Source organism: Lissotriton vulgaris, chromosome 3_1, assembly GCF_964263255.1.
Source record: "Lissotriton vulgaris chromosome 3_1, aLisVul1.2, whole genome shotgun sequence".
In the NCBI taxonomy this organism is placed as follows: Eukaryota; Metazoa; Chordata; class Amphibia; order Caudata; family Salamandridae; genus Lissotriton; species Lissotriton vulgaris.
This window is the reverse complement of record NC_141689.1, coordinates 1,248,392,336-1,249,545,768: the sequence shown is the minus strand read 5'-3', so window position 1 is coordinate 1,249,545,768 and position 1,153,433 is coordinate 1,248,392,336. Positions and strand designations below refer to the sequence as shown.

At 46.2% G+C, this 1,153,433-nt stretch overlaps 5 protein-coding genes across 8 annotated transcripts in view; all 5 read right to left on the bottom strand.

The window, feature by feature from the left end:
• Nucleotides 1–71,949, bottom strand: part of ERI1 (exoribonuclease 1) — a 228,207-nt gene extending 156,258 nt beyond the window's left edge. The window contains exon 1 of the mRNA XM_086961755.1: nt 71,768–71,949. Within this exon, the coding sequence (XP_086817881.1) occupies nt 71,768–71,833 (66 nt within the window). The 5' untranslated portion in view covers nt 71,834–71,949. The remainder of the gene's footprint in view (nt 1–71,767) is intronic.
• Nucleotides 71,950–207,566: 135,617 nt separating this feature from the next.
• Nucleotides 207,567–700,614, bottom strand: LOC147727746 (uncharacterized). Of its 4 annotated transcripts, none has more exons than XM_086961752.1 (10): nt 700,532–700,614; nt 475,860–475,914; nt 463,741–463,803; nt 450,441–450,503; nt 409,953–410,031; nt 284,632–284,697; nt 270,428–270,490; nt 220,426–220,494; nt 218,921–218,983; nt 207,567–208,426 (listed from the first exon to the last, which is right to left on the bottom strand). In XM_086961752.1, exons 1-10 carry the CDS (start codon nt 700,549–700,551, stop codon nt 208,251–208,253), a joined length of 717 nt encoding a protein of 238 aa, XP_086817878.1. In that variant the 5' UTR covers nt 700,552–700,614; the 3' UTR covers nt 207,567–208,250. The 4 variants fall into 4 exon arrangements, with proteins under 4 accessions (XP_086817878.1, XP_086817875.1, XP_086817879.1 ...); XM_086961749.1 differs by lacking the exon at nt 700,532–700,614 and adding an exon at nt 563,353–563,590; XM_086961753.1 differs by lacking the exon at nt 700,532–700,614 and adding an exon at nt 557,581–557,843.
• LOC147727747 (uncharacterized) lies at nt 338,760–342,461 on the bottom strand. Its single transcript, XM_086961754.1, has 2 exons — nt 341,480–342,461; nt 338,760–339,690 (listed from the first exon to the last, which is right to left on the bottom strand). Exons 1-2 carry the CDS (start codon nt 341,613–341,615, stop codon nt 339,293–339,295), a joined length of 534 nt encoding a protein of 177 aa, XP_086817880.1. The 5' UTR covers nt 341,616–342,461; the 3' UTR covers nt 338,760–339,292.
• A 29,119-nt stretch (nt 700,615–729,733) lies between the features above and the next one.
• LOC147727745 (uncharacterized) lies at nt 729,734–759,229 on the bottom strand. The gene is made up of 6 exons (XM_086963677.1): nt 759,167–759,229; nt 747,188–747,508; nt 745,333–745,549; nt 732,678–732,767; nt 731,030–731,170; nt 729,734–730,098 (listed from the first exon to the last, which is right to left on the bottom strand). The coding sequence occupies exons 1-6, from the start codon at nt 759,227–759,229 to the stop codon at nt 729,734–729,736; spliced, it is 1,197 nt and encodes a 398-aa protein (XP_086819803.1).
• Nucleotides 759,230–877,800: 118,571 nt separating this feature from the next.
• Nucleotides 877,801–1,105,448, bottom strand: MFHAS1 (multifunctional ROCO family signaling regulator 1). The gene is made up of 2 exons (XM_086961748.1): nt 1,101,970–1,105,448; nt 877,801–878,335 (listed from the first exon to the last, which is right to left on the bottom strand). The coding sequence occupies exons 1-2, from the start codon at nt 1,104,821–1,104,823 to the stop codon at nt 878,205–878,207; spliced, it is 2,985 nt and encodes a 994-aa protein (XP_086817874.1). The 5' UTR covers nt 1,104,824–1,105,448; the 3' UTR covers nt 877,801–878,204.
• Between the last annotated feature and the right edge of the window lie 47,985 nt (nt 1,105,449–1,153,433).

Below are 1,153,433 nucleotides of genomic sequence, written 5' to 3'. Positions count from 1 at the left end.
CTATTCCCTTGGCATTATGCAATTCCTTTTTTCAAAAATTAGACGGGGTATTCAGTAGTTTCATTTGGGGATATCGCAAAGCCCGCAGATCGATGACACTATTAAAAGGCGCTATCGATATGGGAGGGTTGAACTTCCCGGACTTTAAGTTGTACTTCTGGGCAGCATTCGTTGGACGCTTACGATACTTAATTAACTCTGAAGGTACAGAAAATCAACCTTATTTCCTTACATTTATGTTTGATCTAGATGCAAAAATGTTCTTATGGAGAATTAATGACCCCAACTATTACAAAAGAGTTCGTTTTAAGATAGCGAGGGATCTAGTTAAAATTTGGCGTAATATCCAGGCCTTCTGTAACGTGAATTTTTTCCATCCTAATTTGATTTTGTGGGGAAACCCCGGCTTACCGGGAATATTCAACGATGGATTAACTAACATACGGGGAACACATGGAATAAAAAAGTTAGGGGATCTGTACGGAGCACAAGGGCTCCTAAGTTTTCAAACACTTAAAATACTATATAATATCCCTGACTCTACGAAGTTCAAGTACCTGCAGCTATTCGACTTTTTTTCTCGAAAAATGAAACTAAAGAATATTTCTGATTCAAGCATATGGGATAATTTCTATTCACAGGAAACTAAATCATTAATTAGTGGTTGTTATAAATCTCTCAACACTTATAGAAACAGACTGCAATATAATATCAGAGAAGTGGAGCAGGATGTTAGGGACCAATATTACTCCGGCTGTAACAGGTTCATCTCTACGTAATATTAATAAGTTGGTCTCATCGTCAAGTTTAAGATTGCTGCAATTTAAAATAACCTGTATGCTTTACCATACCCCAGAAAGAATAACCAAATGGGCCTCGAATAGCATATATAGTGAACGAACTAAGTGCCCCAAATGTGCGTTGGTTGCAGCAGATTTGGTGCACATATTTTACACCTGCCCTAAACTTTCAGAATTTTGGACATCTTTTCAGACTATAATAACACTGAAATTAGGGAATATACCCCCCTTAGATTCTGCATTAGTTATGTTAGACACTAAAGGTAGGAATATCCAACACAAATCCTTATTTACTATTATGGTAACTTGTGCTAAACTTATAATTGCTCGCGCTTGGATCTCTCCAAACCCCCACGTATAATGGAATGGTGGTATTTCCTTAATGAAATTCATAGTATGGAATTAGCGCTGGCTAGGCTTAGGGGTACTAAATCTCTAGCTAAATTCAATAAGATCTGGAGGTCTCTCATATTTTACTTTAAAAAATCATGTTTAATCTAGATCATTACTGTCTTCTGTTTTATATGTGTCAAGATACATGTAAATATTTTGTTTGGATCTAACAAGAAATTTGTCAAATGATCTAATGCCAACCTAACGTTAACCTTGTAGACGTCTAGATTATTTCTTTTAATTTGACTCATTTTTGTATACTGTTGGTTCTTGTGTTGGTTGCTAATAAAATATATATATATATATATCTCTGGGCGGAGCCTAACCACACATCTGATCTGATTGGCTGTCAGCACTTCATCCAAGAAGTGTTGGAAGCCATCTTGGGACCAATATACATGATAGCACCTCATTAAAAAGCATTGTAGTTAATAGAGGGTTTTAGGACTTTAGTTACATTATAAATCATTTGTTGATGGTACCATACTCATTTTAGAAATTGTGGTGTGTTCTAAGGTGATTTTACCATGTGAAAAAGCCTTCTGCTGTGATATCATGAATCATGTTTGAAAGAAAACTAAAATCTCATGATTTTCCCACAGTGGTTTGGAAGGGGATCTATAAGCTAAACTGAAAGCATATTTTCTGTAAATTCACATTATCTATCTCAGTCATGTGAGAATGAAGTCTGACATTCTCAGTAAAACATGTACATCCAACAAGGACAGAGACTGTCAGTTGATTCCTTTGTGTTCTACTGCAGCCTCCTAGAGTGTTCTAAAGAACAACTAGAGCGCTACCAGTCCTACTTATTACAAAGGTATAGCACACCTGAAGCCATCGTGTGGGGAATAAAGTGGTAACTCTTAAAACGTTTAATTTAAAAAGGAACAAAATGAGGGGGTATATTATGCCATAGAAAGTATTATTAGTGCTGCAGAAAGAAAAATTAGGGCACATTTTGAGTGACTTCTCAAATCCTCTTCTATTTCATTAAAACATGCTGACATGCAGTCTCCCAAGATGGCCACCAGAGACAAAAGAGCCCAAATGTAGCCCAAATATCACCCAGATGTAGCCCAAGTATAGCCCAATGACAGAATGTCTCAGAGTGTTCTAAAGAACAACTAGAGCGCTAACAGTCCTACTTATTACAAAGGTATGGCACACCTGAAGCCATCTTGATTGGAATAAAGTGGTAACTCTTAAAACATTTAATTTAAAAAGAACAAAATGAGGGGGTATATTTTGCCATAGAACGTATGATTAGTGCTGCAGAAAGAAAAATTAGGGCACATTTTGAGTGACTTCTCAAATCCTCTTCAATTTCATTAAAACATTCTGACATGCAGACTGAAACATGCACTTTGAATACCAGCAGCAGACTTCCCTGGTGAGCAGTAGCTTTACTACAGTTACCTAATGAGCAACTAGAGTGCTAACATTCAGAATATATGGCAAATGTGTGACACATCTGAATGCCTTCTTGATGGAACCAAAGTAAACAAGCATTGAAAATGCAATAGATCTCGCCCTCGTTTAAGTTAAAGCCATTCTGTTTGTAATGAGGTGGCTTTTTAGCTTTGCTTTTATTAGTGTTTTTTAAACTTTCGTGTAAATAACATGCATCTGTATGCATATATGTATATGTATGTATGCATTTATATTTATATAGATTATATATGTTTATATATGTATGTATATATATATATATATATACATATATATACATACACATATATAAATGCATATGCATATATATGCATGTATATATGTGTATATGTGTGCGTGTAGAGAGAGGTAGAGAGGTAGAGGTAGAGATAGAGGTGTAGCGGTAGAGAGGTAGAGACTAGTAGAGAGAGGTAGAGAGTGAGTAATAGAGTAGAGAGTGAGTAGTAGAGAGTAGTAGAGAGCAGTAGAGAGTAGCAGAGAGTGAGTAGTAAAGTGATTAGTAGAGTGAGTAGTAGAGAGTAAGTAGTAGAGTGAGTAGTAGAGAGCAGTAGAGAGCGAGTAGTAGAGAGTAGTAAACAGTGAGTAGTAGAGAGTGAGTAGTAGAGAGTGAGTAGTAGAGAGTGAGTAGTAGAGAGTGAGTAGTAGAGAGTGAGTAGTAGAGACTAGTAGAGAGAGTAGTAGAGTGAGTAGTAGAGAGTGAGTAGTAGAGAGTGAGTAGTAGAGAGAGTAGTAGAGAGTGAGTAGTAGAGAGTGAGTAGTAAAGAGTGAGTAGTAGAGAGAGAGTAGTAGAGAGTGAGTAGTAGAAAGAGAGTAGTAGAGAGTGAGTAGTAGAGAGTGAGTAGTAGAGAGTAGTAGATAGTGAGTAGTAGGGAGTGAGTAGTAGAGAGTAGTAGAGTAGTAGAGAATGAGTAGTAGAGAGTGAGTATTTGAGAGTAGTGGAGTAGGAGCGAGTAAGTAGTAGAGAGTAGTGGAGAATATTCCAAAGTTTGGCACAGCACCACTTGCACAATAAGTCCAATCAAATCATATCACTTAGAGTCCTTATTGAAGCGCTGAATCTTGGTGTATATTCAAATGCTTTTATTTTCCTTACGTTTATGTAACACAGCCAGCCGAAATGTTTCGTTCTGTACAACAGAACTTCTTCAGGGCATTCTTATTTCCTTCAAGTTATGTCGGTATCCTGTTGTCATATAACTAGATATTTCTTCCAAATGTTAGACGAGACGCAAGTACATTCTTATCCAAAGTGACTAGGTATCAATTTTACCCGCACAATTCGGGCAGACTGGAGTAATTTATAGCATCCTCAAAGTCAGTCTTTCAAAAATTCCAAAGTATAGGACTTGATAATCCAAATCCGAATGTTTCTCAAGAAAAGTCATTTTCAATCGTTCGGAATATCGGTGTTTGGGCAGATATGACCCAGGGACCCCCAGTATGCAAGGGGAATTAGTCCCCACTCTGCAAACGCGCCAGTGGCCTGCGTTGCAGAGAGGTGTAAAAAGGGGCATAGCCTCATTACACCTTTGTGCAATGCAGCCCCCTGGCGCATACTGGAGGTTCCAGGTGGGCTAGTTGGCCCCGAAGGACCCCTAGTATGCAAGGTGAATTAGTTCCCCCTCTTCAAACATGCACGGGGGCTGCGTTGCAGAGAGGTGTAAAAAGGGGCGTGGTGAATCAGTTTAATACTTTGCTCTCCATAGCAAATTGTCCTTCCACAAAATTTGCAAACAATTTTGAAATCTCCAAACTGGGTTTGGATGTTTGGGACCATCTCACTTGTCTCTGGACCCGATGGAGTGGGTTGCTTACTTTGGGAGGTGCTGGGTGAAGATTGGGGAGGGTTTCTGGTCAGTTCTCTGACCTCTGCCGCAGCATAGTTGTTTGGGTGCCGGCGTTGCATGTGGCGAATCATGGTGTTGTTGACAAAAGAATACTTTTTGGCAGGGTTCCCCCTGGAAAGTACAGTGCCACAGATCAGACAAGTAACCTTTGGCACATTAACTTTCTTGAGGCCCCTTGGGATTTTAAAAAACTCTCAGACAATGTGCTCCTTTGGCTTATAGGTGGTAGTATCTTCAGGCAGGTACCGCCGCCTCTCCTCCTCCTCCTCCTCCTCCTCCTCCTCCTCCTCTTCTTCTTCTTCTTCTTCTTCTCCACCACTGTGGTGTTGTGGTGGTGGTGGTGGTGGTGGTTGAGATGCTCCTTCTGCTGCTGCTACTGTAGCCATTTCTCAGTACAAATAGGTCTGCAAACAGGTATTCCTCAGTCAAAGTAAAAAGTGAAAATGAAGAAAAAAGGTGGGGGCTTTCATCTTTTGGAAAACAAAACTGCCCTGAACCAATGACAAGTTTTATTTTCAGGTCACATGACACTGGCTTTATCATTTGGAAACCAAAACTGTCCTGAACCAATGAAAAGTGTTATTTTCAGGTCACATGACCCGACGCGCTTACGCTACGCGCCCCGGGGCGCTTACGTAGCGCGATCGTATGCGCTCGAGTGCTTCCGGGTGCACTTACGTCATGCGTATCACGCGGACGCAGCTACGAGATAAGTCACGATGATGTTTTCGTTCGCGGCAATAGCGCTAACGGGACGCTCACCGTTATGCGCACCGGGGGGCGCCGCATGACTGCGCTTACCGGAAGCGCTCCAGGGCAAAAAAAAAAAAAAAAACATGAACAATATACATAAAAACAATAGTATTACATAAATATACAATATAGGATTCATTATAAAAAATATTACATTTCATAGCTATAGAAATTTGCTATTAAAAAAAGCTTTGAAATTCACTGAAAAAAACAGAGGTTTCACACCAGTTATAGTTAGGAATTAGCATTTAAAAAACCTATGAAATTCACTGAAAAAACAGAGGTTTCACACCAGTTATAGTTAGGAATTAGCATTTAAAAAACCTATTAAATTCACTGAAAAAAAACATAGGTTTGACACCAGTTATAGTTAGCTGGAAATTTTACTGACATAAAACCATTGAAACTGACACGTTATAGTTAGTGGGACTCACTATAACTTGCGCGCCTGCAATGCACTGCTGATGACGTCACATATTACATCACTCATGACATGGTCAGTGACATCACTCGGGACCTTTCGCCAACAAGATTACACAGTTTACTTTTCGAACCCGGACAACGTCGGGACGGGCTGCTAGTATCATATATCTTAGGAGCATATAAAGGAGATAAGAGAACAAAACGATTAGCATCATTGGACATGTGGAGGATATTCAGTCAGGTTTCCCATGTAGAAACCACAGCACCACACCAACATATTCTGAGATAAATAAAGGGCCTTTATGCCATCAGGGTATGTATCCATCATTGTCAGTGGAAGATAAGGAATCGACTACCTCAATAGACTCGGTGGACACTTATGTTCCAGCTTTAGGCTATAAAGATCCAACATTAATTCCTTTGACTGACAAACAAAGTTACACCAAAGGTTGATGACTTATTAAAAATTGGGGAGGTTGATCTTGCTCAAACAATTAATAAAGACCCTCTTAAACCTGAAAAAGTATTTGAGGGAACAGTGTCCTTAACAGGAGACATTTCAGTAAAATTAAGACAAAACAACAATGGAAAATTGCTGGAACAAAAGTCAAAAGATATATTAGAATAGGCTAGCAAGATTCCTCAAAACTCAAGTGAGGGAAATGGATATTATCCTAGCACCCCACAGGTGAAGTTTGATTTAGGGGCACAATCAAAAATAGATCAGGAAGAGGATAAGGGTTATCGTGCCATGACCACCACTGTAAAGGGAATAAAGAATACAATTAAGAGATTAAGCCTTATTGCTGATGACTGTTCAAATATATGTAATTCCATATTATTTAACCCAGATGCAAAGCCAGTTGTAAGGAACATAGGATATGATCTAAAAATCAAGAATATGACAGAAGAGGATGAGAAAGATGAGAAGAAATAAACTCATGGAATTGTGGCAAGAGGGTGAGAACAGAAATGCTGAAATAAATAGAAGAAGATTAGAGGAACAAAGTGCTTGCTTTTAGAGAACAATTAAGAGGAGAGCAGGTGTTTCCCAGTAGAACAACATGGTCTGGGTGTCCATTTCGTGCAGAGGGTATGATAGAGTTAGGACAAAGTTTCCCTCCAGCTGAAGTAAGATCCCTTTATGTACTAAACATTCAGGGAATGACAAGTTTTATACAGCAAAAGGAAAGGCAACAGACTTGACACCCAATTAAATAGTAGCATAGGGAGAAAATAGTTGGTATAATGTCCCATTTACTAATAACCTTGCAGGATGGAAAGCAGGCATGGTGCCACAGATGAAAGTGTGGCCAAGAGCAGACTCATTTGCTCCTGAATTGATAAATATGGCTGATTTATGTATTTTTCAAGATTATGGGGATCCAGAGTGGGATTATGATTGCATGCAACAAAGGGGGGCGTGGCCAAGAGCGCGATGCAAGAAGACGTGCCCGGGTAGAGCTCCGAGCGAAGCTCCCCTTCCACGGGCGATTTCTCCTCCAATTCCTGTGCATCCGGGCCCAAACTCGGACCGAGTGCACCCGGGGACCTGCCCAGCCATCCCTAGAAATTTCAGGAGGATCGGAGTACCGGACCCTCCGACCGTCAGCTGTCGCTGCACCTGCCCGCCCAGGGCTCACTTCCGGTCGGCGGCCCCATCTACCCAAGACCGGGGATCCGGCCCAACGAGGTAGACCGCAACACGTGTGCACTCCCCGGCGCGATCCGGAGGGGAAGGAGACCGCGCCGCAACGCCGGCCGCCCACCAGCGCTCCAGCCGTGCAGGGGCCCCAGATTCCACTGCAAGGCATACAACCCTGGCCCACGACAGGCGGTGAAATCGGCCCGCCCTGCCGACCGACCCTGGAGGCATCCTGCCAGGCCCTGTGAGCACCGGAGAGGGGGAACACTCGGACACCTGGGGGTCCATTTGGTCGGCGTTGCCCCTGGCTCCCGGCAGGCCACAGCGAGAACTGACCCGCTCTGCCCCCTGGACCCTCACACTCGCCCGCCGCCTTGTCACTGGCCCAGCAAGGGGGACGAGACAGTACCGCAGCGCCCGGTACCCCCGGTGAACCCACGGCGCGGGGACCCCAGAGGCTACAAGCAGGCACGCCACACTGACCCGCGGCGCCCTGCACTGCTGACCCGCCCTGCCTACCGGCGCTGGGAACTTCCCGCCAAAACTAGCGGGAGCCGGAGGACGATCGCACTCCACTGCTTGGAGACCCGCACTATCGACGTCGCCCCTGGGCCTGAATGATCGGCGACGGTAGCTGGGTGGCCCCACCTCCTGGACACCAGAACCCACCCGCTGTACAGATACAGCCCGGCCCGCGCGACACACGGACCGTGGCCAAGTCGAGACAGCCCATCTAACAACCGGCCTTACACCAGGGGACCTGCCCAGGCCCACGCGGGTGAGAACCCAGAACAGCTCCGCATTCTCCACCTCAGCCAATCCGGCACTGAGCTCCACGGTGCCCCACGCAACGTCAGGTGGCATCCAGGATCCTGCACACCGCCCGGCACGGGCTGAGCTGACGGCCTGACCAGGAGAGGCTAGTACGCACAGTAAGCATGGGCGAATTTTGCGAATCTCGCGTTCGCGAATTTTGCGGATTTGCAAACTCGCAATCCGCAAAATCCGCGAATTTGCGGATTTTTTTTGTGTGTGTTCGCGCGGGTTTCTGCCAGTTCGCGAAAGTTTTGTACAATTTCGCAAAACGCGAACTTACCTGTCGGGTCGCAAGTTTCGCGAACTTGTTGTTTCTACGTGTCCAGCCTGTTTGGGACACTCTTCTTCATCACTGCCACTCTCTGTCACCACTGCCACTCTCTGACTACTCATGCCACCCTCTGGCCCACCCATGCCACCCTCTGTTTCATCACAGCACCCTCTGGTTGTCCAGTCAGTTTACATTATTGTGGCAACGCAAGCACACCTTCCCTGCCTCAAGTGACCTGAATTAATTTGGGGCTGATTAATGTGTCACAGAATATTTTTTTAGCTGGCACCGGCTTCCTTAGTGCTTCCTGATTAGTGATCTTTTGCACTTGCTAAGTGCTTTCATTGTTGCAAAATTAGTTACAACACCTGCCCTGCCCCAACTGACAATAATGAATTAGGGGCTGATTAATGGATTTGAACTTCCAGCCTGGCTCCTGCTTGTCTCCCTTAGCTGTAATTCAGGACCTTTGTGGCATATGTGTAACTATTCCGAGGTTCAGAGCAGGGTCACATAATAGTTGCAACTGGCAACTGAACTCTGGAGGGGCCCCTCAGGAAGCACTACAGGAAATGGCTACTAATGATGAGCCTGAACTTTTGAACCTGGTAAGTAGTTTCAGTTTTGCTAAAATCGTATTTCTGCAATTTAGCGCTTATTCGCGGGGCGCGAAGTTGTACTGGGAAGCCGCGAGCAGTGCGAGCAAAATCCGCTGCTCGCGGATTTGGCGGGAGATTCGCGAATCTCGCGGATTGCGAATTTACCGAAAATCCGCAAAATCCGCGAGCGAAACGGATTTTCCGCCCATGCTTAACGCACAGGCCCCAACAGTGTTCACCGTGAAAGCCTGCCTGACCGGCTGCCTACCCGTGACGACCACCCACATGTCAGGGGGGACCAGAGCAAAGACCGGCACCGGTGGGACACTGAGCAAAGGAAAGATGGTGAAGAACACAGAGGCTGACCAAACCGCCTCCAAACTGGACACTATGCTGGGTATGTAACACTTACAACGCAACTTTTACGTCGTAATGCTGTTACAACGCAGCTATTACAACGCAGGATCCATTACATCGGATGCCATTACAACGCATGGCATTACATAGCAGATGCTATTACAACGCATACCATTACATCGTAAGTATTGGTAAGTATATACATTTTTTTTATTTTATTTAATATTATATAATTGATTTAATTATTATTAATTAAAAAAAAAAATTTATGTTTTTAAATATTATAAATTAAATATATTAATTTAAGTAATTTTTTAAATAAGTATGAGAATAGGAGTATATGTTTTGGGGTACTGAGGTATATGTTTTGGGTACAGGGGTGTTTTTAGGTTTAAGGGCAGCGTTTGGGTTTTGGGGTACAGGGGTGTTTTTAGGTTTTAGGGCAGGGTTTGGGTTTTGGGGTACAGGGGTGTTTTTAGGTTTTAGGGCAGGGTTTGGGTTTTGGGGTACAGGGGTGTTTTTAGGTTTTAGGGCAGGGTTTGGGTTTTGGGGTACAGGGGTGTTTTTAGGTTTAAGGGCAGGTTTTGGGGTACAGGGGTGTTTTTAGGTTTTAGGGCAGGGTTTGGGTTTTGGGGTACAGGGGTGTTTTTAGGTTTTAGGGCAGGGTTTGGGTTTTGGGGTACAGGGGTGTTTTTAGGTTTTAGGGCAGGGTTTGGGTTTTGGGGTACAGGGGTGTTTTTAGGTTTTAGGGCAGGGTTTGGGGGTACAGGGGTATTTTTAGGTTTTAGGGCAGGGTTTGGGTTTTGGGGTACAGGGGTGTTTTTAGGTTCAGGGGTAGGTTTGTGTTTAGGGTTAATTAAATTATATTTACCATTTTTAAATTAATTAAATTATATTTATTAAATTAAATTAATTATTTTACATTAATTACATTTTTAAATTAAATTAATTAAATAAAATAAATTATTAATATTAATTTAATTTCAATTTTAGAAATATGTACATTAAACTAATTTCATTATTTTTAATTAAATTAATTACAATTTTTATTAAAATTACATTTATTAAATAGATATTATTTTATTAAATTAAATTAATGACTATTTTAAAATGTATTTTAATTAAATTATTTAAATAAAATTAATTAAATTAACTTAACATTTTTTTAAAAAGGTATACTTACCTATACTTGCAATGTAATGCCATGCGTTGTAATAGCATCTGCTATGTAATGCCATGCGTTGTAATGGCATCCGATGTAATGGATCCTGCGCTGTAAAATCTGCGTTGTAACGGAATGCGACGTAAAATAACGCGTTGTACTGACACCAATCCCTATGCTGGCGGCCATGGAACGCCTGGAGGAATCCATGCAGCTCACCCGTACGTCACTGGAGAACAAGATCGATAAAGTGGCTGTGGACTTAACGCTCCTTCGAGCGGACCACAAGAAACTGTCCGACCGCACCACGGCCTTGGAGCAAACGATGGCGGAGACCATACCCAGGCTGACGCAGACAGATAAGCACCTCCGTGACCTACTCAACCGGGTGGAGTTCCTCGAGGATAGAGCGGAGGATGCTGAAGGACGGGCCAGAAGAAACAATGTACGCATAGTGGGCCTGCCGGAACGATGGGAACGGAGGGAGACTGCGGAACATATGGAGATTTGGCTCAGAGAGCTCCTACCAGAAGGCACACTGTCACCACATTTTGTGGTGGAAAGAGCGCACAGAGTACCATCCCGTCCACCCCCGGAGGGCTCCAGCCCGAGGCCAATGCTCATGCGGGTGCTGAACTACCGTGACCGGGACGCCATTCTCCGCGAAACGCGGAAACTGTCGGACATACAGGTGGACAACGCCAAGGTGATGTTCTTCCCTGATTACACCATTCAGATCCAGCGCCGGCGTCAATCGTTCCTCGAGGTGAAACAACGGCTCAGGCGCCTGGCTCTCAAGTACTCCTTGCTGTTCCCAGCACGTCTCAGAGTGGTGGCGCAGGACAAAACCCACTTCTTCGATACTCCAGAGGCGGCGGCGGCCTGGCTGGATTCAGGAGTGGATGCGAACTACGTACCTGCGCCGAAATCGAGGTACCCGCAGGCGGAGACAACGACACGCCTCGAGGCCCGGGTCGCCGACCACAGACGCAGAAATCGGACCCACCCCAGAGCAAATACTGATTGAACATCGAGAGGCCATCCGGAGAACGGCTGAGATCAGTGGATCACAATCGCCCATTCTGATCTCCAACGCAAGCCCAAGATCACGCGGGAGCGAGGACGACGATTTCATGTACGGACTGCCAGACGACTCGAACACTGAGGGCTTACCGGATGTCACACCCCAAACATCGGATCTGATAGCATAAACGACCCTCCTCAACCTAGCCCAGGCCTGGGCATTGCGATTGGCATCCTGGGACAGTTTGGTCACTTTCAAGGCTGACCTGTCTGGAAGTCATCCTTAGCAGCCCGGAAAAAAGAAGTGAAGGCAAGCATCTGGGAATCTCTGAGTGACCCAGCAATTCTGGGTAATAGCTCCAAGTTCTGGAACATTATAAACCAGCCCTTGTTCGACGACCCCAGTAATTCTGTGATTGGGTCAAACATACCCGAGGATGAGTGGTTAACTCATTTTAGAACAATTTTTCAAAGTGACGATGCACAAGCGGACAATGATTTTAATACCCCTGATGAAGAACTGTTGTGCTTTACAGTGAGGGAGGTAGTAAAGGGGATTCAGGGCCTGACCAGCAATAAAGCTCCGGGTCCCGATGGTCTTCCCCCCGACCTCTTTAAATCAGACATTCAACTATGGGCACCAGTCCTTACCGCAGTAATAAATGCCGGGATCTCTAAAGGTTGTCCGAAATCATGGGGGTCTTCGACCATAGTGCCTGTATTTAAGAAAGGGGATCGTAGAAGTGTAACATGTTACAGGCCAATATCACTGATCAACTCAATTGCCAAGGTGGTGGGGGGCATTATTCTAAATAGGCTAGTACTTTGGGCCAAGGAAAAAAACATTCTGTCACCCATCCAATACGGGTTCAGACCAGGTCATTCCACGATAGCTCAATGTCTGAACCTGTATCTAATAAATGGCAAATACACCATGGCCAGAAAAGGGTCCATCCATATGGCCTTTATGGATTTATCATGCGCTTTCGACTGCGTTGACAGAGGTAGGCTTTGGGAGGTCATGCAAAAAATGGGTGTGGAGCAAAATCTAATTAACTTTTTAGCAGATCTACACTCGGACACCAGAGAAAATGTTCGCTTTACACAGGACATGAAAGTAACTAGGGACTTCAGGATAAACCGGGGGGTTAGACAAGGGTGCATCCTAGCCCCGTTTCTTTTTAATCTTTATATTAATGATTTGGAGGAACACCTACTAAAAACCGGTGCAGATTACCCATACATAGGGAGGAAGGGTGTGCCCGTCTTGCTATATGCGGACGACGCCGTCCTAATCTCTAGAACGGCGATCGGCCTTCAAACCCTGCTTGATTCTTTTTTTGTATTTATGAATTCCCGTGGACTGAGCATCAATAACTCGAAATCTTTCATCATGATGACCGGCTCAGGTCCAAAAAAAAGATATCCCCACTCTGTAAACAACGAAAAAATACCGACAACTAGGACCTTCTCGTATCTTGGTGTCCTTTTTGACCACAAACTAACCTGGGCACCTGCAATACAAAAGAAAAAGGGTGAGGTAGTGCGCGTAAACGCAGGTATAATGGACTTTGCAAAGAAAATGGGTAATAGCCCAGTGGCCGCTGTTCTAAAGTTATATCAAGCTAAAAGCATTGCAGTTGCATGCTATGGGAGTGAATTATGGGGATCTGAACCCTCAGACACCCTTGAGACCACTGAAAACAACTTTTTAAAGCAAGTCCTAAGGCTCCCCAGGGGTTCAGCAAACTTTTCTGTCCACACAGAATTAGGTATGTCCCATCTAAGCGACAGGATTGCTGTTAACCCCCTGCTATGCTGGCTAAACAGCTGGCTAAATCCAGACATACCCCTCACTAGAAACATCCTGCAAGAGGCATTAGAGTGGGAAGGGAAGTACAAGATCCCGTGGTTAAAATATATTAGTAGATGTCTCTCCGAACTAGGCCGGCCTGATCTTTTTCTAGCCCCTGCGAAAATAACTAAGTCTGACGTTATTTACGTAAAGAACACCTTCATGACAACTAGGTACTTAGCAAGGGAGGAGAGAGAGTATGAGAAAAAAAGTGTGAGATTGCATGCTCTCACCAAAACGATCCTCCACATAGAACCCTACCTTGTCTGGCCCTTCTCGGGTTATGAACGATTTCTGCTTACAAGGTTCCGATTTGATATGTTTCACCTTTTGCTAGCCGTACCAAGCGGGGCACACAGGGGTCAAGTGTTGCCAGCTTGTGGCTGCGACAATAAGTCTCCACAAGATCTGGCACACTTTTTATTCTTCTGCTCATATTATACAGTCCCCCGCAAATTGTTTTTAAAACCTTTACTAAAACGGCTCCACTTTGCACAATATAGACCAGCACTTTATTATCTTCAAATGCTAAATAGCGACAGCACTCTGTTTTTATGTAGCTTTTTAAAATTTGCACTTAAATACAGGAAAAGCATGGAAGGCTAACTAGCTTTGTTCCTGATATGTATCTCTTTTTTAACATTGTATTTTTACCGCTTTTAAATTACAAACTTGTTTTGCTTGTGCTCGTGTTTATGTGGTAACATACTTTGTTTTTTTTGCATAAACTGTACTTTGTGATAAATGTTTTTGATATGTACTTTTATGATTGTTACATGTAAACAATCGAATAAAGAGATTTTACTTACTTACTGTCCGGAAGTCCACAACAGCACTTCCGAGACCCACGGCAGCTGCATACAGCCCCATCTCCGTGATCTGAGCTCCACTCCTGATCCCCCCGCCTACCGGCCTGGCACGGCCCGCCGTGACACCGAGAGAGGGGTTGGAGCGGTCCCATTGGCACGTCACTGGGAGCAAGCATCTGGTGGGGTGGACGGACCCCTAGAGGTGAATGGCCCCCCCTGAGGAAGTAGCAGATGGGATCCCCCCTCCAGGGGTGGACTATCCGAGACCAGAGACATTGGGAACCCTGACCTGTCTGCGGACACTGCCACTGACATTTGGTGCCCCTAGACACGCTGCCCGTGGTGGGGAGCCGCCACGGCTCTCTTGGCGACTTGAACTAACTTGCTTTACTCACGTGCTGAACTTCGTCATCCCCCCATTGAACTCACGGATTGATTAAGCTCGATAGAGCGTTTGGGCGGCGACTCGTTCTGTTTTTGCCCTTTTGGTATTATGTTTCTGTTAAAGTTCTTCCTTTTGAGACTAGTGTGGACATTGCAATGCTACAACGTGCATCCCTGGGACTGTGGGAGTGGGCGAGGGGTAACAATAGCCACTGTCCGCGGCCGCTGTGTGTGTGTGGGTGGGGTGGGCTGGGGGTTGGGGGGGGGGCCGGGTGCTTGAGCGCGATGCATACTGTGATGGCTACGGTTAAATTTTGTACCTGGAATGTCAGGGGCATGCACACACCCTCACGTAGATACCAGGTGTACTCATACCTTAGGCGACATCAGGTCCAGATTGCACTACTACAGGAGACACACCTAGTCGCCGCTGAGGTGGCCGCACTTCGCCGTAGGTGGAGGGGGCAGATATACGCCACGACCTTTTCAGCGTTCGCGCGGGGGACCCTGATCTGGGTCAGACCTGGGGTTCCATTCGCACTAACACACAGCAATATCGACACCGAGGGACGCTACGTCTTCATACAGGGCAGACTAGACGGGCAGCAAATTGTCATAGCCTCCATATACGCACCCAATGTGGAACAGGGGAAATTCTTCACGCGCTTGTCGGCAGTAATTGCGCCCTGGCCAGACGTACCCTTGATGGTGGGTGGGGATTACAACTGCGTACTAGATGTTTCCCTTGACCGCTCGTCCCCCCCAGCAGCAATCGCCCCAGCGCAAGCGACTTCCAGGGCCCTGACCGATTGGGCGACGCAATGGAACCTGCACGATGCCTGGCGAGTCAGGAATCCCACCGCCCGGGTGTATTCCTATTACTCGGGAGCCCATTCTCTGCATGTTAGGTTGGACCGATACATGCTGTCCCGCGACCTGATTTCCTCCGTGACTGACGCTGACTATCTGGGACGGACGCACTCTGACCATAACCCGCACACACTGGTCTATGGATGGCGGCGCCCACGTCCGCCCGTACCCACATGGCGCTTACAGCCGGACCTCCTACTCGACCCGCCATTCCGGGAGGAGATGTCCAGGAGAATCATACAATATTTTGAAGACAACACCGACTCGACCTCCTCCCCGAGAATCGAGTGGGACGCCTTCAAGGCAGTCACCCGGGGAGGCTGCCTTAGTGTGCAGGCGGGCCTACGAGGCCAGGTGGAGAGGGATCTGATAAGGGCGGAGGAGGCGCTACTGGATAAAGAACGGGAGGCGACGGGAGGCGATGATTCCCAGCTGATCTCGGCCAGGGCAGATCACGCCGCGTTGATGGAGCGCCTAAAGAACATTAACTTCGCGGCCCACTCCGCGCGCACTCACAACGCGGGGGACAAACCTGGCAGACTGCTATCGTGGCTGATACGGCAAGACACGCAGTCTGCGCCGGTCCTGTCGATCCGTACGACCCAAGGCGTCGAGGTCTACACCCAGACACAGATCCACGAGGCGTTCACGTCACATTACAAGTCCCTGTATAGCACACGGCTGCAGGCCACCGTGGTGGAGATCGTGGACTATCTAACGACCCTACAGCTCCCAACAGCTACTGCTGCCCACCAGGCGGAGTTGGGTGCTGCAATTACCGGTGAGGAATTACGGGACGTGATTTTCTCCCTTTCCAATAGCAAAGCGCCGGGCCCTGACGGGCTCCCGGCAGAGTTCTATAAAGCCTACTCACTGGTGCTAATACCAGAACTGCTGAGAATGTATAAGGCGGCATTGGAAGATGCTGAGCTCCCGGCGTCCCTAAACGAAGCTAACGTGGTCTCTCTGCTGAAACCTGGTAGGGAGGCGACCGAACTTGGCTCATACAGACCATTGGCACTCCTCAACACCGATTACAAAATATTGGCCGCGACGCTCGCCCGGAGACTTGCACCGCTGGTCCCCACGCTGGTGCACGCTGATCAAAATGGCTTTGTGCCCACCCGGAGAACGTCCTACAACCTACGCCGGTTTTTTAAGATCCAACGGTATGCAACCCCTACCTGGCCGCGTTCAGGGTGCATCGTGCTCGATCTGGAAAAAGCGTTTGACTCGGTGGAATGGCCGTATCTCCTCCGAGTCCTTGAGAAATACAAACTAGGCGAAGCCTATATCCAGATGGTGGGGCTCCTCTATCAGGCGCCCGAAGTGCGTGTCCGGACTGGGCGGTTGTTTTCCGACAGGATCCGCATTGGGCGGGGTACCAGACAGGGCTGCCCCCTCTCCCCTATGATATTCGCCCTGGCGATGGAGCCATTGGCGGAGCTGCTCCGCACCTCCGGCGCCGCATGGGGCATCCCACTAGCGGACGGCATACACTCTGTGTCTCTATATGCCGATGATCTACTACTGTATGTCAGAGATCTCACATGCATACCTGAGGCAATCGTGGACATCTTCCGTACATTCGGAGATATGTCGGGGCTCCGCGTTAACTGGGCCAAATCGGGAACCTACGCATTCAGTAGCGAGATGCCGCAATGTGAGGTGCGCATGATGGGGGAGACGCTCCGATGGCACCCGACGGTATTCAGGTACCTAGGGATCTTGATATATCGAGACCCCGTGGATCTCCTGGAGGGTAACCTGGTGAGAGCTATATCCTCACTCACGGCCCAGGTCACGTTCTGGAACTCCCTCCCGCTGAATGTGCCGGCAGGAGTGGCACTGACCAAAATGATAATGCTCCCCCGGCTCCTCTATTATTATGCTAACCTGCCAGTGTATGTGCCAACGCGCATATTCAGAGGGCTGGAAACTCTCACCAGGCGCCTTATTTGGAACAAAGGGAGACCCCGGGTAGCGTTAAAGACTCTATATGCGGCCACGGACGCTGGAGGCTTAGCCGTCCCCAACCAGGTCAAGTCAAGTCAAGTCAGAGAATTTATATAGCGCACTACATACCCAGAGGGTCTCAAGGCGCTTAGGGAGGGGAAGAGGATTATTTGTCAAATATCCACGTTTTAAGTTGCTTTCTGAATGCTAGGTGGTTCTGGGTGAGGCGAAGGTAAGTGGGGAGTGAGTTCCATGTTTTAGCAGCCAGGTATGAGAAGGATCTGCCTCCCATGGTTGTCTTGTTGATGCGAGGTACAGTGGCGAGGGCTTGGTTGGAAGAACGCAGTTGGCGGGAGGGGGTGTAGAAGGACAGTCGTGAGTTGAGGCATTCTGGTCCGATGTCGTAGAGTGATTTGTGTGCGTGGGTTAGCAGTCGGAAAGTGATCCTCTTATTGACGGGTAGCCAGTGGAGGTCTCTCAGGTGACCAGAGATGTGTTCGTTACGCGGGATGTCTAATATGATCCTAGCTGAGGCGTTTTGGATTCGTTGGAGTTTCTTCTGGAGTTTAGCGGTAGTTCCTGCGTAGAGGGTGTTTCCGTAGTCCAGTCGGCTCGTGACCAGAGCATGGGTGACTGTTTTTCTGGTCTCGGTGGGGATCCAACGAAATGTTTTTTTGAGCATGCGAAGAATGTTGAAGCAGGATGAGGATACGGCGCTGACTTGTCTGTTCATTGAAAGTGAAGAATCCAGGATAACGCCTAGGTTCCGTGCGTGGTCTGTCGGGATGGGTGCTTTTCCAAGGGCTTCCGGCCACCAAGAGTCGTCCCATGCAGAAGGGGATGTACCTAAGATGAGGACTTCAGTTTTATCTGAGTTCAGTTTCAGACGGCTGTGTTTCATCCATTCGGCAACTTCTTTCATTCCTTCGTGTAGGTTAGTTTTGGCGGTGTTGGGGTCATTGGTGAGAGAAAGGATCAGTTGAGTGTCATCCGCGTAAGAGATGATGTTGAGGTTGTGTTGGCGTGCGATGGCCGCGAGGGGGCTCATGTATACGTTGAAGAGGGTGGGACTGAGTGAGGATCCTTGTGGTACTCCACAGATGACTTCAGAGGCCTCGGACTCGAATGGTGGAAGGCAGACTTTCTGGGTTCTTCCGGTGAGGAACGAGGTGATCCATTCAAGTGCTTTTCCTTGTATTCCGATGTTTCTGAGGCGTTGTAGAAGGGTGCTATGGCAGACTGTGTCGAAGGCTGCGGAGAGGTCGAGGAGGATGAGAGCGACTGCGTCTCCATTGTCCAGTAGAGTTTGAATGTCGTCTGTTGCTGCGATGAGGGCGGTCTCAGTGCTGTGTTTTGCTCGGAAGCCAGATTGTGAGGAGTCGAGGGATTTGTTGGCTTCGAGGAAAGCGGCGAGCTGGTTGTTGACGGCTTTCTCGATGACTTTGGCCGGGAAAGGGAGGAGTGATATGGGGCGGTAATTTTTGAGTTCGGTGGGGTCCGCTGTGGGTTTTTTCAGAAGGGCGGTGAGTTCGGCGTGTTTCCAGCTTTCCGGGAAGGTGGCGGAGTTGAGGGAGCAGTTGATGACGTCTCGGAGGTGTGGTGCTATGATGGAGTCTGCTTTGTTGAAGATGTGGTGAGGACATGGGTCTGTGGGGGATCCTGAGTGGATGGAGTTCATCAGGCGGATGGTGTCCTCAGTGGAGATTGGGTTCCAGTCGTTAAGGGTGTTCAAGGGGGGAGAATGTTCATCATATGGTTGGGTGGGTTGGTCTCCGGGTTGGTTGTCGAAGCTGTTGTGGATGTCTGCAATTTTGTTGTGGAAGAATGAGGCTAGGGAGTCGCAGAGGGCTTGAGAGGGGGTGATGTCGTTGGAGTTGGCTGAGGGATTGGTAAATTCCTTGACGATGTTGAAAAGTTCCTTGCTGTTGTGGGCGTTGTTGTCTAGTCGATCCTTGAATGCTGTTTTCTTGGGCTTTCGGATTAGTTGGTGGTGTATGCGGGTGGCGTTTTTGAAGGCGTCCTTGGTGCTGGTGGTTGGGTCTTTTTTCCAGGCCTTTTCAAGGGAGCGGCAGAGTTTCTTGGACTTCTTAAGATCATCGTTGAACCATGAGGCCTTCTTGCTGTCAGGTTTGCTTTGACGTTTTTTCAGTGGTGCTAAGGTGTCGGCGGTGTTGGATAACCATAGGGTGAAGTTGGCGGCGGCTTGGTCTGGGTTAGAAGAGTGGGCAGGGGTGTTTAGAAGGAGCGATGAGGAGATCTGGTCGCTGGTGATTTTGTTCCAGTTTCTTTGCAGAGTTGGTTGGAGGTGGTTGATGGGTTTCGGCTTGTTGTAGGTGAAGTGAACGCAGCTGTGGTCAGTCCAGAGGAGATCCGTAGTGTGGCTGAAGGAGACATGTTTGCTGGAGGAGAAGATGGGGTCAAGTGTGTGGCCTGCGATGTGGGTGGGGGAAGTGACCAGTTGTTTAAGTCCGAGGTTGGCGAGGTTGTCCAAGAGGGTGGTGGTGTTGCGGTCGTTGTTCTTTTCAAGGTGAAAGTTGAGGTCTCCCAGAAGGATGTACTCTTTGGAGGGGAGCGCGTGTGGAGTGATGAAGTCCGTGATGTCTTCACTGAATTTTGCGCGGGGTCCTGGTGGTCTGTAGAGGAGGGTGCCTCTGAGTGTGGTCTTGGGGTCGATGTGAATCTGGAAGTGAAGGTGTTCGGAGTTGGCGAGGTTGGCGTCGGAGCTGGTTGAGATGCGGATAGATTTTTTATGGACGATAGCGATTCCTCCTCCTGTGTGGCCGGTACGGTCCTTGCGTGTGATCTTATAGTCTTCTGGGATGGCAATGGTGATGTCTGGGGCGGAGGAAGCGTTCATCCATGTTTCTGTTAGGAAGGCGACGTCTGGAGAGATGGTGTCTAGTAGATTCCATAGGTCAATGGCGTGCCTGTGGACCGATCGGGTGTTGAGAAGGATGCATTGTAGGTGGTTGGGGTCGGGAATCTGTGGTGTGGTCGTAGCGGAGATGTTGTCGGTGCCGATGAATTTGCAGGAGTAGCAAGAGAAAGGTCCATGGGTGTGTCCAGGAGCGGCTTGGACGCAGTTGGGGGCGCGACCGGGGTTAAGGGCTAGGAGGGTGGCAGCATCGTAGGTAATGCGGGAGGGCTGGGCAGCGCGAGGGGCAGGGGGTCTGGCGCTGGGCGCAGTCCAGGCGCGGACGGGCGTAGACGGGCTTACCTTTGGCGCGGATTGGGCGCGGTCGCTGCGCGTGAACGCTGCGCGCGGGAACTACTGTCATATATGGAGAGTGGAGGGGGAGGGGCGAGGGCGTCTCAGCTGGGAGGCGGGGCGGGCTCCAGAGGGCGACCACAACAATCAAAATGGAGGCGGATGGGTCAGCAGAGCGGAGCGCTTGTGGAGAAACGCGCAATACCAGTCAAATAAGCAATAGCGCTTTAATAATGCTAAACGAGTCAAGCGGCAAGCAGGGCAGACTGCAGGAAACAATTATGAGGCAGTGAATAAAGTAAATGAGGAGCAACGATACCACACAGCGGAGCGCTTGTGGAGAAACGCGCAATACCAGTCAAATAAGCAATAGCGCTTTAATAATGCTAAACGAGTCAAGCGGCAAGCAGGGCAGACTGCAGGAAACAATTATGAGGCAGTGAATAAAGTAAATGAGGAGCAACGATACCACAAGTCACCAGCGAAGCAGGGGAGCGACCACTCAGCTCGAGAGCAAAGCGAGTCACTGCGCGTTCAGGTAACGGAGCGCTGTTTGTGCTTAGTGGGAGGGCGTCTCAGCTGGGAGGCGGGGCGGGCTCCAGAGGGCGACCACAACAATCAAAATGGAGGCGGAGGGGTCAGCAGAGCGGAGCGCTTGTGGAGAAACGCGCAATACCAGTCAAATAAGCAATAGCGCTTTAAAAATGCTAAACGAGTCAAGCGGCAAGCAGGGCAGACTGCAGGAAACAATTATGAGGCAGTGAATAAAGTAAATGAGGAGCAACGATACCACACAGCGGAGCGCTTGTGGAGAAACGCGCAATACCAGTCAAATAAGCAATAGCGCTTTAATAATGCTAAACGAGTCAAGCGGCAAGCAGGGCAGACTGCAGGAAACAATTATGAGGCAGTGAATAAAGTAAATGAGGAGCAACGATACCACACAGCGGAGCGCTTGTGGAGAAACGCGCAATACCAGTCAAATAAGCAATAGCGCTTTAATAATGCTAAACGAGTCAAGCGGCAAGCAGGGCAGACTGCAGGAAACAATTATGAGGCAGTGAATAAAGTAAATGAGGAGCAACGATACCACACAGCGGAGCGCTTGTGGAGAAACGCGCAATACCAGTCAAATAAGCAATAGCGCTTTAATAATGCTAAACGAGTCAAGCGGCAAGCAGGGCAGACTGCAGGAAACAATTATGAGGCAGTGAATAAAGTAAATGAGGAGCAACGATACCACAAGTCACCAGCGAAGCAGGGGAGCGACCACTCAGCTATATTACTTAGCAGCCCAGCTACAATGGGTCGCTTACTGGCTGAGCGGCAAGAACCTGATAGACACGGCCACGGCTGATACCACTCTGTCCCCCGTGCAGGTGCTCACACTCTTCCACCCCCTAACGCAGGGGCGACACCCCACACAAGTCCATGTGGCGATCGCGAAGCGGTGCTTTGCGCGGGCCCTCAGACTTACCAAAGGTACAGTGCCCTACGCTCCGAACCTACCACTACTGGGAACTCCCTTGGGCACTAGCATACTGTCCTCGACTGCGCTACGCAGCTGGACGGCGGCAGACCTGGACGACCTGAGCGGCCTATATAGCGACGGAGTGCTGCTGCCCTTCGAGACCCTGACCACGGACACCGAGCTGCCAGTGGGTCAATTCCTGGCACACGCCGGACTCCTACATGAACTAACGAAGGCATGGGGTGACATGAGCCAAGAACCGCCCACTCATCTTCTCATCCAGTACCTGCACGTGATGGGCAATGGGTCTCATATAGTGCACTGGCTAGCACAGGCACTACACACCCTTACTCAATTCTCCTCCCAAAGGCTGAGGGGGAAGTGGACGACCGACCGGGGCTCCGACTGGACGGACAAACAATGGACCGCAATATTAGCGGGCGCTAGAAATGTTCCCCGCAACGCGCGATTCAAAACCATCCAATATTATATCATTCATCGAGCATATTTGTCTCCTGACAAACTGAATCGCTATTTCGGACTCACTTCGTCGGCATGTCCCAGATGCGGCCTCCTAGACTCAGACTTCCTGCACGCACTCTGGAACTGCGCCCACCTCGCCTCGTACTGGTCAGCGGTCACTGATACGCTGACGGCGGCCTCGGGCGAAACTCTCCCCAAGACGTGGGAAGTATGCCTACTGGGGCTCTACAGGAGAACCAAGCAGACCAAGCTGCGGGCACGCTTTTGGGACTTAGGCCTCATTACGGCTAAACGCCTCATTACGAAACGGTAGAAAAACGCCAACCCACCGCGCCCTGTAGACTGGCGTCGCTCTTTTGGCAACTGGGCCAGTGCGGAGAGTGTGTCACTACACAGAGAGGAGACCACTGGCCTACGGAAATACCCGATCGCCCAAGACTGGGACACCACCCTGATCGCGTACCACAGGGCATGCGCCCGGGCCGGTATAGAATGCCAACCTGACGCGGAATAGAAGGGGCCCTGTCACTTGCTGTCCATATAGGACACGGTATTTGCCCCCCCCCGCTGCTGCGTCCCCCCCCCACTGCCGCGCCCCCCCTTCCCCCCCGCCGCCAGCCCCGACTACCGAGATCTTGCACAACGAGCGATGTCCCCTGCCGCTCCCCGCCGCTGCCCTTCCCCCCCCCCCGCTGCCTCCTCCCCCCCCCCCCCCGCCTCCGCCCAGCGGCCGCGGCGACACCACATCCTCGATCACCCCCACCCCTGCGCAGCCCATACAGGGTGCACCACACACAGCTAGGATTCAAGACACACTACCACACGCACATACACTAGTCCAGCAGTTGTTGAAATGTTTCTCCCTCCCCCTCCTCTTTTAATTCCCAGTTATACCTTTTGGTTAACGCAGAGACTGTTGATTTTGTACACGCGCTAATGCTCGACCCCCCCCTCCCTGTTTCCGTATCATACAATGGCAACTGGGTGTTTTCATGTACAGGCAGCGGAAGCCCAGCGATCCATGTGACGACGGGGGATATGATCCTGCTCCAGCTCGCTACTGTACTGAACAGGGAACATAACTTAATGCAATGACTGTCGGATTTCTTACAGCACTCTGGCCCTAGCGCAGTGCTATGGGCCGCAAGCGCTGCGGCACGAGACATTTCCTAGCACCGCTACTTGTGAACTAATGCATTACCACTGGCTACTGTTTATTTTCACTCGTATTTAATTGACATGTCATTATGTACTGATAGCCGAGTACCGCTTGTAGTAGTGGTTTATTGTTATGATACTGTGTGACTGCTGTTTAACTCATCTGTGAAACTAAATAAAGTTTGGGACCATTGGTCTTCAAAAAAAAAAAAAATGATTGCATGCAACAAAGTCTGTGTGTGTGGGAAAAATATGCTTTAAGGTCTGACACACCTTATGAGGGACATGGCGACAGAAATACCGCTGTAATGCAGATGGCACTGGTGTACAAGACACAGGGAGCACAGTCTGTCTATGTCCATGGCAACACATGGATAAAGAAAATCTAAAAAAAGGCTGGCCTCCATTACATGAAGTAGCAGGGAAATGCATAAAAGCATTTGAAAATGCAACAGCTTGGATATCTTTAGCTCTTGGGGATGTAAAGAGCATTTTGAGCTCCATAGTAGGGAATGAGGTGGATAGTATAATGAGAAGTGCAGGGATCCAAGGAGTAACTATTACTAAAGGAAAACATGATGGGTCTTGGAGTAGTGCGCTCTAGAGTGTGGACTGAATTAAGGAATAGGTACCCAGACCGACCAGATACTGGGGCATTGATGACACAAACTATGTCTCCAGGACAATCCTGTGCAGACTAAATAACAATGGTGAAGAAAAAGTGGGAAGCAGATGTAAGACCTGTAGACGTGGGAGGTAGTTGTAGATTATTCTACAATGTTTTTAAAAAAGAGGCTACCAGGAGATATACAAGACCATTTAGATCAGGTTGTGGCTTTGGATGTAAATCCCTGGGTAGAAATACAAGCGCATGTTATAAATTTTTGTAGAAAAATGGAAAAAAAGGAGAGGAGGAATAAAGACCAAAGTGACAGGGCCCAAGCTAGCTGAGGACACAAAAAATACAGAAAAATGAAAAGGAAAAGACAGGAAAAGAAATTACTGAGCAGGTTCCTGTTGCAAACAAGGAGGAAGGAAGGTATTAAAGAGAAGACAGACAGATGCAAGGAAGAAGAAATTTTAAATGCCATCACTGCTGCAATATTGGACATTTTATTGCTGAATGCCGCTTGAAGAAGAGTGATGAAGCGCAGGGAGTGATAGAAGTAGGCAGAGGAAAGGGAAGGTGAAGACAAAATGTGAACACGTCAGGGCCAGCGCCTCAATATGGTCCTTATCAGTATGCCCCCTATCCTCAACAAATAACTCCACTACCACAGGTTTATATGCCACAACAGCAATGTACCTATTCAAGGGGCACCAGCACCTGTTTTGCAAGCAGGAGGCCAGTATCAGGTGCAGACTACTGCACTGGTGAGCACAGGAAGTCAAAGACAATGGGCAGTGATTGTTCAAGGTGGAAACCCGTTTTATCATACAGGCTGATGGGATGCACCAGGGAATCCCAATAGTACGGTGGTATCTAGGACTATAGACCCAGAGGAAGAACCAATGGTAGAAATGATTATAATGGGAAGGAGGTATGCTTTTTTGGGGGATACAGGGGCAACAAAATCTTGCCTCTCAGAAGGAAATGTTCCATTGTCCTCTGCCACCATGGATACGCAGGCTTCTCTGGTGAAGTACAGCGCATTCCATACATAACACATGTGCCCATAGAGGTGGCAGGAGAGTGAACTCAGGAGCGCCTCCTTTATTCTCCAAATTCACCAGCAAATTTATTAGGAAGGGATATCATGTCTAAATTAAACATGACAATAAGATTTTCCCCTGATGGGTCCATGACATATGAAATACCAGGGCAAGCGAAATGTGGGATACATTTACTAAGAATACCAGAGGGAAATGTGGTTAGAAGGGCAGAGCAAGTGCATTATAAACTGCTAGCAAATGCAGTACTTACGGTTCTGAAGACAGAGGAAATACTTTTAGGGAGATGGATAGAAATACCACCAAGACGAATTTTCAGGAGACAAGCTGGTGGTGATAAACTAGGACAGGTGAATACCCTTTATCTTGATTGAATGGAAATATCCAGAAGGTGGGGCGCTCTTTTGGCATCAGATAATGATGGAGGACGTTGGAAGGTCCTGATTTTTCTTATGCCTGGTCTGAGACCGCAGGACATTTCTGATTCAGAACTCTTTTCAGACGATCCCACCAGGACTGAGATCATTTATACACACACTGCACCCTTGTTAGTACATGTTTACCGTACACGGATCAGGGAGTCCTGTATTCCTGTCCATCGCCTTGTAATACAGCAATTTATCCTGTAAAAAAATCTACAGGTAATACTTCGAGGATGGTTCAGGATTTTCGCCCCCTTAATGCCATAGTATTAGCAGAGTACCCCATAGTGCCCAGCCCATCTGTGATATGGACTAATATACCAAGAGACAGCAAATGGTTTTCTGTGGTGGATTTAAAGAATGCTTTTTTTTAGCATACCTTTACATTCTGACAGTCATTATTTGACAGCCTTCAGTTTTGATGGTGAACAAATCCAGTACTCTAGACTCCCACAAGGCTATTGTGAGTCTCCATCTGCGTTTAATAGAGTATTGAGAGGTGATTGGTTACATTTCCCGTCAAACAGTACAGTTTTGCAATATTAGATGATTTATTAGTATTCAGTAAAACAGAATCTGAATGCGTTTTGGACACTGTCAATCTCCTAACACTGCTTGCTACTAAGGGATACAAAGTGGACAGGAAAAAATTACAGTTTGTGCAAAAAGAAGTGCTGTAATTGGGCCAAGTGTTGTCTGCAGATGGCAAAAAGATAGCACGTTATAGAATAGAAACTATACATGATCAGCCTCAGCCCAAGACAGTAAAAGACATGCAGACATTTCTAGGCCTTTGTAATTTTGTTTGTACGTCAGTGGGCATTTGATTATGCTACCATCATACAACCACTGTTATATGCAATGAAGCAAGTTAAAACTGACACCACGGGCATACAGTGGAGTGATGACAGTGTAAGTGCATTTCAGACATTGAAAGTAGCAAGTGCTTCAGCCCCAGTGCTAGCAAATCCAGACTATACAAAGAGATTGTTTCTGTTTTCTGCTACCACAGAGGATTCCATGATATCAGTCTTACTCAAAAATACCCAATGGGTGACAAACCCGTGGACTATTAGATCCAGTAAAGAAAGGTCACTTTCCTTGTGAGCGAGCGCTTGCAGCAGCACCTTTTGCAGTAGAAAAGAGTAGTACTATTACAGCAGGATGCCCTGTAACATTGTATTTTGAGAACTCTCCATTTGCTATGCTGCAGAAAAGTAAAAGTACACCGATCACTCAAAGAGCAACAGTTTATGAAGTAATACTGTCAAACCCTTCTATCTGCATTGAGCGAGTTCACTCAGTCAACCCTGCAACTTTTTTAGTGCACCCACTAGAGCCCACTGATCATGACTGTAGTGCAACATTGGAGGACGATCACCTGGCACACGAGGACCCCTTTTCTGATGGCCGACAATTGTTTATTGATGGTTCCTCATTGATAGACCAGAAGACAGGTAAAAGACATACAGGTGCAGCTGTTGTTGAGGCTATTTGTACACCTACTGATTATACCTTACACGCATTGCACCTCTTATCCTTGCCATCCCAAGACTCAGCCCAAGTGGCTGAATTAAAAGCAATGATAACAGCCCTGCGGGCTTGTCAGGGACAGCCAGTAACAATATACACCGATTCAGCATATGTAGCTTCCGCAGTGCACTCCGGGCTGAAGAGAAGGGAAAGGCGAGGATTTCTTACATCAGATGGGACACCAGTAGCGCACAAACATCTTTTAGCTGACCTTATTGCAGCATTGCAAATACCATGTCAAGTAGCAGTGGTTAAGTGCCAGGCACATACAAAGGGAACAGATTTGGTGTCGAAGGGAAATGAAGCTGCTGATACAGCAGCAAAGGAAGCTAGTTTATATGCAATGAAAACATGCAGTATGCACACTTTAGATGCAGATGAGGAGGTTGAGATACAACACTGAGAATATTTCTACAGAGGCATTATTAGACATTCAAAATGCAGCGCTACAACATGAGAAAGATCTGTGGATATCAAGGGGGGGGGGGGGGTAGTGACTGGATTTCCAGATCTTTATAGATCAGCAACTTCAAGTTATAATGCCTCAGTCATTACTTATAACAGCCCTTCAACAACTTCATTTACCAACACACATTTCTAAAAGAGTAATGATGGATGAATTAAATAAAAGCTGGTTTATCCCTAATCTAGGACCATTAGTTGATGTATTTTTAGCTTCATGTAATGTGTGTTATCAGTAGTCTAATAAGAGGTCACCAAAAATGCCTTCATCCTCCATTCCAAGATCAATAGGTCCTTTCATACAGTTACACACAGATTTTGTAGAGAAGAAACAAAAATGTAATGTATTGGTTAGTAGTGGTGTGTCCATTTTCGGTATGGATTGAAGCAGGACCCTGCTCCAGGTGTGACACTGACCAGGCAACCAAATTCCTGGTGAGAGAGGTCATACCTAGGTGGAGGGTTCCGGCGGTGATACGCAGCTATAATTGGAAACACTTTGCTAACACAGTATTTCGATACAAAAATGGATGATGGACGGAGCGTTTGAGCAAATCAAACACTCACCCCCAGTCAACTGATCTGGGTTTAATCCATCACCATTCTTTAGCTCACTCTGCCACCCCAGTTCAGACATGGCCATGTGCAAATCAGTCTGACCCTGTGCCTCATGGGAACAGTCCAGCCCGAACTGCCAAGCCATGTCTTCCCTGGACCGCAAACAAGCATCCTGGGACCGGTTTCATAATCCTCATCAGCCAGGCTATCTTGTACTTCAGCAAATTACTACACTATTAGGAGTGGAACACCAGCTTACCTCAGTTTACCACCCCGAGAGTAATGGAATTGTTGAGAGGATGATTGGCTTATTGAAAAGAAGTGTCAAAAATGTGTGAGGCACTGAAAAATAATTGACTTTACTGCCTTTCCCTTGCTCTGTATGCATTGAGAAATGCCCATTCAAAAGATCATCATTTGACCCCCTCACCAAGTCATAACAGGTAGGCATTCTAATTTTTATTTTAAACAAATCAAATGATTCGTTCTGATACTAAGTCTGCCTTAGAAAGTGTTTGGCAAGAAATTAATGCATACATGTCTGCCTTAACAAAAGCTGTACAGGTTGATTCTAAACAGGTTCAGCTGCACCAGGCCAACAGTACTGCACCACCCCTGCCCTTATCTACAGCCATCAGCATTGGTTCCTGGGTCTTCGTGCGCAACTTTGTGAGAACATGGAAGAATCCAAAGTTTCTAGGCCCCTACCAAGTAACACAGAGCACACCAACAGCAGCAAAAGTGGAGGGGATGCGAAATTGGATGCACGTAACTGACATTATTCCATTTTTGGCCTCACTCCCACAAGGAGTGGAGGAAGCAATGGTCCAAAAACAAATTATACAATGAAGAGACAGTTAAATGATATTTTTCATAGTACAATAATGAGTTCAGTGGTTATGATTACTCTGATAATTTGCTACTGTATTATGGGTTATGTAGATGTAAAAGATCCCACCCATAGGGAAGAAGGATTACGCTTTCGTAGAGCTGTTTTCAATGAAACAGATATACATCCTCTGCATGATTCTCTACTTGATAATTTGTGGTACAAAAGCATGCATGATATAGGTACCAATACACAAAATGATAGTTATGTATGGTCTCTTATTCCCCATGCCATAGAAACACCACCTTTAGTGTATCCTAAAGAAGTGCCTGTTAATATGACAAAGTGTTTATTGCATCTTTTCTTGTGTAGGACAAAAGCATAGTTACAGCCAACGCATGTTAGTTCTATGACAGCCAGAGTTAATACAACCAGATTTGATACAACCCATGAAATTTTGCACATTTTGACAGATAAAACAGAGATAATGAAAGAGATATCTAGAATGAAAGGAGCAGTGAAGAAATATAGTTATGTAATTGGGAGGAAGCCATATTGGAACAAGGTATTCTAGAGAGATCTAATCCACCATCCACCTGTAATAATTATTCTGCTAAACCACTGCCCCCAGATTGCGCAGCCAGGCCCGTATTAAGTATTGAAGCATCAGCAATTGCCAATAACAAATGGTTTACTGGAGTTAGGTTTTCATGTAGGGCCATATCGTTATCATGTCAGCAAGTATGTGATGAAAACATACAGAGATATACATGGACTGGAACTAAACGTCATTCTCAACTGGCTGTGAAACTAATGAGATTTTCTCTTTGCTAAATGGGATTGTTAAAGTGGGACAGAATCTCAATTGCAGTTCAACTATTTACAATGCCGATATGCAGGGCAGTACCTCCACCCTTATTGATTTGTACTGGCAGTGTGGAGCTCGAATATGCACTCAATTACCCCCCGACTGGAGCGGAATCTGCCCTCTGGTGACTTTCAATACTGCATCTATGGTAATACCAGCAAAATAAATAAAACATTTGCATTACATGAGTAAAGCATCAACTTTGCTGTATCATCACAGAAGAAAAATGATGGCAGAGTACTTTGGAACATCAGGTTGGCAGGATATGCCCAAAGAGTATAGGTTTTTCAATGACACCCAAACATTTTTTGGAAGTCTGATACCTATGTTTCAAGCAAAAGCAACTGCTCGCTGGGTTCAGATCACCCGGTGGGAGCTAATGAAATCCATAAATACTATTGAAGATGGCTTTAATGCAATTAAAGAAGAGCTGCGTTCAATCAGATTTATGGTGATGGAAAACCGATATGTTTTGGACTTAATGACCCCTTCGTTGAGGTTCCCCCTGTTGCCTGCATTCTCGCTGTGGCCCCCAGAACCAGGAGAGGGCCGCTGCTGCATCGAGGAGGCCCGCGCCGGGCCTAGTGAAGCCGAGGAGGGCGGTGTCACGTGGCTGGGGCGCCGGCCAAGTCACCGGCTGCGCCCTGCACCCTCCCGCCACGCATGGATTGGGCATTGCCGTCGCGCCCACTGGAGGCCGCACCATGATTGGCGGCTGACGCCGCGCCTGCCCAGGAACCACGCCCCAATTGGTTCCTGGGCTGTGAAGAGACCCGGCAGGCCCAGAGCCCTCCTGGATCTGTGGGGAGGCCAAGGGAAGAACGCTGGAGCCGCGTGGGCCTCCCCTGAGCGGCCCACCTGACAAAAGGGAAGGGAACGCCACCAAGGGATAGCCGGGCCGCCGTGGAGCCCCCAGAACCCAGAGAGGCAGCTCAGTGACCGCTCCTCCCCCGCCGGAGATTGCAGCTGGGCCTTGTTGGCCCTGATTAACCCACAAGCGCTGAGGTGAGAGGGGAAAGTTCCAAAGGTCCCCGGAACTGGGCATTAGCCCCACTGGTTGACTTATTTTGGTGATAAAGTTAACCCCTGGCTAGGGGAGTGTTCTCTGAAGCCTGTCATTAAGCAGGAAACTTGGTTGATGTTATTGACGTGCTATGCAGTAGGGTTTCTTGTGTTTAATGACCTATGAAATGCTGTTTTACTGATTCTGCTGAGGCCCCATGTTATTTAGGTCTACCTAATGAAATGTTGATTTAGTTCTCAAGGAATTACGTACCTATACTTCTACAATGAAATGTTGCCTGAGGAATGTATGCTTGGTTATCATAATGAATTACTTACCTGCAATGAGACAAATCTAGATAAAAGCATCCCGTTTTAAAACAACTAGCTGGTGTGGTGTCACATTATTGTGTGTGCTGCACTGCTACTTTACACTTAGCTTTCGGCTGCCTTCCCACTCGCGCCAAGCTACTGCAGTGGAATTGGTGTCCCCAGTTCTTACATTGGTGGCAGCGGCGGGATAAGGACCTGTGGTTGTGCAGCACCCTCCAGTGATTCAGTATGCGCCACAATTGGACACCTGTTGCATGCAAGCTTAGCAAATTGACCTCCACTGTCTAACTGATTGCGCAGATTCCTGTTTTAACCTGTTACCTACGTCCTAGTGTTCTTTCCCTTAAATTGTCTGGGTCCCCACCTGTCAAGATGGAGTTTGAGCTGGTCAATCTAGAAGTGTACACGGTGGCACAGAGGAGGGACATGTCAGGGGATGGGGGTGTCTGTCGGGCGAAGCAACAAGGAGGGGCTTCGGAAAGCCTTGAGGGCAGGGGTAATGGCCCACTCCAGCAATTCTGCCATTGCTGGAGATTAAAGCTACAGCCAGTAGCCGAGCCTACCTTCTCAAGATGATGGAAAATCACCTGTTTATTCTCCACAGATTTAAATAATCTATACCAATTGCCTGCCGTCTTAATTTTTGTTTCAAAGTGTGCCTTCCCAAGGAGTGTGCCTTCATTCTCTTCTGCGATGGCTAAACCAAAGCAAAACCGCTTAATCTGTGCATAGCTGAACATCAGGAGGTTATTTATATTGCTCTTGCAGTTTAAAATGTAATGCCAAGATAAGAACTTCTAATTTTTATAGCAGTCTTCTAATATATGAAATCCCAGCGTTGCTCACTGGTCGCAGTTCTGGCCAGATCACTGAAGCCCCAAGGAAATGCATTCTTCTACTTTCATCTGGGGATGAAGCTACGGAATTCTGTATATTTCCGACATTTTTTTAAAAATCGAAGTGATCACCCTAGGGTCTTATACGAGAGTTTTTGGGGAGTTTAGGTATGCGTAACAAAGGAACAAGACAAGAGCATGTCCCCTGAACAGTTACAGTTCAATGAATTAATAATTGAGGCATGATAGCAGAGCCATAAATCCGGTAGGGCAGGGCCTCCATCTTCCACTTCAAATTGCGGCACTTGTAATTTTATTCTCGGTTTTTGTGCAGCCCAAATAAAATGTCGAAATACTGACTAAATGGAGTCGCAAAAAGATTTTGGAACTTTAATCATTAGGTTAGAAAATAACGGAAGAATATTAAGTTTAATGAGAGCTACGCGTCCCATAATTGAAATAGGGAGATTGTCCCATTGTTTAAACAGATTACACATGTTATTTAAAGTGGTGATAACATTTAGCGGATTAAAATCCTCGAGTTCAATGGTCACAAAAATCCCCAAATACCTTATTGACTTAGTTATTGAGTAGTGTTCCGGCATTGCGAGGGGTAAAATATCTGAGGCGCAATTAAAGAAGTAGCACCTCAGATTTAGAGTGGTTTATTTTGTATCCTCAAATATTTGTAAACTCCCTAATTCTATCAAGAGCTCTCACTAGATTATCTCGATGTGCTGCTAGATAGAGAGCCATGTCATCAGCAAATAGTTTAAGTTTAGCAGATCCTGGTAAAGGAGCGGCGATTGCATAATCACTGAATAGCACAAGCCAGAGGCTCAATAAAAAGAGAAAATAGCACAGGTGATAGGAGGCAGCCTTGACGCGTCCCCCGGCTAATAGAAAGTAGGCCGGCCATGCTCCCCATTGATAATTATAGAAGCTTTAGCATTGTGGTTTATATTTTTTACCGCATGGCAGAGTTCAGCCGGGATCGCAAATAGAACGTTCCACTCTACTCTGTCAAATGCTTTTTCAGCATCTAACATTATTATTGTTGCTTTGGTTTTATTAGTGTTGAAGTAATCAATCGCCTGGATCAAATTATAAGTATTCAAAGCCAAAAGTCTATTTTTAAGGAAATCATTTTGATTGTGATGGATAAGGGAAGGAGCAACTTGCAAAAGCCTATTCGCAAGATTTTTGGCAAAAAATGTGTAGGGAGTGTTTAGTAGACTAATAGGTCTATATGAATTGCCCTTGACTTCCAGTTTCCCTTTTTTAATAAAGCTTACCACTGCAGCTTGGGTAAAGGTTTCGGGAACTATGTCCCCTTTAAGAATCCCATTGAATAATCCTCCTAAGAAAACAGATAGTTGGAAGGAGAAAGTCTTATAGACCCCGGTGGGAATTCTATCTGTCCCGCAGGCTTTAGCAGCCGGGGACAGATCACTGCCTGATTAACTTCTTCAAGAGAGATAGCTGAACACAAGAACTTTCGCTTCACAGATGATAATGTGGGGATATTTATCCTGTCTGACCAGATTCGAGCAGCCTCAGGGATGGTGTTGTGAGTCTCGGAATAGAGCTCTTTATAGCGACTAAGAAAGACCTCTGAAATCTCAGAGGGGTGAGAAGTAGAGCACAAAGTGACTGGGTCTAGTATTTCTTTGATGCAATTAGCATTTGATCTCCTTTTTGCAGACCAAGCCAGGTACCTGCCTTTGTGATCGCTTTCTTATCTTTTTTGCATTATTGAGTTGTGGTTCAGGATTTATTTGGATACAAAGAAATCCTGTAAATGCAGCTTAGCGCTGGAGAGTTTAGCTTTACCTTCTGAGGTTGGTAGAGCAAGGTATCCTACTGTTGCATTACATAACTCTTTCTCTAGCTGGAGTCTTTGGGTCGTTCTCGTTCTTTATCCTAAAGGCACAGTATGTAACTACTTCCCCTCTGAAGAAAGATTTTAAAGCATTCCATACCGAAAACATTGAAGTAGTATTAATATTCAATTTTAGAAATTCCTCTAATGCAAAGCACATATGCAAAACCCACTGTTTATCAGTAAAAAGGGATTTATCTAATACCTTGGGAGAAATCTTAGTTTGAGTTTTTATTTTGAACTTTACTGAAATTACGGCATGGTCTGAAAAAGGATTTTCGTGAATCTCAGACTTGGTTTTTAAGAGAGTATGGGAAATCAGGAAGAAATCAATCAGAGGAGGAGGAGTGAAATCTTCCTGAATAACATGTATATTGTCTTTTGTCTGGATGTTGATCTCTCCAGTAGTCAACCAGAGCAGAAATTGCTTATAAAATCTTGGTATAGCCTTCTTGACTTGGGTTTAGGCTGTATTTTATTAGCCTGGGAGCAGTCTATAGTTGGGTTAATCAATAAATAAAATCACTCCCCAACACAAAATGCCCTGACTGAGCGGTTGTGAAATCGTACTGGGACTGTAATGTCGTAGGAGAATCCTCGATCAGGCCATAGTAGCCACTTTAATCTGCACTCAGAGCCACCTGGCACTATGATCTCTATGTACCAGCAAGATTTCACATTGGAGTTTTTTAGTAACGAATATAGCCACCCCCTTGATGGCTGCTTTTGAGGAAGCATAGAATTCAGGTTGGATATAGCCAGGACCCTTATCCAAAGGGGAACCTTCCTTTTAGTGTGTCTCTTGGAGAAAAATTATATTAGCTTGTATGGATTTGAACCAAGCCAGCATGGAATGTCTGTTCACGTTATGGTTAAAACCATTAACATTGCAAGACACTACCTTCAGCAATTTAACAAAATAAAAAAAAAATGTAAATAAATAATTCTTGGCGACAGGAACAAATTTCTTGGGCCTTTGGGCTGCCATATGTTTGCTACATTTTATCCCTCCCCCGACCAAGTGATCCTGCCTCCCCTCCCCCCACAACCCTCCCGTGACCCCTAACCCCACAGGCCCCCTTGGCCCCAGAAGCCCTGCCCGTCTTGGGGCCCCTGGGTGGCCCCCATTGCAAGTGATGACCTTCTTCCCGCTCCCTTCTCCCTACTTTGGGGTGCTGTGACATGGTACACAAGGCAGTGAGCCGGTGGCTGCCGCTTCCTGGTGAGAGGAAGAAAAAAAAGGAAAAAAAGGGACAGAAGAAGAAAAAAAAAAAAAAACTGCACACGTCCTCCCTCATTCTTGGCCTGGAGTTTTATTTAAGGTGCAAAGCTAGCCCTTATTTCCACCCTCAGAATGCTGCAGGGACTGTAGAAACTCCTGTGCTGTTTCAGAGTGAAAAATCATAGCGCGCCTGCTTTGCAAAACCTTCAATTTGGACTGCTGAATAATACACGTGAAGGCCCCTAGCTGGTGGTAAGAAATAATCATGCCTTTCAACTTGTTTCTCCTCTGTGGCGAAGAGGCAGACATGTCTGAAAAATGTTTAAATGAAAAATTAATGGAAGTCTGGTATACTTTATCCTGGATGGCAAGTGCCAAGATCTTATCCTTAATTCTAAAGTCCCCAAAGTTTGCAATAATAGTGCTTGGGTATTTGGCATTGGGATGCAATTACGCAATGGACTGCAGGGACGCGATGGACCCGTGAGATAGTATGATCAGTCTTCTGTGTTGCAGTTTCTGGGCATACATGCTTTGAAATTAGGTCGGAAATGACTTCCACTACTGATCGACCGTTCTCCCTGCCTTCAAGAACCCTGTTATGCGAAGGTTACCTCTTTGAAATCGATTTTCTGCGTCATCCACCTTAATTTGGAGGCTGATGAGCTCAAGTTGTAATTTTGTGATTTGGTTCGTTTGCAGAGGCATCTTATCTTCGAGGTCTGATACGCACTGTTCTGTTTCCGTAATGTGTGATGAAAGTTTCTGGATATAAGACTGGATGGAGCCCAGCTGAGATTCGGTTTTCTTTTGTGCTTCTCCCTGGGACAGTTTCATGCTTTTGAGGTCCACCAAAATTTGTTGTAAAAGAATGTGCGAGGTATCTTCCACCCCCACCATGGTCTCTGGAGTCCTGGGTAGTGTGGCAGACGGGCTGAGAGGAGCGGTCGTAGGTAGAGTTTCATTCCGGACCTCTGTAGCTGTGGTAAACAAAAAAATATAGTGAAAAAGGCTGGTCATATCCTCCTCAAAGGAACAGGCTTCCTGATTATCGAGACGTGTAATTGGCTTCGGTGTGTTAGGTTGCCTATTTTTTTGTTGAGTCTGTGTTAAGACCTGAGAATAATGAGTAGGTGCCCTGTTGCACATCTCATGGGAGCAATTTAGCTGTAGGTGTGGCATTTGAAGCAAACGGGCTAGCTTCCAGTCCCAGGTGAGAGGCCTGACTTGATGCATGTAGAGGGTTGCCTATAGAATCGTGAACACCATTGGCGGATGTCAACTTATTCCCTTAGGGAATGGCCAATTTGTGGGCCTCTTGTCCACCCGATTTTTTAAGAGACAGATCTTCATGCGGGGGGAGGGTGGTTATTCTTAGGTTCCCCACTGAGTAGCCTAAATGCCTAAATTCCATCTCTTTAGAAGAGGGGATCAGATTATGATTTTTACGAAGCCCGTGTGGAATTAGCTACTAGCCGGGTTTTAGCAGTACTGTCCCATGAGATTATTTCCATGACTTTTTCAGCGAGCAAACGGGAGAAGACCTAAAAGGAGGGTCGCAAACTGCACCTAAACCTAGCTAGACCGCTTCTGCGCCAACTCTCCTGGCCCACTACGGTACCATTTTCCAAAGGCAGCAACAGTCCAGGAGATTAAGATAATAGCACAGATAAATAAAAAGGTAAAGTTAATGTCTATGACCTGAAGGAAGATAGGCAGAGAACTTGAACATCCGTAGAGCCACAAAAGCTTTCTGCACCAGTGGTAAGGAAGCTGCCTGGTGCTCCGAGTAATGCAAAAAACTGCGGAGTAGACACACCAGCCGCCAATGGCCGGAGCCGACCCCTATATAGAGTCAGTCTCTACCTCCAAGATAATTTTGGAAGTCTGCTCAAAATCACCTCCAGAGACAGCACCTCTGCGGCAGGAATCCTCAGCAGTGTCTCATCCTGCACCTCAGCGGCCAAGATTTTGAAAGTTGCTCTCTCCTCTCCTGCGACCGTGACCGGATCAGATGCGGAGAAGGAATGCCAGCAGCCTGCACAAGCCTCCCAAAAACCTGCGCTGAGCCCAGAGCCTACGTTGGACGCCCCCGTTAGAAGATTTCATGAACGCAGTCTAAAGCAGGACTCCTCCTCCTCTAGACTGCTCGAAACAGACCAGTCAGCCAGCCACCCAGCCTGCCTCGCCTTCATTCGCGGAGCATGACGGGAGCTCCGGCAACTCTCTGTTTAACAGCTACTGTTGGAAGCTTGATAGTAAAATAATGCGGTTGGCATCACTGAAAATGGGGCCAAAGAATAAGTATGTTCCGCCTTTTTTGTTGTTGTTGTAAACAGGCTTAACTAGCTTCACTTACTTACTGATTAGCATTTACTACCTCTGATGAGGCGCTGAAGCACTTTACTTACAGGTAGCACGCTCCTCCTTGGGAGCCTAACGTTAAGGATAGAACATATGTGAAGTCTGTATCAGAAGGATAATAGACACTCATGCCACTTCGAGTTTTTCACTGCTATTTTTGCGGTAGAGATTTATTTTATATTGAAATGAGGTGTAATTTGGTTCCAACAGTCTGCTTTTATTCCCCATAACCCACGCACCCCATCTGTTTTTTCGGCAACCGTTAATTTTTTCTCCCTCCACCCACCCGCATCTATTTCTTCTCCCCATGCGCTCAGGGTCACCACCCCCACCCACCCGACCGGTCATACAATTGAGGCGGGCGTACTAAGTGTTTTTGTGCAATTCGGCATCTTAAAGTAAAAGAAAAAAGTGCTATAATGCAGTCAGCATTGACTGCGCCATAGAGCTTTTTTCTTTACTTTAAGCCATATTGCACAGCAGCTTGTGCTGCTGTGCAACACGCAAAAAAAATACCTATTGACAAAGCCAGTAGATCTCTCACAGGCGAAACGTATTGGCTATGCCATTGCTTGATTTCTTATAATAATAGAGTCGCTTTTGAGGGCCTTCAAAAAAAGACCACCAGGTTGAAGGAATCTGGATTGGAAATAACTCCTACAGAATGGAAGCATATGCAAATGATGTCATTGTCGTAGATGTGCACAACAATCTAACAAATAATACACGCTTGTAATGAGGATAGAACTTTTTTTTTTTTTTTTTACAAACCTAGTGTGTTGTAGTCAACTCTGCATGATAATGGTACCCTTTCATGCTGTTTTGTCATTAACTGTAGGCATTGCAAAACTTGCACGGCTTTGCACCATCGTAACAACATTTCTTTATTATCTAAATAAAACTGATTAAAAATGTTTTAAAAATGTGTAATCAGCTTCTTTGCTCTATTAATCGCTTTTCTGCCTAGCAAGCCAACAAATAAGGCAAGCAAAACACTGTACATACTCTCTCAGAAGGAAAGTCATGGCAAATCCCAGTTTTCCAGATGCCCAAGATTAAGCATGAGTAACTCAAAAAGCCCTGCTTTCTCATTTTTGTATTCTAGGAATATAGGATTAGCTCTCACTCCCACTTTAAACATGGAGCACTTTCATTACCTCCTCGTCCTGTCTTCCTCGCCACAGTAATTACCTATGAGCCTCCGGCTCCACACAGAACTCCAAGTATAAAAAAACGCTCTAGTCTCCCTCTCCCTCCTCCAAGATGGCCCCCAGTGGCTCCAGCCAATCCTATAAAGGGATACAGATACAGCCAATCGACCTGTTCTTTTTTTCTGCACTTCTCCAAGTGCTGTGTTCCCTGCTGGTCAGGTGAGTGGGGCTGGGGTCCTGCTTGTGCAGCCCCTTATGTCCTTGGGTATCAAGTTGGGGGAAGTAGTTTTAGTAGTGTTTGTGTTGTTACTTGATGTTTTTCATTAGCGTCTTTCTTTATGTTTAAATAAAATGTTCCCCCTTCTTCTGCCTACACGCCTCTTGTCCTGCTTCAGCGGACTTTCGTGGCGTCTATTTGCGGCTGGGGTAGTTTTTCGACTCGTTGTGCTGGGCGCATGGGATCCTGCTCTCCCGTTTGTGTGTGGAGCCGGCGGCTTTTTTTAGTCCGGCCGCGCGTCCAGCTGAGCGGACGTATCGCGGCCGGGTGCGCTTGATCCGGGGGCCGGAGGCTCCTGGTTGCGTTTCTTACCTACTGCCACGGACGGGTGAGCTTGCTGTGGGGGCCGGAGGCTCCCGGTCGCATTGCTTGCATGCTGCCGATTCTCTGCGTGCTGCGGTGGGAACGCCTTAGGGTCTCCATTGTTCCTGCCACACGCGAAGTTCTGTGGCTGTCCTTGCGCGCGTCTTTCATATTCCATTTATGTGGTTTTGTGTCGGACGGTGTGGTTTGTAGGGTTGCCTAGCAACCTCAGGTCCTTTTTATACAGGACATGGTTTCCTGTTCATTGCCTGAGTTTTTCCACTCGTCCACTCGTGTGTGGCTGAGATGGAGCGTGGTTCTTCGGATTTTCCTGATCCTGGTTCCTTGGATGTGGCTTCTAATTAAGAGGTGACTATTCCTTCAATGGAATTGTTGCAACAGATTATTATTTCTGCTGTGGCTGCGGCGTTGCAAGGTCAGGTTCCTGTCCCTCCTGCTAAGAAGGCGAAGGTTGATGGCGTTGCTGCTGCTGGATCTGAGAATGAAGAGGAGGTTGATGTCAGGGGTCGCTTTGTGCAAGGTACCGACCTGAAGGAGGTGCTGGGTCACATTCGCGAAAACTTGGTGTTCCCTGCTTCCGTTGTACCTCTGGAGGACGATCTGTTTTCACAATATCAACGTCCTGAGCCTGATTCTTTGCCTCTGCATTCTTCTGTATTGATGGTTTTTGGGCATGGGCTCTTTTTCGCGTTTTTTTTGTAGACGCTATCCTCTGTTGGACTTTGCTGATTTTTTCACATCCTCGGTTGGGGCGGATTCATTGTTGGCCTGTTTGTCCTCTCAGGGGGCTGTTGTTTCTGAGGGTTCCTCTCCTGCGGATCCTGTGGTTCGTATGGTGGATGGGGCGATTTGTTGCACTTTTGCAGCTGCTGGATTTTATATCCGGGCTGCGGCCTATTCCTCTTGCGCACTCCTTTCCTTGATTATGGGTTTTCAGTCTTTGGCTGAATTGTTGGGCCAGGGGGGACGATGTCTCTTCTACTCTGGCTATGTTGGGGCTGCAGGATCGCCTAATTTCTGATGTCTCTTTGATTACTTGGAGGTGGCGGCTTTTGCGGAGGGGTCTTCTGTCGCTGCGAGGCGTCAGTTGTGGCTTCGCTCCTGGAAGGCGGATGCTGCGCTGCAGTGTCTCCTGATGACGATCCCTTTTTCTGAGGTTTGGCTTTTTGGTTCACCTTTGGAGATGGTGATGATGACGGCGGAGGACCGTGTAGTCCTTGCTCCTGAATGGGCAGGTCGATTACGTTCCGTTTGTTCTCAGAGGGCTTTTGGTCCTTCCGGGTGGGGTCGTGCTGGTCAGCCCTTTTGTGGGAGGGGAAGTGTCCGGGGTGCACCTTCTTTTGGTTGCTCCCGGTTCTCGGGTGCTTCCTCATCCTCCGCTCCCAAGTCCTGACTGGTTCTCTACTGGTGTGGGTCCGGTTAGGGGTCGCGTCACTTTCTTCGTGGTATCTTGCCGCTGGTCTGTGTCGGATCAGTGGGTGCTACAGGTGGTGTCAGGAGGTGTTCATCTTGGATTTTCCCTGGCTCTCCCAGACGGTTTCATGTCCACTCCTTGTTCCAGAGACGCTTTGATGCGAGTGGCTCTTTTGGGAGGTGTCGAGTCCCTTGTTCTGTAGGGGGCCGTCGTTACCGTGCCTGACGATCAATTGGGGTTGGGGGGTTTGTTCCATCCTCTTTCTGGTGTCAGGACGCACATGGGATCTCAGACCTGTGATGGATTTGTAATGGGTGCATTCTCTCGTTCGTCGTTCGACATTCGTTTTGGTTTCCCTCCAGGTGATCCTCCCTCTGATATCTCATGGGGCTTTCCTGGCCTCCAGGGCCTTGACGGACGCTTATCTGCATGTGCCTCTTCACCCGGATTCTCAGAGGTTTCTCTGTTTCTGCATCCTGGGTCGTCGCTTTCGGTTCCGGGTACCTTCGCCCAGGATTTTTACTATGGTTCTGGCTCCTCTTATTGGCCCTTTGCAAGGGCAGGGCATTGGTGTTTTTCCCTTTATCGCTGATATTTCGATCTCTGCTTATCTTCGGAGGTAGGTGTGCCTTGGACTGGTGCCTCACGGGTTCCAATATCCTCCCTGGTTCCGGCGCTGGTGTCGACCTTCGTTGGGGCTCTGTTCGGGTCTCGGTTGGGGATGTGTTCCTGACCCCTGCTCGGGTTCTGTCCCTGGTGTCTGCTGTGCGGTACCTGTTGTCGAGGCCTTCTCCTCCTGTGAGCCTGTGTTTGCGGGTTCGGGGTCTGATGTCTGCATCTTTGTTGACCGTGCCATGGGCTCGCCTTCACATATATCTGTGGGTGTCCCGCACTTTTGTTGTATTTGGAACCCCTGTTCCATAGTTGTGAGTGTTTTGTTCCCTGTGTCCCCGGGGGTTCGGGTGGTCCTGCTGTGGTGGTTGGCCGAATGTGGTCTGTCCAGGGGCCGCCAGTTTCTGGTTGTTCCCTCGCGGGTTATCACTGCCGTTTCTGGCCTGCCTACTGAGGTAGGGTACTTCTCTGGGGGTTTCTATGAATCGGGGGTTTGGCCTCAGGCGGTGTTGTCTTGTTCTTCGAACTACGAGAGGCTGGGTCCTTCCTGTTGGGTCTGTTGACCTTTTTGGATCTCCGCGGGGTCACCGTGTGTTGGTCCGGACGGACTGTCACGTTCCCTCGGTTGCCTCGGCCGTCGGTTTGTTGTTGGGCGGAGATGTGCCTGGCGGCCCTGTCTGAGCTTTTCCTGACTGGTCGGGTGTGCTTTGTGACGGATTGTCTGAGCCGTGTGTTTCCGTCCATGGGGTCTTTGTCCCTGCCACCCTTGATGTTCAGATGGTTGCGGTGGATGTTTGGGTCTCCGATTGTAGACCTCTTTGCTTCCCGGACCTCTGCCGCATTCCGCTGTTTTTACACGTTTATGCCTTGTCTGGATGGTTGGAGTGTGGTCGCTCTGTTGTTCCTTTGACCGAGGGGCCTGTTGTATGCCTTTCCTCCTGTTCCCCTGATTACGAAGGTGTTGCGGGAGATCAAGAGGGAGGGGTCGTTTGTCCTTCTGGTTGCTCCAGGGTGCTGCCGTCGTCCTTGGTATCCCCTATTGCTGCAATTGGCTGTGTCTCTGGGCTGGACGTTACCGTTCGTGCCTTATCCTCTATTGGGTCCTCTTCTGCCTCTGCCTGTGTTCCGGTCCCTGAGGCTGCGGGCCTGGCTCTTGTGAGGGCATCGCTGTTGCGTGCAGGTTGTTCTTTACGGTTGCTGGCGTCATTCAGCAATCTCGGAGGCCTTCTACTCTTATGTCCTACGCTAAGCATTGGAATGGCTTTGCCTCTTGATGTGTGTGTCACAGGCTGTCGTTGGCTTCTTTGGACCCTGCTCGGATTCTGGATTTTTTACTTGATGGTTTCCTTTTGGGCTTGGCCATTTCCACTCTCAGGGCTCTATGGGCCGCCATTTGGGCATTTCATGTCCTGCCTTTGGTTAAGTTTTCTCCTTTGGTGGCTCGGCTTTTTAAGTCACTCTCTTTGCCACGCCCCCGTCCTATCTTCGGTTCTCCTCCTTGGGACCTTACTCTGGTATTGCGTTCCTTGCAGTCGGCTCCTTTCGGGCCTTTGGAGTTGGTGGGCCTGAAGTACTTGACACCCAAAGTGGTGTTTCTTGTGGCCATTGCATCTGCCAGGCGTATTGGTGAGCTGGGTGCCTTCCTGCGGTCTGCTCCATTTTGGTCTTTTTGTCTGATCGTGTAGTCTTGCGCCCTCATCCTACGTTTATTCCTGGGGTGGATTCTTGATTTCACCGTTCTGCTGAAGTGGTTCTTCTGATTCTTTGTCCTGATCCTTCCTCGGCTGGGGATTGCCTTCTCCACCTGTTGGATGTGCGTCGTGCATTGTTGGTTTATTCATCACGCACTTCTTCCTTTTGTAAGGTTGACAATTTGTTTGTCAATTTTGGTTTATCTCGTCAGGGCCTGAAGCCCTCCCTGTCCACTGTCAGTCGTTGGATTAAGGAGGCCATACTGTTGGCTTATGGTTCTGTTTCTGGCCTTCCCCCTCTTACTGTTCAGGGTCGGTCCCCCGGATCTGTTTCTGTATCGTGGGCCGCTTTTAAGGGGGGTGTCCATGGAGGATGTTTGCCGGGCTGCCACTTGGTCATCCCCGCATTTTTTTCAGGTCCCATTATCGCCTTCGGATTGGGGGTGGGAGTTCTGTTTCCTTTGCCTCTTCTGTACTGTCGTCTGGGATTCCTTGAGGTGTATGTTTCTGTGGAATATTTGTACCTCTTGTGATTGAATTATGTTTCTCTGCATGCTTCTGTGGAGTGTTTTCCTTGCATGAAGCGGATTGCTTTGGTATCGGCTCATGGGTAATTACTGTGGCGAGGAAGACAGGACGAGGAGGTAATGCCCCGGTTACTTACCGGTAATCTTCATTACTCCGAGTCCATGTCTTCCTCGCCACAGTATAGTTTCCCTTTCCTCCCGGCCCTGGTGGTGGCTTCATGTCTGCGGCTTGGTTTTTTCAGGTCGATTGGCTGTATCTGTATCCCTTTATAGTATTAGCTGGAGCCACTGGGGGCCATCTTGGAGGAGGGAGAGGGAAACTAGAGCGTTTTTTTATACTTGGAGTTCTGTGTGGAGCCGGAGGCTCATGGGTAATTACTGTGGCCAGGAAGACATGGACTCGGAGGAATGAAGATTACCGGTAAGTAACCGAGGCATTAACAGAAAGCAAAGAAACGACCAAAGAAACTTCCTCAAGTCTGACAAGAAAGAACCTAAGCTCTCTTGATTATGTTTTAGGTCAATAAAGAATGCAGGGGAGAGAGTTACACCGAGCCCAAGTCTAGGAGCGTTGAGGTCAATGATCGGTGGGGTAATTATGAACACAAACTTGATAGTATTGAGCATGTGCCTGGTGAAGGGTTGACTTCATATAAAAAAAAAAAAATCCTGAATGCATGTCTTTAGTTTTTCAGAATAGTCAGTGGTGGGACAGGAACTTCCCCTGCATGATATAGAGGGTGTGTACCCTTGCCATGGCTGCCTGACACCTGAAATTGGTATCCAGAATTTTTTTGCTGGCCCGTGCCACCATGCACACTTAGCGTGTGTGCAGAGCACCAACCCTGTCCAAGGAAGTGCAACGTCTAGAATCTGTTTTGTGACTTGAAGGGGAGCACCAAGCGGGTCCATATCAGACATGGAACTACTACCCATGTCCTGGATTGATCATATGATGAGGTGGTGACAGCATATCATGTTTTGTGAATTATTAGCCTTGACCAGACCTTTTTGCTATAGTAAAGGAGTGTGATATCCAGTGACCCCACCTGTGTATACCTCAATTGTAGTATAAACTTCAAGGTTCTTGCACTGACAATCTAGGTGAGACTCAAGTGTGTGCCTTCGGGATAGATTTGTAGTAAGGCTATACTAGTAAGAGTCCATGTCTGGTGAGAATCTGTGTTCTGGGGCCAGTGGGGTCCATTTTGGATGATGCCCTTATGTAGCAAGGCACAAGACTGAAGGTGGATACAGATTCGCAAGACACTGGTATTCCTGTGGCTGAAGGGTGGATATCTTGCAACTTAAGTGTGGGAGGATACAGACAGGACACTTCCATGAAGTTCTGGTTAGCAAAGGGCTGCTGATCAGTTCTTCCGGGGACTGCTATTTATCAGATGATAGGAGTGAGAAGGTGAATATACCACTGCGTATATAGTTGTGTCATAGGAAGAGTGATTTTTTGTTTTACTAATGCCTATGGCATTATTGGATGAATCTTTAGGAAAGTTTACAAAACAAAAAAAGACAACCAAAAAAAAAAAACAGTCTTCTACCTCAGCTTCCTCCTGGGAAGTTTCAGGGTGATCAGTCAAGCAGGGACGAGAAGATAAGGGGGGTCCCAAATGGTGCTTTCCCATTTTAATTCACATTAGATAATTTGGAATCCAATACACATTTTTTTTAAAAGAGCAAACTGATTGGTCGACAGACTTTTTGTCCCCATCATCGGTTGTTTTGGAGGCACGGAACCGAGTGCTCTGACTGGCTGACTGCAACATCAAAGAAAAACTGGCAGCCGTCATTACAGGACCCACCCTTGTGGGGCCAGGCATCATGGGGGCTGGGCACAGAGGCTGTGATCAGTGAAGTCATCAATAAGGTCATCAATGATGTAATTTAACATGTCCTAAATTATGTAATATGTGAGTGTAGGAAAGAAGGATCTACGTCTTATGGTCACCCCCCCTTTTCGCTTGATGTGATGCTGTTTTTGACTAGCCTGACTGGGATCCTGCAGATCAGGTCGCCAGTCTACCTGCTTTCTCCCTAAATTGTTGTGTTCAGTACGTAGGTACATCCTAGATTGGATACTGGGGTACCCTGGTCAGTCTTTAGTACATGGTACCCATGTACCCAGGGCATGGGTACCCCAGAGGTCTCCCTTGGGCTGAAGCATGCATTATGCCACCCATGAGAGACCATTCAAAATGAAACTACAGGCCTGCCATTGCAGCCTGTGTAAGTTGGTGCATGCACCACTTACTAATGATATAGGTTTACTATATCTGAGCGTTACTGCATTAAAATCTATAAGTCACCCCTATAGCAGTCCTTTGCAATCCTGAAGGCAGGGTGCTTGGTTCTAAGTGAGAGGGTGCCCCTGCATGAGTAGGACACCCCTGCAGCCTACGGAGTCCATTCTCCCGGGTTGTCACTGAAGCTGCTATATACGAGGAGCATTGCGTAATTATGCGATGACCATCTCGAAACCGGCTGTAACGAACCCCATCATGTTTGGTATCAAACATTTTGCAGAGCCCTCCGTTAAGCTCTCAGTGTTCCGGGTGCCAACCTTCTAGTCCCGGACAGCACATAATGGTTGCTGCCAACCAGAGACACATTCCTGCCCTCCTGCTGCTGAGCTAGAGGAAGGTGAAACAATAGGCATCCTGTCACAGTGAGGTGTGACCACCTCAAAGACAGGATTTAGTGTATTGGGACTGGGTGGGTGCACTTGTCAGCACCTGAAAGTGCATGAGGGGCACATTTGGTGACCCTGTGCATAGTCCAGCTCAAATCAGTTCTGGGAGCAGTTGGCTTCTGCTCTGGTGCAAAACTGGACAAAGGACATGGGAATAACCTCCCCCCCTGTCCAGACACTCCACTGGGAGGGTCACCTGAATCTTCGGAACACTTTCCCTAGGGCATTTAAGGGCTAAACAGGTGTAGGTCCCTAGATTCATCGTGGGATAAGATTCAGAACTGAAACCACTGCACGTCTACCGTCTGGGCACTCTGGACTTTGTTTGAGCCTGTCTTCGTCTCCCTTTCAGTCTGCTGCATCGTCTGTGCACCATACAGGATCAGTGCAGGAACTGTGGAGCATCTAAGACACTTGAAGGAATCTCCCTTGAAGTGAAGGAGTCACTTACCTGCATTCGCAGGGACCTCAAAACTGCTGACCGGTCTGCTGATCCCAAGCACCTATGGACTCCGAAGGGTTCAACAACACAGGTGGTGGTTTTCTACGTCCCTCTGGGCCGGAGCTGTCCTCTCACCGAGTTTAAGGTCAGAATCTCTTGTGGTGGCTGCATTACCCGAACCCCTGTGCACTTTTTCAAGTGCTTGTGGCAACTTTGTGACAAGTGCATTTGGCTCAAGGTAGCCCCAACCTCCGGCAACTTCTTCCACCAAAATCTTCAGCCACACTGTCTCATGGGCACCGTGGCCTGCTCCTTTTGGTGAGCTGCTAGAGGTCTTCTCCCGACTCCTGTGCCTCCGGCCTGTGGGTCCATTTGAGGGTCACCTTTGTTTTCCTGAAGCTCCCCTGATTGCTCGGGCCTGCCCTGACTCCCCTACTTGTGGTGAGTCTCCTGGACCTTGCTAGTCCCAACCGTGCACCTTCTTAACTTCCTGCTTGGGTTACATTTACCAAGGCTTGTTGGTGCTCCCGCCGGACACTGACCCCATAGCACTCGACATCCGTTGTGGGACAGCTCGTATCTGGGTCCTGATCTTCCTCAGCGTCGCCTGGTCCACACAGCTGCAGAGTCAAGGTCATTGTCATCATTCCTGAAGCACCCGACATCAGAGGGCATACGTCTTCCAGGTTTCTTGGTCACACTCGAGTGACAGAGTCTGTCCCCTCTGCTTTCAGGTACTCTACTTCAAGAATCCACGCTTGGATTCCCACAGACACTTTCTAATCTTACAGCAGCTGCACTTTCCTGAAGCTCTCCACTGGGTTTGACGGCAGATTCTGACACCACTTCACATATATGCACCTGGCTTCCCTGGTGTAGGTAACGTCGGTACTAGGTTATCCACAGGTGGGGTGGCTTTCCAACCTTCTGTCTTCCACAGGGTTTCTTCAATGTCACTGGGAAGGGTCATTAATCTTTAAAAATCCAACCAGGACTTGCACATAGACTTGTATGGAGCACACAGTCGTGTTCCCACACTGCAAAAGCTCTCCATGGAGTCCCTATCTACTCACCTTAGGTGGTTTTCTTGCTTTCCCAGCAATTCTACTCCCTGTCAACACTGTCTTGACTCGAGTTGTAGTTCTTATACCACTTTCCTAGTATATGGTTTGGCCCCCCTGGGGTCCACTGTGTATTTCGTGCTATTTACTGTGTTTCTTTGCTGAAGTACTGAGTGCATTGTGTTTATTTATTTATATCATTTGTAGAGCGCCTGAATCACCCCACATGGGGTATCTCCGCGCTATGGACGCAGTAGTAAAAGCAGTGGGGGAATATTAGCTGAAGAGTGAGGTTTTTAGTTTTTTTCTGAAGCTAAGGTAGTTAGTACAGAGACGAATGTCCAATGGGAGCCGATTCCAGAATTGGGGCGCCAGATGGGAGAATGATTTGCCTCCCAATCTGTTTTATTCGTGGGATGGAGAGAAGGCCTTTCCCCTGCGAGCGGAGAGTGCGCGAAGGTGAGTGTCTGGTCAGTTTGTTGGTCAAGTATAAGGGACCAAGCTGCTATAGGCCCTTAAACGCAAGGCAACAGATTTTGAATTTGATTCTCATGCGAATAGGTAGCCAGTGGAGTTTACGGAGCAGGGGCAGTGAGGGGGTGCGGTACGGTGAGCTGGTTACTAGGCGGGCCGCAGTGTTCTGCACCACCTGAAGGGCAGATTCTTTGGCAGCGATGAGCAGGGCGTTACTAAAGTCTAGACGGCTGAGAACCAGGGCATGCACCAGAGTTTTTCGGGTGGACGTGGGGAGAAAGTGAAAAAGTTTGCGGAGAAGGCTGAGTGCGTGAAAGCAGGCTTGTTTTGTGGTGGCTATATGTTAATCGAAGTTGAGTTTGCTGTCGATTAGAACTCCAAGGTTTTTAACAACTAGCTTGGGTGATGGTGCCTGGCCCATTTCTTCCGGCCACCAACTGGGGGACCAAGTAGAGACTGCTTCGCTGAAGAGCATTATCTCGGTCTTGCCTGCATTTAGTTGCAGGAAGTTTCTGCTCATCCAGGTTGCTATTGTCCTCATTCCTTCGAGGAAAGTGTTTTTAATGTTTGGGGTGTCTTTATCGAAGGTCAGGAGGAGCTGCGTGTCATCTGCATACGTGATTGGGATGAACCCGCTTTTCCTGAGGAGTGCGGCAAGAGGGGCTACATAAATATTGAAAAGCGAGGGGCTGAGGCAGGAGCCTTGTGGTACTCCTTTGGTCACTGAGGTGGTTTCTGAGCTGTAAGGTCCGAGATGAACAGTTTGTGTTCTGCCACTAAGGAAGTCCCTTATCCAGTCTAGTGCCGTGTACTGGATCCCAACTGCTTCTAATCTACCAAGCAAGATCTGATGTGAGACGGTATCAAATGCGGCGGAGAGGTCGAGCAGTATAAGAATTACCGCTCGACCAGCGTCCGCCTGCATACGAATGTCATCGATCACATTGACCAGGGCGGACTGGTGCTGTATTTAGGACGGAATCCTGATTGTGTGGGGTCCAGACAGTTGGAGGATCCGAAAAAGTTGGAAAGGTGGGTGTTGATGTGTTTTTCCAATAGCTTACTGTAGAGGGGGAGAAGTGAGATTGGCCGGTAATTGGTAATGATATCAGGAGAGAGTTTGTTGTTTTTCCTGATGGGCATAATCTGGGCTGCTTTCCACTCATCCGGCAGCTTGCCTTCTTTGATGGAGCTATTCAGGACTGCACATAATGGTCCGGCCAGTTCGGCTGCAAGTTTTTTGGCCATTTTGGCTGAGGAAAGAAGGGATTCGGTTTCGGGAATAGTCAGCAGGGGAAATTTGTCCAGGGTGATGAGACTTAGTGGTCTGTGGGCAGGATCAGTGACTGAGTTGTAGCTGAGATTGGCATTAGAAGCAGATATTTTATTGTAGATATCATTGATTTTTGTGGAGAAATGACTGGCTATTTCATCGCACAGAGATTGAGTGGGTTCTTCAGCCGGACTGCAGGCAGTGGGATTAATGAGGCTGTTAAGGACCTGGAAGAGGATTTTAGGAACGTTGTCTGCTTGCTCCAGTTGGGTGGCTATGTGCATTTTCCGGGCCGCCTTTAGGTTCTTATGGTAGGTACCAAGGGCAGTCTTAAATTGCTCCTGGTCATAAGCATCCTTAGTGCGGCGCCAGAGGCGCTCGAACTTTTTACATGTACTTTTTTCTTCTCTAAGTACGGATGAGTACCAGGGGGTCTGGGTGCGCTTGGGGGCGTGAGAGGTTTGTTTAAGGGGAAGGAGGATGTCAATGGTAGATTTAACTGCGTCCTGAAGGGCCTTAAGACGTTTGTCCACAGTGTCTAAGGTTGGATCATCAGGGGGAGTAAAATTATCGTGAAAAAGGACAGGTGATAGTGTGTGCCATTGTCTGTGGGCCTGGGTGGGTTTATCTTAGCGGCGCGTTCGTAGGGGCCTTTAAGATTGAAATCAATTATAGAGTGGTCTGACCATGAAAGGGGTCAGGTGGAGTAATAAGTTGTCTCTGGGGAGTTGGAAAAGATCAGATCTAGTGTGTGCCCTGCAGTATGTGTAGGTGCATCATGGATTTTGGTCAACCTAATGCAGTCATTTCTGACAGGAGGGACGCGACTTATGGATCTGTAGGGATCTCGCTATGTACATTAAAGTCTCCGAGTAGGAGGAATTTGTTGGAGGATATCACGTGAGGAGCGATCATATTTACTAGATGAGGCAGAGAAGGAGAGAGCGGGCCTGGCGGGCAATAGACCAAAGCTCCTTTCCAGCTCAACTGAGAGTGGATGTCTATTCTAAATATAAGGATTTCTATGGTGTCATTGCAGATTTGGTCTAACACGTAGGCCTTCATATGATCCTTACATATGATAGCAATGCCTCCGCCTTTTTTCCGTGGCCTGTCTGCTTTTAAGATGCGATAGCCATCAGGAAGTGCGATGGCGATGGCCGGGGTAGAGGCCGGTTTGATCCATGTTTCAGTAAGAAAGCCGATGTCTGGGCCAGAAGAGGATATAAGGTCCCAGATATTAGTAGCATGCTTGGGGAGGGAACGCACGTTGGCTAGAAAGCAATTCCAGCTTGCTTTGGTGGCGTCCGAGATAGCAGGCAGAATTATAGTGTAGGGGTTGTTTGAAGACAGGGGTGGTACGGTCTGGAACTTGCAATGTATGCATGCAAGGGGGCCTTCCACTACAACAGGGAATTTGTGCCTGCAGAGAGGAGTAGTTGTGCGTGTGTCAGACGTGGGGAGTGGGTACCTGAGGGCAATTAGCTCCTGTCTGGTATATTTAAGGTTTATTCTGGGATCAATGGGCTCTTTAGTCGTAAATATGGCAGAGGTATTGGCTCCTGGCGGCAGACTGGCGCGGACGGGCTTGCCTTGGGCGGGCCGCTGACGCGCCTGCTGCGCGTAGCCGCCAGGCTACGTTTTATAGTGTGCCTCCAACCTCTAGCCCGGAAGTGCCGCCTGCCGTGCACTCCCTCCACAACAATCGGGGAAACCCTGTGGTGGACCGAGGAGCGCGAGGCGGAAGGGGCGTCAGTGGAAGAAAGTAAGAAGGATGTGCAAAATACAATGAAGGTACAATTTTTTAAAGGGTTTTTAAAGATTTACCCCAGCATTAAAACATCATCGCCTTTCCCTGTGTTCGTCTGCTGTGCGTGGCTGTCAGGCTGCATTTTATACTCTGCCTCCTCCAACCTCTAGCCCAGAAGTGCTGCCTGCCGTGCGCTCCCTCCACAACAATCGGGGAAACCCCGTGGTGGACTGAGGAGCGCGAGGCGAAAGGGGCGTCAGAGGAAGAAAGTAGGAAGGATGTGCAAAATACAATTAAGGTACAGTTTTTAAAAGGGTTTTAAAGATTTACCCCAGCATTAAAACATCATCGCCTTTCCCGACGTGCGTCTGCTGCACGTAGCTGTCAGGCTGTGTTTTATACTCTGCCTCCTCCAACCTCTAGCCCGGAAGTGCTGCCTGCTGTGCGCTCCCTCCACAACAATCGGGGAAACCCCGTGGTGGACTGAGGTGAAAGGGGCATCAGAGGAAGAAAGTAGGAATGATGTGCAAAATACAATGAAGGTACAGTTTTTAAAAGTGTTTTAAAGATTTACCCCAGTGTTGGACCCGGCCCTTTGGGCAGGTTCACCCCGAGACTTTTTGCTTTTTCCTAGCCTGTTTCTGGAACCTGGTGGTGGTGATTTTAGGCCTCTGCCCACTTTTTCGCTGTGGTACAGTGTAAAGTGCTTGAGCTCTCTGTATGTGTGGTGAGTGACCTGCCCTCCCATAGTAATGAATGGGGAATATGTATGCCCATGGTAGTTCCTGATGTGTGGGGATTGCACGGGCGAGTTTGGTATGAGAGAACTCGTGAGACTGAATGCTGCGAAATGGTATATGCAGCATGAGTGTGTCTAGTCTAGAAGTGCCACTTTTAGAAGTTGGCATATTTGTGTAATTTGTGTCTGGCGTGTGATTGGCTGGTGAGCCTGGGTCAGGAGTGCCTGGGCCTGCTTGTGGATTGACTGTCTGGTTTGAGGGTGACAGGGGCTGGAGAGCCCAGGAGGTTGTATGAGTCAGCCCATGGATGAAAGGCAGCATCTGCTGCCAGGGAAGTCAGAGGAGATGGCACCTGATAGTGAAGGGCTGTGCCTGCCAAACCACAATGCTGGCTCCACCCCCCGCTGGGCGACTGTCACCTCTGTCCCTGATACTGACAGGACTTCCCTATAACCAGTTCTAGCTGGTTCTCACACTGCCTACACAAAGACTTCAAAGACTTTTCTGTGTATAAGAAGGGGCTGTGTCCCCTTCCAATTTGTTCTGGTTTCTGACTTGAATCTACCAGGGGCGGGCGCTGCCCAGCCCCTGGATGCCTGGAGGACTTCTGGGGGACCCCTCTGCCCTGCCTGGGCTGATGGGGGGACTTGGCTTTGCCTTGGATTCCTGCTGTTCTCCTGGACTCTGGAGACCCTTTTGCTGGGTCCCCTTTGCTTCACCTTCCTAAAGGACTAAATGGAGGACTTTTGGGGCCCTGGCGCCTAAGGAGCGCTTGGATTGCGCTTTTTGCTGGACTGGTGACCTTTGGTGGCCTTTTAGCGCTAGGAGCGCTTTATTTTTCTGTTGTAGCGCTTGACTTGCTATTCTAGCGCTTTGGAGCGCTGTATTGCCCCCCAAACGCTTGAGAGCGCTTTATGTGTGCTTACAGCGCTAGGAGCGCTGTACTTTGCCCCACGCGCTTAATAAGCGCTTTTATTTTTATTTATCTCGAGGGAGCCTACCCCTCAGATAATGACTCCCCGCCTGCCTGCCTAAGCGGGGCCGCTGCGCTGCCCGCAGCGACCCGGAAGTGGTTGGCCGGCCGGCCAATCCCAGCGCGACCGGCTGGAAAGCCCGCCCCGCAGCCCGGGAAGAGAGGAGCAAGGCGCCCGGGAGATGGCGGCCGGTGCGGGCTGTCACGGGGCTCCCCTGTGCTGAGGGAGCCCCGGAGGAACTGAGGAGTAGCGGAGGGGGCACGGGGCACATTGCCGGTGCCCGCCTCCACCGCACGTCGAGGAGACCGGAGAGGCTGGCCGCGTCACAAAGGAAGAAGGCTGGTGGTGCTTGCGGGGCTCCCGTGTGCTGAGGGAGCCCCGAGAACGAAGGAGAGTCGCCGCCCCGCAGAGAGGCCGCCGCCCGAAGGAGCCCCGCCCAGGAGACAGCCCGGTGAGTCGGAAGGGCTGGGGGGGGGGGGTACTCGGTGCGGCTGCTGTTGGTGCCGGAGAGTGGCACATGGGGCGAGAGCAGAGGTAGGGCGGCCCCAGCTGGCAGTGGGCCGCCCCAACGTTTCAGCGGAGCCTGAGGCTCCAATGCCCACATCAGTGTACATGAGGCCTGAAAGGGCTCCGGGGGCATTTCTGAGTTCATGGGTCCAAGAGGGACTCCAGCGTACGGGGCCATATCTGTTTTAAGAGCCTGAGATGCTCGTGGCACCATCATAGTTCGAGTCCCCAGAGACGGGGAATCCACCGGAGGAGCATCCTATATTGTGGTGCAATCAGGGCGGCCCCAGTTGGCAGCGGGTCGCCCCAACGCAGTCCAGAGCCCCACGAGGCTCCCCAAGGGCATTTGCAATTTAGAGCCCTGTGAGGCTCCAACGTTTGGGGACATGTGCGATGTAGAGCCTGTGTGGCTCCAGCAGTAGGCGCAGTTTGCGCCTAAGGGTCAGTGAGGACCCTGTCGCAGTTTTCTCTCAGCTGCCCAGCAATTAGTGGGCAGCTGCACCGTTTAGGCGCAATTTAAGGAGAGAGTCCATGTGTGGGACAGAGAGGGCACAGTGGTGCCAGGCCTTCACAGCTGCGCAGCACTTAGTGCCAGCTGCTACGTTTAGGCTTTCTTTTCTTGGACTGGCGCTGCATGGCAGCGCGCCCTGACATTGGACACAGGGCGTCTGAGCCCCAACAAGGCCAGTTGGCCTAGGGACTGCCACAGGTGGTGGCTTATGTAAGTTGTGCGCAATGTGTTTATCTGCTATGTCTAGGATGGTAACTGCCTACTGTGTGTTTTTGCGCTATTGTATTGTTCTGGCACCTCTGAATGTTTTTGGGCATCATGTGTCTTCCTTTTCCCTGAGCTGCACCTCTGAATGTTTTAGGCATCATGTGTCTTCTTGCGCTGCACCCCTGAATGTATTTTATTGCATCATGTGCTTTATTCTTTACACCTCTGAATGTTTTTAGGCATCATGTGTTTTTCTCTTTACTACTCCTCTGAATGTATATTTATGCATCATGGGTAATATGTTCTTTCTTAGACCCCTTAACGCTGTGTGATACTTAGGTGGTTGTCCTTACTACTCCTCTGAATGTATATTTATGCATCATGGGTAATGTGTTCCTTCTTAGACCCCTAAATGTATTTTATTCTTAGGTGGTTGTTCTTTTTAGTACAGGTGGTCCTAGTAAGGTCCTGGTTCCTGTTACCAGTGGATACTGGTTGTGATCTTTTGATTACCATTTATGTTTATTCTTCTTTATTCTAGAAGTGCTATATCTGATTCCGACAGTGGCCCATGTGGCCCTGTCTTGTAAATAATCCCTTGTGAATATTGCCCGTACCAGTTGGCACAATGTACATGTGTGATACTATCTGATGTGTTTTTACAATACAAAAGTTATTTTATAAATAACCTTGTGTGAAGTTCCTTTTGTGGTGTGCCTAGTATGTTGTTGCTGTTGTGTGCTGGCGCAAATGCTTTACACATTGCCTCAGAGTTTAGCCTTACTGCTTGTGCCAAGCTACCAAGGGGGTGAGCAGGGGTTATCTTGTCGTGTGACTTCCTTGCCCTGACTAGAATGGTGGTTTCTGCCTGGCTTTGGCGTCAGCCTTAGCCTACCAGAAATAGCCAGTTCTAACACTCAGCATTAATACATCATCGCCTTTCCCGGTGTGCGTCTGCTGCTGCACGTAGCTGTCAGGCTGCGTTTTATACTCTGCCTCCTCCAACCACTAGCCCGGAAGTGCTGCCTGCCGTGCGCTCCCTCCACAACAATCGGGGAAACCCCGTGGTGGACCGAGGAGCGCGAGGCGAAAGGGGCGTCAGAAGAAGAAAGTAGGAAGGATGTGCAAAATACAATGAAGGTACCGTTTTTAAAAGGGTTTTAAAGATTTACCCCAGCATTAAAACATCATCGCCTTTCCCAGCGTGCGTCTGCTGCGCGTGGCTGTCAGGCTGCGTTTTATACTCTGCCTCTTTAAATCTCCAGCCCGGAAGTGCTGCCTGCCGTGCGCTCCCTCCACAACAATCAGTATCTCCGTGTTGGAGATACTTTTTTTTTTTTTTGTGAAAACCTTTATTGAGGCAGTTGTCAGGTACACAGCTGTAAACGCCTACATCCTGCGGGCGCAGGCCGGCAGCAATCCCAGAGTCCAGCATGTAGTGTAAATGAAGAGGATAACTTCTGACACAGCAAGCCGCCTACAACCCCTCAGGGCCGGCCGCGTTTAAAACTAGAAGGAGCTGTGTGTGGCAGCATTCAAGAAGAACGGAGATGTGAACAGATAAGAAACAGTGAATGCCTGAGGTTTTCTTTTTCATTGGTTTTTCTCCCCCCCTCCCCCAAACAACAACAGTCAACAACAGCGCAATTGTGTGGTTCTACGATCTGGTGTGGCCGATGAAGCCAGTCTTAGCATTCGTCTCCCGCCGCCCCCCACCCCGCCAGGAATTGTTGGAAAGAGGCAAAGAGGCGGACATCCAGCTCCCCATGGCCAGTCTGTACAGTACTAATGGTCCCCCTAACGCGCCATCCAAGGTCAAGGAGGGGGTTGTATGATACTGGGGGGGGGGGGGGGGGGAGGGGGAGGGGAACGGGAGGCAGACAGTACCAAAGGCGAGAGGGTCAACAAGTGGAGTAAGGTCATGAAGTTCTAATCAGGCCAACATTAAGAAAGTGGGGGAGTGGGTGGCGGAGCTTGCAACCTTAACCACCCTAGGAACCCAGAGTGTGGTGTGGCGGTGAAAGATTAGGTGTGAGGCCCAAGTTGGGGCAGCCCAGAAGCCTCCCCACTGCCTGGAGTGTCAGAGTCTCTGGTCGTGAGAGCCTGGAGACGCAGAAGGTACGCAGTCAGTGGGCCCCATATGTCTTTAGGCCTTGACTTGAGGGGTAGTAGTTCGGCGTAATCATGCTGTTGGTCTTGCCAGGTAGTCATAGTCGCGAGCCATTCCTTGAATTTGGGCGCGCGACCACGCCCCCAGCGGCACGCCACATGACGTTTCGCTATGAGGAAGCTCAGAGCAAAGAATTTACGATGGGCTTGCAAAGGGAGGTCAGTCCGCCCCAGCAATGCTATCCTAGGGCAGGGAGACACAGATACGCCAATCATGTCCGATAAGGCCGCGAATACCTCCTCCCAGTAGGCAGTCACCCTGTGACATGACCATGCGAGATGGAAAAAATCTGCATCCTCCGCCCCACAACGGGCGCATCTGTCATCCTCTCGGAGCCGGAAGCGATGTAGTTTAGCAGGGGTATAGTAGAGTCTGTGTAAAAATTTGTAGTGTATGAGGCGGAGGCGAGCATTGCCTGTTACGGCTACAGCATGGGCGCAGCTCTCCGTCCATTGGTCATCCGTCATTTGGGTCTGCAGATCAGCGTCCCAATCCCGTCTAGCTCGTAATGCAGGTGGGGAACCGGCTGCCTGAGTGTGTTTATATAACGACGAGACAACATGCTTTGGAGAGTCGGTGTGGAGGAGGGTATGAAGGGGCTGTACCGTCTCTGGTTCATCCGGGAAGTTTGGGGTGACCGCCTTCACATTCTGACGTAAGCGTACATACAGGAAGGTATCCATAACGGACGGGGAAACATCCCCAAAGAACTGTGCTGACATTCTGAAGATACCCTGAAGGTACAGGTCCCCCCATGTGTGCAGCGCCAAGCGCGTGAGCATCTTGCGTCCTATTTCCTCGCAGGCGACACGAAGTCTAGGGTCATGAGAAAGTGGCATCAGAGGCGAGTATAGAAAGGGTGTGCCTAATGCTGCAGCCAGGCGTCTCCAGGCAAGGACAGTGCAGTCCACCGTACTGGGGTCACGCTCCGAGATTTTGGTCTCAGTATACAGATAGCCCGACGGTGGAGTCGGCCTCATGTAGCCGTCTTCGACTGCCAAATGGGCCATAAATGGAGGGGGGTGAAGCCAGTATGCAGCAAAGTGAGCCTGTGCACAGTCGTAATATCTACGAAAATTTGGTACATCGAAGCCCCCCTGGTTGTAAGGAAGCATTAATGTGCGCATGCTAATTCGAGGCTGCTTACCACCCCAGATCAGCCTGGACATTTGGGAAGTGAGGGAGCGAAAGAAGTGGGGGCCGGGATTATATGGGATGTTGGTGAACAAGTATAATAATTTGGGCAGCACGACCATTTTGATCAACGAGATACGGCCAGCCATTGATAGCGGAAGGTGAATCCACCTGGTGACCTTATCAGTCAACGCGTCCAGGGCCGTACCATAGTTGGCTCTGATAGTAGTGTTGCGACCCCTCGTCACGTTTATACCCAAATATTTGATTTCATCCGCCTCCCAGACTATGGGGTAATCGAGGGGGAACTGTGTTGTTATGTCAGTTAGTGGAAATAGAGCTGACTTCGACCAATTAATTTGAATGCCCGAGAAGCCACCGAATTTAGTGATTTCACGGAGAACGGGGTTAAGGTTTTCCTTGGGTTTATGGACATAGAGGGTCAGGTCATCAGCATAGAGGGCAATGAGCAATTGCCTATCCGGGTATATAAGGGAACGGTGATTGTGGTGCTGTCGCAGCTTGGCCGCTAAGGGTTCTATAGCGAGCGCAAACAGAACCGGGGATAGTGGACACCCCTGTCTAGTGCCACGGTGGATTTCTAAGGGATCAGACCGTGATCCGTTCAGCAGCACCGAGGCCATCGGTTGGCGGTAAAGTAGTCGTATCCAATCAAGGAAGCTAAAAGGGAACCCCATTCGCTCCAACAGGGCCAATAGATAGTCCCATTCCAAGGAGTCAAACGCCTTGGTGGCGTCTAAGAACACGACTGCAGCCTCACACTTTGGGGTGATGTCTTGGATGACAGCCTGGAGGGTGCGCAGGTTGTGGGAGGTGGCGCGGTTGGGGACAAAACCTGCCTGGTCAGGTAAAACCAGCCGCTCCATCAACAAATTAAGACGGGATGCAAGCACTTTCGCTAGAATTTTCACGTCCGAATTCAGGAGGGATAGGGGTCTATACGAGTCACAGGACTCGGGCGGCTTGCCCGGCTTTAGCAAGGACGCTATAAGAGCTTCCCGCATAGTAGTCGGCAGGATACCCTCCTCCAGCGCTGCATAGTAAACCTGTTGTAGGATTGGAACAAGAATATGTATGAAGGCCTTATAAAAATCAATCGGCAACCCGTCCGAGCCTGGCGATTTTCCGGACTTCATAGACATGATCGCATCCGTGATCTCTTCCAGTTCGAGTATGCGATGAAGGAATTTTTGTTGGGATGGACCCAGCCACGCTAGTGCAGTGTCGTCCAGATAAGTGTTCAGGGGGGTGGGGTTGGACCGCTGGGAAGTGTAGAGTTTGGAGTAGTGGTGAGAAAGGACACGAAGTTGTTCCGGAAGCGATCGCTGGGGCACATTGTGTTCATCCAGCAGAGTCGTTATATAGCTTTGGTATCGGGGGGGATTGACCGCGAAGGCCAGCGCCTTACCAGGTCTGTCACCTTCACCAAAGATGCGCGCCACATACGGCTTACCCAGGAATTTGCATTCCTTGTCAGCCAGATCTGCGTATTCATTCAGTTTCTCACGTTGTGTCGCTCTAGTTGTGTAGTTGATTGGGTCACCTTCCACCTCCCTCTCTAGTTGCTTCAGCTCACGTTCAAGTTTCCGCAACTCGTCTCTAAGAGACCTAAGGACCCCTCCACCTTTGGCAATACACCATCCCCTGACTGTGACTTTAAAAGCTTCCCAAACCGTGGTGATGCTTGAAACTGAGTTAATGTTACGGTCAAAGAAGTCCTGAATATCTTGCTCGAGCTCTGCCTTGAAGGCGGAGTCGGTGAGATGCGCCGGATTAAACGCCAATTCAGATAGGGAGACGCATCTTGCGGGATACGCAATGAAACATAAACCGGGGCGTGATCAGAGAGGGTGCGAGCAAGGTGGGATGCTGAAACTAACCAAGAGGAGAGCCCTGCAGAGCAAAAAATGTAGTCCAGGCGCGCCCAGGTGGAGTGTACTGCAGAGTAATGTGTGCCTTGCAGCTGTGTTGGGTGTAGGTGCCTCCAGACGTCAAGCAGACGGCATTCCTCAACTATATTCAACAGAGCGCGCTGGGAATGCGTGTAATGTAGGGACTGAGGGTGGGATCTGTCTACATTAGGGTGAAGCGCCGTATTAAAGTCCCCACCCAGGATTATGTGTGGAATCCCCATAGATTGGATCTTACCCCACAGCGTGAGGAGGGAGGACGGGTCATCCACATTGGGTCCGTAATAACAGGCGAAGAGAACCATATGTGAGTATAGCCTACCCCATGCCATGCAGAATCTGCCCGTTGAGTCAGCCTCAGAGCCCTCCAGAACAAAACGCACACCACGTTTCACCAAAATTGTCACCCCTCTAGCATAATTGGAGTATGAGGAAAACACTCTGTTGGAGGCCCATCGGGCCGCGAATAGAGGAGACGTTCCTGACATCAAGTGTGTTTCCTGCAGCAGTGCGACAGAGACATCATGCCTTACCAGATATCCCAATACCAATCTCTTCTTCCGTGGGTCATTAAGCCCCCGGATATTCCATGACATCAATTTAACTTGCCGAATGAGTTGTGTCCCCTCTATCTCACCCATGACAAGAGACATAAATAGGCGTGCCTATATCGCGGAGACTCAGTTCCTGTGCAAAATGCCACGCCATGTAAACAGATAGTAAGCATCAATCCCACCCAGATCAACCCAACCAGAATGCGCGTCAAGTAACAGTGAGTACGACTGCAAGAAATCAAATCCCCGACCCACCCACACCGGCCACCCCAACCCGCCGGGCATAGAACCCCTCCCACCCCGCCCAACAACCCAAAGAAACAAAGCATGATATACCAACAGTTCAAAGCCACTCTTTCCCCTGAAGGGAGTAGGTAATTTCGGGGATCACCCATTGGGGAAGCTTTGCCAGGGGCGCCCGACCAGCCCCCTACCTCACAAGTCACACCCAAAAGGCGCCAGCCGACAGCCGGATCGCCTATCTTGGGATGGAGGTAGGTTGTCGAACCAAGTCTAGGATTCAAACCGGCATTAAGAAAGTCAGTAAAGAGTACCTCACCGGGAATGAAGGACCTGGAGCTGCAGCTAGGGAGTATATGCGGCCTGCATATTACTGGTCATCTCAGGACATAGTCAATCCTGCTGCTCCAGCGGCGAGCGTGAGCGCGATCTGCTTCCCTCTGTGTTTCTCCCAGCTCGGTCGCTGCTTCGCTGCTTCAGAAAATCTTCGGCCTGTTGCGGAGTTGTTAAGACGTGCTGCTTGCCGCGGTAGGAGATCTTCAGTTTAGCAGGGTAGAGCATGGCATAGGAGATGTCCTGGGATTGCAATTTCTTCTTGATCGGTGCGAATTTCCGCCGGGCTACTTGCACAGCCGGAGTAAAATCCGGAAAGAAGGACAATGTGGTGTTGCCATAGGTCACGGTGCCGATTTCCCGGGCACGGCGGAGCACTGTATCGCGATCTCTGTAATTAAGGAATCGGGCAATGATGGGCCTGGGGGTAGCACCCGGGGGTGGCTTGGCCGCTAAGGACCTGTGCGCCCGTTCCACTATTAGATGTGGGGAAAAGGAGTCCTTCCCAAATAGTTCCACCACTAAGGCCTCCACAAAGGGCTCCATTTTTCCAGTATTGGTGGATTCCGCCGGGCCTAGGATGCGGACGTTGTTCCTTCGGGACCTGGCTTCTAAGTCCTCATTCTTTTCAGCTATAACTTTGAGGAGTCTGTCCATCTGGGAAACCTGGCGGCGCGTGGCGGCGGCTTCATCTTCCAGCCCAGAGACTCTGTCCTCCGCCTCCTTAAGACGCGCATCGTGTTGGTCTAGTTTCATCACAACGCCATCAATGCGAGAGTTCATGCTATCGATTTTGGCATCAATACTGGTTAGGCTCTGCCTCATGCCCAGGAGCAGGGACTTCCAGTCCTCGTCTGGCGGCGTGGTGGCAGTAGGGCTGTCGCCCGGCCCGGGCGTCATCTTGTTCGCCTTCCGAGTTTCAAATGGGATCTTCGACTGTTTGGCGTCGCCACGGCCCATGGCGCGCCCTTGAGATCCTGATGTCGCTATCGCTAGACCGTTGGGGGCTAGGGTGACCAGCAGTGCCTGTACAGTGGGGAGATGGCAGAGGGTATTGCAGAGGCAGGGTATGTGATGGTGCACGAGCCTGGGCCCACCAAGATGGCGGATGTTGGGCAAGGGAGCGGAGCCCCCACTCAGTCTTCCCCTGCAGGGACCCCCGCGGCAGTAGTGCGGCCGGGGAGGGGCCCCCAAAGCGTCTCAGGAGGCAGTGTGGGTCTCCCCAGGGTTCCCGATGTCACAGCTGTTGCACAGAGCTGGGCCGTTGAGGGAGCAGCTGTCAGGGCGCCCTTCGCGCCAAAAGGAGAGAAAAGGAGAGTGGAGATCTCTCCTGCGGCAAGCCGTGTGAGGCGGATGCGGGGGTGTCTCCCGGCACAGACAGGCAGCGGCGACCGGGGCATGCAGGGTGAGCAGCCGAGCTCGCGAAGGGCAGGAGAGGGCTGCGGCCGCAAGCGGGAAGGCGCGCTCGGCCTCGTCTCTGCGCAGGGGGATGCGGCGGATGCAGGAGCAGTGTACGGGAGGGTTACTCCACGGGGGGGGGGGAGAATGATCTCTCACCGCCGTACGGGCCCTCACAGTCGAGCCTTCAGGGCCGCCCGCCCCCGGACCTCCGATGGTGCACCGGCCGCCGGGCCCAGAGTCCCCGGTGTTGCGTGGACTTCCGCTGCTGGAGAGCAGGCACACAAGTGAGCGCGGAGACTCGCCTGCCAATTCCGCTGCAGTCAGCTCCCGCCTCGGAGGCCTCCCAGAGGGTTTCCTGGTGTCGGTGCGTACAGCCCGAGGTGAAGAAGATGCTCCCGGTGTTGTAAGAGCATTCAGAGCCGGTTAGGATAAGTTGTCGGATTGAAAGCGGCTCAACTAGGCGAGAGCCCCACTACAGTGCGGCCATGTCGGTCCAGCGCCACCTAGCGCCCCCCTCCGTGTTGGAGATACTTGAACATTCTAGAGAGTATTATATAATAAATACATATTTTTATAAATACTCGTGTGGTTCTTTTCACTCAATCTTTACTATAAGATTGCATTCTGGTAAACCAAGCTGTTTTACACTCCTTCTGGAAAAAGCCTGAAAGCTGCTCTTCACAGCTACCACTTAGGAGAGCTTTTTAAGGTTGTCGAAGACCTCTTTAATCACCATAAGGGTTGTCTGGACTGATGCAAGGTGCCCACTTACATTAGTGGACATCATATGCCAGGCCAGCCTCTCACAGTGAGGGTATAAGTTAGAAATTGTGGGGGCCTAATTTACAACCTTGCACCATAAGGTCTTTGAAACAAACACATTTTCTCCTTTCTGTTCCGTAACTGTGGCATAGGACAGGCTGTGCAAGAGAAAATAGCTCCAAGGGTTGTGTGAAACTAATGGGGCTGGGGGTAGTGGAGAAGCATATTGCCTCTGGGTCGCAAGGAACCTCCTTGTCTGGTGGCCAGACGCTATGTGCCCCAAGTGAGCTAGAGAATGTAAACCCACAGCCTACTCCCACTGTAGGCACTTTACCCCAGTCACCCCCTATCGCCCAAATTGAGAAACTAATGAAATCCTTGATACTCCTGGTACTTGAAAGAGTGAAAGTCTTGACGGAGAGGCTGGATAGATTAGAGGAAGCCACTCTCGACAATTTCTTTTCACTCAAGTCCTTAATCAAATTACATTCTAAAAATCGGGAGGGTGGGTCAGAGGTGGAAAAAATTTCCCAGGTGGTTCCCTCACCCGTAGAGGTGAGTGTACCTAAAGTGCCAGGGGCAGTTCTTGGGGCCAAAGTGTGTGCGAGGACTGCTGTCGAAGGTGGCCTTGTACAAACCAATGCCCCAATAAGCCACCAACCGCAATTCGAACTTGAATAGAGGGACTCAAGGTCCCTGCCAAAGTCTCCCTGCCCATAGCAATACCTTCAATAACAGCGTGGGAGGTAGAGGGGGCCAGAATTGTAATCCACCTGCTCCACCAAAAATGCCCGTTCTGGCGGAGAAGGGAGCGACTAACCCTCCCCACATTAATCTACCCCCCGATTGTCAGCCTTATGTAGTGGTGCTTACCGGGGTCCCACAGCAGAAGGCAGGCAAATATGAATCGTATGACGAACTTAAAAACAAAACTATGTTTTGGCTAAGGGAAAACAGACCTCTGCCTAGTTCTTTTGATGGGCAAGTTCTTCATGTCAGACGTGTCAGTTGGGTAGGAAATAGGATTAAGGACACGACGGGTGATAGCATTCTGGTCAATTTTAGGGATGACAGGGTAGCAAGGTTTATTTGTAACCATCAATCTAGCCAAGGTACTATAGGAATTAGCACTCACGATGTTAGCTATTTCCATCCTTAACCAGCAATTCCCCAGAATGCTAGTTATACCTAGGGGGGAGGGACAAAGGGTTTCACCCCCATGACATCCATTCCCTGAGGTCCAACATGCCAAATACAGGCCTAGGAGCCTTCAGGTTGGGGCTTGGCTGTTGACTTGGCGCTGACCCTCCTGACGAGAGGCTACCTGTTGTAGCCGACACGTCTGGGTGTTGTAAGGTGTCCGAGTGTGGTGTACCACATGGGCCTCCTCATCCACCCCCCCCCCCCCCCCCACCCAAGTCCCCTCCCTCACCTATTCCCAGCCCCGCGAACAAGTCTGTGCTTGTTTGTTTCCAACCTGAGAGTAACTGTAGGCCGGTTGAGCCTGAGGGTATACTACTGGAGTCACGATTTGGGCCTAGCTTGTTCACAACACAGTCTCCAGTAGGGCAAGTTATAGCATACAGCGACGTGAGGATCGTCAGCTGGAACATAGCGGGTATTAGCAGAAAATTAGATCTCCCAGACTGGAACATCTTCATTGAGTCTTTTGGGATATGTATCTTCCAAGAGACCTGGTGTTTGGAGCCTTGTTACAAGGTTGGTTATACCACGTATTTTGTTCCAGCAATCTCCCCCCCCTACAAGGAGAGGTCGCCCTTCAGGAGGCCTCCTCATATGGGTCAGCATTTCTCTGGGCTGTCACATCAGGCACAGAGAAATTAATTCTCCTGACTTATTAAGACTATCTGTTAGGGGGCCCCAGAGAGGGCGTACTTTGGAGATATTCAACATTTATGCTAGGGGTACCAAAGGTGGCTCACCATCCCCAACCTTATCTGGGCTAGAAGACGAACTTAGCCAGTGTAAAAATTACACTTATGTCCTGGTCGCACGGGGACTTCAATTGCACTTTTGAACCCCTTGCGGCAGAGGACATTTTGGGTATTTCAGATGAGGATGCCAGGAGGGGTATTCCATCCCTAACAATATCGCCCATAAAGAGATGGTCCCAACGGGTCATCCAGCTTAATACCCTAACTCTGGAAAATGGTTTAAGGGCAGCAAATGACAGATCAACGTCTGACCCTTGTGGAGCACACACGTTAAACAGGGGAGACCATTCATCGAGGATAGATTACATCCTACTCGATTTTAAGCTCTGGGGCTTTATGCGTGATAAGGAAGTTCTGTCCACTATGGACAGTGACCACAATCCATTATCTATGATCTTGCACCCCATGTGGTCGCCTACAATTGGCCTGCAGGAACCCGCTGTTAAGTCGTCAATTGGAGAAGTTCGTCCCTCAAATTGTGGAAGGCGCCTTAAATGGCGTAAGGTTGCCCTGGATGAGGGGAAGGTTCAGAATATAGGGGCACTCTTGGCAGCGGCCCTGTCCAGGCTGGAAACTACCGCCTTGGATCCCCCAGAGGTATCCTTACTTTTTTGTGACACTATCAATGCCCTGGGAAAGCTATTCTTAACACACAATCAGGCCCCCCCGAAAGGGAGTGCCGGAGACCCAAGGGTAATCCGGGGTGGTACTCTAAGAATTGTCGGGAGACGAAAAGGGCACTACTGAAAGCCGTCAAACTTGGGGGACCTGAGTTGATTCGTGTTGCTAGGAAGGAGTAAAAGAACTCTATTAGTGATGCGAAGAAAGAGTGGGAGGACCAGTTCTGGCGCGACCTGAAGGAAGCTAGTGCAGGGAGGGACTCTAGGGGCTTCTGGGATCTAGTAAGGGCTAGGAACAAGCCTGCTGATACCCTCATAACATGTAACATCTCTGAGGAGACATGGTTTAATCACTTCTCTCTCCTTTACACTACCAATCTGGTTGTAAGGCAGGGGCCGATTAATTTACCATCATTGGGCCCCTTCGGGATGAGCGAAGATCTTTCCTTTACAGCTAAGGAGGTGGAGAATGTGATAAAATCCCTAGTTCCAAACAAAGCAGCAGGTCCAGATGGGCTACCGGGGGATTTGCTCCGCCTCAATCTAAAAGAATGGGGGAGGCTCATTTCATCTTTGCTTAATGCTTCCTACCACGGTGCGGCAATCCCAGACTCTTGGAGGGGAGCTGAGGTCGTCCCGATCTTCAAAAAGGGGGGGGGGGGTCGGGACGACCCAGCTAACTATCGTCCCATAAGCTTAATCGACTCTACCCAGAAGGTTGCAGGAAAGGTGGTTCTTGGGAGAGTGCTTCAGTGGGCCGATGACAATAAAATCCTCTCTGACTTTCAAGCAGGCTTTAGGTCAGGCACCGAGACTATTGAGCAGTCATTTAGATTGCTGCTCATTTATTGGAAGGTGGTCGTATTAGGCAAAAGGCAGTCTTTCTCTCACTTTTATCGCCCTAAAGACTGCCTTTGACCTGGTGCCCTGGGATCACCTGTGGGAGGTACTGTCTGACTTGGGGATGCCCGCATATATATTGTCTTTACTGGTGAAGCTCCATACAGGAAACTTTGCGCAGGTGAGGTGGGGTAAGCAGGGTCAGAAGACTGCTAGAATGCCAGTAAATAGGGGCGTCCGCCAGGGATGTGTCCTTGCCCCCACTCTGTTCTCATTGTATGTGAACGGAGTGGTGGAGTACCTTTTAAAAACCCATCTGATGCACCATCCCTGGCGGGCAAGAGAATACCAACTCTCCTATTCGCTGACGACACCCTGCTGATCTCTAAATCCCCCATGAGTTTACAGAGCCTCCTGGATAGTTTCCAGTCTTTCTGCACAAGTAGGGGGCTTAAAATTAACACTAAGACAACATATTTGGTACTAAACCCCCCTAAAAAGCTTGGACGGCCTCCTGTACTAAATCAGGTGCCCCTGGAAAGGGTCAAGGAATTTGATTATTTAGGCATCCGTCTAACTGACACTATGCGGTGGAACTCTCATCTTCAGAAGATGTTGCTAAGCCACAAAAGGGTTGTGGGGGCTCTCCTTAAAGAACAGCGCTCGTCCTCTTTCAAACCCGTTGCCCCTGTGATAGATATATATAAGGCGAGAGGTGTTAGTGCAGCGCTATATGGGGCGGAACTCTGGGTTACCCATAATATTGATCAGCTATCTTGTTCCGAGAATAAATTCTTGAAGAACCTGATGGCTCTCCCTCCGAGTACCCAGTCGTTACCCCTGCAACTCGATATGGGATGCCGCTCAATTAGAGACCAGGCAAAGCTTCGTCCCTTACTACTCTGGGCCCGTTTGTGTGAGTGTTCTCGAACTTGCCAGTTATGCAGAAGGTTTGTTGGAAGTACTGTTGATGCCGGGTTGGTCCAAAATTAGGTGGCTTAGGGGTGTTAAATTCCTGCTTGGGGAGTTGGGGCTGGGGAAGCTTGGCTTACTAGATCTGCCACCCCTAAATCTGTCCTTAAGAATATCTATTGGAGCTGGGTATCGGATAAGAGTAGCACCGACCCCAAACAATGTAGAGCAACCACTGAGTTCCTTAGGTTCAAGGACGTGGCCTTCCGAGAACCCTACCTTGACATAATTTTAAAATCTATAGATAGGGCTTTGTATTTTAAGTTCAGAGTAGGCATGCTCCCAGTGGGTGTATTGACTGCACGCTGGAAAATCCCGTCCCAAACCTCACCTTTTTGCCTATTTTGCACGTCTAGGGTCAAGTCTTTTGTCCACTTCCTATTTGAATGCCCCGCCTATAAATCGCCGAGATCTAGGTGGCTAAAACCATTGTGTAAGGAGTTGGGCACCAGACACCGCATAGTCGCACTGCGAATTTTGACGTCGGACACCCGGCCTGTTTGTGTGCGGTATGTCAAATTTTTTAAGATGGGCTTGGTCGATCAGATCTAAAAGGCTTAATGAAATTGTTTAATTATGGTCAGTTTAGCTAGACCTTCTTAAGTATTTTACTGATGTCATGTGCACTATTTTATCTAACTTGCGGATGCATTTTATATGTTCTGGTTTTTAATTTGTTGTGCTATGTAATGCTTTTAAAGATATGTTTTATCGAAATAAAGCCTATTGACTGACTGACATTGGATAGTGACTTATCCAAAGAAAAAACAATGAAATGACTACATAAATGCCAACCATCAAGAATTCAGGCAAAGCTTTTAGATATTATTTAAGCACACTGTTATGTACAGTACAAGCACAGTTTTACAATTGGACATTTACTTGCGAGTTCAGCAATTTTCCTCGACATTAATGGACCTACATATACACACACACACAAACTTTTCAAAACAATCACTAAACAAGACATTCACTACGTTTTTAAATATTTTCTTATTTCTCAGTGTACAACTCTTTATCTTGCAGTGATACATTCCTGTTTTCAAGATCTGATCCACCGGGTGGTAGTCGAACAGCTAGCAAAGCATTGTAATAAGAGCCAGTCTACGTGGAACTTTATGCCTAGTTCAAGGGCAATCCAAACAGTTGTTTAGTTCATAGACACCTCCACTGAATAGGATCAACGCGTGAAGGCCTCTTCACGACCTCAGAAAGACAAATATGTTGTCTTGGTCACTCAAATGATGAATATATAGAGTGCTTGAAATGAATATGTTGATTGGCTCTTGAAAGCTCAAATTTAAATCCAAAAACGGACTTCTTACATCGTATGTGGCACTCCACAACCTTACAGTGCACCCCGGCTCCTTGTAGCCCTCAACTGTGTCATGGGAGTTTGTGTCTGTGTGTCAAGTGAAGCCACTTTGAAGTGAATGTCCCTCACGTGGCACACCGATGTGAAATGTCAAGACATAGCATTCTACATAAATTACACCATACAAACACACTTGCGTGGTCTTGCATCAACAAAACCACTTCAGCAAGAGCAGGTATGCAGAGTGCACTCACAAGTATCACTGGAACCGTATTGTTACTGAGCAGGTCAAACTGGGCCAAGCTGTGAAAAAGACAAAGACTGCCTTAAGAACTTTAAACTTTGCCCCAGTGAATTTGTGGTAGGGCGAACTGATCTATGCATTAGTCACCTGGGTCTCCAGAGTGAACAGCACCTGTGCCTAATCAAAGGCTATGCCCATATTACTTAAATTAGACTGTAAACATTAGAACTCTTAGATGAGAAAAATTACACCCTAAGAGGTGTCTCATAACTGTGATTCGTAAATGAGATAGCTTCCCTAAAATTCTGTCCTTACTTGAGCTGTGTATTCTCTCTTTTTGCTCTGATTAAAGTACTTTATTAGATAAACACTAGGCTGGACAATACCCAATAGTGTCTGTTGGGATCTCAGCCCTACATAATCTCCCTAAGAAGCCTTTTGATTTTTGGCCTAGCTACGAGAGTCAAGTGTGGAAGGGGAGCACTTGGCCCAGTTTGCAAAGTCATAGAAGGACAGACCCGAGGATGTCAGTGGCAAATGATTGCAACAAACACAGTTGTGGCCCAGAGGTCCCTGTCTGCCCTGAATAGGGTCCGACAGTGAGTTACTGAACATTTTATAAAATGTTTAATACCAACTCTATATTTGTCCTGCTATGCTGGATAAGGTTATCAGATAACTAAATCAGAGTTTGCTTTATTTAGGTCACGTTATTAAAAGTACTTAACAGCAAACATTTTAATACCCAATGAAAATCAATACTAAACTAATCTGTATCAGATGGACATAGGGCGGAGTCAACCCTACAACTTCGCGGCAGAAAATGTTTACCTTGCTGAACTACCCAATACGGTTTTGATTTTGCATTATTACCCTCTGTTGATCATGGACTTACCTAATTTTACTGGAGTCAACGCCTGTGATGTCATGGATATTAAAGGTTATCTGGCATCTGATCTCTCCCTGTGGCTTGTTGGGCTAAAAATTGTGTGATGTCATTCCAAGCAATGTTAATTATATTATCTAGGTACTTAGCAAAGCAGTGGGCTCGAGAGTTTGTGTTTGAGCATTAAAATACTTCTCCTTCACTTTTGACAAATTCCCAGTTTCCACCACGTTAAATTTTCCTTGCACGTGGAGCAAAATTCAACAGTTACAGAGATCTTTGCTGCTGCAAAGTGACAAAATATCCAGCATCTGAGGACAGTTTTGGGAAATCTGTCAGTACATGTTGTCCAGACCACATATGTGTATCCAGTTATAATAGAGGTGAGCTACACATTGGAACAGTTGCTCATGCTCAGGGCATGAGTTGGGGGTACACGCGGGTGGATGGCGTTCACCCACTATTTTCAAAGGGTGAACGCCGTCCATCCTGCCAAGAATTTGGGCCCCTCTGAATAATGTGCTTAAGTCATACCGGTGTAATTGCCAAACACAGGGACACTTTCAGCAGCACCTGCACGTTGTCTGCTTTCCATCTGCAACAAGCAACAATGTGCAGGCGGGGACGGGCTTTCTTCTTTAAGACTCCTGCTGGGCCCATAACAAAGGCCGAATTTGAGGGGTCATTAGGCCTCCTTTTGTTCAAGTCTCTTGGCTGGGAACAGCCAGGAGCCTCACACCTGATGCAAACGAAGCAGAGGGGAAACAAAGGCTCACACCTTCTTAGCAGTTCTCACATACTTAAGAGAGACAGCTTTTTACTTTGTTCAGTCCTTGTTTAGGAGATATGCATGCACTGTAAGAATATCAGATGTGATGGTCTTTCCCAGTATTTACATTAAGCAAATTTCATTTATATAGAACTTACTACACCCGAGGAGGCATTGAAATAATTTAAGTACCTCTATTTTTTCTTATATACCCCTACTCATCCCAGCGCTTTACATCAACACTTGCAAATTACATGTACAATAAATTATATACGTTTGTAAATTAATGTACATCCTGGGGGATTGCAAGGTGTACAAGTCCTATATTATCTTCCACAGCTCACTGTGCGGTTATACTCCAAATGCGCTCAAACGTACACGATAGACCCGCTAGAGATATACATGAGAGCTTTAGATCTAATGTCACTTCTTGCGATGCCACTTCCTGTGAAGTTGTGGCTTGTGATGCCACTTCCTATTATGCCAATTCCTGTGATGCCATGTGTGATGTCATGCGCCGTGTTGGCGCGTGCCTTGATGTCACTTGCATACTGCCTAACTAGGTTAATCCACCCACTTCTTTTTTTTAGGACTTGTGCCCTGCTCATGCTCACACTTCAGTCAGCACTTTGATTTTGACAGCACAGCAGGAAAACAGGTACCTCAAGCACAGGTGCTGAATTTTCTCACGTCACTATCACTCAGAGAGAAAAACAACATCCGAGCTTGACTATCAGTTAACTTTTTTTCGCCAGTCAGACGAGGGTTTCATGTCACATAACTAAAAGGGATTTGCCGTGCCCCAAAAGTTAGGCATCCTATCATAGAATGACTGACGTGGCAAATCCCTTTTAGTTTTGTGACATGAAACCCTCGCCTGACTGGAAAAAAAGATAATAGGTATTCATACAGACTCAAGGCATCAAGATATGCTGACCCCTAATCACTCTCCTAACTCTGCCTTTTCTCACCTAGCAGTTGCCATGTGTTTCAAAATAGACCACAAAAAGTGTTTATTAAAAAATGCCCGTTAACCCTTGTTACTAATCCATACACGTCAACATGCCGTTTCGTTAGTGCAGCCGCTGTCAAGCTAGAGCTCTAATTCGTTATCAGTGGATTGCCCTAGTTTTACAAATCTTATCACCTCAACAGGCCGGTAAACTATAAACTATGTCGACCTATAGAGACCTCTAGTGATCAAACCACAACAACTGCGCCCCCTTTTGACGACAACAACCAAATTCCCTCGCTCAACCGATCTCCTCGGCTCTGCTCTCACCGGCGAAGGGCTACCAGGCTGCTCGCCTTCCTCTTCCTGGGGCTGGTTCTCTTTCTGCTCTTCCATCTCGCCGTAGGGACCCCGGTGCTCCCGCCAGCCTTCTTCCACCTCAGACCCCCCAACCGAGTTAGCAATTCTAGACTCGCGCGCGAAATGTTAAGCGTCACTTCCGCAAGGATTCCAAAAGCCAGCTGATGGAGCCCTAGATACAAAGGAAGGACACATGGACTGGAAATAAAGAGTGGCGTATTTAGAATGGTTGGGGGAAGAATAAGCTCCCAACAAAAATGCTCTATTAACTTTACCCAAAATATGTAAAAAGTTCTACGCCATAAAACAAGTAAAATTATTTTATGTTCAACGCCAGGTGCCCAGGAGTTTAGTTAAAACGTAATTCTAGGTGATTATTTCACTGTGCTTCTGTATAGTGCCGCTAGGTGGCGGTGATGTATTGATGGACATTTTGAATGCAGACACATTAAATCTGTTACACATTTCCACTTGCCAGGCAAACGGTGATACGTCCAAGATGATGTAATAAACGTGTCTCTTGTTTCTTTGTACGTTTCTGACAAGCACGTGAACTCCTAGCTAAGCAGTCGCATAAGGCAACAGCTACATTTTCAGCCAATAAGACAAGGGAGATGCTTCTCATGTGTTAATGTTGTCATTTTCTGATAATTTGTTTCATGATCCATTACCGATGATGTTATTTAACTGTTTCACTGCTCGATATTGCTTGGTTAACCGGAAGCTATGCTTATATATAAACGCTGTGGAACAAATAAGAGAGCGGTATAGAAAATAAAATATGTGGAATTGTCCCCTTTAACTTGAATTTAAATCGAAAATGTTTTAATAGTGAGAAATAATTCATTTTCGCTTAAAACTCAGGACCCCTCTAAATCGGGGTGTTGGTACCAGGGACGTAACACAGGATCCATATCCCCCATGGTGAAAAGGCCCATGGGCTATTGGTTGTGAGACACCCTAGTGTGGTGTTGCGCTCTAGTCTTTGCCGTGACATCCTGCTCGCACGGAAGCGATAGCAGGAGCGCTTCCGGGGCAGAGGCGAGGAGCGCAACGCTAGGAGAGTGTGCTCCGCACTCCGTAGGGTTAATATATAAAATAAATAAGTTACCTCAGCAAACTGTCTCCGCGTCCTTTATATGCAAAGCGGAAGACCTTAGAATGGCGACGAGGGTTCGTTGACGGACCGCGCGTCACCTACAATTTCACCGGCACGACGCGAGGCCCTATTCCTACGGAGCGCGACAGCACACGCGCTGCTTGGGTAGAAGATCACTGCTAGAGGAGTCCATGGAAACGAAGATGCACCTATCCGGCCAGTGAGCGCCCACGCGACCCAGCTTACCCACGCTTTGAGGAGGAGCTTCAAGCCAAGGGTACACGCTGACCCAGACAGGACACACCATATAGAGTGGACACTGCAAAGCATGCCCACAGGGAAGATAAGAGGGGCAAGGGTCACCTGAAAGCTCCGGACACCACGTGGGCAAGAACCAGCAAAAAGGACAGCGCAAGGGGAGCCAGAGAGCACTACCCCACCTAGCCAACCTCAGACCAGACACAGAAGAGCTAGCCGGCCAACACGAGACTCGGGGCAAATCCACGGACAGTGAGGGGCCGCCATTACCACGACACTGGAGTCCCAGAGAACAAGTGAGGCAGGCGAAGGCAACGTGACCCCTACACAGCTCACAGACGACGAAGATACCAACGAGCACAGGGGGGTCCCGAGTGACGATACCCAGGCCCAGAGGCAGGCTCCCGCCAGAAGCAAGATGTGCGCCCAAACATTCTCATTGACCAACCCGGTGCCCTTCTTGGCAAAGCCAGGTCAGCCAGAAATGCAGTAGGAAGACTGGAGAGAGTATTTCAAAAACTACATCTCTGCATTGGAAGAAGTAGTAGGTGAAGCCTTTTCCAGTGCCAGGAAGAAGAAAATACTCCTGCACAACCTCAGACCTGCAGGCCAAAGGATATACCTCAATCTCGTGAAGGCGGAGAGACCAGCCACAGACACGGATGTGTTCCAACATGCCTTGGAAGATCTTGACGCAGACTATCGCCCAGTGGTTTGCACGGCAATTGACAGGTTCAATTTCTATCAACGCAAGCAAGCCAAGGGAGAATCGGTGGATGAATATGTAGCGGCCCTACAACAACTGGCAATCACGTTCAAGTTCGGAGTGCTACAAGAAGATCTAATAAGAGACCAAATCATAATGCATACCGTCAACACATCCATTCAAGAAAAACTGTGGGTGAACGGAGATGCCCCGCTCAAGGAAGTTGTAGCGTTAGTCAAAAAGGCGGAACTGTCCAAGAAATGTGTGGAAGCCGCACGCCATGAGAGCAAACCAGAACCAGCAGTGTGCAAGATCTCAAACCGTGACAATGCAAACGCAAGACAACAAGGACAACAACTGGGGGCCAGGAACAAGCAAAGATATCAGACCAAACCATCCAGGTTTGCCTGGCAACGCACAGATGGGAAGAATGCATGCTACAGGTGTGGAAGTCAAACACACGCTGCCCATGACAAGAGTTGTCCAGCATTTAGAGCAAAGTGTTCTTACTGCGGCATAATGGGGCACTTTGAAAAAGTATGCGGACAGAAGTCACAGAAAGCAGAAGTAAAGTTCGTGGAGAAAGGCGAAGATGGAGAAGACGGCAGCACGGATGAAGGAAGTGAAGATGGTGTCCTGTGCATAGAAGAGCAAGTGCTGGACATAGGAAGCCCCACACACAAGAAACCAGCGTGCGTCATGACCATTGGAGGAGTACCGATAACCATGATAGCGGACTCCGGTCGCCCTACACTATTGTTCAAATGAAAGTATGGGAGAGAGACTTTGAGCCAGTAGTAGCGAGTCATTTGATGCCCACGGACAAACACCTGGTCACATTTACGGGAGAACCCATCCCCATGGTGGGATTCCGCCCCTTAAGGTTAAAGATCAAGGAGCCTTAAAGATCAAACTCAATCCAGGAAGTGGCACACAAGTATTGATGACCGAAGATAACCCGATCCCGGAGAAGAACACATGGAGGGAACAATTCCCTGGAGTATTCCAAGAAACCATAGGATGGATATCCAAGTTTACGCACAGAATCTGCCTAAAAGAAGGGGTGAAGCCTGTAAGCCACAAGGTCCGTAACATCCCCTTTAGGAGCAGAAGAACGGTACAGGAAGAACTGCAAAGGCTTGAGGAAAACGGGATCATCGAAGCCATTGAAAGCGCAGAATGGTTGGCGCCCCTGGTGGTGGCACAAAAAACGAACTGCAAAGTACGACTCTATGTGGACCTCCGAGAACTTAGCAAGAACATCATAGTGGACAAGTTCCCACTTCCCAAGATAAATGAAATGCTTGCAGAAACCAAGGGAGTGAAATGGTTCTCCACAGTGGACCTTACAGCCGCCTACCACCAGATAGCTTTACACCGTTCTTGCAATCACTTGACGTCCTTCATAACCCCATTTGGATGTTACAAGTTCCTGCGGAAGCCGTTCGGGCTGGCCTCAGCTGCAGCGGTTTTCCAAAAATTAATGTATCAGCTGTTCAGAAAAAAGGAAGGCATCCAGTTCTTTCAAGACAACATTCTTGTAATGGGAAAGTCCAAGGCAGACCACGATGAGAAGCTGAGAGCAGTGTTAACCATCCTAGCGAGAACGGACTAACTGCTCAATGGGACAAGTGCAAATTTGGGAGAAGGTCTGTAACGTATTTTGGTCACGAGATACACGAGAGAGGCGTTGAACCCAAACAGTCTAATGTGATGGCCATTGCGGATGCACCCACTCCCATGTCCAGAGAAGACGTCAGATCCTTTTTAAGAATGGCAGAATTTTATAGTAAATTCGTACCCCACTTTGCGACAAAGACCCACCATTTAAGACAGCTCCTGAAGGAAAAGAACAAGTTCCAGTGGACAGAGGCCGAGCAAGGGGAATTCGAAGCGCTTAGACAAGACATAAGTGCGGCCATACCTTTACAAGGATTTGACCAGGACGCATTGTCGATCCTGACTACAGATGCCAGCGACAGAGGACTGGGAGCTGTCCTAAGCCAAAGGAGTCCCCAAGGAGACGTCACCACCATAGGGTTCGCCTCAAGGTCCCTAGCACCCAACGAAGAGAAGTTTAGCGTAGTGGAAAAAGAGATGTTGGCGGCAGTATGGGCGATGGAGCGCTTCAGACAATTCTTGTGGGGTGCTAAGTTTCTTTTGTGCACGGACCACAAACCTTTGGTGAAATTCCTCACCTCGAGCGATCATGCACATGCGACCCCCCACATAGCCAAAATGACATTGAGGCTCCTGGACTATGTGTAAGAAGTGGAGTATTTGCCAGGCCAGAAGAATAAGGTGGCGGATTACTTAAGCAGAGTGGCTGCGAAAGAAAAGACAGAGGACCAGAGACCTAATGAATGGGAAGAATATGCCATAGCCATCATGGAAGACCAGGAGACGGCCATCAGTGCCCGTGAGTGGGAGACAGGGTACGAGGCGGACGACATGATCCAAGCCGTGAAGGGATACTTAATAAGTGGGTGGCCGGACAAAATACTACTGGACAGCAAGTTGAGAAGCTACTGGGAAGTTAGAGAGGAACTTTCCATAGGAGAAAACCCAAGTTTTCTACTTAGAGGAGCCCGGGTAGTACCCCCTCAAGCCTTGCTGGAGAGAGTCCTGGCAATTGTACATGAGGGACATTTGGGAATCGTCAAGACCAAACGGAGGACTAAGGAAGCCTACTGGTGGCCCGGCATGGACAATCACATTGAAAGACATGTCAGGGAGTGTCTCCTACGCCGACGACACCCAGCTGATCCTCTCCCTGACCAACGACCCCGCCGCCGCCAGAGCCAACCTGCACGAAGGGATGAGAGAGGTAGCCGAGTGGATGACGACCAGCCGCCTGAAACTGAACTCTGACAAGACGGAGGTCCTCATCCTGGGCTCCTCACCCTCCGCCTGGGACGACTCCTGGTGGCCTCCCGCCCTGGGCACCGCACCCAAACCGACAGACCATGCACGAAACCTGGGCTTCATCCTGGACCCCTCCCTCTCCATGACCAGGCAAGTCAACAGCGTCTCCTCGGCGTGCTTCAACATCCTACGCATGCTACGAAAGATCTTCTGGTGGATCCCCACAGAGACCAGGAAGACCGTCACCCAGGCCCTCGTCACCAGCCGACTGGACTACGGCAACGCCCTCTACGCCGGGACCACCGCCAAGCTCCAGAAGAGACTCCAGCGGATCCAAAACGCCTCAGCCAGACTCATCCTCGACATCCCACGATCCAGCCACATCTCCAGACATCTGAGAGACCTTCACTGGCTCCCCATCAACAAGAGAATCACCTTCCGCCTCCTCACCCACGCACACAAAGCCCTACACGACCAAGGCCCGAGCTACCTCAACAGCCGAGTCAACTTCTACGCTCCCAAACGCCACCTCCGATCAGCCAACCACGCCCTCGCCGCCGTCCCCCGCATCCGAAGAGCGACCACAGGAGGAAGGTCCTTCTCCTACCTGGCCGCCAAGACCTGGAACTCCCTCCCGTCCGACCTGCGCCTGACCCAAGACCACCTCTCCTTCAGGAAGAAGCTGAAGACCTGGCTGTTCGAGCAGTAGCGGCACCCCCCCCCCCCCAAGCGCCTTGAGACCCTACGGGTATGTAGCGCGCTTTACAAGTTTCACTGATTGATTGATTGATTGATTGATCAATGTAGCATGGCAGACAAAACTCAGGTGCTGCTTCGACCCCCTCTGGGGAAGTATGACTGTCCAACAGGCCCGTGGGAAGAAGTGTCCATCAATATCTTGGGCCCCGTCCAAGATGCCCAAGGGGTGCCTAAATATGTGACTGTAACTATAGACCGGTACTCCAAATGGCCGGAAGTAGTGGTCAACGAAATGGTGGATACAGACACGGTACTATCATTCTTAACGGACCGGTTCTTAAGAGAAGGTATCCCCAAAGGGATAACGTGTGACAATGGGCCACAATTCAAGTCGGACAAGTGGACAGCATTTATGGAGAGAAATGGCATCACAGTGAGACATACACCCATATACCACCCAGCAGGCAACGGCCTTGTCCAACGTTTCAACAGGGTGATAATGGGGTCAATCCAGGCAGCGATAAGCTCAGGAAAAAACTGGGAGAAAGAACTCAAGCGTTTGGTGTGGGCGTACCGAATCACCCCTGCGAGTACTGGATATAGTCCGTTCCGGATTCTACGTGGGCGGGAACCCTTCACGAAAGATAACCTGGCATGGAAACATCTCATAGTGAAGAGCCAATGGTCCCCGACAGTGGTCCGCAAGAACCTAGACAAGGCACAAGCTATATATACTGAACAATACAACAAGGACCATCACGTCAAAGAGACCACTCGGGAAAGGGGGGAGTGGGTGAGAGTCAAACAATCCACACTGAAAAAGAAGGGAGAAAGCAAATACAGCCCCCCGTTGCAAGTGATGGAACCTTACAAGCGCTCAGCTTTGCTTAGAAAAGAATTGGTCACAGGATAGGATGGCGAAATGCAACCGAAGTGTGAACAGGGAAGGCTCCAACAGATCGCACTGTCAAGTACCCAACGAGGGAGCCACCAGGAGAGAGAGAGTATCGGAGAACCAAGAGGAAATGGAAGCAAGAAGATTGGTCCAAGAGGAAAGGAGTCAGGAGTCTGACCCATGGGATCGCAGCGGAAGCCAAGGATGTGAGGAGAGGGTGCCTGAAACCACCCAGGCACAGAGACAGTTAGAGTGTTCCCCACCCCGGGGAGTGGACACTAAGGTTTCCAGAACGCGTTGAGGTAGAGAAGTCAGACTCCCGAAGAAGTTCGAAGACTTCGAGATGGAACACAAGTAAGACTGTTGCCTTTACTATGTTATCGTTGTGCGAAAGGAGGGAGATGTGGTGTTGCGCTCTAGTCTTTGCCGTGACATCCTGCTCGCACGGAAGCGATAGCAGGAGCGCTTCCGGGGCAGAGGCGAGGAGTGCAACGCTAGGAGAGTGTGCTCCGTGCTGCGTAGGGTTATTATATAAAATAAATAAGTTACCTCAGCAAACTGTCTCTGCTTCCTTTATATGCAAAGCGGAAGACCTTACACCTAGCTGTCATCTTTACCCCATACTGGATGCATACATTTTAAAAGCCTTCTGAGACAAACTTTAAAAAAAAATGTTGTTATGAAAGTATGTGTTGTTGTGAGACACTCAACAACCTACCTCAAAGTCTCTGCTCCCTTGGGCTTCATTACTCCCATGGTGGTGTAGGAAATCTTTGTGCATTTATAAAATTTTGCAATATTAAATGAGCAGAATGTGGGAAAATGTATGTGGGTTTAAAAAATATGCATTATTAAATGTGCAGAATATTTTTATACACATGACTTTATATGTATATACTGATATAATGTGATTGAATGAATGAATGATTTTTCTATTGCATAAGTACTTAAAATCATTGCAAATTGCGACACAGTATCAAAAAGTAACAATTAAAACATGTCTTGCACCTTTTTATAAAATAAAGCTTTACCCTAAAATACGTGGGTAAAAATTGCAGTTAAAAATTGGCTTAAAAAATTGTCAGAGTACTGTATATAATCATTGATTGTGGGCAAAGAGTCTGTTTGATGCATTACAGTGTGTCATGGGCCCCTCGTATTCCAACTTCTGGAGGGAGGCCTCATTGTATGTACCCTTCTATACTGACAGGATTCCCCACAGTTTGTGTCTATATTATTTTCAATTAAGACCCTTCGAGCCATGTTCATAAATTTGCCAAATTTAGCCTGATCCGAGGGCACTGTGGAGGACAAGAGCAAGGCAACCACACCAACGCATTTTCAGATCCCATGCCTTAGAAACATTGGTTTTAGCATTTTGCATTGGTACTGGAGTAGAGCGGGGCAGCAGTACATTAGGTGTGCCAGTGATTCTGCAGTGTGGTTAGATTGACTGCATCTCGTTATGTTCTTTAGGGATTTCCTGCCAGGATTCAGTTCCTTAATTGGTAGTGGCACTAAGCGCTCCCATTGAATTTATTTTCAGCACTTTCTTCCTAAGGCGCTGTTCATGTATTGCTGGGTGTTTTTGTCTCATATGAGTTCATTAGGCCTGCCAACTCTCCGATGTCCTTGACTCTTGCTGTGCCATCCCTCTTTGATAACTGGATGATTTGGTTGTTTAGAACCTTTTTAATTGCTGAGCCTCAAGACAGAACCTCTGCCATGAGTTCGGTCCACCTTCGAATATTGTTTTCAGTACCTCCTTAAAGGATCTTTTCTGGGCTTTTAGTGTCTCAAACCAGAATTTTACCTGGGTGCACCTACATTCGTATTTTTGTTGTACCAGGTGAAACTCTAAATCGATCAAGGCGTTTTATGTGTATCTGGGAAGCCCAAAAAGCCTTTTATAGCACTAGCACTGGGATTTTTCCATGATCTTTTCCATCTTCATTGGAGTGCATGTAATGCATACCCCGCAAATGCGAGCAATTTAGATTTTGTCACTCTCCTTATAGGTTCCATGGTTGGGCTGCGTAATTTGCTCTGTAGCTTGAACAGTGCATAGATTGTGGCTTGTATATTGGCTTGTGTCTTAGACAGCTCCGTGGTTGCAGTCCTGCCAAGTACTACGCATCACAGGTTAGACTAATGCATTTCAGTGGAGTGGTCCGCATCACCGCACTGACGGCCGGGAGAGCGCTGGCTGTAATTAATAGCTCCATTTTGCTGGAGTCGAGTGGCAGGCAGCGCCTGGTGCATGTGTGGCAGGGGGGCTGGTTGAGCTCATTATGCTTGTAACAGTGTAATAAAACAATGTGGAGTCGTCCGTCCCAGTGCTGCCCGGACCATAGTGCGTCTATTGGGACGTAGGGGCGTAGCCCCACTAAGCCCTGGACGCACCGTGGCACTGCAGCAAAGCTTTATAAACATAACGGCATGGATTCTTCAAATTAGCGCAGCGCGGGAGGGACAGGCGATCAGATGATCATGTCGATGCCTGTAAATGGTGCGGTCCGGAGTGCGCAGGGTGTGGGGGTGGGCGGGCGGGTCTGCTGGTCTGCTGCAGCTGCGCATGAGGATTCCGGGCTGAGACTTGCCCGCGCATGCGCCTTTGCGCGAAAAACACTTTTTCCATAGAGAAGGGGCTGGGGGTGCAGCTTCAGCCGGGCCGGGTGTACAAGGCTGCCCAGGGCGAGTGCACAGTGTGCCCCCCTAGCCAATCCTGGTCCTGCATGCAGCGCCAGGATTGGCTGGTCCACCGCGCATCCAATAATGGATGTTGCGCGGTGGACCAGCCAATCATGGCACTGCATGCAGCACCAGGACTGGCTAGGGGGGCGCGGCGTGGGTGGGGGCAGAGTGGCGCGACCCCACGCAGGAGGAGAAGCATACGGCGGTAAGAGCCCCTCATGTGCCATCGCCGGGAGGCGTGATGCTGCGGGTGAGCGGGTGATAAGGTAAGGCAGACTCATCTGTCTATAATTAAGTAGAACTTACTCTCTTGTCTAGGCTTCTGATAATTCCAGAACAACAGCCTTCTGGGAAGTCTCCTACTTTTTCCCATTTGGCCAGTCAGTCTGTAGACTTGCATGATGGAGGCTTGGTGGAACTTTGCTGGGTGTCTTTAATATCAATTCTTCTGCAGTTTCTGCCTAGTACGGGCACGAGCTGAATGCCAAGCCACAATTGTACTTGTTGGCAGAGGCTCATTTGCTGCAACTGAAGCCCTAAAATATCCCGGCCTAATCACCTAAATGCAAGTAAAGTTCCTTGTTCCTTGATGAAGTTTCCTACTAGCAGAGACATCCTTAACTGTTTTCTTTGAAGTAGGGATTAGCAACCAGCTCGTGACGGGCCGTAGGACTATGATAACAAGTTGGCAACAGACACGGTGGGGAAAAAAAAGGGCGGTTGAGTAGCCGTCCACTTATCTAGTTTTTATTTGCCAATGCCGGAGTGGGTCCTGCGGGGAATCAGAAAGCAGATGCTGCGCTTGGTCTATGGCAAGCAGGCAAGCGCATGTTGCCATAGAGACCGGATGCCCGTTTTTAAGGTGGCTACAACAAGTCTTTCAATTGTGAAAATGCAAGCCTGAGAGAATTGCAGAGTTTGAATGTGGCAGCCTGAAATTCCTCGAGGTCACGATCCACTGCTCAGCCTGACAAACTGCCTTCTCATCTTCTCTGTGACTGCATGAGTTCTGCATTTTACTGTCAGTCCTGCGTTATGAGCATGTTCTTGCTGCACCTGCTGCAGCCTCGGTGTGCGTGAGACTATAACATGAATATAATCTTACTTCAGCCTCCTTTGAGCATATAATAGACAAGATGATGACAAGAAATTACATAAAAATCTGAAAAAACAGGTGTGAGAAGTGAAAGACAACTTTAAGGGAATGTAACATTGCCTGAACCACAACAATGCAGTAGCAAAATACACACTACACTTGTTTTTCTCCTGACTTCCAGTAGCTGAGCTGTTTTTTTTGCTGTCTGTGGACTTCTGTCAGTACTATTCCAGTTTTGGTTTTGATTTGGCCTAGTTTTAAACTTTCCTTTATTATCTCTGTTAGGGGCGCCCTTCCAGTGTTTTTACCCAGGGAAAGTGAGTGTGAAGAAGTGGCCATGGTCCTTGTGAGTGCAAAAATAGGATTATTACACGTGGAGCTGGTCAATAACGCTAGTATTGGGCTACACCCCACTTATGGGCTCAGATCTTTATCAAGGGCTCATAAATTGGGTAAGGGACAATAAATATCGGTATTGACCAACTCAGAAGTCATTGATGCTATTGCTACAGCAATGTGATAACAGTGCCTGACACACTGCTTTCCCTACCCCATGTCCAGGCCTTCAACCTCTGCTCTTTGACAGATCTTAAAATGAACCGTGGAAGGAGAGATCCCAAATCAGCCCAATGATAGCAGTTATTGACTGATTTCAGAAAAATCTGATTGGCTGGCTTGATCTCAACATTGATTCCCCTGCTAGCATAGGTTTTTCTAGTCTTGTGCGCTTTATACTTTTAACTGGGCTTCTCTCTACTGCTCAAGATCACAGCACTGTGGCTTCAGGTTTTATCCCTGGCTGCAGCACACTGTGTATGTTTTGTTTTATGAATGCCTGTGATATTTTTTTTCTGCAGCCTTTGCTTTCGCTCTTTGAAACTTGCTCGGCAGGTTGTGTTTGCTCGAATGTCATCACTGCTGGCTATATTTGAAGCTACGAAATTCAAGGTCTACCACTGAGCGGACATTCCGACACTCTAGCTACTGGTCTTCACGAGGAAGAGGGGAGGGGAGTGGGCATTTGGATGCCTTTGAGGTTGGGTGTGCTGTGCTGTTCCTAGGAGCTGGAATCTGTTACCCAAAATGCGAGCTGGGCCTAACAAGGATGGAACAGTGAACAGGAGGAAGAGGGAAGGGGAGTTGGCATGGGGATGCCGTTGAGGTTGGCTGTGGCTGTGGTTGTGCATGTAGTGTGAGTACATGACAAACGCCTGTACGTAAACTATGTTTCCCAACTGCTGTGCAACTTCTTCTACTCTTAAAGCTGAGATTTCCATGAAAGTCTTATAGTCTGAATTCAGCACCTGAGCATAATAGGACAGAATGTATGAAGCTCTGTGGTTATACTGAATAAGCAGCTACCTATGTTATGCCATCTATTAATTTAATAGCTTCACTTTCACAATTGCTTTATTAACCTTCCTGCTTTCTCAAATTTTCTTGAAAATGCATGATTTTTCTTCTCTTTTTTCAAAATTTTCTGGGGGGGGTCCCCCCAAACCCCCCTTTTAGGGTCCGGGATCGCTCGGTGCGCTCGCTCGCTACGGTGCTGTATGGAAATCACTTTGTGCCCCACCACTTTCAAATGTCACCCATCGCCCCTGCTGTAGTGCACATGCACGCAGGCCCACTGGAATTCAGATTTTAGTGTCTGCTGCCCGCAATGAGTTTTCGGCGTAATTAAATCAATTCCGCGACTGGATCGATATGTGTTGTTGCTATTCTGTTTTTTTCAGCCACACGGGCCTGCTTCCTCCTGCAAAAATCTAAAGCAGAAGGAAGTGTAATATTTAAGAGCCCCCTTTTAAAGGCCTTTTCAGATGAATCAGAGATGGCTGCAGCAGACAGTTATGCGGTTTCCTCTCGGAATGTGAAGCACAGGATGGCTAGAAACTGAAATGATGCTGAAATGCGGGGCCCGATTCTCTTCTGGGAGAAGTATTTTGACCAACTGAAGCAGACCTACAGGTGTGCCAAAGATCCCGAAAATGGCTAAAAACAATTTGAATTGGCAGGGCAGCACCACCTTAAAGAGGAAATTAAAATCACAAACATGATGTTTCAATACAGGTAAGGAAATTTAAATAATTAATTTTTTTACAAGTACTGGGTCTGCGTCTGTACGATGCTGAATAGAATATATGAGAGAGAGTGGGCTTTTTTTTGTTTGTGACACAGGCATCATTTAAGTCTGATACCCGTGCACCTTGGAATGAGTGTGTGTGTGGGAGGGCTCAATTCACAAGCTCAGCGCTTTTTGCAGAGACTTTTTTAAAAGTGGAAGCTTAGTGTCGAAATGGTGGCGGTTTTCCCGGGCTTTGGCCCCGCCTGACGAAGCGCTTAAGTTCTCATGGAGTCAAAACCGGAGGGGGAGGATGGGGTGCGGGTGCTTGTGCTGTCACCAACTAAATTATCTTCCAAAAATCAGAAGGTGCAGCAGCAAGGGAACTCAACACTGCCTGAGGAATAGGGCTGGATCACATTGGGACCTGCGAGCAGAGTGATTGCATGATCCCACTGTAACGGCACCTCCCGCAGGCCCAGACCCCCAGGAATTGCAGCTGCTGCCCAATTATGTTAAATGATATGTGGACAAGACGTCATTCCTGCCTAACCTTCTAGCCATGTGCTCCCCTGTTGTGTGTATGGCGGTATGGGGCCTGTGTGCTGTCATGGTGAGAGCAGGCACGGAGTGCCTTCAACAGGCGCATGGGTCTCCTGCATGGTGCCACGCCATGAGCTCTCACCACAACTTCAATCTAGGCAGTACTGTACTGTAAAGTCTGCAGAGGGGAGCATCACCTCTGACACTGTGTCAGCCTGCCCTCTTCAAATCGACAACTGACTCCTGTCTCCACATGACAGCGACACTGTCTGAGCAGCTGTCCGCAGCCAGTTACTGTGACTCCACATACAGCTCAGCTACAGTGGCAGTCCAAAACAGCAGGCAGTATTTTCCCATTACTGTGAAACTTGGTAAGACAAAGATAGGGATTAATATTGCTGCTGATGAAAGGTCGGAGTTTTCATCTTCTGGTAGTTTTGACTCTCTTTTTATTTTATTTTATTTTTTTATTTTTAGGTTTCGGCCTGGCCGTAGCACTGCAAAGCAATGCTCCACCCAGGGCGAAAACTTATGTCCTACAGTATGGGGCTTCGTCCCGCCTCTGTCTTCCATTGGCTAGCTCCATAAATGGAGGCTAGCCATTGGAAGACATCGTTGTCAATCACTTTTTCCCGGTCAGAATGCAAATCGTGGGCGTTTCTGATTCTTTTTTGTTAAGTTATGTTATGTTATGTTATCTGTGTCTTTTATAGCGCTCGGCTACTCCTATGAGTGTCCCGGCACTTTTATTTTTAACCTGTAACAGAGAACACAACAGGGCAAGTGAGAAAGGAGACTGGTAATAAAAGAAAGAACAAATCTAAAGAGCAAAAAGCCAACTTTTAAGGCCCTTCCTACAAGCTAACAAGTTGAGTGTTCCATAGCTGTGGTGCCAACAGCCTGAAAGACCGGCCCCCAATGCGTGCCCTTTTTACCCGAGGAACCACGGCGAGGAACAAAGACTCGGATCTCAGGGAGCGGGTAGGATGGTAAAAAGCTAGCCTCTTTTGAAGATATTTCGCTCCAGAAGCATAGAGAGCCTTATGAGCCAAGGTCAAGGCCTTAAACACTATCCGCTTCCGGATAGGTAGCCAATGGAGTGACTGCAGGAGGCCAGAGGTACTGGCACACCCGCGGAGGCCAAAAATGGCCCGTGCTGCTGAGTTCTGGACCACCTGCAGCCGTTGCAGAAGATACTCCGGCAGGCCGAGATAAAGGACATTGGAATAGTCCAATCTCGAGCAAATTAAGGCCTGAACCGTAATCTTCCTGTGATTTTCCGGGAGCAGAGGAAGAAACTTACGGAGCATCCTGAGGAGGCCAAAACATGTACCCGTTAAGCCCAGAATCTGGGATCTCAACGTCAGGCCGTTATCGATCTTCACCCCCAGATTCTTGGCTAGCTATGAAGAACCTGCTGGAGGGAACATATTAACAGGCCACCATTCCTGCCAATCTGGATCAGACCGACAAACGAAGAAGAGTACCTCAGATTTATCTGAGTTGCACTTGAGGCTGTTAAGCTAGAACCAATTAAAAACAGCCCCAAGGTACCCACGGATACTCTCGCCTTCAAAATCTGCTCCCTTCCCACACGTAAAGAGGAGTTGGGTATCATCGGCATAGGATACGACCTGGGCCCCAAAAGATTCCGCCAGTGCCGCCAAAGGGGTCATAAAGAAGTTGAAAAGAGTCGGGCTCAACACTGAGCACTGCGGGACTCCGACCTCCAGTGGCGGCACCACGGCAGAGCAAGGGGGGGCCCAGACCGTTTGTCGGCGGCCAGCCAAAAAAGATCTAAACCAGCTGAGCACCGTCCCCCTCAGACCGATCTCATAAAGTCTGGCGAGGAGACCCTCATGGGGGACGGTGTCAAATGCCACCGACAGATCAAGCATCACAAGCATCGCTTTGCCTCCTGAATCCAGTACCTCCTTAATTGCCTCCGAAACTTCCAATATTGCCGTTTCGGTGCTTAAGTTGGTACGGAAGCCGGATTGGGTGGAATGAAGCAAATTGTGGGATTCTAGAAAATTGGAGAGCACAGTGTGCACATGCTTCTCCAAGATCTTAACAAAAGCAGGCAGGAGAGAGATGGGCCTGTAGGCAAGAACCTCAGGATCTAAGCCCGGGTTCTTGAGTAGAGGAATGATCATCGCCTGCTTCCAAGCATGCGGGACCACCCCCTCACCCAAGGAAAGATTCAAAAGGGGATTCACCAATGGATTAATGACCTCCGCCACTTTCGTCAAAAATTTGGCAGGGCACGGGTCAAGAGGCGATCCGGATTTTAGTTTGGCCAGAAGATCCAAGGACGTGGAGACTGAAAGTGGTGGGAATTCTGCCAAAACCGGATCCGAACTAGCTATTAAAACTGACCCACCCTCAGTGCTGGGAGGTATTCCGGCCGTACTCAGGGGAAAAGAGTCCTGGATCAATTTTATCTTGGTGGTAAAAAAATTAGCTAGTGCACTTACCCACGGCTCCGAAGGAGCTGCCTGGGATGAATTCATGCGTGGGGCCGTAAATTCCCTTACGATAGTAAAAATCTCTTTACACGAGTTGGCGGCAGTCACAATTCTCTTTGCAAAATAACCTTTCTTTTCCAGGAGGATGTCACGATGGTACACTTTGATAGACGTCCTGTAGGCAAGCTTGGCCGCGGAATCATACTGTGAGCGCCAGGCCCTCTCTGCCACCTTGCACTGCTGTCGCGATGCCGCCAGTGCTTCAGTGTACCAAGGGGCCGAGACCCGTTTAGCTGTTTTTCAGGGGGCCATCACAGGGGCAAGGTCGTCCAGCCTATCCATCAGCCATGCTTGCAGAGACTCTAAATCCCTTTCCAAGTCGCCTGACATAGGACAGGGATGATCCAGGCATGCCTGTGCTAGCATTTCCGGGGTCACCTGATGTTACGCCCTCGGTGCTTGACACGGCTGCCGGAGAGCAACACTAGAAGGTTTTTTTTGCACCCAGCACATGAAATTTGACCAGCCGGTGATACGACCAGAGCACCGGCAAAGGTGCCAACATCTCAACAGGGGTAGCGGAAAAGACCTGATCCAGGGTGTGGCCCTTTTCATGCGTCGGCCCAAAGAGATAAGGAGAGAGGCCTAAAGGAACCGTAACATCGATCATTTTAATCGTGTCCGCATCCAGCCCATCATCCATATGCAAATTAAAGTCTCCCGCCAATACGCAATGCTCGGATCTCAACACCAGTGCTGAGACTACCGACTGGAGCTCTTCAAAAAAAGAGCCCACCGATCCAGGGGGCCTGCAGACTAGGAGCCCTTTAAAAGATTGGTGAGGCGATAATGCTATGGAGAAGGCCAAAGATTCACATCCAGTAATTACATCCATAGGAATAATAGAGCATGCAACCAGTTTATTCACCACAAGTGCCACACCGCCGCCCCTCCTCTTCAATCTATCCTGCCTGAAGATATTATAGTCAGGGGGAATTGCTGTGGCAATGTCCGGGTTAGAAGACTCCCCTAACCATGTCTCTGTCAGCATCAGGCATAAAGGCTTTTCCGTGACCAGGAGATCGTAAATATCCAGAGCATGTCTGCTCAATGATCTTGTATTTAGGAGCAGACATAGATGCTTCACTCTGCCAGCCCCACTGTCAGATATAGTGGCCGGGACATTGCCTGTCAACCACCCACAGCCAGGACACCGCCTCTTACCCTTATACCGACCCGGAAAGACCTTATGACAGGAGCACGCTCCCTTATGAAGGGACAAAAGCTCTGCCGCCGTATACCGAAGCATGATATCGACTGGAGAAGATATCAAAATAGCCCAGCCCCACCCGTCGCTCCGTCCGCCTCCGGGACGCTGACGGGCGCAGACGGGCTGGACTCTGGCGTGACTCCGGCGTCACAACGGCGAGAACGCTGCGCGTAGAAAGGTCGCTTTATATGCAGGCCAGCGTGTCCTTGTGACAGCTGGTCTGCTAGCCCAAACGGCGCCGCCAGGCGTCCGAGAAAACTTCCCCCAATAAGGTGGCCAAAGTCAAGGAAGGAACCGGGGAATCTGGAGACCCTCCAAAGCGCGGTGCAAATACAATTATGGTGCAAGTAAGAGGACGACGCAAGCTAAAAACAAGGTACAATGCAGAAATAAATTAATATAAAATACAAAACGGGGATATTTAAAAAACGCAGTTGCGTGATTCGCTGCTATGCCCTATAGCGCTGATGGTCTCAGGTCCCCTTGTTGCCGTGTGTCCCGGGCCGCGCTGTGATTGGCTGCCGGCCCGGGACACCCCCGTGACGTCATTCCGGGACCTGACTTGTCTTTTTTTTAAAACACAAACGTCCCAGATGCGGAGGCTTGCAGACGCGCCACTTGCCCCTGGCGAGTCTTTCACCGACACTCTGTCCTTTATTAAATAAACTCTTGCAAAGTCGAGGTCCTTGATAATGCCTGTAGGTGTGGAGTCCTGGATAAACCGCTCCAAGAAATGCTGCTGGGGATGACCCGCTTTGGGCGCAGCTGAGGCGTCTCTTTAACCCTGGCAGACTTGTGGTTCCCCTCAGCTTGGACTGGGTTCTGTGACTGACAGTCTAGAATGGTTCCGTACAAGATAAACCTCTGCGTTTCCCCAGAATCCGTGCCCCAGAGAGCGCTGCCCCCTCTGTAGCAGAAAAGAAGGCGCTGCGCAGTTTGCGCCGGTCCAAAAACTGCCCATTCCGAAAGTATCTGGGGCTCAGAAGCCCGGGTCTGCCAGGAGGTGCTGGCCCGGGGGCTGGCGGCGGCGCCTGGTGCTGCTGCTCGGCTCAGGCCCTGCAGTGCCCAGGCTCTCTCCTGCTGGTGGTCGCTGCTGTGCTCCTGCCGGTGGCCTGCCCTGGCTGCTCTCTGCCTCTCTCAGCGTAAGTGGATGACGGCCAGCCCTCCTCGTCCCTCCTCTTGTCTCTACGCGCTCCCCCTCCCTCCAGTGTCAGCCCTCTCCTCATCTGTCCGGCGTTAAATATGGGAGGGGGTTCGCCACCGGCCGGTCCCCTTTCTGCAAGATGTGTAATGAGAAGTCCATTTTTGGGGGCACTGAGAGGGTGGACGTTGGGGCTTATTACCGACGGCCCCCACACTCGCAGCTCCAGTGAGACTGATTGATAATAATCGACAGATAAACGCGGGCAAACCCGGTCATTACAGCCACACGTGCATATAAAATGCAGCAGCGAGCCCAAACACAGACTTGTGGTGGAGGGGGGCCCATAGCTGGCAAATGTGGAGGCTACCCCGGGCAGTAATCTCATTATGGGGCTAAATCAGTGGCTACCTGCGCGGGGCATATGAGATTACAGGAGCAGGCACCCACAGACCAGAAACACAACTCCAGCCAGCGACTGCACTGCACCTTTATCTACATAATCACAGCCAGGAAGCACCGCCACACGGGTGATAGTACAGAGAGTGGCTGTTTATCCAGCACATGACGTCAAGTACATTGCCTTTTGACACTGTAGTAATTGGCGTTATTAACCCCCCGCCCAGTTGAGCTAGGGATGTAGATATTTCTACACCCTCTCCGTCACTGATATGTCCCTCACTCAAATGCCCCTCCTGGGCTTTCACTGAGGTCTGTCTGCTCTGAATATACAGTAACAGTGTCATCTGTCTTTGGAGCACCTGGAAGCAGGAGTGATGATGCATAAGGCGTTCTAAAAAAATAAAACGCTTATCAGTAAGAACCACACTTTCTGTTCGTTTCATAACTATCTTACGTCCTTGGAAATGGGACACACAAATACTGGGGAACAGTAATTGCTCCATATTGTGTACATGAATTTTTAACTGATGCAGCACTGAAATCAATCAACAGCTGCTGTGACACCGTGCCTTTGGACACCACAATTTCTTACGTCTCACAGAGAATTAAAGGTGGTACTGACCTTCCCCGACAGACAAGAAAAGGCCTAGAGCTCCCAGGTGATTCTACTAATGTACAAAGCCAGCGAGGTGGGAAATGTCAACCCTAATGTGATATTGAGTGAATGGGCCAGGGTTACGTGGCCTACACGCTATTCCATACTCGAAGATCGAGATTTAAGCGTAGTATTAACTCCCACCCCTAAAATTTTCAGTTTATGTGGTACCATGTAGAAGACTGCCAATCTAGGCGCTATATAAAGGCATGATGTGATGTGAAGTGACAGCATGACAGAAGCACCCGGAAAGAGCTTCAAAGAAGCAAATGTTAAACACTGCGGACAAGAGTTTGGTGGTACCTGTATATATGGGGAAAACCTGTAAAAAGTGGCACATCAATTAGTAAAATGTGGTGAAAGAGCAGACAGAAGAAAGGTCGAGGTTGGATGATTGATGAAACCGTTTTGGAAGGCAGTGCCCTCTACTTCTCCCTCTCCTTTATATTTGTGCACTCTCTCCATAAAGTAAAAAAATTAAATATTTATTTACTGCCAGTCGATTCTTTTACTGGAGTGTTAGCGTCATGGTCATGCCATTATCTCTGCTCCAGAGCCCTGCATACTCTGCAGTTAAAATTCATAGTAGAATATAACTCAAGTTCTGGTTCACCACTGATCTTAAACCAGCAGCACTATCACGTGAGAAGGTTGAGTTGGAACCTGAGCCCTCCCCTTTCGTCGCTTGCACCGTCCAATCATTGGTGTCTGCCCCTCCCCCATTGCCACCACCCCACCTGGAAAAAAAGCGCTGTGCTACGACCAGTGCTGGCTCGTTCATAGCCATGCTGTCTGCTGAGCTCGTCCCTAGGGTACAATAGGTCTCACATTTGCAAGAGATTAAGCTAATGGCAATGTAAATGACAATGCCATTTATTTATCTGTTTTCAAAACCAACACATAAATACAAATTTTGTCATTTACAATGCCAATAGCTCTAACTTTTCCAAAGGCGAAACCATTGCATTGTAAATGCTTGTTTTATTGAAGTCCTTAATGCCATTACAAATTTATAAATAATATACAATCCATCGTCATGTCTTAAGGTAGTTTTGACTCTCACCATAAAGTATCGTCAATGGTTAATATGCCTTTTGCAAAGAACGTGTACCAGCATATCACAGAACTGCATTTTATGTGGATAGCTCAGTGGGTTGCTGCTTTTGTCACAGAGATCCCTTTGTTACTTGTGGTCCAGCCACACCTGTGGCTGAGGGGAGGGGTTGGAGGGTGCTGTGTATTTATAAATAATAGGATTAAAAGAAGCACCTGTAACATAGTTTCTTAGAGTTTCTCGTTGCTCAAATGGGAGTAATTTCCGATTTTTGTCTGTTTCCAGGGACTTAAATGCATGATTTAATTACGAAAAAGTGTCACTCATAGTCATTGAATGTCACTCATAATTACACTAAAATGTTGAAAATGTCAAGCATAAGCAATCTAAAACCCTGGCAGCTATGTGGTTGCCTTTCCTTTGTCATTTAGCCACGCTCCTAGGTAGTGGTATGCTCTTTCTGTTGCTATGTTGTTACTGCCCAGCCTCCACTTTAAACAAACTTTTTGGGGATTGTCCAAAGACCACGACTTTAGTTATGCAGGGGCTAGCCACAAGCTTGTTTGCCTTGTTACAGATGTTTAGTGTGTTCAAACATCTTTGCAAGCGTACTCAGGTGTTATCGAGAATCACCAGATCATCAGCATACTGTAGCACATGTAAAAGTTGCTGTCCGATTTTCGGGGTTAACAAGGTTGTGCCTTGTGGGGCTTTCCCCAGGTCTGCCGTGGACAGATTGAACAGTGTTGGTGCGAAGACACAACCCTGCTTTAGACCACTAGTCTGTGGGCAGTTTGTGTTTGACAGTGTCCCCTGCCAGTTTGATTCTCACCCAGGTGTTGATTGCCTTTGGAACAATTTTGCTATGACGTGTTAAAGTCCCTTTTCCTGGCTTATGCTAACTGGGCCTCAGTTAGGCCTCAACACCATTGTGTTTAAAAGGGATGCCTCTCCCTGCATGCTCACTGTTTATTATTTCTGCATCACACAGTCAAGTAAAGTCATATTTTTTCCCCGTTGACATGGTTGTCTAAGAAACTTTTATAACATGAGCTAATTAATGTTTCAACTGATCAAGGTCTCTTACGTCTGCTTGCTGAAGTTAATTCATTCACAATAGTTCACTGTTATTTCATGACTACGATGTTGTCCTGCTATTTCCAGGTGACATTAGCATAGAAGGACTGAATCAATTTTCATCTAATGGGATAGCACTTAGATGCTAAGGCAATATGATGTTTAATAGTTATGTGCTCTGATTTGTCAAAATTGTATTTCTTTTGCTCACATCGAGATGGATTGTCATGTTTTAGTTATGTCCTTTCAGAAGATATCCTACATAAACTGTAAATTTAGCAGGTAGCCCAGAGACCTTTCCGATGCTACTAGAAATGATAACCAATTTCTTACAATTTTGCTGCTCATTTTGGGACATATAATATGTTTTATTTTACCTACTATTCTGTCCTGCTGATTTTATCCTGTCTAGGTTGAGGCAAGATTTATTTTATTTATTTCTCTTGCTCAGTGAGTAAACGGTTGTACATTGTTCTCCCATTCAGATGCCCTGTGATTGGCTGACTGACCTGAGTAATCACACTGAGATTGGTGAGACATCACTACAGTCACACTGTCATTGGTTGGTTGCTATCAAAGTCATGCTGTGATTGGTTGATCTATGGCACAGCCGCAATGGGATCAGTTGTGTTCCCTTGTTTGTTTTTGTGCAGTTTTTTGAATATTTTGAACAGGAATAATGAGCGCTGTGTTGCAAAAGGCTAAAGCTCCTAGTGTACTGTCTATGAATGGGCAGATTATCCCTCCAGAGGGATCACATGCAACAAATGTTGACAGATGTTGAGCTATATATTTGTACCTGGATTTGTGATTGGCATAATTATACTTCGGGTGACAAGGACTTGCAGTGTCTTTTCTAGGGAACTTTTAATATTAGAAATATGGATTTCCTGAATCAGACAATGAATGAGAGAAAGGCATTATGTAGGCCCCCACAGTTATAGGCATAAAATAGATGGGTTCATATGGCAACAGATACACGGAGAAAGAAAACGAAGAAGCAGTATTTGAGTTTATTGAAGCAGTGGTTTGAAAAAAAGTGGGATATTCAGGAGAGAAGATGGAGAGAGGATATGGTAGAGAGAGTGAGAGGTTTTCCTACAATAGTAAAAGGAACAACAGACAAGTAGAAGGCTAAAGAGAGTGACAGAGAGAAAGAACCAAGACAAAGAACAAGATTCAGATGAGTAGGGTAACTTTTTAGATTATCTTTTGAATTCCAGCTGAATATTGCAGTGACTGTTTTGACGTGAAGCGTAAAAAGTAGTTGATGATTGCACAGACAACTCGAGACCAGGACGGGGTCCCACACTCGCTCACTTCAGGTAATGGGGTTAGATTAAATCCTAGAGGGATTCTTGGCTTTACACCTACTCACATGCTAGGTACATCTAGATAGGCATCGTAGTAGTACTTGCTTTCTTTTTATCATGCATTTTATATTCATGCATGTATCCATGATCATTGCAAGATGGTAGAACTGCACTATCTTTTCTATTCACTGTACTGCTAATCATATATATCTGCTACTGTCTAACGGTTGTTGCAGCACATCTATTTTACACTAGAAGACTAACTGTGAAATAAATTCTTATTGTAACAGGCCCAACTGTTTTTTCAGTGTGACCGAATAAGTAAGCACAAGTGTAGGAGGGTGGATACCTGACTATGGTTACTCCAGATTTTTTGCCTAGTGTTTAGCTGGTTTTTGACTTAGTTGGCCTGGGACCCTGCTAATCAGGGCCCCAGGTTATCTGCTCTCTCTTTAAAATGGACTCCATGCACCCCAGGTGCATAACCAAATTGGTACTGGACACCTTGTCAGCCCCTATACAGTGCTCTATAGGTGCCTAGGGCATTGGTGCATCCAAGGCCTACCAGGGGCTGCAGCATATCTTTTGCCACCCCTGGCTGGTCCTTAAATTGACACAACTGGCTGATCACTCAGCTGGGGAAAGGTGGTGTAATCACCCCTTGCTTAGATATAGTATACCTATATCTAAACCTATATCTGGACACATATATACCTATAAGTCACTCCTATGTCATGCCGTATCAATCCTGGAGGCAGAGTGCTTGGTTTTACGTGAGATGGTGCTCTAGCATGAGCTGAGCCTGTCTGCAGCTGTTGGGACCAACTCCCTTAGCTGTTCGGGGATATTGCCATACCATGTACTCTTAAGTGCATTATAATCCATCGCGGTTATGTGCTAACTTTGGTTTGGCTTTATCAAAACATATCGTGTAAGGTGTCATACGATTTGGAATACTACCCCCTCGCCAGTCCTGGCGACGGGGGTAGCATTCCACCCTTCTAGAGGGAGACGACATGTTACTTTACTAAAACGCGGTTAATACTAACCAGAGCCTCAGCATCACAAAAGGGATGCTGCTGCCACCGACACGAGTCTGACCTCCTGCTGCTGACCGAAAATTGCCAGAGGCGGCCTGGACAAAGGGTTTCCTGTCGCAGGGAGGTGCTACACCTACCCAGACAGGAGATAGTGTATTGGGGCAGGGAGGGCTGAATGAAGCTAGACACTGCCTGGGGAGCACAAGGCTTCCCCTTGCATAATCCAGTCAAACCGGTTCTGGGGCTCTCCAGCCCCAGTCTCAGTGCGACCCTGGACAAAGGGAAAAGGGGTGTAACCACCCCTTCCTGGGTCCCACCCATAGGAGGGACCTAGCAGGTAATCCAGCCCACTAGTTTGGAATAAATGTGGGAGCAGTGCCAACGCACATCAGATTATCCTGACTGAAACTTATGAAATGAAACTCTGGACCCTTCGACATCCTACTCGACGTAGAAGACTGAAGAATCTCCCTTATAGTCAAGGAGTGACCACCCTGTGCAAGCAGGCACCATCCAGCGCCTCACCGTTTGCTTTGTTGCAGTTCCCGCCAGAACTCGAGCAACAGAGATCAACAAGACCCAGCTATCCTGCCTTCCAACAGTCCGATCCACAGTCCCAGCGAATCTGAGACCCGTGGAGGCGACCAGAAGCGTGGGGCCGGCCATCTTGGAAAAACCACAAAGTGCTGACCGTGCAGCTCCTGAGGCTTCCTCGATGCTGTACATGGGGTTTGAGAAGCCCCAGCCTTGAGCAGCTTTTGCACCAAGGATTCCCCCTCCACACTCTCCGAGTGCTGCGTGGGGCCCTTCTGCATTTTTCTGCTCAATGCGCTGGTCCGGTGGCTTTCCCATTGGCTAGCGGCCCCAGTACCGACGAACCTTTGAATTTGCTCCACCAGTCTGGTTGCTCTGGACTGGCCCTCGCTCCCCTGAAAAGGAGCACCTGCTCTGATCTTCCTGGTCCGAGTAAGAAGCGATCTTCGAATCCTGCGCGGGTTGCGTTGCCAAGGTTTGTTTGCTCCAATCCGGAAGCCAACACCGCCAACAGCGAGAACTTTTGTGGGACAGCTCGTGGTCCACTCCTGGACATCCTCAGTGCCCCAGAGTCCACATGGCAGCGGAGACAAGCTTCTCGACAACCACCTGATTGCGCCCGACATTGCCTGGTTCCTTCCTGGTTCCACCCTGGTCACTGCTGAGTGACCCAGACTCTGTCCCCTCTGCTTTCAGGTACCCTTCAGCTTTGATCCACCCTTGAATCGCACCGGACACTTCTCTTCTGGCCGCCTGCAGCATCATCATCTACAGGCTCCATAGATCTACACGGTGAAAGCCGACACGACTTTGCACCTGTGCACCCGCTTCCTGTGGGTGAGGTAACTCTTGAACGCTGGTGCTCCTGTAATGGTATACACCTCTAGTGTCTAAGTCTAAAGTTTTGTCCTTCTAGGTCAGTCGGAAGACTCTTAAAACAGTAACTCGATAACTTTTACGCACCATTGACTTTGCATTGGTGCATGTGTGTGCTTTCAGCGCTGCACCCGATTCCAGCGGGCTTTTCCCGACTTCAGCATTGCTAGTCCCGATTGGTCCCAGTGATTCCCCAGGCCCTAGGCCTGACCACTGTTCGATGAGTGATACTTATACCACTTTTTTAGTACATGGTTTGAGTGGCCCCTGGGCCTCATCCATAATTGTGCAACTTTCATATGTTTTACTGTGCTTTTGTTTAAACGCTTGTGCTTCTAGACTCATAAAGAGTATAGGGGATTATTCTAGTAATAAATACATATATTTTTATAATATATAACTTGTGTGGTGTCCTTTCATTTGATATTACAGGATTGTGATTGGTAAAACAGCTGGCTTCACATGCCCTCTTGAGTTAAGCCTTTAAGGCTGCTTAGTCCATGCTACCGTTAGGATAGCTTGTCTATAAGGTTGACTTACAACCAACACCATAAGGGATTGTTTGGACTGATACAAGGTGCCCCCAGAATTGGAGACATCATATATCAGGCCAACTTCTCACAACAAGTGACTGACGAAAAGGTAGTACATTGTTTCCACGATTCTTAGGGATCAGGGTTGTCATGTTCTAAGGTTGCCAGAAACTATTCTCCCCCCAATAAGAGGAGATTATAGTGGCACTGTGAGCTAGATAATGCAAACAGGTTAACATTCTCGGTGGGGGTGCTCGGAACCAGTCTACCACCAAACCCACAGTTTATGTTATCCAAACGTGTAGATTCTGAATAGGATATATAGGAACTACTCAATATGGCGCCACCAACGTTGGTTAGGTACTTATTTAACAGTAGAATCAGAGTAGTTCAGTTTTGCTATTATCAGAGACCCCCACTTACAAAACGCCAGAGACGTCTGGAGTGGGTAGACACAAACTCCGGCACAGCTGAGTAGGCGAAGCATTCTATTTATTAGCTGCTGGATAATCAAACTTGAAGGACACGTTGTTCCTAAATTATGCAAAATACCTTATTTTAATTTCCTTGGAAAGTTATTCCATGTTCTAAACACAATGACTAACCAAGAAGGAGATTTAGACCCTCTGACACAAGTACTTCCTCACTCAGACGAGGAGGAAGATCCCAATGGAATAACATTTCATCCAAATATTAGACATGTACTCACCCTTAAACTACTTAAACACGGTTTAACAGCCAAAGGTGGCATAGTAGTATTTGTGATAGAGGCACATGAAGAATTTCAAACAGAGGTATTTTATTCCAGCAGCAAATGCAACAGCAAAAATGTTCCAATATTACACACATGATGACATACCAGTGGTGACCGCTCAGCCCTCCACAGGGCTTGGCCGCCCCACTCGCTGCTGCCGCTCCTGCCTGCCTTGCCGCTGCTCCTGGGACTTCCCGCTGACTGCTGATCTTGGATTTCCCGCCGCTGCCTCCCTGCGGTCTCGCCCCCTGCGATTCCATTCGCCACCCCGCTCCCGCCATCCAGCTGCTCCTCCCTACCGGCTCCTTACTTATGACGCCCCCAGAGCGACCGCGCAACGGACGCGCGCAGCGGGAGCACCGAATGAGCGCCGAAGGTGCGCCAAAGGTAAGCTCGTCTGCGCCCGTCCGCGCCTAGACCGCACCCAGCGCCAGGACCCCTGGTCCCAATCGCCGATGCAAGACCACACGACGGACCTACGACGCCGCCACCCTCAACGCACTCAATGCCGGGCGGAACCCTGCCTGCTACCGAGCCACCTCGAGACGCACCAACGGACCATTCGCCTGCCAAGCCTGCAGTTTCTCCTGCTACCGGACATGCACCGCCCCCGCCAAGCTCAGCACCAGCTGCAACCACCTGAAGTGCATCCTGCTCAACACCCGCTCCATCCACAGGCACCCCATGGAACTCTGGGACCTGCTCGACACGACAGCACCGGACGTTGCCTTCCTCACTGAAACCTGGATGAACGCCTCCTCAGCGGCCGACATCGCCTTAGCCATCCCGGACGGTTACAAGATCACCCGGAAGGACAGCGTCAACCAGACTGGAGGAGGCATCGCCATCGTACACACGAACACCATCCGCATCTCAACTAACTCCGACGAAACCTTCGCCGCCGCCGAACACCTGCACTTCCAGATATGCACTGACCCCAAGACCACCCTCTGCGGCACCCTCATCTACAGACCACCGGGACCACGCACACAATTCAGCGAAGACATCGCAGACTTCATCAGTCCGCACGCCCTTCCCTCCGCCGACTACATCCTCCTAGGAGACCTCAACTTTCACCTGGAGAACAACAGCGACAGAAACACCACCGCCCTGCTGGACAACCTCGCCAACCTCGGACTCAAGCAACTGGTGAACACCCCCACCCACTACGCCGGCCACACGCTTGATCCCGTCTTCTCATCCAGCAAGCACAACTCCTTCAGCCACGCCACCGGACTCCACTGGACCGACCACAGCTGCGTCCACTTCAGCTTCAAAAGAACTACGACCCACCACCACCCGCAACAGGTCCCCCGCCGAAGCTGGAGCAAGATCACCGCCGAGCAGCTCACCGCCTCCCTCAGCCAGAACACTCCCACCAGCTCAACGGACCCCAACGAAGCAGCCAGCAACCTCACCAAGTGGCTGACCGCCTGCGCCGACGACCTCGCACCACTAAAGAACCCTCCCAGCAGACCCAGCAGCAAGAAAACCCCCTGGTTTACCGACGAACTCAAGGAATCCAAGAAGAACTGCCGCAACCTCGAGAAAGCCTGGCGGCTCGATCACACCACAGACAACAGGACCGCCCTCAAGCACACCATCCGCAAACACCATCAGCTGATCCGCGCCACCAAGAAGACGGCACTCAAAGAACGACTGGACAACAACACCCACGACAGCAAGGAACTCTTCAGCATCGTCAAAGAGTTCTCCAACCCCAGCGCCGGAAACAACGACATCACTCCCTCGCAAGACCTCTGCAACTCACTTGCCTCGTTCTTCCTCCGCAAGATCGCCGACATACACAACAGCTTCGACGCACAGACCACGCACCCTACCACCGAACCAACACCCGCCACCGCCACCCTCTGCAACTGGACCCCGATCAGCACCGAAGACACCACCCGCACGATGTACTCCATCCACTCCGGATCACCAACCGACCCGTGCCTACACCACGTCTTCAACAAAGCCGACGCCACCATCGCACCCCATCTCCGAGACACCATCAACTCCTCCTTCCACACCGCCACCTTCCCGGAGAGCTGGAAGCACGCCGAGCTGACCGCCCTCCTGAAGAAACCAACGGCGGCCCCCACTGACCTCAAGAACTACCGTCCCATCTCGCTCCTTCCTTTTCCGGCCAAAGTCATTCAGAAGACTGTCAACAAACAGCTGGCGGTCTTCCTCGAGACGAACGGATCCCTCGACCCCTCGCAGTCCGGGATTCGGGCCAACCACAGCACCGAGACCGCTATGATCGCAGCCACCGACGACATCAGAACCCTAATCGACAACGGGGAAACAGCAGCCCTCATCCTCCTGGACCTCTCTGCGGCATTCGACACCGTCTGCCACCACACCCTAGTGAAGCGCCTCAGCAACATCGGAATCCGAGAGAAAGCGCTGGAGTGGATCATCTCGTTCCTCACCGGAAGAACCCAGAGAGTCCGCCTCCCTCCGTTCAGATCCGAGGCCACCAAAGTCACCTGCGGGCGTACCACAAGGATCTTCACTCAGCCCAACCCTCTTCAACGTCTACATGAACCCCCTCGCAGCCATCGCACGCCAGCACAACCTCAACATCATCTCCTACGCCGATGACACCCAGCTCATCCTCTCCCTCACCAACGACCCCACCACTGCCAGAGCCAACCTACACGAAGGGATGGAAGACATCGCCGACTGGATGAGGAACAGCCGCCTTAAACTGAACTCAGACAAGACGGAAGTCCTCATCCTGGGATCATCACCCTCCGCCTGGGACGACTCCTGGTGGCCCACGGCCCTGGGCACCACCCCCAAACCAACGGACCACGCACGCAACTTGGGCTTCATCCTGGACTCCTCCCTATCTATGACCAGACAAGTCAACGCCGTCTCATCCTCGTGCTTCAACACCCTGCGCATGCTCCGCAAGATCTTCAGATGGATCCCCACCGAAACCAGGAAGACCGACACCCAGGCACTCGTCACCAGGCGACTGGACTACGGGAACACCCTCTACGCCGGAACCACAGCCAAACTTCAAAAAAGACTCCACCGCATCCAGAATGCCTCCGCACGACTCATCCTTGACATCCCCCGACACAGCCACATCACCGGACACCTGAGAGACCTACACTGGCTCCCCGTCAGCAAGAGAATCACGTTCAGACTCCTCACCCACGCACACAAGGCTCTCCACGACCTGGGCCCCAAGTACCTCAACGACCGCATGACCTTCTACACGCCCACCCGCCAGCTACGATCGACCAGCCACGCACTCTCCACCGTACCATGCATCCGCAGAGCCACCGCCGGAGGAAGATCCTTCTCCTACCTGGCAGCCAAGACTTGGAACTCCCTCCCCACCCACCTTCGGCGAACCCAAGACCATCTCTCCTTCAGGAAGCAGCTCAAGACCTGGCTGTTCGAGCAGTAACTTACCCCTCCCCCAGCGCCTTGAGACCCTCCCGAGTGAGTAGTGCGCTATACAAATGCCGTGAATGATTGATTGATTATGAAGACATTGAAGTTCTACTAACGTACCATGAACATGAATACAGTTATAAATGCTCCCTCCCCCATACAAGAAGAAGAGTAAGGCTTGGTCCGTTAGGAAGACCAGGAACAACATAGCCGATATTAGCAGCCTACACACCACATCCTGACATCGATACAATGCCACAAGATGAATTACTAGAACAACACAAGGAGTTGATAAAACTTTACAGAAACATAACACTATTTTTCATGAGGACACTTACAGTCCAACCAGCAGTAGTTACAACTGATACAGCTCCTACACAAAGTACAGCAACTAAAATTACTCCACAAACATTACACGCAGTAATGGGCAAAATGCCCACGAAACGTGAACAGATACCATTCTGCATAGCTCAGAAAATAACACAGTTAAAGCAGTATTCCCGAATACTAGCCAATATGAAAAACACAGAATGCTGACAATATGCTTGCCCATGGGGATTACACCACAAGTAGAGGATTGTACCTCTTGGGGTACAATCTTCACAGCCATCTATACCAGAACTCATGCTATACCATCCTTAGTTGTAATACCAGATGTATTAAGACAAATACAAAATGAGTACGGGGCAGAAACTGCTCTGAACTTAGCAATAAAATTACTAGGTAATTACGCCCAGGTATCAGCAATAGTATTAGTAAATATTAAAGGAGAGGCAGCATCAGTGGTAATCCGCCAACGCCTACAGGAGTTTGGTCCTTTACAATAGGAACATGAATTACCCAAAATTATAGAAACTGCATACACAGAATTAGGCAGAGACAGTTCAAGTGGGAAATCTCTAAAACCACATTAGTGGGCAGTCCTGATAAGGATAATTCCAAACAGACACCTGCTTCTCCCAAAAAGAAGTGGGATAGTATTAATAAAAAACAAAATAACAGAGAAAAGAGATCTCAATCCAGAGGTGGATCTCCTCCACAGGAGCCCTCCCAAAGGAGGTACAACCTCAGGAATAAGGATAATATTAGGAAACCTGACAGGTATCAGGATACTGATAAACGTTCATCTCATAAAAAGTCCAGAGACAAGCAGCCCGCTCAAGACTGTACTTCCAAAAAAGGAGAAAAGCCAAAATCAAAACCTCAGTTTAAAAGAAAAAAGTTGCAGGCCTGAAGATCAGACATGCCTAGAATTCTGAGTACACAAAGTCTGAATGGGGATTGGGCTCAGTCGATGCTAGACAGTGTGGCAGAGGGAACAATAGCTCGCCAGAACGTTTTGGAATTTCTGGTGACAGCAGACTTGAATGATTACATCACGGTGGAAACACCAGATATAAGGGTAAGCATCCCACATAGGTTACATGAAATAACACTCCAAATGAAGGGGGAAAAGCCCGGGAAAGTTAAAGGTCTCTTTTGGGAGGACCTATCATCTGGTTAGGACATCCTATTAGCTGAACAAGATTGGTCGCCAGAATTCACTATGGAGTGCCCTAGGGGAGAAAATATAATTTTTCCAGCTTTCTCCATTTTAATTCCCATTCATCTTAAACACACATATGCACGGGAGTGGGCAGTTGCCCTAGCTCCAAAATTATACAAAAATCATGCCGGTGGGATGAGGATTCAACTCACCACGTGATCCCGTTAAAAGTCTCAACAAAAACGCACAGGGACAATATTCAATAAAGCAAGAAGCTAAAAAACAGGTCAGGGGTATCTTAGATCAACTTGAATATCAAGGGGTCATTGAAACATGCACCTCACCAATGAACAATCCTTTGATTCCCGTAATGCAACAGGACAATTCATATCGTCTAGTTATAGATTACAGACATTTAAACACATGCACAGAGACATTCGCTGTCCAAAATGCACACAGTGCCGCATTAATGAATAACATTGTGCGGAAGATGTACAAAACTACACTTGATATCTCAAATTGATTTTTCTGCCAAAATATAGTGCCTGTAAGCAGAAATGTAACCGCATTCTCAGCATTGGGGTCCCAGTGACAATTTTGTCATCTCCCTCAAGGGTATAAGAACAGCCCGGGGGTATTTTCAGCAAGAGTAACTGAGTTATTCCACAATTCTGATGAGGAAGCGTTGTCCTATGTGGATGATATTTATCTGACGGACAACGACTTAGAAAGGCACTTGACCAGGGTGAACACCATCATTATGGAATTCGCCTCTAAGGGCTACAAGTTCAATTGTAAAAAATCTAAAATCGCCCACCTCAATGTCCTGTTTTTAGGGTTTGAGTTGTCAAGTGAAGGGAAAATATTTTACACAAAGTGAGGGCTCCTGACTCTACTACCCCAGACCCCCACGTAAATTCAAATGTATACACAAAAAGGGGTGTAGAGTACACAAAGGCCACAAGACAAATGCAGGAAAATCCTTAAATTGGAAAACACAATAATAAATTCCACACAAAACTTGTAGTGTTGTGTGGAATTTATTATTATTTTTTCCCCTCCCTTATGCTCCGCCCTGAGTGTTCGTACACCAGGGCGTATTGTAAGTAGGCCCAATGATGAAGCATGTCACATACTTTGGTATGTGAGTGAGGGCAGTTTTTTCCAATTTATGGATTTTCCTGCGTTTGTCTTGTGGCCTTTGTTAGTGTACTCTACACCCCTTTTTGTGTATACAAGTGAAGGGAAAAGTCTGGCAGCCAACTTTTTAGAAAAGTGTGCGCTGCTCCAACCTTCAAAATCTTTAAAAAATCTACAATCAATACAGGGATTCCTAAATTTCTGCAGAACATACATTTTGGATTACGCATAAAGAGTAAAACCTTTCTACAACTTAATTAAACCTGACTTTTCAGTTAGACAATAGACACAGGAACACACAAACATCCCACGTTCACTACAAGAAGACATGATAGTTCTAAACACTTACAGACGTGGGTAAATGTACACAATTTAGTGATCCGTGGAATAGCGGGTCAATGTGCGTACACCTACGTAACCTTCAATGAAGGCGAAACTACCAATTGCTCGCAAATTACACCTGTACACAAACGCAGAATACGTTTCACTTCAACTGAGAAAATACTGACAGTAGTTCAGACCGGTGTAGCAAGAGAAAGGGCACTGGCGCAAGGAAAATTCATGATTGTTGTAACCCCGGTACCAGTTTCATAAGCTGTTACAAAAGCTAGCATTCCGAATGCAAAAGCCCTACATCCGAATTGGATACAATGGGCTAATTCTCTTACTGCAACAGTTGTTGAATACAGATTTGATCCAAGTCTAAAAACACAAGCATTCCTGCAATACGAACAAGAATACCCTCTACCGAATTAAATCTTGCCTCTAGATCAGTATGACTATATAATTTACACTGACGGATCTGCTCAGCTGGCCATAGTGAGTAAGCAGAAATACAGTGCGGGATGCGCAATCATTAAAGGTCGCATGCAGGATGGAAAGTTCTATCCAAGTTGCATGAAAACACAGTCTCTAGGGGACAGTACGGCACAGCTGGCAGAAATAAAAGCATTGATAATTGCACTGGTGAATACAGATCACGAATTCCCCACACTGATAGTGTGTGATTTTTTTTACTGTGTGCAATGAACATTTACATCATTGGGAACAGAACGGGTTCAAAGACACAAAAGGTGGCACAATTAAGCATAAAATGCTATGGGAACAGGTAGTTGAGTTGAGAAACAAACTACCACGGGCTGACATGATTCATACACTGAGTCATCAACATGATTGCATTCACGTTGAAGGGAATTCATTGGCCGATGAAGCCGCAAAGGGGGCTGTACACGCAGCTTCCATAGCTGCAATCACTCGTTCAAAAACGAGGATAGATGGTGAGATTATGGTTGCTGTCATGCTTAACGCAAAGGCAGCTCATCAATACCAAAGACATTTCCACTCAAGTACTCCTTCAAGTTAGATACAAATAACATTCCATATGGTCAGATTCCTGGAGTGGGGGATAGAGTATTACCAAATATGGATCGTAGACAAGGTTTGATTGTTGCCGCACATGAGGGTTTGGACTCTACGCCTACAGGTGTTAGAGCGACTATTTCGTCATTGAAACAGCGCTATTGGTGGCCAGGTCTAACAAAGCAAACTAAAGACTATGCTTTGAAATGTGACATCTACCAGCAGATGAAAGGCTCTACCATAATACGCCCGGCAAAGACACCACTATTAAAATCAGACAAACCTCTCGCTTGTGTGTATCTAGACCACTGCGGCCCCTTACAATCTGATGGGGCTTTCAAGTATATCTTGGTGGCACTGGATTCATGTTCAAGATTCCTATGGGTTTGGCCTCAGCGCTCGGCTCATGCTCAAACTGTTATCAAAGATTTGCGAGTCTTTATAGGGACATACGCAGTTGGCACGTTACATTCTGACCGTGGCCTGGCGTTTAGCTCTCTGACTTACAAAGAGGACATGGAAAGTGTGGGCATAGCATTGCGGTACTCCTCTCTGTACCATCCTGAGGGAAATTCGGTTGTGGAAATGAAAAACCGGGACCTAAAGCAATCTTTAACAGCTAGGGTATTAGGAAAGGGTGGTAATTACGTCAATCATCTATATTGGGTACAGAGAGCCCTCAACAACCAGCCAAGAAGTTCCCTAGGAGGTCCTATTTGGGACAGGAATTTGGGTACCTGATCTTAATTGTGAATGCACAGTGGCAGATGAAAACATTTTTGACATCCATAATCGTTTGGTTATCTTACAGGAATTCAATGAAGCAAGAGCCTTGCACAGTAATGTGGAGGTGAAACGAACAGCCACTGGGGAAATCAAGGCAGTCACAGCAAGACCTGTCTAGGTCTCAAACGTTGGGGATTTGGTCAGAGAGAAAATAGCAGAAAAAAAGAATTAGGACCATCATACAGAAAGCCTGTACCAGTCCTACCAATTCAAGGAACTTGATGCTTTTGCCGCCTCTTGCCGGGAAAAAGGAGAAAAGGTTTGTCTCAATTGACCTAATCAAACCACACTATGTGGCCAATACTGAGCAGTAGGCCATGTGGACTCCAAAGTAGCAGACGCCCTCTTCTCGCTACAATTCAAGAAGTTCAAGCGGAAAGACTCTTCACGTTCGAAGATTCACCTATACGGAATGAAGGACTATGCAACAATGCTATGGCACTCGTTCCCCTTGAACCAGAAGTTCAACTTTAAAATGAAACTCAAAATAACAAACAAGTTGCAATTAGACCTAATACAGATGTTTACGTCAACATGCCTCGACAAAAGAAAAAGAAAATTTCAACAAATCCTGATACAATTCCAACAATTGATCGGATCCAAGTGAACCAGACAAACATGCAAACAACAAGTCAAAGACTTTTTGAACTGTCTCAAAAAGACTTACCTGGGTAGAACTCTGGGTAATTACTTAGATACTGTTCTTTCTTATTTGGCTAGGCTTAGTTATAACTTTTAGCATGCTTATTAATGGACAATACCTTCAACATAGCTCTACAGCCCAAAAAGTTAATTTTATTCTGAAGCCACATCGATCTTTTCTTCATGAACAAAGAGACTTGTCATCAGTGAACATTACAGCAGCTCCTATACTAGACGGTATAGTTTAGGACAAGGTTGATTTCGAGCATATTCGGTCCTACTGAACTTTTAAAAATTTCTCAAGTATTTAAAGTTTCATTTAGTGATATCATTACCCCCAGTACGCTTTCTGATGATTGGGAGTCTGAAACTGTTAATAATATGTTGTTTGATTTAGAGAAAACTGCCGCATTTCTGAACACTGAAGTGCTAGAAGGTACCTATGACACTTTGTACTGTTACCAACATTATGGTCATCATTTCTTGTACAAATCTATAACACCTAGAAATGTTTTTGAGTACCATCAGTGGGAACATTGCCCAACACCACCAAAAAGCAGTTCACAAACATTTGAACAGAAATTTTCATATTTTTCAGGGTTTAACACTTCTGACCCGGCGTCATTTTATTATAACACCAAATAGATTTACTCTGCTTCCTGTATTGCCCAATTGTCTGAACAGGGTTTTGACCAATTGAATGACACCCTAGACTTAAAATCAGTCTGGGGTTCTAGGGACTGGCAAGTCCAGGGAACAGAACCGCTATTTAGAGCATGCCTCATTCCACAGCAGATGATATTTCTAAATGACTCTGTGCAACAGACATCTTTTGTCTTGGACTAGCCAAGAACAAGGACCTGAACACACCTCAGTTTCCAACAGCACCACAGATGGAGGGGTAGTGAAATTCAATTTCACAGGAAGAGGCAAAAGTAGATGACATTTAAAAGTACAATAGATCAGACCCTAATTGGAAGGAATGGTTGGCTTGGCCATTATACACGAACAGATGTCAGAAAAGATTCTGGAGTATCACCGAAGGGTTCAGTATCCATAGTCCAGACGCACACTATGTACAAAGAGAACACCCAGGGGTAGTGACATCCTACAGTGTTGGGAAGTTGTGCCTTGACTGGCTAGAAACCACAACACTCACAAAAGTGAAAAGGCACTTATCCTTCCTCACACAAGACATAGATCTTAGGGATTTTTTAGTAGGTCCCAGGAAACCCCATTAGAAACATTTCATATATGCCTGCATTTATGCTGCCTATAATGACATTTGGAAAATATCCCAACAAGAGGCCGCAGAGAGAATACGGGAAATAGACCGTATTAACTTAAAGGCATTAGCTGTAGTGGACAATAGGTTAACAACTTTAACATCCAGGATATATTCCTTAGGCAACATTGTATCTTCTGCAATAGACATACTGGAACAAGATTTGACCACATTACAACATGGGCAATCTCTGTTACGTTCTAATATGTTGTTAAGCTGGACGCTGCAATCTTTGCATACAGGCTATGTGCCTTGGCGTTTTATCAACACTACGTCTCTGTTTTCTGCATACAATCTAACAGATAAACAGGTAGGAATAGCACAAAGGGGAGCAAAATATACAATGCTGGGTATTGAAAAACTGGATAGATTACCATTTACAGTGGCAGAATCACCATCAACGGAATGGCTAATCCATGGCCACATAACTCTACCGGTCACTACAGTTTCAATATTGCCTTGAGCAAAAACAGGCAGGCAAATATGAAAAATGGGAAAGAAGTACATTAAGGAGTCTTGGGAATTGCCATACAAATTTCGATGCTGGAGTGGGGATCGAGAAGTGTTTGTAAGCGGTACAAACTGCAAGAACGCTTTAAGCGGTTCTCTCATGTGCCAGGATATTTTACTGCATGGAGCTTGTAATGGTTCAGTAGTGAACTTGTCCTGCTACATGAAAGGGACTCCAGCAGCCATGATTACTCCGGTATTCAAGCTGCTCTTGAATGGGAGTTACTTGATGCTGAACGATCAAGGTTGCTGTGGGTTGCTTCCGGGCATTGCCTATCTGGTCACTGTGAACTCCAGGGTTACTTGATGTATGCAAGTATTGTTTCCCCCAATTAATACAGTCAGGGAGGCGCTTTTATGGCATTCGTTGAACTTTTCCTTTATACAGTTTGATACTTTGAGCAGACTGAAAGCCATGTTTTTACAGCAAACCGTACCCTTAACCTCCACCCGAGAGACCTTTGATCTTCAAATCGCAAGGACCTCGACTGAGATACAGGCACTTATATGTACAAACTGCCTCTTTCATTTTGCAGAAATGGTGGGTCATATCTTTAATATGTCTGATACAAGGGATATTGTACACCTATTGAAGACCATAGGGTCAGGATTTCTAAGCACCTTTCAGACAGTCATCGGAGTTATTCCAAATTTTATACACTCCGTATTGGGAAATATTTTTGGAGGTCTACCGCTTATCCTGCTCTTAATAGCAGGAATACTGATTGTCATTTTTCTGCTACGCAATGGACAGCCCAATCACCAACAAGATGGCAAAAGCACTCCTGGAGCGCACATACCATGAGCACATGGTACAACATCTGGGCACACCTCAACTACAGGCGGGAACTGAGCACCTCTTGGTTCCTATGCTTTAGACCAGTCTGGATGGACTACATCGATCTTACCTGTTCTTCAATGCCTGTTTTTGCAGAGAAGAATGTGTGCTGGATTTCTGTCTTACACTTGCATCGGACAAGCCCACAGACTTGAATACCAGGCTGGAATCCATGAGGTCCCATGCTCGGCGATGTCCCCAACGTATTCCTATTTTGATGGCTGCATTCCTCGAGAACCCACAGGTGCCTTTTGTTACAACTGGGCTGAGCATCAGCTCTAGCACTCAGGTATCAACTACACCACCAGCTGCCACTGCACCAGCTATTGGCAGTTCTGAGTATCATCTGTGCTCCATTGACGTACTCTGCGAGGTGTTACAAGGAATGCCCTCTGCAGCTGCGAACAAAAACGATGTTGCGTCTCCTAGCCAGGACACTTAATCTATAATGGGCTCATCTTGTGCTGGGAAAAAAATCAGCTTTTTCCTTTGTGTTTCAAAACGCAACAAAATTTGGTGCACTTCTTGAAATTGACACTTTCGCTGGAAAAGCATGGCCTTCTGACCCTTGTAGTGGTTCGACTTATATAAACAAACTCATCTAGGACTTTGGCTTAAGTAAACAGTTCCAAAAACATTTTTTTTCCTCTCTTAGGCTATTTATAAGTGATTTTAAAGACAATGTTTTTACAAGGCTCACTGATAGTTTTATGCACTGATACCTAGTACAGAGAGTAGTTCACTAGCATTTTATTATTGTTGACAATTCGGAAGAGGAGTGGGTATTATGTTCCATATAGGTTCCCTAATATAGGCCCAGGTAATATCATACACCTACATTACCTCCCCTACACTACACAGCAACAAACCTTTTAGGGATTAAACCTTTACCTAGTTCTAGTCCTGGGCGCCGAAGGAGGGTTTTTCCCTGAACAATAGCGTCCTATAACTTCATCAATAGACTCACACGGGGGCGTGGTCAGATGCCGATGGAGACGGAAGCCTGAATCAGATCTCCCACAGGTGATCCCTCATTCGGTGACATCCTGCCCGATATAGAGGGGCCCCCAGACACAGCTGCCGCCTCCCCCAATGTCAGGAACATGGGGGGTATTGTGATGCCGGGGCGCAAGACGGTGAGTGCCGAAAAACGCCTAGAAAATTAACCTGACTCCGGGACCACAAATTCAAACTAAATGGTGACCGCGGCCTAACTGACAGGGCTGGAGTGAGCCGCTAAGGCCGCCGACCTGGGAGAGCATCGCAGGCACCCGCTGTGCGTCCACAGACAGCAGGGCACCCGTTCTCCTGAAAGCCACACAGCCTGGAGCCTAGAGGGGAAGCAGTGCGGGCGAAGCTCGGCCTGAGAAGACCACATGGCTGCGGTGGCGGCCTAGTGCTATGGCATGGAGAGTGCCTAGCAGTGCCTAGAGTGGACCCCGGAGGGAGAACGGGGACTGAGGAGACCTGAGCTTTGCTCTCCCTGATCCTGGGCAAGATGCGGCACAATGCTGTGAGTACCTAAGAGGAGAGAAAAGGCAGGATGAACGACGACATCTGCGGCCGAGATCGCAGTGTAACGGGAGACTGAAACAGTGCAGAATTCATGGACCCGCAGGTACGAGCATTTGGGACGCACGAGCGGCAGCTGGGGCACAGCGGGCCCTCATCACAGCTGCGGTGGGGGCCATAGACAGTTAGCGAGCTGCAGACTGTGGCAGGGACAGCTGGAGTTCGGGGCCTGGGCTGCAGCGGGCCGGAGAGACTGGGAGGCCTCATTTGGGAACCTGCAGCATTGAGACTCACTGGATGGGCCCTGGACACAGGGTGCGCCTTGCCCGGTCCCCAGCAAGTAAGCGGTGAGGAGTAGTGGAGCTGGAGCTGAGGTCAGGGGCTGGGCTGCGCGCCCTGCAGTACCGCTCTGATTCTAAAGGGCTGCCCATGCCGGCCTCGCGGCACTGGGGTGTACACCAGACTGGGGGCACTTTTGATCTCCTCAAGGGGCCAGGAGTAATCCTGATCATTTCGTAGGAGTCTTGTCAGCATTGGGAGGCATGTGCAGTGTAGCAAAGAGACTTGTGCACAGTACAGAGGGCCCACGGCCACAGGGGACCGGGGCTCCATTCATGGGAGCACAGCGACTGCACTTGGAGGCGGGAGGCGGCAGTGGCCACAAAGCGCTGACAGGGAGGCCCACGTGACGAGGGAGCATCAAGGCGGGCTGGACACAGAGCGGACGGTAACCCCATAAGAGCAATATTATACAGGTACAGCGGTAGGCCCACAAGGCTTGTGATTGAGGTTTTTTGAGTTACAGAGGAGAGGGGCACAACAAGAGCCACCAGGCCTGCGCTACGAGAGAGGCACATGGGAGGTTGCCTGTAGAGAGGGCGCAACGCTAGTCAAACCCCAGATAGAGAAGGCCCTAGGCACCACACAATGCAGGAAGAATAGCAAGGTCTTGCGAGTAGGGCCTACCAGGCACCACTGGGGAGAGAAGACTGCCACCATGTGAAAGGTATCCAAACGGCGTGACATGAAACAACAACAGGAACCGGCAGGAGAGGCCTCGGGGGACGCTCGCCCCAGAACAGGCACAAGCATGGATCAAAAGGAGGCACTAGCGTACCCGTCCCTCTATGATATATTGCAGGCATTAGAGTTATCGAGAGCAGCAGGGGAAAACAAAATTGACACACTAAGGGAAGATCTGGGCTTGCTCAGAGCAGATCATCAGAAGCTGGCAGAATTAGTTACGGCAACGGAGGGGGAGCTCACCGACTTGAAGCCACAGGCGACCACGGCTGCTCAGAGACTTACTGAGATAGAAAAGCGAGTACAGGTCCTGGAACTCAGAGCAGAAGACCCAGAAAATAGTGCACGCCACATCAACCTGTGAATCATAGGCCCGCGAGAGACAATTGAGGGGAATAACATGGTCGCCTACCTGGAATACTGGATCCGAACTAAGGTGGCGGAAGAGGGGCTGTCCACCTACTTTGCCCTGGAACAAGCGCATAGAGTCCCTGCTAGAGCACTTCTGCCTGGACTGCCTCCAAGACAAGTAGTGGCCCAACTCCTATTTTACAAGGACAGAGACCACGTGCTGAGCCGCGCTTGGGTTAAGGGCCTCTTCCGAATTGACAACAGCACAGTGAGAATTTTCCCAGACTGCTCCAGGGACGTGCAGAAGCAGCGAGCATGTTAAACTGCAGTAAAATGGAAACTCGGGCAGATGAGAATCCAGTACTCCCTGGTGTTCACGGCCAAGCTTTGATTGGTCGCGGAGGGGGAAATCAAATTCTTTGATACTCCACAAGACATGTGGGACTGGCTCAACAAGCACACACCAGAAAAGAGGCGAGACGGGAACAGCTCGGGCACCTCTGCATGACCTGCGGACAATGGAGGGAATTCCAGGAGCTTACCCACAGCAGAGGAGACACGGCGGGCCAGAGAGAGAGCGGTAGCAGCAGTGGCTTCACTCAGCACATAAGCAACGCGGGATACCGCCTCTATGTCCAGGGAGGGCCCGAGGGCGTCGGCCTCGGACATAAGCACTAGCACACTGGGGTAGTGCAGCCAGACTCTCCCCGAAATGACTCCTAGACTGGCAGACAACATTGTTTGAAGACTACAAGGGCATGCAAGTATCAATGGAATATTGATAGAGGGCGGCCAACTATATACTGAAACTGTGGCATTAAGAGGTGGAGGGGCCCCTCGAAATGGGAGATACTTGAGAAATGTAACATGCATTGGGGGGGAACCCAGCAGGGGGTACAAGGATCTCCTCCAAGTGGTCACTGGCCTAGCCACTACCTGAACTTTGGGCAATAGTTGCACTGGCACATGAGTGCGTTGTTTGGATGGGGGAGATTTTCTCACTTGTCCTGGGGAGGGGGAGTTGGGATGTTATAGCAGTTTTATGTTGGAATGCTCTGGGATGCTCATTGGCGGCCTGGTCCATGGAGAGCAGGGGTAGAGGGGAACAATAACTAATAAAGATAAAACGGTCAACATATAGCATAATATCCTGGAATGTCAGGGGTATGCACTCCATGCACAATAGATATAAAATATTCTCATACTTGAATCAGCGAGGGGTGCATATAGCCATGCTCCAAGAGACCCACACACAGGCCTCCGAGGGTGCTGCACTACAACACAGATGGAGAGGGCAAGCATATTATACATTGTACTCGGCGTTTGCGAGGGGGATCTGGGTACAGGAAGGGGGTCTCCTTCCAGCACGTTGACCACAAAGTAGACCCGGAGGATCGCTACGTGGTAGTAGTAGGGCGTCTGTACGGACAAGACTTGACGTTAATCAACATATATGTCCGAATTTTAACCAGGCTGGCTTCCTGGAGCGGCTGTCTGGAGCCTTGGTGCCCTACTTGACTGGCTCTGTCATTATGGGGGGGCGATATCACTTTTATTGTGAATCCTGACCCAGACAGGTCGAACACCCCGGTCTGAGAATCCCCAATTCAGAACATAGCCAGAACCTTTAGGGAATGGCAGACCCTATGGAGTATAATAGACACATGGCGATGCATGCACCCACTTGATAGAGAGTACTTTCACCTCTCACATGTCCATGACCTACAAGTCAGACTAGATACCTTCCTATGCTCACCTGACAGCCATGCACTGCTCTAGGGGGCGGAATATCGGACTAGAACTGTCTCGGTCTCGAATCACAACCCGCTACTGGTCAGATTACAGTGGGGCTCACAACCACAGCCTATTCCTTCCTGGCACCTCAAGACAGAGGCATTAGAGGACCAGGTGTTTTTGCAGAAGATTAGGGGCCACATCATAACATATTTTGCTGATAATGCTCTTTCCACTGATTCCAGGGAAACAGAGTGGGAGGACTTTAACGCTATCATTAGAGGATGGTGTATGGCAGCATCCATTGGGGTACGGAGGACATTGGTCACAGACGTGAAGAGGGCGGACTAAGCACTAAAAGAAGTAGAGTTGAGGCAGCCCGAACACCCTGAGTTGCAACAAGAACTCTTAGAGGCTAAAGAAGAGGTAGCTGTGCAGGAGGAGCGACTGCAGTCCCTTGCCATTAGGGCCTTCACCGATAGGACCCATGCATTGAGAGAAAAATCAGGTCAACTCTTGGCATGGCTCGCCAACCTGACCCGTCCGGGAAACAACATACTAGAAATTGCAGACCAGGCGGGGAGACCAGCACATAGACAGGAAGAAATAAATAATCGATTCTGTGACTACTATGAGCGCTTTTACAGGAGCTCTGGACCCAGGGGGCGGGAGCAATAGCTGCGTACCTGACAGGTCTCCCCTTGCACACGCTCTCAGAGGAAGTTGCAGAACAGCTAGGGACGGAAATCTCTGAACATGAAGTTAGGGTGGTCATAAAGGCGCTAGCACAAGGTAAGACCCTTGTGACAGATGGACTTCCTAAGGAATTTTATGCTACCTACGTAGAAGAGTTAGCCCCCAGGTTGGTAGAATTTTATACAGAGGCTGGGGAAAGAGAAGTACTACTGCAGACTACTTGGGAAGGGGTGGTGATCCCGCTACTCAAGCCGGATAAGCCGCCTCTAGAGTGCACGGCAGACAGACCCCTGTCCATGTTAAATCTAGATTTTAAAATCCTAAGCAAATTGTTGGCAACTAGATGACTACCACACATGACCTCTCTGGTCCATCAGGATCAGGCAGGTTTCATACCAAGCAGGAACACAACTCTTAATATAAGATGCCTGCTTGCCATTCTAGAATTGAGCAAAGAGGAGGTACCCAGTGAAGCTGTCTTCACTATTGACATAGAGAAAACATTTAACAGCCTAGAGTGGGAACTCTGTACGCTGTGCTGGCACGAATGAGGACTGGGCAGGGATTTATCAGATGGGTGAAACTGCTCTACGAGGGCCTGGTAGCTAGGGTCCACAAAGGCTGCACGATCTCAGCGCAGTACCGGGTGGAGCGGGCCCCCTGTTCCCCCTCTTATTCGCCCTGGCTGTAGAGCCACTGGCATGCAGTGCGAGGGCCGGGAACGCATACGAGGGGATGCAGCTAGGTGGACAAACACATCATACAGCGCTGTACACTGATGACCCGCCTTCTAAAAGATACAGACCAAGACTTGAAGGGAGCTAAGAGCATGATGGTAGTGCTTGGTGCACTTTCGGGACTCCATGTGAATTGGCAGAAATTTCAGCTGTTCCCGGTGACGACGGACACTCCACCCCCTGAAGAGATGGGAGAGCTGCAGCGGGAGCCTCGATGCTTCCGATACCTAGGAGTGAAGATTTTCACTCCATATCAGATGTGCCGGAGGGGAATGTGGGGGGAGCCTTAAGATCATTTCGGGGCAACATGGAATTTTGGGGGGCCTACCTCTGTGGCAGGGAGGATTTCCCTGATGAAGATGGTGGCCCTCCCCAGTCTGCTATATTTCTTTACCACACTACCGGTGTGGATACAGGGAGCATGGTTCAGAGAGTTGGACTCTAGTATCACAGCTTTTATATGGGGAGCAAGCAGAAGGAGGGTGGCACTATTCACGTTGATGAGGGTGCAACTCGAGGGGGGCCCCAGAGATGGAGGCATACTACCTGGTGGGACTACGGCAGAGGTTCACAGAGTGGGTGGTGGGAAGTCTAGACCTGAAACTAAGGAGACCTCCCTTCACCCTGAGAGGGCAGTAGTACTAGGCACCCTGATGGGTACACTTAAACAGCAGCATGTCAGTACAAATGAACATAAGGTGATACAGCGATGCTGGGGCAGATGCCTGCAAAAGACAAGGACAAATGCCCATACTCACAGGAGATGTCAGTCGCACTACTTGAGGCACTCCCACATGGGGGACAATGGAGGAGGATAGAGGAATGGGGACAAGCAGGGGTTACCAATATTGGAGACCTCTACAGAGATGGGGAATTACTCACTTTTGAGGCATTCCACACAGACTGAGATATCCTGCTGGGGCATTTCCTGCTCTACGGGGTGGTCACGGGGGCAATACGCAGACACTATTAGATAGGCCAATTTTTAAAAGACATTGGCACAAGCTTAAACTTGAAGAGTTCTATAGGCTACTGGAGCAGAAACCCCTGAGCGCTTTTCTGAATGTGGATCATGGTTACCAGCTGTTTTGCACATGGATTTCAGACGCTCTTGACTCCCTTATACCCATGCGCTGGTCGAAAGGTCATTCGAAGGTACCCAGCCCGTGGTATAATGATTCCCTTGCCGAGCTTAAAAAAACTTGCCTTAAAGCGGAGAGGGACTGGAGAAGATCTTATGATCCCGCCCTGAAAACCCTGTACTTTGCCAAACTTAAGTTCTATCATAGGGCAATCTGCAGAACACGGGCCGCATTCTATGCTCAGGAATTTCTAGCCAGCACTAACCCATCTAAATTAATATTCAAGGTCTTGAAAGACCTTATGAATAAAAGAGCTACCTCGGCAGAGATCTGCACTGACTCCCATTGCGAGAATTTGGCAACTTTCTTTCTGGAGAAAGTGCAGAAAATATACCGAGGATTTGACCCGTGTCGGCCGGATCCAGAGTTAGTTGACCCTAATTTCCTGGGGTATGAGACTTTGACCTTCTTACCTGATCTGTCTACTGAGGCTTTTGACAAACTTAGCCTCAGCGTTAAATCAGGCTCTCCTCTGGACCCGCTGAAGCCAGCTCTTATTAGTACACTTTCCCCGCTGTGTCGAGCTCCTATACTAATTTTAATCAACATGTCGTTGTCAACTGGGACGGTTCCTTCTTCGTGGAAGCAGGCGGTAGTTACCCCAATATTAAAAAAAACAAATTCCGACCCCCTTTTGCCTGAGAACTACCGCCCCATATCTCTTTTGCCTTGGATGGCTAAAGTTACCGAAGCCCATGTTAACTCAATCCTGTCTGATCACCTGGCCCGTAATCAGATATTGGACTCCAGCCAGAATGGCTTCCGGCCAGGACACAGTACCGAGACCGCTTTGCTCTATATTATCGAGCATCTACGCCTGGTGCTTGACTCCGGACGTACGGCAGCGCTCATGCTATTAGATCTGAGCGCTGCTTTCGATACTGTGTCCCACCATATACTGATCCGACGCTTAGAGGAAGCTGGAGTAGCAGGCACCGCTCTTCAGTGGTTTCGATCCTTTCTTTCAGATCTAACCTTTAAAGTGACAATACCACCCTGCCAATCCACTATTCATCCCTTGGACCTGGGGGTCCCATAGGGCTCCTCGTTGAGCCCCACCTTGTTCAACCTCTATGTGAAACCGCTAGCTGCAGTCGTCAAACAGTGGGGTCTGACGATGACCTCATATGCTGACGAAACGCAGCTGGCGGTGACACTAAGTGGAGACCCTGAAGTGGAGGCCCCCAGATTCGGAGCTGGACTTGTGGCAGTAGCGAGCTGGCTTCGTACCAATTGCTTACAGTAGAATGCCTCCAAAACTGAAGTGCTGGTCTTGGGGAAACATGTTGAGCTATGGGGAGACCAGTGGTGGCCTCCAGAGCTGGGCATTATTCCTATCCCAGCCTCCGAAGTGAAAAACCTAGGAATTTGGCTGGATCCCGCGCTCACCTTCACAGGCCACACGAAGAAGGTTGCAGCCACGTGTTACGGTATCTTGCGTGGCATAAGGCCGGTTTTGAAATATTTTGACCCGGCAGCTCGTGGTCCAGGCCTCGATTCTATCCCGGCTGGACTACGGAAGTGCGCTGATGTTAGGGGTAAACCAGGCTGAGGCATCCAGGCTCCAAAAGGTTCAAAATGCCGCGGCGCGGGCCATTGTGGGTCTTCCCAGACATTGTTCTGCTTCGGGTACCATCTCGGCCCTACATTGGTTACTGGTCAGACAGCGGATCAAGTTTAAGGCGCTCTGTCTGGCCTTTAAAATCATGAAACTTTCTTCGACGCCGGCTCTTGCCAACTTGCTCATTCCCTACATCCCTTCGAGATCTCTAAGATCAGAGGCTCTTCATCTGGCAGTCTGCCCCCGTTTCAAACTTAGCAGAATGGGTGGCCGCTCCTACCGGGTGCTTGCTGCGGGGCTGTGGAACTCGCTCCCGGTGCACATCCGAGCTCTGAATGATTTGTCCACCTTCAGGCGTGCTTTTAAAACCTTCTTGTTCCCCGCTTCCGAGTAGCCGCCCCATCCTTCTTTTTCCTTTTGTGTGTTATGTTATAGTACCTGTCTAAGCGCCAGGACGCCCCTTGGCTGGGGCAGCTGCGCGCTATAAAAATAATATTAACATAACATAACATAACATAACATAACACTGGGGGGTAGGGACGACAGAACCACCGACTCACTCTACCTGTGAATACATAAGCCTGGCTGGGAGCATAATAAAAGTTGTCACATGCTAAAGGAAACGGCAAGAGTTACGGGGTGAATAGTGCCATGCACGCCAGAACATGTATTACTTAATGTGTTTCCTCACTCAGCTAAGACTAAGATAACAGCTACATTTCAAGACCTAGCCTTTATATTGGCGAAGAGGGAAATAACTAGCAAGTGGAAAGCTCCAACTGGCCCCAGCATCCTTAGATGGAAATGTGAGCTGGAGAAATGGGCAAGCTGCAAGGGCAGAATACTGCTCAGGAACGCAAGAAGGGGCATAGGTAGAATTGAGAGGGCACAAGCTTGGGAGGCACTGGTAGAGGACTTGAAAAACGCTGACCTGGGATCTGAACCCAATACCCCCATGGGACCATCCAGACACAGGAGCCCTTGGAATCGGGACCAGGGTGAGAGACTGGAAAGAGCACCAAGAGAGGGAAGTGCCTAAAAACTAAGAAGCACATGAATGGTTGGGCAGTCACACAACGCCACCGATAATCCAGCTATCTGCTCATAGCAAAACTCAGAGGAAGGGAGAGTAATACCCTAGTTGACACCAGCGCAAGGGGGTGGGGGTATAGTTTGGGAAGTTAGGGGGGGATGGGGGGATACTCATCTGTATAGAGAATGCTTGTAGCATTTTGTGCTAAAAGGTGCTGAATTCTTAGTAATGATTTGCAGACAGAACGGGTGTAAGCTACGATAAGCGCACATATATGAAGAAGTATGTCGTAATGATGAATGCACATGTATAAGAATGAATACAAACGGCAATAAAATATGTTTTAAAAAAATCAATAGACTCACACAGTATGAATGAATATTCATAAGGGTTCTTGGAAAATAGACAGGGGCTAAACCACCTCCATAATATCTACGTCCAAGGTTCATCCATATGTCATACTGAAATCCAACTATGGCTAATACATGAAACAAGGGACAAAGCTACCCTAGATACTTTCTGAATAAATACAGTACATGTTACTAGTGTTAGCTAGAGGAGACCGAGACTGCCCAGCCGACACACTGACCAGAGACGCTGAGGCTCCTGCATGCAGACCCTCTAGCTGACAGTGGTCTGACACATCCCTCGCGGGGTGTCCAACTCGAGACCAGGATTGGGTCCCACACTCTCTCACTTCAGGTAATGGGGTTAGACTAAATCCTAGAGGGATTCTTGGCTTTACACCTACTCACATGCTAGGTACACTTAGGTACATCTAAATAGGCATCGTAAGAGTATGCTCTTTCTTTTTATCATGAATTTTATATTCATGTATGTATTCATGATCATTGCAAGATGGTAGAACTGTACTAACCTTTTATATTCACTGTACTGCTAATCATATATATCTGCTACTGTCTAACGGTGTTGCAGCACATCTATTTTACACTAGAAGACTAAGACTAGATGTAGGTAGCCAAATTAATAGCCAATTCCGGTCGGTAACGGCCGAAATTCTGTATTTTCGGCCATTACCGACCGGAATTGGCTATTTGAGATGTAGGAGGCAAAATGTTACCGAATCAGTAAATACGAGTCGGTATTTCACCGACTCAGTAGTTACCTAATTCTTATTTACCGAATTCTAATTTTCCGAATCGGTAAATAAGAAATGGTAAAAAATGACATTGAGATTTAGGAAACCTCAAAAATACAGAATTTCATTAAATTCGGTATTTAAGAGTCGTTATTTACCATGGAGTGAAAGCAGGTGGTAACCAGGTGCAGGCTGTAAAAAAGGCCACAAAATGCAGCAGTGTGACCAGAATGGCGGCATTCTACATCATTGCAAGGTGGCTACGCTACAGGCAGCAGGAGAGAGGGTCTGGAAAAGGGAGGAGTAAGTCTATAGGCAGAGGATTACGCTTTTCCAAATCACTGAGCCAGAGATATTGCAAAGGTACAGGCTACACCCCCAAACACTCCTGGACTTGATTAGGGACCTGCACCCACTCCTGGAGCACCCAACACCAAGGGCGCACGCCATCCCACCCCATGTGCAGGTGCTGTGTAGCCTTCACCTGCTTGCATCTGGGAGTTACTAGAGTGTGACTGCTGCGGTAGGTGGGGTGTCCCAGAGCTGCCTGTCCCGTTTCTTCAGGAAGTTCCTGGAGGCCACGATGCAGAGAATGCATCATTACATTAGCTTCCCTGAGATACAAAATTGATTTCTATCAACTGTCACACTTCCCTCACGTTATAGGCTGTATAGCTGGCACCCACATCCCATTCTGTCCACCTGCAGCCACAGAATACATATACAGGAACCGGAAGTCAACACACTCAATCAATGTACAGGTGATAAGCAACGCTAGCAACATCATAACAGACATTGTGGCCAAATTTCCTGGGAGCACCGACAACTCTTGCATATTCCAGAACAGTGGGATCTACGCACGCCTTGCCGCTGGGGATTTTGGTGATGGATACCTGCTAGGTAAATTACTGTGACACACCCTGATAGTTATTGCAGATGAATGTATAATGAGTATGTAAGTAATGGCTCTCTCTTTTCCACCTAGGCGATAGAGCTTATGCTGTGCGGTCCTTTGTGCTCTCCCCCTACCTGAATCCATCTACCAGGAGTGAGAGGCGTTTCAATGTGGCACACAGAGCAACACGCAGCATTGTAGAACGCACATTTGGACTTCTAAAAAGCAGGTTCCACTGCCTCCACAAGAGAGGAGGTGCACAGCAGTACACTCCAATAATCTGCTGCAAGATCATTGCAACCTGTGCCATGCTGCACAACCTTGCCACCAAGAAAGGCATAGAAGTGGAAATGACATATCATGAGGACATAGATGATGGAAGTGAACAGCCAGAGCCCTATGCAGGTGGAGCAGCGCCAGCCACAGATGAGAGACTGAGACGAGCAGAGATGACACGCAGCTATTTCTAAGTAAGTAACAAGACACAGCCAGGCTTTAAGATTAGCACACCATGCTACCTCAATGTCAGAATACCTCACTGGGTGCTCACAGGTTACTTCACCCTGACATGTCCTGTGGGTTGTGGGCAGCATTACTGTTTGCGCCCACGCACAACAGTGCGGGTTGCCCGAGGCTGGGTGGCAACGGTGGCAGTGGAGCTAGGGTCAGCAGATTGGCGTCTGCTGCTTTGCCGAATGTCAGGTATGGGAGTGCTACAGCTGCTCCTGCTGGTGGAGTCCTCAGTGTCCCCCACACCTGTGTCCCCAGCATTGGCTGACTGGTTTGTCAGAAGTATTTCCATGGCCGAGGTTACTCTCCCCATCCCCCTAGACAAATCCGTGTAGCAGTGCACAATGCCATCTTGCATGGCGACAGAACGCCGACATAGCAGGGAGGTGGCCGTAGGAAGGCAGTTCACGGCCTTGGTTTGTTGGTGCATACACTGCCGATCTGCTGATCCCGGCGCCTCTCAGTGTGGTCTGAATCGAGTTTGTCACAGAGAGCCATTATGCACTGCGACATGTCCCTCATCCCGTCTGCCATGTCTTTCATGCTCTCAGCCATGGAGCCAATCCCCCGGTCAATGTTGCCCATCTTTGTATTCAAGTGACGCACCTGTCACTGCACAGCTAATATTCCCTTTGCTCTCAGGCGCTGCACTTTGACCGTAGTGGCCTCCAGACCACAGAAGACCCCTCTCCATCTGACCAGCACTTCTCTCCCGTACCCTTCGGCGTCTGGCACCGCTACGCACACCAACAGATGTAGACTGCTGCCCAGCGTGGTCTGCCTCCAGTGGATATGGTTGTGTGTCACCCTCACCATCATCCTCATCGGACGTTTCGAAGCGCCTGAGAGGGGGCACATCATGCCTCCTTGGCCTTACCACTTCTGATGAGACTGAAGTTGGTGTTGGGGAGTGTGGTTGTAGGTCCTGCTGTGTCGAGTCGTACAGCAGAGATGACAAAGGCTGTGCTGTGGTGGGTCGCTCAGATGTTGATGGTGCCTGTGCTTTGGGTGTGGGTGGTGGATCTGTGCTTGCCCTGCACTTGTGCCAGCGTCATCACTCCTCTCCGTTGGTGGTGCCCTCTCCTCCCTTTTCTGCGCTGTCCTGCGCGATGACTCTCCTGTGGAGAGACATGAACATTGGGTCAGTGGTGATGTACACCCGTGTGTCATTATTAAATCACTTTGCAGTCACACAATTGCCTAGTCCTCAACTGCTTCTGGATATAGTGTGTGGCATGCCTTGCTGTATTCTGTGATAAATGTATTGATGTATGTTTCTCTGACTACGTCTCCCATGATGAATTGCAGGAAAAACCTAAAACCTGTACTGGAGTGTGATACACTCAACCACATTGGGGAAGGGGGACTGGGAAGGGGGTGAGGATTGATGTCCATCCAACTTACCTTCTTTCTTGCAGCTCTGGCTGAGCTGTTATCATCACCAATCCCAAGGACACTATCTGGCTCCAGGGTGGACTCCATCAGCCGCTCCAGGTCTGTTAATGCAGGTGCCCGGTTCCTTCCTCCACCTGTGGCACTGGCTTCTTTTCTCTGTGCTGCCAGCTTTTTTATGGTTATGATTTTAAGATCATACCACTGTTTTTTTAAGTCATCTATTTCTCTGGTTGTGACCTCGATGGCATTCACCTTGGACTGGATCCTCAGCAAGGTGTTTCTTTTAACAGACTCTGCAACAGGCAGAGACTGCTTTCCAAAGAGCTGGGTGTGGTGTCTCACTACTTCCTCCACCAGCACCTGCAGTTCAGCTTGGCTGAATTTTAGTTTCCTTTTTCAATCTGCTCCATCCCTCTGGGACTCCTGGGACTCCATTGTGCAGCTCTGCTCAACTCAGGACAGCCTGTTCCTCAGTCTCTCACAGCTCTCCTGTTTGTTCAGTTGCTACGCACCTGCATGGGTGTGGCCACTTCCTGGTAGTGGGGTGGGGTTGATGCATTTGATTGGTTCATTCCTCTGTTGCTTTGTTGTGGGGTGGGGTGGGTGATCCTGATTGGTTGACAGGCTCAATTGGGTGTATTTTGTATTAGCGATTCGGTATTTACCGATTCGGTATTTACCGATTCGGTAAATACCGAATTGGTAATTCCCATTCATTCCTATGGGCCTGGAGGCCCATAGGGTTGAATGGGTATTACCGATTCTGTATTTTCCAATTCGGTATTTACCGAATCGGTAAATACCGATTTAGGAAATCCGAATGTTACCATTTCGGTATTTTTTACCGAAAAATTACCTACATCCCGTTTTCCGATTCTGAAATACTGATTCGGTATGATTCGGTATTTTAGAGTCGGTAAATTGGAATTACCTACATCTGGCCCTAACTGTTAAATTAATTCTTATTGTAACACACCCAACTGTTTCTTCTGTGCAACTCTCTGAGACCGAATAAGTAAGCACGAGTCACTGAGCGAAAGGTAGTACATTGTTTCCACGATTCTGAGGGATCAGGGTTGTCATGTTCTAAGGTTGCCAGAAACTATTCTCTCCCGATAAGAGGAGATTCTAGTGGCACTGTGAGCTAGTTAATGCAAACAAGTTAACATTCTGGTGGGGGTGCTTGGAACCAGTCTGCCACCAAACCCACAGCTCATGTTATCCGAACATGCAGATTCTGTATAGGATATATAGGAACTGCACAACAATCTAGAGTGAAGGGTAAATGTTGAACCACACACAGGCATTAAAGACACGGTCTACTTCAAGGAGACTAGGTTTAAGACTCTACAGGTTTATTATCAAGTCATGGTGTCACCCAGTATAATCAATATACGCTATTGTTTTAAATCCGAATCGCCCATTATCCGTGCATGAAAGTGCGCTCAGCTGCTGGGGGCAGCTGGAAATGCATATGTTAAGGCAACTTTTTTTGAAGATGATACTATGCTTTCTTTTGAGGCACTAACACAGCAGTTCTCACTTCCATGTCAGAGCTTTTTCAGATTTCTTCAGCTTCAACCTTTTCTGCTGGCACTAGAATTGGGAGGGATTTATTGTGCACAGAATGACTTTCTTGAATTCCTCATGGGGATGCTCCTGTCTTTGTTTGCCACATTGTTTGGTGCTGGCTTGTGTTGGGCTCTGCTGGGGGGCTCACCTTCACTATTAACAGGGACCATAGTCCCAGGAATCATCCCTTCAGGTTATGCCGCTTTTCCTTCTGGCTAGCATCACCCTAGTGGGAACAACATGTCCCAGGGTGCAACGCATGAGCAGCCAGGTGCCTGAGGCACTTCATCATCTCAGGGCATAAAGCGCTGCCTCTCCCCCCACTGCACGGGACGCACCCGGGCGAAGCCCAGGCCTAGGACGGGCCCGTATTAGCCCGTCCGAGTCCGGAGGAGGCTCGGCTGGGCCCTCTTTTTTGGCTTGTGGACCCGGAAACGCTGAACACCTGCCAAACTGGAGCACACTGTGAAAGCTATGAAAGACTCTGCTTTCCTGGAACTTTAAGTAAGGTCTTTTTGTTGTAAACATCGCGAAGATCAAAGGGTATGATTATTATTGACATCAACAAGTTGTGGATCTATTTGAGCTGAAAGTCTAAGTACGTAAATTTGTAGTACTGTATCGTTTTACCAGTGACCCTCAGGGTAACAAAGGTGTCTTTCTTGAACTATAACTTCTGGGTGATTTTATTTAGTTAAGGATGGGCAAGAGAAAGATTACTGTTAGTCATTTACCCAAGCCCTTTAGTAAGACCCAGGGAGCAGGTTTAACTTTGCTCAATTATCTTACTGGGCCGTTGGCGCCATTGAGAAACAAATCTCTACGATGGAAGAAACACTGAATCTGAACACTCTAGGGTCAAAAAGTAAAGATTAAGGTCACAGCATTGAATATAAGGTGGCGGGTGCAGCCTATACCAATGGGACAAGGGATGATGGGTTTACCCAAAATGTATGCATTCAGTTTGTTTCAGATGACATATCAAGTAGTGATCTGGAGTCGGAAACTTTGCCCCCTCCCAAAAGAGCATGTAATTCTGTAAAAGCTGCAAGCCCAGAGATTGTTACAAGTGTAACTCAAACTAAATCTATAGAATCTAAGCCCCCCAAAAATAGCACGAAAAATCAGCAGGCAAAAAAAGTGAAAATTCTGATCCAAACTAACATGGAGCATACTTCCTGTGCAAAGAAAATTCATCATGTATCCTCTAGCGACCTTGAGAGTGTAACTACCTTATTATCTGATCTAACAAATTACGTAAAACAGACCGACAGACAGGCTGATTAAGATCAAGGCCAGTCTGGAGAAAGTGCGGTTGTATGTCAGTACAACGCATGCTTTTACCCCGCATGCCTTTACAACGCAGGGATTACAACGCAAGTCGTTACAACGACTTGCGTTGGTGGGCTGGATAGTGGAATAGTTTAATTTTCTATTCCAACTCCAGTCCCCGTGGATGGTAGGGAAGGTGTTGGATAGAAAATGAAACTATTCCTTATCCAACATCGCCCTCCAGCGAAAATCGTTGTAACGACTTTCGTTGTAATCCCCGGGTTGTAATGGTAGTGCGGGGTAATAGTTGCGTCGTAAAGGATGTTCCCCCTAAACCCCACAGTACGTGTCCTGATGGTGCCACTTCTAAAACTATGTTAACACTCAGTAAAGGGCCAGGGGAGTGGGCCGCATTTAAAAACATCAGTGAGTCTGTTAAACAGCTCACAACCTAGGGAAGCGCTTAGCAGGAAAGCGAGGATGGGAGGGAAGAGCACCGGTTTGGGAGAGGGACGCCCCATTGATCTACCCATTAGAGCCACCCTTAACGCCTCTCCTCATGTAGAATCCCCAATAAGTCCATTCAACTTAAGTTTACCCCCTGCTGCTACAGCATACACTGTAATCTTGGCTAAGGTTCCACATCTCTGCCCGGGGAAAATGAAACTTGGGTCTCGCTACGGAACAAGGCCATTCATTGGTTGGGGAGTAAGAAAGAGTTGGCCAATGCACATTTAAGAATTTAAGATGGCCAGGAGAATTAGGTGAGTTGGAAACAACAAGAGAGTATTCAAAGAAGATTGTGTCGCCCTCACATTTAGAACCCTACAGCTAGTGAGGGAAATTTTCTGAGAAGGCAGGGATAAAAACATCTCTCATACCTGTATCAACGTTCTCCCACTGGGCTTTTTTTATCAGCCTGCACACTGTATGGGGCAAACTAGGTATCGATCTACCGGGTAGGGTTTTGACCAATCCTCCTATAATTTATAAGCTTCTAATAGATATGCGCCCCTTCGAACACTAGAGGAGATTGATTGACTGACTATCCAACGAGAGCACATGGGCCCAATAGGAGGTTTAGTTACCCAGATTATTGTAGAACCTTGCTCAAACATACAGGCTACCTCCCTAAATAAAGAATGGGGGTTACTTCACTGCAGTGGTAATCTGGACTGAGGGGCAATAAGTACACCTAGTAGTACACTTACATCATTTAGGATGAGAAATCACGTTAGTGATACACAGGCAGTACTGGAATCTTCATGTTTAACCGAACCACCCCCAGGCTTAGCTCATTCTAAGGACGTCAATCTTGATGTACGTTTTTGGAATATTGCAGGCCTTCGAAATAGAGTGAACAATCCTCTCTGGATTGTGATTATTGGGAAATTTGATATATTGTGTTTATAAGAAACATGGGCAGTAGGTGAAATCCGTATAAATGGTTTTAAGACCTATCACACTCCAGCAGTCCACTCAGCACATGGAGAGCCAAATGTGGAATTTGTACTTATGTTTCCAACCTGATTAGGGTCTCCAAGATTAAAATGTTACAATCAGAAATACATTAATAGTGACTACGTCCTATAATTCTATTTTAACATGTTTGGAGGTGTCCACTTCTCATGACATTATACTAAAAGCATATTCCCAAATAACATTAGCAATACAAAATCAACTTAGGGTGGAGAGTAAAGGAACAAATGCTCGCAGTCAGGGATGGTTTGATTCAAATTGTACAAAAGCGTATACCAAACTAAAGATGGCTCTTCACAATTCAGTGCGGTATGGTGCGGAAATCCAAGAGTGTAGGAAGGAATATAGCCTGGCATTGCGATTACGAAAAAAGGAGTTAAAGGCGATTGCATGGAACAGCCTTTATGAAGCCTCGCAGAGTAAAGATAGTGCCTCTTTTTGGCGGGTGGTGAATGCTCCGTTCTTTACCACTCCCAATAAACCATCAATTGAGGTGGAAATCGATGAAAAGCAATGGGTTGATTTCTTTTCCAAGGTCTATAATTCCCAGGTAGATACAGACGAGGAAAGGATCCAGTGTACCCTGCGGGGAGAACAGTCCGACGAATTCCATTCTATAGATCTTCATTTTACAGATGAGGAGGTCATTGGAGCGACAATTGAAAGTAAGAGTGGAAAGGCCCCAGGCCCAGACGGTTTTCCAATTGATGTGTTTAAATCGAATCTTCCCCTTTGGACTCCTCAATTAACTCGGGTATTGCAAGCATGCTGTTCAAAGGGTTTTAATAAAACCTGGTCTTAATCAATAATTGTACCTATATTTAAGAAAAGAGACCGGCAAAATTCAGCCTACTATCATCCAATATCCTTATTAGATTTTTTGATTAAGGCAGCAGGGTGGATAGTTTTAAACCGACTTCAAGCATGGGCAGAGGAAACAAATATTTTAACAGGCGTGGAATATGGTTTTAGGGAGGGTTTGGCTACAACGGAGCAAGTTCTTAATCTTAGCATTTTAATTGGGAAATATACCCAGGCCAAAGAAGTGAAATTTTATTTAGCTTTTGTATACCTTACAGTCGCTTTTGACTGTGTTATACACAGTAAATTATGGAACATCTTAGTGGATCTGAGGATGGACCCGTCATTGGTCTAGTTTCTGAGACAGTTATACAGCGGGGCGACCGCCAAGGTACGACATGGTGCCAAGAGAGAATGCACTGTGTCGTTCTGAGTAGAAAGGGGGGTTAGACAGGGATTTTTCCTGGCACCATTCTTGTTTACTCTTTATACAAATGCTTTGGAACAAGCTATGGTGGATAAGGCAAACAACCCACCCTATATCAACAAACGCCCGATAGCCTCCCTTCTCTACGCGAACGACACAGTGCTGATGGCCCGCACTCAATTAGGTTTGCAACAAGCCCTCACTACCTATACCACTTTCAAGGACAACTTAGGCTTAAAACTGAATGCCAAGAAAACATATGTCATGATATGTGGGAAGGGGAGACAGAAATGCGGGAGTCTACCAGTAGGGGAAAGTATGGTAGCATCCCTGAAGATGTTTATGTACTTAGGTATTTTACTTGACCATACTGGTTCTTGGTGCCAGGCTGCCAAAAGTAGGAGTCTCCTTTTCATGAAGTCGACTGCTGCCGTGGTCAATTTAGCAAAAGAATTGGGTAGAAGGTCTCCAGAGATTCTCCTTAAGATTTACCAGACTAAATGTGTGAGCATTGCTATTTATGGTGCGGGTGTGTGGGGCTCTCAAGACCCTCTACCCATTCAGCTTGTTGAAAATGCCTTTTTAAAGTTTATTTTAGCTGTACCAGCTAGTACTTCTGTTTATAACTGTCACAACGAGTTTGGCGTTCCTTATATTGCTCACACTATTAAAGCCCAGCTAGCATTACTCTAGACAAGAGATGAGTTTGGAAGACAGCCTGAGAAGGACACATGAAAGAAGAATTGATCCAAACCTGTTGAGAAAGTGCAGAAAGTATATAAACATCCCCTGTCAGCCATTCCTGTATACAAATGTGAGCTGTTGATCCAAGTGTTGCTCTAGTTCCAAGCTCTCTGTGACCAAATCAGGGTGTTACACTGAGTACCCAGAGGACTACTGTGCAACCAGAGCTGTTGTCTGCCTGACAGCTGGTTTCCCAGGGGCAGGGAATATCACCTGGAGTCTGATCTGAAGGAAGAGTTGTTTCCCAGTACTGGAATGCCTGGAAAATCCTGTCTGCAAGAAGGGGGAAGGAGTGATCTCTCCCTCCAGAAGAAGATGAGTACTCATGTGCCCGAGAAGAGTTGACCCAGTGCTTTGCGTCCTTCCAACAAACATTTGTGAAGAGTGTCAGTGGCGTGGTTCTGGCTCAGAGCCAGTCACTATCTTGTGTGCCCAAGCGGACTGCTGCATTGACCCTGCTATAACAACCACTGCAATTGCCTGAGAATGCCTGAGCATTCTGCGCTGCTGAGGAAGACACATATCAAGCCATGGCAGTGCGCCAGAATGGATTGATGATGTGATTAGCTCCAGCACTCGCCAAACGTGCCCCATACTGACTATGCCACTGGCAGAAAAGCTGACACTTTGTGGCACTTGGCAATGTGTGCAGAGCAGCCGAGTGGCAGCCCATAGTGCTATTGCAAAAGCCTGATCAAGCCTAGCAGCCACAACCCCAGATTGCCTTGAAGCAACCTGGCGGTCGACCCCCAGACCTGTGCCTGTATGAGGACGACTTCTTCTGCGCTTCAGTCAAGGAAGGCCTAGCAGCTGAATAATAAGACTCACCCAGTTCAGAGGAGGTAAACCCAACTGTGACCTTAGGGTTCCCTGGATGGTCATGCCCCTAGAAGAGGGCCGCTGCATGAAGACAGCCGTCCTCCACCTCCAGATCTCCACTGTGCCGCCCACATTTGCTTGACAGGAGCAGAGCAGCCGCTTGGCACAAGTCATCAACCATCGAGGAAGGTGCACCAACTGATGTGGAGGAGGCCAAAAGGAAGCTTACAGTGGAACCAAACCGAGAGTGAGAGACTGAGTGCTTGCTATTTCCACATAGGACTACAAACCCAATGGGTTAACTAAAGTACCTACTAACCCAAAGATGAGTGCGTTGCACCTGCACTGACACTCATGCCTCAGGTACATACTACTTTCGATGATAGTTTGTAGTATTGAGTTTTACTATGCAATAAAGTGCATTTCTTTTTAAAAGAGAACTACTAGGCTGGACAATCATGTTATGACTCTGATGGGTGTCTGTTGAGTGTTGAGCCTGTCGTACTCTCTCACTAACCAGCCCAATAACCTGAGTCATAGAATTCTTTATTTCGGGCAATTACGACTGTGAGAAGTTGGCCTGATATGCGATGTCCACTATTCTAGTGGGCACCCTGTTTCAGTCCAAACAACCCTTATGGTGATGGTTGTAAAGTCAACCTTATAGACCAGCTATCCTAGTGGTAGCATGGAGAAAGCAGTCTTAAGCTACACTCAAGAGGGCACGTGAAGCCAGCTGTTTTACCATATGTAACCTCTTTAATACCAAATTAAAGGACACCACACAGGTTATATATAATATATATATATATTTATTACTAACACAACCCCTCTGAACTCTTTATGAGATCAGAGGCACAAGCACATAACAAGATACTTAATTATCATACAATAAGTAGCATAATATACTGTAGTGCCCTAGGGGTACGTCAAACCATATACTAAAATAGTGGTATAAGAACCAGGTCACGAACAAAGGTTAGGCCTGGGGGGGGACGTGGCTAGCAGCCGGAGGAAATGGCCGCTCTCTAACGCGGCTCCCGGCCCTCGCCTGTCTATCCGCCCAATTTATCCACTATTAGACCTGGGACCCCTCTAAACTCGAGAGGTCCCAAACAGCAACCTTTGGTGCACACCACAGACTTAGCCTCGACCTTCAGGGAGCCGCGAAGAAGGAGATTGCAGCGCTCGAAATATGCTCCCCGCCGAGCGCAAGATGGCGCCCACTCCGCCGCTCAGACGCTAGAGGGCTCGGTCCACCAGTGCCTGTGTCGGACCCGATAAACGGAGTTCAACGAGCACCGAACCACTGACCGGAGAGAGACAGAAATCCTCCGCGACCGGCGACAACCGCAGGGGCGCTGCAGATATCGCAGAGACCGATCTACTAGGACGCCTTGCAGTCGCCCACAGCCCCGAAGCACCACCTACGCAACGCCCCGGCTTTCGGGCCTAGGCGATCCGGAGGCGCCGGACCCGGCTCCCTGCCCTAAACACTCGGCAAATGCGCCTATCAACAGAAGGGGAAATCGACTCATTGGGACAAGTTGGATCTAGCCCTCGATGTGGTAGGCCGACTGCACCTGGCTTGGCTTCTCACCGCGCAGACACGCTCCAGAGCTCTTCAAGTGGGAGCACCCAGCGGGCGAATTTGTGAGTACTGGACCCCCCCCATCAGATAGACTTGCACTTGGCTCGAGGAGTAACGGCTGCCTCCCATACCACCGTATATAGCACCGGGGGCCTAGACGACCTGCCTGGTCAAGATGGGCTTTCATACCCACGCGCTTCTATAGTTCTATAGCCCAGAGGCGCTGCGAGGCCTCCGGGTAGTTTACGCGCTATACAAATATAATTTTTCATTTCATTTCATTTCATAGTGCCGGAATCTAGTAATTCGCTTTTGCTTAAGCCCAGGTGAGCCAAAGTGACACTTACTAGTGGTTGCACTGACGGGCCACCCTTTTGGATCTACAATACTTGCTCCCATCGCAATCAGTCGCGCACTACTCTAGTTACCGACGCTGGGACCCCAAAATGGCGTCAGGCAAAGGGACTAGGAATACACATCAGAGACAAATAACCAAACTTTCCTGGGGATCCAAAAACGACAGCAAGGACGCGACCCCACGTGGTGACCCGAAACCCACGTCCCCTTCAACGGGAGGTAAATCACTCACATTAGAAGATGTCATGGAGGCGATTGCGGGGGTCCGGTCCTCCCTTGAGACTCGTATTGACTCTGTTCATATAGAGGTGACCCTTCTGAGAGCAGATCTTCGCAAAATGGACTCAAAAGTCAAAGATGTGGAGATCAAAACCTCAGCCCTCATGAGTGATACTTCTACCCTCCAGCAACAAGTCGCCCAACTTCAGAAACAGCAGAAACAGATGGGGGACCTTCTGGATGATTACGAAGGGAGGGCGAGACGAAATAACATCCGTATCCTTGGGGTTCCGGAGAGAATGGAGTTGCCAGCACCGGACCTCTTTGTTGAAGACTTAGTTAAGAAACACATCCAGCCGAAAAATCTTTCCAACTACTTTTCAATTGAACGGGCACACCGAGTTCCAGGAGGGAGGCCAAAACCAGGAGCCCTCCCCCGCCCCATTGTCGCAAGGGTCCTCAACTTCAGAGACCGGGACACTATTCTCCAAACGGCTCGCTAGGGGCCTCCTCTGCTCCTAGACAATGCACGTATTTCGATCTTCCCGGACTTCACGATGAGGGTGCAAGCACAACGACGCAGCTTTCTGAAAGTTAAGAAGGCCCTCCGGGACCGACAAATTAAATACTCAATGCTCTTTCCTGCAAAACTGCTCGTGGAGAGGAACGGCAAGGCCTGGTTCTTTCTGTCGCCGGACGAGGTATGGGAATGGTTGGAGGGCTGGGGTCGAGTTGGAAGATCTCCGAAGCAACGCGACTCCCCGGAGGATCGTCCAAATGACAACATTCCGCCAGAGAGCCAAGAACTATTCACTGGAACCAACGATGGAGGGGAATGACGATCCTCTCCTGCAGAGGATCTAGAGATACTCCTGGTTTGGACTTCACATGTCTGAACTACATCCATTCAGCGGGACCTTATTGAGGCTTCGCGTCATGGATCCCTGTTTTCTTCTTCCCCCAGAGGGCTTACGGCCCTGAATGATAGGCTCTGGACTAATGGACCGCACAGGGCTGTGTATACCATGAAAAAATGAAGCACCATGCTAGGTTTTTTTGATATAACCTTTGTTATGCCAGATTTTGATGTGACTTTTATCAGGCGAGAGGCTCCACCGGCTCACCAGGTACCCCTGATATGGTTGGGAGGGCGACAGGCACTATGCCTAGTTGGGGTGTGGATAGTTTTAAATCTGCGGGCAGGGAAGCAGGGATGGGGGCAGGAAATCGGGGAGGGGGGACACTGTTCTATTATGTTGTTTTGTTATGGGTTATTATTCATGCTTACAGCAAGGTCTCTCCTAATCACTAAGCATCTGTGCAGCTGGGTCCAAATGCGAAATGTCAGCTTCTTCGGGGGTTACCCGTCCCTCGGGACGTCCGGGTGCCCCCCGATATCTCGCCTCAATAAAAAACAAAAAACAAAAGGATAGGCCTAGGGCCTAGGGAATTGCTGGGTCTATGCTGTACTACTAAAGGATAGGAAGAAGGATGCCCACGGGAGGCGTGTGCAGTGTCTTTACACACACGCGAGTTACCATAGAGTTAGAATGGGAACGAAAGAAATGGAAACTAGTTCTTTTAGGTCACTTCCGGATGGACTAGGAGAAAGCTACTGAAAACTAGGACACTAGGATAGTTAATACCCACAGGAGCACCGGAGTACTCGCGTTACCTCACCCACAGGAAGCGGGTGCATAGGTGTCTGTTCTGACCGACTTTTTTGGCCCTCTTTTGAGAGAGGATGATTGGAAGTGACTCCAGTCTATTATCATTCTAGTGCAAGGAGTAGAACCATAGACAGGGCCTATTCATAGGGCACAGTAATGCACTTTCATACCCTTTTCCTTAGATCAGGGCTTATAAACTTATGTTAGGGGATAGATTCATTAGTATTAGTGATAATCCGTCCTTTTGCAAGAGTGTTAGTATACCTTCTATGGAGTTATGCTTATTTCGGGCCTTGTAGGCCTCAAACGGGAGAGACTCCATCTTGCTTTCTGCCCCGGCAGCTTGAGAGGCTTCTAGGTCAAGTGTAATGTTTTAGTTTCGAAGTGTTGTTCGCTTGGAGAGAACCGGCTCAGGCTGGCCCTTATCGAAAGACTGTATTTTTCTCCACTCCGAAGACACAACATCAGGCCGGCCGGCTGGGAATGTGTCCTTGGTACGGGGAGGTACAAGAATTTGGTGGGCGGCAGGTTACTGGCCGTAACTTTCCATGAAAGGACAAGCTTCCATATTAGCGAAGGCATGAGGCAGTGAGTTAGTCAGTCTGTAGGCGGCAGCTAGCCGTTAGCATCGATGCCATTAATTATTTCCAGGCAGACAGTCGCCATTTTGAAGTCCGAGGAAGATCAAGAAGCTGATACTCTCTTAGCAAGATTGAAGTTATTTTAGTTGGAGCAGCTGGCGAGCTTTGACCTATACGATCAGAGCATTCCGAATGAAGCAGTTAGTCAGAAGAACGAATACCAGAGTGGCTGAAACTAAGTTATAAGATCGAAGCCGAGAAGTGGAGATGGTCCGTGATTGAGAGGAGAGAGGAGTAGCGCAGAACAGCCAGAGAGAAAGCAGCTAATGAAAGAAAGGTTCCAGTGACTTGGAGGGAAGCAGAGAAGACAGAGCATAGAGGTGCAGACGTGTACCCGTGACTGCCGAAGTGTGACTTTAAGACGAGCCAAGGCACAGACGAGAAGGGAACCTAGATGACTGCCGAATCCAGACTTCACATTACTCAGGTGACGTCGACCAATTTTCCCATAGTGTGCACATTCTAACCTTTCACTTTTCTTTGCTGGATATATGTTATAGTATAGTATTGTATTTTTATGATCATTGTAATAAAGTACCCCAGTTCTTAGTGAACCAGCATGTGCCTCGTATTCTTGTTCAATCAGGGTAACCTGTTCTTCTAGTCAGGCATTGTTTTCATGAACGGATGTAATTCCCGATCAGGTAAGAAGTGACTGAGCAATGAGGGAGAGAGGGACCCCTCGATATAAAGAATAGATTGCACATCCTCTAATTTGGTAAGTTGTGGTATAATTCCTAATATTGTAGTATCATTTCCCGAGTAGCCAATGAAAGATTCCTTCCGGAGGTATTCATAGGAAAGTGATCGTCATTGGTAAGCGGCGTTAATGAGAACACCAGGCGGGATACTGGTGCGTAGATCCGCCGGATTGCGGATCGGGCTGTGAGTGAGAGAACACCAGGGAGGACACTGGTGTGTAGATCCGCCGGATTGTGGATCGGGCTGTGAGTGAGAGAACACCAGGGAGGACACTGGTGCGTAGGCACGCAGGATCGCGACTTGCCGAGCGAGCACTGACTGTGGTCAGTGTGTAATGGTAACTAATCAGAACTGCCCTAGGGTAGACTAGTCTGGGCCTAAGTCGCCGCGAGACTAACTAGTATGAGTGGGATAATGTAGAAAACCTATGCATGTATATTGCTAATTCCCCATCCTTAGGTACAAAGCATATACATACCTATTGTAAATACGTCCTAAGGAGGGAGGTTATTACGTTCCGGCTGGGTTGGAGGTGCTCTGAGGAGCTGATCCTATCTGGTCCGAGAATCCGGCCGTTACAGTGTCAAAGTGTGTCAGGTTTCGTCGCTGAATCCTATGGAGCCTTGAAGAAAGATGCTGCAGGCGACCAGGAGAGAAGAGTCCGGGTGGATCCAAGGGCGGATCGCGGATGAAGAGTACCTGAAAGCAGAGGGGACAGAGTCTTGGTCACTAGCCAGTGACCAGGAAGGGACCAGGCGATGTCGCGAAGCAATTAGGTGATGTTGTGAAGCCTGTCTCTGCAGCCACGTGGACCAGGAGGTGTCAACGACAACCAGGAGCTGGGCACGGACTGTCCCACAAAGGATCTCGCTGTCGGCAGTGTCGGCTTCCAGATTGGAGTCAACAAGCCTTGGCAAAGGCAACCCACATAGGAATCAAAGATGGCTTTTTGATCAGACCAGCACGGTCTGATGGGCTTCTCCTTTTCAGGGAAGCAGGGGCCAGCCTGGAGAAACCAGGCCAGTGGTGTAAATTCAAAGGTTCATCACCACAGAGGTCACTAGCCAACGGGCAAGTGACCGGACAGACGCGTCGAGCAGGAAAATGCAGAAGGGCCCCACGCAGCACTCGTGGAGTGTGGAGGGCTGATCTTCTGTGCAGATAATGCTCGGGGCTGGGGATTCTCAAACCCCAATGCACAACTTCGAGTGTGCCTCAGAAGTTGCACGGGAAGCATATTGTAGGCTTTCCAGGATGGCCGGTCCCACGTCTCTCGTCGCCTCCATGGGTCTCAGCTTTGCTGTGGCTGTAGATTGGGCTGAAGGAAGTCTGGAAGTCTGGGTCTTGTCAGGCTCTGTGCACAAGCTCCGGCAGGAGCGTTGACAAAGCAAACCGTTGATCGCTTGATGGTGCCTGCTTACACAGGGTGGTCACTCCTTGACCACAAGGGAGATTCTTCAGTCTTCTATCTTCAAGTAGAACGTCGAAGGTCCAGAGTTTTGTTTCAAGTTTCAGTTCAGGATAAACCTAAAGTCTCTTACCTCTGCTCCTACCTATATACTAATCTGAGGGGCTGAATTACCTGCTAGGTCCCTCCTATGGGTGGGACCAGGGAAGGGGGTGGCTACACCCCTTTCCCTTTGTCCAGTTTCGCGCCAGAGCTGGGGCTGGAGTGCCCCAGCAACTGGTTTCAACCGGACTATGCATGGGACACCTTGTGTGCCCCAGGCAGTGTCTCATTTCATTCAGCCCTCCCTGCCCCAATACACTATGGCCTGTCTGGGGTGGTGCAAGTACCTCCCAAGACAGGAAACCTATTGTCCAAGCCTCCCTCGCTGGAAGGACTCCTAGCAGCAGGAGGTCAGACTTGTGTCTGTGGCAGCAGCATCCATTTTGTGATTCTGAGGCTCTGGTTAACTTTAACTGGGTTTACTAGGAACAACATGTCTTCTCCCTCTAGAAGGGTGGAATTCTACCCCCTTCACCAGAACTGGCGAGGGGGTAGTATTCCAAAGCGTATGACTCCTTACACAACATGTTTTGATAAAGCCTAACCAAAGTTAGCATTCAACCGCGAGGATTATAATGCACTTAAGAGTATATGGTATGGCTAAATCATAGAACAGCTATAAGGACATGGTTTCGAAAGCTGCAGACAGGCTCAGCTCATGCTAGAGCCTAATCTCACATAAAACCAAGCACTCTGACTCCAGGATTGTTAAGGCCTGCCATAGGAGTGTCTTATAGGTATATATGTGTCTATATGTAATGGTAGGTATAGGGATACTATACCTAAGCAAGGGGTGCTTACACGACCTTGCCCCAGCTGAGTGATCAGCCAGTTGAGTCAATGTGAATGGCCAGCCAGGGGTGGCATAATACATGCTGCAGCCCCTGGTAGGCCTTGGATGCACCTATGCCCTGGGTACCTAAGGTACACTATACAGGGGCTCATAAGGTGACCCAATATCCAATTGGAGATGTACCTAAAGAACATGGAGTCCATTTTACAGTGAGAGCAAATAGCCTGGGCCCTGATTAGCAGGATCCCAGGCCAACTAGGTCGAAAACCAGCTAAACACTAGGCAAAAAAATCTGGGGTAACCATAGTCAGGAATCCACCTTCCTACAACAACCATAAAAGAACACGTAAACACATTGATAAAATTAATTACGTACATACTGAAGCGATACAAAGTGCAATGTGCACAGTGAAAGTTATGATGCAAAGGATGATTTTCACCACTGATATAGGGACGAAAAAGATAATTGCTATCAGGTGGACATGCACAACACAAGAATGTCAACAAAACCTCAAATGTGGGTCTGCAGGGGTGTTTGGATCCACCTTATGGGCCATCATATACTTCATCATTGGAAATAAGTTAATTTTCGGGATATTTGTATGTACTGTTTCAGATGATCTACCATTATCCATTGGTGTCCAATTCATACAAAATTATCATAAACACATGTGTATGGGCTCGTGCAATTGGCAATTAAAAGATACAATGAAAATTACTTAATCCTACTAAGATGCATTGCGGTTGTACCTTAATTACATACTGTTCGAAATGAGATTTCTGGATGGCTAAGGCTTGCGCCAAAGCCAGGCAGAAACCACCACTCTAGTTAGGGCAAGCGAGTTACACGCCAAGATAACCCCTGCTCACCCCCTTGGCAACATGACACGAGCAGTAAGGCATATCCCGGAGGCAATGTGTAAAGCATTTGCGCACGCACCCACCAGCAACAACATCCCAGGCCCCTCCACAAAAGGAACTCCACACAAGGTTATATCAAAAATAGCCTTTGTATTCTCCAAACACATCAGATAGTAATCACACCATATACATTGTGCCAACTGGCCTGGGCAATATTTACAAGGGATTATGTACACCTGACAGGGCCCCATGGACCACTGTCAGCATCAGCACTTGGAAAAAATAGATAACTTGGTCAAGGTGAGCTAAATGAAAAACATACAAGTAAAAATAGGTCATAGAATGTACAGCCAGTAAACACTGATAATAACTGCACTTGCAACAGTCAGTGCCATGAAATCCATCATGCACAGTATCCTACCAGTCTAACTACATTAGACCCTCACCACCTAAGTAAACATTACACTATGGGCGTAAATCACACAGGGAAGTATAATCTCCCTAACATAAACCTAAACAGGTAAAACAACCACCCATGCATAAATCATATCTAGAGGCATCAAACACAGGGTGTGCAAAACATAGTATACACAGTACATTTCCTAACACCCAGAAGTATTAGCACATAAATCACAACTAGCACATAAATCACAGTAGGGCCTGCACCCTATAAATGTAACAACCCCCCTGGCCAACTGGCCATCTAGGAAGGGGCTCAAATGCCCTATGTCCACAGAGTCAGGGCTGCTGCCTAAGCAGCGAAAGTCCAGGTTGCGCCACTGCGCCAAGCCTAAACGTTGCAGCTGCCCACTACTTGCTGGGCAGCTGAGAACAATGAACTGGGGCCTAAACGCTGCAGCTGGCACTAAGTGCTACGCAGCTGTGGAATGCCAAAGTAGGGGGGGAAGGAGTGCGACACACTCCTGCGTCCAGCAGTACACATGTCCCTAGAAAGAAAGAACCTAAACGGTGTAGCTGCCCACTACTTGCTGGGCAGCTGTAAACTGTAAACTGTGGCATGGGCCCTCACTGGCCCTTTGAACAAACTGCGCCAATCGGTGGAGCCCTCTGGCTCTGGAGAACCATGCGCAAAACGGTGGAGCCCTCTAGGCTCTGAGCACTCTGGCTCCTTAAATACGTAATGCCCCCAAAGGATGGAGACTGAATTTGCCTGGGGCAATAAAGCATGGGCCCCTCGGGCCGGTTAAACATGGGAGCCCCACGGGGCTTTAAACAAAAAATGGCCCCCGGGGGGGCCCGCACAGGCTATGGGCACATCTTGAGCCCTAACACCGATGTCCACCACATTGGAGCGCCCTGGCTCAGGGAATCAATTTGGCGCTGTTCGAGTCATCTGGCTCTTGAAGCTAGACCACTGCCCTGTTTGGTGGAGCGACCCCCTATCAGGCAGGGGCCGCTCAAGAATGGCCAAGGTACTGTGCCTCACAAGGCACTACAACATGCCCGGAGCTCCACCAGCCCGTTTACACTCACTGGGCTGTCCTCGTGGCGGGAACTCCTCTGGCACTCACGGTGGGGGCAGGCACCGGCAATGTGCCTCGCGCACCCTCTGGCGTCCCTGGTGCCGGCTGGCGCCTGCAGATTTCTCCCTTGGCAATGGGAGCCATGCACGGGCAGGCGCCAGCATCCTCTCCCGGGCTTTCCTCAGGCGGCAGCGTGCGCGGGACTTCCTCCGGCAAACCGGAAGTCCTGCCTGCCGCCAGGCGAAAGGCTGCCTGACTTCCGCTTTCGGCACGAGGGCCACAGCGGTGATTCTACATTGGATAATGAGGGGTGGGCACCCTCGGTATGCAAACAAAATGTAGAAGCGGGGTGGGCATCCGCTAAGGCTCCTATAAACGGGGTGGGCACCCGCAATAAAAATAATGAAATAAGCGGGGAGGGCACCCGCAGTGGTGCCATTTCGGGGGGATCTCCATGCCGGGGATTCCCCCAAAACAACAGTGCAGCACCGCGCTGCCAAGCCCACGCACTCCTCCTCAGCTGGGCAAGTTTAAGAAGCAGAATAGAGCGCTTCTCAGGCGTTGGAAGGCTGTAGCAAGTCTAGGCAAAATGAAAAGTAACCTAAAAGGTCCCAGCAGTCCTGGAGGCATAAGGTGGAGCACAACAGCTCCCAGTAAAGGAAATTCCTCCAGCATCAAGGGGCTGGCCAGGGCCCAGGAAGGCAAGCCTTCCCCTGGGGCCCAGCAGCAGCACGCCCCTGGTAGATTCAAGTCAAGAAACAAGAACATTTACTTGGGGTCACAGCCCCTCTTTTATACACAAAAATCCTTTGTTGTCAAAGGTGCAGGCAAGGGGCGAACCAGAAGCAACTGGTTCTTGAGCACTTTGTTTTGCTCAGCCCCTCTGCCTATTCACAGGGTGGGTCAGGGACATCAGACACACCACAGGGGGTGGAGCCAGCATTGTGGTTTTTTTTAATAAATTTTTTTATTATTGAAGTTCTTGTATCATAATTTCAGTATATAGAAAGAAAATAACATGCATTGGCAACCAAAAAGTACAAAATCATAGTTTACAGAATACAAAAGTCCAATATTACTCAAAATACGATTTCCAAATTTTGTCAAATTTCCTTGTCCCACCAATTCGCTGTGCATATCGAAATTCGCTTGTTCTAACATTTCTCATTTTCTGAAGCCAGGTATTAAACGAAGGAGCTTGTATTAATTTCCAATTCTGAAGCACCAGGGGCCTTGCTACTGCCATTACAATAAATAATAGTTTAACCATCTGTTCTAACAATCCAAGATCAGAATCATATCCATACAGTATTAATTTAACGTTGTAAACAATCTGGATCCCACAATACTTTTGTAAATATTCGAAAATCTTGTTCCAAAAAGGCATAATTTTAACACAGTGAGCTATAGTGTGAGACCAATTAGCAGGAGTATATTGCTGACATCTAAAACAAATGGCACTGGTGTTAACATACATTTTAGAGATGGCGGCAGGAGTACGATATAGGAGCCATTTACTGAAAAAAAACATTCTCCTCCAATTAGATCCTCGAAGAACACTAAAATTCAACTTATTTATACTTTCCAGGTATTCATAGTAAGAACATGATTCTCCTGTTCTTGCCATTTTTTGATGGCTTTCGTACTAAGATCTAACTCAATATGTTGAGCTAGACAACATTTCCATGCCTCTGGATTCCTCATCTGGGGGATCAAAAACAAATCATCCCACAACTGGCAAGGAGAACCAATAATTCTTGGCTCAACTTGTTCCAGTGTTTTGAAAATCGAAACAGAGGAACCTAATAGCATAAAATTCCCTGAAATTAATTGCTGCATCTCCCCTGGTAACAACCAAACCCCTTCTCTTAAAAATCTGATAAGGTAAAAAACCCAGCCCGTTCCCATTGAAAAGCAGTATCCGCTCCAATTTTCATTCCCATGAAAATGAGAGCATTCCTTAGGGGAGTTCTAGAATTAAACTGCGGGAGAGAATACCTTTTAAGAAAAACGTCACAACGTTTAAAAAACCAATGCATCATCTTATACCGGCTGAGTTTTGGTGATTTAGGGATGTGCAAAGGAACTGGGGTTTGAGCCTCTTGGCAAATTTGATCCAAAAAAAAATTAATAAATACTTTTGGACTCTGCATTCCGGATTTAAATCGTTCTAAATATTGGGAGAAGTATGCACTATAATAATCTCTAAGGTTAGGTACGGATAAGCCTCCCAATTCGGTATCTGCATAAAGTGTCTTCATTGCTATCCTAGGGCGTTTTTTTGACCCATATAAACCCTGAGAATAATGATTCTACTTTTGAAAAAAAGCTACTAGGCAAAAAACACGGAATAGCTGAGAATAAAAAATTAAATAGTGGAAGTATAGACATCTTTATAAGTGCCACCCGTTCCATAATAGTAAATGGCAATGAATCCCATCTAGTAAACAAAGATTGTACCTTCCGTAAAAGTGGATCAAAATTCAACTTAACTAAATCGAAAATCAAAGTGGAAAACATGACCCCTAAATATCGTTTCGGTCTTGAATTAATGCAGCCAACTAAATCATCATGTAAATCCACCTCCCCCCCACCGCAAACTAGTATTTCCGTCTTTTTTTTATTAATTCGGTAACCTCCCAAGGCCTCGAATTCTTCAAAAGCTGTAAAGCAGCAGTCTGGGATTGGATATCCGTCTTAATTATCAGAATAATATCATCGGCATAAAGTTTAATTTTTGCCATAGAAACAATCGGTGGAGGGATATTTACAGATTTACGAATTGCTGTGGCTAACGGTTCAATAAAAAAAGCAAAAAGAATAGGGGATAAGGGGCAACCCTGCCTGGTGCCCCGTTGGACCAACACTGTGCCCACCATAACAGAATTAATAATTATGTTGGCTCTAGCACCCGTGTATAAATTTTGAATTAAACTAATAATTTGTGAAGGGATTCCGAAATGTTTTAAAATAGCAAATAAAGTTGTCCATACCACCAAATCAAAAGCTTTCTCTGCGTCTAATAATAAAATTAAAGCCGGGATTTTTTTATCTGAAAATAATCTAAAGCCTCTGTGAGAAAATGAGTATTGGTAACTAACTGCCGGCCTGCCACAAAACAGTTCTGATCTGAATGAATAAGATCCATTGCAATGGAATTAAAACGTATTGATAGTAATTTAGTGAGGATCTTATAATCAGTATTAAGTAATGTGATAGGCCTCTATGAGTTAGGGTCTTTTGAATCTTTACCTTTCTTCGGTGGAGAAGTGTGGCTCAGGGGTTAGAGGCAGCAGACCCGGAAGCTGAGATCGGCCCTGGACCAGGGTTCAATTCCCCGCCTCGGCGGGTCTTGGGCTAAAAATTCCACGGACTCGATAATTCTCGCTCCGGTGCCTTCTCGACTCACGGGTTCACACTCTGCGACTCTGGGCAATAGCTTGCTTAATCTCCACAACGGCGCCTCGCGGCAGGATGCCTGGCTTTCACCTTGTGGATACCCTGCCGGGGTTATCTCACAGGGAAATACCAGGACGGGTTCCCTAAGCAAGCGCCGGGAAACCCACTGCGGGTAGCTGTGCGCTATATAAGCTCAAATACATTTACATTCGGAAAACTAACAACTGTCCCCTCCCCAAAAGAGTCTGAAACTTGGCCACCCATTAACATATAATTAAATAATTGTAGTAATAAATCAGAAAAAGCACTAAAGAAAATCTTAAAAAATTCAGCTGGAAGGCCGTCCGGACCACAAGCTTTACCAATTGGTAAATTCTTAACCACTAATTCTAATTCTGATTTAGAAAATAAGCGCATCATTGAATCACTATCTACCTGAGATAAAGAGGGCAAATCATATCTGGATAAAAAATTTGAGAGCCTAGAATGATCTATTTTTTGCTGTTGGCTATAAATCTGTTTATAATGGGACAACATAATAGTGCCAATAGCATCCGCCTGTGATACTTTTACTTGAGTGACAGGGCACTTTAAAGAATGGATCAAATTTGCGGCAACTTGCTCTTTTGCCTGACATTCGAGGAGTTTACCAGAGAAATTACTCTCCTCGTAAATCCTCTGAGATTTTATAAAAAATTGCTGTTCACTCTGTGTAAAAAAAAACGTATTAAGTTCACGTTTGGCCTCAATACATTTTTTTTGTACATCACTAGAAGGATTAGATTGTCGAAGCAGAGTAAGTGAATGGATTTTTTGATAAAGTAAAGTCTTAGTTTGTTTAATAGTACGCCATTCTTCTGCGTCTTCACTAATTACGATACAGCGAATAAAGGCTTTTAATGAGTCCCAAACAATATGCAGTGGGGCCGTATCTAAATTGGTAGCAATGAACTCAGCAATTTCGATTTTTAAAAAAGAGATCCAATTACTATCCTGCAGATACATTTTATTAAATATCCATCTTTTAGAAGACTTAATTTCTTCCCCTACTTCAAATTCAATTAGCAACATTGCGTGGTCTGAGAAACCATTGTGAAAACATTTTTGATAAGAAAATTTTAATAACCTAGATGCCAGAAATAAATCTAAACGAGACAAGGATCTATGTCTCCCTGACCAACAAGTAAATTATTTTTTCCGTGGAAATTTAGATCGCCATGGGTCACAGAGATCTAATAAAGATATATTCTGCATAATGGACCTTCTTGATTTTGGTTTAGATTATTTCTTCGAGGCACCAGTGGAGTCTAATTTTATATCCAAAAGGATATTAAAATCACCACCTATCACTATGTCCCCCCTAACTAACAGCAAAGATTGAAATAACTCGTCATAGATTGTGGCACGGTCTTCCACTGGGGCATAAAAGCGGACAAAAGTGATTGGTCTCTTCCTATCTTTTATTAAACACGTGGCCCAACACCACCGCCCTGCCCCTCCGTCTTCAAACTGAATAATTTCTGCATCTAAATTCTGATTTAAAAAAATAGCGACCCCCCTTTTAGATTCTTGAGCGCCTGAAAACGCTCGATATAACGACCAGGTTTTAAACATGGAAAAGGAATTAATTTTAGCAGCAGAAATATGGGTTTCTTGCAACATTACAACAGCTGGTCGCTCTGACTTAATCCATAGCTCAATAGCTCGCATTTTTTCTGATTATTCAGCCCATTAACGTTGAAGGAAATCACTCTAAGCCCCCCATTAGACATCTATATAAATCTTTGATAAATCATTGAAACAAACTTCATGCCAACTTAGTTTTCCATCGAAATCCAACAAGAACTTCAGTTTTTTCATTCCCCCCCCCCCCATCCCACACCCCACCTCAGGTGCTCCCCTCCAGCACCGAGCCCTGTGGCCCTGTACTACACCTTCACCTCCTCCCCACGCTGGCCACCTGACACTAAACCCTCTCATGGAGACGCCTTGTTGTTGCGCCCCTGGCCCCATGACCCCCTTGTTCCTCACCTACCCCCGTCCCCCCACAATCATATCTAGTTACATCTAATATCTAATTTGGGCCTAACTCTGCGCCAGCTGGTTAAGCATCTCGCGTGCCTCATCAACATCAGTGAACAAGTAGAATTTGCCTTTGATCAATACTTTTAACTTTGCCTGCTGTGCCATCGAGGCTTGCACACCCTTGTCGTTAAATAATTGCAAAATCTTTACAAAGTCTTTTCTCCGTCTGGCAGCGGCAGCCGACATATCGGAGAAAATTCGACATTTAGTAGTTGGATTGGCATGAAATTGTCTTTGCTTAAAGGCCTGTGATAGGATTGTTTCTTTGACACGGACATCAGCGAAGTTAACAATAATTGTCCGGGGAAACAGAGAATTAGGAAATGGACGAGCTGGAACTCGATGCGCACGTGTGATTGTTAAGTCTCCCTTGAACTCAGGGATTACCTCTCGAGAAAAGAAAGAAGTAATCCATTGCATCATATCCGAGCCTTCAATATTCTCTGGCACGCCCACTACTCGAAGGTTTGACCTTCTATTATAATTTTCTAACTCATCCAATTTAATTTCAAAGGCTTTCGAACATTTGGATACAGTAGACACCTCTTTCTGTACAATAGTCATATTGTCCTCCAACCCTGAAATTCTGGTCTCAGATTCTTGAAATCGAATTGAAAAAGAAGCCATTTAATCTTCAATTTTATCCAGACGCTTACCAATTACTGCCAATTCCCCCTTTTGAAATTGCTTCATCTCTCTTATTTACCCCAAAATCCGATTTAGCATATCTTTCACTGAGATTTGAAAGTCCCCAGTAGTCTTAGTGTCCATCTCCAAAATTGGACTCTGTGCCATTGTATGTGCCATAGCATCGCCATTAGAATCTAATTTAGATTGTGGCAGGGTAATAGAGACGGATGAGGGAACAACCGTAGAAGTACTAGTAGAAAAAGTGGGGACTTCATTATCACTCAAGAAAGCAGTTTTTATGTCTAAAGACGGAGGGTCTATTGAGTTAACTAAGTCGCTAGTTGACGTCGTTAAGTCTGGACTTCCAAGATCTTTCAAGGGAGGGATAGCTGTTGGAGGAATTAAAGAGGTTGGGGCCCCTGGTAAAATTGCCCGAGTCCCGGCTGCATTAGCAGTAATATGCACTGCACCCTTTCGCTCAAATAGCGGAAATTGTTTAGAGACCTTAGGAGTGCAGACTGTCAGGACGTCTTTAGATACCTGTGAATCCTGTGCGGCTGCTGGATTCTCACCTTGAACCAATTCCGGTGATTTTACTGCTGAGCCCGACAAAGCCATATCCATTCCACCCACAGGCAACTTTAATACCTCCTTCCCCTCGCTAGTAATAGAATTACCAGGGCCCTGTTGGTAAACCTGTATCACGTTGTCACTCGGGAGGTTGTCCTCACCCTCTCCAGAACTCTCCAAATTTTCGACAGAAGAGTTTTCTTTCTCCGTAGCAGATCCTGCCCGTTTAACTTTCTCTGATTTATCTTTCAGTTGTTGACGTCGTATTATCCCCCTGGCCCTGGCCGTCAATTGCTTGCCCATAATCAGAGCCAATTCCCGCTGCGCCAAAAATAAATACAGCAAGTATAACAAGGCGATGTATTCTCACCTCGGGATCTCTGACCTTCAGTCCTCAGCCAGAAACAGAATTGGTCCAGTAAACACCAAGAAGAGCCAGGTCGTCGAGAATGCTGGAACTTGTAGTTTTACCCACACAGCGGCTTCAACGCTCCACTATATGGCTGAAGCGGCGGGGCAGAGCGATTTCAATCGTAGTCTTACCCACACAGCGGCTTCAACGCTAAACTATATGGCGGAAGCGGCGGGGCAGAACGATTTCAATCAGAATTAGTCCAGTAAACCACAAGACAAGCCAAATCGTCGAGAATGCTGGGACTTGTAGTTTTACCCACACAGCGGCATCAACGCTCCACTATATGGCTGAAGCAGCTGGGTCGAGCGATTTCAATCACCGGCAGGACCCCCAGTTATTCGTAGTCACCACAGCCGAGTTGGTCAGTCGTCAAATCTGAGATCCGAGCCTTTCAATCGGCTCCTAGGTGCTTGTTACTCCACTCCGGATTTGTGGTCTTTCCAAAACGAATCCTCAAGGAAAGTTTAATGCCTAAAAGTTAAGCAAAGCAATGCTATGAAAAATAGCCAACTCACTGCAGTGCTGTGATGCGTTTATTCGGAATAACAGTCAGCACCCAATGAGGCCCTCGAGGTACCCAGCTGGCCTTAAGGGACTGATTAATTGTCGTGTCCTGGCGCGACTAAAAATGAATTCAATGTTCGTTTGTTACACACGCTACTGACTATTGCGTTTGCTTCCTGGATTCTATAGTGGTGAGAAGCGCGGAATGCACCTCAGGCTTGCCGCGGCTGCAGTAGATGACGGCGCCTTCGAGCGCTTCTAAAATTTCAGGGTCTATTTTAGAGCAATGTCACTCTCAGATGAAAGCACGGCATGCACTTTCCAACAAAAGGCTTTTCCTTCGGAAGAATATCTCCAGGCAGAAGCGTTTCCTTCGTGGCTTCACTGCATCTGAACTAAGCATGGGCGGAAAATCCGTTACGCTCGCGGATTTTGCGGATTTTCGGTAAATTCGCAATCCGCGAGATTTGCGAATTTCCCGCAAAATCCGCAAATTCGCACGCAGCGGATTTTTTTTTCTCTTGGTGATACAATTTTGCGACGCGCGGCGTTTACTTCCCGTCATTCATCGTTTGCCGAGTTATTTTTCTTGATATTTTGCGAGTGCTGCGCCATTTTGGATCTTGCTGCGGGATCCAGCGGGAATTTGGCAAGCGCGATTATGTAATTGCGGCTTGCCAACTTTTACAGCAAGAGTTTGTCAACGCGAGTACGCCGTGATCACGTATCGCGGTACTTCGCAATTGCGAGCTTGGAGATGCGGCGAGCAGCAACAATCTCGCACTCGCGAAAATATAAAATTTGCAATTCTGCACAAGAAATCCACCAGCAAGCAGCATAAACCTTCTGGAAATGATGATTTTTATCTGAATAACTCCTCAGGTTGACATTTGCCTGTACTTTTTTTGCGAGGAGTCCATTTTGGGGAGGGGGGGGTGGGAGGAAGGAAGTGCCCCACAGTCTTCAACTTCCTGTTCCTGTCCAGCAGGCTCCTCCCAGTGCTTTGTCCATCTCCTGGTCACTTTTCATTTGGATCTGGAGCTGGAAGGATTACTTTTTGTGGATGCTGCTGGATATTTGGATTTGAGGCCTTTTTGACTTTCTTTGGATCACTTTTGGATTAGAAATTTCACAAGTAAGTTTGTTTGGGGCATTACAGTTGCTGCAACTACAATTTTGGAATTTTCGATTTTTGGGCTGTTTTGGGGCCTTTTGCCCAGGGGTACTCAGTGGTGGGTGCACTGAGTCTTTCTGTGGGGTGTTTTGAATTTAAACATCATGGAGGGGCTGGATGGCTTGGGATTGTGCTGATTTTTCTGTGATTTTCGTTTTTTTGGCCTGTTGTGGCCTTTTCACCCGGGGTAGTGAGTGGTGCATGGGCCTAGTCTTTCTGTGGGTTGTCTTGAATTTAAACATCATGGAGGGGCTGGATGGCTTGGGATTGTGCTGATTTTTCTGTGATTTTCGTTTTTTTGGCCTGTTGTGGACAGGCCATGTGGTTGGGGGCCATTTTGAGTGCTGCACCAGGCCCTGGCCATGTGCTGTGATGGAGGGGGCCATTTTGAATGCAGGCAGTGTTCTCAGGCCTGCACCCATTTTGCCTAGCTTTCATCCATTATGCCCAGGGGTAGTGAGTGGTGCATGCGCCTAGTCTTTCTGTGGGTTGTCTTGAATTTAAACATCATGGAGGGGCTGGATGGCTTGGGATTGTGCTGATTTTTCTGTGATTTTCGTTTTTTTGGCCTGTTGTGGCCTTTTCACTAGGGGGTAGTGAGTGGTGCATGTGCCTAGTCTTTCTGTGGGTTGTCGTGAATTTAAACATCATGGAGGGGCTGGATGGCTTGGGATTGTGCAGATTTTTCTGTGATTTTCGTTTTTTTGGCCTGTTGTGGACAGGCCATGTGGTTGGGGGCCATTTTGAGTGCTGCTACAGGCCCTGGTCATGTGCTGTGATGGAGGGGGCCATTTTGAATGCAGGCAGTGTTCTCAGGCCTGCACCCATTTTGCCTAGCTTTCATCCATTATGCCCAGGGGTAGTGAGTGGTGCATGGGCCTAGTCTTTCTGTGGGTTGTCTTGAATTTAAACATCATGGAGGGGCTGGATGGCTTGGGATTGTGCTGATTTTCCTGTGATTTTCGTTTTTTGGGCCTGTTGTGGACAGGCCATGTGGTTGGGGGCCATTTTGAGTGCTGCTACAGGCCCTGACCATGTGCTGTGATGGAGGGGGCCATTTTGAATGCAGGCAGTGTTCTCAGGCCTGCACCCATTTTGCCTAGCTTTCATCCATTATGCCCAGGGATAGTGAGTGGTGCATGTGTCTAGTCTTTCTGTGGGTTGTCTTGAATTTAAACATCATGGAGGGGCTGGATGGCTTGGGATTGTGCTGATTTTCCTGTGATTTTCGTTTTTTGGGCCTGTTGTGGACAGGCCATGTGGTTGGGGGCCATTTTGAGTGCTGCTACAGGCCCTGACCATGTGCTGTGATGGAGGGGGCCATTTTGAATGCAGGCAGTGTTCTCAGGCCTGCACTCATTTTGCCTAGCTTTCATCCATTATGCCCAGGGGTAGTGAGTGGTGCATGTGTCTAGTCTTTCTGTGGGTTGTCTTGAATTTAAACATCATGGACGGGCTGGATGGCTTGGGATTGTGCTGATTTTTCTGTGATTTTCGTTTTTTTGGCCTGTTGTGGACAGGCCATGTGGTTGGGGGCCATTTTGAGTGCAGCTACAGGCCCTGGCCATGTGCTGTGATGGAGGGGGCCATTTTGAATGCAGGCAGTGTTCTCAGGCCTGCACCCATTTTGCCTAGCTTTCATCCATTATGCCCAGGGGTAGTGAGTGGTGCATGGGCCTAGTCTTTCTGTGGGTTGTCTTGAATTTAAACATCATGGAGGGGCTGGATGGCTTGGGATTGTGCTGATTTTTCTGTGATTTTCGTTTTTTTGGCCTGTTGTGGACAGGCCATGTGGTTGGGGGCCATTTTGAGTGCTGCTACAGGCCCTGGCCATGTGCTGTGATGGGGGGGGGCATTTTGAATGCAGGCAGTGTTCTCAGGCCTGCACCCATTTTGCCTAGCTTTCATCCATTATGCCCAGGGGTAGTGAGTGGTGCATGTGCCTAGTCTTTCTGTGGGTTGTCTTGAATTTAAACATCATGGAGGGGCTGGATGGCTTGGGATTGTGCTGATTTTTCTGTGATTTTCGTTTTTTGGGCCTGTTGTGGACAGGCCATGTGGTTGGGGGCCATTTTGAGTGCAGCTACAGGCCCTGGCCATGTGCTGTGATGGAGGGGGCCATTTTGAATGCAGGCAGTGTTCTCAGGCCTGCACCCATTTTGCCTAGCTTTCATCCATTATGCCCAGGGGTAGTGAGTGGTGCATGTGCCTAGTCTTTCTGTGGGTTGTCTTGAATTTTAAACATCATGGAGGGGCTGGATGGCTTGGGATTGTGCTGATTTTTCTGCGATTTTCGTTTTTTTGGCCTGTTGTGGCCTTTTCACTAGGGGGTAGTGAGTGGTGCATGTGCCTAGTCTTTCTGTGGGTTGTCTTGAACTTTAAACATCATGGAGGGGCTGGATGGCTTGGGATTGTGCTGATTTTTCTGTGATTTTCGTTTTTTTGGCCTGTTGTGGACAGGCCATGTGGTTGGGGGCCATTTTGAGTACTGCTACAGGCCCTGGCCATGTGCTGTGATGGAGGGGGCTATTTTGAATGCAGGCAGTGTTCTCAGGCCTGCACCCATTTTGACTAGCTTTCATCCATTATGCCCAGGGGTAGTGAGTGGTGCATGGGCCTAGTCTTTCTGTGGGTTGTCTTGAATTTAAACATCATGGAGGGGCTGGATGGCTTGGGATTGTGCTGATTTTTCTGTTTTCTTTCGATTTTTTGGGGGTGTATAACTGAACTGATGTTCCTCTGTCTTCCATTGCTTTTAGGTGCACAAGACTCAAGAGAACCACCAGTGCCAGGAAGAAGTCCTGCAGCGGTGTGTGTGTGCAGCATAACGTCACGCGACGTCACGTCTGGCCTCAGACAACTCTGCAATTCGAGCAACTGCGGCCTGCTGTCTGACCTGCTCTGAAGAAGATGGCCCCAAAAAAAGGTCTCCGTAGCTCCTCTAGCAAGAAAGTTGCTAGTAAGGAGCAGAAGAAGCAAGTTACCAAGGAGGCTGGTGTGCCGGCCGCCGCGTTTTTTGGGAGCAAAAAAAAAGTACGCCTGCAGCAGCAGCGGGATCTGCTGGGGACCAAGCTGGGAGCAGCACCCCCGCTCCATTGCGTTCAGTGCCTCCACCACCACGCCAACTTAAGTCAAAGCCCTTGAGTGCTTCAGAGGCAGTCAGTGTACTTCTTCAATCACCATCGACCAGTGATGTTGGCTCATCGCAAGAAAGTAGCAGCAATGTCCCTGAATCAACACAGGTTTTTGTAACTCATCTGACAAGTGTTGAACAACCACAGCCGCAACAACAACACCATGTGCAAGTACAAGCCCAAGTGCATGTGGAAGGAGAGGCAGCGCAAGGAGATGCGCAAGCAGAGGTGCATGGAGGGTCACAAGTGCCCACAATAGTTGTTCCTCCCGAAGTAGGGGCACATCAGGAAATTGACAATCAAACCGAGGTATCATTTGAGGAAGCCACTCCTCCTGATGATCATTCATTGTCTTCCACATCCCTAGCAAGGAAAAGATCAAGGGGGGTGTCTACATCTTCTTCAAGCCCACCTCATTCTGATGATCTGGATGAAGATTGGGAACCATCATCACGGCAGTCTGAGAGTGAGGCACACCATGATCTGACAAAGATACCTAAGCGTAAAAGGAAGGTCGTCGAAAAACTCATAGCTATGGAGTGTGATGAGGCTCAACAAGAAGTGACGGATACTGCTGCTGATGAAGCCTCTCACGACGACGAGCCAGTCATCATAAAGGTCACTGCAGCCACAGCGGGCATGCAGCAAAGAGACATTTTGACCCTATCCAGAGAAGCTGCTGAGCGTGATGATGATGTCGACGAGGAGGCAATGGAAACACAACAATCATTGGATTTGTAGTTAACTAGTACACCAACACCTACCGCTTCCATATTTCTTCCTCGCAAGAAGGGACCTCCATCCACCTCGACCTCAATTAGTGGTGGTGAAAGTGCAAAACGTACTGAAGTTTGGCAATCCACATCCTCCACTTCATCTGGCATTAGCAGCAGGACCACCACCACCAGTATCGCCGCCTCCTCCGGCCCCCAAAGACATTTCAAGTCTCCAGTTTGGGACTTCTTTAGTGTTTGCCCAAAAAACGAAAACGTAGCCATTTGTAGCATTTGTAAGCTTTGAGTTAGTTGTGGTAAGTTTGGTACCAACTATGGTACCGGAGGCCAGAGAGGTCATCTTAGGAGAACGCACGCTGTCCAATGGTTTGCGCACCTAGAGGCGATCAAGGAAGCCCGAATTGCACGTAATGAAAACGTTGATTTTTCATCTGATGATGACGAGGAGGAAGAAGACGTGTCAAACACTTCACTTACACCCAGTACCCCTGTCAGCAGCACACCCCATGTGAGCCACACTAAGAGTGTGGGAGAGAGTGAGACACCAATGCGAAAAAGTTCATCAGCGAGCGTAACTGGGTCGAAGATATCATCATCATCATCCCGTAAATCCTTGGTCCAGGGCAACATTAAAAAGATGTTGTTTACAGAAGTGCAATATGAATGCAACCACCCACTGACGCGTCTGTATAACACTAAGCTGGCTAAAATGCTAGCTCTGGACCTTCTCCCTTTTTCTTTTGTAGAAGGGGTTGGTTTTCTAGAATTAGTGGCAGCGCTCTGCCCTAAATGGAAGGTTCCTAGCCGGTTCTATTTTGCCCGAGTTGCGGTTTCAGCATTACATGAAGATGTTCTGGAGGTGATTGGGGCAGCTTTGCAGAAGAGTGCTGTTCACACTATACATCTGACAACAGACATGTGGACCAGTGGCGCAGGCACTGATTACATGTGCATCACTGCACACTGGGTCTCTTTTTCAGGGGTTAAAGCAAAGCTAAACGCAGGTGTTGACCCGGACAAAGTTTTTAAAGCTGCTCGAAAACATGCAACACTAGCCATGTTTGGTTTGGAGAAACGTCACACAGCACAAAACATTTTGGATGTGTTTAACACAAAGGTCCTTGACTGGCTGTCCCCAAAAAAACGCCAGGTTGGTTATGTTTCCACGGATAATGGCGCCAATATAGTTAAGGCCATGCAGCTGGGTGACTATTTCAGAGTGCCGTGTTTGGCGCACTGTATAAACCTGGTTGTCAAAAAATTCTTGAGTGATAAAGACAGTGCAGCGTACAGGGTAGTGGACACCTGCCGAAAAATGTGCAAACATTTCAGCCATTCTTTTAAGGCCCGGAAGCATCTGAGGAGCCTGCTATATGAACGTCACATGCCAGTGAAAGCACTCATCCAGGAGGTGGCAACACGTTGGAACTCAACCTTCTACATGCTTCAGCGTCTGTATGAGCAGTATACGGTACTCGATCACTATTTCTTAACACAGGGTACAGCTCAGAAGGAGGACCTGAGGATGGGTGCGGCACAATGGGACATAGTTAAAAGCCTGACAAGCATGCTTCGTCCTTTTGAGTTCTTCACGCGTGCAGTCAGCAAGGAGGACTGTAATTTGGGAAAAGCTATCCCATTGTTGTACATGCTGGAGCACCAACTGAAGGAGGTGTGTTCTGTGTTTGAAAAAGATGAAGAAAACCAAGACTCTTTTGTTCTGGCGGGGAAATTATTAGAGCACCTACAAGGTGATGAACGTCTTAAAATGATCCACTCAAACCAGCATTACATTTGTGCTACTATTCTGGATCCACGCTACAAAAAGGCGCTGGCAGGCCAAGCATTCTTTCCTTTTGCTGATGAAGATGTTACAAAGTACAAACAGTGGCTAGCCTCCTCAGCCAAGAGGTTTGAAAGAGAACGGCAGGAAATTGAAGGAAAAGGCAGTACATCAGCATCAGCAGGCCATCCCCAGTCACAACAATCCACTTCTGCACCTGTGGCTGCGGCACAAGTGACCTCTCAGCCGTTAAAGAGACCGGCAACCGGATCATCTGCACCACCAGACACAACAGTAACATTGGAGGCTGAAGAGGATTGGCTAGCTCGGCTTGGGTTTGGTTCTCAAAAGGTCACAGCAACAGCTAAGCAAAGTGGAGGAACCTTGGAGGAGAACATTGAGTCGATGGTGAAGGGCTATCTGAATGACTCAACAGAGGTCTATGTTAATGCTGACCCATTGGCGTATTGGCATGGGAAAAAAGAATTGTGGCCACAGCTCTCCAACCTGGCTTTAAACTACTTGTCTTGCCCACTCGCAAGCGTGTCTTCTGAACGTGTTTTCAGTGCTGCTGGTGGCATTGTAACTTCCAAACTGAGCCGCCTCTCGCCCAAAAATGTGGAGAGGTTAACAATGATCAAGATGAATCAGCACCTCATACCACCAGATTACAGAGTACGAGAAAGCGCGCCGGATGAAGACGAGGTGGACAGCAACATAGATGAGGGAATTTCTTCTCTGTCAGGTGACACTGAGCTCACCCTGCCTGAATTCGCAGAGTATGATGACGAAGCCTTATTCTTATTTATGGACCGTGATACCGAGCCCTGAAAATGAGACAACGAATCAATAACTTTCTTTTTCGTCCTTATTCACTTTTATTCCTGTGTGTCTGTCTTTCTTTGTTGTGCACAGTTAATATAATTCAAACTTTAATCACATAATCACCAAAACAAGCCCATCAGCAGAACTGTCTTCACTTGTTTGCTAATTGATTTGAAGGTGCCGCAGTCTGCATTCCTCAGGTTCACAAGTTCAGAAGAACATGCTCCTCTATCCTCCTCCTCCAGACTCCTATTTCCATCAGTGCAGAGGGCTGGTGTACGCCCAATGAAGAAAGACTCAGCACTTGTGGGGGTGCTGTTCTACCTCTTTGCGGGTGAGTTGACGGCTCTGGGGCCATTGCTGGGAAGCTCTAATACCGAATAAAAGTGGTTTGGCCCAAATCCGAGGCGGAAATTTTGTGGTGTTTTTGCTGACTTGCTTGCCTTTGAGGTGCTCTTTGGGGGGGTTCCGGCTGTTTGTGGGTGAGTTTCGGGGTCTGGGAGCACTCCTGGGACACTCTAATCTTGATTGCATTTGCTTTTCAGGAAATCCGTGGTGGTAAATCGGACTTATGGCCTAGCTACACAGCGCGTTTGGACCGAAGGCCGAGAAATATTGTAAGTAGGAGATTTTGCTTTTGGCCTGTTTGGGGGTGTTATGCTTTTTGGCGGGTGGGTTGGCCGGTCTTAGGGCATTCCTGGGAAGGTCTAATACCGGGTAGAAGTGGTTGGGACAAAATCCACGCCGATTTTTTTGTGTGCTATTTCTGACATTTTGCTCAATGTAGCCTTTTCGGGGGCCTGTTTGGGGGGCTTCCTGGTGTTTGTGGGTGAGTTTCGGGGTCTGGGAGCACTGTTGGGACACTCTAATCTTGATTGCATTTGCTTTTCAGGAAATCCGTGGTGGTAAACCGGACTTATGGCCTAGCTACACAGCGCGTTTGGACCGAAGGCCGAGAAATATTGTAAGTAGGAGATTTTGCTTTTGGCCTGTTTGGGGGTGTTATGCTTTTTGGCGGGTGGGTTGGCGGGTCTTAGGGCATTCCTGGGAAGGTCTAATACCGGGTAGAAGTGGTTGGCACAAAATCCACGCCGATTTTTTTGTTGTTGCTATTTCTGACATTTTGCTCAATGTAGCGTTTTCGGGGGCCTGTTTGGGGGGCTTCCTGGTGTTTGTGGGTGGGTTTCGGGGTCAGGGAGCACTGCTGGCTATGGATACTTTACTTTGCAAGAGGTTTGAAGCAAATCCATGGTGGCAGAGGGGAGTTAGGGCCTAGCTGCAGAGCGCGCGCTGAGTGATTTGGGAAATTTGCAAAAAAATGACTAAGTCCCCATTTTTGTACTTTTGCTCTTTGGCTGTTTGGGGGTCTTCTACTCGTTTTCTCCTGGGTTGACGGCTCTGGGGCCATTGCTGGGAAGTTCTAATACCGGATAAAAGTGGTTTGGACCAAATCCGAGGCGGAAATTTTTTGGTGTTTTTGCTGACTTGCTTGCCTTTGAGGTGCTCTTTGGGGGGCTTCCTGGTGTTTGTGGGTGAGTTTTGGGGTCTGGGAGCACTGCTGGGACACTCTAATCTTGATTGCATTTGCTTTTCAGGAAATCCGTGGTGGTAAACCGGACTTATGGCCTAGCTACACAGCGCGTTTGGACCGAAGGCCGAGAAATATTGTAAGTAGGAGATTTTGCTTTTGGCCTGTTTGGGGGTGTTATGCTTTTTGGCGGGTGGGTTGGCGGGTCTTAGGGCATTCCTGGGAAGGTCTAATACCGGGTAGAAGTGGTTGGGACAAAATCCACGCCGATTTTTTGTTGTTGCTATTTCTGACATTTTGCTCAATGTAGCGTTTTCGGGGGCCTGTTTGGGGGGCTTCCTGGTGTTTGTGGGTGAGTTTCGGGGTCTGGGAGCACTGCTGGGACACTCTAATCTTGATTGCATTTGCTTTTCAGGAAATCCGTGGTGGTAAACCAACTTATGGCCTAGCTACACAGCGCGTTTGGACCGAAGGCCGAGAAATATTGTAAGTAGGAGATTTTGCTTTTGGCCTGTTTGGGGTGTTATGCTTTTTGGCGGGTGGGTTGGCGGGTCTTCGGGCATTCCTGGGAAGGTCTAATACCGGGTAGAAGTGGTTGGGACAAAATCCACGCGGAAAAGCCTTTTGGCACTTTTTGTAACTTAGGGTTCGTTAGGGTTAGACCTAGCAGCAGGATTGCATGTGTTTCGGGGTGTTCTAGATTTTTTTCAACTGAGTTCTGGGGTCTTAGAGCACTCGTGAGAATGTGTAATTTTGGTTGCAAGTCATTTGAAGAAAATCCATGGTGGGAAAGGGGGGATTTGGCATAGTTAAAGAAAGCCTTTGCCACTATTCTTAACTTAGGGTTCGTTAGGGTTAGCAGTATTTCTATTGCATGTGTTTGGGTGGGGGGGTTTTCGAGTCTTGGAGCGATGCTGGCTATGGATACTTTTGCTTGGTTGCTTGCGAGTGGTTTGAATACAATCCACGGTGGGTAAGGGGGTATTTGGGCCTACTTTTACTTTCAAAGTACGTTTTGTCACCAGTTTTCTGCTAGGCCTCGTTTTTTGAGATTTGATTGGGGGTCTTCTACATTTTTGCGACTTGCTTTACTAAGGGTCTGGGTGGGAGCACTGCTGGGAAGATCTAATTTTGTTCTAAAACACAGTTTACAGTACACCTAGCTTGAGGGGAAAGATCCGCTACATTAATTTGCCCATACTTATTTATCCTTCAAAAGGTGACTCAGACAGAGTACGCACTTTCAAAAATATTGTACTGTCTACTAGGAAAATCAAAGTGTGACTTTTTGCACTCCACAGCCTACATACCTTATATTTATTTATCAGTGGTGTTGTAATATTATATCACTTCCTGTTTTTCTTTGAATAATTACAGGCCGGGTTTCAGTCTGTGCAATGGGGAAAAAAGGATGGAGTCAGGCTTCACATTAGCGAGCCGCAATTCAGCATCCGCCAGGCAGGCAGTGGACAGGGTGTCTTCTGGTCACCAACATTTCTTCCACAGTTGTCGAAAGTACTACTTACTTTTCACTGATGTGCATGCACTTTCAAAGATTGATGGATAGGTTTGTACCCAAAGATTTGTTTATGTTCAATTGTTTGTCCATGCTGTGCTTTTTTTACAGGGTGTCTTCTGGTGACCAACATTGATGGACGAAGCGTCAGCTGCAATGGAGGAGTGCCGCTAATAAGAGGAATTTTTTTCTGCATGCAACTTACTTACCAATTTCAACAGGACAACTACAACAACATACAGATACAGTATCCATTGTTTCTTTCTATGACTGTGACTGCATTTCTTGGATCTCTCTCTGCTTCTAAATTGATCCCTTAACACATCACTTAGTCCACTCCACTATCACATCTGCACCACACATAGTCATTTGTAAGTGCTCCGACGTAATTCGCAAGTCGCAGCACGCCCCAGCCCGTAGAGGACTGGGATGGCCCCAATGATGAAGCATGTCACCAAGGGGCAACCCTGGTGAGTGAGGGGAGACCTAGAAAAAGAGCAATTTCTCCTTTTCGATCTACTATACCTTCCAGACCAACCCCATTGAGTGTTGTGAATGGATTTATAGTGACCAGCAAGGCTCTCAGGTATCTGGCAACAGAGACCTTATGTTGAATATAGTTATCAATATTTCCACACACGCCCTGTACCGTCGCATTCTTTCTTCCACAGTTGTCGAAAGTACTACTTACTTTTCACTGACATGCATGCAGTAGTGCATGCACTTTCAAAGATTGATGGACAGGTTTGTACCTAAAGATTTGTTTATGTTCACAATTGTTTGTCCATGCTGTGCTATTTTTTCTTGTCTCCCAAAACCTTTCCCAAAAACCCCCGTACCCATCCATTTTTCAAACCCTAACCCTCTTCCCCCGGGCTGTGTGGTTTTGATTGATGTGTGACTAAATTACAGCAATAAATCCACACACTTGCTGGGGAGGATAAGGTGATAGCAACAGGCTGGTGAAGAAATCCGAGGATATATTCTTACTCTGCTTGACAAAGACCCATGGCTAATGTCAAAGAACTTCAACCGAATTAGTAGTTATACTTTACCATTTGTTAGGCTACAATCTGGCACTGTTCTAGTGTACTGTCACCTGCTATATTCTCTATTGGACCGTTGTATTGCTCAGGAGGACAAACCAGATTTAATTTTCTTTTTTTTCATAGGCATGCAACTGCCACTGTGTCACACCACTAGTACCACCGCTACGAGGAAATTTTATCCGCCCAGGATTGCCAACCTTATTCGCTGTTTCCCGTGGAGCCAGCCCTGGATCTAGCCCTACTTTCAAACACAAATTACAGGTAAGATAAGCGTTTGGTGGGAGGGAGTATAATGGAGTATTAGGAGAGACGAGAGACTGACGGTAGTACTACTAAAGTCCTAGGACTCTTGAATTCACTTCACTTACTCTATGAGAGGCACTTAGTGTTGAAAACATTTAGGCATTTACACTTAAAGGAAGAAAACGGAACTAAACTTTCAGGAAAACAAAGTTACTGTTAAACCCCCACCCACCAGGCAAGCAGTAAAAAACAGGTATGCTCAGATAAAGTTTGAAAAAGTATATTTATATCCCAAACAAAATAATCTCCCGCAAGACCCTCCCTAACCCCAACGGTTGTCCTTTAAAAGTCCCAAACCCAACTCCCGATTCCCACCCCCCAAAAGTCTCTAAAAAAGGGGCAAGGGACACTATGGGTGGATGCTGTTTACTTTTTGGGCCAGGGCATCATACTCCTGGCGGAGCAAGGCGTGCTCTACGCGAAGCCCCTCCAACACGTTTGTAAAGTGGTGGAGCTCCTGCTGAAGGCGGGACACCCTCAGGGTACTGCGGCGCAGGCGTGCCTTGCAGTTACAATGGCTGTGAGAGGCAGCTGTTGTCCTTGCTGCTCGGCGTTGGCGTTTGGCTTTGGCAGCCCGGCTCAGTCTGGCTGGAGCACTGTGCTGGGTGGCAGCCCGTGGGGGCACGGAGGCCGATGCAGACGACGTTGTTGTTGTGGTCGACTGCACACTTTCGTCGTCCTCCAGGGCCACCAGCCGCCGATATTCTGCAACAGTGGCATCGATCCTCCGTTGCCGGGCCGCTCTAGCCAGCTCCTTCCTCCTTGTTTGTTTGGAAGGAGCATCTATATGAAGAAAGAAAGACATAGTCTGTAACCAATGCTCTTTAAGATTAACTCAATCATTCAGCAGAAGTTTGTGTTGCAGTACAACTAGCAACTTGCAAGCGCATTACATAACTATTGAGGCCAGTATCTATCTAACCTCCCACTTCTTCATCCTTGCTCTAACATTAGTGGGAGTTTAAGGAACAAATTCTACGAGCACTATGGACTTCCATTGGAGTCGACTATGAAAGTACACCAGTCTTATTCTTCTTCTTGTCTCTTGTTTAGGAAAATTGGTACGTTATCTTCTGCAAGCCGGCATAATGCCAGCGCAGTGAACTTGCACCCGAGAAAAAAAGACGCACGCCATGATGAGTGACCTAGACTTGCGTTAATGTACCGGTCCAGTACATGCAGGTGGTGAAGCTCTTACTTTTCTATTACGGGTGGCACTGAGAATACTCTGTTACAAGGGCTACTGCTTAATTAATTTAACTTTTCACCCTACAGTGCAAATGAGTACTAGAAATGGAAAAATGAAGAAGATAAATAATCTGATTATCTATCACTTCACATGGGATGTTTTTGCTTACATATGAGATGACTTTAGGTGCTTTGCTTTTTATTGAGTGACCAGTGATACATCCACACATGAATGACTGAGTACTACTAAACTTATTAAGAGAGGTAGGGAGTGGCCACCGTAATAACCGGATCTATGCTGTGCTTGCAATACAAACTACTTCTACTATTGATGGTAGTATTTGGACAAAATTACAACTTCTTTTCCTTGCCTTTCCTACACTGGAACGGACGTGCGGGTGCAGTGTTACATGCTCTTCAAAGTTACACTTAGTTCATCCACTGACCGTCTACTCTCTCTAGATCATGGGTACTCACAAACTTTCTCTCAGGGGCTAAATTTACAGTGTAGTTTGTGGCCGAGGGCCGCACTGGTGGGGGCGGAGTCAGAGGTGGCGGGGCTAAAGCAAAACGAAAACTTGTGACCATGAGGTTGCACACAGGTCCCTGCAGCAGATGCCTTCATCCACTGAGCCACCAGACCCAGCATTTACATACATCTCTCTCCCTCCTGCTCTCCCTCCTGCCCTCCCTCTCCCTCCCCCTCTGTCATCTCACTGTGTGTGTGTCTGTCTGTGTCAGCCTTCAGCCCGGGCTGAGACAGCTTCCTCAACGCGCACACACAGACAGCCACACCAAAGTACTTAACAGGTCTTTAAAAGACCATTAACATATTATTGAGGCTTTGTTTGTTGTAGCGCCCCTGCATCTCCACCCTGACAATCACTGCTTGCCCGGCCCCACAGAGCAGAGGCTTTGTTCTATTTCACCTCTTTGTGGCCCTGCATCTCCACTCTGCTCTGTGGGGGCCGGGGGAGTAGTGATTGTCAGAGTGGAGATGCAGGGGCGCTAACAGGTGAAATACAACAAAGCCTCTGCTCTGTGGGGGCCGGGGGAGCAGTGATTGTCTGCAAGGTCTGCGCACCACCAAGGAAGGCTTGCCGGGCCGCCACCGGCCCGCGGGCCGTACTATGAGTACCCCTGCTCTAGATACACATATGCTATCTAAGAGTCAGATAGTAGCATGATCCAGGTATATTATGGACACATACAGTTTCTGTGTCACCCACCCAGACTGTTGTCCTTCCGCCAATCATTGCTTCATCATTCACCCAGCCATGCATCTCATATTCTTTCCTTCCCAGCCACGTCTTCAATCTCAATAAGTAAGGAATATATAAGAGCTTACCTCTGCCCGCCAACACCACCGTCTCAACTCTCACAGCCGGCACTGGAGCCGCCGCCTCCTCCCCTGAAGAATTGCCCTCCGCCTCCGTGTCGAGCACCACCACCTCCACGCTGGCCCCGCCACCAGATGTTCCAACTACAAAGTACATTTAAGAATGTTAGAATAAACCACTCACTAGTATTTGGTCTAGTAATGAAGACATGTGAAAACAATGTAATTTGTGACTGTCTACTCGAAAGTAAAAAAAAATGTCCCTTTTTCCAGGGAAGGGTGTTGTCTTGCTGCACTTTTTGGCACAACTGATGAAGGCTGGCTTTTTAACACGCACCATTTTTCTCCACACAGACAGAAGATGGACTTCTAACAACAAGATCAAGTTGAAACCAGGTGAGAGCTCGGCCCCACCACAAGAAATGTCTCCAATTAATCGTCAGCACTAACCACTTTTCCATTCTCAGTTAAACGTTTAGTTTTTTTATTATGACTTCATTCTAATAAATGTGTTTACTTTTAATAAAGCTTTTAAACTTAAATAGACTCTGTGTTTTTTGGTCCAGACTAGAGTGACTGAGCGAAAGATTTTGCAATTTTTGCAAGCATGAGTCCGTGCCTCTGACACTTCTTGACTCTGACTCCGAGTCTGTACTCTTGAGCTACGTTGGATAATCATGATTGGGGATCAATCATCGATGAATTCGAGAGGTAAATGACTGTGCCACACTATGTAGTCAGTCAGTAAGGACATTGGGGGTTCAAAGTCTGTTATCACAGAGGTATGTGGAAACTCTAACAGCGCCTATTATAATTGATAAGCAATGCACTATTTATTGTCCATAGTTCTGTTTCTGCAGAAGAATTGTCCCCTCAACAGTAGTGGTATGGATTTTCCTCCTATCCAAACCAAAAGGTAGTATCTTATTCTTTCTTGGTGGTCATTCACATTTTATAGTTGGGAATTTTCAAAGCAGATAGAACACTTCAAAAGACATTATGGACAATCCCAGAGGACTGCACTGCACTAAGTTGATAGAGCTATTGCTGACTAGAATGGGAGTTTTGACAACCGTGCAATCTTAGTTAGCTACACAGACAGACTAATAAGAATAATCTAGTAATACCACAGGGAGTCATAGCAGAGGCAGGATAAGAATTTAGATACAGTCTACAAGAAGATCAAAGACGATTTTGAAAAAAATCAAATGAGGAACGCTAGGAAAAATAGGTACTAGTCTAAAATGAAAACTTACTGGGGCCAGCAAAGGAGCCCTCGCTTGCCTGATCCTGGCCCTGTTCAACAGCATCCGCCGCCTGCTGCTCCTGTGTCCCCTCGCCCCTGGGGGGAGCTGACGTACAACATGAAAGAAAGAACAGAAAACATGGATGATTGTTGCTTGTCAATGTCAACCAAATCAAACATTTCAAAACAACAATAACAAAATATTTCCGCGAAATTATATTGATTAGGGTTAGTTTTCATTTATTTGCGGACCTGCGACTTCGAAAGTCACGTAACTCACTAAACAAAGTACTGAAAGGTTCACCTAGGACTGGCAGGCAGCAGTCCGCAGGCAAGACGCAAAGTGACAGACAAACTCCATTGTGATTTCAGTCAGATCAGTGACAACACTAACAGTTGCCTGCTACATAACCAGTCATTTAAATAGTCAAACTATCAATCCACCGCCACTATTTTTCTTATTGTCAGGGGTACAAAGGAAGGGGCAGATTTAAGCCACTTGCGGCTCTTTTGCTCCGTTCTTGCGTGACTTTTGTGACGCAGCAGCTAAACAAAAGAGGCGCCATGGTGCGGCGTATAATATTATAACAACGTGACGCATTTGGGAGATGCATCCCGTTATAAAGCCCTGCGCCATCAGGGGGCGTTCCGGCGCAAGGGAGGGCATTCCTGCGCTGGAACACATCCTAAAAGTGTCTGAGGGAAATCTACAAAATTTCAATCAGTCACCTTTAGGACAATGATGCGTCACACAAACCCTGCACCTGCTTGAAGCAGACGTACGGCTTGACCCAGCATTGGGGAGATAGGGTACCCCAGAGCATTGCTGGAGCTGCGCCATCGTTGCGACGCAACTCCAGCAGTGAAGCTTCGGTGACGTTTTGGGCCCATGGTGCGCCGCATTGCAAATACGGCGCACCATGTTTGGTGGAGGTAGCGGGGCGCACAATTACTGGCGCATCCCTGCTACTTTGCAGGGATGCGACGGTAATTGCAATTCTGCCCCTTAGGGGCATACTTACTTACGCGTTCTGGCGCATCTCCAGAGATGCGCCAGATCAAATGCGTCACGCAAAACTACCCTTGCGACACGGCAGATGCGCCTCATTTACAATGCGGCGCGCCCTGGCGCAAGGGTAGGCACTTGCGTGACGCATCTCGCTGGAGTCACGTCGCCAATGCAATGCAACTCCAGTAATGCTCAGGGCCACCCAATACTTAACATGCTGTGTCAGTCCTTACGCCTGCTTCAAGCAGGCATAAGGAATTGAATTGACGTAGCAGCGTCGCAGAAGTGCCTGCGTTAAATCTTGTAGATTTCACGCAGGCACTTTTGCGAGGCGCACAGTCGCAGGACCGCCCACCCTGCGTACTAGGAACACACCCATTGTGGCGCAGGCCCCTGGCTTTATAACGTGACGCATCTCCCTAGATGCGTCACGCTGTAAATGACTCGCAGGGATGCGCCACGTTTACGCCGCTGTTGCGTCACGCAAGGCAACGTAAACGTGGCGCAAGGGGCTTGTGAATGTAATCTGCCCCCTAGTGTCTAGCATTACGCAGTTCTGTAAAGTACACTCATACATAATTGTTACTCAGGCCACTGAGACCACAAAATAGAAAACAAATAAGCATAGTAGCAACGCCACTGAGAAGGAGAGCAGTGCACCTGAAATGCACAGAAGATTTTGAAATATAATTTAACTACAATGTAATCGTCAGCAGCATTATTGGCTTGCTCCATGTAAAAAACAAATATTTGCAATACAACAACACAGAGCAGGAGAAAACATAGTAGTGAGTGATGAAATAGCTACTACTACTCACCAAGCCTGGGGATCTCCAAGCTGAGCTGGTCCAGCAGGTCGCGCTCCCTGTCCAGGACGTCCGTCTAGCGGTGGGTGACCTGGCTGTAGGTGCGCTGGACCCCGGAGAGTTGGGACATGGCCCAGCACACCTTCTGCCACCGCTTCCGGCGCTCCTGGATGTTGTAGCCGGCCGCGATCCTGCTGCCGGCCGCGATCCTGCTGCCTCCCGCGATGGTCCTGGGCAGGCGGCGCTGGACGAAGTAGACCAGCGCGCCCACTTCCTCCGGGCTGAAGATCTCCCGTCGTGTCACCTGCTCCCCCCTCAATCGCCCGCATGCTGTCCTGGCACGGGGTCCAGGACTCCTCCTCCCCGCCGCCGCTGCGTCCCTCAAGTGCCTGGGCAGCTTCACGGCGCCTGGCTTCACCATGGTCTGGGCAGGTAAGGTAGGAAGTAGAAAATTAAGAAGGAATAGGATAGGGAAGAAGAAAAGAAAAGAGTTTAAAAAGTAGTTTAAAAGTAAACAAAAATAGCAGAAAAGACAAAAATATACAGCTAGGAAAAGAGAGGGATAGATAAGAAGCAAAATCGTTGGAAAAAAACCTCAAAACAAGCAAAGGATGGCAAAGATAGCAAGAGGATAAACACCATGCCCAGACACAGGAAATGAATGAAAAACAAGATGGCCGCCCGTTCACGAGCGCGAAAGTAAGTTCGCACGCAATTTTCCTCGCGATCTCGTGCAAACTTGTACTTGCAATGCGCTTACCTCGCAAGATTATACATAGCAGGCGGAAACGGAAATACGTCACGCAAACAAAATGGCCGCGCCCGTACTCGACCTTGGGGTAAATTCGCGTGTTGCGCTGCAAGCGGCTCGCGAATACTGCAAAAAAACTCGCGAAATAACACGCTGCAAAAAAATATAAAGCTCATTCGCACAAATTGGCGGCTTCCGCGGTCGGTTTCGCACGACGCCGAGCCTCGCAAATAGCGCGAAATTACCGAAAAACGATTTTTGCAAAAGCAAAACAAATGAGCAGGTGCAAAAGGTCAATCTCATGATTTGTAACGATTCCCTGTTGTGCTTCCTGAGGGGGCCCTCCAGGATTCGGTTGCCTGCTTGCAACTATTGTGTGACCCTGCTCTGACCTTAACTGTATGCCACAAAGGTCCTGATTTACAGCTAAGGGAGCAGACAAGCAGGTGCCAGGCTGGAACTTCAAATTCAGTGACACATTAATTAGCCCCTAATTCCTTATTGTCAGTTGGGGCAGGGCAGGTGTTGTTAATAAACTAACCCCAAATTAATTCATGTCAGTTGAAGCAGGGCAGGTGTGCTTGCTTTTTCCCCCCATCTTCTACAGTGATGATGAACCAGAGGGTGGCATTGATGTAACAGAGGGTGGCATGGGTCAAAGAGAGGGTGGCAGTGGTGAAACAGAGGGTGCTGGGAGGCTTGATGATGAACCAGACGTAGAAACAACATAGTCGCGACCGTTGCGAGCCGACAAGTAAGTTCGCAATTGCGAACTACTACCAAATCCTCGCGAACTGGCAGAAACACTTGCGAACACACAAAAAAAAAAATCCGCAAATTCGCGGGAATTCGCGGATTTTGCTAAATTCGCTAACGCCAGATTCGCAAAATTCGCCCATGCTGAATCTGAACTCCGATATCAGGTGACGTCAAATCACTACAGCCTTGGCTAGTTGGAACATCCAGTCATTACAGCGCTCCACAGCGCGTCTCACATGCATCGCATATCCTCGCTACACCGCGATCAGTGTAAACACCGCGGGCACATCAGATGTGATTTCCAACATTAGGATTCATCAGCACGGATTCCTAGATAATCAAAATCCTCCACTTTGTGGAGCACCACTACCCGCATTGTGAAACCTCCCTTAAAGGATTTGTGAGAGCTGAATATCATGTAGTGGGCCTTATTTGTATTAACGTCAAATCCCCTTAGGTCTCAGAAGTTTGCAAACTTTGTTCAAAAAGATTCTGCAAAGCCATTGGAGTCCTCCACAATCGGAGAGTTTCGTCTGCAAATAGGAGGGAGATTATTGCCCTAAGAGTCAGCTACATTTTCACCCATTGGATTGCAGATCTATGTATAGGCCCCATATATTGACTTCTGATCATAAGGAAAGCTCCAGGACCAGACAAGGTCCCTGGAGACCTCCTAATTGGAGGGATTTTAGATTCTCTGTAGTTTCCTCCAATGAGAAGAAACCCACGTCAACTTCCACAAAGCCATCGCTTGGCCGGGAATGTGAGGGATTACAGGTAGAATTAGGGAGGTGAGGGTACTATGTTTTAAATCTGTAAAGTGTGTTACCCACTCACTAGGCAGCACAACACGTTCCAAGGGGCTGATAACTAAAGAACTGTATTGGTGCATTATCCATCAATACCCTATTGTGTGCTTCCTCTTTGTGGCCTTGAGTAGGTCTAGTCAATATGACAGTTTTGTTTACTTGACCTTAATAATCTTTTACAGGTATACCTAGCATCCTTAATTGTCTCAAGCAGTGTGATTTTATAGCTGCTATGAATAACCTTTTGGAGTTCTCGAGAACTTTGGTTTTTAATTTATCAATAATGATCTATAGCCTTTGGTGCATATGGTGCCTAGCTCTTAAAACAAATTCTTATGCAGGTCCCCAATTGGTATCTCACCTTTGTTAGAGTTTCAATATGGGCCTAGTATGTCATTAAATCTTCTGTAGACAGAGATCAGCCATTTCTGGTTAGCTACAAGTGTTTTTGTCACTTCATGCATCTCCTATTATTGCCTATTTAGAGACATTCCTTTAATATTTTTGGGTCAGTTACTAGGTCCCACAGCATTGTGTTCCGTAGCGTTAGGTGGAGAGCATCAAGAACACTTTCTGTTCTTTCGGTTACTCTAAAGTCCTCTATAAAGTGCCATAGGTCGACATCCAGCATGATATAATCAATCCTACTTTTAATTAAGCTTTTAGAGAAAGTAAATACTTGCTGCATCTCAGATTTTGAATGACCATTGCATGCCCGTAGGCCGTACTGGAGGGTTATTGAAAATAGTTGTATGGTTGCTACTGGGCATCTCCTTACCTGTTTACCTTTAATCTTAGTATGGCCATAGCCTCATCCTCGCCGCCAGTTATTGATTCCATGTAGGATCTAGGCTCATATCTGTCATGATAAAATCTCGCTAGTATTATTTTTCAGACATACCTGTCTATGGAGAAATGGCATTGCAATATGTGTAAAGTGTATTGGGAACAGACCTGTTGTAAATATTGTATATATTTACTGCAAGACCTTTACTGCTCTTAATAGTTAGAACGAGACATCCTTGCTGTCTACTGAATGCCGCTTTATGTGGCAATGAAGTGTAATTCTATTCAAAATTCATAGGCCGCCTGATGGGCGGCCTGCCTTAAATGGTGTAACCTCGCTACTGAAGGTCCAAGATCCTCCTCTGAAATGTGGTTCACGTTTCTTGCAGTAATACAAAAAGTAGTCAATGTAGTTTCCCCATTCTGATTCATCCAGTTTGGGTCATATGCCTGCTATGATCCATGACAGGAGGTGTAAGCTAGCACTGTCTTTTGTTGGGTATACACTTGGCTTGGTCTTGCCTACCAGTTTTTTATCTTTGGTTGTTCTGTCATGGGGCCGGCTCTCAGACTCAGGCTTATGTTCATATGGCAACACTAAGTATTGTATTGTTTCTCTCTAATGCTTAGCTGCTTCCGCAATTTTGCACACAATCTATAATGACCAGGCGGAGTTTCCTGAACCAGTGACCTATTTTAGGGAAACCTGTCTAAAGCTGTTACAATCAAGGGGTCGTTCAGAATGGGGTTAGAATTGATCGTCTCTATGGTCTGATCTGTCGAAGCGTGCCTAAGACTGTTGCAATCAGGGGTGTTGTTTGAAGCCAGATTAGGGATGATTGATTTTACCTCAGAAGTCAATATGGCATGACTCAGATGTTCCTTTCTACATCCACTAGGTCCGAGCAGCCCGCCATCATGAGCCTAACATGTCCTCACGCCCACCGCTCTCCCAGAGTAGCTAGCCCTGAAATACACACCTCTAACAATCTCATATTCACCCCTTCCTTACCTCTGACCTATCAAAATACTATCATTGACTCTATCAATGGGCCCAAAACCCTCATTTTAGGCTCATTCTCCTCACAGTCTGGTACAGAATTTCCAACCCCTTATATCAGACAGACACCTCACACTCAAGTCCTCATGTAGTCACTTAATGTGCCCTCTTCCATTGCCCGTCAAAACTCGCTCCACTCATAACCTTTCCTCGCCTCAGATGGCTCTCACTGGCCAACCTCATTCCAGGACTATCCCCTTGAACACCCCCTCCCTCATATCTTCCAGCCTCAAGTCTCTGATCCCCACTCCAACTTCTCACTCGGCTCCAAGCTGGAGGAGATCACCCTGGCCATTCAACAACTCAAGTCTGATGTTAAAAGCATTCTTCTCTGAACTGGTGAAAAAGGGGCATCCAATCATCTCTTTTGGTTCAAACATTCATAACCACGCCTTTCCCACATACCTCGACTCCAGGCCTCCAGCACATCATCCTCTCTCAATGCTCTCCACAAATCTCAACCCCCCTCACTTCAAATGGAAAAACTTTCCCCTCAACAACGACCCTACCTGACCCATAAGATTAATTCATCGTCTAACTGACAATGATATTCTCTCGCTCCTACACTCCTACGACCCAACACATGCGGACAATACAAATCATCACTGTCAAATCAAGGCAATTCAAGCTGACCCGCATAGACCCCAGGACTAATCCCAGAGCCTTAAATAACAACAACCACACACTAGTCTCAATCCTCACACAAATCTCCGGTCAACACCAATTCAAAGCTCAAATGCATCCTGCTCCATTGTAGATCTGCTGTAAAACGCACTGCAGATATTGCTGCCCTCATTCTCAACTAAGAGCTAGATCTCTTAATGCTGACCGAAACCTGGGTAAATATCTTCTCTGCTCCTATCCTTGACCTACTTGTCCCGCCTAGCTATGACACTATTAGGTTAGACAGATCCTGCAGGCAAGGGGTGGGGGGGGGGTATTGACTGCCTCAAACATAGCAATCTTGTGGTTACACAACTTCACTCTGCTGTTCTCCCTCTCTCCCTGTGTATAAATACCTATGCATCGAGGTCGCAAGCAAAACCAGACAAGTCTGAAAATTCCACTTGTTCTATCATCCCCCTAGAGATGATCTTTCCTTTATTGAACAGATTATTGAAATTATCTCCACCAACGCAGATCATCACGGCACTCAGATCTTCCATAGAGATTTTAACCGCCACTGGAATGACTCGAATGGCCTTTTGGTAGATGGTCTCAAATCTTTCCTTAGTGAATTCGATCAAATCCAGATATGTGACAGCCCTACGCACATCAAAGGAGCTACCCTAGACCTAATCATTGGCAATCTGAAATCCGTTCAAGTTGATTCTATTGCCCCTTGCGACTGGACTGATCACCACTGCCTCACCTTCCTCATCTCAGAATTTGTTAGCACGAGCAAAACTCAAACAAAAAAAAAACATTGGCAAAGATCACTTTGAAACATTAACCTTGATGCCTTGACAACACTCAGTAATAACATACTATCCCCCCTGATGTTATGCCCGACGGCCATGATCTCACTGAACACTACAATGGGTCCATGATAAACATTCTAGATACGGTCGCCCCTTTACTGTTAAAAAGAATCCCTTCCAAAGTCTCCAAATCCTGGTACAACAGCAGTCTAAACGCTGAAAGAAGGAACCTGAGACAAGTGGAAAGACTGTGGTGATCCTCGCCATACCACAATCATCTCAAACATCTGAGATCACTTAGGAACATCTATAACAAACTCATAAGACTATGCAAAGCTAACTTTTTCACACACCAACTGAACCCAGCAAAAACTCGACCAAAAAAGCTGTTTGAAATTGTTAAATCTCAATCGAACAGCAATATCAACATCCCCCGGATCGGATCAAGTCCATTGCCGAATTGTGAAGATTTCTCCTCTTTCTTCATCGGAAAGACAACTAAGATGGAACTTGAGTTGCAGACTGTTTTGGAGCTCTTGCCAAACTCACCTCCTATCAGCTCACACCCCCGTCAAGGTTTGGCACAGTCGCTCACTCCAGGTCTTACCCTCAAGAACAGTGCATCGTGGAGTGCATTCGATATATTGGACGATAACATCATTTTCCAAACACTCTCAGCCCTGAAACCATCCAACTACTTCAATGACCCAATACTATCGAATTTCTTCAAGGAGATCAAATTATCCCTACTCCCATTTGGGCCATGATGATAGTCAATGCATCACTGATTCAAGGTTCTATCCCCGATTGTCTTAAAGCTGGATAGGTTACCCCAATCTTAAAAAAGCGATGGCAGATGAAGCCGACCATAATAACGCCCAATCTTCAACATTTCGACCTTCGCCAAGCTTATTGAGAAATGTGTTCACTTTCAGCTTTGCAATCACATAGAATGCTTCAAACTACTAGACCAATTCCAATCTGGCTTCGGCCACGGTCATAGTACAGAATCCGTCATCACCCACATTGTTGATGACGCGCTCAAAATGCTGGATCAGAACGATTCTTGCCTTCTGATCCTCCTCAACCTATTGTCATCTTTCGATACAGTCAAACATGACTGCTTACTCGACCTACTAGAACATAGGATGGGGTTTTCAGGGCCCGTCCTTAATTGGTTTGCATCTTTTCTCCACAATAGAACTCAAAGATTCAAGGTACAATCAATCTCTTTCTAACCCTTCCTCAGTCAATCTCGGGGTTCGGCAAAGGTCCACACTCTCCCAAACTCTCTTCAACCTGTTCACGGAGACTCTTACTGAAATCCTAAAACTATCCAATATCTACTATCATATGTTTGCCAAAAATACCCAACTGTACCTGAAAGTCTCCTCCCTTGATGACATCAGCGCCCTTAACACCACCCTACTGAAAGCCCAAAACTGGTTGACTCTAAATTATCTCAAACTAAATGATCTGAAAACAGAATTCCTTTTAATCGCCCCACCTAACCATTCTCCAGTCATCTGTGAATGGATGAATCAGCTAACAGCTCTTAATTGCATACCACACATCATTGACTCCTCGAGTTCCTTGAGCATAATGCTCGCCAAGACCCTGAATATGAAGAAGCATATTGCGGCCCTCACCAAGGGAACCAACTTCCAAATGAGCATCCTAAGGAAAATTAAACCTTTTGTCCCCCCCAACGACTTAAAATCTGCTGTGCATTCTCTGGTGATCTCCAAGTTGGACTACGGTAGTGCAACCCTCCGTGGACTCCCGAGATCGAAGATGGTGCCACTCAGGACCTCTCTTAACTCTGCTGCACGACTCATCACAGGCTCAACAAGATACCACCATATTACACCAGAGCTTAAATCCCTAAATTGGCTCCCTTATGAATCAAGGATACAACTAAAAATTGCTTGCATGGCTTATAAAGCTTACACTATGACACCCCACTATACCTTGCACAAAAACGTGTACTATCTGATGGCTCTAGGTCCTCCAGAAGTACCAGCACCCTTCTGCTGAAACCGCAGAAATTCTGTAAATCGAAAACATATGATCAAGCCTTCTCAGGTATCACCCCGAGAATATGGTACTCCCTGCCTCTGGAAATCAGGGTGATCCCTTCTACTATTAATTTCAAAAAGGAAGTTAAAGCGCTTCTGATGAACACATTTCTGCCCTAGAATCCCCTTGCCTTATACGCACTCAAAGACTTGTCTCCTCTATGTTGTACCTGTCTATCATTGTATGTGATTAGATGCACTTTTGTACTCATTTTTATTCTCAGTTTTCCCCCAGCTACTCCTTTTTGACCTTGTAACATGTTTTGTTTATTCTTGTTCCTTTATTCTCCATGCCTTTGACTGATTATGATTATGTATGCCATGCCGACAGTTTCCCTGCCCTGGCACCCCTGACCACGCTGTTTGATTTGTTACATCTCCTCTCTCTTTCGCTCCCCTGTAAAGAGCTCTGATACCCTCATGGGTCTTATCCACGCTATATAAAACTTTTTAAATAAAATAAATAAATACTAGCTCCTGTAAAATAATTTGTTAACTGTTGTTTGAACTGTATATTTGAGCCTGCCAAGAGCTATTGTAAGTGCATCCTGAGATATTAAGCCATCAACTAGTTTAGGATATTTCAAGATCAATTTGATTGTGTCAAAAAATACGCAATTGTGTTCCTGTCTCTGTGCAAATGTGATGTCGGAGTGTATCAACCAATAGCATCTGCGGTTGTTGCGTATCCAGTGCATGACCTTGTTAGTGACTGTATTTTCTCACTGTCCAGCCCTAAGCGTGGGGACTTTGATCATAAATACGGTTGTTTTGTTTGACCTGTTTCTGCTGTCGGGGACCTGGGATTAACATAGGTTGTAGGAATAGAATTTATTTTGCCACTCCCCCCATTGACAGCGCGTTGGAGTACATTCACCGAGCCCTCATACCTTACAGTGTGGTTTTAATGCATGGCCAACCATTGCGGTCTTTGGGATGTGCGATTGGATAATTGCGCTGCTGTTTGACCTAAAGATTGGGTGGAGCCACCATGGTTATTGTGTCCTCCTTTGTAGTTATCGTTGAATTCAGTTGTCCCCATCATATTTATACATCTCTGGCAACCTGCCATTGGCTGATGATTTTCTGCCTTCTTACATTTTTTGTGAGTAGAGGAGTTTTTTATTTATTTCCAATACTTCAGCCAGGATTTTGAGGATGGCTAACTTTACTTCATTTAGGTCTCTGCTGATGAAATTTAGTAATGGGTGTATGTTTAGTTCTCCAGACCCAGATTCGATTTGCATTGGCTGGAGGGTGGGGGGAGGGGTGGATCTGAGTGCCACTCATGGATTCTGCCAATTGTACATAGCGGTTGGTGCAATATATGGTCGGTTCATAAACCTTGCTATCTGTTTTCGGGAATGAACATGGGTTCCCTGCTGGTTGGGTCATTGGTCTAAAGGTTATCGTTTGTACTTGGGACAAATCTAAGTTAGGCAGTGACTTATTGATGCCTGAAGCACTGAGCCTACCAAGATCCACTCCCAAATCCAGCAGTTTGTTTCGGGCCAGTGTTGAGCATAGATTCTATTTCTGCTATCAACACATCTACATCTTGTAGGGTGCAGTTTTCTGGCAGACTTTGATTTCTTCTTTGCTCCTCTGGGGCTTCTAGTGATTTCCATTTCCCCATTGCACTGGAACCTAGTCAAGACGTTTTATGCAGTTTTCCCTTTTTAGGTTTCGCCTGCACATCGTTTGCTCTGAAATCTCTTTTGTTTAATATATCTTAAAAGGGCGCTCTTATCAGTTCCCATCACTGAATTACTGTGTTCATTTGTTTTGTGTGGAACTTTTCTTTTTTTTTTAAACTTCCCCTGGCTGCACACATTTAGTATACTTCTATTAAAGCTGTTCACACTGTTTAAGCCCCATTCACTATCAAGAAAATATCTCTTCTCTCAAGATAAGATTCCCTCTCATGGAAAAGGCAGACAGCTTCAAACAGTATGCTGGGATGTTTGCTTTTTATTACTTAGTTGTGTAAAGCAGATGCTTCAGCTTTTGAATGTTTGTGGCATTTCCTATTCATGCTTCTGTACCTTTCTTTGCACTATGTAAGCATTCTCGGATTGATTTTTGCTCAACTTAATCAATTTGGTTATTATGATAAAATTCTAAATGCTGTAATAAACATTGCACATTAAAAATAAAGTTTGTAAAAAAAAGAGCTATGCTATATTTTACTACTAAGCAGGCAGCCACAAGTTCAGTTACCTTGCAGACAACAGGGTCATTATATAAATAGTGCAGCAGGTGTAGTGGCACCAGGACCAAAAGCTCTAGGGACCCCACTTAAACCAGATATTGCTATAATGTCAAACTAAACAGGCAGTCACAAGTGCAGTTACCTTGCAGACAACAGAGTCACGATTTCAATGGTGCAGCAGGTGCAGTGACACCAGGACCAAAAGCTCTAGGCACCCCTCTAAATATCCAAAATTGCTATATTTTACCACTATGCATGCAGTCACAATGCTGTCATAACTCCACTAAACTCCAAATATTGCTACATTTCACTACTAAACAGGCAGCCACAAATGCAGTTATATTGCAGTGAAAAGGGACTTGATTTGAATGGTGCAGGAGGTGCCATAGCACTGGGGCCAAAAGCCCTAGGGACTCCATTAAACCGAGATTATTGCGAAATTTTACTACTAAACAGTCACAAGAGCATTTATCTAGCAGGCAATAGGGTCATGATTTGAATGGTGTAGCAGGTGCTGTAGCACCAGGACCAAAAGCTCCAGACACCCAACTTAACAACTACTATTTTTTTTTTTTTTTTTAAGTTTAACAAAAATCTTTATTGTCACACAGTTGCCAAAATGAACACAGCCAATGGCCTACAACCCTGGGGCCGGCCGCATTTAGTAAATACACAGGATTGTCCACCACACAGCCCTTTAGCCGGCAACCCGGGGGTCCGGCGGCATATCTGAAACAGTGAGATGGCCTTATACCATGTAGTACAGTCGCAATTGTCCATGTTGTGTATGTATGACTTCAAGTTTTTCAATTTGAACGAAAACATATGGAACAGTAAACCTAAGAACACCAGGACAATACTGCACTCTGTCGCCACCTGTGCGTTTCATGACTAAGTACGTTTTAGTTAGGTCTGATTCGTCTTGTTGTGTTGAGTGTGGTCAATTTGTGCGGTATCATAGTCGACCGCTTTCGTCAACAACCCTTTATTCAGCAGCCTCTTCCTCCTCAGTACTCAGTAAGTAGTCCGACAAATAGCACCAGTAGTCTTTGGGGCGTGACCTGTTGGGTAATTCTTCTTCGTATGTGAGCAATTTGTCTCTGCAATATGTCATGTCATTGAGCCACGCCTTGAGTGTCGGTACATTTTTCCCCTCCCAGCACCTGGATATCTGCCTCTTAGCTATTAACAGCGCTACTGAACAGAACTTCCGTCTCCCCACCTTGACATTTGATAACAGACCCAGTAGGCATATTTTCATGGTACATACTATGTCAATTCCCACCATCTTACCCAACATGGCTGTGACTGCCCCCCAATAGGCATGTATCTTTGGGCAATGCCAAGCTAGGTGCACAAAATCCGCTACATTATGACCACACCGTTTACACCTGGCATCTTCGCGTAATCCATATTTATGCAGTCTTAGTGGTGTGTGGTACGTTTGATGTAAGTATTTCAGATGCGTGATCCGTAGGTTCCCATTTGGGGTGAGCAGTTTAAGGAGTGTGCAGGCAGCGGACCATTCCCTCTCCGTTAGTGATTCTGGTAGGGAAGCGTTCCACCGCTGTATTGCCTTATCAGAATCATATGGGATTTCGCTTTGAGCTACCTTGTATAGTCTAGAGACCAGATGGGATGTGTTAGATGACGTGATAATTAGTTGCAGCGTTTGCAGAGTTGGCGGTTCCGCTGGATAGTCTGTATATAATTCTCGGATTGCCCTCTGTAGCCCATAATATGTAAATCGGAAGAGTAGCGTGGGGTTGCTTATATAAGACAGGTCCTCCTCCCTGCAAAAGGTTCCTGCATGGTACAGATCACCAAATGTGACTATGCCTATGTGTTTCAGTATGTCCATGCCCACTTGTTCGTTAGTCACTGAAAGAGCAGGGTGGGTTCGTATATAGCAGTATCACCCAGGTTATGAACCTCACCGGAAACCCCATTCTCTGCAATATCGTGTGTATATAGGACCACTCAATGGAGTCAAAGGATTTGGCCGCGTCAAGGTTCACTGCTACCGCTTTAGTCTAAGGAGTTAAATAGTGAGACAGTGCAAATAACGTTTTTGTATTGTGTGACGTGTTTCTCGTAGGGATGAATCCTGCCTGATCTGGTAGTACCAGATTCGTCATCAGAGGTTGTAAGCGCTCAGCTAATAATTTGGCCAGGATCTTTGAGTCTACATTTAAAAGGGATAGCGGACGATATGAATTGCAGAGCTCCGGTTGTTTACCTGGTTTTAGGAGGGTGAAGAGCATCGCCTCCCGTAATGAAGGGGGTAATGTCGCCTGATCAAAGGCAGCGCCATACATTTCAACCATACGAGGGGCCAGCAGGTCTACAAATTTTTTATAAAATTCACATGTGTACCCGTCGGGTCCTGGTGCTTTCCCATTGGGGAGCGCAAGTATTATTGCGGTCACCTCCTCCACTGTTATGGGTTGCGCCAAGTATTCTCATTGGTGATCTGACAGCCATGCTATTGCTATGTCCTGTAGATAACTAAGTGTTTCCTGCGATGGAGCCGGTTTCTGAGAAGTGTATAGTTCAGCGTAGTTACGAACAAAACTACCAAGTATTCCCTCAGGTTGTGTGTGCCATTCACCGTCTTTGTCACAAATTTGTGTAAATGTCTGTACCCCCCTCCCTGCACATATTTTCCTCGCTAATACTCTTCCAGGTCGTCCCCCCTCCCCAAACTGTCTAGCTTGTGGACGTTTGGCGACATATTTCAGTTCATCATCCGCGTATTGCTGATGTTCAGTGAGTGTCAGTTTAATCTCGCCCAGCAATTCCACTCGTACTGTGCGTGCATATTCCTGTTCTAGGCCTGACAGTTGTGTTCAAGTCTGGTTATCCGCGTTCTAATGTCTTTCAGTATCCCTGTGGATGTACTGATGCATACCCCCCGTAGTGTCGCCTTAAATGCTTACCAAATGATACAGGGGTCCTCAACCGTGCCAACGTTTTAATGGAAGTACTCCTTAATGGCTGCTGTCACAGTAGTGACATATATGGGGTCTAATAGTGCTTGTGCGTTAAAGCGCCAACTGAAAGGAGGGGGTGTGTGGTGAGGCACTTGTAGTGCGAGCGCCATGGGATTGTGGTCAGACAGTGTGCGGGGGAGCGTTATAATCTTTGTAGCCCATAAAACTGCTGTATCTGTCCCCAGCCAAAAATCTATCCTCGACCAACTGCTGTGTGCCATGTTAACGTGTGTTGCTCCCGGTGTAGTTGGATGCTTCACTCTCCAAATGTCTCTGAGTGTCATTTTGTCCATAATGTCCCACAGTTTCTCCCTGGCTTTCTCGTGAGGTTCCGTGGATGTTGCGGATCGATCTTCAGTGGTACGCAACGTTACATTGAAATCACCCCCCCACACTAGAGTCGTATCACTGAACTCCAGCAAATGATCCCAGAGTTCTTGGAAAAACTCCGGGGAGTCAGTATTCGGCCCATATACATTCACTATCGTTATCCTTTGCCCTCTCAGCTTCCTCGACACAATGACATATCTACCATTTTAATCTACTATTGTGCGTACAATCCTGTAATCAGTGCCTTTCTTAACCAATGTCATGACCCCCATAGAATATGAGGAATAGGCCGCCGAGGCGCACGATTGCGCCCAGCGTGTACCAATAGTTCTGCGCATTTTAGGGTCTAGGTGGGTTTCCTGTAGTAGCGCTATATCAATATGGTGTCTGTCGAGACAGGCAAATATTTGTTGAACTTTCTTAGGGTTGGTTAGGCCTCTTACATTCCACGTTAATAGATTCAGATTATCTTTGTTCATGATGTCTGCTCTACTATCTTTATACAATTTTAGCACATTTTGACCCTTCTTATCTCAGCACATCATAGTGTAACATTATGACATTTGATTCCGACCAGTTAACATACATCCCCAAGCGGCGTTCAGCAGTGAATCTCAATCGTCCTGGCTGTTCAAAAAACAATAAACCCCAACTAACCCACATCCCACCCACTCCAGCAACTCAAATCTGCCAAGCCATTTTACCCTGAGAACATCAATCATCAACATAACTGTTCGGGGACCGCCACTGTAGAGGTCAACTTAACAACTACTATTGCTATATTTTACTACTAAACAAGCAGTCACAAGTGCAGCTACCTTGCAGACAACAAGTCAAGTCAAGTCAAAATTTATATAGCGCGCTACATACCCAGAGGGTCTCAAGGCGCTAGGAGAGGGGTGGGGAATTACTTGTCGAATATCCACGTTTTAAGTTGCTTTCTGAATGCTAGGTGGTTCTGAGTAAGGCGAAGGTGAGTGGGAAGTGAGTTCCAGGTTTTAGCTGCCAGGTAGGAGAAGGATCTACCTCCCATGGTGATTTTGTTGATGCGAGGTACAGTGGCAAGGGCTTGGTTGGCGGATCGTAGCTGGCGGGCGGGGGTGTAGAAGGACAGTCTTGTGTTGAGGCATTCGGGTCCGATTTCGAAGAGTGCTTTGTGTGCGTGGGTTAGGAGCCGGAAAGTAATCCTCTTATTGACGGGGAGCCAGTGGAGGTTTTTCAGGTGGCCAGAGATGTGATCTTTACGCTGGATGTCTAATATGAGCCTGGCTGAAGCGTTCTGGATGCGTTGGAGTTTTTTCTGGAGTTTTGCGGTGGTACCGGCGTAGAGGGTGTTTCCGTAGTCCAGACGGCTCGTGACCAGAGCGTGGGTGACTGTTTTTCTAGTTTCGGTGGGGATCCAGCGAAATGTTTTTTTGAGCATGCGAAGAATGTTGAAGCAGGATGAAGAAACGGCGTTGACTTGTCTGTTCATCGAGAGTGAGGAATCCAGGATGACGCCCAGGTTCCGTGCGTGGTCCGTCGGGATGGGTACTTTTCCAAGGGCCTCTGGCCACCAAGAGTCGTCCCAGGCGGAGGGGGAGGTGCCTAGGAAGAGGACTTCTGTTTTGTCTGAGTTCAGTTTCAGACGGCTGTGCTTCATCCATTCGGCTACTTCTTTCATTCCTTCATGCAGGTTGGTTTTGGCAGTGTTAGGGTCTCTGGTGAGTGATAGGATTAGTTGAGTGTCGTCGGCGTAGGAGATGATGTTGAGGTTGTGTTGGCGTGCGATGACCGCGAGGGGGCTCATGTATACGTTGAAGAGGGTGGGGCTGAGTGAAGATCCTTGTGGTACGCCGCAGATGACTTCAGTGGCCTCTGAGTGGAAGGGTGGGAGGCGGACTCTCTGGGTTCTTCCGGTAAGGAACGAGGTGATCCATTCCAGTGCTTTTCCTTGGATTCCGATGTTTCTGAGACGTTGTAAAAGGGTGCTATGACAGACCGTGTCGAAGGCTGCGGAGAGGTCGAGGAGGATGAGGGCGACTGTGTCTCCATTGTCCAGTAGAGTTCGAATGTCGTTTGTTGCAGCGATGAGGGCGGTTTCAGTGCTGTGCTTGGCTCGGAAGCCGGATTGTGAGGAGTCGAGGGATTTGTTGGTTTCGAGAAATGCGGCGAGCTGGTTGTTGACCGCTTTCTCAATGACTTTGGCCGGGAATGGAAGGAGTGAGATAGGGCGGTAGTTTTTGAGTTCGGTGGGGTCAGCTGTGGGTTTCTTCAGGAGGGCGCTGAGTTCGGCATGTTTCCAGCTTTCCGGGAAGGTTGCGGAGTTGAGGGAGCAATTGATGACGTCTCGGAGGTGCGGTGCTATGATGGAGTCTGCTTTGTTGAAGATGTGGTGAGGGCATGGGTCTGTGGGGGATCCTGAGTGGATAGAGTTCATCAGACGGATGGTGTCCTCAGTGGAGATTGGCTTCCAGTCATTGAGGATGTTCAGGGGGGTTGGGGGTCCTGCAGGGGGTTGGGTGGGTTGGTCTTCGGGTTGGTTGTCGAAGCTGTTGTGGATGTCTGCAATTTTGTTGTGGAAGAATGAGGCTAGGGAGTCGCAGAGGGCTTGAGAGGGGGTGATGTCGTTGGAGTTGGCTGAGGGGTTGGTGAATTCCTTGACGATGTTGAATAATTCCTTGCTGTTGTGGGCGTTGTTATCTAGTCGGTCCTTGAAGGCGGCTTTCTTGGCATTCCGGATCAGTCGGTGGTGTATGCGGGTGGCGTTTTTGAAGGCGTCCTTGGTGCTGGTGGTTGGGTCTTTTTTCCAGGCCTTCTCAAGGGAGCGACAGAGTTTCTTGGATTTCTTAAGATCATCGTTGAACCAGGAGGCCTTCTTGCTGCCTAGTTTGATTTGTCGTTTTTTCAGTGGTGCTAGGATGTCGGCGCTGTTGGATAGCCATTGGGTGAGGTTGGTGGCTGCTTGGTCTGGGTTTGAGGAGTGGGCTGGGGGGTTTTGAAGAAGCGATGAGGAGATCTGGTCGATGGTGATTTTGTTCCAGTTTCTTTGCAGAGTGGGTTGGGGGTGGTTGTTGGGTGTGGGCTTGTTGTAGGTAAAGTGAATGCAGCTATGGTCCGTCCAAAGGAGAGCTGTGGTGTGGCTGAAGGAGACATGTTTGCTGGAGGTGAAGATAGGGTCGAGTGTGTGACCTGCGATGTGGGTGGGGGTAGTGACAAGTTGTTTAAGTCCGAGGTTGGCGAGGTTGTCCAAAAGGGTGGTGGTGTTGCGGTCGTTGTTCTTTTCAAGGTGAAAGTTGAAGGGTCAAGTCAAGTCAAAACAGCTTTATTGGGTGACAACAAGGCAAACACCATAAAAGCATACTAACACACATATATCAAAGAGAAAAAATAAAAATACATTCTGAATATATCTTGTATATGGAAATTGATTATAGTAAAATATGTGCAAATTTAGAGTACATGGAAATGACACAATGAAGTATTAAAATCCATTTTCAAAAGACTCCTAAAAGTACGATCTACCACTAATTCATCCAATAAAGTGCAAATGCGTTCAGTGCGAAGGGATGCAGTCAAGTAAAAAGTCGTATTACTCATCAAATTTTTCATACAACAGAGCATCCAAAAGAGCATATTCTTTTCTTTTCCTGATTGATTTTTGTATGTAACAGGTTACAGAGCTTATAATTTTCATTGTATCCAAGCTGCATAAAAAATTAAACGCATCCTTATAATTAAAAAGCATATTTTTTTAAAATAGTGGTTTTAATACAGTTTTTCGAATACCCATATAAAAAGGGCAAAAAAGAATAAAGTGCAAAGTAGACTGGGCAGTTTTGCCATCACATGGACAAGGGGGCAGGGTTCTGTGCCATTTCTATGTTATTGGGAAAGCAATTAAATAATGTAAGGTGCCCAACCTTAGCCTAGTCAAGTAAAAACGATGCTGGACATTCCGTACCAAGATAAGATATAAATGGGTACCGCTCATACATGGGCGTTTACAATAAGCTGCTACTGTTTGTTTTTGCTTAATCATCCTATCCCTATCACGTTCTATAACTGTAAGATATCTCAATTTCAGGTCACTTTTGCTGTATTCTTGTATGCTTATGGGATCGTCTATGCATATTTCACATTTAATCAAAAGTTTAGAAATGTGCCCCAACCATGGTATTTTCATACACTGATCTAGTGCTAGACAGTCAACGATTAAATCCTTTGAAAATTTAGTTTCTTTCTTTGTCCATAAGCCATGCCACAATGTGAGTGCAGCTATATTGAGAATATCACCTAAATATGGGACGGACAGTTCTTTGTGAACGATCATGTTTGCGGTCGCACTGGGGACTGCCAGCAGTCTTTTTAGGAACATGTTTTCATTAGTTTGAAGGATTGTCGTGTTTGCTCTCCCCCATATGGCAGCTCCATAATTAACTGCTGTAACACATTTACTTTTTTGTACAGAATAAAAATTTCTCGTAGGGGTTTATTCCCAAGTTTTTCTGCAAACCTGAGAATTCCCTCGGTCGCTTTAAAAAACTTCATTTTACATAATTCAATGTGCAAATTCCAAGTACCGTTATTACAAAATAATAACCCCAAATATGAAAATGTCGGAGCTCTCCTTTTGGAATCCCGCCCACGTGGTGCTGTCTGCACTTTTGTCTCTTTCCCCCACATGACATTACGATTTTTTTTTAATTCAACTGTAGGTCTATATTAGTCATGTATTGGGAGAAGTGTTCTATTAAGCATTGTAAGCCATTTGCAGTTCTAGACATAAGGACAGTGTCATCCGCATATAATATCACAGGGGTGGGACGTGTTCCAACTTTTGGGGCATCTGCAGCCCTTTCTTGTAAAAACGGATCCACATTGTTTATGTATAAAGAAATTAAGAGGGGGGCCAGTACACATCCATGTCTAATGCCACGCTTTACTGCAAAGTTGTGCGTGCATTCCCCAGATTTTCCATACCGTACCCTTGTTGTTAAATAGGTGTAGATTTGGGATAAAAAAAAGAATTATTTCTAGGGGAGCACCAAACCCTCTTAAAGTTTGCCATAATTTTTGGTGATTAACTAAATCGAAGGCGCTAGTCAAATCTACAAAACATAGATGAAGAGTACTTTCCTTGGCTAACGTGTACTTCCCTATTAACAAATCTAAATTTAAACATTGCTCCACCATCCCAATTCCCCTTCTGAAGCCATACTGTGCCGCTGTTAAGATGTCGTTTTCACTGGCCCAGTCTTCTAGCCTCTCTAACATGATTCAACCCATGATCTTAGAGGAGGAATCAAGAAGGGATATTGGGCGGTAGCAATTTGCCTATTCCCTGTCCCCTTTTTTAAATATGGGTACGATTATGCTTTGAACCCATGTAGTTGGCAAGGCTCCTCCCAGGGCGGCATTAAAAACTATCACTAGTATCGGTGTCCAAAAATCCAAATCATGCTTAAAAACATCTATCGGCACGCCTTCGGGGCTTGCTGCTTTCCCACTTGCACTTTTCTGAAGAGCGAGTTTCACTTCCTCTAATGTAACTAACAGGGTATTAATTGGGTTGACCTTGAAGCATTTTGTATTTTTTCAATCTAGGAAGTTTATATCGCCTGGGTTAAAAATGCTCTTAAAATGTGACACCCAATCTTCTGGTGGCATAACGTTATCAATCCTAACTGTGTTATTGTCTTTGAAATATGGGGGATTAACTATCTTCCAAAAGGAAGTTGGGTCTTTCAGCTCTGCTGCCCGGTTTAAACTTTTCCAGGCCTCATCGCGGATTTCCCTTTTTCTTATTTCTAGTGTCTTTTTATAGTCTCTCCTGGTGGCACTTATATTTTGTGGATCTCTAGATATTTGTTTAAGCGCCAGTTTCAATTCCCCATTTGTTCTTGTACTCTCATGGTAAACCATCTTTGTATTGGACTATGTGTTTTTTTCCATTCTTTTAATCTTTAAATCACCTGCTATTACTCCAGTAATGTTAGAAAAAGCGTTAATAACTGCAGTATTTATAGATGAGCCGTCCAAACAGATTTCTAATTCTTTTAGTATTTTCCCTTTAAGGGTTTCCATAAAAGTGGAGGGTATAACACCTGTCCATTTTATGGAGACACCGTTGTTCCCATGGGTGTCAATATCTATGTTTCCATCCTTACCCCTTTTTTTAGATGGCAAATTTATTTTTAAAATCAAACTTAGGGAGTGATGGTCACTAAACAAACTAATGTTTAACACAACTTCCTGGACCAGTTTTTCGCCATTAGACAATATTATAATATGATCTATATTTGAAGATGACCTTGTTCCCACAAAGGTATGCAGGTTTTCTTCGCCCTCTAAGTTAGTTGACTCTAAAATTGATAGATCATATTTATGTATTACGTTATTAATGGCTTCCACAGTATCTATCATGTTTAAAGTGTACGATCTTTTCACCAGTGTGGTCACAATACCCACATACCTCACCAGCTTCTATATCACATGTGACATGATTAAAATCCCCAGCCCAAATTAAAACATAAGACCCTTAAATTTCCTTTATAAAGCAATCTAAGTCCCTTTCTAATGAATCAATTACAGTGCTCCTTGAGTTGTCAAAGACGTTATTATAATCATTTATAATAACAAAAGTATTTTTTTCATTGGAGGTTAAATATTAATAACTGATAATAAATTATATTGTGAGTCAATAAAAAATTTCCCTACAGTCAAGGGAGGATGTGACTGGAATTAAAATTGCCAAGCCTCCTTTTGCCCTTCCCTTTCTAGATGGTATTGCACTTGTACAAATGCTTTGATACCCATTCATACAGAATGTTTCAGTGCACCAGGTTTCTTGTAATAAAACTACCCCCAGTCCCTCCAGTGTGTTTTGCCAATTGGCATTATTTATATTATTTTTGATTCCAGCTATATTCCATGTCGTGATTTTTAAGATGTTACTCAAACATAGTTCATGGTCTGCTATCGTGTGGTTAACAGTTCGGGCGCTATAATCTTGCTCAGGTGCGTCCTCTATCTCTTTTCCGCTATAATCAAGCTCAGATGCTTCCTCTATCTCTCTTTCACAGGTATCTATGAAAACAGCCTTTTTCACTTTTAATTTAGGGTTGCCATTTCCCGTGTTGGTATTTCTGATACGGTGATTATTACCAAGGATCAGCGCCCTACTGCCCCCATCTGTAGCACTAATATAAGATTTATCAGACATTTAATTATTTGCTTCTGGGTGTATCTTTGTACGACTTGCGTCTTGCTTTGAAGCTATAGTTCTTGCATTTAGGTCACTTTGTGTGATGGTTTTTGGAAGAGTAAAGACCCCCAAGTTATGGCTGTTATGATTTGAGATCAGCTCTCCCTTGTCCCCTGTGACTGAGTGTGCGAGAGTAAGATGTCTGGGTTCCGAGCCCAGTCAATCATTCTGCTCCAGTGTACTCAGTGCCTCATATCTGTTGCGAATAGGAACTTCGCTGATATTAGGGCCCAACGACCAACCCTGGTTCCTTTGTGTTCCTTCTTTACGTAATACATTAGCTTGATAAAAGAACCCCAGAGGGAGGACATTAAGGACATCACTCCGTATTGAAAAGGGAGCTGCCCTTTCCAAAATACATCTAACCAAGTTTGGTGACCTAAAACCTAGAACCACGTTGTCCCCGGCCAAACCTTTTTCAGGGTTTCCTACCCCGGCAACCCTTCTGACCATCATGAAGTTGTTAAATAAATGATTTCCAAGTCCCGTTTTTATGTTCAAGTAATGAAGGGCCTTGTTTTTTAATGACGACCAATGCTCCTTCTCTTGTGGTTTCAGTCTCAGGACATTGGCCAATATTATAGTGTGCGTTCCTCAACGACAAAATAATTTTTAGTACCCGGGCTCACGCCTGGATGACTATTAAATCGTACACAAGGCCAGCGCCAGCCCCTTATCTAGACACGGCATTCTGGTTGAACTTTAAACGTAAATTCCTCCATTTAAGGCTGGGCATTTTACCCACACGATTAGACCAACCTAGATGGAGACCACAAGTAACAACGGAATGTGATCTCTGCGGTGCAGGTAACCAAGACTTAATACACATAGTCTGTATCTGCCCAGCTATGTACCATGGACGGCGGCACTGGCTTAAGGACAAACTCAACGAGCTAGGAGTCCGTACCTGCCGGTCCGCGATAGTCCAGGCCTTATGCCCAGCGGACGCCCAACTGATTTGTAGATTAGTAAAATTCCTGGACAGCTTTGCGGAGAAAACAAGGCACGCTGCCGCTCGCCGGGCCCCCATTGAGACTTAAGACCATTGTTGACAGATAAATCTGTATCGCAGCAAATCCTGCTATGACTGGTCGGACTCCTTGTATCACAAACCTTTCTTGTAACGCAAACCTTCTTTTAATTCCTTTCCTTTTCTTTTTTCCTATTTATTTCCTTGCTAATATTTTAAGAATTCTGTTTTAAATGCTGTAGTATGCCACACATTGTAATGGTTTTAATTAACCGAACAATAAAGAATTTACTTACTTACTTACTTACTTTAGTGTGCGGTGTAGCATCTGGTGGGAGATCAAGAAAAACCCCATTCAGTCTGTCCCCTTCCCTTATTCTCACCGGGCCATTTGATGCTTGCTTACATGTATGCAAAGCATTGGGCACTGATATTACTGGCACAGGCTCGATCAGTGGACGCACTAGGGTGGGGGATGATAGATGCATGTGTATTTCTGCCTGATGTTGTGGCCTAGGGGTATTTTCTTCCCTATTGGGCTCCATTATTATAGTTGGGCATGTCCCAATGCGAATTGCTGGATCAATCGCCAGAAGGTCCTTTATTTTGGCTAATCTCTGATCTATCGCAGTTAGTCTTGACATAAGGGGATCAATTAAAGCCATGAATTTTACTTCCATCTAATTAAGGATCACATAATTGACCTCCAAGTACCCCGAATTTCGCACACTAGTCTGATCTCTATCAGGACCCTCTAAACCCACCCTATCTTGTTTCTTCTCAACTGGCGTGACTGAAGTCCCTCCCCTCTCTGTGGCCACGCTCTTGTTCTTAGCTCCTTGAGCGACCTGTAAACTGGTTTTTGGGGCCCCTCACGCTTTCCTTTTCTTGGTCCGACCATTATTTTGTAGTGTAGTTCCTATATTCCCAATAGGCTCTGCGCATTGGAATAACATAAACAGCAGTGTAGACGTAGGACTGAGGTCATCTAGGTCTCTACTGACTATGTTAGACTTAATTAGTTTTGCCAGCTAGCTCAGAGGTCACTAGAAACGTTCTCGAATGAATAGGGAGGGGTTAACTTCCCTGATTTGGACAAGAAGGGATTAGCTTCTGACAACCATATAACATGACAACTTTGCTCCCCCAGAATAAGGAGTAAATCTCCAGAGTCGTGTGAAAACAATAGACCGCTATTTCACTCAGTCAATCGTGCATGCTTAATTTCACCAGGGTGCAGAGAAATAGAGAGACGGGCGTTTTCAATTAAAGGTGTTGTTTTATTGAGCAGTCTTCTTTCTCATGCAAGAGAAATTAATTGCCACAATTGCAATACTTATCATGAAGTAAAGTACGTACAGTAAAAGGAGTATTATGAAATAATACTGTAAAAGCATTGATATGGTTTCTTAGCCATATGATACTTTAAAACGGATAAAATATTTACATACATAAAACATTGAGTAACAAACTCAACTGGTGCTTCTAAGATACGCCTACCCTGGTGTACATGACCTAAGCCTAATACGTGGGAAGGAGTAAGTAAGTTGCAGTTATGAGTTAAGTTGTTTTTTTTGCCAAGAATCTGAATCAAGAATTCTCTTTAAGGTTTGAATCAGCTCTGTACCTTGGTTATAGAATGAAGGAGGTCTTGTATCTCGTTCTCTGGACTCGATCTCCCAGTAACCCGCAAGGGTGACTGGAAACACCAGAGCTGGATTTCTCGGCGTGAGAAAAGACAGCTTCTTTTCTCGATGTGTCAAAGGGAGGGACGGCTTCCTTCGGCTTTCGCATCAGCTGGGCTTCGGATAAGTAGATAGCCGCTCTGCTCCACACCACTGTGTGTTGCTTAAGGCAAATGTTGGTATATTTATACCTGGAAGGTGCCGTGTTTGACGTAAGGTTGGACATAAGGCGTCAATAAAAGATGTCACTAAGAACGGGCCGTTCTTTTAGTGATCGCAGGAGTTCTATGACAAATCAAAAAAAAGGCATGGGGAATTCCCAGGTTGCTTGAGGTTTGGTTTGCTGAAAGAACTCGTTGTGCTCTCTAGGAGTCTAAGGAAGTAGCCTTGCCGTATTTGGGCTGCATGGGGTATGACTAAATATGGGTATGACTCTTATGCCTTTATAAGGACATGATTTATTATAACCATATAAGGGCATAAATCTGGAATATTTAATTAGGGTCCTAGATACATTCACAACACCCACTCCACGTATAATGTCCATCATTACTAAATACTGAGCAATATAGAAACATATAGGTATGCATGTGTTTTCCAGCCCACCCCAAAATACAATGTATGCATTTGAAATGGTATAGATACACGAAAATGAGTATTTACTGTACGCTTTCAAGTAGAGTTATCATTCAGGAAATGCAAATATAAATAGTGGCTGAATGAATTGCGAAAATTAGATTTATGAAATGGCTCTGAATACAGAAAAAAGGTTGAGACCATTTCATCACATAGTTATACAAGATTGTACATATGCTAGAGGCTGATTCAAAATATTGTCCCTAGAGTCTCTAAAAATAGAAGTTCTGTTCTCTAAGAATAGTTCTACTTTAAGCAGAGTACCATGTGCCAAAAAAATGGTAAATACTTTGGAAATATGGGAAAAATAATTTCGTTCTCGGGAAGGGAGAAAAAAAATAGTTCCACTGTTTTCTGGGAGTTCTGTTTATCAAAACTGAAGGCCGAATTCAGAGTTCAGAGAACGCTGTGAGCTCGCTTTTTCAAATATTATTCCCGTTGCTAGGGGAGAACATTACTTCTGATAGGCTGGCAAGAAATGTGTCTACAACAGTAGGTGACAGTTGGGCCAACTCCGTAAAGGTGGAAATAGTGCATATGTGCGATGCATTGCCATCATCGATGTCAGGATCAACAATGTTCACAGAAGGTTGTACCTGTGTGGTGCCGCTTTTATCTTGTACCTCACCGCCACCTAATCGTAATGGTGAAGTCTCAACGAATGCGGTCATCAGAATAGGTAGCCGCTGGGACAACACGTTGCATGAGTCGTTACAGGACAAAGCAAAGCATCGATATCCATTGCTACTGCTGATGGTAGTGTAAGACAAACGTCCAACACGCATTCTTCTCCGCATAGCAGACATTGAAGCACAGGTAAGATGCAATTTTGCAAAATTGGTCTGAATGAAAGAAACCAGGTAGTATTCAGATCTCTTAGCCGGGCCAATCCGAGGACTTTAGTGATACGTTCTCGGTATCGTATTGCTAGGATCGTTTCTTCCATCGTAGCCAGAGTTTTGTCTGTGACTTGGCTTGCCATATCGGAGCAGAAGGAACAAAAATAAAATTCCTGCTACGAGTCCGAGAATAAGAGGCAGACCATCAAAGAGCGAATGCACAAAATTCGGGAAGATGCCAAGAGCTGCTTCGAAGGGTGTTAGCAGTCCCGAAAAAATTGTCTTAAATACATGTGCGATGCCAATGGTATCTGGCATGTGTAAGATTTGACTTAACATTTCAACGAAATGCACGGGGAAATTTGTTGATAATAGGGTATGTATCTCTGCCGCTGTCCTTACAACTTGCAGGTCATACGTTTCTTTGGACGAGGTTAAAGGCACAGTTGTCTGTAACAGAATAGACTTCATTCTGCTTAAAGTATCAATTCGAATAGAAGAGATATTCACATAAGGCCATATTGCCGCCTCCATGTCTCGATTGCTGTTTGGATACAATACTTGCATACAGCAAATGACCCTGGACGTCACAGTTACGAGATAGGCTTTTTCTGGCACCATGCCACAGCAGCTGTGGTCACTTATTAGAACATAGCTACCGTTGGATAGTTGTCTGAAAAATGGCTCTATCTGTGTAGTAGGGGTGCCCTGCAGATGACATGAAAGACTGTTTGATGGACCTTCGCAGGCCCCATGCAAGTTAATACCTTGACACAGGAGAGTACCGCTCAGTGATTTTTTACAATTATTACCACTAAGAAATACCTCTTTTTTCCCTTCACTGTAACATTTGTGTGTATAAGGTAAATTCCAGGTTGATTTGATGTATCCTTTACCCAACCTTTCATACAGGCCTGCTGGTATATATTTTTGGCAGTATTGAAACTGAAAAGTTGTTATCTGGATTGTAATGGTGCCATGTATTATCCATTCAATTACAGGTCTTTCTGACATTGTCAATGGTAATCTCTCAAGTTTTTCAATGCTCAGTATCGTATAGTCGGCTCCTTTTTGTGCCAAACGGATTTGGTTATCAGTAAGGTTAAAGATAGAAAATAATGACGTTGTGTTGATTAAACGCCATGGCACATAGCCTGAAAGCAGGTTTTGCAATGCCCAGCCTAGTTGTACAATAGAACGTAATTGGGACTGGCCATGTTGTAACATTAGCATGTCCTGCTCTATTATATCAATAGCAGATGATACGATGCTGTCCAGTGAATAGATTCTGGAGGACAGAGTCGTTAACCCATTGTCCACTACAGAAAGTGATTTCTCCAAATTAATACGATCAATTTCTCGTATTTTTTCTGCAGTTTCAATTTGTTTTAATTTCCAAGCTTCATTGTAAGCTGCGTATATACCGGCGTATATGAAACGTTTTTGACGCTGTTTGCGAGGTCCCATTATGAAATCTCGCAAGTCAGCACCTTCTTTAAGTAAAGTTAAGTGTTGCTTAATATCGGAAAGTGTGGATTTCTGTAGCCAGTCAAGGCATAGTTTTCCTACACTATATGTTGTAACTATCCCTGGATGTTGTCTCTGGTAATATCTAGGATCTGGCCTGTTCTGTTTGAACCCCTGTATTTTGTTCAGGAATCTATTTTGACAGTTATTTGTGTCTATGGGCCAGATCAACCATTTTTTCCAATCAGGAATTGTTCTGGTTTGTTTTAAAATATAGGACACGTCTAACCCCTCATCTGTAGTAGTGTTTCTAATAGGCATAGGCTTTGGTATAGACGGGTTATTTAAATCTTTTATCTTGGCTAAACCCAGACATGTTGTTTGTTGAATGGTATCTTTCAGGAATAGTATTTGTTCTGGGATCATGCAGGCTCTGAATAATGCTTCTAGACCTTGTACCTGCCATTCTTTTGTACCCCAGATGGTTTTTGTTTCAATGTTGTTTTTCCAAAACTCAAAACCAAATGTAGACATTTTATCATAACATTTTTCAGAATAAATAAATTTAGTATTTGTCAACATGTTTTTCATTCCTGTCTTATTTAACATTTGGAAATAAAATGTTTCTGGATCAGTGTAATTAAACCCTGAAAAGTATGGGAATTTTTCATAAAATGTTTTTGAACTGCCTATTGGCAGAGTTGGACAATGTTCCCATTGATTATAAGTAAAAACATTTCTAGGATTTGCAGACTTATGCAGAGAATGATGACCATAGTGGTTATAACAATACATTTCTTCATAATTCGATGAACCCTGTAAATAATCATGTTCTGTAAATTTTGCTGACATTTCTAAATCTGACATCATATTATTAATATTTTCAAAGTCCCAATCATCAGAGAAAGAACTTGGTGTCACAAAGTCACTTAATGAAATCTTGAATTGGTGTGGATATTTCAAGAGCTCTACTGGGCCATAGATTTCATAGTCAGTTCTGTCCCATGCTATACCACCAGGTATAGGCTTTGCTGGGATGTTCACTGATGATAATTCTCTTTTCTCTATTTGAGAGGATCTGTGTGGTTTCAGGACCAAGTTGATGTTCTGACTTGCTGTGTCCATTGTACTATATTTTCCATCAATAAATGTTCCCAACCATAGAACCATGATTAGCCAAAGTAGTAGGAAAAGTACACCTAACACAATCCATAGTTCAATCCAAGGGGAAATCAGATATGTTTCTTTGAGTTGATGAAAGAGCTCTGTAATTTTCTTTTTCAAAGTTTTTGTTGCTGGCTTGTCTCCATGTTCACTCGGATCATCGGAGAAGTCATCAAAGTTGATAAAGTAGCCAGATGCAGTTCTGTCAATTGGTGGGATTGCTTCAGGATTTCCATTGATCTTTGCATTTTCTTTTCTTACATTTGTATAGTCCGAGGCTACATCGTTGTAGACTGGTGTTTCTTCATGAACTGTTGCAATTTGGGTTTCAAGAGGCACAAGTTCCATGGCTTTGTTGCATAGTCCTTTTTTATTCACTGAAGGTTTATCGAAAGTGATTAGTCTCTCAGTTTGAACTTCTTGGATTGTAGCAAGATTTGGTCTTCTGCTACTTCTTGGGAGTCCACTGGGCCTACTGTTTATTATTGGCCACATGATTGTGGTTTCACCAGGTCAATGGATACAACTCTGTTCTCCTTTTTACCAGCAAGTGGCGGTAGGACTACTGATCTTGTTCCGCTGACAGCTAAGACAGGTACTGCTTTTCTGTAAGAAGGCCCAAATTCCTTCTTCACCGCGATCTTTTCTCTGACCAGGTCCCCAATCTTTGGAATCCAGACAGGTCTTGCTGGGACAGGTGGTTCTTCAGTGGTTGTTGGCTTAGACTTTATGTTACTTAGAATTTTTCTTGTTTCATTCAAGTCCTGTAAAACAGCCAAATGATCTTTGATATCAAAGGTTTTTATCTTCCACCACTGAAGTTTGACAATCTAAATCCTGGATTTTCATTCTAGTGCCGAACAATAGTTCGTATGGAGTGAAACCCTTTAGAGAATTTGTTGGCAGATTGTTAAGACTACGTTGGACACTTGTTAGATGTTTGACCCACCCATCACCCGAACCTAATACCCTCGCTGTTATAGATTGCTTTATGTCACGTTTTTTTCTTTCCACAACCGCATTTCCCTCAGGATGGAAGGGAGAAGAGTACCGCAATGCAATGCCCATGCTGGTCATGGCCTCTTTGTAAGCTCGAGAGCTAAACGCAGGACCCTGGTCAGAATGTAGCATGCCAATTGCGTATGTGCCGATAAAGACTAGCAAATCTTTTATAACAGTTCTGGCGTTAGCCGAGTGCTGGGGCCACATCCAAATGAATCTAGTCTTAAAAATTATGGGACCGCATTCTTCCGTGTGGATGTCTGCGTATAGATAGTCTAATGCTGTCTAATAGAGGTGTCTGGGCAGGTGTCTGGTCCGGTTCACCACTGCAATCTCTGTTGCAGTCCTGACAATTCATTGCAAAGTTATAAACTTCCGTGCTCATTCCCGGCCACCAGTACTGTGATTGTAATTCTATTAGAGATGTCAGGATCTCTTGGTGCCTAAGACCCAATCCCATGTGTGCTTCTTGTATCAAGAAGATTCTCCGGTTCGTGTTTGGAATTGCTCTATCCCCCACTCCAGGGATTTGAGCAAACGGAACGGAGTTCGCATCAATTATGTATGTATAATTGAGTGGATAGTTTAGAGGTAATGCTGCATAGTCGCCTGTTAATGAGGCTTTTACTGCCAGCATGGTTTCTCCATCTATTTGTTTTTTCTGAACGCTTTTTAGTGGCTACGAAAGCCGGTTGACTAGCTGCCGCTGTGGCTCTATCAGCCAATGAATTCCCTGCAACGTGAACGCCATCACGTTGATGACTCAGTGTATGTATCACGTGAGTCTTTTGTAGTTCTTTCTGCAAAAGAACTACTTGTTCCCATAGCTTTTTATGCTTTATTGTGGCACCTGTGTCATCCTTGTAACCGTTTTGAATCCAAGTCTGCATGCTCTTATTGTAAGACTGGACGCAGTAATGTGAATGGCACACTATCAGTGTGGGGAATTCGCGATCAGCATTTTCAAGCGCCATTTTTAGAGATCTTATTTCAGCTCGCTGAGCTGTACAGTTTCTGAATGATTCGGTTTTAGTGATCATTGGTCTGAATTTACCTAAGCGCCACCGACCTTTAACAATCGCGCACGCATTATTGTAAATTTTCTTTTCCACAACGAAATGTTGTGCAAATCTGTCTATGTAGATTACACAGGTGTACTGTTCGAGAGGCAGAATTTCGGTTGGCAGAGGATATTCATATTCGTATTCTAGATTTTCTAGTTTTTTCATTTTCGGGTCAAAAGCGTGTTTCACGTCTTCTACAGCAAGAGAATTTTCCTATTGTATCCATTTTGGATCTAATACCACATCATTTGCAATGCGTGGTCTTGTTACTGCCTCAAGTGCTGTTACTGCTGTTAAAACAGATATGCTCTTGCCTTGGGCTAGGGCTCTTTCTTTTGCTACAGCAGTTTAAACCGCTGTCAGGATTTTTTCTGTAGAACTGAATTTCATTTCAGCTTGTGTGTACAAATGTGATTTGTAAGCTATTGGTACTGTTTCTCCCTCATTAGAGGTCAGGTATGTGAATCCACATCTTCCTGGGATGACTCGGATTACAAGGTTGCGTTCGTTTGCGGGTGTTTGTAGTTTTGTTTTAGTTAACATGCCTGTCTGTAATGATCTCAAAGTTTCTGTGTGTTTTTGAGTCCAATTAATTGGTTTGAAATCAGGTTTTATGAATTAGTAGAGAGGTTTAACCCTCTCTGCATAATTTAGAATGTATGTTCTTCCGAAATTCAGGAAACCTAGTATTGATTGTAAATTCTTCAGCGTTTTAAGTGCTTGGAGTACTGCACATTTCTCTAAGAAATTGTCTGCTAGGCTTTTGCCTTCACTTGATAATTCGTATCCTAAAAATAGGACAGTTACATGGGCTATTCTTGACCTTTTAAAGTTGAATTTGTAACCTTCTGATGCGAACCCAAGTATTATGGTGTTCACTCTTTTCAAGTGCGTCTCCAGGTCATCGTCTGTAAGATAGATGTCATCGACATAGGATAATGCCTCATCATCATACATTTGTAGTAATTCTGTTACCCTTGCTGAGAATAATCCAGGACTATTCTTGAATCCCTGTGGGAGTCGACATAATTGTTTTTGCGACCCCATTATTGATAAAGCGGTCAAATACCTGCTTTCAGGCGCAATGTTTTGACAGAAGAATCCATTAGAGATATCTAATGTCGTTTTATATTTTTTGCGCACATTGTTATTCATTAGTGCTGCACTGTGTGAGTTTGTACTGCAAAAGTTTTACAGCAGGAGTTTAGATATCTGTAGTCCAAAACTAGACGATATGAATCGTCTGGCTTGGAGACAGGAAACAAAGGATTGTTCATTTGTGAGGTGCATGTTTTAATCACCCCTTTATATTCAAGTTGATCCAAGATCTCCCTGACTTGCTTTTTAGCTTCTTGTTTAACTGGGTACTGCCTTTGTTCAGTAGGTTGATGTTTTAACTGGATTTTGTGGGGAGGAGAATCCTCATCCCATCCTACATGATTTTTATATAAAGCAGGGGCTTGGGCCATAGTTCAATCCAAGGGGAAATCAGATATGTTTCTTTGAGTTGATGAAAGAGCTCTGTAATTTTCTTTTTCAAAGTTTTTGTTGCTGGCTTGTCTCCATGTTCACTCGGATCATCGGAGAAGTCATCAAAGTTGATAAAGTAGCCAGATGCAGTTCTGTCAATTGGTGGGATTGCTTCAGGATTTCCATTGATCTTTGCATTTTCTTTTCTTACATTTGTATAGTCCGAGGCTACATCGTTGTAGACTGGTGTTTCTTCATGAACTGTTGCAATTTGGGTTTCAAGAGGCACAAGTTCCATGGCTTTGTTGCATAGTCCTTTTTTATTCACTGAAGGTTTATCGAAAGTGATTAGTCTCTCAGTTTGAACTTCTTGGATTGTAGCAAGATTTGGTCTTCTGCTACTTCTTGGGAGTCCACTGGGCCTACTGTTTATTATTGGCCACATGATTGTGGTTTCACCAGGTCAATGGATACAACTCTGTTCTCCTTTTTACCAGCAAGTGGCGGTAGGACTACTGATCTTGTTCCGCTGACAGCTAAGACAGGTACTGCTTTTCTGTAAGAAGGCCCAAATTCCTTCTTCACCGCGATCTTTTCTCTGACCAGGTCCCCAATCTTTGGAATCCAGACAGGTCTTGCTGGGACAGGTGGTTCTTCAGTGGTTGTTGGCTTAGACTTTATGTTACTTAGAATTTTTCTTGTTTCATTCAAGTCCTGTAAAACAGCCAAATGATCTTTGATATCAAAGGTTTTTATCTTCCACCACTGAAGTTTGACAATCTAAATCCTGGATTTTCATTCTAGTGCCGAACAATAGTTCGTATGGAGTGAAACCCTTTAGAGAATTTGTTGGCAGATTGTTAAGACTACGTTGGACACTTGTTAGATGTTTGACCCACCCATCACCCGAACCTAATACCCTCGCTGTTATAGATTGCTTTATGTCACGTTTTTTTCTTTCCACAACCGCATTTCCCTCAGGATGGAAGGGAGAAGAGTACCGCAATGCAATGCCCATGCTGGTCATGGCCTCTTTGTAAGCTCGAGAGCTAAACGCAGGACCCTGGTCAGAATGTAGCATGCCAATTGCGTATGTGCCGATAAAGACTAGCAAATCTTTTATAACAGTTCTGGCGTTAGCCGAGTGCTGGGGCCACATCCAAATGAATCTAGTCTTAAAAATTATGGGACCGCATTCTTCCGTGTGGATGTCTGCGTATAGATAGTCTAATGCTGTCTAATAGAGGTGTCTGGGCAGGTGTCTGGTCCGGTTCACCACTGCAATCTCTGTTGCAGTCCTGACAATTCATTGCAAAGTTATAAACTTCCGTGCTCATTCCCGGCCACCAGTACTGTGATTGTAATTCTATTAGAGATGTCAGGATCTCTTGGTGCCTAAGACCCAATCCCATGTGTGCTTCTTGTATCAAGAAGATTCTCCGGTTCGTGTTTGGAATTGCTCTATCCCCCACTCCAGGGATTTGAGCAAACGGAACGGAGTTCGCATCAATTATGTATGTATAATTGAGTGGATAGTTTAGAGGTAATGCTGCATAGTCGCCTGTTAATGAGGCTTTTACTGCCAGCATGGTTTCTCCATCTATTTGTTTTTTCTGAACGCTTTTTAGTGGCTACGAAAGCCGGTTGACTAGCTGCCGCTGTGGCTCTATCAGCCAATGAATTCCCTGCAACGTGAACGCCATCACGTTGATGACTCAGTGTATGTATCACGTGAGTCTTTTGTAGTTCTTTCTGCAAAAGAACTACTTGTTCCCATAGCTTTTTATGCTTTATTGTGGCACCTGTGTCATCCTTGTAACCGTTTTGAATCCAAGTCTGCATGCTCTTATTGTAAGACTGGACGCAGTAATGTGAATGGCACACTATCAGTGTGGGGAATTCGCGATCAGCATTTTCAAGCGCCATTTTTAGAGATCTTATTTCAGCTCGCTGAGCTGTACAGTTTCTGAATGATTCGGTTTTAGTGATCATTGGTCTGAATTTACCTAAGCGCCACCGACCTTTAACAATCGCGCACGCATTATTGTAAATTTTCTTTTCCACAACGAAATGTTGTGCAAATCTGTCTATGTAGATTACACAGGTGTACTGTTCGAGAGGCAGAATTTCGGTTGGCAGAGGATATTCATATTCGTATTCTAGATTTTCTAGTTTTTTCATTTTCGGGTCAAAAGCGTGTTTCACGTCTTCTACAGCAAGAGAATTTTCCTATTGTATCCATTTTGGATCTAATACCACATCATTTGCAATGCGTGGTCTTGTTACTGCCTCAAGTGCTGTTACTGCTGTTAAAACAGATATGCTCTTGCCTTGGGCTAGGGCTCTTTCTTTTGCTACAGCAGTTTAAACCGCTGTCAGGATTTTTTCTGTAGAACTGAATTTCATTTCAGCTTGTGTGTACAAATGTGATTTGTAAGCTATTGGTACTGTTTCTCCCTCATTAGAGGTCAGGTATGTGAATCCACATCTTCCTGGGATGACTCGGATTACAAGGTTGCGTTCGTTTGCGGGTGTTTGTAGTTTTGTTTTAGTTAACATGCCTGTCTGTAATGATCTCAAAGTTTCTGTGTGTTTTTGAGTCCAATTAATTGGTTTGAAATCAGGTTTTATGAATTAGTAGAGAGGTTTAACCCTCTCTGCATAATTTAGAATGTATGTTCTTCCGAAATTCAGGAAACCTAGTATTGATTGTAAATTCTTCAGCGTTTTAAGTGCTTGGAGTACTGCACATTTCTCTAAGAAATTGTCTGCTAGGCTTTTGCCTTCACTTGATAATTCGTATCCTAAAAATAGGACAGTTACATGGGCTATTCTTGACCTTTTAAAGTTGAATTTGTAACCTTCTGATGCGAACCCAAGTATTATGGTGTTCACTCTTTTCAAGTGCGTCTCCAGGTCATCGTCTGTAAGATAGATGTCATCGACATAGGATAATGCCTCATCATCATACATTTGTAGTAATTCTGTTACCCTTGCTGAGAATAATCCAGGACTATTCTTGAATCCCTGTGGGAGTCGACATAATTGTTTTTGCGACCCCATTATTGATAAAGCGGTCAAATACCTGCTTTCAGGCGCAATGTTTTGACAGAAGAATCCATTAGAGATATCTAATGTCGTTTTATATTTTTTGCGCACATTGTTATTCATTAGTGCTGCACTGTGTGAGTTTGTACTGCAAAAGTTTTACAGCAGGAGTTTAGATATCTGTAGTCCAAAACTAGACGATATGAATCGTCTGGCTTGGAGACAGGAAACAAAGGATTGTTCATTTGTGAGGTGCATGTTTTAATCACCCCTTTATATTCAAGTTGATCCAAGATCTCCCTGACTTGCTTTTTAGCTTCTTGTTTAACTAGGTACTGCCTTTGTTCAGTAGGTTGATGTTTTAACTGGATTTTGTGGGGAGGAGAATCCTCATCCCATCCTACATGATTTTTATATAAAGCAGGGGCTTGGGCCACTGCCCATTTTCTTGCAAATGTGTATTTTTTATGAATTGGGATATGATTTGAGAAGGCAGGCATAATCATTTCTTCGCCATGTGGGCACTCCCTGACAAACTCTGGTGGCCAGTCTTTCTCTGCTAGAAGGATATCTTAGGCTTAAGATAGATTCTCCCAAAAGAGACCTTTTATTTTCCTAGTTTTATCTCCCTCTATACGTAATGTTATTTCTAGTTTATGGGGCACGCTAACTCACGTGTCTGCAGTTTCCACTTTAATGTATTCATTCGTGTCCATTGTCTCCAGAAGATTCATCAGGATCTTGCGAGCTATGGTCACTTCTGCTGCGCTGTCTAGCATTGTCTGGGCCCACTCCCCGTTTTTTAGTTGTGTCCTCAGGATTCTCGGTATGTTTAATTTTAATACTTGCTACCTTCTTTCTGGGAAATTGTAATTTTTTACTTTGATGAGCAGGTTCTTTGTCTTTGGACTTGACGTGCTCTTCCTTGTGTTCTGACCATCCTCTTCTTTCCGATTTCTGTGAGGAAGTCTGAAAATATTGAGAGGGACGTGTATCAATATCTTGATATCTGTCAGGTTTTCTTAATTTATCCCTATTTCTAAGGTTGTATCTTTTTTCAGAGGGCTCCCTTTGGGGAGACTTGCCCCCCTCTTCTGGAAATCTATTTCTCCGTTGGGGAGACCTTCCTCTGGACTGAAATTGTTTTTCTCTGGGAGTGGTTTGTTTATTACCCTCCCACTTCTTCTTTTGAGAATTGAGATTGCTTTTAATAAAGGTTTTTTCAGGATTTTCAATTAGTTGGGGTTTTACTGGTTTACCACCCAAACTATCTCTGCCTAATTCTTCATAGGATTTTTCAATTATTTTAGCAAGCTCAAAAGGTTGGTCTGTTATATCTGTCTCCTTCAATTTTTGGCGGATTGCCACAAATGATGCTTCTCCTTTTATGTTGGCTAATAATATAGCCGAGACCTGCTTGAAGTCCTTCAGTAATTTCATACCCAGAGTTAAAGCAGGTTCTGGACCGTATTCATTTTGAATTTATCTTAGTACATCTGGTATAACCGCCATAGACGGAACACCATGTGTTTTTGTGTAGATAGAAGCAAAGACAGTGCCCCAAGTGTCACAGTTCTCCACATGTGGTGCGAACCCCATTGGGAGACAGATAGTCAGAATTCTGTGTTTTTCGTGAGGGGTAGTATCAGGAAATACTGCCTCTATCTGAGTGATTTTTTGAGCTAACCAGAATGGAATTTGTTCCCGTTTTGCGGGTGTTTTACCAAGACATGATTGTATATTCTGTGGTGTAATTTTATTTGTGTTCCCCTGATGAGGAGTGTTTTGTGGAACTTTAGTTGTAGGTTAGACTGTTGAAGTCCGCATGACATATTGGGCCAATTGTCTATGAATTTTAATTAGTTGTTTTAGCTGAACCAAAAGTTCTCTGTCTGACATTGTTTCAATGTCTGGTTGCGGTGTGTAGCTGGCTAGAACTGGCCATGTGGCTCCTGGTCTACCTAGTGGACCGAGCCTGGTAATGTGATTTTGATGTTTTAGGGCGCCATTAAATAAGAGCAGGTGCTCTTGGTATGTTAGTGGAATTTCAACTTCCTCAAAAGGATTCCTCTGGAGATTCCGCTATTTTATAGTAGTGGAACTCACGTGTCACAGCATGTGCTGCTGGAAAAGTTATCCAGGAATAGAATACCTCTGTCTGCCGATATTCATGAGCCTCTACCACAAATACAACTGTACCACCTCTCGATGATACCCCATTTTCTATAAGTTTTATAGTTATGGTTTTTCTTATATTGACCGGGATGAGTATTGCATTCGGGTCGTCATTTTGGATAACTGTGTCATCCGCTAAGAGTTGAGCTGCTAGTGTAGCTCTCTCCCTCTCGCCCTCACTGTCTGACATTTTTTCTGACAGAAAGTTTTTTGTTACAGATCAAGTTTCAAGGAAACAAAGATTAGGTGCACAATATTTTGGAACACTGTATCCTTCAACGTTGACTATACCGTAAACTAATACATAGGATTCTCATCCTACTAAGTTCTGGCGGATATTTAACCTTTCACCCACTCCAGACGTCTATTGGGTTTTTATGGGAAAAAGGGTCTGTGTGAAAAAGCACGACTGAGTTACTCTAGTATCTAGCGTTAGATTATCGCCTTGCCCCACAATGGGCGCCATGTAGTGTAGTTCCTATATTCCCAATAGGCTCTGCGCATTGGAATAACATAAACAGCAGTGTAGACGTAGGACTGAGGTCATCTAGGTCTCTACTGACTATGTTAGACTTAATTAGTTTTGCCAGCTAGCTCAGAGGTCGCTAGAAACGTTCTCGAATGAATAGGGAGGGGTTAACTTCCCCGATTTAGACAAGAAGGGATTAGCTTCTGACAACAATATAACATGACAACTTTGCTCCCCCAGAATAAGGAGTAAATCTCCAGAGTCGTGTGAAAACAATAGACAGCTATTTCACTCAGTCAATCATGCATGCTTAATTTCACCAGTGTGCAGAGAAATAGAGAGACAGGCGTTTTCAATAAAAGGTGTTATTTTATTGAGCAGTCTTCTTTCTCATGCAAGAGAAATGAATTGCCACAATTGCAATACTTATCATGAAGTAAAGTGCGTACAGTAAAAGGAGTATTATGAAATAATACTGTAAAAGCATTGATATGGTTTCTTAGCCATATGATACTATAAAACGGATAAAATATTTACATACATAAAACATTGACTAACGAACTCAACTGGTGCTTCTAAGATACCCCTACCCCGGTGTACCTGACCTAAGCCTAATACGTGGGAAGGAGTAAGTAAGTTGCAGTTTTAAGTTAAGTTGGGTTTTTTGCCAAGAATCTGAATCAAGAATTCTCTTTAAGGTTTGAATCAGCTCTGTGCCTTGGTTATAGAATGAAGGAGGTCTTGTATCTCGTTCTCAGGACTCGATCTCTCAGTGTCAGAGCCCCACAAGTCTTACCTCTGCTTGTGAAGCGATTCCGCAGAGACGGCAGGAGCCCCCGTCCCTGTACCCACCTGACCCGCACGGACAGTACCACCCTGAAGTAAGCTAGAAAGGAACAGAATGGCCCGGCCTGTGTGGAGCTTGGGTAGGGTCTTGGCGCCAACTGGAAGATAAAGAAGACTACATCCGGGAAAGAACACCCCACCCGCTTCCATTGCAGACATCTAAACACATACAGAAAGCCTGTTCACCCCCAGACTCACCAGCGCAGTTCAGACCATCGTACCCAGGAATACAAGGATGCTCCAAGGTCAGGTAACCAAAGAATAGCACTCCTGCGCTTTTAGTACACAGTCTCACTATACAGCGCTCCTGCGCGTTAAAACATAGTCAATGGGCGAACACAAGGAAGTGGCGTTCCATCTCAGACCTAAAGGAAAATAAACAGCACTCCTGCGCGATTACTGGTCAAATAGCAAAAAAATGGTGAAAGTACTTTAGTGCGCTCCAGCGCGTAAAACAGGAAGGAATCATACAACGCCTTTCAGCCCTAAAAACGTTGATGAAAGGCAACAGCGCTCCTGCGCGGCTGCCGTCAGGGAACCAATTAGCGCTCCAGTGCGGTTACTGGTCAAAGGGCAAAAATGTTGAAAGTACTCTAATGCGCTCCAGCGCGGAAAACAGGAAGAAATCATACAATGCCTTTAGCCCTACAAACGTTGATGTAAGGCAACAGCGATCCTGCGCGGCTGCCGTCAGGGAAACAAGTAGCGCTCCAGCGCGGCTGAGGAAAATAACAAGACAAGCGCCCCTGCGCTTTGCTGCATACGCTTGATACTGCAAACCGAGTCTGGCGTCCGAGGATTCAACTCAAATCCAAAGCGCAGACCCGGCGGGTAAACGCGGAGATAAGATTTTTCCCCCGGAAGTGCCTGGTCATGGACAGTGTAGACAAAAGACTAGACCGGGTCTCTACATCCGCCGGAAGTGAGTATCCCGGTCTCCTGTATGTGTTTAGTGGCCCCCAAGGGAACGGCAATTGCCGCAACACGACACCCAGTAACCCGCAAGGGTGACTGGAAACACAGGAGCTGGATTTCTCGGCATGAGAAAAGGCAGCTTCTTTTCCCGATGTGTCAAAGGGAGGGACGGCTTCCTTCGGCTCTCGCATCAGCTGGGCTTCGGATAAGTAGATAGTCGCTCTGCTCCACATCACCGTGTGTTGCTTAAGGCAAGTGTTGGTGTATGTATACCTGGAAGGTGCAGTGTTTGACGTAAGGTTGGACATAAGACGTCAATAAAAGATGTCACTAAGAACGGGCCATTCTTTTAGTGATCGCAGGAGTTCTATGACAAATCAAAACAAAGGCATGGGGAATTCCCAGGTTGCTGGAGGTTTGGTTTGTTGAAAGAACTCGTTGTGCTCTCTAGGAGTCTAAGGAAGTAGCCTTGCCGTATTTGGGCCGCATGGGCTATGACTAAATATGGGTATGATTATTATGCCTTTATAAGGACATGATTTATTATAACCATATAAGGGCATAAATCTGGAATATTTGATTAGGGTCCAAGATACATTCACAACAATTTCCTGGAGCAACTGTTGATTTTTTCTGTCTAGTACAAACATTTATAGTATTAACAACAGGGTTGAAGGATTTACTAGCTTCATTATCCACGTCTGAGGCACCTGACTGGGGACTATCTATAATGATTTGGGATGAGACTTAAGGTATAGTTGGGACAGTCTGGCTGTTTATAGGGGCGGTTAGTCCTATGAGTGGATTAAGGGGGTCCAAGGAGAGTCGCCTTTCCGTTAACTCTATTTCGTACATAAGCACAGATTCTGCTCGACTGAGAAAGGCATCTAGAGTCCCAGCCACTCCCGCCCCCCTTTGCGTGTGTTTTTACCCATACCCAATCAGAAGTTATTACAGTACAGTATAGGGTAGCTATTATGCCAAGCATCAGTATTATTTAGCAAGTTACACAAATTAACGCACCCCCCTCAGTCCAGGCAAGATTAGGTACTCGCTTACTCAGAGTCCCGAGGTAGGTGTTAGAGGGGGGGCCCAGCCCTGCCTCTTCCTGGCGGAGCCCTGCTCAAATCTCCCAGTGCCTCCTGGCGCTGGGAGATGACGCCCAAACTAGGCGCCACTCAGGGACTCTGGGTATTGTAGTCCCCCACTGTTGAGCAATCGATGCAGCCCCCACGGGCTGTTCAGGAGCGAGATAAGAGTCAGTACAGCTGTATATGGTAAAAGAAGATCGCGTGATGCCGAGGGCAAACCAGTACTGTTGAGGGATCCCACTGGTCACTGCGTTCGAGCGCACCGTTGTAGCCTTGCACTCAATACTCCTCCCGGGACAGTTCCCTGATCAGTGGGTCGTCGGTCTTGTTGTGCTCTCTGTCCGCCGACCGCTGTGAATCCCAGGCGCAGCACAGCCCCTACGGCAGAGTTGGGAGCCGGGAGGCTAACAGCTGGAAGCCATGAGGCGCAGCACAGCCCCTCCGGCAGAGTTGGGAGCCAGGTTCATGATTTCAATGGTGCAGCAGGTGCAGTGGCACTGGGCCCATAATTTGTCATGACCTCCTCGAAACACCTATTATTGCTAAATTTTACTACTATATAGGCAGACACAATTGAAGTTATCTTGCCATTAAAAGGGGCTTGATTGAAAGGTGCTGCAGGTGGAGTGGCAAGGGGCCAAAAGATCTAGGGTCCCTGCTAAACGCAGAATGTTGCTAAATTTTACCACTAAACAGGCAGTCACAAGTGCAGTTATCTAGCCGGGACAAGGGCCACAATTTCAATGGTGCTGCAGGTGCAGTGACACCAGGGTCAAAAGTTGTCAGAACTCCTCTAAGTACTAAATATTGCTATAGTTAACTCAAAATAAGCAATTACAAGTGTAGTTACCTTGCAGGCACTAGGGTCATGATTTTAATGGTGCAGCAGGTGAGGTTACACCAGGGCCCAAAGTTCTAAGAGTCCCTCCGAACACTAGATATTGCAATATTTTACTACTGAACAGGCAGTCACAGTTACCTTACAGGTAGGGTCATGATTTGAATGGTGCAGCAGGTGCACTGGTACAGGGCCCAAAAGTTGTCAGAACTTCTCTAAACACATAGGGGAAGATTACGATACAGCCTGTAAAGGCTCCGACCTTCAGTCAGGACCCAATGGGCCGGCGGTTTCCTTTCAGACTGCCTCCTCATTTTGATAGAGGCGGTCGTAAAGGAAGCCGTCCGGTCATTTTGGCTGGCTTTCGGTGGGCTCGGAGAGCCCATCCACCAGTCGGAATGCTGTCTGTATTCTCAAGGGCGGCTCTTTCCGCTCTTGAAATTTCATTGCATGCTTTCCGACACGGTTTCCATGCAGGTCTGTCAGACATGGAAACCATGTCAGAAAGCGTGTTAGGGGGCCCCAGCAGGGCCTCCTTTGGTGCATGGCCTCTGGTATGAGGCCGCTGGGGCATCTATGGTGCCCCCCCCCCATTGATCCCTGCACCTTGTGGCAGACACCCTGAGTTGACTTCCACGGGGTGCAGGGATGAACTGCATCTCCCATTTCACTCTGGGGTTTTGCATTATGGCCGGTTTATGGACGTAATGCATGCTCCCATAGTGAAGTATAGGCATGCGACCGAACAGTGTTCAGCCGCATCCTAATGGGGTGGCAGGGACCACCGACCAGGTGTCGGTAGTTCCCATGACTGAGTCGGTGTCGGGCGGAAGTGATTCCACCCAACATTATAATGAGCCCCAAATATATTGCTATTACATCAACTAATTATATTTTTTTCCTCTTTCATTTCTCAAAATGTTGCTATTACTTACTTGATCTGTACCACTAGTAACAGCACTATCTAATGCCTTTTTGTACATAAACAAGTGATAACACTTTACCAGACTTTCTGTAACTTACCTGATATTCTCCTTTTTTAATGCAGGTTTTGCGGGACTCTATCTGAATTAATGCCTTCTTCAGCCTCTTTCCCCTTCCCCGCCACATCTTTGTAGACCGTTTTCCTGCTTTTATTTTTACCACTGCATTACTATTGTCCTTTATATATTAACCACCACTGGCTAATCATTTGCTGTTTTCTTGTATTTCACCCTTTCCTATTGATTTTTTGTACGCATATATAACTATTGCAACTTTTTTCCACCTCTATGTAAAGAGCTCTGATACCTCCTGGTCTAGCCAGCGCTATATAAAACCCTGCAAATAAATAAATAAATAAATATTGTACAACTACTGAGCAATCTACAACTTACAAACAAAAAACAGCTTAATATTAATCACATAGGTGAAATCTAATGCATTTACCAATGGTTGTGTTTCCCCTTGCAATCGGATGGAGATTAATGCACAAAACAACTTAGTATGTATACCATTAAACACAACTTAAAATGTGTCAATCCTGCTTAAATCCAAACATTTCAGTGTCCCCGGTTAACACCATACACCTCTCGCACTTGTACAACACGTGGTATGCAGCAATAGCACAATATGTGGTATTTAATGATAGTGCAATAGGTTTTTACAGTAAGTGGAAAGTACTCACAAAGACACACGGTTACTTTAGGGTTGCTGAAGACCCAGAATGGTGAACAAAAGGGACAGGGCCCTGCCCTGCCTCTTCCTGACGCGCGTCCTCGCTTCAGTAAAGCTTGGCTCGCGTTGTAGCATAGATGCATGGGGCATAGCTTTCCTCCTGTGCCCCTGCTTGAAGAAGTGGTGGAGATTGGGGCTTGTAGTTCACCTGTCGCCTTCTCCTGTGAGCCTGAGTCAAGTGCTGAAGGAGCTGTACCATGCCCAGTTTCCTATCATAGTTGGACAGACCACGGGACATCCGACACACCTGAATAGGCTCTGACACCATCACCGTCCATCATCTGGGAACACATGGCCATCACTGTGATAGGAATATTTTGTAATGCATTTCCGAAATGCATGAAATCATTATTATCAGGAAAATGAATCACATTAATTACAAATCCAGCAGGTTAATAAAGTTCACACAGAATCCTCAGGAATATAGACACTCTTCTCCAATTACAGCCAGTCAAAAAGTCATCCAATCTCATACTGTTGATCACTATACTTCCAGCCACTCATTTAAAAAAATAACATAATGCAATGGATGATGTGCTGTTAGCCACAAAGCTTAAAGTAAATAGTCGAAAGTTTGAAACTTTATTTTTGGAGAATTAAATTAGTTATTTCACACTCTTCTTAAAGAAGAGTCTTCATAAAAAACATATTGATCATGAAATTAAATATTAATTTCTCAGTAGTTTAACAGCAAAATATAATAACTTAATATTTTCAGCCAAGCAAGCTACAACATCGCAAACACTATTTTGCCGTCATTGTTAATCTTACAATTGGGAGTGGGTTTCACTTTATCAGATATCCGGAAGTCACCCAGTTTTTATAGCGCTGCCAGTCCCTGTAACGAAGGTGATACTTGAAAGCAACATTGATCTCAAATCCAATCCAGGTACTAACTGCATTGATTGTGTCATAAATCAATGTTCCCGACTCTGTGCTCCTTTTCCACCTTTGGCTCTTGACACCCAAGATGAAATAAATGATGAAATAGAGCCATCCACGATCTTTCCCACCTACATAAAACACCACCAGTCTGCAGTTCTAACTGAATCATCTGTCTACTCTGTCTTTGTCGCGTATTTTTTCCCGCCACTTCTTTTCTACTTCCTAACCGCTCGTCCACCTGATTCTCACACCGAGACGGGACATTGCTATGCAGCATCACCGAGAGAGCGAGTATCTGATGGTCAGGAACAAGTTCTACTTTTGGTGTAACACTTTGAGTCATTCCACGGTTGGGAAGTAGGTTCTGTCACAACACGGTGCACGTGGACGATTTGGCGCCATTCTTGGATCCTTTGCCTTTGGTGGACCCGCCATCTTTGGCTGCTGACGTGGAATCCGCGGGGGTTGTGCTGCTGGCCTGGGCTTCCGGTTGTGCCTCTCTGTACTGTGCTTCTTCATTATTTCCTTGGTAAGCTTCATGTTCTGCAACAAAGAATACATTATTGAGAATGGTGTCTATCTGTGCTGAATATGTGAACTGAGGGCGACGTCATGGGGCACTTAAAGCAGACTTTCCAAATCACAATATCATTATCAAAGCGGTGCCTTTTTCTGAACCGTAGAATAATGATTTTCACTGCCACCATGAATTCAGTGCAAATAGTAGAACTAGTTTAACAACTGCAAAAAAAGTTGGTAAAAAAAGCTCACATCCCCTGCAATTTGTCACCGGTCGCTGTAGTGGACAGTCCTTCTCCTACCTCGCCGCCAAATCATGGAACAAACTTCCTATCCACCTGCATACCTCCCCCTCACTAGAAGGCTTCAAGAAGAAGCTCAAGAGAGGATGTGATGATGTAGCCGAATGGCTAGGGTAGTTGACCTCGTCGCTGAGGAACTGGGTTTGAGTCTCGTCATCCTGTGATTCTGGGCAAATCACTTAATCTCCCTGTGCCTAACCAAAAATTGAATGTGTCGGTCTGAAATGCAACGGGTGCCCTGATACCTTCAGGTCCAGTTTGCGCTATATCCATCTCAAAATAAAAAAAATGGCTTTTCAAACAAAGCTTGCAGAACTCCAGCGCCTGGAGACCTCCACCGCCCCCCTACCCGGGGTGATAAGCCTCGCTATACTAGATGGACTGATTTGTTGATTTGATCTAGAAGAAGGGATATTAAGCTAAATGCTTTTGATTCAGCACATCATATCCCAGAGCTGCATAATGGAGTATAGAAAGAAGGTAAACATTCTACAAATGGTGAATTAGCTGTTAATCCGGATAATCTGACCCTGCCCTATGCTAGTCATTTGAAGGGCTACCAAGGAGGATGGATTAGCACAAGACTATTGGAAAATGTCAATGAGATTCCAAGAACAGATCCCGGGCACCGGGAGAGCTCTATACCTACCAGTGAGAGCCCCTTCACTAAAGCACTTGGTTAGAGGACGTTAGAGTGCTGGCCCACTGACTGTGTTTATAGAGTGAAGCTGTCACTGTTCATTCTGGCTAGTGTTGCTTACCCTCTATACTGACTCAGAAGTCCAGTTTAATTTTGTTACTAATGTCACTTTAAAAACAAACCCTGAATGGCTTCACCAATGAGGATTTTGTAGGTATTTGAGGGGTTCTACTTCCCACAAAAGCAGGGTGGAGGTACTGAAATCAAATACATTTTAATACTTACACTATTAAGAACACCAGGCCCATTGAAGCCTATTTCAGTGAAATAACAAGAGCCAACAACCTAGACCAATTCTAATGTTGATGCACAGTTGTTTTGTATGCAGATTTTGTTTGCCGCCACAAACTCAATGCTAATGAAGCCCCCCTCCCCCACGGCCACTCATCGCATTCTTGTCTCCCTACCATGTCGGCACACACCTTCCAGAGGCAGTGAGGGAGGAGGAGGAAGGTGATGTGTGCAGGGAACCACTGTTTACAAAGGGCGCAATGGGGTATGGAGTCTTCTCATAACACTGTATTGATAAATATATTTGTATTTAAAAAGAGTTGTTGGAGAGGCCCTCTACAGAAGAACATTTCAGCTTCCTTTCCGAGTCGGTGCTCGCCTCCATACACCCTGGGTGAGTCACTTGCTGCTCTTCACAAAGGAAACAGAACATTCCAGGGAGTGGTGCTATGTTGAAAAGATAAGTATGCAAAAGGGATATAAGTAGGAGGGTCCCTTTATAATAAAAATAAAAAAACACGTTATAGAATTTCAGCAGCAAGCCGCTGCCTCAATGAGTTACAAGCAGTAAGAAGTTCTAAAACTACACATTTCATGTACATAAACATCTAAGTTCGTCATCGAGATCTTATACCTCTCAGGTCTTAGTAAGGATTTTTGATTCCAATGAAACATCTTGGGAATTTAGAGCTTGAATTAGTGCTGCCGTCGGCCAACGGTCGTCGCGAGCACTACCTTGCCAGTGCTGCACACGTCCGTTGGCTGACGCGGCCGCACCAGTTTCTTCGAACATTCAGCACTGGCGTAGAACGTTCGAAGCAACAAACGGGTTAAGCAAGTGTTTTGCACTTCTAAAGCCTGCGATTTGCCAATTCAGGGGCTTTGCAAGGACCTTTGAGAGTGAGAATTGTCATTCATCAGTGTGGATCTAATAAATACAATTGGTAGGGTTTCTAGAAGCTTTTTTTAGGCCACAATGAGAAGTTCTGCCATTTTATCTAACCTTATAATATATGTCAAAATTAATTATACAAATCTCTATGTATAACAATAGAAATTATTGTTAAAGGGTCAACTATAACAACAAATCTCCTCTGGACCAGACAGGGACTGTCTCTCATTCCCATTTCTGATTTTCTTGCATTTTGATCCTTTGGCATTTGGTTTGTCATTGAGAATGGGAACTTAAAGGATTTCCATGTAAAACATTTGTGTTCAAACATCTATGCAAAGATGTGTATTTTTACAATTTGGGAAGGGACTGACTTGGAAAACAATAACTTACTTTGTCTGTGTATCAAGATATACATTAGATGCAGATGAAACTAGAATTAGAATATTATTATTTGGATTAGCCAGAAAATGAATGTAGAAAATATAAACACTTTTGGGTATTTTGCTATTCAAGTCTCATCAGACTGTGAAGCAATGGTTCCGACTAAAATATTATAAGCCCTTGACCAGTTAAACAGACTGTCTGGTGAGACAAACTGAAATTCTCCGTAATTAGTCATACATTTAGTAAAATGGTGGCCTTCCTGAGACTGCTGTTCCTATTGGAAGATTTGCCATTAGAATCCATCTTCAAATATTTTTCAAGTACAGTTATTTTCACATATTTTATTCAGGCCTGAAAGATTGCAATAATAACTTTGCACCAACTGATGAAATCTAGCGTGGGTGGCAGAGTTGAGTTCTTATCTTAAATTCTATCATTGGTTGTTGGTTAAAAAAAACTTGGAATTTTTATTATTTCTGGGTTTCAGCACTAGCACTCCTAGCAAAAGCATATAATTTATCAAAATAGATATATGATAATGTTCTGGAACCCCATGATAACAGTTCCAAATAGGTAAAAACTCAAAAGAATCTGTAAACATTTTGCTAATTCTGAAATAAAATATCCAATTGTTGTATGGGGCAACCCAAATGTATGTTATCCTTTCTGGAAACAATGTGGAAGTAATCAAATATAAGATCAGAAAGAATTTTCTGCTACCTATTTTGGACTTTGAGAATCTAGTCTCCCTGTCTGAATAGGGATTTACTTTTATGATAAAAAAGGGGACTCTTAATAAAAACGAACTTTGTGGATAGTTGTGTATATAAAAATTGTTGTGGACGATGGGGGAAGGTCTGCGCAATCTAACTTGCTCTGGCCGACACCCAGAAAAAGTATCAACTATTGACTTTCAATGGGACATCAGGCTTGTCTTCTGAGCTCATGATTCACATTCTAGAAGCAAATTTGTTTCTTACAAGAGTAGAAACCACCACAACCTAAGAACTCTTGATGGAGGTCATATTGTATAATTAAGGCTGCAGAATTAATAAAGGCTGACTGCCTCATCCAAGAAGCAGTTAAAAACTGCCAGTGAAAGAGGTCAAGATTTGTACCAACAGCCCAATGCCAGAATAATGTAAGGCAGGTCAGTAAAGAAGCCTGTGTGAGAGAAGCCGTCAAAGAGGCCCTTCTCTCCAATTAAGAATGGGGACATAAGGGGACGGAAGAATCTTTGGGGGCCTGACTCTAAGTTTGGTATGCCATATCTAATAAGATGGCTCACTTGGTTAACAATCACTTCAGTGACCTGAAGTTCAAAACCCAACATGAATGACTCAGTCCTCCATCCTTCTGAGATCAGTAAACTATGTACCATAAATTGCATAATATTAACGTCTGATTTATTACAGTACTTAGGAACAGCATATGTGCTTTTTGAAGTGCCAAATAACAATAATATGAAGAATTTCAAACATGTGCTCTTTAGTTAGGAATTATCCTAAATTATTCTTTTTTTAAACTCTTCTATTATGAACCACCAAACTATGGGAAATATAGGATTGGCAAATTGATTAATAGATTGATGTAATGCTAGTTAATCTATGCACACAATTACCTAAATATCTTAAGAATGACTGTGTCTTTTAATCTGCCTTATATGGGAAGTATGCTGATTATTTTTCTTTAAATTGATTGTAGACATTGCTTAGATTTTGGGCCCATTCAAACTTCAATAAAGTAGTTTTGATGATTAAAACATAAAAATAAAAATAAAAAGAAGATACTAATCTCTTGATAGGTGTTTGGACTCACTCCTGTACAGCCCATAACAGTATTTTCCATTTGTGATTGGTTTGTTTGACAACAGTGAGCTGCTATTTTTGTGCCGCTGCCCTTGTGTTTACCCTCCTTCTGGGTACTGGTGCTTGCCTCCTTCCTGAGTGCCCGCCTACCTCGCCGCCCTCCGCTCTCCCTCCCCGCTCCCGCTTCCCGCCAACGCCGTTAGCCCCGCCCCTTTTCTCTTCTGTGCCCTCCCCGCTCCCGCCTCCCAGCTGCTCCGCCCACCCGCGCACTTGGCCTTAAATGGCGACCGTGCGACGCAGGTGAGTGTGACCCACTTGTGGGACACCCCCGCGCCGCACGGCCACCAGCTGCTGCGTGCCCCTGTGCCTGCTTTCTGACTGAGCGCCGGCCTCGCTGCCGCCTGAGCGCTCCCCCTGGTTTTGCCGGTTTTCTGACAGACATTTGTGCTTGTTTGCTGTGTGATCGCTGTTATTGTTTTTTTCCCCGTTTTTTACCTGCATTTGTGCCTGTGTATTTTTGTGCCGCTGCCCTTGTGTTTACCCTCCTTCTGGGTACTGGTGCTTGCCTCCTTCCTGAGTGCCCGCCTACCTCGCCGCCCTCCGCTCTCCCTCCCCGCTCCCGCTTCCCGCCAACGCCGTTAGCCCCGCCCCTTTTCTCTTCTGTGCCCTCCCCGCTCAGCCCTCCCAGCTGCTCCGCCCACCCGCGCACTTCGCCTTAAATGGCGACCGTGCGAACGCGCAGCGGTCACGCGCAGCGGTCACGCGCAGCGGGCGCGCCGATTGTGCGCCGAAGGCGCGCCAAAGGTAAGCCCGTCTACGCCCGTCCGCGCCTGGACCGCGCCCAGTGCCAGGACCCCTGGCCCACGAAGACCCCGACCGACCCGCCTGACGTACTCAGCCGCCACCCTCAGCGCTCTCAACACCGGCCGACACCCAGAATGCCATCAAGCCACTCCTAGACGTACCAACGGACCTTTCAGCTGCCACGCCTGCAAGTTCTCATGCATCCGGTCCTGCCCCGCACCCACCAAGCCGAACACCAGCAGCACCCACCTCAAGTGCATCCTGCTCAACACCCGCTCCGTCCACAGACACGCCATCGAACTCTGGAACCTCCTAGACGCCACAGCCCCTGACGTTGCCTTCCTCACGGAGACCTGGATGAACGCCTCTTCAGCTCCCGACATCGCCATCGCTATCCCAGAGGGCTACAAGATCGTCCGGAGGGACCGCAACGCCAACCAGATGGGAGGAGGCATCGCCATCATCCACAAGAACACCATCCGTCTCACGACCAGCACCGACAACACCCTGACCAGCGCCGAACACCTGCATTTCCAGATCCACACCAACCCAAACACCACCCTCAGAGGCACCCTGATCTACCGACCCCCGGGACCACGCACACAATTCAGCGAGGACATCGCCGACTTCGTCAGCCCGCTTGCCCTCCCCTCCGCTGACTACATCCTCCTGGGAGACCTCAACTTCCACCTGGAGAACAACAACGACCACAACACCAACACCCTGCTCGACAACCTCGCCAACCTGGGACTCAAGCAACTGGTGTCCACCCCCACCCACCTTGCCGGACACACACTCGACGCCGTCTTCTCATCCAGCACAGACATCGACTTCAGCCACGCCACAGAGCTTCAATGGACGGACCACAGCTGCGTCCACTTCACCTTCAAGAGAACGACGACCCACCATCACCAGCAACAGGCCGCCCGCAGAGGCTGGAACAAGATCACAGCAGACCAGCTCGCCACCTCCCTGAGCCAGCACCCTCCTGCCAGCTCAGCGAACCCCAGCCAGGCCGCCGACAACCTCACGAAGTGGATCAGCAACTGCGCGGACGAACTCGCCCCACTGAGGACCCCGCCCAGCAGACCCGGCAGCAAGAAGGCCCCATGGTTCAACGACGAACTCAAGAGCTCCAAGAAGAACTGCCGAGCCCTCGAGAAAGTCTGGAAAAGGGAACCGACACCGGACAACAGGACCTCCCTCAAGCTTGCCACCCGGAAGCACCACCAGCTGATCCGCGCCGCCAAGAAAACAGCATTCAAGGACCGGTTGGACAACAACGCACACAACTGCAAGGAACTCTTCAACATCGTGAAAGAGCTTTCCAACCCCAGCGCAGGAAACAACGACATCACCCCATCGCAAGACCTCTGCAACTCCCTCGCTTCATACTTCCACAACAAGATCACAGACATACACAGCAGCTTCGACAACCAACCAACGCACTCCATGACCGAACAACCACCCCTCACCACCACCCTCCACGCCTGGACCCCGATCAGCACCGAAGACACCATCCGCACGATGAACTCCATCCACTCCGGATCACCGACCGACCCCTGCCCTCACCACGTCTTCAACAAGGCCGACGCTGTCATCGCACCCCACCTGCGAGACATCATCAACACATCCTTCAACACCGCCACCTTCCCGGAGAGCTGGAAGCACGCCGAACTCAGCGCTCTACTCAAGAAACCAACAGCGGACCCCACCGACCTCAAGAATTACCGCCCCATCTCGCTTCTCCCGTTTCCAGCCAAAGTCATCGAGAAGACCGTCAACAAGCAGATGGCCGCCTTCCTCGAGACGAACGGATCCCTCGACCCCTCACAGTCCGGCTTCCGAGCCAATCACAGCACCGAGACCGCCCTCATCGCCGCCACCGATGACATCCGGGCCCTGATGGACAATGGAGAAACAGCGGCCCTCATCCTCCTAGACCTCTCCGCGGCATTCAACACGGTCTGCCACCGCACCCTAGTACGGCGCCTCAGCAACGTCGGAATCCAGGACAAGGCGCTGGAATGGATCATCTCCTTCCTCGACGGAAGAACACAGAGAGTCCGCCTACCACCATACAAGTCAGAGGCCTCCGAAGTCATCTGCGGCGTCCCCCAAGGATCTTCTCTGAGCCCCACCCTCTTCAACGTCTACATGAGCCCCCTCGCGGCCATCGTACGCAAACACAACCTCAGCATAATCTCCTACGCCGACGACACCCAGCTGATCCTCTCCCTGACCAACGACCCCGCCGCCGCCAGAGCCAACCTACACGAAGGGATGAAAGAGGTAGCCGAGTGGATGACGACCAGCCACCTGAAGCTGAACTCGGACAAGACGGAGGTCCTCATCCTGGGCTCCTCACCCTCCGCCTGGGACGACTCCTGGTGGCCTCCCGCCCTGGGCACCGCACCCAAACCGACAGACCATGCACGCAACCTGGGCTTCATCCTGGACTCCTCCCTCTCCATGTCCAGGCAAGTCAACGCCGTCTCCTCGTCGTGCTTCAACATCCTACGCATGCTACGGAAGATCTTCTGGTGGATCCCCACAGAGACCAGGAAGACCGTCACCCAGGCCCTCGTCACCAGCCGACTGGACTACGGCAACGCCCTCTACGCCGGCACCACCGCCAAGCTCCAGAAGAGACTCCAGCGGATCCAAAACGCCTCAGCCAGACTCATCCTCGACATCCCACGAACCAGCCACATCTCCGGACATCTGAGAGACCTCCACTGGCTCCCCGTCAGCAAGAGAGTCACCTTCCGCCTCCTCACCCACGCACACAAAGCCCTACACGACCAAGGCCCGAGCTACCTCAACAGCCGAGTCAACTTCTACGCTCCCAAACGCCACCTCCGATCAGCCAACCACGCCCTCGCCGCCGTCCCCCGCATCCGAAGAGCGACTACAGGAGGAAGGTCCTTCTCCTACCTGGCCGCCAAGACCTGGAACTCCCTCCCGACCGACCTGCGCCTGACCCAAGACCACCTCTCCTTCAGGAAGAAGCTGAAGACCTGGCTGTTCGAGCAGTAGCGGCACCCCCCCCCCCCCCCCCCCCCCCCAGCGCCTTGAGACCCTACGGGTATGTAGCGCGCTCTATAAATGTCACTGATTGATTGATTGAAATAAAATAGTTAGACAATAAATAACCTGACTTACCTATCAGGTATGATGAAGTTGACACAAATTATAGTACTTTTTTGCTGTTTTGACTGACACTGTTGCTGCAGCACACAACATATATACTTATTATAGTACTAAAGACTCTAGGGAATTTAGGAGGTAAGAAAAGTAGTCTTCATGCTCTCGATTTTCATGTGACTTATCATGGCCATTTCATGCTAGTCTTGTCTATAATCGACCATGCCTAAAAGAGGGCAACCTGTTAGCTCACAATCTCTGCTTCCCCCATTGTGTCAAATGTCCTTTCTCCTGCCACTCGTCTGAATAATCCCCTTTCCACAGCAAGACTGGCTAATACTTGTTTGCTTCCTGCTACCCTATACAATCACCTTCCTTGTATAACAACAGTATCTCTCCATTTTGCTGCCCCTTATCTTCAACTTCTGTCTTTAGCTCCTATGAAAAGTAGTCTATTAAATTGAAATATGTGAAGACGCTCATGTTACCGCAAGTATCAGAATTCTCTGAGCTCTTTCCTTACTGCAACCTCATAATTTTCTCCCAGTACATTTCTGCATGTCAAATATGCCGAATTTTCATGGGGAAAAATACACTGGAAATACAAATTCTTTTTTTTAACCATTTTATTAGATTTTTTGTTTCATGTTATTTGTTACATTGTCATCACATAACATTTTACAACATAGATTATATTCTTATTTCCGATAGGTGGGTTTGTGTGCCTGTCTGAGTGTTGTTTCTTTGTTATGCATTGGCAATTAGTGTAGCGATGATCGTTTTCTCGCCCCATGTGGGATTGTCTTTCCTGTCTCACGTCTGGTTTGTAGAACTATCAGGAAATTCAGTTGGTTACTAACTTTGGGTTCAAACTGGGTAGAAGTGGTTAGGAAGGGGAGGGTGTGTTTGGGCGGTCGGCTTTTGTCTTTGCTGGCTTTGGCTTGGGGCTAAAAGGGTTCATTTCCGTTTATGGTGGTTCTAGCCTTATTCAGCTGTTGAGGGGGCTCTGTTTGTTCATTGTGTGCAAGGAGACTCTGCGGTGGGGCTGTGCTGGGAGGGGCCTGGCTTGGTTCCCCTATGGGTGTCGGTGAGTCTGGGCATGGTGGAGTGTCTGTCACATTGTGTCGGAACCGTTGAAGGAGTGCAGCCCAAGCAGAGGCTTGGCAGGAGGAGCTGAGAAGTTTGCAACATAGGTTGGGGGAAGGGAATGTAATGCCAGAAACCGGTCCCCGGGAGCTTGTTTCCTTCCCAGTGTAAGAATTGGCTTTTGTAGTTTGGTTTGCCCTGTTCCCATCATGCACTGGGACAGGAACAGACTAATTTGCATACAGCCAGGTTCTGAAACTGGGATGGTGCAGTGAGCTAAAAAACAGTGTTGGATCTAGCCCTGATCTCTTGACTGGGTGAGAGCTTTCTGCTTAATTCAGAGACTCTGTCCCTCACCACCCCTTGTTGTAAATAACAACGGATGGTGGGCGGGAGGGGCTTGGGCAACAAGCTGACAATAGATGGCGGGTGGAAGAGGATGGTGGAGCACACGGACAATGGGGGGTGGGCAGAAAGGGCTGGGGAAGCAAATTGAGACCTGATGGTAGATGGAGAAGATGGGGGAGCAGGCTGACAACAGAGGGTGGGTGAAAGGAGCAGGGTCAGTGCATAGTCAACTGAGGGGTGGGAGGGCGGGGAACAGCGGAGCACATGGACGAGGGTGGGCTGGAAGGGATTGGGGATTTGTATTTACATTTATATTATTGCTTGACTGTCCTTAAATTGGCCTTTTGTCCTGAATCTTGACCCTTTGTCTTATATTTTTACAGTATGTTCCCATAATTTCCCTCTGTGGCAGGTGGGTTAAACTACTCATAACTAGTGCCTTTGTCTTCTTCCTGCAGTATTTTTTCTCTCCTTGCTGTCTTCCTTCTCCTACCTGCCCCCCTGGACATGTGTAATTGTTCTCTTTCACTTCACATTACCACGTTGCTTCCAGCCCTCCCACCTGTATCTCTACGTCACTTCTCATGCTAACTCAACATCTCGGGCAGTCATTCAGCTCTCCCGCTTGCACTGACGGTCTACAGGGCTCATCACCTACAATACATCAAACATAGTCTTTGCCTCTCAAGATGATGAGCATGGGTGTGTTAAACAACTTTCATACACCTGAGGCTGTTACAAAAAGTGACTTTAAACCTAAGAAATATGAATATTCTTGCCAGTGTTTTCTTGCAGTCATGCCCTTTTTCTTACCTGATTTTCCGGTGCTGGTTAGATCGTCCGGTTGGTCGTTTTTCAGCTTTTGGGTTTTGACATCTGGCCCAAAACAAAACAAAATTATATTAGTTCATTCATTTTTGAAATGTTAACTGATTTTAATTTTCTTTCCGACCAGTGATATATATCAGCTCTAAAAGAGAACTTTGTTTCTGGTGTAAACTGTGTGTTTTATAAAACAGAAAGTGCAACATCCCGACAATAGCCTCATCACGGAGAATGCATCCTTCCTTATTCTGAATAATCTTTTTACTATGAAGAGATCTGATAATCTGGTAGATATCCAGACAATGAATAAACCATAGAAAGGCTATGAATGCCTACAAGTCTTTGGCAGGCCACTGCTTAAGTCCTTACCTGATTTAATCTGGACAGGGAGAGAAACTCTTCAGCTTGACGGACTCTTCAATGCCTGGAGCCCCAACCCCACCAGACCCATGCTCCAGAAATGCAAGATAAGCAGAACTAGAAGCTATTCTTTGCCCCCCATAATCAGACGGACTCCAACCCTCCTGCCAATTGAAGGGAGATTAAACCTGGCCTCTTGAAGAAGCATGTTGTGGCTTCTTGCTATCTTATGCATTCTCCCCACAGTCTTGATTTTCTCTGCTGCTCAGCCTGTGAGTGAGGTAGTTGGATGGTTGGAATATAGGGAGTGTTTGTGCTTGGATGAGGGGACAGATGTATTGAGAAGGGCTGAGCAGCAGGATGCTTCTCCTGGTGGGGCTTTACCTAATTTGCCTGTAACCTGATCTGAACCTAATAAACCTAATCTTTTATAACTGACATACATCCTTCATTGTAACAAAGCACATCTACCAAACCTTATATAACTGCTACTCCACAACTAAACTCAACGCCTGCTTACAAGGGACCCTTCCCTGATAGCTTGTTCTCTGTTGGCCATCATGTATCTCCGGCCTAGCTCTGTACCTGCTGTACGTCCTTCTTCCCCTATCATTGTATGTGCTAACTGCCTCTGCTAACTGTAATTCAACTCCTACAGCACTTCATTCACTTCCCACAGCTACCTTTGCAGTCAATAAATATCCATAATAAAATCAGTAAGTAAAAATGAATTAAGGGGCAAATAAAATCCATGTCATACTCCAGACATTAATTGAAAAATCTTTTTGCGGCCCTTAGACAAGAAAACATAGGAGCACCTCTCTGGTCACTCACTCGTGACAGCAAAATGCTTCCAACACTGGAACACAAGAGATACAACCTGCTGCATATTGTGCTTTGGTAGCCCACATCAGGATATGAAGCGCTATATAAATGATGCACCATTACTCTACAATGATATTGTTAGCAATAAGGTTACTGCACAACAAAGCATTACACATCTCCTTCACCAGACGCTACTAAACCTTAGAGATGACATATGCTGTTATGGAATGTAGCTTGACACCTAATAACCACAAACAGGTAATATTATAGATATGATTAAAATATAACAAAGTCATCTGGAGTGCTACCTGATTTCCTCGGACTTGCTAGATCTTGATGCTGTTCAATTTTCCGCTTTGGGGTTTTGCTGTCTGTTCCTAAACAAAAATAAGTTGTTTGTTTTTTACAAGCCCTCACATAATTGTTATCACTGGTATAATTTATTATTTTTTGTCCTTTTACTGATGGCTATAAATGACCGCCTTTAAAGAACAAAGCAATTTCCCGGCTTTAAAGCAGAATTTAACAAGCTAGATTCTGTCAGCAAGACTGTTATAAAAGGGTTGCACTCTGGTTCACTGTCAACATTCAAGATCCCATGTGGTAATGTTTGGACGTAGTGATTCTTAGACCTGGCATCATTGGCGTGGGTTTTCTCTGTCATTTTTTCCTTTGACTCCTGTTATTTTGCTGTGTGTTGGACTTCGTTTTTGCTGGTCTAGATGCTTGGAGCACTTTGCCACTGCTGTTCAGTGCCAAAGTGCAAGTGCTCCCTGTAAATTGTTGTTAAGGATTAGTGATTCCATGATTGGCATATTTGATTTACTAGTCAGTCCCTAGTACAGTGCACTGTGTGTGCTCAGGGCCTGTAAATCAAATACTACTAGTGAGCATGCAGCACTCATTGTGCCACCTACATAAGCAGCCTGTTAATATAACTAAGACCTGCCACTGCAGAGTCTGTGTGCAGTTTGGTACTGCCATGTCAACTTGGCAAGTGCACCCACTGCCAGGCCCTACCCTTCCCTTTTCGTACATGTTAGTAAACCCTAAGGGCCTGATTCACAGAATGAACTTAAGACTCAATCCTAAACTTACTACTGTTTTGGTATTCACAGATTGCACTTACTACTTTTGGTATTCACAGAATGAACTTACTACTTTTGGCATTCACAGAATGCACTTACTACTTTTGGTATTCACAGAATGAACTTACTCATTTCGGTATTCACAGAAGTTAGGACTCCTAACTTTAGGACTCCTAAATGCCTTCTGTGAATACCGAAAGGCCTAAAATTACAATTTTTCTCAAGTTAATAGTAGTAAAGTTAGGACTCCTAACTTTAGGACTCCTAAATGCCTTCTGTGAATACAGAAAGGCCTAAAATTACAATTTTTCTCAATTTAGTAGTAGTAAAGTTAGGACTACTAACTTTAGGACGCCTAAATGCCTTCTGTGAATACCGAAAGTCTTAAAATTAGGATTTTTCTCAATTTAGTAGTAGTAAAGTTAGTAGTCCTAACTTTACTACTACTAAATTGAGAAAAATCGTAATTTTAAGACTTTCGGTATTCACAGAAGGCATTTAGGAGTCCTAAAGTTAGGAGTCCTAACTTCTATGAATTCCGAAATGAGTAAGTTCATTCTGTGAATACCAAAAGTAGTCAGTGCATTCTGTGAATGCCAAAAGTAGTAAATTCATTCTGTGAATACCAAAAGTAGTAAGTGCAATCTGTGAATGCCAAAACAGTAGTAAGTTTAGGATTGAGTCTTAAGTTCATTCTGTGAATCGGGCCCTCAGTTAGGCTCAAGGTACCCCTGTGGGCAGGGTGCAGTGTCTGTGAAAGGTAGGACATGCCCAGGTGTGTCTGGCATGTCCTGATAGTGAAATACTGCCAAATTCGTTTTTCACTATTGTAAGGCTCTCTGTCCCCATAGGATAGAATGGGGAGTTTGTTTATCCTATAAGTATAACTACCACTGGGGACAAGGTAGGAAAAGAAAGTTTAGTATGCCTGAACTCAGAATGTGAAGATGCATCTTTTATTAAGTGTGATTTTTACATTCTGTGTTTGAAAATACCACTTTTAGAAAGTAGGTATTTTCTTGCTTAGCCATCCAGTGTGCCTCTGCTAGGTTGTGTATTGACTGTTTGCCCTTTGGAGTGACAGGCAAGGGATGTGCATTCTGTTCAGACAGCCACTTGGGGGGATTGTGTGTGTCCTGCCTTTCCAGGGTGAATCAGGGCTGGGCTGAATACACCTGGGCTGCATTTCGAGAAGGGGGAGGAGATTTTCTTTAACCTGAATGGGCCTGGTCTGCCTTACACAAAGCTGTCTCCGCCTCCTGCCAGGAAGCTGCACCAGAGAGGACAGAACTGGTTTTGACTGGGCACAGGGCTTATCTGCCACCGGAGAACAAAGGATTTTGCTGTATAAATATTGGGGCCCAGACCCCAGAACTTTAGATCACTTTTGGACTTCAATCGGAACCCTAGTCATTCCCCAGAACTGAATACTATTTAAGGCGAATGAGAAATATGACCTGATATTGATGAATAAAAGATTTTTTAGGTCCTAATCATCAGAGGATTCTAAGAGGAGATTCTTGAAGCTCATATTCACCAATATAACACAGAAGGAAATCCACACAAACAACTGAGTAAAAATCAATTAACCATTTTTAACAAGGTTTAGGTAGGAATATTTGTATTTACCATAATGGTTTAAAAGTCTGTACAAATTGCTTACACTTTTGCATCTGAAACAAATCCTCAGAACTTCAACTCATCCACTGAGAGATTACTTTGAGCCTAGCAGTTGAATTTAGACTGCTAAGATAACAAATTGAAAGGGCATAGAAAATGTAAAGAATGAATGTCGGGTGTGTTTTTTAAAACAAAACTAATATCATAATATTTTTTAAATGATACAATCAGAGAAAACACGTAACAGAGGTACTGTCTAATCTGGCTTGTAATTTAATTAAAATAACAATGGTGGTACATGTATACTTGAGGGTTTAATGTCATATATACCATATTTACCAATTTCTTTTATTTAATTTTATTTGACTTTGAGTCCATTTAAGAAGGAATTTTCAAGAATTTGGGGTTCCAACGAGTTCCCTGTCTAATACAGTTAATTTAATTGTATTCATTGAAAGCGTTGCACAAAACAATTATTTACGAAAATAGGCATATTATTAGTTATTCATTTTAGTGATTTGCATTCCTACCCAATTCTAAATTAGGATCTTTATTTTTTTGCACGTGTCTCAATTCTAACAATGCAACCTTTCCATTAAGTGATATTGATCTTATTTACATAAATCTATAGCACAATGGCGCAGTCAAACAATATATTCTGCAGCTTCCCCATCGAATCATAAAGTTATCAGCATGTTGCATTTTAGTTTGTAAGTGCCTTTGTGGGATGAAGATACAAAACGATCGATACCAGATGAGGAATGTAAGCATGATGAGCTAATCTCAGTACAAAGTTAAATGTGGTATAACCCACGTTAAACAAACGTATAGGTGTCTCACAACTTAGATTACGGAAAATATTGCATTATGGCAACACGTAGATAGGCAAGTAGAAAGTGAAGTGAGCATTACTGCAGGCTGGTGAATGTAGCAGCCCGAAATTCATGTAAGCTCAATACGAACCTTCATCTGATACTGGTACTATAGTTGCAGCAACCATGTTTTTGAGTTAGAAAGCAAGCTGGAGTGACTGTACACAGAGCACGCATTGCCAGTGAAACATGTCTTTGGACAATAAAGCTTTAAGGGAGTTCACAAAGAAACAAGCAGATTAACTAATTGGGCCCAATTCACAAAGGGAATTTTACATCTGCACTAGTATAAGCACTTGTGCCCAAAGGCGCAGATTTTTTTTTTTTACTCACCTGACTCAGCAGTGCTGCACTTAGAAAGTCGCACCAGACACAGCTTTCTTGCTGTATTACTGAGTGAGTCGTGATTTAAAACAAGCATTGGAAATGCAATAGGTCTCGCATTAGGAAAGTTTGAGCTATTGGTCTTATAAATTACATTTTTTTTGTGTATGTGTTGTTTTTTAAAATAGCTAAATTAATAGCTTTGTCATTTACAATGACAATAGTTATAACTTTTGCAAATGTGACATCTATAGCATTTGTAATGCAACATGTTTTGTATTTACGGGACTTAGATGTATTGATATTACAAACAACAATGGCTTTTAGTTTTTTTTAAATTAATACTTAAATAATTTATTTAATTTGTAATGACAATAGCTTAAACTTTTGTAAATAACTTTTGTGAAGATTATGTTCAGTGTTTTTTATTGTGACGAAAATCCAAGAACAGAAGTGAAATATTAACATCTTTTTGTGATTTGTAATAAAGCTTGAAAGCTTGAAAACAGCTTGAAACATTGAAAGAACATATTTGAACCAGTGATGCTGTGGTGGTGCTGAGTGATGCTGTGGTTGCGCTGAGTGATGCAGTGGTGTTGCTGAGTGATGCAGTGGTGTTGCTGAGTGATGCTGTGGTAGTGCTGAGTGGTGCTGTGGTGGTGCTGTGGTGGTTCTGTGGTGGCGCTGTTAATGTGGTGGTGCTGAGTGATGCTGGGGTAGCGCTGAGTGATGATGTGGCGATTGATGCTGAGTGGTGCTGTGGTGGTGCTGAGTGATGCTGAGTGATGATGTGGTGATGGTGAGTGGTGCTGAGTGATGCTGGGGTGGTGCTGAGTGATGCTGTGGTGTTGCCGAGTGATGCTGTGGTGGTACTGAAGGGTGCTGTGGTGGTGCTGTGGCGGTTCTGTGGTGGCGTTGAGTGGTGCTGTGGTGGTGCTGAGTGGTGCTGTGGTGGTGCTGAGTGATGCTGTGGTGGTGCTGAGTGATGCTGTGGTGGTGCTGAGTGGTGATGTGGTGCTGCTTAGTGATAATGTGGTGGTGCTGAGTGCTAATGTGGTGGTGCTGAGTGATGCTGTGGTGGTGCTGAAAAAATGCGTCCAGCACCTGAGCTTAATGTCGTGTCTGCCGTCTTTAGTTATTTCAAAAATATTCGCTATTAAAATGGCATCATGATCATAGGCGGTGCAGTTCCAATGTTTATAAACATAAAACAATATCCTGTGTTGGACAACTGTAGGGTTAGCAGCGTCGTGCCAGAGGACAGAAATAATTACCCACAGTCAAAGTATAACAGATGAACAGTTGGCAAAGGTCCATCAGAGCTCACATAACTGTAGCATGACTCGAAGCTCCCAGGGCCGCCAAGGAATGAGTTGGTAGGACCAGCAAGTGAGAAAGGGTTTCGCAGGCTTTACTACACGGGGAGGCTGCACCACACCAGCATGAAATGAACAGGGAAAATTTTTTTCCAGAACAGCAAAAAATAAGTGTTGGACACATTATTTTAGCTCGGTGGAAAAACTGAAATTACATATGATACTGTATGCAGTGCAAGATAATAGGAGCGAGCGTTTGTGCCACACAACATTTTAACTATATAGTCAAAAATAAGTCTAAAAGTGTATAACAATTCCAAATCGGAAACAACCTGGTCAAACTCGCTTCCTACATATGTACAGGCCGGTCCATATTTAGCTTACATGGAGTACAGCCAACAGACACCAACCACGTGTGGCAGAGAATGAAGGCGAGAATGTGCTAGCATAACATGCTCTTGGCATTGCTGTGGAGAGGGGGAGGGGAAATGCGAGACACGGCCGCCAAGACAGGATGTGGCATAACGGCTAGAGCGGTCGCTTTTGAAGCTGGGAAACAGAGTTTGAGTCTCGGCGGGAGGGTCAAGATCCTGTGAATCTGGGAAAATCACTTAATCTCTCCATGCATAACAAGTTGGGCGGCACAACAGGGGCAGAAAAAAAAAGCGACCGCGAAATGAAAGTAAAAAACGCGGCCGCGAACAAACGGAAAGTGTCATTATTGAGTGATACTGTGGGTCAGCCAAACATAAGATAAAGTAAGCATGCGTGGCTTACCAAGGTCCATTAGATGAGGTAAATGCAACTAGAAAAAAAAAGAGAAAGGTAGGCGATTGTCAGAAGAAAGATGGGAGGAGAAGAGGCACAAAGAGAAACGGGGACTGGAGTCAGGTAGCGACCTTAGAAGCGACATATAACAGCAGAAACTGGCCGAAGTCTAAGGGTATGAGCGTATATGAGCGTGACCGTAAGCTTGTAAGCCAAAGGGCTAGGGCTATAGCTGGTGAGCTAATTCTGACAAAGGCACAAGGAGAGTGGCGGGCGGGCGCAGAAAAAAAAAAATGTAAACGCTCGACAGGAAAGGCTTTATACACTTATAATCGGGGATGAAAATGTAAGGTCAAGGTACGACTTACTTATGCTAGACAAGTTGGGCGGCACAATAGGGGCAGTAAAAAAAAAGCGGCCGCGAAATGAAAGTAAAAAACGCGGCCGCAAAAGGAAAGCCTTTGATGCAGCAGGGGGCAGAGCGGATACCTTTGAAGAGCTTTGAGACCTTTGAAGAGCTGCTGGAGGCACCAAACTAGGGAACAGATGGCTGGCTTTGATGTGCACTCGCTTTTTAGGTCAATGCGCTTGCGCATTGAGCTTGCTTTTCACAGGCACAGCATGAAATCGCCCGATGGTTAAGCTCTCGTTAAGCCCCTATATTCTCGCAAGCTCAATGCGCTTGCAATGCGCAAGCGCATTGACAGGCGAGACCTAAAAAATAATGCTGCTTCCCCAACGAAGAAGGGGGAGAAGGTCCTGTGGACCAGAAGCTGGTCGGTGGTGCCACGCAAGAAGGTAGGCACTCGCAGGGGTGGATGGAGTTGGTGAAAGGGTCAAGTCCTGTTCTAGGAGTTTGTGTTAGGGTTTGGTTGTTCTCTTGGACTTTTTGGACCTGGTGGGAGGCCTTCTAAAGGTCTGGTGGATGAGGCAGCCCAGTCCGGCTTCTGAGCTGCTGTTCCTTTTTCCTTTCTTTTTGAAGCAGTGCCTTCTCTTTAGAGGTACTTTTCGGATCGAACACAGAGCCTAGAATCTTAAGGTACCCTAGAGTGAAGTGGGCTCTTGTTCAGATTCATATGTTTGTTGAAAAAGTCACCAAGACATACCATCCTTTTCGGTATGTTCACAAGGGAGTTAAAAGGCACTTGCGCCCACTACGTGGATTGAGAAAGGGTCATGGTCAGGATCCGGATCAATGTATATAGTGCCTTGGGGATTGTCCCCCAACCTTTCTATACACCCTAAGGAAGCAAATGGTTCTCCTCTGTCTACCACTCTGTAATTTTGCCGCAAAACATTTTAAAATTTCAAATACTTTGAATATTCAGAACACCTTGAATTTTCCTAAGAGCTTGGAAATGAGACTGTAAATGGTTCTAGTACTTAACCAAGAGTTTACCATACGGGTACTTGCTTGCTAGCCTCTTCCACTAAGCACAGTTGAAATTATTAGCAGAGAAAGCCTCTGCCTCAGCTGTGTTAATAACAAATGTTGATTTGAACCCTGCTCACTCCGCAGTTTCTGAGTTAATTCAACAGAGTCAATGCAGCCTAGAACTAATTGATAGTATAGAACGCAGGGGAATGATTCGATTTATGGGAACCAGAGGCCGGAATCAATCTATACTAATATAATAAAGAGAGAGCCCAAACCTTTGAGGCGGGTAATCTCAGGAACCACAGCACCAATCAAAACACCCAATACATCGTTGGAAAGGACAGTTGCAGCAGAAGGACATAGGCTATGCAGATATATATTAATGTCCCCCAAAACCCAAACCTACCCCTGAACCCTAAAATACCCCTGTACCCCAAAACCCAAACCTAGCCCTGAACCCTTAAAATACCCCTGTACCCCAAAACCTAAACCTACCCCTGAACCCTAAAAATACCCCTGTACCCCAAAAACCCAAACCTAGCCCTGAACCCTAAAAATAACCCTGTACCCCAAAACCCAAACCTATCCCTGAACCCTAAAATACCCCCGTACCCCAAAACCCAAACCTAGCCCTGAACCCTAAAAATACCCCTGTACCCCAAAACCCAAACCAAGCTCTGAACCCTTAAAATACCCCTGTACTCCAAAACCTAAACCTACCCCTGAACCCTAAAAATACCCCTGTACCCCAAAACCCAAACCTAGCCCTGAACCCTAAAAATAACCCTGTACCCCAAAACCCAAAACTACCCCTGAACCCTAAAATACCCCCGTACAAAGCATTTAGTGTGTAATGTTTAAATGCGTATGATTTGTTTTGTGTATAATCGTTTCAAATTTCATCGAGAAATGATTCAAATGTGTATATGTTGTACAGATTAATGTTTTGTATATAATTGTGTTTTGTACAGATATGAACTTAGGAGAGATGTAAAAATATGGTATGGAGATTCTCAATTTGCAAAAATATTGAATGAAAAACACAAAATCATGTGTTAATGCCCAAAGTCAATAAAAAAGACTATTGTGGCACTAAGAAATAGTGTGATCTCTGGTGTCAGAGACATTTCAGTTTATAAACATATTAGAACTAATTGATAGCCCTTGATCCCAGCCAGATTTAGACTTTGAAATCAAGAGAACTCCTCGATTATCCTCCTCCCTTTGCTAAAGATCAAATAAAGGTCCTGTTCTATGGTGGATGGAAGTTTGAATCTGCCAGTAGCATATTCATCTCCCACAATTCATGAATCGATGTTTTCAAAAGGTACACAAGCTGGAACCTCACTTTTTGATCTTTAGAGGTTGGAGCAGCTTCGGAACTATTGATGCTCAATATGTTCTCGCTAATGTAAATAATGTTTCAGGAAATGTTGACAGATCTTTTTTGGTGAATACCCAGCAAGCAAAACAGATTGTAGGGTTGGCTTCGAGAGCAAGGGAGGATCCCAAGACATCCATGGCATCCAAGGCAAATCAAACCTATCCCAATAGTATAGATGTTATTCCACCTGTTGATATCTCTACAAAGAATAGTGAGCTTTTTATTTCTTGCTTCCTCTCTCAAACTTATAAACCTGTGAAAGGTTATTGGAAAAATAGTTTGCTGATGAGATTTCATTTTTTGGTTCGAAGATGTAACAGGAGTGGGTTCAAGGATCAGTCAAAGGGAAAGATAGCATCAGACTCACAAAAAGATCCTCTAAGGGTGATGTAGCAATTCATGAAATGTGAACATTTTCTTTGTAGATCCTTTGAGAAGTAATGGCAGTGCCCAGGCCCAACTCTGTTGTAGCAAGCCACCTCCTCTTCGGTCCCCTCTTTGACCCAAGATCGCAAAATCATGCGAGAGAAAGGAAATGACAGGCGAAACTAGGGAGGACAAAATCTAAGGCATGTAGAATGTATTGAACATGTGGAAAATTTGAATCTAAGTATCCACCGAAAGTGAAAAGTAAGGATGTAATTTACTTCAAACCTCAAACGAAGGGGCAGCGGAAATCTAAAATCGACCCTTTAAGTTGCTCCAAACTCTAAGCTGTGAGCCAAGAAATTCCATAATTAAAAGAAATACATTCTTCAGGCTTGCTTTTGGTAGGGTTTTGCTAGATGAAAAGGTGTGAAATAACAGAAGTCCAGTTTGCCTCAAAACTAATTGCATTTGCAATACAGGAAGCAAAATAAACATTTATATCAATGCATAGAGTTTTCGGAGTATCCTGCAAGAATAAAACCTGAAATACTATCTGATCCTCATGATGTTCCCAAATTTGTAACAAAACATTTCAGTTTGGTTCCTTCACAACTAGAACAACCTCACTTTTCCTATAATGCCAAATGGAGGTGCTAATTCTACTGAAAGAAAAATAACTATATCTGTGCAAAGCAATTTATTGAATCATGTCAAACTTAGGTGGAAGGGCATCTCACTAATTTAAGGGTTCTGATTTGGAATATTCATGGTTATATGGCCCTTTTTAGTTTGAATTTATATAAATCTATTCTTGAGAAATATTCCAGTCTAGTTTTTCCGCAAGCTTGGTGCAGGATAGCCCTTTTGTTCGACAATTATGTTGTCTGTGCAAAAAAGTGCCTAATCATCAACTCAAGGTCATTCGTTTGTTGGCCAGCTCATTTTGATTTCTGTTCTTTGTGAGAAGATAGTTTCAATGATAGAGACATCATGTAATTGGTTGTTTGCATGTTTCATACTGATGAACAATCTGTTTAGTGATAGCTGCTACTTAGTTTGTTTGAATGTTTATATTTCACCAAATGCATTAACCTTTGATGAAGAATTAATTAAAAATCATGATCTGGCAGACCTACATTGTCGTTTTCCAACATCAATATTCATGTTGACAGGCGCGGTTAATAAAAAGTTTCACTTTGCCTTTTGGATGCATTCTTACAAGAGCAACTTCATTTGTTTGAAATACTGAATATGGTATCAGCAGAGGTGAATAGGATGGATAGATCTAATCAGGTGCTGACAATTCTAGTTTAACATGACCTAATCAATATCAATGGTTGTTTTATAAGCGTTGTCCCAGGAACTGCAACCTTTCAATACTGCAAGAGCAAAGCATGTATAGACTATTCACTTGTTTCTATTGAGCATTTTAATTTAATTAACTTCATTAAGGTGGTTGATTTGGAAGCTAGTGATCCTTTGCTATCTACAGCAGTAACTGTGAAGGAGCATTATGCAAAAGAGAAAAACTCCACACTTGAGTTGAGCAGGGTTTATACCCATATAATTTAGGTAGCCAATATCAAAGATAATTTGGATAGTTTAGGATTAAAATTGAAAAGTCATTGCTAAGCCCTATTGGCTCTTGTGATATCAAGTGATGTAACTGACTCATCGAAATGGTGTTGAACTGTTTGAAAGTGGAGTATAAATTTAGGCCCAACAAAAGCAACGGAATAGTATCCATTGTGGAATAAAGCATGTTAATAAATAAGAATTTAATGTTCTGAAAAAGAAATAAAACTCATTGCTATCAATAAAAAAAGAGTTTTATGAGTTTAACTGGTGTGAAACGCAGGAAGCTATAGTGCAGTATAACACAAAAAAGCTTTGGCGGCTGGTCAATAATGAGCTAATTATTTCCTCCTGAAATTTGGAGGCCCGAGATGATGAGACACAATTGGTCATTTATATTTCCGAATTATATAAAAGCTCAAATGTTAATGCCCCTGCTTGGCACAATAGTGAGATTTTCATGAAACTTCACTTAATGTTGCAGCAGGAAGTTGGAATAATTTTTTTAATAACTGAGGATATGAAGTCATCACAGACAATAGTCCTGGAGAGTCTAACTGCAGCAATTTTTATAGCTGAACCCCTTGGGGGGTGGGGGGCGGGGATACTCAGTCTTTTCTTGACTTGAGTCACGCTTACTGGGAAGATAACATATTTCTTGGTGAAGCCTAATTATTACGTTGATCAGTAAGAAAAGTAGTTGGATATACCTAGAAAATTGTAGGCTGATTTCTTTGCTTAACCCTACATCTAAGCAAAAACTCTTTTGGACCATCTTGCAAGTTTGGCCTTTGGTACACAAGTTATCCCAAGGGAACAGGGTTGATTCATTGCGTGGTACTAGGTCTAAGAATTAGATTGGAACCTAATCAAATTATACTGCTGTTTTGTGGATTTCCAGTTCAAAACATTCTACGCCTGGGGAATGCGTTCTGCCACTATTTAGTCTCTTTATTTCCGACCTCGACAGTTTTCTTCAGAAGACAAATTCTTTTTCCCCAAAACTTGGTGCTGCACACATACCATTCCTTATGTATACCAAGGTTCTAATTCGTATGCCATACCCCAGTAGGTTTACAACATAAACTTCCAGCACTCAGTGAACTGCAGTTCTAATATATTAATTGTCACTGTGAAGAAGTCTGAAATGCTGATCTTTTCAAAACAGGAGAAACAAGTTTGCTTGGTTTCCTAAAGGTTCCACTTGAACAGGTCAGTGTATAAAAGTATTTAGGTCTCCATTTTGCAGACAATTTGAAATGGGACAAACATCTGACAGTCTTTAAAACATCTTTACTTTCTACAATTAAATTACCATAAAAGGTTTGACACTCTAGTGGTACCTCATAGAACCAGTAAAGATTCTTTAAATAGAAAATTAATACCACAAGGCCATTATAGAGCTGAATGTCTTGGAAGAAAAGAGTGAGCTGTGTGTATCTCGAAAGCGAGTGGCTAAGAAGACTGCTGTCTTTCCAGCAAATTCAATGATCCATGCCCAAGGATAGAGCTAGATTGCATTCATGTTTTTTTTTTCTTTAAGGTTGTAATACTTTCTAAAACAAAATTGAGGATAATGATAAACATTCTGTAATTGCGCTGAGGAACATATTGAACAAATCAGCTTAACATGTTTGTAACATCTTACCCCTTACTGAGAAGTCTGAATTAAGGTTAGATATATTCGAACTAGAACGTTACCAGTCTTTGAATACAACTAAAAGACTACCCAGGCAAAGGGTAACTCAGATTAGTCAAATCAAATGATACAAATTTTCTGTTAACTAATTAATCAGCTATACAATCTTTGGAGACTCGAGGAGATGAGGGGATCTTTCCTAAACTGTCCCTAATTCCTGACAAATGTGCTTTGATGTAAATTTTACAAATTCATATTGAATTTGATCTAGCTTGGAGAATTCCAGGTCTCAGAAGTAGAATAAGTGTGAATAATGGCTGCTTCATAAGTGAAAGGAGAATCCAGAATAATTAATCTTCTTTTAGATTTTTATTTTTAGATCAGAGAAAAAAAACATAAAACCGATTTCTAGGAAATATCAAGTCTTGACTTGAAGCAATGCACGAGTCACTTGTTTGGAATTAAATGTCTTGATAGAGGAATGGCAAATGCAAAATATATTCAGTTAATTCAGAAAGGCCATAGCCTAGTGATAGGATATAGAAAACAGCACTTTCTTTATATTGGAGTTTATGGCGAAATGTACGGAACAATGCATGAGCATATATTATTGGGCATGCTTGATGTAATCACTGCTCTACAAAATATCATGGTATTTATGATATTTGTGTAAATCGTTTTAAATAAAATATATGTATATTGTATCAGAGTCTTAACCTTTTTATATTTCTAAAAGATATGTTCTTGGAAATTCATGTTTTATTATTCTTACTGTGTAATTGTCGTTTGTACAAGCTGTGCAGCCCTGAGACAAGACAAGATAAGAGCACCTTTCTGGTCTCTCACACATGATACCAAAACTCTTCCCATATAACAGTACTAAAATTATTTATTCCTGCTAGCTATCCTTCTTTACAGATGATACCTGTCAGGCATATATGGAGTATTTTTCAGAAGTACTGTATGCACAAAGTGTATGTGCTGTACTCACTTTCTGGGCGTGCAAGTGGGGCAGGCAAATGTGCAGCACATTCAATCCCAGCTTTCGCTCTGTTGATTATGAAGGAGCAATGCATACATTGATTCCGTGTCTTTGTTCACTCATTCTGACAGAATAAGGTAGTGGGGCCCCCAAGTGACTTCAGGCCATTGTCTTTGGATCATAAATCAGAAATTCCTAGGACTGGCCATAAAGAGTCATCCTCAGCATTTCTTTGCAGGACCCTTACTGAATGTTAGTCCTTTGAACAAGGGCATGACATTGGATACAAGTGTCAGAAGGGACCCCTGTGTGATGTGTGCACCCAATGCAGTTCACAAGTACCTTATTTGAAGCTTATTAACTGTGACAAATTTAAGGATAAAATGGCTTGCTAGGTATTCTAATAGTAGCATGTGAAAACACAGACTCGAAAAACAGTTTGTAATGAACTAGTAGACCCCAAAACATAAATTAGCCACATTTCATTCCCACATTGATATATGCCTGCAGAAATGTCAACATGCACCTAATTGTGCTATGAAACACTTGCCCCAAGCATGCTAGGACTGGAATTAGAAAAGTAGCCACTCCTGAAATACGTGGATAGTGAGATTTGAATTCTATGTCAGGACTGGAGGTGAGGATTAGGTTTTACCTTCCTTTGCTTTAATAGCATATCTTTAAATGGCAGCCATTTTAAGATTTTCAAAAACTCCTTTTCCCATGAACATCAGGGAAAACAAACAAACAGTTCATGAGTCCTTCTTTAATGTCCAAAGCATGGAACCCCATATAGTCCTTCATCAAAGCCTGGTTCTCCTCTTTCTTTGCTGCTCAGCAGCCAGTTAAGTTTTCTTCCTGTTCTCTCGGGGGCTTTCCTCATATACTTCTATATGTTTTTAGGTTGAGAACTTGTCGCACTGCTGTAAGCAGTGTGGGCAGAGCCCGAAGATTTAATGTTTCTTAGAGAGAGGGGACTTGGAACCCGCCCCTCTTCTCCATTGGCTGGCTTCCTAAACGGAGGCCAGCCATTGGAGGAGAGGGGTGTCACTCGGTTCAAGCCCCGTCTTTTTCGGATTCGGGGGCGTTTTTTTAAGCTTCTTTCTATTTACTTTCTCTCCTCTTCCCATTGGCTGGAATTTTACCTTCCAGCCAATGGGAAGAGGAGAGAAAGTAAACCACGCCCCGAATCTGAAAAAGACTGTGCTTTCTCCGAGGCATTTCTGCCTCACCCCTCGAAAAAACATGGTGGCTTTTAAGCCTTCCGTGGCTTCTTTTTTTGTTTATTTAATTGTTTATTTAAATATTCAGCCGCGCATTCACATCAGCGTTTCTAACGCCGTATTGGGAAGTCTGAGAGCTGAATGGTGTGCAGAGGTGTCTTAAATGAAGGCCGGCCCGTGATCAAAGTGAAGCCCCGCGGGCCAGTATTGTATCGTCACCGGCCCTCGATCTCCAGAAGTGCTGCAGGCATGCTTTAAATTTACCGCCGACTGCCCGAGGCCAGGTTCGCTGTAAAGAGGAGCCGCGTTAGGCTGCACCCGGGGCTGGGCGATGCCGGCCCCTGCTCCGGATTCCTCCTGCTCCGGTTGTTGTGCCCCACGGCTTCCCTTGTGGCAGGTTCTCTAATCCGCCTCTTGCCTGCTGTGCGTGCTTTCAGTTGCACAGTCCACTCCACTCGTTGCCTGTCCCAGCCTGCTCTGTTCTCAGCTGAGTTCTGGAACACAAGTCTGAGCTGCTGATAGTCTGGTGTCTGCGTCCGCCCACACAGGATCTCAGCATTGGGGAGGGGAGGGGGGGGCGCTAGACTGGAGTGTGGGTAGCAGCTGGTATCGGGCGCTCTGCCAACATACATTGCCCCCTGCCTACCTCCTCCACTCCTGGCTCAGCTCCCCCTCGCTGCCGGGCTCCCATGCGGTCCACAGACAGCACTAAGCCTGTAATACTATCTTCAGCAGGCGTTAAGTGAAGTCGGAACCTGAGCCTGAGACCATTGCGGAGGGGAGCGCTGCCGTCGGGCCATGTCCTGCTGATTTGGGAGCTGGGTTGGCCGGCTCACATGCACGCCATTACAGGCGTCTGGTACCGGAGCCAGCTTACAGGGGGCATTTGGCAAATCTTACTTCCTCACCTCGTGTACCGAGCTGAGGTGCTAAGGGGAGCTGTGTAACGTCTTTTTTTTTTTTTGCATTAAATGCCACACACACACACACGGAGCTAGTCTAGGGATTTACGGAGCCCGGGCCTGCTGCTGACTGACTCTCTTTGTCCCTCAGTAATGGTCCCTGCGTGCGCTGTTTGTGCGCGCTGAATCCGCACTCGGCCGGGGCACCCCTGCCCGTCTGTGGTGGCACATTTACTGCTCATCTTGAGTGAGGCTTAAACGCATGATCCGTGCTGCCCCCCCGCTGCTCTCCCCCGCTGCTCACCCTCCCCCAGCTGCTCCCCCCAGCTGCTCCCCCCTGCTCCACTGTGCCCTTAAACGCGCCTCCTCCGCTTCACTCTCCTTCATCTTTCATTTGAGTGTCGTGTTTGCACCGCCTAGTTCCTTCCATGCCCCCCCTCCCATTACCCTCCTTGTTTCCAATAGGTTTTGGTAATATATTTACATATTAATCTTTCGTGTACTAGTGTGGGTTTATGGTCCAGGTTTGCCCAGTCTTCAATGTTTTTCTCTTCGAAATCTACTTCTCTCTTCATGTGACTGTTGTGGTGTCCTGGCCTAGGGCTGGCCTGGGGCCTAGAAAACAGAGACTGCAGGACACACGTGCTACTTTTAGTGGCTAGTAGCTAACTGACCACGCCCAGGGCCCTGGGCTCTTTATTAACAGGGGGACGTATTACGTGTACGTAAGGGCTCTACCAAAGCCCCTTCACGCCTGAGGGGCGAAGCATGCAGAGACAGTGTGAGGGGGCGTGTGCTGCAGTGGTACACCCCACTGGCAGCAACACTACATTCCTCCTTTACCTAGGGATGAAAAAGAAACTGGAAACAAGCACACAAATACTCAATAGTCTTTCAGGTCAGCAAACATGCTGTGAGGGTTGGTTGCAGAAAGCAAACAAAGTTCACCAACTGTCTCTGGCTCAGTCTCTGCTCAACTGGTGGCAAGTATAACATTTCGAATATCAAAAACAGAACAGTCTCACTTTAGTCTCGGCGGGGTCAGCCATCTTGATCAGCTCAACGCCAGCACTGTGCCACAAAGTCGCGATACCTCTGGGACGGCTTTGGACACGGACGCAGGCTATATCTTGTTTGGCTTCGGCCTTCTCCTGTGGCTGGGGGTGGCTCATCTGTGTTCTTGGTGTCGTCGCCGTTGGACTCGTCCTCAGTGCTCTCCGTGGTGTGGACGCTCGGGGTGGTGTCTTCAGCTCGACCTGTTGCGGCGCCAGTTTCCTCCGGTCCTGATGGTTGCATCTGGGTGGTCGGTTGCCACTCGTCCTGGTCAGGGTCAGGGTCTGGTACTTGCTTGAAAAACGAGATATTTCTTGTAACAGACTCCCCACTCCTGACAGCGGTGACCATGGTTCCGTTGATTTCTGTCACAGTCCATGGGTTTAGTTCGAAGGGCAGACGGAACTTTCCTCCGGGGTGGCGATCTTTCACTAGAACTCTGTCTCCGACTTGTATCGGGCTGTCCGATGCTCTTCTCCGCCGGGACGCTTCTTGGTTGGTTCTGGTGCGTTGCTCCATGGACCGGTTTCTCGGGTTTGGGGCGAGCTCCTATGCCGGGTGGTGCGGGATGGTGTCTGCCATGACTCGGTTGAATGAGAGTCGGCTTGGGGAGATTCCTGTAGTGCAATGTGGGGTCAGGCGGTATTCTCGGAGGAACTGGTAGATAGCTAGCTCTAGGCACTGGCCGTCAGCAATTGCAATTTGTATTGTTTTGTTCAATGTTCTCATTAGTCTCTCGACCTCTCCATTGGCCTGAGGCCACCTTGGCGTGATCCGTCTGTGTTTAATGCTCTGGAGATATTCCGTGAATTCGTTGCCGTTGAATGGGGGTCCATTGTCAGTACAGACTTCCTGCATGAGCCCATGGGTGGCAATTATCTTTTCGAACTTTGGTATCACTTCTGAGGCTGCTGTTGACGATACAATTTCTACTTCCGGGTAGCGGGAGAAATCGTCCACCACCACGAGCATGTATTTTCCCCTGGGGAGGCTGCCGAAGTCTGCACTCACCCGCACCCACGGGGATGTGGGGCCTTCTTCGGTTACCACGGGCGCTGGAGGGTTTGGAAGGCTTGTCGCAAGACACACCGGGCACCTATGGATTACTTCTTCAACTGTTCTGTCGAGCCCGGGGAACCACACCTTGCTCCGGAGTCTGCTTTTGGATTTGACGATTCCTTGGTGTGATCCGTGTGCCAGCAAGGCGGCTTGTTGGGTCAGGCTGCTGGGTAGTACTAGGCGGGGGCCTCTCAGGAGACATCCTTCCGCGGAGACTGACAGTTCGTGTCGGATCAGGTACAGGGCTTTTAAGATGGTTTGGGCATCAGAGGTGCGAAAGGATGCAGGGCTCTGGAGCGCCTTCCAGTCCCCACTTTCCACGGCACGGATCGCGATCTGGAGGCAGTCATCGTCCTTGGTGGCTCTTGAAACTTCTTCTAGGGACATGGGACGTGGCCTTGACCTCTCGACGATTAGCCGAACGTATTCCTCTGTGGCTGCTGCCTCGGCGGCTTCCGCATCGGTGACAGGTCGGGCGTGTCTGGACAGGTAGTCTGCAGGATTGCGTGTGCCGGGCCGGTATTCCACAGAGAATTGGAACTCTTGCAGCTGCAGCACCCACTTCTCTATCCTCGGGGGTGGGCGGGAGGAAGAGCCTTGGAAGAGTGGAATGAGGGGTTTGTGGTCGGTAATTACTGAAAAGGGGTGGCCATAGAGGTAGATGTGGAAATGGCGGCACCCCCACAGAATGGAAATGGCCTCCCGCTCAATTTGGGAGTAGCGTTGTTCGGTAGGTGTGAGGGTACGGCTGGCGTACGCTACGGGGGCCCATTCTCCGCATGACTGCCGTTGTGACAGGACGGCTCCCAGACCGGTGGGACTGGCATCCACCAGCAGTTGTGACTCGTTCTGTGGGTTGAAATACGCCAATGTCGTGTCAGCTGACAGGGCTGCTTTCGTGTTCATGAAGGATTCTTGTTGCTCCGGGCCCCATTTCCAGGTGGCGTTCGACTTCGTGAGGTCGCGGAGTGGTCCAGTTAGGTCGGACAAGTCTTTTATGAAACGTCCACAGTATGTTACCATGCCCAAGAAACTGCGGACTGCTGTTACAGAGGTAGGCGCCGGCGCGTTGTGGATGTCTCTTACTTTTTCTGGGTCGGGTCCCACTCCTTGATCGGAGAACTTGTATCCGAAGAAGCTTATGTCTTTGCGCAGAAATTCGCATTTGTCTTTGTGGAGCGTTAGTCCTCTCTCTTTTAGACGGTTGAATACGGCCTAGAGGCGTCTGATGTGTTCTTCCAGAGTTGGGGCATGCACCAGGATATCGTCGCTCACATTCAGTACTCCGTCGAGGCCTTGGAGGACGTTGTGGATGATATTTTGAAACACCTCGGCGGCGCTTGAGATGCCGAAGTTGAGCCTCGTGTACCTCCACAGGCCGGCATGCGTGGAGAATGTTGTGATTTGGCGCGAGTCCGGGTGAAGCAGGATTTGATGGTACCCTGATCTCAGGTCCATCTTGGAGAACCACTTGGATCCTGCGAGTTCCCCGATGATGTCATCAATGGTTGGCGTCAGATGACGTTCTCTTTTGATGGCCAGGTTGGGGAGGCGCATATCAACACATATTCTCACCGCTTCCGGTTGCTTCAGCTTCTTGGCCACGACAATGGGGGACACCCATGGGGTGGGTCCAGTCACTCGTTCGATGATCCCGGCTTGCTCCAACATCTTTAGTTCAGCTTCCACTTTGGGACGGAGGTGGAATGCAATCCGCCTGTGTCGGAGGGCTACTGGAGCCACTGACTGGTCAATGTGGAGTTTGACGGGAGGGCCTCGTAGACATCCAATGCCTTCGAACAGTGAGGAGTGTTCTGCGACCAGGTGGTCTAGACCTTGAGCTTGCACAGTTAGGGCAAAGTGGATGAGTCCAAGTTCACGTGCGGTCTTACAGCCGAGGAGGAATCCTGATCCTTCTTGGGATACATAGATTTTAGTCTGCAGCTGCGTGGAGTTGTGAGATACGGTAGTTCGGAATACACCGCACAGGCGCAAAGGGCGCCGGGTCCCGTAGGCGAACACTTGCACTCTGGTGGGGTGAAGCGTGGGGGCATCCTCTAGGCACTGGTACACACTGGCGGCCATGAGATTTATCGTCGCGCCGGTGTCGATTAGGGCTCTTACTGCTTGGCTGTGGACATGGACCGTGCACATTGGTTCATTAGATGACGTGGCCGCCAGGGTGTTGAGCATGCGTACCACGTGGAGTGACGCGGTGTCCTCCTCGTCCATATCGCTGCTGTTGGACGTGTTTGGTAGTGGCGCTACCTGTCGCGCTTTCCTGGGCGGGCCGCTTTGCTTCTTCCGCTGTGATGACAAACAGACGCTCGCAAAGTGGTTGGCCTTCCCACACGCGCTGCAGATTTTACCTTGGGCTGGGCAGGCGCCTTTGTGTGGGGCCGCACCACCGCACCAAATGCATGATCTATCGCGGGTGGACTGGGGCTGATGTGGCTGGTCTTTCCTTTGAGGCCTCATCCGGTTGTCTGGACGTTGTGACTTAACTGCGCACACCGGCTCTGTCTTGACTTTGACCGCTGGACCTGGCTCCATGTGGGCTGCTCGAGCCTTGGAGAGTTCTTTAGAGCGTCCTAATGCGAGGATGTCGCGCATGGGCATGGCGTCCGTTTCTAGCACTCTCTCTCGCAGTTTCAGAGAGGAACACCCTTGTATGAACTGGGCGCGGATTTCGTCGTCTGCGTCCGGGAGCCTGCACGTGCTGGCTAGTTTCTTGAGACGCGCGTAGAACACATCAACTGACTCCTCAGGGAGCTGGCGAGCTTGTCGGAGCAAAAAGCGTTCGTAATCCGCGCTAGTGAAAGGCTCGAAATATCTTGTAATGGCGTCTCGCAGGGTGGCGTAGGTGTGAGGTGGGTCTCCCTCCGTGATGTCCTTGGAGATGTCATGAATAGCTTCTTCTCCTAGATGTAGTAGCATGGCGCGACGCCGCGCCACCGTGATGTCAGCCGCGATAAAGTAGTTTTCCAAACGTTCAACCCACTTGCACCACCGTGTTGCTTGCGAGGGGGGCGTTCCTGTGATGGAGAAGGGCTCCAGGGGCGGCACATTGGCCATGGCGGCTGAAACAGGAGTCTGCGGGACGTCCGGGCGCTCCTGGCAGGCAGGGGAAGGCTGTGTGGCTTCCACAACACCGTGGAAAGGAGTTCAGGACGCTGCGGGACGTCTGGGCGCTTCTTGCATGCAGGGGAAAGACTGTGTGGCCTCCACAACACCGTGGGGCGAGGTAGGCAACGTAGGGATGCACCCTGGCGTCGATCCGCTGGAAGCGTAGGTGTGAGCAGGGCCCGCGGGGCCGAGGACACGCGAGATGCGTGAGAAAACGCTGGGCCGCCGGGAACGTGTTGCCGGGTGCACTCAGCGCATGCGCGGAACCACCAGGGAGGTCGCGCTGGGCCGGCGTCTCCAGGGGGGCGAAGGCCTTGGCGCAGGGGTCGCTGGAGCGTACGGGCACACCGCTGCAGGTACCTGGGGGTGACACGCCGGTCACGATGACGAGGAAGGCTGCTGGACGGCTCCGGACGCAGGCGGGAGCCAAGCGGGAAAACCTGGAGGGCAGCGCAGGCCGCTGCAAGCACACCGGCGGGCCGCTTCCGCTACAGGGCGGGCTGGGTAAGTCCTGGATAGCGCGGCCGGGGCAGGTGATCCCGGGTGCCGGGCAGGGCGCTGGGAGCAGCGCCGCACGTAGATGGGCTGCAGGGCAGCGGGGGGCGCCAGCGGAGCAGCGCCGCACGTTGATGTGCTGCAGGGCAGCGGGGGGCGCCAACGACAGGGCGCGCTGGTGTAGGGCACGCGGTGGGGGGCAGGTGACCACCGCCTCGTCGCCAATGTGGTGTCCTGGCCTAGGGCTGGCCTGGGGCCTAGAAAACAGAGACTGCAGGACACACGTGCTACTTTTAGTGGCTAGTAGCTAACTGACCACGCCCGGGGCCCTGGGCTCTTTATTAACAGGGGGACGTATTACGTGTACGTAAGGGCTCTACCAAAGCCCCTTCACGCCTGAGGGGCGAAGCATGCAGAGACAGTGTGAGGGGGCATGTGCTGCAGTGGTACACCCCACTGGCAGCAACACTACAACTGTGTAAGGCTTTGTATCAGTTTTCTCTTCTGCAGAATGCCTTTCTGTACCTGAGCTATTTAACATAAGTGATGAAAGTACTGTCCGAACACCTGTTCCTAACCTTGTGTCCCGAGAGACTTGGGTTACGGCTTGCTCATGGTTCTTGGAGACTGTAAATGGTTCTAGTACTTAACCAAGAGTTTACCATACGGGTACTTGCTTGCTAGCCTCTTCCACTAAGCACAGTTGAAATTATTAGCAGAGAAAGCCTCTGCCTCAGCTGTGTTAATAACAAATGTTGATTTGAACCCTGCTCACTCCGCAGTTTCTGAGTTAATTCAACAGAGTCAATGCAGCCTAGAACTAATTGATAGTATAGAACGCAGGGGAATGATTCGATTTATGGGAACCAGAGGCCGGAATCAATCTATACTAATATAATAAAGAGAGAGCCCAAACCTTTGAGGCGGGTAATCTCAGGAACCACAGCACCAATCACAACACCCAATACATCGTTGGAAAGGACAGTTGCAGCAGAAGGACATAGGCTATGCAGATATATATTAATGTACCCCAAAACCCAAACCTACCCCTGAACCCTAAAATACCCCTGTACCCCAAAACCCAAACCTAGCCCTGAACCCTTAAAATACCCCTGTACCCCAAAACCTAAACCTACCCCTGAACCCTAAAAATACCCCTGTACCCCAAAAACCCAAACCTAGCCCTGAACCCTAAAAATAACCCTGTACCCCAAAACCCAAACCTATCCCTGAACCCTAAAATACCCCCGTACCCCAAAACCCAAACCTAGCCCTGAACCCTAAAAATACCCCTGTACCCCAAAACCCAAACCAAGCTCTGAACCCTTAAAATACCCCTGTACTCCAAAACCTAAACCTACCCCTGAACCCTAAAAATACCCCTGTACCCCAAAACCCAAACCTAGCCCTGAACCCTAAAAATAACCCTGTACCCCAAAACCCAAAACTACCCCTGAACCCTAAAATACCCCCGTACAAAGCATTTAGTGTGTAATGTTTAAATGCGTATGATTTGTTTTGTGTATAATCGTTTCAAATTTCATCGAGAAATGATTCAAATGTGTATATGTTGTACAGATTAATGTTTTGTATATAATTGTGTTTTGTACAGATATGAACTTAGGAGAGATGTAAAAATATGGTATGGAGATTCTCAATTTGCAAAAATATTGAATGAAAAACACAAAATCATGTGTTAATGCCCAAAGTCAATAAAAAAGACTATTGTGGCACTAAGAAATAGTGTGATCTCTGGTGTCAGAGACATTTCAGTTTATAAACATATTAGAACTAATTGATAGCCCTTGATCCCAGCCAGATTTAGACTTTGAAATCAAGAGAACTCCTCGATTATCCTCCTCCCTTTGCTAAAGATCAAATAAAGGTCCTGTTCTATGGTGGATGGAAGTTTGAATCTGCCAGTAGCATATTCATCTCCCACAATTCATGAATCAATGTTTTCAAAAGGTACATAAGCTGGAACCTCACTTTTTGATCTTTAGAGGTTGGAGCAGCTTCGGAACTATTGATGCTCAATATGTTCTCGCTAATGTAAATAATGTTTCAGGAAATGTTGACAGATCTTTTTTGGTGAATACCCAGCAAGCAAAACAGATTGTAGGGTTGGCTTCGAGAGCAAGGGAGGATCCCAAGACATCCATGGCATCCAAGGCAAATCAAACCTATCCCAATAGTATAGATGTTATTCCACCTGTTGATATCTCTACAAAGAATAGTGAGCTTTTTATTTCTTGCTTCCTCTCTCAAACTTATAAACCTGTGAAAGGTTATTGGAAAAATAGTTTGCTGATGAGATTTCATTTTTTGGTTCGAAGATGTAACAGGAGTGGGTTCAAGGATCAGTCAAAGGGAAAGATAGCATCAGACTCACAAAAAGATCCTCTAAGGGTGATGTAGCAATTCATGAAATGTGAACATTTTCTTTGTAGATCCTTTGAGAAGTAATGGCAGTGCCCAGGCCCAACTCTGTTGTAGCAAGCCACCTCCTCTTCGGTCCCCTCTTTGACCCAAGATCGCAAAATCATGCGAGAGAAAGGAAATGACAGGCGAAACTAGGGAGGACAAAATCTAAGGCATGTAGAATGTGTTGAACATGTGGAAAATTTGAATCTAAGTATCCACCGAAAGTGAAAAGTAAGGATGTAATTTACTTCAAACCTCAAACGAAGGGGCAGCGGAAATCTAAAATCCACCCTTTAAGTTGCTCCAAACTCTAAGCTGTGAGCCAAGAAATTCCATAATTAAAAGAAATACATTCTTCAGGCTTGCTTTTGGTAGGGTTTTGCTAGATGAAAAGGTGTGAAATAACAGAAGTCCAGTTTGCCTCAAAACTAATTGCATTTGCAATACAGGAAGCAAAATAAACATTTATATCAATGCATAGAGTTTTCGGAGTATCCTGCAAGAATAAAACCTGAAATACTATCTGATCCTCATGATGTTCCCAAATTTGTAACAAAACATTTCAGTTTGGTTCCTTCACAACTAGAACAACCTCACTTTTCCTATAATGCCAAATGGAGGTGCTAATTCTACTGAAAGAAAAATAACTATATCTGTGCAAAGCAATTTATTGAATCATGTCAAACTTAGGTGGAAGGGCATCTCACTAATTTAAGGGTTCTGATTTGGAATATTCATGGTTATATGGCCCTTTTTAGTTTGAATTTATATAAATCTATTCTTGAGAAATATTCCAGTCTAGTTTTTCCGCAAGCTTGGTGCAGGATAGCCCTTTTGTTCGACAATTATGTTGTCTGTGCAAAAAAGTGCCTAATCATCAACTCAAGGTCATTCGTTTGTTGGCCAGCTCATTTTGATTTCTGTTCTTTGTGAGAAGATAGTTTCAATGATAGAGACATCATGTAATTGGTTGTTTGCATGTTTCATACTGATGAACAATCTGTTTAGTGATAGCTGCTACTTAGTTTGTTTGAATGTTTATATTTCACCAAATGCATTAACCTTTGATGAAGAATTAATTAAAAATCATGATCTGGCAGACCTACATTGTCGTTTTCCAACATCAATATTCATGTTGACAGGCGCGGTTAATAAAAAGTTTCACTTTGCCTTTTGGATGCATTCTTACAAGAGCAACTTCATTTGTTTGAAATACTGAATATGGTATCAGCAGAGGTGAATAGGATGGATAGATCTAATCAGGTGCTGACAATTCTAGTTTAACATGACCTAATCAATATCAATGGTTGTTTTATAAGCGTTGTCCCAGGAACTGCAACCTTTCAATACTGCAAGAGCAAAGCATGTATAGACTATTCACTTGTTTCTATTGAGCATTTTAATTTAATTAACTTCATTAAGGTGGTTGATTTGGAAGCTAGTGATCCTTTGCTATCTACAGCAGTAACTGTGAAGGAGCATTATGCAAAAGAGAAAAACTCCACACTTGAGTTGAGCAGGGTTTATACCCATATAATTTAGGTAGCCAATATCAAAGATAATTTGGATAGTTTAGGATTAAAATTGAAAAGTCATTGCTAAGCCCTATTGGCTCTTGTGATATCAAGTGATGTAACTGACTCATCGAAATGGTGTTGAACTGTTTGAAAGTGGAGTATAAATTTAGGCCCAACAAAAGCAACGGAATAGTATCCATTGTGGAATAAAGCATGTTAATAAATAAGAATTTAATGTTCTGAAAAAGAAATAAAACTCATTGCTATCAATAAAAAAAGAGTTTTATGAGTTTAACTGGTGTGAAACGCAGGAAGCTATAGTGCAGTATAACACAAAAAAGCTTTGGCGGCTGGTCAATAATGAGCTAATTATTTCCTCCTGAAATTTGGAGGCCCGAGATGATGAGACACAATTGGTCATTTATATTTCCGAATTATATAAAAGCTCAAATGTTAATGCCCCTGCTTGGCACAATAGTGAGATTTTCATGAAACTTCACTTAATGTTGCAGCAGGAAGTTGGAATAATTTTTTTAATAACTGAGGATATGAAGTCATCACAGACAATAGTCCTGGAGAGTCTAACTGCAGCAATTTTTATAGCTGAACCCCTTGGGGGGTGGGGGGCGGGGATACTCAGTCTTTTCTTGACTTGAGTCACGCTTACTGGGAAGATAACATATTTCTTGGTGAAGCCTAATTATTACGTTGATCAGTAAGAAAAGTAGTTGGATATACCTAGAAAATTGTAGGCTGATTTCTTTGCTTAACCCTACATCTAAGCAAAAACTCTTTTGGACCATCTTGCAAGTTTGGCCTTTGGTACACAAGTTATCCCAAGGGAACAGGGTTGATTCATTGCGTGGTACTAGGTCTAAGAATTAGATTGGAACCTAATCAAATTATACTGCTGTTTTGTGGATTTCCAGTTCAAAACATTCTACGCCTGGGGAATGCGTTCTGCCACTATTTAGTCTCTTTATTTCCGACCTCGACAGTTTTCTTCAGAAGACAAATTCTTTTTCCCCAAAACTTGGTGCTGCACACATACCATTCCTTATGTATACCAAGGTTCTAATTCGTATGCCATACCCCAGTAGGTTTACAACATAAACTTCCAGCACTCAGTGAACTGCAGTTCTAATATATTAATTGTCACTGTGAAGAAGTCTGAAATGCTGATCTTTTCAAAACAGGAGAAACAAGTTTGCTTGGTTTCCTAAAGGTTCCACTTGAACAGGTCAGTGTATAAAAGTATTTAGGTCTCCATTTTGCAGACAATTTGAAATGGGACAAACATCTGACAGTCTTTAAAACATCTTTACTTTCTACAATTAAATTACCATAAAAGGTTTGACACTCTAGTGGTACCTCATAGAACCAGTAAAGATTCTTTAAATAGAAAATTAATACCACAAGGCCATTATAGAGCTGAATGTCTTGGAAGAAAAGAGTGAGCTGTGTGTATCTCGAAAGCGAGTGGCTAAGAAGACTGCTGTCTTTCCAGCAAATTCAATGATCCATGCCCAAGGATAGAGCTAGATTGCATTCATGTTTTTTTTTTCTTTAAGGTTGTAATACTTTCTAAAACAAAATTGAGGATAATGATAAACATTCTGTAATTGCGCTGAGGAACATATTGAACAAATCAGCTTAACATGTTTGTAACATCTTACCCCTTACTGAGAAGTCTGAATTAAGGTTAGATATATTCGAACTAGAACGTTACCAGTCTTTGAATACAACTAAAAGACTACCCAGGCAAAGGGTAACTCAGATTAGTCAAATCAAATGATACAAATTTTCTGTTAACTAATTAATCAGCTATACAATCTTTGGAGACTCGAGGAGATGAGGGGATCTTTCCTAAACTGTCCCTAATTCCTGACAAATGTGCTTTGATGTAAATTTTACAAATTCATATTGAATTTGATCTAGCTTGGAGAATTCCAGGTCTCAGAAGTAGAATAAGTGTGAATAATGGCTGCTTCATAAGTGAAAGGAGAATCCAGAATAATTAATCTTCTTTTAGATTTTTATTTTTAGATCAGAGAAAAAAAACATAAAACCGATTTCTAGGAAATATCAAGTCTTGACTTGAAGCAATGCACGAGTCACTTGTTTGGAATTAAATGTCTTGATAGAGGAATGGCAAATGCAAAATATATTCAGTTAATTCAGAAAGGCCATAGCCTAGTGATAGGATATAGAAAACAGCACTTTCTTTATATTGGAGTTTATGGCGAAATGTACGGAACAATGCATGAGCATATATTATTGGGCATGCTTGATGTAATCACTGCTCTACAAAATATCATGGTATTTATGATATTTGTGTAAATCGTTTTAAATAAAATATATGTATATTGTATCAGAGTCTTAACCTTTTTATATTTCTAAAAGATATGTTCTTGGAAATTCATGTTTTATTATTCTTACTGTGTAATTGTCGTTTGTACAAGCTGTGCAGCCCTGAGACAAGACAAGATAAGAGCACCTTTCTGGTCTCTCACACATGATACCAAAACTCTTCCCATATAACAGTACTAAAATTATTTATTCCTGCTAGCTATCCTTCTTTACAGATGATACCTGTCAGGCATATATGGAGTATTTTTCAGAAGTACTGTATGCACAAAGTGTATGTGCTGTACTCACTTTCTGGGCGTGCAAGTGGGGCAGGCAAATGTGCAGCACATTCAATCCCAGCTTTCGCTCTGTTGATTATGAAGGAGCAATGCATACATTGATTCCGTGTCTTTGTTCACTCATTCTGACAGAATAAGGTAGTGGGGCCCCCAAGTGACTTCAGGCCATTGTCTTTGGATCATAAATCAGAAATTCCTAGGACTGGCCATAAAGAGTCATCCTCAGCATTTCTTTGCAGGACCCTTACTGAATGTTAGTCCTTTGAACAAGGGCATGACATTGGATACAAGTGTCAGAAGGGACCCCTGTGTGATGTGTGCACCCAATGCAGTTCACAAGTACCTTATTTGAAGCGTATTAACTGTGACAAATTTAAGGATAAAATGGCTTGCTAGGTATTCTAATAGTAGCATGTGAAAACACAGACTCGAAAAACAGTTTGTAATGAACTAGTAGACCCCAAAACATAAATTAGCCACATTTCATTCCCACATTGATATATGCCTGCAGAAATGTCAACATGCACCTAATTGTGCTATGAAACACTTGCCCCAAGCATGCTAGGACTGGAATTAGAAAAGTAGCCACTCCTGAAATACGTGGATAGTGAGATTTGAATTCTATGTCAGGACTGGAGGTGAGGATTAGGTTTTACCTTCCTTTGCTTTAATAGCATATCTTTAAATGGCAGCCATTTTAAGATTTTCAAAAACTCCTTTTCCCATGAACATCAGGGAAAACAAACAAACAGTTCATGAGTCCTTCTTTAATGTCCAAAGCATGGAACCCCATATAGTCCTTCATCAAAGCCTGGTTCTCCTCTTTCTTTGCTGCTCAGCAGCCAGTTAAGTTTTCTTCCTGTTCTCTCGGGGGCTTTCCTCATATACTTCTATATGTTTTTAGGTTGAGAACTTGTCGCACTGCTGTAAGCAGTGTGGGCAGAGCCCGAAGATTTAATGTTTCTTAGAGAGAGGGGACTTGGAACCCGCCCCTCTTCTCCATTGGCTGGCTTCCTAAACGGAGGCCAGCCATTGGAGGAGAGGGGTGTCACTCGGTTCAAGCCCCGTCTTTTTCGGATTCGGGGGCGTTTTTTTAAGCTTCTTTCTATTTACTTTCTCTCCTCTTCCCATTGGCTGGAATTTTACCTTCCAGCCAATGGGAAGAGGAGAGAAAGTAAACCACGCCCCGAATCTGAAAAAGACTGTGCTTTCTCCGAGGCATTTCTGCCTCGCCTCGAAAAAACATGGTGGCTTTTAAGCCTTCCGTGGCTTCTTTTTTTGTTTATTTAATTGTTTATTTAAATATTCAGCCGCGCATTCACATCAGCGTTTCTAACGCCGTATTGGGAAGTCTGAGAGCTGAATGGTGTGCAGAGGTGTCTTAAATGAAGGCCGGCCCGTGATCAAAGTGAAGCCCCGCGGGCCAGTATTGTATCGTCACCGGCCCTCGATCTCCAGAAGTGCTGCAGGCATGCTTTAAATTTACCGCCGACTGCCCGAGGCCAGGTTCGCTGTAAAGAGGAGCCGCGTTAGGCTGCACCCGGGGCTGGGCGATGCCGGCCCCTGCTCCGGATTCCTCCTGCTCCGGTTGTTGTGCCCCACGGCTTCCCTTGTGGCAGGTTCTCTAATCCGCCTCTTGCCTGCTGTGCGTGCTTTCAGTTGCACAGTCCACTCCACTCGTTGCCTGTCCCAGCCTGCTCTGTTCTCAGCTGAGTTCTGGAACACAAGTCTGAGCTGCTGATAGTCTGGTGTCTGCGTCCGCCCACACAGGATCTCAGCATTGGGGAGGGGAGGGGGGGGCGCTAGACTGGAGTGTGGGTAGCAGCTGGTATCGGGCGCTCTGCCAACATACATTGCCCCCTGCCTACCTCCTCCACTCCTGGCTCAGCTCCCCCTCGCTGCCGGGCTCCCATGCGGTCCACAGACAGCACTAAGCCTGTAATACTATCTTCAGCAGGCGTTAAGTGAAGTCGGAACCTGAGCCTGAGACCATTGCGGAGGGGAGCGCTGCCGTCGGGCCATGTCCTGCTGATTTGGGAGCTGGGTTGGCCGGCTCACATGCACGCCATTACAGGCGTCTGGTACCGGAGCCAGCTTACAGGGGGCATTTGGCAAATCTTACTTCCTCACCTCGTGTACCGAGCTGAGGTGCTAAGGGGAGCTGTGTAGCGTCTTTTTTTTTTTTTGCATTAAATGCCACACACACACACACGGAGCTAGTCTAGGGATTTACGGAGCCCGGGCCTGCTGCTGACTGACTCTCTTTGTCCCTCAGTAATGGTCCCTGCGTGCGCTGTTTGTGCGCGCTGAATCCGCACTCGGCCGGGGCACCCCTGCCCGTCTGTGGTGGCACATTTACTGCTCATCTTGAGTGAGGCTTAAACGCATGATCCGTGCTGCCCCCCCGCTGCTCTCCCCCGCTGCTCACCCTCCCCCAGCTGCTCCCCCCAGCTGCTCCCCCCTGCTCCACTGTGCCCTTAAACGCGCCTCCTCCGCTTCACTCTCCTTCATCTTTCATTTGAGTGTCGTGTTTGCACCGCCTAGTTCCTTCCATGCCCCCCCTCCCATTACCCTCCTTGTTTCCAATAGGTTTTGGTAATATATTTACATATTAATCTTTCGTGTACTAGTGTGGGTTTATGGTCCAGGTTTGCCCAGTCTTCAATGTTTTTCTCTTCGAAATCTACTTCTCTCTTCATGTGACTGTTGTGGTGTCCTGGCCTAGGGCTGGCCTGGGGCCTAGAAAACAGAGACTGCAGGACACACGTGCTACTTTTAGTGGCTAGTAGCTAACTGACCACGCCCAGGGCCCTGGGCTCTTTATTAACAGGGGGACGTATTACGTGTACGTAAGGGCTCTACCAAAGCCCCTTCACGCCTGAGGGGCGAAGCATGCAGAGACAGTGTGAGGGGGCGTGTGCTGCAGTGGTACACCCCACTGGCAGCAACACTACATTCCTCCTTTACCTAGGGATGAAAAAGAAACTGGAAACAAGCACACAAATACTCAATAGTCTTTCAGGTCAGCAAACATGCTGTGAGGGTTGGTTGCAGAAAGCAAACAAAGTTCACCAACTGTCTCTGGCTCAGTCTCTGCTCAACTGGTGGCAAGTATAACATTTCGAATATCAAAAACAGAACAGTCTTACTTTAGTCTCGGCGGGGTCAGCCATCTTTATCAGCTCAACGCCAGCACTGTGCCACAAAGTCGCGATACCTCTGGGACGGCTTTGGACACGGACGCAGGCTATATCTTGTTTGGCTTCGGCCTTCTCCTGTGGCTGGGGGTGGCTCATCTGTGTTCTTGGTGTCGTCGCCGTTGGACTCGTCCTCAGTGCTCTCCGTGGTGTGGACGCTCGGGGTGGTGTCTTCAGCTCGACCTGTTGCGGCGCCAGTTTCCTCCGGTCCTGATGGTTGCATCTGGGTGGTCGGTTGCCACTCGTCCTGGTCAGGGTCAGGGTCTGGTACTTGCTTGAAAAACAAGATATTTCTTGTAACAGACTCCCCACTCCTGACAGCGGTGACCATGGTTCCGTTGATTTCTGTCACAGTCCATGGGTTTAGTTCGAAGGGCAGACGGAACTTTCCTCCGGGGTGGCGATCTTTCACTAGAACTCTGTCTCCGACTTGTATCGGGCTGTCCGATGCTCTTCTCCGCCGGGACGCTTCTTGGTTGGTTCTGGTGCGTTGCTCCATGGACCGGTTTCTCGGGTTTGGGGCGAGCTCCTATGCCGGGTGGTGCGGGATGGTGTCTGCCATGACTCGGTTGAATGAGAGTCGGCTTGGGGAGATTCCTGTAGTGCAATGTGGGGTCAGGCGGTATTCTCGGAGGAACTGGTAGATAGCTAGCTCTAGGCACTGGCCGTCAGCAATTGCAATTTGTATTGTTTTGTTCAATGTTCTCATTAGTCTCTCGACCTCTCCATTGGCCTGAGGCCACCTTGGCGTGATCCGTCTGTGTTTAATGCTCTGGCTCTGGAGATATTCCGTGAATTCGTTGCCGTTGAATGGGGGTCCATTGTCAGTACAGACTTCCTGCATGAGCCCATGGGTGGCAATTATCTTTTCGAACTTTGGTATCACTTCTGAGGCTGCTGTTGACGATACAATTTCTACTTCCGGGTAGCGGGAGAAATCGTCCACCACCACGAGCATGTATTTTCCCCTGGGGAGGCTGCCGAAGTCTGCACTCACCCGCACCCACGGGGATGTGGGGCCTTCTTCGGTTACCACGGGCGCTGGAGGGTTTGGAAGGCTTGTCGCAAGACACACCGGGCACCTATGGATTACTTCTTCAACTGTTCTGTCGAGCCCGGGGAACCACACCTTGCTCCGGAGTCTGCTTTTGGATTTGACGATTCCTTGGTGTGATCCGTGTGCCAGCAAGGCGGCTTGTTGGGTCAGGCTGCTGGGTAGTACTAGGCGGGGGCCTCTCAGGAGACATCCTTCCGCGGAGACTGACAGTTCGTGTCGGATCAGGTACAGGGCCTTTAAGATGGTTTGGGCATCAGAGGTGCGAAAGGATGCAGGGCTCTGGAGCGCCTTCCAGTCCCCACTTTCCACGGCACGGATCGCGATCTGGAGGCAGTCATCGTCCTTGGTGGCTCTTGAAACTTCTTCTAGGGACATGGGACGTGGCCTTGACCTCTCGACGATTAGCCGAACGTATTCCTCTGTGGCTGCTGCCTCGGCGGCTTCCGCATCGGTGACAGGTCGGGCGTGTCTGGACAGGTAGTCTGCAGGATTGCGTGTGCCGGGCCGGTATTCCACAGAGAATTGGAACTCTTGCAGCTGCAGCACCCACTTCTCTATCCTCGGGGGTGGGCGGGAGGAAGAGCCTTGGAAGAGTGGAATGAGGGGTTTGTGGTCGGTAATTACTGAAAAGGGGTGGCCATAGAGGTAGATGTGGAAATGGCGGCACCCCCACAGAATGGAAATGGCCTCCCGCTCAATTTGGGAGTAGCGTTGTTCGGTAGGTGTGAGGGTACGGCTGGCGTACGCTACGGGGGCCCATTCTCCGCATGACTGCCGTTGTGACAGGACGGCTCCCAGACCGGTGGGACTGGCATCCACCAGCAGTTGTGACTCGTTCTGTGGGTTGAAATACGCCAGTGTCGTGTCAGCTGACAGGGCTGCTTTCGTGTTCATGAAGGATTCTTGTTGCTCCGGGCCCCATTTCCAGGTGGCGTTCGACTTCGTGAGGTCGCGGAGTGGTCCAGTTAGGTCGGACAAGTCTTTTATGAAACGTCCACAGTATGTTACCATGCCCAAGAAACTGCGGACTGCTGCTACAGAGGTAGGCGCCGGCGCGTTGTAGATGTCTCTTACTTTTTCTGGGTCGGGTCCCACTCCTTGATCGGAGAACTTGTATCCGAAGAAGCTTATGTCTTTGCGCAGAAATTCGCATTTGTCTTTGTGGAGCGTTAGTCCTCTCTCTTTTAGACGGTTGAATACGGCCTAGAGGCGTCTGATGTGTTCTTCCAGAGTTGGGGCATGCACCAGGATATCGTCGCTCACATTCAGTACTCCGTCGAGGCCTTGGAGGACGTTGTGGATGATATTTTGAAACACCTCGGCGGCGCTTGAGATGCCGAAGTTGAGCCTCGTGTACCTCCACAGGCCGGCATGCGTGGAGAATGTTGTGATTTGGCGCGAGTCCGGGTGAAGCAGGATTTGATGGTACCCTGATCTCAGGTCCATCTTGGAGAACCACTTGGATCCTGCGAGTTCCCCGATGATGTCATCAATGGTTGGCGTCAGATGACGTTCTCTTTTGATGGCCAGGTTGGGGAGGCGCATATCAACACATATTCTCACCGCTTCCGGTTGCTTCGGCTTCTTGGCCACGACAATGGGGGACACCCATGGGGTGGGTCCAGTCACTCGTTCGATGATCCCGGCTTGCTCCAACATCTTTAGTTCAGCTTCCACTTTGGGCCGGAGGTGGAATGCAATCCGCCTGTGTCGGAGGGCTACTGGAGCCACTGACTGGTCAATGTGGAGTTTGACGGGAGGGCCTCGTAGACATCCAATGCCTTCGAACAGTGAGGAGTGTTCTGCGACCAGGTGGTCTAGACCTTGAGCTTGCACAGTTAGGGCAAAGTGGATGAGTCCAAGTTCACGTGCGGTCTTACAGCCGAGGAGGAATCCTGATCCTTCTTGGGATACATAGATTTTAGTCTGCAGCTGCGTGGAGTTGTGAGATACGGTAGTTCGGAATACACCGCACAGGCGCAAAGAGCGCCGGGTCCCGTATGCGAACACTTGCACTCTGGTGGGGTGAAGCGTGGGGGCATCCTCTAGGCACTGGTACACACTGGCGGCCATGAGATTTATCGTCGCGCCGGTGTCGATTAGGGCTCTTACTGCTTGGCTGTGGACATGGACCGTGCACATTGGTTCATTAGATGACGTGGCCGCCAGGGTGTTGAGCATGCGTACCACGTGGACTGACGCGGTGTCCTCCTCGTCCATATCGCTGCTGTTGGACGTGTTTGGTAGTGGCGCTACCTGTCGCGCTTTCCTGGGCGGGCCGCTTTGCTTCTTCCGCTGTGATGACAAACAGACGCTCGCAAAGTGGTTGGCCTTCCCACACGCGCTGCAGATTTTACCTTGGGCTGGGCAGGCGCCTTTGTGTGGGGCCGCACCACCGCACCAAATGCATGATCTATCGCGGGTGGACTGGGGCTGATGTGGCTGGTCTTTCCTTTGAGGCCTCATCCGGTTGTCTGGACGTTGTGACTTAACTGCGCACACCGGCTCTGTCTTGACTTTGACCGCTGGACCTGGCTCCATGTGGGCTGCTCGAGCCTTGGAGAGTTCTTTAGAGCGTCCTAATGCGAGGATGTCGCGCATGGGCATGGCGTCCGTTTCTAGCACTCTCTCTCGCAGTTTCAGAGAGGAACACCCTTGTATGAACTGGGCGCGGATTTCGTCGTCTGCGTCCGGGAGCCTGCACGTGCTGGCTAGTTTCTTGAGACGCGCGTAGAACACATCAACTGACTCCTCAGGGAGCTGGCGAGCTTGTCGGAGCAAAAAGCGTTCGTAATCCGCGCTAGTGAAAGGCTCGAAATATCTTGTAATGGCGTCTCGCAGGGTGGCGTAGGTGTGAGGTGGGTCTCCCTCCGTGATGTCCTTGGAGATGTCATGAATAGCTTCTCCCCCTAGATGTAGTAGCATGGCGCGACGCCGCGCCACCGTGATGTCAGCCGCGATAAAGTAGTTTTCCAAACGTTCAACCCACTTGCACCACCGTGTTGCTTGCGAGGGGGGCGTTCCTGTGATGGAGAAGGGCTCCAGGGGCGGCACATTGGCCATGGCGGCTGAAACAGGAGTCTGCGGGACGTCCGGGCGCTCCTGGCAGGCAGGGGAAGGCTGTGTGGCTTCCACAACACCGTGGAAAGGAGTTCAGGACGCTGCGGGACGTCTGGGCGCTTCTTGCATGCAGGGGAAAGACTGTGTGGCCTCCACAACACCGTGGGGCGAGGTAGGCAACGTAGGGATGCACCCTGGCGTCGATCCGCTGGAAGCGTAGGTGTGAGCAGGGCCCGCGGGGCCGAGGACACGCGAGATGCGTGAGAAAACGCTGGGCCGCCGGGAACGTGTTGCCGGGTGCACTCAGCGCATGCGCGGAACCACCAGGGAGGTCGCGCTGGGCCGGCGTCTCCAGGGGGGCGAAGGCCTTGGCGCAGGGGTCGCTGGAGCGTACGGGCACACCGCTGCAGGTACCTGGGGGTGACACGCCGGTCACGATGACGAGGAAGGCTGCTGGACGGCTCCGGACGCAGGCGGGAGCCAAGCGGGAAAACCTGGAGGGCAGCGCAGGCCGCTGCAAGCACACCGGCGGGCCGCTTCCGCTACAGGGCGGGCTGGGTAAGTCCTGGATGGCGCGGCCGGGGCAGGTGATCCCGGGTGCCGGGCAGGGCGCTGGGAGCAGCGCCACACGTAGATGGGCTGCAGGGCAGCGGGGGGCGCCAGCGGAGCAGCGCCGCACGTTGATGTGCTGCAGGGCAGCGGGGGGCGCCAACGACAGGGCGCGCTGGTGTAGGGCACGCGGTGGGGGGCAGGTGACCACCGCCTCGTCGCCAATGTGGTGTCCTGGCCTAGGGCTGGCCTGGGGCCTAGAAAACAGAGACTGCAGGACACACGTGCTACTTTTAGTGGCTAGTAGCTAACTGACCACGCCCGGGGCCCTGGGCTCTTTATTAACAGGGGGACGTATTACGTGTACGTAAGGGCTCTACCAAAGCCCCTTCACGCCTGAGGGGCGAAGCATGCAGAGACAGTGTGAGGGGGCATGTGCTGCAGTGGTACACCCCACTGGCAGCAACACTACAACTGTGTAAGGCTTTGTATCAGTTTTCTCTTCTGCAGAATGCCTTTCTGTACCTGAGCTATTTAACATAAGTGATGAAAGTACTGTCTGAACACCTGTTCCTAACCTTGTGTCCCGAGAGACTTGGGTTACGGCTTGCTCATGGTTCGTGGTATTGTCCCCCCCGAGTCCCGCAGTGTGTATTGAAGGCACGACTCCCAGCTGCTCTAGAAGTGCTCTGTATGACTTTCATAGGAAACCGTTCTACTTGAATGAGATTCGTAGCCCTGTATTCTCTTTGCAGTGCATCACATCAGTAAAAACCAAAACCTGGCTTCGGTACCTGTGTCTGTCCTTCACTTCCTGTGTCTGTGCCTCACTTCGGAGCGTATCCGTAGGTACGGGGGGAGTCTGGGAGTGACAGGGCGCGCTATAATTTTGTATGACTCACTCAGATGGCCGAATTAGACCGACATACATTCAACATTGTGCCCAGAGCACAGAGTGAGCGGCTGCTGTTGTACGTGTGATGCAAGAAATATAAACAGGTCCTGCTGTAACTGCTGCTTCCTCCTTTTGTCTTCTTTTCCCCATCCCATCTCCTGCATTACTCTGCTAGGTTCCCCAATTCCCTCCACTCTTCCTTTTCTCTGTGGCTTTCCTCATTCTTTGTCCTGCTTTTTCACCCTACTTACTTTCTTCTCTCTCTTTCCTTCTTTCTCTGTTTGTTTCGTGCACACCAGCTCTCTTAGTTAGTTAACTGGCTCTCAGGTTCCATGAGCACGTTTCTTTTTTCTCACACTTTAGTTCAATGTTTTGTGAATAACATGACAAACATTACTAATGTGCCGACCCGGTGCGCACTCAAGAAATAAGTCCTAATAGCATAAATGCATAAGGAGAGTAAAAGATGAGCCTCAGTTGTTGGGTGTGTGAGTGTGGGGGGGGGATCTCGAGCTCCATTTGTACAATTGAGGAAAAGGAGAAACTAGGCATAGGAAATAGGAGTAATAATCTATTAATGTTTCTTAGTTAGGGGGCTTGAACCCGCCCCTATTGGCATTGTAAATGACAATGCCATTTATTTAACGATTAAGCAATTGGCAATGTAAATGACAATGCCATTTATTTATGATTTTAAAAAATTAAATAAATAAAAAAAATGTCGTGAGCAATGCCAATAGCTCTACCTTTAATAATGCCGAGACCATTGCATTGTAAATGCTTGTTTGTAAGGGTTAATGCTTTTTGGGGTACTTTGCCACTGATTAGAGGTGCAGAGTATGGGCGGTATTGTATTTATGTTTCAGATCCCTGGCTCTGTTGTGGGCCGCTTTTACTCTACTCACACATTTGAGCCCATTATTATTAATATTATTATTATTGACTAGCACAGTGCGGCTCTCGCCCGCTAGAGGTTAATGCTGTGGTGTGCCGCGCTGGCTCCGCGCAGTGTGTCTCGCTCTCCCATTCACATGAGGTGAGAGCGCATTGACAGATTCTGAGAGCTGCCGAGCCTTGTTCCTGCTGTTCAGGGTTATGCCACAGTCTTCAGGTCTTCTGTGGGACACATCCCGGACCAAGTAATTGTAAGGGTGTGCACGTGTCCCCAGAACTGCTGCATCCGGATTGTGAGCCTTTTAAACCCAATTGCCTAAGGGCAGGGTGTCCATGGCCTACCCTAGAGGGAAAAGTAGCCCTCACCACTGATATAGATTTGAAAATGGCCACCTTCTTAGCGAAGTACATGAAGGACCATAAGAAAGGGATAGATAGGAAGTGGCACACATGCCAGGACATGTTTTTAGATGCCATAGGTCCTATGACCAGGATTCTGAACATGGCAGAAGAGGCCACAGTGTCAGGCTCCCTCATTTCCCCTGAGGGTCCTTTTGAATTGGGTGAAGCGTGCAATAATTCTTATGGGCAACGCCAACTGTGCCCTCTCGACAGAGTGGCACCGCTCTTTGCTTAACAAACTTGACCCCAAGCTGGGGCACGTTACCTCCTCCAAGATGGGGGCAGAGGCATTAGAGAGGACAGTTCAGTGACCCCTTTCATAAATACATTTAAAATTCTTACTGACTTTCACTTCATTGGCTAAAGCTCAGTCCAACATCAAGCACATATTTACCCAACAGGTTTTCCAGGGGGCCTGTCAAGCCGGTGGCCACTCAACCGGCCGTCCCTCCTACTAAATCCCTCACATGGGACAAGGATCCAGGTACAGTCAGTACCAGAATAACAAGCGCTTCACAATTTCTACCCAACAAGACGTCAATTTTTTCGTGGTCAAGGTGGATACAGAGAGCAGAACGGGGACGCAAATGCGAATGTCAAGGTATCCTTCCCTCTGCTCAGATCAAGATGGCAGGGGGTTGACAGAGTTCCTCTCGGCCTGGGCTTCCATTACCTCAGACGCTGAGGAGTTGCTGACCATACAGGGTTTCCACATAGAGTTTTATTGTTACCCTTCCCAGGTTACCCACCCAAGGCCCATATGTTTCTCAACCCGAGACGCAGCACTTATAGATGAAGAAGTAAGGGCTCTCCTTCACAAAGGTGCTATCTGTCATTCAGACCTGCATCCCAAAACTTTTTTAAGCAACATCTTTCTAGTCGACAAGTTCGAGGGTGGTCGAAGGTCAGTTATCAACTTCTGAGACTTCAACAAGTGGCTGGTGTTACTCGACTTAAATATGGAAGGCATCCATCTACTTAGAGGTGCCTTGCTGCTGTCAGACTGGATAGTACGTCTGGACCTGAAGCACACTTACCTGTCCATCCCGGCTTTTCCCCCATATAGCAGACTTCTCCAATTCCAATCTCAGGTTTACAAGTTAACCATGATCCCCCTTTGGCCTCTCATCAGCGACTTAGTGTTTAACCACGGTCTTCAAACCGGCGATAGAGTTCCTCAGAGAACAGGGCATCTGGTTAATTGTTTACCTGGATGACATGTTGCTCATGGCTCAATGCCCACAGAAACTGATTTCATAGTTCCAGATAGCGATAGATCTTTTTCAGGGCCTGGGGATTTTGATCAATGAGAAGAAGTCGCTTCTCACCCCTACACAAAGAGCGACCTTCTTGGGCTTCATTGTGGACTCCACATCAGCGTCCCTGAGCCTCGCCTATTGGAAGATGGCAAAAATAAGACATGAACTCTGCCATGCCCTAACCAGGTCTTGCACATCACTCCAACAGATTGCCCGCCTGGTAGGCCTCCTCTCATTCTTCATACAGGCAACCTTCCCGGGTCCACTCCATTATCGAGCCCTCCAGTGCCTGAAGGCACATCAATTGAGAAGGGGATTGACATATGCCTAATTGGTGCCCTTGACGGACAAAGCCAAAGAGGAAATGGAATGGTGGCTTACCCATATGGATGCATGGAATGGGAGAGCAATCTTCTGTTCCACTCTTGCCCTGCTCACTGAGTCGGATGCTAGCAGGTCCGGTCGGGGTGCCCATTGTGGGAACAGAGCTTAAACTGACTAGAGCTCCTGGCGGGATAAATGGCAGTCCGGTGTTGGACCAAAGATCAATTCCATTCCTGCGTCTTGTTGAAGGTGGACAACGTCTCTGCAGTGAGACATATCAATCACCTGGGGGGCATTAGATCCTGGCTCCCAGCAGACATGTCAAAGGATTTCTGGAACATTTGTCTGGGGCATCACATCTCTGTCAAGGCGGAGTACCTTCCGGGCCAGACCAACCAGGTGGTGGACAGGCACTCCAGACATCTTCACGACTCCAGTTTATGGAAGCTCGATCATCAGGTATTCCAGCAGGTTGCCGACTCCAGGGGCCCTTTCTCAGTCAATCTCTGTGCATTCCATCTCAATCACCAGCTGCCCCGGTTCATCAGTTGAAGGTGCAGCGATGACTCACGCGTTTCTCCAAGATTTGAGTCAGGAGTGGGGCTATGCCTTTCCACCATTCTCGTTGATTACTTGGTCATTGGCGCAGGCCCGCCACTAAGTGGCGGAGGTAGACCTCATTAGCCCCATTTGGAGGTCACAAGTATGGTTTCCGGTTCTTCTGGAACTCCCCCTGTTTCCACACATTCTGGTTCATCTGAAGCAGATGCAGCATCGGCTGGTATCAAAGTACCTCCTGTCCAAGGCATGGGCTGACAGTACTACAACCATATACGGTGGTATCTTCCCCTACAATAGCCGGATGGGTCAGTTGGGTAATGCAAGAAGTGGGTATAGATACCAAAGTGTTTGAAACACACCCCACAAGAGGAGCAATGGCCTCCAAGGCATTCTGTCTGGAGGCACGTCCGGAGGACTTTATGTGCGCAGAGGACTGGTCCTCAGACTCAACCTTCCAGAGCTTTTACTTTAAGGCGGTGGTGGAAGTGACCCTATTGGTAGTTAGTACTCATTGAACTAGCATAATCCTTGCTTCTGCTCCTGACATAGAATCGATTTAGAAAAGGGGGTGGTGATGAACAGAGTGTCTGAATTAAGCAGACCACTCTTACCCAGTCCAAAGATCAGGGCTTGATCCATCACCGTTATTTATCTCACTGCCCCATCCCAGCTCAGAACCTGGCTATGTGCAAATCAGTCTGTCCCTGGCCCAGTGCATCATGGGAACAGGGCAGACTAAACTACCAAGCCAATTCTTCACCAGAAAGGAGACAAGCTACCGGGGACCGGTTTCTGGCATTTCAGCCGTCTTCGGCCCGGCTTGCTTGAATCCTGATGGAGCAGTGAGAAAGGGACTCATGTCTGAGTATACCCTGCCACACCTATAGTGGCCAAAAACGATTTAGAAAAGGGGGTGGTGATGAACAGAGTGTCTGAATTAAGCAGACCACTCTTACCCAGTCCAAAGATCAGGGCTTGATCCATCACCGTTATTTATCTCACTGCCCCATCCCAGCTCAGAACCTGGCTATGTGCAAATCAGTCTGTCCCTGGCCCAGTGCATCATGGGAACAGGGCAGACTAAACTACCAAGCCAATTCTTCACCAGAAAGGAGACAAGCTACCGGGGACCGGTTTCTGGCATTTCAGCCGTCTTCGGCCCGGCTTGCTTGAATCCTGATGGCGCAGTGAGAAAGGGACTCATGTCTGAGTATACCCTGCCACACCTATAGTGGCCAAAAATGATTTAGAAAAGGGGGTGGTGATGAACAGAGTGTCTGAATTAAGCAGACCACTCTTACCCAGTCCAAAGATCAGGGCTTGATCCATCACCGTTATTTATCTCACTGCCCCATCCCAGCTCAGAACCTGGCTATGTGCAAATCAGTCTGTCCCTGGCCCAGTGCATCATGGGAACAGGGCAGACTAAACTACCAAGCCAATTCTTCACCAGAAAGGAGACAAGCTACCGGGGACCGGTTTCCGGCATTTCAGCCGTCTTCGGCCCGGCTTGCTTGAATCCTGATGGAGCAGTGAGAAAGGGACTCATGTCTGAGTATACCCTGCCACACCTATAGTGGCCAAAAACGATTTAGAAAAGGGGGTGGTGATGAACAGAGTGTCTGAATTAAGCAGACCACTCTTACCCAGTCCAAAGATCAGGGCTTGATCCATCACCGTTATTTATCTCACTGCCCCATCCCAGCTCAGAACCTGGCTATGTGCAAATCAGTCTGTCCCTGGCCCAGTGCATCATGGGAACAGGGCAGACTAAACTACCAAGCCAATTCTTCACCAGAAAGGAGACAAGCTACCAGGGACCGGTTTCTGGCATTTCAGCCGTCTTCGGCCCGGCTTGCTTGAATCCTGATGGAGCAGTGAGAAAGGGACTCATGTCTGAGTATACCCTGCCACACCTATAGTGGCCAAAAACGATTTAGAAAAGGGGGTGGTGATGAACAGAGTGTCTGAATTAAGCAGACCACTCTTACCCAGTCCAAAGATCAGGGCTTGATCCATCACCGTTATTTATCTCACTGCCCCATCCCAGCTCAGAACCTGGCTATGTGCAAATCAGTCTGTCCCTGGCCCAGTGCATCATGGGAACAGGGCAGACTAAACTACCAAGCCAATTCTTCACCAGAAAGGAGACAAGCTACCGGGGACCGGTTTCTGGCATTTCAGCCGTCTTCGGCCCGGCTTGCTTGAATCCTGATGGAGCAGTGAGAAAGGGACTCATGTCGGAGTATACCCTGCCACACCTATAGTGGCCAAAAACGATTTAGAAAAGGGGGTGGTGATGAACAGAGTGTCTGAATTAAGCAGACCACTCTTACCCAGTCCAAAGATCAGGGCTTGATCCATCACCGTTATTTATCTCACTGCCCCATCCCAGCTCAGAACCTGGCTATGTGCAAATCAGTCTGTCCCTGGCCCAGTGCATCATGGGAACAGGGCAGACTAAACTACCAAGCCAATTCTTCACCAGAAAGGAGACAAGCTACCGGGGACCGGTTTCTGGCATTTCAGCCGTCTTCGGCCCGGCTTGCTTGAATCCTGATGGAGCAGTGAGAAAGGGACTCATGTCTGAGTATACCCTGCCACACCTATAGTGGCCAAAAACGATTTAGAAAAGGGGGTGGTGATGAACAGAGTGTCTGAATTAAGCAGACCACTCTTACCCAGTCCAAAGATCAGGGCTTGATCCATCACCGTTATTTATCTCACTGCCCCATCCCAGCTCAGAACCTGGCTATGTGCAAATCAGTCTGTCCCTGGCCCAGTGCATCATGGGAACAGGGCAGACTAAACTACCAAGCCAATTCTTCACCAGAAAGGAGACAAGCTACCAGGGACCGGTTTCTGGCATTTCAGCCGTCTTCGGCCCGGCTTGCTTGAATCCTGATGGAGCAGTGAGAAAGGGACTCATGTCTGAGTATACCCTGCCACACCTATAGTGGCCAAAAACGATTTAGAAAAGGGGGTGGTGATGAACAGAGTGTCTGAATTAAGCAGACCACTCTTACCCAGTCCAAAGATCAGGGCTTGATCCATCACCGTTATTTATCTCACTGCCCCATCCCAGCTCAGAACCTGGCTATGTGCAAATCAGTCTGTCCCTGGCCCAGTGCATCATGGGAACAGGGCAGACTAAACTACCAAGCCAATTCTTCACCAGAAAGGAGACAAGCTACCGGGGACCGGTTTCTGGCATTTCAGCCGTCTTCGGCCCGGCTTGCTTGAATCCTGATGGAGCAGTGAGAAAGGGACTCATGTCTGAGTATACCCTGCCACACCTATAGTGGCCAAAAACGATTTAGAAAAGGGGGTGGTGATGAACAGAGTGTCTGAATTAAGCAGACCACTCTTACCCAGTCCAAAGATCAGGGCTTGATCCATCACCGTTATTTATCTCACTGCCCCATCCCAGCTCAGAACCTGGCTATGTGCAAATCAGTCTGTCCCTGGCCCAGTGCATCATGGGAACAGGGCAGACTAAACTACCAAGCCAATTCTTCACCAGAAAGGAGACAAGCTACCGGGGACCGGTTTCTGGCATTTCAGCCGTCTTCGGCCCGGCTTGCTTGAATCCTGATGGAGCAGTGAGAAAGGGACTCATGTCGGAGTATACCCTGCCACACCTATAGTGGCCAAAAACGATTTAGAAAAGGGGGTGGTGATGAACAGAGTGTCTGAATTAAGCAGACCACTCTTACCCAGTCCAAAGATCAGGGCTTGATCCATCACCGTTATTTATCTCACTGCCCCATCCCAGCTCAGAACCTGGCTATGTGCAAATCAGTCTGTCCCTGGCCCAGTGCATCATGGGAACAGGGCAGACTAAACTACCAAGCCAATTCTTCACCAGAAAGGAGACAAGCTACCGGGGACCGGTTTCTGGCATTTCAGCCGTCTTCGGCCCGGCTTGCTTGAATCCTGATGGAGCAGTGAGAAAGGGACTCATGTCTGAGTATACCCTGCCACACCTATAGTGGCCAAAAACGATTTAGAAAAGTGGGTGGTGATGAACAGAGTGTCTGAATTAAGCAGACCACTCTTACCCAGTCCAAAGATCAGGGCTTGATCCATCACCGTTATTTATCTCACTGCCCCATCCCAGCTCAGAACCTGGCTATGTGCAAATCAGTCTGTCCCTGGCCCAGTGCATCATGGGAACAGGGCAGACTAAACTACCAAGCCAATTCTTCACCAGAAAGGAGACAAGCTACCGGGGACCGGTTTCTGGCATTTCAGCCGTCTTCGGCCCGGCTTGCTTGAATCCTGATGGAGCAGTGAGAAAGGGACTCATGTCTGAGTATACCCTGCCACACCTATAGTGGCCAAAAACGATTTAGAAAAGGGGGTGGTGATGAACAGAGTGTCTGAATTAAGCAGACCACTCTTACCCAGTCCAAAGATCAGGGCTTGATCCATCACCGTTATTTATCTCACTGCCCCATCCCAGCTCAGAACCTGGCTATGTGCAAATCAGTCTGTCCCTGGCCCAGTGCATCATGGGAACAGGGCAGACTAAACTACCAAGCCAATTCTTCACCAGAAAGGAGACAAGCTACCGGGGACCGGTTTCTGGCATTTCAGCCGTCTTCGGCCCGGCTTGCTTGAATCCTGATGGAGCAGTGAGAAAGGGACTCATGTCTGAGTATACCCTGCCACACCTATAGTGGCCAAAAACGATTTAGAAAAGGGGGTGGTGATGAACAGAGTGTCTGAATTAAGCAGACCACTCTTACCCAGTCGAAAGATCAGGGCTTGATCCATCACCGTTATTTATCTTACTGCCCCATCCCAGCTCAGAACCTGGCTATGTGCAAATCAGTCTGTCCCTGGCCCAGTGCATCATGGGAACAGGGCAGACTAAACTATCAAGCCAATTCTTCACCAGAAAGGAGACAAGCTACCGGGGACCGGTTTCTGGCATTTCAGCCGTCTTCGGCCCGGCTTGCTTGAATCCTGATGGAGCAGTGAGAAAGGGACTCATGTCTGAGTATACCCTGCCACACCTATAGTGGCCAAAAACGATTTAGAAAAGGGGGTGGTGATGAACAGAGTGTCTGAATTAAGCAGACCACTCTTACCCAGTCCAAAGATCAGGGCTTGATCCATCACCGTTATTTATCTCACTGCCCCATCCCAGCTCAGAACCTGGCTATGTGCAAATCAGTCTGTCCCTGGCCCAGTGCATCATGGGAACAGGGCAGACTAAACTACCAAGCCAATTCTTCACCAGAAAGGAGACAAGCTACCGGGGACCGGTTTCCGGCATTTCAGCCGTCTTCGGCCCGGCTTGCTTGAATCCTGATGGAGCAGTGAGAAAGGGACTCATGTCTGAGTATACCCTGCCACACCTATAGTGGCCAAAAACGATTTAGAAAAGGGGGTGGTGATGAACAGAGTGTCTGAATAAAGCAGACCACTCTTACCCAGTCCAAAGATCAGGGCTTGATCCATCACCGTTATTTATCTTACTGCCCCATCCCAGCTCAGAACCTGGCTATGTGCAAATCAGTCTGTCCCTGGCCCAGTGCATCATGGGAACAGGGCAGACTAAACTACCAAGCCAATTCTTCACCAGAAAGGAGACAAGCTACCGGGGACCGGTTTCTGGCATTTCAGCCGTCTTCGGCCCGGCTTGCTTGAATCCTGATGGCGCAGTGAGAAAGGGACTCATGTCTGAGTATACCCTGCCACACCTATAGTGGCCAAAAACGATTTAGAAAAGGGGGTGGTGATGAACAGAGTGTCTGAATAAAGCAGACCACTCTTACCCAGTCCAAAGATCAGGGCTTGATCCATCACCTTTATTTATCTCACTGCCCCATCCCAGCTCAGAACCTGGCTATGTGCAAATCAGTCTGTCCCTGGCCCAGTGCATCATGGGAACAGGGCAGACTAAACTACCAAGCCAATTCTTCACCAGAAAGGAGACAAGCTACCGGGGACCGGTTTCCGGCATTTCAGCCGTCTTCGGCCCGGCTTGCTTGAATCCTGATGGAGCAGTGAGAAAGGGACTCATGTCTGAGTATACCCTGCCACACCTATAGTGGCCAAAAACGATTTAGAAAAGGGGGTGGTGATGAACAGAGTGTCTGAATTAAGCAGACCACTCTTACCCAGTCCAAAGATCAGGGCTTGATCCATCACCGTTATTTATCTCACTGCCCCATCCCAGCTCAGAACCTGGCTATGTGCAAATCAGTCTGTCCCTGGCCCAGTGCATCATGGGAACAGGGCAGACTAAACTACCAAGCCAATTCTTCACCAGAAAGGAGACAAGCTACCGGGGACCGGTTTCTGGCATTTCAGCCGTCTTCGGCCCGGCTTGCTTGAATCCTGATGGAGCAGTGAGAAAGGGACTCATGTCGGAGTATACCCTGCCACACCTATAGTGGCCAAAAACGATTTAGAAAAGGGGGTGGTGATGAACAGAGTGTCTGAATTAAGCAGACCACTCTTACCCAGTCCAAAGATCAGGGCTTGATCCATCACCGTTATTTATCTCACTGCCCCATCCCAGCTCAGAACCTGGCTATGTGCAAATCAGTCTGTCCCTGGCCCAGTGCATCATGGGAACAGGGCAGACTAAACTACCAAGCCAATTCTTCACCAGAAAGGAGACAAGCTACCGGGGACCGGTTTCTGGCATTTCAGCCGTCTTCGGCCCGGCTTGCTTGAATCCTGATGGAGCAGTGAGAAAGGGACTCATGTCTGAGTATACCCTGCCACACCTATAGTGGCCAAAAACGATTTAGAAAAGGGGGTGGTGATGAACAGAGTGTCTGAATTAAGCAGACCACTCTTACCCAGTCCAAAGATCAGGGCTTGATCCATCACCGTTATTTATCTCACTGCCCCATCCCAGCTCAGAACCTGGCTATGTGCAAATCAGTCTGTCCCTGGCCCAGTGCATCATGGGAACAGGGCAGACTAAACTACCAAGCCAATTCTTCACCAGAAAGGAGACAAGCTACCGGGGACCGGTTTCTGGCATTTCAGCCGTCTTCGGCCCGGCTTGCTTGAATCCTGATGGAGCAGTGAGAAAGGGACTCATGTCTGAGTATACCCTGCCACACCTATAGTGGCCAAAAACGATTTAGAAAAGGGGGTGGTGATGAACAGAGTGTCTGAATTAAGCAGACCACTCTTACCCAGTCCAAAGATCAGGGCTTGATCCATCACCGTTATTTATCTCACTGCCCCATCCCAGCTCAGAACCTGGCTATGTGCAAATCAGTCTGTCCCTGGCCCAGTGCATCATGGGAACAGGGCAGACTAAACTACCAAGCCAATTCTTCACCAGAAAGGAGACAAGCTACCGGGGACCGGTTTCTGGCATTTCAGCCGTCTTCGGCCCGGCTTGCTTGAATCCTGATGGAGCAGTGAGAAAGGGACTCATGTCTGAGTATACCCTGCCACACCTATAGTGGCCAAAAACGATTTAGAAAAGGGGGTGGTGATGAACAGAGTGTCTGAATTAAGCAGACCACTCTTACCCAGTCCAAAGATCAGGGCTTGATCCATCACCGTTATTTATCTCACTGCCCCATCCCAGCTCAGAACCTGGCTATGTGCAAATCAGTCTGTCCCTGGCCCAGTGCATCATGGGAACAGGGCAGACTAAACTACCAAGCCAATTCTTCACCAGAAAGGAGACAAGCTACTGGGGACCGGTTTCTGGCATTTCAGCCGTCTTCGGCCCGGCTTGCTTGAATCCTGATGGAGCAGTGAGAAAGGGACTCATGTCTGAGTATACCCTGCCACACCTATAGTGGCCAAAAACGATTTAGAAAAGGGGGTGGTGATGAACAGAGTGTCTGAATTAAGCAGACCACTCTTACCCAGTCCAAAGATCAGGGCTTGATCCATCACCGTTATTTATCTCACTGCCCCATCCCAGCTCAGAACCTGGCTATGTGCAAATCAGTCTGTCCCTGGCCCAGTGCATCATGGGAACAGGGCAGACTAAACTACCAAGCCAATTCTTCACCAGAAAGGAGACAAGCTACCGGGGACTGGTTTCTGGCATTTCAGCCGTCTTCGGCCCGGCTTGCTTGAATCCTGATGGAGCAGTGAGAAAGGGACTCATGTCTGAGTATACCCTGCCACACCTATAGTGGCCAAAAACGATTTAGAAAAGGGGGTGGTGATGAACAGAGTGTCTGAATTAAGCAGACCACTCTTACCCAGTCCAAAGATCAGGGCTTGATCCATCACCGTTATTTATCTCACTGCCCCATCCCAGCTCAGAACCTGGCTATGTGCAAATCAGTCTGTCCCTGGCCCAGTGCATCATGGGAACAGGGCAGACTAAACTACCAAGCCAATTCTTCACCAGAAAGGAGACAAGCTACCGGGGACCGGTTTCTGGCATTTCAGCCGTCTTCGGCCCGGCTTGCTTGAATCCTGATGGAGCAGTGAGAAAGGGACTCATGTCTGAGTATACCCTGCCACACCTATAGTGGCCAAAAACGATTTAGAAAAGGGGGTGGTGATGAACAGAGTGTCTGAATTAAGCAGACCACTCTTACCCAGTCCAAAGATCAGGGCTTGATCCATCACCGTTATTTATCTCACTGCCCCATCCCAGCTCAGAACCTGGCTATGTGCAAATCAGTCTGTCCCTGGCCCAGTGCATCATGGGAACAGGGCAGACTAAACTACCAAGCCAATTCTTCACCAGAAAGGAGACAAGCTACTGGGGACCGGTTTCTGGCATTTCAGCCGTCTTCGGCCCGGCTTGCTTGAATCCTGATGGAGCAGTGAGAAAGGGACTCATGTCTGAGTATACCCTGCCACACCTATAGTGGCCAAAAACGATTTAGAAAAGGGGGTGGTGATGAACAGAGTGTCTGAATTAAGCAGACCACTCTTACCCAGTCCAAAGATCAGGGCTTGATCCATCACCGTTATTTATCTCACTGCCCCATCCCAGCTCAGAACCTGGCTATGTGCAAATCAGTCTGTCCCTGGCCCAGTGCATCATGGGAACAGGGCAGACTAAACTACCAAGCCAATTCTTCACCAGAAAGGAGACAAGCTACCGGGGACCGGTTTCTGGCATTTCAGCCATCTTCGGCCCGGCTTGCTTGAATCCTGATGGAGCAGTGAGAAAGGGACTCATTGGCGCAGGCCCGCCACTAAGTGGCGGAGGTAGACCTCATTAGCCCCATTTGGAGGTCACAAGTATGGTTTCCGGTTCTTCTGGAACTCCCCCTGTTTCCACACATTCTGGTTCATCTGAAGCAGATGCAGCATCGGCTGGTATCAAAGTACCTCCTGTCCAAGGCATGGGCTGACAGTACTACAACCATATACGGTGGTATCTTCCCCTACAATAGCCGGATGGGTCAGTTGGGTAATGCAAGAAGTGGGTATAGATACCAAAGTGTTTGAAACACACCCCACAAGAGGAGCAATGGCCTCCAAGGCATTCTGTCTGGAGGCACGTCCGGAGGACTTTATGTGCGCAGAGGACTGGTCCTCAGACTCAACCTTCCAGAGCTTTTACTTTAAGGCGGTGGTGGAAGTGACCCTATTGGTAGTTAGTACTCATTGAACTAGCATAATCCTTGCTTCTGCTCCTGACATAGAATCAACATTTTCCTAACAAAGTGAAGGTAAGCTTCAATTCTATTAAGGACACAGAAGCGAGGATTATCCCACCCGCAATCATTAAGATGCAGACCCTCCCGGTACAGTAGCAAGTACATTTGTTTGTCTTGGGAACATTTCAGTTGACCCTTTTGGTTGTTAATCTTTTGAACTTTCTTTGTCTTTGTACGAAACAAATGTTTGAGATGTGACCTGTTGAAACAAAATATGGTCAGAAATTATTACTGACACAGCGTGTCTTTGCAGGAAATGATGGATCAAAACAGGACTCGTGAAAATGAACTGATGGCGTGATTCGTGTGAAGGAAGAGGGGTCCAGACAGTGATGAAGGACTAAATGGGGTTCATGTTTTGGACATTAAAGATGGACTCCTGAACTGTTTGTTGCTTTCCCTGGTGATCATGGAAAAAGGTGTTTTTGAAAATTTTAAAATGGTGCTATTTGAAGATATGTTATTAAAGCGAAGGTAGATAAAGCATAATCCTCACCTCCGTGTCCTTAATAGAACTGAAACTTACCTTCACTTTGTTAGGCACATTTTCAGTCACCACAAGAAAATGCTTTTGTTGAGAGATATGTATGCAAAATTAAAATTTTGGCAGTCTAAAATTAAGAGTCTCTTTTTACAAAAGATATATTTACAGGTTTATTTTTCACATTGAAGAACCATTCCTACATTTCATTTGCAAGTATTTCACACACTCAACTCTAGTAAGTACCTGGTTCTCTCTGTTTTCCCTGATGTTCCTGTTGTTGATTTTTGTGTTTTGAGGTTTTCACATCTGCTCATAAAAAACATTGACATCTTACTTATATACACATTCTTAGTAAATTATTTACCATGCTACAGAATGCAAGCAATCCATAAACCATGAATCACATTTTACAATGTATCACAAAGCAAAAAGTAATTAAAGGCATATGGGAGCATGGCTGTTTGCTGGGCTGTTTTAAGGAGCTGCTGGCGCAGAGCTTTTAACGCCATGGCCAGTGTTCTGTCAGTACAGGACTATGGTGCACAGACAAATTTACTATTGTGCGAGAAGGAGGCTACCACGTGATGTGAGGGGAGTGAGAGCTGGGCTCCGAGGCCTACGAAGCAGCTGCTCACGGTTATTGTAAGCAACTAAAGTTTTATAGCAAGCAACTTCACTGGGCCCAGGCTGGTTTCCATAGCAACAAGTCTCTCTTCCTTGACCTGGACGCGACTTGCTCTTCTGCCTAGTGCAGTACATCAAGCATGCTGTTGGGGAGGTCATTTGCCAGAGCTGCAGCGCCTCCTCACACATGAGCTGCAGCGCCTCCTCACACATGGACGGGTTCTCACTAGTTATGCGTGACCTTAGCATTTTAATGCGGTGATGCGGACACAAGCACTTAAATGTGGTAATCTAACCCATGATGCGTGGTACTAGGGAGGGCTGGAGCAAGGGGAACAGAATTTGCTTCACAGAGTAGGGCGATGATGCATATCAAAATGGTGGAAACTGTCCTTTGTCTTCCTGCCCAAAAAATGAAAAGTGATGCTACATGATTTGCAAAACTGCGAATAAAGGACCACAAAACATCAAACATGATCACTAGCTCACTTAGTTCATGACAAGCTTGCAAACTAGTTCACGAGTTTCATGTATGTTATAAGAGGGCACTGATGGCAGAGGGACCGGGCAAGGCTACATATTGAGCTGTAGGGGAAGTGGAACTGGGCACAGCGTGTACCCAAAGGCCATGCCCAGTGTCAGGAGCCCCCAATGCACAAGTGAAGGGCGTGCCCTGTGGACACTGGATAAATGGGCTCTAAATGTAGGGCATGGGCAAAGGCCATGAGCTTTGCCTAATGATAACTGTGCATGGCAGATGCTATGCCCTGTGGGATCTTTGAGTGTATGGACTAGGTTCAGGGCATTCATATCATAAATTTAATTAGCAATACCTTTGCTGGCAAAATAACATATCACATTAGCATTGAAATCATCAATGTATGTATGTATTGCGTATTTGTATAGCGCGAACTGTCACCCATAGGGTATCCTGGCGCTTTGACTTATCCAGACCAACGCAAAACACAGCCCTACACTGCCCTGGGGAATAGATGGGACTTCAAGCCTTTCTTAAATGAGAAAAGTTCCCCCGTGCTCCTTAGAGTCACTGGCAGAGAATTCCAAAGTTTGGCCGCAGTGTATCCAAAGGAACGGCCTCCCATCCGTATCCTCCGGATCTTAGGGACTGTGACCAGATATGCCGATGAAGATCGCAGGGGTCTGGAGGTCGAATACCAGGAAAAAAGTTCTTGTAGCGGGACAGGTCCCTGATCATGGAGGGCCCAAAACACTATACACAACGCTTTAAAACAAATGCGCTGGTGGCGGGTAACCAGTGGAGGTCCTTAAGCGCAAGGGATGAAAAACCGAACGCAGTCGAGAAAGGGCCAGTTTAGCAGCCATGTTCTGGATGCGTTGCAATTTTCTGATCAAAATACCAGGGGCACCCAGAAGCAGTGCGTTGCAGTAGTCGAGTCTACTGAGAATAATACTACTCACTACTTCTGGTCTAGCTTGAGCCAGAAGCATAGGGAGAATCTTACGTAGGATGCGGAGCAGCATCATACATGTAGCGACACTTTTGTTTACAAAAACATTCAGCTGCAAATTTGGTCCAAACATAACGCCCAAATTACGAGCGGAATCTGCTGCCGCAGCTGTACCCTGGAAGGCTGTGGGCCAAAAATCCTCCGGCAAAGGCCGAGGAATGCGATCCATAGAGCACTGCAACACCTCCATTTTTGAGCCATTAAAATGAAGAGAGTTAATACGCAACCAGTTCGCAGTGGCTGTCATGCAACGGTGAAAGGTCTCCTGGGACACAGCCTCTCTACCTTCCAAGGAAAAAATAAGCTGCGTATCATCGGCATAGTTGATGACCGAGATACCGAATGATTTAATCAGCTTAACTAAGGGGCGGAGGTAGAGATTAAATAAAATGGGACTGATGGCCGACCCCTGAGGTACCCCTTGCCCCACTATTTTTGTGCCAGATCTAAAAGGCGGTAGAGCTACTACTTGATGTCGATCCTGAAGATAGGAAACCAGCCAGTCTCTCGCCAGACCAGCCACCCCGGCTTCCTACAATCTGCTAATGAGAATGGCGTTGCTGACCGTGTCGAAGTAGGCCGACATATCAAGCAGCACTAAAAAGGCTGCATGACCTGAGTCGACACGCGAACGAAGATCATCCAGGACAACCACTAGTGCAGATTCGGTGCCGTGGGCAGGCCTGAAACCGAACTGGGCCATGTCCAGTCAGGTGTTAAGTTTCCAAAAAACTGGACAGATGTTTAGTGACCCACCTTTCCAGAATCTTAATAGGAAATGGAAGCAGCGAGATTGGCCAGTAGTTCCCCAAACACGCGGGGTCCAATGTTGCCTTCTTCAGGAGGGGAGAGACCACGGCAAGTTTCCAGCTATCCGGAACCGTAGCAGTGCCGAGGGATAGGCAGCAGATGGAAAACAGAGGCAAAAAGAGTTCCTCTTGAAACACCTTCCACAGTCTATGGGGCAGCGGGTCCATAGGAGATCCCAAGGACACACCATTTGCCAATTGGCAGAACTCCTCATAGAGGGGGAGGGGAAAACTGTCAAGCCGTGCCTGTTCCATCACAACCTCGGGGGTCCCAGAGATGGACAAAGGGGCCATACCCATCTGGAACTGGGGGCAGGGGGAAGCTAAATCAGAAAGCCCACTCAAAATGGTGGCAATCTTGTCCTTGAAGGCCGCTGCCAAGGAGTCGCATAAGGACTGAGAGGTCGGAATGCAATTAGCCACACTGGCCGGATGGGAAAAGTCCTTGACAATTTTAAACAGAGTGTGGGACTTATTTACTGCCTGTGTCAGCGTATCCTCGAGAAAGTTGGCTTTGGCACATTTAATTTGCGCTTTATAGCATAGGAGGGCCTGTTTATAACAGGCTTTGTCAAGCTCTAGGTAGCGCTTCCGCCAGGCTCTCTCCGCCTGCTTACACCACAGCTTCTGTTGGAGAAGGTCTTTAGAGTACCAAGGCATGGCAGGCTTGGGCCTATCCTTTGCTTTCCGTAAGGGTACCACTTTATCCAAGGAATCGGTAATGTGCTGGGTGAGATGCATATAGCTCTCATCCACGTTTCCTCCCAAGATAAAGCCACCAGATAGCAGGGTGGGGAGACTAGACTGTTTCAGCAGTCTGGACCATTGCCTAGTAAGATTGGTCACTCCCATCTTGTCACGCCTCTGTGTGATGGCGGGGAGAAATAGAGAAAAATGAACCAAGGCATGATCAGTCCAACATTGGGAGACAATGTTCCTAATAGTGACCTGATTCTCATCCGCAAAGACTAAGTCAAGAACATGGCCCTTAAGATGTGTCTGGGAGAGCACCAGCTGTTGTAAGTGTATGTTATCACAAGCCTGGCACAGATCTCTAAACGCTGAGTCCAAAGGCCCAGTGGGCCAGAGGTTAAAGTCCCCCAGAATTAGTAATCTAGCGTGAGTATTAGACAGATCATAAATAAGGTCTACCAGTTCAGGTAGTGCTGACAGGGCATTTCCAGGGGGCCTATAACACAGCAACCCGGAGTGCAGGGCACCCCCTTGCCCTTTCAGAGAGAAGCCCAAGAGTTCAAAACCCAACACTGCCTTAATCTCCAACAGCGAAAGGTCCAAGGTGTCCCTAAAAATAAAACCAACACCCCTCCCTCGGCTCCCTACTCGGGTGTTATGTCTAATTTTATAGCCCGATGGACAGGCCAATCCCAATTCCACCTCACTATCGGCCCTGGTCCATGTCTCCGTCATAAAGAGAACAACTAGCTCATATGTCTCTATGAGGAGAGATATTTCCACATGGTGCTTGCTAAGAGATCTAACATTAAGCAAGCCGCAGGACAGCGTCCCCATGCAGCTGGTAGCTAACCTACCATTCAGGATCGACCGCTGATCTAATCGCATAAGCTCCTCCCTAGAGTATACTAAGCGGGAAGGGTCAGGAGGGGCAGCGTGCCCGGCGCTGGTCGCGTCCTGTGCGCAAACGGGCGCAAACGGGCTTACCTCTGGCGCACCTCCGGTGCGCCAATGGCGCGTCCGCTGCGCGCCGACGCTGCACGCTTGACGGATGGGCATTTTATATAGCCGTACACGCAGGAGTCCTACGATGGAAGCACTAGCCGCTCAACCAAGATGGCGCCCGCTAATCGGCACTCACCTGGTTTCCCTCAACCAAGATGGCAGCCTATGTCGCCGCGACGCGATGTAACCACGAGCCCTAGAACGCCCTGAAGCGCCCTAAATCCCGCAAAATGCGGGGTGAAACACAATTATGGTGCGAGGTAAGGATCTTGTCTAAATATTACCCCCCAAAAAAACAGAAGAGGAAAATAGCGCCTGAAGCCAGAGGTCAGCAGCGCGATAGCGCGATAGTACAGGTAATTTAAAAGTATTTAAAAACGAGCAGTACAGCAAGTATGTCAACCCGCTGCGGTCAGTAAAGTCATATGACATAATTGATGCTGCAAATGACTGCTCTTTTACACATCTTTTAATTGTCAATACAGCCTTGGATTTATTTGCATACTTTGATATGCAGAATTGTAAAGGCCATGGCCAAGGCAATAGCCAAAGGCCATGTACAGTAGGTTATGAGGCACAGGTACAAAGTGCAGGGCTGGTCACTATGATATTTTATAGCTTCACTATTCCAACACGCAATCTTAGCAGTGCATTCAAACCAGTTTCCATGATATTGATCATATTAAACATAAGGATACATATAATTTGCCTATTCATTTTGCAAGTGCATGTGTGAGATAGAAACACACAACCATCAACCTATACCAGACAAGGAATATAAACCTTTTTTACTATTGTTCATTACAATTGTAGACCTTTCTGAAGCACAACATATGTTAAACATTCTTAAGTGCCTCTAGGTGACTTCAGATCTTTGTCCGTGCAGCAGCTGCCTGACCTCGGACGACAGACTGTAAAAAGCACTTCCCCTCTACAGGCACCAACCTGCATTTTATTTCTTTGCCCAGGGGTGTGGCATGTGTCACAGGTTTCAGAATTGATCACCGAGAGACTTACACTTCACTTGTGTCCAATGAATCACAGGTCTCTTGGAGATAAAGCTTCCTACCTGCTCAATAGACAAAATGTTAACAGAACCTCTTAAGGTTTTCTGACATTAGGTTTGCAAGTATTTCAAAGACTCATACCGAGTCCTTTCAGATTTGCCACATATTCCTGTTGTTGATTTTTATGCATTCAGGTTTTTCCAGCTAGCCATAAAAATGTAACTAAGTACAATTTACTAATTCATTATTGTAGCCTTATAGCCTGCCATAGTGGGCTATGCCGGCCTTTAAAGGCACAAGCTGAAGGTGAGGGCCTTTAACAAGGGAGTGGGACTTTAATGCCGGTAAAGCCCAGCTACAGAGGGCTGTAAGGCTATTAGAACATTCCGCCACTAGGGGCAGAATGTTCTAAAAAGTAAAACAAAGGCCTCACAGAGCCTGAGGAGATTGAAATCCCCTCAGGCTCCGTGAGGCCTTTGTTCACAGCAACAGCTTTGAATGACAATATTGAAATGTTGGAGCTCCAGGGTTCTGCTGGCCATTTGAAGCCCGGAGCACTCCATTGTTTTCAATGGAGCTCCCAACATTCCAATGTTCTAATAATGATTGGTTTCTCCTTTCTCTGAAAGCCATATGCACTTTTCCTAGAAGGGCATAATAAATTTTGGTAGTCAGGGTTCTACTCACTAGGAGTGTTTGTCTGCATCACCATGTCAAAGTCCCATCCTGGCTTTCTACCACTGCCCATCAACCGGTTGCCTCTCTGCATGGTTTTGAGGCACGCACCAACAGTATCCAGCAGTTTGGAAAATTCCAACTCATCATCATATATAACTTTATTCGATATTTGTACAATCATACAAGTTTACATAAAAGCCCAGAGTGCAAGAAGAATACAAAACTGAACAGTAGCAGTGTTATAAAACTTTTTCATCAGTAAATAGAAAAGAAGAAGCAGCATCATGTACAAATCATCTGTAGACAAATGTCGCTAAATATGATGACTCTAAGGGAGAATCCTTAAAAACAGATGGCATGGGAATAGCAGCATCATACAAGGAATACACATCAAAATAAGTTAATATCTAGAATTAAAAACTCCAGCCAGAAACCAGGACACATAAAACAAATTGTGGGTGTGAATAAAAGCTGTAAATATAAAAAGGCAGGTCTAAACAGTCTCAAGTCAGTGGTTGATAGGAGGGGCTTAATTATTTTACAGCGAAGGGTACTAAATCTTGGACGCAAATGAACAATGTGCAAAGTATCTGAGGTCGAAACCTCATTGCAGATTCATACTGAGAGATCAGTTGTTTTGAACCAGGTACCTTTTGCCAATAAAACTGATGGAATATGCCCAGTCTGAAGTGCGTCAGGAGACACCAATGATGACTGGGCATCTCTAAGAGGAGTTCTATACCTTCAACAGTTTTTACCAAACAATATAGGCCCATCAACTGTTTGACTAAGGCAGGGGCCTCCTTATCGGCTGCCATTCAACGGGAGAAGGCCTGCTTCAACCAAACAATATCAGCTTTGATAATGCCCTTAGGGTTAGTAAATAGCTCTGTCCTCCCTAGAGCTTGGAAATGTAATTTTATGTAGTGGTGCCAGGGCATATAGGGCATATTGTCCAAGGTAATGCAATCTCACATGATTAGCCTATTTACCCTTAACTCCTCCTTAACCCAAATGGAACACCGCAATAAGAGAGGGTGAAGGCACATAAAATCAGTGATATAGCCCACTTTTTTAGGCCTTATCCGCCACGCGCTATGGTTATCCCTGAATATCACTATGGATCCTCTATCAATATACTTTAATCTAATTTTTGTTAAGTAAGTATTTTGGGTTATTAATAAGTATAAATATCATCCCAGAAGCCTCATTATTGTTTATAATTTGAGGATTTTGCCTTATTTCCAGAACCTCATGCTTGCCGCGATTAATAAGTGGCTGTGAAAAGGTGTTATAAGTGGAGGACACCATTACAACTCGACTCCACAAGATAGATTGTATCATCTTGATCGATACCAAATCTGCCCAAAAGAAAGGTATGGTCCTTCTTTGGGTGTTGTCTATATATTTTTATAAGAGCATTCCCGTGGAGGTGAGTCCAGCGTTTATAAGTACGTCAATGAAAAATCGGGAGAATTGAACCTATGATTATTTGTTTCTTAGATGTTTGAATAAAATATTTAGATATGTTTTATAAATGTAAAGTGATTATGAGAATGTAAACACATTATGAGTTAAATGCAGAACAATTCTCCTATGTAAAGTTACCCAGATGCAACTGCTTTTAAATCTTTTAATTGTATTAATAATTGAAAACTGTTTCTTTAATAGATTGGTATGAGGAGTTATTAAACATAGAAGTAGTTAATGTAGGAAGTCCTTTTAGATTGTGCCACAGCAAATAAAAAGTCAATAGATAATCTTTCTGTTGATTCTAGAGTGATCATAATTGAATAAATCAATAATGGCCTGAAGAAGGTCATGATAATTTGATAGTTTCACCGAAACGCTGCATTGAGAGATACATTCAATTGAGCATATTATGCACAAAGGAACATTATTCCCATTGATTCTTTCATTTTTTGGTCTTTTTAGATGATCATGAGAATTTTATGAATGTATTACCTGTGTTTTTCTATGATTGTGGATACCTTTTTATGAATAAAAGTGTAAATCGGTGTATCCATTGTTTTTACTATTTGCAAAATGGAATAATAAACAATTTCTTTAATAAAAAATTAATGTCTAAAGTTGATAACAGATCTAAATGTTACCGCGCCAACAAGACTTGCTGCTGCCCACCCACCAGATTATAAGTGTTTTTCATGTCTGGCGGGCTTTTTTTGGCAGTCCCATTGCGGTGCCTCTGAAAATGGGCACTGCAATGTGAACACCAAAAAAAGTTCCTGCACGGCATGGACTGTAAAGTCCATGCTGTGCAGGAACTGGAGGTTCACGTAGACAGGGGCAATTGTTGTGTCCCCCTGCATGCATCCCTATGCACATGGGCAACAGGAGGCCATGTAGGGCCCCCTTTGTTTCGGGACCAACAGTTTTTCATGGAGTAAAGACCTCCATGACACAGCTGGCGGTCCTAAAAACTCGTAATATGCATGGCGGTGCCGCAGCGGCACCACCACCATATTTTCTGAGGCCCTGACCACCGTTTCCTGGTGGCTGCGGCGGTGCAATGGTGGTCAGAAAGCCCAGCTCATAATGGGGCAGTCAGACGGCATGTGCGGCGGTGGCTGGACCACCACCACAGTGCCCCCACGAGTCAGGCAACTCATACTTAGCCCCTAAAAGTTTGCTCATGGCTGCCGTCTTTTAGGTGACAGCGCACCAAGCATTTTTGTTTTTTGGAAACAATCTCTCAAAGCAGTTTTGTTTCTGGAAAACAAAAAACAAATAACTCCTCACTCCCTGTGAGATTTCTACCAGGGTGTGTGTGTCATTATTTTTTTCTGCTCCTGAGCGCCAGGTTTGACCGGGTGGTGACAAAATGAAAAAAAAAAGCATATTAGAGGTCCACTCTAAATAGAAGGGGTTGGGCAGCCGATGCTCTTAACCCGGAGTTGAGAAACTGATGGTTCACCTGACTCAAATAAGAGCATGTGGACCAGGGGTTTAGTAGGCAACTCCATCCCATCTGTAATGGAGTACCCGGTCCACCAATCTCTGCACTTTTTTGGGGGGGAAAAGACACGAAGGGAGACAGCAAGACAGAGATAAGGAGGCAGGAAGTGTCTGGTGAAGGGTGAAAGAGGCCTGAGACTGAATCAAGACTACAGAGCCTTGGCACGCAGAACTCCCATCATTTGATTGCGCTGGCTGCAGGATTTTGAGAATATTTTGGGCCCCAACTCTCATTCCTTTACAAATTAAACATTGGTATCCCCTTATAGGTAGATTCAGGTGGAAGAAGAAAGTTGGGGTTGATCATCAGCAATAGACAGCCACTCCTATCGGTAGCAGCCCCAAGCTTTACTTCCAATACGGACTAGTATCTAGTTTTCGAAAAGCATCTGAAAACCTGGCTCTTCACATCTTAAGTGGCTGTAGATGAGCTTTGTCTATGCTTCCTTGCCTTGTCTTGTCATTGTGTGTTCAGCGCCTTGACACCCTCCGGTATTAGTGTGCTCTATAAATATTATCCTATCCTATTCTATCAAATAAAACAGAATGTCACCTAGCAGAGGGTTAGCGAGAATGTCAGTTCTATTTGCAGGTTTTGCGTTGTCTGCTGTCTCATATGAAATGTTCCCTCCCATTGACAATATTGGAGTTCTTGGGAAATCATCATTGATAGGTCTAATGAAGGTTTATGCCATGGTGTAGGCTGAGGTAGAATCTGTGGAGGTCCACGGGTTGACCGTGTTTTTGACTGAGATATGTTGAAAGGCTGAGAGAGATGGATGCTTCACAATTTCTTGTCCCAAGGTAACTTTTGTTTTGTTGCAGTTTAATATAGCGCAAATCGACCGGAAGGTATCAGAGTACTTTACATGAGCACCAGTTGCATTACAGACGGACAGATTTCCAGATCCTTTCTGATATGTTTCATGGGGATTGTTATCTACTTGATGTATATGTTTTGATGAAAGAGTCTGAAAATTACATGAAACACGTCTAGATGGTCATATCACATTAGATACACATGTCTACAGTGATGACATCACATATTACATCCTCTCCACTCCTCTCTAATAAATGGGCCACAGGAGAGACTTCTCCATGACCTCGCCCTGGTTCAAGTACAAGTAATTGTGCCCTTCTCCTTGCAGTACAATAGGAAACACTACAGCAACACAAGATGGCTGCAGAGCCCGCACTGCACTTCACTTTACTCAATGGAATGGCGTAGAAGTATAGAATGTTTCATGTGTGCGCCCCACTTCAGCGGGCTAGGAATGGCTGTACTGGCAGAGAAATGGTATGAGTGGCCTCTATTAACTTTCCTGTGTGATTGAACTGCCAGTAGTGAGGCAGCACTGCAAATGATTTCCAACCTACACCCACGTACATATTGTTTCCCTACTGCACTTTAACATCAGAAGCACTCTACAGACAGTTAGAACTGTGGCTTGGTGCTTGAATGAAAGTAGAAGGCAGGTCAGGATTGGTCGGCTATATGTGCTGCGCCATGTAAGGACCGACAGACTGAAATCATACAAACTGTGACATCAAAACCCAGTACCATTTCAAAATGGCTTTTTCACTAAACGTGCAAGTAGTTGATGCTATCATTTGTGATGTGAAAAGCATTGACATCAGTGAGGACATTGAAGGAGCCTTGCCCCACTGATGCTACCCAGCAGAGGCAACAGTGAAAAAGAAAATGATAATAAAATAATGTTATTATCATTTTATTTTTCATTGTTGTCTCTGCTGGGTAGCCGAGTTGGAGGGCGGGTCCGGGCCATCCTCCTGAGCTTCCGGAGGAGGAGTTGTGGGCCCTACTAAGTGCTGATGGAGCAAGGAAGTGGCAAAAAATGTTGTGTACCCCTTGTGAAATCAAGCTCTCATAACTATTACGAACAATAACAGTGTGATGCATGAAAATGAATCAATTTAGACATTTTACATTACACATGGGAAACTAATCGCTTTTTGCAAAAATAGCATACTAATAATTGTGAACGAGTCATATTTATATAGTGCTATAATGATATATTTTAAGCGAACAAGCATGTGTGTTATGCTTTAGAAAAAATGTAAGTCGTGGCAAAATAAACAAAATGCACTTCGTAAGTAAAAGAATGCTACTTATTTTGCTTATGCTAGGTAATAACTAACTGGGAATATTAGAATGGTGGGAGGTAAACAGAAGGGCTATAATTCAAAATCTAATTTTCTGTTTGTTTTCGCATTAGTTCTCATTGAGGCCTATGTGGCCTGTTACTGAAAATGGCTGTTGACTGAAACGGCCTCCACGCATGCGTGCTCGTGTTTGAGCTTCTGCTTGGAAAATTCAGAGTAAATGGAATGGCCGGTACGCGAGTGATGTCAAGGTCAGCTCGGCCTAGGACAAGGAAGTATGCCAAAGGATGCTTGCATCTAAACCCGTGAAAACTGAACTATGATTCTGAGAATTATAACAAATTGTGTAACAAAAGGAGAAGGACAAACACATCGGAAGATGAATGCCATAAGAAAATTTTAATGATGACTTAGCTAGATTCGAAATTGTATGAACGAAGATTGAATGAGGTGACCATCACCACCCCTCGAATGGACTAAGGTTTCAATTTTGAACTAAATAGTTAGAGAAAAGGGAATAAAAGAGTGTAGTTGAAAGGGGTGAAAAAGCTTGCTCCACCGATTTTTTGCACCATGGCATGCTGTCAGTCGGGACAATTTTATGGTGCTTGAGACTTTGAAATTTTTTGACTTTACTTTTTATGTAGCAAAGAAGAATGATCGAATGAGGAGATTTATTTTTTAAGAGAGGCATTGAGGAGACTAGAGAGACAGCTTGGTAATATATTTCAATTTTCTCTAACATGTACTAAATAAATGCTTACTTTCGCTTGTCTAAATAAATCTTTAATTTTCCGTTTTCTTAAATGAAGTAGATAAAATCAATTTAAATCTAAACTCGAGTCTTGTTTTACTTTTATGAAATGTCATGACAGAATAAAATTGCTAAAGTTATAGGATTACTATGATTGAGCTGGTCTTACTCTCCATCAACTAACTTCTACTAAATTATCCATTGACCAAATAGTGTAGTACCTTGATGTAAAACTTTCCAGGTAACAGGTTAGCATAAGCAGAGAACTATAAGATGTATATAAATGTAGAAAGTATAAAACTTAGGTACCCCGCTAACCAGCAGCTCACCTTCTTTGTCACTGATTCAGGAGTAATGGTATGAGTGTATGTGTGACTCGCGGTGCTATGGGCCTGTGAGAAGGACCTGGGGAGTGAAGAAAGACTCACCGGACTAGCGCCGGGCAGAGAGACACAAGCATGGGTTCCGTCTCAGCAACGGTGCAATGGACTTCCGCAACCATACTCCTCTACTATTTCACGGAAGAAACGAAGAACGGAGAGAAGACGCGGGACCCGATACACCGGACGAGAGAACGCCGGGAAACCAGGAGTACGGAGAGGAAAGCTGGTGCGAGGACTGGTGGTGTCCGGAGGAGGCTGGGGAGCGGCCGCAACTCTGGAAAGGTGCGGCGGAGACTGTGAGTAAAACCGTTTCAAAGGTGTTAAACAGGGAGGAAGCGGGGGGAGTGCAGGGTGGGATTAGTCAGGAAGAACGTTGTTAAATATCTTCGTGGTCCACCCTATTGAAGCTACACGGCAGTCGGGTTTTCATGTAAATGCTCGAGCCTTTTATAGCCTGATTCTTTGATTAAGTTTTTGCTAGCCTGATTCTTTATTTGAGTTTTGATAGCCTGATTCTTTGATAGTGTCACCATCTTCACAACGTATACCTATCGAGCACGCTTGTACCTTTCCCTGAGCACGGTTACTACTAAACCCCCCTTTTTCCTTTCCCTGTTCCTACAACTCGACCTGGGCTTCGCGGTCCTTACCCCTGTTCCTTCTGGCACAACTCAAACCTAGATCACAACGGTGTGGTGAAGGAATGGATAACCCAGCATCATTAAGAGCCTTATACTTACGGTTCCCTTATTTGTTTTTGTCATCCTCCTATGAGCCTCCGGGAAGAACACTGTGGTGACAAAGAGAGCAAGACCACCCCTCAACCTGTGTCCACCCCCTCCAGCTCATCACCGGAGCCATCCGAAGAGGAGGAACCCAAAGAACAATCAAGCCCACGAATCACAACCCCTTCTATTCCTAATAAACCATCTACTTTTAAACCACTTATTCAGCCTCCTCGCTTGTATATCAAACCTGCCCTCCCACAGGGCCCCACCGATGAGTAAGGATCAATTGTTCCTGGGTTTAGTGAGATGAGTATTGAGGGTTGTTGGAGAGCCACACTAGATCAGTGCGCATGATGGTTTGGCCAGATGTTTTAGGCCGGCCAAACCAAAATGTCCACTTAGCATTTCTCCAACCAGCTATGTTCTGCAGCTGGGTGGAGAAAAGCCACAGGCTCCCAGGCACTGTCTGAGTGGCAAACCAAGCCGCTAAGACCATTCCCAGCGATTTTCTCATGCTGGGAATAGCATTCCCAGCATGAAAGCAGTGCTAGAATTGGCATCTGGGAGCCAGCGCAGTGTGCCCCAGTCGAGGGTCGGGAGAGGAGGAAGACGGAGTGAACTATCATCATTTTTTGTATAATTTTTATGTATTTATGACCCCCTTGCCGCCCTACCTAGATGCATCATGAGCAGAAGCCACTAAGTTGGGGTAATTCGTGTTTTTTGATGCCATATGTGATGTCTGCAACAATGCTCATTCAGAACCTGGGAGTAGTTGACTATTCAGGATTCATGTAGCAGCTTTGCGACATTCCTGTCCTTCATGTCACCACATTCTCCGGTAGGGGGACAAACCCTCAGAAGGGGTTTTGATTATGTCTCCAAGTATACTACTTGGGAGGCACCACCTTAAAACAACGTAATGAGAGACAGCAGCTAGACGTTTCCCACAGAAGGACGAAAATGAGAAGCCATTAACATAATTCTCTACAATTTGAAGGGCACCTGTAGAAAGAAAATCACAAACTCTTTTAGCCAAGGCGCCCAATCTCTTGGAACTATAAACAGGATTAACATATTTTTTTTAAGCTCTCCTGGAAAGTTTCATCACATATACTAACCAATCGCAGCTTACACTGTTAAGGGCATTGTAAGATGCCACATTGGGGTTCACACCTGATATCCTTGGACTTCCTGCTCCTTCCTCCTGTTGGATTTTCCGCTTCGGGGTTTTGCCATCTCCTGAGAAAAAAAATAGAGTTATCTTTTGATTCTTGAATCCAGTATTGCAGAGATTGCTTAATATGTGGGAGTGGCTGCATGTGGTGGGCACAAGTGCTTATTTTTTGGGTCCGGGGCTCATTGTTCATCATCAGACTTTGAAACAGAGCAAGAAAGAGAAAGACAGAAAAGAGAGAAATAAGGAGGCAAACAGAGATAGGAAAACAGTGACAAAGGAGGAATGCAGAGATGAAAATGGGGCTGCAAGTCTGAAATACAGAGATATAGAGATGGGGGGTGGACGTAAGAGGTATGAGGTGGAAGCAAAACTAGGCAGCTCTAATATTTGGCAAAAGTGGCATTCCAGTGGCATTCTCCCGATGAAGCCTTTAGACTCCTGCACTTACTTTACAGATTGGGAACTGTGTACAAAATGATTAGCCATATTATGGATTGAACTACCCTCCTGTTTAGATCTTTGAGATGAGTATGATTTTAAGAACTAACTGAAGATAGAAGGTTGGAAAAGACCCAACACACTGCAACATTGGAAGCACTCTTTCTTATTGTGGATATTAGCAGCATCGGGAAATCAGACTTGCGTCCTAGACACAGAAAGAACAGGAGCATGTGAAGCTCTCTGGCCTGAAAGCACCCTTCATTAAACCAATCTCACGGCAAATCACACCACGCATGCCTTAAATAAAACCCGACTGGTTGGCAGCATCAGCTTGAAGAGGTTTCAATGTACATCAAGATAGAGATCATAGCAATATGGAAAATATTGTGCTTTTGAAATATGGTGTCATCTGTATGTTCTACATCTCATTCGCTTGTGGATGAATGGAAATTGCCTTATCTTGAATCTGTATGGATAGAGTTTCTGCTCATTCATAGCAAGGTCCATATCTGTAGTGTGCGGCCCAGTGCCAGAGACAACTGTTCTCATTGATTCATATTTGATTCTCACTAATCGAATGTCTACAGTGAGAAAATAAAACATTCTTTTGAAGCCATTTCAAATTGTATTCCCTTTTCAGACTTTACACAGAAGATCCTGGTAGCTAAAGCATTGATTCAGTCTCGTGTGGATTTTTTAAATCAATTTTTGGCCATCCCTGCAAATCTTTGAGTAGATGGCAACACACTCAAAGAGCAGAAGCTCGAATCCTTTTTGGACTGATTACTTATGAGTACTCTCAGCATAGATTCCTAAATGCTTTTAAATCTTCTTCCACGAAGCCGATATGTTTAAGTGTATTTGTGTGATGCACAGAATCTTTTGCACTGCACAACCACTCTCACTAAATTAATGGCTCAGTATCATCTTAAGACATTATGTGATTAGCGTTTCGTCATCTGTTTGCTGTCCCAAGATTCAGCTGTGGAAAATTGGGCAGAGGATCTTTTAGAGTCCAAGGTGTTAAAGTCTGGAATTCCCTGCCCATTCAAATTAAATTGATAGCCAACCATTTGTCATTTAGAATACAAAATAAAACATGGCTGTTAGACCAACCAATCTAGTCTAGTAAATCTCTGCAAGATCCTCTAGGCAGTTTGAATTTTCAACAGCACCAAGAGACCATAATCAGAAGATAGATAGATAGATAGATAGATAGATAGATAGATAGATAGATAGATAGATAGATAGATAGATAGATAGATAGATAGATAGATAGAGTGAGGGTGATAGACAGACAGACAGACAGACAGACAGACAGACAGACAGACAGCTAGATAGATAGATAGATAGATAGATAGAGTGAGGGTGATAGATAGATAGATAGATAGATAGATAGATAGATAGATAGATAGATAGATAGATAGATAGATAGATAGAGGGTGATAGACAGACAGACAGACAGACAGACAGACAGATAGATAGATAGATAGATAGATAGATAGATAGATAGATAGATAGATAGATAGATAGATAGAGTGAGGGTGATAGATAGATAGATAGATAGATAGATAGATAGATAGATAGATAGATAGATAGATAGATAGATAGATAGATAGATAGATAGATAGATAGATAGAGTGAGGGTGATAGACAGACAGACAGACAGACAGACAGACAGACAGACAGACAGACAGATAGATAGATAGATAGATAGATAGATAGATAGATAGATAGATAGATAGATAGATAGATAGATAGAGTGAGGGTGATAGATAGATAGATAGATAGATAGATAGATAGATAGATAGATAGTGATAGACAGACAGACAGACAGACAGACAGACAGACAGACAGACAGATAGATAGATAGATAGATAGATAGATAGAGTGAGGGTGATAGATAGATAGATAGATAGATAGATAGATAGATAGATAGATAGATAGAGTGAGGGTGATAGACAGACAGACAGACAGACAGACAGACAGACAGACAGACAGACAGATAGATAGATAGATAGATAGATAGAGTGAGGGTGATAGATAGATAGATAGATAGATAGATAGATAGATAGATAGATAGATAGATAGATAGATAGATAGATAGATAGAGGGTGATAGACAGACAGACAGACAGACAGACAGACAGACAGACAGATAGATAGATAGATAGATAGATAGATAGATAGATAGATAGATAGATAGAGTGAGGGTGATAGATAGATAGATAGATAGATAGATAGATAGATAGATAGATAGATAGCTAGATAGATAGATAGATAGATAGACAGATAAATGCATCTTTACTTCTGCAACATTGTATTATATTTACTTTCGAAGTACAGTTACCGTGGCTATCAAATGTAAAATGATCCAGAACTTTTAATTTGCACACAGAAAACGTGCCGGTGCTTGACATTTTACTTTGGAGCACGCTGCCCATGCTTCCAAATGCCGAATTTACCGAATAGCAAGGAAGGTTAGTGTTGATTCCACCCGATAACTCTTTCTCCCACCATCCTACAGCTCATCCCTCATTTTGTCTCCCTTGCACGTTCATATAATCCCCGCCTTCTCACTTTGTCTTATTTTCCAGTTATTCTCTTTACAGACCTTTCAGTAATTTCAGTAAGGGTTCTAACATCAGGGCTGTAGAGGAGATGCTTCAATTCTCAGGTGCACTGCAAGCTGCAGTTTTTTGTAAATTGCATCTATGCTTTGTGAGCTGCTGCTGTGATGTGTGAGTTGCTGTGTCCTGAAAGAGAAGAGTAAGTCAAGGGCCACTCAGAGGCGTTTCATTATTTTTAATAAAGGGTATTCGGGTCTGGCATTATGCACCCATCATCCCAGTGGTGCTGGCACAGTTTTCAGAGTGGGGGTGCTGCCATCAATGTTACATCACTCAAGTCATAGGCATTCTGAAAACGCCAAGCATCACACAACTAACAAGTGACTCAAATGGACCAAGCCCATTAAGCAAGAGCGTGGTAAGGATGTATTTTAGAGCACCCTCTCACAAATATATTACTAAAGCATGGTGTGGAAGTGCACAGTCGTTTACAGACAGCAGATTTTCCACTGGAATAATCACTAAATCTGCACAGATGTACAGTTTTGCTGATAAAACTGTTTAATGCACAAACCATGGGGTCATTATGATGGCGGATGGACGCCCCAGAGGTGGAGGGACCGTCCGCTGGGGCAGCAGTGGTCCCTCCGTGCGAATTAGGATGTGACCGCCACCCTGGTCAAAGCAGCACCCGTCCCAATGTTAAAACTGCATGTGCATAAAACAATATGTGCAAGCAAATGCAGGGGGGTACCATAGGTACCCCCCATGTGCACCCCCACCCCCCCTTCAACCTGGGGGCCCGCAACGGGCCCTCAAAGAAAAGACCGTATGCCTTTTCATGGCGGCATTGCCGCCGCGGAAAGGCATGTCCCAGGGATAATCTTAATATGGCTGGCGGTGTCGGACAGACACCGTCACCATATAAGAGCGGGACCGCGGCGGGAAAGCTGCGGACGGTCTTCCCGACCCCCCTGCCATCCTAATCTGGCGGGGGGTCTTTTCTGACACCGCAACGGTGAATCCGCATCCTCCGGGCCGGCGGTGGCTTCAGCTGGCCCGGAGGATGCGGAATCACCGCATTACTAATCGGCCCCAATGTGCGGAAATTAAGTTTCAGAGAATATTTGTCATTTGCACGTCTCTAATTAAGTGTCTTGATTACTTTTGATCCCTTTGAAGTCTGTTTCCATCACACTTCAGAATTACAAAGAAGTGCTTAATTTGGGTTTTCCCAACTGCTTACTTTTTTGGAAATATTTGTACATTTTGTTTATAGGTATTTGATTTTGTTGAGTGAAACAATGGCATTCTACAATCCCTCTTTTCACACCAGCAAGGCTGTCATAGTTCACTTTACAGAATCCTCTCAGTTTGTGGTAAAAGAAAGAAAAGTTAACACCAATCTCCATGTAAAAAGAATGCGCAGCAATTTGTGAGCAGACAAGCTGGACGTTTGACTTCTGTCTCAGAACACACATAGCAATCTGACAAGGTAAAAACCAAAGTTAAAGTCATCTTTAATGCTCATTCTCCTTCGGAACTCCAGCATTGTTATTTTGGGGGTTCTGCAGCACCCCTACTTCTAGCTCATATGAACCAACCTGAATCTACCTAGATCATTATGCTTTTATAGTGGCTATTTACAGTTTTTGTGCCCTTCTCTATAGGATTTAATGCACTTGTAATATGGCAGACGGGATATCCGTCACGTTTGTGGCAGAGTATCCCATCCTCCAAGATTGAAATTAGTTCCTTAGTGTTTTCTCTCGCTTGGCGGGAGTTTTGATATTGCTCCCGCCAAGCGGGAGAAAATAAAAGTTTCCCTGCCCGCGCCAGAGTGGGCAGGCAAACGGCTATGTCCCAGGGGGTGGGCACCCTGGGGCACAGCAGGAGTCTGTCCTGGGGGTTGGGGTCCCCAGGCCATTAATGGCATGGTGGGGCATGCAGTTCCCCTCCCCATGTTACTGCGGCTGGGTTCCGGGGGTTGGGGTCCCTGGGGCTGAAATCAGGGGGCTGTGCAGCCCACCTCCCCTTCTCAATATCAGTGAAACCCTAGAAGATGGGGTACCCAGGGCCAAAATCGGTCTGGGAAGGGGGGCTGCTCCCCCTTCCTCATTTTAATATAAACAATTCCCCTGAGACATGGCCCATTTGGGGGATAAAAAAACAAGCAGGAGAGACTGTGCTATTGTTTTTTTATTTCACCATGGATTCTCCGCAGATTTGCAGCACAGTTTTCTAAAAAAAATAGTTTGGGCCCCAGTGGGACCCCACCGCCAGACTTATGGGTCAGGGTATTCCTAAACCTGCCCGTTGTAGTTTTTCTTGTGTTTTTTTGTGTTTTTCTTGGGACTCAGGCCGAGTCCTGATTGAAGTGGTGGCAGCCAATCAGTTCTCACCCTGAGATCCGTCGGATGCGTGGACCCACTGCATCCCTAGATATATGTAAAAATTTTTTAATTACTTTAAACCTACTGAATGGGTTAAAACCAAATTACAAAATGAGAATTTTTTGAACCAAGATCAAGCTTTCTGACAAATTTGGTATAATTCCAGTCAGCGGTTCGGGCTGTAGTCGTGTCCAAAATCCCAATGGGAAATTGCATGGGGAAAACATGTTTTGGGACTCCCCTTTTTCTAGGTCCCTGGTCTAAGAATCATCCTGACACTTTCCAGACAGCAGCTGAAGTGAGTAGCAAACTAGTTTTAAAAAGTTTGTGAACATTTGTCAAACAAAAAACGCTTTGGCTATGAAAACTTGGTCCTAAATATAACTACCTACTGGCGACTGCCGGAAGGTAATAAATGAAAAGGTTGTTAAAATAACAAAACCACTAAAATCACCAGTTATAGTTATCTCAGTCAACATATATAAAGCAGACATATTGGCTTTGTCAAACCTTCAACCTCGGAAGCGATGAGATCAGTCACCAGCTTCAACACCATTCTCAAAGCCTCCATCACCACAGCCACCTTTCCCGATACATGGAAACACACAGATGTCAGACCCCTCCTCAAGACTCCCTCAGCAACCCCCAGCGTTCCACGGAACTACCGCCCCATCTTACTACTCTCATTTCTGGCTAAAGTCCTGTAGAAGGCCATCAACCTCCAACTCATCAAACACTTGGAGAGAAACAACCTACTAAACCCCTCCCAATCCAGTTTCAGAACCAACCATAGCACAGAGACAGCCCTGATCGCCGCAACTGACTACATTCGCACACTGCTGGACAGAGGAGAATCTGCCACCCTAATCCTTTGGGACCTCTCAGCAGCCTTTGACACTGTCTCCCACAACAAACTCATCGGCCAACTACATCAGATTGGAATCAAAGACGACGCTCTCAGATGGGTGGCATCCTTCCTCACTGGACACACACAGAGTATCCACCTCCCACCTTTCACCTCACAAACGCACTTATCTGTAGTATCCATCAAAGTTCATCCATCAGTCTTACTCTCTTCAACATCTACATGATGCTGATAGCAGACCTCATCAAAGCCCACAGCAGCAACATCATCTCCTATGTCAATGACACCCAGCTCGTCCTCTCTCTCTCAGCAGCAACCACCACCACAAAAAACAACTTCCTCAGCTGCATGAAGAATGTTTCAGTCTGGATGAAGGGCAATGCCTGAAGCTCAACATAGACAAAACCGAAATTCTGATCTTCGGCAGATACACTGCCCTCTGGAATGATTCCTGGTGGCCAGCGGAACTCGGACCTACCCCCACTTTGAAAGACCATGCCCGCCACCATGGCATCATATAGGACATCAGATTCTCGATGAAATGGCAGGTTAATGCCGTCAACTCAGCCTGCTTCTTCACACTTCACATGCTCCACAGAATCTTCAAATGGCTACCCAGCAACACCAGGAAAACAGTAACACATGCCCTCATCACCAGCCAGCTCAACTACGGCAACACACTCTATGCTGGCACCACCAGCGAACTCATGAGAAGACTCCAGATGGTCCAGAACACAGCAGCCAGATTGATGCTCAACATGCCCTAAAGGAGCCACATCACCCAGCACCTGAAAGACCTCCACTGGATCCCTATCCAGAAGAGACGCCACTTCAAGCTCATGACCCATACCTACAAGGTCCCTCGCGACCAAGAACCTGCATACATGAACCACTGTCTGAACTTCCACCAACCAGCCAGAAAGCTTCGCTCTTCCCACCTCACCCAGACACTGCACATTTGTCATTGCCACACTGGAGGATATTCCTTCACCCACCTCGCCGCCAAATCCAGGAATGCTCCCCCCTTCACCTCCGAACAACACCATTACTGACAGACTTCAGGAAGGGACTCGCAACCTGGCTCTTTGACTGAACTCTGCAGCACAGTGTCTGGATACCCTCACAGGTGACAAGTTGCGCTCTGCAAGAACTGATTGATTGTGAACCACAACGGGTCTCTTCACTCTAGTTGAAGAGCATACAACTTGGAGTGCTTTGAAAATAATGGTAAACTCTCCTGGGGTCATGGATTCATCGACCCAGGAGAATTAATGCATTTTTTTAAATGTTGATAGGGGTGGAGCTGTGGTTTCTTCAGCCCCCACAGCATTAAAAGGAACTGCTTGATGTTGCCACTGCTCCTTCAAGAGGCACAATGAGCATAAGAAATATATTTTTTAAAGCTCTTGAAGGGCTTTATGGGGTGATACCCAGCTTCAGGAGTGAATGCGAAATGTGCGGCTACTCCAATTATTTCACAATCTTGCTTTCTTCATTTACATTTTTTTATTTGGGGACAGAGTATGTGCCCCCCCCCCCCCATTCCAAGCATTTGGAAGGTCCTAAGAAGCCATCACTGGAGCCAATATCTTTGTAATGTAGCAGCAGTGTGTGCCCCTGAGCCTTTTCAACGCCTCAATCCTTGTAGCGGGTATATTTTTTAATGCACAGCGGGCCATGTAGTCCCCCTCTCTGAGCCTTTTTTTTAGGCATCCAGGACCCCGATCCCCATCTTCACAAAACTTTTCAAAAAAAAGTTCCATCCACCTCAGCTCCTTCCTGGAAACTCTTGATATGATCTGTTAAATGGGAGCCAGAAAAAGGGGGGGGGGAGGCCAAAGCAGGTTTCTCCCTTTCAATTTTCCATAGGCAAAATTAGCACAGCTGCAGCCAAATCGGCTAAACAGAATGACGCCAAATTTGGCAGAAAGCTAGATCTTTTTTACCAGACAGCATACTTTTTTATGATTGGGTGTAAATGAGTTCAGTAGTTACAATTTAAAAATTATGTATACATAGGGACGTAGAAGATCTGTGGATTCAACAGATCAAAAAATAATATCCGAGTGATTGCCATCACATTCATAAAGATGTAATGGCAGCTATTTTAGGACTTGGGGACTCAGTCCCTGGTACGGCAAAAATATTTAAATAAGCATTTGCAATGCAATAGGTCTCTCATTTACGAGAGTTTAAGATGTTGGCATTGAAAATTACAATGCCTTTTATTAATCTGTTTTGATAATTAACACATAAATAAAAGGCATTGTCATTTATAATGCCAATAGCTCAAACTCTTGTAAATGCGAGACCTAGGCTGCTTGGAAAGTGAAAGTGCACCTGGTGCGCTGAATATTGCAGGAAAGCATTTCATGCCTCCAGTAGGAGAAACTCTTTAAAGAAAATAGAGCTTCAAGGCTAAATAAGACATACCGTGTAACAACAGAAGTAAAAGAGCCAGTCCTAATCGGAGGTTGCAAATGACAAGCCGGTACTAAGGATGGACTAACAAGCCTATTAATGAATCAGAAGCGAATTATGAATGTACCTTGTGTATCTTTTATGGTGATAATTTTACCGAAATAAATATTTATGAAATGAAAATGAATCAGAAGCCAACATTTACAAAGGACAATGACACAAGCCAATGAAAAATATGGGCAGAGAGTGGACAGAGCTTCTCGTATACAGCATGCCTCGCAGAGGAGGGACTAACAAGCCTGTTAATGCCAAACTACATAAAAGGGATACCAACAAGGATATACAGGCAGGTGGCTTTGGGAAAATAAGACTATAAATAGGACACTACCCAAGAAGGGAGTAAATGTCACCTGCCTACGGTATAGGATGAGTGTGTGGCATCTCTCTATAAGCTTTGCAGTAGGTTTGGTAAAGAGAGACACGGAAAGGTGTTGATTCTCATGCTCAATGTAAATATCTAGGAATTTAACCCTATCGCTGCTTTTCTTAGGAGTGAATCTGACATTATTATCGCAAGTCTTATTTTCCCGAAGCCACCTGCCTGTATATCCTTGGCAGGATCACTTTGATGTAGTTTGTAGTTTGGTACCCCAGCACTTTTGCTGTTAGGGATATTTGTATTGTTTGTGGCTCTCTCTCAAGTGGAGAGTACCTCTCCAGTGCACTGTTCCTTCACTCGGTTTCCAGCCTGTTCACCTAACCTTCATCCGATTTCTCTATAGAATCTTTCCACTTTAGATTCCCCATAGCTTTGTGGCCCTCTTTGGACCTTCTGAGATACAGGCTATTGTTCTCGTAGGCTTCATTGTGTCATTCGTGTATTTCCCTACTTCACTTCTTGAAACATTCACATGCGCACATTTCCGAGCACAATACCTTCACTTCCCCTTGGAGAACCTTTGTGCAATTGTATATGTTGCTTGCATTATGCCAATGCTAATATAAATATACTTGAATCTGAGATCTATTTGAATAACATGTTTATTTTGAGTGATGTGATTAGCAGAACAAGTTACTTACCTTTGGTAACAATATATCTGTAAGAGACATATATTAGTTATGGATTCCTTACCTTAAAATTACCCCCATGCGTCAGACTGGATCCAGAGAATTTTTCTTCAGCAGTACCCCTGCGTGGCGGTAGGTGGCGTTGGTTGACTCTATGTTCGTCATTGGCGTCGTGATCACCGCAATGACGTCGCAGTTTCTACTTAGACACCACCCCTGCACACGGACGTCAGTTCTTTACACGGCATTTGTGAGAAGTTGGCCTGGTATATGATGATCTCTAATTCTAGTTAGCACCTTGCACCAGTCCAAACGACCCTTATGGTGATTGGTTGTAAGTCAACCTTATAGACCAGCTATCCTAGGGGTAGCATGGACAAAAGCAGTCTTAGGCTAAACTCAAGAGGGCATGTGAAGCCAGCTGTTTTACCATATGCAATCCTTTTAATATCGAATGAAAGGACACCACACAAGGTATATATTATAAAATATATGTATTTATTTCTAGAATAATCCCCTATACTCTTTATGAGCACCGAAGCACAAGCGTTAAACAAAGAACTTAATATAACATACAATAAGCTGCACAATTATGGATAGGCCGGGTGGCCACTCAAACCATATATTAAAAAAGTGGTATAAGTACCACGTCACAAACAATGGTAAGGCCTAGGGCCTTGAGAATCGCTGGGCCTACACTGGACTAACGAAGGTTAGGACATAGGAGACCCACAGGATGCGGGTGCAGTGTCTATAGGCAACCGTGTTTACCATATAAGTCAATGGTGCGTAAAAATCAGAAAGTTATAGGTTTGGGAGGCTTCCGACTGGACTAGAACTTAGCCACTTGAAACTAGGACACTAGGGATGTAAATCACTACAGGGGCACCGGAGTACCCTCGTTATCTCACCCACAGGAAGCGGGTGCATAGGTGCTAAAGTGCGTTGGGTTTCTTTGTGGAGTTCTATGGAGCCTGGAGGAAAAGATGCTGCAGGCGACCAGGAGAGAAGAGTCCGGTTGGATCCAAGGGTGGATCGAAGATGTGGAGTACCTAAAAGCAGAGGGGACAGAGTCTAGGTCACTAGCCAGTGACCAGGATGGAACCAGGACGGAACCAGGCAATGTCGGCTTGCGATCAGGTGCTGTCGAGTAGTTTGTCTCCGCTGCCACGTGGACCAGAAAGTATCGAGGACAACCAGGAGTTGAACACGGGCTGTCCCACAAAGACTCTTGCTGTCGGCGGTGTCGGTTCTCGAATCAGAGTCAACAGGCCTTGGCAAATACAACCCATGCAGGACTCGAAGATGGCTTCTGGATCGGACCAGCAAGGTCAGATCGTGGCTCCTTTTCAGGGGAGCTAGGGCCAGTCTGGAGCACCTAGACCAGCAATTCAAAGTCGAAGGTTCATCGTCTCAGAGGCCACTAGCCTCCTATGGGTGGGACCCAGGAAGGGGGTGGTTACACCCCTTTCCCTTTGTCCAGTTTCGCGCCAGAGCTGGGGCTGGAGTGCCCCAGCACCGGTTTGAACTGGACTTTGCATGGGACACCTTGTGTGCCCAGGCAGTGTCTAGTTTCATTAAGCCCTCCCTGCCCCAATCCACTTTCTCTTGTCTGGGGTGGTGTAACACCTCCCTGTGACAGGAAACCTTTTGTCCAGGCCTCCCCTGCCGGAGTTTTGGTCAGCAGCAGGAGGCCAGACTTGTGTCTGTGGCAGCAACATCCATTTTGTGATGCTGAGGCTCTGGTTAGATTTAACCGTGTTAAAGGAAAGTAACATGTCTTCTCCCTCTAGAAGGGTGGAATGCTACCCCCGTCGCCAGGACTGGCGAGGGGGTAGTATTCCAAAGTGTATGATACCTTACATGACATGTTTTGATAAAACCAAACTATAGTTAGCATTTAACCGCGAGGTTCATAATGCACTTAAGAGTATATGGTATGGCAATATCCCAGAACAGCTATAAGGACATGGTTCCGAAAGCTGCAGACAGGCTCAGCTCATGCCAGAGCACCATCTCACATAAAACCACACACTCTGCCTCCAGGATTGTTAAGGCCTGCCATAGGAGTGACTTATAGGTGTATATGTGTTCATATATAGGTTTAGATATAGGTATACTATATCTAAGCAAGGGGTGATTACACCACCTTGCCCCAGCAGAGTAATCAGCCAGTTGTGTCAGTTTGGATGGCCAGCCAGGGGTGGCAAAAGATATGCTGCAGCCCCTAGTAGGCCTTGGATGCACCTATGCCCTGGGTACCTATAGTACACTGTACAGGGGCTAATAAGGTGACTCAATACCCAATTGGTAATTTACCATGGTTGTGAATTTAGAGAGAAAATATCAGGGCTGTGGGTCTGATTAGCAGGCCCACGGCCACATTAAGTCGAAAACCAGTGAAGCAAAAAGCAAAAAGTGGGGTGACCATAGGAAAGCAGACCCTACTCTCCTACATAACCCCCCCCCCCCCCCAACGCAGGGACATTAAACTTAACCTTGACCAGATAAGTCTTCATGTTCTAAGTGGAAATACCTGGAGAGACCATCTGCATTGCCATGGTCAGTCCCTGGTCTGTGCTCCACTGTAAAGTCCATCCCCTGTAGGAAAATGGACCACCTGAGCAGTTTGGGATTTTCACCCTTCATCTGATTTAGCCACAAGAGGGGCTTATGGTCTGTCTGAATTCTGAAGTGAGTGACAAACAAGTATGGTCTCAACTTCTTCAGGGCCCAAACCACAGCAAAGGCCTCCCTCTCAATGGCTGACCAACGTTTCTCTCTAGGGGTCAGCCTTCTGATAATAACAGCAATGGGCTGCTCTTGACCATCTACATTAAGTTGTGAAAGCACAGCTCCCACCCCCAACTCAGAAGCATCTGTTTGGACAATGAACTCTTTGGAGTAGTCAAGCCTCTTCAAGATAGGTGCAGAGCACATGGCCTTCTTCAGGTCGTCAAATGCCTTTGACAGCTAACTGTCCACTGAACCTTTTTTGGCATCTTCTTGGATGTCAGATCATTTAATGGTGTCACAATGGACCCATCATTCTTTACAAATTTTCTGTAGTACCCAGACAGGCCCAAGAAAGCTCTGACCTGCGTCTGGGTGGTTGGAGGAGCCCTGACCTGTATGGTCTGGATCTTACTCTCCAGTGGTTGAACCTGACCCCCACCTACAAGGTGGCCCAGGTACACAACCTTACTCTGTCCTATCTGGCACTTTGTTGCCTTGATAGTTAGGCCTGCCTTTTGCAGGGCCTCCAAAACCTTTTTTAGGTGGATCAGGTGATCCTCCCAGGTGGAGCTGAAAACAGCAATATCATCCAGATAAGCTGCGCAAAAGTCATCCAACCCAGAAAGGATTTGGTTAACCAACCTTTGGAAAGTGGCAGGTGCATTCTTCAAACCAAAGGGCATCACCACAAATTGATAATGACCTCCAGGGGTTGAGAAAGCTGTTTTGGCCTTGGACTCCTCAGCTAACCTGATTTGCCAATAACCAGCTGTCAAATCAAATGTGCTCAGAAACTTGGCAGAAGCCAATCTATCAATGAGCTCATCTGCTCTTGGAATGGGGTGAGCATCTGTCCTAGTGACAACATTGAGACCTCTATAGTCCACACAGAACCTTATCTCTCTCTTACCCTCTTGGGTGTGAGGTTTTGGTACAAGGACTACTGGGCTGGCCCTGGGGCTCTCCGATGGCTCAATTACTCCAAGCTCAAGCATTTTCTGCACCTCAGTCTTTATACAATCCCTGACATGGTCAGGTTGCCTGTAGATCTTACTCTTCACAAGCAGACTGTCACCAGTGTCCACCTCATGGGTGCACACCAGTTAGTCTGACTAGGTTTCAGTGAAAACATATGTCTGAAAGACTGTAGAACCAGTCTGTAGTCCTGTTGCCGATGGTCAGTGAGGCTGCCAGCAAAGGCCACACCATCAACTGAGCCATCATCAGGGTTATGGGATAACAGGTCTGGGAGAGGGTCACTCTCTTCCTCCTGCTCCCCATCTGTAGCCATGAGCAAGCCCATGTCTGCCTTGTCCACATATGCCTTCAGTCTGTTTACATGGAGCACTCTGTGGGGGCTCCCCGTGGTGCCAAGGTCCACCAAGTAGATGACCTCTCCCTTTTTCTCAATTATGGTGTGGGGTCCAGACCATTTGTCTTGGAGAGCTGCTGGGGCCACCTGTTCCAATACCCACACCTTCTGCCCTGGCTTGTACTCAGACAGCCTTTTGGTCATGCCAAGCTTTTTGGAGTTCTTGGCTGGCCTCAAGGTTTTTGGAAGCTTTCTCCATGTATTCAGCCATCCTGGAGTGGAGACCAAGTACATAGTCCACTATGTCAAGTTTAGGCTTTTTGAGATGTAACTCCCATCCTTCCTTCACAAGACACAAGGGACCGCTTACAGGATGCCCAAACAAAAGCTCAAAAGGGCTGTAGCCAACCCCCTTTTGTAGGACCTCTCTGTAAGCAAAGAGAAGGCAGGGTAAAAGGATGTCCCATCTTCGCCTAAGCTTTTCAGGTAACCCTTTTATCATCCCTTTTAGGGTCTTGTTAAATCTTTCAACAAGCCCATTGCACTGTGGATGGGTGTAGTGAACTTATAGTTAACACCACACTCTTTCCACATGGCTTTTAGATATCCAGACATGAAGTTGGTACCTCTGTCTGAAAGTACCTCCTTTCTGAAAGCCCACTCTGGAGAAAACTCCAAGTAGGGCCCTTGCCACAACAGGAGCTGCTGTGGTCCTCAGGGGAATTGCCTCTGGATACCTGGTGGCATGGTCCACTACCACCAGTATAAATCTGTGCCCAGATGCTGTTTGGGGGTCCATTGGTCCAACAATGTCTATCCCCACTCTCTCAAAGGGTACCCCCACCACAGGTAGTGGTATGAGGGGGCCTTTGTGGTGCCACCTGATTTGCCACTGGCTTGGCAAGTAGCACAGGAGCGACAAAACTCCTTTGTATCTTCTGACAAGTGAGGCCAGTGAAAGTGAGGGTCAAGCCTGTCCCAAGTCTTTTTCTGGCCTAAGTGTCCTGCTAGAGGAATGTCATGGGCCAAGGTTAGAAGAAAGCCCCTAAATTGCAGAGGTATGACCAACCTCCTGGAAGCACCAGGCTTGGGGTCTCTAGCCTCTGAATAAAGGAGCCCATCATCCCAATATACTTTATGGGTACCTTGAGCATTCCCAGCAGCCTCAGCAGCAGCCTGCTGTCTGAGGGGTTCAAGAGAAGGACAAGTTAACTGAGCCTGCCCCAGATCTGCCCTTGAGGGTCCCCCTGTCCCCAAAAACTCAACCTGATCAGGTTCAAGCTCTTCCAGGACAGTCTCCTCTTGGATCACAGAATCAGCCTCCTGAGAGGGCTGATCCTCAACCTGGGGCAAGTGGGAAGGCACTGCCTTTACCTTCTTGCTCTTTCTCTTGGGTTGTGTCTGGTCTATTGTTTCAAGATCCAGCACAGGTTCAGGTAAGCACTTTTTGGCCTGTGACCTGGTCACAGCAAGGACATGTGCTGAAATACCTAGCATCTCTGCATGAGTCCTGTACTCCACTTCTGACCATACTGAGTCCTCTAGATCATTGTCCAAAGGACATTCAACTGGGAGGTCTGCACTCACCACAACTCTCTTGAGGCCAGTTACCTCTCTCCAGGAGAAGTTAACAATTGCCACACTATGGGGAGTAGTGACATTGCTAGCATTGGTCACTAGGTAATTATCACCTAGTACAAGTTGTCCAGGGTCCACAAAGTTAGGTGTCACCATGGTGACACTGGCACATGTGTCCCTATAGGCCTGAGCCACTTTACCATTAATCAAAGGTGTCTGCCTGTACTGTACTTGCCCAACGTATTGGGGCTCCAGTAGTGGCCATTGGCATGTCCACATCACAGATCAAGACTGCCTGAGTAGGAACTCTGACTAGGCCAGACTCCATATCAGTACCCATGGTTAACCCCACTATAGCTTTAGTGTGGGGGCTGCCACTGCTGACTGTACTAGGGGGTGCAGTTGCCATAGGGGCTGCAGTGGCAGGGGCTCCACCTTTCTTAGTGCACTCACTAAACCAGTGAGAAACTGACTTACAGTAATTACACCAAGGTTTCTTTGGGCCATCATTCTTCTTTCCAGTTTGGGACCCCCCTCAATATTAGTATTTTGGGGGCCTGAAGAAGACTTCTGGTCTTTTTGTTTCTGATATCCACCCTTCTGGTCTGCCTTTTTCTAATCACCTCCTTGGTTCTGGGATTTCTGCTTAACCCTGGTTCTGACCCATTTGTCTGCCTTCTTTCCCAATTCTTGGGGAGAGGTCAGATCTGAGTCAATCAGGTGTTGGTGCAACAACTGGTTCTGACAGTTATTAAGGATTTGTTCTCTCATGATCAAATTATATAATCCTGTATATTTTTTAACTTTACTACCAATCAGCCACCCTTCCAGAGACTTAGTGGCACAATCAACAAAATCTGTCCAGTCCTGAGTCTGAGCTTTTTGGGTGTCTCTGAACAACAACCTGTATTGTTCAGTGGTTAGGCCAAAACCCTCAATAGGAGCACTCTTCAGGACAGTGTAGTATTTAGCATCATCAGGTCTAACAGTGAGGAGCTTGTCTCTCCCTTTTTTTCTGAAAAGGAGAGCCACAAGATTGCTAGCCACTGATCTTGAGGAACCTGCTGTACCATGCAGGCTCTCTCAAGAGCAGTTATCCATTTGTGGATGTCATCCCCATCTCTGTAGGGGGGCACAATCTTACTCAGGTTTCTATGATCATAGGACCTGTCTTTATCCTTAGGGATACTGCTGCCACCAGTGGAATCTAATACACTTAATGTTTGCTCCCTTGCTAAAGCAAGGTTAGCTTGGGACAGGGCTATCTCTTCTTTCTCAATCTGAAGTTGGACAGCTCTGATCCTAGCCTCATGTTCTCTTCTCTGGGGGGGAAGTCATTCCCGTTTAAGATCCCCTTGAGGCATTAGACCGGTTAGACTCTCTGGAAGGAGATATATTCCTTCTATTGCCAGGGAGAAGTCTACTATTAGGTCTGGGAAGGGATATTACCTCTCCATCCCCATTTAGGCTTACATTGGCCCTGCTAAGTCTTCTGACCTGAACTTGGCCTTCCCCCTGATCATCTGACTCATCCCAATCTACCTCCTCATCTGCTGGATTGATGGTGTCATCTTCTCTGGGGTCCCCTTCTCCTGTATTAACTGGGAGGACTTCTTCAGCCTTCCCAATATCAGCTGTCTCCAGGATATGTATCAGGATGGGGATTGTGGAGTTATGACCCCTTCTCAGTCCTCTTGAGACGCACAAGGCACTCAATTCTCTGAAGCGGAGTTTTTCATATCTGGATGGTGCCTTGGGAGGGTCACTCACAGGTAGAGAACTGGATGGTTAACCTGTGCCAGCCATGACTAGTGAGGTGAAGGTGGTGCACCTACCTACACTATGTGTTTACCTACTTGAACCTCTCTAGAGGTTGTAGTCAGGATGTACTAAGCCCTTTGGTCTACAACCACTAAGTTCAGTAGAACTTAAGTATGTAAAGCTTTGTTTATATGTACCTAAGGTACTTGGTGTGATGTTTCAAATGATATTGTCAAAGATTACAATTGGTAAAACAAACAGCAAGCTCAAATCCCAACCGCTGCACACCAATGTGAGAAGTTGGCCTGGTATATGATGATCACTAATTCTAGTGAGCACCTTGCACCAGTCCAAACAACCCTTATGGTGATTGGTTGTAAGTCAACCTTATAGACCAGCTATCCTAGGGGTAGCATGGACAAAAGCAGTCTTAGGCTAAACTCAAGAGGGCATGTGAAGCCAGCTGTTTTACCATATGCAATCCTTTTAATATCAAATGAAAAGACACCACACAAGTTATATATTATAAAATATATGTATTTATTTATAGAATAATCCCCTATACTCTTTATGAGCACAGAAGCACAAGCGTTAAACAAAGAACTTAATATAACATACAATAAGCTGCACAATAATGGATAGGCCGGGTGGCCACTCAAACCATATATTAACCCCTTCGATGCTGATGACGGAGCAGTTCCGTCATCAGCATCGGTTGGGCTGTGCTGATGACGGAACCGCTCCGTCATCAGTACAGCCCTGGGGGGGAGCGCTGGCGCTCCCCCCCTGGGGCATCGATCTTGGTCCTGTATGCAGGGTTGGCAGCGGAAGACTTTCCGCTGCCACCCCCTGGCCCCCCCACGCTTCCTGGTGACGTCAGCGCGCACAGCGCGCGCCGACGTCATCAGGAAGCGCTGGACGCGCTGGAAGCCATTTCTTTCCAGCGCGTCCAGCATTTAGGTAAGTTTGTTGTGCTCCGGTGGGGCGGGGGGGCCGGTTTTCGGTGCCTTGAGGCATCGGGGGTGGGGGGGAGGAAACTGTGTTTCCTCTCCCCTGATGTCCCAATGCATGGCATTCCTGGTGCACGATCGCGCATAGCGTCGCGATCGTGCACCAGGAATGCCCCACTAGACACCAGGGATTGTGTTGTGTTGTGTGATTTTGTGCTGGAAGCGACCCCTTGGGCAAGGGTCGCTTCCATTTGGGGGAAAATAACATTTCAGACTTTTCTGCCCCCCCCCCCTGGGGCAGATCGACCGTTTTTTTGGCCGATCTGCACCCAGGGGGGCAGAAAAGCCCACTAGTCACCAGGGATTTCTGTATCTTTGAAAAGGAAGCGACCCCTTGGGGAAGGGTCGCTTCCTAGTGGCCCCAAATTTGAATTAGACTTTTCTGCCCCCCCCCCCCCGGGGGCAGATCGGCCGTTTTTTGCGCCGCATCTGGACCCAGGGGGGTCAGAAAAGCCCACTAGACACCAGGGATTGCTTTTTATTTATAAAGGAAGCGACCCCTTGGGCAAGGGTCGCTTCCTCTGGGGGATAAAATATTTTCCAGACTTTTCTGCCCCCCCTGGGGCAGATCAGCCGTTTTTTCGGCCGATCTGCACCCAGGGGGAGCAGAAAAGCCCACTAGTCACCAGGGATTTGTTTTTATTTGAAAAGGAAGCGGCCCCTTGGGGAAGGGTCGCTTCCTAGTGGCCCTAATTTTTATAGACTTTTCTGCCCCCCCCTGGGGGCAGATCGGCTGTTTTTTTTTACCGTTTCTGGACCCAGGGGGGGGGGGAATAAAAAAGCCCACTAGACTCCAGGGTCTTTTTTTTTTATAGGGAGCGGCCCCTTGGCCAAGGGTTGCTTCCTTGGGCTCATTTGTTTTCAAAAGTATGTTCTGCCGTTTCTTTATTTGGCCTCTCTTCCCTCCGTAGGGTTGCTTCCAGGGGGCCCACGTTTATAATGATTTATAATCTCCCCCCCCTTGGGGGCAGACACCCCATTTGTGACATACCCTGTGACATAGCCTGTTGTAATGTGTGTTGTTTTTGTTTCTTCTAATGTGTATTGTTTTTTTTTCTCTTTAGATTGTTGCAGTGTGCGGTTCCGTTACTGGTGGTTCTGTTCTTCTGCTGTGTCTGTAGTTGTATGTGTTTGGTAAGAGACCTCTTTTTTGTTCAATTGTACTGTAATTGTATTTTTTTGCAAAGTGTGTAGTAATACGAGTATGTTTGGTTTCTGTTTGTTGTGATTGTAAAATATGTTTTGCATTTGTTTTTGATGTGTCCTTCTGTAGATGTAAGTTTTTTTTCTTCTTCTTTCTAGTGGGATATCGTTGCCTCTTTGCTGTGTCTTTGCAGAGTAGGTGCTGGTGAGTGTAGTTGCGTCTTGTAAGTGAATTGTATATATTTTCTAAATTAGTTTTTTTTAAAAAAGGCTTACATTTTTTATCTTACATTGCGCAGTGTTGGGGTTGTTGAGTTGTTTGTGCAGACTCCTTTATTTGTAAGGGTAATGGCTAGCCGCCGGATTACTGCTCAGCAAGTTGTTGGATTGCTTTTTGATTCTTCCTCTGACCATGGTCCAGAGTCTGACTCTGATTCTGATCCAGAGTTGGGAGGTGAAGATTCAGGTAGTGAGTTTTCTCTACACATGGCTTGATCTGATGATGAAGACACTCTGAGTGCTGATGAAGCTACTTTTGGTGTGGATGATGTGCCTGTGGTTGCGGAGGACTTTGCTGCGCCTGTGGTTGTGGAGGACATTGTTGTGCCTGTGGTTGTGGAGGACATTCCTGTGCCAATAGTGCGGAAAGAGACATCTGGGCTGCAGCCTGGGGCTGCTAGACTTCCAGTTGGTGCAGTGAGACGAGAGGCAGCTGGGCGGCAGCCTGCGGCTGCAAGACTTGACGTTGAAAGTTCTGACCTCTGTGTTGCCCAGGCATGGTGCAGCCGGCATTGCCTGAATTTACTGGTGTTCCAGGGTGTAGGGTGAACACTGAAAACTTTTTGCCTATTGATTTTTTCAAGTTGTTTATGGATGATGTGTTTTTGGCAGAGATTGTAGAGCAGACTAATTTGTATGCTGCAATTTTTTTGAGGGTGAACAGTGCCAGCCTTAAGCCCCACGCTAGAGCTACCCGGTGGACTCCCACAAATTTGGAGGAGATGAAAAAGTTTTTGGGTTTAACTTTTTTGATGGGCTTGCTTAGGAAACCATCAATGGCTTCATATTCATCTACTAGTCCCTTGATGGCAACAGCTATATTTCCGACAGTCATGAGTCGTGATAGGTATTTGCTTCTGCTTCGGATGATGCATTTTGTTGACAATAGTCTTGCTTTGCCACGAGATCACCCTGATTGTGACCGTCTTTTCAAGATTCGGCCTGTCATTGATCATTTCGTTGATCGATTTTCTGAGATCTTTTATCCTGGGAAAGAAACTGCAGTGGACGAGTCTTTGCTGTTGTTCAAAGGCCGCTTGGTATTTCGGCAATACATTCCTAGTAAGAGGGCACGCTATGGAATCAAACTGTATATGCTGTGTGACAGTGAGACTGGATATGTCTCTAATTTCAGGGTGTACACTGGTAAGGAATCCAGGATTAACCCCCCTGGTTGTCCGTCGACTTTTGGAGTGACTGAGAAAATTGTGTGGGAACTTGGTCATGGATTTTTTAACAAAGGCCATCATTTGTATGTCGATAACTTCTACACTGGTGTGCGGTTGTTCAGGGAATTGGGCAAAGTGGACACTGTTGCTTGTGGCACAATCCGCTCAAACCGTAAAGGTTTCCCAAAAGAACTTGTTTGTCGGAAGCTTGCTCGGGGATAGTGCAGTGCATTGCGTTGTGAGGAGCTTCTAGCTGTGAAGTTTTCAGACAGGAGAGATGTCTACATGTTGACTACAATACATGATGAAAGCACTGAACCGGTGACTGTTTGGGGTCAGGTTGCAGAAGTGCGCAAACCTGTGTGCATAATGCACTACAATAAGTACATGGGTGGTGTTGACAGAGTAGATCAGAGGTTGGAACCGTACGCCGCTCTTCGTAAGGCTTACATTTGGTACAAGAAGTTGGCTATCCATCTTTTCCACTTGGCAACCTTTAATGCTTTTGTTGTGTTCCAGAAATCTTGTCCCCAGTCAAAGTTGTCTTTTGAAAAGTTTCAGGAGTCTGTAACAGGCAGCCTTGTTTTAGTGGAACAGGCAAGTGTTCCTAGAGTTGGAGTGGTGGAGGATATTGCCAGATTAAAAGATCGCCACTTTCCTGATACAATTCCTCCTACAACCTCAAAAGACTTTCCCAGTCGGAGATGTAGAGTCTGTTGGCGAAGAGGTTTGCGGAAGGAGGTTTGTATGTACTGCCCTGACTGCCCTTCAACCCCGGGCTGTGTGTACCTGCTTGTTTTAGATTATACCACACGCAAAATAATTTTTGGGAGTATCAATGAGTGGTAAAGTGAACTGGTTGGTCTTATTGTTCAGTTTCAAAGTTTGCATTTGTGTAGTCTTTTTAGTTTAGTTGTTGAGTTAGTAGATTTGTATCAATTTGCAATTTGTTTTTGTTTTTCTTTTATTTTCAAAAAAAACTAAAGTATGATGTTGGTTTGCATGTAGTGTCCATTGTCTGACGGTGTGCATGGTTTGGCGCTTGGCTGCCGGTGTCTGTGGACTGGTGCTTGTCTGGCGGTGTCTAGGACTGGTGCTTGGCTGGCGGTGTGCGCGGTCTGGTGTTTTGTTGGCCGTGTGCGTGCTCTTGCGCTTGCCTGGTGTTGTGTTTGGATTTGTCCTTGGCTGGTGGTGTGCGTGGAGTGGCGCTTGGCCGGTGGTGTGTGTGGAGTGGCGCTTGGCTGGTGGTGTGCGTGGAGTGATACTTGGCTGTATGTGCACGAAGTGGTGCTTGGCTGGCGGTGTGTGTGGAGTTGCGCTTGGCTGGTGGTATGTGTGGAGTGGCGCTTGGCTGGTGGAGTGCTACTTGGCTGTCTGTGCACGGAGTGGTGCTTGCCTTGCGGTGTTTGTGGAGTGGCGCTTGGCTTGCGGTGTGCGTGGAGTGGTGCTTGGCTGGTGGTTTGTGTGGAGTGGTACTTGGCTGTCGGTGTGCGCTGAGTGGTGTTTGGCTGGTGGTGTGCATGGTCCGGTGCTTGGATGGTGGTGCGTGTGGAGTGGCGCTTGGCTGGCGGTGTGTGTGGAGTGGTACTTGGCTGTCTGTGCACGGAGTGGTGCTTGGCTGGCGTTGTGTGTGGAGTGCCGCTTGGCTTGCAGTGTGCGTGGAGTGTTGCTTGGCTGGTGGTGTGTGTGTGTGGAGTGGTACTTGGCTGTCGGTGTGCGCTGAGTGGTGTTTGGCTAGTGGTGTGCATGGTCTGGTGCTTGGATGGTGGTGTCGGTGGACTGGCGCTCGGCTGGCGGTGTGTGAGTACTAACTTTCTGTTGGTCACTACACACACTGCTAGGTGAGTGACACTCCACGCAGTCCATCATTTTGTGTTGTTGCAATGTCAGAAATGTGGGCGTGTGAAAGTGATGGGCCCTTGAATGGCGCTGACTGCTGGTGTGAGTGTTGAAATGTGATGGGTCCGCGGCTGGCGGTGTGAATGTTTTGTATGTGTCACTGGTACGAAAGATGTATGAATGGCCTGTAAAGAGGTTGGTGCCTTGACGTGGCTTTACAGCTCCCGAGCTGTGAGTCAGTGGTTCAGTTTATCATACTTTCAATTATACGCAGTGTATTTCATTTTTGTGAAATTACTTGCGAATACAATTGTATGTACTGAATCATCACTCACCCTCGTCCCAAATCCAACCAGAATGTGTGTGTGCTTGCGGATTAGATGGCTATGCAGTAATGATTGTCTTTTATCTCTTTCTGAAGTAGGGTGTACCTTGTCCCTTATTGTGATTGTTGTAATGTGTTGCTGTTCTTTCCGGATGGTGTCAATGGTCTGGTTTGTATCAGGTATGAAAGGTGCGTGAATGGCCTGTAAAACGGTTGGTGCCTTGTCGTGGCTTTACAGCTCACGAGTTGCGAGTCACTGGTTCGGTTTTTATGCATTTATTTATTGACAGAGCATTTCATTTTTTGAAATATCTTGTTAATAAAATTTTATGTACTGAACCATCACTCGCCCTCGTGCCAAATCCAACCTGTATGTGTGTGTCTTTGAGGAATAGTTAGCCGTGCCTTTTGAGTAACTCTGTTACGGTGTAAATTATAGCTATAAATAACTTACTAAATTTAGTTATTATTGTTAAACCATGGAAGTATATGGTCATGTCTTTCTGGTGAATGCTATTGTTGATTTTTATCCAGAATCTCCTGCAAACTTGAAATTGTCTGTCACAATTTCCTTGAATCACACGCTCTCAAATTGAAAACTTAATTCTCCACCGTACGATTTGGACCGTTTCCTGTTGCAGCCACTATGCCTACCCACGCAAGTGAGGTACCATTTTTATTGGGAGACCTGGGGGAACGCTGGGTGGGAGGAAATTTGTGTGAGCCCAGTGACGCCACGCTTTCCCACACAAAAAAAGTGTGAAAAAACGGATTTTTTCAGCAAAAATTGATGTTTGCAAGGGATTCTGGGTAAAGGAACGTTGGAGGATCCACGCAAGCCCGGGTGTCTACTTTTCAGAACTGTTTCGGTTTGGTACTTTCCAAAGAATACCACCGAGCCCCGGGCCAAAAACTCAGGTGCCCCCCCCCCCCAAAATCAAGGTTGTTTTGCAATTGGGTGTTGTAAATTCACCACCGTACGATTTGAACCGTTTCCTGTTGCAGCCACTATGCCTACCCACGCAAGTGAGGTACCATTTTTTTCGGGAGACCTGGGGGAACGTTGGGTGGGTGGAAATTTGTTGATCCACACAGATTCCAGAACTTTCCACCACAGAAATATCAGGAAAATGTGTTTTTTTTGTCAAAATCTTAGCTTTGCAAGGGATTCTGGGTACCAAAACCTAGGGGTAGGCAGACGAGTTACCCCATCCTGAATTCCCCTGGGTGTCTATTTTTCAAAAATGTATAGGTTTGCTAGGTTTCCCTAGGTGCTGTCAGAGCTAGGGCGCAAAAACAAAAGGTAGTCTTTTTGTCCAAAAAGTGCAAGATTTCACCGGGAAATTGAGGTGCGACCATGTTGCGTTTTGCGCTGTTTCATGTCGCAGCCACTATTCCTACCCACGCAAGTGAGGTACCATTTTTTGGGGGAGACCTGGGGGAAAGCTGGGTGGGTGGAAATTTGTTGATCCACGCAGATTCCAGAACTTTCCACCACAGAAATATCAGGAAAATGTGTTTTTTTTGTCAAAATCTTAGCTTTGCAAGGGATTCTGGGTAACAAAACCTGGAGGTAGGCAGACGAGTTGCCCCATCCTGAATTCCCCTGGGTATCTAGTTTTAAAAAATGTATAGGTTTGCTAGGTTTCCCTAGGTGCTGGCAGAGCTAGAGCGCAAAAACAAAAGGTAGTCTTTTTGTCCAAAAAGTGCAAGATTTCACTGGGAAATTGAGGTGAGACCATGTTGCGTTTTGCGCTGTTTTATGTCGCAGCCACTATTCCTACCCACGCAAGTGAGGTACCATTTTTTTTGGGAGACCTGGGGGAACGCTGGGTGGGTGGAAATTTGTTGATCCACGCAGATTCCAGAACTTTCCACCACAGAAATATCAGGAAAATGTGTTTTTTTTGTCAAAATCTTAGCTTTGCAAGGGATTGTGGGTAACAAAACCTGGAGGTAGGCAGACAAGTCACCCCATCCTGAATTTCCCTGGGTGTCTAGTTTTCAAAAATGTATAGGTTTGCTAGGTTTCCCTAGGTGCTTGCAGAGCTAGGGCGCAAAAAAAAGGTAGTCTTTTTGTCCAAAAAGTGCAAGATTTCACTGGGAAATTGAGGTGCGACCATGTTGCGTTTTGCGCTGTTTCATGTCGCAGCCACTATGCCTACCCACGCAAGTGAGGTACCATTTTTTTGGGGAGACCTGGGGAAAAGCTGGGTGGGTGGAAATTTGTTGATCCACGCAGATTCCAGAACTTTCCACCACAGAAATATCAGGAAAATGTGTTTTGTTTGTCAAAATCTTAGCTTTGCAGGGGATTCTGGGTAACAAAACCTGGAGGTAGGCAGACGAGTCACCCCATCCTAAATTCCCCTGGGTGTCTAGTTTTTAAAAATGTATAGGTTTGCTAGTTTTCCCTAGGTGCTGGCAGAGCTAGGGCGCAAAAACAAAAGGTAGTCTTTTTGTCCAAAAAGTGCAAGATTTCACTGGGAAATTTAGATGCGACCATGTTGCGTTGTGCGCTGTTTCATGTCGCAGCCACTATGCCTACCCACGCAAGTGAGGTACCATTTTTTTCGGGAGACCTGGGGGAACGCTGGGTGGGTGGAAATTTGTTGATCCACGCAGATTCCAGAACTTTCCACCACAGAAATGTGAGGAAAATTTGTTTTTTTTGTCAAAATCTTAGCTTTGCAAGGAAATCTGGGTACCAAAACCTGGGGGTAGGCATACGAGTCACCCCATCCTGAATTCCCCTGGGTGTCTAGTTTTCAAAAATGTATAGGTTTGCTAGGTTTCCCTAGGTTCTGGCAGAGCTAGGGCGCAAAAACAAAAGGTAGTCTTTTTGTCCAAAAAGTGCAAGATTTCTCTGGGAAATTGAGGTGCGACCATGTTGCGTTTTGCGCTGTTTCATGTCGCAGCCACTATGCCTACCCATGCAAGTGAGGTACCATGTTTTTTGGGAGACCTGGGGGAACACTGGGTGGATGGAAATTTGTTGATCCACGCAGATTCCAGAACTTTCCACCACAGAAATGTCAGGAAAATTTGTTTTTTTTGTCAAAATCTTAGCTTTGCAAGGGATTCTGGGTAACAAAACCTGGTGGTAGGCAGTCGAGCCACCCCATCCTGAATTCCCCTGGGTGTCTACTTTTCAAGAATATATAGGTTTGCTAGGTTTCCCTAGGTGCTGGCAGGGCTAGAACTCAAAAACAAAGGTAGTCTCTTTGTCCAAAGAGCGCAAGATTTCACTGGGAAATTGAGGTGCGACCACATTGCGTTTTGCGCTGTTTCGTGTCGCAGCCACTATGCCTACCAACGCAAGTGAGGTACCATTTTTTTCGGGAGACCTGGGGGAACACTGGGTGGGTGGAAATTTGTTGATCCACGCAGATTCCAGAACTTTCCTCCACAGAAATGTGAGGAAAATATGTTTGTTTTGTCAATTTCTTAGCTTTGCAAGGGATTCTGGGTAACAAAACCTGGTGGTAAGCAGTCGAGTCACCCCATCCTAAATTCCCCTGGGTGTCTACTTTTCAAAAATGTATAGGTTTGCTAGGTTTCCGTAGGTGCCCGCAGAGCTAGGGTGCAAAAACTACAGGTAGGCACTTTGCCAAAAAAGGGTCAATTTGTAACTGCAAAATTTAGGTGTGACCACGTTGCATTTTGCGCCGTTTCCTGTCGCAGGCACAAGGCCGACCCACACAAGTGAGGTACCGTTTTTATCGGGAGACTTGGGCTAATTCAGATTTGTAAATCAACTGTTATTACCAAATCAGCTTTCATGCATTTCTCCCTTTCAATGAAAGACATGGTGTTAAAAAAATTTTTTTTTTGAAAAATGACCAATAATTCTCATGTTAGTATGAGTATTCCCAAGTTTGAAAATTAGCAATTATATACTGTTTCTGAACTCTATAATTTGTACCCAATTCAGAAATACATAGGTGTCTTTCATACAGATTTTTCCATGTATACATTTTCCAAGACAAAGTGCTCTATACCCAGTAAATGAAAAAATACCATTGCAAGTTGCTGCTCAGTTTTTGGATCTGGGTTCGTCGGGTTCTTAGTGAAACTACAAGTCCTATATATCCCCACAACCAGGAAGGTCTAACTGATGTAACGGTATATTGCTTTTCAAGAGCTGTCAAAATTAGAAAAAGTTATAGGTGAAAACGTTGAGACAAAAGGCTGTTTTTTTCAACAAATTTTCAAATATTCCAATATTTAACTGTTTCTATAAGGAAACCTTCATGGATTTAGACAAATGACCCCTTTCTGAATTCAGAATTTTGTCTACTGTTCGAAAATGTACAGCTTTCCAGGATCCATTATTGCTTTCAAACTCATTTCTACCATTAACTGGAAGGAGGTGGAAAGCTCTAAAAATAGCAAAAATAGGCTATGTCCCAGAAAAATGCCAAAACTGTTGGTTCCCTGACAAAAGACTGTCATTCCCTAAAAGCTGAGAAAATGGAGATTTCAGCCCCACAAACCCTTTTTTGATAAATTTTTCAGGGAAAAACCCAGAGGCTTTCATTTGCAGCCCATTTTTCCAATTTTTCTTAAAAAAACAAAAAAAAAACCACTATATTTTGGTTAATTTCTGGGACCCCTCCAAGGGAATCCACAAACCCTGGGCGCCTTTAGAATCCACATGATGTTGGAAGAAAAGGACGCAAATTTGGCGTGGATACCAAAACGTTACAAGGGCCTAAGCGCGCACTACCCCAAATCGCCAAAAAAAGGCTTAGCACAGGAGGGGAAAAGGCCTAGCAGCGAAGGGGTTAAAAAAGTGGTATAAGTACCACGTCACAAACAATGGTAAGGCCTAGGGCCTTGAGAATTGCTGGGCCTACACTGGACTAACAAAGGTTAGGACACAGGAGGCCCACAGGATGCGGGTGCAGTGTCTATAGGCAACCACGTTTACCATACAAGTCAATGGTGCGTAAAAATCAGAAAGTTATAGGTTTGGGAGTCTTCCGACTGGACTAGAACTTAGCCACTTGAAACTAGGACACTAGGGATGTAAATGACTACAGGGGCACCGGAGTACCCTCGTTACCTCACCCACAGGAAGCGGGTGCATAGGTGCCAAAGTGCGTCGGGTTTCTTCGTGGAGTTCTATGGAGCCTGGAGGAAAAGATGCTGCAGGCGACCAGGAAAGAAGAGTCCGGTTGGATCCAAGGGTGGATCAAAGATGTAGAGTACCTGAAAGCAGAGGGGACAGAGTCTAGGTCATTAGTCAGTGACCAGGATGGAACCAGGACGGAACTAGACAATGTCGGGTTGCGATCAGGTGCTGTTGAGTAGTTTGACGTAGACCAGGAAGTATTGAGGACAACCAGGAGTTGAACACGGGCTGTCCCACAAAGGCTCTTGCTGTCGGCGGTGTCGGTTCTCGAATCTGAGTCAACAGGCCTTGGCAAATGCAACCCACGCAGGACTCGAAGATGGCTTCTGGATCGGACCAGCAAGGTCAGATCGGTGGCTCCTTTTCAGGAGAGCTAGGCCAGTCTATAGCAAGCAGACCAGCAGTTTAAAGTCGAAGGTTCGTCATCTCAGAGGCCACTAGCCAACGGGCAAGTGACCGGACAACGCGTTGAGCAGGAAAAGTGCAAAAGGGCCACACGCAGCACTCAGTGAGTGTGGAGAGGTGATCTTCGGTGCACAGGCTGCTCGGAACTGGGGCTTCTTAATCCCCAAAGCACAGCCTCGAGGGGGCCTCGGGAGCTGCACAGGAAGCACTTTGCTGGCTTTTCAAGATGCCCGGTCCCACGTCTCACGTCGCCTCCACGGGTCTCAGCTTTGCTAGGACTGTGGATCGGGCTGTTGAAAGTCTGGGAGTCCAGGTCTTGTCGGTCTCTGTCGTTCGAGCTCCGGTGGAAGCAACAGCAAAGAAAACCTTTGCACGCTGATGGTGCCTGCTTGCACAGGGTGGCCACTCCTTGACCATAGGGAGATTCTTCAGTCTTCTACGTCGAGTAGGATGTCGAAGGGACCAGAGTTTTGTATCAAAGTTTCAGTCAGGATGATCTGATGTGCCATGACACAGCTCCTACCTTTATTCCAAATCAAGGGGCTGGATCACCTGCTAGGTCCCTCCTATGAGTGGGACCCAGGAAGGGGGTGGTTACACCCCTTTCCCTTTGTCCAGTTTTGCGCCAGAGCTGGGGCTGGAGTGCCCCAGCACCGGTTTGAACTGGACTTTGCATGGGACACCTTGTGTGCCCCAGGCAGTGTCTAGTTTAATTCAGCCCTCCCTGCCCCAATCCACTATATCCTGTCTGGGGTGGTGTAACACCTCCCTGTGACAGGAAACCTTTTGTCCAGGCCCCCCCTGCCGGAGTTTCGGTCAGCAGCAGGAGGCCAGACTTGTGTCTGTGGCAGCAGCATCCATTTTGTGATGCTGAGGCTCTGGTTAAATTTAACCTTGTTTAAGGAGAGTAACATGTCTTCTCCCTCTAGATGGGTGGAATGCTACCCCCGTCGCCAGGACTGGCGAGGGGGTAGTATTCCAAAGTGTATGACACCTTACACGACATGTATTGATAAAGCCAAACCATAGTTAGCATTTAACCGCGAGGTTCATAATGCACTTAAGAGTATATGGTATGGCAATATCCCATAACAGCTATAAGGACATGCTTCCGAAAGCTGCAGACAAGCTCAGCTCATGCCAGAGCACCATCTCACATAAAATCATGCACTCTGCCTCCAGGATTGTTAAGACCTGCCATATGAGTGACTTATAGGTGTATATGTGTCCAGATATAGGTTTTGATATAGGTATACTATATCTAAGCAAGGGGTGATTACACCACCTTGCCCCAGCTGAGTGATCAGCCAGTTGTGTCGGTTTGGATGGCCAGCCAGGGGTGGCAAAAGATATGCTGCAACCCCTGGTAGGCCTTGGATGCACCTATGCCCTGGGTACCTACAGTACACTGTACAGGGGCTGATAATTTGACCCAATACCCAATTGGTAATGTACCTAAAGTACATGGTTGTGAATTTAGAGAGAGAACAGCAGGGCTGTGGGTCTGATTGACAGGCCCACAGCCACATTAAGTCGAAAACCAGTGAAGCAAAAAGCAAAAAGTGGGGTGACCATAGGAAAGCAGACCCTACTCTCCTACATAATTCCACGCCAGAAGCGCAGAGCCATGCAAAACACTGACCACTGGTGCATAAAACTATGGCTCTGAAAGGAAGTCCCTTACTCTAGAAGTCGGTTCGCAGAACGGGGAGGATGGGTGGGGTGGTAAGGAATTCATAACTAATATATGTCTCTTACAGATATATCATTACCGAAGGTAAGTAATTAGCTCATCTGAAAGAGACTATTATTTATTGATTCCTTACCTTAGAATAGATACCCCAGCAATACCAACTCCGGAGGTGGGTCTGCAAACCAGGTTCACACCAAGAAGTACTGTAGAACAGAGCAGCCAAAGAAGCCATCTCTCCGGACTTGGCTGTCCAGGAAGTAATGCTTAGAGAATGTGTGCAATGAAGACCATGTGGCTGCCTGGTAGATGTCATGAAGGGGGACTCCACGTCCCAAAGCAGTAGTGCCTGCCATCGCCCTGGTGGAAAGGGCACACAACCCGACTGGAGGTTCCTTTTACGCCAAGCAATAACAAATTTGAATGCAAAGAATGACCCATCGAGAGATGGTTTGTTTTTGAACAGCCTGACCTTTCTTGGCGCCAACAAAGATCTGATCATCCACCCGGAATTGTTTTGTGCGATCCAGATAAAATGAAAGCGCACATTTTGGATTCAGATGGTGAAGCCTCTGCTCCTCTTTAGAAGGATGCAGGGTGGGAAGAAGGTGGGCAAAGTGATGGTCTGTCCTATGTGGAAAGTAGCAACCATTTTGGGAAGAAAAGAAGGTAGAGTTAGAAGGACAACCTTGTCCGGATGAACAGCAAGGTAAGGAGGCTTAGAAGAAAGAGCCTATAGTTCGCTCATCCTGAGCAGAGGTGATGGCAACCAGAAAAGCAGTCTTCAAGGTCAAGAGTCTGAGAGGACAATTATGTAGTGGCTCGAAGGGAGTGCACATAAGGCAAATCAGAACGAGGTTCAAGTCCCACTGAGGCATTACGAAAGGAATAGGAGGAAAAAGGTGAGTAATGCCCTTAAGAAAATTATTTACAATAGAGGACTTGAAAAGAGAAGGCTGATCAGGAAGGTGAAGAAAGGCCGAAATGGCCAAAAGATAGCCTTTAAGAGTGCCCAGAGCAGAGTCCTGCTGGGCCAAAGAAAGAATGAAGAGAAGACCCTCTGAAAGAGGGGCAGAAAGGGGATCCACAGCCTTTGCTGTGCACCATGCCACAAATTACGTAAATAACGTTACAGACTTCAGGAGGAAGGTTGAAAGCTGCGAACTATTGCCGCTCAATTTCCACGCAGGGTGGTGGAGGCTGGACGCGTTCGGTGGAGGACCGTCTCCTGCTGCCGTGACAGAAGATCCTCCCAAAGGAACAATCTGATCGGAGGATCAGTGGCCATGCTCAAGAGCTCAGGATACCAGACTCTTCATGCCCAGTCTGGAGCCACAAGAATTACTTGGGCCCAGTCGCCCTTCATCTTTTTTAGCACTCTGGGTATAAGTGGTATAGGCAAAGAGAAGACCGCAACTCAACTCACGACGAAAAGCGTCGCCTAGCGAGTGGCACCTTGGAAATTCCAACATGCAGAACTGCTGACATTAAGCGTTCTCTTCGGTGGCGAATAGATCTAACCAAGGCTCTCCTCACTGCTGAAAGAGACCTTGCACCACCTCTGAATGAAGATGCCACTCGTGATCCATCATGCACCGGCGGCTGAATTTGTCCGCCCTGGCGTTCAGGGAATCTGCCAAGTGTTAAACCACCAGGGAAATGCCCTGACGTTCCAGCCATGTCCAAAGGCGAAGAGCCTCTTGACATAGGGTCCACGACCCCACCCCACCCTGTTTGTTGCAGTACCACATGGCGGTGGTGCTGTCCGTGAACACCTGCACTACTCTTCCTTTGACAGAGGCAAGGAATGCCTTTAGTGCAAGATGAATGGCCTGGAGCAGCCTCTCATCTCTGCTTCCCCCATGTGGCCGCCCCACCCCAGAAGTGATGCATCTGTCACCACTTTGAACTCTGGTTGGTGAAGGGTAAGGTATCTGAAGTTGACCCAATCCTGGTTCGTTAGCCACCACTGTAATTGGTGTGCAGTGCCCTCCGAGATCTAGACGCAATCGGAAAGATTCCCCTGATGCTATGTTCACTGCAACTTCAGGTACCACTGCAGAGCCCGCAAATGCCACCTGGCATGATCCACCAGCAGGATGCAGGAGGCCATGAGACACAGCAGCCTCAGGGTCATGCCAACCGAAATCCGTGACAGAGGCTGAAAGATCAGAATCATAGCCTGAATATCCCGGACTCGCTGTTTGGGAGGATTGGCCTTAAACTGCGCTGTGTCCAGAACCGCCCTGATGTAAAGGAGCTTCTGAGAGGGAATCAGGTGTGACTTCGGCACGTTGATAGTGAACCCCAGCGAATGCAGGAGGTCTGTCATAGTCTGGAGAAGGGAGACGACAGCCTGGAGTGAACTCGCCTTCAACAACCAGTCATCGAGATGGGGTAAGACTGGAACCCCTGATCTACGCAGGTGAGCTGCGACCACCGCCACCACTTTCGTGAACACCAGAGAGGTGCTGGTAAGGCCAAAGGGGAGCACAGTGAACTGAAAATGCTTGTGGCCTACCGTGAACTGTAGGTAACGCTGGTGGGCAGGCAGGACGGGGATGTGAAAAAAGGCATCCTGCAAGTACAAAGCTACCATACAGTCACCTGGGCAGCCAGAACCTGAGCCAATGTCAAACATTTTTTACTTCTCCTTCTAGAGGAAGCGGTTGACGTCCCTGAGATCCAAGATAGGGCACAGGTCTTTGTCCTTCTTGGGTACCAGGAAGTAGTGGGAATAACAACCATGACTTGGGGGGCGGAGCTAGCCGGCGTCAATGGCGGACGCGTAAGAGCGGAGCTCCGAGCTAGCGTCGCCAAATATCCGACAAAGATCCTCTTTCAAGCGGCGAACACCGAGCGATTTCGGCGGGGGCTGACTCCCCTACCCCTGACTGACCTCCGACCGCAATTTGGGAAAGAAGCGAGCACGGGAGACCTCCATTGCACGACCTATCGGAGCTGGACGGACCAGGCCAAGATCCCCGGCCCTTCCTGTACCGCACTGCCGAGCTGCGTCACCAGACGTGCGGCCGCCCGAGGCGAACATCCCGGAGCTACACGGGACCTGAGGTCGGCGCCCCCCACAGCTCTCCCACACCCTCCCATCACCTCTGTGGGCCCCCTGGGCATAATTTGGGGGCTTCGAGACAGCGGAGGAGAAGAAAAAGAGGCGATTGCTCAACGAGGTAACCAGCGGGGGACCACGTGGCGCCGGCGAAAAAACCCCGCGAAGGCACGAGCCCCTCTGCTCTCTGCCTAATAGCTCTCTCTGGTAAATTGGGGGTGTTGGGCAAGAATTGGGGAGAGAAAGTCTGCAGCAGTGAGGGCCCCCACCACAAGAGCAACGCACCAAAGAGGCCCGGGGGTATTCTAGAGCGACGCGAGAAGGAACTATAGGCCGAGCCCGTCCGGGCGCACGATCGGAGCGGCCTGGCTGACGGTCCCCCATTATCACCCTGCGGACGGAGAGGGGTCGCACGCAGACTGTTTGGGACATCCTTAATACTCTCCCTCTCGTGCCACCCCGCCTCCCCTGCTACCGGCCCGATGGGCAAGGGGGACAGGACACAGACGAAACTCACGTTCGAACAGCGGAGACAGAAGGGACCAGAACAACCAGTCGCCCAGTCTCCGGGTGCTACCTGTGACCCGGGAGCCTCACTATGTGCGGAAATAAAAGGAATGCTGACCACAATGGAGAAAGGCCTGCAGGAGGGTATGTCGGCCATCTGCACCAAGATTGACGCCCTGGCGTACCGGATGGACCGGATGACGGAAAGAGTGGACAAGCATGCGGAGCGGCTGGATATGGCGGAGCGCAGGTTGACGGAGGCGGAGGAGGCGCAAACTGAATGGGACGCTGACCGCAAACAATTTGGACGGCTGCTGCAGGTAATCCAGGAGAAGTCGGAGGACTTGGAGGCACGCTCCAGGCGTTCCAACATCCGAGTCACGGGAGTAGCGGAGTCGACCCAAACGGGTAAAATGGAACTCTTCGTTGAGAAGCTTCTAAAGACGCTGTTGGGAGACGACACATTTTCCCCAATGTTTATTGTGGAGCGCGCCCATCGCACTCTGGGTCCACGTCCTCCCCCAGGCGCGAATCCTAGGCCGATCATAGCGAAGCTGCTCAATTACAGGGACAGGGACGCTGCCCTCCGTGCTGCTCGAGAGAAGGGGAAGCTACAGTACGAGGGAATGGACATATCTTTATACCCTGATTTTACCTCCAAAGTCCAGGAGGAGAGGCGACGATTCGTCCCGTACAAACAACAACTCAGAGACTTGGGCCTGGACTACGCCATGTTGTACCCGGCGCGGCTGCGCATCAACAGGCAAGGACATTCGCACTTTTTTACCGATCCCAAGGAACTACAAAAATCGTTGAAGCAGTGGATCAAAGAGAACCGGGGTAGCCTGTCGGCAAGAGCAGAGGAACGTACCGGAGAGGAGGACCTGGAGGAGCAGGACTGATGAGAGGTGGTGTGCAGAGACACGCTCCGGGGGCACGGTTGCTCCGGTGACCGAGACGCCCCCCCACTTTGCCGGCCTGGAGGCGCCCGCTCGGGGCGATACACTGAGACTGCTGGACTGCAGTGTGTGAAAGTCTGGGTGAGATCTGCACAGATTGTACTAGTTCCAATGGGGGGCTGTCCTATCTATTTTACAGTTGTTCTAAGCTGGGGTGATCTCGAAAGGGGCACCGACGCAAGGAATGTGCAGGGAGGTTGGAGTTGGGGGGGGGCTGTTACAGCTAGTAATATGAGTAATTAGCAATGCATTGCCGCACTAGCATACGGGGGCGCGGGCGAGGGGCAGCTTATGAACATTGCACGGTAGTCCCGAAAGGACTGAGCGCGACGAAAAAGACTGTGTAGGCTACCTCTGCCCTAGCGCTTACAGAGCTTATGGCTCGTATTGAGCCTGTTTGGTGAAGTGTTGTATGGGTTTGATGATGGATGGGGGGAGGAATGCAGGGGTCTCGGTCACACCAGGTTGGGGTTGGTTGACTGTGGGAGGTGGGGGGAATTGGGGGTTCTGAGTTCGGGGTTGTTTGGGGGGGGGTCCAAAATGTGCTCTGAAATGTTATGTTCCGCATGGCGGGTGGGCAACTGCTACTTCCGGAGGGGGGTGGTACTCGTCACTACATTGCAATTGATGTCCTCTTTCACTGTCTATGGCTAACACGACGCACGCAGACTTACTGACCGATACGGAGACCCTTAAGGCGGTTACATGGAATGTGAGGGGATTAAATGATTATCGGAAACTCCGCAAGGTGCTACACTATCTGCAACGACACCACATAGACCTGGCGCTACTGCAGGAAACTCACCTGCCCAACACCAGCAAGATGCTCGCGCACAGGGGGCTTCAGGGACACTCCACTTACGCAGGCTTCACCACACACGCCAGAGGGGTCCTCACGTGGGTCAACCCGAAATCTAAGTTATCCCTTACACTGATGAAGGCGGACCCGGAGGGGAGATTTGTGTTGAGCAGGTGCACAGGCAAGGGACACAACTTACTGGTCATGAACGTCTATGGCCCGAACTACGACTCACCTGACTTCTATGCAGCAGTGGCGGAACACTGTGCAGAATGGTCCGCTGATAGCATGCTCTGGGGGGGAGACTTCAACTTCACTTTCAGCCCTGATCTAGATAGATCGACGGGCCCACCCCGGCGGCGGCTGCGCAACGCATGCAGGCAGAAATGTTGAGACTGGGTCTGGTGGATGTTTGGAGAGAAAGACATAGCGCCAAGGGGGGGTACACGCACTACTCAGCGTACCACAACATCCACACCAGGATTGACTACTGGCTGGCCACACATGCCCTACTCTCCACCGTCAGGGGCTGCAGTGTGCTTCCCCGAACCCTGTCGGACCACTCCCCGGTTTTGCTGGTACTGAACACTCCCAAGCAGAGAATCCCCCCGTTCACGTGGCGTTTCCCACCTTATTCTTTGCTGGATGAGTCATTCAGGGCTGACCAGGGAGAGGACATAGACAACTTCTTCGTCACTAATTTAGGCTCAGTGGACAGCTTCGGGACGCTTTGGGAGACATTTAAAGTGTACGTAAGGGGGGTGGTCATGGCGAAGCACTCCAGTGTCCTGAAGGCAATCAGGAACAGGCTGAAGTATCTGGAGGGGCAGATAGCAGACTATGAACGCCGCCAGTTGCTCGACCCGAATCCGCTAGGGGGTGAGTCCTTGCAAGAACTACTGAAAGAGTTCCACGAGGAGGCGGACAGGGAGGTCAGACATTTAGGAAAATATGCGACAGCGCGCACTTATGGGGAGGGTGACCGCCCGGGTGCGCTACTAGCCAGGATCATGAAGGGCACCAGACGTAGGCAGACAATCACGGAAATGCGAAACTCAGGGGGGGAGACGCTAACGGCGGAGGAGGACATACTAGCGGAGTTTCGGAGGTTCTACGAGGAATTATACACCACTAAAATTTCAGGGGTGGAGAACCAAATTGACGATTACCTCGGCTATATCAGGATGCCGTTCCTCGAGAACTGGCAGAGGGAATTCCTGATGACCCCTATACTCCGTGAGGAGATATCAGACGCGCTGGACGGCATGAGTTCGGAAAGTGCCCCCGAGATCGATGGTCTGACTGTGGCCTTTTACAAGGCGTACAAAGACAAACTGTTGCCCCACCTCTCCACCCTTTTTGACGAAATTTGTGAGTACGGCGTTATGCCTCCCTCTATGAGAGAGGCGCTCATTGTCACTATACTGAAACCTGGTAAGCCCAACGACCTTCCAGGTTCGTTCCGCCCATTATCCCTTCTCAATGTGGACGCTAAGCTCTATGCGAAGGTGCTGGCGACCAGGCTGGCACTTGTGGCGCCTGAGTTGGTAGCCCCGGAGCAAGCAGGGTTTATCCCGGCTAGGAACCTCACTTACAATATCCGCACAGTCATGGGGGCCATGCAGCACACCAGGCATGATACCAAAGCCATTGCGGTCTTTCTAGACATGGAGAAGGCCTTCGATTCCGTGGAGTGGCCCTTCATGCGCAAAGTACTGAAGAAGCTGGGGCTGGGAGAGCTCTTCCTCCAACTCCTGGGCGCCCTTTACAATCAGCCCACAGCTAGAGTTAGACTGGGAGATGCAGTCTCGGAGCCGATCTCCATCAGCAGAGGCACGAGACAGGGGTGCCCCCTTTCCCCGCTACTCTACGCCTTGGTGGCGGAGCCGCTGGCGTGTGCGATTCGGGAATACCATTCGTATGAAGCCATCAATTACCCTACCTACAAGATTGGTATTTCCACATATGCAGATGACACCCTGCTGTATGTCAGGGACCCGGCCAACAATCTTGCATCGGTACTGAGGGAAGTAGTGAGGTTCGGAGCACTCTCCGGACTGAAGGTGAACTGGGCGAAATCTGTCGCCTTCCCACTGACCCCAATCACTGTCCCCTTCGAGATGGACTACCCGCTCCAATGGTCCACCGAACCGATCAGATATCTGGGCATCATGCTCCACACGGACCCAGATATTATGCTGAGGGGAAACTACGGGGTTGCCTACAGCAAACTCGTGGACGACGTTGAGCTCTGGATCAAGCTCCCGCTGTCTTTGATGGGTAGGATAGCCATGATGAAAATGGTTATCCTCCCAAGGTTTTTGTTCCTTTTCAGTAACCTCCCGATGGTCCTCTCGAAATCCTTCTTTGCAACCCTAAACAAACTCCTGGTGAGACTGGCATGGGCTGGGAAACAACCTAGGGTGCAATGGAAGGTACTGCAATTGCCATACGAGCAAGGGGGGCTGGCCGCCCCGGACCTGGAACGCTATTACAGGATAGCGCAAGCCTCCCACCTCCACACTTGGATTCATGGCAACCAGGACATTCCGCATGTGATCCTGGAACGGCTGTTCGCAGACCCTACCCCGCTCCCTGCGACCATTTGTGGCCCCAAAGACCGCAGAGTGGGCAGGCTGGACTCCCTACTGTCCACCAACCACGCCTGGCACTCCATTTTGCAGAGGCAAAACAAAGAACTGATGTACGCACCCAACATGCCGATACAGTGGGCGCTTTGGCTACCAACATTGACGGAACCGGGTGTCCATAGGGCCCTCCATGAACTGGGCGCACGCACTTTGGGGGACCTATTCGTGCAAGGGAAGGTGAAGACGTGGGCACAGGTTTCACATGGGAGGGAGAGTACCTCATTGCTTCAGCGCTTCCAGTACCATAGAGTACGTAGTGCCTTGTTAGAACTGCTGGGCCCTGACATGGAGGAACCCCCTGAAGTCCCAGAACTGGTGTATGTCATAGACACTGACTCTCCGAAGAAGCTGATCACTAGACTTTACAAGATAGGACACGAGCACATGGCCCAGCTTTACACGAGGGCGCGCTTAGCATGGCAGACTGACCTAGGCACCCATGTCGATGACAGCATGTGGGCGTACTGCTGCGCGGCCTCCAGGCGAATTTCCCTGAACGGGAGGCACCGTTTGGTCCACTTTAAATTTCTGCAAAGGGTGTACCATACGCCGGAACGTCTGCACAGGTACGGTCTCTGCGACACCCCACGCTGCGAGAGGTGCCGCGCCCAGGTTGCGGACTTCCTGCATTTAGCTTGGAACTGCCCGGGGGTCCAGAGGTTTTGGTCCTGCATTTTTGCTGAAATAAGCACTATCGTGGAGTTGGACCTGGCAATGGACCCAGCCCTTGCTCTAATGGGGTACACGAAATTGATTCCCGTCTCAGTTAGAAAGCTGGTAAGCATGGGACTGCTCCTTGCAAAACGAGTGGTCGCTTTATGCTGGATGAGGGTCCCACTACCTACACTCAAGCGGTGGGCTAGCGACATGATGTACTGTAACACGCAGGCGGAAACATACAATGAGCTCCTTCCGCCCAGGAGCCGACCCAAGAACTTCTGGGGGTTGTACCAGACCTACCTGTCCTCCAGGCCGGGCGGGGATGTCTCAGAAGAGGGAGAGGGGGAAGAACGAGGGAGTGACGGGCTAGTGGAGCCTGATTGATCCGGCCAGGGCCCTCCCCCACACACCTGACAGTCAATGGGCGGTAGGAGATACCCCATCCCTAGAGATGTGTGAACTGGGGTGTGACGCTCTGGAATGATGGAGAGTGGTATGCTGCACTAGCCACAACTAGCCATCGGGACGCCTGAGAACTTACACGGAGAGCACAACCTGGGGACCAGTTAAGGGGAGGGGTTGTTATGGGGCAGGGAATTGGTTGGGAGAAAAAGTTAAAAATGTACTGCTTTGTCCATTTATTTACAGTGCACACTACAACGCTGATTGTACAAGCCTACAGAGGGAGACCCGCTTCTGCCGAACTGCAGCGATGTCTTGAATTGAACTCTATGATTGACATGTGTCATCTTATGTGTCATAGTTGTTGAGCGGAGATCTACTGCCGGCCCGAGATGGGTTGTAGGCGAACGAATGTTTGTACTTTGAGATGTGCTTTCTCTTAATAAATATAATAAAAAAAAAAAAAAAAAAACAACCATGACTTACTTCTGGCACTGGGACTCGCTACATGGCTCCCTTGGCCAAGAGAGCCACAACTTCCTTACGGAGAAGGGCCAAGTGATCCTCCGACATGCGATGGAAAGCAGGTGGCATGGAGGGAGGGGTAGTCTCAAAGGAGAGGGAGTAGCCCCTTCAGACTATCTGCAAAACCCACCTGTCCGACGTGATGATGTGCCAGTGGGGGAGGTGATGGTGGATCCTGCCGCCCACTGGCAACTGGTGGCCCTGAAAGGTCAGACTTAGAAGGTTTGGAGGATGCTGCAGAGGGGGCACTGATGGACGGGCCCACCCACTGGCCCCCAGGCCCATGGCGGTGGGACCCATGTCCCCGGGCCCGCAGAGGCTGGCAGCTTGCGTAGGCCTGTGGCTCGGGGCAGAACATGGAGGGGCACCCCTTCCATAGCCATGAAAGGGGCGAAAAGCAGACTGCACTGGGCAAGAGGTGGCAGCGAGGCCCCAGGATCTAGCCGTAGCCCTATAATTCTTGAAGCGCTTGAGCCCATTATGCGCCTTGTTGCTAAACAAGAGACAGCCATCAAAGCACATGTCCAAAAGAGTTGATTGGACATCACCCAAAAAGCCAGTGAACCACAGCCGGGCATAGCGTCTCACGGCTACCAACGTTGAAATCGTCCTACTTAGAGATTCGGCAGTGTCCAGCCCACATCGTATGGCGAACTTCGCTGCATCTCTCCCCTCAGCAACTGCATGAGAGAGCATGACCCGGGCCTCCTTCGGGCAATGTGGCAGCACCTGAGCGACCATGTTCCACACAGAGTGGGTGTAACAGCCCAAGAGACATGTGGTTTGAAGTGACTGCAGTCCTAATCTGGCAGAAGAAAACATATTCTTCCCAACGTGATCCAGCTTCTTGGATTTCCTATTGGGTGGAGCAGTAGGGAACTGGCTCTTGCAAGTTGAGGCTTGGACCACAAAGCTCTCAGGGTAGGGTGTTGGGAGAGGAAAATGGGGGTCACCCGGGGCCGGGTGGTGGCATAAGCCAATCGTCCTTATCCAAAGGGGCCCCTGTGCTGGGCTTAAACCAAGTGCCCAGAAGCATGTCTGTGAGGGCCTCAATGAATGGCAGCAGGGGCTTTGAAGAGGCCGCTGCCGGTTGAAGCACCTCGGTAACAAGGTTAGTCCAGAACGCCACTATAGGAAGCTCAAGGTTCAAGACCTCAGCTGCCCTATGCAACACCACAGCATAAGAGGCTGCTTCCTCCGTAGCCATGGTAGGGGGAGAAAGCATGCCAAGGTTGGGAGAAGTGCCCAGACCACTGGTCTCACCCAACTCCTCTCTCTCTACTCTGGTTCTTCCAACTGGTCTGCCAGAGGGTCCACAGACCCCTCCCAGTCCTCCTCACCTTCCTCTGGTTGCCACTCAGGGCGATAGGGAACACCAGGGTAGAACAGAGATACAGTCCAGCTCCATGTCCTGGTCGAGGGGGAGGCTGGGGTCGACGTCGGTTGGTGACACAACCGGCGTCGGAGGGGACAGAGATGTTGCTAATGGATTTAGCGCCAGAGGGAGTGTCATAAGGTCAACCGGCACTGATCCAGGCCTGGATCCCTGGGGGCCCTGCAGCGCCGGGGCCGAAGCCGCCAGCATCGAAGGCGTAGAACCCCCAGCCGAGTCCATGGGGCCTGAAGGTACGCGGGTGGAATCTGGCTGCCCAAAAATGGAGTAGAGGGCTTTGTAAAAACCATGAAGTTGGGGAGGGGTCGCTCCGGCTCCCGGGAACGGAGGGAAGCTCAGAGCCGACCCAACAGGCTCCGTGGGCATAGCTGGACGACTACCTTCCACATCCCTCGTCGCGTTGGTCGATGGACGGGGAGAGCGCAAAGAGCGACGGTGATCCTTCACCTTCTTTCTGTGCTTCGACTTACCTGAAGATGCAGATTTCGAAGAGGAGTGATGGTGGTGACTCCGCGACCGTTCCTGCGACCTCCCTCCGACCGGGACCTCAAGCGGTGCGGAGCCGACTGCCGGGCCTCCAGAAGCTTTCCGGACTGCCCCAGCAAAGAAATTACACAATTGCCGAGGCACCCTAAATCATACGTCCAAACTGTCAAATGGCCATTAATCATACAGAAATCAAAGGAAGTCCATTTGGATATTTTCTTTTTATTTTTATTCTTCTCAGTGATTCATGTACAAAAGCAAGCACAGGCAGCCGAAATGTGTTTCGTCCGAAGGACTTTTTCAAGGCTAATAAAGGTAAGCAAAGAATGTCAACTCCCCAAAGTATGGAGTCCTGAAGACCAATACGGACACAAGAGTTCTGGGTAACCATGTATGAGTGATAAGTAAACAACCCATCCTCCGTTGCTCCTCTATCCAACACAGGATCAACATACAGAGGTTGTTCCAAGTCATCAACCTCTGTTCCCACAGCGAATGCCTGCAAAACTAGTAAATATGATGCGTGTAAACACCTAGATATGGAGTATCATCTAATGTTTCAATAACCCCAAAACGAAAAGATGACCCTTTCTTTCGCACTGACCTGTAGGAATTCTCAATGTCGAGCAAGTGTCCTTTTGATGGCGAAGTTTATCCAAAAAAGTATCCTAAGCGTGGGCGGAAAATCCGTTCCGCTCGCGGATTTTGCGGATTTTCGGGAAATCCGCAATCCGCGAGATTTGCGGATTTCCCGCAAAATCCGCAAATTCGCACGCAGCGGATTTTTTTGGCGGCGCGCGGCGTTGGTGATACAATTTTTGCGGCGCGCGGCGTTTATCATCGTTTGCCGAGTTGTTTTTTTCGATAGTTTGCGAGTGCTGCGCCATTTTGGATCTTGCTGTGTGATCCCGCGGGAATTGGCGAGCGCGATTACGTCATCGCGGCTTGCCAGCGATAGTTTGTCAACGCGAGTACGACGAGATCACGTCTCGCGGTACTTCGCAATTGCGAGATTTGAGATGCGGCGCGCGAAAATATAAATTTGCAATTCTGCACAAGAAATCCACCAGCAAGCAGCATAAACCTTCTAGAAATGATGATTTTTATGTGAATAACTCCTTAGTTTGACATTTGCCTGCACTTTTTTAGCGAGGAGTCCATTTTGGGGAGGGGGGCAGGGGGGTGGGAGGAAGGAAGTGCCCCATAGTCTTCAACTTCCTGTTCCTGTTCAGCAGGCTCCTCCCAGTGCTTTGTCCATCTCCTGGTCACTTTTCATTCGGATGTGGACCTGGAAGGATTACCTTTTGTGGATGCTGCTGGATCTTTGGATTTGAGGCCTTTTTGACTTTCTTTGGATCACTGTTGGATTAGAAATTTTACAAGTAAGTTTGTTTGGGGCATTACAGTTGCTGCAACTAAAATTTTGGGATTTTCGATTTTTGGGCTGTTTTGGGGCCTTTTCCCAGGGGTACTCAGTGGTGGGTGGACTGATTCTTTCTGTGGGTTGTCTTGAACTTAAACATCATGGAGGCCATAGATGAATTGGGATTGTGCTGATTTTTCTGTGTTTTTCGATTTTTTTTTTTTGTAAAATTTTGTGTTTTTCGATTTTTGACCTGTTGTTGGGGCCTTGACCAGGGGTATTTGAGTCTAGCATGGGCCTAGTCTTTCTGTGGGCTGTCTTGAATTTAAACATCATGGAGGCCATGGATGGAATGGGATTGTGCTGATTTTGCAGTGTTTTTCGATTTTTGGGGGTGTTCATGGGGAGGGACATGCCATGTGGCTGGTGGCCATTTTGAGTGCAGCTACAGGCACTGGCCATGTGCTGGCAGGCAAGTGGCCATTTTGAATGCAGGCTTTGTTGTTAGGCCTCCAACCATTTTGCCTACTTTTCAACCTTTATTTATGCCAGGGGTAGTGAGTCTTGCATGGGCCTAGTATTTCTGTGGGTTGTCTTGAATTTAAACATCATGGAGGCCATGGATTGAATGGGATTGTGATGATTTTGCAGTGTTTTTCGATTTTTGGGCCTGTACTTGTGGCCTTTTCACCAGGGGTATTTGAGTCTAGCATGGGCCTAGTCTTTCTGTGGGCTGTCTTGAATTTAAACATCATGGAGAGGCCACGGATGGAATGGGATTGTGCTGATTTTGCAGTGTTTTTCGATTTTTGGGCCTGTACTTGTGGCCTTTTCACCATGGGTATTTGAGTCTAGCATGGGCCTAGTCTTTCTGTGGGCTGTCTTGAATTTAAACATCATGGAGAGGCCATGGATGGAATGGGATTGTGCTGATTTTGCAGTGTTTTTCGATTTTTGGGCCTGTACTTGTGGCCTTTTCACCAGGGGTATTTGAGTCTAGCATGGGCCTAGTCTTTCTGTGGGCTGTCTTGAATTTAAACATCATGGAGGCCATGGATGGAATGGGATTGTGCTGATTTTGCAGTGTTTTTCGATTTTTGGGGGTGTTCATGGGGAGGGACATGCCATGTGGCTGGTGGCCATTTTGAGTGCAGCTACAGGCACTGGCCATGTGCTGGCAGGCAAGTGGCCATTTTGAATGCAGGCTTTGTTGTTAGGCCTCCAACCATTTTGCCTACTTTTCAACCTTTATTTATGCCAGGGGTAGTGAGTCTTGCATGGGCCTAGTATTTCTGTGGGTTGTCTTGAATTTAAACATCATGGAGGCCATGGATTGAATGGGATTGTGATGATTTTGCAGTGTTTTTCGATTTTTGGGCCTGTACTTGTGGCCTTTTCACCAGGGGTATTTGAGTCTAGCATGGGCCTAGTCTTTCTGTGGGCTGTCTTGAATTTAAACATCATGGAGAGGCCACGGATGGAATGGGATTGTGCTGATTTTGCAGTGTTTTTCGATTTTTGGGCCTGTACTTGTGGCCTTTTCACCAGGGGTATTTGAGTCTAGCATGGGCCTAGTCTTTCTGTGGGCTGTCTTGAATTTAAACATCATGGAGAGGCCATGGATGGAATGGGATTGTGCTGATTTTGCAGTGTTTTTCGATTTTTGGGCCTGTACTTGTGGCCTTTTCACCAGGGGTATTTGAGTCTAGCATGGGCCTAGTCTTTCTGTGGGCTGTCTTGAATTTAAACATCATGGAGGCCATGGATTGAATGGGATTGTGATGATTTTGCAGTGTTTTTCGATTTTTGGGCCTGTACTTGTGGCCTTTTCACCAGGGGTATTTGAGTCTAGCATGGGCCTAGTCTTTCTGTGGGCTGTCTTGAATTTAAACATCATGGAGAGGCCACGGATGGAATGGGATTGTGCTGATTTTGCAGTGTTTTTCGATTTTTGGGCCTGTACTTGTGGCCTTTTCACCAGGGGTATTTGAGTCTAGCATGGGCCTAGTCTTTCTGTGGGCTGTCTTGAATTTAAACATCATGGAGAGGCCATGGATGGAATGGGATTGTGCTGATTTTGCAGTGTTTTTCGATTTTTGGGCCTGTACTTGTGGCCTTTTCACCAGGGGTATTTGAGTCTAGCATGGGCCTAGTCTTTCTGTGGGCTGTCTTGAATTTAAACATCATGGAGGCCATGGATGGAATGGGATTGTGCTGATTTTGCAGTGTTTTTCGATTTTTGGGCCTGTACTTGTGGCCTTTTCACCAGGGGTATTTGAGTCTAGCATGGGCCTAGTCTTTCTGTGGGCTGTCTTGAATTTAAACATCATGGAGAGGCCATGGATGGAATGGGATTGTGCTGATTTTGCAGTGTTTTTCGATTTTTGGGCCTGTACTTGTGGCCTTTTCACCAGGGGTATTTGAGTCTAGCATGGGCCTAGTCTTTCTGTGGGCTGTCTTGAATTTAAACATCATGGAGGCCATGGATGGAATGGGATTGTGCTGATTTTGCAGTGTTTTTCGATTTTTGGGCCTGTACTTGTGGCCTTTTCACCAGGGGTATTTGAGTCTAGCATGGGCCTAGTCTTTCTGTGGGCTGTCTTGAATTTAAACATCATGGAGGCCATGGATGGAATGGGATTGTGATGATTTTGCAGTGTTTTTCGATTTTTGGGCCTGTACTTGTGGCCTTTTCACCAGGGGTATTTGAGTCTAGCATGGGCCTAGTCTTTCTGTGGGCTGTCTTGAATTTAAACATCATGGAGAGGCCACGGATGGAATGGGATTGTGCTGATTTTGCAGTGTTTTTCGATTTTTGGGCCTGTACTTGTGGCCTTTTCACCAGGGGTATTTGAGTCTAGCATGGGCCTAGTCTTTCTGTGGGCTGTCTTGAATTTAAACATCATGGAGAGGCCATGGATGGAATGGGATTGTGCTGATTTTGCAGTGTTTTTCGATTTTTGGGCCTGTACTTGTGGCCTTTTCACCAGGGGTATTTGAGTCTAGCATGGGCCTAGTCTTTCTGTGGGCTGTCTTGAATTTAAACATCATGGAGGCCATGGATGGAATGGGATTGTGCTGATTTTGCAGTGTTTTTCGATTTTTGGGGGTGTTCATGGGGAGGGACATGCCATGTGGCTGGTGGCCATTTTGAGTGCAGCTACAGGCACTGGCCATGTGCTGGCAGGCAAGTGGCCATTTTGAATGCAGGCTTTGTTGTTAGGCCTCCAACCATTTTGCCTACTTTTCAACCTTTATTTATGCCAGGGGTAGTGAGTCTTGCATGGGCCTAGTCTTTCTGTGGGTTGTCTTGAATTTAAACATTATGGAGGGCATGGATGGATTGGGATTGTGCTGATTTTGCAGTGTTTTTCGATTTTTTTGTGCTCTATAACTGAACTGATGTTCCTCTGTCTTCCATTTTTTTTAGGTGCACAAGACTCAAGAGAACCACCAGTGCCAGGAAGAAGTCCTGCAGCGGTGTGTGTGTGCAGCATAACGTCACGCGACGTCACGTCTGGCCTCAGACAACTCTACAATTCGTGCAACTGCGGCCTGCTGTCTGACCTGCTCTGAAGAAGATGGCCCCAAAGAAAGTTCTCCGTAGCTCCTCTAGCAAGAAAGTTGCTAGTAAGGAGCAGAAGAAGCAAGTTACCAAGGAGGCTGGTGTGCCACCCGCCACTTTTTTTGGGAGCAAAAAAAAAAGTACGCCTGCAGCAGCAGGATCTGCTGGGGACCAACCTGAGAGCAGCACCCCTGCTCCATTGGGTTCAGTGCCTCCACCACCACGCCAACTTAAGTCAAAGCCCTTGAGTGCTTCAGAGGCAGTCAGTGTACTTCTCCAATCACCATCGACCAGTGATGTTGGCTCATCGCAAGAAAGTAGCAGCAATGTCCCTGAATCAACACAGGTTGTTGTAACTCATCTGACAAGTGTTGAACAACCACAGCCGCAACAACAACACCATGTGCAAGTACACGCCCAAGTACATGTGGAAGGAGAGGCAGCAAAAGGAGATGCGCAAGCAAAGGTGCATGGACGTTCACAAGTGCCCACAATAGTTGTTCCTCCCGAAGTAGGGGCACATTTGGAAATCGACAATGAAGCTGAGGTATCATTGGAAGCCACTCCTCCTGATGATCATTCATTGTCTTCCACATCCCTAGCAAGGAAAAGATCAAGGGGGGTGTCTACATCTTCTTCAAGCCCACCTCGTTCTGGTGCAAGTGATCTGTCTTGGGAACCACAACTGCGGTCTGACAGTGAGGCAGAGGCACACCATGATCTGACACCGTTACCTAAGCGTAAAAGGAAGGTCGTCCAAAAACTCAAACCTATGGAGTGTGATGAGGCTCAACAAGAAGTGACAGATACTGCTGGTGATGAAGCCTCTCACGATGACGACGAGCCAGTCATCACAAAGGTCACTGCAGCCCCACCGGGCATGCAGCAAAGAGACATTTTGACCCTATCCCGAGAAGCTGCTGAGCGTGATGACGATGTCGGCGAGGAGGCAATGGAAATGGAATCATTAGATTTGGAGTTAAGTAGTACACCAAAACCTACCGCTTCCATATTTCTTCGCAAGAAGGTACCCACCTCGTCCTCGACCTCAATTCGTGGTGGTGAAAGTGCAAAACGTACTGAAGTTCGGCAATCCACATCCTCCACTTCATCTGTCATTAGCAGCAGGACCACCACCACCAGTATCGCCGCCTCCTCCGGCCCCCGAAGACATTTCAAGTCTCCAGTTTGGGACTTCTTTAGTGTTTGCCCAAAAAAGGAAAACGTAGCCATTTGTAGCCTTTGTAAGCTTCGATTTAGTCGTGGTAAGCTTGGTTCTAACTATGGTACCGGAGGCCAGAGAGGTCATCTTGAGAGAAGGCACCCTGTCGAATGGTTTCCGCACCTAGAGGCGGTCAAGAAAGCCGGAATTGCACGTAATGAAAACGTTGATTTGTCATCTGCTGATGACGAGGTAGAAGACGATTCAAACACTTCACTTACACCCAGTTCCCATGTCAGCAGCACACCCCATGGGAGCCACACTAAGAGTGTGGGAGAGAGTGAGACATCAATGCGGAAAAGTTCATCAGCGAGCGTAACTGGGTCGAAGAGATCATCATCATCCCGTAAATCATTGGTCCAGGGCAACATTAAAAAGATGTTGTTTACAGAAGCGCAATATGAACGCAACCACCCAATGACCCGTCTGTATAACACTAAGCTGGCTAAAATGCTAGCTCTGGACCTTCTCCCTTTTTCTTTTGTAGAAGGGGTTGGTTTTCTAGAATTAGTGACAGCGCTCTGCCCTAAATGGAAGGTTCCTAGCCGTTTCTATTTTGCCCGAGTTGCGGTTCCAGCACTACATGAAGATGTTCTGAAGGTGATTGGGGCAGCTTTGCAGAAGAGTGCTGTTCACACTATACATCTGACAACAGACATGTGGACCAGTGGCGCAGGCGCTGATTACATGTGCATCACTGCACACTGGGTCTCTTTTTCAGGGGCTAAAGCAAAGCTAAACTCAGGTGTTGACACTAACATTGTTTTTAAAGGTGCTCGGAAACATGCAACACTAGCCATGTTTGGTTTGGATAAACGTCACACAGCAGAAAACATTTTGGATGTCTTTAACACAAAGGTCCTTAACTGTCTGTCCCCACTAAAACGCAAGGTTGGTTATGTTTCCACAGACAATGGCTCCAATATAGTTAAGGCCATGAGGGACGGTTACTATTTCAGAGTGCCGTGTTTGGCGCACTGTATAAACCTGGTTGTCCAAAAATTCTTGGATAATAAACGCAGTGCAGCGTACAGTGTATTGGAGAACTGCCGAAAAATATGCAAGCATTTCAGGCATTCTTTTAAGGCCCGCAAGCAGCTGAGGAGCATGCTATATCAAAGTCAAATGCCAGTGAAAGCACTCATCCAGGAGGTGGTAACACGTTGGAACTCAACCTTCTACATGCTTGAGCGTCTGTATGAGCAGTATACGCAACTCAATCAATATTTCTTGAAAGAGGGTATAGAGGAGCGGAGGATGGGTGGGCCGCAATGGAACATAGTTGAAAGCCTAACACGCATGCTTCGTCCTTTTGAGGTCTTCACACGTGCAGTCAGCAAGGAGGACTCTAATTTGGGAAAAGCTATCCCATTGTTGTACATGCTGGAGGACCAACTGAAGGAGGTGTGTTCTGTGTTTCGAAAAGATGACAAAAAGAAAGACTCTTTGCTTCTGGCTGAGAAATTATTAGAGCTCCTACAAGGTGATGAACGTCTTCAAAAGATCCACTCAGAACAGCATTACATTTGTGCTACTATTCTGGATCCACGCTACAAAAAGGCGCTGGCAGGCAGAGCATTCTTTCCTTTTGCTGATGAAGATGTTACAAAGTACAAACGTTGGCTAGCCTTGTCAGCCAAGAAGTTTGAAACAGAACGGCTGGAAATTGAAGGAAATGGCAGTACATCAGCAGGCCATCCCCAGTCAAAACAATCCACTTCTGCACCTGTGGCTGTGGCACAAGTGACCTCTCAGCCGTTAAAGACACCGGCAACCGCATCATCTGCACGAAAGACAGCAGAAACATTGGAGGCTGAAGAGGATTGGCTAGCTCTGCGTGGGTTTGGTTCTCAAAAGGTCAGAGGCACAGCAAGAGCTACGCAAAGTGGAGGAACCTTGGAGGAGGACCTTGAGTCGATGGTGAAGGACTATCTGAATGACTCCACAGAGGTCTATGTTAATTCTGACCCATTGGCGTATTGGCATGGGAAAAAAGAATTGTGGCCACAGCTCACCAACCTGGCTTTAAACTACTTGTCTTGCCCACTCGCAAGTGTGTCTTCTGAACTGGTTTTCAGTGCGGCTGGTGGGATTGTAACTCCCAAACGGAGCCGCCTCTCGCCCAAAAATGTGGAGAGGTTAACAATGATCAAGATGAATCAGCACCTCATACCACCAGATATAAGAGTACGAGAGAGCGTGCCGGATGAAGAGGAGGTGGCCAGCACCATAGATGAGGGAATTTCTACTCTGTCAGGTGGCACTGACCTCACCCGGGCTGAATTCGCAGAGTATGATGACGAAGCCTTATTCTTATTCCTGGACCGTGATTCCGACTTCGAGCCCTGAAAATGAGACAACGAATCAATAACTTTCTTTTTCATCCTTCACTTTTATTCCTGTGTGTCTGTCTTTCTTTGTTGTGCACAGTTAATATAATTCAAACTTTAATCAGATAATCACAAAGACAAGCCCATCAGCAGAACTGTCTTCACTTGTTTGCTAATTTATTTGAAGGTGCCGCAGTCTGCATTCCTCAGGTTCACAAGTTCAGAAGAACATGCTCCTCTATCCTCCTCCTCCAGACTCCTATTTCCATCAAAGCAGAGGGCTGGTTTACGCCCAATGAAGAAAGACTCAGCACTTGTGGGGGTGTTGTTCTACCTCTTTGCAGGTGAGTTGACGGGTCTGGGGCCATTGCTGGGAAGCACTAAAAGTGGTTTGTGCCAAATCCGAGGCGGAAATTTTTTTGTGTTTTTGATGACTTGCTTGCCTTTGAGGTGCTCTTAGGGGGGGTTCCGTCTGTTTGTGGGTGAGTTTCGTGGTCTGAGAGCATTGCTGGGACACTCTAATCTTGATTGCATTTGCTTTTCAGGAAATCCGTCGTGCCAACCCCGACTTATGGCCTAGCTACGCAGCGCGTTTGGACCGAAGGCCCAGAAATATTGCAAGTATGAGATTTTGCTTTTGTCCTGTTTGGGGGTGTTATGCTTCTTGGCGGGTGGGTTGCCGGGTCTTGGGGCATTCCTGGGAAGGTCTAATACCGGGTAGAAGTGGTTGGGACAAAATCCAGGCCGATTTTTTTTGGGCTATTTCAGACATTTTGCTCTATGTAGCGTTTTCGGGGGCCTGTTTGGGGGGCTTCCTGGTGTTTGCGGGTGAGTTTCGTGGTCTGGGAGCACTGCTGGGACACTCTAATCTTGATTGCATTTGCTTTTCAGGAAATCCGTCGTGCCAACCCCGACTTATGGCCTAGCTACGCAGCGCGTTTGGACCGAAGGCCCAGAAATATTGCAAGTATGAGAGTTTGCTTTTGGCCTGTTTGGGGGTGTTATACTTCTTGGCGGGTGGGTTGCCGGGTCTTGGGGCATTCCTGGGAAGGTCTAATACCGGGTAGAAGTGGTTGGGACTAAATCCAGGCCGATTTTTTTTTGGGCTATTTCTGACATTTTGCTCTATGTAGCGTTTTCGGGGGCCTGTTTGGGGGGCTTCCTGGTGTTTCTGGGTGAGTTTCGTGGTCTGGGAGCACTGCTGGCTATATCTACTTTACTTTGCAAGAGGTTTGAAGCAAATCCATGGTGGCAGAGGGGACTTAGGGCCTAGCTGCAGAGCGCGAGCGGAGTGATTTGGGAAATTTGTGAAAAATTGACTAAGTCCCCATTTTTGTACTTTTGCTCTTTGGCTGTTTGGGGGTCTTCTACTCGTTTTCTCCTGGGTTGACGGCTCTGGGGCCATTGCTGGGAAGCTCTAATACCGGATAAAAGTGTTTTGGACCAAATCCCAGGCGGAAAATTTTTTGTGTTTTTGATGACTTGCTTGCCTTTGAGGTGCTCTTAGGGGGGGTTCCGTCTGTTTGTGGGTGAGTTTCGTGGTCTGGGAGCATTGCTGGGACACTCTAATCTTGATTGCATTTGCTTTTCAGGAAATCCGTCGTGCCAACCCCGACTTATGGCCCAGCTACGCAGCGCGTTTGGACCGAAGGCCCAGAAATATTGCAAGTATGAGAGTTTGCTTTTGGCCTGTTTGGGGGTGTTATGCTTCTTGGCGGGTGGGTTGCCGGGTCTTGGGGCATTCCTGGGAAGGTCTAATACCGGGTAGAAGTGGTTGGGACAAAATCCAGGCCGATTTTTTTTGGGCTATTTCAGACATTTTGCTCTATGTAGCGTTTTCGGGGGCCTGTTTGGGGGGCTTCCTGGTGTTTGCGGGTGAGTTTCGTGGTCTGGGAGCACTGCTGGGACACTCTAATCTTGATTGCATTTGCTTTTCAGGAAATCCGTCGTGCCAACCCCGACTTATGGCCTAGCTACGCAGCGCGTTTGGACCGAAGGCCCAGAAATATTGCAAGTATGAGAGTTTGCTTTTGTCCTGTTTGGGGGTGTTATGCTTCTTGGCGGGTGGGTTGCCGGGTCTTGGGGCATTCCTGGGAAGGTCTAATACCGGGTAGAAGTGGTTGGGACAAAATCCGCGCGGAAAAGCCTTTAGTTTTGGCACTTTTTGTAACTTAGGGTTCGTTAGGGTTAGCCCTAGCAGCAGGATTGCATGTGTATCGGGGTGTTCTAGATTTTTCAAACTGAGTTCTGGGGTCTTAGAGCACTCGTGAGCATGTGTAATTTTGGTTGCAAGTCATTTGAAGAAAATCCATGGTGGGAAAGGGGGGATTTGGCATAGTTAAAGAAAGCCTTTGCCACTATTCTTAACTTAGGGTTCGTTAGGGTTAGCAGTATTTCTATTGCATGTGTTTGAGTGGGGGGGATTTCGAGTCTTGGAGCGATGCTGGCTATGGCTACTTTTGCTTGGTTGCTTGCAAGTGGTTTGAATACAATCCACGGGGGGTAATGGGTAATTAGGGTACTTCGGCCTACTTTTACTTTCAAAGTAAGTTTTGTCTCCAGTTTTCTGCTAGGCCTCGTTTTTTGGGTGGGAGCACTGCTAGGAAGATCTATTTTTGTTCTAAAACACAGTTTACAGTACACCTAGCTTGAGGGGCAAGATCCGCTACATTAATTTGCCCATACTTATTTATCCTTCAAAAGGTGACTCAGAGTACGCACTTTCAAAAACATTGTACTGTCTGTCTACTAGGAAAAACAAATTGTGACTTTTTGCACTCCACAGCCTACATACCTTATATTTATTTATCAGTGGTGTTGTAATATTATATCACTTCCTGTTTTTCGTTGAATAATTACAGGCCGGGTTTCAGTCTCTGCAATGGGGAAAAAAGGATGGAGTCAGGCTTCACAGTAGCGAGCCACAATTCAGCATCAGGCAGGCAGTGGACAGGGTGTCTTCTGGTGACCAACATCGGTGGACGAAGCGTCGGCTGCAATGGAGGAGTGCCGCTAATAGGAGGATTTTTTTTCTGCGGGCAACTTACTTACCACTTCCAACAGGACCACTACAACCACATAGATACAGTATCCCTTGCCTTTTTCTCTGACTGTGACTGCATTTCTTTGCTCTCTCTCGGCTTCTACATTGATCCCTTAACACATCACTTAGTCCACTCCACTATCTGCACCACACATAGTCATTTGTAAGTGCTCCTACGTAATTCGCAAGTCGCAGCACGCCCCAGGCCGTAGAGGACTGGGATGGCCCCAATGATGAAGCATGTCACCAAGGGGCAACCCTGGTGAGTGAGGGGACACCTAGAAAAAAAGCAATTTCTCCTTTTCTATCTACTATACCTTCTGTCAGGTTACGCAGCCCCTAAGCGCCTACCGTACTATGAAACTACATTTCCCATGAGTAGGCGGGAGACTTGCAGACTATTTAGTGAGACTATATGAGAGTACCCTTGTATGTTAGGACATCACTTCACTGATGCCTGTCTTGTCTTCTCTTACAGGTATCCTTTCCCTGCTGACCCTACCTTTACCCATCCCACATTTTTTATTTTAGTTTGTTATTTTTCTCCCTCGCCTAATGCCTCGAACACCCTGTGTTTACACTTCTGGGTGTTGGTGACATTTGGAGGTGGAACCATATTTGCATCGACTGGATCACGGGGAGTAAACGTGACACCTTCCAGACCAACCCCATTGAGTGTTGTTGTGAATGGATTTATAGTGACCAGCAAGGCTCTCGGGTATCTGGCTACAGAGACCTTATGTTGAATATAGTTATCAATAATTCCACACAGGCCCTGTACTGTCGCATTCTTTCTTTCCACAGTTGTCGATGATATATTCTTACTCTGCTTGACAAAGAACCATTGCTAATGTGAAAGAACTTCAACCGAATTAGTAGTTATACTTTACCATTTGTTAGGCTACAATGTGGCACTGCTCTACTGTACTTCTGTCACCTGCTATATTCTCAGTTGTACCGTTGAATTGCTCAGGAGGACAAACCAGATTTCATTTTCTTTTTTTTCATAGGCATGCAACTGCCACTGTGTCACACCACTAGTACCACCGCTATGAGGAAATTTTATCCGACCAAGATTGCCAACGTTATTCGGTGTTTCCCGTGGAGCCAGCCCTGGGCCTAGCCCTACTTTCAAACACAAATTACAGGTAAGATAAGCGTTTGGTGGTTTGGGGGTATAATGGAGTATTAGTACGAGAGACGAGAGACTGAAGGTAGTACTACTAAAGTCCTAGGACTCTTGGATTCACTTCACTTAGTCTGTGAGAGGCACTTAGTGTTGAAAACATTTGGGCATTTACACTTAAAGGAAGAAAATGGAACTAAACTTTCAGGAAAACAGTCAACGTTAAACCCCCACCCACCAGGCAAGCAGTAAAAAACAGGTATGCTCAGATAAAGTTTGAAAAAGTATATTTATATCCCTAACAAAATAATCTCCCGCAAGACCCTCCCTAACCCCAACGATTGTCCTTCAAAAGTCCCCAAAAACCCAACTCCCAATTCCCACCCCCCAAAAGTCTCTAAAAAAGGGGCAAGGGACACTATGGGTGGATGCTGTTAACTTTTTGGGCCAGGGCATCATGCTCCTCGCGGAGCAAGGCGAGCTCCTGCTGAAGGCGGGACACCATCAGGGTAGTGCGGCGCAGGCGTGCCTTCACTGCCTTGCAGGTGCAAGGCCTGTGAGAAGCAGCTGTTGGCCTTGCTGCTCGGCGGTGGCGTTTGCCTTTGGCAGCCCGGCTCAGTCTCGGTGGACCACTGTGCTGGGTGGCAGCCGGTGAGGCCACGGAGGCCGATGCAGACGACGTTGTTGTTGTCGACCGCACACTTTCCTCGTCCTCCAGGGCCACCAGCCGCCGATATTCCGCAACAGTGGCCTCGATTCTCCGTTGCCGGGCCGCTCTAGCCAGCTCCTTCCTCCTTGTTCGTTTGGAAGGAGAACCTATATGAAGAAAGAAAGACATAGTCTGTAACCAATGCTCTTTAAGATTAACTCAATCATTCAGCAGAAATGTGTGCTGCAGTACAACTAGCAACTTGCAAGCGCATTACATAACTATTGAGGCCAGTATCTATCTAACCTCACACTTCTTCATCCTTGCTCTAACATTAGTGGGAGTTTAAGGAACAAATTCTATGAGCACTGTGGACTTCCATTGGAGTCGACTATGAAAGTACACCAGTCTTATTCTTCTTCTTGTCTCTTGTTTTGGAAAATTGGTACGTTATTTTCTGCAAGCCGGCATAATGCCAGCGCGGTAAACTTGCACCCGAGAAAAAGAGACGCACGCCATGAGGAGTGACCTAGACTTGCGTTGCCGTTGCGTTACTGTACCCGTCCAGTACATGCAGGTGGTGAATCTCTTACTTTTCTATTACGGGTGGCACTGAGAATACTCTGTTACAACTCAAGGGCTACTGCTTAATTAATTTAACTTTCACCCTACAGTGGAAATGAGTACTAGAAATGGAAAATTGAAGAAGATAAATAATCTGATTATCTATCACTTCACATGGGATGTTTTTGCTTATATATGGGATGACTTTAGGTGCTTTGCTTTTTATTGAGTGACAGGCAGTGATACATCCACACATGAATGACTGAGTACTACTAAACTTATTAAGAGAGGTAGGGAGTGGCCACCATAATAACCGGATCTATGCAGTGCTTGCAATACAAACTACTGCTACTACTTATGGTAGTATTTGGACAAAATTAAAAGTTCTTTTCCTTGCCTTTCCTACACTGGAACGGACGTGCGGGTGCAGTGTTACATGCTCTTCAAAGTTACACTTAGTTCATCCACTGACCATCTACTCTCTCTAGATCATGGGTACTCACAAACTTTCTCTCAGGGGCTACATTTACAGTGTAGTTTGGGGCCGAGGGCCGCACTGGTGGGGGCGGAGTCAGAGGGGGCGGGGCTAAAGCAAAACGATAACTTGTGACCATGAGGTTGCACACAGGTCCCTGCAGCAGATGCCCTCATCCACTGAGCCACCAGACCCAGCATTTACATACATCTCTCTCCCTCCTGCTGTCCCTCCTGCCCTCCCTCCATCTCTCTCTCCCTCCTGCCCTCCCTCTCCCTCTGTCATCTCACTGTGTGTGTGTCTATCGGTGTCAGCCTTCAGCCCGGGTTGAGACCGCTTCCTCAACGCGCACACACAGACAACAACACCAAAGTACTTAACAGGTCTTTAAAAGACCATTAACATATTATTGAGGCTTTGTTTGTTTTAGCGCCCCTGCTTCTCCACCCTGACAATCACTGCTTGCCCGGCCCCACAGAGCAGAGGCTTTGTTCTATTTCACCTCTTTGTGGCCTTGCATCTCCACTCTGCTCTGTGGGGGCCGGGGGAGCAGTGATTGTCAGAGTGGAGATGCAGGGGCGCTAACAGGTGAAATACAAAAAAGCCTCTGCTCTGTGGGGGCCGGGGGAGCAGTGATTGTCTGCAAGGTCTGCGCACCGCCAAGGAAGGCTTGCCGGGCCACCACCGGCCCGCGGGCCGTACTATGAGTACCCCTGCTCTAGATACACATATGCTATCTAAGAGTCAGATAGTAGCATGATCCAGGTATATGGACACATACAGTTTCTGTGTCACCCACCCAGGCTGTTGTCCTTCCACCCATCATTGCTTCATCATTCACCCAGCCATGCATCTCATATTCTTGCCTTCCCAGCTAGTCTTCAATCTCAATAAGTAAGGAATATATAAGAGCTTACCTCTGGCCGCCACCACCGTCTCAACTCTCACAGCCGCCGCCGCCGCCTCCTCCCCTGATGAATTGCCCTCCGCCTCCGTGTCGAGCACCACCACCACACTGGCCCCGCCACCAGATGTTCCACCTACAAAGTACATTTAAGAATCTTAGAATAAAGCACTCACTAGTCACTAGTATTTGGTCTAGGAATGAAGACATGTGAAAACAATGTAATTTGTGACTGTCTACGTTAAAGTTAAAAAAAATGTCCCTTTTTCCAGGGAAGGTTGTCTTGCTGCACTTTTTGGCACAACTGATGAAGGCTGATTTTTTAACACGCACCATTTTTCTCCACACAGACAGAAGATGAACTTCTAACAACAAGATCAAGTTGAAACCAGGTGAGAGCTCGGCTCGACCACAAGAAATGTCTTCAATTAATCGTCAGCACTAACCACTTTTCCATTATCAGTTAAACGTTTAGTTTTATTATGACTTCATTTTAATAAATGTGTTTACTTTTAATAAAGCTTTTAAATTTAAATACAATCTGTGTTTTTTGGTCCTCCAGACTAGAGTGACTGAGCGAAAGGTTTTGCAATTTTTGCAAGCATGAGTCCAGATAGAACACTTCAAAAGACATTATGGACAATCCCAGAGGACTGCACTAAGTTGATAGAGCTATTGCTGACTAGAATCATGGGAGTTTCGCCAACCGTGCAATCTTAGTTAGCTACACAGACAGACTAATAAGAATAATCTAGTAATACCACAGGGAGTCATAGTAGAGGCAGGATAAGAATTTAGATACAGTCTACAAGAAGAGCAAAGACAATGTTGAAAAAAGTCAAATGAGGAACGCTAGGAAAAATAGGTACTAGTCTAAAATGAAAACTTACTGGGGCCAGCAGAGGAGCCCTCGCCTGCCCGATCCTGGCCCTGTTGATGAACAGCATCCGCCGCCTGCTGCTCCTGTGTCCTCCTCTCGCCCCTGGGGGGAGCTGACGTACAACATGAAAGAAAGAACAGAAAACATGGATGATTGTTGCTTGTCAATGTCAACCAAATCAAACATTTCAAAAGAACAATAACAAAATATTTCCGCGAAATTATATTGATTATGGTTACTTTTCATTTATTTGCGGACCTGTGACTTCGAAAGTCACGTAACTCACTAAACAAAGTACTGAAACGTTCACCTAGGACTGGCAGGCAGCAGTCCGCAGGCAAGACGCAAAGTGACAGACAAACTCCATTGTGATTTCAGTCAGATCAGTGACAACACTAACAGTTGCCTGCTACATTACCAGTCATTTAAATAGTCAAACTATCAATCCACCGCCACTATTTTTCTTATTGTCAGGGTTACAAAGGAAGGGGCAGATTTAAGCCCTTGCGGCTCTTTTGCGCCGTTCTTGCGTGACTTTTGTGACGCAGCAGCTAAACAAAAAAGGGCGCCATGGTGCGGCGTATAATATTATAACAACGTGACGCATTTGGGAGATGCATCCCGTTATAAAGCCCTGCGCCATCAGGGGGCGTTCCGGCGCAAGGGAGGGCATTCCTGCGCTGGAACACATCCTAATAGTGGCTGAGGGAAATCTACAAAATATCAATCAGTCACCTTTAGGACAATGATGCGTCACACAAACCCTGCACCTGCTTGAAGCAGACGTACGGCTTGACCCAGCATTGGGGAGATAGGGTACCCCAGAGCATTGATGGAGCTGCGCCATCGTTGCGACGCAACTCCAGCAGTAAAGCTTCGGTGACGTTTTGGGCCCATGGGGCGCCGCATTGCAAATACGGCGCACCATGTTTGGTGGTGGTAGCGGGCCGCACAATTAATGGCGCATCCCTGCTACTTTGCAGGGATGCGACGGTAATTGCAATTCTGCCCCTTAGGGGCATACTTACTTACGCGTTCTGGCGCATCTCCAGAGATGCGCCAGATCAAATGCGTCACGCAAAACTACCCTTGCGACACGGCAGATGTGCCTCATTTACAATGCGGCGCGCCCTGGCGCAAGGGTAGGCACTTGCGTGACGCATCTCGTCACGTAAGAGCGGCGCATCGCTGGAGTCACGTCGCCAACGCAATGCAACTCCAGTAATGCTCAGGGCCACCCAATACTTTACATGCTGTGTCAGTCCTTTCGCCTGCTTCGAGCAGACATAAGGAATTGAATTGACGTAGCAGCGTCGCAGAAGTGCCTGCGTTAAATCTTGTAGATTTCACGCAGGCAATTTTGTGAGGCGCACAGCCGCTGGACCGCCCACCCTGCGTACTAGGAACGCACCCATTGTGGTGCAGGCCCATGGCTTTATAACGTGACGCATCTCCCTAGATGCGTCATGCTGTAAATGACTTGCAGGGATGCGGCACGTTTACGCCGCTGTTGCGTCACGCAAGGCAACGTAAACGTGGCGCAAGGGGCTTGTAAATGTAATCTGCCCCCTAGTGTCTAGCATTACGCAGTTCTGTTAAGTACACTCATACATAATAGTTACTCAGGCCAATGAGACCACGAAATAGAAAACAAATAAGCATAGTAGCAACCCCACTGAGAAGGAGAGCAGTGCACCTGAAATGCACAGAAGATTTTGAAATATAATTTAACTACAATGTAATCGTCATCAGCGGCATTATTGGCTTGCTCCATGTAAAAAACAAATATTTGCAATACAACAACACAGAGCAGGAGAAAACATCATAGTAGTGAGTGATTAAATGCCAATGGCTACTACTACTCACCAAGCCCGGGGATCTCCAAGCCGAGCTGGTCCAGCAGGTCGCGCTCGCGGTCCAGGAGGTCCGTCCAGCGATGGGTGACCTGGCTGTAGGTGCGCTGGACCCCGTAGAGGTGGGATATGGCCCAGCACACCTTCTCCCACCGCTTCCGGCGCTCCCGCATGTTGTAGCCGCCGGCCGCGATCCTGCCGCCTCCCGCGATGGTCCTGGGCAGGCGGCGCTGGACGAAGTAGACCAGCGCGCCCACTTCCTCCGGGCTGAATATCTCCCGGCGCGTCACCTGCTCCCCCCTCGATCTCACGCCTGCTGTCCTGCCACTGGGTCCAGCACTACTCCCCGCCGCCGCTGCGGCCCTCAAGTGCCTGGGCAGCTTCACGGCGCCTGGCTTGACCATGGTCTGGGCAGGTAAGGTAGGAAGAAGTAGAAAATTAAGAAAGAATAGGATAGGGAAGAAGAAAAGAAAAGAGTTTACAAAAGTAGTTTAAAAGTAAAGAAAAATAGCAGAAAAGACAAAAATATACAGCTAGGAAAAGAGAGGGATAGATAAGAAGCAAAATCGTAAAAAAAAAACTGAAAACAAGCAAAGGATGGGAAAGATATCAAGAGGATTAAACACCATGCCCAGACACAGGAAATGAATGAAAAACAAGATGGCCGGCGCCCGTTTCCGAGCGCGAAAGTCAGTTCGCGCGAGATTTTCCTCGCGATCTCGTGCGAACCTCTAGATTTCCCGCGCGATCTCGTGCGAACCTCTACTCGCAATGCGCTTACTGCGCGAGATTATACATAGCGGGCGGAAACGGAAATACGTCACGCAAACAAAATGGCCGCGCCCGTACTCGACCTTGGGGTAAATTCGCGTGTTGCGCTGCAAGCGGCTCGCGAATACTGCAAAAAAACTCGCGAAACAACAAGCCGCAAAAAAATAAAATGCTCATTCGCACGAATTGGCGGCTTCCGCGGTCGGTTTCGCACGACGCCGCGCCCCGCGAATAGCGCGAAAAAAACCGCAAAACGATTTCAGCAAAAGCAAAAGCAATGAGCAGGTGCAAAAGGTCAACCTCATGATTTGTAACGATTCTTTGTATTGCTTCCTGAGGGGGCCCTCCAGAATTCGGTTGCCTGCTTGCAACTATTGTGTGACCCTGCTCTGACCTTAACTGTATGCCACAAAGGTCCTGATTTACAGCTAAAGGAGCAGACAAGCAGGTGCCAGGCTGGAACTTTAAATTCTTTCAGTGACACATTAATTAGCCCCTAATTCATTATTGTCAGTTGGGGCAGGGCAGGTGTTGTAACTAATTTTGCAACAATGAAAGCACTTAGCAAGTGCAAAAGATCACTAATCAGGGCGCACTAAGGAAGCAGGTGCCAGCTAAAAAAATATTCTGTGACACATTAATCAGCCCCAAATTAATTCAGGTCACTTGAGGCAGGGAAGGTGTGCTTTGCTTTGCCGAAAATAATGTACACTGGACAACCAGAGGGTGTGGTGATGAAACAGAGGGTGGCATGGGTGGGCCAGAGGGTGGCATGAGTAGTCAGAGAGTGGCAGTGGTGACAGAGAGTGGCAGTGATGAAGAAGAGTGTCCCAAACAGGCTGGACATGTAGAAACAACAAGTTCGCAAAACTTGCGACCCGACAGGTAAGTTCGCAAATTGCGAAATTGTAAAAACCCTCGCGAACTGGCAGAAACACGGGCGAACACAAAAAAAAAAAAAAATCCGCAAATTCGCGGGAATTCGCGGATTTTGCGGATTGCGAATCCGCAAATCCGCAAAATTCGCGAACGCGAGATCCGCAAAATTCGCCCATGCGCCTGAAGTGCTATTCAAGACTCAAGAAAGATTTCCCAAAGTACACACTGGTAGGAGCCCTGAGTGCATAAAAACAGGACTGTACGTCCCACTGTATAGGTATTGGTGGAGAACTCCAGCAAGGGCCCTGATACGCCTAAACGGATGGAAAGCCCGTATAAGACCCAGCTGACCGAGTCTCCATCAATAGCTATACGGTGGCGCGTAGGGTCTCCCCTGCCCACCACTCCTCAGAGGTCACTGTTTTGTCTATCATTCTTGGCTGACCAGGACAAGAAAAAACTGACACAGAGACAGCAGACACGACTCAGGCCTCTCAGACCCAACTACCAAGCCAAGAATACATTTATTCGGGGGTGTCATAGCCAAAACACTCCCCCCCACCCCATTTGAAGCTACCCTCCTTGTAAAATCATATAAAGTTGCAGTCTATTACTGGGGATTGAGGTCGGGAATATGAGCAAAATGGAACTGCCCTCCTGGGAAAAATATAATAGAAACAGCTGCACATTCTGATGCGCTGTTATCCAACTTTAGATGACTATGGTCTAGACAACAAAGGAGCTGGACTCTTTCATCTTTTGTAATAAATAATACAATATAAGTGAAATCACGTAAAGCTGGATACCACAACCCTGCTTTACGTTCTACATATATGCAAACAGATAAGATTTTTTTTCATCAAAATTCATAGGAAAAAAGCCAGTTCATTCAAATGCTTTAACAGCAAGGGCAGAAACGTTTTTGCACCCAAAAAACCCAACAAAAATGTATTTAACGTGCGCAAAATGGACGATAAACCAATGTACATACACTTGTTCTCTTTTTTTTGCGCAAAAGTCAGGCGAAAATGCTTCTCCTGCCTGGGTTTTGTTTGCGCCTCATTCTTATATCTGGTTATAAATTAGGCAAATGGCTTTCTAAATCATAATGTGTTCCCGTTCCGCTCCACTTTGTTTGTTGCTTGCCATGTCTGTCTTAGCAACCTCCCCTGGTCTTACTGTAAATTATTTACACGAAGGGAAGCCCATGTATTATTAATCATGCCTTAAGAATCCCTTTGTTGTGGGGCTGACGGAGTTTCTGCAAGTCACTATAATTAAAGATGGCTTTAGGTGGGGCTGCGCAACAAATCAACGATAATTATATACCTGCAGACACAGTAATCCATTGTGCCACTGAAAGGACACTACACGGCCCATTCAGAAAAATAAATTGTTCACTGTTATTCATAGTTGAGGTACTTCTCGCATGACGAGGTTGTGTTTTTATGTATTTTGATACTGTCCACAAGAGGCCGCAATTGTCTCACTCAACAAAAGAGTCTCCGCTTCTTGAGGGCCTAGTAAACAGGTCAAGTGGAGACAGATTTGTAAGCAATCATTTACAGGAATCAGACTGCTGCACCCGACTAGCGGAAGAAATCTAATGTTTGATTAAGTGAGGTTTATAAAGCAGAAGGAGGGGCTTTCTAGTCCCTATGTCATAATCAAAAGGATTGGCAGAGTCGGTAGTCTGGCTGTCGAGCAGGGAGAGACTCCCCAAGCCATCCTCTCCCTGCTCGATGTCTGGAGCCGTCTAGAGTTATGAATTTTATGTCAAGAACGGAGGCTCCTATTATGCCTTCTTTTCTTGCTTTATTTTCAATAGCAGCAAGACAAGTAAAAACTACAAATACCCAGAAGGCACAGGAGAAGAACTACTGGTCAATGGGATTAGAGTAAACAAACAATGAACCAATCGTAACCTGGATAGTATATATGGCCAGCTCTGACCACACAAAGTCCTTTTTTCTTGCTGCTACGCAGTCAGATAAGTCGCATTCTCTATTTCTTTATTGTATTTAATGTATTTTGTGCGTTTATTGCATTCATATTGCTTATTTATTGCCTGTCTGCTGCCATATTAGTTATTGTGCCTTACGCGCGTTCGCACTCGTTTCAGCTGTCGGACTTTTGTCCACATTGCTCCGGTCCCGTTTTCGGCCCGCCCCCCCCCTCGCGCGTTGCAGCGTTTGGTTCTTTCCGCTGCGCATGCTTCCCGATCCCTGCTCCTCACCGGCTGTTTTCAGACTGCGCTCTGTAGCTTCCTGCAGCTCGTTTGCCTACCGCTTTCTGAACAACGCGGTGCCCGTCCCCAGGGGAGTGTCTCCCTGCCATTCCGGCCCGTTTCCGCCCCCTTTGTTTTCCTGGTGATTTTAACCCCTTCCTTACTGTTTTTTCTGTCATGGAGATTCCAAGCTCTCCAGAGTTAGACAATGAGGAAAGCGAGGCTTTCAAATCAGACCTCAGTCCCTTTATAAATAATTCAGTGGAGACTGCTGTCGAGGCTTTAATGACTCGTGTTTCCAAACACATGGAGAATTCCCTTTTAAGCCTCATGACCAAAGATTTGGCCCATTCTGCGGGGGATAGCAGAAAACATAAACTGGTTCCTTCCACTTCTCTTTCCAAAAATGTGTCACTGTTGGGTCGCAAGTCCTCCTCGCATTTCACTGAGGACGTGGTTCCTCCCAGGCCTCCTACCAAGGAGGGGATAAAGATTGCTATGTCTAAAAGTAAAACTAAGACAAAAAATGTGGAGGTTCCGTAAGAAGCTGGTCATTAATACCCTTCCTGACACGGATGATGACGATGATATGGGTGACACAGATGACTTAACAGATTTATTTCAATTGGTTGATCCTCCTTCCCCCAAGAAAGCGAGATTGGATGCTTTTGCGTCTCAGCCTATATTGGATTCGGAGGGCAATCCTATGTTTGACCCCTCTTCTATCAGACATCCTAATTCTACAGAGTGGTTTCCCACTCCTCATGTGGGGGTGTACATCTCCTCCTAGCTCCGTCTGCCTTTGGATAAGTCTGTTCGGGCAAAACTCAAATCTGAATGTCCTAAACCTTCCCTTCCCTGTCATGTTACTGTTACTCCTGCTATAGATCAGCCGCTCCTTACTTTCTTTTCGAAATTTGGCAAAGATCCACGCAAGGGTGTGGATAAAGCTTGGTCCACTTGCCAAGACAAGCTTTTGGATGTCGTGGGTCCTTTGGCCCGGGTATTGGATATGGCGGAGACAGCCCGCTTGGAGGGTTCGGATTTAAATCCTGAAGAAATTTCTTTATGGCTACAGAGGTCCTTTTGCCTTTTAGGTAATGCAAATGCAGCAATCATTCATGAGCGCCGTAAGGGCCTGTTAATCAAATTGGACCCGAAGTTGGCTAACTTGGCTTCTCAGGATCCTGGTGTCAAAGCTGACGGCCTTTTGTTTGGTGATTCCCTGGTCAAGGATCTCAGTCGGTATGTGTCCACTTTTGCTTCCTTGGACAAGGCCCAATTTTCCATCAAAAAAGTGTTTGCCCCTCGGGTATTTGGCAGGGCCGGCAGAGGCAGGAACCGCTCTTCCGGCCGCGGTTATCCGAACCAAGGTTTCAGAGGCGCAGCCAATTCCGGCTATCAGGAATTCAAGCCACAGTTTTACCCCCAACATGGACGTGGCTTCCGGGGCCGAGGACAGAAAGGCTTCCGTTCCAACAACAACAACGTCAACAACCAAGGTAAGCCCTTCCCCTCCAATCAGAGGTCGTCTGCTCTCTTTCTTCACAGGTGGCGCACGCTCACAGCAGACCCCTGGGTCCTCAATTCTGACCAAGGCTATCTCATAGAGTTTTACGCTCAACCTTCCCAGTCTATTTTTCCTCCTCCTTTGTTTTTTTCCGCAGACGTCGCTCTGCTCGTCTCTCAGGAGATTAAAAATCTTCTTCAAAAACAAGCCATCCTTGTCGCTCCCTTCGACCCTTCCGGTTTTCTAAGCTCCCTCTTTTTGGTTCGCAAAAAGAACAAGAATGTTCGTCCAGTCATCAATCTCAAGTGGTTCAACCAGTTTGTGGTTTATCGCCACTTCAAGATGGAGACCATTCTCCATCTCAGAGATACCTTGCGCCAATCAGATTGGATGGTCAGACTCGATCTTCAGGATGCCTATCTCTCAATTCCTATTCACGAGTCTCACACAAAATATCTCCAATTTCAGTGGTCCGGTGTCACTTACCGGTTCTGTTCGCTTCCTTTCAGACTTTCTTCCGCTCCATGGTACTTCACCAAGGTGATGAAGCCTGTGGTATCTTACCTGCGCTCCCTAGGTATTTGTCTCATCATTTATCTGGACGATATCTTGATCATGCACTCAGACAAACAGACTCTTCTTTCCCATCTCGATGTCGCTCAGTCTCTCCTACTCGATCTGGGGTTCCTCATCAATTCCGAGAAATCTATGTTGGTCCCTTCTCAGAGTGTGGAGTTTCTAGGATTCCGCGTGGACTCTTCCACCGCATCTCTTTATCTTCCAAAATCCAAGGTTTCAGCCATTCGGTCAGAGTTATGTCAAATTCTTCGTCTTTCCGAAGTGTCTTTACGTTCTCTTGCAAGAGTCGTGGGCCTTCTGTCAGCCTCCATTCAAGCCATTTTTCCCGGGCCTCTTCATTATCGAGCCCTGCAAAGCTTAAAGATACGTCATCTTCGCCAGGGCTTGGCGTACTCAGATCTCATCCAGTTAGACCTAGAGTCCCGTCTCGAACTACAATGGTGGATAGACCATTTAGATGCGTGGAACGGGAGAACGATCTTCGCTACGGCCCCAGATCTTGTATTAGAATCAGATGCCAGTCTGTCGGGTTGGGGCGCCCGATGTGGTTCAATCTCGACTGGAGGTACATGGTCTCCAGAGGAGTCATCATTGCACATCAACTGTTTAGAGATGCTGGCAGGCTCCTTTGCAATCCGCAGTTTCGCAAAGAACAAAGCAAGTTGTTCTATTTTCCTTCGGATGGACAATGTTTCTGCGGTCCGCTACATAAACCATCTAGGTGGCACAAAGTCGAAACCTCTCGCAGAACTGTGGAAAATTAATACGGTTTGGTAAACATTATCTGCGCCATCTTGCCTTTTCCCTCGATGCCACACTTTTTCGTGCACACCCGCCATTTTAGGTGCCTTGGCCAGAACCACACTCTGCGCGCCACTGACCCCTAGCACGGCTCTTCGCCCTCACAAACACATCCCCCGCACGCTGACAGCCCCCGCTCTCACATGCCTTGGGCCATAAACCTCTCTTCCACGCAGCTCTGCCTCGGAACCCCATCCTGTTCCCAGCGCGACACTTCCCTCCATCCCTTTCATGGTCCCGGATCCCTTGATAACACCCCTCTTTCCTTTGTGCCCGTTTGTCTCACTCGTTCCCAAGCCGCCACCTGGCCCGCGGATACTGTCATTGCCCCCTTCCTCCTGTACAGTAGGAACCCCCCCCCCCCAATCAAAGGATCCTTGAGCTGATCAAAGCCCCCACCCCATGAGATCCGATCAACCTCACACATTCCGTAAATCGGCGGAATGTCCAGCTGCGCGATAATCATCATCTGTTGTTACCGGGGTGGGGTCTTCAACTGTAAATGTGTGTGGGAACGGGCCTGAAGCGGGGATTCCGAGGATGTCTTTCCGTACATCAAAGAGTTGACAGAGATGTGTTTTATGCAATAAAGTAATAAACTCATGTATAAGAGGCCAGGCCTCAGAGATGCAGTTAGAGCACCTCGTGACGATACTTGCTGTCTGAACTGATGTGTTCTCCTCCGGAGAGAATAAACCCTTGTTTCCAGCCTTCCAGTCTCCAGCGCCTGCCTCTTCATTGATTAAAATTTGGTGGGTTAAAGAGGCGACACCGCCGGGCAACACTTAAGGATCTTTGTTTACTGGTTGCTTCCTACCTTTTAACAATTGGCGTCCCAAACGTGGGGCCCATCAGCGACACGTGGATCCAGTGGGAGAGGTCCTGACGACAGAGTGAACGACTGCAACGATCGGGAGAGCTCATGCCCAATAGACCCTCGTCTGGCAGCCGATCATCCGAACTTCACTGGTTCCGAATCGACCTCTCTCGAGTGATCTACGGTCCTGACTGGGAACCCTCAGGAGTGCCGTGGCAATATCGGAGATTGGAGGACGATCGGGCGCTGGACGCGGAAGACGAGAAACAGCCCATGCGGTTCGGGTAAGGTCGTGTAGACACGACGAATTGCGAAATGATTGTTTGATTGATTGGAAAATACTAGTATTACTCTTTGTTGATTCATTTGGAGATTCGCTGTCTGCAAACGGAGAAACAATAGGCTCTCCCTTTGCAAGCAGTGAAGGATAGGTAACGCAGACTTTCGTCCCCATTTTAATCCATCGTGCCTATCTTTCTCCCCCACTGATTGATTGTTTGAAGATTGTTCTCTGGAGATTTTCTTCTCCCCCACTGATTAAATGATTGAACCCGAACTAACGTTCGCGGATTGTTTTCTGGAGATTCTCTATCTACAAACAGGAAAGAACAGATTTCCTCTTTGCAGATGGTGAAAGGGTAGGTAACGCAGACCTTTGCGAGCCTACTTATTCTCCCCACTGATTGATTGACTCATTGACTGATTGATTGATTGTAAGGGTAGCTCCCTGTTTTATTGTCAGAATAGATTTTGCTTTTAAGATATTCATTATTTGCAAACAATAGCAATATTCTGTCTAGTCTTTGCAGGTAGTGAAGGATAGGTAACACGGACCTTTGTCCCCATAGTGATCTGTCATGCCTATCTTCTCCTCACTGATTGGTAGCTGGTTCAACCCGGACCGTTTATTAGAGGTGGACCATCTAGCTCCGCTGGAAGGCACCCCTAATAAAGACATGTTCACAAAATACGGATTAGTTACCATAGCCTATAGTAAGCTGTGGCATAAGTATACCAAAGAAAACCAAGAGAAACAGTGGCCACTGATAGGATCCTTCGACCTTGATAAAATAGAGACGTTAGAAATAGCCCTTTATAACAGTAAGACGACGCCCATCATGCTCGACAGTCTCGGTATGTGGCGCAAAGAAGCAATGCAACGAAAGAAAAGAGACGAAGTCAGAGTAGATAAAGAAACGCGACAGACCAATACCTCCGCACCTGGTAGGCCAAAGGAAGGGATAGCGGCGACACGGTTCCACGGAGTATACACAGGAAGGGAACGGTGTAAAGGGGTATACCGACAGGAAAACCCCAAGACACAACGACCCGAAAGTAATCTCCCAACACTACGCACAGGACGAACAGACTTAGGGCAAAACCAATGTGCTTTTTGTAAATATTCCGGACACTGGAAAGCCCAATGCCCGACTCTACTGAACACGGGTAAGAGCAGAGGGCCGACGGAAATAACAGGCCGCCCGAAAGGGAAAAGGCGTGAGACAAAGACGAATCACACTGACACGGACAGGCCGGATAGAACCACCCCGTTTGATTACGCCCGATGGCACAGATTTCGCCAGACAGATTTCAGCGACATGTTTGAGTTCTCACAGGACGAACAACGCTAAGACGGGAAACCCAGTCAAGCTCTAGGTTACCCGGTGACGAGCCCCGTACTACCGCTACTGTTCCCGGACACAAAAGCCACCCTTTCGGATAACATACAGAAACAACACACAGAGTAGTTTCGGACAGATTAGTACACATTCCATTAATGAACTCAAACTTTGAGCGCAATGGGACTGATTACTCTCTGCTGCCCCCACTCTGTGGACAAAAGCAATTACAGGCTTGCATAGACAACCCCCCCGTTCGGGAAAACTGTTCTTGTGGACACCCCACCCCCCCATTACCCAGGCATAAATACCTACCCCCACTGCAGTAAGGTTCTCGTAGTAAAAAGATTCAAGGAAGCCAAGTCTCTGTCATATAATTTAAGATTTAATTTCAGTAAAGTAACACCATACTAATAGGAGCAGTACAATACATATTTCCGGAAGTTCCCAAAATGCAACAGGTCGCCGGTCACGCCCATCCGGAAGGTGAAACACTCGGCTTGTCCCATCCTCTTCTCCCATATGGTCTCGCGGTTAGGATTCCTGGGGTTTTCACCGCCGCGGCCCAGGCCACGAGTAGGGAGGGGGCGGATGCAGATGACCCCCTCCCTCGTATCTTCTGGTCCGGCCATCACGAATACCTCCGCTGAAAAATTGGTGCAGGGTGGGCTGGGAGAGGGAGGCGGCGCGAACGAGCCCCCGTCGCCTCCCCAGGTGGAGGTTTCCCAGCCCTGGCCCGGCGCAGAAGTCCTCCAGCCGGGCGACGACCCTACCTGCGCAGCACAGAACATGGAATGGCTGGCCACCCTACTTGCGCAGCACAGAGCATGGAATGGCCGGCCACCCTACTTGCGCAGCACCGGACACAGAATGGCCAGCAACCATATTTGCGCAGCACAAGACATACGATGGCTCTCAAGTGTACTGGTGGAGGCACCACAGCTGCACCCTAGCGCCCCGAGCCGAATGTCCTGCTCCCACGGCACAGTTCCGTCCTTTTTTCTCGCCCCAAAAAGTCTATGCAACTAAGACGCTTGCCCACCTGGGCACGAGTCCCCACCTCCGACAGCATCTCCACGACCTTGAAGATTCTACAAGAGTCCCAGGAGCCCTCGGCCCCTACAGGCTTCCGGTGGGGAACGACTGCTTTGGTCACTAACGACGTAGCCACAAGATGGTGGTGCTCTCGTGTCGGCGCGAGCTTCAGTCTGAACCATCCAGAAAGACTGTGGGCTAACGAATTCGAGCAAGCTCCGGCTGAACCTCAACGTGACCCGGTAGGGGAAATTTTTGCTTCCCTCCCCTTTTTGACTGATGGTCCACATTGCCTGCCCCTTCTGTTAGCACAAGTCTTTTTGAACTGCCGCAAGGGACTCTGGTCCAACCGCCGGTTGTTGGAGACATTTTGTCCCTGATGCTGTTTGCGGACTAACCCGGCCTCGCCCAAAATGGCGCCGGTGTCAACAGGAACTCACGAACGCCTCGTGGTGTTTTTTTGCTAATAAGACTTGATGTTCTGAGATATGTATATGATCCTTTGTACACTTGACGAAAAAGAGGGAGGGTTCACTTGGCGAACATGTAAAGGGATCCCGTTAAAATGTTGTTTTCAATGTACGATTTATTATGATATTATTGTAACTGATACATAACGTCGCTTATGACACGCCCACAGTATGTATATAAGAAATTTGATTACAACTAGTATGACTATGCTTCCAATAATGAAAATGAATGCCCCCTGATCACTCAACTATTGATAGATGTTTTTAGTTTCCTGTAAATAACTAATAAGAGCTTTTTAAATGTTTTTAATACTGCAAAATAGCGCCGCCCGCCCCTACTGTACGCGCTTCAGCCAACACCGTGTCCGGCCGAACACGATTACACTCTCATATATACATGCTGAATAATTGTGCAAATAAAGGTTTTTCAAACTATGAACAGGTATCGTATACTTTTGTAAATGTGGGATCAGCGGGAGGGTTTTCTGGGCGATCTGTTTTGTTCTCTTTTTAAGGTTACTAGAAAATGGTTGCTCAGCCCCGGATTGATGATCGAATCTAAAGCACGGTACGCTGCCACCAAGTGTGCAACTGGCTCAGGAACAGACGCATGGGGAAGGACCTAGACTTCTGAGAACGGGTAAAGTAGAGCGGTATGAACGATAAAATGTTATAAGGGTATGGCACTCGAAGGTACTAGGGAACAGGGTTGGCCGAAGAGCCGGTATGCCTTAGGACACCACAGCATTGGAAATGATTTAAGGATCCCGATAGCTAGATACATCTACAAGCCAGGTACCTCGCACTAAACGCCTCTGATCTCTAACGTTTCCTTACACACGACCTATAATGCCACCCTCGGACCGTCTCCCTCATGATCAACTTATCGCTCGCCATCCTTACCACACTGCCCGCCCCCACCCTGGCTTCAGAAACCAAGGCCCCAGGGATTACATCCCGAGGAGATAAGACGAGTATGTGGTAAGTAAAGGACTTTCGTGTCCGTACATTTGATATGCGTGAATGCTGTCCCCCTCTCCCTTCCCCTCTTTTCCTCCCCCTGCAGGTTACATTGGAATCACGACGGGGGTATAGTGAAGATCTGAAGCCGCGCCATGTCTGATACATGAAGCGGACTAACGCTGCAAGGTGGCACCTAAGGACACCCACGAACTACCCTTGTAACGAAAAAGCCAATAGTTGTATGATCTGATGGGGCGCGATCACCCCTAACCCGTGTTGCGTGAATGAGCACATGTCACGTATGTCTGAACCTATGAGAAAATGCTTTCTATGCGACTGAAACATTGACTTAACTAGGCAAAGGACCGAGAGTGCGAGAAGTGCAACACAATGGTGCCTTTTACTCAATACATGTCCCTTTGTACCCGGCCTAATGCTCGTCCGTCCCAAATTGCATGCTTTCTAAATTCTAACACAGACCTGTAAATGTCTCATGTTGTGTGATGCGCTGAATAGCCTATCCTAGTACACGGCCACTCTCCATGTCTCACGTGTACTGTTTAGCCTATTGTTGCATCTCTCTCTCTCTCTCTCACTCTCTCTCTCTCTCTCTCTCCTCCACACTCTCTGTCTTCATAACGACTGGCACCTAACTGGCGAACCGCCATCCATGGTGCACCACCCAATTGGCTCCAAATACCGCAAGTATTTGCACAAAATTTGTCTTAATAAAATCACATTGATGCCATGTTACTACCTCTCCTTTCTGCTAAATATTGATAAAAACTAGATTGGCCAGAAGAGAAAGGACAGGTAAGACGACTGAAGTTCCCTAATCTGACCCGTAATCAGGGAACCACATGTCAGTGGCTTTTATGATAAAAATGCCTCAGGTAACGCGACCCTCCCAGTCCCGAATTGTCTCAATGCCCAAACAGTAAAAGTGATCGAAACATCCCCGTCTTCCCAGAACACCCCCAGTTTTGTATCAGCTGCCCCGAACGAGAGTTTGAAAAATGTGGCTCACCCCCGGCTGTAAGAGATGGGTTGGCTTACACCTGACACAGACCAGCCGTTGTTCCTAGAAATAATTTTTGATGAACAAGCTACAAAGTTTAGAAATTCGAGAAATGTCCCTGAAACGCATACCAACTGAACTGTAGCCTTCTGCTAGATAACACCCTTATGACACAAAGCAAGACGATAGTCCCTCCCCCAGTCTGCTATGTTCCTAGCCGTTTTCCATAAAACCCCGGTCACCCCAAGGATGAGTTGAATAGTTATCGCAAGCCCCCCCCCGTTTTTAATGAAGTAGCTAGGTTGTAAAAGACTATGTAGAAATTAGAATGATGTTTGCGAAGTTAAGATTAGATCGAAAGGAAGAAATTGTTGCAGTAAACCCTGTTGAAAGTGAAATGTTTAGCGGAAAAATAGGATGCATCGACATAATGGAAAATTGTTTAGCCTATGTTCATCCCTCAGAAAGATATCTATCAGGCCATGGTGATAGCACGTTGCACTTTTTTCGTAAAAATGCAGAGCCCTGAAGAGCGGTATAGCTTTGCAAGACTCGTACTAGAAAAGCAGGTCTCAGCCAGAGGAACTGATGTGACTGTAATAAACGAATGCAATAAATAGGTATCAGACCTCGTACCACGACAATGAATGTAATACCAACAAAGGCCAAAGAAATAGTTACGATGGAAAGTTGTAGGGAATCCAGCAAACCTATCATCAATTATTTATACGTTGGTTGTAAACCCCAATGTAACGGATGTTTCCCCAGTTGCTTGGAGTTGGGAGAGAAATAGACTTATGTGATTACCTTCCTCTACCAGTTCTCTAAAGACTGTCTTTTCAAACTCATTTAAGGGTACCACTGTCGGAGGAGAGAGAGACCGGATGTGGGAGCACGCGGCCTGACTGCAGATCGTGGAACACCTGCGACATTGACCAAGGCGGGACCGCAACAGTAAGGAGTCGCAGGACGAGGCACTGTTTCCGACAAAATGAAAGGAAAGGGCTGACCTGATGCCCCTGCTCGATGATCAACATGTGCCAAAAAGTCCCCGCCCTCTGAGCCCGGTCATGGGTCCACCTACCTGAAATTTTCCGTCCCCTTGGTCTGTTCCCGATCTGGCCCTGCTCCATCCCCTCTTCCCCCGACTTACCACAAGGACTACCCACACACCCCCTTCTTCCACCTGAACTCTTTAACAATCGACTCGAAAAAGAGCAACAACTGCAGTCCGATTGAATAGGGTTTTGTTGCAAACTACAATGAAAACTTGGGTGCCCTGTCTAAGGTACCCATGGAAAGAACACTTAGGACACAGGGCGAAAAAGGACCTTTTTGACCAGAAAAACGAGGAAAAGGTCATGCCCTGCAACGCAGGACCCGGAATAGAGCTGAACGCATAGCTCCACCGCCGGTGCTCCCCAGTGCCAACAGAAGACGACAAAGAACGCTGAGAACTCACTAATAATGGTCTAGAACAATAAGACACGGGAAAAAGCAACACCCCTCCTCTTCGAACAGTGACACCCCTGATTATCGTTTTTACTACGTCTCATTTCTCTCCCAGCCACCATTGTATTGATTATGCTCCAACCAAATATGAAATGAACTTCCGTGCGTAATAACCTGTCAGTTCATATTCCGAATGACTATAAGCATCTATGAAATGTACCCAATGCTATCACTACAGAATTATTTTTATCCGATATTGCATTACTATGACTTTCCTGCAACGAGCTTAACGAGGGGCTCGCCTCCTAAGATGAAAGATTTGAAATGTAATGTTTATGCATAGTTCCTTCGCTTAAGTTCCTACTTCTTTACTTATGACTGCCACAGTAGACGTGAATAGGAAATAGGCCAGCAAGATGTCTTGTGAATGTTAAAGGGAGGACTGTGGAAAATTAATACGGTTTGGTAAACATTATCTGCGCCATCTTGCCTTTTCCCTCGATGCCACACTTTTTCGTGCACACCCGCCATTTTAGGTGCCTTGGCCAGAACCACACTCTGCGCGCCACTGACCCCTAGCACGGCTCTTCGCCCTCACAAACACATCCCCCGCACGCTGACAGCCCCCGCTCTCACATGCCTTGGGCCATAAACCTCTCTTCCACGCAACTCGGCCTCGGAACCCCATCCTGTTCCCAGCGCGACACTTCCCTCCATCCCTTTCATGGTCCCGGATCCCTTGATAACACCCCTCTTTCCTTTGTGCCCGTTTGTCTCACTCGTTCCCAAGCCGCCACCTGGCCCGCGGATACTGTCATTGCCCCCTTCCTCCTGTATAGTAGGAAACCCCCCCCCCCCCATCAAAGGATCCTTGAGCTGATCAAAGCCCCCACCCCATGAGATCCGATCAACCTCACACATTCCGTGAATCGGCGGAATGTCCAGCTGCGCGATAATCATCATCTGTTGTGACCGGGGTGGGGACTTCAACTGTAAATGTGTGTGGGAACGGGCCTGAAGCGGGGATTCCGAGGATGTCTTTCCGTACATCAAAGAGTTGACAGAGATGTGTTTTATGCAATAAAGTAATAAACTCATGTATAAGAGGCCAGGCCTCAGAGATGCAGTTAGAGCACCTCGTGACGATACTTGCTGTCTGAACTGATGTGTTCTCCTCCGGAGAGAATAAACCCTTGTTTCCAGCCTTCCAGTCTCCAGCGCCTGCCTCTTCATTGATTAAAATTTTGTGGGTTAAAGAGGCGACACCGCCGGGCAACACTTAAGGATCTTTGTTTACTGGTTGCTTCCTACCTTTTAACAGAACTCGCAAAGAGTCTTTGGGAATTCTGTCTTCAGCACAAACTGTCTCTTCGAGCAGAATATCTTCCAGGCAGTCTCAATGCCATAGCAGATTGGCACTCTCGCTACCTTCGAGATTCAAGCGATTGGAAGCTGCTTCACTCCGTCTTTCTCTCTCTCTCCAAGAAATGGGGTCCCTTTTCTATCGATCTCTTTGCTTCCCGTCTCAATTCCCAACTCCCAACTCCCCGGTTTCTTCAGCTGGAGACCAGGTCAACTTGCTCTGGCAACGGATGCCTTTCTTCAGGACTGGTCCCTGCCTCTCAACTATGCATTTCCTCCGTTCCTGATGATCAACAGGGTCCTGGCCCAGGTACATCGCCAGTCGACCTCCTTGGTTCTCCTGGCACCTTTCTGGCAGGCTCAAATCTGGTTCCCTTCACTCCTGGAGCTGGCAGTGGACTTTCCGGTTCTTCTTCCCTTCAGCGACGACCTCCTGCTGGACCCTCAGGGTCTTCCCCACGCCATGATTCTAGACCGGTCTCTGGTTCTGTCAGCTTGGAAGATTTCCGGACTTCCTCGTCTGGCATCATCATTTCACAAGAGGCTTCACTCTTTATCAGCAGAGCTTGGGCCCCTGGTACATCCAGAGCCTACAAATCCACTTGGACTTTATGGGCAAGCTGGTGTGTGGAACGGTCTGTCGATCCCTTCTCAGCTCCTTTAAGTTTTGTGGTTAATTTCCTGGCTTCAGAAGCCAGTGCGGGTAAATCTTATCGCACTGTCAATTTGCACAGATCTGCTATCTCTTTGAACCATTGTCCCATCGACAATAAGCCAGTTGGTTCCCATCCTTTGGTGTGTCGTCTGCTTCATGGAGTTCGATTCTCAAAACCTCAGTTGGCTAAGTATTCCTTTTTATGGGATGTTAATTTGGTGTTCAAATTGTTTATCTCATGGCCTGACAATGATGCTCTTTCTCTCAAGAAGCTTTCAGCCAAACTTACCATGTTATTGTGCTTAATTTCAATCAAACGTGTCTCTGATGTCAAAGCTTTGGATTTGTCTTCCAGACAATTTTCACCTTCTGGTGTTTTGTTTCAGGTTCACAGGCGTACCAAAACTAATTTGCAATCTGTGTTTTATCCCTATTTTCCTTCGCAACCTCAGCTTTGTGTTGGGCAATGTTTAAAAAGTTACGAACAGAAAACTGCTGATCTCAGGTCTTCCTCTCATTCGCAATTGCTCATTTCTTTTCGCAAACCCCATCATCCTGTGTCCTCTGCCACTTTAGCCCGTTGGGCGAGGTGGATCATGTCCCTCGCGGGCATTGATGTTACTGCTTTTGGTGCTCACTCCGCTAGGGGTGCCATGGGCTCTAAAGCCTTTTGGGCAGGCTCTCGTTTGGAGGATATCCTGAAATCAGCAGATTGGTCTAATGATACTGTTTTCAAAATGTTTTATTGCAAACCTGTTGTTACTGCTTCTTCTTTAGTTGTTGATATGCTTTGAACAAGCATAATAGGAGCCTCCGTTCTTGACATAAAATGTAGATTTTCCTAGTTATTATGACGGAAAGTCTTAATTTGATTAAAGACACGGAGGCGAGTATTATCCCTCCGCTGCTTTACTAATTTTGTCTGTTTTCACACCCTTAGGAACTCCGGCTTTACCACCAGCCTCCAATTAACTCTGCATCTACTCCTGTGGATGGACTTCCTTCATTTGGCTCTTCACCTCGTTGCAATGAGAGTTTCCTCCAGTACTATCCTGCAGTCTTGGGTTTCCTTCAGGATTTTCTGGCTTGGATTATGACTTTTTGCATTTTATTGTCTATATTTCCATTGTTTATGCATTCTCTTTGACTTCTCGCACAAGAAAAGAGGACTTTGTGTGGTCAGAGCTGGCCATATATACTATCCTGGTTACGATTGGTTCATTGTTTGTTTACTCTAATCCCATTGGCCAGTAGTTCTTCTCCTGTGCCTTCTGGGTATTTGTAGTTTTTACTTATCTTGCTGCTTTTGAAAATAAAGCAAGAAAAGAAGGCATAATACTTGCCTCCGTGTCTTTAATAAAATTAAGACTTTCCGTCATAGTAACTAGGAAAATCTACATTTCGTCTGCAGTGCAAGCCAGTGCCTACCATCTTTTTAAAAAAAAATATGTTTGCAGTTTTATATAGCGCGAACACGACACGAAGGTACTGGAGCGCTTTACATGAGCAGCAGTTACCTCATACAAGGACACATTTCATTTTTGGTAGGCACAGGGAGATTAAGTGATTTGCCAAGTGCTTGAAATGGAAAAATAGAAGTGCAGATACTCTGTAGCAGAGTACCTGCTTTATTCTGAGAAGTGCTAGTACGCTCGCATTAAAAGTATTACTTCACTCTTGCATAGAGGCCAAGGTTTCAGATTGCTATGTGTGACATTTCCGTAATTTCAGTGGAATTATGAGTGACATTTCAACGACTGTGAGTGACACTTTATCACGAGCAAAACCATGCAATGAAGACGAGGGAAACCGTCCCACTCCACCCAGCTCTCTCCAGTCTCCCTTTGTCCCTTGTATTACTCCTATCTCTCTCTCATTTCACCCTCTTCCTTTTGTCCGTACTTCCTCCTGTTGCACCATTTTACCCTGGTCTATCTCTCTCCTCCACTCTCCCAAGTCTTGATGACTCCTGTCCATATTTAGTGGTACTGACTCGTTTAGCCTGAAAGACTCTTATTTAATGTTTACTTGCTAAATTGCTCTTTATCCTGTGTTCACCTTATTATAGTTCTTACTCATTAACCTACATGATGTTGCATTTTGGGACTATTGATACTACTGACAAAGTATAAAAAGACGACAAAGCCAAATGGCAGCTACAGCAACTGAAGTAGCTCAGATGGCTTGTGTGAGAGGCTGGCTGAGCTCTTTCCTGTAATGTGCATCTGTGGGACACATGTCTCACATGAGCACACACAGGCCTGTTCTATGTACATTTGCAATTTTTCCCTCCTTTCACTCCACTTGTATATATAACTCCAACCACTAGTATATGAAGTGGAACTTTGTACTTACTACCATTCCTATGTGATTATAGGGCCCGATTCACAGAACTAACTTAAGACAAAATCCTAAACTTACTACCATTTTCGTATTCACAGAAGGGATTTACTCATTTTGGTACTCACAGAAGGCACTTACTCATTTCTGTATTCACAGAAGTTAGGAGTCCTAACTTTAGGACTCCTAAATGCCTTCTGTGAATACCGAAAGTCCTAAAGTTAGGATTTTTCTCAGTTTAGAAGTAGTAAAGTTAGGACTATTAACTTTAGGACTCCTAAATGCCTTCTGTGAATACCAAAAGTCTTAAAATTAGGATTTTTCTCAGTTTAGTAGTAGTAAAGTTGAGACAAATCAAAATGTTAAGACTTTCGGTATTCACAGAAGGCATTTAGGAGTCTGAAAGTTAGGAGTCCTAACTTTACTACTAAATTGAGAAAAATCCTAACTTTAAGACTTTCGGTATTCACAGAAAGCATTTAGAAGTCCTAAAGTTAGGACTCCTAACTTCTGTGAATACCGAAATGAGTAAGTGCCTTCTGTGAATACCAAAATGAGTAAGTGCCTTCTGTGAATACCAAAATGAGTAAGTACCTTCTGTGAATATCAAAATGGTAGTAAGTTTAGGATTTTGTCTTAAGTTAGTTCTGTGAATCAGGCCCTTAGAGTTTTTTGTTTTTTTTATCTCTTCCTTGAGTGACTCTACAACTTGTACATTTGCAATTTTTTCCCTCCTTTCGCTCCACTTGTACATTTGCAATTCTTTTCCTGTTTATATCTCTTATGTAACTTATGTAATCCAAAGTCCTTATGTAACGCAACTGGTTCTTTTGTAAATATACTCTCATTTATACTGCACTGTTGACGTGTCACTGAGTGACAGCCCCAGGACCTATAGTTTTGCAAATAAAAGCCACTGTTGTACCTCCCTCAGTGTGCCCCGGCCACTGCAGCTATTCTTACCCACACCCTGAGACTGCTCCAGTGCTGATCTGTGCCTGCCATAGTACACTGGTGGACTGACCTGCCCGGAGGGCACAGAGGCCTTCTGTAATGGCAGTGCATGCAACATATGCATACATAACACACACAGAACAGGCAACAGAGCTTCACAGACAGAAGTGGAGCAGAAGAGGCAGCGGCGGAGTAAATTTCATTCCAATACAGTAGAGCTGCATAGCCAGAGGCAGTGATATCTACGTTCGCAAACAGAAGAGCCCCATCAAAGGAAATGGCAGCACAAGCTTCAGTTCCATACATACTGGAAAGCCACTGGCAGTTCAAGTGTCAAGAATACACAGAGATTGTACATCATAAAAAGGGCAGATACGGCTCTGCTCACCTGGCACCATTGAGCCTCGGGGACCCCCTTAACAGTTGCTGATAAGTGATATCAATGTCTCTTGGCCAGAACACCCTTGCTGGGATTCTGATGCTTTTTTTGTTTCACGTTGCATATCCAAAACCAGTGGGCCATACTCAAGCTGCTGCCAAACTTCCCTTACCAGCACAAACACTCCACTGGCCGGGCAGCAGTAAATCTCGTTGGGCAAGGAAGGACGTACAGCACACTCACGTGTTTAATGGTAGTGACCAATCACTGCCCTAACAAATAAAACGCTGTCCAATCCGGGTGAATCACACAGCCTCATCATAACTTGCAAGAACATCAATTGGCTGCTGAGTGCTCTTGATCCACGTGTGTATCGGTAGCCTCGCGTAAAAAATAGGGAGCTGATACTATAGAGCACAAAAAGAGGTAATAGATTCAACTTTTATAATAATCTGATGTGCGTGACAACATTTTTGCTTGCGGTAATGCAGTATATGGACTTAAAATGCATAAGTATAACGCGAGATGTGTGACACTTGGCAGAGCTGCTCTTGAGAAGTGCAGGTACTCTCCCTCTCAAAATAAAAAAGTGCTGGTACTCTGTACCGGGCAGTACCGGCCCATTTAAAGCACTCATTTGCCCAGAATCACAGGATGTTGAGCCCACGCCAAGGCTCAAAACTGCTCCCAGCTTCAAAGTTGGCAGTTCTGGACATAAGGCCACATCCTCTCCCATGCTTCATTTACAGAAATATAAGAAGCAGGCACTCTTTCTGCATCACTAAGAAGTCTGTCCCGGTGAAACACAGAACAACCTGGTAGGGGTGAAACAAAAGGGAAAAAAACATTTAGCTGAATGTAAGCAGTGGAAGGATACACGCCCTCCGATCAAAAGGTGTGCTTTAGGGGATAAATAAACGCAGGAGGCAGGAAAGCCATCCACTCTCTTAAGCTAAAAAATAACTTCATTCCTATTACAAAATGAATAGGCACCAGGTCTGAATTCTTCACATTCTCACCATACACTTTAAGTTCCACATAGGTACTCTCACACTCCACTCCATGGAACACCACACTCCCCAAAATATCTTCAATCTTAAATTAAACAACACAAACTAAAAGATGCTAAGGTGCTCCGCTCCCAACAATATAAAACGCACAAGATCCAAACTTTCATTATAAAGAAATTATATTTACTAGGCAACCTCCGGTTCCTGCAGCCCCTACAACTCAGACCCCACTCTGCATGGTAAGCAGATTAAACGCCACATACATTCTTCATCACCCTAGGTAACTTCCTTGCATATCACCCAGTTCATGGAACCTAGCGTCACCAACAGATTTCTGCTCTTTGTGTTTACTCACCTATCCTCTGCACATTAATAGGCTTCCCAGATTCCAACTCCTACTGTCTTCTAACCTTAGCACACTTACTAATGCTTCAGTGACTTTAATAGGATCTGACCACCTCAATCACCCTTTCCCACCATCGGAGGACGTCTTTATATGAACTATATTAACACACTTTGGATTCATATACTTGGCCATTCTCGTCTGTTGTTTAACACTTCCCAAAATGTAATTATCCCATTATTCTTCGTTTATCGAGCTCTTTCAGACAACTACCAAAGAAACAATTCTGTTGCAGCCACCCCCGTCAACAATTCAAAAGGTATCTTTCTGGTTTCAGAAAGTTGTGTTGTCCTGTGCGCCAAAAATGTGATTTGAAATGTTATATTCCATATAGGTACCCCAATATAGGCTCAGGTAACATCGTAACCTTTCACCTATACCCTCCCCTACATTACACACATAACAGCTCTTGGGGACTGACCTTTTACCTAGATAAAACAATGCACACAGAACGCAGGATTTTCCCTGGTAAAAGCCTTATAGATTTTGCATGAGGAATCTTGGAAACTGAGCAGGACTAGCATCTCCTGGATAATAACTATGTATAAAGTTCATTTCCAATGTAATCCTAAGTCTGACAAGTGGCACAGCAAGGTAGAACCCCCTGGGAGACCTTTGGGTATAAAAACATCACATCTTGCTGAGACAAGTAGAGGAGATCAGGATTTCCCTGCTGACACACTGACACGAGACTCTGAGATTCCTGCATTGTTGGAAATGGCCCTTTTTGCAGGGTTATCCCTAAAATTTGGTTTTTCCTCCTATTTTTTCCTTACCTGTGGGTGTTGGTTTTAGGACTCTGGGCACTTAACCACTGTTAATCAGTGCTAAAGTACACATGCTCTCTGTGTAAAATGTGTTATGGATTGGTATTTCCATAATTGGCTTATTTGATTTATGTGGCAGTCCCTAGTAAAGTGCACTGCGAGTGCCAGGGCCTATAAATCAAATGCTGTTGGTGGGCTGCAGCACTGGATTGTGCCACCCACACAAACAGCCCATAAAGTGTAACTCTGGCCTGCCATTGCAGAGCCTGTGCGCATCCTGGGCTGCCATGTCGACTTGGCAAGTGCACACACTTGCCAGTCCCTAAACCTTTCCTTTTCTACATGTGAGTCGCCCCTGAGGTAGGCCCAAGGTACCCCCATGGGCAGGGTGCATTGTATGTAAAAGGTAGGACATGCCCTGGTGTGTGTGGCATGTCCTGATAGTGAATTACAGCCTACTTCGATTTTTTACACTTGCATGGCTACCTGTTCCCCAGAGTGGGCAGTTTGTTTATAACATCCTATAATTCTAACTGACTCAGTAAACATGGTAGAAATTCGAGTTTAGTATGCCTGAACTCAGGATGATAAAATACATCTTTTAATGAAGTTGGTTTTAATATTCTGTGTTTGAAAATACCACTTTTAGAAAGTAGGTATTTTTTGACCTAACCATCCATCCTGCCTCTGCTAGTTTGTGTATTAGCTGTCTGGTTTGTGAGTAACATGGGCTGGGGCTGGGGCTGGGGGAGACTCCAGGAGACAGGGTGAGTCAGCACAGGGCTGAATAAACACATCTACACATAGATGGGTGGGAGGAGTCGCACCTGGGTCTGAATAGGGCTGGGCTCATCTTCCACAATGATGGCTCCACCGCAGGTGGTGCGTCTGATGACCCTCGGCCACACGGACAAAGGAAGAAGGTGCACACTGGCAAAATACACCCAAAACTGGTTTGAACTAGGTACAGGCCACTCTGCCTTCAGAGGACAAAGGATTTGCTGGCATAAATATTGGGCCCAGACCCCAGAGATCTAGATTACTTCTGAACTAAGGAACCTGCCAGGGAGAAGGACCGGGAAAGCTGGAGGTGGACTACTGCCTCTAAGCTGCGTGTTGTGGGGTAGGCCTTCAGTGGTCGCTTTTGTCTTGGGTAGGGAAAGGACTGGACTGTGCTTTCATCATCCTGCTGTTAGAGTTTTCTCCAAGGGCTTGAAGTAGAGCTTGCCTCCTGTTGTAAGTCTCAGGGATAGAAAAGACTTCAAAGAACTCTTTTGGGATCAAGAAGACTGCCAAGAAGAAGAGTCAGAGAAGCTGTGAGGAGGAACTACCACTTTGCTGTGTGCTTTGCTGTGTTGGCCTGCAGTGGCTGCTTCTGTCTTGGGCAGTGAAAGGATTGAACTTTCTGCAATCTACTTTTGCGAGTGTCTCCAAGGTCTTCTGGTAGAGCTTGCCCCCTGTTCAAGAAGTCTCAGGAACAGCAAGGACTTCGAGCCTGACGCCATCTAAGACGCAGCTGCCGACTCCGTGTCCTGAAGGCACCGCAGAAGGCACAGCCGCAATGCCGCACCGCAACCCTGGTCTCACCAACAACGCCTGTTGACGCCGCCACCGGGCCGCTGCTCGCACCGCGACCTGTGGGCACCGTGCCACCTCGCTTCATGATGACGCCTTGGTATCCCCGATGCCGCCGCTCCACGCCGGACTCGATGCCAGTGCTTGCACCGTGGTTCAAGGGCACCACTCAAAGTTACACGACGCACTGCCCTCATCCCGCACTGCAGCCTTGGCCTACCGACGCCGGTGCCATCGACTCCAGTTTGTCAGCCGACGACAGCACTTCAGCAACAACGACGCTGCTGCTGCACCGTGACCTGCCAGCACCGTGACGAGCACCGCCTTCATCTCGCACTGCGACCCTGACCTCACCGGCGACGCTATCTGAAGCCGCCACCGAGCTGCTGCTTGCAACGAAACCTGAGGGCACTGCACGCCGCACCACTGCACTTCCCACCGCAGCACCCAACGCCTGCTGACGCTAGCGCTCCTGACTCCATCAGAGAGGCGATCAATCTGCAACGCATGTGACATCATGGTATCTTTGCAATTTAAAGACATCTTGCAACACATCTATTTTGAAAGTACTGTATTGTGGATTTTATCGTATTTGGTTTTGTTTAAGTATATAAAAATTAGAAACTGGTGTGGTGTCCTTTTGTAGTGCTTACACTGTATTACTGTTAGTTTTGTACAAATGCTTTGCACACTGCCTCTAAGTTAAGCCTGACTGTTCGTGCCAAGCTGCCAAGGGGGTGAGCAGGGGTTATTTTAGGAGTGTAACTCCCTTATCCTGACTAGAGTGGGGGTTTCTTCCTGGCTTTGGTGCAAACCTTAGCCAACCTGAAATCTAATTTCTAACATGCATACAGATACTCCAGCTTGCAGTGGTCTAACATCCCTTGCAGGGTGTCCAACTCAAGACCAAGACGGGATTCCATAGGCTCTCACTTCAGGTAATGGGGTTGACTTTATCCTAGAGGGGTTCTTGGCTTAACACCTATATACATGCTAAGTACATTTAGGTACATCTAGTTAGGGTAGCATAGTAGGAGTACGCATTTTATTGTCATGTATTTTATATACTTGCTTGAATTGATGGTTACAGGAAAATGGTAGAAATCTACCATCCTTTTACTTTCTTAGTGCTTCTAATCATTTATATCTGTTACTGTCTAGTGGTTGTTGCAGCACACCCGTTTTACACTAGAATAACAACTGTTCAATAAATACTTATTAAAAAACGTCCATACCATTTATTCTGTGTATATCTCTAAAGACTAAGTGAGCACGAGTGACTGAGCGAAAAATAGTGTACTGTTTCCACAGTCCGGAGGGATCAGGGTTGTCATGTTCGAGAGTTGCCAAGAGCTATTCTCTCCTTGATAAGAGGAGTTTCTAGTGGAACTGTGAGCTAGCTGGTACACAGGGTAACATACCCGGTGGGGGTGTTTAGAATCAGTCTGACACCAATCCTACAGTGTATGTTGTCTAAACGTGCAGATCCTATATAGGTTTTATAAGAACTACACGACAGAAGTGCTTAATTTAGATTTTACAACTAATTGTATAGCTTCCTTAACTACACAACAACAGAATTCATAATCCAACGTGCCCATTATTTTCAAGATTTGTTAAAAATGTCCTAATTTTCCTAGAAATGATTTGAACACCACTATCCAAAACAATTGCCTGTGGGATACCTTCCAAACACAACCGCCAAAGACTCAATTACCGCATAAGTGTCCAGGTTATCTACCACCTTGACTTTAGGCAACTTTGAGTACTAATCTATAAGCACCAAGGTGTAAAACATATTTGGTGCCAATGTACATAAACAAGATATAATATCAATTGCCAATTTATGCCAAGGGCCCGGTGCCATTTTACATGTCCATTTGTTTTGTGCCATTCGGTCGCGTGTAACATCAAGAGACAAGTATATTTAGTATTTTTAATTTTTACCTCCCCTTCATTTTTCCATATATTGCCTTTCATTGTTAGACATGCTAGCATCCTTCAATTTGTGGCAGCTCATCCATTTTTATTACACCGCTGTATGATACCACTCCTAAGCTCGCCAGCACACTTGTCAAGCCACTCCTTAACCACAACCTAAAACCCCTTTCGAAAGAGCAAATTACCTCTCACTTCATTCTTACCAGGCAGTCAACTGATATTTTACCTTGTCATTACCTGTTTTTCCAATATTCTTGATGAGGCCTTGAAATGAACACGAAATTTGAAGGTTGTAATAATTATCAATGTATTGTATTTATACGTTGTGGCCTGTTTATCTACCAAGACCACGTAATTCTTGCATTTAACTGTTTTCTCTAGAATTTCCAGATTACATTTTTAGTAGTAGCTAGATACCCTTTATATTTTACAGAGTGTTATTACATCATAAGAGGCTTAAATTGATTACTGTCATTAGGCAGTAATCAATTTAAGCCCCTTATGATGTAATAACACCCTGTGATAGTATATATTTATATATACTAGGTATGTCAAAAACAAATCTTTCATCTATTCCTGGGGATTTATTTCAGAATGTATGTTTGGGTCTGATAAACCAGTGTTTGGTTAAGCGTTAAAGAATTATGTTCATAAATCTGTTTCTAAAACCTTGGGACCTGTGACTCATCAAATAAAATCTTTGTTGTCCTATCTACCCAGACCCAGTTGAAGAATTTGGCATTCCAATTTCGAAGTCAAAAAAACTTGTTTAGAAATCTGGTGCTCTAGAAATTTAAAAAAATTCCTAATTAGACACAATTCCAGATACTTCTGAACAAGAAGATGATATGATTATTTGGACAGTGTTCCTTCAAGGAATAATTTTGATGACTATTGTGACACAGATTTTTCGGATGAAAATGAAAGGTCTTGTGAAGTTAACAACACTGGTGAAGGTACTTCCAATTCTTACTCTTACTCTTCATCTTTTGTTTTTGATACTTTTGATACAGAAGAAATTATCCATCTGTGCTCCTCTGAATGGGCACAGACCCCTAAAACTGCAGCATATGTTGAAAACATATTGAGAAAACCCAAGGCCAACTTTATCACGTTATGTTGCACGCGCAACTGATATTGATCCTAAATTGGCAGTTTTTCTAGGAAAATCCATTAAAGACCCCAAAAAAGTTATAGACATGTCTAGGAAAATCTATAAACTCAAACTATTAGATTTCAAAGGTCCTTTATAAAAAATTCTAGACCTTGCCTTCATATCCAAGGATTAAGGTAACACTTTTGAACCTGATGTTCCAAGTGGCTCGGCTCAGACAGCCATTTGTGTTCTGGGGAATGCAAATTGTGTTTGATCTACAGAACAAAGAAACTACATTCTTCTGCCTATTGACCACAAACTCTGTGATCTAACAACTAATGAAGCTGGGCCAACAGCTGATGATCTTTTATTTGGAGAACCATATGTCAAAGAAGTTTTCAAATTTGTCAATACCTGAACTTCACCAGACAAGGCACAATCAGCATTGAGTAAAGTATTTGAATTTACCCTTTTCATCAGGGCTGGCAGAGGCAAGGCCGTTTTACCCATTAGGCTCCAAACAGAGATTCCCTCAATGGAGAGATTCTTAGAGTGAAAGCAGAGGAACATTCCCTTGTTTCCCTCCAGAGGAAGAAGTTACAGAGGATAATTTCTAGGTGGTAACTACTGTGGGAATTCATCACACAATTCCTTTCAAGGTAAGTCACCAGATGCCACCAAATGTCTTCCCATCAAAAAATTGGAGGGAGGAATTTGTCATTTTGTATCAAATTGGATGAAAATAACTAAAGATTCACAGGTTCTTCTGAGAGTTTTAGGTTATCATGTGGAATTCTATTCCACTCCTATTCAGAAAAAACTCACCAAAAAGATATTCTTCACAGAACTCAAACAGAAATTCACAGATCAGTAAATATAATCCCTTATTAAAAAATATTAAAAAATAAGCTATACCTCAGCTTCTCTTCATCTCAAAGGACTCTTCAGCAAAAAATGTATTGTGGACAAGAAAGGAGCAGTATCTCAATTCTTAGATTTCAGATTTCATGATGGAAGGAATCCATTGTCTGAGAGATCTTTTAAGAGAAAAATATTTAATGTTCTGACTGGATCTGAAAGGTGCTTACTTAGCAATTCTACTTCATTCTCTCCACCGAAGTTTGCTCCAATTTCAATTGAAAAAACATATTTACAAATTGTTAGCCTTTCCCTTTGGTCTCTCTTCAGTACATGGTCCTTTACCAAATTGTTGAAACCAGTTGTAGAATTTCTGAGAGTCAAAGGACTTCAACTAATTATTTATTTAGACAACATATTCATAATGTCTGAAGATCCCTTCATCCTTCAACAACAATTGAATTTGAGTATAACCCGTCTTTAGAATATAGGATTTGTAATAAACAAACACAAAGTCAGATCTAATTCCAGCAAAGCAACTTACTTTCCTAGGTTTTGCCATTGACTCCATTTAAATGTATTTATCCTTTCCATGTCAAAAGATTCAACTTTAAAAAGGAGACTAAAAAGGTTCTAACAAAGAATTGGATTACTCTTCGTTGGTTAGCAAGACTAGTGGGTCTTCTCGTTTCATTAATCCAGGCTATTTTACATTATTGAAAATTTTGAAAAAAAAGAAAAAAATTGTGCATTTTCAAGCAAATTTGAGGAAGCAGGAAAGTTAATAAAGCAATTGTGAAAGTGCAGTTATTACATTAATAGATGGCATAACATAGGTAGCTGCTTATTCAGTATAACCACAGAGCTTCATACATTCCGTCCTATTATACTCAGGTGCTGAATTCAGACTATAAGACTTTCATGGAAATCTCAGCTCTAAGAGTAGAAGAAGTTGCACAACAGTGTAATGGTTGCCAGGCTCGTTCCGCAGGAGCGTCAGGAACTTGAAGAAAAGTCCACAGTCTTCCCCTACGGCCTTCCGACTCTATTAGACTCTAGAGTAACGAATGGCACGCCATGGGAAAACAGGGAAACAAAACAAGGAAAGGCTATGGCGTTCATAAATCACTTCTACTCCACTTACACCTGTCCAACGGGCCACCTTATCTTGATATTATTTTCCGTGGCACATCACCCTGTGTCGTATTTGTACTGATGTTATCACGTAGCAAGCTTTGCGTAAAAATGAAGAACACAGATGTATTTCGAAGTGTGATAAATATGCGAAGTTTGTGACATGACTAATGTCCAGTCACAAAATGGTGTTTTTGAAGCATGAGAAACAGAAGCCCCGAGACTGTTCTGTTCTTGTTACCCTGGGCCTCCTCACTGTGACAACCCATGGATGGCACACAATCCACACAACATTTTTAAATATGACATTTGGCAGCACGTTTGATCAAAGGCTGTGACCACAGCGTTTTCCCAGGACTCGGCTGGCGTGCTTGCAGCTTTCTATCGCTGAGAACTGCAGACTCTTGGATTCGATAAGTGTTGGAGGTCAACCGGGGGGTTGTTTTTGCGCTGGTCAGTTGTTTTCAGTGCTTATCGTTAAAATGGTGACAGAGAGGGATAGCATCATGTCTGTGTTTCATGTGAATGCTTACTGGGCACACTGCTGCTTGCTGAGCTGTCTGAGGTCGCCGAAGATAGGGGATAGCAGGGTGGGTGGGCCCGCGGAGAAGAGAGGGCCTGATCCACCACCACCATGCTGTACAGCAAAATACGATGCGGTCTGCGGCCACAGCCCGGTACTGTCTACAAACCTGAGCTTCCGCCTCCCACCCCGGCGCACGCCTCTTCCACACGGAGGCAGCCACGCGCCTGGCTCTTTTCTGAATTAAAAGTGACGGAGTCATCTGTGGAGAAGCTGTGGCAGTGTCAAGACTATTCAAGGAATGCTCCCTCTGTGGGTGCGCACGCCTCATACCACGATACTCTGCTTCACTCTGCCAATCTCAATCTATAGACAGAAAATGTAGTTTTGTTTTTGTAAACCATATTTTTTTCTGTTGAAAGTTTTTAACCAGGGTCCTAACGTGCCATTCCAAAGTAACTCTTAGGCCTTTAGATCTCTGGCACATCTAAGTGATGAATAGGACAACTGCAGGAGAGAGGGCGCCCAGAGAAATAGACTGGCAGTGATTTCAGAGGAACAGCAATGTTGCCTCAGGGCTGAGGAAACAATCATAAAGGCACAGAAAAGACAGTCACACGACTAATATCCCTCAGTGTGCTGTAACAAGGGAATTTCCATAACCCTTTGCACTGCCAGAAGGTGTTTTACTAGAGACCTCCCCCAACAAGAATTTACAGAAAAAAATCATTTTTTTTCTCACTTTAAAGATCGGTTGTCATGGCGATTCCTATTTTTCGTGCAATGCTGTTTTTTTCTCTGGCAGTTCAAGATCAAACAAGCGACTGACTGCAAAACATGCATAATATTTCTAACACTAGCATTTCACTAGTCCGCCCCTAATAATACTCCTCATACACAGTGCATCTCTATGCAGGATTAAAATACTGCAAATGTTTTTTTTCTGTATAATCGAGTAATGCAAACACCCTAGTCACTTCAGACGGCTCCACGTTAGCAGGACACAATTTTACCAAACAGGATGATCGCATTTTGTAAACCACTGCCATCAGGTATGCGAGTCCAACATATTTAATTGGCGCTCTGTAGCGACCTGGGACAGTCACAACAGCTGGGGTGGATACAGAGTTCGTTTAACAAAAGGTACGATACCACCTCTCATTCATTATACCCCCACAGAACGTCAACAGTGATTTTGGGATACAAGAAAAGGAGACGGATCACTGGCCCTTTAATGCAGACTGGAGCCAAGAGTGGGAGGAATCACGACAAGAGGGAGAGACGTCATATACCCGGAACGACGAGTCACAGGTGTGCTTGTTCACACGGAGGGAGCGGAGCGGAGAAGAGAGAGAGCGTGGAGAGGAGAGGAGTTTGGCGGAGTTCGAGACAGCGGAGACGAGAAGCGGAGAGGACGAAGCGAAGGGAGAGAAGCCAAGAGGCCACCGACACAGCGGATCGCCCAGCCATACACCCACGGGAGGTGTATGGCTTACTCAGGTACGCGACACAATCAAGGGCTGGGTCAGTCGTAAAGCAGGGATCTTCGAATAACCCCGGTATCCCCACCTCCCTGGTATAGTGTCCCTATCCCGAGCACTTATCCTTCACATCGGCACTTTTACTAGACGTGTGGCACAGGTGGTTATTCCCTCACTCCTTTCCCCTGAGAGTAGTAACTCGATTGGACATTCGACTCATACCTTGTATTTCTCCTTCTGTTTGGGGCCGAGAGACACGACGGAGCCCGACGAGACATCACCTCGACGGACACCCGAGAGAGGCCGTCGAACAGCAACCGCCGAGTCCTGTGTTAGAAGAACTGCAAGAAGCCGGTCACCACGAGGAATTGTAACGAGAGGAAAGAAAAGCTCTGATATATTTTGTTTGGTAAAATAAAACCTAAGACAAAGATTCACGTATTGCCTATTAATCCCGATCCTGTAACAGTGGTGGAGAATGTGGGCATAGGCACCATCTCTGAAAAAAAGATGGAAACGGTAGTGGAACAACTCGTGAAAGGACAAGAAAGACTCGAATGGGCATTAGAGCAACATCTTGTATCCGCCCAGGCTGATAGGGAGGTAATAAAAAAAGTATTTGAGGACAAAAGCGAACAACCCTGGGTTGACCCCGTGGTTAGGGGTGGATCAACGGAAAGAGGCATGTCGCATGGAACGCCAGCTATATCTCTACAAAAATATAGAAGCGGAGAAGATCCTGACGCTTTTTTATTAAATTTCGAAAGAGCAGCGCGAGCTTGTGGCTGGCCAGTAGCTAAATGGCCTTTCTTTTTAGCACCGCTATTGGGAGGAGAGGCTCAGGCCGCTTATCAAGTGGCCAATCCAAATGGAAACACTGCCTACGTCGACATAAAAAGAATTATACTTGACCATTTAGGGTTAGATCCAGAAGCATATCGTCTACGATTTCGAAAAGAGAGGGGCGCAGTGGGAGAAAACCCCAAAACCTTGTTTGTAAGGTTAAAAATGGCCGCCGATAAGTGGCTTACACCTGCTACTAGCACTAAAGAAGAAATTCTCGATCGAATATATCTAGAGCAATTCCTAGAGGCACTCCCCTACGCCACACAAAAGTGGCTTCGACAACACCATAGTCTAACCACTGCTCAAGCAGATGAGATGGCCTCTTCATTTTCCAGAGCCCAACCGAAAAAATTTCCGTTTGATTTGGAGAAAGAGAAAAAAATGGTGATCCGACAAGAAAGAAATTTTCCTAAAGGAAGAGAACCTACACGACCTCGCACATGGAGAACTGAGAACCCGGGAACATCAGGACCGCAATGTTTTGATTGTGGACATTGGGGACACATTGCTAGATTGTGTCCCAAAAAGAGACTGGAAGAGGAACCCATGGAAGTTGGGTATCTCCCTAAATCTGTGCTTTACTCGGCAGAGATGGGCGGATCATTCCGAGTAAGTGTGAAAGTTAACGGGCAATCTCTGATAGCATTGTTAGACTCAGGATGCCGCCAGTCTGTTATACAAACTCAATACGTAAACGGTAAGCAATACATTCCTAAGGGGACTGTGAATATCAAATGTGTCCACGGGGATGTCAAAATATACCCTATAGCCAACATCACTATAGAAAACACAGCAGGGACTCCACACATAGTGAGGGTGGGGGTAATGTCAAAGCTACCTGAAGATTTAATCATTGGGACCGATAATCCCGATTTCATGGGTATGTTTAAAAAAACCTTGGAGCCGGGTCATGAAGATAGACTTAAGGAATCACACACCATAAAGGAAGAAGGCAGGGATCCATCTGTAAATCCCCGAAAAGTCACTCTTAAGTTTGTAAAATTGTCTAAAAATGCAACTTCACCCACCAAGGGTTCGGCTAGGGCAGCCGGATATGATCTATGTAGCGCATACGACTATGACATACCGGCCAAAGCGAAGGCATTAATTAAAACCGACCTGCAAATCGCAGTACCAACTGGCTGCTATGGCAGGATAGCTCCCCGTTCCAGACTGGCCGCGAAACACTTCATAGACGTAGGAGCCGGCGTCATTGACGAAGACTATAGGGGTAACGTAATGGTTCTCCTATTTAACCTTGGGACAGAAACTTTTCTAATACACAAAGGAGACCGAGTAGCAAAATTGATATGCGAAAGCATAGCTTCCCCTACTCTACAAGAATTAGACGAATTGGATATTACAGATCAGGGTTCAAAGGGGTTTGGGTCCACTGGGAAACAAGAGGAAACAATACACGCAGTTCTTTCCCCCGACCCTTGGGTTCTCGATAAGAGTTTTAAATTTGCTCAAATAAGTGACACCACTCTTTTCAATGCGTGGGAACAGGCCCACCAAAGAACCACTGAGTCTAAGGCTTACTCAGCCTTCCTGATTCAAGAAGGGTTACTATATAGAATAGGAAAGGAGGGGGATTCTCCTCAACTCCTGGTGCCCAGGTCTTTCAGAGAGCAGGTCCTTTTTTTTGGGCATAGCCATCTAGTGGCCGGACATAGCGGCGCAGAAAAGACTACTCAAAATATCCTCCGAAATTTATTTTGGCCCAGGATATATAAGGACACTGAAACATATTGTAGAACTTGCGACATATGTCAGAGATTAAACATGAGCAGACCCCCGGCAGTCCCTCTTCAGCCGTTGCCAGTCATTGGGAAACCTTTCGAACGTGTCGGAATGGACCTTATTGGGCCATTGCCTAAAACTTGTAAAGGTTTCCAGCACATATTGGTCGTGGTTGATTATGCCACGAGATTCCCTGAGGCTTTTCCCTTATCTGCAGCTAATTCCAAACAGGTGGGTGACAAGATGGTCGAACTATTTAGTCGGGTGGGATTTCCGAAAGAAATTCTAACAGACCAGGGCACTCCATTCGTTTCTAAGTTAATGAAGGAGATATGCCACACGTTGCACATCCACCAGATCCGTACCTCTGTTTACCATCCTCAACGGACGGACTGGTGGAACGGTACAATCGTACCCTGAAAGCCACCCTCCGTAAGATGATGGAGGTCAGCGGGGCTGATTGGGACAGGATGTTGCCACTAGCGTTGTACGCTATACGGGCTCAGAGACAGTCCAGCCTAGGTGTATCGCCCTTTGAACTCCTTTATGGGCGACAGCCCCGCTCACTCCTAGAGATGACTAAGGATGCTTGGGTTAATGAGTCCTCGGAGGAAATGTCATCAACTCTTGACTATGCTCAGAGCCTGAAGTCTAAAATTGGTAAATTGAGAGACCTAGCACTGGCCCATCTTGAGAATAGCCAACATAGACAGAAAATTGCGTATGACCGCGGGAAGAAGTGGAGACAGCTCCAGGTCAATGATTGGGCATTGGTTCTCCTACCCTCCTCATCTCAGAAATTCAAAGCTGCATGGACAGGTCCGTATAAAGTAGTTGGGGTGATTGGTCGCACTAGTTACAAATTGCAAGTCACTCACAACAAACAACAATCTTATCACATCAACCTGTTGAAAAAGTGGTTGGGTCCCCCGCCAGCACAAGTAAACTTGACTGATACCACCTCGCCTCTGGGGTCTACGTGTGAACAGCTTGTCCATAATGAGGAACTAACTGTGGGGCAACAGAAAGAACTAAAACAGACTCTAGAACGTTACGCTGGTGTTTTTTCTAATCGACCAGGGCATACTTCCCTAGCTGAACATTGTATTGTGACCCCCCCTGACAAAAAGGTTAGAATTAGACCATACCGAGTCCCGGAGGCTAGGAGAGCAGCTATTAAGGCTGAAATTGACGAGATGCTTCGCCTTGGGGTTATCCGACCCTCTAAGAGTGATTGGTCTAGCCCCATCGTCATGGTCCCTAAGCCTGATGGTAGCAGGAGGTTTTGTATGGACTTTCGTGCCCTTAATGAGATCTCACTGTTTGACGCCTATCCCATCCCTAGAGTGGATGAGTTGATTGAGAAACTGGGCAACTCAAAATACATCACTACCCTGGATTTAACTAAGGGATATTGGCAGGTTCCCCATAGACCCGAGGATGCCAAGAAAACGGCGTTTTCAACAGAGGAAGGACATTTTGAGTTTACTGTACTCCCCTTTGGGCTCCATGGGGCGCCTGCGACGTTCCAACGCTTAATGAACACTGTTTTAGCAGGATTGTCCGAATTCACGTCAGCCTATCTGGACAACATTGTAATCTACAGTCCGGATTGGCATACCCACCTAGAGCACTTGAGCGAGGTACTGATGGCTCTCCAGAAAGCAGGACTCACTGTTAACGCAAAAAAAAGCAAAATGGCTTTTCAGAAAGTGAAATATCTGGGCTATGTGCTGGGCCACGGGTTGATCGAACCGCAAATTGAGAAGGTTCGTGCAATTGCCGACACTCCTTTTCCCTCGACTAGAAAAGAACTGAGGTCTTTCCTAGGACTTGTCGGTTATTACCGGCGATTTATTCCACAATTTGCGAACATAGCCACCCCCCTTACTGATGCGCTGAGAGACACCGGGAAATCATCCATGCCGGTAAATCCTTCAGTAAAAATGCTGGAAGCCTTTAGAATACTAAAGTCGATCATTACATCTACCCCGGTACTCTCATCCCCGGACTTTTCTCGCCCATTTTCATTGCATACGGATGCATCTGATTATGGTATCGGGGCTGTGCTATCCCAAATCGGTAGCGACGGTCACGACCATCCGATACTATATGTCAGCAGGAAACTGTTTCCTCGGGAGCTAAAATATGCCACAATTGAAAAGGAATGCCTCGCAATAAAATGGGCTATTGACAAACTGGCCTACTATCTGGAAGGACGAAGGTTTGACCTCTTTACGGATCATGCCCCGCTACTATGGATGGCACGCAACAAAGCCAATAATGCTAGGGTACTGCGCTGGTTCCTGTCCCTACAGCCTTACGTATTTTCGATTCATCACCGAAAAGGCGTTGATAACGTGGGTGCTGACTTTCTATCCCGTCACCCACTCACCGATCGTGAGTGTCCGGCGGGGAGGTGTGTAGCGACCTGGGACAGTCACAACAGCTGGGGTGGATACAGAGTTCGTTTAACAAAAGGTACGATACCACCTCTCATTCATTATACCCCTCACAGAACGTCAACAGTGATTTTGGGATACAAGAAAAGGAGACGGATCAATTGCCCTTTAATGCAGACTGGAGCCAAGAGTGGGAGGAGTCACGACAAGAGGGAGAGACGTCATATACCCGGAACGACGAATCACAGGTGTGCTTGTTCACCCGGAGGGAGCGGAGCGGAGAAGAGAGAGAGCGTGGAGAGGAGAGGAGTTTAACGGAGTTCGAGACAGCGGAGACGAGAAGCGGAGAGGACGAAGCGAAGGGAGAGAAGCCAGGAGGCCACCGACACAGCAGATCGCCCAGCCATACACCCGCGGGAGGTGTATGGCTTACTCAGGTACGCGACACAATCAAGGGCTGGGTGAGTCGTAAAGCAGGGATCTTCGAATAACCCCGGTATCCCCACCTCCCTGGTATAGTGTCCCTATCCCGAGCACTTATCCTTCACATCGGCACTTTTACTAGACGTGTGGCACAGGTGGTTATTCCCTCACTCCTTTCCCCTGAGAGTAGTAACTCGATTGGACATCCGACTCATACCTTGTATTTCTCCTTCTGTTTGGGGCCGAGAGACACAACGGAGCCCGACGAGACATCACCTCGACGGACACCCGAGAGAGGCCGTCGAACAGCAACCGCCGAGTCCTGTGTTAGAAGAACTGCAAGGAGCCGGTCACCACGAGGAATTGTAACGAGAGGAAAGAAAAGCTCTGATATATTGTTTGGTAAAATAAAACCTAAGAAGACAAAGATTCACGTATTGCCTATTAATCCCGATCCCGTAACACGCTCCCAGTTCATACAATACACTGCTTTGGTAAATGCAATCACAGGTCTGGAAACATGTGGGCGGGTGTGTCATGAGAAGAGGCAGGAGACACTGCCGCGGTTACTAATCTAGAACCCGGCCTGCCACCAAGCGCGACCTGGCTGCACCGTCTGTGATCTACTTACTTTTTAAAAAATATTCGAAGTCAGTCCTCAGTCGGCGACTCGATGGATTGATGTCTCTCTCTCTCTCTCTCTCTCCCTACGAACAGCTACGAATCTCACGTGGCGATAAGACAGAGAGAGCCCCCGCCCCCACTTGCAACTGAAGTACAGCAGCAAACGTCACGGCTCGCACCGCGCACGTCCCCGAATCGGAATGGCCAATCACTCAATGACTTCACATGCTGAAGTCACAGTGATTGGCCATGATAGTGCTGAGCGGCCTGAGCCAGTGTGCCCCTGCCCACGACGCGCGGCATCCAATAATGAAATGCGTGTCTTTCGGTGCGGTGGACCAGCCAATCCTGGCGCTGCATAAGCGCCAGGATTGGCTAGGGGGGCACACAGACTACTCGACCTACCGCCTTCTCAATCAACGGGGCCCGGCTAAATACGCACCCCCTGGTAAGCATGGGCGAATTTTGCGAATCTCGCGTTCGCGAATTTTGCGGATTTGCGAACTCGCAATCCGCAAAATCCGCGAATTCTCGCGAATTTGCGGATTTTTTTTTTTGTGTTTGCGCGGGTTTCTGCCAGTTCGCGAGGGTTTTGTACAATGTCGCAAATTGCGAACTTACCTGTCGGGTCGCAAGTTTCGCGAACTTGTTGTTTCTACGTGTCCAGCCTGTTTGGGACACTCTTCTTCATCACTGCCACTCTCTGTCACCACTGCCACTCTCTGACTACTCATGCCACCCTCTGGCCCACCCATGCCACACTCTGTTTCATCACAGCACCCTCTGGTTGTCCAGTCAGTGTACATTATTGTGGCAACGCAAGCACACCTTCCCTGCCTCAAGTGACCTGAATTAATTTGGGGCTGATTAATGTGTCACAGAATATTTTTTTAGCTGGCACCTGCTTCCTTAGTGCTTCCTGATTAGTGATCTTTTGCACTTGCTAAGTGCTTTCATTGTTGCAAAATTAGTTACAACACCTGCCCTGCCCCAACTGACAATAATGAATTAGGGGCTGATTAATGGATTTGAACTTCCAGCCTGGCTCCTGCTTGTCTCCCTTAGCTGTAATTCAGGACCTTTGTGGCATATGTGTAACTATTCTGAGGTTCAGAGCAGGGTCACATAATAGTTGCAACTGGCAACTGAACTCTGGAGGGGCCCCTCAGGAAGCACTACAGGAAATGGCTACTAATGATGAGCCTGAACTTTTGAACCTGGTAAGTAGTTTCAGTTTTGCTAAGATCGTATTTTTGCAATTTTGCACTTATTCGCGGGGCGCGAAGTTGTACTGGGAAGCCGCGAACTCACGCGAACAGTGCGAACAGTGCGAGCAAAATCCGCTGCTCGCGGATTTTGCGGGAGATTCGCGAATCTCGCGGATTGTGAATTTACCGAAAATCCGCAAAATCCGCGAGCGAAACGGATTTTCCGCCCATGCTTACCCCCTAGCCCCTTCGGTCCGTGTCAGTGAAATTGACGCTAACGCGCATGCGCGGGCAAGTTTCTGCCCAGGATTCCTCATGCGCAGCAGAGTCCAACTCGCAGACACTGACAGTGTTTGTTATTGTATGTAACCCAGGTTACACAGCCCCACCCCCTGCGCACTCCCTATTACATCGGGTCTGTCCCGGAACCCCCGATTGAAGCGCTGTGCTGCGCTTCATTTTATGTGCTCTCAGTCTTTCTCAGTGATGACTCTGTGACCGCAGCCGCAGGTGCGTCCACCAGGCTTAGTGGGGCTACGCCCCTACGCCCCAATGGACGCACCGCGGCTGGTATAATGGTGGCTTGATCACATAGATGCATGGAATGGCCATTTTTTACCTAATTTCAGACATGATGACCGAATCAGATGCCAGTCAATTAGGCTGAGGTGCAACATATGGAGATATTTCAACAGGAGGCAGATGGTCTCTGGAACAGACCTCTCTTCATATTAACTGCTTAGAACACTTGGAGGGTTCTTTTGCAAATTCATCTTATCCACCCAAAAATCTCATTATAATATTCTTTTGAAAATGGTCAGTGTGTCAGCAGTGTAATACATCAACCATTTTGGAGGAACATAATCTCGCCTTTTGGCAGAGATATCCAAGGAGTTTTGCCATTTCCGTCTTTCACACATTATTTCAGTCATAGCAAGGCATCTTTAAAGGGGAAAAAACAAAATTGCAGTCTGAAATTCTAGAAATCTCAAAGATTCCAGCGAATGACAGCGTCAAAACATGGGCTGAATCCAGACAAAACACATATAATTCAGCATGGAGCAGATGGTCTAGCTGGTGCTTGGAATGGGGTTTGGATCCCGTGACCACAGATCTAACCTGTATAGTGGGGTTTTTTGTGTCTCCGACTTCTGAAGGTCCTTCTTATATAACAATAAATTCTTACCGTTTAGCCATTTCTGAAGGACATTTACCGATAGCTAATCATCCTGTTGGTGAACATCCATTAGTTTCTAAGCTTTTAAGAGGTATCCATTTTTCTTTTCCTCCTTGTCCTAAATATTCAAATTTATTGGATGTTTCCATTATTTTTAAATTCCTTCAACAAACGGCAGAGAATAAATACCTATCCAGAAAACAATTATCAGCCAAAATATTTATGTTATTTTGCCTAGTCTCTTGTAAAAGAGTATCATATATTTGTGCATTGGATCAAGCAGGTAGGTATTTTATTCCTGAAGGAGTTACATTTCATATATCCAAAATAACAAAATCTGCTTTCAAACTAAATCCTACCATACTTTTTCCAGGAGGTAAGAAATTATGAGTTTAAAATCTTATGAATGTGTTACTGAAGAGTTCAGAACTTCTCAGGCTGGAGAGCCACTCGTCTCTTTCATAAAAACGTTTGATCCAGTTTCATGTCCTATGTTAGCTAGATGGATCAAATATATTTTATCTGAAGCAGGCATTGACAACTATATATTTAGAGCTCATTTTGTCAGAGGAGCAATCGCCTCTAAATCTTTTGATGCCGGTATTTCGCTTCCGTACATTATCTGTAAATTGTATACCAGACTCTATGTTCAAGTAATTCTATTATGATCAAGGCAAGTCAAGGAAAGCTTTATTCGACTGTTGTGTTTAACAATAATGAAAGCACATAAACCATACAGATAAAATTACATTTAAAACTGCACAAGTTAATCCAATGGTCAGATAACAATATTTACGAAATAGAAATAAGATTAACTCGACTCTATTAAAAACCATGTACAAAAACACATACTTTTCCTGAATTGAAGCACCTTCTTCAGGAACATAGCTAACCTCCATGCTACATGTTCGTGCTCCAGTAACTGCAGTCAAATTAAAGCTGGGTGATTTTGCCTCAACCCCTGTCATTTTAAAAGTGGTATTATCCACACTTTCCTCAACTCTACATAAAATTTACAAAAAAGGACTAAATAGTTGGTAGATTGCTCAGATCGTTTATCACAAGGGCAGAGTAACAGCGTTTGTGAACAATCGTTCATTTTTGAGAATGTCACTAGTTTGTGAACATAGCCCAGTCTAAATCTTGTTAATAGCAGCCTGTCAAAACCATGGGGTACAAATGATAAATACGGCTCCATTCCCAAGATAGTGAGCATTAGTTGATGCTGCATGACGCTAGGCTTTAGAATTTCCTCTGCCATTCTTATAGAGCCCAATAATTGAAGACCCTCTTTCTTTAAGGCCTTTCTAGTAGTTGCCAGCATTGAACTCGGGCTGGTGAAATAGTCTGGATGACTCAGATCATTCATAAAATCCCGTATAAACAAACCTAACCCAAGGAATCTTTAGGGCCCCCTCCAATCTGAGAGTATCTTGCAGGATCTCCCTATTTAACTTGGTCTGATCCTTGGACCATAACCTATAACATAGAAGTATTAGTTCCAATTTAATGAGGTCAGAAATAAAAGGGAGACCCAACTTCTCGTGACAAGCGTAAGAAGAGGTACTAGGTGGAACAGATAAAATGTACCTCAGGAGTTTTCCACTGTTTAGAGTGCAGAAGAATTAACAAAACCCCCCACCCCAGCCCCATACATCACGGTGAAAATGCACTTGGCCTTATATATTTGCAGGAGTTCACCTGGTGGCTTCCTGCCTAACTTCTTTGCAAAAGATGCAAGGGAAGTAGTTGTCCTAGAGAACGCCAAAGTTTTGATAGTTATTGTTTGGGCCCATGAATCGTTTTGACTGAATAGGATGTCAAGATAAGAAAAACTCTTAGTTGAGGAAAATGTCCTGCCATCCACAAACATATCTCTCAACCTCTGGATCCTGTGGCCGCATCTCATGATAAACGTCTTAGAGATGTTTATACTTAGACCAAGGTCCTTCATAAAGTCGTTAAAACTGTCTAGGACCCGCTGCAATCCAATTAGTGTACATGCCATCAGGACAGCATCATTCGCGTAAAGCAGAGCCAGTATCGGTTGCCCAGCAACTTGGGGATATTCTTGACCCTTCTTAAGTAGGGCTTCACACAGACCATTAATATAGAGATTAAAAAGGGGTCCAGCACACAGCCTGGCCTGACCCCTCTCCTGATAGGGAAGGCTTTAGTGCGCTCACCACCCAGACCATAACACACACCAGCTGTTGCTCCACTATACAGACACTATATAAAAAGGCAATTATATGTGGATTCACCCTCGCAGCCTTAACCGCATGCGCGCTAGCGGTTTTCCCGCTAAGCGCTGAGATTTCAAAAATCCCGCGTTACGTGACAAGGTCAACTCGTCACATGCACAGCGCAGGTAACGCCCATGACGAGTTGACCTTGTCACACGCATCAAAGGAGTTAAGGACCTCCCATAAACTGTTGTGCCTTACCGAATCAAAGGCCGCGGTGAGGTCCTCAAATGCCAGGTATAACCTACCCTTTTTCGCTCGTGTATTTTCCTGTTAGAATTGCTAGGTTTAGGCTTTGTTCAGTTGTGCCTAGCCTTTCCCGAAAGCCATACTGTACCTAAGTATCCTCTGCCCAATCTTGCAAGAGTGCCAAGATAACACGTCCAGCCACTTTGAGCATCGAGTCAAGCAAAGAAATCGGTCTATAACTTCTATGGTCATGACGGTCCCCCCATGATCTTGTAAGTAATGATTTTTCCATCATTGATGCTAAGCTTTAAACTTACATAATCTGAAGCCTCCGGTCCTGACATAGAGTAGAACACTTTACAGCATTCGCGACGAAGATTTTTCAGTTCTATCTCAGTTCTAAGTTTGTTTTCAATAATTTTGACTAATAATTCTCCCTTCCTTATTTTGACTATTTTATTAGTTTACAGTTTCTTAATTCTGCATTTTGTTTAGTACTAGATCAGAAAGAAAAATAATCCTTACAGTCACAATTTTCTGATGACTCTGGATCCCTGCATCAAGAAGAAGGAGAGTGACTTTCAGAATAATTTGCAATAGTTTTTGGAAAACTCACTTTCTTTGCCAATACCAAATTCCCCTCCTCAATCAGTACGTTTGAAGGCCACTTGACACTTCTACTCATCTTCCCAGTTGTCATCACATGAAGATTCTACAGCTCACTGAGACATACAATCACTGTGGACTTTTTTGTTCCAGACATATACTCAATGACAAAGGAAAGCACTTGCATTTTAGTTGCAAGCTTAACCAACATTTAACATTAGTCCTTCTCTCACATGGCGAAATAACACTTAATAGGGTTCAAGATAAGGGCAAACTGTGAAGGATGTTTCCCATAAGAAGGTTTGCTCAGCGGATGAACATGCCAATAACTCTCTCAATTCCGAAATTATTTCTTTAACTGATATCTAAGGTTCATGACACTGTCCTTTTACTCTCACCACATTTCTGGGACAAAAATGCTCCCAACAATCAGTTGATTGTATCTTCTGATAAAATGCATTGCTCTTCCATCAGAAATGTTTTCAAGGATTGACCATTTACAAACCATTTTGCTAAAATTGGAAGCCTCACATTGTTCCTGTTACCACAGAAGTGTTGCATTCTGCTTAAGCTAAAGTTAAAACAATTCTGTTTTGCTTGCAAAATCCTTTACAAACCTGCAATAGAATTCTGCTGTAGGAGAGTAGGGTCTGCTTCCTATGGTCACCCCCACTTTTGCTGTGATTCTCTTGTTTTTCGACTTTATTGTGGCTGTGGGCCTGCTAATCAGACCCACAGCCCAGCTGTTCTCTCTCTAAATTGATAACTTGTACTTTAGGTACATACCAGATTGGTTACTGGGTCACTCTTGTGAGCCCCTGTATAGTGTACCATAGGTACCCAGGGCATAGGTGGACCCTAGGCCTACCAGGGGCTGCAGCATGTATTGTGCCACCCCTGGTTTTCCTTCCAAACTGACACCACAGTTCTGTTCACACAGCCTGGGTAAGGTGGTGTAATCACCTCTTACATAGATATAGTATACCTATATCTACCTTTTACATATAGACACATAAACACCTATAAGCCACTCCTATGGTAGGCCTCGACAATCCTGGAGGCAGAGTGCTTGGTTTTATGTGAGAGGGTGCCCTGGCATGAGCTGAGCCCCTCTGCAGCTTTCGGAACCATCTCCTTATAGCTGTTCTATGATATAGCCATACCATATACTCTTAAGTGCATTATAATCCTCGCGGTTAACGCTAACTTTGGTTTGGCTTTATCAAAACATGTTGTGTAAGATGTCAAACACTTTGGAATACTACCCCTCCCCCGCCAATTCTGGCGGCAGGGGTAGCATTCCACCCTTCTAGAGGGAAAAGACATGTATGTTACTGCTTTACCCGGTTAAAGTTAAACAGAGCCTCAGCATCACAAGATGGATGCTGCTGCCACAGACACGAGTCTGACCACCTGGTGCTGGGGGAAACTCCAGCAAGGGCGGCCTGGACAATAGGTTTCCTGTCCAGGGAGGTGCCAGACCCTACCAGACAGGGGTTTTGTGTATTGGGGCAGGGAGGGCTGCATTAAGTGAATGCATCTAGAAACTGCCTGGGGCACACAAGGTGCTCCATGCATAGCCTGGTTCAGACCAGTTGCTGGGGCACTCCAGCCCCAGCTCTGGCGCGAACCTGGACAAATGGAAAGGGGTGTAACCACCCCCTTCTCAGGTCCACCCATAGGAGGGACCTAGGCAGGTAATCCAGCCCCCATCCTTAGTATAAGGATAGGAGCTGTGTCCCCAGGACTTTAGATTATCCTGGAACAAAACTTTGATACAGAACTCTTGGACCTTCAACATTCTATTCTGACTAGAAGACGGAAGACATCTCGCTTGTGGTCAAGGAGTGACCAACAGCAACTTTGCCAGTCTGCAGTTTCAAGGCTCCTGCCGGAACCCGAAGACTCTGCGACTCAAGAACTGGACTTCCAGATTTCTCTGATCCCGACCCACATCCACAGCAAAGCTGAGAGCCATGGTGGACCTGAGAGACGTGGGACCAGACATCTTGGACATCCTGCATTTGCTACCTGCACTCCTTTTCTGAAGCCTCAGTAAGTTGTGCATTGGGGTACGAGAAGCCCCAACCCGAGCATCATGTGACCTGAAGCCCAGACCCCCACCCTCCGCGAGTGTCCCGTGGGCACCGCCTTTACATTTGTGCTCGACGCGTCTTCCCGGCTCCTTGCCCGTTGGCTAGTGAGCCTCCTGAAGTCGCCATCTTGAATCTAACTTGCGATCCTGGTTGCTCCAGGCTCTCCCCAGTTTCCTTACAAAGGAGAAGCGCCACAGACCTCGCTGGTCTGCAAACAGAGCCAATCTCGACATCCTGCATGGGTTGTGGTTGCCAAGGCTTGTTGGGTCCAATCCGGATACAGACGCTGCAGTTATCCATTGTGGGACAGCTCTAATCCAGCTCCTGGTCATCGTTGATGCCTCCTGGACCTCGTGGCTGAAGAGACAAACTCATCTTCTTCACCTTAAAGCACCCGACATTGCCTGGTTCCTTCCTGGTCACTGGCTAGTGACCCAGACTCTGTCCCTTATGCTTTCAGGTTCTTCACATCTCGTATCCACCCTTGGATCCACCCGGACACTTTTCCCCTGGTCACCTGCAGCACTTCTTTGCAGCTCTCCATAGGAAACGACGACGAAACCCGACACGAAAAGGCACCTATGCACCCGGCTTCCCTGGGTGAGGTAACACGAGTACTCCCGTGGGTCTTGACTCTCGAAGTGTCCTAGTTTAAAAGGGTTCCATCCTAGTCCATCCGGAAGTGTCCTTAACTTGTAACTTTGTACCTTTTACAAACTCTATAGAAAGTCAATGGGAACCCGCGCCTGTGGTTAGACACTGCAAGCGGCTCCTGTGGGTCTCCTACTTCCTAGCCTTTGGTCGTTTAGTGTAGCCCCAGAGATTCTACAGGCCCTAGGCCTGCTTTCTAACTCTCACGTGGTACTTATACCACTTTCTTAGTATATGGTTAGTGAGGTCCCTAGTGTAATGTATACTGTGCAACTTATTGTGTATTAACTGTGTGACTTGTATTGTATTTTTACCTCTGACCTCATAAAGAGTGCAGAGTGGTTGTGTTTAGATTAAATACATATATATTTGATATATACCTTGTGTGGTGTCCTTTCATTTGGTATTCAAGTTAATATATATGGTAAAAACAACTTGCTTAACTCGCCTACTGAAGTCTTAGCCTGAAGACTGCTGGTTCATGCTACCACTAGGATAGTTTCCCAAAAGGTTGACTTTACAACCATCATCAATAAGGGTCGATTAGACTAGTGCAAGGTGCCCAGTAGAACTAGTGGACATCATATGCCAGGCTAACTTCTCACATCTGCAAGCCCTAAGAATGAAACAACATGTTCATTAGAACTGTCTCCTTGCACTTTTTAAATGGCATCCACTAAACTCTTTTTTGGCTCCATTCCCTTCCTTGAAACAGTCGGCCCCAAAAATTCCACTAAACTTTGACCCAACTTGAATTTACTATTTCTTACAGTAAGGCTGTTACTCTCTAGGAGAGCCAGTCCTGACTCCAAATTATTTTCATGCTCTTTCTGATATTTGCCAAAATGTCAGTGTCCTTGAAAGCTAGAGATTCTTTCTGACTGTTTTAGTCGTTTGTGCATACATCTCTGAAATACAGACATCGCACTGGTTAGTACAAATGTTATCTCACTGGTCGGTACTGAAATGAACCATAAAGTGTCATGAAAGCTGTAAGATGTTTTGGCTCTTCCCCCAATTCCACGTAGTAATAGGAGTTTGCAAAATTCATAGTAGAAAACACAGTTGCCTCTGCCAAAGATGTCATTAGTTTATGAATGATGATAAGTATCAAAAGGAGAGTGAGGAAAAGAAATGGCTTGTTCACTTCCCCGTAGGATTATGGTGATAATCAAAAAGAGCTAGATGTACTAGTAAAGCTCATGTAGTGTGTGTCAGGAAAATATATGAGTTTTTATGAAGGCCCTCACCACCAACCTAGTTGGTGGTATGCTTCATCATCGTGCCTCGGGTGTGCTGTGACGTCTGTTTACAGCGGAGCGGTTAGTGTTAAGTGAGTGTGCATTGATGGTGTTAAGGGTGTAAGTTAAAAAACTGTCCTAAGGGTCCCAAGAGCCACAGGATAATTTATTTGTGGGCCCTTGGCAGTGTTTAAAAGCAAGGCTAGTAGATGTGGTTGGAGAGACTTATGGGCTCCCACATCCGGTGTGGTCAACTAGTTTCAGCCAGGCCTCGTTTTAATTCTGGCTTTCATCAGGACCTATGTTGAAGGTGAGTTAAGAAAGGGGTTACAAATTGTGTGTATGCTCCTAAGTGACACACTCGCTAAGGTGCGGAAATTGTAAGAGGATGCTTTCCTCTAAGTGTGTACACTTATGTTCAAGGGGACAAACTCCATGAGTCCCTGGAGGGGTCCGGCTAACGAGTAGCACTTTGGTGACTGCTCAGGACCCAAGTCTCAACCTAATGCGGCCAAACAGGAACTCGTTAAGTCAACACATAGTGTCAAATCACTTGACGATTTAAGGGAAATTAAGACTGGAGAAAACCAGACAGAGGACTCAATTGGCCCTATTAAAACTTTCATACAAAGATCTTCTAACTACTCAATTTGGATTTGTAAGTCAAAGGCTCATTACTAACATGGTGCCTCACAGGTATGGCATCTCAGTTCAAAATGTTATGATGTTTAACGCCCACTAACCTGCCTAAAAATCCAATAAATGTTTTCTTGAATCCTTTTAACTCATTAATTGTAAATGCCTATCATCCTTCCACACCATAGACATACGACTTCTGTTCAATGTATAATTCATAATTGACAATGTAAACAAGAGGGTTTCTGGTATGCTGACCACTCTAACAATGTCCTTTTCTCACAAAAATACCCTTTTCTCACAAATAAACTTTCCTTTGATCATCCTGCCTTGAAATGACAAGTCAGCTCACAAATATTCAGTATATTCCAACTTGGGTCTATGTAGTTACCTGGTCAAATATCTACCAGATATGAACTCCGGGACCCTATAGCTTGTTCACCAGATTCTTTATATAATGATATACCAAGTCCTTTGGCATCTACTTTGTTCTCATCGTGTACTTCTATATAACAGTGAGGTCTCTTGCTGTTCCTATTTCTGGCACCAATACATAAAATAATGCAATTACAACAGCTATCTTCAAGACTACTGCTTTCTTATTGGCACTGTTCATTCTCAATTTATTCATGTCTATACAAAATCTTCCTAAATGAGCACTGCATTGCCGGGCAAAAGTATAACTAGCTAAATGTGATTGAGTGTCTCAACAATAACCTCTATCTTTCTACCTTTTTTTTCTCCAAATTTTTATTGACATCACATAAGGATAATATACAGCAATTCATAACATAAATTCAATTATATGCAGATAAACATCAATTAAGAAGAAAAAAACAAAATAATCATAATCCTAATTAACAGCTGGTCTGCCTAATCCGGGACATTCCAATTCCTAAATAATAATAATGACCCTCCTTATCAGTAATGACCTATATCGAAAGATCCATAGGACCCCATGTTTTTGCATTTTTTACCATGCAATAGCAGCTGTACCCCTAGCTTTGGCCAGGGCAAATTCCATACCATAAGTCGTTTTAATAATAGACCACCAGTCATAAATTGTTTGTGGTTGTGGGGAAACCCACATCCGGGCGATAGACAGCCTAGCTGCTACCATCATGATAGTGAATGACCGTGCTAGAGCAGGTTTATCTACCTTATACCTCAGCATGATTTCTAAAGGAGTAAATGTAGGTCCCATTCCAAGTTTACTATAGAACACTAAGCCAATCTTTTGCCAATAAAGTTGTAATTTCGGGCACTCTATAAATATATGTATTAGATTTGCAGCTTGAGTCCCCCATTTAGGACATTTAGTCTTTTCCCCTCTACTATTACCTCCTGCCCATCTACTAATCCTTTCAGGTTTGTAATACAACATACCAATTGTACGAAATTGCTGTAGTTGCAGACTCACAGAGTGGATTGAATCGCCAATATTGCCCAAAGCTTGTGCAATCATTCCAGATGTTATAGCCAAATTCAATCTTTGACTCCATTGTATTGCTAGCTTTTCACACCCATCAGTTTTAAAACTTATACATATTACCTATAAAAGATTTCGTTTTCTCCTCATACAAAAGATCCCAGACCAAAGATTTTGAAATAAAATTTAGATCAATATTCTTCTGGAAGTAATCCCTTATCTGTACATATTTAAACAAATGATTAGTAGGCAATTTATATTGAAATTGTAAAACATAGAATGATTTAATGCCTTTAGCATCATACATATCGCCCCGATATACGATCCCATACTTCAACCACAATTTGCCTCTATAATTCTGAAAGATTTCTGGCAAATTGGATTCCCCCAAAGTGGGAGCTTAGTATGAATTACAGGCAAAGTACATTTGACGCCCTTAGCCCGCCATATAAAAACTCAGTCCCTAATAGTCTTAAATTTAAAACGTTTAAAGTAGTTTGGATCGTTAATACGATATAGAAAAAATAAACTGTCATCCCCCAGGATCAGTCAATATAGAGAATCCCTCTGATCAATCCCCAAAAGAATACGAAAACGACCGGCAAACGATGATCAAAAATAGAATCTAAAATCTGGTAGCCCGAGACCACCTTGCTTGTAGGGTAATTTAAGCAAGTCGATGGCCCGGCGAGCCTTCTTAAAGCCCCAAATGAAACTACTCAGGATTCCATCCAATTAAAAAAAAATATATTAGAAAGACGTAAAGGAATAGACCTGAACAAATATAGAAATTTGGGGAGTATTTTCATCTTTATTAAATTGCATCTCCCCATAAGCCCTATGGGGAGTTTATGCAACGTCTTTAAAATTTTAGCAGTTTCAGTAAATAAAGGAGTGTAATTTAGAGATATTATTTGGCTATTTTAGTAGAAATGTTAACCCCTAAGTACATAGCAGACGCACAACTCCCTAAAATTGGAGGGCTAGATACAAAATTCGAGAGCACCTGTGTCTTATTAATATTTAATTTATATCCTGAAACTGATCCAAATTTAGTTGCTTGCCTCTCAATAGCTAGAACAGCTTCTACAGGATTTGTGGAGAAGATTGCCAAATCGTCAGCGTATGCAGATATTTTTAACCTACTAAAAGTGGTCTTCAATGCCTTAATGTTCTTATCAGCTTGCAAAGTACGTATGAACGGCTCTATATAAAGGGCGAACAACAACGGGGAGCCCTGTCTTGTACCGCATAAAATATAAAATGGTATAAAGTATGCCCCAGAATATGAGAGCTTAGCTCTTGGATTGCGACACAAGTCATGGACCCATTGCCTAAACTGTTTCCCAAGGCTGAATGCACTTAATGAGGCCCATAAAAATTCCCAGCCAACCTTATCAAAGTCTTTTCGGCATCTAAAAGAATCATACCGATACCCACCCACTCTTTTTCTGCATAATCGAATGCTCCAATCCCCATATTAACATGAGATGTAGTATCTCTACCTGGTATAAAACCATGTTGAATATCGGATACCAGACCTGCCATCGTTGGGGCAAGACGATTAGCAAGGATCTTTGAAAAAATCTTGGTGTCTGTATTTATGAGGGAGATGGGTCGGTATGATTCACAATTAGTAGGGATTTTAGCTTTTTTAAGAAAAAAAACAATCTGGGTCATATTCCACGACTCTGGTGTCTTATTATCTATGCCAATATGTAGGATAACTAAGCTAAATTGTACTAGCAAAGCATTTTTAAACACCTTATAAAATTCAATTGGCAGAGAATCTACCCCTGCGGCGTTGCCTGACGGTAATGAAGAAATAGCTACTGCTAGTTCTTCCAACAAAATAGGATTATCTAACGAAATAGCCTCATCTTCACTAAGAGCCGAGAGATTACTCTCAGTAATATATTGTGTAACATTTCCTGCATCGACAGTAAGTAAAGATGAGTAAAGATCCTGATAGAAAAGTGAAAACTGTTCCAGAATCGCGGTAGTCTGATTATAAACAGTACCGTCTGTACTTATAATTGCCTTAATTTTAGTTTGAACCCTGTCTTCAGCAGATTGAAAAGCTTACACTTTCCCAATATGTTCCCCATATTGGTTTGCTCTTGGCGATGTTTGTTATACTTCTCCGCAATTTTCTCCCTTAATATCTTTTTCAATTCTATTCTAGCATCAAGTAAAAGAAGTAATAGCTGGTCCTGATCTGATTGACCTCGTATTATAGCCTCAGCATGCTGTAGTTCCCTGCTTTGTAAAGTTGAAATTAGTTTATCTATATCGCTTTTCCTCTACTTGTTTTGGCGCCAGATGTACTGTTGGGTCACTCCCCTAGCGAAGACTTTCATGGCGTCCCATACAATCAAAGGAGAAGCGGTCCCTACGTTCAATTTGAAGAAAGTCTCCAACTGATTCCTCATATGTATAACATATTTCTCATCAGTTAGTAAGTATCTGGGAAAAGAGAATGGCCTTACATTCTTATTCTCAAAATTGACAACAAAAGATAACAAAATGGGATTATGGTCCGAAGTTACTCGAGGGCATATTACAATATCTGATTCCACTACCAAATTTTCAGAAGCCCAAGCCATGTCAATTCTTGAATAAGATTTATGGGGAGCTGAGTAACAAGTATAGCCTGGGATAAGTGGATATAGCTCCCGCCAAGCATCATGCAGTGACTGTAGTCGGGCCATTTCAAGTATAGCTGTCCTAACTTTTCGCATTCTACTAATGCCCCCTCTTTTAGTAGATTCAATACTATAATCAATAACACAATTAAAGTCATCCATTATCAAATGTTCCCCATCCCAATTCAACAATTCTAGATTAAGAAAATCAAATATTGCAGGATCATCTACATTAGATCCATATATTGATACAACAACATACTTTTCACCAACAATTTCAACATGAGCTATTGCCCAGCGGCCTTTTGAATCAGCCATTACCTTAATTATTTTACAAGAAAACCTTTTATCTCTTAGTATTGCCGTCCCTTTCATAGATTGTTTGAGAGGAACAAACAATGAGTTCATAACCAAGATGCTTAAACAGATGGCAATCTTTATAAGCCAAATGAGTTTCGGTCAAAAAGACCAAGTGTGGTTGATATAATTTTAGCTCCTCCTGCACCAATCGTCATTTGCCAACACTGTTAAGGCCGGATACATTCCAAGCCATACATTTTATCTTAGCCATATCAAATTACATTTTATTTTCAAAACCTCTTCACCGAAAAAGAATGCCCTAAAGACAATCAAGAAGAAGATCAATACCTGATGATTAACTAGTAAGCTCTTGTCATAGCTGAATTTCCCCATAGTGATGTCCTTTTTTAATTTTTGCGCCCCCACCCTCACCCCAAACCACCTCCATCCTTCCCTCTGACCTGAGAGGGCCTGGAGGGTCCACCCCCCTCCCTGTACCTTAAAGGAGGAATCCTACCTTTAACTAGCTGCCGTTTATTAGGCAGCCTTCAAGAGCCAACACCGCAGGGATTTACCCACCCACACCTGAGCATATTGAAAAAAAGGAGAAAGAAGAAGAAGAAAAAAGAAAGAAGCAAATATAAGCATGGAATAAACATTGTCATCACCCAATCCCATTCCTATTCCCAACCTAGTTGCCATATCTTTATAAGAAATTTAAATCATCATTTTTCCTGAGGAGCTTCCATCTGCCACTTAGAAATAACTGACTTAACATCATGGTCATCATTAAAAAAATAAGACCTTCCATCTTTGAGAACCTTGAGACGAGACGGTTCCTGAAGATATACTTGAGCCCCCAAGGCTTTAAGCGGGTCAATTGACTGTCGGAGCTGCCAGGGTCTATCCATAGTAATTCTGCAGAAATGTGGCCTAGAAAAAAATGTAACAGACTCGACAGTGACTGGAGTATTAGGTCTGGCTTTAAGGGAAACAGCCTGTCTCAATAAAAAGGGGTCCAGGAGGAGCAAGATGGCGGGCTGACGCCGTCACGGAGCACACCGCAGGCGAGAGAGTGCCTGCCCCGGCTGATTACTGAGGCTTTTTGTTTGGGGGAAAGTAGCGGCATGATGGAATGAATCTGTCTACTCACCCGAGGGGGGGGGGGAAAAAGGAACTGATGTCCTGCTGATTTTTACTTTGATTATGGAATACTGCCGCGTCCAGAACAGCGTTGATCTCCCCCTGAAGCCCTGCGGATGCTGTGAGAAGCTGCGGGCCGGACCACTGGAGGGGGCTGAAGCGGCGTCGAGAGCGGCGAGAGCGGCGTTGAGAGCATTTCCGCGATTGCTTCTGAGCGGGAGCCGTCAGATCACAAACCCGGCTTCTTGTGCTTTGACCGTAGTATGTACCGTCCATGCGCCACTATACACTGTTCTTAAATTTCCCAACGTCCTGGTCACATATTGACAAACTGAGTTGTTCTGCCTCACTCTATCATTGGAAGTCACAATATAGCACGCCTGCTCCACTAAATGTCATTTCCAAGTCACTGAATACTGACAAGATTGGTCCATGCCTTGAAATTTGTTCTAAAAATGTTATTTTTTCCTTCTTTTTCCCAATTTGCTCCATCCTTTTGTTAAAACCTTTTATGTTAATTGTTATGTATGTATGAAAAGCAACTGTAATAATTCAAGACCGGCATGCTTTATAATACTCTCCTGAAGATGATGCCACATAGTTAAAGCCTTGGCATCGAAACGTCGACACCTATGTACCATATGTCTTTAAAATACTCAGAATGTATTGTACAATGGTACCATGTTTTCATTAAGTCTGTCTACTGAATACTAGGAAACAGACCGCTTCGCTCGTTTTTTGCCTGAAAATTGTTGTTCTGTCTTGTTGTCTGTGGGTCACAGGCTGTGCCCCCTTGACATCATTTGCAATTCCATGTTATATTTTTATACTTGACGAAATAAAACTCTGTCCGGCTGGACAAAGAACATATTGATTATTTAGCATATGTTGATTCAAGTTCTCAATTTGTATGTTCTAGGGACCTCTGTCTTTAGTAACAATTGACCGCAGGGGAGAGCGCATCTCGACGGAGCATAACCCGCAGAGCTAATCAAAGGCAGCAATACAAGGTAGCTGACATTACGGTAGGCAGACGCGGGCTGTTTTGGCGGCTTCGGCAGAGTGCAAACTGCACCTGCAGAGTTAACTAAAAGCAACTCCACCGAGGGTGGCAGCTCCATCGGGGATTTGAGAGGCCTGCTGGTTCTGGAGGGGCATTGTCAGTACGCAATACTGGCTATTATCTGACTTATCTGATCTGCCCCAGCTTTCAGGCAGCATTGTGGTCCTTTCGGCTTTAGAAGGTGAGGCACGTGACAGAAGGGGTGAAGAAAAGACACGTATACTGTTGCCACTTCTGGTTAAAGAAAAAACCCCGTAGATAGCTGCGATTTACACCATCTCTTCTAATTACTTGGATTCTATATTAGGAAGAGGGGTGGGTCTACTCTGCCCTGTATTGCCCTGTATTGCCACAAGCCTTGTTTGTGATTAGAGACATAAGACTTTATTCTCCAGCATTCAGAGTAGCGTTTAGGCCGTTGACAAGGCTTCAAGTGTCAGGAGACACATAGGTATTAGAGGACACTCGACCAGGGACCAGGGAGCAGCGGGGGTTTTGGATTTTGAGCCTATTTTGGTGACTATCAATGCTGGGGGCAGATGCGGGCTGTTGGCGTCTAGGCTACTACGTTGGCTGTCTGGTTACCGCCATTGTTCAATACGCAATTGGGCTGGCCTTGCGTATGGCCCTTTGATAGTGCTGACAACGGCAGCAACTTTGCAAAGAGATATGGCGTCTCCTAAAAATCTTCCGCGGGGAACTCAGCTGGTTGCGCCCTCACTAATACTGAAACATGGGAGGCGAGTGAAGCTTCTGTTACTGTCATGACTGCTGCTGCTGCTGCAAGCAAGGTTGGAGGCTCCACTGTAGGTAAGCCTATATTACGACTATTCCAGACAGGGAAAGCTTCTGAGCTACTTGCAACTGGCTCTATGAGCCATACTGATAGTAGCAACAAACTATCAGAGACTTTGCTTGAGGCTGAACCGGCTAATCAAAGTGGGACTACAAATTTATCACAATCAGGGGCGCATAGTTTTCCGGAGACTAGTGCGGATACTGTGTCTAAAAGTACTGTAGGGATACATATGAAAGCTGAGGCCGTGGCTGATATACTTAAGGGCAGCCAGGTTACCCCTACAATAATGAGTTCATCAGATATGGGGATGTGTGATGAGTCAGTCCTAATAGAGTTAAGAGGCAGTAATCTCGACAGTAATGATTTGAATGCAGCAACTGCAGATACTATTAATAAGGATGATCATGCTTTAGATGAGTGGGAAGAGGTGGCATCCCACAACGATGAGACATCGTTAAGTATAGCCGCCCGTCGGTCTCAATCGCTGGTGGCAGACCTACTTAGACTCCTCCGGGGAAGAAAATTAAGGCTAAAGCTAAGAACAAGAAGACACCTCATAGGCAGGATAACTCACAGCAGAACCTACCCCAAAGTAATTTGTATGGAAAGTGCAACTCAGAAAATAGCTCCTTGCGGAAGTGGGTCCAAGCAAAGGGAGGAGTAAAGAGTATGGTCCCCCGGATTATTGGTAACATTCCTAATGATGACAATATAAATTGTATAACGATGGAAAATGGCCCGGCTTCAAAACAAGTGGAAAAGGTAAAAGGCCCCACTAGAACGCAAAGGAAGATGGGCTCTCAACTAATATCTACTACTGCTGCCTCGCTTTCAACTGAAACAACTCAGCATTCAGGATCTTTGGCAGACTCTGATCTGACTCTTGCTTCAATAATGCAGTTTCTGAGAGATCAACGAATGGAAACTCAAGTTCACTTTGCACAGGCAAAATCGGATACAGACAAGATGTTGCAATTATTACAGGAGGTTACAGTGAAAGTGGGTGGGGCTAGCTAATGATATATCAGATCTTCAGCAGAGGGTAGGAGAGACGGAGCATACTGTAAGTCTTACAGACACTATGGTACAGAAGCAGGCAACTCAAATTTCCACTCTCCAGCTCAAGCTAGAAGATTTGGAAAACCGCCAACGATGCCACAATCTCCGCATATTTGGCATTCCTGAAGGAGTGGAAAGGGCAGACCCTCAAGCCTATTTGGTGCAGTTATTTCGGAGGGCATTTCCAGACTTGTCTGACTGGGATTGGGACTCTCAATTACAAGGAGCACATAGGCTCCCAATGGTTAAACGCAATCAGGAAAGTAGATACTCTCGTCCATTCATAGTGTTCTTTGGACATTTTTTATATCTTTCTTCCTATGATTAAAACATGAATCTTTTCCTTTCTCTGATCAACTTTTTGCTTGTATTTCCTTGAAATAATTTTCAAATTGTTCAATTCTTCTTGCTATGTTTATAATTGAGTGTAACATATTGTCAGTCATTCAGCCCATAACCTCTCTTGAGCTTTCAAACTCATGGTTTTCAATAGGATTTGATCTAATATTACTTGTTCATATGTGATGTTTCCAAAATCACATGATGCTGCTAATGTCTTCAGTAGAGCGATCTACTCATCAATGTCTTCACCTAATTTTTAACAATGAGAAAAAAGCTTGTGATGTTCTCAAACAATGTTGATCTGTATCTACTTTTCAAATCTTTATTACATTTGTCGAACTGCATATTCCTTCAAACCAATCCCCTCCTGAGCATCAACCAAGAGAGGCAAATGTTTCAACTCCTTGAGACCTTTAGCCCAAAGACGTAGATTCACGAGAAAAAATGTCCTCGGGGATCACAACGAAAACCTTCATGTACTTCAATATTGGTCTGAATACATCTAACCACATGGCCTATTCAATACTTGGTTCACCAGGGTGTTGCAAAAACAGGGCTGAAGGCTAAAAAAGTCAATATGGTTTTACAGTGTTTCTTGAGAAACCCACAAATTTCTTGTGCCTTAAACTTTTTTAACATGGTAAAGGAACATAAAATGCAATTGTTAGTCATGTGTACCACTGGTAATTAATTGGCAAAGTAATGCTTAGTTGCAAAAGAAATAGAAGCTGATGGTGAAAATAACAAGAGGTTTCAATTCATTATTGCTGAAGAAAGAAAATAAACAGATCCCTTGCAGCCACTTCCCACATATGTGCTATGCCTTGGCGAGAAAAGTCTTATATGTCACTACACAATGCTCTGCATACAGGCAGTTGTATGGTTACACATGGAGACTTTCAAGCCAACATGTTAATGGCTACTTCTCTATTATACACACACACAGCTTCGAACTGTCCGACTCTCCAATTCAGGGTAATATTGCTGTCAAATTTTTATCAGCTCCTTTCTGCAGTAAGAAATCCAAAGAAAAGGGGATGTCCAGCCAACTCTACTACAGCCACAGAAATACAGGAGTCCAGGACAATCAGTTGCAGACCTTTTTGTTGGTCAACATGATCTTCTTGTGCCCGCTCCTTGCCAATATTATAAAGTGAATAGGCGCACAGTGTTGGATTCTTCAACACATTTCTTCAACAAATAGGTCATATACTATTTAAAGCAAGCAGATGATACACCTCTTGGCAATCTGCTCCTTTTCAATTATCAACACACATTCTCACCGTACATTCTAAGATCTATTCCACATGCATATTCGTACGCTCCCCTACACAAAGTACAACACTAACCAACAATCCGCTGTTCTCTTTCCTATGCCACAATTACCTTGAGGAACACTCAGCGGAGTTGAAATAGTGAATGTAAATATGTATGGCTTTCACTGTTTTGGGTGCCTTTCCATCTGACTATGGGGTACTGTTCCAGTTACTAACTGATAATTTTCATTACAAGCAATTAATCTGAGCCTCTAACATTTGTGAAGGTGGTGAACTCCACAAGAGTTATGGACATAATGAAATACTCTGAGCAAAGAGTCTGAGTGCAAGGTAATCTTTAAATTTGTTCCAGCGACTGCCGGGGGAGGGAAAGGGGAAGATGAGAATTTATGTTTAGAATGCTTTATATTTAATTTGACCTTGAAAGCTATACATGCGGCTTGTCTTACCGATGATTGTTGTATAACCAATAAAAACATTTTTTTAAAAATGTGTCCCAGCGACGATTTATTTCTCTTAACGTGGTAATGTGCTTTGCAGAAGTATGCTGAGGGTCACAAAGGGATTTTCCATCAGAAATAATAGCACACGGGTGTGGGAAGGGGGAATGCAATTACTGAGACACCATTGCACAGACTCAGTGCTCAGAAGAACTTGAGGACTCGTGTCCTGAATCCTCTGATGCTTTGGGGCATTGCTATGCTTGCCGTCACCACATTCTGCCGCATCAGCTAAATGTTAACATGTTGTGTATGATGTGTTTATTTAGCATGTGGTGTGTTTACATTTGTTTGAAGGTTAGGTTGGACAATACATTGGAAACTAACTGTATCCAGGGCATGGCTAGTTATGCTGAGACTGATGGAATCGTAATAAGCGCTTTGGCTGCCTCTAGTTGGACCCCAGGTGAAAAATGTTAAGAGTGGGAAGATAACTCCCTTTGCTCTGCACTGATGGTCTTGAAACTGAAATAACTTGTAAAGGCCTATAAGTTATATGCCTAAAATAGGCCAATGGATAACTCAGAAGCCCCATGATTCGTTTAGTCCCTGTAAGTAAAAAAGGTAAAAATCTTCTATTACAAGCCTTGGCTGAACTTTACAGTCATAACTTTCCATCTACTGTTGGCAAGAAGCTGGAACTTGAAACAACAAATGGCAAAATTGTGTGGGCCATAGTCCTGCTGAGCTCTCAAATCACACTTACAAATTTTAGATCAAGCAATCAATATTTTCAAGGACACATTTTGTATTTGAGAGAGCAATACCACATTGTCAGATTCCTATACTGTTTGAGGAAAAGGCTTCTGAAATGATTTGTACTTCGTGCTAGATTCTGTCTTAAAAATGAAAGTATGAATTTGGATTGACCTGTGTTGAAGGATGGGTGACTGTCGAACTAAAGTGAAAGAAAAAAGAGAAAAAGTATTTATGCGAGCTAAATGTGCGTTATCACTTAGAATGTTCGCTGCTAACTTGACCTCCATCCAATAAACAGAAAGGTTGTTTATCAAAACACCTAATGAATTTTGCCTAAAGGCCCTTTAAGGAAGGGGTCGAAGTGCAATTTATTATTAGCATAAAACGATAGATTAACATTCTTGCTTTGAATGTGGCCATTTAAAAAATAAATATGGAGGGGCATGGCCAAGATGGCGGCGAGGTAGGACCTATTGCTCGGAGCTCCGGCCAGCCGTCTGCCCAATGGCGTATATTGGTCCCCACAGGGAACAGGCATAGCCCCGGGTCCTGTCGGAGAGCCTCCCCGAGGGGTTTCTGCCCATGGCTGCCCTGAGATTCTAGCACCAACACCATAAGCAGTGCCTCGCGGGGACCGCAAGGGAGACGATCCAGTTTCCCCCTTGCTGACTGTACAAGGCAGCATCAACAACACAGTGGTCTGAAATTCAGACCATCGAGGCCAGCAGTTCAGAGTCCAGCCGCCTGTCAGACAACCCGGAGGACCCGCGGATTGCCCAGCTTCGCACACGTCTGCCCGAGATCACCGGCCCTGACTCGCCTCGGGAGGCTCCGGGGCCGAGGGCCCGAGCGCGTCCCTGTTCTAGATTTTCGGGCTGATCGTGCGAGGGGCCGGAGCTCGCTGGGACACACTTAACTGCCTCTCACTTCTGCCAGAGTACTCACAGGGATCCATGCAAGTTACCCTCGTGCCTGGGGTATTGGATGCCTACACTCTAGGGAGGCCTAGCAGCACATAGGGCCGAGGGGATCCCCAGCCTCGATTTTGGGGTCGCCCGCCTGGAGCACGGAGGCCGGGGGCAGCGGGGTGGACGAGTGCTCGGTTCTCCCAAAAATAAGCAGACCACCCAACACCCTGTAATCATGCAGGGGGTGGTGGGCTGCCAGTGGCCCTGACCCCCACTATTTAACTGCTTGCTGGATCGGTATGGGCTCCATCAATGCCTAGGCCTCACACCACATGCGGGGGCAGGCCCTGCCCCTGAGGGACTCAAAACCCTGTGGATGTCTGGTAAGAGCGCGCACCCTGCAGCCGCGCTGGGGAGGAGACCGCGCTACCTGGGAGTGGTTGGGGGTTGTGGCCTTCAAGTATCGGGAGGGACACTGGAGCGAGGTGGCCGACGGGGGAGACCCTGGCCTAAGGAGCTATTGTCTGCAGGTCCGGCCTGACTGTAGAGATCTTGGACACTAACCTCATACAACCGCGCAGCTGTAGCTGCAGCACATGCAAGTGACAGTCCCCACGCAGTGATTCGGATCAGCGAGGCTACCTGGACATCCCCGCTACAGTTCCGGACACGCCCACCTGCCTTTGTCTTAACAAAGCCTTTACAGTGACCAGCAGCCGAGCCCCATTCTGGTCCCAGCAGCGATACGACGGCGTGCGCTATTCGCCTGGTGCTCACGGTGGCCTAGGGCACCAGCACCCCCCCAGCTGGCCGCTATTTCTTCAGTGCCCACAACCCACTCAACGACTCATCTAGGGGTGCCAACTGAGTATGTCTGCTTCCAGGACGAAGAAGGTGAAGCCCTTGAAGGATATTTTTGAATGCTCGCAATCTATCCCCAACATGGCGACTGCGGCCCCCGATACCACGTCCGGACACAGTCGGATGGCACTGGCGATGAGCCCATCACAAAGGCATTCCTCGAGTCGCTCTTCTTAACTCTCAGAGCAGACCTGCAAACAGTGAAAAACTATCTCACTGCTGAGATCAAGCAGATCCAAAGGGACGTGGATGACATTGGAGATAGAGTGGCTGCCCTGGAGGAGAAGAGCCACACCGCAGTGACTTAGGAAACTATACTCCAGCAGGAGTTGGTCCGACTGCAAGAACAACATATTGACATCCAAACACACCTGGAAGATTTGGAAAATAGGTCTCGCAGACACATTATCCAGATCCGGGGAGTAAAGGCAACAGAGGACACCAGAGACTTGTTTGTATTTGCCAATTGCCTTTTCCTCCATATATTGGGCGACTCCCATGAATCTGAGATTATACTTGACCGAGCACACAGGGTCGGACTACCCCGGGCGAATAACGCTCCCCAATTGACATCCTTGTGTGCGTTCAGGGCTTTAGAACCAAAGAGGCCATCCTCACCAATGCGAGATCTCTTCACACCATCACTTTCCAGGGTCACTCTCTGGGGCTATTTCAAGATTTGGCCCTGATCACGCTTCAACGTCGCTGGCAATTCCGTCCTGTGACTGAGCACCTTCAACAGCAAGGAATTCCATACTCCTGGAGTCATCCCTTTCAACTTATATTTCCTCACAATGGCAAATTCCACCAACTCCGCTCACTCGCGGATTCTTGCCGGCTTCTTAGCCTAGCGGTACCATGTGATGAAGACACCCAATGTAGCACCGGCTTGGGGCCCGAGATCCCCCCGTCGGGGTGGCAACGACAGGGCCGGCGGAGGCGCATCCAGAAACCAAACAATAGCCAGGAGTCAACAGGCAGCCCTCACCTCCGCGTCGGATGCCCTGGTGACAAGTGAAGGGACAGGGGTCATTAGGTTCTTTGCATGTTCTCCCTTTGATCCTGGGAGGGTGGCGGGCGGGGCTGCGACCTCCTGCTTGGTCACACTATGGACCCCACTTTGTTGTTCTGCTGGTCATCCCGAGATGACTGACGACTTATTCGGACTATTTGTTATAAAGGCTATTGTTCTGGTTTTATATTGGATTTTAGTTTCTGGAGGGTTTTTGATTTTTTCGGGTTTGGGTCCCCTCGTCCATCCCGCCTCACTGCGCCTTGGAGGTTGTGCAAGTTCGGACTATGGTACTCCTCTCCCTACACCTCCTCACCTGCCAGGAAGTGTTGTCCACATCATAGCATTCATCTTCTCCCAAATTTAGATGCCACACACCTCTCTCAAAATTCTTACCCTCAATGTGCGAGGTTTGAATAACCCGGTTAAGCGTAGAGCCGTCCTTCACTATTTGGCGCACTCCAAAGCCGATAAATGCCTCCTATAGGAGACCCACCTCCTCCCCAAAGATCACCATAGGATGAAATCCTGCGCTTTTCCTACACTGATGTTCTCCTCTAATCCCACCAAATCTGCTGGCGTTGCCATATTAGTTTTCCAATCCTTTCAGGGCAGAGTACTACAGAAGGAAGCAGAGATCAGAGGCCGACTGCTCACGTATCAGTTCCTGGTGGGAGGGGTGACTCTTACTGTGGGGTCTATATACGCACCCAATGAGGGGCAAGACAAGTTCTTTCACGACACACTCACAGAGGAGACTGCTACTACAGAACGATGCCTACTATTGGGAGGGGACCTGAATCTTGTATTCAACAACATGAGTGACCGTTCCAGCCAGAGGTCGGGCCAGACTGGCGCCCTCTCCCCTGTTGGAAGGGCCCGCCTCCAGGACCTGGGGTTCAAAGATCTTTGTCTCCACTTCCACCGCCGCAGTCGAGCCTACACTTTTAACTCAGGAGCGCACAAAACATATGCTAGGCTGGACTATCTCCTTGGATCTTCCTTACTACATGCGCTTACGACTGACACAGAGATCCTCTCTATTGGACCACTCCCCAGTTATTACCACTTTTAAGCTCCCACCAATGCGACAGCCCGTCCGACATTGGCACCTGCGAAACACTTGCTTCATCAACCCTCAATAGTAGAACAGATCCAGAAAGCCATCACAAACTACCTTGCCCTTAATGCCAACTCAGACACCTCCTTAGCGACACAGTGGGTGGCACTAAACGCAGTTATACGTGGGGAATTCATAGCCATATCCACAACCAACAACCTTGAACGCAGTCGCAAATGGGTCGAGCTCTCCCAGCGGGTGGTGGAGCTGGAACAGATGCACCAGCGGACTGGCGCTTCCCGGGCTTGGCGCCAATTGTGTGTAGAACGGAGACAACTAGCAGCACTAGATCAGGATAGGGCTGAATTTGCAGCTTTCCGTCTTCGCCACTCATATTACACGGGTGGTGATAGGTGCGGTCGCCTCCTGGCCCACAAAGTACGGGAAACCAGACAGGGGCAGGGTTTTTAAGCCATCCACTCTACTAGTGGTGAACTCACTACTGAGGATGCTACAATAGCGGAAGTCTTTCGAGACTTCTATGTGGAGCTATATTTGAGTGAACCGCTTGACGCCCGCCTTAGCGCCGACTATCTGGCAGCAGCACACATACCCTCCCTCACCCCAGTGCAGGCCGATTATCTAGATAGGGATATTGAGACAGAAGAAGTGATAGCAGCGATTTCCCGCCTCAAGATTGGCAAATCACCCAGGCTGGACAGCTACTCGGCGGCCTTTTCTAAGACGTTCTGCAGCCAGGTGGCCCCCCTCCTGATGGGCTTGTTCAACTCCTTTGCACAAACCGGGGCTATCCCGGAAGAAATGTTTGAGGCGTCGATTGTGGTCATCCCGAAACCTGGAAAAGATAAAACATCCTGCGGCGCGTATAGACCGATATCCCTATTGAACATAGATATTAAACTTTGTTAGTATATTGGCGAACCTTCTGGCGCCCTACATGTCCCAACTAGTTGAGCCGGACCAGGCAGGATTTATCCCTCAAAGACAAACGAGTGATAACACACCAGAAGGGTCATCCATCTAATCGAAAAGGCGTCTCGCACTCAGGGGGAATATATGCTATTGGCCATCGACACGGAAAAGGCCTTCGACAGGGTACATAGGCCCTACTTGGATCAGGTCCTGACCCACGTCGGCCTCGGTGAGAAACTGCGCACTCGGATCCTCAACTGCTACCGCTCCCCCAAAGCTACGGTTTGGGTCAATGGCCATACATCCTCCTGCTTCCCCATTGGAAGAGGCACCAGGCAGGGGTGCCCTCTTCCACCCCTTTTATTCGCACTCCACATGGAACCCTTAGCATCACGGATTAGACACCACCCCCTCATCTCTGGGATCAAGTTTGAAGGAGACGTACACACTATAAGTCTGTACGTGGGTGACATCCTGCTTTCCCTTTCAAGCCCGAATCACGCGCTGCGATCCCTCTTCATCGAAATGCATTGCTTCGTACAGGCTTCGGGGTTTAAAATTAACATGGATAAGTCGATCGCACTCAATACCTCTTTCTCCCCGCATACTTTAGCTCATCTACAGGAAGAACATCCCATACAATGGTCAGATTCCTCGATTCCGTACCTGGGAATTCATCTAGCTCCCTCCATACAGGCCACAGCTGACACCAACTATTCAATGCTTCACTCGCGCATACGTAAGGAACTAGGCCAGTAGAAACATTATACTTTATCCTGGCTAAATAGGATAACGGCTACTAAGATGACCATCCTCCCCAGGATCTTGTACCTTTTTTAGACGCTACCCCTCCGCCCTCCCACAGGCTGGATTCAACAGACCCAATCAGACCTGGCACACTTTATCTGGCAGGGCCGCAAACCCCGGTTTAAACACGCAATAGCAATCCTTCCTCCAGAGAAGGGAGGAGTAGGAGTTCCTCATCTCCAACTTAATTTTTTTGCCTCACAGCTTCGATATCTAGTGGAATGGCACCGCCTAGAATCGGAGAAGCACTGGCTGTTTCAGGACCAGGCAGTGGCGGCCATGCATCTGCAGGGCATTCCCTTCCTCCATAAACCGCATAGACCACCCAATCTCTACACAACATACATCACAAGCACGATTATGGAGGACTGGGATCGCACTAACACGGCCCATAACCTGACTACCTACCCTTCCCCCCTCACACCACTGTTCGACAATCCGGAGTTCTAGCCTGGTATGGTTACCAAGGCCTTTCCCGCCTGGTGCCCCACCCCATGCCAGTCCCTGGGCCACCTCTTCGACTTGGAGGGGATTATTCCATTCCCACAACTTAAGGCAGATTACGGACTTCCAGAATCAGAATGCCTGCCCTACCTACAGCTCCGACACTGGGCACTTCACCCACACATCAAACCTGAGGCTCAACGCCTTCTGACCCCTTACGAAAAGTGGCTCATCACCCACACATCGGATATAAAAAACAAATTTCCGACCTGTATAAAATGCTATTGACATCCACCACGCACACATACAACGCCGGTCGAACACGCTGGGAGCGAGACCCGAAGAAGGACACTTAGCCACAAGGATTGGGAAGGCATATACCACAGGGCTCGGCACTCAGCATATCACATGGGACTCACTGAGACACTGATTAAATAGCCACATACTGGTATTACACACCAGTACGCCTGCACCTATTTGATTCACGACAAAGCAACCCTTTGTTGGATGGATATCGGGCAGGTGGGCACTCTGGTACATCTTCTTTGGGGCTGTGACCGTATCCAATCATACTGGACCCAGGTGCTCGATGAAATAGACACCCATTTCGAAAAGCACAGCTCCCGAGATTTCCTGCGTACATTCTGCTGGGCCTTCCCAATCCCATAACATATCCGCTCATGTCCCGGTGGGCCGATTTATTGCCATTGCAATAGGCACGGTAACACAGAACATCCTGATGCTCAGCCCCCAACATTTTCCGGATCGCCACAACGACTTTGGCTGGTGTTAGGTATGAAGAAACTGACTAACGTTGGCTGGCAATGGGTCTGACTTCCCAGAGCTGTGGCTGCCCTTCTTGACCCTTCTCATATCGGAGTCCCGAGAACTGACATGCCCCTGATACCTCAGACTTCTTCCCCTCTCTGACACACAGCTCCCACATAGTCATTCTTCATGGCATCGCACGCGACCACGTTGATTCCCAGATTGTCCCTTTTCCCCTTCTCTGGTGGACAAGGGGGGAGGCGTGTGGGGGTAGGTAATGTTGGACTCAAGTTGTTCAGTTTGATTTTTACCCTTTCCCTTTTTTTATTTGTTTTCCACAGACCTGCTCCACTCATCTTACCTTGGTAATGCTGTTACTTATGGCACTTGTTGCCCATATTGCACTATTTCTACGGAGCTGGGGGTCTTGTTTGTCTTATTATTTGGAAAATTAATAAAAGATTTAAACCATAAAAAAATATATATATGTTGCACATTTTAATGAAAATGTATTATGTGTGAATTATTTATATTTTATTTTTCTGAACCAGTTGGGCTTAAAGAAACAATTGTATACTACTGCTGGCTGAATAAATCCTCTGCAGGGCATATCTTTGCAAGATTGTTTTGAGGTAAAGGATGTCCAAAACTCATAAAATTCACTGAATTTTGTTCAAATTTCAGTTTAGGTAATCACTTTCAGAATACCTTTCAAGTTATCCTGTGTTTAGAAGAACTAGTGGCTATTAGGTCTCAACCATTGTGGCAGTGCCGAGACACAAAACTATTTGCAAGAGCTGGAAATAAATGCCTGATGTTTTGAGAATACAAGCTTCAATTGTAAGTCCAATCACCTGAACTTCAGAAACAAATAATCTTTGTTTTCCATCTCATCCTCTCTAAAGCAGTTACCATCTTGCTTGCCCTACATTGTCACCGCTTCGCTTCTAAATCACCATCGCTGCCCCGTGGGTGATAGCACACACCTCCTCCTTACCTTTTGTTGTGTTTTGATTGTTGGTAACAAGCTGTGAGTCCTCGGTTTCCAAGAGAGCTTCATGGTGGTTCGCCCCATCCTTTGAGAAAGAGAAAAACAGGTTTACTCCTGTGGCCAGTACAAGGGCTAATGGTCTAAGTCTTTAAGTGTGGAATCTCATGTGGCAACTGGTGGACCATTGTGGCCGACATGTCGTTTCTTACATAATCTCATATGTTCTATTATCACATTGTACTCAACACATATAAGAACTATGGTCATCTCGAAAGGACCTGCCATCTTTCCATTACCCCAATATATTCAGATTTCGTTACACAAGAATAAGCAACAAAAAAATAGAAGAAATCTTGAGGTACCTTAGTACAATTGGTATTTAGACTACGTTAAATAGCCAAAATGTGATTAAAACGTTGGCGGAAGAATGCTACTGTGTACAGTGCTTATCTAGTAAACAGAGGTCTTAAGATAATATTTGTCAACAGATAGATGGATGGGTTTGAGGTGTTAGCAGAACTGGCAGTCATAGAACATTCAGTGCCATAGTGTTCACACATTCACTAATCCTATCAAGGCTGATAACTTCTGTTCAAATGTAATTCTATCATTATTAAAATGTGTATCACAATTTAATATCTGTACAACATAGAGCTAGTCTGGTCTTATCAATGCAAAACGAGGAATCAAACACCAAGCTGTCTTTCAGCATCCCCCAATGTAATGGCAATAGCACTAAGTAGTGGTTGCCTTTGGTCTATAGAAAAACAACAGTTGATGGGCAAAATGCAAACAAATGTCATACATTCACCCCAGTACAGGGATCTGGGCCTAAATCCATCGCTTTTTTGCTAACCACACCAACCCAGTTCAGACTTGGCAATATGCAAATCAGTCTTGACCCTGTGCCTCATGGGAACATTCCAGCCCGAACTGCCAAGCCATGTCTTCCCTGGACCGGAATCAAGCATCCTAGGACCGGTTTCTGGCTATCAGCCGTCATCAGTCAGGATAGCTTGACTCCAGTGGTGTGGAGAGCACAGGACTCACGTCTGAGCATACCTGTCCCACTCGGGGTGACAAATACAAAAACAACAGTTGATGGACAGAATGCAGAACAATGTCATACATTCACCCCAGTACAGGGATCTGGGCCTCAATCCATTGTTTTTTTGCTCACCACCCCAACCCAGTTCAGACATGGCCATATGCAAATCAGTCTTGACCCTGTGCCTCATGGGAACATTCCAGCCCGAACTGCCAAGCCATGTCTTCCCTGGACCGGAATCAAGCATCCTAGGACCGGTTTCTGGCTATCAGCTGTCATCAGTCAGGATAGCTTGACTCCAGTGGTGTGGAGAGCACAGGACTCACGTCTGAGCATACCTGTCCCACTCGGGGTGACAAATACAAAAACAACAGTTGATGGACAGAATGCAGAACAATGTCATACATTCACCCCAGTACAGGGATCTGGGCCTCAATCCATTGTTTTTTTGCTCACCACCCCAACCCAGTTCAGACATGGCCATATGCAAATCAGTCTTGACCCTGTGCCTCATGGGAACAGTCCAGCCTGAACTGCCAAGCCATGTCTTCCCTGGACCGGAATCAAGCATCCTAGGACCGGTTTCTGGCTATCAGCCGTCATCAGCCAGGATTGCTTGACTCCAGTGGTGTGGAGAGCACAGGACTCACGTCTGAGCATACCCGTCCCACTCTGGGTGACAAATTCAAAAACAACAGTTGATGGACAGAATGCAGAACAATGTCATACATTCACCCCAGTACAGGGATCTGGGCCTAAATCCATCGTTTTTGTGCTAACCACACCAACCCAGTTCAGACATGGCCATATGCAAATCAGTCTTGACCCTGTGACTCATGGGAACAGTCCAGCCCGAACTGCCAAGCCATGTCTTCCCTGGACCGTAATCAAGCATCCTAGGACCAGTTTCTGGCTATCAGCCGTCATCAGCCAGGATAGCTTGCCTCCAGTGGTGTGGAGAGGACGGGACTCACGTCTGAGCATACCCGTCCCACTCGGAGTGACAAATACAAAAACAACAGTTGAGCTATCCTGGCTGATGACGGCTGATAGCCAGAAACCGGTCTAGGATGCTTGATTCCGGTCCAGGGAAGACATGGCTTGGCAGTTCGGGCTGGACTGTTCCCATGAGGCACAGGGTCAAGGCTGGTTTGCATAGGGCTGTGTCTGAACTGGGGTGGTGTGGAGTGCTAAAAAACGATGGATTTAGGCACAGATCTCTGTACTGGGGTGAATGTATGAAATTGTTCTGCATTCTGTCCATCAACTGGTGTTTTTGCATTGGATCTATAGAGCCATCATTATTGCGTTCCACACCAACATAGCTGCATACAGTGCAGCTAGAGAGTAAAATGGAGGCACTAACTGATGGGCATAAAACATGCATCTAAACAATAGAATAAGAGATATCTAAGTTTTATCGGTACCCAGCACCCTGTGAGTTATGCACGTAACGCGCAAACTCTGCCTTAGGGAGCTCTGAGGCAAGTGTTTAAAGGTTTGGGACACGAGCCTCAGCAATAACATGCAGGCACGGATGACACAAGTGTTGGTGACTGGGCCCGGCGGGACCCTGACAAAGTAAGTACCCCATAGCTGTAGGAGTCCTCATTGAAGGTTCACCCTAAAACATGTTTTATATCTAATACGCTCTCCTCTTTATATACAGAGCGTGACTCCAGGCTACCTTGAAATCTAGGGGACCTATAGAGCGCTAATATGTTTTTTTGTATGTATGAACTGTGTAGTATGTAAGTAGTGAGGTGTGTGTGAGTGGCTAATCACAGGGGCAACGCCCAGCGAGTGAGTTAGATGTGCTCACCTATTACTTTGATTTCACTGGATGATCCTGCCGTTAATATTTACAGGTTCATGAGCTTGACACTACATGGTGATAAGGCTATAGATTAAAGTTAAATTTATTGTTAGCGGCAATCTCAACTGCTACACCAAAAACCAGTACACAGGAATCTGCTCATGGACATTTCTGGCTAATTCTCCCTTTGTGTTACAGATGCAATGGAACAGATACCAAGTAGGTTTAAGAATTTCATTTGGCATGCAGAGAGCGTGAATGTAATGCACTTCGCGTTTCTGCATTAACAAGTAAAGAGTGGTCTCAGGGAATGAGACTAACAGTCCTAACGACAGCCAGGGGCAAGGGAGGCAGAAACACGAAGACCAGGCAAAAGAAGGAAGTTAGGGCTCTTATACTCATTCAAACTTCCCATTTGCTTTCCCATATTTTATTCATTTCGACTGGGGGGATTTATTAAATAGAAGTTGCCACCAACCCAGTGACCCCTCCATCTCCTTTCTTTTAGTATTATTGGTCTGATACTATTCTTTGCTCCCGTGTAACTCACACTGCACAGCGGAACACAAAGGAACCCAATGATGAAGCATGCCACTAAGGGGTAACCCTGGTGAACAAGCGTTCTGCAACCCAAAAACTTTAGCTTTTCCGAAAAGGGAGACCAGCCCATACGGTAGAGTGGGGCTCTCGAATTTGTGTTTAACTTTTAAGTAAGGAGGGTGAACCCTACTCTTTAGCACCAGGACAGGACTTATCACAGTGTGCTCCGTCCCTTGAGCCCGCCACGCCTCCCAGCTGAGCCGCCCTCGCCCCTCCCCTTCCACTATCCATATATGACAGTAGTTCCCGCGCGCAGCGTTCACGCGCAGCGTCCGCGCCCAATCCGCGCCGAAGGTGCGCCAAAGGTAAGCCCGTCTACGCCCGTCCGCGCCTGGACCGCGCCCAGCGCCAGACCCCCTGCCCCTCGCGTTACCTACGATGCAGCCACCCTCCTAGCCCTCAACCCCGGTCGCGCCCCCAAATGCGTCCAAGCCGCTCCTGGACGCACCCATGGACCGTTCTCCTGCTCCTTCTGCAAATTTAGCGGCACCGACATCATCTCCGCTACGACCACACCACCGATTCCCGACCCCAACCACCTAGAATGCATCCTTCTCAACACCCGCTCGATCCACAGGCACGCCATTGACCTTTGGAACCTACTAGACACCATCTCTCCTGACGTCGCCTTCCTAACGGAAACATGGATGAACGCTTCCTCCGCCCCTGACATCGCCATCGCTATCCCTGATGACTATAAGATCACACGCAAGGATCGCACCGACCACACAGGAGGAGGAATCGCTATCGTCCATAAGAAAACTATCCGCATCTCAACCAGCTCTGATGCCAACCTCGCCAACTCCGAACACCTTCACTTCCAGATCCACATCGACCCCAAGACCACACTCAGAGGCACCCTCCTCTACAGACCACCAGGACCACGCGCTAAATTCAGTGAAGACATCACGGACTTCATCACCCCACACGCGCTCCCCTCCAAAGACTACATCCTTCTAGGAGACCTCAACTTCCACCTTGAAAAGATCAACGACCGCAATACCGCCACCCTCTTAGACAACCTCGCCAACCTCGGACTCAAACAACTGGTCACTTCCCCCACCCACATCGCAGGTCACACTCTCGACCCCATCTTCACCTCCAGCAACCATGTCTCCTTCAGCCACACTACAGATCTCCTCTGGACTGACCACAGCTGCGTTCACTTCACCTACAACAAGCCGAAACCCATCATCCACCTCCAACCAACTCTACAAAGAAACTGGAACAAAATCACTACAGAACAGATCTCCACATCACTCCTTCAATCCTCCCCAGCCCTCTCTTCTAACGCCAACGAAGCCGCCTCCAACCTCACCCTTTGGTTATCCAACACCGCCGACACCTTAGCACCATTGAAAAAACGTCAAAGCAAACCTGGCAGCAAGAAGACCTCATGGTTCAACGACGACCTCAAGAAATCCAAGAAACTGTGCCGCTCCCTTGAAAAGGCCTGGAAAAAAGACCCATCCACCAGCAACAAGGACGCCTTCAAAAACGCCATCCGTACTCACCACCAACTGATCCGAAAAGCCAAGAAAACAGCATTCAAAGATCGACTTGACAACAACGCCCACAACAGCAAGGAACTTTTCAACATCGTAAAGGAATTTTCCAACCCCTCGGCCAACTCCAACGACATCACCCCCTCTCAAACCCTCTGCGATTCCCTAGCCTCTTTTTTCCACAGCAAGATTGCCGACATCCACAACAGCTTTGACAACCAACCCGGAATCCAACCCACCCTACCATCAACTCACCATCTTCCCCCCGTTAACACCCTTAACGCCTGGAACCCAATCTCCACTGAGGACACCATCCGCCTGATGAATTCCATCCACTCAGGATCCCCCACAGACCCATGTCCTCACCACATCTTCAACAAAGCAGACTCCGTCATAGCTCCGCACCTCCGAGACGTCATCAACTGCTCCTTCAACTCCACCACCTTCCCAGAAGACTGGAAACACGCGGAACTCACCGCCCTTCTGAAAAAACCAACAGCAGACCCCACCGAACTCAAAAACTACCGCCCCATCTCGCTTCTTCCATTCCCGGCCAAAGTCATCGAGAAAGCTGTCAACATCCAGCTCGCCGCCTTCCTCGAAGCCAACAAATCACTCGACTCCTCACAATCTGGCTTCCGAGCCAAACACAGCACTGAGACCGCCCTCATCGCAGCAACAGATGACATTCGAACTCTACTGGACAATGGAGACACAGTCGCCCTCATCCTCCTCGACCTCTCTGCAGCCTTCGACACAGTCTGCCACAGCACCCTTTTACAACGCCTCAGTAACATCGGAATCCAAGGAAAGGCACTGGAATGGATCACCTCGTTCCTCACCGGAAGAACCCAGAGAGTCCGCCTCCCACCATTCAAGTCCGAGGCCTCTGAAATCATCTGCGGCGTACCACAAGGATCCTCACTCAGTCCCACCCTCTTCAACGTATACATGAGCCCCCTCGCGACCATCGCCCGCCAACACAACCTCAACATCATCTCCTACGCGGATGACACTCAACTGATCCTATCTCTCACCAATGACCCCAGCACCGCTAAAACTAACCTACACGAAGGAATGAAAGAAGTCGCCGAATGGATGAAACAAAGCCGTCTGAAACTGAACTCAGACAAAACAGAAGTCCTCATCCTAGGTAAATCCCCCTCTGCATGGGACGACTCCTGGTGGCCGGAAGCCCTTGGAAACGCACCCATCCCGACAGACCACGCACGGAACCTTGGCGTCATCCTGGATTCTTCACTCTCAATGAACAGACAAGTCAGCGCCGTATCCTCTTCCTGCTTTAACATTCTTCGCATGCTCAGAAAAACATTTCGCTGGATCCCCTCCGAAACAAGGAAAACAGTCACCCACGCTCTAGTCACGAGCCGACTGGACTACGGAAACACCCTCTACGCAGGTACCACCGCTAAACTCCAGAAGAAACTACAACGAATCCAAAACGCCTCAGCCAGGCTCATTTTAGACATCCCACGCAACGAACACATCTCTGGTCACCTTAAAGACCTCCACTGGCTCCCCGTCAATAAGAGGATCACTTTCCGACTGCTCACCCACGCACACAAATCACTCTACGACATCGGACCAGACTGCCTCAACTCTCGACTGTCCTTCTACACCCCCTCCCGCCAACTTCGCTCTACCAGCCTAGCCTTCGCCACTGTACCTCGCATCAACAAGACCACCATGGGAGGCAGATCCTTCTCATACCTGGCTGCCAAAACATGGAACTCACTCCCCGCTTACCTTCGCCTCACCCAGAATCACCTAGCGTTCAGAAAGCAGCTTAAAACGTGGATATTTGACAAATAACCCACCTCCCCTTCCTAAGCGCCTTGAAACCCTCTGGGTATGTAGTGCGCTATATAAATGTTTTTGACTTGACTTGACTTGACTTGACTTGACAGTGCCTGCCATGAGATACAGTGCGTGCCACACGTGACACCCAAACTGACTGGGTCCAAACTGTTGTAGCAAGGTGAGTGAAACATTTTAGAATAGGAATCGGTCAGAGGGATTGCCAGTGGCTGAGATTAATTTAAACATTCCATCCATCACCTTATTTTTGATGCCCTACGTGTGTGCCCAGAGATGGGTCCCACGATCACTGTGCCCCTAGAACTAAACTTGGCAGTTTGGGCTTGATTGTTCCCATTGAATCATGGTCAAGACTGATTTGCTTGTGGCTGGGTCCAAACTGATGTGGCATCAGTGCTTAATTTGAGCCTGTGGTTTCCGGTGCTGGGCACCATCGCTTAACACCAGAGCTTGTGACAGTCTGCCACAAGGTGGCTCTCTCTAATTTAGAGATCTGCACAACAACAGTTAATTATTAATTCAATATACATTAAAAATTACAATTACCTGCTGCCCAAGCCATTCTTATAGCTTTGGGGACCTTGAATAGTTGGTTAGTAGTTGTATTATTACTATAATTGGCAGCAGAAGCAACCTGTGGTGGAAGCTGCAGTGGCCTCCTGACGAGAGCCATGGCACTTATTTTTTGGGGACAAATTAAGCACTGGGTAGCATTGCGGGCGAAAAACAATTGATTGGGATGCAGACAGAGCAAGCCAGTGTCTGAGTTTAATTCAAACATTTCATCCATCACCTTGCTTTTGATGCCTCAAATTACCCCAAAGCAACAACATTGACTGTAGCAGGACAATCACATTGTGAATGCTGTTGTGAACCTACAATAAAGGGAATGGCACAATAATATCATAACCAAACATAATTTGGCATAAATATTGTGTCCTAAAGATTGTTTACATAAATATCAGTTTAATGGAGTTAATACATTAAAGTCTACACACCTAAGGACAATATTTTTTGAATGACTTTGAACATACAAAATTTCTGTCAGAGAATAATTTTTGCACAACCATATTATGATGCACAATCCTGATAAACGCGCCTTTCCTATATTTAAATAAAAGTCTATTATTTCACAATGTATAGCTCTGAGTGGACAGTGACTGAATATATAGGGTGTGGCTACCGGGAGAGTTAGGGGTACAGGGCACTTAAATATGGTAATAGAGGACCTAGGACACCAGTGGTAAGAGCAAAGGCTTGGCTCACAAAGCAAGCCTCTGCATGCCAGAGCCACAACCAGTTAGAGAGCAAACCTGCAAAAAATGTGGAAACGATGGTCACTGAAGTCTGCTGGCTCCAAAAACAAAGGGGCCCAAAGGGATGAGCATTAAAATTCCCGCCAAAGCAGCACCCGAATGAGATTGGCCAGCTGATCAGCTTTTTTCAAATGGGCCAATAAGCCCACAGCAAAAACCAGTATATAAGTAAATGAAAACAAACAGTGAACATAAAAAGAACCCACCAGAGAGACAAGAATCCTCCACTTCACTGCAAAAGAATTTCCCACACACCCAAAACAATGAAATGGGTGTAAAAAGCGAATGATCAAAAATGATTTAAGTCTCAGTAGAATAATGGTAAAGAGCAAGTAAACGTATACAATAAGGGGGAGGAAAGATCTGTCCGATCGGAAGGGTGAGAGTACCACTCTGGGTGAGTGGAAGGTCCAGCCACAGTATGCTCCCTTAGAGACAAAGTGTTACAAAAGAGAACTGGGCTGTTACTGGGAAGGGTGTGTGAAGGTCACAGGAGTGTAAAGCAGAGGTGAAGGCACAGTGGAAACCTACCAAGGGGTATCCAGCAGGTGTCATGCTTCATCATAGGCAATGCTTCTCGTTGGGTACACGGTGCAATCCCCAATGGGCGGCACCTCAAAGAGGGGCTCTTTGGAGGAGATATTTTAATCCAACTGCCTGTAGGTGAAGTGCGGGTGAGGGGCCAAGGTGTTGTAGACGGAGCAGTGAGTTAAAATGAGGCAATTGGTACCGGAAAAATACTTTATTCAGGTGGTCCCTTGCTTCAATTAAAATCAGAAGCTAGTCTGTACTCGCTGGAAAGTTATGTTTTCTAGCTCGAGACTAGACTAGAAAGTGTAGAAAGTGGTCAACATGTTTCTCGCTAAAGTACATTGACACGTGATTCATCAGGACCTATCAAAGGAGAAAATCTGTCTACAAAACATGATCTACCTAAGTATCAGTAACTCATTACAGATTATGGAATGAAGTACCTGTGTTGCACTGTTCCTTGCCTAATGGTCAGGATTTATAAGCAACAACAGTACCCAGTTGGTCTTACATCGGGAGTGAAGCCTCTGTATCTAAGGTTCAAGGCTCCTGTGTCGGTGCTCATTAGCCTACCCCTCTCCGCCAGGACCAGGTAGTGCAAAGGAAGCATGACACCTGCAACGGTGTGTGGGGCCATTATATCCAACAAAATGGATACCTCTTGGTAGGTTTCCACTGAGCCTTCACCTCTACTTTACACTCCTGTGACCTTCACACACACCCTTCCCAAGAACAGCCCAGTTCTCTTTTGTAACACAAAGAGCAAGTAAACACATAGGGATAAAGAGTGTCTGGGTCACAAATTCGCCAGAGGGGGGTATACATTAACGCAGCAGGCTTTCAGATGCCAAAGGGCAGGGCCAGCCTAAAAACAAAAGGATGAGTTACCTCCCAGAGCAGAGATGGCACTCGCAGCCCAAACCTGCCTGGAGGCTGGTGCACAGGGACAAGCTGATGGTTAGCAAGTCAAGCCTACAATCTTTAGGAGGTATCAACCAAAATATAAATCAAAGACATTCACAGCATGTATGTATGCCACACGGTACGTGAAGGCTATTATTAATAAATGTTGCGTCATAATATTTTTAATGAAAACAATGTAAATGATTAACAGTCTGCGAGCGGCCACCTGAATTGCTTGCTCTAATAAATCTGCGACCATTCATCTGCACAATTTGCCCCAGCCGTTGCGCTGGCTGGTGACATGGGGTTCAACTTCAAGGAGAAAAAAAAAGAGGCGCAAACTCTCGGTTTACTGATGTCACGCATCACAGATATCGCCCAGCGGCAACTAACTGCTCAGAGACACTGAATACAGGCCTTACATTTGGTGGGTGGTGGCAGGCGCGGGACTGAAGTCGTTTCAGGACAGGACTCCCAGCATAATTAGGTTAACGCCCTAAAACTCTAGGTTTTATGAGCAAATGAAATATCTCTTATGGGTAATTTCCCACTAGGAACATACGCCAAAATTTGCTCCTGTGGAAGACGTGATAAAGTGCTTTAGAACGGAAAAAGAAGCGTTTTGCTATGTAAAGTCCTCTAGAAAAAGAGGTTTCAAGAAAAATATTAAACCATTGAGAAAAAAAGCTGTATTTCCTTATCCACATTTGAACATCATACGGATTAGGGATACAACTGCATGTTGAATTTACCACCGAATGAAAACTCTACATATCTAATTTTTACACATTGCAATACTTCCTAAAAATATCTATTACTGTCATGCTTGTTCTGGGTTACTCTCGTAGTCCTTGAGAATCCCTAAAAAGTTAAAAATGTTCTTTCCATACAGCAGATAACCGAAGTTTTATTCCATGTGTTTGTAAAAGAGGCCTGTTGTGGTTTGGGGCCCAGAGTTTGTAGAAAATTGGAATACAAGAGTCTATAGTCCTAACCCGTAGAGGCAAAACATGCTTTGTCTAAAAGGACTGAACATAACCACTAGAAAGGAGAGCGCTGGCCAGGTACCAGTCCCAATCAGGGACACTGGCATATCCTGCCCCTCAAAACATCGCAGGCACAGACAATCTACGCCCTTTGCCACTCACACAACCATTGATAAACGAACAGCAGAGGGAAAAGAGTGCCAAGGTATCTACTACCGTCTCAAGTACATGAAACCTTCCGCGCCAGAAGGGAAACACGCGGGAAGGCGGCGGAGCCGCATCCAGCTGCTCCCGCTCAAGGCACACGCGCCGCTAATTAAAAGGCCCTGGAACGCAGCTCCAGTCATGAATATTTACTGAGTTAAACACGTGTAATACAAGTAATGTGGCGCGAGCGCAGCCTCTCTGTGCTCGGAAGCTACTCCCGTTCGACACAGCAAAGCTTACGAAAAACTGGAAGTTGTGAGTAATGTTCAAGGCCCGAAGGTTTTCCTAAGTTCATAACATAATTTAGGGCAGCCTTAAAAAACCTGGCTTTACTCTCATTGTCCAACAATCCTTTTTCCATCCCATTCTTAAGCCACTTAGTGCCAAGAGACTTCTAAGAGTGATAGTTGTATTTTAAAAACAACCTTAAATAGACAAATAAAAGTCCCTGTAAAAGGGAGCAGATTCATTCCTTTCAGCTAGCCTTTTGTAGACCGATCTAGAAACCGAGACTGCAAGCTCCCCTGCTTTTCTATTTCTCTTCTCCATTTACTCTGTAAGGATGGAATTTTCTATCAGCTCTTAGTCTGAACTGATTTCAGAGAATTGTTTCTGGAAATATAAAACATGGTGCCAGACGTACAACAGTTTTCAGTGCTTAAATATGAGCTCGAAATTTCAGGTAGGGCCACCACTCTCGTTTTCAAGGAACAGTATTTATTTTTCCTCATCAAACTGACCCAGAGTACAATGTACCACAGAGCGTAGGAGTCGTTTGTCCTCCTGGTGTCGCTTTGCGAGTCGCTGATGGTAACGCTACCCAAGCCAGATAGGGATCCGGAGCTACTCGGCTCCTACCGACCACTGGCGCTACTTAACACAGACTACAAGGTAATGGCAAAGATACTAGCGTGTAGACTTGCTCCCTTGGTACCGCAGTTGGTACATGCAGACCAAAATGGCTTTGTACCTGCCCGCTGCACGTCACTGGAATAGTGGCCCACAAGGAAGAAGCGCTGTATATTCAGAGAGTGTTGGACACATTCGGGTTGCCTGGTCCTCGACCTGGAGAAGGCGTTTGACACCCTGGAGTGGGACTATTTATTTACTGCCCTTAAAAAGTATGGGCTGGGAAAAAAATCCTGGGTCTAGTTAAGCTTCTATATACGCATTCCATAGCCAAAATCAAGAAGGGTCCCTATGGGTCTCAAGCGGTCCTAATCAAGCGTGGCACCCAGCAGGGGTGTCCACTCTCTCTGCAGCTATTCTCGCTCACCATTGAGCTGCTGGCCGTGTCTCTCCACTAAACCAGCGCGGAGTGGGACTTCCCTGTGGGCGACGGCATGAATGCAGTTTCTCTGTGGGCCGACGATCTGCTGATATACCTCCGCGATGTCCGTGGGTCATGCTCGGCGGTGGAGAGGGCGTTGCTGGAGTTTGCCTCAATGTCAGGGCTGCAGGTAAACTGGGGGAAGTCGTGCCTGTACCCATTCGCCGAGATGACCCCTGATCCAGGTTTGGTACTGGGGGGGGGGGTTCACCGGTGCCATGGCAGAGTTAGGCTTTCTGCTACTTGGGAGTCCGGGTTTATCGCCAATCAGAAGACCTTCTGGAAGGCAACATTGCGCTGACTGTGACGGCAGTAAGATCTAAGATGTCCTTCTGGCGCACCCTCCCACTAGCCACCATGAGCAGTATTGAACTCCTGAAAATGGTGGTGCTCCCCCGGCTGCTCTACCACTTCACAAACCTGCCAATATACATCAGACCCACATTTTTGGCGCTCTTGAGCAAGATCTGCAGCAGTTCATTTGGCATGTCACTCATAGTTAGGCTGGCCGGAAATCCGTTTAACCCGATTGTGCACGACAGTACCCTACTGGATGAAAAACAGCTGACCCGGTTTAAACCGAGTGTCACTGATTTTTCACATTTGTTGCACTGCTTGGCCACTTGAGGGAGCCAAAGCAGTACAAAACATGAAAACTCCCTGCAATACATTTCAGAGACGTCAGGAGTCAGTACTCAATGGCTACTACGGAGGAGATAATGTCATCAACCAGTCAGGTAAGAACTTTAGTGTTTGACTCACGGTAATAGGGGCGTCTTGTTGCGGGTGGCAGTTTGAGGAAGAATAATGTTTTTGGCTGCTCGTAAGCAATGGTACACCCTACTTAGCTCGTCCCGCAGTAATGAATCCTGGGACTGGATCTCGGTGGTTCCCGGAGGCCAGGGACCGCATCAGCGGATTCCCGGAGTGGTTCCTCACTCGGCAGCCCGCAGAGTACACTCGACTGTGCAGCTTAACTAGCTGAGCCTCAATTGTGCCCAGCTGGCGTTACTGTAGGCTGAGAGTCCGAGCCGATGTTGCGATGGCCGGCCTCCAGGCAGGCCTGTACCGGTGTCAAGGACTAGGAGTGAATTCTTACCACGACACGCACAGGAACAGGTAGCTGCCTATTTCCCAACTCCGCCTCCAAGATACAGAGAGTCCGTTATATTAAACTTGACCCTCAAGGACCTCCAAGGGGGAATGGATAAAACAACAAACAATAGAAGAGACTGCTCCTGAATGTTCTTTTTCGGCTTCCTAGGTCTCGTCTGTAGGCTGACAGATCTTAAGGAATCCTAATGCATTAAAAGAAAAATCATTAACATATTTCCTTTCCTCCTCGACCTTGTCTCTAATCTATTCTTTCTATTTCTTACCTAACATTCCAGAAATTGTGCTACTCTTCTGTCTTATGCTTGCCTCTTGGAACTATATCTGCAAAATAATTGTATACATCAACCTTTGTTTTCCTCGAGTTATCTATCTATTATCTTACTCTTTCTACTCTTACCTTCTACAGAGGACTGATGCTAGTTTTATTTAATCTCAACCTTCTTATTCTGAAAAATCTCCTGAGTACATCTTCTTTTCTTGCAGGTATATGCTGGAGGGTATCCTGCCTCTTGGGTAAGTATTTTACTTTATCTTAAATCTTGCAATTAATTAACTCTTAAATAACACCAAGTTCTGTACTGCTTCTATTACAAGCTATGCTTTTTCACTTATCTGTATTTCTCTATTCTTCTTTAGGAAGCAGGAAGAGGCTGGCTCCAACTGAACTGAAGACCATCGAATTCAGACAGGAACTGAAGACCTGAACTCGATATCACGGTAATAATCCTCACTCGTTTCTTGCTGCTTGAAATGTATTTATTAGGGAAATTCAGGGAAAGGGGGCAAAATCGGGTCTGTCTTAATAGCGGACCCAAAAAGGGAAAAAACGCTACGCTTTGGCCAATAAAGGGAACTAGGCAAAACTTAACTGTCTCCTCAAATTGCTCTGGTGAAGTGTGCACTTTTGTTAGCGCTCTCGTTTCACCAGTCTTCCGAGTCGGCGGGCCATCTTGGAATTCCGCTCGCGAGTTAGGAAACTCCAGCGGCACTTCCTAGGTGAATTCTTTGTTCTCAGCACACAGGCAGAATGTCTTAATCTTGTTGGAATTCTGGTAGGTTTGACAACCGGTCCGAATTGCCACTCTCATTGCCCTCACTACTGCAAAGATAACGTAAGTGCCTAGCCTGGAGTAATGTATCATTCCTAAGTTCCTGCTACTAATAACAAGCATTTACAATGCAATGGTTTCGCCTTTTGAAAAGTTAGAGCTATTGGCATTGTAAATGACAAAATTTGTATTTATGTGTTGGTTTTGAAAACAGATAAATAAATGGCATTGTCATTTACAATGCCAATAGTTTAATCTCTGGCAAATGCCACTCATCAAGCTGAGACACTCAGCTGCAGTCACAACTGTGGTTTGGAAAAGATATAGTGTTACTGGAAATCACAGCACGCATTAGTCAATTTCCTGGAAGAACCTCAATTCTATTAACTACCAGCAGGGTACACGCTGTTTTTGACCGAGCTGACATTTTTGGCCGCATTCATAAGTGATGACATTTGTAGTGGTGGCCTCGGGCGAATTATTTGGCTTTGCAAGCGAAAAATGAAAACTGGCCCCAAACACCAAGTGTTCATCACATGGTGATAATCACAAGGCGATAATGAGCTGAGAAAAAAAGCAACGGCAGAATGGATAGAAGAGCAAATCGGACCCCCTCGATGTCCGCACCCGGCCCGTCACTTCCCACGCCGCATGACATGCCAGCGCCGCAGAATAAAGTCGGGCTTAGGCTGAGTGATTCATGTCAAGCACTGCATGACACATGACTGACTGACTCCGTTCCAGCCCATGTATCCGGGGGTCCGAAGTGTCTGGAATCTCAACTTACACCCGGTTCCACTCTAGTGACGCGCTTCAGTTGTCCACATGTTCTATCAATGTGCTACCCATACAGTTTTGTAAATCACCGAAACATCACCTAGGTCAATTCAGAGCACTAAGATGTGACAACCATATGTTCGTCTAAATTGGCTTTTTTTAAGATATCTCATATGGAAGGTGTTCAGCTATGGTGACATGGCAAGATGCAAACATCAGAAACCAGCTAAACCCTGCCACCTCCGTGCAGAGCCCAGAGTAGTCCGGATTCCACCACAGCCCATTCTGAACAGACTGTGGGAAGTCCTTTGCCTAACAAAATAATAAAGCGATCTATCTACATAACCTCAATCACAGACCACAGCCCAAGCAAACTCCCAGAAAGACACAGAGCAAGATGTTGAACGACGCCCACAGGCACAAGGTGTGCACAATAACCTGGATTACAAGCAGGGTGGGTTTGTACCTCCAGCTACTAAGCTCACACTAGTGCACTAACCACGCAGAGAGATTTCACAAAAACCTTCCTCACGTCTTCCAAGTAATGATTTTGCCAGAACACCACAGTCGCCCCAGAAGCTGAAGGAAACGCACAGCTCACCACAGCAACGGGCACACGGACAGCGGGAAGGGGGACGGCACACGGACAGCGGGAGGGGGGACGGCACACGGACAGCGGGAGGGGGGACGGCACACGGACAGCGGGAGGGGGGACGGCACACGGACAGCGGGAGGGGGGACGGCACACGGACAGTGGGAGGGGGGACGTTACACGGACAGCGGGAGGGGGGACAGCACAGGGACAGCGGGAGGGGGGACGGCACACAGACAGCGGGAGGGGGGACGGCACACGGACAGCAGGAGGGGGGACGGCACACGGACTGACACCTTCGGGTAAAGTCCGCGCATTATAAGAATGCATTAAAGAAACAAATAAATAAAGTAGAAGAGCAACGCACAAAAAGCACAACTGACCGCACCAGGATACAGAAAGACCAGCAGGCAAAAACCATAAAGACAGTGCGCCACACCTGAAATATGCAGAAAGCCAAACCCCTAAAAATAAGGAGAGGAGTAGACCAAAAGCACAGGAAGTAGAGCTGCGAAGCCGAGACACGAACCGGCAACCCCAGCCACAGGGACGAGTACACTAGCCACTAGGCTATCTTCCAGATCACTCACACGCATGCATAGTGCACAGAAGTATGCAGGAACAAAGGGGAAACCAATACCCGCAGAGTGGAAAAAATAACCCCAGGACAGGAGAAAGGCGTACACAGACTCATGGCCGGAACCTGAGTCCGAAACCCCCAAAAGGAGAGTACGTGGAATCCGACGCACAGCAATGGGACACCAGTGCCCAGCTTAGAGAAAATGTCATACATAACAAAACAAACGGGAAGCATTCATCAGAAACGAGAGCCCCTTTCAACAGCACTCGCCCACTCCCCTGACAAAAGTAAACCAGACACGCAGCTGGAAAACTAAGCGGAGCGCAGGCGTAAGTGCAAGCTCCAACCAACTGGAAACACTGGAGGCTACCAGCATGAAGGAGATAGACAAGAACCCCACACAGCCCACAAGCCGCACGCCGACAGCCAGAGGCATGGGAAAATATGCGGCAACCCTTGGGACCGAGACCGTCTGAGGCAACGGCCGCAGAGAAACCGGGCCAGCAAGGTAAGCCCCCCCCTTCAGTTGGCAAAAGCGGCCCACGCACGACAAGCGCAGGCAGCCACTGGAGCCCTCACAAATACGAGGCACAATGCCCACAACCTCCCGCAGTGGGTACAACGTAGCACTGAGGTACAGCAGCCGTCGCAACGCCAGCACCGGGCCGAGAGGGTGGACTGGAGCGGAATGCAAGAAACCCCATAACAAAGCCTGTATCCCTCCCGGGGGCCGAAGGGACCCCGACAGAGAATGTATCCACAGTGCGGTCCAATAACCGAGAGGTGGGGAGGGACTCCCAGGGCTATGTGGAGCAGTGAGGCAGCCGAGCCGAACCACAGAGCCCGCAAAGCAGGGCAACGGCCCCCAATGTCTAAACCGATGAATGAGACATACATGTTTTAAGCCTCTGCTCTGTGTTGAAGCAGTTGTAAGGAAACTGTAAGGGAGGCGTTGTATTACATTCTGTCTGGTCAAATGCCCATCTTCCAATTCACCTCAAAGGAAATTTGAGAAAACTCCCGGATATTTTCTCCAGGGGTCCCTGAATTGACACTCTTCAGAGATGGCCTGTCTGCGTCAGTCGAATTGTATTCGTATTTGCTAGGTCGGTGGAAACATTTCGGAGAAGCACAATGAAGCCAGCAGGTGGCAGACGTTGCTACGTTTTCCCCTGTTCAAACGTGGACACCGGGAACAACAGTACCATCCGTACAGAGCTGGGAGCGTCGTAGCAAGAATGGCGCTCCAGGTGAACAAGAGGAGGGAGAAAGTGAGCAATCAGGCTAGTTAGAGTGATGTCATAGGAGGAAGTGTACACGTGAACTTGGGCAAAGCGTGGCAAGATTGTAAATGCGACATAAGCGCTGTGAACGGAATACGACAGTTTCACAACCAACGGGGAATAGGGAAGGCTAATTTAAACTTTAAACAAGCATTAAACACGGACAGCGGGGGGCGGGAACGGGCAAACGGCAGGCACACGGACAGCGGGCGGGCAGGCACATGGACAGCGGGCAGGCACATGGACAGCTCTCGCCAGGTCGAAACCTAAACAACCACAGTGAAATATAAAGAAAGAAAATGTAAATAAATGCACCACAGTATTCGACCCGGTTGACAAGACACGCAGGAAAGACACATATTAATAGTAGCTTGTTCTTCTATCGCGATAACTTTTGCTGTGGTAAAGATACAGAAATTCTTATGGTAGACCAGGCTTTTTGTTTAAAAACAGCAGAACATTCAATTAAAACAGCAGAACATTCAATTGCTCTGCAGAAAATCGAGTAATAGACGTCAATATGGTATTTGAAGAAACATTGTGAACTGAACGATCTCTGTTGAAATCTGTAAACTACCTGCAGTGACAGGCTCAAACCGCACCACAACTCAGCATTTCATCCTGCCGACGTCTATCCATTGAGGTTTGGGCAATAGTAACTAGTCAGGGAGGACTGACTGTGTACCGATCTGGACGGACTGTGCCAATAGGTAAGAGACATGGATCTTTCTGCCAAGCAGTGAGACTCGTGAGAGTTCAGGAAGACGGAGCTCTGGACTAACGGCCTACCCGAGAGGATCAGGTGAAATCAGGGCTAACGAGTCTGTCTGCGCCGATATCCCAGGAGCCCCCACCTCCTGTGAGGTCACGGAGACTTTATAACACGTAGTTCACGATCAGACCCCTGCTGCTTTTATGCCTCTGTGCATCCGCCCCCATGTGGGGTGGTTTAGTTCCTCGTGACGGAATGCCATCCTCACATTTGCCATGCTCTTATGCTAGAGAGGACACACGCCATCCCTGAAGCCTCAAGGGAGGTATACTTATCACATCCTAGAACACAATACACTCAGGTGAGACAGTGTTGGGCAGGCCTGTGTGGGAATTAGGCCGGAGGACTGATCTGACTTGACAGTGTGTGGGCCACTTTTTGGGCTTGTTTTATGGTCTGTGATTCAATTTTAATGTGGGTTTCCCTATTACCACCAACCTTTCCTGCAGCAAGCACAGACACATGCAGTCTTCCACACCTTGCAAAACACCTGGGCAGCGTGTATTTACAAGTTCAAAACTGCCCCGAATTTTCAAATGTGAGCCAATTTCTTAAACTACGTGCTAATAGAGGCCACTTTTATTCTGGGACCCGGTCCAATTTTTCTGCCTCTGTCCTACCGTGGTGTCAAGCTGCTCCTGTATGCAAACATATCGATTCTCCGTGGGAGGCGCAGTTCTCTACTTACAAGTACGTCTGTGTACAAACTGCAGATCAAAGGCTAGGACCCCCCAAGGCGATGCTCCGCCCCTTCTTAGGTAGATACAATGTGCTCAATCGAGATCAGTGACACATACACTTGTTAGTGCTACGTTTAGAACCCGTACATTAAGCGCTATATGCATGATGGCACACTGCACCGCTTCCGTCATACTCGATAATAAATGTGCTCCTTATCGTCATCGAGAGCAGCCCCCCTACCCGTTAATGTACACTCCATTTGCGTGGTCAGGACCGAGCAACCCATTTCGGGGACACCCCTGCCCAACCTTACTGTGGAATCTTCAGTCTAGGCTTGCTGAGGAATGCTTGACACCCCCCACATGACACACACTAAGTACCTGCCACCCCCTGCATTCAAACCCAAACAAGAACTCCGCCTTAAGAGGGTAACGGCGTCGGGTGGTGGCGGTGGGTCCCACCGCATCCATAGCGCTGTTAAACGAGTCCTGCTTGAGTTGAAGACGGACATTTGAGGCAGTCGGTGTGTATCTGGCAAAGCGAATTCCGGAGATTTGAACCGAGGAGCTGCTATTTGTGATATTTTGCTGTTAGACGCGATCCAGAATGTAAGAAGCATTTTCCAGATAAGGGACACATCTCCTCGTTGCAGACGGTGCACGTTAGATGCCTAGCCTGGCGTTATTTACATGTCAGATAACTTTGGGCTTTACGTCACATCGTGAGGCAGTCTGGTACTTGCAGTTTTCAGCACATACAATGACGCAGTCGAATTACATTTCAAAGACCAGTTCCACCCAAGGTGTCGTGATTTTCCGAGTCTGCTACATTATAGGGAAATTGAAACTACACTCCCCAGAATTCAATTTTAAAAATGTTTTAAAACAACTATTGGTTTGAATATGTTTTTAGGTCTGGCCTTTTGTCAAGGCCATTTGATTTTTAGGTCTGGCGTCAGATAATACCTTTTAATTTTTCATTTTTCGGTCAGGTATTAGCCCAAACATTTTTTTTTAATTTACAAAATGTTATGTATAATAAACTGACTTTTAGGCGCTGCAGCATGTCCTATACTTCCATTGGTCTTTTATTGCTTAATTTACATTTTCCTTCTGCCTGTTAAAGCATGGAGAAAATCGGCGTTGCTACGTTTTCCCCTGTTCAAACGTGGACACCGGGAACAACAGTACCATACGTACAGAGCTGGGAGCGTCGTAGCAAGAATGGCGCTCCAGGTGAACAAGAGGGGGGAGAAAGTGAGCAATCAGGCTAGTTAGAGTGATGTCATAGGAGGAAGTGTACACGTGAACTTGGGCAAAGCGTGGCAAGATTGTAAATGCGACATAAGCGCTGTGAACGGAATACGGCAGTTTCACAACTAACGGGGAATAGGGAAGGCTAATTCAAACTTTGAACAAGCATTAAACACGGACAGCGGGGGGGGGGGGGAACGGGCAAACGGCAGGCACACGGACAGCGGGCGGGCAGGCACACGGACAGCGGGAGGGGGGCGGGAACGGGGACACGGACAGCGGGAGGGGGGCGGGAAGGCAAGAAAGGCACTCACCTTGACTTCCTCCGGCGGCGGAATGACCAAATGAAACCTCGACGTCGGAAAAAATAAACCCCGCCCACAGCCGCGATGACGACATGGCGGAGAGCGAAAAAATCTCGGGAAAAACACGAATCTGGTCCGGCCATGACGGACAGATCTCTGTTCCAATGGCTAGCCTCCATTTATGGAGCTAGCCAATGGAACAGAGGGCGGGACTAAGCCCTACACTGTAGGGACATAAGATTTCTCCTGGGCGGAGCTAGGAGCTCCGACGCCAGGCGAAACCTAAAAATGTGTGTTTAGAGTTAGCGCGCCACGCGGTCATGATGTCATCATATTCATTCTGAGCTGCCACGCCGCACTGTGTCTGCTCACTGTACTTGTTTTCAGTGTTTCTCAGTCACACTAATCTTGTTTTTAGGCCTGGGTGCAACATCAACTTTACTTGCAGTGCGCCACTGAGCCAGAGCGTTACTAAGTCAGAGTCTTACTCTGTGACATAGGCAGGTAGCAGCACAGCTCGAGGTAATTATTTTTATTAGGGTGTACACTGCTCAACCAGTCTTTTTTAATCCATTGCAGGCTGTCTGGTTAGTGTTTAGTTGGAGAGGGGATATATCTGTCTGCATGCAGCCCTTTTGCATTTCATTATCGTGGAATGTTGTCAGAAGTGTTCAATTTTTGTTTTTGTGCGAATATTGCCCCCTGAAGAATTCCTCTGTGGTTAGTCACCCTACTGGGTTTTGAGAAGACTCAATCCAAGTTAGACATACCGGTACTCACATACCTTTAACATGACGGTCAACTATACATTGTATTTGCCAAAGATCACTCAGGCCCTGTGAGCAGACGCGCCCACACCTTTCAATACAGAACACTTTTTGATCTGTGAAATTAGAAAGAATGAAAATGTATTAAAAACTACAAAATATAATGCATCAGGTGCTAAATTATGTCATTATGTTTCGAATACAGGGCTTTAATTTAAAACATACAAAACACACAGGGCCTTATTTGAGAGGTGCACACAGAGGCGGCCTTTGCTCCAATCGCTCCTTTGGCGAGAAGGAAATATGCCTGCCTTGCTGGTGAAAAAATGCGACAGCAGGCCCTTTCCACAGGTTAGCCGTGGCAGAGGATGAGGGGTAGATGGGAGGACAAGGTATGGGGTGAATAGGTGCTAAAGTACATTGTTTGCAGCACGTTAAGAATAGTTGAAAGTACTTTAAACTGAATCACTAGAGCCAAGGTAGGGGGCGTTGCTGGTTGTAGGACCTTTATGCACAAAGTTCTTTTCACCCCTCTGAAGATTGGCACCTCGGCCCCGCTCACCCATGACATGCCAAGAGCCAGACTTGGATCCAAAAGTGAAAAATTGTTCAGAGATGATTTTTGTACCAATCTTTTCACTTTGTGCATGTTTCATGAGGAATAGAAATAGCTTTCACTGATTGATGACTTTTGCACATGCTTTTCACACTAGGTCTTACCGCTAGGAAATTGTGCCAACAGAAGAACGCTCGGGAGAGGTAAAGAGACTGTTCTCAAACATTATTCCCCTTTGTCAATTATGGATTACTGGGATGCCAAAACTGGCCTGCTATGGTGTGCAAACAGTATTACAACCATTAGTACCTCCAAACTGGGATCAAAGCTGCAGACTTGGTTTGCTTTATGTGACTGCACCAGAATAGTACACTTGATAAACGTGGTTTACAAAAAAGGAAATCCCAGGAATGGATATGTTTAGTGAAAGAGGAACTATGTGAATGCCTTCAATGTAAAATATGTTTGTGCCAGAGTGATGCAGGTTCTGAATGGTAGTGCTACCTGTCTATTATTATAGCAAATTTAAATTTAGCTTTGAAGTTATTCAATTTACTGCTTTCTAAGACTCCTATAAGAGTCTCGAATATGTATTTGTGTTTACATATTTGTCAAGCACTGTATTACCAGAAGGCATCATGGTCCTAGAAGGTCAAAAAATGTGCTACACTTCACAATATAAAGTAAGGTCTTTTGTTCTTTAGGAAAGTTCAGACACTTGGTCTCACACCAGTATTTACACTGTCATTATACTATGCACTATCAGTGCAGAAAGCAAGCAATAATAAAAGCAAACGTTCCATAAACACCGGAAAACACAGTTTCTTTTGTTTTTAATGGTGGCAAAATGTGTAACCACTGATAACCACTGTTTTTTTAAGGTATTGAAATCACTGGGAAACACTGAAAAAAACCAAACAGAATTTACCAAAAATAGAAACTGAAAACAGGAAAGCCTACCCATAGTAGAGTAGCGCTAGCAAAGCTTTATCTACCCGTTGATCGAGGTGGATTAGCCGCCCTCAAAATGGACCACTATTTGGCATCGCAACTCCAGTTGGTGGCTCGTTTGATCAGTGGCATGCAGCTGGCGGACAATGCGACACAGCAACCTGGCTGCATACAGCCCCAAATCACAGCCTTATTCCACCTTGGCAGGAGGGGTGCACCCCCGATCCAGCTCCTGGCATCAGTTGCATATAAATGCATTCATCGGAGCCTAAAGCTCACAAAAGGGACTATTCCGTATGCCCCCTCCCTGCCCATCCTTGGCACACCGAGCCACCATGGTGGTCTCAGACAGAGAGCTTGCCCCCTGGTAAGTGGCGGGGCTGCAGACCCTGGGAGACCTGTATCAAGACAAATAATTAGTGCCATTCCACACGCTAGCCAAAGTCAGTGGCCTGCCGCAGGGCCAATTCCTGTTATACGCTACACTAATGTCGGGCATTGCGAGTCCAGTGGGGTGACATGGCTCGTGAGCCCACGATTCATCTCACTGTTCAATATATTCACGAGCTGGGCACTGGCAGACACCTTACCAAATGGTTTGCTGAGTCCCTGCAGATAACACTCGGCACAGTAAGTGGCGCCACTCAGGCAGCGCTGGAACGCAGACCTGCAGAGACAATGCACTGACTGAGAGTGGTTGGACATCTTAGTAGGACCTACACATATCCAGAGGAACGCCTAATTCTGTTTAATACAATACTAAATCCTTCAGAGGGCATACATGATGCCAGCCAAGATCAACAAATACTTTAATCAAAGAGATGCCAGGTGCCCGAGATGTAAATTGATAGATGCAGATCTACTGCACATGCTGTGAGCCAGCACAACCCTCACCCCCTATTGGAGAGCGGTCACAAAGCACTTAGCCAACTGCATAGGTTGCACAGTAGAGTATTCATGAGAAGTTTGCCTCGTGGACCTGTACCGAAGAACCAAGAAGCATAAAGTAACTTCCCGATTCACAGATCTCAGGCTTATTGTAGTCAAACGACTAATCACTAGGCGCTGGAAATCTCCGGACTCTCCGAATATAAAAGCCTGGCAGCAATCACTGACATGCTTGGCACACGCGGAGAGCATGGCATTGCACAGGGAGGCTGCACTGGGTTTACGGACACTGACACTGGCAGTGGATGGGACATGATACTACTTGATCTCAGGAGCTCGTGGAAAGATGACCTGGAGTCGGGGGGCGTGGCTTCGGCGCGGAGCGGAATGGCTGCCAGCTAAGGGAGCTCCACGCGCCGGAACGTTTACTTGTTCAAGAACATCCTTTAAACCCCCCTGCGTGCCGTGAAACCCTCGAGGGGTGCTGCCCAGGGTGCCAGGAGTGCTGCGGAGGTGCCGAGATCCAGAGGAATGCAGAGCTGTTCGTAAACGGAGGCTCTGTTCTTGCTGCGGCTCAGCGGAGAAAATGGCGCCAACGTAATAGTGCCTGGCGGACTGGATTTCCCCCACGCCGACCGCTTGCACACGGAGGTGTCCTGCCGTCACGGAAGAACAGCGGTATGGAGGAGAGGTGCCGGGGGCAAGTGCAGACCCAGTGCGGAAAGACTGGCAGGACGGCCCGGATTTCTAATCACTGTGGCGCCCGGAGCGGAGGCGGACACGGGACTCCCCCCTGGGATGCCTGCTTGGTCGCAATGAGGAGCGGGAGTGTGCGATGGGACGAGGTCTGAGCGTGGTTCCCCGAGTGGCCCTGAGAACAGGAGAGACGACGCTGGAGAAGAGCCCAGAGCAGTGAAGGCGCCCTGGAGAAGACTAGACTGGGTAAGGAGAGCGCCAGGGTGGTTTGGGCCTGAGCTGCTGGGGTGGCGTGGCCGGCATTGAGCGCTGTACCTGTACACGTGGTGGTGCTTGGTGGGGTCGGGTTATTGAGTGGCGGAGGGTGCTGAATCGGGGTGGCGTTCTCTGTGTGCCCTACTGGGCTTCCTTCCTGTGGACTGGGGTGTGCTACCCGGCGGGTCCCTAAGCGTCCGTTGGCCCGTTGAGGCGGGCCGGCGTGGTTGGGCAGTCGTGGGGGGCTGCTCGGCTGCGGGGAGGTGGTAGAGGCGCTGCCTGGAGTGCAGGGTGTGGCTGCCTGCTTTATATCACTGGCCAGGACATGGAGGCGGGCCTAGCGGGCAACGGAGGGCCTTGGCAGTTGAAAGAGGCACAGAGAGGACTTATTGATGGCCACTGAAGAGGAGAGTAAAGGTCACCAGGAGTGGTAACTGGTTGGACAGCGCTACCCCCCGATCTGGTTGCTGGAGGTACATAGCTGCCGGCGAGCTGGCAGCCTGGTGCACATGTCTCCGTCTCTTACACAAATTACTGCAGAGGTGGTGTGAGTAGCTACGTAGAGGATACTCCTGACCGAACTGTCGAAGCCTGCGCTGCACCGGACGGCACAGGCCTAGTGATGGCCCCAACTATCAGCATGGGCAGAGCGGAGCCTAAACAGGCCAAGCTGCAATTTGATACTAAGCGCGCCACCCGCGCAGCTGATGGAATGAGCGAACCGGCGGAATCGCGAGGCGCGTTGGGCCCTGCAGAGACCATGGAGGACGACAATAGGACCATTTTGCTAGAACTCCGGGCTGGCATGAAAACCATTGACATCAAGATCTACGCGCTTGCGAAAGGTTTGGACATGGTCAAAAAGCAAGTAGAGAGACACGAGCAGAGGCTGGACACGCTGGAGAATAGGGTATCGGATATGCACGATGCACAAGCTGAATCAAGGACGCAGATCCTGCAGATGGAAAAGATCCTGGAGGTCATAAGGGCCAAAAATGAAGATTTAGAAGCACGCTCACGGCGCAAAAATCTACGCATTATTGGTCTATCAGAATCAACGCCGATATCCAAAATGGAGACATTTATATATGGCCTGTTGCGGGAGCTGTTTGGGCCCGTACTTTCCACTGTTCTGGTGGTTGAGCGGGCGCATCGATCACTGGGGCCAAGGCCTAAACCTGGCATGCCACCACGCCCTATCATTGCGCGACTCTTAAACTATGCTGACAGAGACTGTGCTGAGAGAGGCTCGGGCCAAATAACCAGTGGTCTACAAGGGAGACACGCTCTCCTTTTTTCCAGATTACACTCCAATGGTACAGGCGGCGAGGAAGGAATTTATGCCAGTAAAGAAGCTACTACGTGTGGCCTCAGTCCCCTACGCTATGTTGTACCCGTCCAAGCTGAAAATCACTCACGAGGAACAGGCTCATTTCTTCACAAATGCAAAATCAGCTATGGAGTTCACCAAGCACATCTGCAAGTCAAGACCTTGGCAGCGTGCACAGGAGGGGGCAACGGCGGAGTCGGGACTAGATTACGCAGACTAGAGATATGCAACTGAACTGTAAAGACTCCCTGTTGGCATTGCAGCCATGTGACAAGTCGAACTAGACTGATCGGCAGGGACGGCCTGTCCTATTGTTTGCAACGGTGTAATGGGTGGGCGGCGGGATTTCACTGTCGTTGCATCCTGGCTGTTCCAAGAGGGACGTTGTTATATATACATCATGACGTGTTGGCGCAAGGTGCGCAGGGAGACTGATTACAGCATTCCGGCAACCGCATTTCGGTGCGGGTACCCGCTGCTGAGCCTCTTACCCTGGCAGGTGTTCCTCAAATGTTAGAATTGAATGTGTTGGGGTGCAGTTAGATGGGTTGGTGGTGGGATCCTGTCTCAACCTGATTGGGAGGTTGGAGTGGGTGATGGGAGGGGGGAGGTAGTGGGGGAAATTTTGTTATTTGTTGTTCTGTTTCATGCTACACCCAATGAAGCGCACTGAAGTCCATATCAAGAGTACATATGGGTCAGGAAAGGGCGCGCTTGGCATAGTCGTTGCCTCTCTGAGACGAGCTGGGGGAATCTGGGGGTGGAAATAGGTAGCTGATGGAGAATAAATGTAGATTGCTGACCTGGAATTTCAGGGGCCTCAACTCGCCTAAAAAAGACAGGTAGTGGCATATCTAAATCGCCACATGATACACATTCCCTTTTTGCAAAAAACGCACCTAACCAGGCACACAGACGGCGGGGTGGCTGGTGGATGGGCTGGCTTCCGGATAGCTGCGTCTTACTCTTCGTACGCGAGGGGGGTCATGATTCTATTCAAGAGAGGAGTGGAGTTTCAGCCGATATATACATAAGCAGGTGAGGAGGGTAGATGCGTAATGGTATGTGGCAAGCTCAGTGGCAGATTGATTACTTTAGTTAATATGCACGGTCCAATAGTGGATGATCCGTCTTGTGTGGCTCGCATGTGTGGGATATTGAGAGAATGGCCGGAGACCCCGATACTGGGGGGGGGGGAGGTGATCTGAATACTTATATGAATGTGGAGTTGGACAAATCTAATCCCATATCTCACTGTACCCCCAAAGTCGCTAAAAATATAGTATGCGCCATGGAGGAATTTAGTCTCTGTGATGCTTGGAGAGTGCGGAACCCTCAGACACGGGAAGGCACACATGCGACACCATTACACGGCACCTGGTCGCGATTGGACTACTGGCTAGTGGGGACGGAGGTGATGGACTGGGTGGGAGGGGTGACAGCACTCGCCCGCACACTGTCGGATCATAATCCGGTGCAACTGGATGTGGTGTTCCCAGCGTGTGTGCGTCCCCCGTTCACGTGGCGCTTGCGGTCTGAGGCACTACTAGACCCAATATATGAGACAACAGTGCGGGAGGCCATTGTTCAGTACTTTGAGCTAAATAAAGGCACAGTAGAGGAGGCTTCCACACTGTGGGAAGCCTTTAAAGTCACGATTAGAGGCATTAGCACTGCAGCAGGCATACTGAGAGATATACGTGTACAACTGAAGAGTACTGAGGAAATACTGTGGGAGTCGGAAAGAGACTATGAGATTGAGCCGAGAGAGGACAAATTGGCTGAGCTGCAAACATTGCTCGCGGAATATGACGAGCTTGCTGACACAGAGATAAAATACCTGTCGCGACGGCACGTGGCTAGGCGGTATGGGGAGGGAGGCTGACCGGGTCGTACATTAGCGTTCAAGATTAAGGAGCGTCTTGACCACCCACGGATGGGCTGTATTGTAGATGAGCAGGGAGGTAAACATCACAACCCAATTGACATCGCAGAACAATTCCGCGGCTATTATACGGATTTATATATGTCAAGGGGAAGAGTGCAGGAGGTAGAATTTGAGAAGTATCTAGAGGACGTGGCCTGCGCTTGGCTTTCCGATGTACACAGAGAGTATCTATGTGCGCCTATTGATGAACAAGATGTTAAAGTGGCGATCATGGCGTTATCTAACGGAACAACGCATTACTCATATTCTTTTAAGAGGCCCGGATCGGCACTATCAGATTATTAGAAAACTGGAAATTGGCACTAGAATCGGTTTCTGTGGATTTGGATAAAAATATGATGAAAATGCTTAAATGAGAAGTTGAAAATATGGTGAAAAATATGGAGTAATACTGACAAATGGTTAAAGAACCTTCGAATATACATGCACGCCAAGGGCGGCATGACGCTGTGCGATTGGTTTCATGGGGCTATACGCAGCCCCATCCCTAAATAGTTCATTCTAACAGATGGCAGTGGGGCAGGCCTAATATAACCGTTCTGCACGCAAACTGAACAAAGGCAAGAAGAACAGGAATCACGAAAGAAACAGGATAAACAAGGTGTGCATCCCTTCACTTATTGAACATTCATACTATAGCCCCACCTAGGGAGTGCACCCACTGAAGGAAAACAGTAATTGGAAAGAAGATGCAACAGAATAATAATACACAGAAATTGATGGAAGGTCTCAGTTCATCGCAAGCGGGACTAAACTTGCACTTATCAATTAAGACATGGAATGACATACTGTGGCAAAGTTTTCAAAAACATTATGAAAAAGAATCGATGCACGATTGAATTGCAGATATGCATGTTGGGAAATGTAGTTTTGAATAGTTGGAACGCACGCCAGGGTGGGAGGTTTGTAATCCGTAGGTGATTGGGAGGGAGAGCACGTGAGTGATATGATTTGAACAAGTGGGTGGGAGCAAGTAACTGATCTACAGCTTGTGAAAGATGGCGAGGACCGCAGGTTTTAACTAACAACCACAGCAGGTACGGAGGGAAGCGGGGTGAGGGAAACGTTGTTGATTCGTTCAGTATAAGCACGGGGCAAACTAAACACAGGAGTTTTGTTCCTTTCAAATTCATAAATGAGTAGCGTAAGGATGACACAGGACACGCACGTTTATAAGCCTCAACAAGCTTTCATAACCCCTTAGAACAGCGGTAACTTTTTGAGTAAACACGGGTGCAGAAGGGGAGTTTCTGAACGTAAACTGAAGGGTTGTAGGATGAATACGGTGAACAGTGGTAAAGAGACTGGGGCCATCTGGGAAGTGTCAGCAGTAGCATTAGGACGGAAGGTGATAGTTGTAGACAGATAAAGCAGAGGAATGGGTGTGCGAGGGACATTGTATAAAGGGAGACATGCAATGCGTGAATAAGCTATGCTGAAAAAAGTGCAGTATTGATGAATTTTATTTGCAACTTTGCATGTACTTAAGAATAATGGTGCTAATGTTGATTTTGTTGCTATTATCAATTGTAGTGACCCCCGAAGAAGGGCACAGAGTGGCCCGAAATGCATTGGGTTTTTAAAGTGAAATAAAGACTGCTTGTGATGAACAACGCATTACTTATATTCTTTTTAGAGGCCCGGATCGGCACTATCAGAATATTAGAAAACTGGAAATTGGGACTAGAATCGGTTTCTGTGGATTTGGATAAAAATATGATGAAAATGCTTAAATGAGAAGTTGAAAATATGGTGAAAAATATGGAGTAATACTGACAAATGGTTAAAGAACCTTCGAATATACATGCACGCCAGGGGCGGCATGACGCTGTGCGATTGGTTTCAGGGGGCTAGACGCAGCCCCATCCCTAAATAGTTATCTAACGGTAAGGCACCGGGACCCGACGGGCTCACGGTTAAGTTATATAAGAAATATGCGGATCTCCTGGCGCCATATCTCTTGGAGATGTATGCCGAAGTGAATGAATCGGGGAAACTGCCACCGTCCCTGAGAGAGGCATTAATAATTACTTTTCTCAAAAAAGACAAACCCCCGGACAGATGCGATTCCTATCGGCCATTATCTCTGATCAACATCGACGCGAAAATTTTAGCCAAAATGATCGCGACCAAACTGCAGCTTCTGATGCAATGTCTGATACTGCCAGATCAGTCGGGATTTTTGTCTGAAAGATCTACCTCGCACAATCTTCGAACTGTGTTCTCCATGTTTCATATCCTTGAGCCGACTCTCCCGGCGGCAGCAGTATTGTTAGACGCAGCCAAAGCGTTTGATTCGGTTGAATGGCAATATATGCATTATATATTACGTCGTATGGGGTTTCCGCCTCTGTTTCTACAGAGGATAACAGTGTTATATACGGAGCCATGTGCGTGGGTACGTGTTGGGGGTTTTACGTCTGAATCGTTTCCAATAGAGAGGGGTACGCGCCAAGGGTGTCCTCTATCACTGCTACTATTTGCAATTGTGTTAGAGCCATTGGCTTGTGTGATTAGGCAACGACATAGAAAAACTGCATTTAATTTTAATTATCGACCTGTAGCTATTTCACTCTATGCGGACGACATGGTTCTTTTCGTTCGAGATCCTGCTAGATTTTTGGCACAGCTGCTCAGGGAGTATGTTCGGTTTGGGCGTTTATCGGGGCTATATATTAATTGGGATAAATCATTTATAATCCCACTGACAACATCGACTACATGTACGGATCTAGAGTTCCCCCTGGTGTGGTCAACAGACCCGGTAAAGTACCTGGGAATCTGGGTGCACCGAGACCCGACTGTGGTAGTCAGGGAGAACTATGGGAGGGCGTACTCGAAATTGGAGAGCCAGGTAGATGTCTGGATTTCGCTACCATTATCGATGGCAGATCGGGTTGCACTCATCAAAATGGTGGTATTGCCACGATTCCTTTACCTTTTTCTTAACATCCCAATAACACTAACAATGGGATTTTTCAAAAATCTTCGGAGTCAGCTGATCAGGTTGTTGTGGGGAGGTAAACATGCATGTGTCCAGTGGACTGTCCTTAATAAGGCATACGAGAAGGGGGGTTTTGGAGGTCCCGATTTCTACGTATATTATTTAAGTGCACAGGCCCAGTACATATTTCACTGGTAATTACCACATGCCTTCACTCCACATGTTGCGGTAGAGGAGGGGGATGTTGCCCCGATTCCGCAACACAGCGTGATTACTCATCGAGCACGTGGCACTCTGAAGGCAGAAATTAATACAGTTGATGCCACTATTGCTGCCTGGTGGAAGATAGGATGCCTAGCGCAGAAACTCCCATTGTATGCACCAGATCTATATCTGGAGCATCATGAAGCTGTATCTGTGGCACAGGAGATACCATCATTACGGTTGCTGCATGAAGCGGGGCTTAGGCAGATGAAGGATGTGTATCCAAATGGTTCATTCATAACACAGGCTGACCTGCACTATGTTAGCAATCAATCATTGCTTTTTAGATTCGCAATCCATCGCCTCAGACACGCGATGAGATTACACTATACCACCTATCCGCAAGAGCCTCCCGCGCTGCTGTCCTTGCAGTTCGCACTCACCACCCCTAGCAGTAAAAGGTTAATATCGACATTGTATAAGATGGTTAAGAATGAAAGTGTGGATGTCCCGGACAAAAGTTGGGGACGATGGTCTGAGTGTTTACCTGAGCCAGTTTCAGAGGCAGACTGGAAATATATATGTGGATTGATGGGGACGATTAGCATGAATGGGAACTTGAAGATCGTACACTTTAAGTATATACATCAAGTCTATTATACTCCTGTACGTTTGCACAGATACGGGTTGCGTACGTCTGACAAATGTGTGCGCTGTGGACAAGAAAATGCAGACTTTATGCATCTGGCTTGGAGGTGTAGGCGAGTGTTTGAGTTCTGGGAGGAGGTGGTGAGATGTTTGAGGGACATGGTGGCGGTGAATCTGCAGTGCACTCCACTCGTCTGCCTCTTATGTTGCGTACCGCATGTCAAGGGGGTGAATGGTAGATTCGTACGCCTGGCTTTATTAATGGCAGCACGGAGAGTGGCGATCACATGGGGGCGTAGGCTTCACCTCTGAGCTCAGTGCACAAAAACTTGGTCTCCGCCAGGCAGAAAGGCGCTGGCGCCGGGGGTACTCCCCTGAATCGAAAGAGATTTTCTCTTCTCGGTTGAGGGAGTATAAGGAAGCAATCACTTTGACCAAATCACGTTACTTTTCCATTAAAATCCTGAACTCGTCTAATAAGTCCAAAGATATTTTTTCTATTGTGGAAGAATTATCTAACCCGGCAAGAGTCACTCTAGCCCCCCTCCCTTCCCAGTCTTTGTGCGACTCCCTGAATCAATTTTTTGTGGACAAAATCATTAAGATCAAAACCAGCATCTCCACTTTAGCCCCACCTGTTCCCACATCTTTCAGTGTTCCCGGTTATTCCCACACTCATATTCTTACCCACATTCCCCTTATTTCAAAGGATAATTTTTTATCACTTCTCCACAAAGTTTCCTCCGGCTCTCCCAGCGATTGTTGCCCCCCCTCGGCCCTTCGGGAAGCTTTTACTTCCTGTCCAGAACCCCCCCTTGCTCTTTTGAACAACTCTTTGACTATTGGGGAGGTCCCTGGATCCTTCAAACAGGCCGAGGTGGTTGCCATCTTGAAAAAACCATCGGCAGACCCTTCCATCATGAGCAACTACCGCCCAATTTCCCTTCTTCCTTTTCTCAGTAAAGTTTTAGAGTCGCACGTCACTCATACTCTTAGCTCTTTTGTGGAAGACTCAAGTGTAGTGGACCCCCAGCAGGCCGGGTTCAGACCTGCGCACTCCACAGAAGCAGTCATTCTTTCTGTGATGGAGGAACTGCGCAGGGGGGCTGATGCTAACATCTGCCAGGCTTTGGTCCTCTTGGATCTGTCGGCCGCCTTTGACACGGTCGACCATGACATTTTGGTCGACCGTGTCGGGGAGGCTGGCATCCAGGGTACCGCCCTGGACTGGGTCCGCTCTTTCTTGACCCAACGCCATCAAGCAGTCAGGCTGTCCCAATTTTCCGCCACTCAGGTCAAACTGACCTGCGGTGTCCCACAGGGTTCTTCCTTATCCCCTCTTCTTTTTAATTTGTATCTTTCCCCACTCATTCGTGCCCTTCGTCAGTTTAATGTCACCGCGTTCAATTACGCGGATGACATACAATTAGTTTTTACCATCGACTCCTCTGCTGAATCCATCTCCACTTTCCAAAACACCCTTTGCTTTATTAGCAATTGGATGAGCTCAAATCACCTGAAGCTCAACCCCGACAAGACCGAGCTGGTTCTTGTCGGGGGCCCATCCAATCCTTGGGATTCTTCCTTTTGGCCTGCTAGCCTTGGCAGCCCTCCTTGCCCTGCCAATTGTGCCAAAAGCCTGGGAGTCGTCATTAGTAGTGACCTTTCTATGACGCCCCAGATAAGCGCGGTAGTCTCCTCAAGCCATTTCCAACTTAGGAAAATACGGAAAATCTCTCGCCTACTTACATCCGAGGCCCTTATCTTGGCCCTGCTTGCGCTAGTCATGTCTAGGCTTGACTATGCCAATGCACTATATGTAGGCATTCCTGCTTACCAACTCAGGAGGCTTTAGTTGATCCAGAACCAGGCTGCCCGCCTGATCCATTTTCAACCTAGAGATCAACATGTCCGCCCTCTCTTAAAAAGTCTCCACTGGCTTCCGGTTGCTGCACGCTGCAAATTTAAGCTTGGCTGTATCATCTCCAAATCCCTCGCTGGTCATGGTCCCCTCTTCATTTCTTCCCTCCTCCACCCGTATGTTCCTTCTCGAACTCTTCGGTCATCCCAATCAGCCTTGTTATCAGTCCCTAGATACAAGAGGAAGAAACACGGCGGCCTCAAGTTCTCTTTTTTGGCCCCCACCTTCTGGAACTCCCTCCCCCTCCCTCTTAGGTTGCCCTCTCCTTATCCCAAGTTCAGATCCTCCCTCAAAACTTTTCTTTTTACTGAATCCTATAAATAATTGTTTCTTCTGTTTTCTCATCTGCTCTCTCCATTACAGCGCCAAGAAACCTAACGGTGTTAGTTGCGCTTTAGAAATTTATTTAACATAACATAACATAACACAGACCGAAAGCTGACATATGGATAAAAGATCTGGTATATTGTAGAGACAATCTAGCCACATATGCGGAAGAACTACCTACAATCTCGAGGCCAAGAGACATTTGGGAGCCGTTACGAGTATACCTGCTTCATAAAAATGATTCAGAGAATGTCTAGAGGAAGGATCAGAGAGGCTGATGACTTCTTGAGAAATGGTTAATGTACTGCAAAGCCTTGATAGCACAACCCGGGATCACATAGACTTGACTATGCGAATGTTGGGTGTTGCTTTTTGTTGTTTTCCTTTGCTTTTAGATAGATTGATTTTTGTTCCTTTTTTTGTTTTCCTTTTTCTTTTGTCTAATGTGGATTGATGTGTATCAGATAAAAGGGGATCTGCACTCAGGAAATTGATGTAATGTGCGTACACCATTGTCACAAGTTCAAGCGGATTCGCTGTTGCAATGTTATGGATGAGCATTGTATTTGCCTTTGGCATTGTACTAAAACTTAATAATAAAAAATAATTTTTTTTTTAAAAAAGATGACCTGAAGTCATCTGGGACCTCCATGTGACGTAGATGACTGGCAAGGCTCAGTGGTTCATGCATGCTATGTCGGACGCTGCTTGGTACCTTTCAAATTAGGGAGCCGGGTTGCCCCACAGGCTATGCGTCTCATAAACATAACCAGGTACATTATATCTATTCACTCAGTTGAGACCAAAATCTCATACCCACAGCAGGTAGATGAGACTCGACTATAATCACAGTGCGCATTGCAGGGGAAACAAAGGAACACTGAGCCAGGTAGGTGCTATCTCATGAGCCAAGTGGTACAACACAACTCTGTCCAAGTTCATGCATTCCCCGTTTCTTAAACATTAACACACATGATACATCCCATGTGATGCGCAAACAAGTAAAGCATACATGCTCTTATTATGTAGATTGCCTATGCTATTTGTCTTTTTGTAATATATGCGCAAATATGTGACTCGAGCAGATGCTTCTTTGTGAGAAGTTGGCCTGGCATATGCTGTCCACTATTCTAATGGGCACCTTGCACCAGTCCAAACGATGATGATAGGTTTAAAAAAAACCTTTATTTAAAGCTATCCTAGTGGTAGCTATGGAGAGCAGCCTTCAGGCTAAGGCTTGAAGGAGTGTAAAGCAGCTTGGTTTACCAGATTATAACATCGTGAATGTCTAAATGAAAAGAGAACCACACAAGTTATATGTTGTATTGTATTGTAATTGCATTTTTTATAGTGCTTACAACCCCTGACGAGGCGTCGAAACGCATTTTCGGTAGTAGCACGCTACTCCGGGACCCATAGAGGATTCATTTTGAATTAGTATAGTGAAACATGCAAGTACATTTTAAGTGGTGGTTGGGTTAGTCAGTTATTTGGATTTGGAATGATAGCAGAAGGATAGAGGAGGAAAAAGGTTTGTATTTATATAGCGCTTGTTTTCCCTGATGGGGTGTTGATGCACGCTATTTAGGAAGCCCATAAAGGATTAGTGGTGAATTAATATGGTGAAATATGAAGTCATTTCAGTGGTTGATATTAGTCAGTTATTTGGAGTGAGAAGGATAGCGGAGGAATAAAAGGGGAAGAAAGGTTTGCATTCATGTAGCACTTGTTACCCCTGATGGGTGTGGAGGGCTTTTCTGGCGAGTAGCACGCCACTTCGGAACCCATAAAGGATTAGTAGTGAAGTAGGATAGTTGAATATGGAATTTGAGAAGTGAACATGTTAGTGTGTTAATTTTGATTGAAAAGGATAGTGGAGGGATAAAAGAGTGAAAGATGTTTCTTTTATTTTTTTTTAGCAGTAGGATATATAAAATATATGTATTTATTTCTAAACACTCTTTAGTAATCCCTTTATGAGATTACAGAGCAAAGTACACAATTTCAATGCAATAGAACTTCAGTAAATAGTACAATATACATGGAGGCCTATGGGCGTATCGAACCATATATTAAGTAAGTGGTATAAGAACCACGACTTGACTAGACACAAGGCTTAGAGCCTGTAGAAGTGCTGGGGCCACAAGGAACCACCCAAGTTAGTGACACAGGGGACCCACGGGGACACGTGCAGTGCGAGAACATAGCCTCGAATCGCCGTTAACTTCAATGGGGAAACTTGCGGTTGGAATTTTAAAGATTAAGGACACTTAGGAGAGGACTTTAAGCAAACTCCTTTAGACTTAAGGGGTTCTAGGGCCAACACTCACGGGAGCACCAGAGTGCTCGAGTTACCTCACCCAGGGAAACTGGGAGCATAGGTCTCTTTTGGTGTTGGGAATCGTCGTTGATTTCAATGGCGATCTGCTGCAAAGTGCTGCTGCCGTCGAAGTGGAAAGTGTCTGGCGTGATCAAAGCCTGGATTGAAGATGAGAAGAACCTGAAAGCAGAGGGGACAGAGTCTGGGTCACTACCCAGTGACCAGGGGCACGATAGACAAAGGCCCACCGATGTCGGGTGATTCAGGTGTGAAAAGGTGAAGCTTGACTCTGCAGCCACGAGGACCAGGAGACGTCGACGACCAGGAGCTGGATTCGAGCTGTTCCACGAAGGATGTCGAGTGCTGCGGCGTTGGTGACCGGATTGGACCACACAAGCCATGGCAACAGCAACCCACGCAGGAAGAGAAAAGATGCTTTGGTGCGGACCAGCAAGGTCCGGGGACACACCAAGTGGTGGAGCGTCAGGGCATGTTTGAAGCAACAAGGGAAGCCTAAGGAAAGTCAGAGTTGCCTTCTCAGGGACCCACCAGTCAGCAGACTAGGGATCGCAAAGGTACCTCGAGAGAAATCACATAAAGTCGGCTCACGGAACGCTCGTGGAGTGTAGGCCAACAATCTTCGGTGGAAATGCTGCTCGGAGTCTAGGCTACAAATAACCCAAAGAACAGCCTCAAGGATTGCCAAGAAGCATATGCACGTGCAAATGAGCACTGGGTCCAGGGGTTCCGGTTCCAAAGTACTCACGAGGGCTGCGGGTCTCAGCTTTGCTGGGGACTTAGGTCGGCTTTAGAGAAGTCTGGAAATCCACCTCCTGGGTCTGCCGGTAGCTGCAGAACGGTCAGATACGTAGTTGGTGCCTGCCAAGCAGGGAAGTAACTCCTTTACTCCAAGGGAGATTCTTCAGTCATCCAGCGTCGTGCAGATCGTCGAAGTTCCAGGATTCAGTATCAAAGTTTCGTCCAGGTGTAATCTAAAGTCCTGTAGTCAGGGGTTCCTTTCTTATAACCAAGGAAGGGGTTGGACATACTCTAGGGACCCAACTATGGGAGGGTTTGGAAAGAGGGGTGGCTACACCCATTTCCTTTGTCCAGTTTCGCACCAAAGCAGGGGCTGGTAGCCCCTGCAACTGTTTTGAACTGGGATATGCACAGAGACACCAAATGTGCCCCCAGTGCAGACTTCAAAGAACTCTTGGAGTGCACCCGCCCAGCCCCAGTACACTAAAGCCTGTCTGGGAGATGGTGACACCTCCCAGTGACAGGAAATCTATTGTCCAGGCCTCCCCTGCCGGAGTTTTGTCCAGCAGCATGAGGCCAGACTCGTGTCTGTGGCTGCAGCATCCATTTTGTGATGCCTGGGCTCTTTTAAACTGGTACCGGGTATACCGGTGTGGACATGTCTCTGCCTCTAGAAGGATAGCATTCTACCCCTGCCGCCAGAACTGTCGGGGGGGATAGGATTCCAAAGTGTTTGACACCAAACACAACATGTTTCCTTATAGCCATTCCAAATTTAGCATTTACCGCAAGGTTATAATGCACTTAAGAGTATATGGTCTGCCTGTATCACAGAACAGCCCCAGAGAATAGATTCCAAAGGCTACAAAGGGGCCCTGCTCATGCATGGGCACCCTCTCACACAAAACCCAGCACCCTGCCTTCAGGATTGATAAGGCCTGCAATAGGGGTGACTGATAGGTTTATATGTGTAGTGATATAAGGTAGATATAGGGAACCTATATCTAAGTAAGGGGTGCATACACCACCTTACACAGGCTGCAGTAGCAGACCTGTGGTGTCATTTTGGAAGGCTTCCCAGGGGTGGTATTATACATACTTTAGCCCCTGGTAGGCCTCTGGGGTAACTATGCCCTTGGTACCTAAGGTACCATATACTAGGCACTCATAAGGGTACCCCAGTAACCATGCTGGAGTGTACCTAAAGTACTTGTAATCAATTTAGAGAGGACGCAGCTAGGCTGGGGTCCTGGATAGCAGGGCCCCAGCCAGACTAAAGTCGAAAAACAGTGAAATACCAGCAAAAAGTGGGGGTAAGCATAAGAATCAGATCCTACTCCCCTATGCTCTTTAATAGCATTAAAAATGTTGAAATTCAATAAATAAATAAAAATAAAAAATCTAGCTGACCCAGAGCAAAAGAGTGGAAAAAGGGGGACAGAAGAAAGAAGAAAAAGATGGGAACACGCACAAAGAATAACAGAAGGAACCTACAGGAATGAGATACAGGGGCAGAAAAATTAGATACAGGGGCAGGGAGTGCCTGGTGGTGTATTAAAGAGGTGTGAGATGGAATACTATGTAGCCTTGGTGTTCAGCCCGCTGACATACAAAAGTGCCACCCGTGGCTTCTGCGCAGAACTTTGCCCCCTAGCCCAAACAAACCAGGCACCCATTTTAATTGTGATTTGTAGCAATGGTGTTTTTTTATAAATCACAAAAAGACGGGCAATGAAAGACAGGTTAATTGAAACTTACTCACACAGATTCCCACACAATAATAAGCAATCGCTATTAGAAAATGACAATGACTATTACATCTAGTTGATTGTCATTTAAATTTGATGAAACTTCCTAACCATTCTGAATGTTGGAAACAGAACTTTATATGTTCAAGACATGAGGTCAGAGGTCAGCATTTCTACATTCACATAAGTGACGCAGCAGTCTTTAAACAGCACTGCAGCAAAAGGTTCATTAAACATATGTTTAAGCATACCGGGGCAATTGTGTGGCAGTGGAAAAAGAGTCTATGGGGCATTATCTCCTACCCTGGCCACAGAACACCCCAATGATTAACTTTCATAAGCAAATTAAAAAATTAACCCATTCACCATTATTAGGCTAATTGAAAGACTAGTGCCTCCATGCAAAAAATCACCACTAAGACAACAGCAACCAAATATGTTTTATCCTGCCATCAAGCTATGCATCAGTCTTTAACATGCCTATGCAATTACGTTCAAATGCACTTTTATTGGATTGTGCAACTTATAGAGTTTTGTCCATTGGACATACTTGTCTAAATTATGCACACATGCAGTCAGTTTCCAAACGTATTGAGTATACTTACAGTGTAATCTACTAGATTGGCTTGTCATTAGCTTCAGAGCAACCAGGTCAGCCATGTTCATTTCCTGGTCTGAGTTAATTGTATTTTTTGGAGAGTCCTTTCTTGTGACTATTTATTTAATATTTGCAAATCTTTATTTCAGATTTCTTAAATATTTCACAGCGAATCCTTAACTTTTTTGGTGTGCATGGTTTTGAGCCCTTCTGTCACACAGAACGCGACCCCGAACTAGGAGGGCAGGACATTTTAGAGGATGAACCATGGCATGTTCCCCATACGTCTAATAAAAAGAATGGCCTCTCTATTTATTCGCAGCCCATGCCTTCCAGTCCAGTTCTCAACTACATGTCGAGCCGCTTGTCCTTCAAGGATGAGGAAACACATGAGGTACAAACTTGACAGGATTCACCGGATGACAGTCCCTTTAAGTGTGACGGACAGACCAGTTGGAAGCATGATGACGAAAAAGTCAATATGGAGGAAGAACCAATGAGAAGCAGGATAAATGCAGAAGAGTGTTTGATGGAGGCACGTAAGCAGGACGAGAAGGAGGCGGACAAGGGGACGGAAGGTGAAGTCCTGAGAAAAAGGCCAGAGAGCGAGATGCTGAGTTCCACATTACGAAAACTTCAACGTGACCGCAAAGAGGCATGGAGACAGACCAAAGACCCAGGACCCTCTGGGTTGCCTGCCATGCTCCTGGAGAAGCATGGCTAGCCCAGGTGTGTATCCGTATATGGAGATTTGAGAGCTGGGGAATGGGAAAGGACGGCATTCCCAATAGCGGGGGCACCCAATTCTAATTAAAGGATAGACCAAAGAATCTTCTCTGCGTTGAAGTGTGCGTGAGCAGGACAGAAAGTGGGTCTAATACAGTTGTTTTTCACTGGAGTAACCAAAGAGTGATTTATAACATGAGTATCTAAATATCTAAATGATTCATTACTACATTAATTTTTGGGGGATAGAAGGAACACCGAATGATCATCCTTCCCCCTATTAGTCAAAACTGTTAATTGCAAAGAAAGCTTTATTTCTTTTGAACCACTGGATGCCGAATTAGGTTCGGTGGAGTTGTCCTTACACCCTTTCCCCTAAAAAAGAAAACCTATTAAACATTAAACAACAACCTACTCACCTGTGGCACTCTCTTTGTTCTGAGGGGTTCCTCATCTGCCTGGTGGTCTTGGACGCCTGCTCTCTGCAGAAATAAGGAAAGACAGAATTACTTTACATTGATTGGGATTATATGCCACAATAAGGGCTCCCGGTTTCATTGTATTTATTTGTTTAACATTTCTGCCTGTATTTATCCATATTTATTTTTTGGCCATCTAATTAGTATATATCCATTTTTATTTTGTGAACAGATGAGGTGATAACTCATATATTTCTGCATTTATTTAACGGATAAATATGCACTCATACTTTGATGCCTGTCAGGTCTTAGCATATTACACAGCCACCAATAAGAAAATAAGAAAATAATAAACTCACATAAAAAAATTGTATAATAGCACATATACATGTTGAGATATGCAGTAATTTAAGCACATCTCATTGAGCTTTGTAGCTCCCCATGCTGCCATTCTGTACAGCTATTGGCCTGAAATTCATTAATCTCAGCATGGCGAGTCACTCAAAAGAAGCAAATTATCTGTATTTTTCTGCTTTTAAAAACAAATACAGACAGGAAAGACCACGTTTTCCATCTGTATTTCTCTGTAAAAATGGGTAACAAATGGAAAGCAGGGTGCCCTAGTTATAATTACAAGTGACTTTGTTCTCCTGATCTATTGCGCCAATTACTAACCCAGGGTGGAGAATGTGGGAATAGCTCTATTGGTACCCAAAATGGAGAACCTAGTACAACAATTGATACAGCGCAAGAGGAAGCTGGAGTGGGCCCTTGAAAGTCAGACTCATCAGCAAAAGCCTATTGACATATATTTTGTGACACCATGAAGTCTCAGGTAGAGACCATACATAAAGTAGCAAAGGACCAGTTACAACTGGCCTCTTCTGTGCAAGGGATTCATATCTCCCACCCTGAGGTGGCATTACAGAAATGAGGTCCAGGAAAAGACCCGGACGCATTTCTCTTGAACTTCGAGAGGGAAGCCAGAGCGTGTGCTCGGCCAGTATAAAAATGGGCTTTTTTCCACCCCACTATTAACCGGAGAAGGCCAGGTTGCCTATCAGGTAGAAAATCTATATAGCACTACATCATATGCGGAGATCAGGAATATTCTGTTCAACCATCTGGGTATGGATGCCAAAGCATATATTGTTAGGTTCAGGAGAGAAAGAGGGTCTACTGGAGATAACTCAAAGGCTCTATTTTTCAAATTGACAATGGCTGCAGATAAATGGTTACGCCCTACCGAAAACTGTAAAGAGGAGATTATGAACTTGATATATCTGGAACAATATATGGAGGCCCTCCCCTCTGCAACACAACAATGGTAAAGACAGCATCACCACCATCTCAAGGGCACAACCCCAGATGTCCACTGGGGAGAGTGATAAAGGTTATCACCAGAATAATTCCCAAGGAAACCCTAAAAAGAAACCCTGGAAAGCTGCTACCGAGCCTGTGATTCCCAAGCCCCAAAAGACGGAGCCGGTGATTTATAGCGGGCCTCAATGTTTTGATAGTTACGAATGGGGCTATATCGCTAGATTGTGTCTCCACAAGAAGCCCACAGAAAAACTCATGGATATCAACTATCTTCCTAATTTAATTTTGTATGCCAAAGAATAGGGGCATTGTTACTATTTAAGTGTGCATGTTAATGGCTGTTGGGCACTGCCTTATTAGATTTAGGCTGCAGACAGTCTGTCATACAAGGGGAACTGATTAAGGAATCTCAAGTTGTCCTGGGAAGATTTGTCAATATATGTTGTGTACATAGAGATGTAAAGACATACCCTGTGGCTATCCTCTCCAAAACACCCCTTAAGGGTTCCCCGGCCACTATAGAAGTAGGGGTCCTACACAGTATTCCTAAAGACCTTATAATAGGAAAAGACAATCCTGCTGTTCTGGAAATGTTCTTGTTTACCGTAGGAAAGGTACCAGCAGAAGGGGACAAACAAAACAATGTTAAACCCAAGACAGCCCTTATAAGTCAAGAGCCCCGGTCCTTAGATAGGAATTTCCATCAGACCCAATTGAATGAAGCCACGTTGTATAATGCATGGCAAGAAGGTCAAAATAATGAGAAGAATCCCAGTAAGAGATACCCTCAATTCTTTATAAGAAAAGGTCTGTTTTATAGGATAGGACAAGCTGGAGACAACCACCAATTATTAGTTCTCTATGAACTTTGGGATCAAATCCTATTCTTCTCCCGTTCCCACCTTCTGGCTGGAAACCTGGGCACTCATAAAACAACCCCGAATATTTGTATACATTTCTACTGGCCTGGAATCTATGCAGCCTTTAAGTCATATTTTCAAACATGTGAAATATGTTAGAGAACAAATCCCTATTGCCCGTATCCATACCACTTCAACCTCTTCCTATTACAGGGAAACCTTTAGAATGTGTCGGAATGGCTCTTATTTGTCCCATCCGAAAGTCCAGTAAAGGGAACACCCATGCTCTCGTAGTGATAGACTATGCTACCCATTATCCGGAGGCTTTTCCCCTCAAAAGCCCCACTACCAACAACATCGCTGAGAAACTGATTGAAAACTTTTCTAGAGTTGGGTAACCACGTGTAATACTCACGGATTAAGGAACCCATTTTGTCTCTTGTCTTATGAAACAAGTCTGTACGGTCTTAAATCTAACCCATAGGAAAACGTCTGCAAATCATCCCCGAATGGATTGATTAGTCAAGAGATATAACGGGACTCTCAAACTCACTTTGAAACAAAATTCTAGCGGGAGAAGGAAGGCAAGGGGACCCAATCCTTCCTCTTGCCCTCTTTGTTATTCGAGAACAAGTACAGACTAGCCTTGCCTTCTCTTCTTTTGAATTACTGTATAGAAGTCAACCCAGGATCCTATTGGAAATGACCCGAGAAGCCTGGGAGAAAGACCAAGGGTAGGAAGCGGGGAACCTACTAGAATATACTAAACAATTAAAATTCAGGAAAGAAAAACTTCAAAGGTTGGCTCATTCCAATCTAGAAAAAAGTTAAAAAAAAGACAAGAGGCGTTTCACAATAAAGGAAAAAGGTGGCAACATCTCCAGGTAAACGATTGGGTATTAGTACTCTTACCCAAATCCCCAGCCAAGATCCGATCAGAGTGGAAAGGGTCCTATAAGATAGTAGCGAAAATAGGGAATACAACCTACTGACTACAAATGTCCCCATGAAAGCAACAAAATTATCATATTAACCTACTTACGAAATGGTTAGGTCCACCACCTGAGAAGCTCTGGGGATTTTAACTAAGAACCCGCCTCAGTGTACCTTAGACAACTGTGGTACTGAAAATTCTGAACCTGTGTTTTAAATATCATGATTCTGTTATGAATTTGGTATCAGCGAACCGCAAATGACGAATGCGGTACGCATGAGTGTTTTCATCATGTTACACCAATGGATTCACTGTGTATTTGAAGGTTTTGTTTTGTACCTTCGGGTTCCATCTTGTGAATAGCAGCCATTTTGTGCATTGCCCTTACTGTAGGCTCTCACCGTGGCAGAACAAGTATTTAAGGACATAACCTTAGCATGGGTTTGTGCTGACTCCTGCATGACCTGACGAAAGCTGACCCTGTTGCTTGAGGCTAACCTTGCCAAGCCAGTTCCTGCCCTTTAGCTGATCAAGATTAGCCTTAGAGCACAGGACATTGTAAAGATTTACTACACACAAACGTGCCTATCTTACTTCCATCTGTTTCTGTTCCTGCCTCCACGGGTTTTTTATGACATGGGCTGTGATCTTACTGTTTTGGGTTTATCCGGCCTGGTCAGCTAGAGAATATACGCATTATGTGGACATTGTTTATGGCCTTGGCTTATCTTGAAAGTGGGTTTGTCATCATACAGTGCTTTGTGTGCACGTCCTGGGAGTGACCAACAATAATGTACTTCAAAGAGAAAATGTGTGCCTAGGGCATAATAAATTGTATAAAAGGTCTGTGCGGAGACCATTCAGGCAGGCTACCTCATTCAGTTGCTTTAGGTGTGACTGGGCGACGTAGCCTCACAATTAATTGTAATGAAGATGTCTTTTCATATTTCAGATTCTCTGTTGATTTCTTTGCTGCTTTTGAATGGACTACTTATTGGTAAGACCCCTGAGAAGGAGTATGAGAATTTTTAGGTTCATCAAATGGCTCATCAAGAAGTGACTATCTGGAGGAGTTATCTTGTCAGAGGACAGAAATCTACTGGGGAAGGAAAGACAGAAATCTACTAAAAGAGGTACTCTGTGCACAGAGGTTCTGGGGGATTCTTTGTCTTTGCAGGCCAGTATATTTTTGATTTTTCTGACTTAAACTCTCCAAAAGATGTCACTCCTGACTGAGGAACATTTTTGGCGTAAGTTTTTAAAAAAAAGAGACTGTTAGTACAGTTAGAACTTGGCAGTTAGAATTTGGACAATGTTTGTATAGGTTTGTATATGCGAATTGCAATTTGTGTAGGCAGGTAATGGGATTTTTCTCCATCTGCTTTAGTTGAAGTATAAGTGGGTCGCTCCCAGTCCTTAGTTTTTGCTTGGTTTGTATTTGAGGATTGCAATTTTCAATAACCGAGGGTCTTGTATATTTACAAGTGTATCGATAGAGATAGCCCCTTGAAGTTTGAAGCTAGATTAGTGAGCTATAAGATGCCTGATCTTAGCAAATTTGAAGATTTGTGTTGGCCAACTTTGTATACGTTTGGATTAGCCGGTTAAATAGGTTAGATTTACAAACATATTTCTTCCTTGGTGATTTTGTATCCCCAGGGAATTAAAATATGACATAATACATAACAAGGATCCTTTGCTCTGTGCAATTTTATGAATGGAGATATGCAGAACGATTTTTGGTGTTCTGCCAGCTTAAGCTAGTGAATTGAGTGTATTTTTGGTTTCCTGCACATTCGGTGGTCTGTTGGGCTGTTTATACAGTCTTTTGGAACACTATTGAGAAATTTTTCTTGTAAATATGACTTACAGCTACTTGGTTTAAGTACAGTCTGGACTGTCCTGTTTTCGTCCTGAGTGTTGATTTGTGGGTTTAAATGTGTGTTTAAATGTTTATGTGGTTTTTCTCATTAGTGTAACTTCGGTATGTACATAGCGTCCGCGCAATTTATGAAAACGCTGTATTTTGTGTCCTGAATGTTTCAACACTTTCTGTTTATGTCTGAAATGAGCTCAATATGTGTGTGTGGGTCACATTTAATGGATATAAATAGGGCCCCAAACAAAAAAAACAAAAAAATTATCTATTTTTGCAAAAATAAATACATTTACAGCATTTTCCTTAGATGCACTGTATTAGATGTTCACAGGCGAAAATTTAGCTGCAGTATATTTGATAGGAATGTTTATTCAGCCAGCATTTTTCCCAGTTAAAAACAGGTGGAATTTTGCATAACCGTCCTTTTAAATAAATGTGGCGCAAAAATGTGACGCAGGATTGTGACGCGTTTTAAGTTAGGCATATGCGTTTAGGTTAGTGAGTTACTGCATCTAAATGATAGGCAAGGGATGCAGCGGGCTCTTATATGTAGAACAATCACAAAAAAGGGATAATTGGGTTTTTTTAGAAGACAAAAATTATTAATTATGAAAAATAATTATAAAAAAAAGTGCTACAAAAATCGTTTTTTAATATTTATAAAGCTTAACACTCATACTATGACCTCCTAGCATTAAAATTTGATTTAAGTTATGTTGCATCACTAAAATGACAAGTATTCGTGTGTATAATTTCCCCTTGGCATAGACGCAAGCAAGCTCATTTTTATAAAGTATAAGTTATTATTTTCAAATGCCTGACTCATGGGTTATGTAATAGACATTCTAGTAATGCATAATATGCAAGAAAATTGTAGGATATTCATTTTTTAATGCCCAAAATATGAAAGTCGATTTTGAGTAAAAGCACTGTTTAAACTGCATTTTGCTTTCATTCAGAGTACTTTTTAAAGTGTCTCAGGCTTAAGCAAATGCATGCATTTAGGTTTTTGCTATATATATATGCAGGTTGTGCCTTCTTATGATTCAGTGGGTTAATGTGCCAGTACAAAGGCTTGTTTTAATTTCAGGGTTAAATGTTCTAGCTTCAGCTAGGCCTACGGAAAGTTTGTTCATTTAAGACTGATGAAGTGTGTACCATAGGATTGCAACAAGCATTTACTCTAAAAAAAAGTGGTCTGTGTGTCTTTAAGGTTTTGAGAATTATTGACAGTGAATGTAGTTTAATGATCTGGGAATAGAGATAATTTTAGCGCCTACAAAGAGAAATTATTTTTCAAAATAGAGTGAATTATTGCAGGTTAGAAGCCTTCTGGCTTTGACGGGTTCAGTGTGGCAGAAGCTGGGGGCTGAGAGGATGGCTGGCTCGAGCCGCGCTGCTGAGATGTTATCTTTTAGTTTCCCTGTAAACAATGGAGAAGCCTCTCATGTTGACATTTGTGACCCTTTAATTAGGACTTTGCCTCTGAGGAATGCAGAATGACCTTGCTGAACGGGCCTCTAGAGGTGAGGTTTCTGGTTTCTCCGTGAGAACATCAATAAAATGAAAGAACTTAATTTAAAAGGGAAAATAAATAGGGGTTTCTCTGAAGGTCCCAAACATGTGTTAAATATTCTGCAGAATTGATACATTTGTGTCTCCACGCTAAGAAAAATAATGTTTGCTAGCTGCGTTTATTTTACAGAAAATGAAGTGTTGCATTAAGTCTTAGATAAGAAAATAAGATGTAGCCCTTTTCCAAAATTTTGAAGGCTACAGGCTACAGGCCTAAGAAAAAAAGGATGTGCTCATTAGATATTATTTTTCAGTGCACATTATAGGTACCAAATTAATATGGAGTGTCAGTATAACCATTTCTTTTAGAACGGTAAAATAAGATGGCTTGATGTTGCGAGGTGAACTGACAAGAGAGTAACAGTTAAGTAATGAAAATTTATTTTTGTGTATGTTAAAATATTTTTTTGTGTTGTGTATTTTTCTGCTTCTGCCAACAGATTATTCATGGATTGTTCTAAGGCAGACAAGACATGTGAGTTTGGTTAATTGAAAGGAGATGTGTTTTTGCGTAATTTCTTTGGAGAAAAAAATGTTCATGTTTTCGTTTGTGTATTTGGCCCTATCGTGAAATATTTTAGTTGGTCCTGTATGTTAGAAGAGAGACAGTAAAGTTATATTTGACAGTAGACTCCAACTGCGTTGTGCTCACTGTCAAAAGGAGGGTATGGAGTTTAGACCTGACAAAATTTAGACAGGCCCAAATATTGCATTTTGGGCTGCAGGTTTACAGTGCATAAAGTACATATGCCATGGCGCTGTGTGTCACCGCTTATCCACATGCTGTTGTTTTGTCTGTGCTGCCCTTTTGTGCTTGATATACAGCGAGTATATCTGATGGCTTGACATGTGCATTTTTATTTTGTGTATGTTTTGTTTTATGTTGTTACTATTACAAGTTCTCCTGTGTTGTGAAGGGATCCGTATGACGATACGTATCGTTGCACAAGAGTTGGATGGATTTGGTATAATGATAAATTTCACAGATATGGTTTTCATACTGTGAGGAAGACAGGCAGCACTTTTACCAGTGCATGCCTAAATCTGGCTATAATGATATTGAAGAAAACTAAAAAGATATACAGATTCAAAGTGTATCACCTGATGTTAGTCACTTACTGCACATTCCCTTAAAGGAATAGGCAGCCCTAAATTGTTATGTATCCTTGATTGGACCTAAGGATGGAATTATAGATCTGTGACTCAAGGTGACCTAATTTCTATATTGCATTACTTAATCATGTTTTGTTTCAGAAAATAGCATATGGCTTTGTCCCTTGAAAGGAAACCAGGTTTCTTTTTTTCTCTCCCTGAAGAGAGAACAGGAACATTAGTTAGGATTACCGTATATGGTGTAGTTGCCAGCGGTAGAGTTAGAATTTGTGTAACTTTGGTCTTTTGTGTATCCCCCGTACTCTTGGTGCTGTGTCACATGCCTGAGGCACCCAAGCAAACTCTTGTTCTTCCTATAGATTTTTCTTTTGTTGCTTCTCCCCTGACCAATGTCGCATCATGCTTAGTTATTGGGGATTTTAGTTGTGTCCTAGTTCCATTTCCCCTTCTCCATATTCCTTTCACCAGTCAGCCCATTTATTATGGGTGTATTGTTTATGTGCACACTTCTAGACTGTAGTGATGTATCCCCATGTTATGTAAAATGTTTTTTCAGACTGACTGTCAGGGTAGTGATAGGCTGGTTAACTGACCCAATATTATAGTAAGACAAGTTTTCCATCTCAATAGGAGATACCTTAAGTTTATCCTTTTGAACATGGCGAATTTTCAATGTCTATTTTACATTTTTCAGTTCTCTTTTTGTTCCTGCTGCTTTAATTTTTGGTGGGATCAGATGTGTTCTAATCATGCAAATACCAGGACTTTCTAGTGCTTGTCCTTTGTCTGCACATTTGATCATTAGCCTTTGTATTGCATAGTGCACCTGATGCACAATTTTTAAAGGGACTTTTCTTCATGTCCTTGATAATCTGTATTATGTTATTTCTCTATTTGAAATGTTCTAAGATAAGGAATTTAGGAACACCTAGGCTTAATAATTGAGGGAAATATGTATTTACCCCATTAGACAATGCCACTGTGTGAGGCCATCCATTTAGATTCCTATGGCGTATTGCCTCTCCCTTGCAGATTGCAGGCCACCTGCTTGCAGTCCCCTTTTTAAAACCCATGAACTGTTTTTTGTGCTTGATTTGAAGGAAACTAACAATTGTGTTACATTTCCTATATCACTAGGTTCTGCTGGATCTTCCAGAGTCAAAGGAAGACTGATACCCTGCAGACCTGTGATCGAGACTAAGCCCACTCCCCATCAGTGACCGCTACAGATGAATGACAGATTTCTTGGCTCTACAATTCCTGCAACAAGAAAGTCGCGAAGCTGGACAGCGATCATCAGCGCGACATCAGTGGTACCTCCCAAGCAAGGCATTTGCTTCATCGAAAGGCGTTGCAGAAAAAAGGAGGAGCTGGTTCTTTGTTTGCCACAGAATGAGAGTTTGTTTGTTTGGGCTTTGTACCTGTTATGTGCTGGAAACCTCTGTCAGTGTACAGTCCCTTGAGCCCTTGGCCCGAGTTTTGGCCACACACACACCTCTTTTGCTTTGCTCCAGCGGAAAGGCAGTGCACCCAAGGATCCACGTTTGGAAAAAAGCACTACATTCTGATGCCCATGAGAGAGCAGCTTGAGCGTCCTCTGACACTAAATGATGAGTGTTGGAGTCCGAAAGTGCTGCTGATCCTGAAAGGTTGTTTCTCAGTAGTGCTTGGATCTGCACGAGATGCTTTGTGCCCTTGATCAATGAAGAGCACATCATTTGTAGTGTCTGCCACAAAGAAGAGACACTGGTGCATTGTTTTGAGACATTGAGACTTTCGAGTGAGCTGTGGGTGTTTTGCCAGGAGGGCACTCCAACTAAACAGTATTTTTTTCTTATGAAAAAGCCTGAATTGAAAAGGCTCAACGCGGAAGAAAACAATGGAAGCGGATTTGTAGGCCAAGAACTATGACTATGGACAAATTAAATTTTCTTTTTTACTTTTTATTGTGCAGCTCTCTCATCCAAGAAACTTGTTCATTTTTGATTTTCGAACCGCCATCCGGTTCTGCTGCTAGGGTCGCGGTTGCCACAGTCTTTGGAGTGCAGCTGGAGACGGTTAGGTCGACAGTTCTGGTTGGTCTAAGGGAGTTACCCTGGACTGAACAGAAGCACTCCTTAGCAGAATCAATCTCCCACCGCGGGCAGCAATTTAGAGGATGGAGTTTCCCAAGATAGAGAGACCTGCCAGACCAACGAACTTTGAAATCAGAATATGCACTGTGATGGTGAAAAAACGATTTTTAATAATATGCATTTTTTTTATGTTGTGTAGTATAATGATGTTTTTAATAGGCTATGCTTTATTCACCTTTCGAGTATCATTTGTACACACTACACAGCCCATACCTCCTCCTACTGTTTCCTCACATTTTTTCCACCCTCTGCCGTCTGCTAGAAGATTGGAGTTTGTCAATAATTCATTCGTTCAGCTTTTACTCCAACACCAGTTAGTGATGAATATAGACCTGGACTCAGATTAGCATAAGTATAGGTTATTGCCTATGTAAGGGCAAAAGGATGGTCTGTGGTACTGAAAATTCTGAACCTGTGTTTTAAATATCATGATTCTGTTATGAATTTGGTATCAGCAAACCACAAATGACGAATACGGTATGCATGAGTGTTTTCATCATGTTACACCAATGGATTCACTGTGTATTTGAAGGTTTTGTTTTGTACCTTCGGGTTCCATCTTGTGAATAGCAGCCATTTTCTGCATTGCCCTTACAGTAGGCTCTCACCGTGGCAGAACAAGTATTTAAGGACATAACCTTAGCATGGGTTTGTGCTGACTCCTGCATGACCTGACGAAAGCTGACCCTGTTGCTTGAGGCTAACCTTGCCAAGCCAGTTACTGCCCTTTAGCTGATCAAGATTAGCCTTAGAGCACAGGACATTGTAAAGATTTACTACACACAAACGTGCCTATCTTACTTCCATCTGTTTCTGTTCCTGCCTCCACGAGCTATTTATGACATGGGCTGTGATCTTACTGTTTTAGGTTTATCCGGCCTTGTCAGCTAGAGAATGTACGCATTATGTGGACATTGTTTATGGCCTGGACTTATCTTGAAAGTGGGTTTGTCATCATACAGTGCTTTGTGTGCACGTCCTGGGAGTGACCAACAATAATGTACTTCAAAGAGAAAATGTGTGCCTAGGGCATAATAAATTGTTTAAAAAGGTCTGTGCGAAGACCATTCAGGCAGGCTAGCTCATTCGGTTGCTTTAGGTGTGACTGGGCGACGTAGCCTCACAATTAATTGTAATAAAGATGTCTTTTCATATTTCAGATTCTCTGTTGATTTCTTTGCTGCTTTTGAATGGACTACTTATTGGTAAGACCCCTGAGAAGGAGTATGAGGATTTTTAGGTACATCACAACCTGGTTGTTAACTAAACAAAGCCATACTGAGTACCGGTTGCCCGGAGGGAGGCCTTTAAAACCAAGATAGATACATTACAGATGGTGTCATCAAACCTCTACAAAGTAATTGGTCTTCACCTATTGTCCTAGTTCCCAAACCAGATGGATCTATAAGGTTTTGTATTGATTTCTGGGCAGTGAAATCTATCTCCAAATTCGATGCATGCCCTTTTCCTAGGACAGATGAGCTTCTGGAAAAATTAGGAAAAGCATATTACATATCCACACTTGACTTAACAAAAGGATACTGGCAAGTACCCCTTATGCCAGGAGACCAGGAAAAGACAGCCTTCTCCACGCCAGATGGTATTATATGAGTTCACAGTTCTTCCCTTTGGTTTGCATGGATCCCCCGCCAACCTTTCAATGACCAATGAACCAAGTTCTTAGGGAACATAAATCATATTCCTCAGCATATCTGCACGACATTGTAATTTTCAGCCCTTCGTGGGTAGACCATCTTATACATTGTTGTAAGATACTCCAGGCGTTATATGACTCCAATCTCCATATTAATGCCAAGAAATCCAAAATGGGATTCCTTAAAGTTAAATATATAGGATACCTACTTGGAAATGGGATGATAGAACCACAGGTGGAAAAAGTAAAAGCCATCTTAAACACCCCCTTCCCCACTACAAAAAAGAAATAAGGGCCTTTTTAGGACTATTAGGATATTATAGGCAAATTATACTACAGTATTCGGAAATCGCAGAGCCTTTAATGGATCTCCTAAAAAAGGGGTTTGTGAAACAGGTTCTGCTTCATCCCTTGCCCAGAGCTTGTGAGGCCTTCCACCTCCTAAAACAAGCTATAAACCACTAGTCCAGTATTAGCCTCCCCAGATTTTGATAGACCCTTCATCCTACAGACTGACGCCTCTGAGATAGGGGTGGAGGCTGTCGTATCTCAGATATTCAAAGAAGGTTTAGAACAACCCATCCTTTAAATCAGTCGCCAGTTAGTCCCTCATGAACAATACTATCCTATTGTAGAAAAGGAATGCCTGGCCATTTAATGGGCAATAGAAAAACGTTGTTATTACTTAGAAGGTTGACCTTCCACACTTTATACAAATCATGCTCCATTGACCTGGATGAGCTGTACTAAAAGAAACAATCCTTGCATTCATAGGTGGTTTCTATCTCTTCAACCTTTCCAATTCGAGGTTCAACATCGAAAGGGTTCTACCAATGGCAATGCTGACTTTCTTTCTAGAATCCCACTTTTTTTCCCCAAACAGAAAATGCTTAGGGGGGAGGACTGTCACACAAACCGCGACCCCGAACTGGGAGGGGAGGACATTTTAGAGGATGAACCATGGAATGTTCCCCATATGTCTAATAAAAACAATGGCCTTCTCTATTCGCAGCCTGTACCTGCCAGTCCAGTTCCCGGCTACATGTCGGACCATTTGTCTTTTTTAGGATAATGAAACTCGTCAAGTACTAACTGAACGGGATTCACTGGACGACAGCCCCTTTAAGTGGGACAAACAAACCAGCTGGAAGCATGATGATGAAGACATAAATATGGAGGAAGAACCAATGAAGTGGGCTAAAAGGAGAAGCGTATTTGACAGAGGCACGTAAGCAGGACTAGAAGGCGATGGACAAGGGGACAGAAGGAAAAGCCCCACGAAAATGGACAGAGGGCAAGACGCTGAGTTCCACGTCCCAGAACCTGCAAAATGACCATGAAGAGGCACAGAGGCATTCCGGAGACCCAGGACCCTCCATATCGCCCCAACATGTTCCTGGAGGAGCCTGGCTGGTCCAGATCAATACCCGTATATGAAGGCTTGGGAGCTGGTGAAAGGGAAAGTACGGCCATCCCAATAGCAGGGATGCTGGATTCTAACAAAAGGATGGACCCAAAAATCCTCTCCACATTGAAGTATGCGTGAGCAAGACAGAAAGTGGGTCTAATACAGTTGTTATTCACCAGATTTAGCAAATGTGATTTATAATGAGAGTACCTAAATATCTAAATGATTCATTAATACATTGATATTTTGGTGGATAGAAGAAACACCAAGTGATTATCCTTCCCCATACTAGTCAAGAATGTTAATTGCAAAGAAAGCTTTATTTCTTTTGTACCACTGGGTGTCAGGTTAGGTTTGTTGGTGTTGCCCTCACACCCTTTCCCCTAAAAAGAAAACCTATTAAACAACAACCTACTTACCTGTGGCACTCTCTTTGTCCCGAGAGGTTCCTGATCTTCCTGGTGGTCCTGGACGCTGGCTCTCTGCAGAAATAAGGAAAGATAGAATTACTTCACTTTGATTGGGACTGTATGCCACAATAAACCCATACGTTATAATTACAAGTGACTTTGTCTGATGTATCCCGCCAATTACTAACACCTCCCTTTGCAGTGTTTTCTATATCTCAAAATGCTTTTTTGTATGCCGCTAGTTGTGTGCTATGAGTGAACTGTAAAGACTTCACACTTCAAACACCTAGATACCCATATTCAGCAGTAGGGATACATACATGTATATGCATTCTGGGTGTTTTTCATGCACTCCATACTCTCTTGTATCTGCTCTTGTTGGGTGTGAAGATGCAGGCATTAGAACAAAGTCAGGAAAAGCATATCCAAGAAGCACTAATGGGATCAGGGTCCTGGATAAGGAGAAAAGAGTCCTGAAAACGACTTGACCATGGAATTTTCCACTTGGGTCTACCAAGGGAGAAGCATATGGAGGGTTTCATAGTTGCTGGGGCTACATCATCAGCAAAGAGCAGGCAAGCTTATTATTAGCAATCAGTGGGTCTCATTATAAGTGTCCCGGTAATCCTTCCAACACTCTGTCCCCCCGAGCTACCAATACTGTGGTACTGGGGAAACAAATTAATCCATGGGGATCGAGTTATACAAGGGGGGTGTTACAAGTGGAACCCTGGGAGTCCCCTTAGAAATCAAGAATTACTTGGTCTAATTCCCCCAGTAATTCCTCATTCTGCCCTGAGTTCCACCAGGAGCTTTCAACTGCTTTCAGCCACCAAAATTTCCAGCTGAAACCAAACAGATCTGTGGTGTTCCATCAGATCTCATATTTCCGATGGGGCTGGTTCTTATCCATGTCATCGTAACTAAAAGGGTTGTCTGAAGCCAACTGTCTCAGCAAGGTTGTATTTGTCTACTGAATACAAAAGATACATGAACATTGTGTTTGGCACAAGCTAACTACAACAGGGTCAGAGGATATTATAGTAGTGCTCTGACTGATTTATAAATAAGGCTCCCTGTTTTCCGTTTTTACGGATTTTTACAGATAAATACAGACAGAAAATAATGTGTTTTCTGACTGCTTTTTTTTTAAGTCGATAAACACAGAAAATTGTGCTCTTTTTAAGTTACTCTCCGTGCTGTCTTTGATGAATTGTAGGCCAGCAGCTGAGAATATGGATAGCATGGGAAATTAAAAAACAGGATGAAATCTCTTTAATTAATGACATATGTCATTATACATTAATGGTATAATCATGGTATTTACCAGTGGATGTATTGGTATGTAATATTTGACAGCTTAACTAGCTAAAAAACAACAGACATCAAATCAGGAGTGCGCATCTATCAGTTAAATAAATATGTAAATGTACAGTTCTACAACTTCATTTATATGCAAAACACAAAATAAATATGGATAAATGCATATAAAATGGCCAAAAATAAATATGGATAAATACAGAAGGAAATGTTGAAAAAATTAATTCCATAAAACAGGGATCCCTATTTATAACCCAGAAAAGTCTTTCAATGTCCCCAAACAAAAATACTGTTTCCTCTAACTTTGCATGCAGATTTGTTTCTCTATGCAAACAGTTGTGGTTCCTGCCACTATAGAGTGGTGGGGCGGCAGGGCAGCAGGAGCGTCGGGGGAAAGGGGGGGGGGTTGGGGGGGATGGTGTTAAAAGAAAAAGTACAAAACAATACATTTACCTGTTCCTGTGGATACCTCGTGCTTCAGCGCTCCTCCATTCTGCTGCTCCCGGCAGTCCCTGGGACAACAGACTCCCTATCCAATCTAGGCATTGCTCTCATATTATGAGAGCAGTGTGGCAATCGGCCTGAGCGGACCAGTTTTACGTTCCGCTCAGGGAGTCTGTGACTTTCTCTAACACGGCTGGATTACAGACACCTATGGGCGCAACAATCCTCCCCCTCCCTCCCAAGGCCCGGCACCGCCCCTCCTTGTGCTCGCTTGCTCAGAGCCAGCAGCTGAAAAATAAAACAATAGTAAAATATTGTTTTATTTTTTAGCTGCCGGCTCTGGGCTAGTGGGGTGATGCGCCTCTATTGCGGAGGAGCTGCCGCTGTATGCAAATGATAGTTTCAAATATTTGCACTGCCCAATATCTTTTTAAGTAATCACGTTTTTTCAACTCATTTCACTATATGCATGCTTCCAATCATAAATCCAACTAAAGCTAACGATTAATTGTTTCTTTGACATTACAAGAGTATTTGTTTGATAGTAAACTAGAGGTTTGCCCAAATCAATTTAGATGGGCAACATTAGTTAACTTTTGAACAAGTAGATGTCACAAGTGTTAATGTTCCATCTGATGAGCATCCAGGCCTTTCCATTAGCTCCCCCAATGATATGCTGCCTTTGGCTGAGCATGTTTACCTGCACTCTGTGTTTAGGGTAAGTGTGAAGCATGGTAATGGAAAACAAAAGAGCAGTTAGCTTATTTGTTTCACTGTGTTAAATGAGATTATGTATATTAACAGCTCCTAAAGGTCATTTCTGTATTTGGAGGTGGGCAATTAACAGTGGTCAAAGCTCTCTGCAGCCGGCAACAGGGCCTAATTATGTCATCTCTGGCAGTACCTAGAGATGTTTGTCTGACACTAATACAATTAAGAATGAAAAGGTGAGTCTTAATGAAGCTGTAAGAATTCTTTATTTATAGCATTCTTTCAGAATGAATGGGATGCCTATGTTTGTCCACGTAAATACTGTCCATGTTGAATATTGTGCGAGAGGCCAAAGAGCAAGTTGATGCAAGCTAGCCGTCAAATGTCAGATTTAAAGGTGGCTCGCTCAGGTAGTTCTGCAGCAGAACTGAGCTTTCCTATATATCGAGGCCTCTTTGTCACTGGAGTCCCTTCATGATTACTCTGGATGGGGGCCCCAGGTGCTATCTTTCTATAGAAGCCTGCAGGGCCGGCTCTAGGCTCATGGTGGCCCTGTGCAGGGAGCGTAGGTGGGGGCCCCGGAAGAGGGGGGTCCGGACGGGGCGGAGCTCAGGAAGGTGTTTTAATAATACGTCCAGAAAAGTCGTTAGATGACCAGTACCTGCGGGCCTCCCTCTCTATGTATCTCACATGTGTCTACGGGACGCCCCAGCTGAGGAGTGAGATGCTCTGGCAGAGCTGGGTGAGTCCAAGTAACGGACAGCAGGACTGCTAGAGAGAGAGATAGCAGCAAGTTCCTTCCCCTGGAGTAACCATAGGTGCTCTCCGCGCTCCACCGGGTCCCGCGCCTGGCTGTGTCAAACTGAAAGCTCCCCTGCCCCCGAGCTCTAGGGGCCCCCAGGAGTCGCTGGGACTTGGAACCATATTTCAACTGTTTGCCGCTTAATAGTGCAGAAATACCCTTTCTCTCCGCCTTTATTGGCACAGGCGGAGCAGGGGGCCTAAAGAAATCAATCACCACCAGTTTACATGGGAGGCCGCTCCTGCTGCCAGTGCCACTGACTGGAAGACAGACAGCGGCCTACGAGTCGATGGATGCGGCACCGGCAAATTGAATGCGGCGGGCCCCCTGCCCCTCGGAGAAAGTGTCAGTGATTCCGAAATGTAATACTCTGCAATGATTAGGCCTTCCGCTGGCTGGGACTCGAGCCATATACTGCCGCTTAATTTAATGCAAAATAGTACCCCCGACTCCACCTTTATTATAGACCCTGCAGGCACACAGGCGGAGAGGGGTCTAAAGGAAATCAGTGGCCGGCGCTGCCACTGGAAGACAGACAGCGGGCGGCCTACCTCAATGCGGCAAAACTCCCAGCTGCAGTGCAGTAAATTCGCCCCTCCAACCTCAAGCATTAACAGCTACACTCACGCCTGGCTACCTATCTTCATATGACTCGCTTGCTTGCCATGACGCGTCGCGATAGTCAGTCAGTGCCACAAAAAGTGTGCAGAAATATCATTATCAATCATCTGAGAGAATGGATATATTCTGCCCTTACCCGGCAGGTGCGTTCACACTTCTTCACTTTATTCTCAGTCTGAGCTCAGGGGCCGCTCAGCTTTTGTCCGACTCCGACGTCGACGACCACCAAATGGCTGGGCTGTGCAGAGAGAGTCATACGCCACCAGTCCCACAAGTTAGTTACGCACGCGGGGAAGTCAAGCAGCAGGTTAGGTTGAGTCTGCGCGCTGCCGCAGATCACTCTATCCTGGCTTCCGGCGTCTGTGCCAGCCAGCCGGGTGACAGTCATGATGATTTGAAACACCCCGGCGCCCCTGCTGCCCAATCAGGAACGAGGTTGGTGCGGACTCGGAGCCAGAGGCCAGGGAAGTTAAAGGGAGGAGGGGGGGTGACTCACTGTTTCAGGGCTTGGAACTGTGACTGTCGGACTCGGAACTTAGTATTGGAAGCCGGGGTCGGAGCCGGAGGCCGCCAAATCCTGCCAGGGGGCCGCCAGTGCCACAATGTATCATTGATCCTTCTGATCCGTTCCTCGTCATGGCGGCCCCTGGGGTTTGGCGGCCCTGTGCAGGTGCACACTTTGCACATGCCTAGGGCCGGCCCTGAAGCCTGTGCCCACCATGAAGCTGAAGGATGTTTGTGAAGTAGACCCCAGAATAATATCATTGCGGAGTAAACATCAGCACTCCCTTTTGTCCCTGTTGGTATCATTGTGGCATTTACAGTTGACTGTTTTGAAGTCAAGGAGCAGGAATGTGCATTGCATTCACAGGGCTAGAAGATGGTGTGTTGATTCTGTGGCCAAGCACCTAATCTAGTATTGTTAGAATCTATTTTCAGAACTTGTTGACATTTGTTTGATTCCCCCTAGAGCTGTAAGGAATGGGAGGGTGTGCTGCATAGTAAATATAGTAACTTCTATGTTTGCTGCAGGGAACCCTATCAACTTTAAAAGAGCCTAGTGGTAATTAGACTATGTTGTTAGCAACAAGCTAGTACAGTAAGTTCTCGGTACGCATTTATGGCATAGTAAAGTTGGGCTGCTTGACATGAATAGAAAGTATCACCATGCACTCAGAGGATGAGGATTTCATTGGCAGCAGTGAGGAGAGAGAACCTTTTTGAGCTGATGGTTTCTGAACAACAAAACAAAGAGATGCAGTGTAGTTTGTTTGTGAGACAGCCCCTTCAATGACATGAAGGTAATGCAGAGCACAGCTAGCATACCAAGGGCCTGATGTACCATTTCCATTCACAGACCTTGGTTGTGCAATTTGCAAACCAAATGGTTTCTAAATAACAATGGAATTTGAGATGTGATCTATGTACAAATAGGACACATGGCAAATTGCCCATTCGCAGCAGGCCACAAAATGCTGAATATTTATTAGACAGGGCTCAATTAGCAACCCCCTGTGATTGGCTGCACGTGCAGGGATGGAGGGCTGCAAGGAACAGCAAACCCCTATCTCTCTACTTGTACTCCGAAAAAAAATGTTTGTTTTCCATTAGGGCAGACATTGTCTGGTAGTGGGCCTATCACCCCATCACCCCTCTGCTCCCGAGGTCACCTCCACAATTCCCAAATTAGGAACTGTCCGATAGGGGACAGCTTCCCCCATCAGATGCCTCAAATGTTTAGGTCTTGCCTTCGCAGCGCGCATGCGCTGCAAGGCAAAAAGACTGTTTCCAGTCGCTTTGGCTTTTCAGCCAAGCACGTGCACGTGTTCCATTGCCATCAATGGCAATGCGTGCGCATCAGGAGATTCACTCGCAGGAGCGCGCCACCATCTGGCAGCAATTATCGCTCCCGAGAGTGAATCGCGCCCGCACCCCTCTTCTCCCCCTGACCGCGCAAGGTGCGCGTGTTTGTGCTTGTTTGTTTTTTCTTTGAATGCCACGTGCATCGATTGCACTTCCTAGAGAGGCAGCAGAGCAGCCCCCCCACCCTCCATGGTGCAAGCTCCCCTTCGTGCTAACAGACTAAAATGTTGACCATGCTACCCCGACCAGGGGAAAGCCATGTTTTAACATGCCGTCATCTAATGGGCCTGGATATTCACGCAATGATACTCTGCATATTCATTTCTTTTTCTTTAATTTCTTTCATGGTAGTTCTGCCCATCTGTCCCAGAGTTCCTTTCAAAACAGGTGTCTGAGGTATTTTCGTGCCAGCCCTTCATCCAAGGCTGGCAAGTTCACAGACACCACGTGCCATATACCATAAACCAAGCACTTGCTGCCTGGAAAAGTGAGCATTCAGAAACTGACACACCGGAATAGAGGGAGGAAATAATCTGTCTCCACAAACCGCTCCGTCGCGTGGCCCGCTCGGCGCCTTTGCTCGAGCCCTAAATACTCTTACGTCACTCAACTCATCAAGAGACCAAAGCGTCCCAGACACGTTTTTCCAGCCACCGGGAAAAAAGTGCCTAGGATTTGTTTCAGGGCTAATGATAAACGCCCTGCTGTCATGACAGAAGGACAGATTGGCCGCAATTAATGATGTTGTTGCATTCGTTCATACGCAGTGGTCACCCGCATTCTGCCCATCATTGACCACAGCGTGCGGTGTAATGTCCGCCCTTAACTGCAATTGCAGGCTCGCATCCTGCCCAGGGTGAGGACATTCTCTCTACCAGTCACCGGGTCAGGCTGCTGTCTTCAACCTTCAGCTGAAGCCGTGTTAGCCTTGGATATCTGTTAAGTATGAGTTTATTTATTGTGCATGATATTGTCAGCATGCTAAAACCGGACGTTCGCTCTCTTAAAGGGTATTCTCTTAATTTGTCCATTGTTATGGAGTCTTCACTGTGTTTTATGTAGCGATAGTGACTCATTACAGAAAATGGTGAGGCTCTGTCTGTATCTTGTTATTTGCGGGTGCTCGCTAACAGCTGGACCAGAAATATAAGCTCTAGGGTGAGATAGTTGTGATGTATACCAGTCTTAGGATAAAGATGTTATTTGCAGCTTATAATAGTATATCTCTAGATCCACTGTACATGGTCTCTCATACCTACCAGAAGGACTGACTCACAGCAGGATCCTGGGATGAGTTCCAGCTGACAGAAGTGGTGTCCACGAGTGACGTCCACGTGTGTACTTTCTAAGTAGACTAGGACATCACTGTAGGACTTCATACCAGGCTGCAACATCACTATAGGAACTATATAATACTAAAAGTCTGCACGTTCAAACCCTTTTTTAGTTTTGGCTTTAGTGCTGGTTTGGTGTTATAGGGGTGGCTCATTGCTTTAGCAGCACCACATAGTAAGCAAGTGAAGCTGTACACAATCCTGCATTCTGGTGTGTGCTTCAGTGAAACTGGTGCGTTATTATTGCTTGATTTATGGGGGGACTTCAAGAGTGAGCATATAGCTGTGAGTCATATTAATGTCCTAATTAATTTCTACTAGTTTTCATTACTGAAAGACATGCTCTTCCTCCTCACAATGGTGCTAGTATGTTGGTGGTCCACTGAAGAAAACAAAACAATTGATAAGTGGAATGCTTGAATTAATCCCAACCACTTTGTAATTACTCAGGCCGCATCCGATCCATCAGTTTTTTCCCAGCATGCCACCTCACACAGACCGTACACCAGTCAACTTTGATACAGCTCCAATAGAAACAGTGCAGCCCAAACTGACAGAATATGTAACATCTGAACGGGAGTACAAACAACCCAGTGCCTTTTTTGGCCTATTTGGGGCTCTTCAGTAGGGTTGGAAAGCTACCCAGGGCGATTGGCAGTGGTTTCGCTTTTTGCAAGTCTTCCTCTCATCACCTTTTGTGCAGGTCACCAACTCCTCAAGAAAAGCATGTTGCTAACTCACACATAAGGAAATAAACCCTGAACACTGTTTCCCCGCTATGTTTTTCTTTCTTTCTTTTCCTTTACTACTCTCCGTCCTGGTTATATTTACCTGCACCACAGTCAACATTTAATTAGCTTTGCTTTTTTCCAGTTTTGGGGGCATGCTGTCCACTAGATACTTGGGGGTCGATTAGGATCGCGGACGGGCTTGCGTCCGTCCGCGACCCCAGAGCAGGAGGGAACCTCCGCATGGCATGCGGAGTTCCCTCCTGTGCAATTAGGATGTGACCGCCACCCTGGCGGTCACATCCTCTATTTTTAACATTGCCGCGGGTGCAGCTTCAAGCTGCACCCGCGGCAATGTTAAAAATGCACGCATTGCATTTGCATGCAGAAAGAGGCAGGCACTGCGCGGTGCCTGCCGCTTTCTGCATGCAAATGCAGGGGGGTACCATAGGTACCCCCCATGTGCACCCCCCACCCCCCCTTCACCTAAGGGGCCCGCAACGGGCCCCCGCAGTGAAGTTCCGTATGCTTTTCCACGGCGGAAAACCCGCCGCGGAAAAGCATACTTTACTGGCCATCCTAATATGGTGGACGGTGTCTGGAAGACACCGTCACCATATTAGAGCTTTTCCGCCGCGGTTGTAATCCGACCGCGGCGGAAAAGCTGCGGACGGAAACCAGGACCCACCAGCCATCCTAATCTGGCGGTGGGTCTTTGGTCAGTCCGCTGCGGATTTTCCGCATCCTCGGGGCCGGCGGTGGCTTCCGCCGGCCCCGAGGATGCGGAAAATCCGCAATCATAATGACCCCCATAGTGTACATCTACTATGTCCTGATGACACAATCTAAATAATTTATGGGGTGGAAATGTCAACAGTAATCCTAGATTAGGACTGCATTCACAATATTCAGAACTGCACATGGAAAATCCAGTTTATTCATAATGCTGTTCTTGAGTGCTTTGCGCTGGCAACCAGTAACTAATTTGTCAATGAGTTGTTGTATATTGTTCTTTTTCACTAGACCCAACTCAGGTGCACTGCACTGAATCATGTATTCTATGGAACGCTATTTGCCTATTTTGTTGTCATTTGCCATAAACTATTTGACATTTGATTATATTTCTCACTGTGAGTGCTTTTACTGCCATTAATTTGTGTGGGCACACTGTCAAGGATCCCAAATACATATTAATGATATTGAGTGATTCTTCCTAGAGATGCAACTTTTATTTGACACTGTATAGATTACCCAGGTTCTTAGGATCACAGGGTTGCCCCACAGTTAATATTTTGCATGCACTGTCATGGGCATGTATTTTCCCTTGATAACAACATATTGCAACTATGCTAGTTTACATGTAATTATAATTATTATGGTCAATGGATGTATCCACAAAATGTGTTTATTTTTGGTATGTAGTGCTAGTTCCGTCATGTCACAGCACAACCAAAAAGACACAGAGACGTAAGGGGATAAGCAATAGTCTTATGAGCCGACAAAAAGATAATATTGACAATAGGTCACATGACTTCATAGCTTCATAGCTCTGATAAAGTCTAAAAGCATCTGTGAGCATTTATGGTTTCCAGGCCTTTTTGTGCCGTTAAAAATTATGTTCAGTAAGAAAGCGTTTGTGTCTCAACAGATAAATGAAGGATTTGTTTAAATTGATCGATCTTGGGCGTCTTGTTCGCTGGTATGGTACTACCTGGTTGGGAAACCTCCTAGTTGACTCTCGATAAAGGGCCTTGTGAACCTGACATAAGATCTTAAATGAAGCCCTCCGATTGGTCAGCCATAGTGTTCATTATGTTTGAAGCCATTTATAGAATGGACCTTATGGTCTTGTACTCTTTAGAGTTTGGTCATAGTCTTTAAACGAAGACCCCATATATTCTACTACAATTCTTTTAGAGGACCTCCCCGACTAGCACAAGGGCAGCCATTCAGGGCAATAGCAATAACAAGATTCCAAGAAGGGGTCAGGCAGTGTAATGCAGTTTTGGTGACGCTGTTGTCCTGAGGATTCAGTAATAAATTGGCATCAGTTTGAAGGGGAATAATGTCAACCCCATGAAAGGAAGCCAGACAAAAGGAAGCATGGCATGATCATTAGCTTAGAGGAGAAGGTTTCAGTTTGTCAGGTTATAACGTGGAGCAAATTTTGTTTCATTCTGTTTTCTACACTTGTAGTACTGTCCATCGCTTTCTGATCATCACATTGGATCTTCAGAGAATTTGATTAGCAATAATCTGTCATCTGTCTACATGTGGTATCGTATATTAAGTCTCTGAAAAAAGTTTCTGAGAGGTATCGTGTGGACATTGAACTACAAAGTAGACAGTGCCTACCCCTACTATAAGGCAGAACAAGCCTTGGCATAACTAATAGGTCTCGCCTTTGGGATCTTATGCGTTTAGCCATGCAACAGTTGATGTTGTTGCACCAAGGATATTGTGCTGCATAACTAAATGCTTATAATGTCCCAAAAGCAAGACCTAATCCCTATGCCAATGCTTGTTAATTGTTGGTATCTGTTTTATGGTTTGCGACAACCCATAGCAAATCACAAATAGGAATGGAAATGCCCCTCTTATTTGCAATCCAGAAAATTTTGCAAAAGCCCTTTTATGAGTTGAAAATACTTTTCCATTTTTGGAAATAGTAAAACGATATTTTAAGGCTGCAAATGCGGGATCACAGGCTTATAAGACCACAAAACACCTTTATATATCAGAATCCTGTCTAGGAGTGGGTTCAGATACATTTTTGCTAGTGTATTATTTATGTAGAACAGCCCAACCATGCACTGGCAAGATATTTCAGTGAATTAAACACTCGTTGTTGAGATCTGTGTCAAACTTGGTAGTCACAAGTTTGAATCCCAAAAGGATGGGCGTTGATGAGAAAGCAATAAGTAGAAACGCGACTTGCTGTTACTATTGCTGCATAGCACACACCACAGCCCACCGCTGGTATTGCAACTCAGAAGTAATTAAATACCCCTGTAAATGCACCTCTATCTTTCTGCATCATCCAGTGAGTTACTACCAGGGCACAAACAGTCATGACCAAGCACCTCAATCCTGACCTAGATAACTCTGTAATCCCAATACTAGGACTCAGCTCTATCCGAGCCCCTTAATGCTGACCTACAGCACTTCCTGCTATTCAAATACTAGGACAGCCAACACAGCTCTATCAAAACACCTCATCCTGACTAACGGCACTCTCCGACACACAACGGAAGGACACTCAACACAGCAGTTTCAGTGCACTTACATGGTAGCCTACACTACTCCGATAACCTTTTTAGTGCACCTCAAAAGTGACAGCTTCCCTCTCACCTTTACCATTCTGCTATGCCACACAGGCCCTCATCAGGAGAGATCTGCAATTCCTGGTGGGGCTGGTAATTTGTTTAGCCAGCCTGTCACGGTTCCCCGTAGATTTTGACTGTTGAATACATCGGAAATCTCTGGAAAAAACTGAGGATGAGAAAGAGGAAATACTTAAGGAGATCAGACCCAGATTTCTAGATTCCCCCTGTAATTCCTCATTCCGAATGACCTTCCCCTACACCTCCAGACTGCCTCATCGCTCCAGGAATTCAGGTAAGGACTCGAGATTTGGCTGTTCAAATGAACAGATCACCTCGAAGCAGCTTGCAACTCCAGCGCCTTGAGACTCTCAGTGGTGATTTGCTGAGCTTTATAAATCCTGAATTATTGATTGATTTTCCTTGGAGTTAATGAGACCTGTTTGGAGGTGTAGAGGGAGGTCGTTCCGAATGAGGAATTACTGGGGGAATCTAGAATTCTGGGTCTGATCTCCCTGAGTATTTCCTCTTTCTCACCCTCCGTTTTTCAACACTGGGGGTAAGGAATTAAACCTTCGCCTTCGCCATTTCTGATTTCTGTCTTTCTCTCTCGTACTGACGCCAAGAGCTCTCCTAGTGAAACTGAATCTTGAGCACACCTTGCTAAAATCTCCTCATAATTTGAAATCACTGAAACAATGTGAAAAAGGCTGTTGAATTATGAGTAGGATGACAACATTAAAATTCATATTTCAATTGCTGCTTCAGTGCTTGCACAGAAAATTGAGGCTAAATCTTAACTTTATCCCACTTGAAATGTACATTTCTTTTTCTACATGTAAGGAGATTAAAAGCATGCCATTGAAGAAGAAGCAACTTCAGTGTTTGATATCAAATGTGGTCAAAAATGAAGAAAACAAATATGTCATAGTGGTGGGAACCTTCGCCCACCTCTGCTTTGGGTGGGAATGTAGTACCTTACCTGCAAACTTCCTTCGATATTTCTTTTTCGGGCTTGAGGGAAAGAATCCAAGTACCTTTGAAAAAAGCAAAAGATTGCAGAGTTTAGTCAGACTTCTAGCATGAGAAGAATTCAGAGGTGAACACTATATTGGCTAAAGTACCATATGAGAGTGATTCGGGCCTCTCACTTGGGAGAGGGTAGCCTAGTGTTGTGATTGTTAATGGTAATTTCAAACCAAGAGATGTCTCATCCAGGGTCGAAATGGACACTAAGGCAGTGGCAAATAGGCCAGTCTGAGCCAGTTTTATGGCTGTGTGAGCTGGTTTTATGATGTGGTGGGTTTGTTTCGTGACCGTTTGTGGGCTGGCGCTGTAAACAGGTTTAAATAAAATCTAGACTGCAATAGGTAGCAGCAGTGTGCAGCAGGCTGTGGATGCTGTTATCTCAACGCATGCAACGTGGATAGACCAATTGAGCTTTGTGGGTAAAAGATCAGGGGGGTGTCAATGTACACATCTTTCTGATAGAGAAGGAACACAGTGAATTTCACTGTCACATTTCTCTAATATTTCCCACACATTGGCTATAGCCAGGCACAAATACCTGCAGCTCCCCACCACTCAAAGACCACCCAAACAGCATGCTTTAACAAATTCCTAAGTTGCTCGATTTACAAATGCTGGACTCTGTGTTTTTTACTACCCAGCTCATAAATGTGGGCCACTTTCATTCCGGTGTGTGGCCTATCTTGTACCCCAGCCCTACCCTGTCCACTTACACTGAATCAGTTACTAATGTATTCACTATTTGGTATGGCAGCTGGACAGCGTCCCAGATTCCAGCCTCACAACTCTGAAGAGTGACCTTCCTGCAGAGGCCCATCTTGTTACAACCTTTTATTAACACAGCAGCATCATATATCACTGACAGAACTCCAATGGCTACCTCTGCCCAGACACATCATATTCAAGACCTGCTACATCCTCTACATGGCAGGCAATGGCAGCACTCCAGCATAACTGACAATCAACACCTAGCATGGCATTACCAGCCTGGACAGAAGCAAAAGCATGAAGGAAAAGAGAAGATACCAAGTCCTCTCCTGTTATGAATCCAGAGCTTAGAATGACATCTCATTCAGAAAGACATTTCTCTTCTCCATTTTCAGAATAAGCTGACGACCGATGTTTTCAAACAGCACTATGCCGCAATTTACCCACACGTGGTGCTGTGCACTCTAAGGAGCTCTCCACTATCAGACCCTTGTCGTTCAAATCCACCCAATGCCCGTCTCTGCCTACCTCACCTTCTCCCACTCTACCCCTTGAACATGGTGCCTTCTGGATATCACTTCCTAACAGCTCTCTTCATCTGTCCTCCTCCCATTTACTTACTGTGCCCACCTGCTTCCTGTATTGTACACTGTCTCTCATTTTATTTATTTAATATTTTTGTAAACCCCTTAAACCTTAAATTGCCCTGTCAGAGCAATGCTGTATAGCTTTCACTGCTTTGTAAAATGCAAAAGGACGAATGGAGGGGTATGGTATGCGCTAAGTTGTAAGGAAATCAAACAGTAAACAGTAATATAAGAATAAAATGTTCAAAGGATATAGGGTAACAACCACTCTACGTTGCCAACTATGTAGACAAAAGTCCATATATATACAAAACTCAACAATCAATATCCTGAGCAAAGAAAGCGTCCATAATAAATTGATGAGTCCACATTGTCTTTCTTCATAGAAGTCTTCTTAGATCTTGTTTATTCCAAACTCGGTTCCAAAGTGGTTACTTTGGCTATCAGCAAAACAATATTTATCCAATTACTTCAGCAAACAGCAAGACAACTCTTAGCCAAAACGTGTTTCGTCTCAGTGGAAGTATCCACTGACTTCTTCAGGGCTAAAATTAAACAGGTGAGCCCACATTATAACCAATATGGCCACAACAAAGGTTGTCTGTATATTCAATAGTTACATAAAAAAGGGCAAAGGCAAAAGGCCACATGACTCGAGTATGTATTATACACAAAAGAGAAAGTAAAGCAACAGATACAGAAAAGGGTATATCACCCAGAAACACCAAGAATACTACCTCAGAAAGACACCCAGTGAGTGCCTGAAATAACAGAGATGGTGCTCTGTATAAACTAATAACCGAGAAGGAACCAATAAACTAGTGCACACAAACAAGAATCTTAGGAGTATCACACTCCACGCAACTCACCAACTTCTGCATATAGTCTGGCAACATCAAGAGTAAACTTGTGTCCTCATATTCAATAGTAAAAGTCCCACAATGTCATCTAAGCGAAATCCTGTAATATAATACGCTCAATCATAAGCTATAAGCCTATCTTAAAAACACAAGCCATTGGGTATATAAATCATCACGAAATTCGGGAAATACTAGCTATATAAGCAAAGTGTAATAGCAATTTTATGGGTAAATCAAGCACCGAAAAAAATGAGTATCCAAGTGTGACAGCATATCCCACCAAGCCGTCATAGTAATTCCTCCCAATCAGAAAAAAATAAACTGAGAAGGCAACCCGCCCTCAAAGACATCATAATTGCTGTTACCTTGAAAGCTCCGGTCTGTAAGAAGAGTACTCCTCGTGTAATGGTGGCATCTGGCACTCGCGCCATCTTTAAATGTCTTTAAATACCCATTGGAATTAGGGTAAAAACAAAAGAGGGACTGGACGCAAAACTAGAGTAAGGTGTAATCAGTAAAAGCGCTTTGTAGTTAGGTTTGCACCATACAAGTCTAATACCTACATATGCAGTGCATAATTTGGAAAAGAATGAGTGCTGGTACCCAAAGCTTTGTCCAGAAGCCTGTGCCGAAGCCATGAAATTTCAGCACACCTAATACCAATGCTGCATAGTATTGATTCCATTTCATGCATCTTTAATCCATCACCAGGCAGTCTGTACTCCTTTATCTCATTCTTGCATGTTCCTCCTATCTCCTCTTGTGATTTTTTTTTTCAGTCTTTCACTTTGTTCTTCTTTTCCCTTTAGTGTGTTTTCCTTCTCTTTCTCTCAGTAAATTTCTAATGAGGAAAAATAGGAGCCATTCCTCAAAAATGAGGCTGACAGGCTTATTGGCATCCACCGGCTCCAATTAAGCACTGTACATACATATCCATTTATTTATATTGTTTATATCTCTACGTACAGTGAACCAGCATTCTCACCTCACGCTACAGCATCAAAGGTCACAGATGCAACAGGCAAGATAGCATACTTTACATCAGGCGCACGCCGACCTGATCACCTGAAGACGACTGTAAGAAAACAGGCCATTTTGCAGAGGCCTCCCACTTTTTGCCCCATTTGGATTTCTAGATGCTCATTTTTGACTTTGGCAGTGCACTGAAGCCTGATAACCAGGCCCCAGTGCTAGTGCTCTTTCCCTAAAACTGATATGTATGCATTGGTAACCCCAATTGGCAAAGGACTTTAACCTCCTTATATGTACCTAGGGATCACTTAGGCCTGAAGCGTTGGGTGTGCTACCCTGAGTTACCCAAAAAAACTACTGACAGCGGGCCTGCAATTGCAGACTGCAGGAGCAGTGTAAACTGTTGAACTCAACTTTTCCCTCACCATGTGCGGCAAAGTCAAAGTACTATTTTTAATATATGCCAGTCATCCCTAGGGAAGGCCTCTTAAAGCCCAAGAGGAAGGGGGCCTTATATTAAAGACGTGGACATGTAAGTGCAAGCTTATATGTCCCTCCAGTGGCCTTTACCATTATAGGACACTATAGGTGATAGACGGTCCATAAAATAACATGGGCTGGCACCATGGCAAACCCGAGGTTGGCAGCTCCATTATGGTACCACCTAAATATGTTGTGTTTGCTAACAAACAATGTGCCTCCTCACCCCAACACGAATCTTGTGTTGAGGACGATGCAACATGCACCCAGATCGCTACCTTATTGGTTGCCCACCAGATTAACCCAAACTCCCTGTGCTCTGGCAGACAGCTTGCTCTTGCTGCCACCAAGACAGGAACTTGACACCCTGGTAGGAGGTATGAATTCTCACAGGAAACAATGGACAGGCTCGCTAGTGAAGTGGCACATCAAGGCGGTGAGTTTCAAAGGCTGAAACACCTGTGATAAGCAACCGGGCTGCCTCCCAAAGGAGGAAATAGTCCCCATGCATATTTGCACCCGGGCAGGTGAGAAAATTAGGTATTCCGGAGGTGTACACCCCCAGAAGGCTAGCCACACCTCTAGGGTGGGCTCTCTGGTCTGTACAGCTAAGGAAGACTTCTGAAATTTTTAATAGTGGGTTCTGAATAGAAAAGGTGACCTAAAACCCTGGATGTGGTCACCTCAGGGGTGGATTAGCCATCGGGGTTAGTAGCCCATTGGCCACTTGCACCCACACCTCTAACACCCATAAGTCTAGGATTTAAGGGCTACCTCTGACACCAGAACCTCAGTTTTGAACCAACCTGCATCGAAGAGGACAAAGAGGAGACCCGAGGCTACAACAACAGGACTTTCACAAACCAAAAGGCGGATACTCTGCACCTGTGGTAACACTCCTGGAACTGCACAACTGAGACTAATCCTAGTTAAAAGCTCAGTTCCCCCAGACAGAGGGACCCCTGTGAGATCCAGAAGCAACCTCACGCTCCTGTGGACTAGTGGCACTAGTCTTCTGCAAACTGCAGGTAAAACAACGCATCAGATCCGAAGAATCGCTGGCCATCGGGCCCTTCAAGCGATCACCCAAATCCAGATATCTAGTGCATTGTGATAACTGTAGTCATTCCCTCCATGAAGTTTCAGGCAGCTACTGTGTTACCCGGGACGTCTGGATGTCGAAGTAGCCATATGCTGTGCTTACCGCTGCCAAGGCTTGTTGGTCACCAGTCAGGCAAATGACTCCTCTTGATGCTGAATCCATCACTAACTCCAGAAAAATGTGTCCAATGTCAGCAGCTGCCCCTTTGATGAGATTTTGCACCCTGTTTTCCGCAGCAATGTGTGAGCGGTAAAAGCAGCTGCCCCACAGCTCCCATTCAGCATCAGGAACAGCCAGGACAACTTTGCACCCGGGCTCTACAGGCCAGGTAAAATTTAACTGACTGCCGTGGCTTGGTCCTGGGACTCGCATCATCTTCACCCTCCTTGGGTTCCACACAGCTCGACCTGCAAGTGACCAATTTTTACTACCACTTTTTCCCATTGACCGCAGTGCAAACATTCTGCCGTACTGAATTGTTGTGATTTATGTTTTCTTCTAAAATCCATAACTCCAGTTATGTCTATCAAATAACATTTATTTTGGGGTCTAAATTAATATAAAAATCTGCTTTATTTTTATACATTGGTGTCAGATTTCTTTCAAGTCGTGTTAATTACTTGTTGTCCCTGTTATTATTCTTAAATGCTTAACACTTGTTCCTATAGTACTGCCAGACAGCTCTTTGCCACTCTACCAGGACTGAGCTAAAGATTTATTTTTCTGACTAAAAGGACCATCTTTGGGGTTTGTGAAAGTACTGCATGGGGAAGCATAGCCAGCATCACCACATAATACTCCACCTGCCTACAGAGACTGAATCTTATACCTTGTGAAAACTGCTGGTCAGAGCACACTGTGTCTATCCATGTGCCCTAATCCTCCTTAGGAGAGTACGATTACAATGCAAATGATGACTGATACAATCAGGCCAGAATATATTTACTCATCTAATAACTAAAAATATGGGAAGTACGTTATTCTTCCAATCTCTATACTGAATGGACCAATATCCATTCAGGGTTTTGAAAATACATAGGACATTGGTGGCATCCTCAGAAAGCTTTTGTTTTATTTTTTTGGGTGGTGGACTTGGGGACGGGAGGAAGGAGAGATGCCTCTAGTTAGTTCTTGACACAGAGCCCCACCCCCTCAATTGCTCCACCCCATTTGCACACAGTGACCTAAAGAAACACAGAGGCATGACAGACTTGTGTGATCATGTGACGGGGGAGTACACAGGGTCTGTGACTGGTGTCACTTGGAAACCATATACTGCAATCACAAAGTATAAGCATGCATTCTCTTTCTATAATGTCTCAAGCAGAATGTCTAATGAAAGCTAAGCAAAATACAGATGCCTTTCTGAGCAGATTTGGTTTGTGTGTGTAAAGATGCTTTTACATGATGGAGCGGGGCCCTTATATTGTAATCCCCTAATAAAATCATCATACAGAATCCCACACTAGTCGTACAAGCCTTTGATTGTCAACTTAAAGCATGTGGAAGGAGCTAACGTTAGCAGTACATTTCGATTAATTGTGAAACCTGTAAGGCTCCACAAAAATGAAGATGATATCCAAGCCATGAAGGTTTATTAGCAGATTAGTGAAGTCACGAGTCAAATTAGTTGGAAATATGTCATTGCAACATTTACATTGAAATTATCTAGCAATCTGAATCTAAGTATTATAAAGAATAAAAGATTAACTACAAAGAGAAAGCAGAATACACAAAGTAAGTGTTGCAGAAAGAATTTCCCTATTCTAATTAAAGCCATTAGAGGAACTGGGGATTTCTAAAGGTCAGAAAAAGGAAGAAGGTGCCAATATCATATGAACATTAAGCTTCAAGGGAAATGAAAAAGTGTTTGAACATAACGTTTTCCACTCAGAGTGGGGAATTCAGCAGAGTACAGAAACAATCTTCTCTCCCAAAACACTGAACATGGTCTGTCTAAACTAACATATGGAACACAAATTAAAGCAACAGAAAACTTCTAGAAACTGCCAGGTACAGAAAATTCTTCTCATCATCTCCACATCCGCAGCTAAAATTTCCTTACTGCACCTCACTATCAGTATAATAGAAAACAAAGAACTTTTCTTTAAATAACAAAGAATCTGATAGCATATATGCAGAGGAGGTAGAAAGCAACTACTGACAAGTATTTGCAAAAGTGCAACGCATGCACTTTGGACCTAATCACAGGCTAGGTTAATATTAAAAATCAAAATAAATGTTAAATGAATACAGTTAGTGTAAGTGAATACTGAGTACATTAAAGGGAGATATACATTTCTAATTGAAATGTATGTGTGGATTACAATTTGATTATATGCATGGCCCTTAACTAAAGGTAAATGCGGCCACCTAATATTATTCGATTTGTATAGTGCACACATATCAATGGTTTTAACCCATGTTAAGTATATATCTTGCGTGTATATGATAAAGGGTGGAGCTCTAACCTAATGCTGTTCCAATACCCCTTCTGATGGCTAGGATAGCCATCACATAAATCAAGAGAACCTTTCCAGAGACCATCTCACAATGAAGTTGATTTTTCAACATCTTACGCCTTGCCATGTCCAACACCTTCATTTCATCATAGGCTCTACACTGTCCTTCCTCTTTTTCCAAATCTCTCTGGCATTTAACACACTTTCCTGCATTCACCACTTTCTTTGATTTCATGTAAGTAAATTATTTAAACATAGCAAACAGACAAATCACAAAAATCAAAATAGGGCTCAATATAGCACCTAAAAGTCCACTACTTATCTTAATAAATCAACTACCAACAGTAGCGAGTGCCTTTCCAATTGCGTGCCATGCGTCTGGTGCTACCAGATCTTTCAAATCTTGCTTCTATCCAGTAATATTCTTTCCAAACCCATGTATGTCTCTACTCTTATCTGGTATGATTTTGCAAAGCCATAGACCTGATAGCTAGCAGTCAGTCTTCTGTCAAATAATCTTTATTCAGATGCACAAGGTATCCATAAAAACACAATGTATATCATAGAGCATATTGATACATAATAAAAATGACAGCAATAAAATCCAAACCAGTTCAATGGTTTCTTTAATCAATACAGTACGTTCTGAACTATGGTGCAAATGTATTCTGTAAGCACGGGGCTTCGAGCCAGGACAGCCATTCTAAAAAATCACCAACATGAAAACGTATCTCATCATCAGGGAGTTGTGACAAAAGATTAAAAGCTACCCTAAAGTCTCTGATGTAACAGATTGTAATGGGTGAAAGCAGGCAATGCTTCATGTACCCGATATCAAAATTACAAAAAAATGTAAAGTGCTACATAGTCTGCCTAGATCTCCCATCACAAAGGCAGGGGCTTAAATCAAGATTCTTCCGGAAGACCAGTGGGAAGCCCAGTAAATATCTAACTGAGCCAGCATAAAACTGAACATTAAGCTGCGTTCCCTGTAACACATCGCTCTAGCAAGATCTCTGAGGGGAGGGGGGCTTCTGAAACTATATGCATGTAGGCAGCTCACTGGCCTTCCCCTTTTCTGCAATCACTCCAGGACCGGAGTGGCCGTAGCAGGCACCAGGCAATCCCCCGGCGTGCCGCACAGGTGGGGGCCCGGTTTTGCGCCCCTGGGGACTGTTTTTGTTACGGGGCCGTTTTTGCAGCTTAGCTGCAAAATCGGTCCTCTAACAAAATCGGCCGAATACAGGCCCCGGCAAAGAGCTCAGCAGCACCCACAACCCCCCCAGTAGGGGAAGGGGGGGGGGGGGGGGGGTTGCAGACAAGCACTCTTTGCCAGTGCCGGTTTTGGTTCCCAGTCGGCCCTGAAGCACTCTTGTGGTATAATCAACACTGTATAGGGCTTGCTGTACATGTTTTTTTGTGTATATTGGTATTACGCTCAGGATTTCAGGGAGTCCATAATTATATCACTGGTCAAGTTTGCATACTTTTTTTTCCAAACTCCTGGTCATAATAAAGTGGGGCGTGCTCTAATATATTCTTCTACATATGGGACACCCAGTTCTTCATGACAAATTACGTGGAAGGACAATATAGGGGCCAACAGGATCAGTCTACAAAACCAGTTTTCTTCATGCTGGATGGCATCTCTCTTAGAGATTCCCCACACCCCTCTCTCCGTATGTGGCAGCCAGAATACACTGCATTTTATAAATATGCAACAGGGGGATAAGAGCACCCACTCCAAATTGTAGGGGCACATTTATGAGTGACCCAATGGCTCTTGACAATTTCATCCAACACTGAGTGATATGTGATGACCACTAAGCAAAAGTGACACCTAAATATGAAAAAGTGCTAGTGTATTTTAGGCTGTTTGAACCAACAGACAAGGTTTCAACTGCTGTCTCTTGGGGCCATGTGCCATGATATATAATTTGGTAAAGTTAGTTTGCAAATCCAATATGTCCAGAGTCCACAAAGGCATGCACAAGAAGATGCAGGACTTTTGGTGTTCGTGCATCAGCTCTGCGGCGTCCACATAGAGAAGCAATGAGAATGACAAACCTTTAACTTTTGGAACATAGTGCGTAAAAGACATTAAAAAAAGGGTGCAGCTTATTCACATATAGAATAAATAATAGAGGTGCTAAAACACACCCTTGCCTCACTCCATAATTAAAATCAGCATCACCCGATACATCTCCATGAGTGCTAATTCAAATTCTCGCTTTCGTGTCCCTGTGTAAATAATCTAAAAAGTGCACCAGTGCCTCACCCATCCCACAGGAAACAAGATTAGCCCATAGCTTTGAGCGATTACACAATTGAATGCTTAAGTCAGGTCCATTAAAAGCCAGGCATAAATGAAATTATTTGGGTACAGTATATTTCCCAATGACCAGATTCAGGTTCACACAGTGCTCTACTGTCCCATCCCAGTTCCTAAACCCGTATTGATATGCATACAGCATGGATTTGTCCTGTGCCCAATCCTTAATTCTGTTATATAGTACTGTGAAATAGGAGATAAATCAGGACACTCCAGAAGAAGTTGTATGAACGCCAGTCTTTTATTAGTCTTCAAGTGTCAGGAACATGACCCCAGCCACAGCTGGTCCGTAAGGTCGTCTCTCTCACCGCCAAGGCGCTTCCCATGGAACGTTCACCACTGCGGCATTCTAAGTGATGTCACAGTGGTGCCAACCAAGGTGATTGCAAAACAGGGGGTGGGGAAAAGGGTAAAGGTTCCCCCTAGGGCAGAGGATACCACAAGTACCCTTCCTAAAATGTTACTTTTAGTGTCAATTAGGGATATAGGCATGCAGCAACCCGGCTGGGAACGGTCTCCCTAACTCCCTTCTGAAAAATTGGAACCAAGATAGAAGTTGTCCATTATTTTGGAAATGGAAAGTTAACAATATTATGAAAAACATTTGCTAGCAGGTGTGCCCAAAAGTTGGGGCTGCACTTTATAAGATCAATTGGAATACCATCAGGGATGGGGGCCTTACCACAAATAATCTAGTTTATAGCATCTTCTACCTCACTCAGAGGTACCCGGATACTTGCGCATTTATTAGGAACTGCGGGACAGGTGTGGGGGGGGGGGGGGATTTCAATCATGGCAGCTGCAGCACCACAAATATTTGTAAAATGCACCTCCCATATCTCACTAGGGATATGCCAACTAATTGTGGAGACTATTTGATTCCTTCATCTCATTTCTGTTACTGCAGACCAAAAGAATGTACCATCCTTCTGATTTGCTACAGATACTAAGGTTTTCTGCTGTTGAGTTAGCACCTCCCCACTCTGCCTGGTAGTGACCTCCTTATACTGTCTTCACAGGGAAGCCACCCTCATGGCTGCCCTAGGTTTCATTGTGAGACCCCTGCGTAGTGACAAATTAACTGCAGAGCACTTGTGGTAAAACCACCTAGGTTCATTGTTTGCGGGCCGGGGTGGTTTTAATAAAATCTTCCTAATGTTGATACAGGGTTTATTAAAAACACCAACCACCTGATGATCCATATCTTCTTCCACTAGGCAAGGCTCTACCAGTTCCATATTTTCCTTAATTCCTTTATTGAAAACTTTGAATGGATCCTGAAACCTCCAAACCAACCGTAACCCATCTGTAGATGGCTCACGGTTACAGGCTACTCGGTACACTCTGAATTGTTACTTTGGGCACATTAAGAAGGCTACCGCAATGGGATTATGATTCCCAAAGTTTGAGGGAACCATTTTCCAATACATCAAAGGCTCTGTCAACTTGGTCGATATAAAAAAGTAATCAATTGTAGAGGAGCAACCTCTTCCCCTCTAAGTGGGTATTAATACATCACCTGCTGTGTCCATTACGGTATTCAAATCATGGGAAGCCAAGTATGACATCAGCTCTAAGCCTCTAGTGTCAGCGCAAGTCAAGGGGTTTACAGAGATATTTGCCACAACTCCTTTGACAGAACTCACAAAATTAGTCTGAGGAATGAGCCTTGCATTAAAATCTCCTGCCAAACAAAGCTCAACAGAGTGCCCTTTATGTACAACATTGCTCAGCAGAGAGGTGATGTAATCAAATAAATTTGGAATTTGCTGTTGGAGGTATTGATAAAATCATTATTAGAAAAGGTGATTAGATACAAAGTTGTACCCTTCATATTTCAAGACCTGAAAGCTATTATTCGAAATCTCGATTGATTCTAGCACAACCCTCAGCAGAGAGGTTCACCCATGTGGCTAAATCGCCAACGTACCAAATCAAGAGGTAGTTGCCACAATCCTGTAGCACTGAAAGCCATCAGTTATCAAATTCTGAGTGGCCCAAGTTTCTTGAAGCATGATAATATCATATTGTCTTATAAAGATTGGCCATGCAGACAACACTATTTTTGATTAAAGCCCTGACACATCCCAACTTAATTTCTTCAATACAGTATCACACAGGCCCCTGGCGCTGCCAGAAAGTGGGGAGGTAACAACTTTGGGCACTTTCCCTATCAAGATTACCGCTGCTTTCTTCCTAGTAGCAGATATATGTTCCAGCCATTGTACCTCATCAAGCTAACCTAGGGCAAGGAACCTGTTCTGACAAACTAATAGAGACCCAGGATTATGTCGTACAGGAAGCTGATCATACTTGGTTTATAAAAGTAACCAAAGAGGAGTACACACATTCTGGTGCCAAATACAAGCTATATCCTTTTGTGACTTCTGTATTTTTGTAAATTTTTCACACAGGATGGTTTACGAAAATGTACTGATTCTGTCCCCATCAACATTCTTGCTTGATCGGCCTACCCAGCCAGCTCTCCGCACACTTATGATTTCATTCATCCACTTTGGGTTAAAATGTCTGTGCTTGACAAACCAGTCACTGGTTTAATTTCGTAGCTCCTCCCTTGATTCCTATTGGTCAGGCCTGAGAGGGGGAACACCTGCCAACAGTGAGACATAGGGGCATGCTGCGGGGGCAGATTCAATGTCTCTTTATTGGGATTGAGGCAATCTACAGTTAGATCTTGATTAAACACTCTGTCCCCAGATGGTCTAAAATTCGTTGACCTTATATGGTCAGTACTAGATTTTACATAATTCTTACAAGGATTCTGTGTTAATCCAGAGGGTTATGGAGGTTCAATATCATTAACTGTCACTTTGTGACAGGTGAAACCTTCTGTTTGTAATGATGATGAACCTCTGTTTACAAAGGCATTTAGCTGGTTAGGTACTTCTATCAAATTGCTCTCAATGTGGTCTAAACACTCTCTAATTGGCTTCAATTTCTACTCTAAGATGGCACAAAATTTGTAACATTGGGTATCGGGGTCAAAGGAGTTGGGAGTTACAAGGGTTGCAGAGTCCGACGTCTGAGTTGACTGTGAACGGTCCTGTACCTGAAGCCAAGGGGGGAGTTGTCACTGATGCTGGGCATTATTTTTGCCTTTTGCTGTTGGGAGTCTTTCCTGTAAGCTTTTTCCTCTTAACAAGAGGCCCCAACTGTGGTAAAGTATTGGGAGGATTATGAGGTTCCTTGTCTGACCCTTCATTGCCATTCAAAGGGCAATTCACGGGACCATGGATGTCATGTGTAGTACCAATATTTGTCGGGGACCCAGAATCAGAAGACCTCGGTACACTGCCAGTGGTAGGGAAGCACCGTCAGATTCTGGTAATGTAGGACAATGTTCTAATGATAGCCTGCCCAGTGTTCTCTCTCTGTCTCAAACACCCTCGCCCATTTGGCCACTCGTTTCCTTCTCGGCCCGTCTAATCAGACCGCTTAGCCCTTCGCCAGGATCAGGATCAGCAACCACTTGTGCATGTCGCTGGTCCTGTTTAGGGACTTCAGACTCACTCGCTAGAGGCTCAGGACTCACAATAATTTCACTCAATTTAGGATCTTGAACCACAAATGGAATCTGAGGCTCTCGAGCACTCTCTTCACCCCCCTCTGCTCCTTTGGGGTGACCTAAAAGCTGTTTTTGTGGATCAGAGACAGGCGTTGTCACTTTCTCCAGCAGATATCTCACTCGCTGAGTATGCGATGCATGCTTCCAGGTAGGCAGTCCTCCACACTTCAGAGCTGTGTTAGACACAAGGATCACCTGGAAGGGTCCCTTCCAGTGGGACTCTAGGGACGACTTCCAAACATGCTTTTTGATGACCACCCAGTGTCCTGAACTGAGGTCATGACACTACTCCTGGTATGGGAGAGCAGCGACAGCTCCCACCTGATGAGAGGTAGAGCTCACCACATCAGCAAGCTCTTTGCAGTAGTCAAGATTCATATAATCTATGATATTCACAAGTGCATAAACAGGCACAGCAGGCAGCCTTATGGCTCGGCCCATGATGATTTCATGGGACGATAATCACGTTTGCTGGTCAGGAGTACTTCAAAGACTCAACAACACCAATAGCAACGCTAGCGGCTGCTTCATAGAGGTAGACACAGACACCTTCACCAGCCGAGATTTTAGCATTTCCCACTTTCACAGAAGATAGAAAGTGCAATCTTCCATTCCCAACAAAACAGTTTCAGCAGGGAAGACTAATACAAGTTTTATTTAGCTGTTTGTGGGCCTGTTTTGTGGTCTATTGGAATGTTTTTAGGTTGCAGCCTACAAGACAGCTGTGTGTTATGTGTAAGACATCTTGGGGAGTTTCAAAAAGTTGAACTTTGGATGCATTCTGCCCTTTGCTTTGCGGTTTGTAACTTATGTTTTTGTGCTTTCAATTTGCTGGCTTTGTTTTCTTTAAGTTGTCCAGATTGAGTTTGTACTTCCCTACACCAAAGCTGTGTTTACAGTATTCTTCCATGAACTTGTTTTCTGTAAGAAACAGGCCTATGATTTTTTTTTTTTAAACAGTTTTTATTAAACAGTTTGCAGAGTATTTCAATGACAATGACAATGAACTTTACTCATCTTGTAAATACATTGTTGCCAGAAGCAAGTCTCTGACATTGTATAAGGACCAACACCTTCAACACATTTCCCCTTCTCACCCCTCCCTCTCCTGCGGGGGCACATTGCAGAGGATTATATATCATGTTTTGCTCAATCACTGACATCGGATTCTGAATCTTCAGGCGGAGGGGGTTCACATATCCCTCCTCGGTAGGTGTTCCACCCCCCCCCCCCACACCCTCTCCCACTTTTTCGGGCATCCCCTATGAATATAGGCTGACCGCTCTGCAACCATGGCTAGGTCCATATCTCTGCACCACTGAGTGAGAGTGGGCCCAATCCTAGAACCCCAGCGCTGCGCGATGTAACTTTTGGCGAGTGTCATACCTAACGTCACCCAGTCCTGGGCCGTCGTGTTTAAGTCTGTTGGGTCCCAGATATTGAGTAGGCAGCACCTCGGACTTGGCAACACAGTGATCTTCGTCACCTAGGAGAGCGTCCTCATTACTGCCATCCAGTATCCCACCAAATTAGTCCAACTCCAAATGGTATGATAGAAAGTTCCTGTTTCCCCACATTCTCTAAGACAGTGCGGCGCATCCGCCCTACCTATCCTGTGGAGAAGTACTCTTGTATAATACGCGTGATGCAATATTTTGAGCTGCACTAATCGTAGCTTGGAAGCAATGGCAGCTTCCTTAGGGGAAGCGAGCGCCTCTCTCCATTCCCCCTCATCGATTTCTCCTACCTCTTGCTCCCACTTAACTTTCAGGGTCACTGTAATATCTGGTCTATTGTTTATTATTTTCTTATATGTTAGTGAAATTGCTTTTTTCTGTAGGTGATCAGTCAGGAGTCTGTCATCCAGTGGCGAGGATTCTTCCGGGTTCGAGTCTGGTGGTATCAGTGTCTGTAATGCATGTTTAATATGTATATATCGGAACTTCTCAGTTTCCGCCAGATCATATGTGGCTTGTAGGTGAGTGAACGTGACCACCCTTCCTTTCTGCCATAGGTCCCCCACCGTCGACATACCTATGGAGTCCCAGGCTCGGAATCCTTTCGTATTTCCTAGCATCCCCAGTCTCTTCGTGTCCCACAGTGGCGCGGCCTTCGCGACCATCCCCTCCCATCCTAGTTTTCGCTGTGCCTCGAACCACACACGTACGGTGTGTAGTGTCGGTCCCATGATCGTTTGTTTCCGTTTTTTATTGTATAAGGCGCTCATAATCCCTGTCGGCCCCAGGAGATGTCTGTGCAGCCTAAACGCCGGGTATTCCTGAGGAACATGTAGCCAGGAATTAATCGCAATTAATTGGGAAGCCCAATAGTATGCTTTAACATCTGGCAGGGCAATCCCGCCATCGTACCAGCTTCTGGTGAGTTTTTGGAGTGCTATACGCGGAGCCCTCCCGTCCCAGAGTAACGTTGTTAGCGTTGCAATTATTGCTCCAAAGTAAGCCGAGAGGACCGGGAATGGCGTATTTTGTACCGCGTAGAGAAATCTTGGAAGCGCTACCATTTTAAAGAGTGCCGCTTGGCCCAGAAGTGTCAACGGCAGCGTGCCCCAGTGTTTAACGTCTTTTTTTAATCTCGTCAGGGGTTGCATTAGATTTAATTCAACGAAGTGCTCGTGATCGTGCGTTATAAATACCCCCAGGTACTTAGGCCCAGTGGTGACTATCTGCAGTTCGCATCCTCTCGGCAGTCTCGGCTGGGGACCCTTCAGAACATACAGCAACGACATGTCCCAATTAATGGTGTATCCAGACACCCGCCCATAGGCCTGTGATTCTTGTTCTTATTTCATCACATTTGCTGGGCATTCAAAGACTGCAGTGAAATGTTAAGCTGTGTCTTGGAGAGAGCCTGATGTTTATTTTGCTTTCGACTGATTTCAAAGTGAGATCGTTTACAGGAAAGAGGAATGTAGAGTACTTTCTCTATGGAGCCTGTTTGTGCCCTTTTTAAAAAAAAATATTTTAGACATAGCCATCTCAAAAGGTATCTTGGTATTCAGCTAGACAAAACATTTGCTTTTCATTTGTGGGGCATGAAGTTCACTATTGGCATTGTCAGGGTGGGTGGAAGCATGAAAGTTTCTAAAATCATGTTTGAAAAGAATTACTTATATAAAAAACTTGAACTGATTTAGTCTGATGTACTAGTTACTTGCTTTCTTTCAAGTGGGTTAACTTGTAAATAAATGCTTGACTGTTTTCAACAGGGGACCACATGAAAAGTTCAGGAGGGCATTTTCAAACCGCACAGATTTAGCCTGAGTACTAGTACTACTAAGATAAAACAGTTCTGCATTTTAATGAAATACATTTTGGGAATATTTGCAGAGACTTTTTCACATTTAGCACACTTTTTGCAAAATTCCTCTTCTTTGGCGAGTTTATTTAATTTATTAAACTGCCTTTTTAGGAACAAAATACAAAACTGCATTTCAATTTCAGTTTCAGCCTAACATACTGTTGAAAAATAATCGACAAGCATGAACATTACTGGCGCCATCTTGCCTAACAAGAAGCCACTGTCCACACGTAAACGGCATCCATTTTAGATGCCGTGGCCATCTCGCACTTTGCAAGGCACCTATGATTCACCCTGACCCTGCAACCCTCCCCCGGTGCCCTGATTCAGCATGACCAAACACACTAAGATCATAAAACCTTGTCAGCCTGACAAGGCCCCGGAGCCACTTTCTACCATAAAACACATTTGTCCTTTCATCCCCTACACATGAGCCGGGCCTTCTGATAACCCCCAACTGCACCTGGCCACTTGATCCGGTCCCAGACTGTAAACCAAGCCCTGTGGACGTACTTTATTGCCCCCACACAGCAAGACTTGTCACACGAACAGAAATGCTTGATCTTATCACTTGCACAACCTTTAGATCTGACCGATCCCACGCACTTTTATGTCCTATTGGAATGTCCAGCTGCAAGATGGCAATCATCTGTTAGATTTGGGAGGGGGAACGGCAGCTGGTGGGTCTGTGTGGGAACTGGCTGGAGGCAAGAATTCCAAGGATCTTTGACCACCAATAAAATCACTGTAAATCGTATAAAAGGACAGGCAGCAGTGAAATTGTCAGAGCATCTCCTGAGAAATTCTGTGTGTCTGAAGCGACGTGCTCTTCTCTAGAGTTAATAAATCTGTTCTTTACTTTTCAGCTTCCAGCGCCTGCCTCTTTATTTTATTAATTAATAATCGAGTGGATTAGAGGCGATTAACGCCAAGCAGTGCTTGAGGATATCTAGGGAAAAACTGCTTTTCTACAATTGGCGTCCCAACGCGGGGCCCATCAGCGACACGTGGGTCCGGTAGAGAGGTCCTAACGACGGGGTGAACATCTAAAACAATTGGAGTATACCTGCCTTGAGAGGACCCTCGTCTGGCTGCCGATCGAATGAACTTCACCGATTCTGAACGGACCTCTCTCGAGTGACCTGCGGTCCTGACTGGGATCCCATAGGAGTGCTGCGGTAAAATTGGAGTAAGAGGACAATCGGGCGCTGGAAGGGGAAGGCGAAGAACTGTCCACGTGGTCCGGGTAAGGTCGTGATACACAACTATTGAATTGTTTGATTGATTGATTGATTGATTGTTTGGTTCGGAAAATACTAGTATTACTCATTGATTGGTTCGTTTAGCCTCGTTCGCTACTCGATATATTGGTTCTATTTGAGATATTCTCTGTTTGCAAACAGTGACGAATAGAAATATTTTCTCCCTCTTTGCAAACAGCGAAGGATAGGTAGTGCGGACCTTTGTCCACAATTATTTGAGATCTTCACTTGTCCGATTATACGTCACGCCTATCTTCTCCCCACTGATTGGTAATTGGTTCTTTGGTTATTTGGTTATTTAGTTCTTAGGATATTTAGTTCTTTTTGAGATATTCCCTGTTTGCAAACAACGAAGAATAGGAACATTCTCTCTTTGCAGACAGCGAAAGATAGGTAGTGCGGACCTTTGTCCACAATTATTTGAGATCTTCACTTGTCCGATTAAACGTCATGCCTATCTTCTCTCCACTGATTAGTAATTGGTTTAACCCGGACCATTTATTAGAAGTAGATCATCCGGCTCCACCAGAGGGCACCCCTAATAAAAAGGACACGTATGTCAAATACGGATTAGCCGCTGTAGCTTTTAGCAAACTATGGCATAAAACTCACTAGGAAAAATCGAGTAAAATCAGTAGGCCACTGATGGGATCTTTTTACCCCGCTAAAATAGAAATGCTAGGAATAGCCCTTCACGAGAAATATGGAACTAGCATCATAAAAGCTGCTTAAATTGGTAGGTTTTGAATAATGGTTACTATTTGCAAATAGTAAAGGACAGGTAATGCAGACTCCTTGTCTGAATTTAGGATTGATTGAGATTTTTATCCATCATGCCTGTCTTTTCTGAAGTCATTAGAAAAACGGTTGTTTTAGCTTGAATTGTTTGTTGAATAAAAGGTATGGTACTTGTCCCATAATGTATGACTCATTGAGGAACAAATACGTAAAGAAGGAACTCGAATTTAAAAGAGCAAGTAAAATGAAGTAACTCGATTATAAAAAGTTAAAAAGATGCAGTACGCAGAAACAATGTCGAAAGAATAGTCAAGATCTGTTGTATTTTACACCCCTACAATGTAAGCAATCTGTAAAGATCGTGATATTTAGATACATCAATAAAGAGGACAGTAGATCGAACCTCTTTTACTTAGCAGATCCTTCGGAGGAGCAATAGCGTGTTTTTTTTCAAACTAGAAATTTTTAGTTTCATTACAGCTGTAAACTTCCCAAAGAAGTACCTTAACCCGAAATATTGTTAGTTATGAACCCCAAGTGCATTCTGGTCTTTGGAGTCCAAAACCTCGTAATCTTTGTTTTACACACCACGTGTTTCAGAGGAGTTTTTCAAATGCCTCTAAGCTTCACCAAAGGAACGCCATCCAGTCTAACATTAGGCAGGAGTAAGTTATAGACGTATTCAGTAAAAAGGAGAGAAACATCTTACCTAAAACATATTTGCCTGCATGGCCAAAGCCAGGGCTCGAAAAACATTGCAAGAAAGCCCGGTTTAAATGTTAGCTTTTGATGTCCTTGCACAAGTCATATGATTAGAATGAAATTTTTTTTAGGAAAGTCCTGCTTTGTTTTCAACCTCTCGTAACCTCCTAACGTAACAGTCATCCGTTTAGATTATATTTGACAACATTTCTAGGCACTGTATTTTAGCAGTCGTGCACAAATGCATATTACCGGTTTTTAGAAAGGCACAGTTTCTTTTGCGTGTTATAGATTGGTATGCCTTGCACAAACATTTCAGGCATGGCCTAGTCTGTGTTTATGGACCCCATGAATAGGTCTGCCATAGGTCTGCCAGCCTTGGCAAATACGAATCTGTGATTTTCTGGCACAACTGTGCTACCACGCTAGAACTGCACCGTGTCCTCCACCCGCCTGAAAAACTGATCTCCATGCAGACATCACACAAGTCTGTGAGTGGTCTTACCGTGTAGCAAAAATACATACCATTAAAAACACGAATGCACCCAGCGAAACTCGCTACCCCATATAGTTTCCCTGCTCTACGAATAGGAACGGCCCCAGGCCGCTGTAGATCGTTTTTCTCCAAATAAAAACATGGATCCATCACCCCTCACCTTATACTGAGTACCTCTGGCTTCTGACCCTTTCCTACATACGGTCTGTTATACCGTACTCGGACGATCTATGTAGTGAGCATCCTATCATTGGTTATCCCAGCCGCACTAACAGTTCCTCTGGGCTTCTATGCAGAGATGCCAAGGACTGCATCCCAAGAGATAAGTCAGGTACATGGTAAGTATAAATATTCTCGTTATAATGCGCGCTGGCATGCGTTGAATGCTGCCCCCTCTTCTCTTTTTCTTTAGGTTACATCGAAGGTTCCGCTGAAGAATGGAGAAGGCCTAAACGCACCGTGTTCCACGCGAAAAATAGGCCAGTACTGTGAGATGGTACGTTGTATGCAGAGACTATCTCTGGGAGCGTGAAAAATTGTATAGTATGAATGCGTCTGTGTGCTGATTTGTATGGTATGAATGCGTATGTGTGTTGTACACCTGGGTCGATAAGAGAATGTTTTTTGTATGGCTGAAGTGTCGATCGAACGGTTAATGGGATGAGAAAAATAGGCCCGAACATGGTACCTACATGCGAAAGACGAATAGAAGTATAGCACATTCCTTACTTAGAAAGGAGTCTCTCTCTGAAGCCAGTGATTGTGAGGGTAACCCACATCAGGAGCTTGAAGGATTATTACAACCCGACGAGCCCGACTCCAACCGATATCCCAAATGTGCGACCAAAGTAATGCGCACCTGTGAGTTGATTTATGTGCTGACCAAATAGAGAAATGCAGAGTACACAGGGTTGGGGCTCATTCAAATCCTCCTCCACCCAGAAGTTAGAGATATTGCCATGTTTTAGATTTACCCCTTCTTCCATCCACGTAGAAAAATAAGAATTGTGCTGTCACACGTCCGACTGACATCCCTTCTTTACCTCAGCTTGGATCATCATTGCTAGATGTTGGGGGACCCCACCGTGAGTATAAGTACGACTGGACTAGTGTCCGACCAATTAAAAGGTAGTAAGAATTTTCAAATTAGGCCACCAGCTAAAATTGTCAACTATTAGGAAGAAAGGAAAGTAAAGAGCCTGACCACCGAATGAATTATGTAAAGTACTGAGAATGTGCAACATGCATGAAAAAGTCTTTGTGTCCCAAAATAACTTTGTGTTTCGTCTTCGGTTTTTGTACTTGATGTATGTACTGTCACGCCCTATTTGATATTTGTGTGTACCTAAACTATGAATTTGTTTTCCCTCAGCTTGTGTGTTTTATATGTAAAACCGACCCGTACTGTTCTATGTTGTGTGTGCACTGAATGGCCTATTATTGTATACGTTCTCTCTCTCTCTATGTTGTACGTGTACTGAATAGCCTATATATTGCGCACGACCCTCTCTCCCTCTGAGAGCTCACTTTTGAATAAATGACGACGCTGTACCTCACCGGTACACGTCTAATTGGCTTTAAACACGACAGTGTTTCAATAAATTGACAGAAACGAAATATCATACTTTGCCATTTTACTACCTCTCCTTTCTGTAAAATGATGGAACTTAATTGGCTGAGAAGGAAAGGACAGGTAAGACGACTGATGTCCCCTAATTCAGACCTTAAAAAAGAACGATATGTCAATGGCTTTTTTGTTTTAGTACCTTAGTACTACAACCTTCATTGTTCATATTACCCCGCCCATTGCACAAAAGTAGAGTGACCAAACGTCCCCGTTTTTCCAGAATGGCCCCAGTTTTGTACCAGCTATCCCAGAAAATCTTAAGAAATGTAGCTCATGACCAGGTTTTCAAAAAGATAAATTGTCTAAAACTGATAGAAGTTAGCCGTTGTTTCCAGAAAAGATTTAATTGAGAAGTAAGCCGCCTCGTTTAAAAACTTGCAATTTATGTAAGTTCTTACTGACCGTTCTGTAGCTCTCTGCTAAGGAACGCACTCGTAGCCTGAAGTAAGATTGTAGTCCTTCTCCAAATTTTGTGAAATGTCCCTAGTTGTTTTAACTTTTGGATTCCAGTCACCCTAGATATAAGTTGTACGGATATCGCCAGTTCCTCGATAACTAATGAAGTAACCAGATTGTAAAAGTTGATGCAGAAATTAGAATAATGTTTATAAAAATTTATTTGAACCAAAGTAAAAGGCATGTTGTAGTAAACCCTGCTGAAAGAGTACTGAAACCAAAATGTTTAGCTAAAAAGTAGGAAACATTGACAGGATGGAACAATGCTTAGCCTGTGTCCTTTCTAGGAAGAGTACCTATAAGCCCATGATAGCAGCACTTCCCACTTTTCGTAGTTAGCAGACCCTGAAGAAAAATATAGCTCAACAGGAATTGTTTTAGAAAGACGAGTCTCTGCCGGAGGAGCCGGTTTGAATTTGATAGACCATGTAATTGATAGATATCAGATTTCTTGCCACAACTGCGAAATCTAACAGGAATGAACACCAAAGAGAAAAATTATGATGGAAATTCATAGAAATGCTTGCAAACTTGCACCACAGCAATGATTTATGAGTTAATAGCATACCCCGATGTAAGGATTAAAAAGTATCCACCCTATCGTCGTTTTGAGCAACCGATAAACGTTTGCCCAGTTACTTGGGGTTGGGGGAGAAATTGACTTGTGTAAACGTCTTCCCCTGCCAGTTCTCTAAAAATTGTTTTTTACTTATTTGAAGATATCATGCAGTTGTCCGAGGAGAGGGACCGGACGTGACGCACAGCCTTGCTGCAGATCGTGGAACACCCATGACATCGACCAAGGCGGAGCCGTAGAGCAAAGAGATGCTGGACAAGGCACAACTCCCAACAAGGTAAATGAAAGAAAGAAGGGCTGTCCAGGAGCCCCCAGCTTGTTGATCCGCCCGTGCCGAAAGTCCCAGCCCATTGAGCCTGATTGATAGGCCCACTTGCGTGAAATTTCTGCCCCCCTTTGGTCCATTTTAGATCTGACCCCACTCCGCCCTCTCTTCCTTCGACCTTCCAAAGCACACTACCTTTTTCATATGGAGTTTTTTTTTTAATTGACTTAACGAAGAAACACAGCACACAGATAGAATAAGGTTAGTAGGGATGGACTTCATGGATAAAAAATAGAGTGTGGGTACCCTGTCTAAGGTACCTATGATAGATTAGTTAGGTAACAGGGCAGAAAGAACTGTGGTCCAAAAGCAAGAACGGCCATGCCCTGCAACGTGAAATCTGGATCCGAGCTGAACGCATAGCTCCACCGCCGGTGCTCAACAGCGCCAACGACAGAAGAAGGACAATAAGAGCCTACCAGGGATGGATCGTTGTAAAAAGACACTGGAAAGAAAAACCTTTTTTAAAATTTCCACCCCCCTGACCATCACTTATATTAGGTTGAATTTCTCTCCCAACCACTTTGTATTGATTATGCCCCAAATTGGACAAGATAAAGATTTTCCTTTGTAACCTTGCATCGGACACTTTTACTGTATATGAATAACCAAGAAAACGTTAACCATGCAAATTGATAATCATAGAACACCAGTTGTCCTCATGAATATATATATATTTTTTTTGTCTGGATCCCCATGGAGTCTAGACCTCAAGTAATGTACTTAATAGCCCTTATCCTGCCAGAACATTTTTGATGATATAATGTTTGTATTTGAATGTACTCTCTGCATCATCTAAGAAATACGCTCATCTCCAGATCTAAACGTATAATACAACAAATGTAATTTCGTATGCACTACCTCCACGCCTATCACATTGACTACATATGGTTGTTCCCGATTCTGTACGCATTGGTATCAGGATTGTCTTCATCTGCCCGTAATACAAATAGGCCCCCAAAGACCGCAATAGACAGCCCAATTGCACACCGCCTGTAGGAAGGTGGATACCGTACTATGGTTACCCCAGATTTTTTTTTGCCTTGTGTTTAGCTGGTTTTCGACTTAGTTGGCCTGGTTCCCTGCTATTCAGGGTCCCAGGCTATCTGCTCTCCCTTAAAATGGACTCCATGTACTTTAGGTACATAACCAATTTGGTACTGGACACCTTGTCAGCCCCTATACAGTGCACTATAGGTGCCAAGGGAATAGGTGCATCCAAGGCCTACCAGGGGCTGCAGCATATCTTTTGCCACCCCTGGCTGGTTCTTAAATTGACACAACTGGCTGATCACTCAGCTGGGGCAAGGTGGTGTAATCACCCCTTGCTTAGATATAGTATAACTATATCTAAACCTATATCTGGACACATATATACCTATAAGTCACTCCTATGGCAGGCCTTAACAATCCTGGAGGCAGAGTGCTTGGTTTTATGTGAGATGGTGCTCTAGCATGATCTGAGCCTGTCTGCAGCTGTCGGGACCAACTCCCTTAGCTGTTCCGGGATATTGCCATACCATATACTCTTAAGTGCATTATAATCCATCGCGGTTATGTGCTAACTTTGGTGTGGCTTTATCAAAACATGTCGTGTAAGGTGTCATACAATTTGGAATACTAACCCCTCGCCAGTCCTGGTGACGGGGGTAGCATTCCACTCTTCTAGAGGGAGAAGACATGTTACTTTGCTAAAACGCGGTTAATTCTAACCAGAGCCTCAGCATCACAAAATGGATGCTGCTGCCACCGACACAAGTCTGACCTCCTGCTGCTAACCGAAACTTGCCAGAGGAGGCCTGGACAAAGGGTTTCCTGCCGCGGGGAGGTGCTACACCACCCCAGACAGGAGATAGTGTATTGGGGCAGGGAGGGCTGAAAGAAACTAGACAGTGCCTGGGGCGCACAAGGCTTCCCCTTGCATAATTCGGTCAAACCAGTTCTGGGGCACACCAGCCCCAGTCCCAGCGTGACCCTGGACAAAGGGAAAGGGGTGTAACCACCCCCTTCCTGGGTCCCACCCACAGGAGGGACCTAGCAGGTAATCCAGCCCCCTAGATTGGTATAAGAATGGGAGCAGTGCCAACGCACTCATATTATCCTGACTGAAACTTATGAAATGAAACTCTGGACCCTTTGACATCCTACTCGACGTAGAAGACTGAAGAATCTCCCTTGTGGTCAAGGAGTGACCACCCTGTGCAAACAGGCACCATCCAGCACCTCGACGTTTGCTTTGTTGCAGTTCCCGCTGGAACCGAGCAACAGAGATTGACAAGACCCAGAGTGCCTGCCTTCTAACAGCCCGATCCACAGTCCCTGCAGAGCTGAGACCCGTGGAGGCGACCTGAAGCGTGGGGCCGGCCATCTTGGAAAGACCACGAGGCGCTGACCGCGCAGCTTCCGAGGCACCCTCGAAGCTGTGCATTGGGGTTTGAGAAGCCCCAGCCCTGTGCCACTCTTGCACCGAAGCTCACCCCTCTACACTCACCGAGTGCTGCGTGGGGCCCTTCTGCATCTTTTGGCTCAACGCGTTGGTCCGGTCGCTTGCCCGTTGGCTAGCGGCCCCAGTACAGACGAACCTTTGAATTTGACCTACCAGTCCGGTTGATCTGGACTGGCCCTCACTCCCCTGAAAAGGAGCACCCGCTCTGACCTTCCTGGTCCGAGTAAGAAGCGATATTCGAATCCTGCATGGGTTGCGCTTGCCAAGGTTTGTTTGCTCCAATCCGGAAGCCGACACCGCCGACAGCGAGAGCCTGTGTGGGACAGCTCGTGATCCACTCCTGGACATCCTCGGTGCCCCAGAGTCCATGTGGCAGCGGAGACAAGCTTCTCGACAACTACCTGATTGCTCCCGACATTGCCTGGTTCCTTCCTGGTTCCACCCTGGTCACTGCTGAGTGACCCAGACTCTGTCCCCTCTGCTTTCAGGTTCTCTTCAGCTTCGATCCACCCTTGGATCGCACCAGACACTTCTCTTCTGGCCGCCTGCAGCATCTTCATCTCCAGGCTCCATAGATCTACATGACAAAAGCCGACACTACTTTGCATCTGTGCACCCGCTTCCTGTGGGTGAGGTAACTCTTGAACGCCGGTGCTCCTGTAAAGGTATACACCTCTAGTGTCTAAGTCTAAAGTTTTGTCCTTCTAGGTCAGTCGGAAGACTCTTAAAACAGTAACTCGATAATTTTTACGCACCATTGACTTTGCATTGGTGCATGAGTGTGCTTTAAGCGCTGCACCCGAATCCCGCGGGCTTTTCCCGACTTCAGCATTGCTAGTCCCGATTGCTCCCAGCGATTCCCCAGGCCCTAGGCCTGACCACTGTTCGATTAGTGATACTTATACCACTATTTTAGTATATGGTTTGAGTGGCCCCTGGGCCTCATCCATAATTGTGCAACTTTTATATGTTTAACTGTGCTTTTGTTTAAACGCTTGTGCCTCTAGACTCATAAAGAGAATAGAGGATTATTCTAGTAATAAATACATATATTTTTATAATATATAACTTGTGTGGTGTCCTTTCATTTGATATTACAGGATTGCGATTGGTAAAACAGCTTGCTTCAAGTTCAAGTTAAAGATTTGTATAGCGCACTACTCACCCAGAGGGTCTCAAGGCGCTTGAGGGAGGGGGTACTTTACTTATCGAATATCCAGGTTTTTAGTTGTTTTCTGAAGGAGAGGTGGTTCTGTGTAAGGCAGAGGTGGGTCGGGAGAGAATTCCAGGTTTTGGCCGCTAAGTAGGAGAAGGATCTTCCCCCCATGGTGGATCTTTGGATGCTTGGAATCGCGGCGAGGGCTTGATTGGACGATCGTAATTGGCGGGTGGGGGTGTAAAAATGTTCAAAGAGGGAGCATATCCACTATGTTGGAAACAAGTTTCAATAGCTCCTCTGCTGAAAAAATCTAATCTAGACATTTATGACCCTAGTAGCTATCGGCCTATATCCAGACTCCCTCTACCGGCCAAGCTTATTGAAAGGATCATGAACGTTCAGCTCTGTGACTTCCTCCGATCCTCTGGGGGCTTGGACCCTGCTCAACATGGGTTTAGGGAAGGTCACAGCACCGAGTCCGCCCTCATTAAATCCACTGAGGAAATCAGGAAGGTGATGGATGCTGGAGGACGGGCAGTCCTGGTGCTCCTGGACCTATCCGCAGCCTTTGATACGGTCCACCATGACATTCTATTGGACCGTCTTGAGGGCTGCGGAATCCAAGGAGTCGCATTGACCATGCTGAAATCCTTCCTAGCAGACAGGATACAAGTGGTGGCCATGGGAGATTTTGAATCGAGCCCTTTTACCCTTCCAGGAGGGGTTCCTCAGGGCTCCTCCCTGAGCCCTACCCTATTTAATGTTTATGTTACCTCCCTCGCCCCGGTGATTCGTTCTTTTGGCTTCGAATTAACATCGTATGCAGATGATACTCAAATTGTGGTATCTCTGCTCCCGGGGCGAGAGGAAGGAATTGCGGCCAGATTCCAGGATTGCATGATGGCAGTAAGTTCATGGATGGCTAAGAACTGCCTTAAATTGAATTCCTCTAAAACTGAGGTTCTTCTCTTTGGAAATGTGACCAATCTCTGGACCCCTGACTGGTGGCCTCACGAAATGGGAGCCCTACCCATTCCAGCCACTACAGTAAAAAACCTGGGGGTAATTATTGACTCCCAACTCTCCTTTAAAGCACAGGCTAATGCCTTATCATCCTCCATTCACTGGATAATAAAAACTATTAGGAAAATTCTTCCTTTCCTCTCCAGTGATAGCAGGAAAACGGTGGTGACAGCACTTGTGCTGTCTCGCCTTGACTACTGCAATAGCATGTATCTGGAGGCCCAGCAGGGAGTTCTGAACAAATTGCAAACGCTACAAAATGCTGCTGCCCGACTGATTACCGGTCTACCTAAGTTTGCATCGGTAGCTCAGGAATTAAAAAATCTACACTGGCTTCCAATACGGAAACGTATAATGTTTAAGGCTCTTTGTATGGTATTCAAGGCAGTAAATGGAATAGGTCCATCCTTCCTTCAAGAACACCTCCAACTGTACAAACCAGGGCGACAACTAAGATCTGCTAATAAAAGCCTGGTCATGACTAACCGTATTAGGAAAGCCCGTTGGGGAGGCCGTAGCTTCTTCCACGGAGCATCTAACATCTGGAATGAATTGCCTCTCGCCCTAAAACAAAGCAATGATCTCCTGACCTTCAGGAAAAATATCAAAACATGGCTTTTTAACCTCCAGTAACTTTCTTTGCCTCTTGGAGATAATGTATCGTTTCAGCGCCAGGACACCGCCCGGTAACAGCGCGCTCAACAAATGGTAAAAATAAATAAATAAATAAATAAATAAATAAAAGGTCAGGCGCGTGTTGAGGTATTCGGGTCCTAGGTCGTAAAGGGCTTTGTGTGCGTGGGTGAGGAGACGGAACGTTATTCTCTTGTTGACGGGGAGCCAGAGGAGGTCTTTCAGGTGACCGGAAATGTGAGCTTGGCGGGGAATGTCTAGGATGAGTCTGGCTGAGGCGTTCTGGATGCGTTGGAGTTTTTTCTATAGTTTGGCTGTGGTTCCGGCGTAAAGGGTGTTTCCGTAGTCCAGTCGGCTTGTGACTAGTGCATGGGTGACCGTCTTTCTTGTTTCGGTGGGGATCCAACGGAAGATTTTTTTGAGCATACGTAGGATGTTGAAGCATGATGATGTGACGGCGTTGACTTGTCTGGTCATCGAGAGGGAGGAGTCCAGGATGAAGCCCAGGTTACGTGCATGGTCCGTTGGTTTGGGTGCATTTCCCAGGGCCGGTGGCCACCATGAGTCATCCCAAGCGGAGGGGGATGATCCTAAGATGAGGACTTCCGTTTTGTCCGAGTTCAGTTATAAACGGCTGTTCTTCATCCACTCGGCCACTTCTTTCATCTCGTCGTGTAGGTTGGTTTTGGCGGAGTTTGGATCTTTGGTGAGGGAGAGGATCAGCTGGGTGTCGTCTGCGTAGGAGATGATGTTGAGGTTGTGTTGGCGCGCGATGGATGCGAGGGGACTCATGTATACGTTGAAGAGGGTGGGACTGAGTGATGAACCTTGTGGAACGCCGCAGCAGACTTCAGTGGCTTCCGGTTTGAAAGGGGGGAGGCGGACTGTCTGGGTTCTTCCAGCGAGGAACGAGATGATCCAGTCCAATGCTTTTCCTTGTATTCTGACGTTGCTGAGGCGTTGTATAAGGGTGCTATGACAGACTGTGTCGAAGGCTGCGGAGAGGTCAAGTAGGATGAGGGCAGCTGTTTCTCCGTTGTCCAGTAGAGTTCGAATGTCGTCTGTTGCTGCGATGAGGGCGGTCTCGGTGCTGTGTTTGGCTCGGAAGCCGGACTGTGATGGGCCGAGGGAGCCGTTGGATTCGAGGAAGGCGGCGAGCTGACTGTTGACGGTTTTCTCAATGACTTTGGCAGGGAAAGGGAGGAGCGAAATGGGGCGGTAGTTCTTAAGTTCAGTGGGGTCTGCTGTGGGTTTCTTCAGGAGGGCGCTGAGTTTGGCATGTTTCCAGCTTTCCGGGAAGGTAGCGGAATTGATGGAGCAGTTGATGACATCTCGGAGATGGGGTGCGATAATGGAGTCTGCCTTGTTGAAAATGTGGTGGGGACATGGGTCGGTTGGCGATCCTGAGTGGATGGAGTTCATCAAGCGGATGGTGTCTTCAGTGGTGATTGGGTTCCAGGGTCAAAGGTTGTTAGTGGGGGGGTTTTGTTCGGAGGTAGGTGGGGTGGATTGGTCGCCAAAGCTGTTATGTATGTCAGCGATCTTGTTGTGGAAGAACGAGGCTAGAGAGTCGCAGAGGTCTTGAGAGGGATTGATGTCGTTGGTGCCGGCAGTGGGGTTGGTAAACTCTTTGACGATGTTGAATAGTTCCTTGCTGTTGTGGGCGTTGTTGTCGAGTCGATCCTTGAATGCTGATTTCTTGGTGGTTCTGATCAGTTGGTGGTGTTTGCGGGTGGCGTTCTTGAAGGTGGCCAAGTTGTCAGTGGTTGGGTTTTTTCGCCATGCTTTCTCGAGGGTGCGCTGGAGAAGGATGATCTTGAGAAAGCTAGTGTAGCTCCCTTAGGGTCAGGAAATGGAGTGAATCCCCCAGAGAATGAGAACACCCCAGAAGATGAGGTGGACCCTGAATCAGAAGAGGAAGAGTCAGATCAGAATCCAGGGGATATCCAGGTACAAGTGGGGAGGCTTAACCAAGATAACTTGGACCTACTTGGAAATGGAGAGGGCCAGCACCTCCCCAGAGTACATACTAGAATTGTTCCAGGCAATAGAAGATTGAGATCTCCCTCAAGGGATTCTCACATTTCTAGTGCCTCAAGAGAATCTCAAAGGGGGATGACTTCCACCCAGAGAAGAGAGCATAAGGCCATAATGAGGGCTGTCCAACTCCAGATAGAGAGGGAAGAGGTAGCCTTGGCCCAAGTTAAACTTGCTTTAGCAAGGGAACAAAAATTGAGTGGATTAGATTCCACTGGTGGCAGCAACATAATTCCTAGAAAGAATGACAGGGCCTATGATACTAGAAACCTGACAAAGAGTGTGCCCCCCTACAAGGAAGGGGATGACATCCACAAATGGATGACTGCTCTGGAGAGAGCCTGCATGGTACAGCAGGTTCCCCAAGATCAGTGAGCTGCAATTTTATGGTACTCCTTTTCTAAGAAAGGGAGAGATAAGCTCCTCACAGTTAGACCTGAGGATGCTAAAAATTACACTGTCCTGAAGAGTGCTCTAATAGATGGGTTTGGCCTAACCACTGAACAATACAGGTTAAAGTTCAGAGATACCCAGAAGACACAGACACAGGACTGGACTGATTTTGTAGATTGTGCTACTAAGGCTCTGGAAGGTTGGCTACATGGCAGCAAAGTGCATGACTTTACAGGATTGTATAATTTGATTATGAGGGAGCAGATCCTAAGTAATTGTCAGAACCAGCTTTTACACCAGTACCTGGTGGACTCAGATCTGACCTCTCCACAAGAATTGGGTAAGAGGGCAGACAAATGGGTCAGAACCAGGATTAGGCCTAGGAATCAGGGGAATGACCAGAAGAAGGAGTCTACCAAACCTCAAGATACGGGTGGGGATAAATCTAAAGAAAAGACTTCCCCAGGGCCCCAAAACTCCAAGGATGGGGGTGGGTCCCAAGACACTTTCTCTACTCAGAAAAAGCCTTATTGCCATGCCTGTAAACAGGTTGGCCATGGGAAAACAGACAGCTGTTGTCCAAAGAATAGTAATAAGGAAAATACACCTCCAAGTAAAGCTCCAACACCTCCTGTCACTGTTAGCAGTGGTCCCCCAGGTGGTGGGAGCACCCCCAAGAATTTGGCTGGGTTTACTTTTGGGACACAGGTGGATTCTGGCCTAACCAGGTCCCCTAACTTAGCTACTCTTGTTTGTGATAATGGCATGGGGTTTGCCAATTTCACTGCTTGACCAAACACTTTGAGCAAGTACAGACAGGAGCCCCTCATCAATGGTCTAAAGATTGAGCCCTTTAGAGACTCAGGGGCTAGCATCACCATGGTGGCTGAATAACGCAACTCATACCTGGTGCCACATACCAGGTGACCAATATTGATGGCATAGAAACCAATCATCCCATGGCAGTAGTAAGTCTCAGCTGGGGAGGTGTCATTGGCCCAGAGAGATTGGCAGTGTCACGAAACTTGCCTGTGGACTGTCTACTAGGAAATGATTTGGAAATCTCAGCCTGGGCTGAGGTTGAACAGGAAATCCATTCTAGAATGGTAAATGTCCATGGAAAGGTTAGTGGGGCTGTGTTGGCCACAGCCCCAATCCAAGATGTCCTTCCTGAAAAGGTTGGTAGGGCTGTACAAAGCTCAGCCCCATCTTTAGCAGAAGTCCTTCCTGAACAAGTTAGCAGAGCTGTTATGATAACAGCCCATACCCAAACTGAGTCTCCTCCTGAAAAGGTTGGTGAGGCTGTGATGGCCACAGCCCAAACTCAAACTGATTCATGTGTTGTGACGCCTGAAATGATGGATCACTCCACACCAACAGAGAGCATTGAGGAGGAAGAGAAATCTCCCTCCCACCAGACATTAGGACAGGATCAGCCTCCTCAGGGAACTGAACTTACCCCTGATGAAGGAACTGTCCCAGAGGTTGTTAGGCCTAGCCTGACAGAGCCCCTGATGGCAGTGGACCCTTCTCAGGTGGGACCCAGTCTGGAGCAGGTAACCTGCCCCTCTCTGCCTTGCCTTAGTCAGCCCAGGGCTGCAGAGGACAAGAAGGACAGTGAGCCCCAGAGGGCCCCCTGTCAGATAAAGCACCCCCATCAGCAGATTAGGGGCACCAAAGCTAGCAGCCCTAGCCAGGTGAACACTTTAAAAACTCCTGAGGGATACCCCTTAAAAGTAGTTAGGGACCTCCCACAGATGGATACTGTTGGGCACAGCCAAACCTGGGACCAAAAGGGCCCAAACCTGAACTGTCCCTCCAGTAAGCCAACAAAAGGGACCCAGCCTCCAGCTTTAGATAGCCAGAGGTTGACCCTGAGAGCACAGCGCAACTCAGTTGATGAAAGAAAGGCACACATGGTGGAAGATAATTGGAGGAAGCTGAGCCCTACATTAGTGGAGCCTCACTTCAGTACTCCATATCAACACCAGCCTTTTACTTTGCAAAAACTCACCCAAGGTAGTGATTTCCTATGGTGGAGTCCCTCTAATACCCCAAGGGTGAGGGATTGCTTAGTGGACCATGAGGCAGGGGGTAACCATGCTAGTGCAGGTACTTCCTTATATGGCCACTCAGGCAACATAGGCTTACCTGGTCAAGGATAGCCTTATCTCCTTTCATTTGGGGGGGGGGGTTGTGTAGGAAGGTGGAAACCTGACTATGGTTATCACAGATTTTTTTTGCCTTGTGTTTAGCTGGTTTTCGACTTAGTTGGCCTAGTTCCCTGCTATTCAGGGCCCCAGGCTATCTGCTCTCCCTTAAAATGGAGTCCATGTACTTTAGGTACATAACCAATTTGGTACTGGACACCTTGTCAGCCCCTATACAGTGCACTATAGGTGCCAAGGGCATAGGTGCATCCAAGGCCTACCGGGGGCTGCAGCATATCTTTTGCCACCCCTGGCTGGTTCTTAAATTGACACAACTGGCTGATCACTCAGCTGGGGCATGGTGGTGTAATCACCCCTTGCTTAGATATAGTATAACTATATCTAAACCTATATCTGGACACATATATACCTATAAGTCACTCCTATGGCAGGCCTTAACAATCCTGGAGGCAGAGTGCTTGGTTTTATGTGAAATGGTGCTCTAGCATGAGCTGAGCCTGTCTGCAGCTGTCGGGACCAACTCCCTTAGCTGTTCCGGGATATTGCCATACCATATACTCTTAAGTGCATTATAATCCATCGCGGGTATGTGCTAACTTTAGTTTGGCTTTATCAAAACATGTCGTGTAAGGTGTCATACGATTTGGAATACTACCCCCTCGCCAGTCCTGGCGACAGGGTAGCATTTCACCCTTCTAGAGGGAGAAGACATGTTACTTTGCTAAAACGCGGTTAATTCTAACCAGAGCCTCAGCATCACAAAATGGATGCTGCTGCCACCGACACGAGTCTGACCTCCTGTTGCTGACCAAAACTTGGCAGAGGAGGCCTGGACAAAGGGTTTCCTGTCGCTGGGAGGTGCTACACCACCCCAGACAGGAGATAGTGTATTGGGGCAGGGAGGGCTGAAAGAAACTAAACAGTGCCTGGGGCACACAAGGCTTCCCCTTGCATAATCCGGTCAAACCGGTTCTGGGGCACACCAGCCCCAGTCCCAGCGCGACCCTGGACAAAGGGAAAGGGGTGTAACGACCCCCTTCCTGGGTCCCACCCACAGGAGGGACCTAGCAGGTAATCCAGCCCCCTAGATTGGTATAAGAATGGGAGCAGTGCCAACGCACTCATACTATCCTGACTGAAACTTATGAAACAAAACTCTGGACCCTTCGACATCCTACTCGACGTAGAAGACTGAAGAATCTCCCTTGTGGTCAAGGAGTGACCACCCTGTGCAAACAGGCACCATCCAGCACCTCGACGTTTGCTTTGTTGCAGTTCCCGCCAGAACTCGAGCGACAGAGATCGACAAGACCCAGCGTGCCTGCCTTCTAACTGCCCGATCCACAGTCCCTGCAGAGCTGAGACCCGTGGAGGTGACCTGAAGCGTGGGGCCAGCCATCTTGGAAAGACCACGAGGCGCTGACCGTGCAGCTCCAGAGGCACCCTCGAAGCTGTGCATTGGGGTTTGAGAAGCCCCAGTCCTGAGCCACTCTTGCACCGAAGCTCACCCCTCTACACTCACCGAGTGCTGCGCGGGCCCTTCTGCATCTTTTGGCTCAACACGTTGGTCCGGTCACTTGCCCGTTGGCTAGCCGCCCCAGTACTGACGAACCTTTGAATTTGACCTGCCAGTCCGGTTGCTCTGGACTGGCCCTCGCTCCCCTGAAAAGGAGCACCAGCTCTGACCTTCCTGGTCCGAGTAAGAAGTGATCTTCGAATCCTGCGTGGGTTGCGCTTGCCAAGTTTTGTTTGCTCCAATCCGGAAGCCGACACCGCCGACAGCGAGAGCCTGCGTGGGACAGCTTGTGATCCACTCCTGGACATCCTCGGTGCCCCAGAGTCCACGTGGCAGCGGAGACAAGCTTTTCGACAACTACCTGATTGCTCCCGACATTGCCTGGTTCCTTCCTGGTTCCACCCTGGTCACTGCTGAGTGACCCAGACTCTGTCCCCTCTGCTTTCAGGTTCCTTTCAGCTTTGATCCACCCTTGGATCGCACCGGACACTTCTCTTCTGGCCGCCTGCAGCATCTTCATCTCCAGGCTCCATAGATCTACACGACGAAAGCCGACACTAATTTGCTTCTGTGCACCCGCTTCCTGTGGGTGAGGTAACTCTTGAACGCTGGTGCTCCTGTAAAGGTATACACCTCTAGTGTCCAAGTCTAAAGTTTTGTCCTTCTAGGTCAGTCGGAAGACTTTTAAAACAGTAACTCGATAACTTTTACGCACCATTGACTTTGCATTGATGCATGTATGTGCTTTAAGTGCTGCACCCGAATCCCTCGGGCTTTTCCCGACTTCAGCATTGCTAGTCCCCGATTGCTCCCAGCAATTCCCCAGGCCCTAGGCCTGACCACTGTTCGATTAGTGATACTTATACCACTATTTTAGTATATGGTTTGAGTGGCCCCTGGGCCTCATCCATAATTGTGCAACTTTTATATGTTTAACTGTGCTTTTGTTTAAACGCTTGTGCCTCTAGACTCATAAAGAGTATAGAGGATTATTCTAGTAATAAATGCATATATTTTTATAATATATAACTTGTGTGGTGTCCTTTCATTTGATATTACAGGATTGTGATTGGTAAAACAGCTTGCTTAACACGACCTCTTGAGTTAAGCCTTTAAGGCTGCTTAGTCCATGCTACCCTTAGGATAGCTTGTCTATAAGGTTGACGTACAACCAGACACCATAAGGGATTGTTTGGACTGATACAAGGTGCCCCCAGTATTGGAGACATCATATATCAGGCCAACTTCTCACACCGCCCTTGTGTTCCCTATGTCGAAACCCTTTGTGCACCTAAGACTGAAGACACGGATAAAAATAGAATAGCAAGATGTCTTGGGAATGTTCAAAGGGGCGACTGTTGAAAAATAATCGACAAGCATGAACATCACCGGCGCCATCTTGCCTAACAAGAAGCCACTGTCCACACGTAAACGGCCTCCATTTTAGATGCCGTGGCCATCTCGCCCTTTGCAAAGCACCTATGATTCACACTGACCCTGCAACCCTCCCCCGGTGCCCTGATTCAGCATGACCAAATGCACTAAGATCGTAAAACCTTGTCAGCCTGACAAAGCCCCGGAGCCACTTCCCACCCTAAAACAAATTTGTCCTTTTATCCCCTACACATGAGCTGGGCCTTCTGATAACCCCCAACTGCACCTGGCCACTTGATCCGGTCCCAGACTGTAAACCAAGCCCTGTGGACGTACTTTATTGCCCCCACACAGCAAGACTTGTCACACGAACAGAAATGCTTGATCTTATCACTTGCACAACCTTTAGATCTGACCGATCCCACACACTTTTATGTCCTATTGGAATGTCCAGCTGCAAGATGGCAATCATCTGTAAGATTTGGGAGGGGGAACGGCAGCTGGGGGGTCTGTAAGGGAACTGGCTGGAGGCAGCAATTCCAAGGATGTTTGACCACCAATAAAATCACTGTAATACATATAAAAGGACAGGCAGCAGAGAAATTGTCAGAGCATCTCCTGAAGACATTCTGTGTGTCTGAAGCGACGTGCTCTCCTTTGGAGTTAATAAATCTGTTCTTTACTTTTCAGCTTCCAGCGCCTGCCTCTTTATTTTATTAATTAATAATCGAGTGGATTAGAGGCGATTAACGCCAAGCAGTGCTTGAAGATATCTAGGGAAAAACTGCTTTTCTACAATATGGTGATCTTGGGCAATTTACACTGTTTATGGCACATTCACTGTCAAGCACAGAATAAGATTTTTTCACAGGAAAGAACCAGCCAAATTGTAACACAATTTAACAATGCTTGGTTTTCACTTTATGTTTAATCATAGGCTTTTTTATGACATCTGTGGCAACTCATTTTGGAGAGTTGGAGAAGATTAAAGGCACTTTTTATTAAAGCTATTGTGTTTATATTTAGCTACACAATAATTATGTATTCTGTCTGCAACTGTGCCTTTTTCGGAACACATATGTTACTGGATATAAACAGTTGTCTCATTCCTCCATGCAGGCGCTAGGGTCATGGTTTGAATGGTGCAGCAGGTGCAGTGACACAGGGGCCAAAAGATCTAGGAAACCCACTGAACATATGCCATATTTTACTATTAAACAAGCAGTTACAAGTTCAATTATCTTGCAGGCACTAGGGCATGATTTGAATGCTGATGCAGGTGCAGTTACACATGGGCTGAAAGATCGTGAAAACCCACTGAATACCAATTATTGCTGTATTTTATTACTAAACAAGCAGTCACAAGCACAGTTTCCTTACAGGAACTAGGGTCAGGGGGTGAATAGAGGAGCAGGTGCAGAGGTCCTGTGACCAAAAGATCTAGGAAATCCCCTGAACACCGATTCGTGCTATATTTTACCACTACCCCCAATTCGAAACCAGCTTTAGCCGATATCTCCCCTCTCCCTACCGATAGTCTGCGGTCCCAGTGCTCCCTGTGGTGCAGTGTGAGCACCACCTCCTCTATCGCCACCACTGCTGCACTTCCTGACGCTTCCTCGCTCCCTTCACAGGCTTACTCCCTCGCAGTCTTCCTCTTCTCCTCACCTAGGACACTGGCATGCCTTAAGAGTGTAGGGATCACCTTTCTTCACAGTACCGGCAGCTTTTATAAAAAGCACTTAAAAGTTCTATAAAGTATTTCAGCGCTGTTTAAAAGCACCGGTTATATTGCACAAAGACACTTTTTTATGGCACTGGAGGAATTACATGATTTGGTCAGGATCACAGGACGTTGAGCTGATACCGAGACTCAAACTTGGTTCCCCAAGTCAACAACTCTTTCCGTTATCTCATATCTTTATTATAGTTATCTGCAACATGTACAAAAAACATTGACAAAGACAAAAGATTTCACATAGCTGAAAACTATTGGCTTTGCCAATGCTTGTTCTTTATTATTACATATAATATGATTACGAAAGTGACTTCAACATTTGATTTCATTCTAATGCTGTCCATGTAGAATAGCAACCCAGGCCATCCAAAGGGTGCACATAACTGACTTGCCTCCTAGTTCACTATTGACATTGTCATTGTGGGTAGAAGCATGAACATTTAAGGATTCATGTTTGAAAAGTGTTCCAAAAAAATAATAATACTTGCACTGATTTAGTGCCTGATTTAGATATCGGCCGATGGGTTACTCTGTCACAAAGGAGACGGATAACCCGTCGGTCGAAATCTAAATCCCATAATGTCCTGTGGGATTCAATTTCAGCAGACAGGATATCCGTATCCGTTGTGACGGAGTGACCCATCTAACAATATCTAAATCAGGCCATTAGTTTGATGTACTACTACTACTAAGATGAAACAGTTCTGCATGTGAATAAAATATTTTTTTTTAATTTTTCAAGAGGCTTTTTTCATATTTTACACGTTTGTTGCAGAATGTCTTTAAAAAGGAAGGTGGTCCAAAAGGTAACTGTGCAGTACACTTTTGCTACTTGCTTTCTTTCACATTGATTAACTTGTAAATAAATGCTTGCCCGTTTGAAACAAGGGGCCACATGCAAAGGTCAGGAGTGCACTTGCGGCCTCCCGACTCTAGATCTACAGGGACGTTATAGTATAGATTATACATAAGGCTCCCTGTTTTCAATTTTTTGGGATTTTTACAGATAAATACAGACAAAAAACAATGTGTTTTCTGTCTGCATTTATTTTTAAAAGTGGATAAATACAGAAAATAGTGTTTCGTTTAAGTGACTTTCCGTGCTGTCTCTTATGAATTATAAATTGTTTCTACCTTTCCGGGTGAATTTATAGAAGTGATACGGGGCTCAATAGACCAGTGTGATATTATTGTAATTCTGTAAAGTGCGTTGCAGTGCTTAGAGGCTGGGAGATCACCCTCCTTCCTAATAGGTGACCTAAGTCAACAATTTAACCGTTTCTGCCCTCCCGCACACGCTAGTGTCCTCATATAGTTATTAAGCAGTGATTACATAAAATTGTCCAAACTCTTTCGTTCATCTGTTCTTAATTTTCTTGTTATGTTCTTTAGCCTTGGGCAACACGTGTTTCGTAGCTTCGGGCAATCAATATCGCAACTTCATCAGGGCTAAAATACATGGAAATGTAAACTTATGCGATATGATGTATTGCTTATCATATAGTCTCATTTATATTAAGGTGACATTCATGTCGGTTTGTACCTCTATTGATATGTTGAGTAACATGATTGGCTTGAGTAAAATCATTCTATAGCAGATGTGTCAAAATTGTCTGGTGGCAACCCATGCATCAGATCTATTGAGAATTGTACTTGTCAATTGTTTGCGCTGCTTCAGAGAACCCTGCCTGCTTTGCTTGGTCCGCGCTACAGGAGTAACAGAAATCACCCCTTGGCTGGCTGTACGATCGGCTTGGAAGCCGGAAACCACCGCGTGTGAGCTGAGGAGTGAGAGGCGCTGGCCCCGGGACTGCGAGGACCAGCATACCACATCTCCAGCTGGTCCTCTTCCCGCGAGTGCCGCGCCCCCCCTCCGTGACACGCCCCTATACCTCAAAAGAGATCTATTGCACGCGCATCGCGGGACGCGCGCGGGTCGGAGCCCGGGGCGAAGCCCAGGCAAAGGGCGGGCCGTCTGTGGCCGTCCGGGGACGCACGAGGACGGGACGGGCCCCCCCTCTTTCATCTCGCCCATCTTTACAGAAATAATCTCTTTACGGTAAGAAACTAGGGCAAACCCAAATAACCTACAAACTACAGCAGAATATACATTTGTTTGCTCGTGGCAACATATATAAAAAAATCAATTAACGTTTATAGGTTAATAAATGGGCTTCAAAAAACTGCGCTCCCGTACGATATTTATGAAAAGAATGGGGACTGAGAATGCGGTACGGAAATCCACTGACAAAGCCATAAAACCTGGTCGTATAACTCAAACGCCGGCAATCAGTACATACTTCACTTCACTTACAGCTAAAGTCACTCAAGAATTGAATACATCAGGCCAAGAAACCTCTCTTAACGCTTCCGTAAACACAAGGGAAACTGAAAGCACTTCAATGATACCTAATTCACAATCTAAATTGGGTCATCCGGATCCCGATTTAAGTAACAAATTACTTTGTACTCCAAAAGATCTACAAAACCTTGAACAGGAACCGTCTACTCTAAAAACCTCAACACCTATAAAAAATAGAGGGAGCTCAATGTTATTTGGAGACTCAAATGTTAACAAATCAAACCTAGGACCACAAAATTCGGAGCATAGAACAAGCCATAACATTCAGGAAAAAACATCTCCTCCAATCACCTTACTTGATCTTTCATCGGATCCTTTCAACTTTAATACAAACAATAATATCATTAATACAACTTCACCTATATCTAAAGCCTTGTTCTCTCTGCAAGAGATTTTGGAATCAGTTCTCTCTTTTCTGGGAAACATTCTAGAAAATTCCAACCAAACTTTGGACGTTCAGATAGGGATATTAAACATCTAGTTGATGAGAAAAAGAAAAAAGATTTCTTCATAGTAGAGGAAAATAAAAAACCAGTGACAATTAAACCTGAGCAACATGACATATTAAAAGAATATAATAAAGACCAGAAGAAAAGAACACGCAATTTTGGTACTCAAACTTCTAAGACTCAAACACAACAAAAACAAAAGACGGATAATTCAAACGATTCAACAATATACTCCCTAAAAAAACTTTTCAAAGAAAAACATCAGCAAAAAATCAAACATTTCCCAATATTTACAAAAAGAAGTGAAACAAACACTCTCGTAAATGATTCTGCACTCGATACTCAGGAAATACATACCCCTAATATAACAAATCAAGAAAATGGAGAAATGACAGCTAAAAAGAAACAGGAAAATAACTTAGAAGGAAGGAAAAGAAGGAGGAAAAAACCATTAAGAAGGATTCAGAAAAAGAAAACTTACAAACTAAAATTTCGAAAATCAGTTATAATACAAAACCTAGAAGAGGAACAAGCCGATCATATAATAGCATCTGAAAACACTGAAAAGTTAGCAATCAGTAAAAACTTTGAAGAAAAGACACCACAATTGGATCCAAGAGCAAAAGAATATGTCCCTATCAGACACCTAGAGGAACCAGATCAAACCAATAACAAAAAAATCAGGGAAGTCATAAACAGGTACAATCAAAGAGAGAAAGAGCCTTCTTCCAAAATTCTACAATTTGAGGAACTTTTTCCTAGCGATTCAGCTCCACTTAACAGAGGAAGGATAATACACCTATTACGACATATTAAGCCTCTACAATCATTGAGCAGTAATGAACTTGATTTAGTAATCTTTCCCAATAAAGACAATACTAAACTAGTAAGGGTAACATTCTGGTCGTCTGTTCTTCCAGAGATTATACTTAATGAAAAGGAGACACTACACAAACACGGCTACGATGTAGTGGAAAGAATGGAACAAATGGTCAGTAAAGCTACAATCGGGTATAACGCTCAAATACGTGCACTCTCTAATTCACAAGGGAAACAATTCCAAAGAAATTTCGAGGTGACAGAAGATCAAGAAATCACGTATTCAGATATACACTCTGTAGGGCAAGAAAAACTAAAAATTTTGGTGAACAAAGGTCAACGGGCAGTATGGTACCAAGCTCCAAAAAAACCTGACAATGACAACAGCACAAAATCCTGGGCCTGGGTGTCAGAGACTCTGAATAGTAATAAAATCAAGAGCACTCAACAACAATCTGTTTAGCACCGGCATAAAAATAACCTCCTGGAATATCGCAGGTGGAATTAAGAACAAACTGTCCACAGCTACGAGAAGTCAACCGGATATCTTGTTCTTACAAGAAACGTGGGCAACTGAATCCATCACTTTCAAAAATTATTATGTTTACGAAATTCCAGCAACAAATACTCATCGAGGTCATGCTAAAGGCGGTTTGGCCATTCTACTGAGTGAAGAATTTCTGTGGGCACAGGAACTATTAGAAACTAACCTAGAAAACCTACAGTGCATTAAAATCTCCGCTAAAACATACAGCACGGCCCACCCTAATACAATTCTCCTCTTTAACGTATACGCTCCTCCGGGTAAAAAGCATGATACAACATTCTTAAAAATCATGGAAAAGATTGAGACTATAACAGAAAACCATCTTCATTCATCCTTTTTAATTGTCGGCGACTTCAATAGTAAAATCTCGAACTCAGAAATTAATAAGTGGGCAAAACAACACTCAGAAGAAGGCAAGGATATCATAACCCCGCAATTCCCGGAGGGCATACTAACTGACAAAAGAGGGAAACTGTTATTATCAACATTGACTAATCTTAATGGAGTAATAGTGAATGGTAACATGGAAGGGGACATTCCAGCAAACTACACCAGGCGGGGCAATGGGACTCCATCTATTATAGACTACATAATTAGTAGTACGGATCTGCTAGATACAGTCACACATCTGCTTAACAAGTTTTGCCAAGAAAGTGACCACGCTCTAATGCATTTGACAACAGATTGGTTACCTAAATCTTCTGCAGCCTGTAACATTATCTACCATAAAAGCAATATAGTGATAAACAGCGAAAAGAGACGTATTTTCTGGAACTCTTCGACCATTGACAAAATCACCTCACTGATTGATCATTCTCAAATTTTAACGAAAATATTCTCTGAAAATCCTGTTGAAAACTTTGAATTTATTATAAAAGATTTCAGAACTCTTATCTTAAATATGACAGCAAAGGACGCAGCAGGTACCAGTAAGAAGAAAGACAAAAATAGGCGCACTTTTAAGAACTCTGAAGTAAAGAAAAAGTTAAATAAATACATACGCGCCCAATATATGAATCCTACACCATACATAAAAAAGGAAATAAATAAACTGAAAAATCAACTGAGACGTGAGAATCAAAGAAATAAAAAAACTCTACAAGATCGTAATTGGGTCGACATCCAGATTGCAGCGAAAAAGAACAACCAGCGCAAATATTGGTATCTAATAGGAAAACTTACTGGATCAAAAAAGAATTTACAACCAATACCGGTCCCTCCGAACGACTGGGAAATTTTCCTGACAGATCTTTATAAATCAAACTCAATTGTCCCATCTGAAAGTAGTGAGGTTAATAATAAAGGAAAAGACAAATGTTCAATAAATAAAACGACAGCAATATCGGTTGAACTAAACATACGTAATGCAAGAACAACGGGTGCTTCTGGCCCTGACCAGATCCCAATCAAAGCATTACAAATTGCCCCGAAGGAATGGAGTCAGTTGCTATATCCCCTTTTTAATTATATTTTAGATACTGGCCAAGTCCCAAAATCATGGCAGGGAAGCATTATCATCCCCATTCACAAAAAGGGAAGCAAAACCCAAGCAAGCAATTATCGTCAAATAGCACTTATAGATGCCGTGGGCAAAGTATTTGCAGCAGAAATTTTACACCGTCTGAAAGAATGGGCTTTCACAACAGGCCAGATTCCGATGTTCCAAGCAGGCTTCAGACCTAAACATTCGGTAACAGATAATATCGCAGTTATCCAGGTCATTCTCGACAAATACGTAACCCAAAAAAGCCAGGTTGTTTACGCTGCTTTCATAGATTATTCTACAGCGTTTGATCGGGTAGACCGACCAACACTATGGAAAAAATTAAGGCAGCTTGGTATACATGAACAACTGTTACAATCTATTGTAAGCTTACATACCAACACTTGGTGTCAAGTCCAAATGGGGGGAGAAAAAGGTTATACGAAAAGAATTAAAACCGAAAATGGATTAAAGCAAGGGTGCCTTTTAGCCCCAATCCTATTCTCCCTCTACTTAAGTGACTTGTGTCACTACCTGCAGTTGGGCTCCAACCTGCCTCCAAAAATAGCTAATCAAAAAATAAATGCTCTGCTATATGCTGACGACATAGTGTTGTTGGACCTCACCCCTTTTGGACTACAAATATCACTGGATATCCTGCACAACTACTCCAAAGAAAATTATTTAGTCCCAAACATCAAGAAAACAAAAGTGCTAGCCTTCTCGGGGAGGAAACAAAGCGCCAAATATTCCTGGAATTTAGGAGGAGAAAAGATAGAAGAAGTTAAGGACTATCCCTACCTCGGCAGGATCCTTTCTAAAAATCTAACCAACACAACGCAGTTGAATAATTTACTAAGGAAAACAGATATACATGCCGCGGCCCTTCAGAGACTCTATAGCGCAACAGGGAACAGACATTTTTCTTCACTGATAAACACCTACAGAGCAAAAATACCACCTGTACTATCCTACGCGACGGAGTATATACCCATAAAACAATGGGCTTTTATGGATCGCAAAGAGGGAAAGATTTTAAGAAAAATTATGAAACTGTCAGATGCAGTACCTGTTCAAGCACTGAGATTGGAACTATCAGTCACAAGCTCCTATGCCGTAGCAATTGCAAATGTCATTAGGTGGGCCTACAATCTATTGCATGCAAAAGAGAACACATTAAGGTCACTGCTGAAAAAAGAAACTTTTGGGTCTGACGCTAAAAAGCAAGTCTTCCTAGAGAACATGACTGAAGCATTTCGCATAGCAAATATTAGCACTGAAGTGTTGCTTACTTGGTCACCAGCACAACTAAAACTGTTTTTAAAATGCTTCACCCCAAAACTAAGCTACGAAGTGGACTCTCAACACTGCAATAAATTACCTACCTATAAACCCTTTGTTGACCTACTAGAATACAAACAAAGCCGGTCCTACATCGGGCTAACCTTGACTCATGGCGCAAGGAGAACAATTGCTATGCTTCGATTGGGCATCCTTCCCGTACTATCATATACCTCAAGATGGCTTCCGGGAGGATCTCCTTTATGTACACTGTGCGCAGGGGGTGATCAGACTTTGGAGCATGTCTTATTTGTATGTCCGAACCAGAATGTAATTTTAGCCCGTACTAGATTCCTAGAACCTATTTATCGTTCCTGTAGAATCCTGACGGTGAGAGAACTTATAAGTCTGTGCAAACAACCTCCGAATGAATTAGTTTGTTATAATTTGTATAAATTTTTGAAATCGTTTTTATCTTTGTATTGATAAAATTGAATCTCTTTTAAATATGTAACATGTAGAAAATATTTGTGGTCCTCTGTCGAGTACCAGTACAAATAAACTTTTTGACTTTGTGCTTATTATTAATTTTTGACTCTGTAGACAAATTATAAAGAACTATTATATCGTTCTTGTGGACACAATGTCCATCGAGATTGTTGTTTGATGTGGCTGTGCATATACAGATTCTGCTCATGCAATTATCAATTTATTAATGTTTCATCTGGCCCTGTAGTAGTTTGACAGCGATTAGATTAAGCATTAGCAGAAGACATCTCAGTTTTAGCTATTATCGTGACATTTAGCGGACTCCATTTTGTATTCATGGCAGCCATTTTGTTTGCTACATGCTGCCGCGTGTCAACCATGTGCTTTGTCCTATCTTCCTGTTAACAGCACTTGAAATCTGCCCGGCAACGAGTTATATTTAGCATCCCCCACTTTTCCGCATGCCCAGTAGGGTCTACAGCTGTTACTGATTAGTACCAGACAGGAATGTGTTTACTAGTTCCCAAAACCGTTAGCTCCTCCCACTGATCGATTGTGCCTTTCTATATTACCTTATATGTACATAAAACTTGCTTCTGTGTTTGTAACGCCTTCCTTTGAGCCCCTGTGTGGGTATAAATGGACCATGCTCTTTTAGTTCGTGGTGCTACTTCTTGCAATACCGAAGGGTACTGTTTGAACCATAGCACCACCTCATGAGGTGTAATAAATGTTATCTTTTCTATTCTAGTTTCTGTGCCAACTTCTTCCTATTGGCCTGAGGACTTTGTGCAGAGAAGGGCGAACCCCTTGCACTGGTGGGCCTTGCTGAGGCTCGCTACTACAGCCCCAAATTATCCAAAAGTGCAACCATAACACGGTTTCCCCGAAATGACGAAACATGTGTTGGCCAAGGTTAAAGAACATAACAAGAAAATAAAGAACAGATGAATGTAAGAGTTTGGGCAATTTGGAGCAATCAATGCTAAACAACTATTTGAGGACACTGTCATGAATTATGGGCCTGGTGCTGAGCATATGGACAGCATGGGAAATTAAAAAAAGAATGACATTTCTTTAAATAAAGTCATATGTCAACATACATTTACGGTATAATGCTAGTATTTACCAGTGGATGTATTGTTATGTAATATTTGACAGCTTAAATAACTAAAACACGACAGGCATCAAAGTATGAGTGCACGTCTATCAGTTAAATAAATACGGAGGCGTCGTTTTCCAAATTCATTTATATGCAAAACACAAAATAAATATGGATGAATACAGATAAAATGGCCACAAAACAATATGCATAAATACAGACAGAAATGTTAAAAAATTAAATACCATAAAACCGGGAGTCCTAATTATACAGCAGTGCTAGCTTTAGTGCAGCATAGCTGCAAGTAAAGAAAGAATCACTATAATGCAGTCCATGCTGCTGGCTGTGTCATAAAGTTTTTTTATTTACTTTCAGCCATTTGCAACATGGCTAAAAAACATTAGCAAAGCCACTACATCGCACATAGGCAAGACCTAATGGCTTTGCCAATGCTTGTTTTCTCTGGTATTGCAGCAAAATTGACTGCAAAAAGCACAAATGTATTCAGTTGCCTAAACACATATTCAGCTTGTCTTTACAAGCTCAAAAGTACACTGATTTGCAAATGTGGGCCACTTGTTAACCCGTTCGATGCTGATGACGGAACCGCTCCGTCATCAGCTGCGGTTGGGCTGTGCTGATGACAGAGCGGTTCCGTCATGGCCCGGCCGCCGCGCCTGCGCGGCGCGTTCTATTGAGCGGGGTGGGCCATGACGGAACCGCTCCGTCACGAGCACAGCCCAACCGCGGCTGGTGACGGATCGGTTCTGTCACCAGCATGCGGCCTCCGTGCGCCCGCCCCGCCCTGTTAGCGCTGCGGCAGAATAGCCGCCGCAGCGCACGAGTTAAGCTACCTGATCAGCAATTGGGGACCACTTTTATTGTGGTTCCCGGACTAATTTCTTTCCCAGTTTGACCATGGCTGCTCTGAAACCCAATCCTTGGTGTTGCACTTGTTCAAAATGTTGAAGGCTGCCGGTGCTATCGATCAAAAAACTCTTGAAACAGTAAGCATTTCAATATTAAGGTAATGACACATTACAACACCTGTATTTAACAATCTTTCCATGACGAGGGCAGGCTGTAGCTTCCAAATACATGAAATGCGTCAAAAGTTATATTTATAAGCTGAATATATGCCAATTTCCACCTTCTTTCTCACACCCCAAAATATCGTATTGCACAACCGAACTATTATCACCTATCATGGAAATGCAGTATTACATCTTCAACTTTAAGATTTGGCCAAAGTCAATAATTGAATTAATAGAAGGGTTTGGAATTAAGTGGCATTGCTGCAAAGTGTGCACGTGCACAGCGCAAGGTTGTCTCTCTGCAAAGCAGCCGTCTACAGCGCCCCCTGGAGGTGGGTGCTGTATAGGCGGGCGTTGAACCGAGGTCTAGCTGCCTGGGGCCAAAGGGTGGGGTGATGCTAAAATGTCTAGGACGCTAAAAAATATCCCGAGACAGCCCTGCGCACGTGAGACCAATTTAAAATGCAAACCGCTGTTGTTTATCTGGGATTGTGTCCTTACGGACATGAGAGGTTGTCTGCTGGGGAAGTCCTCCCTGGAGACAGGTTCAAGAACGGTAAACATTCCACTCAGACCACGCGCTGTTCAAGCTGCGCAGGGCAGGCGCTAGGAAGCTGAATGGATAAGAACCACACCCCCCTGCCTAAACTTTGTTATTACTGTCTATTGAAATTAGACACATACATTACGAAATTGTGCAGGTAGGCAGTTCGATAACGTGTGCTAAGATGCGTTAAGGTCGCGCATCTATTATAAATGTTTGATATATGTCTTTCAGACCAGCAACTTTGGTTTTGAGATGTAACCTAGTTTTGCCTTGATTGTTTTGTATGCACCCACAACTGTTGTGTAATGTTTAAAGCATTCGTGTTAAGCAAAGGACAAATTCCCTCATGAGAACACAGTAGCAGTTCTTCATAGAAGACACATTTCGGAGAGGTGGCCTTGGTTTCTTCCCATCAGTACTTCTGTGCGCGCGACGGGTCGGCGCCACGCGTGCCTGATCTGCAGCGACTCTAGAGAGATGAAAACATGGGAGTGCGTCCTTAGGGAGGGGGATACTGCCTGTGGACTCAACCCATTTCCCCCCCACAGGAGACATGTTGTAGGCTCGCCTGCTGTCGGAAGCACCGCTCTTCTGGCAGGACGCCCCTGTGCCGAGACAGAGAGCGTTACAGAGCACAAAACCAAGGACCAGGGAATTACTCAAGACAGTTAGACTGATACGTTCTCTGGAGGTGTTACGAATCTAAACACCAGGACAGGAAGGGGCAAGCAGGAAAGCGGCGTAGACTGAGGATGCGTCGTGCTCACAGAGGCAGAAGAGCAGTCTATGATCATTGTGTTCCCATGAGGCTCTGACAGCTATGACATCCAGCTGAGGCCCCATCCACACTCCCCACAAAGGAATGGAGACCGTTGACTCCCTGAGAGGCCCAGTGTATGAAAGGGGCAGGCCAACATTAAAGTGAAAGCGCGTATGGTGCACTTTCACCCAAAAGCGAAAACAATAATTAATTTAAAAAGGTTCTGTAGCGTGACCGCTAAAGTGAAAGTGGGCAGCGCTGTTAATTAAATAAACAAGCATTGGAAATGCAATAGGGCTCGCATTAGGAAAGTTTGAGCTATTGGTCTTATAAATGATTTTTTTTTTATTCATGTGTTTTTTTTAAAATAGTTAATTAATAGCTTTGTCATTTACAATGCCAATAGTTATAACTTTCGCAAATGTGACATGTATAGCATTTGTAATGCAACATGTTTTGTATTTACGTGACTTAGATGTATTGATATTACAAATAACAATGGCTTTTATTTTTTAAAATAATTAATACTTAAATAATTTATTTAATTTGTAATGGCAATAGCTAAAACTTTTGTAAATAACTTTTGTGAAGATTATGTTCAGTGTTTTTTATTGTGACGAAAATCCAAGAACAGAAGTGAAATATTAACGTCTTTTTGTGATTTGTAATAAAGTGTGAAAGCTTGAAAACAGCTTGAAACATTGAAAGAACATATTTGAACCAGTGATGCTGTGGTTGCGCTGAGTGATGCTGTGGTGGTGCTGAGTGATGCTGTGGTTGCGCTGAGTGATGCTGTGGTTGCACTGAGTGGTGTGTGCATCGGTGGAGCTTAGTGGGTGCATTGGTGGAGCTGTTTGGTGGGTGCATTGGTGAAGCTTAGTTGGAGCATCGGTGGAGCTGTGTGGTGGGTGCATCGGCGGAGCTGTGTGGTGGGTGCATCGGCGGAGCTGTGTGGTGGGTGCATCGGCGGAGCTGTGTGGTGGGTGCATCGGCGGAGGTGTGTGGTGGGTGCATCGGTGGAGCTGTGTGGTGGGTGCATCTGTGGAGCTGTGTGGTGGGTGCATCTGTGGAGCTGTGTGGTGGGTGCCTCAGTGGAGCTGTGTGCATCGGTGGAGCTTTGTGGTGGGTGCCTTGGTGGAGCTGTATGGTGGGTGCCTCCATGGATCTGTGTGGTGGGTGCATCGGTGGAGCTGTGTGGTGGGTGCATCGGTGGAGCTGTGTCAGTGGAGCTGTGTGGTGGGTGCATCGGTGGAGCTGTGTCGGTGGAGCTGTGTGGTGGCTGCATCGGTGGAGCTGTGTGGTGGGTGCATCGGTGAGCTGTGTGGTGGGTGCCTCGGTGGAGCTGTGTGGTGGGTGCCTCGGTGGAGCTCTGTGGTGGGTGCATAGGTGAAGCTGTGTGGTGGGTGCATCGGTGGAGCTTAGTGGGTGCATTGGTGGAGCTGTGTGGTGGGTGAATTGGTGGAGCTTAGTTGGAGCATCGGTGGAGCTGTGTGGTGGGTGCATCGGTGGAGCTCTGTGGTGGGTGCCTCGGTGGAGGGTGTGTGGTGGGTGCATCGGCTGAGCTGTGTGGTGGGTGCATCGACGGAGCTGTGTGGTGGGTGCATCGGTGGAGCTGTGTGGTGGGTGCATCGGTGGAGCTGTGTGGTGGGTGCATCTGTGGAGCTGTGTGGTGGGTGCATCTGTGGAGCTGTGTGGTGGGTGCCTCAGTGGAGCTGTGTGCATCGGTGGAGCTTTGTGGTGGGTGCCTTGGTGGAGCTGTATGGTGGGTGCATCGGTGGAGCTGTGTGGTGGGTGCATCGGTGGAGCTGTGTCGTGGAGATGTGTGGTGGGTGCATCGGTGTAGCTGTGTCGGTGGAGCTGTGTGGTGGGTGCATCGGTGGAGCTGTGTGGTGGGTGCATCGGTGGACCTGTGTGGTGGGTGCCTCAGTGGAGCTGTGTGGTGGGTGCATAGGTGGAGCTGTGTGGTGGGTGCATAGGTGGAGCTGTGTGGTGGGTGCATCGGTGGAGCTGTGTAGGTGGAGCTGTGTGGTGGGTGCATCGGTGGAGCTGTGTGGTGGGTGCCTCGGTGGAGCTCTGTGGTGGGTGCATCAGTGAAACTGTGTGGTGGGTGCATCGGTGGAGCTTAGTGGGTTCATTGGTGGAGCTGTGTGGTGGGTGCATTGGTGGAGCTTAGTTGGAGCATCGCTGGAGCTGTGTGGTGGGTGCATCGGTGGAGCTCTGTGGTGGGTGCATAAATGGAGCTGTGTGGTGGGTGCATCGGTGGAGCTGTGTCGGTGGAGCTGTGTGGTGGGTGCATTGGTGGAGCTGGGTGGTGGGTGCATCGGTGGAGCTGGGTGGAGCTGGGTGGTGGGTGCATCAGTGGAGCTGTGTGGTTGGTGCATCAGTGGAGCTGTGTGGTGGGTGCATCGGTGGAGCTTAGTGGGTGCGTTGGTGGAGCTGTGTGGCGGGTGCATCGGTGGAGCTTAGTTGGTGCATCAGTGGAGCTGTGTGGTGGGTGCATCAGTGGAGCTGTGTGGTGGGTGCCTCGGCAGAGCTGTGTGGTGGGTGCATCGGTGGAGCTGTGTCGGTGGAGCTGTGTGGTGGGTGCATCAGTGGAGCTGGGTGGTGGGTGCATCGGTGGAGCTGTGTAGGTGGAGCTGTGTGGTGGGTGCATCGGTGGAGCTGTGTGGTGGGTGCATCGGTGGAGCTGGGTGGTGGGTGCATCGGTGGAGCTGGGTGGTGGGTGCATCGGTGGAGCTGTGTGGTGGGTGCATCAGAGGAGCTTAGAGGGTGCATTGGTGGAGCTGTGTGGTGGGTGCATCGGTGGAGCTTAGTTGGTGCCTCAGTGGAGCTGTGTGGTGGGTGCATCAGTGGAGCTGTGTGGTGGGTGCCTCTGCGAAGCTGTGTGGTGGGTACCTGTAACGACCGGATTTTCCGCTTAGATGGAATCAGCCCCTAGGGGCCCCTCTAACCCAGCCGGAACGTAATCACCTCCCACCTTAGACCGTATTTACAATGGGTATGGACGTATATGTATGCACATCCCGTACCTAAGGATGGGGAAATAGCAATAAACATGCATAGGTTTTCTACAATATCCTATTTGTACCAACTAGTCTCGCGGCCACTTAGGCCCAGACTAATCTACCCTGGGGCAGATCTGATTATATACCCTTACACACTGATTATTATCAGTGCTCACTCGACACACAATCCGGCGTGTCTACACACATGGGTCTGCAGCCCCAGTGCTCTCATTTACACACGGTTCACAATCTGGCGAACCTAAACACCGTGTCCCCCCGGTGCTCTCATTTACACACGGTTCACAATCCGGCGAACCTAAACACCGTGTCCCTCCGGTGCTCTCATTAACGCCGTGTATTCACGACGATCACTTTCCTATGAATACTTAGGAAGGAAATCTCTCGGTTGTCTACTCGGGATAAAACTACAATAATAGAAATCAGTACGACTTTCCGAATTGATATATATATATATATGTACCTTCTGCTCTTGGCATCAAATGTTCCCTTCCTCCCTCATTGTTCATTCATTCCTTACCTGATCGGGAATCACATCCGTTCATGCAAACAATGCCTGACTAGAAGGTGCGGTTGCCTCGATTGAACAAGAATACAAGGCACATGTTGGTTCACTAAGAACTGGGGTATTTATTTGCAATAAACATAAACACAATACTATGCAATGTATATTCTGCAAAGAAAAGGCAAAAGGTTAGAATGCGCGCTCAATATGGGAAAGGGCGGAGGTCACCTGGTTCATATGAAGTCGGGGCTCAGCAGTCATCTAGGTTCCCTTCTCGTCTCTGTGTCTTGGCTCGTCTCGAATCACACCTCAGCCGTCACAGGTACACGTCTGCACCGCTAGACTCAATCTCCTCTGCTTCCCTCCAAGTCACTGGAACCTTGCTCGCTGTTAGCTACCGTCTCTCTCTCTCTGTCTCTGTGCGCTCCGCGCTATTTCTCCTTCAGTCTTTCTCAGAGAGTCTCGGTTTTAAAATCTTTCTCGGACTTCAAAATGGCGACTGACCGCCTCGGAAATAATTAATAGCATAGATGCTAACGGCTAGCTGCCGCCTACGAACTAACTGACTCATTGCCTAACACTTTCGCTAATATCAAAGCCTGTCCCTTCATGGAAAGTTACGGCCAGTAACCTGCCGCCCACCAAATTCTTGTACCTCCCCGTACCAAGGACACGTTCCCAGCCGGCCGGCCTGAAGTTGTGTCTTCGGAGTGGAGAAAAATACAGTCTTTCGATAAGGGCCAGCCTGAACCGGTTCTCTCCAAGCGAACAACACCTTGAAACTAAAACATCACACTTGACCTAGAAAGCCTCTCAAGCTACCGGGCAGAGGGCAAGATGGAGTCTGTCCCGTTTAAGGCCTACGAGGCCCAAAATACACATAACTCCATGGAAAATATACTAACACTCTTGCAAAAGGATGGATCATCACTAATACTTATATATTTATCCCCTAGCTTAAGTTCATAAGCCTTGATCTAAGGAAAAGGGTACGAAAATGCACTACTGTGCCTCATGGATAGGTCCTACTTATAGTCCTGATCCCTATACTATAAGGGTAATAGGCTGGAGTCATTCTCCATCATCCTCCCTCTAAAAAGGGCCGGAAAAAGTCGGTTATTACATTACCTCGGCGGAACTGTGTGGTCGGTGTCTCGGCGGAGCTGTGTTGTGGGTGCATCGGCGGAGCTGTGTGGTGGGTGCATCGGCGGAGGTGTGTGGTGGGTGCTTCTGTGGAGCTGTGTGGTGGGTGCATCTGTGGAGCTGTGTGGTGGATGCATCTGTGGAGCTGTGTGGTGGATGTATCTGTGGAGCTGTGTGGTGGGTGCCTCGGTGGAGCTGTGTGGTGGGTCATCGGTGGAGCTGTGTGGTGGGTGCCTTGGTGGAGCTGTATAGTGGGTGCCTCGGTGGAGCTGTGTGGTGAGTGCATCGGTGGAGCTGTGTGGTGGGTGCATCAGTGGAGCTGTGTGGTGGGTGCCTCAGTGGAGCTGTGTGGTGGTTGCCTCGGTGGAGCTGTGTGGTGGGTGCATCTGTGGAGCTGTGTGGTGGGTGCATCGGTGGAGCTGTGTGGTGGGTGCATCGACGGAGCTGTGTGGTGGGTGCATCGGTGGAGCTGTGTGGTGGGTGAATCGGTGGAGCTGTGTGGTGGGTGCATCAGTGGAGCTGTGTGGTGGGTGCATCGGTGGAGCTGTGTGGTGGGTGCCTCGGTGGAGCTGTGTGGTGGTTGCCTCGGTGGAGCTGTGTGGTGGGTGCATCGGTGGAGCTGTGTGGTGGGTGCATCGGTGGAGCTGTGTGGTGGGTGCATCGACGGAGCTGTGTGGTGGGTGCATCGACGGAGCTGTGTGGTGGGTGCATCGACGGAGCTGTGTGGTGGGTGCATCGGTGGAGCTCTATGGTGGGTGCCTCGGTGGAGCTGTGTGGTGGGTGCATCGGTGGAGCTGTGGGGTGGGTGCCTCGGTGGAGCTGTGTGGTGGGTGCATCAGTGGAGCTGTGTGGTGGCTGCATTGGTGGAGGTGTGTCGGTGGAGCTGTGTGGTGGCTGCATCGCTGGAGCTGTGTGGTGGGTGCATCGGTGAAGCTATGTGGTGGGTGCATCGGTGGAGCTGTGTGGTGGGTGCATTGGTGGAGCTGTGTGGTGGGTGCATCGGTGGAGCTGTGTGGTGGGTGCTTCGGTGGAGCTGTGTGGTGGGTGCATCTGTGGAGCTGTGTGGTGGGTGCCTCTGTGGAGCTGTGTGTTGGGTGCATCTGTTGAGCTGTGTGGTGGGTGCCTCGGTGGAGCTGTGTGGTGGGTGCATAGGTGGAGCTGTGTGGTGGGTGCATCAGTGGAGCTGTGTGGTGGGTGCATCGGTGGAGCTGTGTGGTGGGTGCCTCGGTGGAGCTGTGTCTTGGGTGCATCAGTGGAGCTGTGTGGTGGGTTCATCTGTGGAGCTCTGTGGTGGGTGCATCGGTGGAGCTGTGTCGGTGGAGCTGTGTGGTGGTTGCATCAGTGGAGCTGTGTGGTGGATGCATCGGTGGAGCTGTGTTGGTGGAGCTGTGTGGTGGTTGCATCAGTGGAGCTGTGTGGTGGGTGCATCGGTGGAGCTGTGTGGTGGGTGCCTCGGTGGAACTGTGTGGTGGGTGTTTCGGCGGAGCTGCGTGGTGGTTGCCTCGGCGGAGCTATGTGGTGAGTGCATCGGTGGAGCTGTGTGGTGGGTGCCTTGGTGGAGCTGTGTCGGTGGGTGCCTCGGCGGAGCTGTGTGGTGGGTGCATCGGTGAAGCTGTGTGGTGGGTGCATCGGTGGAGCTGTGTGGTGGGTGCATCGGTGGAGCAGTGTGGTGGGGCATCTGTGGAGCTCTGTGGTGGGTGCATCGGTGGAGCTGTATCGGTGGAGCTGTGTGGTGGTTGCATCAATGGAGCTGGGTGGTGGGTGCCTCGATGGAGCTGTGTGGTGGGTGCCTCGGTGGAGCTGTGTGGTGGGTGCCTCGGTGGAGCTGTGTGGTGGGTGCATCGGTGGAGCTGTGTGGTGGGTGCATCGGTGGAGCTGTGTGGTGGTGGCATCTGTGGAGCTGTGTGGTGGGTGCATTTGTGGAGCTGTATGGTGGGTGCATCGGTGGAGCTGTGTGGTGGGTGCATCGGTGGAGCTGTGTGGTGGGTGCATCGGTGGAGCTTTATGGTGGGTGCATCGGTGGAGCTGTGTGGTAGGTGCCTCGGTGGAGCTGTGTGGTGGATGCATCGGTGGAGCTGTGTGGTGGGTGCATTGGTGGAGCTGTGTCGGTGGAGCTGTGTGGTGGGTGCATCTCTGGAGCTGTGTGGTGGGTGCATCTCTGGAGCTGTGTGGTGGGTGCCTCGGTGGAGCTGTATGGTGGGTGCATCGGTGGAGCTGTATGGTGGGTGCATCGGTGGAGCTGTGTGCATCGGTGGAACTGTGTTGTGGGTGCATCGGTGGAGCTGTGTAGGGGGAGCTGTGTGGTGGGTGGCACTTTTTATAAATCATTAGTAAAAGAGATCAATGAAATTAAACTAAAACCCATATATAGCAGAAGAGGAGAAATCTCTACTAACGGGATTCAGGATAAATGTATTCCTTTGAAGCAAATCGCCAGCATGTGAAAGGTGTAAAATAGCAATCCCCATAAAACGAAAATGCCAGCAAAAGACTTTATAAAATTCTGTGTGGCCCTGATAAAATAATTAGAGCGTTTAATTATATCATGACCAACAACGGTTATTGTTTCAAGAGAAGCGTGCAAGATGGTTAGGCTGCATTATAAACAAGCCCTCATATTGCTGTGGTGGGAAGGGGGGGCAGGGAGAGGCAAGAAGGGAAGAATAGGGGCCGGGAGCAGCAGCCTTTGATGTGCCGGCCAGCCGGCCGTGCAGTGAATAATTAGGGGAGGAGAAATGCCGGCTGGGGGAAACTTGAGATGCCTGAGGAGGCTGGTGGCTTTGATGTGCACGCGCTCTCGGGCACTGCAACAAATCGCCGAGATGGTTAAGCTCTGTTTAAAAAAAAAAAAAAAACACTACGGTGGAGGAGGACCTAGGGGAAGTTTAAAGACCAAGCTCTGGGTACTATCCCCAACAGAACTGATAAACAACAGAGGTACCAGAGGGTCTCAGATTAATGTGCCCACAAGTAAAGAAAACCAACTGAGAACCCACCCTTGCTCACAGGTTATGTCACAGAGAGCTCTCCACGGATGAGGAAAAATACCCATCAGTCACCATTCGGATCCGCCCGTCATCATTTGGGATTTCATCCGTACCACCCGTCAGAGGTTACTAGTACTCTACTCGGAGGTCAACCCGGTGGTAGGGGGTATCCTCAGTGAGTATAAGAGACGACAGTGTGGTATACCACTCGATGTAGGTGAGTGGCAGAAAAAGTGGGACTGGGGTGTGCAGTGCAAAAGAAGGTGTGAAAAGGAAGAAACCAAGAAAAGGTGTGTTTAAAATTGGTTTAGAAAAAGCACTAGACAAAAATTTATTCCAGGTGTGCTTAACATACCAATGTTAAAAACAGTGCACCCGCAAACTGTCTGTTTATGTAGACAGCCTCAGGTCAATATGGTCGACTAGTTTCAGCAATTAAAGGACTATTTTTGTCCTTGCTTTCATCAGGACCAGAAATAAAACAAATGCTACTACACCAGGTGAAGAAGTAAATCAAAAGCAAAAAGTGACACCAAAGAAACATAAACAAGTGCACATGGTCACCTGAATGCTCCGGGTGCCCTTACAGTCTGTGCAAGTCACTCAATCTGTAAGGTAGGCTGGCCTCACCCCACCTGGCAGAGGCTCAGGGGAAAATGAAGCACCGCTCTAACCGTCGGTACTCCTGGCCGGCGTCCTGGCCGTCTGGGGAGGTAAGCTCTGTTTAAGCCACAATATAGCTCGCCAGCTATGCGCATGCGCATCAGCAGGCGAGCCCTAATAAATAAGTGTGGCCTCTAAAGTGAAAGTGGCCAGCGCTGTAAAATGAAATAATTAAATAAGTGCAGCTGCTTTAGTTAAAGCAGACCATGCTATAATTTAAATAAAAAATAATATAAAAGCAGGCAGCCTGCTGCGATGTAGTGGGTGAAGTAGGGGAAGATCATTAAATAAAATAGTGCTCATCGACTTGTAAAGCAGACCGTGCAACAACACAGGTAACAAGTCCAGTTGTTATGTTGAGTTTACAAATGCAGACGAGGCGGTGACACAGAGAAACTATTAAGCTTATTCACAAATGAAAAGCAACACTTTTGCAAGGACAGTAACAGGAGCCACTTGAAAAGATGAGCGGCAAATGGGCGGAACTTCTATGCCATACCTCAATACAACATGCCTCGCAGAGCAGCACATGCATATGCGCAGCCCAGGCTCAGCCTAAAACGGGCAGTGCACTCTTCTGGGAATAGGTGAAACGTTTTGAGCTCCACTTTCAGACTAAATGGAAACAAGGCGGCAGAGACCAACAAGACAGCACATGCTGTGAAAGCTGCAAAGGAGAATTGGAGGGTCTCACTGGCAGACTGCAAGTTTTTTTTTTGTTGTTTTTTATTTTAGGTTAAAAAAAGAAAGAAAAAGAGTGCAAAGTAACAGCAGCATAAAACTCACTACTGGGGAAAAAACATATGTGAGGGAAGGCACAAAAGGGGTATGTTGATGAATGGATAGAAAAATGTAGGGAGCACTACCATCTTCATAAGCCCTTTGCGATCAGCCAGAGAGCAGTTGCAGAATCCATCGCAAGGCTTGGGCAGCGAAAGCCTCAAGGACGACCCCGCAGTTCACCCTTATCACTGCCTCTCTGTCATGATGTATCCAAATCCCCAAGTATTTGAGCTCCTATGTACATCAACGGAGCGGATAATCTGGGACAGATTCTGGTGTCTTGGCTGTTAACAGAAATATCCATGATTTTCCCCAGTTGATATGGATGCCTGAGAGTGATGCAAATTTGATAAATTCACGAAGTCTGATGTTAAGACTCGCGCTTGCCTTGTGCACTTAAAGGGTGATATCATCTGCACATAGAGATTTCAATATATGCCCGTTTCTATGGCAAGAGTATGTTTGTTGTATATCTGCCGGACCCTGGCAGCCAGTGGCTTCGCAGCAAGCGCACACAAGAATGGGGAGAGAGGGCACTCTTGTTTGATGCCGCACCGAAGTGCAAATGGTCTTGACAACTCCCCATTGATCCTGACTTTTGCTATAGGGTTTGTATGTAGGTGACGTATCCATCCCATGAAGGGTTCAGTGAGCCCCATTCTCCCAAGGATGCAAAAAATATAATTCTACTCCAGAGAGTCAAATACCTTAGTGGCATCTAGAAATATTGCTGCTGCTTCTAGGTCCAGATTGAGTGTCTGCAGAATTGTAAACAGGGTATGCAAATTATACTCTGTGGAGCACCCTGATATTAATCCAGACTTATGTGGTCTGACCAAGTGAGTCATAAGCAGCGCAAGTCAGTTGGCAACTAATTTAGCTAATATTGTGTCATCACTATTAAGAAGCGATAATAGCCTATACAAATTGCATAGGGTCAGGTCTTTATTGGGTTTCAATGGTGCAATAATCACTGCATCCCAAATAGTTTGGGAGAGGGAGCCCCTCAGCCGGGCCTCCAAAAAGACCATCAATAGCCTTGGACCCAGGAGCCCACTGTAGCGCTTATAAAATTCTGCTTACAGGCCATCTAGGCCTGGCGTCTTACATGTGGGCAAGGAGCAGAGGAAAGGTCCAGCAATAGGTGCTCCTCACTGGGACTCCCTGCAGAAGCATAAAATGTTTTGTAGTATTGTAAGGAGGCATCTCTAATACAGACAGGTCCTGACAGGACCCATCCCTCTCATTCAGTATTTCTGGTTTGTCATTAGCAGCTCTTGGGTGTCTCATCAGCGTGGCCAATGATTTTTCCACCTCACCATACCTCCTAGCTCACACATATTCGCCTCTAAATTTGCATCCTTGTGTGGCTGTCTTATTGTATTCAGTGATTTTAGTTCTGATTTGCTCTAGTGTTCCATTCCGTCTATCCTCCTCAAGTGTCCTCTCGAGTATCTTTAGCACATCCTCCAGCTGTGTGAGGTGTCTAGCAAGGGCATGGAGGATTTCGCTGAGTTTAGCTATACAGTTACCTCGAATAGTAACCTTGAAGGACTCCCAGACCATGCCATAGGAGGCAACTTTGCCTTCATTGCGCATAAAGAAATCAGCTATTTCCCCTGAAGTTTATCTGCAAAGACCAGGTCAAGTAGGACCACTGGGGCAAGGCACCACTCATGCCACATTCAGGATACACAATAGACCTATAAGCTCAACAACACAAGCAAATGGTCAGAGAGCATGTGCGCAGTGTGATGTACATTGCGCACCCACATGGCTATCCCCCCGTTAGCAACCAATAGTCAATACATGACCATCCCCATGTACCCAGGAGTAAAATGTGCCTTCATGTACAGTGGGGTGCCTGAACCTCCAAATATTGTACAAATGGTGCTCTTTTATTGTCTCTTTTAAATGCCGGGATGCTAAGCTACGGTATCTAAGGAGGATCACTCAAGACCTTCATGGGGCACACAGTTGATGCCCCCCTCCGCCCAAGATCAATGAGAGCGGGTTAGTGGAGTGAATATTTCCTCATAAGCCATCAAAGAAACATGGGTCATCAGCATTCAGGCCATTGCAAGTGCCAATCATAGCTCTTCATGTGCCTGACCTACCCCATGTCATGGCACAGTGCCCCCAAGTCATCTATGAGAGATCCCAGTTCCCACTATGTAATCCTTTGTATGATTATTATGGCCCTCCCCTGGGAGAATGATGAATACAATGACAGCTGTCTATATGATGCCCATCCAGTATCAAAGCTATTCACTGTGGCCGCTGTTAAGTGCATATACTTTAGGCGTGCTGTCTGTACCGGGTGTCTATCCAAATATGATAGTACTTGCCTCATTTTACACGGATTATTCAATCCCATAATGTTCCAGGATATACATGTCAGTGGCCTAGGAGAAACCTATGTTTGTGCAAATTTATGGTATGAGCTGCAGATGGGCTGCAGGGTGTCAACAACTATGTATGATCTTTATTGCATGTACTGCGCCCAAAATAAGTGTCATGCAGGAAAACATCTATGGACAATTGATTTACCTCTCCGTCAGGCCTTCCCCCAAACCTCAACCTCCCTCACCCACAGTGGCAGCCCAATCCCAAAGGACAAAACTCTCACCCCATCATACCAACCATGCAACCTACATATAAATCGTAATCTTCACTTTGGAACGGACAACGTAACCATAATGTGATGTTAACACAATGGGGATCACCAAAGAGTCAGTAAACAACCCTAAATCCATGTTGGAGTCATCAGAGGAATCTATAGAGCCTCATGAGTCAGCCATGGCATGCCATCAATGTCTACAGGGCTGCCTTTCGAGTGAGACTTTAATGTCAAGCATCCCACCACCTCTGCTGGACTGCATCTCAGGAGCTCCATTGCAGTATGTCTCTCCATTCTCTCACCCTAGAGGGCAGAAATATTTCTATTACAGCATCAAGCAAATTGGGCAGGATCCTCACTTCTCCACTACACTACAAGTAACCATATCTAAGCCATGCTTAATCCAGATTAGCAAACAGGGACGAGGCCCAGGACCCAGCCGGTGAGTGGGCTACCCAGCAATCACCCCGCAACAGCTTATGCAAATAGTCTGTAGCCTCCTGAAGGGTTTGAAATATCTTTTGTTTCTCCTGGTGCATGACACACAGCCAAGCCGGGTGTAGCATCACATATTGTATGTTTGCTTTTTGAAGCTGCTGTTTGACAGTGGTGAATTTCCATCTCACCTCCTGTACTACAATAGTAAAGGCAGGGAAGAGGGACACCATATCCCCATCAAAGTTCAATGTATGTTTCTCTCTAGCAATATGAAGGGCAGTGTTGCACAACGGGCAGTGATCTACTGGCCAAAGATCTATATGCTGTTTCCAGGAGCAGGGCAAAAACATCTGAGCCAGAGTGATCAACATCTTTTACACATACTCTTCCATTTTGCCCATGGTTGTTGATTCTGGTGCTCTCAGTATGTGAATGTTGTTTTGGCATGATCTGGCCTCTAAGTCTTCATTTTTGCAGCTATCAACTCTGGTACTTTTCCCACATTAAGAAGAGACTCACCCTTCATTCTAATCTCATATTCTGTGTTGGGTATACGCTACTTAGTTTCCTGCAGCTGGGTGTCATGCTGTTCCAGTTCATAGGAAATCAAGTACATTGTAGAACCCAGCGCATTCACTTTGGATTCTATTAAGGCCAGACTGCCCTGCATCACGCGTAGGGGAGTTTTCACATCCACCTCATCATCTCTCCCATTATCCTGCATAGCGGCCTGAGGTAGCAGACCTCAGGGGCATGAACAGACAAATCTCTAGTACGATGGGCTTGGGGCCAATCGCAGTAATAGGAGCTGCGCCAGATGCAGTAAAGTGCAGACCTCAAGCTGCCAGAGATTTGAGGGAGATTGTCTTCTAATATGCAGTTATGAGTGTAGGCCGCCCCTCAAGTAGTCCAGCTGTACCACGTTGTGTTGTGGTAGCAATGGAGGAGTCCTTTGACCACCAGTAGTATGTCTCACCACAGTGTGTGTGTCCAGTCTCGCACAAAGGACACAGGATGAACAAGTCCTCCACGGCTTAGTCCCGGCCTGAGCTCAGCCATCTCCAGCATCTGGCGCTTCCTCCCAGGAACTGCCAGGACAGGTCCCACATTGAGCGGCCTCACCTCCAGCAGAGGTGGTCCCAGCAATCCAGTGCGCAGTGCGGCTCCACCTTCCAGAGCTAGGCTGTAGGGCCTGCTACAGTAGAGAAGGCCTGCCACTCGCTCAGCCGCATAATCTGACTAGTAATGTTTTTAGTCAGCAGGTTGACTCTCATCCCAGTGGGTTCAACACAATGTTCCCCTCAGGATGGCTCTCCAGCATATCAAGGATATATGTGAGACCAATTGCATTGCCGGGGTGGGGTCATTTTCGGAGCGGCCATCTTGGAATGGTGTTGTTTGCCCGGACGCCAGCATCCTCGAGCGCTCTAGTGCGCAGGATCTTGTGAGGGATGCCTACTTAATGCTCACTGCCAAGCGCAGCGGGCACGCCTTCGCTTAGCCTGAGTAGTGCCAGAGTCCTGCCCGTCTGCGCCCGTCCGCGTTACGGGCCGGTCGGGCCGGTCATGTCCGAGTTACATCCTGCCAGTATCGCGGTGAGTACGGCGATATGCTATTCTAGAGATGATTTACTATCTATTAGACATCAGGTCGCCAGTTGTGATGCGGTTCCTGTGAGCCCACTGTGTGGCCCCTACCAGTGTGCTTGTGGGAGATGGGCGCTTTGTACTCCCGTTCTCCCTTGCTCTATTGGTAAATTGACTGCACCCAGGAGCAAATGCCTCCCACGCAAGCTTAGTATTTGGAACCTGAATGTCAGGTCGCTGGTGAATCATTACCAGGCTATCTATGACCTGATTAAGGATGAGTCTCCTGACATTTTTTGCATCACCGAGACTTGGTTGCAGGATGCCGATACCGCTATCCTCAACCTGGCTTTCCCGCCGGAATATTCGGTGTATACGCTTAATCGCCCTACTAGAGGTGGGGGTATAGCGCTTGCTGTCAAATCATGCTATTCCTGTGACTGGAGAGGTTTAAAAATTGCGGGTTGTGAAAGTGCTTCTTTCCAGATTTCCATCAGCCCCCAGTTCTCCTTCTCCGGCATGCTAATCTACCGTCCTCCGGGTAGTGACGTGGCGTTTAGGGAGGCCCTCCCAGATGCTATAGGTATGCTGGCAGTGGGATGTGCTAATTTCTCCATTTTAGGGGATTTGAATCTCCATTTTGAGAGTCTGACCACCCCTGTTGTCAGTAGTACGCTGGCGGATCTCGAAGCCTATCAATTGTCCCAACGAGTTACCTACCCCACCCATGTGGGAGGGCATACTTTGGACCCTTTTTTCACCAACCTCATAGAGGCTAGGGTTCTTACTTTTACCCCTCTTGCCTGGACTGACCATTTTTTGGTTAGGATCCAGTGCCCATTGTATGAGCTCCCCCCTAAACCCATGGCCAGAGTCGTCCCCAGACGACACTGGAATAAACTTAGATTAGAGGACCTGTACCGCACTCTGTCTGAGGACCCACTTGGCCCGTTTGTTAACGTGGATATGGGCTACAACCTCTTCTGCGAGTGGATCACTTGTGCCTTGGATTCTATCATCCCGGTTACCCAGAGCAAATGTAGCGTAAGGGACCCTAGTCCCTGGTACGATGATTCTCTACATACACTGAAGAGGGCGTGCAGACGCGCTGAACGGGACTGGCGGAAAGCTTATGACACTAGTAAAAAAAGTGTCATATCTTGCCACTATTAAAGCTTACCATCGCGCGGTCTGCAGAGCGCGTGCGGCTTTTTATTCTCTTGAGTTTCGCAACAGCTCTAACCCCTCCAAAGCTATTTTTAAGGCCCTTAAAGATCTAATGGCAAAAAAGGCCCCTACTAATGACACTGGCTCCATTCTACATTGTGAGGCATTGGCAAACTTCTTTTTGGAGAAGGTCCAAGCCATTCGTCGTTCATTTTCTATTTCTATTCAGGACGCTGGACCGTCTCTTAGGCCCGAGAAAAACACGGTCCTGCATACCTTCCCCTGATTATCGCCTGAGGGTTTTAATCAATTGGCCCACCATACTAAGTCCGGTTCTCTGGCAGATCCACTGAGACCGGCTCTTTTTAGGGACCCGTTGTCTTTGGACTTTCTACCGGTGAGCTCTTTGATCAACTTTTCGCACTCCACCGGCACGGTTCCTGCCAGTTGGAAGCATGCGGTGGTTACGCCGATCTTGAAGAAGCCGGGTTTAGATTCTCTTAAACCAGAGAACCACCGGCCGATATCACTTCTTCCGTGGCCAACGAAAGTAGCGGAGGCACACGTGAATAGAGTCCTCTCAGATCACCTTTTGCGGGCAAATATTTTAGACCCTACGCAGAACGGTTTCCGCGCTGATCACAGCACGGAGACAGCCCTTCTCTACATGGTGGAACATCTGCGCATGGGGTTAGATTCGGGTCAAACGGCGGCGCTTGTGTTATTAGATCTTAGCGCCGCCTTTGACACCGTCTCCCATAAAATCCTTCTCCAGTCAAGAGATGGGGCTTGACTATGGTCTCATACGCTGACGACATTCAGCTGGCGGTCTCGCTCAGCGGGGACTCTGATCTGGACGCCCCTAGGTTCCAGAATGGGCTGAGGGGGCTCGCCAGCTGGATGAATTCCAACTATCTCCAGCTGAACGCAAAAAAAACTGAGATAATGATCATCGGCAAGAAACCGGAACTCTGGGGTGACACATGGTGGCCTCCGGAACTGGGGCCTACCCCGACTCCGGTAACGGAGACAAAAAATCTTGGAGTTTGGTTAGATCCTGCCCTTAGTTTTGTCTCCCATACCAAGAGAACTGCCGCCAGTTGTTTTGGCATTTTGCGAGGACTAAGGCCAGCACTGAAATTTTTTGATGCCTCTACCAGGCAGCTGGTGTTGCAGGCGACGGTGATCTCTCGGCTTGACTACGCCAGCTCTCTTTTGGTAGGGGTGAACCAAGCTGAAATTACACGTTTGCAACGTGTCCAGAACGCGGCAGCCAGAGCTGTGGTCTTGCCCAGGTTCTGTTCCGTTGCCAACATTGGCTTTTCTTTTTGGTAGAGTAAATATGGGGGTTGTCCTCACACTCTTGATAAAGAGTCGGCCTCCCTGCTCCTATTATAATGGCGTTTCGGGGGTTCTATTTTCTTCCGAAATGCTGTTATAATAGGAGCAGGGAGGCCAAGTCTTTGTCAAGAGTGTGAGGACAACCCCCATATTTACTCTACCAAAAAGAAAAGCCAATTAAAAGGGCTACGAGTACAGCGATTTGCCATTCAATGAAGTCTTGTAATAAGCTACTAGATACATAAGCAGACATCGGTGGCTCCTATTATAATAGCGTGATTGTCATCAGTATCGCCAAAAGATACCAGAACTCCTCAAATATATCCAGACTCTATAAGCGTGAAGTTTGCCCAACCCGGATCATTTAATCGGGCCGTTTGTCTTCCATGATTAATCTGGATGAATTAACAGACCTCAGAACTGGTCCTGAAGAAGGTTTTTTAATTGACATTTTCAACCGAAAAGCTGCGTCGACCCCTGTTCTTGTGAACATTTTAACCATCGTCGTATATTATATGTTTTCTATTGACCTTGTTTTTAGCCAAAAATGTATTTTTTATAAATGAATGTATTTTGCCAGTCTTTGTGATTATAATTATATAACAATGTTCTTGAATAAATGCACAAATGTATAACTTAAAACATTTCTCTCTCTTTGCTTAAATTTTCCAACAAGAGGCTTTATATGTATTGTTACTTGCGTGACTATTAGTCACATAGTTGTGTTGATTTAATCACAATTTTATCTTTTTCTATACTTGGAGGTTCTCGATTATTGTGAGATTGGTATTGCTGAGAAAAGCAGGGCATTCTTATATAGGTAAGACCACCTTTGTGGTTACCCTTAGGGACCTTTTGTGCTTTCTCCTAAGACTCCCCTGGTCCCAGACCCATAAGATAAGGGGGCCTCCTTCACTTTATATGATTAATATTCAGAATGGCCTGAGCAGAGGTTCCTGGGCAGGTGACAGGATTTCATGAAATTATAAGATTAATGAAGACAGCAGCATAATGTATAGTTCTTTTTACGCACTCGTAAATATTGCACCGACGGCACAGCTGTGTAGTAGCGAATTACTGTTTTGTGAGATGCTGTTTTCTTCGAAAACATTGTGAACACCTCCTGAGAGGCATTATTCATGTCCCGCTCCTCCTTCTAAACATTTAAACTCATTGCAGGGGGCATGTTCCAGTAGCTTAAGAAATGTGCAAGAAATACTAATGTGATACTTAGCCCAAGTGCAGACAAATATCCGCAATAAAGCGACCTGTTGGGAAGCAGTACTCAAAATCTAAAGTGTTTGGAGGGAGGTAGCTTCCTGCCATGCTGGTGAGGTAACATCGGCATGGGGTTCATATATGAGCAAAATATGAAATCCTTACAGAATCACTGTGTACAAGCCTTCAATGTGTGAATGTGGGCAATGGGTCTTCAGTTATAATAAAATAACCACATTACTTTGGGGGTAGAGAAGCAAAATTGATTTTTTTGCCTTAACTACCCTAAAAAGAGAAAGGACGGGGTAGAAGGACTTTTGTTGGGGCACAATTGAGAGGGAGGCACAGAGTAAAGTGTAAGAGGGCTGGGGTGAGGTGACAGAAAAAGAATGGAGGAATGCCACGAGAAAATGTTGCCAAAAAATAAAGAACAAGCATTGCCAGAGCCAATAGGTTTGTCTTTTTAACAGCACTAGTACACACTGCACAGAAACCCACAACGACCATATACACTGTGAAATTGATCACGTATTCATACACATATGCAGCCAAAACACGCATAAATAAATCCATTCACACACAGAGGAACCGAAAAACAAAGAAGCTTAAATCATAGGACATACAGGAACCATGCCACAGATACACCCAGGCATACACCCATCACACGGAGGCGCACAACATCAAGTGGTTGGTGAATATTCTGAGCACGCCCTGACAGCTACTTAGTGGTAAGTGGCACATGGTGCTGCCATTGAAGAATGCTGACTGATGGAGGACACATCTGGGTACCAACCGACTATTATTACTGAGCGATTCTCACTGTAATGAAAACTGCATATTTAATTACTGGAAGTGCACTCCAAGAAGTAGACAGCACCATATGGAAGGGTAGGTGAGAAGCTCATATGAAACACTGGAACGTATATCAAGGAAAGTCAGGCAAATTGTGTATTACCTTGTCCCAGTCACAGTGGTAGAAAAAGCATAACATAATTCAGAAAGGTCCTGTATAAAAAAAAGAGAAATAAGTAGGGAATAGTAATTAGAAAAAAATAAGTCAAGCTTGCGACTAAGGAGAGCTTTTGAGTCATTTGCAGGCAGGAAATGAGCACAGCAGGTGGGAGTAGTAGTCTTTGAGTTACATTATTCAAAAAGTGCATGCCTAAATAAAAATGTGAATAATGACTGAGAAAGAAAAGGTAAAACTGGAACCAAGCAGGGTCCATCATACGAAAAGTCAAGTTAACTGGCGAACGTGATGGCACCAGCCGTCTTTCTCTGCTGCCGTAGTCTATATACTTTTATTAGTACCTCTCAGTTCTTCGGAAGATTGACCTATTTGCATGTTCTTTCTGTATTTGGCCTCTTTGCTGTACTTATTTGTACATAAATAGCCCTGCAATTTATGCTTTCGCTTCCGAATGAACATATATCAGTCAGTCAGTAATACGCTTATTTCGGGTAACAACCCGTAAAACCATATTGAAATACAATAACGCAAACATTTAAAAGACATCGCAAACATGGAGAAGGCAAAAATGCAATTTGATCAAGAACCAATGGATTCGGTCTATCATCTCCTTGTGTTTGCTTTGTTCACCCAAAGTTGGCAGGGTATGCCCAGATGTGGGTCCCTTGCTCACTTTGCCACTGGATTCAAGCTAGCCTGGCAGATGAGGGGTGTTACCCCGAAACCGGTCCCAGGATGCTTGTTTTTGGTCCAGGGGAGACCTGGCTTGGCAGTTTGTCTGGACTGTTCCCATGAGGCACAGGGTCAAGACTGATTTGCATATGTCTGGGTCTGAACTGGGGTGGCAAAGTGAGCTAAAGAACAATGATGGATTCAACCCAGATCTGTGACTGGGGGTGAGTGTCTGAAAAGTTTCAGCACTCTGTCCATCATCTCCTTGTGTTTGATTTTACCACACATACCTTTACAACGAAATTCGTTGTAAAGGCATGCGTGTTAAAAGCACATGCATTGTAAAAAAATGCATAGAAATGAATATGCGTTGTTACAACGCATGCATGGTAACGCTTGCGTTGTACTGGTATGCGGGAAAACAGATGCGTTGTAATGGCTGTTTCCCTGTCTGGGATAGCCACATCCACATTCTGAATGCCCCAATATGTCAAAAATCAGCATCCTAAGTTCATGGCCTTCATGCCAGAGACAAAGTTAACTCAATTGTGCCCTCAGTAGGTTAAGGAGGGCACCATTATGCCAGAGCCACCATTGTAGGCCATGGAAAGGAGAGGTGGAACTAAAGGAAGAGCAAGAATTAAGCCAGATAGCACTGGCTCTCCTCACAAACACTACTGCTAGCCATTTACTCAAACACAGACACGCATGCCGGCACACATATACACAAGCATGTGAACACACAAAAAACATACACTCATGCAGACACACAGATTCTTTGCTGTCTCCCACACCTGTAGTTTACCTGCAGACACCAGTCAGCATGTGTCCTGCTAGGGCACCACTAGCAGCTCCACTTCTTATTTGGGATCCAGAACAACACAGCAGCACAAACCGGCTGGATCTGTCATGCCCGAGAGATCCTACTCCGGTACAAACGTCACTGAAGGGTAATGATGGACCGCCTTAGTTTGTCGATGTAAAGGTTTTGTCAATGCATTTTTGTACAAATTTAATTTCTCGTTATTGATTATTTCTGCACAGTGTGTAACCTGGAGGCAGCTTTCCAGTGCCTGAGCAAGTGTGAGCTCTGTATCCCAAAGGAAGGCACTGCGCTTGAAGGCATTGGCTTTTACATTGTGTGTAACCTGGGACAGAACTTTTGTGACCACTGAGTTTTTAGGAGATCTGTGGACTGAAGGGTAGGTCATCTGTCTGAGGTTCTGAGATCTGAGTACACTGATAAATATTTTTTGTCTGAGACTTAAGGACCTGATTGTGAGTTTGGTGAGCGCGTTATTCCATCACAAATGTGGCAAATATCCCGTCCACCTTGCTATAAGTTCTATAGGATATGATGTACTTGTAATACGCTAAACGGTATATCCGTTATGCTAGTGGCAGAGTACCCGTCTCCTAAACTCTAAATCAGGCTCTTAGTCTGTAATATCTCTGCCACGTGAGGAATAGGGCTGTTGTCCAAGAACTGAATGATTTCTGTATGATGCGTGTCGGCTCCTTGTCAGCATACTGAGACTGCCCAAACTCGTCAACTTGAGAAAATGTTTGAGATCTGAGCATATAAGATCCCTTGATACTGTTGGATTGGCTCTTGAGCCTGTAAGAAAACTGTATCCTCAGAGAAGCTCTTCCTACAAGAAGATAAAGTCTAGCCTGCTTGAAGGCATCTATTTAACCTGAGGAATTGCACTGCTGTCAATAGATTTTGTTTTGTTCAACCTGATGAAGAGATCTGTTGTCTAAAATCAGAGGCTGTGGCATGCGTTGAGATCCGAACAAACTCTCCCCTCAGAGCAGGCAGGAACTGGTATGCATCTCATTACTTTAATGTAAATCTACACAAGCATGCACCGCCTCAGCACATCACTTAACTCTGAGGCTTCCTCGGCTGCAATGTCAAGAAGCAATCGAGTTATCTCACATAACAAAGTGCCTAGAAGTAAACACAACAGCGCTATAATTTTTTCGAGTATTCTGTATAGTTAATTTTAAAAAATTTCACTGAATGGGCATAAATGTGCCGTGCTATTTGCAATTAAACATGTCCACTACATCTCTGCCATTCCAGCCAGCCGTTCTTCTGTGTATGAGGCCTGGGATTCAGGCACAGCCGGTACAGGTAAGAGTGGTGAGGCAGGGTGGGGCGGTGGTGCTAGTCAACATATGGCGGGATCGGAAAAATAAAATAAATAAATAAAACCACTTACCTTGTTGCTCCCTGCATCGCAGGCTCTGCGATCTGGCGAGCGGAAGGTAGGTGGTTTTATTTATTTATTTGTTTTGTTGTTCCTAGCCCGTCGTATGCAGTAGCAGCTGCTACTGACCAAGGATGGTGGGGCGGGGTACTGAGGGAGGGGAGGGAGGTTATAATTTAAAAGAATGGACTTACTTTTTCTCCACCGACCACAGCCACCGCCTCTTCATTCTCCCTCCTCCTCTCCACTTAGCAGGAAGCACCCATTCTGCCAGAATCCCCTGACCAATCACAACGCTGCCTTAGCAGCATTGTGATTGGTCTGAGCGCCATGGTTCAGTGCTCAGACAGGGACTGGCAGGCTCTGCATGTTCTTACCCCGGGCTGTTATGTAGCCTTGGTGGAGAACATGCAAAATGCGCATGATGCATTCACCAGCCCGAGAGGGCCGGTCAAAGCGGCATGCAGCCGCGGTCGGCAGTAGGAGTTTCTGCAGGGCGGTGACGTGGGGAGGGGGAGAGGCAGGGTGGGGGGTAGTAATGTATGGATAACGGAGTTTACCAGGTAAGAAAACATATAAATAAATAAAACTAATTTCGTTGCGCGCACTGCATCGCATTTGGTGATGCAGTGCACGCAACGAAATTCGTTTTATTCATTTATATGTTTACTCACCTGTTAAACCGTAATCCAGACATTACTACCCCCCACCGTGCCCCTCCCCCTCCCCACGTCACCGCCCTGCAGAAACTCCTACTGCCGACCGCGGCTGCCGGCATGCGCTCTTTAGGTGCAGCCAGCACTCCTTCCTCTGGGATGCGCGGGGAGCTCAGCCCCCCCCCCCTTCAGCTACAAGCTGAATACAAAAAACAAAATGATAATGACGACCGTGATTATCATTTTATTTTTTACATTCAGCTTGCAGCTGAAGCAGTGGGGGGACGCTCCTCCGCCTTAGTGGAGAAGCCGCCACTGGTCGTATGTCGACTTCCCTGCCTCACCCCACCACTCTTACCTGTACCGACTGCATCTTCTGGAAATCCAGCCATGTATGTATTGTTTCGAACACTGCTAAATCTAAATGTTCACATAGGAGGGGCCAAAACATGCTTTGGCCATAGACACCATAATCTTTAGGCCATGTACTAAGCAGATGTGTTGACAATGTAAGCCATGCAATTGCACCTGCTAACCTCATTCACTGTTTTCATCGCCTCTCATCTAAAGCCGAGCGGATTACTAATTAATCGCCAAGGGATGTTGCATTGACTGTCAGTGCATTAGTACTATGTTGCGGAGTTATTCTTATAGCAAAATGTCAAGTAAGGACAAGGAAACCCCCACCTGATAAAAGAGAAGCAACAAATGACAAAGGTTAGTACATGTGCGCGTGATGTGTTGTCTTTTCTTTAACCCTTTGCATCACAGTCCCCTCTGTTCTTTTCTAGAGGTGCATCACCAAAGTGCTTCACTTCTGGAGACATTTTATAATCAGTTAGTCCCAGACTCTGTAAATAACAGTCTGTACTATTATCCGACGTAATAATATCTATTTACCTTCCTTAGAAAGATAAAAGGCTGACTTGATGTGTTAGTGTTTCAACTCATGATATTCCAATGACTGCAGATGTCAGCACTGAGCATTTAATTCTCTGAGCCATATTGCTTCCATGTGAACACGTCTGTTTAAAAAGACATGTTAGAAGCTGAAGGAATGATGCACACAAATAATATTACTAAACCACTGATTCGTAGAACGTGACTGGATGAAACAATTGCAAAAAAACTACTTGATCTATGTAAAACAAACCAAAGTCTGGATCTAGCAGATACAAACCAGAAAGGGTTGTGAGAATCTGGAATTACAAAGCAGTTTCATACCCAAAATCACAAGCAGAAATAAAAAAACTCTGATATGCAATTACAAAAAAAATACACGACTAAGGACATGCGTATCCTATTGGTGAAAGTTTGACAAAAGGACATGGGTGACATCTTGGATGTGTTACCAGTGCTTAATTTGAGTGGTGGTTTCCGTGGCTCAGCACAGACAATTAATTGTCAACACCAGCACTTATGACAGTCGGCCACATAGTGGCGCTGTCTGTCTAATTTAGAAATGAGCAGAACAGTAGTTTATCAATTCAATATACATTCAAAGGGACTAATACCCACCCCCTACGCCATTCTTGCAGTGTTGGGCACCTGGGATAGTCAGGCATCTCACACGTGTATGAGTGCGATGGCCAGCAGTTGTGTTTTTATTTTTATTTATTTTATTTTATTTAATGCGATTTTATATAGCGCGAACATTACCCAAAGATGTCAGAGCGCTTTACATAGGAACCAGTTGCGAAACATAAGGACTTAGGATTACATGCGTTACATAAAAGATACACACAGAAAAAAATTGCAAATGTACAAGTTATAGAGTCACACAAGGAAGAGATACAAAAAACATTGCAAATGTAAAGGTAGTAAAGTCATTCAAGGAAGGGATACAAATGGATATACTCTAAGAGTCACCTGGGAATGGTAAATAGTACAAAGGTCTACTGCATGTACTAGTGATTAGACTTATCTCTATATACATAGGGAAGGGGTACAAATGGATATACTCTAAGAGTCACATAGGAATGGTAGATATTACAAAGGTCTACTGCATGTACTAGTGATTAGAGTCATCTCTATATACATAGGGAAGGGGTACGAATGGATACACTCTAAGAGTCACATAGGAATGGTAGATATTGCAAAGGTCTACTGCATGTACTAGTGATTAGAGTTATCTCTATATACATAAGGAAGGGATACAAATGGATACACTTTAAGAGTCACCTAGGAATGGTAGATATTACAAAGGTCTACTGCATATACTAGTGATTAGAGTTATCTCTATATACATAGCGAACGGATACAAATGGATATACTCTAAGAGTCACATAGGAATGGTAGAGTACAAAGGTCTACTGCACATACTAGTGATTAGAGTTAACTCTATATACATAGGGAAGGGGTACGAATGGATATACTCTAAGAGTCACATAGGAATGGTAGAGTACAAAGGTCTACTGCATGTACTAGTGATTGGAGTTATCTCTGTATACATAAGGAAGGGATACAAATGGATATACTTTAAGAGTCACATAGGAATGGTAGATATTACAAAGGTCTACTGCATGTACTAGTGATTAGAGTTATCTCTATATACATAAGGAAGGGATACAAATGGATATACTTTAATAGTCACATAGGAATGGTAGAGAGTACAAAGGTATACTGCATATACAATGCAATACTGCCTAATGACTATTGTAATTGGCAGTGCTGGCATGAAAACTGGTGGTGCGAATTGCAGTGGTCTCATGACGAGGGTCCTGGTTCTTATTTTCGTTTACAAATTAAGCACTTGTTAATGTATCGACAAAGGAAACCCTATTTTCAGATCTATGCCTTCATAGCAATTATTCGATGTAAACTTCTTTAACAATGTACAATTCTAGTAGCATGAACTTTTAGGAATGTTCTCGCCTCCAAATTTTGGACAAGTTTAATACAAGTAACAATTTCAAAACCAACCCATTGGATTTACCAGCAGAGAACTTTCTTTTTGGTTTACTCCTGTGTAGAATTCTCTACTCCACATATTATTCGCATCTTATCTACTCCCCTCATTTCTTTTTATGTGGGCCTCCTCCCCGAAAAGATCTTCTTCTGTTTAAATCGAACCGAGACAGACCATGATTATTCTACTACATGGCAGAGATTAGAAGGAGCATATTTTCTTCATCTGCACACTTGCAGACAAGGTGATAGAAGCATTTTTTTACATTATCAAAATTACAAAGAGGTTATTTTGTATGTGCAAAACGCCACGCATGTACCAATTGCTCAGAAAAAAATGCATCTTGCCTCTTTGCAAATTGTATTTATATCTCGGTCACAGACAGATGCACACAGATCTGCACGGGTGCATCTCCAATTCCACGAAGAGAGAGGCCTGACTTTCATGAACTTCGATTCACCAAAATGCCAGGGTTAGGTGCAGTGACATCACATGCCCTTTGACCTGTGACGACATCGTAGGAAGTGACACCACTAAGCATTACCCCTGGTAGCATTACAGGAAGGGAAGTGAATGAAATGAAATGAATGAAATGAAATGAAATGAAAAGGAATTTATAAAGCGCATGGCTGCCCTCGAGCGTCCCAGCGCTAAAACGAAACACAGGACCACCACCAAATGTAACTGAAGAGAAAGCCTACAGGGGGAAAAGGTGAGTCTTCAATGCTTTGCGGAATCTCGCTAGGTTAGGTTCTTTCCGCAGGGCCAGCGGTAGAGCATTCCATAATTGGCCTGCGTTAATGGAGAACCGGCGGCCGCCGGACCTCACCTTTTTTGCTCTGGGTATCACCACAAAGTTACCATCATCCGAGCGAAGGGCTCGCGTTGGTTTATAAGGGCGAACCAGGTCCCTAAGAATTGGAGGGCCCGATCCTTGCAAAGCTTTAAACACAATGCAGAGGGATTTGAATTTTATGCGAGCTCGGATTGGAAGCCAGTGCAAGGCCTTAAGTGCAGGCTTGGCTGAGGATCTTTAGGCAGTACCAGTGAGCATTCGTGCTGCCGCATTCTGAGCTCTTTGGAGCACATTCAAAGTGGATTCTGGTGAAGCAAGGAATAGGGCATTGCTATAATCCAGCCTTGATAAAACTAATCCTTGCACCAGTAATTTCCGGGAATTTTCAGGGAGTAGCAGGAGGATCTTCCGCACCGACCGGAGCAGTCCGTAGCAGGTCCCTACCACTCGTTTAGCTTGAGTACTCATTGACAGCTCATGTTCCAGCCAAACCCCAAGACTTTTTATTGCTTCTTTGGGAGCTGGGGGGGCACCTAGACTGGCCGGCCACATGGATTTAGGAAGTGTCGTACACAGGTTGCCAAGGAGCATCAGCTCCGTTTTAGTCCCATTTAGTTTAAGCCGGGAATCCGACATCCATGACATGTTAGTTAAACAAGATGCAAACTTTTCCCCCTGGCTTTCCAAAAGGGACAGCGAGACGATCAGTTGGGTGTCATCTGCATAGGTTGCGATTTTCACCCCGAAGGGTGAAACCACCAAGTGATGTGACCTTCGACCCGGATGATATCCTAGGTAGAAACACGTTTTTTTTAAAGTACAATAAGAGTGAAATTAAAACCAGGGCTAAAAAAATAACAAAAAAAGTGATAGAGGAAGTACACATCTGTTTTAAGAAGTACACATCTGTTTTAAGAAGTGCACATCTGTTTTAAGAAGTACACATCTGTTTTAAGAAGTGCACATCTGTTTTAAGAAGTACACATCTGTTTTAGTTATTACACATATTTGAACAGGGCTGCAACCATACCAGGGATAAAGCCATCACATACACAGGGGAACCCATCCTTTGTCAGATGGCCATTCTATGCTGCCCAATTACAGTCACCAGCGTCCAGTTACTTTCCACAATGCCAGCTGTATCGGGCATGAAAAAGAAACAACTATGGCTGAAAAGCACAAAGACCAGGAACAGAGTTGGCTGTAGCAGTGCAGGCTTTAATCACGCTAATACACTTCGCTAGGAGGGCATGGGGGGTTGGAGGAGGGGAGAGATTATGCCCTGAGAAGATGTGGTCAGATTTCACACAAATTGGCTCAGAAGGCAAGGGTGTGCCAAGCCAATGTAGCATGACGTGACCCAGAAGTTGACTCTGTTTTTTCAAAATATGCAGTGGTAGCCCCCTGTATGTCAATGAGTAGACCCTATATGAAATGGGTGCACCCCCTTATAGCAACAATTACAGACAGTATGCCAGTGTAAGTCTTTTGCCAAGAATGAAATACAATATGCCGGTGGCGGAATGGTCATTTTCACTTACACACCTGCTCACATGCTCTCACACACACACACGCACACTCAAGATAAAGTTAACTGCTAAATAGAATCACAGTCCCGAAACGATTATATTAACATTTTCAAATGTTTCTCTACGGGGACTCCCTCCGTCGTCATTGCATGTTCCATGAAGCTGTTTCGCTCTCAGGTGAGTTCAGTTGATGTGACACACGGTGTCCATGGCCGCCACGAATGGTTGCACTGCAGTGAAGCTACTGTGCACCCTGGGCCTAGACGGTGGGCTGCTCTGGCACCTAAATTGTAACCGTTGCTGTGCAGCTGTTTACAATCTTAGGGATCTAAGCCACAGTCTGCTCTTCTTTTAAAAGAAGTGCACCCTGTAAATAGATTTCTCTTTTCCAGGTGCAGCTTGGTCACTCCAGAGGTCAAGGGTCACAAGGGCAATGCCAGTGGTTGCAAGGGAGAGCCCAGGGTCGCAACTGCAAACTCTTGGGACCCATAAATGATGTCCATGCTGACTTTACTGAAAGGTAGGCGCAATGAAGGGAGAGACAGAAATGTTGCTTGCCTGTATGCATTCCCCATACACCACCATTCAGCCTGAATCTGAGAGCTACTGCACGGGATTAGATTCTTATCCCCGGAACACGCAATCATTCTATTGCCTTGTACACAGGGGCGGTGGGTGACATTTGAAAGTGGTGGGGCGGCAAGTCACTTGCATACAGCACTGTAGCGAGCGAGCCCGGACCCCAAAAGGGGGGGTTGGGGGGATAACCCCCCCCCCAAGAAAATTTTGAGAAAAAAGAAGAAAAATCAAGCATTTTCAAGCAAATTTGAGAAAGCAGGAAGGTTAATAAAGCAATTGTGAAAGTGCAATTATTACATTAATAGATGGCATAACATAGGTAGCTGCTTATTCAGTATAATCACAGAGCTTCATACATTCCGTCCTATTATGCTCAGGTGCTGAATTCAGACTATAAGACTTTAAATACCAGCTTGAAATACCATGTTTTAACAGTGTGGCTCATGCTCGCACCATGCACAGCTTGAGGCAATTAAATAAAGGCATCTCAGTCGCAATGATTTAGATTATCAGCTTTCACAAAGTGCTAAAACAAATGCTGTCCTGCCGTCCTTAGCAGTGACCACCACATATAGTGCCCAGTAACCACCTAATGTGCGCAGTTTTAAATGTGATCATTTATTGCCCACTTAGTAAAAATAGGCAAGTGGATAATAACAAAGTTTAATCTGATTTACAGTTCCTGTAAGCAAAACAACTCTGCATTACACACCTATAATGAGTGCCCCCGTTGTATTCTTCGCCTTCTCTTATACACAATAATATTAGTTGTTAGGACGAGAAAAGTTAACGTTAAAAGAATTGCTCTTCCTGTATTGTCAAAGGAAGCCAACCTCAAACTGCATCCGGACTGCATTTATCATGCCTTTTCCTTGTACAATTCAAAAACGGCATAATATTGCATGTCTTTTTGCCAGAAATACACATGGACATGCCTAAAGCTGAATCAAACAGTGGAATTAACAGTGAAGGCTCCTGTATTTAATAATCAGACTTGTTTTTAAAGTGTGGATTCCATCCGGTTCCTGTTCAATAGTGGCAGGTCATGTTTTACATCTAGTTAGAGCGCATCCTTTCGAAGGTGATATTACCAGATTAAAAGTGATGTTTGGAACAGCACATCAGACAGGGCAGCAGTTGGATAGTACACGTTGCCACTGTTAAGATCCTTGTACCTCTAGTAGCAAAGGTTTGAATCAGTGGGTTATTGGACACACCTTTATGTGATGTGTTTTTGGTTGACTCGCTGCACCTCTGAGAAGTGTGCAATGACTGCTTGGGCATTAGTATTCCTCCTGCTTCACACCTCATACTACCAATGATTCAGTCCATATGGCACATTATTTGGTACATATCTCAATGAAAGCCCTGGTTCACTGAATTAAACACCATTCTTACACTTAAGAGACAAACCATTTCCGGGTCTCCAAAGTAGAGACGTTAAGGCAATTTGTAACCCTGGTGAAATCCAGGATAACAATTTCAACTGCATCTGTTATGTTTCTGTATACACATTTTTATGTGTAATTGTATATAAATGTAGCTAATAGTTAGAAATGCTAGATAACTCCAAAACCCTCTATTGGACACTGGTAATTAGCTCCATGATGTACCTGAAATGAACAGGAATGCTGCTCAGAACCTTCCAGAACTTGTTCAAACCCATGTATGATGGCAGAGCATGATGGCAGAGAATTTGGAAAAGCTAAACCTTCGGTAAACAATCAACTTTCAATGAGGAGGGGGACTCTCGTAGTTGTCTTTGGAAAAGTCGAAAAAACACTCCAATGACACTGGAGGAGCTTCCACGAATCAAAAATCACGATCTGGTGTGTCCTTATGGAACACCAAACCCTAATAATACTTTAAAGTACATAAAATAGAAAAGGAATTTCCCATGATCACCTGCACAAGCACCCACACCAGCTAGCCAGGATATTTTAACCTGTATAATTATTTTTACAAAAATACAACCTGTTTGCACGTGGTACTAATAAGTAGCTGTTTTAATGGAAAAGGGTGCAATTGATCACACAAAGCAGAGAAAGGGGGAAACCACGTAGGCTACCTTCATTTTGGGAAAGATCTTACTTCATTTTCTGAAATAATGTTCTGCTTTGCTCTGTTGACAAAGCAGCAGGAGTAGATTGCAGAACTGCATGCAGTAATCACCGATATTGTAATTACCTTGAGTACATTATGTTTGCTGTAGGCAAAAGCCCTAAAACATTTAATAATCCGATATACTGTATTCAAACTTCCAGGTATATTTCTACAAAATAAACCAATTCGTTGTTTTCAGTGATATCGGGGTTCTGATAACTTAATTTAAAGGAAATGTAAACACTACATACTACTTAGAACGCTTTTACTTAAACCGTCTACTTTGAAAGGATGATCTGCTGCAACTTGAACCTGTGACCTGCAAGTATACAGGTATAGGCCCACTCGCTCCTGAAGTCACTGACCTGATTTCATTATTTGTGGACAAAGTATATTAATAAGTGATTATCAATGTCACTGCCATAGTAGATGCCTTAAGTGGTTTGCCTATCATAGTCCTGTCGACTTGGGGCCATTTCATGGTAACTTCTAGAACTAGAGATGCGTCAGGCACTGACAATCACTCTTAGAGTACAGCTGGCATAGATAAGTGTACATCAGGGGGAGTTGGTTCTGAGGCACTGTTAGCCGGAGGGGCTCGAATATCGCCCACTGCTGTCCCCACATGAGCGAGATATCACACATTTGTGCTCCAAGTGCACCTCTGGAAGTGCAAATATTGTGCATATGTTTTTAGGAGGAGCAAGAGATCCACACAAAAAATTCACACGGTCAATCGACCTATTTAGGCTTGAATAACGTTGTATAATGTTTGCCAAACAGTAAAGGAGAACAGTTTCAATTCCTTAACGTGCACACTGCCTACTCACATTTGTTTGAAATGCCTAGACAGCAAAGGAGAAACTGTGAACACATTAACACTGCGCTGTGCGGGTCCTGCCTAAGAAATTCAGCACATCAATGGAAATAGTTAGGCAACTAAATTTAAACTTTTTGGGCGCATACTCTGGGATATTCAACTCGGGAAAGTTAGTCATTTAATTAACCCAAGCAAACATCTATTGGACACGGCAATATGACACTGCAAACCACCAAGTGATCTGCAACATGAAAAATACACCCATCATCAATATGTATGGCAGTGAAATAAAACTGGCCAATAAAATAGGTACATTCGGGCAGAGTGTAATTACAACAACAATATTACGTGTCAGAGCTCATATTAAAATGCCTCGCTTATTTTTAGCTTTGGTGTTTACCCAAATAAGTAGATGTGCTCAAACCATATAGAAATTATGTTCTCACAAAACTTTGGTTGAACACCCATTTTTAGAGCTTTCCCACACAATGTGCAAGCTGCAGTTTCCATTTTCGGTATCAGCGTTTTGCAGTCGGACAAAAACAAATGTACCACATCATGTCAAAGTATATACATGTTTTACCAAGTGATGGAATATAGGCAGATGCATGGGTATCTACATTATTGCTATGGTTACCGTATTACAGATAACAGGCATCGTCAGTGTAATGCCCTCTAATTTAATTCTTCCTCAAGAAATCAAATGTCTGTTTGCACAGTATGGATGCGCATCCGAAGAGTTGAAAGTACATACTCTAAGGCTGTGGGGTGTGTGGGGGTGTTTGTACTTCAAAAACACAAGACCTCTCCCCCCAGCGAGCCCCCTCATGCGTACATACCATGCGCCTTTCTCAAGTAGGGTGCCGGCAGGAGGCAGACAACATTTCTTTTTGGTGATTACTCCATCAGTCTCTCAATCCCTATTCTAATCACACAGCCGGAAGCCCCTCACAAACACGGAGCTGTCTGCGTTAATGCTGGGCAGCTCTGGAGGCAGGCACACAATAACAGGCGCCAAACATATCAATTCCTCCCTGCCTCCGGTCCCCTATCCCAGCATCCCTGTCACTGCCGGACTCAACATTACCTGCAACCAAAACTCCAGTAAGCACAATCAGCACTGCACCTCCTGACCTATATTACACAACAGGGTCGCACTGGCCTGTAGGACAATCTGGCAGTACATTAAGGGCTGGTGCGACAGGTCAGCGTATAGGTAATTTATTTTTGGGATTGACGTGGACCTATTTTACGGTGTGGTAGGTCGGTTTTTACAGTTGATTTCTCTGATATTACCACAAACGTTGGCTGCAGCAAGCACAGATGGATAGTCTCCGACACCTTGCAAAACACCTATACTTAATGTCTTTACAAAGTTAAACAAGTCCTGATTTGCAAATGTGGGCCACTTGTTTAGCTATCTGATGGGGGCGGGGGGGGGGGGGGGGGGGGGGGGGGGGGTTCTACAGTTTCACCGCATATTTAATTTGGTGGCCGGGCCTATTTTTTGTCCCAATTGGACACTGCTACAGAGGTGTGTATAATTACCAACCCACGCCAAACACATGGCCACTTGTTTTTCCCCTCTGTTGTGCCCCATTTTTGCCCTCTTTGCCACTGTTTTTCCCCCTCCTTTGTGCCCCGTTTTTGCTCCCTGTGCCACTCGTTTTTCCCCTCTGTTGTGCCCCATTTTTGCCCTCTGTGCCACTGTTTTCCCCCTCCTTTGTGACCTGCTTTTGCTTTCTTTGGCACTCGTTTTTCCCCTCTGTTGTGCCCCGTTTTTGCCCTCTGTGACACTGTTTTTTCCCCTCTGTGTGCCCCGTTTTTGCTTTCTCAGGGAGCAAAAACGGGGTTACAAAAGCGTCCATAGTTAACAAATCACAGTTAATCTGCACATATTATTTGCAGCAAAAAATACAGCAACTAGCACTACAACTACTAGCCTATTTTACAACATGATCTATGGTTTTAAACAATAACGAAGAAGAGCAGTTACATTATTGAACAAAACTCTGCCGAATATGATCAAATGTTCTTTAATAATAAGCGATGACGGCAGGCAACTGAACAAAGCTACACAACAAAAATTGTAGAGAACGCACTCTTGAAGTTAATTCAATTTAACTATCTACACAGAGCACAACTCACCCCATGAAAAATAATCAAGATGTATCAGACCTCGGGCCCCGGGGCCTCCTATTCTAATGCTGCCTCAAAAAGGAGTCTTTCCAATATATTCTCTGCTAATGTCCAATAATAGCAGAATGTTGGGGAAAAGTCAAGAGGTACTTTCCGAAGGAATGGACAGAAAGGAGTTGATAGATCCTGAAGCCTCCTTACTGGACTTAATACCACGCCCAAGAAATAAGAGTCTGCAATGCGCGTTAACACCTCAATTAGTGCGAAGAGCATCCGAGTGGAGCACTAATGAGCGCGCAGAGAGGGCCTCAAAGATTGCACCACATATTTTAAACACTGAACATAGCGTCACTGCTACTGCAATGCAAGAGCCTCTGAACCAAGCACTTCACATCTCAACTAGCGCACACATCTCAAGCAGTACAGACCCAGATGTTCTCTGCTGGGAATCGAGTAAAGCAGAACATTCCAAGGGAAACGACTAAGAGGAATGTACGAGCCGAGGATGAGATAACTCCGGTCTGGGACGAACTACTATACTACTCACGCGCCCTGAAAAACACGAGGCTATGGAAGAGAAGACAGACAGCCATGGCTCGCACTGACGTCACTGAGGCAAGCATGCACTTGTTGTCCCCGAAATGGATGCATCGCACTACAACATACCAAATACGGCATCATGTTATTGTTGGTCTCCACTAATACCCTCAGACACTGCACGCGCCATATTGTTCTGGTTCTGTACATGATTGAAATGCAGTTACAGGGTGTGCATGTACTTTGCATCACTCGCGCCCCCCTCCCCTCCCTACTCCCAACCCTCCATTACAATGTTTAAAGCTTCCTTATCCTGACTTACCTGAAGGGCATCTCCCACTGCTGCAATTAGCTGCCAAGGTTTCATTGTCGGCTGCAAAGTGCCTCCTGTTCCCCCGCCGGAAGGACGGTAGACGAGAAGTAGAGAAGTCAAGTGAGGGGAAACCGAGACCCGGGCCCACGTGCTGGCAATGTAAATGACCGGACGGCATCCAATAATGGTCGTTGCGTGGTGGCAGCCAATCCTGGCGCTGCATGCAGCGCCAGGATTGGCTAGGATGGCACATGGACTGCTCGCCCTGGGCAGCCTTTAGAACCCGGCCCGGCTGAAGCCTCACCCCCGGCCCCTTCTCTATGCCTAAGGGCATCAGCGCATGCGCGGGCAAGTCTCAGCCTGGCAGTATCATGCGTACAATGCTGGCCTGCTGCAGACTGTCACTCAAGCAGCTGCAGCAGGCCAGCAGCCCCGCCCCCCCCACCCCCACCCCCTGCGCACTCCGGCAGGCATTGACAAAATGATCTGTGTCTCTCTCACTCCCGGGCTGCGTTTTACTGAATTTGAGCAGCTATATTTATTAAGCTTAGCAGTGCCACGGTGCGTCCAGGGCTTAGTGGGGCTACGCCCCTACACCCCAATGGACACACCGCTGCTGCTTGTACAGGCTTTTTAAGATCTGTGACGGGACTATGGTGGATATTCACATGAGTAAATCTACACATGTAAGTTTACTCTTACACTTTTGAGTACCCTACGTACTCTGGCTATTCACCATTAACGAGTTTACAGTTACTCAAAGTGTAGACTTGAATGTCCCACTCCCTAAATTCAGAGGTTGGAGCCTAATTTAAGAGTGTAAAGTTACTACTTGTAACTTTTCACATATAGGCAGAGGTCTCTGCCAACTAGGCAGAGATCTCCTTGTGGTTAAGTTTATGCAAAAGTTTAAAAGTTTATTAAACTTAAAAAAGATAGTCAAATATGTTATTGTTAAATATTAATGCACATTAATTTAAAATATGTATGTTAAATGTAGAACAAAATTCAAAATTGCTAGAGAATTATTAACATAATTTGAATAAAATGCTAAATTATATTTAATATATTTAATTACAATTATTTTTCAAATAAAAAAATCCCATCTAAAGTTTAAAATATATATATATATATATATATATATATATATATATATATATATATATATATATATGTATTATGTAATACAAAAATTAAAGTTAACTACAGAATTAATTTAAATTAATATAATTTTATTTTTTTTAAACTTAACCCTTTCCATGCTGGTGACGAACCCCAGCCGTCATGCACTACGGTGCTCGTGTGCTGATGACGGCTGGGGTTCGTCATGGCCCGCCCGTGTTCGGCCGGCGGCCGCACACGGGAAAAATCGCGGCCGCATCGAAGGGGTTAAAGAAACACTAATGTTTACTTTTACAAAAAGTCCATTATTATTATGTTTTATTTATATATATTGTTAATATCAAATATAATATATTTATATGTTTAAAACGTTAAGCTAAGTAAATATGATTTAAAATTAGTTCCCATGTGTTTTAAAATGTTAAGTCGCTGCCTCTATTACTTTCTATGGACTTGCATTTGTTGCTGCCTTCTTCAATGTATTCCTTCCTTCATTTCTTCCTTTCTTTTAAACAGCTCAGTACAAGCACATTCTCTTAAGTTTGCAAAGCTGCCTCAAGTCCTCAAATGACCTTTCCTAAAACTGCATTTTGGCACTGGCGTAAAGAAAAGAGAGGGGGCCTCCCTGCACGGTACTTAGAGGGGCCCCCTCCGGGCTCAATCAGTAGCTCTTCGGCCAGAGTGCAGTGCCGAGGGGGCCCCTTTGAGCTAGAGGCCCCCCCGCACTGCAGGGGCTGCGGGGGCCTGTGTTACGCCCCTGAGATTTACACACATTCTGTGGGCGGAGTCGGTGAAGTGGGTGTGGCCTCCTAAAAAATAAATGTGAGCACCTGCACTTAATATTTTGCAAATTAGACACTGAGGGCCAGATGCATCAACCGAAATGCGCTCGCAAAAGGGCCAGATTCTCAGAATCTGGCCCTTTGCGAGTGCAATTTTTGCATTTGGGATGCATCATCCCAAATGCAAAAATCGCAAATAGAGAATTCGCTAAATTGCGATTGTTTGCATTTAAGGAATCTCTAATTGAGATTCCTTAAATGCAATGCATGAAAGTATCAAAAATAGCAAATTCGCTAATAGGGCACGCAAATTACCACGAAGTACAACTTCATGGTAATTTGCAAAAACTTTGAAAAATGCACTTTTGTGCATTTTTCAAAGTTTAATGTTGCGCACACACATGCCCTAAGGGCATGTGTGTGCGCAACATATGTACACAGATCACATTCAGGGGTGTAACAGGGTGTCCTTTGGACACCCCTGCACCCTTGAACTCGCAATCTCAATTTGCGAATCGCTAATTGCGATTCGCAAATTGAGATTGTCTTCCCATTCATTCCTATGGGCCTCTAGGCCCATAGGAATGAATGGGGAGGTATTCATTAATTGCGACTCGCAATTTGCGAGTCGCAATTAAGGAATCGCTATTTTTTTTGAGATTGCTTGATGCATTCCATTTTGCTATTCCTTATTAGCGATTACTTAATTTTCGCTAATAAGGAATCGCAAAATGGATGCTTGATGCATCTGGCCCTGAGTGCTTAATTTGATCCGGTGGTTTCCAGTGCTTCGTACCACACGTATTTGTCAACACCGGCGCTATGGGAAGTCTGCAGCATGATGGTGTGGTTAGCCTAATTTAGAGATAAGCACAACAACAATTATTTATTAAGTCATTAGACATTAAAATGACTAATACTTGCCGCCCAAACCATTGTTATAGCTTTGGGGACCTGGAATAGCCCTATTTGTCACCCTTGTAGGAGTGCGATGGTTACACAGGCAATGATTGGTGCAAACTGCAGTGCCTCCTGACGAGGGCCCTGGAACTTATTTATTTACAAATTAAGCACTGTAATATAATCCACCACTGACGTCACTTTTGCCTCTCACTTAGGGTACCCCGTGAGACCCTCCAAGAGAGGAACAAAGGTATAGTGCGTTTCGGTATTGTGTACCAACGAATATCCGACTCTCCCCACTTGTCACATTAGTGAAATGCTTTTGAAAAACTACACCTTTTAAGTGTGCGGCTACATTGTTGCTGTGAGAGGTTTGCCACAAAGCAATGAACCATCAGCCTGATTCATCATACTCCCATTTTGCGAAGCCCTAATAGCGATTAATAGCGATTCGCTATTAAGGACTTGCAAAACGGGATTCATGTAGAAATTGCATGAAGAAATGCGATTCCTACATATTCCTTATTTGCGATTAGCAAATTGCTAATCGCAAATAAGGAATAACTCGCCATTCATTCCTATGGGCCAAAAGGCCCATAGGAATGAATGGGGAGTATTCCTTATTTGCGATTAGCAATTTGCTAATCGCAAATAAGATAGCGATTTGAAGGGTGCCAGGGGTGTCCAAAGGACACCCAGTAGCACCCCTCAAATGAAATTTTACACAGGTGTTGCACACATGTGTGTGTGTGTAACATGCAACTCAGAAAAATGCATTTAAATGCATTTTTCTGAGTTTTCGCAATTTACCACGAGGTCTGACCTCGCGGTAAATTGCGGCAAGAAATTGCGAATTCGCAATATTAAATTGGATGTTGAATTGCATTTAAGGAATCTCAAATAGAGATTCCTTAAATGTCATTCCTCGCAAAATTGCGAGATCGCAATTAGCGATTTTTACATCTGGGATGCTGAATCCCAAATGCAAAAATCGCTCTCGCAAAGGGCCAGATTCTCAGAATCTGGCCCTTTGCGGGCGCTATTTTCTTTGATGAATCGGGCGGCATGCTCCTTGCTTTTGCAAATAGTATGACAAAGTCAATGCGATCTCTCTGTGTGTGTAAACTTCAAACATTCTATTATATCCGTGAACTGAGGGCGACCCCTAGCGGACGTGTATAAAGTTGCCGTGGAGCATCAAGTCGAAGCGTGCAGTGGGGACTGTGGGGAACGATTTGCATTGTTCTTGCACTTCGAGAAATGACGGAACACCTCCCCTGGAGGGTCCCTCGAGGGAGAAATAATTAAAGCAACGCCCCACGAAACCAGAACAACAAGACAACAAGCAAACTACGAATCCAAGACTCCCACCAGCAATGTATACACTTGAAAAGCGACTGTGTTTTTTTCTTAATTTGTAAAAGTCGGACACTGCATGTCTTTTGCAGTTTTATATAGAGCGAACTCGATCCAAAGGTATTGTAGCGCTTTACATGAGCGCCAGTTTTATTACACAAGGACAGAATCATGTTTTGGATTTTAAGGCCCTGGAAGGTTAAGTGATTTGCCCAGAATCACAGGATTTTTAACCCACGCCAAACCTAGAACCCGGTTCCTCCGGTTCCAAAGTCGGCAGCTCTGGACGTTACGCCACATATGCTCTATTTTTTTTTTTATCATTGTTCGGCAATGTGCCCTGCACTGCAGTGAGCCAAACTATTGCCCCAAACTGACGTGTTGTTTCTGTCTGTTGGTCACTGGCCCTTCATGGAAACTAAAGTGGCAGAAGAAGGAGAGATGAGACAAGGTTGAGTGACCAGTGCAACGTGGTCAATGAAATACTTCCAGAAGTGACACATGCTATTCTTGGGGCCCTAACAATTGTCATATCACAGTGCCCCCTCTGCCATTCACTGGTGTCAGGAAGAACTATAAGAAAAACGTAAGCTTTCCGCCTCTCTGTTTCACCTGGAGCATGGATGCATTTGGCGTATTCCATTCTGGACACTATTTATTGAGAGATCTGTGCGAGCACGGGGGCGTGGCTTCCATGGTGCAGCAGGTGCAGTGGCAATGGTCCCATAGTTCCGAAGGACCCACTGAACCCAGTTGTATGCTGTATTTCACAGTTCAACCAACAGTCAGGGGGGCTGTTTCCCTCCTTGCACAGGGGCCCATGACACTCGGGACATTCCACTGGCGACCATACCCGAGTGCCGCAAAAATTATCATTATTAGTTTTCAAAAAGCATTCTTCTTTGCACTTTTTACGTATTCTTTACTCGAGGTTGTTTATATCAACAGTACAGTACACTCACTTCCAAATGTACAGCGTTCACTATCAGTACATTGTTATTCGCCTTTTTGCCCTAACGTTCTGTCTCGATAGTTGCTAGCCGAACCGCTGCTCTACCAAAGGAAACCGTTAGATGTGGACATTTTTTTCTAACACAATCCAAGCACCCTGGGCCAGAAAGAATAACTGGCACTTGCTTTATCTTTCTTCGTGTGGAATGGGTTACTGTTTTCGATGTACTACGGTGTTTTGTACCCACCCTTTTCATAGGCATTGGCGCTTCTATATAGGCGAACTGAAAGCTGTACAATACACATCAAACTGACACAATGTCTCCAAAAATGCAAATACGGGAATAGATGAGGGTTTTTTTCTGTTAAAGGAGGTGTAACTTTATTTTCATTAGTCGGACCTTGCTTGTGTGTGCCAAATGTAGGAAACACATGGTGTCCCTATGTTTGTGTGTATATGTATATATATATATATATATATATATATATATATATATATATATATATATATATATATATATATATATATATATATATATATATATATATATATATATATATATAATATATATATAATATATATATATTTTTCATTTATATTTAGCACCTATGCGCATTTTAGTTAACATAAGTTCCCCAGACGCAGTACCAGCCTTCAGTGGCTTACCTTTGAAGGTAGGAGTTGACGTCCCTAGGGGTCGGGAAGTCTGTCCCTCCATCAGGTATCCACTTGATGGACGTGTCAACCCCAACGCCCACATGCCCTTCAGCCCCGGAGGAAATCGGCATCCCTCAAGCGCAGCTGGCACAGCAGACGATACGGAACTCAGTGACAGCCCTAGCCGGAACCTGCCGCTCGTTCCCCCATGTGACGCTGGTCTTGGGTGCAGTACCTGACTGCAGCCACCCGGCCTCCCGCCGCGCGCTTTTGTTTCCCCAGGCTCGCATTCCTACGGCGGCCGAGATGCCTATTGTTTGTTGCTGTTGCCATGGGCGCAGGGAAAGCCCAGCTTGGATCAAAACAAATACACTGAAAACCCTGCAGGCTACAAGAAGTACAAAACGCATGAGTTACTGGGGACTGGAAGCCACTAAGAGGCCACTTGTTCATTTGTAATCCCGATAAGCAAAAGTGTTCTTTGCTAGGTGGCATGGTACACATGTAGGGAATTAATTACTTATGAAAAGGATTTAAGACTGACTGATTCAAGACTGGCGTTCTGTATTTGCCCTTCCCATGCACGCATACGTTCTGTACTTGCCGCCCGTAATAAGGACTCAACTGAAAATTCCCAATTCACCTTCTGTCTATATTTTGCCTTCTTTACGTGGCCCGACTGGTCACTTCGGACTGGTCACTTTGCAATTTTACCGGTTGGCTGCAGGCCTGCGTCTACTTTCAGAGTAGGATTGGCTGTCAATCAATCAATCAATCAGGCATTTATATAGCGCGCTACTCACCCGGAGGGTCTCAAGGCGCTTGGGGGAGGGGGGTCCGCTACTGCTCGAACAGCCAGGTCTTGAGTTGCTTCCTGAAGGCGAGGTGGTCTTTGGTCAGGCAGAGGTGGATGGGGAGGGTGTTCCACGTCTTGGCAGCCAGGTAGGAGAAGGATCTTCCTCCCGTTGTGGCTCTTCGGATGCGGGGGACGGCGGCGAGGGAGTGGCTGGTCGATCGCAGCTGGCATGTGGGGGTGTAGAAGGTCAGGCGGTCGTTGAGGTATTTTGGGCCTTGGTTGTGGAGAGCTTTGTGTGCGTGGGTGAGGAGTCGGAACGTGATTCTCTTGCTGACGGGGAGCCAATGCTGGTTTCTCAGGTGTGCGGAGATGTGGCTGTGTCGGGGAATGTCCAGGATGAGGCGTGCTGAGGTGTTCTGAATGCGCTGGAGTCTTTTCTGGAGTTTTGCTGTGGTTCCGGCGTAGAGGGAGTTGCCGTAGTCCAGTCGGCTGGTGACGAGGGCCTGGGTGACCGTCTTCCTGGTTTCAGTGGGGATCCACCGGAAGATCTTACGTAGCATGCGTAGGATGTTGAAGCATGACGAGGAGACGGCGTTGACTTGTCTGGTCATGGAGAGGGAGGCGTCTAGGATGAAGCCCAGGTTGCGTGCGTTGTCTGTCGGTTTGGGTGCGCTGCCCATGGCGCCACCAGGAGTCATCCCAGGCGGAGGGCATAGATCCCAGGATGAGGACTTCCGTCTTATCTGAGTTCAGTTTCAGGCGGCTGTTCCTCATCCACTCGGCTACGTCTTTCATCCCTTCGTGTAGGTTGGTTCTGGCGGTGGCGGGGTCGTTGGTGAGGGAGAAGATTAGCTGAGTGTCATCGGCGTAGGAGATGATGTTGAGGTTGTGTTGGCGTGCGATGGCCGCAAGGGGGCTCATGTAGATGTTGAACAGCGTGGGGCTGAGTGATGATCCTTGTGGTACGCCGCAGATGACTTCGGTGGCCTCTGATCTGAACAGGGGGAGGCGGACTCTCTGTGTTCTTACGGTGAGGAAGGATATGATCCATTCCAGTGCCTTCTCCTGGATTCCGATGTTGTTGAGGCGCAGCACTAGGGTGCGGTGGCAGACTGTGTCGAACGCCGCGGAGAGGTCCAGGAGAATGAGGGCCGCTGTTTCCCCTTTGTCGAGCAGGGTTCGGATGTCGTCAGTGGCTGCGATGAGGGCGGTCTCGGTGCTGTGGTTGGCCCGGAAGCCGGATTGCGAGTGGTTGAGGGATCTGTTCATCTCGAGGAAGGCGGCCAGCTGCCTGTTGACGGTCTTCTCGATGACTTTGGCGGGAAAAGGGAGTAGCGAGATGGGGCGGTAGTTCTTGAGGTCGGTGGGGTCTGCTGATGGTTTCTTCAGTAGGGCACTGAGTTCGGCGTTCTTCCAGCTCTCTGGGAAGGTGGCGGTGTCGAAGGAGGCGTTGATGATGTCCCGTAGATGGGGTGCGATGACGGAGTCGGCCTTGTTGAAGACGTGGTGTTTGAATAAATGAATATGTCTATATGCACTCTAAAACATGAAGTAAATAAAAATAAAAATGATATATTTTTTTATAAATTTGAATGTGTTCTTGTCTGAATCTAATGTGGCACTGATACATTGGTGAGCGCTAAATGGGTGACTATTGGGAAAAAAAACTGGACTCTTGAAGAGCCTATTATTGATTGAAAACGGGGCAGATCTATCTTTTTCTTCGCCTATTCTGAAGACGTGGTGAGGGCAGGGGTCGGTTGGTGATCCGGAGTGGATGGAGTTCATTGTGCGGATGGTGTCTTCGGTGTTGATCGGGGTCCAGGCGCGGACGGTGGTGGTGGGGGGCGTTGGTGTGGTCGTAGGGAGCGTCGGCTGTGTGCTGAAACTGTTGTGTATGTCTGCGATCTTGCTGTGGAAGAACGAGGCGAGCGAGTTGCAGAGGTCTTGCGAGGGAGTGATGTCGTTGTTTCCGGCGCTGGGGTTCGAGAGCTCTTTGACGATGTTGAAGAGTTCCTTGCTGTTGTGGGCGTTGTTGTCCAGTCGTTACTTGAATGCGGTTTTCTTGGTGGCGTGGATCAGTTGGTGATGTTTTCGAGTGGCGAGCTTGAGGGTGGTCATGTTGTCTGTAGTGGGGTCTCTGCGCCAGGCTTTCTCGAGGGCCCGGTAGTTCTTCTTGGAGCTCTTGAGTTCGTCGGTGAACCAGGATGCTTTCTTGGTGCTGGGTCTGGCGGGGGGGGGGTCTTCAGTGGAGCGAGGTCGTCTGCGCAGTTGGTGATCCACCTCGTGAGGTTGTTGGCGGCTTGGTTGGGGTTCGCTGAGCTGGCGGAGGGTTCTGGCTCAGGGCTGTGGTGAGCTGGTCGGCTGTGATCTTGTTCCAGCTTCTGCGGGGGTCCTGTTGCGGGTGGTGGTGGAGCGTGGTCTTTCTGAAGTTGAAGTGGACGCAGCTGTGGTCTGTCCAGTGGAGTCTGGTGGTGTGGCTGAAGGAGATGTCCTTGCTGGAGGAGAAGACGGGGTCAAGCGTGTGGCCGGCGTAGTGGGTGGGGGTGGTCACCAGTTGCTTGAGTCCGAGGTTGGCGAGGTTCTCCAGTAGGGTGGTGGTGTTGCGGTCGTTGTTGTTCTCCAGGTGGAAGTTGAGGTCCCAGAGGAGGATGTAGTCGGCGGAGGGGAAAGCGTGCGGGCTGATGAAGTTGGCAATGTCTTCGCTAAATTGTGTGCGTGGTCCCGGGGGTCTGTAGATGAGGGTGCCTCTGAGGGTGGTCTTGGGGTCAGTGTGGATCTGGAAGTACAGGTGTTCGGCGACTGTGAGGGTGTCGTCGGAGTTGGTCGTGATGCAGATGGTGTTCTTGTGGACGATGGCGATGCCTCCTCCAGTCTGGTTGACGCGGTCCCTTCGGGTGATCTTGTATCCGTCCGGGATGGCGATGGCGATGTTGGGTGCTGAGGAGGCGTTCATCCAGGTTTCCGTGAGGAAGGCGACGTCTGGAGCTGTGGTGTCGAGCAGGTTCCATAGTTCCACGGCGTGTCTGTGGACGGAGCGAGTGTTAAGCAGGATGCACTTCAAGTGGTTGCTGCTGGTGTTCGGCTTGGCGGGTGCAGGTGCAGTGCAGGTCCGGATGCAGGAGAACTTGCAGGATTGGCAGGTGAAGGGTCCGTGGGTGCGTCCTGGGGTGGCTCGGTGGCAGCCGGGGATACGGCCGCTGTTGAGTGCGTTGAGGGTGGCGTAGTCGTAAGTCCGGCGGGTGGGCTGGCATCTGTTGAGGCCAGGGGGTCTGGGGCTGGGCGCGGTCCAGGCGCGGACGGGCGCAGATGGGCTTGCCTTTGGCGCGCCTTCGGCGCACAATCGGCGTGCCCGCTGCGCGTGAACGCTGCGTGTACGTGCGGACACCGACATATCTGGCGATGTGGGGGGGCGGAGTGGGAGGGAGGAGCAGCTGGGAGGCGGGAGCGGGGAGGGGATCGGGTACTCGGCAGCAGGGGGGGTGGGGGCCGCAGGGGAGCAGTGTCAGGGAGCGGGGAGGGCGAGGAGACGGCGAGAAGCCCAGGGAGACCAAGGCAAAACAAAGAGGAACCAGAAGGCTAGAAAACAAGCTCAGGGACAGAGGCACTGGGAGCGAGCAGGGACAGGCAGCTGGGGGCACTGAACCAAGGCAAAACAAAGAAGCCCAGGGAGAACTAAGGCAAACAAAGAAGAACCAGAAGGCTAGAAGCAGGCTCAGGGACAGAAGCACTGGGAGCGAGCAGGGACAGGCAGGTGGGGGCACCGGGCACACTCACGGGGAGGCGCGCGGCGGGTGGAGCGACCGTCACCGACCACAGTCAGGTCAGGTCACAGCTCCCCGTCGCGCTGGCTGCCACTTAAGTAATCCAGAGGGAGGGAGGAGCAGCTGGGAGGCGGGAGCGGGGTGGCGCGGGGAGGGGATAGGGTACTCGGCAGCAGGGGGGCGGGGGCCGCAGGGGAGCAGCAGCAGGGAGCGGGGAGGGCGAGGAGAAGGCGAGAAGCCCAGGGAGACCAAGGCAAAACAAAGAGGAACCAGAAGGCTAGAAAACAAGCTCAGGGACAGAGGCACTGGAAGCGAGTAGGGACAGGCAGGTGGGGGCACAGAACCAAGGCAAAACAAAGAAGCCCAGGGAGAACTAAGGCAAACAAAGAGGAACCAGAAGGCTAGAAGCAGGCTCAGGGACAGAAGCAATGGGAGCGAGCAGGGACAGGCAGGTGGGGGCACCGGGCACACTCACGGGGAGGCGCGCGGCGGGTGGATCGACCGTCACCGACCACAGTCAGGTCAGGTCACACGCAATTAAGCCCCCATTCCAGTCGCTGCCTCCTGCATCATGAGGCTGACAGTGTTTTTGTAAACCATTTTTGACAGGATTGGTTGCAGTAGGAATGATGTAAGATCGCACCTTACAGATTGAGTGATCTGATGAATGCACTTTGCCTGTTGGGTACTTCATTATATGGAAGGTGAAAATGAGCGGAGTGCCTACATTTGTTGATCCCCTTAGGTGGCAATGCTGTACATGGCTCTACGTTTGGGATTGCTACACATCAGATGTTATTTTTAGGTTTCGCCTGGCGAAAGTTGCGCAAGCAGCATTTCGCGCAGGTGAAATCTAATGTTATAACAGTATGGGGGACTTGAACACGCCCCTTCTTCCATTGGCTAGCTCCATGGAGGCTAGCCATTGGAAGACATGGTTGTCCATCACTGTTTCCCCCGTCAGGACGCGAATCGTGGGCGTTTCTGACTCTTTTTTTAAATCCCGCCCCTTGTTGCCTGGGCCGCGCTGTGATTGGCTGCCGGCCCGGGACACCCCTGGGACGTCATTCCCCGGGCCGCGCTGTGATTGGCTGCCGGCCCGGGACCTGACTTGTTTCTTGTCTACGAAAGTGTTTGTGTTTTCATTGTCTCCCTGTGTACATGTCACCTTTTATGCTCCTCCCCTAGCCCCTTCCGGCCATCCTCCATTGTCCATGTGTTTGTCCTCAGCCCTTCCACCCCACCCTCCATCAGTTTGGCCCCAGACTTTCTTCTCCACCCGTTGCTTTCCGCCAGCTTCAAAAAAAAATGCATTAGCGCTAGCTGCATCATTCATAGCGCTTTTAAAAAACATTTTTTAGCAATGATACACAGTAGCAGCGCTGCTACACAGACTGGTTACAAAACATTTGCAAACTCAATAGCTCCCATAGGCGAGACCCATTGGCTCTGACAATGTTGTTTTTTTGTATTTTCCACTGCAGAAGTCTTTTTTATGGTTTAGCCAAGATTCACAATTTAAACCAGACCTACCGGCTTCGCCAACTCTTGTGTTATTTATGCTGGTGGTGATGTCCATTAAATCGTTTTGTTACAAACATGAACTGCCGTCAAACCAAAAATTCTTAGTCTCTGTCTCGTCCATGTCAGGAAGAGAGAAGGCAGTTGCGGACTTCAGCCACGCGTTCTAAATGGTTCTGAGCCGTAAAACAAAGGATAAAACGTCCATTTGCAGTTACTCAAATTCCAGCGCCGTGCGTTATAGTGCTTTTAACACGAAAACCAATTTGTAAAACAATGCTTAGAAGAGGGATTCAGGCCAGGTAGGCCCTCTCGGACTCTCATGATATTTGGGCTCTGTAATAATTTGTGGAATCTTCAGGTTTCCTAGCTTGCAGGAAACCTGGCAGCTCATCCCGTAGGAGTGAGGGATGGCCGCCTCTCACCCCTCTTGACCCAGGGCTCATTTACAAGGAGTCGGGCCCTGGAGATCTCTGCGGGAGCACGGCCTGAGGGGGAGTTGCTGCAGCACGAGCAGAGCAGGATGGGGAAGGGGGAAGGTTAAGCGGCAGCAGGCGAGGGCTTCTTTTTGATCTGTATCGTAGCCATCAAATGATATAATCGCTTGTTTTATAGTACTTGCTACCACAGAGTTGCAGAGGCGCAGGGCTGTGATAACACGTGTTAAGAGCCTGTAAATCCGTATTACACGAGTAATAGATAGATTAGGGGTGCAAAGGATGAGTAGTCACTTTCCCAATACTATTACGCAAGCCAAACACTGCACAGCTGGTTTATGTATAGATTGATCTAAAATGCTAGCACAACCATAGTTACAATAATCTTTATGTTGCATAGTGGAATAACTGATTACCTGGGCCGTACTAGAATATATGCAAGAATTCTTGGATATCCAAACCCCAGTAGTGGCATAATCCAACCCCATGCAGCAATCAATCAATCAATCAATCAATCTATCAATCAATCAATCAGAGTTCTTGTAAAGTGTGACTGCTCAACCATAAGGGTCTCAAGGCGCTAAGAGGAAAGGGGCGGGGGAGGGGCTAAGCTGCAGTTCAGTCGAAGAGCCAGGTCTTGTGGTCCTTCCTGAATTGTGGCTGGGATGGTGATTGCCTGAGATGTAGAGGCAGGGCGTTCCAGGTCTTCCCAGTGAGGTAGGAGAAGGTTCTTCCACCATCTGTGGACTTGCGGATCCGTGGGATGGTGGCCAGGGCCAGTTGGGCAGAGTGGAGATGTCTGATGGGAGTGTAGAAGGAGAGGCTTTGGTTGAGGTATGCAGCTGCCTGCAAAGAGGTTTGAGCTCCACCATCTCACACGCAATACCACTAAGGTAGAAATTGATCAGCTCTGCTCTAGGAAACTCCAGGATGGGCAGGTTAGAGGTTACTCCCACGAGAAAACCAGTGGTCTTGGACTTTGACATTAGAAGGTGTGGTTTGTAGAAAACATCATTTGTTGCTCTTTGTTGGTGTCTCCAGTTGGTTGCTGTCCAGAGGCCGCAACAGGCCAATGAGCTGTGCAGTGGATGCTGGACCCCAGACACTAAGGCCAACTCTGCTATGTTTCTTTTAATTTGGGCCTTATTTAGAGCTGGGCAGATACAAGGCATAATCATATAATCACGTAGACATAATTTCACATCAACAGTATGTCACAGCCAGTGCATCTCATAAACCACTCCAATCCACTTACATTGCAACATAAATGGATTATCTAGCAAAATTGCAATATTTGCCAACTTTGGTAAAAAACAAAGGCCCTTTTAAGATTTCGCCTGTCAAAAGCTGCACAAGCAGCTTTTCGCGCAGGCGAAATCTTTTGTTTAGAGTATGTGAGTGTAGTCCCGCCCCTCTGTTCCATTGGCTAGCTCCATAAATGGAGGCTAGCCATTGGAACAGAGATCTGTCCGTCAAAGCCGGAGCAGATTCGTGGGCGTTCCCGAGGCTTTTAGGCTTTTGCCTACGTCATGCGGCTGTGGGCGGTGCTTTTTTTTGGGGGGGGGGGGTTGTTTTGGTCATTTCTCCTGGAAGGCACCGCAACGAGGGACGTCTGCCTGGCATCGGCTAGCAGGTAAGCGGCATATTTACTCCTGTTTCAGCCCCCCCTCCCGCTGTCCGTGAGCCCGTCCCCCCCTCCCGCTGTCCGTGAGCCCATCGCGCCTCCTGCTGTCCGTGTGCCCGTCCCCCCTCCTGCTGTCTGTGAGCCCGTGTGTAAATGCATCGTAAATGCTTGTTTCTGATTATCAAACAGAATCAAACATTTTTCTTACTATATTAGGATATTGTTTGGATGTTCAGGGCTTCGGCGTGCACTCTGGTGTACATCTTGCATGCGTCTCTCTTGTTTCGGATCTGTCTCCCTCGTCACATTTTTTTTGTTAAATGTTCATTCTGGTGGAATTTCGTGTCAGCATTCCAGACGAGGTTACTGAGCCGAAACTCACAGACCGTGTTCCTAGAAAGGAGAGCTTGTGCCTCTCTGCATGGGGAGTTCTTGGCACATGAATGAATGATGCATTTTATTGTGTCACTTCTTACTCAAGTGAATGTCTCCAACATCTTTACAGTGACAACAAGACCGCACTTGGAGGAGATCTACCCGCCGTCCCATTCGCGGATAAGTAACTTGCTTTAAGTACAATGACTGTGGCTTTCGGCGGGTTTAGTAGCCTCTAAGCGCTGTGGCAAAGTGGTATTTGTCGCCAGGTGCGGACCGTCCTGCCGTAAAGGATTGTGGGTGTCGCCCAGGCTAACCAACCAGCGGCAGCCATCACCATCCGTGAGGTGCTCGTCTCCCTGAGACCCGAGTCATGGTGCTCGTGATGTGGCCATAATCCAGCGTGCATGGCGCTGAGGCTTGTGTACCAATGGGAGGGCGTGCCAGGGGCTGTAGCGCATAGAGGCCTGCGAGGGCCCGGGAGTGTGCGTAACCTAAAGAGCAGAAGCAGCAGTGACGTATGTTATTCTGATATGGTATTGGTGAGCATTAAGGTTAATGGGATCCCTGAGGTTCAGTTTGATCCTAAGGTTTATGTGGGGATTATGTTGTGTGCAAGAATGTTTGCACCACATTCAAATTTGAAAAGGGTTTTATGGTTTGAAGTGTTTGCTCAACGCTAAACGTGCCGGTGAATCTGTGGAAGGCAATATTGAAACACCTTAAAAACATTTACGTAGTGGTTGAGCACAACCTGCTGGGCCACTTCTAGGCATATTCCACTCGTGGATGACCACAAGGGGGTACACCCATGTGTGGATGTATGAAGGACCCTGACCCGTCCCCCCTCCCGCTGTCCGTGTGCCCGTCCCCCCTCCCGCTGTCCGTGAGCCCGTGCGTCAATGCTTGTTTCTGATTATCAAACAGAATCAAACATTTTTCTTACTATATTAAGATATTGTTTGGATGTTCAGGGCTTCGGCGTGCACTCTGGTGTACATCTCGCGTGCCTCTCTCTTGTTTCGGATCCGTCTCCCTCGTCACATTTTTTTTGTTAAATGTTCATTCTGGTGGAATTTCGTGTCAGCATTCCAGACAAGGTTACTGAGACGAAACTCACAGACCGTGTTCCTAGAAAGGAGAGCTTGTGCCTCTCTGCATGGGGAGTTCTTGGCACATGAATGAATGATGCATTTTATTGTGTCACTTCGTACTCACGTGAATGTCTCCATCATCTTTACAGTGACAACAAGACCGCACTTGGAGGAGGGATCACTGACATAATATAGAATGACAAAATATAGACTTACCAAAATATAGTCACCAAAATATAGAATGCCAAAATATCGAATTCCTATCTACAAACAGGTAAGTACAAAAATATCGAATCCAAAATATAGTCTGTAAAAAATATAGTCAGTCAAAATATCGATTTTTTTTAAATGTCTTAAAAGTAATTTAAAATTAATGAAATAATAAATATAATTAACTAAAACATACTTAAAAATACTCAAATAACCTTAAAATTAAGATATAATTAATTTAAGTTATTAATAAAAAATGTACAATATTTTACCGTAGGATAGCAGGAGGGTAACATTTAATATTACCACTCCAGTGAGTGCAACAGTAGGGAAAGCGTTGGATAGCGTAGGGGTAAAAAATACTATTCCCACTCCAGTGAGTGCAACAGTAGGGAAATCGTTGGATAGCGGGAGGGTAAAAAATACTATTCCCACTCCAGTGAGTGCAACAGTAGGGAAAGCGTTGGATAGTGTAGGGGTAAAAAATACTATTCCCACTCCAGAAAGTGCAACAGTAGGGAATGCGTTGGATAGCGTAGGGGTAAAAATTAATATTCCCACTCCAGAGAGTGCAACAGTAGGGAAAGCGTTGGATAGCGTAGGGGTAAAAAATACTATTCCCACTCCAGTGAGTGCAACAGTAGGGAAAGCGTTGGATAGCATAAGGGTAAAAATTACTATTCCCACTCCAGAGAGTGCAACAGTAGGGAAAGCGTTGGATAGCGGGAGGGTAAAAATTACTATTCCAACTCCAGAGCGTGCAACAGTAGGGAAAGCGTTGGATAGCGTAGGGGTAAAAATGACTATTCCCACTCCAGAGAGTGCAACAGTAGGGAAAGCGTTGGATATTCGAAGGGTAAAAATTACTATTTCCACTCCAGAGAGTATAACAGTAGGGAAAGCATTGGATAGCGTAGGGGTAAAAATTACTATTCCCACTCCAGAGAGTGCAACAGTAGGGAAAGCGTTGGATAGCGGGAGGGTGAAAATTACTATTCCCACTCCAGTGAGTTTAACAGTAGGGAAAGTAATGATTTAATATATTATTAAAAATAAATTAAATATCAATCCCAATAAAACATTAATTGAAATTAATAACCAATTTAATATTATGTAATAATTAATTAGAAATACAACTACATATTAGTTATTAAAAATTAATAACCTATTCATAATTATTTAACAACTAATTAATTTTCAATAACAAAAACTAATTAATAATACAAATTAATACCAGTTAAAAATTAACAGTAAATTAATTATCAATACACAAAAAGTATTTTTAACATGTAATTAATTACAATTACATTACTTCCCACCCTATTCCCCTATGAACCACATCCCACTACAGAAAACACATTAATATAATTATCATAATTATCAAATATTTAATTATTACAAAATTATTACCAATTAATAAAAAGTAATTGCCAATTAATAGAAATTAATGACCAATTAAAAATTAATTAACAATACATTTAAAATCAATACCAATGAATGAAAAAAATTATTTACTTAATTACAATTAAATTACTTCCCACGCTATTCCCCTATAAACCCACAACCCGCTACAGAAAATAAATTTAGAAAATTAACATAATTAACAATTAATCAATTAATACAAATCAATTGGCAAATAATAAAAATTAATTACCAATTAAAAAATAACAATAAATTCAAAATGAATACCAATAAATAAATAAAAATATTTAATTAATTACAATTAAATTACTTCCCACCCTATTCCCCTATAAACCCACAACCCGCTATAGAACTAAAAAGCTAAATTTAATTAAAAATTAATAATAATTGCTAACAATTAATATTTAATTTAATATAATTAAATTACTTCCCACCCTATTCCCCTATAAACCCACTTCCCGCTACAGAATTAAATTACTCAAAAATTAAATAACATAAAATTCATTACTTAAAATACATTAAACATACATTACAAAAATTAATATACACCTTTCACACATATACTAACATACAAAACACTTAAAAAAAATTATATTATTAAAAAATCGATATATTTAATGCCTATATTGTATATTTCGATATTTTGACTTCTATATTTTGAAAATCGATATTACTTACCTTAAATTCGATATTTTTAACCACTATATTGTGTCCATTCGATATTTTGTCCATTCTATATTTTTACTTCGATATTATGTCCATTCTATATTTTGGAATCGATATTATGACTGTTTACCTTGGAGGAGATCTACCCGCCGTCCCATTCGCGTATAAGTAACTTGCTTTAAGTACAATGACTGTGGCTTTCGGCGGGTTTAGTAGCCTCTAGGCGCTGTGGCAAAGTTGAATGTGTCGCCAGGTGTGGACCGTCCTGCCGTGAAGAATTGTGGGTGTCGCCCAGGCTAACCAACCAGCGGCAGCCATCACCATCCGTGAGGCGCTCGTCTCCCTGAGACCCGAGTCATGGTGCTCGTGGTGTGGCCATATCCCAGCGTGCATGGCGCTGAGGCTTGTGTACCAATGGGAGGGCGTGCCAGGGGCTGTAGCGCATAGAGGCCTGCGAGGGCCCAGGAGTGTGCGGAACCTAAAGAGCAGAAGCAGCAGTGACGTATGTTATTCTGATATGGTATTGGTGAGCATTAAGGTTAATGGGATCCCTGAGGTTCAGTTTGATCCTAAGGTTTATGGTGGGGATTATGTTGTGTAAAAGAATGTTTGCACCACATTCAAATTTGAAAAGGGTTTTATGTTTTGCAGTGTTTGCTCAACGCTAAACGTGCCGGTGAATCTGTGGAAGGCAATATTGAAACACCTTAAAAACATTTACCATGTGGTTGAACACAAACTGCTGGGCCACTTCTAGGCATATCCCACTCGTGGACGACAGAAAGACCACAGGGGGGTACACCCATGTGTGGATGTATGGAGGACCCTGAATACGGCCAAACCACACTTTCGAGCAGAGGATTGCTGAATGGAGGGTCACTGTGCACAGCTGTTCCGACGCCATGCTGCGGCCAATCACCCGTTGTGTGTTCATCATTTCACCTCCAGGGAGTTTACTTTACATATTATGACAAGGGCGTCGCCTACTTGGAGCACAAGTGAAACCCTCTCCCTCTGGTAAGCCATTCTTTTCTGCCTGTGCCATACACATACTGCACCATTTCTTGAGTATATATTTATATATATTTTGTGGGATTCGCAGCGAGATCGGCAGAGCCGTTGTGGATTTCCATACACAAACTAAACAAAGCAGAAAAAAATATCCAGAAGTGGGTTCTGAATATTTCACAAAATGGCTCCTCACTGGATTCGAATCTCCTCCAAAATTACAACCAGGGCTTGAGTTGGGGTACCATGCGGGTGGACGGCGTCCCCCCCACTTATTTCACCGGGAGCTCGATAACTGGAGCAAATGGAGCCACACATTCACTCTTTGGCCTTGCTGGTGCGAGATCGAAGCTTATCCAGAACGCCGCTCACGTGCTGGCTTCTCTGATGCAATCGCATCTATGGGGTGAGCGAGGGGAGGCAATGAGTCTGATGGTGTAAGCCGCAGGGCTCGTCTTCTCAATACTATTAATTATCAGGTGCGTCTCCCGCTGTCCGTGAGTGCTTTGTGTGGTCAGGCGATCCTCTGTTTGTATCTGCGAATCTTCCCTGACCTCCCAATAAAATGTTTTTTTTACGAATAGGCGTTAATTAGGCCTCGAGTGAGAAAGAATGGTAGCCCGCTTCTCCCAGACGGCCTCCATTTTGGAAGTGTGTCTTTTGCTGCGGTGCAGAAAGAGGAAAGGATGTAAGTTAATGGCCGATGGGACTGAAATAACGAATATGACAGGAATGGCGCCCAGGGGAGGGGGCAAATCAGCGCAGCTCTTCTCCTCCTGTTGGAGGTGACGGACCATCTCACCTCCAACAGAGCTGTCTCGGTGCTGTAGTTGGCCCTAAAACTGGATTGCATGGGATGCATGACAGATTCTCCGTAAACTCAATGAGTTCTTTGTTAACATGTTTCTCCAATACTTTGGAGACGGCAGGAAAGAGGGAAATGGGTCTATAGTTCGTAGGAACATTAGGGTCCGCATTTGTTTTTTTTGGGAGGGGCAGAATCTTTGCCTGCTTCCAGAGTGGTGGCACAAGGGCCGTACCTTATTGACTGGTGGGTTTAAGGTGGCTGCTAGAGCAGGTAACAGTTTAGCTGGGCACTCATCGGTTGGGAATCCCGACTTGAGGCCCATGACATATGTAAGTGAATCCTCAAGTTCTAAGGCTGGGATCTGTAACAATTTTCGCCATTGTAAAAGTGCTGGAGAAGGTATGTGTTGAATGATGATTCCCTTGTGGGTTCGAGGAGAAGAGCTGTCCTCCCCCGCCTCCGGGGAGAGGGACTGCTTGATCATCGTTATCTTTTCATGAAAGGAATGGGCCACCTGGCTTGTCCAATCTGCAGATAACGGACCTTCCTTGCTCACTGCCTTAGGAGCCGTAAACGACTTTCCGACATAAAAAATGTCTCTGCCCCTGTTGCTGGTTTTTGCAATTTTATTCTCCAGTTAGTTTATTTTGGTCATTCTCACTATTTTGTAGGATGATTTTAGAGCTGCCTTATAAATATTCATATCCTCCGAGAGATAACGCCTACGCCACTTTCTTTCAAGGCCTTTGTATTTGCTTTTGCTGACTCTCAAGGATTCATTGAACCATGGCGCCAAATGGCCGGTCCTCCTAGAGGTGCCCGAGGTCAGAGGGGCGACTGCATCGATGTTAGTCCTCAGCTGTGCTTCTAAAGTACAAGCCTCCACTGAGGAATCGCCCACGAAAGAGGGCACTGAGGAGTCAAATGCCCTCTGAAGAGAAGGCACAGATATTTTATTGAGGGCTCTGAAATTGCTTTCAGCCTTTTTCTCCCCTGATGGGACATGCTTTCATGTAACTGGTATCCGAAAGTTAACAAGGAAGTGGTCTGACCCTGTTAGCGGGATTGGAGGATCCACCTCCACTTTCATATCGCAAAAGATTTGGTACAAAATGTTTCCCAGTTTATGAGTAGGAGCTGTGACAAAATAATTAAGATTACAGACTGCAGTGATTTCAGACAGGGCCATCACAAGTGGCTCAGAGGGCTTTTCTAAATGCAGATTCAAGTCCCCCAAAATGAAAAGATGCTATATCTTAGAACAAGCGGTGTGATGCATTCCTGTAGAAAGTTAATGAAGTTTCTAGGTGCACCTGATGGGCTATAGATTACCACCCCAGCAATGCATTGGTGCGGTGCATTGGTGCGGTGAAAGAGTGCAGCGGAACCCCATGCACTCTGCACCTTCCAACTGGTCCAGTAAGATAGAGCAGCACTATAGCTCCTGGTTGAAAACAATGGCAACTCCCCCTCCTATGCAGATTCAAATCCCCAAAAATGAAAAGATGCTATATCCTAGAACAAGCGGGGTGATGCATTCCTGTAGAAAGTTAATGATGTTTCTAGGTGCACCTGATGGGCTATAGATTAGCATCCCAGCAATGCATTGGTGCGGTGCATTGGTGCGGTGAAAGAGTGCAGCGGAACCCCATGCATTCTGCACCTTCCACCTGGTCCAGTAAGATAGAGCAGCACTACAGCTCCTGGTTGAAAACAATGGCAACTCCCCCTCCTATCACAGCCTGTCGGTCTTTCCTCATGATTTTATAGCCTGCGGGAATGGCAGATGCAATGGTAGGGTTAGAGGAGTCTGATAGCCATGTTTCAGTAAGAAACATGAGGTCGGGGTTCTCGTCTAATAAAAGGTCATAGATTTGTGCCTCATACTTTTGCAAGGAGCGAGTATTAAGCAATATAGCTTTAAAATACTTCCCCTGTCTTCCTGAGCTAGTTACTTTTTTTCTCTGGACTGGCCCCATCGGAGAATCCTCCCGACCCTGACCGGAGACCAGTTACAGTGAGAGCAGTGAGATATGACTCCATTGTCAGTGCTTACCACAGTATTCTGGCATTTATGGAGGTTGCCTAAGTTAAGTATCAACGAATAACGGTGTTCAATTATGCAGACCGGTTGCAGCTGATCATTTCAATTGACAACAACCTGTTATCTTCATGTAATAAATCATCTTGGAATAATACCTTCCTGAGTGGACCTTCATCATTACAAACTCCAAAGCATCGATCTTCAATTTCCAGTCAACTATGAGGTTCATCCAAGCCTGGATGGACCAGAACCATCGAAAACTGAATCCGGGAAAAACTGAGCTGGTTCTTACTGGAGACAGCGCTAGGTACTGGGGCCCACACTACTGGCCCTCTGATCTAGGCCAAACCCCCATCCCCTCCTCCTCGGTAAAGACACTTGGAGTCACCTTGAACAGCGACCTTTCACTAAAAACCCAAGTAGGCCAGGTGGTCTCCAAGTGCTTTTTCCAACGTAGGAAAATTCAGAAACTGCGGCGACTCCTAACATCGGAAGCCATTACCCAAGTGGTAATCGCAACTGTGATCTCCCACCTGGATTACGCAAATTCTGTCTACCTGGGCCTACCCCTTTTCCTTCAGAAACGTCTTCAGATGGTACAGAATTATGCGGCCAGACTGATCTTGAATCAACCCAGATGGCAACCGGCTACCCCTTTACTGATGAAACTTCACTGGCTCCCTGTGGGTCAGCGATGCACCTTCAAGACAGGTTGCATAATTTTCAAATCCCTTCATTGTAAGAGCCCAAAGTTTATTGACAAACTGATCATCAAGCATGTCCCGTCTCGGAATTTGCGCTCTGCCCACCTGGGCCTCTTACAGATACCGTCGTTTAAGCGTAAACGTTCCGGTGGCTGCAGATTTGGAACACTGGCTCCCCGTCTGTGGAACACTCTCCCCTTGGAAATTCGGTCCTGCTCGGACCTATTGACATTCAGGAAAGCATTAAAAACCTGGCTCTATACACAAGCATATCAATAAAATTTCGGTTAACTCCTCGGTCAGTCACATCCATTGTCTCTGTTAACTCCAGGAAACCAATCGGTGTTAGCGCGCTTTACAAATCATTTATTAACATAACATAACATTATTAACATAAGTAGTACAACACGTCCATAGCTAATAATGTGCGTCATCCCTGCGGTTCGACAGGCAGCATGGCTGGCGCGGGCCGCCTCCGGGATGCTGACGGGCATAGACAGACTTGCCTTTGGTGCGCCGGCGGCAGGCCAGCATTGCGCCCTTTCCGTTCATCTGCTGCGTGTCGGCACCATCCCGTGTTAAATGCCCGGTGGCAGAAGGAACAGGGAGAAGACTAGACTATCTCCCTCCCAAGATGTCAGCCGCTAAAAGGCCTAACGGAAGTGGAAAACCCAAGGAGTAACCCTTCCTCCACGCAAACAGTTTGAAGCTGGGGTGGACCGGGGAGGATTATCGGGGAGAGGTGGCAACGCTAGAGACTCGGTGAGTGTCCAGGCGTAAATTGATAAGAACAAACAATACTCGCAAAAAATTTTTTAAAACAAGCAGTTTAACAAAACGATTAGCAGTTTAAGTAAAATCACACAATTTAAAATAAAGTGCCTCTTAAGTGCAAGGATTCTTTAAAACAGACGGGCAGCCCGGTGTCAGCAGGGCCGGACTGGCCGTAGCGGGCACCCGGCAATCCCCCGGTGCGCCGCAGGGGTGGGGGACCGGTTTTGCGCCTGTTTTGGCACCCCATAAACAGGCTAAAGCCTCCTTCTCTATGACAGAATACGAAGCCTCAGCACCTTTCAATGTGCCGGAAGCAAATGCAATCGGCCATTCCAACTTACCAGTTTTCTGCCTTAACACTACACCTAAACCATACGCATTAGCATCTACCATTATGATTGACTTTTTGTCGGGATCAAACGGCCTGAAAGTCACAGCATTGATGATGTCTTTCTTAATGTTGTCAAAAACCGATTGACAATAAGGATCCTAAGCAAAAGTTACACCCTTTTTCATGAATGCCCTCAAGCAAAATACCTTAGATGCAAAATGAGATACAAACTTTGAATAGTATTTAGCTAACCCAAGAAAAGATCACATTTGTTAAGAGATTCCCACATATTTTTATCAATAATGGTAAACGGTGAGCATGAATCGGCATATAAAATCATGTCACAATTATTGATGGAAACTTTGCATTTAGGTGATTGACTTTCACAAGAGATTTCATCAACCTCATTAGACCAAATAGCCATGACTTCAACCTCACTGTAACTGCTATGTTCATTAAATTCACCAAAAGCATGAACAGATCTGTTTAAGAACATTATATCAAATAACCCACTCAACATTGATTGAGACAAAAAGGCAGAATTGTAAAGAACAATCTATATTGTGCATATGATGTATTCTAAATTATAGAATGTGTATATTTTTTCTTAAAATCAATATATATGTTCTGAAAAAAAATCTTTTTTCTTAGACTGACTGTGGGCCTGCTTTTGTCTTTGGTCAACACCGACTATCACTAAGATCTGTGATCTTACTTACATTTTTTCCAGTGAGTACAAACATTATTACGGTCTTAGAGAACCCCTTTAGAGTCTTTCTAGCCATATAGTGTAATGACATGACAACTGACAGCGTTTGGATTATTACAATTCTGCCTTTTTGTCTCAATCATTGTTGAGTGGGTTATTTGATATAATGTTCTTAAACAGATCTGATATGCACATAACTGGGACTTGGTCCATAATTTCACTATGTATTATGTAATTTGGGGATTACCACTTAAATATGCTGTGGTGATTTTGTTAACAGATATAAAAAAGAAACTCAATGAAAGCCTGACCGAGACGGATGTGAAAAGTGTATCAGACAGATTATTTTGAAGGTATTTCTCAGATACATGTGTAATTTTCTACAATATTGTTGTGAAATTTTAGAGCCAGCCCTACAAAATGCAAGTCCATTTTCTCTTGTTCATACCAACTATAGATATTGGTTTCTAAAAATAAACTAGCTAGGGTACTCAATGTCATATATTGCGATGACAGGAACATGTCTTGACTGCTTTATAAAATTGATTGTATCCTTGCTATCCTGTTGTGTGTTTTTTAATATGAAATATAAATGTTTTCCCGTGTTTGATAGTAAGTTGTTTTTAATGACTGGACCCCTTGACCAATTCCTGGTTCTGCTATCTTCTTTTGGTTTAGGGTGCCAATGTATAGACAAACTGTGCAATGTAATATCAATTTTTGTAATATATGTTTTTTGTATGTGTTTTGTATAGCCCTGAAGAAGTCCGGCAACGGACGAAACGCGTCGGCTATTCGCAACTATCAAAAACAGAAAATAAAGAATAAAAACTGAATAAAAGAAAGAAAATCAAAATCACAATTTCTGTGTGTTTCATCTGAATATTTGGGAAAACCTATATTTTGTTTATTTGCATGTTCATCTTTAACAATTGTTCTGTAATGGTGTATAACTCTTGAAGGGTGCTGTCCTGTTTCCAAAAGTAGATTTCTTGGGTGGTAGGTTTCCTATCTTCCTTAAGGCCCGTGTGGGAATCACATGTCTGGACATAGCACCTTCTATTTCTATATAGCATATGGTATTTCAACAGTGGTGCAGATTTTTTCCTCAAATTCCCAGTTCTCTTGCCTCATTTGTATTTGTTGATGTAAGGTTTTGGTTTTGAGTTTGTTAATACACTTACTTCACTCTGATCTTTGTTACACAATTCATTATGATCTTTACTATGTTCTTTACCAAGTTCTTTTACATAACGAGAATTAATTTCTACTCTTCTAGCTATGCTAATAGTTTTTTGAGGAGAAGGATCTTTCAAGTCTAATAATTTTTCTTGAATTCTTAAATTACATGTTCTGTTAATGAACTGATCCCTAATAATTTCATCATGTAAATCTTTAAATTTGCATGTAGCAGCTAGTCTTCTTAACACAGCTATATATTGTTCTACAGTTTCACCAGATAATTGTGCTCTAGACAAAAATGTATGCCTTTCCACAACAATACTTGTTTTCTTTCCGTAATTTTCTTCAAGTGCCTTTAACGCTTCCAAATACTCATCAATCATGCACTGTTCAGTCTTGGTGCTGTCAAAAACAACATCCTCATCACTAGAATCACAATTACCACCATTATTAACTAATATAGTAGAATTATTTGAGATAGATGGTTTAGGTAGTGTCTTAAATACCTTTTTACCCTCTACACCGAGGTTGTGTTTCAATAAAGCTAATTTGCGAGAAGGTAAAAATATTTCACCACCTATAACTTCTAAGTAAGTTTCAAATGATTCCCGCAAATACTCCCATACCATTGGAGGAAGACCAGGATCTTGTAAAAATTTGGGTGGAGCTAAAACTGTATTTGACTCCATGTTTAAATAAAAATATATTTTATATATAATTAAATTAGTCAAATAAAACAATTAAGATGCAATTTTAAAGAAACAAATTAACAAAACAAAAGTAGTCACTGATGTCAGAATGTTGAGTAGAATAGAATAAATATCCTACTCATGTATTTCAGTAGCAGTTCCTCAAAATGCTGAAAATTTTCTTCTTTTCTTTATGAAGAAATAATCATCCAGAAAAATGTCGTAGATCCAATGAAAAACGATGAAGATTTCACTACATATTCAGTTCCCAACGATTTTGTTAAAGGTTGCTAAGCAACGCGCCCCATAATGCATTGCGTCATCCCAGAATGCATTGCGTCATCCACAATGCATTGCAATATACACGGCATAACGGCAAAGGCTTGCGCGGTGAAACTGGAAGCTTAAAAGATGCAGGTGAGTCAATGAATATTCCTTAATCACTAAATGAACTGCAAGCCACAAAACGAAAAAACACTTTAAACGTTACTAAGCACTTGGATTCTAACATCTAATTGGGCGCGCCACAGTTATTATCAGGGAAACTGTAATGTATTCACAATGAAAATCAATGGGTGGTGCATCTAGAGGGAGGGTGCGCATCCAATACCCAACATTTCTGTAACAACAGAAGCCAAAATATGTAACACCCCCTGAGCACACAAATGAGTAACTGAAACTGATCTCAACTATATTATAGTTGCACAAAGAAGATTAAATAGCTGGCAATCCACTGCCAGCTATTTAATCTTCTGTGCGCAACTATAATATAGTTGAGATCATTTTCAGTTACTCATTTGTGTGCTCAGGGGGTGATACACACTTTAAACGTTGCCCAAATAACCGGTCTGATGCATCGATCAAAGGTATTGGATGAATTAAATACAGTCAGTCACACGAAATAACAAATACCTTAAAAATCTTAATAAACTAAACGGATTTCCAAGTCAAATAATGAATCCAACGACAAATTCTTCATTAGAAGATAATTATACTTCTTGAATTAAGCAGAGTCAATTTTCAATGCTGAAATGTAAACATCTTCGAATTCAGCGTTTCTTCTGAAATCCTCGAATTCAGCATTTCTTCCGAAAACGGGTGCGTTTCTCCTTCGTCGCCACTTTTATAAAGTGGGATCCACACACATTAAGTACGATTTTGATGCTTTAATAAAAGTATTTGCACAGCCAACAAAGTACGTCTGCTCAGCTTGAGATCAGATCACAAAGTGTCGTTGTCCCCTTCTAGAATCTCGCTCCCTCGCACCAGCTATCTTTCAGTTCATAACAACCTGTGGCACGCACCTCGGCACGCGACTGTATTATTAATTAAATTGCTAAACTAAGATGTAACAACTTTCACTCAGAGAAGAGAGCATGAGGCTAGGATGAGAGCTGTCCAACTTCAGATAGAAAAAGAGGAAACAGCCCTGGCCCAAGCTAAACTTGCTTTAGCAAGGGAACAAAGATTAAGTGGATTAGATTCCACTGGTGGCAGCAATATCCCTAAGGATAAAGACAGGTCCTATGATCATAGAAACCTGAGTAAGATTGTGCCCCCTACAAAGATGGGGATGACATCCACAAATGGATGACTGCTCTCGAGAGAGCCTGCATGGTACAGCAGGTTCCCCAAGATCAGTGGGCAGCAATCTTGTGGCTCTCCTTCTCAGAGAAAGGAAGAGACAAACTCCTCACTGTTAGCCCCGAGGATGCTAAAAACTACACTGTCCTGAAGAGTGCTCTTATTGATGGGTTTGGCCTAACCACTGAGCAATACAGGTTGTTGTTCAGAGATACCCACAAAGCTCAGACTCAGGACTGGACTGATTTTGTAGATTGTGCTACTACGGCTCTGGAAGGTTGGTTATTGGGCAGCAAAGTACATGACTATACAGGATTGTATACTTTGATTATGAGGGAGCAGATCCTTAGTAATTGTCAAAACCAGCTTCTACACCAGCACCTGGTGGACTCAGATCTGACCTCTCCACAAGAATTGGGTAAGAGGGCAGACAAATGGATCAGAACCAGGATTAGGCCTAGAAATCAGGGTAATGACCAGAAGAAAGATTCTACCAAGCCTCAAGAGAAAGGTGGGGATAAATCTAAAGACAAGACTTCCCCATGGCACCAAAACTCCAAGGATGGGGGTGGGTCCCAAAATCCTTCCTCTACAGTTAAGAAACCTTATTGCCATGCTTGTAAAAAGCCTGGCCACTGGAAGAATGACAGCAGTTGCCCCAAGGCCAGCAATAAGGAAAATATTCCTCCAAGTAATACTCCAACAGCTCCTGTTACTACTAGTAGTAATCCCCCAGGTGGTGGGAGTGCCCCCAAGAATTTGGCTGGGTTTACTTGGGGAACTCAGGTGGACTCTGGCCTAACCAGATCCCCTAACTTAGCTACTCTTGCCTGTGAAAATGGCATGGGGTTTGCCAACTTCACTGCTTGTCCCAACACTTTTGGAAAATACAGACAGGAGCCCCTCATCAATGGCCAGAAAGTTGAAGCCTACAGGGACACAGGGGCTAGCATCACTATGGTGACTAACAGTCTAGTTCCCTCAGGACAACTTTTACCTGGGTTCACCTATCAGGTGATCAACATTGATGGAGTGCAGAAAGATCATCCCATGGCAGTAGTAAATCTCAGCTGGGGAGGTGTCACTGGCCCCAAGAGAGTGGCAGTGTCTTCAAACTGTAGATTGTCTACTGGGGAATGATCTAGAGATCTCATCCTGGGCTGAGGTAGAACAAGAAACCCACTCCAGAATGGTAGGCCTTCCAAAAGAGGTTATTGGGGCTGTGATAGCCACAGCCCCAGCCCAAGCAGAAGTCCTTCCGGAAAAGGTTGGAAGAGCTGTGATGGTCACAGCCCAAGCTCAGGCAGACTTCCCTGAAAAGGTTAGCAGGGCTGTGATGGTCACAGCCCACACCCAAACTGAGTTCCTTCCTGAAAAGGTTGGTGGGGCTGTGATGGTCACAGCCCAAACTCAAACAGATTTTAGTGTTGTGATGCCTGAAACTATGGATCACTCCACTCAAACAGAGAGCATTGGGGAGGAAGAAAAGTCTCCCTCCCACCAGACATAAGGTGAGAGTCAGCCTCCTCAGGGAACTGACCCTACCCCTTGTGAAGGAACTGCCCCAGAGGTAGTCAGGACTGGCAGAGCCCCTGATGTCAGTGGACCCTTCCAAGGTGAGACCCAGTCTGGAGCAGGTAACCTGCCCCTCCCTACCCTGCCTCAGTCAGCCCAGGGCTGCAGGGGTCTGGGAGGCCAGTGGTGGATCCCAAAGGGCCCCCTGTCCACAAGAACCACCCCATCAGCAAATTTAGGGGCACCAAAGCTAGCAGCCCTAGCAAGGTGAACATTTCAAAAACTCCTGAGGGATCTCCCTTACAATTAGTTAGGAACCTCCCCCAGAAGGATTCTGTTGGGCACAGCCAAACCTGGGACCCAAATTCCCCAAACCTGACCTGTCCCTCCAGTAAGCCAACAAAAGGGACCCAACCTCCAGCTTTAGGTAGGCAGAGGTTGACCCTGAGAGCGCAGTGCAACTCAGTCAAGGAAAGAAAGGCCTATATGATGGAAAGTGATTGGAGGAAGCTGAGCCCTAATATAGAGGAGCCTCACTTCAGTACTCCATCTCAACACCAGCCTTTTACTTTGCCAAAACACACCACAGGTAGAAATTCCCCTTGGTGGAGACCCTATGATACCCTTAGGGTAAGGGATTGCTTGGTGGAGCATGAGACAGGGGTAACCATGCTAGTGAAGGTACTTCCTTATATGTCCACTTAGGCAATAGAGGCTTACCTGGTCAATGATAGCCTTATCTCCTTTCGTTTGGTGGGGTTGTGTAGGAAGGTGGATACCTGACTATGGTTACCCCAGATTTTTTGCCAAGTGTTTAGCTGGTTTTCGACTTAGTTGGCCGGGGATCCTGCTAATCAGGACCCCAGGCTATCTGCTCTCTATGTAAAATGGACTCCATGTACCTTAGGTACATCTCCAATTAGATATTGGATCACCTTATGAGCCCCTGTACAGTGTACTATAGGCAGCATATCTTTTGCCACCCCTGGCTGGCCATCCAAATTGACACAACTGGCTGATCACTCAGCCTGGGCAAGGTGCTGTAATCACTCCTTGTTTAGATATAGTATTCCTATATCTAACCTTATATCTAGACACATAAATACCTATAAGTCACTCCTATGGCAGGCCTTAACAACCCTGGGGGCAGAGTGCTTGGTTTTATGTGGGTTGGTGCTCTAGCATCAGCAAAGCCTGTCTGCAGCTTTCAAAACCATGTCCTTATAGGTGTTCTAGGATATTGCCATACCATATACTCTTAAGTGCATTATGAACCTCGCGGTTAAATGCTATGTTTGGTTTGGCTTTATCAAAACATGTTGTGTATGGTGTCATACGCTTTAGGATACTACCCCCTCGCCAGTCCTGGCGACAGGGGTAGCATTCCACCCTTCTAGAGGGAGAAGACATGTTACTTTCCTTAAACGCAGTTAAAATCAACCAGAGCCTCAGCATCACAAAATGGATGCTGCTGCCCCAGACACAAGTCCGGCCTCCTGCTGCTGACCGAAACTCCGGCAGGGGAGGCCTGGACAAAAGGTTTCCTGTCACAGGGAGGTGCTAGCACCACCCCAGACAGGAGATAGTGAATTGGGGCAGGGAGGGCTGAATGAAACTAGACACTGCCTGGGGCACACAAGGTGTCCCATGCATAGTCCAGTTCAAACCGGTGCTGGGGCACTCCAGCCCCAGCTCTGGCGCGAAACTGTACAAAGGGAAAGGGGTGTAACCACCCCCTTCCTGGGTCCCACCCATAGGAGGGACCTAGCAGGTGATCCAGCCCCTTGATTTGGAATAAAGGTAGGAGCTGTGCCCTTAGACTTTAGATCATCCTGACTGAAACTTTGATACAGAACTCTGGACCCTTCGACATCCTACTCGACGTAGAAGACTGAAGAATCTCCCTTGTGGTCAAGGAGTGACCACCCTGCACAAGCAGGCACCATCAGCGCTCAAAGGTTTTCTTTGTCGTTGCTCCCGCCAGAGCTCAAGTGACAGAGACCAACAAGAACTGGACTCCCAGACATCCAACAGCCTGATCCACAGTCCCAGCAAAGCTGAGACCCGTCGAGGCGACGTGAGACGTGGGACCGGCCATCTTGGAAAGCCAGCGAAGTGCTTCCTGTGCAGCTCCCAAGGCATCCTCGAAGCTGTGCATTGGGGATTGAGAAGCCCCAGCCCCGAGCAGCTTTTCCACCAAATATCACCTCTCCACACTCACCGAGTCGTGCGTGTGGCCCTTTTGCATTTTCCTGCTCAATGCATCTGTTTGGTCACTTGCACGTGGGTTAGTGGCCTCTGTGATGACGAACCTACACATTTTCACTGCTTGTAGGCATCAAAAGCCTACCAGGGGCTGCAGCATATCTTTTGCCACCCCTGGCTGGCCATCCAAATTGACACAACTGGCTGATCACTCAGCCTGGGCAAGGTGCTGTAATCACACCTTGTTTAGATATAGTATCCCTATATCTAACCTTATATCTAGACACATAAATACCTATAAGTCACTCCTATGGCAGGCCTTAACAACCCTGGAGGCAGAGTGCTTGGTTTTATGTGGGTTGGTGCTCTAGCATGAGCAAAGCCTGTCTGCAGATTTCAAAACCATGTCCTTATAGGTGTTCTAGGATATTGCCATACCATATACTCTTAAGTGCATTATGAACCTCGCGGTTAAATGCTATGTTTGGTTTGGCTTTATCAAAACATGTTGTGTATGGTGTCATACGCTTTAGGATACTACCCCCTCGCCAGTCCTGGCGACGGGGGTAGCATTCCACCCTTCTAGAGGGAGAAGACATGTTACTTTCCTTAAACGCAGTTAAAATCAACCAGAGCCTCAGCATCACAAAATGGATGCTGCTGCCCCAGACACAAGTCCGGCCTCCTGCTGCTGACCGAAACTCCGGCAGGGGAGGCCTGGACAAAAGGTTTCCTGTCACAGGGAGGTGCTAGCACCACCCCAGACAGGAGATAGTGAATTGGGGCAGGGAGGGCTGAATGAAACTAGACACTGCCTGGGGCACACAAGGTGTCCCATGCATAGTCCAGTTCAAACCGGTGCTGGGGCACTCCAGCCCCAGCTCTGGCGCGAAACTGTACAAAGGGAAAGGGGTGTAACCACCCCCTTCCTGGGTCCCACCCATAGGAGGGACCTAGCAGGTGATCCAGCCCCTTGATTTGGAATAAAGGTAGGAGCTGTGCCCTTAGACTTTAGATCATCCTGACTGAAACTTTGATACAGAACTCTGGACCCTTCGACATCCTACTCGACGTAGAAGACTGAAGAATCTCCCTTGTGGTCAAGGAGTGACCACCCGGCACAAGCAGGCACCATCAGCGCTCAAAGGTTTTCTTTGTCGTTGCTCCCGCCAGAGCTCAAGTGACAGAGACCAACAAGAACTGGACTCCCAGACATCCAACAGCCCGATCCACAGTCCCAGCAAAGCTGAGACCCGTCGAGGCGACGTGAGACGTGGGACCGGCCATCTTGGAAAGCCAGCGAAGTGCTTCCTGTGCAGCTCCTAAGGCATCCTCGAAGCTGTGCATTGGGGATTGAGAAGCCCCAGCCCCGAGCAGCTTTTCCACCAAATATCACCTCTCCACACTCACCGAGTTGTGCGTGGGGCTGTCAGACTCCACGCTGCCGGATCCGATTGATGCACATATGACTCCACCTCCCTATCTCACCAACACGCCTGCAATAACAACACAGCGTGTTCGAGCGATAAGGCGAGGGAAAAAACAGGAAACAAACAAGGAGGGGACGGAAGGGGACTGCAGGGAAGGGACAGCTGGAAGACAAGAAAACAATAATACAGGTTATTCGTATTCACCTTGAGTCCCTACACTCTCTCTGTCTTACTATGTAAGTGTAATTGTTCACCTTTGTAAAAAGAAGAATTCACCTCCTCCTCCCTGTATTCCTTAATGTTGATGTTCGCCACACTAGTCCCTAGAGAACACAAACACTATTAGTGTCAAGCCTCTTCCTGATTCAACATACAATACTATTCATGGTGATGAACCTACCCTGCCTTGTATTGAAAAGTGTCCAAATGATAATCCAGTGAAATCCCCAAACCCTATGTGAAATCAGCTACAATCCTGTTCCTCTTTTGAGTCTGTTTACATATGTACAACACTCTCCAATCAATACTTGAAGGACACGGTAAGACGTAGCCTCAATACTACTGTCTTCCGCTCTCTGGTTCTGACCCTGCTTTCCTGGTTATCCAGCTCCAAACACGGAAAGGTGTAGGATCTCCCCCCACTACCTTCCGCTTTGGCACTTGCCTTAAAAAAGCACTAGTGTCTTTCTTCGTAACGGAAGTACGCAGAAAGACCAGACCGCAGTACTCCGTTCTCAAAAGGGGCAAACACAATCCTGTAATTCACTTGCACGTTCAACCGCCTGTGTCAGGTTACAAAACAGCGTGTGACAACTAACGCGTTAACTTCACGCGTTCATTGTCTGAACTCACAGTACTGTAGCAGCAGTGAAATCCTCGAGGTCTCAAGATCTCCGGGAAGCGCCGACCTCGCGCTGCGGGGAAAACAAACAAAAGCGCCGACCTCGCGCTTCGGGGAAAACAAACAAAAGCGCCGACCTCGCGCTTCGAAAATGCAGGACCAATCGCGCTGAACTCTCTTCTTCGCGCTAATCGCCAGCAGAACAATCCATGAACCAAATTCTCCTCCCACAGGTTTAACCTGCAATACTATTCTCCAGTATCTCCCAAACTCGGGAGAAACACAAAATCACGAACAACGTGATGAGGGGCCGTCTTCCTTATATGTTGCCCCGCCCCCACTCTAGAGTTCTGGGAAATGTAGTCCTGAATTAGGTGGCGCTGCTTGGCCAAGCCTGACAGAATGTCCCCCTCTCTAGCGCCTTCTAGGGCCCGGCTTATTTGGAAATCTCCTATGGAAAGAGCGTACCTCCGCAGGAGCATGCACGTCCGTGCTCTGCTCCCAAGAGTCATCTTCAGCAGAATACCCCTTCCAGGACACCAGGTATTTTAGCACCCCCCCGGCACCACTTGGCGTCCCTGATACTCCTTACTTCATACTCCATACCACCATCACACAACACAGGCGGGGGGCTACTCTGCGTGAAGTAAGGGCAGGTTTCAACAACTGCACATGGAACACTGGGTGTATGCGCATCGACCCTGGCAATTTCAACTTATAGGTCACGGGGTTCACCTGTTTCACTATGGTGTATGGGCCTATGAATCTTGGGTGAAACACGCTGCGCAATTTGAACCTGATGTTCTTTGTAGACAGCCAAACCTTATCCCCCACTGCGTACCGGCGACTCTCTATCCTGTGGCGATCCTCCCATCTTTTGTACACCTCCTTCGCTTTGTTCAAATGCACCTGCACCCCCTTATGGACCCTCCTCAGCATCAAAATTCTTTCTTTCACTGCTGGCTGGTCGCTAAGATCAGAGGGTATGTCAACTGGCAGTGTATTAGCATCGAAACCATAGTTGGCCCTGAAAGGTGACATTCCTGTTGAGCTGTGCCATGCGTTGTTATAGGCCAGCTCTGCCATCCATAACAGATCCACCCAAGACTCATGAGCTTCCTTAGCATAGCATCTCAGGTATTTCTTTAGCGTCTGGTTCAAGCGCTCAGTCTGCCCATCAGTCTGAGGGTGGAAACTGGTAGATAAGTTGGACTCTATTTTCAGGGCACTACACCACATGCGCCAGAAACGTGCAATAAACTGCGGTCCTCTGTCAGACACGATTACCCTAGGAATACCGTGTAGTCTGACCACATTACTAGCCAGCAATTGGGCTGTTTGGCTGGCATTCGGGAGAGTCTTACAAGGGATAAAGTGTCCCATCTTGGTGAGACTATCTATCACTACCAACACGGCTGTTGAGCCCTTATCCGTTGGAAGACCTGATACAAAGTCCAAGCTGATATGCTGCCATGGTTGACTTGGGGTAGGCATGGGTATCAGTTTTCCTGCTTTCCTGGTGGTCATCCCCTTGGCTCTAGCACACACCTCACAACGGGCCACCCACTCAGTAACATCCTTACTCAGGGTTGCCCACCAGAAGTGTCTTTTGACAGTATCGAGAGTTTTACGTATACCAGGGTGTCCTGACAGTTCCCCTTCATGACACCAGCCAATAGCTTTCTTCTGCAAAGGGATTGTGGGTAAATACAATTTTCCCTGAAAGAAAGGCAACCCGTCTCTCAATTTGCAATCCAGTCCGTCATGCGCCCATGACCCCCATCCACCCGGATACTGATAGTTCCTCACCTCCTCCAGAAAGGATTCCGCCCTCACCACACACAGGACCTTCCCTGATGGTATAATTGCCTGTTTCTCATCCCCACACTCCACTGGCATTGTTTGTCTAGACAATGCATCGGCCTTCCTATTCTCAGACCCCGGGCGGAAAGTGACCACAAAGTTAAACTCTGCAAAAAAGAGCGTCCATCTCATCTGTCTCGCTGTCAAGTGTCTAGCAGAGGACATAAATTGTAAATTCCTGTGGTCTGTGTACACAGTAATGGTATGCAGGGCCCCCCATAGATAATGCCTCCACTCCTGGAATGCTCTCTTGATTGACAACAATTCCTTTTCGGCTATGGTATAATTGAGTTCAGCCGGACTCAATTTCTTTGACAGGAAGGCCACTGGGTGCAACTGACCTGTATTACTGTCCCTCTGTGACAGTACTGCCCCGATTGCTTCATCCGAAGCATCCGCCTCAACCACAAAAGGGTGTTCTAAATTGGGATGTGACAGCACCGGGGCAGAGATGAAAGAAGATTTTAGAGTTTGGAACGACTCTCCTGCAGCCTCTGTCCACTCGAAAGGAACCCCTTTTTTCAATAGTTTCGTAATGGGCACTGCCAGCAAGGAGAAATGCAAAATGAAGCGCCGGTAGTAGTTAGCGAAGCCCAGAAAACTCTGGACTTTCTTCACGTTCTTCGGTACCGGCCAGTCTCTCACTGCCTCCACCTTGCGCTCAGACATTTGCAACCCCGAGGGACTAATCATCACTCCCAGGAACTCTACACAGTATACTCCAAACTCGCATTTGCTGAGTTTAACAAAAAGGCTATGTTCCCTCAATTTCATCAACACCTGTTTGACCTGTTCCACATGACAACCTTCATCCATTGAGTACACCAGGATGTCATCGATGTACACTACAACAAACAGGTCAATGTACTCCTTCAAAACGTCATTGATCAAAAATTGAAACGCCGCCGGGGCATTACACAGCCCAAAGGGCATGACCAGATATTCATATAGGCCATACCGCGTCTTGAATGCCGTCTTCCACTCATCCCCCTCACGTACCCTGACCAAGTGATAGGCTCCTCGTAAGTCCAAACGAGTATAGATCACTGCCTCCCTCACTTGATCAATCAGTACCGTAATGAGGGGGAGAGGGTAACGGTTCCGAATGGTGTTTCTATTCAAGACGCGGTAGTCCACACATGCCCTCAGATCACCATTAGCTTTCGCTATAAAGAAAAGAGGAGAGGCTGCCGGGGAACGGGATGGTCTTATAAAACCTATCCTTTCATAATGATCGATGTATTCCTTTAGGTGCACAGTCTCAGGAATAGATAAAGCATACACCCGGCACGTAGGAATCACTGCCCCGTCGATCAAATCAATCCGGCAGTCATAAGGTCTATGGGGCGGCAACTCCTCAGCTCTGCTTTCACTAAATACATCCCGGAATGCTTCGTATTCTTTCGGGAGGGTCACCTCCTTCTCAGCGGCTGTAGCCACCACAAACTGTAAAGCCAACACTGCTACAGGGGAATGCACATACGGTACCAGATGTTCCTTGCAAAACCCAGAAGAGAAAAGCACCGTGCGAGATTTCCAGTCGATGGTAGGGTTATGGAATGTAAACCACGGCATCCCTAGGATTATCTCATACTGAGGAGCCTCTATTATGTTCAACTCTACCCTTTCCACATGCCTTCCCTCTGACACCTCAATGGACAACTCCACCTCTGCCGTTTTTTCCGTTATCAGACCTGATTTAATTGGCTGACCATCTACGGCTAAGACCTCCTCTGGATTGCCTCTTGGTATTCTAGGAATCATCAAACGAGCTACCAACCCGTTATCTATAAAATTACCAGTGGCCCCAGAGTCCAGCATGACCATCACTTGATGGGATTTGTGTTCACACTCCAAGGTCATGTCTAATACCAGATGGGACTCGGTCTCCCCTATGCCCGAGGAAGATAGAGATGTAAGCTTCCAATCGGGATTCTCCTCTTTAGTCGGCAACGATACCAAACCCTCCTCACTCTCTCTGGCCGTATTGGACACCGCTACCCTTTGGTTCCTATTCCACGTGTTCGAAGTCTTGGGTTTAGAGGGGCACTCGCGTACATAGTGGCCCTTCTTCCCACAATACATACAAAGTCCTTTCACCCTCCTACTCTCTCTTTCAGTTTTAGACAATGGTGGTCGAATAGCTCCTATCTCCATAGGCTCTGCCCCTGCCTCTGCGGAACCCAGGGCTCTCGTAGGAAAACTCACATTACGGGCGTAACCCCTGTCCCATCTTCTTCGATCCCCACTCCGCTCCGTTAGCCTACCATCCAATCTCATGACCAAATTTACCATATCCACACACGTCGTAGGTTGAGGATCAATGTGTGCTACTGCGTCCTTCAATTCCTCCCTCAACCCCTGATAAAACAGAGTCATTCTTTTGCCCTCTGGCCACTCAGTTTCGGCAATCAGATGATTGAACGTAGTCAGGTAAGTAATCAAATCACTCCTACCCTGCCGCAGGGACAACAGCTCTTTATCCGCACTGAAATTAGTGGCCCTCCTGTCAAAGACTTTTTCGAATTCTTCTCTGAATGCCGTCCAATTGGACAACATGGCATCGTCTCGTTTTATAAGAGGGACTGCCCAATTGGCAGCATCACCCACCAAATAAGATATGGCAAATGCTACCCTAGAATGGTTATTGGGAAAAGAGGCAGGCTTACAAGAGAAATGGAGCATAATTTGCGTCATAAAAGACTGCGTTTTACTAGGATCCCCCCCATACCTCTCAGGGGTGGCTAACGGGATAGGAGGGGGAACTGTAACCTGTATCTGCGCAGGACCTGTAGAAAAAGGGTTCTTGGATAATTGTTCCACCCTATCTTTAAGTAGAACTGCCTCTGCCTTGGATGCGGCCAGTTCCTGTTGAACCAAAACCAAGGCCCTCAACACATCATCCAAGGTGGCCATATGTACTCCAACCCGACCCGGCAGAATGCAATTCGTGGGTTCGTGATTCTGTCAGACTCCACGCTGCCGGATCCGATTGATGCACATATGACTCCACCTCCCTATCTCACCAACACGCCTGCAATAACAACACAGCGTGTTCGAGCGATAAGGTGAGGGAAAAAACAGGAAACAAACAAGGAGGGGACGGAAGGGGACTGCAGGGAAGGGACAGCTGGAAGACAAGAAAACAATAATACAGGTTATTCGTATTCACCTTGAATCCCTACACTCTCTCTGTCTTACTATGTAAGTGTAATTGTTCACCTTTGTAAAAAGAAGAATTCACCTCCTCCTCCCTGTATTCCTTAATGTTGATGTTCGCCACACTAGTCCCTAGAGAACACAAACACTATTAGTGTCAAGCCTCTTCCTGATTCAACATACAATACTATTCATGGTGATGAACCTACCCTGCCTTGTATTGAAAAGTGTCCAAATGATAATCCAGTGAAATCCCCAAACCCTATGTGAAATCAGCTACAATCCTGTTCCTCTTTTGAGTCTGTTTACATATGTACAACACTCTCCAATCAATACTTGAAGGACACGGTAAGACGTAGCCTCAATACTACTGTCTTCCGCTCTCTGGTTCTGACCCTGCTTTCCTGGTTATCCAGCTCCAAACACGGAAAGGTGTAGGATCTCCCCCCACTACCTTCCGCTTTGGCACTTGCCTTAAAAAAGCACTAGTGTCTTTCTTCGTAACGGAAGTACGCAGAAAGACCAGACCGCAGTACTCCGTTCTCAAAAGGGGCAAACACAATCCTGTAATTCACTTGCACGTTCAACCGCCTGTGTCAGGTTACAAAACAGCGTGTGACAACTAACGCGTTAACTTCACGCGTTCATTGTCTGAACTCACAGTACTGTAGCAGCAGTGAAATCCTCGAGGTCTCAAGATCTCCGGGAAGCGCCGACCTCGCGCTGCGGGGAAAACAAACAAAAGCGCCGACCTCGCGCTTCGGGGAAAACAAACAAAAGCGCCGACCTCGCGCTTCGAAAATGCAGGACCAATCGCGCTGAACTCTCTTCTTCGCGCTAATCGCCAGCAGAACAATCCATGAACCAAATTCTCCTCCCACAGGTTTAACCTGCAATACTATTCTCCAGTATCTCCCAAACTCGGGAGAAACACAAAATCACGAACAACGTGATGAGGGGCCGTCTTCCTTATATGTTGCCCCGCCCCCACTCTAGAGTTCTGGGAAATGTAGTCCTGAATTAGGTGGCGCTGCTTGGCCAAGCCTGACAGGGGCCCTTTTGCATTTTCCTGCTCGATGCATCTGTTTGGTCACTTGCACGTGGGTTAGTGGCCTCTGTGATGACGAACCTACACATTTTAACTGCTGGTCTGGTTGCTCCAGACTGGCCCTTGCTCCCCTGAAAAGGAGCAGCCCATCAGACCTTACTGATCTGATCCAGAAGCCATCTCCGATTCCTGCATGGGTTGCATTTGCCAAGGCCTGTTGATTCCAAATCGAGAACCGACACCGCAGACAGCGAGAGCTTTGTGGGACAGTCCGTGTCCACCTCCTGGTTGTCGTCGATACTTTCTGGTCTACAGGGCAGCGGAGACAAACTTCATGACAGCACCTGATCGCAACCCAACATCGCCTGGTTCCTTCCTGGTTCCTTCCTGGTCACTGGCTAGTGACCCAGACTCTGTCCCCTCTGCTTTCAGGTACTCTACATCTTCGATCCACCCTTGGATCCAACCGGACTCTTCTCTCCTGGTCGCCTGCAGCATCTTTTCATCAAGGCTCCATAGAACTCCACAACGAAACCCGACTCACTTTGACACCTATGCACCCGCTTCCTGTGGGTGAGGTAACGAGGGTACTCTGGTGCTCCTGTAGAGATTTACATCCCTAGTGTCCTAGTTTTAAGTGGTTAAGTTCTAGTCCACTTGGAAGACTTCCAAATCCGCAACTTTCTAACTTTTACGCACCATTGACTTCTATTGGTAAACGCGTGTGCCTATAGACACTGCACCCGCATCCTGTGGGCCTCCTATGTCCTAACTTCTGTTAGTCCAGTGTAGCCCCATCGATTCTAAAGGCCCTAGGCCTTACCATTGTTTGTGACATGGTTCTTATACTACTATTTTAGTTTATGGTTTTAGGGGCCACCCGGGCCTATCCATATTTGTGCAACTTTTGTATGTTATATGAAGTTCTTTGTTTAACGCTTGTGCTTCTGCCCTCATAAAGAGTACAGAGGATTATTCTAGTAATAAATACATATATTTTATAATATATAACTTGTGTGGTGTCCTTTCATTTGGTATTAAAGGGATTGCATATGGTAAAACAGCTGGCTTCACATGCCCTCTTGAGTTTAGCCTAAGAATGCTTTTGTCCATGCTACCACTAGGATAGCTGGTCTATAAGGTTGACTTACAACCAATCACCATAAGGGTCGTTTGGACTGGTGCAAGGTGCTCACTAGAATAGTGAACATCACATACCAGGCCAACTTCTCACAGGCGGCAGCTAAATTACTTCACGGAAGTGGGAAACCCAAGGGGTAACCCTCCCTCCATGCAAACAGCGTGAAGCTGCGGTAGACCAGGGAGGATTAGCGGGGAGAGGTGGCAAAGCTAGAGACTTGGTGAGTGTCCAGGCGTTAACTGATAAGAACAAACAATACTCGCTAAGAAAATTTAAAAACAAGCAGTTTAACAAAACGATTAGCAGTGTAAGTAACATTACACAATTTAAAACAAATTGCCTCTAAAGTGCAAGGATTCTTTAAAACAGATAGGCAGCCCGAGTATCAGACAGCAGCTTATCCACTGCAGAACTGCAGAAGTCACAAACAAGGGAAGGAACAGGGGGTAGTAGCCCCCAAAATATTTTAACAGTAGAAGACAATGTTAATTTGAAAATAAAATATTAAGATCCACAACAGTCACTCGAGCCCCCTCCCTCCTTCCATAGTGCCTGGGCAACATATTTCATTATTATTACAGAAATGGAGCACGGAACATGAAGCCACTGTGTATTTGACATGTTCTGCATGAAAAAAGTGTGCTTCCATGGATACTGAAGTATGTCTGACATATTCCTACCTTTTTAGTAAGATTGAGGTTCACACTGTGCTTCAGGACAGAGCTATGATTGTATGTCCACCTACCGCACTACCAACACACAACCTATGCTCCTCACCCATGTCATCTTTACCATACACTCTATACCACCACTTACACCCTATACCAGCACTGACACCCTACAGCACCACACTACACATTACACCAATAGCACCACCCACATCTTCTCTTTACACCTGCATCACCACCCTCACCCTACACCTACCACAACACCTACACTTATAGCATCACCTGTATCTTTTCGACATTTCCCTTATAAACATTTCTTCTGCCCAATGATGCATGCATTTTGTGGTTATATTACGTATGCCAAAGCCTATATCCCATGCACTCAATAAATTAAAAAATGACCATTGTTTTTTCCTAATTTGGACTGCTGCCAGTTTTCAATAACAATTAGTCAAACCCCCAATTGTCACTTTATGTAGTGGGATTGAGAATGTGCTCTTTTAGTCTGTGATTAATCAATGGTTCAAGTTTTTTCTTCAGATGTTGGTAAGCGATACATTCCCATTGAGCTCCAGCGCGTGCTTCGCGAATACTCAATTGTCAATGTGATTACTTTGCCTGAGATGCCCCGAACACGCTCCTCATGCTCGTGCACATCATCACGAGGCTGTGAGAGACATGGTCCTCAAAGCCTGGAGCTGAATATTCAGGACAGACTCCCTGTGGGCCAGAAACGTCAAGGTACTTGTTACATCAATAAGATAGTTACTGTACATTGTACTGAGAAAGAGGAACAAGAGACAAGCATAACATTGTTTAATCTTCAGCGGAGCCAAGTCAGTACTGGTTGTCCATGATGGAATCACAAGTAGGGCCAAAGTTGACAATAAGTCTCATTTTCTTGTTCCATCAGTTGTACTTTGAGAGCATGATTGAAAATCAGCAGGGTGGGTGAGGCTCTAAGTTGGACAATTTGTTTTCCAAAGTCCGTTGTTCCAAAGTAGTAGTCCCAGTTACTAAAACACCCTGAATGCAGAGGAGGCACTTGGGTCTTTGGATCTGATGGGATATACCGATGCTATCCTAGGCAAGCTTTTCCACAGACTCATTTGCTGAGGTTGCAGAAGGGTCCTTACTACAGGCAATGACAATCCCCAGCACACGTTTTATGATTTACAAACACTGGACAGCAGTAGCACACGTAAGTCTACTTGAAAACACAATCAACAGCGCAATAAGGTTCCTTGTTTCTTAATTTCTTTTCTTCAGGTTCCTTTTTATTCAAACAAGATCTTAGCCAGCCAACACGTGTTTCGTCACCACAGTGGGAATATCAATCAGCGACTTTTTCAAGGTGTTAATGTCTCTTGTTCTCAACTATTTCAAGTGTGGTGATAGTTCCAACCCACACGATCTTCCGGCGTGGGCAAACGTACTTAGGTAACTTCCAAAATGTTCATAACCTGACCTCGAAAATATGGGTGGGTCGTTGTGTATGTTCTTATCAGATCGTATCAATGTCCTATGCCAGTTCCTCGGTGGTCAGTTTATGAACCTTTTGAAAGTTACCTAAGTACGTTTGCCCAGGCTGGAGGATTGTGTCGGTTGGGATTATCACCACACTTCAAATGGTTGCGAACAACAGACATTAGAACCTTGAAAAAGTCGTGGGTTGATATTCCCACTGTGGCGACGAAACAAGTGTTGGCTGGCTAAGAGCTGGTTTGAATAAAAAGGAACCCGAAGAAAAGAAATTAAGAAACAAGGAACCTTATTGCTCTTTTGATTGTGTTTTCAGGTGGACTTACGTGTGATAATGCTGTCCAGTGTTTGTAAATCATAAAAAATGTGCTGGGGATTGTCATTACGTATATTTGTAGCCTAGGCCACAAGATTTGGGGAGGCTGGTGGTTATCTCCACCCTTCAGCACCGTTCAGCTATATTTAGACCAAGATATTTAGTGACCTCACCCTTGGAGTGCCAGTATCCCTTTATTTATACCACCGATTGTTTGTTCCTTACTACAGGCACCAGTGTTTAAGTTCTGAGAGGCTTATCCTAGTGCATGCCTGCGCTAATGATGGGCATCATGCCAATGGTCTATGATATATGTGGTGGGGGTAGGGTGTACATTGATGTGTTTACACACTTTGGAGGCTAGTCTGGGAAGTGGAATGCGCTTCTTGAATATTTCTATAGGACCTAGTCAAAATTAAAATCAGGAGCAGCAGTATGAATCACCAAGCTTAGACAAAGCTGCATCTGACAAAAATGGAAAAAAAGGTGTCTGGATGGGGTGGAGGAAGGGTCCATGCATGGAACTGAATGTTGACCAAGGTGGTCATTTGCTAGACCAGGGGGGTGTTCAAATCCATAGCTTTGTTGATGAAATGCTGCACCATTGTACTGCAAATCATAGTGAAGCAGGATAATGGTTTCACATTGTGGAATTTAGACTTGATTTTTAAGGAGTCTTTAGATGGATAGTTGGCATTGCAGATACGGTTGAATGATGCTGCTTTTGGTATTTATGATTGCTTTTTAGAAGTAATTCATTTGTTGGTTACATAACAGTTTGTTACCTGAATCAGCGATGCACTTCCAATTCCATTCCAGCATGCAATTCTTTTGTATACCATTTAGGGCCAAGAGCAGTGCTTTAAATGGGCCGGTACTGTCCAGTACGGAGCACCAGCACTTTTTTATTTTGAGGAGGAGAGTACCTGCACTTCTCAAGAGAAATGCAATACCTTTAATTGGAGAGTACTGTCACTTTTCAGAAACAAGCAGGTACTCTTCTACAGAGTACCTGCACTTCTATTTTTCCATTTCAAGCACTGCCAAGAGTGATATGGCTTGAGCCTTGGCAGAACAAAGAGTCAAGATCATAGAGATTCACTGGTAGGAGGTGCTGCCACTGCATGCTCCATTAAAATTAATGCTGGCAGTATTAGAGCTGTAAATTTCATGAGGCATTTTAGGCTGGAGTATCGCAATATGTTTCATGTTTGGGCAAAGATGCAATGTGAGAAACTGTGTTGTTGGTTGAGGGGGGTGCAAGCCCTTATATAACAAAACTCCACTCTCAATTTTGAAACAAGCTATGCAAACAACTGCAGCATTTCTAATATAGAGTGCAGCTCTTTTTCACAACTTGAATTAGAAGATTGCTTTATAAATGTTATCTTTGGGAGGGCAGCTCCTTTTCACAAAATGATTTAGAAGATTGCCTCATAAATATTATCTTCTCTTTGAATGTGTGAATTTACACTTATGTGCATATATTTTGTTTTAGGGAATTTATTTTCTTTACTCTTTCAAAAATAAGAGATCTAATCGATTAATATTTTTGTAAGTATTACTCATACGGCCCAAAAATGTTTTCCACTTTTAAAATATTATCTCAATATATTTACCAAATTTTGAATTTGTTTGCTTTAGGTTCTGTTTTGGTCCTGGAAGATATCTCATTTAGGAATCCTAGTCTTCCCTTCGATTTTTTTATTTAGTAAGTCATAAAAAATCTTTTAAATCGAGGTCTATATAATGCACCCTACCTATTAAGATATAAGTACGCAGATTAATTTGTATTAAACAATATTTGGCTTTTAACCAGTCTTTGGGACTGTGTCCACACTCTTCCACAATCATGTAATATCAATTTATTTCACCTTCAACGGTCTATTATGTAAATAACTTTTTCTTCTTTCACAAAAATACATATATTGTCCCAATTATTGATATTATTGTTATAATCGAGGGGTCAAGAAAGTGCACAAGATTTATGCTTGTCCTGAAGATGGTCTTATTGACTAGATGCAACGAAGACCAAAACATCGACGAGTAATCCATTCTTCTCTTTACTGAATGTTACCAATTGATTTAGTTTAATTCACTTTAAGCTTTTCCAATGAGTGGAGTAATTATCACTGCATACATTTGTATGTGAAATATCGAAAATCATTCTGTTTTTAAATAAATCCCTTGTAAGCATCTTTACCTTTCTAACTTTATTTCCCAAGCACACGTGGGTACATTGGGTTGCCCAATTACCTTGTATTTAAACTTTCTAAAAGTGGCACTTTCAAATTTGTGTCTTAAAATTCAACATTACTATTAAAGAGGGTTTTAAATTACAATTCCTCAAACACAAACTATGACTTTCCTACCTGCTCCCAATAAAAGGGCATGACTTATTAAATGTAACAAGATAACCTAGTGTTATCCTAAGGGAGAGGTAAAGCCTGCAAGAGTAAAAATAGACTCAGAAGGTTTTTCACTACCAGGACATGTGAAACTTAAAAGTACATGTCCAACTTTTTTAATGCAATGCATCTTTCCCCTATGGGCTGTTTAGGGCCTACGCTAGGGATTACTCATATGCATTAAAAAGGAAGGTTTAGGCTTGGCAAAAGGTTTATTTCGCCAGGTTGAAATGGCAACTTAAAACTGGACATGGGCTGCAATGGCAGGCCTGAGACAGGTTTTTAAAGGGTTAATAAAGTGGGTGGCACAATCAGTGCTGCAGGCCCACTAGTATCATTCAATTTACATGTCCTGTGCATATTTAGTACGTTTTCACTAGGGACTTACAAGTAAATTAATTGTGGCAATTGAGTGTAAGCCAGTTTTACTATGTTTAAAGGAGAGAACACAAGTACTTTAGCACGGGTTATCAGTGGTAAAGTGTAGAGAGTCCTAAGGCCAGCTAAATTAATTCAGCAAAACAGGAGAGGGAAGACCACCCTGAGGCTGACAGGTCTAGCATGCAATGAGTCTTGTTGGACACAGTAGTATCTCAAGAAAGAATCCAGGTAAAGAAGAGAATGGCATAGTGTTCCATTAGAATGTTATTCCATGTACATCATTTTATCTTACTTATTTCGGCCCAGTCAGTTTAACTCTCTTTTCTGAGTTTTGGTTGCAAGTGGCACTCAAATACTTAATAAAAATTGATTCTATTTTTGCACTCAGTAGCGCCTTACAGTTCATGTGCAGTGTTCTTCAGAAGGCCTGCTGGAGAGGAGTGGCAGCTGACAGAAGGCTGGAAGTCTGAGGAGGTTGAGTCAAGGTAGAGACAGTTGGATTGGTCGGAGAGGGATAGATAGTAGAAAAAATAGAGTTGTGTGTCGGACATGTGTGGTTGTTGATTATGAGGCAGATAAAGGGTAGGTCAGAGGTTTGGCCATATGGGTCAGAGGAAGAGGAAAAGTGGGTGGGATAAGAGTAGGATTGTGAAGGGGAGGCGCAACAAGGAAAGGGAGCAGGAGAACAAAATAGAAGGGCAGTGCACAGGAGGAAACTTAGGGACAGAGGTGGAGCTCAGGGCCGGCTCCTCCGCTATGGTGAAAGAGCGTCGCACACTGCCCGCAGAGGCAAACTAAAAATAAAATGATAATGCAGATCATTTTATTTTTCGTCCTGTGGCTGAGCCTTGGGGGCGGGGCCACAACACTAAAGTAGGAGAGGAGAAGTGGTGGGCCCTGTTGTCAGTGCCCCTGACAGTTTGGCCAGCCATCTTAGGATGGCCAAACCATTATTCGCGCTGACATCTCCCAACGCAGCTGAGTTGCTGAGTGGAGCAATCAGCAGGCACAGGCTCCTAGATCCCGATGGAGCTCAAAACAAGCCCGCTCCACCCAATCTCATGGTGAGAGCAGCCTCGAGATTGGCTGCAGGGGAAGCTGGGAGCTTCGGCCTGTGCCCAGAGGAGAAGACCGGCGAGCAGAGTGGTGAGCAAAAGACCGACAGGTGAGTTTTTTTTATTATTGTTTCAGCCCCCTCATGCTGCCCCCACCCCATACTGCCCCATACCATTTCCCTTACAACAGCGGCCGCTACTGGTGAAGATAGTGGGTTATGAGGGTAGAGATGGATAGAGGGGTGAGGTATTTGGTGGCAGAGGGTAAGATGAGGAGCTTTGGATTTGGATGCAAGCAAAGGTTGTGGAGGGTGGCTTCAAAAAATGTTGCGCTTGTGTGCACTAAAGATGGAGTAGAGGTATAAGGATGAGTCAGGGAGAGTGAGCAGTGCACAGGAGTGTGTAGATGGTTGAGTAGGCTGGGTTGGAAGATGGGGCAGGGAATGACAGGCAGACTGATAGGTGGGAAAACTGATGGGCATGATAGCAGAGGGAAGGATGAGAGTTTAGTCGTTCCGCTAGAAGTGAGGATACTGATTTGGGTGAAGGCATGCTTGAGAGTCAACCACTCCCTGAGACAATGCTGATTTAAGAGACATTACCCTCAGGCCTTGTCTATTTTTTCATTGGCCTTGAGCTGAATGAAGGCCCCCGGAAGTGATGGAGGCCCCTTGAAGGGTTGAGGACCCCCAAACACTGCAGGTGCTGTAGGGGCCTGCATACATCCCTGTTAGACGGATTCAATTTCAGCAGGTTTGTGACATCCACCAAAGTACAAACTGAAGGCCCAGGGAAAGGGCTGCGGTGGCTGAGTAATTTCTCCTAAATCCTTCACTTAACTGTTTCTCATATGCATACATATACAATTTCTTTGCGGTTGTCTTAGAAGCTGAGTAAGGTGATGCATGTGAATATTAAGTAAATGGGGGCTACAGAATGGAACCCTGAGGAACTCCACAAATGAGAGCTTCTGGGTCAGACTTGCAAGATAATGTGGCTACAACCTGATGGTGACTTGATAGATAAGATGTCAGCCACATCAGAGCCGAGCCTGAACTGCCAATGGACCTGAACATAACAGTTAAGATGACATGGACTAAGGTGTCAAATACAGTCAACATGTTTAATAATATCAAAGCTGTCTGTTAAGGCCGACTGCAATGAATAACACCACAAATGTGGTGCTTCTGCCAGATCTGATACCAGCCTGTACAGATTCCAGGAGGCAATTGTCCTCAGTATAGTTTTGAAGTTGATAGAAAACAGGGTTTTAAAAAACGTTTGTATTGAAAAGATGTCCAATAGTCTAGGGTAGGATATGTAAGATGATTTATAAAGATAGATGTTAAGATCAAGAGCCCCACCAGGAGCAGCCTTCCTGCTGCTCAGGCCATCCTCCAACTGACTCTCACTCACCAACATTCCACCACCAGTCACACATCTCCCTTCTTTACATACAACAACGATAGAAACTATTGCATACATGGTTACACCAATGCAATAAAGGTGCAAGAGAATGACAGGTGGAAAGCAATGCACACATTATGCATAACTAAATAAATAAATAAAATAAAGATAAACTACACTCATCTTCTGCCTTTCTAACGAGAAAACAACATATACTCCACCACACCACAAATCATCTACCAACCCCCTAATGCCACAAACATGCCAGCTGGCAAGGCTGACATATAAGACAGCACACAGGGAACCAACCACCAGAGGTGCATAAGAGAACCGTCCATAGCGACTGAAAAGAAAAAACAGGGGGAAAGGTGAAACACCTTGGCTCAACACTGCCCCTCACCCTACCACATAGTAAGGATTTAACTTCACTATGTTCGCACGACATATGGCATAAACACTGCCCCTCGCCCTAACCCATAGTAAGGGTGGAACAACGCTTCAAGCAGAAAGCATTTTGCTTAAATAATACCCTTCACCCTAACCCAAAGAAACGGTGGAACAAAAAATACCATCACCAGTCGTTTAAACCCTGCCCTTCACCCTTACCCAGCGCTGGAGCACAAGCCAGGCCATTGAGGTGAGAAAGGTTTCCTCATTAATTTTTCCCCACCTTCCCAAGTGTCAACGCTAACCCCACTGAATACACCACAGTGCCGGGGTCCTGCGGTGGAAGGCTACCACACTCCAGGGCTCCTCACCAACCCTTGAAGGTCCAGACAACCAGACTCGTGCCAGCCATCAAGCAAACCAGGCGCGCAAGCAAAAACCATTGAGGTGAGGCGAGCATTCTCCATCATTTTCCCAAATGAAACTAGCGCAATGATTGATCACGGAGATTGCGACTGTCAACAACAAAGTTTGAACTGTAAAACATCACCTGAGAGGGTGTCGATGTTCACTTAATGATAGTCACCATCTGCCAAAATCCCGGTGGCTGGGACCACACGGGAGGCAGCGCCACAATACACAACTTGCCGTGGGTCTCAACAGCTCTCTGCAGTTCACACAAAATTAGGACTAGCTATAGATAGAATCCAAAACAACAGATTCTTGCCCTGGGCTGTCCAGTTGTAAGAGGACATTGGTGGGGCTGGAGGGCATACTATTTTTCTCTGTACTGTTAGTTTGCTTAAGCACCCTTTAACATTTTTGGTTTTTTTTTGTGCTTTCTTCAGGCTTTATCTCTTGAAGTTCCAATAGATTTGTTTCCACTGTTTCTTCTGGTTCGCATAGAAAGGCCAAAATATATTGTGTTGAAAAGATGTCCAGTAGTCCAGGGTAGGATATGCAAGATGATATATTAAGATAGATGTTAAGATCAAGAACCCCACTAGGAGCAGCCTTCGAGCTGCTCAGCCCATTCTCCAACTGTCTCTCTCACTCACCAAACATTCCACAGCATCACACACACCAACATTCCACACCCCAGTCACACTAGCTGCGCAGCAGTCATAACAAAAACTTACACTGATAATAAAGAAGGGAGATAATTCAGAAAATATTCAAGCCGAGGGTCCAAGATGCTTTTGTTTTAGCTAAGATTTTACTATCGCAGCTTTCCAAAAATCTGGGATAATACCTATTGTGCCAAGAATTACGTACTGTATGCTGGCACCAGCATTTTGGATTGGGTGTACCTTATGACAAGAATTACCTTTAGTTTGCCAGTGCCAACATTTTTACACAGGTGGACCTTATACCAAGAATTACCTTGAACATCCCGGCACCAGCATTTTGCTATGGTTGACCCATATGCCAAGAATTATCTATAGTACGCTGCACCAATATTTTGGCAGGGGTGTCCTAAGTGCCAAGAACTACCTTCAGTGTACTTAAAATTTGCCAAAGCTGCCCCTTAGGCGAAGTATTACTCTCCAGAGGCTTGCTCCAGCATTTTGTGATTGCTACCACATGAGCCGAAAATTACCTCCATTATGCCAGGCCAAGTGGCAGATTCGCACTCTTATCGCACTGACACCCAAACACTCCTTCATTCTCACTTACCTTCACTTACATGTACTCACATTCATTTTCACTCATTCACTTGGTTCACTGATAGAATATTGACGCCCAAAATATCCCCATACACAAATATCGAGTCATTAATATTGATGTCAAAGATATCGACATCCTATATTCATAATGGTAATTATAAAAATATCGATAAAAATAAATATAAATATCGATGTACAAAATATCGATTTTTTTATATATGTAAAAAATAATATAAAATATATTAAATATTAAAATTAACTTTAAAATAATTTTTGGGATTTAATATACATTTTAACAAATATAAGAAATAGATTTAATGTAAAAAAAATTAAACATACATATACAAAATGTAATATATATATGTATATTTACTTTAAAACAAATAATAAACTAATGGTGGGTAGTAGGGCCCAAACAATGGAGCGCACTGGAGCGCACTATGGCGGCAGTCTCTGGTTTTATCTAAAAAACTAGCCTTAAAACCCCTAACAACAATAAACAAGATCTACAATGCTAAAACCATCTCAGCAGCGATCTATGGGGCAGGGGTCTGGAGCACAGCACCGACGGTCTCCTTACAGAAGCTGGAGAATGGGTTTTTCAAGAGGATCTCCTCGCTCCCTCTTTCATTTTCCAACCATGTCACTCACTTAGAGCTGGATATGCCCTATGTGTCTGACATGGTGAGAGTAGTCCCAATCATAATTAATTATAAATTAAAGAAATATAACTAATTAAAAAACAAATGAAAACAGATACAAATGGATTTACTCTCCAAACGTTACCCCCTATAAAACCGAAACCCACACAAAAATGTAAATAAACAATTACCATGAATATTTATGAATTGATGAATTAATAATAATGATCAAATAATTATTAATTAATTAAACATAAATAACTTTCCACCCTCTACCCCAATAAACACCACAACCCACACCTAAAATTATTACACAATTTCCATAACTAATTTAACATTAATGAATTAAAATCAATTAACAACATATTCATTAATTTAAAAGATATTACTTCCCACTCTTTACCACTATAAACCCCACAACTCACATCTAAAATTAATAACACTATTGCCATATTTAAATTGTTATTAATTAATTAGCATTCATTAACAAATACATTTTAATTATGAATAAATTACTTCCCACCCCATTCCCCTATAAACACCAACACACTCTCCTAAAAAACATAACACAATTAGCCAAATTAATTACGAATTAATTGATTAATTATTAAGAGTAGAGTAGAAAAGCTTTATTCGAGTTATAGACTCATAAAAGCACAACATGCATATTATAAAAACATCACACTTAATCAGGACATTTCATTCAGTACATTAAAACAGTTGCGCAAGCTTAATCATTGTAAAACAAAACATTATACAAGTAAAACATAATCAAGAAACATTAGGAGAAACAGAAAGGGCTCTCCGCCTAATGGACCAAGCCCACCCCAGGTACTTTGCTATTCCCATAACAATAGGCTCCTCAGAAGTAGTGCAAATAATTCTCTGCGCCTCAGCCGCACTGGATGTCCCAAGGTTCTTGCAGATAGGGGTTAACCAGACCCTTCTTGGGGAGGCATAAGCCTTACAAGCAAATAGGAAGTGTCCCACACTTTCCTTAGTTGCGCCGCATGCTGGGCAGCACTGGGTGTTCAAACTCTTCCACCTGCCTGTTAGATCTCTCAACGGGAGGGAACCAGATCTTAATTGGAAAAACAATTTTCTGTCCATAGGAACAGTTATACTGTCCCAGTAATTTTCTAGAGCAGGACACATTTTACTTTCCAAGAAGCGACCTCCCATTGAGTCAGATTTAACCCTTCTCCAAAGCCTCTCGTCTATCCATTCCCAATATAGTGCTTTAAGTGTATTTTTGCTTGGGAACACTTCCCCCGACGGATTGTCCCAAAGGTTGGAAAGACCTAGTTCGCCTAGCAATACCCTTAGATTTTTCAGCCATGATATTTTATGGAATGTATCACTCTTGATTATTGCCAGGAAGCCTTCCCCATAATGCCTAATTTCAGGGGTGGACCAAAGTCGCCTCCAGTATAAGATGGGACGCAGTCTGGCTCGGTCGGTTACCGATCTTCTTCCCAGGTCAAGACTAAGAGGGATTAATGGTGTACTCTGGGGCAATCCCGTAATACCCCGAAGAAACCTGTTCTCAGCTATCTGTAATGAGGTTAAGTTGTCAAAACCAAACAGCTCCGCCCCATATAAGGCCGATCCTATTGCCTTAGCATCGTATACAGCGAGGACAGGTTTTATGGGTTTTGTTTTGGATCTATTGTGCTCCACCCGTAAGGCCCCCGATATTTGCTGATGTTTCAGGACCGCCTTTTCTATGTGGTGGGACCAACCATAATTACTTGCGATTTGTACCCCTAGGTAGGTGAACTCCCTTACGACCTCAAGCCCAATATTATTCAAGTGTATCCTAGGGCGAGGCTTCTGTCCTTGGGAGAAAACCATCAGCTTGGTCTTGCCTATGTTTACTTCCAGGCCATGCTCCTGGCAAAAGTCATCAAAAACATTCAGGGCCCGTTGCAATCCAGCTGGGGTTTTGGATATTATCAAAGTGTCGTCAGCGAACATCAGGATCGGAACCCTGATGCCCGCCAACGAAGGCGCATCCACACTAGCATCCTGCATCCTGCTGACTATCCCATTGATATATAATGTGAAGAGCAAGGGCGCCATTGCACAACCTTGGCGCACCCCACGCTCCACAGGGAAGTCAGTTGAGGATTGGCCATTTGTCCCCCACTGTACTTTGGCAAAATTGCATTCGTGCAACCTCATAACCAAAGTAAGCAATTCTGCGGGAATGCCTATCTTACTTAACACTGCCCAGAGCTTACCCCTTGGGACTAGGTCGAAGGCAGCCCGCAGGTCGACAAAAGCGACATACAGGCTGCCCCCACCAAGAAGAACCGTCCCCCACCGTAACATAGTGAAGTGAAACACCTGGTCGATGGTACTGGTAGCCCTTCGAAAGCCTGCCTGAAAAGGGGAAAGAGAATCATTTTCATCCACCCAGTCCATAAGTTTGTTTACCACCATCTTCCCAATTACTTTTTGGACGGTGGCAATCAAACTTATGGGCCTGTAGTTAGCTGGAAGGGATCGATCTCCTTTTTTGTGGACGGGTATAATGATGGCTCCCCTCCACTGTTCCGGGACTTGCGCACCCTTTGCAATTGCGTTCCCCAATAGGAGCACATATCTGCCCCACCTATCTTTATCATTTTTAAAAACGTCCGAGGGTATCCCGTCTAATCCCGGGGCCCTACCCCCTTGAACGGAGCTAATTACAGATTCAACTTCCTTGGCGGAAAACAAATCATCCTTAGGAAATACAGCCAAGATTACATCCCCACCACCCCACTCCTTTGTTTCAGCATATTGGGGCCTAAAGTAATTCACCCAATCGGATTCAGCAACATTATTATCCGGTTTGTTTGGGGTACCGCCTCTGCCCCACTTTACTATCTTCCAGAAAAGCCTGGAATCCTTTGCTCCAGAGGCCTCCTTCAGTTCCTCCCAATGCTTCTCATCCCAGTCTTTTTTGGCCAAGAAAATGCTAGTGTTGTATTGCTTCCTGGCAGTTTTGATTGCTACACTGTCCCTGCTTCTGATAGCATTACCCAGTGTTAACCTGGCTGCCCTGCACTGTTTGTTAAACCACCCTGCTGGTTTAGAGGAAGCTGTGCGATTACCCTTACATGTTCTCATAAAGTATGGCTTTAGGGTGGCGAAAAGATTGTTATGGATTTCGGTGATCGCCCTAGATCCTGGCAGTGTTGCACTAGCTAATTCCATGGAAAGAATTGCTTTGTCCACTTCAGACCCAATAAAATCCATGGAGGCTGCATTCGCCAACACCGAGGGCCATTTCAATCTACGCATATTATTCGCCATGTCTGGGAGCAACCCATTACTAGCATGTAGATAAGGCTGAGTGTGCTTCCACCAGGTATGGGTCACACAGAGGGGGTTGTGATCACTTTCTATCCTGCCCTTGACTTCCATGTCACAAACCCCCTGCCAAAGATTAAGACTACAAATAACGTAGTCTATCCTGCTTCTATTATGACCATTATCATATGTGCACATACCTTCCTTATCTCCCTTTGTTCTTCCATTGAGGGCACGCATCCCATATTCTAAACACATAGCATTTAAGGAAAGAATATCTTTAGACCAACGTTTGACAGGGGCAAGATTCAGGGAGGGAACACCCCATAGATTGTCCTCTTCCTGTCCTAATGGGTTTTCGGTACTGTCTAGAGGCTCAAAAGTCCTATTTAAATCCCCAGCTATTACTATTCTGTTCCCAAGGGACTTTGATTGCAGAAAATTAAATAGAGCCTCTAAAGTGGGGGAACTCCCATTATTGCAACCTCTGGCATAGACATTATATAAATCTATCACACCCCACTCTACTGAGGAAATTCGTAGCATTTGAATATCTCTGCAGCCCAAGTCCCACATTTTCACAGTAAGTCCGGAACTCTGTCTAATCCAGACTGTGAGGCCTCCTTTGGGTCTACCCCTAGGGCCTCGACATGCCGGGATTGAAAAATTTAGGTAGCCTTGGAGGTAAATAGGATCACAGGCCCAAGTCTCCTGGAAGAAACACAGTTCAAACCCGTTAATGAAGTCGGCCCACAATTGTAACATCAACTTACTCCCCAATCCTGCAATGTTCCAAGATACAAAGCTTTCCATAGCAGGGCTATCACTACCCATTATATCAGAAATGGGCAATCCCATGGGACTCAATTGTCCACCATCCTCATCTCCCAAATTGTGATCATTGTCCACAATATTCTGTTCCATTAACACCTCACCACTCATATTTTGCATTAAATCCCCGGTATTTTCCTCTACAGATGCAACATTTTCATCGCCTTCTGTTACCTTCAACACAACATCAATACTCATTTCCGGGGTTTCGGGGACCCAACTTGGCTTCTGGTGTGGAAGGCATCCCCTTATATTAAGCTTTGGTCAATATCCCCAGTTCAAACATTGAGTGTCTTCCAGATTATTATGATTTGAACCAATATTTTGGGGTTGCCATTTCAGTAGGGTAGAGGGTGGGGGTGCAATCATTACCAACGGAGGATTGGTGGAACTATTTAGATTCATGGGCCCGCCTTTTAATAAGCATGTTTGTCTTGGGTAGAAAAAAGAAAGATCCACAATACCAATTCCACCACTACTTGTACCCCAACCCTGCCTTGTAATCCAACCAGCCACCCTGGGGTCTTGAAAATTGATGATAATACAGTCACCCCCCAAGTTTTTACTGGTGTACCCAATCCAGTCGATCCTCCTTGCCCCTATTATCAACCCGTCCAGCCCCCCCGGGAGTGGTCTATTTTCCTTCAACCAGTGCATTACTTTATTTTTGAGCATCTGGAAGTTTTCTCTTTGACCGACTAAAAGAGGTGGAACATTAGTGAGAACCGCCACGAAAGGGTGGGAATCCGGGGTAAGATTCACAGGAGGAATCTTTCGGGGTTGTTTCTCCAAATAAGTCGGTGGTGGTCTATTAACCGGGGCACTAGGACAAGGGTTAGGGATATTTGATTTTTGCTGAGGGTTTGTGGATAAAGCTTTAGTTGTCCTGGGGCCATTAAGGCCCTCTGCTCCGATATTTGTGTCGGGATTGGAAATACTTGGCATTGGCTGATGGTTACTTGCAACGGTGTTGCTGTTTTGTGGGCCCGTCTTATTCTTGTCCTTTACCATAGGGTGTTGGACCTTAGATGCTTTTTCCCTTGCACTAGTGCTCGGACAGACCTGCTCTGGTGGAATAAGCGGTTGGCTTGGTCCCTTTGCCTGGGTCTTACTTATAGTGCAGCCTGCTTGGGGGAGTGTTACAACAACAGGCAGATTTTGTGCTTTTTCTGAAATTTCCTCAGCCCTACTAGACTCAGTTATCTTGGGCTGTAATTTAATTAGTGACTTAGTATGGAAAAAATTGTCCAGGGTAGCCTGCTCAAAGTGGTCTAGTCGATCCATTAACTTATTTACTTTGGCCTCAATGGGTGTCAAAAACAACCTTAGTAATTTCTCTAACTCAGGTATCAATGAGTCTATTGGAGGAATGTTCGCAGCCAACCCGTTCCCCTGGGGGTCACTAAATGGTGGATTAGAACTCTCTATAACTACATTGTCCCCCTCATTTGGTAAGTCGCCACTTCCACTTACCCCGTTGTGTGCCTTTTGTGTAAATAAAGGATTTTTTACCACTTTTCTTACCTTGTTAGGGGGTTTGGAAGGATTGGATTTCCTTGGGGCAGTAATCCTTTTCCTTTTTACACATGGTTTTGGGCCTGACATACTAGTTTTAATTATGGTTTTCACTGTAGATGAATGAACAATGGGGTCTAAAGGTAAAGATGTTAACAGAGTGGCATTGTCCAATCTTTGTAGTGGGCCGTCCTCAATCTCCAAAGTAGAGGGAGAAGTGTTTTGTATTTCAATCACCCCAGGCAAAGTTATAGAGGACAGAGGGGTTACCAACGCCGGATAAGCTTGCGGCAACCGTTTTTCCATGGAGCTTTTAAGAAGCTCAATGGACAGCCTACGGTCTGCACGTTTCTCTGCCAGTGAGATCTCTTTGTCTATATCTTGGTTGGGACGATTGAAAAAGAATTTGTCCAAGGGGCCTAGAATGGTCGTACCACCCTCAGAATGGGGAGGTGGTAAGCTGGTGGTATTTAACATGTGAGACATTATTGGTAAGATTTACGAGTTCATTAACACAGTGGGGCACACAATATAATGAATCAATGTAGTCCCAAGAATAACAGATTACAGGAAACAGATCTCAAGTCCTACTCGTCAGTGGGGTGGCCCAGCCCGGCCTCCTTCGGCCCCTGACGGCCACAGACGGTCCCGCCCTTGTCCCGGGCTTCTCCCGGCGCCCTCCCGCGCGCTCCCGCGCAGCGGAAGAGCAGGGCCCGTAATATATGCACGAATAGGTGAGAAGGGGGGAGGGGTCGGGGAGAGCGGCCCAGGTGTAGCAAGTCAGGCAGGCAGGCGGGCGCTCCTGGGATATGTAGTCCCAGTGCAGCGCGCGCGCTCGCTCGCAGCCCCTACCAATATCCTTCCCTCAGCGTCCCTCTGTAAACAATGGCAGGCAGCACTCCAAGCGCAGCGGGACCCGCGGAGCGGGTTCCGCAAGAAGTGGGTTGATGGCTGATGGCAAACTCCAAGCTCCCAACTCCAACCAGGTCACAGCAAAAATGCAGAAAGGCGTCCCACTCGCCAGATCCAAAGAACAGCTGATAAATGCTCGGTGAGAGGGGGGAGGGGTCGGGGAGAGCGGCCCAGGTGTAGCAAGTCAGGCAGGCAGGCGGGCGCTCCTGGGATATGTAGTCCCAGTGCAGCGCGCGCGCTCGCTCGCAGCCCCTACCAATATCCTTCCCTCAGCGTCCCTCTGTAAACAATGGCAGGCAGCACTCCAAGCGCAGCGGGACCCGCGGAGCGGGTTCCGCAAGAAGTGGGTTGATGGCTGATGGCAAACTCCAAGCTCCCAACTCCAACCAGGTCACAGCAAAAATGCAGAAAGGCGTCCCACTCGCCAGATCCAAAGAACAGCTGATAAATGCTCGGTGAGAGGGGGGAGGGGTCGGGGAGAGCGGCCCAGGTGTAGCAAGTCAGGCAGGCAGGCGGGCGCTCCTGGGATATGTAGTCCCAGTGCAGCGCGCGCGCTCGCTCGCAGCCCCTACCAATATCCTTCCCTCAGCGTCCCTCTGTAAACAATGGTAGGCAGCACTCCAAGCGCAGCGGGACCCGCGGAGCGGGTTCCGCAAGAAGTGGGTTGATGGCTGATGGCAAACTCCAAGCTCCCAACTCCAACCAGGTCACAGCAAAAATGCAGAAAGGCGTCCCACTCGCCAGATCCAAAGAACAGCTGATAAATGCTCGGTGAGAGGGGGGAGGGGTCGGGGAGAGCGGCCCAGGTGTAGCAAGTCAGGCAGGCAGGCGGGCGCTCCTGGGATATGTAGTCCCAGTGCAGCGCGCGCGCTCGCTCGCAGCCCCTACCAATATCCTTCCCTCAGCGTCCCTCTGTAAACAATGGCAGGCAGCACTCCAAGCGCAGCGGGACCCGCGGAGCGGGTTCCGCAAGAAGTGGGTTGATGGCTGATGGCAAACTCCAAGCTCCCAACTCCAACCAGGTCACAGCAAAAATGCAGAAAGGCGTCCCACTCGCCAGATCCAAAGAACAGCTGATAAATGCTCGGTGAGAGGGGGGAGGGGTCGGGGAGAGCGGCCCAGGTGTAGCAAGTCAGGCAGGCAGGCGGGCGCTCCTGGGATATGTAGTCCCAGTGCAGCGCGCGCGCTCGCTCGCAGCCCCTACCAATATCCTTCCCTCAGCGTCCCTCTGTAAACAATGGCAGGCAGCACTCCAAGCGCAGCGGGACCCGCGGAGCGGGTTCCGCAAGAAGTGGGTTGATGGCTGATGGCAAACTCCAAGCTCCCAACTCCAACCAGGTCACAGCAAAAATGCAGAAAGGCGTATTAATAATGAACAAGCAATTGATAACTAATTAATAGTAAAATAATTCCCACCATTAACACTATAAAATATAAATTACATAAATAAAAATATGAATACATTTATTATAATTAAATTACTTCCCACCCGATTCCCCTATAAACCCACAACCCGCTCCTAAACAAATGACACAATTAACATAATTACCAATTAATTAATTAATAATAATTAACAACCAAATATTACATAATAATAAATTAATTCCCACAGTTAACACTATAAAATGTTAATTAAATAAATATGAATAAATAATAAATATTAATAAATTCATTATAATTAAATTACTTACCATCCTATTCCTTTATAAACCCACAACCGGCTCCTTAAAAATTTACATAATTATCATAATTACTAATTAATTAATTCATAATAATTAACAACCAATCAGTAACTAATTAAACAATAAATTAATTCCCACAATTAACACTATAAAATCTACATTGAATAAATGCTAATAAAAAATAATTAATTTATTATAAATAAATTATTTCCCACCCTATTCCCCTAAAAAACCCACAACCGCTCCTAAACAAATGACACAATTACCATAATTACCAATTCATTAATGAATAATAATTAACAACCAATTCATAAATATTTAATAATAAATTCATCCCCCAATTAACACTATCAAATATTAATTAAATACATATTAATAAATAACAAATATTAATAAATGTATTATAATTAAATTACTTCTCACCCTATTCCTTTATAAACCCACAACCCACTCCTAAATAATTGACATAATTATCATAATTACCAATTAATTAATTATTAATAACTAACAACCAAGTAATAATTAATAATAAATTAATTCCCACAATTAACACTATAAAATCTACATTTAAGAAATACTAATAAATAAAGAATATTAGTTAATTTATTATAATTAAATTACTTCCCACCCTATTCCCCTATAGACCCGCAACATGCTGCAGAACTAAAAAACGCAAAATTTCATTAAAATAAAATTAATAACTACTAAAAATTGTACACATATATTATTTTTAAAAAAGCAATACTTATACAAAAAATTGTTCACATACTTTTAAAATACATACTAAAATACACAAGGCTAATTAAAACATCGACATTTTAAACAACTATATTTTTGTGAAGGATATTTTTTACCTCCAAGTCGATATTCTTGACCACGATATTCTTGTTGTCGATATTGATGCGTCAAAATATTTCCACCTTAATATTAGTGTATATAGACATTTAAAACTCAATATTCTCTCTGTGTACCTCAGCTGTTGGTGCATGGATCCAGGGGGCAGGCACAGCTTCCTCTTCCACCGCAGGCACCGTAAAAGAAACTGAAGGCTGAAGCCTGCACAGTATACGCGGCCGGGCTTTACCATCCAGCCTCGTTTATCACATCACCTTCTCCTGTCTCATCACAAGGTGAGGTCGAGTCAGTGAGCCTCATCACTCCACGTAACCCTGTGATGACGTAGGACAGGGTGAGGTGGCAGGCTGATTTGTGCCCTGGGATCTGTATGGTGTAAACCTAAATTATGAGGAAAAAACAGGGCAACCCAATAGCCCACAGGAGCCAGTAAAGAATATGTCACAAATAACAATGTTCTCTATGGGAAATGTCCTAATATTGACTGTCAGAGGCATTTTTAAATGTATTTAAGACCTATCTCTTCTCACTGTGCCGTATGCACTTTGTCATATTCATCACTTCCCACTATTCATATTTAAATTTGCTTATATAATACATTTTTAACATGAATGATTCAATAAACTAGAATCTTGTAAGAACACATGCCCCCCTCGCCATTTGTAGGTTTACTCTGTAGCGTTACTTCTGATTCGCAGCATTATAACATTTCCTATACTTAACATTGCTATTCATGACATGGTGTAAGCCTAAAGCGCTGGAGGGTACCTCTATCGTTGATGCTGCAGCGCGTCACATATAGGGTGGCACCTAGATGTGTCACACCCCTGAGGCCCAGATTGACATTCTCTGGCTGCTGCACGACCCATGTGGATCAACATTCTTTTTAATTATACCATAGTGAATTATAGACTAATATTCACTATTGGTATAATAAACAAGCATTGGCATAGCCAATAGGTCTCGCCTTTGGGACCTTATAAGTGTTTAGCCATGCAACAGTTTATGTTGTTGCACCAAGGATATTGTGCTGGATAACCAAACACTTATAAGGTCCCAAAGGCGAGACCTATTGGCTATGCCAAAGCTTTTTTTTATAAGCCAGACATTGTGGCTTCGATAATGCTCATTTTACTTGTATTTTGGGAGTATACATCTCTCCAAAGAACAACATGTTCTCAATGTTGCTCAATTGTGCATATTGGTCTAAACATTCCTGGCGTCCACTGCCTTACTACTGTAGGTTATTAATGGAGAGCTGAGCTAAGGAAGAAAGTGTGTGCTTAGAGGCTGCTAAGACCTTAAATGGAAAGGAACAAGTAGCCTGCAAACCCATTACATCCATGATACATTAAGTTGCAAATCATACAGACCATTAGGGAATCCTGTTGTGTCTAAGGTATGAAAATCTAGAAGTCAATAAAGGGAATTACAAAATTAATCCAAACACGAAGCAAAGGCGAGTGCTTATTTTAGTTCTGAAACTTCATTTCAAGCAGGATGATTTACGTATATGTCTGCTCGAAATCAGTGGCATATGAGCAGCCAATATGTCTAGTCAGGTAATACAATAGGTAATGTAAAACATGTGTTTAAACGGTATAGTTAGGATAATTTAGATGAATGCCACACAATTTACAGCGGTTTAAGACCACAGAGGTGGACGATTGTATTTCAGTGTGACGATTGTGTATTTTAAACTTGTAAGGGGCGTGGCCTGGAAACAGGATCTAGATGGTTCTGTGTGGGTCCTCAGATCTTTCTCTAGACTCGTGCTGCCCTCCATTTTCAGGCAGTCAGCCGACCTATCAATCAATCGTATTGGTGTGTGGTGCATGCCCAGGGTTGAAAACACTCAGGGCCAGTCCTGTTTCTATGTTTCTCCCTGGAGGAGAGTCCTAGACACAATGCCACAGGAAGTACGAGCGGACAATATGTAGATTTATGTGGTATATAGTATACTAAGCCAGTAAACAGGTGTTCAAAGGTGGCACATCTTAGTAGTCTGTTCGTACCGTTACAGAGCGGATATCTCCGACTGTGTGCCCCGTCTTAGTTACAATTATACATGTGCTAGACTGTATTTAAAGACGCTTTTGACAGATTCTGTGCCCATGATAATACAAATAATTTAAAAAGCATGGGGTGCACGTTTTCAGGGTCTGCAAACATTTCTTATGAATAGAGGCGGACAAGTGCTCTTGCACCTCCCAGGTCCGGGGACGGTATCTTTCTGAGCACTGCCTTTAGCTACGTAAATAGTACCTAAAATACAAGTGGGAACTGTGTTAAAACAAAGCGCAACAGCCATATTAAAAAATAAAACGTATGTGCTTAGCGACCAATAAAGTTGGTGCCATAGAAATATAAATTTTTAAAAAACAGCAACAAGTGGGTGCCATGCTAAATATAAAGCACAACGCCTGCAAAGAAAGATGAGAGGGGCGCAGTGCTAAAACATTAAGCATTTCTATGAAAACAATGATGAAGGAATGTTGGCGGGAGCGCAGGGTTCTGGGGCGTGTTCCCAGGCTCCATGGAGGCAGTGGCTTGGCACTGACCAGAAGTTGGCGAGTTAGAGTAGGGTGTGAATGAGTAGTGTGTGGTCATAAGAAGGCAGGGGGAGGGCCGGCACACTGAGCTTTTAGCAGAATCTGTCAGTTGGCATTAGCCCCCATGCCCCCACGCTCACCTGTCCTCTCATGCTCGCCGCTTGTGTTCTGACGTGATGTGCAACCCCCGGAGCCTTCTGCGGCAGTCTCTGCAATGGTAGCTCAGGTAGCTAGAATGTATCAGTGAAGGCCACAAGTATAAAACAAACATGTAGATACAAGCTTTGGCCGTGCAGCTGTGAAAGTGATGCAGCCGTGTAATACGCGGCGCGCGGCCGTGAAAGTGAAATTGATCACGCAATGCGCTTAATGAGCATGACGAGGAAAGCCAGATGGCACCTCTGCTCGTAAGCGCGTGCCCTCGTGCGTAACCGCAAGCTTGAGGCCAGCAAAAGCGTGTGGTAGCATTTTCTGAAGCCCACTTACTAAAGGTTTTGCCAGACAGCGCATGCGCTGGCTTAGGCGAGACCTAAAAATGGGGCAGAACACAAAGAGGGTGGAGTCCTGTTGGCCATAAGGGCAGTCTGTCAGTGATTTTGATATAGCTCGGCTCTGAATAACTATTAGTTCTTTAAAAGCCTCTTCATGGCCATCCTCTCTCAGTTTCACTGTAAGTCTACTTATGTATGACTCTGCCCATGGCCTTCCTAGAAGCCACAGTGTTTACAAAGTATTTTATTTAAATACTGGACTAATTTTAGGGAACTGGGTTGTTCGAGTGCCTTCCCAAGAATGTACTACTGGAGTTTCCAGTATTTCACCCCTTTTAATTCATACCTCTGTCTTAGCTGTCAATGCTGCCTTCCCTACACAAAACAAGCACTTGTAAACGTCTCCTCTCACTGCTGTCATACCAGATCTAAGAAAAAAACTTCTGCCCCCACCCTGCACTACATGATACTCAAATTCATGAAAGTGATAATCTACCTTACCGTCTCCCCCTTCCATTACATGCTGTTGCTTGTCATCTTCACTCCTTTTCAGGACTCTGTAGGCCAAGACAAGATCAAGACTGCAGGTCCTGAAGACTTTTTCGGTCATGGAGACAATGACTCCCTTAGCACAAGTGATGAGAGTGGGTCCATCAGGGTGGCGAGGCAAATTTTTAGACAGGCAAAATCCTCAATTGAATTCGCCATAGCATTACAGAACATTGTGTACGGGGTCCAAATTACCCCACTCCCCCTGAGTTTTGTTGCTCAATTCTCTTTGTGGGATGTGTTTTCTGTTGCTTGACATGCATCCATTACAAGGACTGGGTCAGTTGAGGTTGACTCATAGACAAAAATTCAAAACCTGGGAAAAGATATCCGCGGCCATGTGCCTCTTCTCCTAGCCTCAGTGTTCTACCAAAATATTAAGGTTTCTATATTGGCCCGCCTTATATCGATTGCATAGTATGGACTGCCAACATACTGTCTAGTTAAGTACAGTAGAGAAAACCTATACTACCCCAAGTATGCTGACCGTGACAATATTTTGGATATTAACATTGTACTGTCGATATAAGTTCAGGCCAATATTCTTTACCTTGATTTTCACTTACAACCTCAAACCTCAATGGTAAGTCTAAAGGCGAAGCACCACAGGACTCAACAAACATCTCGGATGGAAGACAGGTGATGTTTTGAGACAATTTCCTACAGGATCAATATTGGACAATGTTGTGGCGTGCAGTGTCCATGTTAGGGCTACACTGTGGACCCAGAGGCACATGCAAAAGGGCCCAAAGGAGTGATCCGAGATGCGTTGGGTTAAAAAAATGAAACATACATCAAACACTTATATTGTTTCTTTAGCTCAGTTTTAACAATTTCTTTTATGCCAAGGATTGTCTTATACACTGTCTCTTATCAGTTCCTATTCATCATAGTATTATAAAATTAATTACATTTGTTGACACAAATATTTTTAGAATATTATAGTGCATAGTAGACATATCCGAGGCACTTCCCCACTTAACCTATTGTTGCTGTATCAATTTGTTTCTTATTCTTGCATACAGTCTGAAAAATCAATCTTACCTTGTGTAATTTAATCTAGTGCCCCAATACTCTTAGGACGAGCTCCACCAGTGGAGCAGGCTGGAGCTTTGGGGGCCTTGGGGCTCCACTCGTGGCCTTCAACTTTGAAAAAAAGGTAAAAAATATTAAACAAGCAATAAAATAAATAAATAAAATAAATAACAATTGAGTGACAGACACCACTCATTTATTATTCACTTCTCCAAAGAAGGAACACCTCATAATGCCTTGCAAGGGCTGTTTACTTATATTGTTTGGAGCCTGGTGATGCCGCCAGTGGAGGCAAGGATACCACCAAACTTGTTTTAAGTTGTGGGGGGCTGCAAGGAGCGCAGTAATCCTCCAGAAACCTTAAAATAATACAGTAAGTTTCCTGGGGTAGCGCCCCCCTTTGGAGGGCACTGGGAGCAGTTGTCCAGCGCCCTGTGCAGCCTGGCCCAAAGGACTCAGGAGCAAGTCCAGAGTCCTAAGAAGGGCTGCTGACACAATGTTGTTCATGTGGTGGCAGAAAATCAAATCTCAGCTTGAGATCTGTAGGCCCCACAGATATTCCGAAATGTGAATTATACAAAGTTTTTCAGCCTTAAATGCTCAAAAACTACTGAATGAATTTACACCAAATTACAAAAAGCACCCTTTCTTGACTTAGATCAAAATTTCTGCCACACTTGATGTACATTCGTTCATTTGTTTGGAAGGTAGGTGTATCTAATCATCCTTTGGAAAAATAAATGGGTGAAAAACATGTTTTGGGACCCCCCCTTCTTTCTTAGTCCCCACAACATGGATAACCACAAACATTTCTGAAAAGGAGCTGAGGTGGAAGAACTTTTCTTTTGGACATTTTTGTGTTGATTCGTTAAACTGCACTAAAGTTAATAGGAAACAAAAAAAGCTTTTCCTCTGGAAACATCATCCTTACTATAACTCCGCAGTGGTGATTGCAAATGGGTAATATATATATATATATTTTTAATTTTTTTATTGCTATTCAAAACCAAATACACACAAACGAAAATGATCGTACTTCACGATATCACCATACAAGAATAGTCATGAATAGTATCCACACATAATCTCAACATAAACACTAATCATCAAATTATATCAACAACAAAACCAAAGAGAAAAAGAAAGAAAGAGAAAAGAAAAGACAAAAAACAAAAGAAACATAAACCCCATGATACAATTAGTCAATTACACATTGTCACACTGGGAGACGAAGACACCTCAGTGCCATTGCATATAAACTGGGACTCCTACTAGCCTTGCGCTGGCCCATGCACCAGCTAGTCCAGTTCATACTGCATTTCCGCTGCCGCTCTTTTCTGCAGATATCGCCTCAGTTGCTCCCATATGTCCTTAGGTCTTGATGTCATTGGTAGTTCCTCTGCAAATGTTTCTAAATTTTCCTTACAATACACCAAATCTTTGACCCAATGGTCTACTTTAGGGGAGTGCTTCCTGCCCCATGCAATAGCTACCCTGCGCTTAGCCACGAGCAATGCCAGTCGCAGGAATCTGCCATCCACCCCCTTCACATGTGGGATACAGCACAACTGACAAACAAGTGGGGTACACTGCAGCTCCAGCTCTGACATCTCCACCAAAGCCCCCATCACCAGGGTCCAATATTCAGCTACCTTTCTACAACCCCACGCCAGATGAAAAAAATCAGCGCCATGTTGGCCACATCTTATACAACAGCTTGATTCACGGAGCCCATATCGATGTAGCTTTGTTGGAGAATAGTACACCTGATGTATATATTTAAAATGTATTATACGTAAGTTTCCATTCATAGCAAGAGTGCCAGTTAAACTGCAGATATATTTCCAGTCTTTCTCCGGTATCTGGGAAAGCAGGCAGTCATTCTTTCCCCCCAGCTTTTATAAGTTTCCCTCTCCCTCTCCTCCCATATAAGCTTATATAATCTAGAGATCAGCTTCTTATTAGTAGGGGTAGTAAGTACCATCTGCAACAAGTGTAACATGGGAGGCTCAAGGGGATAGGTATCGTAGTGCGCCCTAACCGCGTGTCTAAGTCTATGCATCGCAAATCAAAACAGTAGTGTGGGATTACTTATGTAGGTCAGGTTTTCCGTTGTTTGAAACGACCCCTCCGGGTACAGATCCTGCATCTGCTGTAGCCCTGCTTCTTTGTTAAGCCGCATCTACCTCGCCTCATGAGTCACTGACAACGCAGGGTGGTATTCTATCTGCATGGCCGGCGCGTATATGGGCAGCTTACTTACCCGTCGTCCTATCGCCTGCCATGCAGCAACCGTTGTGTCCACTGTGTTAATTTCCATTTTCTGGAGTCAACGTTTCGTGTGTGTGAGAATGCTGAGCAGAGGAATGGGATAAACGTCCCCCTCTTCCACTGCAACATGCGGGGTAAATGCGTGCGGCCTTACCCAATAATACGCATACTGGGCTTGGGCACTGAAATAGTAAGCATAGAAGTCTGGAGCCCCAACCCCCTCCCCCCCCTTTTATAATCGCTAGTAAGGACAGACCAGCTCACTCTAGCATGTTTGCCTCCCCAGACCAACTGAAGTAGAGTGCTGCGGAGGGTATCAAAAAACCTCCCCGACAGCACAATCGGGATGTTCACGAAGAGATACAAAAATCGCGGTAGGACCACCATCTTTACCAGTGCAATACGGTCCACCAGAGATAGTGGCAGGTTCACCCAGACATCAACTTGTTGATCTAACTTGGTGCAGGCCCGGCCATAATTTTCGCGTATAACTAAATCCGGATCCCGATGGATCCACACTCCACGATATTTAATAGGTTCTGCGGACCATGCCAACGGGAACTCAACATCAGGCTGAGTCGTAGATTTTGTTAGCGGGATAATGGTGGACTTTTCCCAGTTCACAGTCAAACCCGATACTGTGCTAAATCTAACATATTCCCGCAACGACTGCGTGAAGTACCGAAAGGGCTCCCGAACAAACAACACCATGTCGTCCGCATATAGCGATGTGGCCACTGGGCGATAGTTAAAATTCAATGCCATTTCCCTATGCCTCTGTCTTATAGCGCATGCCAGTGGCTCCACTGCCAGTACTAAGAGCAAAGGGGACAAAGGGCAACCTTGGCAGGTGCCCCGCTCAATGTCGAATGGGTCAGACGTCAGGCCCCCCACCCGTACACGGGCTGATGGCTGCGCGTACAATAACATAACCCATTTTATAAAAATTAAGGGAAACCCCATACGTTGTAAAACAAAGAACATGTATTTCCACTTGACCGAGTCGAAGGCCTTAGCGGCATCCGACAATACCGCCGCAGCCGGTAGCCTCAGCTCCAACACATGGAGCATAGCGAAAATGGTCCGCAAATTGTGCGATGTAGATCGGTCAGGTATAAAACCTGACTGGTCCGGCAATATCAGGCAAGGCATCAGTGGCTGTAGCTTAACGGCCATTATTTTGGCAAGTATCTTTGCCTCTATATTGATCAGTGAAAGCGGTCTGTAGGAGTCACACCTATCAGGAGGTTTATCCTTTTTAAGCAATGTTATAATTAGTGCTTGCCAAAGCGAGTGCTGCAGCACCCCAGAGTCATGTGCTTCGGCATACTCTCGTAGGTATGGGCAAATCAGATCCGCATATTTCTTGTAAAATTCGACTGTGAGACCGTCGGGTCCCAGGGCCTTCGAATTAAGTAGGGCCGAAATTGCAGCTTTAATATCTTCTGCATCTATTGGCTGGCTAAGGTATTCCCTATGAACATCCGACAACCACGCGCATGCCACATCCTCCAGATAGCTCTCCATCTCAGGCGTTGTGGAACCTAGATGTGTTAAGATGAGCATAAAAGGCACGAAACTGCTCAGTAATAGTGAGCAGATGATAATGATCTGTTCTATGGGGTCTGTAATCTTATCAATGTGTGGTTGCTCCTGACGGTCCCTGATTTTGTTCGCAGGTTACGGCCTGGCCTCCCCCCTTCTCCATACCTACGAGCCGTATGTCTGCGTGACACATACCGTATCTCAGATTCAGCCAGGGTATCATATTCCAATATAAGCTCCTGTATGGGGGACAGAGCGTCAGCAGTGGTGCCAATGCACACTCCCTGGATCGTCACCTTGAAGGCCTCCAACAAAGTGGAGGTGCTCTCAACAGAACCTTTATTGATTTCAAAATATTGCTCCATCACCTCACGCACAGTAGCCTCATATATTGGGTCCAGTAGGGCCTCCAACCGCAGACGGCACGTGAAGGGACTGTGTATTGCCGTCGGAATCTCGATATCCAGTTGCACCGGTGTATGATCTGATAACGTGTGTGGTAAATTGACTATCTCTGTAACCCAGTCAATCGCATCCCACCCAGCAGCCAATAATCCAGCCTAGACCAGCTGTTGTGAAGTGGCGTGGCACATGTACCTTCTTTCGCGAGGGCATTGCACACTCTCCATACATCTATCAATCCAAATTCGGACATAGCGCTTCGAACACTGAGCCATCTTGGGAGTGCGATTCGACAGCGGGTTAGATTTATCCAGCTCAGGGTTCAGATAGGTGTTAAACCCCCCCCCACACACACACACACAAAATGTCTGCCTCCGGCCACTCTCTCAACTTGGTATACAGTCTCAAAAAACACTCAGGGTCATCCGCGATGGGACCATATATGTTTACAATCGACAATAAGGAACCGCCTAGTTTCCCTTGCATCATTGCGCAACGCCCCTCTCTATCTACATACGTTCAGAGTGGAGTAAAGGTAATCCCTAGCCTGATCAGAATCAGCACACCACTGGCATAGGATGAAAACGAGGAGGCAGGCCTATATTCGGCCCAGTTGACAGCAATGGTACGTTCCGTGCAGCTGGTCAAGTGCGTTTCCTGTAGTAAAGCGACTTGTACATCATGGCGAGTTAAGTAAGCTAATACCTGACGTAATTTCTTTGGGGAGATCAGTCCTCGTATGTTCCAGGTTAACACCTTGGCTGCTATGGCGTTTCCCCTCCTGTGCTGGAAGTTGCTATATTCCATGGATCATGACGAGCTCAGCTCGTCATAAGCACAGCTCCAGTGTGCCTCATGACGAGTTGAGCTCGTCATGAGCAGCGAAGGGGTTAAGAACCTATAGCGCACACCCATCGAGCCTTCCAACATCTCTATATAACCAAGCTGATAGGTTGGGCCAGAACAGGAGCGCAGCAGTGATATTACATTTTTTAAATCCACAATATTCACCATCACCCAGTCCAGACAGCAATTTTACAATAAACAAAACTGAAAATAGAACAACTCCCAATCCCTCCCTCTTCCCCCACCCACTCCAACCTCCCAATTAGGTCGAGTTCTTCTCCTGCCCCCCGCCCCGCCACCCACCCAATCTTCCATAGAGACTACGAAGTAGGGGAACACCCACTCTGGGGAAGGAATGGCAGCAAACACCCACCATCTGGTGAGGTTGCGTGGCTGTGATTGTATGTCGCACCTTTGCACCATTAAACATAAGCAAGATCATTATCAAGTTTGCTTAACATTCAGTAACAACTTAACATCATACAGAAAATACTTTGCTCCTGACGCAGACACAGAGCCAACTCTGATCTGACTATGACGCATTATTCCATCACAGTGCCATACATAACCACAGAAATATAGATACACCCATTCATTATCCGAGTCTTCTGGATTTGGTAATGACGACGGGCTCCCCGAGCCACCATGACGAGGCTTCAGTTTGCAGATATGTTTTGTGAACTTCAAGGTTGTTTAGAGTCAGTGAAGAAGTGTGCCTGACCTTCGTGTGTTATTTTCAATTTGGCAGGATATAGCATAGCATATGGGACAGATGCCGCCTGAAGGATCATTTTGCCGACACAAACTCTCTGCGAGCTGCTTGCACTGCAGGCGTGTAATCCGGGAAGAATGACAAGGTATTACCTTTATGATTAATAATACTCTTGGCTCTGGCTTCCTTCAGTATCGCATCCCTGTCTGCATAGTTTAGAAGGCATGTGATTATTGACCGCGGCGGTGCTCCCGGCTTCGGTCCGGGGCTCATAGATCGATGACCTCTCTCCACTATTATCACCGCCGACAGAACTGGAGCGAAGAGTTCCCGCAGCAGGCCATCTATTAACGTCTCAATTCTTGAGATAGCGGTAGATTCTGGCAGACCAATTATACGAAGGTTGTTACTTCTGGAGCGCACTTCTAAGTCCTCATTCTTAGCTTTGATGATCTCCAGCACTTTTTCCATTTGCAGAAACGGTGTCCACGACTCCGTCTGCAAGTTCTGCGAATCCGACAGTCTATTTTCCAGGACGTCAAGTCTGTGTTCATGAATGTCTACCTTCTTTTTCGCCGTGTCTAAGCTGGACGTGAGTGCATCAATCTTACTATCAGTGGTTTTCATACCGGATCGCAGTTCCAGTAGGATACTTTGCATGACATCCTCCGGGCTCTCAACAGTGTCCGACGTGCTCTGGGTCATGGCCTGATTCCCCATGTACTCTGTTGCTCGCATGTTACGTTTACTCTCAAATGGGTGTTTCGGTTGCTTGGGATCCGGCTTCCCCATAGTGACAGGACGTAGAGACAATGTACCTGACTGCAGTACTTCAGTGTTCTCCTCACACCCAGACTGGAAAGATGCAGATCACTGCCGCCTGTGATCAAACCACCTTCAAGTGCAGACCGTCAGGCAGACCACCAGATCTAGACGTATCAGCAGATCTCTCAGTGATCCCCCCAGCGGCAGCTATGCAGTTAGTACACACGTCAGCTGGACCTTTCGCTACCACTTCAATTGGCAAGACTCTTCACTCCACTATGTCCCATTTAGTAACTCAACGACTGGTCACCACGCCTGTGTTTGATTGTTCATAGTTTTCCTGATTCACCAGAAGGAGACCTCCACCAGCAGGAGCAGCCACAGCTGCAGACACATCCCACTGTGTCACACTGATCCCTTGGCTCGCCCACAGTGCCCAGCACCAACCCACACCGCAGGCCCGAGGCCCCAGCAGGACCCTAGGCACCCCAGTCCGCCATGGGCAGGCAGGGCTGTGCACCTGGTTAAACCACAGGTATCCCCTCACCCGCGGTCTTAAGACTGGACTAATGGCCCTGCAGAATAGGCAGCAGGCGCGGCTCGCATACTGCGCCAGGAACAGCCAGCCCGCCGCAGCGCGCCCAGACCTCATCCCACGAAAATTGACACGGGAGCCCGGGCCCAGCCGCGCGGGCCCACCCACCCCGACACAGGAAGAAGCCCCCATCCACTTACCGTATTCCCGCTGAGCTCTCAGGCGAACAGTAGGCCAGATGGCAGCGCCTCCTCATCCAGACCCACTGTAGGCAATCACCACTTCACAGTCACGGGCCGGCTCTCAAGGACACTCCTCAGCAGGCAAACCCTGCGGCTCCTGATGTCATCGGGTCAGCCGCCGGGTGTACGTTGGGTCTTAGTCGGTGATTCCAGCTCCGACTGCGATTCCAGGAGCATGCAGCCCGGCACTCCGGGGCTCCATGCCGCACCTCCTTAGAGCCTCAAAGCGCGTCCTTCATCCTGCGCCCGCGGTCGGCCGCCATTGTCTCATCAGCCAGTTCACTGCGTCAGCTCCGGTTTCAGTGAGCTCCCGCTCTCCATTATAATTCAAAGCCACAACGATTGTGCCCTCGGCAGTTACCAGACACTTGAGGATGTGTTCAGCGGTGTCAGTGCATTAAGTCGGTGGTATTTGCCGGATAGTGCAGCCTAGCATACGGAGCTCCCTCAAGAGGCAGCCATCCCGCCTCGTGCCGTAGCCACGCCCCTTGCAAATGGGTAATATGTGTGTGGGTGCGCATGTGTGTGTGTTTGCACGCATGCATGCGTGCATATGTGTGTGTGTGTGTGTGTAATATTCATATCCGTTCACATCATTTTGTTAAATGAGTCATACTGTGCTCATCTTCAAAAGAATAGGTTTGGCTGGGCAGGGGCTCCCGCTCTGCCAAACTCTGAATGACTCCTCGAGTCTGGCAAAGTCTTCCAGCTATTGGAAGCTCTTACCCTGCGATTAAAACATAAAACAAACTATATTTATAACCTGCTTAGGTGCATATTTTTCCAGAATTCCAAACATTTGAAAAAGCAGCACAGAAAATTAAGCTCACAGGGTGGCCACCAGTGGCGGTTCCTCCGCTAAGGCAGAGGAGCGTCGCCCCACTGCTATATAAGCAGTGCAAAAAATAAAATGATAACAACAGGACATTATTATCATTTTGTTTTTCAATGCGAGAGTTGGGGCAGGGCCGGGCTATGTGATGCCAGAGCGCGGGAGGAGTGGTATGCACTCCTCTAAGTGCACATGATGGTTTGGCCTGCCTAACCGTTGTGCGCACATGTCATGTTCTCCATTAGGCTGTGTTGCACAGCCCCGTGAAGTACATGCCCAGTCTCCCAGGCACTGCCTGAGCATCCAAAGAGGATGCTCAGACCATTGTGATTGGCTGGGAGAGTCCGGAAGCCTGGGTGCTTCCAGCACAGCAGACGGAGAGGTGTGCTGCGGCAGGAGAGGTGTGCAGCGGCGCAGCAGAGAGGCGGTGAAAGTACGTTTATTTTATTTTTTTAATCCGCCCCCGCAACACCACCCCTATTCCAAGGTAGCCACCTCAATTCATGTCATCATTACATCAACATTCCAGTGCTTTCATTTGGCTAGCTGATATATTTTGTAAGTTGTAGACTTGGCTTGCTTCAAATAAATCTTCTGCATTAACATACCTGTTTACAATCTTTTTAAAACAAAAGCATAGTTATGTTCAACCTGACATGGAGTAAGGTGAAAACTCTGCATACCTTAAAAAATAAAAAATAAATAATAATAAATAAATATCTGAATAAAAAGGTTATAGAAAAGCATCAATAAATCAAGCGAGGTCTACATATTTTCAAGGTACAGTGTATATGAACTTTTTTTGGTTGAGAACAGTACTTTGCTGTTCCTTACAAAGATTAAGTGCGCGCATATTTCATTTTAGCTGCAATGCTCAGTTGCTGCTAAAAGCCACATCTACATTATTTACAGCTCGAAGCTTTTTTTCCTAATTTTTCAGAGTGACATGCTTCTACCATACTTGAAACACTAGCACTATAACTCTCCCGGAGGAAGCACAATATTTACCCTGGCATCGTATTGCCACAATTTGTGGAAACGCTTTTAAAGTACCAGAAACGTTTGAATAGATGGGGAAGAGATTAAACGGATTCCTCCCCGGGCCAGGAGCGCTGCACACAGAGTGTTTCCTTTTGTGTTCGCTGGAGTGAAACAGCCGCATTCATTTACAAGATGGCGGAGTATCTTCAAAGCTCCCCTCTTGCCTCAATTACTTCCGGGCAACTGCATTTGAAAATTATTTTCTGGATGGGAGGAGGGCAAGAGTGTTTTGGAGAGCTTCAGAGGTCACAGCTCCCTTCGTCATAGGACTTCGGTGAAGCAGGTACTGGACTCAAGCATGATCATTCTTAAAATTAATAAACCAATTTATGTATGTGAATGTTGTATGGCGCGCCCAATGTCGCTGTCAGACACTCAGTACGTGTAAAACAAAGAGATGTTTTCCAATTACAGCTGACCAGGTATAAACGATTCCACAGGATCCAGTCATGGCACGTTTATTTTTCGATCATTAAGCCAGAGAGGACGGAAAAAGCAAACTTCATTTGTTAAAAAGAACTAAAACGAATCTCTTTTGCTCAAACCAGTAGGTCATGATTTCGTCTTACATGAAAGCACATTACCAGTGCTTAATGTGAGCCAGCATATAGTGTTGATATTGGCAATGCCCCCGCTTAGCAATAATTAGTCGCACTGCACAAAAATAAACAGGCCACACAAGTTTTGTAGGAAAAACTGTTTGCTGCAGGTTTATTACATACACAGTATGCCAACTTGATGGGTTAACTTTCGGGCGATGCAAGGGCAGGCAGCGGGGACTAACCTAAGCTGCCCTGCCCGCCTGATGAGCCAAACTGCACTGTGGCCAACCCAATTGGTGCTACCATTTATGTGGGGGTTATCCCACTTACATACCATGGACCCCAAGCCCATCGCTTTTACTCACACCTTTTTTGGGGGCGGAACATATTCAGGCAAGCCCCCGGTTGCTCAAGCTTACAACCGCACAAAGGACTAGCGGGTGATGTCATTTTCAACCAGGGTCCTGCCGTAAAGACTTCTGGGATTTTGGCTTAATGCACCCCTATTATGCTCCTGAAAGGGTACCCCTCATACCAATCAGCCTCGGATCACCCTGTAACTTCGCCAAAGCCCTGGATGTGGTCGCCATCATATCCGGGGGCCCCCCACCATGGCAGGCATCATAACCTCTTTCAACGTGCGGATACCAGTCATTCTAGCTGGACAATTCCCATCTACCTATGACAGGTTACCAGTCCTTCTAGCTGGGCAACTCCCATCTACCTCTGCTATCGGGGAACCTTGTGATGTTTGCACTAAAGAGACCATGCCTTATTTACCAAGCCCTTCTTATATATTTGATTTTGAATTAGAGTTGAATTAAGCCCTCCTGCCTGGTGGGATTGTGCAAGGCTTATTTACCCTACCGTAGGCAAGTTCAATGTCCTCCACTTAAATTGAGAACTACTGTTCCCTATTTAACCACAGCTTTATTTACCCGTCCGTAGGAATGTTCAATGGCCTCCCCGGTAGTTGGGAACATCTGTACTCTACTTTAACCACAGTTCACAGTGAAATCCTTATGGTGCCCTCTGTGCCAATAAGGGCCTTCTTGTTAGGTGTTGCTGAGTCATGTATCTACCCATCACCGCCCAGTCCTTGAATGCAGGATTCGCTGGTAAACATAGTGGAGTTTGCATCCAAGGCCATCAGTATATTTGTTAACAAGTTATTGTTTGTGGCCAACACAATACCCTTATCTCTACCCTCTGACCTCCATTGGTGTGGGAGTACAGTGTCGGCAAGAGATATTACCTATAAAGAGTTAAAACTACCGCTCTCTCCATGACCACAGTTCTGGGTAATATAGTCCATTGTGCACTGTGGGCCATTATGTGCAGTTACATTGCAGGGTTGACTAAGCCCTTGGTTACCCCCCTTGATTGGCAAGTCCACATTTGGGGGTTCAAACTGATAACCATGTTTCGCACTAGCAAGTGAAATATGGACCCCCTGGAGAGGGTCATTGGCCGGGGGCAGGGTGAGTCTTATGACCGATGCTGTGTCGCTATGCTAGTATCCCCAACCTAGTGTAAGTAGCCCATCGACAGCTTTTGCTAAGGTAAACCAGTGTACCAAAAAGGTTTTCCATTGCCTATGGATTTAAGGACATGGTGTAAAATATATGAGCAAATTTACTTGCACCTTCTTAAATATGAATGCAAAATGTGTTCTGGTAGTTGACATAATTTGTGCTTCAAACTCAACTTTTTCAACACTATTGGGTAACAGCATCCTTTTAGGAGTGACAGACTAACCCAACCCCCTGGCTTAATGGCGCTTGTAAATGTATGTATGTAAATGTATTTGAGCTTATATAGCGCACAGCTACCCACAAAGGGTTTCCCGGTGCTTGCTTAGGGAACCTGTCCTGGTATTCCCCTGTGAGATAACCCCGGCAGGGTATCCACAAGGTGAAAGCCAGGCATCCCGCCGCGAGGGGCCGTTGTGGAGATTAAGCAAGCTATTGCCCAGAGTCGCAGAGTGTGAACCCGTGAGTTGAGAAGGCACCAGAGCGAGAATTATCGAGTCCGTGGAATTTTTTGAGCCCAAGACCCGCCGAGGAGGGGAATTGAACCCTGGTCCAGGGCCGATCTCAGCTTCCGGGTCTGCCGCCTCTAACCCCTGAGCCACACTTCTCCACATTCTGTGCTTCTGCATATGTAGCAAATAACCCCACTTTTCCAAATGTATACGAGTGTGCCGAACAGGTGCCACTGCTTTTGGATTGTAAGAACCTGGAGTAAAACACACACACCCATGTGTACCTGCCCCTTCTTGACTGAGACTGCAAATTGTGTTCTGGTGATTGTCAGCATATGTGCTCCAAACCCATATTTCTCAACACTATTAAAGCCACCACGCACTGTTTGGATGACACTAACGCACCCCCCTGGCTGAAGGGCTGCGGGGTTATTAGCTTAATTGCAGGAACCCTTTACCCACACTCATCTTTACAGTATTCTGCTTCATTTCCTGTCATCCTTGCCTACAGCCTGTCACCATCTGACTACGTTCCTTAGATGCCGGATCCCCTGCTGATGTCCCCACTCTAGTGTGAGTGGCCCAGTGCCACAACGTCTGCAAATGCATACCAGAATGCAAACAAGGAATGGAAAAGCTTCTGGGAAGTCAGAGCTGGAGGAGAACAGATGTACAGAATCTCATCCCAGTCTAGATGCAGACTTTTGATAGATACGAGCAACCGTCTGATGCACCCACCCTGGCGTGGTTTGCCCAGCACCTGGATTCGGGTACAGATATTGCCAGGATGCAGACAACAATGCATCTTTTAGCTGGAGCAAACAATGGCTAACTGAATGCTCAGATCTTGCCTGCCCTCTCATAAAGTAAGGAGGTGTGATTTGCTTTAATACAGTTTGTCAGCCAATGTCCTCCGAGCAAGTGTTCACCACACCTAAAGACCCCTGCCTTCTTTCCTGGGCAACCACTCCTACACCGCCTGGCTATGCCAGCCACGGGGAAAGCAGTCCCTAAGTGAAGCGTCCTCTGGTATCCACTGGTTTTGCTGAGAGCACTTTCCCGTAACTGACCACTAAGTTTGCACCACGCCCCTTATTGAACCAATCGTGCCATTGCCCACTACCAGAGGATACTTGTCTTTCGCATCACTAAGTCAGTCCCTTGCTTGGTTTAACTATATAAAAATCTTGCTGTTTCTTTACATTTCCTTAACCTCTGCCGGCACCATGAAAGGGGTTTGTGGCACAATTCCCAGTGTTAAAATTCATTGAAATTTAAAGCAGTATTTGTTTGGACATGCCTCCCGTTCGACCTCTACCGCTGAGAAACCTAACTTGATTTGCTGGCTGGGATACCTAATTTCTCCCTCTTAGTGGGAATTGTGGTTGAACCATGATGTTGTCAACAGCGAGGACCATGCTGCTTAAAAAACTCTCATGTGCCCCGGGTTCCACTTTGTGGCACCTCGGCTAGCTGTGCTAACCCGTCTGCTCCTTGTCAGTTGTATTTATTGTGATTCCCGGCGCTGCCCACCGCGTGGATGGGTTATCAATGTTGCCTAGCTGTAGTGCAATACCTGTGCCCAGCACCTCATTAAAATATGCCAGTGAAGGTAGAAGTAATAGTTACATCCAGCCCTCCTTACTTTCAAGTTTTCTGTGCTCCTAAACGAGGGGGCTTGGGCAATGTATGTCTGTAATTTATTCTGACATTTTTTTCCCGAAAGGAATTCTCCAAGTGCAGTTATGCTGTGCAACTGACCATCCTCAAAGGTTGTTTAACTGTTACCAATATAAGTGGTGCAGAGAAATTATGTCATAATCTAAAAGTTGCATTTTAATTTTTGATGCAGTCCCCACTTATGTAGATCCCACCGGAACCCCTCTACCTAATGTGCGTGACCTTGGTACATGGTCCAGCTTGCTTGACACCTGTGCACGTAACTCAGACAAACTAGCACCGGCTGGGCGTGCTGCTGCTAGCCAGGTCTTGCAGCTAAGGGTTAAAGATGCATGTCTATGCCATGGATACTCCCATTGATATAAAGTGTGTGTACATGCCCTGTTCACAAAACGCCCCAAATCCTTTATTTGTTGGTGCCTGTCCTTACCATTGTACATGGCGGCACAACTTCTGATGGGTTGGCCTTTAGTGCTGGATGCCCCTATGCCCTGCAAGGCTAAATGATGTGCTCCCCAGCAATGCCTGCATTTTTTCTTGTACCTTCATTTGACCCGAGGGCACCTTGAAATACATGTGGTCAACTTATCCAATGTATAAACTTTCTCTTGTGTTCTAAATAATGAGCTGTAATGGTGTTCATCTATCGTAACAACCCAGGAGGATCCTGCTTGGTGCCTTCTGAGAGAGACCAGTAATGCCCAACCAGGTGCCATCTTGGGAACCTGTACAGAGCAGCAAATGACGAACACTTGTGGGCACTACTACTCCTATAGTACTTAGCGATGTGTATTTATTAACCCGTCTGAGGCAATGACAATATGAATATTCAATATCCTAGTAATAAAATTGAGGTAAATTCAATACCTGTGCTAGAGGCGGACGGGTGGATTGCTGCGGACCTACTGTCAACTAATCACACATGCTCCCTCTGGGTTTCCTAAGCACCAGTTTCACATACCTTGAAATACCCTGAGAATTTAACAGAATGGCCCACCACCGATAGGTTGAGCTCCACTTTTCCCATCCTCTGCAGTCCTTTTGTCTGTATGAGAAAAGGAGTTTTTAACTTTGCGCTCTTTAATATCACTCAACCATGGTGTTACTTGAAATTCAAATAAAGGTCTGGAAACAGTCTTTCCACCTGTCCTAATCACAAAACCTGACCCAAAATTTGAGAATGATTTAAGCCCTTTGCACTGGGCCAACTGGCCACAGGAAAGTTGCTCTGTTATCTACATTAATGAACAAGTCCATCCAGCTGTTTTATAAAAAATATTGCCATAGGCGAGCGGAACCACAAAACGTGCAAGCTTGCCGCAAACATCTAGAAAGGCATACCAACAACTATCCATCTCCAGAAAATAGAGTCAGGCAGCCACTCCTTGGCCTGATTACTAAACCAGGCTAAGTTTATGGTGTTACATGATGTTGAAAAATCCAAACTCTCGGTGCATGCCTGTAACAAATTCGGATGCATAATAATCTACCCATGCTCCAGATTCACACCCCGTCATACACCCTTGGGTTTAATCGAATTGACACACAAACTGATGGGTTCAGCTCCCCTTTTACTATCATAAGGACTCTGCAGTCCTTTTTGCCTGTATGAGAAAAGTAGTTATTAACTAGTCCTACATATTCTGATCACAAGTCATAGCCCCAACTGTGAGCAAGATTAATCCCTTCTTGCTGAGCCCTCCTGGCCACAGCAGATTGAAGATGCACAAATGTTTTAACCTTGTGTGACGCACAATGTAGGTAGTTGCCTAGACGGAACGGATATTAAAACAGTTACAAACATCCGTCTTCCACGTTTACCTCAGGCATCGTCATATTAAGTCAGTGAAGAGAAAGCAAGTAGACAGCCGAAACAATGAATGTCGTCGGTCTATTCTGGTCACTTCTGGCCTAATATTAGTAAAACCATAAAGTACCCACAAAGGACATTAATTCATTAAAATGTCCCCAGTATTTCACATTCCTTTGGGCTTAGAATGGTAAAACATGGCCGCAGTGCCACTCAGTGGCCTACCTAGCTTATGACGCCATATACTGTGCTTGACCCTTGGAAAAGGAGAACGAACATGTGAGTGGTTCTTACTCGTCTATGTTAATAAACTACTGAAGGACGAATATGGTGACAAGGGGGTGAATCCACCAGCGGAGGCCTTTCGCAAAGCAATTTTCTGCGACCTGAATCGACTCCAGTCTGTCGATGTGACCGAGAAACCTATAACTCACTGGAACTGTTTTTCCCCCCGCTGCTCAGCTGCCCCTTCGAACATTTGAAAGTACTTCTACCTGCCCATGACCTGGTGGCCCCCAGCCTGCCCTAAAATGCAATTCCGATTGACAGCTCGCTCTGATTGAAAAATCCAGCCAGTACCCTGCTGTCCAAACCCTGGCACTCTCGCCCCTCTCTTGCCTTTTATGTTTTTAATTGCCCCTGACATACAGGTATTTCTAACAGTTTTAACAATTATGTTTTACTGCCCGCCTCTGCTCGCATTAAGGCAACATTTCACAGGGCACAAGTCCTAAAAAAAGAAGTGGGGGGACTCTCCAAGGTAGGCGTGGTCACAGGAAGTGACATCACGACAGGAAGTGACATCACAACAGGAAGTGACATCACAACAGGAAGTGACATCACAACAGGAAGTGACATCACATGTAAGGCAGATCTATCATTTGCATATAATGCAAGATTTAACAATTGAAGCTGCTTGGTACTTAAGCCTGTGACTTAAGGTCCCTGTATGGAGGAATTAGCAGCCCAAATGTGGATGAAGTTTGGCGAAGGTGACATCAACACATTTTCAAAACACTACAGGAAAGTTTGACTGCAAGATTTTGTATACATTACAGGTTCCCAGAGAGGCTGCTTCCCACACTCGACAATGACTATTACACACACTAGGGCTCCATATTCACGTTATTCTATCGATGAGTGTTATATGTTATCTCCCCACCTATTGTAAACTAGCGACTCTGTATTACATAGTTTTGTCCCAGCTGCCTCTCTCTAGCTGTGGCTAGATTTATTTATAAAGTTTTATATAGCGCGAACTTGATCCTGAAGGATATCAGAACGCTTTACAATTTGCAGCAAAGGTAACAAATCAGAACATTAGTCTAACAATGGGAATCTTGGTTGAAGACAATGGAGCTGCTGGGCCATTAACTTGGGTCAATGCCTAAATTTTAGATATATTAACTGGCCATTGTATTTATTTTAGCAGATTTATTTATTTCTATTTATTTTAGGAAATGCATTTAGTTTTGGTATATTTTAGTTTGACTTATTTGCCTTCATTTACTTCAGTGCAACAAAATATAAACATTGCTTTACTTTGTATTAATACTGTTTATTTTTGTGATAGTTCCTAAAAAAAGGGCCGATTATGACTCATGATTTGTAATGGTTGTTTCCCCCTTTACAGAGACTACTTACTATAAAATTGGGGTGGGCCTAGCTCATGATGTCATTTTGTGGGGACCCCTTGAAGAAAGCGGGCAGAACCTTTGCAAAACTTTGTGCCCCCCTATCCAGTAGTGCAATTATCCAAACACTGACAGGATTGAGCCTAAATTAAAAATATACTGACATACGTAATGCCAAGTCAGACGTCATCATGGAGTCATGTTTAAATGAACAATCCAGCGCCATCCTACTCCTCCCCATTCCACAAAATTATACAATTCAGACCGACAACACAAACTAGAAGGGGGCGTTGCTGTCATCATTAAACATTCCATGTGGAAACAGCGACACACGGAAGAACACACAAGGGTACACCATCATACTACTTACATTTTGTAGCCTGGTGTCAATTGTTCAATGCAGGGCTTAATTTGTGCTAGTGCTTAGCGCCGGCACTTAATTGGCAGGGCCGGGTCTAGTGGTACTCTGATTCTACACGCACGAGGCGCACAGTGCATGTAAAATGTTTTAGTTTAACTTACAGCACACTTGCTAGTACTAATACTTAATTAACTCCTCAAGTCTCGTGCAGCCGCATCGCATTATGTTTAGTTTTTCACATCTCAGTTTACCCTTAATTGTTCACGATCACTTGAATAATGAAATATTCTGAGTGGGAGAGCTCTTTGGCAGCACTCTGCCAGGTTTCTCTCTCGTCACTCTCATGCTGCTGTGTTAAAGAGCCTCGGTTCTACCGCACAAAGAATTAGGGTGACCAACTGGCATTGGTGCAAATTCAGGACGGTGAGTGTAAAAATTCAGGACAAAGGATCAAAATTCAGGACACAAATTCAGGACAGGAGGTCAAAATTTAGGACAAAACTTCAGGACAATAGGTACGTTTTACAGACACATCAGAGGTCGCGCAATAGTATATAAGTAAGCCCAGCCATTTCCAAAAGTATTCAACCATTTGCAAACCTATCCATCATGTATCCTTCCATGTATCATTTCACTCATCCATCCCTTCATCCATCCCCTCATCCATCCTTTCACTCATCTCCATTATCCACCCATCTATCCACCCTTTCACCCTATCCATCTGTACACTTATCCATCCACTCTTCATCCCATCCATCCATTCACTCATCCATTCAGCCATTCACCAATCCAGCCATTCTTTCACTTACTGATCCTTCCACCCATCCACTCTTTTAGTCATCCATCCATCCTCCCTTTCTCTCTCCATCGACCCTTTCACTTAGCCTTCCTTCCATCCATCCACCAACCCACCCATCCATCCATCTACTCATCCACTCATGAATCCATCCATTGCCCCTATCACTCATCCATCTATCATTTCACTCCTTCACACATCTATTCATCCTTTTGTCCATCTACCCTCCCTTTCACTCACTCATCCATCCTTACACCCACCCTTTCACTCATATGTCCATTCATTCACCCTTGCACTTATCAATCCATCAATCCATCCATCATTTCACTCATCCACCTACCCTCATCATCCACCCACCATCCACGCACCCACTCATCCATCCTTTCACCCACCCACCATCCAATCCATTGATCCATCCTTTCACCCATCCACCATCCACCCACCCACTCATCCATCCATCCTTTCACCCACCCACTCATCATCCATCCATCCATCCTTTCACCCACCCACCCACTCATCATCCATCCATCCATCCTTTCACCCACTTATCCATCCATCCATCCCTTCACCCACTCTCCATCCATCCTTTCACCCACCCATCCATCCCTTCACCCACTCTCCATCCATCCATCCTTTCACCCACCCATCATCCATCCATCCATCCATCTGTCCTTCCCTTCATAATCCATCTATCCATCCCCTCATCATCCATCCATCCTTCCCCTCATCATCCATCCATCCTTCCCCTCATCATCCGTCCATCCTTTTCCCTCATCATCCATCCATCCTTTTCCCTCATCATCCATCCATCCTTCCCCTCATCGTCCATCCATCCTTTTCCCTCATCATCCATCCATCCTTTTCCCTCATCATCTATCCATCCATCCATCTGTCCTTCCCCTCATCATCCATCCATCCTTCCCCTCATCATCCATCCATCCTTTTCCCTCATCACCCATCCATCCTTTCCCCTCATCATCCATCCATCCTTCCCCTCATCATCCATCCATCCTTCCCCTCATCATCCATCCATCCGTCCCCTCATCATCCATCCTTTCACCCACCCCTCATCATCCATCCATTCCCTCATCATCCATCCATCCCCTCATCATCCATCCATCCACCCTTCCCCTCATCATCCATCCTTTCACTCACCCCCTCATCATCCATCCATCCATCCATCCTTCCCCTCATCATCCATCCTTTCCCGTCATCCATCCTTCCTTTCATCCATCCTTCCCCTCACCCATCCATCCATTTATCCTGCCCTTCATCCATCCATCCTTCCCCTCCATCCATCCATCCATCTCCTCATCCATCATCCTTCCCCTCACCCATCCATCCATCCTGCCCCTCATCCACCCATCCTTCATCCTTCCCCTCATCCATCCTTCCTTTCATCCATCCTTCCCCTCACCCATCCATCCATCCCATCATTTATCCTGCCCTTCATCCATCCATCCTTCCCCTCCATCCATCCATCCTTCCCCTCATCCATTTATCCTTCCCCTCATCCATCCATCCTTTCCCTCCGTCCCTCATCCTTCCCCTCATCCATCTTTCCCCTCATCAATCATCCAGCTACCCTTCCACCCATACATCCAGCTATTTACATTTTCTCTCCATCCTTCCCCTCACTCATCAATCCATCTATCCTCTCTCATTATCCATTTATTCAATCTTTCATTCATCCATTCACCCTTTCACTAATTCATCCAGCCATTCACACATCCCTTCACTTACTTACTCGCCCACCTTTCCATATTAATTTTGAGATGAGCCCTTTTGAGAAGAGGCCCATCAAGAACTTCACCCTCGCTGCAGGGGCCGTTCCAGGACTGGGATAGAAGCCACCCAGGGCGGAGACAGGATCCACCACGGGGGGGGGGGGGGGGGGGAGACAGGAGCCATCACAGGTGGGGGTGGACTGGAGCCACAACATGAGGGGACAGGTGCCATCACTGAAGGGAGGGCAGGAGCCATCACAGGAGAGGGAACACAGGGGTGGGCATGCAGTATTCTAGTATCATCTTGGGCTCCTCTCCTGCACAAGACAACGAGAAGACAGGCTCTCTGTTCAAAATGCCACCCCCCACTGTGATGTACAGTACTTACAGGAGATACTCTGAGAACTGATTGAACTGATTGTCCTCCATACTTTGTTAATCAGTGTGGGTGCGATTGTGCCATTTCTTTATTTTCTTACATTATAGCCTGCATGTTTGAAGAACCGAGGTTTGCTTACAATTTAGTGACAGTAATCCGGGGTGTAATCTGGCCGAGTCTCGGATGTTTGGGGCCCTGGGTAGAAATGGAATGTGTGAGCCCCCCTCTAAATAGCAGATACAAGACGCATTCAGGGCTGTTTGCATGTGAATAGATGTCGCTGCTCCGAAGCTGCCGCCCCTCCCTCTCAGTCACCTTCGAGCACCTTTTAACAGCTCATCAAGGGCTGGAGGTGTGAGGGTAGCCATCCCGCTGTGCCTCTACAGTGCTGCTGGGGGTCTGAGCTTTCAAACAGCATCGGAGTCAAGAAGGGAGGTGGGGGCAAGCTGTGCCCGTTTAAAATTAAGGACAAATGCGGAAAAGCTTTATTTACTTTAAGCGCGCCGCGCTCCCGTTTTTTAATGGTGGACGGGTTTTGATTTAGCAGGGTGGACGGCGTCCACCCTGAAAAACCCTCGGAAATAAGTGGGGGGATGCCGTCCACCCGCGTGGTACCCCGACTCGTGCCCTGACATTTCATACTTTATGGGGCAATAGGGCAAAAGGATGGCGTGTGTCCTGGCGACTGGCTTGTGCCGCATGTCCCCCGCCCCAGCGCTCACGCACATCCCAGCGCTCATGCACATCCCCAGCCCTCACGCACAACCCCAGCCCTCACGCACGCTCCCGAGCCCCAGAGGTCACGCACATCCCCGGCCAAGTACGGCTGCATCTGGTGCCCAAGCTCGGGGCTGTCACTCTGGGGCTCTAGGTGACGCCTACAGCCTGACGTCATTTACTGTATCCTAGTCTGAAACATGACACACGTACTAAGTTCTTGCTTTGTAGAGTTTACCACTCAAACCATTCATTGTTTTTACATACATATGTGCTAATATTTCATGTTTTTATGTCCATTTGCCTTTTGCTCGTAGCTGTTTACTCCGACTCCTGCTCACCAGAGTGCCAAATGTAAATGGAACACTTGGTATTTATTGCCGTACCCTGAAAGTAAAAGCGTTGCGTACTTCTTGAATACTTCATGGCACTTTTGGGCAGGGGGGACGGCGTCCACCCGGTAAAATAAGTGGGGATCGCCGTCCACCTGCGTGGTACCCCGACTCGAGCCCTGACTACACCTACAACCAGCCACTACTGTTGGCTGTGTCAATGCGTGTTAGTTGCAGTTGCATGGCAGCCTGCGCTCGTGGTGTCGCAATGGTCATGCCGACCATCTGGTGGCTGAGCTGCAGCGCGGCAACATTGCTTCCCCCTGTCATATTCACTCAATTAAATAAACACACCGAGTGAGAGGCACTGCAAGAACGTGTTGCTTTATTCCCTGCCAGCCTCGCACTGGCTTACAGACTATTCCCTTTCCTGTTGTGTTGCTTCCTGTTCCTGTTTCCTGTTCGCCTGCCCTGTCCTAAAGCAGGGTCCGGCAAGACGACGTGACATCTTCCCTGTTTTACAAAGTCTTATTTCCGCTACATTTCCTCGACAAGGCGTCGAGGTTTCCTTTTCAGACGTTGGATACGTTTCTCTCGCCCTGGCGCTTGACTGTGGTGACTTGTGATTTCCACTGTTCGTGCAGGACTGTCGTGATGTTGGTCACTGCTGTCACTCTGGTTGTGAGAATCACTTGAGGGTTGACTTGACGAGGTCTCATGCTGGTTGTTCTGATTGCATCTTTTGAAGTGCAAGATATTTCTCGTTATCTGTTTGTGGTCGGCCTTGGCCGTGATCATAGTTCCTTTTTTCTTGATGACTTGGAGGGGAATGTCGAGGTATCGACTGTCTGCCTTGGCTCGCCGGTCACTTCGAACAATCACCCAATCTCCTTCTTGAATATTAGTGTCTTTGGCATGTCTACGCTGGTCAGCATATGTCTTCATCTTGTATTTGTTTTTGTGATCTATCTCGACTAGTGTATTGTGGCCAACGGTGACATGTCGTTGTTGAGGGGTGGAGTCAATCATGGGTAGTCGGGTTCGAGGTGTCCTTCCTAGTATCACAGTGGCTGGGCACTGGTTGGTGGTGCTGTGCGGTGTGTTTCGATATGCTCTTAGCACTTCATTTAGTGTCTGTTGAACATCCCTGTGAGTTAGTTCGGCCTGCTGAATTGCCTTTTGGAGTGTTCCCATGAATCGTTCCACCATGCCATTTGCCTGTGGCCATAGTGGAGTGATTTTCTGATGTTTGAAATTAAGATGGGTCGCGAAATTTGTAAATTCATGGCCATTGAATGGAGGCCCATTGTCTGCTTTTACTCGCAGAGGAATGCCCCAAGCTGCGAAGATTTCATCGAGCACTGGAATTACCGTTGTTGCTCGGGTGGATGTTATTAGATGTGCGAAAGGGAACCGTGAGTACTCGTCCATGACGACAATGATATATTGTCCTGATTGCAGCGGTCCGAAGAAATCAACTGCAACTTGCTGCCATACTCCTTCCGGTAGCTCTGACATTTGTAACGGTGCCGTTGGTTCTTCCCGACTAACCACTTGGCATGTCATACAGTCTTTCAGGGTTGTTTTTACCATGTGATCAAGTGTGGGAAACCAAACGCGTTCTCTCAAGGCTTTCTTGGTTGCGTTGAGGCCTCTGTGGCCTTCATGTGCCAAATTGTTGACGCCTTGACGTAGTTTGAGTGGAATCACGATCCTCCACTGTTGGACCCGGCCCGTTGGGCAGGTTCACCCCTAGACTTTTTGCTTTTTCCTAGCCTGTTTATGGAACCTGGTGTTGGTGATTTTAGGCCTCTGCACACTTTTTCACTGTGGTACAGTGTAAAGTGCTTGAGCTCTCTGTGAATGTGTGGTGAGTGACCTGCCCTCCCATAGGAATGAATGGGGAATATGTATGCCCATGGTAGTTCCTGATGTGTGGGGAGTGCAGGGGCGAGTTTGGTATGGATGAGCTCGTGAGAGTGAATGCTGCAAAATGATGTATGCGGCATGACTGTGTCTAGTCTAGAAGTACTACTTTTAGAAGTGGGCCTATTTGTGTAAGTTGGTGCTAGCGTGTGATTGGCTGGTGAGCCTGGCCCAGAGTGCCTGGGCCTGCTTGTGGATTGACTGTCTGGTTTGAGGATGACAGGGGCTAGAGAGCCCAGGAGGTTGTCTGAAGTCAGCCCATGGATGAAAGGCAGCATCTGCTGCCAGGGAAGTGGGAGGAGATGGCACCTGATAGTGAAGGGCTGTGCCTGCCTAACTACAAAGCTGGCTCCACCTCCCGCAGGGCGACTGACACCTCTGTCCCTGATACTGACAGGACTTCCCTCTAAACCAGTCTAGCTGGTCTCACACTGCCTGCTTCAAAGGACTTCAAAAGACTTCAAAGGCTTTTCTATGTATAAGAAGGGGCTGTGTCCCCTTCCAAAATGTTCTTGTTTCTAACTTGAATCTGCCAGGGGCATGCTGCTGCTGGGGCTCAGGGGAATCCCTGGGCCCTGCCCAGCTCCTGGACATCTGATGGACTGCTGGGGGACTCTTCATGGCTGTCCCCCTGCCTGGCTACATCTTTAAGGACTTTTGCTGGACTTCTTGAGCTTTCTGTGGACCCCTCTTGCTGTAGGGGTCTGCTCTGGGGACCTTTGGCGCCTGGGAGCGCTGTGCTGGGATCCTAGCGCTTGAGAGCGCTCCTGGCTGCATTTCGAGTGTTTCGTTGCACGCATTTTGCGTGAGGATTGGCGGGTGCCACCCCGCTTATTTGATTATTTACTTTGCGAGTGCCCACCTCGCTTATTGCCAACTTTACTTTACCTTCGGCTGCCCACGCCGATATTTTGATTGCCTGTCCGCCTGCCTGCCTAGGAGAAGGGCCGCTGCGCTGCCCGCAGCGACCCGGAAGTGCTTGGCCGGCCGGCCAATCCCACCGCTGCCACCAATGTTAGAACTGGCTATTTCTGGTAGGCTAAGGCTGACGCCAAAGCCAGGCAGAAACCACCATTCTAGTCAGGGCAAGGAAGTCACACGCCAAGATAACCTCTGCTCACCCCCTTGGTAGCTTGGCACAAACAGTAAGGCTAAACTCGGAGGCAATGTGTAAAGCATTTGCGCCAGTGCACAACAGCAACCACATACTAGGCACACCACAAAAGAGACTCCACACAAGGTTATTATAAAAATAACTTTTGTATTGTAAAAACACATCAGATAAAATCACACATATACATTGTGCCAACTGGCACGGGCAATATTCACAGGGATTATGTACACAAGACAGGGCCACAAGGGCCACTGTCATATTCAGATATAGCACTTCTAGATAAAATGTAGAATATAAAATAATAATCAAAGATAACAACCAGTAACCACTGGTAACAGGAACCAGGACCTTACTAGGACCACCTGTACTAAGAAAGAAGAACCACCTAAGTATCACACAGCATTAGGGGTCTAAGAAAGAATAGATTACTCATGATGCAATAAACCTACATTCAGAGTAGTAGAAAAGACAGCCACCTAAGAATAACCACATTTAGGGGTACACCAGAACACATTACCCATGATGCAGGAACCACATTCAGAGGAGTAATAAAGAAGAACACATGATGCCATAAAATACAGTCAGAGGTGTTAAAGAATAGAGCACATGATGCAATAAAATACATTCAGGGGTGCAGCGCAAGAAGACACATGATGACTAAACATTCAGAGGTGCAGCGCATGGAAAGAAAGACACATAATGCATAAACCTACACATTCAGAGGTGCATAATAAATGGACCCGGCCCATTGGGCAGGTTCACCCCTAGACTTTTTGCTTTTTCCTAGCCTGTTTATGGAACCTGGTGTTGGTGATTTTAGGCCTCTGCACACTTTTTCACTGTGGTACAGTGTAAAGTGCTTGAGCTCTCTGTGAATGTGTGGTGAGTGACCTGCCCTCCCATAGGAATGAATGGGGAATATGTATGCCCATGGTAGTTCCTGATGTGTGGGGAGTGCAGGGGCGAGTTTGGTATGGATGAGCTCGTGAGAGTGAATGCTGCAAAATGATGTATGCGGCATGACTGTGTCTAGTCTAGAAGTACTACTTTTAGAAGTGGGCCTATTTGTGTAAGTTGGTGCTAGCGTGTGATTGGCTGGTGAGCCTGGCCCAGAGTGCCTGGGCCTGCTTGTGGATTGACTGTCTGGTTTGAGGATGACAGGGGCTAGAGAGCCCAGGGGGTTGTCTGAAGTCAGCCCATGGATGAAAGGCAGCATCTGCTGCCAGGGAAGTGGGAAGAGATGGCACCTGATAGTGAAGGGCTGTGCCTGCCTAACTACAAAGCTGGCTCCACCTCCCGCTGGGCGACTGACACCTCTGTCCCTGATACTGACAGGACTTCCCTCTAAACCAGTCTAGCTGGTTCTCACACTGCCTGCTTCAAAGGACTTCAAAAGACTTCAAAGGCTTTTCTATGTATAAGAAGGGGCTGTGTCCCCTTCCAAAATGTTCTTGTTTCTAACTTGAATCTGCCAGGGGCATGCTGCTGCTGGGGCTCAGGGGAATCCCTGGGCCCTGCCCAGCTCCTGGACATCTGATGGACTGCTGGGGGACTCTTCCTGGCTGTCCCCCTGCCTGGCTACATCTTTAAGGACTTTTGCTGGACTTCTTGAGCTTTCTGTGGACCCCTCTTGCTGTAGGGGTCTGCTCTGGGGACCTTTGGCGCCTGGGAGCGCTGTGCTGGGATCCTAGCGCTTGAGAGCGCTCCTGGCTGCATTTCAAGCGTTTCGTTGCACGCATTTTGCGTGAGGATTGGCGGGTGCCACCCCGCTTATTTGATTATTTACTTTGCGAGTGCCCACCTTGCTTATTGCCAACTTTACTTTACCTTCGGCTGCCCACGCCGATATTTTGATTGCCTGTCCGCCTGCCTGCCTAGGAGAAGGGCCGCTGCGCTGCCCGCAGCGACCCGGAAGTGCTTGGCCGGCCAATCCCAGCGCTGCCGGCCGGAAGTCCCGCCCCCGCAGCCCGGGTGCCGAGGAATGGAGACCGCGAGCCCGGGGAAGGAAGGGAGAGAAGAGGACGCATGGCGGCGGGTCGGCCGGGCTCCCGTGAGCTGAGGGAGCCCGGCGGCATCTGAGGAGGAGGCCCGAGTGAAGAGAGGAGCGGCGGGGGCGCGAGGCACATTGTCGGTGCCTGCCCCCACCGCCAGCAGAGAAGAGCCGCCGCCCGGAGGAGCCGCCCCTGAGGCCCGGTGAGTCTGGGCTGGGGCCGGGCGGAGTGGGGCAGAGCAGGGGAGGGGCGCCGGGACACGTTGTCGGTGTCCGCCCCTCCCCCGCAGTAGCGCAAGCTCGCGCTCGATGCAGAGAAGCCACGAAGGCTTCAAGGGCGGCCCCAGATGGCAGTGGGCCGCCCCAACGTTGCACCTAGTGCCAGTAGGGAGCCATGAAGGCTTCAAGGGCGGCCCCGGTTGGCAGTGGGTCGCCCCAACGTGCACGGAGCCTGGAGAGGCTCCCCGCCTCATGTTGTATTTAGAGCCCTGAGAGGCTCTGGGGGCATTTTGAGGAGTTAGAGTCCCCCGTAGGGGACTCCACCGTGAAGAGAGAGTCAGGGCGGCCGCGGTTGGCAGTGGGTCGCCCCAACGTTGTCCAGGGCCATGAGAAGGCTCGAGGGGGCATTGTCTGCAGAGCCTGAGGGCTCCAACGTTTGACCAGTGTTGGTCAGAGCCTGTGTGGCTCAATGTGGCGCAGTTTGTGCTCAAGGGGCACCCCTTCATTTCAGAGCCCCTGCCACAGTGTCTGTGATGTTCCCAGTTGCCCAGCACTTTGTGGGCAGCTGCCACGTTTAGGTTTTTTGTACTCTTGGACTAGCGCTGCATGGCAGCGCGCCCTGACATTGGACACAGGGCATCTTTGCCCCACAAGGCCAGTTGGCCTAGGGACTGCCACAGGTAGTGGCTTATGTAGTGTTGGCGCAATGTGATTTCTATGCTCTTTAATAGTTATTGCTAATGTGAGTTTTTGCGCTATTGATTTATTATGCACCTCTGAATGTGTAGGTTTATGCATTATGTGTCTTTCTTTCCATGCGCTGCACCTCTGAATGTTTAGCCATCATGTGTCTTCTTGCGCTGCACCCCTGAATGTATTTTATTGCATCATGTGCTCTATTCTTAACACCTCTGACTGTATTTTATGGCATCATGTGTTCTTCTTTATTACTCCTCTGAATGTGGTTCCTGCATCATGGGTAATGTGTTCTGGTGTACCCCTAAATGTGGTTATTCTTAGGTGGCTGTCTTTTCTACTCCTCTGAATGTAGGTTTATTGCATCATGAGTAATGTATTCTTTCTTAGACCCCTAATGCTGTGTGATACTTAGGTGGTTCTTCTTTCTTAGTACAGGTGGTCCTAGTAAGGTCCTGGTTCCTGTTACCAGTGGTTACTGGTTGTTATCTTTGATTATTATTTTATATTCTACATTTTATCTAGAAGTGCTATATCTGAATATGACAGTGGCCCTTGTGGCCCTGTCTTGTGTACATAATCCCTGTGAATATTGCCCGTGCCAGTTGGCACAATGTATATGTGTGATTTTATCTGATGTGTTTTTACAATACAAAAGTTATTTTTATAATAACCTTGTGTGGAGTCTCTTTTGTGGCGTGCCTAGTATGTGGTTGCTGTTGTGCACTGGCGCAAATGCTTTACACATTGCCTCCGAGTTTAGCCTTACTGCTTGTGCCAAGCTACCAAGGGGGTGAGCAGAGGTTATCTTGGCGTGTGACTTCCTTGCCCTGACTAGAATGGTGGTTTCTGCCTGGCTTTGGCGTCAGCCTTAGCCTACCAGAAATAGCCAGTTCTAACATCCCCCCTCTTAAAAGGAGGCCGTTGTCACTAATAGAGAGTTCATCACGCACGTGTTGGAAAGCGGCGAGGTCTTGACGCAGTTGATCAGAGTCTTGGGGTGAATGTTTCACATCCCTCCAGGAATTTGTACGGATGCGAGTCATTACAGCCTGTACAAGTGGGTCGAGCGCGGATGCTTCTTGAATGGCTTCAACTGGAACCGTGGGTGGACATGCTGTGTCGACGACAAAATGAAGATATTCATCAGCTACAGATAATGCAGTCCGAGCACCAGCTAGTGGACGGCGCGACATGAAATCGGCTGGGTTTTCCGCTTTCCCAGGTTTGTGGACGATTGTAAAGATGTAGTCTTGCAGGCGCAGGCCCCACCGTTCAATGCGTGGCGGCATCTTTGCGTTAGGGTTCCCGAAGATTGTGATGAGGGCCTGATTATCCGTGATGATCGTGAAATGTTTGCCGTAAACAAAAAGGTGGAAGTGTTCGCACGCACACACCACAGCCAGGCTTTCTTTCTCCGGCTGGGAGTATGCTTTTTCAGTGTCCGTGAGGCTGCGGCTTGCATACGCAATGATGTGGCGTTGATCCGAGTTTTCACGATATTGGGCCAAGATGGCTCCCAGGACCACTGGGCTGGCATCGACTGTGATTTCCGTTTTCTTCTTTGTGTCGAAATATGCTAGATTTATGGCGGACCCAACAGCTTGCTTGATCACGGTAAATGCTTGTTGGCACGCTTCAGTCCATTCAAATGGTTGGCCCTGGCGAGTGAGTTCACGTAGAGGATAGCTGATTGTGGCGTAGTCGCGGATGTAGCGCGCGCAGTAACTTACCATTCCGAGGAAAGAACGAAGGTCGCTCACGTCTCGGGGTTTTGGGGTGTCAGCAAGCGCCGCTACCTTCTCAGGATCTGGTCTCATTCCTTCCTTGGAAAAGATGTGTCCATAGAACTTCAAGGTGTCCTTGTGGAACTCACATTTACTGGCGTTGAGAGTTAGATTTGCGGTCAACAGTGCATGGCAGACCCTGTCCAGTGCGGTGTCATGTTTGGTTTGATCTTTACCGAAAACTAGCAGGTCATCACTATAATTGAAAGCGTTGGGGATGCCATGTATGACCCATCTGATGGCTTCCTGGAAGATCTCGGCGGCCGAGGAGATGCCGAAATTCAGGCGTATATAACGGAATAGGCCTTGGTGTGTGGTGAAAGTTGTGATGTATCTCGATTTGTCGTGAAGCTCCAGCTGGTGGTAACCTTTGTTGAGGTCGAGTTTGTAGAACAAAGTGGCGCCATTCAGTTTCGTGATCATGTCACTGATGTGTGGTCCAGGGTGGCTTTCCCGCTTAATGGCGGTGTTGGGCGCGCGCATTTCGACACACAGTCGGACTTTGTTGTCTTGTCCCTTTTTGGGAACTACCACGACTGGTGACACCCATGACGTGGGTCCTGACGTGCGTTCAATGATGTCTGTTTGAAGGAGATCTTGTAACTCGTCATCGACGGCTTGTTGGAGGTGGAATGGCACTTTTCTGTGGTGTTGAGCGATAGGTGTCACATTCTCATTGATATGAAGTTTTACCTTGAAATGGTTTAGTTTTCCGAGGCCTTTAAAGAGATTTGGAAATTTTGCTACGATGTCGGGGGCATCTTCAGTCATGTAGAGGAGTTCTACGAGCTTGAGTCTTTCTGCCGTGGGTAAACTGAGCAGGCAGTCTGCCACGTCTGGTCCTTCTACCACATGGATGTATGCATCGACTGTCCGATCTTTGAATGTAAGAGTGGTGTGAAACCGGCCCAGGCACGGTAGAGGTTTGCGTGACATCCATGTGAATATGCGGACGGCTGCAGGTTCCAGTTTGGGTCTTTGCTTCATGTTGTAGTATTCAAGAGCGCAGATATAATTTAGCAAAGCTCCTGAGTCCAGAACAAATTTCGCAGGATGCTCCCCTATCAGGATGTCTAATTTCGGGTATCGTTTTAGGCGGTCTGGGTCTGATACCATGCAGATTTATTCATCGCTGTCCTGTGATGTTGAGGTGTGTGATGATAATGACTCGCTGGATGTGTCTCTGCGTGACCGGTAAGACTCTGTTGTTTGGTGCCTGGTTCGGTGAATGCTCTCAGAGCGGCCTCTTGATCGACCGGAGTATGCAGACTGGACACTGGAGTTTGACGAGCTGGAGGAGCGTCCTTCCCTCCCTTTTATGGCCCTCGCGTGGTGGCGTGTATCGTGGCCCTTGGTCGACAATCTGTGAGTTGACTGCTTGGCTTGACATGCTATTTCAAAGTGGTTGTCTCTCCCACAGCGATGGCACTGCTGACCAATTGCTGGACATTGTCCTGAGTGTGGGTAATCTTGTCCACATCTGTAGCAAGTGGGCGCTGACTTAGCAGACCTGGTGTGTCGTGAGCTTCCTTTGGAGGATGTCTTTCGGGTGTTGTGGGATTTGTGGGATTTTGACGTGAGTTTGGTAGGTTTGGAAGATCTGTGTGCCTGGACTCGCAGGGCGTGGTCTTTCCGGTCTGATTTGTGTGTTCCCATCCGTTTGGCATAGTCTTCTGCTTGATCGTTTATTCTTGTTAGCTCCTCGATTTCCTCTAAGGTATATGGTTTCTTTAGAAGTCTCCGGCGGAGGGTTTCGGAGTGGCATCCGTCGATGATGCGGAGTCTCAATGCATCTTCTGTCTTGAAGTTGTCAAAGTCACAGTATCGTGCTAACCTCCTGATGCGCATGATGAAATCGCTCATGCACTCATCTTTTTCTTGAGTGGCTAAGTTGAATGTATGTCGTTCGTAATCCACGTTTCGTTTGTGGAGGAATCGTCTGTCGAGGGCGACTTTTACTTCTTCATAGGTGACGGTCGCTGCGTTGGGTAATTCTTTGATGATTTGCGCAATGTCTGGGCCTATCAGATTTCTCAGCGCCACTAGTTTTTGCTTGGGGTCCTGCACCAGGGACCCTATCATGTAGTCCTCGAAATCCTCGCTCCAACTCTTCCACGTTGGACTCATGTTGTTACCTGGCGTCAGTGGTAGTGGTTGTGGTTGGCGCATGAACGAGGCTCCAATGGGGTTGTTGGCCATTGTGGGTGCGTTGCCCGGAGGGGCTGGTCCTCCTGTGCTTGCTTGTGGGGCTGGGCCTGTGTTGCTCCCTCCGGACGAGCTGTCAGGAGATGTGTTGGACATCTGTGGCAACTTCTTGAAGAACAGGTTAGGTTTGTCTTGCTTGTGTCAGTGGATTCAGGCTTCTGGGGAGGAATTCGGACTTTCCTGTGTCTTTGCGCGTGTTTCCCGCCTTTTCTCCGCTAATGAAACCCTTCTTGCTGACCTTAAGATGGCCGCCATCATGGGTTCGTGGGTTGAGTACGCGCTGGCGCCTGACTTTAAAATGGCCGCCGCGCAGGACGTCGTGTCTCTTGCTCGCTGTATTTTCGCTTTGCCGCCAAGTGTGTTCAGACCTTTGCTTGGGTCTTGCGTTGCGGGGAAGGCTGCCGGGTATGACTCACCCTCACTTCTCGTCTGTGGATGCGGGCAGTTTTCTCCTTCACGTCGCACGGACGCCTCGTACCTTCTGTGGCTGCTTGCGTCTGGGAACACGTGGGGACGGCGCTCTGGCATATGCGCTCCCACTCCTGGCGGACAGCACAAGGTTCCGTGAGTCGATGGGCCTCTCTAGCAGGTTCGTGGGATGGCAGCTCTGACGTCGGTTTTGGCTTTCGCGCTCTTTCTGCGCTGTCGGTGGAATAGGCTGCTGGACTCGGTGATCGGCCACTCTGGTTGGCTGAGTGATGATGTTGTTAGTGGGTTTTAAGAACATCCCACCCTCGTCGCCATTGTCATATTCACTCAATTAAATAAACACACCGAGTCAGAGGCACTGCAAGAACGTGTTGCTTTATTCCCTGCCAGTCTCGCACTGGCTTACAGACTATTCCCTTTCCTGTTGTGTTGCTTCCTGTTCCTGTTTCCTGTTTGCCTGCCCTTTCCTAAAGCAGGGTCAGGCAAGACGACGTGACACCCCCTACTTTCCCTGAGACCGTCCGCGCCTCCAACCATGTGACCCAGGCGGCTGAGTCCCTGGGGATGCCTCAGTAAGGACTCTTGCCCCTGCCCCAGGGCAAATGCCGCGGCTAAGGCCGCACCTCAGGCCCAGGCGCAACTTCAGCAGCCCCTTGATGTCCCTCTATCCCTGCCGTCCAGCAGCCAAAGCCACCAGGCGGCGTGGTTGTCAATCAGGTTGAGGGTGACCTACCCCTGGTGCCCCTACCCTGGCCCCCTGCGACATCTGGGCCAAACTGGGCTCATGGACGGCTGACCCCCCCACATTGAGGGGCCCGGATAGATGGCGGTAGCTGTCACGAGCCATTGATAAACTTCACTGCGGTATTGAAACGGTGAGACAGTGACCTTTACACATGGCCAGCACAATTAGACAACGTAGAGTCCTATCACACTTTCCCTTTTGTACAGTTTGCAGGCAGCTACCACTATGAAGCCAGGGGCTGCTGTGAAATTTGCCAGGAACTACCGACATGACACAATATACAGTAACAACACTCTGAAATGTTTAGAAGGTGTGAAATTTTACACATACATGCTCTGTGACTCAAGTCAAATCGAAAACACAACAACACAGGAAATACAGCTACGTGGGAGGTGTTCACTTCCAGTACAGACTCAGCCAATCACAAGACTTGGCCCATGCAGGCGTCAAGATCATGCCCTCCACAGCACCCGTTATGCTCCAGGGCAAAGGACGGGCGCCTCAATTTGTCCCCGCTCGCGACAGCCAGGCATGCCCCTGAAAGACATGGACAGCTCTCCAGCTCGTTGCCCACGAGCAGAAGCGCTTCCTTTCATTGTTGGAATAAGACAGCCAGCGCGTGAGGGCCAGGAGACAACCAGGCCTCGGGCCCATACCCCATCCGCTCCTAAACTGAAACAGTCTGTCAACCCGGTGTCCTGTACACTGGCCCCACCCGGGAGATGACAGCTGCAACACAAGTCGGAGCCCGAGATAGGGTCGAGACTAGAGGCCTCTTTTTTTAATACTCAAGAGCCACAACTCCCGTCCAGCTCCAAACGAGAACCAGGCTCCGCAACCGGGAGGGCAGAGCCACCGAACAGGGAGAACAGTAGAGATGTGACGGGGGCTGTTAAAGGCCTGCACTCGCCGTACCAAGAACAACGCATGCGGTATAGCCAGGCCCAGACATATTGTGGTTTACACAACCCTGCGTGCCCCATAGTATCGCCATTGGCATCCTTTTCCACCCCACCAACATAATATACATTTCCCATAAATAAACACACAACACATTTTTGATTTGGGTAAAGTGGCTGCAGGTTTATTACATACACTGTTATGTAATAGGTGGGTTATCTTACGGGCGATGCAAGGGCAGGCAACCAACTGGGCCGCCTGCCCGCCTGATGAGCCAGGCAACACTGGGGCGAACCTCGCCTATGCTGCCCTTACTTGTGATCCTCTCCCGGATCACGTGACCGTAGGTACATTACTCACGCCCCTTTCAGGGCGTAGCGTCGCATAGCAAACCCCGGTTGTTCAGGCCCACAACCGCCCGAAGGACTAGCGGGGCGCCGACACAGTTTCAAGGACCCTCCCATGAGGCTCCTCAGATTTGGCTCTGGCACCGCCCATGGTGCTGCGCAGATGTACCCTTCTGTACCCCTTTGCTTCCAGATCGCCCTGTAACTCCGCCTGAAACAAAAAAAGGAAAACATTACAATATTCTCTGCCCCCCTCCTGCCACCACCATGCCGGTAAGCGGTAGGGAGGGAGACGGCGTGTACAGTGATCAAAGAGATTGCCAAAATGGTGGGGGAGGGATATATACCCTCCCCCAAGTCCTGGGCACCCGGGAAGTGACACCCCCTGTGCGCCGCTACGAGGCTGGAGAGGGGGGGGGACTCCAACCAGAGTCCCTGTGCCCCAGAAACGCCTAGTCGCATCACTCACTAAAACAAACACCACCACCCCGCAAATGGGCTGGGGGCAGACTCACTGGACTTCCCGACTGCTTGGATGCCACACGTCATGATGGCGAGACATGGACACAGCGAATCCAGCGGGGAACACAGAGGGTGGCCAATGGATAAGGGCAGGTATAAGTACCTGTCCCCAGCCCACTGCACACCAGAAATGATGCCTCAGAGGTGCTGCATGTAAGAGGGACTCCGAGAGGAGGGGGTCCCTGACACAGGGCGCGGGAAGGTGCCTAATGCGACACTAAGGGGGCCGCCCTCTTACAGGGCCCACTGTGTACGCTGTGGGCAGCCTCAAAAATGAAAGAGAAAGAAGGATACACCGCACAAAGGGAGGACGCAGGGCCCTGCAAGGGTGAGATAAAGGGGCAGGAAGTGTCTGGTAGAGGACTGAAAAGGAATGAGGTGGAATCTAAGGCTACACAGCATTGATATTCGGAGCGCCAACACTCAATAGCGTCGGCCGAGGGCTTCTGACCAGAGCTTTGGCCACCAATACTCATTCTTTTACAAATTAGGCGCTGAACACTGGTCCTTCTAACTCCCAAAATAAAATAGTTTGTGCAAAATATACAATGTTGCATTAAGTAGAGAACAAACCTAAATGTACATTCTTCTTTAAAAAAGAGGAGTACCTCTTTTATTTTGCATATACCCTTGATATTTTAGAGCTGATCTTGCTTTTTGCATTTGCTCAGTTGCCAGAGTTTGGGGTTTTGGAAGTACTATTGCCACTAAGAACATATTTGACACAACATTCATGTAAATTACAAATGTGTATCCTAAGTGTCACACTAGGACGCATATTTAGTTTCAGGACATCAGAACTTAAAAAGAGAAGGAAAATGTGCGGGTTTTCTCTGAATGCCATGTAAAAAAAACTGCTCCTTTAAAAACAGTGTATGTGGTGCAGTATTAATTTGCACAAGTAGTAGAGCAAATCGTTTTCATGACAAATACAGATTCATAATTTCCACATGGAATAAATGACATTTAAAAATATACAGATTATTTAAGCGAGCTATCAATTGGGGGCGTTCACACTACCTGGGCAAAAGCATTCATCATTGAACGGACTGAAAAAGTAATCAGAAGCTGAATGTTGAAAAGTCAACAAGTGCAAAGTGTCTGCCTCTGCGCTGCCTTATGTGTATCAGTTCTTTTTGTCACATTTGAACTATTTTACTTCCAAACATTTTATGTTAAAATCTGCAGATGGGAGAGCATTTGGCAAGTTTGGCACATCCGTAATCACATGGGAAAAGATGCAGCAGCAGAATTGCGTTGTTGCACTGACCTGGGGCCTCATTAAAGCATTGTAAGCCTTTTTGCTGTGCTGTCCTATGCCACATCAAAAGGGCAGAGATGCACATTATTTATGAGATATGGTGCATTCCTGTCCTTTCAGCCGGCACGCAATTTGGTGCCTAGCGCTAACGCAGGCACCCTTGCACTATGGTGCATGGGTGTCTGCGCCGTTGGCAGGATTGTTTTTGTGCAGGAAAGGATACCTTCCTGCACAAAATAATCCAAGGAGGTGTTTTACTCGTTCTATTCTGCAGCACGCATGGAAAGAGGAAAAAACGAGGAGTAATGAAAACTTTTCTACTCGTTATGCCTGCTCTGGGGAGAAGTAAGGTTTTGGCACTGCCCCAGGTTTAAGTGATTTTGTTAATCTGGGGCAGCGTCAAAATCCAAGGGTGTTGCGTGGGAACACTGAACGCAACGCCCATGGAACGCCTTTTTGACGCAGAGTAAGGCAATGCAGCTCTTTGGCTGCCTTGCCTTACTCCATATCTATGAGGCCATGCAAAGCTACGCAGACCTCTCATATAACACCGTGTACCCTACGTGTCTTATGAAATGTCTTTAGCAGACAGTGAGCACAGGTGAGCTGGAAACCTTTGCACAGAGTAGTTTTCCAGTTCCCATGTGGAGACTGGGCTGTCGTAATAGAAAGGCAGTCCCAAATGCATTTGTTCTGTTCGGTGGAGCTGGTCTGGCTGCATATTTAGTGGCGGTGCTCCAGGCCATGCCTCCTCTTCAGGTCCTCACTCTCCCCGAAGACCCTCCAACCTCTCAGGATCACATGGTGCAAATTCATGCTGGAAGGCAGATCTGTTGTGGGTTTTGTACCGCCTCCGATGTTAACATGCTTTCTTGTGGTTGATCAGTGACTCCCTGTCACGACGGTGCTTTGAGGCCAGCAGTGCTCTACTTTCAGCGACTTGTAGCACATGGGATTCCCGGAGTATGGAAGGCTTTGGGGTCGCTGGCTGGGTTGGAGTGTTGAGTATGGCATGGGCTCCCCTGCTGGAATTTTACTTTCTCAATGCAGGTCAGGAGAAGTTAAAAATTAACATTTGTATCAATCTTGACAGACCCGAATAGGCTTCAAATGCTCTTTGCTCATCAACTTTGAGGGTTTTTTCGTTGCTAGGCAGAAACTGCTAGTCGCAGTTGTCACTTTTAACCGTGAAGTAATTTATTTGCTGCTACTTCCCGGAAACCAGGAATTGTTGCAGTGTGAAATGGAGAACACGCAAGTAAATGAGAGAATTAAAGCTTTCTGTGTTTTGATCGAGAAAGTGCACCCCAGTGGTATTACTTTGTGTTGTGAAGCCACCAAAAAAGCAATTCACCCTTTCCTTAGTGGTTTTAAAGTCTGAGGGCCTGCTTTAAGCGAGTCTGGTGATGCTTCCAAAGGCCTCACTCAGGGTGCCATGCACATGGCCAATCTGATGCTAAGGGGTGAGGACTAGTGCTGTCTCTTCCCAAAACAAAAGTTGTTTAAAAAACGATTTTCCTTTTCTGTGATTACTGTCTTTGCCTGTGGTTGCTACAGTTTAAAATTGTAGTTTTGACCTGCCCGTGATTGCCTATTTTATCACCTGTTTTGTGTTTTAAATTTGTGGTTTTTCCCTGCCCATGAATGCTCCCATTTAACGTGTTGAATTGTGGGATTTGAAGTCCAACCTCTGTAGTTTATCCCTCTCATTCCTTGCTGGCAAACCTGTTTTCCCTCAAAATTTCTCCTTTGCTCTGTGCTAAGACCTGTATGTTAAAACAGTGCACCCCCAGCCACCATTTTGTGTTCACAAGCCAGTGAAACCAGCCCCCCTGACCACCCCCCCCCCCCCCCCCCCCAGCAACAGGGATATTCCACATCAGAGGGTGCTTCTGTGAGCTGTTTAAACTGTGTTTACTAGGGGCTCTGCGCTTCGTTTTTTAGCCAGCAGAGGGAGTAAAGTTTTATTCAAACAGTATTGTTAGATTTCAAGTTAGTGAGGCCTTTACCTGCAGTAATCCAAAGTGTGGATTGAGCCTGTCTGTCTCCTAGGAGATTCTGAACAGGACAGGCAGCTGCCCAGCCCCCACCCCTAGGCCAGCATACCATTGGATATTCAGCTACCAGGCAAATCTGAGCCCTCCTCTCACACCTGCCCAGTCCCCTTAAGGCCTTGCTGGGTGCACCCCAAATCATTCTCCTCCATCTTGTGAGTTGCAGCCTGCCTGTGCCCCAGATTGCAGTGAGCAGAGTCCAGGAAGTGGTAAGGAGACAGACTAGTGCTGTCTCTTCCCAAAACAAAAGTTGTTTAAAAAACGATTTTCCCTTTTTATGATTACTGTCTTTGCCTGTGGTTGTTACAGTTTAAAATTGTAGTTTTGACCTGCCTGTGATTGCCTATTTTATCACCTGTTTTGTGTTTTGAACTTGTGGCTTTTCCCTGCCCATGAATGCTCCCATTTAACGTGTTCAATTGTGGGATTTGAAGTCCAACCTCTGTAGTTTATCCCTCTCATTCCTTGGTGACAAATCTGTTTTCCCTCCAAATTTCTCCTTTGCTCTGTGCTAAGACCTTCATGTTAAAACAGTGCACCTCCAGTCACCATTTTGTGTTCACAAGCCAGTGAAACTCTACCCCTCCTTGCATCATCTGACACTTCTTTTTACTATACCGATCCCCTAAAACAAACCTTTCTAAACTCTTCCCTCTGACTCCTCTCCTCCAAAACTCCTTTTTACTCATCCAAAAACCTCCTCCTATTGCTAAGACCTTAAGAAAAAATAATAATAATAATCCTTCACTCTTTTATCTCTCCACTATCCTTTTCAATCAAAATTAACAGACTAACATGTTCACTTCTCAAATTCCATATTCAACTATACTAATATACTACCCAAATAACTGAATAACATATCCATTACTCAAATTACTTCATATTTATACTATACTAATTTTCAACACTAATCCTTTATGAGTTCCGGAGTGGCGTGCTACTCGCCAGAAAAGCGCTTCAACACCCATCAGGGGTAACAAGTGCTATATGAATGCAAATCTTTCTTCCCCTTTTTATCCCTCTGCTATCCTTCTCACTCCAAGTAACTGACTAATATCCACCACTGAAATTACTTCATATTTCACCATATTAATTTGCCACTAATCCTTTATAGGCTTCCTGAATAGCGTGCGTCAACAAGCGCTATATAAATACAAACCTTTGTCCTCCTCTATCCTTCTGCTATCATTCCAAATCCTAATAACTGACTAGCCTATCCACCACTTAAAATGTACTTGCATGTTTCACTATACTAATTCAACACTAATCCTCTATGGGTCCCGGAGTAGCGTGCTACTCGCCGAAAAAGTGCTTCGACACCGCGTCAGGGGTAGTAAGCGCTATATAAATGCAATTACAATTACAATTACAATTACATGAATGGTGCCTGCCATTGCCCCACCCACACACTCGTATGATAGGCTGAGCACTGCCTCTTGTGTTTGCTTCCTGTATCCACAGCATTGATTGACATGAATCATCTACTTGTGTTCAAGACTTATTGGGTCCCACCTACAGACAGCTTTGAGGGGATTGCTGTCAAAGCACGTACTGTGTACAATACCTAGCCTTACATTGTACTCTTGGTTAGCCCATTTCTCATCAGAATCTTTTTTGATTATTTCGCATTCTATAGATTAACTTTTTCCTCTTCTTGTGTTTGTCCTTTCAGATGAATACAGCTTTATATCATCCTTTTGATTGGAATACGTGTACTCTTCAGCGCCTGACATTAATGACTATTTTTTTCCAGCACTCCATGCGAGTGCATGTATTGCTTCTCACACATGGCCACACAGCTCCATGTGTGAGAGGTAATCCTGCACTGACATCACAGGAAAGTGGGAACCAATAGAAGCATCCCAGTGCATTGCTGTGGATCAGTAAGAACAGTTAAGAAGACTCCATCATGCTGTCTTGTGTGCCTGGCAGCATTGGAGAGAGGCCAAAGAGGAGAGGGAACCAGTAGGAGGATTCTGATATGTTAGTGTTTGTGTGTAGAGCAAGGTGGTGTGGTGTTGTATTTGTTGTGAGCATGCTTGTTTCTTGGTCCCCAACACGCAAGGAACATTGCACTTCATGAAAAGTGTGTGAGGGGTGTGTGGCTTTCTGTAGTGCTGTGTTTGGGGAGGACAGTTAGAGTTCAGTGATCTTTGCTACTTTCTGTTTAAGAATGGAGATGTGTGGCACACAGTGTTGTGCTGGGTCTTCTGTACGTCAAATAATATGTCCTATCTCAGAATCTCTATCTGCTCAGGTTGGAATGCACGATGAGAGTGTCTTTTGGCTGAGTGTGTTCTACTTTGGACAATGAGAAAGTTGATCCTAAAAGCATCTCCATAAGAGACTTTCATCCATCCTGCTGACACCTAAAAATAAAGAGGGAATATGTGTTATTAGTTGAACTACATTATTACAACTAGGTCCAAAGGTACTGATCCATGAATCCCTCTCACACTTCATTATAGTTCAAGATTTTGTTAAACACTCTTGTAATCAGTAATCCGCCCAACTTTTGTGACGTGGTTCTGAAGATCTCGGGGGTATTGTTGTAAGCCTCCAGAAGCCCTCCATCCCACAGAGTAACTGAAAGGCCCGTCCAGCCAATCCCTGAGAATGAACGTGGAGGGAAGTGACCTCCAAATTGTGGATTTTGTTCTGATCTAAGAAACAGGCCTCTCTTTCCCTTTGGTGTCATAATTTTCCAAATTCCCTGACTCTTTGGAACAAATGATGGTGTAGCCTGTCACCTTTCTCTGCCCATGAAAGGGTCTGGTTAACAACAAGAAATATCCTATGTGTATCCCTGGTTAAAGCTAATGTTAAATCAGGGGGGCTAAATTAGTAAGGCAGCCCACACAGGAACATACTCTGGCAGACTCACCACACAACTAAAATTCTGTTCCCATTGTGGGTTGTGCTGGAGAGGCATCATCATATGGGGTATATTCCCAAACAACACTACCTGGTGACTTGGGCTCTTGCATAGTGCTTGCTGAGGATCCCTCGGCACGCCATGTGCATGGCTCATCAGGATTACCAGCACCTTTGACTGTATGCCCCGAGCTTCCCTGGCTCCATCATCGGGGGCCAGGAAGATGTTACAGTGATGCCTGCCAGTGGCTGAAGTGTGGGGGGTCTGAAAAGCACGGCCTGCCCATACTTTTTAGGTTTTAGAAAAACAGTTCCCCTACTTTTTTGTGAAAAGACAACCCTTCCGGGGCAGTTGATTCTGACAGTTGAAATGCTTCAGATGAAGTGTACGGCACGGAGCCTCCTGTGAAGGGAAACGAAGGAGGGGCAGAAAGATAAACAAGCCTTCTTGCCAAGGTGCCTGCTTCCCTGATAGAAATGTAAATGTGAGCAACTGGTCAATCTGCAAATGTAAAGGGTGCTTGGAAGCAGCTATTGTAAGGGAGCTCCCAGCTCCGCTGTTAAGTGAGTGCTTTTAAAAGACAGTAAATAAAAAAAATTCTTCCTGATTACACAAATGTATTCTTTTTGAGCGGTATTGTAAGGGAGCTACCATCTATGCTGTGAAGTGTTTGGTTTTAACCTCATGGCTGCTAATGGTTTTCCCCTCCTGTGCTGAAAAAACGCAAATACCAGCGTTACATGACGAGCTGGGCTCGTCATCAGGGTGCGAGGAGGCTACACCATGACGAGCCCAGCTCGTCATCAGCCTGGAAGGGGTTAAAGACAGTAATAAACAAATGTACACTATGTACAGTCGGAGTATTACTAAAATATTTATTTGGAAGCACTTTATCTTAAACCTTTTTGCACATTTTGTATCAGCCTATCTTATAGTGTATGTATGCAAGTTTAAAATAACGACTTGCATTTTCACAGTGCTTTCTGTCACAGACTGGGACATTGTAGCAATAAACCTGCACATGTCACTATTCCTCACTGCGCCAACCAGGATTCAATTCTGTGGCTCTCTGGTGCAGTGCTTAATTTGTAAAATATGAAGTGCAGGGGCTCAAATGTTTGTCGGAGGCCATGCCTACTTTTCTCCGGCTCCACCCACTTCCTCCATTGGCTCCACCCACTTCCTCAATTGGCCATACCCACATCCTCAACTGGCACTGCTAAAACTCAAATGTAATACCTGATCTGAATTTCAGGATAGGAGGTTCCCGTGCCCTGTGAACATTTTTAAAAAGATTAAATCAAAAGTAAATTTAAAGCACCATTTTTGAATAAATTAGCTAAAATCACTAACACGTTGAAAAGGATCAAATCCAGTGCTCTATGTGCCAATCTGGGGAAAGGACACCATTAGGGTATTATAAGGAGGACAAATACCTCTCCAGGCAGGTGTAGTAACAACAGGCCTTTTTGACACTGCATTATAAAATGTGGAAAAGCTACTTTAGTCAGCTGCTCCATTTTTTTTTCTCACTAATGTGCTGCCTCCATCCCAGGTGTGAGGTCATGGCTGCCCAGGGAGAGGCGCAGTGCTTTATTTGTGCACTGACCAAGTCTGCATCTGGCACACCCACTTAACCTCTTTCCTGCTGATGACGGAACTGCTCCGTCATCAGCTGCGGTGGCGCTGTGCTGATGACGGAGCGATTCCGTCATGGCCTGCCCGCCGCTCATGCGCGGCGCGAATTCCGTGCCTGCGCTGAGCGTTCTATTGAGCGGTCAGGGCCATGACGGAACCGCTCCGTCATAAGCACAGCGCAACCGACGCTGGTGACGGAGCGGTCCGTCACCAGCATGCGCCCGCCGCTCTTCCGCCCCGCCCCCTTAGCACTGCGGCGGAATAGCCGCCGCAGTGAAGGGGTTAAAGATGCCAGGCTTGTTCCCTGGAATATTGGGCTGCAGTTTAAGACCCATGTGTTTCTAAGTTCATCAGATACTGATGCTCTTATATCACTCCTTTCTGGTCTGATGCTCTTGCCAAGTAGAAAACCTGCTCTCAGTCTCACTGGCTATGCTGCGGACCCACATTACCTCTTTGAGCCACAATTGTGAATGTTCAGGTTCAACAGATGCTAAATGACTGCTTGCAGAGGTAACCCCTCTCAGTGCTAGTGCTCTTACCCTTTAGTCCAACTATAGTTTGTGCATGGCTACCGTTTGCCCACACAGATGATGGGAATGAAACGATGCAATCTGCATGGAGCTTTATCTTCACCTGAAATGTTAGCACACGTCGCGTTTTTACCAGCTCAAAACAAGCTCCCAAAAACTGAGCAACAGTATAATGAGCAGCAAGTGTTTGAATTATAAAAAGTGCAAGCAGAGATCATGAATTTGGAATTAAATGCGTGATCAGCAATTTAAACACACGGTGTGTGAAACCGTCACGTATACTGCTTTTTCAAAACGGCATTCTGTTCCTATTCAATTTATGAATTTGAAGGTAATTCAAAAACTTTTATCTGGAATACTACAGCACTACATGGTTTAAGTTTGCTCGAGTTAGGAAAACTTGTCGGTAATGTAGAAAGCCACTCAACCTTTCCTTAATATACTTTCAGAGCCACAGTGGGAAAAGTTTTCCTTGCAGATCACTCATCACAGCAGACCTTTGATGGATCCCCTAGAAATGTACTCTTCACTGTGCAAACACTGCTTGACTGACAAAGTATTTTTTGGGGATTCGTCAAGGATCCCAGCCAGCATTCCTTTCCCATGATAGCTATATCACGTGATGCAACTAAATGAAAGGTAAACTGCGCAGCACCTTTTGCGCCCCATCTCATAGTTTGCGATGCAATGTAATTCACATACGTTTAGGTCATGGTGGGGCCCCAAGTACCGCAGAGGCAGTAGAGGTCTCCATCGAGCCCCTGTAACACAGATCACACTGCAATAAAGCAGAAAACTGTAGCACAAAAAAACAGAAGACTGACATCACCAGCACAACAAATGTGTGACACATTTAGGTCCACATCCAGAATCTTGTTTCCATAAGAAGGTGGTCATTTGATAAAAGATGGGTGCACCAAACGCAGCCTCAGTAACCCTCCAGTACAAGAACTAGTGCCATCAAATAATGTTTGTGCACCGGGCCGGCGCAAGAAAATCCTAATTTAAACACACTCTGTTGCAGTGCCCCACCAAGAGGCTCGTTTGGGGGCCCAAGCTACACCACAGGCTGGGGGCAGATGTATGACTGCTTGCGTCATTTCTGTTAGACAACAAGAATGTCCCGATGTCCCGTCTGCCAGAATACAGAACTGTCTTTTGTACTTTGTATTGAGTAATACAAGTGTATCACTGCCCTTTCTGCCAGATACCAAGGCTGTCTAGTGTTCCCTCAGACAGTAAGGGCCTCTCTGTGTGTCACATTTCAACATGTGCCTGTCTCTTCTGTCACAGAGTAAACCCTGTAGCGTAGGCAATGCGTCACAGACCCTAGCGCAAGTAAGGAAATATGCCTCTTGGCTGCTGTTTGAATTATAAAACAGGGCAATGATGAGGATTCAGTGGTCCCCTTGGACCCGGTGCCACTGCACCTCGTGCTCAAATGAAAACTATGCACCTGGGCAGATTAACTTTCCTGTCCTATCCACAATCCTCTGTCAAACTCCAGGGTGCTCACACTATCTGCCCTTCCTGTTGAACAGCGGGACTCGCACACTGTCCTACCAGGCGGAGAGATGAACTGAACTATCCCATTGCCCTCCATTCTCACAGTACAGCTCTGTCCGATCTCTTTATCTTACAATACCAATGTCTCAAGTCATTTCTCTCAAGCACCAGGGCTGCCTTAGTGTGTTTTCAGTCACAGAGTTGAGTTATCTCGAAGGTTTCCCTCTCTTGCAAAAAGCATAATTGTTACATCTGTGTAGCACCGAGGCCCCCTCCCCTCTCTCTCAACAGGAGTTGTCTGCTGAGGTGTGTGTTTGGTGAGGAGGAAAGGAGGCCGGAGGTGGGTTTGCAGGAGGAGGCAGGCCAATACATGATCCATCCCCACAAGAAGGCAGACTAGATGCCGAGGGGGCTGGTAACGAGTGAAGGATGCAGGAGTACCAGCTCTACTTCTGCTCTCCGTCGCCTTCCACGACATTTGTGTGGAGACGGGGGTCACGAGTGGGGGGGACTCGATTCCTGCTCTGCCGTGGAACATAACTGGGTTGGGAGGGGTGAAGGAGAGCATCACAACCGTTCAGCAGAAGCCAACTCTGAAGCCAGCAGCATCTAGCTTGGGAACCTCAAGCGAAGAGGGGGCCGAGCCGAAGGTGGGCATATGAAGATGGGGTGCTGAGGTGATGGCAAGGGTGTAATACCCATTTTAATTGTATTGTTCCCAAACATGATTGTATTTTTACAATTGTGGTAGTCCTGCGAACATTAGATATTTTTCACAAAAGATACCACTTAAACACTGGTGTATTGGTGGTGGTACCTGTTGAGGAAAATTTCTTGTCACCCCCGGCTTGACAAAATGGCAAAAATATGAGTTTTAAGCACGTATTTTTGCCATTTTGTCACCCCCTCTCAGTGATGACACGTGTCACCCCCGGCTTGAAAAAATGGCAAAAAAATGTGTTTAAAACACATATTTTTGCCATTTTGTTCCCCCTCTCAGTGATGACACCCGGGGCGGCCCGCACCCACTGCACTCCCCTTCCAACGCCACTGCACTTAAAACTCAGATTAACATTTGAAACGCATTTTTTTGCATGTTTTGCTTCCTGCCGCAACCATATTCCCAGTGAGTTATAAATAAAGCCCTCACATTCACAAAATAAGTTTTAGAAGTCCCATTTCTATTCTAATTTAACGTGTGTTATGTGGTGTAAGGTAAACTGAGACCCCCTCCACCCCGCCACACACACAGAAGGTAGTGAGGGACCACTGAGCCCTCCTGCTGAAGTGTGGGCAGCCTGCGTCTAAGGGGCTGCAAGGCCCCTGGGTGGGGTTTAATCGGGACTAAGGATATATCGTCCGGTGGAAGGAATCAGGTGGGGTGTCCAGAAAACACTAAATCTATTCCAAGCCACCAAGCACAGGTCGGTTTTTTGATGTAAACTCTGAGACTTCGACCTTTTCCCGCCGTAGTCTCCATGTGATGAACTGAGCAGCGTGACAGATGCTAGGCCATCCTTTAAACAAAGAGTTGCTATTGGATAGTTTCAAGCCAGCCAACCGTTGTGCGAGTTCGGAAAGACGTTAGGAAGCGAAGGATGATGGAAGGCACGTGATCGCTGTCCCTTCGGGTTTTGGTGAACTGCAAAGAGCTGTACTGTTGTGCCGGAAGACTCCTCTGCACGTGACCCAAAATACAGCGTGATTAACGGATAATTACAGAGATGACTTTCACCTGAATTATCGCCTTGATAAATCCAATCCCTTCAACTAAGCAGCAAATCCGGATCACAGACTGTTGGCAGCTTTTTTTCAGGCGAGCAGAGAAGATGACAGGACGGGGCGAGGAGTCATCACTAATTCAATTTGTGTTCACTCATCTTTTAAATATTTTACTTGTAGTTGGCGTTCACAGCCATGTGGATTCGGGGTTGCGAGCTGGGTCGGTATTTCATGCAAAAGGGAACCAGCAGGAGACTCCACAGTCCTGTTTACAGAGCTGTGCCTTATGTCAGTGATAAATATTTTTGTTTTATATATATATATATATGAAAATTAACTCCTTTCAATTTCGCCTTGCGTAGCCACAGCAGCACGCCACGCCAGCATAGAAGGAGACGGACCACCCAGGTACAGCAAGATGGTAAAATTTATTCACAGAACAACAGTTACGCGTTTCGGGCCGACTTGCCCTTGATCTTATATATATATATATATATATATATATATATATATATATATATATATATATATATATATATATATATATATATATATATATATATATATATATATATATATATATATATATATATATATATATATATATATATATATTTTTTTTTTTATTGAGAACGTTTTTAAGAACACCTTTCTGAGTATTTCTCCATATCATCCTTCATAAACCCATTTAGAAGACAATATATAATCCCGATACGGGTGTTGAGAGGGGCTCTACTAATTTAATTTCTCCACCAATCCCTTTTTGACTATATTCCCTGGCCCACGCCCTTTCTTCTGTAAGAAATCCCTTATCTGGAGGAATTAAAACAATTCTTTATGTGCAAGCTAAAACTTGGTCTTAAGTTCATTGTACGAAACAAACCTTGAGGCTGAATAAAATCACCCTATTTTGTTAATCGCGGACCTCAGCCATTTAGTCATACATGAATCAGAGAATATCTCTGGCAGTATTTCGTTATCCTGGAGTGGAGTATAGAAATTAAGCCTGCCTAATCCTAAAAGGCGACGAATAGGCACCATATTCTATAGGCAGTCATGAGAGTCTTGAATCTGACCATTTTATAGTACCCCAGCTCTAATTGACGACGTAGGCATCCTCAGGCCTCGGCCCCAATGATCAATTCAAAAGGAGATGGGTACGACGGTGGATCGTCACTAGGTAATTTCCTCAGAAGAATCTTACAATGCACTAAAGCCCTGGCCCAATAGTATAGCTTTAAATTGGGTAGTGTTAGCCCACCGCGTTCTTTAGGAAGTGTCAGCAGTTTGACCAACCTTCTGGGTTTCGAATCAGCCCAAATAAATTATGAAAATATATTTTCGATTTTTTTTTAAACCAAAAAAAGAAGGGGAATGGTTGTTATTAGGTACAATAATTTGGGAAAATACACCATTTTTATTAAATTGCACCTACCCAACAACGTTAAGTGCACAATGTCTTACATTCACCCCAGTACAAAGATCTGGGCCTAAATCCATCGTTTTTTTGCACTCCACACCACCCTAGCTCAGACACTGGCTATATGCAAATGTTATTGTTATATCCTGTTCATCTCTTTCCCTGCTGCTCAGCCTGTGTGTGTGATGTCATTGGAATGTTCCTGTGTGCATGGTTTGAATGTGTGGTCAGTTTGATTGAGTGGGCTGAGCAGCTGGATGCTGCTCCCGGTGGGGCCTTCTCCCTTCCACCTTCCTCCTTCCTATTTCTATTTCAACTTTGCAACAATGGCGACGAGCGAGAAAGAACTACGTGTGCAGAAACTACTTTTGAAACATGGAACTACTGACAAGAGAAGTAAAGATTTTAAAACAAGACAAGCAACGCTTTTGATGCCCCACCGGTGTCATGTCACATCTGACAGCCTACAGGAAACATCTATAAAGAGGTATGTTTCAAGCGTTGGACTTTGTGTAGCTTATTTGAATTTTATAATTACAGACTTATTTACAAGAGCGTCAAAATTTCAAGTTAGGACTGCTGTCAGAGTAAAACAGTGGAAAAATGATATATCTTTCGTGCTCCGATGTTCAGAGCCCAAGTTAAAATGACTATTTATATTTCAAGGGCAAAGATCAAAAGAACAATATTAAATTAAAACTTGGGAACCTTTCAGCAATTTTTGTGAGGCATATCGGGGGTTAACATCGAGCCCCGGTGTACTGATTACTTGCTTAGTGAAAATTTTGACCCTGACTGTATTTCAGAACCCAATTTAAAAGACTATTTATATTTTTTAACGGCACGTTTACACGTTTTTGGAAATGTAATTCAGTGGGAGCTGAAAATCAGCTGCTGTTTGGTTTGTTTGTTTCCGAGGAAATAAAAAAAAATCGAGCCTCGAGCATAGGAAGTACTCAATTTCAGCCATTTGGTGGTGCTGTTGTACAAAGAAGTTTCACACTATATTGACGATTTTCAAAGCGATTTTAACTAAATAGAAACTGTTTTGCCTTTAAAATTTACCTTGGCAATTGGACTGGTCCTGTACTCGCACTGTGATTCTTTGAATCTGGGCTGGTGAAAGTTCGTTGGAGCAGGAGCTCTTCACGCTGGGCCTGTCTGTTTTGACTGATGACGCACTGGAATCCTGCAGTGGGATTCGGTGATTAGTCAGCGTCATAACGTCATCCGTTTACAACGCTGCGTGTGAGTGCCTTTCAAGATTGCCTGCACGTAATGGTTCATCATTTCTCTTCACATCGGAGTGGCTCTGAGAAGGGAGTATTTACACAGAACAGCTCAGCTGAGCTGCATTTCAACACAGTTTTCCAGCGATTTTGGATATTAGTTTCTGCCCTCAATTCGAAGACTGTGTTTACCTTGCCAGCGACATATTTATCTTGGGATTACATGGATTTTTGACAACGTGTTATGTGGAGGCCGTTGCAGTTGTTTGCAGTGAATTCGGTGAACGACTCCCTCCTTACAAATATGATCAACGGTGACTACTTTTATTATTTTAGTTTCTTATTTTCCATCAGTCGCTATTTATATATAAATTGATGTACATGCTTTGTTCTAAGTGATTTATAGAACTGTTATGTACTGAAGTTGTGGTATTGGTTTATATCTGTTCTGAGTGATTTACTTATTTACTTATACCACATGGAATTGTTATGTGCTGAAATTGATGAATTATTTTATTTATACTGTTTTCTTTAAAGGTTGATTTTAAGGGTCAGGTTTACTATGCTGAGTTCTGACAAAGTTTGAATTTATTGATGTTAATGAACCACATTTGTGCTCAATTATATTGAGGTGTTCATTAAGTGTTGAGATTTATTATACTGATTTTTGATGAACCACTTATTTAACAGTGCTCTATTTTAGATAGAGGAGTTCACGTTGTACTGCAAAGAGTCTACATTTATTGCTTGAACTTTGAGGAGTTCACATTTTACTGCGAAGAGTCTACAGTCTACATTTTTTCTTGAACTTTGAGGAGTTCAATGCCAGTGTGTATTTTTTTTGATTTGTAGTTTACATATTCTGCGGAGCCACATACGTGCTCATGGTTTGAGGCGCTCCTGTATTTTCTGAAGTTTAGTTTTCCAGTTTGGAATTTTATGATGCATATGTTGCGGAGCCACATAAGTGCTCAATGTTTGAGGTGCTCCATTTGCTTGTGATCAAATTGTATGAGGTTGCAAAGTGCGCTTTGTTCTTTATACTTTATTTAAGTGGTTTTGGACAGCGTGGTAACTCCTACGTCCTAAATTTGTTATTCTATTGGGACGCCATTTTGTCTAGTTTTATTCCCTTTTATTGCTTTTCGTGACAGTCTGGCCAACTGGCATGATTGGTAATATTTTGGGTTTTTCTTTGAGATGGGGGATGGTTGTATGTGATTTCTCTCTCCATTTTGTGCGAGAAGATATTATTCCTGGTTTTGTGCGAAAAGATATTTTTCCTCTCTATGTATCTTTCATGTTGATATATCGCTATTTCATGATATTATTTACAGTTATTCATTTTTATGTTGACTGCTTATTTCATGATATATTATTTACAGTTATTCATTTTCTATGTTGACTGCTTATTGAAATCCTGATTTTGTCATCCTCAGGACATACTGTATTTAGTTTCACTTTCTCTCTTTTGTTTTCATTGTTTTAAAAGAGGGAGATGTGTTATATCCTGTTCATCTCTTTCCCTGCTGCTCAGCCTGTGTGTGTGATGTCATTGGAATGTTCCTGTGTGCATGGTTTGAATGTGTGGTCAGTTTGATTGAGTGGGCTGATCAGCTGGATGCTGCTCCCGGTGGGGCCTTCTCCCTTCCACCTTCCTCCTTCCTATTTACCTATTTACCAGCTTTTAATTAATAAACATCCTTCCAAGATTACCTACGACTACTGGATCTTCTTACCTTACAAATTACAATTTCAACTTTGCAACAGTTATGTTATGTTATGTTATGTTAAATAGGTCTTTTATAGCGCACAGCTACTCCGAGGAGTGTCCCGGCGCTTTGTACTACATGACCTAAAAAGGGACAGACAAAACATAACAGTAAAGGAAAGAAACAAAAGGACAAGATTCCGAACAGAGCAGGAAGTCTCTAGCAAGTAAAGAGCCAAGTCTTTAAGCCCTTCCTGACGCAAGCAGATTAGAAGTAGAGCGCAGGGTCAAAGGTAGGGAGTTCCACAGCTGCGGAGCTAACAGCCTGAACGAACGTCCACCAATGCGGGCTTTTTTTATTCGGGGCACCACAGCAAGAAAAAGGGACTCCGATCTCAGGGATCGTGCCGGGTGGTAAAAATCCAGCCTCCTTTGCAAATATTGAGCTCCCGAGGCATGCAAAGCTTTGTGGGCCAACGTCATAGCCTTGAATACTATCCGTTTCCGGATAGGGAGCCAATGTAGAGCTTGCAATAGGCTAGAGGCACTGGCCCTCCTGTGGAGGCCAAAGATGGCTCACACGGCGGCGTTCTGGGCCACCTGCAGGCGTTGTAAAAGGTACTCCGGGAGACCAAGATATAAGATGTACGAGTAATCCAATCTGGATCCAATAAGGGCCTGAACTGTCGTTCTCCTATGTTCCTCAGAAAGTAGCGGGAAGAACTTCCGGAGCATCCTGAGAATGCCGAAGCATGTTCCTGTAAGAGCCAGCAACTGGGATTTGAGCGTCAGCCCATTATTGATTTTAATTCCCAGGTTCTTAGCTGACTGGGATGAATGAGCTGGAGGGAACATGTCGGCGGGCCACCACCCACGCCAATCCGGATCAGATGGACATCCGAAAAAGAGTATCTCAGATTTATCTGAGTTGCACTTGAGGCTGTTTAGCTGGAACCAATTAAAAACAGCCCCAAGGCACTCACGGATACTTTCACCATCAAATTCTTCTCCCTTCCGGCAGGTGAAGAGAAGCTGGGTGTCATCGGCGTAGGATACGATCTGGGCCCCAAAAGACTCCACCAGTGTTGCCAAAGGGGTCATAAAGATGTTAAATAGAGTCGGGCTCAACACAAAGCCCTGAGGTACTCCGACTCCCAAAGGCGACATCTCGGCGGAGCCAGGGGAGGCCCAGACCGTTTGTCGGCTTTTGGCTAGAAAAGAGCGAAACCAGCTGAACACCGTCCCCCTCAGACCGATTTCATGAAGTCTTACGAGGAGACCCTCGTGGGGGACGGTGTCAAAGGCCGCCGACAAATCCAGCATGACCAGCATAACCCTGCCTCCAACATCCAGCGTCTCCTTAACGGCCTCCGAAACCTCCAATAGTGCCGTCTCTGTGCTTAAATTGGGGCGGAAGCCGTATTGAGAGGCATGTAGTAACTCGTGGGATTCCCAAAAATTGGAAAGCACACCATGTACATGCTTCTCAAGGATTTTTGTCAATGCCGGGAGAAGCGAGATGGGCCTGTAATTGGCAGGGACTTCTTGGGCAAGGCTCGGTTTCTTGAGAAGGGGGATGACCATAGCCTGCTTCCATGTCTGCGGGATAGCCCCTTGACTAAGGGAAAGATTCAGAATTGGGTTGGCTAGAGGGTTGACGGTAGCTGCCATTTTAGCTAGGAATTTGGCCGGGCAGGGATCACGGGCCGAACCAGATTTGAGATTCGTCATAAGTGTCAGCGACGAAGATATCGAGAGTGGCGGGAAAACCGCCAAGACTGAGCCTGGAGAAATAGGGTGGACTGGCCCCTCCGGAAGGTTCATAAAACCAACCGTCGGCCTAATAGGAAAAGAATCCTGTATCAGCCTGATTTTGGTGGTGAAAAAATTGGCCAGGGTGGTGGCCCAAGTCTCAGACCAATCTTCCTGAACTGAGTTAGTGCGCATAGTTGTAAATTCCCTGACAATCGAGAAAATCTCCTTACAGGAATTTGCTGCTTCCTCGATTCTCCTAGCGAAGTGGCATTTTTTTTCCTGAAAGACTTCCCGATGGTAGGTTTTGATCATTGATCTATAGGTCAGCCTTGCCTCGGCATCGTACTGAGACCGCCACGCCTTGACCCTGTGCCTCATGGGAACAGTCCAGCCCGAACTACCAAGCCATGACTTTCCCAGACCGGAATCAAGCATCCAAGGACCGGTTTCTGGCTATCAGCCTTCTTCAGCCTGGATAACTTGACTCCAGTGATGTGGAGAGCCTGGGACTCACGTCTGAGCATACCCAGCCCACTCGGGGTGAAAATTGCAAAAAACACAGTTGATGGACAGAATGCAGAACAATGTCTTACATTCACCCCAGTACAAAGATCTGGGCCTAAATCCATTGTTTTTTTGCACTCCACACCACCCTAGGTCAGACACTAGCTATATGCAAATCAGCCTTGACCCTGTGCCTCATGGGAACAGTCCAGCCCGAACTATCAAGCCATGTCTTTCCCAGACTGGAATCAAGCATCCAAGGACCGGTTTCTGGCTATCAGCCTTCTTCAGCCTGGATAGCTTGACTCCAGTGATGTGGAGAGCCTGGGACTCACGTCTGAGCATACCCAGCCCACTCGGGGTGAAAATTGCAAAAAACACAGTTGATGGACAAAATGCAGAACAATGTCTTACATTCACCCCAGTACAAAGATCTGGGCCTAAATCCATTGTTTTTTTGCACTCCACACCACCCTAGGTCAGACACTAGCTATATGCAAATCAGCCTTGACCCTGTGCCTCATGGGAACAGTCCAGCCCGAACTACCAAGCCATGTATTTCCCAGACCAGAATCAAGCATCCAAGGACCAGTTTCTGGCTATCAGCCTTCTTCAGCCTGGATAGCTTGACTCCAGTGATGTGGAGAGCCTGGGATTCACGTCTGAGCATACCCAGCCCACTCGGGGTGAGAATTGCAAAAAACACAGTTGATGGACAGAATGCAGAACAATGTCTTACATTCACCCCAGTACGAAGATCTGGGCCTAAATCCATCGTTTTTTTGCACTCCACACCACCCTAGGTCAGACACTGGCTATATGCAAATCAGCCCAGACCCTGTGCCTCATGGGAACAGTCCAGCCCGAACTACCAAGCCATGTCTTTCCTTGACCAGAATCAAGCATCCAAGGACCGGTTTCTGGCTATCAGCCTTCTTCAGCCTGGATAGCTTGACTCCAGTGATGTGGAGAGCCTGGGACTCATGTCTGAGCATACCCAGCCCACTCAGGGTGAAAATTGCAAAAAACACATTTGATGGACAGAATCCAAATCTGCCCTGATTATAACCCCCAAATAGCTAGCACTCTCGACTATTCTGCTATTGATCATTATAACATGCTCATTGATAACTATCTGCGTTTTTCCTCTGTTCAGGGAATACCCTGGAAGTTCCCCTAAAACCATTGTTTCTTCTTCTAAAGCTTTTATAGCAAGCTCGGGGTTAGGGGTGGCCACTGCCAAATCATCGACATATGCCAAAACGAAGGTACTAAATCCATGAGCTAATACGGGAGGTATACTTGTATTAACTTCCAATTTTTGTGAAAAAGGATCTATATATAATGAGAAAAGCAATGGGGAACATGGACAGCTTTGTCGTGCCCCTCCTGTAATACTCAGGGGTCTAGATAGTTCCCCATTTATGCTAACTCTGGCTACTGGATTTGTGTATAAGGCTCTGACTGCCCTAATAAAGTTTAAGCCTATCCCCTTTCCCTGCATTGTGATCCACAGAAAGTGCCAGGAGACCCTATCAAATGCTTTCTCTGCATCAAGCAAAATTACTGCCATAGGGTCTCCTGACACTTGTCCTACATCAAATAAGGATATTTTTCTACCTAATGTGGTCGATGGTGCCCCTCCCAGGGATAAAGCCATGCTGCTAGTTAACCACCATTTTATCCATCACCCGGGACAGTCGGGAAGCCAACACCTTTGAGTAAGCCTTTGCATCACAGTTAACCAGGGCCATTGGACAATAAGAACCTAACTCTTGGACTGGTTCATTCTTTTTAGGAAAAACAATAATTTTTGCTTCCACTCATGACTTTGGTGGAGTATTCCCATTAAAAGTTTGCATAAATATATCCAACATTACATCTTTTAGCTGTTGGGCGAATACCTTGTAAAAATCGAGGGGTAATAGATCCGGCGCGCAGCTTTCCTATCGGATAGACTCGAAAGTGCCAAAAGCATCTCATCTACAGCCAGAGGTGCTTTTAAATACTCTTTTTCTTTCTCCATCAATAGAGCCGTAGGCCATGAGTTTAGATAGTTACTGATGGAGACGTGTTTCTGGGAGCCTATCCTCTCAGACACCTCAGTGTACAGATTTTGATAACATTTCTGGAAAGCCTCTTGAATCCCTTTCGGATCGGTAACTATACCCGCATCAGGGTCCCTGATGTTTGTAACCTCCCTTCGTACATATTCCTGCTGGATTTGTACCGTTAATTGGTGACCTATTTTCTCACTATTCTCGTTTACCTTTTTCTGGTGGATAATGGCTCTGTCTGCTGATTTTTTCATGAGGATTTCCCTAACTGCCGCCTTGGCTGTTGCTACCTAAATTTGGGCCTCACCTACCCCGTCCCCTAGCTGTACGGCCACTACACATTTCATTTCTGCTTGGGCAAGTCTTAGGTGGATATCTTGCATCTTCAGTTTTTCATCTTACCCTTTATTTAGAGAAAATTGAATGGTTTCCCCCCGAAGCCAGCTTTAAGAGAATCCCAAACGTTAACTAGAGAAGCTGTTCCTAAGTTTACCTTCAAGATCCCCGGTATCCACTCCCTCATGTGCTTCCTATAATTTTCGTCAAGGAGTAACATTCTTTCAGAAGTCCATGTTGAGGTTCTTGGCCTCCCTCCCATCCCCATCAGTTCCAACACGAGCAGGTTATGGTCGGATAAAAATCTGGGATATCTATCTATATGGCACTTTGGCTGAATCGTGGATGATACAAAAAAGTAATCCAGTCATACGTGTTTACAATGGGGGGTGGGCGAGAAAAAAGTAAAACCATCTTCTAAAGCCCTCACCATTGCCCAAACATCTATCAAACCATGCGTGCTACATAAATGTGAAAGTGCTTGAAACACTCTAGGTTTCCACCCGACATACTTTGAAAGTGGACTCCCAGTTATTAGGTAAATTAACATTAAGATCTCCACAGAGGATGATGGGTAGTTGCCAGTGTGCTAACTTGTTTTATAGTCAATTGATAACCCCAGGATCGTCCACTATAGACCCCAGTGTCAGTCCTTTAAAGACTGCACTTTGTGATCACCCTTCTCCCCAAAGGATCCAATCGCGTTTGTGGAAACTGTATTTAATTGTGTTGAGCTAGAAAAGCAACACCATTTGTACGTGATCCTTGGGTGGTTCCCCCTTATCAATCAATAGCCCCAATTTTTTAACAGGCCCACCCTTGACTCTTCCATGTGGGTTTCCTGAAGACAGACAATGTCTGCTTGCAGTGTTTGCAACCCTAGATACACCCTCTATCTTTTCTTGACGGCATTTAACCCACATGTATAGACTGTGGCTATACAGAGGTTGCGACACCTGTCATCCATACCACCATGTTATATTTTGCCTTCCTTGAGCCATTGACCACATATAACTCACTTACCCCTTGAGCTACAAAAGTACCCGGTCTCCCAAAACAAGCACCAAATGTAATTAAATTGTGCGGTCCCTTCATCCTTCCCCTCCAACTCTCCCACCCCTAAAAAATGAGCAATCAGGCATGGCCTGAACGATATGCGCCACAGCCTTTTACCCCCGCCACCCCTCCCTCCATAGAGTAAATAAAAAAGCATCCTTTTCCCCATCAGCCCTTCGCCACTACTTCTTCTAGGTAGTACAATTAAGGATTCATCCTTAAATATAATTTAAGGATTAATTCTTAATTTGCTATTGCTGTTCCTTTGCTATTGCTGATCCCTGGGCTCAGTTCTGTCAAATATTCTTGGGCTTGTATCTCCAATGTGAAACTACGGGTATGTCCTCTAATAATAACCTTGACCTGGCCAGATTAAAAAGATAGACTTCTGTCCCTACTTTTTGGAAGGGGTTGATTAACTGCCGAAGACGCCATCTTCGCTCCACAGTAGCATGTGCGAAGACCACTATACCTAAGAATGATAGCCCTTCAAAGAGTTTTTTACAGTTCAAACGTGCCTTGTCACAGGTGTATTGCCTCAATAGGAAATTGCCAAAATAAACAAGCATTGCCCTGGGTCTTTCGACTTCACTCTGTGGATGTTTCCTCAACATTAGTGGGAAACGATGGGCCTGTTGGACCTCTGTGTTCCAGTCCCATTTATCTTGGTCCGGAAAGGCTCCTCTCAGCAGGTTATCCACAAACTCTCTTGGATTACCACCCTGTACCCCCAACAGGTGTAAATTATTCTGCCGCTGGTGGTTCTCCTGATCCTCCAATTTGAGTATGGCATCTGCCAGGGACATGCCCTGCGATGAATTCTGAGCTTTCAGGGTTTCCATTTCTGTGTCTAGGGACTCTGTTCGGCCCTCTACTGTAGTCAGTTGATCTGCAAATTCTCCACAGACTTTGCTCAACTTTCGCAATCTAGCCTGCAATTTCTTTGAGACAACCGTTGCCCGATGGCTTTCACTACGATTTTCCTCCTGTATTTGTTTGAGGGACAGGAAAATCGTGATAAGTGACAGTTTGTGTGCACCACCTACTATTCCTGCATCAACATTATCCTTTTTTCATAGTCCAGGGTCTTGAAATGATAAATGGGCATTGGAATAGTCCCATTGAGCTCTCCATTATGCCCCCTCTATGTTTTATTCTTGAGGTCTTCTTTCTTTGCATTTTTTGCAGATCGTCCAGATAGGTGCTACTGTCGGAATCCAGAGTAACTTCACTGTTAGAGGATGAGCACTCTTGCTTAGAAGAGTCTGATCCATCTGTCAAGGCAAAAAACTTCTTGCCCAGGGTCATTCAGGGGATAGAATTCCCGTCTGTTTAAAGCTCAACTTCCTAGGTCCCGGTGGAGTAACCACTTTAGGGGCAACCTCCTCTTCCTCCCCTTGATCCCCTTGATCTGCACCTTGTATAACTGGATTCATTTCAGCCTCCAGATCTACACTAAGATTTACACTCTGTTTGTTTCCTGAGGGTATTTTAGGAGGGTTATTTCCATTGTCTGCTTGTAACGGGGTGGTAGCGAGAGGCTGTAGGCTTCGTTTTGGTAATGCAGGTTTTATTTTCACATACAGCTTTTTACGGCGGAATGTCAATCTTTCCCGGGTAAACTCTGAGGGATCCGTGGTGAGGCTGTCTCGGTTGTATTCCGCCTATCTTGGTAGCCGCCCTCCTGGCAGTTCCGTGGAGCCCTCTCTTGACGTGGCCGTGTAGGAAAAACAAAACAGAAGGACCGTTAAACTCACTTCCTCGTACCGTGTCAATCCCGAGGGGAACCGGGGAAGTGAGGGACACCGCTGACTGGTGCTATATACAGCAGGCAATAGTGGAGGTTTCGTGGTGGAGAAAGCGTGAAGGGGAAAGGAGGTAGACAAGGGTGACGGGTTCAGGTATATTTATACTATGTACTGTAACAACAAGAGAGCAAGGGCTTGAGACAGCACTCCTATGCCCCTAGTCAAATCTATAATAACAACGAAGGAGTGTCCACCACAGTGTAAAAAAACAAATAATTACCTACAAAACTCCATATGTCCAGGAATTAACAGAAAAAACAGAAAAAGTCTCACAGGAGTGGCATCCACCTCACCAGTCAGGTGGTTATTTCCATTAGGTGACTGTATCCCACTTTGTGAAACAGGACAGGGATCTCCCTGTTGTAGAAGGACCCTCACTCACCACTAGCTGGTGACATGCTTCATCACGGGGTCCCCGCTGGGGCGATCTAATACCACCCCAGCGTGCTACAACGCCTGTTTTGCAGCGGAGCAGGATGTGGTGGATGCAAAAGGTGCCCAAAATCAAAATGTGGTGATGATAGGTGCAATTTATTTAAAAAAATACTGGGTTGTAGTCTTTATGCCTGTTTTAATAATGACCAACCTGTATTTGTTAAAAACAAGTGAGCGGACAATTTGGTTCTGTGTTACGAAACCGAATGTCCTTAGTAATTAAACAAAAAATATAATGGTCAACATGTTTCTGCTGTTATACTGCCATTCGCTCAGCATTCGTCAGGACCTAAAATAGACCCCCAGTGGTATGCGCGCGCTAAGGCGCACCCTACTGTGAGGTGCAAAGTGTGAAAAATATTAACAATATTTAAATATCACGGGCAGTCTCCATGATGAAGGTCAGGGCAAAAAAGTGCTGCCTGACCAAAAAACCTGTGAAGAGAAAAGAGATTAATTGACATCTGATGTAGCTACTCACACTGCATTGGGTGTGAAGACATGAGTTCTATCGCTAGATACAAATATTCCATCGCCGAATATACTGATGGGGTATCTAAGAGACTCAATGTGCCTGCAAGAAATCTATTGGTCTGCGAAAGGGCAGCACTTGCATGCCCATGCAGCAAGAACAAACTGAGTCCTAATTTATATAGCTGAGGCAGATCGAACTTCATTACATGCCTGCATGTTCGATACCATATTCATGGTACAGAGATGGTCTAAGGACTAGTACTATCACAGAATAAGAGATCAGGGAAAAAGTGAGGGAAAATGAAAATAATGCCGCCTTTGTGAGCATTTAAGTGCTGCCAAGCATCTAGCACTTACACCTAGTGTGTAATGGAATAAGTGCTCATGAGGGAAGACTAGAGGCACAATAGAACCGGAGATCGTCGAGTCAGTATACAGTGGGATCCCCTGCGTTTCAAAACATCATTATAGAGTGGGCGTTCTGAAACGCGTAGTGTGACTCAGGGATAATTAGCGCTATGGCCAGATGCACTGCCATTAATAAAACCGAAAGACGTCTACGTGTTCAGCGTGTCAGAAAACCTAAAGACAATCTCGAGTGAGGCAACTCTACCCACGAACCACCTACAAGTTGGAAAACACACTCACGTAATTGGCATCGTTAAAAACCCCCCGTCAGATGTAAACAGCGCGGGTATTCTTCACGCGGCAAACATCTATAAAAAGGAGGGGTGTTTAGTCATATTAAATCTAGTCCAGAAGCCTCGTTTATAGCTGTTAGTGCCAATAGGCGAACTTACTGTTTAGCTCGCGACTCCCCGCCTCAAACCTACTATCAAGGCTGCCATTTCACCCGGAAAGGGAAAGGAACCCTTCCTGTCCCTCCTTAAATGTATCAGATGACGGGCTGATTCCACACGCCCATTTAAAGCGGTACACGCTAAAAAGCGGTTGTGGGAGTGAATAAACAATACAACTTATAAAGAAGTGTAAGTAAGAGGGAATGTATAAGATGGAATAGACATGTCATCTAGCTACGACCAGATTAGTCTGGCAACAGTTCAGTAAATGCAGTTAGATAGTTGGTAGTCATGTCATCTAGCTATGACTTGGTGAGTCTGACAACAGTTCAGTAAATGCAGTTAAATAGTTATGAATGCATTCACAAGTCAAGCATGTTCTAGAGTCCGTTGGCACTAAGATGTTCCTATGAACGTGTGTACTCGTTCTAACAGGCATAGCTAATTTGAAAGGGGGCCTTCAGTGCAAAGAGACGTAAAAAAACTACCACGAAATTAACGGCACATTTCTTGCAGGCAAATCATACACCCAATGACTTACACTGGACAATCCTGGAACACTTGCCCACGGTCTCAGAACAGAAACTCTTTGAGAAGGAACAACGGTGGGTCTACCGTCTGGGCACCCACAGAACAGGACTGAATGACGATATCCCCTGGGGTAGTATCACATACTGAATAATATGTCTCTTTGCACTGAAGGCCCCCTTTCAAATTAGCTATGCCTGTTAGAACGAGTACACACGTTCATAGGAACATCTTAGTGCCAACGGACTCTAGAACATGCTTGACTTGTGAATGCATTCATAACTATTTAACTGCATTTACTGAACTGTTGTCAGACTCACCAAGTCATAGCTAGATGACATGACTACTAACTATCTAACTGCATTTACTGAACTGTTGCCAGACTAATCTGGTCGTAGCTAGATGACATGTCTATTCCATCTTATACATTCCCTCTTACTTACACTTCTTTATAAGTTGTATTGTTTATTCACCACCACAACCGCTTTTAAGCGTGTACCGCTTTAAATGGGCGTGTGGAATCAGCCCGTCATCTGATACATTTAAGGAGGGACAGGAAGGGTTCCTTTCCCCTTCCGGGTGAAACGGCAGCCATGATAGTAGGTTTGAGGCGGGGAGTCGCGAGCTAAACAGTAAGTTCGCCTATTGGCACTAACAGCTTTAAACGAGGCTTCTGGACTAGATTTAATATGACTAAACACCCCTCCTTTTTATAGATGTTTGCCGCGTGAAGAATACCCGCGCTGTTTACATCTGACGGGGGTTTTTTAACGATGCCAATTACGTGAGTGTGTTTTCCAACTTGTAGGTGGTTCGTGGGTAGAGTTGCCTCACTCGAGATTGTCTTTAGGTTTTCTGACACGCTGAACCTGTAGACGTCTTTCGGTTTTATTAATGGCAGTGCATCTGGCCATAGCGCTAATTATCCCTGAGTCACACTACGCGTTTCAGAACGCCCACTCTATAATGATGTTTTGAAACGCAGGGGATCCCACTGTATACTGACTCGACGATCTCCGGTTCTATTGTGCCTCTAGTCTTACCTCATGAGCACTTATTCCATTACACACTAGGTGTAAGTGCTAGATGGCTGGCAGCACTTAAATGCTCACAAAGGCGGCATTATTTTCATTTTCCCTCACTTTTTCCCTGATCTCTTATTCTGTGATAGTACTAGTCCTTAGACCATCTTTGTACCATGAATATGGTATCGAACATGCAGGCATGTAATGAAGTTCGATCTGCCTCCGCTATATAAATTAGAACTCAGTTTGTTCTTGCTGCATGGGCATGCAAGTGCTGCCCTTTCGCAGACCAATAGATTTCTTGAAGGCACATTGAGTCTCTTAGATACCCCATCAGTATATTCGGCGATGGAATATTTGTATCTAGCGATAGAACTCATGTCTTCACACCGAATGCAGTGTGAGTAGCTACATCAGATGTCAATTAATCTCCTTTCTCTTCACAGGTTTTTTGGTCAGGCAGCACTTTTTTGCCCTGACCTTCATCATGGAGACTGCCCGTGATAGTTAAATATTGTTAATATTTTTCACACTTTGCACCTCACAGTAGGGTGCGCCTTAGCGCGCGCATACTACTGGGGGTCTATTTTAGGTCCTGACGAATGCTGAGCGAATGGCAGTATAACAGCAGAAACATGTTGACCATTATATTTTTTGTTTAATTACTAAGGACATTCGGTTTTGTAACACAGAACCAAATTGTCCGCTCACTTGTTTTTAACAAATACAGGTTGGTCATTATTAAAACAGGCATAAAGACTACAACCCAGTATTTTTTTAAATACATTGCACCTATCATCACCACATTTTGATTTTGGGCATCTTTTGCATCCACCACATCCTGCTCCGCTGCAAAACAGGCGTTGTAGCACGCTGGGGTGGTATTAGATCGCCCCAGCGGCGACCCCTTGATGAAGCATGTCACCAGCTAGTGGTGAGTGAGGGTCCTTCTACAACAGGGAGATCCCTGTCCTGTTTCACAAAGTGGGATACAGTCACCTAATGGAAAAACCCACCTGACTGGTGAGGTGGATGCCACTCCTGTGAGACTTTTTCTGTTTTTTCTGTTAATTCCTGGACATATGGAGTTTTGTAGCTAATTATTTGTTTTTTTACACTGTGGTGGACACTCCTTCGTTGGTATTATATATTTATACTATGTACAGCTATGTACAGCCGGGTGGAATGTAACAGCAGTATTTCCAGTTCTATGGCGGTACTGAACTCCTCCTCCTCGCCCAACTTGAAAGCTTCTGCCATACCTGCTTTAGCCACACTCCTCCCTAGGGAGTGTGGCACGGCGAAGCGTGGATCCGTTGGCCTCCTGGCTCGTCTGCTTCTCCTCCTTGCTTGTACCGTCCTCCGTTCTCGTCTTCTCCCGCACTCCTCACTCCGTCTCCTCGGGTGTCGTCACACTCCGACTGGTGTTCTTCCTGGTCTTTACCCACTACCGCGAGGTCCACGTCACGCTGGGGTGGTTCTTCGTTTGTAGTACACGCCCACTTAAAGGCGCCGCTTGGAATTCTCTCCCTTTGCCGTAGTGGTTGCCAAGGTTCCTGGGAGTCCTGAAGAGAAGGAGGGGAGGAATCCATGAGCCACCATTCAACCCCTGCATCCAGTGTTTCCACTCGCTCGGGCGGTGTACCTCGTTACACTGCTGTATCATTCTGCCCCCCTCGTCCTTTGGATATTACGGGTGTATTCAGGCATTAAGTTTCCATCTCCTTGTATATGGGCAGCTTTGCTTGAATCAATAGGGAGCTTGTCAATCTTCTTTTTCACCCCTCTCATGGGGGGGGGGAGGGGGCAAACCAGGAAGCAATGTTTGGTTGCAGAGACTCACCCTCCTGCAGCCCGTCACCTGGTGTAGTGTAGTTCCTATATTCCCAATAGGTTCTGCGCATTGGAATAATATATCCTATAGTTTAGACGTAGGACTGAGGTCGACTAGGTCTCTATCGAATATATTAGACTTAATTGTGAGTGCCAGCTAGCTCAGAGGTCACTAGAAACTTTCTCGAATTCACAAGAAGGGATTAGTTTCTGACAACCGCAAAAACATGACAACTTTGTTTCCCCAAGATAAAACTGATCTTCAGAGTCGTGGAAACAATAGATATATATTTCACTCAGTCAATTGTGCATGCTTCGTTTCACCAGAATTGCAGAGAAATAGATAGACGAGCGTTTTCAATAAAAGGATTTATTGAACAGTCTTCTTTCTCAAGCATAAGAAATGAACTGCTACAATCGTAAAACTGGTTGTAAAATATAACGCATACAGTATAAAAAGTAGAATAAAATAATACTGTAAGAGCATTGTATGGGTCCTAAACCATAGAAAAATACATACATAAATAACAGAGGCTAAAAGTACTCAACTGGTGCTTCTAAAATACGCCTACCCCGGTGTACCTAACCTAAGCTTAGTACGAGGGAAGAAGTAAGCGAGGTGTAGCATAAATGTAGTATTCTTTTGCTAAGAATCTGTCCAAGATTTCTCTTAGGGTCTAATCAGCTCCGTACCTTAGTTTAGAATGGAGAAGGTCAGTCTTGGGACTCGATTTCCCAACAACCTGCAAGAGTAGCTTGGAAACACTGGAGCTGGATTTCTCGGCAGGAGAAAAGACAGCGTCTCTCTCAGTGCGTCTGCTGGAGGGTCGGCTTCCTTCGGCACTTGCTGTAGCAGGATGCGTCAGGCAAGTAGATAGTCGAACTGCTCCAAACCACTGTGTGTTTGCTAAGGCAAGTGTGGGCATATTTATACCTTGAAGTTGCCGAGTTTGACGTAAAGGTGGACATAATAACGTCATCAAAGAGTCTCAGTTCTTTGAAAACTCCATGAGTTCTTGGACAAGTCAGTTCTCGAGCAAGGGATAGTCCCTAGCTGCTGAAGCTGAGTTTTCCAAGAAATCGTTATAGATTTTCGGAACTAGTGGAAGTAGCCCTGCCGTATTTGGACTGCATGATCTATGCCTAAATATAGTTATGATTCCTATGGCTATATAGGGATATGGTGATTTATACCTATATAAAGGCATGAATCGGGAAAATTACAATAGGGTCCTAAAATGATACGTAACACTGGAAGAGCCTTCGCTGATTGTTTGTTTGGCCCTCCGGTCTCCCATCTGGTGCTGCTGTTGTATTCTCGCTGTTTAGACTCCTTTATTGCCTCTGGAGCCACTCTGGAGCTTGCTCCACCCGCTACAGTAAACCCGGCAGTCCGTGGCTTAGCAGCCTTCCCTCCAAGCCTGTCATGTTTGTCCTCACAATGGTAATTCTGCTCCGCCTCCCGGTCAGAGCACCGACCCAGGAAACCGTGGTCCACAAGCCAAGCTGCAGCCAGTTTCCACTACGAATGAATCAGTACTTTGCAGCAGGCCCGCGAGACCCGCAGCCTCCAGGTGAAGCCAGTTGTAAGTCCACAGGTCATTGACGGAGCAAGGGATGGTCTGAGTGGGCAGTGAAATTTGGTGATCACCATCTTTGCTTGCCGCAGTGATAAATATTTTCTAGTGCGTGTGTCTCTAAGAGTGCGGAGAAACCTCCCCCCATGTTTATAGAGTATGTGCGAGCAGCCTTAATATTTGTATGTCTGATGAGTGTATTGAGGTTATCAAGAAGTGGTAGCAACATAGCCATGAAGTGAGGAGATATGGCCTACAGAGGTGCCAATTTTGGAGCCAGGTTGAGACCCCGGCTTCGGCTCAATATCCTGCAAAACAGGGTCTGATTTAGAGTTCGGCAGACAGTTTACTCGATCACAAAAATGACAGATATCATATCCACCCTATTACAAGTGGACATGTATTCTGCCAGGTTGTTGTCTTTCCCAGGTTGATGTCAGATGGAATGCAAGTTTTCTTGCATGAGGATTCCCCAGCACTCTATTCTCTGTGGCATCTTTGCTCGGGTGTCTCTACAGATTGTCGCTAGTGCTTGGTAATCTGCTATTATTTTGAAGTGTTTCTGAACCACAAAGATGTGCTTGAATGCCCAAACTTCAGCTAAGCTTTCCTTCAGTGCTTGGTAGTATGATCGTTCAATGTCTGATAAACTGTGACTTGCATTTAATACTAAGAGTCTTTCCTTTCTGTGTCGATGTTGGGCTAGGATCATTATTAGGTGCACTGGACCTTTGTCCACAGTGAATTCTGTGTGCTATGATAGGTCAAAGTATGCAATATTTGTGGCCATGCTGAAACTTATTTTGGTTTCTCAAAATGCCTTTTCACATTCTGGGGTTCAAATCAACTTGTGGCTCTTCTTGGTTAGATCCCTCAGAGCGGTGCTGATTGTCACATAGTTCTTGTTGTAGAGAGCATAGTAGCTCGCTACCCCTAGGAACAACCTCACATCTCCTAAGTCTCTTAGCGCTTATCTCTTATTTAGTACTTTGACTCTATCTGGATCTGGCGTCATGCCATGGCTGGAGAAAATGTGTCCATAAAATTTCATTTGCGTTTTGTGAAACTCACACTTGCAAAAAAGTGTCAGTTTTTTTAATGTACTCAGCATACTTGTTCTAATGCTTGGTCGTATTCTTCTACTGTTATTCCAAATATCAGGATGTCGTCCCTGTAGTACAGTGCATTCACTATGGGGCTAATTAGGTGTCTGCTGACCTCTTGAAAGAACCTCAGCTACTGACAGCCCGCCAAAGCTGAACCGTTTGTATAAAAATAAACCTAGAGGTGTTGTAAACGTTGTGATATAGCTTGAGTCTTTGTGTGCATCCAGCTGGTGGTATCCTTTGTTAAGGTCAAGATTTGAGAGTATGCAAGCACCATTTGGGAGTGGGATCATGTCTCAGAGATGTGGACCTGTGTGTCGCTTTTGTTGGATCACGTTGTTCAGTATTCTCATGTCTATACCCAAGTGAACATACCCTTCTAAGTTACGCTTGCCGACTATCATTAGCAGTGAAACCCATGGCGTTGGTCCTTGTAATAGCTCAATGATGTAATCTTCTAGCAGTTCTTGTAGTTCCTCTTCACCTGCTTTCTGTAAGTGATAGGGTGTCCTCCTGTGGTGCTTAACTGCACATTTGACTTGATCTTTAATGTTTAGTCCAACTGTGAAGTCCTTCATTTTCCCCAGGCCTGTGAACAGTTTTGGGTGCTGGTTCACTGTCATCATCCATGATGTATAGGACTGCAATTAGTTTAATTGTTCTGCCATGTAAGGGCTAAGTAGACATCCTGCTGGTCCTGAACCATCTATTACATGTATGTCTGTCTCTGTGGTTCGATCTTTACATGTCAATGTTGTGAATTTTCCTAGACACAGTAATGTCTTTTTCAGCATCCACATTTATATTTGCACAATGGCTGGATGTAGCTTATTTGCCTTTGTTTTCATCTTCATGAATTCTTCTGTACAGATGAACTTCAGCGTTGCGCCTCTAGGACAAAGGCGATGCGGTACTCACCCTATTGATTTGGATTCATGGACCCTTGTTCTTGCCTTCTTCGTCATGAGCTACCATTAGCAGATATTCACCACTTGAGAAAGAAACTGAGGATGATGTGGAGCTTTCGGTTGATGACCTGGATGTTGACTGCTTCATCCAAGTCATTGTTCATGATGTGCGGGATCTTGACATGCTGCTGCCAGTGTCCCTTACTACATGATGTCCGGTTTTACGATTGTATGAGTTTCTGTAATGCCTTACTCATCTTTTAAAAATTAATATCCTTTCCTCCTTTGGGGTACTCTTGTCTCATCGCAAAACATGTGCCATCATGAGAGTATGCCTCGCCACACCAAGAGCATTTTCTTTGCTGTTTTAATAGTCGCTTCTGTTGTGTTGGTCTCCTGGTTTATTGTTTTCGTAAGTTATTTCTCATTGATATTTTGGGACTGATTTTGGAGCCAGAATGGCTGTTCTCTCTTCTCTGCTTCTTCTTCAGTCCTCTTCACGTGTGCTTTTGCCTGATCGTTCAGCTGCAACAGCTCTTCGATTTTGTCTAGTGAGTAGCTCTTTCCCAATAATCATTGTCAGAGCAATTCTGACTGGCATCCTCCTAAGATGTATAGGCAGATTGCGTCCTCATCAGAAAATTTGCTGGATTCGCAATATTTAAACAACAGGTTCAATCTGGTGATGAAATCACCCACTGGATCTTTGTTTTTTGCGATGAAAGATTGAACATGTACTGCTCATAGTCAACGTTTTTCTTTGGTTGGAATTTCGCATTCAGAGGCGCATACACTGAAAAGTAGATCTGTGATTGGATGGGCAGTAATTCTCGGATGATTTTGCATATCTCTTTTCCGGTGAAGTTCTTCAGAGTGACTAGTGTTTATTTATCTTCTTTTCTCAAGAAGCTTCTACAAATTCCATGAAGTCATCTAGCCATTTATTCCATTTTGGTTGCATCATGTTTCCTGACAAGAAAGAAAGCTGATCTGGGGGTCGGAAGTATGTTGCTGCCCTTCTTCCTGGTTCCGTCTCTTTCTGCGTTTCCTCTTCCCTTCCTTTACTTTGGGTTAGCTTTGTACTGGTTTATTTCTCATTTCAGAGCATTGTTTATCATTTGTTGAGATGTTGTTGTAGGTTGTTGTGAATTTGCCCAGTTTTGTAAAGGATTTTTCACTTGTTTTCAGGTCGTGACTGACTGTAAAATGGCACTCCAATAGACTTCAATTGTTTTTAGGTCTCGCCTGAGCCAGCGCATGCGTTGTTCTGGCGAGACATTTAGTGAGTGGGTTTCAAAAATCAGACCACACGCTTTTGCTTGTGGCATAGAGCGTGCGTTACACGCACAATTACGTGCACAGGTGCCATCTGGCTTTCCTCTAGCACAGGCGCTATTTGTCTTTCCTCTCTTGTGTGCGAGCAGCAGCGTGACCGGGTGCCAGCTGCATACCTCACATTCCTTTTGCGGCTGCGTGGCTGCACTTGTTTAACACCTTCCATGCTCATGACGAGCTCAGCTCGTCATGAGGCACACTGGAGCTGTGCTCATGACAAGGTGAGCTCGTCATGAAATGCTGCTTTTCAAGCTTTTCCAGCACAGGACGGGAAAAGCCATAGCAGCCAAGGTGTTAACATGGTTCCTTAAATCTGCTAAATGTTTTCTGGATTGGAGCATTTACCTGTCTTATACTTCTGTGCTCTAGATGGCAGTATTGACTTGGCAATGGTGCTCCTCGGCTCCCTACCAGAACATGATTTTCCTCGTGGCCTCTCAGTCGTGCCACATCTGCATGTTTTTAATGATATCTAGATGACCAGTGCCTTTTCGCCTTCATCATGAGCGGATAAGAAGAGGTCAGTTTCTCTTACTACTTCCAGGTCAACGTACAACACTGCAAAACCAGAATCGACAGCACAACTGCAGGAATGGGCTCCTGCAGCGATATCTCCGCCTCCTATAGAATACATGGCTTGTGACAGTCACACAGCGCTGCCGGCATCACCCACTGTTTTTCCTGCTGTGCCAACAGCGCCGTGACATCTCTCAGTGACTTGAGTGCGCCCAGGCCTTCACCCCCTCTGAGACTCTGCTTCATTGCAGATGTTCAGATCCTCTCTGGCTGGGCGGTCACTCTTATGGAATTTCACATAACATTTAACATAAGCACAACAGCATACAAGGTGATTATGGTACACCGTGCCTTTCTCTGACATACCTCATTGCAGATTCACACTTGCATATCTTTAACAACCCGCTATTTGAGAAAAACAGTAGCAGAGAACATACTGTGATAAGAAGACATTTTCTTCAGAAGGAAAACTAGACACCATAGTTAAATTCAGAGATTAACAATTCTTGTTTAAAAAGATGAAGGCAACCAGCGAAGGTTATTTACTATTTGAAAACTTTTTTCGGACAGAATAAGTCAAATTGAAATACATGACCTATTCTCTTGTTGCCCAAAGGTTTAAATACAAAATCCAGGTGCTGTAAAAATCATCAGTTGCAATATTATAGTATTTTTATTTATTTGTTTGAGTGACTCGAAGCTTTTTAACAAGGGGCACACACTAATAGAACAAGCATTGGCATAGCCAATAGGCCTCGCCTTCTGGACCTTATAAGTGTTAGGGATGCAACAGTTGATGTTGTTGCACCAAGGATATTGTGTTGCATAACTAAATACTTATAAGGTCTCAAAAGCGAGACCTATTGGCTATGCCAATGCTTGTTTCTTTGGGTGTCTGACTTTAAATCGCTCCCCACAGACTTCAATGTATTTCTTTCAGAGTGCCTGATTCAAGATTGCTGCTCCATTGGTATAAATAGAGTGTCCTGTGGGTGCCTGACTTGCAAAAGGCCATTTTCAAGAGAATCGACAGACTGGTGCTCAGTTTTTTTTCCCGGAGCTTTACATAGCACAAACTCGACCCGAAGTTATCAGAGCGCCTTACATGAGCACTAGCTGCATTACAGAGGGACACATTCATTTTGTTAGGCATGCAGCGATTAAGTGATTTGCCCAGAACAACAGGATGTTGAGCGTACCTGCCGAGGCTCGAGCCCGGTTTGTACACTTTGGACTTTGCTGTTGGGTCATGCTAAATTTAACTTGCATATATTGTGGCCATCCTTTAAACTTCAGTTGGGTGAAGGAATGTGCAATAGCAGGGTCGCACTTTAGTGTCAGTGAATGTGGCTGCAGTGGCTTGCATTGCTTTTGTCTGATATTTCTTGTAGCTGAGTTACTTTGCAAAAGCGGAGTCATGATTTTATCTCCACTGCCTCGTGATCTGGATCCTTGTGATATGTAAGTGTAGCCGTCCCCTCATAGGAGTGCTGATGCACAGTGTGCCCGCAGAGTAGGTATCGCCGATCTCCCATTCTCCTTTCGGTTTCCTCTCACTGCACAACTTCTGCATTCTTTTCCCATTCCAATTCAGCAGGTACTGCGGGAGCCACATATGCATCACTGCATGCGCATCACTGCTCCCTCGTAGGCAGAACCAGGGAGATGAAAAGGTAATGGGCATGGTGCAGACTGTGCCTTTTTGGTAGTGTTGTTGTGTCACTGTGTGGTAGGATAAAGGTACCCGACAGCCAAAAAACAAGCAATAAATAAAACCCACTTACCTTTTGATGGCCGCCGTCTCTACTCCGTCGAGGAGGCTCTTCATGGCAACTCCCTGAGGGAGGAAGCAGACAGACTCCCCATAACCTATGACAACGCTGCAATGCAGCATTGTGATTGGTCCTGAGTATCGAGGTTCAGCGCCCAGCCAGGCAGTGAGAGCCTATGCATGTTCGTCACCAGGCTGTGCATTACAGCCTGGTGGGGAATATGCAAAGTGTGCATGACCTTTTGACCGGCCTAAAACAGCAGGCCAAACAGTCATATGCACTTAGAGTGTGCCACCACTCCTCCCCCGGTGATACCAGCACTGACCTGCCCTAAGCCAGCCCCACAGCTAAAAAAAATGAAATGATAATGAGTTATTAGCATTTTATTTTTTCGTATTTTCACTGCTCTGAGAGCAGTGGCATAACGCTCTTCCGCCTTAGTGGAAGAGCCACGCCTGAGTACAGAGTAAACTGACTTTGAAGAGCAGGTTGTATGGTGATTATTAGGGCACAGGTTTTTGACATTCATTAAATGCAAACAGCAAAAAAATAGCAGCAGTGATGTGTGTTATGGTGGGGCTCATTGTTTTTAGCATAACAGAATTGAGCATCACAAACTGTAGTTAAGAATTAATCGAACTGGAGGATCAACAATTAATTAGCATGTTTCCATTTAGAAAGATCTAAACAGAAATTTGGACATTTATTTTCAGTCTTTGGAATATCTTTGTAAAACATAAATAAATCATACAGTATTTACCAATGATGGCTTGAAACTTTGTTCATTAACAGTATATTAAAAGAAAAATAATCTGACTTTAAGATCTTAGGACAAGCTCATGTCTGATGAGGCTTTTTCTCCTATTAAACTAGGAGAGTGTGGTTAGGGGGTGTGGCTAACCACCGAACATGGCTGCTGCAACTTAGTGGAGCTCCGCAGGGGGACCCAGAGAATCCTGCAATAGCACTGGAACTTGGGGCCATCAAATAGAACTTTCCACCCTATACTACGTGTAGCAGTAAGGGCGACTAACTGTGTGAGTTGTGGCCCCAACGAGCTACTGCCGACGAGATTAACCCAGCCGAGGCTGCGCTGTCACGCTGTCCACATCTCGGCACCAGAGACCGCGTTGAAATCCTGCCGTTGCCCCCGACACGGAAGTTCCTCTCAAGGTAAACTGTGGGAACGTGAGACTGACTTACCAGCGAAGGCGATGCCCTCATCTTGCGAGGATTAGCGGAGGAGCTGGGCTGATGACAGTAAACGGCAGTCAGGCCTAAAGGGAGCCGGCGCCCGCTCCCATCTGTAAGCAGCGGCGCTGGGTGAACTGCATTGATGACGGCCCTGCGGTGCAGCCAAAAATCTGCGATCTTGCTGCGCAGTACAGTGGGAGTCATGCGGGCCTAAGAGAGCACCACTTTACCAGGAATGCGCAGAGCCAAATACGAGCAGCGATGAAGAGCTCCCCGGACAGCCCGGATTAATGAGAGAGGCCGGTGCACGCACGTGAAGATTCTGGTGAGTTGATTCCTCCCCTGACGTGGCAGAGAGCAACACTCGTTTTTTAGGCCTTTCCAGACTATGAGGCCCACACCTTTGAAGCCCCCCAGGAAATAATTAATACTGTTTTGGGGCCCCCCTCCCATGTGGTGCCCCGCTTGGGCAATGAGAGTGCTGAGCCTGAGTTGCCTCCCAGAGCACTGGGGACATTGTAAAATCTACAGTTTTGGGCTTCCAGTCAAAGTACTGAACTGCTGAGGTCTGGCTTCTGCAGTCGGTGACGGCCTTCTGTACCAAAAGGCTTCACTGGATCAACTTGGCACAGGAGCCGCCGGGGCCCTGGGACCCTTAGTAAAGTCACTGATCACTATTCCCCGCATTGAGTGGCCCTTCTCCCTTTGCTGTCATCATGGGTCAGACCTAATTGGCCTGCAGACTGGACTGCAGAGCCTGTTGGGGTTGCCCCCCCTCGCATCAGTGGAGGTCTTCGAGGACCCTTTCCCTCCTTTCCCCTCCTCTCAGTCTACGCGAGTGACCTGTACGCAAACTACTAAACACTGAGGAATATTTAATCGCTCGGCTCGGGCCACGTATCACCTAGCAGGCAATAGTGATCTAGCTGGTACTCGCTGAATACTTCACCATGGGGCGCATGAAAGGCAAGACACCAGAAATACCATCTACAGACTCTCAGATACAGAAGGAGTCTCTGGCAGCCTCCCAAGCGCTCTCATTAATCGGCATCCTGCCAACTAATATGGACCCTATTCCGGACAAACTGGATCTAATCCTATAAGAAATTTGAGACTCGCTGAACTCTATAGAGCACCAAATCGGATCCCTTACTACTGGTCTCAACCTCCTTATGGCGGATCACGAAAATCTCTCCTGCATAGAAAAAAAGCAGCAAACAGATTATATCAGACTTATTGCCTTAGCACAAGGAACACTCAGAGCGCATATCACAAATGCAATGGCAACTGACAAGTCTTCTCAATAGGTTGGAAGATGCTGAGGGCAGGGCCAAGACAAAACAACGTCTAAATTAATAGGCCTTCCAGAGCGAGCAGAAGGACCCAACGCCACTCTTTTTGTGGAACAATGGCTCCGGAATCAGATATGCCTGGAGGGATTGTCAGACTTCTTTTGTGTAGAGAGAGCGCACCAGATTCCTACTGGTAAACCAACACTGGCTGTGCCCCTGCGTGCAATAATAGCCCCTATCATGAACTATATCCTGCTTCAAAAAGCAAGAGAGAAAACACCTATACAGTATAAAAACCATTGGATCTCTCTCTACCCAGATTACATGGTCATGGTCCAAAAACAAAGAACTTCCTAATAGCCTCTTAAAAAGAAGCTCCGAGCCATGGATCTTAAATATGCTTTGCTGATTCTGGCCCGCCTGAAAATCATCTACGAACAAAAGTCAAATTTTCTTGACAGCCTAGGGGCAGCAAATGACTGGCTGGAAACTACCCACTCCTTCCAAGTGCTGGAGAGACTACACCAGAAAACTCACTGAGACCCGAAAAAAGCAACAGGACAAAGAACACGCCAAGACCGATTGACTTGGTCAAATACTGCCAAAAATCTCTCACTGGAGCAGGCTCTGCAGGAGCAGGAACCAGCACTGGCAGCGGCGGCTGCCAATCGAGATTCTAACCCCTCTTCATCGCTGGAACAGTCGGATGAGAATATTATGCACTCAGACTCTGATAGTAACAATATATTATTTCCCTCGATCACTCCACAAACAGTGCAAGATTTATTTGGCTAATGGCATCCCAAGGCTGGATGAATCTCCAAGGCTACTAACATCAAAAGAAGTGGGACTGCATCCAGCCCCCAGTAAACGCACAGCGTAATGCCTTTTTTGGCATAACTTTTTCAACCGTAATCATTATTTTATCTTTATACTCGAGAATCCAATTTGTTGTATAATTTCTCCTCTTTTTGAAAGCTCTTATGGAGACGGGACCACACGCTCCGTGTACGTGTTATTTGCCAGTTTCTACTGCTCTAATGGTGTCACTAAGGACTTTTCGAAGAACATGATTGATACACAAATTCATTCAAAGCGGTGTTTATTCGGATAAAATCACCCAATGCATTTCGGGCTTCACGCCCTTCTTCAGGGGTCACTGTAAATGATAAAACAATACAATTACCCGACTGTTAACACAAAATCTTCACATTCTTAATTGTTGCATCTCATGCTACAGAATTATTACAAAATTGTCTATTCTATATTCCGAAGAGTTAATCATCGTATTACGAAATGCCAACATGAAGTGAACCAACAAAAACGTGTCTCTTTCTCGACATCTCTCCTTTCTAACCTTGGTATTGTAGTATGCACGTCAATTCTAACGAATGTTATTAACCAATACATCATCCTGCAGTTTTCCATTTCTAATATTCTGCAACAACATTCTATTTGGTAATAATCGCGCATGCGGTATCAGTTTATCTATTCCCCTGTGGACCACATCGAGACCCACCTAATTTCGCGCATAGTTCACTCTTCTTTCTACTTAAAGGTGCAAAGCCCTTTTTGAACTCCTTCTAGATAACGTCAAACATACTTTTGGTGGCGCCAACCTTAATCCTCCAAGGCTACTGCCAGGCAGCTACAACAAAGGGGAGTAAGACATTACATATGTATTTAACTCCCCCCCCCCCAGTTCCCTTTCAAATGTTATTCATGTAGCTCCGCTCTAGGTGATGTATTATGCAACACATTGGTACCACCACCCGCAGCAAATACATTTCAAAACCAAATGGAAGTTCAGATTGTTTAATATAACATTTGGACCAGCATAGTTTATGCGCTAGTCCGAGTATTGGGAGTTACAGTTGCAATGTTTTGTTGGGTATCTGGCTCACCTCACCAAATCATAAACATCGTTAATTATATGGCCCCAGGATTGCCGTAACATAGAATAAACATGCACATGGCCACACTAGGTAAATAAACTGTAATTACTTGGAACATCAGAGGGATGGGATCCGTGCATAAATGTCATAGGATTCATGTGCAATTGAATAGATGAAGGGCGCTGATTGCCTTGATCCAGGAATCCCAGCTCACTGACTCTGAGGCAGTTAAACTCTGCAAGAAATGGAGAGGCCAAATATTTACTACATCATACTCTGCATTTGTGAGGAGGACATTCATATGGGTTAGGCATGGGGTCCCATTTGTGTCCATCGAACACCACACAGACACTCAGGACAGATACGTGCTTGTTCATGGCATGTTGGATGGCATACATATAGTTATTGGTAGCATATATGCCCCAAATTATTAACAAGACAAATTCCTCACGAATCTAAACGCAGTGTTGGAAGACTGGGTGGACTTCCCATGGGTACTAGGCGGGTATTATAATTCCATATTGGATGTCCATTTAAATCATTCTCGCCCGCCTCTCTGAGGGGCCGCCGCAATCAAGCAAGCAGAATCCTTATTAACCAGGGCGGAAGGCTGGACACTAAAAGATGTATGGAGGTTAAAAAATCCTAACCACCGTGAATATTTATTTTACTCCCCACCCCACCAAGTACATACCAGACTCGACAGAATATTTTGCTCCCTGCTACCCCAAGTCTCACATGCTACATATTTGGGGAAAACCTGTCTGATCATAATCCACTCAAGATCACCCTAGTTTGGGGAAGAATTTCCACCCCTGTCCCCACATGGAGGCTATGGCCGCAGATGCTGGAAAATGCTGTCTTCTGTGACACTTTAGGGTCGACTATCACAAACTATTTCAATTAGAATACCAACTCCGCCTCATCCAACCTCATTCATAGATTGCGATGCATTCAAGACTGCTATCTGAGGTACCTCTATCGGTGCCACGGTGGCAGCCTGACACGAGGTCCACGAAAACCTAACAGCACTAGAGGCCTCTTTAAACACACAAGAAGGGCAAATACGGCACGCAGAACTCCTAGAACAACTTCGATTGATAGACTATCAGGCATACACCCAACATAAATACATAGAAGCAGATAAATCTGGAACATTATTGGTGCGACTTTAAATTGGGAATACACGGCGGCAGCCATGGATAAATTTGGCATTCCATCAAGATAAATGGGTTGGGTTAAGTTATTATATACGGCTCTAAAGGCCCGGGTCGATTATGGCTCTCACATTTCTCATTCCTATCCAGTAGCAAGAGGTACGGGACAGGGCTGCCCCCTGTCACCACTGCTGTTTGTACTAGCTTAGAGCCCCTTACCATCAAGCTTCGAAAGGAGGCCGAAAACAAAGGGATCATAATAGGAGATATGACATATGTAGTATCGGCATATGCCGGCGACCTTATTCTATATATTCATGACCTGGCAGCAGACTTAGAATCTATACTGAGTATATTTCAGCAGTTTGAATGCATTTCAGCGTTGGCTATCAAGGAAAAGAAATCACATGCTGGGAAGATCTGGAGACCGTCAAATTCGGTCAGTTCACCCTAGCGATTGCTCCACAAACTTTTAAATACCTCGGCATACAAATCTACAGGACCTCCCAAGATGTTATAGAAGGCAATTTACTGAAAGTGATCAGAGCACTACATGCCCTGGTCTCCTTTTCAACATCCCTACCTCTCTCAGTGATGGGCAGAATAGCCATGTCCAAGATGGTGGTTCTCCCACGCCTATTATACTTCTTCACGAATCTTCCGGTCCTGGTCCCCGCCTCTATTTTCTGGACCTTCGACACCCTCCTATCAGACCTTATATGGGGGAAGGGGCGCAGAAGAGTGAGCCTGGACAAAATCCGACTGAGGCCAGATGAGGGAGGGCTGGAATTACCGGACTTTTGCGCATACTGCTTAGCTAGCCGATTACAATGGCTATCATATTGGCTTGCAGGCCGTAACCTACAAAAAATAGACTACACTTTACAAACCCTGGGCCGGGGCACTGTACACACCCTACTGTTACCTGGGACTAGGACCCCCTAAACATCCCCCCACTGCTTCGTATGGCACTTCTATATTGGAAACGGGCCTTACAATACACCAGATGGAACCTTCCATATACACCCAATACTCCCTTACTCGGAATTCCCACTGCAACAGGACTAGTCACCAGACGTAGTATCTCCCACTGGACAAAATAGGGGGTATGCACAGTGGGAGCGTTATTAATTGACGGTACGCTAGTGGACTATGAAAACTTTGCTTATAGTCAAGGAGTCCCTCACTCCGTGTTCATATTACACGCCACGTTTACTCGATACATAAAAAAATACTGGTCCCCAGACGGGAGATAACCTCCTACACATGAATTAATATCTGCAGTATATCTAATGGGGGAGGGATGACACCTAATCAGATGGCTATACAGAGGAGTCCGGGCACACGCAGGGACATCCCTCATGGCTCTACGAGAGAAATGGACCAGAGATATAGGTAGGGACCTAACTGAAAAAGAATGGTCTTCTCTCCTGGAGTTCCCAAAAAAGGTGTCTTGCAATGCCAAATTTAAATGTATACAATATATGATCCTACACAGGGCATACCTTACCCCACATTGCCTTAACTGTATATACCCTGAGGCACAAGTCTGTTGCCCTAGATGGCAGAGGGCTGGCGTGGACATAATGCACATGTTATGGGACTGCCCACAATTGGGCAGGTTTTGGCGTGTGGTTGGACAGGTAGCAAGAGACACTATGGGCACTGCTTGTTGGAACACAGCAGAGAGCTGCTTGCTTGGTCTACGTTACTCCCCGAAAACACAGAAATTACAACCCCGCTTTTCGGATATGGCCATCCTCATAGCAAAACGTACCATCACAATGAGATGGAAATCAGTCCTCGCCCATACGCTAGAAGCTTGGCATAAAGAGATGGTCTGCTGGGGCAGAGTCGAGAGTGCCGCCATCAGGAGGAAGGAACTCAGAGGGATGCGTTAAACACCCATATCCCTGGAATGGGAACAGATATTAGACTCAATCACACAAGGCCATTGCCCCCTTTATGCCCTTCGATACACAAAACACATCACCCACTCCTGCTGAATCATAGTATAGTTATACCGCACGAGTATTGGCTGAGTACTAGTTTACTCATTATTGAAAGCTATTGCAAAAACATTTTACTCTCTCCATAGGCTATTTCTTTGTATGATATGTATTACCCTGGGCCAAATCACTTTATCAATAGATGAGCCAGTGAAGTGGGTAGGGGGTGGGTGATTATGTGAAGTTTAGGGTTTTTATTATACAAATTGTTTCTTCCCTCGGAAGAGAGTAATTGTAACAGGTGAAGCCAATGGTAGAACTTGCAGAGCAACTGTACAATAAGTAAAGAAGCGGATGTACCTGTTCTACTTCTATGATAAGATATCGCTGAAATATAAATTATCACAAAACTCGAAACCATGTTGGAATGTACCATTGGCTAAAGTACTGGGTTATTGTAACATGTCATATAAAAAGGAGGAGAAAGATGGTGGCCGGTCAGTGAGCCCGGTCGGGAGCTCCGTGCTGCTCTACACTAAAATGTCTTTATACTCTGCAAAAACAGCAAGAATCATGCAGGAATTATCCGAGTGACTGCACGCCATGATAGGGGTCACGTACCTCGAATTTCTCGCTCTTTTTTTTCCCTTCATGTAACGGATTGATCGACATACTGAATCGGGAGAATCTCACCCGGACCCACATCAAAACCACTTTGTACGAAGCCTCGACTTTCTGCCACCATTTCCTAACAACATACATCACCCTGAAGAACACGCACAAAGGGAATGCCAAAAACAACAACATCGGACCTACCCGTCATCTCCGTGTCTCATTGGAAGTGTCGGGCGCGGCTGGGTCCCTTACACCGAACGCTCGCCGGCCGGTGGGAGGCGGCATCTGAGGCAAACAGGAACTGCCGGAGGGCTGCACAAAGAATCACCGTCTTCTTCCGGGGTAAGGGAGGATGTAACAGCGCACGCAGCGGCGAGAGCGGAGAGAACACTGCAAGACCGGAGCCCTACGCGGGGCTGAAAAAACGCGAAACTGATTCGAAGGGTCGAGCCAAAGGGTCGGGGGCAGCAGAGAAGTCCGTTCAAGTTCCCCAGACAGCGGACACGGGGAAGAAAAGCTCCGGGGGACGTATAGACCAGTACATGAACCGGGTAAGCCAGGGACAAGGTCGAAAGGTGGAGGGAGGGGTGGGGGCTGCAGACAAGAGGGAAAAGATCGGAAAGCAAAAACAAACTACCTGTTTCAGAACAAATCCCTGTACATCTGGTGAAGAGGGGGGGGAGACAGCTGTTGGGGGGGTCAGAAAAACTGGAGGAGTCAGGTCAGACCCCAGATTCCAAAGGGAGAACTACATACTGTTTAAGAAATAGGCAGTTTTTTAAAACAAACCCAGCTCCAAACGCTAAACATTCTGTTCCACCCCGAAGCACTAAAAGAAAATCTAAGAAACCCCCTAAAGTACAGGCGAAGGTAGGAAAAACACTAAAAAAAACAGGGGGTATAGCAGACGTGCGGGAGGGGCCAGACAGTGCGAGGATCAAAATAACTCCCTCATTAAGATCCTTCTTTAAACTACAAGAGCAAAACCAGGAAAAGAAACGAGAGCAAGGGTCACAATCAAAACTATCGGGTCCTGAGCAGAAGAGGTTGGGAGACCCCCCTATTTCAACGCATAATCTACCCAGATCCCCAACTGGCCTAGCTATGTCATTAACAGGGGATGCGGACTTAACCACCCAAGGCCAACGCCTAGACCAAGCCAAGACTCCAACCCCAATTGCAGTTCAAACTCCAAGTCAGACGAGAACCCCCACCGATATATTCCTAGAGAAAATGATGGAAGAAATTAAATCGAGATTCAAGATTTCAGAAGGAAACCAAAGCAAGATCCAGGAGGCATGCGAACTTTTAGATACAAAACTAAATGCCTTAGGAGATAGAGTAACTGCAGTAGAGGCAGAAGTAGTATCACTAAGCAGAAGAGTGGAGTCTAATCAGAGAGAAATCAGAACGTTGAGAGAAACAGACAAAGTTATCGCCGACAAGCTGGAAACGTTGGAAAATCACTCCAGACGAAATAACTTTAGAGTCTTAAATGTTCCGGAAGGCAGGGAAGGCACAGATATTAAGAAATTCATTGTCTCACTTCTAGAGGAATTCTTCCCATGGAGCAAAGATCTTGGACTAGAAGACGACATTCAGAGGGTACACAAAGACCCATTTGGAAAAAGTAAGGAAAGGAAAAATCCGAGGAAAATCTTGGTCAATTTTCGATCATATTCTCTCAAAGAAAGACTCCTAAGTGAAGCACTAAAAACTGGATCATACAATAAAGACGACTGGTCCTTCAGGATACGTTCTGATATATCAAAAGCAACACAAGATAGGCAATGGGAGTTGGGGCAGATGATGCCTGAGTTGAAAGCGCTTGGTGCTACAGTCTAGATGAAATTCCCGGCCTCCCTCCGGATCATGTGGAGGAACAAAATGCACAATATCAGGGACCCTAAAGAAGTCGAATCTTTCCTAGAACAGTTACGTGACCAGATGCGTAAATAAATATTACTGGATATTCGCGCCAGAGTATTCTTAGTTTAAATTAAATAAGGCACGGAGCTCAAAGAGGACTATTAACAAAGCCCAGAGAAGAAAAAGGGAGGTTTCTCCAGGGAAGGGGGGACTTTTTAATTTCTTTTTTTTCTTTTAACTGGTACACTACGAAAAAAAAAAACTGAAAAATCATGCACGGAAGATGGGAGCAAGTTAGGGAAAAAAATCAGAAAAATGTCCTCAGCAACAAACAGGAAAAAAAAAAGAAGGAGAACTCGGAGGCCGGCAAAAGGAAAAAATGTAGAAAAAAATGAAAAAAGATATAACACAAGTGAAAATAACTTCCTGGAATGTAAATGAATTAAGAACCAAAAGTAGGAGAAGGAGAATATTAGAATACTTAAAAACAACAGATAGTGAAATTATAATCCTCCAGGAAACACATCTGCTAAAAAAGGAGTGGGAAGACTTATGAAAAAATTATATTGTGAAGACTCGTACATCTGTACAGACTAGGAGTGTGTTGTTAAGGGGGTTGCCATCCTTTTTAAAAAGTCTTTAAAAGCGAAATTGGAATCAATAGAAACAGATCCAAAGGGGAGATGGGCAATAGCCAGAGTGAGAATATGTAATAATGTCCTAACAGTGGCAGGCTATTATAGTCCAAATACGGACGACCCAGTCCCCTTACAAACTTTGTATTCTCAATTACTTTCGGCTTCATCACCCATCATTCTGGGCAGAGATTTCAATATTATACTCGATCCAAAAACTGACCGTCTCCCCAGTAGAAGACAAACAAGCCTTCCAAAAATGAGAGATTGGTTGGGGTTGTACAAAAGGGATCTGTGCTTAGACATCTGGAAAGAAAAGGGTGATAAACAAAACAATTTCACTTTTAAAAATAAAAAACTCAGAATTCAATGAAGAATAGACTTCTTTCTCTTAGACCAAGGGCTAGTTGAAAAAACTATAAAAGTAGAACATATTCCTGCCCATCTCTCAGATCACTCAGCGGTCCGGATCACCTTGAAACTAAAAGTTGGTATGTATGGTACAAGATGGACCTTAGATCGTACAATTCTCCTAGACCCCCAGATTGCTGAGCAGCTCAAAGAACAGACCGAATTTTTCTTTGAGGACAATAAGGACGGCACCTCAATACAGACAACCTGGGATGCATACAAAGCGGTGATTAGGGGGAATATCCTTAGCCTAGCGGCACACAAATCACCAGGAATAAAACAAACGATCCAAAAATTGGAAGACAGGATCAAAAATCTGGACCTACAAATAGCTGCAGCAACATCTCCTTCTTGCAAAGAGCAACTGGAGGCAGATAGATTGAGTCAAAAAGAAAGTACAGTAGAAATCCTGGAAAACAAAGTTAGAGAAAAATGGGAAGCTAGCAAACTCGCCCACTACGAATATGGGGAGGGCTGTGGCAAGATGCTTGCATGGAAAAAATCAGAACAGATCAAGCCAGGAACAAAGTCGCTTGTATTGACCCTCGAAATCCAGCCGAGAACGGATCAGAAGATGCTATGATAAAACAAGAATTTCTCGCTTTTTTCTCAGATCTCTACAAGGAAGATTGCAATCCCGAAATTGGAGAAATAAAGCATTTCTTAGGGCCCTTAAATCTTCCAACCTTAACACCAGAATTGAGAGAGGAATTAAATGCAGAAATTACAACTCAGGAAGTAGAAGAAGTACTAAAAAACCTCAAGAGAGGCAAAGCAGCTGGTCCGGATGCTTTGCCAAATGAATTTTACGCAAAATTAAGGGACTCATTGCTTTCCCCCTTAACAATTCTATTGAATAGAATCTTCTTGGAAAATGGCAACCTCCCAGATTCTTGGAACGAAGCTACAATCTCCATTCTTCTAAAACAAGTTAAAAGCCCAAAAAAAAGCGAATCATACCGCCCAATCTCTATCCTGAACTGTGACTACAAGATCTTCACACAGATTATGGCCAAGAGACTTGGGAGAATAGCAGGGCTACTAATTAACAACAACCAGAAGGGATTTATACCCGGAAGACAATTACAAGATCTAACACAAGAACTGTTTGGCGCCATAGACATAGCCATCAACGAGAAACTTCCACTATCCATAATTACTATCGACGCAGCCAAAGCGTTCAATAGAGTTAACTGGGTATATCTGAATGAAGTATTGAAAAATTTCAATCTGGGGACAAACATCTTGAATATGGTGGCAAAAATGTATACTTCCCCTAGAGCACAAATCTTAATCAATGGCAATCTCACTACAAACATCCAGATAAAGAGAGGAACAAGGCAGGGATGCCCTCTCTCCCCCTTGCTTTTCAATTTCTATATTGAACCTATGGCAGAGTGTCTCAGAAAAGATCCCTCAATATCCCCCTTCTCCTTCCAAGACTGGTCTAAGAAGATAGCTCTTTATGCAGACGATATGATGATCTTCACAGATAACCTAAGTAGGTCTCTAACAACAATAGAAGAGACCCTGACCAGATTTGGAAGATTCTCCGGCTACCAAATTAATCAAGCCAAAACGGAAACTATGAGCTGGAATGACAACTGTATTAGTCCTTACAATAAAGATAAAATCAGATATCTAGGTATAGACCTAGTAAAAGACTTAGATAAAGTAACACAGATCAATATCCAAAGAATTGAAAAGGAAGTTAAGAAGCTATTGAAAGTGTGGGGAGGACTACCTCTGACTCTACTAGGCAAATCCAATATAATAAAAATGTCAATTATTCCGAAATTCACCTTTGCCTTCGGTGCCATTCCTCTGGAATTCAAAAGAGAAACAATAAAAAAATCCAGGGTGAAATTTCAAGCTTTATCTGGTCTTCAAAAAACCCTAGAATTGCTTGGAGTAAGCTAAGAAGGAAAAAAGACCAGGGGGGGATTGCTAGTCCCGACCTCTTTGAGTATTGTAGAGCATTCCAATTTAAATCAAGCAGGAAGCTACTAAATACATTCAAAAATTATCCGCCTTATCTCCAAACAATGAATATACAATTTTGGACACCAACATTTTTTCAAAAAAATCAAACTTAAGATCCTTAAGGCTGCGGCCAAATCTTGGTTTGGCATAAGATGTACGCTAAATATCCCCTATTACAGCGACTTGGCCCCAATATGGGACTCTCCAGGCACTACTGAGTGTCTTAAAGATAAACTAGCACTCCCGATAAAATCAGCAGGAATAACAAAGTGGGGCCATCTCTTGCCTCAGAATAACTTAATGGATTGGGAGACTTTCAGCCTGATTCATGAAAGACCCGTTTTGCGAGTCTTTAATAGCGATTCATAAGGATTTAATAGCGCAAATAAGGAATAACTCCCCATTCATTCCTATGGGCCAAAAGCCCATAGGAATGAATGGGGAGTATTTCTTATTTGCGATTAGCAATTTGCTAATCGCAAATAAGATAGCGATTTAAAGAGTGCCAGGGGTGTCCAAAGGACACCCTGTAGCACCCCTTAAATGAAAATTTGAACAGGTGTTGCGCACACACATGTCCAAAGGACATGTGTGTGTGCAACATGCAACTTAGAAAAATGCTTTTAAAAGCATTTTTCTAAGTTTTCGCTATTTACCACGAGGTTTGACCTCGCGGTAAATAGCGGGCCGAAATTGCGAATTCGCAATTTTAAAATGGATGATGAATTGCATTTAAGGAATCTCAAATAGAGATTCCTTAATTGTCATTCTTCGCAAAATAGCGAAATCGCTATTACCGATTTTTGCATTTGGGATGATGAATCCCAAATGCAAAAATCGCACTCGCAAAGGGCCAGATTCTCAGAATCTGACCCTTTGCGAGCGCAATTCAGCTTGATGAATTAGGCTGTTTATCTTTAACAACAAATGCCTCTGTAGCAAAATTCAAATACTACCAGCTCTCTAGCTGGGCGAAATCTTTAAAAGAAGTTAGAGCGGGAAACATAACTCTGGAAAAGGAGATGCTGAAAAAGAATGCTATTCGCAAAGAAATCTTGTATTGGTACTGGGCCTTGATCCTAGCAGGGGAGGAAGAATTTCGGATACAGGAGAGAGTATGGGGAAAAGATCTGCCAACGCTGGAGTTAAACAATCAATGGCAGGTATCTATGAGTAAATGCTGGACAATCGTAACATCAGCTGCCCTAAAGAGAAACCATTTATTCACATCTCACTCCGAAAAAGCTGTCAAAATTCACTGGGGCGACAGTGAAGGCTTGCCCAAAATGCGGACTGGAAAAGGCCGACAACCTCCACATGTTTCGGCAGTGCCCCCTTCTCGATGGTTTCTGGAATGATGTGGGTAAGACATTAGACGGGGTGCTAGGAAGACATCTAAATGTAAGTATGGATCTAATTATTTTTGGGGTAATGAGTTCAAGTGTTCCAGAAAAACTTTCTAAAGTACAGGAAAATCTACTTTTCTTATTAATATTATTAGCTAGGAGAGAGATCTGTGTGAAATGGGTAAGCCCAGTCCCCCCGACACACAGTGAGTGGCTGATTTCAATACTAAGAATATATAAACTGGATAAAAGAAAGGCACCTAGTAAAAAGTGTAAATTCTGGGAGATCTAGAAAAACTACCAGCTAGAATTAACTTAGATTGTTTTGTGGGATAAACTATACGGGTATTATATCAATGGTTGTTCCAGAACAGATCCGTTATGCCACAGTCCAATGATTATGTGTGAGCAATGGAAAGTCAGGAGAAGGCCTGCATGAGTAGCCAGAATGGCTAACTCCCCCCCACACGCTAAATCCTTCAAGAAAGTAATGGAAATAAGGGGACCCTCCTTTCTTCAAAGCAACACAGGGGTACTGTCCAGTTTCGCACGTTTGCTATATGGCAGTGAAGGCAAAGATTTAAAGAGAGAATGGGGCCCGACAACTCCTTACTAAAAATATTGCACTAATGAGGACTTAAAAAAAAAAAAACATGTCATATAAAACCCAAAAACTGTGATTAAAAAAAAAACTAGGAGAGTGTGGTGCTCTCTACTTAGATCTTCAGAGGACTAGTCAGGTGTCCATCTCAGGCCACCTCTGCATGCAGCGATTATGATGATGCGCAACCTCGGGAATATAAAGATGTCAGCTTGCACCAGGGAACAGAATTGCATATAGAAAATGAGTCAAATCTTTGACACTCCATTAGTAAAATTTCAGGTGACCTGTTACAAATGACTGCTACTTAATATAGAGGTTTTGGGAATATAGTGTACACATGTCCAGCAGTTAAAACAAGTGAACTTTTACTAATTAAATAAAAGAGCTAGTCTAAATCAATCGACACCATTCAACAATTCCTTGATACAATAAAAGTGAAACTTTTTCAATAGATGTTTGGTGGCAATACAAGAGCCAATATGCTTCTGAATCCGATAGGAATAATTTGTAATAGGTCAAGTGAATTTTCCACCCATGCTAACAACTTCACTTATCAACTGGATTCTGAAATTACAGAAAGACTCTGAGTGGGAAAATATTTCTGTTTGTGTACTTTACATTCAAAGCTTCAGTATCAAGTGAATACCCGTGTTTAGTTTTCCATTACATTTTTGCGAAAGTTGGTGAAACAAGTACAAATTGGTGAATTATTTTAGATTATCGTCTGTTGTACTTTGAATGGCAGTTAGTTTGTGTACGTCAGTACACTGATGAAACTGATTATTTCCAGCAATACTTAATGAATACTTTGTTTGATAGATTTTGTAAAGGATCGTCACAGTATAATCTAGGCCACACTAATTAAGGCCATCATTGCGCGCTCTGAAATTTGTGATCTCATTTTCCAGCTGACCTAGTGCTATTGTTTACAAACATCCTGTTTTCACAAAGTGGTGCAAGTGCCCTCCCTGTTTCAACGCCTTCGGCTGCATTCTGCTGTGTGTCTCCAGAACATTTACTCTCATAGGAAAGATTAGAATTTTTATATGTTAAGATGCCATATCCCAAAACTTCATCCCTCTGCAGGGTTAAATATACCCCCAAAAATGCCCCTTTAACATCGGTTTTCATGAGACCTCAAAGTAAATAAATCTACCTCAAATCTACTAACAGATCCATGTGATATTACATTAAAACTTTTTTCAAAACCTAGGGAAACATATGTCCTCTGCTCTTGCACATTCTTGGTTCCTCTAATTCAAGTTTGGGGGTTTCTGAAAGCAGGTACTCACCCATGAAGTTGGGAGCAAGAGTCGCGAGCTGCCTCTGTATGGGATTCCATCATTAACTAGCTCAGTGATCTGCCCTCGGTTCACTTGTGCCCAACATCACAAAATCCAACCAAGGGACAAAGCATGCAGGGGCACCATAGCAGATGCTGTAGGATGAACTCATCTCAGACTCACCATAATGGCATCAAACATGTGCTAGGGAATCAATGAACGATGGACGAGCAGATATGGAGCTCTGGGGAGACAGCATGGCCGCAAGTCGGCAGTTTACACTGCTAATTTCAAAAACAAGCATATTATTCCAGTAGCCCTATGTAAAAAGTCCTAGTGAAGAGAGTCTCAGATTTTGGTGGGAGTCCATGTAAAAGGAAAGTAACAAATAGGATTATTACTCTTGCCACTGGACACAGAAGAAAGAGGCGACACAGATAGCGAGGGTCCAAAGTAACACTGGCTTTTGCTCAAATCTAAGGATGCCATGTTGGGATTTGTTGAAGAGATGAAGAATTGTGGGAAAACCTGAATATCTGAGATGTTACAATCCAAATAATTTTATTTTCAAAGGTGAAGAAATACGTCCACTCCAATTGCATTCCCCATAAGTTCCTTGGGAGGGTGAATAATCTGCTTGGAAGGGTGAAAATTGAAACATTCCGGAATATTTTTTAGCGTGTCTGGCATGCTATGCCTGGAGATCCTATGCATATATGAATTGGCTTCTCTGGGACCTTCCTGCGGTGTACTCCCTGCAGAAGTGAAAACAAGATACACAACATTAGAACATGAGTCAAGGTTCAACTTGCAGCTGAAATCCAGTCTCTAGCCAGTAGAAGAGGCACAAGTCTGGGCTTGAGTAGAACACAGCTCCACACTTACCACTGGGGGAAAGTGTTCTACACAGGAAAAACCTGCATGTTACATTACTATTCCTTCAAACCTGCAGATGTGTGTGGGCACTCATTTTTTGCGGACATACCATTGCTTTATTGACTTATTCTGGATTATAATTAACATAAAAAGTAAAAGAATGTACAGTTTTCCGGGTATGATTGGCGCCCATTATAAAAAAGTAATCAACTCAAAACAAAATTAGCTATCGATAAATATATAAAAACACATACAGAGCAGCATCCATAGGATACTTTGGTCAAGGCTTCCAAACAAGTCTTGCCATCCATTAGCAACTTAAAAATAAATGTAAGGTGCCGCTGTGAGCTGGTCACGTGCGGAAGAAAGATGGCGGGTTGATGCCGCCGCTGTGAGCTTGTAACCCTGGCTGCTCCCGCTCCTATCCCTGCTCCTGCTATTGCTAGACCGCTGTGAGCTGGTCACGTGGGGAAAGAAGATGGCGGGTTGATGCCTCCGCTGTGACCTTGTAACCCCAGCTGCTCCTGCTCCTTTCCATGCTCCTACTATCACTGACTTCAACTATCCTTCTTTCCCGCTATTGTCAGCTTTGAAGACTTCAGGGGAGAAAGTACAGATAATAAGTGCTGCCTGTCGACCGCTGCGACTTTGCCGTGCTATTGTCTGGCTCGTGGGTGTATCGCAGCAGAATCTGAATTGCGGTCACGGCTCTTGGAAAGCTTACTCCCACTGCTTTTCTGGATTGCAGCGTCTGTCTCACCTGGGGAAGATTATGGCTCCACAGCGCGGCCAGAATCAGCGTGCCCCTGTTACAGCGCCTGCTAATGCCTCACGGGTTGCGAGAAAGCAAGGGTACGAAAATGAATGAGCCTGCGGGTTTACGTGTTACCAGTGTGCGAGGGGAAAATTTTCGCATGGGAAGACCTGTCCTCAAATTGCTACAATCAGGTAAGGCAGCTGCTATCATACAGTCCTGTGCAGCTCCTTCTATGGAACAGTCTGTGGCAGCAGCTCTGCTGAAGGCAGTGGAGACAGAACAGGGAAGAGACCGAGACACTTCCGTAGCCTGTTCTCCTTCTAGCGAACTGAATGCTGGTTTGACGACTTCAGCAATGATACAAGGTAATGATTCAATAACAACAATGAATGCTGGATACAACCTATCTGCTTCTGAATGCTTGCCTGATGAGAACTTGCAGAAATCCATACTGCATGATACTTTAGCAGAGCTGAATACAATTGTAACTGTAACTCAATTAAGCCTACCAAACAATGGTAATGATACTTGTAATGGGCTAACTATCAACCTTAAGGCGCCGGCGGGCACACACTGTGCGACAGAGAGGGCAGAGTTTGATAAAACAGTAATTATTTTATCACCAGGTAAAAAAAAAATAGAGGTGATGAAGTTGGGAATGGTCAGGAGACACACACAACCATGGGGGAGCAGATATCAACGAGAAAGAAAGTAATGCACGAAGGTGAGCCTTGTCATATATTTACACCGACCTCAGACCAGGTTACTGACCCTGCAATAACTAACTCAGTGAATGCAGTTTCGGTCTCTGCTCACTCCCCTAATTACTCCTCTGCCTCGGCTGCTACATACAATCCAGCTTCTAAAGGCAGCAATTTTTCATGTGATATGAAGGGGACTGTTGACATAAAACTGAGACAACTTGAAGCTGATAGCGGCCATAATAAAGGGGCAAAACCGAAGAAGAAGCAGAAGGCTAAACAACAGGCTATGCTACACTCTATTGCGTTAAAAGCAATAGCAACAGATGGATGCACTAACAGAATTAGCCCCCTTAGAAAATGGGTTACTGCTAAAGGGGATGTAAAAGCTATGATTTCAAGACTATCTGGATCTTCTCCCAACAATGAAATGCAAGAATCATCGGGGTCGGGACCAGGATCAAGCTCGGGTCCTGGTCCTGGTGCTTATCTTTAAGAAAGGCACCCTGCTGGCAATAAGACCGGTACTGGCCGGGACCTATCTTCTTCAACTATCTCTGCTGTCACTTCTACAATAGCTACAAATTTATGCAATCAAAGGCAAGATACTAATGACGAACCTACTCCTATTTTTCAATTACTTCACAAACAGAGAACAGAGATGTTAAATAGCTTCAGCCAAGCCAGAGCTGATAGTATTATGATACAACAGAGTTTATCTGATGTAGTAACTAAAGTAACTGGACTTATTCAAGAAATAACGGAACTGCAACTCGTTTGTCGAATACGGAAGACACTGTGGAAGTGTCAGTATGTACAATAGAGACACATGAAACTTAAATTATATGTCTTAAAAATAAGGTTGAGGACCTTGAAAACAGACAACAAAGGAATAACCTACGGCTGTTTGGGAGCCTGAGGAAAAGGAGGGTACTGATCCTAGGGCCTATGTGGTCCAGCTATTCCAGAAATCTTTTCCAGATCTCTCTAATTGGGGCTGGGACTCCCAGATTCAGCGGGCCCATAGGCTTCCGTTGTTCCTTAACCAAGAAGCACGAGCTAGCCGCCAGCATCCTAGACCTTTGATTATTTATTTCTGGAATTTCTTGCTTAGACAGGCTGTTTTTTTTTTTGCTCGGCCTAGCTCATCCAATTCATACTCGTTCTCTGTGAGGTCAGATCTTTGTAAGGAAACTATAGAGTGCCAGTGGAATTTACGCCAACTGATTGACCCTATGAAAGCCATGGGCCCCCAAGTCTTCCTTCAAGAAACCGCCAGACTTAAGGCTATATGCGGTGGCCATACTTGGCTTTTTCACTCAGTCAAAGAGGCTCAGCAAACTCTTGATCAATGGAAGTCTCCAAATCAACCAGCCTCCTAAGACTCTATAAGCATCGAATGTATATTTTGATAATGCTTATGATAGCCTATATGACTTAGCATTATCAATAGACTCTAGTGGGGGTCTTTTTCTTTTTTTCTTGTCCTCATTACACCATGGTTACTGCATTTTGAACCGATTGTATACATCCTCGAGCCCATTGATGGTTCAAATAGTACCCGGCCAGTACCTGCCACGGCACCTTGCGGCCTACAATAGGAGCAGGTGGGGCTCAGAGCCTTCAAAACCGCCTCTATACATGGCTTGATGTAATCCTTGGACAAAGTTTTACCGACAACCAGGACCTCTCTGGTGCTTATCAACCTTACCATTTCAAAAAGTGCTCCCAAACTTCTGAAGACCTTCTTGTGTCCCTCTTAGTATCAATACTACATGTCCATTTAACCATATTCAACCAAGTAACAGAATTTGGGGGATGGGGGTCGAGCCACAGCTTTTAGATCTCCCGCCTGGCCTGGAGTATCAAGTAAAATATTAGCCCCGTTGTTTATTACTTAACTCCTGTTTAGATATATAATCGACCCCCAGGAGAGCCAATGATTCTGTTAATATAATGTTTTCACTTAAGATATCTCTAATGATATTTTCCAGAGACCTCCAATATTCTTTTAACTCTGGACATGTGAAGAAGATATGGGGGTCGTTGGCCTTTGGATAATTACATCTTTTACACCTTGGCTCAGGTTGTAGCACAAACTTAGATAGTCGTTGTGGTGTCCAGTATAACCTATGGATTACAAACAAATGATGGCGTTTAAGATTTGCAGGTGTTACAATGTTGTTGAGTAGTTTGATGGAATCAACCCACAATAAGTTTAGGCTCTCATCCTGGAATACATCTGTCTAGACCTCCGATAGAGGCTTAATTTTCTCTTCCTCTGATTCCACCAGATATCTGTACCAGGTTGAGACTTCTTTCTCCTTTTGGCTATAATCCTGGAGCAAGACCTCAAATTCCCAGTTCCCTCTTACTTGCTCCTTTACTGAACAGACCCATGACGTAAGCTGCAAATACTTGAACCTAGATAGGCTGTTTCCTGTCTTAATGTTCAGAACTTCCCAAGGGAGCAATTCACCTTCAGTTATTAGGTCTCCCCATTTAGTTGCCCCTGCTTGCCTTAGAGGCAGGCTCAGGGCATCCTTCAAGCATTCTGGTGTTCTGGGGGACTCCCAAATCGGGGCAAAGTCTGAGAAGTAACCAATCCTTAATGACCGTCTCACTACTATCCACAACCTTACAGCAGCTTTCAGCACCTTTAGTCTTACTTTTTTGAAGTATTTTTGGGTTCCAAATTTGTATAAAAAGGCTCTTTCCTCTTCTTTAATCATTTCCCCTACCATTGGCCCCAAGTTGTGTTAGTAGGGTCACCCACTAACATATGAAAATTCTTAAATTGATAGGCCATGCAGTACAGTCTGATGTCAGGTAGTGCCAACCCCCCCTTCATGAGATGACTTCCAAGTTTTTTCCAGGAGAGTCGTATCCCCCAAGATGCCCAAATAAAACTAGATATCTTCCCTTGTATTTTTTTTATTTCGTCTATAGGAAAAGTAAGAGGTAAACAATTAAACAGGTTAATTTTGGGAGGACAGACATTTTTATGAGGTTGGCCCCCCATATATTGACAGTGATCATTTCTTCCATTTAACCAATTTCCTTTCTACATCCATCATGACTCTTTTCAAATTTCGGGAAGGGACCTTCTAAATTTTCTTTACAATTGTTATCCCGAGGTATCTAATCTCTGAGCAGACTTGGCCCTCCCACCATGTCAAGTTCCAGGTCATTACCTCTGTTTTAGAGATATTAACCATATAGCCTGAGAGAGATCCAAATTCTGTAGTCAACTGCTCTATCCTGCTCAATGTTTGTGCTGGATCTGAGGTAAACACTACCAAATTGTCTGCATATAGTTGTATTTTACTATGTGTTGGCAACTGTTGGAAAGGAATAATCTGATCATCTGTTCTTAATTTATGGGCTAATGGTTCCATGTATAAATCAAAAAGGAGGGGGGACAGGGGACAACCCTGTCTCGTCCCTCTCGTGATTTTAAAACTCCCTGTCAATACGCTGTTAAGTAAGATTTTGGCCGTGGGTTGCTCGTATAACTTTTGCAGTGCCCGAATAAAGTTAACACCAAAGCCCATTACCTCTAAGACCACCCATAGGAATGCCCAACTAACTCCGTCGAAAGCCTTGGCGGCATTGATGGTAATCACCACCAAGGGAATCGATCTCGCTACCGCCAGGTCAATAGTCCCAATTAATGAGAGAGTAAGCTCTTGTATTTGCCTCTCAGGAACAAACCCTTTCAGATCATTATGAATGAGGTGCGGTGCCTCCTTAGCTAGTCTCCCTGTCAATATACCTGTATATATCTTTAGGTCAGCATTTAAAATGGCTCTGTGTACAGTTCTGAGAAAAGTTTTACTATATTGTCCTGAATTTCCACCTCATTGTTAGTAACATCACCCTCGGGGTTGATAATCAGCTCAGCAATATTATTTCTCTCTCTGTCTGCCCTCGTTTTCCAGGCTAGTAGTGCTCCTGCTTTTTCACCATACGCGAAGTGTTGCAATTGACTAGCCTCCCTTTTTTCTCTGTTCTTTGTTTCTAGACTCATTCTATAGTTCAATTTAATATCTTCGAGCTTTTTTCCATCTCCTCACTATATTCTGTGCTCTGCTGTAATCTAGCTTCTAATAGCCTGATCTCCTCCTCCAGCATTTTTAAACCTTCTCGTTCCACTCTATTTTTATGTGAGACCTGACTTCGCAAGACTCCATGAATGTAAGCCTTGAAAGTGTCCCAGATAATCCTTATTGGTGCTGAGTGGGCATTTAGCTGAAAACAATCTACAGTTTTCTCTCTCAATAGGGCAGCCACGGCCGGGTCCGACAAAATGGCTCTCTTTAATGTCCATCTGCCATTATTCCTACTAGTTATCTCCCTCAATATTATGCTGACCATGTTGTGGTCCGAGATATGCACCTCTTTTATTTCCTGCGCCCACTTTCTGTCGACCAATATATAGTCCAACCTGGAAAAGTGGTGATATTTTTTACTGTGAAAGGTGTAGCCTCTGTTTGTTTTCATTAAATATCTCCATGAATCAACAATTCCCAGGTCCTTCAACATATATTTTAAAGCCTGTCTAGTTTTAGGTGCCTGAATCTGGGCCCCGCTCCTCCTTATTTGCCTATTCAAAACCAGACCCAAAAGAGTATTAAAATCCCCTCCCAAAATTATAGGTGATGTTACCTCGGCTAATCTTAATTGCATATCTACTGTATCATCCGTATTTAGGCCATAAAAACCAGCACACATGAACTCCACACCCACACCTTTAAGTGTGGCCACGGCCCATCTTCCTGATATATCAGATTTAGCAGCGATTATTTCTAGCCCTGAACTTTTCCGGATAATTATTGCAAGGCCTTTTGAATGAACCGATTGATCTGATGCTACGTGATTTCCTATCCAATAATATTTAGAGTACAATTCCCTCCTTTCCTTCGCTGTTAAGTGGGTATCCTGTATAATACAAACTTGGGCATTAGATCCCTCTAAATGGTCCAATACCAGCCTTTGCCTAGTTTTTGTCCTTAGGCCATTGACATTCCATGTAATAATTTTAAGTTTATTTTCTCTACCTGTCATTTTGATGCCTTAACCATGTAGGACTCAGGGTCGCTGGTTCATAATAAACAAAGAGTAAACTATATAGAATATATAATGTTCTTGTGTTGTCTAATGAGGACTTTTTTTGTTTTCTCCCTCTGCACCCCACCATGACCCCCCTTAACCCCCCCCCCCACCCCCCAAGGGAACCCCCAAAGCTATCTGGCATATGTCAATTTAACCACTCAGAGGGAGGAAAAATGTCCCTTAGTTTAAGTTCCGGCTCCCGTGATAACAAGTAATTAGTCTGTACCTATGTACAGGTTATTTTTTCTTTTTCATTCCCTTATCCCAGGGTATATATAACCTTATGTTCCCTTTCTTCCTTCTTATCAAAAACTTTTTATTTTTTATTATTTTTTTCTAGTAAGTGTGCAGATTGTGGTGCGGATTGTGGAGATCCAAAACCTTTTCTATCGGAGGTTTAACTTCTTGGTTTTATAATTTTATACAGTTGCCCCTTGAACTCTTTCTAGTCAGGGCCGGCATTCTTTCCTTATTGACTCGATCAGACTGTCTCCCTCCTTAGTAGTTCGGATGTTGCGCATTTGATTGTTCCACATAACCCGTAGCGTGGCTGGGAATTTTAATTGCGCCATGGCCCCCAGATTGTTTAGTACCCCCATTCTTTTACCCAGTTCCCAATGCTTCTTGTCTGTTATGTGGCATAAATCTGATCTGATTGTAAACTGAAGGCTCCAAAATACATAGGGACCATTCCTTAAAGCAGCCGACAAAACTGCTTCTTTAACCGTGTATGATAAGAAATGTATCAAGATTTTCCTTGGTTTTTGTCGTTGGGGGTTTCTCCTGAAAGGATCTCTATGGACCCTCTGTATCTCCCGTTTCAGATCTATGTCTACCCTGTCTTTCAAAGCTGTCTCCATTAGAAGGTTGATCACATAGGCCTTAAGATTCGTCCCCTCTTCTGCCTCCGGGATATTTAAAATCCGTAGATTATTTCTCCGGGAATGATTTTCGAGCCTTTCTATATCTTCTCTGCGAGTGGCATTTTCTTCAGTCAAGGCCAAACAAACCTGCCTGCCTGCACAGCCCGTGGCAGGAGCACGCTGCAGTCCTGACCACCGCACCGTGAAGGGAACGGTCAAGCTGACCGGGAAAGCCGTGAGGGGAACGGCGGTAGTTCCCATCAGGGAACTATACTACCCAGCAGCCCCGGGACCGGCGCACACCTGAGGGATCATCAGCGCGCCCAGAGGCGCTTCATAGCTCGCGACCTCCACTCGCCCCGCGAGTCGCGTGTGGGAGAAGGCCGGGACAAGGGCGGGACCATCTAAGGCCAAAGGAGGCCGGGTCGGGGCACCCCCCTTGTTTCTGAACCAAGCTTTGAAGAACACTGACTAAAGGTACCGCTACCCACTGACTATTTCTGGTTCATTTTACAGGTCCTTGCCAAGGGTCACTATAGTTCGGTTGCCGATACTGATTTAGTTCTTACTGTTATAAGCTGTCACGCTATGTCTTGTAAGGGGGGCATTAGAAAACATTCCTCCGAGGGTGACTTGCTTAGGGGAACAATGGACTATTATTTCAAGAGTGCAATACTGCCCATTGCTAGTGAATTGGAGAGAATAGAACGATTTCCAGCCATGGACAGTTCTCTCGGTATGGGTTCTCCCCCACAGACTGCTGATACAGCCCCAGCTATATCATTATCAGAAGAACTAAATCAAATGTGTAAATCCTCGTTTGCCCCTGTGGATGTAGAAAATGTGCAAACTACCGTTCCAATCTCCCCTATAGTTATGACTAGTCCTGGGCCCAGTTGTTCTTCCCAACCAACTCAAATTTTTCAGGTTATGCCCCCCACAATACGACCAATATCAAATCCTCTACCCGCAGTCTCCACCCAGGTGCTCTCGGCCAAAAGGAAGAGAGATAAGGTTAAACAAACGGGCAGTCAAGTCAATCAACAAAAATTAATCTGAAATCGATCAGTACACAATACTCCTAGCACTGATATTCCGAAAGCATCTATACAGGATTCTCTACTGTCCGCGCTCGAAAATATGATGAAATCAATTATATCCCCGTTGATCGATAAAATGACTAGCTTAGGGGACAGGCTCACGGGTGTCGAAGAAGCAAAAAAGGCTAACTCGCTACTTACAAAAACTATGGGAGGATCCGTACAACTACAGCGTCCAGCCCCCATAGAAACGCCTAACTCCATAACACAAAACAAAACCACCTGTAACCAATTAGCTGCCCCACACATGCAAACCTTAAAAATCTCGAAAGCCGCCATAATATCACAGAGTACTTACCCCAGGGTTGGGCAGAATAAAGAAATGCCATCTCAAAAAAGAATAGCGGCTAGTCATGACACTATACCACGTAAAACTAACCATCTACATTTGCCACCAGAGGCAGCTCCTATTGTGTGTGTCCTCGCAGGAATACCAGATTTCCCAAAGGGGAAACACGAAAGACAGCAGGACTTAAGGAACAAGGTAGTGTTCTGGCTAACTAAAAATAGACCTTTGCCCCCCAATATAGATGGAACTATACTAAGCGTCAGAAGGGTGGGCTGGTTAGGACCTCTCCCAAAAAATACTGTGGGCGATTTGGTACTCGTAAAATTTAGTAACAATTATGTCGTCCCATACCTCAAATCTTGGCAGCCACAAATAGGTGATGGACCGATATCTATTTGGAGTCTAAGTGATTTTTACCCTAGAACATTGTATGTCCCGTCGCATCGCCAAGTAACATAGAGAAATTTCTGGACGGCGAGAAGTGGTCTTGTACTGAGTGCCCCCCTCTCCCCCCTGTTTTTAATTGATCTGTTCACTCTTCCTGTTGCCCAGTGATTAGCTGATTTCTTCTACTGATTTAATCTTTTCTTAACGATGCTAATTTTTGTGAAATGAAATGTATTGATGTATTGGTGTATATTAATGTGTTTTTGTTGCTTTTATGATTTTTTTATACTGAAATCGAATACAGCTAATCGACTTTGACAGTCAAGGCCTCCACTCCTTTAGTGTTGTATAATATATCCTTCTGTATTGTGGCTACTTCCTCCTCCAATTTCCCAGGTCGGAGTGCAACATCGTCCAACGTTTGGGCAAGAACTGTACATGATGTTTGTATATCAGCTTGAGTTGACTCTGATACCTCAAACCATCCTCTGATCTCTCTTTTAAGACCCAATAGTATAGTGGCCAATGATGGCTATGGAGTACCTAGTACGGGGGGTAGAAAGTTGGGCATCTAAGAGAGCCACTGGCGCTGGAGGGCTAGAAGGGGATAGGGGAACTACCCCTGGGGCCCTGATATCACCTCCACCAATTCCCTGATCCTCCAATAATGGAGTTTCATTATCCTGGAGAGCACTAAACCTGTTATGCGTTGTCACTTGGTACTCCATTCCTGAAACTCCTTCTTTTTGCATGTATGATTGTTTAGGGTTTTGTATTTCTTGGCCCTGATGCTTCTCCTCACAAAAGTTAGACATAAGCTCTGAATCATTTGTGGGCTCCGGGCCCTCCTCCTCTCGTTCAGATGGTCTCTCCTGCTCCCCGCAGCTCAGAATCTCGGCAGGCCCCCCTCCATTGTCCCCTGATGCCATTACATGTGTTAGTACTTTGTAATATGCTTTTAATGAGGGGGTAAATTTAGCCTGTAAGGGGGAGATGTTTTCCCCCTGCCCCTGGGACTCTACCCCTGCTGCTGTGTAGTTTTCACTGCTGTGATGGCTCTAATACCTTTAGGAGGGGCTGTACTCGTCAGTGAGCCTCCTAGAGGGAAAGGGGAGGAATTATCACTTACCCCCGTTGAAATTACCTCCACTCCGAGGGCCCGAGTATGAAGGGTATACCTCTCCTTCTCCATGGGGGCAGAGATTGCCTTATGTAGTTCACACTCCGGTTCCTGCTTTTGCTTGCATCAGACTGGAGGAATGCCCTGTCCTCTCTCCCGGGAGAAATGTTACCCCAATGCAGTGCTTTAAATGGAAAAACGGAAGTGCAGGTACTGTGTACCACAGTACCTGCTTGTTTTTGAGTAGTGCCGGTACTCTCCAATTAAAAGTATTACATTTCTCTGGAGAAGTGCCGGTACTCCCCCTCATAAAATAAAAAAGTGCAGGTACTCCGTACCTGACAGTACCGGCCCATTTAAAGCACTGCCCCAATGTCTCCAGAGGCTCCAGGACGGTGAACACAGACCCCCAAGACTTGTACTAGCTCTGCCTCCCAGGGGGCGCGCAGCCCTGACCCATCGGCATGGCCCTGCTGCTCTCGTCCACATCAGCTCCGTTCCAGCTCCACCCATGCTTGGGTGTCCCAACACGGAAACTGCGTCTAGCTCCAGGTAAGTTATAGGAATTAAAACCAGGGCAGTTTCAGCAACCGCTGCAAAAAGGCTTTCCTCCGTATAGGAAGAAAAGCAAAAAGGGAAATGCCCACATCTCCTCCCTCCTCAGCGGTCTGCGACCGATTACCACGCGGCCGCCATGTTCCCCTTTCTATTTTATTGATCTTTCTCTTTAAGGTTTTTTTTTATTCTTTTTGTTCTCTACCTTAAATATTTATACATGCGTTAAGGATGGAGCGGGTAGCACTCGGGGTGGTGCAAGTTCACGTTGGCTGTCAGGTCCATCGACAGTCTTGATGGGGGTGATTTTTTCCCCAAGGAACAGGGTGGGGTGGGAGGGTTTCCCCCTGGTTTGGCCAGTGTGGGGCTGGTCGGGGCTTGGGGATGCTGGGGTAGGGGGGTTAACCAGAAAACATCAGAAGGAGCAAGCAGAAAGAATGTCTGATCTAATATTTTATATTTGTAATAACATAAGGCATGGAATGTTATGAATGCTTAACATATCTTATTTTACTGAAAAATGATGATAAAGGGACTACAGTATTTTGGTTTTGGGGCCTCTGTATGATTCTAATACTAAAATAATGGGAGTCATAAAGTGTTTATGTTGGAAAGTAGCTGGACTGAATTCAGCAAATAAGGGACAGTTGGTTTGGACGGAAATTCATAATTATAAACCTCATGTTGCTGCTTTGGTTGAAACTAACCCTGGGCGAAGAACTACGCTCCGTTCGCGGAGTTTGCGGAGTTTCGGCAACTCCGCGTTCCGCGGAGAACGCGTAGCTGTCGATTACTCCGCGATCCGGTGCGTAGCGTAGCTCTCGCGCGCTGAATAACATTATCGCGTGCGCGGCAATGGCTTACCTTGGTTCTGCGTTCGCTTTTTCCCGGTCGCGTGTGCCACCATGTTTGTAAACCCTCCCGCACAATTCCGTGCGACTGTGCGAACGCGATAACGTCATTTGGATGCGCGATAGCGTCATAAGGACGCGCGAGGATGCTTGTTGGTAAGATCGAGTTGCCGAACACGCAGAAACTGCAATCTTGCACAGAATAACTCGCGAGCATGTTAAAACCATAATAAATTACCATTTTGGTTAGCAAAAAAGTGAAAAACCCCTTAAAGTTGTACCTTTGGCTGTATTTTTTTGGGGGAAAGAGTCCTCTTTTTGTTTCTACTCTTTTTTTGAAGAGTAAGGAGGAAGGGCCCTTGAGTTTACAACTTCCTGTTCCTGTCCACCAGGCTCCTCCCAGTGCTTTGTCCATGTGGTGCTCACTTTCATTTGGATTTTGAGCTGGAAGGATCACTTTCTGTGTGTGTTGGCTGCATTACTGCTTTTTCTTGGATTTATTGAGGACTTTTGTATTTGGAATTCTCTTTTTCAAGTAAGTTTGAGTAATGTATGAGTGAGTATGATGTAGACTTGTGTTTGTTTGATTTGAGTTTTATTTTTAACTACAGTATTCAATCCTGGATTTAAATTATTGATGGGGGGCCTGTACTTTTTTGAGGTCCCAACTTGTATTTCTTTTTAAATTTCATCCAGGCTACATAGAGAGGTACCCATGGGTCCAATCATGTTTCTGTGGTCTGTGTTTAAATTTTTATTCCAGTTTGTAAACAAACATCATGGATGGCATTGGATTATGGTCATTATGCAATAGCAATGTCTGTTGTGGAATTTCTGTTTGTGTCATTTAAATGTTTTTATTTTTTTTAAGCCAATAGCTGACCCTAGTACTCCATGTAGTTAGTGTGTAGGCATGCTTGAGTTCATTGTATTAACTTTCTGTGGTTGGCCAGGCCATGTGTTGGCGGACATTTTATGTTTCCAGCCACTTTGCTCTTGCCATAGGCCTCCAACCTTGTGGCCTACTCTGCCAGTAGGCCAGAGGTACTACTCATAGGGTCATGAAAGTTAATCAACTGTTTTTGTGGTGTACCCTTAATTAGAAAATCATGGATGGCTTGGATTGATTTAGAAAATCTTATTTTTATGTGTGGGGTATTTCAGGTTTTGGGTGTGTTTAACTAATCTGTCAATTTCTGCCATTAGGTAACCCTAAGAATACAGCTTGGGTAGTTTTGGTAACGTCGCACAGTGTGACATGCGACATTACATTTTTTGTCTTGTTCGCGCGCTCAATGTACTTGCTCGGGAATGCGATAACGACGTTTCATTCAATTCGCGCTGCCGAACACGCCGATTTTGCAATCTCGCGAACAATATGTCCTGAGTTGCATAAAAGTTTCTCGAAAATGTTTAATGTGTTTCTTGTGCACCCAAAAAAACTGAAGTTGTCATTTGGTTGTAGTTTTTGGAGCATGGAACAATTCCTGTGTCTGTCTTCTGGTTTCTGGGTGGGCTGACCACGTGGGCAGCGGTGCAGCTACTTTGTGAAGCAACGCAAAGCATTGTCCCTTTCCCATAGGCATTTATTGTCTGTCTTCTCTTTTCTCTTTCTTTTCATTTTGCTGTGGGTGGCCAGGCCATGTGGTGGCAGCCATTTTGTAGGTACTTCCTTTGTGCATTTATCATTGGCCTCCCAGCTTTTGGTCTGATCTGACAGTAGGCCAGAGTCCCAGAGGTAGTAGTTAGCGGGGGTGCTTTATGTAGCTGTTTCTATTCGGTCTATTCAATTAACATCATTAGGGCATGTGTGTATGGCATTGCATTCCCAAATGTGTTGTCTGGGCAGGGGTGTAGGTAACATTTTGTGTGTGTAATAATGTTATGCCTTTGTATGTGTTTTTGCGGTGTAGGTTTACAACCTCTAAGCCATGGGGTATTTTTATTCCTTGCATTAACCTGTCATGTGTAGCAGGCATCCTCCTTTTTCTGTCCATATTGGTATATATATAGGCCTGCTTGACTTTATTGGTTCTTTCTGGACTTCATGTGGCTGGGAGCTGTGGTGCTGGTAGTATTAGTCTTCTGTTTTGTCTTTTATACATTGGCCTGTGTGTCTTTCAATTGTTCATGTTGGCTTACTGCTTGTTTGACTGATGTTGTTCTGCCTTCTTTGCTTGTAGGTGCACAAAAAAAGACTGAGGAGGTGCTGGTTGTTTTCATCCATCGCCCGTTCTACTGCCAGACGGACGTCCTTCAGTTGTACGCCACGTGTGGTGTGTGACTCATCTGACCAGACATCTCTGCAATTTGTGCTACTGAGTGCTGCTGTGTGCTGACATCAGAAGAAGATGGGCCCTAAGAAAGCAGGTACCAGGTCCTCCGCCACCAAGAAAGTTGCTGCGAAGAAGGAACAGAAGAAGGAAGTGTCACTTAAGTCTGGTATGGACCCCAAAACCTTTTTTGGGCCCCAAAAAGGTACGCCTGCAGCAGCGGTGTCCGGGGTGCAAGCTGGGGCCAGCACATCCGCATTAGTGGGGGCAAGCCACCAACCCAGGGCCAAGCACATGAGGGTCGAAGAGGTAGCCAGCCTAATGTTAGAAAGCAGTGATACTGAGCCTGAACTAAACTTATCGCTGTCTCAAAGTAGTACACAATCCACGCAAGATGGAAGTGCTCAACAAACACCGCCAGCAGTAGATGTTCAACAACCACAACCACCTCCCGCAATAGGAGTTGTTCAACCACAACCACTTCCCGCAATAGTTGTTGAACAACCACAACCACCGCCCGCAATTGGAGTTGTTCAACAACAACAACAACCAAATCCCACAATAGTAGTTGTTGAAGAACCACAGCCCGCAATAGTACTTCCTCAAGAACAACAACCACCATCTCCGCACGCAATAGTAGTAGTTGTTCCTCCCGAAGTGGTGGCAGTTCAGGAAGTAGAGCCTCATTCCGAGCAAGAAGAAGAGGAAGCCACTTCTGGAGGTGATCTATTGTCTTTCAATTCACCAAGGGAAAGGAGGGTTAGTGGCAGTGCACAGAGTTCTTCGCCAAGCATCCCTTCCGATGACCTTGATAAGGATTGGCAGCCACAACTATCTGAGCATTCAAAGGAGAGACCTCCCAAGACCAGGCTAGGAAAAAGGAAGGATCCAGCAAGGCTTGAACTTATGGAGGTCGATGTAGGTGAGCAGGATACTGCTGGTGATAAAGACGGGTCTGACACTGTCATCATCACAAGCGTTATTCCTGGTGCAGAGTATGTAGAGACCAACATTTTCACCCTATCCAGAAAGGCTGCGATTAGTGATGAGCAGGTAGCACGTATAACTCCTACACACTCAACACCCAAAGTAACACCAGCTCCCATTTTTTCATCAGCGAAGGCCCGGCAGCGTCCGACGTCCAGCACAAGCGCCACCTCAACAGAAGGAGGTAGTGGCAGTACTAGGACTTAGCTGTCACATAGGGAAATTCAACAAAAATCCTCCAGTTCATCCGGCATTGGAAGTGGGTCCTCTTCCTATGGCAGGAGACAAAAGTTTACCTCCCCAATGTGGGACTTCTTTACGGTTCACCCACGTGAGGAGAACATTGCTATATGCACCATTTGTCATGTCAATGTTAGTCGTGGTAAGATTGGTACAAACTATGGTACTGGAGGCCAAACGACCCATTTGAAAAAAACACACTTAATCAGGTGGGAGAACCACCTTGCAAGCTTAAAAAATGTAAGCACTGGTGTTGGTGGGGATACAGTACTACAAGGTCCACTCATGGTTGACCAGGAGGTAGAAGAAGAGGGAGACGATGACCTTCTATCTGGGAGTGGTACACAAATGAGCCCTGTCGCCAGCACTGGAGAGGTACAGTCCACATCCTCCGCATCAGCAACTTCTCAGTGGCACCAGAGTCAGCCGGAGACACCAAGGAGTGCAAAGTCTGCGATGCAAGGTGGTCCGTCTAGCATAACTGAAAGAAATACTAAGCAGCGTACCATTACTAGCATGTTTAGGCAGGAGGGAAAGTACGAGCGGAACCACCCAATAGCACGTTTGTACAATGCAAAACTTGCAAAAATGTTGGCACTGGACCTTCTCCCATTTTCATTTGTAGAGGCTGTGGGATTTCGGGAATTAGTGGCAACCCTCTGCCCAAAATGGAACGTTCCCAGTCGCTACTATTTTGCAAGAGTTGCTATTCCAGCACTACACCACGACGTGCTGGAATTGATTGGGAAAGCCTTACAACAGAGTGTTGTCCATTGTATCCACCTGACAACAGACATGTGGAGCAGTTGCGAAGCTACAGATTACATGTGCATCACCGCACACTGGATCTCTTTTGCAGGTGTTAAAGACAAGTTAACTTCAGGCCTTGACGTTGCTGGGATTTTTAATGATACTCGCAGACATGCAACTGTAGCCATGTTTGGTATGGAGAAAACTCATACTGCTGAAAACATTTTGTCTGAGTTTAACAGCAAGGTCTTTGAATGGCTGCAACCAAGAGGCCTTAAGATTGGTTTTGTTGCCACAGACAATGGCAGTAATGTAGTGAAGGCAATGAGAGAAGGACATTATTTCAGGGTACCCTGTTTGGCGCACTGCATTAACTTAGTCGTGCAAGACTTTCTGAAAACTGAAGCCAAAGTCAGCAACATACTGACCATTTGCAGAAGAATATGCACGCATTTTAACCATTCTTTTAAAGCACGGAAGCTGCTACGGGTCATTCAGCGTGAGCATAAATTGCCAGTCAAAGCACTGATCCAGGAGGTCCCAACACGTTGGAACTCTACTTATTTCATGCTTGAGCGTCTCTTTGAGCAGTACATACCACTGAATGCTTATGTCATGTCAAGAAGATTAGGGGATCCTACTGTTAATCTTAAAGCCCTGACCGTTGAGATATGGCAGTGGGACCTCATTAAATGCTTGACAGAGATGCTACTACCTTTTGAGGTCTTCACACGTGCAGTTAGCAGGGAGGACTGTACTATGGGCCAAGCCATCCCATTGTTGTACATGCTTGAGCAACAGCTGAAGGAGGTCTGTGAAACATACAAAGGTGACGAAGAAAAAGTTGATGCATATACCTTGGCCAAGGCCTTAGCCAACCGCTTATCTCTAAACGCAAGGCTTCAAATGATTGTGTCAGGTCAACATTACATAACTGCAACAATGTTGGATCCACGGTACAAATTATTTGTCAGCAGTAGCGCAGTAATTCCTTTTTCAGATGGGGATGTTGCCAAGTACAAAACTTCCATAGCTGCGGAAGCTAATGATTTAGAAACTGAACGGCTGTTACTTAAAGGCCTGCCAGTGCCAGCCCAGGACAGTCAAAGTACTCCAGGCCATCCTCCTGAGGCAAGTTCTTCAGAGCATGAGAGCAGTGCGTCTGCTTCCCAGCAGGCACCAACAGTACCAAAAGCAGCACCTACACGATCTGATTCAGCAGACACAACCAAAAGCATAACTGCTTTTTTTCTACAGAAAGGGATGGGTAAGTCCGTTGCTGTTGCAAAGGGGAAAGAGGACCAGTAAAGCCGAGCACCAATGAACACTGCGCGGATGGTTCAGGCCTATCTGGATGACACAACAGAGGTGTTCATGGAGCAAAGCCCATTGGTCTATTGGTATGAAAGAAGGAGACAGTGGCCAGTGCTGAGTAGGCTGGCGATAAAGTATCTGGCTTGTCCTGTAGCCAGTGTCCCTTCTGAGCGGGTTTTCAGTGCTGCTGGTGCCATTGTGACAGCAAAAAGGACCAGTCTCTCCCCCAAAAGCATGGAGAGGCTGACAATGATAAAAATGAATCAACACTTCATACCACCAGAGTATAAAGTACGTGAATCAGAGCAGGATGAAGAAAGCGAGTCCGAAGACATCATCACTACTGTGTTACATGACCTACTTCTGTCCGAAACCCCAGAGTTTGAGGACAAGCTCCTCTTCCCTGACAACTAGGCTTTTAAATTGTTACTTTCTCCCTTCCTTTATTTGTGTTATTTATTTTCTTATTAACAATGGCTTTCTGGTGCAAAACTGCTAATAAAAACCAACACCAAATCCATCCCCACCACTGATTCTTTTTATGTACCTCCTGGAGTTGCACGCCTGTGCATTTATGTTCCATGTTGACTGCACTCCTCAGAGTCTTGCTCCATCTTCTTGACTCCCACTCAAGTCAATACAATTCCATCTTGCCAGCCATACATTGGATGTTGTAGATGGAGTATAGTACAATAATGTAGCCTCTACCAGTCCCTCCATAACAAGTGAACCGTACATGACTACAGCCATCCTCTATTTCATTTGAAATCTGCAACTCATCACTGTCTTACTCTTAAGGCTACCACCTCTGTCTGCAGGCATTCATAGACGACTCTTCAGTGTCAAAACGTGAGCAGGCATCCACAACTGAAGTCAACTTGTTGTGACTCGTCATTACTTTTAAAAGGCTCAGCAGCATCTGTGATCAATCATCTGACAGTGAAAGAGAAGAGCAAGACAGGTATATTAAATGAATGATGCCATGCATTGCATTGGATGTCTTGCTGACTCTGAGCAAATGTGCATGGAGTTGAAGTATACTAGTAACTTCAGACTCACGTGATAGCCAATTTTTCCATGTTATTTAATAATATAAATTATTTACGCACTTGTGTTCCTACTACTACAGGTGCAGTCAGGACTTAATTTATCGTAGTCACTCACTACAGAGTACAGACTGAGTTGCTGTTGCTGTTGGACTAGACGTGCCACACCTGATAATGATGGTGACCACCATATCTTTGCACGCTGTCAGGCAGTTGGATCTGAGCTGATTGATGTACAATGTTTCTTGGAGTGGAATACAAGGTAAATACAAATAAGAGGCACAGCACAGTAGACCCAGGCTACTACATGTGTGTGCACTGTGCAGTGGTAGAGTACAATAGTGGTATGATTGATGACTGAGAATGACGCATTGATTTTGTTGATTAATTTTGAAAATGCTAGGTTGCTTTTTTATGCCTCTTTCTGTGGCTCAGTGAAATTTTTAGGGAAATGCAGTTTGTGTTACGGGCGACCCTGTGTCGTGGGTCTGTTCTGTGCTGGCTCCTGTCTTTTCTTGTACTTCTAGATTAATAATGATGTGCAACTAGTAGACTTATACATATTGTATCGAAGCTGCCTCAGTCTGAAAGTCCTCTCTTACGACTACTCCTCTTGTATTATTTTTTTGATCTTCACTGTATTACAATTTGTTTAAGTCATTCACATTCTTTTGTATTTGCCTTTTCTTTTTCAGGCTGGACGTTTTTCACCCACTGCTATTATACTATGAGCATCAACTCACCCTTACCACTAATCCTCATCATCAAGCAATTGGATGGCGGGAAACCAAGAATGATATTCAGCGTGTCCTTTTCCTACGTTTATTCCTTACATTCATTGGCTAGTGGATCAACATCATAAATCATCGTCTTCATTGTTTTGCTTTTGTTGTCTCCATGCGTACTGTTTTTCTTTCTTAAACCTTTCCCAAAACCCCCGTACCCATCCATTCAACAAACCCTAACCCTCTTTCCCCGGGCTGCGTGGTTTCATTGAGGTATGATGTTTGTTACATTAAATATACACCAACAATTTGATCACGCGCTTGCTGGGGCAGATGTGGTGAAAGCAACAATAGTGAAATTTCAACAAGGCATGGCCAGGATCTTCTTCTGCTTCCCAACTCAAGCTCTGTGTATAATGCCAAATAATTTACCATTACCATCAAACAACGAATACATCTAATGAATTGGCGTCATTGTTTGGGTTTAAGTTTACAGCATTATGATTTAGAAAAGTTTGACGTTGCCGTGAGTACTACAACTACAGTTGAACTTCTTATCTTCTCTTGCACTTAGTTTCCAGTCCCCAAAACCATTGTTTTGTTTCAGTTTAGCAGTTGCAATATTGTTTTTGGGTCAGTCGTGTAATGTACTGTACTTAATACTTATACTACCCCCACATTGTCTATCACGCAAATGACTGCCTCTTTCTTTTTGTCTCAAAATGCTACTGGCAGGGTCTGTCTACTACTACTATCACAGAAGTTCAGAACCACAGATTCTTCTCCATTGTATTGGGAAACAAATGCAGCCCTTGCAGTGCCACACTTCATCATCAATCATCATCAGCAATCACAGGTAAGATAAGTTTGCTGTGAGGTATAACGCAAGACAGACTGGTAGTTCTTCTAATACTACAAATATAACTCGGTGAGGGTTGACCGCATCTATCTGTCTGCATGTTAAAGATGTGGCAAATGTATTTTTTTATTCGAAAGCACTGTCCGCTGACCTGCATGGCCAATTAAACCTTTGCGATGTTGCACAACGTACATTATTTGGTGAAACAGTCCCCCCTCCACCCCCCCAACAAACACAAATGAAATTCAAATGTTTTCTTTTGAACATAACTTTGTGTCTCATTTATTTTACCATAATATAAAGAAAGATGACACAAAAATAAAATATATATTAAATCTTACCCCACAGCTGTCCCTACCCTCCCCTAACCCCAACCAAATTTCCAAGTTCAATGTAAACCCCAACACCCAATTCCCACCCACCAACAAAAGGATTGAAAAAGGGGCAAACAAACAGGGTCCATCTCAAAGCCAGCGGGCTTTCAAGTGTTTGTCCACAATGAGCTTCACCCGCTCCTCTATTTCATCCTCAAGCCTCGCTACCCGGAGGAGAATCTTTTTTTGAAATTGACGGCACCTACATTGGCATGCATGTTGTGGGGGGGTGGCCGATGATGAAAAAATCTGGTGGCGGGCGGCTGCCTGACCACGGCAACGTAATCCTGCAGGCTTGGGGGCCAGGGCATTGGAAGAGGCAGCAGCTGCTGCCGCCGCCTCCTCCTCCTCCTCGGCCTGAGCCACCAGCCGGCGGTAGGCCTCAACAATGGCCTGCAGTTTCCGCTGCCGGGCCCGGACTGCCAACTCCTTTCTTGTTGGTTTTGAAGGAGTAACTGTAAAGAAAGAGACAGAATTGTTGTAATCCAAAATCCCAGCAAATCAAGAACACAAAATGTATTCAACACATAGTGGCACAGTAGCACTAGCAAGCAAGCTGAGTACAAAAAATGGTGTTGTATCTATCTTGAACATTCTACGGCCTATATAATTAATTTGTTGTACTTTTTGGCACGGCATTATGCATGCCCTAGTAGCATGGGTGTATTTCAATGGTCACACACATACGAACACCTGTCTTTTTCATATCTCGTTTTATATCATATACTCTGCTTCCGGGAACAGTGACAGTCTAAAACTAACATTAATTAACAGGGGCCAGCTAGTAGTAAATGTCTAGTAGAGACTATCATTCTTTATATCGCGCAACAAACCTTAGGTGGTTTGTGTTTCGCCAGCAACGACCCATGCATCCAGTCGTACCCTCCTTCCCTTGCCTTTGGGTTTGACCAAAGCACCGCTGCTGAGACTATCCACTACCCACCGATATTGGGTGTATCTCCCACCCACGCAGGCAGCTGTGTTTTCCCCTTTCCATGCTTCCACAACAACCCATGCATCCGACTGCTATCAGCCACCTGCATTGCTGATTCCAAAGTATCCTTCTATATTAGATGATTGGTGCTTTTTCCTTGCTCCTTTCATCATACTTAAAATCGATCTCCTTAGTGTTAATCCATCGCGGTCATGTTGTGGATAAGACTTTTAGTCTGCCACCAACCTTTCACAGCTGAGTTGTAGTCAGATAGAAGAGGCCTGTTATTTTATCAATTCTCGCCGGTGGTAATGCTAAGCATGGTAATGACAAATAAAGGTGGCGTCATATATTGTCCAGTAGAACTTCAAGTTCATTATAAATCTCAGAGTACAGTGAGGAAGTTTTCCCCTCCCACCAAGTAATGCGGATCACTATTGAATGTAACTTACCATCGCCCACTGTTGTTGGCTCCTCCCCCACTGCTGCTGGTGCTGGTGTAGGTGCCTCTGGTCCTGTCCCCTCTGGGATCGCCTCTGCTGACGCTGCGCCGCTGTCCCCGTCGGCACTGGTGGATGGTACCGGTTCTGCAACTATAAAAATAAGTACACCTTTTTAGATGGATGCACAACCCCCATTGTACTTGTTCACCAAGAATGGAGTTCTGCAAAACAGTTAAGTACAACGTAATCAGTAGTAGTCCACTTTGCATAGTACAGCAGAGTCACTACACATATTAGCATTCATTTGTTATGGTATGGTACCCAAGCTCATCCCATCTCTACTGCTACTCTAGTCCTTGGAAATTTAGACTGAACCATGTAACCTTTGTACATCAATGTCTACAGTTTTGCGCATGCTACCTCGCAGCTTGTTGCGCAGTACGAGAAGACGCCTTTGAGGCCACATGATTGTTCAATGCATACACCTGAAGAGGTTGGAAAATAAAAAGGCCCGTATTTACTTTTTGTATGTGGATTGTGGAATCGCGTTTGCTTACAGGTTACACCTTTTTTTTAGCATGACTGCAAAAAACTTGCATAAATGTATTTCATACTGTCTAACGTGCACCACTTTTGTCATTATTTTTCAGCAGATGAGAAGATTTCCTTCTACGAAGCAGAGATTTCCAGAGCTTACCAAAAAGAGGCATATGTAGCCAGTATACGTTCAATGGTGAGGGGTCTCTGACATTTCCCACATTTCCCTATCGTGCACTGGTAGCTGTACAAATGTAGATTACTTTATTCAGCCTTTTTTAACTCTGGATTTTTTCTGGTGGGCCTTGACGTATTTCACGGAACAACTTAAAAACATTAATGTTACTTACTTACTTCTAACAAAATAAAGCTTTTGAAGTACCACATTGACTCGGAAGTATATTTTCAGTGTCTGTTGTCTTGTAGACTTACACGTGTGAGTGAGCAAAAGGGGGTTACTTAGGTTATGGATTGTATAATAAAAGCATTGGGCATCTTGGTATTGGGGTTCAGGAGTGGGATAATTGAATAATTGACCAATGACTGAGCCCATATAGGTTGTCGTTCAGTGAATTGTGGGTTCCTCAGAGTTCTGTGACTGAGGTGTAAGTAAGGTCCAACCTGCCTATCACCAACATCCAATTTTCTGGTGCATACATAGTTATGTATGTGACTGCATAGAAAAATACCCACAAGAGTAGTAGTGGTATACTAACGTTTACAAAATACTAGACCAACATCTGGATGCATACTTGATTGGTGTCAATTGGCAAAGCAGAGACATCACAGAGGAAAAAGCATAAGACAGGAGTGGACCCTGTGCCTACAGCTATTCTATCACAGATTTTTTGAAAAGATTAATACCTTAACTAAAGAGAGGGCAACAGGGCAAGCTTACCTACAGACAGTCTAATACTAGTAGTAGCACAGAGAGTCATAGCAGAGGCTCTTTGAAGGAACAGAAAGGCGGGGACAGATACCCAAAATTTTGAAAACATAATGAAAATCAAAAAAGCATTTGTCAAAATTTATTTAGGAAGGAAATGTCATTAATCGGTTGGAAAAAAAAGCTCAGTTAGGGAAATATCATTGTTCCAAAAGAAAGCACTGTTGGACTTACTGGGGACAGCAGCAGGATCCTCAGTAGAGGAGCTCTGTGCCTGTGGTTCACTCGCCGACTCGGTCCCAGCCTTCTGCTTGCCCCTGGGTTCTGTGGTTCATGTAAGAAATAATAAAGAAAGAGAACAACATTGAGTGCTGTGAAACATAGACATCATTTCAAAAAACACTGCTAGAACATTAAAAGAAACAAACATTGATCTACCAAATGACTACTGCCTTGCAGGATTCACTGACTGTATACTTGGAGAAAACAAATCAAATGTTCCATAAACATTCTGATTGCAGATTACTAAGTAACACAGAGGCAGTAACACCTGAACAACACCACCGATTCAAGAATGGGGTAATCAATTATCTGTAAGTAGGCATTTCTTTTTTATTTTTGCCAGCAAAATGCATAAATCACAAGGAGGAGACATGCTTAACTTTGTGCATACTAACACGAAATTGTACGTTCGTTGCATCATATTTTGTTCTGCTACTGACTGAATGCTACTGCTGCTAAGCCTACCCACTCACTAAACAAACTACATCAGTTCTATGGAGGGCTGAGGCAGGGGCGGCTCTAGGCTCATGGTGGTCCTGGGCAGGGAGCGTAGGTAGGGGTCCCCGGAAGAGGAGGTCGGGGCGGAGCACGGAGGCCAGTGAAGAGGGGGGAGTCAGGGTGTTTGGAAGTGGAACAGAGCCGGAGGCACCAAATCCCTGCCAGGGGCCGCCACGCAAATATGTATCCATCCTCAGAGGATTATTAAATTAAGGATATATATTGGTGTGGTGGCCCCTGGCGTTTGGTGGCCCTGTGCAGTTGCACAGCTTGCACATGCCTAAAGCCGGCCCTGGCTGAGGTAAGAAGAACAAAGTAACTTTAGCATTCATTGCCAGAGGAGGATTCATGCAGAAGAGAAGGCCGTAAAAAAAAATGATACAATATGCAAACTACGTACAATTATCCATCCACCGCTATTTCACTGACGGACAAAGGAAGGACAAGACTCTATTAATAGCATTAACTAACTTCAGTTCTCTACAATAAAGAAAATCTCACATCAATAAACAGCAAAAGCTAGCGCCAAGTTGAAACAACACGCAAGAGTCAGTGAAGAAGCGCAGCACAGACCAGTGTCATACAATTACAGTAGATATAACGGAATACATCGGAAATGTAACTAGGAGCACCAGTCATCGCGTTACTTATTCAGCCAAGATTTAGAAAGATACAATAACAATACTTATACTACTATAGATATATATATATATATATAGATACACACACTTTTTTTTTGGGTAGCCACTCACCAAGACCCACGACCTCGACACCAAGCAGGTCCAACAGGTCCTGCTCCCGGTCAAAAATGTCTGCCCAGCGGTGGGACAGCTGATGGTGGGTACGCCGGATACCGGAGCAGCGGAAGACTGCCCGGCGCACCTTCGCCCACCGCCGGAGACGCTCTTCAATCTGGTAGCCGGAGCCGGGCCTGCCGCCTGCTGCCAAGGTCAAGGGGAGGTGGCGCTGGATAAAAAAAAGACCAGGGCAGCCACCTCCTCCTCCCCAAAAAGTTGGTGGGCCGTCACCCCGGGGGGGGGCATTCTGCCGCAAGGCAGCCGGGTTTTTTTGGGCACAGGCGCCTTGCCCTTTGAGCCGCCGCTCCTGCTGGCGACCTTCACCATGGTTCTGGGTGGAGGGGAGAAGAAAAGTTCAAGACAAAAAGGTAGGGGAAAGAAGAAGCAAGGTAAAAGAAGGAAGTAAAATAAAACAATAGAAAAGTTGTAAAAGTAGAAATAAAATGAAAAATATAAACCTAGGCACAGAGAGAGATAGGTAATAAGTAAAGAAAGTTTGAAAAAGTGGGTAAAAAGACCAGGATTGAAGAGATATGAGCTAGATGCTAAAGTAGGCCCAAAACCATAGCCAGAGTGTGAAATCCAAGATGGCTGCGCCCATCGCGACCGCGTGGGTAGGTTCGCGCGATATTTAGCGCGATCACGCACTTTTGTAGTGCGAACGAGAAGATGAGTTCCCGAACATGTCTCGCACAACCCGAACACGTTACTTGTGACCCGGAACAGGAAATAAGGGAACGCAAGTGGGCGGGACAAACCTCTTGGGTAACTTAGCGCGCTAGCCATCCCGAGCATGCAGGCAGCGCCCCGAACACGCGCACCGCGCTCCCGAAGACGAAAAACGGCGTGCGAACGGGTCTAGCAAGCAACTACGCATGTCTGCGGAGCTATGCGTAGGTCGTGGAGTGCAAGTGCGTCTTCGCGTAGCTCCGCGGAGTGCGGCTCCGCGAACTACGCCCAGGGCTAGTTGAAACACATTTGGCGTACAAAGATAGACATTTACTTAAACAACTGGATTATAAGATAGTTGCTTGTATATCTCAGACAGTCTCTATTAGAGGGGCTGCTATCTTAGTTGATAAATGGCTAGATTACACCTCGCTTAGAGCCTCTTATGATAATCGAGGCAGGTGGATAATAGTGCAGCTACTTATCAATGGTCATAAATATGTGTTATGCATTATCTATGGACCCAATATTGATGATCCATCTATTATTGAGACCTTAACCATGGAGCTTTTTGACTGGCAGGGAGACTTAATAATTATGGGCGATTTTAACTGCACTAGGAACCCTAGTATTGACTTGACAAATCAAGGTGCCTCAGTTAGAATGAGGAAAGTTAGGGCTACTATTGTGGAAATGGCTAGACTACACGGCTTGAAGGATGTTTGGCGGATACTGCACCCTTCATCACCCGGTTATACATATTATAGTGTACCACACCGATCATGTTCAAGAATTGGTATGTTTTTTACCTGTGACTCCCTCCTCAAAGTAGCCAGGTGTGAAGTCTGCCCTAAACTAGTCTCAGATCATAACCCCTTACTTTTGACCCTAACACTTAGCACATCTGTTAAACCAGTTCGTCAATTCTCGCTGCCTCGCTATTTGTTGAAACATAGAGAATATAAAGTATTCATGCTGGAATGCATCAGTAATTTTATACAGGACAATGAAGGTTCTGCCTCTCTTTTTTCTGTCTGGGATTCACTTAAGGCTTACATAAGGGGAGCTACTCAGCAATATGTTTTAAGACAGAATCGAATTAAAACTCAGGCAAATAAGGACACTAGAGACGTAATTCGACAATTAGAAGTAGCACTCGCAGATGAAATTATGAAAGGTACTACTCAATATTCGTCAGCTCCTATACACTCCCAAATATATTTTCTTCTAATTAAAAAACGTGCAACGCTAAGTTGGTCCTTAAAAGAAAGAACGGCCGCAAATTATAATAAACATAAAGTCTTACAGTATGAATATGGTGAGCAAGTTGGAAAAGTGATTGCACACCAACTCTCTGATAAACCTGCAGAAAGGGTAATAAAGGGCATAAGAGGTCATGGTGGGCAACTCTACACACAACCTGAAGAGATTGTCGAACAATTTTCTGGCTTCTACCAGACCTTATACAGTAATTCTAATGTGTTTGATAAAGACAAATTTCTCAGTTATCTGGAAACAGAGCAGGCAGACTTATTGAACCTAGAAGTTTCAGCGGAAGAGATATCAGCGGCCATCGATGCTCTTCCCTCTGGGAAAGCAGCCAGTGAAGATACTTTTCCCAGTAGAATTTTATAAGACTTTTAAGGCCGGCCTAATTCCTACAATGTTTAAAGTTATGAACCATATCGCTGTAAAAAAATTGATACCTAAGACTTGGGATATGACATATATTGTTTTTTTCTTAAAGAAGAACAAGCTGAGTAAAGAGTGTGGATCATACCGCCCGATGTCATTAATAAATTCTGATGCAAAAATCTTTGCAAAAATATTGGCAATGCACCTTTTATGGCACAACTTGCTTCCGCCCAACAACATGGGTTTATACCCAGCAGAACATGACAGCGCATGTGAACACTGCTATTGTTGCCTTTGCTGCTGACTCTAAAACTAATTTGGACATAGGAATGATCATGCTTGATGCAGAAAAGGCATTAAACCGAGTAACATGACACTGCCTATGGGCTATACTCACGGCATATAATATTTATGGTTGTTTTTATGATTGGGTAAGAGCCTTATATAGGTGCCCGAATGCCAAATTAATCTATCTAACCTACCAGTCCACACCATTTAAGGTTCAGAGGGGCACTCGGCAAGGGTGCCCTCTATCCCCCTTACTTTTCGCTTTATGTATAGAACATACATTAAATCCTTGCTCTCCAATCCATCCAATCCATCTATCCCGCCAGTTTTGCTAGGCTCTGAAGAACTGAAATCACGGCTTATGCCAATGATATTGCTGTATCCTCTATAGACCCAGCAAAAGCAATTGAAGCAATCCAAGCTGAAGCAAGTATATTCAGACATTTCTCAGGGTATCAGCTTAATGTTAGTAAAACTCAGACTGTCCTTAACTTTCAACCAGGAAGGGCTATAACTTGGGCCTGTGCGTCAGCTACTTACCTAGGTGTTCAGATTACTTCAGACATACGGCAGGTCATACAACTGAATTATGATACTTTACTTAAATCTATGGTTTATAAAATGAGGGTCTGGCACAAGTTGCCAATTAGTATTATGGGATGCTGCAATATTATGAAAATGAGTGTTTTGCCTAAATTTCTTTATTTATTATTGGCAGTACCCTTGAGAGACCCAAACTATTTTTTCAAAAAACTCGGGTGGGCCATTAGTAGCTTTATTTGGAGCTATAAATAGCCGAGACATGCTATAAAGTATTTAAAACTTCCTTACTGCCAGGGCGGGCTTAAATTACCGTTCTTTAAATTATAGTTTTGGGCTTCTTTTGTAGGACGTCTGCGAGATCTTCTTGACGATAGAAGACAACAAAGCTGTTATAATCTTCTATCTGTAATGATAGTATTATGTTTATATACAGAATAAATGATCCAAACTACTTTAAGAGAGTTTGATTTAAGACTCTTAAAGATATAGCCTATATATGGTGTGAAATTACAGCTAATTACTCTCTGCCTCTGATACATCTTAACATGCCATTATGGGGTGATCCTATGTTCCCAGATATCTTTCATGATACGCTAGCTAAATCCTGGGATACATTTGGTATCAGACAGCTTAGCCATCTGTATAATGTCGCTGGGTTTCGTACGATTTTAGTTCTGCAGACTTCATTCGGTCTCCCTAAAAACATGTTTTATAAATACTTGCAGATAAGAGATTATTTACTGGGATTTAAAGGTATAAAACAACCAATGGGATCAGATATACTTCAATATATACACTCAGAATCAAAACTGACTATTAGTAAAGCGTATCAATTACTTTCCCAAACTTGGGAGCATGATAATTCTAAGGTAGCACTTAAATGGGCTGAGCTACTCGGCCAAGATGTTAGGCTGATTTAGAAGAATCATTGGAGAATTTAGATAGCTCGGTCCATTCTATCAACCTCAAGCTGCAACAGTTTAAAACAGTGTTGATGCTTTATAACACACCAGAACGTATAGTTAAGTGGATAGATCATAGTAATATAAACACGAATGATAAGTGTAAGTGCGTTAAGTGTAGAATGATAGCTGCAAATTGCTTCCACATGTTTGTTACTTGCCCAGACCTAGCTGCTTTTTAAAAGGAGATACAGGGCATTATAGCTGATCGTCTAAAAATGTATTTATATTCAGCAGAGAAAGAGATTATGCTTGGCTATAAGGCAGATGTATCCCTAGGATTAAGACCTCTAATATCAATTATGTTAGTAACTGCACAACTTTGCATTGCCCGTGCCTGGATATCTAAAACTCTGCCTAGAGCTTTTGAATGGTGGGCATCGCTAAGGGAGATTCTAGAGAGAGAGATGGCTATTGCTAAGAGCAGAGGCATTCGATCTGGGAAAAAGTTCTATCAAATTTGGGGACCCTTGATAGATTAAGCAAGGAAAAATATATATTTTCGTTTACTCTTATATTTTACTTGTTTATTTATTTATTTAATGTATAATGGCACTCTTTCTTTTTTGTTCTTTTTTCCCTGCTGCATATGTATTACATGTTTATACGACTGTTTTGTGATTACAGTGCTTACTTCTCCAAATTAAAAAAAAAAAACGTAAGAATCATGAGCAAAAACACTTATTTTCTAGTAGATATGGCCCAAACCTACCCATCAGTCAACATAAACTTGGTATACATCCCCACTTGGTATGCATGAGCCTTTGATGGACACCAGTTGTGAGGTAACCAATTTTGTGGGACTATCAGAAGACCATTAATAATAATCTTGCTCTCTTCCTCCAGGCCCTCCACATGCAATTAGCAGCAATAACATGAATAGGTGTGGAATCTTTACGTAACTTGAAAGCATGAGTACTAAGCCTTTCTAATGTTGACATATATTGGTTTCAACCATACCATTGGCTGTCCAATTCCAAGCAAAGGGTGGAGAAAAATAAACGTGAATATCACCTTCTCGATCACGAGTAAGACCATTTCTAGATACAGTTTTCGAGTGAGAGAGTTCCTAAGATACATAGAGTCAATGCAAGAATGGTGATTTAGCCCAATTTAAATTGATTTGGATTTTCGTCAAGTTTTTGTAAGACGGGTCCAAGGATGCAGCAAACATTAGGTTAAACTCCACTATTGCAAGGCCGATCTTGAACCTGCTTCAAAGCATTTTGAGGTCTCTACCTATCAGGTATCAGACAGGGCAACTGTGGTGTGCTAAAGACATCTTGGGGAGTTTCAGAAAGATGACATGGGAATGCATTTGGCCATTGCTTGCCGTTGGCTTAGTGGTTTGTAACTTACGTTTCCTTGCTTCCCATTTGCTATCTTTGTTTGCTATAGGCTGTCCAGTTTGAGTTTGTACCTCCCCATGCGAAAGACGTGTTTGCAGTATTATTTCACAAACTCGTTTTCTGTAATAAACAGGCCTGCCAATTTGGAGAAGAAATGTCCTTGCGAGCGCCTGTTTTTTGGTAAGTGAAAACTGCAATCTAGAATGCCGAACTATGTTTGCTTGTTCACTTTCCAAGTGCATTGGCCATTTTTTATTTTCTGCTGGTTGGTGTGTATCAGGGGATCTCGCTTACAAATAGCCTAAACTGCCCAAGAGTCTCGTGTGTGTATAGCCAGAACTCTCAAAAGCAGTGTCGGTTTTACCATATGGGCGGTGGGGCGTTGCCCCACTAATAATTGGGGGCAATTTTAGCGCGCACAGATTAGTTTATTAAAAATAATTTAACTGCGCTCCATCGCGCTGCGGCGCCACGCCACGTCATTAAATGAAAATCACGATCACGTGACACAGCCTGCATTGACTCACACTGACTGTCGCACAGTCGCACCACTGCGCAAGTGGTGTTTGATCGGCTGCCTTTCTTTAACTACTGAAGCCTGTGGCATTTGAAAAGCAAGCACCTCTGAGTACGGTGTTTGCCTCATGCCACAGACCTCAGTGGTTGAAAAAGGAGCAACGTTTTTTTCGTGCTCACACCAATCCTGATGCTGCTCTCTTTAGAGAGCAGCTCTCTTCTGAAGAGAGCAGCGTCAGGATTGGCTAGTGCTTGCCTGCCTTAAGTTGCCAGCAGCAGTCTAGTGTTGCACCGCGGGGGTGGGAGCGTCCAACGTGGCAATGCCCAATCACTGCAATGGCTTAGTGTTAAGCCATTCAGTGATTGGACATTCTTCAGTTGCTGGGCAAATCGGGCCGGCCCACCAGTCACCTCATCATCCGACCCCATCTCTCTGCAAACAAGAGCACGTGGACTCGAGGACGAGGACGGAGTGCACAGATACTGCGAGTCTGATTAGTAGTATACTGACCACAGACCACTACAGTACACACTATGACAATGCACCAGGTAGGTGCGTGTCTGACTGTCACTGTGTCTGTGTAGAGTACAATATGAATAGGCACAATGTTCATAGACGCATTAGTTTTTTAGCCAATGCGTTTTCTTCTAGTGTGTTTTAGCTACTTTTTACAAGAACGCCATAACAGTTGAGTTCACATCACCCTTGACCTGCAGGTTGTACATGACAACATCTTGTCAAACATATGTTGTGTCGGACTTTACCAGAGTCTGTAAATATCAAGAATTCAAGATGCGATTTATGATAGTCGTGGTCGGATGTCTATAAATGGGGTGACCTACAGAATATGAACGTTTATTCCCTAAAGGACTGAAGGCTGTAGGAATAGGGCTCTCGATACAGAGGCGCATTCACCTGCCAGTTGTGACTTGTGACAAACAATGGGAAAGCAAGCACGTCTCGCCTTTTAATGGCATTATGATTACCCTATGATGTGGGCTCGCAGATGCTTCCAGCCAGGGCTGTTCCGCATCAGCAAAAAGAAAAGAAAAAAAGAAAAAAAAGGCCTTTCTGACAATCTAAAATAGCATCAAGTAAAAACAGAAATCTGCTGCATGTGAGGACGCATACGTGTGCTTATTTATAACACAATATCATCAGGACGTGCCTCACATATTTTTCTTTTTTTAACCTTTTAATTTATCGTTCCATAATGACAGATGGCAATCTTTCAGCGGTAAATTAAAGTATAAACTATGTGAGGAATCATATTAAAGAGACCGGAATAGTTCAATGGCAAATGGCGCCTGCCCGGCCTCCTGAATGCAATAGGATGGTTGGGCCGGGAAGAACAGCAATGCCAGAGCGAAGGGAAGCACGGAGCGCAGACGAGGGAGAGAACAAGAAAACACATGATCTCTCACCGAGTGCTGGGCGGAAAAGAAACGACCATTAGCAAAACCAATCTGTCTCGCCACAGTCCTGGTGGCTTTGCTGAGGCATTTTTCGCCAGTCGTGTTTCACATTGGCAACAATAGTTATTTGCTGATGTTCAAGTTTAATGATGGGTATGTGTGTATATGACAAGGTGCATGCGCATGTATGCGTCATCATTTATCACAAGGTTCACTGGGGTGTCGGGGCTGTGACGGGGGCTCTGGGTATTTGCTCAATTGCTCTGTTAATATCAGCCTTGAAAGGACTGACATTTGACCCTGAGATGGAGGGAGCTGGCTGACCGTCCTGGCGCTATCAGTCGTGGCTTGGACCCACATCTTGAGGAAAGGGGGCCGAGACTGCTGATTTCAGCGCAGCGCGTGCCAGAACCCAACATGGATGCCTCTGCGCGTTCCGTCAAGTGCTTTAGCTATATGGTGCAAATTGCACCACATAGCTAAAGCACTTGTACCATGCAAATTAATTAGAGTGTAAGCGGAACTGTTGCTGCCCGACTCTAGTGCCGTAGTGTAAACTCTACACTTTAATTGACGCTCTCCGTTGTTCGAGATGTGCCTGTACCAATAGGTACAAGTGCCCATTGGTGAAAATGAGGCGTTTGTGAGTGCCACTCCTTGCCAAGGCGGCCACATTTGCTAGAAAAAAATACCAGACATTTATTTATTTTAAGTCTTGCTCTTCCCATGCTGAATGACGACACAGTTCTATCTTATTCCTCCATAACTTCCACACTGATAGCTTGTGAGGGAGAAGTGTGTCTTTGTGCACGTGTGTGCTATGACAGTTAACAGAACAAAATGTATCTGCGCTGTGGAAAATTTTCTGAAGGCTGAGCCTAAACCTGTGTGCGTTGACTCACCTGTTTGTTAATTGAAAAAATAATCTGTTTATTTGTTTGTTATTAAAATACATCTGTGAGGTACTCAGCAATACATTGTGTTTCAAAGTCTGTTATGAAGCTCTGTGGTTATGCTGAAAAAGCAGCTACCTATGTTATATGACACCACTTTATTAATGTAATAATTGCACTTTCACAATTGCTTTATTAACCTTCCTGCTTTCTCAAATTAGCTTGAAAATGCACCATTTGTCCACTTTTTTTTTCAAAATTGTCTCGGGGGGAAATCCACCCGAACCCTCTTTAGGGGGTTCGGGCTCGCTCGTTACGCTTGCTCGCTACGGTGCAGTATGATTATCATTTTACGCCACACCACTTTCAAATGTCACCAGCCGCCACTGCTCAAAAGTGTACCTGGAAAAAATGGGCAAAAATAGGATTACTTTTGTCCGCTTTATATGCTTGTTTTTTGCTGTTTTTCTTTTGCCTTAGATAGCGGTAACATTTTAGTGAAAGATACGGCTTTCAAGTTTAGATCAAATGTTGTAAACAAGCCTCATGCTTGAAACATCAGGCATAGGAAACAGTAACACGGTTATAGCTCATTTCCCTGAGTTGCAGTCTGTTTTCTTCTTGTCAACAGTTGTACCGAAGCAAGCTTTTGTTAGTGTAACAGGCATTGTAGGTAAGTTTCTGTAGTAGTTAGTGCGTAACCTGTCTCTGCAGGACATTCTCTCTAATGTATTCTATTTAGAAGCTTTCTATGTTCTAGAGTGTTTATGTTGTTTAGAGTGTGTTAGCTATAGAATCCTACGGTTCAGTTTCTGTTGGGGTGCCCTGTGGATAGGACGTTTCTAATCTACTGATATAACTTCAAATAAAGAACAAACTGTTTTACTCTACTGGATCCATAGTGTTTCTTCACACTGGCGACGATCTGGGTGAAAATCGGACCATAAGATGTAACGCGTCAAGCTACTTGAATCTGAAACGTCCTAACACCGCTGCACATTTGATCAACCTAAGGTACTCTTTGCGCAAAACCTGCGGCCTGTATCATTAATTTACATAAAGCACGCCACCTACTTGCAAGCCAATTTGCTTTCTGATATTTACTCCATTTAAATCGGTGGCGTTACCTTCTCGCGCTGCCACGGATTCTGTTGCGGGCTTTCTTTCTCCTGCCTCGCTGGTGTTTACATCATAGCGCCGTCAAGCACACCGCCTCACAATTGCTCAGTCTCCTAGGCGACGAAAGGCAACAGATTTTCCTCTCCCTGGCGTTTATGTCACGCACAATGCCTCATAATTTGCTCCATCTTCCAGGCAACAAGAGAAAACTGAAGTACGTACACTGCATCACTGTTGCTAGGTGACCATATCTCGCCGTGAAAGGAGACGTTTTACCATCGAGTTCACCGCGCAGTGACATCGCACGGTTTTCAAGCGTCCAGGCAACAAGAAACACACTGTTCCACAGTAAAGGAGGAAACTTGAGACTCTTAATTTTAAGTTAAAGTGGAAGCCTTTTCTAAAGTGACAGGCGCACTCGTCTTGCCTAACTTAAAAGAGCTGGTTACATTTTTCTGCCTGTCACATATATCTAAGTTGCTTTCTTTTACTGTGATAGTCCCACCATTCAACATTCTCTGATTTGACATTGCTTAACTGCAAAATCCCTCACTATAGGATCTCCATACAATCTTTCAACTGTTTACCATGGTGACAGGCACACCTACCAACAGCTCATCCACTGATTTATTGAGACACATATTTCATATCATTTTGGTTTACTTTAAGCCTGCAATCTCACAGCCTCCTGTACTAACGACACTGATCTCTCTTGCTTCACATTGATGATAATGATGAGAAATTTATAAAGCTCGGTAAATACCCTGAGGTGTCTAGGCGCTGCCTTTGGTGTATGTCAGTCTGAGCGGACCAAGAGGTATAACTATGCTGTAAACAACCACGTTTTTAGGCCTTTTCTAAATTTAGGAGCTTGGGCTCTTTTTTCAGCCTGGTGGGTAGAGACTTCCATAAGCTAGCTGTTGTAGCTGTGAAACTCTTGCTGCTCCATCTAAACCTGCTGACTCTAGTAATAATTACGTTTCCCAGTTTGGCAGATCTAAGGGCTCTGGCAGGAGCATATGGCTTTAGGAATTTTGCCGGATGTGTTGGTCCCATGTTGTTGAGATATTTAAATGCAATGCATAAAGTTTTAAATTGAATCCTATTGGCAACAGGTAGCCAGTGGAGTTGGACCAGAGATATAGAGACTGAATCAAAATTGGAGATGCCCATCTGTATTCTTGCCGCAGCATTCTGGAACTTCTGAAGTTTATTAATGCTACGCCTCGGGGCACTGGAAAAGAGGGCATTACAGTAGTCCAAAGATATGAGCACTGATTCTACCGTCTTTCTTAGGTCCATGGGTATTACCGGAAGGATTTTCCCTAAACATTTTCAAGATGAAGAAACATGCTGAAGTGACCGAATTGATTTGAGCCTCAAAGGACAGCTTGGTGTCAAAGATATCTCCTAGGTTTTTAGCTTGCAGCACTGGTTTGGGCAGGGCGCCAAGTTGGACTGGCCACCAGCTATCTGTCCAAAATGATGGATTATTTCCCAGCAGTAAAACTTCAGTCTTGGCTGAATCCAATTTCAGTCAGTTATCTCACATCCAGTTGCATATATGACTCATACAGGCATGGAACCTAGATGTTGTCTGGCTGGCAAAACTGCTCACCGAGATGATGATCTAAGTTAGCCCTCATACGACACCAGGGTAAATCCATAGCTTTTTACTAGGCTGACAAGAGGGGTGACATAAAGATTAAAGGGCGTTGGGCTCAGGGATGAGCCCGGGGGAACTCCGCAAGGCAGCGTGAAGAGAGATGACAAATGTTGCCTAAGGCCACTCCCTGAGACAGAAAGCCTAGTAGGGACAGCATTTTTCCCCTGATCCCAGTGGAAGTCAACTGGTCCAGCAGCAGCCCATGATTAACTGTATCAAAGGCCGGTGACAGGTCCAGAAGCTGCATTCCACTCACCATCTAGGATCAGCCTAAGCTCCTCCGTGGCAGTAATGAGAGCCAACTCTGTGCTATGCTGAGCATGAAATCCAAACTGGGAGGGATCCAGAATAGCGTTTTCATTGATAAAAACCAAAAGTTCAGTATTCATCGCCTTTTCAAAAACATTTGCAGGAAACAGGAGTCTCGATATCTGTCTGTAATTGAGAGTCTCCTTAGCATCCAAGTTGGGGTTCTATAATAAAGGAAGGACAGAGGCTTTCTTTCATTCCACTGGAAAATGTCCTGTTGTGAGCATTGTATTAAATATCACGGTTAGTGGGATGGCTATAATTTCAGGCGAGATGTGCAGGATTTTAGGAGGCATAGGTCTGACGGGGAGCCAGATTTGGTAGCCACAATGAGTTTAGCGGTTTGTTCAACTGTTAACCTAGAAAATGAAGAAAGGATCAGGCGGGCTGATTCAGGAGAAACTTGTATTAGATCCTGAGAAACTGCTTGCATCTTATTAAGTTCAGCCGGTGTCTGAGCCAAGAGATTATCCAGTTGTGCAAACAGGTCAAAGACAGACTTGACCGTGTGTTGAAAGGATTCTGCTAATGAGTTGCAGAATTCTTGACTAATATTGTTGTCAGGCGCATTTGGCAGCTGTGCTAGTTTTTTTACTGCAGTGAATAGGGCTTTAGAACATTTGTTGGCCGCTATATTTTCCTCAGAGAAGTACAAAGCCTTTTACCTGAGGATAAGTTTGGTGTAGGTTTGGAGAAATGACTTCTATTCCATTCTAGTATTTGCATTATTTACAAGTCTCTACTTCCTCTCTGATTTGCGACAAAGTTGTTTCTTGGCTTTCAGTGTATCACTGAACCAAGGTTCTGATGGTCACCTCCTGGATCGGAGACACTGTTTGGGGGGGTGCTAATTTTGTCATGGCTGAATCAAGCCAAGCACGGTATTAAACTGTGGCTAGGTTAGAGTCAGTGGACAAATTAGGTAAGGTTTCTGAAAGAATAGGGGTAAGGGAGCTAGCCTCAACTTTCTTCCAAGGGTTCTCTGGGAGCTTTAAGATGTTTTTTATGCGGCAGTAGTATGTCAAATATGACTGCCTTGTGATCTGACTAGATCATGGGCAAAACTTCAGTCCAACTTAGAAGGGGGTTGTCTGAGAAAATACCATCTAAACAGTGTTCAGCACTGTGAGTTGACCCCTACAAAAGTTGGCAGAATTCTGCACTATCCATTTGTTCTAAAAGTGCTTTTGTCTCAGGGTCAGCAACTTTTCCAAATGGAAATTAAAATCCCCTAGCACTGTGAAATTGGGATGCTCCGCTTTGCGAGCTAAAAGGGTGCCTATGTTATTGTAGCGTGGGACCAGAAAGGGAACGCAGACTAGATCTGGGTATGTAAGGTTTTATTTTAGTTAAGGACTTTTTATATCTTGATGACAGTCTAACTCTTTGGAAGTCACCGGGATCCGTGATGGCGTAGGGTGCTGTCCTGCTATTGCTCTTGACAGGTTCTCTTCAGGTGACCCCTCCCATACTCAGTCAGGGCAAGCTTCACTCTTCCGAGGAGGGGGTTCTTCTCGGTCTCAGCCAGGCAGAGAAAGAAAAGGACAGACTGTCAGGAATGGGGCCTCTTTTAATATATGCCCTTCGGGAAAACCTGGGGAGTGCAGGGGACACCAGTGCTACTGAGCTGTACAATCGTTTTAAACAGACGGTAGTGGCGCGTTGTGCTGATATAGTGAGGGGGGGATATTTACACTAGATTGGGTAAGCGTAATGGCGGTCGGTTTATTTAAAGGACTAAACAAGGTCTACGAGGCAGAAGAACCCCGTCTCCCGACCCAACCCGCCAAATGCCTCCGTACCTGCTCCAGCCACAGTCCTCCCTCGGGAGTGTGGCACGGCGACTCGTTGAACCGTTGGCCTCCTGGCTTACTTCTCGCGTCTTCTTCTTCACCGGTGATCGCTCCTTCTCTCCAACCTCCGCTCAACTCTCCCGCTCTCCAACCTCCTTCGGTGACATCACACGCCAGTACATCTTCTTCCTCGTATTTACCCAATGGCAATCCGCCTTCGTCATCGGTGGGCGGAGTCACATTCTCCAGTGTCTTCCAGTTAAAGCTGTAGGTATCCTCTTCTTCAGCTGATACCGCCCACGGACCGTCCTCTCTGCAACTCCAGTCATGCTGGTAATGGGGTAGAGAGGGAGGGGACGTCAATTCCTCTTGCCACCAGTCTGACTGTAGAGGTTCTTTGCCTCCCGTCCCCGTCCCCGTGTTACAGTTATCTAAAAACGCGACCTTGGATTTGGGCGGTCAACAAAGTAAAATTCCACTGAAAGAGAGTTGGCCATATAGTTAAATTTTTAAATTAAGTGATTCGAAATCCTTGTTGTCCATGTTTGTTTTAATATAAGACTTAAAGCTGGATTTGAGAATAAGGGCAATGCCCCTGCCTTTTTTCTCTACCCGGTCAATTTTATGAATTTTATACCCTGAAGGTAAGGCCAACAATAGATCCGGTTCTGAGGAGGCGTCTGCCCAGGTCTCTGTGACAAAGGCTATTTCGAACTGGTTGGATTCCAAGAGTTCCCAAAAATAAATAGCATTCTTAATTAACAATCTGACAACAATGAGAACACAAATCTCCCCTCTGTGATGTACCTTGGTGGTAGTGTGGGTTTGTGTAGATAGTGAGGTATGCTGGGCAGTAAGGCTGCACTTCGAGCCCAGCACTCTTCCCTGAACTAAGTGGAGATCAATGCATGGACCAGAGCACATCTTATCTCCACCTTGGAGCTTCATATATCCAGGTTATATTGTATTGTAGGCTTCCAGCAGAATGCTTCTGATCCAAATCCGGCAGTATGGCTGGCGCTGAACGCGTTCCGAGCGCTGAAGGGTAGGGACCGTCTTGCCTTTGGTGCGCCAGCAGCGCGCCCGCGGCGTGCCCGGTTTTCCCCATCTTATGTAGTGACCTGCCGGGCCGCGATAGGCTAGACCGTCACCTGACAAAGATGGAGGACGACTGGAAGAGGATCGAGCGCAATCCATATGAACCAACTCCCTCCACAACAAATGGGAAAAACCCAGTAGCAGGCCAGAGAGTTGATCCAGCTGACTAGTAGAATGCCCACTGAGCACTACGATGAGGTATGGTGCATGGTGCAAATAGTATTGTATAATATTCGGGGTAGAATACATAGGTAAAAGTTTAAAACTTTTAAAAACCAGTCTCACGATGTCCCACAAGTTCCACTCTAATTTCAATCAAACAAAGGCTGACACAAGCTGCGCAATGCTTACTTTCTGCGTCTGCTGCGTGCCCGGGTTTTGCCCATCTTATGTAGTGACCTCCTGGGCCACGATATTTATTTAAACAATTTGTAGAGCGTGCAAATACCCATGGGTGTCTCAGCGCTAAAGACGGAGGAGGTGGTAGTGAGGCGAATTGCTGCTCGTTGGGTGAATAGCCAAGTCTTTAGTAGTTTCCTGAAAGCCAGCAGTGATTGACAAGATTTGATTTGTGTAGGAAGAGTGTTCGACAGTCTTGCCGTGGCGACAGTGAATCTGTTGTCTCACCAGGAGACCTTGTATGTGCGAGGGACCATGAGGAGATTAGCGGATGAGGAGCGTAGTTTTCTGCTAAGTGCGTGAGTGCAAAGGGCTTTTTTAGAAAATGTTGACCTGTGTTGCGCATAGCCTTGTAGGCTATGCATAAAGCCTTAAATTTGATGCAATTAGTGATTGGAAGCCAGTGCAGCTTGCGCACCACTGAGAAGATGGGTTTGTGTTTGGGACTGCCTGTGATAATCCTAGCTGCGGCGTTTTGTATCAGCTGCAGTTTGTTGATGACCTTTTTCTGTGCGTTCAGGAGCAGGCTGTTGCAATAGTCAACTTTTGACATTACAAGGGTGCTTATCAGAGTTTTTCCTGCACTGGAGGGGAGGAATGGTAGAAGTTTTTTGATCATTCTTAGTGTGTAAAAAGCGGAGGAGGTGATGGCATTGGCGTGGGCTGCGAAAGTGAGTTTATCATCAAATATGACGCCATGGTTTCTTACTTTCTGTACTGGGGATGGTTGAGGTTCCGTAATTCTGAACCCGTTTTATAAAGGTCGTCGTATCATGACGATTTTGGTAATAGCGGACAGCAAATGACGAGTGTTTTCGTCATGTTCGATTGATGGATTCACTGTGTATTCAGGGATTTCGTTCTGAACCTTCGGGTTCCATTTTGTGTACGGCAGCCATTTTGTGGTTGCCCTCACATAGGCCGATGACTACAGCCGAGCGAGTTTTGGGACACGTACACCTTTAGCTGACTTCTGTGTGACCTGAGTGAGCTGACTCCATTGCCCGGAGCTAACTTGTTGAGCCAGTTCCTTGTTCGGCAGCTGGTCAAGATAGAGATCAAAGAGCAGGACATTGCTAAGTTTATGGTACACGCACACACCCTTCTATCTTGCTTTGCATCTGTTCCTGTTCCTTCTTTTATGGCCTATTTATGGTTTAGGTTGAGGTCTTTTATTATGGGTTCGTCCGGCCTGTCCGAGCAAGAATGTTGGGCCTTCCCTTGTAATTGATGGTGGGCTGGACAACTGAAAAGTGGGCTTGTCGTTATGTGATACCTTTTGCAATGTCATCTGTGATTGGACAGTTTGTAAATAATTGGTGCTAGTCAGGAATGTGATTTTTAGCATAAAAGACGATGTCTCGCAATACGAATTTGTGCAGTCTCTAGCTAACCACCCGTGTCGTGCTTCGTAGACTTCTGTTCCTGGTTGCAGCCAATAAATTTGATCTTTGACGCCACCAAGAAGTATCCCGTGTCTCTGTATGCCAAGACAGGTGAACTCGAAGACTTCGGGCGTTTCCTCTGGCGCCGCTGGGTTCTAAAAACCCGGTTCTTCACTTGCCGCCCAATGTAGGGCGACTTCAGTGTCCAAGCCTGAAGATCGTGAGGAGCTTCGTGTGAAAATTCTGGAGGAAGGCCTACCACATCATCGACCCCTGTATGTCGTCGTGCTCCGAAAGTCTTTGCTGCGAGGTTCCCCGCTTTCCGACGGCTACGAAGAACTGCTGCCCTGACTGTCGCCCTGTCTTGGACCCTCTTTGAAGATTTGTAGAGCGAGACGATAGACGTGTCTTCTGGTGACGTCATCGATATTTCAGTTAAGTATGAGTGGAGCGTCTCCCAGTTCTTAGTTTTTTGGGTATCCCTTGGGATCTTTGATTTGGAACTTGCAAGCTCCAAAGCAGAGGGACTCGTGTATTCGCGAGACTATCGTATTCGATATTCCCTTGAAGTTTGAAGCTAGACTAGTGAGCGAAGATGCCTGGTCTTAGCAGACTTGGAAAGATATTTTGTTGTGGTTGTGATAGGGATTCCCGATTGGAGGATTCGTATCCGGTGCCTCCGATTGGAACTCCAACCTATGAGCTCTATTTGAAACATGGCGTGGGCCCCATCACGTATAATGAAGTATGGGTAAGATACACCAGGAAGGATGTTGTTTTAAAATGGCCCCAACATGGTAGTTATGACACAGAGATTTTAGATAATCTGGAAGTTAAACTGTTCAAGAAGAAAGCCCGGCCGGCGATGTTTGACTCTTTCCGCCTATGGAGAAAGAAAGCCAAACAGAAAGAAATTAAATTAGCAAAGAAAAATAAAAGAGAGAAGGGCATATAGATAATGCAGGCTGCTATACAGTTTAAGGATAACGAAGAAGAACAAGCGAGTGAGCAGTTGCACAGGCAACGTAAAATGGCGATTGATAAATGTTATCCGGCTTTGCCACCTCTTCAGCAGGGTGCAACGAAGGAACTTGAGAAAGATCCTTTGATGTCACATTTGTTGAGTTCGCCACCCCCTTATATGCAGAGTGCTACAGCACCTCCGCAACCTTTAGTTGCGCAACCTCCAGTTGCTTTGCCTCCTGTTATTGCACAGCCGCCAGCTCCTCTTCAGTTGGCTCCTATTCCTCTGGTGCAGCCTTCTCAAGGGCCGCCGACTTTGCTACCTGCTCTGTCTCCAAATCCTACGATTTTGTCTCCTGTTCTTGCTACTTCTTCTGCTACTGCTCCTACATTGGTTTCTTCTCAGTCTGCTTTGTCTCCTGTCCTTCTGTCAACTTCTCCTTCTATTCGACAGAGAATGACCGATACTGTTACTGGTCTCTTGTCTCCTTTCTTTGGGTCATTGAGTATGACCCCTGTTTCGGCGCGTAAACAGTTGCGTAGCCAAATGCCTGGTCCCGAAGAGCGGGCAGTATTGAATCATTTAGCGCGTAAATGGGTTACTAACTCTTTAAGATATGATTTAGAGTCTGTTATGGAGGTCTTCCGTCAATGGGAAGCGCCGAAGCAGAGATATGTTTTTGACAAGATGTGTCCTTTCCTTCGTGAAGAATGGGAAGATGGTGATTTGGGACAGACTCCGTCTGAGTTGTTCCGTGTACAGTCCAAGTTTGCGAAAGGTACAATTGTGGGTTTCGACGTTGAAAGAGCAGTTGCGACACTGCTTTCGTTTAGGAGGGAGTCTCCTTCTCAGCCGTTGTTTGAGCCTGATCCTTCTGTTAGGAGAAAAGTGCGACAATATCCAATGAGAGAGGTTCCTCCGGTATGGAAAGAGGCAGTTCAGGCTGATGTTAACCAGGGTATTTTAGCTGCGCCGGCTCATTTTCAGCATGTTTGGGTACATGTTCCGTGGAAGCGAGCTGAAGTTTTGGCTCTTACGCAGACTTTACCTGACCCCCGTAAAAATCCTGCAGGGTACTATAAGGAATTAGCACAGACTGCAGACTCATGTGAATCTAGCTGATATAGACATGTTGTTTGGAAATGTGGTTCCAGAGCCTTTATGGGGATTGATTCGTCATACGGATCATGCGCAAGAGTTAGGTGATACATGGGACAATATTGGTGCTGCCGATGGTCGACAAGTTGGTGGAGCTAAACCTGAGCCTTTAGTTGCAAAGGTTCCTGGTAGGATCATTACTTACATGAAGACTTTATTGCCTGCTATGCGAGTAAACTGGGACACATTGTCTGCGTGTAAGCAAAAGAAAGACGAAAGTGTGTCTTATTTCTTCGCTAGGTTTGAAGAGACGTTTATCGACCATAGTGGTCAAGACATGAGTACGGAAGGTGGTCAACGGTTGTTTGTAGATAAGCTTGTGCATAATTTGCTTCCCGACTGTGTACTAAGTTGAAGGATTCAGAGAGTTCTTGGGCTGTTTCTTTGTCGGCACAGATATTGGCTACTGCACAGTACTACGAAAATAGGGATAAGGATGAGAAGGACAGAGCAGACAAGAAGACTAAAGATTTGAAGACGAAGGTTCTTTTGCAGCAAGCGTATCCGCCCCGTAATAATCAGCGTGATTATCAGCAACCTCAGCAGTTTCAGAGAAACTCGCAAAGGTTCGAGTTTTCTCAACCTCGTTTTCCTGTAGGCCCTAATCAGTGTGCGTATTGCAAAGAAGAGGGTCATTTTAAGAATAGTTGCCCGGTTCTGTTACAGCGTACGAATGGTGTTTCTGGTGTGAGAGGTCGAGGTGTTCAGCAAGCTCCTAGAGGTAGGGGACGTGGTGTGTTCCCCCAGAACATGCGTTCCTTTCCTCCGCAGAATTCGATGAATTGTTTTGATCAGCAGAATGGTGCGTCTGGTAGGACGACTCAGTACTATGCTGACGACTACTATGTCGAAGGTGAGAATATGGACGGTAATGATTGCTAGCACAGCCATAGACAAAGAGAGGGAGTTGTTTCAGTTCCAGTAGATCAGAGTGGACCTTATGTTGAAGTAATTACATCAGGTGTGTCAGAGCCTTTTCTGTTGGATACTGGTGCTGCGAAGAGTTCTATTATGCACTCTAAACTCCCTGGCGCACCTTTGTCTGGCTTGAAGAATGTTTCAGTAGGTTTTTCTGGCGCCCCAGTTAGAAATCCGATTTCTAGTCCTTTGTCTCTTTCTGTTGGACCTCGTGAATTTGAAGCACCCCTTATTCTGACGACAGGTTGTGGTGAGAATTTGTTGGGACTAGATTTGTTGAAGAGATTGTATGCAACACTACATTGTTCTCCTTCAGGAGTACAACTTACATTAGGTAAGAGAGTGATCTCTCCGATGTATTTGTCGAAAGATCGACTTCCGGCAGAATTGTCTTCTCTCCCTGATACTCTTTGGGCTACTGGTCCTAATGATGTGGGTCTTTTGGAGATTCCGCCATATGTTGTAACGTTGAAAGCGAATGTTAGAATGCCACGTATTCCTCAATATCGGATCTCTAGTGATGGTGAAAGAGCATTGCTAGCGATCATCTATGATCTGATTGAGAAAGGTGTGATTGAAGAAACGGGAGGTAATATGTGCAATAGTCCGGTTTTACCTGTTCTGAAACGTACTGATTCTTCGCAACCGCCTGTATATAGGTTCGTGATCAATCTTCGCGAGGTGAATAAGATTGTAGTTCCGCAATTTCCTGTTGTTCCAGATATCACTGCTTTACTGACCATGATTCCAGCTTCAGCCACCTGGTTTTCGGTGATTGATTTGAAGAATGCTTTCTTCAGCATCCCGATTGCCGAGGAGAGTAGAGATATTTTTGGCTTCTCTTTAGGAGGTCGAAGTTTCCGGTTCAAGCGCGCTCCTCAAGGCTATTGTGAGAGTCCATCGATCTATAGTCAGGCTTTGAAAACACAGCTTGATACGATTGTCTTACCTGATGGTGCTGCTCTTATTCAGTATGTCGACGATTTGTTAGTTGCTGCTGATACTGAAGAGATCTGTAAAAAAGCTACTTTGTCATTGTTGCATCATTTGTCTGACTTCCATCATAAAGTATCTCATTTGAAGTTGCAGTATTGTCGACAAGAAGTGACCTACTTAGGTCATCTCTTATCGAAGGATGGAAGAAGATTGACCCCAGAGAGAATTCAAGCGATTGCGAGAATGAGTTTGCCAACCATGCAGAGAGAAGTGCGTGCTTTCCTGGGTATTACGTCGTATTGTAGACAGTGGATTCCAAATTTCTTGCTTCTTGCGAAACCTTTGATAGCTCTTACTGTTAAGGATACTCTGAATCCTATTCCTTGGACTGACGAATGCCAGAAGAGTTTTTCAGAATCGCGCGATGCGTTGTGTTCGGCTCCTGTGTTGGGTACCCCCGACTACAGCAAGCCTTTTACACTCTATGTCCACGAGAGAGAGGGATGTGCATTGTCAGTCTTGACACAGCAGTTTGGCGATAAGCAACGTCCATGTGCGTATTTCTCATCGACTTTGGATCCGGTAGCTAGAGCGTTGCTGAGTTGGTTGAGAGCTACAGCGGCAGCAGCTGTTTCTATCCGACAGTCTGCTGGTTTGGTGATGGATAATACGTTGATTGTGATGGTTCCACATGCAGTGGATACCTTGTTGAATAGGACCAAGAAACAGCACTTAACTAGTGCTCGGTTGTCAGGTTATGAGTTGACACTCTTAGCGAGTCACGTGCACATAAAGAGATGTAATACGTTGAATCCAGCTACGTTGTTGCCGATTTCTGTAGAGACAGATGTTTCGGAACAGCATGATTGCTTTCTTAGGACAGAGGAGGAAACGAAAGGGAGAATAGATCTTAGGGACACTCCCCTTCCAAAGTGTGATGGTACCTTATGGGTTGATGGTTCGTGCTTCAAGCTTCCGAATGGTGATACGACTGCGGCATATGCTGTTACGACTTTGCATACGATTGTTGAAACTGCACGTATCCCACATAATTCAGCTCAAGCAGCAGAGTTGATTGCATTGACAAGAGCGTGTGTGTTGTCGAAAGGGAAACGAGTGACTGTGTATACTGACAACCAGTATGCGTTTGGTGTGGCTCATAGTTTTGGTCGCTTGTGGAAGGAACGTGGGTTCCTCACGTCTCATGGAACGAAGATTCAGCATGGTCAGTTGGTGAATGAACTTCTTGAGTCACTTACCTTGCCGTTGCAAGTTGCGATTGTGAAATGCAGTGCACATAAGAAGGTTACCGATGACTTTGGTCGTGGTAATGCGTTTGCGGATGAAGTTGCGAAAGATGTGGCGAGGGATGTGATGAGTCGAATGTATGTTGCGGGTCCGGCGAGATGGGTTCCGGATAGAAGTATGTGTGAAGATACGATAGAAAGTGTGAAGTCAATTCAAGCTGAAGCTACAGAGAAAGAGCTGAGCGTATGGAGAGAGAGAGTACGGGTAAATTGGATTCGAATGGTTGTTGGGTTGAGTTGTCAGAGCATCAGCGATGGTTGTTACCCGATGCGTACGTGCTTGCAGTGGTTACGATGACTCATGGAATGGCTCATATCAGAGCGAAAGGGATTTGTAAGTTGTTGGCTCCAGTATGGCAAAATGCTGGAATTCCTAAGTGTGCAGAGAATGTGGTTAAGAATTGTATGGTTTGTCTGATGTACAATCCTGGTAAGGGAACTCCAACTCCAGCTGGTCATTTTGCGCCTCCGACGTATCCGTTTGAGGTTTTGCAAATGGATTTCATCCACATGGAGAGATGCAACAACCTGAAATACGTACTCGTGGTTGTTTGTGCCTTTTCAAGATGGGTAGAAGCATATCCCCTGAAAGATAATACTGCCTTGTCCACAGCTAAAGCCCTTGTTAAGGAGTTTTTCCCTAGGTATGGTTTGCCGAGAATGGTCTGGAGTGACAATGGGAGTGAATTTGTGGGTCAAGTGATGAAGAGAGTGTGTGATGGTTTAGGTATCCGACAAAAGTTCCATGCTGCAAATCACCCCCAATTTGCTGGTTTAGTTCAGTGCTGTAATGGCACCCTCAAATTGAAATTGGCCAAAATACAGGCGAGCTCTGGTCTCCAATGGCCCTACGCTTTGCAATTAGCACTTTTGTCAACTAGGATGACTGTACATTCTCGAGTGGGACTTAGTCCATATGAGATCGTTTTTGGTCGCCCGGCAAACATATGGGGAGTGCCGAGGCCGACCAAATTCAGTGAGATTGAACACCCTGTATTGTTTGACTATCTGTATGATTTGACGGCTAAATTGCGTGTCTTACACCAACAGGTTCATGATACATTGCCTCAGGCTTCTGAAGATTCAGGACAAGCCATCGATCCTGGTTCCTGGGTCCTGGTCAAGAATTTTCAGCGAACAAAGAACGATCAGCCCCGCTGGACCGGACCCTACTTGGTGCTATTATCTACGCGATCTGCAGTGCGAGTGCATGGGAAAAAGAACTGCTACTTAGCTTGATGATGTTTTTGATGGGATATATTATATTCTCTTTTCAAGTGACGTTTGCACCCACTACACAACCCATACCTTCTTCTACTGTTTCTTCGCATTCTTTTCATCCTCTGCCTGAACATGAATCCATTAGAAGATTGGAATTCGTTAATAACTCCTTTGTTCAGCTTCTGCACCAACACCAGCTAGTAGTGAACACGACTAACTGTTGGGTGTGTGGCCTCCTGCCTCATACTACTGATAAAGGTATTCCTTACCTGGTCCTGCCATTCAGCTAAATTGGTTCTGTGTGGGCATACAGAACGATGTTCATCTATGCTCGTGAAGTCTACCCCCTGCGTTCTGTGAAAGACAATCCAAAGAATAGTGCTCTAGTTATGGGTATAGTCGATATGATTAGAGGATTTGACTCGTATGAGACTATCCCGAGAGATGAGACACTAGCGTCTATTGGATGGAACGTGACTGGATATGGAGTTAGTCTGAGTGAGAACCAGCGAGCGAAAAGATCCTCTCCGATTTGGATCGTACCCCATCAGGGTCATTTTTGTCTGCAAGGTAATGGCAAGAATCCGACAGCTCAGTTAGGGAAGAGTATCTGCACTGAGACGTATGTTTTTGCGTCCCAGTCTTCCCCATCGTTTTTGGCAGCTAAGGGTACCTATTTTGTCTGTTACGATAGAGCATACACATGGTTGCCCCCTGATTTCTCGGGCACTTGTTTTGTCTCGTTCCTGTTGCCTCCTACGTATACAGCTGCGGCAGATTACCACAAGACGAGAGTTGTTAGAGGTGTCTTCAGTAAGGAAGATACTGCAGGACAAGAATTAGGAGATTTCTTGAAGGGTTTCCTGCCGTTTTGGGGACCAATGGTTAACAGCAGGAACATAGGGCAATTGGCGAGAGTGGTTGAGTCCACCGTAGTTGAAACTGCCTGGGCCCTTAGTAATTTGACTGCTGAGCTCCAGTCGGATCGCCTTATGACTCTTCAGAACAGAGTTGCGTTAGATGTCATACTTGCAGATAGAGGAGGGGTATGTAAATTGATTCAATCGAGCTGCTGCGTTTTCATTCCAGACAATGCTCTAACAGTGTACCAAGCCATTTCCAAGCTACATAAGATCTCCGAGTCTATACATGTGGACGAAGGAGATTGGTCGTTGATGGGATGGTTTTGGGGATTGTTATCCACCTGGGGATGGCAGATTCTGGTGATCATTGGGATGGTATTAGCCATTCTTTTCCTGTTCTGTCTTTGTGTACAGTGTGCTCCTTCTATATGTGGCCTTTGTGCTACCCTGTGTGCGAGGAGACCTGTCCAGAGAGAGCTACTAAGTAATAGGATGATGCTACAGCTCCATCTTGATGATCTGATGAATATAGACCTGGGTTCAGACTGACGTGAGTTTAGGTTATTGCCTGTGTAAGGGCAAAAGGAGGGTCTGAGGTTCCATAATTCTGAACCCGTTTTATAAAGGTCATCGTATCATGAAGATTTTGGTAATAGCTGACCGCAAATGATGAGTGCGGTATGTACAAGTGTTTTCGTCATGTTCGATTGATGGATTCACTGTGTATTCAGGGATTTCGTTCTGAAGCTTCGGGTTTCATTTTGTGAACTGCAGCCATTTTGTGGTTGTCCTCACATAGGCCGATGACTACGGCCGAGCGAGTCTTTGGGACACGTACACCTTTAGCTGACTCCATTGCCCGAAGCTAACTTGGTGAGCCAGTTCCTTGTTCGGCAGGACATTGCTGAGTTTATGGTACACGCACACACCCTTCTATCTTGCTTGGCATCTGTTTCTGTTCCTTCTTTTATGGCCTATTTATGGTTTGGGTTGAGGTCTTTTATTATGGGTTCGTCCGGCCTGTCCGAGCAATAATGTTGGGCCTTCCCGTGTAATTGATGGTGGGCTGGACAACTGAAAAGTGGGCTTGTCATTATGTGATACCTTTTGCAATGTCATCTGTGATTGGACAGTTTGTAAATAATTGGTGCTAGTCAGGAATGTGATTTTTAGCATAAAGACGATGTCTCGCAATACGAATTTGTGCAGTCTCTAGCGAACCACCCGTGTCGTGCTTCGTAGACTTCTGTTCCTGGTTGCAGCCAATACATTTGATCTTTGACGCCACCAAGAAGTATCTCGTGTCTCTGTATGTCAAGACAGGTGAACTCGAAGACTTCGGGCGTTTCCCCTGGCGCCGCTGGGTTCTAAAAACCTGGTTCTTCATGGTGGCGGCCCAGAGCGGTGGGCCAGCAGGTAGGGGACCATGTTGGCTGTAAATTACTGAAGATCATAACCACCGTTTTTTCGGAGTTCAGTTTTAAGCAATTTTTGGCCATCCAGGAGCTGATGGCAAGCATGCCTGCTTGAAAGCTGGCCGCTATTACTCCTCCATCGTTGTTGATTGCTAACACCAGTTGTGTGTCATCTGCATAGGTGGTTAGCCCCATCCCATGGGCTTTGATGATCTTGGCCAGGTCAGACACATAGATATTAAATAGTGTCGGACTCAGGGATGATCCCTGTGGCACCCCACATGGGAGGGTGAAAGAAGGGGAGTTGTATTCGTCGAGGCTCACAAGCTGGGAGTGATTTGCCAGGAAAGAGGCCAGTAGATCTTTGGCCTTGAGTTTAATGCCCATGTTCGAGACACGGTCCATCAGGGTGGCATGATCGACCGTGTCAAACGCTGCTGACAGGTCCAGCAGTATGAGCACTGCTGTCCCTCCATGATCTCGGGTGGCTCTGATCTCGTCTGCGACTTTGATAAGGGCAGTTTCATTGCCATGACCCTACCTAAAGTCAAACTGTGATTCATCGAGGAGATTGTTTTCGTCAATGAAGTGGGCTAGTTGCATATTCATTATTTTTCCGAAGATTTTTGCTGGGAAGGGGAGGCTTGTGATAGGTCTATTATTTTTGGCAATAGGATAGACCGTCACCTGACAAAGATGAAGGTCGGCTGAAAGTGTCTCAAAAGCGATCTAAATCAACCAACTCCCTCCGCAACAAATGGGAAAAACCCGGCGACGGACCAGAGAGTTGATCCAGCTGACTAGTAGAATGCCCCCTGGATATTACGATCAGGTAAGGTGCACAGTGCAAATAGTATTATAAAATATTTGGGGTAGAATACAAAGGTCAAATTTTTAAACTTTTTTTAAACCGTTCTCACTATGTTCCACAAATTCCGCTCTAATTTCAATCAAACAAAGACTGACAGAAGCGGCACAATGCTTTCTTTCTGCATCCGCTTTGTATAGTACTATGTGAATTCTAAATATTTATTTGTAATAGTTTTGTGCCTAAATGCAGAATGTCATCCCGCCTTCATTTTTTCTTACAAATCTGGGTGAACCTACTATTCGCTGGTCCAAGTGGAAGAAGGCTTCCTTAATTATGCTTGAGTTTCTGGTGTCTCTTTAAGAGCTGAAAGGAGATCTGACCTACTCTTGCACTGTCTAGGCCCTGAAGGGCAAGAGGTGTACAAACATCTTCCTAACCGGAGTGAGGGTGAGTCAGATAACCTAAACAAATTTGAAATTTGTTTAAAAGAACTTGATAAACACTATCTTCCAAAGGTGAGTACTATTTTAGAGAGGTACAACTTCGGAAGGTGTGTGCAAAAGCCTCAAGAATCTGTTGAGGTGTATGTGACTGATCTTCGGAAATTAGGCGCCACGTGCAAGTTTTCAAGGGTCACTCGAAGAACATATCCGTGACCAATTCATGTTGAGTTGCAACAAAGAGAAGATTATGGATGAGTTATGGCAAAAAGATGACCCAAATTGGATGAGGTCATCTTAAAAGCAAAAAGAATACTCTCTCGCCTGTGTAGAGGTCATGAAGAAAGAAAATGGTACTTTGTGTGAGAAGGTGCAGAGTGTTATTAAAACTTTCTTCAAACAAACAGAACCTGTGAATCATGCACCTTCGACTCTTAAATCTAAGACAGGTTTTATGGGGAAGTGTTTCCATTGTGATATGGTTGATCACCTGTCTAATGATCGGGCCTGGCCTGCCTTAACTTCCAATGTCACAGTTGAGGGAAAATAGGCTATTTAGCAAAAGCTTGTGGGGCTCAAAAAAACAAGAAGAGTAAACGGGTGAAATACATTTCCTTACAAAACTAGTGTGATTCTGATTGTGATGAGTTACACTGCGGGGGGTGCTGCTTTAGGTTGGCCTGAGCAAGGGTAAGAGCCCCGTTGACAATGTCAAGATGAATGGCAATACCATCAATGTGCTCTTTGATTCAGGGGCAAAGATCTCTCTGATTCCTAAAGACTTCTTGAAGGAGAAAGTGAAGGTTTGACATCAAGCCTCTTGCCTATGGAGGCCTGCCAATAAAACTATTTGGTTACTTCGTGAGTGATATTGACTGTGGGGAAGATTTATGTCTCCTCTAGAGGAGACAGTATTGTCAGCTTGATCCATCAAGCAGATCTGGGAGTAATTTTGGTTCCAGGTGGCGATGATCCTTGCATTGTTCACAGGGACATCTCCTCTTCTACAGTTTCTGGGGATGTTGTTGTCACTGAACCTTTGAAGATTGACCAGGTGTGTGACTTGTGTGATGAATTTGAACAAGTCTTTAGTGAAAAATTAGGGTGTCTCTCAGGTTATACGCATAAAATCACTCTTAGAGCTGATGCCACTCCTGTAACGTGTAAGGTGCGCAGTGTACCTTTAGCTTTGATGGGGTCCATGCGCAATGAACTTGAGAAGTTGAAGAAGGAGGGCATCATTGTGGAAACAGAAGCGAGTGATTGGTTGGCTCCGGTAGTTCTTGCGCACAAGGCTTCTGGAGAGGTGAGGTTATGTGTGGATCTGCAAGCCCTCAATCAGGCTGTCATTACTGACAGGTATCCCATTCCTAATATCGCTGAGATGCTGATGCAATTGGAAGGTGCTGTGGTTTTCTCCACCTACGACCTTAAGGCCGCTTATAATCAGATTAGAATTGATGATGATTCCATGGACTTAACAGCTTTCATAACTCCATTCGGAGCATATCAATTCACTTGCCTTCTGTTTGGCCTGAATTCTGCAGCCTCTGTGTTCCAGAGGGCGATGGAAGATGTTTTGCAGGGTTGTCTGAGGTTAAAGTGTACTAAGACGATGTTCTGGTTCATGGCTCATCCCGATAAGAAGATGATATGCTCAGGGCAGTCCTGGAGAGATTTAAGTCCCGGGGTTTGACTTTGCGGGAAAACAAGTGTAAGTTTAATCTTTCAGAAATTGACTTTCTGGGTCACAAGTTGACAAAGAAAGGAGTTCGACCCAAGGATATTTTTTTATTACATTTTCTGATTCATACAGCCGTCAGCAGGGTACAAGCAATCTTCAATATGCACAGTAAAGGTACATTATCATCATAGGCAGTTTAGAAAAATGCAATCATCAAATGGCAAACTGTGTCATTTAGAGTAGATGAATGTCAATGAGCAACAAAACACATTACCGGTATATAACAGTACTATGATTAGCGATGGCAAAGCATTTTGTATAGCTTATCTCAAACAACACAACAGGAGCGAACTTCCACAGCAGGCTTCACAGCCACAGGGGGGAAGGGCATATCCCAATAACGTTTGAAGCAGGCAGACTTCGAGTCAGCAACGCCTGGGTGTTCAAGCAAGTACGACTGCAGCGGGCCTCATATGTTGCGGGCCGTGAGGAGGGGGGAAGTAATTCAGCGTAAGTGTGAATTTGATCTTGCCAAAGGATCATGTCGCCTAGCCACTCCTTAAATTTAGGTGCACGGCCACGGCCCCACCTATAGGTAACGAGCCGCTTGGCCAAAACTAAACAAAAGGACACAAACTGTCTGTACGTGGCAGGAATGTGTTCAGTATAACCCAGAAGTGTAATAAGTGGTGATCTGAGGATAGATGTGGAGGTCATGGAATCAAGGCCCGCAAGGACCTGGTGCCAGTAGTCAAACACCCCAGGGGAATTCCACGCTAGGTGTAGGAAGTCTGCATGTTCCGCCCAACATCTAGCACATCTATCTGAATTGCGCAGCCCATACCTGTGGAGCTTAACTGGGGTATAGTAGCTGCAGTGAAGAAATCTGTAATGGATGACACGCAGTCTGCTATTCGAGGAGACCTCCTCAGTCTGATTGCAGCAGTAAGACCATTGGTCGTCTGTTAAGTCCTGGTCTAACTCTGCCCCCCATTTAGCTCAGGAAGTGCAGGGTGGGTAGTCTCTACCTACTTACAAGGTGTGGTAAAGTGTAGATACTATGTATGAAGCGGAATCCACCCGCAAAATTTGATGTAAAGGTGTCAAGGTGGCTGGTTCAGAGGGGAACGTGGAGTGACAAGCCTGTACACCATGACGTAGACGAGCATACAAAAAAGTGTCCATGGTAGATGGCGGGGGATCACAACATAACTGTGGGAGTGTACAGAATCTGCCCCCAACATACAGGTCCCCCCAGTTTTGGATATTCTGAGTACGTGCTATATTCCTAAATATGCCTTCCTGCAGAAGTGCCATATCAGGGTGGTAGGTGAGCGGGAGAAGAGGGGAATATTGTAACGCCCTGAAGTTCCCGGGATCGGGGACAGCCTGCAAATACTTTGGACAACAGACAACCAATAAAAGCTTTACCGATTTAATGTTCAAAGGTAAAGAACAATGCTTTTTATAGGTACACACAATAGAGTTAGTATCAAAGAGTGTCAACGATACCCAATCACAGCTCCAGGATGGTCTCACCGTCCTTCGCATGAACACCAGTCCCAGTGTTCTCCCAACGAAGCACACTGTGCTAAGAAGCGGCCGACAATGCTGTTCGACAGCTGTGATGGGTTTGAAATGCTGAGCCCAGGTCCTGATCTTCGGAAGGGCTCGGATGAATTTACCCAACGAAGGAATGCCCAGCCGGGCACTCTACCTGTCTTTTGAGTAATGGCAGGGAACAGCCGCTCGACCTGTACCACTTCTTGAGCCCTAACCTACTGCTTCTCAGGAAGCCCAAACAGTACAGCTCGGGCAGAGAGCAGCCGCTCGATCTTGCCTGACTTTGGAACAAGGGGTTTCGGTTCCGATACACTGAGACGCGGCAAACATCTCCGTGGTGTGCGTCTCAGTGACGAGTAAGTTAAGTCTCTCCGGTAGGAGCAGGGAATGCCCGTTCCTGCACCAGGTAAATGAGAGAGTTAAGCACAGCCGTGCTTCTACGGCTTCGGTAGCTCAGTCGCGGCAAACACCTCCGTGGTGTGCGTCAGGGATACAATCATTAAGCCAATATCAAGATAAACCAGAGAGCATCCGCTCAATCTGGTTTTGGCGTCCTATGGTCAATACCTGCTTGGACCCTAGGGAGGGAAATCCTACGACGCCAACAACAGTACGAATATCCGACGCAGCGTCCTCGCGTCTGCCGGCTTATATAGGCGTGTTCGTTCCGCTCTGCCTCCCGCTACGCATGCTGGTAATCGTAGTTCCCACGGCTCCGCTCCATGCCTCGGGGTGGTCCGCAGGTTAGGGCGATCATGACAAATATAGACTGGGTGCTGCAGAGTGTTCCAAGATGCAGGCCCAAGCATTATGTGTGCAGTCTACAGAGGTCGGGCTACGCCCCCGGCATTCAACTCTGGAGAGTATAAAGCCATCCAATGGGATCTGGTCTGAAAGCCAATGTTCAGTGGCGACATGAGGGGTGAAACGGGGGAATGGAACCAGTAGTGAGCGAAGTGCGCCTGCACACTTATATAGTATAACTCAAAGTTTGGAATGTCCATCCCTCCTTGTGCATAAGGTCGTGTCAAATTGTCCCATTGTATGCGAGGCTGCTTGCCTCCCCAGACCAGTCTAATCAATTCTCATTGATCAAGACCCCTTGCTGTAGGTGAAGTGTACAACAGTCGGACCCAGGAAAGAAAACTTATAGGAAGTCCCATTGTAAAACGGCAAACAGGTAATCCCATTCCACCGAGTTAAAAGTCTTGGAGGCATCTAAAAAGGCTGCCACCAGTGCCAATTTGGGATCAACCTTTTGTAAGATGGAAAACAAGGTTCTAAGGTTATGGGACGTTGCTCTACCTGGTATAAACCCTGCCTGATCAGGAAGGATCAATTTATCTAGGAGAAGGCACAAGCGATTAGCCAACAATTTAGCAAGGATCTTGGTGTCAGTGTTTAATATGGATAAGGGTCTATAAGATTCACATCGGTCAGCGGGTTTAGTTGGTTTTAACAATGACGTAATAAGGGCCTCCCTCATAGAGGGTGGAAGGATTTGTGACTCATGCGCCTCTAAAAAAACGTATTTTAATATCGGGAGTAGCTGATCAATGTATGATTTATAAAAATCAGTGGGCAGGCCGTCTGAGCCTGGAGCCCTGCCCGACCGCTTCTGCATAATGCTTCCCGTAGTTCATCGTCCTCAAAGGGCGCAGCGAGGAATGCGCGTTGCGTGTCACCCAACCAGCCTAGGGTAATGTCACCAAAAAAGGTAGAGAAATCTGGAGGGGAAAAACGCTGTGTTTGAAGTACATTTTGGCTATCCTCGATCACTTCCCCGAGCTCGGCCTGAGAGACCACGTCTAAAAGAGTCTCTGATATTAGTCTCCAGCAGAATGGGGTGGTAACGAAGTTGGGAGGAACTATCTCAAGGCACACAGGAGCATGATCATAATATGTGTGGACAAAATGAGTAGCCAAGCGAATCCAAGGAGCTGTGCCACAAGAACAGAGCCAGTAGCGAAGGTGGGACCATGTAGCATGACCAGACGTAAAAAACGTGCCCTCCCTCCCAGCCGGATGCATGTGTCTCCAGGCATCTACAAGCCCATATTCCTCCAGTATCCCCGAGAGAGCCTCGCTTGTATTAGTGTAATGGTGTGGTGAGAGGTTGGAGCGGTCTACCGCTGGGTGTAAGGTTGTGTTGAAATCCCCCTCCCCCATAGCACGTGTGGAGCCTGTTTCCAGTATTCGTCCCCATAGAGTAGTAAAATAATTGGGATTGCCCTGATTAGGGTCATAGCTACATGCCAAGGTGACCGACTGTGTGCCCAGAGTACCCCACATGATGCAGCTACGGCCTAAGGTATCATTGTATGTGCCTCCCAATATAAATGGTGTGTTCTTTTTAACCAAAATGAGTGCACCACGAGAGTACGTCGAATAGGAGGAAAATGTTCGGGCAGAGGCCCATCTACTGCCATAGCTTGATGACCTGTGAGGGTCCATATGTGTCTCTTGGAGCAGTGCAATCTGCACCTGGTGACGATCTAAATAGGCCAAGATCTGCCTCGCCTTCCGGGGATCGCGAAGTCCCCGGACATTCCATGTAAGAAGTTTGATGCTAAGGGGCTGAGATTGTGCTGTCATAACAAATGTGGGGAATGAAACTGTTGTGGATTTGTTCAGCAGTATTGTCATTGTGTGTACCAAAATTAACATGCAGCAAGCCATGTATATTGCACTTGACGCAGCAATAAAAAACCTTCCCCACCCCTTCCCACCCCCACCAAGAAAATATCACAGCGGGGGCGTGGCCAACAGCATGGCGGTTAGGACATGCTACGACGGAGCTCCCGCCGAGCTGCCTCAAGATCCGACACCATACCACACTGTATCGTCCCCAAAACGAAGGAGGGGAAGCTGCAGGTGTCCTACATCGACTGAGGGCGAGAGACATGCAATATACTGCGCCGAGAACGGAGAAATCATTCCGAAATCGTCCGCTCGTGCGCCGGACTACATCAAGATGGCAGCCGCCAGCGCTCGAGCGAGCCGAGCAAAGTAACGGCTGGAGCTTGGCCCCACGGCTCGGACCTGCGGAAGGTAGGCGGTGATACTGCGAGCCTTATACACCCAGGACTGGCGCCTACATCAGTCTCCCATTCCCGGCGGAGAGCAGCCACCGCAATGCAACCTGCACCAAGATGGCGCCAGGGCCGGACTGGGAACTAAAAGCAGCCCTGGCAAATTTTGCCAGACCAGCCCCCGTTCGGCGCGTTGCGAGCCCGCCCACTAGCAAGGGGTTTTGGGGGGGGTTTCTACAAGAAAATTTTGGAAAAAGACAGGCCAAAATGTTGAATTTTACAGCACATTTTTCATTACATATTCAATTGTTTCAACTTTCAAAGCACAGTAAATAGTAGATGATGACCTTAAGAGCACCACGTTACACACCCAGTCATATGTACCCCTAGACATTCTTACAGAGAGCACCAAAAATAGACACGAGTAGTGAATCAAAGAGAACAAAGTAAAAGTGAGACCAGCCCCTATATGGTGTGTAGTGAGCAGGAACTATTAGGGGGAGTTTGGGGGGGTTCTCCCACAAAGAAAATTTGGGAGACAGAAAGGCCAAAACAAAGCATTTTTCAACACATTTTTCATTACATATTAGATTGTATTAACTTTTAAAGCATAGTAAATGACCTGAATTTAATTTGGAGGAATCTGAGGCCGACAAGGACTTATCTAACCATATTTCAGCAGTCATTATGAACAATTTGTATGTAAAAAACACCCCACAAGGGAGGCCTGTGGAAGACTAGAGCTACAGCTCACCATCCTTGAAGAGCATCTCCCCATCATGTCCCAGTATCATTATGAATGTTTAACACAGGAGAGTTTACGGATGCATATTCTTTAAAGTGCTGTGAGTGCAACTACTTTTGTAAGTGTATGGCTAGTGTAGTGTATCACTATTCATTGTTGCACTTTTCTGAGCATAGCTATTTCCACTGGAATTAAGAGTGCTTGCCCCGCTGGCAAGGGCTCTATTGCTCCACACTTTATTGGGCTTATTTAATATTGTTTGTTATATCATATGGTAACTCCATCTAGCAGTGTTTAGATATTGACAAGGCTTCAAAGGCCCAGATGTGCCCTCTAGTAGTAGCGCTTAGTAGCCATTGACTGGGGCATGTGCTTCGTCTGAAGGTAACCTGTACCTACACTCAGCTTCTGCTATGTGTCCCAGAATCCACACAGAGAAGACACAGAACATGTGCTGAGTGTTATGTGAAGCAGATTAGCAGATATGTATGTACATTTACTTTGAGGAGTTAATAATTGGCATTTCCCACTGCCATTGTATCAGCAGCAAATAGTTACAGACCCTACCACCAATCATTTAGCCCAACCATGAACATGAAGCATAGGTTGTCCTCAAGGGCACTTATGTGACAATTAACGTGACTTGTGTGACAACTTGTAGGACACTTTATGACAGGCATGAGCTCAATAAATATCCATGACTTAACTACATGTGCATCGCATGTGCGCAGCCTTTTGAATCTCGAAAGAACACGGGGGTGACTACGGCGAGTGATCCCATTTAAATGGATGGATATATGGATAAATGGATGAATGAATGGATAGATGGATAGATGAATGAGCTTTGTTGAAGATGTCTGCGAAGGACATTGTAAGAGTTTGACCCGACAGCGTTATCACTGTAGAACTAGGGTTCCTTCTCAAGGCCCCCTCTCGCCTCAAAGGCCACCTCCTATTACATAATAAAAATAGGTTCCTTCTTGCTTCCCTAAATCGGTATGTTTCCTGATGAGAATGTTCCCCCAGCAGCAGGATGGCACACGCATGAGAGGCGTTATGGCTTAAGCTGCATAGTACTTCCACTGCACAATCAACTTGGAGGTTCCCTGTGCAGCAAAGTAACTTCATGTTTTCACAAAATGCAGATGTTCAGGGTACTATCCTGGCACTAGGCAGTATGCTCTCTATTCACGGCTTCCACTTCTATTGCTAGTGGCGCTGTAAGCATGTCCCTGTGTTGCTGTTGACTGTACTGGAGAGCACGTACAGACTTTTAAAGTCATACAATGCAGACTTGCTGTAAATATTTATGCAGCACAATTGGCGCACATGTGAGGCTTCAGAGCATGCGCTATGACATCATAGCATGGGCTTGGCAGGACTTTGACGTTGTGCAAAAGGGAGGGTGACTGGCATGGTTGCCTCACATGACTATGACATGCTCTGCTGGAAAAATGTGGGTGAGGTGGTGTAGCATTACCTAGGTATGCATGCTCATGGATAGCACTGAGGGCGGCAAATGAATATTTAGTCTAGTGCAGTGACAGGCTGATATGGGGTCTCAGATTTACATTACCGGGAGAGTTACACAAACCACAGCTCATCAGTAACTAACAACTGCCAGTTCTACCAATTTGGCTCCCTGCCAGGGCACTCAGAAGAAAGAGCACACCAGCACTCTATTCTTCGGGCCCACCTCCAGTCCCTTCGCTCGATCACTGACACTGCTTTAAATTCTGCGTGTGTCTACACTCCAGTGCAAAGGCCAATGTGATGTAATGCAATGTGGTGCAGCACAAAACAGGCCACACAAATATTGTGCTCTTTTTTCGGAGGAGTCCACCATTGTGGCCAAGAGCCCTGATGTAACATTAAGAGTCCCAATTCTGACTGAATACTTCTCCATGGCACTGAATGCAGCTTTTGCTATTTTGTTGACTTTATATATCAGGCCACCAATCGGGTGCTTGATCTATTGCTAGAAGGGCAGCCCCTGTCGCCTTCCTGGAATGTGCTGCATTATTATGGGATCATTCACTTTTTACTTTAGAAGTCTTGTGACGCTGCAGTCTCAGTCATGCCAGGCAGCACAATCACCGACTGTGAAATGCAGGCCTGGTGAAATATGTCACTAGCATGGGCTATGTGCCACGTTGAGGACGTGTCCTGCTGAGGCATTGCACGTGACTTGACTTTGATGGGGTATTTTCTGTGGTTCTGTACACGGCACCAGCGAGGCCACGAGCTCCACACTGTGTTCCCCAAAGCAGGGGACCGAGTTAGCTGCTGCATAAAGGCCAAGGAACGAGACCTTTCAAAACCAGGCGATAATCCCAGGGCCCAGGGGACACAAAACTCTCAGGCGTATCACATCGTACCTAAAAGATCAGCAGACAAAGACTGTGACAGGGGAGCCCAATATAATCTCAGGAAGGGAAGGAGTCGTGAAGCCCTTAACACAGAGCACCTGTGAAAGCCAAGCCTCCCAGGGACGCCCTGAACTAGGGAGACATGGACTGTCAACTCTTGAAAATGAGGTAAAGATAGAGGCAGTGCCTAATTAAAAAAAATAATAATAAGCACAGGGGGTCCAAAGTTTTCTTAGAGACCCACTTCAGGAGTAGCTGAAAGCTGGGGTGCCTAGACTTGTGAATAACTAATGCCATTTTCCACCACCCCCACACTGCTTTAGCTTTATTCTCTTACAGGTTCTTTTTCGTCCATGCTTTCCCTTTTTTTACTCTTTTCCTATATCTCCTTTTTCCTTTCTCTGCCTTTATCTCTTTTATTCTGGGTAAAGTCTGAATAATGAAAAATTTGTCCCATTCCGTTAAAAAAGATCGCAAGACACCACAACCTGGACAAATGAGACGCTGGATATTTAGGATGTCAGCCAGATCTACTGTCAGGCCCTTATCAGCAGGACACCATGTTTACACAATCCAAGGCTTTCGTTTTAGGTATCTTTATTTTCAAGTGTGTTCATACAAAGTGGTCCACTGAGGGGCATATCAAGACCACAACTCCCAGAAAGCACAAAATAGTTAAATCAGTGCCATAGCTGCCAATTTTTCAGATTGCTATGTTTGACATTTTCATAATTTCATTGTAAATATGAGTCAGCCGCCGCAGATCTTAGAGTTTCTTGTTGCTCAAATCATGGGTCTAATTTTTGAATTTATATGTTTTCCTCGCCTTCATTGCTTGATTTTTGCCTGCAAGAAAGTATCATTCATACTCATTGTAAGTGAAACGTCACTCATAATTACACTGTAATTATGAAAATGTCACACCTAGCAATCTGAAACTTTGGCACTGCAGCTATGCAAATCAAAAATGTTAACTATGGCGATTGTCACTCACTATCGCTGACCCTGACAAACAATCATCACGATTAAAGTATTTTATTTATTGCTTGGAGGCTGCAGCCAGCCACAGCCAGGCCCACGACAGTGCGCAACTCAAGCCACCACCTTGTCCGCCCTGCTTACAATTTAAATCTACTGCGCAGAGCCGGGCCCGGGCATGAAATTGCAGGCAGATACTGGCCACAGGTGTACAGAAGAAAGTAGAAACGTCGAATTCAAAGGAAACGTTGAAAATTATGCAGCAGCCAGCAGGGTTGCTATACATAATGATTTGTCATGTGTTTTAACTGTAATAGGAAAGGGAGGGCATATTTTAAGTTTACAAAGTATGCAAAGCGCCTGATGAATGTGTGATTGCGCATCTAAGCGCCCAGCACTCACACAGAAATGCACCCCTGACATCTTGTGTGATCTTTATGAGATCTCTCCTTAAGATTACACGGAGGGTGAGGAATTCTCTGCTGGACGCCTGATCGAGAATTTAATGGACATTATGTCGCAGCTAAAGTGCATTTACATGAAAACTAAAGCTACCGGGCCGGGTCCTTATACCTTTTGCTTTTTGACCTACCCTCAATGCGTGAGCATTGAAGGTGTCTGCTTCAGACCTATTGTGGCCCGTATTTAGGAATGAGGACAGCTACCAGACGCGCGCTTTGACGAGGTCAGATTTCACCTCGGGAGCGAGCGTCTGGTAGCTGCGCATGCGCAAAGCCCTTGCTCAATACAGACACAGGCAGCCCCACCCCTCTGCATGCATGCACGCACACACACGCACACACACACACACACACACACACACAGGCGCGCGCATGCACACGCAGGCACACGGCACACATACAGGCACACTATCCCCTACCTCGCATTCTCTCTCTCAATCACACACAGTCACGCATGCGCACACACATTCCCTCGCGCGCACGCACACACTCTCCCCCCCTTCCCTCCCCCCTCCCCTCCCCCACAGGCATACACACAGGCACGCACGCACGGACTTCGCTTCAGCCCTGGGCCCCACTCACCAACTGCGCTCTTCCGGCGGGGCTCCTCGCGGCGCGTCTCCTCATGTAAATCGGGGCTCCCTCAGGTCAGAGGAGCCCCGCAACAGGCGCCACACTCCTCCTTCTCCCCGGCTCCCTCCTGGGGACCCGGGCTACCTCGGACGGCAGGGCGCTCCATGCGCCGGCAGCCGCGGACCTCGGGAGGCGGGACTTCCGGTCGGCCGCGAGCGGATTGGCCGGCCGGCCAAGAGCTTCCAGGTCGCCGCAGGCAGCGCGGCGGCGCCTGCCTCCCAAGGCATTTTTTACACCCCTTAGTGCTTGTTTGTAAGAGGTCGTGCAATATGGACCACATTTTTTGGGTTATGCGGCCCTATTTTTGTCCCAATCCGACCCTGCCTACACCAACTAGTTATTCACTGGTGACGCATTTGCTTCAAGTCACATTGTCACAAATTCGCCTGAAATGGCAAAATATACCACGCCCTCTGCTGCCACAAGACCCACAGAATCTTAGGGTTCACTGGCTCGGAATTCTCAGGACAGAGGACACACAATAATTTGGGACTTCTAAATTCCGAGATACAAAGACGCTATAACATCGTGAGGCAGTGAACCTTGTTCCTCTGTGTGCTTAGGAGGCTTCCATGAACTCCGCGTACGCTGCGTACCTGTAAGAGTGCACTAAACGCGATGCCCCATCATTCGTATACACAACTATCATTTACAGTGCGAATAAAATATACCTCTATTTGCTTGAAAAAAAAATTCTGCCTCCTTAAATGAATTTCAGTTGCCGTCTTTCATAGTTATTGAAGCTAGTGGCAGACAGCTAGACACAAGGGTAGAGTTGAAACTACGGAGTCCGAGAGGCAGTTCTGTGCGCTTTCCCCTCTACCGCTGCGAAGTAAATGAAGGGCTGAACACGCTGCTCATTAACCCGCGAGGCATGTGAATGAGTGTGAACGCGCGCGGCTCCGTGGCGCGAGCTGCGCGCAGGTGTAAATGAACCGGCGCTGCTAGCTTTACAAGGAGAAGTCAGTGTTGATGCCGCAGTGTGCAGATTATTCACAGTCAAGCATAGCTTCCCTTCCAGCTTTGTTAGCGAGTTCTACAAATTCACTAATAAGTGCCAAATCCGCTATTTATAGGCGCGAGACAGCAGGGTGGTATGGAAAAGATGTCTGCGTTATCCTCGATATTGGTAGTGCTTTGTATGCGACTTTCAGAACAACAGCCTTCCTAGAAATGCCAAGCCCTCTGTTCCTTTAGGATATGGAAGTCGCGTCTTTCCTTTTGATTTTCTCTCCTCCTTAATCTTCCAGGCATCAGCATGGCCCTTCTTTTCGTTTTTTATGCATTGTCCAGTCCCTTTCCACTCCAGCCTGTGTGTGTCCTGAGACAGGTTCGATATGCGTTCTGGCACTAAGGCAATGGCAGATGTGCTGCACAAAGAGCCACTGTGGGCTAGTTTTTCGTGCCAATTGTTTAGTGTTGAATGCATACAATTCTAAGAGTTGAAGCAGATGAGGTGAGGTTACAATGACGGCATAGTCTGTGTGTTTGCAAGCAGGATACACTGGTGTGTTAACAGCAAACACGTTGAATGCAAGCAGGATACACTGGTGTGTTATTAACCGCAAACACTTTGAATGCAAGCAGGGTAAACTGGTGTGATATTAACAGCAAACACTTTGAATGCAAGCAAGATACACTGGTGTGTTATTAACAGCAAAGACTGTGTATGCAAGCAGGGTACACTGGTGTGACATCCCAGTAAAGTCGATGTGTATGCAATCAGAGTACACTGGCGTAACACTCATAGCTAAGTCTTAGTGTATGCAATTCGGGTACACTGGCGTGACACTCACATGCTAGCAAAGTCTGTGTATGCCAATAAAGTCTTTGTGTATACCCGTACAGTACTCTGGCGTGACACTCACATGCCAACAAAGTCTGTGTGCATGCATGCACTCATGCCAGTGAAGTCTGTGTGTACGCAAGCAGGGTACACTGGCGTGACACATGCCAGCAAAGTCTATGTGTAGGAAAGCAGGGGACAGTGGCTTGACACCCACGTGCCATAGAGGCCCGTCTGTATGCAAGCAGGGTACACTGGTGTGACATTCAAATGCCAGCGATGTCTGTGTTTGCAAGTAGGGTTCAGTGGCATGGCACTGACATGGCACCAAAGTCTGTGTGTATGAAAGTAGGGTACAGTGACTTATTTAAGTATTAATTATGTAAAAAAAAAATTAAAAGCCATTGTTATTTGTAATATCAATACATGTAAGTCACGTAAATACAACACATATTGCATTACAAGTGCTATATGTGTCACATTTGCAAAAATTATAACTATTAGCATTGTAAATGACAAAGCTATTACTTTCGCTATTTTCAAAAACAAAACCTAACTAAAAAATTTGTCATTTACAATTCCAATAGCTCAAACTTTCCTAATGCGAGACCTATTGCATTGCAAATGCTTGTTTTAATACCGTCCCGGTCGTGACACCCGCTCAGCAAAGCCCACACTGCCCATGATGATTGCAAAGACTGGACAGACTCACCTTGCTGTGGATGGTAGACAGGGGGCTCAAAATAATTAAATTATGGTTGCACAAGTCGGTGCGGTGCCTCTCCCTGTCTCAGTTGACTCGTTTCTCTAGCAGGGGCCTCTGGGATGCCTTTGCGTCCTTGCCTCACCAGTCACGCGCTCTTTTTAATGTGCGAGCAACAATGCGCATGACAGATCGCCAGCCCCACCCTAAGGGTGCACTGCCGCGGAGACATCTGCGCAGCCTGCGCTGCGCACCCTATATCCGCCTGGCCAGACTGCACCGGATGGTGCTTAGAGTGCCCCAGAGTAACAGACAGTTGAGCTTTTTGGCCGCATGCAGCGGAGTGGCCTGGTATGGTGTCTTTCTAATCTCTGCTGGTGCTACTCCGCAGCCCGCAGCGGAGGTCACACAGACAGACAGACTACTGACTAACTCATGCACAGGGTGCCGGTTTTGTTGTGGGGCCGACTTTCGATCCGTGACTCACAGACCGAAAATCGGCCCCACAACAAAACCAGCCCCCTGTGCAAAAACCGGCCCCCACCCCAGCCAGCCTACCGGGGGATTGCCCGGTGCCCGGAAATACCAGTCCGGCCGTGGATGGCGCCCGAACTAGTGAGGGACCGCCGGCGGCGCCGAGAGCCGCGATCCGGTCCCCAGACTTACTGGCACAGGGAATCTAGCGCTAGAACCGGTAGGGCGTGGCGGCCATCAGAGGGACGCGTTGTGAGCCGCCCCTTCATCGATGGCGGGAATACCCGGGGAACGGAGGACTGGCCCCGCCCACTTCATTGAGACCCGGCTTACAGGACGGTGGAGTGCTGTCGAGTCACACCGAGGTCTGGAACCCTGTGGAGCGGCAGGGTGAGTGCACAGGCGCGGCAGGCGCCGTTTTCACATGCGATGACAATCTGGCCACGGTGAGAGAGACCAGCGGGGCCCCGGGACCCTCACAAACCAAGGGGCATTCAGGTGAGCATACCTCCGTGATTCAGGGGCAGAGGGAACTGCGGTGGGGCGTGAGATTCGACACAGAGGCATCAGGGGATGAACGACCCAGTACTCCGATAAGGCGCAGGTACTTGTGGCCATTTTGCCGGCCGGGCTGCCCTGGGACTGCGGTGGCGACATCCGCTGGGAGGGACAGGGCTGAAATACACACGTTGAAAGGCGCTGAGTGCACCAAGACGCCCTTGGGTGGCGGCGTGAAGTGAAACGCCGGGCCCCCCGGTGCTGATAAGGAGGAGGCGTGAGAGTGGGGGAGGCAGACCCCCAAGGCCCATGCGGACGAGGATCTGTGCACCACATCTGAGGGGATCTGAGCCTCCGAAACCCTGAGAAGCCTGGGAGCAACTTCAGACCATTTCCTACCCCCACCTGGGAAGAGGACGGGCTGGACCACTGCAACTCAACATGGGGAAGAGAGAGACGCTACCGAAAGGGCCCAAGCAAGGCCCGATGGATAACTTCGCTGCGCCGCGCCAGGTGTGAATGAACTCCCGGCGACCCCTGGCCCACGCTCGGACACCGACCTACTTATGGAGGCCATCCAGGCATCGGGTACCGACATACAGGAGTCAAGTTCGGCACTGTAGACCAAGATTGGCGAGGTGGGCTCGGAAGTGACACTCCTGCGACAGGACTTTTGGAATCTATCGGACAGGGTCACCAACGCGGAGACCCAGATGGGTGAGGCGGAAAACTCTATCACAACCTTGCAAAGAGACATGGCGGAACTCCAGGCCTCTCATCGCCAACTCCTCTGGAAAGTGGATGACGCCGAAAACAGGGCCCGTCGTAACAACCTGCGCATTGTAGGATGTAGAGAAGGATGCGGGAAGTCTGACATGGTGGGATTTCTGAAAGCGTGGTTGATGGATACATTCCCGGCGGCGCAATTCTCGCCCTGTTTCATAATAGAGAGGGCACATAGGGCCCTCCTTGCCAAACCGCCAACAGGGGCAAGACCACGTCCGATCATTGCACGCTTCTTGAACTTTGCCGACAGGGACTTGATTTTGAGAGAGGCAAGGAAGTTGGGAGAGATCCGGTTTGAAAATACACACATCATGATTTTCCCGGACTATAGCCAGGAGGTACAGAAGCAGAGGCGATCCTTCGATGCAGTGAAGGCGAAACTAAGAGACCTGAAAATCGCCTACATGCTATTGTTCCCGGCGAAACTTAAGGTGCTCTTTAATGGACAGACTCTCTTCTTCACGCACCCAGAGGACGCCTGGCAGAGGCTGGAGGAGCGACTGATCCTCAACAGCAGAGAGATCGCCAAACGGGATCTGCTAGACAGATCCGTGAGAAACACCACCCACTAGGAAATTCCTAAGGCCCAGAGACTAAAATCTAGGAGATCCAAGAGGCGGACCCTAGTGACACCGTACAGAGGTCAAGGCGCAGGAATGGCGCGAAGGGGGCGCTCGGCCTCACCAAGCGGGCGACCGGATCAGAGACGAGATTTGCAGTACTGCACACCACGGCATGCTCGGAGGGCATGGACGAGGAGGCTCTAGACAGTCGCACTTCGGGAGGAGAGGAGGAAGAGGAAGAGAGACAATCTGATCACCCACTGGTACAAGAGATCCGTGTGCTGGAACAGGATTGTCAGGACAACACAGTGCACCAGAATCTGAGACTCCTGATTCTAAATCATAAACGGATGTGGGCCCAGATATGAGGCAAACTATGTTTCTCATTGCATAGAGATGTGGATAGAACCTCTGATACCTGACGGTTCCATAGGACTGGAGTGGCAGCCGGTCACAGGGAAGCACGCAAGTTGGCACCCCCTTATGTTTTGTTGTACACTTTTGTGGTGTGTTTGAGTGTTTGAAAGGGAGGGTTTGGTGGGTGGGCGACAGGCCTACTCCTACGGAAAGCCATGTCCCGTCTTGGGGCACATCTGGAAGGGGAGGGAGGTGGGGAGGGGGAGGGGGAGGGGGGAAGGGGTTTCCTAGTTTGTTGGGGCAGGGGAGTGGGTGGGAAAAGTTGGCAGCAGAAGAAACACGAGCGAAGGGTCAGTCACGCGAATTGCACCTCTACCCCACCTTCGTCGGGAGGGATTGGGTCTTCTACAACCATAACGTTTTCTGATGGCAGATACCATGCATACACCTAGGGAGGAGGGCAAGGGGTTAAGGATCCTGACATGGAACGTTAATGGACTGGGCTCTAAGGTTAAGAGGGGCCTAGTGCATAACTATATAAAAAGAACTGACTCAGACATCGTTTTCCTACAGGAAAGGCACCTCAAGGGTACCCAATGTGCCTTCATCGCCAGGGTCCGTTACAGGGTACTGGCACATGCGGGATATACATCCGACTCCAGGGGAGTGGCGGTTGTGGTTAAAAAGTCCCCACCCTTTACCGTCACCCACACATGGATCGACCCACAGGGTACATACGCTGCAGTGCAGGGCACCTGGAATAGACGCACATATACCTTGGTCTCGGTCTACGCACCTCCCAAACTGCAAACACGCACGAATACCGCTCTCGCAAACATACTCTTGGACACAGCGGACACCATGCAGATAGTGGGTGGAGACTTCAACGACGTAATGAATACACACCTAGATAGATCTGGGGTCAAGGCTGGAGGGGAGCATAGGACTGCGCTGTGCGACCAGAGGACCACCATAGGCTTGACCGACGTATGGCGATGGCTCCACCCGACACTTCACACCTACTCATACTATTCCGGGGCTCTCCAGACGTTCTCTCGCCTAGACTATGTCTTCATGTCCCGACAATATCTGAGTTTGGGGGATGTCGCTGACTATAAGGCCAGAGGAATATCCGACCACTCACCGTTATACGTGAGAGTGGGCCAAGACTGTGGTAAGGACACAGGGTCATGGCGCCTCGCGGCGTGGGATCTCCAGAACACGGCGATACTAAAAAGTGTAAGAGCTGACAACAAAGTATACATTGTAGAAAATGAAGGCTCGGTGGACTCGAAGGTCACACTATGGGAAGCCCTAAAACCGGTTCTACGAGACAGACTTAGGTCCAGATTAAGGGAGGAAAGACGGAAACTTCAGATGGAGGTAGCGGCCCTGGAAACGGCTGTACTGAGATGGGAGAAAGACTATACAACCCACAAGTCTAACGACTCCCTGAGACGGTTACTTGATGCCCAGAAACAATACAGGGAATTAGTGACTAACGAGGCCAGGACCCAATCCTTAGCCACCCTCCATAGATTATATGACGTAGGAGACAAATCAGAGAAACTTTTGGCATGGCTCAGCAAAAGGGAACGTGCGGTGCGATGGATAGATAGCATCGCTACGACTGAAGGAACGTTGGTAAACACGGACGCGGAGATAGCAGAGGTGTTCGCCACCCATTACGAGGATTTCTATGCAGCTCGGGACCTAGCTACCCCCAAAGCGGCCCTCCAGTACTTGGAGAATACCAACCTACCGACCATACCCCCTGAGGCTCTGGAGGCTCTGGAGGCAGACATAACGTTGGACGACATCACGGCGGCCATTGCCAGGCTTCGGCCGGGCAAAACCCCTAGTCCGAATGGTTTCCCACCAGAGCTTTTTAAACGCACAGCGGACCTACTGACCCGCCATCTTAAGGGCCTTTTCGCCGGCGCTTGTGAGGAAGGTAAACTACCACCAGATCTCGCAATGGCCACGATCGTTCCAATCTATAAGGAGGGAAAGCCAAGGGAGACCTGTGCCTCCTATTGGCCGATCTCCCTACTCAATACGGAAGTGAAAGTGCTGGCAACCATCTTGGCAACCCGCTTGAGGACGGTCATAACAGACCTTGTGCATCTAGACCAATCGGGCTTCTTGCCTGACAGGGGTACGAAATTCAATCTCAGGAGAGCCCACAACTGGCTCCAAGAGGTGGCGGGGAGAGAAGACCCACACTGGATCTTCTCCTTAGATGCCGAGAAGGCGTTCGACGCGGTCCACTGGCCATTCTTATTTGCAGCACTCCACAGGTTTGGTTTCGGGCCTAAATTTATTAAATGGGTGAGGTTACTCTACACTGACCCTAGGGCTAGAGTGAGGGTAAACAGGAGGCTCTCTCGTGAGTTCCAAATCCAGAGAGGCACTAGACAGGGCTGCCCCCTGTCCCCTCTCCTCTTTACGCTCGCCATAGAGGTGCTCGCGGTCAGAATCCGACAAAATGAAGACATCTATGGCTTCACTAGTGGAGATGCGGCATTAAACATGGAAAAGATCTCGCTTTATGCGGACGATGTCCTGCTTTACATCACCAAACCAGCAATCACGGTACCTGAGCTCTTTAGAGAACTAGAAAGATACGGAGGGATGGCAGGCCACAAAATCAATTGGCACAAATCAATTCTCTACGATCCGGGGGGACGCAACCAATGGGGGAGACTACCGGAGGACCTAATGACAACAACTGAGGGCTTCCGATATCTTGGGATTTACATAACGGCGGATGCGAATCTCTCGTTCCAAAGAAATTTGGAACGGATCATCTCTAATGCAGTAACAGATATGGACCGCTGGAGACAGCTCCCACTGACACTACTGGGCAGGGCGGCCATGTACAAAATGATTATACTACCGAAATTCCTATACGCCCTGCAAAATGAATACTACCCAATACCAGCGGCGGTCTTCAAAAGTATACATGGGGATCTACGGTCCTTCCTTTGGCTGGGGAAGCAAGCTAGGTCGCCCTGTCCACGCTTCAGAGGCACCAATATAGTGGGGGAATCTCAATCCCAAACTTGGAGGCCTACTACTGGGCGGAGCATTTGACCCCAATCCATGACTGGCTCCATACACCGGCAGATCACCCAACATACGCGTTGGAAAGAACGAAGCTGGCGCCCACTAACATTTTAAGATATCTCTATGGGAGCATTGGTAGGGCACCCCTTCTCCCTGCCACATCTATAACGCTCAGGGCATGGGCGAGAGCCACACGTCGCATGGGCTGGGAAAAGAAGCCCACACGGCAAACACCGTTGTGGCACTGCCAATGGTTGACTGAGCTACACAAACTGCGCGGATTCCAGAGATGGGACGACATAGGCATATCCACAATAGGAGACGTCATAGCCAAAGGGGAGTTGAAATCGTTTCAAGCCATTCAGTCAGAGTTCGGACTCAATAAAACGCAACATTTTAAATACACACAATTACGGCATGCGAGGATAGCCCAAAACATTACGCTTACTGACATTCCTGAATACGCACCACTGGAAGGGAGGCTCCTACAGGAACAGATGGTGGGACAGGCAGTGTCCTTAACATACAAAACATTAACTAACCATATATTGGGCGACCTAACCAAACTTAGACTCACCTGGGAAGCAGAGGTGGGGGCGATGGAGGACCTGGATTGGGAGATAGTACTGATGCATCCCCGGGAGGTGGCAATAAAAGCTAGACTATGACTTATTCAATTTAACTTTCTCCATAGAACATACTTTGATAGAGTGCGTCTATGCAGGATGGGGAAGATAGATGAGCCACGATGCCTACGATGCCTCCAGGGGGCGGGAGACTTTTTCCACACGGTATGGTCCTGTGAAATAATACAGAGATACTGGACCCAGATTTTTAGGGAATTGGAGGAAGTCCTCGAGGCCTCGATACCCCGGGACCCCAAGTTGGCACTGCTTGGAATGACGAACGAGGTGGATCTGAGTCACCCACTACTTATTTTCCTAGTCCTTGCATTGGTGGTCGCCAAACGTGATATAGCTAAACACTGGGGAGCACCGGATCCCCCAGACTTGGTAGGAGTGGAGAAGGGGCCTAGACTTATATATGGCAGCGGAAAGGGTCACGTATAAGGCGAGGGGCTACCCGAAGAAGTTCCATAGAGTGTGGTCAAAGTGAAGGCACTACCATGGGCTAGATGGGGGGCTGTAGGAAGGTCCTTATCAGGAGGGACAATGGGACGTAACCCTGGGACCGAAGGGATTTCTACCTGTGATCACGACTAATGCTGCTGATCCCATAAGGAGCCCGGCCCCATAAGGTACGGCTGATCTAGAATACTTGATTGTCCCGGGAGGGTTTGGGGGTAGAGGGGAGAGCAAGAAGAAGTGACTGAAACATCTGTCTATTTGTTGGATGTGTACACCTTGTACGAACTTGACTTGTGTGTTCTTTTACCCACTGGGGGGGAGAGGGGTGGGGGGAGGGCTTAGGATACGTTCTAAAATCAAAAATGCAGAAACTTGGATTGCCTGTGTAAGTCCACGGGGGGGTAATCTCTACTAGATATATTACACTACTTATACTCGCTGCCCAACCCCAGGGATGTGGGCTAAATGGCTGTGTATCCCTTCCTGACACCAAGTAATCCCAACTGTGAGACCTTATTGTTACTACAGACTGACTGCACCATTGGCTCCTTGTGTATCTGCAATAAAAATCTATTTATAAAAAAAAGAAAATATCACAGCATTGGTAAAGTTAAAACAACCATCAAATCTCCGACCCCCCACCTCCCACACCGGCACCCCAATCGTGCCGGTATACAACCACCCACCCAACAAGTACCAGAAAGTCAGTAAATGTTCACAATTCCAGTAAGACTGGGAAAATAACAGGGAGTACAGGTAAACATCAACCCAGAAACTAAACATGCAAGGGGGAGCTCCCATAAGGGGGGCGCCAAGTGAGCATGAAACCCTTCCCATGACCCGACATCGCTTGAATGGAACCCCAAGGGGAGGTGACTCCCGGGGGGAAAACCAGCAATACGGGGGGGAGGGGTGCCTGGTGAAATATTAAAGTTGACTACCACTTATACAGTCCACGCATATCCATTATTGCAACATTAGTGATTATAACGTTCCAAGCCCACAGGGCACTTATCTGACCAGGTCCAGACGACAAGAGAAAAACCAGAGGACTTGTCCAGCAGTATACGAGTGGTGAGATTGTGGAAGACAGTACTCAAGCCAAAAATGGAGGACACATGTAAATACTGCTTGTTGAAGTCTCCAGGAAATCAGGGCGTCACCATCATGTTGTTGATCAGCTGCCAGAAGGAGAAGGCGATCTGGAGTCACGGTCTCGTCTCGCCGTGTTTTTTGCTATCCTCTTGAGAAAGTCATCCACTTGTTGTGTGTTTGCACAAATGATATGTTTGCCATCATGAAAAATCCAGAGTTTGGCAGAGTATAAAAGGGCGTATTCTATGTTGGCCTTGCATAGCTTTAGCTTTGCAGGAAGAAATTTCCGATGCGCCTCTTGAACCGCAAGGGTGAAATCAGGGTATATAGAGAAAGAGTTGCCCTTGAATTGTAGCGGTTTTGTTTCAAAGGGTTATGGGAGCGCGACGTCACGGTCTCTGAAATAAAGAAGTCGGGCAATAATGGGTCGGGGGGGGCGCCTGGTGGAGGACGTGGCCCCAGGAAGCGGTCTGCACGCTCCACCACGAGATGAGGTGAAAAGGATGCTGCCCCGAATGATCCTTTCAGGAGACGCTCCACATAGTCCTCCATACGTCCATTGTTGGTCGACTCCGGTATGCCCACTAAGCGGATGTTGTTGCGGCGGCTAAGAGCTTCAATGCCCTCATTCTTTGCGCAATGACTTTTAGCAATTAATCCATGCTCGCAACTTGATCCTGGAGTTGAGATGTGGTATCTTCATTCTCAGAAATGCGCCGTTCTGCCTCTTTGAGTTGTCCATCATGCATGTCGACTTTGTGAACCAGGAAGTCAAAGCGATTATTCATAGTGTCCATCTTCCCGGACAGGTCTGTCAGACTGTGTTGGACGGCCAGAAGGAGTGTCTTGACGTCATCCCCAGGTGATTGCGAGGAGGATTGGCTAGGGTCCATGTCAGGCGAGTTGGAGTCCACCGAGGTGGAGCGTGTCGCGGCTTTCTTGGCGTCAAATGTCAATCTAGGTTGACGGGTGTCGGACTTTCCCATGACGACGTGGACCACGACAGGGTCCTGGGACGCAAACGCTGCAGACCAGGATCACCAAACGGCACTCCCCTCGTGTGTGGTCACACCGTATAGATAACGGCGTAAAACGGCTCCTCCGCACTCCCGACCACAGCAAAGAGGTCACTGGGATTGATGATATCTGATGGCCAAGGCAAACTTCAAGCAAGACGCCTTGGAGTAATGTACGCACATCAGATTTCAGCCAGCCATGCGCTGTCAGTAGGCACGTGATATTCCAGAGGCACATCCGCCTGCAAAGTCAGAGTCACAAGTCACAGACCAGTCCCATGACCCACAAGAGAGGTGCCAACCTGCTGACACAGGGTATGAGGAGCTGAGAAGTAGAGCAGAAAACAATGTAAAGGCCCCCAATCGTGTACACTTCAGTTGTGGAGACCGTTCAATTTGTAGTGAATGACATATAGTACTGGGAAACGCCAGCTAGGAAGCCTTCTGAATAAGAACAGCTCACAGAGGATGGGGCGCGCTGCAATGGCCCTTTGAGTGCAGTAGTGTGCGCCGGTGATGCGTGCTCCATGGGAGGTGAGATGTATTGCAATGGAGCACGGCGAGGAGAGATCAGCCGCTGATTTCCCCTGCTCCAAGATGCAGTCCGGGGGGGCAGGGAGAGCGGGCCGATCCCGTCTTAAGATGAGGTGTGCAGCAGGGGGAGATTACAAGCAGGCCCCTCCCAGCTATAAGAAGCAGGGAGCGGTAAGCGCAGGCCGCTGCCGCCATCGGGAAATGAGGTGTAGGACAGTGGAGCACGGCAGGGGGAGATCGCGAGCCGGCTATTGATGGTCCATCACTACAAGCTGCAGTCCAGGGGGCAGCAAGAGCGAGCAGTTCCTGCCGCCGGGAGGTGAATCGTCATATACAAAGCGCCCATCTATGTCAGTGCAGCAGAGGGGCAGTATGGTCGGAGGGGGAGGTCTGGACCGGCCACAGGCCACTCACTCGTCGCGCTGGTCCGGGAATGAGCAGCTCACCTTAAGATGTAGAGCGGAGCGTCAAGCAGCTCAACAGATGGGAGGGCATGAGAGTCTCCCGAGGAAAAAAGTACACAGCTCGCAATCAGAGCAGCACCAGCCCAAGACCACGTTGAAATCCGGGGTGCTCAAGTATGGTCAGTCGCCTAGCAGGGTTCCAGCACTGGAGTTCGTTTTCAGACCTGCCAGGAAAGCAGCACCGTTCAAGCCCAAATCTCGAACCAGAAGTTTCGATTCTCAGCCCTGTACATCGGAGGGGTCTCATCTACAGGTAAGTGGCATCATCAGACGATAAAGATAGGTAGTTGACAGGGTATGTAACGGATATTTTCACCAGGCCTCCGGAGCCTCACTGGTGTGCGGCCATCTTGGATGTGCGCCACCTAGCGCCCCCCAGTTAGACCCAAGGATTATCTTGTGAAAACCATTGAGGATTTTACAGTACCACAATCTAGGGATGATCTGGTCACCTTTCTTGGTATGGCGGAATATTATAATAAGTTTGTTCCCCAGTTTGCGTGCCACACATTCGCATTAAGGACACTCCTAAAGAAAGGTTCAAAATGACTTTCGTCCCCGCAGTGTCAAGCTGAATTTGCTGATGTTAAGAAAGCCTTGAGTTGTGCACCCTCTCTTCAAAGTTTTGACACTGCTGCCCGCTCTGTCTTGACTACAGATGCCAGTTTTAAGGGTTTGGGTGCTGTACTTACACAAGTAAAAGGTGATAAGGAAGTGATTATCATGTTTCTGTCTAGAGCATTTGTGGGTCCAGAGGTACAGTATTCAGTAAAGGAAAAAGAAGCTTTATGTATTTTTTGGGCCATCAGGAAATTTAAATAAAATCTCTGGGGAAGCTTGTTTGTGGTTCGTTCTGACCACACACCTTTACAAGACCTGTTTTGCAAGAAAAGCTTAGATGCAGTGTCATCCAGGATTTGTAGGTGGGTGTGTGAGAAGTTGGCCTGGCATATGATGTCCACTATTCTAGTGGGCACCTTGCACCAGTCCAAACAACCCTTATGGTGATGGTTGTAAAGTCAACCTTATAGACCCGCTATCCTAGTGGTAGCATGGACAAAGCAGTCTTAGGCTAAAACTTCAGAGAGCATGTGAATCCAGCTGTTTTACCAATAATAATCCCTTGAATATTAAATGAAAGGACACCACACAAGGTATATATAAAATATATATGTATTTATTACTAACACAGCCCCTCTGAACTCTTTATGAGGTCAAAGATCGAAATACAGTACAAGTTACTCAATCAGCATACTTTAAGTTGCACAAAATACAATTCTGCCTTAGGGGCCTCACGAACCATATACTAAGTAAGTGGTATAAGAGCCACTTCAGGAAAGGTGAATAGGCCTAGGGCCTAGAGAATCGCTGGGGCTACACTGAACATCCAAAGACTTGGAAGTAGGAGGCCCATGAGAAGCGTGTGCAGTGTCTAAACACACACGCGAGTTACCATTGAGTTATAATGGGAACGTAAAAGTCACAAAGTAATAGATTTCGGACACTTCTGGATGGACTACGCGAAAACCCTGTTAAACTAGGACACTTGGATAGTTAATACCCATGGGAGCGTAGGAGTACTTGAGTTACCTCACCCAGGGAAGCCCGGTGCATAGGTGTTCTTTCATGCCGGGTTTTGTCGCTGTTTCCTATGGAGAGCTGCAAGAAAGTGCTGCAGGCGACCAGGAGAAAAGTGTCCGGGTGGATCCAGGGGTGGATCGGAGTAGTGAAGAACCTGAAAGCAGAGGGGACAGAGTCTGGGTCACTAGCCAGTGACCAGGAAGGAACCAGGCGATGGCGAGATGGAATCAGGTGAAGAGTGAAGCTTGTCTCTGCAGCCACGAGGACCAGGAGGCATCAACGGCGACCAGGAGCTGGAGTCGAGCTGTCCCACAAAGGATCTAGCTGTTGGCGGTGTCGGTATCTGATTGGACCCAACAAGCTTTGGCAAATGCAATCCATGCAGGATGGGAAGATTGGCTTCAGTTCAGACCAGCAAGATCTGGGGAGCTTCTCCTTTGCAGGGAAGCTAGAGCAAGCCCGGGGCAACCAGGCAAGCAGTGTAGTTTTACAAAGAAGTCTTCAGAGGGCCAACTAGCCAACAGGCTAGCAACCGGGAAGACGCAGTGAGCTGAAATGCAGGCGCAGGTCCCACGCGGCACTCGTGGAGTGTGGAGTGGAACTGGCGGGGGGGGGGTAGTATTCCTAAGTGTTTGACACCTTAAACGACATGTTTTGATAAAGCCAAATCAAAGTTAGCATTAACCGCGAGGATTATAATGCACTTAAGAGTATATGGTATGGCTATATCATAGAACAGCTATAAGGACATGGTTCCGAAAGCTGCAGATGGGCTGCAGACGGGCTCAGCTCATGCTAGAGCACCATCTCACATAAAACCAAGCACTCTGCCTTCACGATGGTTAAGGCCTGCCATAGGAGTGACTCATAGGTATATATATATCTATCTATAAGGGTAGACATAGGAATACTATATCTAAGCAAGGGGTGATTACACCAACTTGCCCAAGCTGAGTGATCAGCCTGTGGTGTCAGTTTGGATGGCCAGCCAGGGGTGGCATAATTCATACTGCAGCCCCTGGTAGGCCTTGGATGCATAGAATGTAATGCATGCAACAAGGTATACAAGACTAGGGTTCAACCTATGGGCATATGTGACGCTCCCACATGCTGTCAGCAAGAGGTGGCCTTAGTTCTCTTGGGGCCAGTAACAAGCAAATCTGGCCAGTCTTATGTTGTTCTGATGGTCATGTATTCAAGATGGCCTGAAATCAAAGTTACATAAAGCATTTAGACAGGAGATGTTACTTTTTTAGCGTTTTTCGACAACATTTTCTACAGAGAAGGGCTCCCTGAATGTGTTTTAACGGACAATAGTGTCCAATTGGTCTCAAAAGAAATGGAAGAATTCTTGGTAAAGAGAGGCATCAAGTACAAACGTTGTGTTCTCTATCATCCCGAAACAAACGGCATGGTAGAGAGGTTCAACAGGGTCTATCCAACTAGCTAAGGCTCAGAGCAGGGACTGGAGGTCTGAGATTGTGTAGAGATTGATGGCCTACTGTCTCACGCCTCACTCCACTACGAGTAAAATCCCTTTTGAACTGTTTAGAGGATGGAGTCCCAACAAATATATGTTCCAATCGTGGATGAGGGGTAAGTGTACAGGTGTTGTGAATCCTGATGCAGTACCCTGGCAGGTAACCCAGAAACTGAAGTCCATCAAAAGAAAAGAGAACTTTGATGCAAAGCATGCTGTTTGTCACACAGATGTATGTGTGGGTGACAGAGTGAGAGTGCGTTATCCACAGAAGTCTACTGTTTCTAAATACTCTCTGCCTTTTAAGTTGTCAAAGTGGTTTCATAATTCGGGTAAACTTGATGATGGCCGCATATGGAATCTGGGTAGGATTGCTCTCATGCGTTCTGCTAGTCACACCAAACCAGACGCTCCTGTGGTGCTTCCTGATACTTTGCCACCTTTATGCAGGAGCTCCTGCAATTGAAAAGTTCCTGAAGCATTACGTGACTTTGTTTTGCACTGAACCTTCTTTGTTTTATGTTTCTTAAGTTTCTCTAATGTGTAGAGGGAAGGTCTGTAGTAGTTTGTGTGTAACCTGTCTCTGCAAGACATTCCCTCTAACACATTCTATTTAGAAGCTTTCTATCTTCTAGAGTGTTTATGTTGTTTAGAGTGTGTTAGCTCTTGAACCCCACAGTTCAGTTACTGTTGGGGTGCCCTGTGGATAGGCCGTTTCTATTCTACTGATGTAACTTCAAATAAAGAAGAAACTGTTTTACTCTACTGGATCCATAGTGCTTCTTCACAGTTTCATTACAATCAGGTTCTTGTCTGTTAATGTTGAGGGGGTGTGGGCTGGTTTTTAGAACTCGACCTCTGCCAATGCGCAAGCATTGCAGATGTCGAGACATATTGGAGCTTATCCAGAGCTTAACTAAACTGGCGGTTTGATGCTGTGCCCGTGAAAAAGCGCGTGCACAGCATCAAAGCCACCAGCCTCCCTCCACAAGCTTACCCCAGCGTGCGCTCTGGCATTTGTCCTCCCCTAATTATTCACTGCACGGCCGGCCGGCACATCAAAGGCTGCTGCTCCCCGTGCGTCTCTGTTAGTGCCTCCCTGCCAGTACCCTCTTTTTGCCCCTACTCCTCGTGAATATCCTCTTGTATTTACATCATTTTACACTTTTGTCATTACTCGCTTGTTCTATCCTCTCTGTGTATCAATGTCCCCGATCTGCCACTACTTCTCTTCCACACTCTGCTAGTATTCTCATTTTACTTCTTCTCTTAACCCCTTCCTTTTCCACCCTGTGGTGATTACCCTAATTTTACACCAGTGTACGTTAGTACCCTAAACTTACACCCTCACTTTGCCTGTCCCCCATTACTCACTTTATGTGAGTAACCTCTTCTCTCCCCTGTGTAGTTTCCAGTTTATTTCTCCCTCCGAGAGTGTACTCGCATTTCACTCTTCTAGTCACCCCTATCTGCTTGTACCCATCATTTAAACACGTCTGAGCACCCTTAGAACACACTTCTCTGCGAGACTCCCGCTTGCACACTTTTCGCCGCTCCCGGAGAGTGCACCGGAGTTGCGCGTTTCTTGTCCTGGTTCTCACCTCACAGTCCTTTTGAATCCTAGTGTGTTAACTTCTTTGTTTTGCACCCTATCTGCTGAAATCTTTCCCCATTTCCACCCTCTGTGAGTAGCATTTTCTGCGTATAGTACTGTCGCTTTTTGTACTTTTTTTTTACTTTTTAAAGATACACGAAGGCTGTCGTCGTCGTCTGCCCCCCCCCCGCAAATGTCCTGCTTTCAACTTTCAACTTCGTCATGTGTGTGTGTGTGGGGGAGAGGTGGGGGTCGAAAGGTGTAGTGAGTGGAGCGCCCCCACACCGAACTCACATTCTTCCAGTGCTTATTTTGTTCATGTCTCAGCTCTGAGCTTTTTTTCCCTTCAAAATGCTTTGCTGAGCTAAGCAAAAAAAATCCCTCTCTCCCAGGGTGGGCAACCCCCGAGATGGCTTTAATAAAGAACGGGGCAGGGCTCTCCTTGGCGGGGTGGGGGCTGCTTTAGAAGTTACTTTAAGCAATACTCAGAGCCTGGTAGGAGAACACATTTAATAATGAACTGGTTACCATGGTTCTGTCCGGCTGTAGGACTGTTCTCAGCCTGTTGATAGCTGCTGTTCATTTTAGGAACGGTGGGATTTGATTAGCTTTTACCAAAAAAACATTTAAATCCGGTTTCTCTCCCCAGCCCTTTGTTGTAGCTGGAGCCATCTTTGTCTGTTTTTTGAGACGTGCACTGATTTTGAAAGTTTGTAGTTTGTGTTTGGAGAGGAATATGAGTGAAGTAGAAAGGCGGGAGGAGTTTTTTTCCTCTCCTTTCAATGTTTGGATTAATGTTTTACTAAAAGGAAGTCGCCGTTTCCTCGCAGCCCGCCCCTAGATCAGTGCAGTGTACTCTCTTGGAGTGATTTAAATGTTCTGTATACTTTCTTGTTTGTTGTGTTTAAAAGGCGTAAATGTGACTTTTGTATACTCTTGGTGGTTGGCAGCAGCAGGCGGGAGAGTCCGTGAAAAAAGGGAAAGGGGGGTGGAGGATGGAGAATTCGAGATAAGGAGGGAAGCAAGCTATGAAAGTTGGTTTTCTTTGTCCACTTCTGGTAAACCAACCAAGCCGCTCAGCCCAGATTCCACTCTTGTGCCGACCTCTTTTCTGTCTTCATCCTACACTTCTGCAAGCTCAGTGCGGACGAGAGCCCCTCGTCCTTAATTTTTTATGTTCTTTTCCGCCTCCTCGCGTTGTAAATAAACTTCTGGAAGGCTCTGATTCCAGGAAACTCGGGGGTTGAGGGGTTGTTGAGTCATCCCCCCTCCCCTCTCCCAGTCTGCCGCGGGCCTTTTGTGTGAACAAAGTTTAAAGTTCTCTTCACGAGCCTGCTCCCTCCCACCTGGAGTGTGGGGCGCAAAGAGGGTGGCAGTAGTTTCTTACTTTAATCTGATGTTTTGGGTACATTACACCACACCCAGCGCCACTAACTCTGGAAACACTTGTTTTCTTGGAGGGAAAATCGGATCTTTTGTTTATTTTGAGATTGTTCAGTGCACAGTTGGTTTGTGCAAGGCAGTAACATGCGGGTAACAAGCCTATGTACACGTGGGATTCAGAGTTGAAAGATTCCGCGTTTCTGGCCAAGGTGGTGATTGGCATGAAGGCTTTGAAGAGAGAAGTGTGATTTTGACACACTGGTGAAAGGTCTGAAACACTGACTGGCAACATCCTGGCATCAACCTGCTTTTCCGCGGAGAAACACCACTGGTTCAGGCTTGCTTTCTTTTGTCTCTTTAAGCTCGCTAATTGGCATTTCCCGGCCCCAAAACAACCCGTCACCATCCTCTGTGTCAATCTGTGTCTAACATCTTATGCTTGCGCCGGGAAGACAGATGAGCCATCATCTGCGCTCCCCCCACCCACAATGGCGACATACTGTACTCTAATCAGCCATCTTTGCGGGGCTACCTTTCTCATACACGTCCAAATAATCCAAACATGGCTTACAGCTTGATGTACTCTTTTAACTGGACATGCATCTGTCTGCCAGGGCAATGTAAAACAGGTACATTATATACAAAAATAACCTGTTCTCTCCCAAGAGCAATGAATGCAGAACATATGGACAGGGAGCAGGGGTGCTTCTAGGCAGGCCTGCATTTTGTAATGCATAGGTGACAGGCCTGGAGGCTCTGCGGTTAGGGAACAATATTACTACCATTTTTATTTAGAATATTTCACATTACATTGAGGCAAACATTTCACGCATTAGTGGTCTCTTTCTTGTGCCGCTCGATTAAGAGAAGCAGTTTTTCAGATAAAGGTGTTGTTTTCACGAGCGACAACACACACTATTGGATACTATGTTTTTGTATATATCTAATTTTATAAGAGCTCAAAACTCAATCTAATAAAAATAACTACTTTTCTGAGGTCATATTGGTATTTCACTAAAAACTGAGAAAAGGAGGCCAAGCTATTGTAAAATCTACGGATTAGGAACAGCAACGTGGACAAAAGTGCATGACTCATACAATTAAAAGTAAACATTTTGTTGTCTGATCCAAAAGCCTCATTCACCTAATGATTTGTTTATAATCAGACGCAGAAGTAAACTAATGGGAAAATAGACAGGAATGTGTGGCAGCGAGCAATCAGCTTCGCCTCGCAATCTTATTTATTTATTTAAAAACGGCGACGCTTTGTTCTTTAAGAGCTCCTTTCATTGTTTAAAACTGAGCTGCTCTCACAACGTATTTACTTTTCTTTATTTCACACTGGCAAACCAATTGATTTGCTTTTCCGAAACTGCTAGGCCAGCAGCTGGTTGTTCTCCAGTACCCAGATCACCCCCCCACCACCCTCCCACCCTGCTGTTTACTTGTTTCAGATCCATCTTGGAGGGGATGGAGTTTCAGATCCATCTCAGTAGGTGTGGTGTTTTGGATCCATCTCAGTAGGTGTGGTGTTTTGGATCCATCTCAGTAGGTGTGGTGTTTTGGATCCATCTCAGTAGGTGTGGTGTCTTGGATCCATCTGAGTAGGTGGGGTGTTTTGGATTCATCTGAGTAGGTGCGGTGTCTTGTATCCATCTGAGTAGGTGGGGTGTTTTGGATCCATCTGAGTAGGTGTGGTGTCTTGGATCCATCTGAGTAGGTGGGGTGTTTTGGATCCATCTGAGTAGGTGCGGTGTCTTGTATCCATCTGAGTAGGTGGGGTGTTTTGGATCCATCTGAGTAGGTGTGGTGTCTTGGATCCATCTGAGTAGGTGGGGTGTTTTGGATCCATCTGAGTAGGTGCGGTGTCTTGTATCCATATGAGTAGGTGGGGTGTTTTGGATCCATCTGAGTAGGTGCGGTGTCTTGTATCCATCTGAGTAGGTGGGGTGTTTTGGATCCTTCTGAGTAGGTGTGGTGTCTTGGATCCATCTGAGTAGGTGGGGTGTTTTGGATCGATCTGAGTAGGTGTGGTGTTCTGAGTAGGTGTGGTGTTTTGGATCCATCTCAGTAGGTGGGGTGTTCTGAGTAGGTGTGGTGTCTTGGATCCATCTGAGTAAGAGCTCCTTTCATTGTTTAAAACTGAGCTGCTCTCACAACGTATTTACTTTTCTTTATTTCACACTGGCAAACCAATTGATTTGCTTTTCCGAAACTGCTGGGCCAGCAGCTGGTTGTTCTCCAGTACCCAGATCACCCCCCCACCACCCTCCCACCCCGCTGTTAACTTGGTCTCCTGTCCCAGCCTTTCATCTCCCCACCCTGAACCACTTCCCTTCCCGCTGTCTCCTGAGCGCCGATCGCTTGATTTACACCCTCAATATAGCTTTAACTCTAATTTACTTTTTTTTTTTTTTTAAAAAAGCTCCACTGCAAACAAAACATGAGTAAAAAGACCTAAACAATACCACTACTTCAGTGCTGTGTCTCCCCTCTTACTGTCACTTCTTTCATATCGTCACACTGTACCTCCTCTTTACTAGAGGCTCTCAGTTTCTTAGTGGACTCCTCCTTTCACCTCAGCCTTTAACGGTCTTCTAATGGCATTACCCTCCAGTACTTCATGTGCTATATCTCCCCTCGTCATTCTGTCCCTCCTTTCACCAGAGGCTCTCAGTTTCTTAGTTGACTCCTCCTTTCACCCCAGCCTTTAACTGTTTTCTAATGGTACTACCCTCCAGTACTTCATGGGCTATCTCTCCCCTCTTAATTATGTCCCTCCTTTCACCAGAGGCTCTCGGTTTTTCAGCCTAACCCTCTTTTCGTCCCAGCCTTTTAGTCTCTCCATCTCATTCATTCAGTCTCTCTATACGGCTCTCCCACCACTACTTCATAAGCTGTCTCTTCTCTCTACTTGTCACACTGTCCCTCCTTTAGTCTCACTCTTTTTATTGCCAATTAACTCGTTCTCCGTTGTCGCAAGCTCATACCAATAGCAATATGCAAATATATTTACTCTCCCACTCAGCACCACCCCAGCATCACTCAGCGCCACCCCAGTATCACTCAGCACCACCCCAGCATCACCACAGCACCACCCCAGCATCACCACAGCACCACTCAGCACCAACACACCATCACTCAGCGCCACCACAGCATCACTCAGCGCCACCACAGCATCACTCAGCGCAACCACAGCATCACTCAGCGCAACCACAGCATCACACAGCGCAACCACAGCATCACACAGCGCAACCACAGCATCACTCAGCGTAACCACAGCATCACTCAGCGCAACCACATCATCAATCAGCGCAACCACAGCATCACTCAGCGCAACCACAGCATCACTCAGCGCAACCACAGCATCACTCAGCACGCCACAGCATCCCTGGTTCAAATATGTTCTTTCAATGTTTCAAGCTGTTTTCAAACTTTCATGCTTTATTACAAATCACAAAAAGATGTTAATATTTCACTTCTGTTCTTGGATTTTCGTCACAATAAAAACACTGAACATAATCTTCACAAAAGTTATTTACAAAAGTTTAAGCTATTGCCATTACAAATTAAATAAATTATTTAAGTATTAATTATTTTAAAAAATTAAAAGCCATTGTTATTTGTAATATCAAAACATCTAAGTCACGTAAATACAAAACATGTTGCCTTACAAATGCTATAGGTGTCACATTTGCGAAAGTTATAACTATTGGCATTGTAGATGACAAAGCTATTGATTTTTTTTTTTTTTTTTTTTTTTTTTAAAACCTTTATTTGTAGAGAACACAATACACAGCGTCTGCCTACAACCCCTCGGGGCCGGCCGCTATGACATACGAAAAAGGGATAGGAAAAAAGGATCAATCGGGACAGAACGCTGTTGAAGCAGTCTCTGAGCGACGAGTAGCGTGTGGAGCACAGAACATTGCATGAGGATAAAAGAAGGTTTAATTTTATGGTTTTGTTGAGAACAAGTCATAAAACTTCGAACAGAGTAAAGGCTAATCATTGACCAGGATAGCTATAATAATTCAAGGAGCACTCATAAGGAAGCACAATAGAGGAAGGCAGGCATCAGAAAGTAATTGACCACTATTAAAATCCAGAACCAACCGCTATGTCACATAATGATAAAATACCATAAACTCCCTAATGACACGGAACCCCAACCCCAAAGGAAGCGAAGAGATATAGAAGAGAAAGAAACAGAAGAAGAAAGAAAAAGAAAGAGGGCCATAGAAACAAAGAGAAACATAAAACACATCCCATCCCCCCCACCCTGCATACCAGCGGAAGGCCACGGCCCACCCCCCCCCAATAGGCATGCCTGTCGCCCCAAGAGAACCCCAAGTGGGAAAAGAGAGTAAAGAGAGTGAGAAAAAACGATCCCAATCTCCAACCCTCAGAGAAGGCGGGAGGAGGAAAGTAAACATACTCCCGGTCTCCCTCGGCCCCGTAAACATCCCCCACCCCAAGTACCATCAGCATGACAAAAATAGCAAGCAGGATTATAGGTGGGGAAAGACATTTCCAAATGTGCAAGAGAGTCAGACAAAAAACAGTCCCATCCTAGTCCCCGCCCAACAGTGCGTCCATAACATTAAAGAAATCGCCTAGCCCTGGCCCGATCTCGGGTGGCCCCACGTACCCATCCCCCATAAGAGGCCACGACCGTAGGAGAGAAGGAGAAAGCCCGCCCCAATGAGAACAAAGAGGCAAAATGGCCGCACACGATGATGGAGTAATGTCCAGGGATAAAATGGACGCCGCCAGTCCCAGTCAGAGCCGACACATAGAAGAAACAGCATTATCAATATACTGACTCTTTGCGTTGCAGAAGGTGTCAATGTCTCCAATGAATAGGCACTGTACATAGGGATAGTCGGATGTTGTAGCAGCAGCCCCATGAACTCCGCAGGCAAGGTTGAGTGTTGCACCGGGGAAAGCGACATTGTATCAGCGCCAGGGCGGTTTAATCGCAGCACACACTCTGTATACATGCAACGTTGCAGTTTAGGTACACACTCCCGCGGCAACAGTGTATCATTGACAGGGATCAGCGAAGGCTGGTAGACATTGCAAAAAGAGAGTCCGGGCGAAGTAGAGCATGATCCAGTCACAAACCCATCCAGTTTCTCCCTCAACAGTCTCGAGTTTTCACGCCACTCATTCCGCAATCGAATAAGGGCACAAAGCACCAAAGCGCGAGTAAACGTCTGTTTATCCTCCATTACCCCCTCGGTACGAGGCGCAGTAGGCAGGTCCGCTTCCCAGTAGGGTATGAGCCGGGCACGCCGGGCAGGAGTCGAAGCGCCGTCCGCCATAGTTATTGGGGAGCCAGCCGTATTGATCCTGCCTCCAGAGACGACAAAGGATCACCGGCGAGGTCAGCACATTGGCAGAAGAATGAATCTCTTCGGAACCAGATAAGCCCGTAATCGTGGGCGGCTCACAGCGAGGCGTCCCTTTCCGCTCGGGACAGGGAGCGACGAGGCAAGAAAGGGGCCCCGATGGTCCGGGGCACCCCCAACACTGGAGAGAGCGGGGCGCGGCTCATCTTCAGAGTCCCAAAGAGAAGGAGATGAGAGAAACTCCCAGCTGGCCAGCAATGCCCTCCACACCAGCGTCCGGTGTAAACACCACCAAGGATTTCAGCTCCGTTCCAGAGCGACCGGCCCCCGCAGCTGCAATAGACAAAGGCGGTGCGCTGTGTCGTAGGTCCCGGGTACAGGACTAGGAGAGGGGTCGGCGCGTATCTCGACGATACCCCAGGTAGCGAGCAGGCAGGGACATCGGAGGAACACCCGAAGAGTCAGGAAGCTTTTCCAAACATCCCGCTGGCACAAAATAGCAGGATAGCGGACAGGATGGCTGTGCGGGAGATACGGGCTCCGGGAGCCGGGAGACTACACGTCCGTCTCGGCGGCCATCTTGGCTCCTCCCCCCGACAAAGCTATTGATTTAGCTTTTTTTTAAAAATAACACATAAATAAAAAAAGTTTCATTTATACGACCAATAGCTCAAACTTTCCTAATGCGAGCCCTATTGCATTTCCAATGCTTGTTAGTCGAACCCTCGTGTTGCTGTTTTGATTGTGGCTCAAGTACACAAACAATGCTCTCTTGGTTAACATAACCCATCATTTTGCGTGATGTTGCACAGCTTGTACCTCTGAAAGAAATCATTTGTTTTTCTTATTAATGAAAATTGAAGCTGATGTTTCTTGCACGGGGAGAAAGGTTCAAGGTCCTGGGAAAGATTTTCCTGTGCCAAGAAATTTCGCAAGTTGCCAGGCGTGAGTAGCACATGCAGTCATTTTCTTTCTTAGTTATGCTTTCTCCTGGAACTTCAACTTCATTTTTGCTAGCAAAAGCCAAAACGGCTGGTTGTGCATGTGCATTTCCAGATGATAAATACACAACTACATGTACCAGAATGCACAAGGAAACACTCCTGGGGGGAACAAATCCACACCTGACATGAGCCCACTTGAGATCTCTGTTCTCAGGAAAGGTCTGTGTTTTTCACTGTTATTCAGGAAGTGCTCCATTTTGAGTCGCTCTGTTTATTAGTACATTCATCTCATGTTGAAATGGTAAGAAGCCAATTCTTTCAGCTTGAAGGCGCTCAAACAAAAAGAAAAATAAAGAAAATGACTTTACTGAATGGGAAAAGTAATCACTGTAAACAGAATTGGAAATAATTGCCCCAGGGTCTTGGTAGTCGCGCCAGAAATGCAGCTTCGCTGGCTAGCATGCGGATATAAACAAACAAATCCGGCTCAAACAGTAATGTTGTTGTTGGCAGCTTTTAAAAGTGTGTTTACGTTTTGTGCCAGGTTAAGTGTTGATCTCATCTCTGTTGGTGGTGTGGTATCTCGTGTTCACATCCTGGAGGACGTCGCAATCAGTGACAGTCTTCCTGTTGTATTCAGTCTAGTGTTACCTGCCTTGTTGTGCATTCACCTACAACAGCTTTTTTGTACGCGTAATGCTTCCATTGCTGCTTTTCAAATTATTTTATCATATTCTCTGTACTACTAACTAAGCAGTCACAAGAGCAGTTACCTTGCAGGCACTAGGGTCATAATTTAAATGGTGCAGCCGGTGAAGTGGTACAGGAGCCAAAAGGTCTAGAAACTCCCTGAACACAGATTATTGCCATATATACTACAAAACAAGCAGTCACAGGTACAGTTACCTTGCAGGCACTAGGGTCATGAGTTGAATGGTGCAGCAGATGCAATGGCACAGGGGCCAAAAGCTCAAGGAAACCCACTGAACACAGATAATTGCTGTATTTCCCTATTAAACAAGCAGTCACAAGTGCAGTTACCCGGCAGGCACTAGGTTCATGATTTGAATAGTGCAGCAGGTGAAGTGGTACAGGGTCCAAAAGCTCTGGGAAACTCACTGAAAACCTACTATTGCTATAGTTGACTACTAAACAAGCGGTCAGAAGTGCAATTACCTTCAAGACACTAGGGTCACGGTTTGAATGGTGCATCAAGTGCAGTGGCACAGGGGCCAAAAGTTCCAGGAAACCCATGGAATACCGATTATCTATATATTTTACTACTACTCTCTAATCTGAACCAGCTCTGGCTGTTATATCCCTGCTTTCTAGCGACTGTCTGCCATCCCAGTGCCCCCGTGGCACAGTGCGAGCACCGCTTCCTCCATCACCGCGCTTCCTGATCCATCCTCTATCTCCTCCCTCGCAGGCTTCCTCTTCTCCTCACCTAGGAGAGTGGCAGACTTTAAAAGTGTACTCATCACCTTTTTTCACAGTATGGGCAACTTTTATAACAAGCATTTACAATGCAATGGTTTTGCCTTTTGAAAGGTTTGAGCTATTGGCATTGTAAATGACAAAATTTGTATTTATGTGTTGGTTTTGAAAACAGATAAATAAATGGCATTGTCATTTACAATGCCAATAGTTTAATCTCTGGCAAATGCCACACAAAAACACAGACCCACACACACACACACAGACATGGTGCTGGCAGTTCAGTTAATCGAAAAGTCAAACATTCCAATTCCTGCATCACATCCCATAATGAATAAGTTTCACATGTTGTAATGTCCTTATACATCCAAAAAGACGTTTCAAATAAATTCAATTCCTCTGTTTTGTTGTTCTACCAACTTTTTATTGAGTTTTTTGTATCAAAACAAATTGCAATCGACCCAACCAATGCATTTCGTCCCTTAGGACTTCATCATGGCTGAATAATGAAAAGAATCACTTATCAACACGTTGTGTACGGTGTTGTCCCAAGCCAATGTCCTCCTAGAGTCAGATCAATTATGTTGGGTGGTATAGTACCCCCAATGTCATTTTGTTCATCTGTGTCTAAGCCCCTAATCCACGGGCAATAGGCCTGCCCAGAACCAAGACTAAATAAGCATTGTCAAAGCCAACAGGCCTGGGCTGTGGCTGACAGTCTTTTTGCTTTGAGTTAGTGTTTTGGTTTGTCACTTTCTTTGTAAAACCCAAAAATGATATGCATTGTTGTAATAAAATCAAACCGTCTTGGTTAATGCCAGACCTAAAAAGAGAAGTGCAAAGTTCAGAGAGAGGCTTGTTTTTGTAGGTCTAGAGTTACCCACTAAAAGAATGTGTTAAGAGCGGGCTGCATCCCAACCAGCATCAGCTCATCTGAACAGCATGCAAGTTCATACGCCTGGTATTTCCAGGGAAAGGGTCGAAGGGAAACTTTCTGAGGCGGTTCACTCCAATATAGTGAATCTGCTATGGCAAATTTGTGTACTAACAGCCCAGCTGTGGAAGCACAACTGACAGACACCCTTGGACCCACAGGTGAACAAATTGTGTGATGCTAAGGCAGACACTAGATAACAAAACTGAGTTGTACTCGTTTTAATGACTTTGGGAGGATAACAGGCCGAGTTAGCAGGACGGCATTTAAGCATGTAGCCTGCAGTATGCAGCCATTTTGGCAGTAGATGTGTTAGACCAATGAGGCTATGTGGCCGGTTCCACAGATCGTCGCCTGCCCCCTAACAATTAACCACGTTTTTTTCGCTCATGAGAAAGCCTCTTTGTTGCAATGCCTTCTGGAATCTCTTTTTGTTAAGGTGCAATGTTAAAATGACATCACAAAGGACCATTCATTGTGCATTGCTTTTTGATTGAAAAAAACACAAATGTTCTTTCTGCTACAAAATGACCTTTTCCCATAATTCATAAGATGGACTACAACAAAGGAAATGGCTTCACGTGATCAGCGTGTGCTTGGCAGTGCCTAACATCCAGCCAGGAGTGGGAGTTTATGAAAGTTACAATCATGTATGCTGGTCACAGCTCCACAGCGGACAGAAACTTGGGATGAAAGATGGCTTTATTCTAATTACATGGATCTGCGACCCCTAACAGCAATTTGATTCTCGTGTGTGGGAACGGGGAGGGGGGGAATAGTCCTCTCTCTATTGTAATATATAACAAAAACACCACTAAAATGAAACACGCAGGCACCTCATGACAAGTTAATGCGTCACTCTGCGTGTCTCCCAGTGCATTGTCACTGCGCGGGAAATGCATTTCTGTCAGAAAGAAAAACATGAGGCATCGTGTCAAGTTTTAAACATGGCATTTTTTAGGAGTTGCACATTTACAAATAAGACCACATGCACATGCAAATTAGCTGAAATGCAACTACTTATGGGACGAGAGACCGCATTTGTGGCTTTGTTTCTCAGGTATATGCTATTGTTCACCAGGATATCAGATATAATTAAACCATTACTGCATATTTACAGGTTTATTGTGTAGGGGAGCAGTGGTCACCAGTGCAGCGGGTGCAGTGGCACTGGGGCACAGTGGTGAGAGGGGCCCACTGCACCATAACTATGGATGTATTTTAGTACCAAACAGGTTAAAGGGGGTGGTACCTTATTTGCACTAGAAACCATGACACCCTTCAACGTCACGCATTGTTTACAATTCTAACGTTTCTAATGAAAACATGTTTTATTGTATGCTCCACAAAAGTAGCGCTAGGTTCAATGACTAACTTTTAAAGCCGGGCCACCGCATTAAAAACAAGCATTAGGCACGGGCACACGGACAGCGGGAGGAGGCCTGCAATGTGACACAGCCACGTGAAGCTGCGCTCGCAGCACAGCCCAACGCTGAGATCAGCGGCTATTTATAGGCAGACCGAGGCTGCCACGGCTGTCACTACCTGCAGCTCCGCTGACAGAGCCTGTGCTGTTCCCCCAAGTGAGCAGTGACCCCAGATCACAGCTACTAGCCAAGACGGATGCCGCGAGCGCCCAAATACTACGTGCTGCAGGTCGGTACAGAGTAAAGAGAGTGAACTAATAAAGGCTAAATCATCCGTGACAAGTGTAAGCCAACCAGCCCCTACCTACCTGGACACAAGTGTGTTGGGGCGGGAAGAGTATGAGAAAACAAGTACATTCACACTTCCTTTTCTGGAGTATTGGAGCCTCAATGATAACGAGAAGCAAACCACCAACAGCACCCTGTAACATCACATACTGAAGTATATAGTACAAGTACAAGGCCATCAAAACGTCCACGTTCAGCTACCAGCATGGAGTCATAAAAAGAGCAACACAATGGATACTTAGCAAAAACACACAAGCGGTGATCGCTTCACAATACAACAAAACGTTGACTACAAAAATAACAGGGCCACGGCACTAGTAAAGAAACAAAGTCAGATCAAGTGCTTCACAGCAAACGTAGGCTGTCCTCGGTGTCAGGCCAAACAAGAGTCTCCCGACTGATTACACACACACACGCACACAACTTTACAACACCTTCTAAAAACTACAGGGCTGCTGGTCTTCCGTTTGACAAGCTTGCTTCCTCTGGGTTACAAGTTGAAGGCACTAGGTTTCCAGCACCCAGGATAGAGGGATAGACCGCCTGGGCTCCTCGCACAACATTAAAACCCTGAATCACGGCGAAGGCCTCAGCCAGCGACGCCTCCGTTTGTGCTTCCGGTTAACCAGGCACCCAGTGGTAGAACAAAGACAAGAACTGCCTCCGGTGCCCTCAGATCATTAACAACCCAAATCAAGGCGAGTTCCGCACTCAACCAAAGCCAAAGCAGCCTCTTGACTGCTTTCCATATAAGGCTGTCGGGTGCCTCCTCACAACGCCTGACAAACCACTGTGGAGCTCTAAAACAAGATCCAGCAAAAAACAAGAAACCCTTGGTGGGGATAGCACACTCCAGTTAGAGAAAGATTTCACCCGGAGGATTCGGACCAAATGGGTTGTTCCTTTCAGCACCTTCGAAAACAAAGTAAGAGTTAGATCGGCGCTTCTTACTCTTGAGTGGGGTGGGGGGGGAACGGGCAAACGGACAGCGGGAGTGGGGCGGGTTAACGGGCACACGGACAGCGGGGGGAGGGGGGCGGGAACGGGCAAACGAACAGCGGGAGGGGGTTGGGTTAACAGGCACACGGACAGCGGGTCGGGTCTGCGTCCTCACAGGTAGAGCGAGCAGGCTGGTGTGACGAAGGATGCCCAGACCAAAAAAAAACAAAAAGCACACACCCACCGCCGCGATGACGATCAGAAAAGGGTGGAGAGGGAAGAAATCGCGGGAACGCCCACGAATCTGGTCCGGCCATGACAGACAGATCTCTGTTCCAATGGCTAGCCGCCATTTATGGAGCTAGCCAATGGAACAGAGGGCGGATTCCCAAGCCACATACTATCAGGGCCGGACTGGTGAGTCCGGGCACCGGGCAATCCCCGGTAGGCTGGAGGGGGGTGGGGGCCGGTTTTCGGAAGGGGGGCCGGTTTTGTGGCTGGGGGCCGATTTTCAGTCCGACCATGACAGTCGGACTGAAAATCGGCCCCCAGGCAGTGCAGGCACAACAGCGTCACTCACTTAGTTCTGGGAGGGATGAGAAGTTAGTCAAGTCACATCCAGGTCTAGGTGTCGTGTACTCGTGTTGATGTCTGAGACTTACTCACTCTCTCAGACTTCCAACTAACTTTCGATTCCGAAGCGCCAACAAGCCTGATTGACCGGTGCAGACTGCAGTGCTGAATCTGTGTTGCAACCTAATTTACAGACGTTTCAGGGAGGCGGAGGAGGAGGTGCCTGTGCGCAGCGCGCAGAATTAAGTCCTGTCTCCTCCTCTGCCGCGTCTGCGCGCCTGTCTATGGTGCTGGTGGTAATTTTCCCGCATGCGCATTGGGCATTAAATGAGCGTGACTGGCTGCCTAGGGGTGACAAGAGGACGAGCAGAGAGAGGTGCGCACGGTACTTGAAGCGGGCAAGCGGCCATAATTTTATTCAGCGCCAAGGCCTGCGGCCCGACCCCCCTGTGGCATGTGCTGTGTGTCTGCCCACCAACAGCAGTCAGCAGGCCTGAGGTGAGTGAGTGACAGGCTTGGTGAGTGAGTCCGTTTTTCCGCCCCGAGCCGAGAAGTTATATAATCAGGTACATTGGGATTTTATTTTGTCTGTGATCCGCTATTGCATTTCTAATTGAAAGAAGTAGCACGACGAGACTATGTTACATAGTCAAGTCGCGCTGCTTCTTTCAATTAGAAATGCAATTATCGGATCGCAGACAAAATCCCAAACAAGCTGTAACTAAGCCTCAAAAAAACGGAAGCACTGCCACTGCCCACTGAGAAATGCATAATGCATTTCTCAGTGGGCAGTGGTGGCGGTGCTTCCGTTTTTTTTAGGCTTAGTTACAGCTTGTGTTATTATGCATATCAGCCCTCTGCCACTTAGACTGATGCCTGGCCTTCATATCGCGAGAGACGCTGACGGAGTGGGGAAGGTGTTAGCAATGTATTTGTGCTTGTAAATGTAAATGTAAATGTAAATGTATTGGCATTTATATAGCGCACTACTTACCCGTAGGGTCCCAAGGCGCTTCGACCTCTGCGAAACCCTTCCTGGCTTCCCTGAGAGATGGTCCTTTAATGGGTATCTCCAGGGTGAGACCAGGCATCCCCGGCGGTCTGGTGGGGCCGTTAGTGAAGATGAGGCAAGCTAATGCCCAGAGTTGCCGAGTGTGATCGCTGATCAGAGTGGGCACCGAGGCGAGAGAATTATCGAGTCCGCTGACCCTGGTCCAGAAACCTGCCGCGCCGGGAATCGAACCCTGGTCCCGGGCCGTCCTCTGCTCTCGGGTCTGCCGCCTCTAACCAGTGAGCCACACTACTTCATGGGGCTTGAAGGGGTAACGTCGAAACGATTGCTTGTAAATGAGTCTTTTGACATTCGTCACAATAAATGGCTAGCCAGCCACCTGCTTCTATACTGTTCTGCTTCTAAAGATTATAATGTAGACAAAACATAGGTAGAACAGGATAATGCATTGTGAAAGGTTTACAGACTTGAGGGTGTTGGAGGCCTGTGTGCCAAATTGTCTAACCAATTGTAAAGCGCTCTGGAACCCTACTAGGGTCTAGTCCGCGCTATATAAAACTTTATAAATGAAAAACCTGTTGGCAATTTTACTGCAGGTCACCTCCTAACAAGGGAAACATGAAGATAGTAGATGATCTCAGTAATAGGTCAGCAAATCTTCAATAGTATAATTTGCATTACTGCAACTGGTATACGTCACAATATTGCAGATTTAGATGTACATGGGAAGTTATGCGTTGTTACAGTGTTCCTACATGTTATACTGCAATTGCTGCTGCACACTTATCAGCTTTTTGCTGGTGCAAGTGGGCACAGATAGGCCCGCATCTACATTTAGCACACTTTTCCTGCCTCCAGATCTTCTTTACATGGGGGCCCTGGGGTCAGTGAAAAGGAGAGAATCTGTCTCTGGTAACTCAAAATTCCCCTAATTAAACCCATCTTTGTGCTGGTGGGTTGGCGCTGCAGACACAATCAGGATGCTAAACCAAGCTAGACTAAGAATGTCTGCATATCCTCTGCCTCATAATCAGGACAGGATGATGTTACGCAATTCTGGGTGTAATTATTTCATCCAACTATAAGCAGAATTATCTTTGGAGAAATCAAAATAATGCACCCTTAACTTGTCTTCTTCTATTTCACTTAGTAAAATTGTTTACTTTCCAATCACTAGCCACTGCTGGGGAAAATCGAAGACACATGCTTTACCCAAAGTGCACAGAGGGCCTGCAATGAGGCTTTTTGAACTACATTTCCCAGAGGACATGGCAGGGAGGGGATGGAATGCATTCAGGCACTGCAGCTACTCAGAACTGCCAAGCCTTTTGCATAGCTGCCAAGGTTTCAGATTGGTACGAGTGACATTTTTGTAATTTCAGAGAAACTTTGAGTGACATTTCAACTACTATGAGTGACAATTGCTCGCAAACAAAACCAAGCAATGAAGACACAGGAAACATATAAATATCATAAGTTATACCACTCATTTGAGCAACATGAAACTCTAATAGCTTTAAAGTGTTGCAAAGCTCCAGAAACTGAAATACATTAATCGGAGAAAGACTGCGTGACTGCAGCACTTAGTAACAGAGGGCATGCCATGCAGGCACTGCAGCTGCTCAGAACTGCCAAGCCTTTTGTGTGTTAAATGAAAAGGATGCCATCTTGGTTTGGGCCATACAAACATACCTCTGTGCTGGACATTTGAGCTCTCCCACTTCTGCTTCTGGTGTGTTTTCCCGTTTTATAACTTCTCCATGATGTGGCCCAAGACACTGCCTGCAGAGGTGCCCCTGAAATGCAGTAAGTGGAGAAAACCGGCGCTAGCAGTTTAAACCACGGCAAGAGGCTTTAGACGCTGTGAGGTGCAGAGGATTAGAATATTGGAGGCATGGGGCAACAATGAGCTTGCAGTGTCATGTACTCTGGAAGGAAGGCTCAGGTAATGAGCCTCCTTGGTTTAGTGCGTCCCGCGCTGTCCTGATCAAGGGTGCCCACAAGTCACATCGCCCCAATTCGGTTATTATGAAAGTGCTGCTGTGAAAGACTTAACTAGGGATAAATAAGACGTTTTTATGATGTGCACTCTGAGCGCTGCCGCTTGATATTGTACCCTGTAAAGGGAGGAGTGTGGGCTGGCAGCAGGGGATAGATTCAAGGATGGGCAACCAACCATATGAAACAAGCTACAATGCTACAACTGCGGCTCCGGGCCTCAGCTCTGGAGGATCCATCCCACAGCAACATCGCAGTTCAAAGGGACCCTGAACGTAGGCAAAACACAGACAAACACAAAACAATAACCCCCAGATGTCGCCCACTCGCATGGCACAATACATCTCCTTAATACATCTGTGCCAAGCCATCACCATCAGTATTCACACCTGTCCCATCCCCTGCACTCACCGCGCCAAGCCAGCCTTCTTCATGATGATCCTCGTAACCAGCATGATTAGGGTGACCAACTGGCATGGGTGCAAATTCAGGACGGTGAGTGTAAAAATTCAAGACAAAGGGTCAAAATTCAGGACAAAAATTCAGGACAGAATGTCAAAATTCAGTACAAATCTTTGGGGCAAAAGGTACGTTTTACATACACATCAGAGGAGGTCCCGCAATAATATATATGTAAATTGACAACCTACATAAGTTCAAGTCAAAATATGTTTGTATAAGGTTGAGACAATTGTGGATTTCAAAGTTTTTCACACAACTTTGAGCAAATGTGCAAGTCACTGTGCTGGTTTGTATATATGTAGCAATAGTGAATTTGTCAAGTGTATCCCATGTGTTTCCAATACATATAACAAGTCTAGCATTTTTCGGTTGCATTGTAGATGCTGCTTCTCTTAACTGCAATTTCTTTCTTTTTCTTCAGTCCCAGTTATTGTTTGTTACTATACTTTTTGGCCATGCATGCACTCTCCTGAGATCATCACTTTGAATAGCTCCTATTTATTTGCGCTGTATTATTTAGCATTCTCCTTCAACCTTCTCAATAAGGCCCGAACAGTGAATCTCCATGTTGGGATCTTAGTACTTCCTTGTGCCTGACTTTTACCATACCTCTGGTCTGGAATGGGACAGCTGGAATTTGGCCTAATATGCAGACTCTTCATATTTAAATAGGAAGCCCTTCGTAATAATGATGTATTCCAGGTAATTAGGAGTGCCATCTATTCACAAATATTAACAGGTTGTTGTACCCTTCAGAAGGGTATCACACTTATTTTATCCATATTCTGCTACAAAGGACTCAACACCCCTGGCTTAGCGCTGTCTCTTGGTGGAATATTCCAGCCCCATGTCTGTCCAGAACAAAACCTGTATTTCCCACCTACACCAGTTTTGTTTCTAAATAAAACCTGATAATCTAGAATTGATTCCCAAAAAGGCTAGCATCTACATTCGGCACATACAACTTAATGAGACATATTTCCTGACCGCCAAACTCCCAGTAGATATCGACCCTTCGTGTCTACCTTACCCTATCTCATCTGCAGCGAAACTAGGGCAGCCACATGTAAGTACACCATATGCTTAACTAGAGAAAGTCCCAACATGCACTAAATGTTCCCATTTTTTGCGCACTTTATCTATTTCCGCTAGAGGTATATTCTTCTCTTGTAACACTGGGATTACGATTCCTTTTGTTTTCTGGTAATATTGCACCCTTGTGCCTTTTTGTGTAGCTATTCGTACCCTTGACATTATGTGTAACTGTCTTCCATGTATTCCTTCTGCCACTGACCTGATCCCTACTTTCCATCTCCCTTGGCCAAACATGATGCCCCCGCATGATATCCACACCTGTTATAATCTCCTTGGACCTTTCTTTGCCCAAAACTCCAGAAAAAAATGCCCCCTTACACACACACAGACACACAGGCAACCAACCACAGCCGATTCTACAACTCGGGTGCAACTTGAAACAGCATGTCAACAATAGTGCATAGAAAGTAGTCCCATTGTTTGCACATTGTCTTGTACACTTTTTCCTCTGATCCTTTGCACAATTGTTTGAAGTTCAGTGTGTTTTTAAATGTCTCTATGCTATTTTATATGAAGAATAAATTGGTTATATTTAAATTCATGTTTCATGCTCGACATTTCATTTTTTTTGTGTTCTCTGTAGGAATGTCTGTGATTTATGACTGGGTATCCTGGTGCTCTATAAGGTCATCATTTACTATGCTTTAAAAGTTAATACAATCTAACATGTAATGAGAAATGTGTTGAAAAATGCTTTGTTTTGGCCTTTCTGTCTCCCAAATTTTCTTGGGGTGGGAAAAGTTTAACTTCCCCTGGTAGTGGTTGCTCACTGTGCTTGCTGCTACACACTGTGTGGGGGCTGGTCTCACTTTGTTCTCTCTGATTCACTACTTGTGTCTATTTTTGGTGCGCTCTGAAAGAATGCCTATGGGTACATATGACTGGGTGGGTAACCTGATGTTCTTTAAGGTCGTCATCTGCTATTTTCTGTGCTTTGAAAGTTGATACAATGTGAATATGTAATCAAAAATGTGCTGTAAAATTCACCATTTTGGTCTGTTGTTTTCCAAAATTTTCTTGGGGGGAGAACCCCCCCAAACCCCCCTACTGGCGGTCGGGCTCGCGCGCCGCGCGCGCTCGCTGCGCGCCGGACGGGGGCTGGTTTGCCAAAATTTGCCAGGGCTGCTTTCAGTTCCCAGTCCGGCCCTGCATACTATTCTCATTAGGTTTTCGCCTGCGCGAAAAGCTGCGCGGTGCGCAGCTTTCACTTAGGCAAAACCTAAAAAGCACTTAAAAGTTCTATAAAGTATTTCAGCACTTTGTAAGAGCACCAAAAGGCAACAAAAGGCAGTGGGTCGGCACATTTGAAAAACACCCTGCGACCATATGTCAACTCCAGGACATTACGCTCCAATTCCCTACATTTCCTCGAAACACCCCGATTTAAACGCTCCCGTGCAGGTGGAAAAACCTTTGAGGTTTGTACTACTCAGCGTTCGAACAAGCTCCCACTAGCGCTACGCACCTGCCAGACAGAATCAGCATTCCGTAAATCCCTGAAGACCCATCTTTTCTCTTCTTAAACTGGATAGCTGACCCCATGGCCTCTATTTTCAGAGTTCTCAGCGCCGGGACGCCTCGTTGGGGCCGCTGTGCGCTCTACAAAACACACAAATAAATAAATAAATAAATAAATAAATAAATAATAAATAAGAGCACCAGCGATATTGGACTAAGACACTTTTTATGGCAATGGGGAGATTACATGATTTGGCCAGGATAACAAGATGTTGAGTCGACGCCAAGACCCAGACCTGGTTCCCTGAGTTGGCAGTTCTTTACCTTATTTCATATCTTTATTATAGTCATCCACAAGATGTACCAAAAACATTAACATCGACAATACATTTTACATAGGCGAAACCAACTGGCTTTGCCAATGCTAGTTCTTTATTATTACCTATAATACGATCTTGAATTACATACCTTCAGGATGTGCGCTGTATGAAAACATCTCCAACATTTGATTTTACTAAAATGTTGTCCATGTAGAATAGTAACCCTGGCCATCCAAAGGGTGCACATAACTGACTTTCCTCTTAGTTCACTATTGTCATTGTCGGGGAGGGTGGAAGCATGAACTTTCCAAAATTCATGTTTGAAAAATATTCCTAAAAAAAAAATACTTGCACTCATGTAGTCTGATTGTTGTAACTACGTTTACAGCAGCTTAGCTAGTTTGCATGTGTCTGTGTATATGGAACCTTGGAGTGCATGATGTCAGTGTGGAATGTGGGTATGCCTGGTGGACTGGAGGAGTGACAGTTGGAATGAGTGGGTGAGCTATGAAGATCAGCTCCTGGTGGGGCCATGTACCAGCTTGGATTAACTTTGTACCATCTTGAATTGATCCTGTAACCAACATCCTTGATCCTGTAACTACATAATAAATCTCTACTTGGATCTACCTCATGACTACCATTATACTTCATTTCATTGGCGACGATCTGGCGAAGAAACCCTGCTTGCTGGCTACCTGAGGTATGAGACTATTTATATACTGAAAAAGGATCTGCATAAGGAACTACATAAGTAAACCTCTTAAAGAAAATTACATTTAAAATAGGAAAAGTACGCCCATCTTGCCCCACCAGTGTCCGCTACCATCAGGACAGCCTGCCTGGGCGATTTAAACTCCTTATATTCATTCTCTTAAAAGAAGTTGAAGAGGTTATGGATTTAACAACAGTTGTGCCCCTTAAAGCCAACCTGTTCAACAAGTTTAAAAGAGTCATTTGCAGTCTTCATGAGCACTGTGTTTGGAAATGCCCTGTTTTCATTTGTGGATTCTCAGTGAATTACAGTGTCCATTACCGGACAGCCCAAGAATTGATGTTTTGCCTGTAAAGCCCTCAATTACACAAGAAAGTCAGTGCTACAACGAGAAATGTTTGCAGTATATAACTAATCCAGAAGTTATTGCCTTCCACTGAGGGGTTAAAGTGGACATGTTGGCAAGAGGCGTTCAGTTCAGTGGCTGTACATTTAAAGTGGAAGAGGCTGTTGCAGCAATTTAAACAACTGTTGATTTATTTATAGTGATATACAGCTATTTGAGTGAGATTGTTACATCTTAAAATGTTTTAAGCAACAATTTATTTAAGTCTGCTATGCGTAAAGTAGTTCATGCAGTAATTTATGTGTTTTATGCAGCAATTTAGTAAGACTGCTATACATTTATAATTATTTCTACAGCATTTCAGTAAGTCTGTAATATTTATAGTGATTTTTACAGCATTTCAGTAAGACTGTAATATTTATGTGATTCATGCAGCAATTCTGTAAGACTGCTATACAGCATTCCAGTAAGTCTGTAATATTTATTAATATTTATAGTGATACTTACAGCATTTCAGTAAGACTGTGATATGTATGTGATTCTTGCAGCAATTCAGTAAGTCTGCTATACTACATTTACAATTATTTTTATTGTGATTTATACAGCATTTCGGTAAGACTGTGTTTATAATTATTTATGCAACATTTATTTTTTGGTCATTCACACTTCAATTGTATGTTACATGGTACAAATTTTGTGTGAGTTGCTTTCTCTTTAGACCATCTTGGTAATGCTGACGCTCTAAGTTTATATGGTTGTTTTTTTTTTGTCGTAGGGTGCTTGTATTTAAGAGCTGGTCTCTATACTCTTGAACTAGTCTGCAGTGTTGGTTGTGCGCACATCCTTTTCGCTGTTTTCACCCTACCTATGTAAACTTTGTGTCTTCATTACTTTGTACTCACCTGTACCCGTTTTATGGTGTGTTTAGTTTAGACTTGCACACGTTATTTTCTTATTACTTTCTAACTTTCTCTTAATTTTTATGATGTTCCCTAGGGAAGGGGTGGTGTGTCTCGCTACGTCTTTTAAGTAGCATCCTGTTAGCATCCATTCACTTACATCTTGGTTCTAGTATGTACTTTTTCTGCCTCTCTTTATCTTTGGCTTTCTGCTCTTTTCTTTATAATTCGTTGTAACTATTTATTTATTTGTTCTCTTTGTCTCCTTAAGGAAAGAGGATATGTTGTAACTATGTTTACAGCAGCTTAGCTAGTTTGCATGTGTCTGTGTATATGGAACCTTGGAGTGCATGATGTCAGCGTGGAATGTGGGTATGCCTGGTGGACTGGAGGAGTGACAGTTGGAATGAGTGGGTGAGCTATGAAGATCAGCTCCTGGTGGGGCCATGTACCAGCTTGGATTAACTTTGTACCATCTTGAATTGATCCTGTAACCAACATCCTTGATCCTGTAACTCCATAATAAATCTCTACTTGGATCTACCTCATGACTACCATTATACTTCATTTCACTGATGTACTACTAAGATGAAACAGTTCTGCATGTGAATAAAATACATGCTATTTTTGAGGACACTTTTTCATATTTTACACATTTGTTGCAGAATGTCTTTATATAAATGAAGGTGGCCCAAAAGCTAACTGTTCAGGACACCCTCATTACTTGCTTTCTTTCACATTGATTAACTTGTAAATGAAAAGTTGCCAGTTTGAAAAGGGAACCTAACATGAGTCCAGAGATAAACAAGGTCAAATCCGTGATTAGATCAAGGTCAGGACTGCCGCTGTCCCTATAGCGATACTCTGCTATTTTTAAAATGGCATCCCTTCCTCACTCTATCATTTGCAAAACCACTCATATCCCATCTCCTTGTCATGGTTTTGGCAGGTCAATGCCATGCTGGGTAAATTCCTGTGGTGGGGGGAGCTTCTTGGGTGGCATTAAGTGAATGCTTTCAGTCTACCTACTGTGTGGGTGTCGCTGCAGCTGATCAGTCCTAACACACTGCATCACACCTCCAAGTGCTGAATGATGGGTGGTATGGATCCAGGGATGACCCAGCCTCTGCCGTGGAACAATGGCTTTTAGAGGACCCCACCCTATATGCATAAATATATGATAGATCAGATATTCTGGTCCTCTCCACAGCCACTAATGTTGTAATACTCGTGTGGCGACAATCTCTCCGTCGGATGCGGTGGTGGGGCAGCCTCACGCTTGGAACCCCATAATGGTGCAATAGACTGCTTCCTTAGATGGCAGATCTTCAGGGCTTTAAGGGGTGGGATCAGATTGGGATCTCCTCTTAAAGAGAGGTTTTACATGGCTGTGCTCTCAAGTCAATCCAAGAGCTGCAGGTGGAATACTCTATGCCCCGTTGTCAATTTTACAAGTGCCTGCAACTCCGTAATGCACTGATGCCATACATTGCTGCCCTTGTGCCTCTCCCAGGCTTTTACCCACTAGAAAGCAAACTCTTGATGGACTGTCTTGTGGAGCATAACATTTCGAAAATATACCAATCACTAGTTACAAATAGTGTCTCTGCGCTCCAGGCTCTCCTAGCAGTCAGATCTTGGACCCATTGATAATGATGATTGGACGGAGGCCTTGGAATCCCCCAGGGGTGTGGAGATCTGGTCATGTTTGCCATTGATTCAAATATTTACTTAGGGCTTACTATACACACCATAAGCTCTGTAGGGTGGGATTGTTGGCATCTCGGTTGCGTCTGTAGTGTAGCAGAGCTAACAGCACCTTCCTACAAACGACGCAGACTTGCACCACCTTCGACAGATTTTGGAAGGGGATGATGGCCTTTATGGCAGAGGTTCTGGGGTGGGAGCGCCCTAGATCTCCTAGATTAGCTCTATTACATAACAAGGAAGGGATTTTGGACAATCGGTATAGTCATCATCTATTCCTAGGCCTAACACTTGCTAATCGAGATATAGCCCGACTATGGAAGGCAGATACGCCACCCCTCGTGGGTATTTGGAAGAGGGGCATGAATTCTGCATGGGGCTGGAGGTGCCAGTTTTTCGAGCCAAAGGATGTCGCCAGAAACATTCAAAAATCTGGAAGTGATGGGCGGACTACAGGGGTCTCCCTTTGGAGCCTCAGTCATCGATGGCTCTAACACTTGACACAGAGGTTCAGTCATATGGGCGGGACACATAACACAATATATTGTTCAACAATCTGAAGGGGGTAATGCATGGTGTTGCAGCAAAGAGACTCAGACAAGTTTTCTTGCAGCATGTTGCACTGTTCAGTATTTGTATTATCAAATGGTGACATTATGCCAATATATTTGCATGTATCCGTATATACATGTGGCCCGGCTGGGCATTACTATGGCATGAAACTAAATAAAATAAGATTATGAAAGAAAAAAATTGTTCTTGGAGATTTTTAGAAAGTTAGGATTTTCAAATCCACATAACCCCCTGTTACAGAAAGCATGTCTCTCAAACATCACAGTGCTAGTTCAATATAGGGGAGTACATTTTGAAATTATAAATAGACATCTGTGACATAATGATGAGGATAATACATTTATTTTTACCTCCATGTATGTATTGTCATTTTGCATTGTCATTTGTATTGGGACTACCAGTGCATTTGGTCAATTTCCTTAGAGCCTTACACATGGACATACATGCTTGTATCAGATATGGCACCTAGGGGGAGACATCCCAATCATTTAGCCTACTACAGGGGGTAAGGCAGGGCTGTGTGATGGTGCCAATTTTGTTTCTGTTTTATATAAATAGCTTGAACACCTGTTTGATTGAAAATGGGGTGGACCTGCCCAAGATAAAGTCAGTCAGTATGCCCACCCAGCTTCATGCTGATGATGCAGTACTGATGGCCAGAACGGCAAATGGGTTAAAGCTATTGGTTGCTATGTTTGTCAACTTTATGCCCGCATTCTGTTCGCACTACCAAAACACTGTCACACCTATCAGATTTTGCGTCGTTTACACTGGCTGCCTATAAAATAACGCATTCAATTCAAAACCCTTTGCTTAATTCATAAAACTCTTTATTGCCTTGGCCCCCAAATCCTGCAGGGACTTTGTTCCTTCTATGTCCCTACGCATGCTTTCCGCTCTGCGGACCTTCACCTTGCCCGTACCATCCAGATCCGGAGGAACAGAGCCGGGGGCCGTTCATTCATGTATCTGGATCCGAAACTTTGGAACTCTATCCTCTTAAGAGCACGTGCTACCACGAACCACCTGCTCTTTCGAAAACAAATTAAAAGCTGTTGTTTTCCTATATCTAGGGTACCTTCGGGGTATGGCACTCTGTCTTCACTGTTCATGCTGTTTCGTCATTAGGCACGTCTGCAAGCGCTGGGATGCCCCGTTGCTGGGGTAGCCATGCGCTATACAAATCAGAATAACATAACATAACATTTGGATCTGGACACAAACATCTCAAAACTCATTAATTATATGGTTTGTAGGGGGAAAGTTGCTGAAACCAGACTTATTGACATCAAGGGGTGAAAAATTACTAGGGTTCCTACCTTTCCTTACCTGGGAGTATTATGTGACCAACAGAACAATTGCCTTACCTATATTTCTAATCGATGTTCTAAATTTAGTCAAGCCTGTAGTGCTCTGTTTAGATTTTCTTTGTCAATAGGTAATAAACATAGTCTGCCCTTACTGCAAATCTATAGAATGAAATGTTTTCCAGTCCTGACATACAGTGCAGCCATATGGTGGTACCATAACTGTAAGGTGATCCAGCAGTAAGATGACCGATTCTGTAGAAAATGATTGGGCCTGGGTCTAAATAGTGCATCCTTCTTTGCTCACGAGGAACTGGGTCTTGAATAGGTGGAGGATCAAGTCAAACTGTCCCCATTGTTACTTTGGATTTCAGTCTGGGTAGATGAGAGACTGAGGTTTAGCAGGAGTGTGATCGAGGACTGTTTGGGGTGTACCTATGGCCACAGGATACTGTGGTTAAATTATATTAAATCCTCCGTTGACTCGGGGGGCGTGGCCAACCAGGCAGCGAGATGGCCGCTCTGTAAGCGAGCTCCGCCGGCTGCACATACAAAATCCTGAATAATCCTGCACCGCGGCTTCGGAGGGGCCTGATCCGCGGGTGATTTGGCTGCGGACATCCAGCTACTCCCTCGGCCGAATTCTGACACGAATAGGAGATCGAAGGAGCGAGTTACGGCTCCCGGCGCCTTAACCGCGTTGGGCGCCTGCGGACGCCCGCTGCTGTGGAGCCCTGAACGGAAGCGACACTCGACTATAGCCCGGGGATTATCGGGCCTGCGTGGGCCGAACGGAGGAAATGGCGCCGACCCTATAACAGCCGCGACGCCCACGAGGACTGTGCCGAGGGTGGATGCAGCGCCGACAAGAAGATATTGCCTCCAGCGGAAAACAACCAAGTGAGTGGCAGAGCGCTGAGCTTCCGAGAGCGTTACTCGGAGAAGCGCCTCTAGAGTGGCCCCCATTTTGTCTCGACGGAGAGGAGCTGGAAGGGAATCGGCCTTGCCCTACGCTCATTGCTGAGTTCCACTGCCGCATTTTATGTTCGCGGGGTCTAAGAGGCATACTAGCCCCGTCGAGACGACCCGCCACCTGCCAGTGCCGCATGTGCTGGGGTGCTGGGACTGTAGCTGGCACTGAACACTGTCGCAGCGGATAGCGGCAGTGGTCACCATCGGCAGTGTCATCCTAGCGCTGGCTGAAACCTGACATCGGCCGGAGCCCAGCCATATAACCGACCTACTCCTGCACACGCCGGGGTTGGACATTGCTGGTGCACCTGGAGGCTGACGGAACCCGCCTTTCTCTGGCTGATCCGCCCTGGTAGCTGAGCTGATTCTTTGATGACACTTTGCCCTCCTGAACACCCTCGGACGTCCTGCACAACTGCGGGGGGTGCAGGGCTTGCATACCTATACTGTACCTGGCTGAAGTGAAAGGGTTGTCCTGCTGGGGGTTGTAAGGGGCTCTGCGAAGCGGCTTACATTGGACACCCCACTGTGTGGTGCTCCCCCATATCCAAGATGGGAGAAAAGAACGATGCGAGGCAGCCCAGGCTCACCTTCGAGCAAAAGCAGAAAACCAAGCAAAGTACGTTGGATCTGGAGACGGAGACGCCCCCCTCACAGGGGCCTGCCGCAGACATAGACTTTGGGGCGCTGATAATGGAGGTCAGATCAAGCCTAAAAAGTATAGACTCCAAATTGGATGCCATGTCCTCGCAGCTGGAGGCCGTCAAAACCAAGGTGGATGTGCACGAAACTAGACTGGACTGTCTTGAGAATAGGAACACTGAATGCTGTGAGTTCCAACAACACACCAAACAACATATCACCAACATCGAGAGGGAGCTGGAATCTCTGCGCGCCAAGGCAGATGATTTGGAGGCGCGTTCCCGGAGATCAAATATTCGCATTACGGGAATTCCGGAAACGGAAAACACTGGCAAAATGGAGGTATTTGTGGCGGACCTCCTACACGAACTATTTGACCCAGACCTGTCCCAAGTTTTCACGGTCGAGAGGGCACATAGAGCGCTTGGTAAGAAACCGCCGCCCGGCGCAACTCCTCGCCCTATACTTGCTAAACTTCTGAATTTCCAAGACAGGGACCTCATCCTACGACTTGCCAGAGAGAAGGGTAAGATCACCCACAAAGGTAACCATATCTCCTTTTACCCTGACTTTACCCCCCTTGTTCAAGCGGCCAGAAAAGAATTCACGCCGGCCAAGAAGCTACTAATGCAGGCCGGGATCCAGTACTCGCTCCTGTATCCGGCAAGACTTAAGGTACTGCATGAGCACACCGCGCACTTTTTTACGGATGCGTAATCAGCAATGAAATTTGCTAAACACATTTGCGGTCCTGGGGCAAGACGGAAATCGCCGAGACTAGGAGATGACTCTGGGCAACTCAGCGATAATGATTGAGCGGCCTGTAGCTGCTGAGATCATGATGTCCCCTGGTCGGGCCTGTCTCGTTTGGCCCAGGTGGTCTGCCTGCCCCTGTCCTTCTAAGTGCTTTGTCTACTCTGATTTGATCTAAATGTGGGCACTGAGGGTGGGCAACCTACGGTATGCTATGCTTCTGACTCGTGACAACTTCTCTATAATTTGCTGGGTCGCCTGTGGTCGCCCTGCGGGGCGGGGCACCCTTCGGGCTGCGGAAATGCCCTTTCATGTGCAGCCACCCTGTGCAAACAGGGGTGTAAGCTGGGAGCACCACGCCCCCATGGGGTGTCTCCCTCTGTTACTGTTTCTAGTTGACCAGAGCACTACACAGGGCTCTGGCGGGGGTCTATCACAACCTGATTGGGGAGTTGGTGAGGGAGGGGGGTGGAGAGGGGGGGTGGGTTGTTTGTTAGTTGTTATGAAATGGTGCACTAGAGGACTTCATATGTCATATACAATGCTCAGGGCTTTGCGGTGCGTACTCCGGGTTGTAATGGTGTTGAATGCGGGGAAGGGGATATGGGGCAGGACTTGACGGCTATGCAAGATTTCCGTAATGGGGGGAGATAAATTGTGGACCTGGAACATTCGGGGCCTAGGGGACTACAATAAAGCTAGACTGATGCATGGGATGCTTGCCAGACACAATGTAGACATATGCTTTGTACAGGAGACACACATTAACACCACCCCCTCGCCCAGGTTGAAGCACTCTCGGTGGTCACATGTATACTCTGCTATCTACTCTAACTATGCTAGAGGTGTGGCGATACTTATCCGGAGGGGTTTGGATTGGGGGGAACACGCCTGCATGCTAGATAAGGAGGGGAGGTATGCTATAGTGCACGGCTCACTGCAAGGGAGGCCGTTGGTGCTAGCAGCCATCTACGGCCCAAATGTAGATGATCCGGACTTCTTTCGGAATGTTTGGGCACAGATCATGTTGTTGGATTGCCCACAAATTGTTTGGGGGGGCGATTTTAATGTAGTGCTAAATGATGATCTGGACCGCAGAGGCATAGGGAGGCCCACGCATACTAAAGCGCGTCAGGCGATTCTTGATGTGATGGATGAGGGCTTGCTGTCTGACGTGTGGAGATCTAGACACCCCGAAGATAGGATAGGGACATGCATAACGTGCCATCAGGCAGCCTGGTCCCACCTGGACTATTGGCTGGTGTCTCCTGTGGTGGCGACTTGGGCAGTGGAGGTGGATATTCAGGCCAGATCGCTTTCAGACCACGCCCCCTGCATGCTGGAACTGCGGTTACCCAACGCTCCTAGGAAGGTGTTTTCGTGGCGCCTGCCCCCCCATGCACTCACAGCCTCAGCTTTCACTGAAGAAATTAGGGCAGATATTGTGAAATACTTTGAGGAGAACGAGGGCTCAGCATCGTCAGAAGCTATAGTGTGGGACGCATTTAAAGCGGTAATTCGGGGACAATGTATTGCGAGACAGGCCGGGGTGCTGCGGGCTATTCGGCACACACTGACCCAGCTTGAGCGAGACTTGAAAGAACTAGACCTGGCCTTCTGCCGCAACCCTACACTGGAACTTGCGGGGCAGATAAAGTCCAAACCGATTGCATTTAATGAGGAAGCTCAAAGGGAGGTGAAGTTCCTGGGGAAGCAGGCGGAGGCCCGCAGAAATGGAGAAGGAGACAGGCCTAGTAGATCCCTGGCACGATTGATATCCCCTCGCGCACAAACACATTACATACACGCCATTCAAAATAGTGCGGGATCCCTGGTAGTTGGTCAGGAGGCGGTGCTAGATGCATTCACCGAGTTTTACGCATCCCTATACACCACTAGACAGCCCAAGATCCCAGCTTCCCTAGACAGCTTCTTAGATTCCATTGCTATCGTCTGGTTCAATGACCTCCACCGCCAGTACATGGATGTCCCGGTCACAATCCAGGACATAACTCAGGTGATTAAGAGCATGCCCGCGAACAAAGCCCCGGGCCCGGATGGCCTGACGACAGCCTTCTATAAGGCGTACGCTGAGGAGTTGGCCCCGAAACTACACTCTGTATTTGCTGAGGCCCTGGAGCTGGGCGCCCTCCCGGACTCGATGCGCGAGGCCTTAATTATAACCTTGTTAAAAGTAACCAGACAAAGACAGCCAGATCCTTGACTCATATTGCCCCCTCTCCCTCATAAATGTTGACGTTAAAATTTATGCTAAAATTTTTGCGGACAAACTTCAGCCCCTGTTGCTGTTGGTGGCACTTCCTGATCAATCAGGGTTTATTCCTGGCCGGGCCACCTCACATAACCTCCGAACGATCTTTTCCATTCTACATTACCTTCATCCCTCTGTTCAGGCGGCAGTGATTTTTCTAGACGCCACTAAAGCGTTTGATTCACTCGAATGGCCATACCTGTTCAGAATTCTAGGCAGGATGGGGTTTAGCCGCAACTTCATAACTCTTATTAGGTTACTGTACGATACACCCAGGGCACTGAGTGGGAGTGAACGGGCTCATATCTAAACCCTTTGCCATATCCAGGGGGACCAGACAGGGCTGCCCCTTGTCCCCACTACTTTTTGCCATCGCAATGGAGCCCCTTGCGGCCAGGGTTCGCCAACATCATACGGCGAGAGGGATAGGCTTCAGCTCTCGTAGTCTGTTGATTTCCCTATATGCAGATGACGTCACATTGTACGTCATCAACCCCGCTGAAAACTTAAACCCCCTACTGCGCGAATTTGTGCGCTTTGAAGGCTTAGCTGGTGTGTCTAGTAACTGGTCCAAATCTGTCGCGTTTCCATTAACAGACGCCACCAGGGAGTCACCATCAGACTATCCCCTGCGCTGGGAAACGGACGCTGTTAAGTACCTGGGAATATGGATCAGCCGCGACATACAGGAACTGTGGACCTTAAATTTTGGCAAAGTGGTAGACTGTCTGGAGGGGAAGGTGGAAATTTGGAATAAACTTCCCCTGTCTCTGGTTGCGAGGGTAGCACTAGCAAAGATGGTGGTTCTCCCCAAAATTTTATATCTGTTTGTAAATATTCCATTGCCCCTGACAGCGCATTTTCATGCGTGTGTAAGATCACTATTGCTGACACTTGTGTGGGCTGGTGGCCAGGCGAGGACATCTTGGGCGTTGCTCACGCTCCCGCTGCGCCAAGGAGGGCTGGGAGCACCCGACCTGAAATTGTACTCGCTATGTGCGCAGGCACAATTCTTGCACTTCTGGGCCTTTCCCACCCCCTACCAGCCGCATGTGGCGGTGGAGTTGGCCGTTGCGGCCCCGTCGCCTCTGAGCGTGGCATTGTATGGCAAGGTTTCACGCCCATCGAAGGACGTGGACACGGTAGACATGCTCCGCTGGTCTTGGCACGAGTTATGCAACAGGGCGAAGCTCCCCCTACTCTATGCACCGGCCATTCGGCTGCGTGGTAACCCTATGATGCCCTGCTTGGGCGTTAGGGGCGGAGCCCTCACACTCCGAGGGCAAAGCATACACACCTTTGCGGACTTGTATCCGAACGGGACCTTCAGAGACCTGGGCGTGTGCGCGGAAGATCAATCTGAATCATTCTCTGACTTACTTCTGTATCACTCCCTCAAGGAATCCTGTAGGGCGTTGTGGCCCCAATTCCCTGAGGAACCACCGCAGCTCCTTGCCCTTCAAAACTTGCTTTCGAGACCTTCTCCTAAGAAGCTGGTGTCTCGGTTGTACAATTGCATACAAGAGCAATGCCCAATCACTGTGCCCTCGTCTATGCAGGCCTGGAGCGAAGACCTGGAAGCGCCCCTAACGGAGGAACAATGGGAGTACTGCTGTAGACAACTCACAGCACTATCACCCAATTACAGATTTCAAATTCCTACACAGGTACTACCGCACACCAATGTTGTTGCACCTCATGGGCATCAGAGAAGACGCCACATGCTGGAAATGTGGTGGCGCTGATGCATCCTTCCTACATGTGGCGTGGAGCTGCCCTAGGCTCGAGAAGTACTGGTCCAGCATTTTCACTGCCATTAATCAAATACTGCACAGAACTGACAAACCATCCCCACTTCTGGGTCTACTAGGATATGTTCGGGACACCTTGCCCGGGGACAGGAAGTTGCATGCGCTATTGCTCCTTTATGCTAAGAGACAGGTAGCGGTGAATTGGGGTCGCAAGGTGCTACCTACATTTGCTGCGTGGGTGCGAGATGTAACATATGGGAACACGCAGCTTGAACACTACTGGGAGTCGATGCCCACCGCTTCCAGGCCTAAAGACATATGGGAGCCATTTATGCAGTGGTCAAGGGAACGTGCAGATTCCATCGCCTCTGGGCATTCGCCCGCAGTGAAAATTTCTGATGATATGGGGTGACACATTTGGAATTGCACTAAAGGCCTCACGTTGAGGTAGAATCTGAGTATGACAGCACTCCACGGATGTAAGTCAGGATTGTAGGTGCCCTGTTGGAGACTATATGTTGATATACTTCCACAACTTGCGCTACCCCTTCCCTGGCCGGCTGATCCCTTGTGCGAGTCTGCTCCCCCCCCCTCCCCCGTGTAGCTGAGTGCTGCCTGCCCGCTGTGCTTCCTGCTGCTGTCTGCACATCTGCGGGGTGACGCCTTGCCCGAATGCATGAAACCCTTCGCGCAAGTACTACTATGCATGTTCGATACTCCTCCTCTGCACCTGAGTTGGTTTTTTATTGTTGTTGTTGGGGGTGGAAAAAGGGCCTGTAGACGTAGACTGATCCGCACTGGCGTTTCTTTATACCAAATGCTATTATGCATACATTGATGCCTTGCCAGCACTTATCCTTTGATAGTACTCTATACGTCTATTGACCCCAAAAATGTAAGACAAGTTGCTTAGCTACTGTTACACAAGCATGCTACACGCTGAACAATGTAATATATAACGACGCTGCGTGGCACGTCCCATGATGTGACAAACTGTTTTTGTGATAACTCAATCAAATAGCGGCCTGCCTCCGGGTTGTTGGCGCGACGCTGTGTAACTTGTACGATGTATAATAAACGTCTTACACAAAAAAAAAAATCCTCCGTCCACTCCCTAGACTGTATGGACCTTTTCAACAGGCCACATCTTCTTAAAAAAGGAGATCAGAGCCTTTTTAGGGAACAATCTTTAAATAGATTGAAAGATGAGTGTGAAACTAGGTCACTGGAAAAATACTCCAACAGATCCTGCCTGCTCCTGAAAACTGTCACTGGCACTGAACCGTACCGCACTGCAGTTATACATCCTTGGGATAAATCATTGCTCACAAAATTTAGCTTGGATTCTATCCATACAATGATCTGTTTTCCCCCTGGTCAGTATGATCCTCATGCACTTTTAACCTGTCCTTGTGTTGGTTTCTCGCCCCAGACCCTAATACACTTGGTCTTATTCTGTAAATGTTATGATTTTTTCCATAAGCTGTATTTATTACCACTTTTAAAATCGAGGGGTTTAATTCAATTTCGACCTGCCTTTTTACATTTACAGTTATTACCTGATCATGTGCTGATGTTGGAGGGCACTGACTATCTAAAAGGAGCGCTATACTAGAAAAAAATAATGTGTGCCTAGCTTATAATGATGTGAATAATAGGTTGGCTTGCTGTTTTTTTAAACTGAGAATGTGTGACTTGATCCAACTAAGGTGGACTGCATATTTTAACGTTTGTATTTTATTTCTATTTTTTTACACAAAGACACTGGGGCAGAAACCGTGATAAACTGACAGTGAGACAAAATACACTAGAGCAAATCACTGGGACACTGGAGACCAAACATTGGGCCAGAAACACAGTCGCCAAGATACTGGCACGTTGACAGATTGGCACATACGTCAGACACAAACAAAGAGCACACATATACAGGCACAATCATTTGGCCATGAACACTGGTGCATCAGCATAACTTTGTAGCATAGGCACAAACAGAGAAACAATCATGGATAGAGAGGCCAAAACAATGAGGCATAAGCCCTCGCCCAGGAAGACACTACACTAACAATGCTTGAAACCAGAGGGTCATGGATATGGCTGATGTTATAAATCATACCCACAACACCAAGGTTGTAAAGGAAATAGACTCTTCATTTTAGGGCTGTGGCCAGGCCTGCCATATGCTGTTTTTTGAGCATAAGGCTTTGCACGTTCAAGCACTTAGGAGAGAAAAAGAACAATGCCCTCATATTTCTCAGATTGTTCAAGGTCTACGTTTGGTTCACTGGGCAGAAGGCTGCAGTTGTTCAACTGCTGTGCGGTTATTAAAAATCCTCTATGGATAGTGATGTGATGTTGTAGTACTGTTTACATGAAACACAAATGGTGATGAGAGGCTGCTTGAAGTAAATCTAACCACTGACAATAGCTCGGGTAGCACTCCAACCCATTGTTCTTTTGCTCGCCATGACACCTCAGTTTAAACCCAGCCATACACATATCAGTCATGGGAACAGTCCAGCCCAAACTGCCAAGCCAGGTCCTCCCTAAACTGGAACACAAGAAACCCAGGACCGGTTTCACCCTAGTTATGGGCTTATCAGCAGGGTACAGGTTGGTTCCAGTGACAGAGTGAGCACGACACACATCTCTTTGGGGTTCCATCATATCTCTTGAAAGCCATCATTAGGCTACACACTAATAATTTTATCCAGATTAGATGTGGGACAAAAAGTGAGCTGATACACCCCATCCCAGGCAAACAGGGCATGAGGCAAAGGTGTGTGCTGGCCCAAATCATATTCCTTCTTTATATAAATGACCTGATGCTCCAGTTAGGGAAGTCTGAGAATGATGCCCAGGCATGGCTGGGGTGAAGATTCCGGCCCTTCTATTTGCAGGTGACACACCTCTGATTTCAAACCACAAATGGGTATCCAGAAGCTCCTGGATCAGTTTGTATTCTTCTGCAAACAGAGGGGCCTGGAAATTAACATTGGAAAAACTAAGTATATATGGTCTTTAATCCATGTCCAGTGACCCGATCTAATCAGACTCTCAATGGTGTACCGCTGGAGAGAGTTCATATATTTGACTACTTGGGAGTTACGCTTAATGAGCAATTTGATTGGCTACCGCATCTTCAAAAGTGCAGGCTAAAATTGAACAGTACTCTGGGGGTATTCTGAGGTAGTAATGAACATCTTTCTTTCGCACAATAACTCCTGCCCTTGAAATTTTCTATCCCCAAGCTCTTGGCGTGACCCTTTATGGAAGGAACTCCGGGGCTACATTGATGATAGCATGTAGAAAATTGTTTCATGGGATATCTTTTTCTGGTTAGTACCCCACTTATTCCTTCACGGCTTGACCCATGGTCTTAGATCTGTTGACACAGTGGGTCTCAAACCTTTAGAGTGTTGGAGGAGACTCTGGGTAAGTCCTGAACTACTGCCATATCGTAAGGAGTTGAAGGATGTTTTGGGGCAGACAGGGGCATCTATGATGCCTTGACTCAAGTTTGTTAAATCACACTTGCTCCACATTGGGAATGGGAATTTATGGTTTATGCCCTTGGAAGCCACTAAGGTTCCTAAAGCAAATATAAAGGGTTCTTACTGGCGCCAATCAGATGTTTGATTCTAAGGCCTGGCAGAGCTGGTACCCTGAATCCTCCCTTTCTGGAGTATAAGGATAACTGAAGATTAGAAAGTTTCCTCGATGAGATTGTGTCTTTTTAGTCAAGTCACTTTAGGCAAAATTTCGCATGGGGACAATGCCACTTTGCCCTATTACAGTAAAATGGAAGCATGCAATTAAGGACCTAGATGGGTTTTGGCTCTTCTGTTGTCAGGTACTTGAAACCATCGAACATATTGTTTCATTGGTACAGAAGAAAGTGGATCCTCATGGTAAATCATAATCTGGGACTCTGCGATCAGAATATTAAGAAGTGACCCAAGACAAACTATTGTATTTGCTGTATCATGGTTTTCGCTGTTCATGTGGAGGCTCAGGCGGAAAAGGGTGGCTGATTGAAGGGCTTGTGTTCATTGCCCGCTTTTGATCACAGACAGCCCCGTCCCGATATTTAGTATGGGATAGGTTGCTGAAAAATAAAACGGTAATAAATAAACTTTATTCCCTTTTTATTTTTCAGCTCTGGTGCTTGTACTTCCCCTTGATTCGTTATTCCTGTTCTTTGACACCCTCTTCGAGGCTCGCACATTCCAACTCTTCGTCCAAAGACACAACATGTGAAGGTGTATGCTGAGCAGGTCCATCGGCCCACTCCTGCACGCCCAGGTGTGCCACTTGCCGCAAATTCCAATCCAAAGATTCCCACATGATTAGTACAACATTTGTTTAAGAATGTTCATGGTTTCAAGTTCGTAGGTTTTTTTTAGGCCATCACTTTTACAAGTTTCTACACTTCTGGGTCGACTTTTCATTACCAAAACGAGTAACTTTTGATTTTGGCTGCAAACACTAAGGCCATTGAAATTACCTACCTTCAAAGATGTCCCAACCAGTTTTGTCAGTTTCATCATTACCCATGCAGAGAACATGGATTTTTGTTTCTTAACGGTTTTGACCGATTTTAGGTATTTTTAACCTGCTTGTCAAACCCCGTGTATAAAGTAAACAATGATTGGGGAAAGTTATTACATTCTGTGAACTATTTACACCAAAGCCATGTGGGTGTTCGGATGCAAGTGCATGCGTACACGTTTGGGAACGCCTAAAAAGTTATCATTATGGGGGTGCACACATTAGCATTTCACGGCCTCTGGCGCTAATCTGACGCCCCTAGTGGGCTGGGTATGCTCAGACGCGAGTCCCAGGCTCTCCACATCACTGGAATCAAGCTATCCAGGCTGATGAAGGCTGATAGCCAGAAACCGGTCCTTGGAGCTTGATTCCGGTCTAGGAAAGACATGGCTTGGTAGTTCGGGCTGGACTGTTCCCATGAGGCACCGGGTCAAGGCTGATTTGCATACAGCTATTGTCTGACCTAGGGTGGTGTGGAGTGCAAAAAAACGATGGATTTAGGCCCAGATCTTTGTACTGGGGTGAATGTAAGACATTGTTCTGCATTCTGTCCATCAACTGTGTTTTTTGCTACTCTGACGCCCCCCTAGGTTGCCAAGTCTGTCCCTTTGTTAGGTTCATGAGCGAGTAGCATATCCACTCCATTTTTTCTAATCTGCATTCTTGAACTTGTAGCCCTAGCTTTATCATGGGGTAAACAGGACTTTCAAAGACCATAATGAAAAGAAAGCACTTAACTGGTTCAACTACTGACTCATGCAGCTGTGAAACTTGAGTGTGCCCAACTTTCTCCACCCCGTTTGGAAATTACTTGTGCGGAACGTTCACCTGATTTGCACACATTACATGTCTCCTGTGTGGATAGACTGTAGATATACTTACAATTTGCCAATTAGGTAACATTTATCAAAAATGGCATTCATTTTCTTGTGAAGCACCTCTGACGGAGGCCACAAAAGCATTGTAAATTGATACCTATCTAATGACAAACATATTTGGCTTCTTCCTGTATTGGTCAATGTTTAAAAGCGGAACAGCCAATCAAATGTGCCTATTTCGCTGCAGCTGCGGATGGGCTGAAGAATTTAACCAGGGTCATAGCACTTCCTTAGTAAGATATACAGAAGAGTGCCATGGAAGGAGGCCTGGGAAGGCCATGGTCAAGGGACAAGCTAAGCTGGGGTTGGGCAGGAATTAAAGCTGTGTTGCAGAAAGGAGTGGAGATGGTTTAGGTGACGTATTGGGAGCGGACTAAAAACAACATAACAGAGCGAGCAGCCAACAGTTAAAGTGCAGACATGACGCTAAACAACTTCAATTATAGGGTCTTGGTGAAAGAAACCTAGTCCAAGCACACCACCTAGGTAGGAGTCCGTGATAACAGATCGATGGGGTTCTAATCACCAAGATATTCAAATAAGCACAAAGAAATTGCAGTTAAAGCATGCAGAAGGGTTTCCGGTAGAGGACAAGCCTAGAGCAAATAATCTAACCTTGGTGTCCGAAGCAGCATGCTGCACAGTATATAGCACTTCAGTGCCTCGTCTGGGGTAGTAAGCGCTATATAAATTCAATTACAATACAATAAATTCAAAACAGCATTGTGTCCTGATGCTACACAGAAGGTTAGGCGTCATGCTTTTCAACAGCCTGCCATTGTTGCAGTCACATCCCTGTCCCGATTTCTGTAGGTCCTTTGACTAAGGAGCACTAATAGACAATACTGCACACTGGCAATGGTTCGCCATTTTGCAGCTCCATGCAATGCCGTTTTAACGCATGGGCATGCTGGGCAGTTGCCCGAAGGCCCCACGAGCACAGGGGCCCCATTCGGCCAGAATTTAACACTACTTTCCGTTAAACATTTTTATTGCTGTAAGTGGTTGTGTAAGCAGGGCGAGTGTGCTGCTTTGCCCTGGGCCTTTGCTGTTAAGACGGCCCTGGCTCCGCAGTCAGGAAGGGACTTTGGGATTAATTTGAACATTATGTCTAATACAGCAGGGGTTAGGGGGCGTGAGATGCTACAGGAAATCGAATGTATCCCCCCTGCCTTTTTGTGCATATCCTTGCCCCATGCTTCTATTTAGATCCTTAGCCAGACACACTCAGGACATTTCTGTACGGTCCACACAAATGGTCACCGTTCATGGAGGTGCCAGATCAAGGATGGACACAGAAAATAAAATAAGCCCCACTTTAAACCACCTTCCTGATAGCTCAGAGAGAAGGGATGAGGCAAGTGGACCCAGCAGTTGATCGTGAAATTGCTCCCCCTGAGGACATTCTTGCATTTCCTCCATCCGTCTTCTAGTCTTGTGCCCTTCCTTATCTCCACCTTCCGGTTTATCACTGTGCTTTCCTCCCATCTTCATGTACTTTTTCATCCATCCATCCGTTCCTGCCTTTACCATCCTTCCTTACTTCTCTTCCTCCGTATTCGTCTTTTTTCCTTCCTTTCTCATCCATCATTCGTTCTTTACTTCATCCATCTATCCTTCCTGGTTCCATACCACTCATCACTTTTCCCTGCCTCCAGTCACCACTGTCTCCATTCATCCCTTGATCGTCCTCTCCATTCATCTCTTTTCATCCCTCCTTCTCAACATACATCCTTCTCTTAATCATCACTCCATCTGATTCTCCATCCATTTCTTATTCCGTTCGCCCATCTCTCTTCACCCTTCTCCCCTGGCTTTCTTCTCATGAAATCTCCCTCCCTCCTTTTCCTCCACTGCAAGAGGTCATATTTATGAACTTCTATGAGCACACTGTCTCCAATAAAGGTCAGAGGAGCTAAAAACAATGTCAAGGCTTCATGTTACACAAAACTGCCCATTGACACGAACCCAACACCTCTCATCTCTCTGACCCCCCCCCCCCTCTCCCCTCCCCCCCTCTCCCCTCTCCCCCCCCCCCTCCCGGCCAAGAGAGCATGCTGGAGGGAGGAGAGATTTACCTGGTCAAACACAGGCTGACTGACTTACAGTACCTTGTATCTTTGCCTACTCGTCTTCCTTGAAGTTGCACATCGTGGTCCTAAAATATGTGCCTACTGGTGACAACATTTCATGATATGTGAAATGCAGCTCTTCAGTTCTTACCTGCCAGCTCTGGCTGGGCAGTCGATGTTGTGGGCAAACATTGTTTTCTGTCGGAAACGGACTGCATTTTAAAGCACGTACACTATTTTATAAAATAAAATGGTTCTCCTGGTGATACTGGGACCTATTCACAAATGTAAATTTGGTTGTAAAGGTAAGTCCTCAACATTTACCTTGTCTTTGCTTTCCTGGAATCCACAATGGCATTCTTGATAGCTGTGAATGTATTTGCTAATACAGATTTCTCTGCCACAAGCGAGAAGAGACGCACAACAGTAAATCCCTCTCAAGAGGTGGGAAGGGGGTGTTTCTAGGTGGGTTGCCTTAGAAGGTTTGGAGCACCCACTAACACGTACATTTGTGGGCATTCCCAAACTCCTTGCTGACCCCTTTCCACTCTGGAAATGGTTAGAGATTTATGTCAGCTGAGGGGTGGAGTAAACCCATTGGCAGGATGGAAAGGGGAGCAAATAGCTGACAGACTTGCTGGGCGTTTAGGAGGATTTTTCTCACGTGGAACAACATTTTTCTGCAGAGAAAACAATTTTGCATTTTCACAGAAACTGTATTCCCTCAATAAGGACTCCACACGAGGAAAGGAGGCCTTTACAGAAAATCACATGAATTCCCAGAAATATGTCTGGAAACCTGTACCTGTCGCAGCTTTCCAGGCGTACTTCTGGGAGTGTTTGATTCTAATTTATTATGATTAGTGCATGAGTGGGTGTGAGTAACCCTGGCTTACTCATGCATTTCACCCCAAAAAGCCAGAAATACTATTTCAATTGAGGAATAAGCCATGAATTAGTCAAAAATAGATATTCGTGAAACATAGGTGTCCATTTTTAGTTCTGCCTGCAGACACCGAATGCACGGTCACTGCAAAGGGTATTGTAAAGGACTTGCAGCTCACCAATTGCTTACCGTTCATTAGCATTACCATTATTGTCACTTTTTTATGCCTCCTAATTGGCCAGCACGTGTTATTTCCTTTTCTTCTTGTGGAGCACAGACCAAGCACAGATTGATTCATCTTTTTATGTCCACCCACTACTCCCGGAGTGATTGAGGTACTAAAGCTTCTTCCCTCCAAAACCCTCCATTTCTCCGTGTTGCTTCTTTCCCTCCCATCCGCACCCCTACATATGAGAGTGTCGTCATAGAGCTGCCCCAATTTTCAAATCTGGAATATCTATGGTTTAAACCTCAGACAAGTTGATGCTACTCACTATCACCCTTGATCCTTATTGAGTATTGATCAATCCTGGCATTCCTGTTTGGGAAAAGATTTGAACATTTGTAGCTCCACAACACTGTCCATCTCCCTTATCCCCAACCAGTACAATATATGTTGCCCCCTCACCCTCTAGCCCCCCAGCCTAAAACACATTTAGTTGTAAACAAACCAGTTCTTGCAGATGCATTGTACATACTAACAAGCTTCTTCATCAGGTCAAAGGCACCAGATGTTTACACAATTCATAGGTCAACATAATTGGTCTATCCTAATCTCCTAGATGGGTTACCTAACCTCAAAAGGAGGGGGGCCGGTCAAAAGATACCCATCAGTCACCACACGGATCCGCCCTTCATCATTTGGGATTCTTTTTTGACCCAAAGGTGGGAGACCTGCCTCTAAAGAATGAGGATAAGATGGAGATAACCCTCATCTAATCGGCTAGATGTCGATGGAATCCTACCAGTCTGAGTATGAGAATAAAACAGGATGACTAATGTTGCAGTGCAGATAAATCAAATGTGAGAAAAAGATATGTTTAAAATTGGGTGAGGGAGTATTGAAAAAGTTTTATTCTGGTGTGACTCACTCCTCTAACGTTAAAAAGCCATAGGCAGCCTATAGATATTGCTGCCCAGGTGTAAAAGAAGGTCAACATGTTTCAGCAACTCATGGACTATTACGTCCTTGATTTCTTCAGGACCTAACTGACTAATGCTACTGCAAATGTGATCTAATAATAATAAAATGTGTCATTTCATTAAGTTCTAAGAAATAATTTTTAGACAAAGTACGAGATCACCTGATTCTCTAGGTGTCCTTGCTTCATCTCTTCTTATGAACTGTGCTTTTCACAGTCTCGTGAGAGATGGAGACCTCACCCCTCCTGGCTGCGGCTCAGGAAAAGAGTAAAGCACCGCTCTGTCCGTCGGTACTTTGTCGCCAGTGTCCAAGCCGACTGGGGTATTTATATAGTACTACCCCTGATGAGGCATTGAAGTGCTTTGCAGCATGTCACTCTACACAATGCCATTCCATACCACACAGTTTCACTCCACGCCACACAATGACACTCCATACATTTTCATTCCACTCCATGCATACAATTTCACTCCACTCCATGCATACAATTTCACTCCTGATCATACAATTCCAAGCCACTCAATTCCACTTCACACAATTCTACTCCATGCCATACAATCCCACTCCATCCAACACAATTCCACACCACAGAAATCCATACCACACAATTCCACTACACTCCACAAAATTCCACTCTCCACAATCCCCCTCGACCCAATTCCATCTACTCCTTTACACTACACTCAATTTCAGGCCACCCCCACACAAGTCCACACCACACAATTCCACTCCACTCCATGCCACACAATTGCAATGCACACAATTGCACTCCCGACAATTGTACTGGACTTCACCCCACACCACACGATGCCACTCCACTCCATTACAACAAAGCCAATTGTTCTCACATAGGCGAGAACAATTGGCTTTGCCAATGCTGATTCTCAAAGCATGCATGTTTGCCACTGTGTGCTTGCTGCTTTGAAAATAACATTTTTTAAAAGTCAAACTAACTCAGAGTGTTTTTATTACTGAGGAACGCTTCACATGGGCGTTTGTTTTACTCTGGATTCTTTTAAAGAAATGACCCACACGTGCGCGCCTAGCCTTGGCCTGCACAGTATGCAACGTGCCCTCTACCTCTTTCGCGAGGTCTAGTGTCACGTCACTTCCGGACAGCCCCCTTTGGCATGCGGGCTCGGTGTGCGGCCATTGTCTCCGTCTGCTTTTGGAGAAAGTGACTGTGTAATGGCAAGAGTTACTCAACTGTGTTACCCCTGATATGTGTTGGAATTCCATACTGGCTGGGACCTACTACCCCCAACCACATCACAATTCTATTGTAATTGTTAACATGTTGTACTTTGTATTCTAATTTGAAAATCTGAATAAAGAAATTTTGAAAAACAAACTGTGTTACTTACCCCTGCTGTTAAACCGAATACATTAGACCAATGCAAAGTGGAACTCAGAACAGTTCTGTGCAAGGCATGGCCTGGGGTGTTTTAGAGCCCTTGACCTTAAAAAGCATTTGGCAACCACAATAAGTTGTCTTTCCAACAGAAAGTGCGTCTTCAATCACTGGTGAGTTTATGCTCATTAAGGCACTTTGTCCCTAATCCATCCACTTGTGCATCCAAGCATCCACCCAATGACTCATTCTTGTAGATCAAAAATAAGACTTTCCACAAGGCAACTCTCAGGCATACAGCCGTAAAATTACAAATGTGTACAGAATTACAGTCGGCACACAATATGTAACCACTCCTAAGATTGTGTAACACAGTGTTTAAATTTTTTTAATTTTTTTGAAAACTCATCTGGTGGCCATTTCAGCTTGCACCATCCATTGCCCCTTCTGGTGATGTCAATGACACTACCAGCACAGCTACTAACTATCACACTCTAAAAGTATGACAATTTGGACTATTCCAGGCCCGAAGCTATAAGAATGGCTTGGGCGGCAGGTTTTATTCATTTTTAATGTATAATGAATTAATATACAACTGTTGTGCTTATCTCTAAATTAGACAGGCAGCGCCACCATGTGGTAGACTGTCATAAGCGCTGGTGTTGATAATTGAGTGCCAGTACCCAACACCGGAAACAACTGGCTCAAATTAAGCCCCTGTGTAACAATAATGATCACACTGCAGATCTTTTACCACCAGGGACTGTCCGAGAATGTAACACAATGACTATCCTTGCCTGCTGCAGGAGTTTGTAGGATTCCATGTGTCAACATCACTCTCTACATGTAGTATAACAGTATATTAACAATATATATATATATCCTTAAATGCCGATTGCATTTAATGTATTTTTTTTACACAAAAAACGTCCTGCTTGGTGCCTTTGATGTAACTTTTCTAACAAACACATCAGATCTATGGCATCTCAAACTATTTTTCTTAACAAACCAATCGTGCCTTGGCCATGACCTCTGGCTTGTCACCGTGACCAACTGAGCCCTGCTGTACTGAGCATGAGTTTTTCTAACAAGGAAAAACTGCAGGACATGCACTCTTTCTTAGTCGCAGCACACAACTTCTGCACAATCAAATGCTGTACTCCATGTAAAGAGCATTTGGGCAGAATCTAAGACCCGCTCTGAGCTGAGCTTCCCAAAGTACTTACAATGCTGATCACATAACGTATTGTAACAATGCGTTGTCAGGCCAGACCTAAAAATGACACATGGGACTAAATCACATCTCTCAGAACAAATGTTCATCTTGTGTGTATGTCACATCAGGTGCCAGCTTTGTAACTTATTCCAGTCATGTCAGCAGCCTATTTTTAGAAACCACATATAAGGTAACGTAGTGTTTCATATTTTGAAAATCATGGTTCACATCAGCGGGGGATGAAAAAGGTGAGGGGTCTCAGAAGAGATGGTAGTCTCAGAAGTGAACGTGAGGATCCTTCAAAAGAGGCGGGCCTATGGAACTGAGGACTTGTCGGCAAACTGTCACTAAAATCCCTTGCGTCACACATTCTTAATTTGTACCTTACTTTACAGATGTGGGTATCTGTAGCAGCTAAGTCTGGGTATCAATGGTATAATCCTTTCAATGTGCCCCCCCTTGGCTTGTGCTCTTCAGTAGGGAGCCTTGCTGCATGCAGGGATCTTGCACCCCAACTTCTCTCTATAGGCTACCTGTAATTGCCACACATGGGAAATGTTGAATAATTAGTCCTCATAAAAGTAATATTTTCAGACTGGGTTTTCAGATAAGTGCTGAGTCACATTTCCTGTTACAGTGGGTGCTAAAACTCATTAACTCCTGTTATTTACAGCAGTTTTTTTTCTTTTTTTTAACTTTATTTTTTTTAACATGTTTTTATTGTATTAAACATGGAAGGCGATTAAACATACAGTTTCAGCATCATATACATATACAGTACATTCACAGTCAGGTCTACATCAATATAGCATCCGTAAAGCAGTAGGAATTCCGTTAGGCCAGAAAAAGTCTAAGAATAGCGTACAGACGTGCAAATAGAACTCTCAATCTGAAAGGGTCTCTTCCCCGTCAATCCGTGGGGGCTAACATATATCCCCCCTAAACTTGTTCAATGCACCCCAGACCTGCTCCCACTTCCCCGGGCATCCTCGGTGGACAAACATAGCTTTTTCGGCCACCATCGCATCATCCATGTCTCTGCACCAGTCTCGCAATGTGGATAGCACATCAGAGCCCCATAGTCTCGCTATGTTGCGTTTCGCCATTGCCATACCCAACATGGCCCAGTCTTGCTGTCGATGGGTCAGGTCCGTTGCCTCCCATACATTCAATAGGCAGCGCCGGGGATCAGGCAACAGGGAAACAGTTGTGGTCTGGGAAATGGTGCGCATCACAGCCATCCAGTACATTGCCACCCGACCACAATCCCATATAGTGTGATAAAATGTACCCTCCGCCTCCCCGCATCCACGGAGACAATACCCATTGAAAGCCTTCCCTATCTTGTAGAGAACTGTTCTGCTGTAGTATGTGCGGTGCAATATTTTCAGTTGGACCAATTTAAGCCTGGAGGGGATAGCCGTCTCCCGTGGCGAGGAAAGGGCCTCCTGCCACTCAGTCATCGAATTCACCGATGTCACTAGACCAGCTCAGTCTTAACTTAGATAACATGTCGGGGAGATTGTTAACGAGTTTTCTGTATGTAAAGGATGTTGCCTTGCAGATCCGTCCCCGCCGGGATGGCTGTCTGCAGCGCATGTCGAATTTGGATGTACCTAAATCGTTCCGATTGCGCATTTACAGCTGTTTTACTGTCCCTGCCAGGTGAGCCAGAGAGGTGTGTGGAGGGAATGCTGGTTTGTGCTCATTGCCCTGAACACACTTGTTAAGGGACTTTGTAAGGAGTGAAAAAGGCTCAATCTACATTGAGGCCACAGACATATACTTTAGTGACATAAACTCAGCAGAGAGCTGAATCTGTGTGATGATGACCTCAGGGAACGCATGTGCATGTTGTCGTGGCTGCATGCACTCACAGCCGAGGCTCCTCTGTAATAGCGGAGGAGCATTTCCCTACTGCCAGCAGGTGAAAAATAAAATGATAATCAAACAATGTTATTATCATTTTATGTATCCCTGCCTGAGCAGCCTGAACCATGGCGTCTTGGGTGGGAAGGGGCCAGGCCATGGCTGGGAGGAGTGGTGAGCCCTTATAAGTGTGCCTGTCAGTTTGGCCAGCTGTCTAAGACATGCACACTTGTATTTACCCAATCTAGCTGTGTTGCATAGCCGGGTTGGAGAGAAGCCACAGGCTCCATGGCCTGAGCGAGCGTCAAACCAGCCTGCTCAGCCCAATCCGGAAGCTTCTCTTGTGCTAGGTATAGCATTAGAGCAGCATCGGGACGGCGTGAGGAACCTTTGCTGTGGTCCATGGACTGCCGGGAGGAGAACTGGAGAGGAGCACCAAGGCAGCCAGAGGCGTCAACGGCAGGTAAATGTTTTTTGGGGGGGGGTTGTTATTCCCCTACCCCCCCCCCCCGCGCCTCTCCACTTTACATTGGTGGAGGCCACCACTGCATGCACATTCGTGACCTAAAAGTGCTTCTTGAAAAAATCACTGCTTCTTTCACCATGTGCACATCTTTGGTGCCATTCACTGTGCACTTAAAGTGACCCCTCTTCCCTCACGATTCACGGAATGGACTCCATTAGTCCCTCTTCGTGAAGGGCAGTGTAACCAGGGGCATAACAGACAGCCGCACAGCCCCCACACTCTGGGGGGGGGGGGCCCAGACTGCTAGTCATTGCAAGTGATTTTCCAATGTTTCCATTAAAGGATCTGAATAGAACCCCAGAGTTCTTGTTTCCCTCAAGCATGCTTTGAATAAGGTGTCAGGCAAAAGTTAAAAGCAACATGCAAAACATATAGTCTAAAATTAGTTGGCATATATAAACCAATAAAAGCACAACATTGGAATATGAAAGTGACCAGATTTACTAACATATTTCCAAGCGCATTGTGCATTTGTTTTCTAAACCAAAGTAGTCTACAAAGCAATTTACCTTTGTGTTACAAAAAGACATTCAGTGAATCCAATATTTAAATAACCATTTTAAGTTGCAGTATTGTAAAGCAGAGATCTCAACCTCTCTCTTGTCAGCTGTATCTTTAATTTTCTACCAACCTGGTTCTTGTTGTTTTTTGCTTTTCCCATTATAGACAGGACTACAAGTACCAGAATTCAATGCATCAACGACTTACATCTGAAATGGAAAAATGTGAAGAACTGTGTAGGGTCTAATGAGTTTTTGCACACATATACAGCATGAAAGCCTTATCATTCATTGTTTCCACAAAGTACGTTTGTGTTTTCATACTGGAATAACAGGAATGTGTATCAGCATTGCAATTTTAGTTTTTAAACTAAAATCCTCCTCATGTATAACAAGGGAGTCTGTGATACCAAAGCATTGTCTATGGACCTGCGAGGAAGGGGACCAAGCACATGATTTTATTGGGCAGATGCTGATAAGGCCAGGTGGCTGTAAGGGAATTTTTGTTGAAAGGGGAGTCAGAAAGGCTTTACTTAATTGCAAAATATATTTAGTGCATATTAAGCAGGCATTTTGTGTTTGCAAACCCTATGACTTCGTGAATCGCAGGGACAAATACATTGTTTTTTTAAGTTCTATGTTAGGTGAAACATTTATTTATATGCAAGTGGAATGTTGCAGTTAAAGATGTGTTTTAAATTGGACTTTTAAAGAAATAATGTTTCAGTAAAATAGTTACTTTTCTGTTTTGTGCACCTGAAAACAAAATTGAAATATAATAAATAGAAGTTAGGCTATGCTGGTTTAACTATGGGCAATCCGATATCTAGACTATAATTCCCTCCACAAATATTTATATTTAATGGATTTATTGGAGAGGTGAAACACTTGGTACCAGCTGATCCCCTTGTTTCAACCTCGTCTCTCAGAGCTTGGGAGGAAGAAAAATCTTTTCTCTCAGAAGTCCAAAATGGCTTTTGCCCAGACTAGGGTACCACTGAGCAGGCCCTAAATCTGTCCCTGATTCTAGGTAAATATGTGAAGGCCTGGGGAAAGACCATACACATGACTTTTGTGGACCTCTCCTGTGCCTTTGATATAGTGGACAGAGTTACCCTATCTGTTATCACAGGAAAAGCAGGGGTTGACCCGGCCATATTGCACTTTTTGAAAAGCCTTCACGAGACACCTATACACAGGTACGTTATACCCAAAATGGAGACCATCCGCCCCCCCATTCAAGTTAGTCGGGTGTCAGACAGGGTTGTGTATTAGCTCCCTTTTAGGTTGAGCCTAGCGTTGCAGCACATGCGCTGCTCGCTCTGCGAGGCATATTTTAGTAGGGACAGATGTGGAAGTGCAGTGGAAGCTTCGCCCATATATTTCATTGGAACCCATAAACTGGGTTCCAAATTGTAGAAGCGTAAACTGTGTGAAGCCATGAGAAGAGAAGCAGAATCATGAAAAGTAGCGTCTAACAGTCAACTTATAAACTTTTTTTCTTTTTTAACTCTGTAGCAAAGAAAAGGGCAACTAGGAGCATCAGAGCAGTATATCTGTTCTGGCATAATGGGTAATAAAGGCTGCGTTTTTAAATATCTTAGGGAGTTAAGCCTAGTGCTGCAGAAATCTTAGAATACCCAGCAAATCTCTGGGGATAATAATAAAGGTAAAATAACTCTGGTGGTTAATGCAGTTGCTGGAGGAATCTGTGCTTTGTCTAGCATTGCTTTTTTATTCCTCTTCCGGCGGCCTCCATCCAGACACAAGTGCCTCGTTGCCACAACAAAGGCTGTGATTGTGTGGCATAAATGGAGGCGAGTATCCTAAGATTATATTTTAATCCTGCTCTTCCAGTGTGACCGTTTGGAACTTCTTTCAATAAATCATGCTTAAGTGACGGCTTTCCGACATCTTCTGTAAGACACATCTTGTGGTTTTCATTTTCAAGATAACGGGAAACGGATCCTCGTTTGGCCTTCAAGATGGCTGAACACAATTCTCCAGGATGCGCGGGAATATACATTGACTCGCTCCATCGGAGTTCTGTTTTCGTAAGCTGCTAAAGGAGGGGCAGAGGGGGGGTTGTGATTGAGAAAAAAAACAGCAAAGCAGTGTGAGGAAGAAAAGACAAAGATGGCAAAGAACCACCAAAGGTGAGATTAATAGACTGGAAGTACAGGGTGAAGAAAGAAATAAAGGGGCCGGAGAAGAAATCAAGTCTAGGCAGCCTTATTTTCAGCAATTGATACACTAGGAGGGTTTGAAGTATTCCAGAATTAGGACAGGCGCACTCCCTAGTAACCGCACAGTATCGTGCCACAAAGTGTCAGACTCCAGGCAAAGGGGCGGGCGGTAATCCCTCGTAACCGCTCAAACGTGGATTACAAATCCACACAAATTTGTACAAAAACAACAATTGCCCCTGCTCTAGGAACATATCATAAAGGCTTTGTAAGTCATGGTAGTGATACAGTAGTAAACCGTGCACATCAAATGTGTATCAGAATCAAAAGCAAGAAAGTTCAAAGAGGTGGAATCCTTGTTATGGAATATAAATTTATTGTTCCTCTTGTTCTGGCCAACACGTGTTTCATCGCAGGGAAACAGACTGCGAATCTTCAGGGCCTTTCGAGAGAGAAGCCGGAAGTAGTGAAAAGGCCACGAGTATTGGTAATGCGCTAAAAAGCGTAGTCAGGAGATTCCTTGAATAATTTTACTGGAAAAACCTTTCCCGGGAGGAGAAGAGTTAAAGGCTGTTGCGCCAGAAAGACAAGTCTGCAGGCGGGTACACCTGGACAAGTTCGTTCTCCCTCCTGTGGTTCCCGGTGCCGTCGTTCGAAAACGGTCTTACTACTGTATCACTACCATGACTTACAAAGCCTTTATGATATGTTCCTAGAGCAGGGGCAATTGTTGTTTTTGTACTTATTTTCAGCAACCCTGGCATGGCATTAGGCAGCACCGGTACTGGCTTCCTACAAAAAGGTTAGAATTTCTGGATAAAGATACATATATAAATATATTCCAACACTTAAGATACACTTGCAGTGTTCTAAATGGTATGTTAAAGCAAGCTCATTATAGTATTGTGTTCTTGGCATCATAGCAATGGCAGCCAAATCCAAAAGACCGACCAGAAGAACTAGCTGTTTAACCACAGAGCTGAAATCCACCAAACGCAACTACCGGCAACTAGAAAGAAAGTGGTGCACCAGCAACGAGACAGGAGAACATACCATCAATCAATCAATCAGGAGTTTGTTAAAGCGCGACTACTAAGGGTCTTAAGGCGCTAGGGGTGGGGGCGTGGGGGGGGTGCAGGTTCCATTCCATCAAGGAGGGGGTCTGTCGAAGAGCCAGGTTTTGAGGTTTCTTGAGAAGATGGGGAGCGATGTTGTCTGTCTGAGGTGGAGCGGAAGGGCGTTCCATGCTTTGGCCGCGAGGAAGGAGAAGGAGCGGCCTCCCGATCTGGTCTTTCTGGTGCGGGGGACCACGGCATAGGAAGCTGGGCTGATCGTAGGGTCCTTTGGGGTGCGTGGAATTTGAGTCGGCTGTTCAGGTATGCTGGTCCGGTGCCGTGGAGGGCCTTGTGTGCGTGGGTGAGCATCTCAAAGGTGATTCTCGCCTCGACGGGGAGCCAGTGGAGTGTGCGCAGGTGCTGGGAGATGTGGCAGTGTTTTGGCAGGTTGAGGACCAGTCTTGCGGCGGCGTTCTGGATGTTCTGTAGCTTGCGGATGAGGTTTTTGTTTATTCCGCCGTAGAGTGCGTTGCCGTAGTCGAGTCTGCTGGTGACCAGGGCGTGAGTGACTGTCTTTCGGTGTTCGAGGGGGATCCATTTGAAGGTCTTACGAAGGAGGCGGAGGGTGTGGAAGCAGGAAGATGAGACAGAGTTGATCTGGCGGTCCATTTTGAGCTCGGAGTCCAGGATGATTCCCAGGTTGCGTGCGTGGTCTGTGGGGGTTGGCGGGTTTCCGAGGGCGGTGGACCACCAGGTGTCGCTCCAGGCGTCGGGGTTGGGCCCATGATGAGTACTTCTGTTTTGTTGGTGTTTAGTTGAAGGCAGCTGTTTTTCATCCATTTGGCGACGGCTTCCATGCCTTCTCGAAAGTTGCGTCTGGGGGTGTTGGGCTCGTTGGATAGGGAGAGGATGAGCTGGGTGTCGTCTGCATATGACACAATGTTGAGTCCGTAGGTTCTGACGATGGGGGCAAGTGGAACCATGTAGACGTTGAAGAGCGTCGGGCTGAGGGAGGAGCCCTGGGGGACTCCGCAGGTGATCGGTGTGGGGTCCGAGAGGAAAGGGGGGGAGTCTGACCCGCTGCGTCCTGCCGGAGAGGAAGGAGCAGATCCAGTTGAGGGCCTTGTCCTGGATTCCTGCATCGTAGAGTCTGCGTATTAGGGTGCGGTGGGAGACTGTGTCGAACGCCGCTGATAGGTCGAGGAGGATGAGGACTACTGTTTCTCCTTTGTCCAGTAAGGTGCGGATGTCGTCTGTTGCGGCGAGGAGGGCGGTTTCCGTACTGTGGTTTTTTCTGAAGCCGGATTGGGAGGAGTCGAGGATGTTGTGTTCTTCAATGAATGTGGCGAGTTGGCTGTTGCAAGAAAGCACTTAACTGTTACCACCGTCTCCTGAAGGAAACTAAGAAGAACGTCCTGGCAGACTGCATAGATGTCAGCGCAAACCGCAGTAAGGAGCTCTTTGCCATCATGAAGAAGTTCTCCAACCTTGCTTGCAGCCACCGGTAATGGCATCATCCCCTCCCAAGAACTTTGAGACACCCTAGTGGACTTCTTCCACAACAAAATCTCAGTTATCTACAAAAAACGTCAAACCCCAACCCTCTGCTGCAGACCGCATCAGCCTGCTCACACATACAAACTCATACCCTTGCTCACCCACTGGGACCCTCTCACTACTCAAGCCATAATCTCCATCATGAACTCCGTTCACTTGGGAGCACCTGCATACCCCTGTCCCCACCATGTCTTCAACCTTGGGAAAAGACGATTGGCGAAGAGCTCAAGAAAGTCCTAAACATCTCCATCACCTAGGCCTCCTTCCCTAAGGACTAGAAATACGCTGAAGTGAGGCACCTCCTGGAAGCCCCATCCGCTGACTCAGCAGAACTCAAATACAAAAGGCCCATCTCCCTGCTCCCCTTTCCAGCAACGTTTCTTGAGAAGGCAATCAAACAGCAACTCACAAAACACTTGGAACACAACAGCCTCCTGAACACCTCTCAATCCGGATTCCAAACCAACCACGGCACTGAGACAGCCCTGATCGCTGCCGCCGATGGCATAAGGGCCCTCTTGTCCCAAGGCGAAATTGCAGACCTCATCCTTCTGGGCCTGTCAGCCGCATTCAACACCATCTCCCATCGCATCTTGATCAACACCCTCAAATGGATTGCCTCAAAACGCACCAGAAAAACCCAGAGAATCAGTCTCCCTCCGGTCACCTCAGAACCCAAGAAAATCATCTGCAGCATCCCCAAAGGATCGTACCGCAGCCCTACCCTCTTCAATAAGTACATGATTCCCCCTGGCCAACACAGTCAGATGGCACGCACTCAACATCATCTCCTACGCTGACTAGACCAAGCTCATCCTCTCGCTATCAGAAGACCCCTCCACCACCAGACAAAACTTTCAGACGTATGATGAAAGTCGCTGACTGGAGTAGGGACAACTGTCTCAAGCTCAACAAGGATAAGTCGGAAGCCTTCATCTGTGAGAACACCTACCCATGGAACAAGACATGGTGGCCTACCGAACTCGGACCATACCCAGTCCTGACAGGCCACGCCCACAAACTCAGCATCATTTAGGACATCAAGCTATCCAAGAAAAAACAGGTCAATGTAGTCTTGTCTGCCTGCTTCCACACCCTACGCATGTTCCGCAAGATCTTCAGTTGGCTCCCAGTCAACACCAGAAGGACCTTCATGCAGGCCCTCACCACCAGCAGACTGGACTACAGGAATATACTCTACGTAGGAATCAACACACGCCGCCTGAAGAGATTACAGATAATACAGAACCCAGCGGTAAGACTCATCCTCGACCTCCCCAGATGAACCCCTATCACATCCCACCTCAAGATACACTGGCTCCCGATCCAGAAGAGATGCCAGTTCAAGAGGTTGACCCACCCATACAAAGCACTGTACATGAAGGACCAGCCTACATCAACAAACGCATGACCTTCCACCAACCGACCAGACACCTACGCTCCGCCTCACTTTGCACGCAGACACCCCTTGAATCCGCCTAAGCAACAGAGGAGGATGCTCCTTCTCACACCCGATGGCCAAAGCCTGAAACGTCCTTCCCCTACACCGCAGGACTGTCTCCACACAGCCATTCAGGAATGCACTCAAGACCTGTCTCTTCGAATGAACAATCACCAAAAAGCAGCTAGAAACTCCAGCGCCTTGAGACCCTTATGAGTGATATGCTGCACTTTAAGAATCCCTGGTTATTTGATTGACCAATTGATGCCAATTTAATGCACAGATTCTGCACATTTATTGTGCTGATTGTGGAGGAACTGAAAAGTCACATGTATCCGTTGTGCAGGTCATCCTAAAATAGATTGAATTCAAAACCAGAAAAGATCTTAGTTTACTTACATTTTCCCCTTCGATAGTGGTGTAGTGTCACCCCTGCTCGCAGTCTTAGCTTCCTCTTACCAGAGCGAAACACAAACAGTTGCAGTCACCGCCAGACCATCTGCATTCATTTCACAAAGTCACACTTGGGAGACTATGCTGTACGAGTCTGGCAGACAATGTGTGCATTTTAATGCAGTTTAAGAAAGAAACAAGGCAAACCAGTTCGAACCAGCACAGATATGTGAATGTTTCATGAGGCGCTCCTACAAATACAGTGCCTGTCTAGGACACGGGCAATCAGACAACTACTCCATCTTGAAAGCAATCTTGCACACAAAGAAGCCTGATTTGCAATTACATCTCCACCCAGCCTCTATTTCCCACTTCCACAGAATCTGCATGCATCATTTTTTTAACCTTCATCAAACAATTCCCTTGTATTAAATCAAGCCACAGCTAATTAATTTACTGATGGATGGATTAGCTGCTTCTGAAGTAGATGTTCATGTTTAATCCAGACCCTCTCCTGAAACGGACACTGGAGCAGCAGACACGGTGTTGAATTGTACTGTTGTGGCTCTAAAGTGCATGATTTCTCAAAGCTCCACAGCACGTGGTGTTTTTGCTGAGCCACTAGAAGGTCTGGAATTCTTGCAGGGGACAGCTGAACCTCTCATGCTTTCATATCAGTTTGGAGGGCGAGAGCCACGTTCCATGCCCTTTGACCGCACTGATGTCACAGGAAGAGCCGTTGCGTGGTCTTCGACCTTTGAAAACATCACCGGAAAGGACTTGCATGCGACGCTGTGCATCATAGGTTGTGACACCCCTTAAGCGATTAACAAACTTCTGCACTACTACAATATTTTTAGCTACAGAATAGACAAAAAGATAAGTAGCTACTTTACAATAGACGCATCAATGACCTCTTCAGACAGCTCAATAGGTTAAAGTGTCAGGGACATATAGTCCACAAACTCCATTATTTTGTCCCTTCCTGTGTGCACCAAACTGGCCTCCTCCGTGTGAAACAGTCCCAGGCAGAAGAAGGGCTTGAGTGTTCTTACCTGGCTGACCCCACTCTGACAAATTGAAGACTTAACAGTAAGAACTTTATTGTTGGTAAATTAAAACCCTTAGAATATAAAAGCACTGGTATTTTCTTAAAAGATACATTGATTAAAATTGTTGAAATGACTATTAACATTTTGATTAAAACTCTGACAGATTGAAGACTTACTTTTTCTGTCCCCCAGGGTTTGGAAATAGTAGACATACCGACCAATAGAATTCGAATGGTAAAAAAATTATTGCACAGAATACTTACAATCATTTGCAATATTGCCCAAGTAGATAAAAGCATGATTAAAATGCTATAGCGATCGCACATTAAAAATATGTAGATGGCTTGTTCATCCACAAACGCATTTAAGTGTGTGACTATCAAAAAGATGTCTCTTTAGCAGTATTGATTAAAAATGAGTGTCTATTCCCTGTCCTGAGGCACTCATAAGGCAAGAAGAGATGAGGGTGATGGCATCTGTACAAACCGCTGGGTTATCTAACAGCCTTATGGTTTAAAGTGCCCAAGTGCCTTGTACCGCATAATAGTTTGTATTGGAACTACATGGCGAGTCTCATCACTGCATACTTACTTATTGTTCGCGCAAATCGTAATAGTCGTCGGGCCCTTCTTGCTTAGACAGCTGAGCACACACATCTGACATATGGTTCCCAAATTTGGCCAATTTGGTTGGAGCAGTGCAAGTGAACAAAGAGGATACTGCTTCTTTGCATGTTCGGACCCCTTTAGAGACACACACATTGGTCTTAACAACTTCTGACGTAGTGGTAGCAGGCCAGGACAACAACACACCAAATGCAGTTGGGACTCCTTTCTGTACATGCAGATTGTACACCTGGTTATGGGGGCCAAGGATTTCCATCTAGGATTTAGTTATTTTATTGGAAGGGGGACAAGCCTGGCCCATTGACTATCTTTTAAGCACTTCTCCTCAGTGCTTGCTTCTGACATGGCTGTATTCTGGGCTCCTTGTATGATGTAACCAATCCGGAATGGCCTCCCCTGACTGTCTAATTTTGTAAATCTGCTTCCGGTTATAATTGCTGGATTTGTTTGCTAAGTGTATTTTTGATTGCCGCATAACTTAGCCCTCCCTGGCCCCTGTTTTGTGTTACCAGGCCAAGTGTTCCCACTGCGTTTTGCATATACATTTTCAATGGGCTTGTCGTGCCTTCATAGGCGGGTTTGAGCATGTTCTGTATGCTTCCAATAGGTGCTTTAAGAACTTGGTAGTAGTATTTCGCCTTCGTTTCCAGGCATTCATAGTTTTGCAGGCCGAACGCCAGGCAAATCAGGCTGTTGCAGGTATGCTTTGGTAACTTGAATCTGCGTTTGTATGCCTGACGTGATTTTTCAAGCAAGCTGTCCATTTGGCCTGGGAATGCCAGCTGTTCGTGACCCGCTATTGACCTAATTTTACATTGTATGACCCTTCTTATTGGTACCGTCGTCGGACTTTGCCGCTTCCCATGGAGTTTTCATAAGGCGTAGATTGTCGCCTGAACTTTTGACTTCATTTTTTGTAGATGTAATGTCGTTTTCACAGTGTCCCTGAGCCATGCCCCAAGATAATTATGGGCCAGATGCATCAAGGCTTTTGCGACTCACAAAGGCCGAAAATCGCAGAATTTCGGCCTTTGCGACTCGCAAACGGCCTTTTAGCATGATCTGCTATGTATCAAATAATCGCAATTTAAGGAATCGCAAAAAATTGCAAATCCTTATTTTGCCATAGCATTTAAGGAATCGCAATTTTTGCGATTCCTTAAATGATATATATGTAACTATTTGGAATTGCGAATTTGCGATTTCTTTTAAAAATGCCCTATTTGGCATTTGTGAGGGTGGCATGTGACACACATACATGCCCTATGGGCATGTATGTGTGCCACATGCACACACATGTAAATTTCAGGGGTGCAGCAGGGTGTCTTTGAGACACCCCTGCACCCTTGAAATAATTCTCAAATTGCGATTAGCTAATTGCGAAATCGCAATTTGAGAATTATTGCACTATCATACCTATGGGCCTCCTGGCCCATAGGAATGCATTGCAAATTAGTCTTTATTTGCAAATTCGCAAAATGCGAATTCGCAAATAAAGAATAATAAGGAATCGCTAAAAACTAGCGATTTTGTACATACATACCATTTTGCGCTTTCTAAATAGCGATTCGCAAAAAATCGCTATTTAGGAATCGCAAAATGGATGCTTGATGCATCTGGCCCTATATGTTCTTGTGGTGGAAATTATCCCATTACCCACTTTCCATTAAATTAATGCTTTTTTTGCCCAAAGACCATCACCTATGTCTTGTTTGGATTTATGACCAGTCATTAGTCTCGTAACTGTTAAGGCTGTTTAGTCCCCTTTGTAAGCCAATTTTGGTATGGTCCATGACTACCAGGACGTCTGCATATTGTCATACAGAACGATTCGAAGAGCAGTGAGGAAGAGGGTAATGGGGAGCAATCCAAGTGGTCAAACATGCCCCAAAATGTCTTGCCTGATATGAAATAATAGAAACGGGAAGTAACCGAACAGCCAGATTGTGCTGACAGTGGAAGTGGGGAATAACCTATAGTGTCAGGGCACTGTTCCCTCTGCTGTGTCTTTGGTGGGAGAAAGCACAAGTTAGAAGAGGAGCAAGTGAGAAGATGTCAATGAAGGGTGACAGCAGCTAAAGGGGGGTGACTTCCGAGATATGGGGAAAGGACGTGCCAGTGGACCCCAGTACTCTATGTCAAGCATAGCGTTGCTCTGTCCCGCCCTTCTCCTTAAAATAATTGTTTTTTGGTGGCTAGACTGGACCACTGCAGCCAACTCAAGCTTAATAAAATTCTATTGGCTATAATCAACCAGTTCTGAGTACATCTGGATATTTCATTGCTTTTGAGATTAGAAAGAAAACAAATGCATTTTTGTTAAGGATCCCATTCACTATTAAGTTTAAGGGGGAACTGATTGTGTGGACATGGGGAGGGAGGAAGAGACTGCGGCAGCCAAATTGTCTCAACCCTCAAGTTATTATTCGCTATTCCGTATTAATAGGCAGTTTCCTTCTTTTCGTCAACATGCTCATCTGGGTCTAATAAGGACTGAGTGTGGTTTTGGTGGTGATTCAACTTAGGAACTTATATTATGCATGTAATTAGTCCCATTCGTTTGTTATGCAATGTTAGATTTTATATTGGAAAACAACAGGTCACTCGTATGTACCCCAAGAACACTGGATTAATTAAATAAATATAGTTTGTCTAATTTTCAGTCAGTTCTCCATGGAAGAAAACAACAGATCCATATAAGCCTTTCCTTTTGGCTGCTGATTAATTACAGTGGGGAGATCCACAAGGTACTGCTCTGTCCTCTTTACTATTTAATATATGCATCCAACCTCTGGCCAAGCCACTAAACAATGCAAACATCACTACTATCTTTACGCTGATGACACACAGATCCTCCTCAATTTCAAAGAGGATGCAATAACTTCAATAATTGAACTTCCTACCATTCTTACTCGATCTCCAATTGGATGAAAGCAAATTTCTTAAAATTAAATCTTACTAAATTGGAAATTTTCCCAGTTGGCAATTATATCATCCAATGGGACAATACCTTATGGCATTCCCAGTTAAGGGACTGTCCCCACATGGAAGTGGGGCAGCCTCTCCTTTTAAGTTCTGCTGTCTACAACTTGGGGTTCTATTCCAGTTGAAATCTCCTCTCTACCATCACTGTTGCATATTAGAAACCGGACTCATTAATAGTAGCTTAGAAGCTCCCAATTCTTTCTTGGCTGGCTGATTCTAGTCTGAGTGCCAAGAGACTCCACAGTGATCGATACAAAAAATCCCAAATACTAAAGGTGCCACTGTGAATCATAGATTCCAGAATTATCCATACAGTCTACTGGTGAAAAGCCTTTCACAGGGCGAGCACCAGGAGAGCTAGAACCCCCAACTATCTTTGAAGGGTCACCACAGTTGATGTCGATTCTAGGTTCTGAAAGCACCACAGACATTGGAGGCAGCCTCATTAAGCATTGTTTTTTAGGTCGAGTTTACTCGAACCTATTGCTGTCCATCCAAAAGCTGACTTTTTACGATGCGGACTTTCAAAAGTTCACGTGAATCCCAATCACGTGACCTGCTCTCATGCACGAGCCTTCCCCCTGCCAGCAGCCTTTCTCCCTTCACAGCCATCTGTTCCTCTCTCCCCGCCCCCCGCCGTCACTTATTCACGGCCGCAGGCCATGACTTCAAAGGGTTCCGCTGCCCCACCCCCTGCTTCACGGCCATCTGTTCCCCAGCACCTCCCCTCTCTCTCCCCTAATTATTCACTGCTGGCTGGCCGCAACATCTAGTTTTCCACGGCTTTCGTTTTCCGCTTGTTTTACTTTAGTGGCATGCCGCGTTTGAGCTTGCATGCACAGTTCTTTTCTTCTGCTGTAATGCACCAAGGGCTGAGGCTTGGGCGCCCCCGCTTAGTAGTGTGTACGGGCAGGCAACTGATGACCTCTTTCATGGTTCTAGCACGTCCATGTTTCTATCTCAATGCCACAGACGTCTAGCAGAAAGTTGCGCCAGAGAACACCGGCATCTTGCAAGATATTACTTTGTTTGTTTTGGCTTGTTGAAATATGTACGTACTGCGCACTGCAACATTTCCAGTCAGATTCGAAAATTGTTGTGATGGGGATAGAGGGGCAATGCTGGAGTTAGTGGAGTTCAGAGACGTATCCGTCGACGCCAGACGTATCATTCTGGAATCTTCCTTTGTAAGGCTTGTAAGAGTTGCTTAATGCTTTGGTGTTGTGTAGGATCCAATCTGTGACGTTTTCGTGAAAAATAACAGTTGTATTAAGGCTTGGGGTATGGGCGAGTAGATCTGAACTGACAGACTGAAAGGAAGTGTCCTTACCAGAGTTCGAGTGCAGCCCCCGCCCTCTCCCGCTGCCCCCCGTGCAGGCATTGTGAGGGCTTCAGCTGCCTCACTTAAAACCGGCGGTCCGTCCAGCTGTAGGGCTGTGCGTTTCATCTCCTCCTCTTTACTATCAGATACGCTCAAATTCTTTAAATCGTAGTTACTTTTCTTGTCCACCATACCTAACTGTGAGCATTACAGAGCGCAGGTGTTACTATCATCCTCACATTGCTAAAGTGTACTTGAGGTGCGTGCATTGAATTGCCATTATGTGGACGCGCAACGCAGCAGGTGCCTAGACCATCAGAGTTACACAATCTCGGTTTGTTCTGAAGTCGTTGCTATTGTGAGATTCTGTTCCTCGGTGTGACCACCTGAGGATATCATTTCTAAGCGGAGCTCACCCCCCGCCACAGTGTGCTGTGGCAGGGGGTGTCTGTCTGCCCATGAGGTGGATGGTTTCTCATATAGAGAGAACGCTTGCAAGATGCAATATTTGTATGGCATTTGAGACGCAGCCTACTCTACTCTGTTTAGGGATCGGACTGTTCTGAGCTTGCAGTCTATTAGATCCCAATCAGATGAGTACAGTAGTATCTGTGTGTGCAAGTTCACAAGTGCCGTGTAACTACGTGGTCCAAATATAAAGCACAAACCGTTTGAATGTGTTTGGCGACAAAACTTTGTACATGATAATAAAGTGGTACCTTGGATCATAAACGGTTGAATGGTTGCACAGATCAGTGGTGGGGGTGACTTGTGATGAACGAGGAAGTTCAGAATTCTTGCATAAAAAACATTGTTATTTGTAATATCAATACATGTAAGTCACGTAAATACAACACATATTGCATTACAAATGCTATAGGTGTCACATTTGCGAGAGTTATAACTATTGGTATTGTAAATGACAAAGCTATTAATTTCGCAATTTTAAAAAACAAAACCTAAATAAAAAATGTGTCATTTACAATACCAATAGCTTTAACCTTCCTAATACGAGACCTATTGCATTGCAAATGCTTGTATTTGTGAGGGGTAAAGTTGGGGTGAGTGGGGCAGAAGTGCCTCTGAGGCAGCTTTCGGCACAAAGCCACGCCCCCTCCCCCCCCCAAGGCCCCACCCCTCCTCTCAGAAAGTGAGAGGTTTTTTACGTTTGCATAAAATATACTTCTCTGAAATGGCAGGCGAGTATGTACTTTGACGCAGTGCCAGGTGTGAATATTAGAAAGATCTGGAGAACATACACGTCTGTTACTTTCAGAGATGGAAGTGTCACATTGTTATTATAGCATGGTAATTATGGAAAAGGACATTTGTGGAAACAGACAAGTGATCAATTGGAATTCTTGCCCAGTTTTCTTCCATATTTAACTTTTAGGTGTCCTTATTTTTCCTGTTCTTTTCCCAAATGGCGCTTTATTCACACTTAGAAAACGTGTCTTAACACCTTGCAAAATTTGATGGCATTCTTTTAATAGAATTGTTTTAACTGTACTTGTTTTGTGGAAGAAATAATTTTTAAACAGATGATGCAGTTGGCAAGCACGTTAAGAAACCATTGTGAGGCCCTGCAATCCTAGTTTATCCCACAGAGTAACAATGAGCCCGGATGCCTTCGGCACAATAACGGTTATTGGGGTTTAATGTGAACTTGTGAAACGTAAACACATAGTTTGAGAAAGGGTGAGAAAATTTACAGCAACTAACTGGCTAATGTGTGAAATCATTTTACAAGCATCAAATGGGAGTTTGATAGCAGGTACTTTTTACAACATGTAATTAATGTGGATAATGAGAGTTTGTTTTAATCTACCGGGTAAAGTAGTGAAAATGCTTGAAGATGGTAGGTGTGCCCAATGTTAATTTAAATGAACCTGGGGTAATTTATTATTTATTTTTATTCTTCATTTCATTAGATCCAGAAACTGGGCATCAGAATTTTACAGTAAAATTTGAATACATGTATGTAATTAGCGGTTAGAAGACTGACTGGGACAGTGCTAGTGCCATTTGTTTTAAGAATGTCTGAGCACTTCAGAATCCATCTGAGGGGGTGTGGTTGCCGGAGGGGGGGGTGCTTGCTAGGTGGCTGCCAGTTGTATTGTGGATGTATGTATGTTGTTTTACCTTTCACGTTAGAATCTTGCTGCTGAATTTGTCTTGGGTATCACGTTGCTTCAGGAACATTGTGAATAACAATCTTGAGTTCCCACTTAAAATGGAACACACCATACAACAGAATACACCATACATACCCCACACTTCTTATATTTTAGAGGCCATGGAGAAGGAAATCTTACTTCCAAGTTGCTGGTGAACCCCATGCACCGACCACCATCTTACCCTTCCAAGTTGCACTCACGTCAGCGGTCAGTAACGTGAACATGGTCAAGCGCTTCCTGCTCAACGTCAACACAGTTCACTGTGCTGCACTAAGCGCTCACCGGCCAGGCTGTGCTGCAATCAGGCGGTCCCCTCTCTGTTGGCTCCAGGTCAATCATGGCTCATTTGAGGATGCCTGGGGTAGAAAAGATGCAATCCCACCCACCACATGGTACCAGAAAATGCTATTTTGTACCTGCAGTCAAAAACATCCAGGAGCTGCAGCTCAGCAAATGTTCGTTAGACCTTATTTTCAAGATGTCTTAACAATAACCGTGAACTCAAAGCAACAAGTTTAAATTGCCCACCAATGAAGTGGTCCAGTGGCTGGCCTATTTTTACACCTTCCATGGAAGAGGTTGTGTTTCAAAGCTTCACAGGAAAAACTTTGGCTCAAACTGAGTTTAAAGGAACCTTGGTTTTGGAAAGGTAGACACTTGTTTCACTTTCTATTCAGTCTGCGCAGATGAAAACAATATGGCCAAACTACTATAAATTGATAATATGGAGGCTGCTTGTGGAGAATGTGCATTTGATATACTTGTCCCTTGTATTAAATACAAGCTGATGGTGTAAAATCTGGACCCAGCTGTTATGAGGAGACTAACCCTCCACAGGAGAAAAAAAAGGTTTTCTTGTAAAACCCACACCCACCAGGGTTACCCTTTAGTGGCATGCTTCATCATTGGGTCCATCCTGTTCTTCTACGGAATGGGGCATACTGCATCTACGAGATACGCTGGAGCACTTAAGATGATGGAGACAAAAAAGAGGAGGGAGGTTCTATGTAAAGGTAAAGAGTAAAAATACCTCGCTAATATGGTTAAAATCAGAGGGGTGATGCGTTTATACTTTGGTTGGAGGATGAACCGAGTGGATCCTCTCACTCCCCCTTTCTTGATAAGTAGGTGTAAAATCTGGCACAGGTTTCAGTTCTTTTGTTATGCCACAGCATAGGAAAACGTATGCTCTGCCATTTGTCAGAAGAGTGCCAGCCAAGTCCACTTACCCTTTTTGCTAGGTAAGCAGGACAGTCCACTGACTGAGTTCATGGGCTACATTGTTTGTCATGCATTCCAAATCCACTCCTCTATTGTGCCACGTCTTCATCCAGCTCGAAGGCCGGCACACCTTGCCAGCTTACATTTACGCAGACATCTGTACAGGTGTTACCAGGGACCATAAGGATTTACCCATTGTTGGTTTCTTCATGCTCAAGCAGAGATTAGAGAGGGCTGTGTAATTACTTTCCTCCCTGTGGTATTCATTGCTCCATTGCAAGAAGGCTATGGGAAGCCATTTTGGGAGTTCTGGCTTCTGTAAGAATTACATCCAAAGTGGGAGCTCATCTTATGTCCAGTCTGTAAACCCAAACCAGCTTGCTGCTTAATACGTCTGGGGCATGAATCACCAACTTTCTTCAACACAAGTACTTAAAGCCATTGTTGTTTCCTTGCAATATTTACAGCTTTGTGATCATTTTCAGTTTTTTTCATTTTGCTGTAAACCCCCCCCCCCCAAAAACACGCATATACATACATAGAGGGGTTATTGGGCAGCCATCTTCAGCCACTGGTCTGTTCGAGTGCCCGCGGCAGCAGTGTGAGGCGTGCAGCAGTGCGAGGCGTGCAGCAGTGCGAGGCGTCCAGCAGTGCGAGGCGTGCAGCAGTGTGCAGCAGTGTGAGGCGTGCAGCAGTGTGCAGCAGTGTGAGGCGTGCAGCAGTGTGCAGCAGTGTGAGGTGTGCTGCAGTGTGCAGCATGCAGCAGTATGAGTAATGCAGCAGTGTGAGGCGTGCAGCAGTTTGAGGCGTGTGGCAGTGTGTGGCGTGCGGCAGTGTGTGGCGTGCGGCAGTGTGTGGCGTGCGGCAGTGTGTGGCGTGCGGCAGTGTGCGGCGTGCGGCAGTGTGCGGCGTGTGGCAGTGTGAGGCATGCGGCAGTGTGAGGCGTGCCGCAGTGTGAGGCGTGCCGCAGTGTGAGGCGTGCCGCAGTGTGAGGCGTGCCGCAGTGTGAGGCGTGCCGCAGTGCGAGGCGTGCCGCAGTGTGAGGCATGCCGCAGTGTGAGTCGTGCAGTAGTATGCAGCAGTGTGAGCAATGAAGCAGTGTGCAGCGTGCAGCAGTGTGCGGCGTGCTGCAGTGTGCGGCGTGCTGCAGTGTGAGGCGTGCTGCAGTGTGAGGCGTGCAGCAGTGTGAGGCGTGCAGCAGTGTGCAGCAGTGTGAGGCGGGCAGCAGTGTGAGGCGGGCAGCAGTGTGCAGCATGCAGTAGTATGAGTAATGCAGCAGTGTGCAGAGTGCAGCAGTGTGAGGTGTGCAGCAGTGTGAGGTGTGCAGCAGTGTGAGGTGTGCAGCAGTGTGAGGCGTGCAGCAGTGTGAGGCGTGCAGCAGTGTGAGGCGTGCAGCAGTGTGAGGCGTGCAGCAGTGTGAGGCGTGCAGCAGTGTGAGGCGTGCAGCAGTGTGAGGCGTGCAGCAGTGAGGCGTGCAGCAGTGTGAGGCGTGCAGCAGTGTGAGGCGTGAGAGGGTGTGTGAGGGTGAGAGTGTGTGTGAGGGTGAGAGTGTGTGTGAGGGTGAGTGTGTGTGTGAGGGTGAGAGTGTGTGTGAGGGTGAGAGTGTGTGTGAGGGTGAGAGTGTGTGAGGGTGAGTGTGTGAGGGTGAGTGTGTGAGGGTGAGAGTGGGTGAGAGGGTGTGAGGGTGAGAGGGTGTGTGAGGGTGAGAGGATGAGAGGGTGAATGAGGGTGTGAGGGTGAAAGTGTGGGGGTGAGAGGGTGTGTGAGGGTGAGTGAGGATGAGGGTGTGTGAGGGTGAGGGTGTGTGAGGGTGAGGGGGTGTGAGGGTGAGGGGGTGTGAGGGTGAGGGGGTGTGAGGGTGCGGGGGTGTGAGGGTGAGTGAGGGTGTGTGAGGGTGTGGGGGGGCGAGGGTGTGAGGGGGTGTGAGTGTGAGGAGGTGTGAGGGTGGGGGGTGTGAGGGTGGTGGGGGGTGAGGGTGTGTGAGGGTGAGAGGGTGTGTGAGGGAGAGAGGGTGTGTGAGGGAGAGAGGGTGTGTGAGGGAGAGAGGGTGTGTGAGTGAGGGTGTGAGTGAGGGTGTGTGAGTGAGGGTGTGTGAGTGAGGGTGTGTGAGTGAGGGTGTGTGAGAGTGAGGGTGTGTGAGAGTGAGGGTGTGTGAGAGTGAGGGTGTGTGAGGGTGTGTGAGAGTGAGGGTGTGTGAGAGTGAGGGGGTGTGAGAGTGAGGGGGTGTGAGAGTGAGGGGGTGTGAGAGTGAGGGGGTGTGAGAGTGAGGGGGTGTGAGAGTGAGGGGGTGTGAGAGTGAGGGGGTGTGAGAGTGAGGGGGTGTGAGAGTGAGGGGGTGTGAGAGTGAGGGGGTGTGAGTGAGGGGGTGTGAGAGTGAGGGGGTGTGAGAGTGAGGGGGTGTGAGTGAGGGGGGGGTGAGAGTGAGGGGGTGTGAGAGTGAGGGGGTGTGAGAGTGAGGGGGTGTGAGAGTGAGGGGGTGTGAGAGTGAGGGGGTGTGAGAGTGAGGGGGTGAGGGGGTGTGAGAGTGAGGGGGTGTGAGAGTGAGGGGAGTGGGGGTGAGGGGGTGTGAGAGTGAGGGGAGTGGGGGTGTGTGTGAGGGTGAGGGGGTGTGGGGTTGTGGGGTCTGATGGGGTGTGGGGGTGTGAGGGTGAGGGTGGGTGAGAGGGTGTGCAAGGGTGCGAGGGTGGATGAGGGGGTGTGTGAGGATGTGTGTCAGGGTGAGGGGGTGTGTCAGGGAAAGGGTTGTGAGGGTGAGTGGGTGTGTGAGGGTGAGGGTGTGAGGGTGAGAGGGTGTGTGTGAGGGTGAAAGGGTGGGTGAGAGGGTGAGTGAGGGGGGTATGAGGGTGAGGGGGGTGTGTGACCTGGTGTCCAAACTTCTTAAGCAAGGGCATGCTGGCTCATACCCATTGAGGCCATTCTGGAAATAATGAAAGCTGTGGAAGTTAAGAATACAGGCAAGGCGGGATGCCACGTACTCAATTTTTTAAATATCTCCAATTTCGTCATGCCCTAACACCATACATTGCGGGGTTAGAGCGACTCCCTGAGTTCAGTCCGCTGGAAGCTAAAATCTTCATGGGGGAGCTGCCTGATAAGAAACTGTCACGTATCTACCAAACTCTGGTGTGACATTGCTCCTCAGACCTGCAACGACTTAAAACTGTATGGGAACAGGACGTTGGGGAATTAGATGAGGAATATTGGGTGGAGGCACTGGAGGGTCCTAGAGGGGCGGCAATATCCACGCGCCTGCGACTCGTCCAATTCAGATACCTACACCGTACATACTACACTAGACAGCGCTTGTGGAGGGCGGGCTTGATAGCGTCTCCCGACTGTCTTCGGTGTGGGACGAAGGTAGGAACGTTGCTGCACACAGTCTGGGACTGTAGGGTATTACGGAGATTCTGGGATGGAGTGTTCCAATGTCTAGATGAGGTTCTGGCCTGGGTGCTTCAGAGGGATCCCAAGCTGGCCCTGTTACATGTCATGGCTGGGGTAGGGGGCAATAGGTATAAGCGCCATTTACTTTTCCTGGGGCTAACGCTGGCGAAGAGAGATATTGCACGATCATGGAAGGCGCCCCGAGCTCCATCGCTCATGGCCTGGAAAAATGGGATGGACTTCTGTATGGGGCTGGAACAACCCATATATATTGCTAGGGGCTGCCCTCGGAAGCACTTAAAAATTTGGAAGAGGTGGGCGGACCAACGTGGACTGGAGCTGGATCCGCCACCTGAGGGCAATGCCCTCCAGCCGGACAGTTCGAAAGCAATGAGCACACGGTTGGCGCATTGGTGCGCATGGCATACATTATACTTGATGTACATGATACAGGTAGAGCAGGCAGCGGCGCGCGGGGTGGGCTTTGCGGGTGGGTGGAGGGGGTTTTCATAGTTATTCCTTTCTGTTTGTAATTATGTTTCATTATAGAAAATGACTGAAATTGATATTGGTAAATTGATATTGGCGATTGTCTCTGGATGACAGAGCATTGCATAACATGTGCTTCTTATGCAGTTAATAAAATCTGTTTTCAAAAAAACAAAAATACAGGCAAGGTGGGACTAGCCTGAAATTACAACTTGGTCCCGAGCATGGGGGGAACTTGAGAGTGCTGTTCCGTGGTGCAGCGAAGTGCACCAGAGTGAGCGGGCAGTCAGCTCACTTACTATGGTAGCCCCAGCATGGTGACCTATAGGTGTGAATGGGCTACCAAGATGGTGTATGCGCTTGGAGTGGTAATTAAAAAATATAGCTAAAAGGTATGTGAAAGGGCACATACAGAAAGAAGTATCATGGTAGCAAAATGAAACTGACGAGCACTCCAAAGAAGTTTTTAAAAAGTGTGAATTAAAAAAATGGGAAGGGCAGTGCAGAAAGGGTTGGCAAATAGGGATGGGGGGAAACAAGAGTCAGTTGGTTTATTTAAATTAAAAAAAGCCAAGCAGGGTGGGAATGGGTAGAGGAATAAACAGACTAGCTAGGTGGGGTGAGAGCAACGTGGAGAGAGTGAGTGGTAAGAGGCATCGGTGCGCGGGGAGAGAGAAAGAAAAAGCATGCAATCCCACAGTGTTAACAATTTCCTGAATGTAAGTAGGAGAAAAGGCAGCTTGGTAAAAGGATTGGTAAACAAGCTATCTGCATTGCTGTGGTGGGGGCAGGACAGGAGCGCATTCCTTTGAAGTCTGATGGGGGAGGGGAACGGCAGCCTTTGAAGTCTGATGCGAGGCACAGACATGGTGGTTTGTGAAGTGGCTGGTCTGTGCACGCGCATAGATCACATGAACTGTGGCTAATCCGCCGTTGGCAGAATTTTCAGACTGATTACTAGAAATCTCGATAACAGGCATTGCTAAAAGCAATGCTTTAGGTCTAGACCTAAAAAGCAACACCACCACACTGGAAGGAAGGGTTCTTGGTTCCGAAGCACAAATCTTTCAGAGAAAAAGGTGGTACGTAGTGGATGAATAGACAATGCCTGCAATTCCTTGACGCGATGTGCAGAAGTGATGGCACTGAGAAAAAAATGTCTTGAAGGTCAAAAGTCTTCAGGTGCAACTTTGTATGGGCTCAAAAGGTGCACTCACCAAACGATAAGGAACAAATTAAGGTCATACTACTGCATGATAAAAAGAGGAGAGGGACACCCATATGAAAGCTCTTTTGAGAATGCATCATGATGGGTGAATAGAATAGAGGGCTGAACAAAAGGGTTGGACAAGAGACAAAAAGAAAACATCTGACAGTTTGGCTTGAATAGAATCCACCTGTCTGTATTCACGCATGGTGGCAAACTTAGACCAGCATCCGTAGCAGATGGATGCGATTTTGCAGCTCATCCGCAAAGTCTGCCACATCCAACAGGAGGAGAATCCAGGGAGATGATTCCACTCAATCTCTATGCCTGAAAGAGTAACTTGCAAAAGATTGGGTACATGACTGCAGGGTCCGTCTGTTGATACAGCATGTCCTCCCAAAGAGACAGCCGAAATGGAAGACAGTTGCTCAGGTCCATCAGACAGTTTCTCAGATCCATCGGACAGTTGCTCAGATCTGGTTGCGTTAGCAGATTCTCAGCGTCCAATCTGGGGTTATCAAGTAGAGTTGGGGCCAGTACCTCTTGACCTTTTTCAGGACCTGTGGGATCAGTGGTAAGGGCTGGAATGCATAAAGGCGGCCAAAGTCCCACTGTCTGTGAAAGGAGTCTCCTGCGAGGGCTGAACTCAAGGGTGTAAAAGGATATACATTAAGCATTCTTAAAAGTAGCCAGCAGATCTGCTAAAAGCATGCCCCACCGTGTGAAAACTGCCTGAGCCACCTAATGGATTAGATGCCATCTGCTGCGGAGTTTATCGACACTGACATCGAGGGAACCCCTAGGTGACACACCATCAGGAGTCCCTATGTGAGTTCTGCCCCAGCCCTTAGACCGAGTATGCAGGATCCTGCTGGTCCCTGGTTGTTGCAGTACCACATAGCAGTTGTGTCGTCAGTGAGGACATGGACCTGCTTTTCATCAATGGAAGGAAGGCAAGCCTTTAAATGCCAAATGGGGACGCTGGTCCACTGAAAATCAGAGGCCTCCACCTCACTCAAGTGACTTCCCAGCCCCGAGATGAAGCATCCTTCACTACCACGAGCTGTAGCAAGCATACGAGTGTGCCACGTGTCAGATTGCCACCTGACATCCACCTCTGAAGGTCAAGACGGACATTTTCGATATGTGGATACTATTCTAGAGGCACCACCAGACGTTGGGGCAGTTTGAAGGTGAGTGTAAATGTGCCAAATGGCATGAGGCACCAGCAGTATGCACCAGACAAAAAACCCTCTGAACCATCAGGTGTGAACGAATGCATGAGCCTGAAATGTTGGGATCATAGCTTGAATGTCCTGGATTCACTGCAGAAAACAAGACATCTTCAGAGTCATCACCTCCAAGATGGCCCCCTGAAAGAAAGGAATTCGAATTTTGGTTGGAGATGGGATTTTGGCTCGTTGATGGAAAAACCCAGCATGGACAGCAATGAAACCAGCCTTCCATGTGGTCCAAGAATGATTGAAGCCAGCCCCCATTACCAGAAAGTTAGTTTGTTATGGGAATTTAGGTATGCCTAACCTACAAAGATTAGCAGTGTCCACAGACCTCACTTTTGTGAATGCCTGAGGAGCCGGGATAAGGTTGACGGGCAGGCTGGTGAACTGGAAGTGCTTTGACCCTACACCAAAACGAAGGAAACACCTATGGGACTGCGGGATAGGTATATGAAAGTATGCACCCTGCAAGATCAAGGACACTATCTAGAGTCTAAGATCCAAACCTGCCAGGACCTTAGTCAATGTTGAGGCATACGGGCGGACCAACAACAAACATAAAGTATACACAGTACACAGCCTTTAAACCCATACACATAGTGTGAAATTAATGCAGGAAAGCAAATAGAATAATACACTTCCCATGAAAGTAACAGATAGACATTATAACATTGTCACTTTTGAAGGTATAATAGGGTGGATAAAGGGGAGGCGGGTGGGTCTGTGAGGAATCCACAGGCAGCTACTGTATCCACCAGAAAAAGCATTACTGAAGGTAACTTGTTCTTCTGATGGATATATCTGCCTGTGGATTCCTCACCTTGTGAATAGAGTACCACAGCAGTCTCCACTCCCTGAGGAGGGTGTCCACCCTTCTATACCAAAAAGTCCTGCAGGACGGAACGTGCGAAGTGACCATCTCTCCTCACTAGGGAATCTAAGCAGTAATGCTTTGCGAAAGTGTGGCGGGAGGCCCAAGTTGCAGCTCTACAAATGTCCTCCACAGGAACACCTCTAGACAAGGCAGATGTTGAAGACTTTGCTCTGGCAGAGAGAGCTCTAATAACCTCTGGGGGTTCTGTAGCAGGGTTTCCGTTCTCCCACAGAACTGTGCACAGAGATCTAGAACCTGGGTGAGTCAGGGTGACCCAGAACCCACCTTTGTTTCAGAAATCCCCTTACCTAGCTAGCTACAGTGTCTCATCGGTAGTAAATACTTCCCAATGACTTAGACAATCCAGAACATGAACTTAGAATACCTCAGGTATCGTGGAACACATGAACACTCTTTAGTTATATAATCATTACAAACCGAAACTGGGAGGCAGAGAACACACGTGCAAGTTTGAAATGTTTATTTTTCAATGCAACATTCTCAAACGCAGTATCTTATATAATATCAACATACATATTATAAAAATCAGAGTTAGCAGCATAGTCACTAATCCATAATAAGCAAAAGGTGATAGCATGTTATGATGCAAAGATCTATAAAATTCTGTATCACCTATATTTCGCGCACCCTAATTAGCATATTATATTATATCTAAGAAGGCCTCATCTGGGTTCTTACCAGGGCGGACCCATACCTCTAATTCTCAGTAGGAGGAGATCACATCAACCGCTACCAGCTCTCAGCATGCGAAGCATCAAGTGTGTTGATTTATTCCCTGTAACTCTATCTTAAACCCGCGTAGAGACCAATATTGGCAACAGCATTATTTGTGTTATGACTAACGTGGTGCGAGGATCAGGCCTACAGCAACCTTGTGTTAGGTTATTCTTAGAGTGTGCAGTTCTCGGTGTGCAGACAGTTGTACCAAGTGTTCCAAGCACGACTGATACCAGTGCAATAACATATTATTCTCAAATAAATCACATCTTTCGTCTAGGTTAGAAGCTACAATAACAACTAGGTGCCGTGTGCAAACCGAAGCAGAAAGAAAATATGGCGTTTAACATTTAATAAGCACATGCTAACTTAACACAATATATAGAAACGTAGTAACCATATGACACCCCCCCAATGATCCGAGGACGGTTAAAAATCAAAAAATATAAGCCAATACTCTATGAGTGGCAAGACATGAAAGCAGAGTTCAATGATATTGAGCCAAGCTAAATGTATGCAAATCTATGTAAAATTCAAAAACAAAATTTATGTATGAATGCCTATAGTGGCCACACAAAATATAAAAATTCGACTTTGAGGCCTACTCTCAGTTGATAGGCCTAGAACATCTGAAAAAATTTGAATGTTCGTATTGAAAAAAAGGCACCATTCAGAATTACTAAAAAGTCACGTGCCATAATGATGGAAGTATTCAAAGTCACTCATGGTTGAATGAATATGCAAAATAGGTAGCCACAGCCTCCAACATGAAATCACTGTCATCATCCGAAAACAGTTCAGCCATCCAATTAAGCAATGGGAAAGAACATACGTGCTCCTCCAACACCGGTTCCTCTAGCAACATCAGAGGACAACTCAGTGGGTTCTCGAGAACGCTCTGTGCCAGAAAGTCATGTGCCGCTGCGAATATGTCCCACTGACCCATTAGTCCATGCATCGCTGCCACAGCCATAACCCTTTCGCCAGAACAGACCAGCTCGTGAGCCACTACGGGGTACATCAGCTGATCAAAGTTGACGTCAGGAGAAGTCGGTAAACAGAGACACAAATCAATGGCCCAGTCGAAATCACAGCTCAGGCAATGAAACACGGGCTGGACACGTGAAATAGGAAAATCTGAAGGATAATCCAAAAGCCGTGCTTAAAGTCGCAAGCGGCAGGGATCCATAATAATCAAGCATCCGGTTGCGAAACTGCATCAGTAGGGGCTGAGCGTTTCCTTGCGCAGGATGAGCATCCATGTTTTATAAAGTAAAATATCACCAGAACGCCTGCAGCTAAAGCCAGCAAAACAGGGAATCCGCCAAACAGGCTAGCGAATATAGAATGAAAGAACGCAGGGATAATACCAAATACTTTTTCAAATGTAGTCACGAGACCACTGCTAACCATTTTTAAAAAATGAGCCAGGCTCGTTGTGGAGGAGGCATTGAAGATTTGATGAACCAGCTCGCAAAAATGAAACGGCAAATCAGTACTTAAAAGTGCCTGTACTTCTGTGCGTGTGTTTGCTATGTGAAGGACATAAGTTTCGCGGGCAGAGCTCAGGGCCACCTGCTTTTGAGACAATAGTGCTCTTATACGGCCTAAACCATTGAACTCAGCTCTCAAGGTTGGTATTCTTGGCCAAATTAAAACATCTGAGTTTCCATGCGTGGGTGGATATAACACATTCTTGCAGCAAACCACCCTTTCAGACACGGTAACCACATATGCGATACCGGCCTCTAACCCACAACAAAACTCGTTGTTCAAAAGCAAATAACTACCGTTGGACAACAAAGTGAACGTGGGAACTATTGCAGGAACTGGTGTCCCTTTCAAAACACAGGCCAAATTAGGTTTGTCCTGATTACAAGAACCATGCAACTGGATGTGTCTGCATATTAGTGAGCGATCAGGCGACTGTGTACATTCTTCACCATTCAGATTCACTTCGCTTTCCTCTTTCAGGCATCTATAAGTGTATGGTAAAGACCATGTCTCATGGAGAAAAGCACTGCCTAATGGTTCATATCGCCCTATAGCAATATATTTCATACAATTCGTAAATTTATACAAAGCAAAAGGTAAGGTAATAACACCATGGATAAGCCATGTAGCCGCAGTTACTTCAGCCACTGAAAATGGCAGGGATTCTAATTTTTCAATATGTAACATAGAAAATGTTGCATCTCTCATTGATAACATGCGCTGTTTTTCAGTCAAATTAAATGGGGCAAATAGTGATGATACATTCATAAAATTCCACGGCACTCGACCACCCTTTAGAGTCTGTAGTGTCCAAGCAAACTGCATCACAGAACGTAATTGATTTTGACCATGATATAAAACGGACACTTCATCATGTACAATGTCAACAACAGAAGACACAATATTATTTAACGTGTAAATTCGGGAAGAAAGCGTGTTAATACTGTTATCAACAACTGCAAGAACCTTTTCTAAATTTGCTTGATCAATAGCTCTCAGGCGTTTAGCAGCCTCAACCTGGGTAACTTTCCAAATTTCATTGTAAATTGCATACAGCCATCGTTTAGATCTACCTTTAGCCGGGCCTTTTATAAAATAGTTCAAATCCACATTATCATTTAATTGAGACAGATGTAGTTTAACTGCAGTTAACGTGGAATGTTGTAACCAATTTTGACACAGTTTCCCCACAGAATAGGTTGTGACAGTATAATCTTCTTCAAAACGTGGATCGGGCCTGAGTTTTGTGAACCCCTCAGCCAAACCCATAAAACGGCGTTGGCAAGAATCAGCACTCTTTTGCCATACCAGCCAACCCTTGGAATCCAAACTGGAAATGTTAAAGGACAAATTGTGTAAAAGAGTTTGCAACTCCTGAATGGAGGAATCAGTAAAATTACCCCAACCTGTATATTCATCCAAATCTGGGATGGTCGGTGTATTTAATTTTTTAGAAGTAGCCAATCCAAAGCATGTTGTCTGGAAAATGGTCGAATTTAAAAACAACATGTGATTCGGGATGAGACATGCACGGTGCAAAGCCTCAGTGCCTTGTACCTGCCAATCTTTGGTACCCCAAACCGATTTAAGGTCAATTGTTCCTTTCCAGAACTCGTAGCCATCTACAGCCAACCTGTCTAAAAAGGAATTCGAATACAGCAATTTTGTATCGGTAAGTCTAACTTTGGAAATGGGCTTTTGTGTCATTTTAAAATAAAATGACTCGGGATTAGACTGATTAAAGTCTGTAAAATAGGTATATTTTTTCAGAAATGTATTGGAACTGCCACTGAATGGAGCAGGGCAATGTTCCCATTGTGTATAATTTACAGCAACCCTCCTGGAATTTGTGTTATGTAAAAAATGATTACCATAGTGTTGAAAACAAAACAAATCACCATAATTAATAGAATCTGTGTACAGATCCTCAGCATCGAAGGCAGCATAATACTTCAAATCCGAGAATAATGCTTCTACGGCCTGAATATCCCAATCATCAGAACGTATATTTTGTTTAATCACATCTCCCATGTTTACTCTAAGCACATTTGGAACATTAATCACTTCAGTGGGCCCATGTATCTGAAACCTAACCGCATCCCACACAATCCCATCAAGGACAGGCCAAGCAGTAATGTTAACTGTATTTAAGTTTCGTTTCAGTCTGTGTGCTGAATGTGACGAGGAAAGAGGGGCCAATGTTCCATTAAGGTACCGAATTCCTGTTCTTTCTTTAACGTAGTGACCATCAATCAGACGGAAAAAATAAAACACAAAACCAATTGACATAAAAAGATAAAATGAAAATAGGATCAACCAAATGTATGTCCAAGGGGGAATTAAAAAATGTTTTTTAAACAACGTGGCATATCTTGCAATGTTTGAGGGTTTCTTTGAAGGTTCCGAATCAGAGTCAAAAGAGAATCTGGACTGGTTGGCCAAACGGGTCTGCAAATCAGGCATTGATAAATCAGCAGGATAAGTGTAGGTCAGCTCATCAATGTTAGTAACAGGAATAGTATTTAATAAAGGACTGGATATGGCAGGCATCTCGAGGGACATATCCTGTTCTGCGCCAGATGTTATTGGTAGTACAGAGTGCCTCACCATGGAAGGACAAGATACAGCCGGCGTCATGCTATGAAGAATCGGCCACCCAGTGTGTCTTGACATTGTCAATAGAAATAAATCTGTTTTCCTTACGACCTGGAAGTGGTGGTAAAATGACTGTTCTTGTGCCCTTCACTCCAAGAACTCGAACCGGTGCTCGATATGAGGGACCAAACTCTTTCTTGTTATCGATTTTCTCTCGAACCAGTTCTCCAACTTGGGGTAGCCAGCCAACTACCGGGATCTGCAGCGCATCATCCGATGTGGAGGGCAAATGTTCCTTTGCAAGACTGTCTCTGGTCTTTTGTAGATTCTGTAAAACATTGCAATGTTCATCTACGTCAAAGGCCTTGGCCTGGGCCTTGTAGTCCAGCCCATCAAGGTCAGGTACATACATCTTGATTCCAAAGAGCATTTCGTATGGGGTCCGCCCACCCAGAGACTTTCTAGGGAGATTATTAAGCGCACGCTGCACGCCTATGAGGTGGGCTAACCAGTTACTGCCAGTGCCTATAACTCGAGCTGTCAAAGATTGCTTTAAGTCGCGGTTCATTCGTTCAACTACACTGTTACCCTCGGGTCTGTAGGGACTCGAAAATTTGACTTGGACCCCCATCGAAACCATAGCATCCTTATACGCCTTAGAGGCAAACGCCGGACCCTGATCCGAATGGAAGGTACCACAGGCAAAAATTCCCACAAAGACTCGCAAATCCTTAATGACAGTACGTGAATCAGCGCTCCGATGCGGCCATACCCACACAAAGCGTGTGCATGAATCAACTGCGACTAAGATGTACTTATACGCAGTATCAGAAGAAAATGGACCGCAGTGATCCAAATAAACACATCCAAGTGGTTTATTCGAGATGTACAACTGTGTCTGAGGCGGACGCGCAGCAGTCGAAGGCTTAATCTGCTGGCAAATGTCACATTGAAGAACATATTCACGCGTCTGTTTGTACAGTCCCCGCCACCAGAATCTCTGTTGTAGCTGAGTTACAGTGGCCGAGACGCCCGCATGCGCAGACGCCACACCTTCATGAGCCGCTGTAATCAAAGCAGCCCTGCGATCCGAGTTGGGAACTAGACGTTCGCCAACTTCAGGGATTTTCACATAAGGAACCTTATCGGGACTTAAGTGGTATGTGTATTTGGAAGGGAACCCCGCAGGATATTTACTCCCCTTCTCCGTTGCAGCAATAGCTGCCAAGATGTCATCATCTATTTTGCTTTTGGACCTCGTGACTGCTGCAACTAAGTATTTTGATACCGCTGACTTCGCTGCTTCATCAGCAAGCGAGTTGCCAACAGCGTGGACCCCCACGCGCTGATGACCGAGAGTATGAATCACAAACACGAGTGGCAACTTCTCTTTAAGTTCTGCCACTCGGACCCAGATCGTTTTATGTTTTATTGTGCTACCTTTGGAGTCACGAAATTCATTCTGAATCCAAAAGAACAAGTTTTCATTGTAAGACTGGACACAGTAGTAAGAGTCACTTACGATCAAAGTCGTCACACTAGGATCTGCGTACTCCAATGCAAGCATCAGAGCACGAAGCTCCGCCAATTGTGCAGTGCAGTCCCCAAGCGTCTGCGTGGGCACGACACCGGACTTGAACTCATCGTTCACCATGGCACCGACCACAATGGCGCAAGCGGAAACGTAGGCATGTTTAGAGCCATGCGCAACCTGCGCCGAACCATCAGTGTAAATGATGCAATGGAAATCCTCCAATGGTCGCATTGCTAATGGAGCAGGATGAACAAATTCATACTGTAAATACTCCTGTGACCGTAAAGTGGCGTCAAAAATAAACGTGACATCCTGGGATGTCAAGGATGCAGCCCATTGAATCCACCTAGGGTGCAAAGCTTTGGAATTAGGTACACTGGCTTTCGTAACCGCCTCTAAGGCTGGACACGGGGTAACAACCAACATGCGTTTTCCTTGTGACAGGGCACGTTCTTTAAGAATTGCCATCTGTACAGCCGTTAAAACTTTTTCTACAGTGGAAAATCGCAGTTCAGCCGAAGTGTACAAGCGTGACTTGTAAGCAATAGGTACTGTATCTCCTTCATTAAAAGTCAGGTACGTAAAACCCACCGCCCCAGGGATAATCCTTATCGCCAGGTTGGTCTGGTTATCACGAGTCTGTAAATAATCAGAAGCGAGCAAATCAGCCTGCAAAGACTGCAGAATGGCTGAATGCTCAGGCAGCCAGCATGATTTGGAAAAAGTTGGTTGTATCAAAGCATACAAAGGCTTGATACGCTGGGCATATTCCGGAATGTAAGTCCTCCCGAAATTTAGAAAGCCCAGAAGAGATTGTAATCTTTTCAGCGTTGTCGGAGAGCGCAATTGTGCGCATTTCTCCAGGAAATGGGGTGCTAAACCCTTTCCTTCATGGTTAAGCTCGTAACCCAGAAACAACACTGTGTACTCCGCAATGTGCGATTTTGCAAAGTTAAATTTGTAACCCATGTCAGCAAAGTTACAAATTATGCTATTTACTCGACACAGATGCTCCCAAAGATCGTCGTCTGTGAGATAAATGTCATCCACATACGAACAAGCAACTGGGTCGAAGCTCTCCAAAAGAGAGACAATGCGCGCGGAAAAGACTCCAGGACTGTTCTTGTAGCCCATTGGGAGTTGTTTAAACATTTTTTGCACACCGGCGCATGTAAAACTGGTCCATTGGGAACTTAGACCGTCTAATCTATGGGCATAAAAACCATTGGAAATGTCAAGCGTGGTTTTGAACCGTTTACGCTCAAGACTATTCACTAACGCAGAGCCATGCGTATTCTGTACTGCACAGTTACGGCAATGCGAGTTCAAATGCCTATAATCCAAAACCAAACGATATGAGCCGTCCGGCTTATTCACAGTAAAAAGGGGGTTATTCATCGGTGACACACACGTTTCAAATACACCTTGGTATTCCAATTGTTCAAGGATAGCTGCGACCGAAGCTTTCGCTTCACGCCGTATGGGATATTGAGGTTGAGGCTGTGGCTGCGACCGTAAAGGAATCTCGTGGCTAGGTGACAATTTATCCCAGCCACACTGATTGCGGTACACAGCCGGCGCAAGCGCCAGAGCCCACTCTTCTGCAAAATGCAGCGCCTCCACCCTCGGCACAGTGTGCGCGAAGCTGGGTAGGATTACCTCCTCCCCTCGCGGAGCTGCGAGAACAAAAGGTGGGGGCCAGTCAGCCTCCGAAAGCAAAATGTCATACGTAGACGAGAGATTTTCCCAAAATACCCCTTTTACAGTTCGCTGCATGTCACCTTCAATTAACAGGACAATTTCAAAAAGACGTTCAGGGGGAGCAACATGCGTGTCAGCAGTTTCTATCACAACATAAGAATCAGTCGCTGTCACCTTCAACAGTGGACGGAGGGCCTCTCTCACTATGGTAATCTCTGCTGCGCTGTCCAGCAAGGTCAGAGCCCACGTCAGATTCCGAAGCCGTGTTCTCACTATCTGGGGCATAACGATGCGCGGTCAGGGCAGCGACTTTCTTCGTGGCAAACTGTGGTCTCTTGGGCGTAGAGCCTTCCTGCTGCTCTCCACCGTTTCGCGGGCGGGGCTGACCACGTCCTTGCTGGCCTCCCCGGCCCCTGCCGCCCCCTCCTCCACCGGTTGACGGAGCCGATGAGTCCTGAAAGGAACGAGGAGAGCGTTGGTCAGAAGCCTGAAACCTCTCAGGCGATTTAATCATCGCGCGGTCGCGCAAATCATAAACACGATCCGACTGCGCAGGCAACGGAGACGCAGGAGCAGAAACCTGTGTTTGTTGTTGTTGTTGCTTACCCTGATTCTGCTTTTTAGGCCAATTTTGCTTCTTGGACTTTTGTTGACCACTAGTTTCCGATGTCTGACCCTGGGGCTGTTTCTTCTCCTTCTCAGGAAAAGCTTTAACCCCCTTCGCATTGCGGCCAACCATTCTGTAAGCAGTCACAATTATTTTTGCCAACTGTCGGGGTCGGTCGGCCTCTTGAACCAACGCGTTAGCCACCTGAAAGTTCACTGCATCCCCCTTGACATTCGCAAGGATTAGATCGCAAACCACATCAAATGAGCCACACAGGCGCATGCCCAATTCAACAGCCGCCTCTGGTCCGTGTTCGTCTTGAACACGTTTAAGGACCCCACCTAGATTGGTCACAGACGGGGAGCCATAGCACCTCGAATAGACCGCTGCAAAAGTTTTGCCCCAGGTCTCACAGTCAACAAGGTCAGGCGCCAGATCTTTCGGCAAACTTAGTGTAAGAATCCGGTGTTTATCACCCGGACTCGTATTGGGAAACACAGCTTCCAGCTGGCCGAATTTCTCAGCAAGCCAGAATGGAAAATCGTCCTTCTCCTGGGGCTTCTTACCCATCACGGAATTTACCATGACCGGATTGATTTTCAGACCAGCATGTTCTGCACGAAGCTGTGCGCCCCTAGGGGCCGCGTCCTGAACATTACGACTAGTGTAATGAACAAGCGCTCTAATCACTTCCACCGCGACTTCATGAAGCCGCCGCAATTCTCCCACGTTACAAGTGGCACGTCGGGGGTGAGGATTAAATCCAGCCAAAGCGGGCCACGGAGTGCCCGGAATGGACAACGGACCTAACCTCGGAGCGGTTAAAGCGTGCGGTAGGGCGCCACCAAACCAAACTCCATGCTGCCAAGCGTCAATAAGAACTTCCAGTGCTCTGTACGGAGCGTACGCAGCCGGTACATCCGAAGCAGTGTATGAGTGGAACACTCCAGAATTAGCGTCCACCGGCGGAAATGTCACCCACGAATAAAACAGTTCGTATGGGTAAGCATGTTCCGCACTCACCACTAGAACCACAGCCAAGCCTTCTAAAAGGTACATCATACATCCGCAAATGGTCACGCACCGCAATGCGACTATGCTGCGGGATGTCCACGGCTTGAGCCATGTCAGCACAGGAAAACGAAAACACAAAGATTACTTTGTAGCACAACTGGGTAGTAATTCAAAGAAACCTTTTACAGTTAGATTCAAGCTTGAAAAAGACCTATTTCAAAAATAGGTAGGTTTTTCCGACACTGCCGTTTTCCGGAAACGGGAATGAAGGCGTTAAGGTTTGAATGTTATACTACTCGAGTGTCATGATATAAGGCCAACCAACGTATGGGCGCCATGTAGCAGGGTTTCCGTTCTCCCACAGAACTGTGCACAGAGATCTAGAACCTGGGTGAGTCAGGGTGACCCAGAACCCACCTTTGTTTCAGAAATCCCCTTACCTAGCTAGCTACAGTGTCTCATCGGTAGTAAATACTTCCCAATGACTTAGACAATCCAGAACATGAACTTAGAATACCTCAGGTATCGTGGAACACATGAACACTCTTTCGTTATATAATCATTACAAACCGAAACTGGGAGGCAGAGAACACACGTGCAAGTTTGAAATGTTTATTTTTCAATGCAACATTCTCAAACGCAGTATCTTATATAATATCAACATACATATTATAAAAATCAGAGTTAGCAGCATAGTCACTAATCCATAATAAGCAAAAGGTGATAGCAGGTTATGATGCAAAGATCTATAAAATTCTGTATCACCTATATTTCGCGCACCCTAATTAGCATATTATATTATATCTAAGAAGGTCTCATCTGGGTTCTTACCAGGGCGGACCCATACCTCTAATTCTCAGTAGGAGGAGATCACATCAACCGCTATCAGCTCTCCGCATGCGAAGCATCAAGTGTGTTGATTCATTCCCTGTAACTCTATCTTAAACCCGCGTAGAGCCCAATATTGGCAACAGCATTATTTGTGTTATGACTAACGTGGTGCGAGGATCAGGTCTACAGCAACCTTGTGTTAGGTTATTCTTAGAGTGTGCAGTTCTCAGTGTGCAGACAGTTGTACCAAGTGTTCCAAGCACGACTGATACCAGTGCAATAACATATTATTCTCAAATAAATCACATCTTTCGTCTAGGTTAGAAGCTACAATAACAACTAGGTGTCGTGTGCAAACCGAAGCAGAAAGAAAATATGGCGTTTAACATTTAATAAGCACATGCTAACTTAACACAATATATAGAAACGTAGTAACCATATGACAGTTCCTTACCAGCCATTGAGTAACAGATCTTGACGCACATGATAATCCACCTGGAAAGAGGGCGCTTGTGCACCGCTCTGCCTTTTCTGCGACCAATGAAGCCCACGAAGAGCTGGTCATCCATACAAAAGTCTTTAGTCCTATTGAGGTAAAAACTCACCACCATTTTAGGGTCCAGGAGGTAAAGCTGCTCTTCCTCCTTGGAAGGATGAGGGGGGGATAGACGGTAGGAAGGGTAATGGACTGCCGCAGATGGAAGGGAGTTACCAGCTTAGGCAGAAAAGCAGCCCTGGTCCTAAGTACCATCCTTTCAGCATGAATGGTCAATAACCGGGGTTTCAAACTCAGAGCGTGAAGCTCACTTACCCTCCTTGCCGAGGTAATGGCTACAAGAAATACTGTTTTAAAAGACAATAGTCTCAAGGGACACTTGTGCAAGGGCTCAAAGGGAGAACCCATCAAGAAGGCTAAGACAAGATTTAGGTCCCATTGAAGCACAATAAAAGGGGAGGGCGGAAATCTGTTAGTAAGGCCCTTAATGAACCATAACACAATGGGAGAGTTGAACAAGGACGGCTGATCCGGCAAGCAAAGGAACGCCGACAAAGTCGATAAATATCCTTTCACAGTAGCCACAGCAAAACCCTACTGGGCTAGAGAGAGAGCAAACCGAAGGATGTCGGATAAATGAGGCCTTAAAGGGTCAATAGACTTCTCTCCACACCATTTGACAAATTTGGACCAACTGTAGGAGTAGGTAGACTTGGTGGAGTGTCGCCTGGCTGATAAAATAACGTCCATCACGTCAGGCGGGAGAGAAAAAGAGTTCAAGTTGCCCCGTTCAATCTCCAGGCATGAAGGTGCAAGCTCTGGAGGTGGGGGTGTAGAACCTGCCCCTGCGAGAGGAGGTTTGCCCTGAGATGGAGACAGAGCGGAGGGCGCGATGAGAGGTGAAGAAGGTCTGTGTACCACACCCTTCTTGGCCAATCCGGGGTGATCAATATAACTTGGGCCCGGTTTGGGCGAATCTTCCTCAGAACCAGAGGAATCAAGGGTATGGGAGGAAACGTGTAAAGGAGTTGTGAGCCCCAACTCAACTGAAACACGCCTCCCCCACCCTCCCACTCCCCCCCCTAAAGCTCCCTGCATCAGATACTGGAGACTGCGGAATGACGGGCAGTGAGCGTTCTCGTGAGTGGCAAACAGGTCCACCCGAAGTTTCCCACGTCCGAAAGACGTGACGAACCACCTCCGGATGGAGCCTCCACTCGTGGTCGGCAGAAAACTGCTGACAGACTCTCTGCACACATGTTCAGAACTCGGGCCAGATGATTTGCCATCAAACAAATCTGGTGGCCCTGAACCCAGGACCAGAGACGGAGAGCCTCTCTACAGAGACAATGCGACCCTACTCCTCCCTGCTTATTAACATACAACATCGCCGTAGTGTTGTCCGTCAGGATCTGAACTGACCGACCGCGAAGGGAAGGGAGGAAGGCCTTGAGCGCCAAAGGTATCGCCAGCAACTCTAGAAGGTTGATGTGAAGCAACTTTTCCTTTGGTGACCAAAGACCCTTGATCTCCAGGTCCTCCAGATGAGCACCCCACCCTAGAGTGGATACATCTGTTATCACTGTGGCCACCAATGGAAGAAGATGGAAGGGCTTTCCTTGAGATAGATTGCCCTCCACGCTCCACCAAGACAAATCCGCTGCATTGTCTCTGGAGATCTTGATAGACTCCCTGAGATCCCCACTGTGTTGAAACCACTGCCTGCAGAGGCACCACTGGAGTGCCCTCATGTGCCAGCGTGCATGGTTGACCAGCAGAATGCAGGAAGCACACAGACCGAGCAGACGAAGGACCTTCAGGACTGGAACGACCGTTCCATTGTAGAATAAAAGGATCATTTCCTGAATGTCAAGAATCCTTTGTGGAGGTGGGAATGCTCGACACACAGTAGTGTCCAGTACCGCCCCTATGAACAGGTTGCGCTGAGAGGGCACCAGGTGATATTTTGGCACGTTTATCGAGAAACCCAATTTGAACAACAGCTCGGTTGTCACCTGCAGATGATTAAGCACCTTCTCTGGCGACTCCGCTTTGAGCAGCCAGTCGCCCAGATAGAGGAAAACTGAAACCCCTAAACTCCTGGGATGGGCTGCCACCACTGCCATCACCTTGGTGAAGACTCGAGGTGCAGTAGTAAGTCAAAGTGTTGCAACCCTACTGTAAAACTGAGATGCTTCCTGTGCAACTTCAGTATAGGAATATGAAAATACGCATCCTGCAAGTCGATGGACACCATCCAGTCCTCCTGTTGCAGTGCTTGAAGAACCTGCGCAAGGGTGAGTATCTTGAACTTCTCCTGCTTCAGAAAAAGGTTCAAGGTCCTGAGATCCAGGATTGGACGTAGCCTGCCATCCTTTTTGGGAATCAGGAAATACCGGGAGTAGCATCCCTGACCCCTCTCCCGCTCCGGAACCACCTCTATCGCACCTTTCTTTAGCAATGTAAGGACTTCCTCCTGCAGAAGTAGAAGATGGTCCTCCGAACATGCCCCTTGGCAAGGAGGGAAATTTGGAGGAAATTCCCGAAAGAGAAGGGCATACCCATTTTCCACAAGATTTAGAACCCAAAGGTCTGTAGTGACCGATTCCCAATCTTGTAGAAAGTGGGTAAGCCGACCCCCCACAGGACCCACATGATCCAGGATGGTGGATCTAGGGCTGCCTTGCTGTATTGGCAATAGGGGGGGGTGGTAGAGAAGGAGGGCTGACGACCATGTGGACGTCCTCTGTTCGTGCCTCTGTAGGTCTTATACAGAGGATTCTGCTGCTGTTGCTGAGGCTGCCTGTAGGCCCGAAAGGACAACCTTCCAAAACCTCGGAATCTTCTGTAGCCGTAGCCCATAGGCTGCGCCTGCAGGCCCAAAGACTTTGCGGTGGCCTTGCTGTCCTTGAACCTCTGCAAGGCTGAATCGGCCTTCTCACCAAACAGCCTGAAGCCATTAAAAGGGAGGTCAAGAACAGTCGCCTGCACATCAGGAGAGAACTCTGATGACCAGAGCCAAGCACTTCTCGTACCAATAGAAGAGCCCACGATTCTAGCAACTGAGTCCGCAGTGTCCAGACCACTCTGTATAACCTGGCGTGCAGCAGCCTGAGTATCCGCCAAAACCTCATTAAAATTCAGTCTGTCCTCTTCAGCCAATTTTGGAACAAGCTGCTTCGAGGAGTCCATAAGAGCATGGATGTAACGACCCAATAGACAAGTAGCGTTCGTGAACTTTAGGGTCATACTTCCTGAATAAAAGACCTTTTAGCAGATTGTTCAAGCTTTGTAGAGTCTCTGTCCCCAGGGACTGGAGGAAAGGCCCCAGATGATTTTTTGGAACAAGCAGCCTGCACCACCAGGCTCTCAGGAGAAGGATCAGATGAAAGGAAATCAGTGTCTCCTGGAGCAGTCCTGTACATTCTAGCGACAGACTTCGACACTGCAGGAGCTGAAAAGGGTTTACACCAGACTTCCAACTCAGTGATAGCATCATTAAAGGGCAATAATGGCTCTACCACAGTAGGAGAATGCAGTACCTCAGTGATATTGTTAGACTGAAATTCAGCCGTTATAAGGTGCAGATCTAAAAGCTCTGCTGCTTTCCTAATCACTGTGTGGTAAGGAGCAACACCCTTACAAGGAGCATCTGTAGGTGGAGAAAGTTCCCACTCCGGGGACGTATCCAGTCCGCTAGCCTCCTTCAACACCTCATAAAAGGCTTCAGACTCTTCAAGCTCACCGGCCTCCATTTCCTCTTCCTCCTGGAAACGCTGTTCCTCCAAAATCCTTTGTGCCTCTTGCCTTGACCTCATCCTCGGGATCTGCAGTGCCAGACGCGACTCCGACGGATCGGGAGCCGGCGTCGAACTTGGATCCGGAGGCACAGCCAGAGTCGAGCGAGGTCAAACTGATGGCGCCGGAGAGGAATGATACGGCGTCGATGCCCTCGACGCCGCAAAATGCCAGGACGGAGTAGCAAGCAGGAACAGCATAAAAGGAGCCTGAGCATAAGCCTGAGGAACTCCCAGGTTAAAGGCCATTGGACCCATGGGACCCGAAGGCGCTCCAGAGGGGTACAAGGCTCTAGCGAAGATTCCATACATCACATTTAAGTAATGCAAGGGATCTGTACCCGAGCCAGGAAAAAGTGAGTAGGCCCCCGGGACAATCTCCGATTGAGGCATAACCGGATTCGGGCCAACCGGCACCGACAGTGGAGCCATTGGAGCAGCAGATTCTTCAGGAACTGGAGTTTCATCTACCGGGAGAGGAGAATGAAACGGCGTCGGAGAATGCACCGGTGAACCCTTAGGCGAAGCCGAACGAACTGGAGACACCTGAGTCGAGCTTGAAGGAGATGGCAATACGAAGTCCTTCCGATGTCGAGGATCCGGCGAAGTCGACTTCGGAGCCGCATCCTTGTCAGAACGGCGCCGAGAGCTGTGTCTCCTCTTTTTCTTGTGATTCTTCGGCTTCGAAGCATGAGCAGACAACGACTTCGACCTGGATCTTGATCTCCTCTGACCCCTCTTCTCCTTTCTCATCTTCGCCGTAAAGAGTTTGGCCTCTCTTTCTTTCGCAGCTTTGGGGTTCATCTTGCGACAGCAAGAGCAACCCTCGACATCATGGTCTGACGACAAACACCAGACACAGTCCTCATGGGGGTCAGTGATTGACATATGACCCCACACTCCCTACAGGGCTTGAAACCCGACTTCCTCAAAGACATTTTTTAAAAAGGCAACTAGAAGATCAAGCCAAGAATACAAAGTAACGATACAAGTATGGAGAGTCACAGAAAACTGTTAGCGTCGACGGCACGGAAAAAAGGGAACTGACGTCGTCATGCCGACGAGGCTCTCTTATGGTTTCGGTGATGTCAGCGGAGCCGCGAGCGGAGCCATGCTATTGTGACATGGTCCTCGTCGGCGTGGAGAACTACGAAAAAAATTCCGAATGCTGCTGGCCCAGGGAATATTCGCAAGGTGAGGAATCCACAGGCAGATGTATCCATCAGAATTTCAGTTACTAAGTTAATTTGGAGGCAGGTAATAGAAACAAAGAGTCCCTCTCTCGCCTCTCTAGTGTCTCTTGTGATCCGTTTGGGGACAGGTAATAGAAGCATAAAGCAAAGAGTCCCGCACTGAGGGAGCAAGTTTATTTGATTTCCACCATAGGCGACTATAAATCCTAACCCTCAGCATCCCTGTGAAGTCTAAAGCCAGTTCCTCTTTCGTCGAGGCCAGCATTGATCTGGGCACTACCGGCAGGGCCTGCGGAAAAGGCCTAGCGGGCTAACAATTGCCACTCCTAGCTTGACACCTCCGAGGGAAACAGGGTGAGTTAATGCTGGGAGAGAGCCTACCGGCAAGCGCCCAATTGGGGCCCAAGTGGCGTATCAGAGAGATCTGTAACCATCTGGAACAGCTGCAGCCATGGCTTCCTTTGCTACAGAGTTGACAATGGCCTAGGAAATTTAGGGCACATTGGCTCCAATCTTGGAAATGGGTCCAATTTGGAAGATGACACCAGAGTTGGAGCTTTCAAGTGCAGACTGCTCACTGGAGCGGGAATGGCAAAAACAGCCAAACCCCACTTGGGCTTTTTGTGCTTGTGTTAAGACGTGTCTTTGGACTTTGACCTACCAGACAGCGGTGATCAGGTCCAGGACTTTGCTCAAGGCTTCAATTTTGCAACAGTTTGGCTTCACACCCCCTAACGGCCTTCTAAAGAATCAGGGAGCATTTGTCTCAGCCCTTTGAGTCGGGTTTGGGGCCAAGGCATCCAGCAGATGTTGTGCTAGTCCATTAACAATATGTGTTTCCTTCAGCTTCATCACAGCTTAAACCCTGTGGTTTTATGGGATGGAATCCCGGAACACTGTAATTTTTGGCAAAGACGGGGAAATCACTGAAAAAATCTGGAGCATAGCTCTGGATCAGAATTGAAGAGCATGAAAAAGAGGTACTGCTGTCAGCATCCTAGAGTGGCACCTATATTTAGCTCTGGGTTGTCACTTCTAGCGGTGTGATGAAGCTGCTGCTACGAGTCTGATGTCTCCAGCTGCTATGACCCGGGAGATAGCTTTTCAGAAAGTGTGTTGGATCCAGTATGGCACCAGTGAGCATTCCAAAGATGAGGAATCTGAGGTTAGGAGTATCCATCAGAAACAATAACGATGTACTGTGCATACTACCACTCCAAATTGCCCACTCAGTGGATTGTTTACAGAGCAGCGGTTTAGGAATGGTATTGTGTATTATTATTTTACCATTTCAAAATGGCCATCAAGTTGCTTCTAAATGTGGCGGGCATGTTAAAGCAAAGATACACTATGCACAGCACACAGCACTGCTATGTTTAATTTTTTTACTTACTTTGATCCCAATCATTTGCCCACCATATTCAACCAGCAGCATTTTTCGTTATTCCTAATTTTATGCTTGAATCTTGTATACGCTCGTTAAATTTGATTGTGTGTTTTGCTGTTGATGGGTTGATGGGTAAGGAAAGTGCAAAAAAATGTGTTAGTGGGTGAATGAATGGATATGTCAGCGCAAGGATGAGTGGCAGAATGAATGCATGATGAATTGTGCAGGCCTAAGCTCAGAAGTGACTTTAGAGGCACTTTACATTACAGGCCAAGCCTGCTGGCGTTACCAATGCTTGTTCTCAATTTGTTTTGGAATGCCAATTTGTGTTTGACATGGAAGAGGGGGTGGCAGAAGTAAAGTAATTCTCTTCTTAGATGAAGGACCGGTTTCGAACTGTGTGTGAGAATTCCGAAAAACAGCTACTGATTAATATATTTTTACCAATTGCCTGGAATGCTCTGCCACCCTTAATTCAACCTCTCCATAGGACTTCATCGGGGTCATGATGCAGTAACTTTGGAGCCCTAAATAGATCCGTGAACATAAAGGTATTCGTTTTATTTAGTCCATAAAGCTCCTAGAAAAGAACCCGGGGCACGGATGGCCATTATCCCATTCTAATAGTACATGAAGAAGTGGCGTGCAGGGAACGGTGAAGGCCAATCTCAACAAGGAGGAGGAAAAAGGGGCTGACGGAGTAGGAAAGGGGGGAGTAGGAAAGGGGGGAGTAGGAAAGGGGGGAGTAGGAAAGGGGGGAGTAGGAAAGGAGGGAATAGGAAAGGAGGGAATAGGAAAGGAGGGAATAGGAAAGGAGGGAAAGGGAGCAGGAAGTGTAGGGTATAGCAGGAAAAATGGGAGCTGAATAGGGTATGTAAAATGATGGTTAGAGTGGGGGTGTGAAAGGATCAAGGCACTGGAGAGGAGGTGGGGCGAAGACGATGGGCAATGAAGCCTGTTGGTGTAGAGAAAGGAAAAGCAGAGAAGGGAAGAGTTTGGAAATAAAAAGGTGAGGAAGAAACTGTGAGGCTGAAGAGTTAGAGGGGAAAAGATGAGGAAGGTGGAGAGGAAAGCGCTGGGTTAAAACGAGGAGGCTACACAAGCGAACATAGTGGGATCAAAGGACTCAGAAAGGCTATGTACTACACCTTAAGATGAGTAAGAACAGTGAATGGTGTGCATTACCCGAGGTGCCAGCATTTGGTGTCCCAAATCCAGGGTCACTGGAATTAAGCAACAGGGAGGGACCAAATCATGCGTCAGAGTTGACAATTAATGTGGCAAGAAAAGGCAAAATACGCCACATAATGTGGCACATTTTGTGATAGCCGTACTTCATTATTTTGACATTTTTACGCAAGTTAACACTTTCTGGGCAAGGGTTTCACGCCATTAGTTAATACAGCAATGAGCAACTGAAAGTTGACAAGTGAACTTCTGCAAAGGTCCTTCCGCTGCGCGGCAGCAAGTGCTGCTACGTTTTGGGAACTTTTGATCCATTTGAGCTAGAAACTATTTAGATAAAATCAGCAAATTATGCGGCAGATGATTAATTATGAGGAAAGTATGGCACTTCCATAATTACCTGGAAAAGGGCACGGCAACAGAATCGCCAAATTCGTGTTCCTGTCCAATGAACCGATGTTTCCCCACGTCCAAAATAGATTTTCTTAAGCAAATTAATATAAAATCTACCATTTCCCTACATAAAGGGATATTCCTATTGTGCAACTGACAAATGCCACATTTATCACTCCTATTTCTCCTGTATTTGCAGCTACCTGCCTTATTCTTCTACAAACACCATCTAGATAAAAACGCACAACGCAAAGACCCTCCTATAAGCGTGACAGGTCCACTATAGAGATGAGAGTTTTAGAAAATCAGCTGAGGGAGTAAAAGGTCAAAGTCAAGAATTAAGTAAAACAAATGAGTATTTCTCCCTTTTACTAAACGGGCAAGAAATGCCAACAGCAAAAAAGCAAAAAACACAGAAAAACACTCAAGTTGTAAAATAAAACTATGGCAAAAAGTTTTAATAATCATCAAAGGATCAATAATATACATTTTATTTCAATAATAAATTACGTCGTGCTTATTTTAGGAACAGAAAAAGCGAACAAGTGTTCATCATGTAGTCCGCAACACAAAGAAACATAAAAGTGCCAGTTTTCTTTTTTAAGTGGAAAGAAAACTTTTGCATTCGCTATACCTTGAGATATAAAATTGGAGGTGCCAGTCTCACTAACAATTTGGCCTGTCATTGGATGTCATGTCTGGAAATGCTTCACAAATACTGCTTCAGTATTGATTGGTTGTTGCCTCTGTGGTTCATTTCGGACTTGACATGCCCTGAAGAAGGAGGTGGCGGGTGTGAGCAGGGAGGAGGCGGGGTCAGTGCATCTTTTCAAGGCTCACTTGGAACAGGGGCTGATCACTGTCGGGGTGGGCGGGTACACCAAGGCAACGTTCACTCGCTCGCTGCCGTTCTTCGGGCAGACGATTTCGGTCACTCCTTCCGGTCTGGGTTGACTCAGTAACTCTCCTGTAACCAAAGAGAGGAAGAAAAAAGAAGATATATTTTATTACACAACAAACGCATCAGTCTAATAAATATTAACATGTAAGCTACTTCAAGTAGTGACAAAACAATAATAACCCATAATAATTAGTGGTGTGCAAAATCCCAACAATTTGCTTTTACGCAATAACACAAAACAGGGGGGGAAATTGTCAGCTCTGCCAAGTACCACGCATCAGGTGTTAGACTAACATTTTCATATGGTGGTCCGCATTAAAATGCATTAATCCCGCCTTTTTACCACCTTTACGGCACCTGCGCGCTCAGCCTGCGTGAAGCAGGTAGTGACTGTGACGGCGATCAGAGCTGCATTTACAGCAGGGACTTGCCCGGCGTCAGAGTGCTCAATGAATGAAGGCTGGGGCACAGCCATGGAGGGGCTGTGTAGCCGGCTCCTGCACAGTGGAGCTCTGGGAAAGGGGCATATCTGTGAGCACTGGAGTCAGTCCTGGGAGCCACTGCCTCTTGCCTGCTCTCTATTAGCACCTACAATCTCGGTAGAGGGCGCTTCTAGCCATTCACCCAGCGAGCCAGCTCTGACCATCTACCCCACCCCCATTATGGCCCTTTAAATAGAGTATAACGCTTCACAGCCCGTCCGTTTAGTAGCAAACTAAGCATATCCCCAAGACACGAGCGGTTGTAAAAAGTTCAAGAGCAGGCCTTACGTTCTAGCACTGTATTATTTGACTCCATAGGTTAACGTGGTGGCTCTCTCCCCACCACTTCTGGCACTGGGGGCCGCAAGCCAACTAAGCGAGGCATAGGTGATGACCATTGGAAGTAAGTAGCGAACAGTGTCCATGCCTTTACAACAATGAAGGTAAGTAAGCGCTATATAAATGCAATTTAAATAGATCAAACACAACCACTGCTCAGTACTCCCAGCTGCACAGAACCTGTACAAACGCCTGACACGCACAGAATTACGTGTGGGGAAGGGGGAGTAGAGGCGGGGGAGCAACGATGAGAGAGGACATCGTGCCCATGGACCCTATGGCCCCGGCCTTGGCCAACGCGTAGGCCATGTTCCCAGACGCCGAATTACACAAGTCACCCATCAGTCGTGTGAGATAAGTGTGGCACCCATGTGCTGCAACCGGGGAAACCCTGCCAGAGTTGTCACTGGTGCGCAGAGCCTAGCACGCTTGAGGCATGTCCGCTGCCATGAGGAACTTGGCACCGGCAGTGCAGGTGAAGGCCTATTTGACGTAAACTTGAGGCCTAGGGCTAGAGGACCCCACTTAGGTAAGGCTTGAGGGCTTCTACAGCGCCGAAAATGAAAGCAGGAGGCGCAGTATCCCACACCTCTTGTGAGATAAAATGTGAAAAAAGTGTGAAGCATGGCACCAGTGCAGCACTGCTGATGCACCCCAGTTCTGGCCTGCCTTACATTTTGCAATCCAAACTAGGCAGATTCACACACACAACTTAATTAATGAATGTACCCTAGGATACTATGTGCACCCTATGAAGCGATTTTTAAAAGGTATTTTGAAAAAAGCTGGTTTTAAGCAGGCTAAGCTGGCCCTATTGTATTTGAAGTTGTCCACAGAGATTTTAACTCTTTGCTGTACTGTAAAATTTTTAAGGTCTGCATGGCGACTCAAACACCGGAGGAGAAAACTGATTACAGTGTTTGTAGTATGGTTAGGTCAAAGGTCCCAGTAATAGGTTGCGTGGGCAAAGGTACCCCCAAAGTAATGTCCTTTCATTGTGTTCCCTGCTGGGAGGCTGTACCTTGAACGTATTATGAATTTCATCGGATTATACCATCTCTCTTTTAACTCATGATATTATTTAATTATATGTATGAATGATTCCAGAGAAGGGGATTAACAGTGAACGTCTTTTATAGTGAATTCTGGGTTGGGCCCGTCTTACCATGATAACTGTGACATTTGCATGTTTTTAATGATTGCACTTTTATGGTATTGTTTTGATGCCGAATAAAGTATATTGGGTGCCGCTCGTAGGCTTGGAGTGTCAGTGGATTGCTTTGCTTGACCAGGAGGCTGCAGTGGGGACATCTCTTTGCCAGAAGAGGGACGTGGACGGTTGCCAGCGGCGCAGCGGGACTGCGAGTCCCAGGTAGCCCAGCGGCTGCTGAGACGCCGCACCTGGGACTCTTCCCGGCTGGCCGCGCCTCTCCCTTGTGTGTCCTTAAAATCGCGCCTCGCGGCCCCCGCTCCGCGGGAGCCGCTCGTAGGCTTGGAGTGTCAGCGGATTGCTTTGCTTGACCAGGAGGCTGCAGTGGGGACATCTCTTTGCCAGAAGAGGGACGTGGACGGTTGCCAGCGGCGCAGCGGGACTGCGAGTCCCAGGTAGCCCAGCGGCTGCTGAGACGCCGCACCTGGGACTCTTCCCGACTGGCCACGCCTCCTAGCCCCAAGTGACTACATCTTCATCCCCACACACGCGCATCGCGGGACGCGCGCGGGTGATCGCCGGGCTAAGCCCGGGCAAAGGGCGGGCCGTTCTAGGCCGTTAGAGGCTGGTAGAGACCGGACCGGGCCACCCCTCTGACGTCGTGCTCCTTATAAAATACCTTGTTCTCCTCTAGCTTGCGGCCCCTGTGCACTCCCTCGCAATATGGCTACCAGGGTCTCCAGGAGCAAGGCTGCTCAACAGTGTTCTAGCACATTGGAAAAATTCTTCCCCAAGGCCAGTGCTATGGCCAACAAAGGACAACTAGCGCTGGACATTCACCCTGAGGTGGGCTCAGAAAACTTGTCACTGGACTCCCCGGACTCTTCTATCGATGCCAGTACCCCACTACTTCTGGATGCTACCCACCTGTCACTCATGGATAGTATCGACCAGACTATTGAGTCAGTCCTACAACAACTAAGTACCCCGTCAAACCTCCAGAGGGACAGAGACTCTCTACGCCTCTCGGGGGCTGTTGACCCCACCCCTAACGCGGATTGCTCGGAAACTGAGTCGCAGGATGTGGGCCAGGCTGTAGTTCCAACAGAACCCGCAAACAGCAGAGGGGATCAACCATCGAAAAGGAAAAGGTCTAGGAAGTTAAAAGGGGCAAAGCGGGCCAAAGTCGATTCAACCAAGCAAAACCTGGATGCCAGTACAGACATTTCGGCCTCGCCTGAGGTCACTTCCCCGGGAAACAGGTCGGAACTCCCTGGCCCTCCATCAGCTACAGCCATACCTGTGTGTTCAGGGCCCTTTATATTTGGTGGGGCCCCTCATAACAATACTGACTTGCTCATCAGTTCACTTACGGACATTTTGAAGAACTTGTTGAACCCTTTGTCTGCCAAATTGGACTCTATAGAGGCTAGACTGATGGCTTTAGAAAATACGCATAAAAGAAACAGTCTTGGTCCGGGTCCAAATACACACAGAGTCCCCCGGGAGACTGCTGGGAATAGACATCTGACCCCAGTAATGACTACCCAGGCCCCAAACGTGGTACAAGTCCAGCCTGGGGTCTTGCATAGCAATAATAGCGCTCCTGCCCCTCAAACGCACCAATTGTCATCCCAAACGTCTAGGCCCCCTGTTCCTGCTCCTAGAAGGTCTAAGCAACCTGCACCCTCCCAACAAATGAGAGAGGAGAGCTCTGCCAACGGCCACATTGGCCGCCCAATTAGCCCTAACGCCAGGCGCAGGGTGGACAATCTGCCCCCCGAGGCAGTGGCATACACGGCAATTATGGTGGGAGTGCCTGAGCTTACTGGTGATGCAAGGGAGCCGCAGGACTCGCTGCGTAATAAGGTAATTAGTTGGCTTAATATCAACAGGCCCCTCCCTCCAAACTTAAAAGGTGATGTTTTGATGGTCAGAAGGATTCCTTGGATTGGTTTTACTCCTAAGAATAGGCCGGGGGACTGCATCATTGTCAGTTTCAAGAGCCCACAGGTTGCCCCATATATTTGTAATTGGCTTGTAAGGCCTGACAAGTCCACCATTGAATTAGTCTCTCTCACACTTCTATCCAAATGTTTGTAATCCTGAGGTGGGGAGGGAACAGGGTTGGACAAGAGTGGGTTTTGCTGTAGATGGCTCACGATACAGGCCAAAGCACAATGCATTTACCGTTCCTGGTAACTTTATCCATCAGAATAGATTTTCCTGCCTTGATCAGGTGGATTGACCACAAAAGGGGGATATTCATCAGTCTCCAGAAAAACCTGCTTTCGGGGTCCCAGGTAGGGGGGAAGTGAGAGTTGGGTTCGTAACTGAGAATAGGGTGCAGGACCCCGCCAAAGAAGGAAGGGCTACCCTTGGAAGTATCTTGGGTCAAGAAGAGTCACCACTCAATGTCCCGACTGGTCTTAACTTTCAACCAGCGGAGGTGGCTGTATCGTCTATTACTCCGGCTATCACAAATGGCCCGCGAGACCATGACCCCCCCACAGCTACCGCACTACTCCTCTCTGGTGGGTCAGATTCACCACCACAAGGTCCAGGGCTGAGAATTCTCTCCTGGAACGTGGCAGGGATTGCAAACAAGGTAGGTACACCTGAGTGGGATCTCCTGATAAGTGGTAGCGACATCTTCCTTTTCCAGGAGACATGGGCGAGGGAACCACAGACCAGAACGGGGTTCGAAATTTTTGAAATTCCAGCAAAGTGGAACGGGAGGGGGAGGCCCTCGGGAGGCTTGGCGATCTGGGTAGCGAGTCACATTGGGTGTCAGGCGGAAAAGATGGACACATTTTCGCAGGACATCCAGTGTGTGCTGCTTACATGGCCTGGTAAAACATCATGGGCCATTGTTAATGCTTACTCGCGACCAGTTGCCGCGCCCAATGAATCCCCCACCTTGGATGAATTGTCTTCCTTCCTAGGTCAATTGTCAGGAGACCACAAGATAGTGATGGGAGGGGACTTTAATTGTCACTTCGAACCCCTAGAAGGACTAAAGGAGGGTGCTCTCACCGCTGAGGATGACTATTGGGGGGTCCCACCCTCGTCTTCACCTCACCCTAAAGCTTGGTCCCCGCTGGCAATACAACTCACGTCCCTTACCTTGAACTTCGCATTGAGGGCATGCAATGGGCGTACCCCATCTGATACCCCCTCGGTGTGCACTTTCAATAGAAAGGACCACGAGTCAAGGCTGGACTACATTCTAATAGATATCACTATGTGGCCCAAAGTTCTCGACTTCAAGGTGTTATTAAGGTCAGATAGTGACCATAATGCTCTCCAATTGGAGATCCAGCATCCACTTCCCCCAGCAGGGTTGTTCACTACTGCCTGCGGAGATGACCAGGGGGATATGCTTCTCTCCACAAACAGGCGCCGTGTTAAATGGGGAAAGTTGCTCAACACAGAAATACCATAAATAAGTTATATGGCCTAGCACTTCCTAGGTTCAAGGATGTGGATGATCTCATAAATGAACTAAGACCCCCGGACTATAATGAGAGATTAGCCAGCATCCACCAGGAACTAGTGAGGGACCTTGCAGAGGTCTTCCATCCGGTGGTACAATCGCGAAGGAAAAAGACTCGTACCCCTACTTGGTATACCTCTTCCTGTAGGAAAATTAAATCCGAGCTAATTGCTACCATCAAGGAGGGCTCGGATAAGGTTAAGGTTGCAGACCTCAGGAGGGAGTACAAAGCAGCAATGGCCAAGGCAAGGGAAGAGTGGGATTGGAATTACTGGCATGACCTGTCTGAAGCACTAAAAGCTAAAGACTCTAGGAAATTTTGGGCCCTGGTAAACAACGGGACGGGGGAACTCAAATCAGCAGTCGAACCTAACATCGCCCCCTCTGTCTGGGAGGCCCATTTTGGGGCACTTTACCAAGATACTATTCTTTGGCCCGATGGAGTGGTGGCTGACCCCCCCCAGTACCTCAGATATGGCCCTGGAATTTTCCCTAGGGGAGGTGGTGACTGCACTGGAGCGCCTAGCGCCGGGAAAGGCGCCGGGGCTGGACAAGCTACCGGGGGATCTCTTTAGACATCACCCTGACATTTGGGGTCCGTACTTCCTTATCCTTTTCAACGCTATCTTAGAAGGCATGGCGGTCCCCTGCTCTTGGCTGGGCGCAGAGATTGTGCCGATACACAAGAAAGGGTCTCCTCTGCTCCCGGCCAATTACAGGCCGATTAGCCTGATAGATGTTCCCCAAAAGCTCTTTGCGCGCCTCATCCTAAACCATCTCTTAGATTGGGTGGAGGACAATGATATCATGAGCCCCCTGCAGGCTGGCTTTAGAAAAAACACGTCGACCATGGATCAGATTTTCCGCCTTGTCCTCCGTTACTGGAAGACGGTGAGGTTAGAGGGGGGAAGGCTGTACATGGTCTTCGTGGATTTGAGGTCAGCCTTTGACCTAGTCCCGCGCAGGAAACTCTGGGAGGTCATGGAAATGTTAGGAGTACCCCCCCCTCCCAGCTACTTAGTATTATAACTAGGCTGCATGAGAACAACTATGCGCAGGTCAGGTGTGGGAGGGATGGCAACCTTTCGTCCAGGTTCCCTGTCCGTCGAGGGGTGAGGCAGGGCTGTGTCCTGTCACCGACCCTGTTCTGTCTCTTCATCAATAACGTTATATCACATCTAGATAACGTTAAGGACAATGACGCCCCATATTTGGCAGGCAGGAGGGTTCCGGCCATCATGTTTGCCGATGATACCCTCCTGCTTTCCAAATCCCCCATGGGGATCCAGAGGATCCTGAATGGATTTGGTCTTTTCTGTCGACAGCACGGGTTGGAGGTGAACACAGAGAAGACCAAGTTCATGATCTTTAATCCACCAAACAAAGCCAGACCCAATCCCACCCTGGGTACTGCTAGCCTCGAGAGGGTTTCTACCTTCATATACTTGGGGGTAACACTACAAGAAAACCTATCATGGGACCGTCAGATAGCTAGATCAAGGGCTAAACTGTCCCAGCTGTCGGGTGCAATTCTGAAGGTAGCAAATACCTCCACCTTCAAACCCATAAGCCCGGCCCTTGAAACCTATAGGACTCAAGCTAAGGCAGCGGCCATGTACGGCAGTGAGCTATGGGGGTATAAAGCAGGTAAAGACTTGGCAAGAGTGGAAAACAGCTTTCTAAGGCGCCTATTAGGTCTTCCACTAGGCACGCCACTCCTGCCACTGAGATTAGATATGGGTCTTCTCCCTATTGCTGAGGAGCTTGTGTCAAAGCCAGTGAAGTTTTGGTACAGGCTTTGGTCCACAAATGAACTACATCATTACAGGCAGGACCTTATTCATGTCATGAGCCTGAACCGCAATAGTAAAATTCCCTGGCTTGCTTTCGTAAAAAACGAACTGCTTACCATGAACCTGTCGGAGCTATGGGAGGATCCCGCGCGAGGTTGCCAAAGGATCTCACGCAAAGCCTTGACCCAAATCTACAAAGACAGGAGCCTTTCGCTTATGATGAATGCTCAAAACAGTGGCACCCTTACTGCGCGATTCCTGGAATCCAAAAAATCTTATGTATTTGAACCTTTTATGGATTTTATCTTTCCTATCCTGGCGAGGAAATTGTTTGTACAATGGAGGCTAGGTACACTCCCTACGAAAACTTTTACCTACAAATGGACCCAGGGGGGTGACAAAATGTGCCCATGCTGTAACATCCATGAGGAAGATGATCTCCATATCATGTTTGTATGCCCTGCCTACCACAGACTCAGAAAATATTGGATAGCGCCGCTCTGTAGAAACCTGGGGTTCAGGAAGTACACACAGGCATTCAGAGTATTGAAAACTAGCACTTTGGGTCACATTGTGTTCGCTATATCCAAATTTTTAATGGCAGTATGGATAACCAGAAAGAAAATAGCCCTCTGAACCATGGTACTGTTGTGTCACTCCCTATCCCTCGCTGGATGAGTAGAGATTCTTACATAGTGTATTTTTAAAAATTGTAATTTAAATGTATGTATTGTGTTTTGTACTGCATCTTTTATGGTCTATATGGCCGAAATAAAGAATTTTTGGATTGGATTGGATTGATTGATTGAATTCATTCATAACGGCTTCTGCCTCCAGTACGCTTTAGTTTACGGCTACATATGAGCCCCGGTAATGTATTTGCAGCGGGCGGTGCAGGTGAAAGTTAAGATGCTTTCCAAAAGCTGTGTGTAATACTCAGAACTAAGGGGCATTTGCAGAGCTGTGTGTGACTCAATCTTGGAATAAATAGCACGGTGATAGGAGGTACAATGTCAGACAAGGGGGGAGGGGTGGCGGGGGGGGTGGGCTGACATGTTTAACAGACTCCGCTCACGGTTGACTGCAGCAGCACCATCTGAGGCGCCCCCTGAGTCTCGAGCAAGAGGCTCAGAGCCAGCCTGCCTACCTGTGCGATGCCTACAGGCCAGAGTCCTGCACTGAGCAGCATTGAGGCAAATGCAATGTAGCAGAGCACAGCAGCCCGGAACTGCTAGACACCACTTCACCTGAGCTCCAGCATTTCCCACAGTGGGTAAGTAGCCAGTCCAGAAATGGCGCACACAGGCTAGAGTGTAGTCCCTTTGGGGAAGTGTAACTTGATATTTACCGATGAAAAGGAAGAGTTTGGATTTAATGATCGGACTTGTGGTAAAGTTTATAGAGTCAAACATGGTCTGGCATTGTGATGTGCCCATAGTGGTGCAAGCAGGCGCAATGGAGCAGGTGTAAAATGTAGGATGTTAAGAGATTGTGCGAGTGTATGTTAGCGCTTTTGAGCAGAGTTGATTAGGGCCATTCCATTTCAGGTTTTTTGTAGCAGTTTCAAGATCTCTTTAAAGCTTCTTGTTGCTCAAGTGTAATTCCGATATTTCTTTCCATACACTTTATTTTGCTCGCAAAAGTATCACTTATAATCGTTGAATGTAATTCATAATTGCCCTGAAATTATGACAATGTCGCACATAAGCAATCTGAAACCTTGGCTGCTATGAATTGAGCAAAGTTATATCAAATGCAAATATATATTTTGCGCTATATTTTATGGGAAAATAGGCCTGGTGTGCATTTTTGACTGCAGTTAAACAAGTGGCACCAAAAACGCACATGGTGCGTACAACAGCTGCTCTATTTCAGATGGTTCATGTTATTCCTGCGCTCTCATGCTATTATCTTGCTGTGAATACAGTCTAGTTACACAACATAGCATAATGACATCAATTCGGAAATTTGGCGTTACAAGAAAGTCCAGAAAATATGCAAATTATGCTGGTGTAAATGAAATTTTGCTAGGCTCTAATAATAATTACAATGGAGAGTTCTGTAGACGAATAAATATGTAGGGGTCTGTTTATTTTTGCAACCTATCCAGGAGTTATCTAAAACAGATCCTCAGATTCCTTTCATTTTTAGTGTGAGAGTCTGGTCTGCCTATCTTGACAGCAAATGGAGGTTCTGAAATAGTTCATTGAACTCCTACTAGCCTGTAAGTAGCACATGATCAGAAAAGTTGCAAACAGTTTGGCACAGCAACACAATTAAACATTTGGTACTAAAACTCACAATAACTTAAGGGATCAGAAACAGCAGTAGCCTAAAAGTGGGCTATAGAGGACTTGGAATGTCTGAGAAAAAGACAGTGGTTCTCGTGAAGATGGCTGCCAAATTGAATTAGAGGAATAGAGGGGCATGTATGTGAATCAAATGCGCTCAAACTGTCAACAGTACCTTTCATTTCCTTGCCACTTGGCCAAAGATTGCGCCTTTTTAAACAACAAAATTTGCTTTTCATGTGAGAACTATAATACCACCAACAAACAAATTATTTTAGCACATGATAAAAATACTAACCCTGGGCAAAGCACTACGCTACGCTCGCATAGTAATCACAACTTCGCACTACATGAACTGCACGTAGCGCAGTGCAAACATGCGTAGCGTAGTGCAGCGGTAACTTTTTGCTTGCTCGCAATCCTTAACGTCAAGTTGGCGACCGCGAGCAAGCAAAATGACATCCTCGCGAGACTTTTTCCTTGTTTGCGATCAGCAACATCAAGTTGCCGATTGCGAGCATGGAAAATAAACCTCCCGGCGAGATTCTCAACGCGGGGAGGTCAGGTTTCTCATTGAGAGTGGTCGTGCATCCTTGCGACTGCTCGCGATGAGAAACTACCAGTCCGCGTTGAGAAAGCTGCAGCTCGAGTAAAAATCTACTCTAGCTGTTGGAAAGTACATCTCGCACTGTGCAAGATGCAGTTTTCAATGATTGCACAGTGCCAGATGCTTGTCCGCACTGTGCAATCATTGAAAACGACATCTTGCACAGTGCGAACATGCTACTACGCAGTCCGCGTAGTGCGAAGTGCACTTCGCGTAGCTACGTGTAGCGCTACTTCGCGAACTAGGCCCACCCCTAAAAAATACCATAAGCTCTGGCATGACGTATCTGATCCAAACAAAACGTGCTTCAGGATGAATTAAGAACTGGGCTATTTCAGCATGTCTAAACTTTTCCTTGGCACTCGCAATAGTTGCACTGAAGACTGCCAGATTGGGCCTTCCCTTTTACTGTCTAGACTCATACTTCTTTCTATGCCACTGGACCTTTTTAGGTCTCGCCTACGAAAGCGCTTGTACTGCATGTGCTCTCGCGTGAAGGAAACATTGTATATAACAAGGGGTTTGCAGCTGTCCATTGCTCAACATTTGTTGGCTTCAATTCTCGCTCTTATTTGATGCTTTCTAAGTGGCTGTATGGAAGCACATATACAGCTCAGTCCGTATTGAACGCATAGTATTACATCCATCTATAAAGGTAGGGTGACTTATCCCACGGTCCTTTTTGATCCTTGTCCCAAGCTGGGGCATAGTAAGAACTTATTTTGTAATAAAAAGCGCATGCTATTTCTGTGCTGCAGGTCTCAATTAGTTTAGGACACAAGAATGCGCGATCCCTGCAATTGAAACTCAGAGAAAAACCTTCTGCTACAGGTGAGATTCCGAGAGAGTTCCGCCTTTCCACCATATCGGAGTGTTTCATCACACTGAGACTCGATCCATTTCTTCACTACTCGGGCTCTGCATTATCTAATATACAGTCCTAAGGAAGACCCCATGGTGATGTCATTCAACTACACTCACATGTCATTCGGGAGTCGAAACGTTGACGTAATCTGAATAAGTGTTCCAATTCCCAGGAGGCACATTTATGTTAGGATGGAAAAACATATGGCTGTCTAGGGAATAAAGGTTGTCTGGACACATTAATATTTCATCCTTTTGTGTTTGTTTATGTGATTTCATGTCAAATATGTATATGGTCCATTGTGTTCAACGTATATGTAATGTATCAAGCACATTTGTCTGTAGAGTTTAACGGTTATGCATTTGTCTTGTCTTGTGAATATTAAGATGTATGTCACTATTTACGATATATGATTTTATATATATCGGTGTCACAATTTTTCAGTACAGAGTATCGTAGTGATTATATTATTTTGTATGTATTTTAATGTAACATTGATTGTCAGTCCTAAGTAACTGTGGATTTACCAAGGAATATACTAGTAGTTACAAATTGTATGGCAGAACCACAGTCTATATACTGTTAGTACTCCCCAGGTTCTGCATGTTACTGGGATACCCTGTTGAAATTAATGCTCACATTGGCAACATGAGCTGGCTTCCTGGCTTCACTTCCTCTTCCTTTGGCTGCAACATGGAGCAAGTACTCATTGGTTCAGCTTGATTGCTGTCCTTCCACTTATTGCGCTGTGATTGAGGTACTATATTAATTTTTTGCCCTTCCCGGTCATCCTTGTAGAACCTCTTGCCATTTATAGCTATGTTTTAATATTACACAACCATTTCAGATAAGTCCTTCCCTCCTCTGAAATTATTGTTTACTGTGACAACAGATGTTCTCTGTTTTTATTGTGTCGACAGATGTTATCTGTTTCCAAATGTATTTTCACTAAGACATCGTTATGGGCCGCAATTGCTTTCTTTATGCAGCAGGATTTTTTGTCAGATGTTAATTTTATTTCCTTTTTCATGCATGGGGAGATTAATTAATTTGCTCAGAATTGCAAGGGTGCCGAGACCTAACAAGCATTGGCACAACCAGTAGGTGCCGCCTTAGAGACTATTGGCCCTGGCATTGCCTTTTCTTCATGCAGTACAGCATGGGCACTGCCAACTTTGACAATGATTGTGACGAAGCTGTATTGAAAGCATACATGATGTATCCCGAAAAAGTATGTTACGGAAGTATTTGGAAACATGCCTATTAATAAACCGGCATTCATCTACGTACACAGGTCAAATTGAAAATGAATGGCATAATAGTACTGCAGGAAAGGCGCAGCCAGGCAAAATATTCTCAAACTAATAAATTAAAAAACGAGCAATCAAAATAAATAAACTGATCAAAGAAAAGTTGTGGTGATAGTAAAGAAGGAAACGGTGAATTATGCCAGACGTATTTTGGGAGGCAGACAGGCTAGAGACAACTGGAAGCTTTTACGGAGGAAAAATGAGGCTTTAAAAAAAACCATATTTAGAACATAGATCTCCGCACACTGATAACCGAAGGCCAGGGAATTCCCAGCAGGGGTGCCTCGTTTCTCATTAGTTGAAATAGGAACGCAGGGCACACGCAAAGCCACAGTAGCACAGACCTTGGCCTGGGGAGTCCGGCCTCGATGTCAAGACCTTTTGAACACAGCCAGCCAACACTGCTCTGACAAAGGCATACGTAAATGTGTGCACGGTGAACAAAATAGCTTCCTGCCAAGACTGATCAATATTATACAGCCTCCTTCAGTAAACAAGTTATATTCCTTTCACTGCCAGCGTGAAGATCAAACGGGAGTTTAGTCAGCCTCGTGGTGTGGACAAAAAAAAAGAATATGCATACTTGATGCCATTAAGGCTATGCAGTAAGGGCACAAATGATGGGATAGGCTTAATGGGCATTTTAGCAATTACGGTAAAATTTTAAAAATGCAGTCATTTCACCTAAGATCACGAAAATTGTCTGATGTTAACCATCTCAAAATGGCAGTAGAATGCATGCCAACGTCTGGAGAGAACAAGCATTTACAATGCAATAGGTCTCGCATTTGCGAGAGTTTATGCTATTGCCATTGTAAATGGCAATGCCTTTTATTTATTTGTTTAAAAAACCAACACATTAATAAAAGGCATTGTAATCTACAATGCCAATAACTCAAACTCTAGTAAATGCGACACCTGTAGCATTGCAAATGCTTGTTTAATTTGCTGGTAACTTTGGCGAGGCTTGACAAAGCAACATAAACCCTGGCAGACAATTTGGTTTTGCACTGTAGCCACTATTAAAACCATGCTCAACCTTGTCTTGTCTTAAACTTTAGTTTTTTTCAGGAAATGTCATTTATTTCTAAGGATGTATGTTGGATCTTATGGTACTGGTTTGATAACTATCAAGTGTCCTGAAATCCATTGCCCCTACATTTCGAAGACGGTGACAGTACCTCAAAGCATTGTAGGCCAAGAAGGACCAGGACAGCTAAACATGCTCCAGCACCCTATTCAGAAGCAGAGAGGGTGCTACTGCAGCTATCACAAGGACCCTTCACCTCATTTTGTTTTCAATGTGGTATAGAGGACAACTGCCCCGGTGCCCAGTTCACAATTGCAAACGTTGCTGCAGGACAGCAAGTACCCACTGAAAATGTGGGGGAAAATAAATGTACCTCACTGCCTTTGAGCACAGCGGTGGACTAACCCATAACACCACTGCCCTTGGAAAGGACCATGTCTACCCTACCCCCTCCTCCTTTTAGGAGCAGATAGCACTGAAGAGGCTACACAGTTATGGAAGTTGCTTGAATACATGGGTTTTCAACTCCGGAGAAGGTTGGATCCTGGTGATCTGGGCTTGGATTCGAGTCCTGAGTCTGTATATCATAACTATGCAGGCAGTGATCAAACATCTACATCTGCTACTCCAGGAACTCAGCATGAGCAATAACACAAATACCATTAATAATTACGCGAGCTGTGAAGTGCCAATACCAAGTATTTTTTTCTGTACAACATACCTGCCTTCCTTTATTCTTTACAACCCACACGTCTACTTCTTCCTCAAATTCTAGCAAGCACCCCAACCTGCCTTCACTTTCCTCCCACTCTGCTCATTCTTAATATCCTTTCCCAAACTTTTGTCCTAGATTTCTGTTTTTCTGCCCCCTGTTCTTCATTTGAACTTGCACAAAGCTCACTGGTGGCTTCTATGAAGATTACACAGTTTCAAGCGCTACAGGAAATCCATAATGGTTTGGAGTTTACTGCGCTTTGAATCCTCTCATTCCAATCAATCTGCCTCGTTTCCCGGGCTTCTCTATTTCAATCATGCCCCTCCATTTTCTCCACATTAAGTTTGTCGAGTCCAGGCCTTCATTCCCGCAAGATGGTCTCAAGGGCACCCTGGGGGGCGCTGGGCATAATTTGGGTGTGGGGGTGATAGACCCTCCTCAGAAGACACTGCGCAGCGCGGCTCTAGGTGCTGCTTGGGTGAGGGCAGTTCTCTGGCTATTTTCTTTTCCTGACTACAATCACAAGCCGCCAGAGGGAGCTCCGATGCGATTAGCCCAGCAGTCAATAGATTCATCTAAACCCACCAGTCACTAGATTAATCTCACCAAAAGTGAGGTTAAAATGGCCGGCCCTCATATGACTGAGGAAGGTGCCCAGTGAGTCCCGAGAACTTCACTTCGACCTGCTGAAGGAAAAGAAGATCTATTAACACAATCACACAATTACTTTTGTAGCACTGAGTCCCGAGAACTTCACTTCGACCTGCTGAAAAAAAAGAAAATCTATTAACACAATCACACAACTACTGTTGTAGCAGTGAGTCCCGAGAACTTCACTTCGACCTCCTGAAGGAAAAGAAAATCTATTAACACAATCACACAACTACTGTTGTAGCAGTGAGTCCCGAGAACTTCACTTCGACCTCCTGAAGGAAAAGAAAATCTATTAACACAATCACACAACTACTGTTGTAGCAGTGAGTCCCGAGAACTTCACTTCGACCTCCTGAAGGAAAAGAAAATCTATTAACACAATCACACAACTACTGTTGTACATGTGGAAAATACCGAGAACTGCCTCCGAGTCAATCACTGGTTTCAAACTGTCATCGGAACAGCAGTCTGCAGAGAACTGCCCTCACCCAAGCAGCGCCTAGAGCCGCGCTGCGCAGTGTCATCTGTAAGGAGCTAGACTTCCAACCATGGGGAAGAGACAGGGCAGGAGGGCGCGCAGCTGCCCTCAAAGAGAGCCCTGCCCCTTCAGGAGACTGAGGAGGGACAATCACCCCCACACCCAAATTATGCCCAGCGCCCCCCAGGGTGCCATTGAGACCATCTTGCGGGAACTGGAGATGTTGTATTCTGTGATTAAAGTCGTAAGAGATGTGGCGCTAGCCCTGCAGACTGTGTACTCTGTTGGCAGGCATCTCTTTGAAATGTACAGATGGGGGCAGCAATGAGCTTCAGAGGGTCTGCTGGTCGGCAACACAGAACAGATCACACCTACCTTCTTGCCGCGACTGAGGCCCTACATTTCTGTGATTAAAGCCCTAGCAGGTGGGGTGCAAGCAATCTCAGGACCCTGTACAGAGTCACAGGCTCTGCTTGCTGGAAACTTTGTGAAATATACAGATCGTGGCCACAATAAACATCAGTGGTGTCTGCTGACTGGCTATAAAGTGCGCCCCGTACAGCAGCACTGGCCTTTGACAAACTACTTTTTTGTGTCATAATTTTTAAGCACTTCAATGTTAACTTTCATCTCAGTCATGGGTCAAGGCGAATGAATTCCAGCGAAGCACGTCTACTTATGAAAACCGAACAGAATGTAATTTTGACACTGAATTGTATTTTGCGCCGGTCCTGAATATCTCAAAGAAAGTGTGTGCGACTTATTTAACTGTCTTTGAATAAACGCGAGATTCACTGCAAAATTGACATTTTTTTCCCACGAGACTTGAAATGTTGCCTTCAATTTTTACAGGTCGCATACTGCAATGTGGAGAAAGAAGCCGTTCCTGGGCTCATTTGCATACCCATAATGCCATGGTGTGCAACTGCTACTTTGGGCTGGGTTATTCTGTTTAATTGTGCTACTGCTCGTGCAGTGATATGTTTGTAAGTTGGGGATGGAAAGCACAGAGTCCACGGATAGTGGGCCTTTCTCTGCAAAGTCACCCTTGGTGTAAATATTTCCACACGAGACCTTTATATAGCGCGTCGTAGTGAAAACTTTGTTTGCCAGCATTACATTATAGCGTCTGGAGTTTCCTCTCGCAGGTGTCCAGGGACAACACTGCGCGACTCGAGGCTGCCGCAGCATCTGAGGGGGGCTCCTTCAGAGCAACAGCGAAGGGCGCCGGCCGATAGAGGGAGCTCAGTCTCCGGCTACACTACAATCACAAGCCGCCAGAGGGAGCTCCGATGCGATTAGCCCAGCACCCACACCCACCAGTCACTAGATTAATCTCACCATAAGCGAGGTTAAATGACTTAGGAGAACTTCACATCGAGTGTTTCCGAGCGTCAGTCTGTACAAGAAATAAAGATTATTTCAAGTTACCTTGGCGGGGCTTGCTGGGCTTGCTTGTGTGCTTCCCAGAGAGACAGGAGATGGGGAAGCGCGCGCGCGCGGCCGGCGCCGATCCCTTTCCAGAGCGTGCTCGTGACATCTCCTGTCTCCTGGGAAGCAGACCCGGCAGCAATAGTATCGCGCCTGCGCGATGGCATATGGCTTCGCCATATGCATCGCAGGCGCGAGACCTAAAAAAAAGCGGGAGACTTTAAGAAAATAATTGGGAGGATTTATTTTCCCTATTGCCTTATATTAAAGGATAGACAATTTCAGGCGCTAGAAAGCTAAATTAAAGCAATATCCAGCTTTAAAAATCGTAAGTCTCCCACATGAACCGTGTTTGTTGGTATGTATGCGGAGGAGCAACTGAGTACTACAATTGTTATATTATGATGCGGTACTCGCTCTAGTGCATGTTTTTACTCAAGTTTCTGCAGCCAAAAGGTGCACCCAAACTATGCACATAGTAATACTAGACAGTGTGCTTAATCAGTCATCAGACCTTTGGTAAAACGGTGCAAAGTTAGTACCAACTGTAGTACTCCAAGATTTATTGCAGTTCTCTAAAATAACACAGTAGGCACACATTTATCACAAAAATATTCTTTAACATATTCTTTAGCTTGGCCTCATGTCTTGATTAAATACAACACAACACTTAAAAAAAATGCACATATGGAGGCCAAAGGTTTCACACAAAAAAAGTAATATTGTGCTCTATTGACAAATCAGGCATCCAACAATGACATGACCAATGCAATGCTATACATACACGGATGCTGATGGGAGAGGAGGACAACCACAACCATCTTTTTCTTGCATTGCCACAAAGTATGCACCTGTTCTTTGCTATAATGCAGAATTAGCAAACCAAGTCTGCAGCAGACCTTTTTAGGTCTGGCCTACTAGACAGTGCAAGCTGTTTGTTTGCCTAAAGAACTTTATTAGACTTACACTGGGCTTAGATCCCACCCATTTCTTACCACGGGTTGATTTTCGTTTTACTGTTGTTTATTGTTAGCTTGAATGGGCTTGCCTTCTTTTTGTGTTTGTTCTTTCCCAGCAGCATAGCGTCATTGTTTGTGTCATTTCGCTTCTTACTTTTTAAGCACATCATTTATCTTTGTGATTAAACACTCCATAAGAGTGCATGTGTTTCCCAGCAGACTCCCTTGTGGGCTTCTGGTCTCCCCACCCATGCTCCACAATGCGGTCTTACCACATTGTACACTTCCTGCCCTCTGTGTTGTTTCCGCCCCACAAGTCCTAGGTGTTGCTTCCCTCCCCGGGCTTCCGTGTTGCTACCTCCCATTCGCATCCTACAAGGGATCTAAAATAAAGTATTGGTCTTGCATGGATGGGTGAGGACAGGAGGGTACTAGAGACAGGTCAAACCAGTCTTGTTCTGTCAGGGCAGCAACCTTTCAAGCACTTTGTATCTAATCCCGACATGTGCAGGGTGTCAGCCTGGCTAGAGTCTGAGCCATGTCACGAAAAAGGCTCGGTAGAAGCTCACCCACCATGAGGAGAATGACCAGGACTTGTGACTCAAATCCCTCCTCAAAACTGGACCTTCTTTGGCTTAGGATGAGTTGGTGAAAGCTGGGCCTTATAAAGGTTACGTACTTTCTGTTCAGGTTGTCAACTTTGATTGCTCTCTTAGTTTACCTCACTCATGAGGTATAACTGTACACCCCGAGCCTTATCCCATTTACTGTAATCCTACATATCCTGGTTGCTTAAAAGAGCTTCCAGGCATTGCACTTCAGAACACTTTTAGATGAACACTACAATGGGTATGTGTATTTTTATTTATGAAATGATTTTTGTATAGCATGCACAAGACCTCAGCGTATTAGAGCGGTTTACATAGGAACTAATGACGTTACAGTAAGTTTGATGGAGGTGAAAAGAAGAGGTATATTATATTAGAGAAGTTAATCTCCAAGCCACCTTAAGATAGAGGTATCCAATATATACGTGTTGTCCCTTTATAAGGGATCAGATGTAATGCAGGATGGTAGCAGGGAACAGATTATACAGAAGAGCAGTGGGTCAGCTCTGTCTTTTTCTGCCATGGTAAAGGACTCCGCATGTAGGGGCCTGCAGGTGCCTTGAAGAGTAGGGTATTCAGTTTCTTTTTGAAAGTTTTCTGCAAGAGGATTGATGTAGGGAGGGAAGGTGTTCCATAATCTCAGTGCACAGCCTGAGAAGCTCTGTTTAATCAATCTTGATTTCTTTCTGGCAGGTGATTTCAGCATTAGTGAGTCTGTGTTTCTTGGACTATTGAAATTCAGAGTTTTTGGTTGAGGTATATAGGGCTGGTCTCCTGTAGTGCCTTGTGAGTTATATAGGCTACTATGAAAATGCTCCTAACTGTCAGGGGGAGCCAAGCGAGAGATGCTAGAATGAGTGAGATCCGGTCAAATTTCCTGAACCCTCAGATTAGTCTGGGTGTTGTGTGTAGAATTGCGCTAAAAGGTGTCAGGTACGTTTTGGGGGGAGAAGAGAATTACCGTAATCTAGTCTTGAGCAGACAAAGGATTGAACACCTAGTTTGCAGTCCTCAGTTGGAATGAATCACTTGATCCATCGTAATAGCTTGTGGTGAAATTGTGCTACCTTTGCTAGGTTACTGAATGATCCTGAAAGTTTAGGTGTTTGTCTAGAGTAACTCCCATGGATTTGACGCCTTCTACAAAGTTCGGTTTGTTGTCTAACAGGGAGCTGTCTTCAAGTCACTTAAGAGCTGGGGGAGGGTGTGTTGACTGGCAGGGGAGATCAGAAAAATGTCACCTTTGTGTGCTTTCAGTTTAAGGTGTGCATGGTTATCAAAGACTTGATTTCAGTGACTGTTTAAGAGGCAATGGTGATGCTTTCACAGGAGGAGATTTTCAAGTAGAGCTGCATCTGTGTAGAAGTGCTAGCTTATTCTCAAGGGCTTGAGAACAGAAGCGAGGGGTTGTGCGAGGGAAAGTGTATGGTGCCTTGAGAAACTACCTGGTAAAGTTTTATTTAAGAGGAGGCGCTAGCTATTTTGACACACTGACCCCAGTTTTCTAGAAAGGAGGTGAACCATCTGAGAACTGCACCATTCTGGGCTATTATGGTTTTGAGAGCTTTTAGGAGTGTGGAGTGATTGACTGTGTCTAAGGCTGCCCTTAGATCAAGGAGGAGGCAGGATTCGCCATTGTCCAGTACTTTGAGAGTTGTCGATGATTTTGAGGCCAGCGGTTTTGCACTGGTGTCTTATTCTGAAGCCGGATTGGTGATTATCACGTAGGTTGTGTTCATTGAGGGGTGTTTTCACTTGCACTTCCACATTGGTCAGCAAGAAAAGGGTGGAGATGGAACATAAGTTATCGATGTCCAATATACTGCATGGTTATTTAAGTGCCACAGGGGTTATGCCAATGTTGATTTGAGGTGGTCCTCACTGGGTATATATTGATCCTAGAGGTTTAGGAGTGCCTGCAGGGTTTGGTTATCTGTCACTTCTTGGCTGCATATAACTTATTCCCTAGTTGACTCCACCTGTCAACATGCTACGCACTCTATGACAGTCTCAACTTTAGCTGACTGACCACTCCTAAAATGAAAGGTATGAGTAGCAGCACCTATCCTCCAACTTTCCGCAACACCTCATGCAAACCCATGTTCTCAGCTCCATGTTTGAAGCACATCTTTAAATTTGGCAAATCTCACGCAATACCTCACACATGTATGCAAAACGACATCCAAAGCTGTACCAACCATGCACCCTGAAAGGCTGCCAGGAGCCCAATGCAAAAAGGAGCGTCTATGGTCTCGTCAGCCCATCGGTTCAATGTAAAGATGAAAATGATCTGTATGCTAAAACTCTGGGTAATAGATGTAGGAGATTCTGCAGCATTTTTAATGGTTATGCCACATTTACCACATCATACACAATCTGTTCAGTGCACATCCAGCAATCATAAAGGTGAGAACTTTGCCTAGATTAGGCGAACATCCTCAAACGATCGGCACAGGGAAAGAGCTAATGCCTTACTTATTTACTAACTAATTTCTCCGAATCTGGAATAATCTCCTGATATAATGCATGCTTTGCCTTGTATGTTGCTTGATTTAGTCAACTATACCACATAATCTGGGCCCTCTTTGACATACATTCCTTTAGGCTCGGTTAGTAAAAATATATTTTTTATTGGCATTACGTAACCATGTAACATACACACTAGAAGCAAAAAATAAATAATGTAACTAAAAACAAATCAAAATGGAACTCCTGTTCACCATAAAATGAATCAAACATTCCATACTCTCTCCCTTTACTTTGCAGCTCTTGGTCCCATTTCATAATATGATGAAGCCTCCAATAAAAAAAATAAAAAAACGATTTTCCTCTGTAAGCTCATTTTTTTCCATCAGAGGAACTAGACGTAGAGAAATACCGTCTGGCAGGAGCCAGGAATGAAAGCTGGTATCAGGCTTATAGGAAAGCAACCGCAAATCCCTTCAGTAATCATGTCAAAAAGCTGCTGAGTCTCTAGTGCCCCTAAGGTACAGCAGCAGGTGCTTGTAAAGGGGCGGCATTAAAATAGAAAAGCCTCTATCTGTGCTACCACTTGATTTAAAAAATAGAAACACCTACCTAATCACAAAACCGTTTGATATCAATATACACGAAACTAAGCAATTCGTTACTCATGAATTGGCAGTCAATGTGCAGCTTTGACTTATTTATTACGCAAGAGTTGCTTATTCAAAAGCATCTTAAAATGATCACTAACAAAGCCAATAGGCCTGGCATAGACTGCCACCTTTTGGCTTTGTCAGTTCAGTTCAAAATGCTTTTATTCGGTTTGTCAAAACATAACCATATAAGCAAAGTATACAACATACATCCATAAAACATTAATGTAAGTTAAAAACATCAGAGTTAACAATTCTCAATTACAACTCATGATAAAAGCAACACTGGGTACCAAAAAATAAATATCACGAGTTTGCTATACATCTCTCCTGGAAACTATACATATGTACAACACCATACCCCTTATGTGCACATTTAGCAATAAATTAATAGTTAGAAAAATGCAACAGCATTTACCGAAATACACTTTTTTTTATGTTTGTTGCGTGATTTACATAGCAAACCTTGTCAGGGCTTGCCTGAGATCCAAGCCTGGCTCGCGCCTCCCTGTAAATTTGTTGGCTCCCCCACCTCTACTGCTTCCTGTGTCCAGTCACAGGAACCAGGACTCTCAGATCCCCTACGGTAGGTCTATGCCACCACGGCTTCTTCTAATGCCTGTCCGCATAACCAGCGCCTTTACAGCAGAAAGACATTTCCACATCTAAAGAAAGCCGTTCAACTTTTGCAGCAAGTTCTTTCAAATGGCGCCACCTAGCAGTGGCTGCCCTTAAGTGCATCCTTCTGAGCAGATTGCAAATGCAGGTCAAGACGGGGGCCGTTTGTTTGCATTATGTAACTATATTTTTCAGCCGCAATGCAGGGCTCTGAAAGATGTGGGGCCTGGGCTGCCCCCTCCTATAATGGTCCTGATCACCTACATTTTAACATCTCCCCTCCACGCCTTGTCGTGCGACTGACACCCCCCTCTCCCTGCTCTTACTGTGCTAAGCCACCACCCACTGAGGCCTGTCTCTAGGACTGTAAGTCTGTGGGTGAGCACTAGACTCTGGTACCTGCTAGACCATGGGAGTCAAGAGGCCAACCAGCGAACCACAGGACAAGACTTCTTTGTGCTGTGGTGCACAGGATTGGTAACACTTCAATAAAAAAAATAATAATGTGGCCCACCAAGCTTACGGGTGCAGACTGGTGAGGTATAAGCAGCTTGTTGACGGGCAAGATAACATTGTATATAAATATCTGAAGTCACTCTTCGCTAAAGGCATGAAGAGGTATAGAAAATGCTGCATTTGATGAGTTGCAGGATGATGAACAGTAAAACGCACTTTCCGTATTCTCATTGTTTTAGCATGGGCAATGGAATTGTGTGGTTCTGAGGCCACAGCATTTTCTGTGCAATTATGAATTACCCACAGACGAGATCATGTGGTTTCAGTGTGGTATAACCATAGAATTTCCCACAGTTGCCACATATTCTACTATCTTGTGCAAAATTTGCAAATTGGAACAAAAAGATATACTTTCAGCTCCAAGAGAACAAGAGTTAGTAAAAGGAACGCACCATGCGTGGTGCAAAGCAGGGCAAACGCTTAGCAAAGATTAACCGGTCACCTTTCAACTGCTTGCTGTATGCATGTATCAAACTGGTAGTAATGTAGTGGAAGCTTTACCTAGGTGGTATTATGGCACCCATTTTATGGGCTGACAAAAGGGCCTTGTCTGCAGCTTTAGAAGAATCCGGACATATTAAACATACTTCAGAGAGTGACTTAAATGTTTTTGTTCATGCAAATTTGTATTGTACCACAAATAATCTCCTACGCCAGTTATTTCAAGTTCACAGAAAATTTGTGAAAGTTTACTTGTACTTTTAAGGTCATATCTCATTAATCTTACAATACTTACTCCTACATGTTTACGGTAACATACTGCTATGCAAGCATGTTTCAAATTTGAAAGCAGTGATTCTAGAGGCTCATTGTGGACACAGAGTAAAATCGAACTTGAAGGCTAACTCTAAAACATAACAGAACATACATGCAGAATAATAGAGGCATACTGTGAGGATTGTGGTGTATTGTATGGTGTGGCATAGTTGCCACCATTTGAAAAAAGAATCATGGGACACTTTGCAGCACAGGGCTGCTGCAGATAAAAAATTCTTGTTTGCGTACCTGTGTGTAATAAAGAGGAGCAGTTTCTGCAACAATATTACCCGGGACAGTCTCTAACTTGCCGAGACAGTCTCTAACTTGCCGGGACTGTCCCTGCAAAAAAGGGACTGATGGTAACTATGGTGTGGTTGTGTGACCTCACCATGTAATTCACTCACGAAACAGTCTTGGGTCCAATCAGGCTTGTTTGCAAAACCTCTAGCTCAATCCCGGGTAGGTGTGGCTTTGAGCAGAAAGGCTTAAACAAAGGAACTAGTGTAACACATTTTGATGTATCAAACCACAAAATAAGAAGGCCACAACACACAAAAGAAATGTGGCACCAATTTAGAACAATAGGTTATATGTTTATGTATTTTAACACCAAAACTAACACAATCCACCAGTAGGTTCCAGAGATATATATTTTTACGTGCAAAGTAAATCTCAGCTTTTCACTCAAAAGCACAAACAAGCATTGATAGCCGTAAAGTTTGGAACGTTCTAAAACTTTTTAAAAGTTGTGTTCGACTACTCCAGCCAGGATTGGGCGACCAAGTACGAGACAGGGAGAAGGTCAGATGGCCAATAAGGAAAATTTGGACAGTTACCTGGTTACAAAAGCAGTCTTAAGTCCAGTTCCACGCTTTATGCAAGGGGCACCATAGGCTTCAATGGAATGGCCATGATGTTGGGGATACAGGATACTGTTTGGTTGACAGAGGTCTTCCTGAAGTTGTTCCTCGGACCACGGGTCAGGTGTGGTGACTTTGGCCACCAGGGTCTATTCTCTTGAAGTCATCTATGATCCAGCAGAAGTCCAGTAACGACTGAGTCTATGGTCACAGCAAGTCCAGAGGTTTCCTTTGGTGAGGACTAGTGTCAGTCTTGGGCTACTAACCAGCACTCTGACAACGCTCCTTATGGCCTGACGAAGAGCGGTCTTCTTGACTGCAAGTCGGCAGTCAGAGGCAATTTGATGAATCTGGCTACTGATAGGTCAGAACAGCTACTTTAGCTTTATCGTCTTGGTGCTGGAACAGGAAGTTAGCTGACTGACTCTTGGAGTTTACCTTTTCTGACTGGGCCTCTGAAACAACTTTTCCATGAGCGAGGCACCACAGGCCTAGTCCTCTCTTTGCTAGCCCAAGGAGAAGCAGGTGCAGTGCAGCAGTTGCTGCACCCTCTCTTGCTCGGTCCAGGGGTCAGCAGGGCAGTCCTTCTTTGGTCCTCTTTCCAGTAAAGATGTGATCCAAGGTCTGGGTGCGAAAGGTACCATATTTATGCCCAGAAAGTACCCTCAGGTGATGAAGTGGTCACTTACAAATGGGCTACCAAGTTCCCTCCCGCCTGATGACGTCCGGGTATGTGTGGTATCTAGCAATCCCAGAATGAACTATTCTGTCCACTCCCAAGATGTAAGAACCCCTCTCTTGATTTGGGGTGCTTGGCAGCCCTACCCCAGAGGTGTTGTTACCGGACGGCTACATACCCACAGAGAATTCATTTTTGTAACTGATCTCTCTCCTCTTTGTTCCCGCCGCCAGCCTGCATACCTAAACGAAGGGGTAGCCCCTCCCGATTGTGGTTGTCATTTGCCCATCACTTCTCTTTTGAAGCTCGACTTTAGGGCTCACAACCAGTGTGGCTTCCCGCTTGGCGGAGGTAACACCTCTCTCAACGGCAGGCCTCTTTGTTCCTGTCCATGAGAGTCAAGAGGGCAGAAGGCGGTCTGGTGACCAGCAGCTGTGGATTGCCTCCTGAGAAACTGGGCAATAGAATGGCAACTTTCTACAAGTTGCATTTCCTTAAAAGTGACCTTAAAATCGACTTGGGCATTAAGTCAGGATTATTGTCAAAATTAATTTGATACCTTGAAGTGCCCATTTTGGTGGTCCCATTCAGGAGTCAGCACAGTTGAGGGGTGAGTGTGCAACCCTGTACTTCCCAAAGGGGGCCACCGTCTTTTCAACAGAAAAAAACGAGAGTTTGGGGCATTTACTGTTAGGACATATTAAAGTACATGCCCTACTTAATAATGTACAGATACCTGCCTTAATCATAGATAGGCCTTTCTTAGGAGAGACATTTACATTATCGAGGGGAGTGTGACCTTTGCCATTGGTTTAAATTGCCAAGTCAAACAAGCATTTTGAAACTGCTACTCCAGGCTGCAGTGGCAGGCTAAAGGGACAGTAGTACTTTGTCGTACTTAGGGTTTCACAATTAAAGCTGCAGCCCTGGGTACCTTTGGTACCAAAAAACAAGAGACTTGTAAGTAATTTAATTAATGCCAATTTGGGGTAGCCAAATTAACATACACTTGGTAAATGGCTAGAACACTTACATTGAGGTCTGGTTAGCAGGATTAAGTGCACTCCGAGACAAAAAAACACATTACATCAGTTCAAAACTTTGGGGGTGATCATGGGAAAAGGGGTATTTCCATACACGTGTTTACTAGAACGACTCGTTATATTGAGTAAATGCATTATAAATGCAGTTACAATGCAGTACATTAGCTAGCCTTATTTTCCCGCTTAGTGCAACATTGCTTATTTCTCACAATCGGATGTATGACGTTACAACGCATACCTTTACAAAGCATTTTTTACAACGCAACATCCATTACAATGCATTCCATTACAACGCATGCCATTACAACAAATTTTTTAAAACTACCTTTACAACGGATTCCATTACATCGCATACTACCTTTACAACGCATACCATTACAACGCATAACATGACATTGCATGTAAGGTAAGTATTGGATAGTGTAGGGGTAAAAATTACTATTCTAACTCCAGGGGGTGCAATAGTAGGGTAATTGTTGGATAGTGTAGGGGTAAAAATTACTATTCTAACTCCAGGGAGTGCAACAGTAGGGTAAGTGTTGGATAGTGTAAGGGTACTATGTGTTGTAATGCTATGCATTGTAATGGCATGCGTTGTAATGGCATGCGTTGTAATGGCATGCGTTGTAATGGCATGCGTTGTAATGGCATGCGTTGTAATGGCATGCATTGTAAAAGTTTCATTGTAATGGTAGGGTAGTGCGTTGTAAAGGTTGTTTCCCCTCACAATCTATTTTACTCTAGGAATTAGAAGTGATGAGGTCAGAAATGGCGATCCTATGCAAGACAATACCCTTATTTGCATAAGGTCTAACGTACTGTGTTCATTCTTAACCCCTTCACTGCTGCGGCAATTCCGCCGCAGCGCTGGTGGGGGGGGTCCGAGCGGCGCTCGCATGCTTGTGACGGAGCCGCTCTGTCACGAGCCGCGGTTGCGCTGTGCTCATGACGGAGCGCTCCGTCATGAGCATGGAACCGGTTAAGGTTCCTATGCCTTTTGCATAGCATTGAGATGCTTTTTTTAATTAATTTGTTTTAAAATGACAAACTAGAGAAAAATAAACTGTCACAGAACGCGAACAATATTTTGCCTTTTTCTGCTGTATAATTTGGTAGGCCATGACATAAATAATCTAGACCTCAATTGCAACATAATTCCAGTGGCCCTGGTTTTACAACAGTGCACAGAATGGCTGACCCAACTATTGTGAGAAGCAGAGAGAGTACTGGCTCAGTGGAACACACTGACATTTTCTGTCACTCCTTCAGCTTCAATTTCCAGCACCCCGTGCACCTCAAATGCACTAACAAACTAATGTTTCCTTGGTGAACGTTGTTTTTTAACAACACGTTAAATAAAGGCCCGAACGTGCTGAATGTGCTCCGTCACTCAGCTGAGAAGAACCCTGACTGCGGCTGAATTTATGTCACTTGGAGGGAGCGCGGGATATGTGCAGAGGGAAGGGGCCTTGGCCGAGGTAAAAATAGATCGGCTGCAAGGATAATCGAGGCTAGCCTTCAGATAAAGCGCCGGGAATCCGAAAGCCCTTTCACTCACATCCGTGGAGAACACACAGAATGGATAAAAAAAAAAAAAAACACAGAGGAACGCTTTCCTTTCGTATGCAGCGGGGGAGGGGCAGAAGGCTGACTGAATATGGAACGTCGGCCTTAATTCAAAGTACGCTGCTGAGTCAGCGACATTGCGCCGCCTTACACAAGCGGCGCTGTTTTCACACCGGTGACGACAGCAGCAGACCGGTGAGCCCGGTGAAGGCAGGGCAACGAAGTGACGAAGTCACATCATCCATGCAGCCAAAGGTTTCTATGCAAACCGGTTTCCATTGAGACGCACCTAAGTGCTTTCTTTAGGCTGTCCACGAATTTCCACCTGAAGCAACATTATTTGTTAAAATGGAAAACGAAATATCTGTTGAGGGCGTTGTTGCTTTGGCGGCGGCAGTAGGCCAGTAAACTGCTCGTGACGTGTGTGCTAAGAATGCCCTGTCCAACTTAAGGGAGTTAGAAAAATATGGCAAGGAAACTCGAGGAGGTTTCGTTTTAGGTTCATTCAGTGACAACACAAAAGGATGGGGTTCCCCTGCAGAAGGTCGGCCCTAGTACCACGCATCAAGGGTTAGACTAACGAATTTTAGTGCGGTTGTCCGCATCACGCACTAAAATGCAATAATCACGCATTATAGAGGTCCTCTGGGACGGTCAGGAGGCCTTCAACAAGCTGTCTAATAAAAGCAGCCAGCTTGCCTTACTCTGACTGCACTCCCTCTGGCTGCACAGCAGTGCTGCTCGCGGAGCCCGGCTGGGAGGGTGAGCATTAACCCCTTGCATGCTGCCGCGATTCTGCGCCTGTGCGGCAAAATCGCGAGTGGGCGGGTTTATGACGGCCCCCAGCCGTCATCAGCACACGAGCGCCGTAGTGCATGACGGATGGGGGCAGTCAGCAGCATGCAAGGGGTTAAAGGTGTTACAACTAAGTTGTTATTTACAATTTCACGTGGCTTCCACGATTTGCTGCAAGTATGGCCTCTCTGAGCCACGTGGTCATGCAGCGATGCGTCAGTGAGTGAAAAAAACAAACAGTGGGATCCATCTGGACCCAGCCTTACATGGACCAGTGTATGTTGTCTCGCACCAGTGACCACACACCATGGACAGCGATTGACGCTCTGGCAGCAGCAGGTCTTGGTTTTCTTTTCATATTGCCAAATGCCACCCTCACAGTGTTCTAAGGGGGGTAAGGGGAGAGGTCGCGCTGGCAGGCAGTGGGCGTGGTGTACAAGATGCTTTCCCCTTTTTGCAGCTGGCCTGCCTGCACTCCAGACAACTTGGCCCGCCCTCGCCTGTAGCCATTGGTCATGTGTGTTGGGGGACGAGATCCATGTCTGGTCTGGTATCCGAGCCCACACTTTAAAAGAGCCGGCCAATCGTTTCCACTAGTGAAAGTGTCCATAACACAGCGTGCAAAAAGCACAGGAAGCAGCAGTGCAAGTTTCCCCAGCACAAATAAAGGGATCGCACAGGTAGCAGCAGTGCAAATGTCCTCTTACACATTTACGACAAACACAGCTTGTGCAGCAGCATTGCAGCCTTCACCCACATACATACAACAGCTGAAGCACAGGCAGCCCCATTGCAACTTCCCTTACACACAAAATAAGCATTGAAAATGCAGTAGGTCTCGCCTTTGATTAAGTTAAAGCCATTTTCTTTGCTAATGGTACTGTATAGCAAAGTAAATGGCTTTAACAGGGCGAGACCTATTGCATTTTCGATGCACAGAGACACATGGACACAAAGGCACAGAGAGGTTGGGGGTGGGGAGGGGGCCCCCTCTGCCACCTTACTCGACATCTTGAGGCCCACATTTTCAAGACTTCACCAGTGAGGCCCCAGTGCGGAGTATGAGGCCCCTCTGCCGGCCCTACAAGGTAATGAGCAGCACAGACCGCCCTGTGACTGGTGTGGGGGGAGCCTGAGGGAGAAGTAGAGATGGGGGGAACCGGGGGTAGCTGGCGGGGTGTGAGCCTGGCTGGTTGTGATCAGAAGGACAGGGAAGGCTGCCAGAGGGTGGGTGCGAGAGGGGTGGTGTAGGACAAAGATATGAAGAGAAGATGGCGGATGAAAGTGAAATGAAACAAAACACTCACCGTCGTCCCGAGTTTCAAAATGTAATGTTAGCCGACAAAGACAACCCGTGATGGGGCCAAGGTAAGTGAAGGACAAAATCCAACGAGCGGGCCACGCTCGGGAATTACTAATCACAGGAAGATCCGAAGTCAGGCTGCGTGATCAATGTCCATCCTGCCTGCGCTCCCCGCGGTGCGCCTCACTGAGGGCACTCATTTCTGACTGAAAAAACACTGCTTGGCAGGCTAATGGCAATAACTTTAGCCCCCAGGCAGAACCGGGTGTGCGTGAGAGGTACCAGCTCAGACAGACGGGGCTCGGCCCAGCCATGACTCCCGCTCTCAGTAATGATTCCTTGGCCTGTCAGCTGTCGGTAATGACCGGGGTGAAAGAGTTGTTGCGCTGGCTCTAACTGAGTGCCCGCGTTAACGAGCCAAGTCTAGGTAACAGAGAGCAATTTGTGCCGTAATGACAGACTTGTGTCTGTGCAACATGAATCCTTGCCATTCAGAGTCATAGGAAGCAATAACAAGCCCGGGAATGCGGCGTGAAGGCAGCGTGATTTCTAATACATGCCAAATCACAGAGCCGGACTGGCATGTGCACACGCCCACTAATGTAAGAAAACGTTTATGACGAATGGAAAATAGGAGAGCCAGTCCAAGTGGGCCATCCCAAAAAGCTAAAGGGAGGCAACATACAGAGCTCTTTTCCAATGGCTGGCCACCATTTACCATACCATTAGACGTAATGGGGTAACCCGGTAATCCTCAGAACCTGGGTCAGGTAATGTAAACAAACAAGCATTGGAAATGCAATAGGTCTCGCATTAGGAAAGTTTGAGCTATTGGTATTGTAAATGACACTTTTTTATTTATGTGTTGGTTTTGAAAGTAGCAAAATTAATAGCTTTGTCAGTTACAATGTCAATAGTTTTAACTTTTGCAAATGTGACATCTATAGCATTTGTAATGCAATGTGTGTTGTATTTACGTGACTTAGATGTATTGATATTACAAATAACAATGGCTTTTAATTTTGTAAATAATTAATACTTAAATAAAAGTTATTGTAATTTATAATGGCAATGGCTTAAACGTTTGTAAATAACTTTTGTGAAGATTATGTTCAGTGTATGTTATTGTGACGAAAATCCAAGAACATTGCATTTGCACCTACACACACACACACAGAGAGCCACAAACAGATGTGGTGGTGGTGGATCTGGGGGATATGGTGGTGGTGGATCTGGGGGATATGGTGGTGGGGGATATGGTGGTGGTGGATGTGGTGGTGGTGGTGATGGTGGATGTGGTGGTGGTGATGGTGGATGTGGTGGTGGATGTGGTGGTGGATGTGGTGGAGGTGGTGGATGTGGTGGTGATGTGGTGGATGTGGTGGTGGTGGATGTGGCGGTTGTGGATGTGGTGAAAGTGGTGGTGGATGTGGTGGTGGATGTGGTGGTGGAAGTGGTGGTGGAAGTGATGGTGGTGGGTGTGGTGGATGTGGTGGTGGTGGATGCGGTGGTGGTGGATGCGGTGGTGGATGAGGTGGTGGATGTGGTGGTGGTGGATGCGGTGGTGGATGAGGTGGTGGATGAGGTGGTGGTGGATGTGGTGGTGGATGCGGTGGAAGTGGTGGTGGTGGATGTGGTGGTGGTGGATGTGGTGGTGGTGGTGGATGCGGTGGTGGTGGATGTAGTGGTGGTGGATGTAGTGGTGGTGGATGTAGTGGCGGTGGTGGATTTGGCGGTGGTGGATGTGGCGGTTGTGGATGTGGTGAAAGTGGTGGTGGATGTGGTGGTGGGTGTGGTGGATGCGGTGGTGGATGAGGTGGTGGATGAGGTGGTGGATGAGGTGGTGGATGTGGTGGTGGATGTGGTGGTGGATGTGGTGGTGGATGTGGTGGTGGTGGATGTGGTGGTGGTGGATGCGGTGGTGGATGAGGTGGTGGATGTGGTGGTGTATGTGGTGGTGTATGTGGTGGTGTATGTGGTGGTGTATGTGGTGGTGGATGCGGTGGAAGTGGTGGTGGTGGATGTGGTGGTGGATGCGGTGGAGGTGGATGTAGTGGTGGTGGATGTAGTGGTGGTGGATGTAGTGGTGGTGGATTTGGCGGTGGTGGATTTGGCGGTGGTGGATGTGGCGGTGGTGGATGTGGCGGTGGTGGATTTCATGGTGGATGTGGAGGTGATGGTGGATGTGGTGGTGGATGTGGTGGTGGTGGTGGATGTGGTGGTGGTGGTGGATGTGGTGTTGGATGTGATGGTGGATGTGGTGGTGGATGTGATGGTGGATGTGGTGGTGGATGCGGTGGTGGTGGATGCGGTGGATGGGGTGGTGGATGGGGTGGTGGATGGGGTGGTGGTTGTAGTGGATGTGGATGTAGTGGTGGTGGGTGTGGTGGTGGTGGTGCATGCGGTGGTGGTGGATGTGGTGGTGGTTGTGGTGGATGTGGTGGTGGTGGATGTGGTGGTGGATGTCATGGTGATGGTGGATGTGATGGTGGATGTGATGGTGGTGGATGTGGTGGTGATGGTGGATGTGGTGGTGATGTGGTGGATGTGGTGGTGATGTGGTGGATGTGGTGGTGATGTGGTGGATGTGGTGGTTGTGGATGTGGTGAAAGTGGTGGTGGATGTGGTGGTGGAAGTGATGGTGGTGGGTGTGGTGGAAGTGATGTGGTGGTGGAAGTGATGTGGTGGGTGTGGTGGATGATGGATGTGGTGGTGGATGTGGTGGTGGATGCGGTGGTGAAGTGGTGGTGGATGTGGTGGTGGATGTGGTGGTGGTGGATGTGGCGGTGGTGTATGTGGTGGATGTGGCGGTGGTGTATGTGGTGGTTGTGGTGGTGGATGTCATGGTGGATGTGATGGTGGATGTGGTGGTGGATGTGATGGTGGATGTGATGGTGATGGTGGATGTGGTGGTGGATGCGGTGGTGGTGGTGGATGCAGTAGATGTGGTGGATGCGGTGGTGGTGGTAGTGGTGGTTGTAGTGGATGTGGTGGTGGATGTAGTGGTGGTGGATGTGGCGGTGGATGTAATGGTGGACGTCATGGTGGATGTGGAGGTGATGGTGGATGTGATGGTGGATGTGATGGTGGATGTGATGGTGGATGTGGTGTTGATGGTGGATGTGATGGTGGATGCGATGGTGGATGTGGTGTTGATGGTGGATGTGGTGGTGGATGTGGTGTTGATGGTGGATGCGGTGGATGTGGTGATGGTGGATGCGGTGGTGGATGTAGTGGTGGTGGGTGTGGTGGTGGTGGTGGATGCGGTGGTGGTGGATGTCATGGTGGATGTCATGGTGGATGTCATGGTGGTGGTGGTGTTGGTGGTGGATGTGATGGTGGATGTGGTGTTGATGGTGGATGTGGTGGTGGATGCGGTGGTGGTGGATGCGGTGGATGTGGTGATGGTGGATGCAGTGGTGGTGGTGGTTGTGGTGGTGGTTGTGGTGGTGGTTGTGGTGGATGTGGTGGTGGATGGAGTGGTGGTGGGTGTGGTGATCCTGTGGGTTCCATAAGGGTTTGTGACAGAGAAAAGATGATCTTATTTCAATAACATTTAAATTTGTGTCTGCAATTACAATGTGATACAACCTATGTCCATCTAATTCTTTCAAAACGCCATGTGCCTCAAATATAAAAGACATGCACTGTTTATTCAGCACGTTTTATGCTTTTTTTTTCCCAGTGAACATTTGTACAATCTGAACTCTATCATTGGCTAATATTGTCTATTTAGTCACACAAAAAAACGAGCATGCATTCCATCTAGACATTGACACTATGCAGCTCTGGGGCCTAGCATTTGGGCTTAAACAGCCTCTGAAAACTGAATCCAAGGGACCGTTTCGTTTGGCAGGAGGGAAATATAGCGCCAGCTATGGGATTTATTACGCTGGCATTAACTTCGCCTAACAAGTCACTTGTGTAACATCAATATTTAAATGAGCCTGTGTTAAAGTTTACACCAGGGGATCCCCGCTTCAAAAGGCTCAATCGAGCATTACAGGCCATTGATTTGCTGGCACTGCAAGGACCAGCGAACAGACCCACTGCAACACACTGGGAAGAGAACTGAAAACAAATATCTGAACAGCGCACGATCAAGGCAGAGGCGTCGCGGCTGTTCGCTCAGAAGCAAGCTGCGTTTTTAAAGGAGATTATGAATTTGGCAGCGTTCAGCCCTTCAAATCCTATAAGTAATTTTGACTACAACTATTGCCGTTTTTGCGGCTTTCTGCAGCCTTTGTAGTCCGGGAGTTAAACGCGTGTTTGCTGCACACATTTATTATAGCAATATTCCACTTGGTAACAATACTTTTAAACCGTCTTAATATCAGGTAAACCACAGAACCAAATAAAGAATACAAATAACATGTGTGTGCTGTTGTTCAGTGGGTGTGCCGGTTTCTACTTAACCAAGCATTGAAGTATGGTATCTTCGCCAGCCGGCTTCAGTGAAGGCACTCATTAGCCGGGATCGCCTTTGGTTTCACTCGGTGTCAGACACATGTCACCCCTTGAATGGGCTGTTGTGGTGCACAAGATATGGAGCCAATCAATACGTGTGTAAGCTTGATTAAAAAAAAAGCGCCGTGATCTCTGGGAGCGATGAAGTCGTGCGGGGCCCCCTCACAATTCTCGTTTCTGAGAAATCTGTAAAAAAAACACGGATGAAAAGGTTACAGTTCTACCTCGCCGGTACTCGCGTGAAATTGCTTGTCGCTGTTTTCTGGCAGTGATTGCCGGGTCTGTGCTGCTAGCATTAACCATGCTGACAGGGCATACGTTTTACGGATGGCGGTGGTTGCCCGGCAGATTACTGTACAATGTAGATTTAATCTCTCCCCGGTCCTGACAATTTCAAGCGAAAGGTTGTGAAATATCCAACTGCTGTCCTGAAACAAGACGGAGGGAAGGCAGAGAAGGGGGCGGGGGAGGAGAAATGCGACATGGCAGGCAGGGGAGGGGGCCGAGCGACGGAGGGAAGGCAGAGAAGGGGGGGGGGAGGAGAAATGTGACACGGCGGGCAGGGAAGGGGGCGGAGCGGGGAGAGGGTGTGAAAGCAGCAGGGGCCTTTGAAGTGAAGCTAAGCTTCACTTCAAAGGTGTGGGAGCCGCCATATCTCATCCTTATGTGGAGGACTTTAACTGCACTGAGATTCTACTGACTTGTACAAACCTCAGGCACCTCTGAGGGAACAGACGGCGATTTGGTGATGTGCACGCGCATTTTAGGTCAATGCGCTTGCGCATTGACCTAAAAGCCACGGGCACAGCACCAAATCGCCCAGTTAGGTAAAGTCTGTTTAAGACGCTATAGTCTCGCCTCTTCAATGCGCTTGTGCATTGAGAGGCGAGACCTAAAAAGGTGGTTCTTTTGGGAAAAGTAATTGCTTTGAAAACTTATTATATACAGAAGGAAAGAAATATCTAGCATGATTACACAAGAACAAAAATTATCATACATATAAACAAAAAAACAAATTATTTGACATATCCATTATACAACACAATAGTTTCAAGAGAATACATTTTTTCTTTGTGGTTGAAAACTCTGTGTGGTTGGATATATAGACAGAACTTCGACGTTTCGACCCTAGATGATTGCGGTGATTTTAGTACATCTATGGCAGGTCTTCATCAGGACTGGACAATTGTAGGACAGCCTTGATTTGAGTAGGTGTATTATGCGATTTGTCTTCAACTTTTGGGTGGAGATTGTCAGCCAACAACCCCCTTCTGCATGAATGGCGCAAGGTAATCTTTTGTGATTTCCGAGTCTTCTTCCTAGAGCAGTGAAGAAGTTTGTGTAGGGCGGTGCCGCCGTGGCTATAGCTTGAGCGGAGAGGCAGGGACGTCATAATCCGTCGGGTGTGGTTCAATGAATGTCAAATAATGTATGTTTTTTGTTTATATATATGATAATTTTTGTTCTTGTGTAATCATTTGGAGCACTCAGTCACCATTCACGACTCGCCCACCTAATGTATCCTTATTGTTTGTATTGCTGTTCTGGACAGCTTGCACAATGCTCTTTGAAATAATATGCAAAAAGGTTAAATACTAAAGGTTTACCTTCGCATGCAAACTGTGGTCAGTGTGTCTATTTGGTTTTCTGATTTATTCTTGACCAGATATTTCTTTCCTTCTGTATATAATACCATTTACCATAAACGGTGACACCAGCCAATGGGAATGAGGGGCGGGGCTTACAGCCCTTTTGTAAAAGTACTCATTTACATCAAATCTCGCCGAGCGAGCTGCGCATGTGCGCTGCAACACTAGTCGAGACCTAAAAAATACAGCTTGGACGGCAGAAGTAAAAGCTTCCCTTGCCACTTAACCAGATGTAAGTTTTCACATGGCAAGGAGCACTGAGGATATACATCAGCATGTTTTGCAGAACACAAGCAATCCCGAGACACGAAATCAGCAAAAAGGAGGGAGGCCTTGATTTTTGTAGAGAGCCGGAGGGACTGGGTTAGGCACCGCGCTGTGGGTGCACAGCTTTGTGCTAACACCACATAAGTAACACCATTCATACACGTATTTGGCACTATCTGTTACTGATGTGATGTAGGTGGTTGGTGATAGGTCCTCTCCTCACATGGACCCTTCTCTTGGTTTAGGCTTCACCCTGCCATTAGGAGCCCCTAATATGGATCAGGGCTTGGGGGTAGAACCGTGGACCCCCCTGATGCAGACAAAGCACGGATCTACTATCATACTGTCCAGCCAAAAGAGGATAAGTACCTGCTTGCACGACCACGCCCATTTCTCACACTAGCCGCCATATCTCATCCTTATGTGAAGGACTTTAACTGCACTGAGATTCTACTGACTTGTACAAACCTCAGACACCTCTCGCATCATGTCATGTGCAGGACAACTACAAGCACCACTTCAACCAGGCACTCCGAAGGAAACCAGATGCATATTGGAGCGCTTCATGACCTCAACAGGGGGATGAAGCACTACAGAAATAATATAATCACTCTACTTATTTAAGTGCTTTAGGCCTCTGAAGGAGCATGGAAAGTGCTATATTAGTACCAATACAAAACCTTTACTCCCAGCTAGTTATAAATCAAAGTCTACACCCTTCATCCCCCTTATAACCAGGCATACAATGAGCTAAAATAATCCCAGAAACCTTTAAATAAGAATTCTTATATTATACGCTTGTCGAATGACAAAGATTACAGATGGCCAGAAGCATAAAAGTATATTTCACTCTATAAAAACGTTCGCTTGGAATATATAATGGAGTCCCAGATTGGTTGTGGATACAGAATAACAAATATTCACAGGCTTATGATTAGGACCCTAGAAGGCCACTGTAAACCCAACGTAAGTGCTATAAAAGCCCAAATAAACAGAACAACCGTCTGCATCAGTGCTGAATGCACAGCAGGTCTGCATAAGGCTAGGAGAAAGGAGCAAGAAGCCCAATAAGGTACGGAAAGCCGGATGACGTTCAGAGTCATGCCGCTCACCCTGAGCCAGAAAGTAAAAGCTTTTTGCATTTTTACAGCAAAGTCTTTAGGCGTGTCTACCTTATATGCGCTCAATGTTGCTGTGTCTACCTTATATGCGCTCAATGTTGCAGAGGGCGATGCATGGGTTCCAGATCTTAATACCGATTCTAAAATGGAACTCCCCACTGAGCACTCCATAGCTACCGCAATCAAGAGCATGCGCTCTTCCGGGGCTATGGGACCCGATGAATTGCCCATGTCTATAATCAAGCAAGACGTAACTACTTGGAGCAGGATTCTTCTTCCAGTGTTTCGGGCGTGTTTTAAAACTCGAACAGTTCCCGACTCTTGGCGGGGAAGTATCCTGATCCCAATTTTTAAAAAAGGAGACCGGGATAATCCCTCTAATTATCGCCTAATTGCCTTATTGGACGCGATAGGGAAAATTTTTGCGAAACTTTTATTAGTATTAATAACTGAGTGGGCAAATTTAAATAATATTATACCTAGGGAACAGACAGGATTTCGAAAAGAGCATGGAACTCTAGATAACCTAACTTTGCTACAGGTAATTGTAGACAAATATGTTCGTGTACGTGGCGGGGGCATATATGCAGCATTTATAGATTTCTCCGCAGCGTTCGACAGGGTGGACCGACCGACGCTGTGGAGAAAGCTGTCGGCATTGGGTATGCCGGGATACTTATTGGATTTAGTTAAGTCCCTACACTGGAACACATGGTGTAGGGTGTTACAAGGCGGTGAAAGGGGTCTCTCCCAAGCTATCCCCTCCCGGAATGGACTAAAACAAGGATGTATATTGGCACCCACACTGTTTTCCCTGTATATGGCCGATTTGCCAACCGCTGTTGCAGATTGTGAGGGACTAGCCCCAAAAATTGGGGGAAGTGTTATATCTATTCTAATGTATGCAGACGATATACTTGTTTTAGATCTGACCCCGAAAGGTCTCGCTAATCGTCTCCATACATTGAATGAATTTCCTGATGCACACTATATGAAAATTAATAGCTCAAAAAGCAAAATCATGTGCATCTTTGGTATGATGGGTAGCATGCTTAGCCCGAGGCAAACCAGGAACCTTACGAGAAATTTTAAAAAAGGAACTATTGGGCAACTTTAATGAATTCTCGCAGCTGGTAAAAATTTTTAGAAAAGCTGTCTCATTACTGGAACTGGATGAAAGTACGCTATTTTCACTTTCTCCATCAGAGTTAAAATTAAAGTTAAAAAGTATGTCCTGGGAACTATGTTATAAACTGGATATACTTGCCCAACAAAAGTATAAAGAAAGGGAAGCCCTGGTTTTAACCTATACACCTAAACTAGCCCAACAATACTTAACTTGGAACATTCCGCATGGTGTCCGTAGGGTATGGTACCTTCTACGTCATAATTTGCTTCCACTTAATATACTACTCGCAAAATGGTATGGAGTGTCTCCAATATGCAATTTATGTAATAATGCCGTTCAAGATTTTAACCATGTACTGTTTATTTGTCCGGTATTACGTTTATTGCACAAAAAATGGATAAAACCAATTTGTCTACAATTGGGAATTATGAATGTAAAAATGTTCTTACATGCTCTTTATTGCCCCCCTAACGAAATGTTCTGTTCCAGAATTTTTAAATATTTTAAAGAATTTTTACATATATATTAATGTGATTTTGGGAGATGTTAATGAGTGCATTCTTTGTACATAACAAGTGGTTATTTCTGTTGCTGTATGTAGCTTGTGTTTAATTTTGCTATGTTAATATGTACGTTATTTATGTGGCCCTCAATGAGAGCCAAATCATAATAAACTTTTTGAACTTGAGAACTTGAACTCTTTAGGCGTAGGATTAGCAAGTGTCACCGTCGCAAAATGAAAAATGACAAAAGCATTTTAGCAAACAAGGCACAGTATTACAGCTTTGGATTTGTAAAATACCATCCAAGCAAACCTGGACAGAATAAAAGTAAACCCTGCCAGATGGGTTTTGCTCTGATTAGAGCTCATAAGGGAGGTATAGTTTTGACCAGACAAGGGATCAACCAGTACAAGCCAAAACAACGTCCTTTCACTCTTAGAGTGCCACATAAATTATGAAAATAAAGAGTAGGAAACTTTGGGAAGTTCCCAAGTTTCAGATGGAGAGCAGCGCCTTTGTATGGGACTCTATGAATACCACCAATACTGCAAATTAGATTTGGTGTAAATGTGTCCAGTAGTTTTTGAGAAATTAAGATTAAAAATGTGTAGATAGTTAGAGATGCAGAAGTACAGAAGGGCCAGAAAATCAAAAAATAAGATCTGATTGGCTGTCTCACATCAACAGTGATGTTTGGCAGCCATTTAAGGGCTTATAAACGCAGTGCCCCTACCTGAAAAAAAGAATACATATAGTGCATCAGGGTAGGGATACATTAACCCCCTAGGCCTTGTGGAGTACTCCTATAGTGGCCCCAGGGACTCCATCCCCTCGGGCCTTTAAGCACTGTAACTCCTGTCTCAGGCGGAAGCAGGAAAGCTCCCACAGGGCAAGAGCAGAAAAAACATCCCTGCCTGGGAAAGCGAAGGGAGGAAACAGTGAATGTGCTCCCGCAGCGGGAGCAGCAAGGCCGGACTGGGACTCAAAACCGGCCCTGGCAAAGTGCTTAGCCAGCCCCCCAGGGGTTTGGAGGTGCAGCCGAGCGGTTTACCAGGGCCGGCTTCTGCAGATTTCGTTACAGCGGCCAATATTGCAGCTATGCTTAAAAAACGGCCCTGTAAGAAAATCGGCCCCCAGGGGCCCAAAACCGGCTCCCAACCCTGCCGGCCCAAAGAGGAAATGCCTGGTGCCCTCTATGGCCAGTACGGCCCCGGGGAGCAGACATTCTCCCCGGGCAGAAACTCATTCACTGTTGCTGGCTCCCACTAGCACCCTTGGATGGGAGTAGGCTGGGGAACCGGCGGGAACGTGGGGACCTTGGCCCTCCTCCCACTGCCCTCAACATTATGTGAAGTTCTAAAATGAAAAATAAAAATAAGAAGGGCTGCCCAGAATTAGTAGTTGAAAAGTGAACAGGCATCATTTATAATAGAACAACAGGTAACTACAATTTCTTTCATACACCTATTAGTAATTGCAACTTGACTAAGTCGTGAGCCTCACAATTTACTTACCTTTCAATTATTTCATTCTATGAATGAGTTCTAGAATTGAAAAAGTTTCTGGCATCTGAAAGAGTACAGAAATCAGAACCACATATTTAAAAAATGAGAACATTTGCCTCTCTTGTCTAAAAACAGACTTTCATCTTAAAATCTCAGTTTCAGAACAGAAACTAATTGAAACCAGAACTCCCTCCACAGAACTAATGCTTTTTTGCTTTTGCACGAATAGACAGCACAGTTCAAAATAATAATGTAATCACAGCTTGTTCTTTCATTCAGCGAAAGCCATTTCATGGTTATGTAATACATGCTCAGATTTGACGTTTTGTTTCCAAACCATAAAAGGCAAAAAGAAAGAAAAACAAACATTTGCAACAAGTAACAGGCCTGCCAGTAGCCAGTGACAACCTTCAACCCATTACTGTGGAAGGCCTTGGTATATTAAAGTGGCGGCAAGCACATCCTTAACCCCTTCCACGCTGATGACGAGCTGGGCTCGTCATGGTGTAGCCTCCTCGCACGCTGAGGACGAGCCCAGCTCGTCATGTAACATGTAACATGGGTTTTTTAAAATCTCAGCATACGAGCATAATTCCAATAGCGCGCATGAGGTTAAACTAGGCCTTCATTCTGGTGCCATGCTTCGCTCAGATTCAGTGTCTGCGACTTCCTTCATGACGCCTGTAGTTTTTATTTCTCGGCTAGCATAGGCTGCGCTTGCGCATTCTCACTGGCGAGATTTTATGTTTCTAGTAGTAGGGCTTGAACCCGCCCCTCTTCTCCATTGGCTGGCTTCCGAAACGGCGGCCAGCTATTGGAGAAGAGGTTTGTCTTTCCATTTAAGCACCGTCTTTTTTGGATTGAGGGGTGTGTTTTTTTGTTTCTTTCTCTCAGTGACGTCCTCAGTCAATCAACAAAAAAAAACGCCCCCCCGGTCTGAAAAGGACGGGGCTTACAGACTCCTGCTGCCCGTCTCGCTGTGTATGCGTGAGCCTTCGCAATGCTTTTTTTATTTTTAACCTAAACGCGTATTCTGAACGACGAGACCACGTAGTGGCTACATTTTGGACGATGAATGTCCGGCGCAGTTGCAGTACCCGCCATCAGCAGGTCGGCGATCTACTAGCACTTCATTTAGAGAAGTTATTTAGTGTACAGTGTCTGTGAGTTTGAGTTCTTTGGCGATCCTGGACGAGGCAGCGTGTCCTTCAGAGCGAGCAAGCTCCTGACAAGCGTCCATCCGCCAAATAGAAGCAGCGGCGGTGAGCAACAAAGTCAGTTACCTTGTTTGGAGGGTCAGTTTAACAGTCTGGGGCAAACTAACAGCTTCAGAGGCACGAGCGACGGATCGAAAGCCACCGGGACCGTACCTTCTCCACTTGGCGACATATCCTGTTCGCTTCCTCCCGCTGTTACTGCTGAGACTTCCGCCCGGTCCTATGTTCGCTCCCAGTGCCACACCTACCCCAGAAGCAAAGGCAATGTGACTGCTAGTCTGTGCCTAAGCTGTCCTCCTCTGGCCCCCTCGGCCCCATCTTTTGTGGCCGGGTGTCTCTTATGGCAGGCCCATGGTGTCTCCGTGCCTGCGTATGCACTTGGAAGTAAGAACCGACTCGTGGAGCTGGAAGGCGGGAAACGAATGGCTCTTAGCCTGCTGGGGTATTTGCATGCATGGACACTCTGATGCAATTGTGAAATTCAATAGAGAAATTATGCTTTTTCTAGGTTGTTGTAACCTGGTTTTGTTTGATACGTGCATTATATTGAGTAAGTGCTGATTTGGAAGTGGGGGACGTCTGTCTACATCATATGCATGTCCGTTGTATTTTGAATTGTAGTTGCAGTAGTGTATGCTTGATAAGCGGGAGACGTATGCACTAACCTACCCCCACCCTTTGCATGAAACAGTCATATTTTGAGTATGCAAGTCTTGCAAAAAAGTGTTGCAAGTTTCTTATTATGCTGGGGGCTGTTTTGAAAAAAGAATACTGGCCCAGCTTGAACTTGTGCATTCGCACGCGTAGAGCCCTGTTGAAAGTTATTACTGTCCACCAAAAGTACAACTGTGCCGGGGTCGATGAAATGCACGAGTGTTTATGCACCTTATTCCTGGACAGACTTGCACCTTGCTGACAACTGTCCCTACCTGCTGTGGTGAATTCACAGACTAAATGTTAGTGATGTCCAGTCTATAGGTCAATCACTCAAAGTGCGTATGGCTATTTTGCTCTGCTTCTCTCACTGGCAATGATAAACTGGCTGCACAATCCGGCCGGGGCTCACCTAGTAGGTAGATAGGGTGCAATACACTCGGGAGAAATCCCATGTGCGTTGTACAATATCTGTGTTTAAATGGTTGTCAGGGTGTTAATGCGAAGTCCTTGGCATCTCTGCCCCAACTTTACAAAACTGGACGTACTGCTAATTCCATAGTGGCATAGTTTACAGGGATTCCAAATGGCACATTGGTGGGCCTCATTGAAATAATTAGGTGAGTTTGAAGACAAATGCTTGATTATGATGAAATGTTCAATGGAGCACAATTCTCATTTTTGTTAAATCGGCTTATTACATTTGACACCAGTTTCAGATCGTGAACAGTAAATTTGATTCTTCCAGTGGTTGTTGGATAAATATACACCACGAGCAGTATGTGCTCTTGTGGACTGACAGCTTGGACGAGGAGGGAATTATAGCATTATAAGCAGTGTAATTCCCTCCAGTATACCTTGTGTAAGACAAATACTTCCCAGATGCTGAGCTGAAGTTCAAACAAAAAAGCATAATTTCTTTCAATTGCACGTAATTAATCTACAGCAGCTTCTTTTCTAAAAGTTTTACCTCCCTAGTGTTGTGGTTCTGGAATTCGTTGTAATGATGAGTCGTGGTTAAGGACTTCGTTGTTTAGGATGTATATATATATATATATATATATATATATACACATCTGCATATCTATATGAATAACAATATTAATGCATGCTTACATATACATAGATGCACACATATGCATGTTATGTGCATGGAACTTTAAAAAACACTAATAAAAGCAAAACTAAAAACCCACCTAATTACAAACAGAATTGCTTAAATTTACTAAAGACAAGACCTATTGCATTTTCAATACGTGTGTGTGTGTGTGGCTGTGTGCGTGGCTGTGTGCGTGGCTGTGTGTGTGTGCGTGCGTGGCTCTGTGTGTGTGCGTGGCTCTGTGTGTGTGCGTGGCTCTGTGTGTGCATGGCTGTGTGTGTGTGCATGGCTGTGTGTGTGTGCATGGCTGTGTGTGTGTGCATGGCTCTGTGTGCGTGGCTCCTTGTGTGTGTGGCGCTGTGTGTGTGTGTGGCGCTGTGTGTGTGCGTAGCGCTGTGTGTGTGCGTAGCGCTGTGTGTGTGCGTAGCGCTGTGTGTGTGCGTAGCGCTGTGTGTGCGTGGCTCTGTGTGTGTGCGTGGCTCTGTGTGTGTGCGTGGCTCTGTGTGTGTGCGTGGCTCTGTGTGTGTGCGTGGCTCTGTGTGTGTGCGTGGCTCTGTGTGTGTGCGTGGCTCTGTGTGTGTGCGTGGCTCTGTGTGTGTGCGTGGCTCTGTGTGTGTGCGTGGCTCTGTGTGTGCGTGGCTCTGTGTGTGCGTGGCTCTGTGTGTGCGTGGCTCTGTGTGTGTGCGTGGCTCTGTGTGTGCGTGGCTCTGTGTGTGTGCGTGGCTCTGTGTGTGCGTGGCTGTGTGTGGGCCTGTGTGTGTGGCTCTGTGTATGTGGCTCTGTGTATGTGGCTCTGTGTGTGTGTGTGTGGGGGGGCTCTTTGTGTGTGTGTGTGTGGGGGGGCTCTTTGTGTGTGTGGGGGGGGCTCTTTGTGTGTGTGTGTGGGGGGGGGCTCTTTGTGTGTGTGTGTGGGGGGGGGGCTCTTTGTGTGTGTGTGGGGGGGGGGCTCTTTGTGTGTGTGTGTGTGTGGGGGGGGGGCTCTTTGTATGTGTGTGGAGCTCTGTGTGTTTGTGTGTTTTTTCATGATTGAACTTTACCATGAATAGCTGGTACAGTGGTGGTGGAAACAATACTTAAGTTATAGTAGTGGGTGCAGGAAGAGCTAGTGAGAAAGTGAAACATTTTCCCACGACCAGGGCCCAACATACATTACCCATCGCCTGAACTTTCGCCAACCAGTCAGACAACTGAGCTCAGCGTCCTTCACCCGTGCACACATTCTGCACATCTGCTGAAGCTATAGCAGAGGTCCTACCTCGCTGCCACGCCCTGGAACATCCTACCTCTCCACCTGCAAATGTCTCCCTCACTCGCGAGTGTCAGAAAGGGACTTAAGACCTAGCTTTTAGACTGAGACCAGCAAGACCGTTGCATATGGATACCCTCAGGGATGAATAACCAGCCCTTTACAAATACTGATTGATTGAGTGACTAGAGTTCACACCTGGATGTCAGCCACAGTTATATGTGCATCAAAATGTTCATCCTAGGTTCCCAGACCCACTCTTTATGATTTCCTCATCAGCCCCATCTCCTTCCTGAGATACTTCTAGGCCTCTTCCTTGTGGTCTATCACTGAATCAAAGAGAATCCTTTTGAAGGATGTGTGTGTGTGCATGGCTCTGTGTGCGTGGCTCCTTGTGTGTGTGGCGCTGTGTGTGTGTGTGGCGCTGTGTGTGTGCGTAGCGCTGTGTGTGTGCGTAGCGCTGTGTGTGTGCGTAGCGCTGTGTGTGTGCGTAGCGCTGTGTGTGCGTGGCTCTGTGTGTGTGCGTGGCTCTGTGTGTGTGCGTGGCTCTGTGTGTGTGCGTGGCTCTGTGTGTGTGCGTGGCTCTGTGTGTGTGCGTGGCTCTGTGTGTGTACGTGGCTCTGTGTGTGTGCGTGGCTCTGTGTGTGTGCGTGGCTCTCTGTGTGTGCGTGGCTCTGTGTGTGCGTGGCTCTGTGTGTGCGTGGCTCTGTGTGTGCGTGGCTCTGTGTGTGTGCGTGGCTCTGTGTGTGCGTGGCTCTGTGTGTGTGCGTGGCTCTGTGTGTGCGTGGCTGTGTGTGGGCCTGTGTGTGTGGCTCTGTGTATGTGGCTCTGTGTATGTGGCTCTGTGTGTGTGTGTGTGGGGGGGCTCTTTGTGTGTGTGTGTGTGGGGGGCTCTTTGTGTGTGTGGGGGGGGCTCTTTGTGTGTGTGTGTGGGGGGGGGCTCTTTGTGTGTGTGTGTGGGGGGGGGCTCTTTGTGTGTGTGTGGGGGGGGGGGGCTCTTTGTGTGTGTGTGTGTGTGGGGGGGGGGGCTCTTTGTATGTGTGTGGAGCTCTGTGTGTTTGTGTGTTTTTTCATGATTGAACTTTACCATGAATAGCTGGTACAGTGGTGGTGGAAACAATACTTAAGTTATAGTAGTGGGTGCAGGAAGAGCTAGTGAGAAAGTGAAACATTTTCCCACGACCAGGGCCCAACATACATTACCCATCGCCTGAACTTTCGCCAACCAGTCAGACAACTGAGCTCAGCGTCCTTCACCCGTGCACACATTCTGCACATCTGCTGAAGCTATAGCAGAGGTCCTACCTCGCTGCCACGCCCTGGAACATCCTACCTCTCCACCTGCAAATGTCTCCCTCACTCGCGAGTGTCAGAAAGGGACTTAAGACCTAGCTTTTAGACTGAGACCAGCAAGACCGTTGCATATGGATACCCTCAGGGATGAATAACCAGCCCTTTACAAATACTGATTGATTGAGTGACTAGAGTTCACACCTGGATGTCAGCCACAGTTATATGTGCATCAAAATGTTCATCCTAGGTTCCCAGACCCACTCTTTATGATTTCCTCATCAGCCCCATCTCCTTCCTGAGATACTTCTAGGCCTCTTCCTTGTGGTCTATCACTGAATCAAAGAGAATCCTTTTGAAGTCTACAGTGGGAGTCTCTCTCTCCCTTTGTTCAGAGTCCGACCCAGCTCACAGAAATACAGCAATCCACAAATCTGTTTGGGGGAATTCCTCATGTCTTTCAGCAGGCAGGTCTGGGCTTTCCTTGATGGAACCCAGTGTCCTCCATTTAATGTACTATTGCAGGAACACTTGCACTCAGTGTACATACATACACTGCACACTTACTGTCCAGTACCGTCACCGCCATGTAGTGTGCCACCCCAGGTGCCGCCACATCCACCACAATCAATCACTCTGTGCACACTGCTGTGTACTGTATCCTTTCTGTATTGTGCTTTGTCTGCTATTAGCAAGCTCACACACTGCCAGCATACACACACAGAACCTGCATGCTGCACAACACTTCACCTAACATGCACCCAACATATGGTATCCTTGAACACAAACTATATAGCTCTACATCACCCCTGTAATACAGTCCTCATAAACATACATACACCCAGTACCCACACTAACCACACATGCTGCACAGTACTGCTCTAACCCTGTGCTGTAGCCATCCTAGGCACACATACATCCAGCGCAGAGTCACCACTCCTCAGCTGCGCAGCACTCTACCAGATGTAGGCCAAGGTTGAGTTCAGCACAAAGCAGCAGAACTTTAAAAAGGTGAGTGAGCCTTTAGTCCAGTCCAGTGGAACAGGGTAAAAAGGACCTGATCACTGCACGGCCTGCTGCTACTACTACTGTGCTTGTGCTGCTTAACTCCTGGGAACGGCAGGTGCCTTCCACTACTTTGAGGGTAGTGCTTTCGATCTCCTCCTGAGCCAACAAGACTGCAATCCATGAGACATGCCTATGCCATGGCACACACGCATAATCCTGGTTTGCCTGTGACCATAAAAATCGGCATTAGGGATCCAGACAGAGTTGGGCACTGAGGGAAGGGGTACCTATCTTTTACCATGCAGAGTAGGTTTCCATCCCAACAACTCTCACTATGCAAGCCTCCTAGTCTTGCTACCTTCTGGTATGTCTGAGATCAGGATCTCAGATGACAACAGCACATTTTATCCAGGATAAAGAGGGTTCATCTCAAAAGCAGGGAGCCTGCGTGGCACACCTTGCACCCCACTCTCGTTCTCGCCATCCTTGGCCGGTTCCTTTTCTAGTACATATTTTTATTCTAGCTTTGAGAACCTAAACTAAGCTTCACATTTTTTTTACAATACAAATTGTACTTTTAGTCGCGGGTCTGGATTCTCATCTACTGGCTTCTTTACGCCGCTCGACTGATGTATGTAAATACTGCAGATTTGGGGTATCGATGACTGACGGAGTTGCAGTTGTCGCTGCTGGTCAGTTGATTAGAAAACTATGTGCTTAGTAGACTAATTCCCTCGCACCCCCAATTTCTAAATGCTCACCTTGGGATTTGGATGAAAAATGGTGACTAGGGACAGGACCAAGTGATAGAGTAGGTGTAAACATCACAATGTTGATTAACTTTTACTTATTTACTCATTACTCCAAACATTTCCATCTCAAGAGCTTGGATTTGTGTGTTCTCTTCCCATTCACATATCACCAGCCCCAAACGTATGTTGAACTGGGGGAGAACACTTTCTGCAATGTCTATTTCTCATTGCTCATGCTTAAAGTACTGCTCTCCAACAGGGAGGGCGCTAGTTAGTTTGCCCAGTAGACGTCACACAAAATTAAAGTACTATGACACAAAAAACATTTAGCCCTCGGGTATACCAATGAGAACCTTGCAGATGTACCTTCAGGTATGTCCTGTTGGGATGAGCAGGTTACGAAAGTCAGCAAGGTGTGGCCTGTGAGTTACCAACACCAAGCTGAAAACTATGAACGTGCCTCAGCCTGCTCTCTTCTTGGCTCTTCGAAATGTTAGCATATTGTTCTGATCTATTTCATATTTGTTAAAACATTTTGAAAAACTCTTTATAAAGTCTAGTTTCAAAATGGTGCCAATACCTCGGGGCTGACAAACCCTGTATTAGGAGGAATTTCTTTGCAGGACATAAAACAGAGCAAAGATACTACATAACCGAATATAAGATGGTTCCTGGCTAGCTAAGGTATCTAATAATCCTAAAGATACTTCAGTTGAATGTCATGGTGGTGTTTGTTGTGACGCCTCTGGATTCCAACTGGGCACTTAAAAAGTCATGCACGGAACGAATCTGCGCGCAAAGTGCCAGAAGAATACTGTCTCACAGGAACATCTCTGCAAGGAAGGAGGAACTGTAAAAAAAGCAAAATCCCTTTGCTTTGCCTACAGCGCTAAGTAGGATTGTAAACAGAACAGTGAATTGTTAGCATCTTTTGCTCGAATGCCACCACATGGGCATTGCAGGTAAGTCCTTGTTTGCCCTCATTTTTCAGCACTTCAGTGTATGGAATAGCTGAAGGGCAAAGCATTGGATTGCAGCAAAAAATGGAAATGAACAGCTGTGGTAGGTAGGCAGCTATTGCTAAGACATGAAGGTGTTGAACCCTTTTCTCCCGCCACCATCTGCTTGCCTCAACACCAACCCCACCCATCACTATCCACGAACTCCCTAAACCACGTTTGTTGTTCCGGTACTTTTCTTGACAAAACAAGATGGAAAAGACATCCTGCTTTAGCCTTTGGGAGACTTCCAGTTGGGATTTGATAAGAATGCTAGGCCCTAGTGTGTCTGCAGACGTTTATACAACACGCCTTGGAAGGCTTGCAATGTGTCTGCATGACTAAGAGCTGGAAACCGGCCTTCCTCAACAGTCTCTTATTTCAGGCCAGGAAGATAACGAGTTCCCATCTCCTGGTCCAAAATATGAATGAGTCAAACATGTGGAATGTCAAACAAAGCAATGTTCCAGATTCCTCAAGAAATAAATTCTTCTACAGCCTCAAATATAGTAATGTCTGCAGGAATTAATGTGCTGAGTTTATAAAAGTGTATGGCTGCATCTCCGACCACCCAAAAGATACCAAGAGACATAACAGACTACTGATCTACACGGACACGGGAAATAGCAAAGGGAGCTTTGATGATGCTAAAACATAAAATAAATATTTAATTTCTGGTATTTTTTCAGTCTGTAACCGCATTATGCATCTTGTGAAAACAATATTAAACACACAACCGGCCAAATAATAAGGAATTAGGCTTTCTGCAGGGAGGAAATAAATGAAGAGTTGCATCCAAAGGGATTCCAACATGTCATCGGGTAGGAGAGGGTGGAGAGGATAAATTCATCTGGAGTGTCAGCATTTGGCCTCACAAGGTGACATGAAGTGAGGGCTGGACGGACTGTGAACCCACAGCATCCCTGGCAAATATTGTCAGACCAGCCCCCATTTGGTGTAAAGTGAATGTTAGAGGGGGGGGGGGGGGTCTCTGGGGGACAGAGGTAGTTACTTCTGACCACCCAGGACCCCTCTCCTCTAGGAACGTTACCGAGCACTTGAGTCAACCGCCCCAGATGGGAGGGTTAAGCATTTTTGATCGTGTACATGGAGATTCTGACACACTACAAGTGGACACCACACCAGTTGGTCTTATGCAAGACAGACTCTTTATAAATCAATTCTCATCAGGTCAAGTAACACAATGTCCAATCGGGCTAGGGATCAGATTCGCTCTGAGGTCAGACGGGACTAAGGAAGTGTTCGTTCGGAGGACTTCGGTAGGATGCCCCACGTACTCAAAGTCTCCCAGGAGGGGGTAGTTCTTAGGGCGACCTCCAGAGGACCGTGAAAAGCCGTACTACTGTCACTGTGGGTAGGATGAGATTATCCAGCGTACGTCTCCCAATCCTCGAGCCGCAGGATACAGGGACGCTGAGGTGCGGGTGTATCGGTGTACGACTCACAATCCTCGAGTCGCGTGATACTTAAATGCTTCGGAGCGGGAGTACCAGAGTACGGCTCGCACCACCTGGCGCTGTTGGTTCGCTGCGTGTCCCAAGTACGGCGCGTTCAGAGTACGGCTCGTACCTCCTAGCGCTGTTGGTTCGCTGCGTGTCCCAGGTACGGTGCGTTCGGAGTACGGTTTGTACCTCCTAGCACGGTTGGTTCGCTGCGTGTCCCAGGTACGGCGCGTTCAGGATACGGCTCGTACCGCGACCAAGTCCGTAGGGCACAGGGGTGAGTGAAGCGTTCTTTACGGGTCCAGAGAGCCGCGACCAAGTCCGCAGGGCTCAGGGGAGAGTGAAGAGTTCTTTAAGGGTCCAGAGAGCCGCGACCAAGTCCGCAGGGCTCAGGGGAGAGTGAAGAGTTCTTTAAGGGTCCAGAGAGCCACGACCAAGTCCGCAGGGGAGAGTGAAGCGTTCTGTACGGGTCCAGAGAGCCGCGACCAAGTCCGCAGGGCTCAGGGGATTTCAGCGAGCAAGCCACGTTCTTTTTCAATCAGGATGGGTCGCGACCACGTCAGCAGGGCCCTCTTCCTCCTGGATTCAACTGTCCGTAGCCCTAAAGGCGGTCCCAGTTATAGTCCTTTTTCCTTTGAAATTTTAGCCCTCGCAGGCGGCTTCCTGGGGCCGGGGGCTGATTGTCAGGGCTTCCTGCCATCTGACGCTCTTATCCTTTGAAGTCTTGAGGTGGGGTTCCCAGACGCCCGGCGGGGAGCGGGCCATCCCTGGCTGGAGGTGTGATCGAAACTCCTCTGCCTCATTCTACTGGGGAGAGGCTCGCTACCCACAGCCGGGCATGGCGCATTGGGGGTGTAGGTTTCTCGGGGTTGGGGCCCTGTTGGGGGGGGGGGTTCGGCTACAGCAGGGTGAGGGCTCTGTGGGGAAGGGTGATGGCGGACCTAGGTCTTTATCGCTTGGCCTTGGTACTAGGCTTCCTGACACTGGGGGGAATTTGGGGTGCTACGCTGGGGATGCTACTATTCCTCCGGGCTCAGGAGGGATCGTGGAGGACAGAGGACAGGTTTATACTGGTGTGGGCCTCGCACAGGGCCAACGGTCGGGGTCATGGATGTAAGGAGATCCACACCAAGGAGGCCAGGTCTAACAGTGAATTAGCGTAGCAGGCACACCTAATCACTACAAGGGGGTTTGAGGGGTGTTCTCCCCCCAGGAAAAAGTGGGGGGAATGGCAAAAATGGTGCACTCTACTACACATTTTTCATTATATATTCAACTGCAGACGCTTTTAAAGCATAGTAAACAATGGATACACAAATCTTTATTGGGGCTCTTCTATGATTCCCTCACTATCACCCTTCAACAGTGCCTCATTTCTCCATAGCTCCTCACTCACATGTTTGATTTGTTTTATAGTGCCATCACACCAGTAAAGGATGTTGGAGTATTTTACATCACACATACTGGGACACAGAATGAATCATACCTGTGCATATCAGAATATAGAAAATGCTACATAAGACAGAGGGGAATACAAGGTGTAGGATTCACATGTCCTCCATACTGGCAGGCATTTTTTTAAGAGAGTGCTTAGTCTGGATTCAGAATGTAACATAGTGGTTAGGGTTGACTTCACTAATAAGAATTTATTTCTACCCAAACAATCCCTTTTTAGCAAAATTAGGATAATGAAAGACTGTACAAAAAAAACGTTTTAATCAAGATTACGATTGTAACTTATAAATGCCACAGTAACAAAAGGATCTCTGTGACAAAAGCAGAAACCCACTGAACTACACACAAAATTCTGTTCTGTGACCTGCATGGCACACACTCTTTGCAACAGGCATAGTAACCCTCTTCACTTCCTTAGAGGAGTCAAAACTGCCACTAGCCAAAACTCGATCTCTCTCCAGCAGGTTCATTAATCACCTGAGTTATCTTGGCACTTTTATTGTTGCCTGAAAACTGTTGCATATACAAGTAACTCTGCAGTGCTGTTAACGCAGAGGCACAGCTACAAAATCGGCCCCCAGTAACAAAGGCAGCCCCCCCCCCAACCATTCCAGTCTCACAGGGAAACAAACACCCAGTCCTGCCTTGGGGTGGATTCTGGTGACTTCAGATGTTTCGAATGGTTCTGATGTTCAGGCCTAAAAGGAATCAATAGAATTTGACTACTAACCCAACAGACAGATGGATGTCATTAACCTGTTTGTTTCAGTGCTTGACTAACCTGGTATCCCAAAATGCCGCCTAAACATTTGCTGTCTTGACAAAAGGTACACAATAGCTGAAGTTCTTTTTTCACAGTCTTGCCTGAGACATCACATGTACTGTGTGCGAAAAATCTTCATAACTAAACTTAAAAGGGGGCTTAGAGCTCGCCCATTACGTACCATTAGTTGATTACATTATCACTCTGATTTCCTTGCTTCTCATTGGTCAGCGCATACAGTTTCATTTTCTCTTCGGAGCCATTCTTCCCTTCGATAGAGCATGGACAAAATACGGTTTGATTTCTTTGTAGGTGTCCTTCTAATGGTTGCACTTGGGATTAAGTACTTTTTTCTCTCTCCCACATTGTTGCTTATTGCCATTGTCCCTCCCATCCTGTGGCTTGCTGCCCTGTCTGCCCCTCCCCATAACTTGTTGCCCCATCACTTGTTTATATCAGTGGTAGAAGTGGGCGGGGACGGAAGGGCCCCTACTTCTAAGAATGATTTTAGTCCGTTCCCCTACTTCTTACTTTCAAAAAAAGCATCCCGGGACGGCAAGAATAGTCCTACATAAAACAATATTTTTTTTTCTTTCAGCTTCCCGGGGCTTCTCGGACTTCTATGTTGAACTCCAGAGGCTGCAGCAGCCCCTCCCTGAGCTCACACAGACTGCGGGCAGGCCCATTGTCATTCTGATTGAGGCAGATTACCCCCTTCCGAATGCGCCCGCCCTCTGCCTTTAGCATATCAAGTGTCAGTGAGATCAGAGTTGGTGATTACAGAGGAGCTTTCCCCAAACAGAGTGATGTGGGGACTTGACACCTTGTGTAATTTGTCAATGTTGTACACAGAGTGAACTGGGCAGTAGCAGTGACTGGACAGAAGAGACAACAGGAAAGGAGAGGTACTAGGGCAGGAGAGGTGACCGGGCAGGAGAAGTAACGGGCAGGAGAAGTGACGAGCAGGAGAAGTGACGAGCAGGAGAAGTGACTTGTCAGGTGCAGTGACGGGACAGGAGAGGTGAAGGGGAAGGAGAACTAATTGGGCAGGAGAAGTGAAGGGGCAGGAGCGGTGATTAGGCATGGGCAGGAGCGGTAACCAGCAGGAGCAGTGAACGGATAGGGGCAATGAACGGATCGGGGCAGTGAAGGGATAAGAGCAGTGAACAAGGTAGGAAAAGTAACGGGGCAGGAGAGGTGACGGGGCAGGAGAGGTGACGGGGCAGGAGAGGTGACGGGGCAGGAGAGGTGACGGGGCAGGAGAGGTGACGGGGCAGGAGAGGTGACGGGGCAGGGGAGGTGACGGGGCAGGGGAGGTGACAGGAGAGGTGACGGGGCAGGAGAGGTGACGGGGCAGGAGAGGTGACGGGGCAGGAGAGGTGACGGGGCAGGAGAGGTGACGGGGCAGGAGAGGTGACGGGGCAGGAGAGGTGACGGGGCAGGAGAGGTGATGGGGCAGGAGAGGTGACGGGCAGGAGAGGTGACTGGGGAGGAGAAGTGACGAAGCAGTATAAGTGACGGGCAGGAGAAGTAACGGATAGGAGACGTGAAGGGGCAGGAGAGTTGACATGTCAGGAGCAGTGACGGGGCAGGAGAGATGACGGGGCAGAAGAACTGATTGGGCAGGAGAAGTGAAGGGGCAGGAGCGGTGATTTGGCATGGGCAGGAGCAGTAACCGGCAGGAGCAGTGAACTGATTGGGGCAGTGAACAGATAAGACCAGTGAACGGGGCAGGAGAAGTGATGGGACAGGAGAAGTGATGAGGTTAGAGCGGTGATTGGGCAGGAGTGCTGAACGGGCAGGAAAAGTGACGAGGCAGGAAAAGTATCGGGGCAGGAAAAGTAACGGGGCAGGAAAAGTAACGGGGCAGGAAAAGTAACGGGGCAGAAGAGGCAACAGGGCAGGTGACCGGGGCAGGAGAGGTGACCGGGGCAGGAGAGGTAACCGGGGCAGGAGAGGTAACCGGGGCAGGAGAGGTAACCGGGGCAGGAGAGGTAACCGGGGCAGGAGAGGTAACCGGGGCAGGAGAGGTAACCGGGGCAGGAGAGGTAACCGGGGCAGGAGAGGTAACCGGGGCAGGTGAGGTGACCGGGGCAGGAGAGGTGACCGGGGCAGGAGAGGTGACCGGGGCAGGAGAGGTGACCGGGGCAGGAGAGGTGACCGGGGCAGGAGAGGTGACCGGGTCTGGAGAGGTGAACGGGTCTGGAGAGGTGAACGGGTCTGGAGAGGTGAACGGGTCTGGAGCGGTGAACGGGTCTGGAGCGGTGAACGGGTCTGGAGCGGTGAACGGGTCTGGAGCAGTGAACGGGTCGGGTCTGGAAAGTGAGCCCATAATTCTATCGATGCCCAGGCCGCTGGCGCAAACCGCCTCTTAGTTCCCATGTTGAATAATTACCAAAATAAAGAGACGGGTGCTGGAAGCAGGAATCAAGAACAGAGTTTAATTCTCATGAGGAGAGCCAGTCATTTCGGACACGAAACACAGTGTCTTTCGGGAGGTGCTCTAACAAGTGAGCTTGAGACTCTTGCTTTTATACCTTTACAAAACATTTGATGGTACAATCAGGACAGTATGACGCAAAAGAAAGACATCCCTATAATCCTCGTGGTGATCCTACTCCACATACGTTCACAATGGGGACCCTTGACCTGCTGATAAGAGGGGAGGGCAATCACGCAGCTGAGTGTTTTCGTAGGATGTACGCCTGATCATGGCCCAGGGGGTGGGGTGGCTAGGCATACAATAAGGGCAGTAAATGGTATCTCCTGGCTTAGGCGATGGCCTCGGACATGTGTGGTCAGCCGGACTCGGGGGAAGGGGTCATCAAAGGAGTGGTATTCATGCCTGCGTGGACAATCGAGCGCGGAGGGAAGGCTTGTCAACAGAGGGGCATTCATGGAAGGGAAGGAGGTGTTGGTCAGGCGCGCCCGTGACTCTCAAGGACAGGGCCTTGCGGAAGAAGAGGGTTTATGACTTGCTCATATGAGGAGAAGGAGGGGGGTCAGGGTGCGTGCAGGGCCAGAGTCGCGCAGAGAGAGAGAGAGAGAGAGAGAGAGATCCTACGACCTGTACATGAGAGAACGGGGGCAGTCAGATACAGCTGGGGGGGCTATGCCAGCTGAGGCGAAGGATGCTTCTTCGAGAGGGAAATGGGGAATGCCTGGGTCAAGCAGGAGGGTTACCTTTCACATCAGGATCGCGCAAAGGGAAAGGGTTTCACGGTCTATACATGAGAGAGGGGGGTGCAAGATACGCGCAGGAGGGAAGCTGGGGATTCCAATGGGTAAAAAGGCCATGGTGCCTAGAATGGCTGTACATATGCATAGGGGTACGGGTTCTTACTGGCAGGGTGATACGGTCAATAATTTACAGTATCCATGGTGCCCACAGGGAGAGGAGTGGGAGAAGAAGGGAAATGAATGCTGTCTATGTACATCAATTTCGTCAGATTTCACAGTCGCCCCTTTTTACATAACAGCAATCATTTTTGCAGCTGATGGGATTACAGGTAGACAAGCATCGTTGACGAATTAGCACTTTGTCGATACTAACATGTGGCGTACAATCATAGACAGTTAAGGTGATGGGAAGAATGCAGTACATAGGAAATTACTTTTTCGTTGTGTTCCTGGCAATTAAACGCACTACATAGCATAAATCTTTCCGACTTAAAAAATGTGACCAATGAACAGTTTTGACCAGGTAGTTGAGAGCGGAATTCAGTTCAATACATAAGATCTCTTCGTCACAGTGTCTTTTTATCAGCGAGCCATCACTGGTAGGCTCTAATCCGGGTACTTTCGTTGGCGCTGTTGAGCACCGGCGGTGGAGCTATAGGTCCAGCTCGGTTCTATCTTAACGCGTTGCAGGGTGCGGTCAGTCCTCTGCTGTTAGACCACAGTCCTGTTCCCTAAACAGTCCGTTTGGCGACGCCTTATGCTCGGCACCTATAGTTCTGTGGCAACACCCTCTTCCCATATAATTGCAGCTCTTTCCTTTGGCAAAAAGTCACGTGGGAAGGTGGGTGAATGTTGTTCAAATAGTCGATAGGAGAGAGAGTGAGCGGAGTTGGGTCAGAGTTCCTGGGACACACAAAAGGGACCAAGGGAGCAAAGGATAACAAGCAGGCAGGCCCATCAATCGGGCCCAAAGAAGGCAGACGGAGACTCCAGGCACACGTGGGTTAGCAGTCGGAGGGCTTCAAGGCGGCCCGTCATTTTTCATTCTCCACGTTGAAATTGCGGTCTCGTCCCGTGCCTTGTTGCTCTGCAGCTCCACCTCTGGTCGATGTCATACGTGTCCCAAGATCTGCAGTCAGGCTGAACATCACATCTGACCCATCTCCTCCGGTGATCGTGAATCTTTGAATAGGTACAAGACAACGTTTTAGAGAAATGGCAGAAGAAGACATCTACGCATATGAATTCCTCCCTCAATTTTACGCATTTGAGATTTTATGCTCATCGGTCACAGTCAGAGGTCTATTACCAAGCAGTGCATGTGTCAGCATTCCTACTGAGTTTATGGCATGTTTATTCATTGTCCTATTTATAACTCACGTGAGGATAAATGACATTTCCATCAACTGTGCGTTACATCATATTCAACATTACAGAGCATTTCCCTTCAGGACTGGCTAATATTTTCAGACAGGGCGGGGGTGCTATCGTCGAGAGTCGGGCAAAACAAGATTTCCTCAAGGGTCAACAGCTACTCATGGTCATTATGTTTATACCCGGGACAGCAGAAGTGGTTCTATCAAAAATGGGGCGGGGATGCTTCGGGCGCTTGCGCTTGGGTGCAAAGGGGTGGGGCAATCTGGGTATCGGGTGTCAATCTAGACGTTGGCGTTCGTCTCTGAAGAACAGACATAGGATGCCATTGACATACAGTTCCCCTATAAATGGCCAGATTTGGGGGACTTTAGTCGTCTTACCCGTCCTTTCCTTCTCAGCCAATTCAAGTTCATTCATTTTGCAGAAAGGAGAGGCAGTAACATGGCGAGATACAGTCATTTTAGTTTCGGTCAATTTCGCTGAACACCTTCGCGTTCAATATGTATCAAATCAGGCTGGTGCCGGCGAGGCACAATTTTACCAAAAAGAGGGATAAAAAATAGGGAGACTCTCATAGAGAGTGAGGGTCGTCCGCAATCTAAATGAGCCATTCGGTACACGTATGACATGTAAAGAGAGAGAGAGAGAGAGAGAGAGAGAGAGATAAGGGGGTGGAGAGAGAAAGAGAGAGAGAGATAGCGAGAGACGTGTACGAAAATAGGTCATTTAGTGCGCTCACACCACAGAACAGCAAAGGTCAGGTGACATGCAGATATAGACAGAGGGGAGACATATATTCGTACGTTACACACACACAAACTTAGACAGGGAAGACGGCACATGTATTACACATATACAAGACATTCACAACAAGACAGGAAACAATTGTTAGTCTACAACATCTGTTTTTATATATATCCTACGTATCTTTACTATCCTATTTATCTATGTGCTTAGCTCTTTCTGCCCTACCCCCCCTTTTCCTTCTCGCTTGTCACGCCTGCGAGCGCTCCCAATTACCAATACTCACACCTCGGTTGGTTGATCAGAAATTAACCTGGTCGCGCTAGTTACCCATGGTTGGATTTTAAACCATTTTTCTGTTCCCTCCTTTGGTGGGAAGTCCTCCAGGCTGAGGCAACGGCAAGCATTGATCGGGAAAACAGTCGGACAGCTTGGCTATATCTGTAAGAGTGTGAGAAAGGGGGCAGTGCATTTTGAACATCGGCAACATTTCTAACTTCCTAGGCGGGTGGTGCCGTGGCAACCCTTACCCGTACAATTTTTCTTTGTCCTTTCCCTACCTAGTCAAAACGTCCAGTTTCATTATTTAACGCGTCGTTTCTAGTCAATTTTTTTTCGTCATTCAGTACTTGTCCAGTCTCTATGTCAGTCCATCCTCCCGTTGCTATGTTCTAAGGAGGAACAGTCATGTTTAAGTCTACGTCTTTTAAAAAACTTTTATTTGTCATAAGGACCATGCTCATATTCCCTTCTTCCCCCTCTCATTGGCGGTTCGGTCATCGTCCTTCCATACATCAGCCAGGGTTCCGACGTGACCTGCAGAAGGGAGGAGAAAGAAGGGGGTGGGGGGGCAATATTCAAACCTCATCAGCATGCAGTAATCCGGAAATGTTTTTACCTACCACATACTCGACCTATCTCCACGTATGCATTTCTCTACCATCACTGCGTTTAAGCCCAGAGGGACCAGAAATGTCAGACAGATAATCATTGACGATCTGCGTATCTACGTGAGTTACTTGGTCGTAACCCCTTTTGATCGGGTACAAGGGTGGCGGTCAGGTGGCATTTCTGTGGTGTCGTTTTTAGGTCTTCTAAAGCACTTTTCCGGCTGCCTGTGACACATAGTGTGGCTGCTAAATATCGGGTCCTTTTTAACCTTTAACCTTCATCATACTTTCTCGTTGCTCACAGTAGTAATACATTCAAAACTCATTAATGCAACCGCTACAACTATGCTTTCGTTTTCAAAATACTTTTAATAAAAAGTGTTGACATATAAATACAGGCCTACAACGCAGTGGACTAGCCACGGAGCAGATTGGAACTGTACATAAGGAGAACAAGGCTGGTGGCAGTTCGTTGCATAAAGTGTGGCAGTGCAATAAAATCGTATTAAACTCCCCTACAGAGCAAACATGATGCATGTCAGTAATTCATCTTTAATAAATTCATAGATACATTATCCAATGTTCATTCATTACCTAAATTACACCAATTCATTTTCCAACTCATAATCAGTACCCACCCTAAGTCAATTCATTGTCCAAGCACATACTCAATATCCTTCATATCTACTTTCATTATCCAAAACGTTATATATATCTCGGGGCAAAAAGCTTGCGCAATCAGGGTGCAACAAAGTTCATAAAAAACGTCTCATTTTGTGTCGGCGCCATTTTGGGTGGTCAGGCAAGTTCCAGCACAGTCAGAGTGTCTCTAGTCTCACATGGTTGGCCCAGAACTTTCCGTTGGCAGTTCAAAAAGTCTCGTGCAATGTGGTTAACAGTCTAACAATATGGACCATGAGTCAAAGAATGGGAAGGGCGGCAACAATTTTCCTACCGGGTCATCCTGGTGTTCCTCCGGAACTGAACAAGCCTGTGCCGTGGCGGCATTTTAGCCATTTCCGATCCGAGTCTGGTGCCGGCAGGAGTAGCACCGATGTCGTGGTTCCCAGCGAAGGGGGCGGGGGCACCCATGCAGGGGGACTAGCCACGGGTCTGGAGAGGTGAACGGGTCTGGAGCGGTGAACGGGTCTGGAGCAGTGAACGGGTCGGGTCTGGAAAGTGAGCCCATAATTCTATCGATGCCCAGGCCGCTGGCGCAAACCGCCTCTTAGTTCCCATGTTGAATAATTACCAAAATAAAGAGACGGGTGCTGGAAGCAGGAATCAAGAACAGAGTTTAATTCTCATGAGGAGAGCCAGTCATTTCGGACACGAAACACAGTGTCTTTCGGGAGGTGCTCTAACAAGTGAGCTTGAGACTCTTGCTTTTATACCTTTACAAAACATTTGATGGTACAATCAGGACAGTATGACGCAAAAGAAAGACATCCCTATAATCCTCGTGGTGATCCTACTCCACATACGTTCACAATGGGGACCCTTGACCTGCTGATAAGAGGGGAGGGCAATCACGCAGCTGAGTGTTTTCGTAGGATGTACGCCTGATCATGGCCCAGGGGGTGGGGTGGCTAGGCATACAATAAGGGCAGTAAATGGTATCTCCTGGCTTAGGCGATGGCCTCGGACATGTGTGGTCAGCCGGACTCGGGGGAAGGGGTCATCAAAGGAGTGGTATTCATGCCTGCGTGGACAATCGAGCGCGGAGGGAAGGCTTGTCAACAGAGGGGCATTCATGGAAGGGAAGGAGGTGTTGGTCAGGCGCGCCCGTGACTCTCAAGGACAGGGCCTTGCGGAAGAAGAGGGTTTATGACTTGCTCATATGAGGAGAAGGAGGGGGGTCAGGGTGCGTGCAGGGCCAGAGTCGCGCAGAGAGAGAGAGAGAGAGAGAGATCCTACGACCTGTACATGAGAGAACGGGGGCAGTCAGATACAGCTGGGGGGGCTATGCCAGCTGAGGCGAAGGATGCTTCTTCGAGAGGGAAATGGGGAATGCCTGGGTCAAGCAGGAGGGTTACCTTTCACATCAGGATCGCGCAAAGGGAAAGGGTTTCACGGTCTATACATGAGAGAGGGGGGTGCAAGATACGCGCAGGAGGGAAGCTGGGGATTCCAATGGGTAAAAAGGCCATGGTGCCTAGAATGGCTGTACATATGCATAGGGGTACGGGTTCTTACTGGCAGGGTGATACGGTCAATAATTTACAGTATCCATGGTGCCCACAGGGAGAGGAGTGGGAGAAGAAGGGAAATGAATGCTGTCTATGTACATCAATTTCGTCAGATTTCACAGCAGGAGCAGTGAACGGGGCAGGAGCAGTGAACGGGTCTGGAGCAGTGAACGGGTCTGGAGCAGTGAACGGGGCAGGAGCAGTGAACGGGGCAGGAGCAGTGAACGGGGCAGGAGCAGTGAACGGGGCAGGAGCAGTGAACGGGGCAGGAGCAGTGAACGGGGCAGGAGCAGTGAACGGGGCAGGAGCAGTGAACGGGGCAGGAGCAGTGAACGGGGCAGGAGCAGTGAACGGGGCAGGAGCAGTGAACGAGGCAGGAGCAGTGAACGAGGCAGGAGCAGTGAACGGGGCAGGGGCAGTGAACGGGGCAGGGGCAGTGAACGGGGCAGGGGCAGTGAACGGGGCAGGGGCAGTGAACGGGGCAGGGGCAGTGAACGGGGCAGGGGCAGTGAACGGGGCAGGGGCAGTGAACGGGGCAGGGGCAGTGAACGGGGCAGTAAACGGGGCAGGTGCAGTGAGCGGGGCAGGGGCAGTGAACGGGGCAGGTCACCACCCCCTTTTCTAAATCGTTTTTGGCCACTATAGGTGTGGCAGGGTATACTCAGACATGAGTCCCTTTCTCACTGCTCCATCAGGATTCAAGCAAGCCGGGCCGAAGAAGGCTGAAATGCCAGAAACCGGTCCCCGGTAGCTTGTCTCCTTTCTGGTGAAGAATTGGCTTGGTAGTTTAGTCTGCCCTGTTCCCATGATGCACTGGGCCAGGGACAGACTGATTTGCATATAGCCAGGTTCTGAGCTGGGATGGGGCAGTGAGATAAATAACGGTGATGGATCAAGCCCTGATCTTTGGACTGGGTAAGAGTGGTCTGTTTAACTCAGACACTCTGTTCATCACCACCCTCTTTTCTAAATCGTAGTGAACGGGGCAGGAGCAGTGAACGGGGCAGGAGCAGTGAACGGGGCAGGAGCAGTGAACGGGGCAGAGGCAGTGAACGGGGCAGGGGCAGTGAACGGGGCAGGGGCAGTGAACGGGGCAGGAGCAGTGAACGGGGCAGGAGCAGTGAACGGGGCAGGAGCAGTGAACGGGGCAGGAGCAGTGAACGGGGCAGGAGCAGTGAACGGGGCAGGAGCAGTGAACGGGGCAGGAGAAGGGAGGGGGCAGGGGAATTGACGAAGCAGGACTGTTGATCGAGCATGAGCAGGAATACTGACTGGACATGAGCAGTGAAAGGAGAGGGGCAGGCGTTTCCCAGGGCGACTGGAAGGGTAGGGGGCCAGTTTAGTTTGGGGGGACCGGTTTTGTACAAGTGCAGGAGTTTTAAAAACACTGCAAAGTTCTTTGTATATTCAGCAGGTTTCGGTCAACAATACAAGTGCCAAGATAACTTTGGTGATCAATGTACCTGCTGGAGAGAGATGGGAGCATGCTTTGTCTAGTGGCTGTTTTACTCATTTAAGGTAGCACAGGGGGTAATATGCCTGCTGCAAAGAACATGTACCATGCATATCGAAGAGCAATATGTTATGTGCATAGTTCAGTGGTTACTGCTTTGTGTTCACTTCCAGAATGAAAGGACACTTGAATACATATGGCCTGGCAGTTTGGGCTGGACTGTTCACATTGGGCGCAGGATCAAGACTGATTTGCATATGGCTGGGTCCAAACAAGAAGGGCAAGTGAGCAAAAAAACAACGGATTTAGGCCTAGATCTCTGTACTGGGGTGAATGTGTGAAATTGTTCTGCATTCTGTCCATCAATTGTTCTTTTTGCATTTGTCACCCAGAGTGGGACAGGTATGCTCAGACATGAGTCCTGTGCTCTCCATGCCACTGGGATCAAGCTATCCTGGCTGATGAGGGCTGAAAGCCCGAAACCAGTCCTAGGATGCTTGTTTCCAGTCCAGGGAGGACCTGGCCTGGCAGTTCGGGCTGGACTGTTCCCATTGGGTGCAGGAGCAAGACTGATTTGCATATGGCTGGCTACTAACTGGAATGGCATGGTGAGCAAAGAAACAACGTATTTAGGCCCAGATCTCTGTACTGGGGTGAATGTTTGCTATTGTTCTGCATTCTGTCCACCAGTTGTTCTTTTTGCTATTTTATGATTGAGCAGCTAGCTGGCTGACATGAATATGAAGGAGCCTTTGTGGGTTTCCGTGAGTCTAGATTCTCCTGAAGAATCCCTTTCTGTTCTGAGCCCTGCTTAACACATGTGTATAGGAGGAGCCCTGTATTCATGACCTCAATGTTTGAGACAAAAAAATAATCATGGATTTCTGATCAATGAGAGTAAAAGCATTAAGGTAACATGTTGTTCCTGCTTATATTTCACACACTTTACATAAACCTGCATTCCCTATGAGTGTTTGCTTTTTCCTGAATTAAACCTCGAATAAACATGTTTATCCATTGTTTTAATTAAATAACGTTATAAGCTGTAACTGTTCAGTGAAATGCTAAAAGTACAAAAAATTGGTATGTTTTGCTATTTCTAGCCACACCCCTGACTCCGCCCACTGATTCAATCTTCGGTTACTCCCGCCCCCTGATTCTCCACCCAAGTTCCCCTACTTTTTTTCCCCCACTTCGACCACTGGTTTATATACAGCACAAACTCAGCCCAACGGCATTGGAGCTGTTTACATGATCACCTTTTACAGTACACAAGGTAGCATTTATTTATTAGGCACTGGGAGATTAACTGAGGTGCCCAGGATCACAAGATGCAGAGCGGACGCAGGGAATCACACTTGGTTCCCCAGTTCCAAAGTCTGCAGCTCTGGCAGTAGTGCCACATCCTTTGCCAACCATCACCTGCCATACATTGCTCATCGCCTCCATATGCGTACCCAGACCATGTGCCTGGCTTTAAAGTGTCCCCCTAAGCCACTATTAGGGCAAATTTGGCCCAAGGGAATTAAGAGTGCTTTACGTAATCACTAGTCACATTACAAAAGGTTGCATTCATTTATTGGGCACAGGGAGATTAACTGGTGTGCCCAGAACCACAGGATGATGCTTTGACACCTGGACTCGAACTTGGTTCTCCAGATGCGAAGTCAGCAGCTCTATCCATAAAACCAAATCATTTGTGCTGACCCCTTCTCTCTCAATGGCTAAAAAAAATAAGCATTCCAATTCCAATAGGTCGCTGGCTTTGTCAATGTTTGTTTGCCATGCCTGATTGCAGTGAATGTCGTGGCACTTTTTTCTTTTTTTACTTTCAAAGATGCTTGCTGCACAACATGACTAAAAGCACATTCACAGTGCCAACACTTGCAATTTTTTCCTGACCAAAAAAAATCTTAGTTCCCATCCCTCTAAACGCGAGTGTAAAACAGGTAACACGTGTAATACGTTTTGCATTGTGTAGGAAGGTGGATATCTGACTATGGTTGCCCCCAACTTTTTGCCTAGTGTTTTGCTGGTTTTCGACATAGTTGGCCTGGAATCCTGATATCCAGGAACCCAGGCTTCCTGCTCTCTCTGTTAAAATGGACTCCATGTACCTTAGGTACATATCTAATTGGTATTGGGTCACTCTTGTAAGTCCTTGTACAGTGTACCATAGGTACCCAGGGCATAAGTGCACCCAAGGCCTACCAGGGGCTGCAGCATGTATTATGCCACCCCTGGCTGGCCATCCAAAACTGACAACTGGCTGCTAACACAGCTGGGGCAAGGTGGTGTAATCACCCTTTGCTTTAGATATAGTATACCTATAATCTAACCCTAAAATGGAGACATATACTCCTATAAGTCACTCCTTTGGCAGGCCATAACAATCCTGGAGGCAGAGTGCTTGGAATTATGTGAGATGGTGCTCTAGCATGAGCTGAGCCTGTCTACAGCTTTCGGAACCAAGTCCTTTAGCTGTTTCCATGATAACGCTATACCATATACTCTTAAGTGCATTATAATCCTTGCGGTTATTGCTAACTTTGGCATAGCATTATCAAAACATGTCGTGTAAGATGTCATACGAATTGGAATACTACCCCCTCGCCAGTTCTGGAGACGGGGGTAGCATTTCACCATTTTAGAGGGACACGATATGTATGCAACTATGAACCCCGGTTAAAGTTAACTCGAGCCTCAGCATCACAAAATGGATGCTGCCACCACAGACACAAGTCTGACCTCCTGCTGCTGGGAGTCCTTCCAGCGAGAGAGTCCTGGACAAAGGGTTTCCTGCCTTGGGAGGTGCTAGCACCACCCCAGACAGGATTTTGTGTATTAGGTAGGACAGGCCTGAAAGGAATGAGACATGCCTGGGGCACACAAGATGCCCTGTGCATACACCGGTTCAAACCAGTTGCTGGGGCACTCCAGCCCCAGCTCTGGCGCAAAACCGGACAAAGGATAGGGGGTGTAACCACCCCCCTTCCTGGTCCCACCCATAGGAGGGACCTAGTCATAGTACAGCCCCCTTTAGGAGAATAAAGGTAGGAGCTGGTCCCATTCCAGATTAGATTAATCCTGATTTGAAACTCTACAAGAAGAAACTCTGGACTTCGACGTTCTGCTCCACAGAAGACTGAAGAAATCTCCCTTGAGGCCAAGGAGTGACCACCCTGCACAAGCAGGCACCATCAAGCGTTCCAGCGGTTCACTTTGCCGGCTGGCTAGTGGCCTCCTAGACGATGATCCTTGAAATCTACACCGCTGGTCTGGTTGCTCCAGACTGGCCCCTGCTTTCCTGCAAAGGAGAAGCACACCAGACCCTTCTGGTCCGCACCAAACGCCTTTCCCACTTACCGCGTGGGTTGCCTTTGCCAAGGCCTGTTGACGCCGAATCCGGAACCAACACCGCCGACAGCGAGAGCCTGCGTGGGACAGCTCGTGCCTCCATCCTGGTCGTCCAAGACACCTCCTGGTCCACGTGGCTGCAGAGTCAAGCATCCACTCTTCACCTGATCGCGACAACAGCATCTGGTTCCTTCCTGGTTCCACTCCAGTCACTGGCTAGTGACTGTGAACATTGTCCCCTCTGCTTTCAGGTCTTCATCTTCCACGATCCACCCGTGGGTCGCTCCAGACATCTTCCTCCTGGCCGCCTGCTGCATCTTTTCTTCCAGGCTCCATAGACTTCAACGCGGAAACCCGACACACTTTGACACCTATGCACCCGCAGCCCGTGGGTGAGGTAACAAGAGCATTTCGGTGCTCAAGGGTAGATTAACTCTCCTAGTGTCCAGATTTCCAGTTGTTTTAGTCCTAGCTAGTCGGAACTGTCTAATACTTACCTTTTCGTAATTTTTACTGTCCATTGACTTTGTTATGCATCTCGCGTGTGAGTTGACACTCTGCACACGCGTTCCGTGGGCCTCCTATTACTTACCTCAGGTTATGATAGTGTAGTCCCAGCGATCCTACAGCCTCTGAACAGCTCCTTTCCTTCCATCGATTTCCTTATACCATTTGTTTAGTATATGGTTTGTTGCGCCCCTAGGACAACATTGTAACTTGTGCAACTTAACATATTTTTCTTAAGAGTCTTGTCATGTGCTTAGCCCTCTGACCTCATAAAGAGTTCAGATGTGTATGTTACTTAATAAATATCTTGTTTGTTTCCTTAACTACCCATGTGGTGTCCTTTCATTTGGTATTCAAGGGGTTATATGTGGTAAAACAGCTGGCTTCACATGCCAAAAGAGTTTAGCCTAAGACTGCTTTGTCCATGCTACCATTAGGATAGCTGGTCTATAAAGTTGACTTACAACCAATCACCATAAGGGTTGTTTGGACTGATACAAGGTGATCACTAGAACTAGTGAGCATCATATATCAGGCCAACTTCTCACACATTGCTCTACTGATTCTCCCAAAAGAGTGTTGGGAAACAGTGGTAAATTGAAAGAAAGATAAATCTTTACAAATTCCTTTTAAAAACTGTCATTTTAAAAAAAAACATTTAGTGAGCAAACTACTGTGAAAATTACCAGGAAGGGTTCCCCAAATTCTGGCATACATAGAGTCCACTTTATATATGAATATGCTTCCCAAAGTCCATTCTTAAATGCCTCGGTGCTGCACAATATTGGCCCTAAAAATTGTCAAGAACTGCCATAAAAGAGGCAAATGTTGAACCACTGAATGAAATATTAGACTGTATAATTTTGCCAACATTGCCCCACGATTAGAGTGATATAAACCAATAACTGCTAGCACAACCCAGCTGACTGAAGAAAGGCACATGGATAAGACATCCACAGCAAAAAAAGCCCTTAGGAAATGAATAGCTATCTTTAATCTTTTCTAGGGCACGAATTATGAAGAATAAATTACCCATTTGTGGAGAAGGGGTGCTACACGGCTACTCTTGGAACATTCATTGGCCCCATTCATTGTGCGGAGACCAAGGCTTCCATACATTTATGGCATTGTGAGTGTTTCACTTCCACAGATATTAGTTTTTGAAATGTGGTGTAATAGCCAGTGAATTAGGGCATCTCTGATTAACCCTGGTCTTCTCTCTGCTCCTCCTCTCCATCCTAATGTGCCTCTCTCCCAGTGCCCCATCTTTTGGGACAATTACGACTCGCCCCTCTGGTTGTACAATGGTACAACGCAGGTAAATGTTTTTACCAAGAGCATTCTTTTATAGTGCATGCCATTACCATGCATTGTTTTTATATATAAAAATAATGTACTTGCGGGGGAGACCCCCCCACGCCCCCAACTTTCCTTAAATCCGTTGTAAAGGTATGCACGTGGTAAAAATATGCGTGCTACTAAATGCGTGGTAAAGGCACAACGAGGTTAAAACTTAGTTGTAAAGGCTGTCTCTCTCATCCCCCTCCTATCTCTGTCACTTCTTTTCTCTTTACCTGGACGACCTGAGAGGAGGGTCTGAGGGGTTAAGGGTGTCTTCCTGTGGCTTCTGCCGTGTTTGGGCTGGTTAGTGTCATGTATGTCCTGACGCCACAACCCCGTCCCTTCTCCTCTTCTCAAACCTACCCTCCCCTAAATTCCCTCTCGACTACCAATTATACTCCATTCACATTATTACTTTCATAAGCCCCAGATCCTCACAGTACTGGCTGTAGTCCATTGCTCCTGCGTGCTCCCCCTACTGTGCACACCGTGACTGTCTGGCAGCCTTCCTCTGATAGCTCCTCTCACTCAAGGGCGGACTCCACATAGTATGTAATGTGGCCGCCTGTAATCAGTGCATTCTTTTGGACTGCACCTCTGTCGCTGCTGGGCGAACTCTATGAAGTATGTACATTCCTGCCTGTAACCAGTGCTTTCCTAAGGGATGCCCCTCTGACTCCCCTCTGGACTCTTTATACAGCATTTGACCCCGGCTGCCTGCAAACAGTGCATTCTCATAGGTCGCTCCTCTGCAGCTCAAGCCCACCCAAGAAGCAGAGCCTATTTCGAAAGATAGTAGGTTATACAAGTGCATTTATCTCTTACTATTCCATTACAAACTTAGGTTTAAATTCACACTTACAACACAAGTGTTTTGTTCCACTGCTCATTTATGAAACATCAAAACCGCTTCCCACAAACCACTCATAACTCACATCTTCCAAAAAGACACAACAATAATAATCTAAACATCAACTCAAACCATCTATCACTCACTACTTTCTGCTCCACTGCTTAAGTGCAGCAACCGAAGTCAGGACAAAAGCGCCACTCTGGTTTTCACATACGACATCAAAATACTTGCCAAATAGATAAAACTGATTTGATTTGATTTGAATAAAATTTATATCGCGCAGACAATAACCCGAAGGCATCAAGGCGCCTAACAAAGCATATCATAAACATAAGCATGACACCATTACAGATAAGCCTGCACAAAGAGATGCGTCTTCAGAGCACTTCTGAATGCCTGAAGAGTGGGTAGGGATCTTAGTTCCAGTGGGAGGGCATTCCAACACTTGGGCGCCAAGCCAGCACTCTGACAACCAAGCACCCCCCATGGTGTAATGTACTACCCATCCATTAATACACTTTGGTGCCTTGTCAGGGGTATGGAGTCCTATATTGATGAAATGCAACCTAACACAAAACTAATCGTGTGTTCAATGTTCTGCTAAGTTATTTGTGCAGCAAAGCTATTTACAAGAGTTATTTTTCAACAATGGTTTTCAGTATCAATTGGTGTAAGCCGAATCTGGCTATGGGCATGGTATTCTCATTAACGCTGACATTTCCAGCCCATGCAATATTGTAGCATATCACACAACACTGCTAGGAAGCACAAAGCTTCCATAAACGTAGAGGATGTGTTGCTTCACACAGCACAGCCACAAAAGAAGAGAACACTGCCATCGCACAGACAACTCCTAAAAATGCACAGGGTTTTGAAATGCTGCTCACTGTTTTCATAAACACACCAGTTTTCCCATTGCCAATTCAAGGCAACATCACTTCCATCTATACTGAAAGTATGAGTAACAGGAACACAGGCCGGGAAGGCGAAGCTGGACCTCGTAGGGGCCAGTGCAAAGCACCTCCTGAAGGCGTGAGCACCCTGGAGTAGCAAACAAAAAGGGGGGCGCACTAGGATTGATACCCCCGTCGGACCGCAAGCCATCCAATCACAGTGAAGGGGGGCAAGCGGTCAAGGAGGTCAAAAGGGGATGTGACCCATCGCCTCGGAAACCCACCCACCCACACCAAAAGGAGGCTGTTGTCGCAGCCGCAAGGTTGATGGGAAGGCTGGGACAACCCAAAGAAACACCCGAAGGGGAGAGTAATAGAGGTAGAAGAGCTGCTCACAGTGTCCTTCGGATGCCTCACGGCAGGGATACAGATTGACCAAATGACAGCACACAGACTGAGTAGAAGAGCTGTTCGAACAGTGTCCCTGGGATGGCACACGGTAAGGGCACTGGGGAGCAGGCGAGTGGCCAGCAAAGATCCAGGCAAGTGGAACAGCACTTAAAGTCTGCGCCGGACCTAAAGTACACCCACAGAGTCGGTAGCAAGGGAAGCCTAGACCCCCAAAAACACTGAGACACTTGCATAAAGGGGGCCCTCGAGCAGGGTAGTGCTGTCAGCCAATAACAGAGCCAAGAATTTGGGAGGACAATGTGTGATGTAAAAGTAAAGTAAATGAACATGGGTTACAAATGACTAACCAGTAAATTGCGAGATGTATAATCCATGTTATAAAATAAGCTGCGGCCTTTTCGATGCACCTTCATCTGTTGTACCTGGAATGATTTATGGAAGGGCAGGGATGCAGGATAACAAGGTACCAAGGGAGGGGGTGAACTCGCAGCCTGGAGGGGATCTGCTGCAGCGTAGTGTAATAAAACAAGAGCGTTCCCTGCCAAACACTTCTGCTGCTGACCACTGGAGATGGAGAGATGGATATATATATCTATATACGATAAAATGAGCTACTAAGGGAGACATTTGGAAAGCTTTATATACAAAAGTGTGACAGTATACAAGGGATCTGCCATAGACACGGGCAAGGCAGGCCCTAGCCTTTTATCTTACTGTCATTTCCCTTGTGGGCTGGGGTTTGCAGGCTGGCACAGAAGGAGCGACAGCAAAGAGCGACGAGGGAAACAGAGGGTGGACGGGAGCACAGAGAGGGAGAAGAGAGATAGATAGACGATGGACGAACAAACTAGAGAAAATGGATGGATGGAAAGAGAATAGGGGGGAGCTACAGGGACTGGTTCGAACATTTTTTGCAGACTGCTTTTAGTTCCCAGTCTGTCCTTGGACACAGGCAAGGTCAACGAACGAGCACAGACCGGGACATAACATAATAATGATACATTGACTTCTCAGTGCAACACTGTTCATGTTTTCCGTAAACTTGTTTTCAAGAGAAAGAGGGCAGAAGGAACTGTGTTCCAGTGATTACAAAAAATATTTATTGATGGTCAATAAGATTCTGAGCTTTAGGATGCCTTTTATATCAAATATATTAAGAAATCAAATAGCTAGATAATGCCGCAGACTGTGTTGCATGTGCCTTTAATGTAATCTGTAATTTAATATACTAAATTGCACAGATTCCTCAACGCTTGCGACCTTGCTGCTGCATACTTCCAGTGGCTTTAACAGAAGGGTTTGGGCCATACCTAGATTGTATGAAGTTGTGACCTAAGTATCCTGACCATACAATAAGCTTCCAGAAACAACGAGTTGGATAAAAAGCCTCATGCCTGTATCTGTAAGTAGGTAACTCTACACCTGATCTCTCAAAAGTAGTGTTAGAGTTTGCTTGTAATAAAGTTAAAAGTGTGAAGGCCATTAAGTAAAAACTGGATGTACCTCAAATGATATCTCTTGGTTATTTGGCGACTGATACGTTTGTACTTTTGAATAATTGATTGAGGTGTCTGTCTGTTATTACCTAAAAAAGTAACAAGAATCACATTAAAACGGTTTAAGTACATCGGTCATTGGCGCCATCGCAATATATAATTAATTTCATAAAGTCTGAGTTGCGCCATTCATCTAATTTTAATAATTGCCATGGCTTTATCCGCCCCCATGGTTAAAAGGTTGCATAGGACATTTGCAAAATTAACATCACAGATATGCCAGTGAACATCACATCCGCCACGGCAAATACGTTCAGTGCTACAGGGTGCAAGTCCACTGTTGTCAATGTTCGCAAACAGTATGCTATTGCCTTTTGGAAGCTCGTCACTGGATTCGGATACCACTTTAGACAGTAACCACTGAACAACAGGGTGAAAGCGAAGCAGTTTTTGCTTTCCCTAGTACTGTGGAAACCACATACTTCGCCGAGTGGTCTTCTTAGCTAATTCACAGCCTTGTAATGCATCTTGTCTAATCTGAAGAGAGCTAGTGTGATAATCTTCCTGTTAACAGAACACTTTATGTTTCAAAAAGCGTCATACATGCCAAATGCAGATGCAGTGACCAGACCCATTATCATGCATTGCTAATGGCATCAGCGCTTTAATCAATAGGTTGGCTGGCAGGATCCTACCACTGCAATTGGTATACTCTGTTCAGTCTCCCAAGTCTCCTAGTCTCTATGGCTGGCGTCCTTCTCCTTTGTGTATTACCCTCGATTACAGTGCTCAATTCAAATATTGCTAGGTTTATGCTTTATAAATAAGATGCATTCATACAACCTGTGATTATGGAAGTCTGCAGCTTTTCCCACTGCATGAGAAATTAGAAATCGCTCAATACCCTCTACTGATTCAGGGGAAGAAAATAAATATCTGCCAATGGAGACACCACAACTTCATCGCAAACCAATCTGGAGGCACAAGTGATCCACAACTAGATTACCCGTGCTTCAAATCTGCAATCGATGAACACATCCTTAGTGGATGTATTGCTCAAGACTGATTTATCTAAACAGGAGTTGGATTGTGACCATCCTTTCAGGAATGTAAACAACTTAGAGCACCTATCACCCCGACTGGATGAGATGATTAAGAGATTGTCAAATCACAAATATTGCGGTCAATCCAAGAACCTTGATTAGGGTAGTCACTCATCTTCTAACTCAAGTAAATTAATACACAAGGCCTCAAGGACAACAGAAACAGAATAAGTCAGGTTGTCAAAAGCCATGAGTATATTACTATACAAATACCACATTATGATCTGTGCAATGGGAGATGGGAGCAACATTCTTCTTCAGTCTTCATCATCATAGCCTGGAGCTGGTAAGGACCTGGAAGTCCATTTCAGTGTACACCCAGATCTAACTCCAAAGATAGTCTATTTCAGTGAATAAATAGAATGTGAGGAATTGCATATCATCTACACGCTTCTCTGTAGACAAATGGATCAAATAATTACTAAATTCATGTGCTATTTTACTATTTCACAATCAAACCAGATATTTTTAAAATTAAGTTAACTTTTCTCAGGAAACCATCTGTACTAGTTCCCAGTACGACTGGTTAAAATCAGAATGTATTTATTGAAACATTTGAACATAATCTATAGGGCTTTTGCTAAGTTCTGGATTGTGGCTCTGCAGGGACACAGGTCTGAGTCTGGCTTGGAAAAGCTGTATTGTCTTATTTATTTTTCTGTCCTATCTTGCTTTTCACCCGCAGGACTCCAGTCCATTAGACGTATAACTGTGTTTGGTAAAATTTGACCACAGTACCTAGAATGTAGTGGTATGGAGGTTCTTTGAGCTGCATAGTCGGTAGGTGGCACTACCTCTGATACCAGGATATAGCAGAATATGGTACATTAGAGGTTGATGGCAGCTTTTACATAATACTTGGGTACAGGTTTTTTTGGTATGCCCCTCTGGTAAATCCTTCTCTTTCACAGCAGGTGGATGGAGTGTTATGTTACATGTTCTGGCATGTGGGTGCCCAGGAGGGTGCATACTGAGTAAATGGTGCCCAGCAAACACATCATACGTGTCTGCCAAACATGGTGGTTTCCATGCAGGTTGCCTTCATCCTTTGTGCAAGTCTTATGTTCTAGGGTCTCTTCCCCAAAACTGTAGCTGTCTGGTATTGAGAGGGGCTGGGAAGGGGGCAGTGATTATCAACCTTCCTGCTCAATTAGCTTTTCCTCTGCTTTAATGACAACTCTTAATTGTTATGCTCACTGAGCCTGTTTGAAACCAATTTACAAAGCAAATTGGCACACTTGAACCCACCTCTCCTCTACTTGGTCTCTACGCATTTGCCAACCAAAAATCTTGGCAAGAAGAGGACAAATGAGGAGGAAGCACTATTTCATTAATTGAAACTTCAAATTTAAAAGAAAGCCATTACTTTGGCTGACCAAGCCATACTGCTGGTGCCCCCAAGGTATGAGCACGATATAAATATACCTAATCAGTTACAGCCCCCCTTAGGCCAGTAATTTGTAACTTATCAGGACAGGAGGGTTATTCTGTGTATGAGCAGAGAAGGGGCATTTGCCAGGGGAAAGGTTCTTGTTGATAGCTGTGACCCCTCCAGACGAGGATATGAAATAGAAGCTACAGAAATCCTGCTGTCCTGTTCTGTTTGGAAGAAGATGGAGCTGTACTGCTCAACGAGACAAGATAAGTGGGCGCACGCCAAGAAGAACACCAACAGAGACAGTGTTCAATTGGTTGGGCCTAGGTTGGAAGTTCATAATAATAATAATAATGAAATGGCTGCAAAAAGAACCTAATGCGGTGGTGAACTGCAATGGCTTCTTGTCTATAGAGATGTGGATCAGAGCTTTCTCCGATGGCCAGGAAACCTTCGGCTATTGGTATCCCAAGCCTTTTTTAAAAGGAGAGACGTGAAGCAGTCAATGAGGATACTCGGATGACCCTATCTACACCTAGTAAATTAATACCAAATCAATTGAAGACAACTACGGAGTTTCACAGTTCTCAGGGTATAAAATGAACTGTTTGAAGAGTGAAGTAAATACCTAGGACGTGAAACACAACTGGTGTGGAATAAACACAGAGGCTGCATGGGGAACCAAATGTTGAGACACAGAAAAGCAGGAGGGACAGCTTGAAAACATGCAGACTTGATGAGTGGCCAACAAAAAAAAAGTTTAAAAAGTAGCGGTGCTTAATGTGGCGGTAGAAGGGCATTAGCAAGTAAAGCGCACATGCACCAGAGAAACGACACACTCATGCATGCATTGCAAAGCGCACACAAGCCATCACTAAGCCAGCGAAGGAGAGTATCAATGAAGCCAATCGTAACAGTAATGAACAGTAATGGGAGGCTTCGGAGCCCTGCATAAAGTAGCATGAGGTTTTGCATGAACTGTCTAAGGCAGGCCCGGTTCTAGCGGGTGAGCGGGTGGGCCAGGCCCACCCAAACATGAGCCTGGCCCACCCAAACAGGATCCTTGGCCCTCGCACTGAGGGCCTGAAGGCAGGCGTCTTTGGGATCTAAGTGCTTCAACCCTCCTCCGTCGCGTGTGTCCACCCGGGCCGAGGTGGGCGCACACACAGACAGTTTTAGAGATGATCGCAGCAACGCCCGAGTACTTCACAAGTCTTTACAAGACCATGTATATGTTAACGAGGCTTTGTTTATTTTGTCACCCCTCATCTCTGCATGGCGAAAGGCGACAAACCCTTTCTTTGACAAGGGTACCCTTTGGTAACCTTTGCTTACTGTCCTGCTGCATTGATATTTATTTTTATATGCAGCGCAGGAGAAAATATGTGTTTTTTCCTATTCACCTTTCCTAACCCATGCAGTGGCTTATCACAAAAGACTGTGACACAAACTTTGACTAATGGAGTAGGTAAGAGAATGTGTTACTATATATTTTTCTATTTAAAATCTGCACAGGCCCAGCAGGACACACACGTGTGTGCTTCATTTAAACAGTTTTTATCATTATCATGGCCGATGCAGGACAACAATAAGAATACAAAATGCCCAGATAACGCTGGTGATTAATAATCCTGCTGGAGAGCAATCATTTGTCTTAGTAGTTTTCAAATGCATATGAACTGTATTTTATGTGGATAGCTCCAGGGATTTGAGTGGGATGAAAAAACTGGGGGGGTCTCTCAAAGGGGCGTGGCCAATGTAATTGAGGACATGGCTTAAAAACAGTACGTTAAAAATCTGTGTTTAACATTGTGCGGCCCGACTTGTATTTTGCTGTTTCTGTCATTGCATCCAGGTATTTGATACAACAAGTAACATCATACCTACAAGTCAGGACTATTGGCTTTATCAATGGTTGTTAGTTGCATAAGATAAATAACAGCAACTATGGCTTGTATATAATTGCAAAAGCTTCCACTTAAAGCACCAGTGACATCAAAACAATGTTGCTGCTCCTGAGTTTCAAAAAGAGAAGGGAAATCCAGAGAGAAAATGACTCTCTTTAACCCTTTCCATGCTCATGACGAGCTACAATGGGAAATAAGGATCTGCAGCACAGGGCAAAAATCCCCGCAGCAGCCATGTGGTTAAAGGATTTCCCTTCCCCCTACAACGCTCACCTGGCATGACGTCATGCCGTAACATTCCACTTGTGAGTAGTGTGAGCAGGGTACACCGATGTGCCTGCTGTCTCGAAACGGGTCTCTATCGGGCTCTGTTTTGTGCCCTGGCACTTTTTTTCCGGACTGCAGTGACAGCAGACTGCTGTCACTGCAGTTCGGAAAAAACGGACTACCTGTGACTAGCGCACAAAACAGAGCCAGAAAGAGACCCGTTTCGAGGCCCCTTTAAAAAAACTGCTGGTGCTGAGACCTAGTGAGACCCGGCCCACTTAAAGCCCTGGATAGCTCAGTGGGTTACTGCCTTGGTCACAAAGATCCTTGTGTTACTTGCAGTTCAGAAGTTACAATCCTAACATAGGACAGTAACCAATGAACTGTCATCAAAGAGCTGCATACAAACATGAATGATATAGTTAGAACTCGGCTTTTTTGGTTTTGTGATATAGTTAGAACTCCCCCAGTTTTTCAATATTCTAATGTTGTTAAAATGAGTATGTTTGGGTAGATATACATTTTTATCAGTAATGCTGACCCCCATGGAATACTCTTTAAATCCTAAGGTTGTGTTTCCACAGACCAAACCCTCTTAAAATATCCCGCCCACCAGTATGGATGACATGTGATTCATACACCTTGTAATCCTCATTGGCTTATGTGACATTCCCAATAGACTGATTTACATACTTGTATGATTCATTGTATCTGTATAATGTGTGCATTGTGTAAAGTACTGACACACTACACTGATATGAGTAGCGCTATGCGACAAATGAAATGCATATGAGAGAGGGGCTACGTAAAGATAGGGGGCACTGTTGGAGGGTGGCAGTGAGGGAATCTGAGGAGGAGGTAGTGTTAGGGGCTATGGGCGATGAGGGGCACGGGTGGAGGGTGGCAGTGAGGGAATCCGAGGAAGATGTCATGGGGTGGAGGGGGGAGTTAGGGAGAGATGAGGGGCACTGGTGGAGAGTGGCATTGAGGCAATCCGAGGAGGAGGTCAATAGGGGGAGGGGCTATGGGGAGATGAGGGGCACTTGTGGCATGGCTTTGAGGGAATCCAAGTAGGAGGTCAATAGAGGGGGGCATTGGGAGATGAGGGGCACTGTTGGAAGGTGGGAGTAAAGGTATTTACGGAGAAAGAGGTTATTGGTGCAGCGCCAAAAAAGACTCACATCAGCGCTGAAGCCGGCCTTTCTGTTTTTGTTTATTTAATTCGCAGTCGGGTCATAAGGGCCACTGTGGAAAATACTTTAAAGTGCGTGCTAATTATATTCACTGCTATATTCAATGTTTTAAGTTTGAAGGTGATTTTCCTAATGTTTTTACCGGGAAAAATGAAAGTGTAGCCCGATGGTGCCTGATATGGGGCTGGGATTCAAGGTCATTTGTGAGATAAGGTGCACTGGAGAGGAAAAGTGGATAATCAAGCCTGTAAGGGAGTGCGTTGCAGAGTCCGTGGTCAGGTGGAGGTAGTAATGAAGAGGGATTCTCCCTGAAGGCTCGCACAACTTGCCTGATACTCCCACCTCAGAAACATCCTCTTCCCATCAAAGGGACATTACATGGAAAAAACACTTTTTGAGAGTGATCACATTTAGAAAGAGATTTGGGAAAGAGTGTGTTTTACTTGGCCTTGTAAGACTAAAAAGAGATAAAGGAGCACCCTGAAGCAGGCCTGCCTAGACATATATGCAAAAAATCGAGCTCGCAGTGGCCCACCCAAATGCACCCTTGGCCCACCCAAATAAAAATTCCTGGAACCGGGCCTGGTCTAAGGCGAGACCTAAAACTGGTCAGAATTGGGTATAGTGGAGCCCCATTGCTGAAGTGCAGGTGTGTACAAACCAAGGGTGGGTATTAGCATACAGAGTGAGACTTTTCATCCCGGGAGCCACATAAGACAGACAAAAATACCGCTTTATAACCCATGAGTGGAGGACAAGATAAGGAGAGAGAATGAGTACCGCCCACTCGTTAAATTGCCCTAGGTTATTCCCCTGACCCGGGGAAGGTCGCAGTTCAGGATTCTGGTGGCACCAAGACTCTATTTACAGACCACAGTGCGGACTGACATGTGCCCTCGAGCTTAGCCTGAAGGTTAAGTAAGCGCCATCTTCCTGTCAGCTAGCAGCTGTCCAGCGATTCTGAAACCATCTCTGCAGCGGGGTCAGGACACTCCCGAGTGCAGCTCACTCGGTGCTTCCAAGACCTTTCAGTGACGGGGGTCAGGGTCTGCGGGAGCAGAGCAGAGAGCAGGCAGGGACCGGGATAGAATCTATTTCTACACCCCGAGTACAGGGGCTCGAATTTCCTCTCAGAAAAGGCCAAGGACCGACAAAGCGCAGCAGGAAAGAGTCCGGCAGCAGACTCCGGAGGAAGAGAAGTGCGGCGCAGCGCGCGGGAGGGCTCTCTCAGTGACAGGATCAAAGCATGAGGCGTTTGGAAAGCGCATTCAGCACGAATTCCTTCTGTCTGACTCATGCAATCTTGGACAAAGGGTGCAATGTACATGGTGAATGATACCAATACCTCACTCAAAAATGTCATACTGCTTACTTTAAATGCATCATTTATGCAACAACCGAGTCCTTTTATTGAACCTTCTTCTGGGAGTGTACGTCACTAGTATGCCTAGTGAGCGCTGGAAAGGCGCCAGACCACTCCTGTTATGTCAGGAGCTATTGAGAAAATCAGATCTAACAAAGATGAATGTAATAAACAGGGCACAACTCTGGACATCCAAGATGGACGAAGTAAGAAACTTATGACTTATTGATGTATGTGACCATGTAAGCTTTTTTCTTAAACCATTTCATGTTTCAAATTAATGTTATGCATCCATCGTGTGAACTAACAGGTTCCTCATACCATAACAGTTCTCCACGTGATAAATGTTCACAATGGAGCTAGACCCTATTGACTCCCAACAGCAGAATGCCACAACCTACTGAAAAAAATCAAAATTCACACAAAGGTAGTGTAACACAAGCCAACAACGGCTGCTATCCAGGATCCAATACCATGCTCTGCAGTACTGGCACACTTCGTTTATAGGTCTAGCCCACCACAGTGTGCATGCACACTCTGCTGCGAGACATACTGTTAGCTTAGAGCCCGCCCTTTAAATACCATTATTGCCTTCATTATCAATTTCATATATGTACTTCTTATTCATTAAGTTGTGTGTGTGTTCCTTCCTCTTTTTCTGTTTGTCCCTTCCCTGTAACATGAAAATGCACACATTACTGGTGTCCTTCAACTGCTCCCTTTTCAAGCGCTACATTTCTCTTTTTGTTTAAGCGCTCTAAGGGAGTGCATGTGTTTTCCAGCTGTCTCTCTCGGGTACTTCTCTACCGTGCTCACTCATATTGCTCTTTTGCTGTCTGTGTAAGTCTATCAGGTCCTGTTCCATGATACCGCTGTGAGAAGTTAGCCTGGTTGATGTCCACTAGTTCTAGTGGGCACCTTGCACCAGTCTAATCGACCCTTATTGATGGTGGTTGTAAAGTCAACCTTATAGAAAGCTATCCTAGCGGTAGCAACGGCAAGCAGTCTTCAGGCTAAGACTTCAGAGAGCGAATTAAGCTAGTTGTCTTACCAATTATAATCTCTTGAGTACCAAATGAAAGCACACCACACAAGGTATATATCAAATCTATATGTATTTATTCTAAACACAACCCCTCTGGACTCTTTACAAGGTCAGAGGTAAAAGTACAATACAAGGAACTTAATTAGCATACGATAAGTTGCACAGTATACGTTTTGCCCTAGGGGCCTCACAAACCATATACTAAAATAGTGGTATAAGAACCACGTGAGAAACAGAAAGCAGGCCTGGGGAATCGCTGGGGCTACTCAGGACAACCAAAGTTTAGGATGTAGAAGGCCCAGGGGAGACGCATGCAGTGTCTAAACACAGCCGCGGGTTACCATTGACTTTCTATGGGAAACAATCAAGTTGCAATCGTAAAATTTAAGGACACTTCTAAATGAACTACGATGGAACCCTTTTAGACTTGGACACTAGGAGGGCCAATACCCTCTAGACTACCAGAGTACTTGTGTTACCTCACCCACGGAAGCTGGGTGCATAGGTCTCTTTTGGTGTAGGGTTTAGTCGTCGATTTCAATGGAGATCTGCAAAGAAGTGCTGCAGGCGTTCAGAGGAAAAGTGTCCGGGTGGATCCAAGGGTGGATAGAAGATCTGAAGAACCTGAAAGCAGAGGAGACAGAGTCTGGGCCACTAGCCAGTGACCAGGGCGGCGATAGAAAGATGTCACCAGATGTCGGGTGATTTCAGGTGAAAAGGTGACGTTTGTCTCTTCAGCCACGAGGACCAGGAGGCGTCGACGACGACCAGGAGTTGGATTCGAGCTGCTCCACAAAGGATCTAGTTGACTGCGGTGTCGGTATCCGGATTGAACCCAACAAGCCTTGGCAACCGCAACCCACGCGGGATGTCGAGATTGGCTTCGGTGCAGACCAGCAAGGTCTGTGGAACTTCTCCTTTGCAGAGTAGTTGGAGCAAGCCTGGAGCATTTAAATGAACATGAAAGGGAGCTTCCCCAAGGAATAAAGAATCAAATGAATGGAAATCTACCAAAAACACCCACAGAACAGCTAAGTTATTTTAGAATATTTCTTTTCAGTTGATCATTTTTGATAAAATCATTTAGTTCAGCATTGAAAAAGGTCAGTTTCTAATGTAAAAGAACATTGGATTATGGAATCATGAGGAAACATCAGCCCAAGTGTAAATATGACAATAAAAACATGACACACCGTTCATTCATTCAATCAATCATGCACATTCTCTTTATCAGACAAACCAAGTATTCACATTCAACAAAGCATCAAAAGCAGCATACAGTGGGAGAAAAAGCGCCGACGCGCGTTTCGGAAACTGAAAGTTGTTTAAGAGATTCCTTCATCAGGGCGCATATATTAAATCCATAAATCTGTGCGGTCTGGAGCGATCCAAATTTAATAGCACACCATAAGTATAAAAATCAGTTCACAATTTCAATGTTGGGCTAACAGAGCATATCTCTGGGTCCATTGAAACTGACCAAGATTTGGGAGTCATTTATGGTGAGGAAATTGTTCCGGAGAGTATGTAGAGGTGATGGCAGGCTGTCAACGAAGTTGCTTTAAACTATGCGGAATAACGTGAGATTATTCCAGTACGGTCCCAGTGATCAGAAAAATAGATGTGATGAACTGAGAAAGTCCCAGTATTCCGTTCCTAGAATCTGTCGTGAATGAATACATGGATATCGCAGCGGGCGGCCTCAGCGTTCGTCCATGATCGGAACAGTGCTGTTCCGATCATGGACGAACGCTGAGGCCGCCAGCTGCGATATCCATGTACCCCGGGTGCTCGCTGACAGACAAGGACAGTGCATAACCGGCGACGAGGAACCGCGGACGAAGCATTATTTTTACCCATAACGTGCTCCTTGTCTTATGCAATCAGGAGGCAATTTCACTTACGTTATCAGACGGCTCCCCCTACTGGCTACACTTATCAGACGGTTGGACCAGATTTTCCTTTAATCCACATCTTCATTCACAACAGATTCTAGGAACGGAATAGGATTCCCAAATCTTTGTCAGTTTCAATGGACCCAGAGATATGCTCTGAGAGAGAGTTCTTGGATTAACAAGGCAAGCAAAGGATCTGCAGTCCCAGGGCAGGCGTGAGCAGCAGTATTCCACAGGCTCAAGCACCACAGTCTGCTCCCTGGAGCTGGCATTCAGAGAAGCTGAATTAGAATTGGTCAAGGACAGGAAATGACACAGATTGGTTACTCTTGTTTCAGATGAAATGCTTCTTGCTATAGGTGGAAGTAGAGATAATGTATTGTATTGTAATTGCATTTATATAGCACTTACCTCCCCCGACGAGGCATCAAAGCGCTTTTTCGGCGAATAGCACGCTACTCTGGTACCCATAAAGGATTAGTATTGAAGTAGTATAGTGAAATAAGAAAGTAATTTAAACGGTAGATAGGTTAGTCAGTTATTTGGATTCGGAAGGATAGAAGAGGAAAAAAGGTTTGCATTTATATAGCATTTGTTACCCCTGATGGGTGTTGAAGCGCTTTTTTTGGCGAGTAGCACGCTATTCTGGAAACCCATAAAGGATTAGTGGTGAATTAGTATGGTGAAATATGAAAGTAATTTGAGTGGTGGATATTAGTCAGTTATTTGGAGTGAAAAGGATAGCGGAGGGATAGAAGGGGAAGAAAGGTTTGCATTCATATAGCACCTGTTACCCCTGACGGGTGTTGAAACACTTTTCTGGCGAGTAGCATGCTACTCCGGAACCCATAAAGGATTAGTGTTGAAAATTAGTGTAGTGAAATATGAAGTCATTTGAATGGTGGATATGTTATTCAGTTATTTGGATAGAGAAGGGTAGGCGGCGGCCTAGAAGAGGGAAAGGAGGTTTGTATTTATATAACGATTGCTTCGCCTTATGGGGTTTTGAAGCACTTTTTTGGAGAGTAGCAGGCTACTCTGGAAGTCATAAGGATTAGTGTTGAATTAGTATAGTGAAATATGAAAATAATTTAAGTGGTGGATATGTTAGTCAGTTATTTGGATTGAGAAGGGTTGGCGAAGGGTAGAAAAGGTAAAAAGGTTTGCATTTATATAGCTCTTGTAACCCTGATGGGGTATTGAAGCGCTTTATTGGCGAGTAGCACGCTTCTCTGGAACCCATAAAGGATTAGTGGTGAATTAGTAAAGTGGAATATGAAATTTGAGAAGTGAACTTGCTAGTCTGTTATTTTGAATGCAAAGGATAGTGGAGGGATAGAAGAGTGAATGATTTAGATATTGTTTTTTATTTGGAGGTCATAGCAGTAGGAGTAGGCTTTTGGATAAGTAAAAAGGGTTGGAGAGGAGTCAGAGGGAAGAGTTTAGAAAGGTTTGTTTTGGGGGATCGGTATAGTAAAAGAGGTGTCAAATGATGCAAGGAGAGGTAGAGTAGGGGAGAGTCTAGAAAGGGTTATTTTGGGGATCATAGTAGTGGTATGGGGTTTAGAATAAATGAGAGTGTGGATGTAGAGTATATATATTGATAGATGTATAGGGTGAGAAATAGGGTAGTGCATTGGAAAGAGTAGTAGAAAGAAGTCTGAGATGATTCAGAAAGTTGGACTAAGATATATTGAGAGAAGTATAGGCTGAGAAATAGGGTAGTGCATTGGAAATGCTACATTAGAAGAATGTGATAAATATATAGATCCATAAGTCCATATAAATCCATATGGAGAAGTGAGAGAACAGGAATATACCAGAGAGAAGTGACCTGAAGAAAGGTTCACTTGTAGAGATCTAAAAATATGTTGACAAGTTTCAAATGTCAGAGGCGAGTTGGGTTATTAATGAAAAAAATGAGAACCACCTAATCAATGCCATGAATGGTGTCCTAACCAAAACAATGTAAGAAGGAAAGTTCCCTTTCGCTACATTGTCTCTTTTCTCCCTGAAATGTCATTCCATACAAATAATGAAAGATGAATTTGTCTGGGATGAAATTCAAAATGGTCAGAAGGGTGCCCTTCTTATGTAAACTAGGAAGAGCAAAGATCTCTGGGATCTAAGAGAGTGTTAGGCTTGAATGGAAGGTGAGGACAGAAGCTTAACATGAGCCAGTCCGGTCTGCTCTTGAGAGGACAGGGAAGTCATTTGCAAAACGCTTTGTCTTTCACCCTTGCATATGCCGGGTGCCAGCATGGTCAGGGTCTGAACAATGATCGAGCCAGGGCTCACCAGACTGGTGCTTGTCTGCCTTTGGAAGTTTTCACGAGCTGAAGATGGGCTTAGCGTGCTAACCCAGGCTCAAAGTTTTGGCTTCCTTTGTCCCAGCTTCAGTACATGGAATCTAGGCCTTTTGTGCAGCCTCTACTCAGGTTGCCGTGCTGTAAAAACACGGGTTGATCCAATGAGTCGCTGGGACCTGGGCAGGTAAGTGATGCAAACAAAGTGGTCCCAGATACTATTAATAATTAATCACAATTAGTGACCCCCATTAGGGGCACTAATTGTGATTAATTATTGATGTATTTTATGAACAGCTTTTATTGTACACGTTGTGATTAAAACAATGTTGTGATATCTCTTTTTGAATTTATTTAAGTTATGATCTATTTGCTCTAGTATCTGGGACCCCTTTGTTTGCATCACTCTACTCAGGTTGCAAGCCTTGCTTGCTCTTCCACTTCCTTCCTCATTCATGAGGTGTATTTTTACAGCACTAGGAAGTATCCTTGCCTTTAAAAAAAAAGTGCATGGATACTAGTCATGTAACCAATTCTAGTTGTTTTGCCGTTCTTTTACTTGTTAATCTTTTACTTGTTGGCACAATTTCTGTACAGTGCATATTGCCATGTGTATTACTGGCACTTCTCAGATTACCCAGTTTTTGGTGTATCCATACTGCGCATCCAGCTGACAATATGGACATGACTGGTAGCTGCCTATATGTTGTTGGTCTCAGACCTAGCAGATCCCATCCCACTTAAAACCTTGCCTAAAGTCCATCCTCCACCTCACTTTTCTCCTGAACATTTTCCCCTGAGAATAAAAGAAAAGGCGTCATACTTCTCTCATCAGATTTTCACTATCAAGGAATGATATAAGTCTCCTCTGCATCTGAAAGTATGGTATACCACTCCTTTCCATGGAAGTTCTCGGGCCACAATCTATCCCCGAAACAGCTCAAGTGAACGCATAAATCTGCTTTTGAAGATGATGGTCGGTCATAGGACAACATTTTACAGATCCCTAAGGGGCTTGGCCTGACCTCAAGGGAGGACATTCTGCTGGCGAGGCCTAAAGCCGAGCAGGAATTTTCCGTTTAAGAGCTGGAAAGGGAAACATTAATTGGATACACGAAAATAGCACGTATCCAGGGGAGATGTGAATGGGAAATCTGAAGACAGCAATTGATGTATGATGATGCTTAAGCCTTAAAATAAGGCAACGACACTGTGTGCCAGGATTACAATTAGATATTTATAGATATTTAATGTTGTCACCAAACAATCCTCTCTATCTCTCAGCTCCGCCTGTCCTTCCTGTTGGTACCCCTGTTTCAATACAGGCAAGCCAACAATTCACGAGTCAGAGTCGAGAAAAGGGTCTGGCTTGGCGGTAGGAGCCACAAATAGTGGGCATGTAACTCATGCAACAAACATCATGTAAAATGTGGTAAAATCTCCATAATTATTAAAAGTGAAAGTTTTTTTTAAACATGTAACTAGAAACGTTCCTGCTCCTCACCCGGACGAAAATGCCATTAGTGTAGGCAGGTCGGTCTATCTGTACCATATGTGGTCTAGGTTCTTTTTATAGGTAGAGCAACATACTTTTGCACAGCTCACATTTTGATCGCAAGTATTTTGATGGTGCTCTCAAATGTTATAATGAGGAAGATTGGTGAAATAAAATATTTGGCTAGTATCACACAATTTGGTCAAGCGGTGGAGCCAGGAATGATCCCAGGTTTTTTTACTTTCACATAATGCAATTCAACAACTAGATCAGGATCTCTTTCTCTCTTTCTTAATATCAAAGGTTTATGATTTGTCTGTAATTCTTGGCACATGAGATTACAGCGCGAGAGGTAGGCTGAAATCACATGAAGCATGGCTTGTTTTGGGCTCGAGGGTCCATGAGAACCTTGAGCTGAGCAAGAGCCAAACATCTGGTTCAAGCTTTCAGTGACTCGCCCAGCCATTCCCCCATTCCTGCAGCAGATGATGACTGTCCTCTCTCTCACCCCAAGACTAGCAGGAAGTGGCTACTGTCCGACGCTTTCGTCTCCAATTTTAGATTTAAAATTAATAATTTGCCTCTCAAGATGAAAATGATATTACCTCCCAGTGGGCCTGGCTGGCCTGAAAGTTTCAAAACAAACATAAAAGGAACTACGATACATATGTAGACAGCCTTGTAATAAGGAGCCTGGGGGTCACAATTCACACACTGACTTCTTAGTTGCATAAGTTGAAGGCAGGTAATGGTACGAAGGACTTTAGGAGCCCTTTCATCAAAGAGCAAGAGAAGGTGGTCACCATGGTACTGCTACATCTCAGCCCGGTCTCTAGATCACGGTTGGAGGGAAGAAGGCTAGTCTAACTTCACCAAGTACAGGATCAGCGCTCAGCACCTTTCTGTCCCAACAAGTCCAATCGAGTGCGCAAGATTTAATTCGCTGTTGCACTGACCCTTCTTAATACAACTGTTGAAGCATTCAGGAACAACCTCCAGGAGCAGCTCCAGCGATTGCTCACGTCATCAAATGAGACTAGTGCTTAGTAACATTTTGTTAAAGATTTAAGGCCCTGGTGAAGGGATTGCAGATAGGTCTGTCAACGAGGAAGCCAGGAGAAATAGTCCTTAATCCTAGCTCCTGGCCTTCATTGGCGTCCATGACTGCAGGTCAGAACTCTTATTTTTATCTTGGTCCCTACAAACGCAGACACACAGAACTGCTTGAGACATCCGGTCTGGAGGACTCTCAGTGCTCCGCACTGTGTGCAGGCTCGTGTAGGTTTATGGAAAAAGAACTGCACCACTTGTCAGCATGGGATTGAATGGCCCTGCCTTTTATTCGAGGAGATATGCAATCACTACCACGAACATGCAATTACTGCTGCTTGGTATTCCTCTGGGCTGGGTAGGTTCATGGGTGGGGCTGTACCCCATACCCACTAGTGGTAATTAGTATTCGAGGCAAGGCGCAGCTGGGCCTTGACTGAGGGATGGGAGTAAACATGCATGAAAAATAAAATTTATGTTGCTCATCACAAACATATAAGCAATATCTACAGCATATTCGTTTTTGCTACCATTCAAACATTTTCATATATATTGATAAAAAACAGTGTAAATGACTTAATACAGAAATTAAATGAACAATGATCCAATGAACCCCCATAGAAAATAGTGTAAGCCCACCAGAAATGTGTATTTAGCCAAAAAGCTTACACATGCATACCCAAATTAAATGTATTATTCCCTTATTACTACCGGTTTGATCATGCACTGAAAAACAGAATCATATTTTTATAAACCTGTCCTCCTTATTGCATTCCAGAGTAAGCTAGTTTTGTGCAAAACATACTTTCAAGGGACGCGTGCAGAAGTCGTCTTTGATGTTTTCAATTAGGGTGGCTGAGGGTGACTGTTTCTTAATTGGACGATATGTAATGAACGAAGACAAAATAATAAACAAATGTTAAAAAAGAACTACTTCAGGCTAGGAAATGGTAATGAAGAAAACAAAAAGAGTAATAAAGCAGAACTACCCAAAATAACAAAAATATCAAAGTTCACCAAAATAAATACTTTTTAAAGTTGGGGCGGGGCACCACCTGCCTGGGTTACTCAATGATAACTGCAAGAAAATGTGCACATCAGAGCACACCCAAACAGCCAAATACAACCCCCGCCTACCCAAAAAAACCTTCAGAATACAATTCCTGCTCTCAGCAACACCAGAGCAAATATCCCACTGGCTCAAGGCACAGAACTGTGACACAAAGTAGCACTGTTCACAACCTGTTTCTAAAGGTGGAGGACAGGATTCACCCGACCACAATAGGATCGTTATAATGGATTGATGGACAAAATAAATTCCAAATTGATTGCAGACACGGCCCTGCAAATAGGCAAACTACTGTGCATCTGTGTGCAGTCCTGTCTTTTAGAGCTTTATCACCACTGCACAAACGGCATCATTTGTCCTTCCATGAACCCAGCACTAAGCAGTACCAATAGTAGACACTTATTGAGTACCATGTGCAGGCAGCTTTAGCTGGCTGTAGGCAGACCTACTGCTACCGATTTTTATTTCTTTATTTTTGCAGTCTTTAGACAACACAAATGTGGCACACGGGCCTTTGAGTGCTTTATATAGGTACCAGACATTCTACATAAGAGCAAAGTATTATACATGTTTTTAAGATACACAGAGGTGATTTGTCCAGAATATTGAGTTGTGAACGAGATTCAAACATGGTTTCCAAGTTCCAAAGTCAGCAGATTTCGACATTACGGAGGCCACATCTCCTCCCAGGTAAATAACATGTTATTTAAGTGGGATTTGGGTCTGCCCTTGCTCATAACTGATCGTTTTGTTTTTAATCTCAGTTGCTTGATCTTTATACAATGGCATTCCTCCCTATTTAGGTGTTTTTCCCACCCAGAAGCATTTCACTCACAGCATTCTGAGTGGACAGTTGTAGCCTCCTACAGCAAACTTTAAGCCACTCTTTTTTTATTTTGAATTCAGATGTCCTGATGAAATGAAATTGTTTGGCTATTTTGTTTGTGCTTCATTCTCGTGTTAAGTTAGCATGCGAGGTACTATTTTATGTTCAGCCGCCATTTTGAATCAGGTCGTCAGCTAGGTATTCTGTGACTCGAGAAGAAGGCTGTGAAAATTTTAATTTCTCCAAGGTTAGGCCTTGATCTGCTAATAAATACACTGTTCTTATTAACGCATTCCTTTCCCATAGATAGAGGCTTCCTCCCACTAGCCTAGCGATAGACACGAACAGAACAACCTTGGTATAAAGATAATGTGTGCCCGGTTTCAGAGATGAGACTAGTCTTAGTGTGCTTCTTTGTTTTTGCTGCACCTACTAGTAGATTTCCATTATAGGCGGGACTGTCTTGGTTCAGGAACGTACAAAATATATCTCTATGTTTGCTGAAGTCAGTCCCTCTGCAGCAATCCTAGGAGGCTGGTCAGACTGGACTCCGCTCGAGTGTACCTGAATAAAATATACTTGGTTTGTATGCTCTATTGTCTGATCGACTCTTCATTTCTATAGACGGCTGAAAGGTGATCGCGAGTGACCCAGATGGCCCTAATCGGGTCACTTCCTTCAGGACATAGAAATGCATTTTTCCTTCTTCTCTCTCCCTGCTTTTTCTTCTCCCAGAGTGCTCCTTTCATTCTGAACATCCCCTCCCCACGATTTATTTTTAGTCATTTCCTTCTACCACCGTGCACTGTTTTCAGTCCCCTCTCCCTGCCCAATCCCAGTGATTTATTACAAAAAATATGATTGTCAAACAACTACAAGTGCAGCTGGGCCTCTTGATGCCCTTATTTACTCCTGTGCTCGCATCATTTTTACTTTCAATGTATTTACAGTTGTAATATGGCCATATACCATGTTAGAATAGTAAATAAGAACGGCTGCCATTCAGTATCACGCTTGGTTCAAGACAAACGTGTGCGCATCAGCTGCTATCTCGGAATTGTAATGAAAGAAAATCCTTTGCAACACTGTCAGCCAGGCATGTGTATGCATTTTGACATATTCGTCCTCATGCAAATGGAAGAGAAAAAAAACATGAAAACCAATAGCCCTACTTTACAGAGCTGAGACTGACTGGATTGGTAAATGATTGCTGATTTGGCCCACACAGGCTATGATTCATAACCTGTTCACAGTGTACCAGTACTAAAAGACCAATTCTTAAAGATCCTGACAGGATAATGCCACTTGGCACAGTTGTGTCAGTTACGTATTTCCTACATGGGGTATCAACCAACTAAAGGCGCCTTAAGATTCTTCAGAAGAAAATCCACCCCATCTTTAAAAACAGCAGAATATTCCAGATTCTTTTACAAACGGCGGAGCAGTGTCAAACTGCTACTTTGAGAGCACCATGATGGAAAATGAATAGTGAAACAAAGCAGAACACTTAAATGGGCAAGACAAGCATTCTTTTTAAGCAGAAGATTTTGTTATTGAGCCAAGACTGTGTGCATTCAAATGGATGAGTATGCATGCACGCCTTCTATTTTATATGCCTGCCCCCCTCTTGTTTTGTAGATGTTAGCATCACTCCTTTGCAGGATTGCTTCCTTAATGACTTTGTCCTTGGAAAAGAATGATAATTCCCTCTGCCATATTGTGAATACCTGACCCTTTAAGGTTTGGCTTGACAACGTGCTGTTTGCTAGACCTATATTTGACAACTCTTTAAAATATACCTGAAATTGATTTTGTCTTTGCCTAGAGAAGTGTTGCTCTCCCATCTTATACTATTGCTTATTTTGTATATAATTTAAACTCTCATAAAGTACTTGCAACGGAATATATAAGGTACTTCACTATAAAATTCTTAATCTTACAGACGGATGGTATACAAAACCTAATCTTTTTTTGAGTTGTTTCTTCATTGCAACAAGCCTTGTGACAATAACGTTCTTCCTAATGACGTTTAACTTCAGAAAACAGTTTACTAGCATCTTAACTCTCCCCTGTACTTTTGACACAGGGAGTACCTAACTTTCCTCCAGAAACTGTCACAAGTCTTTAATTCGCATGTGATAGATTCTTCTCAACTCTTACAGTTCAGGTTGGTTAACCGCCGCAGAGAGATGAGGTGTTTGGATACTATATGCAGAGGTTTGTGGAACCTTTAGAGCATTTGAACTTGCATAGTTAAAAATAATGTGGGAAAATGGAGTGAACCTTTAATTATATGGTTTATATTGGGGCACCAAAACGACATAAATTCTGTGGCTCTGTATTGAGGGCTGCAGGACACAAAAGTGCTCTTCTGGTCGCTTCATGCAACATCTCATACATGTGGGACATGCATGCTTATAGTTTAATATAAACTCTACAATAGGATTTATGGTGTAGCTTTTAACACTGCTCTTTTTAGGGGTTATACTATAACTGCTCCTCAAATGCATTCTGCCCCCATGCCGACCCTGCATAAAAACCATAGGGTTGAAACGTTAACACGTGTGCAAGAACCAGGAGGGGTACCCACAGAGAGCAAAGGGTGTTCCATACAGAACCTGCTTGGATTATGGCATTTCTGGCATGCCACAGGCAGAGCAGAGAACCCTCCTGACTTAGAAGGCAGTCCCAATCAATACCACTACCCACTTTCAACCAGACACACCTGATACCTCTTAAACATTAAACTCACCCACCGCCCCCCCCCAACCCCAGCCCCCTGGTGACCAAAATTATAGTACTACGACAAAAGCAAAAGGAAAGCAACATAGGTCATTACTGCAGAAAAGGACTGTGCAGTTAATCTGCTCTATCCCAGTCTGTTGTTGTTTATTACCATTCGGATGGGTATCGCAATACGTTTTAGTAGTCAGGTATGACTTTACAATCCTTTTCAGTGGGGACTGGAGGCTCATTCGGTTTGGGTGATGTGTTAAGTCAGCAGGGCAAGTATGTGAGTTTTAATACTTTATGAGATTTGGTGGGTGAGTCTGAAGAAGGAGTAGTTTCTGTCCTGTAACTCCAGTTCTGTAGTAGGGGTATCTCGGTTATAGTCATAATCTAGTGAATAGTCCCGCCCATGTGCGTGGACCCCGGCAATCAAAAATAATCTCTTAAATTGTCAAATCGTGCAGAAACTGCAAAGACACTTAAGAGAGAATTTAAAGACACATAATGCAGTCTATATCCACAGGCTACACTGTCCAGTACTTCAACTAGAAATTCCACCAAACAAAACCACACACAACACAGCCTGCCCAGTTTCTTCCATAGAGAAACTTGCCTCTACCAGTAAAAGACTATGGAATGATAGAGAGGAAGGCATGGACAGACAAGCCCCATAGTCTGCCATTATGTGGCTTAAATAGGATACTGTGCCTTTAAGAAAACTTTCAAGAACTTTATCCCAGTATCCCAGAATGCACAGCAGGTCCCTTTTACTTTCAGTTCTTTTTGAAGGCGTAGCTCGCCAGACCTGTAGCATACCTTACATGAATATTTATCTCCACCGGGGAGGAGGGCAGGCGCTTATGACTATAACAGAGATACCCCTACTACAGAACTGGAGTTACAGGACAGAAACTACTCCTTCTGTAGTAGGGGATCTCTGTGTATAGTCATAATCTAGTGAATAGAATGGCAAGCCCATTCCGACACCAAAGCGGCGGTGGAGAAAAGAAATTAACACCACTATTGTGCGAACAAATTCCGCAGCGAAGCCTGCCCAACCTGAGCATCTGCCCTGGCATCAGTGTCCAGACAGTAATGCTTAGCAAAGGTATGAACAGACTTCCAAGTGGCCGCCTTGCAGATCTCTACAATCGGAACAGTACCCGTCCTGACCGATCCATAATTGACAAATAATTGGTCTGACCTACGAATATCTTTGGTTTTATCCAAATAAAATGTCAGCACCCTCCTAACATCCAGGGAATGTAGAGATCTTTCCGCTGGAGATGAAGGATTCTGAAAAAAAGTAGGCAATGTTATGGTCTGGTTGACATGAAAATCAGAAATAACCTTGGGAAGAAATTTAGGGTGAGTACGCATAACAACCTTAGCACATTAAATACAGTATAAGGTTCTCCCTCTCGATGACCAGACAAGTCAACGTCGTCTCCTCATCATGCTTCAACACCCTACGCATGCTCCAGAAGATCTTCCGATGGATACCGACCGAAACCAGGAAGACTGTCACCCAGGCACTTGTCACAAGCCGACTGGACTACGGAAACACCCTCTACGCCGGAACCACAGCCAAGCTACCGAAAAGACTCCAACGCATCCAGAACGCCTCAGCCCGACTCATCCTTGACTTCCCCCGACACAGCCACATCTCCGGACACCTGAGGGACCTGCACTGGCTCCCCGTCAGCAAGTCAAGTCAAGTAATTTATATAGCGCGCTACATACCCAGAGGGTCTCAAGATGCTTGAGGAAGGGTGGGGAATTACTTGTCGAATATCCAGGTTTTAAGTTGCTTTCTGAATGTAAGGTGGTTCTGAGTGAGACGAAGGTGGGTGGGAAGTGAGTTCCAGGTTTTAGCTGCCAGGTAGGAGAAGGATCTGCCTCCCATGGTGGTTTTGTTGATGCGAGGTACAGTTGCAAGGGCTTGGTTGGAGGATCGTAGGTGGCGGGAGGGGGTGTAGAAGGAAAGTCGCGAGTTGAGGCATTCGGGTCCAAGTTCGTAGAGTGCTTTGTGTGCGTGGGTTAGGAGGCGGAACGTAATCCTCTTGTTAACAGGGAGCCAGTGGAGGTTTTTCAGGAGTCCAGAGATGTGGTCTTTACGCGGGATGTCTAGTATGAGTCTGGCTGAGGCGTTCTGGATGCGTTGGAGTTTTTTCTGGAGTTTAGTGGTGGTACCGGCGTATAGGGTGTTTCCGTAGTCCAGGCGGCTCGTGACCAGTGCGTGGGTGACCGTTTTTCTGGTTTCGGTGGGGATCCAGCGAAATGTTTTTTTGAGCATGCGAAGAATATTGAAGCAAGAAGATGAGACAGCGTTGACTTGTCTGTTCATAGAGAGAGAGGAGTCCAGGATGACACCTAGGTTCCGTGCGTGGTCCGTCGGGATGGGTGCTTTTCCAAGGGCCTCTGGCCACCAAGAGTCATCCCAGGCGGAGGGGGAGGTGCCAAGGATAAGGACTTCAGTTTTGTCAGAATTAAGTTTAAGACGGCTGTACTTCATCCACTCGGCTACTTCTTTCATTCCTTCGTGTAGGTTGGTTTTGGTGGTGTTAGGGTCTTTGGTGAGTGAGAGGATCAGTTGAGTGTCGTCAGCGTAGGAGATGATGATGAGGTTATGTTGGCGTGCGATGGCCGCAAGGGGGCTCATGTATACGTTTAAGAGGGTGGGGCTGAGTGAGGATCCTTATGGCACGCCGCAGATGACTTTGGTAGCTTCTGATTTGAATGGTGGGAGGCGGACTCTCTGGGTCCTTCCGGTGAGGAACGAGGTGATCCATTCCAGTGCATTTCCCTGGATTCCGATGTTTCTGAGGCGTTGTATTAGGGTGCGATGACAAACTGTGTCGAAGGCTGCGGAGAGGTCGAGGAGGATGAGGGCGACTGTGTCTCCGTTGTCTAGCAGAGTTCGAATGTCATCTGTTGCTGCGATGAGGGCGGTCTCAGTGCTGTGTTTGGCTCGGAAGCAGGACTGTGAGGAGTCGAGGGATTTGTTGGTTTCGAGGAAGGCGGCGAGCTGGTTGTTGACAGCTTTCTCGATGACTTTGGCCGGGAATGGAAGGAGCGAGATAGGGCGGTAGTTTTTGAGTTCGGTGGGGTCAGCTGTGGGTTTCTTCAGAAGGGCGCTGAGTTCGGCGTGTTTCCAACTTTCCGGGAAGGTGGCGGAGTTGAGGGAGCAGTTGATGACGTCTCGGAGGTGCGGTGCTATAATGGAGTCTACTTTGTTAAAGATGTGGTGAGGGCATGGGTCTGTGGGGGATCCTGAGTGGATGGAGTTCATCAGGCGGATGGTGTCTTCAGTGGAGATTGGGTTCCAGTCATTAGGGATGTTCAAGGGGGGTGGGGGTCCTGCAGAGGGTTGAGTGGGTTGGTCTTCGGGTCGGTTGTCGAAGCGCTTGTGGATGTCTGCAATCTTGTTGTGGAAGAATGAGGCTAGGGAGTCGCAGAGGGCTTGAGAGGGGGTGATGTCGTTGGAGTTGGATGAGGGGTTGGTAAATTCCTTGACGATGTTGAATAATTCCTTGCTGTTGTGGGCGTTGCTATCTAGACGGTCCTTGAGAGCGGCTTTCTTGGCATTCCTGATCAGTTGGTGGTGTATGCGGGTGGCGTTTTTGAAGGCGTCCTTGGTGCTGGTGTTTGGATCTTTTTTCCAGGCCTTCTCAAGGGAGCGACAGAGTTTCTTAGATTTCTTAAGATCATCGTTGAACCAGGAGGCCTTCTTGCTGCCTGGTTTGATTTGACCTTTTTTCAACGGTGCTAGGAGGTCGGCGCTGTTGGATAGCCATTGAGTGAGGTTAATGGCTGCTTGGTCGGGGTTAGAGGAGTGGGCAGGGGGGATTAGAAGAAGCGATGAGGAGATCTGGTTGATGTTGATTTTGTTCCAGTTTCTTCGCAGGGTGGGTTGGGGATGGTTGTTGGTTGTGGTCTTGTTGTAGGTAAAGTGAACGCAGCTGTGGTCCGTCCAAAGGAGAGCTGTGGTGTGGCTGAATGAGACATGTTTGCTGGAGGTGAAGATAGGGTCGAGTGTGTGACCTGCGATGTGGGTGGGGGTAGTGACAAGTTGTTTGAGTCCGAGGTTGGTGAAATTGTCCAGAAGGGTGGTGGCGTTGCGGTCGTTGTTATTTTCAAGGTGAAAGTTGAGGTCTCCCAAAAGAATGTAATCCTCAGAGGGGAGGGCGTGTGGAGTGATGAAGTCCGTGATGTCCTCACTGAATTGTGCGCGGGGTCCTGGTGGCCTGTAGAGGAGGGTGCCTCTGAGTGTGGTGTTGGGGTCGATGTGGATCTGAATGTGAAGGTGTTCAGTGTTGGCGAGATTGACGTCTGAGCTGGTTGAGATGCAGATGGATTTCTTATGGACGATGGCAATGCCTCCTCCTGTTTGGTCGGTCCGGTCCTTACGGATGATCTTATAGCCTTCCGGGATGGCAATGGTGATGTCTGGGGCTGATGTGGAGTTCATCCATGTTTCTGTTAGGAAGGCGACATCTGGAGAGATGGTGTCTAGTAGATTCCAGAGGTCGATGGCGTGTCTGTGGACTGAGCGGGTATTGAGCAGGATGCATTGTAGGTGGTTGGATTCAGGTATCTGTTTAGTGTTCGTGGATGAGAAGTTGTTTTTGGTGCCGTCGAACTTGCAGGAGTAGCAAGAGAAGGGTCCATGGATGTGTCCGGGAGCGGCTTGGACGCAGTTGGGGAGTCGGCCGGGGTTTAGGGCTGAGAGTGTGGAGGCATCGTATGGGATGCGGGTGGGGTGTGTGGTACGGGGGCCAGGGGGTCTGGCGCTGGGCGCGGTCCAGGCGCGGACGGGCGTAGACGGGCTTACCTTTGGCGCACCTCCGGCGCGACCGCTGCGCGTGACCGCTGCGCGCTATTGCATCTGTCATATAAGGATAGTGGAGGGGGAGGGGCGAGGGAGGAGCTGCTGGGAGGCGGTGCGTGGTGTAGGGGGCGGGCTCCGGCCACAACAACAACAACCCAGGTAATGGCGGCTCAAAGGCAATAGTCGACCGGGTTGGGGAGAAATAGTTAATTATTCTGTGGTGAGTAGCGGGGCGCAGACAGTCAAGCAGACAGACAAAGCGCTATATCTAAGGAGCAAGGCACTGTGAAAAAAAAAGCTTCAATCGATGTAGGCACTCTCACAGCGCTAGCGAAATACAGCAAATTCAAGCGAGCAGAGGCGCAGTTAAATAATGCTTCAGTCAAAGTAGGCACAGTAGCAGCGCTAACGATACCCAGCCAGCGTTAAGGGAAGAGCAGGGCGGGAGGGAGCGACGTGTCCAACAGAGTCAGGACACACGGAGACAGGAATCACGTTCAGACTCCTCACCCACGCACACATGTCCCTCCACGACCTGGGCCCCAAGTACCTCAATGACCGCTTGACCTTCTACACGCCCACCCTCCAGCTACGTTCGACAAGCCTCACCCTCGCCGCCGTACCACGCATCCTTAGAGCCACCGCCAGAGGAAGATCCTTCTCCTACCTAGCGGCCAAGACATGGAACTCCCTCCCTACCCACCTCCGGCTGACCCAGGACCATCTCGCCTTCAGGAGACAACTCAAGACCTGGCTGTTCGAGCAATAGCAGACCCCCCCTTCCCCCAAGCGCCTTGAGACCCTCCGGGTGAGTAGTGCGCTATACAAATGCTATGACTGATTAATTTGATTGGCAACACAACGCCTGAATTTCACTCACTCTGCGGGCCGATGTAATGGCCACGAGGAACGCCGCCTTCCAGAACAGGTGCTGCAACGAAGCCTTATGAATAGGTTCAAAAGGCTCCTTCATCAATCTGGACAGCACCACATTCAATTCCCATGAAGGCGAAGGAAGTCTGACAGGAGGGAACACTTTCTTCAAGCCTTCCAAAAAATCTTTGATCACAGGGATCTGGAAGAAGGAAGTCTGTGAAGGGAATTTCCTGTAGGCAGTCAATGCAGCAAGATGAACCTTAATGGAATGAACATTAAGGCCAGACTGGGCCAAATGTATAAGGTAAGGAAGGATGACGTCTTCCTTGCACGTCGTTGGGTCCTAGTTCTTGGACTGGCACCAGATACAGAACCTCTTCCACTTGTAAGCATAGGAAGTCCGAGTGGAAGGTCTTAGACTCCTTCAGTATGTCTATGCAATCTTCGGGCAGATATAGATGGCCATATTGCACTATCTCAGGAGCCATGCCGCCAAACTCAAAGACGAGAGGTTGGGGTGCAACATCTGCCCCCCGAACCTTCCTCACATTCGCCTGCACGGCAGCCGAATGTGAGGAAGGAGTGACTGGTGAAGCAGGTCCGTGAACCACCACTGTCTGGGCCATTCCGGGGCGATGAGAATCATCCGAGCCCTGGATCGGGCCAGCTTGATGAGTACCGCTGGAATCAGGGGAATGGGTGGAAAAGCGTACAGAAAGCTGTTCGACCAGTTGATCCATAACGCATTCCCCAGCGTCCCCTGCTGGTAGTACTTGGAGGCGAAGTCTCGGCATTTGCTGTTTTCGGCGGTGGCGAACAGATCTACGTCTGGAGTCCCCCACCTTGTGAAGACTTCTCCTAGTACTTCGTCGTTTATGACCCATTCGTGGTTTTCCTAAATTAGTCTGCTCAGTGCGTCCGCCTGAACATTCTGCACACCTGGCAGATGGGTAGCCGTTATCGTCAGTCCTCTGGCCAGAAGCCAGTGCCAGATCGCCTGCGCCTCTTGTGACAGAGTGCGTGATCTCAAACCCCCCTGCTTGTTGAGGTAATACATCGTGGTCGTATTGTCCGTCTGTACAAGCAGAGAGTTGTTCTGAAAGGATGGAAGAAAGGCCTTCAGTGCCAAGTGAACCGCTCTGAATTCCAGGAAATTTATGTGATACGTGGCCTCCATCGGGGACCACGTTCCTTGAATCTGTAGGTTTCCGGAGTGCGCCCCCATCCGTGGAGAGAAGCATCCGTCACGACCGACTGTGAGGGAATGTCCTTGTGGAAGGGAACCCTTTGAGGAGATTCTCCGTCGAACACCACCACTTCAGTGACTGAAGAGCATGCAGAGACAGTCGTATCTTGTCGTCCCAAGATCCCTTCCTCTGATCCCACTGGTCCTCCAGACACTCCTGCAGCGGTCTCATGTGCAGCCGTGCGTGTAGCGTCAGACAGATACAAGAGGCCATCGATCCCAGTAGAGAAGACACCGTCCTCACTGTTGTAGATGGAGTGGTCATAAGAGCCTGAGCCTTCCGAAGGAGTGATAGCCGTCACTCCTCCGAAGGAGACACGCTTGCTGACAGCGTATTGATGGAGGCTCCCAAGTACTGTATGCATTGGACCGGAGTGGGAACAGACTTGGACATGTTGATGTGCAACCCCAGCTTGTTCAGGAGAACTCACGTCTTCTGGAAGTGTGCTTGGGCTTCCGAGAAGGAGGCCTTGATCAACCAATCGTCCAGGTACGGGTAGACAAACACGTTTTTCTTCCTCAGGTGTGCTGCTACCACCGCCATGCACTTCGAGAATGTTCTCGGCGCAGACTTTAGTCCAAATGGGAGTACTGTGTATTGATAATGATTGACGCCGACTTGGAACAGCAGGAACTTCCTGTGTTTGTGTACAATGGGCACATGGAAGTACGCATCCTGTAGGTCTATAGCACACAGCCAGTCTCCCTGTTGCAACTGAGGATAAATCTGATGCAACGACAGCATGCGAAACTTCTCCCTGCGAATCCATCTGTTTGCCTGTCGCAAGTCCAGAATGGGCCTGAACTCGTTCTTGTCCTTCTTGCGAACGAGGAAGAACCGGGAGTACAGACCTCTTCCTCTCTCAGACAGAGGTACGTCTTCTATCGCCCTTTTCCTTAACAGGATATCTGCCTCCGGCTGGAGCTCGCGCGGCTGAAACTGCGAGCTGACCAGTGGAATTGCTGGAGGCGGGCTGGTGAACCAAAGACTGTATCCATTGCAAACAATATTCAGCACCCACTCGTCCTGAGTAATTTTTCCCCACTCTGCCAGAAAAAATTGAATGCTTCCCCCTACCGGAGAGGGTAACAGACCCGGGGGAAGGTAAGCGCTCAGGGCATAGACCAGGCCGGGCTTTTGGTCGCTGGTGCCGACTGTTGGCCTCCTCAGCCCTTCGGGCGTTTCTGGAGCAGCCTACAGAACTGTTGTTGTTGCTGTGACTGTCCCGAAGCTTGGCCACGTCCTCTGCCCTGTCCACCGAACCGCTGTTGGAATGGGCGGTACGATTTCTTCGCTTCTTTGGGCTTCTCTAGACCCACAGCCGTGAGCGTTTCGGCCTCCGCCTTCATGCGGGCCATTTCGTCATCCGCATGTTTCCCAAATAGGGTTTCGCCAGAGAATGGAAGATTGGCAACCCTTTGCTGTGCTTCTGGTTTCAGTGACGTAAGGCGGAGCCAGGCATGTCGTTGCTGGTTAATCCCATGGCAAAAGCCATGTGCCGCCAAGAGGGATGAATCTGCTGCAGCGCTGATAATTTGATTCGCTACCAGCATCCCTTCGTTTAGCACTTCCTGGAAATCTTCCCGCTTCTCGCGAGGCAAGTGTTCCGCAAACTGCTGGAGGGAGTCCCAGAGGGCGCGGTTGTAGCGTCCCAACAAAGCCGTGGCACTCGCAGCCTTCATAGTGGTCGCCGATGTTCCACATACTTTCCTTCCAGCTGAATCCATCCATCTAGACTTTGTCTGGGGGGACTGTGGATGACGGGGTGGTGGCATGCTGTTTGCGGGCCGCCGTCACAATCACAGAATCCGGAGGAGGTTCCACCCTCAGAAAAGCCGGATCCGAATCGGGAGCCTGGTATTTTTTCTGTAATCTCGAGGGGGCCGCCTTAGTCACCGCTGGGGTGAGAAAAAGGTCCATGGCCGGTTCCTCCAGGCCCGGCACCAGAGGTAGTAGTGGACGAGACAGGTGTTTCTGGTGCAGTGTCTCGAAAATGACCGATGTCTTGGGCGTGGGCACCGTCAAGGATATGCCCAATTTGGCAGCGCCTCTCAATAGGACATCATGAAACGCCACCAGGTCATCAACCGGCGACACCCTTGTGTCCGGCGATCCCGACAAAGTCGGAGAGTAGTCCCTGGTCCCTGAAGACCTCGTGTGAGAGCGAGATCTGTGCCTCCTATGGCGGCGTCTCGACCGCGTGGACGACCTGTTGCGCGATCGCTCCCTCCTCCCGGAGCGAGAGCGTGACCTCCCGGTTCGTGGGCGCTCCGCAGGATTCCATGGAGGCGTCTTCCGCGGCCTATCCTGGGGTCTTGGTTCAGGAGTCCCCTTAGGTGGTGTAGGAAGAGGAGGTAGTGACACCGATCTTCTCGGAGGGACAGGGGGTATCTCCGGCCGAGGGGCGGGTCCATGCGGCGGGAGCGGTGGTGGTGGCTGTCATGAGGGAGGAAGTGGTGGTAGAGGAGGGTTGACGGGAGGATCCTCCTTTGGTATAGGGGGAGGAGGCGTCTTCAGCCGAGGTGGTATATATACCACTGAGTACACCGAGCCCGGTGACTTCTTCGGAGGAGGGGACTGCGAACCAGCCCCTCCAGTATGTGATCGCCGCCTCCGGCGCCCTCCACCAGACTCAGCGTGACTTCTGGTGCCAGAACTCCTTCTGCGCCGCTTGGGGGAGTGAGAACGACTCCTCGACGCCGACCTCTTTCTCCTCGACACCGAACGTCGTTTTTCCGGTGTCGGATGTCGCCTCAGCGACTCAGGCGTCGATCGTCTCCTCCCGCGACGTTGAACTCTCCTCCTTCGACGCCGAACGCCGCCTCCGACAGAGGAATTATCATGTGAACCCAATTAGGGAGGAGCCTAAGCGGGCTGATTACGTATATTAGATAGGGAGGAAACTACGAGTTCTGATGTTTGGAAAGGAGATGGGAATGTACAGGTTTTAAAAGTCGTGCAGGTACGAGAAAAAGAGTGGCTTAGAGTTTGTGAATGGAAGGTTGTAGTAATGCAATAGGGAAAGAGTGGGGGAGAGGAACGAATGAGCGTTTTCATGCGAGTATGGATGGATGAAGTATGGATGAGGAAAGCCATAGGATTTCGGGGAGGTTGAATGATGAATTGCGGGTGAATGTGGGGAGAGTACAGGGAAGGTGAATGGTGTTTAGAGAGTGTGAATTAAATGATGTTGTGGAAGCTGAGTTGTGAATTGCGGGTGAATGCGAGAGAGTACAGGATACATGAATAGTGTTTAGAGCGCGTGAATTAAATGAGGGGTGAGATGGTGATGAATTTTTTGTTTAAGGGAGAGATTAGTGGGAGGGTTACGAAAAAACCAGGACAGTATGGAGAGGAGTAAAGACGGGTCAAAAGTATTTTAATACCAGGAATGGTTTGGCCATTAGTATGGGGAACTAGGTATTTGAAAAATAATTAAAGCACTTATTTCGGAATGAGAAGATATTTATCGAAATAATGGATATCGCTAGTCACAAGTAAAGGGGCTAAGGATTTGTACAACCCGTGAAGGTACTTAGAATGTGATAACATGTGGGAATTGGCATAATATGGGGTTCATTAGACATGGTATAGTGATTTCATATGTAGAAATATAATGTGCACGGTCTTCTTGTAATTTATTGTTGTTCACAGCTACCCCTGAGGAAGGGCTTTCTTAAGCCTGAAATGCATTGGGTCTTTTAATAAACACTGCTTCGACGAACCTCTCGCATTTGTCGTGTTCTTGAAAGAGGCCTGGAGAGGCACAACATGGGCATGAGAAGCTTGGGAAATTGCGAAGTATTCAGTGTGTGGAACGTTTAAAGTTGTTGTAAGTCATGAAAGTGAAGTCCGAAGAAATGAATATGTGGTTTAAATTAAGTTAAAACGAAGAAATAATTTTCAAATAATGCAGTGCGATTGGCTTGGGGTGCGCAGTCGCCCCACCCTGCTACAGTTGTTCACACTGGTGACTTGTGGGCATGTTACCCAGCCAACAAGCACGCACATGTTGAAATAAATAAGGAGTAAACACTGATTATGTTGGCAGAATGGTGTGCATCCCAACACAACTTTTGTCTGCTCTACACAAGGCATCATGGTATTACATCGCACCGTACTGTGACTCACTCACCACACACCTTCCCTCTTTAACCACTAGGTAAACTAAATTTCTAAATAATGATAGAGAAGAACAAATTAAAATACTGTGAAAGAAACAACTTAGTGCAACTAATGAAACAGAAGCCACAAGCGAGTAACCAGGGTATCAAGATAATAAAAACTGCAGGCAAACTTTCCAAGTAGTTCATTGACCTGCCTACTGGCAGTTCTTTCCTCGTGCACTTTATCTGGCGCCCTGGTTGACTGGCATGGTGACTATCAGTCTGCACACAGCTGTCCTTTATTTTGGCCCTGATAACGTTCGCTTCCTACTGCAAATCGCCGAAGGCGCCTGACAGGCTGTTGTGTGGCGTCTGCTACTGACAAACGTGTAGCAATAAAACTATCTGCGCAGAAATCAATGCTATGAAATAAAGAACACTCTCCTGAGGTAAGAGAAAGATCAACAGGCAAGTTAGCGGCAATAATATTATGTGGGGAAAATGTGGATACTCAAATAACAAACACTGCGGCAGGTTAGAGCCCAAACGTCGAGACTGAGCTGGCACGTACATTTGGTTTGCCCACGGCGCTCTCTCAGCAAAGGGCAGCTCTATTTACAGGCTACTGTACATTTGAGTGCTTAGAGCTTCACCTCGGTCCACACTGCTCAGCTGGTAATTTTGCCCTTAATTAGGGTCTTCCGTTACTGAACTTTGCATGATTTTTTTAGGAGGGGGACTGCTCTCTGCCAAGCATACTTGCACAAACCACAGTTACTGACAGCACTGCATGGCAGTGCCCAGGGCCAGCTTTAGTGCTGGTGATGCCCGGTGCTCAATCTTTTTTGGTGCCCCATCACCTTTTTAAAAAAAATCTTTTTATTTTAATTTCAAGCAAGGGAGGCAAAACAGATGCATATACATTAGCCACTGGTTCCAATACAAATACAAAAAATCATCAATCTTTTATAATTTTATGCCAGACTGCAATAAATCTCAACATTGAATTTAAGCCTCTAATTTTAGCCAAGGCCTTTTCCCTCTCGAAAACCTCCACAACCTGGGCTTTAAGTGGGATGAAAAAACTAGGGGGTCTCTCAAAGGGGCGTGGCCAATGTAATTAAGGGCGTGGCTTAAAACACCTACGCAAAAAATCTGTGCTTAGCAAAGTTTGCCGCCCGACTTGTATTTTGCTGTCCCTGTCATTGCATTCAGATATATGCTACAACAAGTAACGGAATACCTACAACAATTTAGGACTATTGGCTTTGTCAATTGTTGTTAGTTGCATAAGATAAATAAGCAGCAGCTATGGCTAGTTGTATATAATATTGAAAAAGCTTCAACTTAAAGCCCTGGTGACACCACGACAATATTGCTGCTCCCGAGTTTCAAAAAGAGAAGGAGAATCCAGAGAGAAAATGAGTTCTCTTTAAAGGATTTCCCTTCCTCTACAACACTCCCCTGGCTTGATGTCAAGCCGTAACTTCCCCACTAGTGAGCAGTGTGAGCACGCGCACATGATGTGCCTGCTGTCACTGCTGTCCGGAAAAAAATGGACCACCTGTGCCAGGGGACAAAACAGAGCCCGATAGAAACCAGTTCAAGGCCCCTTTTGAAAAACTGCTGGTGCTCAGCACCAGTGATAGCGAGCCCAATTAAAGCCCTGGCTACAACAATAACCCCCCACTCCGCAACGTTGCAGGATCTAGGAGAAATCCAGGCCCTAGAGATGGCTAGTCTAGCAGCAACCAATATAATAGAGATCGGTGCATGACATGCATAGCTAGAATCTCCTTTATATACCAGCCCGATCTCCTGTGTGGTAAAAACCGGATCTAATACAAGGTGATTTTTACAGCCCTGTATATCTCCCTGCCAAAATGTCAATAACTGTGGGCATGTAGCTAACATATGTACAATATTTGCGTTATGCACTCCGCATTTAGGGCAATTCAACTTATTGTTCAGATATTGAGCTCCTTGTCGCCCCCAGCTGACAATCTTTTCTCTTTTCAGGAGCATAATACAACATACATAATGTCTTAAATTGCTGTAGCCTTAGATTAGTAGACCAGATAGCGTCCTTTAATATTGTAAATGCTTCATCCATCATTATAGGAGTGGTTCTCCATTTTAGGGTTAGCTGTAGCCATGGGCCAGCTCTATCCTGGCAAATATATTTATATGCCACAAGAATTGCATGCTTCGAAGAGGTTTGTGTAGTAATGTCAATAGGTCAAATCAAATAGGTCATATGTCTCTACTGATTTAAGACACTGTGTTCTCAAAAATAAGTCTCTAAATTGTAGATATTTATAGTAATGTTGAGGTGGCATTGAGAAAGTGTCTTGCAAATTTAGAAATGTTTGAAAACCATTACACTCATAGAGGTCTCCGAGCTTATCAATCCCAAGTGTAGCCCACTGTTTGGGCACACTATCATGAAAAATATCCGGAAGTAATGAGTTACCCCAGAGAGGAAATTTATCATAGTATATCGGAAAAGAGTATCTAGCTAGAATTTCCCGCCAAATAAAGACTAAGCCCCTGAGAGTCTTATAATGCACTCTCTTGAAATAATTCGGATAATGAATTAGATAGAGAAATCTACAGCTGTCTTGGGCAATTGAAGTTTGCCCCATCACCTCCTTGTTATATTCCCCTACTACCACCTGGCAAAAGTGCCCCTCATATCCCCTCTCACATACATTTTATTTGTTTTAAAGCGCTGGTAAAGGTTGGCGTTACTAGTCCATGGAACTATCTACTATCCACATAAAATACAGATATGTTCTTCGCAACAGACATATTAACCCTCTGCGCAACTTTATGGCTTGTCAAAACTACCACTAGAAAAAACGCCATCTCTCTCTCGTTCTCACTAGCAGGAACATTAACCACAAGAGTTGTGCAATTTTTATTGCTGCCTGAAAGCTGGATGCACAAGGAACTCTGCATAATGTGCTTTTAAATATTACGTTATTGCTAAAGGCAGCACCTGTCCCCCTCCAAGTCAGCGCCCAGTGCAGCCGCACTGGTCTCACTGCTTTAAAGCTGGCACTGGCAGTGCTGGAAATGAAAGAAAAATGTACTCATAGGTCCCATAAATTGGATATGAATGTGTTGGCTTTGAAATGTATTTCTCTGGCCATGTGCAATCAACATGGTCTCGCCCTCTGTAAAACCTCCTGTTCCTCTTATGTTAGCATGTATGGCTCCATCTTTATTGGCGCCATATTGTTTCATAGCCAAGATCGAGAGTCTGCCTCTGTAAGGCTTGCCTCTGCGAGCAGGCCACCCCAACCCTCTCATACGCAGTCTTCAAGGTTGAAGCCTCGCTGTCCTAGTGAATGTGCTATTCATTGTTCTGTGTTTTTTGCTATTAGATGTGCCTGTTCTCACAGTTTTGCATAGCAGAGAGTTGCTGCCTGGCCTTGAGACGAAGATAGCTTGTTCTTTGGCAGGTGGAACTGTCCATCTTATGTGTCCCCCATGGTTCACGATTGCCTGAGCTGGAAAATTCCAGTTTGGGTGGGACTCTGAAAGTGCGAGAAATGTATAACTGATGTGAACAGGGGGAGAGAAATCACACCCCTCGATGGTTCTCTTCGGAGGCTGATCAGATTGGGCTCCACTGCAGTGTACTGCTAATAAACTAATTGGTTTGTATTCTCTTCTGTCTGACCGACTTCATTATCTGGGAAGGCATATAGGTGGTCGTGACCAGCTCGGGTGACCCGTTTCAGGTCACTTCCTTCAAATGAGTGGCGTAGAAAGGGGGAGGAGTCACGAGGAGAGGAGTCATGAGGAGCCAAGTCTAACAGTCACAGATTTTAAAAACTCTTTTCCCAAGGAAATTAGCAACAAGAACAAATGTTAAAGCAAATCTATCTGTTAAGGCTAACGTCAATCACAGCTGCATTTTAAAATAATTTAAGGGGCTAAGACACATGCTACAGAGAACTCGGTGTACCCAATAATTTCCAGGGTAAAACAGCAGTGAAATAACTGCTGGTTAATGCACCTGCAACCTATCTGGAGTCTAGTCATATGTCCCACTCAACATAAAATTGCATAGAGGGTTTGTGTGCCTTCTGCAAAGCCCTACTTGTAACAGGAAGGCCACTGATTTGTACATTATGTAGATAGCTTGATGGGTAGCTTTTTGAATAAAGATCCTCCTGTTTCTTGCAAGTCATATGTTACAATCCCTATAATATAGCACAGTGTATTATGAATTGGGATCAAGGAGCTACATGAAAACTTCAAGAACATTATTGGGTTTTTTTTTTCAACTCTTCGTTATTTTAAAGTTGCTAAAAAGGTTTCCTTTGGGTTCTAATAAATACTTGTTAGTACCGACCTAAACAACTGTTCTGTAGACCACACACACATTTTAAATCTTGGGTTTGAGTTTCTATAAAAAAAGTGCTTTTAACTTGGAATTCTGATCAGTAAGGATGATAAATAACTCATTTGCCCTATGGAAAATTTACTGTATATTGACACACACTTGTATGAGCCATTGCCTTAGTATATTATCCGTGTGATGTAAAGCGCTATAAAACACTACATTGGGATGAGAAGTGCTATTAAAGCAATAGAATGAAGAAAAATACATTATTAAGTGCTACACAAATATATGCAGCACAGCATGGTTTTAGGCCACGGCACAGCACCGAATCTGCATTGATTGCAGCTACCGAAAGTCTATGTGCGCAATTAGATCACTGAGGGAAGGACATATTAATAATGCTTGATTTATCCGCCACTTTCGATGCAGTGGACCACCGCATACTTCTTCAGCGGTTTGCGGAATTAGGGATTACTGGAAAGGCTGCAGACATTCTTCGGTCATACTTAACTAACAGGCAACAATCTGTGATGCTAGATAAGCACATATCTCCCCCTTTCGTCTTGACATGTGGGGTACCTCTAGGATCAGCACTTTCACCTACCCTGTTTAACGTATATGTTACCCCACTGGCTAAACTTATTCGCTCCCTTGGCTTCACAGCCATTTGCTATGCTGACGACACGCAAATTGTTGTCTCACTAGCAGCAAAACCAGAGATTGTAGAATAAACACAGAACAGGAGTAAACCCGCTAACCCAGTTGAGACCGGGTAGTAATTGCAACAATAATACAGTGTCTCAACAGGAATATGGTGAGGGCGGTGGAGCTGGTGCACTGCCTTCCATCGGTAAGTGCACATGTTACTGCCACCCTCCCCTTGCTTCTTGTTCCCACCACAGCACCCTCCAGCTCCACCACCCTCACCACCCTCCTTCCAGCCCTTTCCCTTTCCTGCCCTTCCTTCTCCTCCTTGCATGCCCCCCTCCCGCCCCCCCACCCCAATATTTTCCTCCTGAGCCTGTTACCAAGCGTATCCCCGTTTTTACTCCTTAGATTAGTTCTTGGACTTTGATTATTTCCTAAGACGTTGCCACTTGGATTCCAGACGCAGAATCTACCTATTTACCTGACAGGTAGTACCCTTTCTTTCCCTTTCCCGCTTCTTTTCTTTCCATTCCTTGGTTTATGGGTTTGAATTCTTTTGATTTCCCCCTTCCCTCTCTTCTATAGAGCACTGATCTAATTTGTGTAATCATCCTCCTGATGATGACCTCGAGTTAGAGAGGTTGAAACGCCGTCGACCCTGCAACGCCATTGGCGGCATTCTAATGGTCATTTTGCAAATAATGAATTTTTGTCTACAATTGTAAATATCTTCTTTGACCTTTACTGATTACCTTTCACCTCGCGCCGCCTCACGTTGTTTTATAATCACTTGTGTCACTGCGCCGTTCACTCACTTACACATTGCCAGTACACATCCGGTTCTGGTTACTGCAATTTAGTTGTACCTATGTGCTTCTACATGTAAATAACAACCTTGAACTATCTTTTGGTCTCCCTTGTTATTTTTCCCTGTGCTACGTGATTTACCCTCGCCTTTATTTGTCTTTTTACGTGATGTTCCTATTGAGACACTGTATTATTGTTGCAAAACCAGAGATTGTGGCAGCACGTTTTAACCTTTGCATGAGCCATATTATTAGCTGGATGCAGAACAATTGCTTAAAATTGAACACCGGGAAGACGGAAGTGGTCATGTTTGGAAGGGACATTTCACTCTGGAACTCCGGCTGGTGGCCCTGGACATCAGGGCCTTGCCCCCAGCCCGTAAAGAAGGTAAAAAAACCTTGGAGTTCTGATCGACCATCATCTCTCTCTATCAGACCAGGTCAATAGCATTACTTCATCCTGCTTCTACACCTTGAAAATCCTTCGGAAAATCCTCCCTTTCATCCCTATGACCCTTAGGAAAATGGTCGTTACGGCTATGATTTGGTCAAAAATTGACTACTGTAACTCACTCTACCTTCAAGCCAAAAAGAGTGTGATACATAAACTACAGACTTTGCAAAATGCAGCCGCCCGGCTAGTACTAAAACTACCCAAATTCAGTCCCATTAGTCAAATCATTCGAGAAAAACTACACTGGTTGCCCATTTCGGCTCGAATCCAGTTTAAATTTATGTGTATTCTACACAAGACTTTGAACGAGGTGGGACCTGTACAGATCAGCCAATACATTAAGCGCTACACCCCACAGAGATGCCTCCTTTCCGCATCAGCGTCTCTGTTGGTAGTCCCAAAGGTAAAAACACTGAAATGGGGCGGCAGAAGTTTCTGACATTTAGCCCCAAGGCTATGGAATTCATTGCCCCTGCACCTTAGAACCCAAAACAACCTATTACAGTTCAGGAAGGAACTTAAAACTTGGTTATTTACTTGCACTTAATAGGCTGGCTGATTTTCTGGTTGCACTCTTTGTCAGCAAGCGCTAGGACGTCACGGCAAACATGCGCGCTACAAAAACGCACATTTCATTTCATATGCCTAATGTGATATTTCATTCACGTCGAATGTCACAATCCATTAAGCCTTTCATAATTCCATGACTGACCAGGAGAATGTCATGAACATGGAGCTCAGTCTCACCTATGACCACTTAAAAAAACAAATATGTCTGGCCTTGCCAGGCTGGTGTGATAGATATTTCTTTTATTGTAAACACAAAAAAAATCATTCTGCCAACTAAATATGGTAGTGTATATGAAAGTGGTTCTGTTGGGAGGAAAAGATTACTTCATTTGTCCCAAGGACAGATTAATCTCATATGACATTTGTAATATTACTTTGAAAATACAAATATCCAATAAAAATTGAGCAAATACACAATTTTTTTTGGATTCAATCCTGTGTATTCATTATTTTATAAACCATAGACTGTATCAAAAACCGTGCTATACATTTATCAATGGTTGTCCTAAATAAACCTTTTACAAAAACATAGAATAGACTCACATGGAATATAGTAAATGAAGGTGAAACAATAACATATAAAACAATTCATACAAGGACATACATATTAACGTACTGTGGGACAACCTTTAAAATTGAGATGTCTACGTCTGTTCCTAAGACGAAGGTGGGAGGATCTGTCAGCCGACAATATTCACTCCTCAGGTATTTACAAACAAACAGACGGAGAAGAGACGCGTTCCCCTATCTTCCAACAAAGTGATGGCATTGCGGCGCTTGACTAAGTGATTCCCAGATTCCCAGATATATGTTATTGTTTCACCTTCATCACTATATTCCATGTAAGTCTATTCTATGGTTTTGTAAAAGGTTTATTTAGGACAACCATTGATAAATGTATAGCACGGTTTTTGATACAGTCTATGGTTTATGAAATAATGAATACACAGGATTGAATCAAAAAAATGGTGTGTTTGCTCAATTTGTATTGGATATTTGTATTTTCAAAGTAATATTACAAATGTCATATGAGATTAATCTGTCCTTGGGACAAATGAAGTAATCTTTTCCTCCCAACAGAACCACTTTCATATACACTAACTTAGAACCCAGGTTCTGAGGGTCACAGGGCCACCCCATTATTGCTAAGGTTACCTAAATATGGTAGCCATGTGCAATACACATTTTAAATTTAAAAAAGGAAATTAACTATCTCATATAACTTTAATAGAACAGCTATTAAAGCAGTAAAGAATATACTCACTAACCCGGACACTGCAGTGTAATTCAGGTTAGGAGGATGTGAACATCTGATCAGGCAAAATTTATCAGCAAGAAGCCAATGGTGGATTGAAGCTAAATGAGAGTGACCGCTGAACAGACGAATGGATGATGGGGAGGGGGATCCAAATCCCTCTATGCATGTATATGCATGCATTTTCTTTACACATTGTTTTGATTAGATAAGAGTCATAAGACTGATGAAACTGCTAAAGCGGTCTTTAGGCCAGACCTCAAAGTGGAGGGCCGCGAGGCTAATGACGTGTGTTCTAATAATAAACCAGGGTACGGTTCAATGCATGATGTTTCCTCTGGCAGTACTTCTCTCTGCGCCCGGGTCCTCTTTTCTAGACACAACTTTACAAGATAAAAATGTCAACGGGCTCAGTTGTTGCACATTCAGGAATAAGCGCAGCGGCAGGCGACTGACGTGGAACTCCTGCTTTAGGCTAGTTATCAAAAGGGATAAAATTGCACATTTTGGAAAGGAATATGCTACTTACCAGTATGCATCTGTTCTTGGCATAGAGGGCTGCAGAGTGGTACATTATGAATAGATCGCCATCTGGTGTTGGGCTCGGATGATTGCACTTTGTTTTTCTCTTGGAGAGTCTTTTGTATCTTGGTGACTCCTCCCTTGGTTGGTAGTGCGCATGGGCATCGGCTCCATCCTTAGATTGTTTTGCCATAGTAGGGTTAGATGGTGTAGTGTAGTAGAATACAGATAAGAATGCCCATGTAAGTGTATCTAAATAAGATAATGTTGGAACAGACACAGGTTTCCGGGGAGGCTGGGAGGGCATGTACCACTCTGCAGCCCTCTATGCCAAGAACAGATGCATACTGGTAAGTAGCATATTCCGTTCGAGGCATATGGGCTGCAGATGGTACATTATGAATAGACTATACAGCAGTTCTCTCCCTAGCGGTGGTCGCCCGTGTCTGTTGCAACTGTCTGAAATAAAGTTTTTAATACTGCTTGTCCCACTCTAGCTTGTTGTGTTGTGTGCACATCTACACAATAGTGTTTAGTGAAGGTGTGCGGTGTAACCCAGGTAGCTGCTTTGCATATGTCATCTAATGGAATGTTTCCCAAAAATGCCATAGATGCTCCTAGTTTACGTGTAGAGTGAGCTCTAGGAGGAACAGTTAATGTTCTCTTTGCTTTTAAGTAGCATATTTGAATGCATTTTACAATCCATCTGGCAATGCCCGCTTTAGAGATGGGATTGCCCTTGTGTGTTGGAGAAAACGCAACAAAGAGCTGTTTTGTCTTTCTGAAAGTTTGTGTTCTTTCTATGTAGTACAATATGGCCCTTCTAACATCTAGTGTATGCAGGGCTCTTTCTGCTACTGTTTGTGGTTTTGGAAAGAAAACCGGTAATTCCACTGACTGATTGATGTGGAATGCTGAAATTACCTTTGGTAAGAATTTTGGGTTTGTTCTAAGAACCACCTTATTTTGGTGTAACTGCATAAATGGTTCTTGAATTGTAAAAGCCTGCAACTCACTTACTCTTCTAAGTGACGTGATAGCTATGAGGAAGGCCACCTTCCATGTGAGGAATTGTATTTCACACCTATGCATAGGTTCAAAGGGTGGCCCCATTAGTCTGGTAAGTACTATGTTGAGATTCCAGATTGGGGAAGGTGGTCTTCTTGGTGGAATGACTCTTTTGAGTCCTTCCATGAAAGCTTTAATTGCTGGTACTTTGAACAGGGAAAGATGTTGCCTGTTTTGTAGGTACGCCGCTATAGCTGCGAGATGAACTCTTATAGAGGTGTATGCTAAGTTACATTGCTGCAAGTGTAGTAAATAGCAAATGATTTGTTTAGTGGATGCGTCCAGAGGGTTGATGTGCTTACTGTTACAGTGTATAGCAAACCTTTTCCATTTTGCTGCATAGCATGCTCTGGTGGTAGGACGTCTTGCTTGTTTAATGATTTCCATACATTCTGGTGGTAAATCTAAATATCCAAACTCTATGACCTCAGGAGCCAGATCGCTAGGTTCAGTTGTTTGGGATCTGGGTGCATTATTTCTCCATGGTTCTGTGTAAGATGCATGGGTAATAATCTTAGCTTTTGATGTGGTACTTGTGAGAGTTGTAGCAGTGTGGTGAACCACGGCTGCCTTGCCCACGTGGGTGCCACTAGTATCATTGTCATTGAGTGTTGCTGCAGCTTCCGAACCAGTAACGGAATTAGTGGTAGAGGAGGGAACGCGTAAGCAAATTTGTTTGACCAATTTATCCATAGTGCATTGCCCTGGGACCGTTGGTGTGGGTACCTGGATGCGAAGTTTTTGCATTTTGCGTTCTGATGATTGGTAAACAGATCTATCTCTGGTTGCCCCCATTTTTGGAAGAATGGCTGCAGTATTTGGTCGTGCAGCTCCCATTCGTGTACTTGTTCTGACCGTCTGCTTAGGATGTCTGCTATCTGGTTTTGAACTCCTGGTAGGTGTTCTGCTAACAGATAGATCTTTTGAGGAACGGCCCATCTCCAAATGTCCTGTGCTAGTTTGGATAGTTGGAGAGAGTGTGTCCCCCCCTGTTTTTAAATATAATACATTGCAGTCATGTTGTCTGTTCTGATCAGGACTGCCTTGCCTGTAATTTGCATTTGGAAAGCTTTTAGTGCTAGAAATACTGCTAATAGTTCTAGGTAGTTGATGTGCAGTTTCTTTTGCTGCACACTCCACTTCCCCTGCACTGTGTATTTGTCCATATGCGCTCCCCATCCTGAGAGCGATGCGTCCGCTGTTATTATCACTTGTGGAATTGGCTCTAGGAACGACCGTCCCTTGGAAATGTTTTCCGTGTTCCACCACTTCAGAGAGCGATACGTCCGGTCGTTTACCAACACCAGATCTGTAATCTGACCTTGAGCCTGATTCCACTGTGTTGCTAGACACTCCTGTAGTGGACGCATTTGTAGTCTGGCATGTGGTATTAGCAGTATGCAGGAGGACATCATGCCTAATAGTTGCATAAACACTCGTGCTGGTAGTGAGTGTTGTGGTTTAAATCTTTGTATTAACCCGACCATTGTTTGTATCCTGATTGGGTTGGGGTATGCTATTGCCTTTTCTGTGTTTATCGTAGCCCCCAGGTATTGCTGAATCTGGTTTGGTTGCAGGTGTGATTTTTTGTAGTTCACCGTGAAACCTAGGTGGTGTAGCAATTGAATTGTCTTCTGTGTGTTGTGAAGACATTCTTCTTTTGACTTGGCCTTTATTAGCCAGTCGTCCAAGTATGGGAAGACATGTATTTGTTGTCTTCTTAGGTGTGCTGCCACCACAGCTAGGCATTTTGTGAAAACTCTCGGTGCTGTTGTGACACCGAACGGAAGGACTTTGAACTGATAGTGTTGTCCTTCTAATACAAACCTTAGGTATTTTTTGTGGGCTTTGTGAATTGGGATATGAAAGTAAGCGTCTTTTAGATCCAGTGTAGAAAGAAAGTCCCCTTTCTTCAGTAAAGGGAGTACTTGTTGGAGCGTGACCATGTGGAAATGCTCCGAATTTATGTAAGCATTGAGAGGTCTGAGGTCTAATATTGGTCTTAGGGACCCGTCCTTTTTGGGGATCAGGAAGTATAGAGAGTATACTCCTGTTCCTTGTTGATCTTTTGGGACCTTCTCTATTGCATGCTTTTGTAGAAGTGCTAGTACTTCTTCTCTTAACAATGTCAGATGATCTTGACTCATTGGACGCTGTTTGGGGGGGATGTTTGGTGGGGTAGCTGTGAGTTCCAGGCAATAACCATGTTGGATAATTTGTCTCACCCACTTGTCTGATGTGATGTTCTCCCAGACAGGTAGGAACTGTGATAGACGTCTCCCGACCGGTGTTATGTGGTCTGGGGGGAGTTCTATGAAGTCACTGTTTTGGGGTTGAGGCGTTGCCGTTGTTATTATTTCCGCGGCCTCTACCTTTGTTGTTGTTACCTCTGTAACTGCCTCTTGAATTACCTCTGGGTGATGTTGGTGTGAAAGAGGTGGATTGCTGACTTGTTCCTGTATTCTTTGAGCCCCCTCTATAGGTGGATCTACGAAAGGAACCTCTTTGTGTTGGCTGTTGCAATGCTCCCATTGACTTAGCCGTTTCTGTATCTTTTTTCATTTTTTCTAAGGTCTCATCTGTGCTTGAACCAAACAGTGTCTTTTGATCAAATGGTTTGTTCAGTAGGGCCGTTTGTACTTCCTGTTTGAATCCTGAGATTCTAAGCCATGCATGTCTCCTTAACATGACACTGGTGTTGATAGATCTTGCTGCAGTGTCTGCTGCGTCTAGGGCGCACTTAATGGAAGTATTAGTTATTATTTTACCTTCCTGTATTAACTGATCTGCCTTTTTCTGATGTTCTTTGGGGAGATGTGTGATGAGTTTTTCTAATTCATCATAATGTGCCCTATCATAACGTGCGAGTAGTGCCTGTGTATTGGCTATACGCCAGCTATTTGCCGCCTGTGATGCTACTCTTTTGCCTGATGCATCTATTAATTTTGACTCTTTATCAGGTGGAGGAGCCTCTCCTGTAGATAATGAGTTTGCTCTTTTACGAGCGTTTGAGACCACCAGCGAGTCTAGAGGTACATGCCCTTTAATAAATATTGGATCCTTTGGAGCCGCCTTATATTTTTTATCAATTCTTGGGTTTAACACCCTAGCCCTCACTGGGTCTTTGAATATTTCTTCTGTGTGACTGAGAAGACCCTTCAACATAGGAAGAGTACCTGATGTTCGTTGTGCATTAGGTAGCGTCTCTAACAGGAAATCCTCTATTTGAGGTTCTGTATGTATATCTACTTTATGATATTTTGCTGCCCTATTAATGAGCTGCACAAACCCTGTGTTATCATCAGGTGGTGAAGGCTTTGAGGGATATAACTGGGTCGTTGTCCTCATCTGACCCTACGTCATAATTTTCCCATGGGTCATCCTCATCTGGGATGGTTTCGTCATCCCCTTGAGGTTCTCCCTCCCCTAGATCACTGTCTACATCAGACTGAGGTGTAGATGGTCTTGGTGTGGAAGGTGTAGGGATATTTGGCCTAGTGTGAGGAATAGGAGAAGAGGGTGTGACTTTAGGTCGAGGAGAAGCAGGAGGAGTTATATTTGTCCCCATTGTTCTCTTTTTTGAAGGAAGAGATTTATCTTCTGTCTGTTCATTCTTTCTCTTCTTCGTGACCACTTTGCCAGTTTGCAGATCGATAAACAAGATCTTTTGTTTGGGATCTGTCTGTTGCTCCTGAATCGGTACCGAAGGTCCTGTTTCCGAAAGGTGCTTATGTTTTCGATCGTCCGTGTTTGGTGTTTTCGGCACCGAATGTCTACTCGATTCCGACTTCCTGGGTATCGAGTGAATCTTGGACGACGAAACATATTTATGTTTCGACATGGAGTGTTTCGATACCGAGCTTTCCCTTGTATGTAGCCTCGGTGCCGAAGTCGATGTCGCCCTTTTCTCGGATCCAACATGGTGGGAGTCCGAGTGTTTTGGTTTCAGTTTCGGTTTCGTTGCCGGGCCCGAGGGCGGGGCGTCGGAAACTTTTTTCTGCGGTTTGACCGGGCCCGAAGGCGGGGTCGTTACCGCACGGGGTCGGTTTTTCGGTAAGGGGACGTCGTCACTCACTGTTTGTTGCTCAATGAGTTCTTCAACCTCCGACTGGTCCCCTTCCGACCCCGACTGATCCTCTTCTTCCTCGATTTGCTCGTCTCCGAACAGCTCCGGGATCGCCTCCGACTGCATTCTGGAAACCTCGTGTCTTCGAGCTCGACGATTTCTAATCGTTAGCTTGGAGGAGAATGCTGCGCAGGCTTCGCAGTCCCTGGATTCGTGTTCAGGCGATAGACAGAGGTTGCACACCTCGTGTAGGTCCTTGTGTGGGAACTTAGCACCACACGTTGGACATTTTTTGAATGGAGTCCTTTCCATGGACTCCGGGCTTGACTGCGTCGAGAAAGGCTTCCTGTTCGTCGACGTAGATACAAGTTTTTTCTCTTCGATTTTGAATTTGCAACGCGTCGGAATGGAAATGAAACGCGTTCGATAACAATACCGTCGAATTGGAAAGGGAATACGCGCCGATAAATCACTTTTCTCTGAAGTTGATCTGGAGCGTCTCGATCCTCATCCGAACCCGATGGCGGAAAAAAACAATCTAAGGATGGAGCCGATGCCCATGCGCACTACCAACCAAGGGAGGAGTCACCAAGATACAAAAGACTCTCCAAGAGAAAAACAAAGTGCAATCATCCGAGCCCAACACCAGATGGCGATCTATTCATAATGTACCATCTGCAGCCCATATGCCTCGAACATATATTTTTGTAAGGTGAAATAAACTGCAGGTTCAGTATTGTTTCTGGTGCTGGCAAGTATTATTGAATTGAAGACACCATTTTTGAGAGAAATAAATAGACATGGTCATAAACGTCACATGTGGAATTCTGATGTGCAGCAGCAGATAGAGAACTAGGGCTACACACTGCCCCATAACAGGGTACCTCTCTCCCCCCCCCCCTTCCCGAGCCGGAGTACCCTTCAAGTTAACCTCAACCAACATAGACAGGGAGGGCGTTATAACTTCACCCTGGGACGTCTGGTTGGGACACCCATGTTACTCAGCAGCATATATGCACCGAACATAGGCCAGGTCCCATTCCTTGCCTCTTTGTCCCCCTTTGTCAGATAGAACGCATTTAATGTGGATCCAGGGAGGGGACTACAACTATGTAGCTGATGCGAACGCAGTATCATCCACTCCGTGACACCCTGAATAACCTGTGATTCGACTGGTGCATGACCTTTAAACCTGGATGTCTCAATGAGGGGGTGGAGGACACCTGGAGGGAGCATAACGAAGACCAAAGGGATTATTCCTTTTACTCACCTGTCCATGACTTGCAAGTCCGACTAGAAAAATACTATGTTCTAACCGAATCACCGGCAAGACCACGAATGCAGAGTATGTCTGCATCCGTTATTGACCAGAAGAAGGGGCTGATGATTGGCCCCTATCCCGACATGAAGGTTGCAGGTTTGCCTCTCGCATGACTCTGCAGTCAGGGCCCCCCTGAGGAATGCTGTCCGTGATTACTTTGGCCATAACTATCTCTCTATGGGTTCACAGAGCACCGAATGGGAAGCAATAAAGGTGGCAATACGCGACCAATGTATAGGCCCAACTGTGGAAGAGGAGGAAAACATTAGAATCTGAACTCACATCCCTGAAGTCCGCCATTCGGGCTCTGGAGCAAAGGAAACCAACTTGCCGCTGGGACAACCCTCCAAGCTGAGAAATGGATAAACACATTGGTCCAAGAACACCTCTACGCCTTTCTCTCCGAGAATACATAGAGTTGAGACACAGAGCGGTAGGGCGGGACGGATATTGGCTTGGCTTGTACCTGAAGAGACTAATTGCACCCAGATTACTGGATTCAAAACCAGATGGGACATGTTGTCCGATCCCAACTCAAAATTCAAGAGGAATTTACCCAGCACTACAATGCCTTATACACTCCGCACATGCCGACTTCTGATAATGATCTTCTCACTATCCTGAATAGAAAAGCCTTCTCCACCTATCGAGGCACGATAGTGAGGGGCTGGGCAGACCCATCACTTAACAGGAAGTCAAATCTGATATGAAGGCAAGCTTAACAAATCGCCGGGCACGGACGGGATATCAACTGAATTTTATCAGCTGAATGTTTCCATCCTAGGCCCATAGCGGACCACCATGTGCTAGGAAACATATGATAAGGAAATCCTGCCACTGACTACCAGAGAGGCGTTCATACTTCAATACCCAAGCCAGAGAGAAATACTACAAAGACCTCCTGCTACAGACCCCGATGGAGGATAAACCTGGACTACAAAGTATTTAGCCGAGTACTGGCTGATCGTTTAGCTCTATAACAATAAACGGTTCAAAGCCAGAGAGTCCTAGGAGGATTATAAGATCGCACAGGATTTATTCCCCAAAATAAGAAAACAGAACAATACAAAATCCTGAGGTCTAAAAAAATAGTATGAAGAGTGTGGCAAACCACTACTATCAATTTACAAATGTTGTGTGTAAAATATCAAACAAAACCAGTGTTTAAGCCCAACAGAAGTATCTTTGGGCATTTCCCTTTTTAGGACGAAATCCCTCACTCACCATAGGTGACATGCTTTATCATTTGGGATTATCCTCCCAGATGAAAAACCTAGTTCCTCTGGGGGCTACAACCCCCTCTCTGAGAGGGAGGAGCTCAGGGATGTTTTGAATGTTGTCTAGGATGTACTAAATCCACAAATGAAGAGCTAATAGTGTGAGTGAGGGCGCCGCGCAAACCAAATGTTGTGAAAAACTATGAGGAAAGTGAGATAAAACTAGCTCGAGGAAGTCCAAAAAACCTTTATTGTAGGACGTACTCCGCTAGGATTAAAAACGCAGTGCACCAGCAGTCTGGATTCGAGGCCGCGGTGGTGTAAAGAAGCCAGTCCAGCGCGAGTTTTATTGGGCAGACAGCAGCAAACTACTACCATCACTCGCCGACTCTTGAATCCCCCGCCGTTTCTCTGACCTGCCAACCACCTTACCTCAGTTCCTCTTGGCTTCCTCCAGGACATGACGAAGCACGAGGTCACATCCAATCCCGGGGCCCCCCAAGGTGCCAGAGTTGCCAGTAGCAACCACTGCTAAGGGTATTCCACGGCCGCCCCTGGGTCTGATGAGAGTGCGAGTCAGTGGCGTCTGACAGCCGCGCTGGAGCAGCAAATTAAATACAGCCAGGCAGCGTGGAAAGGGGGGTCAGATAGTAACATTGTAGCACACACTCTGACTCCAGAGCTGAGCAGTCAGATCTTTAACTATTAACTTACTGAGCTAGAGCGCCGCAAGTCTGTGGGAAGCAGCAGAGCCGGGGCACAGAATATGCTACAGGCACCAGCGGCGCGCGCTGGCACCGCTGCATAGCCAGTTTCAGACTGGCATGATTAAAAATGCGTGACAATGCATTTCAGTGCGGTGATGCGGAACATCACACTGAAATGCGTTAGTGTCACACCCGATGCGTGATACTTGGCAGGCATGCGAGGCAGCCATTGAAGTTGCTGAGCCACACCATCATGTCCAGGCCGTTGTTTGCTGCGGCGGGAGTCATTAAGCAAGGTGCGGCCAGTATAAAGAATTGTGTCGCAACGTTAGTAAGTAGTGCCTCGTGATGCATCTCTCTATACTGCAAATTGTTTTATTAATGGCGCGCCACCGTGCTGCCGGTCGACTACATGCTTTTGCTATAATGATTGAGCTTGAATAACTGCATGCAGCAATAGAGCAGGTCTAGGAAAAACTACGCTGGTTTGAACTTGATCAATTGCCGAGTAGGGTGGCGCTGTAAGAGTGACAGTTCGCCCTCTGCCTCCAGAATGCAGCAGTAGGGGGTGCAAGAATGTCTGCCTTGAGCAGAGGATGCTGAAGTTAGACAGCAGCAGAGAAGGTATTGAATATACCGATGATATGATGAACGGAATGTACACTTCCTGAAGTTCAGTGAATGGTGGAATTTTTGAAATGGAGATTTTTCGGTTTAAGCCATGTAATCTTTTTTAAAGGGACTAAGCAAAGGTGTAAATAAAGCCCAAACATAACTGATGTGTGAGGGTGCAGCACTGATAAATGGTTCGTACCTGCCCTTCATGAAGACAAAGGAGAACCAGACGGTTGGAGAGGAGATATATATCCCAATACTTCTGAAAACAAATGTGTAGGGACCTCTCTGTTCATCTGGGCAGCTTGTGGGCTCTGTATTCACATCACGTTATGTTAGAATTGCAAGTTTTCTCATAACGTGTTGAAGAGGCATCATAGGAACTCGTTGAGCAGCTAGTTTTCTGAGAAGTTTTCATGGAGTGCAAGTTTCAGCTTTGGACCGAATTTAACTGCGCATCTTTCTTTTTCTTGTTTTTGTTCATGTGCGCAGGCTTGCTTAGCAATACCCCTGATAGTTAAACTATTTTCTTGTGCCACAGCCATGATTTTCTTCTGAGCTGCCACCTATCTGCCCTGTTACAGCTGAGAACTGACTGTACATCACATAGCAAGTCTGTCTTCTCACTGACTAGAAGCTGTGTTAGTAGTCGCTCGCACCTGTGTCAGGTGATTGTGAAAGCCACTGTATTGCTTGCCAACGTAACTTCAGTGTGCCAAGCATCACTGAGTCAGCAGAGCCTGTAGTGTAGCTCTGTGTGAAAAACTGCGAGTGGGGTGATGGTGCCACCAGCAGGGTTTGGCAGGTAGTGGGCGGCATGCAGGACCAGGGTGCACTGCTTAGTAATACAGCTTGTGGATGATATGACTCGTCTTAGAGTTCATTGTTGCTCAAATGGGTGTAATATCTGAAATGTATATGTTTCTCTGGTCTTCATTGCTAGATTTTGCTCGCGAGAAAGTATCACTCAGTCGTTGAAAGGTCACTGATAATTACACTGAAATTAAGAAAATATCACACATAGCAATCTGAAACCTTGGCAGCTAGGACTACCATAAATTGCTACTGACATCATCAACTATTTCTCCGCTCAGTTTGTATGTGCTAATAATGCCATATTGTTTCTTGGTCAGGGGGGAGGGGGCGGGGGGATTAAACTATTTTTTGTAAGCGCCGTTTGGTAACGTCTAGGTGCCTGAAACTCGGTTAATTTAAAATGTAACAGTTAATTCTTGTAAACAAACAAAACCCAATAATAAAGTCGCACTTAAAACGTCCAGAGTAGGGTGACCAACCGTCCATAAATTTCATGGACAGTCCATAATTTGGACCTCACGTCCGTTGTCTGTGAGGAAACCTTTTACGGACGCCTTTTGTCCGCAATTTTGGCCATCACAGGGAGCAGCACTGCTCCCCTGTGAGAGGCCTCACCTTCCTGATGGGGCGCCTCGTGCTCCTCCTTGAGCAAAAGAGCAGCCCCTCCCTGCCCATTGTCATTCTGTACAGGGCTGATGATTGCCACATACAGAATGTCAATGGGGCAGTCTGGGCTGGTAAATCATGTGGCGGCCTCCTCATGCCTCTGTGTATAGTAGGGCATTCTGTAAAATAAAAGGCAAAACCTAATGCTGCAACTTTAGCATCACAAGAAAACGGTTTATATAAAGAAGCCTGTAAAATAAGTTACAAAGAACGGGTTATCGTTCTTTCACTGTCTCATCATTTTTTAACTGAAGTATTTTCAATATTGTATCCAACAAAGCCATGGTTGCTGCTTTTTTTTATTTTAAGTAACTAACAACCATTGACAAAGCCAATAGTCCTGGTTTTTGTTGAAGTAATGATACTTGCTGTATTATATATCTGGATGCAATGACAGAAACAACATAATACCAGTCTGGCGGAACACTACGCTAGCGCTGATTTTTAGCCTAGGTGTTTTAAACTTCGCCCTTAATTACATAGAACACCCCCTTTGAAGAGACCCCCCAGTTTTTTTACACCACTTCAAGCCCTAGAAACAACACCATGTCACAGTCACCTCACATCCTGGCACTGTGCATCATGTGTGACTCATGACTTCTACGTTTTCAGACTGCCTATGTCCAGAACTTTCCCCCTCCCCACCCCACCCCTTGCTTTAGGAACTACAGCGAGGGTGAAGTTCTTCATGGGCCTCTTCTGTCTGCAACTCTGTAGACAAAGGCTCAGTTCATAATGTGAAAAGGTGGGTGAGTAAATAAATGAAGGAATGTGTGAATGCCTGGATGGATGACTGAAAGGATGAATGGATGAATGAAAGGGTGAATGGATAGATAAAAGAAAGGATGGATGAGTGGAAGTATGGGTGAGGGAAAAGGTAAATAGATGGATGTATGGGTGGAAGGGTAGATGGATGGGTAAAAGGGTGGATGGGTGTATGAATGGAGGGATGAGTAAAAGCTTAGATGATGGGCGAGTGAATGGGTGGACAGGTGAGTGAAAGGATGGATGGATTGAATTGATAAGTGAAATGGTGAATGTATGGATGGATGAGTGAAAGGGGTAGATGGATAAAAGGATGAATAGATGAGTGAAGAAGTGAAAGGGTGGATGGATGAGTAAGAGAATGAATGGCTGGATGGGGTGAAAGGGTGGATAGATGAATAATGGATGGATGACTGAAAGGGTGGATGGAGGGATGGATGAGTGTAATGATGGATGGAAGGATATATGGCGGATAGGTTTGCAAATGGTTGAATATGTTTGGATATAAATGGGCACATATGGTGAAAGACTGAATAATAGATAAAAGAATGATTACACCTTGTAGCACCCATTATCTTAAGTAGCATTTCCTATACATTGACTTTCACGTTAATATGAGTCATTGTCTCTATATAATGTGTGTGATGTAACGCACTCCGACACCCTGCCCTACATAATTGGGATGAGTAACACTATAAGAGAAATTAAATACACATGAGAGACGGTCTAAGTGAAGATGAGGGGCACCATTGAAGGGTGATAGCAAGGCAGGACTGGCCGGACCGGGCATCGGGTGTTTCCCTGGGAGGCTGGAAGGGGGGGGGGGGGGGGGGGGAGCGGTTTTGTTACTGGGGGCTGGCACTGCAAAGTTCCTTATATATCCAGTAGTTTTCAATCAACAATAAAAGCGGCTTCACTTATATTCAGGTGTGGTTCACCATTGTCTGGTGATTAATGTACCTGCTGGAGCGAGATGCGAATTTTGAATTGTCTAAGGCAGCAAGCTGCAGCCATACTGAAAAACCGTGAAGTGCACGATTGTCTCAACCTAATATAAACCTATTTTGACATGTACTTAGATGGTTGTCTATTTACTTACATATATACTATTGCGCGACCACCTCTGGTGTATCTGTAAAACTTACCTTTTGTCCCAAAGTTTTGTCCTGAATTTTGACCTTTTGTCCTGAATTTTTGTCCTGAATATTGACCCTTTGTCCTTAATTTTTACACCCACCGTCCTGAATTTGCACCTATGCCAGTTGGTTCACCTAGTCCAGAGGCACATTACATATAAACTTTCTGCGTAGTCTTGTAAATCTATAAATTGCTACCTATCTGGGATGTTAAAAGAAGCCATCTTTTTCCAATTCTTTTTTAACCCCCGTCATCCGGTCACTGACCTCAATATCTAAATGGTGAAAACAGAGTCCAGGGTTGACACGCAGCCAGTAAACTGGCGGTGAACCTCCAGGGCAAGTCCTGGGTGACCGTTCTAACGGCAACAAATCCGGCTACTGTGCGCGAGCTCGGAACGCATGATCGCGTGCGTTCTATTACTGCGATGACAAACTGCAGAAATTCGCGCAGCTTTAGGTCATGTTAATTTAAGAATAAGAGAGTCCAAGTCAGTAGCACAGTTAGCAAAGTAAAGAGAGCAAGGTAAAGCGGGTGAACATTAACCAGCTGTTTACCCCACTCCCTTGCGGTGTCCTTGTAAACCTTTACTCTGTTTACTGTCGGCAGGTGTCACGGATGTCCGCCTTTGCTACGTGACGCTCGGCACTGTGAGACAGGTTCCACACGGGCTGACAGGAAGTGTCCATGTTCAGGTACAGACCGCGGTACCACGCGGAAATGTGGCCCTGTCGGGTTACACGATACGTCCCAACTTGCTACGGTTTCATTGTGCCTTCCAAAGCCAGTGCATACAGTTCGTTTCCTCATTGTTAGTCAAACACTCGTTTCTCAATCTTTTGAGGGAGGTGAAAAACAAGCCCTTTCATGCCAAATACAACAGCCCTACCCTTGATGTATAGTATTCGTGTTAAATCGTAAATCATATATCAGGAAATAAAAACATTCTATGCTAGCCACATCATTTAACTGTAGTACGCTGGGCATCTGCATGGTACTGTTTCTTCTCTTTCTGGTGCCGAGGCCTGTATGGGCGCATTCGGAGGCTAAAATTAGCATAATCCCTTTCTTCCACCAATTTACTCATAATTCTTACAATTTAACGTACCATGTTTAGAGCGCTATTGTTGTTATGGCATCATGGCGCATTCTCGGTCTAGGTGCCCTTTTTCCCTGATCAAGGAGAGTCGCCAGTAGACTGGGGGAACAGTTGTTGTTCACATCTTTTATTTTCGTTCCGTGTGCTTATTAGACACCCTGTGCAGTGTCAAGATTCAAAATGGTTTATGAGTTACAGTGAATGTAAAACAACTTCAATCGAGGCAGATCTTCGTGTGTTCTAGGTGTATCAGGGCAGGTCCCAAAGGATGCTCTATTCTTCGTTCCATGGGGGTGTCAAAATGCTTGAGCTTGGACAGAGTATAGTTATTCATAAACATGGATCATAACTCAAACCAGTGCCTTATGATTCAACATTGTGAGCAAAGAGGTGCTAAGCTTATGTCAATATTCTGTACGTTACTAGGGTGAATGTCGGTGTGGCGCAAAACAGTGCTATGCATTTGGCCGCTCTCAGCCTACTATATGGCTTTGGAGTGGTGTTGATCGCATTACTGTAAGCAGGTTCTGTCTACCAGGCGCAGTTTGATTATAATCATGCGAGGTTGAGATGGGAATAATGGTGAGCAGTAGTACCATTGGGTACAGAGTGCTGCTACTGGATGTTAAATGAAAGTGCAAATATTGAATATTATCAGAGTCGGACTTGGACAGAAAATATGCCTGGGCACCGAAATAATGTGGGCCTTATTAGCGAATTAGAAATCTAAAAAGGTGGCCCATGTTTACAAAATGGGGCAGGTTTGAAATTGTAAAGACAAGCTGTATAAAATACGTGTTTTGAAAGGTTCGGTAGACCTCATGTTTTTGAGTTTGCTGTGGCAATATATGTTTTGATATCAGAGAACTCAACAGTAAAAAGGGGTCCAGCATACCATAAAATAGTCGTATAAACGGCCACAAAACTGGCCCACACACTGACCAGACAGACCAGCATATCGAGCAGAGCTTCATTGCCCTATAGGCCAGTCCGGCCCTGTCTATTGCAGCTGTGTTGGCTTCATGTGATAGTGGCAGCGTATGTTGTACTTAATTCAGGTTGCTTGTTGGTTCTGGACTTAGATGTTGAGAGTACTCAGATGAAAACTGTTCTAGAAAATCTGAGTGACATTAATACAAAAGGGTGGTGCCAGGAGGCGATTTTAAAGGGTGAATAGCCTCGGTTGTCCAGTGAGAGAAAAGCATAAAGAGAGATAATACAATCTTCACAGTCACAGATGTACAAATCCTACAGAACTAATGCAGTTAGGTTCAGAGTATTATTAGTAAATATTGAATAAGTGACTGTACAGGCATTAGTTGCTCTACCTTTGACCAAGGTTTATATACATGAACACCAGACATGTGGGACCAAAATACACATATTTGTTACATTAGCCATATTTGTATGGTATCTTCATTAATTTGCAGAATGTAGCATGATTTAGCCTACATTTAATTGTAATTGGTTGGTCTACATTTTTAAAACTGTATGCCATGAAATCATACTTGTGTATGAATAACTAAATGGTCATCACTTTAACTATATATTCTTCATTTTAAATGGTGATGTGCATTCATAATTATGTAATAGGCTTCAGTTCCTTAAGTGGTTTCTTAATAAAACTGCAAATTTACTTTTGGGCTGCTACATCGTGCAGAAGGAGATTTTGGCTAAAAATCTAATTAAAATGTATATGGTGTTTCTGTAGCGTGAACCTAGCCAAAAGGCAGTGAAACACTGTACATGATCAAAGGAAATCTTAAAGTCAAAGCGCAATAGGAGAGTTGTGGACAGTTAACGTAAAGTGATGTAGTGTTCTTTAAAGGGGTATGCTTTTAAGTTTCTTTCCTATATTGGAGGAGTGTTGGGCAGTCCAGAAGGATACAAGGATGTTGTTCCAGGCTCTGTCTGCATAGATCAGAGGTCTTCAAACATTTGCATGCAGAGACCCCCCCTGTCAACATATTAGGCGTAAGGACCCCTCCTGACAAAAATTTCTAAACCTGAGGCAGGGCTACTAGAATTAAGAGGCAAGTGAGGACCAAATTACGCGACAGACTTGACTAAATTGTGTGGGAAGAAAATGTACGTGATGTTATGTGATGGCGCGTATTTTGGGATAGCATTGCTTCATTATTTTGAAATTTTTTACACACAGTAACACTGAGGAAAGTTTTCACCCCATAAGTACCCGTTTATAACCAAAATACAGCAATTAACATCAGAAAGATTTCTATTCAACCTTTGAGAAGGGCCTTCCACTCCGCAGGAATACGTTATGGCACATTAGAAGCTCACCTGGCCCTGGCCAGGAGAGGCAGGGGTCCCTTAAAAATCTAGCGGTTTTGTGCAGAGTTAAGCAGTTTACCCATGCAGCTTTCCTCTCATCCCCTCCCTTCCATCCCTTTCTCCTCTCCTAACCCCGGGTCCTTCTCTCACTTTGCAGGCCATTTTCTTTCACCCCTTTTTACAACATCTGAACTCTCCCCATTCAACCTCTCACTTTAACAATGCACCTCATCTCTCTATAGCTCCTTTCTGACAAACATTTCATTTTTTTATAGCGCTACTCATAGTTTACTCACAGTCAGTTCTGTGATCCGTATGGTGCACGTTCTTTGTAGCAGGCACATTAACCCTCTGCACACTGTGTGGATGAAAAGAGTGCCCATGTGAGTGCACGGTGAGCGATGCGACAGTGCGAGAGTAGGGTAAGGGAAGTGACTGCAGGGTGAGTGAGGTGGCATATGAATTTGGGTGCGGATGCAAGTTCAGAATGGGACGAACGAATGTATGATTACTGATGGGCTTGTTTGAGTGAGTTGCTTATTGAGCAGTGAGGGGGGTCAGGTGAGTGAAGTGTCACATGAGTGCAGGATGAGTAGTGTACTCGTGTGACTGCAGGGTGAGGTATAGGGTGAACAGCGCAAGTGCATTGTGAGTGCAGAGTGATCACTGAGTGCAGTGTGAGCAGGTGAATGGTGTGAGTGTATGGTGATCAGTGTGAGTGCATTATGATTACTGTGAGTGCAGGGTGAATGGTGATCAGTGTGAGTGCACGGTGAGCGTGAAAGTGAAGGGCGAGAATGAGGAGCGAGTTGTCTGAATGCAGGGTGCATTTCAATACACTTAAAGTAACTCAGCATGTCTGGACAGCAGTGTAGGGTTTAAGATCTAAGTAAAACTACTGCGGCATTAATCGTGGATCGAGGGTGGAGGAAATAAATAATGTGCTGATCCTGCAACAAACTTACAGTCCTATGGTTAGGGTTGCCAGCAGATTATTTTGATGGCCCATTCGGTACAAAAATAAGTAGACACCTAAAGCTGTATTCTAAGCACTTATCGGTGCATACTTCAAACAACAAATATAAATGGAAAGCACTTTTAATTGTGTTCTAGGGTTGCCTCAATTATCCCTGACTGACAAAGAAAAAAAGGCAGAAAAGTCACATAACTAATCCATAGATACTTTTGTATTTAAAAGTCTATTTGTGTCAAGAGGAGATCTTTGCAGGCTCTTTAAACAAAACAGGTTGGCATTTTTCTTTTGGCAAACCCTACTTTATATTCCTTTTCATAAAATACATTTTCACACTACAGCAGTAATTGTAAAATACTAATGTAAGGAACAGGCACAGTGGGGGCCCAGGGGGTACTGAAACCAGGAAAAAAACCAAGCCTCTGTAATCAGTTTACAAAGGCATGTAAATATGCAAATGGTCTTTAAAGACCTGTGAAAAACTGGGGCGTGTTGGAGATGACTCCAGACACTGCCCAACCCAGCCCACAGCTCGAGTACACTGCAGCAGCAGCCAGGCTGAGAAACACGACGAGGGAGGAGGGGGGCTGAAGCCCTTGGGCCTGGGAAGAAGGACTGTGAAGGTGCAACCCCCTTTGCATAGCTCCATGGCACCCCTGGGGGTCGCGCCCCACAGTTTGAAGACCCCTAGCATAGATGGAAAAATGCCTGTTGGTTTGGTTTCCATTTTTTTACACTTCTTAGTTTGCAGTTTGATGGTGTCCTGCGTGCAAATGTGCTGAGAACCACCAGAGATGGTGAGCTTGTCTGAAAGATAAGTGGGGATGCTGGATGTGATTGATTTGTAAATGATGCATAGTTTTGATGATGCAGACTGGCAAGGGGAGATAATGGCAATCCATTAGGGGGGGTGGTATGTGTCGTATTTCTTCAGGCCCTGGATGAGACGTGTTGCGGGATACACGATGCCCATGAAGGGTGCCAGTGTGGAGTGGATAAGGAGGGCTTTGGAGTAAGGCATTATCACTATCAAGAGGCACGAATACAAGGGCTTGAACAGCGGTTCTGAAGTCAGTTTCTGGAAGAAACTTTTTGACTTTTACAATTTCTTTTATTAAAGAGGAGAGCTCTGGTACCACACAGTTTACTCTTAAAGAACAACAAAAAATCTAAATATTCAGTACTTCATATTTGTTTATTAGTGTTGCAATGTTGGAGCAAGTGGGTGAAAAACCTAAAACTTTAAAGACATGTAATATGAAATTCAAACCATCACTTGCGTTTCAGGGCATCAGACTTAATGGTGTTTCAGACCACTAATGGTTGTTTACTGCTTTTCTGGCAGCTAATACAGGTCAGGAGTGTAAGTGTAATTTATAATAGACAGGCTCTGGGCTTTGAATTTTTGGCTGCTTTTCAAAATTCTCTCTTCTGTTTCAATGATTCTAAGTGGTAGATCGTTGCCACACTAATTCAGTGTTACAAATTAAGAAAATAGTGGTCTTCTCTTTGCTAAGCTTTGTTACAGTACAGTAGGAATGGAAGCCGCATCAGTCCCACTTCTATGCCTCATGGTGTGAGTGATGCGCCATCATTCCATTTTTGTCTAGTCTCAAGTCTCAGGTGGTTGGTTGCAATGAGGTAGGTCCTTTTGCTTTACATTAAAAAGCTTTTGCTACATTGAGGTGTCAGAGCGCCTTACCTGAGCCCCAGTTGTGCTACACAAGGACATATTCATTTTTGTTAGGCATAGGGAGATTAAGTGATTTTCCCAGAATCACAGGATGCGGAGCGTCATTGCCAAGACTCGAACCTGGTTCCTCAGATTTGAGATCAGATGCCCCTGCCATTAGATCACATCCTCTCCCATTCTCTTTATGTTCTTTCCTTAGATGAGTGCACTTATGCCACAGAGATAATACTTTTTTAGATCAAGCCTTGGCAGCACATGCGCTGCTCGGCGAGGCATGCTGTATTAAGAGTAGGGACTTGAAACTCAGCCCATATTTTTCATTGGCTTGTGACATTGTCCTTTGTAAATGCTGGCTTCTGATTCGCTAATAGGCTTGTTAGTCCCTCCTTAGTACCACCTTGTCTTCATTTGTAACTTCCCATGACCACTGGCCCTATTCCTTCTATTGTTACACAGTATGTCTTATTTAGTCTGTAAGTACCATTTTCTTTAATGACTTTCTCCTACTTCAGGCATGACATGATTTCCTGCAGCATTTAGTGTGCCATGCGTGCATTGACATTCCAAGCAGCCCGGGACAATGGCGCCACTTCTTTGAAATTAAATTTATCTGGCATTTACAAGCATTTGAGCTATTGGCATTGTAAATGACAATGCCTTTTATTTATGTGTTAGTTGTCAAAACAGATAAGTAAAAGGCATTGTCATTTACAATGCCAATAGCTTAAACTCTCGCAAATGTGAGACCTATTGCATTGCAAATGCTTGTTTCTTTATGCTTCAAGCTGGTGTGTGGGTGCCATACAAGATCTTCAAATTCTGTTCCTTAAGTTAGTCCATATTTGCCACATTATTAAATATGCCTGAGAGAAGTGCATCACTGAGAACAAGAAGTAACTAATGGAATCCTAGAGGTAATCTCAACCACAGTAGGATGCCTTCCTGCCCCTCATTTTATTGCTCACTATGCCACTATAACCGTAACTGAACATAAGTAAATCAATTTTGATACCAGAAAAGGTATAGTCTTGCAGAATTACTAGGCTAATTCCCATGTATACAAGAACACTAGCAACCTGGGATGTTGGTTTGTGCATGCTTGGTACATTAGCGCCCCCTGCACACTTCTACTCCTCAAGTGAGTCCAGAGCTCCTGTGTTCAATATTGTTTTTAGATGAGGCTTTGAGTATATATATATATATATATATATATATATATATATATATATATTCCTCCATCATTACCGGTACGAAAGATCAATCGCTGTCATGGGGCGGTCCGAGTTGGGTAACCGGTATCCCAACAAATTCTTTCCAAAAGCACTTCCCAGTAAGGATGATACTCGGACACCCGGGTTGCCTTGCAAGTGAAATTTTATTTGGCAGATAGAAAAACGACGCGTTTCGCCATTACGTGAACAAGCCAAAATGGCGAAACGTGTCATTTTTCTATCTGCCAAATAAAATTTCACTTGCAAGGCAACCCGGGTGTCCGAGTATCATCCTTACTGGGAAGTGCTTTTGGAAAGAATTTGTTGCACTAACTATATATCGCCCACCCGCGATCCACTGCTGATGATGTCACATATTACATCATTCATGACATGGTCAGTGACATCACTGATGACATCTCATTTGACATTACTGATCACATCACTGATATCATTCATGTGATAATACGATGAACCTCTTCAGACTCTAATATAACCTTAGATACAATCAGTGTAAACAGACACTCACAGATTGTCACTCATCCATGGAGTTACTTATACATCTAGTCAGTCATGCAAAGAATCAATCACTCCTCCATTTCCTCAACTATACAGTTATACACACCTTACTAATTCAAACCTATTCTAACACATATTTACTCTCTTATACAATCCCTGATACACGTTCACAATGATCCATACAGCCACTCACACATTCACTGGCTCTTATGCACAGTTATTTATATATGTCAACTCTCACATGTACTGTGTTTTACTTAGGTACTTACTATGACATGTAGCACTGAGATATCCTTTCACTCACCAATACACTCATGCACATAGTCAACTGCCCATGCAGCTGTTTCCACATGCACTTTTGAACCCATACATCTAGTGAATCAACTGCTCACACATCTATGCACAGAGTCATACACCTCCCAGCCACTCACACACATTCTCAGTCTCCCATACAAATACTTGGGCAACCAATCAATAACCCATATAGTTACTCATATAGCTACTGATTAACACATGCAGCAGTTTACAGAACAACAGACATAATAATGCACAAATTAAGACAGTTTAGTCACTAACCCATGCACTCAGTGAGACACATTTAATCACTCACTCATACAGTCAGTCATGCACCTACTAAATCCTTCATCCAGACACTTATACATCCACTCATTCTTCAATATGTAAGACATATTTTAACTTTACAGAAACATACAGTCACTGGATGTTGTCATCAGTGATGTCACTGACCATGTCATGAATGATGTAATATGTGACATCATCAGCAGTGGATTGCGAGTGCGCGATATATAGTTAGTGCAACTAACTATATATGCGAATTTCAATGGTTTTGTGCGAGTAAAATAAGGTTTTGTAAATGCTAATCCCTAACTATATATGGTTAATAAGCTATGGATATATATATATATATATATATATATATATATATATATATATATATATATATATATATATATATATATATATATATATATATATATATATATATATTTCCATCCAGGGTAGGAGCTGACCAGGGCAAGCATCCAGCTTGCTAGTTTGACGGGCATATATCCGCCTACTACTCCGCTATCATGAGGTCGCCTGGCTGGCGAGGGGAGACCACTCGTCCGCCTTGATCCACACATGGGGCGCCTAGATGAAACAGGACTACCAGTACCATCAGGCACTGGGACATTTGGACTGCCCATCAGGGGCGTGCCATGAGGTATATCAGGGCTGGTACCTGCATTCCCACATCAGTTCGCCAAATCCTCTGAAGAGAAGGCGGGAGCCTTCGAAACGCGTCAGGAATTCCACGGCGATATGGGACTGAATCACTTTCTCTTGAGCTCCCCAGCTATCAAGCATGCTGTGGCAAGAAAGGCGAGTTCAAGTTTCTCCCCGCGTGTGTGGCTGTGTCTTTACACGCGAGCAGCGACGGCCACAAAACTGCTCGCACTGCATTGCATTTTGCGATGCAAGGCGCACTACGAAATTCGTTTTATTAATTAAATTGTTTACTTACCTGCAATTATCCATATGCCGGTTTTTAGCAACCTCCACCCTGCCCCTCCCCCTCCTCCTGCCCCACCGTAACTCCCTCCACGAGCCGTCGCTGCACGCGAGCGTATATATATATATATATATTTTTTTTTTTTTTCATTTGGATTAATATTTTGGTTATATTCTTATTTTCTCGCAATCTGTCTCCGCTTCCACATTTTTACAACATTAGCTATTACCTGTTAAGGGGGTACAGTTGAAGTTTGTCTATAATAAATAATGTGTTTTATTTAGCAGGTGCACAGCCTACATTTTCCAGGAGAGTCAATGAAATTAAGACATAGCTTTTGCGAAGAAATTTGAAGGACACTGTGAAATTAGGATGGTGAACGAAAGTGACAGCTGTCAACCACTAGGGTCTCATTTTAGTGATCGGTGGACGGTAGACTCTAACACCTGACGGATATCCATCCACTGTATTGCAAGTGCCATATGCTACAATGCACCTGTAACACAGCTGTCGGGAGATCTGTCCACATTTGTGATGGAATATTTGTCTGCCAAACTCTATATAAGTATTTACAACAAGGGGTGGTGAGGGACAGAGTCTCTGAATTAAACAGAATACTCTCACCCAGTCAAGAGATCAGGGCTAGATCCAACACCGTTTTTTAGCTCACTGCACCATCCCAGTTTCAGAACCTGGCTGTATGCAAATTAGTCTGTTCCTGTCCCAGTGCATGATGGGAACAGGGCAAACCAAACTACAAAAGCCAATTCTTACACTGGGAAGGAAACAAGCTACCGGGGACCGGTTTCTGGCATTTCAGCCTCTTCGGCCCGGCTTGCTTGAATCCTGATGGTGCAATGAGCAAGGGACTCACATCTGAGCATACCCTTCCACGCTTAGGGTGGACAAAAATATTTACAACAAGGGGTGGTGAGGGACAGAGTCTCTGAATTAAACAGAATACTCTCACCCAGTCAAGAGATCAGGGCTAGATCCAACACCGTTTTTTAGCTCACTGCACCATCCCAGTTTCAGAACCTGGCTGTATGCAAATTAGTCTGTTCCTGTCCCAGTGCATGATGGGAACAGGGCAAACCAAACTACAAAAGCCAATTCTTACACTGGGAAGGAAACAAGCTACCGTCCATCAGGATTCAAGCAAGCCGGGCCGAAGAGGCTGAAATGCCAGAAACCGGTCCCCGGTAGCTTGTCTCCTTTCTGGTAAAGAATTGGCTTGGTAGTTTAGTCTGCCCTGTTCCCATGATGCACTGGGCCAGGGACAGACTGATTTGCATATAGCCAGGTTCTGAGCTGGGATGGGGCAGTGAGATAAATAACGGTGATGGATCAAGCCCTGATCTTTGGACTGGGTAAGAGTGGTCTGCTCAATTCAGACACTCTGTTCATCACCACCCCTTTTGTAAATCGATTTTGGCCACTATAGGTGTGGCAGGGTATACTCAGACATGAGTCCCTTTCTCACTGCTCCATCAGGATTCAAGCAAGCCGGGCCGAAGAGGCTGAAATGCCAGAAACCGGTCCCCGGTAGCTTGTCTCCTTTCTGGTAAAGAATTGGCTTGGTAGTTTAGTCTGCCCTGTTCCCATGATGCACTGGGCCAGGGACAGACTGATTTGCATATAGCCAGGTTCTGAGCTGGGATGGGGCAGTGAGATAAATAACGGTGATGGATCAAGCCCTGATCTTTGGACTGGGTAAGAGTGGTCTGCTCAATTCAGACACTCTGTTCATCACCACCCCTTTTGTAAATCGATTTTGGCCACTATAGGTGTGGCAGGGTACACTCAGACATGAGTCCCTTTCTCACTGCTCCATCAGGATTCAAGCAAGCCGGGCCGAAGAGGCTGAAATGCCAGAAACCGGTCCCCGGTAGCTTGTCTCCTTTCTGGTAAAGAATTGGCTTGGTAGTTTAGTCTGCCCTGTTCCCATGATGCACTGGGCCAGGGACAGACTGATTTGCATATAGCCAGGTTCTGAGCTGGGATGGGGCAGTGAGATAAATAACGGTGATGGATCAAGCCCTGATCTTTGGACTGGGTAAGAGTGGTCTGCTCAATTCAGACACTCTGTTCATCACCACCCCTTTTGTAAATCGATTTTGGCCACTATAGGTGTGGCAGGGTATACTCAGACATGAGTCCCTTTCTCACTGCTCCATCAGGATTCAAGCAAGCCGGGCCGAAGAGGCTGAAATGCCAGAAACCGGTCCCCGGTAGCTTGTCTCCTTTCTGGTAAAGAATTGGCTTGGTAGTTTAGTCTGCCCTGTTCCCATGATGCACTGGGCCAGGGACAGACTGATTTGCATATAGCCAGGTTCTGAGCTGGGATGGGGCAGTGAGATAAATAACGGTGATGGATCAAGCCCTGATCTTTGGACTGGGTAAGAGTGGTCTGCTCAATTCAGACACTCTGTTCATCACCACCCCTTTTGTAAATTAAACTCTATATAAGGCCATTCTCACCCCACCATTTCGGAGGTTCCTGTTAATAGTAATTCCAGGGCATGTAAACTACCGAAATTATTAGGAGCCTGGAGGGAAAATTCTCTGTTCCGTTGCTACTCAGTCTGTATACTGACTTCAAAGCTATAAACGGCTGGTAACAATTCTCATTGTTACTTTTCTGGGGGAAAAGAAGGTCACCTCACTACAGTCAGAGCGTGTGTAATGCATGAGCTGCGCCCCAAAACCAGGACTCAAGTGAACAGGATGTTGAGGAGAAGCCCCAATGACACAGATCTGTTAATAAATAATAATATTCTCTTCTGCTCCAGGATGGGCAGAGAACATTGTTAATATGGCTGATCTGAAACAACATGTTGGCAGAGAGCAACGATGTCCTTAAGAATCTCCTCTATTACGTGATGTGCCGTTTTCCGCTGAACCGACCTGTCTATTGGTCTCCTCTCTCTTCATCTTACAGAATTAATGCTGTATCAGATTGACTTTATTGATCGGCTAGGAGCGTGCTAATGCTTAGTTTAAAAAAAACATGTGGCCCTCTTTGTCTCTTTGAAATCCGTCTCCTATTGCTGTTGCTTGGATACTGTCTGAGAGTCACAAAAGTAAACTGTTATATTCATCTTCCATTCCCATCTAGATTCCAGTAGGTGCATTCATTACATTTCTGCATTCTCTAGAGTTGCTTTTTATGTACAAGTACAGTTCATAAAACCTTATTTCTTTCTTACTTACTTCTAAAACACTTTGGAGGATAAATAATGTAAATGAATAGATGGACGTGGTGTACATTCACAGATTGAATTGCCATTATGTGTTCAGTCCCATCAATGCAGTTTTTCTACTTTTTAAAATGGAGGTTTGGCTGTTCTGTGTTACCATTGGTTTACCAGTGGTCTGTGGTCTGTAATGGTCTCAGCTGCTGTCTTCTGAGTTCCAAGTCTCCTATTAAAAGGTGATCTGGGTGGGAGCAACCAAGCATGTTGCAGCCCATTTTCACCCAGCATAACATCTCAAAGTCCTGAGATTTTAGAAAAAAACAATACAAACTAATTGCGATGACATGACTGAGTTTTTGTAAGAGTTTTAAACATAGAAATCCCATTGCTCAGAATTTTTTTGTGGATTTTTTTTTAAACCACACTACCATACTCATTAGGGACACAACACAATGGTATACCACACTTGGATTTACAGAAAAAAACAAACCTGAATAAGTTACAACGAACAAAAAGGAACCTCTTCATATTTACATGGGCATCAAAATGCATTATCCATGCTGGATTACTTAACAAGAAAGAAGAACAATCTACGCAGAACTGCACTTTGCCGTAAGAAGTACAGTAACAAGCTTGCAATCACACGTCCCTCCATTACAGTTAGTCCTACTAGTATGGAGCAGCAGGAATTTTTATATTTACCCCAGTTTTGAAATGCTGGTGTTGTCCAGCCGAGGACAGACCGAGAAAACTAGCCTCCAGGGCATTAGCTAATCATGAGGATTCCCGGTCAAAAAATGTGTCCTAAACGTGATATCAGTCAAACACATTTTCAATGCATGAATTTGAGGACACAGCACAAACATACTGGGCAGAAAATAAAGGGACTTGGCTTCTCCATCGCGAAACAAATCAAAGGCCATTTCACTGATCCAAAGACTTTCACTTTTGTGGTATTGATGCGAAGACATTTTCGAATATGACAGACTTTCAAAACAACAACCCATAACTTAACTTGGTGTATTTAGTTCAACTTTTACTATCACAGTTCATAGTTTTAAAAATCGCATTCAGAGTCTGAAGATCAAGGATGAGATTTCCCGGGAAACCTTCAGGAGACAGCTGTCCATACTGGTCCACTCTGGGCTCTGCATGGACACCAGGGATAGGAGTTTTGGGGAAGGGTTGTAATGAGACAGATTACACAGGGGACCAGGAAGGCCTAATAATCCACGATTATCACACAAGCCACACCTTTCTGCCACTCACTATCCTTGCCAAGCACATGCTGCCTTTCAGCTCCACACAAAACAAGGTATAGTGAAGCTCCAGCTGCAGGGAACCTAATTTCGCTGAAAACCTACTGCCATGAGCAGGAAAACAAATAAACAAACTACATAGTCCTTCGTGTTGTCTGGACAACCATTCCTCACAAGAAGCCAACCACACACACAGCCATCATCTGAAGACAATTCCATAAAATACGCCACAATTCCTTCTGGTAGAATACCTCTAAGGCATAAGTGACATTTCTACAGTCAAGAAGATCTGCACTCAGAAGGGTCGAACATGCATAGCAACTTGAACAAAATTCCTGGGATTTACTAGTGGAGTGAAGATCCTTAGCGTGACATCATAACACATTAAAAGCTCTTTATATCCTGCAGACCTGCTGAACATGTACTGGCCTGCCACCTCTGCTTTTCTTTATCTTGAGGTTGATAAACAAAAAGGCCCATCAAGTTGGGTAATGAAGCAAGCGTGGATTAAAGCCAAGTAGTAATTGCTACCTAATAAAACAAGAAATAGGTCTGGCATTGGCTACCAGCCTTTTGGTTTTGTCAATACTTGTTTCTTTTTTTTGTCATGGTTTATGCCAAACCTAATTGTTGGTAAAGCAGAAGGACCCCACCAATCTAACAAAAAATGTATAAAATCAAAATAATTTGGGGGTCTCAATAAGCACACTTTGCTATAGTAGTCCTTGGCACCAAAGGGAACTACCTTGTGGGGATGGGCTCATTGTGAAGTGCAAAATGCAGACAGTCATGGTAAAATTAGCCAGTGGCTGTAGAGGGCTGACCTAATCGGGTATGCTGTAGTGTTAGGAAGAAAAATGTGAATGATACAACAGTTGACCAATGACTGAAGGGTATGGCTGTTGGCTAGCGCTAGACTTAAACTGAGAGGCTCTATGCATCAACAGGCTGTGCCCGTGCTCACACCCATCAAAGACTTTACATCACGCCTTCACTGTCTCCCACCATGTCTCCCACACCTGATCAGGCTCCTCGGCAGCCAAAGATGAGCTTGTGTTGGGTACTTGAGGGATGACAGCTGCTTTCCACTGTCGTGTTCATTTTTCATAAAACCGGAGAGTGTTTTGACTTTCAGATCAACAGATTCGAAACTCTGAAAGCTTCAACGGCTGCTGCCGCGGGTCTGTTTCTGCCTCAGTCACTTGAGCCCGGAGAATGTGATCACTGGCAGTTTGTTTAAAAGTACGACGTGAACTTTGTCTTGCCATGTTTGGTGAAAATGCGCTGCTAATTTGAAGGGAACGGGATTCCGTCTGCGCGGAAACAGTGTTCGTTGCTAACTAAGTTAATAAAAGGGCTTATGCAGGCAGGACTTCCCACCGGGCCCATTTACATAAAAAAATAACGGTTCCTTGTGTCAGTGCTTAATTTGAGCTGGTGGTTTCCGGTGCTCAGCACCATCACATAATCATCTACACCAGCGCCTTTCATGAGCATCGGTTAAGCAATTTGCCCGGAATCACAGGTTGAGCCAAGCAAAGACTCGACCCTGGTTTCACAGCTCTGAAGTCAGAGGCTCTGGCCATCCTGCCACACCCGATCCCCATTTTTTTTTTTTTTTTTACAAACCACTGCTTTGAGTGTTCCCATTTGTCACACCAAGCGACATATCCTTTATACAAAGTGCTCCAAACGAACAAGGGAGCTTACCCCTACTGTATTACAACTAGATAGTGCTGCTGCACGTGTCCGGTTGAGGGTTGCTGTAGATTTTTTAAAAAGTATTATAGGGGGGGAGGAGCTTCGCGGGCGACCAAGATGGCCGCGTAAGCTCGGAGCTCCGTGGACCGTCCGATCCACCGCAACTATCCTGCCTGAAATCCTGACCCACGCTAGTGGTACTGTAATGCCGACGGCCTACTGAGGCGGGGACTGCAATCGGCTTCCAAATCGGTGGCTCCTAAGCAAAGTTACGTCGAGCTGAACTCCGCTCCGTGACGGTGCCATTGTCCCTCCGGACTTCGTCACTTCGTCACTTCGCCTGATCGAACTGCACGGTGCCCGCCTGCCGCCTCCTTGGTGAAGACACTGCGCTCTTGCCTGGCCCTCGTCAGCCTGGTCGAGACTTCTTGATCCGTCTGCCTCTCGGCTGTGGACCCAGACCTGCTGCCGCCTTGCCTTTGTTCTCACGTACCCATCATGGCGGGCAGAGGTGATCCGGACAGGGCATCGAATAAAGGTGGTCGGGGCAAATCGCAAACACAGAACAACCGCATGGAGCGGTATGTAAATCTCAAGTCGCCACCTACATCTGGGGCCGTCTCTAAAGGGACCCCATCGACTAGCCCGCCGGACGGCTCAGATCCTACCCTCATGGACATCATGGGTGCCATCACCAGCCTCCGTGCCGACGTACAGCAGCAGCACGAGACTCTGTCTCATAAAGTGGACTCCATGGCTATTGACATTACCCTCATCAGGGCCGACTTGGGCAAGACCAATGAGCGTGTGAAAACTCTCGACATCAAGACCGCCAGTCTGACCTCGGATGTCTCCGAACTGCAGACTGAGGTCCGTAACCTGCGATCGACTACTGATCTCTTCTCAAAGCGGCTGGAGGACTTTGAGGGGCGAGCCAGGCGGCAGAACGTCCGTATAGTAGGGGTACCGGAAGGGTCCGAGAATGGCGCAGCGGACCCGTTTGTGGAGGACCTGGTTAAGACTCATTTGGCGCCCTCTGGACTGAGTAATTTTTTCTCAGTGGAACGTGCCCACCGTGTGCCAGGGGGGCCACCTAAAACGGGAGCGACGCCGCGACCGATTGTGGCGCGCCTCCTCAATTTCAGAGACCGAGATGCGATCCTCCAGGCATCCAGATCGCACGGACCACTTCACTACCAAAATGCGGAGGTGCACTTCTACCCGGACTTCACCAGGCTGGTACAACGTCAGCGGCTGAGCTACGCGGGGGTGAAGAGACGCCTCAGAGACATGGGTCTCAAGTACTCCATGCAGTTCCCTGCGAAGCTCCGTGTGGAACACAAGAGACGTGCCTTCTTTTTTGACTATCCTGAGAACGTCAGCGAGTGGCTGGACACTGTTTCGCCAGTGCGTGATGAGCAAGAAGATGATGTTGGAGGCGCCTCGGGCGGAGCGGAGCGGCAAGAATGAACTGGGGGCTGAGGCTATCCCTGCCTCGAATGACCGCCGGGCTGGTGTTTTTGGTGCTTACTATTCTCTCCTTTATTTACATGGTGGGTGGCGGGACGACTTCACGGGGATTCCTCACTCCTCTGGGTCTTTTGTAGAGTAGTTAATGGGGCGACAGGCACACTGCTGGTTGGGGGGGCTTTTTAGTCTAATGCAGGGGTGCAGGGTGGGGGGTTTGTTGGGCACAGTTATGGTTTGTGTTGTTTTCCTTTTTCTTTCTCTAGTGTGGCAATGGGACATTGGTGCTTCTGCACTGTTTCTGTCTTTGGGCTTTGGGTGGGGCGGGAGGTGGAGGGATGAGGGGTAGGATGTTAAGAATTCTCAGTTGGAATGTTAACGGGTTGGGTGATCGAATCAAGAGAGGGGTGGTGATTCAACTGATTAAACGGCATATGCCAGATATTGTCCTTCTTCAGGAGACGCACTTGGTGGGTAACGCTTGTAAAGCTCTGAATCGCAAGGGTTATAAAATGGTGGCACATTCGGGGTTCTCTTCCGGCTCCCGGGGGGCGGGCATACTCGTGCGCGCGTCCTTTCCCCTGGAGATAGAGACCACTTTGCTTGATGATAGGGGGCGGTATGCCGCCGTAGCTGGTAGATGGGAAGGGCGTTCCCTCACGTTGTTTTCTGTATACGTCCCCCCAGGGCTCCAGTCTAGTACTTTTCAAGACCTTGGTGGTGCCATCTTGTCTATGCCGGCCGGTCGTTTGATTGTGGGGGGTGACTTCAATTCAGTTTGCTCCGGTCTGCTTGATCGCCAACCGCCCCGCGACTTACGTGGCCCGCAGATGTGGCTGCCGTCCTTCCTTGAGTCTACTGGGCTGGTGGACGGGTGGCGACTTTTGCATCCCACGCTCCGCCAATTTTCCTTCCTATCGGGGGCGCACGGGAGTCTTTTGCGCATCGACTATGTTCTCACATTGGCTTCGGACGCACTTGCCGTTTCCGAGGCCCGCTTTCTTGCGCGGGGCATTTCCGATCACTCCCCGTTATGGGTCTCCTTTGACTTTGGAGTGACTCTGTCGGAACGCCCGGCAGCGGTCAATCCGTGGTATTTCCGTGATTTCAAGACCCGCTCCCTCCTGGCCAAAGCTATTGATCTTTACTTTTCCGAGAACGTGGGCTCGGTGAGATCGGCCGTTACACTCTGGGAAGCCTTTAAGACAGTGCTCCGTGGCGAGGCCCAGGCGCTCATCGCTGAGACCCGTCGAACTAGAGACTCTGACATGCTGGCTATCGAGCAGGAAGTGCTGCGCCTCGAGGCCCAATTGGGACCCGAACCGGACCCCTCTGTCCTCCATACTCTCTAGTTGAAACAAGCGGAGTACCACGCCCTGGCCACTAATGCCGCTCTTATTCTGGCCAAGGAACAGCGTGGCCGTATTTATGATGTGGGCGATAAGGCCGGGAAGTTGTTGGCTTGGCTTGACAGAAGGGAGATGGCCAGCCGTGTGGTGCCCGAGCTCGTCGGAGATGACGGAGTGGTCCTCACGGACCCTAGCGCCATTGTTGATTCATTTGCTGGCTACTTTCAGGGGGTCTACGAGTCTGCCTCTGACTTTTCGGAGGCGGACTCGTCGGCCTTCCTCTCCGATATTGACCTGCCCAGCCTCTCCGAGGAGGAGAGAGAGGACTTAGATAGGGACATCACTGCTGAAGAGATTGACCTTGCGATCCGTTCACTAAGGACCGGCAAGGCCTCCGGGCCTAACGGCATACCGGTGGAATTGTACAAAATCCGATCGGACGCGGTTTCCCCGCATCTCCGCAGAATGTTCTTGGAGTCCTTTGAGAGAGGCTCTCTCCCCCTGGACCAACGACTAGCTACCATCGTGGTCATCCACAAGGAGGGTAAACCACGGGACGTCTGTCGCTCATACCGTCCTATTTCCCTCCTTAACGTGGAGCCCAAGGTCCTCGCCAAGTTGCTGGCTAATCGCTTGATTGGAGTCATTGGCGATCTCGTGCACCCCGACCAGTCTGGATTCATCCCCCACCGAAACACTGCCCTTAACTTGCGCCGCCTCCATGGTGTCATGGCCAGGGCCCATACTCTCGAAGAGCCGGCTGTTCTGGCGTCCCTGGATGCCACTATGGCCTTTGACTCGCTCGAATGGCCGTACCTGTGGGCAGTGCTGACCAAACTCGGGTTTGGGCCTGTCTTTGTGAGCTGGGTGAAGCTCTTGTATGCGGACCCGATGGCCAATGTCACGGTCAATGGTCGCCTCTCGGCGCCATTTCCCCTACGTCGAGGTACCAGACAGGGTTGCCCCCTGTCCCCCCTCTTGTTTGCCTTGGCCCTCGAACCACTTGCAGCATTATTGCGTTCACATCCTGACTTGAGAGGCATTACATGGGCCCCTGGCTTTGAAGACAGGGTCTCCCTATACGCCGACGATATACTGCTTTACCTGACTTCCCCCTGCAGATCCCTTATCGTGGCTTGTGATGTCATCAGACTTTTTGGGCGGTACTCTGGCCTGATTATCAACTGGGCCAAGTCCTCCCTATATGTCCTCAAGGGAGATACTCCGCGTCTCCCTAGAGGCTGCGGTATTCAGATTACCACACGCGGTTTCAAATACCTGGGCATTTACATCTCCGGTAATCCTAAGTTAAGGCATGACAACAACCTGCTTCCTCCTCTTCAGCGGTTGCGGCGTGACGTGGACAACTGGCGTAATCTGCCACTCTCCCTCCTTGGCCGTGCCGCTCTTTTCAAGATGATGGCCCTGCCCAGGTTCCTGTACGCACTCCAAAACGCTCAAGACCCTGTCCCAGCCCGCTACTTTCGTGATCTCGAAGGCCTTCTCCGCACCCTCCTATGGGAGGGTCGCCCCCGCGTTGCCTTTCACAAACTCACGCTCCCCTGGTATGATGGGGGCATCGCCCTCCCAGACGTGCGCCGTTACTACTGGTCTTCGCAGCTAGCAGCCCTAAACCATGGCTTCTATGGCCCAGTGGTGAGCCCCGGCTATGCCATGGATAGGTGGCTGATGGGCGATGGTAATTACTATCGGGCCCTATACTCCAAGTCTTTTGACCGGAAGTTGACGGGCCCCACCCGCACGGCTGTCCGCACCTGGCGAGCGGTTACTAAGACACAGGGGTGGCAGGGCAGACTCACGAGGTTCACTCCCCTCTTTGATTCCGACATCCTGGGTAGACTATGGCACACCAAGGGATTTGATAGGTGGGACCTTATCGGCATCAGCAGGGTTGATGACATGCTCTCCAAGGGCTTGATTAAGACCTTCCCCCAGTTACAAGCTGAGTACCAGCTGGGCGCGACGGAGTTTTCGCTACGCTCAGCTGCGACATGCGCTACTTTCGGCCTTTCCGCCGGACGGCGTCATTCCCGAAAGTTCCCCACTGGAAGACAGGATCCTAGATGGGCATATGCCGGACAGCGCAATCTCACTCTCATATAAGAAGTTGATCAATGCACGCACGGACCTCCTCCTTAGTTTGAGAGACCAGTGGGTAGCAGATGGCCTTGAATTGGACGACGAGGATTGGCAGAGCGCGGTTTCCTCTCCTAAGGAGGTTGCTATTTCTTCCCGTCTTCGCCTCGTACAGTTTAAGGTCTTGCACCGGGTGTATATGACAGGGCCCCGGTTGATGCGCATGGGTTTCTCGCCTGACGGTCTCTGCCGCAGGGGCTGTGGAGCTCCTGCCACTTTTTTTACACATCCTCTGGGACTGCCCGGTGATCGCCTCCTACTGGAGAAGGGTACACCGCGTTATGGAGGAGGTTACTGGCGTGGCTGCCCATGCGGAGGCCCGTCGATGCCTCCTGAACGTATGGGAGCCTTCCGATCATAACGTTGCACAGACTAGGTGGGTTACCCTTGGGAACATGGTAGCTAAGAGGGACATAGCCCAGAGATGGGGTGCGGCCGAGGCCCCCCTACTGGTACAGTGGAAGGCTAACATGGACTGGTGCATGTTTAGGGAGAAGACAGTCTATGTGGCCAGAGGGAGACCTCGAACTTGGACTAAAATTTGGGGAGCATGGAATGAATATAGGGGGGATGTGTGCTTGCCGCCTGAGCCAATCAGTCAACATGATGATGCTTCTCCCTAACCTGTGACGCCAACTGAGCTCTAGTGTATTATATTCTCCTGATACCTTCCCCCTCCCGCCTCTTTCCCATTCTGTAATTTATCCTTGATACGTGTTTCCCTGCCTCATTCCCTACCCATCCCTGACACCCAGCGTCACATTTTACACACTGCCACTTCCGCGCCCGCGGGCGCCTGTTATTGTATTTATATTATATAAAATTAACCTTCGATGATTATGTCTCAATTGTTTGACACTATTTTTCTCCTTTATTCTTGCTGCCTTGCCTCCGGGATGTCAGGCTGAATAGCTGTGTGTTCTGGTATCAATAAAGGTTTTCAAAAAATTAAAAAAAAAATAAAAATACAGAAACCCACAACAGAGAGCCAGCACCAGACATGACCAACTTCAAACAAATATTACACCTTTTGAGGCGGGTACCAGGGCTTCATGTCAAGGACTGTTGCTTATTGAGGCTTCCACCAATGTTTTGGGGTGTTTTCATATCCCTTAATGAACAGCAGCTTTTTAAAGCCTCCAAAGACCAGCTGGAAACCCATTCAGTGCTGGGGTTTCCAGCCTTCCACTCCGTGCTGGTGGTTTCCACCTTGCCTTCACGGTCACCTTGTGATTTTAGCTTTGCACTGGGTGACCGTGTGAAGGAAGCGGATATTGTGTGACACATGGTGGCACCACACGAGTTTCCAGACCTGCAGCAGGGGCGGAAAAGAGGCAATGTAGTTGTAAAATACTCCCCTCATGCAGATCAATGGCACACTCCAGTGGATGCGGGAGGATACACCCAGGCATCCAAAGACGTTATGCGAAAGAGACCCAGGACGTAATTGATAAAGTCTCAAGCCAAGGGTTGGAAGAGGCTGGTTGAAGAATGTCACTAGTTGAAAGGGGTGGATCAACATTCTACCCTGTGCATATTGTTAACAGTAGGTCTGTTTGATGTTCTTGTTGTCCAATCCAGGCCTTATGAAAGTGCTGCTCTCTATGCCAATTAACTATGTCTTTCAAAAATAGGAAAACAAACGGTGAAACTTTGACAATATTTGTACTTAGTCTCTTCTATTACGTAAGGTGCTCAAATAACCATCCACCAATTCAGAAAATGTTTAGCAAATCAATCAAGAGTGAAGTTGTAATTTACTTTAATGAATTAACAGCTGCTACTATCACTCAATTTAATGGTAATTTATCGAACTCAGAAGGATGGAAGGCGGATCCTGTCCTGCGAGGATTTACACTCAGGGCCTTCAGTGCGCTTTAGATTCCAGTAGCAATCAATACTTCACTTAGTTATCCTCGAGGTGAAATGAGAAGTAGCACTGCAAGCATGTCAATTGACTCTTATTTCAGAACTGGTTATCTCTAAATTATAGTGCCATCACACTGCAGTCTGAGAAATGGTTTCAAAATCTGAATTAAAAACAGGGACTCTGTGGAGCATAGCTAAAACTATAGGCAAAAGGTGAGACCAATTGGCTTTGCCAATGCTCGTTTGTATTTCTGCTGTGACAGAGGCCTTCTGACAAGACATTAGCTCAGGTTTCTCCAACGAGTAACTCGTGAGCTACTGGTAGCTCTCCAGCTACCTGCAAGTACCTCCCCCATGTTCAGCTTAGGCATCTAAATTAGAGGCTTTTACATAGTTGAATTAACGTGTGTATCCCAAAATTAAAAAGTGTGTATTTGAGGTGAACATGTGTGTATTTTCAGTACTGCGGAGATTATGGTTGGAGAAAAATGTTTGGATATACAAAATATATTTAAAGGTGCTATTTGAGTGATGTGGCACTGGAGAGGATTATTACTCTTATAACCTTGGGACTTTACAACTAAGGCCAGTTTTGTCTTACCCATGTGTAGGAATATCACCTTTTTTTTTTTTTTTTTGCAATACTACTAGAAACCTAGTCTGATTCACTGCCATGAAAACTGCATACAGTCTTGCATTAGAGTGGCAACTAATGTAATCTTGTCAGATGTGGTCACTATACAACACTAATTTCAGTAGCCTGGGATGATTTTCATTGAACGCAAGTAGCTCTTATTACAGAAAGGGTTGGAGACGTCTGCGTTAGACACAGTATGTTATTGCTTTCTCCTTGTGTGACCCTTCTCAGTTCTGGCCTATCCTGATACTTGGATGAGAAGGGCAATGTACAGATATTAATAACTAGACCCATTAGAGGCAACAGTTTTGAACAAATTATATGGCTGCGGGGAAAAATACAGACTGCAGCTGCTTAAAATGAATGTGACGCAGACAGGTTTGCACGGACTGTCATCATCTCTGTGCGGGGCTGTCTCAGTCCCCTCATACTGACTGATGAGACTGGTGTCAATTGGCAGCTTGGCTTGAAATGGCTAAATCAGCCGCCAGAGCAGCTTTAAAAATATGAGTTGCCTTAAACCAACTTGATGGGCTAATGTGGGATGACAGCTTCTCACCTTTTACTGACCCTCCCTACAAGGTGCCAGTTTACAGTTTCAAAGAGATGATGGCCCAGTCCCACAGACAGGGAGGACAGGAGTGCAAAGAGAAATACAAGCGTGCCATTGGACAATCTGGAATCCTTCTCACCACTCTGCTCTTTCTCCAAAAGATTGTCTCATCCAGAGTCTGAGAGCCAGAACTACCCAGTTTGTCCCCAAATAGCTTAGGATGGGCTGTTACTAAATCTAATCCAAGTCTATTATGTGGGAGATTATACAGACACTCTGCTGTATACATATTTCATATTATTAAGGGTGTTTCTTCTTTTTGATTCAAGCTGTGTGCACAATTTTCCATTTACCTTATGGTAGGGAGGCATCAATGATGCCCTGAAATACGCTGCAGAACAGCAGTTCTACATGTTTCGGTGCTTGATCACCTTTAACACCAGCCTTTCTGCAATGACCTTCATCAGGTGGCCTTCATGAAGAGAAAGAACACCTAAAGCGGCACATATCTAAACTGTAAATATGCCTCCATCAAGAAACTGCACCATGTAAGCAGTCTATACGTTCCATTTGTTTTGCTGATCACTCATCACAAATCAGTATCCTCACACAGGGATTCAATCATGTACTGTGTTTTGTGTGTGACCGTAACTGTGCACCATGCGATGTATACAGAATTTGTGCTCGACGGGTTAGGCTGCTTGTGTCAAATAAATGCAAAAATAAATAATCTGGTTAACTGTTTTGACATGTGTTGTTTTATACTCTTTATTTCGATTTCAGTGTACGTATAATCATCTTTGAATACACCTAAAATTCCGTTCACAGTCTTTGGTTCATGGAAAGCGTCCTAGTTTGTCTTAAATTGAATGCTGAGAAAAGTCATGGAATATACATAAGAAACACGACTGTTGCACTAGCCATGTTTGTGTCAATTGTGACCCTTCCTTAATCTTTACCACTTCTTCTGCACTCCCATCAACAGAATGTTCAACAATTCCATTACCTTCCCTGGTTTAAAACCATTATCATCTCATTCTTAAAGGATGTAAAAAAAGGAATGAAAATGTATTTATGAGCTTTTGCAAAGTGCTAGAGACCACCGTTGGTCAGCTAGTGCACACAGAAGTTTCCTTCCCAGCTCTTTCAGTCACCTCAGCTGAGGCGGCAGAGGTAGGGCCAAAAAGACCCTGGAGTGTAACATGAGACAGTTCAAAATCGAGGGTTGAACTTTGAGGAGGGCATGTTTGAGATTGTGTCCCGATGAGCCAGTGGCAAGAACGCCCTACCGTCAATTTAACAGCATCAGCCCTACCATAGCAACGCAATGTGGTGACGCTAACCTCAAGTCAAAACGAAGTACTTGCACACCACAAGCAGCGATCCAGACTTGCTCCAAAAGCAATGTGACACCCATTTATAACACTTAACACCTGTCCTGCATAGCGAAACCTTGGCACAAGATGCAGAATTAAAGTAAGAACGCACAGTCACGAAACTTCTCCTTGACACCCAGCTAGCATGTCCGAAAGAAGCACACTGACAAGTAAGACAAATAGCACTAAAAACAAAGTTGTATAAAGTAAGAACACCACATTTTCAAGCACTCATGAGCAATTTCGAAAATCCAGTTTATGGTAAAAGTAAATAACTGCCCGTGGCCTGCACTGCACACAAATATTCGAGGACGTTGTAATATGAAATCTCTCTTTTCTGAAAGCCAGAATCATATGAACATTTCAAGTTGTATTTAGTAGCGGGGAGGTCAGAAGCTATAGCTTCAAAGTATGGTACACTTACAGGGAAATATTATGGGAGTGCAGCTACTTCACAGGGAAAGGTACGGCAAACACGCGATTGGCTCTTTAGACAAAGTAAAGATGCGGCAGTAAAGATACTATATTGTGCTAAAACAAAATTCAATCAAAAAGAGCATATAAAAACAGATATATATATATATATATATATATATATATATATATATATATATCTTTAACAAAGGGTGTCCTTCTTTAAAAAGACACACGGAGCACACTGGGATGTTCAAAAACTTTTAATGCAAACAGCATGACGCGTTTCGTCTAACGACTTCCTCAGACGCTGTGTGCACAATTTGAATGCTTCTCTTGGTCAAAGTTTTAAAAGTCAGCCTCGCTCCTCCCCTTTCGGCAACAACGAAGAGGGACTATTTTCATGTTCCTCCCCCTTCCCATTACTCTGCTTGTAGCTGCCATCTTTCAGTGTGTTTTTCATTTATGCCACTCACCAGATTCGTGGCTATGTTCCACTTTAAAGATCTTTCATTTTTCTGGATATAGACACAATGTCCAATTCGATGGTCCGACTTTGCCAGGGGTGTATTGTGGAGCTTGTTGGTCCGCTTTATCCCTTTTCGCCAGCCGCTGATTTTGGATCCCGCATCAGTGTAGACGATGTCAGTCATCGGCGCTACCTGTGTTGGTCACAAGCCAGATATACGGGATTCATTTGCATTGGCGGTTCACGCAGGCTATTAATCCACAGATGTCTTAACAAACGCCGCTATCCTGCTGAACTGCTTTAGGCGGGTGCATCCTTCGTGCAAACGGCAATGCACGTATTTAATATCTTTACCAAAGGGTGTCCTTCTTTAAAAAGACACACGGAGCACACTGGGATGTTCAAAAACTTTTAATGCAAACAGCATGACGCGTTTCGTCTAACGACTTCCTCAGACGCTGTGTGCACAATTTGAAGGCTTCTCTTGGTCAAAGTTTTAAAAGTCAGCCTCGCTCCTCCCCTTTTGGCAACAACGAAGAGGGACTATTTTCATGTTCCTCCCCCTTCCCATTACTCTGCTTGTAGCTGCCATCTTTCAGTGTGTTTTTCATTCATGCCACTCACCAGATTCGTGGCTATGTTCCACTTTAAAGATCTTTCATTTTTCTGGATATAGACACAATGTCCAATTCGATGGTCCGACTTTGCCAGGGGTGTATTGTGGAGCTTGTTGGTCCGCTTTATCCCTTTTCGCCAGCCGCTGATTTTGGATCCCGCATTAGTGTAGACGATATCAGTCATCAGCGCTACCTGTGTTGGTCACAAGCCAGATATACGGGATTCATTTGCATTGGCGGTTCACGCAGGCTATTAATCCACAGATGTCTTAACAAACGCCGCTATCCTGCTGAACTGCTTTAGGCGGGTGCATCCTTCGTGCAAACGGCATATATATATATACACATACACATACATACATACACACACACACACCTTTATATACACACATATATAATTTTTTAGAGAAAAGGAACTCTAAAATCCAACCTTACATAAATATCCACCCACAAAAATGTTGATTTTATTTAATTGATAAATCCAAAGAAATGATCTCCCATATATCATAGGGCAGCGTTAATTTAAAGTTCTACTAACAACCGTATTATTTTTGTGAGCAAGTGCTTCATAGTGGGATTAGCAGCTGGTGCCTCTGGAACCTAGCTGTCTAACTGGAGCTCCATGCAGAGATGCCATGCAACATCCACAGGGGAGGCTCTTTTTCTTCATTTTTAGGTGTCGTCTGAGACAGCGCATGTGCTGTCGCTTGCAAGGCATTTTGATCCCAGTGCATTGCTTACTAGTGGTTCGCTTTATCATTACTGTAATTTCCTTGCTTCTGTTTGGGGTGCCAGCCTTCACTTCCTCTTTGTATATTTGTTGTTCCCGTGGAACATGGACCTAGAAATGCTACCATGGCCAGTGTGCTTCCAATGCTCGCACATTTGGAACTACTTTTTAAAATGTAGTTGCAGCACACCATAAAGGTGCGTGCATATGTTTGCAGACTTCTTTTTCCCCAGTCCCACTCTGCTGCTTGCCCATTCTCAACCTGCACTGTTGCTTGCCCACATGTTTGCTTCCCCCTTCCACCCTTCCCACACTGTTCTGCTTGGTCTTGCTCCCTCCACTGCCATACTGCTTTGCCCCCTCACCCGCCCCACACACATTCTGTGTGTGCTTTCCTTCTACCCTCCCTTCCTGCTGTTCATGCTGTTTTGTCCCAATCCTCACTGCCTTCTGTCCATGTTGCTGTGCCCTACCAGCCCGCATTGTGTCCTAGGCCCATCATAAAAAAAAAAACTGCTACGACGCAGATACAGATGTCTGCGTCATATTGCTTTTTCACCCCCACTTCATGATGCCTTCCTCTCCTCTGTGTGCTACCAGCCACAAGCAGCAATAAAAAACAAGCATTGGAAAAGCCAATAGGTCACACCTATAGGACAACATTGGCATTGCCAATTTTTTTTAGCCATAGTGTACAGCAGAGCAGCTAGAACTAAAATAAAAAATTTAAAAAATTAAAAACACCGATGCAGGCAGCGCTGACCGCACAACAGTGCTTAAAAAAAAAAATTATTTTGGCCATGCTGTACAGCAGCCACGCTGGTATACTAAATGGAAACAACAAAAAAATGACAAAATCAACGGCTCCAACATAGGGAGACATATTGACTTTGCCAATGCTTACATCTGGTATTAGCAAAGACATTTTGATTTTACAAAAAATATGTGTATGGTTTAACTTACTTAAAGGGGCTCTCTGCCAGCTCTCTTCATCCACTGGTGTATTTATTCTATCATTCATATTTTTCTTCACATACACTTACGAATTAGTTCCCTTAAGTACCAGGACTACTATGGAAACGTGCTTTTTGAGGGCAAACATTTTTTCTTTTAGAACATTGAAGGCCCAGCAGCTTTCCAAACAAAGTTTTGCAAAAACTATGAAAAGAAAAAACAAGCACTGACAGGCCAAAACATTGGCAGCAAGCAAAAGATGTGTTGGCTTTGCCAATACTTATTTCTATTGTACATAAGCATATGAGCTATACATTGAGACCCTAAAAAGCCTACTTGCCAATATGAACTTAAACATCCTCCAATATGCAATTGAATCAAAGCTCTACCTGATAACCTCCACAGACCACAATATCACCCAGATCAAGATTGCCTTTATGAGGAACCAAGTCTGGATACCAAATTGAGCCCTACCAAGAAGGAGGTTGTTGTCATCACTAGCAAGCAATTTCAGGGACAAGCAGGTCTTGAAGATGTGCACCTCGATGGCTTAATTCCACAACTTCCTAGCCACTCCATAACACATTCCACATTGATTCTAATATAAAGATGAATACACACAGTATAGTGTGAAAGAAGGTTTATTGACACCCAACAGGGAGGCAAGTTGTTCAAACCAAGACCAAGTAATAACTGATCCCTACTCCCCACATCAGATTCCAATGCAATGACATAGGTACATTCTTGGCCAGGAATGTACATTATTAAAGGAGAAACTACAACACATCTCCCTTATTATAATAACAAAAACAAAAGGAATGAAAACAAGGAAAAAATAAAAGGACAAAGCAAGATGAACAGAAAACAAAAGAACAATTCACTTAGAGCAGTAATCCTGAAGATACAAAGGAGGTCTTCTAACTCTTGTGCTTGTGCTGCGAAAAGAAACATTCTGAGGTAAGTGATTGGAAGAAACATTCTGAGGTAAGTGATTGGAACGTTTCACCACAAATCCGTCAGAACCAGATTTCACAACGCCATCCCCCTCCGCACACCTTGATAAGCGAGACATACTCCAAACATCTCCTCCAGCAAGCATAACCACATTTTTCATGACCTTAACAATGCGTCTAGGCCCAAAATACTTTGACTCACCCTTGGGTGACCAAACCGCTTTTTTAATGTAAACAAAATCACCCACCTTCCAAGAAACACTCTTTGCACCTTTCAAAGAATCAAATCTTTGTTTGTACTTCTCCTGATAGTTCTCCAGCCTTTCATCTTTGACCACACAACCTCTGTCCTTAACCGAAAGCCACAAAGGATTAAGCTTAGAACCAGCAATTCTACCTTTCAGTTTCTTAAAAGGTGATAAACCAGTCACACTATTAGGAGTGTTTCTGTGCGCCCACAGTTTTTCCCTGAGAATAGGTTTCAGCGGGAGCCTTCTCTCCAAAGCAGTCTGAGCACACTCTCTAATTAACCTATTCATGCTCTCTACTAGGCCATTTGCCTGCGGAGAATAAAGAGCAGTCTTATGATGGGTGATAGACAAATCTCTCAAAAAGGCAGACATTTCCTGGGAGGTGAACTGAACACAGTTATCTGAAACCAAGATGTCGGGAACCCCTTCACAAGTAAAGGCATCTTTTAAAAATTCGATAACATTCCTACTCAAAACAGAACTCATGCACGAAGCAGACAACCATTTCGAAGTATAGTCAACCAGGACAACCACAAACCTTTCTGAAGGAGCCAGGTTCTCAAAAGGTCCAATGATGTCCACAGCTACTTTCGACCAAGGAAGCTCAGGTTTAGCAACAGGGGAAAGAGGGGCAGTGCTCACTTTCCTCGACTTATCATTACCAGCACAAATACTGCAGTCCTTCACAACAGTTTCTACCTCTCGGTCTAACTCAGGCCACCAATAGGTTTCCCTGACTCTAGCCTTGGTGAGACTACGACCAAGATGCCCTTCATGTGCCAAATTTATAATCTTCTCCCTCATCCCAAACGGAGGAATCAACCTGTCGCCCCTGAACAATTCACCATGGACAATGTTTAATTCATCCCTCACATTCCAGTACCCCTTGGCAGTATCAGGAACTTCCTTCAAAATAGGCCATCCATTGACCGTGGATTCCAGTACAAAATCTCTGCCCTGATCACTCGAAAAACTATCCTTCCATTCTACTGTGTTCAGTGCAGATTCCCTCACCCACGAAACAACAGGTGGCTCAGAATCACACAAGACCAACCTATCAAGGGGCGATCAGCAGGAATGTTTTTGAGTCCAGGTAAATACTCTACACAAAAATTGTATTCCATGAGTCCTTCGACCCATCTCCTGATCCTTGGAGTGGTACACTCTACATTCCTACAGGAAAATAACTGCACAAGAGGTTTGTGGTCAGACCTGACAACAAAAGGTAAACCCCATAAGTAATGCCTGATAGCCCAAAAACAAGCAAGAGCTTCACGCTCTATAACTGAATAGCGCTCCTCGGCACCCTTCAGAGAATGTGAGGCGAAACCAATGACCTTCTCCGAACCATCCACCAACTGAGAAAGAACAGCCCCCAAACCACGTAAACTCGCGTCAGTGGACAGAATTGTTTTCCTGTGTACATCGAAATGCCCCAAAGTTGGCATTTTCCGATCTGAGACTTAACAGTTTCAAAAGCTAACAAGCATTCTTTGTCCCAATTGAAAACCGCGCCCTTCTTTAAAAGCAGTCTAATAGGCTGCATAACACTAGCAAAGTTAGGGATAAATTTAGAGTAATACTCAGACAAACAATTAAAAGATTTCACTTGATCTTTGTTAGAAGGGGGTTGAGCTTGAAGAATAGCCTCCGCCAGATCAATTTTGGGACTGATACCCTCCCCAGATATATTGTGCCCCAAATAAGATACCGATTTGACTCTGAACTTGCATTTCTCACGTTTCAAAGTCAAACCATATTCCTTGAGCCTAGCTAAAACTCCAAAAAGAACATCATCATGCCTGCCAATATCACTTCCGTACGCAAGAATGTCGTCCTGAAAGAATAAGACGGAATCAATTCCAGATAAAACATTCTTCATGATCCGCTGAAAACATGCAGCTGCACAAGCCAGCCCAAAAGGCATCCAGATAAATCTGTAAGCACCGATAGGAGTCACAAATGACGTTAGATGCCTCGATTCCTCATCCAACAAGACTTGGTGGTACGCTGCAGACAAGTCCATAACACTAAAAATAGTAGCCCCACCCAACCTAGTCAAAATCTCATTAATATTAGGCAAGGGCTGCCTGGCCACCCAAATTGAACTATTTAGACTCCCGAGGTCCACACACATCCTAATCTTGGTACCCTTGTCCTTAGGTGCCAAAACAATTGGTGCAAGCCATTCTGAGCATTCAATTTCCTCCACCACACCCAACTTCAACAACCTATGAATTTCATCTTGGAGAGGATTTATCATAAGATTTGGCACTTTCCGAACCTTGTGCACAACAGGTTTTGCATTCCCTTTCAAAATAATGTTATGCTTGAATCCTTTCAAAAGACCCAAATCATCACTAAACACCTCAGGAAATTTTTCAAAAATGTCAGAAAAATCACCAAGGTGAGAGACCAACATGACCTGTTCAGGAGCATTGGGATTTAAGATAATACCCAGGTTCCTTTGATGACGCCAGCCTAAAAGATTATCCCCCCTTTTCGCAACATACACTTTACCAACAGTTTCTCCACCCTTAAAAGGAATGGTCTGGATGGAGTACCCAATCAAATCAATCTTTGGTTTAGCATACCCAACAGGATTAATGTCAGGGGTCAAAAGCTTGATCTTGTCCCCTTCAAAATTTGAGAACCAGAATTTATCGCTAATAAGGGTGTACAATGAACCAGAATCAGCTAGCACAGGAACAACCTTATTGGCAATGTGAATGTCACAAGAGGGCATGACCACAATATCATCATCAACTTGATTCACTCCGTTAACACCATCATCCTGCGAATCAGTAATGCAATGAATAGAATCCTGAGAGTACTCTTCTTCGTCATCTACAAAATTAACTCTGCTGTTTTTACACATCCTAGCATAATGACCTTTCTTACCACAGTTCCTACAAACAGTACTTTTAGCAAAACAGTTTGGGTAATTAGGTCCATGTTTTTCACTTCCACATCTGGGACATCTAAATTTATTTTCCCTGTTAAAGCTGTAATTTTGTCTGGGTTTCTCAGTCTTTAAAGATGGTTTCTCTAGCTTTGAAGGAATTTTACTTACAGCAGCCATGCTCATTTCAGGTTGAAAAATGTGTCGATTCTCACTGTTAATATTGGAAACAGGATCAGACTGAGTAGGACCCTTCCTAATCTCTTTGACCCAAATAGAGGTATGCTCAACACTTTCAACGATAAGTTGAAATTTGGAATTTTTGGACAAGAGTTTTTCCTGAATCTTCAGATCATTAGTGCAACGAACCAGTTGGTCGTGAATGAGAGAATCAGTTAACAATTCAAATTCGCAAGTTTGCGCAAGAGATTTAAGAGCTGCCACATAGTTTCCAACCCTTTCAGTCTTTCCTTGTGTACGCATAAAAAACTTGTGTCTCTCCATGACAACATTAATTCGTGCACCAAAATGGTTTTTCAAGAGTAGTACACTCATTTCATATACATCAGAAGGTTCACCTGCACCTCTACCAATAGGTATGGGATCCAAACTATCATAGATGTTCCTTCCTTCAATACCTAAATTGTCCAACAAAACAGCTTGTTTCCTGACTGCAGAAAATTTTTCACCACCAATAGCCAGTAGATAAGAGTCAAAAGTTGGCTTCCATTTTTTCCACGGCAAAATTGGTTCACCCTGTTCACTCAAAAACTGAGGCGGTTGGTTCATATTGATTCCTTCAATATTCAACAAAGAAAAAAATAATCTGTATTCCTTTTCGTTTTTATTTTCTGCATACCTTTGAATAGTTAATCTTTACCACCTATTTCCGTTTTCTTGGTCGAATTCGCGCAGAAACAGTCAAAATGCGCTTTGAAACATCCAAAAACTTGCCTCAGACAAGAAATGCGAGTGAAAATTAGAATATCCCAGCTAGATGCGTGTAAAACAGTATGCGCGTCACTATTGAGCATGCGCGTGAAATCAAGAGACGTCGTGTGACTAGCTGTGTGATGAAAAAGAAACGCGCCTACTTCCTAACGCGTCACATAAACAAAGATGCTCGAGGCACAGTCCGTACAGCTCGCGGAAACGCGCCTGCTTCCCAACGCGTCACACAAACAAAGACGCTCGAGGCACAGTTCGTACAGCTCGCGGGGTATTTAAAAAATGCAGCGAAGAAGGTAGGCACTTTAGAAGCAAATTATAACTTTGTACGACGTACTTGCCAAAAATAGTTTCACCGCTTTAGCCGCTGCTCCCGCTCCTCTTGTTACACTCGCTTCAGTCGCCAAATCCACTTCAGATTTGAATTTCCTTCGTTTTCAAAAACATGCAGTTTCAGGAATTCCTTAATTGCGAGTCACGCAGGGTTCTTCAACACCTGTTGGGTCCATCGTCGCCAGTAATATAAAAATGAATACACACAGTATAGTGTGAAAGAAGGTTTATTGACACCCAACAGGGAGGCAAGTTGTTCAAACCAAGACCAAGTAGTAACTGATCCCAACTCCCCACATCAGATTCCAATGCAATGACAGAATTACATTCTTGGCAAGGAATGTACATTATTAAAGGAGAAACTACAACAGATTCCAACCTGAGCTTTAAAATACCCATCATAATCCAGATTAACACCACCTGCCAAGAAGTAGTCATGCTCTGCTCACTGATGGGATTCCTCCAATCCAACAGCTTTAGAATAGTGTATGCACTACTAAAGTCACACCTTAATGAAGTTAACACTCAACTGGCCAGAACCCCAGAAAATCCTTTAAAGAGTGATCTTCGTGCAGCAGTACACCTCTTAAATGTCGGTGGGGAAATTGAAAGGATAACCCCCAAAATATCTTTTATTCCCATACCATTATCTTCATAACACTAGTACTCTCCACTTCAAACACCTCATCACTGTGGAATCAACTACCGCAGGGCATTCTAAAACACCACAACCTCTCCCAGAACTCACGATGCCACCCCCGGTGTCAGATGGCTGCCTCCTTCTGTTATTAATTCCTTTCTTGCTGTACATCATTCCACTGATCTATGACGAGGTTCATACTATATACACCCAAAACCATGCATAGCAGGCTCCTATCAAACAATCAGTCAAAACACAATGTTAAAGGTAGCACAGGTGCTGTGTATCACCTTACACAGCACCTCATAAAACAGCAGTACATATTACTTTGAGGTTGTCAGCTGAACTATCATTTGTTTTCCTAATTTTTGCAATTCCTCAAGCTGTCACCCAAGGTTCTTTAAATACAAAAAATGGAAAAAATGCTGCAATATATAAAATGAAAAATAAATTGGCTGTATGACTATAAAACGTGGGTGTAGCACATTATCAGCTGCCAAAAACCCTCTGCTCATAAACAATCTGTGCACGCCCTAGGGCACGTTTGTGCATTGGCATCTCCATGGACTCTATGGCTTATCCCTCAGTCAACACCTTTATTCTATAGTGTGCCTTGTACTGTCAATCAAGGTGAAGTATGTTCACGGAGTTAACAAATCTGGTTAAGGCTCACCACGATAACATAACAAGCATTGGAAAAGCCAAAAGCTCTCTGCTTTGGGACTTATTGGCTCTGCTAAGGGTTTTTTGCAATACTACACAGCGTCGGGGGCAGCCTGTTTCCCTATGCTGTGTAGAATCTGCAAAAAAAAGAAAAAAAAGGTGCCATTGCGTGGCAGCTGCTGGCAACAAAAAAAATCGGGGAGAAAATCAAACAAGGATGAGAGCACAATGGAGGTGGGGAGAGGAAGCAAACAAGGGAGAGAGCAAGATGAAGCACCCAGAGTCTGGAGATTAGTACATGAGATAGAGTGAGTAACACACCTATGGCACAGGGTGTGGGCTGTGCCCGGTGGTGGTGGGGGGGGGGGGACGAGGGAGTGAGCTGGAAAATACACACACTCTCATAGAGTGCTTAATCAAAAAGAAAAAAAAAGTTCCCTAAAAGTGGGAGTAGAAGGATGTAAGTCAGCTAGTCAAAAGGATGGTAAAAAGGCTGTGCTCCAGGGAAGGGACAAATGCAAGAAGAACAGGGCGGGACAAGGAAAGCCACAGAATAAGAAGCAAGCACATGAGAGTGACACTATAACCAACCAATGGTAAGTAACTGGCCCCTTTTTGGGCCACGATAAGTCTTTTGTAAGCAGGCAGCTTGTACTTTTTTTAGGCAAGTCCTAAAAAGTGCTTAATACCACTCCAAACAATACTTTTGAAGAACTGCGTGGTACAACTTTGTCAGTACACCTTTTTTCTCATACTGCGTCAGCTAGGCTTTCAAGTACTGATCTGAAGGTAAACAGCTACAAATATTATAAACAGGCTTTCCACCTTACTGAGAGAAAAAACAGCCATGTGTTCATGATTTAAGATTCTGTAAGCGCCGGGAAAGGATACTTAAAATGGAAATTATGTAAAATACACCGTAATAATTTTTAACATAGCTTTTGTGCCTCTGTTTAATGATCAGTGAGGGGTCGATTATCCAGCTCTAGAACATTTTTTAAAGCGATTTCCTCTAGCATTTGTTGTTTTGAGGATCTACTTATAAAAGTAGAAAATACCACATTTAGGGGTCTTCCCTTTTTTTTTTTACAGCCTGGACATTAATAGACTTGTCATGCCGGTAAATAAAACTGACGAGGTGGCAACAGTAAATTTATGAACAACATTCTGTTTTAATAAAAATATTCAAGAAGTTGGAAAATAAAAACGCAAGCACGATTTTAAAAAACAACAGTTCTTAAGTTATTTCCTGGTTTCTATGATTTCCTGTTAAAGCTGGTACACTTCTAGAAAAAAAACAGACGTTTAATAAGGACTTAAATTAATGGCACCCACTATTAGTGACCAGGGCAGAAAAACGGTTCCACTGCTTCACGGATAGGGGCCTATAAGGAGGACACAGGTCTGCAAATCAACACTTCTTGTTTTCGTTTTAAATCACATCTTTCCATTCATGGTTCAATTGCAAATATGAAACCTAGTACAGTAACACAAATCCTAATAATGTTCTCTTGTGGCTTCATGCACGGGGCAGATGAAGAAAGCAAGAGCTGGCTTGCAGGAGATCACTGTGAGTGTTCAGACCTGCCCATTTTTTTATCATGTGAGATGGAAGGGATGTGAGAAGAGCGGGATTAGAGAGGGCGGCGGAACTTTCAACTCTTCACTGACTAAACATCCCAGAAGTGGGCAACAGAACGCATGAAAATGAAGAGGGGGCAGTGTTTCCAAGACCTAAGAAGCTTCTCCTACCCTCTTAAAACTACAAAGAAAAAGGCTTCTGAACCAGTCTCCTGTGTCTTGTGGAGGATTGAATGAACTTGAAGGATACAAAGGACCTTATTATGACTTTGGCGGCCTTCCAATGGACTGCCACTGCGGCTGTCCCAGGAAGACCGCCATGGATGTAGTGAACTCGCCCTGCGGATTAGGAGTGTAACCCAGGGCAGGCAGAAGTTGCTGCGGTGGTTTCACGGCAGTGGCTGTGTTAGGCGCATAGGAGAGCCTAACCAGCATACCAACACCACAAGAGTGCCTGCAGAACATTTCTGCATGGTGTGGCATGCACCATTTTGTGCATGCCACACGTGCACAAACAAGGGTGCAATTGCAGGGAGGCACAACATGCGACATCCCGCATGCACCCCCTTGCCCAGAATCAGATGGGGGCCCTGTTACTTGCATGTTTGCCACCTTTTTCATGGAGGGGTCCCCACTATGAAAAGGGTGCTGGATATGCAGGTCGAATATGCTTGGCAGTGCCGGCATCAGCACCACCAGAATATTCAGGCCATTGTCAGACTGCAGCCGCAGCTATATCTTTGTCCCGGCAGAGGTGGCGGTCTCGTGTCAGTCTCACCACCACACTCCTAATACGGCAGTCATATTGCCAGGTTGGTGGCATTTGGATGGTCACTGCGAATACGGCGGTCCTGGCAGCCGTACTCGTAATAAGGCCCAAAGTCTCCAATATCCGAGCTGGAAAGATACTCTGTTTTGGGCTTTTCTGCTACCCTGTGCTAACCATGTGATACGGACTCTTTTGTGCACACAGAGTGATAGAATGACTGCTTTTATGACATGCTGTCGAATAAAGCTTTGAAATTTGATTTGACTGTGTGAAGAGAGCCAGTATTGTGTGACACACGGTCGGTGTGAGTTGGTAGGTGTAAGCATTAATATACTCAGCATTTCCCAATTGCTTTGTTAGAAGACCACTATCTCAGACTTCACTTATCTTGTAGGCGCATTCTTTTTCTCACAGGAAGATTCAGAATTTCTCTGGTGTTTTGTTTCATAAATAAACAAATAAAATAAAACCATATGAGACTTGAACACATGATGTTCTACGGCTGTTGTGCAAACTCGCATGGACAACACTTGCCTCCCGTAATTGAAATGTCCATTATTTTAAAAGGTAACTCTAAAGAAATAACTTGTTTTAAAACAAGCACAGCTGTAGCAGATTCTGGCTACAGAGGTCACTCAATCTTTTCCCTTGATTGTGACTTGCTTGTGAGTAAGAAACTCAGTGAAAGTTTTCACACTATTTTATTCTAACTCTCAATATCAAACGCAGCGTGCTAATTGAGCAACATAATGCAGAACTAGACAGACTTGCCAAAATAAACCTACATACTATTGTACCCTTGGCTCAGTCCTATGGACACTGGAAACTTGCTTTGCACCATATCCCTTCTGTTGGGATGAAAAGTACTCTAAAATTGCTGTGGAATATAACAGCGGTTCAGAAACTCTGCATAGATAAATGATATAGTTGGGCATCATCGAGATCACAACACATCTTTAAACATATGCCATACACCCAACAGCCAAAAACACACTTTAAATAGAACAGTACAAACACATATAACATAGCATATGTAAATGGTTGTTTTAGCCAAAGTTTGAGGTTAGCAAGGGTCTCTGGTAAAAAAATATTTTTAAAAACCCTGCCGTCCACACAAGTCATACCACTCTGAAATCCCCCGATTGGACAGTTTTAAGAAATGTCTGGGTTTGAAAGATTTCCATGTGTAGAGCGTGAACTCAGGCCTAAAATCCACAACTAGATTGCCTGCCCAAAAAAATGTGATCTGTCCATATTGCGTTCTGGGGTCTTGCCGGGGCTGGGCCAACCCATTCTATTGAGAGACGCTGGAACACTGGGTTATAGGACATTTGTCATTCCCCACAGATAATAGAACTTTCCATCACAGAAATGTGAGCAGCATGTGTGTTTGTAGGAAGTTCGAGGCTTGCGAAAGGTTCTGGGTAAAAAAATAAATCATCACAGGATTTATGCAAGTCACACCATTCTGAAATGCTCCTAGGTGTCTAGTCTTCAAAAAAGTCAGTTTGTTAGGTTTCGCCAGGGTGGCAGCAGAGCTAGAGCCTAAATTCTGCAGCTACTCAGCAAAAAATATCAATTTGTCTGGGGGAAATAGGAGTTCTTCAGGTCTTGAATTGGGGTGGGTTGTATTGCAGCAAACAGGCCCAGCCACACAAGTGGGGCACTGTTTGTACAGGGAGATATATAGGAATACACAAACATAGGACCATTGTTATTATTTATTTATTTTTATTTAGTGTATCTTATATAGAATGGGGTGTCCCGGCGCTCCTAAGCGGATTTAAATGTTTTTATGGATAGGGGGTTTAGCAGAACAGGAATGTTTTTAAGGCTTTCCGAAAGGGGAGTTCTTGCTGGATCATCCGGATGGAAATTGGGAGCTTGTTCCAATTGCATCTGTAACCCTTTTGGATTCCAAATGCCAGTGTGCAAGAAAGAAGACATTTTGCAAAATGGTCTCTGAATCATAGCATGGTATGGTATGGGTAACCCAAATAAACTCACAGGTGTACAAGTTACCACCGTTCCTAAACTGAGCACATTTCAGAAATACACGGGTTTCATTCATACCAATTTTTCATTCACTCTTTTACCATACAAATTGCTGTATGGCCTGTACATAATGAAAAATCATAAGGCGCATCTCAGTTGTTAGCTTTGGGTATTGCATGTTTTTGGGGGACCTATAACCCCTATTTATCCCTGTGAGCAGAAGGGTCTATCAGACGAACGGTACATTGCTTTTGTAAAATCGTCCACTGTGACAAACAATTACAGTTTAAAAGGTTGTCACTAATGGCTATTTTTTCCTAGTCATTTTCATAATTCTTATTTCAATTATTAGTTTTTTAGGGAAAGCCATGAGGGATCCTTACAAATGACTGCCTGAAGTCAGAATTCATTTTCAGAACTGAATAGCTTTCTCAGATCACCCATGAGTTTCACACCTCTGTGTACCACAAACTGCAAATGGACCTCTTACACAATGCAAAATGGTGATAAAAACATTGCTTTTTGATACTAAAGTACTGGGTAGAAGGTGATCCGAGCAAAGCAAGCCTTTCATTGATGCTTTTTTTTAGAAAGAAAACATGCTTTCTTGCACAGTACCATTTCCTGGTTTTTTCCTACAAAACTAGATTTTGCTTTATTTAGGCTGATTACTCCGTTCACTCCAGGGGAATCTACAAACCCTGGGTACCTTTAGAATGCTCTGGAAAAAAAAGACACACATTTGGTGTGAATACCTTTTGTGGAAAGAAAGTTATGAACGTTAAAGTGCAAACAACCTCTATTGTCTAAAAAAGCAGTCAAGAGATATAAGAATATCTTGTTAAGGACACATTGCCTAAAGGGTTCTTCTATGGGTAACTCAGTAAAAAAACACTACTTTCTCAAAGGATCAGCTGAAATGTCCTGAATATCCTTTGAATTAATGTTGTACGATAATTACATTTTGAGATTCTGAATAGCAAATTCAGAATTGCTTCCAGTAAACAGCCATTCCCTGGGTTTTTGGTATTAAATCCTGTCGTTTTTTGCAGTTTCATATTTTGTTTTACTTTAGAGGTAAGGGAGATGGCTCCTCCCATTTGTGCAGTTGTTTACATTTGTAATAAACAAATGCAAATTGGACCGTTCTAACAAAGTTGAGCATTTACATGGTCCTTTTTTGAGCCGACTTCACAGAGCCTACCTAATTCAACACTTGTCCCAATACAGAAATGTCAGTATTTACATAACTACTGCTCTACATGATCGGCCAATAAAGCATTTCCCGGTCTCTGAACTGTAATCACTTTGTCTAATCTTACACATGATCCTTTTAGCTTATGCTTCAATTCCAGCCTTTTCCATCGATTGTATAATCCTCCTTGAGAAAACAAATTAACTTTCATTAATCCAGATGCACAATTAGAGCTGTAGCCCTTTATGAATATTTTCATATTTGCACCCATACTTGATAATGTTTAGAATCTAATAAAAATGTTGGAAAGTGTAATTCTCTCAGATTTTAAGCAGCATACTCGCCAGTGCTACGATCCTAAACAGGGCACCCGGAGGGCCCTGGTCCACGGGGAAAATACTACACCTCGTCCTAACCCAACATTTACTTATAGGCTGGGACATATCTAAGAGCATCTCCCTACAGAGACCCACTCAGTGTTAAGAAACCAAATAATTGGTATGAATGTAGTATTCAAAAACATTTTAAATTATTAACTAAAAATGTGCTACTCACCAGTTGTCGTAAATTTCGTGCAGTAGTTCAGAAGCCTCCCCCATTTACAATGTGCAGGAAAACTGCCATTTACTAAACAAATGGAAACTAAACAGAGTGCATTTAAATTATGGTGAAAGGCACATGAACTGTGATTGGTGTGCCTTTGGCGACGGATGGAGGAATAAATTGTTGCGAATAAAGAGAGCCTTTCAGAATACCTCCCACCTGCATAAATGTGCGGCATTTAATTTTTTTAAATGTTTACTGAACTCAGTCACCCATAAAATATTCGTTATTTAAACATGCTCCGTGATCAGAATATAAAACATGCTAACATTTTAGGTCAGGCAGGTGGGAAATAAAAAAAAAAATTGTCCAGATAATGTAGTTTCCTATTGACTCAAAGTCGCAAAGGCAATCTGCTTGAATCTGGTATATTGGCATGTATGGTGATAGCATTTTGTTTTTGGCAGTTTGATTACATAACACAAATAAAAACTGAGTTGTAAACTCTGCTTCTGAGTGCGCTGTGTAAAACTGCCCAAAAAAATATTGAGACCTGTCATATACTCTAGTCTCCTCCTCAAAGAATTAAGGGCCAAGCATTACCCTTTGGTGTCAGAGGTAATTCTTGGAGGGGGAGACGGGAGTGTGCATGACAGGCATTGACATTACACTTCTGCCTTGTTTCCAGCAGATCATGATTCAGCAATCCGTTTTGGGTTTCTGCATGCAGGAATCGGGAGGCAGGAGACTAGCCTTGAAATCAGCAGTCTCCCACCTAAATCGGAAGGGTTGGCATGTATGGAATATGCACAGGACCATACCTAATAAAAGTTTTTATGAGGCTAAGCGCCAGGAGAGATCAGTGAAAAGAATATTAGTAAATGACCCTCGCAAGCCACCAATTAGCAACCATTTTAGACATTATCATAGATTTCAAATAGGATCTTATTCTAAAATCCTTTATGAGCCAACCTGATTATTCTAAGAGCCTTAATATAAAATAAGTATTCTATTTGGTTGCCTGAGACAGGCCCTGGAAGACCTGCATTATGGGATCCAAATCACAATCAATGCACATGACATGGACAAAAATGTCTAAAGGCAATCACCCTCTTTGACATCGGGTTGGCTACTGATCATACACGCTACGCTACAAAGGCAAAAAATGTGAAATATCACTCTAAAATGGTGTAGTGTTTGTGTTGTGTTCATGTCCCCAGACAGCAGCGTCAAAGGTGGGTCCAAAAGGGCCAAGTCATGGCAAATATTTCAAGACATTTCTCATGAGATGAATTTGTACAAGATTGTACTAAATAAGAGTCATTTATCTAGCACTGTATCCAACATTGTTGTGCTGTCACGTAGATTTCAAGTACGAGAGGTAGTAGGGAGAAAGCTTACAGCTAAATGTATTTCCCGATATGGATTAGTCCTCTACCTTAACCTCATTCTGCAGTATCGATTCTCAGAGTGTGTATTAAGCCTTATGGTCAAATTAAGGGAGTGTGCTGTCTGTGTGAACAAAGTATGCTGCTGATCCTTTCCGCTGTGTGGTTATAGACTAACGTACTAGATGTGTGCATCTGTCCTTCTGTCTCTCTGTCCTCTGTCCTTCTGACCCTCTCTCTCTAAGTGATTAGGTCAGGCTGCTGAGGAAAATACATTTTCCCTCCCAGGCATTCTCTTCTGGGATTTCCTGGGATTAGGAAGAATTCCTCAGTTAGTGGTGAAGGGCACCATGCCAATGTTCTTGTTTAAAGAACACTTCTCCCTTATGACTTCTGAAGCGGAGTAACATGGCTGACCTATAAATCTAGTCTTTAAGACGGGACTTGACAGGGTCAGAAACCCAGCAGAAATAAAATACCATAAAGGAATGGAAAACTCCCTAACACTTTAGCTATATGGCAGAACAGGTTTATTCAACCAAATAATGCCACAAGTCCTGACCCAGTTTCAGAGATAATTATTGTAAGCTTAGAGCTCTTTTCAGTCCAGTAGTGTGGGTAAAACCATATTAGTTGGATGACATCTAAGGCCACATGATGGGCTTAAAGTAGTCAATACCCCAGATTTATATAGCGCAAATGTTATACAAAATATTTAAAGCACTTTACATACGCACAGTCGTGAGGTTACAAAAAGACACAACAGTAGCATGTTTCAACAACAAAGCAATACAGCTTAATGTCAATGTGGAACTGGCATCCCTTAGATCAACCCCATAAAATGACTACTGAATCTCAGTTTTGACTGATTGGAGAAAAACTACAAGTTCTTGGATAACAGTGCTTTCCTGAATTTGCAGAAGTTAACGGATTTCAAAACAAAGAATTACCTTAGACTTTACCTGCCAAAACATAATGCTGGGAGACTAAGTAGAGGGGTATGATCAAAGAAAAGGTTATGACGAGTATCATGAGCCAGTTAACAACAAAATGTACTACATGTATACAGAGACCTCTACCATTTGGCTACCTACCCACCTCAATTATACAAATTTTCTCAAACTCAGAAAAATTAAGGTATGATTGGACAATCTTCAGTTTACACACAGAATTTTAAAGTGTATGCTTTGTCCATTGAACTATCTTAGATCGTGTGTGTCTATTTACTAAACTAAATAGTGCATTAAAATACGCCAAGCCAGCAGGAAAGGGGACTGAAACACAAGAGATCCTTCCATTTTTTACAAGAAAATAAGAATCAGTATAAACATAAAATTGGATCAAGGATGAGTTTGGACTCATTTTAAACCAATTGTAGGTTCATGTATTAAAAATACTGAATCGGATTTCAAGTCCTATCTCTCTTACTAAAGCACAAGCACGGGTAATATTCATTTTGTAGAAGAGTAATGGCAACTAGAACTAATTGTATGATTAATTAGAATGGTCATTGCTTATATAAATATTTATACAATGTGTACACCCATATACTGTTGGAGCCAGATATTTATGTAAGGTGGGTTGAATGCGGAGTATTTCACCCCGGAAAGTAATTAGTATGATGAAGTAGATGCACTATGAGCATATATGCAAAGGTGGAACCTAAAATATGTAATTTTATACTTGGTTGTGTTATGTTGATTTGTTTAGCTTGGCTTATCATCCAGTTGGTTATCCAGATGCCAGAACAGGTGTTTAGGCATCAGACAGAGGGTGTTAGAAGTCAGCTCAGGAGAATTAGTTGAAGAGCGAGATCTTCAGCTTCTTGCGGAATTCAAGAAGAGAGGAGGAGGCCCGGATGTGTAGAGGGAGGTAATTTCAGGTTTTGGGTGCAATGTAGGAGTATGCTAGACCTTCTGTTCTTCATTAGTGGATGCAGGGTGTGTGTGCGAGTGAGGCTGAGCGCAGGTGTCTGGTGGGTTGGGGTAAGTGAAGGCAGTTGTTAAGGTATGTAGGGCCAACATTGTGCAGTGCCTTGTAAGCATGTGTGAGGAGTTTGAGTTGGCAGCCTTTATTTATTGGGAGCCAATGGAGTTCTCGGATTTGTGGTGTGATGTCGGGGCGCCTTGGGAGGTCAAGGATACGTCTTTCTGCGGCGTTCTGGGATCGGTGAAGGAGATAGTAGGTCATTCCGGCATAGAGTGCATTGCTGTAGTCTAATCTGCTTGTGATGAGGGCTTGCGTGGCGGTGCATCTGGTATTCTGGGGTAGCCACTTGAAGATCTTGTGGAACATGTGGATTATAGGGAAGCAGGAGGACCGGACTGCGTTGGCATGTGCTGTCATGCCAAGCCTTTCGTCAAGAATAATTCCCAGGTTTCTTGAGTAGTTGGTTGGTGTGGGTCCAAGCTCTGATGGCCACCAGGTAGAGTTCTTGTTCCCGAAAATCACACTGACGTCTTGTCAGATATGTGAGTAATGTTCTTATTGTGTAAAAACAACTCAGTCCCTTGGGCTGTGATTTTTTTCATCATTTAGGTCACATGGGAATACATTGATTAATACCTCAATCTCAATTTGAAAATTCAGAAAAATTATTCAGCAGGAAACACTGTTTTTTATCTATATATTGACCCAGGTTCCTTGGAATACAGGGTTTCCACATGTAATGCTCGGTAAGTAACGTTTTCAGCGTTTCGCCATCATTGCTAGTGAGAAAGCCAGATGGCCTCTTTCGTTTACTGGGCAGATTTCCTTACCTGGAATCAAACTGTAATCCGCCAAGTGGGTAAGGGTGAGAAGTTCATTCAGGACACCATCTTTGGCAATACCAAATTATTCAGAAAGGCCAGGCAACCACCCTTCCTTTAAGTATACGGGGAGTGATCCAGCAGACATATTTCTAATTTGCTTGGGGCACTAAAAACCTTGCAGAGCTCTGAATAGCAATGGGTGTGCAGAAGGCAGCATTACATTTATATAGTCCAAGAGTACAGCAAAAAAATAAAATTGACCTGGCTCAAGTGTGTGCTACCATTGGTAAACGTCAATGTAGTAAACATCTGTTTCCTCAAAGACATGATCAAATATATCGCGTTAAACTTAATTTCACATACTATTTTACAATGTTCGTTTTTAATTCACTTTCTACCCCTGCTTCCGCAAACTATTACAAGATGTTTTAATCATTAACAGTTTAATGTGAATTATTTTCTAAAATAATGAGACCTAAACAACCAAGTGACTGATTTCTAGCGAGCGCTGTCAGCAAGAACGACAAATTACTATTTAATGATTCCGCAATTAGCTTCTTCTACTAATAACATGGCGACAGCGAATATTAGCCACGGTTCACTACTATAATTATCATACATCCATATTCTGCAGTCATCAACAGAACACCCCGTTTTTGTCTTAAATTGCAGAGAAGAGGACAAAAAACATTTTTCGAACCTTGTTGTATCTCCGAGGAGCAGAATCGCAGAATTCTGATTCTCAAGTGATAAACATAAATTACAATCTTAATTTGTGTATACAATTTAATCACAGACTAAAACTCAGAAGGCAATAAATTCATATATATTAAAATGTCGCTGTGCGAGAACACTAGATGGTGGTATCCTGGTAAAAAAAGAAACTACACTAGGAAACTGCACAGTGATGCATATAGGTATGGAATCATTGGGGCAACTTCAAAAAATAGTTAAACTATCTCAGTAAAAGAAGGGGCAGATGAAATTTTGTTTATGCCAATGTAATCTCGCACAATTTTGCATTACGCGTATGTGAAATTCCTGCAATTTAGCTATTACGCTATATCCACATCGTTTGCAGAAAAAATTAAGAGCGAGCATACAGAAATTACACAAATGACCAGATTGTGAGCAGCTGCTATTTGCAACACTCGTGGTTTTTTTTGTACCAAAAGGGATCTTGTGTGCAAAATAGATGCGAGGACGTATTTTTCGTAAAAATGTAGCATCAAATGCCATTTTGCATTTCACGTAATTATGTGCATATTGGCATAATTTGTCTGGAATTTTGTTTCATTTTGCAAAAGAAAATCACGCAAATTGTGCACACACCAAAGGTCTATCTCTCTTTACTATATGTAGTAAACCTTATTAATATTTCGTTACAGTGATCTGCATGAAATATTTGTTTGTGGCAACTATGAAACCTGTGCATGGGAAATGAAATGGGTGTCTGTGCTTATCATTGTGCAGAGTTTCGAGCAGGGAACTTCTGCTTCACAGATGCGGATGATAGGTTTGGGAGGGAAGTGTGCTCCCAGAATTTCTTCAACTACCCTCTTCTAAGGTATTTGCACACTGAAATGTAATTATCAAACCTCAAATGTATCCTGAAAACTGCTTCCAGCCCCCCCCCCCCGTCCCCCCGCCACGCCTCTTCGACATGTGGTGGAGAGCTCACCTATTGCAGAACTTTTTCTTTTTAATTATTTCTTTTTTGACAGTTTCTGAACAAAACACATTTTCAATAAATTAAAGAGAGGTTATTCAATAACAAACAAAGCGAAAAATAGTGCTCAAAACATGAAAGAAATTCATTAAGGATGACATTAGTAAATGCAAAGCTGCAGTAAAAGATAAAGTGAAGCTCTTAATTCTATTTAAAGTGAAACACATCGTGCAGCTGCCTACCCAAAAATTAATCAACAATGTATTCAGTTATATACCTGGAATTGTTAATAAATCACAGCTTTGACTCACTCATTTAATTGAAATTGCGTTCAGTAAAATACAAAAAAAAAAAATCGTAATTTAAAAAAAACAAAAAAAATCACCCCTCCTGCCCTTTTGGCATATAGATTCTCCTCATTATAGACTGCATATAATTTATAGAGCAAACACAAGGAAATGATGGACCGAGCAATGGAACTTTTCAGACACTCACCCCCAGTCACAGATCTGGGTTGAATCCATCATCATTCTTTAGCTCACTTTGCCACCTCAGTTCAGACCCAGCTATAAGCAAATCAGTCCTGACCCTGTGCCTCATGGAACAGTCCATCCCTAACTGCCAAGCCATGTCTTCCCTGAACCGGAAATAAGCATCCTGGGACCGGTTTCTGGGTAACACCTTTCATCAGCCAGGCTAGCTTGAATCCAGTGGCACAGAGTCAAGACTGATTTGCATATGGCTGGGTCCAAACTGGAATAGCATGGTGAGCAAAAAAACGATGGATTTAGGCCAAGATCTCTGCACTGGGGTGAATGTACGACATTGTTCTGCATTCTGTCCATCAATTGTTTTTTTTTGCATTTGTCACCCCGAGTGCTACAGGAATGTCCAGACGTGGGTCCCGTGCTCTCCATGCCACTGGAATCAAGCTATCCGGCTGAAGAGGGGTGAAACCCCGAAAGCGGTCCTAGGATGCTTGTTACCAGTCCAGGGAGGCCCTGGCCTGGCAGTTTGAGCTGGACTGTTCCCATTGGGCGCAGGGTCAAGACTAATGTGCATACGGCTGGAGCCAAACTGCATGGTGAGCACAAAAACGATGGAAGGATGCCCAGTTCTCTGTACTGGGGTGAATGTTTGGCATTGTTCTGCATTCTGTCCACCAATTGTTCTTTTAATAATTTATAGAGCCACATTTAAAAATCTGGTAGTTGCCTTTATTTCCAGTGAATGAGTGATTAGTTATCAGGGAACAACAGCTATTTAGATTACTATATACTACAAGGCTCGTATATTTATTGTCCTTAAACACAGATTTCTAGAGCTTCCCAAGAGGATAGACTTAGAGTCTGGGAATACTAGGGTTCTTAAGATAACCCGAATAAACAATATAACCTTTTCCCAAAATCCCATTCGCTTCTGACATCCCCAAATCATGTGCTCCCATGTACACACCATATGCACCTTGGACATCTGTTGGAAATACAGCTGCATCTGACTGAAATTTGCACGCGCGCGCGCACACACAAACACACACACACACAGACCCTTAACACCTGGCAGATAAACGGAGATATTTCTACATTTAACTTCCGGGTGTGGGCGGAGGGGAGGGCAAACCAAGCACACCTTTCAACTTCTTTCATCCAAATATTTTCGGCAAGTTGAAACATTTTATCAGCGTGATTGCGACACCCTCTGATCTAACTAACTCAGTGGCCAACCTTTCTTGGAATATTTTCTTAAGCTGAACATTTCCATTAGAGTTTCTCTTGACCCCTGTATTTGAAGAGGAAGAAACTTCCTTAGAGCACTGAGTTTGGCGAGAAGTCAAAGCATTCTTGGTTTTAACTAAGAGAAGCTTGATCATAACGGATTCTCAGGATATTACCTCGTTATTATAAATCCAGTTCCTTATTTTCCCTAGCTTAGCTCTTTCCCATCACCTAAAAGTTCTGGGGGAAATCGGAATTTGAGAGGAGATGCAGAATATGTTGAAGGTATACAGAGGTGAGGCCGTAGTTGCTTTCGTTTCTGTTTAAAAGAAATGACAGTCCTAAATCTGACCAGTTTAGGGCCTAAGTAATGGGGCTGCGGAAGGTTTGGATATTGGGGGGCTTGGAGGGTCAGTTTAAGCATCTTTTCCACACCTTTATTATATTTCATGTTCTAAGCAATCTCAGTAGACAAATTATTTCAGAAACAACACTATGATGATTATTTTTCTATGGAATAAGGCAACGCCTCAGGAAAGCTTACAGAAGTTAAATAATTGCCAAAAAGAGGGAGGAACGGCGCTCCCAGACTGGGAAGCTTACTTCTTGGCTGCTTTTTAGGTCTCGTCCGAATCCGTTCAAGCCTGGATTCGGGGGATTTTTTTTCGCTTCTTTCTGTTTTGTTTCTCTCCTCTTCCCATTGACTTGAATTTTACCTTCCAGCCAATGGGAAGAGGAGAGAAAGAAAACACGCCCCTGAATCCAAAAATGATGCTGCGTTTCTCCGAGGCAGTTCTGCCTCGCCTCAGAGAAACGTGGACATGTGGAGCGCTCCTCTCTTGCCTTCTCTTTCCAGCTCTCCTGTACCTACTTTCCCTGTCATTTTCACCCCGCCCGCTCCCTTTTCCTTACTCTTACCCTCTGCCTGCCTGCCTTTACTGCCCCCTTCCGCTGCCTGGTCCCCAGAAACACTAAGCAGTTTTCCGACGCCCTCGCGAGCCACCGCAGTGCGAGCTGCCAATCTGTGGGGGACGGACACTCAAGTAGCTCCAAGAGCCTAGGAAAGCGAGTGGCGCCCACCCGCTAGGGGCTCACCGCTTGCACACGTCAGCCGAGGTAGGCCCTCCCACGGGGCTCACACTTCCGCTGCGACGCAGTTCTGCTGTACATACTCCCCGGTGAGCGGCGCTGCGAGGATTGTTGCTACGTGCAGCGGAGGCACACGGTTTGGCTGCCCGAGAGAGACCGGGATCCCCTGCTGTGTTGGGCGATGGAGTTGGTGCTTCCATCAAAGCTACTCTGCCTGCCCGTCCTGAAGCCTGCGTTAATATTGGCCTAGCCGGGGGCAGGTGAGACCCACACTCTGCCTAATTGCTCAAGAGCTGCGTCAAACTGAACTGAGCCCCGCGAACCTCCAGTAGGTAGGCCCAACATAGATACCACTATTTTCTTGCCTCTGTTCCGTGCTTGTGATCCGGTTTTTGTGCCTCTCTTCTCTGCTTGTGCCTCTGTTCCCTGCTTGTGATCCGGTTTTTGTGCCTTTGTTCCCTGCTCGTGCCTCTGTTCCCTGCTCGTGCCTCTGTTCCCTGCTTGTTCTGCCTCTGTTACCTGCTTGTTCTGCCTCTGTTACCTGCTTGTTCTGCCTCTGTTCCCGGTTTTCGTGCCTCTGTTCCCTGCTTGTGATCCGGTTTTCGTGCCTCTGTTCGTGCCTCCGTTCCCTGCTCGTGCCTCCGTTCCCTGCTCGTGCCTCCGTTCCCTGCTCGTGCCTCCGTTCCCTGCTCGTGCCTCTGTTCCCTGCTTGTGATCCGGTTTTTGTGCCTCTGTTTTCTGCTTGTGCCTCTGTTCCCTGCTTGTGCCTCTGTTCCCTGCTTGTGCCTCTGTTCCCTGCTTGCGCCTCTGTTCCCTGCTCGCGCCTCTGTTCCCTGCTCGCGCCTCTGTTCCCTGCTCGCGCCTCTGTTCCCTGCTCGCGCCTCTGTTCCCTGCTCGCGCCTCTATTCCCTGCTCGCGCCTCTATTCCCTGCTCGCGCCTCTGTTCCCTGCTCGCGCCTCTGTTACCTGCTCGTGATCCGGTTTGCTTGTGCCTCTGTTCACGGTTGTGCCTCGGTTCCCTGCTTGTGCCTCGGTTACCTGCCTCTGTTCCCTGCTTATGCCTCTGTTCCCTGCTTGTGCCTCTGTTCCCTGCTTGTGCCTCTGTTCCCTGCTTGTGCCTCTGTTCCCTGCTTGTGCCTCTGTTCCCTGCTCGTGATCCGGTTTTCGCGCCTCTATTTCCGGTTTTCGCGCCTCTATTTCCGGTTTTCGCGCCTCTATTTCCGGTTTTCGCGCCTCTGATCCCGTTTTTCGTGCCTCTGATCCCGGCTTGTGAATCCGGTTTTCGTGCCTCTGCTTGTGCCTCTGTTCCCTACTGGTGCCTCTGTTCCCCGCTTGTGCCTCTGTTCCCCGCTTGTGCCTCTGTTCCCCGCTTGTGCCTCTGTTCCCTGCTTGAGCCTCTGTTCCCTGCTTGAGCCTCTGTTCCCTGCTTGAGCCTCTGTTCCCTGCTCGTGATCCGGTTTTCGTGCCTCTGTTCCCGGTTTGCGTGCCTCTGTTCCCTGCTTGTGACCCGGTTTTCGTGCCTCTGCTTGTGCCTCTGTTCCCTGCTTGTGCCTCTGATTCCTGCTTTTGATCCAGTTTTTGTGCATCTGTTCCCTGCTTGTGCCTCTGTTCCCTGCTCGTGCCTCTGTTCCCTGCTCGTGCCTCTGTTCCCTGCTCGTGATCTGGTTTTTGTGCCTCTGTTCCCTGCTCGTGCCTCTGTTCCCTTCTCGTGCCTCTGTTCCCTGCTTGTGATCCAGTTTTTCGTGCCCCTGTTGCCTAGGACGTTACTGGGCAGAGAGCTGTGTGTGTCTGTGTGTCTGTGTGTCTGTGTGTCTGTGTGTCTGTGTGTGTGTGTGTGTGTGTGTGTGTGCGTGTGTGTGTATGGCTCTGTGTCCGCTAATACTCTCTACTACTCTCTAATGCTCACAATGGCAATACCATTTATTTCTGTTAAAAAAAATGAAAAAAATGCCATTTGCAATGCCAATAGCTCTAACTTTAACAAAGCCGAGACCATTGCATTACGAATGCTTATTTAATCATGCATGTCAGGTTCCATAATACCGCAAAGGCTTTGACTCATGATCGACTGCAGAACAATCCCAAAATGTGATACTCCTTTGACACGGTGGTCAGATTGTTGAATTACGTAACTGGAGAGATGTGTTGGGGTTAACTCTCAAAACTGATGCAGGTCTCTCTATAAAGAGGCAAGTGAACCTCAATACACAGGAAACCTTTGTACATGTGTCAAGCTGTTCGAGTGCAGATCGTCACCCCAGTGTTCTCTGCACTCATGTCTCATCACAATAAATCCAGTGCTGCGGCCAGGCGTACATACAGGATTGTGCAAGGGGGAATATATAGTTCAGTAAGGACCAGCACTTGTGTGCTAGAATTCACAAAAATTGCCTATTTGTTTAAAGCAGTCAGGCAAATATTCAAGGTATCTTTTTGTTATAAAGTTTATCTGGCAGAACATTTTGCTACTAATACCAGAGAACATCCCAAAAGGGTTCAAAGTGAACATCAACTGAATAAAATTGTAAATTGCGCCCAATATTCACTGGTGTTCATACAAAATGTCAGTATAACCATGAATTCGATAAGGGTGCACCAAACATTACATTTGTGAAATAAGGATGAGAGGTGTGAAAAGTGAAGGATCGATAAGAAGCCAATCAAAAGTCTCAGAATACCCACTATGTCAGGCCTTTGAGGGTATTGACAAACATTATGCAGGGCCGTTACCACTGTGGTGCAGCATGAACATCTATCCCCACAAAATCATGAGATGTTGTATGCATGTCCTCAACTTATTTCCAAGATAAAGATCATGCACCCACCCCACAGTACAGCAGGAAGCACAAGAAGAGGTATTCCATCCTATAAAAAACATGTTTTCAGGTGAAGAATAGATGAGAGAAAGAGGTAAGTGTGCTAAACCAAATTTCTGTAAGAGCAAGAGAGAATAAGGAGGGGTATGCATGGAAATCTATGCAAGTCTGTAATTTGCTCAGATATCAATTCACATTTCTGATATTGACCTGACTAAACCTAAGGGCCCCCACTCCATATTACAATGAGCCCCCACACCACCAATATCCCAACCAGTCTTGTTTCCCAGCCAATGACGCTGGAATTATGAGATTGTGAGGCTGCGGCATTTTTCGCATTATTATAAATTTGCCACATTTGAAACATAAAGCATCATTTGCCACATAATCTGCAGATGTTACCCCCCTAAACATGTTGCTTCTAGCTCAAGGGGTTCAAAAGTTATCAAACATGCAGCTACTCATGTGCTGCGTAGTGGAAAGCCCTTTGCAGAGCTGGACTGGTCACCTTTCTGTTGCATATAGCTATATTTGCATGTTAAAATGGTACTAATAAGGTGCAACCAATGCCTATACAGTGTTACCAGGATTAAAAATGATGAAATAATGAAGTAATATTATTACAAAACGCCTAACAAAATGTGCCTTTCCCTGCTGCATAATTTATTAAACCATGCCGCATAATTTGGTCCTCTCCTACTGCATAATCCCAGTGTCCTATCCATAGCCTACCTTCACTATGCTTCAAAAAGATTGGTTTAATGGGAGGGGCGGGGAATATGAAGAGGTAATAATTACCTAAACAAGGTGATTTTGATATATGTTATTCCCCATCACTGGGGAAAGCTCTGAACACATGCTCTTTTGGTGCAATTTATTGAACTGAATAAATTCCTAACCAGGGCGGGTATTGAACTTCATTGGGTGCAATAAATACCAAATGCGCCTCTGGGGCCCTCATAACCATGGCCTAAGTGCAGTGTTTCTCTTTCACTTCCTCTCTCTCTGCTCTTTTTCCCACCCAAGTCTTTACAACCTCTCTCGTTCTCTCCCGGTCAGGGGCCTGCTATTCAACAGAGTTGTTTTAAGGTCAAGCCTAGTGGCAGCGCCGCATGCACTGCTCCCTCTGCGAGGCATGCAGTAGACCATTATGCTGTGAAAGACTCTCCTTCTCTCCCCCATTATTTTTGATTGGCTGGTGTCATCGTCCTTGGTAAATGCTGGATTACGATTGATAATAAGGCTTGTTAGTCCCTCCTTGTTACCGCCCTGTCGCCATTTGTTACCTCCCATGAGGACTGGATCTTTTACTTGTGGCGTTACACGAGCTCCTTCATAGTCGGTAAGCACAATTATTTTTTTTGCAGCGTGGTCCGCTTTCACTTTAGCGGCCACGCTCGTTTACTTAATTAACTTGCCGCACGGGCGAAAATAAGCATTTGTACTCACTAATCTAACAAGTATTTGCAAAGCAATAGGTCTCACATTTACGCGAGTTTGAGTTATTAACATTGCAAAGACCAATGCCTTTTATTTTCGTTTTCAATCCATAAATAAAAGGCATTGTCATTTACAATGCCAAAAGTTTAACCTCGCATAAATGTGAGACCTATTGCATTGCAAATGCTTGTTTTTATAGCCTTCATGTCACCCTTTCTCTCTACCCGCCTCTTCCCTCTCTCTCTGTTGTCTGTCACTTGTCTCTCCATTCTCTCTCTACTGTGCTCACAATCAGCTACTTTGCTCTGCTTCCTACTCTCCCTCTTGTGAGAAGTAACACAGTCAAATGGGCGCCAGTTCGCTGGGATTATATTGCAACAACAGCATTAATATGCGTTGCTACCGTATTGATTTCAGCAAGTTGCCAAGCACACCTCACGGAGCAGGCAGCAACAGTTGCCATGCTTTATTTTTCCAGATCTATGGGCATTGCTGGGTGCTTCAGGGGCCTTCTAGTTTCTGGGGCGGCGGGGCCCCTTGCACCGCCGGTGGTGCGGGGCCCTGGACTATGCTTCTGATTCCGGAGGATTGCCGTGAACCTCAGCCGACGCCCTCGTGTGAAGAATTTTACAGTGCATTAAAAAATCAATTCGACTGCAAAATGGGTGACTTTTTGTGTAAAAAAACGCACACAGGAATCGAATCATGCATGAGAGATTATGTGAAGCCGCTATATAAATCTACAAACAAACTTTAACCGTGCAGGATGCGTGGGTCTGGAGATTGTGACTGTCACTTCCGTGAGATCCGTGGGTACCAAGGCCAGAGGACGGGACACGCTGGGCTCCAACCCTTGCAGAAGTGCATGTCCTGTCTTTAAGACTCTGTCATACATCTGATGGATTGTCAAAGGAAATAGGATTAAAGCGAGCTTTAGGCAATATGCTGCTCATCCCCGGAGATTAGATCGCTTTTAAATATGTCCCAGCATGTGGCATTCCTTGATCTCCAACCCCGGAGGAGAAAGTACCTGCTTCTGCACACTTCGTCCATCCCTAGGCGCGGTCACGCACTGACATGGTCATTCCTCATTGGTCCCTCCAGAGCCCACCTCGCGGGCCTATCTAGGGTAAACTGAGTTTATTTATGTTCCAATATGGTCTAGATTTAGGTACAACTCTGATAACTGAACTATCCTGTAAAGAAACATGCTTTGTACGGGCAGAGAGTAGCTGCCGTCTTCTCCGCTCTGCACCAGCTTAATTGCTGGCATCAATGTCTAACATTGAAATGGGATTTTAAAGCAATTCAATCCGCTGAGCAGGCCTAATGTCGAGCTCCTGGGGAACATTCACGAGTGCATTTCACCAGCATATTGCCACCTCACTTACCTCTCAGCTTTGACAGCCACCCCTTAGTCGCCACAGTCTATATAACAGAGCAGTCACACCACTAAACCCATCCAGGCTCAGGTCTAAAAGAAGGCCTCTAAAGGCTGCTGCCTTAGAGTGCCACCGCAAATGGCAACAAGTACACCGTGGCAAACTTTAGATTTGTTTTGCAAACAAATACAATAGGAATTGCAATTTTCAAAGTAACAAGAAGTAAACATTCTGCGACTAAAGGGGGTGTGCATTTGTTTATTAAACCAACAAGTAAAAAAATAAGTATAAAAAGAACATGCTGAAAAAGTAGAAATGAAGACCGACTGCGCCACGAGCCCCCGCACTGAAGTGGACTCCTCCTGGACAGATATCTACAGGCACACAAGCAAACTGCTGTCAATCATAGTGCTGAGCGCGAATGACTTAAGTGGCATGATCCATTACCCCATGCTGTATGACGCTTCAACAGACCAATAGATTAAAAGGACCGACCAAGGGCCACTGTGTGTATATTTGTATTATTATTTGAGAACATGAAGCTAGTGAGACTCTAATCTAAAGGGTGTTTCTAGGCTGTGTCAGGATGGGAAAAGCAGTACCCAAAGGGCTAAACAAACATTTAGCTTGTGGCCTCAAAAACCTTTGCATGAGAATTGGTGATCATTTAGGAGACAGCAGCACAAAACTCTTAACACAAATATCTTCCTGTAAAAGTTAGCGGTCTGTCATCTTTCACCTTGTAAAAAATTGCACGTGTTTGTGTGGCATGACATTTAAAGACATCTGGTGGGAAATGCAAGGGTAAAATTAAGATGTGAATTGAAGCCAAGCACGATCTCTTTGACCCCCAGAAAAGAACCACTGAGATTGCTTGAAAAGCATCAGTTCTTGCCATCTGGGGACAAAGTCCCTGTAAAGGCAGAGAGAATATATAAACCACAAAATAGAAATATAAGTGCCACTCACCGTTACACATATGGTGGGTTTCAAACAAAATTAAACACGCATTGGCATAGCCAATAGGTCTCACCTTTGGGGCCTTATAAGTGTTTAGCTATGCAACAGTTGATGTTGTTGCACCAAGGATATTGTGATGGATAGGTAAACACTTATAAGGTCCCATAGGAGACCTATTGGCTATGCCGACGCTTGTTTTGCTATGGGGGCATACATAACTGGAGGCTGAAGCTTGGGAAATAGAACCAGTGTAAGAGTTAGTGTGATAGTTTGTTAATGAGAGAGTTAGTGAGAGAGTTATTAAGTGAGAGGAGAGAGAGAGTTAGTGAGAGAGTTAGTAAGTGAGAGGAGAGAGAGAGTTAGTGAGAGAGTTAGTAAGTGGGAGGAGAGAGAGATTTAGTAGGAGAGAGAGCTAGTTAGATAGTTATTGAGAGATAGAGCCAATGAGAGAGAGAGAGTTAGTTTGGAGAGAGAGAGAGCGCGAATCAGTGAGAGATATAGTTTGAATTAGTGTTTTAAAGAGAGAGAGAGAGTGTGTGAGTGTGAGAGAGTGAGTGTGAGTGTGAGTGTGACTGAGTGTGAGAGAGTGTGAGAGAGTGTGAGTGTGAGAGAGTGTGAGTGAGAGAGAGTGAGAGTGTGAGAGAGTGAGAGAGTGAGAGAGTGTGAGTGTGAGAGAGTGTGAGTGAGAGAGAGTGAGAGTGTGAGAGAGTGAGAGAGTGAGAGAGTGAGAGTGTGAGAGTGTGAGAGAGAGTGAGAGAGAGTGAGAGAGAGTGAGAGAGTGAGAGAGAGTGAGAGAGAGTGAGAGAGAGTGAGAGAGAGTGAGAGAGAGTGAGAGAGTGAGAGAGAGTGAGAGAGAGTGAGAGAGAGTGAGAGAGTGAGAGAGTGAGAGTGTGAGTGTGAGTGAGAGTGTGAGTGTGAGTGAGAGTGTGAGTGTGAGTGAGAGTGTGAGTGTGAGTGTGACTGAGTGTGAGAGAGTGAGAGAGAGTGTGAGTGAGAGAGAGTGAGAGAGAGTGAGAGAGAGTGAGAGAGAGTGAGAGAGAGTGAGAGAGAGTGAGAGAGAGTGAGAGAGAGTGAGAGAGAGTGAGAGAGAGTGAGAGAGAGTGAGAGAGAGTGAGAGAGAGTGAGAGAGTGAGAGAGTGAGAGAGTGAGAGAGTGAGAGAGTGAGAGAGTGAGAGTGTGAGTGAGAGTGAGAGAGGGAGTGAGTGAGAGAGAGAGTGTGTGTGTGAGAGAGAGAGAGAGAGTGTGAGTGTGAGTGTGACTGAGTGTGAGAGAGTGTGAGAGAGTGTGAGAGAGTGTCAGAGAGTGTGAGTGTGAGAGAGTGTGAGAGAGTGTGAGAGAGTGTGAGAGTGAGAGAGTGAGTGTGAGTGTGAGTGTGACTGAGTGTGAGAGAGTGTGAGAGAGTGTGAGAGAGTGTGAGAGAGTGTGAGAGAGTGTCAGAGAGTGTGAGTGTGAGAGAGTGTGAGAGAGTGTGAGTGTGAGAGAGTGTGAGTGAGAGAGAGTGAGAGTGTGAGAGTGTGAGAGAGTGAGAGAGTGAGAGAGTGAGAGAGAGTGTGAGTGAGAGAGAGTGAGAGAGAGTGAGAGAGAGTGAGAGAGAGTGAGAGAGAGTGAGAGAGAGTGAGAGAGAGTGTGAGAGTGTGAGAGTGTGAGAGAGAGAGAGAGAGAGAGAGAGAATAACCAGGTGAAGGAGAGGAGGGAGCAGTGCATCAGTAGAGCAGGACAGTGGGGGAGAACAGGGAAGCCAGTCAGGAGAAGAGGGATCTGAGGACATAGCAACATCGGGGCAGATGGGGAGGGATCTGAGGTGCAGTTTACCAGGGGAGAGGAGAGTGAATGGCAGAAGTGGGGCAGGAGTGGAGAGGGCATGGTAGCAGTGGGGTAGAAGAGAAGAGGAAGAAGAAGATAGAGGAGGAAGGGTAGGGGAGGAGGAGCAGGGAGAGAAGGAGAAGAGGAGAGAGGAGAGGAGCAGTATTTAGGAAGCATTATGACAGTGGAGCAGGGCAGCAGTAGGAGGGGGTCGGGGAAAACAATCGGGGGTGGTAAAGCAGGGAAGGAGAGAGCGGAGGTGGAGGAAAGGGTGGCTAATGGGGAGAGGGAAATTAAGTGGGGGGGTCAATGGAACACGAACAACTATTTAAATGTGTTCAAGCGAGAGGGAATGACAGCTGGGAAGCTTATCAAATAAGAGCCAGGGGTAGTTAGAGTGGGGTGAGGTCCAAAAATAAGAGAAAACTCCTCAATTTGGTGCAAGTGAGCAGAGGGACACGACCATGGGAATACTAAGAAGGGAGCAAAATAAGTGAGCCGAGATCACTCTGAAAATAAATTACGGCTGAACTGAGATCACTTCTCAAATAACCCAAAGAGAGAAAAAAAGCCGCTGTCCAAATAAATGAAAGTCGAGATTGGGGACCACCCCTGAAATGGGACAGCGAGGCAGGGTCTCAAATCGAGGAGAAGATAACGCAGGAGCCTCTCCATGAGTAAACGAGAGGACGGCGGGGAACCCTCATTTAGAGGACGCCTTTAAATGATGGGAGGAGGGTGCAGATGGGTGAAGAGGGGAAGGTACAAACAGAGTGATTGGGAAAGAGACAACGAAAGACAAACGGGGAAAGTGGTGTCTGATAGGAGGGTTTGTGAGGCTGGGTGGTGGAAAAATGCTGTATGTGAAACATAGCTGAAGAGGGTGGTTGGTGAGCAGGTGGGGCGGCGGGGGTATTGTCTAGTGCACAAGGGGAGGGCATGTGGTGGTGCAGTGCAGGGATACATTGTGTGAGGTTCCCTGCAGTGGCTGAGGCATGTGGTGGGATTATTAGGAGGTGGCCGGTAGGAGGGCAGGTGGGCATGGGTGGAGTGATGATGTATTGTGTGAAGTGCAGTTCTAGTGAGAGGGGGGCAGCGCTTGTCTCCTGGAGGTGAGAAGAGGGTGGGGCCTGCAGCGTCTCTGTCAGCGTGGCCTCCAGCAACTAGAACGGTCAGGAACCCTGTGCTACTTCACACCAAGGTGTGCACCACTGTCTGTAGTAGTGTCTCGTGATAGGTGCAGGGCTTGCACACTGCATTAGTGTGTCCTGGATCCGTGCAGGGCCTTCACACAATCTCCTGGCTGCACTCTGCCTCTCCTGGATCAGAGCAGGCCTCCACACTGCCTCCGTCTCTCCTTGAGGTGTGCAGTGCGGTGTAAACGCCTCCTCTCTAGGTTGTGTCCGCCTGGCTTCAGTGCTCCGGAGAACCAAGAACGCACCAAACCTACGCGGAACTGAGGCCCAATGCGGGAGTGAGGCCCGACGCAGTGCGAGACGCTGTGGCACGGTTTACAACTATGATCGAAGCGCTATTCTGCCCTAGTGCTGGACACGGACAGACACTATTTAACCAGCAGTTTATAAATGAACTAGTCCGATGACATTAAATGGAGGTAAACGTAAACAAAAAGCGGAACAAATGTCCGTGTTCTAGACAACATGTCTTAATCTGGATAAAATTTACAAGTGCAGGCGCCTATGCTGATCACACATTAGTGAAAAAGTGAGAGGACGCTGTATGTACCAAAAGCAAATGAGGGGACCGATTCAGTTGAAAACAGTAGTCCAAATTATTATTCGCCTCTTCAAAGCAGCGGATTGGTTTCATACAAGGCAACGTGCCTCGAAGTTGTGATTTACAGCCCTCGGCCCTGGTTTTTAGAAACACAGCCCATGGTCTCACGGGAGTCAGTCAGTCAGTCAAAAAACTTTATTCGGTTAATTAAAACCATAAAAGCAGTGCATGATACATAGAATCAGATTAAAAAATACAATTAAACAGGTGAAAAGAATTGATTGCTACTCCTTCTAAAAACACAATAAACACATTAATTAAAAAAGGGGTTGATAGATAAGGGGAACACCTATATCAGCATGTTAGAAACATTCTCGCCAAGGTTTATACAGAAAGTCAGATTTGATGATTAAGTGGTGCGGCAGCTCTTAGTTTATTCTGTCTGGCGGCTGCTACTAAAAAACAGGCTACACCATATGCAACCGGCACTGAGTTCAACATCTGGAGGTATAATAATGCTGGCCGTACCTGGACAAAATTCAAAGGTTTCAAGATGGGAACAAGAATTTTTTTCCGCGGCACCATGTAGTGCTCACAGAACATGACCAGGTGCAGAGTGTCATGTGTTGAAAAACAGTCACATGTACAAGGGGGAAAGTTTTCTGGGGTACCCCATTCTGTGTACGAGCCAAGGATAAGATGGATCAAATTGAATCTGAACCTTATGAGCAGGAAGCGATGGTAAGGCTTTGTGACATATTTTAAATAGGGTTCCATAGCTGTAGTTGTGGAAAGTTGAAAAAGTAATCTCACCGTAGGTTTACTGAGTTCAACTGATTCTCTTTCGCATTCCAACAAAGACCGAAAGTGCTGCTTCACCCACTTTACATCCTCTTTTTTAAGATTTTGCGGTAGAGAGTACATTTCCGGGCGCCCTAGCCTTGCACATGCCGCTCTAACATATGCCAGCCATGGTATAGTGTGAGCTTTGTCCAGAGATATACAATCTTTGAGGATGCAATGATTCAAGCTGATTTCCTCATTTGTCCAGGTTTTAATCCAGCAAAGTACTGGGGACATTTTTAGAAGATCAGAGACATATCCCATGCCTATTTCATTATGGATTGAATGTGTGGGAGAAAATTTCGGGAGTGACAGCAGGGCCCGTATAAAGTTATTTTCAGCGATTTGTATGCCTGGAGTTGGGACATAGCCCCAAATGTCTGCCCCATAGGATGCGATTGCCACACATTTGGCTCTATAGATCCTAGTCATGGCTTCCATAGGTTTCGAGCCCAATCTTTTGGAGAAGCTCAGAAGTGCTGTGGTGGATCTAATAACTCAGTTTTCCTTAAGTTTCATTTGTGGCTTCCAAGTTCCTCTCTCGTCAAACGTGACGCCCAGGTAACAGAAGGAGGGCACCCTCGAAATTGGTGAGTTGTTAGAGCTGAAGGATCTAATCTTCATATTTTTCTTTCGAGAGCCTACGACCATAACATGGGATTTGGCAGTGTTAATTTTTAGGTCGAGGGCTTCCATGAAGAGGCCGAAATGGTCCAAAAGTCTTTGCAGACCTATACCAGTCTGCGCTATAAGAACGGCGTCATCCGCGTATAAGAGGACCGGGATAGGTAGCCCCCCCCATACGCGGGATGTCCAGGGTGGCTGGGTTCAAAGATTTCCCCAAGGCATTGATGTACAGTGTGAAAAGGAGAGGGGCCAGGATGCACCCTTGTCTGACCCCTCTCCCTGATCTAAACTTTGCTGTACACCTTCCATCCCTCGTTGCCCTAAAAGACGCAAACAAATTTAAATGAAGGTCGTGCAAAAAGCTAACCAAGGTAGTGTCCAAACCCAAATTTCGTAAGATAGACCATAGTTTTGAACGATTGACCAAATCAAAAGCGGAAGATAAATCCATAAACCCCAAATAAAGAAGCCCCCCCTTCACCACTGTATATTTGCTAATGATTAGATGAAGGTTCAAGCATTGGTCGATTGTCCCTCTGTGTGCCCTGAAGCCGTACTGCAAATCTGAAAGGATCCCGCTCTCCTCCAGCCAATCCCCCATTCTGTGCAAGATGACTCTAAGATCTTGACGGCAGAGTCCAACAGGGAGATTGGTCTATAGCAGGCCGGGTCCGCCCTATTCCCTTTCTTAAATATAGGCACAATTATAGAGGTGGACCAAGAAGGTGGGAAGCCAGCTGTGGGGATCGCGTTAAAAACGTTGGTTAAAATCTTTGACCAAAATTGTGGGTACTGTATGTAGAGATCAGCGGGTACCCCGTCGGGTCCTGGGGCCTTGTGTTTACTGGTATCTCTAATCGCCCTTTCGACTTCCATGGTGTTAAAATCCATAACCAAGTTGGAGTGGTCATGGGTATTGGCAGGTGAGGCAGGGACTATAGATTCATAGATTTTGCCAAAATGGGCTAGCCATCTGTTGTCCTCTATGACACAGTCTAAGTCCGATGTCCCGTTATCAGAAAAAAAGGGCTGATTTACAATGCCCCAAAACTTTTTGCTGTCTCTCAGCACATCCACAGATAAAAGGCTATTCCAAGCTTCCTCCTTGATTTGGGTTTTACGCTTATGGACTACGGTTTTATATTCCTTCCTTAGCTTGGCCACTATTGACCTGTCTCTAGGTTTTTGTTTAATGGCTTTCAGCAGAGCACTATGTATCCTCGAACATTCCTTGTTGAACCATTTATGAGTCTTTGTTTTCCCTTGCCCAACTGACCTTCTTTCCAAGTTTTTACTGATCCTTGAACAAATCTTGGGACCCTCGGCAGTTGGGTCCAAACACACTGCCATATTGGCCTCAGACTCTTGGGTGAGTGAATGAAAGAATTCGTCTGGGACAATCATCTCCCATTTTAAGCGCCTTCCCTGATCTTTAGACTTCAGATCCTTTGGAGCTGCTACGTTTAGCGGACTGCCGGTACGGAAGCAGTCTAGGTCCAAGGTCAGGAGGACAGGATAATGATCACTTGAGAGAAGATCGACCACACTGTACTCACGTGCCTTTGCCAGGGCCCCATTTGAGACAAAAATATAGTCTATAACAGTGTTGGCATCTCTCCCAACAAAGGTTGGGGCTCTAGGCTCGCTAATGCCTTGGTCAAATTCGTAGAGGTTTAGATTAGCTAGAAGGGACTCTAGGTACTCGCCTTCGGTTGTATGCTCGAAATGAGGAATGGCTTCAGATGGTATACCCCCATATCTATCATTAAAACAACCTCCCTCACAGGGGTGAATGTTAAAATCCCCCAGAATAACCAGTTCTGGGAGGGTAGTGCAATCAAGCTTATAGGCTGACAAAAAATTTAACAAAGAAATCAAATGTTCGTTTACAGTGGCGGACTCCTTTGAATTATAAAAATTAATCAACAGAAAAGTCTTTGAGTTAGGGAGGGTCCACTCCACCGCAAGCGTATTTGTTAATGCGGTATCTAATTTTTTGAAAACCCCTGCTAGATCCAGAGAACACAATGTGAGTAAACCACCCTTTGCTCTCCCTCTTACACCTGGAACTGCCGGAATGGAAAAGCTACAGAAACCGTCCAGGGAGAAACTGTGTGTTGTATCCCACGTTTCTTGAAGACCTGAAATGTGATGTTGTTTAATAAATCTTTGCCATGTTGGGTCTAAAGCCTTTGCATTTAATCCTGCCACATTCCAGGTAAGGACTTTACAGAGTGCTAAGTCTGTGTTAGGGGCAATCGATGTACCCACGCCCCAAATCTCTCTCATCATCAGGCTAGTTCCGGGTGTGGGGGATGAATTAACTATGATCGGGTCCGCTATGGCGACATCCTTGCGGGGGCGGGTTGGATTAGCACAGGCGCTCCGTTCCCCTGGCGAGCCCCGAGTATGTCAGTCCACCCAATCTGTAGTTGACAGACAATCAAAGCGATTTGCTATAGGGAAATGCAAGGGGTTAGATGGGCCATTTAGCGGCTGCTGGTAGTAAAAGGGATGGATGAGATGGGAACCATGAAAGGGGCCACCTTGGCGTGGTCTACCTCCTCTAGTCCCCACCAAATTCCATCCACCATCCCAGCCCTCCTCCCTGGCAGGGGGTTGTATGTCCCAGGGGAAGTTAAGCCTCTGTCTAGGAATGCGATCGTGTGAACCTTTAAGCCAGCTCCAGCGGTTATCCGCTTGATTGTGGGGAAGATAAAAATACGAAAGAGGTCTGGCAGTCACAGTACTCGCCTGGTATCTTGGGGCCCTGCTATTACAGATAAAATCTACTACCTCCGGATTCTCGAAAGTAACCACCACGCAGTCCCCTTGCAAATTTTTTCTGTTGCCTCCTACCCAGGGAGCCCTCTCTATCATTAAAATGTTGGTGGGTATGTTTGGTGGAAGGGGATAATTATTCGCTAGCCAGTGGCAGACTTTGTTTTTAAGAGCCTGATATGATTCTTCTTCTGGCGAACGAATTTCAGTGACTCCAGTAAGGATAACTACATAGGGCGCGGCATCCGGGGGGAGGTGAATATTTCTACGCGCCATATCCTTAGCCTTATCCTGTGTATCAAGTTTGGGGGCCTGAGATAGACCATCACTGGGTGTGAGCTGGGAAGTTATATTGTTTTTAGAAGAGGTCAGTGGAGTATCTGTTTTCTTAATTTGCACTACAACAGGGGGTTTAGGTTTTGAGCCTGCCTGATTTAAAGTGTTACTGGGTTTCTTAACCGTCGTTTTATTAGTCTCCAACACTTTATTGGGAACCACTGGGGTCTTTGCGGGTTTAGGTAGATTAGTAACCTGGATGGGTTTATTGTTTAAAGTGAAACTAGGGGCACTTATGTCCTTATGTATATTTTTTAGGACCGTTTCCAAGCAGCGTAATCTTACCTCTATGGGTTCTAATAGTGCTTTTAGCATATTACGGATTACTGTGTTATTTGTGCTTGAGCCGGTCTCCTCTTGTGGTGGTGTTATTATTGGGTTACCTGTAGGTCCACTAAGTTGCAAAATTTCTTCCAGACTTTGGTCAATTATGGTATCGTCTGGGAGACTCAGCAGTAAGCCTGGGTTGTTAGGAAGTGAGCCCTCTATGGGGATAGGTAGACTGACTGAGGGTTTTTCAATGTTAAGAAGGTTGGGTAAAGTAATGGCCTTCTTCCCTTTCGCAACAGTTGAGGTATTGTTTTTACGTTTTTGCTTAGGGATTGCCCCTTCTATCCGGGCCCTTTCTTTTATGTTGGCTGTAGAGATACTAATGTTTGTCTCACTACATTGCGTTCCACTCTCAGTCAAAATGTTGAGGTTAGGTGAAGCCTCCAGGTCCTGGACAATATTTGAGGCATCCAAGTCCCCGTTAGCTCCAGGATGATGTACTAAGACCTGTACTTCTGGTCGGGAATCAGTTTTTGGTGTCTGAGCCTGGGCAATGAGGCCAAGGGAAGAACGCTTGGCCATGGCCAGGTCTTGAGAGACTCTCCTGTCCATGAGTATGATCCCTTCGTCGATAAGTGCGTGTGTACGGGTAATGAAGTCGTCCAGGGTCCCTGTAAGCTTTTTAGCTCCTGCAGCGGCCATACTTCTCGTTTCACGGCAGGACATAACCCGTGTATTCAAAATGAATGGGAGACGGATTGGGTGCTATATGTGCCCGACCAAGATTTCTGGCCCAGTCCAGTCTCCTCTGGCCTCTGAGGGCCACAGAGGGCCCGCCCTTTGCCCGGGCTTAGCCCCGGGCGCTCCCGCGCCGCGTTGATCACTGCTTCTTATGGGCGTTGGTCAGGTTTTGGCGGGGCGGTCAGGGAGAGCGGGCCAGGTGACTCGGCCTGAGGATTGCCGGGACTCCTGGGAAAGCGAGTCCCGGTTCCTACGCTCGCAGCCCTGTCTCGCGCTCACTCGCCCAGCAAGTACCTGCAGCTCCTGTGTCAGCAGCGGCGATGCGGGACCCGCGAAGCGGGTTCCGCGAGTTGTAGCGTGGTCCTTCCTCCTTCCTCAGTGAACGGCAACAGGGTAAGGTGATTTCAGCGTCCCCACAGGCAATGGGAGGCAGGGTCTCTTAAGGTGATTGAGCTGGGCGGGGCGGTCAGGGAGAGCGGGCCAGGTGACTCGGCCTGAGGATTGCCGGGACTCCTGGGAAAGCGAGTCCCGGTTCCTACGCTCGCAGCCCTGTCTCGCGCACACTCGCCCAGCAAGTACCTGCAGCTCCTGTGTCAGCAGCGGCGATGCGGGACCCGTGAAGCAGGTTCCGCGAGGTCCTTCCTCCTTCCTCAGTGAACGGCAACAGGGTAAGGTGATTTCAGCGTCCCCACAGGCAATGGGAGGCAGGGTCTCTTAAGGTGATTGAGCTGGGCGGGGCGGTCAGGGAGAGCGGGCCAGGTGACTCGGCCTGAGGATTGCCGGGACTCCTGGGAAAGCGAGTCCCGGTTCCTACGCTCGCAGCCCTGTCTCGCGCACACTCGCCCAGCAAGTACCTGCAGCTCCTGTGTCAGCAGCGGCGATGCGGGACCCGCGAAGCGGGTTCCGCGAGTTGTAGCGTGGTCCTTCCTCCTTCCTCAGTGAACGGCAACAGGGTAAGGTGATTTCAGGAGTCATACTGGCAATCCGTGAAGTCTGAAGATAGCTCGGTGGGCTGGAGTGACTGCTGCAGAGGTGCTGTTGGTTCGACTCCCTCAGAACCTAACTCGGCTTTCATCTTTCTGAGATCACTGCAAAGCACATACCAGCGGGTGCGAATGACGTGCATTATTCAAGCGCCACGAGGGCGGTGAGTGCTATAACAATGAGCAGTGTTATCAGTGTTAAAACTCAATTTCATTGTGTACTCCTGTCATTATTAGGATGTGATTTCGGACTACAGTTCTTCACCAGGGAGTTGGTGCACCGACCCTGGAGACCCCTTAAGCTTGAGGGAGGGTTTTACTTTAGTGAGGAGTTCAGTCATGGCCGCGAGTGACACAGACAATAAGCATTTAAATGTGCCTGCGTGGAGAGGGGTGGGAATTCCAAGCAGGGGCTGGTGCGATGAATTACTGAGCAAAATTAGGCGTTTAGTTGGCCAGTGGGGTGCGATTTGTATGTGTAAAGTGTAAATATCAGGTTTGTCAGGGGGGCGAGAGGGCAGGGGTGAAGGCAAGTGCGGACGGAAGTCCATGGACAGCCTTTACCTTGCGGAAGCAAGCAGCAAGGCATGATAATTGCAAACAAATGGTGCCGCTACTCGCTCCTGCAAGGTAAACTCCACACATGAATGAGGGCTCATTAGTAACAGTGCAGTACATGCACGAGTTTCCCAAAAAGCCCTAAGCGATTCCAAGAGGTCATCTCCTAAGCAGTGCTTGCGCGCTGCATAGGCGAGAACTAAAAAACAGGTATCAGTAAATTTTAATTCTCAAAATAAATGACCTAGGTGACCATAGTAGGATCACAGGGTGTGTGTGTAGCACAATGGCATGGGGGGCTGGAGGGCTGGGGGGAGGGGCGGAGGTAGCATAATTCAGAAAATGAGATTCCTTTCTTCAATTGTTTTGCACTTAAAACAAGAGCACCTCACCATAGGGACTAGTCTATGATGTGCTCATTTTAGAAATGTACACCAGTTTAACCTCAAAAGAAGTTGCCCTACTGTGCTATGCATGAACCTCCTTCACACCCCTTCTACTACCTACCCACTACTACCTAGTGCAAGAAATCTTCAACTGTTGACTCACTGGCCTACATTTCGGTCTTTATCGCTGCAAATCACATGACACATGAATTGCAATTTAATGAGTCTGTCTTTACCTCCGTTATAAACATGCAAGGTGGAGTATCAACACCATCCACTAGGATCGCCGCATCAGACCACCCAAGGGAGGTCCTGAGGCATATGCTGCATCTTGGAAGAAATTCACAGCTCAACAAGATAAAATTGCGTAAATGGTTAAGTAGGCAACGAAATTCAAGGTGCTGCCTAGAACTTAATAAGGATATGCCTGCAATATTTTTTATTGAGCAAGGAAATTATACACAATAGCTATTGTTTGCATAAGGGAAGTTTTTGATATTTTTCATTTGTGTGCGACAAGTTAACTCCATCCTCTCAGACTTCATGGAGTCCGGCCTGCGCAGTGCCCATGAGAGGACTATGGGCACTTCAGCCACAAATCTCTTGAGAAATTCTGTCAGTGTTGTGGTAGAAGGTTCCTGTAAGATTAAGGACAACTGAGACGTAATTGAGGTATCTATATGTATACCCTGACCTCCACTAAGGTACAACAAAAGTATGTTTCCATTCCAAGTTTCCCAGATGGAGTTTATAAGATGCATGCCAATAATTCGGTTTTTTATTCCCAAGTTATTGTTGCCCTGAAGTTTGGAAGTTAGTGTTGTCTAGATACTGGCCTTAGGAAAATGCGATTGACTTCCAGGAACAGTGCACTCTGCATCCTTAACAAGTGTGATAGGATGGAGGCAGGACATTCATAAATAGCCATTTAGAAATTCAATACACACCTCACTGTTCTAAAATTCAGGATTCAACAACATCGACTACAAGTCACTTGCCCTCCTTATACAGCAAACAGTGCAAAAACATATCCCACACACTTATTTTGCTTATGGCTGGTACCTCCCATGTAAAAGTCACATTTTAGGACATCATGAATGACACCCAAACACTCAACCAATAATAAATACCTTAACCAACATATTCTTCAAACTATACACAACAGAGTAAAGATTTACTCGACCAAAGGTAAAGCCATTTGGGGCTCCTCCAAGAGGTAGGAAAGCACTATAGAAATAATACAACACATATCAAATTATGCCAGAATAGAATTTAGCTATATTTGGCGCCAGAGCAATACGATAAGCAACACCACTTAACTACCCACCTTTTCCTTTCAGAATACTGAAAAGCACAATGTTATGAAATGATCTGTTGTCTGCTGTTTCCAGGCGCCGCACTGCACTACCCTCCATATGACAAGCACCCTATAGTGGAGTATTAATTAGAACGCCTCTGTAGTAATAACAAACCACCATGCCACCACAAATGATGCAAAATCTAGCAACCCTCAAGTGCCTTCTCTCTTTCTACGATGATTAACACCGCATAAATTAACCATTTGCTCACACCAAGAGAGCTAGGTGCCCTGAAAACTAACTTGTCCTATGGGTATTAGAGCAAACGCTGCAGGACCTAATTTGTAAAACATTTAACTGCAGGGGCCCAACGTTTTCTTAGGAGACCCCCCTCCTGACAAATGTGGGGGCTTCCCGATGGAAAGGCGGCCTAGTTTTTATACCACCTCAGGCCCCTTTCTTATACGCCCCTTAAAATGACTTTTTCTTTCGCTCAATCTTAAGGGCTCCATGTCACTTGCCATAGCTCTGAATCCTGTGTGAAAGGAAACATGATGTACCTTCGGTAATGTTCCCTCCGAGTTACGTTTAAGGTCCACACTTTAATAAACAAATCAATTCTTTCCTATCATGCAATTCTCATGTGCACCAGCAAATAAATTATGCATCGCTTATTCACCTTTTCAGTACATTAATGTACCTTAAGGCTTCGATGGTTTTAAGTAGTAAAAGAGGCATGACTGAAAAATGAAATAACATTTTTCAGAAGGAGGGATTTCTCGGTAGCATAATGACATTCTTAATATTGCCATTTCTTCTTAAAGTGATGAACTGCACCTTAAAAGCCAATATTTCCCATTTCTCTCCAAAATTAAAAGAAAAAAATAAAATCCTTTAGTCACCTATTGCACAAAGATGCCCAAACGGAGGTATACATTTTAATGGATAAAGGCCCAGGTAATGTTAAAGAGGTATACATTTAAATGGATAAAGGCCCAGGTAATGTTAAAGAGGATGGGGGTTCTACCCATCTACGGGAACCTTCCCATGTGGCCATCGTCATTGCATATCCCTCGATTCATCACTTGTGGCCAGCTCCATTTTCCCACACACAACTAGAAAATACTGGAGCACGCTTCGAATTTCCCTGGGGTCATCTGCTCCAGATTTTTTCATGCATACATTTTTTGTAAAGTGCACGTTCATCTGATAGTGCCGAGTGTCAGATGTTTCATTTTACCCAACTTGATCACTTCATAGCTCTCGGAAAGATGAAAGGTTGAGTGGACCTGTCCGCATTTTAATCGGTTACCATGAAGTATAACAAAGACTCGGCAGCAGATGAGCTGTTAGAACAATTACAGGAAAATGGTCACTAGTGGACTTTGTTTTAAAATGCCTTTGGAAGACTAGTTTGCTAAAAACTAATGTCATATAAAGCAGAGAACATCATTCACGGTGGAAAGCTGTAGGCTTCATCAATAGGCCACCACTCAACTAGGAGACCTAAGCAGTGGTAGAGCACACTGTCCAACATCCGTGGTCACACTTACTCAAGCACAGGAAGAAACGGCATGGCTAAAAGTTTTGCTTCAGACTGGATTATTTCATTTGTTTTGGAAAGTCAAAGACCTTGACCATAGCCCAAATACTGCGGTACAAAAGGGGGTGGTGATGGACGGAGCATCAGAACCAATCAAACACTCACACCCAGTCAACAGATCTGGGTTTAATCCATCACCGTTCTTTAGCCCACTCTGCCACCCCAGTTCTGACATGGCCATATGCAAATCAGTCTGACCCTGTGCCTCATGGGAACAGTCCAGCCCGAACTGCCAAACCATGCCTTCCCTGGACCGGAAACAAGCTTCCTAAGACCGGTTTCTGGCATTACAGCAGTCTTCAGCCAGGCTTGCTTGAATCCAGTGGCAAAGTGAGCAAGGGGCTCACGTCTGAGCATACCCTGCCAACTTATGGCGAACAAAGCGGTACAAAAGGGGGTGGTGATGGACGGAGCATCTGAACCAATCAAACACTCACACCCATTCAACAGATCTGGGTTTAATCCATCACCGTTCTTTAGCCCACTCTGCCACCCCAGTTCAGACATGGCCATATGCAAATCAGTCTTGGCAGTTCGGGTTGGACTGTTCCCATGAGGCACAGGGTCAGACTGATTTGCATATGGCCATGTCTGAACTGGGGTGGTGGAGTGAGCTAAAGAATGATGATGGATTAAACCCAGATCTGTTGACTGGGTGCGAGTGTTTGATTGGTTCAGATGCTCCGTCCATCACCACCCCCTTTTGCATAGCCCAAATACTGGCAGCTGTCCAAACAGAGCCTTTGTTGTTTTCCAAGAATGCTTTACTTAACATCCCCGTGTCCGAGGGGCCTAAGGAGCTCCCGGGGTGATCTGTGCAGGGATCTACAATACCAATATAAAAATACCATCCTTCTGATTAAGCACAGCTCTGACACTATGAATTATACCTTTGGGTGCATTACCAGCAATCTGACCACTCATGGAGATAAGTTCTCATCACAGGTATAACTGAATTATCATTAAATCTTCTCAGACCATGCTGCAAGATAGATAGTTTAGTTTATTGCGCAATGAATTAAAATAATTGCAATCAAGCCATATAAAAACAATATAAAGTTCATTTATTCCAATATTATAAAGGGGTATATGAGGCTTTATCACACTGTTGTTGTAGAGTTTAAAAAGTTTAGACACCATTTAGGCAACTATAAACATGAAGATTTAAAACAGTTGGCACAGCATTATGGATTATAGTTCTATAAGATTAACGGAGTCCAAAACCGCTTTAACCACTGACAAATATTTAATGAAACGTGCCGTCAGCTGCACCGATTCACCTTTCAGGCACTCGACCAGGGCAGCTTGACATGTCCATATATTTAAAATACACCAAATGGGGCGAAGCCAATATATTCTTGTGAGACGGACCCCGGAGTAACGGAGAGCCTTACCGAAGTAACCCCAGGAGGGACTGTGCCAATGCGGGTAACGCATCGCGATCCTAATACCGGACTACAGCAACCATCACCCTCTGCTGTTTCTCCCCAGGAACGCGATGACGAGATGCACCCGGAAATGGTCCGGACAGAACCCGGAAGCAGTAGGGACGAGCCAATGAAAGGTTACTGCCTTCAAGGGGCGGGTGTGGAGAGAGTTGGCGCGGGACCGGAAGAAGACGTGGGACCGGTGAAAGAAGACGCAGGACCCGAAGAAGAAGACGCGGGACCCGTGGAAGAAGACGCGGGACCCGTGGAAGAAGACGCGGGACCCGAGACGCCAGTACACCAGGACGTGGAAGAAGACAGCTGGTGCGAGGACTGGTGGTGTCCGGAGGAGGCTGGAGAGCGGCCCCAACTCAGGAGGAGAGTTGCAGCGGGGCCGGTGAGTGACTTCGCTCAAGGAATTTGGGAAGCGAGGAAGAGGGAGAGTAGGGTGGGACCTGTAGTAAATTGGAGGGGGTCTAGCTTTGTCGGACTGCCTGTTACCACTCGTGCTTTCTTATTTTGTACTTTACCTTGGAGCACCCTGTTTCCCGTCCTAGGCACGTAAAAATAACCCCCCCCCCCCTTTCTCCATGCAACTATATTTGAACCACCACGTTTTTTCTACTTCTCACCTGTTCACGGTCATTCCAAACACCTACGGTGAGGTGAAGGGTAACTTAGTCCATAGTTCGTTTTGGACACAATTCTCACGGTTCCTTCTGTAATTTCTTCCCTCTCCTATGAGCCTCCGGGGAGACCGCCAGGGTCCTGAGTATAAGGAGAAGACAACACCACTACCCACTTCCCCATCCAGCTCATCACCGGAGACATCAGAAGAAGAAACTACTGAGGGACAATCCACCAAATCCATAACATCTTCCTTTATTTTCAATAAACCACCATCTTTTAAACCACTACTCAAGCATCCACGCCTGTTTATAAAACCCGCCCTCCCACAATTCTCAGGGGACGTAGTTTGTCGCAGGTGCACAGCATGTGGCTTAAAAATTACTTTACTCCCCCACATGCTCTACACTGAGTGACTAAGGTCTCTTATACCCTCGTCCGTAGGTGTATGCCAACAGTGGAATCAAGCTGAACCTTAATTTCATTAGTTGGTGCGTCATTATTGGTTTTAAGAGGGAGGACAGGTAATGTGGCAAGCCCCCACTGTTGTAAAGTTTTGATGCCCAGTTTCCATGACTTATGTTTTTCAGAGACTGTTTGTCACTATCGGTCGACATGATTTTCGCTTGTTTTGTTAAAAGTCTTGCTGCTGCCGATGTGGGTATTGGGCCAGACCAGATTTCCTCAACACAATGAGCTAAAAAGACCATGCTGCAAGTGTTTTTTTTTTATGTGGGATCATTTGAGATTCTGCTTAAGTAATCACATCCCCCACTCAGAAATTTAGATTAAATGAATTAGTAATGGAGCTCAATGTACACTTATGCCTTTTACGCTTTCAGAAGTAAGCTGTGCCACCAAGGAAAGCAGGGCTGTACTATTAAATGCACCAAAACCAGTCCTTACTTGCAGTGCCTGAAAGGCTCTGGGAATTATAAACTTTAACAATCAAATAATTCTCAGTAACCAATCTCACAAGAGAGGCAAAGAACCCCCCCACCTTTCTGCCGCCTAAAATCAGATCTCTTGAAGTTAAGAAAATCCTTGCAAACCCACCAGTTTCTCTTTGCATACAGAATTGAAGGTCTTCAGGTTCCACTTTCCTTTAACTCACATCTTCCCCTTACATATCATTACTCTGATACGGCTGCCTCAGCAACATGACACTTTACAAATTCCACACCTTCTACTGCATGTTGAAAACACTGCAAAACAAGAGCAGCTCCTCGGATTCTTATTCTCTTTTGAATCTAGCAATGTAAATCAGGAAATTAACCTATTTCAGTATTTCACTGTTATGGTCCTTCATCCAGAATTCTATTTCTGAAAAAAGAAGACTCTGCCACTCTCATAAGGAACTGGAACACAATCCTACATCACTTTGTGGTCTTCAACATCTGCTATTACCCTCACATGGCTCTCTTCGCCTCCAGCAACTACTCCTATTGAAATGGCAGGGGGCAGGACTCCGCAATAAAAAGCCTATGTCTGAAAATAATTTCACAAGTTCCTGTATGCATTTCTTCTCTCTCTCGTGATCCACACAGTGGCTGAGCTAGGATTCTCTTAGACTAAGCCCGCACATGCCTGGTGCTCCCTTACCTCCTTCTACTCTAAGATAAGCCCACTAGTGTCATACTGAGGGTCATCTATTATTTCGTAAGTGATCAATGTCAGCCGAATGGCTCAGTGAGTTAAACCCTTGGTTCTAACATATGCAGTATTTGGTCAGAAGGCTCAAATCCTTCCAAGGCTGACTCGTATTTCGAGGTCGGTAAATTGAGTATCATTAAATGGACTAGTACTAACACCTGCAAATTATGGCTCTTAAAGATGGCAGAAAAGTTGAGCACAATATCAATAAAAAAACACGTTGGTATAAAGGGAAGAACCATTTTTTGTCTACCATTTCCGAACACAATTTTTTTGTCCCTATAGTCTTTTTGTTAGATAAACACCTGTTTAAGTCCTTAAAGTTGCAGTGATGTAGTCTTCAGAACTTTGATACGTTTATTATTCACTCATCATTGTCAACGTTGTCATCTGTCAGCTATAGGGCTTACTAGAACACTCCTGAACACAACGGTCTTTTGTGCAATCACACATTCCTACCATGAGAAGAAACTGATAAAATGATGCCTATGTCAACACTTTTCAGATAAACGAATCCTTAATGAAATCTCAACATTGCTTACATCGTATTTGCTGGTTAACATCCTCAAGGGTCGCGGCAAGTCAGGTTTAAAGCATTAGTAATTAATATGCAAACGACCTCTATTGTAAACAATAGAACCTTAAGAAAATTAATTTTCGAAAACCTCATTGTTGGGACAGGATCTGGTCTTTGCAAATTGTCAGTGTGTGTCTATGGACTGCGCCATGCTGGCAAAGACTCCCTTCGATGCCTAAAAAAACCCAATGAGTGTTCTGAGGATAAACTTTCAAAAATGTAACAGCAAGAAATTCCTCATTTGAAAAATAAAAACATAAAATGTCAGTAATTTGTAGGAAGGCATACCAGAAAAAATATTGGTTGAAGTACACTTTTGACAAACACGAAAAAGCAAGTGGTTGTACATGAAAGAACATTTTAAAATCAATCCGTCGTAAACCATATTACAACAGATGTTAGGTTCAGGGGCATAAACAAATGCAGTCCAAATATGGACAGATTGATGTCTTGACCCCCATGGAATATACACCTGCATTCTTGCCATGCATGACAAAGTTCATGCATTAGTGTTGGAGAAGGGCATTATTCACAAAGAGGCGAGGTCTTTACTAGGTAGGTGAGCTTCCGTTTCTTTTTTAATACATGCATCCTCCACACGAACAATTGTTGTAAGTGTGCACATCCCTGAGACCGCTCAGCAGAGGCACAGTGCATACAATGGACATTGGATACCAGAGAGCGATCTCTGGAGCTATGAGGACATTCCTCTGTATGTTACAGCTTTTACCTCACACCAAAAACACCTGCACTTCCATCCTGCACTTGGTCTCTATGGAAAGAGATGCATTTGTGACTTAAATAATTACAAATTGAATCCTCGACTAATTAAAGTAATATCTAAATGATTTATCAAATACATGCTTAGAATGACCAGATGTTGGTCACACATTACAAAGAGACGAGTCAAAGACAGGTCAAAGGATTTTCGCATTGGAGGTATCTGTGAAACTTAAGGTAGGCTAATATGCAGGTAGCAGAGATCATAAATCCTCAAATGGATACATTATCCCTGGAGTATGTCGGAAATAATTCTATAAATGCTGGTCACATCTTCAAATCAGGTCAGGAGATGTTCTTTTTGTTGCATACACTTCATTGAGCGATCAAGACCAGAAGGTCGAAATGCGTCAGGTTTCCGCTTATCGCATGTGCCACCACTGAACTAAGACTTAAACTCACTATGCCTTTTCGGAGTGCAGTGCCTTCCAGAAAGGAAGGAAAACTGGAAGCACTTCTTTGGAGGTGCACAATTTTATTCTAATTGCAGCAAAGTTGATAGGTGTTCCGCCCTATGTAGTAGTTAAATATACATTTTCCTTTTCACTGCTTGAGTTTATATAGGGAATTTGGCACAGAGCAATCGAGTCTGTGTAATCTATTTACCTTGGTGAATGAGTCATTATCATAATACAGTCTACGCCTCATTGTTGTTTATTTCCCATGATGCTATCCTCCTGCATTTGCTGAAACGAACATCCTATTGTAATCAACCGGAAACATTGGAAAGAAATTTTCAGCTGAAAAAATGCAATGAAATATGAAAGGAAGTGCTCAACATTGGTGGCCATATCCACAGCACTGCAGAGCAGACACCCTGCGAGCACTGGGTGAAATCTGTAAATAATAGATGAGGATACAGTCTCACGTTTAAAACTATGGTCTGCTGAATGACTATTTAACCAATCTGACTCACCAGCTCCGACGACCCATCCCCACTCACTGGACATGGAACACCTCAACTTCCACCTCCAAGCCAACCCCAATTCAACCGTCAGAGATACCCTCACGTAGACCACCAGGGTCCTGACCCCCCTCTGCATCACAGATTCTGAAATCATTGCCGCCCTCAATTTGGAATCCAGACATTACCTCTTGCTCGGCGACCTAAGCTTCCAGCTCAAAAACCCTCAGACAATAACTCAACCACCCTGCTAGACTCCATGGACAACCTGGGTCTCAAACAGATCGTCACCAACCCCATGCACAGCGCCAGCCACACTCTCGACCCCATCTTCACGTCCAGTGACAAGATCCGGTTCAGCCACATAACCGAGCTCACCTGGACGGACCAAAGCATCGTCCAGATCACCATTGCGGTCTTCCGACAAGCCACCGTCACCCCGCCCACCGCAGCTGGAACACTATCACCGAATCCCAATGGACAACCACCCTCAACACACCCACCGTCCACACATCCGACGACATCAATCAAGTCGCCGCCCAACTATCAAATGGATCATCACTAGCGCCAACTCCATCGCATCTATCAAAACCCTCAGAAACAGAAGAACCAACAAGCATACCAACTGGTTCACCCCCGAACACAAAGCAGAAAAATGCAAATATAAGCCTCAGGAGAGACGCTGGTGCACCAGCAGAGCCAGGCAACAACACAGCCATCAAGACAGCCCTCAAATCCTACCACCATGCAATCAGAGAAGCAAATAAAGCTGCATTCGCCACCCGCCTCCAGTCCACCAACCGCACCAAGGAACTATAAGACCGAGAATTCTCCATTCAGTCACCATGAAAAAGACCATCCAGCCCTCCCAATCCCTCTGCAACTCACTTGCGGAATTCTTCCATACCAAGATTACCAGTATCCTCAAAAACTTTGAACCCCAACCGCTGCAGCTGGACCTCCCCACTCCTCCCACCAACCTCCCGCTCTACATCCTCTCTGCACAAAAACCACAACATCCATCATGTCCTCCATCCATCCCAGAGTTTCGACTGCCCCCACCACGCCTTCAACCTTTGACACAAAGGAATCAGAACCCTGCTCACCAGCATCATCAATTCAGAGTTCAGCTCCACCACCTTCCCGAAAACCTGGAAGCATGCCAAAGTCAAACCACTTCTAAAGAAACCCTCAGCGGACCCATCCGACTTCAAGCACTACCGCCCCATCTCGCTCCTCCCCTTCCCGACCAAGGTACTGGGGAAAGCCGCCAACTCACACTACCTGGATCCAACCACCTGCTCGACCCCTCCCAATCCAGATTATGCTCAAACCACAGCACAGAAACCACCCTTATATCCGCCACAGACGACATCAGGGCCATCCTTGACTGCGGCGAGTCAGCAGCCTTCGACACCGTCTACCACCACCTCTTCATCCAAAGACTTCACCACACTTGCATCTACGGTAATACCCTCAAGATGCTTTACTCTTTTCTTACTGGACGCATTCCGACCCCAAGAGCATCATCTGTGGCATACCCCAAGGCTCCTCAGTTAGCCCCACACCCTTCAACATCTACATGACTCCGCTGGCACCCATCACTCGCAGCCACGGTCTCAACATCATCTTTTATGCCAACACCCCGCTCTCGCTCAACGAAGAAACTGACATCACCAGAGCAAATTTCCAGAATGCCATGACAGACTGCGCCGACTTGATGAAAACCAACAGTCTCAAACTAAACACTGAAAAAAACAAATTTCACCTCTTCAGAAGGTCTCCCTCACCATGGGACGACTCCTTGTGGCCCTCAGACCAGCAAACACCACCCGTGCCCGCAACCTCAGAATCATCCTGGACAGCGAGCTCTACATGAGACAACAGATCAACACAGTTGCCTCCACCAGCTTCAACACCCTCAAAATGCTCCGTAAAGTCTTCAGATGGAGATGGAGCCCAACTAACACCAGAAGAATCGTCACTCAAGCCCTTATCACCAGTTAACTGGACTACAGGAACGTCCTCTACACAGGAACTACCACCCTCCTCCTCAGGCGCCTCCAAACAATCCAGAACACAGCAGTAATAATCATCATGGACCTGCCCAAATGATCCCACATCGCCCCCACCTCCATAGCCTGTGCTGGCTCTGCCTCGGCTCCAAGTCAAGAAGAGATGCCACTTAAAGCTACTCATGCACACCTACAAAGCCCTCTACAACAAGTGACAATAATACCTGAACAACCGCCTGACCTTCCACCAGCCAACTCGGCACCTGAAGTTTGCCTCCCTGGCCCTCGCAACCATCCCCCCCACCCATCATACCCAAGTTGGAGGACGCCGCTTCTCCCCCCTCGCATTCAAAGCCTGGAACGACCTCCCCATCCACCTCCAAACCTCTACCTCTTTTGCCGATTTCAGGAGTGGACTCAATACCTTACTGTTCGAGTAGCTCCACCTCACGCAGCGCCTGGATACCCCTCGGGGTGATTAGTGCGCTCTACAAATACTGAATGATTTAACCTGCGCTCAGCTTGTGCCAGTAGTTGCAGGTGGCCAACACCAGCACTATTTTCGGGAGCAGGAATTATTTTCATGATCAGACTGACTAAGACCGAGAGTTAAAGGCAGATAACAGAGAAAGCGGAAGAGGGACGTAGGAAAACAGTGGCCTACAAGAGAGATATAAAAAGAGTGGAAGTGTAGTGTGGTGGAAGAAAGAGGCATGAGGTGGATTCAAGACTAGAATGCCTTGGTACTTGGCCACCCTGGCATATTGCAGTACCAACTAAGGCTCCGAAGAAAAATGTTGGTCCCATGCACTTATTTATTCTTAACAAATTAGGAACGCAACTCAGCAAACCATTAAACAACACATGACCAACAAAGTAAAATATATCCTCAGGTTCATAATTAAACATATTTTTTAAACCTATCTGACACCCCTCCTCCACCATACTACTTGGTGCTGCATCCAAAGACAAGATTAGAACACCCATCAAGTCACTCGCACCCAACACCAACACACTTCCCAGATAGAATCGCAACACATTCAAGACTCTGCCAGTCACCCACTCCACCCACTGTGCTACCCATCCAAAACTGCGCTTTGGAATCCCACAACAATTTATGAAGCACTATATAAATATTGCACTACAATATCATTCATTATTATGACACAAACCGTTCAATTTCGTCACAGTATAAATTAACTAGATTGCAAATATGGTACCACGATTTTTGAGTAAGTCTTCAATTTCTGCGCTGATCACTGCTAAACCAATGCTCTCTTTTTCCCAGTTTCATATTCACAGAAGAAAAATAAATCGAATTCAGAAATGTTAGTCTCACACAGGCACACGAATATGGGCAGAATACACTTTCCCGTTTTTTTCCAGCCACCACCCCCACTGCACAAAGGTTGCTGGACATATCTCGTGGCATCTTTCCGATGCTAGACAGCTCGCCTCCACATTGCATCAAACCAGAAAAGCAAGATTGATGCCAGTATCATTTTTAGGTCTCATCTAGTAAATAAAGGTAAATTGACCAAACGCCCCCAAAAATTAAAAAAACTGTGTAAAAGTATTACAGGCCTGGATTAAAAAAAGACAAGATCAATCTTTTTTTGTTGCCTGTTTGTTTCCACTAATGGGTGAAGTGAGCTGACATTATGGATAGGCAATAGAGCAGGGGCGGCTCCTCTGCTACGGGTGAGGAATGTCGCCCGACTAAGCACAAAAAGAAAATGATGATAACTCAACATTAGAAACGTTACGTTATCATTTTCTTCTTGCACCACCAGCCAGGTTGGGGCGGGGCTGGGTGCCTAAGCGAGGGATAAGGGGTGGTTCCTGCTGCAAATTACAATACAATACAATACAATACAATACAATACAATACTTAAGTGCGCATGAGCGTTTGGACAGCCGTCTCGGGCCGGTGAAACCCTCATGCGCACTTTGCATGTTACCAGCCTGGAGAACATGCCCAGGCTCCCAGTCCCTGTCTGAGCACCGAACCACAGATCTCAGATCAATCACAATGCTGCTTTAGCAGCGCTGTGATTGGTCAGAAGACTCAGAGAGGCTGGGTGCCTCCTGTTCCTGCGTCGGAGGACAGGTGGCGGCTGGCGTTGATCAGGTAAGAGATTTTTTCTTTTTTTTTTCTAGACGCCTCCTTCCCTTTATTAGTGATAGTTTCTAAACATGAATGTTAAAAAATTCAGGCCCTTACCCTGCCAGCCTCTCATCAATGCTGTTGGTGAACCAAGTCAGTTATCAAGTGTACCCTATATGTGGCCTAGGTTGTTGTTATAACATTGTAGTCTAATTAAAACATATACAAGAGGGGGTTCTCTACATTATGCATCCTCAACTGATGCAATTCTGGGGTCTATGCGTTGTCATAATGAAGGAAAAGGAGGTGTGGTGAAATAAGGTAATGGACTAGAATCACACAAGACTGGCAGACAGAGAAGCTGGGATTGATCCCGGTTTCCATGTTGTGCAATTCAGCCCCCAGATGGTAATCACTTTCTCTGTCCAGTTTTAATTCAAACATTAATGCTTTGTCTTTAATTCTTTGCAGAGCTCTGTAAGTGAGCGGTGTTAACTAAATACAGATCCTGCAAGTTAAATTAAGGTAAATCAGGCAGACTTTAAAATAAAAATAAAAAGAATGAGGACAATCGTGATAAGAGGGTTTATGTCATAAACCATGTGATGGCCAAGGCCCTTCTTGTCTCGAGCGGAGCCAGGACTTCTAGACTTACCCCGACTGACTGTGGGCTTCAGTGGTTCACCACCCTCTACCAACAAGCAAACCAAGTGATCAAAAACAAGTCACTGATCAGCAATATCCTTAATTAATGAGAGAATCTCCAAAATACCCGATTCTTGGTGGAATGACAAACTCACCATATATTATATTTAGAACACCACTGTCAGGTGAAAAAAGCCATTTTAATATTACACCACAGACTATCATTCAAAAGCTCGCCAGACTACATTAACTATAATTGCCCACTCCGCTATGCACTGTGCTCTGACAAGTCATTTGATTTCTGATGTTACAAGTTTTGTTATCAATGCTATTATTTCACATGCTATAATTTGTGTAATATGTAAGGGCATAAGTAGCGCATGGAGAACGGGTGGATTATAGTTAATGTAGTGTGGCGAGTTGGGTGACACGGCTGGGTACGGAGGTGTGCAACTTATAGTAACTTGAAGGTGATGCATAAAGTATACATACATAAAGAATATACCGAGTAACATGCGTAATATGGTCCTATACTGCCATTTCAGTGTTGTTGTGGCATTTACAAACCACCCTGCCTTTGCCATCGTGGTTTATATATGTCACCAGAATACTTCGATGGTAACATAGGTCCATGTAACACAGTTAACCGTTATGTATTCTCTCTATCTTTATCCACATTCGTAACGGTGCTTCTAGGAAGGAACGAGACTTAAGCAGCAAGCAACTTAGACTTTGCTTGTACTCTAACATACTGAAAAAAAAGGGAACAGGAAAATACATTTTGAGAAAAAGGATAGAAGCATTAAAATGTAGTCCACACTGCATCTGCAGGTGTTTCCAGGCCATTCATGCAGGGAAATGCTCATGGAACGGCCGGAAATGGGAGTTCTTTTTTGTTTGACAATTTGTAGAAAGACTGGATTTGGCAAGAAGCAAACAACAAATCAGGATGTAAGTAAACTAGGAGGGCAGAGAAGGTGGTAAATAATGTGTGGTTCCTTGTCTTTGGGGCTCCTACCCGACTTGGCGGGTCCCCTTCCAAGGGCGCGGGCCCATTACGCCAAATCTACAGCCACAAATGAGCAGTCCGGAGACTGAATAACCAACGGTTTGTGCAAGGTTTATATAATCATTGACAGAGGGTCATCATCCATGAAAACAAAGTCAAATTCAGAACTGAGCAAGCATTTCTTTTCTTTGTGTGGGGCCAGTTCTGCCTCAAGAGAGTACATGTGTACCCAAAGGTACATTCACAGGGGCTTCGACTGCGTTTTGCTTCACTGACCTAAATAAGTGGGCAATTGAGGGGAGAAAAGCTCCACGTCATCATCAGTACTGAGAGCAGGAGAGCATCCATGCGGCCCTAAGCGCATGCGGGGGAGTCAGGGGCGCGGATGCATAGTGTCAAGGAAAAGACCACAATACCAAACAGACACACCTCAGATGGCCAGGCGCAGTAGGAGGCATCTGTAAAAGAAAATCCTGCTTCAGTCGAGATGCTGAAATGCTCTCGCATCATGAAACTCTACAATTAATTGGTTGCATGAAGTCTTGTGTTCAGCATTACAGTCTGCCTTATAAGTCATTTTATAGGCTAGCACAACATTCCACTATGTCAGGGGTCAAAGGGAGAAATGAAAAAATAAAGGGCTCTCACCGTTATTATTTTTTTGTTTAACTGAGCGCACAAATCTGCATTTCAATTGCTTCCAAGCATTGTAAATAACGGGTTTCACGGTTACCTAGTTTAAAACTACTCAATTTACCAAAAGCTAAGCTGGCCTTGCCAGAATGCAAATCTGTGATCTTCAGAGAACCACACGTTCCAGCGGTGACCGATGAACTCACTGAAATATTCTTTCACCTTTTGACATAGCGTTTCATCGATAAGAGAGCTGCCTGAGTCCACAAGCCAGGCTTGGGCTAAAAGAGGCTTTAACCTTTATGTCATTTGCTTGTTACTGACCAGGTCAGTAGTGAACTACAGCCATGCCACCTAGTTCTAAGACTAGAAGTACAGTCACGCTCTTTAGCAGCAAGATTCAATTTTATTTGGGCAAGTATGGTTCCAATGCGCACAGACACCAATCTGAGAAGGCACTATATTATCAGCCTGACCAACGCGGCAGCATTCCATGAACCTGGAATTTGAATCAACCCCTGGCGAAACTGTTAACTTAAAGTGGACTATTAAACCTAAAAGGACGCATTGTGGCACTGCAGTTCTTCAGGCTCCCACACCGTTCTAAAAGCGGTTATGTTTTGGTGCCAATTACTGGAATTGAAGTAGTTGGGAGATTCATCACAATTTCCAAATATTCCAGGTATATATATCTTTCCCAGGGGTGGCTCCTCAGCAATGGCAGAGGAGCGTCGCCCCACTGGCTCAGAGGCAGCAGGTGACAAATAAAACGATATTCTATCATTGTTTTATTTTTCATTTGCCGGCTCAAACCCAGCGTGTGCAGGGTGGGGGCGGGCAGGGCATAGTAGGGGGAGGAGGAGTGCTGTGTGCACTTTTAAGTGTGCATGCATGTTTGGCCAGCTGTCTCAGGCATGGGGATTGCAAGAGAGAAACCTGATAGTTTTAGCTGTGTTGTTGTTAGTTTAAGTCAAATTAGTACAGGTCAAGCAATTCTGCAGTAGAGATCAGCTCAGACGGTCAGTGCTCTCAGCCTACCAGCATCCTTCCAGCATGAACGCATCTCTCCTTGCCCACTTCCTTTCTTCGCCAGTCAGCTTGCTTGCCCCACCGATTCTGTGAAGGCTATGAATTGCTTCTCTGCTGGTACCAAAGTGGGCGCAACACCACGGACAACGGAAGGGAAGGAGGGTGGATGGGTGTTAGCAACACCACAGACAATGAAAGGAAAGGAGGGTAGGTGGTAGGAACATGGAGTGGGAGACACACATGAGGAAGCCAGCTCAAAAGACGCGCTCTGGATGAGTGCTTAAATACATAGAAAAAAGTGGCGCCTAAAAAAATGAGCAGTGGAAGGACACATGTAATGCAACTACGCTCCAAAGGAGGGACAAACACACAAAGAGGAAGGAAGGCTGGGTTAGCTGACTAATAGGGAAGCACGCAAATGAGTCACAAAAAAGCCAGCCAATGGTAAGAAATGGGGGGGCTGCCTCTAAGCCCACAGACAGAACACAATATGGCTTGCAAGAGACAGTGCATGCGCTGTCTCAGGCAAGACCTGAAAAGCTATCATGCTCTTGGAGCCCAGGCAATGACGTCGCTTTTCCAGCAGGAGGAAAACCAAGCAACTACAAAAAGACAACTTTTTCAGAACATAAAACTAAAAGGAACAGTGACAAAACCAGTAGGTTTGGCGTTTGAAAACTGCTATGATTTTGTATTATATCAAACATATTCTACAAACTAAAAAGAAGAAAACCAAGGAAACATATTGCTGCCTAAAAAGGACAGTAATATGTTTTCAATAAAAATGTTACATTAAAAAAAATTGAATATAATTTTACTACAACAGTATGGGTAGCTTCCTTGCCGACTGGTGTACTTAACAGGCGTAGAACCCTTTTTTAGGTTTAATGTACATCTCAGCAAAATCTGATTTCTATTGGTGCATAGAAAATGTACTATTGGCTTTCAGTTACTTTAATATAAAAGGCATAGCTTCAACACACTAGCATGATGAAAAAACAAAACGGGATAAAGAAGGGAAAAGGGGAACACATTTGCAAGATGAAATATTGGCCAAGAAGCCCTGGCATTGAAGTGCACTTCTTTTTAGGCAGATGTGTACACGAGGCTAGCAAAATGCAGCCACGGTGCAAGATATCAGGGAATAAAGTTAGATGACCAATTCCACCATGCTGTTGTGGGCAGAATGACAGTAAAACAGAGCAATGAATGAAAAGGTGGACCCAAAATTACTCGCTGCATGTTTGCAAATACATCTTTTTTTAATTTTTTTTATTACATGAGGCTCAAAAAAAGCTTAAATCGGTCTCCCGGGCAGATCTAAAAATCTGCTGTCACAGACTTTCTACTACAGATGAACACAAAACATTAGGGTCCTGTGCCCCCATGAATGTTGGTTAGGTCAGATTGCAGTGGGACATGGGTCATGCCCCTGACTTCCACTCAACCATTAATAGCTGCCTGCCTACAAAACCAAAACCAAAGAAAGAATTACTGACTAAAATGTGCAGCACAAAAAATGCATTTATCCAAGATTCGGTTCTCAGCTGATCTGGTCAATATTTTTTCATGACAGGGACCTGAAAAGAAACACTGTTTATGGAGTGAAAGCAAGAAGATGCAAAACAATGTCTCTTTTCAGTGTTTTTTTCCAGAGTTTGTGCTCGGACATGTTTTCTTAAAACATTTTAAAGAGGGTAGAGTCCAAGCCAACGAGAGGCCCGGAGGTGATTGAGGGTCAGGGCGTATACTGAAGCTCTTCCAATTTACAGCATGCAGGCCAGTTAATTAAGGGATACCAGATGCTATCAGAAAGTGCCCAATAGTAACCTGGTGGAGATTAAGAACAAGTTCATACATGTCTAGCCAGATGGAGAGGGTTAGGCATGGTCTTGCAAGAAGAATATCAGAATCATCAGTATCCTAAGGTAGAAAACCCAGTGACCCCCATATTATACCTCATTCCAAAGATACAAAAGAAGGCAGAGCTCCCCCCACCCCACACCCCCACCCCCACGGAGGACCCATCATTTTGGCTATAGGGAGCTTATTCAAATTTCTTGATTACTTCTTACAGAAGTTTATTAAAGAACTCCCGGCCTACATACAGGATACATGGGTCTTCCTGAGGGAAATAGAGAACATTGTGTGGAGGGATACTTTTCTCCCAATCTCACTTGATATGTCATCTCTGTATCCAAGCATCCTGCACAAGGATGGATTGAGAGCAAAAGGTATTATTTAAACAAAAGATCCATAACCCTATACTAACATTCTGGCATGCTGGTTGAGATGGGGAGGCTATGCCTGGAGGACAATTTCTTCATGTATGGCACAGATACATACAGACAGGGAGAGGGACTGCCATGGGCACCTGCTTCGCCTTCAGCTATGCCAATCTGCATATAGGCTGGTGGGAGGATCAGGTGCTCCTGGTACAATATGCTGAGGAATGGAAAAACAATATTATTTTATGGATGAGATTCATAGACAATCTATTTTTGGTGCGAGAAGGCACCAGGGAAACTGCTGAGCAGTTTGTCCTGCAATTGAACAACAATTCTTTGAATTTAGCCTTTACCAACACCATCAGCAGCACACAGGTGTGTTTTATGGACCTAGAAGTCTATGTGAAGGGAAATTCACTGCATACATGCACCTACAGGAAGCCCACGGCTGGGACTCCATATTACATGCCAGAAGTTCTCACCCTAGAAACTCAAGAACAGCATCCCATATGCAGAACATCTCAGAATAAAGAGAAACTGTAGTGAGGCTTCAACCCTAGAACTAGCACAGAAAGATCTTACCATCAGATTGATGCAGAGAGGCTACAATCCTCAGGTAATTAACCAAGCACTAATAAAAGTGACTAAAATCAAAAGAGCAACACTATTGCACCCCATTGAAAATGCTAGGGAGCAGAAAAGAATCAAGAATGACATACGCATAATCACCAGATATACTGTCTACCACAGCAGGGTGAGAGACTACCCAAGTAGACATTGGCACCTGGTGAAGAGGGACCCGGTACTTAGTGGTTTAGTCTCCTGTAAGCCACTAATTACCGTCAGAAAAGCCAGGTCCTTGAGCCAGGATCTAGTTAGTAGCAGCCCGGAAGTAGGCAGTGCTGAAGGATGGTTGAGGACCAGCACGGGTTTTACAAATTCTCAAAGTGCAAGGCATGCCAGATAGGGCAGAATATGAAACAGGTTAGGTCACCCCTAATGAAAGGCCCATTGAATAGAAGAACCTTCCTAAACTGCAAAAGTGAAAATGCTGTATACATATTGCAGTGCACACGCCCGAAGGCCTATGTGGGCAGCACCATTCACATGGTACTTTGGCGGATATTGCAACATGTGAGAGCAGTGAAAAATAACATAAGACTTACCAGGTGGTGAGGCACATAAATAAGTACATGGGGGCTATGTAAATGCTAAAAAACACATTTGCAGAGGGTCAAGGGGAAATAGTTTACCGACCTGTCTACTCGCGCCCCTACCGTCAAGGTGCAAACAACAAAATAGAGAAGACCAGGTCCATGGTGGTGTGCTGCCATAGGCGGTAACTGGGATTATACAGGTACGTGTGTGAAAAGGTGTATTGAGTCACACTGGGCTATGAAATTCTCATCAGACCACCCTTGTGGCGGAATTACATCATATGGGAGTAAGTGGTCGCTCCATTTGTCGCCCTGACCGTCATGTGATGGTGCGAAAGAAGATAGCGACATATTGGCCACAGTGTTGCTCAAAGAGTGGTACTAGATGGGTGCAGTGCTCTAATTGTGGTGCTCACTAAAATTGACTACCTAGACTCAAGAGTAGTTCATAAAGGATGGTGTCGGTGTCAAGATTAAAATCACGCCTGGTAGTAAAGTGGACCACTCTGCACAGCGCCACAATGTAGTTTTACTCCTTTACTACCAGGCGTGATTTTCATCTTGACACCGACACCATCCTTTATGAACTACTCTTGAGTCTAGGTAGTCAATTTTAGTGAGCACCACAATTAGAGCACTGCACCCATCTAGTACCACTCTTTGAGCAACACTGTGGCCAATATGTCGCTATCCTCTTCCGCACCATCACATGACGGTCAGGGCGACAAACGGAGCGACCACTTACTCCCATATGATGTAATTCCGCCACGAGGGTGGTCTGATGGGAATTTCATAGCCCAGTGTGACTCAATACACCTTTTCACACACGTACCTGTATAATCCCAGTTACCGCCTATGGCAGCACACCACCATGGCTATGTAAATGACCTTGTATATTTTGCAATTGACCAGGTGGCCAAAATGAGAAGAGGTGGTAACCGGTAACAAAGGCTGCGATAGTTGGAGTCAAGGTACATTCTGCTGTTTAATACCAAAATCCAGTTTGCCCTTAATTCAGAAGATAATCTATTTGTACATCTAGGATCCTAGGTATCCCTACTATTTGCTTTCTATTTTAAATGATTTTTAATTTGGTGAAGGAACCTCGTATTGTCAGCATTTGCATTGATGAGGCAAACTGTTTATAATTAATGTAATGAAATGCAATTGACAGTTTTGAACCTTATGAATTTGGAAAGAAATGAGATAGTCAAGCATAGAAGAGAATGTAACAAACACTTGAGAAAACAGCTGGTCAAATAATGAGTTCCATGTAAGTGAATTAATTGTGTACATACTAGAGATCTAACCTGTCATTTGTGTATTTATATAAACGTTACAGTAGAAGAGGCACTTGCACTTTTCACTTGGCGATTTAGGCCACTTGGTTAGAAACATTGTGTTTAACAAATGAAGACATTTATAGTAAAGTATTGCACTTGTACTTTACTCTGGTTGTTCGCCATGCACTTTTACACAGGACCCATGATTTGCGGATAATGGGGTGAAGTTTGACACTAAGAATCACCCAGAAATGTGTTACAATGCTTGAGAAATTCCAAATGTAAGGGTTGTAACCTGCTTAGTTAAGCACTTGCATTTTATGTTGTCAAATAATTGAAGTCCTCGTCAAAATGTTGTATAGTTGTCGTAGAAAAGAAACTGAAAATAAGTAAAACCTGCACGCGTTAGGAGATGTTAATTCCATTTAGCATCTAATTTCATTTTATAATTATCTTTATATTTTTCCTTTTCACTGAAGAAATGTGAACAAACATTGATGCACCTAATCAAGTTGTCTGTCTGAGGCGGGGTGATTGATGAAGTGTAGAAATCCCCAGTACGAGCAGAAAGTATTAGTCTCTTTTCAGTGGTTACTGTTACAGAGAATCACGTGACCGGAGGTTCCGGTGTTTTAAAAGTAGTGATTGAGCAAGGCTCTGTGTGACACCAAGGCAGTAATGCTGAAAGTGTTACAGCGGATTAGTAAAGCGCAGAAAAATCCCTACAAGTCATATCCCAGTGTTGGCGTCCGATATCTATGAAATAACAAAAATGGGTGTCCTGTTTGCCTCATTGGGGGTTCAGCATTGCATAAATGCAGAGCACCACAAATATAGAATTTGACTTTGCTCTCACATCAAAAGCATTTTGGGAAATGGTTAAGATAAGTAAGGCCATACAAACTTAAACACAAGGAGATGAAAGACGGAGCACTGAAACTTTTCACACACTCGCCCCAGTCACAGATCTGGGTTCAATCCATCATTGTTCTATAGATCACTTACCCACCCCAGTTCAGACAGAGACATATGCAAATGAGTCCTGAAGCTGTTCCTCATGGAAACAGTCCAGCACGAACTACCAAGCCAGGCCTTCCATGGACGGGAAACAAAAATCCTGAGACCGGTTTTGGTGTTTCACCCTTCATCAGCCAGGCTAGCTTGAAGCCAGAGGCAAATTGAGCAAGGGACCCACGAATGGGCATACCCTGCCAACTTAAGGCAAACAAACACAAGGAAATGATGAACGGAGCACTGAAACTTTTCAAACACTCACCCCCAGTTAGAGATCTGTTTTTTTTTTCCTTTTCTTTTTTCCCCTGGAGTTTTCTATAGCTCAAACTTGACCAGAAGTTATCAGGTATGAGAGCACTTTACATAAGCACCAGCTGCGTTACACAAGGACACATTTTTTGTTGTTGTTAGGCACAGGGAGATTACGTATTTTTTCCAGAATCACAGGTTGTTGAACGTCATTGCAGAGTCTCGAACCCTGTTCCCCAGATTTGAGATCGACCGCCCTAGCTGTTAGAACACATCCTCACCCCAGTTGAATCCATAACGATGGGGTGAATGTTTGACAATGTTCAACATTACGTCCTTCATCCTTTTGTGTTGCATTTGCACTCTAAGTGGGAAGGGTATGCCCAAACGTGGGTCCTGTGCTTGCTACGCCACTGGGTTCAAGCTAGCCTGGCTGATAAGGGGTGATACCCCGAAACAGGTCCCAGGATGCTTATTTTCCGGTCCAGGGAGGACCTGGCCAGGCAGTTCGAGCTGGAATGCTCCCATGGGGAACAGTCAAGGCTGATTTCCATATGGCTGGGTCCAAACTGGAATGGTGTGATGAGCAAAATAACAATGGATTAAACCCAGATCTGTGACTGGGGGTGAATGTTTGACAATGCTCATTCCGTCCATCATGTTTTTGTGTTGCATACAAACTTAACACACTACTGCATTGTCCAGCACTAAGCACGCCAATTTGGTAAGGAGCAGTTTCCAAGCATTTCTGTCACATCCAGAGAGACTTGAGCCAGTCATTTTGCATAGCCTCTGACTGCTTGACTCCATTCTGTGGGTGAAGGACTAAGAAAACTTCAATTAAACTGATCAGCAGATGCAATAATCCAGAGTACATTCTATCAGTGATATTTCTGGTAGTTCTAGAGCCAAAACCCCTTTTGAAAAGTGATGCATATGTGATTGTAGAATACTTAAATAGTTCACAGACAAAGAAAGTGGCGGACGCCGATTGAACACTAGCAAAACAGAAAGGCTTCGATTTAGGAAGGCACCCAGACTTTGTTTATACAATGGGGCTTTATAGTTTTCAACAAACTATCTCAGAATGGACAACCCCAGGAAGTAACCAGCTAAGTGGATTATAGACAGTTCAATTAGGGGTTCAGCAGAGCTGCTGGTTTACTCTAAACCGTAAACTGTATGCCTCTTTCACCGTCCCTCATTCATCAAACTGCTAGGCGCTGCATCCCATTACATGATAAGCACACCTTGGTGGTCCTCACGCTTGACATGGAAACACTTCCTACATAGGATCAAAACAAAGATCCAGCCACACATCTGGTGTAGCATACTACCCGTGTAGGCACGCATTCCAGCGCCCCACATAGTGGTGCACTACATAAATATTGCAATACAATACAATTACTACACTTGTATAGAGCATCCTTACATCTGGCTAGTTTGTATGCACTGAAGAAACAAATGCCGGAAAAACATATTTGTTTGGATAGGTCCTTTATCCTCCCCCTTTCTGCATCACAAATGATGGACTGGATTTCAAAATCTTGTACATTTTACAGCAACTATTCTTAGTTAAAAAAAATGTAAGCATATGTTGCTGTAAACCTTCAGAATGTGAATACTCTTGCGCCACTTTTATTTTGAAACACGGAAACGCGTTCCGTCTTATTAGGGGTGACATAAGGACTGGGAACCATGGCTGTTATACCACATACTGCCATGGATATTCCCTCAGACATGAAATTGTAGACACATGGGTAAAAAAAATCAGTATGGTGCACTTACTTCGCTGCATTTCTTAAAGTCTGTAGGACTTCCAGAAATTGAAAAACACTAGCTTTTTTATTACGAGGGTTACAGTCCCAAAACACTGATTGGCTGTGTAATGCAGGACAACTGGTTTGAATAAGGCGTCTGCAAACAAAAACATTTTACACAGAACCATTAAGCTGGATTTGCGTTAACATTCACTGTTTGGTTGATTGTAATGGAAGGGTGACAACATGGCCGTTGAGTGCTAAACGAGCAGGGTGGGGAATAAATAAACAACAACAAAAAAAAACAACACGGGCCTAACAGGCTCTGCAACACAAAGATTACACAAGGTAACGCAAGGTATGAATGCCGTGCCAGGAGGCATCCACAGAAGGCCCATCCCTCGGGCCGCAGCAGTCCGCGCTGCTGGCAGGAGCTGGGTGAGCAGTTGTGGTCATCAGTCCAGGATACCAGGCAAACATGTGACGTTTAGGTTTCGTTCTGAGCAGGTGGAGACATCAAAATGAACATTAAGCTTCAGCCGAATGTTGGAGTTGTGAGTGCAGGATACACGGGCACAGACCCCCTCACCCGGTGCGGACTTGGTTAACCCGCTGGCTGAGAAAGCAGACCGGGATACACCACTGCTCCATCAGCCGGACAGATCTGAGCCGCTTTTACGCAGACAGGAAGCGTTGTGTTGTCCTGGGCGATCACGTTTAATGGGGCCTTTGGGAGTTGTCGACACTTGTTGTGTTTGAGGCAGTGCTGAATGAGCACAGAACATAGAGGCGCTTCAAATCTGCCCTTGTGTTGTAAACAAACAAATTCCTCATGGACGCTACCGGGGTGCGCTGTCGGGGAAAATACGTGACGCGAGCGGTGCAGGGAGCTGCTCCAATAACTGAATATGTCACCCGCCAGGTCTATGTGGAATTTCTTCATATTGCTCGCTGTATCAACAGACACTTTGTCTCTTCACAGCACACAGAACCTCTGATGTGAATGAACGGCACGTTGCCTGTGGCTTCGTTTAAATCAGCATATACTTTTTAGGCCGAGCCTACAGCATTGCTTTAGCAATGCTTGTTAAACTGTGTGTAAGAGGCATTTTGGAAATTCAACTGTCAGACATATGGGCGGACGACTGTACGTAAGATCCGTTATTGTTCCACACAAATATCCGCGTGAAAATTGAGCGTCGCATAAAATAAGTAATTCTATTCAGGGATAACGTCTTTAACTGAATATTTATACGTTGCCATCCAGTATCGATCATTGAGAAAAAAGAACAACATCTAAAACGTATATTTCTGACAATATGGTACTAATTCAACGTATCCGTTTGAGGAATCAACACCAAGACTTGACCTGGATGAATGGAGACCTCAAGCCAGGGCAGGCTTGGTATAGTATACTAAACAAAGACGAAAGACCACCCATGTCGCCAGAGATGTCCATGTGTGATGTAAAGTGGAAGCTTCATGGCAGCCCCTAGTGTCACCACAGTGAAAAGGAAAAACAGAATCTACGTGGCCATAACTGATGTATATACGAGTGCAGCCCATGTCAACACCAGCATCAGAACTGAATCCTTTGATGCGGCTGTTGTGCGCCATGGGAACAAAAACATAAAAACAAGAAAAATTCCAGGAAGACATATCTGAATGGGTAAGGGGCAGTGGACCTGAAATGGAGGATATTTTTACTTACGTTTGGATGACACACTAAAGTAAACAAAAAACGACAAATATGAAAATACACACTATATTTTAGTTTTGAGTGACAAGCAAGCCTCGTCCTTGCTACCCAATGTTTCAGATCTGGAAGAGCAGAAACAGAGGTTGGCTGTTTCTAGAGTCCACTCAAGTTGAGTGGACTGCATGACCTGCTTTGGCTAGCCCCTGACAATCTTTCCTGAGTCTCCTTTCGAATGCACTGATTTCAGCCCCTCTATGTGATGATAAAGGCCATCAGTCATGAAGACGCCGATCCCACACAAATAGGTTGGACTGGTTGAAAACGTAGCTACAGTTTAGCATGACAATGCCCATTTTCCCCCAAAAAATGATGAAAAGTGGTTCATTTGAAAGCTACATCGCAACGACCCTTCATCTGTGTCATGTGTTTTTAATCATATTATTGCTATTCGCACACATTTTGCTGGAAAGCAGTTCATTGCATTACTCATCTTAGCATTATAACATCATTAATGGTGTTTCTGGATCTAGGAATTCTACAATAGGCTTACACGGTCACCCACGGTTTCAGAAACATGCAGCCTTGGAAGGCCGCCTGCCTCCTGTACCGAGTTGCCACTCCAACGTAGCGACATTACAACAGGAAGTTCGCATGACAAACTGAGAAGCAGAAACTGGGTTTATTTTTAACCATGCAAATGATACTGAATCGAAGCAGGAAACACACACGGAATTCCTGGTAGGCGTTATGTGGGCAAGAGCTGTAGGGAACTGAGACGGAGCGTGCAACTGTAAATTAATGCAAACATACGTTGTTCTACAAAGTGGGCTTCAAGGCGAAACACAAATATATCTTCTTTAAATTATTTCCAGCATTTACACAATCTATACCAATTGTCTGCGTGTATTAAAAATGTATCGATTCAGTAAAATATATTAAACTGAAATAAACCCAGTACAACACCTATTTGTACTCCAGGAGAGCATTATTGCAATTGAGACAAAATTATTAATGTAGGTCAGAATCTGAAGAGTATGCAGCAAACATACTGCTCGAGCAGCAGAGACCACCACACAGCGGAAGAGCGGGAATTTGTTACGGATAACAGCAATGCTCAAAGAGAAAACCACATGGCAAGCACCTGCCTCTCAAGGGAGACTTCGTGAAAAAAAATTGTTAATTTTTCAGTTAAATCATGGGTCCCTCAACAGGTTTACATTTCTGCCACATTCTCCCATGAAGGGATCTGTAAAAGATTGTTTCGGGGCACCCAGTGAAATACTTCTAGACTGTCTAAAGGCATGATCACTATGCACGAGGTACTTCATGCAAAGTGACATTACATTTAAGCACTAACACAGATAATGGTGAGTAACTGAGGTAACACGGAGGCCACTGGTGAACCAAGCCTCGGCCTGAGTTATCCTGTCCACACACACAGTGTTGTATCAAGATTCCACCTTTTATCTGAGGTTTCAGTGCGTTTTAACAAGAAGTGGAGTGAAAAGCTACCTGCTGAAGAGGCAACAATGCTATCTAGTCAATAATTCACCAAACACCAGAAGTAGGGATATAATACTTCAAGTAAATCCCCCATGACTTTACAGGAATTACATGGTCTTTTACCACCAACAGCATTCTGCAGCGCTCTATAAAAAACACTAAATAAGTAAAATAAAGGAAGTTATGTGAACATCGATCATGACAACAACACGGAAAGTGATATAATAAAAGCATAAGCTACAATAAGAGGAGGGTGAGTAAAATAAACAGTTTCAAAAGCAGCTGAAAGTATTTAGTTACCACCTACATGTTAACGAGGGTGCTGCTAGGAGCCGATATATCTGAGGTAAAGCATCAGATACCCAGGTGTCCCGATATTAGGATGTGTCCGTTGGCGGACTCTGAGGGTGTTGGACTTTGACACCGTAGCAGCGCTCCAGCACTTTTGCTCGGCCATGAGAAGAGTTAAATCAACGTGGACGAGTCAGGGACTTGTAGGGCTTAGACAAGTAGTTTGAGATGCAAGTTTTTTTTTCTTGCTTTTTCAAGGTTAAGGCCAGCCGAAAATTATGGCACCACCTTTCCTCATCATAGCCCCTCTTCTACAGCTTCAAGTTTCGGATTAATAAATGTGGTCTACTGTTCACGCTGCAGACCAGAGAACCCCGAGATCCAAATTCAAAGCTCACCCTTGGGTGCCTACCGGCAGCAATCTGAAAGCACCCAGAGGCGATTATGATCTTTCTGCACTGTACAGGAAAATGTATCCACTGCATGTCACCATTTCAACAACTAGGGTGCGGGGGTAGTTGATCCGAAACAACTTCTGGGCTACCCTCTCTTTCAAACCATCATGGCTTTACACTTGCCGGCGGTGTCATGAGAGTCGACAGGCACGCCAAGTCTAGTCTAGTTAGAACCGGTCACTGAAAAACACTGCCCTGGATTATTATAGCGGAGGGCTATGGCAGGAAACTGGTCCTTCCTGGACTCTCTGCTAAAAGAAGGGTCATTTACCAGCTATGAAACATTAGACTAGACGAGCACATTTTAATGGGAGAGTTAAGGTGGTTCCCCCAAACACTTTTTAAAAGCAGGCGGGAACTACACAATTCCAGGGGTGTTTCCCTACCTTTGATGGCGAGGCTGATTTTTATTTAAAGTTCACAATTATGGTGAGGGAGGCCATGTGGCACATTCAGCCCATGCTGGACCTCCTCAGGGTCCCAATTTTACATGGTTTTAGTATGATGCAAAATAGAGCAGAAATCAAAAAAATCAAAACCCACACACATATATTTGTTGCACCAGTGAATCCTCTCTAGGCCTTTAAAAGACAAGTCGCTTCACTGGGCACGGCAAGTCCCGACTTCTCCTAACGGTGACTTAGGCATAATCTGAAGAAATGGGGGAGGAAGCAGCATTCAAGAGTTAAAGACTGGCTCAAGGCCCCACTAAGAGGGTGCTGTTGGGTCGCCCAAGCGGTTTCACCCTCATCAAAAGGCTCAGTATCTTACAATATAGTCTTTGGCCTGATAGTACCACTGCAGCTGGTGAAGGTCGAATACCAACTTTGATATTTTGACAGATATAGGGTATTTTGTGTAATGAAAACATTTAATATACGTTCTTATAATAACAATTCGGGATTGTGATAATTTAGCTAGTGCACCCAAGCTCTAAGGAATGTTGTGCTCTGCTCATACTCTATTCCTGGTTTGTCTTCCATGGTTCCTCTGCAGTCTATACCCTACTGCTATACCGATAATTTACACTGAGGCCGTGAACTGGTTGAAACTCAGTCTGTAAAAGGGTACAAAGACTGAGCTGTGTTTGCCCTTTTCGGCCTTAGCACCATTACTGGACTCCCCAAGCCAGAGGCCTCCGCCAAGGGTAGCAAGGGTTCTGACAGGGGTAGCTAGGCATTAACACCATTCCTCCCAACAAAGGCGTTTGAACACCCATCTGCCAGGCCTGTATTGTGCTGTGTTGGGTCTTCCTTTGCTCTGCTGCAAGGAGCAAAGCTTGAAACAAAGTCCAGAACTCTGCACACCAATACAAGAGTGGTTGAGGCAAACTCAAAGGGCCTTTATACATCACCTTTCCTGCTCCTGTGAAAATTGATGTCACCTCTCAATAGCAAGAGAGACTTTTTTTATTTTTGCATTTTTATATAGTGCAAATTTGGCCCAAGGGCATGATACCGCTTGACATGAGCAACAGATTACATTACACTTTGTTTTTAAGTTACGGTGAGAGAATGTGATTTGCCCAATATCACAGGCTGTTGAGACGATGCTGGAACTCAAACCTGATTCCCAAGTTCCAATGCCAGCAGATTTCATCGTTAGGCCACATCTACCAGGGCCGGACTGATAACACAAACTAGCCCTGGCAATTCAGATCGAACGGGGTGGGTGCTAGTGAAAAAAAAAGCACTGCTGCAAAACCGGCACCCAGTAGCAAAACCGGCCAACACCCTTCAAGGCCACCTGGAAAAAGCCTGGTGCCTGCTACAGCCAGTCCAGCCCCAACAACTACCTGGCTTGGGTAAGGACAGAGTCTGATACAGAGGGGTGGGCAGTAGATCGACAGAATACAGTTTGGGGTTAAATGTGAAAAGCAGTGTTCCTGGTGTGATAGGAGGGAAGGGGTACAGGTTAAGTTTTAAATTAGCATGGTGGAAAACATTTATTTTTGCATTGGTGAGATGACACAAAACACCTGGAATGTGTTGGACAGGTTGCAAAACAGAAATCATGCTCTGGGTGAGGGGCACAACACTGGTTTATTTAACACTAAGGGGTGCAGACTGCTAGCAATTTTTATATCAGGCATTCGCCAGGACCTTCTGAATGTGCTAAAATTAGACATATAACATATTTACTTGTGTGGCTGTCAGTCAGCCCACTTCATTCATTGGTCTCTTCACATGTATTTCATGTCTTTCTTCCACCCAATAAAAACACACAACTTGGGGCAATCAGTCAGCCCATTTCAGCCATTGGCTAGCTTCACTATGAGTAATGGCATTCTGCTATTTCACAAGGAGGTCGTCCATACATAAAGCAATTTCCTCAAGTTCCAGGGACTACTAAGGCAATGTGTACTTTTTGAGACCCAAAAAATAGTTTGGCTTTTAGTCATTTGTTTTCTTTAAAATTTATAATGGTCTAGCAACTTTTCTTGACAACATTTTGCAAAAACCTTGACCAAAAACAAACTTTTAAAAAGCCAGAAGTCTGGCAGTCAAACCAATGTTTTGCCAATGCTTGTTGAAACTGGAGCGAATTAGGGAAGCAAGTATGTTTCAGATGGAGGAGGGAGCAGTACTACAGGAATTAGAGGATACAAAACTCTATAGTTTATAAACAGGATATCTGCAGGTCTGGGTACTCTTTGGTGGCTTGCAAGATCTTAATCATGCATAATTAGGTTAATGTGTCCATGTGTTTAAAGAAAATGCAGAAATGAAAGTATACCAATGGTGAGAGCCCGAGGAAACAAAAACGTAATCATAAAATATTAAGAATGACAACAAATAGCAGAAACAGACCCTGGTCGCATGTAGCTGTGCATTGTTGAGGCAGGAAAAGAGAGTCTGGTGTCATTCCTCAAACTTTCAGCTGAACTGGGTCCTTGGTTCACTCTCACATGCAGCCCCGAAGAGCACAGTTTGTCAACTTGGAACGGCACGGACCGCCATCCCTTACTAACGAGCCGTAGGACGGTTGCTGCGCTGCACACACAGAATATTACACCAGCCGAAGCATTCTCTGCTTTTGTATGTGACTGCGCTTTGCATATCAACTGTGCACCTTTGCGCATACTATTTGAAAAACACACACCGTAATAAATTCATCAGAAACACACCTACCTACTCAGTCAGATAGTGCGTGTGGGAAACCACAGGGCGGTGTATGTTCTGCTTCTGGGCCTGAAGACTTGCAAGCGTGTATGACATTCTGGTGCATACATGTAATTTTTTAGTTGAAACAGTCATGCATGAAGGATTTCATTGTCAGGACTGTTCTCAAACAAAAGCACATTCTTCTGTCTGCTCAATTTAAACCGAATCGCATGAAACGTGAACTCACATCAAGACAACCTGAAATACAAATGTAGTCCTTTTCGCCCACTCATCTGGGCAGAGCGCGGTAGCTTTTGCTCTTCTAACGTCAAAGCTCGGTTATGCTACATTTATCGTTAACACTTGGATTCTGGGAGGACAGCTGTGTGCCGCTGCATGGCTAATTTGCATATGTGTGTGTTGCAGCAGGGACCCTCAATGCTGCTGGTGAGCATGACTCGGCAAAATGTGGGCGGCGGCGAACTTGCCCGCTGGCAAAGACAAAACACGCCTCTGTCTGGCAAACATGCACAAGATCAAACATTCTGGAGAACACCGCCCTAGGTTATTTCTACGTGCTGGGGCGACTCTTCCTTTAACTGCCAATTGGCACGTTACACTACTATGGATAAGTAATGAGTTTTTAAATGATTATTGTATTTGTACAACTAGCAGAGTTTACAAACCGAAGAAAAACTGGAGTTGCAAGCTGGACTTCCTTAACCCATTGTAACAAGTCAAAACGTGTGTGCGTTGTACATAGAAATATGCACTTTATTCAAGATGGTCAAGGGTCAACATGCCTTTGTGAACACAGTACATATAAATGTGCTAGTGGAGGGGTGCCCATCCGTCTTGGGTGTGCAAAACGCACGTGAGCACACGTACAGCCAGGGGGGCTGTGACACCTTGAAGACTCCGACATTTTTTGTGGAGTTGGTGTGTTGCAATCTCCAACTAAAAGGAAGGGAGGGAAGCCTGGATTCATCTGGCTCAGTCTTGGTTTATTCTTTATTTTTAAGGCAATGGAACCCGCCATGGTCCACTACACGCATACTTACAACTGCAGGGCTCCCACTCAGACAGGGAACCGAATGACAAGCTTAGGGAAAGTGATTCCGTACGTGTGGCTCTCTGCGAGCAGGGAGCAGGAATGGCCCGACACATTAGGAGCCCCAAAGGTCACATTACACATGATTCCTGGTAAATTGGACGCGGGTTACAGTAGTCAAGGGCTCATGAGCTCGTCTCGAACCCCGATCACAGCTTCTGTTATACAGGGCACTTTCTGTCTGATGCATCTGTCTGCATTTGACGCACTACTGCGTATTCTGTGCCTCTATATTATTAAAAGATCCTTGATGTGCTTTGATGCTCAAAAGGAACTACATAAAAAAGATAATTATCACATTAAAATTGCCAGAATTATCAACAATATTGCTCATTCAGTGGAGCTTCAAGTGGAGGGGGCCGGGCCTATTCAAAAGATCCTCACCTGTTCTGGTACAATTTGTTTAGGTATAATCTGCTTTCAAACAAAGCGGAACCATCGCGTGCCCTTCGTAGATAATTCACAGTACACTGATTTATTGCTGAAAGCAGCAGGACTGTGGAGGCGGTGAACCCTGCTCTTGGAGTATTGTTGTGGGTGAGGTCACTCCTTGGAGAAGGAGGGGAGAGTGGATTGGAGGAGGACACTCGGTGATGTCATTTGGGCTTATTTTAACAATATCGTTAGAATGGTGTTTTCACCGTTGCAGGTTGTAGTGAATAAAAAAATGTTAGGAGAAAATATAGCTAGCTTTTATCTTGCATGAGTCAAATGTGCCAGCAGAAATGACGAACAGGACATTACTCTCAGCCACGGGGAGGAGAAAACCTTCCTGGTACATCGCCTCAAAAGGGATGAGCTAAGCCAAGGGAGACTCCCTTCCCACACAAGCACGGCTTCCCTGCCTGGTGAACAGAAACACGCGGGTCACGTGGCTTCGAAGAAAGACAGGCGTGGAGGCCAGCTGACCCGCCTGCACCCTCGCCGGGGTCCATTGTTCGCAGTGTAGACTCCCTAGTGACGTCAGAGCTTCTCAGCTTGCAGCCGGGGGGGCGGGATCAGGTGCACCCAAAACCATTCATTCACGTCAGTCACAGCGCCTGACAATCAGAGCCACCGCAGCCCCGGAAGCTCTCGGTTAGGGCCGCCCTGGGTGGGCCCTTCGACAAAGGGTCCCTAAAATTACATATCAGATATTAAAACGTTCCATTACATCGTGCGTGAGAGGTCAAGCACACAAAAAGGTCTTAAATTTGGGCCCAGGCAAATGACCACAATTAATAAAAGTCTGGGCCGCTTCTACTACAAGAACCAATTGGAGTTAGGTGTTCCTAGTAAAAGCCCTATGTCACTGAGGGTCACGTCCAGCCAGGTGTGGACTGTCGGCCACCACACTTTGAACTCTGACTTATATTTTCCCGGTTACTATCGAAGAGCAGAGATACACATTTCAGGATGGAGAGATCCTGGCTACGTGACCTAGGAATGGCAAAAGCACGCTATGATTTGGGGCCAGATGGAAGCTGTGACTCAGTCACTGCCCTCGCTCACACATACACTGGAAGCTTCTAAAGAATATGTGTTGAAAAGATGGGCGAAAAAAAAAAGTGTAACAACTAAAATGTACATCTCTATGTTGGTGGAAGGGTTACAGGATTTGTGCTGCACCTTGAGTAAACTTTAACAATAGTATGAGGCTTCCCTTCTGCCAAACCCATCAACGCAGCGCTCAGTTTCCCAGCTAGGTTGTACTCCACATACATGTAAACAAAGAGTGCATCAATGAATACCTGATTCGACAAGCCATTTTTATCGACGCCCAAAGAATTTTCTCCAGTTTTGAAAAATCCATAGCCGAGTTTGTAAAACGTACTTATCTGATTGTAACAATTAATCAGATCTTTCGCAAGGAGAAAACAAAATACTTACCAGGTAATAGAGCCTGCCTCCTCCTACCCAACCATCATTTTAAACTTTTGGATCTGCCTCTTCCTAAGACTACATAGATTTACATACATCACATTTTGCAACACACATCAACATGTTGTATTAACTGTGAAGCTCTGTAGGAAAAGTGACATACCTGGAAAAGCGTGGGGGTTTGGTGATCCTCGTTTAAGGCACTTGGAACACAGGACATGCACCGTGTAGTACAGACCAGGCCACTCCTGAAGCAGTACATTCAGTTCCTCCAGCAAGGGGGTTATGGCCTGCCAAGCAGTCCACATATTTGGTAACGAAGCGTGGCTGGAGATGGACAGTGTATCCGTGTGCAGTGCGCTCCTGGCAGGCTTGTAGCTCACCACGACTGGGACCTTCCCCCTGTAGGCAAATATTTGGAAGCGACCATCAGAGCGCTGGACCACATGTCGGTTGATCTGAACACTAAAGCGAGCAAAGAGCCCTGGCGGGAAAAAAAATGGAAATCCGTAGTCTATCTGAAGCTGTTCGACCACAAAGGACTGCCCTGCTAGGTTGGTGCCATTGACCCATGCCTCAGCATGGGGCATCTCGTTCTTCACGTAGCATGGGAACTTGTACCAGGCTGCGGCACCATTCAGTGGTTTGCACTTTGCTTTGTTGATGCAATAACACAGGCCCATTTTCTCCAGAAGTTCGAGGATGAGCTGCAGATCCTGATGGGTTTGGATATGTGGCTTCAGAAGTAGCCGGATAATATGAGCTGGAAGGAGCCCATGGAGAAGGAAGCCCTCCACGTAGTGGTGGAGCTGGGTGGCCCGCAGGTCATCCATGTTTGTATCGCTTAGAAGTTTCTGGAGGAGAACTGTAGCATCTCTCTGGAAAAAGACATTCAAGATGTCAATCAGTTTCGTAAGATTGTGAAAGACGTACTCTTTAAGAGTCAGATTATCTTCGAAGTAAAGCAATTTGCCACTTTCATGTAAATAGGAGAGCGCGCTCTGCAACCGGTCCTCGGTGAGCCCAGCTTGCAGCCCCAGCCTGGCAGAGTCCCACCATGTGAGCCATAGCTCCTGGGGCTTAAAATGAAGCTCTTCCAGCATCTGCCAGGACTTGGGAAGAACTCGGTGCAAATTAGGGAATATTTCCCTATGCTCTGCCACTGACATCAGCTTCTCCTTTAACCTCCTGATATTGGAGAAGTCATAGCAACTCACGCACAAGACGGGGGAGAGGATCTGGAGACGGCTGTTGAGCAAATATTGCAAGTGGGCCTTTTTACGCCTGAGGTTTTTGTCACTCACGCCACAAAAGGGTGCATGTGGGCTGGACGTGCGGATATCATAGTCCTGGCCAAGGGCCTCGTCCACTGTCTGTGCAAGCCGATGCAGGAACTCTGAGCTCTTCTTCTCCTGCAAGGCTATCTGATGGTGGATGTCCAGGCATTTCTCTTCTAGGTCCCGCTCCTCACACAGGTCAGCATGTGTCCCTACAATGCACACAACTGCGTGTGGCACCTTGGCACTCATGAAATGTAAAAAATAACCCACATAAGTATAAAAGTGCTGAGAAACATAGGTTTTCAAATTGACAACTAAGACATAAAGAGCACCAGGTGAAAGGAAAAAGGGCTTGATCAGGTCATAACTGTGTTCCCCTGCCAAATCATAAACAATAAAAGTAAGACCCCGTTCAGCGTCAGCCGTCCAGTTTGTGACCTCTATTCCTTTGTGCCCATGCACTAAGAGAGTGTCCTGATGACCATCAATCAAGCACTGCCTTAAAACAGTTTTCCCTGCATCCTTCAAGCCCATGAGCACCAGTTTTAACCGCGGCTTTACCGCAGGCTGGGAATGAGCAAGTTCTTTCTGATATGCTGCGATATAAGGGATGCCTTTCATACAAACCTCGTAGGGAGGTTGTATCAATGGATTGTCTTTGATTTTCCATATATTGATCTTTGAAAGCTTCCCAAAGTCGTCAGGAAGAATTGCAATTTGGTTACCCTGCAACACCAGTTCCTCCAGCTGGTTAAGGTTCACAACAGAGTCCGGTAAATACCTTATCCTGTTATTGTCAAGCCAGAGAGTCAAGAGTTTGGTCAGGTCAGAGATCGCTTCAGGAACAACAGTCAATTTGTTGCGACTTAAGTAAAGTTCTTCCAGATCCTTGAGTTGCAAAATGACAGTAGGAAACTCCTCAAAGATGTTGGAGGAAATGTTAATCATTTTCAGTTTTTGCAATGCACCAAACGGCACGGGCAGAGAGTTCAAGTTGTTGTTATCCAACATCAGGCTCTCGAGGTTCTTCAGTTCACAAAATGTCTCAGGCAATGTTGTGATTTTGGTGCTGCTCAACCAGAAGATTTTAATGGACTCCAAACCCTTGATTTCCTCTGGGAGGCCACTAATTCTGTTCCCAGAAAAATCTAGCTCCTCCAGGTTAACCAGCTTTAAGATCTGCGGTGGGAAGGTGGTCAACTTGTTGTGGTCCACGTCTAGGGTCCGGAGCTTGGCCAGGTCTGGAAGGGAGTCAGGCAGGTGCGTGATGTGGTTGAAGCTGATGTCCAACTCTTCCAGATGGTGGAGAACGCCCACCTGAGCAGGTAAGGTCTTCAGCTGGTTGTGACTGAGGCAGAGCTTCTTGAGCTGCCCCAGCAGGCCCACAGCTTCCGTCAGGCTGCTCAGCCGGTTGTGGCTCATGTCCAGCTCGGTCAGGCAGCCCAGCTCAAAGATCGCAGATGGTACACGGTCAAACTTGTTCCTGCGGAGGATGAGGACATGAAGGTTGGCCAGGGCTTGGCCTTCAAGACCTTCGGGTGCCTCCTCAAGGGCATTGTTGCCCAGGTTGAGCACCTCGATGTCGCCGAGGTCGGGGGGCAGGGTGAGCTTCTGGTTGTTGGAGGTGCTGAGGGTCAGCTGGCGGAGGTTGCTCCTCAGCTTCCTGGACCTCAGGGCAGCATCCCTCCAGAGCCTGGCCGTCTGCAGGTTGCTGTCAGTGTCAGACATCATCAGCATAGTGATGAAGAGGGAGACGGGTTGGGTCCTCCAGGGACGGGCAGCATCGAGCTCCTCCTTTCTGCGACCCTCCGAGGTGCGCTGGAGGGGCGGCAGGGCGAGGGCAGGTGCCTCCTACATAGTGAGCGCTTCGGGGGGCCAGGGGTGCCCAGCGGCCTGCGGCAGGACCCACCCCGAGGAGCTCCTAGTGGTGCTGCGGCAGCAGAGGGCGAGAGGTGGGGACGCTCACCGCTGGAGCCCGGGCAGCCCCTACCCCTCTTCTCGTCCCGGCACTCAGCGGCGGCAGCGGCCATCCAGCCCGGGGAGCACGGGCGGCCGCTGAGCATCCTTCCCCGCGGCGTGCCATGGAGCCGGAGCGAAGCAATAACAACAAAAATGCAAAAGCTCCTTTACCGCGGGAAGGGAAGGAAGGCAGATCTCCCCTGTCCGCTCTCGGAAGCCATCCTCAGGGAGAACCCCCCGGGGGTTCTCAAGGGCCCGGGTCTGCAGTCAGGGGCCCCTCCCGGCGTCGGACACTCTCCGGGGGTGGGTGCCGGCCGGCAGGCTGGAGCAGTGATTGCAGCTCGGCTGCTCCGGCAGCTGCGACTCGCTGCCCTCCCTCTCCGGCTCCAGACACTGAGGCGAGGAGGGGCCGCTGAGCTCATAGGGCGGGGCCACAGCCCGGTTTTTTTCTTCAGGGAAAAATCTTTATTGAGAGCGCTACACCCAGTGACAGCGCGTGCGTCTGGCCAGTCATGCAGTTGAAAGGGTTTGGAGCTTCTCTGCCAGGGTAAAACCATAAGAGGGTTGCGTTGGGTTGTGTGGTGGTGGAGTGTGTCTGCCCAGAAACATCAAGTCACGCTTTAATAGGACTGTATATTATTGCTAGCGCGACTTTTTATATAAAAAAAACACAACCAATTCAACACATTCAGTGCTTTGGGCAGGTACTGGTACTCACAGCTACGCAGAACATGCTCTTTTAATGTTAAGGAAGGGGGGGGGGGGTCTGGAGTGTGCACGCTTCTCTACTGTGGTGCAATATTTTTAATGGGGTATTAAGTGCATTTCTCAGTAGCAAACACGTACTCCGGATACTGAATTACCTGCACTTTAAAAAAAAAAAGTTTATTTTTAAAATAAAATCGCAATTGTGTAGCATGCTGCTGCCGGTCACCAACTTTTTTAAATGTATGGTTCTGTAGTTGCCTACCTATTCAGCTTTTTGTGGGGCTTCTACCATGACGCCCTAGAATGTTTACAGTATCAATGTCGGACAAAAAAGTGGCTAACATTCGAAAATCGTAATTGTTTTTGCAGTTTTATATAGTGTGAACTCGGCCTCTGACAGGAAAAAGCGAACAGAGAATAATTTATGCACCCCGCCTTTCCATTATGGGAGAGGGACACAAAAAAACCTGATGAGCACCCTCGCTGGCCCTAACCAGTCCTCCTCCCTACCCCAATCCTCTCTGCCCAAGCAAGTGCTAATGGCTTTCCATCAGCCACTCTATGCAGCCTCTCATACCTGAAGGGAGCCAGAGGCAGGGACATGTCATACCGTGACAGAAGGAGCAGCCCATTGTGATCCTGCCTCTGATAATTAGCCAGCCTGAAGTGGGTCAGGGTCAGTACATGTATGTAAAGGCTGTAGTAACAGCCTTTTTTGCGGTGTGCACTTGCTGATTGGACTGCTTAGTCCACCAAAAAAACAGCCCACCAACTGGCTTCCGCATGAGGCCCTTCCCCTGTGTCCGATTGCCCGCGTTGCCAGTCTGATCCGGGTCAGTGCTTGATTTGTAAAAAAATAAGTAAATGCCAGGGCCCTCATCAGGAGGGCACTGAAGCTTGCACCGCCCATTGCCACTGCCAATCACTGTACCAACACAACTGCTAACCATCACACTTTTACAAGTGTGACAATCCAGACTATTCCACACCACCCAACGCTATAAGAATAGTTTGGATAGCAGGTAGTTTGTCTTTTTTAATGTATAATGAATTAATAAACAATTGTTGTTGTGCTTATCTCTAAATTAGACAGACCGCACCACCATGTGACAGACTGTCATAAGTGCCAGTGTTGACAATTAAGTGCCGGTGCAGAACCCCGGAAACCACTGGCTCAAATTAAGCACTGGGTATAGCCCAGTATAAGATATATTTAATTTCATTAATTGTGTTTGATACGTATACAGTGCGAATCAAGCCACTGGGCAACAGACTAATACAACAACTAAAGCACCATTTATGAAAAACAGCCAAACATTGTGCTTCCTGAAAACAGCTCCCTTTCATTACAATATCGCACTAGAAAGTAGTGTAGCCAGAATGTCATGGGCCCTAGCGTAAGGAAAGAAGTACACTAAGGCCAGTGCTTTAAATGGGCTGCACTCACATGTACTGAGTATCAGCACATCTTATTTTTTATCACTCTTAGTACTGGCACTTATCTACTGCCAAGGAGATTACCTTTACCCAAGAAAAGTAGGCTCATTTGGTGCTACGAGGCTGTCAGAATAAAACTTGTCTGTAGGACACTCTGACTGGCAAAGCGCCCCGTGGCCCTGAGCTGTGCCACTGCGAAACTATTCAGTAGAGGTTCATTTGCATAATGTCTGGGTGTTCACCATCTGGCTGTGTTTGGCAGAGCATGGTTCATTCAGCCCCTGTGCGGTCAATCACATTAACACTATCATGCCTTTGTGCACACACTAGAATCCAGGAAGCCCTGACAGTGGCAATTAACAAAGCTACTGTAGGTAAGAAGTGTAACATCAATTTAATCCCCCCAAGTCTGTTGTGTGAGTGTCTGCCTTTTTTGTGTGTTTGTCTGCTTGTGTGTGCGTGTTTGTATTAGAGAAAAGTGAGAGAATGAGGGAGAGATTCGTGACACTCTCAGGAGGTATTTTAAAAGAAACGTGTAGATTATTTTGTGTGTGCATGTCTGCTTGTTTATTTCTGTATGTGCGCTCAAGAATATATGAGTATTGTGCCAACCACAAGCAAATAACAGTATGGCATTAAGAAGCTTCAAATATTACAAAAACAAGGAAATGTTAACATATCACCATGTTTGACCTTCATTTTATGTAATGAGTTAACATGTCTTGTTTATATGAATATATTTCTCACGTTTTGGTATGTGCTGCTACTGGAATAGAAGTCTTTATTAATACTGCTGTTCTAGTCAGTTTCCAGGGACACTTTCACCTTTCCCTCTAAATGCAATGGACTGCATGCATATTTCTGAGGGTAATGGCATCATATATTAGGTGTTAATGGCAATATGTGGTTTGTGCCACATGTGCACAAGGAATCCCAACATATGAGGCATTTGAGAATACCATCAAGGGAAAAATGAACACTCGATGAAGTGTCTCATGTATCATCATGTCTTTCCCTTAGCCCCGCCCCTAGTCACACCGCTAAAACATTTTAATAAGTACCTGCACATATTTTTCCATTTAAAGCACTGACTATGGCCCATGACACATTGAAATTGAAAATACAGACATAATCAGAGTTCAGTCTGCCCCTCAGGCCTCCAAGCCCCAATATCACTGCACCTGCTGCACCAATGGAATCTACACGCCTGGTGTTAGGCACCACATTTAATTTCTTCCTCTTGTCCTAATATGCCCTATTAAATACAGTTGGGTGAGTGGAATCCTTGCCCTCAATGGGAAAATAAGAAACTATTTCCGGGCGAACAAACATTAAAGCTGGTTAGTTCCGGCAAACACATCAGCCATAGATGCCAAGTTTTGAGACTGCACTAGTGTGATATTTCCATGTTTTGCATGTGTTTTTATGGGGCATTTAAATGCCTTATGAGTGACACTATGATTGATACAGTAGCACGTGGAGAGTAAAGTAGTTTTGCCCATGTAGTGAGATACATTTCAGAAATGATTGGATGACACCTTCAGCTTTTACTTGGGGTTTTTGCCAAGAGCAAAGTTGTATTCTGGGACCTGTAGTTTTGTTCTTAAAGATTGCTGGAGGGTCCAAAAAAGGCAAGTGATGAAAAAGGTACATATGACAGCACACTGGCTACAGTCTTCCCTTAAGTTAAGTCCAGGCACAAGTGTGGGGGAACTGCAGCATCATGTATTCCAATGTAAAAATGCAAGGAAGTGGAAACTGCAGAGTGGTTGTAAAGCCAGTTAATCCACTCTAGTAGCTTTGTGGCCAAATTTTCAAAGACAAAAAGAAGAAGTTTCTCATTTTTTAAACGTTGCATTGTGATAGATTACAACTCCTGTTTAAAATGTTGGTTTTGTAAATGAATGAATGAATGAATTACTGGTATTTATAAAGCGTGCAGCTACTCCAAAAGGAGTGTTCCAGTGCTACAGGTTCACGCAGTACTGCAGTGGAGACGGTTTAGCTCCAGAAAAGCCAGGTTCTCAACAGTTTTTCAAAATTAATCAGGCCTAGGAGGTTAAGGGCCAAAGGAAGTTTATCCATGTTTGTGCGCCCAGGAGGCTAAAGGATTTACCACCCCTGCATGCCACGGGCACCTTAGGGTCATATAAATACACCACAGAGGATGATCTGAGTACTCTTGTAGGTGCGTACTAGCAGACACGTCTCCTAAGGTAGCCGGCTCCCTTGCCTTGGAGAGTTTAAAAAAATGTTACCATGGCCTTAAATTTGATCCGCTCTCTCACCGGGAGCCAGTGAAGGGCTTTAAGATGAGGGGCCATGTGGGACCTAGGTTTTAGACGGAGAATTGCCCTAGCTGCTGAATTTTGCACCACCTGAAGGCACTGCAGGAGGAAGTCCAGCAGGCCCAGGTAGAGAATGTTCGCATAGTCCAGTCTAGACGTGATCAATGCCTGGACCACCATCCTCCTAGAATCCTGTGGGAGGAGCTGAAGGAATTTTCTCTACATCCGAGGTAGGTCAAAGCAGGGCCCTACCAGGGCCTGAACTTGGGAACACATAGAAAGGGCATTGCCAATATAGATTACCAAATTCTTCACTGTGGATTGAGCCACGCTGGGTGGAGAGAATTCTTCTGGCCACCATTGGCTCCAGTCGTGCACTGCAGGCAAACCGAAAAAATCAATTTCTGATTTGTCAGTGTTGCACTTAAGCTGGTTCTCCTCCAGCCACCTGAAGGCCTCTATAAGACAAGATCTAATTGCGCCCCGTCAAACTCAGTGCCTTTGTTGCAAGAGAAAATCAGCTGAGTATCGTCAGCATATGAAATTATCATGGCCCCATAAGCCTCCATCAGTGGTGCTAGGGGGGATTTATACAAGTTAAAAAGCGTTGGGCTAAGACAAGAACCCTGAGGAACTCCCACCTGCAAACTGGGCATGGGAGATTGTGAGAAAGTGGCTCTATATATACTGGACGGGAATAAGGTACAGTGTGAATAGAGTCCACAAACCCCAGAGGTATAACAAAGGTTTAAGTCAGGCCTGACCTTACTCTCCAAAGTGGTAGCTTGGTCGAGCAGTAAGGCAGTACCATAGGACAGTGTTAAGCATTTGTTGTACACACATAGTCATCAAAAGGTTTCACACACTTCAGGACTGAACTCCAGGCCAATTGTTTTTATATCAACAGATAAAGTTGTTTTATTTTTAGAACCAACTGGCATAAAAATATACTTTTCTTGATATGAGCACTCTCATGTAATTACTTTGCATAGAGTCAATACACTTTATGAACACAATAGATACAGGGGTTGCAGAAGGCAACCCAATTCTAAACACACTATAGCATTGAGCTCAATGGGGTTTCATTCATATTAGCACAGTTGATTACTTTGTCAATTACTTTGTTAGTTCCAGGACTGGATCCTAAGTTCAGTCCTGGGGTCTAAGCTGAAACCAATTTAGTAACATCGTTTTAAATATTGTAGTTATTTTTCAGGAATATAAAGCTATTTTAAAAGTTCACACTTTGAAACTTTTCAATGTAAATCTGACAATGTTCCCAAATGGGAGAAAATTCAGTTTGCAGTTAAAGTGCGATCTCGTTACTTTTGTAATCCAGTACTGGGCTCCTGGGTCCAGCACTGGGGTCTCAACTTAAAACAGGTAAGTTATTCCGTTTCAGTATGTCGTATGATTTTTAAAGAATATTTCAAGTTTTCAAAAGTAGACACTTAAAAGAAATTTCATAGAAAAGCAGACAAAAGATTCCTATGGAGAAAATACAAGTTACTAGTAAACCCGGTAAGGATTACTTTTGCGGTTCAGTACTGGGCTACAAGGTATAGTACTGGCTTCTCTCCTGAACACAGGTGAGTACTTCGGAGTTAGGAATTTGGTTGATTTTATATGAATATTTTAAGTTTTCAAAAGTAGACAAAAGAAATTTCATAGAAAAGCAGACAATGGATTCCTATGGAGAAAATACACACTTAGAAGATTTTTCGAGTTAAACCAGTCAATGTTATCCAATGGAAGGTAAGTAAGTTATCGGTTTCCAGGTGAGTACTTGGCTGGTGAAGTGAAGGTTCTGGGCATAGACTCAGGGGTCTCCCAGGGTCAGGTAAGTACAGTTGGTACACCCGCAGTGGCACAGGGTCGGCTGGGTGCAGAGGTAGTTAGGCCCAATGTTATCCAATGAGGGAAAGGGGGCCTCTGGTTGGTGGCTGCTGGCTAGCAGGCCATGCAGCTGTGGGAGCTTTGCTCATGGTCACTTGCTCAGGGCAAAGGGGGAAGTGGGATAGGACAAAGGTGGCACGGCCAGCGGCACTCGGGCGGCTGGGTGCAGGGTGCTTTTGAGCCGTCGGGCGCTCAATGTTATCCAATGGGAAAGGTCACAAACGAACAAAGGCTGCAGGCTCGGGGACGGAGACTCTTCAGGGGCAACCACCACTTCGAGAGGTAAGTTGAGAACTGGGAGCAAAGGTAGGTACCCAAAAGGAAGGCACAGAGGGCAGGGCGCCGGGTGCAGGGGTGTCTTTGGGTGTCGGATAAGCTTACCCTCAGCTGGTCGCTGTTGGGGTGGCCCCTGGTTCTGAGTCTGCAGGCGTCGTCTGGTTTGTCGGGAGGGTCTTTGGGCACTGGACTTCGGGTCCAAGTCACCGGGGGATGTCCTCAGGGTCTTGATTCACTCCAGCACAGGCCAGACTTGGCGGGTGCACAGTGTGCAGGGTTCACGGTTTCGGGCTGATGCCAGGGCTTGTTACTTGCTTTGAGCAGTACCACTGCTCGTGGGAGGCCCAGGTAGTCAGAGTCACAAGGCAGTCAGGTCCTCCAGGGTTTTTTGAGGTTGCTGACCACTGGAGATGTCGGGGTTTAGCAGGAGCAGGTTCGAGGGTCGACGGGCCGGTAGGGCTGGGGCCAAATCAGTTGGCGTCTTCCTCTTTTTAGCAGCTGCACAGCAGGTCTACTTGTTTTTTGATCTTCTTTCTTGTTTCGGAATCTGGATCTGAGGTAGGAAGGTTCAGGGAGCCCCTAAATACTGAATGTAGGGGCGTTACAGGTAGGTCAAGGGCAGGGACCAATATGTCCTGGGGTGGGTACACCTCCTAGCCTGCTCCTCTCCTGTGGGAGGGGGGCAGGAGCCTAGCTATGATTGGGCAGGGCTCGCCATCTTCAAGATGGCCAGAGTCCCCGGTCGTGCTTCACCTCGTCTCCCCCACCTGAGGGGTGGGGTTGGCACAGACTGGCACCCTCCCCTTCCTGACGTAGTTTTCCCCAAAACTTTTCCTGCCAGAGTGGGGGTCAGGACTGGTGGGGGCCAGTTGCTGGGTACAGAAAATGGTCTGGAGAAGCTCACAGAGGCGGTATGCCTTTGAAGCTTCCCCTGCACACCCTGGGGGAGGAGACCTAGCACCTTGCCCAGGATGTGCATTGTTGCAGGCCCAAGAGAGCGGGGGGCTCTCCACCCAGGGGTCCAGCAACATGTCTGGTGTGTGGCAGCCTCTTCAACCACTCAGCCCAGATGTGGATTGTAGGTTAGGTTTCAGGGGGCATCTCTAAGATGCCCTCTGTAGTGCATTTTACATTAAATCCCACACTGGCATCAGTGTGGGTTTAATGTGCGGAGACGTTTGATACCAAACTTGTCAACCTTCAGTGTAGCCATTATGGTGCTGTGGAGTTCGTAATGACAACCTCCCAGCACCGTAAACTCTTAATGGCATCACTGCACTTCCAATGCCCAGGAATGGCCCTGGGTACTGTAGGGGCACAGGGCTCATGCACCTGTGCCCACACCACTGGCATAGGGCACCCAGCTAGAGGGGTGGCTGATGTATGCCAGGGCAGTGGGTTTGTGGGCATGGCACACAGGGATGTGTGCCATGTCAACTCTTTGTTTAGTTCTGCACCATGACACTCAGTCTGAAAAGGCAGTGTGTGGGTGTCAGGGTACAGGGCCCCTAAAGGTGGCACAATAAGTGTCGCAGGCCTTAGGGGTCTTCTCCGGTCACAATGCCCTGGCTACCTAGGGTACCATTTACTAGGGGCTGACATGTGGCCAGAGATGCCAATTGGGTTTAGGCTTCAGTACAGTTTTTAGGGAAGGAACACAGGCCCTGGGTTCCTGATTGACAGGGACCCAGGGCCCACCAAGGAAAAGTGCATCCGGTGTAAGGCAAAAAGTGTGTGTGTGTGGGGGGGGGGGGGGGGGTACTGCAACAGAAACTCACTTTCTCACAGAGATCAGAAAGGGGGAGTCCAAATAACCTGTTCTCTGTCCTCCAGATAAGATGCTATCCAGACTAGGGCCCTACCTCCAATACCCATATTCTTCAGTCTATCGAGGAGCCTCCTTTGTGGCACCTTGTCGAACGCTGCCGACAGGTCCAACAATAGGAGGATCGCTCTAGCCCCTGATCCAGCTTCTCCATAAGATGTTCCGTCACTTCCAACAGGGCTGTTTCAGTGCTGTAATTAGCCCCGAAACCGGAATGAGTGGGGTGCAGGACATTGTGATTCTCTGCAAACTCCATGATCACTTTGTTAGTGTGCTTCTCCAGCACTTTGGAGAAGGCAGGAAGGAGGGAGACAGGCCTGTAATTTGTGGGTATATTAGGGTCGGCACTTGGTTTTTTCAGGAGTGCTAGGATTTTTGCCTGCTTCCAGAGAGGCTGCACAACGCCAGCTGCCAGAGATGAATTCAACACATTATTAAAGGATTTGTTTATTGTTATTCATTATAAAATTAACAAAGCAAGAATAGCTTCACATACATGGCTCTGTGCTTAGATCCATGTACATATAATAAAATCATGCTTCCAGTTGTGCAACATTATTTAAAAGAACTGCCAGGCATGATAATGTAAGGGAACGTAATAAAAACAGATCTATTTGAACTTTGAGGAGATTGGAAAAAGAAACCATTAAAACATAGGCATATGTGTGTATTCTGAACGGGACAAGAAAAAATAAATCTCAGCGATGAACACACAACCACCACATTACTTAAATGCAGTAGTGGAGGGCAGGGAGACTGCTTCCAGCCGAAAGCCAAAAAACAGGAAACACACGGCTAGCACCTCATCTGTCCTCCTCCCCAGGGAGAAAACCACAGACTAGCTGGCATACTGCCATGAAGAAAGCACCCGGAGCAGCTTTAAGGCAGAAAGGAGCTACTAAATTGGTATGACGTGGCATTTCAGTGTGGTGATGCAGAGATCTGCTTGGATGTGTTTAAACTGTGATGAGTTGCACTTGGCCGGGCTGCATCACAAGGATCAAGATGACCTTACTAGGCTTGGCAAACAGTTAGTTGGCTAAAAGGACACTTTTGCCTGAGTGATAGGCAATCTATTTGACTTTTGGATAGTGCATGAACATAGACACAAAATCCATGTGGTTACTGATATAAAAGACACACCTGTGCAAATATACAGAGAGAGCAATTTACCTAGAGACATCCATGCACATGTGTATTAATGCACCCTGACTACTCATGTACTACACCTTCTGAAACAAAGGCACATATTTACTTAAACCTACAGGACCCCTACACAGAGACCACCTGACATCCAATCACCCATAGTCAGAGAGTAAGATACATGTAATTTAATGTTGGTTGTTTGTGGGGCAATTTATGCTACTTCTAAGATCACCTCAAAGCAGTCGATGTTAAAGGTAAGCGGAAAGGAAGGAACAAGAAAGAGAGAATGAGGAAAGAGCACTGAGAATGGAATGAGCTTCCACAGAATGGAGCAGAAGGTTGTAGCTGACTTCAGACATCTGATTGGGAAGAAGAAAGGTGGAGAGGATCATAGGCTACCGGGGAGGGAAAAAGAAACAGGAGTACAGCATCCATTTTAGAACATCCTCATCCCTACTTCTCATCCCTAATTCTCATTTATCATCTCTACTTATTTTCCCCTATCTATTCCATCATTCCTACTTCTCATCCATTATCCCGACTTCTCTTCTGTAATTCCTGTAGGAGAGTAGGGTCTGCTTTCTAGGGTCACCTCCACTTTTTGCTGTGATTTTCTGGTTTTTCGACTTTAGACTGGCTGTGGTCCTGCTAATCAGGCCCACAGCCTAGCTGTTCTCTCTCTAAATTGATACGATGTACTTTAGGTACATACCAGATTGGTTACTGGGTCACCTTTGTGAGCCCCTGTATAGTGTACCATAGGAACCCAGGGCAAAGGTGCACCCAAGGCCTACCAGGGGCTGCAGCATGTATTGTGCCTCCCCTGGTTGGGCCTCCAAACTGACACCACAGGTCTGTTCACACAGTCTGGGTAAGGTTGTGTAATCACCCCTTACTTAGATATAGTATATCTATATCTACCTTATATATAGACACATAGTAACCTATAAGTCACTCCCATGGCAGGCCTTAACAATACTGAAGGCAGAGTGCTTGGTTTTATGTGAAAGGATGCCCTAGAATGAGCTGAGCCCCTCTGCAGCTTTCGGAACCATCTCCTTATAGCTGTTCTATGATATAGCCAAACCATATACTCTTAAGTGCATTATAATCCTCGTGGTTAATGCTAACTTTGGTTTGGCTTTATCGAAACATGTCGTGAAAGGTGTCAAAAACTTTGGAATAATACGCCCACACCAGTCCTGGAGGCGGGGGTAGCATTCCACCCTTCTAGAGGGAGAAGACATGTAGTTACTGGTACACACGATTAAAGTTAAACAGAGCCTCAGCATCATAAAATGGATGCTGCTGCCACAGACATGAGTATGACCTCCTGCTGCTGGACAATAGGTTTCCTTTCAGTAGAGGTGGTAGCACCACCCCGGATGGACTTTAGTGTATTGGGGCAGGGAGGGCTGCATTCAGAATGCATTTTCCAGACACTGCCTGCGGCACACAAGGTACTTCATGCCTAGCCCTGTTCAAACCAGTTTTTGGGGCACTCCAGGCTAGCTCTGGTGCGAAACTGAACAAAGGGAAGGGGGTGTAACCACCTCTCCCCAGGTCCACCCATAGGAGGGACCTTACAGGTAGTTCAGCCCCTTAATTTGGTATAAGTATAGGAGCTGTGTCCCTAGGACTTTAGATTAACCTGGACGAAACTTTGAAACAGACATCCTGGACCTTCAACGTTCCATTTCGACTGGAAGATGGAAGACATCTCCCTTGTGGTCAAGGAGGGACCACCCTGTGCAAACAGGCAGCATCAGCAACTTTGCTGGTCTGCATTGTCGAGACTCCCGCCGGAACCCGAAGACTGCGACACAGGACACAGACTTCCAGACATATCTGACGTTGCTCGACGATCCCAGCAAAGCTGAGACCCATGGCGGTCACGAGAGACGTGGGACCGGAACTCTTGGACATCCTGTATTTTGCTAACTGCATCGACTCCTGAGGTAACTCGCAGTTGTGCATTGGGATACGAGAAGCCCCAGACCCGAGCACTATTTGCACCGAAGCTCAGGCCTCCAGACTCCACGAGTGTCCCGTGGGGCCCGCTCCTGTATTTCAGCTCGACACGTCTTCCCGGTTCCTAGTCCATTGGCTAGTGAGTCCCCTGAAGACTTACTTTTGGACTTAACTCGCTTTCCTGGTTGCTCCAGCTTACCTGCAAAAGAGAAGCTCCCCAGACCTTGCTGGTCTGCACCGAAGCCAATCTCCACATTTTGCGTGGATTGCGTTTGCCAAGGCTTGATGGGTCCAATCCGGGCACCGACACCACAGTCAACTAGATCCTTCGTGGGACAGCTCCTGGTTGTCGTCGACACCTCCTGCCTGGTCCTCATTGCTGCAGAGACAAGCTTCACTTCTTCACTTGAAATCACCCAACATCGCCTGGTTCCTTCCTGGTCACCGGCTAGTGACCCAGACTCTGTCCCTTCTGCTGTCAGGTTCTACAGATCTTTGATCCACCCGGACACTTATCCTCTGGTCACCTGCAGCCCCTCTTTGCAGATCTCCATAGAAAACATTGACGAAAGCCAACACCAAAAGGCACCTATGCACCCAGCTTCCCTGGGTGAGATAACACGAGTACTCCGGTGCTCCCGTGGGTCTTGACTCTCGAAGTGTCCTAGTCTAAAGGGGTTTCATCGTAGTGCGTCCGGAAGTGTCCTTAAATTGTAACTTTGTAACTTCTTTGTTTCCCATAGAAAGTCAATAGTAACTTGCAGCTGTGTTTAGACACTGCACGCGTCTCCCATGGGCCTCCTACTTCCTAACCTTTGGTTGTTTAGAGTAGCCCCAGCGATTCCCTAGGCCCTAGGCCTACTTTCTATTTCTATCGTGGTTCTTATACCACTATTTTAGTATATGGTTTGTGAGGCCCCTAGGGCAACGTATACTGTGCAACTTATCGTATGTTAATTAAGTAACTTGTATTGTACTTTTACCTCTGACCTCTTAAAGAGTGCGGAGGGGTTGTGTTTAGAATAGATACATATATATTTGATATATACCTTGTGTAGTGTACTTTCATTTGGTATTCAAGGGATTATATATGGTGAAACAACTCTCTTAACATGCTCTTTGAAGTCTTAGCTTGATGACTGCTGGTCCATGCTACCACTAGGATAGCTTTCTATAAGGTTGACTTTACAACCACCATCAATAAGGGTCGATTAAACTGGTACAAGGTGCCCACTAGAACTAGTGAGTACAAAAGGAGGGGTGGTCCGAGTTTGTTAAATATACTTTTCAATCATTTCATGTTAATACATATCTACAGGTGTACAGACAAAATATCGACTCCAAAATATCGACTGGACATAATATCGAGTTTTAAATATAGACTGGACAAAATATCGACTGGACATAATATCGACTACAAAAATATCGTTTTTCAGGTAAGTGAAGTAATATCGACTGTATAAAATATAGATAGCAAAAATATCGAATTTTTAATAATATATAATATTTTATAGTGTATTTTTATGTAATAATATGTGTGAAAAGTGTGTATTAATGTTATAAAATATTTTATTAAATGAATTTTGTTTTTATAATAATTGCGTAATGTAATTCTGTAGCGGGTTGTGGGTTTATAGGGGAATAGGGTGGGAAGTAATTTAATAATTAATTAATTAATATATGTTTGTTAATATTTTTAATTAATAATTAATTGATAATTAATTAATATTAATTAGTTAATTAATTAATATAATTTTGTACATATTTTGTATTAGTAATTAATTGGTAATTAATTAATTGTAATTAGTTAATTACATTAATTAGAGTACATTTTTAATATATATAATTTTGTGTTATTTTTAAGTAATTAATTGGGAAAAAATAATATTAATTATTAAAATAATTACAGCTAATGTGCTAATATATTTACTTTATTGTTATTGTTAATTAATAATTAATTGGTAATTAAATAATATTGATAAATTTTGGGTAAAGGAGCATTTTTAGGGTTCAGGGTCAGTTTTCAGTTTTTGGGTAAAGGGGCATTTTTAGGGTTTTGGGTCAGTTTTCAGTTTTAGGGTAAAGGGGTATTTTTAGGGTTCAGGGTCAGTTTTCAGTTTTTGGGTAAAGGGGCATTTTTAGGGTTTTGGGTCAGTTTTCAGTTTTAGGGTAAAGGGGTATTTTTAGGGTTCAGGGTCAGTTTTCAGTTTTTGGGTAAAGGGGCATTTTTAGGGTTCAGGGTCAGTTTTCAGTTTTAGGGTAAAGGGGTATTTTTAGGGTTCAGGGTCAGTTTTCAGTTCATGGGTAAAGGGGTATTTTTAGGGTTCAGGGTCAGTTTTCAGTTCTTGGGTAAAGGGGTATTTTTAGGGTTCAGGGTCAGTTTTCAGTTTTTGGGTAAAGGGGCATTTTTAGGGTTCAGGGTCAGTTTTCAGTTTTTGGGTAAAGGGGTATTTTTAGGGTTCGGGGTCAGTTTTGGGTTTTTGGGTAAAGGGGTATTTTTAGGGTTCAGGGTCAGTTTTCAGTTTTTAAACAATATTTTTGCAAGTCGATAATGTGACCGTCGTTACTCTTTGGAGTGGGAATAGTATTTTTTACACTTCTGGTATTGTACGCTAATATAATAGTATCCTATTTAATTATAGTATGTTATTATATATATATGTTCTTACAAATATGATGGTAAAAAATTATTTTTATTAAGTTTATTTATTATTTAATTATTATAATTTAATTTAAGTATTTTTAAGTATATTTTAGTAATTCAATTTTAATATTAATTTAATTAAACACTGTTTTTAACAAAGTCGATATTTTTTATAACTATATTATTGTAAACGATATTTTGTACTCGATATTTTTGTACTTACCTGTTTGTAGATACAAACTCGATATTTTGACTGTCGATATTTTGTCCACGATATTTTTGCCAGTCGATATTTTGACCCTCGATATTTTTTCAGTGATCCATATCTACAATCACCACAATTGTATTTCGCTGTGGGTAAGCTTAGCACAATAAAAGTAGAGTATGCAGTATTCAAAGTTAAATTGTATTTATTCCTGTAGAGGTGTATTCATTATACTTGTTATTGCATATGATTACTTAGAAACCATCAACATATTATCAATGTAATTGTGAAATCATTACATAAATAGTGCTCTCAGTGAGAAAGGGAAAGGGAGTGAGGAGTATGTGAGGGACTGGGTAAAGGTGGTGTGACATTAGAACATCACATTCAAATCAAAAACTCCTTTACAATCAAGGTAATGTAAATGTTCCCAAAGCACATCACACATAGGTAAGATTGATTAGTTTTTTTGATCCTATGGCGTGTAGGGTTGGCGTAGTCTACGTTTTGACCCCGAGTACGTTTAAGGGTTAGTCTTGCCTCATGTTGGGGTCTTCATCAGGACATAGTGGAGAGCCTGGAAAACATGGCATTGCCTATTATTAGTTAACTATGTGGTGAACTGACACTTTTTAAATTTTTTTTTATTTTTCAAATTTTTGAAAACCTTTATTTGTGTAGATGGTTGCATACAAATACGGGCCTACAACCCAGAGGCCGGCCACAGAACAAACTGGAAAGCACCAATGTCAATAAAAAGTACAGAGTGGTTACGCAATACTACACAATGCTGCGAGTCCATAATGCTAACTGAGCGCAACCCCCTGGCACAGGATCACAGAAGGTTAATTTTATGTTAAAGAATAAAGGATCGGTTGTATAATAAGTGTCCTGGTGCACATGGCGGGGAACAGAACCAACAACATTATAATAGGGAATCCATAAATCTGTCATCAGAATCGTCCAAAGCGTTCAAGCCATAGATGCCCTTGCAATTCTTCTTCACTCAGTGTCCACCCGCAACCTCATGTGCCCAAAGACAAGCAGAACATCACTCTCATGAAAATCAAATTAGCAGTGAGACGGATAAATTTGCAATCATTATACAGCCCAACCCGGAGAGTAAAAGGAAACGAAAATACTAGAAAAATGGAAAAGGGGACTCCACGTTACTGTACCCGCCCCACGGCGATAATGGCGATCAACAATCCAGACAGCAAACATTCTTGGGGGCGGGGCGGCTAAGTCAGGATAAACAGAACCTGAAAGTACCATATTATATAGGAATACCCAAACCTCCCCCCCCAGGCACTCACCTCGCGGGAATCACGCACAGTCATGGAGACCCAAGAAAAGGACACAAAAGAACCATAGAAACAAGTAACTATCTAATAGTCCCCAATCCACCCGCCCCACCCTGCACCCCTGCAGAAGGCTATGGCCTACCCCTCCCAGCAGCGTGCCTGTCGCCCTAAACATGAACCCGAAATATAGAATGAGATAATATAGGGAAAGGGAAGAAAACAGATAAAAAGGGAAAAAGGAAAGCCAGGGGGGAGGATACCATGTAACAAAGCGCACGGCCCCCACCCCCGCCCATACAAACAACTAGTGCAGCCCAAAACGAAACTGGCATGTTTTTCAGGTAGCCATACATAGTAAGGATTCGACAAATTATCTCAATTTGGGGCAGTCCATAACTCCGTGCACCGAACAGCAGTCCTCCGGATTAAAAACCGGGCTCACCCCAGTCCTTTCTTAGCTATCGCCACGATGTATGTCGAAGTAGCGGGCATAAAACAAAGCGGAGAGAAAAGGCCGTGGAGCAGCCGCTGAACGGCCAGTGGAAGCAACCCATAAGGTCTCCTCCGCCGACGGTAATGCAAAAGCTGTTTATGGCAGTCATGTACATCAGTGTCAATGATCCCCAGCAAATCCTCCCGCAGGCGAACCAAGACATCGCTACCCCCACCAAAATGCGGGAAACAAACAGCAACCACCTCGGGCCCATCCGCATCTCTGAGGGACGGCCCGGGAGCAATGGCGGTTACCACATTGTCTTGCACACAAGAATCCCGGGCCAAGGTCACTTGCCAAATCTTCAGCGCTCGTAGGACGTCGCCAATCGTGGGTTCACGCTCCCCAGTGCAGGCCCCATCACAGTACAGAGGTACAGCATCGACATCCCGGAGCGTTCCACAGCACACGGCATCAGTCGCCATTTTGCGATAACCGCGCCGTCTTTTTGGAACCAACTCCTGGGGCGGGCTCACAAGCAGGGCCCCCACGGGATCCCCCTCAAGCATCCAAACAGCAACCTCGATGCAAAAATGAGGGCCACCAAAAGAGGGGGACCCGCCGGCGCCACCGCTCCGCTGGAGCCACTCTCCGCCACCGAGCGATGAAATTCGGAATGGCCGGGCAGCAGTGCTTAATTTGTAAAATCTGAAGTGCAGGTGCTCAAATGTTTGTCAGAGGCCACACCTACTTTTCTGTGGCTCCACCCACTTCCTTCATACACACCTCCCAGCCAGGGAAGCATCAGACTAGAGACTGAGAAGTTTAAAAAAGAAGAAACAATGAAGCAGACATTTTCCCTCTATGCATCCAGGATCTGGAGCAACACCGTCCCTCTATCAGGATTGCTACAACAACGCCGTTCCAATTTAGGAAGAGACATATTCGCACCTCTTTTAAGAACATGTTATCAAAATGCAGTGTGCACTAACATTACACAAAAGTGCTGCCTCTCATTTTACGTGTCTTTATGCTTGTGGTGGACCCTGTGCAACACTCCACTGCCTTTTGCAAGGCACGCTCTACAGAAATACCACAAAATACATAGGCGCAGCTCTTTGAATTGTTGCAGCGCAATGCCCTCACTTTTCACATCATACTCGAGGGTGGTACTTCTTTGCAGCCCTACAGATGGCACGGTGTTTGTGATACTAGGAAGGAAAGTGGGAACGGGTCAGAGCCAGCCAGGGCAGAAACCCTTTTTCATAACCCGGCTGCACAGTCCCTTCCATCATGTGATTGTGAACATACTGTAAACCGTCAACCGTGCACAGTTTCACAAGTGACAAAATCCATCCTCAGCCTGAGGCAGTGCGGGTACGCTAGGGTGTGGTGTGGCTGGAAAAGCAGCACATGCATGCGCGCGCATTGAAATGTGAAAAATCTGTGCACGCTGCTTGCCGCGCACAGCCCCAACCCCCACAGATTTGCCCTGACCCAAAACTGAATCCAGCAGTATCCCAGTGCCAGTACTGAACTACTCTGATCCATCCTGGCAGCCAGGGCCGGCCCGTAACTGCACAATATCCACTGTGACAGCACTACTGGCAACATGATCAACTACCAGGGGATCAAACACCATGATCAGACCAATTAACAACATAATGATAAGCCCTGCCCCCTCTGCGCAGCTTTATTTTTTAAATCATGATGATTTGAACCCCAGGCCACCAACAGACCAATCAACATAATGATTAAACTTAAAGAAACAGTAATCGTGCCACCTGCGGCCTGCCAGGCCCTGCCCTGCCTCACCTCCGCCATATTTTTTTAAATATTTTTTTAAATCATGATGATCATTAGACCAATCAACAGCATAATGATTTAAAAAAAGCCTTTTACTATGTTTTTTTAAATTAAACTTGCCCTAGGCTATGGCAGGTTGTCTGCTTTTCAAATAACCATAAATAAACGTTTCCTCAAATCGTAGAAGGGTGTGTGCACTTTTCTTTCCACATCTTAAGGGAAGAACGCTATGAGTGCTGTCTCTATGAACGAGTTTACACATTGTATAAGGCTATAACCGGCCCTGCCCTGCCTCATCTGCGCAACTTTATTTAGGCCGCCGGCCTACTCCAGGTAATGCCTCAAAATCAATCACTCCACCATCCTCATCGCCCGATCGCCGACGCCGCTACTTTGATCGGTGGCTGGCTGGCTTGCCACGATGACTCGGACGGTGGTGGGGAGCGTGAAGGCCAGAGCCTGAGGCAGTGCGGCCGGGTATGCTGGGTTGTGTGGTGTGGCTGGCAAATCGGCGAATGCGCGCGCATTAAATGTGAAAGCGCACAGCCCCAACCCTCACAGATTTGTCCTGAACCGAAACTGAATCCAGATTCCCAGGAAAGTCCAGACAGTCAGTCAGTACTGATCCATCCAGGCAGCCCGGGCCGGCTCCCAATTGTACAAATTCAACAATACCTACTGTGACTGACTGCACAACTACTGCCAACATGATCATCAAACCAGGGGGGTCACCGTCAATCAAACCTCATCATCATGATCAGACCAACCAACCAATCATAATGATAGGTCCTGGCCTGCACCCCCCCCCCCCGCCTCACCCGCGACAGCTTTATTATGATTGATTGATCATCAGACCAATCAATAAAGAAACAGTAATCACTGCGCCTGCGGCCTGCCCTGGCTGCTTGCCTCACCTGCGCACTCGCAGCTTTATTTATAGGCCGCCTGGCCGCCGGCCTACCCCGTCCACAGGCCATGCCTCCCCCTCACCTGGTGTGTGAGCACATAGTTATGTCCCTACCTAACTCCTGCTACTTTCAACTGTGGCATAGAAGTTTGTTCACTTCAACCACAATGATACTCAGTCAGGGTGCGGTCCGGTGCTGTGGTTGTGTGAGGTGTGGCCGTGCTGGTATGCTGGGGCGTGCTGTGGCAAAATTAAAGCAGGCAGCGAATGCGCGCGCATTCAATTGCAAAATCTGCGCACGCATCCCTGCCTCTGCCGCGCACAGCCCCAACCCCGCAGACAAAGACCTGCCCAACTCAGTGTCCCAGCCCGCCCACTGTCCGTCCATCACCACCCCCTTTTGTACCGCCCACTGATCCGCGGCCTGAAGTCTTAAGTGACGATGTCATTGAAAGAGTGAGGAGAAAATTTTTAAATGAGAATCGGAGTCAGTCACCAGTACGACGGTAACTAAGTGTCAGCAGCAGCACAGTACACACTCTCTGTGGTGGTGCTACGACTCTTTACAAATGCATCAATTACTGACGGTGCACTTCTTAATGTGTGAGCAGCGTGACTGTACTGTAGACCCGGCCCTGACAATTAGGTGCCGGTGCTAAGCACCGGCAGGCCCCGGCACAAATTAAGCCCCGCCGGGCAGCGCAACAAGGGGGGAGCCACCAACACGGCGTCCCCAACACACAACTTGCCGCACCTCACCCCTGGACCACCAGACGGTAGTCCCAGGCGCGTTCAGTTGCCTCCGGCTTTTTCGCACAACGGCCTCCTCCGGCCGGTCTCCATCCTCCACCCGAGGCCGCCACCGACACCGTCTCGCCGGCTACTCGCTGAAGGCAAGGCCCCAGTCTCCACACCACGGAGGCCGCACTTCCTGGGAGGACGCCGCTGCGGACCCACTGAACGCCGGAGCCACCAGGGCGGGTGGTAAGTATCAGCAGACCTTCATCTATAAAATGTTATCGTTTTTGGGCAGGATGGGCGGCAAGATAGATGAGTTTGGGCAGGGAGGCCGGCGGAGCCGAGCTACCGTGCGGCCATCACGATGTCGAGCTTGGCTCCTCCCTTGAACTCACACTTTTAATATAAACTGAATGTAGGGATTACCTACATGAAAAGTGACGGACGGCGAATCATGCGTCGCGTCTTGGGCTTGGGCCTGCTCCTTACGTTTCTGAAATAAAGTACAATGGGGGGAGGTTTTTACCGGGAATGCTTGGGGCTGATTAGCAAACTGGCAAGGGAATACTGTGGCACGGAGTATGACTCCTCTTGAATGGAGAATGGGGTATCATTAAATCTTCATTTGGTAGGCTTCTCTGTACACCGCACACCGTTCTGGAGGGGTCAAGAGAAAAATCGGAATCAAGATCTCTGACTTAAAATTATATTCAGCACCTCAAGAATTACCGCCCCATCTCGCTACTCCCGTTTCCAGCCAAAGTCATCGAGAAGACCGTCAACAAACAGCCAACCACAGCACCGAGACCGCCCTCATCGCCGCCACAGACGACATCCGAGCCCTGATGGACAACGGGGAAACAGCGGCCCTCATCCTCCTAGACCTCTCCGCGGCCTTCGACATGGTCTGCCACCGCACCCTAGTGCAGCGCCTCAGCAACGTCGGAATCCAGGAGAAGGCGCTGGAATGGATCGTCTCCTTTCTCGACGGAAGAACACAAAGAGTCCGCCTACCACCGTACAAGTCAGAGGCCACCAAAGTCATCTGCGGCGTCCCTCAAGGATCCTCACTGAGCCCGACTCTCTTCAACGTCTACATGAGCCCCCTCGCGGCCATCGCACGCCAACACAACCTCAACATAATCTCCTACGCCGACGACACCCAGCTGATCCTCTCCCTGACCAACGACCCCGCCGCCGCCAGAGCCAACCTGCACGAAGGGATGAGAGAGGTAGCCGAGTGGATGACGACGAGCCGCCTGAAGCTGAACACAGATAAGACGGAGGTCCTCATCCTGGGCTCCTCGCCCTCCGCCTGGGACGACTCCTGGTGGCCCCCCGCCCTGGGCACCGCACCCAGACCGACGGACCACGCACGCAACCTGGGTTTCATCTTGGACTCCTCCCTCTCCATGACCAGGCAAGTCAACGCCGTCTCCTCGTCATGCTTCAACATCCTGCGCATGCTTCGGAAGATCTTCTGGTGGATCCCCACAGAGACCAGGAAGACCGTCACCCAGGCCCTCGTCACCAGCCGACTGGACTACGGCAACGCACTCTACGCCGGAACCACCGCCAAGATCCAGAAGAGACTCCAGCGCATCCAGAACGCCTCAGCCAGACTCATCCTTGACATCCCACGACACAGCCACATCTCCGGACACCTAAGAGACCTGCACTGGCTCCCGGTCAACAAGAGAATCACCTTCCGCCTCCTTACCCACGCACACAAAGCTCTCCACGACCAAGGCCCGAGCTACCTCAACAACCGAATCAACTTCTACGCTCCCAAACGCCACCTCCGATCCGCCAGCCACGCCCTCGCCGCCGTCCCACGCATCCGCAGAGCCACCACAGGAGGAAGGTCCTTCTCCTACCTGGCCGCCAAGACCTGGAACTCCCTCCGGGCCGACCTGCGCCTGACCCAAGACCACCTCTCCTTCAGGAAGAAGCTCAAGACCTGGCTGTTCGAGCAGTAGCGGCAACCCCCCCCCCCAAAGCGCCTCGAGACCCTACGGGTAGGTAGTGCGCTCTATAAATGTCTTTGATTGATTGATCTTTGATTGGTTAAATGCTCCTGTGTTGGAGAACTTAAAAAATCGAATTAAAAAGCAGCAGTTGGGCAAGGCAAATGGTAAAGCAAGATTACAAGGCGGCATGTAATGTGGTGACCGTCTTGTCGTGTCCGCCTTTATTTTACTCGTAGTTACAGGAGATTGTATTGGAAAAGTTCCACCTCCTGACACAATCCCTTAGAAAGCGTAGATACTCCTTCTAGACGGTCCCTTGAGCACTCGCTGAGTGTCGTCACGGCACACTCGCCTGGAAGCCGCTGATTGGCTGTCCTAGCCGAGCCCCTTCTGCTCTTAGCATCTAGCGGTTGTAGGAAGGTGGATATCTGACTATGGTTACCCCCAAACTTTTTGCCTGGTGTTTAGCTGGTTTTTGACATAGTTGGCCTGGGATCCTGCTATTCAGGGCCCAGGCTAATTGCTCTCTCCTTAAAATGGACTCCATGTACCTTAGGTGCATACACAATTGGAACTGGTTCACCTTATTGGCCCCTGTAACAGTGTACCCTAGGTACCCAGAGCATAGGTGTTTCCAAGGCCTACCAGGGGCTGCAGCATGTATTGTGCCACCCCTGGCCTGGCCTCCATATTTGACACAACTGGCTGATCACTCAGCTGGGGTAAGTTGGTGTAATCACCTCTTACTTAGATATAGTATCCCTATATCTAACCTAAACTGGACACATATGTTCCTATCAGCCACTCCTATGGGAGGCCTCCTCAATCCTGGAGGCAGAGTGCTTGGAAATATGTGAGATGGTGCTCTAGCATGAGCTGAGCCTGTCTGCAGCTATCGGGAACAACTCCCTTAGCTGTTCCGGGATATTGCCATACCATATACTCTTAAGTGCATTATAATCCTCGCGGTTATATGCTAACTTTGGTTTGGCTTTATCAAAACATGTTGAGTAAGGTGTCATACGATTTGGAATACTATCCCCTCGACAGTTCTGTCGACAGGGATAGCAATCCACCCTTCTAGAGGGACACGACATGTACATAGCCTTAACCCCGGTTAAAGTTAACCAGAGCCTCAGCATCACAAAATGGATGCTGCCACCACAGACACAAGTCTGACCTCCTGCTGCTGGGAGTCCTTCCAGCGAGGGAGGCTTGGACAAAGGGTTCCCTGCCTTGGGAGGTGCGAGCACCACCCCAGACAGGATTTTGTGTATTGGGTAGGACAGGGCTGAATAGATTGAGACATGCCCGGGGCACACAAGGTGTCCTCGTGCATAAGTCAGTCCAAACCGGTCCTGGGACTTTCCAGACCCAACCCTGGCGAGGAGCTGGACAAAGGAAAGGGGGTGTAACCGCCCTCCTTCCTGGTCCCACCCAGAGGAGGGACCTAGCAGGTGATCCACCCCTCAGATTGGGAATAAGAGTGGGAGCAGTGCCATTGCACCTCAGATCATCCTGAATCAACTTTAAACTAAGAAGACGACTGGACTTCGACACTCTGCTGCACAGAAGACTGAAGAGCATCTCCCTTGTGGCCTAGGAGTGGCCACCCTGTGAACACAGGCACCATCCAGCAACTCAACGTCTGTTTTGCCGCCGCCTCCCGCCGGAGCCCGAGCCCAAAGCCTGACAAGACCCAGACTCCCAGACTTCTCACAGCCCGATCCACAGTCCCTGCAAAGAAGGGACCCGTGGAGGCACCGAGAGAAGTGGGACCGGACCTCTTGAAAGACTCCCGAGAAGCTGACTGTGCAGCATCTGAGGCACCCTCGACGTTGTGCTTTAGGGACTGAGAAGCCCCACCACTGAGCAGCCCTCGCACCGAAGATCAGCCCCCCAGCATCTCCACGATCTGCGTGGGGCCCTTTTGCATTGTGCCACTCGACGCGCCATCCCGGCCACTTGCCACGTGGTCAGCGGCCATCTTGGCGAAGAAACCTACAAACTAAACTGCGGGTCTGGTTGCTCCAGACTTGCCCTCGCTCCTATAAAAGGGAGCACCCGCTCTGACCTTGCCGTTCCGAGTGATAAGCCTTTTTTGATTCCTGCGTGGCTTGCATTAGCCAAGGCCTGTTTGCTCCAATCAAGTTGCCAACACCGCCAACAGCGAGAAGCCTGCGTGGGACAGCTTGTGATCTACTCTTGGACGTCCTCGACCTCTTCGTGTCCACGTGGCTGCAGAGAGAAGCTACACCTCATTGCCTGTTTGCACCCGACATCGCCTGGTTCCAATCTGGTTCCACTGTAGTTACTGGCTAGTGACTTTGAACATTGTCCCCCCTGCTTTCAGGTCTTCACTACTTCATATCCACCCTTGGATCCACCGGAACTCTTCACATCGAGCCGCCTGCAGCATCTTCAGCTCCAAGCACCATCGACCTGCGTGACGAAACCCGACACTACTTCGACCCTATGCACCCGCTTCCTGTGGGTGAGGTAACTCAGCAACGTCGGTGTTCCCACACTGGTACACACCTCTAGGGCCTGTGTCTTAAGTTTCAGCTTTCTAGGTCACTCGGAAGGTTCCTAACTAACTAACTTTATAACTTTTACGCACCATAGACATTGCATTGGTGAGTGCGTGCACTTTAAACACTGCACCCGAGTCCCGCGGGCCTTTCCCGACTTAGTCACTGCTAGTCCCGATCAGCTCCAGCAATTCACAAGGCCCTAGGCCTGTTTCCTTTTCGATTGGTATCTCTTATACCACTTTCTTAGTATATGGTTTAGGTGGCCCCTAGGGCTCATCCATATTGTGCAACTTTTGTGTATTTTAAACTGTGTTCTGTTTAACGCTTGTGCTTCTGTGCTCATAAAGAGTTCAGGGGATATTTGTAGTTAATAAATATATATATATTTTCAATATATATCTGTGTGGTGTCCTTTCATCTGGTATTCAAGGGGATTGTGTATGGTAATACAGCTGGCTTCACATGCCTTTCAGAGTTTAGCCTAAGACTGCTTTGTCCACGTTACCACTAGGATAACTATTCTATAATGTTGACTTACAATCAATCATCATAAGGGTTGCTTGGCATGGTACAAGGTGATCACTAGAACTAGTGAGCATCATATACCAGGCCAACTTCTCACAGCGGCGGCACCGTGAGCATCCCCACATCCACAGAGGGAGCGACGCGTTCTGACTACTGCAGCCCCGCGCTGTACAAGGTATGAGAAAGCCCCACATTTAGTCGACCCCTTTTAACAAAACTCCCCATGGAACTTTTCCAATACAATCTCCCGTAACTACGAGTAAAATAAAGGCGGACATGACAAGACGGTCACCACATTACATGCCGCCTTGTAATCTTGTTTTACCATTTGCCTTGCCCACTGCTGCTTTTTAATTCGATTTTTAAGGTCTCCAACACAGGAGCATTTAACGTGCTGAATATAATTTTAAGTCAGAGATCTTGATTCCGATTTTTCTCTTGACCCCTCCTGAACGGTGTGCGGTGTACAGAGAAGCCTACCAAATGAAGATTTAATGATACCCCATTCTCCATTCAAGAGGAGTCATACCTCAGTAAGTCTCCGTGCCACAGTATTCCCTTGCCAGTTGGCTAATCAGCCCTAAGCATTCCCGGTAAAAACCTCCCCCATTGTACTTAATTTCAGAAACGTAAGGAGCACGCCCAAGCCCAAGACGCGAAGCATGATTCGCCGTCCGTCACTTTTCATGTAGGTAATCCCTACATTCAGTTTATATTAAAAGTGTCAGTTCACCACATAGTTAACTAATAATAGGCAATGCCATGTTTTCCAGGCTCTCCACTATGTCCTGATGAAGACCCCAACATGAGGCAAGACTAACCCTTAAACGTACTCGGGGTCGAAACGTAGACTACGCCAACCCTACACGCCATAGGATCAAAAAAACGAATCAATCTTACCTATGTGTGATGTGCTTTGGGAACTTTTACATTACCTTGATTGTAAAGGAGTTTTTGATTTGAATGTGATGTTCTAATGTCACACCACCTTTACTCAGTCCCTCACATACTCCTCACTCCCTTTCCCTTTCTCACTGAGAGCACTATTTATAAAATGATTTCACAATTACATTGATAATATGTTGATGGTTTCTAAGTAATCATATGCAGTAACAAGTATAATGAATACACCTCTACAGGAATAAATACAATTTAACTTTGAATACTGCATACTCTACTTTTATTGTGCTAAGCTTACCCACAGCGAAATACAATTGTGGTGATTGTAGATATGTATTAACATGAAATGATTGAAAAGTATATTTAACAAACTCGGACCACCCCTCCTTTTGTACTTACTTACTGACCCAGGTCCATGAGTTTTGAGGGCCCAACCCTTTATACCTCACACACTAGAACTAGTGGACATCATATGCCAGGCTAACTTCTCACAATTCCTACTTCTCATTCATCATCCTTACTTCTCATTCATCATTCCTACTTCTCATTCATCATCCTTACTTCACATTCATCATTCCAACTTCTCATCCATCATTCTTACTTATAATCCATCATTCTTACTTCTCATCCATCATTCCTACTTCTCATCCATCATTCTTACTTCTCATCCATCACCCCTACTTCTCACTCATTTCCATCATACATCTTCCATCATCCCTACTTCTCATTCTTTACCCCTCAGTCATACCAACACACTTTCAATGTTGTAAAACACCCCTTCACACTGATTGGTTGGCAGCAGCCAATCAGAGTTAAGAGAGAAAGTTGCGTTCTATTGGTCTAGCAACTGAAAAACTGCCTTCTCGTTACACATGCTCGTTGAGGGCAGAGTAGAGAAAATACAAGTGGTATTTGATTCCAATGCAAGGAAAAAGGCAGTACAGCATTTCATTTTATTTAAGTAAGCAGTTTTGTGTTTCCACAGGCCTCTGTGGAAAGGTCTAATGATTTGGGGAAGATAATGATCCTCCCCCCTGGGCCATAAATTAACAATTGGAGCGAGGGATATAAAGTTAATAAGGAAAACCTTTTCTGGTTTCAGTTTCATATATAATAACTCTGCCCAGGCCTTGCTCTTCCTGGTTTCCTACACAACTGAAGCCCATTCCCTGAAATCTGTAAACTGCAAGGAAAGAAAAACAGGCATTGGCAAAGCCAAAAGCTCTCACCTATGCAAGAGCTATTCGATTTGCAAATATGTTTTAGCCATGTCCTGCACCAGGATGGCTGTTGTTCAGCATGGCTAAACTTTAGTGGGGTAAAGCAGAGTAGCGTGTAGTGGAATAAAGTGGAGTGTTATGGAGTGGTGTAGAGTAGAGTTGAGGAAGAGGAGTGAAATTGAGTGTCATGGAGTAGCATGGAGTGGTGTAGAGTGTTGTGGAATGCCATGGGGGGGATAGAGTGTCAGAGTGGAAGTACATAGAATAAAGTACAGTTGAGTGGTGTACAATGGAGTCAAGTGTCAGAGTGAAGTGGCGCAGGGTAGATTGCGGCAGTGTGGAGTGGCGTGGAATGGAATGGTGCAAAGGGGAATAGGGTGGCATAGAGTAGATTGTTTCAGAGTAGAGTTCAGTGGCGTAGAGTGCATTGTCATAGAGCGCAGTGGTGCTGAGTAGATTAGAGTGGCTTAGATCGGATTGGAATAGAGTGGAGCGATGCCGATGTAGATTGGTGTAGTCTGTAGTGGCATACTGTGCATTGGTGTAGCATGCAGTAGGGTGGCGCAGAGTAGGGTGTAGTGGCATAGAGTGCAGTGGTGCAGAGACAAGTGGGGTAGAGTTCACTGGCAGTTAACGTGGTGTAGAATTCACTAGCAGAGAGTTCAGTGTTTCAGAGTAGAGTGGCACAGAGTGAAGTGACGCAGAGTGGAGTGGCGCAGTGTAGAGTGCAGTGGCATGGAGTTGAGTGATGCAGAGTGTAGTGGCGCAGAGTGCAGTAGCGTAGAGTGCCTTAACTTTGAGTAGAGTGGTGCATAGCGGGGTGCAGTGGATAGAGTGCATTGTCATGGAGTGCAGTGGCGTAGACTGGTGCAGATTACATTGGCATTGAGAGGAGTGGTGTAGAGTTCAGTGGTGCAGAGTAGAATAGAGTGGCTAAAAGTGAAGTGGCGTAGAGTGGAATGGTGAAGAGTATAGGGGAGTGGTGCAGTGAAGAGTGCAGTGGTGTAGAGTGGAATGATGGAAAGTGCAGCGGCATAGTGTTGTGGTGTAAAAGGAATGAATAGTGGGTTTACAAAGCACCTGGCTACTACTAGAGTGTCCCGGCAATAGGCATAAAGCTGAGGCTAGATGATAGCGTCATTGAGCCTATCAGCACTGGGTGATATAGGCTAGGAGCCCGTCAGCACTAGGTGGTACAGTTTTAGAGCCCTTCAGCACTGGGTGAGAAGGTGATAGCGCCTCAGAGCCCGTCAGCACTGGATGAGAGTATGACGGTGCCTTAGAGCCCGTTCAACACTGGATGAGAGGATGATAGCGCATTAGAGCCCCTCAGCACTGGATGATAGAGCTCGGGAGCTCAGGGTCAGATTATCTGATATGAGGTCCTTAAAGTTGGATCTCTGTGCTGGGGGACTCTAAATGAGTGTTCGGGGGTTCAGTGCTCTCCTCTCTGGTGGGGGCGGGGCCTCTATGATGCCAGGCTCTCCTAGGCTGTAGGACTGGACTCTTCTCTGCTGGAAAGGGTAGTGCTCCTCTCTGGTGGGGACATATGGGGGTTTGGGGCTCTCTTCTCTGTGGAGGGGGGAGGGTTGGTGCTCTCCTGTCTGTCATGGGGGCTCTCCTGTCTGGTGGGGGTGTTCTCTTCTCCGGTGCAGTTGTGGTGGTTTGGAGCTCGATTATACGGGGGGGATTCTCTTCTCTGGTGGGGGTGCATATGAGGCGCCTCTACAGAGCCTCACCCTCTTGGATCGCTCTCAATAGAGTGCATTGGCGTAGGGTAGACTGGTGCAGAGTGGATTAGAATAGAGTGTAGTGGCATAAACTGACTGGGTTTTGAGTAAAGTGCTCTAGAGTGCATTGGCGTAGGGTGCAGTGATGGAGAGTAGAGTGCAGTGGTGGAGAGTAGAGTGCAGTGGTGCAGAGTAGAGTAGAGTGGTACTGAGTGGAGGGGTGTAGAGTGGCGCTGAGTGGAGTGGCGCCAAGTGCCATGGTGCCAGGTGCAATTGTTCTGAGTGCAGTGACGTAGAGTGGATTGCTTCAGAGTTGAGTGACGTGATGCACGGTAGAGTACAGTGACAAAGTATGGTGCCATAGAGTGCAAAGTAGATTAGAGAGGCCTGGGTGGGTTGGCACAGAGTGGACTGAAGTAGAGTGGAGTGGTACAGAGTAGAGCACATTGGCACAGAGTGCAGTGGCATAGACAGCAGTGTTGCAGAGTAGAGTGGCATAGAGTGGTGTGACACAGAGTGGAGTGGTGAAGAGTGCAGTGGCGGAGAGTGCAGTGCTGCATAATAGAGTAGTGTAGGGTATAGTGCATTGGCATAGAGAACAATAGTGTACAGTAGATAGGCATAGAGTGAAGTGGTGTAGAGTGCAGTGTGGCAGAACTAGAGTGCAGTGATGCCGTGTGGAGTGGCATGGAGTGGAGTGGCATAGCGTGGAGTGGTGCAGAGTAGACTGCAGTGGTATGGAGTGGTGCAGAGTAGACTGCAGTTGTATGGAGTGGTGCAGAGTAGAGTGGAGGTGGGTAATGTGAAGTATGCATGGTGTGGTAGTGTACTGCCATTGCATACAACACATCTTCAATTGAAATGGCCATTACATTTGCACAGACAGTTTTATTGATAAAAGTATACAGCGCACAAATAGTAACGTGTGGAAATGTCATCACCTAGTATATTAATTTGTTTTGATTGTATTAAAATATTTGTTTCCAGTACACTTCAGAATTACCCAAAAATCTGCTTTATTTGTGGTTTTCCAATTTTGATGTAGTCTGAAATATCTGCACAGTTAATTTACAGACATTTACATTTAGTTGTGTACTAGAAAAAAATATATAACATTGCACAGCCGTCCTCAAGCACACCCCAGTAGCCAGCTTGATTGTGACATAACTACTCTCAATTTGAAGTCAGAGAAATCAAAGTAAACACCAAACTCCCTAGAAGACAGGGCCTTTGAATGCACAGCAAATGTGACAAGTTAAGAACAAGATTTAAAGGCCAGTTTACAAAAACCCAGTACTAGTGGAAAATAGAGTAAATAGGGATTGGTCAATGGAATGGGCGAACTCAAGTTGGACAGCCTAAAACAAATATAGGTGCAAATAGAAAGTAAGCAAATGTGTTACAAACCTCAAAGCCAGTGGTAAGCAATGGGTGTGATGCATTCCTAGAGAAGCTTTCGAACGTCCCCAAGATGTTGCTAGCAAACCAAACAGCTGCACTGCCTGGTAGGCTTCGGGCTAAAAAGCAGCTTTCAGAGCTAAAGGCAGCCTTAAACTAAAGCATTTTCTTTGTTACAAATAAAACTGAAACCAGAAAAGGATTCCGGTGAACTGCATTACCACCTCCATGAGTTGATTTCATAAATTTTCTTTGTTAAATATTAAACTGAAAAAGACAAGATTTCTGATGACCTGTATACCAGTGTTGATTTATGGCCCCTTTCTGGGAGGCCCCTTGTTTTCTTCAAACCATCAGTGCTTTCTGTAGAGGCCTGTGTAAATTGAAAAGCACATAAATAAAATGAAATGTTGTACAGCCTTGGAATCGCTGGAAGCAAATTGCACAATGTGCTACGATGAGGCTGTTTTTCAGTGTCTAGACCAATAGAATGCATGCCTCTCTCTTAACTCTCATTGGCTGTTGCCAATCAATCAGTGTGAAGGTGTGTTTCTCAACATTTAAAGTGTGTTGGTATGACTGAGGGATGAGGAAAGAGAAGTGGGGATGACGGATGAGATAGGAGAAGTCGGGATGAGGTAGGGATGAGAAGTATGGATGATGATGAGAAGGAAGGATGATGGATGTAAGTAGGGATGATGAATGATGGATGAGATATAGGGATAACGGATGATGCACGAGAAGTAAGATAGATGGATGAGAAGTAGGGATGAGTAGTAGGAGGGATTATGGATGAGAAGTAGTGATGATGGATGAGAAATGGGGATGAAGGGTGAGAAGTAGGAATGAGAAATAAGGATGATGGGTGAGAAGTAGGATTTATGGATGAGAAGTAGGGAGGAGAAGTAGGGATGATAGATGAAAGGTAGGGATGAGATGCATGGATCAGGGATGAGAAGTAGGGATGATGGAAGAGGAATAGGGATGGTGGATGAGAGTAGGAATGATGGTTATGAAGTAGGGATGAGAAGCAGGGATGATGGATGGGAAGTGGGATGATGGATGAGAAGTATGGGTGAGAAGCAGCTATGAGGAATGAGACGTAAGGATGATGGATAAGAACAGGGACGAGAAGTAGGGATGAGGAGTGAGGATGTTCTAAAATGGATGCTGTACAGGAGAGGCTATGAAGGGGCAGCTGCAATAGTGCAAAAATCAGACTTTGATAGAGAACTAGGAATGGCTGACCATTAGACCAGGGCGAGCCAGGTATCCATGTCTACCAACCAACAAACAGAGGCACACAAACAGATAACAATTCCTGGGGGACATGCACACTGTCACACGACACATATACAATTGGATAGCACTTGGAAGCAGACACACATAGGGGAAACAGAGAGACAGACAGTAAGAGGGAAGTGTGGATGTGTGAGTACAGTTTTAATACTTGACTAGTTGATGCAATACTTCATTATCTGTAAGCTTTAAAGTCAAATAATACTTATTTTAACTACTTCGCCCCCAAGGAGAAGTGAAAAAGGGTCACCCTGCAGATACACTTCCTGCTTCTAACACTTTCCCATTGAGGCATTCGTGTAGGTACTTCAGAATGTGACTGACGTGCCTGGTAGGAGGATGTCTCGGAAACACCATGAAGTTGAAGCTCTTTCCTGACCTCCCCCACACCGGTTCACTCTACACCAATGATATATATATACTTGGTGAGAAGAGTAGATGCCAGTGCAAGGGACACAGGGAAACAAAACAAGGAAAGATGGGGAAGACACAGGAATCCGAAATCCAGGATGCAAAGAGAACTGGTCAACACTCACTGTCTCTTCTGAACCCCTCCTGTAGATAAAGAGAGAGTGATTAGGAATATGATGACTTATATCTGTGAGTGTGTATGCTATAAAGCAGAGATGTATGGTACCTGATGATTACTTGCAGTGCTTCTACCTGTAATCAATCTTCCTTCTGTTGACCTCACAGTAAGGTAGGTAGGGTGATACATGAACAATGTATATTCCTATAAAATAGGGGTCATTGGTTATCAATAAGGGAGAGCCCACATAATGCCTATATATATAAGTATAGGTGACGGAGCGTACCTAATGTTTCCAGTGCCTTTATGAATATTGACTCCCTGTTCTCCACAAAAGAAACTCCCACATCAAGTAAGTAATTCCCTGCAAAAATAAAGGATATTATCAGGAATCCTATACAAGTCTAATGCATCTATATATCTTTATGGTATCGCCCGTACCTGTGTTGTCTATTCAAATGAAGATAGAAAGCACTTCAGGAGCTCTAAGTATATATTCGGAAGCTCCGCTAAACCAAAGAGATAAACCTCACCGAGGTAAAATAAAGCACAAACAATAAATCCTGCAACTAATGTCTGCAAACAAAGACGTCCCCGTGTGACACTACACGGAGTAGCAAACACTAACGAGTGTTCACTCTTGAAACAATAATCAACTCTCTAACTTATCTATTCAGTAGGAGAGAGTCCAGAACCGAAGACCGTCACCGAGCCAAGAGGTATTCAGCCGGAGCCCGAACGCCACCACCGTGACCCGGAAGCTATGCAGGAAACCCGGAGGGAACGCAAAGCGTCTTAGAGACGGAAAGGGGAAACTATATAGCGATAGCGCGCATGCGCTAGACTTGCGCATGCGCTTTCCTGATACATTCTCTTCCGCCAACCATGTCTTTGCCAACCACGGCTTCCGTGGATCGGCAGGCATGACAGTGACCTTGGCTGAAGGTTGGAGTTTCTAATGCTGTCTATTGTTCTCTGCTTTCTTCTTGTGTACAAGGTCTATTTATACCAGCCCACATTTAGGCTTAGGATACTGCTGTTCAGTAATTCCTCAGAGATTGACTACTCAATGATGGTGGGTGGGCCTGGGTCTCTTGCTGCTCAAGTGTAGCATTTTTATTCCCTCTCATGTTTCCCATTTCTCCAGTGCCTCCTTTTTGTGGGTAGATCTTATATACTCTCTTACCTCCTGGGAAGGTGGTAATGATACAGTTGTTGCTGCTAATCACCAGCTCTGTGAGAAGTATGTGCTGATGTAGAATTGGCAAGAAACAACTAAGGGCTGGCTCTAATCAGTAAGGCTGAGCCAAAATAATTATAAAACGAACAGGGTTGCCAGTACTGATATGGGTGAATTAAAGTAAACAAATAAACGTCCTAAACTGGAAGAGAAATTCCAGAAAGCGAATTGCTAATTAATTCCTTTTTATTTTAGCAAATTTTGACAAGAACATTTCAAACAGATTCTTCAGTTTATCATTCAAAAGAGGATTCTTATAAAAAAGGACACATGGGACATTAGAATATAACTATACATCAATCATTCATTCAAAATTCCACGCATATCACAGCCAAACATTACGCACTCAAACTGTCAAAGAGAAAACACACAGCATATAATACAATATATATACATTGCAATACAGAGAAAGAAAAAGCCACGGTGTGCAAAGATTTTACAATGAAGTAAGGAAAATTAATGTTTGCCAAGTACATTCCTGTATATCAAACAAAGTAATCAAAACTCATTGGAATTGTTAATCAGAGGTAATGTACAACGTCGAGCTGCAGGGGAGATTCATTAGATAACCAGCAGCTCTCGCGGACCAATATGTGGCAGGGCCTACGCGTTTCGAATCCCACCAGGTTATTGGGGATTCTCTTCAGGGCCTAATGAAGTATCTGAAAAAGAATGAAACAAAGAAAAAGGAATTGAGAGACATAAATTGGACAACTAATATATTAAATGCAGGACCTGACACCAGGGGGGTATTTTTGCTGGGCGACTCTAGCGCACCCTCAACGGCTTACCGATTAGTGTGGATCAAGAGCGTGAGGTAGGAACCGCAGAATTTATAGGAAACGTAAATCTGGGTCTGGAAGAGAACAACGTGATGGTAGAATAAACTGTCCTTTTCACAGTTAAACACACTAACTCAGCGTTTCCATAGTGGTAACTAATAATGTCCCCACTTTTCCTCACCTTTTACATGTAGTATAGGATCTCTCTTTAAAAAGTATCCATTGGATAGTGATTCAAAACTGCCGGATGGAAAACGTGGACCTGTTTGAAAAGATGGACAACTCTATTTTAGACTGCGGAAACAGGATTACTTAGCGTAGGTGAAAAAAATCCATGTGAATTCTCACCCCTATGTGTGACGGATATGGTTTCAGGGTCAGACGGGGTTAGCAATTGTTGCGCGGTCGATTCCTTGGTCTAAGGAAAAAACGACAGCTCAGAATGAATATGGGGATTAACCGAAGGAGTGCCTCATCTTATGGTTGTAGGAAACATGTTTCTTACCGGTCGTAAAGCCTTGTGAACCTTCAGGGGCTAAAGTTGATGAGGTCGAAAGTGGGACGACTTCATGCTGTAATAAAGGAAGTCGGACGTGGGTTTATAAACATGAAATAAGTTGCGTGAATTGCTGTTAAACAAACATTAAGCCAATTACCTAGGTTGATGAAGCCCACGGGTAGTAGGAGCCCAAGGTAGGAAAAAAGTTTTTCGGGGTCCCTAAAAAAAAGGGAAACGGGGTCATCAATTGGAGCATGTGGAGCCCAAACGAGACTGAAATGGGTTAATAAGGCAGGGGCTTACCACAAGTAATGCAGAAAATATTTCAGAGCCCAAATTTGTCTAAGAAGAAGTTGTCATTCTACACGGGCGCTGTAATGGAGACAGTGTATATATCAGTTTACAAAATGGAGCAAAGTGAACGGGGGAGGAAGGGGAGCAGGACGGGGAGTACACTTACTTGCAAGTTCAACGACCGCACAAATCGATGGCGTTCCAGCCGGCGCTATACCTTAGCGCATGCGTCCTAAAACCGGGACGAAGTTGAGCGCCTTTTTAAAGGGCGTGCTATGTAAGGGGCGTGATTAGTCAATTACCGCATTTGGAAGGGTGGCGGAATCCACACGGGGGGGCGGGTGAATCCTGCTTCGGGCCATGACACATTTAAAATGGCGCACTGCGAGAGATTTCACTAAGACTTAGTTAGGGAATCTGTGGAGGGGGACTACTTGTCTGAGTCAACATTCAAATGAAGGTCCAGCAAGGGTCTGGAAGAATCAAACGTGAATGGCACTAAACAAGTACCAAAGGATTATACCGCGAAATTAGCATAAATCTAAGTAGCATCAATAAGCGGTCACCTGTATAGGTGGGGGCAGGTCCTATATAGGTAGAGGGAGCATAATTGGAACTGTGAAGTACTTAGACCTATAGAGTCAGGGGTGTTAAACAACAGGTGGCTGCGGGATCTAGATGGAAACAGTTAAACTTAATGGCACCTATAGCGTTAGAGTGTTCAATAGCTAAACGGTGTGGGAGCTGGATTAACACAGTTACAGTCAAAAATAATGCATACCTTGTTAAAGTTTAAAAATGTCACTGAGTTCGTTCAGGCCTGATGTTGCCGTATCGAATTTAACTATAAGGAATGCCTCTCTTTTGGACAGTTTAAGATTCCAGTCGCCTCCTCGAGGATCTTTTTCAACTCTGGATATCACTGTCCACCTCAGGTCATCTATTTGATGTTGCATACATGTCCAATGATGAACCAATGGGGCATTTTCCACTTTTCTTTTTAATCTCGATTTGTGCTGGGAAATGCGTTGACGGACCTCTTGGTTTGTCTTTCCTATGTATAGGCTTTGACAAGGGCACTTTATACCATATACTACAAACTTTGTTTTGCAGTTGCTGAAGGCATCGTGCTTCCATGAGATTCCATTATGCTGGAATAGAGACCCTTCAAGTCTGGATTCGCAGCAGAGACAGGTACCACATTTGTGGTGTCCTGTCACAGGGGGCATTCCCATCATTTGGCGTAGTGTTGGTTGTATAGGGGCTGGCATCGCCGCTCGTACTATGTGGTTGGCTACGCTACTTTCCTTCTTGAAGGCAAAGAGGGGGCGTTCTTTTAAACTGGCATCTAAGTTCTTTACTAGATGCCAGTTTTGTCCAATAACCCGTTTAAGCTTGTTGGCATTAGGGCAAAAAGTGGTGACACACACTTGTCGTTTCAAATTAGACTTGTTTTTACGTTCTAAAAGTGTCTCTCTGGGGGTCCACTGGGCTCTCCTCATGCAGTTTTTAACCAGTTTTTTGGGGTACCCTCTATCACAAAGTTTAGATACCAGGTTCTTGGCATGGTGATGGTAATCCTCATTATACGTGCAATTTCTGCGTACACGCAGAAACTGCCCGTAGGGGAGGTTTTCCTTGAGACTTCTAGGATGATTGCTGTCAAACATTAGAGATTTGTTTCGATCAGTGGGTTTTATGAATAAAGTGGTCGCCAGTTTGCCTGCTTTGGGGAACACCTCTACATCAAGAAATGCAATTTTGGTGGTTGACTGTGCGAGGCTAAATTTTATTTCCAATGTCCTGGAGTTTAGCCATTGGTGGAACAAGGACAAGTTGTCACTACCTCCTGTCCACACCATGAACACAGCATCGATAAATCGAAGCCAGGTCCCGATATGTTGGTGGAATGGGTTGTTGTTATGTATGTAGGTGTTCTCATACATAGACATAAAAAGTACTGCTAGCTCCGGTGCAAAGGGGCAGCCCATGGCTACCCCTTTGACTTGATAGTAAAACTCCTTGTTGAAGCAAAAATAGTTTTTCTTTAATGCAAAAGATGCGAGATCTACAAGGAATTTAGTTGGTACTCGGGTGGGCCGGGGTCTGGAATCCAAAAAGAAAGTCAACACTGCCACTGCTTCATCCTGGGGAATCTGAGTGTACAGGAACGTCACGTCTAAGGTGACCAGGGTGTCCCTATTTTCACAGTAGTTGATTGTCTCTAATTTATTAATGAAGTCTGTAGTGTCCTGTAAATAGGATACCACCTGGCTCATGAATTCTTTGAGGAAACAGTCTACGTACTTGGCAATTGGCTCAAGCAAAGAACCACATCCTGCCACGATGGGTCTGCCTGGCGGATGGTCTTGGCTCTTATGAATTTTAGGAAGTACGTAGAACATGGGTGTTTTTGGGTGTTTAATTTGTACGCATTCCAGTTCTTTAGGACCAACAAACCCTTGCTCGAAGCCTTCTTGTATTAAGGTGAACAGTTCATTCTGGAGCTCAGAAGTTGGGTCTTTTCCTATTTTTCGATAGCAACTAGGATCATCTAGTTTATTCATCACTTCAGCAGTGTAGTCATTTACATCCCATACCACTATACAACCGCCTTTATCGGCCTGCTTGATTATGATAGTGGTATCATTTTTTAGATTGTTGAGGGCAGTCATTTGATTTTTAGTAGTATTGAATTTAACAAATTTTCTTTCCTGTTCCATAGCTGAGATGGCAGACAGGACACTTTTTTCAAAGGTTATTAGTTTTTTCGGAATCTTGTTAGCTGGCGGGCAAAAGGTAGATCTATTTCTTAGACCCGTAACTTCAACAGAGTTGTGGGTCGTGCTTTCACTGAAGAATAGGGTGAGTCTCAACTTTCTGCAGAATTCGATGAATTCAGATTTCATCTTGACAAAATCTGTCCTTTTGGACGGGACAAAAGACAGCCCCTTCGCCAGGATACTTTCCTCTTCCTGCGTGAGGATTTTTTTAGAGAGGTTAAAGATGGGTGATGCTCCTAGCTTTTGTAGTGTTGGCGGCGTGTTTTCATTTCCCAGGGGGTTGTGTATCTCACCCTGCCCCTGGGGCGTGTCTGGCCTCTCGATAAAAAAGAACTTGGTGATTGATTCTGCTGTTGTTGATTGGAATTCCAGTTACGGTTCCTATTGGGATGATTATATTTGCCACTTGTATCACTGTCTGTCCCCGATGATGACGTATCTGAGAACGAAATAAACTGTTTTCTCGATCTCCCTTGATTATCTGGGAGAAAGCGTCTTGATTCTGCTTTTGAGTAAAAGTCTACCTGTAAATATGGATATATATTATCCAGTGAGAAACTTTTTTTATCTTTCTCAAATTGGTTAGTCTTCTGTGTAATGGTGTAGTCTTTAAATTCTTGTATCTCTTTTGCCACCTTGTCTAACAATGCCTTTGCATCAGCTATAGTGGGATTAGTGCTAATTTCAGCTTCTAATTTAGCAATTTCAGCTAGTTCTTCTTTAGAAATTCTTACGGCTGTCTCAACTGTTAGGACCATAAGGTCCCTACTGCATTTGGTTTCAATCAGCGAGAAACCTTTTTTGAAAATTGGGTCCTCAGTAAAAATTGTAGAATTGGGGCACAGTTGAGCTACTTTGCTTCTGCATGGTGGAGGTTGCCATTTTGGTTGATGGAGGGGCAGAGCCTCACATCAAATTTTCTTGGCATGTGTCTATGTGTTTTGGTTCCTTGCGTAGTCGGGACCAGAAGCTGAACCCCGGTTTGTGTTCTGCTGAGCCTAATCCCATAGTGTACCTTCAACGGTCTGTGTGCCACCTCTCTTTGTTGGCATTTAGAGCAGCTTGCCAAAGCTTTTCTCTAAATATTGTCATCTGGGGTTAATGGAGCAGAGCCTATCATCAATGAGTAGCAGAGGTCGAAAGTTCATTGAAGTATGGAAACTGTGATCCTGAGAGCAATGGGATGGGGCAGGGTCAAAGGGGTGGCTAAAAAGAACAAAATATGATGTAACTATTTTGTTGGTTTTTCATCTTCAGGTAACTGTATATAAAATAACGCACACCTTAAATGAAAAATAAATGCGAGTTAAACTTAGCAGTGAGCGACACACTATTTTATGTTATGAACCCTTCACATGGTTAATGTAATCACTACTCACGTTTAGACCCACAGAATTGAATTCTGGTTGGTGCAGTGGGAAATAGAGACTTGTGTTTTTTTAGTGTTATGAGGTCCCGATCTGTGACAGAAAGCACTGTGAATATGTAAGTCATTATTTTAAGATTGCATTACACACAGTATAAGATAGGCTGCCACAAAATGCTCTAACAAGGTTTAGGTTTAAGCTTGAAAAGGAGTTTCTAAAATATAGATTTTAGTAGTACACTGAACCCACTGTAAACATTTTTTATAACTGTCTACACAGGTTAGCTGGAAACACCCTTGCAATACCATTAAAAAAGAACACATCTTTGTCCACGCTAAACTTCTACTGAACTCCATTAATTAAAGCCAATAACGACTTCCAAGAAGCCTTTACATTTGCAGATTAACCAATTACACACCTTTACTTTTGTTCAGGCAGCAGGTATCCTGGCAGGCCGGGCAGGCCGGACAGGTCTGCTTCTTGTTTAGCTGCCTGCCACTCCCTGAACTTCAAAGCACTGGAGACTCCTTCTTATCCGTTTCAGCTGAGGCATCTCAACTTTAGGAATTAACCGTCCTGGGTCTTTTAAGAAAAAGAAGGGGAATTGTTTTTGTAAAATTAAAAAAGTATGAGCACATCGTGCCCTTTCGATCTTGCCCACCTCTAGTGAGTAGAAGCAAGTGCCACAAACAAGAACACATTTGTCAACACTTCAATTGGGCTGATACTCACAGGCACTTTGTGCCAGCACTTCAGAATTTTCTCCCCATGAGTACCGGAACTTTTCCTTGACAACGGAGAATAATGAACTTTTGCAGTTGGAGTGGAAAAGGCGGGGCTGTGAGCAGGCTCTGCAGTGTGGGTAGGTCCTGCGGATAGAAGGGTTTTAAGAGATGAGCGTGTCTACCCATCACTTTGTCAGCTGAGGATGGAGGGATGAGGCAACCTGCCCAGAACAGATGTAATCAAACAGCAGATGTTAGAAAGAGCAGTGGCAGCACCATATCATATTAAAATAAAGTATCAAATGTGTGTGGGTGTGTGTGTCCACCCATTTCTCAGTTTTCAACACTGGTAAAATGCTGATTCTTGACATAATGGTGGTAAATTATTGGCAGGATGTGAGAATCCACTGCATAATTCCCATCTTGAGGAATGCTGGCCCTGGCATAAGGTTGGAAATCTTTTCAACCTGTAGGTATCCATTATATGATGCCAATGTCTAGAAAACGCTGCCTATTGCATTGTGCTGGTCCTTTTTGGAATGCATCTCCCTCCACCTCACAACCCAAGCACACCATCTGCGGTATCCCTCAAGGCTCATCCCTCAGTCCAACCCTCTTCAACACATCTACATGACACCACTCAAAGACAACGCCAAAACCCATGAAACCGACATCATCTAGTTTGTTGATGATAGGAAACAGGGAGGGAGCACACTCCTGACCTCTTAATCGGGTCGCCCCTTCGCATTGTGGTCAATGCAGTTCGTACACCTCAGGATAAAATTCGTGGGTATAACACCAAGTTGGTGCAAGCAGGTGCTAGTATCTGTTGTCTCTAGACGCGAGACATGGCTCGCGTTTCTGGATAATATCCGTCATCAGTAGAGATAAATCCGGGGTGGTTAAGAGGCTGCAAACAATCCAGGCTTCGTTGCCTCTCGGGCGCGGAGGTGCATCGCCTACGGCTCGTCAGCCAAGGAGGCTCGAGGGAGCCCCAGAAACAGGAAACAGGGAGGGAGCACACTCCTGACCTCTTAACCGGGTCGCCCCTTCGCATTGTGGTCAATGCAGTTAGTACACCTCAGGATAAAATTCGTGGGTATAACACCAAGCCTGGATTGTTTGCAGCCTCTTAACCACCCCGGATTTATCTCTACTGATGACGGATATTATCCAGAAACGCGAGCCATGTCTCGCGTCTAGAGACAACAGATACTAGCACCTGCTTGCACCAACTTGGTGTTATACCCACGAATTTTATCCTGAGGTGTACGAACTGCATTGACCACAATGCGAAGGGGCGACCCGGTTAAGAGGTCAGGAGTGTGCTCCCTCCCTGTTTCCTGTTTCTGGGGCTCCCTCGAGCCTCCTTGGCTGACGAGCCGTAGGCGATGCACCTCCGCGCCCGAGAGGCAACAAAGCCTGGATTGTTTGCAGCCTCTTAACCACCCCGGATTTATCTCTACTGATGACGGATATTATCCAGAAAGCGCGAGCCATGTCTCGCGTCTAGAGACAACAGATACTAGCACCTGCTTGCACCAACTTGGTGTTATACCCACGAATTTTATCCTGAGGTGTACGAACTGCATTGACCACAATGCGAAGGGGCGACCCGGTTAAGAGGTCAGGAGTGTGCTCCCTCCCTGTTTCCTGTTTCTGGGGCTCCCTCGAGCCTCCTTGGCTGACGAGACATAGGCGATGCACCTCCGCGCCCGAGAGGCAACGAAGCCTGGATTGTTTGCAGCCTCTTAACCACCCCGGATTTATCTCTACTGATGATGGATATTATCCAGAACGCGAGCCATGTCTCGCGTCTAGAGACAACAGATACTAGCACCTGCTTGCACCAACTTGGTGTTATACCCACGAATTTTATCCTGAGGTGTACGAACTGCATTGACCACAATGCGAAGGGGCGACCCGGTTAAGAGGTCAGGAGTGTGCTCCCTCCCTGTTTCCTGTTTCTGGGGCTCCCTCGAGCCTCCTTGGCTGACGAGCCGTAGGCGATGCACCTCCGCGCCCGAGAGGCAACGAAGCCTGGATTGTTTGCAGCCTCTTAACCACCCCGGATTTATCTCTATTGATGACGGATATTATCCAGAAACACGAGCCATGTCTCGCGTCTAGAGACAACAGATACTAGCACCTGCTTGCACCAACTTGGTGTTATACCCACGAATTTTATCCTGAGGTGTACGAACTGCATTGACCACAATGCGAAGGGGCGACCCGGTTAAGAGGTCAGGAGTGTGCTCCTTCCGTGTTTCCTGTTTCTGGGGCTCCCTCGAGCCTCCTTGGCTGACGAGTCGTAGGCGATGCACCTCCGCGCCCGAGAGGCAACGAAGCCTGGATTGTTTGCAACCTCTTAACCACCCCGGATTTATCTCTACTGATGACGGATATTATCCAGAAACGCGAGCCATGTCTCGCGTCTAGAGACAACAGATACTAGTACCTGCTTGCACCAACTTGGTGTTGTACCCACGAATTTTATCCTGAGGTGTACGAACTGCATTGACCACAATGCGAAGGGGCGACCCGGTTAAGAGGTCAGGAGTGTGCTCCCTCCCTGTTTCCTGTTTCTGGGGCTCCCTCGAGCCTCCTTGGCTGACGAGCCGTAGGCAATGCACCTCCGCGCCCGAGAGGCAACGAAGCCTGGATTGTTTGCAGCCTCTTAACCACCCCGGATTTATCTCTACTGATGACGGATATTATCCAGAAACGCAAGCCATGTCTCGCGTCTAGAGACAACAGATACTAGCACCTGCTTGCACCAACTTGGTGTTATACCCACGAATTTTATCCTGAGGTGTACGAACTGCATTGACCACAATGCGAAGGTGCGACCCGGTTAAGAGGTCAGGAGTGTGCTCCCTCCCTGTTTCCTGTTTATGGGGCTCCCTCGAGCCTCCTTGGCTGACGAGCCGTAGGCGATGCACCTCCGCGCCCGAGAGGCAACGAAGCCTGGATTGTTTGCAGCCTCTTAACCACCCCGGATTTATCTCTACTGATGACGGATATTATCCAGAAACGCGAGCCATGTCTCGAGTCTAGAGACAACAGATACTAGCACCTGCTTGCACCAACTTGGTGTTATACCCACAAATTTTATCCTGAGGTGTTCGAACTGCATTGACCACAATGCGAAGGGGCGACCCGGTTAAGAGGTCAGGAGTGTGCTCCCTCCCTGTTTCTGGGGCTCCCTCGAGCCTCCTTGGCTGACGAGCCGTAGGCGATGCACCTCCGCGCCCGAGAGGCAACGAAGCCTGGATTGTTTGCAGCCTCTTAACCACCCCGGATTTATCTCTACTGATGACGGATATTATCCAGAAACGCGAGCCATGTCTCGCGTCTAGAGACAACAGATACTAGCACCTGCTTGCACCAACTTGGTGTTATACCCACGAATTTTATCCTGAGGTGTACGGACTGCATTGACCACAATGCGAAGGGGCGACCCGGTTAAGAGGTCAGGAGTGTGCTCCCTCCCTGTTTCCTGTTTCTGGGGCTCCCTAGAGCCTCCTTGGCTGACAAGCCGTAGGCGATGCACCTCCGCGCCCGAGAGGCAACGAAGCCTGGATTGTTTGCAGCCTCTTAACCACCCCGGATTTATCTCTACTGATGATGGATATTATCCAGAAACGCGAGCCATGTCTCGCGTCTAGAGACAACAGATACTAGCACCTGCTTGCACCAACTTGGCGTTATACCCACGAATTTTATCCTGAGGTGTACGAACTGCATTGACCACAGTGCGAAGGGGCGACCCGGTTAAGAGGTCAGGAGTGTGCTCCCTCCCTGTTTCCTGTTTCTGGGGCTCCCTCGAGCCTCCTTGGCTGACGAGCCGTAGGCGATGCACCTCCGCGCCCGAGAGGCAACGAAGCCTGGATTGTTTGCAGCCTCTTAACCACCCCGGATTTATCTCTACTGATGACGGATATTATCCAGAAACACGAGCCATGTCTCGCGTCTAGAGACAACAGATACTAGCACCTGCTTGCACCAACTTGGTGTTATACCCACGAATTTTATCCTGAGGTGTACGAACTGCATTGACCACAATGCGAAGGGGCGACCCGGTTAAGAGGTCAGGAGTGTGCTCCCTCCCTGTTTCCTGTTTCTGGGGCTCCCTCGAGCCTCCTTGGCTGACGAGCCGTAGGCGATGCACCTCCGCGCCCGAGAGGCAACGAAGCCTGGATTGTTTGCAGCCTCTTAACCACCCCGGATTTATCTCTACTGATGACGGATATTATCCAGAAACGCGAGCCATGTCTCGCTTCTAGAGACAACAGATACTAGCACCTGCTTGCACCAACTTGGTGTTATACCCACGAATTGTATCCTGAGGTGTACGAACTGCATTGACCACAATGCGAAGGGGCGACCCGGTTAAGAGGTCAGGAGTGTGCTCCCTCCCTGTTTCCTGTTTCTGGGGCTCCCTCGAGCCTCCTTGGCTGACGAGCCGTAGGCGATGCACCTCCGCGCCCGAGAGGCAACGAAGCCTGGATTGTTTGCAGCCTCTTAACCACCCCGGATTTATCTCTACTGATGACGGATATTATCCAGAAACGCGAGCCATGTCTCGCGTCTAGAGACAACAGATACTAGCACCTGCTTGCACCAACTTGGTGTTATACCCACGAATTTTATCCTGAGGTGTACGAACTGCATTGACCACAATGCGAAGGGGCGACCCGGTTAAGAGGTCAGGAGTGTGCTCCCTCCCTGTTTCCTGTTTCTGGGGCTCCCTCGAGCCTCCTTGGCTGACGAGCCGTAGGCGATGCACCTCCGCGCCCGAGAGGCAACGAAGCCTGGATTGTTTGCAGCCTCTTAACCACCCCAGATTTATCTCTACTGATGACGGATATTATCCAGAAACGCGAGCCATGTCTCGCGTCTAGAGACAACAGATACTAGCACCTGCTTGCACCAACTTGGTGTTATACCCACAAATTTTATCCTGAGGTGTACGAACTGCATTGACCACAATGCGAAGGGGCGACCCAGTTAAGAGGTCAGGAGTGTGCTCCCTCCCTGTTTCCTGTTTCTGGGGCTCCCTCGAGCCTCCTTGGCTGACGAGCCGTAGGCGATGCACCTCCGCGCCCGAGAGGCAACGAAGCCTGGATTGTTTGCAGCCTCTTAACCACCCCGGATTTATCTCTACTGATGACGGATATTATCCAGAAAGGCGAGCCATGTCTCGCGTCTAGAGACAACAGATACTAGCACCTGCTTGCACCAACTTGGTGTTATACCCACAAATTTTATCCTGAGGTGTACGAACTGCATTGACCACAATGCGAAGGGGCGACCCGGTTAAGAGGTCAGGAGTGTGCTCCCTCCCTGTTTCCTGTTTCTGGGGCTCCCTCGAGCCTCCATGGCTGACGAGCCGTAGGCGATGCACCTCCGCGCCCGAGAGGCAACGAAGCCTGGATTGTTTGCAGCCTCTTAACCACCCCGGATTTATCTCTACTGATGACGGATATTATCCAGAAACGCGAGCCATGTCTCGCGTAAGAGACAACAGATACTAGCACCTGCTTGCACCAACTTTGTGTTATACCCACAAATTTTATCCTGAGGTGTACGAACTGCATTGACCACAATGCGAAGGGGCGACCCGGTTAAGAGGTCAGGAGTGTGCTCCCTCCCTGTTTCCTGTTTCTGGGGCTCCCTCGAGCCTCCTTGGCTGACGAGCCGTAGGCGATGCACCTCCGCGCCCGAGATGCAACGAAGCCTGGATTGTTTGCAGCCTCTTAACCACCCCGGATTTATCTCTACTGATGACGGATATTATCCAGAAACGCGAGCCATGTCTCGCGTCTAGAGACAACAGATACTAGCACCTGCTTGCACCAACTTGGTGTTATACCCACGAATTTTATCCTGAGGTGTACGAACTGCATTGTCCACAATGCGAAGGGGCGACCCGGTTAAGAGGTCAGGAGTGTGCTCCCTCCCTGTTTCCTGTTTCTGGGGCTCCCTCGAGCCTCCTTAGCTGACGAGCCGTAGGCGATGCACCTCCGCGCCCGAGAGGCAACGAAGCCTGGATTGTTTGCAGCCTCTTAACCACCCCGGATTTATCTCTACTGATGACGGATATTATCCAGAAACGCGAGCCATGTCTCGCGTCTAGAGACAACAGATACTAGCACCTGCTTGCACCAACTTGGTGTTATACCCACGAATTTTATCCTGAGGTGTACGAACTGCATTGACCACAATGCGAAGGGGCGACCCGGTTAAGAGGTCAGGAGTGTGCTCCCTTCCTGTTTCCTGTTTCTGGGGCTCCCTCGAGTCTCCTTGGCTGACGAGCCGTAGGCGATGCACCTCCGCGCCCGAGAGGCAACGAAGCCTGGATTGTTTGCAGCCTCTTAACCACCCCGGATTTATCTCTACTGATGACGGATATTATCCAGAAACGCGAGCCATGTCTCGCGTCTAGAGACAACAGATACTAGCACCTGCTTGCACCAACTTGGTGTTATACCCACAAATTTTATCCTGAGGTGTACGAACTGCATTGACCACAATGCGAAGGGGCGACCCGGTTAAGAGGTCAGGAGTGTGCTCCCTCCCTGTTTCCTGTTTCTGGGGCTCCCTCGAGCCTCCTTGGCTAACGAGCCGTAGGCGATGCACCTCCGCGCCCGAGAGGCAATGAAGCCTGGATTGTTTGCAGCCTCTTAACCACCCCGGATTTATCTCTACTGGCTGTAACGAGGTGGGGGCGCTTGCCTCATGTGATTGGTGGAAACCTCACACTGCTGACCCCCCATCGACTCCTTCTTTGCAGTCGGGACGATGGGACGAAGGACGGAGCGATCCGGAAGACGAATACAACAGCGGCTCCTTTAACTGGGCGTTCTCAGCAGATGAGGTAAACCTTCCCCCGAGTGACGTCAGAGCGACGGGATTGGTGAAAAGCAGGGAAGTCCTGTACGTCGGGTGTGCGAGCACCCCGGGGGAGGAGAGAAAGGCGGAAGCAAGAGGAACGGAGGACGGAGGCGACAAGGAGAAGAGCGTTGAGAAAGCCAACCCGGAGGAACATCCCGGAGGAGACGGAGAGACGGAAGGCGGAGAGAAGCCAGGAGGCCAACGACCCTGTGGACCGCCGTGCCACGCTCCCGAGGGAGGAGTGTGGCTGTCACAGGTACGGCGGCGTTGGGCGGCTTGGCTGGGGAGGCGAAGCGAAAGCATGTAGATAGTGCAAATAGACCCTGTTCGTGACTACCCTGTGTTTTGCTCCCTTCCCATCCGCTATCCCGTTCCCACCCCTTTTCCTTCCTTTTCTTCCCCACCTCACTCTCACGCCAGGCACTATAAATAAGGAGGCACGATACACTGGGTTTCCCTCACATACCCCGGACCCCCTGGTGCAACCCCATTGAGGACTGGACCCTAACGGCTCCCTTTCTGTTGGTTTCTTTTCATGCACCGGAATCTGAGGCAGCGGAGAGCATACCTGATACCGGAGATACCTCGGAGACCAACCCTTCCGCATCCGAGTAAAGGAAAGAGCAGACCATCGCCACGGACCCCAACGTGTTCGCCCGAGAGAGACTGACTCTTAGGAACAGAAAGACGTTGATGTCTAAACCTGCCAGGGTCATAAAAATAAAGCCATCTTTAACCCCACTACTTGGTGTCACGGTCGTCCCTACTCCCACGCCCACACTGGTGTCAGAAGTGGGATCTACCTCCTCAGAACCGACCATGGCCATGGAACAAGTGATCCAGACCCTCATCGACGGGCAACAAAAGCTGGAATGGGCGATCGGCCAGCAGATTAACACGGCAGATGCCGACAGAGAGCTATTTAGAACATCCATGACGCAACAGATGGACAATCTCCACAAAGTAGTGCAGGCCCCAAGTGCAGCAATCCCGAGACTAGGCGGACAACATCCCTCGGGAGTGGCTCTGCAGAAGTACGTGACAGGGGAAGATCCAGATGCATTTCTGCTGAACTTTGAACGGGCAGCGAGGGCTTGTGGGTGGCCAGAGGACAAATGGCCGTTCTTCCTTGCTCCCTTATTGACAGGAGAAGCCCAGGCCGCCTACCAGGTGGCCAACCATTCTGGTACATCCTCCTATGTCGATATCAAAGCGGTGATTCTAGATCATCTGGGAATGGATGCGGAGGCATACAGACTTCGGTTCCGAAAAGAGAAAGGTATAACGGGCGAGAACCCAAAAACCATGTACCTAAGAGTCAAGATGGCCGCCGAGAAATGGCTAAGACCTGATATACATACCAAGGAAGAGATTATGTCTAGCGTTATCCTAGAACAGTTCATGGATGTATTGCCATACGGCACACAAAGATGGCTGAGACAGCATCCAGGACTAACGGCAGCCCAAGCCATTGAGATGGACTCTAGTTACAACAGGGCAGCACCCCGGAGTTTCACCTGGGATACAGACAAGAGCGGCAAGCCCATCCCGACGCCATCCAAACAGGATAAAAAGAAACCGGTCCCCGAGCCCCTGAGACCCCGACAATATCGACCAGAAGGACCTCCCACTATGAAGGGGCCCCAATGCTACGAGTGTGGAGAATGGGGACATATAGCCCGAATGTGCCCCCATCGAAGAACCACCGAGGAACCCATGGAGGTCGGCTACATCCCTAAAGCTGTGATGTACACCGCCGAAATGGGACCTTCATTCTATGTAAGGGTACGGATAAATCGCAAACCAGTAAAAGCCCTCCTAGATTCCGGGTGTAGGCAATCTGTCATACAGGGGAAGTTGTTACACCCCGACCAGATAGGTCATGATGGCACCGTGCACATCAGATGTGTACACGGTGACGTCAAAACATATCCTCTAGCAAGCATAACCATACACCCAATAGGTAGAGAGCCCTGTTTGGTGATGGTGGGGGTGGTGGAGACCCTACCCGAAGAACTTATAATAGGAGTGGACAACCCTGATTTCCTGTCCCTTTTCAAAAGGGAACTTAAAGTCTCCCGGCAGGGGCATACCTGTCGGTCGAACCATGGG

Bases quoted from the DNA above. Each gene is read 5' to 3' on its own strand.
- LOC147727746 (XM_086961749.1), bottom strand. From the start codon at position 563,474: ATGCCGATTTCCTCCGGGGCTGAAGGGCATGTGGGCGTTGGGGTTGAC. The intron at 463,804-475,859 runs GTAAGGTACTAC...TTATTTCTGCAG, and splicing joins ATATCGAAGGAAGTTTGCAG to AGAGCCAGCGTCCAGGACCA. The intron at 450,504-463,740 runs GTAAGTAGGTTG...TTATTTCTGCAG, and splicing joins GGACAAAGAGAGTGCCACAG to AGAGCAGGCGTCCAAGACCA.
- MFHAS1 (XM_086961748.1), bottom strand. From the start codon at position 1,104,823: ATGCTGATGATGTCTGACACTGACAGCAACCTGCAGACGGCCAGGCTC. The intron at 878,336-1,101,969 runs GTATGTCACTTT...CTTTGGTTACAG, and splicing joins AAACCCCCACGCTTTTCCAG to GAGAGTTACTGAGTCAACCC.
- LOC147727745 (XM_086963677.1), bottom strand. From the start codon at position 759,229: ATGGGCATTAAACTCAAGGCCAAAGATCTACTGGCCTCTTTCCTGGCA. The intron at 747,509-759,166 runs GTGAGCCTCGAC...CCCCATTACCAG, and splicing joins TGGCAAATCACTCCCAGCTT to CATGACTGGAGTTGCAGAGA. The intron at 730,099-731,029 runs GTAAGTTACATT...CTTTCTTTACAG, and splicing joins GCCAACAACAGTGGGCGATG to TTACTCCTTCAAAACCAACA.
- LOC147727747 (XM_086961754.1), bottom strand. From the start codon at position 341,615: ATGTACTTTGTAGGTGGAACATCTGGTGGCGGGGCCAGTGTGGTGGTG. The intron at 339,691-341,479 runs GTAAGCTCTTAT...TTCTTCATATAG, and splicing joins GACGGTGGTGGCGGCCAGAG to GTTCTCCTTCCAAACGAACA.